The sequence below is a fragment of the Hypanus sabinus genome, chromosome 13 (genome assembly GCF_030144855.1).
Source record: "Hypanus sabinus isolate sHypSab1 chromosome 13, sHypSab1.hap1, whole genome shotgun sequence".
Classification (NCBI taxonomy): Eukaryota; Metazoa; Chordata; class Chondrichthyes; order Myliobatiformes; family Dasyatidae; genus Hypanus; species Hypanus sabinus.
Genome location: NC_082718.1, coordinates 81,524,569 through 82,454,434, shown reverse-complemented (window position 1 = coordinate 82,454,434; position 929,866 = coordinate 81,524,569). Strand labels below are relative to the sequence as shown.

The 929,866-nt window shown below is 41.5% G+C and overlaps 1 protein-coding gene across 7 annotated transcripts; it reads right to left on the bottom strand.

Annotated features, from left to right (window-relative positions):
• Window positions 1-2,295: 2,295 nt before the first annotated feature.
• On the bottom strand, window positions 2,296-889,050 carry ttc28 (tetratricopeptide repeat domain 28). Of its 7 annotated transcripts, none has more exons than XM_059988046.1 (23): window positions 888,800-889,050; window positions 797,695-797,979; window positions 384,981-385,128; window positions 379,337-379,609; window positions 349,808-349,938; window positions 293,885-294,392; window positions 227,870-229,211; window positions 215,530-216,053; window positions 213,105-213,214; window positions 207,040-207,169; window positions 205,086-205,304; window positions 190,408-190,573; window positions 143,871-144,014; window positions 108,431-108,575; window positions 66,239-66,418; window positions 63,442-64,162; window positions 57,789-57,913; window positions 54,480-54,711; window positions 43,788-43,864; window positions 36,997-37,020; window positions 29,913-30,042; window positions 18,846-18,953; window positions 2,296-13,614 (listed from the first exon to the last, which is right to left on the bottom strand). In XM_059988046.1, the coding sequence occupies exons 1-23, from the start codon at window positions 888,824-888,826 to the stop codon at window positions 11,960-11,962; spliced, it is 7,404 nt and encodes a 2,467-aa protein (XP_059844029.1). In that variant the 5' UTR covers window positions 888,827-889,050; the 3' UTR covers window positions 2,296-11,959. The 7 variants fall into 7 exon arrangements, with proteins under 7 accessions (XP_059844029.1, XP_059844030.1, XP_059844031.1 ...); XM_059988047.1 differs by having other exon boundaries at window positions 143,871-144,011; XM_059988048.1 differs by lacking the exon at window positions 36,997-37,020.
• Window positions 889,051-929,866: the final 40,816 nt, after the last annotated feature.

Below are 929,866 nucleotides of genomic sequence, written 5' to 3'. Positions count from 1 at the left end.
CAGGGCATCAAGGGTTAGGGAGAGAAAATGGGAGAATGGAGTTGAAGGGGATGATGAAGAGTGGCTGAGCAAATGGCTTAATTCTGCTCCTAAGTCTAATGGTGATAGTACTGTTACATTTTTATCTGGTGAAACCTCTGCTTACCCCCAATCAGCTATGATACTTTTGTAATCTTTGATACTCTTTACCCCTCCTCCCAAATAAAAACATTAAGCTTTTAAAACAAAGTGCAGTTCGTCAAGTTTAGGTAGAGAAGTAAAGCACTGTATCAAAATATGGTTAAAATGCTAATTAATTTGCCATTAAATTTGTTTCTGCAAAAACCAATAAGCAATTTGTCAATCTGTCTCATTAACTGATGAAGCATAAGAGCTATCAGAGAAGGAGAAATATTGAAAACCGGCCTTGACAGCAGATTTCACCGGCTCTACGATCACCCGTGAGGTTTAAAAAGCTTAGTTCTGGGCTTTAGGCATGATTGCCTGAAATTGGCCCTGTGTACATCTGGCAGTATATGTTGAGCATTTAATATTTAAGTAATGTTTGAGTAATCTTGCATATGTATTGGTTGATTAAGCATTCTTGTTTGTTTAAATAATTCATTATGGGTTTAATGTATAAATACATGAATTGCATAGGTCATCACGTTACCATGTGATATGTGTGCGCCTTGCTTAAAGTAAGCACGAAGTTAGACCTACATCCCAGACTCCTGTGTCTTTCTTTGAATTAGTTTAATGTTTTGAAGTTACAAAATGTAACCATATACACATGGAGAAAGACCCAACTATTAACTTTTTCAAAACTGAACTGCTGATCCAGACTCAGATAAGTATGCAGAAAGCTTGCATTCTTTAAAACTATAGCGGAACAAGTTGTAGATGAAAATAACAGAAGATGTGGCATCTATGGAAAGAGAATCAATTCACATTTCAGGGCTGGGATCTTTCGCAAGGACTGTGGAAGAGAGAAAAGGGGTTAGTTTTAGGTAGCAGAGAAGGTGGAGAATGGGAGATGTGTGAAAGCAATGGAATATTTTTAAAAGGCAAATGTTTCAAGAAGACGGCAGCCATCATAAAGGATTCCCATCACATGGGACAGACTCCCTTCTTATTACTGCCATCAGAGAAGAGGTACAGGAGCCTGAAGACACACTGTTTTAGGAACAACATCTTCCCCTCTACCATCAGATTTCTGAATAAACGATGAACAAACCCATTAACCCTACCTCACTGATTCTGCACAACTTATTTAAATTAAAATATATATTATTGCAATCCATAGTTTTTTTTATGTATTGTGTTTTACTGCGGCCACAAAACAACAAATTTTACAACATTGATATTAAACCCGATCCTGACCTCTGATTGGGTGAGATTTGAAGAAAATATTGAATTAAAAACTTCCAAGTATTGAGCAAATCAAAAAATAATATTTTGCCCCTGGTTACAAAGCACAGCCACTGCTTTGATTTATCTGCCATATTGGTTCCACGTGTGTACTGTTATACTGCCAATCTCCTCCCAAACTAGAAAGTGGTATAGGAAGTAAGATTGATATGGTGATTTCACTGAATCTAGACTGTTGTAGTTCACAAGACTGATAGGAGTTGTGGGCCAACACTGTTTTGCAGGAGGTGTCATTGAAGGTCATATAATCAAAGCCAGCTTGATAGCAGTCTCTGTAATCTGCTCTTCATCTGTCACTGAGATAAACGTCCGATTCTGCAGATGTTCAACGTATTTTTGGTGCCACCAGGTTGCACTGAATTTCTGGAATAAACTCTCGAGGAAGGCCAATGTCAGAATCTGCTGAATTTCAGATACAGCCAGTACCAGTGTAAATATAACTTGGCACTACCTGCTTGTACCAGGCTGACAACTGGACTGAGCTCAAATAAGCTACTTTATATTTCTACACTAAAAATAGCAGAAATGAAATGCAGTCTCAATTAGCCAGTTTCAATGTGTTTATTTAGTAATAACTTTGTATCCCAAATTCTATTTCTGTAACATTTTAATTGCATATTATAATTTATACTGTATACTGTATTACAAGATTGGGCACTGTGTCAGCACTGTTAAGTCTGCCTTGCATAAAGTGTCTTGATCACCTTTATTAGTTCTTCTGAATATTCATCCTCGGCAGTTTGTCAGTTGTGAAGCAAATCAAAAGGTACCTATTAAAGTGTGTTTGCTGTAAAAAATACTGAGATATGTACATATAAATAAACTATAAAAAGAAAGAGAATGGGTCTTAGACAGTCAGCTCATTCAAATAAAATCAGATATATACAAGTTTACAAGTTCTTTTTATTATCTACATTCCAGAACTCCAAGGTTAGCTCCAAAGTTTTACTCAGCTTTACTTAGTAGGAAACTGCCTGACTTTTCTACTTGTATGTGATCAAGAAAATCAAAAAAAGGCAAAAAAAAATTCTTAACACCTTAGAGTTAACGTGTAATTAAATGCACAAAGCATTTAATTCACTGTGATATTTCTTTTTCCGGTTTGTATAGGAAAAGAGCAAATCTTAAATTGGGATAGTTCTGCACCCATGGAACTGTTGTGATTGCTTTAGAATTTGCAATGGTTGAACTGATGTGCAGCCGTAATGGTAGGAGCTATTAAGTCAAGCATTATCCACTGATAACACCAGGTCAGAAACTTGAACCCTGAAATACAAACTGCAGCCCTGGGCTCACTGACAAAATCCTTAAAACTGAAACATTATGTCGTGCTTTCTGTCTGAGATGCTGATCTACTTACAGTGCATCTCTTGCATCTTTTATTACAGCTGCTAACATTCAAGGAGCTTGCTCTTGACAAAGTTTTCTATTTCAAATTTAACAATGGGAAATTATCATTAGTTTGGCATTGAAAATGAACTGTATTTACTACAAATTAAACATTTTCTTAATACTGTTGCTGCAGAGGCTTAGATGGTTGGGGTCAATTGGCCACCAGTATGCCTTGAGAAACAGTGAGCATGCACCTTCCAGCTGAGAGTTCGGTTGATTTAAACCAGAAGAGGTATGGGTGATGGCTTTCCAGAACACAGATATTGCTAAATGAATCCCTGCCTTTAATTAGGAAGGAAGCAACTGGGTTCTCCACCAAAGCTAACCATTATTAATATTAAAAATATAAGTTATGGAGGCACAAGCCCTCACAGGAGCTGGTTGATTTGTCTATTGACATCAATGTATCAAAGGTCTTCATGGCTGAATTACCGATCAGATAGGTTTCATTCCACACCAGACTTCCAGAAAGAATATTAAGGATAATATTTCAAATCACTATTTAACCCTAAAATGTACTTTTTTCTGACTTCAATCATCACTTTTCCTGTTACTGCCCCATACTACAACCCAGTTCCCAAATATGCAAGATTGCTTGGATCCAGGAAAGCTCATCACATTTTTGTCTGACTAGACTCTGAACAAGGCTGTAATCACATTGCTTTTATTATTGAGATACAGTGCAGAAGAGGTTCTTGTGGCCCTTCGAGCCACACCACCCAGCAAACCCCTGATCTTAATCCTAGCCTAACCATAGGACAACTTACAATGACAAATTAACCTACCAACTGGTAGGTTTGGACTGTGGGAAGAAACCTGAGCACCCAAAGGAAACCCACACAGTCATGGGGAGAACGTACAAACTCCTTACAGGCAGCAGCAGGAATTGAACCCGGGTTGCCTGGACTGCAAAGCGTTGTGCTAACTACAACACTACCATCCCGCCCAATTTCTGATTTGAGATTGATTGATGGATTAATACTGTAGTCTGACCACTATGTGACTGCAACAAAGGTATTTACAACCAGGGGTTCCCAACCTTTTTAATGCCATGGACTCCTGTCCTTAACAGAGAGGTCCATGGCCCCCACATTGGAAACAGAGCTCTCTGTGAATGTTTCACAGCACTGCACGTGGGCATAAAATTTCTGAGTCCACAACCACTGGAGTGAGCACCTTTTAGTTCCAACACAAAAAGATTTTCATACAGAATTTGTAGCTTCACATTGGATTAGACCAGGGGTTCCCAACCATTCTTTATGCCACGGACCCCTACCTTCAGCCGAGGGGTCCGTGGACCCCTGGTTGGGAACCCCTGGGTTAGAGGTAGATTGAAGCTGGTGCAATCAGTTAGGAGGAGATCTCCAGCTTTGACTTGTTTGATAACAAATTTGAGCCTAGTTCCAGAATTGCACTCAAAGCAAAATACCACATTTGGTGCAAATCTGAAATAAGGGCATGAAATGTTTGAGACACTCAAGCAGGTCAAGTGGCATGTTTGGAAAGAGAAGCAGAGTTAACCTTTGGGAAAAGAGGGAAGCAATCTGCTGGAGGAACTCAGCGGGTAGAGCAGCATCTGAGGGAGAGGAGGGACTGTAGACTTAACAGGCTGAAGCTCTCCCACAGGTGCAGCCCAACCCATTGAGTCCCTCCAGCAGATTGTTTGATGCTCCATGTCCTAGCAGCTGCAACCTGTTAACCTTTTGTGTTTACAACCTTCATGATTCCAATGCCAAAGTGTGACAAAAGATCACAAACCTAGGAAGTTAACCATGTTTCTTTCTCTGCAGATGCTGCTTGAGTGGAACATCTCCAGCATTCCCAGTTTTCATTCTGATTGGTGGGTGAGTTATTGTCAAATGACTATGTTTCTTAATGCTAGAATAAAAATAAGTTTAAACACACTCTGACATTCCTGGAGTGTGCTTAGAAAAGATTCTTGAGGAACTGAAATAATGCAAGCGTGACTAATTTTAGATGGGCTTACTCATATTCTAAAATAGCTCAGAGGTGAGTTTGAGCTCACATTTCTGAAAGGATTGTTATTGTTATAGGTGAAAATCTGGGCTGTAATTTGAACAAATCATGATGCGTCCTGGGCAATAAGACTGCACATCTTGAGTGCTGGCATTTAGTGAAGCTACAAATTCCAAAAGAAACCCTTACAGAAATATGCAGATAGATTGGCCAATTGTAAAGAACCACAGGTTTGGACAAAGTATCAGGAAGCATCTCATTCTATGCACACAAAGTCCTCTTATAACCTAAGCTTACAAAAAGACCAAAAATATATCTCAGTGAAGAATGACATCTTCAATCACCTATAGAGACTCAAGCACAGAGCTCTGACTGAAAAATTATCGCTGATCAGAAATGAAAGGGTGGTACTGCTTTCAAAGTATGCTCAGGGCAGGAATCAGTTAGCAGGCTGGAGTCATGTATCATCACCAAAACACATTATTCACAAGACGTTTCAAAGCGTGTCCCCTGCTGTTCTGCAGCAGAATTAGAACCATGGATTGAAAGAGAACAATAATCAGTATGAGTCCAGTTGTAACCTCCTTGGAATTAACTCAAGTTGTTACCGGCATAAGGTATAGGATCCATGAACTGTCTTTACTCTGCAATTTACATAAATGTATAATACATTTTTTTTTAAGTTAAAAAGCTGTTAGAAACTGCTGCTGGTTTAAGATTAGTTTTTTCAGACTTCTGTTTGCCCACGTGGGAAAAATACACTCAGTGGCCACTTTATTAGGTACATCTGCACACCTGCTCGTTAATGCAAATATCTGATCAGCCAATCCTGCAGCAGCAACTCAATGCAGAAAAGCATCCAGACATGGTCAAGAGGTTCAGTTGTTCAGAACATATATCAGAATTGCGAAAAAATGTGACAGTGACCATGGAATGATTGTTGGTGCCAGACAGGGTGGTTTGAGTATCTCAGAAATTGATGAACTCCAGGGATTTTCAATCACAACAGTCTCTAGAGTTCATAGAGAATGGTGCGAAAAACAGAAAAAAAGTCCAGTGACAGGCAGTTCTGTAGGTGAAAACACCTTGTCAGCGAGAAAGGTCCGAGGGAAATAGCCAAAATGGCTCAAGCTGACAGGAAGACCACATGTTACAACAGTGGTGTGCAGCAGAGCATCTCTGAATGCTCAACACATTGAACCTTCAAGTGGATGGGCTACAGCAGCAGAAGACTGCAGCAGGTTCCATGTCTTTACCTAATAAAGTGGCCACTGATTGTACATCCATAGTTTAGGCTAAATAAGAGATACTGATTTTAACACTTATATTGCATTCAGTAAGTTAACATCCCATTGAAAAACTTTTCTTAGAGCTTGACTATTAAGATGTGGGACTTAGCTCAGCACTAATATGTAGAACTGGTTCATCCAGAAGCTTACACAGATACAGAATGGAAGGTTTGGTATTGGTTTGGGTCCATGTTCAGGAAATGTTGTTACAATGAGATTTTCAATACACCTGCACTAAAACTTTCTCTGGAATGTCACATCAGAGCAAAGGAAACCTGGACTGAACTACCATATTTATTATATGCCTCAGTATCTTACCTCACCAATATGATAAACAACCTGCACCTATGATTTGACAGCTATGCATGTACTCTATTTCAACTGAGTGCTAGGGCTCCCAAGGAATGAAAGGGTTTATGTATGAGGAGCATTTGATGGCTCTGGGCCTGTACTTGCTGGTGTTTAGAAGAATCAGGGAGGGGGGGGATCTCATTGAAACCAGTCAAATATTGAAAGACCTAGGGAGGGTGGATGTGGAGCAGATGCTTCCTATAGTGGGGCAGTCTAGGACCAGAGGGTACAGCCTCAGTACAGGACATCTCATTAGAATAAAGATAAAGAGGAATTTCTTTAGCCAAAGGATGATGCATATGTGTAATTCATTGTCACAGTTGAGGTTGATAGGTTCTTGAATAGTAAGGGTGTCAAAGGTTATGGGTAGAAGGTAGAAGAACGGGGTTGAGAGGGAAAATTAATCAGCCAGGATGGAATGATGGAGCTAGACTCAATGGGCAGAATGGCCACTTATGCCTTACTGTCTAAGGACATGGCTTTCTGTCTGTATGGATAGGCTGATGAAATCCAGGTCTGCACACACAGCGAGCTCTGGTATCCCGGGATCAGTATGCAGCCTCTGGTCACTGTGTCGGTTTAAACACATGGGACTCCACATTTGCATATAGTGCTTACACAGGCTCCAGCTCTCCCTGCACATCGACATGGATGTAGGAACATACTAGAATTAGAGGTCATGGGTTAAGGGTGAAAGGTGAAATGTTTAAGGTAAACATGAGGGGAAATGCCTTCACTCATAGAATGCGGAAGGAGCAGCCAGTGGAAGTGGTGGATGCCGTTCGATTTCAACGTTCAAGGGGAGTTTGAATGGGGGGGGGATATGGAGGGCCATGGTCCAGATACAGGTCAATGGGAATAAGCAGAATAATAGCTCAGTACAGACTAGATGGGCTGAAAGACCAGCAGCTGTGCTGTAGTACTCTTATGATTCACATGTTCCAGCTCTCCCTGCACATCTAAGGTCTCTGATTCACGGCATGATTCCATCACTAGGCTCCGGAAATGCATTAGTTTCACACATCTTCCCGTAGTGGAAAGTTGCCTGAATGCATCTCTGGATTTGGCTCTCTATAATCTGAAAACAGGGACTCTGAATCTGGTTAATTCAGAGGTTATAATCAACCAGATGTGGAGCCAGGCTCTGTAAGTATAACTGAATTCTGGCTTCAAGCCACAATTTGGAGAAATGGTTCTTTAAGCCAAGAGTAAACCCCATTCAATATTCTGTGTAACAGACACAAAATACTGGAGGAACTCAGCAGGTCGGGCAGCATCTAAGACAGGGGTTTCCATTCTGGGGTAAATGGACCCCTTGCTTAATGGTACTGGTCCTGGCATAAAAAGATTGAGAACCCCTAATCTATAACTAAGTATAAAGAGTCAACAGTCCCAGTGAAGGGTCTTGGCCTAAAATAGCAGCTATTTATTCCTTTCCATAGATGTTGCCTGACCTGCTGAGTTTCTCTAGCACAGGGGTTCCCAACTGATTAACAGCAGGGATCCATGGCATAAAGAAGGTTAGGAACCCCTGCTCTGGTATTTTGTGTGTGTTACACTGAATGTCCAGTATCTGCAGAATCTCTTGAGTCAATATTCTGTAAATTGACATGCTATTAGGAACAAACAGGAATATTCATCTCAGAAACAAAACTCAGAGAGAGTCCTGTACATAGTCTAACAGAATATGGAACCTGATGAGCAATACGGAAGAGCTAACATATACAGTAAACATAAAGCAGTTAATGCCTCCATACAACAACTTGTTATTCTATGCTTTAAGTACAACCCACTATCTATTTAAACATATGAAGGAATACGGTGGAGGAGGACTAAATCAAAGCAGCATCTTCCAGAATACTAATGAATTACCTTTTATGCGTTATTTTGTTAGGAAATTACAGAAGGCGCCCAATTTGTGCACAGCATGGTCTGTATGGGTTTGCTGGAATACCAGAGGGATGTTCCAAGGATCTTTTCCACCTATCTGAACAAAATGGTATTTAGAGTCATAGAGGAGCACAGCACAGAAAGAGGCCCTTCAGCCCATCTAGTCCATGCTAAGCCATTTAAACTGCCTACTCCTTTTGACCTATACTGGGACCATAACCCTCCATACCCCTCCCATCCATGTACCTATCCAAACTTCTCTTAAAATTTGAAATTGAGCCTGCATGCACCATTTACGCTGACAGCTCGTTCCACACTCTCACAACCCTCGAGTGAAAACGTTTCCCTTCATATTCCCCTTAAACTTTTCACCTTTCACCCTTAACGCCTGACCTCTGGTTGTAGTCCCAGCCAACCTCAGTGGAAAAAGCCTGCTTGCACTTACCCTATCTATGCCCCTCATAATTTTGTTTACCTCGGTCCTGCCTGGAGGAAACCTCCAGCAACTCCTCAGAGCAAACACATGTGATTACGTTCTGCGGTCACCTTAAACACCTAACATTCTCATCCCGAAGGAAGAAATGTGCAGACCACATGGGGACTGCTTTCAGGACAACTGGTGGGGGCTGAACAAGGTGCAACATCTCACCATTTGCCAGCCTTCATGCTTCCAACTAAGTGAAAACTGGAATGGCAGCTGGTAAAATAATCTGTTTTTCCTGTGTGCCCTGTCCTGAATTGTTAATATGGATAAAATTGTTCTTCCTACATTGAAAACGCAGTAACAGGCATCTTACAATTCTGACACTGAAAGCAGTTTTCCTGCCCACAGAAGGACTTCCCTCCAAGTAATTAACCTTGGAAAAGTACACAGGCACAGAGTAGGAGATTGAGGCAGGTGTCTACTGATAGAGGGAGCAAACAAGTAGTGGGTTGGCATGTAGAATTTTCTTACCATTCCTCATATTTGAACAGAAAAGAAGATGCATTTACAATCTGCTTCATTGCACAGTCCTGTTAGAATAATACCTAAAGGATCTTCTATGGCTGATCTCCTACGCATCAGTTTGACCCACAGAAGTGAGAGTTTTAACAGTTAAGTCTGAAACCCCCATCTGCCTCTGGAAAAGGGGAGCATGAATATCTTATACTGGGAACTGCTATCAGTGCAATACAACACAACAGTACAAAAACACTTTGAATGGAATCTTGTCCATTAAGGATATTTCTCATTATTTAAAAATCCAGCAACAAAGGCAGTCAACACTTAAGATAGCACCGGTATTGTAACAAAATGTCCCAAGGCACTTCAGAAAAGGCAGGGTACTGAGTAGGGTGTTGGCAGCAAGAAGAGAAATAGATAAGGAGGAGGTCCTGATGAAGGGTCTCGGCCCAAACTATAAACTGCCTGTTCCCCTCCATAGACGCTGCCTGACTTGCTGAGTTCCTCCAGCACTTTGTGTGTGTTTCTCAGAATCTCCTGTGTTTATGGGAAGAGATGCCGGTTAGTTTTGGGAAATTAAAGAATGCACGATTAAAGAGGTAGATTTTCAAGAGTCATTGAACGACACAGGAAAGGAGATTTATTAAATGCGAACGATGGGCATGAAACTACAGGGCACTGCCACCAACGGTGAAGGAAATGGGGCCACACTGTCAGAAGAGCAGCGTGATACCTGAGGCCTAGAACTGCAGGGATGGGTGGGATTATCCCGGGAATCTGGAATTGGGCACCAAGTGAGCACAACAAAATGGAGGTGGTGATAGAGACATCTGAGATTTTGTACCAAGCAAGAATCGGGTGCAAGAGGCCAATGAATAATCAGGGAAGATTAACTCTGGAGATATGCAGGCGAGTTTCAGAGATGGGCGTGAGCTCCGGATAGAGCCAAACAATATCATGGAGATGTAACTTTGCAAGGTAAGTGACTATGAAGCTCAGCTCAGGGTCAGGAAGACACTGGCGATACTCAATGGGTTTGCATACACAGAGCTTCCACAGAATATAAATAACAAGTGCATCCAATAGAATTTTTTTACAAAAGAAATTTAAAAAAAGAAGGGATCAAAGAAAATATCGTTAACATTGCAAACCACCAGGCAACTCACTGAAGAGACATCAAGTGTAGTGGATTGTTGCTGAAATGATGAGACAAGCTGACAAAAATACTACATTGCCGCCCTCTGGTGTACAGTACACAAGATACAGCTGCATGGAAAGGCTCTGGTAATTACTACTGAACACACAATAAAACAGTAAACTTGCCACAACATGGAATAAACACAGCAGTAACTCTCTGGTTGCCACTCCCATCTGAATTTTTTTTTTCATTACTTACTTTAGAATTCATATTGACATTTTCGTTCCCTAGAATTCTATGCAACAACCATAAAGAGCTTCTTTTTAACAGACACACAAATATTTACAGGCTTGAAAGTTTTAGGTGATCTTATTCTTTTCTTCCCGCCTTTGATTGGATTAAATGCAATTTCACACAAGTTCTCTAAAGTTCTCTTCAATCTGATAGCACTTTCTCCAAACAGTAATTTGTTGAGGAAATCTATACAGCAGAGTAAAGTTTTAAATTGGCTGATTTGCAAATCCAATTCAGTGAAAAGACATGGCTATGGGCAAGAGGGGCGGATCATCAGTGGGATTCTGAGGTTTGCTTGGTTATTAAAAATAATTCAACACTGCCATCATTTTGGATCGTATAAAATCTATTTATGATTATAAGAACAGACTATTTCGTTGGAAAACTGGATGGTTCTTCTACCACTTACATCTCAACCTAGAATGGGCATCTGAAATGTTAAGGTCATATGTAGGTAGTTCATGTCTCAATAATAGTTCACTAGAAACAAAACAATCTCAAGCAACCCTCTCCCAAGCCAAGAACTTGCGATAAGGAAGATTTGTATAAAGCATATTAGCTCAGTGAGATGTGCAGGAATGGATAAACTATCGAGGGCTGGTTAAGATAGATATGGGAGGCTGATAGGAGGCTAATCACTAATACACGAGGAATCTTTTTGCAAGTAACAAGTGCGGATGAGGCATCCAATTTGGGTTGATTCTTTCGCAGTGACTTAAAAGCTCACCTCTGCCCCCTGCTGGCCCAGCTATAAAGTAGTCAAGCAATTCTGTTTCACGGTCTTCGGGGGACGTTCTGTGATATGGCTGGGATTTATATATGTTCAGCCATTCTGTGTAAGAATGACTAAAGACACCTCTGAAATGCACAGAAATAGTACATAACATGCACTAGTTTTAAAAAGAGATTACTATTAATAAAAAATGGGTGCAACCTAAAACTGCCAAGCCTAGTTTATTTTGTATTTCCAACAAATACTATGACTGTGGATGACATTCCAATGTGATTTTTGACATTTATAAACCAATATCAACCATTAAGTGACTAAGAAACGAGGCAAAATGCCATTCTGGATTCAATAAAAATATGACATTTGTACACAGTAGTTTTTTTTTGCTTTTTCTTTCTTTAACAGTATAAAATATTTAGTACTGTTCACGCAACACAAAAGTTCAGTTTACAAACAGTGCCTGTGCGACACAATTGGCTTGTACATGCTAGTCCCACGAGGTCACATGGCAATGGAAAAAAATCAGATGTCCGGTTCAAGTTGTTTCAGCACTTTGAGGATGGAAGAAACTTCCGAGGAGACAAGAATTTATAACCATTCCCAGATGGAAGCCTCAACGGGCGCACTTCCCTCTGAATGCTGTTAGCTGGCTGTATTGATTCTGCAGATTTACTGGTCTCTTGGCAACCACCACTTCCGTTCTGGGCTTTCTTGTCTGCGTAGGGAATCTTGGAAAATTCCTTAAGTTCAAACTTATCCTCCTTCTCCTCCTTCTTGGCGCGCCTGGCTGGTGAGAGATTCAAATAACTTAGAGCATCAGCTTTGGAACCCGCGAGAGCCGGATTGGAACGCAGAGCTCGCACGGGCCTGGACGGAGACTGCGTCGCACTAGTCCAAAAGGTTTTCAGGTTATGGACGGCCTTCACCTTTTCGTCGATGGCAGTCATTTTCAACTTACTCAGGTCTGGAATGTCAGCTGGGCTTGAGCGGGCCGAGCCTGCTGATGAGTACGAGAGGGCAGGAGAAGGGTTACTCCCAGCTGGAGACTGCTGGCCTGAACCTGGAGATCTGGAAATGTGGGCACTGTAAGGGGAGCTGGGATATTTGATCTTGATCGGAGACTGATCGGTTGAGGAACCGGGTGACTGGCGTAAATCCACAACAGGTGAAGATGGCGCAGTCGTTTGTCTACTGTTGCTCCCTTTGGAGTAGGAATCTCCGGCTGACAGACCTGCCTCAGAGATATCACTGGTAGGCGTGTTGTTTCCCGAGTTCACTTTCTGCAGTGATGAACTCCTCGTTGGAGGCTTTGGTCTTGCGGTAATTGGAGAAGACTGCTTTTTCTGCCCAGCACTGTTCAGTGGCTTGCTGAATGCACTCGTATCTGAAGATTTAAAAACTGAAGTGCCATGATGGCTGCCAACACTACCATCAACGTCAGCAGGACCCAGTGGGTTAATGGGCCCACTACTTTGATAAAGTCGCTCGACAGCAAGCAAGTGGCTTTGCGTCTCCTCCAAGATTTTCTGCGCCAGCTCCTGAGGATTAAGCTTGGTCACTTTCTCCTCTTGGGATTTCACTGTGCTATCGGTCTCTGTGCTGGACTGATCAGATTCTCCAGTATCTGAACTTGGAAGTTTATTTCTGGATTCCACTTTCTGAAAAGGCGAATTGGGACTTGGAATGAGTGTCATTTTAGCTGGAGAGCTAGAAGCACTTGTATTACCTTTGAGTGTGTGCCTATCTCCAAGATTATGGCTGTGTTCTGTAGTCCTCTCTTTGTCTGGTGAGGCTGACACTTTGAGAGTATCAGTATAAACACTCAAAGGCTCGCTGCTAATAATGGAGAATCCATCATACTCTTCCTCATCTCTGCTGGTGTTGCTCGTCTGTGGGGAAGACCGATTTGCTAACATTGCAGCCTTGTGTGGGTAAACGTTCTTGGGCCTCTCGTAGTCTTGTCGAGCCCTTTGGAGCATTCCTTCACCTGGGATGTCCGTTTTGGAAGCAAAGCTCATGGAGGAGGCGATAGAACTGAGGCTGTACACAGAGATGGCATCTGAAGCCATGGAATCTCCGTATGTGGGAGAAAATGGTGGATTCATCTGTCCTGTTGGATTGGAAACCGATTGAGAAGAGGAGAGAGATTCCAACGATGAAGAGCTGTCAAGACTGAGTCTCTTAGGCAGTTCTGTAGAATCTAGAATAGATTAAAACATTTTTGGTTATTCATAATTTCATCAAAAAATGCATTTGCAAGTATCAATGCTACTTCAAGACTATCATCTGATGCAAGCCTCCATTCACCCCTTTCGGCAGCCCCTCACCAGTCATATAGAAACTACTTTTCCTTATTAATATATAATTTTTTAAATATATATATGGATGAGACTGTATACACACATGCACACACACACACACACACACACACACACACAATTTTATATATATGTAGCAATGAATATGCATTGAGGATTAAATTTAAAATGTAGCTGAGAACAGTAAAACACAGACCAGACAGACCAGGAAATAGGCAATTAACTAATTGTCTACATATGCATGAACCCAATCAACATCTCATTGCATGAATATGACAGTAATTAACACTTATTTTGGGTGAGATGGTGGGAAGATCCAGGCATTTGAAACTGTAGAAGAAGTTCAAAAGGAAACATTGTAAATATGGATATTTTTCAATTGAAATTATTTTTTCTTTGATCTTTAGCTCACAAAATATTGTGTAGTGCTGGTAGACCTTTTTCCTCCAAAAAGGTCTCCATCTGATGCCTGTTGTATCTCACTTTGTCAAATAAAAAGGCTGCTTCAAACCTACCAGTAATTCTCTCTCCGATGACTTCACACACACACACACCCTCTGTCTCTCTGCTGCCATTGAGCACATTTACATGGAACATTGCTGTAGGTAAGCAGCATCCATCATCAGAGATCCTCACCACCCAGGCCAGACTCTTTTCCTGCTGCTGCCATCAGGTAGAAGGTGGAGGAGCCTCAGGACTCGCATCACCAGGTTCAAAAACAGTTACTACCCCTCAACCATCAGGCTCTTGAACGAAAGGGGAAAGCTACACTCATTTAAGGACTGTTATATTGTTATTTCATGCTCATTATTTATTGCTATTTATTTATATTTGTATTTGCACTGTTTGTTTACAGTTAACAGTTCCTGATGTTTACAGTTTACAGTTATTGTTCTACAGATTTGCTAAATATGCCTGCAAAAAAAGAATGTCAGGGTTGTATGTGGTGACATGTGTGTACTCTGATAATATATTTTACACTGAACTTTTAACTTCTCAATTTTGATTCCTTAAAACTTAGACCATTGAAAAAGTCTCTATTACTCCTTTGATATGGGCTCAGAATCCATTGCATTCACTTATGAACCTTGGATATTTCTCTCCTTTAAAGATGGTACTGTACTGCATATAAACAGAATGCTGTTGAGTCAGAGTGAGCAGCTTCATCATGTGCCACTGACCAGTGGCAACAACTTCCAAGGACAAAGCAGTTGTACAAAGTTACTGCCAGAAATGATTCTAGGAACAAATGCTAATTATTCAAATGCTCTGACATGGCAAACTGTGATCTACACTTTCACCTGGAAACCAGCCATCTCCAGAACTGATTTTATTGGAAGCATAAAATTTGGAACCAAAATGTAATCTGACGGCACATTGTAAATTTTTTGCTTAGTTCAGATGGAGCAGTATTTTACAATTCATACAGCAAATCATAAAGGGAAAGAGGAAGTTCCTCTGAAAGGATTTTTTACTTGGCTCCACAGAAAGACCAGGTTAAACTTTGTCCTATAGTGAATACTCAGTCTCATTAGGACCAGCAGGTCTCAGAAGATGATAGATAGGAAGTGCATTGAAAACGTTTTCGGCCTGCACATTTTACTGTCGCATTTTCTAAATATAAAATGTAAACTTTTTTGAGCTAATTTACAAAACATTGTGCATCATGTCAAACCAAAAGAAAAACTCCAAAAATATTTACTTAAAATTACAAACCATAATTATGAAGCTGAAAAGGTATTCATTCCCTTTGTAATTATAACACTAACTCTCACTAGGAACAATACTCTATACTACCTTACCAACTCGCCCAATTTATTGATGAAGAAAATTGGAGAATCACCTGTTTTCAATGAATTCATAAGAATAAATACCCCTCTCCCTGTAAAGTCCAAAAGTATGGTAGATTTTCAACTGACCAAACCAAAATGAAGACAAAAGAGCATTCAAGGCAAGTCAGGGAAATTGTAGTCGAGAAGCCCAAATCTGGGGAAGAGTACAAGACCATCTCAAAGGCACCAAACTTTGCTCTCAGAGTGCAGTCCAACGTGAAATAGTGGGGAAAAAATATGAAAGCACAGCCGCGCTGCACAGGTCAATCCACCTCCTGAGAATGCTGTGCATGAAAATCCTGAGATACTCAAACCACTCTGTCCGGGACCAACAATCATTCCATGGTCAAAGTCATTTAGATCACTTTTGTTCCCCATTCTGACGTTTGGTCTGAGCAATAACTGAACCTCTTGAGCATGTGTACATGCTTTGAGTTGCTGCCACATGACTAGCTGATTAGAAATTTGCACTAATGAGCAGGTGTACAGGTGGACATAAGAAACTGGCCATGGAGTGTCTGTTGAGCACTCTGCGCCACAAGGCAAAGGACCAAGAACCAGAAAGCTGAACTCAGCTGGACACACTTGTCTTGCCTAGCATAGATATGATGGGCTGAATGGCCTCCTTCACTTTATAGGTTTCTATGATTCTATATTACAGGCTGAAAGTGAGAAAGGGAGGGAATACTCTTCACGGTGCCCTTGGCATGCACACTATAGCTGCAGATTTGCATCTATACCCAGATACTTTGCTGTGTCCCTGGCCGGGGATACTCAGCCTCTCAGTGCTCTGGGCGAGAGGAAAAGAATGCCAAAAAATCTGATAAAATAATAACTGGAAAACAGAACAACAATAAATAAATTCATGTCAAACTAAAGCAGATGAACAATATATTACCAGCATCAGGAGCAGCCACACACATTAATAAACAAAATGACAAAATAAATTATAATTTTTCTGGTGGATACCCAAGAAGACACTTCAAATATAAAATTGGAATATGCAATGTCGCCCTTATCTAATTATGCAGACACCTTCTTATTCATCTGGGGGCTGGATACTCATCTGTTACACCAGTGAATGAACTGTGCACTACAAATCTGTAGTTGATAATGTACTTTGTATCCCACTCCTCATCCTATTCCATTGCTTAGAGAAATCAGATTGTAAATAAAACAGGTTAAATAAATAAGATCCCTCCATGCATGCATACTTTTCCGATTAGTATTATGAATCATTTTTGTTGAGTGTAATTGCATTAAAACGAAGACAGTTTCTGCATGACAACCTCTGTTGAAAGGTCAAGTGATCCTTAGACAAAAATAACTAAATTATTAATTGAATTTTTTTTTCACAAAATCCTTTTGACGTCTTTAGGTCAAACTTGTTTTGCATACCAAGTAGGTAATCTTGCTAAATTCCAATCAATAAATCTTGTTAACACAGTCTGGGGAGGCAGCATATCGGGGCTAAGTGAAAATTGAACAGGGGGTCTAAATGAGATTGGTCATTGGCTAGGAACAAGCAGAGTGGCTTTTGGGTTGGATAGACAGCCAATCAGGTGACCCAAGAACATCAGCAGACAGGGTCTCAGTTGGACGCTTGGGGCAAGGGAAAGAGATGAATACAAACCTTAAGATAAAAGGATTCAAAGTCCACACACCCCTTGCTTAATGGTATTGGTCCATGGCATAAAAAAGGCTGGGAACCCCTGGTGAACGAAGTATTTCATGAAGGGTGATATTAAAACAAACTGCATATTTCATATATATATAAAACAGCAAATCTGCTTTGAAAGATTTTCATGTTCATTTAATTACTGGAACAAGTAGTGGGTGCCTCCTTTAAATTTCGTTCAATAGTCAGCGCCTGAAACAATGCAGGGCCCCATCAGTAATGCACTTGATGGACAGCATGGATTACATGCTCCAACATTCTTACATGGAGTGAAGAATGTCGCAACTGAGCTAAGCCATAACTTTTAAAACAGTCATTTTCAATACTGAGCACATGGGAGAGCTTATGCCTTTTGTACAGGAGCCAAATCTGTCAGTATCTTTTTTTATGGTGCTGTTCAGGAACATCAGAGAAGGAAGATAGATCGTTAGGCCCAATCTTTCATGTCATTGGTCATGCCAGCTTATTTTTTTCTGAATCTAATTGCTTGCATGTTCTCCACGTATATTGTAATATACAATTCTTTTGGGAGACCATGTTAATTCACATCTAAACAGGATGAAATTCCTTCAGGCTTGCTTTGTGGCTGAAATGGGATACACACAAAAGGTTTTGATTTTATTTGGGAGGGTCTTGTGCCCCTCATTAGGCAGTTTAATTTTAAGCAGCTCAGTGCCAAGTGCACCCAGTGGAAGATGGAACACCAATAGGGGAAGGAGAGAATTTGGATACCGTGGAGCTGGGGGAACCTCCAGGCTACACTGAAGTAGATGTTGTGATGTTCTTTAACTGTGTAAATAGCAAATACTCTTTATAACCTTAGACCCACAGAACACTACAGCACAGAAAACAAGCCATTCAGCCCTTCTAGTCTGTGCCAAAACTTTATTCCGCTAGTCCCATTGACCTGCACCCAGTCCATAACCCTCAAACCTCTCCCATCCATGTATCTATCCAATTTATTCTTAAAACCTTCTCCACCATATTGTGGTGGAGAGACTTGTGAGTTCCTGAGATCTGAGGGAATGCTATCTGGAGCTCAGCTCCTGGTGGGGGTCACCCATCGTGGTAAGGTCAAGGGGGAAGTTCCAGAGAAAGAATAATCCAACTAAGATCTGTGGAGCAGATGGTAGATGATGACCCATTACAACGGCAGTGAAGGTGGAGGAAGGCAGCAGCAGTGAAGGGTCCCCAGTCATCTTGCATTCCATGCCACTGGACCCCGACCTTGATTTGTCAAGGACTGTATGGAGGCCACCTGTGCATTAGCCTCTCCATGTTAAACAAAGACATGCACAGGCATTTTCCATTAAGAGAATAACCCCCATAGACAAGGGTGCCCAACCTTTTTTATGCCATGGACCAATACCATTAAGAAAGAGGACTGTGGACCCCAGGTTGGGAAAACCTACCTTAGGAGAACATCATACTCAACTTGAGTGATCACACTATGACTTCTCTTTGTCACAACTGCTGCTTCAACAGCAATTATGCCGAAGGCTCCATTCATTACAATGGATTGGACTATATTGATCTCAATCAATCCAACATCTGCTTTCTCATGCAACATGCTCCAGTTGTACCAGTGTTATTCAGAACTTACCGAACAGAGCAAGGAGAGACTGGAGAGCAAAGTGCATGGTCTTCCTGTTCGCTTGCTTCCCGGTTTTCAGCACCACTTCCTCTTGGCCCACCTCACACAGATCAAACCCTGGACAAGAGGTTACATGAAGAAACATTAGCCCGTGTCCAAGTACCCACATGCCTTTGCTTTTGTTTTCCCCCTTATTCCACATCATAATTTTTCCAAAAATGCACACGTTCATCCTGCCAATGACATTGTGATCATGTTACAACAAACTGCAATTTCTAAGATTAATTTGCACCTCATCATGTGGTGCAGTATGGGTGTCCACTGACCCCAAAGGAAGCTTTAACAAGAGTGAACTGGTTCCTTGGAACAAAGTCCCCAAAACCTCAGAATTTCCTCTCAACAGACTCAGACCTATCCTCAACAAGAAAGGGGAAGACAAGTACAAGGCAATGTAGTTTTATTCTTAAACACGAGAAAATCTGCAGTTGCTGGAAATCCCAAGCAACACACATAAAATGCTGGAGGAACTCAGCAGATCAGGCAGCATCTATGGAAAAGAATATATAGTCAATGTTTCAGGCGGAGACCCTTCATTAGGACTGGGTGAAAGGTGTTAGTCAGCAATGTTGACTATACACTTTTTCTCAGTTTCGTTCTTGGTTCTCTTTTTTTTCATTCCTGTGCAAAGTACTTTCCCACAGGACTGTTGCAGATCAATCGATTCAAAGGAGATAATTCAGGGTTACTCACACTTCTCCTTTATCAACAGATATCTTGTTGAAATATAAATCAATTTTGTATGAAACAGAAATAAGCATTCACTTAAGCTGCAACTTCAGTGTGGTGTTCTTGCAAAGATCCCTGTGATGTCAACCATCTTTGAAACAGTCTCTCTTTTGTAAAAAGTTACAGTTGCTGAATACTTGAGTAATATGGAACATGTGCATGGCAAATGGGTGTGAGGAAAGAGGAGACAAGACGTTGTTCAGCTTCAGGATTCCTTTAGATTGAAACTTGCCTGCTATATTTGCATTGCATTGGTTAATAGTCCCATGTGAAATTTAGATGCTTGGTACTTGTGCCAATAGCCATTAAAAAAGGAGAAGAATTTTATGAAATACATTAATCAATGCCTGCCAAGGATCGCTGCTGATGTTCAAAACAACATCAAAATTGATGGCTTGGTGGGGCGGAAATACATCACTACCAAAGGAGGTGTAAGGCTCTCCTTGCCTCTGCTAGCCTGCAGGTCACCTTTGAGCAAGGTGTAGCACCTGCTCAGCATCCCCCACCCCCCCCAGATCAGGGTCATGTGAAGCCATGGGAGCAGGTGGTGGATGGTCGTATGAGCAGCTGGTGCATATCACAAGTCCTGGTTATGCGACCACCGACACCAGGCTGACAATCTCTGAAGAGTATTGATAATGGCTGGGGTCACCCGTCTTGTACAGACACTGCCTGGAAGAAGGCAATAGCAAACCACTTCTGTAGAAAAATTTGCCAAGACAATCGTGGTCATGGAAAGACCACGATTGCCCACGTCTGTGCTCCGTGCTGTTTCTCTAAATGCATAAAATAAATTGAACCGCAATGTGCTGAGCAAGATGGCGGGGAAATTGGAAGCTGTGTGCACAATTAAGAATCCTTGAAAATGAGTCCATTTGTTGTGGGAACATTTCAATGATGGGTTGAGTGAAATTGGGTGAAGTTATCCCCTTCGGTTCAAGAGCCTGATGGTTGAGGGGTAATAACTGCTCCTGAACCTGGTGTTGAGAATCCTGGGGTTCCTGTACCTTCTTCCTGATGGTAGCAGCAAGAAGAAAGCATGCCCTGGGCGGTGGGGGTCCCTGCTGGTGGATGCTGCTTTCCTGTTGCTTAAGATCACGATCATCATCATGAAATAATAGACCACCACAGTAGCGTAGCAGTTAGTGCGACACTATTACCTCTCCGGGCAATGGAGTTCAGAGTTCAATTCTGGCACCATCAGTAAGGAGCTTGTATGTTCTCCCCATGACCACATGAGTTTCCTGCAGGTGTTCCAGTTTCCTCCCACAGTCCAAAGACATACTGGTTACTAGGTTAATCAGTCATTGTAAGTTGTCCTGTGATTAGGCTAGGGTTAAATAGATGGGTCGCTAGGACCGGAAGAGTCTGCTCCACGTTGTTTCTCTAAATGCATAAAATAAATTGAACTGCAACGTGCTGACCAAGATGGCGTGGAAATTGGAAGCTGAGAGCACATGCTGACTAAAACACAATGGATTAAGGGGTAATTCAGGGTTTAAATGGACTAGACAGGCAAGGCTAATTGGACGGGGTATCTGATATAGGCATGAAATTAATTCATAAAAAATGCACAAGATACGTTGAAAGATGAACAATCACTGCTGGAGGGGATTAGGTTCCAATTGAGCATGGAAGCAGTTCATTGGAAAATCACACAGAGTAAAATCATGTTATGTTGTTAAGGTCTGGTTCCCAAGCAGAAAGTTCCAGTTCAATTTAACTACTAATGCCACCAGAACAATCACGTTATAATACTGTCAGCACAAAGACTTTTATTAAGCATTACAGCAAGTAATATCTTGAAGAATATTCATACTCTCCCTCTTCCTACAGAAAAAAAAATAATTTACACTGCACAGTCTTCCAACATTCCTATTGGAATCGGTTTATTATTGTCACATGTACCAAGATACAGTGAAAAGCTTGTCTTGTATACTGGTCATTATAGATCAAATCATTACAGGGTGTACTGAGCTGGAACAAGGTAAAATAATAACAATGCAGAACAAGTGTCAAAGCTACTGATAAAGCGCAATGCAGATAAATGATAAAGGGCAAAATTATGAAAGGGTCGACTGTGAGGCCAAGTGTCCATCTTATTATACTAGAGGTCCATTCAAGAGTCTGGTAACAGTGGGATAGAAGCTGTCCTTTAGCCTGGTGGTCCCTGCTTTCATACTTTGGTATCTTCTGCCTGATGGGAATGGAGAGAAAAGACAACGTCCAGGGAGTGTGGCATCTTTGATTCTACTGGCTGCTTTACTGAGGCACTGGGATGAATAGACGGTATCCACAGATACTAGGCTGACATGGGACGTGTGTTTTTTTTTGGTATGGTGATTCCATTATTCTATTAAATTTTTAGAAAAAAAAGCAGAATTTCAATCCCATTGAGTTCTAGAGTGACTATGACAAGCCATTGCATAGCTGTTTTGTGGAACACTTCTCCCAATTAAAACTCCAATCTTCAGACACTCAGGAAGTTCAACTGAGCTGGGAGTGACTTTTACAATCAGTGTCAGTTTAGGTCAGCAATTTCCAACCTGTGGTCCACAAACCCCTGAGTTAATGGTAGGGGTCCATGGCATAAAAAAGATTGGGACCCCTGCCTTAGGTCAACACAGGATGGCTTAATAGATTTTTGACAATATTCAGTTTTAGTGCAGTGTTTTGGATACAATAAAATGTCCTACTCAGGCACGTCAGAGAGAAGAATCAACCGTACTGCTGTGGGCTGGAATCAGAAAGGTGGGAAGGGCAGCAGATTTCCTCCCTTGAAGCACATTGGTGATCCAGATGGGTATCTCTGAGAATATGATAGTATCACTGCCTCCATTAATAATACAAGTTGTTTCTCACGTGGTTTACACTCTCTCATTCAGCAAGCCTTCCTGAATTTAATCTACAGCTCTATTGACCTTCAGTGAAAAACTTTTACTTGACTTCTCTCCAATCTTTTGATTACTTTGGAAATAAAACTTTTATCTCCAATACTGTAGAGTCATAAAAATTGTCATCATTCACTGTTACACCGAACTTTGGCTATTGTATCGCAGTAAAAATGTGAGCATAACTTCATTGGCGCTAGTCGCAGTGAAGTGATGACATTTATATTGCTGGCATCACGACACTATTTAAGTGCTTGATTTACTATTGTACAGGACATTGTTCAAAGTGGTGTTTCCTTAAAAATCCAAAGACCAATTACCAACAGATGGGTGGAGATAAGTCTCTGCCAAAGGAGGTGTAAGGCGCTCCCTCTCCGCTTGGCTGCAGGTCATCCTCAGGCAAGATGTGGTACCTATTTAGCCCCTCCCCACCCCCCTCACTGATCAGGGTCACGTGAAGCCTTGGGAGCAGGTGGTGGATTGTGGTATGAGCAGCTGGTGCTTATCAACAAGTCCTGGTTATGTGACCACTGACGCCAGGAAGACAATCACTGAATAGTATTGATAATGGCTGGGGTCACTTGTCCTGTAGAGACTCTGCCCAGAAGAAGGCAATGGCAAACCAGTAATGTAGAAAAATTTGCCAGGAACAATCATGGTCATAGAGAGACGAACGACCATGATCACCCACAACATACAAAGGTTCATCTTATTATTGAAGTATGTATGTAGAATCTGAGATTTGTCTTTGCTAGATAGCCATGAAAAACAGAAAAACAACAGAGGTAGTTGAAAGAAAAGACATTACCCCCCCAGAAAAAGAAACAAAAACTCGCAAACCCAAATCCCCCCAGCCCAGAAAACTGGGAACATCAAGCCTAATACCCACAACCACCCAGAACCGCACAAAAATTTAATATATTGCTCACAAGAAGAAACAACAACAAAACCATCAAACCCGAAATCTCCAGCCCACCAATCAGCAACAAGAAATAATGGGCAAGAACATGAAAGTAAACATAAAACCGAAAGAGGCCAATACATAAATCTCAGAATTTCGATAACATGCTCAAGAGCATCGAGGAGGAAAACTGCTTAAAGCCAGCAGCCTTTCCAAGAAAAGCGACTCCAGCCCAGCTCCAAGAGGAGCAACTCAAACCCAGCGGCTCTCGGAGAAGAGCAAATGAATTTATGAACAAATGATCGGGTGGTCAGTGCAAATCTTTACACTTGGATTGTATTTTTTTTGGTCTGAAGATTGTCATGTTTTGCATGTATGTTTTTTTACTTATTTGGTCTTGTCCTATTGACAATGGGACCTGAAGCAGTAGCTGGAGTGGGCCCCAGCCGTCCAGCAGAGCAGTTTAGGGTCAGCGTACTTCATGATCCACTATTGTGATTTCAGTCAATCCTCAACCTGACCATAGGAAAGCCCCAAGCCCTCCAACAGTGCCAGCTTTCAGTGCTAATAAATCTCATTTTAATAGGACATCTAACTACAGATTTATGAGCTCGTTTTGAGCACAGATTCAGAAGTGAATGACTACATAATCTACTGCATTCCCCTTTTCCAAAGATTCAAAGTACATTTATTATCAAAGTACATATGCAGTACACAGCCCTGAGATTTGTCTTCGGGCCACATACAGCCGCTGAACAAACACACACGAAGGAACCCATTCAAAGAAGACATCGAACAGCAAACATGCAAAAAAAAAAAAAGAACAAATGGTGTAAACAGCAATACATGAGCAAAAAACACACAGGATATCAAACATCAAACTGCAGAGTCTTTGAAACAGTCTAGGAATGCTCACCTAACGTAACATTTTGACCACTGTTAATATTTTCTGCACATTGTTAAGCAGTTGTTAAAGGTAAAAAAAAGTTTTAGATTTTAAAACTTTTCTTTTGTTTGCAGAACAACTGCGTTTGTTGTACACCCAGATCTGCCTAACACTTAAACAGATGCAGTCAAATGCTCTATACAATTACCTTGACTACATGGAGAGTGCTGGGTGGCCAAAGAGCACTGCTGGGAGTGGCAGCAGAGACAGGTACTTTAGGGACATTTAAAAGACTCTGAGATAAGCACAAAGACGCAAGAAAAATGGAGGGCTATGGGTTGTGTAATGGAAGGATTAGACTGATTGCACAGTAGGACAACTTTGTGGGCTGAAGGATCTGTAATGCGCTCTACTATGTTCTATAATTTATTCCATATAGTTATAGAAAAGAGCGAGAAAGTTTTGATAGGCTCTGGTAGGTAGTAAGTGACCTAAAATGGCTTACTATTATCCTAATGGTGTCCACTGTGCAAACTTCTCAATAATGTTAGGGCTAAATCCTGTTTGACTCTGACTCAGGACAAACTACTTATTCTCTGATCATTTGGAAGTGGTTTAAACTGATGGATTGATCACTGATCACAACTGAGGGAAGAAAGGATTCAGGGTCCCCCCAATATGAAAGCCCAATTAACAGTAAAATCTGGAAGAATTGGCTGACAGTCAGCCATGAACTGTTAATAATATGGGAGAAATATGGTGAGAACAATTAAACCACCAAACCAATAAACCTTTACTTCTTTACGCATTTTCTTACTCTCTCAGCAGTGCTATCAAAAGAACGTACAGCGTTATGGTGATATAGGTTGTCGGAATTGTTTCAGGAATCAAACTCAAGAGATCATGGCAGATGCTAGCTTCTAACCCTTGTCAAGAGTTGGTGTAAAGGCAAGAGGAAGGGAAAGGAGAATTGAGGAAGGTGCACAGGCACTTGGCTTCCAGATCCCTTAAACCAGGGATTCCCAACCTGGGGTCCACGGACCCTTCGGTTAATGGTAGGGGTCTGTGACAGAAAAGAAGGTCGGAAACCCCTGCTTTACACAGTTTAAATTTAAAAAACCTTACTTGCAATAGCAGAACCACTCTCTCATGCAGGGCATGAAATTATCAGTCAGTTTAATTTAGTTGTTGTGAAATCGGGACCAGAGGCGAGGGTCAGGTCAGTTCTGCTCACTGCTGCGTGACACTTGCTCTGCTCTCCGCGGAACTGAGGCAGAGACTGTGGCCTTCTCTGGGCTTCACGTCAGCGTGTTCTGTGACAATTTGCTCTGCTGTGTGCTGAACTGAAGCTGAGGAAGTGGGCCTGCAGGCTCCCCCAAGCTTCATGTCTCTCTTCCATTCTGCATGCTGTAGATTGTTTTTATTGTTTGCAATGATTTGTGCTGTCAGTCCATTTGTTTTTTTTTCTCTCTATGCACTGGGTGTTTGTTAGTCTTTTTCTATGGGTTCTTTTGGGTTTCTTGTTATGTGGCTGCCAGTAAGGAGACAAATCTCAAGGCTGTATAATTTATACTTACTTTGATAATAAATGTACTTTGAACTTTGTTCTTACATCAAGTAAATAAAGCTAAGGTTTCAAAATGAGGTCCATTACCTGTTATCACAGTGAAACTAGAAAATTTTAACATTATTTACCTCAAAATGGCAAGCCCTCATTCAGTTATTACTGTCACAAGCTAAACAAGCGCTCAAGCCAATAGGAGAGACGTATCATTTGCTTCTAATTTAGATTCAGGAGCCTATCCTTGGAAATCTGACGATTAACCAGCCTTTGCTTGTGTCACTGATAAGACAAAGGAGTGTCAGTGAAGAAAAGTGAAGGATGACAAAACTAATTCCCTGTCCTGTCAGGACTGATATGGGATCTGATAAGTTTATTTAGAAAGAGTCTATTCAAATAACTTTCTTGAGAATTTGGATTTTCCACAGACTGATATTTTGATACAGTATATGTGAAAGCACAGTAAATTAAACAGAATAAATGCTTCACTCCCAGGAAGGTAACTGCACCAAAGATAATTTTTTCAAAGTCATTCTAACATAATGGTTCTAATGATGAAGAGCAGCGAAGTAATCAACCAGGCCTGACTCCTAGTCACTCACACATTTAAAAGGCAATTTTAAAATTGTGAAAGATTTTTCAACTTCTTACATCTCCCCCTGAATTCAAGTCAGTGAGTGTCACTTTGATGTCGATTTAAGGCAAATAATTACAATTTTCTTGTTAAAAGGAAAATCTTAAAATATTCTGTTTTAAACCTCAGACTTCTGACATGATTTGATGATTAGAACAAGCCATATTGTCACTTCAAGAATAAAAATGTTTCTATAAGTTACAAAAGGTGTTAAAATTAATGCATTTCTATCTATCTACTTTTTCATTTCCTGCACTGGTCCCATAATAATGTGGCACAGAAGTACTGTCAGTCCATTATATCATGACATACATCATTGCCAAACCAATTATGTCCGTAGTCGTGAAGCTAGAAAGCTGATATGCCCTGGCTCTTGGAACAGGCATTAGAGGCAACTGTGAAATTTCAACTACTGGCCTGTTTGGTATCAGCTAACCTTCATGAAGTTATTCCTGTAACCTAAACAATCTTTATGAAACAAAAATATATTAGATCAGCTAATTTACCACCCTGCAAAAACTCATTTCAGGGAGGTAGCACCCCACCCCAGTCAAACTCCAAGGGTGTATGTCATACTTCGTTTAGTGACTTTGTCTAATCTGTAAACCAAGTTGACTATATGCAGAAAATAGGACATTAAAATAAGTACTTATATTATATTATATTATCATGGAGTCTTTTTTAAATTCTATTACAACTTTCAGCAAGTCTACAGGGAGTTTGGCCTCATCATGTAGGACATCAATAGAGTAGCTCCTGAGCAGCTAGCCAGCTCGTTTAAATAACGTTAGCTATGCGAATGAATGAATGACACCTGTTAAACTCACCTCAACATGTCTTTTACATTTTAACCCACCATGGGAAATAGAAAAGTCACTGTTGCAAACAGTACAGCAAGCAACACTGTCATTATTTTTGACCCCTATTAGGCAGGAGTACACTTTAGTGTAGTCTGGAGTGAAGAACGTTTTCTATTTTCTTTTTTTGGAACACTCTGCCATAGCGCAGCAGGACATTAAACTGAACTGATGGACGATGAAAGAGAGGGAGAGGTCGACTGTAAAGCCCTCCCACAGAGAAAACTGATTGGTCTTCTTAGCACGAAGAGAGACCAATCAGGATGCTCCCTCTGGCTCTCGCTCTTCCTCTTCCTCTCAAAAAAATCAATTTCCAGGGTATTGTATATAATTTGCGGGCATCAGGGAGCTGCTATCAATATGCGGGAGACTCCCGGAACTTCCGGGAGAGGTGGGATGTCTGTACCAGTTTAGCTGGTGAAGACACCGTACTGTGAAAATGTCTATATATAGCTAGGACACTTAAGACTTTTGCATAGTACTGTATTTGTCAATGTGGAGTGGAGAACAAGTTTGTAAATCTGGCAGGAGCAAAGGATGTTGGGAATGACAAAGGTGTAGTGCCGTGGGAGGGGTGTGGAACAGATGGCAGAGAAGGGGTGTCAGGGGCAGGGGGAGGGGTGGTGCGGGTGCAGACACACCCAGCCCTGAGACACCAGGCAAGGACATTTGATTCCAAACAATTGATTTACTGATCATTACAGAATGTCTCTCTGATGCTTCCCGCTCCCTCCCCTCTACATTCCCCTTTTCCTAACCATAATTCCTCTCCCTGCCCCCTTCCTACTCTCAATCCACAATAGAGACCCATATCAGAATCAGATTTATTACTCACATATGTCTTTGCTTATTTTTGCAATGGCAGTATAGTGCAATACATAAAATTACTACAGTCTGGTGTAAAGGTCTTAGGTGCTACAGTATATATATGTGCCTAAGACTTTTGCACAGTACTGCACATCAGTCACTAACACTTTTCCAGGTTTTAAAGGACACTTTGTAATATTAAATACGAAAATGGGGTCACTCCTGGTCCAGCCTCGAGAAACTGGTTCAGAACAGAGGACAATGAAGATGGGAGGACATCGATGGACTGGGAGCTAAAGGCAAAACAACAAGAAAACATTTGCACAATACAGTATATAGTAAACAGACTGCAAAATCCGAGCCAGCGAATAGGGGAAGCTTTCACTGACGACCTCAACAAAATCTTTTCACTAGTAAATAACAAGTAAAAGCTTGTAATTTGTAGCTATAAAGCTAAGGGAAGAAGCCCCCTTCTTTCCAGGAGAAGAATGTGTGGGAGCGAGGAAATAATTATAGAATGGCGTACGTCAACTGTCTCAACTAGAAATAAGTCAAAACGAGGTTGGGAGGACGTTGAGTCAGATAGTTCACGAATGGAAAAATGAGCAGGTATAAAGAGGCAGTGTTTGAGTGACTCTGAGAATACGGGTAGAAAGGGTTAGCTTTGTAGATGAGGGAGCAATTATGAGGATGTAAGAAAGGCACCTGGAGCAAAACAGTGGTTTATGTTAGGTGGGGCGTGAACATGTTTAAAAGTAGATGCACAGCATCATAAACTTTATAAACAATGAAAAAGTATTTATTCTAAAAGTTCATAGAGTTTTCAAATTGAAAAAGTACTAGTTAATATAGCAGTTAATAGTATTTTTAGTTAACACTAACTAATGCCACTCTCACAATGATGGAGAGATCGTTCATCAGTGATTATTACTAATAGCAATATAAAACTCATCAGCCACTATTAAAAAGCATTAAATGCATTAAAAATGCATTAAGAAGTTGATGCTAGGGTTGCTATAGGAGCCATGCATTTCTTCTCTACCTGAACTGTATTTTGTGCTGCGCATGGTAGCTAGTCACGTGGGTGGGGGTGTAGTAAAAGCAAAGAGTTTAGTTACGTATTTGTGCTTTGTGCTGGGCAGTTTGGTTCTGGAGACTGTCGGGTGTCACATCCTTTGTTAAGTCTGATTAAGTACATTTAATATCACTAGTTTTAGTTTCATAAGTTTCATTGCTTCAAGATCATTTTGCTAGTTGCTAACAAAGGATCAAATGCATTTCTTCGACTTTTTGGAACACTATTATTGGATTGATTGGAGGATGCATCATAACAAACCGTGTGGTCATCAACAGCAGCACTGGTCTGTTTCAGTTGCTGCTACCGTTGCATTATAGATTGAATTGTTCTTTCAAGGCAGATTGTATTGTTCCTTGCAAGGTTGCAGAAGTGGCATTTGTGGAGGAGAAGGGTATTACTGACTGTGGTTTCCAGGTTCAACTGCCAGATGTTCTACCAAATGCAACAGTGAGAATTAACAGTTTTATAATCATTTCACTGAAAATTCCAGTTTCCTTTCTTCTACATTAGCCTCTAAAGTATTGAAGGTGGGAAAGAAAATGGCTTCTGGAAGCCACAGAGGCTTCATGATGCTAGAAATCCGAGGAAGAATCTCAGAAAGATTGGTAGCTGAAGGAATAAGAAAAGCAAATCTCCACTCAGTTGATAAAAATCAAATATTCATTTGCATCATACCTAAGGCAGCCAGGAACTCATGACATCCTGGCAGTCGCCAGAGCTGCACACTAATGGACAGTTGAATAGGTGCTGAAGAAAAATCTTGGTCTTTTTCCCCCGTCTGAAGTTGAACAAGGACTTGATGGAGCTGTGTAAAACAAAGAACAATATTGTAAAGGAAAGCAGGCAACATGAGGAAGACTGATGTGGATGATGTGCTAAATGGTGTTAGAATTATCTTAAAGTTTTAATGCAAGAATCACTGAACTACTTAGCGTACAGTTTTCAAGTTGTTAATGAAGCAAATGGAACACATAAGGCATGCAGGGATTGTAGTAATATGTAGTTGCTCAACATAACATTAAAACCTGATGGAATTGCATTAGCATCACCAATTAAACTACAATTCAATAGTTCCTGGAATAGCTTTTGCTGTTTGGTTTCCCAAGATCAATTGTTTGCTACTTGTTCAACTATATCTCCCTCAACTATATCTCCTTCATATTAACTCTATCCAAAGCTAAAGCTGAGTTGAAGAAGCTGCAAGACTTTATCATCAATCTGGGTACCCTCCAACCTGATGGCATGAATATCGATTTCTCCTTCCAGTGAACTATTCTCTCCAGCTCCCTTCATCTACTCTCCATTCCCCCGGGCCTCCTCCTCCTTCCACTTCTCCTATGGTCCACTCTCCCCCCCCCCATCAGATTCCTTCTTCTGCAGCCCTTGACCTTTCCAACCCATCTGGCTTCACTTCTCATCTTCCCTTTCCCCAACCTTTTTTATTCTGGCGTCTTTCCCCCTTTACTTTTCAATCCTGAAGAAGGGTCTCGACCCAAAACGTCAACTGTTTCTTCACTTCCATAGATGCTGCCTGACCTGCTGAGTTCTTCCAGCATTTTGCGTGTGTTGCTTTGGATTTCCAGCATCTTCAGACTTTGTGATTGACTCTCTACAATACTTGACCTTCATTTGATGTTTGTGAATGACATGTTGCCTACTGAGGCATATAGTCCAATTCACAGACAAATATGTCTTCAAAAGGCAAAGCCCACAGCATTTTAGCATTACTGATGTGGAAGTTCTGCAACTAATGAGACATTTTTGTCAATCAGTACCAATATCTTAAGGATAAGGGACATAGAGTCAGGGTGCACAGGTTAGGGCAGGGCTGCTCAGCTATTCTTCCGCACCCTGTTGTGTACCCTACAGTTGGATCTCTGTTCATTTCCTGATCTTTAAAGTTCTTCTGAGAGTCAGGAATGATGAGCAGTTTTAATCCCAAGATTTCAGTCTATTTTAGAGTACAAACAACATACAAATACTAAGCAAACTAAATAAAGAGCTGAGAAACGATGATGAGGGGTGTAAGACAAAGGAATAAAGAAGAAACTTAGACTCTGAAAAGTCCATCACTTTTATACATAAGAGAAATTCCATAGATAAAACTGAATTAGTTAATAGGTTACATACTTAAAACAATTACATCACACGGGTAATGTGCTAATACTTAGCCAATGAAAAATGAGAAGGTTTAGCTGCTATATTGCTTTCTGCCAATGAATGTGAAAATTACACGAGCTTGTTTAAAAAGTACAAATCTTATAGAGTTTAAAAAAAAACAGTGGTTTCCAACAGCACCGTGTGCAATAGAACAAACCCTTCACTTGGAATCTCCTTTTGACATGAGTAGGATGGTATCACGGAGAGGTAGAAGGAGAATGAGATTCTACAGATGCTGGAAGTCCAGAGTAACACACACGAAATGCTGGAGGAACTAGCGGTTAGTGGAACACTTTACAGCGCCAGCAACATGGGTTCAATTTGACCCATTGCATGTAAGGAGTCTGTACGTTCTCCCCATGACCATGTGGGTTTCCTCCCACAGACCAAAGATGTATGGTTGGTAGGGTAATTGGTCAGTGTAAATTGTGTAATTGTAAATTGGGTTCAGTTGGAGGTTGCAAGGTGATGCGGTTCAAAGGTTTAGGAGAGTCTATCCAGTGCTGTATCTCAATATATAAACAAAATAAAAGTTAGATGGAGCCGTTTGAGTACTTCTGTATTTTCACAGAACGTGGAGAATTCTCCAATGCATTTTAGCAAGTGATAACAAAAGAACAGTGTTTGTCACTTGACGTTATTGTGTATGCCTAACATCTTCCACGTACAAAACTCCTATTTTAAAACAAACAAGCCACTGAGTTATACAGGTTCTTATAATCCTGAAGATACACTTCCCCATTTCAACAAATTTTGTTCAGGCAGTGAATGGGGACAAGGATTAAAAAAAAAATCAATTAGGAACTTCCAATTATTACTGGATAAGGTACAAGTCAGTATCCCAAGGAATACATGGACAGTAAAGTCAATATTGAAGAACCATTAAAAAGCATATCAAAAACACCCAAACACTAATCCCTCCTACCAACACAATGGCCATGTCCCTCCATCTTTCTCATGTTCATGTAACTATCTAAGCATCTCTTAAAAGTCTCTAATGTATTTGGCTCTACTACCATAGCAGGAACATCCCCTTTGAATCTACCCCCTCTCACCTTCAATGCATGCCCTCTGGCATTTGACATTTCTACCCTGGGAAACAGACACTCCCTGTTCATTCTATCTATGCCTCTCATAATCTTATTAACCTCTTTCAGATCTCCCTACGGCCTCCTGCACTTCAGAGGAAATAATCCAATTTTGTCCAGCCTCTCATGATAGCACGTCATCTAAACCAGACAGCATCCTGGTAAACCTCTTCTGCCCTTCGCCAAACCCTCAACATCCTTCCTGCAATGCAACTTACGAAAAATGTATAAAATATAGATCTCTCAATCTGCAAAATATACCAAAATGGGAAAAGAATAAAACAGGAGTGAAGTAAATAATTATTTGGCTAAAAATCAAATTGCTGAAGGAACTCAGCAGGTCAAGCAGCATCTGTGAGTGGGGAAAGGAATTACCAACATTATGTGTTGAGACCCTGCATTAGGACTGGGAGTGACAGGAGGAGTTTAAAGAGGAGAAGGGGAAGGGTGAGGCAAGGCAGGTAGATGATGCGTGGACTGACAAGTGGTGAAGGGTGTTGCACAGAAGGAGCCAGGTGGGGGGGGGGGGGGGGGGGGAAGAAGAGAGGAGGAGCTGGGAGACGGAGCCAGCTGGGCAATAGGATGGAGATGATACGGCCACATGTACTGGAACATGATAACTAAGGAAATTAACTATGGAAATCATGAAGGGAGAAATGAAGAGCAGAAGGAACCAGATTGGGGGGGGGGTGATATTATGATTAGTATGTGGGGGTGGAACCAGGAGGGGTGAAGGGTGATGTGCAGAAGGAGCCAGGTGTGGAGGAGTGGGGGGGGGGGGGATGGAGTTGGGAGCAGGTAGGTGGAAACAAATGGATCCAGCTAAGGAGGTGGGTAGAAAGGAAGATGAAGGTTGAAACAGAAGCTGTGGGTGATAAAGGGAAGCACAAAGGCTACAAGTGGTGGAATGTAACACTTAAGAAAGGTGACAAGACATCGGTAATTCCGCACCCCCCCCCCAACCCACCCCCATGTCCACAGATGCTGTTCGACCTGCTGAGCTCCTCCAGCAGTTTGGGGATTTTTTTGCACTCCATATTCCAGCATCTGCAATCTCACAACTCCAAATCATTCCTTGGTCTCCATCAGAAAGACCACACAAGTAATACCTTGTAAGATAGGGCAGAGATGTAAGAGACACATCATTGTACAGTGTTCACATTTTGAAAGGTTTTAATGATACAATATTTTGCTTTATCAAAGTTCAAGAAAGGTCTGACTCTAGAGAACTCTGTTGGACATTAATCAAATCATTTATATTTTTGTGACTGGTTGTAAATTGGCACATTTGTGAGGTCAACCTCAGAGTGAGTGAGCAACGCCTTATATTGAAGAGGCTTCAGAGGAGGTTCATGAGAATGATTCCAAGAACGAAAGAGTTATCGTAAGAGCAGCAATTAAAGGCTTTGAGCCTGTAGTCGCTGGAATTTAGAAGAATGAGGGAGGTTCGCACTGAAACGCATCGAATGTCGAAAGCCCTAGAGTGTCTGTGAAGGGGATGTTTCCTGCGGTGGGAGAGTCTAGGAGGAATTTCTTTAGCCAGATAGTGGGGAATCTGTGGAATTAATTGCCATAGCTGGCAGAGAAGTCCCTGGGTGTACTTAAGGCAGAGGCTGATAGGTTCTTGATTAGTCAGGGCCTGAACAGTTATGGGCAGAAGGCAAGAAAATGGTGTTGAGAGGGAAATGGATCAGCCCTGATGAAATGGTGGAGTAGACTTGACTGGCCAAATGGCCCAATTCTGCTCCTACGCATTATGGTCTTATTATGGTTTGGGTAGTCTCCAAGCTGATGGCATGAATATTAATTTCTCCTTCCAGTTAAAAAAACTTGCTCCCCCTCTCCTCTTGTTCTTTTCCCTTTTCTGGCCTCTTACCTCTTCCTACCTGACTATCACCTCCCCCTTTGTCCCCTCCTCCTTCCCTTTCTCATGTGATCCACACTCCTCTCCTATCAGATTCCTTCATCTCCAGCCTTTCCCACCAATCCCCCATCCTATCACTTTCTAGCTGTCCTCCTTCTCCCCCTCCACACCTTCTTATTCTGACATTATCCCCCCCTTCTTTTCCAGTCCTGAAGAAGGGTCTTGGCCTGAATCATCGACCTGTTTAGTTATTTCCATGGATGTTGCCTGACCTTCTGGGTTCCTCCAGCATTTTGAGTGTTGCTTTGGATTTCCAGCATCTGCAGGATTTCTTGTGTTTATAATATCCCATCTGCTTGCTTTTGTGATACAGGGGCTCCCTCTTCTGGTAGCAACACAGACACAAATGCCGGGCTCTGCCCTGAGTTAAGCCATACAACCTCACAGAGTAGCACAAGAAAGAAACTTCACTAACAATGTGGGGTTTCACACAACTTGGTATAGGAGAATTGGAAAGCAATGACACAAAGGTGGTGAGAAGGAATATTTAAAGAAAAAGAAGAAGGCAGTGAGAAATAGGAGATATAAAGAGATTGATAATTGGTAGGTTGAAGATGAGAGCTTTTTATGTAATTATAAGAGAGAGAAAAGGTCAATGAAAAGGAGTTCTACTGACTTAGTGCACAAGTAATAATAGTGTTTCAAGTGATATCAATATTCTACCTCATGACATACAGTCAGATCTTGCAAATCTGTCTTGTGTGAGGCATTAGTTACCATTCAAGGTCACATTTCAAAATTACTCTTTAGGACTGTTTAGTTCATTAAGCAAAATCGTAGCAGTAGCTGCTGAAAACAGCTAAGGTGTTGGGAAGATTCTTCAAGATCTGAATACAAGGAACATTATAAGTTTTTTTGAAAGACAGTAGCTTTTAAAGTATTCGAAGAGGGGCGTCCTTTTAGAATGGAGAGGAGGAGGAATTTCTTTACCCAGGCGGTGGTGAATCTGTGGAATTTGTTGCCACAGGCAGCTGTGGAGGACAAGTCATTGGGTATATTTAAGGCAGAGGTGATAGATTCTTCATTAGTCAGGGCATGGAGGGTGACGAGGAGAAGGCAACAGATTGGGCCGAGAGGGAAAATGGATCAGCCATGATGAAATGGCAGAGCAAAGTCGATAGGCCAAATGGCCTAATTCTGCTCCTATATCTTATGGTCTTGGTATCCAGTTCTTGAAGCATGAATACACCTCACTGCATCAGTCTGTGTGGTTTTGTCTGCAGGAAATACAGTTGGATTTTACCCATCTTCCAAAATGTCCATTCAGGAAGAGCAATAAATAGTGGCACAACCAGCAATGCCCTTATGGCTTGCATGAGGAAATGAAGATGAACGATGGTGGGAACAGGTAGCTAGCAGTTCCATTAGCCAGTGTATGAAGGCATCATATTAGAGAAACTAAAGTCATGCACTGCTAACCTATTTATGCATCTGTTTAACTTCAGGAATTATTCAAGAGTTGAATACACAAAAGCCACATTTTTATACATGGATATTTTGAAAGCGTATTCATTAAAGACAAATTGTGGGGAGTGGGAATTCATACTTGCAAAAAGTATCTGTTACTCCATGACTTACAACTTGATTTACATTTACTTCACTCAACACTAAGGCGAGAGTGATGACAAAAAGGTAGAACTGAAAGTACAAAGATGAAGAAAGCACTAAATTCACAGAATGAATGAAGAGAAAGACTAAATGGGTAACATTTCACCAGCCTGGATTGAAACAGCTGATGAGATTTTGCCTCAGATATTAAGCTTTGTGAAAATTTATTGATATACAGCATGGACCTCTTCCAGCCACACTGCCCAACAATCCCCCGATTTAACCCTAGCCTAATCAAGGGACAATTTATAATGACCAATTAACCTACCAGTTGGTACATGTTTGGACTGTGGGAGGAAACCCATGGGGCCTCAGGTAGAACGTACAAACTTCTGACAAGCAGCGGTGGGAATTGAACTTGGTTCGCTGGTACAGTAAAGGGGTGTGCAAACTACTAAGTTACTGTGCCACCCCTATCCTAAACTTATAGGTCAATTTAGTTCCTGCATTTCCCAATGTTGAAATGTGTTTCATTGACGAAAATTCATGGAAGTTGATGCTGGGGTACTGAGATCACTTCCATTGCAGCACTAGTACCAGAGGGCATTGAACGTTAGAGTGGCAATTGCTTACCACAAGGATGGACCATCAGGGAATGGGGGAGGAACATAGGAACTGAAAGTTGAGCATTGTTTTTCCAGGGAGGAGCAAACTGAAGGGACCACCAAGAAACTAGTTACAGGATCATTGCAAACAGCCACAAGTTCATTTCTTGTCATCTGTGCAAAAGGGATGGAAATGCTTTAGATGAATTAAACTAACTAAGATTAGAGGAGAGAGTAAGTGGGGAAAACACGCAATTGTTAGTAAGTGGAGGTTTCTACATGGTATTTGAGCAGCGGAAAAAAATGAGAATTTCAATGGGAAGCAAAGCAAAAATAAAGACAATCAGTGAAAAGCCTCTATGGATCAAAGTGTTAACACAGTTCACTGCAAACTCCAATGTTTGAACGGCATTAATCCAGTTCGATGCACTTACCATTCCAACCACATTTTTTACAGCCTTCAAAGAGGAAGTCAGGAGAAAGAAAAACAAGCTTTAGATTCATGCATAGGTGATACTCCAGTGCAGTAAACTGAAACAGCAAGTCATCAAACAGCAAAGCTTAAATAAATACACACACACAGAAACACCAAGCAGGAGGATTTTGGCACAACGCTGTTAACTTGCATTAAACACATATCTGTTTAATTAGTTTAATTGAGAGTAATGATGCCAGCTGCATTAGAGAAATATTATGGGAAGCAGATGGTTCAGATTTTTAGGAAGAGTGTGTTATATTGCTTTTAATATCTTTTTTAGTAAGTGTTTTTCTCATTTTATCCCCCTCTGGCCTTGAAGTTAATTTACAGACCTGTCCCTGTGTCCCCAAACACTATGCTCCATAATGCGAGACAGTGTCTAGTAATTGATTAAGTGTCTTGATGAAGGGTCTCAGCCCAAAATGTCGACCATTAATTCCCATCCATAGATGCTACCTGACCTGCTGAGCTTCTCCAGCACAGTGAGTGATTTGCTCTGGATTTCTAGCATCTGCAGTACCTCTTGCATCCGATAATTGATCTCTCCTCACTCCTGTCAACATTTCAGGATTCTCACCTGAACGTCCTATCGCATGGCACAGCTCGCTGTGTTTGGATAACAAAAGGATGGCGGAAGATAAGCCTCCACTGTAAAATGTACGCGGGACACTTCAGTAATCGCTAGGTACATTCACTAATTTAGTGTGCCAGTTACATCCAGTGCATCTTTGCACTAGTTAGCTCATTAAAAGAACATCTGGAAGTTCTGCTATTAGATATTAGCTTATAAACATTTATCACATTTGTTTTAAACCCTTTAGTCCACTAATTTAATAAGGATATTTAATGTGCTACACTAATGTAAAGGAATTTGATATAAACATACCCCACTTAATTTGCGTCTCTGTGGAATTTGCTGCCACAGGTGATGGTTTTTACATACAGTATATTTAAGGCAGAGGTTGAGAGATTTGAACATGAGAAATAGGAGCAGGAGTAGGCCATTTGGCCCGTCGAGCCTGCTCTGCCATTCAATAAGTTCATGGCTGATCTGGCCACGGACTCAGCTCCACCTACCTGCCTTTTCCCCATAACTCTTAATTCCTCTACTATGCGAAAATCTATTCAACCTTGCCTTAAGTATATTTACTGAGGCAGCCTCCACAGCTTCGTCAGGCAGAGAATTCCACAAATTCACCACTCTTTGGGAAAAGCAGTTCCTCCGCATCTCTGTCCTAAATCTACTCCCCTGAATCTTGAGGCTCTGTCCCCTAGTTCTAGTCTCACTTACCAGTGGAAACAACTTTCCTGCCCCTAACTTATCTATCCCTTTCATAATTTTATATGTTTCTATAAGATCTCCTCTCATTCTTCTGAATTCCAGTGAGTACAGTCCCAGGCAACTCAATCTCTCCTCATAGTCTAACCCCTTCATCTCTGGAATCAACCTGGTGAATCTCCTCTACACCACCTCCAAAGCTAGTATGTCCTTCTCCAAGTAAGGAGACCAGAACTGCATGCAGTCCTCCAGGTGTGGCTTCAGAACTACCCTGTACAGTTGCAACATAACCTCCCTGCTCTGAAATATTTAATCCCTCTAGCAATGAAGGGCAACATCCCATTTACCTTCTTGATGGCTTGCTGCACTTGCAAACCAACCTTTTGTGATTCATACACAAACATTTCCCAAGTCCCTCTACACAGCAGCATGCTGCAATTTTTTTATCATTTAAAGAATAATCTGCACTTCCATTTTTCCTTCCAAAGTGGATGACCAACATTGTACTCCATCTGCCAGATCTTTGCTCACTCACTTAACCTATCTATAGCTCTTTGCAGACTCTCCCTATCTTCTGCACAATTTGCTTTTCCACTCAGTTTAGTGTCATCAGCAAACTTAGGAACACTATACTCGGTCCCCTTTTCCTGATGTATATCGGTAACAGTTGCAGACCAGCAGCAACCCCGCGGCAGATCCTTGAGTAGTTAAGGCATGAAAGGATAAAGGGAGAAGGCAGGAGACTGAGGCTGAGCGGGAAAATGGATCAGCCATGATGAAACGGCGGAGTAGACTCGATGGGACAAATGGCCTAATTCTGCTCATTATATCTTATGGTCTTAATAACATAGGACACCATAATTTCCAAGTTTAGAACACAGAACATACAACATATGTTTAATTCATACAAACTCATTGCTTCCAGTGCTTAGTTTGTTTCGGAATCCTAAATTAAATATTTTAAAGGATAATGTTAACTCTTTTACTTGCAGTCACTAATCATTGCCAGTACAGACTGTCTGGATATAAGTGTCAGGAATGGAGTCTCTCCTCACCTCTACAGAATCTGTGTTCAAAGGCAAGGTGAGATCAGCAACTATCAACACGAGTTAAAATTTGATTAGCCAGTTATACTGTTGAATTCTTCACCAGGAAGCAAAGGAATGGCCGTATCAAAGATTTATATCCCCATAATCCACATAATCCCAGGAGCAATGTTGCATTCATAGGCATTCCTAACAATAATGAATGAAGAGTTCACTGCTTACTGAGCCAATGCAGAACTGACAAATGCGAGTGAATTCTATGAATAATTTCTAACTAAAATGTTGGAAATGTGGTAATGGGGTGCTGTGGAATGAAAGGGGTCAGTTAAGGCAAATGACATATTGCACCCTCCAGGTTCATGCCTGAAGTCATTAAGAAAAAGATATTCAACAAACGTAAATGAAAACATACCAACCAATTCTGGCATGAACTGAAGCTTTGAGAGAAGGGATCGAGGGAATTGCATGAGGGATCAAGCATTATTCTATGACATACATAATTTACAAACTCAATTTTGGCCTACTGACTCTGGAATCCTTGCATACACCACCAACTTTCCCACCTACCTGGATTCACCTATCACCTTCTAGCTAGCCTCCTTCCTCCCCCACCCCCACCTTTTTATTTAGGCATCTTCCCCTTTCCATTTCAGTCCTGAAGAGGGGTCTCGGCCCGAAACGTCGACTGTTTATTCATTTCCATTGACGCTGCCTGACCCGCTGAGTTCCCTTGAGCATTTTGTGTGTGTTGCTATGTGAGACATATGTTACCATTTAGATTTTTCAAAAGTTTTAAAAGCGACAATTTATTGAATGATACTTTCTGGGTGAAGTTACCTAAACTATTGATTTGCCATGGTAAATACGTCAAGAACCTGCAGCAAATTATGTTTACAAAGCTTTTAATTTCTGTGAGAAAACACAAAGTGCAGGAACTTTTTTATTACACCACATTCTTTTATTTGATTCTTTAATGATAGGGTAGATAGGGTTGTAGAGAAAGCTTTTGGCACATTGGCCTTCATAAATCAAAGTATTGAGTTGAGGAGATGGGATTTTATGTTGAAGTTGGTGGGCATTGGTGGGGCCTATTTTGGAGTACAGTGTGCAGCCGGTCACCCACCTACAGGGAAGATGTAAATAAGACTAAAAAAGTAGAGAGAACATATACAAGGATGTTGTCAGGTGGGAGGATCTGAGTTATAAGGAAAGGTTCAATAGGTTAGGACTTTATTCCTTAGAATGTAGAAGAATAAGAATTTGAGAAAGGTATATAAAATTATCAGGGGCATTGCTAGGATAAATGCAAGCTACTTTTTACACTGCGGTTGGGTAGGACTACAACCAGAGGTCATGGGTTAAAGGTGAAAGGTGAAAAGTTTAAGGGGAACATGTGGGGAAACTTCTTCACTCAGAGGGCTCGGAGAGTGCGGAATGAGCTGCCAGCACAAACAGTGCATGCAAGCTTGATTTCAATATTTAAGCAAAGTTTAAGTAGGTACATGGATAGTAGGGGTATGGAGGGCAATGGTCCTGGTGCAGGTCAATGAGAGTAGGCAGTTTTAATGGTTTTGGGATAGACTAGATGGACCAAAGGGCCTGCTTCTGTGCTGTACTTCCCTGCTCTAATGGGTAAATTCCAATTTCAATGATGTTCTTTAAAATAATTGCCCTCAGAGACTGTTCTATCCCCAGCTCCAAACCAGAGATGCTACCTGGCCTCCAGCATTTTGTGTGTGTTGCTTCTGTCTCCAACTTCCACTTCTCATCAACTGAAAGCTGTGCCCTTGAGTAACCTCCCCAAAATGTACGCAGAGTGTGCCGACACACCGTTGGTATGGGTGAACAATCCTGCGCCCGAATGTTGCCCTCACCTGGAGGCAGCAAATATGTACCTTTCTTCCACAAGCACAAGAGATTCTGCAGATGCTGGAATCCAGCATAACGTACACAAAAAGCTAGACTCAGCAGGTCAAGCAGCACCTACGGATAGGAATAGATGTTCCGGCAGTCCTGATGAAGGGTCTTGGCCTGAAACATCAATTGTTCATTCCTTTCCATAGAAATTGCCTGAGTTCTCGGGCATTTTGTGTGAGTTACTCTGTCCCTTTCTTCCAGTCTCACTGAATGGATCATGAATAGAATATACATGTATATTTTCATAGCCTTTGTACTCACAGTAGGCTGCCCAGTTAACATCAAAAATGTTACCATTACAAGTATTTATAAGACTGTAAATCAAGATTTGAAGAATTCCTACTGTTGATAGCCAATTCAAGAACACTGCTGTATTAACCTCACCATTTATCTCTTAGGAGTGTGTGGCGGACAAAGTATTTACTCCGCTTTCTGCTTCATCAGAATCCAACTGAGAACAGCTCTTCACTTTTAGAACTCTGCCTTTAGGCACAGAGTTTGCAGGGTCAGTATTTCACACTCCTTTTAAAAAGGAGCAACATCACTAGTCCATCCCCTGAAAAAAAAGCAGCGGCATCTTGCTGTGTTTGAGGAGAACCACCTGGAAAAGGCAAGGAACTGTTCTCTCCCTAAAACTTAACCGAAAAGCAGGTTACTTTACAAGAGAAAATCTGCAGATGCTGGAAATCAGAGTAATGCAGACAAAATGCTGGAAGAACTCAACAGGCCAGGCAGCACCAATGGAAAAGAGCAAACAGTCGACGTTTCGGGCCGAGACCCTTCATCACAGATTACTTTACTGCTCTACGTGATTCCCAGTGGGGCAGAGAGCTGATATTCATGTGGCTTTTTTCCGCTCTGACCAAGAGACTTGCAAAGGGCGGCACGGTAGCATAGTGGTTGGCACTGAGCTTTACAATACCAGCAACCCCGGTTCAATTCCTGTCGCTGCCTGTGAGGGATTTGTACATTTTCCCCGTGACTGCATGAGTTTAATCCAGTTGCTCCAGTTTCCTCCCACAGTCCAAAAACCTACCAGCTGACAAGTTAATTGGTCATTGTAAATTGTCCTGTGATTAAGCTAGGGTTAAATTGAGGGTTGCTGGGCAGCACAGCTCAAAGGGCCAGAAGGGTCTATTCTGCGCTGTATGTCAATAAATAAATAAATAAATAAATACTGATATTGCCAGATAGTAATAGCTCTTTAGAAGGAAAAGGAACACAGTTGTCTTAGTTACTGATCTTCTTTAATTGTTTATTATTATATATGCCATGTTCACCCTGCTTTACAAACTAAATGGAAAATAAGTTATTTGTCTTAAAAGTCAGTGTTTTTAAAAAGTTGGAGCCCATTTTCATCTACGTCAAAAACAAAATCAGTACAGGTTTTACGTAAATTAAGCATGTAATTCTCACAGCAAAAGGCCTAAATTCTTAGCTCAATCTGAGCATCTGCAGATTATGGGTCACACATCATTAAACAAGACCTGCTCATTACAGTGATGGATTCAACAGTTTACTCGCTTAGCTATTCTGTTGAAAAAGACTGCTCATCTTGCAATGTTACATTGTTCGGAGGTCAGAGTTTCTGGCACTTTGCCATCAGCTCATGAGACTGCTCCTGGTTAGCCCTCACATTCATCATTTTTTTTTTGGAAAAAAGTCCTAGCGTTATTATGCTTCCTGTGTGTAGAACATTACACATTTCTTTAAATAGGACAACCATGAGTTTTTAATAACTTTACATAAAGAACCATGAGTTTTTAACTGCTCACTGTTGGCGTCTGTGCCATTTTGGAGCTGGCCCATCACTGTTCCAGTCTCTCTTTAAGCTGCCATGACCTTGCCATTGTTTGCAAGGCCAGCGACAATTGAGTGGGGCCTGGTGACACAAACTTACCTCTGTGTTTGCTAAAAATCAAGCACCGTCCCTGGGATTTGTACCCAGGTCTCCTGGGCAGCGTGCTGCGGTCTAATACCAGAACTAACAGGCTGGTTAGATTTGCCTTGAACCTTTCCACCAAGGCCATCACTTGTTTGATACTCTTTACAACTTCCCAACAAATGATCTACTCATAGACATTCTTTGGTAAAATAACTTGAGAATAATAATCAATCCAACAGCCATTTAATCTGTTGTTTCACTCCCTACTTAAGAAGGAAGTGGGGGGGGGGTGCTCAATGCTTCTGTTGCTGTTTGTATGATGGGAGAGGTACTTTAGGGTTCTGATGTTTCTGTCATTCATTCATTTGGTTTCTTGTTTGGAGGATGTATGTGAAGAGTAAGAATTTCAGGTTGTATACTGTATACATTCTCTGATACTAATTTGAATTATTTGAAGCTTAAATTAATTATACTGTGTATTTAATTAGAAGAATATCAGCAGTACTTCAAAGCTCATCTCTCTGTCCTGTAGAACTGAAATGACTTGACATGAAGCGCAGTATCCTGACCTACTTCAGTGGCGAAGAATGAACTCAGGAAAGTCCAGAGTTTGTACTCACCCGATTAATGAGCTGTTCTCCTGTCTCCGAAGCTGAGATAAGTTTGCAGAGAGCCTGGAGTGCGGCGTGGGGCAACCCTTTAACACAAGAAACAGCGTCACAAGGAATGCAGCATCAAAGTACAATCGTGTATAAATACAAGTGACATAATGGAATAAACCAAACAAAAAGAGATATTTAAAGAGCACAATATTAAACACCAAGTTGCACAACATTAAAGTAATATTCAAACCTTGATATTGCAAGTATTTTAAGTACTTCATCCCACATATGCCACAATATTTTATGTCACATTAAAGCATTCACTTATTTGCAGTGAAAAAAAATGACCGGGAGCAAAAATACCAGAGCCACACTGTCTTTAGGCTATTAATTGACTTTCCCTCAAACAAAACCAGGGTTTTGATCTCCAGTCTGAGTAGCAATTAACCTTCAAATGAACTCACTCTATGTTAAATTAATATTAATTAGACATCACAGCCTCAAAGGTGCACATGCTTACACTTTAGAAGTAGAATATACAGTGAAATTATTCCTGGTACAAATTCTTAAAAGCACTAGATGTTGTGGAGACACAAGCAGCACCAGAGGAGGTTTGCTTGTATCTACTCAGCTAGACAGATGATACACAAATACAGTCATGAAGCACAGTGACATGTACAGGCACCATAAAGTCACGTAGATCACATTTCTTCCCCATTCTGATGTTTGGTCTGAACAACAAGTGAACCTCTTGACCATCTCTACATTCTTTTGAGATGCATTGTATTGCTGCCAAGTGATTGGCTGATTAGATATCTGCATTATCCTTGTATACAAGGTATGCAGGTGTACCTAATAAAGTGGCCACTGGGGGGGAGAGAGAGGTGGGAGAGGGGGGAGAGAGAGGGGGAGAGGGGGGAGAGAGAGAGGGGGAGAGGGGGGAGAGAGAGAGGGGGAGAGGGGGAGAGAGAGGGGGGAGAGGGGGGAGAGGGAGAGGGGGAGAGGGGAGAGAGAGAGAGGGGGGAGAGAGGGAGAGAGGGAGAAAGGGAGGGAGGGAGAGAGGGAGAAAGGGAGAGAGGGAGAGAGGGGGAGAGAGAGAGAGAGAGAGAGAGAGAGAGAGAGAGAGAGAGAGAGAGAATGTGTGTGTGTGTATAGATATAGATACACACACATAGTGATACAGTGCAGAACTGGCCCAAGAAAGTGCACTGCCCAGTAATCCACCTAATCAGAGGATGATTTACAAAAAGCGATTAACCTGCAAACCCGTTTGGAGGAAATTGCAGCATCTATTAGGAAACCCACACGCTCACGGGATGGGGAATATAAACTTCTTACAGATGGTGTCTGATTTGAACTCTGATGCCCCAAGCTATAAGAGAGTCACACTGCTTGAGCATATAGACATTAAGAAAGAGGACGTGCTGGAGCTTTTGGAAAGCATCAAGTAGGATAAGTCACCGGGACCAGACGAGATGTACACCAGGCTACTGTGGGAGGTGAGGGAGAAGATTGCTGAGCCTCAGGCGATGAACTTTGCATCATCAATGGGGACAGGAGAGGTTCCGGAGGATTGGAGGGTTGCAGATGTTCAAGTCAAGTCAAATCACTTTTTATTGTCTTTTCGACCATGACTGTTGGTATGAACAACAAGTAAAAATGATGTAAAAAAGTAATGTCTCACAGTAAAAATGAGACAAAATTTTTCAGGACCATGGTGCTACATGAAACAGTACAAAAACTACAATGACCTACGTGAAAACTACATAGAAAAAAAGAAACTAAACTACAGATCCACCCAGGACTGCATAAAGTGCACAAAACAGTGCAGGCATTACAATAAATAATAGACAAGACAATGGGCACAGTAGAGGGCAGTAAGTTGGTGTCAGTCCATTCTCTGGGTATTGAGGAGTCTGATAGCTTGGGGGAAGAAACGGTTACATAGTTTGGTCATGAGAGCCCAAATACTCCGGTGCCTTTTCTCAGATGGCAGGAGGGAGAAGAGTTTGTATGAGGGGTGCATGGGGTCTTTCATAATGCTGTTTGCCTTGCGGATGCAGCTTGTAGTGTAAATGTCCATAATAGCGGGAAGAGAGACCCCGATGATCTTCTCAGCTGACCTCACTATCCGCTGCAGGGTCTTGCGATCTGAGATGGTGTAATTTCCGAACCAGGCAGGATGCTCTCAATACAACCTCTGTAGAATGTGGTGAGGATGGAGTGGTGAGAGATGGACTTTCCTCAGCCTTCACAGAAAGTAGAGATGCTGCTGGGCTTTCTTTGCTATGGAGCTGGTGTTGAGGGATTAGGTGAGATTCTCCGCCAGGTGAACACCAAGAAATTTGGTGCTCTTAACGATCTCTACCGAGGAGCCGTCGATGTTCAGTGGCGAGTGGTTGCTCCATGCCTTCCCGAAGTCAACAACTGTTGAATAAGGGAAATATTGTTTCCTTATTCAAGAAAGGGAGTAGAGATAGCCCAGGAAATTATAGAACAGTGAGTCTTACTTCAGTGGTTGGTAAGTTCATGGAGAAGATCCTGTGAGGCAGGATTTATGAACATTTGGAGAAGCATAATATGATTAGGAATAGTCAGCATGGTTTTGTCAAAGGCAGGTCGTGCCTTATGAGCCTGATAGAATTTTTGAGGGTGTGACTAAACACAGAAATGAAGGTAGAGCAGTAGATGTAGTGTACATGGATTTCAGCAAGGCATTTGATAAGATACCCCATGCAAGACTTATTGAGAAAGTAAGGAGGAATGGAATCCAAGGGGACATTGCTTTGTGGATCCAGAATTGGCTTGCTCACAGAAGGCAAAGAGTGGTTGTCAATGGGTCATATTCTGCATGGAGGTCAGTGGCCAGCAGTGTGTGTCAGGGATCTGTTCTAGGCCATCTACTCTTCGTGATGTTTATTAATGATCTGGATGGAGGGATTGGTTAGTAAACTTGCTAATGATACAAAGGTTGGGAGTGTTGTGGATAGTGTGAAGTGCTGTCAGCGGTAACAGCAGAACATCAATAGGATGCAAAACTGGGCTGAGAGTTGACAGATGAAGTTCAACCCAGATAAGAGTGAGGTGGTTCACTTTGGTAGGTGAAATATGAAGGCAGAATATAGTATTAATGCTAAGACTCTTGGCAGTGTGGAGGATCAGAGGGATCTTGAGGTCCAAGTCCATAGGACACTCAAAGCTGCTGCGCATGTTGACTCTGTGGTTAAGAAGGCATATGGTGCATTGGCCTTCATCAACTGTGAGATTGAGTCTAAGAGCCAAGACGTAATGTTACAGCTATATAGGACCCTGGTCAGACCCCACTTGGAGTACTGTGCTCAGTTCTGGCCACCTCACTACAGGAACTATAGTGGAAACTATAGAAAGGGTGCAGAGGCAATCCTTGTTTAGATTGGGGAGCATTCCCTATGAGAATAGGCTGAGTGAACTCGGCCTTTTTTCCTTGGAGTGACAGAGGATGAGAGGAGACCTGATGGAGGTGTATAAGATGATGAGAGGCATTGATTGTGTGGATAGTCAGAGGATTTTTCCCAGGGCTGAAATGGCTAGCATGAGAGGGCACAGTTTTAAGGTGCTTGGAAGTAGGTAAAGAGGAAATGTCAGGGGTAAGTTTTTTACGTAGTGAGTGGTGAGTGCATGGAACAGGCTGCCAGCGATGGTGGTGGAGGTGGATACGATAGGGTCTTTTTAAAGACTCCTGGATAGGTACATGGTGCTTAGAAAATAGAGGACTATGGATAACCCTAGGTAGTTTCTAAAGAAAGTACATGTTCAGCACAGTATTGTGGGCCTAAGGGCCCGTATTGTGCTGTAGGTTTTCTGTTTTCTGTGTAACTGCTGTGCTACTGTGACACCCCTCCTCCTTTTTATATCTATATCTATATATACTGTATATCTGTATTTATAAATATATTTATTTATCTATCTACCCCCTATATCTCTCTCTCTCTCTCTCTATACACACACACACACACACATATATATATATATATATATATATGTCTGGGAGAAAAATGGACAAAGCTATTAAATTGGGAATGGCCGGGCCATGCTAGTACAGTCACTGTAGAGAGTCACGGCCAAGGCTGGGAAGTAGTTTATATATACACACACTGTTTTGAGCATTTACGCTTGTTTGCTGGCTTTGAATCTAAAGAGTGGGTGCAGGCATTTCCTACCACACTAAGTGCCAGGACTTTTGGGATTTCCCTGAATGTGTGCACAAACCTGCAGCTCCCTACCAAACAGTCTCTGACTGTTGCAGTGATGCCCTCACTCATGACCCTGTTGTAGGAAGAGCATCTCCATTCATTGAGATGGGAAGGGAACTTTGGGAAGCTTGATTATTTTACATTTTTTAATCATTCTTTTAGGTTAGTTAAATATTTTAACTGGTTGTATGTATTGATGTTAATTTTAAAATTTAAAATAGTTTTTTAAATTTAATTGAAAGATTTTACATAGTTTCTAAATGATTTTACTATTCAGAATCATTCAGCAGTTTTGACACCACTGATGAGACAGCCAAGCTAATCTGACTCTCTCCTCAGATGCAGAAGGCCCTACCACAGAACACGCCTTATTCTCTGTGCACAAGTTCTGGCTGTAAGTAAATATGTGTTATTTATTTATTTATTGATTGATTGAGATGCAATCAATTTGAGCAGCGCCACATCCCCCCAGCAATCCCCTGACTTAATTCTAGCCTAATCACAGGACAATTTAAGATGACTAATTAACCTACCAATCGGTACGTCTGTGGATTGTGGGAGGAAACCAGAGCACCCGGAGGAAACCCACACAGTCACAGGGAGAACATACATAATCCTTAGAGGCACAGTCAGAAAATGAACCCGGGTCACTTGTACTGAAAAGCGTTGTGCTAACCTCTATGCTACCATACCAAAAAATATGAGATAAACAGAAGTTCAATGTACTTCAAAATATGGTTTCCGGTCCTGAAGGAGGATCTAGGCCTGCAATGCTGACTGCTTATTCATCTCCATAGATGCTGCCTGACCTGCTGAGTTCCTCCTGCATTTTGTGTGTACTGTTTTTTTTTGGGGGGGGGGGAGTGTTATAGTTTTCAATGTCTCACCAGAAGTTAGGGAAGTAGAGGAATCTGAAGAACTAAAAGGAAAGGCCAACATCTAGATGCACTGGGAAACGGGCATCTGAAAGCAGGAATTCCTGGGACTGAGAACAGAGCAAAGAATTCTGCAAACTGGATACCACAAGGTGCTGGGAAACTTCAAAGCTGTGATCAATTCAGATAAGCTACCAAGCAAGAAAGGAGACAAGAAGGTGAGAGAAAAGTAGCCGAATTTAAGATGCCTCTGGCAATTGGTTAGTTGACTGGCATGTTGCATGGGAAAATACAGATTCAATATTTACATAAAACAATTTTAGCAAAAAAAAAGATGGGTTAAAATTCTAAAGCATATAGAAGCACTTTAGAATGACAGAAGAAATTTCCTCTGGGGAGACACAGAAACTATTTTCCTCTGCACTCTTTGCTCTGGTCTCAGTTCCAGGAATTCCATTCCTCAGATGCCTTTTCCCCAAGGCCTTTCAGATGCTGGCCCCTTTCTTCTAAGTTCCTCAGATCTTCCTCCACTTTCCTAACTTCTGGCGATTCATTGAAAATTTTACCCCCTTGATCATGCACAGAGCAAGTCATTATCTCCATTCAGCCTTGGGGATATGGCTGGGTGATACAAATCCTCAGTGTCTTCAGCTGTACTATACACGGCAACTGCATTCTTTTCAGGAATTGCACGAGAAGACCAAACGTACAATTATTGTCTACTGTGACAGTGGGATCTCAAAAACAGGCTGCTTCAATGGGACCATTGTGTCCACAGGTGGGACTTCCACTAGCGGTGGTGGGATAGAATTGAGCACCCTGCTTCTTCCATGGGATTTAAGACATCCTAGTATCAGAGGTGGCCACCTGGTTGAAATACTCCCACCTAACCTCACTCTAAAATTAAACTGGAAAGCTTCACCTTCAACATCAGAGGTAGCTGGTCAACTGGATAAGATTTCACGTTTAACATCGGTGGATTCCTCCCTAACAGTGGTCAGATAAATCCATCTCTTTAGCTCTGTTTGAGCTTGCCGAAGTGCTTCCATTAAGGGCAGCTTTTTGCTGTTTCTGTAGCATGTACACACTCCAGTGGTGCACCAATGATGCAGGAAATGCACGGCACACCAATTAACACCTCAGCTGCAGACCCAGTGGCTTCCACTTGTACAGTCCTCACACATATAGCAGCCAGAGATATGAATTTCACTTTATTCACTTGTGCACTGGAGGAAATGTTAATTGCATTTTGTGATCAATTTTGCATTTCAATTCAAATAGTGGAGAGCCGAAAAAGCAAGCACAAGAAGACTAAATTTCAAGGCACAAGGTTGGACCTGGTAAAGAGCAGTGTAGCTGAACAACGTTGAAGGAATAGGGTTATACTTTCAGGAAAAATGACATGACAGCCTGTAGAAACGTATGGAAGAGAACAAAATATGTATGAGAAAGATGTAGAAGCAAGTGACATTATAAACACAGTAATATATCTAAAGATGGCGGCAATAGAAACAGCAGAATGCAGATATAGTGACAAATTACTGTGTAAGGAAACACAACATCACGTACATTAACACAGTGACATGGCAAAACAGCACATAAAGCAACAATTCCTAGGAATATGGCAAAAAATAAAAAAAAGCAGAAAGAATAATATATATGAACATGATAGTGTAAATAAAGAACGACCTATGAAACAGAGCAACATGTACATAAAGATATATAAGAACAGTCTGCTTGCTCTTATCATTCATTTTTTGTTACATCAGCTTGCTTTCCCTCTCCCTTGGGGTATGGAAGAGATACTTCTGTCTCTCACAGTCTTATTTGGCTAGAAGAGTGATAGTTCGATCTCCAGACTATTCAATAACTGTCAGCCCTGCTACACTGGCAAGACACAGCAGATAAAAGGAACACCTCGAACATAAAATCTTATGTACCCAGCTGATGTTTCTCTTTGCACAAGTGTTAGAAATTAAAAGGTTTAAAAAAGGCAATCTCCTTAAAAGTTTTATGCCTATATATGTTAAAAACAATGAATTTTTGCAGAATGTTCTTCAAAAGATATTAATAATGAAGTATTCTGTACTATTGACAGAGATCTCCACACACATCTCATTACTTGCTATACTGTGACCTCCAAGGAATCCTCCACTGATGTAAATTTAAAGCTGCATGTATTCTTTTCAAACTAAAGCATATTTTGAAAGCAAACGCAATGAGAGGAAGCAACTGTCAGGAATGTCGCGGCACAAGACAGCTCGATGCATTTATAAATGTATAATACCTCTGGGAGCATAATAACTTCACCAACTATCACAAAGGTTGGGATTTATTTTAACATATTATAATTAAAATTAAGTAATTCCATCACAGAGCTCATTGGGAACTGATATATACTAGATCAGTCACAACTATATGCCATCCCACAGAGAGACTCCAGATCCCTATATGTTACCTGCTGTTTCTCAATTAAGGCCCCTCCGCAAAAACCCAATAATGTGGCTTTATGATCATATTCAGATACTGTAATACACACAACGATGTTGCTTCCATCGCTGTAGGGTTTGCTAGAGTAATGTGAATTTGACGTGACACCTCGCCACCAGTGACTAAAATTTTAGAACATAAGCTCCTCTGATGAGTTGGCTTAGTAAACTAGTGCGGAGCTTAAGGTATAAATACTTGCAAGGCCTCAGCTTTGATCATTGGTCTTTACTAAGTTAACTTGATTTCGCCAAGGATTTGAGAAGCATTACCATTTATCCTGAGCAGTCTTGCCCCAGTGAAGGGAAATAGCTTATTTCTTAAGAGCTAAGTACGTGGATACCCAATTGGTGACAAAAGCAGCTCCCCAGAGAGACCCAAACCCCTCCTCCCCACCAATGAGTTCACTGACTGGCCCTGAATGTAAAGATTACTGCTGAAGAATGAGGTCCCACTTGATGACTGCAAAGCAACACTCCACCAAGAACTTGACAACCTCCAGGAAGTTGGAGAGAAGAAAAAAATTGCTGGAAGAAGGAAGTCAAAGGGATACCTATGCAATACTGACAAATTTTGCTTCCAGAATTAGCATGGAGGGGGGCTTTCTGAATTTACCAATGCTATCACCCCCCCCCCAATTGTATAAACTACCAAGACAGGAATAAACTTCCTCTGTAGCCAAGGGTTATTACACACTTGGGGTTTCTTAAGATATCTCAGGTTGTCATAAGAGGGGAAGTGGCACAAAAATAGGCCACTTTTTCACAGTAGCACTGTAGCGGGTGGCAGGGTGGAGATATGTCTCTACCCAAGGAGCTGTATGGCATTCCTTCCCTCCACTGGCCTGCGGGCCACCCTTGGGTAAGATGTAGCACTGGCTTAGCCTCTCCCGATCAGGGTCATGTGAAGCCAAGGTGAACAACTAGTGAACAACTGGAGCACATCACAAGTCCTGGTTATTGACGCCAGGCAGACAATCTCTGAAGAGTATTGACAATGGCTGAGATCATCTGCCTTGTAAAGACACTGCCCAGAAGGAGGCAATGACAAACCACTTCACTAGAATGATTTCCCAGGAACAATCATGGTCATGGAAAGAGAAAAGAATAACAATAATGTAAAGCCAGATGGAAAGACCATGATCGCCCATGTCATAATGATGATGATGACTGTGAGATGTTTGACATGTCACTTACTTCAGTGCTAAACTGTTAGATGCAGGACCCAAAGAAACCCAAAGAAATGCAACTCTAATTCAATACCTGGTGTCAGAGCTGCATTTTGGAGAGGAAACTTAAGTGAGGAACAGTGGTTAGCATAAAGGGTTTTGCAGTTTCTCTGTGGGAAGCAGCACACATTCTTCTCTCTTGGCTACAAATCAGAAACAAGCTTTCTGCCGTCAGGAGGAAGGTGGAGATAGAAAGGTTTATGCCCTCTGTCACTCATCAATCACTGGGAGGTCTTTCCAATTGCTGTACCAGTTCATATTCAACCCAGATCAACAGATATAGTTTGCCCCCTCTAAAATTTGGTATTTTGGGGCAGCCTCAATAATGCTTGGGAACTGATTTTGGGTCAGATCTGGTATACGTTCTACTAAAAAAATTAAATTCGGATAAAGGTAGATGGTGCTCTCCCAGATGGAATGATTAGCTCCATATTATCTCCGTTCTTGAACATTATTTTTTGGTTTATGCTTAAAAAGATCAACAGTTTAGTTGAGATTATTTTATGTATGCCAATTATCAGGTTAGGTCAAAGAGGTACAAAAATGGCAAGCCTTTGGGCTCAGGTTGAGTACAGCTTCATCATGGTCATGGTTACCTTTTAGTTTCATACACAGCAGATCATTAATCTCTACTTACCTGTTGGTTCTCCATTCATAATAATCACAAAACATATATTAATAACTTGCATTGCATAGGGAACTCCCAGGAAGGGTTTGAATGAGATGTTCTTCTGGAAAGGGGTCCCACCAAAGGGGGGGGGTGCGTCAAAAGTATATAGTGGGTCCTCCGTATCCGCAGGGGTTTGGTTCTGGGACACCCCCCCCCCCCCCCGTGGATACCAAATTCTGCAGATACTCAAGTCCTGTATTTAAAATGGTGTAGTATTTGCATATAACCTACGCACATCCTCCCGTATACTTTAAATCATCTCTAGATTACTTATAATTCCTAATACAATGTAAATGCTATGTAAATAGCTGTTAAACAGTATTGTTTAGGGAATAATGACAAGAAAAAGTCTGTACATGTTCAGTACAGATGCAACTATCATAGCTCTTCTGGGAATGCTGATGCCACCTGATTCTCCTGTGATCTTTCAGTTCTTGAGGCTGTAGTGCTTTACATAGCTAGTCAGCCACCCCTTACTAGCCTTAAACTCCTTCCTCTCACTCACAACACAAGTAGTGAATGAACGAGACGCGAGGTGAACAATGCTCAAACAATGAGTAATACTTATAATCATCTCTAAACTACAGTACTTTACGCTCCCTCTTAGCCTTTGAGGACTTGCTTTGACCACTTAATCGCTTTTTAGGAGCCATTTTTTCACAGAAACAAAGAGTGCACACAAGTAGCGACCGAACGAGACGCAAAGTGAACAATGCTCAAACAACGAAACCTGGAGAGAGAAATTTCGGGGTTTTTTTCCGATACCGATCCGCGGTTGGTTGAATCCGCAGATGTGGAACTCGTGGATACTGAGGGCTGACTATATATTAATATGTATATTTACTGATTGATTGAGATACCATATGGAACTGTTGCTTCCAGTCCTTTGAGCTGCATTGTCCAGCAACCCCCAATTTAACCCTTGCCTGATCACGAGACAATTCACAATTACCGATTAACCCATCAATCGGTACGTCTTTGGACCGTGGGAGGAAACTGCAGCATGCGGAGCAAATCCACACAGTCACGGGGAGAATGTGTACAGAGTCCTTACAGAGAGCGGTGGGAAAAAGCATAAAGGTCACAATAAAAAAAATAAAGAATCCCCCACAAATATCAGTATAAAAGCAATCCTGTGAAACACAATGATAGCACTGCAGCTGAAATGGAAAGAAGAACAATGTTTAAGATGAAATGCCGTTGTGCAATGCTACTTACCTAGAAGTGACTGGAGCGTGGTGCTACACTGCTGAAGCCGATCTCCAGGATCAGAGACTGGAAAGAAGACAGCTGCAGGAAGCCCGCTAGCTGGAGGATCAAGCCGGAATCCTACTGCAGAGAGAAGCGATTGCCAACCTGGCACACCGCCCACTTTGTTCTCCACACTGTGCTGGGAGGTGTACATGGAGTTCCGCTGGCCGTTCTGTATCCGCTGGAGTGACTTCTCCACCTAAGATAAATAAAATTACAATTGATTTTCCATTTTACAAATGAGTCCAGCCTATTACTTATGGCCAGAAATCCAATAATACAAAGACCCTGTTTTAAAATTGTTCTGTGGAATAATATTTTATATTAAGTGGGCCAATTAATGCATCACAGTCCAGATCACATGGTGTTAAAATTTGCACTTTAACATCGCATGGTATAATTCCAATGCAAATTTATATTTTAAATTATTTTAAGTTTGTGCAGTAACTCTACTGCCAACAGAAGCAACTAGACATAAATAGATGAAGCTGAAACTGAAGTGGTCATTAATTTCCTTTGTCTACTCCATGCCAAAATTCAAATAACAGATTTCAGAACCAAGACTGAATTGTTTCCTGTCTGGTTCTGTGGCTCCTGAGGTAGCTAATGAGACGTATATGGAAATCATAGACTTCTCCACTGATGGGACAGACTCTGACTGACTGGTTGGTCAGCTAAGTGTTTGATTGGGCAGGTGGATGGCCAATGGAGCAGGTCAGTGACCGATACAGAAAGTCAGTGGCCGACGGACAAGGTCAATGGTGCAGGTGAGCGTCTGGCTTATCTGCTGTAATCAGGTTTGTTGCTTCAATAGAAACGGAGACTCTACCAACAGTTCACAAGATGAAAAAAATAATTATATGTTGTTTACTTGCAGTATGATAACTGGATATTGTACAAATTATACCCAAGTGCAAACAATAATTTAAAATTATGGTTTCCTTATTTCTTCATTAAACATGATTTCATAACTGTAAGCATTTTCCAACAGCTTCAGGTCTAGGTAGAATATCACCATTTATTACAATCATGCTAACAATAATTAGAATGATTTAACAATCTATCAGCTTCAATTATGCCTCTCTATCTTACTGTAGATCCTTTTAATTTCCTTCTTTTAAATATGACAACAACTTGTACGTGCAATTGAACAATTCCGCATGATTTACAACTGTTTATAGGGCATAGGACACAGAAGAGAGACTTGTTGGAGGTGATGGTTAAAGACAAGGGCAAAATGTGGTGGAGGCCAATATAATAGAGGGTATTCAAGAGGTCCGGGTGGGGGGGGGGGGGTGGAGATAAGTCTCTATCAAAGGAGGTCTAAGACACTCCTTCGCTCTGCTAGCCTGCAGGTCACCCTTGGGCATGGTGCTTAGCCCCCGATTAGGGTCACATGAAGCCGTGGGAGCAGGTGGTGGATGGTCGTATGAGCAGCTGGTGCATATCACAAGTCCTGGTTATGCGGCCATTGATGCCGGGCAGACAATCTCGGAGGAGTGTTGATAATGGCTGGGGTCACCCGTCTTGTAAAGACACTGCCCAGAAGGTGGCAAAGGCAGACCACTTCTATAGAAAAATTTGCCAAGAACAATTGTGCTCAAATACCACGATCACCCACGTCATACGATACAGCACATCGTGGTGATGATGATGATGATTCAAGAAGCTCTAAGATATGCCCATGAATGTGCAGGAAATGGAAGGATAAGGACCTTGTGTAGGCAGTAAGGATCAGCTTTGTTGGGCACTAATTTAATTAGTTTGACACACCATTGGGAGCCGAAGGATCTGTTCCTGCACAGTACTGGTCTATGTTTTACGCCCCTCATCAGCACTACCAGCCACACATTCAAGTAAATTCTTGCTGAGTGCATTAGCAGGACTGGGAACCCTGGAATGAGTTCAAATTTATTGTCATTTAACAAAATACGCTTGTACCCCAAAATGAGATAATGTTTCTCTGGACCAGGGCATAAAGCAGAGTAATATACATAACACACAATAACTTAGGAAAGTAAGAATTAAATCTACAAATGAATAGCGTGTAGATAAACAAAGTCAAATATTACACGTATATTACAAATTATCCGGTGACACTTTGAATGCAATGCTTCGGGGAGTTCAGAAGCTTAATGGTCTGAGGGAAGTTGCTTCAGCAGAAAACTGCATTTTATACTGGAAGCCCAGCACTTGTGCTTAATTTATGTTGGAGTTTATGCCCCCTCTTTGGCAGACATGTTTCATAGGGAATCAGGGAACATTATGGTCAGTGAGTAGTCATGGAAATGGGTTTACAAGCTGTGATTATTTCGTCATAGATTCAGGAACCATTACACACACGTATCCCTTGCTGATCGTCCACAGAAAACACTTTAGAGTTATAGAGCTGTATAAGGTAGAAACAGGTTCGTCCCTACAATTCGAAGCTGACCAGCATGCCTACCCATTAATCCCACTTTGCTGCAGGAATTTCCTATCACTCTATCCCTGCTGATTCAAGTTGTCGTCCAGATACCTCTTAAGTACTTTTGTTCATTTTTTCACCACCTCTGGCAGCTCATTCCAGATACCAACTACGTTTTGTGTGAAAAAGTTACTCCTCAGATCCCCTTCATTTGCTGGAAGAAGCAGAGAGCATTGGCTAATTTCAAATTAATTTTTCAAGGTGACTGAGGAATTAATGCTTATGAGTAGAATAGTTTCCTGCTTTTTTTTTAGCATAATGGTTAGTGCAACACTACAGTGCTAGCAACATGGGGTTCAAATGGCACTGTTACCTGTAAGGAGTTTGTACATTCTCCCCATGACTGTTTGGGTTTCCTCCAGGTGCTCCAGTTTCCTCCCACAATCTAAAAACATACTGGCTGGTAGGTTGATCGGTCATTGTAAATTGTCCTGTGATAAGGCTAGGATTAAATGGGGATATTGCTGGGTGGAGCAGGTTGAAGGACTGGAAGGGCCTATTCCATGCTGTATCTCAATAATTAAATAAGTAAACAAATTGGAAATTGTAAATTAATTTGTGATTAGACTTGGATTAAATTGGGGGATTGCTGGACGCTGTGCTTAAAGGGCGATAAGGTCCTATTCCATGCTGTATCTCATTAAAATTTAAAAAAAAACCGAATAGCTTTTTCTCATGGACAACATTTAAACATCTGCAGCAATACTGTTACTAGGTTTCACAGAAAGCCCTCCTTTCCTACTGCTCCCACCCAACCTCCTCCCCACCACCCTCACACACAGAGCAGTTTGCAGATTAAAACAACACACCAGGTGCAGCAGGACACGCAAGGCGTCTCGGGCGCGATCAGGATGCTGAAGGATTTCAGACAGAGCCTGACCAATGAGAGATGAGGGACTATTCAATTTAACATCATTTCCAATCAGCGTGAATCCTGCAAAAAAAAGGGCAGCTTTTAAACAAACAGAAATAATACTATTAATACACAGCCAAGTAATTTCTGACATTAGTAATTAGGCTACAAGTAAAATAAATGGAAAATCAATGCATACTGTAATTGCATCACACAAGTCAACTCTAAATCAGGAATAACCAATCCCTGAAATACAGATAATTAATAATAACTGTAATTATTGTAATCCAAAAATAAACAACAACAGTAATTTCTGCATGACAGTGACATTTCTAAATGGACATTGATCCCATGAACACTACCTCACTACTTTTTTATTTCTATTTTTGCACTACTTATTTAACGATTTAATATACATATATATAATTACTGTAGTTCACCTTTCCTTTCTCTATTATTCTGTATTTCAACGTACTGCTGCCACAAAAACAACAAATGTCATGACGCCTGCCAGTGATATTAAATCTGATTCTGATTCTATGCTATAGTTCGTCACCACATAAAATAGAAATCTTTGCATCAGTTCTCAGGCTATATGTAAAATGAGTATAATCCTTTCTTCACCAGGAATAGATTCCTTCTTCTTCAGCCCTTTACCTTTTCCTCTTATCACCTCCCAGCTTCTCACTTCATTCCCTCTCCCTCACCCACCTACCTTCCCCCATCACCTGACTTCACTTATCACCTGACAAAAGGTCTCGGCCCGAAACGTCGACGGTGCTTCTTCCTATAGATGCTGCCTGGCCTGCTGCGTTCCACCAGCATTTTGTGTGTGTCACTTATCACCTTCTAGTTTGTACTCCTTCCCCTCCACACCACCTTCTAATTCTGGCTTCTTTCCCATTCCTTTCCAGTCTTGATGAAGGGCCTCAGTGTTGTGTATTTAATATTTCAACAATATTTGAGTAATCCTATATACATTGATTAAACATTCTTGTTCATTTAAATAATTAATTATGGGTTATATGTATAAATATGTTAATTGTACACACCATGTGATACATGTGCACCTTGCTTAAAGTAAAGATTAAGTTTCACCTGTATTTTAGACTCTCATGTCTTCCTTTAAATTAGTTTAATGTTTTGATGTTACACCTACAAGAGGACCACAAATTTGTTGTTGGGTTTGGAGGCTTGCGTGCCTCAATGACTCTGAGAGCTATACAATATTGTTTGGGTCAAGGCTTTATGCTTTGGCTCTTGGTAGGGCCACCTATGCAAACATGTCAAATCGGTCCATCGGTCTTCTTGGTTTGGGAGTTCAGCTCAGGGCTAACAACCCTGAGTGGTAAAACAAAATTGTTATGGAAACAACAATGAAGAATCCTTCTAGATCTGAGTGTGACGGTATTCCTGAGTCTCCACCCAGGTCTTGCATGACTGACAGTAGTGAAAACCAAGATGAAGCTACTGACATAATGAAGGAAGCCCTGAACACTGCCAGAGATGGAGGACTTTCATTGCTACCCTAAACGCCAGAGGCATAACGGGCAGTAAGTAAATTTGAAGTTACAAAACACAACATTCGGCCTGAAAAGTCAACTGTTCATTACTATCCATAGATGCTGCCTGAGATCCCCCAGCATTTTGTGTGTGTTACTCTGGATTTCCAACATCTGCAGGATCTCTTGTGTTTCTGATTTAATCCATGGTTACATTTCATATACAACTTGTCTTGCAATCTCTGTATAAAAATAACCAGAATCCTTCCATATCATGAAGGTGTGGCAATCACGGTTACATGGTAGCACCATCTCACTTCTGACAGAAAATATTACTCAAGCTCGACTTCAGAGACTCAACTACAATCCTAGGATGCCACACTAGTGTGGTGCTGATGGGAGTGTCACTCTGCCAGAGATGCTGCATTTTGGACAATTGCTCAACTACACCATGGCCTACGCTTTGAGATGGACATGAAAGGTTCCATGTGGAAAAGATCAGAGGTACGATCTCCCGGGTCTGAGGCAACTGTTAGCATTCACTCAGCAGCACTGTTCCATCATTATCCAGTTATATTTTTTGTGGGAATTCACCATGCTGAAACTGTTGTGTTTTCTACAACAGTGCTTATTTAATATTTAATTGCCGCTAAAACCAGTTTGTGTTGCCTTGAAGTTGTAAAAGGTGCCATTAAATACACATCATTCTTTCTCTATTTAGAAGCCATGTAGTGCTTAATTACTGAATTATAGATAATGAACGTCTATTGGCCTGAAGTTTTGCTGGCAATTACATTCTTTGCAGGAAGGATGGTGTGGGCTGGGTATGGAGCAATGAGGATATTTTTGAGGTTGGGTGTATGGGAATACTCATTTCCAAACATACCTTGTATTTTTTTGTGCATGTGTCTGCGGTGGTTCAGAAAGAATCGATATCATCATGCATGAGTAGAGATTTAGAGATGTTTGGCTGCTTTGCAAGCTGGATTCTGCCAATTGCAGAGGGATGGCGTGTAATAGCTGAATTCAGGCTGTGATGGGGGAAATCTGTTACGATGTAGATGATAGCTTGGGTACAGTCCCCCAGTATTCCTGGGGCAAGGAAGATGATGAAGTGGGGAAAGTTTTACGATGTAACTGTAAGGAGGAATGTCCCTGCTCTTCCTGCTTCACAAACAGGACTGTAAAGGGAATCACTGCGTCTATTTCTCTCCTTCAATGTTTCCTGAATCCTAGCTATTATTTTAGGAGTTCAAAAATAAAATGACTGTTGTATTGAAGACAAGCCACTTCATATTACATAACCTAAAAATCTACCAGTGTCCTACATACAATTGAACATCCCTTGGCTTGCTTTTGTTAGAACTAGAAGTGGATGGGTTGAAAACAGGTTATTTAATTGTTAATCAGGTCTTTTTAAATCTCTGCTATTCCAAAAACAGCACCTCATTTAATTCAACTTTGAGGGCAACGTAGATTTGGATCACCAAGTTATCCCCGACCAATGGTTGTGACTAAAATAGAAAATTTCAGTACTAGCAATTATTACTGTTTTTGCATGAAAGATAAGCAGGGGTGAAGCTATCTTCAACCTAGTTCTGAAACAATATTCTGATGGAATAGTAGCTTCAATTACGCATTCAGTTAATTTAAAGGAAAAGCAGAAATATCCAACAACTGACTTCCAATTCATGTTATTTTTATTAATATATCTCAGAACTATTCTCTTCTGAGGCAATTCCTGCCTGCCCATTACCTACAACATACACCCAGTAGTCAGTTCCTTAAGGTTGTCTTAGCCGGGGGTGGAGGGGCGATTATGAGGATGAGCTCCCACTATGGCGTCTGACAACCAAGTCCAGCTCCTGGCCTTCATGTGTGCCTTAGTCACTAAGCTCGACAGAACCATTTCTATGGACAGGAGAAGGTGCAAAAGTAAGTTACTGGTGCCAGTTGTTATGGGCAGATGGGGCTCATTAGTTGTGGTTGGCAGCAACAATATTCGGAAGGGGTATGGAGGGTGTTGGTCCCAGTGCTGGTCGATGGGACTGAGCAGTTTAAATGGTTTCAGCAGGGACTAAATGGGCCAACAGGGCTGTTTCTGTGCTGCACTTTTCTAAGACACTATGACTCTTGAACAAACTTCAGTAAAACTTCAGTTTTAGTGCCCATCTGAAAGTTCTGCTGGAGGTTTTCAACCTCTCAAGCCACACTACCTTTGAGCATAAAACTCTCCCAAATGAAATTAGATTGTTAATCTTACGTCTGAAAAATTACAGTTCTTATTTACTCACAAAACAACCCAATTTTACAGTTTCCTCTCCTGAGCTTTAAAGGGCCAACACTCAAACAGCATTCTTCATCTTCACTGAGTCCTGAGATGGTCTACACCTCTAACAAAGGATCATTTTCCTTACTTACTTAGTTCATGGAGTAAGACTCAACTTCCATGCCCCAGAATCACTGGAGGCTGCTGCCACTGATTTTTGACATACCGCAGGGTTTTCCACTCACTGTTACATGAGCAAGATCAGTAAAACTCCACACTCAGGAAGAAGAAAGCTCATCTATTTCTCTGTTAATCTCGAAGGACAGGTACTCACATACATTCCAAGCTTCCCCAAATGTCAATCTTTGACAATGCTCAGATCCTTAGGAACCTTCCTAGTATGGCTTGGTATAACAACTGCTCTGCATGTGACTGTAAGAAATTGTGGAGAGTTGTGGGCACAGCTCAGCACGTCACAGGAAACAATCTCCCCTTTATGGACTCTGTCCACCTGCCTCAGTAGAGTAGCCAGAATAATTAATGTCCCCACCCACCCTGGACATTCTCTCTTCTTCCCTCTTCTATCAGGCATAAGACACAAAAGCCTGAAAACCCTCACCAGGATCAAGGTCAGCTTCTGCGTCACTGTTATCAGACTCTCAAACAGATCTCTTATATGATAAGATAGACTCCTAGCCTCACAGTCTACCTCATCATGATCATGCACTTTATAGTTTACCCACACTTGTTTTTCAGTAGCTTTTTGCACATCATTCTTCATTATTATTGTTTTACCTTGTCTAACTCAAAGAACTGTGTGATGATTTGATCTGTATGAACAGTATGCAAGACAAGCTTTTCACCGTATCTTGGTACATGTGACAATAATACACCAATACCAATAACAACTGCTCACTATACACTGTTTGCTCGTCCCACACTCCATACAAAGAACCACTCTGTCTAAGTTCTCCTGTCACTCATTCTAGTCCTCATTTCTTCATTGGCAACTCATTGTATGGTCGCTGGCTTAAGGCAGGGGATCTCAATCTGGGGTCCACAGACCCCTTGCTTAATGGCGTTGCTCCATGGCATAAAAAAGGTTGGGGAACCTCTGCTGCAAAGGATATAAGTACTGGGCCACGAGCTTAAACAGGAAGAACCTGCAGCATGCCAACAGGGATTGCCACAAAGAAACCAACATTATCGGTGCAGCACTGCACAAGTAATCCCAACAACAACACCATTCCGTCAGTCTCACAACTGATGCTGTCTATCAAACATGCTGGAAATATGAAAGAAAAACAAAATTTGCTGCAAATAATCATAAAGTTATGCAGCATCTGTGGAAAGAGAAACGCAAAGTCAACATTTTAGGTCAATGGCCCACCATCAGTTCTGAACAGTCCTCAACCTGAAATGTTAACTCGATTTATCTTTTCAAAAATACTGCCTGTTTAATAGATTACGACTATTTCTCTTTTCACAGATATGACCTGTTTCACGGATAATGTTTCATAGATACTGTTTGTTTCTCTTTTCACAGATACTGCCTGCTTCACAGACACTGCCTGTTTAATAGATACCGACTGTCTCAGATATGGCCTGTTTCACAGATTCTGTTTGTTTCTCTTTTCACAGATACTGCCCAAGTTGCCGAGCATTTCCAGCATTTTGTCTCTATTTCACAAGTGAAGTTCAGTGTCGTTTTTCCAATGACCACCAGGTGACTCACACCAAGGCAGGGACCACACTCTAAGCCCTGTCTTTTAAGACTCCCCCTACTCCCAGACCCTTTCAATCTTTCATGCTTTGAGGCTTGGTAGATCTGAACAAACCTGCCCAGTTTGAAGGATGCGCAAATTGCTTGCTACTCTGGACAATCTTCATGGCTTCTCCAAGAGCCGCGCTGGATTTCATTCCGTTGAGCAGAGAGGAGTAGAAGGTGTGCACAAACATCTTGGATGCAGCCACGGGCACGGGCCAAAGCGAAACCAAGACACACTGCGCCCCGGCGGCTAGAAAAGCTCGTGTCAGACCAATGATGCCGTCTGCTGTAACTTTATTGTTAGACTCCTGGTAGGAGCCAAGAACGACGAGCTTAACTGGGAGGTGCAAGTCCAATATATCAGCAGCTGTCAATAAAAACTCTTGCAGGGGGGGACTGTCAGTTATGCTCTCCACATCACTCGCATCATCTGGCACCCTCAGCGATTCTGGAATGGTGTAACTGTTTCCCAAGGAACTCTTCCCACTGATGGTGCTTCCCTCATTGTTCGGTGTCAGGACCAGGGCCGCCAGTTTCCAGGAGATGTGGGTGGCGAAATGGATGCACTCGGCCTGACTGAGCACGCTCATCACTCTCTCCTTGGTAGCGGCACTGTTAACCAGGGGCTGGCAGCCAAGCAGCTCAGAAACCATGTAGGCCTCCTCCTCAGCCGAGGGCATTGGTCCCCAGAGCCAGCGGTCCATAACGGCTGACGGGAGTTTGGGATTACCTATCACCGCTGCCATTGAGGTGGAAGAGCTGCAGAGAGAGGTGCTCTTCCGAAGGTGGGACTGTACAACACAAAACACAAACACGAGTGGTTAGTGTAAACATTTCTTGAAGAAGGCGGAGAAGAACAGCAATACTCAAAGATGTGGCAACGGTGCTTCTTCCATTGTGAAAAATTATAAAGAACAACCTCCGTTTACCATTACACTGGAAATCACTAGCAGGTGCATGTTCTCCTTGCTCCCCCAATGTCACATAATCATTAGCAGCCCTGGTTAGATGCCATTCTACATTGGGCCTCCTTTGGGAGCAGAGTAGGAGAGCTTGAGCTGAATCATCGTGACATGTTCCAGCACAGTGTGATTCTCTCAATGGAGGCAAATGATTTACCCTCTCTTCTATATCAGGCACTCTGGCATCCTCCCCAACAGATCCTCAAGAACCCAGACTCCAACCCGCTGATGTTACCTTCACGACACCTCCTCTTTCTTCTGAAATTTCCATTCAGATTTCCTCATCCTCCCTCTTTCTGATCCATTCTACACTTCTGTCTCCGACCTTCCAAACTGCTGGCTCCTGATCCATTCTCTTCCCGCCATCTTTCCAATGGCAGAGTTCCAATATCCTCTCTGCCTCGCTGCCCCACCATCAGCTTTTGACCTCTCCCACCCTGCCGATTGGGCCTGTAGCCACAGTCCACCTGAAACCTGGCTCCAAAAGGAGCAGCAGGGTGCACTTTTTCCACTTTCAAAAAAGTTAGCTAGTGCCAATCTAGCATGCAGTTTAGGATGGGCTGGAACATCTAAGCAATGGTCAGCTGGAACATAGAACGGTACAGTACAGGAAAAAGGCCTTCAGCCCACAATGCTGTCCCAAACCAGCTTAAAAGCAAATTAAAAAAAAACGCCAAAAACTAATCCCTCCTATCTACACCATGTCCATATCACTCCATCCTCCTCACATCCATGCGCCTATCCAAACGTCTCTTAAAAGCCTCTAACATGTTTGCCTCTACCACCATTCCAGTCAGTGCATTCCAGGCATCCACCACTCTCTATGAGAAAAAACTTACCCCTCATATCCCCCTTGAACCTACCCCTTCTCTCCTTCAATGCATGCCCTCTGGTATTAGATATTACTACCTTGGGAAAATGATACTCTCTGTCTACTCTGCCTATGCCTCTCATAAACTTATAAACCTCTGTCAGATCTCTGCCACTCTAGAGAAAACAACCCGATGTTTTTGCCTCATTTTCTTTTCCTTCCTTGGGTATGACCTTTTTTCAGTCAAACTTCTCTCCAATTCACATCTTTTTGGGCATTTTCTGTAGTCAAGAAGGGCTGAACCAACACATTAGTGCAGGCATTATAAACTGTGCAACAGAAATTGAAAGTAAACATCACAACATGATTTTCCACATGAAAACATGTTGTAAACCTGATCATGTTACTAATGAGCTATGAAACTTTGGCAATGTTAATGAAGCAAAACAAAAGGAAATGGTAAAAGTCATACTGACAGGCAAAGAAGAGATAGGGTCAAGTTAAAAAGAGGCAGAAATAAGAGTCAATGGCCAATCCTATTGGATCCAAACTCAAGGCAGATCTGGAAGATAAGAAATAGATATTCCTGAGAGAATAAAATCCAAATGGCTGGACCAAGGATTGATGTAGATATCTGAGGATGATGAATCTGGCCAGGTTAAAGGGGAACTCTTATCTTAGTGGGAATAGATCAAACTCAGTGCCGGGGAAGAGAAGTGCAAGCAGTGTCATTATGGACATGATGTAGCAATACAAATTGGATCCTATTGACAGGGATGTGGGCAAGTAGATAACTTGGCATGAAGATGGGAAGAGATAAAGGAAACTATTTAGGGTCATTATGAGGATTCAAGGAGGTGGTGCAGGAGAGAATATCTTTCACAGTAACAAAGTTCCCGCGCTCTCTTTAAGCTGAAGATGAATACAAGCCTGACAGAATTGCATGAAAACAGAAACTTTTAGATAAGGCGGTAGACAAGAATCCTATGGCATGAAGCCTGTATGTAAGTAGCTGGTTTGGAGCACATCTCATTACCCAATGCTTACACAATGTGTTTTATCAAATGAAGGAGAAAGTTTTGATGAATTCCTACCCTGGGGCTTGCTTGCAGGGCCCGGATTGAGGGAACAGCGATGATACTGAAGCGTTCATAGAGGTACTCATTAGAGGAGCTTCCTTTCAGCAGAGCGAAGGGAATGAGGTACAGCTCCCCTTCCAGGACTAACACAAGCTGACGGTGTCGGCCAACAGGTCCATTGGAGTGCATTAATCCCTAAAGAATCAATTTAGAAATATTGTTATTTATATAAAATAACAATGATCCTTATTTTTCACCCCAGCACCAGTGGTGAAATTAAACATTCACAATATCTCCCAGTTGTATTAATCAAAGTGGGCAGACACTTTTTCTTCCTTATCTACTGTACCTGCGGCTCCTTATAAGTAGAAGAACAATGAACTGGGAAAACTCACTGCATCATTGCCATCCCTTGCTCAAATGAACAATTAAAATCCAAAATCACCATTATGAATGAGTTGCTTAGGCTCGGTGCCATAGAATTTTTATAGTTACTGTGTTACCCACTGGATTTCAAGTAATAATATAAAACTCAAATCCTTTTGTTATGGAGCAGCATATACCACAATACAAACAATACAATCATGTGCAGAAGTAAAGAGAATGAGCAATTTCAAGTTGCTGGGTGTGAAGATCTATCCTGGGCAGCTACAAAGAAGGCATAACAGAAGTTATATTTCAATAGGAGTTTGAGGTGATTTGGTATGTCACCAATGGCACTCGCAAATTTCTACAGACGTACCATAGACAGCAGCCTAACTGGCCGTATTGCTGTCTGGTATGGGGGGGGGGGGCCCTACTGCACAGGATCGAAATTAACTGCAGAGAGACGTGAACTGCAGTCAGCTCCATTGTAGACACTAGCCTTCGTAATATCCAGGACACCTTCAAGGGATGATGCCTCAAAAAGGTGGTATCCATCATTAAGGACTCCTATCCCATGCTTTGTTCTCCTTGCAAACATCAAGAAAGAGATACAGGAGCCTGAAGGCACACACTCAATGATTCAGGAACAGCTTCTTCCCCTGTACCATCTTATTTCTGAATAGACACATGAACACTACCTCACTACTTTATTTTATTTTTATTTTTGTACTATTTATTTAATTTAATCATTCAATATACATACCATAATTCACATTTTTTCTCTATTATTATGTATTGCATTGTACTGCTGCTAAGTTTGGAAATTTTACATTTGCCGGTGATATTAAACCTGATTCTGATTCTGACAAAGAAGAATGGTGAAGTCTAAAGCCCAGAATCCAGGTATGCCTTCACTAACACTGGGTTGAAGAGTTTCACAGTTAGTTCCCAGTATGCACAGATTCGCAGCATCTGTAGCTTTTTGTTTCAGCTCTACACATCAAATTATCCTCCTCACTGTCTTGATGCCAAGGCACTCAAATAATTAAAGGATAACAGGAATGATGAGTACTTCAACAATTCTGAACACAATCCACAACAGAAGGTTCTGAATTTTTCTAAGCTTCATTTGTCTGGTTAGCCGGTCATTCTACAACCATAAATTTAAGCTAATTGTAACAGTTTGACATATTTACAGCCACAGTTATTACGTGAAGCCATTATAGTGTATCAACACCTTGAGAGAATACTAGAACATTTAAAAAAGTGTGGCAGATTTGTTTTTGCTTATAATATTTTTTATGGCGTGCAATAACCTTGCATTTATTTTCTGTTGTTAATTTATCATAATAATTTCGATGATACAGGGACGGCATTATAACCATAATAAAACCGTAAATAGTTGTTTTGTTTTCTCCAGTAATCACCACCCCCCACCCTACCACCAAGGAGGATTTTGAATACCCCCACACATCACACTGGTGTGCTCATTACAGGCTGTGACACAGGGTCCACAGCCTTGACAAATACGTGCCCTGGGAGCCCAGCTCCTTGTACGACTCTTCTCCGTTTTGACATATTGTTTACAAGTACCAGCAATTATTCTGGAGGGCATCTCCTTGCAAACTGCCCACAGATGCCAGACTCGTGCGCTGCGCTGCTGAATAAACCATTGTGGGCAGTCTCCAGTCCGTTTGCAGGCGTGGAGGTGACAAGAAGCAGCACCTTACTGCAGGGCATACCGTCTCCCAGAAAGCAGCGAGCATAATTTCAGCCTACTCTCCCTGCCAGCATCAAGAGTCATCAACAACAGAACAGTGTTTAATCCCTAAAACACACTGACATGTGCCTGGTAGATTTCCATGTGCTTTAGATGTCCCCAGAGTTCCACATTTTCAGTGATACTTTAATGCTTATAACCCATAAATAAAATGATACAGGCAATTTCTATTTATATGCTGCTTCACGACACGTGACTTCATCACACTGAGAAACACTCTGATGCCCTCAATAACCATTACAGACTTAAATAAACAACATTATCATCTTTCCCACAGCTATTATGCACTTAACTATCCAGAGATATTGAGGGCACAGCAGCTGGTTTAGGACCTCAAACTTTTTTCTTTTTTTGACAAGTAATAGCTGAAAATGGACATTAGATTGATAGCATAGGTACACAGAGCTCCGATTTGGTTTGCAGGCTGATATCAACCTGCAGCTCCTCCATGACCAGTAAGAGGCTTCTAAGCATGGTAATCAGACCACGTGGTTAACTTTTCTGTTGTACTTCTTTTTAAAACTGTTTGCCATATAATTGCTGGACTCGCAAACATTTGCAAAGATGTACCTGTGCAGGTAAAAATGATGCTGACTGGAAACCACAGGGTGAGGGAATGTTTGTGAAGGAATGATAATGCTGCTGCCTACGCTGGACAACAAAAGTGTTGCTTCCTCGGAAATCTTTTTTTGTTTAAGATAGACCGCTTGAAGCTGAACACAAATACAATTTCAGACTACTTGTATCACTTAGGAATTGAACGAAACAAGAAATTAACTTTCATTTAATATATTGTGTTTGATTGCAAAACAGTACTGACGCTTTGCAATAGTTCAACTGAGCTAAAAATGTTTTGTTGATGATTTTCATTGGTATTCAGTGTCTGAGGCTTCTCACTTAAGTGTCCAAAAATGAACAGGCAGCATTGATGCATCCCATTTGCCCTGATGCCGTTTCTCCATGACCACAATGTCCTGGTGAATCTTTTCACCATGCTGGTCACTGACAGCACCAAAATTAGCAGGGAATGCAGAAAATGAACTTGAGTGATATGCCGCTCTTCGTGGTTTTGCATGCTTGAAGTATGTAGTTTGGTGCTCTGTAAGTGCCAAGAAAATTTTCAACATCCTTGAATGCCTTCCATGCGATTTTCTCCGGTCCCACTATAAGTTTATTTTATTTGAGATACAGCGCAGAGTTGAACCTCCTGGTCCTTCGAGCCATGGCATGCAGAAACCTCCTGATTTAATCACGGGACAATTTGCAATGACCAATTAACCTTTCAACTGGTACAACTTTGGACTGTGGGAGGAAACCAGAGCATCGGGAGGAAGCCCAGGTGGTCACAGGGAGGACGTACAGACTCCTTATAGGCAGCGGAGGGAATTGTTCCCGGGCCACAATTTTAAAAATGATGTACAACATAAAAGTTTAAACACATGGTCTGATTACCATGCCTTGGAAGCCTCTTACTGGTCACCAAGGAGCTGCAAGTTGATTATCAGTCTCCAGATCCAGTTCTGCTGAAGGGCACAGCAAGTTACTCTGATAGGGAGCCAGCATAGATACGTTGGTGCAGAAGGTGTCCTACCACAATCTGTCTATGATTCCATAATAATTAAGAAGCCCCCTTACTCCTGGTCTGCATTCACAGCCTCCTTCTACAGAAGGACTTCTGCTTTTAGAAGAGATGTTACCTGCGTTGGAGGGTCTGGGTTAATGGAAGAGATTGGCCACGCTGGATTTTTATTCCCTGGAGTGCATGAGAATGAGGGGTGACCTCAAGGAAGTATATAAGATCATGGAGGGTATAGATAAGGTGGACAGACATAGTATTTTCATTAGGGTCAGGGAATCCAAAACTAGAGGGCACAGATACAAGAGGAGAGGAATTTAAAAGAAGTAACTTCTTTACAGAGAGTGTAGTGAGAACCTGGAATGACCTGCCCGAGAATGTGATCAAGATGATTACAAATGCAACATTTAAGAAGCATTTAGGTAGATACATGGAGGGGAAGGGCTAGGAGAGTTATAGGCCAAACACGGACAACAAAAACCAGCGGGGAGGATGCTGTGGTTGGCATGGATCGTCTGGGCCGAATGGCCTGTTTCTGCGCTGTATTCTGATCATGGTACCAAATGCATGGCAACGTTACCAGGCACTCCTTTTTAATGCTTGAGCTGGCCCGGAGATTGCAGCCTTGCCCCAGGAAAATATTGGTTTCCCTAATGAAATCACAATTCAGGACTGCTGGTGGGCTTCGCTCTGAAAGGTCAGGCATAATCCAAACAGAGGTAGCACTGAACTGGAGGAGAGCCATGTTTTAGATGGAATAAAAGCATGAGGTTCTATCTTGCTGCAAGGTGAATATCAGAGACATTAAGAAAAGCACTTGAGTTTCTATTGGTGCTCTGATCCAAGCTTGGTCCTTGAAGCTAGTTCAAAGGCCAAAGTAAATGTAATATCAAAGGAGATATACGTCGCCATAGACAACCCAGAGATTCATTTTCTTGCAGGTATACTCAGTAAATCTAAGAACCATAATATAATCAATGAGAGACAGCACCCGACAGGCTGGACAAAAAAAATACAATGTGCAAAAGACAACAAACAGTGCAAATACAAAAGAGAAAATTAATAACAATAGTAATAAATAAATAATAAATATCGAGGACAAGAAATGAAGAGCGATACACACAATGTGCTGGAGGAGCTCAGCAGATCAGTCAGCATCTATGGATGGGCATAAACAGTTGATGTTTCAGGCCATGACCCTTCATCAGGACACTGTGTTTCAGATGAAACAAATACCCCAGAACCATTCAAAGAATTACCGGGGAGCCTCCAAGTTGATGGCACAAATATCAATCATCCCTTCTAGTAAAATTAATATTTTCCCTACCTCTCCCTTCTTCTTCTATTCCCCATTCTGGCCTCTTACCTCTTCTCACCTGCCTATCACCTCTCCCCTCCTCGTTCCTTTTCTCCTAAAGTCTACCCTCCTCTCCTATCAGATTCCTTTCTCTCCAGCCCGTTACCTTTCCTACCCATCTGACTTCAGATATCACCTCCTAGCTATCTTCCTTCCCCTCCAACCTTTTTATTCTGATATCTTCCCCCTTACTTTCCAGTCCTGAAGAACGATCTCAGCAGGAAACGTCGACTGTTCATTCATTTCCATAGATGCTGCCTAACCTGCTGAGTTCCTCCAGCATTGTGTGTGTGTGTTGCTCTGGATTTCCACCATCTGCACACTTTCTTGTGTTTATAATTATGGTAACTTTGTGAAAGGGAACTCCTTCAGAACCACAGTGAAAAATTGGCTCCAGATATCAATAATGGATTCAGTACAGCTTACTCCATGTCTGTGGAACTATTTATAATTAATGCTCTTCATTCATGGATATACTAATACATTTTTAAAACTTAGTGGTATACCTACCTACCAACACTTGGAATCTTCAACAAATATTTCAAACAGACATATTTTACAAAGTACTTACATCCTGATCGTGATTGTCTTCAGAATCCCAATTCCTTTCTTTGGGCAACATAGATGTGTAGTGGAGAGTATACTGACTGGCTGCATCACAGCCTTTTATGGAAACACAAATGCCCTTGAATGGAAAATCCAACAGAGAGTAATGGATACAGCCCAGTCTATCATGGGTAAAGCCCTCCCAATTATTGAGCATGAAATGCTGATACAGGAAAACATCATCAACTATCAGGGACCCCCACCACTCAGGACACGCTGTCTTCTCACTGCTGCCATCAGAAAGAAGGAGCAGGAGCCACAAGACTCACAACTCCTGGTCCATGAACTGTTATGACCCCTCAACCATCAGGGTCCTGAACCAAAGGGAATAACTACACTCAACTTCACTTGCCCCATCAGTGAAAAGTTCTTACAATCAATGGATTCACTTTCAAGGACTCTACATGTTCTAGATATTTATTGCTTATTATTATTATTTCTTCCTTTGTATTTGGACAGTTAGTTGTCTTCTGCACTCTGGCTGAACGCCCTAGTTGGATAGACTTTTATTGATTCTGTTCTGGCTATAATTCTATAAATTTATTGAGTATGCCCAAAAGAAAATTAATCTCAGGGTTTTATATGGTGACATAAATATACTTTGAAAATAAATTTACTTTGAACTTTGAATCTAGCATTTTGTGCTGCTATCCAGCCATGTTCCAAGTAGCATGGCTTGAGTCATAGAATAGTACACACAGAAACAGGCTCTTTGATACAACTGGTTCATGGCATACCACTACATCCTCCCTACTGGTCTAAACTGCCTGCATTCGGCCAATAATCCTCCAAACCTTCCCCTCTATGTTCTCCAAGATGACAGGAAAGGCTGGGTATTACAACAGAAGTGAGTGGTTCTGTCACTGAATGTGGCAGTAGTGGTCATTAGGTATTTATAGCGGATGACGAGCGATTGACAGAAGCACGGAGTATTCCCCTGCTGGCTAATGTCTCGGGCTCTGGAGTAACGAGAACAGAAGCAAGTGTATGGGAGCTGTCCTTCCAGTGCGGCTATAACTCTTCTATCTAATCAACATAAAATGCAACAGGTTTAACAAGCCACTTAGGTAAGCACAAGGCACTGATGAGAAGGCTGGAATGAGCCTGGTGAAAACCACACAACTTATTTCAGCTGATTTGAGGAAGAAGCAGCTGCATAATTCATCAGAAAGTCATCTAAGCAAGCTTAATGCATCTTTAAACACCCCCACCCCCCACAGCCCTAACTTCTGCTTTCCACAGGGATCACTCCCTCCATAATCCCTTGTGCATTCGTCCCTCCCCACTTATCTCCCTCCTGGCACTTATCCCTGCAAGTGGCCTAAGTGCTACCCCTGCCCTTTCGCCTCTTCCCTCACTTCCAGTCAGGGCCCTTCCAAGTGAAGCAACACTTTCCCTGCGAATCTGTTGGGGTCATCTTTTGCATCTCGTGCTCCCCATTCGGCCTCCTCTACATTAGTGAGACACGTTATAAATTGGGGGAATGCTTTGTCAAGTACCTCCGCTAAAAGCAGAACCTCCTGATGACCCCTCCCCCACAATTTTATCCTGGCATCTTCCGCCTTCCTTTCCAGTCCTGAGGAAGGGTCTCAGCCCGAAAGGCGACATCCATTTCCGTGGATGCTGCCTGACTTGCTGAGTTCCTCCAGAATTTTGGATATCTAAGCAAGCCTTAATGACACAAAAGGAATGCAACCACTCCGATCAAACTTTCCACTTCCCACTGCTATTTCAAGTAGTCAGCTGCCCAAGTTGATGGACTTTCTCACATGTTCAAAACTCTATAATTATCCAGTTATTTGACCTTGCAATTAGTTGAATTCAAGCACATGGTAAAATGTTCTGATGTTATCAAGCCACAAAATCATTTAAACTCATTTCAGTAATTAGGGGGAAAATTCCTTCTCACCATCCCATGCCCCTAAAGACAGACAGCTGGTGATCAATTGTCTTCATTTTTCTTCATTTTAATCAGTTCTTGATATGCCTGGTGTCCTTGTTCGGCATTTGTCCTCATTTAAATATTCCTGCAGATGTCTCAATCATCAGTAAATTAGGAGACAGGCAAGACACTTGCCGGTCCTCTTAATATCAGCGACAGGCATCTTCCTATTTTTAATACAACCCGACTCATTTGCATTGGAAGTAAGCCACGTCCTGTATTCAAACAACTCAATCTGTTTGTATTAATTATAAAGGCAAATTTAAAACCAATATGCTCGACTGAGTCAAATTAGTGCATCATTTTGTTAATCGCTCTCATATAAGATGCAGCTTTTCTTGTCTCCTCAAGGAAGAGTAATTTAACTTGCAAATTTTCTCACTTGAAAATAAAAGTTAATTCTATCATGGCCTCTCATGCATGATATTGCTCAAGCTTGGTTGCATTTCTTCAGGTGACGCCTGGGACTCATCTGTTTTCATTTACTAATAGCACAAGCTAGAAATGACACCTTTGAGATTAAGGGGCCACAAAGCACACAAATGTATCACTCAATAATTATATACAGTATATTCCTTATTGAGCTTTATAAAGAAGTTATTATTATCCATAAACTAAAATACAGTTGTAAAATAGACATGAATTTCACTAACAAGGAGTTACAATTTAATATTTTGTTATGGGTATTGAATATTTTTCAGGACCAATAACCCACTGAAGTGTATATCACTTAGAAATTTATTTCACATATGTGTCTTTGTTGTCGCATGAACTAAGTCACCAGAGGAAGTGCTGGTAGATATGAAACAGTCTCTTTATTTGACAAAATGAGACGTAGCAGGCATCATGTTGAGATCCCTTTTTGGAGTAGTAGGCCTGCTCGACCCAACACTGTATGACATTTTACATGCTAAAGATCAAAGGACAATTCCATATTTATAATGCATCCTCAATGCTACACTCAGTTTTCACACCTCCCTCTTCGCATCCACACCTCAGGCACCCAAATGAATGTTAATCAGCATCGTCTGGTCTTCCCATTAACTATGATTCATCCCTTTTTGGAACTCATTGTTCAGTGCTGCAATTTACATTTAGTCTACAATCTATATTCATATTTGAAGACTTGTAGCTGAAGTTAGTTGCTGAAGTTATTTGCTATCTGTGCTAACTCCCAAAAATGCCGTAACAGTCTTAACCCTCCCATTCCTTAATTATTCCTCCATAAATTACTTGTCAAATCCATTCAGATGAGCATACATGCATTTAAAAGTTCCTTTTTGAACAAAAGAGCTAACATTAAGCACTTTATAAACAGAGCTATCTACTTGCGTAAGTATCATTACTGTGATGTAGTCCATCATCTGATGGCTCATAGACTCTGGGTCTACCATCTGGGAGTCTGCTTCTGCCTTTAAACTGGTTCCAGGCAGTGAGGATGCATACCAACAAGCTCACGAGCTAGTTACTGTCAGCCTCATGAGTAACACCAATCTGAGAATAAAATATTGCTGAGAATTGTTAGAAGGAAATATTACACTCCAGGGTTTACTGAAGCAGAGTGTGTGTGGTTTATACCATTATCTGAACCCATCACATCACAGCTGTGTAAACATTTCTAACCCCGTTCGTCTGTATTTTCCCAATTATTTTATCCCTTCCTTTCCTGCCTGAAATTCTGCCTGTGCAGTAAAATCACATTCACACTCGAGCAAATCTGTTTCCAGATCTCAATGATTCTGCATTACACCTCCAAGTGTGGGGACATTTTTGGAGTGATATCTTCTCATACCTAGTGAGGAAGGTACTCATTTCCAGAACACTGTCCCTAAGATAGCCCAGCTGAGACTGAAAGTTTGCCACGGTTAACCAGATATGTGCTGATACATGCAACTCACCTCCAAGAGGACCAGAACCTTGTCGTAGGGTTTGGAGGCTTGCATGCCTCAATGTCCGAGAGAGCAATGTTGGCTGGAGTCAGGGCCATGTGCCTTGACTCTTGGCAGGGTGACCAATGCCAAACAGGTCAAAGGGTAGAGGCCACTAAGAGTGGCCCACTAGTCTTCCAGTTTTACCTGACTGGTTAAACAAAATTGTTACAGAAACAGCAATAAAGAATCCTTCTACATCTGAGTTCAAAAGCATTCCTGGGTCTCCAACTGGGAGCTGCGTGAGTGACAGTTGTGGCAACCACGAGGAAGTCACTGGCACGTTGAAGGAAGCCCTGAACATGGTCAAGACCAAAACTGGTTTTGATGGCCAAGGACAGACAGAGATGGAGGGCCTCTATTGCTGTCCAAAACGCCAATGACGTAAGATAGATGTAAGTCAGCAAAGAAGAATGAAAATGCTTTGTAGGTAAGGGTGGATGAACTGCCTCACAATTTTATGATGTTAAAATTTATTCTTCCAATTCCAAGGCACTATAAAATATATCACCCAACCACTACCTGCTTTTACAATATGTAATTTATGATTGACATATTAGGTCCTTCTTTGAATTTTAAAGCCAGAGTTCACTTTTTCCATTTCCATTGTTAAATGCCATAGTCATCATTCAGGAATTTTCGGAGGTGTCAGGTCAAATGATAAAGGTTTTTATTTGTTATGGTGTCATAGCAGATCAGTTAGCTTGCAAACAGGCTCTGCTATGAATATTTCACTCTCTGCCATCAGGTTAAACCATTCCATTACATGATGCAACAGGTTAAATTTTCATCCTCACCCTCCTGCGCTGTAATGAAGCAGCATTCAAATGATGATTCAAGCCAAATCAAAATTACATTCATATTACGATAACTGGAACCATTAAATTTGTGTTAAAATATAACAAAAGGATGAAATACATATCGCAAAATATCAAATTGTATCCAAAGAATTATGTATTTTTTTTAACCTTTGAAGAAAGACTTCTTACTTAAGGCTGTGGACTTATGCAACAGTCTATGCTCAATATGTTAGCTGCAGAGAGACCCCTTGTATGCATAGATTCACCATGTACCATCCTTCAGGATGCACTGTAAACCCGTATGTGTCCAACCAACAGAAAGACAGCTTTTTAGTCTCATGACACATCCTGGTTGACTATCAGAATGGGTAAAGAAAAGGAACACACACCAGTTCTCAGAGAGGGATCAGAAGTGGAAAGAGTAAGTAATTTCAAGTGTTAACATCTCTGAGGACCTAACCTGGACCCAACATATTGATGCAACTACAAAGAAGGCACAACAGTGGCTATATTTCATTCAGAGTTTGAGGAGATTGGTATGTCACCAAAAACACTCAAAAATTTCTACAGCTGTACTGTGGAGGGCATTTTAACTGGCCAGACCACCATCTGGTATGGTGGGGGGTGTGGTTTACAGCACAGGATGGAAATAAGCTGCAGAGAGTTGTAAACTCAGTGAGCCCCATCATAGGCACTAGCCATTGTAGGATCCAGGACATCTTCAAGGAGTGATGCCTGAAGAAGGTGACATCCATCATTAAGGACCCCATCACCCAGGTCACGCCATGTTCTCATTGCTACCATCAGGAAGGAGGTACAGAAGCCTGAAGGCACACACTTAATGACTTAACGATTCAGGAACAGCTTCTTCCCCTTTGCCATCCAAATTCTGAATGGACATTGAACCCAGGAACACTACCTCACTACTTTTTTTTTTGCATTGTACTGCAAAGTCAACAAATTTCATGACATAAGCCAGTGATATTAAACCTGATTCTGATTCTGTCTGCTTACCAGTCTCACTATACAGTGTATCTGGTTGACTATCGTAATTATAAAAAGAAAAGTTAGAGTACATATTTTCAAAAGCTTCCTTCAAACAAAGTATGTGTTGAGAGTTTCCTTTCATGAATGCTGTCACAAAAGAAAGATGTTATTTAAAGGAAATCTTATCATTGATGAGAAGAACGATGCACAAAACTTCTCTCATTTCTAAATCCCAAAATAATATAATTTTTTCATCAGTGAAGGCAAGTTCTCCTTTTCTGTAATTCGCTCCATTATTTGAACATTTTACAGTGATTGCTAATAAAAGACATTAATTCCCTCTATCATAGAATCATTAGCACAGCATCACGCAGCCTCTTTGAAAGAGCTATCCAATTAGTCTCACGCCCCTGTTATATCTTTGGAGCTGGCAATGGTTTCCTTTTCAAGTTTTTATCAGGGGTCCATTATTAAATTTGCTTTCAACACTGTTTCTGTCACTGAAATCCAGATCATCATAACCTATTTCTTCAAAAGAGTTCTCATCTTTCCAGTGGGGTGGGAGGCCTATACCTGAGCTCTCAACTTATCGTTTACTCCACCACTGGAAAGAGTTGCTGTTTATTTACTCCTCCCTAATTTGGAATAACTCTTAAAATTACACCTTAACCTTCTTTGCTCAAAGGCAAGGGTTCCCAACCGTTTTATGCCATGGACCAGTACAATTAAGCAAAGGGTCTGTGGTCCCCAGGTTGGGAACCTCTGGCTGAAAGAGAATAATCCTGTCTTCCGTGGACACTTCACATTGCTAAATTTCCCAATGTCATTCTACTGAATTTCTTTGCTTCCTCTACAAGGTATTAAACATAGAAACATAGAAAACCTACAGCACAATACAGGCCCTTCGGCCCACAAAGCTGTGCTGAACATGTCCTTACTTTAGAAATTACCTAGGGTTATTCATAGTCTTCTATTTTTCTGAGCTCCATGTAACTGTCCAGGAGTACCTAAAAGACCCTATTGTGTTAGCTTCCACCACCATCGTCAGCAGCTCATTCCATGTACTCGCCACTCTCTGCGTAAAAAATTAGCACTGACACCTCCTCTGTATCTACTTCCAAGCACCCTAAAACTGTGCCCTCGCGATCATCTTATACACCTCTATCAGGTCACCTCTCATCCTCCATCGCTCCAAGGAAAAAAGGTCGACTTCACTCAACCTGTGGCATGCTCCCCAATCCAGGCAACATCCTCGTTAATCTCCTCTGCACCCTTTCTATGATTTCCACATCCTTCCTGTAGTGATGACGGTCAATGCACCGCATGCTTTCACAGTGTCAACCTGCACAGCAGCTTTGAGTGTTCTATGGACTCGGACCCCAAGATCCCTCTGATCCTCCACACTGCCCAGAGTCTTACCATTAATACTATATTCTGCCATCATATTTGACCTATCAAAATGAACCACCTCACATTTATTTGGGTTGAACTCCATCTGCCACTTCTCAGCCCAGTTTTGCATCCTATCAATGTCCCGCTGTAACCTCTGACAGCCCTCCACACTATCCACAATACCCCCAACCTTTGTGTCAGCAGCAAATTTACTAACCCATCCCTCCACTTCTTCCTCCAGATCATTTATAAAAATCACGAAGAGTAGGGGTCCCAGAACAGATCTCCGAGGCACACTACTACAGAACATGACTCGTCTACAGTCACTCTTTGCCTTCTGTGTACAAGCCAGTTCTAGATCCACAAAGCAATGCCCCCTTGTATCCCATGCCTCCTTACTTTCTCAATAAGCCTTGCATAGGGTATCTTACCAAATGCCTTGCTGAAATCCATATACACTACATCTACTGCTCTACCTTCATCAATGTGTTTAGTCACATCCTCAAAAAATTCAATCAGGCTAGTAAAACACAACCTGCCTTTCACAAAGCCATGCTGACTGTTCCTAATCATATTATGCCTCTCCAAATGTTCACAAATCCTGCCTCACAGGATCTTCTCCATCAACTTACCAACCACTGAAGAAAGACTCACTGGTCTATAATTTCCTGAGCTATCTCTACTCCCTTTCTTGAATAAAGGAACAACATCCGCAACCCTCCAGTCCTCCAGAACCTCTCCCGTCCCCATTGATGATGCAAAGATCATTGCCAGATGCTCAGCAATCTCCTCCCTCACATCCCACAGTAGCCTGGGATACATCTCGTCTGGTCTCGGTGACTTATCCAACTCGATGCTTTCCGAAAGCTCCAGCACGTCCTCTTTCGTAATATCTACATGTTCAAGCATTTCAGTCCGCTGTAAGTCATCCTTACAACCACCAAGATCCTTTTCCCTAGTGAATACTAAAGCAAAGTACTCATTAAGTACCTCTACTATCTCCTATGGCTCCATACATGCTTTTCCACTGTCAAACTTGATTGGTCCTATTCTCTCATGTCTAATCCTCTTGCTCTTCACATATCTGTAGAATGCCTTGGGGTTTTCCTTAATCCTGTCTGCCAAGGCCTTCTCATGGCCCCTTCTGACTCTCCTGATTTTTAAGCTCCTTCTTGCCAGGCTTATAATATTCTAGATCTCTATCATTACCTGGTTTTTTGAACCTTTCATAAGCTCTTCTTTTCTTTTTGACTAGATTTACAACAGCCTTTGTACACCAGGTCTTGGCATACTACAACACAATGCCTCAAAACACATGGATTACTCCTGTGATGGGCCCAATGGTAGTCTATGATGGTTGAGCATAATATCCTGGCTATTGTATGTTGTGTTTACCACAATTTCTCTACTGTTTTGTCCCAACATTAACCCAAGGCCATGAAGGAAGCCAGGAGTTGCAGCATATACTCCTTGCATACTTCACTAAAGTTAACTTCAGAATGCCTATGTAATGGAGGGCATTTTTAAATACACTCTGTAGTATTACACGTTTACATGCACACACACACGGAGAAACATTGCCTTGTTTTGTCATTGCGCTGAGTGTGTGCACTTCAATATCTTCCCTAGTATATTCTCATAATGGGGCTTAAAGAGTTGGCTTTTTGGTACCTTTCGTGCTATATACTTCGGAGTAACCCATTTCTTTAATACTGGGCATATGGAAATGTGTATACAGGTGTCCCCAGCTTTACAAATGTTCACTTTACGCCACTTCGCTTTTACAAAAGACCTACATTAGTAAACTGTTTTCACATTACAAAGAGGATTTTTGCTTTTATGAAAATTTTTTCCATATAAATTAATGGTTCTTTGCTTTACGCCATTTCGGCTTAAGAAAGGTTTCATAGGAATGCTATACCTTTGTAAAGGGGGGAGGGGGGCGGGGACACCTGTATATTGTTTGTGTACTGTATTGAGGGTAGATACTTCTGCTTATTTTGTAATATGATTGTATCTAATTTGTGGGGTGCATCATATTCTAATTCTTGTGTAACCTTAAGTTAACTTTGTTGGTAATTAAAGACAGTATGCATTGGTGTCTTAAAAATAGGGGTGGCTCGCTATCGTAGGGAGAGAGAGAGAGAGATTGAGCAGTCGGGAGTTTACCGTGGACAATGGAGCTATTTGTTGTATTTTCTGGTAGATATCTTTTTGTAAATATTGATATTTTTTTCACTAATTTTTGTAAGCTTGATTTTTTTGACGCACCAGATAAACACCCTTGCACAAAAGTGCTTAGTGACTCCGGCCATCTTTTCTTTGGTCATAACCCACACACCGTAGCAGCCTGTTAAATGTTGTTGGCAAGTTTTGCCCAAACAGCCAGCCTGAATGGCTAATATAAAATTAGAAGGGCAAATTGCAGAAGCAGGTCAACAGGGAGCGAATCACATTGGTAGGAGGTAGAGGGAATAAGGGGGTTGGTGAAAAGTGAGAAGTGATGAGGATTCAAAGGCTACAGGGATGGGGGAAGCCAAAGATCACAGTGGCAGGACAACTGGAAACACATGAGCTGCAGAAACTCAAAGATAACAGGGCAATGGAAATTGGAGACATACAGAGTAGAAGGACACTTGGAGATCATGAGACCTGAACTATCAGAGTTCACAGGAAGTGGGGACAGCAATCCAAAAAGGAAAATAGCTGGAGGCCAAGGGGCTGGGATGTTCAGAAACTCTAAAAGGGTCATTGTTCACCAGGGGAAGTGTAGTCAGGGATGATGAGGAGGGAATCATAGATCTCTGAAGAGATATTTGCTGAGCTGGGCACAGGAGGAGTGCTGTGAATAGACTGTACTTGAGGATCTAGCCCTCCTCATTCTCCCTTTCTCATTCCCACTCCCTAGGAAGCCTATCTCTCCACAGGAAATGAGAATTGCAGGCAGATTAAAATCAACACCAAGAATTGAAAACTTCTTAATGTCACCTTTTTCTCATCCTTGAGGGTTAAAGTTAGTCCCATTTTTCTATTTGCTAAATACAGATTTTAAAGCCTTTTTTTTCTAACTTAACTCATCTGTCCAATCTCTGTCTCAACATGCCTTATAAAATTATGCTATCTAAATTATATTCTCTCTCCTCATTCTTCTTTCCAAAAGTGAAGTTGCACCCTGTTCTACATTAAACTTGATTTGCCACGCACCCGCGCATTTCATCTCAAACACAAGAAAATCTGCATTTACTAGAAATCCAAAGCAGTACACACAAAATGCTGGAAGCATCTATGGAAAAGAGTTAGCAGTCAACGTTTTGGGCTGAGACCCATCTTCAGGACTGGAAAGGAAGGGGAGAAGTCAGAGTAAGTAGGTGGAGAGAGGGAGAAGTACAAGGTGGTCAGTGCTGAGTGAAACTGGGAGAGGGGAAGTGGGTGAAGTAAAGAACTGGGAAGTTGATTGGTGAAAGAGATAATGGACTGGAAGAGGGGGAATCTGACAGGAGAGGATAGATGGCTATGGAAGAAAGGGAAGGGGTAGGAGCATATGAGGGAGGTGATGGGAAGTAAGAAGATGGGATATAAAGGAAAACAGGAATGGGGAATGGCAAAGGGTGTGAGATGGGAGGGGGATTACCAGAAGTGCGAAAAATCTATGTTCAAGCCATCAGGTTGGAGGCTACCCAGGCGGAATATAAGGTGGTGTTCCTCTAACCTGAGTGTGGCCACACCGCGGCTGTAGAGGAGGCCATGGACTGACATGTCGGAATGGGAATGGGAAGTACGATCATCTGCTCGAATTCTCCCTAATATCTGCTATCATCTTCATGGATATTTCTCCCCCATTTCAGAGCTTTACATCATTTGCAATTTTTGAGTAAGAAAGGGACAATCAGTGTCTTTGCCCAGTCTATTGTGCACATTTATAATTCCAAATTACAGCCCTCGTTTGATGTGGATTCAGTGTCAGTGAATCATCAATTACTTCCTATTGACTGAAAAGGTTTTGAAACGTGTGAACTAATTATTTTTTGTTTGCCTGATCACAATATAAATCATTTCCCAATCAAGTCAAAAATTTAATTAAAAAGTATCAGTGAACTCGCTTATCTGAGTAAATAATGACTCATGAACTATATTTCAGAACAGGCAAGCCAGATATCCAGATACAGTAGATCTGATTTACAAAATATGCTTGTACCCACTTTCTAATTACTTCTTACTAACTTCCATTTCATAATATTGAATGATTCTTCATCCTCATCTTCGGTGCCTCTAGTGTTCAGCTCTAATACTCTCCTCACCAGACTCCCATCTTTTTCCTTCTATGAACACAAGCAACTCTAAAATTCACAGCTATAACTCTACCATCGAGTCTTGTCATTCATTCATCGTCCAGCTGATCACTCACCTGTGTGTAACCAAGTTCATTAAAGCTTTGATTTTAAAGGTAATGAGATTAGCTTTAATTCCTCCCATTGTCTAGTTCATCCTTTTTTGCATAACCTCTTGCAGCCACACAATATTCCATCTGATATTAGTGCTCATTTGTAATTCCTCAAATTATTCTCTTCAACATAGGCAGCAATAACATCACTATTGTGTGCCGAATCAAAGGTGGTAATGAACCAGCATACAGTGGGAAGATTGAACATCTGGCTGAGTGGTGTCATAACAACAACCTCTCACTCAAAGTCAGCAAGACCAGGGAACTGATTGCAAACTTCAGGAGAGGGAAGCCAGAGGTCCATGAGCCAGTCCTCATGAGGGTATCAGAGGTAGAGAGAGTTTGCAGCTATAAATTCTTGTGTGCTGTTGTTTCAGAGGACCTGCCCTGAATCCAGCACTTCAGTGCAACTGCAAAGAAAGTGCTGTAATGCCTCAATCTCCATAGGAATCTGCGGAGATTCAGCATGACACCTAAAACTTTGACAAACTTCTATAGATATGTAGTGGAGAGTTTATTGACTGGCTGCATTACAGCTTCGTACAAAAACACCAATGCCTTTGAATGGAAAATCCTACAAAACGGGCAAAGACCTGCCAACCATTGAGCACATCTACATGAAACACTGTCATAGGAAATCAGTGCCCATCATCAGAGATCCACACCATCCAGGTCATGCTCTCTCCTTGCCGCTGCTGCCATCAGATAGAAGGTTCAAGAACCTCAGGACGCACACCACCAGGTTCAAGAACAGTTACTATCCCTCAACCATCAGGCTCTTGAATAAAAGGGGATAACTACACTCACTTGCCCCATCACTGACACATTCCTACAACCAATGATCTCACTTCAAGGACTCATTATCTCAGTCCTTCATGTTCTTGTTGTTTATTGTTATTTATTTGCACAGTTTATTATCTTCTGCACTCTGGTTGATCTTTCATTGACTCTGGTATAGCTACTATTCTGTAGGTTTGCTGAGTACGCCCACAAGAAAACAAATCTCAGGGCTGTATTAGGGTGACACATATGTACTTCGATTTAAAAAAAATTCTTCGAACTTTGAGAATAGTTCCAACATCCAAAATGCTCAGCTCTATATATTTTTAAATAAACCTCCTTCCATTACTTTCTCCTTTTAGTCAATTTTATTTTTTTCTCAGTGTTATATTACACGCAAAAGCATTCCAACAAGAGATTCCTAGGTGAACTGTTCCTGAGTGCACAGGTAGACAGTTTTGCTATCACTGTGTGACTGTAAATTGATATAAATTACCAAAGCAAAATGTAATCACTGATACTCTGTCCGAGTTACTGCATGAATTACATGATATTGGATGTGAAAGATCAATTTTCACACTGCAACTTGTCAACGAGGTCATCTCTGTTATAGCTACTGAGGCTGAGAGCTACAGCCAAGAAAGATGCCCAAATGGAGATATACAGTCATTCTATTAAAAAAAAGGGTTTGAAATGTCCATGGACCAAAACTATTTGAAATGTGGATATTCAGTATACATTCCAAATGTTCTCAGAAATAGATTCTAGTCAAGCTACCAGAAAAAATAGAGGTGTCATTAACATGAAAGCCATTGCATTGAAATTCATACAGCGGCCAAATACAGTAAAAATGGTAGAAGTTGTATCACTACCTCCAATTTGCCAGCTAAGTAGGGTAATACCACCTCAAGCACTCCTACACCAGGAAAAGATTGTTTTAACCATTCTAATGAGTGCATGCTTACTTTTGTTAAAAAAGAAACATTGATTGCTTTAGTTAAAGCCAGACAACAGGACATATCAGTGAAAGTGAAAATTTGCATGGAATGGATGACATGCCTAAAGGACCATGGCTCATTACAGGAGCCATGATTCTATTTTCTGTCTCTCTGTGTGGTATTCGGTGTTGTCCGTTTATTATGGGTGGTTAGTCATGTGGGTGGGGGTGTGGTGGAAGCGAAGGGTTTTGTTACGTATTCATGCTTCGTTTTTAGTGCAGGAACCCCCCCCAGTCTATCACGAGGTGTGTGTGTGGTTAAGCCTTGCTCAAGAGGGCAACACGCTGCCTCGGCTGGAGCTCGAACTCACGACCTTCGGATCGCTAGTCCAACGCCTTAACCACTTGGCCATGCGCCACACCCGATAGTTGTGAAGAAATCAAATATACTTCAACAGAGAAAAGTGTGAAGGAGACATTCATAAGGATATTACAGGGATTTAAGTTATAGTGAGAAGCTGGATAGGCAGTGATTTGTTTCCCAGGAGTATAGGAGATTGATACTTCATAGAGGTATATAAAATCATGAAGAGTATACATAAGGTGGATATTCACACTGTTTTCTCCGGGATAGGGCAGCCTAAACCTACAGGGTTTACAGCGCCAGGGGAAAGATTGAAAACAGCCCTGAGGGGCAACTTTTCTGCACAGACGGTAGTGGGTTTAGCCACCAGAGATAGTACAATTACAATACTTTACAGACATTTAGAAGGTTCAAAGGCATATGGGTCCAATGCAGGGAAATGGAATTAGACTGGGGAGACAAGTAGGTCAGAATGGCTAAGTTTGCCATTTTGTATAACTCTACAATTATGAAGTTATAAAAAAGAAAATCATATACCATCACTTCCCTTTATGATTAACTCACAGATCATTGTTAGCCATATATGGCATTAAGCAGAGGACTCCACAGTTCAATTTGTAATAGTTTTCCCCTGAACAAAGAGGTGAGTCTGGGGTAGAGGTATCTGTATGCAACCGCCAGCTAGTTGTCAGCACGATCAAGCCTTTTGGCATATCACATGACGTGAATTCACTCAAATTCCGAACAATGAGGGGTGACCTCATTGAAACCAATCGAATGTTGAAAGGCCTCGGTAGAGTGGACGTAGAGAGAGGATGTTTCCTGTGGTGGGAGAGTCTAGGACCAGAGGACACAGCCTCAGAATAGGGGTGTCCTTTTAGAATGGAGATGAGGAAGAACTTCTTTAGCAGAGGGGGGTGAATCTGTAGAATTCGTTGCCACAGGCAGCTGTAGAGGCCAAGTCATTGGGTATATTTAAGGCAGATTGATAGATTCTTGATCAGTCAGGACACAAAGGGATACAGGAGAAGGCAGGGGATCGGGACAGAGGTGGAAAATGGATCAGCCATGATGAAATGGCGGAGCAGACATGATGGGCCAAATGGCCTAATTCAGCTCCTATATCTTATGGTATTATGACATAATAAACCTAATGTTTAAAATGGGATTTCTGCCAACTTACCATAATCATCAATATGTAAAGTATATTAGCAATATCTTGAAAGAACGGCATTAAACATTTTATTCCCGTCAAGCCTTTTTTTTGTCACACTTTGGCAATTACTTCAAGAAACACAGAAGCAAATATCATTGAAAGGGGCACCAGGGAAATAAGATATGAATAGTTACAAAATTAGCCAAGATCTCAATGTTATTTTGTTTGACAACATTTTGCAATACTTAAAGTTTTAGGTTGTAAGCGGAATAAATCCACTTTGATATTAAATATTTCATTATAACCTCACTGGGCGTTTTTACAAAAGCAATGTTTGATTCATTACTTCATCCTCTCCCGGATGTTTACATCTCAATTCACAGGTCCTAGGCACAAATATATATATAGCTTGGGTAGCTAAGACTTTTGCACAGTACTGTATTTGTCAACATGGAGTGGAGAGTGAGTTTGTAAATCTGGCGGAAGTAAAGGACATTGGGAATGGAGAGGGTGGAATGCTGTGGGAAGGGTGGCAGAGAAGGAGAGGCTTGGGTGAGGGAGGGGTGGCACAGGTCCAGGCACACCCAGCCCTGAGACGCAAGGCAAGGTCACTTGATTCCAAACAATTACAGAATGTCTCCCTGGTGCTTCCCTTTCCCTTTTCCCATAGCCTTCATACTGATTTGTCTTTAAAAAATAAAATTTATCTTTTACTTGCCTATAGTTTAAATATAGTCTTGCAATTAGTGTATTAATGAAGAAGCACATATAATACTATGTCAAATACGTTGTTTAAATATTTTGAGAACTGTATTTCAATATAATTGATTTATTTTGTAATCTTACGTATTTTATATATTTAAATACATTATTCTGAGAAGGGTTCCATAGACTTCACCGGACTGCCAAAGGGGTCCATGGCATAAAAAATGTTAACAACCCCTGCATTAAAGTTTTTTTTTGTTGAAATCAATATTAACTCATCAGGTTTATTCTGAGGAGCAAAGGATTCTGCGTATCTGTATCTGATAATTACTGTACGCCAGAGCATCCATATTGGAAATAGAAATAATTTAACTTGCTTCTCTGTTAAAATAGAATAAAAAAAGCCTTCTTATTTTGGGCTTTCATGGCAGTTAAGTTTCAATAAACTTTCATAATTATGGGCAAGATTGGTCACTTAAAATTTGCCAGCACAATCTTCTAATTAAGGAGTAAGGGAGTAGAGCTCTGAATTGAGTTTTTGATAATATTTGAAAATTGTAAATAATTATTCCTTATTGAAATGTGTTTGTATTTCTCAGTAAACACTTCATAGTGCGCTGTTGCTAAGTGAATAAATATTTCAGTTTGTTTATCATGCTCTGTCCTTCCATGACTACTGGCATGATTGTCCACTTCAACATTCCTCCTTTTTGCCCATTTTTCTGAAATTACTCCAGTATGTGTCCCTTGCAGCATGCCCCAGTACAGTCAGCACATTCGTGCCTTCAGTTATCACGTATCAGAATATTTCACAAACTCACTTCAGCCGGAGCAAACTTGTCTTGTCGTGCTCCCCCCACACGCAATAGAACATTCTGGTCCAATCCAAGTGCTCACTCAAGCTGAACTAAAATTCCCAAACTTCAGCTGTTCTCTTCACCGCCAGTTATAAAATTCACATACTTCCCACATTCAAGACTGCTGGTTAAATCCACGATGCACAATACATTTTATTCCCACCACTAGCAAAATTCCTATTAAAACCTTAGAAAGCTCTAAACTTAACTACTTACATTTGTCCCCACTGTTCTGTTAGGTGGCAGTCTTGTTCAGCTATTGCATGTCTCTGGCAATTTTACCCTTACTCTATCAGGCAATATCAGAATCAGGTTTAATATCATCGGCATTCATCATGAAATTTGTCATCTTTGTGGCAGCGGTACAATGCAAAAGCTGATCATAGAGATAAAAAATTACAGTAAACATATATATTAAATAGTTAAAATAAATAAGTAGTGCAAATATAAAAATTTTAAAAATTAGTGACGTAGTTTTCATGGGTTCAATGTCTATTCAGAATTTGGATGGTAGAGGGGAAAAAGCTGTTCCTGAATCATTGAGTGTGTGCCTTCAGACTCCTGTACCTCCTTCCTGATGGAGCACTGGCTCCTTATTTGAAATTCTTACTCTGTACAACGATGTTTTTAGTTTTGCTGTTCTCCAAGCTGTTCTCTGAAGCATTTACCTTACAAGTTCATAACTGGCCCTTTCCCTTCACTGTTAGAGTCTTTAGTTGCTTTGACCACACACTGCAACTTTCTCATCTGTTCTTCCTCTCCACTGTCCACACGATAACCTCCCCACCATTCACAGATGTTGTTTGTTTTTGCCTCTGGTAACTACTTAGGGGTGATTGATGATTAACAGTACTGTACCATAAAATCCTGACAGTTGTTGATGCAAAGTGAGCAATCTTATAGACTCATGCACCACAAAAATGGGCACTTTCCATGCCAGCCATGGTTCTTATCTATGCTTATTCACATATGGCCTATAACCCTCTACATCTTTCCTTTTAAGTACATCTCCAAATGCCTCCTAAACAATGCAATTGAATCTGCGTCTACCACCTCCTCTGGCAACTCATTCTCGATCACCGTCAACCTCAACGTGAAAAGCTGAGATTTCCTCTGTCTTGGAGATTTCTTACTCACTTGTGGCTAGCTTTCTATTGTTTGCATTTGTTTGTGAAATTACTCTTGCTGCAAGTAAAGAGAAAACGTTCACTCATTAGAAACTAATCCATAGCTAATCTGGGTCACAGAAATAAATAAACTGTTCACCTTCTGAACCACTTCCTCCATTTCAACTTGTCAATAATGATCAATTGCAAAGGATTTGTCTTTACGCAGTGCTCTACATGAGGATTTTTTTTAACGTTGATCCAGATTTTACTGGGTTTTGGCCGCAGCTTTGCACTAAATTTGTCAAGAAATGTAGAGGAGGCTTAAAGCAAACACAGACCAGTGGAGACGATTTGGAGGTAGGCGATCACTTTAATAATAAACTGCAAGAGGTGGCACAGTAGTGAAGTGGTTAAGACAACGTTTTACAGTACAGGGAACCTGGGTTCAATTCCCACCTACTGTCTGAAAGGAGTTGGTACACTGTCCCCATGACCGTGTGGGTTTTGTCCAGTTGCTCCGGTTTCCTCCCACAGTCCAAAGATGTAGGTTAACTGGGCATTGAAAATTGTACCGTGATTAGGCGAGGATTAAATCGGTGCAGCTCAAAGTGCCAGAAGTTCCTATTCTGTGCTGTATCTCAACAAATAAAAAGATAAATAAAGTGATGAGCCACAAGGGGGCCACAAAACAAGAGAGAACAGATACTTAAAACAAGGCAACAAAGTAATTGAAGGCTAGGAGCAAATGGTTGGGGCTGGTTGGTTTGAAGGGAGACCAAGGACCGTGGATGAGAGCTGGGTTTAAATAGGCTGCAGGTGATGAGTTGGGAACGAGTGGCAAGTGACTCCTGTTCACTGCGTGGAGACTGGGAGGTGCCTGCCTGTGCAGGCCTGACAAACATTCCTGTTTTCTCTGGATGAGCAACAGCTATGTGTGGGATATCCTGAATGACTGGAAGTCGTATGTGGCTTCACCTATCACCTTCTAGCTTGTACTCCTTGCCCTCCCCCCACCTTCTTATTCTGGCATCTTCCCCCTTCCTTTCCTGTCCTGATGAAGGCCTCAAACATCAGCTGTTTGTTCTTTCATTTCCATAGATGCTACCTGACCTGCTAAGTTCCTCCTGCATTTTGTGTGTGTAGCCCTAGAACAAGGGTTCCTAACCTTTCTCATGCTATGGACCCCTACCGTTATCCAAGGGTCTGTGGACCCCAGGTCGGCAGCACCTGCCCTAGAATATTGTGCGTCGCCTTTTTTATTTAAGGAAGGGAAGTTCAGGAAAATGGAGGCTGCCAATCAGGGAAGTCTCGACGATTATTTTTCCCTGGAATTTGGTGACGTTGCTGATGGCACATCTGGGGTTCAAGAAGGGAGAGGTAAAATAGTATGGAGAGAAACTTTAGGGGTTTAATGATCTGATCCTTGCTGGCAGTGTTGCCCCACCACAAATCAGCTCCCACAATCCCCCGTATCTGAATGAAGTTGGCTCAAACCATCCCATGGGCAAGCGCATGAGGGGGTACGTGGTCCCACTCAGAGCAGTAAGGAAGTCCCACACCAGAAACATGACTTAACACACTTTAACGTTCGGCAAACATGTGGTTTGTAATTATTGCCCAAGAGTGGACCCTTGAACCCACAACCTACCTTGTGTTGATATTGCACCTTATTATCTACGTGCGCTGCAGGTATTTTAATTTTTTTTCATTTTCATAGACACTGTTCCCTCTAAGTCACTCTGGGCGCGCGGCCGCACAGTAGATGAAATGCTCTCACGCACATAGCTTTTGATGCCGTTTACCTGGAATTGGCCGCAACTGGAAAAGGTTCATGAAACGTGGAAGATTTTCTTTGTTCTACTGTATTTCATTATATCCTTCAATTAATAAATAAAATCAAAAGTGGGTGATTTTTCAACTTTCATTCTAAATATTCGCAGTATGCATATTACAGAAAAATTTAAAGTGCCGCACAGTTCTCAGGCCAAGTTAAAAAAAATTAGAGGGAACATTGGTCATTGTCACAGAGTGTTACAGTTCTATGTCCTTTGGCCCATCTATTTGCTTTGTAACAATTTCCCTCTTGTTTTTTATTAATCGCCTTCAATCCCTGCAGAGAGCTCCCCTGTTTACTTGACCCTAGCCCTCTCATTTCAGCTCTTTAGAGTTCATTTTATCTCCAGCATTCAGATGAGGAGTCATTGACCCGAAACATTAATAGAGTAGATGCTATAAAACTTGCTGAATATTTTTGGCATTTTTCTGCAGCATTGCTGGAGTCCTCTGTGCAACAAAGTGGAGATTAATGCAGATTAATTACACACTGGGAGCCATTTGCATGCACTTTCTATTGACGAATGAGAAAGTGGTGTCAACAGGTCTTCAAGAACTTGGTTACTCTCTTCCCAGTAAGGATATTTCATGTGGTTCAGGGATACTCATGCCAGGAATAAAAATACATTTATAGATTAGCACTACACCGCATGAATACCCTGTAGTTCAATAGATAAATTCACCACAACCGACTTCACAAAATTCAAAACACATTACAACACTGAGATAAAATGTGCTTTTGAAATAGAGGACTGCGAAGTCTGTAGTGTGATATCATACTGCCCTCTATAGAAAATGGGATTCTAACATCTTTCAGGCAAAGACTATTTGGCCCGAGATGCTTCACTGGGTTACAATAGCCACACACAGTATTATGTGGCTGAACATCTCCCTTTTCAGAATGAAACATGAAAATAACCACCTCTGTCTTATTTTGAAGCACTCGGGAAAATCACCAGGGAAATCCCAGCATGAATCACCCTTCTACAACTGGCAGGTTCCTGATGTGAATTGGGAGTGGGATTTCTCAATTCCCTCAACAACAATCCTTTTGAAAATGTCGAGAAATTTATACCACATAGATCTGAGACTAACTATTCATTTGACACTCCCAGACATCCATGTTCGATGGAATATGGCTCTCAGAATGTAAATGTCTTACTTATCTTGAACGCTTTGATCTTCGATCCCACCCCACAATCTTATTCCAAAGCCCCGTGGATTAGATCCTTCATTCCCAATGGTCCCAAACTCCTGTGCCCTATCAATCCCAACCCACTGACGTTCTTCATTCAGTGCCCTGAGGACATCAGTTCCTCCTCTCCCATCCGTTCTCACTCACGAAAAGCACCCTCACCCTTATTAAGAACTTAACCTATATGCCATCCCACATTCCTGATTACTGCTTCCAGCCTTGAGTTCTGATCACAGCCACAAATCACTGTCCAATTCTTGGCAAAATTCATAACCTCTGGTCCAAGTCCTCAGTGGAGATCCCCCAATTCAAGGTCCAGGTTATTGATAAAGATTCCAACTCCCCTTCAGGTGATGATTTTTGGTGGCAATTCTCACCCCCAATCCTCCCCTTCCCCATTCGAGATCCCAGTCATTAGTGGAGACATCCATCGCATCTCCAGGTTTCAAGAGCTGGTGAAGATTCAACACTGGGTAAACATCAGTGATGAGCTCTAACCACTTTAGACTCACTGAAGATCCCATCCCTATTCTCATCTTGGTTCTAGTCATTTACAAAGCTTCCTCTCCTGTTCCACCGCTATCATCCTCAACATACCTCCTGCCACTAGATCTCCCCTTCTTGTGACCGGTCCCCAGTCCAGTGAATTGCTAAATTCCTTCAGTGGCCATTGTGATCTTTGCAATGAGAAGGTCAGGAGCACCCTGCTGTGAAGCAATCCAGCAAATGCCAACCAGCGCACTAAGATTTATTTTTACTTTATTTTATTCAGAGGTACAGCATGGTAACAGGTACTTCTGGCCCAAAGAAGCCCATGCCACCCAATTACACCCAAATGGCAAATCAATCTAACCCGGAGGAGGAAAACGGAGCACCTGGAGGAATCATTCAATCTCCTTATAGACAGTGGTGGAACTGAACTCAGCTTGTTGGTTCTGTAATGGTGCTACACTAGCACGAACATTGCACAAACAACGAAAAGCGAGTGAACAACACATAAAATATCAACCATCAAACCAGGAGATCAGGAGAATTCGGTTTAGTTCAGTTTAACGCCGCCCTGCAGGACTATCCTTCGCTGGAGTGCCGCAGTCTGTCTTTATTGACTCAATCAATCCTCTCAAAAACAGCCAAGGATAGAGTGGCCAGAATCCAGTAACACGTGTAACAGGTGTCCAAATAAGGAATGGTTACACTGTAGCGGTGTGCTACAAACAGCGCTAAAATTACGACACGGAGTCGGTAACTGCAGTCGAAGGAAAAACTTTATTCGAAAACTTCAGCCTCACTTTTAAGCCTCTGTCAACCGGCCCCCCATGGCGAAGAGGCTCCAAAGCTCTGTGCTCGCAAACCCCCGTAGGCTATCTAATTGTGAGTCGGTTCGCATACGCTAGGAAATGAGCCGCCACATAACCCCCCCCCCAGAACCGGCGATACACCCCCCAATGTCCACAGCCTGGGCCAGAACCTGCTTGGGAGGTCGGCCTCTGCGCCGAGGCGCCGGAAACTCGGCCGGTTGCGCCAGGTCCACATGGGCCGGCTTGAGGCGGTCCACCGTGAAAACCTCCTCCTTCCCCCCAACGTCCAGCACGAACGTGGACCCGTTGTTCCGGAGCACCGTAAACGGCCCCTCGTATGGCCGCTGCAGCGGTGGCTGATGCCCGCCCCTTCGTACAAACACAAACTTACAGTTCCGTAGGTCTTTGGGTACGCAGGTCGGGTGCCGCCCATGCTGTGAAGTGGGTATGGGGGCCAGGTTACCGAGCTTCTCGCGAAGTCTGCCCAGGACTGCAGCGGGTTCTTCCTCTTGCCCCCTCGGGGTTGGTAGGAACTCCCCGGGGACGGCCAGGGGCGCGCCGTATACCAACTCGGCCGACGAGGCGTGCAGGTCGTCCTTGGGCGCTGTGCGGATGCCGAGAAGGACCCAGGGAAGCTCGTCCGCCCAGTTGGCTCCTCGCAGGCGGGCCATGAGGGCCGACTTCAGGTGACGGTGGAAACGCTCCACTAGCCCGTTCGACTGTGGGTGGTAGGCAGTGGTGTGGTGCAGCTGAGTCCCCAAAAGGCTGGCCATAGCTGACCACAGGCTGGAGGTGAACTGGGCGCCTCTGTCGGAGGTAATGTGGGCTGGTACACCAAAGCGGGATATCCAGGTGGCGATCAGGGCTCGGGCGCAAGATTCGGAGGTGGTGTCGGTGAGCGGGACCGCCTCTGGCCATCTTGTGAACCGGTCCACGATAGTCAGGAGGTAACGCGCTCCGCGCGACACTGGCAGGGGGCCCACGATATCCACATGAATGTGGTCGAAACGCCGGTGGGCGGGATGGAACTGCTGCGGTGGGGCTTTGGTGTGCCGCTGAACCTTGGCCGTCTGGCAGTGCATGCACGTCCTGGCCCATTCACTGACCTGTTTGCGGAGTCCGTGCCAAACGAACCTGCTGGAAACCATCCGGACAGTTGTCCGGATGGAGGGATGCGCCAAGTTATGAATGGAGTCGAAAACACGTCGCTGCCAGGCTGCGGGGACGACCGGACGGGGCTGGTTGGTGGCGACGTCACAGAGTAGGGTCCTCTCACCTGGGCCCACGGGGAAGTCCTGGAGCTGCAAACCAGAGACTGCAGTCCTGTAACTCGGAATCTCCTCATCTACCTGCTGTGCCTCTGCCAGTGCCTCAAAGTCTACCCCTTGGGAAAGGGCATGAACGGTAGGGCGAGAGAGCGCATCCGCCACGACATTGTCCTTACCCGAGACGTGCCGGACATCCGTTGTGTATTCAGAGATGTAGGACAGGTGGCGTTGCTGGCGGGATGACCAGGGGTCGGATGCTTTCGTAAACGCAAAGGTAAGCGGTTTGTGGTCCGTGAACGCGGTGAAGGGCCGACCTTCTAGGAAGTACCTGAAATGCCGGATTGCCAGGTAGAGCGCCAACAGTTCCCGGTCAAAAGCACTGTACTTGACCTCGGGTGGCCGCAGGTGTTTGCTGAAAAACGCCAGGGGTTGCCAGCGACCTGCGATGAGCTGCTCCAGCACCCCACCGACTGCCGTGTTTGATGCGTCCACTGTGAGGGCGGTAGGGGTGTCCATTCTGGGATGTACTAGCATTGCGGCGTCAGCCAAAGCTTCCTTCGTTTGAACGAAAGCGGCGGCGGACTCCTCGTCCCAGGTAATGTCCTTGCTCGGACCCGACATCAGGGCGAACAGGGGGCGCATGATCCGGGCAGCTGAAGGGAGGAAGCGGCGGTAGAAATTGACCATACCTACGAATTCCTGAAGGCCTTTGACCGTGGTGGGTCGGGGGAAGTGGCGGACCGCATCTACCTTAGCGGGCAGAGGGGTTGCCCCGTCTTTAGTAATCCTGTGGCCCAGGAAGTCAATGGTATCAAGTCCGAACTGGCATTTGGCAGGGTTGATTGTAAGACCGTACTCACTCAGTCGGGCGCAGAGTTGACGGAGGTGGGACAGATGCTCCTGACGACTGCCGCTGGCTATGAGGATGTCATCCAAATAGATGAACGCGAAGTCCAGGTCCCGTCCCACCGCGTCCATTAACCGCTGGAACGTCTGTGCGGCATTCTTCAGGCCGAACGGCATGCGGAGGAACTCGAAGAGGCCAAACGGGGTGATGAGAGCCGTCTTGGGGACGTCGTCAGGATGCATCGGGATTTGATGGTACCCTCGGACAAGGTCGACCTTGGAGAAGATCCGGGCGCCGTGCAGGTTTGCCGCAAAGTCCTGAATGTGCGGCACAGGGTAGCGGTCCGGTGTGGTAGCCTCGTTCAGCCTGCGGTAGTCGCCGCACGGTCTCCAGCCCCCCGTCGCTTTGGGCACCATGTGCAGGGGGGAAGCCCAGGGGCTGTCGGACCGCCAGATGATCCCCAATTCCTCCATTCTCTGGAACTCCTCCTTCGCCAGTCGGAGCTTGTCCGGGGGAAGCCGCCGAGCACGGGCATGGAGGGGTGGTCCCTGTGTCGGGATGTGGTGCTGTACGCCGTGCCTGGGCATGGCTGCTGTGAACTGCGGTGCCAGAACCGATGGGAACTCCGCCAGGACCCTGGTGAAGTCGTTGTCGGACAGCGTGATGGAGCCGAGGTGAGGGGCTGGCAACTGGGCCGCGCCCAGGGAGAACGTCTGAAAGGTCTCGGCGTGTACCAGTCTCTTCCTGGGCAGGTCAACCAGCAGGCTGTGAGCTCGCAAAAAATCCGCACCCAGAAGCGGTTGGGCTACGGCGGCCAGTGTGAAGTCCCACGTGAACTGGCTGGGGCCGAACTGTAGCTGCACCTGACGGGTGCCATAGGTCCTTACTGTGCTGCCATTCACGGCCCTCAGGGGGGGACCCGGTGCCCTGCTGCGAGTGTCGTAACTTGTCGGAGGTAAAACGCTGACCTCAGCCCCAGTATCGACCAAAAAGCGGCGTCCCGACCTGCTATCCCACACATACAGGAGGCTATCCCGATGGCCAGCCGCCGTAGCCATCAGCGGCGGCTGGCCCTGGCGTTTCCCGGGAACTTGCAGGGCGGGCGGCAACGGCGGGCTTCTGCGCCCCACCGCTGGTGGTAGAAGCACCAGTGGTCATTGGGCCGGGGGTTAGTGGGCTCTGCGGCCGGGCCTGGACTGGTTTGCTGCCGGGAGCGTGGCTGGGTGATCTGTGCGATGGACGCCCCGCTCACCTTTTTGGCGTTCCACAGCAAGTCCGCCCGGGCTGCCACCTTCCGGGGGTCACTGAAATCCGCGTCGGACAGCAGCAGGCGTATGTCCTCGGGCAGCTGCTCCAGGAATGCCTGCTCAAACATGAGGCCTGTGTGTCCCTCGGCCAGAGACAACATCTCGTTCATTAAAGCCGATGGAGGTCTGTCGCCCAAGCCATCCAGGTGCAGTAAACGGGCAGCCCGCTCGCGCCGTGAGAGTCCGAAAATCCTGAGGAGCAGGGCTTTGAATTCCGTGTACTTGCCGTCTGCCGGGGGCGACTGTACGAACTCCGCGACCTGGGCAGCTGTGTCCTGGTCGAGGGAGCCCACCACGTAGTAGTAGCGGGTGTCTTCTGAGGTGATCCGGCGAACGTGGAATTGGGCTTCGGCTTGCTGGAACCATAGGTCCGGGCGCTGTGTCCAGAAACCCGGCAGTTTCAACGAAACCGCATGAACAGAGGCGGCGTCGGTCATTTCTGGTCCAAAAATCGTTTGGACCGTCGGGGTCACCAATTGTAGCGGTGTGCTACAAACAGCGCTAAAATTACGACACGGAGTCGGTAACTGCAGTCGAAGGAAAAACTTTATTCGAAAACTTCAGCCTCACTTTTAAGCCTCTGTCAACCGGCCCCCCATGGCGAAGAGGCTCCAAAGCTCTGTGCTCGCAAACCCCCGTAGGCTATCTAATTGTGAGTCGGTTCGCATACGCTAGGAAATGAGCCGCCACAACACTATGCTAAGGGTTCGCTCCAGTCTTAGGGTTGTACGACATCAAAACAGTTCCTATAGCCTACGGTGTCCATGGCGACCAATAAGTCTATCTACACCAGGGGCTCCCAACCTTTTTATGCCATGGACCCTTACCATTAACCGAGGGGTCCATGAATCCCAAGACAGGAACCCCTGATCTATATTAATCTGACTTGCCTGCATTAATTCCACATCACTCTATTTCATGTTCAATCAAGCAACTCTTCAGGTGTCTCTTAAATATTATTACTGTACTTGCCTCCACCACCTTGTCTGGTAGCTCTTTGCCGAGGCAAGAACAGTATCATTTTGTCTGAGAAAATTACTCCTTAGAACCCCTTTTGGCCTTAGAAACATAAAAGCAAATGTAAATTAATATACAGAGTAGAATCTCCCTCACCCCCAGTGAAAGAGGAATCTAACAAAGTTCGCAATGTGACAGGCACAGACGTTCCACCCAGCAAAAACCACCCCCGCCCCCCCGCAATCCCATAGCCCCCCTCCCCCGGTCAACCTTCAGGGTGTATGTATACAGGACGTTTGATTGTGAAAGAACACAACAATTTATTTGATCACATGTTGGAACTATTTACACACACATATATATATATTCTTTGTTGAGTATTTTATTGGCAGTCTCAAAGCTAATAGCTAAATGCTAATGCAAATAGCTTTTCTATTTCTTTTGCAAACTTTCCTTGTACTGTGATGTGGCTTGCTTGGCAGATTTGAGCATTTTGCCAGAAGTCCCAACTTCACAGCAGTTTATGTCAATGAATTTGTTAATTTTGCAAGATATCAGATTCACAAGTGTTTTGTGAGACAGCTGACTTCTGAATTCTGTCTTAATGTGACGCACCATGCTGAAAGCCCTTTCTACATCACAATTAGAATTTGGCAGCACCAAAACCAGATTCATCAACTGGCAGAGCTCTTTGAATCTCAACTGCCTTGATAGGTCTACTTAGCACAAAGAAATCCATTCATTCATTCATTCATTCATTCTCATTCTCTCTCTCTCTCTCTCTCTCTCTCTCCCCCCCCCCTCTCCCTCCCTCCCTCTTGCTCGCTCGTTCTCAAAAAATTGATTTCTGGGATATTGTATATAATCTGTGGGCGTCAGGGAGCTGCTATCAATATGCGGGAGACTCCCGGAACTTCCGGGAGAGGTGGGATATCTGCAGGTAAAGATCTGTATTTGTGCATCTTTGATCTTTAACCTCAGCTTGCCCCTCTGCTTCAGGGATACAAGGAAAACTACACAGAACCTGTAAATGTTAACATACCAACCCTGGCAGAAAATGAAAGGGGACGTTTGGAAGGAAATAAATAGCCTGCATGAAAGGATAATAATCCTCCAAGAGGATCATGGCCTTGTAGAGTTTGCAGGCTTAAGTGTTTCAATGACCCGGAGAGTTATATTGGCTGGAGTCAGAGCTTTAACCTCTGGCTCTTGGTAGGGTTGCCTATGTCAAACAGATCAAAGGGTAGAGCTCAGGGTAGGAGCAGCCCACTGATCCTCCAGGTTCAGGGCTAACAACCCTGACTGGTCAAACAAAACTGGTATGGAAACGGCAAGAATCCTTCTACATCTGTGTGCAACGGTAATCCTGAGTCTCCATTTGGGACTTCCATGGCCGTCAGTAGCGAAAACCGAGAGAAATGGCCCTGAACGCCGCCAAATGGTCAAGGGCAGACAGAGATGGAGAACCTTAATTGCTACCCTAAACACCAGCAGGCATAATGAGCAGTTCAGTAAGTATGAAATGATAGTCTGCAAGAGCTGCACTTTTTTATATTACACATTGTTCTGTTGAAAATGTTTTTTTCTGATCATGCTGCCGAAGAAATATTAAAATCGCGGGCATTTGGCGCCCTCTGCTGGTTTTCAATGGAATATAAATGAATACATGTATAAACGAGTTCACTCAGTTTAAAAAAAGACAATGTTTTGTTGAATGAACTTAGAACTGGTAGCATCTATGAAGGAAAAGGGATAGCCTACATTTTGGGTTGAGACCCTGCAATATTGACAATCTATTTCCCATCACAGATGCTGCCTGATCAGCTTAGTATCACCAGCAGCTCTTCCTAAATTTCTAATGGTCTCAGCCTGAAACTTAGACTGTTTATTCCTTTCCGTAAATGCTGCCTGACCTGCTGAGTTTCTCCAGCATTTTGTGCGTGTTAGTTTGGATTTTCAGCATCTGCCGAATTTCTCATGTTTACCTTTTCCAAATTTTATTATTTTATTTATTTTTGATTTTAATTTAGAGATGCAGCAGTTACAGGCTCCTCTGATCCAGCAAGCCCAGAGCTTCTCAATTACACTCACGTTACCAATTAATCTACAAACCCTTACGCCTTAGGATTGCGGGAGGAAACTAGAGCATCCGGTCACAAGGAGAATGCACAAACTTCTTACAGACAGCGGCAGGTGCTGTAATAGTGTTATGCTAACCATTGTGCTAAAGTGCCGCCCTCTTTTCCTCTCCGGATCCCAGCATCTACAGCCTCCTGTGTCTCCCATCTCACTTAGTGGTCTGGCAACTGAACTGCCTGACTGTTCTGAATCATTTCAGACTATAAGTTAACCACAGAATATAAAAATAAGAATAAAAGAACTTGTTTATTAATGCAATGAGTCAGATTCACTTTAACCATTGGCTCACCAGAAAATTCACTGATATTTATATATCTTTATACTTCACATTATATATGAAATAATCATGGAATTTCTTTTTATTTATTTATTGAGATACAGCACAGAACAGGCCCTTCCTGGCCTTCGAGGCGCATTGCTCAGCAACCCCAATTCAACCCTAGGCCAATCACAGGACAATTTACATTGACCAATTAATCTACCAGTCAGAACGGAGTACAGTCAGGTCTCCGGCACTGTAAGGCATTGTGCTAACCACTCCACTACTGCACCGCCTCATAAGTAAAGAGTTTGAGACATAAATGCTGCTTCCACCTTCAACAGGCTTCAGACGGGCTGATGGCATGATTTGTGCCGGTCAATAGTGAAACTCATAGTTTCCACAAATGAAATGGTAAGGGTGGATGGGAGGCTGGAGATGTACCCACACTTACTGCTGTGCTGGATGCCAGCCTAAGGTACAGAGTTGAACCTTGCTCACTGAAACTGCCCTAAGTGGGATTTGAACTCTTTGTCTCCTGAGTCCAAGGCAGAATGGTTGTACTATCACAACGATTTATTCCAGAGTCTTAGAGTTGTACAAGATAGAAACAGTTCCTATAGCCCACCGTGTCTATGGAAACCGTCATGTCGATCTATCCCCGGGGTCCACGGACCCCCAGGTTAATGGTAGGTGTCCATAGCATAATAAAGGTAGAGAACCCCTGATCTATACTAGCCCAACTTGCCTGCAGTAATTCCACATCACTCTATTTCCTGTTCAATCTAGTGACCCTCCAGATGCCTCTAAAATGTTGTTACTGTGCCTGCCTCCACCACTTCCTCTGGTAGCTGTTTCCAGAGGCAAGATGCTTTACGTGGAACATTTATCCCAAGATCCGCTTTATACCTACTCCCTCTCGCTGTAAACCTCTGCCCGCTGGAATTAGGTATCTCCACAGTGGGAGACAGACTCTGGCTGTTTGCCCTTTCCATGGTTCTCATAATTTTAAATTCAAAGTTCAAACTGAATTTCATTATTAAAGTACATATATAACACCACATACATCTCTGAGATTCATTTTCCTGCAGGCACACTCAGCAAACCTATAGAATAGTAACTATAAAAGGATCAGTGAAAGAGCAACCGGCGTGCAGAAGACACCAAACTGTTCAAATGCAAATATAATTTAATAGCAATAAATAACAAGAACATGATATAAGGAGATGAAGAGTCCTTAAAAGTGAGATCATTGGTTGTGGGGACATCTCAAAGGATGGGCAAGTGAGTGTAGTTATCCCCTTCTGTTCAAGAGCCTAATGGTTGAGGGGTAGTAACTGTTCTTGAAACTGGTGGTGCGAGTCCTGAGACTCATGTACCAACTACCTGATGGCAGCAGCAAGTCGAGAGCATGGAAAAAAAGGAGGGAGGAGTGAAGACAGAGGGGAGAGAGGGAAGGGAGGAGGGGAGAGGGAGGAGGGAGAGAAAAGAGAGAGAGGAGACGGAGAGAGGAAAGAGGAGAAAGGAGAGGAGAGAAAAAGGAGAGAGGAGGGAGGAGAGGAGTGAGGGGAGAAGAGAGGGAGGGAGAGGGAGAAGGGTGGAGGGGAGAGAAGGGGAGAGGGAGGGAGAGAGGGAGGGGGAGAGAGAGTGAGAGAGAGAGAGAGAGAGAGAGATGCAAAAATTGTTTCATGTATCTCTATTTCGTCACTTTTCAACCTCCTCTGCTCCAAGGGAAACAGACCTAACCTTTCTAATCTCTTTTTATAACTCAGGGCCTGCAGAACACCTTTCTGGTGAAGTTGTTTACCAATTGAGTTAACATGTCAAATGGCCAGAGAGCAATCTTACAAAAAGAGATTAACTGGTGAGATAATATCAGCAGAAAATGATAAACTCTCTTCGTCCCTTATCAAAAGCACACCTTAAGTGGTGAACTTGCAGTATGTCTAGTGTTGTCAACTTTCTTCTTCAGAAAAAATACTGACACAGAATCCCATTCCGATGGCTCCTCATCCTGCCACTGTCAAATGTGTATCTTTGATGACATATACCAGCTTTATCTATAAAGTCTCATTTAGCTTAACTGCACCTCCTACAGCTACCTAGCCTTGTAGATACAGGACAGAAAGCAAGAGCATTTCCAGTGGAGAAGAGGATGCATGCTTGGGAAACAATATGGAAGACTTATTCAGAGAAACAGTAGGTTGTTTGTTCAAAGATATATAGATCTAGTTGTTTCCCAGAGTTATATTCTGTACACATCCTGCTATTTTGTACTGCATACACCCTTACCATTCAGTATTCTCAGCGTTTTTCTCACCATGTTCCTGAGTGCACAGTCCGTTCATAAAAAAACAGGAAATACAAGGCACCACATGCTTCCTTTTCCCAGCAAACAGATCACTCTTGTCCACTGACCTTGTTAAAATTGCACAATACAGGACTCCTGCAAACTTAAGGCACACAGATTTTTTTCGGATGGTTATACAAATGTTGATTGGACATGATTCTACATTGAGGTGGTTGAGTCAAGCAGCTGTGCCCAGACTAGCTTGGAGCCATCTCCTTCCTATCTGTGCATTGGACAGCTCAGTAGATGTTAAAGCTGTCGTATAGCTTCAGCGACCAGGTTCAGTCCTGACCTAGAGGGCTCTCTGCAGAGATTTTGAATACTTTGCCTGAGGCAACACAAGTTTCACTCAGAGACCCTGTACTCCTTCCACATCCCGAGGAAGTGTTTGCTTGTACAGGTTACCTCCGGTGAGAGTGGCAGCAGGACCAGGAGGAGCTGATGGTCATGAGAGAGAGAATGAATTACAGTTTGGGAGAGGGGCGATGGAACGGCTCCAAAAGCCTCCACCGACTCGATGGGACAAATCAGCTCCCTCTCTGTTGTAAGGGGAATATGCACCATCAGCCAACTTTAGCCGAGCACTGTTGCAAACCTGAGTGGATTTATTCCTCTGTTCACGCATGCCACTTCTCCCATAGTTTGTGCACATCTGACTTGCAGTCACACCTCAATATTAAATCATCATCATCATGATGTGGTGTGTCGTATGACATGGGCGAGCATGGTCTATAGCAACACACACACAAAATGCTGGAGGAACTCAGAAGGTCAGGCAGCATCTACGGAAATGAATAAAGAGCTGACATTTTGGTCCGAGACCCTTCCTCAGACCGGAGAAAGAAGAGGGAAGATACCTGAATAAAAATTTTGGGGGGGGGGAATGATTAAGAGGCTGGCTGGAACATTATTCTAGTTTATTTAATTAACTTGATTTCCATCCCACAGGTTGAAATGGGATTTGAACTTCTGTCTCTGAATCACCAGTTCAATCCATAGAATTATTAGTTCACTAACACACCCAATCTGCTATTTTCATTCGTTCGTTATGTGCCGTGTCATAAGAAATGGCCAACCATGGTCTTTCCATGACTGATTGTTCTTGGCAAATTTTTCTACAGATGTGGTTTGATATTCCCTTTTGGGCAGTGTCTTTAACAAGATGGGTGACTCCAGCCATTATCAATACTCTTCAGAGATTGTCTGCCTGGCATCAATGGTCACATCACCAGGACTTGTGATATGTACCAGCTGCTCATACGACCAACCACCAGCTGCTCCCAAGGGCAAGGGTGGAGGGGTAAGCAAGTGCTACACCTTGCCCAAAAGGCTGATCTGCTGGCTAGTGGAGGGAAGGAGCACTTTACACCTCCTTTGGTAGAGATGCATCTCCACCCCGCCACCCAATATTAAATGGCAGTCATCAATACCTAGCAAGGAAATTCTCAGTGGTACTGAAATGATTTAAGTGTTCCAAGAGGCCATAAAGCCCATAAATCCCACTACATTCTCCATATGTTACCCACTGTTTATGCACAAATTTCTTCTATATCCTTGCTCCTTTCCTTTTCCCGTCCCATTGTTCCCTGGTGTATATTAGACCAGTTTTTCCCAAGAAATACTGAGAATTCTGTGTAGAATTGCTGGAATATCTTCTGAAAAGGAGCTTTACCACCAATGTTCCACAGTAAAGCTCCTCAAGGGCATTAACTTCCTGAAATTCCTCAGCACTGGGAAATTCACCCTATGGATAATGAATTGGTAGATGTGGTGCAGGAAGAGAGATTTCATTCATTTCTGTGCTTAGAAATGGCTCTGAAGGACAAAGTAAATTTAGACATTTACATTTTTAATGACAGATTTTACTCAAATATTTCCAATCCTTCAGTTTCTGGATTTTAAAATAATATTAATTTAGTTTCTTTCATACCTTTCTGAATTTTAATTGCTCTTGATTATTTTTTTAGAAGTTATAATCTTTCAGAAACACTCAATATTTTTGATAGCTGACCTAAGCTGAGTGAAAAAGGATTTTCGTCACCAATTCTACAGATAAGATATGTGTAGCCTTGCAACATGATATGACTTATCCTTAAAAGTCTGCACTCAGGCTGCTGTTAACTTAGTTGCCAGTAGGAGATCCTGTACATCAGGGGTTCCAAACCTGGGGTTCATGGACCCCTTGCTTAATGGCATTGGTCCATGACAAAAAAAAGGTTGGGAATCCCTGCTCTAAAGTTAAGAATGGACGACGAGTGGTTGGGACATCCTGTCATCCCATTTGGCACCAGCAAGTTCTGGGCTGTTTTTATTTCCTGCAATACTCGAATGTCCATAAAACATGCCTCTTAATGTCAGTCAAAAACATTCATAATTTTTGACAGCCAACTGTCAAATAAAACTCTTCACCATTTCTATGTAGAGGCCTGATGGAGCTTTATATGTATCTTCATTGGCAAGATTCAACAGAGTCCGTAAGACCATAAGATATAGGAGCAGAATTAAGCATTTGGCCCACTGTGTCTTCTCTGCTATTTCATCATGGCTGATCTATTTTCTCTCTCAGCCCCAACCTCCTGCCTTCTCTCCGTATCTCTTAATGCCCTGACCAATCAAGAACCTATCAACCTCTACCTTAACTCTACATAAAGACTTGGCCTCCACAGCTGCCTGTGGCAAAGAAATTCACAGGTTCACTACCCTTTAGCTAAAGAAATTCCTCATCTCTGTTCTAAATGGACACCCCTCTAATCTGTGGTTGTGTCCACACACCATAGGAAACATCCTCTCCACATGCACTCTACTGAACCCATCCTTTCCTTGAAGCCACCACTGGATTAGCCTCCTGCACTGAAGTCACACTGTCACTGGGCTACCAGTACACTGTTAATGTCATTGCTAAAAGCAGGTAAACATCTGAATGTGCATGAAATAGAAGTGTATAAAATTATGAAGGGGATAGATAGTTCTTTTCCCAGCATTGGGGTATGAAGAATCAGAGGGCACAGGACTAACATGAGGGGAAAATTTGAAGGGCAACTACTTTCCTTTTCACACAGACATGGAATGATGAAGTGGGAGTTGAAGAGACAAGTACAATAACAACTTTTAAAGGACACTTGAACAAGTACAGTTAGGAAAGGTTTAGATCAGAATCAGAATCAGGTTTAGTATCACTGGCATATGTCATCATATATATTAAAGTTAAATTAAATGTGTAGAGCAAAAATAGAAATAAAAAAGCAGTGAGGTAGTGTTCCTGGGATCATTCAGAAATTGGATGGCAGAGAGGAAGAAGCTGTTCTTGAATCATTGAGTGTGTGCCTTCAGGCTCCTGTACCTCCTTCCTGACAGTAACAATGAGAAGAGGGTATGTCCTGGGTGATGGGGGTCCTTAATGATGGATGCTACTCTTTTGAGGCATTAGTCCTTGAAGATGTCCTGGATTCAATGGAGCCTAGTGCCCATGATGGAGCTGCTTAAGTTTACAACTCTCTGCAGCTTATTTCAATCTTGTGCAGTAGCAGCCCACCCCATACCAGATGGTGATTCAGCCAGTTAGAATGCTCTCCACAGCCCATCTGTGTAAATTTGCATTTTCTGGTGACACACCAAACCTCTTCAAACTCCAAATGAAATATATTCACTTGTCGTGCCTCCTTGATAGCTGCATCGATATGTTGGGTCCAGGTTAGATCCTCAGAGATTATTGACACCCAGGAACTCGAAATTGCTCACTCTTTCCACTTCTGATTCTTTTATGAGGACTGGAGTGTGTACCCTCCATCTTACCCAACCTGAGGTCCATGGACCCCTCGGTTAATGGTATTGGTCCCTGGCATAAAAAAAAGGTTGGAAACTCCTGTTTAGAGGAATATGGGCCAAATGGAACAACCTACAAAGGGAATCTGGTCAGCATGGGCCTGCTTTTGTTCTGTATAGTCAACGTGACTCTTAAACCAAAAAGGGAGATTTATGTAAATTGGTGGCACCAGAGGTTCTGCCATCTATTTCTCTGAAGGCTGCAATACATCATTTGTGTGTAAGCTTAATCAGTAATCCCACTGGAATTTAAACTCAACTAATAAAACAAATTAAAAAACTAGTTACCATCAGTAATGGTGCAATTACCAAACTGTTGTAAAAATCCACCTGATTAGTCAGTCCTTCAATAACACCTGTTGTCAAATGACCAAAGGAATGTTTGGAGCAGGATTGAATGTTTGACCCTTTGCTCCTGTTCCACCATCAAGTAATTATAATATGACTATTACTACTACCACCACCTATACTACTGCTACTAATAATAATAACAATAATAACAGTAATAAAAGACCTCTTCCCAGAAACAGAAGGCTTCTTTCTGGGAATACAGGACCAGGTGGTTAACACAAAAATGATCAAAAATACATAATAAAAAAACCCAACAAATTTAACACAGAAAATGCCAAGAGAAACTTGAAACCATCCAACACTTTACAGGATCCTATTGCAGTTTAACTCAATCGGATTACTTACACAGGCACAACTGAGTGGCAAACATCATTTACCAAAATCTTGATTTAAAATACAAACACATAAAAGACACCATACCTTACTATAAATACAAGCCTGATCCAGTTTCAGAGTCTGGGTGCTACAAATTACATTACGACTGGTCCAATATTACAGATAAGACAATTGATAATATTCATCTGTATATAATATAGCAGGATACACAAGCAAGAACTCTCACTTACTAGATATAATCATTCCAAACACATATAACATACAGTAATCAATAAATGAAAAATATCAGAACTATATAGAATTATAAAAAGGGAATTGAGTACAATAGCAATATCTACAAATGGTATCATCGCAAAGTCACTACACAATAGCTTTAAACAATTATTTATGTAAATCTCCAGAAAGCCACGATACTAAACACCATTAGAATAGTCTGAAAGTTCCTAGCAACTGAGAAATGAGTGCGCTTAGCTATGCCCATACCTTAGGTTTTCCAGCTTGAGCTGAGAAAAAATAAATAACAATAATAAAGTAAAGGAGACCTGCAGGGGAAGCCTAATGTAGAGAGGATGGCAGGTGTAAGGAAGGAGCTGCCAGAGTAAATGGTAGAGGCAGGTACTCTACAATATTTAAAAGACATTTTGACAGGTATGTTGATAGGAAAGGGCCAAATGCAGAAAATATGATTAGCATAGACAGACATTGTGGATACTGGGGGCAAGTTAAGCAGAAGAGACTCTGTGAATCGCTATGTAAATGAAGGTCACCAATCCCATTTAAACGCAGGGGGAGCGTGCTGGATACGTCATCAGTAGGTGGTGTAAAACTGTCTGGCCACATTCGTAGTGCATCCAGTCCTCAGCTCAGCATCTTACAAAACAGCCTTAGCCTCGGTGACTAGTTCAGGTGCAGGGTGACAGATCAGGTGTTTGATCACCAGCCTGCTCTAGATCACCATGCTGCATGCAAGTCTGCATGCACACACCACAGCTGACGTGCTCAGTGTGGGCAGCAGCTTCTGCACCACTGTGTGCCCCTCAGTTTCTATTCTATAAAAAGTTTCTTTTTTATCAAAGTGTCCTACAACTCTTATTGCTTAAGACCATAACACATTTATCAAATGGCAATATAATGCATTTGATTCAGTGCACTGTTCACTTACCCCTTCCATAGGTGAGATGAGAAGGTCGTAGAGGGCACGAAGAGGCTGTTTATTGGAAGAGCTCTGCTTCCGTGGAAGGGACAAGGTGGAATCTTGAAGACTTGATGTGTTGCTGCTGAATAGGCTGCTCATACTTTGGCAGCTTCTAAAGAAACAGAAGAATCACATGATCAGAATAATATTCTCAGCTTGTGCTTGATGTTTCTTGTAAGATGGTGCATTCAAACCACTGAGGCTAACATATGGCACCTCTTTCCCCATGGTGTGTACAAAGATGCGTAGCGGGGCATACACTGACTGTCGGCATCAAAGCCTGTGAAGGGAACTCCGATGTCCTTGAATGGAAAATCCTACAAAAAGTAGTGGATACAGCCCAGTCCATCACAGGTAAAGCCTTCCTTGCCATTGAGCACATCTACATGAAACACAATCGCAGGAAAGCAGCGTCCATTATCAGGGATCACCACCACCCAGGACATACTCTCTTCTCATTACTGCCATCAGGAAGAGGTACAAAAGTGTCAGGATTCACACCACCAGGTTCAGGAACAGTTACTAGCCCTCAACCATCAGACTCTTGAACTAAAAATGATAACTTCACTCATCTTCATTCATTCCATCATTGAAATGTTTCTACAATCAATGGACTCACTTTCAAGGACTTTTCATCTCGTGTTCTTGATACATATTGTTTATTAATTAATTATTGTTTTATTTCTTCTTTTTGTATTTGTACAGCTTGCTGTCTTCTGCACTCCAGTTGGGCTGTCTTTCATTGGTTTTGTTATGTTCATTATTCTGTAGATTTATTGAGTATGAAATCCCAGGTTTGTATATGGTGACATATATGTACTTTGATAATAAAATTGACTTAAACTGTGAATACTTTTAAAATTTACAAATTGTAAGAGTACAGATGGACTGTTTTCAAAATATCATCTTGCTTATTAACTTGCAAATCTGCTTTCAACACAGACCAAAGATAATTTGCATCTCAAAACACTCGATGATCATGAGATAAAATTCTTAAATCTCCATGGATCTTTAGCAGTTTTGTTTGGACTCAGAAATCACACATTCATTTCTGGATCCACCTAAGTAACATCATAGTTCCCAACAAATGAACCTAAGTGCTTGCATGAAATAATTGTCATCAGCTCAAGAGTTCCACACAAGTACAAAGGAAGAGGATTTCCCAGTAGCCAAACATTTTAACTCCACCACCCATTCCCATTCCGACATGATGGTCCATGACCTCCTCACGATGTGGCCACTCCTAGAGAAGGAAAAGCCAATAATCTGTCTGGGTAGCCTCCAACTGACACCATGAGCATCAATGTTTCTAACTTCTGGTAATTTATGAGCACTCCCCTTTATCAGTTTTTCCAATCCCCATTGTGGCTCCGCTCTTATCCTTTCTTTTCACCTCACACATCTATCACCACCCTTTTTTGCCCCTCCACCTTCCCTTTCTCCCATTATCCACTCTCCTCTCCAAACAGATCCTTTCTTCTTCAGCTCTTTACCTTTACCACATATCAGCTCCCAGCTTCTCACTTCATCCTCTCCTCCCTTATCCACCTATCTTCTCCTTCACCTGACTTCACCTATCACCTACCAGCTTGTACTCTTTCCCCTCCGTCCAGTTGCTTATGCTGGCTTCTCCCCTCTTCCTCTCCCGTCCTAATTAAGGGTCTCAGTTTATTCCTCAAGATCAAGGGTTCCCAATCAGGGGTCATGGCATAAAGAAAAGTTGGGAACTCCTGACCTAGATGCTGCTTGTCTGCTTTAGTTCTTCCAGTATTTTGTGTGTATTACTCTGGACTTCCAACATCTCCAAAATCCCTTGTGTTTATGATGATTCTCCAATGGATATACCTTCCACAAACTGTTCATTTCTACTTCATTTATCTATTCCCTCTCCCACAAAACCATTACTCCAATATCTAATACAAGCTCAACATCAAGCTTATTATCATACAGCTAAACAAAACAACATTCCTCTGGCAACAAGGAGAAAGACAAAGTACATATATCACAAGCAAAGAACATAATAATATTAACAAATTATAAAAAAAATTCTGTGGATATACAAGTTGTCATCAAGTCCACATAAAACCATAAAATATAGGAGCAGAATTAGGCCACTTGGCCCAATGGGTCAGCTCTGCAATTCCAACATGGTTGACTTATTATCCCTCTCCTCCTCATTCTCCTGCTTTCCCTTTCACACCCTGACTAATCAAGAATTTATCAGCCTCTGCTTTAAATATACCCAATGACTTGACCTCCGCAGCCGTCTATGGCAAAGAATTCCACAGATTCACCACTCCCTGGCTAAAGAAATTCTTTCTTTATCTCTGTTCCAAATGGGCATCCTTCTATTCTGAGTCTGTACCCTCTGGTCCTATACTCTCAATTTTATTGGAAGCATTTTCTCCACACCCACTCTACCCAGGCCTTTCAATATTCAATAGGTTTCAATGAGATCCGCCTCATTTTTCTAAACTCAGGAGAGCACAGGCCCAGAGCCATCAACCTTTCCTCATATGTTAAACCTTTTAGTCCTGGGATCAGTATTGTGAACCTCCTCTGGACCCTCTCCAATGCCAACATATCTTTTCTTAGATAAGGAGCCCAAATCTCTCAAAGTATGACAAAACGTTCAATATACAACAGTATAATGCTATTGCTAATCCACCACAGATGGTCCCAAGCCCAGCTGAGAAAGCTTGAGGTTTGGGCATGAGGCTAGAAACCTCATTCTATAATAGTTCATGCTACAGAATTTCCAAGGGCCTCATCCCTGGGAGAGCAAGGTTCTTCAAAGATGGGCTACAGTTGGAGAAACTTGAAAGACTGGGCCAGGACAGACAACCCTGGTGAGCTTCTGCTGGCTGCTTATTCTCCTGTAGGGGCGATGGACTTAGGCAGACAATGCCAATGGTGTTATCATAAATAGTGTGTACTAGGTGATAGTCAGGTTACTGTCCACTTTAGATTAACACAAATCAGCCTCTTGGAAGGTGCCAACAACCTCCGTCATCTGGAATCTTGTCAATTTATGCACCATACCATGTAAAGGAAATCTTAATTATGCACTTCTTATGCTAGGTTTCTGTACAGTTTAAATAATTCTTTATCAGGCAAATAAAAACAAATTCCTCTAAACAATTGTATCACTTTTCCCCAAGCCTTTCCAATAACTCAATGTTCGATTGGTGACAAGAGTATGCTATTGCAAGTAAGAAAGCAGATGGCAAAAGCACCAGAAGGCCATTCTGCCCTTCCTGCCCATTCGGCCATTCAATGAGATTGTGACTAGTCTCTTTTTGTGAAAGGGAGCATAGGTTCAGTCTGCCAAATTTTTCTTCATATACCCCCAATCAAAGTGAAGAAACCATTGCATTTCAGATGGCGGCACTTGCAGACGCAGCAGTGGCTCAGCTCACTCTCGGCTTTGTATGTTTCTTAGTTCTGCTAAGTACCCTAAGTATAGTAGCAGCTCTCACCAGTTACGATCGATCCCAGGTACTGGTCATTGGAGAACACGCAACTTATTTTCTGCTACTTATGTATTTAATACTGTTTTTCTATTACTGTCTTGTTTTTATCTACCGCTTTGTTTGATTGCCTGAGAGGAAGCCAAACAGAGTTTCATTGTACCTATGTATAATGACAAAAAGATCATTCATTCATTCATCCAACCTGGGGCCCATGGACCCCTTACTTAATGCTATTGGTCTGTGGCATAAAAAAGGATGGGAAGCCCTCCTTAAGCCAGGAAATCAGAATATTCCAAGCACAATTTCACCTGGGCTCTAAAAATTAGGGAAAGATTGTTTTCCTCTTGTTCTCAAACCTTGTTACAGTAAAGGCCTTCTTGGTTCTATTCTCTACCACAAACGTTATTAGTAAAACTGTTTCTTGAGTCTTTTTTTAACCTAGAGACCCCAGCAGCATTACTCTACATTAGTTTTATCAATAATTGTTTCAAGCAGATCAGATATTATCAAGGAACAAGGCCAAGTCATTTCTTTTTCAATCTCTGATGTGTTGCACAAATTCGCTGGGACATCTTCCTGAATACGAAACCATCATAAGACACATTGCAATACTGGTGAACTGTTATCTTTTAGATAAGCTGTGTTTTCTCTTCACATGTTGATAAGAATGACTTGAATTATCATGATGTGAGTTTGAATTGGTCCTTTTCTCCAAGCTGATAGAGTTTAATGTGATACCTTAAATGTACCTTTTCTTAATTAATCACTATCATGTGTATGGTTCAATAGTTCCCTAGTGGTTAATTCTTCTCAAGAGTAAGAAGCTCATGTCTTGTTCATGTCATGTCTCCCCGGTGGTTATATCTTCTCAAGTTCATGTCTTTTTCTTGTCTTGTATCATAACTCAAGGCTAAGAGGTTCATGTCATCTCTTCCCTGGTGGTCATTTCTTCTTAAGGCTAAGAAATTCATGTCTATTTCTCATCTTGAATCATAATTCAGTGCAGAAATGCAAGAAACGTGTTTCATTCCTTCTCAGTACATCTTATCACCATTGGCTCTGTTAGCAGTGTGTTCACCTCTAAGTGAGACTTGCAAGTTTATGAAGCCACTCCAGAGATTTGCACATGATCATTCATGCTGTCACTCCCACACAACACCAAGAAAATGCTGCAGTCAGAAATCTTGTCTTTCAAAGTGCTTTTAACACTGTGGCCCCACCCTACTCTCAGGTGGACATAAATATAGCAGGCTATTAATTTGAGAAAGAGCCGAGTAGGTATCCTTAGTGTTCTGTCCAACACCGTTCTCTCATCCAGCATCATTCTGATTTTGGTATACTTCTGCTATTTCTAGACACTTGAGTAAAATTGTGCAAATAATTCTTTGTCTGCAAAGTACTTCTTTACAATACTGTAAGGTTGTAAATGGTGCCAAAGAAATCCTCAACTTTCCTTCTTTGCATCGGTTCCAAGGTGACCAAATTGAATGGGATGTTCAAAGTGATGGGTCAGCTGAACATCGTTCAAACTTAGGATACCTTTTTTCTGTGCTGCAGGTAATTCTCGTTTTCAGTATTTTACTTCTTTTCCCGATTGTTGAGTGCTAGTGGGTATGTTATCCCTCTGCTCTCCACCCATCACCCACAACCAACTAGTACGAAATCTCTAAAATTTACTCTGCATTCTTATCAGCAAACTCACTCTGCTAAGATTGCCGGCCTAGCCTTTGGACCAACTGCATGTCTTTTTGCTCTATTTTTAGAGAATGGTACAACACAGGAGTGTCCCCTATGGCCTAAGACCATAGTAATAATTTAAACTGGACACCAGCCTGCATATGATCCACTGTATATCTCTGCTTGTTCACATATCTGTCCAGATCAGTGGCTTCCAAACTTTTTTTGGTTTACCACTCCTTTGGCACCCAGACCACATCCTCAGCAGAGCACCAGCTCCACTTTCCTTTCTGGCCATTACATTAAAAAGAACTATAAAGAACTTTGATGTATGATGCACAGTGAAAGGAAATAACTGAAAACTCAAACCAGTGACAAATAATTGCAAAAAATATTCATCTATTTTAAGCTACTAGTTACAGCAAAATCCATTTTCATCAATGATTTTAGAGCGTACATTAATAGTCCAACTATTCACTACTTATTTGCTTTTTCACTTTACAAGATATGGTTTGGCTTGGTATAGTGATATCAGCTTTGCAAAATCAGGCTGAATGTCATTCAGAAGGAGTCTCAGATCCCCATTCCTTCAAAGAAGTTGTAATGAAACTGTGCTCCACTAAATTTGATGTTGGAAAGGCAATAAAGAACACCTTAATCTTTTTCCACAGTGCAGTACAGCATTCTGAGATTTCCTTCTGCAACCAAACGTCCCAATATGATTTTTTAAACTTTGGCTTCCGCTCAAAGTCACTTTATAGAGAGATCAGTTCTTCCTCCATTCTTCCTGTTAATTCCCCATTACAAGTGTTCTGGAATGGACTGATTACCCAATCTGGAATTTGGATCGAGAGAAGATCCTGAAACCTCTCTGACATGTCTTTATACAGACGACCAAGGTGGGCACAGTATACTCAAAGATCATCATCTGATATTTCTCTCTTTCTCTTCCAACTCAGACAGGCTTGGAAATTGGAAAAGGTTGTGAAGGCCGATGTTGCACTTAAAAAGGGTTAATTTGGACAGAAATGTGGAGATGACCAATACAACTTTAATAAGATGTATTTTCTTGCAATTGAAAATAGATCTCATTAAAGTTTGTGAATAACTCTGATAAATAAACAATGTCATGTCCAATATTCTTGAAGTGATTACTGAATGAAGCACTTGAATCATCAAGGAATTTTATCACAGTTTCTAAAAGTGCATAAGAATGTCTCAGTTTCCTTTTGAGAGCTATCTGACTTCTGTATGCAACAGCAAACATTCAAACTGCTCATCATTCTCAATCCAAAGCTCTCAAAACAGTCGCAAATTGAGAGCATGAGTTTTTATTTTATTTACCACTTTAATAACAGTAAGGATTTGCACAGCCAATCATTTAAGAATTTTGCAACAAGATGCTGTCTGTGAATTATACAGTGAATGACAAATGTGTTAGGTACAGCTTTTTTCAAGAAAGGAATAACTCCATAGTGGCGTCCTGTCATTGATGGTGCCCCATCGCCATCAAGCACAAGCAAGAATATCTGTGAGCAGAATGCCCTTCTCTTTGAAGAATATTGCCCAACAATCCAAAACATTGATTCCCCCTATGTATCTCTGTTCCTAGCCCCCTTGAATCACACTTTCACTTTTTATGAAAGTGATCATAACCAAGAAGCAACGATTCATTGCCTGGCAAAGTTGACTCATTAAACTGCTGAGGAAATTCTATAATTCTAAGTATTATGCACAATGTGTCTTCCACTTAACCAGATATCTCATCAATTCATCTTTGAACAGAGTTGTTACCAAGCTGAATCACTTTAATTATTTGGGCTGGTGACTTATGCCAAAACGTATACAGTTCCTCCCTTTCTGCCAGTAGAAACAGTTCTTCTCTAACTATATGGGGCTTTCCAGATTTAACAATCAGCATTGAAATGTTACATGAAGCACGCAGACCATCACTGTTCTGTTGTGAAGTGCTGGCAAACATGTTTAGAAGTGTTTTGGTTTCTGAAAGTTTTCACAAAGTGACTGAAAATAAGCTAAGTTTTTGTTTGCTTTATCAGAGTGCATTCTCTTCAAATCTTCAAAGAGCCTTCAAGTACAGTCAAGACCATTTGAAAGGTCAGATTCTGAGCTTTACCCCATACACGAATTCTCAGGAATTACGTCACAGGAATTGTGTCAGAGCATGATGAGGGTATGGGAATTATACCAGCGAACACTGTACTACAGTAGTGAATGGCAATAATGAACGCAACTCTCCAATATTAATTACAGAGTCAAAGAGAGAGATATCATGGAAATACGCCAAGCCATCAAGCACACGTTTTACTCTAATCCTACCCTTTCACTGTCCCTGCAACCTCTTTGCCTCTCCCATATTCTACCATTACCTTATACTAGGATCCAAGGGGTGGGTTTTATGAGCTTGTACCACTGGGAAATGAAAGAGAAGTTTACACTGACTGAACAAACTGCCAACATACATGTGTTTGGGACATGGGACAAAACCCAAACATGCAGAGGAAATCCATGCAACTCAACACAGCACCAGAGATTGGGACTGAACCCTGGAGCTGTGAATTACCATCTCTCCTAGCTGCAGCATTATTGAAGTTTAAATTGACACTAATGTAAACATTTAAGACCATAAGACCAAAAGATCAAGGAACAGAATTAGGCCGTTTGGCCCAGAGTCTGCTCCGCCATTTCATCATGGCTGATCCATTTTTCCTCTCAGCACCAGGCTCCTGCCTTCTCCCTGTATCCCTTCATATCCTGACCAATCAAGAATCTACAAAACTCTGCCTTAAATATACACAAAGACCTGGCTTCAACAGCCATCTGTGGCAAGAAATTCCACGGATTCAACCACTCTCTGGCGGAAGAAATTCATCCTCATCTCCTTTCTAAAAGGACATCCCTCTATTCGGAGGATGTGTCCTCTGGTCCTAGACTCTCCCACCATAGGAAACATCCTCTCCATATCCACTCTTTCGGGGTCTTTCACCATTCAATAGGTTTCAATTAGGTCACCCCACATTCTTCGTAATTCCAATGAGTACAGGCCCAGAGCCATCAAACAGCATCTGCCATGCCATTCAATCCTGGAATCATTTTCGTGAACCTAATCATTTTTTTGTGAGCCTATTTGAGCTACTCAAGTAAATTAATCAACATAAAGAAATGCTTGGGTATAACTTACAACAATATTAAAATTGTTAAATCAGCAGGAGATTCATGGAAATTTTCTGATTGGAAGCATCACCATTCTTTCTGTGAATGCAGACTGAAGCAGAGCAATGGAGATTATGGAACTTATTTGATATTTTACCAGAAAATAATTTAACTGACAATATTTAAAGACTAAGTAAATAAAGGGAACATTCTAAAATGTGTTTAATTTCTCATACTTCCGATCAAAGTCCAAAGTTCAAAGTGAATTTATTATCAAACTACATATATGCCACCATATACAATCTTGAGATTCATTTTCTTGTGGACATACTCAATGAATCTACAGAATAATAACCATAGGTGTGGCATGGTAGTGTAGTGGTTAGCACAACACTTTACAGTACTGGTGACCAGGGTTCAATTCAGAGTTCAATAAACTCAATAAATGGAGTTTATCCATTTTTCCCATGGGTTTCCTCTAGGTGTTCCGGTTTCCTCCCACATTCCAAAGACTTACCGGTTGATGTAAATTATCCTGTAATTAGGAATTAGGAAAGGATTAAATCGGAGGATTGATAGGTGGCATGGCTCGAAGGGCCAGAAGGTATATAAATAATAGAATCAATGAAAGGTCACCCAATTTGGGCATTCAACCAGACTGCACAAGACAACAAACTGCAAACATTAAAAAAAAATAATAATAATAAACAAGCAATAAATGCCAAAAACATGAGATGAAGTCCATTGGTCGAAAGAGAGTCCATTGGTTGTGGGAACATTTCAATGATGCAGCAAATGAATTTTTCTAAATACTGATCTCTATGTGCATTAAACAATTCAATCACAAGTGTAAGCACTGGCCAATTGGATTATTATTCCACAATCTATACTGCATCCACTCTTTCAAATAACAGAATAGGTTCCACATTGACAGGGCTCCATTTGATGCTGTTCTATCAACATTCCCACACTAGATGGCAATAGAGATTAAGGAGTGAACAGTTATGAAACACAGCAGGCGAGAGTTTATCTGTCATCACCAATGTCAGCTAAAAGTACAAGTATTTCTGTGATGAAATATAGACTTTGAATGTATCTGTGCTTACATTTTATTCTCTGTGGTAGATTTGGATTGAAAAGTAACAGCACAGGTTTGGATCAGCAAGTCCTTATTGATTGCATAAGCATAATCTGGCCTTTAGATAATATTTCTCATCAGAATTAACCGCTATAGGATGCAGCCAAACTGTACAGAACAGGAATGGAGACATTCACCAGCTGATTTACTAATTTTCTCAATTCATTCATTTACATGACCTGGGCATCACTGGGAAGGCCAATGTTTCTGCCCAATCCAAATGGTGCTTGAGGAGATGGTGAATGGCAACAGTCTTCCTAATCCAGGCATTCCCACATAGTACTGTTGGGTAGGAACTTCAGAATTTAGATACAGCAATGACGAAGGGGATCAGGGTGGTGTGGGAATTGGGAAAGAACGTGTGGTTGACAGCACACTGCTGCCCTCATCCTTATTGGATTGCAGGTCCGGAAGATGGCGTTAGAAGAAGGCAGAAGGATGGGGATGAGAAGGGTAATAAAGCTGCCATGATGGAATGGCAGAGAAGACTGGATGGGCTGAATGGCCTAATTATGTCCTATATGTTATGGTTTTATGGTCTTATGATCCTATGGAATAACCTCGCAAGTAACAGCAGTGAACTTTGCATTTGGCACGTAAGTGCTGAAGGAAATAATATTTATTTAATTTTTTTATTTAGAAATTTAGCACAGGACAGGCCTTTCCGGCCCTTTAAACTAGATTACTCAGCAACCCCTGAAAACCCAATTTAACCTTAACCCAATCATCAGGACAATTTGCAATTTCCAGACCAATTAACCTACCTGGTTAGTCTTTGGAGTGTGGGAGAAAACTCAAACACCTGGGGAAAACCCATGCATCCCGTGGGAAGAATGAACAAGCTTCTTACAGGGGATGCCGGGATTGAACTCTGAATTCTGCTTGGTTAGGGTGTTGATGTAATGCCAATCAAACAGGCCGCCTGGATGATTCCAAGCCCGGAGCTGCACTCACCCAGCAATATGTGAAGTACAATTTTATGGCAATGTGCAAGCGCAGAACCCAAACTGCATGTTCATAAGCACTCTCCCTCATCCTGGTGATGCCAGCCTGCAGACAAAGGGATTGGTATTCCTGGATATTGTGCAGTCCCTGCTGTTTGCAGTTTGACAGATTATGACACCCAGGCAGTAAGTCTACACTGAACCATCAGTAAGTGGTTGTAGAGAACTATACTTCATTTATTGGGGCTTGCAAACGCAGGTAAAACAGCTGCCACAGCAATGACATTGAACACTACAGCACAGAAACTGACCCCCCTGGCCCATCTAGTCTGTGCCAAACTATAATTTTGCCTAGTCCAACTGACCTGCACCCGTACCATAGCCCTCCGTACTCCTCCTATCCAAATTCCTCTTAAATCCGCTTCCACTGGCAGCTCGTTCCACACTCTCAACACCCTCTGAGTGAAGAAGTTACCCCTCATGTTCCCCTTAAACCACGACCTCTAGTTCTAGTCTTATCCAACCGCAACGTTAGAAAGCCTGCTTGCATTTCCCCAATCTTTACCACTCATAGTTTTGTGAATGTGACAGTATCCCACACATCGGATCAAAAACTGCAAGTTTAACAAAAGGTTGCACAGTAAGTTGTGGGTGATGGGTGGAGGTACATCTCTACCAAAGGAGGTGTAAGGCTCTCCTTTCCCCTCCGATCACCCTTCGGCAAGGTGTAGCACCTGCTTAGCCCCGGATCAGGGTCACGTGAAGCCATGGGAGCAGATGGTGGATGGTCATATGAGCAGCTGGTGCACATCACAAGTCCCAGTTATGCAACAATAGTTTCTGAAGAGTACTGATAATGGCTGAAGTCACCCATCTTGTAAAGACACTACCCAGAAGGCAGCAACAGCAAACCACTTCTGCAGAAAAATTTGCCGAGGAGAATCATGGTCAAAGACCATGATCGCCCATGTCAAACGTCACATGATGATGATGAAGAAGAAGAAATTTTAAATGGGATGTTGCTTAATCTCAGAGTAAATGTAGATCCATAAGTGTAGGCACATTAGGGCACTGGGTCTTATTGCAAGGTTTGAGAGTTTTGATGATCCTAAGATTTGGGAGCCAAGACTGTGGCAGGGCAGCTGAGGAGGTGTAAAGTAGTTGAAGGAAATGGCAAACCACTTCTGTAGAAAAAATTTCCAAGAATAATCGTGGTCACGGAAAGACCACAATCACCCATGTCATACAACATGGCACATAATGAACGAACAAATAGAGAAGATAGGTTCTTATTCCTCTGAGTGAAGCAGACAGTACAATCAGCATTAAGCAAGACGATGAGCTGTACTGCAGTGTTACAGCTGCACTGTATTGTGAGCTCTGTGTAATGCTGGAAGGTTAAAGAAATTTCAAAGGAAAACATTTTATATAAAGATCAACACTGTTATTAATACATAGAGAATTTTTAAAAGTAATAGTGATGTTAGAATTTTTAAAGAGCGGCTGAATCTGTTAGTAAGCTTAAGAGAATTACTAATGAAATTGAGATTGATTCTAAGACCACAATAAAACAATAGCTCTGCAAAATCAACTCATTGTAATGGAATAAAGAGGCTACAATTTTTAAATGCTGGAATGTTAAAATGTAATTTTACTACTAATTATATAGCCAGCAGTGCCAATGCAATGGAGCGGCTGACTGATTAGATTAGATTAGACATTGGGGTAATTTTGAGAGTTTTCTTTATAAGATATATTATTAAGAAAAAATGTGAGCAGATATTTGACTGACTTAATGGAGATGTGATTTTAAGTATTTAATTGACTTTACAGCGTGTTAAGACTTTGAGATCCTGAAAGGAAATATATAAATACAATTTATTTCTTTAAATGTCATGCAGCAATAATGAACATACGGATTTTTTGAGCTGAAATTATATTAACCTATTTAGGTTCCAATATGCCACCAATTTCAATATCAATTTTTTTGTTCCAAATCTTTTGAAATGTGTTTCACTCTCTATAACTACTACTGTCAGAAGCCTAAAAAGTTGCTCTTTAAAAAGGCATTTAAAAAAACAAGTAATTGAACAATCCATATTTATGCTTTTCAAAAGGCAGCTTATATTTTATTCGAGTTCTTTTTACTTTACTAGATTCACAATGTATTGCACAATATTAATAATTCATCCACAACACTGTTTTGTCCAATATTTGAACAATAGTGTTCCTTATTAAACTATCCCCCAGGTGAACATTATTTCTCCACAAACCACCCACCGTGACTCAGGGTGTTGTTTTTTGCCACACTATTCACAGTATTTCAGAATTACCGTACCATCATACACCATTTACCTTACCTCAGTGTACCCTCCTATCATGATTCACATTACCTCCGGGCATATTGAGAAATACTCCCTCCCATTCAAAGTACCCCAAAGTTCAAATCAACCTTCCTAAACATTTTGTTTCCAGTGTTTCCTCGGTTCCATGTACATCATTCTCCTTCCTCACTTACAGTCCTTCAGGCGTACATTACTCCCTCGTGACCTGTCGTTCACACACACAATCCTTCCACTTAGAATGCTCTCAAATCTACTGGCTTATCCTGAAGATGCCGGCTGGTGGTGTAGTGGCATCTGCACTGGACTTCGAGGCGAGTGGTCCTGGGTTTGAATCTGCCCGGCTCCCTTGCACGCTTTCTGTCCATGCTGGGTTGAGCGTCAAGCTAGCAAATCAGCCTCGTAAAAATCCAGACAGAAATGCTAAAAAAATGGCAAGATTGCAATCCAACGTGCCACAAGGTACTGAGATAAATAACAACAAAAAGACGCTGGTTACCTACTTCATGTCCTATGTTAAACATTGATAATACTTCAATGCAAAATTCATGAAGACAGAATAAAATCCATTCCTTTTGTGAAGGGATTTTCAGGTTCTGCCTGATGAGGTTTGGCTGCTTCAGTCCCCAAGCTGAATGGCCAGAAGCAATATTCAATTTTTGCAAGGACAGCGTTCACCTCACATCCCCAGTGTCACTCATTAAACAAGAGAAAAGTTAGACAATGACAATGAAATGCAAGCCTCCTCCTAGTGCTGACACCACCAACAGGAAATCGTGGAGCATTAAGTGCCTAGAATACAACCTGCAGAGTAACAGCAGAACGTATATGATTCATAACTGTACAAAATATCCAAAGGATGGCATATCACTTGCATGGAAAAGTTCATCAGCAAAATTTTCTCAAAGTTCAAAGTTAATTTATTATCAACCTACATATATGTCACTATTTACAACCCTGAGATTCATTTTCTTGTGGGCATACTCAATAAATCTATAGAATAGTAACCATAACAGAATCAGTAAAAGACTGTCCAACTTGAGCATTCAACCAGAGCAGAAGACAAGAAGTTGTGCAAATACAAGAAAGAGATAATAGTAATAAATAAATAAGCAATAAATATCAAGACCTTGAGATGAAGAGACCTTGACAGTGAGTCCATTGGCTGTGGGAACATTTGAATTATGAGGCAAGTGAAGTTGAGTGAAGTTATCCCATCTGGTTTGACAGCCTGATGGTTGAGGGGTAGTAACTGTTCCTGAATCTAGTGGTGTGAGTTTTTGAGGCTCCTGTACCTTCTTCCTGATGGCGGCACAAGAAAAGCACAGGGTCTGGGTGGTGGGAGTCCCTGACGATGGATGCTGCTTCCCTGCGACAGAACGCCATATAGATGTGCTCAATGGTCGGGAGGGCTTCACCTGGGCTGTCTCCCCTACATTTCGTAGGATTTTCCATTCAAGGGCATTGGTGTTTCCATACCAGGTTGTGATGCAGCCAGTCAACGTACTCTCCACTACTCAGTCTCCAATGGCAGTACTACAACTGGCAAGAGATACTGGTGGGTTCACCAGCAGCTTGGAGAGAGATTCCCCAGGTCAATGAAACTCAACCGCTAGCCTTTCTTATCTAATACTAGTTAATCTTGTTTCACCAGGGTGCTGCAGAATCAAATTTCTTTTCACAATAGTTTAGAAATCCATTGTGGAGTTGTTAAAAAATAATTTGATACTGAACACTACTATTAATAAAGGTTCGCATTACTCCTGCTCTAAGAAGTGTTCCAAATATTGTGCTACAGCTTGAGAAATCTCTTTTGGAATAAAGTCAGCTGAACAATATGTAATGAAACAAATCCCACACGACAGCTTTAGGGGGTTTGAGAAAAGAGTGTTTTGCAAAACTTTAGCCAAAATATTTACAGAACTAAATTAGGAAAGAATTTTTGAACGGCATCCAATTTGGCACTGCTTCATTATTTATCAGTTGAAAACATTTTATTGAGATGAACAGATATGACCCTGCTTGGCAGACCAGTCAATTCAAATGGCATTGGGGATAGTGATGTTGCAACTTTTCAAGTGGAATTAACCCCTGCAAGGTCATATCTGTCAAAAGGGGTTAAAAATCCCATTAGAACAATGCAGATAGGAGCTTTATACTAAAATGCTAAAGGAAGCACCTACACAGGAATTTCCAGAGTTTACTGAAATTTCAAGCCCTCGATGACAGTTAAGTCATTTCTGTGGACATCAAGTAGTGATCTGGTTGCTCTCCTTGTCTTTCCAAGAAAAAAAGCACACTACAACTCACAGATCATTTGGATGAGGTAACAAAAGGTTGCCGCTCCCCTGGATTATCAGCTGCAGAATTAAGAATGCTGAGAAGACAAACATTTAAAAAGATTGCAAGCACTTGGATGATACAAGCACTACTGGAGAAAACGAAGGAGTTGGGATATTCCAGCAGGGGGCAGTGAAGTATGGAAACAGTTGCCTGACTTGCTGAGTTCCTCCAGCAGTTTGTGTGTGTTGCTCAAGATTTCCAGCATCTGCAGAATCTCCTGAGATCACCAAAGTTGCTGGTGTTGAAAATGACTTACTGCTGCAACTTCACAGAATGAGGAACAAATGCAAGCTCTTCTTTGAAAGCTTTTCTCCTCTTCCCTGGGTGTCACTATCTCAGAGGACCTGTCCTGGACCCATCAAATAAATATTATTGTGAAGAAAGCACGACTGCACCTCAATTTCCTCAGAAGTCTGCGGAGATTCAGCATGGTATCAAAACCCTAGGCGAACTTTTATAGATGTGTGGTGGAAAGGATGCTGACTAGTTGCAGTACAGCCGGGTATGGGAACACCAAGGCCTTTGAATGGAAAATCCTACAAAAGTAGCGAATTTGGCCCAGTACATCACGATTAAAACCCTCTCAACTATTGAGCACTTCTGCATGAAATGGTGCTGTAGGAATGCACCACCCATTTTCAAAGATCCTCACCATCCAGGCCATGCTCTTCTCTTGCTGCTGCCATCAGGTAGAAGGTACAAGAAGCTCAGGACTCGCACCACCAGGTTCAGGAACAGCTAGAACCCTCTACCATCAGGCTCTTGAACAAAAGGGAATAACTACACTCATTTAAGGACTCTTTTATTTCATGCTTGTTATTTATTGCTATTTATTTATTTATATCTGCATTTGCAGTTTTTTGTCCATTGATCCTGTTGTCCATCTGCTGTTCTGTAGATTTGCTAAGTATGCCTGCAGGAAAAGAGTCTCAGAGTTGTATGTGATGACATATTTGTACTCTGATAATAAATTTTACTTTGACTTTGAAAGTGTAGGCAAAACTAAGATGCCCTATCACTGAACTGTTCCCATAACTGATGGGCTCACTTTCAAGGACTCTTCATAAGACCATAAGATATAGGAGCAGAATTAGGCCATTTGGGCCATCAAGTCTGTTCTGCCATTTTATCATGGCTGATCCATTTCTCTCTCAGCCCCAGTCTTCTGCCTTCTCCCTGTATCCCCTCACGCCTGAACCAATGAAGAATCTATCAACCTCTTCCTTAATTACACCCAATGACTTGGTCTCTGCAGCTACCTGTGGCAACGATCCCACTCTCTGGCTAAATCACCATCTCATGTTCTCGCTATTTATTTCTTATTTATCTATAATTATTAATTTTTTTTCTTTTGTATTTGCACAGTTTGTTGTCTTTTTCTACCGGTTCTTTGTCCGCCCTGCCGGATGCAGTCTTTCATTGATTGTATCATGGTTCTTGGATTTATTGAGTATGCACACAAGAAAATGAATAACAGGGTTCTATATAGTGACATACATAGACTTTGATAATGAAGTTATTTTTGAACTTTTGAACTTTACAAGTGGGAAAAGGAAGAGAGAGATGAGAATAAAAACAAACAAAAAAGCAGGAATTTAGCAGAAATGAGTGAATTGGGATAGTGCAAAAAACAAAATTCGAGAAAGTCTGCAGATACTGGAAATCCAAAGCAACACACACAAAATGCTGAAGAATACAGCGGACCAGGCAATATCAATGCAAAAAGTTTTTGGGTCAAGACCCCTCATCGGAGAGCCCTGATGAGGGGTCTCAACTTGAAACATCGACTGTTTACTCTTTTCCACAGATGGCCTGCTGAGGCCCCCCAGCGTTTTGTGCAATAGTGCAAGCAAATGTTCAACCTCATTTAGAAAGCAAACCAAGGGCTAGAAAGAGTCCACTGATTCCTAGGAAAAGGAATATGCTCCCAAGTTTGAAGTTAATTTTGGTTTGAGACAATGAAGAAGATACTTTAGTGCCTTGGTGAAAAATTATCATCTAATACAATTACTGCCATTGCCACAATTCCACATGCTTCAAAGATTTCATTTATTTGATTTTATATTTACCTAGATAAATTATCTATTGTTGTGAAGCAGGTCAAAAGCCATTCTCTAGCAGAAGTCTCACAACTACAGAATTCTTTTCTTCAATATTCTCTTCCTCCTGCAATCTATAAGGATGAATCTATAAACCTTTACAATCTCATTTTGTGTCACTACCTTATTTTTCCTTGCTGCTTTCAATCCTGGCAGTTTCTTGTGTCATGGACCCTGGCTTCTCAAATTCTAACTTCTAATATCAATGATTTAGTTGCTTGACAAATACGCGACCAAAGAAGGGACTCACCATCTTAACGCTTGTTAACTATAGACAACAACAAAAAGACTAATTTCACTGGGCTGGAGGTGGGAAAAGTTTAACCTACAACCTTCCAAAAACACAGAGAAAGCTGCCAATAAAAGGCCAAGTCTTTAACCAAACAGGGCAATGTTATTTTTCTGCAGCTTTAGGTTTGTAAAGCAGGTAACTATTTCTCTCATGGGACAGCACGTGCCTTGCATTCCAGTCCTGTTATGCTCATTTACTTTAGTGTGGGTCAGGGGTTGGAAAGAACCTAAAAAATGAAATAGAAACAATGTACTTTTGGCCCGTTCTTAAATTTACAAGTAAATTCTGACTCTGGCGTTATTAGCTACTCATATTATAAGCTTTAAAAATCTCAGTTAATAAGGTCAACACCTATTTAACATTTGTCTTTTCTTTCCTTTTGTTCCTCTCCTCACCTTGTGGACTATTGGGCGGCAACCTTGCTGTTTCTTTAACATCTGCCTGTCTTTTTTTTACGAGGCCGAGTTGCTAGCTCGATGCTCAACCCAGCACAGAAAATCGGCTGGATTTGAACCTGGGACCACTCGATTCGGTGCCCCCACACCACCAGCTGGCCAAGTTAACTTGTTTAAAATTTGGATTTCTCTGCCTGATCATTTTCTAGCTGAACACGGAGCCCGAGGTGATACGTGGTTTACATGGCAAATCAAACTGCCGTGACACCTAGAGAATGAAAGGAAACAAGAAATGACAAAACACTATGAGAAGTAGCTGAAATGGACCATTCCACTCAATGCAGGCCTCTCCTTTTCCTCTGCTTTACAATATAACTGGCACTGAGCCGACACTGAAAGGGCACCATACACTCTATTAACTGGAAGTAATAACAGCCCCATTTGTGGTGTGTGAAATAGATTTCCCTTGAAACAAAACTAAGATTGAAACACTTAATACATTGTCATTCAGGCTGCAACTGATGTTCTGAATACTTGTTAGCTTTTTGTATCTTTTCTATTTTCATTCCTGCTGTAATTTACTCCTCTACACAGACTAAACTCCCACAAATAATGGTCTTCCTCTCCTTCTGTGCCAACTTGGTCAAATCAGAGCTAGCAAATATTGGACAGCTATTCAATCACAAAGGCCACGATTGCCAATCCAATCCTTTCCACTCTGCGAGCTGCATCCTTAGAAGCAGTCAATAGAAATATTTCTTTCAGCCCCCTCACACAATTACTTTTTAATCAAATGCAAAGCCACTATTTTCACAAGTATCAGTTAACAGTGGACTACAGATCAACATCAAAATCAAATTTGGCCGGTCTACGCGTACAAAATTTTGTGCAGAGCATTGACCCACAGTCAGGCCAAGGAGCTCACTCACACCATATATACTCCATGAATATAATACATTCATGTATTAAGCAAACATTACACACAAGTGAAAACAAGTGCTTGCCTCAGCATAAAGCCTTGACATTTGCATCCCATTTTTATCAAGCAATTCAATTATTAATATTAGAAGCTTGAATTTAGGAAAACAGGGTGCAAAGGGACTTGGGAGTCCTTGTGCGGGATCCCGTAAAGGTTAATTTGCAGCTTGAGTCGGTGGTGAGGAAGGCAAATGTGATGTTAGCATTTATTTCAAGAGGACTAGAATATACAAAACAAGGATGTAGTGCTGAGGGTTTATAAAGCACTGAGGAGGCATCTCTTGCAGTATTTTGAGCAGTTTTGAGCATCACATTGAAGAAAAGATGTGCTGACTTTGGAGAGAGTTCACGAAAATGATTCCAGGATTGAAAGGTTTGTCATATGAGGAGTGTTTGATGGCTCTGGGTCTCTACTCAATGGAATTCAGAAGAATGAGGGGTGCCCTCATTAAAACCTATCGGATGTTGAAAGGCCTCAACAGACTGGATGTGGAGAGGATGGTGCGAGAGTCCAAGACCAGAGGACACAGCCTCAGAATAGAGGGGCATCCTGTTAGAATGGAATTGAGGAGGAATTTCTTTAGCCAGAGAGTGGTGAATCTGTGGAATTTGTTGCCACAGGCAGCTGTGGAGGCCAAGTCATTGGGTATATTAAAGGCAGATGTTGATAGATCCTCAATTAGTCAGGGCACATAGGGATACGGGGAGAAGTCAAGGGATTGGGGCTGAGAGGGAAAATGGATCAGCCATGATGAAATAGCAGAGCAGCTGTAAAGGGCCAAATGACATAATTCTGCTCCTATATCAAATGGTCTTATTGGTCCATGACACAAGAAACCACAAAGACTGAAAACAGCAAAGGAAAATAAGACTCAAGGAAATATTTGACACAAAATGAGACTGTAAAGGTTTATAGATTCTTCCTTATAGATTGCAGGAGGAAGAGGATATTAAAGAAAAGAATTCTGTGGTTGTGAGACTTCAGCCTGAGAATGGCTTATGACCTGCTTCACAACAATAGATTATTTATATGAGTAAATATAAAATCAAATAAATGCAACCTTTAAAGGGTCTGGAATTGTGACAATGATAATAGTCATATTAGACGATTACTTTTTGCCCAAGTACTGAAGTATATTGTTTTGGCAAACAGTGAGCAAATCAGAAAGTTACAGGCCATTAATTTGCTACCTAAAGGCACATTGGATTCCTGTGAAATATGTCAAATTGAACCCAATAAACACACAAAAAAAACGCCACTTCTATAAAGAGTTGTAAAAACACAGATAGAAACAGCTACTTTCTACGAGTTTAGTTACTTACGTATTCAGGTTAATTTAAAAAGAACTATTTCAAATAAAACAAAACTCTCATTTATATTAAAAAAACAAATTTGGTCATAAGGGCTGCAATCTATCTTGTGCTGTACAATTACTCAATTTAGTGCACATCATTAGAGACTGCAAAAATTGATAAACATTTTAAAACTGTAATTAGAACTGTGCAATTAATTTCCTTGACATCTGGAATTATATAGACTGTCAATGAATGTGTCGGGGTCAGACCAGGAAGGTTTTGTAAGTGATTTACAGCACTGGTGTGCAGGCATTCATTTTGAAAGCAGTGCTTGCACCTTTCTCAACCATACGGAGTTGGGGTGGGTCATGTTTGATTCATTTACCCATAATCCTCAGTACAACAGGAAAATAACCAAGATATCTGAACAATTCAAACGTAGAGGCGCTGGACCACGGCACCCTATAAGAATGAAAATGGGGTGAGGGCTCACAGCCACGAGGTGAGGAAGGTGCATGATGCACCATCAATAACTCTCTCTGAGACGTACGGGCGAGATATCGGCTTTTATTGACTGGAAGAAGGAAGAAGCAGTGGTTGACCACCACACTACATCCTGGAGACTGAGAGGCCGGGCTCAGGCCTCAATCGCCTTTATACAGGGGTCTGTGGGAGGAGCCACAGGAGCAGTCAGCAAGGGCCGTGTCCAGACAGGTATATGTAGTTCACCACAGTGCAGAAGAAAGCAGGTGATGGTGTGGCCTCCAGGACCTGTCGGAGTCATGAATTGGGACACAGTGCAGATGGTTATTGCTCCAAGGGAGCGGCAGGGTCCAAAGCCAAGCCCAGCAATACAGGTAATTCATAAAACTGTCATGTAGTGGTTAGTGTAATACCATTACAGTACCAGCAACCCTGGTTTGATTCCTGCCACTGCCTGTAAGGAACTTGTACGTTCTCTCTGTGACCGTGTGGACTTCCTCCGGGTGCTTCAGATTCCCCCCACCCCCCACAGTCCAAAACTGTACGGGTTTGTAGGTTAACTGGTCACATGGATGTAATTGAGTGGCGCATATTTACTGGGCCAGAAGAACCTGTAATCTATGTATATATACATACACGTATATTCTTTAAAAACAGAAGATGAACCTGTTATCAACAATATGGAATCACTGCCACAGGAAGGGTCAGAGAAGCGGAAGGGAGGCTAGGCCATCATATGAGGCAAATGGAAGTCTATATTGACAGCTGAAGAACAATGTCTTGTAAAAGAGACTCGAGACATCCCCCTGTTATGTCCCCCCTCACAGTCCTCGGCAGCCCTGTGTCCACCGTGGAGAACTTCAGGTTCCTGGTAACCATCATCTCTCAGGATCTGAAGTGGGAGCAGAACATCAGCTCCATACTGAAGAAGGCCCAGCAGCGGATGTACTTCCTGCGGCTCTTGAGGAAATATGGTCTGCCTCAGGAATTGCTGCTGCAGTTCTGCACTGCAGTCATTGAGTCTGTCCTGTGCACCTCCATCACTGTGTGGTTTGGAGCCGCCACCAAGCAGGATAGAACCAGACTACAGCGCACAGTGAGGACTGCCGAGCGCATCATTGGAGCCTCCCTGCCCTCTATTGTGGACCTGTACTCTTCCAGGTTGAAGAAGAGGGCAGGGAACATCATAAAGGACTCCTTCCATCCTGCGCACGGACTGTTTGAACTGCTTCCGTCTGGTAGGTGCTTCAGATCCCTTCAGACTAAAAGTAATAGGCACTGGAGAAGTTTTTTCCCTACTGCGGTCACTTTGCTGAACAGTTAACTGCCGGTTAACTGTCGGCTAACTATTACTTGGATTGAACTACTTGTATGTATAATCTATATTTTCATTTATATTTATCATTATTATTGTTATGAGCAGAGAGACAACATCTGCCGGAAGTAAATTCCTTGTATGTGTACAGGTACTTGGCGATTAAAGTCTGATTCTGATTCTGATTCTGATCTGTTTATTACGTGGACATGGAAGATCATGGTGTATCCATGATTGTTTTTGGCAGTTTTTTCTACAGAAGTGGTTTGCCATTGCCATCTTCTGGGCAGTGTCTTTACAAGACAGCTGGCCCCAGTCATTATCGATACTCTTCAGAGATTGCCTGCCGTCAGTGGTCGCATAAGCAGGACTTGTGGTATGCACCAACTCCTCATACAACCATCCATCACCTGTTCGCATGTCTTCATATCACTTTAATCATGTGGCTAAGCAGGTGATACACCTTGCCCAAGGGTGACCTGCAGGCTAGCAGATGGAAAGAGTTCCTTACACCTCCTTTAGTAAAAACATATCTCCACCCCACCGCCCTTGTAAAAAGAAATACAGGTTGGAAAAGTCATAGTGGCAGCAGGGATGTGGACTGAGTTGACTTTAATCAAAACTAGCTGATGCTGTCTTGGAAGATGATCCCATACATGTGTGAAATCAGCATTAGCTCACCAAGTTCTATGGCAACAAAAACACAACAAAACAATCATGTTTTGTAAGAAGCCCACAGCCGAACATAAATACTTCATTCTCCATGTAAAATGCTGCTGCTATTGCTACTATGGTGTGACATGGCTCCTTCTTCCATGACAATGAGTTGTTCATAACCAAACCATATAATGGCTTGTTAGCCATCATGCTGGGGACTCAGTTTTCTCAGCCAACATGATTTCAATCAAGATTCCTTCCATGAATGAGAAAGTATGAAAGATTTAAATGAATATTACTTCAGATTTTTTTTCCTATTTAATAAGTATGCATGAGAAACTGTTGATATTCTGTTTTACTTCTCTGTAAAACAGCGTGCTTACAATGAAGCAGATCAGGACATAACGGGAAACACAGGTCATTTAACAAGAACAGGACATTTATATCACATTGAGCATTCAATTAATTCCTAACATAGTAAAAGGGAACCCAGTGCAGTTTTCAATCAGCAAATGCTCTCCAAGTAGATATTCCATAATCTGTAGGCTTTTGAATAGAAATGGAATGTACTGAGTCCCATTTTCTAATGGAGGAATATCTATTTGCTCTAAGGTAAATGAGTTCAAGTAATCTAGTCCTGAAGACACTGTGGATGAAACTAGTATCTACACTACCATGAACTTAGAATCACTACCACAGTAAGGTCTGAGAAGCGTCATAAAGACACTATTATAAGGGAGGTTGGGTGGTGGCGTGGAGATACGTCTCTACCAAAGGAGGTGTAAGACGCTCTTTCCCCCCGCTAGCCTGTAGGTCACCCTTGGGCAAGGTGTAGCATTTGCTTTGCTCCCCAGTCAGGGTCACCAGAAGCCATGGGAACAGGTGGCAGATGGTTATATGAGCAACTGTTACACATCACAAGACCTGGTTATGTGACCACTGACGCCAGGCAGACAATCTCTGAAGAGCACTGATAAAAGACATACTGCCCAGAAGAAAGGCAGTGGCAAACCACATCTGCAGAAAAACTTTGCCAGGGACAATGATGGTCGTGAGACCTTGATGGCCCACATCATATGACACGGCACATGATGATGATGAGGGAGGGAGCTAGACCACCATACGAGGCAGATGTGAATGGAAATCTATGTTTTCAGATGAAGAATACAGGTGAAGGCTTGAGAGGAACATACATTCAGGTTTGCCTCTGTGCTGGATAATCGATGCAGCTCTCTGTAACACAGGCTCGTTTTAGTGATTGGACACAATAACAGCTTCTTGAGGCAATCGGAAATAAAAGAGTATGGAATGTGCTCCCCCTGAAAGTCCCTACTGTGTCTGTGGTAAAGAGATTACAGAAGTCCTCCTGAAAGCTGTTGTAAAGAGAGTACTGAATGTCCTCCTCCTAAAGTACCTACTCTTCTTCTTCGGCTGTCCATCGATTTCGATGTTGACTGTGCTGTGACTTAGAAACTCTACTCCAACACGCCTTGCACAGTAATAAGACAGACGGTGTCATGACCCCACCATACAGTCTCTCTGGGCTTCCAAATCTGAGGCTAAGTGGTACACAGGAGTGTAACAGATTTAGTGGATAAGGAAGCTGCCTCGCAGTGACAACTAACTAGTCTAGTGATGCCATCCATTGACCAGCACTCTGGTTCCTCCTGAAGTACCTACTGTAGCTGTTGTAAAGAGAGTACAGAATGTCCTCCTCCTTAAAGTACTTACTGTAGCTGTTGTAGAGAGTACATAATGTCCTCTTCCTGAAAATACCTCCTGTACCTATGGTAAAGAGAGTACAGAATGTCTTCCTCCTGAAAGTATCTACTGCAGCTTTTGTGAACAAAATTACTGAAAAGAATCAATGCCATCACTGTGGGAAATGAATAACCACTCACATATTCTGCAAAGTTGGTCCAACTACAATTCTGCATGGCCAGCATATGCATGCTTTAGCAAAACGCCAGAACCTTTCGATAGCCAATTGGCTCTCTTTTATGCTGTTAACTTCTCTGATTCTGTGCACCTGCTAAAAGGAAATCTGCCCTGCCAAAGTCTAATCTTATCCAAATAAACATGCAAAAGACATTAACAAGTGCAGTACTGACATGTGAGAAATAGGGCAGAGTTTGAATAAAACACGGGTAGGAATGCATGTTCCGACCTTTATACACTTCATTATAATTCCAATGTGGTTCACTAATGTGAGAGGTGCCAGTGAATTCTGTGATTCAGTATCTGCTCAGATAAAGCATACTGAAATGAATGGTCAATATTCTGTGCATACTTAATATCTCAACTGAGAGAACATCTTCAACCAACAGAAATGATGGACTTACATGTTTCCAAATAGTAGAACTAGTTAACCACATTTGTAAAGCAAATCACAAATAGTAAAATCTTTGTGGGGGGATGGCTGACCTTTGAGACAGAGAAGGGTAATAAAACCTGCTTCTTCGTCTGATCTTGTGACTAGTTCATTTGTTCGTTGTGTGCCATGTGCTATGATGTGAGCGTGACCATTGTGGCGGCAACTCAAACAAAACAATGCCACTGCTGCTGCCACACGGGTTGTTAATTTGTATGATGCACCCTCTAATCAATCCAATAATAGTTTCAAAAAGTCAAAGAAATATATTTGATCCTTTATTAACAACTAGCAAAACATACAATCTTGAAGCAATGAAACTTATGAAGCTAAAACTAGTGATACTAAAAGCACTTAAATGTGACTTAAGCGATAAGTGGTTAACAAAAGACACGTAATGATCCCCAGCTCTAAACTGCCCACAACAAAGCATAAATATATAATAAAAATCTTTGCTTTTACCATGCCCTCACCCAGGTGCCTAGCTACCCAAATAAACACAGAACACAGAATCACAACACAGAATACAAAGCAGATAGAGAACAGATGCATGCTTCCTACAACCACGGTTGTTCTTGGCAAATTTTTCTACAGACCACACCTAGACTACACCTTGTCCCACCCTACTACTTGTAAAAACACCATCCCCTTTTCTCAATTCCTCCATCTCTCCTGCATCTGCTCTCAGGATGAGACTCTTCATTCTAGAACAATGGAGATCTCCTTTTTCAAAGAAAGGGGCTTCCCTTCCTTCACCATCAATGGCGCCCTCAACCACATCGATTCCATTTCACGCAGGTCCAGCAAACAATTCTCCGAAACCTTTGACACCTCCAATGGGATCCCACCATTAAGCACATCTTTCCCTCCCCCCCACTTTCTGCTTGCCATAAGGATCGCTCCCTACATGACTCCCTTGTCCATTCGTCCCTCCCCACTGATCTTCCTCTTGGCACTTAACCTTGCAAGCAGAAAAAGTGCTACACCTGCTCCTACACCTCCTCCCTCACTACCATCCAGGGCCCTAAACAGTCCTTCCAGGTGAGGCAACACTTCACCTGTGAGTCAGTTGGGGTCATTTTCTGTGCTCAGTGCTCCTGGTGTGGCCTCCTGTACTTCAGCAAGACTCAATGTAGATCTGAAGACTGCTTCACCGAGCATCTATGCTCCATCTGCCAGAACAAGCAGGATCTCCGAGTGGCCACCCACTTTAATTCCACTTCCCATTCCCATATGTCCATCCATGGCCTCCTCTACTGTCATGATGAGGCCACACTTAGGTTGGAGGAACAACACCTTATATTCTGTTTGGGTAGCCTCCAACCTGATGGCATGAACACTGATTTCTCAAACTTCCGGTAACGCACCCCAGTCCCCTCCCCCTCCTTCTCCATTTCCCATCCGTCCACCTTGGCCAAGGTTGCCCTGCAGGCAAGCAGAGGGAAGGAGCACCTTACATTTCCTTTGGCAGAGACATATCTATATCCCGCCACTCTGTGACTAGTACCATTATCATATAATGTTTCCATGTTGAATAACTACCTACACAGCCCAGACTTTAACTTCATAGAGAGAAAAATGCAACAAGATTAAAACTGAAGTGCAGTTTATAAAAGGAGCATGAAAAATTTTTGTCATTCAGCAAATGGACAACCATGGACTTTCTGAAATATCATAATCACCTCATATCCATGGCAGGATACAGAATGATGGCTGTGGAAGTGTAAAGTGAGTCAAAGAGGACAGACAAAGAAAAGCTAATGTTGTTTTCCAGCTAATACAAGTCACTTGAAGCCAGTAGCTTTTACACGGTATGGTTCAGTGCCCAAGGCTTCATAAGGGCAGGGCTGTACAGAAATGGACACTGTGGTACGAGCAGGCCTTACAACAGAAGTCCTTATGTCCCTGGAAACATAACGCAAGGTCTTGAGGAAGATGTAGGAAAAGAAGAAAGACCATTTGTATTGTGGCTTATCACAACCTCAACACCACGAAGTTCTTTACAACCAATTTGTTATATTTGAAGTGCAGTAATTCATCATGACAGCCCACTTCTATAAGATAATAAGATGAATTACGAGTTAATCTGCTTTTGGTATTGTTGATTAAGGGAAGAAATATTAAGGGAGAAATTCACTGCTTTTAATGGTAAGATTCTTTAATTAATGCCACAGGACACTGTACATCCACTAATCAGGCAACTCAGCAGGCAGACCCTTATTTGCCTTGGATCTGTCAACTATTAGGTGGCTGGGTGCTCAAATCCTAGAGTAGTTTTGATTTAGAAATGAGAGTGAAATCGATTTATGTAACAGTCCTTCTGGATTCCTACTTCTGGGGAAATACTTCTCCATTTCTCCACGGAGCCACTCTATCATTTTTAGTACCTCCATGGAGTTAACCCTGGCATCTTAAATGCAAACAAGCCAAATGTATTGTGAACTATCCTCATGCCATCTTGGAGAATCTTTCAACACCAAATCATCTTTGCATGTGGGAGGTGACTGGAGCAGCATACAGACCTCCAGATGAAGTCTTGCCAATTTCCTGAACAATTATGATATATATATGTGTGTGTGTGTGTGTGTGTGCGGAATGAGGTGACAGCACAAGTGATGCATGCAAGCTCAATTTCAACATTAAAGAGAAGTTTGGATAGGTACATGGATGGTAGGGGTTATGGTCTTGGTGCAGGTTGATGGAAGTAGGTGGTTTAAATGATCTGGCATTGACTAGATGGGCCAAAGGGCTTGTTACTCAGCTGTACTTTTCTATAACTCTAGGATTAAAGTGAAATATCACTTCTGAAACTCAATCACCTTGAAGTAAAGGCCAATATTCCATGGACTAAAAGTAAATCAGCACATTCTAGAAGCACTCAGTAGGTGAGGAAATATTTGCGGAAAAGGAAGCCGAGTTTATGCTTCAGGCCAAAGGCCTTTTATCTGAACTGGGAAGTAGGGAAAAGCAAGTTGCGGGGGAACATGGAAAGAGGGAAATCGCCGACAGGTGACTGAGTGCCGACAGATAGGCTACACTCCATCTGCCAAAAGCGGAACTTCCTGGTGGCCAAACATTTTAATTCCAATTCCCATTCCCACACCCACACATTAGTCCATGTCCTCCTCTTACACCAAGATGAGGCAACCCTCAGTGTGGAAGAGCAACACTTTATATCCCGTCTGGGTAGCCTCCAACCTGATGGCATGAATATTGACTTTTCCATCTGGTAAAATAACTGTTTCTCTCCCCGTCCCTCTTCCTTATCCCCCACTCTGGCTACTTACCTCTTCTCACCTGCCCATCACCTCCCCCTGGGTCCTCTCCTCCTTCCTTTCTCCTACGGTCCATTCTCCTCTCTGATCAGATTCCTTCTTCTCCAGCCTTTTATCTTTCCTACCCACCTGGCTTCACCTATCACCTTCTAGCCATCCTCCTTCCTTTCAATCACATTTTTTATTCTGGCAGCTTCCCCCCAATCTTTCCAGTCCTGATGAAGGATCTTGGCCCAAACCTCAACTGTTTATTCATTTCAATAGATGCTGCCTGACCAGCTGAGTTCCTCCAGCATTTTCCAGCATCTGCAGAATTTCCTGTGCTTATTGTTCCCAGTTCTGAGGAAGGAACTTCAATCTGAAATAGTAGCTCTCTCACCACAGATGCTGGCTGGTCTGTCCAGTGTTTCCAGCATTTTCTGTCCTAATTCAGATTTCTGCCAGATTTGTAAAAAATTTCCATTACATTGCCTATTTAAAATTTCTTTTCTATTGACTATCTGTACATGTACAAAGTTATTAACTTTGTGAAAAAAACACGCGCATCCTTTTCCACTAAAACTCATTGGCACATATTACCAATATTTCCATTTCTTCCTTAAATATAAACCAGATGATTTCACACTTCCCCACAATAAATTTCCACTGCAGTTCTGTTCTTTCAATCAACCAATCTAAATCTCTTAACAAGTTCCTGTCTCAAATTACAGAAATTGTTTTGCCTCCTTAGTGTAATCTCCAAGCAACTATCTTCATTCGTACAATTTATTTTGAAATGCTAAAGATTGAGAACTCAGTGCGGATCCCTTAGTAAACAACACTTGTCATATTTCTTCATTCAGCGAACTCTTTATCCCTAATCTAGATCTCCATTCCCTTAAAAATACCAGCCCATGTAATCAGGTTACTTCCAATTCCATGGAGTCTGCTGGCTACAAATAAACAGGGATGAGCCAGTTTGTTTTCAAGACAATCCTATGTCCAATCCATGAAGTATTCTTCTGCAATAATAATTTGTATGGGTGGCTGAGTGGAGATATGTCTCTACCAGAGGAGGTATAAGACACTCCTTCTCTCCGCTGGCCTGCAGGTCACCCTACAAATGTTGCAGCATCTGCTTAGCACTCTGATCAGGGTCATGTGAAGCCATGGGAGCAGGTGGTGGATGTTCATTTGTGCAGCTGGTCCATACTGCAAGTCCTGCTTACAGGCAGACAATCTTTGAAGAGTATCGATAATGGCTGGGGTCACCTGTCTTGTAAAGACACTGCCCAGAAGAAGACAATGGCAAGCCACTAATGCAGAAAAATTTGCCCAGAACAATCATGGTCATGGAAAGACTGTGATCACCTATGTCACAGCAGAAAACGACGACAACGAATGATTTGTAAAATATCAGGACGTTACTGACCTAGTGGGCAGATGGGCAGTGGATTATCTGGAGGATATTGATGGGAATGTGAGGAGAAAAGAAAGTGTAGGTTTAGAGGAGGGGTTCCCTACCTTTTTTATGCCACTGACCCTTACAATAAACCGAGTGGTCTGTGGACCCTAGGGTGGGAACCCCTGGTTTAGTGTAAATGGGTGCTTGATGATTGATGTGAAATCAGTGTCCATGTAGAGCCTGTTTTTGCATTGTCTGTCTTAATAATTTTACAAAACAGTATGAGTAGGTGTGCAACAAAGTGGGCTGGGAAACTGTACGTTGAATATATAGACTGCCAGGGGAAGAATGGGGTGACATTTGCTGTTTTTAGAAGGCACAGGTGTTCTGATCTGGCTTAATGATTCTCTGATTGATTACTGATATTTATTTTGCTCCCTGCATTTTAGAATCAGAATCAGAAATTTTCATATCATGGATGCTACAAACTTCACATTCATAACCAGATGCAAGATTTGTCTAAGGGCTTATCAAATATTGAGAAGGTTTTATCCATTCTTACTTCATTACCTTGTCCAATTTATTGCAAAGGAACATTATTCAAGTTCAAAGTCAAGCTTAATTATTATTCAATCATACATGAATACAGCTGAATGAATCTGTATTCCTCTGGGACCAAGGTGCAAAACATACACAGCACCTTCAAAATGTGAGCAAAAGATAACATAGTCATGCAAAAGAACACACACAAGCTTAGCTGTTGTGGCCACAAGTAAACTGGCATTTGAAATTTCTTTACCTGCTCCTTTACTGAGTAATTATACACTGTAGAACTTGGACTGAACATTGAAGTGACACTCAAGTACTACAAACGCCAGCAGCAGGCTTAGCACTGCTCTCGATGAGGAGGCTTACAATTGTTCACTTCAGGGTGAAGGAGGACGAGAGGTAACTTGATAAGAGCTGTATAAGATTGAATGAGGTACTGGCTTTGTGGGAGAAGCCAGAGATTGGTGGTAGATTTTGGGCCCCATATATCAGAAAGGATACATTGGAGAGAGTCTAGAGTCTAGATTCACGAGGATGATTCCAGGAATGAAGGGGTTAACATATGAGGAGCATTTGGCAGCTTTGAGCCTGTACTCACTGGAATGCGCGGGGATCTCATTGAAACCTACTGGATGTTGAAAGGACTAGATAGGGTGGATGTGAAGACATCTCCTGTGGTGGGGGCATTCAGAACTAAAGGGCACAATTGAAGGGCGACCTTTTAGAACAGAGGTAAGGAGGAATTTATTGGCCAGAGTAGCAAATCTGTGGAATGCTCTGCCACAGACTGTGGTGGAGGCCAAGTTTGTGCATATATTTAAGGTGGAAGTTGATTGTTTCCTGACTGGTCAAAGCATCAAAGGATATGACGAGAAGGTGGGTTGAGTGGAATCCAGGATCAGCTATGATGGAACGGGGGAGCAGACTCAATGGGCTGAATGGCCTAATTCTACTCCTATGTCTTATGGTCTTATAGATGGATGTCTCTCTGATTGAAGCCTGTGACTAGAGGTGTGCCACAGAGCTCAGTGCTGGGTCCATTCTTGCATGTCATCTATATCAATGATCAGGATGATAACTTGGTTAACTGGATCAGCAAGTTTGTGGATGACACCTAGACTGAGGGTGTAGTGGACAGTGAGGAAGACTATCAGAGCTTGCAGCAGGATCTGGACCAGCTGGAAAAATAGGCTGTCATTTTTTATGATTCTAAGATGATAAGAGGTACAGGTAAGGGGGACACCCACACCTTTTTTATGAACGGCAATGGGTAATATGAGAGGGCATGATTTTAAGACGTTTGCAGCAACATATTGGTGGATAGTCAGAGGTAGGATTTTACAGTTGTTGCTCCTTTCCACACCTTGTAGTGCATTGGGTGGCATTTTTGCCGTCTTCCTAGCATTTGACAGTTTTTTACAAGGCCAAGTTGCTAGCTCAATGCTCAACCCAGCACGGATGGAAAACATGCAAGGAGCTGGCCAGATTCGAACTCAGGGCTTCTCACCTCAAAGTCTGGTGCTGAAGCCACACCACCACTGGCCAGCTAAGATTGTACTTCGAGAGTGGAATGCATAATCAGTGAAGTTGGTGGTGGAGGCAGGGACTTTCAGATAGGCACATAGATGAAAGAAAATTGAACCCATGAGGGAAGATTTAGATTGATCTTGGAGTAGGTTAAGTGGTCAGCACAACATCATGGGCTGAAGGGCCTGTACTGTGCTAAGCTGTTCAATGTTCTATGTTAATCAGAGTTGGTGCAGCAATCTCAAGCTGAGAAAGTTTAAGTGTCCTGCAAACTATTGTATGTGCAATTAGAAAATGGGCCAAAGTGATACGGTACCAGCCAAGCAGATATAGTGTACTCTTGCTTAATTGTCATGCTTCCTTTCAAATCTGTTTATTTACAGCCAGATAAACTCTGCACAGCTGATGCATGACACACACAATATTTACACAGCTTTTTCCAACATTCCTTCATGCTTCAGGCCAACATTTGCTCCCTTTCCCTTGGTTTAGGTGACTCAGAGATGATGTAACTCACACTGCAGATAGGCAAAGAATTCCTTCATTTTGTGACCAAAGGCACCAGGCGAGGGTGTAAGTGACTTCTCTTTACATTCAGTGGCATCGCCATCACTGAATTCCCTACTGGGGGTTACCATTGACAGGAAATGGAACTGGTCTAGTCATATAAACACCAGAGCAAGTAAAAGGCTAGGAATCCTGCTGTGTGCAATGGAATACTCGCCACTCACCTGGATGAGTGCAGCTCCGTCAACACTCAAGAAGCCTGACACCATCCAGTAAAAGGCAGCCCACTTGATTGGTACCCCTTCCTCAAGCATCCAATCCCTTCACCATTGATGACCAGTTGCAACATCTATCTACAAGATGCACTGCAACAACACCAAAGTTCCTAAGGCAGCACCTTCCAGACCCACAACCACTAACATCTAGAAGGATGAGAATAGCAGATACCTGAGAACATCACCACATGGAAATCCCCCTCCAAGTCACTCACCATCCTGACTTGGAAACATGTTGCCATTTCTTCATTGTTGCTGGGTCAAAATCACGGAATTCTCTCCATAACGGCACTGTGGGCGTACCTACACCTCAGGGACTGCAGCAGTTCAAGAAGGCAGCTCACCACTACCCTCTCAAGAGCAACTAGGGGCGGGCAATAAATGCTGGCTTAGCTGGTGACACCCACATCCCGTAAGTTAATAGATATTTAAAAAAAGTAAAAGTAACCACTATCTCACAATTGACTAAGGACGTGGATATGTAAGGAGATCTATGGTTCTGCTAGTGAGATCACATGAGTATTTTCACTCTTCCATAAAATTTTTGGGGTTGCCTCTGTGAACAGCAAACAGATCAGTTTCTATAGTTCATATCTCCTGCCTTGTATAGAGCTACCATTTTAGGTGGCAGGGTGGAGATACATCTCTACCAAAGGAGGTGTAAGGCGCTCCTTGCCACCGCTAGCCTGCAGGTCACCCTTGGGCAAGGCACAACACCTACTTAGCGCCTCCCCCCCCCCAAACTCCTCAATCAGGATCATGTGAAATCCTGGGAGCAGGTGGTGGATGGTCGTATGAGCATTTTGTGCATATCACAAGTCCTGGTTATGCGATCACTGACGCAGACAATCTCTGAAGAGCATTGATAATGGCTGGGGTCCCCCACCTGGTAAAGACACTGCCCAGAAGAAGGCAATGGCAAACCACTTCTGTAGAAAAATTTGCCAAGAACAATCATGGGCATAGAAAGACCATGATCATCTATGTCATACGACATGGCACATAATGAATGAACAAACCTTAGTTTGCGTGAAATAAAAACTAAATTTTCTTTGTAATAATCTTGGTGATTCTTATTATTAAAGAGGAATAGATACAAGCTGGGGCAGCAGACAGAACAAGTCTATGAGAGGGATAGAGGCGTGTGCAAGGACAGCCTGGGTAAAAGAGGGGATATACCATCAGTACTTAATAAAGTGGCCACTGAGTTTACGTTTGTGGTCTTTTGCTGCTGCATACTGTCCACTTCAAGGTTCAACATGATGTGTGGTCAGAGATGCTTTTCTGCATACTACAGTGTGCAGAATAACATGTGGTTATTTGCCTGAACATCGTCTTCCTGTCAGCACCAATCAGTCTGGCCATTCACCTCTGTTTCTCATTAACAAGGCGTTTTCGCCCACATAACTGCTGCTCACTGAATGCTTTCTGTTTCTTGCACCACTCTCTGTAAACTCTAGAGGCTGCTGTGCGTGAAAATCCCATGAGATCAGCAGTTTCTCAGATACTCAAACCACCCCATCTGGCACCAACAATTATTCCATGGTCAAAGTCACTTAGATCACATTTCCTCCTCATTCTGATTTTCTCTCTAAACAACCATTGAACCTCTTGACCATGTCTGCATGCGTTTCTGCATTGAGTTGCTGCCACCTGATTTGGCTGATTAGATATTAGCATTAATGAGCAGGTGTACAAGTGTACCTAACTAAATGGCCACTGACTGTATACAAGATAGGGCACGTGCTGAAGAATTTCTCCAGGTAATACCAGCTGCTTCAGAAGTGTAAAAACAATAGAAGGTAATAGACTGGTGAGTCACTCGATTAATGCAGTACAGCAGTGTGAAAAGTGATTTTCATACTTGAAGAAATAATTTGAGGGAGTTATGTATGGAACTACAGAAAAAGATTGCTTCAAGAAACTAATCTGACCTTAGAAAAAGAAAGAGATGAGATCTGATGATCTGGCATGCAACTGCAACCACGGAGCTTCAACTCAAAGTAATTAGTAATTCACCAGGACATAATGCGAGTGCAGAATACGACCCTCAAGGAAAAATGCCGCGCATGAAGAGCAAAACCATAATAAATCTACAAAATTGCCAAGGACACACAAGCAATAGAAAACTGGGAAGAAACACAAGTTTTGCAGTAAAGATTGGTGCCTCATTTTTGGTAAAAAAAAATTGAACCAATCATTTTATGATTTTTAAAAATGCCATGGAAAGTAATCATCTGCAGACAGGCAGAGCAACTGATGGGGATCCAGGAACCGCAGCTTACATTGACAATGAGGTCAGGCTGTAGTTTTGGATGATGAGGAAATTTTGTATTTAAATTATACTGAAAAAAGCAGACGAATAAACAACAGTAATTTCTATACCAATGTACATGTCATGGTATTAATCATCATCATCATTATGTGCCATGCCACATGACACAGGAGATCATGATCTTATTCATGACCATGATTGTTCTTCACAAATTTTTCCACAGAAGTGGTTTGCCATTGCCACCTTCTGGGCAGTGCCTTTACAAGAGAGGTGACCCCAGCCATTATCAATACTCTTCGGAGATTGTCAGCCTGGCATCCGTGGTCGCATAACTAGGACTTCTCACGTGCACCAGCTGCTCAAACGACCATCCACCACTGGCTTCCATGGCTTCATGTAACTCTAATGGAGAGAGGACAGGCCAGCAGAGGGAAGGAGTGCTTGGTAGAGACATCGATCCACCACTCCACCTAAATGTATTAACACTCCGTGCAAATCACTTATTTCATTGCAGAAGTCTCTTTGCAAAACATAACACAATGTATTCTATCAGTAAATTACAAACTGTATAGCCAGTGAATTATAAACAATATGCAGCAATGCTGTGATTTTAAGAAAATACATATGAAACCCTTCCTTACCTATTGAAGAGGTTGTTCCTGCTGACCATTCTGAGGAATCCTGTTGGATCAGTAATGGACGTCAGTTTATTGTTTATCTCTTCGAACTGCTGATCAAGAAGATCTCCAGCCTCGCTCTCTGTTTCACTGTTTGAGCACATCCTACTGAAACAGAGATACCCACACTACATAAGCAGGTCGCAACACAACCGCTTCTGAAATCTTTTTTGCAAAATTGAAAGATATAAATCTTGCTTACAACAATAAACCTGTCTAAGTAAAAGGATTGATGAGCAAAATTTATGTGATCTGAGTGTTCATTTAGCATTTTTAAATAGAAGAATTACTGCCTTCTTAGCTGCAAGGTTAGAGTGAGCTGTAGAACACAGCATTAATTTCAATATTCACATCAATGACAGGTAATATCTTTCATCGCCATCTCTTTTGACATCCCCCAATACCTCTTAACCGTCAGACTGCACAAACTGAACGCTCTTCCAAATAAAAGGAACGTTAACAGTACAGCACAGGAACAGACCCTTCGGCCCACAATGTGGTGCTGAAGTAATGTAATGCAGCTGTAATCCCTTCTGGCTGTACATGGTCCATATCCCTCCATTCTCTGTATATTGTTGTGACTCTCTAAAAGCCTCTTGAGCACTTCTATCGTATCTGCCTTCGTCACCAACATCCCTGGCAGCATATTCTTTTCACTTTCACCCTGAATGCATGCTCCCTAGTATCCAGAGAAAAAAATACTGGCTATCTACTCTACCTATGCCTCACATAATTTTATAAACCTCCATTAGGGAGTTTTCAATGTATATATTTCATCAAATATTGGGAAGGGCTTAATTGTGCTGTGCTTTAAGTTCAATTCTCAAGCACAGACTCCATGCTTTCTCTCATAACTATCTTAAACTGAATCAAACTGCTTACAGATCTGTTGTCATTAATTGATCACAAAATGGGCTTCTGACGTCTTATCACCTTCATTACTGTGACCAATTATTTCTCTTTTCTCAACTTCAGCTAAATGCCCCTGCGCAGCTACTATAAGACTTTAAGACACAGGAGCAGAATTAGGCCAAGTGGCCCATCAAGTCAGATCCGCCATTTCAACCTGGCTATCCATTCCTCTCTCAATCTTCAAGCACTTATTCACCTCTGCCTTCAATGCAGTCAGTGACATGGCCTCCATCGCCACCTGTTGCAACAAATTCCACAGATTCACCACTTTCTGCCTAAAGAACTTTCTCCTCATCTCTGTTCCAAATAGATGTTCCTCTATCAGAGGCTGTGGCCTCTGATCCTAGACTCCCCCCCAAAGGAAATGTCCTCTTCACATCCACCCCGTGTGCTGAAGGAATTCTTTACATGCACTTACCTGCTTCACAGCTTCTCAGTTGTCCTGCCCTAGTATGGTGTCCTAAAACTTAGGATCATTAAACATTTTCTACTCATGTCATAAAATATAGTAAGACATATTGCCCTATTAAGCCTACATTTACAGATCTGCACTTGCTCTGAGTTGAAGTAACATCCAATTTTAAGTTTATTATTCATCTCCGTCATTATTAGCTGTGTTGTAGGACGTGGGCAATCATTGTCTTTCTATGACCATGATCGTTCTCGGCAAATTTTTCTACAAAAGTGCTTTGCCATTGCTTTCTTCTGGGCAGTGTCTTTACAAGACGGGTGACCCCAGCCATTATCAATGGTCTTCAGGAATAGTCATAATAACCAGGACTTGTGATATGCACCAGCTGCTCTTATAACCATCCACTGTTGGCTTCATGTGACCCCGATTGGGCGGCTAAGCAGGTGCACACCTTGTCCAAAGGTGACCTGCAGGTTAGCGGATGGAAGGAGTGCCTTACACCTCCTTTGTTAGAGATATCTCCAACCCGCCACCCAAAAAATTTTTATCACTATTTTCAAACAAATTGAATACCTGACAACACTCCAAAATTCCTGTGTTCCTGATCTCTGAAGCACCCTTAATTTAATTGCACTGCTAATGACCTGAAGCAGACAAATCCCTAGCTTGCAAAATCTCTTTCTAAATCCTCTTCAACATCTGTTCCTCCTTTTGTGATAATCCTGAAAAATTACCTTTTTAACCTAGTGTTTGATTACCTGGCCCAATATTTCCTCGATCAATGTGGCATCAACATTAAAAAAATGCAATAAAATCAAAATAAACCATCAATAAAAAGAAGCTGGGAATTTTTAGCTACCAATTCTGCCTTGATTTTCTTTTGCTGTTTTTTCTGCCTGTGATTAAAAGTTCGAGTGGCAGGCTGGACATCCATCTCTACCAAAGGAAATGTAAGGCACTCCTTCCCTCCTCTAGCCTGCAGGAAACCATTGGGTAAGGTGTATCACTTGCTTAGCCTCCCAATCAGCATCACGTGAAGCCATGGGAATAGGTGATGGATGGTTGAAAGCAGTAGGTGCATATCACAAATCTTGGTCATGCAAGCACTAACACTCGGGAGAAAATCTCTTAAGAGTATTGATAATGGCTGGTGGTCACCTGTCTTGTAAAGACACTGCCTATAAGAGAGTATTGACAAACCACTTCTATAGAAAAAGCTGCCAGGAACAATCATGGTCATGGATAGACCATGATCGCCAATGTTACATGACACATTATGATGATGTCATATGACATGGCACATAATGATGATGATGATTAAAGCGTATGAAAGCATGATGTAATTGTTCTGTGTTTATTTATTTACTTATGCATTCTGTAACTTGGTCACTTGGAGCTAACATATTGATGTATGTTTGTGCATGTCTGTATCTGTATATACTTGCATGTTTACGTCAGCCAATAACTGCTACAGAGAGCAGCTGCAATTTCTCCGTCAAATGGACAGAACTCAGCAAACTGTTACACAAACACAAACAAAGATCAGACTCATAATTTGAAAGGAGCTTGCGTTAGAAACTGCACACAATAAAAGAAAGTTCAAGATGGTGATTCTTAGATCAAATCAGAACTACTGGTTATGCAAAAATCTTAATGGAGGTAACTACAGAAACGCAAAAGGTATGGACCATAAAACATAGGAGCAAAATTAGGTCATTCAGCCCTTCGAGTCAGCTCTGCCATTCCATCATGACTGATTTAATATTTCTCTCAACCCCATTCTGTCTTCTCCCTATGAGCTTTGACACACTTACTAATCAATGCTGTAAAGACATATAATATCTGTGCACCTTAGAGGTCCCACATCTGAACTGAACTCACTCAATCCACTTAGCACTACTATTGCACAAAGCGAGATCATCTCAGAAAAGATCTGGATTCTCAAATTTTGATATTCATGTGATGGCATGAACTTCATCAGCATTAGACTTTATTTCACACAGTATGTAACTTCACAAACTGGCGTACTCATCACAGTCACTCCAGGGGTTTAATGATGGTTCAATATGGAATGCAGAAAGGTTCATCACCAGCCAGGAACTCAACTTCACCAGTCGTATAAATAGCATATCTACAAAAGCAGCATCCCGACAATCCTATGCAATGACTCACTCCTGATATTCCATAGACTTCCCACCACCTACACGGGCACATCAGGGATGAGATGGAATACTCGATGCATGCCTAAATGGATGCAATTCTAACTCCATCATGTTGCCTATATAATCCTGGTAAGCATCAACAATGGAATTGTACAATGAGTTCTTGCAAGTTTTTAAACACAAAGGCTGTCAGAGTTTTTATGGCATTGATAAGAAAATCACAGAAAGAAGATAATTTCCAATGCAAATGCAGAATTCACTTTACTTCCAAAAACACGCTAGTGTGAATAGGGATGGAGTGGAAGAAAGGAGAAGGGAGAGGGAGAGGGGAAGAAAGGAGAAGGGAGAGGGAGGGGGGGGAGAGAGGGGGAGAGGGAGATGGAGAGTGAGAGGGAGGGGAAGAGGGAGGAGAAGAGGGAGGGAAGAGGGAGTAGAAGAGAGACTGGAAGAGGGAGGATCAAAGTTTTGGGAGAAGCAAGGAAAGGGGAAAGGGAGGGGAGATGGAGGGGGAAGGGAAGGAGAAGGAGAAGGATTGGAGGGAGGGGTGGGAAGTGGGAATGGAGAAGGGTTAGAGGTAGGGATGTGGAGGGGAAGGGTATGGGGTGGTGGTGAGGGATGAGCAGGGGATGAGAGAGGGAAAGGGAGGGGAAGGGTCAGTGATTAGGGAGAAGCAAGAGGAAGGAGAAAGGGAAGGGAGGTGGAGGGTGAGGGAGAAGGAAGGGGAGGGGAGGGGGAGGGAGAAGGGTTGGAGGGAGGGTTGTGGAGGGGAAGGGAAGGGATGGGCAGGGAATGACAGGGAGAAGGATAAGTGGTGGTGGAAGTGCGGTAGAGTGTGAGCAAGTGTGAGAGAGGGACGGATCAGTGATGAGGGAGAGGCAAGAGGAAGGGAAAAGGGAGGGGAGCTGGAGGGTGAGGGTGAAGGAGAGGGGGAGAGAGAGGGAGAGAGGCTTTGGCCCGAAACATCAACAATACTCTTTTCCATAGATGTTGCCTGGCCTGTTGAGTTCCTCTGTTCCTTAGATTTCCAGCATCTGCAGATTTTCCCTCATTTGTGAGGGTTTGCTGAGAAGCAACACTGCTCAAGAAACTCCAGGAAATCAAGGAAGAAGCAACCTATTATATTGACACCTCCTTAAGTGTTCATTCTACGATCTGCAATGCACTCTGGCTGAAGTGTATATGAGGTTCAAATGTTCAAACATACTTGAATATTTCGGTGAGATCAGCCAGGGCAGCCTGCATATGAGGATACTGATCTAATTTGGCAAGAACTCCATTCCTTCATCAACACCCTGGATCTAAATCCCAGAACTCACTGCACATCAGCGCTGTCGGAAAAACTTCACCTGGAGCGTTCAAGGTGTTTCATCACTATCTTCTCAAGAGCAATTAGAAATAGACAATAAATCCTAGCAACACTCACATTTATTTCTTTCAGCGGGTGGTTGTAATATTAAACTAATAATGCACAGCCAGCTCCTTGTGGATTTCTTTTTATTTCCCTAGTTTTTGCCTGAGCTACTGATGATTTCAGCAGCAGATTGGGTAAGGCAGTGTGAAATAGAAGCAATGACTCATAAGTTAAAAGTGAGACTGAATGTAGGAGACGATGAAGGGTTGCAAATTCAAATTCATCTTAGAGAATAATAAATCGGTGCAAATACTCATGTAGAATCAACAAAGTGCAGGATGTTGATGATATGTGGAATATTACAGAGGCCAAGGACAATCGACCTAACTTAGTGAAAAAGAAATGAATCTAATATATAGAACATAGAACATTACAGCACAGTACAGGCCCTTCAGCCTACAACGTTGTGCCAACCTTTTCATCTACTTCAAGATCAATCTCACCCTTTCCTCCCCAATAACCCTCCATTTTTCTTCCATCTAAGAGACTGTTAGAAGTCCCTAATGTATCAGCCTCTGCCACCACCCCTAGCAGTGTGTCTCATACACTCACCACTGTCTGTGTAGAAAAAAAATCTCACCTCTGACATACCCACTGTACTCTCCTCCAATCACCTTAAAATTATGCTCACCCATCCTAGCCATTTCCACCCGGGGATGGGGGGAAGGGGGGGAACCTCCAGCTGTCCACTCCATTTATGCCGCTTATCATCTTGAACACCTCTATCAAGTCACTAGTTATTCTTATTTACTCAAAAGAGAAATATTTGTGCAGAGAGCATCTGTAATTCCATGGGGGCAGTTGTATGAGTGACAGAAGACGGCGACTGCATGGTCGTTTAGTTGTGAGGATACATGTGGAAGTTGGCCACGTGCAGCTGACTGACTTGGTTAAAGTCCAGCGCATGGTTGAGGAAAAGAAAAGAATGATGACAAATCCTTCAAGAAGTACCGGGGGGAGCATTCTTATTGACCGCATTGCCATCTGGTATGGGGGGGGGGGGGGGGAGGCAGGTGCAGTGCAGCTACAGAAGGTCAAAATATGGGCGACACAAGGCACAGTAGCACATCGCTTTACAGTGCGGGCGCTCTAGGTTCAATTCCCGCTGCTGCCTGTAAGGAGTTCGTACGTTCACCCCAAGAGCATGTGGGTTTTCTCCAGATGCTCCCATAGTCCAAAGACATTGGAAGATTGGAAGGTTAATAGATCACTGTAAATTGCCCTGTGATTGGGCTCAGATTAAATTGAGGAATTGCTGGGCGGTGTGGCTCCAATGGCTGCAAGGGCCTATTCTGCGCTGTACCTCTGAATAAATAAATAATCTTAAAAAGAGTTGTCAGGTCCATCATGTGCACTGGCCTCCATAGCATCCAAGATATTTTCAAAGAGTGATACCTCAAAAAGGCCGCATCCATTATTAAGGACTCCCATCTTCCAAATCTCATTGCTATCATCAGTAAGGAGGTACAGAAGGCTAAAAGCACACACTCAACAATTCAGGAACAGCTTCTTCTCCTCTGCCGTCCAATTTCTGAATGGAATTGAGCCCAAGAACACTACCTCACTTTTTTAATTTTTATTTTTTCACTACTTATTCAACTATTTTACATATACTGTGCCTATAAAAGGTATTCAAACCACACCCCCCATCCTGGGAGTTCTCATGTTTTACAACATTGAATCACAGTGGATTTAATTTGCCTTTTTTTAAAAACTGATCAACAGAAAAACTCTTTCATGTCAAAGTGAAAACAGATCTCTACAAAGTGAACTAAATTAATTTCAAATATACAAGGGGTGATTGATAAGTTCATGGCCTAAGGTAGAAGGAATCAATTTTAGAAAACCTAGCACATTTATTTTTCAACATAGTCCCCTCCTACATGTACATACTTAGTCCAGCGGTCGTGGAGCATAAGGATCCTTCTTTGGAGAAGTGGTCTACAGCAGGGGTGATTGATAAGTTAGTGGCCTATGGTAGAAGGAGATGAGTTATTAACTTCAAACTTTCTGCATACCCACTCAAAGAGTCGAATTGCACATGCATGTAACCAGAGAGTCTCGGACCTCCCGGCGGTCCACAGCAGGGGCAATTGATAAGTTTGTGGCCTAAGATAGGAGATGAGTTATACAGCTCTCATTACATGCATGTGCAGTTCAACTCTTTGAGTGAAAACGCATTAAGTTTGAGGTTAATAACTCATCTCCTTCTACCGTAGGCCACGGACTTATCAGTGCTGTACTTGGCTTGCACTAAACATGTTCCACGACCGCTGGACTAAGAGTGTAAATGTAGGAAAAATAAATGTGCTAGGTTTTCTAAAATTGACTCCTTCTACCTTGGACCACAAACTTTATCAATCACCCCTCGTAAAACACAAAATAATTGATCACATTCGCATTCACCACCTTCAAATCAGTATTTAGTAGATGCACCGTTGGCAGCAATTATAGCCTTGAGTCAACATGGATAGGTCTCTATCAGCTTTGCATACTGTGACATTGCAATTTTTCCCCATTCTTCTTTACAAAATTGCTCCTGTCAGATTGAATGGGATTGTGACTGAGCAGCCCTTTTGAAGTCCAGCCACTAATTTACAATTGGATTAAGGTCTGGACTCTAACTTGGCTACTCCAGGACATGAACTTTGTTAGTTTTTAAGCCATTCCTGTGTAGCTTGGGATCTTTGTCTTAATGGAAAACAAACCTCCTCCAAAGTCACAGTTCTTTTGCAGACTGCATTGGGTTTTCCTTCAAGATTTCTCTGTATTTTCCTGCATTCATTTTACCCTCTACCTTCACAAGCCTTCCAGGGCCTGTTGTAGTGAAGCGTCCCCACAGCATGATGCAGCCACCACCATGTTTCACTGTAGGGATGGTGTGTTTTTGATAATGTGCCCTACTTGGCTTGCGCTAAACATGGTGTTTAGTCTGATGGCCAAAAAGCTTAATTTTGGTTTCATCAGACCATTAAACCTTCTTCCAACTGGATGCAGAGTTTCCCACATGCTGTCTGGCAAACTCTAGCCAAGGTTTCATGTGGGTTCTTTTCAACAGTGGCTTTCTCTTTGCCAGTCTCCCATAAAGCTACGACTGGTGAAGCACCCAGGCGACAGTTGTATGTGAAGTCTCTCCCATCTCAGCCACTGAAGCTTGTAACTCCTCCAGAGTTGTCAGAGGTCTCTTGGTGGCCTCCCTCACTGGTCTCCTTTTTGCACAGTTACTCAGTTTTTGAGGTCAGTCTGCTCAAGGCAGACTTACAGCTGTGCCATATTCTTTCCATTTCTTGATGATTGACTTAACTGCATTCCCAGAGATGTTCAGTTACCTGGAAATTTTCTTGTATCCATCTCCTGACTTGTGCTTTTCAATAACCTTTCTGTGGAGTTGCTTGGAGTGTTCTTTTGTCTTCATAGTGTAGTTTTTGGGAGGATACTAAGTCATGAGTAGTTGGATGCTCCAGATACAGGTGTATTTTTACCACAATCCATTGAAATACACAGGTCTCTAAAAACAGATCTCCATTTAACTAATTATGTGACTTTGAAAACCATCTGGCTGCACCAGTGATGATTTGGTGTGTCATATTAGAGGGGGTAAATACTTAAACAATCAATTATTTTATGTTTTACATTTGTAATTAATTTAGATCACATTGTAGAGATCTGTTTTCACTTTGACACAGAAAGTCTTTTTCTGTTGATCGGTGTCAAAAAAGCCAAATTAAATCCATTATGATTTAATGTTGTAAAACAATAAGATATGAAAACTTCCAAGGGAGCGGGGGGGGGGGGGAATCCTTTTTACAGGCACTGTACATACACTTACTGTAATTAACATTTTTCTATTATTATGTATTGCATTGCACTGCTGCTTCAAAAACAACAAATGTCATGATTGTGATTCTCAGGAATTACCGCTTCTGAGGTGGGAAAAGAAGGCATTGCCGGTGATACTCTGAACATGAAAAGAACTCAGAGCATCAGCCCACTGAGATGGGCAGCAGAGACCAGTGGTAAAGGATGCTTTAATCGACCATTTCAAATGCTGCAGTGGTTTTGAAGGGAAACACATCTCAGTCACAACATCAGTTGCTTGTGACTTTCCTTTTCAGCAACCCTGCTTGCGGATTGGGTTCATAAATGGCTCAGTGATAGGAAGCTGAAGGTGATGATCACAGGGTCGAGGTCTGTGGTGTGCCACAAGAGTCAGTGTTCAGACCTTTGTTGCTTGAAAATTAGTGTAAACAATTTGGATGTGAATATACAAGTTGTAATTAGTTAGTTTGTGGATGATATTAAAATAGGTGTTGTATATAATGTAGGAGGTTATGAAAAATCAGGATCAGGTTTAACATCACCGGCATATGTCGTGAAATTTGTTAACTTCACAGCAGCAGTTCAGTGAAATACATGAAAAATAAATATAAAGAAAAAAACTGAATTAGTTAGTATATATATTATTAAATAGTTAAGTTAAAATAAGTAGTTCAAAAAAACAGAAATGAAAAACGTAGTGAGGTAGTGTTCATGGGTTCAATGTCCATTTAGTAATCAGATGGCAGAGAGGAACAAGCTGTTTTTGAATTGCTGAGTGTGTGTCTTCAGGCTTCTGTACCTCCTTCCTGGTGATAACAATGAGAAGAGGACATGTCTTGGATGATGTGGATCCTTGATGATGGGCACCACCTTCCTTGAAAATGTCTTGGATACATTGGAGGCTAGTGCCCACGATGGAGCTGACTAATCTTACAAGCTTCTGCTACTGACTTCAATCTTGTGCACTAGCTCCGCCACACCAGATGGTAATGCAGCCAGTCAGAATGCCCTCCAAGGTGCTTTTGCAAAGTTTCTGAGTGCTTTAGTTGACAAACCAAATCTTCACAAACTCCTGGTGAAATACAGCTATTGTCTTGCCTTCTTTATTGCTGCATCTATATGTTGCATCCAGGTTTGGTCTTCAGGAGGAGGACCTTGATTACAGGGGGATCTTCATCAGCTAGAGATATGAGCTGAGGATTGGAAAATGGCTTTCAATCCAGCTAAGTGTGAGGTTTTGCAAACTAGAGTAGGACTTGTGCAGTAAATGGTAGAGCTTAGTGGAGCATTATGGAGCAAAGGGACCTAGGAATGGAGCTATCTAGTACTCTAAAGGCAGAATTCATGAGTAGATAGGCTGGTGAAGCAAGCATCCGACACACTAACTTTCATCAGCTTGCACTGTGAGAAAAGGCTTCGGGAAGTTACGTTGCAGTTATATAAGACAGTAAGTAGTGAGGCTGATCTTGGAGAACTGTTAACAGTTTTGATCAGCATGTTATAGGAAATAAACTAGAAAGAGTACAGAAAAGATCTACCAGGATGTGTTGCTGGCACTTGGGAACCTGTCTTCAAGGAGAGGTTGTGTGGACTAGGCTTTATTCCTTGGAACATAGGAGATTGACGGGTGACGTGATAGAGGGATATTAGATTATGAGCAGAATAGACTGTGAAAAAAAGTCTTTTTCCTGGAGAGAGGATGCTAAAAGGCCGCATAGATTTAAGATCAGAGGTGAGAGATTTAAAAGAAGCATCAGGGACAGCTTCCTCACACAAAGAGTGGTGAGTATTTGAAAGAAAAGTTCAGGCATTAGCAACACCTAAAAGCCAGCTAGATACGTACATGGATAGGAGGGGTTCAGAGGACTATAGGCCAAACAGACACAGATGGGACTGGCTCACTGGGCAACACAGTTGGCATGAATGAATTAGGCCAAGGGGCTGTATGACTCCATAGTTTCATAACATAATTTCAGACCACGTTGGGAGAAGACCTGCTGTGAAAGCCTCATACAAACAATAGCAGGAAAGATGAAAGTAGCTTTCGAGGTAATGATCTGCTTTCAAGCAGGAAAAAGTAGTTTTTAGAAGTGGCAGCAACAGATGGGTCAAGGTGCTTTTTATTTTGCAGTGGAGTGAATCTCAGAAGAGGGCAGTACTCAATGAGACCACTTACAAATTCAGCATTGTGATGCAAAGTCAGAGTGAGGTCGAGAGGAGTCGGAGTTTGAGGAAGTAGAATGCACAAAAGTCGGAGCAGAGGAGTTTTGGAGTCCACCCACCCAAACCAAGAGCGAGGTTGGATCGATCTAAGTGCTGGGCCGATTTGGAAAGGTCGGGTATGGGCTGGAACATGCAACATGGCGGCATAGTCCAGGCCCAAAGCGCATCAAAGCGACAGGGCCCGGGTTCCAGTATGGGGGACAACCCAGTGCTTTGACAGCTTAAATACTGGGCCAGGTGGATTGAAAAGGTAGGGTGTCAGGACCGGAGGCAAGGGACGAGCTGGTTTTTCTCCGACATGCTTACTCTGCACTCCTTGATCCTGAGGCTGTGGTCCTGCTCTGGCTGCTCTGAATTTCGTGTCTATAGACTCACTTTCAGTCTGAATGATGTTGCTTGTTCTTATTGCTTGTATGACTTGTGCTTTTTTCCTCTCTTCCTCTCTGCCCACTGGGTGTTGGTCTTTTTTTTTTATCTGGGTTCTTTTGGGTTTCTTGTTTAGTGGCTGCCTGTAAGTAGACCAATCTCAAGGTTGTATAATTCATACATTCTTTGATAATAAATGTACTTTGAACTTTTGAAGACAAAGAAATTGGGTTGGTCTAAAACAAAGCTTCTTTTGAGAAAGATCTAATGATAAAATTTCTGAACATTGACGTACAATGGAATTCCCTCGAATACATACAGTAATTATGAACGGTTATTAAAGAGAATGTGCTACCGTGTCTTAATAACCATACTTGGATGATTCATCCACAGCTTAGTAGCTTAGCTGCCTCTGACCACAGCTGCATCACATCACGATAAATCTGCTTCTCAAATGTCAAATCCATTAAAAACAAAAAAATAAAAAATAAATCCATGGGACTATCTGCCCATTGTTTATTTAGACATTTTAAATTCTACAGCTCCACATCTGTTGGACTCTGTAAACTGACTCATAGCTGAACTTCCAGCGGCCATTCCAGCAATACCCGTGAATGCTGAAGTGACCACGTGGGGTCAGCAGTCCTGCAGAAATCTTAAATTAACCCATTAGTGATCATTAAACGAAAGGTCACATCTGAAGTTATTATTGTTAAGCACATTTGGTTAACCCAATATTATTGTTTGTCTAGTAAAGCTTTTGAGGCACATACAAAACCTCTATCAATTCTCAAAGGAAGAAGGGAGATTTACATTTACACAGTAGCTTATACCCTTCATATAATAGAGAACTGCATTGAAATGAAATGACTATAGTCAGTCATCCTGCACCAACTGTGTCCTATGGACTTAAATGAGTTAAAAAAAAATAAATAATGAAATTTGTGAGGAAGAGGTGGAATGTTGCAGAGGGCTCCATGCAGATAGATCATAGAAAAATAACGGACAGGACCAGAAATTAATCAAAAATAAAGTTGGAAAGGTGATCCAGAGGATTATAATGGTTGAATTTATAAGATTATTAAAACTAGAATCCGGGGTCGGCACAGCAGTGTAATTGTTAGGACAACACTTTACAGTACCAGTGCTGCTGTCTGTAAGAAGTTTGCAAGCTCTCCCTGTGACCATGTGGGTTTCCACTGGGTGCCTCTGGTTTCCTCCCTCAGTCCAGAGACATACCAGTTAGCAGGTTAATTGGTCACTGTGAACTGTCCCGTGATTAGGCTAAGGTTCAATCAGGGGTTGAGGACTGGAAGGTCCTATTCCTTACGGTATTTCAATAAAGAGATAATATAGAATGCAGAACATGCTGTAGCTAAAAACGAATCCATCACAAAACCACATCTGGAATACCATGAGCATTCTGGGTACCAGAATGTATTGGCCTTGGAGGAACACCTTGAGTTACTAATGTCACATGGAATATTGCACACAATTTTAGTATCTGTACGTATTTAATTTACTTTCAGTGGAGACAACTCACTGGGGTAGTTCCCAGGATGAGAAGAATATCCTAAGGTATAACACCAAGGTCAGATCACGTATTTCATGGAGAATTATTAGAAAGCATTCATTAAGGAAGCAGGTGTACACTTCAAATAGCCACTGATAAACTCCAGCCTCCAGCTTCCGGCCTTCACGTGTGCCTTAACTACTAAACCCAGTGGGAACATTTCCCAAGAGGAAAAGGTGGGCTAATGGCACCTTAAACCAGTCACCAGGTGGATTGGGGCTTGTCAGCATCTAGGAGATGGAAAACTCTGATCTCAAACCTTTGCTTTCTTGCAGCTATAGCCATTGATGGGGAAGGCTTCAGGAGTACAGGCAGTCCTCGGGTTACGTACGAGTTCTGTTCCTGAGTCATTTTAAGTCGGATTTGTACGTAAGTTGGAACAAATACATCCAGTATTATTTAGCTTCAGTTAGTCAAACGTTTGTCTTAGTATACAGTATATATTTTACTTTTCTATGCATATAAAACACTAAAGAAATGTATGTATTCCAATAATTAAACCACTGTGTTGCTTAGTAATAATTGTAGCTTTCATCAGGGCAGGGCCTTTCACATGCTCCATTATTCTCACTTTATTCTTTAAAATTGTTCCGGTTGTTGAGCAACTGTAGCCTAACACTTTTCCAATGACCGATGGCGTTTCACCTCTTTCCAAACGCTTTATTATTTCCACTTTATTTTCAATCATGATTGCTTCCTGTCAATGGAACAGAAACATTGCGGGCGGCAGGTCCCGAGCTCCGCCGGCTCCCGAGGTCCGCTGGGTCCTAAGGACCACCGCACTGAGACAGGCTAAATGGGACAAGTGGGGGCTGTGCTGGGTTTGGGTATTTGATCATCCACAATATTCCGTGTGGGAATTTAAACTGGAGGTGGCAGTGCTTTTTTTATGAGGTCGAGTTGCAAGCTCGACATCAACCCGGCACGGATGGTACGGGAGTCACTGGATTGACATCAACCCAGCACGGAAGCAGTCTGTCACTGGATCGAACTGGGAAACCTCCATTCTCCAGCCCGGCTCTGATCTCATTGCGCCACCAGCCGACCGGAATGGGGGGGGGGGGGTGCAGGGTCAGGGTGAATCTTACTAAGAAAAATTTAAGCTAAATACAAAGTTAAACACTCAACACAGTGTCAACAGCAACAACTTAAAATGGCGGATGGCAATGCAATCCGACTTAAAATGGCGGATAACGTTCTCCTCCCTCGGTTCGTAAGTACGGGTTGTCCATAAGTCGGACGTCGTAACTCGGGGACTACCTGGAAACTGCGAGGGAAAAATCCAGAGCTGGAGTCCCTAAGGCAGTCCTGCTGGACTGGCTACTCCAGCAGGGCCGCTGGTGCCAGACTGTATCAGTCCCTTCCATTCCTTTGGGTTCATTAGATGCTTGGAGAAGGGGAGCTTGCTAGATGGGCAACAGCTTGCTATCCACATTGTACTGACCTTGCTTCCATATCTGGACAGCTAGGGTGCAACATCCAGGGTCCACCCTGAACACTGGAGGCCTCACTCAGTTGAAAAGTAGTTTGTCATTTTTATACCTTTTTAACTGCTTCCATGAAACCGGTTAATTCAGGCATCCACTTAACTGGGTCGAAATGTACTGGTCCTAATGTGTCCCAATTCTTTCCACCGTATTTTAAGGGCTTAATATGGTGGAAAGAAGAAAACTAACTTGGCAGTTTCTGGAATTAAGAAACAAAACCTTTCAATTATAGTCAACTTTTTCCGGTATGAGGTCAAAAAAATATTTTTAGATGTAAAGAGTAGTAGAGGTTTAGTAGTTAGTTGTTAATTTAAATATAATTCATATTTAAGTATAATAAGTAATTTAAATATTTTTTATAATTACTTTATTAATAATAAATAATAAATGTATTTGGAATATAGGGATCACTCCTAAGGCCAGAAATGTTTGCACATTCCCCAATGGCCTAACATTTCATTCATTATGTGCCATGTTGTATGACATGGGCAATCATGGTCTTTTAATGACCATGACTGTTCTTGGCATATTTTTCTGCGGGAGTGGTATGCCATTGCCTTCTTCTGGGTAGTCTCTTTACAAGATAGATGACCCCAGCCATTATCAGTACTCTTTAGAGATTGTCTGCCTGGTGTCAGTGGTTGCATAACCAGGACCTGTGATATGCACCAGATGCTCATACGACCGTCCACCATCTGCTCCCATGGCTTCACGTGACCCTGATCCGGGTGGGGGGGGGGGCTAAGCAGGTGGTATAAGCTGCCCAATGGTAAGCTGCAAGCTAGCGAAGAGAAGCTTTACACCTCCTTTGGTGGAGACATATCTTCACACCACCATCCAAATTATGTCTTTCTATTGGAAGCAATCCTCCATTCATTGAGGAAGCAAGATTTAAAAGTTAGACCCAGCAAGGATGGATCACTGATATATTTCAAAGTCAGGACAATGTGTTGCTTTAGGGGAATCTCAAAATGGTGGTGTAACAAAATGACACTCTGCACATGCATATCATAGCATACTAACCAGTATCAAATCGTGTGATAGAGTGATTGACAAGAATTGCTGAGGAATAACAAATGATACTGAAGTTCACCAAGGAAATCTTCTCCTAAACAACAGAATGATCCCAGATTCCACAAATGGATCACTAACCGTCAAATTACTAACACAGATGACGGAAGTGCAGAAGTAAACCATTCAATTTCTGCAGGAGCTGTGCAAGAGAACAAAAGGCCATCTGACTCTGACAATTCATCCCCCCTCCCCGCCCCCGCCACACTGTCTCCTGGAGATAAATCCAGTTAAGACTGCAAGAAACAATATAAGATCATAAACACAAGAAATTCTACAGATACTGGAGATCCAAAGCAACACACACAAAAATACTGGAGGAACTCAGCAGGTCAGGCAGCACCTACAGAAATGAATAAACAGTCAATGTTTCAGGCTGAGACCATTCTTTCGGGCTGGGAAAGAAAGGGGAAGAAGAGTGGAAGGAATCTGATAGGAGAGGAGAGTGGACCATGGGAGAAAGGAAAGGAGCAGAGGACTCAGGGGGATTTGACAGATGGGAAAATGGTTAGAGTGGGAAATAGAAGAATAGGGAAGAAGGAGGGGAAAAAAAACAGGAGAAATCAATGTTGACATCGTCTGGTTGGAGAATACGAGATGTTCCTTCCTTCACCCTGAGAGTGGCCTCATTGCGGCAAAAGAGGAGAACATGGACCATGTCAAATTGGGAATGGGGATAGAAATGGTTGGCCATCAGGAATTTCCACTTTTGGAGGATGGAGTGGAGGTGCTCAACAAAGTGGGCCTTCAATTTATGTTGGTTCTTACCTATGTAGAGCAGGCCACATTGGGAGCACCAGACACAATAGGCAACTCCAACAAGTTCACAGGTATAGTGTTGCTTTACCTGGAAGGACTGACTGGGACCCTGAACAGAGATAAGGGAGATAAAGCAGATGTAGTAATTCTTTTGTTTGTAGGGAGTTGTGGCAGGAGGGAGATTAGTGGAGAGAGACAAATAGACAAGAGTATCATGGAGGGAGTGATCAATGGGGAAAGCAGAGAGTGGGATGGAGTAAAGTTGTGTTCAGTGGTATGATCCCATTGAAGATGGTGGAAGGTGTGGAAAATGATGTGTTGGATGCAGAGGTGGTAGGGGAGCAAGGGGAACTCTTTCCCTGTGAAGGCGGCAAGAAGATGGGGTGAACACAGATGTCCAGGAAATGGAAGAGAAGCAGGTGAGGGCAGCATCAATGGCAGAGGAAGGGAAAGCCCATTCTTTGAAGAAGGAGGACATCTCTGATGTCCTGGAAAGGAAAGCCTCATCCCCGGAACAGATGTGGCAGCAACGAAGGAACCGAGTAAGGGGAATAGCATTTTACAGGAGACAGGATAGGAACAGGTATAGTCAGATAGCCATGGGAAACGGTAGGTTTATAAATGATGTCAGTAGATAGTTTGTCTCCAGAGATGGAGACAGAGAGGTTGAGAAAGGTGTCAGAAATGGACCAAGTGAATTTAAGGGCAGGGTGGAGTTGCAGGCGAAGTTGATGGATGCATGAACGAGCACCAATACAGTCATCAGTATAGCGCGGGAAGGGATTCTGTTCCAGTTTGTTTCAATACCACTAAGAATTTGCATCTCTAAAAGGTTTAAAAATGAAATCAGGCCCAAGTTCTCCAATCTCCCCTCAACATTTTTCTACAACAAAAGGGGTTAACTTTGTGGATCTTGTCTGGATTGTTTCAAGGGCTCTCAGGGTTTGTGTTATTGATTACGAACGAGAGCCACTGAAACACCTTTTTCCTAATAAAGGAGAATAATCCCACTGCTTTAAAAATGCATTTGTGAAAAATAGAGAAAATGATTACTCCAAGTTATTAACTAATGTGAGATATTAGTCACAACCAATTGATCATAGTGATTGTGGCCACTCCACTTGTCATGTTAAATCAACCAAATTGGAATAAAGTGGCAAACCACAGATAATGAGAACACTACCTTATCAATTGTGGGAAGCAATATCATAAAATTCAATTCAGAACAATGAAAATTAATGAAAATCAGCAAAAACATAAGAATAAACCTATAAGAATATGTCTCTTGATGATCACCTTTTTTTCTGAAAGCCCAAATCCGAGCAATCTGGAAACCTTCATCTCACAGTTAATCGAATTGAAAGAAAAATGATTGAAAATTTCTATAAAATAAAAGCATAAGATTGAAACTACACAAACTAAATTATCTCCTTTGCTATTATGAATAAAAGATAAGCAGAATCTGATAAATGTCCTTTAATTTACTGACATAATCACATTTAATACCATAGGAAGAACTTTTGTATTTCAAAGTAATATTTGAGCTCAGTGGGGAATCGTCGTCATGAGTCAAGCAATTACATTGAACATAACACAGTGCAGCACAGTACAGGCCCTTCAGCCCACAATACTGTGCCAGAGTTTTAACCTATTCTAAGCGCAATCTTACACTTCCCTCCCTCATGACTCTTAATTTTCCTTTCATCCATGTGCTTAGCTAACAGTACCTTACGTATTTGCCTCTATCACCACCCTGGCAACGTGTTCTACACACCCAACACTCTGTTTAAAAAAACTACCTCTGACATCCCCCCTATAGCTGTAAAATTAATCATGGGAACTGGCCTCCATAGTATCCAGGTCATGCTCAAGGAGCAGTGCCTCAGAAAGGTGGTATCCATCATTAAGGACCTCCGCCACCCAGGACATGTCCTCTGCTCATTTCTACCATCAGGGTGGTGGGTCAGAAGCCTGAAGGGAGACTGTCAGTGATTCAGGACCAGCTTCTTTTACTCTGCCATCCAATTTCTGAATGGACATTCAATCTATGAACACTAACTCACTACTTTTTATTTCCTATGTTTTTGGCACTACTTATTTTATTTAACTATTTCATATATATATACTGTAATTCAGTTTTCTTTTCCTCTCTACTATCATGTATTGCATTGTACTGCTGCTGCAAAGTTAACAGATTTCTCGGCATCCACCATGATATTAAATCTGATTCTGTCTGTAGCTGATTCTCCAAACACCTTAAAATAACGATGCATTGTTCTAGGCAATTCTGCCCTGGGAAAAAGTCTCTGGCAGTCCACTCAATCGACGCCTCTTATCATCTTGTACATTTCTGTTAAGTCACCTCTCATCCTCCTTTGCTCCAAAGCGAGAAGCCCTAGCTCGCTCAACCTATCCTCATAAGACATGCTCTCTAATCCAGGCAGAATCCCGGTAAATCTCCTTTGCATCCTCTCTAAAGTTTCCACATTCTGAGGCAAACAGAACTGAACACAATAGTTCAAGTGTGGTCTAATCGGTATTTTATTGAGCTGCACCATTTCCGGCCGCTCCTGAACTCCACTGAAATGTTAAAACAGACATTTCATATTTATTCTTCAAGGATTACGAGTTTAGCACTTTTACAAAGTGTTCCTGTATTCATCCCATTACAGGAATGAAATACGACCAAAGAGGTTACTCTAAGTTTATCTGTTGCCTCAGGCTACTGCCCATAGACTAATGACAATGGCCCTGTGTGTCTGACCTGCTGGTCCAGATAAGGTGGAGCAAAGAGGCAAAGGATGAAAGATGATAAACTGAAACAAAGAAAAAATTAACTGCTGAAAGAACTCAACAGATCAAGCAGCATCTGTGGAAACTGCGAGCTAATCAACATTTCAGGTCAAGAACCTCCAACAGTTCCTCTGGCAGTTCGTTCATTGCTCCAGGTCTCAGCATCTGCAGTCTCTTGTGCCTCCAAATGATAAATTGAGCTGTTTCTTGCAAACCATGCCCTTGAAATGGCTTACAAAAGTCTATAATTCTGATAATTCTGATATAAGTCTGATAATTCTTCCCCATGTGTGATGAGCATGACAAGTCATATCCCATAATACTCTGATTTCACTATCCACCTGCTCCATATGGTTTATATATTAATGCATTATGCAAGCTTGCACTGACACACATTTACAAACAAGCCAACGAGTGTAACAGTCAGAAGCCAGCGCCTGATGGAACATAAATAGGTATTTGAGCCTTCACATAACACAAGTACTGCTGTTAATTTGCATCTTTAACATAATTTAACACTGACTTTCATGGCTAAGGGCAGAGAGTGTAGGTCAGGAAGTCATGTTACAACTTTGTTTGGAGTACTGTAAGTACTTCAGGTTGCCCCATTAAAGGAAGGATGTGGAGACTTCGGAGAGGGTTCAGAATGGGTTTACCAGGATGCTTCTTGGATCAGAGGGCACAAGCTATAATTGAATAAAATTGACTTTATTTCTTACATCTTTCATATATATGAGTAAAAATCTTTATATTATGCCTCCACCTAAATGTGAAATTTATAGTAATTTGTAATAAACAGCATGTACAACAAGATAGTCAATATAACATAGAAATACGGTTGTGTCAGCATGAGTTAAGCTGTCTGATGGCCTGGTGGGAGAAGCTGTCCCAGTGCCTGCTGGACCTGGATTTTATGCTGCGGTACCGTTTCTCGGATGGTAGCAGCTGGAAAAGTTTGTGGTTGGGGTGACTCGGGGTCCCCAATGATCCTTCAGGCCCTTTTCACACACCTGTCTCTGTAAATGTCCGGTCTAATGGGAAGTTCACATCTACAGATGCACTGGGCTGTCCGCACCACTCTCTGCAGAGTCCTGCGATTGAGGGGAAGTACAGTTCCCATACCAGGCAGTGATGCAAACCGTCGGGATGCTCTCAATTGTGCCCCTGTAGAAAGTCCTTAAGATTTGGGGACTTATACCAAACATCTTCAACTGTCGGAAGTGAAAGACACAGCTGTTCACCACACAGCTGGTTTGTACAGACCACATGAGATCCTTGGTGATGTGTATGCCAAGGAACTTAAGATATCTTAAGATTTTAAGACTTAAGAGAACTTAAGATAAGGAAAGCTGGGCAAACTTAGGTTGTTCTGACATCAGTGGCTAAGAGGAGACCTGATAAAAGGTTAAGAGGCGTAGATAGGGTAGACAGCCAAAATCCTTGTCACAGGGTAGAGATGTCTAATGAGAGAGTCTCTTAAACAGGCACATGAATATGGAGGCCCGAATCCTCAACTGTTTATTCATTTCCATAGATGTTGTCTGACCTGCTGAGGTCCTACAGCAACTTGTGTGCATTTATTTGAAGGCAGGCAGAAGGCAATAGTTCGATTTGGCTTTATGCTCAGCACAGGCATCTTGAGCTGACGTGTCTCTCCTGTGTTATACCATCCTATGTTCCACAATGAAATACCCCAAAACTCTTGCCTGGAATGGATTGTTGTACAAACTTTGGTATTGATCCACAAATATGTCATCTAAATATTCAAAGAAATCCCCAACGAGATGGGTTTTCTAAACAATGGAAGAAAGCTGGAGATAGTTTAAAAACACAGTCATCAGTGATGGGACAACAAAAAATAGCGTGAGTGGAGCAATTTGGAGGAGCATAGATATTTTTATTTGTTTGTTTGTTCATTTATTTATTTATTGGGATACAGTGTGGAACAGGCCCTTCTGGCTCTTTGAGCTGTGTCGCCCAGCAACCCACGATTTAATCCTAGCCTAATCATTGGTCAGATTACAGTAACCAATTAACTTACAAATCAATAGGTCTTTGGACTGTCAGAGGAAACCCACACAGTCACAGGTAGGAAGTACAAATTCCTTACAGACAGTGGTGGGAATTGAACCCAGGTCGCTGTTACTGTAAAGCGTGCAAACAACTAGGCTACCATGCCAGAGGAAAGTAGTAAGGAGCATAAAGAGAGTTGTAAATATAGGCAAGAATGTTAAAACTGAGGCACTGCTATGACAGGAGTTAATATGGTTTAACAAGCACAGAGATGATGGGGGAATAATTCGGTACAAATTAGGGTACAAGCAGCAGAATTTTAGATAAGATTTCACATTCCACATTTCTATATTTTGTATAACCAGTACTTCTCACATATAATATGCATTTTTTTGCCTGGCTAATATCTCCATAACCTGAATCTTAAAGGATATTTTCAGTTCCACACCTACCTCTGCCTAGGAAAGATTATAAGCAGCTTCAGGACCTGGCAGTTTTTCAAAAGTTTGACATTTATGTTATTGGTCTATCCGTAGTCTATCCCCAAATACTGGCATTCACATTCAGCCTTCAAGTCGTTCTTATTACAGTCTTTAGAAAGGTTCATTGCATCAGATTAAAGAGATAAGCTTTTCATCTGTGTGATAGGAAAACTACAAATAAAACTGGCACAAGTCTGCCAGACTGGGTCCAAAATGAAATGTGTTTGAGGCTTCATCACTCTGGTTCACAGTCATTATTGGAAATGTGTACAAAACTCCCCTTATTTCCAAACTAAACTGGGAATTTTGTACAGAGAAATTATAAGCTGCCTTCTGGGCAGCTGAAAGATGCCAATACTGCTGAAGGACTGAGACACAAAGTTGGAACAGAATAGAAAGGGCACCCTGACTGATGTTGTGCATTTGGAATTTGTTCATTTATTTATTTGTTTAGAGATACAGTGGAGAATCGGCCCTTCTGGCCCTCCGAACCACACCATGCAGCAACACCAGAACCCCCAATTTAAAGCTAGCCTAATCATGGGACAATTTACGATGATTAATTAGCCTGCTGACCAGTACGTCTTTGGAGCAATACAAGTCTGATCGACGTAAGCACCGGGCCAAACTGGAAAGGCCAGGAACGGGCTGAATCGAAGTTGGGGGGTCCAAGCCCAAGGCAGGGCCTGAGTCCGAGAGCAAGGAACAACCTAAGGTTTGGTCCATTTTAGCGCCGGGCCAAATTGAAAAGGTCATGGTGTCGGCACCGGAGGCGAGGGATGGGTTCAGCTCACTGCTCCGTGAGGTTTAATCATCTCTGTGATGAACTGAGATTGTGGTCTGGAAAGGCAGCTGGCTTCATGGCTGCCTACTCACTTTCATGAACTTCAGTTCTGAATGCGATTTGCTTACTTCTATTGCTTGCATAATTTGTGCTTTGTTTTGCACACTGGGTGTTTGATGGTCCTGTTTTAATGCTCCATTGGGTTTCTTTGTTTTGTCACTGCCTGTAAGGAGATGAATCTCAGGGTTGTTATATGGTACACACTTGGATAATAAATGTACTTTGAAGTTTGACTGCGGGAGGAAACCAGAGCACCTGGAGGAAACCCACACATTCCATGGGGGTGGATGCACAAACTCCTTACAGAGGATGCTGGGATTGAACTCTGAACTCCAACACTCTGAGCTAACTGCTGCGCAATTGTGCCGTGTTGGCTAAGGTAGCGCAACAAGGCAGTTAACCCTCCCAGAGCTTGAACATTTGATATCATGAATGAGGAACTAGGAATGTGTTTCACTTCCCAGTACTGAACCTTGATAAGCCCAAAAGAACTTGTGAGACACATGTCAGCATGCATGGTATATGCTCCAGTGCTATACTCTGTGGAGTTGAACAACATACACTATCGTGTCGCATACACTGAAGGTAAAAAACTACTGTCAACTATTGAAATCAGCACTGGTGGTACTGGAGCTGGAATACCTCTCCTCATCCTACTTTGTATTCACTGAAGTGACAGACATCTAGCACAAGACAAAAATACTTCAAATACCACACAAATTAATACTAACATAAGATTAATACTGTTAGTACTAAGTCAGTATATCAGGCTCTTGAATAAAAGGGGATACCTACACTCACTTGCCCCCATCATTGAAATGTTCCTACAACCAATGATCTCACTTTAAGGACTCTTTAACTCATTATCTCGTTATTTATTGCCATCTATTTATATTTGCATTTGCACAGTTTGTTGTCTTCTGACCTTTCATTGATCCTGTTACAGTTATTGTTCTCTAGATTTGCTGAGTATGCCCATAAAAATCTCAAGGTGACATATATCCACTTTGATAATAAAATTTAATTTGAACTTTGAACTTTTCAATAATTGGACAGAAACTGTCAAATTCAAATAAATAAAATAAGAGCCTATGAAAGCTTCCAAAATAAATGAATAGAGTTTACTTTCATAGTTCATCATTTATGACCATAGTGTCCCTTGCCAATTATGTATTTTGTGCTCAGCTCCATGTTGTAACAAAATTGCCAAATTGTACACAACAAACTCCCACAAACAGCAATGTTATCATGACAATATAATCTACTTATTGCTATTTTTTTGTAATTTATTTTATTGAAGTTCATCAAACAAACATTTCCATAAGATGTATTTCAGACATTGTTCATATATATCATATAATCATATATATCACAAAATCTCATCAGGGTAAAGTTCAAAATAGTGCTGCAATACCTTTAATGCCCACATAGACAAGCAATTCAAAAACTCATCTGAAAACAAAACCTCACCTCCAACAGTACAGCACTCTCTATAAGTGTCTATCTAGAATTTGGGGCTCAAGTATAGTTAAGTATTTGTCCTCTAACATAGAGGTGAAAGTATCCATAACCATCATAAAAAAGCTACTCATGTAATTGCAAAGGATTCCAAAATTTCACCCAAAATTCAACTCACAAACAAAGCTCACTGCCATTAAAGAAAAGTCCCACCCTTCCAAAAATGAGAAAAAAATGGATGACATAGGGTCCATCTTCATTGGCATTGAAGGTACTTGAAGGATTGAAGATCTGCCAGGGTATTTTCCAGGCAACCGGCATAAATGCTTAAAGCAGGGTTTCCCCTTGCTTCATGGTATGTCCATGGCATAAAAAAAGGTTGGGAACCCCTGGCTTAAAGAAAGCTTGATACTTCTCATGACACAAGGCACTGCAAAAAAGTAGAATGGGCGACTGGAGGAACCTAGCAGATCAGGCAGCATCTGAGGAAGGAAATGGACGGTCAGCATTTTGAACCAACAACATTCCATCTATTATTCCTAGTGTTTCTTTTTCTGTAAGTTGAATACCCTAAATCATTTATCAGATCTGCTGCCCTGAAACTTGCAAAAGATGAATACAAATGACTATTAAGGTACTTCAGCATGGTTTCATGTTAAGTGTTTAAGAGGGATTACTTCTAGCTTCAGAGTATCTTGCCTATAATCACACTTGGTCTGTCCCGTTATTTAAATCACACCACAGCAATAGGGCAAACAGTGTGACGTTGAGCTTAGAAGCAGCTGTCTCTGGAGGAGAGATAGGCATTGATGGCATACTTAACAAACCATGAAGTCCAATTATGGGCCAACCTCAAGCCTCTTGGTTGGGGCTGAGCTCCATCTGTTGTGCCATTTCAATCACAAAAATGAGCCTAACGGGAATTCAGAGGCCCTACAAACACACTGCAAAGTCAAAACTGAATCGTTATTTGGGGGGGGGGGGGAGGGTGGTGTGTGTGTGTGTGTGTGTGTGTGTGTGGTCGGGGCACCGTCTTGACAAGCTTTTTGCGCCAATCTTTTTGGTGATTGCTCATCGTACAGCGTGTCTTGGGCATCTGAAACCTGGTGCAGCCCATCCCTCTCCAGGTTTTTTTTTAACGAGGTCGAGTTGCTAGCTCGACACTCAACTCAGGCATCAATGGAGAGCGTACAAGGGAGCCGGCCCAAAGTCGGCATTGAGAGATGATCATTAGTATTATTAAGACAGTAATATTTCCTCAATGGCTCATTGAATAAGGTACATCACCCTTGAGTCTGCTGGGGTTATCTTCTGTATCCAGTGCTCCCGGTGAGGCCTCGTGTATATTGGTGTCACTGGGAGACCACTTTGCCTAGCACCTACTCTCCACCAGAAATAGTGACCACTCATTCAATTCTACTTCCCATTCCTATTCTGACATGGCCTCCTCAACTGTTGGAATAAGGTCATACTCAGGTTGGAGGAGCAATACCCTATATTCCATCTGGGTAGCCGCCAACCTGATGGCATGAATATCAGATTCTCGAACTTCCAGTAACTGCCCCCACCCTCCTCTACCACCATTCCCCTTTCCTGTTTCCTGCTTTCACCTTATCTCATTACCTGTCTATCACCTCCCTCTGGTGTTCCTCCCCCTTGCTTTCTTCCATAGACTTCAGTCCTCTCCTATCAGATTCCCCCTTCTCCAGCATTTTATCTCTTTCACCAGTCAACTTGCCAGTTTTTTACTTCACCCTCCCCCTCCCAGATTCTCCTATGACCTACCACCTTGTAATTTATCCTCCCATCCCCTCACCTTCTTACTCTGACTTGTCCTCTTCCTTTCCTGACCTGATGAAGGGTCTCGGCCCAAAAAGTCGACAGGTTACTCTTTTCCCTAGATGCTGCCTGACCTGCTGAGCTCCTCCAGCATTTTGTGTGTCTTGCTTTGGATTTCTAGCATACGCAGACAGATTTTTTTTCATGTTTGTGATACCACACAATGTATAGCTAAATCCCAGCAAGCAGTAAAGTTTCAAGTCTTCAAAGGGTTAAGTGCCAGCAGCAGCAGCAGCAATCAGCCCTACTATCCATAAAGCAAGAGGAAGGAAAATTAGAAGTAATTTGGAATTCTGATCACTACACAATGGTTCCAACTGGTAAGTGTGCATGCATAAATATCAAATGAGAATAAAATTGGACTCTGCTATGATGGCCTCTAACCCAAGCAGCTGAGCTCACAAATTATTTGGATGAGGCACTGTGTGGTCGCTCTACATAAAGATATAAGTGTCAAAGGATGTTACTGTGGTTCTGCATTTTCGGATTGGACTATTATGTTTATGGACTGTGGACTTTTTCCAGATTATATTCCGTGCTTTCAGCTTTGTTGTGTGAGGGGAGGGGGTTTGGGCTTGACGTTCTTGTTGCATTCTGTTAGGTTTTTTTGCATGGGGGAAGGGGATTAGGGTGGTTGACATTCTTGTTCCATTAGTTGGTTTTTTGTGTGCACGAGGGAGGAGGATTTGGGGAGGGTGTTGATGATCTTGTTGCTGTTCTTTATTATGTATGTGCATAGGGGTTTGGTTTGATGTTTCTCTCTGAGCGACTTTCATGGTTTTTCTTTGTTTCATTCCTATCTGGAAAAGATGAATCTCCAAGTTGTTTACGGATAAATACTTGGATAATCGTTGGGCCTAGCTATGAACCTTTGAATGCACGACAATTTTATCTGTACGGGATGTCTGCCATTTTCCAAGGCTGTATCTGCTTGGATCAGAATAGAAAAACAACAGAAATCTGAACAAAAGAAAATCTTTCTTTGTTAAGGGATGAAGTGAACTGACAAAGGTCCACTCAAGATGCACTTTTATTGGTGTAATTTTAGCTGTAGTTGGATAAAGATTATAAATGCCCCCACATCTTAGAACGGGCAAAAGAATGATCCATTAAGTCCAGAGGATTAGAATGATAGTTATTTTGAAATTCAACCACTTTGATTAATGTGCGTGGCATGCCCCTTTGAAGAATTTTCATGCATGGCTGACTTTAACTTTTTGGATACCATATGTGTGCATAAGACAAGAGAGACCATTAAATCAGAAGAATGTTTAGAGCCAATAAAAGTAATCTCCTTTCAAGTGAAGTCCTGTGAAGTATTACTTCAACTATTTTTTGACAAATGCTCTTTCGTTCTCCAATTGAAAATGCGAACTTTTGCTTAAACATGGGTTTGCTGAGGGCCAGATCAGAGGCATTCAAGTCTGGTGACCAAGGAAGTTATAAAAGGTTCTCATGTACGAAGTGGCAATTACAGACTAAGCCTGAATCAACGAAGAATGGTCAACAGTCAGGATGGCTTGAATTCTTTCACCTCTTATGAAGTTAAATCAAGCAACGTAAACAACAGGGCTTCAGTTCCAAATGAGATCATTGCATTCTATTCTCTCTTTAACCATCAAAACATGGAAAAAGCATCATGAACACCCACATCCCGATGATTCTGTGATTTCAGTCCCTGAGGTCAACTCACGAGCAGCCTTCAGGAGGGTGAACTCACGAAAAGCATATGGCCTAGATGGGGTACCTGTAATAAAGACCCGTGCTGATCAACTGGCTGGATTGCTCGCTGAGATCTTTAACCTCTCACTTTGGCAGTTTGAAGTATCCACCTGCTTTATGCAGACTTCACTTACACTGGTGCTTGAGAAGGATGTGATTACCTGCCTCAAAGACTTTCATCCAGAAGCACTTACATCCACAATGATGAAGTATTTTGAGAGGTCGGTGATGGAACAGATCAACTCCTGCCTGAGAGGCAACTTGGATCTGCTCCAATGTGCCTACAGGAGCAACAGGTCCATAGCAAATGCCAATTCATTGTCTCGTCACACAACTCTGGAACATCTGCGCAGCAAAAGTGCATACATCAGGATGCTCTTTCTCGGCTACAGCTCGGCGTTCAGTACCATCATCCCCTCAATACTAGTCAATAAGCTTCAAGAGCTTGGCCTCACTGCATCTTTGTGCAATTGGGTCCTCACGTGTCGATCCCAATCAGTTTGATTGGCATGAACATCTTCTCCACAATCTCCATCAGCACAGGTGCACCACAAGGCTGCCAGCTTATCCACCTGCTCTACTAACTTTACATTTGTGATTGTGTGACTAAGCACAGCTCCAATGCATGTCCAAGACATCACTGTTGTTGGCCGAATCAAAGGTGGTGATAAATCAACCTCTTACTCAATGACAGCAAGACCAGGAGGAGGAAACCAGAGGTACATGAGCCACTTCTCATCAGAGGATCAGAGGTGGAGAGGGTCAGTAACTTTAAAATCCTCCGTGTTATCATTTTGGGGGATCTATCCAGGCTGCAGTGAATACATACATTTATGAAGAAAGTAAAGCAACACTTCTACTTCCTTAAGAGTTTGCAAAGAGTCAGCATGACATTTAAAACTTTGACAAACTTCTATAGATGTATAGTGGACAGTATATTGATTGGCTGCATCACAGACTGGTATGGAAACACCAATGCCCTTGAATAGAAAATCCTACAAAAAGTAGTGGATACAGCCCAGTCCCTCATGGGCGAAGCCCTCCCCAGCATTGAGCGTATCTACATGAAGCATTGCCGCAGGAAAACAGCATCCATCATTGGAGACCTCACCACCACCCAGGTCAGGCTTTCTTCTCACTGCTGCCATTGGGAAGAAGGTACAGGAGCCTCAGAACTCACACCACCAGCTTCAGGAACAGTTATTATCCCCTCAACCATTAAGACCTTTAACCAAAGGGGATAACTTCACTCAACTTCATTTGCCCCGTCATTGAAATGTTCCCTCAACCTAAGGACGCACTTTCAGGGTCTCTTCTTCACATATTCTTGATATTTATTGCTTGCTTGCTTGCTTGCTTGCTTGCTTGCTTATTTATTTATTTATTTATTTATTTGTTGATATTATTATTATTAATTTATTTTTGTTTTTGCACAGTTTGTTGTCTTTTGCACTCTGGTTGAATCCCCACATTGGTGCAGTCTTTCATTGATTCTATTATGGCTATTATTACAGATTTATTGAGTATTGAGGTGAATCTCAGGGCTGTATATCATATGAAATGTACTTTGATAATAAATTTACTTTGAACTTTGTTATCAGACTAGTATGTGCAGCAAATTCCATCACACATTTTAACCATGGGAAATATTCCAGTCAATCGTGGTTATATCACTCTCTCCAAGATTTAGCATCTTATCCACCAAGCCAATATTTTCCTCCTAATCCCAAGTAATCGCCTAACCCTGACATGCCAATGGTTCCATTCCTGTTGCTGTCTCTTTTTACCCTGCACTGAAATGATTACTTGTGGTAGCATAGTGTTTGGGTTACTGAGCTGCAGTTGCTGTGTTCTGGGAGATAGGAATCTACATTGCATCATGGCAGCTGGGGAAATTTAAATTGGAATAATGAAATAAATCTGGATTTTTTGAGAGGGGAAACTAGACTGCAACCGCTAAACTATTGAGCTGTCATAAAGCTCATCTGGTTCACAAATGTCCTTCAGGGGAAGGAATATGTCACCTTTACCCAATCTGGGTTTCACTTCACCACAAACCCAATGATATAGTTTAAATTACAATGGATTGTGATAACAATAAGAGGAATTAAGAGAAAGCCATTGTGTGATACTAAATCATAATTGCCCCGGATTTAACTTTATGCATTGCATAGTGGGTATTGATGGACAGCTTGGCTGTTGCAGGGAATCTCCTCACAGCCCCCTCCTCACAGACCATACATGAAGTGCACACTGTGAGAAATGATGAGGGCAGCGGAGTAGCGTAGTGGTTAGCACAACACTTTACACTACAGGAGACCTGGGTTCAATTCCTACTGCTGCCTGAAAGGAGTTTGCTATGTTTTCCCCGGGAACACAAGCCTTTCCTCCGTGGGCTCCGGTTTCCTCCCATAGTCCAAATAAGTAAATTGGTCATTGTAAATTGGGGGAACAGCTGGGTGACACAGTTTGAAGGGCTGGAAGGGCCTGTTCCTTGCTGTATATCAATAAACACATAAATGATAAAATGATGGAGAGTAGAAAATAGTTTATATTTCCCTTAAAAATTCAACAATACTCTTGGTGTTAAACTATTTAAAATTATTAGTGCAGGTGGAAATGTTTCTGGGAAAGATTACTCTTCTTAGGGAAAAGGTATTTCTGAAACACAAGTTGTGTTACTGACACAGAAACTCTTCACTGGACTTCAGCCTGTCAAGGCATCTGTCTCGAGTCACTGAGACAATGAACTCGCGTTCCATTGTTAATAGAAAAGCCACAGAAAACTATACTACAAGCTGAGAAATCTTAAGCAAAGTCAGCCAGATTATTTGCTGGGTTGGACAACTCCTGTTCAGCTATCCACAATGCCTGTAATTATGTGATACGATTGGTACCACTTTAAGTATTTATACATGTGACCAACCACTTTACAGGTTGAATGATGAGGCAACCCTTAGAGTGGAGGAGCAACACCTTATATTCCGCCTTGGTAGCCTCCATCCTGATGGCATGGATACTGATTTCTCCTTTCAGTAAAAAACTAAACTCCCCCTTCCCTTTTCTTCTATTCCCCACTCTGGCCTTTTACCTCTTCTCACCTGCTGTTGACCTCCTTCTCCTGGATCCCTTCCTCCTTCCCTTTCTCCTTGGTCCACTCTCCTCTCCTATCAGATTTCTTCCTTTCCAGTCCTTTACCTTTCCTAACCACATATCACCTTCCAGCTAGCCTCCTTCTCCTCCCCCTCCCCCCACCTTTTTTAGTCTGGCATCTTCCCCCTTCTTTTTCAGCCCAAAATGCCGACTGTTTGTTCATTTCCTGACCTGCTGAGTTCCTCCAGCATTTCGTGTGTGTTGCCATGGATTTCCAGCATCTGCATTCTTACTGGTGTTGATGATTTGATACTCTACAGGTTGTGATGCACTTGTTTAGTGCAGAACCTGCAGAAAATCACCTGACCCTGTGAAAGAGACAATTGCTGCCTGACTCTCTATAAGCAGGCTTAATGTTTTCCCCATACAATAAGATGGACTCCTGGCACCATAATTGACCTTATTCTTCAATGCCTACCGACACTGATCTTTCAAAGATTCAAAGTACATTTATCATGCAGCGTACAACCCTGAGATTCACCTTCCCACAGCCACGAAGCAAAGAAAGTCATGCAACCTGTTCAAAGAAAAACATCAAACCCCCAAGGTGAGAAAAAAAAGAACACATCGTGCAAATGACAAAAAAATGAGAAAGAAGACACAGAATATAAAACATCAAACCACAAGGTCATTGAATGAGCCCAGGCATATTCAGTTCAGCTCAGTTCATTTCAATCTAGTGCTGTGTCATGCTGTGCAGAATCAGTCTGCCTTGATCAAGATCACACAAAATAGCAACAGAAAAAATAAGCTTTTCCTGCAGTCCCTTATTGTTTTACCTTTTATTACCTTAATGCACCATTGTAATGAATTGATCCATTTAGATAGTATCCTGGACAACTTCTTCAATGTACTTTGGCAATTTTATAAAATTTTACAAAATTTACCATTTTTTTCCTTGTTAGTTCCAATAGAGTGAGGGAACGTACTAAGACTCTTCACAAATATGCTGTTCAGTGCAGAAATCCCACAGATAACATGGTCTAACTGTTAATAGCATGATCACAGCATAAATTACTCAACAAGACAATCTTATATGCTGGAGCATCACAGACAAAATGGTGGAAGAACTCTGCAGACCAGGCAGCGTTTTTGGAGAGGAACAAACAGTTGAGACCCTTCATTGGGAGGGGGAAGGAGGTGGTGGGAGAGGAAGAAGTACAAGCTGGAAGTGATAGGTGGAACCTGGTGAGGGGGAAGGTAGGTGGGGGAGTGAAGTGAGAGGCTGTGAGGTAATAAGTGGAAAAGGTAAAGGCAGAGGAAGAAGGGATCTGGTAGGATAAGACAGTACACCATGGGAGAAAGGGGATGGGCAGGAGAGGAGAAGAGAAATGCGAGAGGAGAACCAGAATAGGGACTGGAAAAGGAGAGAATTGAAAGTGGGGGAGAAATTACTGGCAGTTAGAGAAATCAATGTTCATGCCATCAGGTGGAATACAAGGTGTTGCTTCCCCAACCTGAGAATGGTCCCTTCGTGGCAGTAGAGGAGGCCATGGACTGACATCTTGGAATGGGAACGGGAAGTTGAATTGAAATGGGTGGCCACCGGCAAATTCTACCTTTTGCGGTGGACGTTGTGAAAGTGCTTATCGAAGTATGCTAGGTTTTTAAAGAAATGAATATTTCAAACACCTTTTCAATCAACTCATGTCAGAGAAACCTTTCTGGGATTAGAATCATGGCAGGCGCAAAGAAAGTGGGGAGACTGAGTGAGAAAGGCAGCGCAGAAGATCAGTAATAGTTTTATTTCAGCCCAAGCAGGAAAAAAATCTGCCATCCTGGCAGACTGCATGACAACATTTTCCAGCCGAGTATTCATGTATATTTATTAAGCATCTAAAATCTACAGCACAATGGATTTTCTTCTGAGTGATATCAATAAACATGACATAGCTGCCAGTTATCAGATTATCTAAAAAGCTCTTTGTATTCTGTAGTTTATAATTCATCAGCTTGACTTGTATTAAAAAAATGATTTTTATATTTTCCAAGTGTCAAGCTATGCAATGTATAGCCATATTTCCTACATGCTAAGCTATGGCAACACAAAAAAAAATCACAATGCATAACTACACAGTCACTGACAGCAGGCACCTAGCTGACAAAGAGTTGTTCACCTGGTACTTTTAAGCAGCCCACATCCCCATGTTCCTGTATTAAATGTGCTGGAAATTGAACTAAAGCCATTAATAGATTTATCCTCTGCAGTAATGCTGTCAAATTTAAGTAGCGTTGTTCCACCATGACACTCAATTGGCATAAGTACTTACGGGCCTGTCAATCATTAATACACCAGGCAAGAAGCAGCTACAAATCAGAGTTTCGATACAAATTACTGCATTAAACTGCAATGAGAGGCAAACAATAATGCTACCACAATAAAGGGATAATCAAAACATGCAAAATGCACAAAATGCTGGAAAAGCCCATCAGGTCAGACAGCACCAATGGAAGGAAATGAACAGTCAACATTCAAGGACGAGACTCCTCATTGTGAGTCCTGATGGAGGGTCTCTGTCCAAAATGTCAACCGTTCATTTCCTTCCACAGATGCTGCCTGACCTAGTGGGTTCTTCTAGCATTTTGTGTGTGTTGCTCAGGATTTCTAGCATCTGCAGAATCTCCTGCGAAATCAAATATGTAATCAATGGATATTTCAGAAGGTAAAACTACAGTGGCCAGATAGATGATTCTGGACATAGCCAGCTATGTGAGTTTGTCACCCGTGGGTTTGGTTACTCAGGTTTAAGGATAAACCATAAGATATGGCAGCAGAATTAGGGCATTTGGCCCTTCTAATCTGCTCCAGCATTTCATCATAGTTGATCCATATTCCTTCTCAGCCACAACGTCCTGCTTTCTTCCTGTAATCTTTCAAGCCCTGACTCATCAAGAATCTATCAAATTCTACCTTAAAAATACCCAATGACTAACCCTCCACGGCTACCTGTGGCACTGAATTCCACAGATTCACGACATTTTGGCTAAAGAAATTCCTCCTCATCTCCATTGTAAAAGGGCTTCCCTCTGTTCTGAGGCTGTCCTCTGGTCTTACACTCCCCCACAATATGAAACATCCTCTCCACATCTACTCTATCGAGACCTTTCAATATTCAATAAGTTTCAACAAGGTCACCCTTCATTCTTCAGAACTCCAGTGAGTACAGGCCCAGAACCATCAAATGCTACTCATATGACAAGCCTTTGAATCCTGGAATAATTTTTGTGAACCTCCTTTGAACCCTTTCCAAAGTCAGCACATCCTTTCTTAAATAAGGGGTCCAAAACCGCTCACAATATTCCAAGTGAGGCCTCACCAGTGCTTTGTAAAGCCTTAACATTATATCCTTGCTTTTATATTCTATTCCTCTTAATTACCATGCAACCTGGATCACTGTAGTTGAACCAAGGTGAGGATTGCAAGTCAGTGATCTTGGATTCATCTGCTTAAGCAGTTTATCTACTGGTGTGTGACCAGAACTAAGTCATGACCTCACTAAGGTACAAATGGTAAATGTCCAACTGAGTACTGGACAAGCCAGGCTTGGCTGTGCACTAATGGCCTGTACATTGCAGGAGGGACTCAATACAATCACCTCAGTGCTTGATTCCAGTCACTTGCCAGATGACTACAAACAATGAAAAGAGGAAGTCTGTCTGAATATTGAATTAACAAATTCTAATAAGGTGATGAGTTCAAAAGCAAAAAACGCCCTTGCCTCTGATTGGTCTTTAAAGCAAAGAAGTCAAGCAATTAATTAGGCCCACTCTTGAGGTACTGGAAAACTTTTCTCAAAACTTCTGGGAATTACTGCAATGAAATAGACCATAAGACCGTAAGATAGAGGAGCAAATTAGGCCATTTGGCTCATCAATTCTGTCATGGCTATTCCATTTTCGCACTCAGCCCCAAACTCCTGCCTTCTCTCCGCATCCCTTCATACCCTGACTAATCAAGAATCTATCAACCTCTGCCTTAAATATACCCAGTGACTTGGCCTCCACAGATGCCTGTGGCAACAAATTCCACAGATTTACCACTCTCTGGCTAAAGAAATTCCTCCCCACCTTCATTCTATAGTGAACTATTTCAAGTTTCTGAGGCGAAAGCAGGAGAATAGAGAAAGACTCAATTTATATTTTACAAGTTCCTGGCTGAAATTGTAACTCCAGAGATAAGGTTGTAGAATCTCACAGTACAGAACGAAGTTCTTCAGGCTACAGGTCCATGTCCAATCCATTTACCCATCCATATTACACCATATCCTTCCATGCCTTGCCTATTTGAGTGTGTCTTAATGTCTCTTAAACACAGTAATTGTCCATGATTCCACCAGGCCCTCTGGAGAAGCTCAGAATCATGATATTGAACCAAGAGAAAATAGAATAAGAGAATGCCTTAGGGAGGTCAAATGCCCCAATACAGTACTTTGCTCTAATGGAAATGGGTGGAAGAGAAGTACAGTTCCAAGCAGGGGCGGTGCAACATTCATAGGAAGTTTGTAAGGAATCTTTTGGGAAAAACAACGTGCGGCGACAATGTAAAATCATATAATTGTTTTAACATTTAGTTAATGCAAAATCAGGATTTATTTTATTTTTATTTTATTTAGTGATACAGCGCAGAATAGGCCACCAGCAACCCACCGATTTAACCCCAGCTTAATCACGGGACAATTTACAATGACTGATTAACCTACTAGCCAGTACATCTTTGGACTGTGGGAGGAAACAAATGCGTTCCATGGGGAGGACGTACAAACTCCTTACAGAGGACACCAGGACTGAATTCCAAACACCAACACCCTGAGCTGTAATTGCGTCACACTATCCCTTATGCTACCGTGGTGCCTGACATTGTGCAATCCAAAGACTGGAGATACATTCCAAGCAAAGACTGCTGTACTGAACAGGGTCTTGGGCTTGGCAGCCCATACAACCAAGCACAATGAAATAGATAACACTAGACAACAAATTCGACCACTTGAAGCTGAAAACAAATACAATTTCAGACTACATGTATCACATAAGAATTTGGAGAAACAAGAAATTAACTTTTATTGAATACAACACATTTAATTGCATAATGATGCTGATGCTCTGCAATAGTTCAACGAAGCTAAAATTATCTGTTGATAGTTTTGATTTGTACTCAGTGTCTGAGGCTTCTTGCTTAAGTGTCCAACAATAATCAACCAGCACCGATGGATTCAAGTTGCCCTGATACTGTTTCTCTATGACCACAACGTCCTGGTGAAACCTCTCATCGTGCTCGTCACTGATTTGCAGGGAAGGAGTCCAAGTGGGAATGCAGAAAATGAATCTTTAGTGCCATGTTGTGCTTCAGGGTTTTGTATGCTTGAAGCATGTTGTCAACCAGCTGACAAAGTTTGGTGCTCTGCAGTTGGCAAGAAAATTTTCAACATCCTCAAATGCCTTTCATGCGATTTTCTCACTAGAAGTTCTCACTAGAAGTTCTTTGAATTGCCTGTCATTGATGACCTGTTTGATTTATGGACCAAAATAATGCCTTCCTTAATCTTAGCATCGGTCATTCAGACACAAATTATGAATTGAAATAACAGTTATAGGCAATTTCAAAAAAAAATGGGGCACAATAAGGAAATTTCTTGGTGATTTTCATGATCAGCAGCAAAAAAATCCCTAAGATATACCCAAAAGTATTCAGCAAGCAAAATCTTTGTTGTCAAGTGTAACACGGATAGAGGAACTTCGAATAGCAGAGTCTACTGCAGATCCAAGTTCTGCGCCACACAAAACACAGCTGCCGGATGAATTTGCAGATGTTTAAATAAACTGGTAAGGGGAAGGAAAATACCATCTAGAGCAAGATGAGTATAGCAGCTGATAGTATATCCTCCAGGGCATGTTCAGTTTTCTGTTAAAGAGAAACTGAAAGTTGAGCCTGAAAGACTAATAGAAGTAAGAACTGTCTTGCCAATATTCTTATTGCTTTGCAATCAAACATGATATATATATGTGAATAAACCAAAGAAGCTGAAGGACTGTTTGGATGCTTGCAATCTGAGTAAGATACTGAAGAAGTACCATTATCCCGTGAAGAGAATTGAAAATATCCTACCACATCTGAGCAGGCAAGTTTCTTGGTGCGCATGATGCCAAGAGTTAATTTTGGCAACTGGAGCTCCACATATTTTCAACATTTCCTTTGGGAGATATTTGTGGCTCTAGACATCTTTCAAGATCTGCAACACACCTGAAGGGTTTCTGTGAAGGCTGGATCAGGCATGTGGAGGATGTGCTAACATAAACTATAGCAGATGAAATTCCTGTCTTTGGAGAAAGGTAGATTGTCGCAAAGGCAGGGACTAACAGAAAAATGAGAGCCTGACAGATGTAAACAGAAGGGAAATAAAACAGTGCAATGTGTAGTAATAAAATTTCAAACAGAAGGCATTTCCCTGAGGTCACCAAGGGGAGCGGCCAAAGCCAGATCTAACAATGGAGAAGAGTATGATGAAAATGCCAAGCATGAAAATATTTCTGGGATCCAATGTAAGACATTCATTGTGGAGCTGTACACGTGCCTTCCAGGAGGAAAAATGGTTCACACAGTATCAGCGCAAGTCAACAAAGCAGAAGCTAAGGCAAGATACAGCACTGTGAGGATCGCATTCAGTTGTTATGAGATAACCAGAGAAAGAACAGGAGCCCCCCACCTTCAAGATGAGCTCAGCTGTTTGAGGGATTCGTTTTCAGAGGTGAAACCATGGTGGTACCAAAAATCCTTGAGGGGAAAAATGTTAGAACGCTGTGAGAGAACAGCTATTTGTACTATACTGGCCACGAATTAATGCAACATTGTAAGATTTCACACACAAAACAACAGGTCAGGCAGTATCTGTAACTAAAGAAACAATCTATATCTTGGCTCTGTAACCCTTTTGTCATAGTTTCATTTTCTATGTGTGCTGTCTGACCTGCTGAATTTTTCTAGCATTTTCTATTTTTGCTTAGATTTCCAGAAGCTGCAGTCTTTTTAAAATTTCCAATCAAAACTCATGTGGATTTGCAGAGACTAGATGGCAGGAGGAGCCCTTGCATGAATATCTTATACCAAATTCAAAGTAAATTTATTATCAAAGTGGATTTATGTCACCACATACAACCATGAGACTCATTTTATTGCAGGCATGCACAGTAAATCCAAGAAACATAACAGAATGAATAAAAGACCACACCCATCAGGACTGATAACCAACAATCCTTGTCAATGTCAATGTGCACAGTGGTGGGGAGGGCTTTACCCGTGATGGACTGGGCCGTATCCACTACCTTTTGTAGGATTTTCTATTCAAGGGCATTGGTATTTCCATAACAGGCCATGGCACAACCAGCCAATATACTCTCCATGACACATCTTTGTCAAGGCTATATTCTACCGAATCTTTGCAAACTTCGAAGGAAGTAGAGGCACTGCTGCGCATTCTTCATAATTGCACTTACATACTGGGGCCAGGACAGGTCCTCTGAAATAATAACACCAAGGAATTTAAAGTTGCTGAGCCTCTGATCCCCCAATGAGGACCAGCTCATGGGCCTCTGGTTTTCTTCTCTTGAAGTTAATAATCAACTTCCTGGTCTTGTTGCCATTGAGTGATAGGTTGTTATTATGATACTACTCTGCCAGATTTTCAATTTCTCTCCTGTATGCTGACTTGTCACAACCTTGGATCCAGCCAACAGTGGTGTCGTCAGCAAATATAAATATGGCATTGGAGATGTGCTTAGCCTCAGAGTCATAGGTGTAAACTGAGTGAAGCAGGGGGCTAAGCACACAGCCTTGGGGTGTACCTGTGCTGATGGAGATGGAGGTGCTGTTGCTGCTAATCCAAATTGACTGGGGTCTGCAGGTGAAGATATCAAGGGTCCAATTGCACAAGGATGCAGTGAGGCCAAGGTCTTGAAGCTTATTGATTAGTTTTGAGGGGATGATGGTATCGAATGCCAAGCTGTAGTCAATAAACAGCATCCTGGAGTATGCACCTTTGCTGTCCAGATATTCCAGAGTTGAGTGAACAGCCAATGAAACGACATTTGCCACGAGGCAAATTGGAGTGGATCCAAGTTACTTCTCAGGCAGGAGTTGATATGTTTCATCACCAGCCTCTCAAGGCGCATCAGCAAATCACTCATTGGCAGAGAAAATGATGGACCTGGATTTGGTGCAGTATGTGTCGCTGCCTGCGTCAGAGAGGCTTCAGTGTGTGAAGGTGTGCAGTTAAACAGCAAGAGATCATCATCTTAGTTGCTTTTCTTGTGAGTGCAAGACCCGGTTGGGCATTGGTAATGAGGAACGTTGCAAGTCCGATTCATAGTTCTATTAGTGAATGGCAGGGGGAGCTGCGTGGCGTTAGCTGTAGTGAGGACTATGCCAGAAACTGTGGCATCACTTACCTGCACCCCCTCAAGACAGAGGCAAAGTTGGAGCACTTCACTTGAGTACAAGAGGTGGTGTGGCCCGTCAACCATGCGTAGTCAGTGCCACTCTCCAGTGTTTGTTCGCCAGAAGGCAAGATGTATTGTGTTTGACTGCAGACTGCTGCAACTTTCATGGACTCAGGGACTTGGACTACATTTTTTTCATGTGACTGTATTTTACTGCTGTCTTATATGTGCTATATGTGCCTTGTACTGTGAATGACTGTTGGTACTGTATTTTGTACCTTGGCCCCACAATAACGCTGTTTCATTTGGCTGTATTCGTGTATGGTTGAGTGACAATTAAATTTAAACTTGACCTTTTTTCTTAGGCATTGGTACAACTGAAGCTGTTCAAAGCAGATGAGTACCTCAGACTGTCAAAGCAAGAAGTTATATATATATCAGTGAACACTCCAGCCAGTTATTCAGCACAGGTCTTTAGTACTCAGCCAGGTACCTCAACAGGGCCGGATGCTTTCCAAGGGTTCAATTTCCTGAACGTTGCTCTCATGTCAGCCTTAGAGACTGAAATCACTGGGTTATCGGAGGGTGTCGGAATTCGTGAAGATTCCTCCATGTTTTGATAGTCAAAATGAGCAGAGAAGGCATTAAGCTCATCTGGGAGTGAAGCCTTGTTATCACCTGTGTCACTTGGTTTCGTTTTGTAAGAGGTAATAGCTTTCAAACTTTGTCACAGCTGTTGGGCATCCTTCAGTGATTCAAGTAGACTTTGAGCAAAGATAATGGCCGATCTCCTCAAACTTGATGTCAAAAACAAGTTGATCACGGTCAATTATTTTTCTAATACCTAAAAATGGACTACCATAATTCAAGCACAACTCTGGCTGTCACTCCTAAGCCAAAGGCTGAGCTTGCCAGGAGCCATCCTCCAGACAAGGCTACAACAGATAATGCTCACTACCTCCTGTACTTTTGCAGCTTAATGAGGAGACACGCATGGAACACTGGAGAACGCCACAAAGACACCCAAGCCGTGTCCACAAAAGGCAAATACAGTATGCACAGATGCACACTGTGGTCTCTTGGCAGTTCAATTGTCACCGTTGCTTTGTCCATGCAGAGATGTGAACCACCAAACCAGAACAACAATGCCAGCTGTCAGACTTCCTTTCATCAGATCTTTTTTTTTTAAAAGGCTGCTATTCATTGCTTCTGATCACCAGAGACGCTTGAAAATCATTGAAACAAACTTAAATAATAAAAACTGAATTAAAAAAAATTAAAAATAATGAAAATGTAATTGAAACACTCTAAGACAATAAAAGCAATAAAATCACTCAAGCACTTTGTTGCACTAACTTTACTCGACAGGGAAGGCGATTTGGGTTCACTGTTCATCAGCCAGTGCTCTGGGACGCAAAGATGAGAGCCAGATAGAAACCTCTTTTCAGCTCATCAGTTCTCTGCCGCTGGGCTCAATGGTAAGATCCGCGAGCAGAGTACACGGTCCAATGCACTGGCATCTGATCTCCAACTCACCTCAGCGCACTGTCATTCACCACACATGGGTGAAGTCCAGAGTGTGCTGAGCCGTGGACCGCTGATGACCAGCAGTTGTGTGTTAGTCAGCACAGTGTGGGGCATTTTCTCACCGCTTCCTGACCAGAAGCTGTACATGTGAATGCACCTGCTAATCTGCGAACCTCTCAGACAAATAGCAATTAATGTCTAATTGACTCGAGGATATAAAGCAATAAACCATGATAGTTTCAAAAAAAAGTGTCAGCAATCTAAAACTCCACCTTTACTGCCAAATAGATCAGACTCAGAATCGGATTTAATATCACCAGCATACGTCGTGAAATTTGTTACTTTTACAGCAGCAGTACAATAAAATACATGAAAAATAAATATACAGAAAAAACCGAATTAAATGGTTAAGTAGAGCAAAAAAAAAACCACAGAAATAAAAATGTAGTGAGGTAGTGTCCATGGGTTCAACATCCATTTAGAAATCGGATGGCAGAGGGGAAGAAGCAGTTTCTGAATTGCTGAGTGTGTGCCTTTAGGCTTCTGTACCTCCTTCCCGAATACACTACCTATTACTTGGTTTATCACTCCCGTACTGCTGAGCAGTGTATCATCTGAAATATGAACAATATCATGTGAGATCCTCGTGTATTCCTAATAAAAAAAGGAAAGTGGGAACAAGAAAAAGCAATTTAACTCACACAGCTCACGTTATAGTATAGGTCAGAATTCAGGATTCTTTTCCCTTCCACTCGTGCCTTGGGGATCCTGAGTTATGAACCTATCTGCTCCTATAATTTAAGTAATTTAAACTTGATACGCACTGACTATTTTGCACATATGTCAAATATGAAAGCCCTCTACACCAATGAACTCTCTCATTTATTCCTACACATGTCAGATCTCAGGCTATTGTGCGAGCAACATAGTTGTCACTCTCTTTGGTTCTAGGATTCTGAGCAGGATTTTACTCGCTCTCCCGTGATGTTCACTCCTCCCTCTCTGTGGCACTGGGGCTGTGAGACTGCTGTGGCTGCTATGCACTTCGTGCCTGCAAGCTTTGCGGTGATTTGCCCCGCTGAGAGAGAGGCTTTGGGCTACTCTCGGGATGCAGGTCTATGGTCTCAATTTGCTTCTATTGTGTGCATGAGTTGTGTTTTTTCTCTCTTTCTCTGTGTGTTGTTACTGTCAGGAAGGAGGTACAGAAACCTGAAGGCACATACTCAGGAACAGCTTCTTCCCCTCTGCCATCTGATTCCTAAATGGATATTGAACCCATGAACGCTACCTCACTATTGTTTTAATTTCTGTTTTTGCACTATTTCTAATTTAACTATTATATATATATTTACTGTAATTGATTTACTTATTTATTTTTTCTATAGTATCATGTATTGCATTGTAATGCTGCCACTAAATTAACAAATCTCACCATATATGCCATTGATATTAAATCTGATACTGATTGGGTGTTACTCTTTTTAAAATTGGGTTCTTTCGGGTTTCTTGTTTTGTGGTTGCCTGTAAGCAGACATATCTCAAGGTTGTATCATTTATATAATCTTTGATAATGAAAGTATTTTGAGTATTATCCTGCTCCAAATTTTAAAGAACACATACCTTCTAGTAGACTCTCACTCCGAGAATACTTTGCTTGCAAAACACCCTCCATTTAGTAGTATTTGGCTGACACTCAAGGACCAATCAGCTTCCATCAGGGTCAGACAATCCTCAGAGCTGATTATTCACCACAATTCTAATAGCAAGGGACTAGCTCTACAGAGAAGCTAATAGTCTTGTATGTCCAGGTACACAAATCATTAAAAGCTGGTGCACAGGCATAAAAAGTAATCTAAAAAGTTATTGGAATATTGGTCTACATCTCCAGGGGGCTGGAATATAAAGGATAGGAAATTACTGTTCAGTTGTTCACAGCATTGCTTAGATCCAATTTTAAGCACTTAAGCTCAGGATGAATGCACTGGACTTGAAAAAGGTTCAGCACAGATTGATCAGAGTTATATTAGGACATAAACAATTAAATCATGATGGCTCACTACATTAAATTTGGTCTGTATCCAACAGAATTTTAAAGGTTGTAGTTTTAAAATGATAAACCAATTGGACAGGAGAACGATAAAGGAACCACTGGTAGGGGTGAACAGAGTAATGAAGTATTATCCTAAAGTTACAGCACTGCTCTTCAGGAGTGAAACTTCTCAAAGCTGTATGCAATACGATGAAATGAAATTTTTACAATGCCTTTATTTCACTTCTCGGCTTCTCTGTGCATTTAGGCTGTTGAACAGATCTAGCCTAATGCAATTGTGGAAGCTAAACAATCAAGTTCATTATTTTCATTCTGATTCCTTTAAAACAAATCAATACCATCAGTGAAAAAAACACACAAAATAAAAAGAAAATTCTAATTTGAATAAAAATCCCGAGTGATGATCCACATCATCGTTTATACTCTCAACCAAGCATTTGCTCTTCCCAAGACACCAGAAATCCATACCTATAAATCCTAGTAATGTGCTCCAATTCTGTTAAGCATGTGGTCAGTTACTAAAGTGGATTTAATACTGAAACATGAATTGAAACATAGCAGAACCATATCATTTTTTTTGCATTATTCTCTTGACAATCACAGCTAACAACCCAAGAATGCACAATTAGGCAAAGATGCCTGTAAGGCAGGCCCATGTGTATGAATGATTTACTTATATACACTTTGTCAGTGGTTTGGTCATGGGGTTGATACCTGAAAAGCAATAAAACTGCAAAGTTCTCCATTCAGTCCATGCTGTCTACTGAGACCCCTTCCTTCCTTATCCGACCCAATCATTCGACCTTTCCACCCAAGACACACAAAATGCTAGAGGAACTCAATAGGCAGGCAACATCCATGGAAAAGAGTACTGTCGACGTTTCAGGCCAAGACCCTTTAGCAGCAACTTCACCACCCAGATGCTTCTCATATAGGGGTAGCCAATATTCCCTGTAATCTGCAATGTCCAATCTTGTGCTGTGCAATTTTTTTCCCTGTGACAACAGCATGTGCACACTGAATACATAATAATAGCAAAAACTGTGAATTACAGTGAATATATATAAAATAAATACATTAAATAATAGTGCAAAAACAGAAATAAAAAAAAGTAGTGAGGTAGTATTCATGGATTCAATGTCCATTCAGAAAGCAGACAGCAGAGTGGAAGAATCTGTTGTATTCCACTGCCACTATTTCCAACATTTTACACAAAGAAATACCCACCAGAAGTACTGAGTGGAAGGCAGCATCTTAGGCCATTGTTCTGGGGTCTAGTAAGATTAGTAAGTTCGTAAAATTAGTAAATTGGCAAGATTCATTTGTGGGAAATGAAAGTTAATCCCTTATTTTAACATGGTGGTGAATTCTTCCAGACTGAGTTGGTCATCTCTGGCATGATTCATCACACGTGCTTCGTTTCAAAAATAAATCAACTCAGTTAAGAGCAATGCATGGTGCAGACATGAACTGAAGTGGAAAATCCAGGATTCAATTACTTCTCTGCCATTGAATTAAGCCAGACCTGCAGCTGGTGCGGTGTAACTGCTTTTAGTACTCCTGAGTTAGAGACACAAGAAGAAGCACAACGCTTTACAGTATCAGCGACCTGGGTTCAATTCCCGCCGCTGTCTGTAAGGAGTATGTACATTCTCCCCGTGACCACATAGGTTTCCTCTGGGTGCTCCGGTTTCCTTCCTCCCAGAATCCAACGTTGCTAGGTTAATTGGTCATTGTAAATTGTCCCATGATTAAGCTAGGGTTAAGTTGGGAGACTGTTGGGCTGTGTGGTTCAAAGGGCAGTAGTATCTCAATAAATACAAAAATAAAATAAATACTAGACTACCATGCAGTAAATACTGTTAAACAGTGGCCAGTGTTTCAGCAAAGCTCTGATGCACAACACAGTAAAGTATCCAACTAACACCCTTTATCCAGGTTCAGATAGACTGGAGGCAACAGAGAGCAGAAAACATGGTTAGATGCTTTCACATCATTGGAAGAAGGAACTGGTGGAAAACTGAACATATTAGCTTAGAGTCATAGAAAAGTACGGCACAGAAATAGGCCCCTTCACTTACCTAGTCCATGCTGATCCATTTCGTTAGCTTCCTAGCAGATGCACAATCATATTGGAAGAAATTCTGAACAAAAGTATACTACTCTGCCAATTGTATCAATAGAAAATGTGTTGTTACTCCAAGCATATAATTTTCTGATCCCCTTAATATACAGTATACACACAGTGACCACTTTATTACACCTGCACACCTGCTCATTAATGCAAATATCTAATAAACTAATCATGGGTGTTTGAACCAAACATCCAAATTAGGAAGATGTATGATCTAAGTAACTCTGATGTGGAATGATTGTTGGTGTCAGATGGGGTGGTTTGAGTATCTCAGAAACTGCTGATCCCCTGAGGTTTTTATGTACAACAGTTTCTAGAGTTTACAGAGAATGGTGCGAAAAACAAAAAGCATCCGGTGAGTGGCAGTTCTGTGCGTGAAAATGCCTTGTTAACGAGAGAGCTCAGAGGTGAATGGCCAGACTGGTTCAAGCTGACAGGAAGGCGACAGTAACTCAAATAACTTTTTTATTGAGATACAGTGCAGAATCAGCCCTTCCTGCTCTCTGAGCTGCCCTGCCCAGCAACCCTCTGATTTAATCCTGGCCTAATCACGGGACAATTTACAAAGACCAATAAAGCTACCAACTGGTAAGGCTTTGGACTGTGGGTGGGGGAACGGAAGCACCTGGAAGAAACCCATGGGAAGAACGTAGACTCCTTAAAGACAGCGGCTGGAATTGACTATAGGGTGTTGTGCCAACCACTATGCTACTATGTGCCCCAACAATGTTGTGCAGATGAGCATCTCTGAATACACAACACGTCAAACCTTGAAGAGGGTGGGCTGGATCAGCTGATGACCATGAACATACAGTCAGTGGACATTTTGTTAGGTACAGGAGGTACCTAATAAAGTGGCCACTCAGTGTATATCTACTCCTTGTTAGCTATTTCTTCATGGAAAGCAAGACACTCCAATGCCTACTACAGTTTTCATGCTGTCTTTAATTGATACAATAGCAATCTACAATTCTAACTCAGCTCTCACATAATGATATCACACACATATATGTTTAGCAAGATAATGATCAGTATTGAGTTTCCTAATAGAGAGGCATCCTTTTAGAATGGAGATGAGGAGGAATTTCTTTAGCCAAAGTGTGGTGAATCTGTGGAATTTGTTCCCACAGGTGCCTGTGGAGGCCAAATCATTGGGTATATTTAAAGCAAAGGTTGATAGATGCTCAATTAGTCAGGGCATGGAGGGATATGGGGAGAAGGCAGGAGATTGGGGCTGACAGAGAAAATGGATCAGCCATGATGAAATGGCAGAGCAGAATCGATGGGCCAAGTGGCCAAATTCTGCTCCTATATCTTATGGCCTCTTAAGTATTTTGGGGATTGTATTCTACAATTCAATTTGTGTATCCACAGGCCATGTGGCTTTAATGCCTTCAATCAAAGAATGACTCTCATTTACTTGATTTGACTATAAGAACCTTATTTCAGACTCAGTGTGGCCAGGTTCCCAGGATGAATGCAGGGAGGGGGAGCGGCATTAAAAGTGTTTGTGAACTTAAAAGTGCAATATTGGATGTAAAAATGTTTTTTTCTCTCCTCAACTCATTTGCTTTTATTGCATTTGAAAATTTAATGCTTCATGATAAAGAAAATCAAACTGTAATACATAGCAAAGCAAAGATGGAAACAAATTCCAATGATGCAACTCATTACGGCACTAACTGCAAGGCCTGTCATTAACTAATTTTAATGATAAACACTGTCACGGTCCATAATAAAGCATGTTGCATCTGCCTATAATCTTCAATCTGTCTCTGCATGAAGCAAATCAGGAATGACACCTTAACAGAAAGAGGATATCAAAATCAATAAGAACCTTTCAAAGAAATGCAAACTTTACCTGGTGTAGTAGGAATCAATGCCAAGTGCTTCGCGAACGTTGGTCACATACTGCTCAAGAATAGAGAAACTGGATGTCTGCAGGTTGATGCTGCTGGTTTCATTAAAATCATTGTTGTTTTCTGCCAGACCATCGCCCAAATAGCATTCATGAAATTTTAATATCCCTACATGAAGACAGAGAATGAGAGGAATTCACATGGAGTATTACTGCAAGTAATAGAGAGCTGGAACCATAAATTACACTGCCAAGAGCATTCAGCACACTATTTAATGATTGGAATGGAGTCTGGCTAAGTGTGAGGAGCCAACCATTGGCTTTAAACTGAACAAACTGGTTTCAATTTGGGGTCTGCAATTTTGATCACTGTTTGAAAGGACAGAAAGGTAATTGTTAACTAATAGTTAACAAAACTGAAAACTGGTTGAAATATTTCAGCGGACAGCACAGGTTTGAAATAACAAGGGATTTTCACACAATCCTTGCAGTTAAAAGATGATAAGAATAGAACAAAAAAAAATTTAAAAACCCTCAGCTCAAGAAGTATATTTCCTCTGAGGATCTATCCTGGACCCAACATATCACTGCAGTCACAAAGTCACAACAGCAGCTATATTTCATTAGGAGGTTAAGAAGATTTGGCATGTCATCTAGAACTCTCGCAAAATTACTACAGTGTATTGTGAAGAGCATTCTAACTGGCTGCATCACCATCTGGAATGGGGGTAAGTGGAAGAGACTGCACAGGATCGAAATAAGCTGCAGAGTCATAAACTCAGACAGCTCCATTGTGGGCACAAGTTTCTGTAGCATCCAGATCACCTTCAAGGAGTGATGCATCAAAAAAGCGCCATCATCATTAAGGACCCCCAGCACCCAAGCCATGCATCGTTCTCATTGCTACCATCAGGAAGTAAGTACAGAAGCCTGAAGGCCAACACTCTCCCTCTATATATTTTTTTATATATGTATATACGTACACACACACACACACACACACACACACACACACACACACACACACACACACACACACACACACACATATACACACACACTGTAATACATGTTTTTTTCTATTATTATGTATTGCATTGTACAGCTGCCACAAAGACAACAAATTTTACCACATTTGCCAGTGATATTAAACCTGATCCTAGTTCTGATTCATCAGTATTTTAATGGAATGAACCAGAAGAGCAAGGAAGGTAACTGAGTAATATCCTGAGAGATGCCATTACCTTTATGGAAAGAATGAAGGAAGATGGAGAACATGGGACCGGGAGAGGAGCTGGACTGAAAGTTGGCACAGATTTGAACAGGTAAATGACACCCTTCTATGGAATGATTCTGTAAGGGGACTTAAGTAACATCTATCAAGTTTCCTTACCTTAAAACAAATTATCAAACCCATTAAATTATTTTAAATAACCATTTTACTTATATTAATTTTCCTTTCCCAGTTATTTTTAACTGAGTTGAAATTCTCAAACCATTGTAACTTGGGAGGACTTGTTAAAAAATTGTGTTTATGCTACTGATCATATGTTCCAAATAAAACATCTTTTGCCTGACAGAATATTTGGAATGAAATGTAATATGTTAGCTGGGAAACTGGACTGCACAGGGCTGTTTTGATTCAAAGCTATGCAATCCAGAACTGATGTAAGCCAGAGTATATTGCATCAGCACTTACACCCAGGTGAAGTCACACTGATTATGAAATTGGACTGCATATGTCTGATCAGGATCCATATTCTACAGTCCACATTTTCCCAGGATCAGAAATATATCTAATAATATCAATCACCATGCAACATACCCGTGAACTCTTCCCAGCATAAATTGCTCCCCGATCCAGAAGCAATTATCCTTTGGCAATCACAAATAAACAAAGAGCTCAATATGGAGATCTATACTTAGACACACTTAAAGTGTTAATTGGCTTATAATTGGACACTTAATAAGACTTCTCAAAAACTCATTGCTCACTCAATTCAAGAACTTTAGTCTGTGCTTGAACTAGCAACAAGTACACTCGAAGAGTAAAAATTAGCAAGTGCTGGAAATCAGAAATAAAGAGAGAAAATGCTGGGAAAACATTGCAGTGGAAAGACGTTGTTTCATCTTCTGGAATCTACAGAAACAGTCCTGCGCCTTTACAAACAGGAGAAAGTATGCAGATGCTGAAAATCCAAAGCTACACACACAAGATGCAGGAGGAACTCAGCAGACCAGGCAGCATTGATGGAAATAAGTCCTGGTGGCGTGTCTCAGCCCAAAATGCCCAATGTTTACTATTTTCCATATAGCTGCCTGATCTACCGTACCTTTATTTGAGTAACATTGCAAACTTCTCAGCTTAATGTTGAATTCTACAACCTTAGGTAACTCAAGTTCTCTGCTTGCATCAAGTTCAACCAATTCCACTCTAGGTCATCATCTGTGGCATGGTGAAGTCTTTCACTCCACTACCACCGCCTGACCTGCTGGGCATTTCCTGAATCTCCTCATTTCGTAACATTTGTGTTCCTCTGTTCATGTCCCTTTGTCGCTAAGTGACCTTATTAACCTAGCAACCTGATGACAACTTATCCTCATGGCGTCCCAGACTGAGGTAGAGTTTGTTTGTTAAGCAGGTCCGGAGGGAAGGAGATCCTCACACCTCCTTTGGTAGAGGCGTATCTCCACCCCACCACCCCAGAGGTACAGCAAGACTCCAATAATCCTTAATCTGATTCCTTGGAAATCCTGAAGGTTCAGCATTAGGCTCACCAAGTCATGTGTCACGTTCCTTTTCAGTCCCCACTTCTGATGATCTCTTAGCACTCATTAGGTGCTTCTCATGCACCACTGTGCCAGTTTCCATGCTTCCTCTAACATACCAGGGGCTCAGGGCTTGTGCTCTCTCTAACACATCAGAACCCCCATTTCCATCTGGCCTTTAACATGTCATCATGTCAGTACCCACGTCATAATATCCAAAGGTTCCAAATCTGGTATTCCATTTCAACTTACCTGACTCACTGAAAGAAAGATGAAATTGTGCAATATCATTTATAAAGGAAGATGAGAGGTGACTTCCTGGAGGTGTACAAGATATATGACACAGGTAGAGTGGGCAGCCAGCATCTTTTGCCCAGCTATGGCTAATATGAGAGGGCATAACTTTATGGTGACTGGATGGAAGTATGGGAGGGAGTCAGAGGTAGGCAGGTTTTTTTTAAGTCGGAGTTTTATAAATACATGGAGCAGATTGCTAGGTGTGATTGTAGAGGCGGATACGCTAGAGAGATTTAAGAGACTCCTAGGTAGGCACATAGATGAATGGAGTCGATGTGGGAAGGAAGCATTAGATTGATCTAGGAGGATATTAAAAGGTTGGCACAACATTATAGGTCAAAGAGCTTGTACGGTGCTGTATAGTTCAATGTTCTAAATTAAAAGAGTATTAAAGTATAAAAATAAATATCATCCAATAAGACAAACACTTGTACTCTGACCTCTGTCTTTGGCACCAAATATCTTTGCATCAATACTGAATGAAAGCTCAAGGAATGCTGCCTCATCTTCTGTCTAGCCAAGACTCTGTGTTGAATGGAGGAAAGGAAAGGAGGTTATGGGCTGAGTGCAGGTAGGTGGGACTAGGTGAGAGTAAGCGTTCGGCACGGACTAGAAGGGCCAAGATGGCCTGTTTCCATGCTGTTATTGTTATATTGAATTCAACCATTTCAGATAAACAGTCTTTACTGTTTTATTCAGAAGTGCCCATGCCAGAAAGACTGTGCCCCCTATAACCTCAGTACAGCAATACAGTGACCATTTTGCACTACAATGGACTTTGTCTTTTTTTTTGGTCTGTGTCCTTTCTGCATAGTTTTGTTTTATTTGTTATTAATTTACAGTTGTGACTATTGTGTATCTGATGTTCTGTGCTTTAGATGCTGCTACAAGTAAATTTTTGACCGCACTTCTGCATATGTACATGTACTTCATGACACTTCAAATAACTCAACTTTGACTTTGTCTCTGTGATATTAACACAGTCTTTTTATCTCCTCAGATGCAAACTGATCTACTGAATATTTCTTCCAGCTGCTTAGTTCTGTAGTACAGCTCCAGCTTGTGTTCTATCTATTTACCTATCTATCTATCTTTCTTGTCCTCACTCATTTTCTTCTATTTACATTCCCTCTGAAGATATCTTTTAAAGATATCTTCTTTAACTTAGAAAGCTGCTTTCTAAGTGTATCACCTGGACAACCTGGACAACGTTGGTTACCACTCAAATGCACACATTCTCTTTGTTCTCTTCACTGACCCCATCTCTGTATTTTATAAACGTGCTCATTTCTTCATTGCTCTCATTCTGATGACCTAAATCATTAACTCTGTTAGCTTTCCACAGACACTAGGTGTTGAGCATTTTTAACATCTGTGTCTGCAGTTCAGATTTCCAGCATCTGCAGTATTTTTGCTAAGAAGTCTGTGATCTCTTTAATGAAATTTCCTTTTTTGAGTTAACATCCCCACAGGACAATATGAGCTAATGATTTTCAAAACCACAGTTCTGAAGTGATGAATACAGAGGTGAAAATAACTGGCTGCATCCTGTATCACCACGTGGCATGGTGGGCTACTGCACAGGATCGAAAATAAGCTGCAGAGAGTTGTAATCTTAGTCACCTCCAGCATGGGCACCAGCCTCTGTAGTATTGGAGTATCCAGGACATCTTCAAGGAGAGGTGCCTCAAAAAGATGGCTTCCATCATTAAGGACCCCCATCACCCAAGATGTGCCCTCTTCTCATTGTTACCATCAGGAAGGAGGTATGGAAGCCTGAAGGCACAAACTCAGCAATTCAGGAACAAATTCTTCCTCTCTTCACCTGATTTCTGAATGGACATTGAACCCATGAACACTACCTCACTACTTTTTCTATTTTTATTTTTGCTCTACTTATTTAATTTAACATATATAGATAGATAGATACTTTATTCATCCCCAAGGGGAAATTCAACATTTTTCCAGTGTCCCATACACTTATTGTAGCAAAACTAATTACATACAGTATCTTAACTCAGTATAAATATGATATGCATCTAAAATCACCCTCCCAAAAAACATTAATAAATAGCTTTTAAAAAGTTCTTAAATAGTTTACTGAAGTGCATTGAGTGGTAACTTAAGCTCAGTCCTAACCCCGGCACTTTAACATGTCTTGCCCCTGGTAATTCACAGCTTTTCTCTCTCTCTATTATTATGTATTATATTGTACTGCTGCCACAAAGACAATGAATTTCATGACATATGCCAGTGATATTAAACCTGATTCCGATTCTGATTATATTTCTTACTGGGACAATTGTATTACTAACAATGCCAATTTAACCCATTTGTAATGGTTGGAGTGGACACTGTTTAACAAACAGCGTATTTTCCCAGCCGGATGAATGCACTATCTGCTGTTTAGATGCTCTAGCAAAAAAAAAATTATTGATGAGGTCATGAAAAAGATTCATGAAAAGTAAAGCCCAAATAAACAGCACAACAATTCAACAGAAACATGTTTGGTAAACTAAGTAGGTAGGTGCACTGGATTGCTCACAATCGATTTTGTTCTTCTTTCTGAACATATCTCCTGCCAGATGACTGGGCTCATATCTCTGAAGAGCACCAAAAGTCATTAGTAAAAGAAGGAAGTGTAATTGGGAAGAAAGGTAGACAGTTATGTGGGTTAAAATACTTTGTTTGCCATTTGTGGGTTGGTACCTTTATAAGTCTTAGCATGATAATCTGTTTAGCATAGATTTCTATCCTAAAAACATCTAGGATATTGCCTTGTAACTACTTACAGCTAAACCTTTTAGGAATACAAAAATATCTGTAATTGCAAACTATGTCTAGGTGAGACACATCAGCTTCAGTACATTGTGGAGCTTCTTTCGGTCTGTTACAGGAAATTAAATGTCCCCTCCAACTTCTTGATGATGGTCATAAAGCTATACATGTGGAAGCAGGTCCTTCAAACCCCCACAAATAAGCTGACCGAGATATCTAGTTCAGTTAGTTCAATTTCCCTGCAGTTTGCCCATGTCCCTCTGAACTTTTTTCATCCATGTACCTATCTAAATGTCTTTTAAAACATTGTATTATATCCATCTCCTACAGCTTCCTCATCCAACCACCCTCAGTGTGAAAGTTTCCCATCAGATCCACTTTCAATGTGAGCTGCTTGGATTTCCAGCATCTGCAGATTTTCTCCTGTTTGCCCTTTAAATCCCTCTCCTTTTCCTCTCTGTTGTCTTGGTATTTCACCAAAGACGCTCACAAGTATCTACAGATGTACCGTGGAGACTGTTCTAACTGGCTGCATCACCATCTAGTATGGAGTGGGGGGTGGGGGGAGAGCTACTGCACAGGATCGAAATGAGCTGCAGGAAACTGTAAGCTTACTCAACTCATTCATGGGCACTAGCCCCTGTAGTATCCAGGGCACCTTCAAGAAGTGATGCTTCAAAAAGGCACCATTAAGGACCCCCATCACCCAGATCATGCCTTGTTCTCATTGTTACCATCAGGTAGGAGGCCTGAAGGCACACACACAGTGAGTCAGGAACCATGAACACTACCTCAATTCTTTTTTAGTTCTATTTTTGCAATACTTATTTAACTGTTGAATATATCTATAGATATTCACTGTAATTCACATTATATTTAGAACCATAGAACATTACAGCACAGAAACAGGCCCTTTGGCCCTTCTTGGCTGTGCCGAACCATTTTTCTGCCTAGTCCCAGTGACCTGCACCTGGACCTTATCCCTCCCTACACCTCTCATCCATGTACCTGTCCAAGTTTTTCTTAAATGTTGAAAGTGAGCCCACATTTACCACTTCATCTGGCAGCTCATTCCACACTCCCACCACTCTCTGTGTGAAGAAGCCCCCCCCCAATGTTCGCTTTAAACTCTTCCCCCTTCACCCTTAACCCATGTCCTCTGCTTTTTTTCTCCCCTAGCCTCAGTGGAAAAAGCCTGCTCGCATTCACTCTATCTATACCCATCATAATTTTATACACCTCTATCAAATCTCCCCTCATTCTTCTACGCTCCAGGGAATAAAGTCCTAACCTATTAAACCCTTCTCTGTAACTCAGTTTCTCAAGTCCTGGCAACATCCTTGTAAACCTTCTCTGCACTCTTTCAACCTTATTAATATCCTTCCTGTAATTCAGTAACAAAAACTGCACACAATACTCCAAATTCGGCATCACCAATGCCTTATCAACCTCACCATAACATTCCAACTCTTATTCTCAATACTTTGATTTATAAAGGCCAATGTACCAAAAGCTCTCTTTACTACCCTATCTACCTGTGACGCCACTTTTAGGGAATTTTGTATCTGTATTCCCAGATCCCTCTGTTCTACCAAACTCCTCAGTGCCCTACCATTTACCTTGTATGTTCCACCTTGGTTTTTCCTTCCAAAGTGCAATATCTTACACTTGTCTGCATTAAACTCCATCAGCCATTTTTCAGCCCATTTTTCCAGCTGGTCCAAGTCCCTCTGCAAGCTTTGATAACCTTCCTCACTGTCTACTACACCTCCAATCTTTGTATCATCAGCAAATTTGCAAACATTTCTGTCACCTGTCCTAACTTGTTTCCTAATAGGAGATCTAATATTGCATCCTCTCTAGTCGGTACCTCTATATATTGATTTAGAAAACTTTCCTGAACACATTTTACAAACTCTAACCCATCTAGAGCTTTAACAGTATGGGAATCCCAATCAATATGTGGAAAATTAAAATCCCCTACTATCACAACTTTATGTTTCCTGCAGTTGTTTGCTTTCTCTCTGCAGAATTTGCAGAATTTCTATTATTATGTATTTCATTGTACTGCTGCCACAAAGACAACAAATTTTACAACATTGCTGGTGATATTAAACCTGATTCTGATTCTGATTCTAGTTTTAGATTCCCCGACTCTGGGAGAAAGACAGTGACCATCCACCTTATGTCTGTCCCTCATGATTTTATAAGTTCAGCCCTCAGCCTCCTACGCTGCAGGGGAATAATTTCTTGGTCACTCTATCAAAGTCACTATGGTTCTCTGCTATTACTAACATACCACGCATCACTTGTGGCTGAATGTTGGATCCAATTATCACCCACATAGGAGTGCTGTCATCAGTTTCCCTGGGCTGTAACTCCTCTGCTGTGGCTGGCATATTTCCACAATTGCCCTTTTGATACGTGCTCTCTTCCCATCTTTGCTTTTCCCCGAGGACATCAAAGAACCTTTATTAATAGGACATTGTACTGGGGGGGGGTGATTTCTTCTGAGGTCCATCATGTTTAAATTCTACCACAGTCACTTTTATACTCATCCTTGTACAGCGTGAGAATGGTCTACGAAGATATCTTCACAGAGTGCACTCTACAAAGATATCCTCACAGAGTACACAATACCTGCACCTGAGAGGCTCCCACTAATGCATGGGAGATGGGGGAGGGATTGATCAAAATCTCTCAGTAGTCTCACACTCCCACAGGCAGTCAGAAGCAAGTTCAAGACCGTCTAGGCTCAACGCCAAGAAAATAAATTGCTCCAAAAGGTTGCTCCCAACTGCAGTAATTCAAACTTTCACTAGTCATCAGGCTCAAAAACTCCTTACTTCAGCTTGTCTCACCTGATCCTGAAAACAGCTGTGCCCTATATTGTTCATTTTAACGAACCCCCAGTGCATCACCAGTGTAAATAGAGGAAATTCAGGGCTGGCCCTCTTTTTACTGGGAATTAAGTACAGGAGGTACACATTTGTGTATCACTTTGTTATATAGAAAAACAGCAGAAATGGTTTCAGTGGCTGGGTGATTTTTCTGACATTAATGTCAAAACCAATGCAGAATTTTAGGGACAACTTGTGGTAAATTCAGGTTTGTTTCAGCCTGCATCAACTGATTACAGGGCTGAGTCTATCTGAAATCTTTTTCTTTCATAAGTCAGACGGACTCATCAAAAGGGGACGGTAGCTCTGAAAATGTTGTCCGGGAATTCTGATGTCCCTGAGGAGATATATTGGATTAAAACGGTTTAATGGGGTGGGTGTAATGCACTGCAGTCTGTCTTTGTGGTAAATCTGCAGTCTCTGATGTGCAAACAGATGGAATCGCCAAGGAGTGGAAGCTACTCTCATCAAGGGACAGAGAGAAAATTGGACGCAGCTACCACACTGGCAGGGTCCCTCGTGGATGGCACAGGAAAGAAATACATAATACTGCATTCATGCATGTTCTCGCACATTATGCAGACCATAAATGGATATTAGAAAGCACAACTCTCTGTAGGAGACATGATTTAGTGCAAAGAGAATTTTAATGAATCTTCCTCGTTTTGTTTTGAGTTTTCTGAACCATGAGATGACTCAGATTATGAGGTTACAGTTACAACAGCTTCCTCTACAGTTAATCCATACATTTTAAAACAGTGCTGTTGGTCTGTCTGTTCATTGTCTGATCCAAATGAGTTTAAAGTGTGAAGTTTTACAACACGACTGATTGCCACGTCTTAAGAAACACACTGTCTGACTTACTTGCTCATTAAATCAGGGATGAATAGCTCCTGTGGCCTCCAGTGAGTAGCAGTACTAAGCACATTTATACTGAATCTACATTTGCAAAGCTAAATTATGGTCAACAACATTCTTTGCTTCTATCACCAGCTCCTCCATCCCCATTCCATTTCAACAGCAAAGGCACAGGGTGCAGTATAAGGTAGGAAAACCACAGCAAGTCACCCATTTGCTACCAGCTGATGGAAACAAGGACAAGGTCTGCAGGACAGCAGGGTGGAGCACCGCCACAAGAAAACAGCATCCATCATCAGAGACCTCCCACCTAGGCCATCCCCTCTTCTTGATACTACCATCGAGCAGGAAGTACAGAAAGAAGCCTTAGGTCCCACAACATAACATTCATGAACAGTTATTACCTCACAACCATCAAGCTCCTGAACCCACCTGGATAATTTCAATCACCACTATTCTGAACTAATTCTATGACCTCCAGCCTCACTTTCAAGATCTCTTTACAACTCATGCTCCCAATATTATTTTTATTTGCACTATTTTCCTTCTTTTAACACTGATGTTTGAAGGTCTTTGTCTGTTCATGTATTGTTTTCTTATGTATTTCTGTTTTCCCTGTAAATGCCTGCAGGAAAATGAATCTCAGGGTAATATATAGTAGCATACATGTGCTTAGATAATAAATTTAAAGATTCAAAGAACATTCGTTATCAAAGTATGTATGCAATATACAACCCTGAGATTCATCTTTCCACAGTCAGCCACGAAATGAAGAAACACCAGTGAACCCGTTCAAAGGAAACAACAAACACCCAACACGCAAAATTGCAAAAAAAAACAAATTGCTCAAAAAACAAAAAACAAGTGAAAAACACAGAATTTAAAACATCAAACCACCATGTCATTGAAACAGTCCAGGAATGTTCAGTTCAGTTCATCTTAGCGCTATGTTTCTCGTTCACTGCAAGGCGCAGAGCCAGTCTGCCCCGATCAAAACTTACTTTGAATTTTAGAGACAGAAGGCAACTTACACCCTTCTGCAGTCAGTGCATATTTCTGTACATGTAATAGTTTTTAAAAAATCTATTTGCAAAAATTTACCAACCCTACTTGCCTTTGATTATGTTACAGAATTTCACTGTGTCCTTTGCTTTGTAACATGCATGGAAACACTAAAGGACCAGCAGAAGGAACCATCTCTGTCAATTCCCCACCAGCCAATATTTGAAATCTTGAAGTTATTGTGATGCTGCTCAAGAGAATCCCAATGAATAATTTTATTTATTGAAATACAACGTGGAATAGGCTCTACCAGCTCTTCAAGCCACGTCACCCAGCAATCCCCTGATCCCAGCCTAATCACAGGATAATTTACAACATCCAGTTAACCAACCAAGCACTATGTCTTTGAACTGTAGGAAGAAACCGGAGCACCTGGGGGAACACAATGTGGTCACGGGGAGAACGTACAAATTCCTTACAGATAGCATCAGGAATTGAACCCGAGTTACCTGCCTTGTAAAGCAATGTGCTACCGTGTACTTTACATAGCTATTGATATTAATCTTAATATTTCCAAATTCCATTCCATCATTCCATTCATGGTATCATTTGGTAGCAAGTATCTTGCTTGCTTTCCCTTTAACTAAGTGACTTGAATATTAAGGACAAAGGGATGCCAGCTCAATCTGCAAAAGAACGGAATTCACAACCGAATGCTAATTTCACTTCAACGGTGTTACGATATATGCTAAATGTAGTGAGTAAGTTATAGCATTTGTCTTATAATAAGTTACATTCCACTTTAAAAAAGGTGCAGGAAGCTTGGGTAGGATGACAACCAGAAGCCATGGGTTAAAGGTGAAAGGTGAAATGCTTAAAGGGACTACCAAGGGGAAACTTCTTCACTCAGAGGTTTGTGAGAATGTGGAAAAACTGGCAGAACAAGTGGTGTATGTGAGCTCGATTCCAATGTCTTAGAGAAATTTGGATAGGTACATGAATGGTGGAGCATGGAAGGCTATGGAGCCGGTGCATGCTAATAGGAGCAGGCAGTTTAAATGGTTTGGCACAGACAAGATGGGCCGAAGGGTCTATTTCGTTGCTGTACTTTTGTATGACCATGATTATAAGGCATTAAAAATGATATTGATTTTTCTAAAAGGAAATCAGAGGGGACATTCTTCCTGCTGTTCCTCGTCTCTGGACACTTGGTAAGCTTTTGTGATTTTCTAAAATGCCCATTGTTGAGCCTGGTATCTTTGCTGGGTCACCAATTTCCCACCTCCACTTCAATTAAGTACAATAACGCAGCACCTAATACCATCTTTCATGTTCCCATCTGGTGCTCATTACAGGCTGACAATCATTATACAGCAGATCAGAATTTTGTAATTATTCATTTTGGACATTATCTCCTTTATCATATCAAAATGTGTTAGGCAAATAAATGTTTAAAAGAGCTCTTGATGACAACTCTTCTGCTTCAATAGTTCGTTTAAGGGAAAATATTTTCTTTGAAACAAGTCCACACAGAATCATTTAACAATTATGCCAGCATATGTTACACAATTTACACCAAACTAATCACTACATAGGAAATGGACTGATGAATAACTTGATCTCATTTCCTGCATTTGACTCTGAAATGAAGCACCACCTATTAAAATGTTACACTCTTAATAGTGCATAGAAAAGATTGCTGGACTTACTGACATTCATGAATAAATTGCATTACCTTTTGCCCCATTGGTTGTTATAAGACCATAAGAGATAAAGCAGAATCAGGCCATTTGGTCCATCGAGTCTTCTCCACCATTTCATCATGGCTAATCCATTTTCCCTCTCAGCCTCAGTCTTCTGTCCTCTCCCTGTATCTCTTCATGCCCTGACCAATCAAGAAGCAACCTTTGCCTTGAATAAATCCAATGACTTGGACCCCCACAGCCTGCTGGGGCAATGAGTTTCACAGATTTACCACTCTCTGGCTGAAGAAATTCCTCCTCATCTCCATTCTAAAAGGATGCCCCTCTATTCTGAAGCTGTCTCCTCTGGTCCTGGATTCTCCCACCATAGTAAACATCCTCTCTCCATGTCCACTCTATCAAGGCCTTTCAACATTCAATCAGTTTCTCTTAGGTCACCCTTCATTCTTCTGAATTCCAATCATCCAATCATATTACTTTCCCCTTTCAAATATAGTAAGCTTTTAATGAGCAATCTTAATTTCATTGGGGACAATTGAATAATAAATACGGAATAAAATTTAAGCACTTAAGTATATTAGTCAACCTTATCTGTGTCATAAAACTGTGCAGTAAAATTTCATTGATTTAAAACAAAGTTCCTCCATGAATATAAGAAATGATTGGTTGGAAAGGAAAAGATCTAAGAAAGTTTTCATTACGCCTCAGTTGTGTAGCAGTTAGCTCGTGGTTTCAGAATTCAATACTGGCACAGTCCACAAGGAGTTTGTACATTCTCCCCATGACCACGTGGGTTTCCTCCGGGTTCTCCAGTTTCCTCCCACAGTACAAAGACACAGCGATTGGTAGGTTACTTGGTCATTGTAAGTTGTTCTGTGATTAGGCTGTGGTCAAATGGGTGGGCGGCTGGGACGGAAGAGCCTCTTACACACTGTATCTCTACATAGGTAATCATATAAATTAAACCCAATATTAATAACAATAACTTTATTTATATAGCACCTTTCATACTTTAATATTCAGGTCCAGAGTGATTTACATTGATTGTGAAGGTGATCGTCCACATTGGGTACTCTGACATGGCACATAATGAACCTGGAGAGGGTGTAAAGGAGGTTCATGAAAATGACTTGAGGATTGAATGGCCTGTCATATGAAGAGCTTTTGATGACTTTGTGCCTGTATTCACTAAAATTCAGAAGAGTGTGGGGTGACCTCATTGAAACCTATCGAATGGTGAAAAGACTTGATAGAGTGGATGTGGAGAAGATCTTTCCTATGGTGGGAGAGTCTAAACCCAGAGGACACAACCTCAGAATATAGGATGGAGATCAGGAGGAATTTCTTCAGCCAGAGAGTGGTGAAACCATGGAATTCTTTTTCAGAGGCAGCTGTGGAGGCCAAATCTTTATGTATATTTAAGGCAGAGGTTGGTAGATTCTTGACTGGTCAGGGCATGAAGGGATATGGGGAGAAGGCAGGAATCTGGGGCTGAGAGGGAAATTGGATCAGCAATGATGAAATGAAACAGCAGACTCGATGGGCCAAATGGCCAAATTATGATCCTATATCTTATGGTCTTATAAAGCAATACAGTCATAAAAATGAGACAAAATTAAAATCATAAGGAAAGACAAACATTATATAGAACAAAATGTAATCTAATATATCAAATTATATAAATATAATCGACATCAACAGACATTAAGTAATCCTGTAAGTAGGCCAAATTAAAAAAGTAGGTTTTCAGAAGTGTTTCGCTATGTTCTGCAGTACTAGCCTGGTGTACCTCAGTCGGCAGAGCATTCCACGTTTTAGGTGCATAAGAGCAAAATGCTGTAACACCAGTTTTTATACGCTTCACTCTAGGAACACTAAGCAAACCAGTATTTGTGGACCTAAGATCTAAGAAATGTTTTGACAAATTTCATGATTAGAGCAGAAAGAAGGATTGCATGTACATGGCATCCTTCAATTTAGGACAGCCCACGGAGTTACACAACCAATGAAGAACTTCTGATGCAGCATGACTTTTAAGGAACTAGATCTGAGAATGTAGCAAAGTCCAAGAAAAAGGACTGATAAATAAATTTTGTTTTATCATGTTAAGGGATAGGTGAAAACCATCTTGTTCTTTGAACAGTCATTGATATTTTAGTCGTGAAGAAGATGTAAGATTATAAGATTGGAAAACTCTGTATAGGAACGACCAAACTCTGTTTCAGATAGTTGGTCCGAGCTAAAATAAGAGTTGCTCTTCATATGTGGCAAGGCCAACATTACATTGCTACATGTCATGAACGGACTCAATTGCTACTTGAGATGCAAGAATTGGGGTTATGATTCACTTATTGAATAAGAACACAACTCATACCTGCTCCTGGTGCGAGTAACCAGCTGTAGAGGTACCCAGCGGCCAGGGAATAGTACAGTACCAGACTGCGCTGATTATTGATGGCGTCCAGAATCTGGTCAATGGTGACCGGGGTCAGTGAGTCAGATACTTGCTGTCCAGTTTGCCTTTCTACCAAAAGGTCAGCAAAAGCCCTTGTTCTTCCCCTCTCTGCCACTGCCAAGGCCTCATCATGACGACCTAATAAGGTTATCAGAAGAAATTGTGATGAAGGGTGGGATGATTAACTCAGTTTGGTAAGCATGCTGGTATGTACACACACACTTACCAAATTTATATATATATATAAATATTTTATATGTCTGTGTATATATTATATGTATATACATATATATGTAGAGTCTAATCTAAAAATAGCAACTATATAACAATATAATAAATATAAACTAAGCTAATGATAATAGCATAATATACACTCAGTGGCCACTTTATTAGGTACACCTGCTCATTAGTGCAAACATCTAATCAGCCAATCGTGTGACAGCAACTCAATGCATAAAAGCATGCAGACATGGTCAAGAGGTTCAGTTGAATGGGGAAGAAATGTGATCTAAGTGACTTTGACCGTGGAATGATTGTTGATGCCAGGTAGGTTGGTTGGAGTATCTCACAAACTGCCGATCTCCTGGGATTTTCACACACAATAGTCTCTTCTAGTTTACAAATAATGGTGTGGAAAACAAAAAAACAACATCCTGTGAGCAGTAGTTCTGCGGCAAAAAAGCCCTGTTAAATGAGAGGGTCAGAGGAGAATGGCCAGACTGGTTCATGCTGACAGAAAGATGACAGTAACTCAAATAACCACAACTTACAAAAGTGCAGAAGGGCATAGCTTGTCAAACCTGGAAGTGGATGGGTTATAGCAGCAGTTGACCACACAGGAGGCAGCTAATAAATTGTCAATGTATGTATATAATCTAACCTAAATATCTTAGACATTTTTCGAAAGCCATTAAGTCATTCTCCCTACGTTCTCCTTGAAAGATATTTGTTGAGAAGGACCATTCACTATTTTAGATTAACTCTATACACATGGATAATTATGCAAAGATTTTCTGTGAAATTAACACACATTTTAAACATACATGCCTCTTCCATCAAAGTTATTAAACATATTTTTCAATTATCTGCACCTTTTGCCTGAATAATGAGTCACTACAGTTACACACAAAACTGAAGCAGATTAAAATTATTTTGACAGAGGTAGGGATAAGTTGCAACTCCATTAAAGAACCAAGACCTACCATATCAGGTACAATATGATACAGACATAATTAGAATTCTCTAATTAACAAACTCGTACTGAACCAATATATTTTCCATTTGTTCCCTGCAGTTAAATCAGAGTGAGACTGCTAATTGAAGGAAACATTTTTGCAGCTGTTGATGTCTTTGCCCACTTCACTGATTTGTCTGTCAAATACTTGTTTTTTGAATTGTTGTTCATTGACAGCAGTTATAGCCAATCTGTGCATCACAAGGTTTCAAAAGCAATATTGAAGAGAATGGCCAAATAATTATTTTTAATGGAGCTAATTTTTAGAAACCTCTTAGTAAGGAGAGCACAGTGGGGTCCCTACATAGATTTACCAACACACGACGACCGTGAATGATAATAGGTGAATTTATATCCTAAATCACAGCTCACAATCTCAGCTGTGGTGTATAATGTAAATCAATACTTCCTAATTGGATGGAAGAGAAAAGCAAAAGAAGGCTATTATGAACTAACAAAGACAAAATCGCAAGTTTCAGTGAAATTACCAGAGATCAGGCATCCAACCTTCCAGCAGCTGTTGGCTAATGCTTGAGAAGAAATAAAGAAAGGGGGAAAAGAAAATTACTTTGAAAAGTACAGTCGTGAAACTGCCCCCAGGAACTGACCGGACAGAGAATGTTTCCGAGTGCTACGTACCCAGGCTGACCAAAACTCGCTGCAATGCTTGATAGGAGGATGTTTGGAGGTCAAAGAGTGAAAGTTTATAATCAGTGCTGTGCTGTGCTTCATGGCGAATGTTTTCAAATAAAGCAGATGCTCTATAAAGCTGAAAAAGAAATGAGTATTACAACTTATTTATCACAGGGTGTTTTGTGTATCAAGACAGGTATCTGTTGAGTAGACAAGCATTTGTTCCTTTTTTATCAGGAATATAATTATTTGGCAGTGCACAATTACTCCTGGGAGCCCCAAAACCAAGGCATTTGATGACCGATGTCCAATACTGTCAGAACAGAACCACAATCAGGTTTAATGTCACTGGCATATGTTGTGAGATTTGTAAACTTTGTGGCAGCAGTACAATGTTGTACATGACAATAGAGAAAGAAATCAATTACAGTAAGTGTATATATTAAATAGTTAAATAAGTAGTGCAAAAATAAAGATTAAAAAGGCAGTGAGGTAGTGTTCATGGTTTCAATGTCCATTTAGAAATTGGATGACAGAGAGGAAGAAGCTGTTCCTGAATCACTGAGTGTGTGCCTTCAGGCTCCTGTACCTCCTTCCTGATGTAGCAGAGAGAACAAAGGCATGACCTGAGTGATGGGATTCTCATTGATGGACACTGCTTTTTTGAGACACCGCTCCTTGAAGATTCCTGAATACTATGGAGGCCAGTGCTCACGATGGAACTGACTGAGTTTACAACTCTCTGCAGCTTACTTCAATGCTCTGCAGTAGCCCAATTTCATCCCCCCCCCCCATACTACACGGTGATGCAGCCAGTTAGAATGTTTCCAAAAGTACATCTGTAGAAATCTTCCCATGTTTTTTGAGACATACCAAATCTCTTCAAACTCCTAATGTAATATAGCCACTGTCATGCCTTCTTTATAGCTGCATTGATATGCTGGGTCCAGGTTAGATCCTCAAGAGATATTGGCGCCCAGGAATTTGAAGTTGCTCACTCTTTCCACTTCTGATCCCTCTGAGGACTGGCTTCCCTTATCAATAGAGCGATGCTGCAGGTAGTTCTGCTTCCACCCAGCACCAATGGCCCAGACTCAATCTTTACCTCAGGTATTGTTCTTGTAGAGCTTGAATATTCTCCCTTCCAGCTTTGCTCCAGTGCTTCAGCTTCCACTCACATTCCACAGGTTGGTAGATGAATTGATTTCTATAAATTAACCCAAGGTTAGGTAAATGGCAGGAGAATCAGGGTGGGTTTTTGTTCAGCATACTTGAGAGGGAAGAGGTAACAAGGTGCCACGTGTGGGGGTTAGTTTACTTGTCGATCGAAAGCCGCTTCTACCGTGCCGGTCATCAATTGGCCCTTTTGAAGTACGTAGCAGCTCTTTCCCATTGGTTGCATTGTGTGCCATGACTTCAGTGCCCGGTTTCAGGCACCTCAGGAGTATAAGATCGCACAGGTGGGAGTATCGGTCTCTCACCTTTAGTCTCCAGGGGTTCTTCACACTGAGGTTGCGACCGGTACTGAAGAATCAGTGGGAAGATATGCTCCAGGCTTGCACCCTTGGCTAGGTATCCGTTTGTTGAATATTTAGGTTTGTAGTTTGTGTAACTTGGGGGGAACTTGGATGTCTGATCGGATTTTTTACTGTTTGTAAATAAGTGATCAACATGCTTATTCATAATCAGTGTATTCTGTCTCCTTTACCAAACCTGGGAAACACAATTCCACCTTACACAAGGAAATGAATGGGGCCTGGGAATACTCTGAGAATCAGCACAGTGCTTATAGTTGCATGAGTCACAGCAGCATGGATTGTATTACTTCCCTCAATGTCCTAACAGTATAACAGAATTTATATGATAGGTTATGTTTGTGTATTTAAACTAATAATTCTTCCTTCCTTTGGCTTTCTCCACTGCTAACTTTAATTCCTTAGACAGTACCAAATCTTGAAAAAAATTAGCCTCTTTTAATTCTGCTTTTAAAGAAAGCTTTCAAGAGCAGAACTCTTCAAATTTTGTCAGCTCCTTCATGGGCACTGCTCTCTGTAGTGTCCAGGACATTTTCAAGCAGCGATGCCTCAAAATGGTGGTGATCATTGTTAAGGATCCCCATCACCCAGGACATGCCTTCTTCCCACTGCTATCAGGTAGGAGGTACAGGAGCCTGAAGGCACAAATTCAGTGATTCAGGAACAGCTTCCTCCCCTCTGCCATTCGATTTCTGAATGGACATTGAACCCATGAACACTACCTCACTACTATATATATATACATACACACACATACACACACACACACACACGCATACTTACTGTAATGCACAGGGTTTTTTTTCTCTATTATTATGTATTGCTACCACAAAGACAATAAATTTCACAACACTTGCTGGTAATATTAAAACTGATTCTGATTCAAATCCAGAATGAACCACAGTCATGTCTTCCATGTACAAAATATAGTACAGCTCTGCTGAGTACCTCTGTGGGTTTGAAACTGAAATATTTTATCAATTGTGAGTTGTTCCTTTTCATGTACAGAGTATTGCATATCATGTGATCTGCAAATTCATTCCATCCACAAAAGCTCATTCCTCCGGCAGACGGACGATGTCTAGTGTTCTGTGAAAGGAATGAATGAAGTGTATGGCATATCGGAAAAATGGCTATTAAGTCCACGCTGAAAGCACGGCACATCTTGTCAACCCTGCCTTTCTTTCACACAGCATACTGCATATATCATTCACAAACTGCTGAATACCCTATGACATGCACATTCACTCGATACAGCGTAATGCACATTTTACACCCAGCAAGCTGCAGCACTAATAAATCAAATTGCATTAACATTTGCAACACTGTTGTAACTCATGAAAATAAATGAATCTGACTCCAACAGTCTCTGCATCAGATATCTGCCCCGATATAAACTTAACCTGAACGTGAACCCACACAACAATGGCCGATCCAAACATACATCAACTGAGATATAGGCCCTTTCCAGCCCTTCAAGCCAAGCCACCCAGCAATCCCCCAATTTAATCAGGGGACAATTTATGGAGACCAACTAACCTACCAACTGGTATGTCTCTGGACTGTGGGAAGAAGGAGGAAGGAATCCCACGTAGTCACAAGGAGAAGATACAAACTCCTTCCAGGCAGCGGTGGAAATTGAACCAGGGTTGCTGACACTGTAAAGCATTGTGCCAATAGCTACACCACTGTTCTCAGTGCGAGGACATAATTTGTTGATACCTACTTTTCAATACAAGGGTCAGGTAGCCTGGATCTACTCTATGTGTACAGCAATTACAGTGCAGTGATATGGAGATACTAATTGAAGCACTTATCGGTGGTCTCCAGTGGTCTATAGTGGTCTGGAGTTGCGGAGATGCACGGTGCAGAAGCAGGCCCTTCTGCCCATCATGCTCGTGCCATCCTATCTGCATAACGTCAGCAATCTCATTGCCTGCATTGAAGTCCACATCGTTTGGGGTGGTACGGTACTGTAGTGGTTAGCACAACGCTTTACAGTACCAGCGACCCAGGTTCAATTCCTACTGCTCCCTGTGAGGTGTCTGCTCATTCTCCCCATGACTGTGTGGGTTTCCTCCTGGTGTTTCCATTTCTTTTCGCAATCCAAAGATGTTCTGGTTGGTAGACTAATTGCCCATTATTAATTGTCCCATGATTAGACTAGGATTAAATCGGAGGGGAGTGCTGGGCTGGGTGGCTTTAAGTACCGGAAGGGCCTATTCAGTGCTGTATCTTAAATCAATACACAAATACATAGACAGAAGATAGACAGATGGATAGATGCATAGATAAATAAATAACATTTTAAATATCTATCCGAATGCCTCTTAAAAATAGCAATTGATTATATTACTTGTTCAGCAGCTCATTCCTGATATCAACCATTCTTTTTTTAAAAAAACCCACAGATCCCCTTTGAAACTCCTTCTTCTCACATTAACTTTATGCTCTCTTTTTCTTGATGTTCCTACCATGACAAAATAGTTCAGCCCATGGATGATACCTCTGCTCATACTCATGGTCTGAAGCTCCCTGAAACCTATTCGTAATGTAGAGAATATCGAAAGGCCTGGATAGAGTGGATGTTTCCTATGGTGGAGGATGTCTAGGACGAGAGGGCACAGTCTCAGAATTGAGGGAAGTTCGTTTAGAATGGAGATGAAGAAAAGTGTCTTTAGCCAGAGGATGATGAATCTGAGGAATTCTTTACCACAGACGGCTGTGCAGGCCAAATCACTAGGAACATTTAAGGCTGAGGTTGATAGGTTCTTGATTAACTGGGGCATGAAAGGTTACGAGGAGAAGGCAGGAGAATGGGGTTGAGAGGGATAATAAATCCACCATGATGGAATGGCCAAGCAAACTCAATGGGCTGAATGGCCTCATTCTGCTCTGATGTCTTATGGTCTTGTGGGCATTACGTAAATACAAATTACTGTTTTTGTTTTACACCTAATGTCCACAAGAAGAAAGCAATTTATTTAACCAAGAAACCTCCAACCATCACAAACAGGTTCATAAAGGACACACAAGAATATATAAAACCATTTGGATCTGATCCCAAGAAGAACTGAATTATTTATGTATCCAATCATTAGATATTGGATATTCCCTAAAATGATGTTCAGCTCATTTATGGAAGTGGACAGCACCATTAAAGGCTTAGGATTTCTACGGAAGACCTTGAACTTGCAACAATCCTTAAAAGTTATCATCATGACAAATTACTTCAGATACAGAAAATGCCAGAAAAAACTAATGGCAGGTCAGATATCAATCTTCCCTTCCACCACAGTGTGAAGTTACTACAATATTTCTAAAGGAATCACTTTTCTTTCAGAAAGAGAGGATTTTCATGTAATGGCAGTTTTGATATGTTATGGTCATCTATTTCTTTGGTTGTGTTGCTTGACTGCATCAGAGTGAACACAACTATAAAGACGGATAAATATTCTTAAAGAAATTCCTCTCTTCAGTGAAGTGCTGGATTGTGCCAAAGGAGTGAATGATCAGAACTTTTCATTCATCAATGGAAGTTGGAATTACTCCTGGCAACCTTTGTTAATTTTAACCTCAGTTCTTTAGCAGTAAATTTTATTCAGTTCTTTTGATTGATGAGACCCACGTGCCTTTTTCACCTGGTTTTATCTCTTGTGCTTTTTGCCTATAATTCATTTGCCAACCATTATTAAAAGAAACTAAACCACCTATATAAAAGAAAACAATGTATCGAGTAGCTTATTAAAACCTCTCAAGGTTTATCTTTGATTTACTTATTTATTGAGATACAACACATAATAGGCCCATCTGGTATTTCAAGCCACACTGCCCAAAAGCCTTCTGATTTAATCTTAGCCTCATCACAGTACAATTTCCAATGACTGATTAACCTACCAATTGGTATGTTTTTGGACTGTGGGAGGAAACTGAAACATCCGGAGGAAACCCACTTGGTCACAGGGAGAACGTACAAACTCCTTACAAAGAGCAGCAGGAATTGAACCCAGGTACTATAAAGTGTTGTGCTAGCCACTATGCTACCATGATACCTAATAAATTTAGTAACAATACATTAGAGCGATCCCTTACTGAGTCTCAGTAGCATTAAATTTTACACTTCTGACCTTCACAAATGATTCTCCATCATTTTTGATGTAGTTTTATTTCAAAGGTTCAAAAAAAAGTTCAAAGGCTGATTTATTATCAAAGTATGTATGCAGTATACATCTCTGAGATTCTGCTTCTCCAGATAGCCACAAAACAAAGAAAACTATGGAAGTCACTTAAGGAGAAACAGCAAACCCACCCCTTCTGCATAAAAAATGAATGGCAACACAATCATCAACACCCCAAATCCCCCTTCCCTCCACAAACACAACAAGAATATCAACTCCCAAACTAAAATATTAAGTAATTATAGCACAAATAGAAAAGTTAAATGGAACACTTGTCCCATCATTCTCCAGCCTTAGTGATACCACCCATCTTTCCAATGGGACATTTACAGGATTTGACTCTCTTGCTGCGAGATACCTGGTGTTGTGCCTCTTCCAGGTTCCTGCTGGCCCATAGTGAAAGTCCCAAGCGATGCCTGATTTTGGCCTCATCTTCTCTCCGACCAAGCTGTTCTGCAAGTCTCAAACCTGAGCAATGAAGGGAAATCATGTGAAATACTCCAGCAAGACTTATTGGACAATAAGTGGTAGAAAGAAATCAAGTTTGTGTTAAGAGTTAGTAAAAGTAGATAGTGAGAGATATTGTATTAAGATAAATGAAACCTTTGAACACTACACACTTGAACAAAGGAGATGAGACTACAATGTGAATGAATTGAAATCCAGTTTTTTTTTGTTGAAGAGAAAAATACAACTAAATTCTTTCAACGAGCCCAGGCACTGTGGATTAAATCTTCAATTACTACTGACTTTTAAATCAGGTTTGAACCGTCACACTCCAGTCAACATAACCATAAAGCAAGAACTAAACTAATTCAACGTCCCTGAGGAAAATCATATAAATTGGAATGAAAAACCAGCAACTCTAAGGTGCACCTAGTCTCTGCTGTAATTGATGAGGTAAGAGGGGGAGGTGGATGCCTGTAGTAGTAAAAGCCATTGATGTTTTTCAGGAATAGTGGGCCATAAGTTGCAATACTACCTTTTAATGGCATTAAAATAGCACTGCAGTTCAACCTAATGATGTCTGTGAATGCTGAACACTGGTCATGAATTTCAGTTCATGGTTCACAAAATCACCTTTTTATATTTCCTTATGTAATGCCACTATTAAGCTAACATTACTAGTTTCAGTTATTAGCATCTTCTATTGAAATGGGCATTTAGGAACACTGTTCCAGCTACTGGTGCATTCCCCATCACCCAGGTCATAACAATAGGTGAGGAGGGGTGGAAGTGGGCTCCTGGGTGGTGTGAAGGAGCAGGGCAAGCTGGCGAAAAACAGTGCCCACAAGAGCCAAGTTCTTCATGCACAGGCATCTCAAAGAGCTTCAGGGTAATATCAGGTATTTCTAGCAAGAGACTGCCAGGGTGATCTATGCAGGTAGGAATAGCAAATGAGTGAAATATCCGAATGCACGATGTTCCTAACTGGAACGCCATGCATTCAGAAAATGTCATATCATGCAAAGAACTTTGATTGTGGACTTCAGAAAGTTTAGGACACCAGTCCTCATAAATCATCCAGATGTGGAAAGGGTGAGCAACTTGAAGTTCAATATCTTTAGGGATCTAACCTGGACCCAACAATTTGATGCAGCTCTAAGGAAGGCATGGCAGTTGTTTTATTTCATTTGTAGTTTGAGGAGATTTGGTACATCACCAAAAACACACAGATATCGACAGATGTACTGTGGACAGCGTTCTAAATGGCTCCACCACTGTCTGGTATGGCGGGGGGTGGGGGGGGGGGTTACTGCACAGGATCGAAATAAGCTTAGTCAACTCCTTCATGGGCACTAGCCTCTGTAGTATCCAGGACATCTTCAAGAAGCAGTGGAAGCAGTGCCTCAAAAGGCAGCATCGATCAGTAAGGATCCCCATCACCCAAATCTGGCCTTGTTCTCATTGCTACTATCTGAAAGGAGGTATAGAAGCCTGAAGGCACACACTCAGCGATTCAGCAACAGTTTCTTCCCCTGCCATGCAGTTTCTGAATGGACATTGAACCCATGAATACTACCTCACTACTTTATTATCTCCTATTTTTGCACTATTATTAAATTTAATTTATATATATATAATATTACGTAATTCATGTTTTTTCTATTATTATGTTTTGCATTGTACTGCTGCCACAAACACGACAAATTTCACCACATACACCATTGATATTAACCCTGATTCTGATTTGGGAAAACCTGACATGCAGGAAAACGCATGTGCCCATTCCACCTGCTCCTGTGAAATCTATTTTCAGGTCTGGAGTTGGGCTGACCTTCCTTATCACAATGAGCATCTAACTGAGATGTCAGGTAAATCAGCGGCAGCAGCCTAGAAAGAACTCCAGGCCTGGAAGTAAACACTGAAGTGGCATTCAACTCCTCAGGTAAAGGGGCCAAGAGGCACATCTGAGACCGTGTTTCAGGTTGCAGGACATCACAGGTCTCGTGTAATGCACTGTAACTCAGCAGAGACATGTTTCAGACTCCAGGTGGAAAAGCTCCCTGAAAACCTGAAAAGCTCCCTCTACTTTGCATAAGTGCGACTGTTGATATCACTTGGAGGAATTTCAAGCCAGAGGAAAGCACAGGGATAAAAGAAGTTCACAAGGAAAAGTCATAGATCAAATTCATTTGTAGTTTGACACCTAGAAAGCCAATTCTAGCTAGGAATTTTTGGGGTGGACTGTCCAAATGAATTTCAAATGTTTAACCTATGCTTAGGGAGAAAGGAAAATGTTAGGAAAAAAACACATCAGAGATAGGCACATATTAATTTACCTTCCTGTAAATACATGACTGCCTGTGAGTAGTTCTGTAGGGCGTGATGTGTCCGTCCCAAGCTGCTGTACGCAATTGTTTTAGCCACCAGGTCATTCATTTGAGCAGCTATGCTTAGATGCTGTTCTTGGTACATCACAGCTCGTTCATAATTTCCCAAAGATTCATAGGTCAATCCCAGGTTACCATAGGCACGGCCCTGACATGTAGGGTTATTAGTTTCCTCTGCAATCTCCAAATCAAGCTGATGGTACTGCAGTGAGGTTTCATATTCTGCCATCTGTTGGTAAACTCCGCCAAGGCCACAGGCCGCATCACTTTCCAAGATTCTATTTTTCATTTCGCGGGCGATGTTTAGTTGTCGCTCAAGGCAAGAAATTGCCTGCTCGTAGTTTCCTAGCTGGCTGTGTAGGCTTCCAAGTTCTCCATACGCCTGGGCTTTGTTGGACGACTCTCCAAGTTCATGAGCTACGACCAGTCTCTTTTCAAAACACACAAGAGCTTGCTGCAGGTTCCCCATTGCCCTGGACAACAAAAAGCATAGGAAAGTTAAATACCTTTCAAACAAAAAGGCCATAAAGTAGAGGAGTTTAAATATATTTTTGTTATTAATTTCTGCACTATATCCTCATTATACGCCTTTAATTAATGAGAGAATGGGAGGGGGGCTTTGGGGTGGTAAAGACTGGTTAATGAACAGTGAGCGTGAAAAATGCACTAAAACAGTATGAATAAAATAATAATCCAATCCTTGCTTCGGAAACTGTAAGGGTCATGCAACAAATGATGGTAAAATTTTGCAAATGTCTATAGATGTGCAGTGGAGAGTGTTTGACTGGCTGCATCACAGCATGGTATGGAAACACCAATGCCTTTGAGCAGAAAATCCTACAAAAAGTAGTGAATTTGGCCATCACAGGTAAAGCCCTCCCAACAATTGAGCTCATCTGCATGAAATGCTGTCGAAGGAAAGCAGCATCCATCATCAGAGATCCTTGCCACCCAGGCCACACTCTTCTCATTGCTGCCATCAGTTAGAAGGTACAAGAACCTCAGGACTTGTGCTACCAGGTTCAAGAACAGTTACTACCCCTCAACCATCAAGCTCTTGGATAAAAGGGGATAAATACACTCCACTTCACTTGCACCATCATTGAAATTTCCCACTACCAATTATTTCACTTTAAAAGCACTCTTTATCTCATGTTCTTGTTATTTGTTACTATTTATTTATATTTCCATTTGCACAGTTTGTTGTCTTCTGCACTCTGGTTGATCTTTCATTGATCCTGTTATACTTACTTTTCTAGAGATTTGCTGAGTATGCCCACAAGGAAATGAATTTCTGGGTTGTATATGGTGACATATGTGTACTTTGATAACGAAATTCACCTTACTTTAAAACAAACATTCTGCTTCTTCATGCATCAAAAATTATTTAACAAATAGGCTTGATGGTTTTGCTCCATCTGGAGATCATGTTTTGATTGGACTTTATGTTAACACAGTAGATCAAATTTCCTGCAAATATCGTTTGAGTGAATTTTTAAACTCCTGCTTTGATCATTGCACTTGTCTATGACCAAATCAGGGATTGGTCTAACAATAAGGCATTCAGCACCAGAGACAGATGCCAAAACCACTGACTCTCATAATTAACACACATAAAATGCTGGTGTAACACAGCAGGCCAGGCAGCATCTATAAGCAGAAGCACTGTCTCGGCCCGAAACATCGACAGTGCTTCTCCCTATAGATGCTGCCTGGCCTGCTGTTTTCCACCAGCATTTTGTGTGTGTTGCTTGAATTTCCAGCACCTGCAGATTTCCTCGTGTTGACTCTCATAATTACCTCAACTATACCTCTTCCCACCCTGCCAATGTGAAAATGCTATTCTCTATTCCCAGTTCCTCCGTCTCCACCGCATCTGCTCCCAGGATGAGGCTTTCCATTCCAGGACACCTCAAATGTCCTCTTTCTTTAAGAATTGTGGTTTCCCTTCTGCCATCATCAATGATGCCCTCACCCTCACCCTCTCCTCTATTTCCCGCACTTCAGCCCTCACCCCATCCTCCCGTCACCACAACAGGGGCCGTGTTCCCCTTGTCCTCACGTGCCACCCCACCAGCCTCCGGATCTAGCACATTATCCTCCGCAACTTCCGCCACCTTCAACAGGACCCCACCACTAAGCACATCTTTTGCTCTCTACCTCTCTCCGCTTTTCGCAGGGATCGTTCCCTCTGCGAATGCCTGGTCCACACGTCCCTCCCCACAGATCTCCCACCTGGTACTTATCCCTGCAAGCGCAAATGCTACACCTGTCCCTACACCTCCTCTCTTACCACCATTCAGGGCCCCAAACAGTCCTTCCAGATGAGGCAACACTTCACTGGTGAATCTGTCGGGGTCATCTATTGCATCCGGTGCTCCCGGTGCGGTGTCCTCTACATCAGTGAGACCCGACGCAGATTGGGGGACCTCTTCGTCGAGTACCTCAGCTCCGTCCACCACAACAGACAGGATCTCCCAGTTGCCACTCACTTCAACTCTGTTTCATATTCCCATTTGGATATGTCCATACATGGCCTCCTCTACTGCCATAATGAGGCCAAACTCAGGCTGGAGGACCAACACCTCATATACCGTCTGAGTAGTCTCCAGCCCCTTGGTATGAACATCAAATTCTCCAACTTCCGGTAATTCCCTCCCTCTCCCTTCCCCCATCCCACCTTCACTCTGCCTCCTCTTCCAGCTGCCTATCACCTCTCTCATGATTCTGCCTTCTTCTACTACCCATAGTGCTTTCCTGTTACATTCTTTCTTCACCTTTCCTGCCAATGCCCTCCCTGCTACCCCTTGATCTTTCCTCTGATTGCTTTTTCACCTGGCACCTACCAGCCATCTCCTTCCCACCTCCCCCCACCTTCTTTATAGGGCCCCTGCCCCTTCCTTCTTCAGTCCTGACGAAGGTTCTTGGCCCGAAACGTTGACTGCTTGTTTCCACGGATGCTGCCCAACCTGCTGAGTTCCTCCAGCGTGTTTGTACGTGTTGATTTGACCACAGCATCTGCAGTGTACTTTGAGTTTCCTACTATTTTATTCATGAAGTGAATGTCATCATTATCAGTTTAGTGTGAAATGTTAGAATGTTTCCTTATAGTTTATAATCATGTCTAATAAAATGAACAACTGTGATAGAACATTATTTCAGACCATTCCCTTTTACTTAGGTCAATGTTGCCAAATGAAGCATCGAGACAGTGGGCACAGCTGTCAGAGACCTCTGCACTCAAGCGATCTCTCTCTCGATGGTCTAATGGTTCTTGATTTGCGGAAACTTGAATAAGCAACGCTGCAGATTGTAGCATCGAAACAGTGAGCTGTTGGCCTCCTGCCTCCCCTCTCTCCTAGGCAGGGGCGACATCTATCTCTCCCTCACTAGTGGAGAGAGAGCCTGTCTGAGATGTCTAAGTGTTGAGATGGGCAGTAGTTTTTGATGGACCCTAGATTATGGTCTCTGGGGGCTTTGTTATTGCTTGCATGGTGGGTGATGGGAGTTAATTCTTTTGCTGGAGCAGGTGGAGGGAGGGGAAGGGTTGATGCTTTTGCTGCCGCGTGTGTGTGGGAGCGGGGCTTTGGGGTTCTCACATTTTCTGTCATTCAGTCTTTGGGAGTTTTTCTCTTTTTCATGGACGTCTGTAAAGAGTAAGGATTTCAGGTTGTATACTGGATACATTCTCGGATATTAAATTGAACTATTAAAGCATTGAACAGAAATGTCTTCAACACAGACAAACTCCATTATATTCAAAAAATTGAATAAACATAATATATTATTTCATAAAATTAAAAGCATATTAATTAGTTTATTATTATTTTATTTTACTATTTTAAAATATTTCACAATATTATTAATTATAATCAGTCCTGAAGAAGGGTCTTGGCCTGAAAAGTCGACTAGTTACTCTTTTCCAAAGATGCTACCTGACTTGCTGAGTTCTACCAGCGTTTTCTGTGTGTTGCTTTGGATTTTCAGAACCTGCAGACCTCATGTTTATTAATTATTTTATCTCTTATAAACTCCATTTGAAGTATAATAAGCGTTCTGTTTAGTCAGAAATGCAGCGTGAAACAGGATCCTCCGGCCCTTCGAGCAATGCCACCCAGCAAAGCCCCAATTCAATCCTAGCCAAATTTACAATGATCATTTAGCCTACCAACCAATACGTCTTAGGGCCGTGGGCAGAAACACATGCAAATACGGGGATAATGTACAAACTCCTTACAGGCAGTGATGGGAATTGAACTTGGATCGTCTGTACTGTAAAGCGTTGTGTTAACCACTACTCTTCTGTGCCACCTCAAATAATTTAAATTCCCAAAAGCTATTTATGAAAGAATTTTTAAATTATTTTTAAAAATTTTCAGAAAAAATACAGAACAGAAAAAGTAGTAACAAAAAACTGTGTGTGTATATATTTTTCTCTCTCTCTCACACACACACACACACACACACACACACACACACACACACACACACATATATGGAGACTTAAATAATTAAGAGGCATTTACCAACTTTTTGAGAGAAGAAATCTCTTCATTTCTGCTTTCATCTGTCTTTTGGTTGATCACACTGACACCTTATTGGGAGAGTTGGCAGGTCGGTTGATTTATGACAAAGAGTCTGCCAGTGACTACAGACACTAGTAGATTTGTAAGCTTTAGGGCTTAATGGTCTCAATCCACCAGTGGCAGATAGAGGCATACAAATGATACCGTGAGCTGCATCAGTCACTGTGTGAGCTTCTTTTCAATATCTTTTTCAGAAACTCCAAATCACATCCTCTTACTTGGTAACATGTCTTCGGTAGTTTACTGATTCTCTGTGTTATCTGAAAGTGTATTACTAACTGTAAACATCAGCGCCTCACCCCTCCTAAAAAAATAATGGTTCTGGGTAAACACAGTACACTATCAACAATATCATTATAACAAAGGATTGCACAGGTGACCTAATTGTAAATCAGCACTGCTCATTTCCTGAACCTTAAGAGAACAGAGTGTGGAGATTTACTGGAAGTTGCTTGGCCTGGACATGCTTTGTACATCTGGAGGTTATCAGAAGGTTGGAACAAATGAAAGAGAACTTAGTCTGACTTCAGTTTGGTAAATTTAGTCTGAGGAGATCACTGCTCTTTGAACTTCACTGAGGATTGGCTCATGGCAAACTCTTTGATTTAAAATTCAATCATTCTACACCAGCAAGCACAGCTATGAATCATTCTGACCTTTTCTTTTAATAACAATTATTCAATTACAGTTGGATACTCGATATTTTCCCCAAGCTCTGCTTCACTCAGCACTATATCTTAATAATCATTTATAAATGCCAGTCACTAGAGATTAATTCTCAAACAGTCACTTAAGTATTTTACAACATGTTAACTGACGTCATATAAGTTAGCTATGTCATTCTTTTAAAAAATTCTGCAAGATATTTATTTAAATTTAAATGAGCATAATAATAGAACTACTAGACTGTAGAGAAAGAAATAATCAATTGTGATCAAAAGCTTTTGAATCCCTATTAAATTACAATCTTAGCAAAGCAATAACCAAGTTGTAAAATAGTCAGCACTAGCCTCCGTAGTATCCAAGACATCTTCAAGGAGCGGTGCTTCGAAGAGGCAGCACCCATCGTTAAGGACCCCATCACCCAGCACATGCCTTGTTCCCATTGCCACCAACAGGAAGGAGATACAGAAGCCTGAAAACACACACTCGATGATTCATGACCAGCTTCTTCTCCTCTGCCCCCCGATTTTTGAAAGGACATTGAACCCATGAACACTTCCTCACTACTTTTATTCTTTCTGTTTTTGCACTACTTACTGAATTTAACTATTTTATATATACACAAAATAGTTAAATAAGTAGATATATACTTACTGTGATTCATTCTTTTCTATTATTATGCATTGTATTGTACTGCTGCCACAAAGTCAACAAATTCCACCACATATGCCAGTGATCCTGATTAAAGAAATAGGATTTGCAAAAATAATTCATAATGGTGGTACTGCTCTCAGAATGATAATCAGTCACGCCACAAATCTGAACTATCTTAGGAATGGCATTTGGTCACACTGGGACACAATTGCTGTTACAGTGTCCATCAGTCATAGGGGTGGATTAGCATGAGGTGAGTCAGCAACTTATGCAGTGACAGAACTGCACAATACGAGACTTGTTTGCTTGGGTCAATCAGTCACAGTGACAGTGCTGCGTTATCATGGGTCAATCAGTTACAGTAAATGGATTGCACTGTTATGAGGTCAGTCGCTAAGATAAAGTCCGTTTCCTCCTGACAGAACTTTGTTATCAAGGTGTACAGGTGAGTTACAACATCAGACTACACCGCTGAGAGGCCAATGACATAATACCCAGACAGCATTGTATAAATAAATTCCTACAGCTAATTCCCAAACTCAAGAGTGCTTGATGGATCATATGCTACTATAATCCTGTTGACCAGACCCCACTCAGTTCTTTGAGCCACGTACTGCTGAACAGCACAGAAATACAATCCCAATTATTTACTTCTTCTTGCTGCCCTTATTGTTCAGAGACTTCCCAGTAAAAATGATCCCAGGTGGGAAATATTACTCAGAGGAATTACAAAATACCATGCAATCAAATACTTTCAATAATGCTTCCCAGCTGGGACCATCCTTCCCAACTAAAGGTTCCCATTGTGGAGTAGTGCTGTGCAAGTAGAACAGGACTCCCATCCCCTCTCAATTAGGGTACATATTGTGGAATAACCCAACTTCATGTTCACAGATGAAGTTTAAGGATAATAAGTCTGTAACTGCTTTGGATCTACAGTCATCTAATGATACCCAGAAACATTGTATGTTCAAATGGTCCTGTCAAAAATATTTAAATCAGCTTGAGTGGGTATTTATGCTGTTGAATCTGGATACTTGTTAGGAGAGTTCAAATGGCTTACTTTTGCTGAACTAAACCTCAGGAATAAGATTTTATCAGAGTTACCTATGTCAACAGTCATTCATTTGGAAACCATACATATTAAGATCTAGGAGTAGAATTAGGTCATTTAGCCAATTGAGTCTGTTCCACCATGGTTATTTTTCTCTTAACCCCATTTTCCATATAAACCCTTAACCCCTTTACCAATCAAAAACCTATCAATCTCTGTCTAAACTACATCCAGCAACTTGACCACAAATCCCAGATTCAGCAACTTCTGGCTAAAGGAATTCCTCCACATCACAGTTCCAAAAGTATGTTCCTTGGTTCAAGACTCTCCTACTAATGGAAAAACCCTCTCCACCTCCACTCTATTCCAGCTTTTCATTATTCAGTTGGTTTCAGTGAGATGCTCCCTCATCCTTCTAAACTCCACCAACTACAGGCCCAAGGTTATCATTCCTCAATCCTTACATTCCTAGGATTATTCTTAAACACTTCTTCTGAATACTCTCCGTAGCTAGCACATCTTTCTCTAGATATGGGGCCAAAAATTGCTCACCATATTCCAAATACAGTCTTAGAAAGCCCCAGGAGTAAATCCATGCTTTTATATTCTATTCCTCTCAAAGTGAAAGCTAATATTGCATTTGCATTCTTTATACCAACTATGTAAGATTCCTTAAGATTGTTATAGCAAGGGGTGGTAATGGGGATAGGTCTCCACTACCTATTAAATGCTCCCAATGGCGTGCACCTCAAACAGCCTCTGACAACCAGGTCCAGCTCCTGGCCTTCATGTATGGCTTAGCTACTAAGCCCAATGGAAGTGTTGCTACTAACAGGAGAAAGAGCAAAGGTGTTTTACTGACACCTTAAAACCAGTTGTTTCAGGTGGATGGAGCTCATTAGCTGTGGCCGGCAGCTCACCTAGGAGAAGGAAAACGCTGATCTCACACCTCCACTGCCTTGTGGCTACACACACTCATGGGGAAGGCTTTAGGAGTCAACCCTGAGGGAAAAATCCAGAGCTGAAGTCCCTAAGGCAGTCCTACATCGAGTTCAATGCTGACTGGCAACTCCTGTGACACTGCTGGTGCCAAACAGTATTGGTCTCTGATGTTCCTTTTGGTTCACCAGATGCATGAAGAGGGAGTTTGCTACATGGGCAACAGCTTGCTCTCTATATTGCACTGCCCAGACTGCTAGGACACAGAATCCATCCCAGACCTACAGAAGCCCACTACTACTACTACTAACTCAATCTTCAAGTCAACCTTAAAGGAATTGTAAACTTAGTCTCCCAAGTCCACTTGTACCTCTGATTTCTGAGTTCTCTCCCTATTCGGAAAATAGTCCACATCTTTACTCTTTGTCCCAAAGTGCATAACCTTACACATTTTTATGCTATATTCCATCTGCCACTTTGTCACCCACTCTCCTAACCTGTCCAATTCAAAGCACAACTACGGAATTATGGGCTATCTCAAGATCCATCCCATTAGTTTCTTTATTCTGCTAAAGAGACAGTTTTCTCTCATCTCTTAAAAAGATCCAGGGACTCACTCCAGCACACCTCATCTGCAGCCCTTTGTTACCTCGGCCTATCATTTCCAGCCTCTTACACTACTTACACTCTTCCTTTCTGCAATTGCCTATCACCTCTCCTCACCTGGATCTACTTACCACTTGCCAACTCTTGGTCCATCCCTTCCCCTCACCTCTTTATATTGGCTTTTCCCCCACCCCCCACGCTATCCTTCAGTCCAGAATGAGTCCATTCTCAGTTAAGGGCTCCTGTTTAGGAGGGAAGTACCTGAAAATTTACTTAATTGATTCCGAGAATTTGGCACAGTTTGGGACAACATCATGGGTTGAAGGGCTTGTTCCTGTATTGTCCTGTGTTCCTAACTCTTTCCTTCATGAGCAGAAAGACCCAGTGACCTCTCTGATGTTGCTCCAAGTAACAAACAGCAGTTCCAGCAATGGTACCTCTAGCGCGGGAAGAGGTCCAAAACCGTCCAGCACTATTTCACATTCCACTCAGTATCCAGACTTGGACATACTGGGCCACTCAGATCAAAGCTTCCCTGTACGTGAACTACATCATTTTCTTCTGCTCATCCCCATGGTAGGACCACTGATTAATCAGTATGTGTGATCACTTGGAACTAGCCTGAGTCAGGAGATGAGGAGTCAACTGCAGCAGAGATGAGGCCACGTTCTTTGGCAACTGGCCCAGTTGATCCTCCTCATCCTTGATCATCAAGACTGATTACCTGAAGTTTCTAGGAGTTTGGTTTGGAGTAACTGAGGCATATAGCTGGAACTGTCCAGAGTGGCGATCCCAGGTAAAACAAAAATTCAGTATGTGAAGAGTGTCACTCCTTCTTGATGCTGAGCATGAACCTGGATATCGGCCATGAGGAGCTCTCAATGTCACTGTACATGGAGTGGGTATGGCCTATACCTGCTCCTGCATCCTGGTGGTCCCCGAAGCCATTGTCCATTTGACCTGGAGATCCAGGGTGAAGCACGTCCATCAGTTTGCCAAGCAGAGTGTCACATCCCTGGAATTCAGAAACAAACCCCAATACCTTCCTCACTTGGCAGGCAATCTTGGGGTCCTCCCTTTCAGATCCGTCCTGCACAAAGCCTTTGAGATGGCTGTGGTGTTTAGAAGCTGATCACTCACTTCTTTGTGGCCATGTTTACCAAGAAGGTTGGGAAAAGGAAACAAAATTCCTTGTTGAGGTTGCTTCAAGCAGCTTTGAAACAGAAGACTCAGATCTACAGACTGTTCCCAGGGGCATGTCCTGACGCAAACATGAACTGTTGTGATAAGGTCACCAGTTTGGTGGAAGGTTTACTTTGAGCTGCCCGAAACTGGTCTCCTGCATAAGGAGATGTCTGTAAGCAGATTCCAGGATGCAGAGCTACGTGCTGATAGACACCCTGAACACATTGCAAAGGCTTGGTGAAGAAGGACCGCATAAAGAACATAAAATATGCCATTGCATATACCACAGGAAAGAGGTACAAACTCTTTATATGCAATGGAAGAATTAAACCCAGGTCACTGGTACTGCAATAGTGTAAGACAAACCACTATACTCCCAATGACACTCATTGTTTTCACTGAAATGAATGAAATAAATTTTTGAAATAAAAAACCTTGGGTGGTGAATAAATTGCTTTACAAGCATGTCCAGATGTCTCTAAAGATTCTTTGGGAGTAGGATTTTTGCATGTGGACATGTCTTTGTCTCCAGAACTGCTAAGAGTGGCCTCTCATAGTCTCCAACAATGGACAGAACTTAAGAGCAGAAGAAACAGGAGCAGGAATAGGTCATGTAATCCGAGAGCTGCCAGTTGAACCACTGATTCACCCACTGAGTAGCAGCTAAATGCAAACAAAAACATTTAGAGTTATTTAGCACACCCTGTGGACTGTGGGAGGTGGTTGCACAGTCTGTAGTCAATCCTGAAGCCATCCAGTAAGATCCCTCGAGATCAGCGGCATACCCTTTCAAATCTCATGGAAACAAAACACATTATGCAATGTCCTCCTATCTCTCCTGATTTTGATCCACAATAGTCTCAGTGTGGAACTTTCAGATCTGATTTATATTGACTTGGGCAGACACTTGCATTGTGCAATGACTCACAGTATGTCATTGAATATATAATCGATGCCAGAAAAACTTCAGGCTTTTCAATACGGACTTTGGCTGAAAGTGCCTTGTCTGATTCTATAATCTCACCAGAACTGATGGCTAACACAATTCTGGATGGTAAATCTCAAACAATTTCCTGGTTAAAGTAGTGGATATGGCCAGTCTATCACAGGTAAAGTCCTCCCAACCAGTCAGCACAGCCCCTTCATTAAAATGGTCCTACAACCAATAGACATACTTTCAAGGAATCTACATCTCATGTTCTCGAAATTTGTTGCTTATTTATTTAATATTGTTATTTCTTTCTTTTTGTGATTGCACAGTTTGTTGTTTTCTGCACACTGGTTGAATGCCCAAGTCGGTGTGGTCTTTCACTGATTCTGTTACGGTTATCATTCTATAGATTTATTGAGTATGCCCACAAGAAAATGAATCTCAGAGTTGTATATGGTGACATATACGTATTTTGATAATAAATGTACTTTGAACTTTGAAGTTCTGCCAAATCCAGAGCAAGGGAAATTTAAAGGGAGTACCCATCTGTGCAAAGTGGTTTCCATTGTATATTAGTAGAAGCATTTCATATATTGGCATTTTCCTTTCCCCGTATCCTTTCTTCCCCTGACTATTTAAAAACATTCTGTAATGGTATTCATATGCTATTTGGAGGATCTAATTAAAGCCTCAGGAGTAGTAGTACTGCAAGAATATCAATACGATATACTAACTGCACTATAATAGGATATAAAGCTTTATTAGCTCTGCTTTGATCAGGCTTCACATTCACTGTAGTTAGATGATTAGTACAGATGCTTATTCACTCATTTTTAACTGAATTAATTTGCTTCCACAGATGGTCTGAAACAAACTGATTTAGAGCCATTATGTATAATTTGGTAAATCTTATAAACCTTAAGTGTTTTTTTTCCTCTCGGCCATGAGTGAACAATTACGGCTTGCGCACAGGCAGGGTAGATATACACATATTGTTTGATGTTGCGGTGTTCATCGAGCTTGGCAATTAGCTTGCAGATGAGTCATCACCAGTTGAGGTGATATCCACAGTGTGCAGTCGTTGGTTTTTCCCTCTGTGCGTGCTTGCATTTATATACCGGGACCTCCCCCCCCACCCCCCAGGTTCACTTGCCTCAATCCTGATTGGCTACGTCCTTAGTTGCCCTTTGAATTCTATTGGCTCACATTTCTTTGGCTCTTAGGCATTCGTAGATGGTACCTATTTTGATACGTTTGTTTGCAGCGTTATCCGAAGAGATAACTTCTCTTCTGATAACTCCGTAAACAGACATATTGAAATAGACACCATCTACAAATCCCTAAGAGCCAAAGAAACGTGAGCCAATAGAATTACAGGAGAACTGAAGGGGTAACCAATCAGGACCAAAGCAAGTGAATGGGGGCCTATGTAAATGCAAACACTCCCAGGGAGGAACACCAACAACTGCGCACTAAGGAGGTCACCACAGCTGGTGATGAAATGTCTGCAAGCTAATTGCCAAGCTCGCTGAACACTGCAACATCAAACGCCTCAACCCGAGCTACCAATATTCACCACCATCCTTAACATACTGTACGTGCCAACATATAATGAGTCACACACACACACACACACACACACACTCACTCTTTCTTTAGCTTTGTACTTACCGATGTCCATTTCCGAGTCCCCGATAGGCTTTGGCTTGTTCCTGCATCCGATTGAGGCTCTGTGCCACTGATAAGAATTGTTCATGATATTTGACAGTTTCCTCATAATCTCCTAATGCCTCGTAGCAATCTCCCAGGTTTCCATAAGCATGCCCTCTGTCCAATACGGCATCATTACCGCTCAGCTGCTGCAGGGTCGCCAGCTGCTGTTCAAAGTAGCCGATCGCATCTTCCATGACATTCATGTTCATCTTGGTGATCCCCATGTTGCCATAGACTTGTGCCTCAATGTTGGGATTTTTCAGCTTCTGCCCCAAATCCAACTGCTCTTCATAACATTTGAAAGCCATGGTGTATTTGCCAAGGGCCATGTAGACTGCTGCAAGGTGCCCATGTGCTTTGCATTCTCCCAGCAAATCACCCAGTTCTTGATAGACCTCAAGCTCTTGTGTGTGATATCCCAGTGCTTTGTCGTATTTCTGTATTAGTCGGTAGGCAGTACCCAGAGCTGCATAAGCTGAGGCTTCAAGTTTCCGATCTTTAACCTGATGAGCCAAGGTCAGCTGCTGTTCATAGAACTTAACTGCGCCATTCACATCTTTCTTGCACACTAAAATATCACCCAGATTGCCCAAGGCTCGAAATTTGGCTTGAGGATTGTTTAGAGATTGGGCTAACGATAGAACATATTTCTGACATTCTTCTGCTTTAGTATAGTTGGTAAGGGCCTTAAATGCTAGGCCCAAGTTGCAATAAGCCTTTGCCTGGCTAAGTTTATCATGCAAATCCTTGGCGAGAGCTAAATCTTGTTCGTAGTACTTTACAGCCTCTTGGTAGCTTCCAAGACAATAATGTGCGTAGCCAAGGTTATGACACACTTTTCCCTCACCTTCCATGTCTTGTAAGTCAGGAGACAAGCGTAAATACTGTTCGTAATATGGAACAGCTTGAACGAACTCTCCTCTTGAGCAGTGGAAGTTGCCCAGGTTGCTAAGCGCACGGGCCTCACTTTGTATATCCCGCAGCTCTCGTGCTATGTTCAGATGACTTTGGTAATGTTGCAAGGCCCTATCATGGGCACCCAGGGCCTGGTAGGCAACAGCAAGATTGCCATGGGTCGATGCCTGTGATGCCCGGTCATTTACTTCCATGGAGATCTGTAGTTCTTGACGGTGGTACTTCACTGCCTGGTCATACGAGCCCAGTGCGTTATACGCATTCCCCATATTTCCATAAGCTCTTCCCTGCGCGGCATAGTCATTGAGCTCCTGAGCAATGGAGAGGTGAGTCTTGTGGAGTTTCAGAGCACTTTCATAATCTCCTTTCATCTGGTGGATTATACCTAATTAATCAAAGCACAATTAAGATTGGTTTAGCTGTCGCTGAAGTGAAAACAATTTGGATAGTCAGTCTTTGATTTTAAAAAGCGCTGCACACATCAAAGTGGAACGGGAACTTTCAGCAAGTATGTCAGAACTTACCTGCTTCAAAATTTATGATTGTTACATGTGGATTCCATTATCTTTTACTGTTCCCAATGTAGACATTAATTTACCCACCCTGGATTTTACAGTTAGAATTGCAACATTTGCGGGTAAAGAGGCTACTTAGGGTTAATGCTGTTCAATGCTGTTGGCTGGTTTATATGGTGCAGAAAACTGTGACAAAACATTTATGATTATGCATCATTGTTATTCCTCTCCACACCTTGTGACACATCAGGCAGTAGTTTTTTAGCATTTGAGGCCAAGTTGTGAGCTCAACACTCAACCTAGCTCGGATGGAAAGCATGCAAGGAGCCAGCTGGATTTGAAACCTTGACCACTCACCTTGAAGTCCCATGCTGATGCCACTGCACCACCAGATGGCTATGCCTCATTGATATAAGTAAGACTCCATGCCTGTCCATTCACATGAATTGTGTACTTCCACTTCTGTGGCACTGTCCATCTCCACCACTTTCTCAGGCCATCTGCTGCTGCAACTCCCACCAAAGGGGAGAAGGCAGGAGATTGGGATTGAGAGGGAAAATGTCAGCCATGATCAAGTAGTGGAGCAGGCTCGATGGGCTGAATGGCCTAATTCTGTCCTAATGCCTTATGGTCTAATATTTTTCTTACTTTCAGACATTTTCATTCCAATGCTCTCTTTATTGACTTAAGCTCACTGCAAGCTCTGCTGTGATTTCCTGCCCTATAGCAAGTCCCATTCAGCACCATTACCATAACTGCTGACGGATACTGGCTCATGGTGAACTAATAATCACATTCAAATTCTCATCCTTTTGTTCAAATTCATCTGTGAAATCAGCACCTCCCATCTTCATTGCTCTGTCTGCTTTACCAGATCTCTCCCGCTTTACATTCTTCCCACTCTGACCATTTGCTCCATCACAAATAGCAGACTCAATGGGCTGAATGGACTCACGTTTGGCACTAATCACAGGAATGTCCTCTGTAATTTTCTTCTCCTCTATTTCTCTAAAGCACAGAACCTACTTAATTATTCAAACATTTCATTGCATACACTAAAAATGGATATTTTCCTTGGGTAAAACATGTAAATTCACTTTCCCAGTTGGTATCAGAATTAATCACCTCCTTCTCTCTCCCTCCATTTATTTGCTTATCATCATGACATACCTGCTCTCACCCTATTAGAGATATTCCCTAAGTCCTATCTGTCACTAACCCCCCCCCCCACCCTCTCTGCAACTTAAAGCAAACTTGTTTCCAGAAGACCAAGAGAATAGGAGAAGAATTAGGCCATTCAGCCCATCAAGTCTGCTCCACCAGTCCACCCAGGCTGATTTATTAGCCCTCTCAGCCCTATTCTCCTGCCTTCTCCCTGTAACCTTTAATCAGGAACCTATCAACCACCACCTTAAACATATTCAATGACTTGACCTCCACAACCATTTAGGAATTGAATTCCAAAATTCACTACCTTCTGGCTAAAGAAATTCTTCCTCATCATTGTTCTAAATAGATGTTCCTCTATTCTGCAGCTCTGCCCTCTGGTCCTAGTCTCCCCCACTATAGGAAACATCCTCTCTACATCCACTCTATCTAGGCCTTTCAATATTCAAAAGGTTTCAATGAGATTCCCCCCCGCCAACCCTTCCCGATTCTGCTAAACTCATGCAAGTACAGGCCCAGAGCCATCAAATGCTCTTCATATGTTAACCCTTTCATTTCAAAATCATTCTTGTGAACCTCCTCTGGACCCTCTCCAATGCTAGCACATCTTTTCTTAGATAAGAGACCCAAAACTGCTCACGATACTCCAAGTGCGGTCTGACCAATGCCTTATAAAGGCTCAGTATCACATCCTTGTTCTTATAGTTCAGTCCTCTCCTTCCCAGCTATGACAAGTGATTTCAGCCAGAAGCACCATTTTTTTCTTTCTCTAAAGATACTAGCAGACCCAGCGGATTGAGCAGATGAGACCTACAGTGAGATCCAACAGCTAGGAACTGCAACGATCCGTGGGGAGCGAAGGGCATGGCAAGGCACAGGAAATGTCACCGTCATTCACTACAACCGAGGAAGACATCAGTTTGTGACGTTTGTTTCTACCACTGGACCTGGACCTCTACGGTTGATAGAGCGGAACTGCCCCAGTGTAACAGCTCTTCCACTTTAAAAACTCTCCTCCACAGGTTTCCTGTCATTGTCAGACCACTACCAAACCTATTAAGAGCTTCCAACAATTTTTGGAGGGGGGTCATAGCTTTCCATAAGAGCATAGCATCATTATTCCCATCACACTCCCTATGATTCTCTAGTCTGCTCAAAGCAAAGTAAACATAAGACAATCAAAAGTTCTGATGCTCATCCCCCCTTCCCGTTCTTCCATGGTCCTCTGTCCTCTCCTGTCACCCCATTTCTCCAGCCCTTTGTCTCTTCCACCAGTCAACCTCCCAGCTCATTACTTCACCCCTCCCCCAGTTTCACCTATCACCTACCACCTTGTACGTCTTTCCTCCCCCCACATTCATATTCCGACTTCTTCTTTCTTTCTTTCCAGTCCTGATGGAGGGTCTCGGCCAAAACTTCAACTGTTTATTCCCATCAATAGATGCTGCCTGACCTGCTAAGCTCCTCCAGCACATTGTGTGCATTACTCTAGGTTTCCAGCATCTGCCATAACTCTTGTGTCTACATCTAGTAGTGAATCTGTAGAATCTGTTACCACAGGCAGCTGTGGAGACCAAGTCTTTATGTATATTTAAGGCAAAGGTTGACAGATTCTTGACTGGTCCAGTCAAGGATACAGGGTGAAGGCAGGAGTTTGAGGGCTGAGAAGAAAGTTTGATCAGCCATGATGAAATTGAGGAGCAGACTCAATTAGCAAAATGGTCTAATTATGTTCCTACATTTTACAGTCTTACAATCTTATCTAACCTCCTGTAGTGATCATCTCCACGATGAATTTTAAAAATTCTCAGCTCAGGATATTAATGAGACAGGAAATTCCAGACCATAATGATTTCAGAGAGTTCAGCGTTCTTTTCTAGCACTCTAGTTTTTCAATCCCTGAATAAAAACTTCCTGTGTCAAAAGGAAGCATCAGTTTTAGATTAAATACTTCATGTAATGGATATAGAGAAAGCTGAAGTAATCAGAAACAAAAGACAGAAATGTTGGAAATGGTCAACCAATCAGTAAGCATTTTAATGAGAAGATTCAAGGATTAAATGCTTTCAAATGAAGACATATTTCAAAAATATTAGTCTGCTCTTCTTTCAGATATTGAATGGCCAGCTATACAGTTTTCTTTTTGCTGCACATCAGCATTTTGCAAATACACAGACTGACTGTAAGTAACAAGGCAACACACACAAAACACTGGAGGAACTCAGCAGGCCAGGCAGCATCTATGGAAAAGAGTAAACGGTCAGCGTTGCAGGCTGAGACCCTTCATCAGGAAACTCGGCATTTTCTCACGTTTGGAAATGACATGGTTTGTCAACTAAAGGGCTTTTCTCTTTTGTTTTCTTTTAGAGATACAGCATGGTACAGGTCCTTCTGGTACTGTGAGCCGCATCACCCAGCAACTCCCGATTTAATCCTAACCCAATCACAGGACATTTACAATGACCAAATAACCTACCACTGGTATGTCTTTGGACTGAGAGAGGAAACTGGAGCACCCAGAAGAAACCGGAGCACCCGAAGGAAACCCACACATTCCACGATGAGGATGTACGAGCTCCTTACAGAGGATGCCAAGATTGAACTCCGAACTCCGACACCCCGAGTTGTAATAGCATATGCTAACCACTACACTACTGTGGGGTGCTTTAAAAGGACTGAGTTGAGCCAAACTATCTCAGGCCTAGTTCCTTTAAAATGGTAGCATTGCACAAACATTTATGTAAAACTTTTTCTTGAAAGTTTTATATTGCTAGTCTTGTCCAATATCTTGATAGGGCCTTGACAACTAATTCCTACTGATTACTCAATGTTTGCTTAAGGTTGTTCTAGCCAGGGGAGGTAGTTGGGGATAAGCTCCCACTATCTGTTAATTACTGTCAATGGCATACAACTTAAGTAGCCTCCAACTTCTGGCTTTCACATGTGGCTTACCTACTAAGCTTGGCAGAACTATTTCTACTGACAGGAGACAGGGAAAAGGTGGGTTACAAGCTCCTTAAAACCAGTCATTTTGAGCAGATGGGGCTCATCAGCTGTGGTTGGCAGCTCATCTAGGAGAAGGAGAAGGAAAACTCTGATCTCAGACCTTCTCAGCACACACAAAATGCCAGAGGAACTCAAGATGTCAGGCAGCATCTATGGAAAAGAGTATAGCTGATGTTTCAGGCGAGGCCCCTCATAAGGCCTGGAGAGAAAAAGAACAGTTCGAAGGCGGGTGGGAGGGAAGAAAGAAACATAAGGCGATAGGTGAAACTGGGAAGGGGGAGGGGATAAATAAAGAGCTGGGAATTTGATTGGTGGAAGATATACAAGGCTGAAGAAGGGGGAATCTGATAGGAGAGGACAGGAGGCCATGGAGGATAGAAAAGGGGGAGGAGCACCAGAGGCAGGTGATGGGTAGGTAAGGAGATAAGGTGAGAGAGGGAAATAGGAAAAGGGAATGGTGAAGGGGAAGGGGGACATTACCAGAACTTCGAGAAATCAACATTCATGTCATCAGATTGGAGGCTACCCAGACAGAATGCTCCTCCAACCTAAGTGTGGCTTCATCATGACAATAGAGGAGGCTATGGACTGATATGTCACAATAGGAATGGGAAGTGGAATTAAAATTGGTGGCCACTGGGAGATCCCACTTTTTCTGGCAGACAGAGTAAACTCCAAAGGAAAAATCCAGAGTTACAGTTCCTAGGGCCGTCCTATGTTGAATTCAACACTGATCGGAAAATCCTGTTTACCACTGATGCCAAGCTGTAGCAGTCTCAGCCGTTCCTTTGGATTTATCAGCTGTGATGGGGAGCCTGCTGCATGGGCAACAGCTTGATTCCTGAAGAAGATTCTCAGCCCAAAATGTCAACTGTTTATTTATTTCCAAAGACACAGCCTGATCTGCTGAGTTCCTCCAGCACTTTGTGTGGGTTGCTCTGGATTTCCAGCATCTGCAGACTTTCTCATGTTTATAGCTTGCTCTCTATATTGCACTGCACTGGCTTTGCTTACTGGTTTGGGTATCATATAGAGAGTTAGGACGCAATATCCACAATCGACCCTGACGAATGGAGGGCCTCAGGAAGGACCAAAGCTGAAATAAATCTGGGTCTGAACCGAATGCCACACGCTTCAGATTTCCCATGAGGACTCAGTGTATCGTGACATAATATCAGTAGTTAATGGAAGTCTGCAAGATTTTTTTCCCCAATCTATAGCTGAAGCCAGATGCAGTGGCTCTCCCAATGCTCCAGCTGATTACAGTTAACTCAGAAAAGAGAGTGAGTCCAACCTTTGAACTTCTGGTATGCAGGATCTGGCACAATATTGACCAATGAGTTCACCGGCTCTTGGCCATAAGAAATATTCATGCTCAGCGTCTGCACAAAGATCCTTCTTTTGGGGAACAGACTCCTCTAGCAGCTTTGCTGTACATCTGATGTCAAGCTTGTCTAGACATACTCAATATCAAAGTTGAAATTTGAAGGTGCATCTGGCTTCCCTTAGAACTATAGGATAAAGAGACAATGTCATAAAGAGCTAGGGCGATTTAGCTGGTCGGCAGGAATTCGAATGAGGGCAAAAGGATTTAAAAGTGAATTCCTATTAAAGCGCTGTCAGCCCACTGCATTCATGAAAACCAAAGGTACTGACAGTCACGCTCTTTATCTCTATTCAGAGCTAAGTGCGTAAACTTGTATAGACCAACATACTTACACGACAGCTCCACAGAACGAGTAAAGAAGATAAAGATGACAACCATGTACCAAGGCAGAAAATGTTTTTAAGTAACTGGATATCACAATAGGTTGATATGTAAGTAATTGCATACAACAGCAAAGGGCTCTTAGAAGATCACATAAAGAAGCAGAAAATAAATCAGCAAGTGACCTGGATGGTTACTGCAGGCAAAATTAAATAGACGTTACTCAAGTCCCTGCGATAGGAATACAGTATTACCCTTGGTACAATCCCAAACAGGGGAGGGGTGGGGGGTGAAGTTAGTATTTGTAACACTAACACAAGAAAATCTGCAGATGCTGGAAACCCAAAGCAAAACACACAAAATGCTGCAGGAACTCAGCAGGTCAGGCAGCATCTATGGAAAAGAGTAAACAGTTGACATTTCGGGCCAAGACCCTCCATCAGGACAGAGAAGTAAGGGGCAAGATGCCAGAATAAAAAGGTTGAAGGGGAAAGAGAAAGGAGGATAGCTGGAGGAAATTGGAGATGGGTGAAGCCAGGTGGGTGGGAAAAGTAAAGGGCTGGGGAAGAAGGAATCTGATAGGAGAAGAGAGTGGAACCATAGGAGAAAGGGAAGGAGGAGGGGATCCAGGGAGAAGAAATAGGCAAGTGAGAAGAGGTAAATGATGAAGGGTCTCAGCCCAAAAGGTCGACTGGTTACTCTTTTCCATAGATTCTGGCTGAACTGCTGAGTTTCGCCTGAATATTTGTAAAATCTGACCTCTGACAAGAGAAGATAGCACTTCCTTTATCAGCTGATCATGAAAATTATCCATGCTGCCATCTCTGAAACCAGACAACCTATTTGAAAGCTACATGAATCAGGTTCAGAAGCTTCCGGAATAAGAGTGTGATTTACAAACATTTTTTTTTGTCACAAATAATGAAATCGAAAGCTAAGTGTATTAGTATCATGAAGTGACGCACTGTGCCTTTAAACATCCACTTCTCTCTCATGGGCTTGTATTGGTTCTGTATATTTATTCAAACTGAGGCCGAGCTGGATTAATCTAATCAGCAATGTAGCTTTAAACCAAAGCAGGCAAATTACTGCATTTTAAAAAAACAGAATTTTGGCATGTCTTTTCAAATTTGACCTTAGTCAGATGATTTATAACCGCAATCTCCTTTGGCCTGTTATCTGAATTCTGCCTTAGCGGGGGAAGTCGGAGTAAAGCCATCTTTTATATGCATTGTACAGTGGGTATGTGATGGCACATACTTATGGGGCCTCCGTAATACAGTCGGCATTAGACAGCTGCTATCAATTTAGCAGCCTTTCGACCGCATTACAGTCCCATTTTCAAGTTGCTGGAAATTCGAGCCATTCAGGTCTATTTTATCCTCTGGCCATGTTGATTTTACTGTTTGCTCTTAAATTTTCTGAAAAAAGCAGAAAGAAATTTGAGCTCTGTGAAAAAAAAAGAAATGCACTGGATCTCTCTTCAGGCCTAGGAGTAATCTACAGCTGAGTGTTAGCGCAGTGAGAGTTTGGAATACCAAAGAAATCTTCGTGTAAAATGGATAGTCCCTAATGCGCAGTCTTCCGCACTTAGCAGAAACAATGCAAAACTGGACCAAAACAAAACCTGCACTGGAATCAGCAGGTCCTGTTGTATGCTCTCGCATGTATATTAAATTGAATTCTGTATGGATTCCTGCTTTAAATAGTTTCACTTATTTGACAGTACTAGTTTTAGCTTTTAACAATCTTCGCTATGTATGCAAAGAACCCTCAAATCTCTACAATATTCGCCAAAGCTACTGTTTTCACAAGCAATTGGCCACCTCTAAGAACACAAATACCCACAGGGGCTGTTTTGACCAGGAACATGATCTCCTTCAGTATGATTCACGACAAAACCCTGAATATTGTGTTCCACGATTCGACAACTCGAAAGAAAAACATGTCTTTTTATCAGTCAATGCAGGAAATAATCTTGCTACTTCAATTTTGTATAACCTGTCAGAACTTGACAGAATTGAGGAAAAAGCTGATTTACACCAGCAGTAGAAGAACAAGAAAAATAACTCTGGTGGAATATTGGCACATGGCAGGATGACATTCACATACCACAGGAGTGTGCAAATTTCCCTCAATCGAGTACTGTGAACATTGCATTCCTCACATATCTCAACTGCTTCAACAAGTCAGTTTAATTTATTTTTGATCGAGCCCCTCCAAGCCATCACCTATTTTCAGTCCCCTCCCCCTCTAGGCTCCATCCACCAACCTGTAGATACACAGGTTACCCACTGGCTTCTGCCCACTCCCCTCACCAAATATTCTGGCTCCATCTGTTCTTCACCTTTTCCATACGATTCCCATTATCACTTTACTTATTGATCAGATTCAAGCAGTGATAGCCTTCGCGTCCCTGTTTTATTGGTTTATTATTGAGTGGTTTACCGAATTATTATTGTCATATGTATCAAGGATGCAGTGGAAAGCTCGCCCTGCACACTGTTCATACAGTTCAGAACATTACACAAGGTGTTGTAGTAGAACAAGGTAACACAATAACCACGTAGAATAAAGTTTTATAGCTACAAAGAAAGTGCAGTGTAGGTAAAGACAATCACAATCTCAATAAGATAGATTGTGAGGTCAACTGACCATCTTATTGTCCTAAGGAATGCAGGAGGGTAGAAGCTGTCTTTGAGCCTGCTTTCAGTCTTTTGTATCTTCTGCCCAATGGGAGAGGGGAGAACAGAGAATGGCCGGGGTGAGTGGAGGATTTGACTATGCTGGTTGCTTTTCTGAGACAGCGAGAAGTGTAGCAGGGTCCATGGAGGGGAGGCTGGTTTCCATAATGTGCTGATCTGTGTCCACAACTCTCTTCAGCTTCTTGCAGTCACATGCCAAGCAGTTGTTGTGATGCAAACAGATATGATATTTTCTACGGTGCATCACAGCTGGCTGATGGCATAGTGGTATCAGCACTGGACTTCACGGCATGTGGTCCTGAGTTCAAACCCAGCCAGGCCCCAACCTGAGCAGCAGCAGTATCTGCGTGGAAGAAAGGCCTGGCAATCTACTTCCGTAATCTTGTCATGAAAATCCTGTGGTCCGTGAGGTCATGAAGAGTCAGGCTCGACTTAACGACTGAACAATGACAACAACATAGTGCAAGGTCGACAGAACATGCCAAATTTCTTTAACCTCCTGAGGAAGTAGAGGTGTTGGCAAACTTCTTTGGCTGTGGCATCTATGTGCTTGTCATGCTCTAGCTAGTGTCCCTATCTCTCCTCCCCCTACCTGACCCATTCCTCTTTTTTTCTGCCTCCATCTATCTCCAGCCCATCCTCTCCCCTCCCTGGTCCACTAATCACCTAATGGCCTCTGCAACACCTCTCCCCTTTCTACTGACTATCCTCCATCTCCACCCTCAGCCCTGCTGCAGGTTTTGACCCAAACTTTGATGATATCTCTTGCACACACTCCTCCATAGATACTGCTTAACTCACTGAGTTCCTCCAGCAGATTATAGCTGGGTGTTTTAACTCTTGGCATTTCTCTTTAATCATGATTCAATAAAATATTTTCCATTTTTGCTGAAAATAAATCACTTTTAAAGGTAAAGGCCTTGCATATGTGCCTCAACCTGTAGTGCTAAACTTAACAAGGCACTAGGCTGATTGTCAAAGGAGAATCAATCAAAAGTAAATTTATTTTACTGGTTAGATAGGTTAAGGCATCTATCAATAACCACCAACCATTATATGTCTATTATATGTCGATAGGGTGCAAGAGATACAGAATCTATATTGTATCTATCCACCTATTTATTTATTGAGATATCACACAGAATAGGCCCTTCAGGCCCTTTGAGCCAAGCCACACAGAAATCCCCCAGTTTAATCCTAGCCTACAATTTACAATGACCAATTAACCTCTGTCTTTATACTGTAGGAGGAAACCCACACGGTTACAAGGAAAACACACAGGCAGCAGCAGGAATTGAACCAGGGTCACTTGCACTATAAAGCGTTTGTGCTAACCACTACACTACCTCTAAGTACGTAAATAAATAAGACAGAGGGATATGAACTTGTATGGTCAGAATGGCCTAGTTTATTAGGGTTTTAAATGATTAGTTTAATTAGCTCAGTACAACATGACTTGAGGACCTGAGTTATTGAAAGGCTGACTTTATCCACTGGAGCATGGAGAATGAAGGGAGATTTGATAGGGGTAAGAGTGGTTTAGATGGTGTAAATGCAAGCTGGCCTTTTCCACTGAGGTTGGGCTAGAACTAGAGATCATAGGTTTAGGGTGAAAGGTGAAACAAGAAGGGTCAGAGCCGTCACTACTTCCTGAGGAGACTGAGGTCCTTTAACATCTGCCGGACGATGCTGAGGACACTCTACGAGTCTGTGGTGGCCAGTGCTATCATGTTTGCTGTTGTGTGCTGGGGCAGCAGGCTGAGGGTAGCAGACACCAACAGAATCAACAAACTCATTCGTAAGGCCAGTGGTGTTGTGGGGGTGGAACTGGACTCTCTGATGGTGGTGTCTGAAAAGAGGATGCTGTCCAAGTTGCATGCCATCTTGGACAATGTCTCCCATCCACTCCATAATGTACTGGTCAGGCACAGGAGTACATTCAGCCAGAGACACATTCCACCGAGATGCAACACTGAGCGTCATAGGAAGTCATTCCTGCCTGTGGCCATCAAACTTTACAACTCCTCCCTTGGAGTGTCAGACACCCCGAGCCAATAAGCTGGTCCTGGACTTATTTCCACTTGGCATAATTTACTTATTATTATTTAATTATTTATGGTTTTATATTGCTGTATTTCTACACTATTCCTGGTTGGTGCAACTGTAATGAAACCCAATTTTCCTCGGGATCACTAAAGTATGTCTGTCTGTCTGCCTGTCTGAAATGTTGAAGCAGAACGTGAGGGGGGATTCCTTCAGTGAGAAGGTGGTTAGAGTAAGGAACAAGCATCCAGTGGAAGTGGTGGATGCAGGTTCGATTTCAACATTGAACAGAAGTTTGGATAAGTAGATGGATGGAAGGGTTATGGAGGGCTAATGCCTAGGTTCAGGTTGATGGGACTATCCAGAGTAATAGGTTGGCATAGACTAGATGGGCCTAAGGGCCTGTTTCTGTGTTGGAAAGGTCTGTGACTCTAACACATTGGGCTGAATGGCCTGTTCATATACTGTATTGTTCTATGTATATAAAACAAAAAAATCAAAACAATTCAATGTGTTGTTAATGCAGAACAGAGTCAGTTTTCTTATCACTGTCTTGAATGGTGTGAAATTTGTCATTTTGCAGCACAGACACATATAATTACTAGAGATTACATTTACATTCAGTTGATATTCAGTTTAACAAGTACAGCAAAACAAATGGCTCGATCAGGCAATTCCGCGAGCTCCCCCCACACTCAGCCACATGCATAACATCACAATAAGCGTGTTCAACACAGATCATTCTAAAAAAATTGTTTTGAACTAGTCTACATAGTGACAAAGAGATGCATGGATGAACTCTCAAGAAGGCAGCACACCAGTGTCTTCACTTCATTAGGGGTTTAAAGAGACCTGGCACATCACCAAAGGTTCTAACAAATTTCCGTGGAAAACATCCTAGTGCACAGGGTCAAAAGAGGCTGCAGAGGGCTGTGGGCTCAGCCAGCACCACCACTGCTACAACCTTCGACACCATCGAGGATATCTTCAAAAAAACAGCATTATTAAGGAGCCTCACCATCTAAGAGACATAGGAAACCTACAGCCCAACACAGGCCCTTCGGCCCATAAAGTTGTGCGGAACATGTCCCTACCTTAGAAATTACTAGGCCTCTATTTTTCTAAGCTCCATGTACCTATCTAAAATTCTCTTAAAAGACCCTATCATATCCGCCTCCACCATCATTGCCAGAAGCCCATTCCACGTACTCACCACTCTCTGAGTAAAAAACTCACCCCTGACGTCTCCTCTGTATCTGCTCCCCAGTACCTTAAACCTGTGCCCTCTTGTGGCAACTATTTTAGCCCTGGGAAAGAGCCGCTGACTATCCACACGATCAATGCCTCTCATTGTCTTATACACCTCTATCAAGTCACCTCTCATCCTCCGTTGCTCCAAGGAAAAACGGCCGAGTTCACTCAAACTATTCTCATAAAGTGTAGCACAGGCAGTAATCCCGAGATTACTACCTTTGCGGTCCTGCTTCTCAACTTCCTTCCTCACTCCCTGCAGTCTTTTTTCAGGACCTTTTCTCTTTTCCTACCTATGTCATTGGTACTAATATGTACCACGACCTCCGGCTGTTCTCTCTCCCACTGCAGGATATCTTGGACGCCACCTGAAACATCCCTGACCCTGCAAACTACCATCCGAGTTTCTTTCCTGCATCTACAGAATCACCTGTCTGACCCCCTAACTATAGAGTCCCCTATTACTATTGCCTTCCTCTTCCTTTCCCTACCCTTCTGAGCCACAGGGCCAGACTCGGTGCCAGAGGCACGGCCACTGTTGCTTCCCCCAAGTAGGCTGTCCCCCCACCAACAGTACTCAAACAGGAGTACTTATTGTCAAGGGGTACAGCCACAGGGATACTCTCTAGTTCCTGATTCTCCCCCTTCCCTCTCCTGACTGTGACCCACTTGTCTGTCTCCTGTGGCCCCAGTGTGACCACTGCCTATAACTCCTTTCTATCACCTCCTCGCTCTCCCTGACCAGACAAAGGTTCCTTAATGCAGTCCCTTAGGAGCTGCAGCTCGACACACCTGGTGCATATGTGCCATCTGGGAGGCCTGGAGACTCCAGGACCTCCCACACCTGACACTGAGCACAGAAAACTGGCCTGACACACATACTTCCTCCTTTCTACAATTAACACAAGTAAACCTACCACACCTCATCCCGTTACCGCCTAAGCCCATTGAACCAAAGCCCTATCATTCTGCTGCCTCTCATGCTGCTGCCCTCTTCTCATTACTATCACCAGGGAGGCAGTAAAGTAGGGGTTCCCAACCTTTTTTATGCCACGGACCAATACCATTAAGCAAGGGGTCCGTGGACCCCAGGTTGGGAACCCATGAGGTAAAGTAATCAGAAGACACACAAACAATATTTTGGGAACAACTTCTCTCTGCCATCAGATTTCTGAGTAATCCATAAGCACCACCTCACTTATTCATTTATTTAATTTCTTATTGTAATTAATGGCAATTTTTTAGTGCTTTTACTGTAGTGCTGCCTCAAAACAACATTTGACAGTGATAATAAGCCTGATTCTAATTCACAGGAGGCAGAGTGGGATGATTAACAGGATTATTTTTTGGTTCAAGCTACTTGTGGTGTTTTGAGTCTGGTTTTCTTGTCGAATGTTGAGCTCAGAACGGTTCAGTGAGGGACTACTGATGGAGCGTCTTTCTCCTGCTGATGACTAATACAGCGCTCTGTGCACGCTATTAAGAAAAGCAGCATTATGATCAAAGAAAGGGAAAGCACATGAACTGAGAAAATCATTGCTGAAACTAATCCAGAATTTCAACAATATTAGTGGAACCCCTACCATTGTTTTAAAATGCTCCAAAAATAAACAGTTCTAGAACAGTGTTGGGAAAGCAACACATGCAAAATGCTGGAGGAACTCATTAAGTTAGGCAGCATCTATCGAAATGAATAAACAGTCGACGTTTCAGGCCAAGACGCTGCTTCTGGATTGAGAAGGAAGGGGGAATGCGCTAGAATCAGTATTTGCAGGCTGCTTGTGGAAGTGGGAGTCATTAGCGGTTGGGCCTCCTGTATTCACTGCTTTGACCTGAGGAAGTTGGTCTTTAAAGGGAACAGCACGAGACAGCTATCACTCCCTCAGATACAGGGGAGTAGTGGTGAGGAATGAGTGCTGGGGGGGCTGACAGAGGAACTTGCTAAGACATAGGAGGATGTCAGATATGTGGGTTATAACCAAAGAAAAATGGTCTGGAGTCGCTTAGCACTTTAGTGAAAGGGCAATTATTAGGTGCGTCAAAAATCAAACTTACAAATATTGGTGAAAATAGTGAAAAGAAAACTGACAATATTTACAAGAAGATATCTATCAGAAAACACAATAATAACTCCGCACTTACTCTTGTCCACTGTGGACCCCCAGCAGCCCCGACCTCTCCCTCACTGAGGGTGACCAGCTTCTTTTATAGGCACTAGGACCGTTAGTTACTAACAAAGTTAATTTAAGGCTACATCTGAATATGAATATGATGCACCCCACAACGTAGTTACAATCACATTACAAAATAAACTTCTTCCTTAAATACAGTATACAAACAACATGTACACATCACGTACACATCCCCATTACTAAAGAAACAGAATATTCTGCCATGTATGGCGGGAAAGGTGCCATAAACACAATGGAGCACATTAGTTCAGTTTAGGACCCATTATCAGAATATACAGGGGAAGACATTAAAGTGCGCACACTCAGCACAAAGGCAGCAGTGAGAAGGCAATGTTTGTGTGTATGTGAACGTGTGTGTGCAAGGAGTTCATTTACCAAGTGCTCTCCATCACAGAGGAATACTGAGAGCCGAAGCTCATGCAAAATACTAGCACATCTGCCAGTGTAAAGTGAACTCACAGAAGGAAGCTGCCAGGGAGATGACTGAAGGGCATGAATGCCTCTGATGAATGCTGACACATTTGGGTGCCCTGTAGTGCAGCCAAATATTCCTTCCTGGTATGAATGCAGGAGTCACATTTATCAAAAAGCCAATTCCCCATTTTGCTAATGAGGGTTTTCTTAACTTCAGCAATGTGACAGTAAGCAGTAAAGAGTCATAACTCACTCTAGTATTATCTTAGCTACTGGTTTATATAATTTATTTTGAGTCTTTTTCCTAGTCTGAACTTTTACCTCTTCTCATCTGCCTATCATCATGGAGTTTCATTGAACGGTAGCCCACAGGCTTGTGCACAGCATTGACATCCAATGCGACTGTCAAACCCAGTCAGAGTCATGGGTTTTGGACTTCCTGATAGAGGAGGGCAACAGAAAACACTCACATCTGAGGATCCTTAAATTCCCATAGAAAATTGCTCCTGGACAGTAGGTAATCATCCTGCAAGAAGCTACAATTTTCAACTAAACAGTAGGAAGGCAAAATCTATTTTCTTCAACCCCCATTACATACTCTGGATTCTTGCTGCTATGCTATGCGGTGTGGAAGCTACCAACCTTTCTCCTCAGCTCGTTCACAAGGAAGCCAATAAATGGCGACTCATTGTCAGAGTGCAAACAGGAAATGCTTTACTTCACTGAGTACTTAAGTCTTAATAATGGACGTCAAAAATAGATCAAAAATGAGAAAGTGTGGATTGCTGGAAATGCAAAGCAATGCACACAAAATTCTGGAGGAACTCAGCAGGCCAGGCAGCATCTATGGATGGATGCCCCCGGCCTGCTGAGTCCCTCCTGCATTTTGTGTGTGTGTTGGATCAAAAATAGACACAGGATTGGCCATTCAGTCGTCATGTTTGCTTTGTTAGTCAATATGACCACAACTGATCTTTATTGCATCAATTTCGTAGCTCTTGATTCCAAGATTTACAACATCTGACTTGGGTATATTCATTCAAGGGCAAATTCCAAAGATTTGCCTCTGCTTATTTTTTAACACGACACTTTTTTTTTACCACAGGGCTTTAAAAATATTCCACCTACACCGTTTGCCTTGAAGTGATTGTGTTCCTATAAACACTCACAGCAGCCTTAAAAAAAATCTGTTTGGTCATGCTAAATATTCTACTCACGTACATCAAGTGTATTCCCTGCACCTGGTCAAATGCAAAGGGGCCGCAGTCTAAATACTATCACATGCTCTCTTTAGACGACATGATGCAAGCTTTTAATAATAAGAGCATGCCATGCACGTAATATGTTGTAGTTCCATTAGTAATGTAATGGGACCGCATAATCGCCTCAGGCCTGTGCAAATTACACCATGAGCAGGTATTTTTCAAGTCCGTTATCGAGCAAGAAAAGTTTAATTTTTTTTCCCTCATAAATAACTTACAAGACTGTATTTTATATGTATGGTCTCAAGCCACAGTGTTTTTGCAACCACTCCTGGCAACCAGATAACTCTGGGGCAGGAATATACCATTCCAGGCATGAAGGCCATCCAGCCTTTCCTTAGCATTTGGGAGATCTGAGCTATTTGGCCACTCTGCAATGCAATGTAAATATTTAAATTTTGTTACTGATCATGTGAAAGCTAGGTTTTCACTTAGTAAACATAAAACCATTTTTTAAAATTGTATCTCGATTCCCCTCTTCCACCCTCTTCACAAATTCAGACAAATGTGCAGTGAACTGCCGGCGCTGAAATGAACGGCACATACTTGGCAGCAGACTGGCTTTATAAATCACTGTTTTATTATTTTTTAATGAGCAGCCTGAGTATTACTGAAATATCGGATTCAGTGTTGCCACAGCAAAGGATTATTGCAATTAACTAAGTTCAATAATTTCCTGCACCAGGATGTGTCAGGCTGTCCCTTTCTTGTTAGTTCTCTGCACTGTAAGAATTTCCACAAGGTTCAGCAACCTCTTGGTAAAGATTTTAAGACGGTGGCCATCTTTGATTACTTAGGCATATTAATATCACTATTTCACTCTCTGCTACTTGAACCACTCTGATGATAGCCATTTTACAAACTGCCTTAACGCTGGCAGTGTTTCAACGGTAATGCATTCAAGGTCATTATCAGTAATGAATAGTGAATTTGGTCTTGCAAGTCCAGCACCAACAGGAAAACAAAGCCCTGACCCCAAGTGACCACATTATTTTAACAAGCAGAGGACGTAGCTTCATTGTACACAGGAAGCCGCCAATGTAATGATTAATGACTCAATGAGCATCTAGGATCCTTGCAACATATGAATCTACCCACAGAGCAGCTTGCTTTAATAAGTTAACTAAATATTCTGAACAAAATATGGCATGCATACACCTGCCTAAAGATGCAGAGACAACGGCAGCCACTAAACTTCCTTGCTTACTGAGATAATACTCAACATTTAGCTGTCACCCTCCCTCCATCCTTAGCTGCTTCCTCTAGTCCAGGGCTTCCCAAACTGCGGTCCACAGACCCCTCAGTTAATGGTCGAGGTACATGGCATAAAAAAAGGGTTGGGAGCCCCTGCTCTAACCTGGCCTCAGTTCCTGAAGAAAATGAACCATGTTTGTTGCATACAATGCTTTGGGCCACGTGTGTTACTGAAATTTGCAGCAGCTAGCCATGACCATACTGCTGCTGTAACCATCTAATAAGGGTATTCTCTTAGAAATTCTGGGCCCTAGGACTCCAACAAGCTGGGGACCTGAAAACAGAGAGAGGCACTTAGTCAAATTAGTCCATTTAGTCAAATTTGATTAGTGCTCTGTAATACCTATCTGACCAACCAGCAAAGCCTATCTGGATGAGGAAGTGGAGGGATGGGTGAGTAAATTTGCTGATGACACAAAGGTTGGGGGTGCTGTGGATAGTGTGGAGGGCTGTCAGAGGTTACAGTGGGACATTGTTAGGATGCAAAACTGGGCTGAGAAATGACAGATGGAGTTCCACCCGAATAAATGTGAGGTGGTTCATTTTGGTAGGTCCAATATGATGGCAGAATATAGTATTAATGGTAAGACTCTTGGCAGTGTGGAGGATCAGAGGGATCTTGGGGTCCAAGTCCATAGGACACTCAAAGGTGCTACACAGGTTGACTCTGTGGTTAAGAAGGCATACAGTGCATTGGCCTTCATCAATTGTGGGACAGAGTTTAAGAGCTGAGAGGTAAAGTTGAAGCTGCAGTGGTATGCAAAAGTTTGGGAACCCCTGGTCAAAATATCTGTTACTGTGAATAGAGAAGTGAGTAGAAGGTGAACTGATCTCGAAAAGTCATAAAGTTAAAGATGAAACATTCTTTTCAACATTTTAAGCAAGATTAGAGTATTATTTTTGTTTTGTACAACTTTAGAGTGAAAAAAGGAAAGGAGAATGATGCAAAAGTTCGGGCACCTCAAGACATTTGAGCTCTCAGATAACTTTTACCAAGGTCTCAGACCTTCATTAGCTTGTTAGGGCAATGGCTTGTTCACAGTCATCATTAGGAAATGCAAATTTCAAAGCTTTATAAATACCCTGACTCCTCAAACCTTGTCCCAACAATCAGCAGCCATGGGCTCCTCTAAGCAGCTGCCTAGCACTCTGAAAATTAAAATAAATGATGCCTACAAAGCAGAAGGCTAAAAGATGATAGCAAAGCACATTCAGGTAGCCATTTCCTCAGTTCATAACGTGATTAAGAAATGGCAGCTAACAGGAATGGTGGAGGTCAAGTTGAGGTCTGGAAGACCAAGAAAACTTTCTGACAGAACTGCTCAATGCTAGAAAGGCAAATCAAAACCTCCATTTGACTGCAAAAGACTTTCAGGAAGATTTAGCAGACTCTGGAGTGCCAGTGAACTGTTTTACTGTGCAGCAACACCTGCACAAATATGACCTTCATGGAAGAGTCATCAGAAGAAAATCTTTCCTGTGTCCTCACCACAAAATTCAGCATCAGAAGTTTGCAAAGGAACATCTAAACAAGCCTAATACATTTTGGAAACAAGTCCTGTGGACTGATGAAGTTAAAATAGTACTTTTTGGCTGCAATGAGCAAAGGTACATATGGAGAAAAAAAGGGTGTAGAATTTCATGAAAAGAACACCTCTCCAATTGTTAAGTACGGGGGTGGATCGATCATGCTTTGGGCTTGTATTGCAGCTAGCGGCACGGGGAACATTTCACTGGTAGAGGGAAGAATGAATTCAATTAAATACCAACAAATTCTGGAAGCAAACATCACACTGTCTATAAAAAAGCTGAAGATGAAAAGAGGATGGCTTCTACAACAGGATAATGATCCTAAACACACCTCAAAATCCACAATAGGTACCTCAAGAGGCTCAAGCTGAAGGTTTTGCCATGGCCCTCACAGTCCCCCAACCTAAACATCATCGAAAATCTGTGGATAGACCTCAAAAGAGCACTGCATGAAAGACGGCCCAAGAATCTCACAGAAGTAGAAGCCTTTTTGCAAGGAAGAATGGGTGAAAATCCCCCAAAGAACTGGAAGACACTTGGCTGGCTACAGAAAGCATTTACAAGCTGTGATACTTGCCAAAGGGGGTGTTACTAAGTACTGACCATGCAGGGTGTCCAAACTTTTGCTTCGGGCCTTTTTCTTTTTTTTGTTATTTTGAAACTGTAAAAGATGGAACTAAAAAAGTAATCTTGCTTAAAATATTAAGTAAATGTGTCATCTTTAACTTTATGCCTTTTGAAAATCAGGTCGTCTTTTACTCACTTAGCTATTCACAGTAACAGAAATTTTGATCAGGGTGCCCAAACTTTTGCATGCCACTGTATATAGGACCCTGGTCAGACCCCACTTGGAGTACTGTGCTCAGTTCTGGTCGCCTCACTACAGGAAGGATGTGGAAACCATACAAAGGATGCAGAGGAGATTTACAAGGATATTGCCTGGATTGGGGAGCATGCCTTATGAGAATAGGTTGAGTGAACTTGGCCTTTTCTCCTTGGAGCAACGGAGTATGAGAGGTGACCTGTTAGAGGTGTACAAGATGATGAGAGGCATTGATTGTGTGGATAGTCAGAGGCTTTTTCCCAGGGCTGAGATGGCTACCATGAGAGGGCACAGTTTTAAAGTGCTTGAGAGTAGGTACAGAGGAGATGTCAGGGGTAAGTTTTTACGCAGAGTGGTGAGTGCATGGAATGGGCTGCCAGTGATGGTGGTGGAGGCGGATACAATAGGGTCTTTCCCTCTCACTCTCACTCTCTCATTTTAAAACGGTCCCTCTCTTTGTCTGCATTCCATACTGAAGAAAAGTGCCTCTCTGCATCTATGCTGTACAAAAATTTACCAACTTGAAAGTCAATGCAATCAGCCTTCAACTTTTTAAACACAATGGAACTTAACTACTTTCCCAAAGGATGTCTTCATAACGCATCCATTTCATTTCTGATAGCCTTCTGGTGAAGCATCCAAAGACAGATGCAGCATCTGTCCAGAGTGAAGTTCCAGTCCCTTAGAGAAAGAAGCCAATGTTCCATTCACTAAGGGACTGGAACTTCACTCTGGACAGATGCTGCACTGTCCAGGACCCGGGGAGAGGTTGTGAAGCTCAGCTTTCTAACACAGCAGTTGATTCTTCCAGGGGTCAATAATAGTTTTTAGTTAGTTAAACTACCAACCAATATCCCTTGCTCAGCTTCCTGTCATAAACAAGAATCAGTCTTCAGTTCTGAATGTAAATTGCACACAATAATCAGTCTAAACTTAAAAGGATAGTTTTGCAAACATACAGCACTGTCTATAGAACACAGGGTGCTGGCCCACAGCACAGGGTCGTCTGCTCAAGAGATGCAGTGTAAAACAATGGGATTATGTTAATTGGGCTTGCATCAAACGAGACAACACTGGCTAAATTATTTAGTCCAAGGAAGTTTGCAGACCAGACTATCACTTAGGCCGTGAAACAGCTGAACCTATCAAGAATTGTGAGAGTTGTGTACTCAAAATCAGCCCTCACAACATTAATTTTGGGTGTCTGGGATCTCTCTCCCCAGAAGCCTTTAGACTATCTGTGGGAAAAGGTATCTGAAAAAATCTCACATGCTGTTAAATCACCAAACAGCAATAAAACAGTATAAATGCAAAATAGTCAGGATTGTTAGGAATAATCAATGAATGATAAGAAAAATGACAGAACGATGGGGTGACTAGAATCCATTTCTCTGCCCCTAATTTCTGCAACGGAAGGCTCAGTCATCTGCAATTCATTGGTATGTCCCTAGCTTATAGAAATTGTACCTGTGTTTTGGAGATACCTTGCCTTTTAGAAATTGTAATTTACAAACCTTTTATAAGATAGAAAACCTCTGTGAGTTTTAAAAATGTTTTAAGGATTTTATCTAAATTTAAACATGTCTCAGTAAAAATAAATGAAACATGTTAAAACTACTTTGTTAGCTTGAAGTATCTCCTTGGCAGGGAGGAAGGCCCCACACCTCAAATAGTAGGTATTGGACAGCTGAATACTGGGGGATAAACAGGGAAGTGATATTGCCTTTGAAGAATAGATGGCTACAGTATCACCTCCCATGAGCGAGGGTACCGGCAGCTATCTATATCGTATGGGGTTTAAGATTATTGTTTAAGTTCAGAACTTTAAGGACAGCAAACCCAATACCATCACATCATTACACTTTGCACCAGAGAACCAACATTGAATAACCCAAAGTCCAATTATCCTCCATCCTCTAGTTTGCTTCTCAAAACTACTATGTTATAAAAACCATGTATATATCTCAATGAATTATACACATCTACTTTAAAAAAATTCAAAAACAAAACAAATGTGTGAACTTCACTGAGATAAAACACGCCATTCATGCAGTAGTAACTTTGAGCTACAAACTAAACCATGAAAGATTATTTGGCTTGAGTTTGGAAATTACTCAGTATTAGTTCTCTGGTACAAAAATTACCACTGCATCAATAGTGTGTTATCTCTCATTAAAATGCATACATTTGCTTGATTAAAAAAAACTTTAAAACCTAATGACAATAATTCTATATTTTCTGAAAAACATGAAATTCTGCTTGGAACAATCATAGACTGCTCACTTTGAAGAAAAATGAATCTTTTAGATTCAAAGTGGATAATCTCCCATGTCCTTATATGTCTTTGTAACTTCTAACTATGCAGCCCAGTAGTAAAATTGGACGTGAACACGGTTGATCAGCAGTACTTGGAAAGAAGCATTTGTGTTTCCTTTTCCATTCTTCAGAAGATATGTCACATCAGGTCTCCAATAAATAAACAGTTATGGAATGCTCCACTGGAAATAGTATGGATCAACACTTGGAATTGTTTTACAAACTTGGCATCATTGCCTGCTTCGCATCAAACTGTTCGCCAGAAGACCTTTTTGCCCAAAACAAAGCAACAGAACAACTGGGAACAAGCCTGTGGTTATAAAAGTCCCATTCCTAGCTAAAGCTAAAATATGTCAAATATGTTATCTGGTAAGCCTTTTGTGGTTGAGACAGCAACAGGGAAGGCTGTGTTTTTTTATAAATCTCCAAGTTCAGCAACCTTTCCAAGGCAGAGTACATCTGCTTGATTTGTTTCTTCTTGGCTATTTTTGAGCTGGATGTTTGTTGGGAAGGAGGTACTGTGGTACTTCCTTCAGTGCTTTGCTCTCTTTCGAAGAGGCAGTGAAGAATGCAGGCGATTTCAGCTCATTGATCACAATAAAAATAAACTACTGGTGGAAATACAGCAAGAATCTTAGGTATGGTTCTATAAAGATTACAGACAAAGTGACAAATTGGTGCAGGGAACTTATTTCTTGAAATGCTGCCTTGCAGAGTTGATATGATGAAGATGTGTGAAGCAATAAAGGAGCCAGAAAGACTTGATATACAGTATGCTTCTCTAATCATGATATTTTCAACTGCCTTAATGCCAATATCTGAAAATCAACTCTACACAAAATGATTTGTTGCCAATAAGTATATATAGCATATATAACTATTTATCTCATTTGTTTGTGAAACACTCTGGTTCTGTTGGCTGCATAAGTCTAGGGAAGATAATCTCTGGCCCCACCAAACGTGTGAGATTGAGGTGTAAGGCAACCCCGAAACCCCCTGTTTGTGTGGATGCTGTGTGGTACCCTGTCACAAATCAGTACCACAAAATAACAGACAGTACACCGCAAACAATTAAACGGTTTAGCTTTATAATTCTTAATTTGACTAAGCAGGTTAGTAAAGAAAAAGCAAAAAAAGTAAAAGGCCCATTTTAATGAACAGTCTAATGTGCACAAGTTGGCGCTCATGGTTTCCCCTTCACCAATCCTCCTTCAATCACCCCATCCTTCGTTGGATCATGGCCCCGCTCTGGGTCGAGTCCTATGACCTCTTCTCTCCGGCACCTTCTCCCTCCATCTCCCACCAAAACCAAAACTCAGCTTACACGCATGTCAGGCACACAACACGAAAATACACTCCCTTCATTAGACGGCTCACATTCCAAAACACCCATCTATATACTACTAAAACTCTCATGCTGTGTTTGTGACCTCCAATTAGTGCAAATGGTGCATTACAGCGACACTATTTTTGGCTAAATCAACTTAAAATGCGCTAATTTACAGAATGCAGGCAAATATTCCTGAAGTCAATTATCAGCTCCTTGGTCTTGCTGACGCTGAGTGAGAGGTTGTTGTTGTGGCATCACTCAGCCAGATTTTCAATCTCCCTCCTAAATGTTCATTTGTCATTACCATATATTATGTCTACACCAGTAGTGTCATTAGTAAACTTAAATATGGCATTGGAGCTGAGCCTCACAGTCAGAAGTGTAAAGTGCATAGAGCTGTGGGGCTTAGCACACAGCCTTATGGTGCTCCTGTGCGGATGGAGATTGTGGAGGAGATGTTGGTGCCAATCTGAACTGACAGTACTGTCTGAAAATGAACAAACAGAGGATCCCATTGCACCAGGACGTACTGAGGCCAATACTTCCTATTACTAGTAAAATCTATATGAACTAATGTGAAAATCTCACTTTGAAATGGAATGCCAAGCAGGATCATAAGTAAAACTATCTGTAGGCAAAAATGAATTATTATTGCAAATTCAAACTTTTGATCACAAATAGTTTCAATAATATACAAAAAACAGCATTTTGTGGTTTAAAGGTGAGCTTTATTTGTCACACGTACCTCAAAACATTGAAAGATACAGATAAATGTCAAATTTTGCATCAATGACCAACACAGATCATGGATTTTGCTAGGGGCAGCCTGTTAGTGTTGTTATGCTTCCAGTGCCAACACAGCATGCCTGCATCATCATGCTATTCATAACATTACTATCGCCTTTTTTGTTGACTAAACATCTATTCATATTAAAATACAAACTATAAATAGTTACTGATATTCATTGGTCATGTAAAACACTCATCATCATCATCATTATGTGCCATGTCGTATGATGTGGGTGATCATGGTCTCTCCATGACAATGATTGTTTTGGCAAATTTTTCTACAGAATTGGTTTGCCATTGCCTTCTTCTGGGCAGTGTCTTCACAGCCATTATCAATACTCTCCAGGGATTGTCTGCCTGGCGTCAGTGGTCACATAACCAGGACTTGTGATATGCACCAGCTGCTCATATGGCTTCAGATGACCCTGATTGGTGGGGGGGGGGGGGGGGTGGGAGCTAAGCAGTTATCACACCTTGCCGAAAGGTGACCTGCATTCTAGCGAAGGGAAGGGGCACCTTACACCTCCTTTGGTAGAGACATTTTTCCACCCTGCCACCCAGATCTATTACAAAACATTTCCCAAAATATAATTTTTATGGCTATAGAGGACCGAAAAGTTTAATGTTCTGATTATTTATTTCAGAACCCAATTCAGAACGATGGCAAAACCGATAAGAGTCTTTTTATTGGTAATAAGGTTCCTTCATCTTTGGGGCAAAAACTATCCGGATTTGAACTACTCAAAACTTCCATGAGAAAAATTCTAAAGATCACCCAATGTATTTTCTCCTGGAAGCAGGATGTCCTGGAAAGGACCTTTCTGAAAAATGCTTTTACTTCCATGTAGTGATTTCAATTTAATAACATGGATCTTACAGCTCTGAACTGCAACATTGATCATGTCTCATTAGATTTACAATTGCAAATATTAAATTTTCTAAAGTTTTATGATGCGTTCTAGTTCTGGGTGTTCTTTTTTATATCGGGGTGGCCTGAGATAATGCACACTGAACTGTAATGTACTGAAATATGCCTTTTGATTTTGTGGTTTTGTATTCTGTGTTTTTGCTTTTTTTGCCATTTGCATGGTTTTTTGCATGGGGAGGGGACATTTTGATGTTTGATATTTTTCTTTGGGTGAGGTGATCCATGGTTCTTCTTTCTTTCATGACTGGCTGTGGGGAAGACAAATCTCAGGGTTGTATACTGCATACATAAGACCATAAGATAGAAGAGCAGAAGTAGGCCATTTGGCCCATCGAGTCTGCTCTGCCATTCAATCATGGGCTGACCCACTTCATCCAGTCCCCACTCTCCTGCCTTCACCCCATACCCTTTGATGCCCTGGCTAATCAACAACCTATCTATCTCTGCCTTATATCCACCCAATGACTTGGCCTCCACAGCTGCCCATAGCAACAAATTCCACAGATTTACCAACCTCTGACTAAAATAATTTCTGAGCTTCTCTGTTCTAAATGGACGTCCTTCAATCCTGAAGTTGTGCCCTCTTGTCCTAGACTCCCCTACCATGGGAAATAACTTTTCCATATCTAATCTGTTCAGGCCTTTTAACATTCAGAATGTTTCTATGAGATCCCCCCCCCCCCCCAATTCTCCTGAACTCCAGGGAATACAGCCCAAGAGCTGCCAGACGATCCTATACAGTTACCCTTTCATTCCTGGAATCATTCTCATGAATCTTCTCTGAACCCTCTCCAATGTCAGTATATCCTTTCTAAAATAAGGAGCCCAAAACTGCACACAATACTCCAAGTGTGGTCTCCAAGTATACAGCCTCAACATCACATCCCTGCTCTTATACTCTATACTTCTAGAAATGAATGCCAACATTGCATTCGCTTTCTTCACCACTGACTCAACCTGGAGGTTAACCTTTAGGGTATCCTGCACAAGGACTCCCAAGTCCCTTTGCGTCTCTGCATTTTGAATTCTCTCCCCACTTAAGTAATAGTCTGCCCATTTATTTCTTCCATCAAAGTGCATGACCATACACTTTCCAACCTTGTATTTCATTTGCCACTTCTTTGCCCATTCCCCTAAACTATCTAAGTCTCTCTGCAGGCTCTCTGTTTCCTCAACACTACCTGCTCCTCCACCTATCTTTGTATCATCGGCAAATTTAGCCACAAATCCATTAATCCCATAGTCCAAATCACTGACATATATTGTAAAAAGCAGCTGTCCCAATACCGATCCACTGGTACATGCTTTGATATAAAAAAATGTACATTGACCTTTGAACTTTGCTGTCAAAATTGAAGTAAAACGGAACTACAAAAAAGAAATGCTGAAAATATTCATTCAAGGCTTAGGTACCCATTAAATGAAACTTATTTATAGCGCGGGGAAAGAATGAGGTCATTCGTCACTGATGAATGCAAGTTGCTGATTAAGATCTACATATTTCAGAAAAAAAGAGAGCAATTTTTAAGATCAGAAGAAGGCAACATTGTTAACAAGATTAATGGTGATTGTTATGTGATGAATAGTGATCACAAAGCTGGCACTTTCAGGATGCTATTGAAATTACTCATGGCGCTAAGCCTGATATATTCTTGCTCTTTCTGTATAAATAGCATTACAAATGCTTCTCGTTGTGTTGTCACTTGAGTATGCGTGTTGCTTACATCTGAATGCTCCTGTAATGGTAGTTGGTGTCTGAGGAACTGCTTTCAATCACAGTTATTCCCCTGCGAGTAGATGATGTGCACAGGTTCTGATTAGCTTTGCAGAGAGACACCTCTGTTTGTTTTTAGGGTTGCCAGCAGCAGGGTCCAAGAGACCCAACTTCCATGAATCTTAAGGGGCTCAGTAAGGCTCCCTGGTCACCCCTTTAGCATGTGACCTCACATAATTCCAACAGTCAGTGTCACCTGCTTAACTTAATTGACTGTGGATTTGCACTTGGACACAGACCTGCAGTTAATGAACAACATGGCGCTAAGTTGAACTGAACTGAACTACACTGAACGTTCCTAGACTGCTTCAAGGACTCTGTGGTTTGATGTTTAATATCCTCTGTGTTATTCACGTGTTTCTTTTTTGCTGTTTGCATGATTTGCTCTTTTTTTGTGCATTAGACATTTGATGTTTCCATGGTGTTTCTTTGTTTTGTGTCTGCCTGCAGGAGGACAAATCTCAGGGTTGTATACTGCATGTATGTTGAACTTCTGAACTTTAACTTCAGGAAACCAAAATCATGAAAATACATAACTCTTACTGAGTGGAAAGGCTGAGCAGCATTTCATGTTCCTGGGTGTCAATACATCTGAAGATCTATCCTGGATCTGACAGGTTGATGTACTCATAAAGAAGGCATGCCAGCAGCTATATTTCTTCAGAAGTTTATGGACATTTGGCCTGTCACCAAAAACTCTAGCAAATATCTGCAGGTGAACCGTGGAGAGCGTTCTAACTGGTTGCATCACCATCTGGTTGCATTGGCAGAGGCGCCAATACACAGGATCAGAAAAAAGTTGTAAATTTAGCCAGCTTCATCATGGTTCTAGCCTCAAAAAAGGTGATGTCTCAAGAAGGCAGCATCCATCATGAAGGACATTCACCATGCCCTCTTATTACTACCGTCAGAGAGGAGGTACAGGAGCCCGAAGACACACTCAGTGTTTCAGGAACACCTTCTTCCTCTCTGCCATCAGATTTCTAAATAGTCCATGGCCTCCAAATACTACTTGACTATTTTGCTCTTTTTGCACTATTCTTTATATATACATTATAACTTACAGTAATTTTTAAGCCTTGCACTGCACTGTTGCCACAAAGCAACAGATTTCCCAACATAGGCCAGTGATAATAAACCTGTTTCTGATTCTGGCCCAATTTATTCCTGAACATGAGGAAGTCTGCAGACGCTGGAAATCCAAAATGACACACAAAACTCAGCACGTCAGGCAGCATCTATGACAAGAGTAGACAGTCAACGTTTCAGACTGAGACCCCTCTCTAGGACTGCCTTGTTGACTGATGCCCATAATCAACAAGACAAAGTCTGAAAGTGCTTCGTACCTGCAAGATGAAATAATAAATTTCTAGAAAGCATTCAGCAAATCAGGCTGAACCTGTGGAGTTAGAAATGACCAATGTTCCATTCTAGGGCCCTTTGTGCCAGACCTGAAACCTTAGCTGCTTCTCTTACCACTGATGCGGACTGAACTGCTGAATGTTTCCAGCTTTTGCTAGTTTTAACTCAGATTTGCAGGATCTGCAGGTTTCACACTTTGATTTTCATTTGGTAAGTGCAGTCATTTGAAATTCCAAGATAGGCTGTAACTGCAGAGGCCAGCCAAAGTCAGAAACATTTCCTATGCTCAATGATACCAAGATAGGCCATTAGTTGTCCCAGCCTCTGCCTCAGCTACATGGAACAATGACCTTCTTCTGTAATGAACATCAACCAATCATTTGTCTGCCAAGGAATTGCCCAAAACTAATTTGCAATATCTTTTCTGGTGAAAAATATATTCCAGAACTGAATTATGTCAAGATGAAACTGATAAACTGAGAGATAAAAGGCAAAAGCATGACATTCAGGAACAAGACCACTTACTGCATGATTTTCAAACCCAGAAAGAGGAAATAAAAGGAGGGGCTGAAATGAGTTGCATGTGCAAACCATACTTGCAGAGGGAGGATTAGTAGTAGGAAAGGCATCGTATTTCAGGAGTAACTATTAAACTGAGAACAAATTAGAAAGCAACTTTTATCTTCACTCCACTTCTGTATTCGTGCACACAAAGGGTACTTGTATCACACTGCACTTTTGGATAGAATGTGCATGCACCACATCTAAAGATGCTACATGCATCAAAGTTTGGGTGTACTGGTTAAGGGCAGCAACCTTGGACATAATAGAGGTCCTCTCAAATGCTTCATATATCACTCACAGCACACTTGCCTGCACTGAGTTCTATTGATCACATTCCATTAAAGAAAAAAGAGGGTAAACAGAAAGTGAGAGTGAATAAAGCATTCTCATTAACATTGGATAAATGCACCAGCAGCTCTTACTGATTTGCAATTTAGATCTTCCAGGGTTAACTTGAAACAGAAATTATGTCATGGAATTTTAAAATACCAGCTGTTATGTTAACAGAGTTCTTTACTAAACTGGCTTTTTGCCAATCTATCTGCTTCTTTGGATGCTGATAACTGGTAATGCTTTTTTTCAGGAGATGGTGAACAACTGCCAGGAATTAAGGCAAATCCTCTCCATGTAATACCGCAGGCAGCTGTGGTCACTCAGGGCTCGGTGTTTCTTTACTCTATAAACTGAATAGACAGGAGAAGGGGAAGCATGCTTTCAAGGAAATAGAATCACAGAGACACTTCTGGTAGCTTTTGTGCACAAACTTGCTTCCCTTTGAAGCTCCTCAGTCAGTTTCTTCAATTTAAAGCAAACAATCTTGAATTGACAAACCTTGTATTCTAGTATCACCGGGGAAGGTAGACTGAGCACATTTTTACAGGCCAAGTACTGCTCCTTATTCAGTAAATAGAAGACTCTTTGGGATTTTGGGCCCATTTTGCCTGCCTAATTCAATTTTCAGACAAGCTTCATAGACAGGGTTATAGAAATTTAACAGCTGCAGAGGCTCTAAAAATAAATTGAGTGATGTGATGATCTAAGATCATATTTTAGTGTTTGAAGATTTTGGTTTACTGGGCATCTTTCCTAAACTATCTTTCTCATATCAAGTCCTACCTTTAAAGCAATCAAAGGAACGGGTAATATTAGTTTGAGATTTGTTTAAATTATGAACAGTTTTGATTGGAAAATAAATAACAATGGCCACCATTTCTTTTGGCACCTATGAGAACGCAAGCATCTGGAAAAACTATTTCCACATATACTTCTGTAACGTGGATTCTTTGGCATCAGGAGTGGATGAGGTGGAGATCTGTGCAGCTTTGAAGGGAAAGGTGAATGAATGACTTGAAGCAGAGAAGGTGCAGGATATCGAAGTGTGAGGAGCAGCAGGATTCATGAGCCATTAGCAGAGAGCAGCAGTCAGACAAATACAGTCATCTCTGTTGGAAATGAAGTGTACAAACAGGCTTATCAGTTGAATTGTGCAGCTAAAACATATGACAGCGAGTATGCAATTTAGCAGAAAATCAAAAATGAATTGCAATAACGATGCTAAGTCACCCATTAGCTCCGTTAATAGCCGTACAAGTGCGAGCAACAGGGCTCGATTCATCAATTCAACTGTGGAATATGCAATGTAGAACACTAATGGTGGAAATAAATTGTAGACGGCCTGATTTACCAACATAATCCATCAGATTATTGCGAGTTACAACAGCATATAAAGAAGGATCTAAGTGATGTTTTCTCATCAAAACCAAAGAAAATGATCTTGAGAAATTCCGCTTACCCTCCAACTTGGAAATAATGAGGACCGTAGCTAATTACTTAACACTGCTAAATATGCATCATCATCATCATTATGTGCCGTGTCGCTGAATATGCATACACGTGTTAACTGTTTTACAAGCTCTACAGATGAACATTTTATCAAGTGTCATCCTAGGTTTACCTCGGCATTTCACATAAGGGTATTGTTACCCAAAATGCACAAAGTATCTTGTCTGAAATTAAACAACAAAGAGAGATTATGAGAATATTTAAGAACTACTGGGCCAAATCAGATTGATGACTAGCCAGAGGTTCCTTAGAGAATCGTCAGCTTGCTGTGATCCACGTGTTAGCGCATCCAAGCCTGCCCACCACAGCACACAAATACAGGATGTACTGTACGTCAATTGGCAGTTCATCAGACCCCCTGCTCCTCGCTGAGAGTAGCTAACCCCAAGCAGTTGTTTCATAATGCATTGAAATTAGGGGCCAGATACAAAGTGAATAAGGTTGCTACTTTCCATTGAAAGTTCAGTAAAGTCAAGTGGTTTGATAGACACAGTAAAGTGTAAATTCAGCACAGAAACAGGTGTTACGGCCCACTCAGTCAATGCCAAACCATTTAAGCTGCCTACGCCCATCGACCAGCAGACGGACCATAGCCCACCACGCCCCTCCCATCCATGTACCTATCCAAACTTCTCTTGAACATTGAGATCAAAATTGCATTCATCACTTGCACTGGCAGCTCATTTCACAGACTCACCAATTTCTGAGTGAAGATGTCTCCCCTCATATTCCCTTTAAACACTTGGTTTATTATCTTCTAATTAATATTAATACATTAAATCATATTTTATTATTTGAAATTTGCCTATTATTTGATTTCATACTGTTGTTCTAAAAATTATTCAGAATTAGAAATAGGTTTATTATCACTGACGAAGTTTGGCACATTTTGACAGCAAGGCATAAAAAGTACTATTAAGTAATAATAAACACTATAAGTTTATAATAAATAAATAACTATGCAAAGGAACTATCATGTTCATGGGTTCACAGACCATTCAGAAATCGGATAGCAGAGGGAAGAAGCTGTTCCTAAAATGCTGAGCACAAGTCTTCAGGCTCCTGTACATCCTCCCTGATGATAACAATGAGAAGAGGGCATGGTGAGAATCCTTCTTGGGGCACCACTTTTGAAGATGTCCTCGGTGGCAGGAATGGTTGTGCCAATTATGACACTGGCTGAGTGTACAATCCTCTGAAGCCTCCTTCCATCCTGTGCATTGCAACTTCCATAGCAGGCAGAAATGCAGCCTGTCAGCATGCACTGTCTAGAGAAATTTGCTAGTGCTTTTTTGTGATATATCAAATTTCCTCAAACTCCCAGTGAAGTATAGACACTGGCATTCTCCTTCGTGAGTGCATCAATATATTGGGCCCAGGATAGATCCTCTGAGATGCTGACACACAGGAACTTGAAGCTGCTCACCCTTTCCACTGCTGATCCCTCAATGAGGATTTGTGTGCATTCTCCTGACTTCCCCTTCCTGAAGTTCATAGTCAATTCTTTAATCTTACTGACATTGAATGCATGCTTGTTGTTGCAGCAGCACTTACCCAGCCGATCTATCCTGCTCCTGTATACCTCCTTGTTGCCATTCAACCAGCAAAAGTGATGTCCTCAGCATATGTAAAGGTGGTGCTTGAGCTGTGCCTTGTATAGAGAGGGCTGAGCACACACCTTCTTTGTTGATTGTCAGCGAGGGGGAGATGCTATTACCGATCAACAGTGATAGTGGTCACCCAATAAGGAAGTCGAGGATCTGGCTACAGAGGGAGGAACCGAGGCCCAGGATCTGAAGCTTGTTGATTGATATCGATGGGGTGACAGTGCTGAATGCTGAGCTGTAATCTGACCAGTGGAATGCATTCTGACTGGCTGCATCTCTGCCTGGTATAGAGGTATTGGTACTGTCCAGGTACTCCAAAGCTGGGAGAACAACCAGTGAGATTGCGTCTGCTGTGGGCAAAGTGCAGAGCGTCCAGCTCCTTATTCAGGCTGGAGTTAATTCTAGCCATGACCAGCCTCTCAAAGCACTTCATCACACTAGATGTGAGTGCTACTGGGCAATAGTTGTTGAGACAGCTCATCATGTTCTTCTTGGGCAATGGTATGATTGATGGCCTTTTGCAGCAGGTGGGAACCTCCAAATGCAGCACTGAGAGGTTGAAGATGGCTTTGAAGACTCAAGCCAGTTGGTCAGCAGAGGTTTTCAGTACCTAGCCTGATGCTTGCAAGGGCTCAGCCTCCTGACAGTTGTTCTCCCTTTCAAAGTGACCACAAAAGGTACTGAGCTCATCAGAAAGTGAAGCATCACATACGTTTGTGCTGTTAGGATTTACCTTATAGGAAGTAATGGCATGCAAACCCTGCCACAGCTGTTGTGCATCCAATTGCATCTCTAATTTTTTCATGGAATTGTCTTTTAGAGTCATATCTGGACTTCTTGTAGGATTCTGGATCACTGGTCTTGAATACCACAAGTCTAACTCTCGGCAATCTGCAAGTCTTCTAGTTCATCCATGATTTTTCTCTTAGGTATGCTTGGTATATTCTTTGAGATATGCACTCATCTGTGCAGATCTTGGTGCTGAATGTGGCATATTCATTCAGATCCAAAAATGAATCGCTGAGTATAGTCCAGTCTATCAATTCAAAGCAGTCCTGTAAGTGCTCCTCCACATCCCTCAACTAAACCTTCGCGGTTCTCACCGCTGGTGCTGCAGACCTCAGTCTCTGCCTGCATGCCACAGCTCAATGTACAGGAGGTGATCGCACAAAGTGTGGGCATGGGGAGGAATGGTAAACGTTCTTGATGGTGGTTAACAATGAACAGGTTGGCTCCCCCAGTTCCACAGGTGCCCCGTTAGTGGCAGTTTGTCAGAGAGGCTGGCCTAGTTGAAGTCACCCACAATGATCAGGAAAGCATCAGGGTGCACTGTGTAATGACTGTTGATCACAGTGTTCAGCTCCCCCACTGCCAGCATGATGTTTCCCGGGTGGAATGTATACTGCTACCAGGATGATGGAGGAAAACTCCCTCAGCAATTAGAGTGGACAATATTTGGCCACCAGAATAGTCCAAGTCAGGTGAGCAGGACTGAGATAAAACAAATTATTCACATATTTTTCAGTTCTTTACAAATGTCTTTGATCCCCAGTGGCATCAAGAAAATGCTGTAAAGGCCTTCCAAGCACACATGAGAAGACATTCAACAAGGGCTTCAGATTTCATCCATGCTCTTCCTCTGGCTCAATATTACAACAGGCAACAGAACCTCTCTATCTCCACTGGAAATTCACCAATTCACATCTTCAGTAACCCACAAGTTGATCCTGTGTGGGCAAGCATGGGCAAGCATGTGCAAGCAGGTGGCCTTATGAAGGATGAATGCGTCCAAATTGCTGGCTGCAGTTCCAACTAAAATGATAGATTATTGGTTACCGCATCACCAACTATTCCAGTTAAGAGAGAAAACAACCCAGGCGAGGGCACAGCAAAGATAAGCAGCTAAATGAGGACAGGTGTACTGATCAAACTATAGATAGGGGTGTTCCATCCAGATGTAATTTGACAACAATTAATCTGAAAGGGAATACAAAGATTGGTCTGAGAAGCAAGCCATGCATCTAAGTGCGAGACCAGCCCAGGGGAAAGTAAGCCAGAAATCAGGTCAGAAAGACTAAGGTGGAACATAGTGGTGTGTGGAAACATAATATACCTAAAGCTGAGTTTTTGCAAAGGGTGCCATTGTCCTTTGAGACATAAAGAGAATATTAGCTGAATTCTTTGAAATTCTGGGATTTGCAGCAAGACTGACAACAAGGAATTGGCCCATGTTTACTTTGATTGTCATTAAGTGGACCATATATTGGTTTATATATAAAGTCTTTGGAGTCCATGATAAGATTGAGAACACACTTTGCAAAGAAAGTTTAATGAATGGACCAGAGGATTAGACCAAGGTGAGATGTTGCTAAGGAAAAACCATTACGGGCAGCCCATGATTTGGTTTGTGTTTTTTTTTTGGCATTTCGGGAACAACAGCAATATTTATATTTGCGATAGCATGCGAGTCAAGAAAAGAATTTTAAAAATGTTTGCTCAGTATGAGCTGAAGTTTCAGGATGGTGGTCATACCATTACAAGAATCTCGGATACTTGGCAAGGGGTGCTGGAAAGACAGTTTCAATAAAATTTGGCAAAGTTGATACTGTTACAGAAGATGAAAGAGTGAGAGCTCTGGGGAAGAGTTCAGTGTCCACAAGACTTCTTTTGCTTATGGAACTACTGAAAAGCCTGAATCAAGTGGATGCCTTGAGGGAAGACTGCCATGCAAAGTATTGATGGTTCATAAGCTTTCAAAACCTTATGAGTGATGGTAGTGTGGAAATAGATTTACATATTAAAAATTAGGAACATAAACATTATATCAACAAAATATATTTTAAAATTTCCCTTAAATACACTTGACCATTTCTGACACCTCTGTCCCCTTTCTCAATCTCTTTGTCTCCATCTTAGGAGACAAACTGTCTACCAACATCTTTTATAAACCTACCTGTTCACACATCCATCTTGACTACACCTCTTCCCACCCTGTTTCCTGTAAAAATGCTATTCCCTTTTCTCAGATCCTTTGTCTGCCATATCTGTTCCCAGGATGAGTCCCTCCTTTCCAGGACATCAGTGATGTCCTCCTTCTTCAAAGAAAGGGATTTCCCTTCCTCCACCATTAAGGCTGCCCTCATCCGCATCTCCTCCACTTTCTGTACATCCATGCTCACCCCATTTTTCTGCCACCTTAACAAAGATAGAATTCCTCTTGTCCTCACCTACCACCCCATGAGCCTCCACATCCAACGTATCATTCGCTGTAACTTCAGCCATCTTCAATGGGATCCTACCACCAAACACATCTTTAATTCAGCCCCACCTCCAATCTCTGCTTTGTGTATGGATTTGTGATTCTCTTGTCCATTTATCCCACCTTACTCATCTTCCTCCTAGCACATATCACTGCAAACACCAGAAATGCTGAACCTACCTATTTCCCTCCTCCCTTACCTCCATTCAGGGCCCCAGATGGTCCTTCCAGTTGATGCAACACTTCGCCTATAAATCTGTTGGTGTCATCTATTGTATCAGGTGCTGGTACATTGGTGAGTCCGCTTTGTCGAGTACATCTGCTCCATCCACCAAAAGTGGAATTTCCCAGTGGCCATCCATTTTAATTCCTATCCCCATTCCCTTTCCAACATGTCAATAAATGGCTTCCTCTTTTGCCTCAGTGAGGTCATTCTTGGGGTGGGGGATCACTCAGTCTAGGTAGCACCCAACCTGAAGCATGAATATTGATTTCCCCTTCAGGTAAAAAAATTCCCTTTGCATTCTCCATTCTTCTGTTCCTCACTCTACCCACTTATCTCTTTTCCTTACCTGCCTATCACCCTCCTTTGGTGCCCCTCCTTCTTCCCTTTCTCCCATAGTCCACTTTCCTCTCTGTTCAGATTCCTTCTTCTCCAGCCTTTACCTTTCCCACCCACCTGGCTTCACCCATCATCTTCTAACTAGTCTTCCTTCCCCTCCCTCCACCTTTTTATTGTCATCTTCTTCCTTCTTTTCCAGTCTTGAAGAAGGGCCTCAGCCCAAAGTATCGACTATTTATTCACTTCCACAAATGTTGCCTCACCTGCTGAGTAATTCCAACATTCTATGTGTGCTGATCTGGATTTCCAGCATCTGAGAATGTCTTGTGTTGATATATTTACATATGTCAGCTTAACGCTCTAAGACAAGAGGGACTGAAAACAGGAAGAACCACTATTTGGGAAGCGTTGTCAGACAAGACAGAGGAAAAGTTTGGCATTCATAACTAGTCAATAGAGGTCAGGATGCAATCCAGAGTGAAAACTGAGTCAGATAGATGGAGGGTATTCAGAAGCAACCAAAGCAGAAATTAGAATCCAGTGTTAGGGAAATAGCAGCCACACAGCTTGAAAATCACAATACTGTATAATTAAGCAGAATCAACATGGTTTTGTGAACAGCAAATCGTGGGTGACCAATTTATTCAATTTTTTAGAGCTTGTTGAAAACACAAACATCTGTAAATTCATAAGACATACAGAGTGTACAAATATTCATTCCTATGAACAGCAGAACTAGTTTTCTCTCTCTCCACTTTCAGTAAGTGTTCTTTCTTATCAGTTTGATGTCCTTCATTACAACACTATGGAGAAATAATGACCAAATCAATAACGATTTTTTGTGTATTTTCTAACTCCTGGATAAAATTGACTTTTATACTTCTGTGAAAAATGTAATCAGCTCATATCAGAGGACTGCCTGTACCTATATAAGGCAGAAATACAAAATAATTTCTTCTCTCAGAGGTATGTGAATTCTCTAGCCCAGAGAACAGCAGAGGTGAGTTACTGAATATATGCAAGGAACAAGATAACCAGCTTTTCGATCAGTTGGGGAGTCAAGGGTAATGGGAAACGGACAGGAAAGTTAGGCTGAACATTTAATAGGGACCTCCGTGCTGCTACTGAATTCCACAGTCAGTTTGAAGGGACACAAAGCCTTTTACTTCTCCTAATTCTTGTGCTTTGTCCCTCTTGAAGTTGAATATTAAAAATTAGCTTTATTTGTCACTATTCCTCAAAACATTGAAACATACAGTAGAATCGAGAAGAAGAAGATAGCACCAGTGAACAATGCAACCAAGGGCAACATTCTTCAGACGGTTCAAGAAACTACTTCTTTCACTTCCCTTACACCTTCTTATTCTTTCAAATGTGGTTCTGCAACTGTTGAAGCCTGTGAGGAACATTTTGCTGGTGTGCTTTTGGGCTGATTGAGTGATCTAGCACTTTGCTGTCTCTGAGGGAGTTCGGTAAGGCTTCAAGTGAACTGTACAGCCTGGATGCTAAGAAGCCTGGAGACCATGATCAACTCCATTTCTTGCTGATCTCACCAATTAAAGCATCGAAGAAGATTGAAATCAATGAGTATGAGAGCGGGTGTTCAGTGCCGTCCACCAGTCCACCAGTCTCACTCTCCCTCTCACCCGCTGCACCGGCAATACAACAGTCTGTCTCTCTCTTTCTCCTTCTTACTCGATGCTACCAGAGGATGGTGCCAGAGTCCTGGGTCTCCGGCAAGGTTTAAACAACACGGTTTGTGGATTGGACTCTGTAGTTCACATTATGATACAAATCTAGATGCTGGTCATTCCTTTTTTTGGTGTTGTTTTGTGCAATTTAAATCGAGGCAGACCGACTCTATGGCCTACCAATAGCAAGTGATGCAGTTCTGAATTGAACTGAACTGAACATGCCTGGACTCTTTTGATGACTTTGTGACTTGGTGTTTTGTATTCTGTGTTTTACGCTTTCTTTTGTGGTTTGCAGAACTTGTTTTTTTTTTAATACATTGATGTTTTCCTTTGAATGGGTTCCATAGTATTTCTTTGTTTCGTGGCTGTCTGTGGGAAGACGAATCATAGGGTTGTATACCGCATACATAATTTGATAAAAATGTACTTTGAATCTTTGAAATGTGACATTCACGTCAATGGCCAATAGAGTCCTAAGGTGTTCTGGGGACAGCCCGTAAGTGTCACCGTGCATCAGGCACCAACATAACATGCCCACAACACACTAACTCAAAACCACACATCTTTGGAATGTGGGAGGAAACCCACAAGGTCATAGGGAGAATGTACGAAGATGTACAAAGTCCTTGGGAACTGAACCCCACTCGGTGATCGCTGGCAGTGTAAAGTGTCATGTTAACTGCTATGCTACTGTGCCCATAAAGCATGATATGGTCCCTCAGCCCATGATGTCGTGCCAACCTTTTAGCCTACTCCAAGATTAATCTAACCAATCCCTCCCACATAGCCCATGATTTATCTTCCATCCATGTGCTGGATGAAAAGAGACAAAGAGTCTCTTAAATGTCCCTAATGTACCCATTTCAACCATCGCCCCTGGCAGTGCATTCCATGCACTTACCATTGAACTTGAGTTCATGGATTTTAATAAAATACTAAATACTATCTATAATTGCAGCTATGTGCAATTATAAATTGCTCACACATGATCTGCTGTTCATAAAACCATGATGATCCCACCTAATCGCATTGTGATGTTAATGACAATTGGATTGCAATGACAGACAGAATGTTTGGGATATGAACATGTGTGAGCCATTTGGCCACCCAGTGTCTGTTTCTGCACTCAAGAAGAACATGTCCTCAGATGCATTTTCCAGCCTGTTCCCTTCAACTCACCGGTTTCTGAAATTCTATCACTCTTTGCTTCTACAAATCTGGAGCAGAAATAGGCCACTTGGTTTTCCCCCCACTACCTACCCGAGTCTATTCCTCTATTCAATAACTTCAGTGCTGACCTGGTTTTGTCCTCATGTCCATCCCACTCAATGTATCTCATCAGGACAAGTAGAACTGCTTCAGGTTTTGTTGCTTGTGATTGAGAAGTGCTATTAGTTTGAGTTAAGTTTAATAAATAATAGACTAAATTGAGAGCTATGTACTGTAATGGAAACAATTAGTGTAACTAGTATTATCAGTACCTGTAGTAAAACTTCCCTAAGCCTATTAAAGAAAGATCATCCATTATGTGCACTGGCAGGATTTTGGTGCTCCCAACTCTCTCCATGTGGAGCCGTTTCTGTGCACTGAGGAGTGGTCAGCCTGAACCTTCCTAAAGTCCACAATCATCTGTTTAGACGTCCCCCCTCCCCCAATAGGACATATTTAGGATATATAACAAATAATTAAGTTCAACAGCAGCCATTCTTCAGCCATGAACATGGATTGTAGATTAAACTTAAAATGCAGCCCTGAACAAGAGTTTTCCTAGGGCTGTGCAAACCAGTTGACTGAAAACCAGACAATGCTGATTAACATTCATTTTGGGTGTCTGACTTGTGGGTGTGAACAAAGAGGTGTGGAAAATCTATATGTAATTCAAAGGAAGCATTGTAGATATATGGTAACTGTAGAATTGTCCTGCTGTTACCTTTGATCTTTGGCATCTAAAATGTCACCAGACCTAGTAGGTCTCTTCCTCCAAGAGTGTCTCTTTTTCTTTGAATAAACACTTCTGTGTCCAATGGCTTCAGTGTCTCTCCAGTGACTTTGTTCACGTCACAAGACCCCTGATACCAGACAGAATGATTGTTCTTGAGTCATTAAGCACAAAAACAGATCTTTCAGCTCACCCTATCCATGATGAAAATCAAGCAGCATCTATATTAATTGTATATATTTCCTTGGATGTAAATGTCCCTCCTGAAATTAATATAAAAACAATATATAAATAGAAATATCTTCCTCTTCTATTGCTTAATTAAGGTGAAATCCTGAAAAGATGGTCCTGTAATACATAAGCTCCACATATAGTCATACAGAACAGAAACGGACCCTTCCCACCCACTATATTTATTCCAATCATCAATAATGTATATACAACAGGGGTTCCCAACCTGGGGTCCACTGACCCCTTGCCTAACGGTATTGGTCCATGACATTTAAAAAAAAGGTTGGGAACCCCTGATCTACAGTAATCCCACTTACCAACTCTAGGCCTGTAGCTCGACATACTTCAGCAATTCAAGTGCATATCCAGAAGTTTCTCTCAAATATTGTGAAACTACTTGGAAATATGATGCGGTGTCCATTACAGAGACTTGGATGGCTCAGGAACAGGAACAGTTATTTCAAGTGCCGGGTTTTAGATGTTCCAGAAAGGACAGGGAGGGAGGCAAAAGAGGTGGGGGCGTGGCACTGTTGATCAGGGATAGTGTCACGGCTGCAGAAAAGGTGGACACCATGAAGGGATTGTCTACAGAGTCTCTGTGGGTGGAGGTTAGGGACAGGAAGGGGTCAATAACTTTACTGGGTGTTCTTTATAGGCTGCACAATAGTAACAGGGATATCGAGGAGCAGATAGGGAAACAGATTCTGGAAAGGTGTAATAATAAGAGTTGTCGTGATGGGAGATTCCAGTTTCCCAAATATCGATTGGCATCACCATAGAACGGGGGTTTAGATGGGGTGGAGTTTGTTAGGTGAGTTCAGGAAGGTATCTTGACACAATATGCAGATAAGCCAACAAGAGGAGAGGCTGTACTTGATTTGGTATTGGTAATGAACCTGGTCAGGTGTCAGATCTCTCAGTGGGAGAGCATTTTGGAGATAGTAATCATAATTCTTTCTCCTTTACAATAGCATTGGAGAGAGATGGGAACAGACAAGTTAGAAAAGCATTTAATTGGAGTAAGGGTAATTATGAAGCTATCAGGCAGGAAGTTGGAGGCTTAAATTGGAAACAGATGTTCTCAGGGAAAAGTACGGAAGAAATGTGGCAAATATTCAGGGGATACTTGTGTGGAGTTCTGCATAGGTACATTCCAATGAGATAGGGAAGTTATGGTAGGGTACAGGAACAATGGTGTACAAAGGCTGTAATAAATCTAGTCAAGAAGAAGAGAAAAGTTTACAGGAGGTTCAGAGAGCTAGGTAATGTTAACATTATAATAGATAATTATAAGGCTAATAGGAAGGAGCTTAAGAAGGAAATTCGGAGAGCCAGAAGGGCCATGAGAAGGCCTTGGCAGACAGGATTAAAGTAAACCCCAAGGCATTCTACAAGCATGTGAAGTGCAAGAGGATAAGATGTGAAAGAATAGGACCTATCAAGTGTGACAGTGGGAAAGTGTGTATGGAACTGGAGGAAATAGCAGAGGTACTTAATGAATACTTTACTTCAGTATTCACTATGGAAAAGGATCTTGGTGATTGTAGTGATGACTTTCAGCAGACTGAAAAGCTTGAGCATTTAGATATTAAGAAAAAGAGGATGTTGCCTGGATTGGGGAGCATGTCTTACAAGAATAGGTTGAGTGAACTCAGCCTTTTTTCCTTGGAGCAGCCTGATAGAGGTGTATTAGATGATGAGAGGCATTGATCACGTGGATAGTCAGAGGCTTTTTCCCAGGGCTGAAATGGTTGGCACATGAGGACACAGGTTTAAGATGCTAGCGAGTAGGTACAGAGGAGATGTCAGGGGTAAGTTTTTTACTCAGAGAGTGGTGAGTGCGTGGCATGGGCTGCTGGCAACGGTGGTGGAGGCAGATATGATAGGGTCTTCTAAGAGACTTTTAGATAGGTACATGGAGCTTAGTAAAATAGAGGGCTATAGGTAAGCCTAGTAATTTCTAAGATAGGGACATGTTCAACACAACTTTTTGGGCCAAAGGGCCTGTATTATGCTGTAGGTTTTCTATGTTTCTATGTTCTATGTTTCTACTTTCTTCCACCACCTTCTGAAGCAAAGCATTCCAGATTGCAACCATTCTCTGGGTATAGAAACAATCTTCCTTGGATCCTTCCTGCACCTCTTAACCCTCACCTTAAACCAATTCTTTATGAAGTCATAGATTATGATCTTACACGGCATATACATCCTATTGTTACTGTGGATAAAACCTATTTAAGACAGAAAAGTTTTACTTCCCCAAGAAAGGCAACCCTCAGGGTGGAGGAGCAACACCTTATATTCTGTATGAGTACCCTGCAACCTGATGGCATAAATTTCACCCACTCCCTTCCTCTACTCCCCACTCCAATTTTTTACATCCTCGCAACTGCCTACTACTGCCCCCTGGGTCCCCTCCTCCTTCCCTTTCTCCTATTGTTCACTCTCCACTCCAATCAGATTCTTCCTTCTCTAGCCTTTGACCTTTCCCACCCACCCGGTGTCTCCTATCACCTTCCAACTAGCCTCTTTCCCCTCCTCCCACCTTTTTATTCTGGTATCTTCCCCCTTCCTTCTCAGTCCTGAAGAAGGGTCTTGGCCTGAAACATCGACTGTTTGTTCTCCATAGATGCCGCCTGACCTGCTGAGATCCCCCAGCGTTTTCTGAGTGTTGCTTATCGTGACTTTGGGATTTTCAAATCACCTTCCTTTTATCCCATACAGGATAGAAACAGAATTAAATATTACATTCAGTGTTGTTTTCTTCAGATATGTGACAATTATTCCAGTGAAACCTTGCCATTATCCTCTAACACGCCTAAAAATAGTCCATTAATACTACAGAAGCCGAAGAAAACTAGCTCCTTCCATCGCTGCCTGCTAGAGTCAGTCACATCCTTCTTGGTTCAGTGCCACTGTTTGCCCATAAACTCCTTCAGTTCCAGCTGCATGCAGCACTTGTACATTATACATCATGTCCTCGGGGGGGTTCTGTGCGGTATTGTACAGTTACTTTATTGCTTCCATTGTAATATTAAAAAAGAATTGACATATGTGAGGTTTTATTTCTTTCCTCCATGCTGTTTCAATTTTCTGTCTACACCTGACTGTGCATATCGAGTGCAGTCTAAAAACAGAACGGAAACGTTTTCTTGCATTCTGGCCTTCAACAGAGAGCAAGCAATCGAGAAAGGAACCTTTCACTTGTGGACAACTTCTCCCCGAAGACAATTCGGACACTTCATTCTGATGATATGAGGAATGTGGAGAGAATGTGGAGAAAATACAACCAACATAGCACATTCCGGCACAATCGTCATCATGAATCATGTAGAAAGTGCTATATGGACCCGATGTTGGTTTAATTATTTATTTATTGAGCTGCAGTGTGGAATAGGCCCTACTGGCCCTTCGAGCCATGCCGCCCTGTGGTCCCCCAATCTAACCCTAGCCTAATAACTTGTAAGACAAGTTACAATGATCAATGAACCTAGCAACTGTTACGACTTATGGACTGTGGGAGGAAACCAGAGCACCTGGAGGAAACCCTTGCAGCCATGGGAAGAGCGTACAGAATTCCTTGCAGTCAGGGGCTGGTATTGAACCTGGCTCGCCAGTACTCCGCTACCATGCTGCCCTGCCATATCAATCTGTCATATTAGTTAATAATGCATTAAGCATATAATTATCGGTTACTGGCAATAGACAATCTGGCAAGGAAACACTGTGGAGAGCATTCTGACTGGTATGGTGGGGCTACTGCACAGGGTCGAAGTAAGCTGCAGAGAGATGTACAATTGGTCTGCTCCATCATGGGTACTACCATAATATCCAAGACATCTTCAAGGAGTGGTGCCTCAAAAAGGTGGTGTCCATCATTAAGGACTCCCTCCACTATATATTTTGTAATTCACAGTTTTTTTCTCTATTATCATGTATTACATTGTACTGCTGTCGCAAAGTTAACAAATTTCATGACATAAGCTGGTGATATTAAACCTGATTCTGATTACCTGTCACAAGGGGTGTATCCAGATTTCAGGCCTCAGTTAACTGTTATTCCTGTCGTATTTTCTGCCTTTTAACAGGCTTTGCTGCAAATAGCATATTGAATCATCTTCCCCAATGCCCTGAGGCAATAGACATACAGTGTATGGTTATTTCTAGGTAAATGTACCAATGACTGCAAAAATGCTCGGTGGCATGTTTTCAGTTGTCTCTAGTCAGGAAATATCAATTCTTAATTCCTTTAATCCGGCGTCTTTTTCTCTGTGACACCACGTAAAACATGTTATGCTGGGGTGCTTCTGAAAAGCCATGCTGAATAATAGCAAGTCAGACATTTACAGATCTCAGGGATGCAATTGGGATCTGCTGTGGCTGCTCTTTCGGAGGTACGTTTTCCTTTGTCAGCAGATACAGGTAATGAGGGCTCACTGTAAAACACCAGCATTCATACTCAGTTATCCCTTCTTGTATACTGGGTTCTGGAAACAGACCATTACAATATTGGTTTAACTTGATCTGATCTGAAAACTTTGAAAAATTAATATCGGAAATACAATATGACTTGTGGGAGATGTGCACAGTAATTCTACTTTTATTATGGTGCTTTACCAGTGTATCTTTAACAGCACAGAATAGGCACTGTTTTATAAGCAAACTTTCCTAGTGGAAATGCACCCGTTCCTTTCAAGCTGCAGAAATGTGCAGTACCTTAAGTATCTGCATCAAAATGGCTCTTCTATCTACCGCTTTCCCGAAAGGACCTGCCTATTTCCCTCAGTACGCGACAGGATATGCATTATAATTCAGTCTATCATCTTATTTTGATATTGATACTGGAGCTCTGATATTCCTTTTCTGTGTCTCTCCTTCTTCTGCAGCTTGTTGAAACAAATAATCTATTGTTTCTCCTTTCTCTCTCTCTCTCCCCCCTCCATCCCTCTCTCCCTTCCTCCCTCCCTCCTCTGCCCGCTTTCTTTCCCTTACCTCCTTCCTACCCTCCTTTCCCTCTCTCTCTCTCACTCCCTCCCTTCTGCCTCACCCCTCTTCATCTCTCCCTTCCTCCGTCTCCCTCCCACTCTCTCTCTCTCTTTCCATCTATCGAAATGGTACTCATCACTGGAATTTCTGCTTAATAACATCAGTGTTGCGGGCACGGATGTGTACTGCAGCTATCAAATTACAAGAATGCGCATTCCACATTATCCAGTAGCTACACACCGAACAACTGTCAAGTACACAAATCACTGAGCTGAGAGCCACACATGTGCGACAGGTATCCAGAAATCAAAAAATAATCATAATTCTGTGGCTGCAGGGCAGAAAATAGCACATCAGGAGCACAATGAAAAAGTAAAATGTTAAAAATGCCCCACTGGGCAATAAGACTGATCATGCAGTGGTAATAAATCTAACCCACGAGCAAAATAATTCCACTCCAATATGTTAGATTGCACAGACAGAAAAATCAACTGTCAAGATTTTCACATTGGGAATGGGCCCCGAAGACAAAAATATTTATCATGCAGTTGCAACCCACAAAAAAATTCTATATGTAATAATATGACTTCAGTGTTTGTATGCTTATTCATTTGGAATCTTATTCAGATGCCATGTCACCATCGTTCTGGGATATTGAAAAATATTGAGCTATTCTTTTGGTCCTTTGTTTAACTAAAGGGGTTTTTCTAATCACTCATTCCAGATTAATTGTTTTTAAACACTAGGAAGTCTGCAGATGCTGGAAATCCAAAACAACACACAGAAAACGCTGGAGGAACTCAGCAGGTCCGGCAGCATCTATGGGAAAGAGTAAACAGTTGATATTTCAGGCTGAGCCCCTTCATCAGGACTGGAAAAATTGTTCTTAAGATGCTTTCACAGAACCTGGGTAATTTATGATTGCTATATTTCATGATGAGTTGCTTCTTGATTCAAATTATAAAACTAATTTGTACGCTGTTTATAAATTGTCTGGTAACAGCTTACAGGTTGTCCTGATAAAGGGCTTCGGTCCAAAATGTTGACTCTGCTGCTTTCCATTGATGCTGACTGACCTCCTGAATTCCTCCAGCAATTTTCTGTGTGTTGCTCTGAATTTCCAGCATCTCCAGAAGCCCTTGTTTCTTATGTTTTGTGGTGAACTACGTGTGCCTGTCTGGACACGCCCCCTGCTGACTGCTCCTGTGGCTCCTCCCACCGACCCCTGTATAAAGACGATCAAGGCCTGAGCCCGGCTTCTCAGTCTCCAGGGTGTAGTATGGTGGTCACTCACTGCTTGTTCCTTGTTCCAGTCGATAAAAGCCGATATCTCGCCTTTACGTCTCAGAGTGAGTTATTGATGGTGCATCAATTTTATTGACTGGAAGTTTTAAAACATGGAAACCGTTTTACGTCTGGAAAGATTGGATTTGGACCCCCAAGACCCTGAAGCAGCTCTTGCCTTTGAACTCTGGCTTGCATGCTTCCAATCATACTTGGAGGAGGTTCGTGCGACTGACCCCGCCGTTATGCACAGAATTCTCCTCTCGAGGGTCACCCCAAAAGTTTATTCATTTATCAGGGACTTGTCGACCTATGAAGGGGCAATGGACACCCTCAAAAGACAGTACCTACAGCCAGTGAACACCGTCTACGCAAGACATCGTTTAGCTACGCGACGACAGTGGCCTGGAGAGTCAAGCGCCGAGTTTCTCCGAGCCCTACAGACACTTGTCTGAACTTGTGACTGCAAAACGCTCATGGCGGAACAGCATGCAGAGCTCCTGGTAAGAGACGCCTTCATTACAGGACTGAGGTCAGTGCACATGCGTCAGAGGTTGCTGGAAAAAGCCGATCTTACCTCACGCTTGGCGATCGAGACGGCCGACACGCTGGAGACTGCTCTGCACAACGCGGACACTGTACAGTCGCGCGATTCCCCGCCGGTTCCCATGAGCGAATTCGCCAACGCCGCTGCCAGTCGCGATTTCACGAACCCGACCACGGCTGTGGCAGGCGAAAGCCTGAGCTGTGTTATTTCTGCGGAGTCGAAAAGCACCCCCGAAAACACTGCCCGGCGCGAGAAGCGACCTGCTCCAGCTGTGGGAAGGAGGGCCATTTCGCCAAGGTCTGTAAGTCTAAACTACGAGCGGGGTCGGGCAGCGCTGCAGGTGAGACATGGGGGCCGCCATCTTGCATGCCCGGATGTGGGCGGCCATCTTTGTAGGCGTCAATATGCCCTGGCCCTGACCCGTGTGAGACATGGGGGCCGCCATCTTGCATGCCCGGATGAGGGCGGCCATCTTTGTCAGCGTCAGCATGCCCCGCCCCCGACCCACCAGTGTTTACCAGGCACCAAGACGGCTCAACTCTGGCCACCGTAACCCTCGACCAAAGCGCCCCACACCAGCTTGCAAGGTCAATGATGGACATCCTGGTGGAGGGGCACAGGACTAGATGCCTGTTTGATACAGGTAGCACTGAGAGTTTTATTGACCCGGACACAGTGCAACGCTGCGGACTCGTGACACGGCCGGTAAGTCAGAGGATCACTTTGGCTTCTGGGTCGCATTCCACAGACATCCGGGTGGGTTGTGTAGCGACATTGGTGGTGCAGGGCACAGAATATCGGAACTTTGCGCTACTGATCATGCCTAAACTGTGCGCACCTGTGCTATTGGGGCTGGACTTCCAGAGCCATCTCGAAAGTGTGACTATGGCATATGACGAGCCCCTCCCACCACTCACTGTCAGGAATCCTCAGTTTGGTGGGACTTCGCCATATACCCCGCTACTGACCACACACACACCGACCCACACATCCCACCCTGCACCATGCTGACAGCCGTGCTACCGACACTACTTGCAGTCTCTCCACCCTCAAGATCCCTCCCCATCGCTGTTCGCCAACCTGACCCCCGACTGAGGCAACTAAAAGCAGGAGATACAGTGCGGGGGACAGGGCCTCCATTCAGTCAGAGGCGCAGCGGCTGCTCAGGGAGGGGATCATTGAGCCAAGCACAAGTCCTTGGAGGGCCCAGGTGGTTGTTGTTCAGACTGGGCAGAAAGATAGGATGGTTGTGGACTATAGTCAAACAATCAATAGGTGCACGCAGCTTGACGCATACCCCCTACCCCGCATCGCGGATATGGTCAACCAGATAGCTCAGTACAAGGTGTACTCGACAATAGATCTGAAATCCGCTTATCACCAGCTCCCCATCCACCCAGAGGACCGCCCCTACACCGCCTTCGAGGCGGGCGGCAGGCTCTATCACTTCCTGTGCGTCCCCTTCGGTGTCACGAATGGTGTCTCTGTCTTCCAGAGGGAAATGGACCGGATGGTGGACCAGTATCGACTGAAGGCCACATTTCCCTATCTGGATAACATCACCATCTGTGGTCGCGACTGGTCGGATCATGACGCTAACCTCCAACGATTTTTCCAAGTGGCCAAAGCTCTGAACCTTACTTATAATAAGGACAAGTGTGTGTTCGGAACCACCCGACTCGCTATCCTTGGGTATGTCGTGGATAACGGGGTCATTGGCCCTGACCCCGACCGGATGCACCCTCTATTAGAACTCCCTCTTCCCACCACTCTCAAAGCCCTCAGACGGTGCCTGGGTTTTTTTTCCTATTACGCCCAATGGGTCCCCCATTACACAGACAAGGCCCGCCCCCTGGTCAAGTCTACCACTTTTCCCCTCTCTGCTGAGGCCTGTGCGGCCTTCAGCTGCATTAAAGGGGACATTGCCAAAGCAACGATGCATATGGAGGATGAGACCATTCCCTTTCCAAGTAGAGAGTGATGCCTCCGATTTTGCACTGGCTCCTACCCTCAATCAGGAAGGCAGGCCAGTAGCATTCTTTTCTTGTACCTTTCAAGGCTCTGAACTTCAGCACTCCGCAGTGGAGAAAGAAGCCCAGACCATAGTGGAAGCTATTAGGCACTGGAGGCACTATCTCGCCGGCAAAAGGTTCACCTTGCTGACTGACCAGCACTCGGTTGCGTTCATGTTCAGCAACCAACAGCGGGGCAAAATCAAAAATGATAAGATTTTGCGGTGGAGAATAGAACTCTCCACCTACGACTATGATATCCTGTACTGGCCTGGCAGACTCAATGAGCCCCTTGATGCCCAATCTCGGGGAACATGTGCTAGCGCACAGTTCGACCAGCTATACGCTCTTCATGCACATCTTTGCCATCCGGGGGTCACCCGATTTTACCATTTCGTGAAAGCCTGGAACCTGCCGTACTCCTGGAGGACATCAGGAAGATGACCAGGGACTGCCAAATCTGCGCTAAGTGCAAACTGCACTTCTACCATCCTGAAATGGCGCAACTTGTCAAGGCCACCCGCCCTTTTGAGCGACTGAGTGTTGACTTTAAGGGCCCCCTTCCCTCCGCTGACTGCAATGTCTATTTTCTCAATGTTATCGACGAGTACTCGTGGTTCCCCTGTCCCGACACCACTACCACGACCGTCATAAAAGCCCTGCGCCAGTTCTTCACTCTGTTCTGATATCCCTGCTATATCCACGGTGATAGAGGGTCCTCCTTTATGAGTGACGAGCTGCGCCGGTACCTGCTAGCTAGGGGCATTGCTACTAGTCGGACCACGAGTTATAATCTCCGGGGAAATGGACAGGTGGAGAGGGAGAATGCCACAGTGTGGAAGGCCACACTTTTAGCCCTTAAGTCAAAAGGGTTGCCAGTCTCTCGATGGCAAGAGGTCCTCCGAGACACTCCACTCTATCCGCTCCCTGTTATGTACATCCACCAATGCCACCCCTCATGAACGCCTATTCTCTTTTCCCAGGAAGTCTGTCACTGGGATCACCCTGCCAGTTTGGTTGACGTCCCCAGGGCCAGTGCTGCTCTGGAGACATGTGAGGAGTAATAAATACTCCCCGCTGGTCGAGAGGGTTCATCTTCTACATGCGAACCCCCAGTATGCCTACGTGGTCTTACCTGATGGGCGGGAGGACACGGTCTCCGTCCGCGACCTGGCGCCCGCAGGAGCAGCAGACCACTACCCCGAACACTCCCCCGGTAACTATGAACCCTGTACCCGAGGTGACACCGTGCACACCGAGCCCTACACAGACTCCTCACGACATTCATATACCGGGCATTTCGTACGCGTATATACCAGGCACCTCGCACATGCGTGAGGGATCACTGACGCCTAGTGGGCTGACACCTCCAGTTAGGCCGGAACCAGCACAACCTCCGTCTCTGGTGCAAGCACCACCGGCTCCTGTGCAATCACCATCACCAGCATCTGTGCAATCACCACCATTGGCATCTGTGCAATCACAGCCGGTGCTACATAGATCGCTGCGACAGATTCAACTACCTGATAGACTTAACCTGTAAGAAACTTCGCCACATGGGGACTCTTTTTCAAACAAAGTGGGGGGGGGGGTGAATGTGGTGAACTTCATATACCTGTCTGGACACACCCCCTGCTGACTGCTCCTGTGGCTCCTGCCACAGACCCCTGTATAAAGGCGATCAAGGCCTGAGCCCGGCCTCTCAGTCTCCAGGATGTAGTATGGTGGTCACTAACTGTTTGTTCCTTCTTCCAGTCAATAAAAGCCGATATCTCGCCTTTACGTCTCAGAGTGAGTTATTGATGGTGCATCATGTTTATAAATACTGATTTTGAAGCAGATACAAATGGAATTTCCCTTTAAGCAACATATCTTTGAACCATCTTAATGAACTAGCAATTTCACTATCTCTAAAAGACTTGGCAGACTTAACTCTCAAGTATGCAGGTACAGCACTATGATATCTGAAGCTACATTGCCATGATTGGAAGAGAGGGAGGAGGGGTGGAATCCAAGCCAGGCCGAAACCCAGAGGAATGAAACTTCCTCTACCCAGCATCTTGTTAGCAAATGTACAGTTGCTGGAGAACAAGAATGAGGACCTCAAGACAAGATTGCTGAATCAGTGGGAAATAAGGAACTGCTGTGTTTTGCGTTTCATGGACACATAGCTCACTCCAGACATGCCAGATAAATTGGTAAGACCCAAGAGCATCTCAATACCAGACTGCTGATTTGGAAAGGCAAAAGGTCTGTGCTTCATGACAAACACTTTGTGGTGCTCAAACACAGCGGTCCTGTCGCGTTCTTGTTCCCCCAACCTGGAACATCTTATGATTAAGTGCCGACTGTCCTACTTACCAAGAGAGTTCTCCTCCAGGATCCTAACAGCCATTTACATACCACCAATAACAGATGTTAGGCATGCACTCAATGTTTCAAAATGCCATGATTACCAAGCAAGAAAGAGCCTACCCCAAAGCTTTCCAAATTATAGTCGAGGACTTCAATGAGGCTTGTTGAAAGAAATTTCTGCCCAATTATCATCAACATATCACCTGCAGTACCTGGGCTCCCAATACATTCAACCACCATTTCATTACAATTAGGAATGCCTACCATTCCATACCTAGACCACGTTTTGGGAAATCTGATCACATAGCTGTCTTCCACCAACCTGCATACAGGCAGAGGCTAAAGAGCAAGGCACAGAGATAAAAACAACAAAGAGGTAGTCACAGGAATGACTACAGGACTGCTTCAAGTCAGTAGACTGGGCTGTGTTCAAGGACTCATCACAGGATCTGAACCAATGCACCATGGTATCATGGACTTTATTAAAACAGCCATAAACAAGCGTGTCCCCACAGAATCATTCAGAGTCTGCCCTAATCAGAAGCCTTAGATGAACCATGAGTTCCACAGTCTCCCAAGGGCCAGATCAGTGGCACTCAGGTCTGGCAACCAAGATAAGAACAAAAGATGCAGGTACAATCTCCAGAAAGCCATCTCACGCACAAATTGGCAATTCCAGGCCAAACTTGAATCAGTGAATGATGCTAAACAGCAGTGGCAGGGCTTGAATGCAATCACCTCCTGCAAAATAAAACCAAGTGACATAGGTGACAACAAGGCTTCACTCCCAGATGAGCTCAATGCCTTCTATGTGTGCTTTGGCCATCAAAACATGGAGGCATCTCCACAAACTTCCAAAGACCCCGGAAACCCTGTGATATCAGTTTCTGAAGCCAACATGAGAACATCCTTTAGGCAGATGAACTGATGGAAAGCATACAGTCCAGGTGGTGTACCTGGCCAAGTACTAAAGACCTGTGCTAATCAACTCACAGGAATGATAAACCAACATCTTTAACCTCTCACTTTGGCAGTCTGAGGTATCTATCTGCTACAAGCAGGCTTCAATTATACCAGAGCCCAAAAAGAATATGGTAATCTGCTCAATGGCTATCGTCCAGTAGCACTTATGTTCACTGTGATGAAGTTCTTTGAGAGGGTGGTGATGAAAGGTATCAACTCTTGCCTGAGAAGTGACAGGTCACAACAGGTCAACAGCAGATATGACTTCAAAGGCTCTTCACTCAATTCTGGAACATCTGGACAGTGAAGACATAAACCTCAGGATGCTTTTCATTAACTATCACCCCATCAGAACTAATTAATAAGCTTCAAGTCCTAGGCCTCAATACCTCCTTGTGCAAATGACCCTCGACTTCCTCACTTGCAGACCCCAATCAGTTCGGACTGGGAACAACATCTCCTCCACAATCTCCATCAGTATAGGTGCACCACAAGGCTGTGTGCTTAGCCCCTGCTCAATTCGCTTTACGCTTACAACTGTGAGACAACGCACAGCTCCAATGCCATATCTAAGTTTACTGATGACACCACTGTTGTTGTCCAAATCAAGGGTGATTATGAATCAGCTTTTAGGAGGGAGATTGAAAATCTGGCTGAGAAGTATCATAACAACAACCTGTCAATCAATGTCAGCAAAATCAAGGAGCTGCTTATTGACTTCAGGAGAAGGAAACCAGAGGTCCATGAGCCAGTCCAAATCGAGGGATCAGAGGTGGACAGGGTTAGCCACTTTAAAATCTGCAGTGTTATCATTTCAGAAGACCTGTCCTAGGTCTAGGACGTAAATGCCTTTATGAAGAAAACACAGCAGTGACTCAACTTTCTTATAAGTTTGTGAAGGTTCGGCATTACATCTAAAACTTTGACAAATTCTATACGTGTAGTGGAGAATTTATTGATTAATTGCATCACAGCCTGGTATAAAAATACCAATGCCCTTGAATGGAAAAGCCTACAGAATGTAGTGGATACAGCCCAGTCTGCTCAAAGCCATCCCCACCATTGAGGTCATCTACAGGGAGCACTAAGGAAACCAGCATCCATCAAGGACCTCCACCACCCAGTCCAGGCTCTCTTCTCACTTTTGCCATCAGGAAGAAGGTACAGAGCCTCAAGACCTGTACCACCAGATTCAGGAACAGCAATTGCCCCTCAACCACCAGCCTCTCTAACCAGAGGGGATAACTTCAACCACCCCATCACTGAACTGGACTCACTTTCAAGGGCTCTTCATCTCACATTTTTGATGTCTATTGCTTATTTATTATCATTATTTCTTTTTCTCTCTTTCATTTTTTATTTTCAGTCTGTTGTTTATTTTTGCACTTTGGTTTTTGTCCATCCTGTTGAGAATGGTCTTTCATTGAATCTATTGCTTTTTTTGTGTTGGTGCATGGCCTAGTGGATAAGGCATCGGTCTAGTGATCTGAAGGTCACTGGTTCGAGCCTCAGCTGAGGCAGTGTGTTGTGTCCTTGAGCTAGACACTTAACACATTGCTCTGCGACGACACCGGTGCCAAGCTGCTTGGGTCCTAGTGCCCTTCCCTTGGACAACATCGGTGGCGTGGAGAGGAGAAGGCTTGCAGCTTGGGCAACTGCCGGTCTCCCATACAACCCTGCCCAGGCCTGCGCCCTGGAAACCTTCCAAGGTGAAAATCCATGGTCTCACTAGACTAATGGATGCCTATTGCTTTTCTTGTATTTACTGTGATTGCCTGCCAGAAAGTGAATCTCAGGATTGTACACGGTGACATCTATGTACTTTGATAATAAATTTACTTTGAATCATACAACACACAGAATGCTGGAGGAACCCAGCAGGTCAGGCAGCATTTATGGAAATGAATAAATAGTTTCATCAGGCCAAGATCCTTCTTCGAGCCTGAAAAGGAAGGGGGAAAACTCCAGAATAAAAATGTGGAGGAGAGGGTAAGAAAGATAGTTAGAAGGTGATAGGTGAAGTCAGGTGGGTTGGAAAGCTAAAGGGCTGAAGAGGAAGGAATTTGATAGGAGAGGAGAGTGAACCATAGGAGAAAGAGCAAGAGGAAGAGACCCAGAAGAAGGTGATAGGCAGGTGAGAAGAGGTAGGGGGCCAAAGTGGAGATAAAAAGGGGAGGGAGAGGGAAAATTCTTTTTACTGGAAGGAGGAATCAATATTCATGCCATCAGGTTGGAGACTACCCGGACAGAAAATAAGGTACTGCTGCTCCACCCTGAGGGTGGTCTCATCTTGGCACAAGAAGAGGCCATGGACCTACATGTCAGAACAGGAATGGAAATTGGAATTAAAATGTTTGATCACCAGGAAGGTTTGCTTTTGGTGGATGGAGCGGAGGTGCTTCACAAAGTGGTCTCACAATTCATGAACACTCTTTTTTATTCAATTGGTTCCGGAATAAAATAACTTTAGGACATGATCAATACAGTTGATAAGTGAATATGTGTCTTTTTTCTGTGGTTATCTTGTTTAGAAATTGTTTGCTGTATAGAATGAAAAGACACTCTTTGTTGTGATTTCCTTATGTTTGTGTGGTTGAGCAACAGATATATCAATCAGTGCTCCATTTGGTCTGCACTGTACAATGCTCACATAATAAACCATAAGATATAGGTGCAGAATTAGATTATCCCCGCCTATTGAGTCTGCTCTGCCATTTCACTGGGGCCAATTTATCATCTTTCTCAATACCATTGACCAGCCTTCTCCCTGAAACCTTTGACACCCTCACTAATCAAAAACCTATCAACTTCTACTTTAAATATACCCAATGACTGGTCCCCACAGCCATCTGTCCGAGTGATTTCCACAGATTCACCTCCTTCTGGCTAAAGAAATTCCTCCTCATCTCTGTTCTAAAGGGACATCCTTGCATTTTTACCCTAGTCTCAGACACTTCAACAGCTTAAAGTATCTGATATTCCCATTACTGACATCCCTTAACTCCTCTGTTATTCATAACCCTTCAAACCAACACAAGCCCCATAGGTAGACCTTAATGGAGTCTCCTACCTCTAGAGCAGTTGACAACACAAACTCCATAGGTAGATCTCCATGGAGTCTCCTAACGTCTGCTGCAGTTAACAACACAAACTCATAGGCAGACCTCAATGCAATCTGCCGTTGACAAGAGTTGCATGAGATGTTTCAAATAATTAAACACCTGATGGCTGAAGTGTGTGGAATTCAATCGCAAGCTTTAATCTTTTTGAAATGCTTGAGTCACACTTTTACTTTGTTTGAAACATATAACACTGTAACCTAGAACAACAGGGGTAACAACTCTCAGCATGTGCACATGTAAACAATTTCAGAAATTCTGCACAACCAACAAGATTACCCATTCACAGAGCATGTTCAGACATTCTATTGTAAGTCCCTCTCACTCCAATGAAAAATCAATACAGCAAATATTCTCCAGCTGAAGAAATGGGAACTTGGCTCATGTTAAAATTCAGAACAATGTAAGTTACAAACTTCAACATTTTTCTCTGATGCCTTTGAAAGGAATAGAAATGCTGGGAACTGAAACAAAAAATGAAATATTTAGTCTTCCAGGAACCAGTTCCAACACTTAATGAGATAAAGACTGACCTGCACTTTAGGGGACAAGTGCAGAGAGACAGAGGGGTGTAAAATGAGGGTAGAAGCAAAAAGTAGTAAGGTGAAAAGTAAAAGTAGCAGGCAGGCAAATCCAGGGCAAAAAGCAAAAAGAGCCACTTTTCAACATAATTATATAAGGGCTAAGAGTGTTGTAAAAACAAGCCTGAAGGCTTTGTGTGTCAATGCAAGGAGCATTCGTAACAAGGTGGATGAATTGAATGTGCAGATAGTTATTAAAGAATATGATATAGTTGGGATCACAGAGACATGGCTCCAGGTGACCAAGGATGGGAGCTCAACATCCAGGGATATTCAATATTCAGGAGGGATAGACAGGAAAGAAAAGGAGGTGGGGTAGCATTGCTGGTTAGAAATGAGATTAACGCAATAGAAAGGAAGGACATTAGCCTGGAGGACGTGGAATCGATATGGGTAGAGCTGCATAACACTATGGGGCAGAAAATGCTGGTGGGAGTTGTGTACAGGCCACCTAACAATAGTAGTGAGGTTGGGGATGGCATTAAACAGGAAATTAGAAATGCGTGCAATAAAGGAACAGTAGTTATAATGGGTGACTTCAATCGACATATAGATCGGGTGAACCAAATTGGTAAGGTTGCTAAGGAAGAGGATTTCTTGGAATGTATGCAGGATGGTTTTCTGAACCAACATGTCGAGGAACCAACTAGTGAGCAGGCCATCCTAGATTGGGTATTCAGCAATGAGGAAGGGTTAGTTAGCAATCTTGTCGTGTGAGACCCCTTGGGTAAGAATGACCATAATATGGTGGAATTCTCCATTAAGATGGAGAGTGACATAGTTAATTCAGAAACAAAGGTTCTGAACTTAAAGAAGGGTAACTTTGAAGGTATGAGACATGAATTAGCTATGATAGACTGGCAAATGATACTTCAAGGGTTGACGGTGGATATGCAATGGCAAGCATTTAAAGATCGCATGGATGAACTACAACAATTGTTCATCCCAGTTTGGCAAAAGAATAAACCAGGGAAGGTAATGCACCCGTGGCTGACAAGGGAAATTAGGGATAGTATCAAGTCCAAAGAAGAAACATATAAATTAGCAAAAAAAAAGCAGCACACCCGAGGACTTGGAGAAATTCAGAGACCAGCAGAGGAGGACAAAGGGCTTAATTAGGAAAGGGAAAAAAGATTATGAGAGAAAGCTGGCAGGGAACATAAAAACTGACTGTAAAAGCTTTTATAGATACGTGAAAAGAAAAAGATTGGTCAAGACAAATGTAGGTCCTTTACAGTCAGAAACAGGTGAATTGATCATAGGGAACTAAGACATGGCAGACCAATTGAATAACTACTTTGGTTCTGTCTTCACTAAAGAGGACATAAATAATCTTCCGGAAATAGTAAGGGACTGAGGGTCTAGTCAGATGGAGGAACTGAGGGAAATACATGTTAGTAGGGAAGTGGTATTAGGTAAATTGAAGGGATTAAAGGCAGATAAATCCCCAGGGCTAGATGGTCTGCATCCCAGAGTGCTTAAGGAAGTAGCCTAAGAAATAGTGGATGCACTAGTGATAATTTTTCAAAACTCCTTAGATTCTGGATTAGTTCCTGAGGATTGGAGGGTGGCTAATGTAACCCCACTTTTTAAAAAAGGAGGGAGAGAGAAACCGGGGAATTATAGACCAGCTAGTCTGACATCAGTGGTGGGGAAAATGCTAGAGTATGGTTATCAAAGATGTGATAACAGCACATTTAGAAAGAGGTGAAATCATTGGACAAAGTCAGCATGGATTTGTGAAAGGGAAATCATGTCTGACGAACCTTATAGAATTTTTTGAAGATGTAACTAGTAGAGTGGATAGGGGAGAGCCAGTGGATGTGGTATATTTAGATTTTCAAAAGGCTTTTGACAAGGTCCCACACAGGAGATTAGTGTGCAAACTTAAAGCACATGGTATTGGGGGTATGGTATTGATGTGGATAGAGAATTGGTTGACAGACAGGAAGCAAAGAGTGGGAGTAAACGGGACCTTTTCAGAATGGCTGGCAGTGACTAGTGGGGTACTGCAAGGCTCAGTGCTGGGACCCCAGTTGTTTACAATATATATTAATGATTTAGACGAGGGAATTAAATGCAGCATCTCCAAGTTTGCGGAAGACATGAAGCTGGGTGGCGGTGTTAGCTGTGAGGAGGATGCTAAGAGGATGCAGGGTGACTTGGATAGGTTAGGTGAGTGGGCAAATTCATGGCAGATGCAATTTAATGTGGATAAATGTGAGGTTATCCACTTTGGTTGCAAGAACAGGAAAACAGATTATTATCTGAATGGTGGCCGATTAGGAAAAGGGAGGTGCAACGAGACCTAGGTGTCATTGTACACCAGTCATTGAAGGTGGGCATGCAGGTACAGCAGGCGGTGAAAAAGGCAAATGGTATGTTGGCATTCATAGCAAAAGGATTTGAGTACAGGAGCAGGGAGGTTCTAATGCAGTTGTACAAGGCCTTGGTGAGACTGCACCTAGAATATTGTGTGCAGTTTTGGCCCCCTAATCTGAGGAAAGACATTCTTGCCATAGAGGGAGTACAGAGAAGTTTCACCAGATTGATTCCTGGGATGGCAGGACTTTCAAATGAAGAAAGACTGGATCGACTAGGCTTATACTCACTGGAATTTAGAAGATTGAGGGGGGATCTTATTGAAACGTATAAAATTCTAAAGGAATTGGACAGGCTAGATGCAGGAAGATTGTTTCCGATGTTGGGGAAGTCCAGAACGAGGGGTCACAGTTTAAGGATAAAGGGGAAGCCTTTTAGGGCCGAGATGAGGAAAAACTTCTTCACACAGAGAGTGGTGAATCTGTGGAATTCTCTGCCACAGGAAACAGTTGAGGCTGTTTCATTAGCTATATTTATGAGGAAGTTAGATATGGCCCTTGTGGCTAAAGGGATCAGGGGGTATGGAGAGAAAGCAGGTACAGGGTTCAGAGTTGGATGATCAGCCATGATCATACTGAATGGCGGTGCAGGCTCAAAGGGCCGAATGGCCTACTCCTGCACCTATTTTCTATGTTTCTATGTTTAGTCCCACATTACCTGATGTTCTTATCGAAGAAAAATCAATATCAGTCTTAGGAACTGTAATTCCCCCATTTATAACAAACTCCATTACTGACCCCATGTTCCTTTCTCTCACCTCACAAAAATGTGTCAATCTGAGATTTGAGCACTTCAATTTACCCAGATTTCTCAGTCTTTCAACAGTTGGAATTCAAAATTTCTATTAACCTTTTTATCAAATGCACTTTCTAAACGGGCTAGCTCTAATTTCAAGATTATGTCCTAGATTCCCCAGCAAATGAAAGTTTCTCAACTCTATCAAATTTCTTCTTCATTTTAAACACTTCAACCAGATCTCAACTTTACTTTCTGAACTCAATGGAAAAAACAACCAAAATATATAATCCGATAATACAATCCTTACATCTCAGCCTCATTCTGGTGAAAGTGTGGCACAGGGCATTTTATTTTTCCTGGGACTGTTTGTGAAATGATTTAATGTTCCAGATAGAGTGTGACCATAAGCCTGGGGCAACTGCTGTAGTCCAGATCCTTCAAGAAAAATTACCAAAACTTACCAAAAAGCACTTCAGTCAGTTTGGTTTGTTCTTCTCCATGAAAGCTTAGAACAATGCATGGGAACTTGGACCACATTATCCAGGACATGCTGTTGATATGCACCAAGGCAACATGATCCTTATCACACATTACCACAATGGGGGGAAATATGGTAAATCAATGATGTACCTGCATGCTTGGTTTCTTGCCACAGTCAAAAGACGTACCAGTTAGCAGGTTAACTGGTCATTATAAATTCTCCTATGATTGGGCTTGTGTTAAGTAGGTGGGTTGCTAGGTTGGGCTGGTAAGGCATATTCCACTCTGTATCTCTAATTTAAAGTAAATACAACAAACCATCCCCTGCTCTAAAATAATTCCCCACAAAACCTTTTTCCCAGCTCTCCAGAACACTGAATCACACCAGACTGACGCCTTACCTTGATTCTGGGATCCTCACAACAATATGCTGCTGGTTCTGACCCCTCCCACCAGGAGTCCCCAAAACACACCACAAGACCTCCTAACTCCAATCCTTACCTCAACTATTAGCTTATCCTTCCCACAGTACCACTTTCATTCATCCTCCCTGCAAAGTCACCATATCTGAATTTACTGTGTTTCCCCACAACTGCAACAGCCAGAATTATTCCCCATCACCACCATGAACTCAGTGTCAGTCTCCTTTAACACCCCAGTCAAATACAAACACAGAAATTTCTCCACCCCCTCCGGTCTTCTCCTATCATTTTGCATTTCCCCCTCCCCTTCCTACTTTCAAATCTCTTACTATCTTTCCTTTCAGTTAGTCCCAATGCAGGGTCTCGGCCCAGAGCGTTGACAGTGCTTCTCCCTATAGATGCTGTGTTCCACCAGCATTTTGTGTGTGTGTGTTGCTTGAATTTCCAGCATCTGCAGATTTCCTCCAGCTCTAAATCAGTATTCCTACTTAAAAGAGCTTTGCAATTCTATTTTTGTATCTTTTATGTGCCTTGGTAATATTCCATGTCTCAATATTTCTGGATGAAAAAAACTTTTATTCTGCCTTTTATCTTTCCTCGTTTGACAATAAAGAGTCTCAGTCAGTATAATTACTAGTCAACAAAATTATGGAAACAAGTTTTCGCTACTTAACCTTTGTACTCCACTATGTTTCATTCTTCTGGTGACCTTTCTTAAAATCCACGAAAGAGAAACTGAATCAGCGCAAAGTAGGGCAGTATTCATCCTTGTGCCCTACCCAAAGTATTTGCTCCAGACTCAAACTTCTGGTGACTCAATCAGTGAGTTAATTCTAACCAACAGTAGCCACAGTAAAGACCAGACACTCACACTTAGACTGTAAGGATATTTTACTAACACTCGTATTTCTTCAGCTTCCTGGATCCTCGCCTACCTTGCATTGAAATTGTACACAACATTTTTACTTCAGAATTGTTCTACATACTCTCGATATTCCTTACAGCCAAATAACATATATTTATACTATACTCAAATTCATTTATTTATCACATGAACATCAAAACATACAGTGAAATGCGGCATTTACATTAACAACCAATGTAACCTAAGAATGAGCTAGGGGTAAAGCAGAAGATCCCAAGGTTAAGTGACTGCTTTCAAATTCATTAAGCAGGTTAAAAGTTCAAAAAGCTAATAGGTTTTTACACCTCCTTTGGCCTCTGCAGTATATATCCTTTAGTAGAATTAGTAAATTTATAGTATGGAAGTGATTGCTGATGTATTAGTTGGGACAGGTTACTATAACAGATCGACAACCTGTGATTTTTTATATTAGTTATTAGCCTAAGTTCAGTGGTAGCCTTTGAATCAAAAAGTCACAAATTCATCCTAATTTATATAAGCAGGTAATCTTGGATGACGAGAAGTATTGTCAGTTGTGCCACTTTTTAGATAAGCGTTCAACTAAAATTTGACAAGAGGCTTAGGAAAAGCAAAATACTGTGACAATCTACTACTACTTTCTGGCTTCTCCCACAAAGCCAATGTCAAAGCCAATTTACTCCCTCATCTTGAATGCAAAGCGACTGAACCCTCTTGACTAACCTTTCATGCGGGACCTTGTCAAATGCCTTGCTAAAGTTCAGGTAGACAACATCCACTATCTTGCCTTCATCATTTTTCCTGGTAGCTTCCTCAAAAAACTCCATAAGATTGGTTAGACATGACCTACCACACACAAAGCCACATTGACAACTTTAGTAGTCCATGTCTAACCAAATACTTATATATCTAGTCCCTTAGAATACATTCCAATAACCTTTCCACTACTGATGTCAGGTTTACTGGCCTATAATTTCCTTGTTTATTTAAGAGCCTTTCTTAAACAACAGAACAACATTAGCCATCTCCAATCCTCTGATCTCCCGGAGGACCAATTTTGTCCCTTGCAATCCTTTAGCTCTTAATATTTCTGTAAAATTCCTTAGTATTCTCCTTCACTTTGTCTGCCAGGGCAAAATCATGCCTTCTTTTAGCCTTCCTGATTTCTTCCTTAAATGTTCCCTTGCATCTCTTACACTCCATAAGCACCACATTTGTTCCTACCTGCCTATACTTGTTGCGCACCTCCCTTTTTTTCTTAACCAAGGCCTCAATATCTCTTGAAAACCAAGGTTCCCTACACTTGTTCTCTATACCTTTTATTCTGACAGATACATACAAGCTTTGTACTTTCAAAATTTCACCTTCGAAAGCCTCCCACTTACTCAAGAACACCTTTGCCAGAAATCACCCTGTCCCAATCCACACTTGCCACATCCTTTCCGACAACCTCAAAATTGGCCTTTCTCCAATTTAGAATCTCAAACCGCAGTCCAGACCTATCTTTTTGCATAGTTACTTCAAAACTAATGGCATTGTGATCGTTAGATGCAAAGTGTTCTTTCACCCAAACTTCTGTCACCTTCCCTGTCTCATTCCCTAATACCAGATCAAGTATTGCAGACTCTCTCATTACAACATCCACATACTGATTAAGGAAACTTTCTTAAACACATTTCACCAAGTCTATCCCATCTAGTCCTTTTATAGCATAAGAGTCCCTGTCAAAGTTAAAATCACCTTTTTGAACAACCTTGTGTTTCTTGCAACAGTCTGTGATATCTCGAGAGATTTATTCCTCTAAATCCCTCGAATTGTTGGGTAGTCTGTAACATAGCCCCATTAATGTGGTCATAACTTTCTTATTACTCAGTTCCATCCATAATGTCTCACTAGATAAGTTCTCCAGTATTTCCTGACTGAGCACTGCCATGACGTTTTCGCTGACAACCCTCATCTTTTTATTCTCCCCCCCCCACCCATCGCTTCGAAAGCAATGAGACCCTGAAATATTGAGCTGCCAGTCCTGCCCCTCCTGCACACCAAGTTTCACTAATGGCTTCAATATCATATTGATTCATGTTATCATTGTCATAAATGGCTGCTGTAGCAGAGGATAAATTTGTATGTGCCAAGAGGTTACAAAATATTCCAAGACACTTCTCAGCTGAAGTTTAGTGGAACGGAGGTGGGGAGGGGCTCTAATTGAAATCTATCGAATATTGAAAGGCCCAGATAGAGTAGATGTTGAGAGGACGTTTCCAATATTAGTGGATGCTTGGACCAAAGGGCACAGCCTCAGAGTTTTTGAGGTGTATTGTACAACTTTTGTACATATACTGACACAACACATCTGCTCATTTATTCTTCCTGTCGTTTGTGAGAGCTTCTTGCATGTAAATATCCATTCTATGCATTAAATTTCAGAAGGAGTTTCCTGTGAACTACTGAAAAATGTTGACAGAAAGAGGAAGATGGTCAGTAATGGGTGGCCTGGTATCAATCACGCTGGTGAAGAGATTTTGTCTGAAACTGGAAGAAACCTCCAGATGGAGTAAGTAACATTATCTAACCCTCCGCTCCAGAATTCCTCAGGTAACAAAACTATACTTGCATCAATGACATATCATACATGCATCTAATGAAGGGGTATTGCAGGGATCACATAGATCTATCACAATACATCACATCACCAGCAAGCGGTGAAGCAAAGCATCAACCTGAAATATTATCACTCTTCTCTCCACAGGTTCTGTCTGTTTCCAGCATTTCATCATTTTTGTTATTAATGTCCTAAAGAACTCTGTGCAATCACCATTCTGCTATTCCAAAATTCAGAGAGCTGCAGAATAACTTTAAGTTCAAATTCTTATGGAATTTTCTTTTTCTTATTGAATAGCTCTTCTGACAGTAATAAAGGAGAAAAGAGCGCATGATAAAAAGATAGAAGAATCTTCCGGACGTAACAGCAGACAACACCTAGTTTTCCGTCTGGGCGGCCTCCTACCTGGTGATGCTGATTTCTCCTTCCCCCATTCCTCCATTCCCCACTCTGATCTTTTACCCCTTCTCACCTGCCTATTACTTCCCCCTGGGTTTGCTCTTCCTTCCCTTTATCCCGTGGTCCACTCTTGTATCCTATCAGATTCCTTCTCCAGCCCTTGACCTTGCCCACCCACCTGCCTATCACCTTCCAGCTAGACTCCTTCCCCTCATCCCACCTTTTTATTTGGTGTTTTCCCCCTTCCTTCTCAGCACAAAACATCGACTGTTTATTCATTTCCATAGATGCTGCCTGAACTGCTGAATTCCTCCAGCATTTTGTGCATGCGTGTGTGTGTGTGTGTGCGTGCGTGCGTGCGTGCGTGCGTGCGTTTTGCTCCAGCAGATATGTCCTTAATACATAAGGACCTTAAAGAAATTGCTATTATTGAAAAATCAGTATTGAAGAAATAAAAGGACCTCCCTATTTACCTGCGCTGCCTTCTGTAGGGATTTGGGATATATAGACATACGCAGGATCATTCCTCAATACACCCTTAGGGCCCTGCAATTCACGGTGTATGACCTATCATTAATAGGTTTTCCAAAATGCATCGTCTTGTTCTTACTGGAATTAAATTTCATCTGCCATTTGCTGCATAAATTAATACTGCTCTGAAACCCATGACTATTCTCCCCTTGACACCACCGCCAATTTTCACACAGTCTGCAAATGCACCAATCGTACATTTTATATCCATATCTATCAAGCATATGGCAAAGAGTAAGAATCTCAACACTGAATCCTTTCAACCACCATTGGTCAACACACACAAATTGTTGAGGAAGCCAGTCAGTCAGGCAGTATCTGGGGAAAATGAACAGTTGATGTTTCATACTGAGCCCTGTCTTCAGAACGGAACAGTTGACATTTTGGGTCGAGACTCTTGGTCTCGGCCTGAAACATCAACAATTCGTTTTCCTGCTACCTGACCTGCTGAGCTCCTCCAGAATATTGTGTGTTGCTCCCAATTCCTAGGATCTGCAGACTCTCTTGAGGTCTACTCCTATATCAATTCTTAAGCTCTTAAAACACTCAATTCATAATTATAGAACTTGTTTTAACAAAATTTTACTGCAGAAATGTATGAAACATGCAGATATGATTAAAACCCTGCTTGAAATCTGGTTTTTGCTCATTCCAAACTTTGCAAAGTGCAGTGATATCTTGACACCCTTGAAGAGGTTCTTTCTTACCGAGATTAGAGGAAGCTCGTCCCTCTGCCGCACGGTCCTTCTGGTTCTCTGCGATGCTCAGCTGCTGTTCATGATACTGCTTCGCCCTCTCCAAATCCTGCATGCAGCGAGCTGCATGCCCCAACCCCGCGTACGCTCTCATCTCGATGGCCTTCTCGCCTAGCTCCTGTGCTAGCTCCAGCACGTGGTTGTGGTAGGACATTGCTTTGTCAAAGTTTCTCCTGTAATGATAGGCACTGCCGAGGTTGCTGTAGGCCCGTGCTTCCTCTCGCTTGTTGCCCAATTCCTTCGCAATTCTGAGATGCTGCTCATGGCATTCTACTGCATTTTCAAAGTCGCCCATTGCTATGTAAACAGCTCCCATATTGCCCAGTTCTCTGGCTTCTGAGAGTTCGTCTTTGGATTGTTTAGCTAGAAGAACACACTGTTTGTGACTGGCCAGTGCATTTGGGTAGTCTCCAATGGCCGTGTAGACATGACCCAGGCTGCTCAATGCTGACGAGGCTGCCTGCAATATAGAAAATAAAACTTTATTCAAAGGCACAACAAAAGTAGCTTCATATTGTGCACCATAACAACTGATACAAATCAGCAATTAGGCTGTCTGGTGCATAGATCGTTTGAGAAATCTATTTGAGATCAATCTCTTTCAAATAGATATTTTGAGACAGACTTTGCTATAAAATCTTTCATTTCCTGGTATGTGGGGCTTGAGGTTAAATGAAATTTCAATCGATGCTGCCACAAAAAGAAAAAAAAAATTGCTTGACATATGTAAGTGATGATAAACCTGATTCTGATCTGGGTCTCTGTTGTGGACTGAAAGTGGGAAGGGGGCAGGGAGAGGAGAATCGTGGTTGGGAAAAGGGGAAGGAAGAGGACCGGGAGCGGGATGCACCAGATAAACATTCTGTAATGATCAATAAACCAATTGTTTGGAATCAAATGACCTTGCCTGGTGTCAGAGGGCTGGGTGTATCAGCACCACACTAACTCCCCCAGCCCTTGGCACTCTGCCACCTGTCCCACACCATTCCTGCAGGACTGCACCCCCACCATTCCCAACAGTCTTCACTCCCGCCAGATATACAAACTTGCTTTCCCCTCCATGTTGACAAATACAGTACTGTGCAAAAGTCTAGCTATATAGATATGTGCCTAAGACTTTTGCACAGTACATACACATACATACATGCACACACACACACTCTCTCTCTCTCCCACTCAATTATTTATTTAATATTTACATATCAGTGTCTGCTAGGAGTTATGCAAAGCACCATTAGATATGAAAACGTGACAAAAGTCACACTTACTGGAAAAAAAGTTAAAACTAGGGATCCAAGAACAGTGTTTTACATCTAGGAATCACATTTCCTATCACAACTACAACAGCTGTTCTAACCTCTTAGGTAAGCTTGGCAATGCACAAAGTCTGTTTTCAATTTTGAGTGAACGTTTACATTAATTCATTGACATCTAGCTCCAAACACTGACTGACCTTGATCAGGTTTAAAATATTTGTTCTGTTTTTAATATTTCAATAATACTCGAGTAATTTTGCATCTATATATTGTTTGATTAAGCATTCTTGTTTGTTTGAATAATTCATTATGGGTTATATACATAAACATGTAATTTCCATATGTCATCACGCTACTACACGATACATGCGCTCTTCACTTAAAGTAAGCTCAAAGTTTGACTCCCGTATATTCCTTTCAATTAGTTTAATGTTTTGAAGTCACAAAACGTAACCATATTATCTGCTAATAAGATCAAATTCCAAATTCTAACAGAACAAGCAAGCAAGAAATGCAAGAATCAGGGTTTCATGGATCAGACTACAAGGGCTACTGTCTGTAAATGGTTCTTGGGTAACAGTATGGGCAGCAGTACCCATGGGTTTGTTACAGGTGTCCACGAAGAAGGGTCTTGGCTTGAAGCATCAACTCTTTAAGTCTATCCATAGATGCTGCCTAATCGGCTGAACCCCTCCAGCATTTTGTGTGTGTCATGTGTCTCAGGATTCAGGAGATCAGCAGCCTGGGAACAGATTTATTCTGTCCATAAGCTTTGTACCTTTTTGTCAATCTCCTTAGCAAGTTAATTATGCTACAAAATATTTGCCAAAGTAACAGATTATCTTTGGACATTAGCTAAGTGCTGTCAGCAATGCCAATATTTAAAGGCTTCCACGATCTAAAGAAAAATTCTAATGGAAAGATGAATTTTGCATGGAATGTTTGCTATAAAAGTTCTCCCAATAACAAAGTATTTCCTACCCTTAACATTCATAACTTAGCTGCCTCCTTGAAAATCATTAATGCAAAAGATTTCAATGCTGGCGATCTTGGGAATACAGTTACAGATTATATTGGATGAAAGAGGTGAGATGTCACTGACATATGAACTCTGTTGATAAGTAGCAAATCTAATAGGGAGCAGCACCTAATATGTCCAAAGTCAAGATAGCTTTGAGGCCTAGCTGCATCAGCGACTGGGCAATGACTACATACACATTTGCAGGAGAAAACTGTATATTAGGTGTTGTATGGAATTAAATTATCACCAGAAAAAACAAACAAGCCATTAAAAGCAATTACACTTATACAGCATCATTTAGATCCCAACCTCCAAGAGGATCACAACCTCATTGTGGTTTGGGGGCTTGTGTGCCTCATTGACCCAGAGAACTACGTTGGCTGGAGTCAGGGCTTTATGCTTTGGCTCTTGGTAAAGTAACCCATGCCAAACAGATCAAAGGATAGATACCAGACTAAGAGTGGTCCACCAGTCCTCAAGGTTAACAACCCTGATTGACATCTGAGTGCAACGGTATTCCTGAGTCTCTATCTGGGACTTGCATAACTGATAGTAGTGAAAACCCAGCGGAAACTACTGGCACGATGAAGGTAGCCCTGAATGCCGCCAGAGATGGAAGACCTTCATTGCTGCCCTAGCCAGTGGGGTAATGGGCAGAGAGCAAGTTTTACATCCCAAACACTTCTGATATAAAGTGAATTATTCTTGGTGTCTGCAGTGTCTCAGTGCAGAAAAAGGGGTAAAAATACACTGAAAAATATATCTGCCGTTGTAACATTTCAAATTGTATACAGACATGTCAATGCATTTTACATTGCCTCCATTGGAATGAATTTCATTGGTAGAGTACATTGTGCTGCTGATTATTGTCTTTTAATAATGTTGCATGTAGCTAGGATGATGGAAATATGCCACTAATTGTATTCAAAAAGCTTCTATAGGATACCTTATATCCACCTGAGAAGGGAAACATTTCAACTGTGCAACATTCACATTGTACTAACCAGGCGCACTGGCATTTCTCCTCTCTTCTGTAGGATTACAGTAACAGAGTGATAGAAAAGTACAGCACAGAAACAGGCCCTTCAGTCCATCTATCTTATGATGAACCATTTAATCCACTGACCCGCACCCAGAGCACAGCCCTCCATACCCTTCCCATCTATGTACCCATCCAAACTTCTCTTAAACTTTGAAATCAAGCTCGCATTCACACTTGTGCTGACCGCTCGATCCACACTCTCACAATCCTCTGAGTGAAGAAGTTCCCCTCATGTTCCTTTCGCCCTTAACCCATGACCTCTAGTTGTAGTTCCACCCAATGTCAGAGGAAAAAGCCTGTTGCATTTACCATATCTATACCCCTCATAATTTCGTATACCTCTATCAAATCTCCCCTTGATCTTCTATACTCTAAGGAATAAAGTCCTAACCTATTCAATCTTTCCATATTACTCAGGTCCAGTCCCAGCAACTTCCTTGTAAACTTTCTCTGTACTCCTTCAACCTTACTTACATCTTTCTTATAGGTAGGTGACCAAAACTGCACACAATACTCCACATTAGGCCTCGCCAATGTCATATACAACTTTAACATAACATACCATTTCCTGTACTTAATACTTTGATTCATGAAGGGCAATGTGCCAACAAACTTCCTTTATGACCCTATCTACCTGTTTGGACACTTTCAATGAATGATGGATCTGCATTCCCAGATTCCTTTGTCCTACCACGCTCCTCCGTAGCCTACCATTGACTGTAAACCATAAAGACCTTAGATTTGTATTGAATCTAACTTTGACTCAAACCATTTTGAATCCATTCCCTGTGTGCACACATTTAATAACACAACTCATTCCGATGCATCCATTATATACACTTACAAAGTTTTTAACACTTCCCACTGAATAGAATATCCAGTCAGGGGTTTACCTGAATATCTAGATTCATGTCTAGAAGATATCCAAATGTTCTTTTGAATATTGCATACATGGCAAAATAAGTCTCCTCTGGAAATATCAGTATAATGCAGGATTGCAACAACATTATTCCTCATTATATGCTTATTTCACATTTCCATTTTTTTGGTTCAGATTAAACTTACTGTAGCATTTGTAAAGTATTTCTGAATGCACTGTGCACATATTTGTCAAGGCTCCATTAAATTTGCAAGGGCAGTGGTTGCCAACCTAGGCTGTGTGGCCTCTCCACGGATTAGGGGACTCCAGGGTACAGTGGGGCAAGAGGAGACATGTAAGGACTTTGCTAACTGAGGGTCCTTGCAGTTTTAATACAATTAATCTTAAAATGAATCTTCTCAAGAGAGTAAGAATAAATTGCCTTGAATGGGAAGTTCTACAAAGAGTGGTGGATATGGCCCAGTCTATCACGGGTAAAGCCCTACCTACCATTAGCACGTCTACATGAAATGCTTTTGCAGGAAAGCAGCATCCATCATCAGGGACCCCCACCATCTATGTCATGCTCTCTTCTTGCTGCTGCCATTGGGAAGAAGATATAGGAGCCTCCGGACTCACACCACCAGATTCAGGAACAATTATTACCGCTCTTAAACCAAAGGGGATAACTTCGCTCAACTTCATTTGTCCCATCATTGAAATTTTCCCACAACCTATCGGCTCATTTTCAAGGACTCTTCATCTCATGTTCTCAATATTGATTGCCTATTATTTATTATTATTTCAACACAGCACACAATGAACAAACAATTTATTTCTTCCTTTCTGTATTAGCACAGTTTGTCATCTTCTGCACACTGGTTGAACACCCAATTTGGTGAGGTATTTCATTGATTCTGTTATGGTTATTATTCTATTATGGATTTACTGAGCATACTTGCAAGAAAATGAATCTCAGGGCTGTATGTGGTGACATAGATATACTTTGATAATAAATTTACTTTGAATTTTAAAATGAAAATATACTTGGCATATGAGGTGCCCAGCTGTCGGACTGCTCAGAATTCCTGGGAATCCCCAGGACAGTACCAAACCTTAGTAGGAGCAACACTGACATCACTGGGGCCTTGGGGAAGGTTGGAGGAGGTGGAATGTTTCACTAGATCTGATCAAGTGGGGCAAAGAGCAAGAGGACTTGAATCTGTGAGCAGCAGTTGATGTTTCAGTGCTGGCAAGCTTAAGAGTGCCACAAATCGTACTGGTGGTGATTATAAATGGGATATTTGATGCAATATGACAGGACATATGGCAAAATATTGGATGATAACCAATGTGAATATATAATATTAGTGTGTACAGATGAATCCCACAGGACATGTGCAACTCCAATGAACTGTATTTCTCAAGGATATTTAGAATCATGAAGCTCCTAAATTTCTCAGTTTGCATTGGTTCTGTTGTATTTGGCAAATCGTCATGGATTTAAAGGAACTTAAGTACACAATAGAGTTCTTGGCCAGGGTGAATATTACCTGCAGGGAGCAGGGACTGTTGAGAGCATCCTTTCCCCACCTTCCTACTCAAAATCAATTACATGTTATGTCATACTAAACAAGACCAGTTGAGTACTGCGGCAAATAAGTCCCTCAGTATCAGAGTTCAGAATTCCCCTTCCAGATCAGATTTTTATATGTAAAAATGAAGATATCTTTTTACAGATTCTCTGATTATTTTCCTCTCACTTTCTCCTCTATTCATGTTATCTGCCTCTCCCTCACTTTCTCCTCGAGATACAATTTTACCTGTCCACTCGATCACTGTGCAGAAGACAAGGGAGTGAGTATCAGCGCGGTTGTTCAATTTTAGAGAGCATTTCAATCAGCCTTCCCTCTCTTACTGGGCAGAGAGCTCTAGGATTTATGGTTGGGAATGGCAATTCATTTCCCAATAAGATGGGATGTGAACTAGAAGTAATTTTCAGATGTTCTCAAGCATCTCTCCTTTGTGGTAGAGGTCGTGAGCTTAGATGATGCTGTCAGTGAAGCCTGGATGAATTTAAGTTTGGCTGGGTAGCATAGCAGTTAGCATAACACTATTATAGCTCCAGCTGCCCACGTTCAACTCTGCCGCTATCTGTAAGGAGTTTGTACATCCTCACTGTGACCATGTGGGTTTCCTTCAGGTGCTCCATAGAGTCATGGACTCATAGAAAACTACAGCACAGACACAGGCTCTTTGGCCCATCCAGTCCATACTGAACCATTTAAACTGCCTAATCCCATCCACCTGCACCCAGACCAAGGTCCTCCATACCCCTCCATCCATGTACCTGTCCAAATTTGTCTCGAACGTTGAAATCAAAATTGTATCCACCACTTGCGCTGGCGGCTCATTACACATCCTCACCACTCTTTGAGTGAAGAAGTTTCCCCTCATGTTACCCTTAAGCATTTCACTTTTCACCCTTAGCCTATGACTTCCTGATGTAGTTTCACCCAACCTCAGCAGAAAAAGCTGACATTTACCCTATCTATACCCTTCATAAGTCTGCATACCTCTATTAAATCTCCCATCAATCTAGGGAGTTAAGTTCTCCAGTTTCCTCTTGCATTACAAAGACGTATGGGTTATAGGTTAATTGATCATTTCAGTGTAATTAGGTGGTACAGACTCATTGGGCTGGAAGGCCCTGTTACCATGCCATACATCTAAAATAAAATCTAGTAACAGCAGTGTATCTTGTAGGTGGTACAGTGTGTCAGTGCTGGAGGGAAATAAGTGCCTATGGAGGTGAATGGGATGCAGGTAAAGCAGATGCCTTCTCCTCCGAGTGTTGCTGAAGCTGTACTCAAGCAGGCAATTAAAGAGAATTCCATTACGCTCCGAACTAAGAAATTTTGTCTCTCAGGAGGCAAAAGGCGCTCCCAGCCTTTGACCTGCACTAGAATCCACAAGATACAGCTGATGAACTTCTGGTCAATGCCACTTCACTGCCCAAACACTGATGCTGGTAATTGCAGGGGCTCAGGGTGAGTGTTAAAACCTTTCAGTGTAAAGAATCAGAATCACAGTCAGAATCAGGTTGAATATCACTGGCATATGTTGTGAAATTTGTTGTCATGAGGCAGGAGTACAGTGTATTACATAATAATAAAAACTGTAAATTACATTAATCAGTATTTATTCTGTATATTTATAAAGATTAAAAAGTTAAAGGTTAAAGTCTACGGATGTACCGTGGAGAGCATTCTAACTGGCTGCATCACTGTCTGGTATGGAGAGAGGGTGCTACTGCACAGGATTAAAATCAGCTGCAGCGAATTGTTAACTCTGTCAGGTCCATCATGGGCACTAGTCTCTGTAGTATTCAGCTCATCTTCAAGGAGCGATGTTTCAAAAAGGCAGCATCCATCATAAAAGATCCCCACCTTTCCATGGCAAGCCCTTTTCTCATTGTTACCATCAGAAAGGAGATACAGGAGCCTGAAAGCCCACACTCACCACTTTTGTACTACTTATTGAATTTAACTATTTATATATACACATACTTTACTTACTGTAATTCACAATCTTATCTCTATTATCATGTGTTGCATTGTACTGCTGCCGCAAAGACAACAAATTTCGCAACACATGCCAGTGATGTCAAACCTGATTCTGATTAAATAAGTAGTGCAAAAAGGGGGAAAAAGTATTGAGGTAGTGTTCATGGGTTCAATGTCCAATCAGACATCAAATGGTAGACAGGAAGAAACTATTCCTGAATTGTTTAGTGTGTGCCTTCAGACTCGAGTACCTCCTTCCTGATGGTAGCAATAAGGACAAGGCATGTCCTGGGTGATGGGGCTCCTTAATGATGGACGCCGCCTTTTTGAGGCATCGCTCCTTGAGGATGTCCTGGATGCTGGGGAGGCGAGTGCCCATGATGGAGCTGACTGAGTTGGCTATTTCCTGCAGCTTACTTCGATCCTGTGCAGAGGCACAGCAGATGGTGGTTCAAAGAATAGATAGATTTTCTGTTTCTGGAGAAAATGACAACCCAGCTCTATGATGCAAATGTCACTAGCTACTGTATGTCCACATACGCACATTGTTTCATGCATGTATAGACTGTCTCTGCAAATGGAGTGAACATTTCTGTCATCTGCAAATCTCCACACTTTCAACCTTATGATGAAAGAAGATCACAGGTGAAGCTGCTAAAAGACTGTTCTGGTTATCTTTTGGAAGATTCACTCTGCTTATATCTGCAATAGAAATTGGAAATTAAACTGCGCTGACAATCTTACAGGGCTGCCAGGATTCTAAGCGGGTTAAGTGAGAGAGCAGGGAAGTGTCATCTGAATCATAGGAAGAGTAACTGTGAATTTATCCACACCGGTAGAAATAAAAAGGCAGAGTGCATTGATAAATGTTGATATGTAAAGGGATTTTGTGCATAAATCACAAAATGTTAATATTCACAGGCTATAAGATATAGAAACAGAACTCAGCTCATTGACTACCATCTGCCATTCAATCATGGTTGATTTTTCTTTCAACTGTTCAACTATCATGTTTTCTCCCCATAACCCTTAACCACCTTACAAATCAAGAAGGTATGAACTCTTTTCTTAAATAAACTCAATGAACTTGCCACCACAGCCCTCTGTAGTAATGAACACCACAGATTCACCACCATCAAGCGTAAGAAATTTCTCCTCACCTCAGTTTTAAAGGAATATCCCTTTTCTTTGAGGATGTGCCCTTAGATCTTTGACTCTCCAACACAGAAAATAATTAAGATGGATAACTATATTCTTGTCCTAGATGAATTACAAAAGTACCTCTGGTGACCACATCTGACACCCTCCAGATAGATTTGCTCTCTTGACCCAAGACAGAATAGAGAAGTTGCAAAAAAAGTTTTACTAGATTAATTCATAAAGTGGAAATTGTATTGTCTCAAGAGGAATTCAATAGAGTGTCCATATATTTTTGTTAGCTCAGAAGGTGACCTCATTAAAATGTATATAGTTCTTAGATTGGGTGGCAGGGTGGAGCCACGTCTGTACCAAAGGAGATGTAAAGCGCTCCTTCCCTCTTCAGGTCATCCTTGGACAAGCTGTAGCACCTGCCTAGCCCCCCCCCACCCCACCAACCGATCAGGGTCACATGATGGTCATATGAGCAGCCAGTGCATAATACAAGTCCTCGTTATGCAATCACTGATGCCAGGCAGACAATCTCTGGAGAGTATTGATAATGGCTGGGGTCACCCATCTTGGAAAGACACTGCCCAGAAGAAGGTAAGGGCAAACCAGTTCTGTAGAAAAACTTGCCAAGAACAATATTGCTCATGGATAGACCATGATCGCCCACAACATACAATAAAGCACATAATGATGACGATGATGATGATAGAAGCCATAACAGAGTTTTGTGATGAGAGGTGACACATCTCTACAGGAAAGTTTATCACTCAAATTCTTATTGTTGTCAAAGGGAAGTGGTCACTTAGGACCGAGTTGAGAAGGGCTTTTCCCACTGCAGAAAAATCAGGATAATCAGCTGGCAAGTTAAGTTCAAGATCAATAGGATTTAAAGACCCAGAAGAAATCAAGGAACATGGAGATCAGGCAGGAAGGAAAGAGCTATACAGCCACCATCTACATTTAAAGCTTATATTCTTAATTTCTTGGACATTCAGTCTGAATGAGAACAATAATAACAATTTTTAGTCAGTAACTAGATACTCGTGTTAAAACAAGTGATTGGTGTCACTTGATTCAGCTGAAATTTAAGCTCGCATATACAAAAGAATTATAGTTTTCAAAAGCCAAATTCCCACACGACAGAATGCTAAATACAAAAAAAATGAATGCACCTATTCTGCTCTATACAAAATGTTTTTTCCCCATAAAGAGTGCATTAGATTTCTTCTATCTTGTTCCTACCCTAAATTCCCACAAACCTAAAAAAAACTGGAAACTGTTAGTCACAGCACTTTATCATTTTCCAGCTGGAAGGTTGATTGTTACTAAATCTTTACTAGACTTTCCATTGAGAGACATGGGTTGAGCTGCTTGCTCACTCCAAAAGCGGAATTACTCAGTGGATAACCTTTTTAATTCCTGTTCCATTCCAACACGTCGGTAGATGGCCTCCTCTTGTGCCAGGATGAGGCCTCTCTCAGTGTGGAAGAGCAACACCTCATAGTCCATCTAGGCAGCCTCCATAAGAGAAAGGAGCAGAATTAGGCCATTTGTCCTATCAAGTGTGCTCCACCATTTCATCGTGGCTGATCCATTTCTCCATTAGCCCCAAACTCCTGATCTCTTCATGCCCTCACCAATCAAAAATCAACCAACTTTTACCTTAAATATACACAATGACTTGGTCTCCACAGCTGTCTGTGGCAACAAACTCACAGGAACCTGATGGCAAGAACATCTATTTCGTCCTCTGATAATTTTTTTCCTTCCTCCTTCTCTCTCCTTCCATTCCCAACTCTGATCGCTTACCTCTTCTCCTCACCTGCCTACAACATCCCCCTGATGCCCCTTCCTTCTTCACTTTCTCCCATGGTCCAGCATTTTGTGTGTGTAGCTACAATCTCTGTGGCTTCCCTTTTGGAGTCAAGCTGGTTTAGAAGTCGCACTCCAGTGATACACAAGTACAATCCAAGCAGATATTTCAGTGCAGCCATGAAACAAAGTCTTACTTTCAGAGCAATGACTTTCAGAGGCAATGTTATATCAAAGAGCCATTTGAAACAGACAGGAGAACACATAGCACCAAGAGTGAATATCAAGGGCCTCTCCTCAACTATGCCCAACCCACAATGGTCAAAGCTGATTTCTTCAACATGTATTGAAGCATTTCTGTTTTCCAGCACCTTCAGTTCTTTTGATTTTAAATATCAAAACATCAGCTGGTCACACCTTCCACTGTGTGGAACCTTATGGCACAGAAAGCAACCGTTACATAGGAAACACCCGAGTCCATGTCTTACTTTGTGTTCATTTCCATTGACAAAGGTTTTGGATAATATACAAAATTTATCAGAAATTTTAAAAACTTATTTTTGATTTTCCCTGCAATAAAACACAACTAAATATTTACATTTTTTCCTAATCCAGTGGTAAACTCCCAATGAAAACTGCCAATGTATTTATCCTGTGTCAGCAGGAATAAGGCAACATATTTGCATATCGTCTTAAAGGTGAAAATTATAGATAGATAGATAGATAGATAGATAGATAGATAGATACTTTCCTGATCCCAAAGGAAATTATAGTATCACAGTAGCATTACAAGTGTACAGATAGACAAATATTAGAAGAGAAATAAGAAAGAATAAAAAAAAGTTACATCCAACAGTCTGACAGGAGGGGGTCATCACTTCCCTGACTATAGGTTGTCTTATTATAGACCCTAATGACCGACGGTAAGAATGACCTCATATAGCGCTATTTGGAGCAGCGCAGTCATCTTAGTCTGTTGCTCAAAGTGTTCCTCTGTTCAGCCAAGGTAGCATGCGGAGGATGAGAAACGTTGTCCAGAATTGCCAGGATTTTCCATAGCCAGTGCTTTGTTCTACCACAGTCTCCGGTGTGTCCAGTTTGATTCCTATGACAGAGCCAGCCTTTCTAATCAGTTCATTGAGCCTGTTGGCATCACCCACATTGATGCCACTGCCCCAGTACATCACCATATAGAAGGTTGTACTGGTGACACGTGAAGGAAAGGCCTGCATAATCCAAAGGACCTCAGTCTCCTCAGGAAGTAGAGGTGACTCTGGCCCTTCTTGTACACAGCCTCTGTGTTGGTGCTCCACTCAAGTCTGTTGACCAGGTGCACCCCCAGGTACTTGTAGGTCTTCACCACATCCACGTCCTCACCATCAATAGTAACAGGAAGCAGTGCAGACCTCGTCTTCCTAATGTTAATCTGTCAAAATTTTACAACAAGCAGGTAAGCTTTGAGCAACACAGAAAAAGAGACAGGGGTAAAGGAGCAGTGATGAGGTAAGGAAACTCAGATCAGGAAGGGTATTTCTGAATTTAAGGGATATTGAAGGAAACTTTACATCTGCTGCAGAGAAGTGTTCAGATCTTCAGTGCAAGGATTTTCGGCTTTTGAGAAGGAATTTTTATGTTGATCATCAGTTAAGGCAATGGCTGCTGTTGGACTATAATGAAGATGTTATGTTGATCATCAGTTAAGGCAATGGCTGCTGTTGGACTATAATGAAGATGTTAATGCGGAAGGGGTACATTCACAGAGGATAGTATGATGAAGTGATCAAAGATGGTCTGGTAATCTTGTTCAGGGAACGTTCTTGCCTTGCACCAGAATCCAAGGTTCTGCCAGATGTCCAGACATCCTTTCCCAGACTTTCCCAGAAAATTACAGCAGCAGTTCCAAAGAAATTTCTGGACTAATTACAATTTGATGCATAAATTCTCAGAGGTATACATGCTCTGGGGAAGAGACATAACTATGGGATATATGGAGAAAGAGTTACCAGGTACAATATTTGCTAAGTTCTCCACGGTTCTATGTAATCATGTGATGAGAAACACTGAAAGCTAACAACTAACTGATCAAAGAACTTACATTTCCTTATGACTCACTTCTGAATACACTTGAGTCAATTGCTAGAAACATAGAAAACCTACAGCACAACACAGGCCCTTCGGCCCACAAAGCTGTGCCGAACATGTCCTTAGAACTACTTGGAACTACCTGTGCTTTCCCATAGCCCTCTGTTTTTCTAAGCTTCATATATCCATCCAGGAGTCTCTTAAAAGACCCTATCATATCTGCATACACCGCCACCGCCACTGCCAGCAGCTCATTCCACGCACTCACCACTCTCTGCGTAAAAAACCAACCCCTGACATCTTCTCTGTACCTACTTCCAAGCACCTTAAAATGATGCCCACAGAATATAAAACATCAAACCACAGAGTCAGTGAAGCAGACAGGAATATTCAGCTTAGTTCAGTTCAGCTCTGTGCTGTTCATTGGCTGCAGGCTGCAAAGTCTGTCTTCCAGGTAAGAGATTTAGAGCAGTCTCAGAGTCAACTTTAGATGGCTCTGAAAAATAGTGAGCAGAAACGGCCTCTCTGGTCTACATTCCCAGTGATTTTAATTCCCAGGGCAGTAGAGGGTATGAAAGAATTTTTTGAAGCAAAATTACAGAATAATAGAATATGAAGACTGGGCGGTTGAAATTTGTTTTATTTTATTTTGCTTCTATAATAAACTAGAGGTGTATTAAAGACTTTGTGCCCGTCCCAACAATTTTAAAATCCAATTATACAAATCCCTTGTTGTTAGGCAAGGACTTAACTGAGAACATTATTCCATCCAGTAATAAACAGGATGACATATTTCATTCTAAATGTTCAAATTTCAAAGTCAATTTATGATGAAAGTTCATATACATCATCCCAAGATTCATTTTATTTTGGGCATTCACAATAAATACAAAGGAACACAGTAGAATCAACATACAACTCCACACAACAAAGATGGGCAGACAACCAATGTGCAAATTATACAAATACAAAAAAAGAGAAAAAACAAAATAGTACTATATAAGTAAGTAATAAATATTGTGATTATGAGTTGGAGAGACTTTGAAAGTGAGTCGATTGTTTGTGGAGTCAGCTCAGTGTTGGGATGAGTGAAGTTATCCACTCTGGTTCAGGAGCCTGATGATACTGTTCCTGAACCTAGCGGTGTGGGAGCTATGGTTCCTGTGCCTCCTTTGTGATGGCAGCAGTGAGAAAGGAACATGGCAACCTGTGCAGCAAGATTATGAAATGGGTTAAAACCACCATATGCTTATGAGACATGAGAAATTCTACAGATGCTGGAAATCCAAAGCAAAACACACAAAATGCTGCAGGAACTCAGCAAGTCAGTCCTGAAGAAGTCCAGTTTATGACGTACTGCTCATCATGTGATGCCTGGTAGATTGAGAATAATCAGGTTTAAACTCATTGATTTGATAAACCAGACAAATGACTTGACAAAATGTTCCATCATTCCTTCTAAGTTGCTGCGGGATGTTCCTCAAAAAATCAGCACTGGAAGTTTGAGTCAAAATAATCAAAATCTTTCCATATATGGATAAAAGTCTAGCCTTGAGTTGTAAACTATAGTTTTATAAACCTCACTTTACCCAGACAAAATTATTTTCAGATACTAGAAGTTCATAGGTAAACTGTTTTTTTCTATTCTTCCCCAAACCAAGCAAAGAAACTGAGTTTGTTTTTATCCAAGTCAGATTCTACAACAGAGCCAGAACGTAACTATTTATGAAACCCTGGTTTGACTCCAGTGGTTAGCCACTGAAAATGTCAGCGAACTGCCAGAAACAGCCATACTTCAGACGGAAGCCAACAAGCAGCATCTAATTAAGTGTAGAGCATGTTGTGCGGTGCCATTTCAGAATAACACGTCAATTTTGATAACCAATTGAGGCTTCAGTAAAACTGAGCAAAAATGGGGGTTATAAAGTTGAACTCTGAATGCACCACTTTTCCAATTTCCACACCAATCCCAAGCTTACCATCAAACCAGCAGACAAAGGGGTGCTGTTGTGAGGTGCGTACTGCCTTACTGAGGCCAGACAGCAACTCTCAAACACATCCCCCAGCGACCCCTTGAAAAGGACCCCCACTCTGGACCGACACAATCACTGACCTCATCAACTCTGGAGAACTCCCATCCACTACCACCAAATTCATAGTTTTCTTAGCCCGCACTGTTCCTATCTCTTACCCAAGATCCAAAAATGTAACTGAACGGTGAGGCCCATTGTCTCTGCCTACTCCTGCCCAACTGAAATCATGTCCACGTACTTTGACTCCATTCGATCCCTGTTGGCTCAGTCCCTTCCCACTTACATCCACCATACTTCTGCTCATGATCTCTCAGTAACTTCCGATTCCCTAGCCCTGACACCCTCATTTTTACCATGGACATCTAGTCCCTATACACTTCTATCCCCCATCAAGAAGGCCTTGAAGTTCTCTGCTTCTTAATAAAAGAACCAACCAGTTCCCATCCACCACCACCCTGCTCCGTCTGGCAGAACTGGTTCTCACCCTCAGCAATTATCCCTTTGGCTCCTCCCACTTTCTCCAGACACAAGGGGTAGCCATGGGCACCTGCATGGGCCACAGCCATGCCTGCCTTTTTGCTGGCTATGTAGAACAGTCCATGGTTTAAGCCATTCTCCTCTGATCTCTCTCATTAACAAAGTATCTGCACTTACAGAACTTCCATCCTCTGGACATTTTTTGTTTCTCGCACCATTCTTCATAAACTCTAGAGACTGCCGTGCATGAAAATCCCAGCAGAACAGGAGTTTCTAAGATACTCAAACCACCCCATCTGGCACCAACAATCATTCCAAAGTCAAATTTGCTTAGATCACATTTCTTCTCCATTCTATTATTTGGTCTGAACAATAAATGAACTTCTTGACCATGTCTGCAGGCTTTTATGCATTGAGTTGCTGCCAAATGATTGGCTGATCAGATATATGCATCCCAAGGCTGCCTGTAAGGAGTTTGTACGTTCTCCCCATGACTGTGTGAGTTTCCTCTGGGTGCTCCGGTTTCCTTCCACTGTCCAAAGACTTACTGGTTGGTAGTTTAATTGGTCATTATTAATTTTTCCTGTGATTAGGCTCGGATTAAGTTAAGGGATTCTGGGTGGCCTGGGTTGAAGGACTTATTCCACACTGTATCCCAATTAATTATTTAATTAAAATTAACAAGCAGGTATACAGGCGTACCTAATAAAGTAGCCACTGAGTGTATGTAACTAGATTTTTCACCGACTGTGGAGGATTGGAGTTCAGATTTACCCACTGAGAAGTTTCTCCCGAATTTCAAGTACTTCATGATTTCTTGGACAGTACAAAGCTCATTGCAGAGCTCATCCATGTTCCCAGTACTCCAGAGACTGATTGTTGTTACAGCTGCAAGCAACTTCATGCTGATACTTAAACAATGAATCTTGTACAAATAGCTGCTAATGGAAAAGTTAAACCATTTCTCCAGATATACCACTTAAGCATCATAAAATCTAGTAAGATCCTTTTGAAAGGCTGGTGGAGATAAAATCTCATTCTAGGATTAAATTCTCGACTTTCTAAACACAGAATTGCAGTTTTCTTTGTTATTGTAGCTGATGTGCAGTACCACATATACTGCAGGAACATGTACACTAATGTTCCCCAAACAGAGCAAAGTATCACTGAACACCGTTAAGTAGATTCTGTGGAAAACAAATGTAAGGCTCAGCTTAGTCAGTTTCCTGATCTTCTTTGCCAATGTCACTCTCAGCAAACATGGATACAAGACAAATAGCTTGCCAAGTATTAATTAATTAATTGGCATGTGGGTAATAACTCAACCAATATGTAGGGGCAATTGTTGGATGATGGTACGAAGGTCTGAGTCTGCGATTTACGGAGTGGACTGCAGCTCTCATGGACTCCTCAGTTTTATGTTTTTATATTCCGTGTTTTCGCCCATTCTTTCTTGTTGCCGTTTGCGTGATTTGTTTGTTTGATTTGCCTGAGGGGGTTTGGGGTTTGATGATCTTGTTGCCATTTGCGCGATTTGTTTTTTTAGCATGGGTTGGGGGGGGGGGAGTTGATGTATTTCTTTGAATGGGTTTCTTTGTTTCATGGCTGTCTGGGTATAGCGTACATACTTTGATAATTAATGCACCTTGTACCTTGTGTGGCAGAGCTATAACCTCGGTGTTCACAAACCACTTTTTAAATTAATTTTTGGAATCTGAGCATGGCTGTTAAGGCCAATGTTACGGGCTCATCTCTAACTGTCCTTGAGAAAGTGATAACTACAATGCTAGTGGTGGTACTTCAAAAGTCTTGTTGGGGAAGAAGTTTCAGGATTTAGACTGAATGACAATGAAGAGCCGATAGTATATTTCAAAGGCAGATCTGGAGAGGGACCTGAAGGCAGCAGTGGTCCCAGGCTGCACTTACTGTTTTTTGGTGATTGGAGTCATGGATTTGGAGGGGAAAACCCAAGCAAGTAACTGCTCTGCAATTTGTAAATACTGCACACTCCAGTCACCATTTTTACCAGTGACCGAGGGAATGAATGTTTAAGATAACACACACATGTTGGAGGAACTCAGTGGGTCAGGCAGCATCTATGAAAATGAACAGACAGTCAACGTTTCGGGACAAGACCCTGCTTCAGGACTGGCAAGGAAGAAGGAAGACACCAAAATAAAAAGGTGGGGGGAAGGGAAAGAGTAACTAGCTAGAAGGTGACAGTTGAAGCCAGGTGGGTTGGAAAGATAAAGGGCTGGAGAAGAAAAAATCTGATGGGAGTGGAGAGTGGACCATAGGAGAAAGGGAAGAAAGAGGGAACCCAGAATGAAGTGATAGGCTGGTGAGAAGAGGTAAAAGGCCAAAGTGGGGAATATAGAGGAAGAGATGATGGGTTGGGGGAAAAATTACCAGAAGGAGAAATCGATATTCATGCCATCAGATTGGAGACTACTGGAATGGAATATAAATTGTTGCTCCTCCACCTTGAGGGTAACCTCACCTTAGCACAAGAGGAGACCATGGGCTGACATGTTGGTCCATGTTTAGGGTGGTTGCCATTCAAGTAGGCTGTTTTGTCCTGATTGTCAACACGGGGATTACAAGAAGTGCATTATTCCATGTGAATATTTCATCATGTGCCTGACTTGTGTTTTGTACATATATTGTCAAAAGGATATCAGTCATCATAAGATTACTCAGCCTTTGTCCTGGTCCACTCATGTTATTCTTATAGCTAATCTAGTTTAGTTTCTGGTCAATTGTGATCCACAAGGTGGTGAAGAATCAGCATATAGGAGGGAGACTGAAAATTTGGCTGAAAGGTGTCATAACAACAACCTCTCACTGTCGGCAAGGTCATGAACAAATCAAGTCTCCTGATTGTAGACTTCAGGAGAGGGAAACGAAAGGTCCATAGCCAGTCCTCATCAGAAAGGTGGAGGGGGTTAGCAACTTTAAGTTCCTGGGTGTTACTATTTCAGAGGATCTGTCCTGGACCCACCATGAAAGTGCAATTGCAAAGAAAGCATTTTATTGCCCCTCCTCCCCTTCTTACCCCATCCCTGACATATTTAGTTGTTTGCCTGTTCTCCATCTCCCTCTGGTGCTCCCCCCTACCTTTCTTTCTCCTGAGGCCTCCCATCCCATGATCCTTTCTCTTCTCCAGCTCTGTATCACTTTCGCCAATCACCTTTCCAGCTCTTAGCTTCATCCCACCCCCTCTGGTCTTCTCCTATCATTTCGCATTTCCCCTTCCCCACACTACTTTCAAATCTCTTACTATCTTTCCTTTCGGTTAGTCCTGACGAAGGGTCTCAGTCCGAAACGTCGACAGTGCTTCTCCCTATAGATGCTGCCTGGCCTGCTGTATTCCACCAGCATTTTGTATGTGTTGTTGTTTGAATTTCCAGCATCTGCAGATTTCCTCGTGTTTGCTCTGATTAATTTTATTCATTTATTTTATTTTCTTAGGTGTTTGCGGAGATTCAGCATGACATCTAAAACTTCAAAAACTTCCTACAGATGGTTAGTGGAAAGCGTATTAACTGGCTGCATCATGGCCTGGAAGGGAAACACGAATGCCTTTAAACAGACATTCCTACAAAAGGTAGTGAATTCAACCCAGTACATCATAGGTAAAGCCCTCTCAACCATCGAGCACATCTACATGAAACACTGTCATAAAAAAACAGCATCCATCATCAGAGATCCTCAACTGCCAGGTCATCCTTTCTTCTTGCTAGTGCCATCAGATAGAAGGTACAAGAGCTTCAGGACTCACACCACCAGGTTAACAGCAGTTTCTATTCCTCAGCCTTCAGGCTCTTGAATGAAAGGGGATAACTATACTCACTTTTCCCATCATTGAAATGTTCTTACAACCAATCATCTCACTTTAAGAAGCCTTTATCTCATTATCTAATGTTTTCATTACTTATTGCTGTTTATTTATATTTGCATCTGCACAGTTTGTGTAAAAGACATAAAGTTTTCATTACTTATTGCTATTTATTTATATTTGCATCTGCACAGTTTGTTCTCTTCTGTATGCTGGTTGATCTTTCACTGATCCTGTTATAGTTACTGTTCTATAGATTTGCTCAGTATGCCCACAGGAAAATGACTCTCAGGGTTACATGTGGTGATATATATGTACTTCGACAATAAAATTTAGTTTGTACTTTGTACTTGCAAAAACTGATGGTGCAGGAGTTAGTGATGGCAACATAATGGAATCTCAAATGAAGATATCTTTCTTGTTGGAGATAGTCATTCCCTGGGACATCTATGATACTGTAGCAATGTACTACATACAGAGCTAGAGACAATGACACGCAGTCGGTAAGTCGTTTCGAGACTAGTTTATTCAAACTTCACGGCACTGGCATTTAATCCCTGGCGCCCGCCCTCTCTGGGCGGAAATGACGTCAGAGGTGCATTACCAAAGTCTCTCCCTGCGCGCTGGCTATTTGTGAGCCGGTTCGCCTGTGCAGAAAGTGGGTCGCCACAATACTTGCAAATTATCAACCCATGTTTGTGTGTTGACTATATCTTGCTGCATGCTGCTGAGAAATAATTCATGAGTTGCAAGCAGAATTAAACATTCTGCAATCATTTTTTTTACATGTCCCTTATGATGAAATGAAGCTTATTGAAGAAGCAGCCGAAGATGATTGGGCCAAGGACGTTATCCTGTAGCTTCAACAAACAAAGCCACCTTTCTTTCTGTGAGTTGGAACTTCAATCATCTCAGTGTCTTCCTTCTGAGGCTTCTATTAACTTCAGTTTTACCAAGCTCTTTGAAACAACTTGTGTTCAAACATCACTTGATGCTGAGTCCAGTCACTCTCATCGAATCCTTTACTGCGATCTGCCAAAATGGCCATTTGGCATCTTCATCAGCGATTTAATGTAGTTTTAATGCGCACATCTTTTTGAATGTGCTGGCATATTCCTCTGCCTTATGCATAATGGGTCAGGTAAAATACTATCCTATTTCCCCTCCTCAGGTTCTAAAACAGGAAATCTTTGTGTGTGGGAACTTGAAATTGTTGACAAAATTGGAATAAACCTTAGGTTTGGTGTGTTGTTCCAAAGTTTTCAAAAAGAGTATTTCCTATTGACTACTTAATGTAGACAGTGAACAAGAATTAGGCACGCTGTGGACTTTGAAGATTACTCTGGACAACATAGATTTTGCTTCCTGAATACTTATGTGTGTGTCTTATGGCTTTTGGACTGATAATCATGGAAATCACCATGAAATTTCTCTATCACACACCATTTTTTAAAATTGCCTGTATTTGTTATTTTAATTCATAATTTAAGTCAGAATAACCTATGCCTAGATTAAAGAAGGCATTTTTGTTGGTCCACAGATCAAATAGGTCATCAACGACAGGCATTTTGAAGAACTTCTAGTGGAACCTGAGAAAAACACATGGAAGGCATTCAATGGTGTTGTTGAAACTTTTCTTGGCAACTACAGAGCACCAAACTACGTGCAGCTGGTTGACAACGTGCTTCAAGCATACAAAACCATGAGGTGCAACATGTCACTAAAGATTCATTTTCTGCATTCCCATTTCGACTTCTTCCCTGCAAATCTTGGCGCGGTCAGTGATGAGCATGGTGGAAGGTTTCTCCAAGAAACTGCGGTTATGGAGAAACGGTATCAAGGCAACAGGAAACCATCAATGCTGGCTGATTATTGTTGGAATCTTAAACGAGAAGCTTCAGACACTGAGTACAAATGAAAATCATCAACAAAACATTTTTAGCTCAGTTGAACTATTGCAAACTGTCGGCACCATCATACAATTAAACACATTATATTCAATAAAAGTTAATGTCTTGTTTCTCCAAATCCCTACATGATACAAGTAGTCTGGAATTATATTTGTGTTCAGCTTGAAGTGGTCTATCATAAACAAAAAAATAATTCTGAGAAAAAAAACTTTCAAAAAAATTTGTTGTCCAGTGTCAACAGTAACCTATACTGGCAGCTGCAGTAGTCTATCTGTTAATCAGGGCTTTGGCTTCTGCACACCCACAGCTAATATTTTTATCAATCATCCCTGGGTACTTTGCAGATACACAAGGTTCATTTCATGGACCATTACAACTGCTAGTAAATTATTTTGTAGCACACTTCACTAAACACGGCAGAAATAAATTGTGCACCCAAATTTTCTTCGGGTTTTTCGGAAAGGTTTAAGGCAAGGGTTTCATAAGATCCTAAGATATAGGAGCAGAATTAGGCCATTCGGACTATCAAGTCTGCCCTGCCATTTCATCATAGCTGATCCATTTTCCCTCTCAGGCACAATTTCCTGCCTTCTCCCTGTATCCCTTCATGCCCTGACCAATCAAGGATCTATCAACCTCTGCTTTTTATATATATATATATTAAAATCGGCCTCCACAGCTGCCTGTGGCAAAGAATTCCACAGATTCACGACTCCCTAACTAAAGAAATTCTCCTCATCTCCATTCTAAAAGGATGCTCCTCTGTTCTGAGGCTGTGTCCTCTGGTCATAGAGTATCCCACTGTAGAAAACATCCTTTCCACATCCACTCTATCAAGGCCTTTCACCAGTCCATAGGTTTCAATGATGTCACCCCTCATTCTTCTGAGTTTCTGTGAATACAAGCCCAAAGCCATCAAGCACTCTTCCTTCAAACCTGGAATCATTTTTGTGAACCTCATTTAAACCCTCTCCTGGTTCATTCATTCGTTATATGCCATGTCGTAAGATGTGGGTGATAGTGATCTTTCCATGACCATATATGTCCTTGGCAAATTCTTCTACAGAAGTGGTTTGTCGTTGCTTTCTTCTGGGCAGTACCTTCACAAGACGGGTCACCCCAGCCATTATCAATACTCTTCAGAGATTGTCTGCCTGGTGCCAGTGGTCACATATCGAGGACGTGATATGTACCAGCTGCTCATATGACCATCCACCACCTCCTCCCATGACTTCATATGACCATGACCAGGGGGCTAATTAAGTGCTACACCTTGCCTAAGGTAATCTCCAGGCTAGTGGAGGGAAGGAACGCCTTACATCTCTTTTGGTAGGAACGTATCTCCACACTGCCACCCAGACACAAGGGTATTATTTGGTATTTGGTAGTTTTGCACAGTTTTTTCAAACTTTACTTGCAAAATGCTGCAGTAACATGTAGAAGCGAAAGTTAGAACACAGAACATGGAACAGCACAGCAAAGCAAAGGAGCAGCCCTTTCAGCCCCCACTGTCGTGCCAAACTAGATAGTAATCAAATGCCCAACTAAACCAATCCCTTTTGAATAGCCAAAGTCCATTTCCTTCCATTTCAGAATCAGAATCAGGTTTAATATAGATATAATAATAGTTAAATTAAATAAGTCATGCAAAACAAAATAGTGAGATAGTGTTCATGGGTTCAATGTCCATTCAGAAATCGAGTGGTGGAGGGGAAGAAGCTGTTCCTGAATCGGTGTGTGTACCTTCAGGCTCCTGTACCTCCTTCCTGATGGTAACAATGAGACGAAGGCATGTCCTGAGTGATGGGTGTTTTGGATGATGGATGCCCCCTCTTTGAGTCATCACTCTTTGAGATGTCCTAGATACTGGGAGGCTAATGCCCTAGATACTGGGAGGCTAATGCCCATGATGAAGCTGATTGAGTGACTAAATTTCCTGCATATTGCTGTGCCTATGTAAGAGCTCCTGAATGCCTCAGCACATTTGGCTCCAGCACGACCCCAGGAGCACATTGCCTGTGTAGAAATTTCTTGCCCCACAGATCTCCTTTGAACTTACCCCCTTGAAAATAAGGCTGATCCCCCCCCCCATTGGTTATCAATATTACCCAATTTCTCCACGAGGCACAATGACTCTGCAAATAGTACTGCTGCCCACACGACTCTTGCAAGCCGGGTTTGAACCCAACATCAGGTACTGTCTGTATTGAGCTTGTATGTTCTCCCTGTCAGTGGGTGGGATTCCCTAGATCACATGAATTTCCTACACATTCCAAAGATTGGTGGCTTAAATGTTTACTGCAAGGAACCCCCAGTGTGGGCAGTTGGTGGAACAATCTGTTGGTGCATTTAATGTTTCAGTAATATTTGAGTAATCTTGTACGTGTATATATGTAGTATGATTAAGTATTCTTCTTCATTTAAATAATTCATTATGGGTTATATGCATAAATACGTGAATTGTACACATCATCACGCTACCACATGAAACACGCGCGCCTCGCTTAAAGGAAACTCAAAGTTAGACCCCCATTCCCGGACTCCCATGTCTTCCTTTGAATTAGTTTGATGTTTTGAAGTTATAAAGCATAATAGAATCAGGATGAAATTATAATTTTTTTTTGATTTAGAGAATCAGATGAGCCTGCACTGCCCAATTATCCCCATGTGATCAATTAACCCTCCAAGCCTTAGGCCTCAGTAATGCAGGAGGAAAATGGATCCCCCATGGTTTTGGGGAGAAGGCACAAACTCATTACACACAGCGGAGGAAATGGAACCAGGTTGCTGGCCCTGTAACAGCATTATGCTAAATGATTCAGTACAATGCCACCCCAACATTGTCAGGAGTAAGTCTTGAACCCACGCCTCCTGTGGAGACTGCAACCTGATCACAGTGTCTGTGACTGCTCAACCATCCTGACAATGAAGGGCATTTGTGAGCAGATAGGCTACTAGGAAATAAGTTTGGAAATCTGATTGTTGAAACTTCACTGAAATTTGGCAAGGAATCGAGGGTCTGAGTACATTTTCAGCAAAGCACCGCCGGCTATCATGACACAAACTGAGACAATATTTATCCCAGTAAAGCCATATTGAAACTCTTAAGATGAATTGAATGTGACTGAGCATGACACAGATTTATTCGCATGGATGCTTTGTCATGGTAACCTGTATGAAATACTCTTTCTATCCCCAGTACAATGGCAAGGTAAAAAAAATCTATGAATGTGTGAAGTTTAAAATAGGCAGCAATGTAGAGGAGAGAGAATGAGAGAAAAAGTGAAAAAGTGAGAGAAAAACAGAGAGAATAGAGAGAATAAAAGAGACAGAGACAGACAGATTGTGTGAGAGATAAAGGAAGAGAAAGACAAGGAGAGAGACAGACAAACAGAGAAAGGGAGAGAGAGATGAAAGTGGAGTCAGAGACACAAACAAGAGAAACAGAAGATCCTGAGGAAATGAAATCGTGCCTTAGTCTGGGAGCTCCCATATCGCATTCCTACTGGTTTATCAATTACAGAGGACACAAAACCAAGGAAGAGAAGATAACTTCATCTCTGGAATGTCAAGACCTTGCTTGCTTTCAACACTGACCTTTAGAATGTGGCATATTTATATTGGGAACCTGTTTTCCTGTAACCTCAGAGCAAAGAAAAAGTGATTGTACAGCACATATAATTAAAAATTCATCCTTGATTGGTAGTATCAAACATGCCACGTGGTAGTGACACCATGTTGTGCCATGTCTTATGAATTCTTTTATAATCACGTAAATCTGAGAATTAGAAATCTCTTCATTAAATATCTGAACTAAATGGAAGAGAATGTATTTTGCTTGTTTGGCCATCAAACAAGCCCTACAAAGTTCACAAATTAAATCACAGATTACAAATCATCAAGTTACTTTGTGCTGAGACCACTTATAGATGACACCTTTACAACAGAGACTGCCATTCTCACACTGGTCTCGTCAGCCACAAATAGTGCTGCACCAATAACGTAGATAGCTAGGATGCAAATCCATTTTTAACCTCTACCAACAAAGATATGTCCATTTTTCACATGGTTAAACTAAACACTGACCACTTGGAAGAGAAGATTGGAAAAAGAATAATTAGTAATAAACAGAAATGGAAGATCTTTGATTTATCTCCTTTTCACTAGGAAAAAAGAATCCTCCAAGGCTGCTGCTTGCTTTAAGTGTAAATACTGAAGCAGAATTGTTTTAATCCGAACTATTTGGGTGCAGTACGCGAGTACATGGAAAATGAGGAATAAAAAACATTAGAGCAGTGGTAAGGGGACAGACCTGTACACATGCTATTTATAAGAAGCAGGAGCCATCCTTGATAAACATAATTGGCTGGAAGGAAGTGCTAACCATTATTCAAGGCGGGTGATGGACAGAAAAGTCTGGAAAGTCAAGGGCTCCTCAAGAACAAGCACTGAAGAAAACCTACCCACAGACAAGTCAAATACCCCAGTTTTAAAGACAGATACGGTCCAAGTGGCTTTGGTAAGTTGCTGCCTTGCATTTTGCAGCATATGACTGACGTGCCACAGTTGTGCAGGGAGTAAATATATAAGGCATGCTTGTGGTTTGTGTCTTAAGTGGTGGAAAGACTTTGAGGAGCCAGGAGATGAGTCAGTCACTGCAGCATTCCTAGGCAGCTCCGACTATTACGGTATTTATGTGGTTGCTCCCTCAAGTTCTGATCACTGATGACCGCAAGATATTGAGGAGATGATTATTGTCTGGTACTTTTACCTTATTGGCTCAAGTCTGTCAGTATTAGTTGCATTATCTGTGAAGTTCATTATCTTCTTGAGAAAAAGAATATGATACCAATTGCATTTTTGAAGTAGTACAAAATTAGTTTTCAATATCTGATACCTACCATTTCTACAAGTTCAACTACAAAAACTCATGCAAATACTGAAAATCAGTAGTATCCTCCACTCATTGAAGAAAGGCTTTAATTCTTAATGATCCTCTGAACACTCTGAACCACAAAGTAAATACTCTACCCATCTTCTTCTTAGTTTGTTTGGAATCTAGTTTCTTTTCCCTTCAGGACATATGATGTTCCTGTAAATTAAGTGAGCTGAAACACATTTCCTAAGATGTAGAAGTCTTAAAGCATTTTCATGGATCTTACCCTGGCAAAACATTGAAGAAGGATATCAAGTTTCTCTCTCCTTGTCCAGTTGGGAATCTATGAGAAGAATCCCATCTCAGTTCTGGATCTGCTCCTTCAGGCGCCATTAATGAATTCCAGCTCATTAGCCAACTATCAACAGTGTTCCAGACTGCTAAAATTCAGCATACCTGCCTGACCCAGACATATAATTATTGAGTCTGCCACAGAGTATTGCTGAGCTCTTAATCTTTCAAATACCCAGAAAATAAAGTTGAGTCATCTTGGCCCCAAAGAGTTGAACCAACTTTCCAAGATATATATACATAAATTTACTTCAATGCTATACATGCTTTTATTTCAAGGTTTATTCCAAAATACACCCATAGAACAAAAAAATTCAAAAATTCTACAGAAAAACATAAAAAAAGTTCTTTAAAAGATGAAGTGCCATTGCAGTCCAGTCCTCTCTCAGTATCCGCGGGAAATTGGTTCCAGGACCCCCCGCGGATACCAAAATCCAGGGATGCTCAAGTCCCTTACATAGAATGGCATATTTGCATATAACCTACGCACATCCTCCCGTATACTTTAAATCATCTCTAGATTACTTATAATACCTAAAACAATGTAAATGCTATGTAAATAGTTGTTACATTGTATTGTTTAGGAAATAATGACAAGAAAAATAAGTCTGTACATGTTCAGTACAGACGCAGCCATCGTAGCTCTTCTTGGAACGCCGATGCTACCTCGGATTCTCCTGTGATCTTTAAGCTCTTGAGGCTATAGCGTTTTACATAGCTAGCCAGCCATCCCTTACTAGCCTTAAACTCCTTCTTCTCATTCACAACACAAGTAGCAAACAAACGAGACGCGAAGCGAACAATGCTCAAACAACGAGTGCTAGAGAGAGACTGAGGATCTGTGAAACGGCAGGTGGCTACAGCAGGGTATGTCTACACATCACTTCATTTGTGTGGATTCAGTGTAGTGTTTGGCGTACGGCAAATTCAAGTTTTGCTTTTTGGAACTTTCTGGACGTTTTTTTTCCGACTTTTTAATCCGCGGTTGGTTGAATCCACGGATGAAGAACCCACGGATACAGAGGGCCGACTGTATTCTTTTGCTCTTTTGAACTTGGCTTTGCAAAAGAATTGAAAATCAGATGCAAATACAGAAAACTGCACTTGCTTACTTACTGCTATCATGCCACTGGTGTTTAGGGCAGCAATGACAACTTCTTTCATTGCTGTTTCTGTTATCATTCTTTCTTGACCAGTCAAGGTTGTTAGCCCTGAACTGACCACCCCACCCCCCCCACCCCCCCACTGAACCTGGAGAACCAGTGGACGGACCACTCTTAGTCTGGCCTCCACCCTTTGACCTCTCTGGCATGGGTGGCCCAGGCTCCAGCCAACAGAGCTCTCCGGGTCATTGAAGCATGCAAACCTGCAAACCCTACGACAAGACTGTGGTCTGCTTGGAGGAGAAAGCTGTATTACGCCCACTTAAATATTCTTATATTCATTCTGCATCCTTAAATGGACTTGAGCATTAGAAGCACTTTCAGTAGTCCAGAGCACAAGATGTAACCAGCTGGAAAACCATGAACAGAAGGAAACTAACTGTGCCCACTTTGAACCTTAGTTGTCGTCATTGAAAATGCCTGACTGTTAAGTTTGAAACACATTCATTCAAGATATAATTTGATAGCAATAATGGATCGAAAGAAAGTATAAATGCAATTCGTTTGAACTTGAGGAGAAAAACAAAGGACAGGTTCACCTCAGATTAGTTGAGTTGGCAGAAACTGGGCCATTAATCACAGCAGCATGTGCTGGCACTAAGCATCGATCAAGATGGACTGAATTTCCTCGATAACTTAAAATATGATGTTGCAAACAGCAAACTAGACTGTATTTGCCAAAAATTGTTCTGTAAGCCCTTAGCACAGATTTCTTCTTTAAGGTACAGTTGTATTACCCAGGACATGCTCTCTTCTTGCTTCTACCATCAGGTAGAAGATACAAGAGCCTCAGGACTCGCACCACCAGGTTCAGGAACAGCTACTACCCCTCAACCATCAGACTCTTGAACAAAAGGGGATAACTACACTCAACTTCACTTAACCCTTCATTGAGATGTTCCCACAAACAATGATCTCACTTTAAGGGACTCTCTATCTCATTAATTATTACTATTTACTTATATTTGCATTTGGACAGTCTGTTGACTTCTGCACTCTGGTTAATCTTTCAATGGTTCTGTTATAGGTACCATTCTATAGAATTACTGAGTGTGCCCTCAGGAAAATGAATCTCTGGGTTGTATCTGTTGACATATACGTACTTTTGATAATACATTTACTTTAAACTTTGATTATAGGCTCCTTCACCAATTAGAAAATATTTAAATCACACATGATATGCTCAATGATACACCCAACACCTGCCTGGCGTACATCAACAGCAATCAGCCCACATACACCTGCACCCATCATTTTTAATTTCATAACTCACTATAACATTCTCTGATACACTTCACCTTATCGCTGTCACTTTTACTGATGTGAATTATGATTTTTGGTTAGCAAACCAACACCCTTTAGTATGTCCCAGATTGTTCTACAGACTTTTGCTGACCTTAGCTAAGAGCAAAAAGCAACAATGTTTGCCTATAAAGTGAGTTTGTAACTTTTTCAATAAGTAATGCACCAATTAGTCAGAATACTTAGATAGTGGTTTGTGTGTTCAGCTGTGAATTATCGTAACCAGCTGGTCCATTACCTTCTGGGCTTGTGCAATGGCTGTTCACCTCAACCTATCCACTTGTTAGAATTCCATATTAACTTCAATTTAAAATTGATGCAGAATAGTAATGCTCATATTTAATATAAATAACTTTTTGACAATGTGATAGTAACAATCGTTTACCAATAAACTTCTCCAACCCAGAAATTTAAGAACATAAACATTTTAAAAATTTTATAAATGGTAACTCTTCTTTTCTGTAACACAAGGGACTTTGCAGATGCTGGAAATCCAGAGTGATACACACAAAATGCTGGAGAATCTCAGTGGGTCAAATAGCATCGATGGAAAGGAACAAAGAATCGACATTTTGGGCTGAGTCCTGATGAAGTCCTGATCGGTCCTAATGAAGGTTCTCCCAGCATTTTGTATCTTCCTTTCTATCCCTTCTCATGCTCTTAATCCAATCTTGATTTCTCTTTCTACATCCAATCTGACGCTAATTCAGACACCTTGTTATTCCTTTTCATTTTCTTGCTCCTCAAGCCCCATTGGTTAAGACGATCAATATTTAGATCTCATTCACTATAGTTCTTGATATTCCAGGGACCTTTAGCAGATCAGTCAAGCAAAGACACTAAGGTACAAAGAAGCTGAATGGTGAAAGAATAAATCAAATAATATGCATGATCTGAGCTCCAAACCATATTCTAACAAGATCCTGTCAGAACTGTATGTATTAAGAAAAAGAAATATTCCGTATACACTGAGTGGCCACTTCTTTAGTTATACCTGTACACTTGCTCATTAATAAAAATATCTAATTGGTCAATCATATGGCAGCAACTCAATGCATAAAAGCATGCAGGCATGATCAAGAGGTGCAGTTTTTCAGACAAGACATCAGAATAGGGAAGTGACTCTGACTGTGGAATGATGGCTGGTGCCAGGAGGGGTGATTTGAGTATTTCAGAAATTGCCGATTGCCTGAGATTTTCACACACAACAGCAGCTACAGCAGGGCTTCCAAACCCAGAGTGCATGGACCCCTCATTTAATGGTAAGGGTCCATAGCATAAAAATGGTTTGGAACCCCTGCTCTAGAGTTTCCAAGAAAATGGTGCAAAGCACAAAAAAAATCCAGTGAGAGGCAGTTCTATGGGTAAAAGTGCCTTGTTGACAAGGAAGGTCTGAGGAGGATGGCCAGACTGACTCAAGCTGACAGGAAGGCAACAGTAACTCAAATAACCATGTATTACAACAGTGGTGTGCAGAAGAGTTTCTCTGAATGCACTACACATCAAACCTTGAAATCGATAGGCTACAGCAGCAAAAAAGTACAAGCATACACTCAGTGGCCACTTTATTAGTTGCAGGAGGTACCTAATAAAGTAGCCATTGAATGTATAAATTATCCAACCTTCCTACAGCCCAGTCTATAGTTCAATCCAGAGTATCCACTACCCTGTATCTAAAGGAATACTGATTAGAAGCAATAATGGGTTAACTACTAAGCACTGTATTCAAACAATATGAGTCATTCATTATTTTCACTCAACCATCAGTTTTCTTGCTTCCAATGGATTATAAGCAGCAGCCCATAAACAATATGCAAACGACTTGGTTACATGGGTAACCAGAGGCCATTCTCAGGAAGAGAGGTAATTGCAAAATCATCTTTCCATTTATTAAAAACTATAAAGTTTATGAGCAATTTAAAAAGGGCTTTTGATGAATATTCTTTTCACCAGTTCAATTTTACTGAGAAATAAACTGAAGACATTACGTAGTTCTCCAATTTCTGTGTGAACTTTTCCACTGAATGACTCATGGGCAAAGCACACTCATATTGCATTATTAGAGGAACTCTGCTCAGGGAACAAAATAAAAAATACCAAAATGCCACAATACAAAATTAGATGCAGTAGATTAATATTTTAAACATATTAATATGGGAGAATTGACTTGAAGTAGTAACACACATAAAATGTTGGAGAGTTCTTTTGAAGAGCCTTGGCCTAAAATGTCAACTGTTTACCCACCTCCATAGGTGCTGCCTGACTTGTTGAATTCCTTCAGTATTCTCTGTGAGTTACTCAAGATTTCCAGCATTTGTGGTATCTCTTGTACTTTTAAAATAACTACAAATGCTTCTTTTGCATTGAATAATTGTAACAGGAGGCTAATTGACCCACCGGGCCCATACTAGCCAAAATTACTTTGTAAAGATGGCCGCAAAATGGTCATCAGGAATACAAAGCATCCATCACACCTCAGGCACGGAAAGCAAGGCATTCAAGGACTAAACTGGAATCTTTTGCTTGGACTTGAAGAACTTCAAGAAGAATGAGCCATGCGTGGAGTTTGGTAAGTGATAGGATAAGTGGGAGACAGGAGACATGTTCAGTTATGCATGAAGGCTCCAACCAAGGATTTCCTGTGTGAAGGTGTGGCTTGAAGCCAAAGTAAAATAGTTAAAAGGCAGCCACAATTATGTTGAAAGAAAAATATTGAAATAGGGATGAAAGGATCGGAATTCAGTAACATTGACCAGCCATCACAGAAATTGCAAATACTCATATATTTATCACATGCACATCAAAACATACATTGAAATACGTCATTTGCATAAACAACCAACATAATCTAAGGATGTGCTGGGGGCAGTCTGCAAGCATTGCCACACATTCTGGTGCCAACATAGCATGCCCACGGTGTTCAGCAAAACAACATCACAATGTTGTCTTCAATGAAATTGGTCTTCAATCTTCATGCTTTGATATTCGGCATCACTGCAAGATTTTCTGATGATGGGACCCAAAACTCCAGTCCTGAAATTCCAGCTTCATTGATTCACCAACCTAGGGGATCAGCGGCCCTCATGCCTCCTGCAAGAACAGAATACCGATCCCAATACCGGTCGCTCTAGAGGGGCATCAGCCTTTGGCTTTTCTGTCTTCATCCCCAGCGCTTGAATTGAATTGACTTTATTACTTACATCCTTCAAATACATGAGGAGTAAAAATCTTTATGTTATGTCTCCGGTCAAATGTGCAAAGTTCAATTATAGTAATTTATAATAAATATTATGTACAATAGGATAGTCAATATAACATAGAAATACAGTAGTGTCAGCACAAATTAACCAGTCTGACGACTTGGTGGAAGAAGCTGTCCCGGAGCCTGTTGATCCTGGCTTTTATGCTGCGGTACCGTTTCCCAGATGGCAGCAGCTGAACAGTTTGTGGTTGGGGTGACTCAAGTCTCCAATGATGCTTCAGGCCTTTTTAACACACCTATCTTTATAAATGTCCTGAATAGTGGAAAGTTCACATGTACAAATGCACTGGACTGTCCACACCACTCTCTGCAGAGTTCTACAATTGAGAGAAGTACAGTTCCCATATCAGGTAGTGATGCAGCCAGTCAGGATGCTCTCAATCATGCCCCTATAAAAAGTTCTTAGAACTTAGGGGCCCATACCAAACTTCTTCAACCACCTGAGGTAAAAGAGGCGCTGTTGTGCCTTTTTCACCATACAGCTGGTATGTACAGACTTTGTGAGATCCTCGGTGATGTTTATGCCGAGGAACTTAAAGCTGTTCACCCTCTCAACCCCATCCATTGATGTCTATAGGGGCTAGCCTGTCTCCATTCTTCCTGTAGTCCACAACCAGCTCCTTTGTTTTTGTGACATCGAGGGAGAGGTTGTTTTCTTGACACCACTGTGTCAGGGTGATGACTTCTTCTCTGTAGGCTGCCTCGTTATTATTGAGGTTAGGACAATCAGTGTAGTGTCATTAGCAAAGTTAATTAGCAGATTGGAGCTGTGGGCGGCAACACAGACATTGGTATATAGAGAGTAAAGCAGGGGGCTTAGGACACAGCCCTGAAGGGCACCTGTGTTGAGGGTCAGGACAGAGGTGAGGGAGCCCACTCTTACCACCTGCCAGTGATCTGACAGGAAGTTCAGGATCCAGCTATACAAGGCAGAGTCAAGGCTGAGGCCCCTGAGCTTCTTGTTGAGCCTGGAGGGAATTATGGCATCCCAACATTTATCTATGGTAAGGTTGGGGATCACTGGCCTTCAACCACAGAGCACCCCAGCCTGACCTCTAACATCCCCACATCCCAGTCCCTAAATCCTAATCTGACCCCTAACTCCCCGCTCCATCATCAAGACCATCCCTGGAAATCTTAAAAAAAAGAACCAGGTCTGAGACACGACCATGACAGATATTGCAGCTCAGCGCCAACTTGTCTGCTTATGTCAGGAACTATGTGACAGAAAACCCCTCCAGGACCTGGCTAATTCTTCAGTGTACTGGTAATATCACAGCAAAGCAATAAGAAAAGAACCAAAATATAGTAGTGAACTATTAAAATGTTTCCCTGTTTCAAAGCATAGTGACAGTTTGAAAGGAACAAGTTTTGTCCATAACCAGGGCGAGAGCAGAAGGTGAGTGGGTGTTCAGTGTCATCTGCTTGCATTGGACCTGCCTCTCTTGTTCACTGCTGCCAGAGGAAGGTGCTTGTGTTTGATCTCTCTCTCCCCCTCCCCCCTCCCTCTCTCCCCCCCCCCCTCTCTCCCCCCCTTCCCCCCCCCCCCCCCCCGGCTCAATACTGCCAGAGGAAGTTCCCGGAGTCTTGGGTTTAATCGTCCTGGTTTGTAGATTGCACTCTGCAGTTCATGTTATATGTGTTTCTAGTTTCTAGTTACTCCGTTTTATTGCTATTTTGCATAATTTTGTTTGGAGCGGACAGACTCCGTGGCCTGCAGTCAACGAACGACACAGTGCTAAATTGAACTGAACTAAACTGAACATTCCCAGACTATTTCAATGACTCTGGTTTTAATGTTTTATATTCTGTGTGTTTTTCACTCATTTTTTGCTGTTTGCACAATTTATTTTTCTTTTTGCACACTGAGTGTTTGATCCTTTCTTTGAAAAGGTCCACGATGTTTCTTTGTTTCGTGGCTGTCTGTGGGGAAGACAAATCTCAGGGTTGCATACTGCAAACATACTTTGATAATAAATTCACTTTCAATCTTTGAACCCTGCAGGTAAAGCTTTTTCTAGGTAGTTTTTTTTTAATGTGGCAAAGGCTTTTGTCTCTGTTGGCCCATCAGGCAGTTGAGTACTGAAACTCCACTTCTTCTGTGATTTTCGCCTCTTCACTAGTGGGATCTGCTATGGTGCGTACCTGTTAATGTGAGCAATGGAGCAAAATTTCCTAAAGCTAATCGTTGTTTATCCTGTTCATATTTTATACACAAGAAATCTGGTCTCATTCACTGCATAAAATTAGTTTTCTTAAAACGTTGAGTTTTGTCGTGCTCTTTGAGCAATGCAGATTTGCTATTAATTACAGCAGTTTCTGGCACCAATGCATATTGTGCATAGTCTATAATCTTCCTCAGTCTCTTAAACCAGGATGATGATTGCTGAGGAACTAAATTTATTGTCAGAATCAGAATCAGGTTTAATATCCCTGGCATATGTTATGAGGCAGCAGTACTTTGCAGTACATAATAATAAAAAAAACTGTGATTTACAGTAAGTATATATATGTTAAATTAAATAAGTAGTGCATAAAGAGAAAAAATATATAGTGAGGTAGTATTCAAGGGTTCAATCATCATCGTTATCAAATGCCTGTTTTTCTGCTGGCATTTAGTGCAGCAATAAATGTCCTCCATTTCTGCTTGTCCTTAGTCATCTTCTCTATTGTGCCCCAGGTATGGTTCACTACTGTCAATCATGCAAATCCCGGGTGGAGATTCAGCAATAGCATCACACACAGACGTAGGATTCTTCATTGCTGTTTCCCTAACAATCCTTTTTTTTGACCAGTCACCCTGAGCTGAACCTGCAAACCTGGAGGAGCAGTGGACCACTTTTAGTCTGGCCTATACCCTTTACCTGTGTGGCATGGGTGACCCTGCCATGCATCATACCACAAGGACTGGCCCCAGATTACATAGCTCTCCGGGTCATTGATGCACACAAACCTCCAAACCCTACAACAGGTTGTGGTCCTCTTGGAGGCATGGGTTCAATGTCCACTCAAAAAAATTGGATGGCAGAGGGGAAGAAGCTATTCCTGAATCATTAAATTGGTGTCTTCAGACTCCTGTAGCCCCTCCCTGATGGTAATAGTGAGAAGAGGGCATGTCCTGGGTTGATAGGGGTCCTTAATGATGGATGCTGCCAGAAATGTGTTGCCAGTTTGATGAGCTAAGTGACATCATCGGTCTGATCTGCAAGCTTCTTCGAACTAAATAACTTAACCAGTGTTTTCAGTGCAGGCCTATTAACATAACCCCATTGCCTCACATTGATTAAACATTGACTTACAAGATCTCACTGTTTACTTGATTTCAAATAGAAGTTGAGCAAGGAATATTGGTTAGAAGTTTACCTTTGTCACAAATAAATTTGGAAAGGTTATGCTGCTGTGCTAGAAAACTGAAGTTAGTATTAAGTCTCTTGCAGCATGGAAAATGAATATTTATTTATTCATCGAGATACTGCATGGAATAGGCCCCTCCGGCCCTTTGATCCACACCACATGGCAATCCTCTGAGTTCATCCTAGCCTAATCAGAGGACAACTTAAAATGGCCAGTTAACCTACCAACTGGTATGTCGTTGAGAGGAAAATGGAGCACTGAGAGGAATTCCACACGGTCAACGGGGAGAACATACAAACCCATTATAGGCAGCAGCAGGAAATGAACCTGCGCCACCTTTACGGTCAACCGTTGTGCTAACCATTACTCTACCATGCCGGCCAACAACATGGAGGATAGTATCATCATTGAAACTACTATTACTTATGAAAATACCCATCCATCCATGCAAAATGTTCCAGTGATACAAGGTAAGACAAGGGCCGTTATGTTGAAAGAAAAGACAAAGACCAGCACAGTAGCAACATGCAATGTGAGTGTGAAAGAGATGGGCTAGTAATATCACAGTATCACACCTACTTAAAGCAAAGGAAAAAATATATAAATCCACAGAAAGAATTTTTATTGAGCATATCTGCTTTCTGAAGCTGCAAGAAGAAATAGATGAAATAAAACATAATTTCTACACAGATACTTATCCATGAATTGTCCTTTTCTCTTAAAACATTTACTATCTGTTAGCATTGATCATGATAGCAGAGAATGCAATGAATTCTGGCACTTTATTCCCCAATGGACACATAACCATGCCTGGCTAAGTGCTGTAAAAAGGTTTTCCTCGGATTGTAACCATTTTTTCCTCACTGACCCATCAGAGTAAATGTGTTCATTGTGATTTATGACTGCAGAAGATTCCTCCTTTTCAGCACTTTAAGGAAGTTGTAGTGAATACATTTGTAACCATTTTGAATTAGAATTCCTCAAAGTGGATCATCAAATGATGTAGCAGCCTATTGCTACGGTTTAAAATCAATGGAAACTGTTTGAAACCACTTACAGATTGCCGTAGGCCTTCAAGTGGTTTATATGAATAAATGCTGTAATATAAAGAAGAAACCATACACGAGGAACAAAGGAATGGCAGAAGGACAGACTTATGTGGGTCATATATGATTTTAATTTTTACCAATTTGTCTCTCCCACTCTCCTTCATTTTCACCTGCAAGTTCTGACCACTGGAAGTTGTCTCATGCCCCTTACCCCACTACATCGTATTTCACCATAGCGTGTGAAACAAACTAATGTCACAGCTAAGCTCAATATTGCTGGAGGTTAAAGCCCATACAGTCGTGCATTGCAATGCACACAAAATGCAGGAGGAACTCAGAAGGCCAGGCAGCATCTATGGAAAGGAATGTAGTCAAGTTTCGGGCCGAGACACTTCTCCAGACCTGATGAAGGGTCTCAGCCCAAAATGTCGACTGTACACTTTTCCATAGATGCTGCCTGGCCTGCTGAGTTTCTCCAGCAACTCATTTCTGTTGCTTAGGTTTTCAGCATCTGCAAATTTTCTTTTGCCAGTCAAGCACCGAAAGTCTTTTAGTTGACATCACCTCAGAAGAGTGATGTTCAATTCAGTTGCTTCTCTTCCCAAGAGAAAGAATTTTGAACAAATCTTGGCAGATTTCCAAAAAAAACAGTGAAACCACTGACTTCCCAAAAAGCATCATCATCAAAAGAATGCCTCAGGATGTTTTTGACCTGGGCATTATTGGTCAACTGAGTAAGACAGGTCAGGTAAGTAATGGAAGTAAAGAAAGGAAGCTCTACATCAAAAAGAAATTCAAGTTATCTGGGAGATACAAAAGACTCCAGATGCTAAATTCTGGAGCAATAAAAAATAAGGTGATGAGGGAACTCAGCAGACAGAGAGCATTCCCAAAAAGAACGGGATAACATGCCTTAATGACTACAGCCTGGTGCTCTAACTTCAATCACCATGAAATGCTTCAACAGGCAGGCCATAGTTCACAATAACTCCAGAAATCCAGATAAACGCGACCCACTACAATTTGCCTCCCTCCAAAATAGGTCTAAATTAGACACCATCACTCTGGCCTTATACTCATCAATGGAGCACCTGGACAGTATACCTGGACATTGGGCTACTGTTTACTAACTACAGTTCTACCTTCAGTACTTCAGTACCAAGCAAATCATCAACAAACTCCAGACCCTGGAAGTCAATGCCCCCCTCTGAAAGTGAATCCTTGACTCCTTGACCAATGGAGCACAATCAGTAAGGGTAGAAGGAAACACTCAGTATTCTAAACACTGGTGCGCCACTAGATTGCATTCTCAGCTCCTTATTTTACTCTCGGTACACTCATTACTGCTCTAACCCTTTTATACCAGTTTGCAGATGATACCACCAGAGTGGCCCGAATCTCAAATAACCACAAGTCTGAGTATGGGAAGGAGATAGAGAGCATAATGACATGCTTTCATGACAACAACCTTTCCCTCAATGTGAACAAAAGAGCTGGCCACTGACTTCAGGAAAGGAGGTAGTGCACATGCTCCTGTCTACATGAACTGTGTTGGGATTGAGAGGGCTGAGTGCTTCAAGTCTCTGAGTGTCAACATCACCAATAACCTGTCTGGGTCATTGAGTTCAGTGATGTCTGCACTTCCTCAGGAGGCTAAACAAAAATCCTAAGTATGGCAGATCCCCTAACGGTTCTTACCAATCTTTGTCGATGCACCATAAAAAGCGTTTTGTCTGGGTGCATAACAGCTTGCTACGGCAACAGCTCTGTACGTGACTGCAAGAAACTGCAAAGGGCTGTGGACAGCAGAGGAACCAGCCTCCCCTCTTTGTACTCAGTCTACACACTTTGCTGCCTCAGTAAAGCAGCCAGCATAATCATAGACCCTACCCACACTGAACATACTCTCCTCTCTCCTCCCCATTGTCACGGTCCGGTCCATTGATTCAGTTCATTTCCTTTTCTCTGTGTTCCACTGGGCTCCGTGATCGAGGCACCTGGTCCTCATCTGAAACAGCAGCATAAAAACTCCCAATTACATCTACTCAGTGCTGGGCCATCACCTCAGCAATGTATGTTCCGGGTCACCAAGAACAATGGACTTGAGGTTGTTTCGGGAATTCTGTCATTTTCATGTCCAGCTGAGGATTGCAGGTCATTTGCCGCTCATCCAAGTTAAGGTACGAATTCTGTCATTTTCATGGGCAGCTGAGAATTGCAGGCCTTTTGCTGCTCCTCCGAGCCAAGATATGAATTGTCTATCATTGTTTGGTTTTGTCATCGTGTCCAGCAGAGGATATCAGGCCATTTGCCACTACTTCAAGTCTAAGTCCGAGTCCAGGCTCTGCGTCCGTGTCCAAGTCCAAATCCGATTCCTGGCTCCGTGTCCAAGTCCGGGTCCGAGTCCTGGCTCCGTGTCCAAGTCCAAATCTGACTCCCAGTTCTGTGTCCAAGTCCAGGTCCATGTCCTGGCTCCAAGTCCAAGTCCAGATCCAGGCTCCATGTCCAAGTCCAAGTCCAGGCTCTGTGTCCGAGTCCAAGTCCAGGCTCCGTGTCCGAGTCCAAGTCCAGGCTCTGTGTCCAAGCTCCAGGTCCAGGCTCCTCAAGTTTGTTGTCCAACGTTCACATCTACGTAAGCATCTAATCCTCGCTTTCCAGCCTTCTTGGCAACTATTAATAAACACTTCTGTTAATGCTACTTACGTGTCTGTGTCCTGCACATGGGTCCACTTCCAGTCGTCCTTTGCAACACCCATTGGGCAGGAGATATAAAAGCCTAAAGGCACATACCACCAGGCTCTTAGGCAGCTTCCATCCCGCTGTTATCAGACTTATGAACAGACTTCTTGTACAACAAGATGGATTCTTGGCCTCGCCATCTACCTTGTCATGATCTTGGACATCTTCACTGACCTGCACTGCACTGTTTGGTAGCTTTTACACTTTATCCTGCATTGTTATTGTTGGCTTTTATTCTAGCTCAAAGCACTGTTTAATGATTTGATCTGTAGGAAAAATATGAAAGACAAGCTTTTCACTGTACATGTGACAAGAAAGACCAACATCAAAATCTGTAGAGGGAAACATCAAAATGCAGATTGACAGTTAATGTTTCCCTCTACAGACGATGCTTGACCCGCAGAGTTCCTCCAGCAACTCGTATTTTTTTGCTTTCTCAATCATCATCATGGTGTGGGTGATCATGGTCATGACCATGAACGTTCTTAGCAAATTTTTCTACAGAAGTGGTTTGCCATTGCCTTCTTCTGAGCAGTGTCTTTACAAGATGGGTGACATCAGCCATTATCAATATTCTTCAGAGACTCCCTGCCCGGCGTCAGTGGTCGCAAAACCAGGACTTGTGATATGCACCAGCTGCTCTCATGGCTTCATGTGACCCTGATCAGGGGCTAAGCAGGTGCAACACCTTGTCCAAGGATGACTCACAGGCTAATGGAGAGAAGGAATACCTTACACCTCCTTTGGTTTAAACTCATAATGCATACTAACTGCCCCTTGTTTATTTTGCTGCAACACTTTATATGATTGACTATGCTTTCTTTCTCCAATTGCCCCATTTGCAGCTACCCAAACACAGACAATACATCTCCAATACTTCTTTATTGGGCCCATAGGAAACACTTACTGTATCTTTTAAAACTAGAAGTAGGCAAATGGGTGCCTATACTATTTATCTAGTCACATACTATCATGAGAGGTTGGATAAATTTGGTTATTTTCTCTGGAGTGGCAGAGACTGAGGGGAGATCAAGATTTACAAGATTTGAGAGGCACAGAGAGAGTAAACAGGAAGTATCTGTTTCCCAGGGTTGAAATGTCTAATATTAGAGGGCATGAACTGAAGGTGAGAGGGGGAGGTTCAAACGGGATATGAGGGGTGAGTTTTTTTTACACAGAGAGTACTGGATGTTTGGAATGTGCTGCCTGGTATAGTGACAGAGGTAAACACGTTGGAGGTTTTTAAAGAGACCATAAGACATAGGAGCAGAAGTAGGCTATTCAGCCCATTTAATCATGGGCTGATCCAGTCATCCCCACTCCCCCACCCTCACCCCATAGCCATTGATTACTTGGCTAATCAAGAACCTATCTATCTCTGCCTTAAATGCACCCAATGACTTGGCCTCCACAGTTGCTCCTGGCAACAAATTCCACAGATTTACCACCCTCTGACTGAATAATTTCTCTGCTTCCCTGTTCTAAAAGGATGTCCTTCAAACTTGAAGTCATGCCCTCTTGTTCTAGACTCCCCTACCATGGGAAATAACTTTGCCGTATCTAATCTGTTCAGGCCTTTAATTCAGAATGTTCCTTTGAGACGTTTACATAGGCACATGAATGTGAGGAAGATGGAGCGATATAGACATTACGTAAGTAGGAGGGATTAGTGTTTGATGTTTTTGATTTGCTTTTTAGCTGGTTCAGCACAACATTCCTGTGATGTACTGTTCTAAGTTCAAACACGCCTGCAAAGGTTCACCCAGTCCCAATGTTCTTTACCCTGATGATTTTTTTATTCAATGCACCCAAGAAATTGTCAAACTGGTAGATCCCATTCATGTATTTCATAATGGGCAAGCTTACCTCAACAAAGAGGACTTACAGAAAACACCAGTCTAATCATATCCCTAGCTGGCCTATAATGTGAAAGCAATAACAGCTTTCTTTTTAAGAAAACTGGTGCTGAGGTGCCCAACACAGATGCGGAACATGCTTACTTGTTCTCTGCCAGCGATGCATTAGAAGCAGGTTTAATATACTGGAATATGTTGTGAAATTTGTTGTTATGCAGCAGCAGTATATTGCAATACATAGTAATAAAACTATAAATTACAGTAAATATATATAAAAAGTTAAATAAGTAGAACAAAAAGAGAAAAAAAAGTCGTGAGATAGAGATCATGTGTTCAATGTCCATTCAGAAATCTGACAACAGAGGAGAAGAAGCAGTTCCTGAATCATTGAGTTTATGCCTTCAGGCTACCGTACCTTCTCTCTAATGGTAGCAATGAGAAGAGGGCATGTCCTGAGTGATGGGGATCCTTAATGATGGATGTCAGCTTTTTGAGGCATTGCTTCTTGAAAATGTCCTGGATGCTGGGACTTTAATATTATGGATGTTCTCTGGCTGTTCAGGCCCTTGCGTATCCAAGTGTAAATAGCAAGGGCAGGAATCAGCCTTTCCAGCCTGCTCCGCCATTCAATAGGATACTGACTGATCCAGTCTTGGTCAGAACACCACTTTTCAGCTCTCCACCAATAAACCTCTTTTGAAGATCAAGCCACTTCCCAGGCAGCTCTCTGTTTCCATGTTTAATGTTAGACAGAGAGACTCATCATTAAAAGGTCCACCACCTGTTACAAGTGCCTTCATGAAATTGGTATTCAACCAGTTTTTCTCAGTGCAAGCCAGTTAGCCATCACAGAGACTGCTGGAGGCTGCTACTAAAAATGAGAGTAAAACTGTTTACAGTACGGTGCCTGAAACTGCTGGAGTGGATAATAAACTTCAGGTGGATTTGTTTACCACTTTTCATACAGCCCATCAGTCAATTTGCTCACATCAAATGTACTGCCCTTCTCTTTTCCAAGGACTGCAGCCCTGAATTTCACCACTATCATTACGATTACTCTGGGTGGCAGGGTGGAGATACGTTTCTACCGAAGGAGGTGTAAGGCGCACCTTCCCTCCACAAGCCTTGGGAAAGGTGAAGCACCTGCTTAGGCCTCCAATCAAGTGAACTCATGGGAGCAAGTGGTGGATGGTTGTACGAGCAGCTGGTGCACATCACAAGTCCTGGTTATACAACCACTGACATCAGGCAGACAGTCTCTGAAGAGTATTGATAATGGCTGGGGTCACCCATCCTGTAAAGACACTGCCCAGAAGAAGCCAATGGCAAGCCGCTTCTGCATAAAAAATTGCCAAGTGCAATCATGGTCAAGACCATGATCACCCATGTCATGTGTAATGGCACATAACTGTTACTCATTTTGCATTCTTTAACTATTTCAATTTTGTATAGCTAATTGCTCAGATTCTAAGTGAAAGTTTGTATTTGGCTGTTGACTTGTGATCTCTATTGTTGCAATCTCTCCAAATGATGAACAATAGCTTAAGCTCTGAACACAAATAAAAGAAGTAAGGATATTATCTTGAAGGAAATGAAGGCAATTTTGCATAAAATACGGCAGTAACATTTTTTTAAAAGTTGTCTGTATGGTATGAGAACAGATATAAATAGATACAATAAATATTGTTTCAGAAAACAGTATTTATCAGGGTGGAGGAACACACCTTATATTCTGTCTGGGTACCCTTCAACCTGATGACATGAATATTGATTTTTCCTTCCAGTAACAAATTCCTCCTCCCCCCACCCCCTTCCTCTATTCACCACTCACACCTTTTACATCTTCTCTTGCTTACTTACTGCTGTTACACTGCTGGCTTTTAGGACAGCAATGAAGGTCCTCCATCTCTGGCAGTGTTCAGGCTTCCTTCATCGTGTCAGTAGTTTCCTCTAGGTATTCACTACTGTCAGTCATGCAAGTCCCGGTGGAGATTCAGGAATACCGTCACACTCAGATGTAGAAGGATTCTTCATTGCTGTTTCTGTAACAATTTCGTTTGACCAGTCAGGGTTGTTATCTCTGAGGTGAACCCCCAAACCTGGAGGACCAGTGAACCACTCTTGGTCTGGCCTCTACCCTTCGACCTGTTTGGCATGGATGACTCTACTAAGAGCCAAAGCATAAAGCCCAGACTCCAGTACACATAGCTCTCCAGGCCACTGAGGCATGCATGCCTTCAAACCCTACAACAAGGTTGTGGTCCTTTTGGAGGTACTTCTTCTCACCTGCCTATTACTTCTTCCTGGATGCCCTCTTTCCTTTCTTCTATTGTCCACTCTTCCCACATATCAAATTCTTTCTTCTCCAGCCCTTGACCTTTCCCACCCACCAGACTTCACATCATCTTCCTGCTAGCCATTTTCCCCTCTCCACACCTTTTCATATCTAGCATCTTCCCCTTTTCTTCTCACCCTTTGAAGAAGGTTCTCAGCCTGAAACATCAACTGTTCATTCTTTTCCATAGATGCTGCCTGACCTGCTGAGCTCCTCCAGTGTTTTGTGTGTGTTGCTCTTGTTTCGGAAGTGTCAGGTCTTTTGAAAAAGATTAAGGGAGATAGGTCCCCAGGGCCTATTGGCATAGATCCCCAATTATAGTAAGAAACAAGTGAGGAGATTGCTGGGGCTTTGACAAATATATTTGTGTCCTCATTAGTAGCAGGCAAGGACTCAGAGGACTGGAGAGTAGAGAGAGTGGACATAGAGAAGATGTTTCCAACACTGGGTGAATCTAGGACCAGAGGGCACAGCCTCAGAATAGACAGCCATCCATTGAGAACAGAGATGAGGAGGAATTTCTTTAGCTAGAGGATGGTGACTCTGTGGAATTCTTTGCCATGGATGGCCGTGGAGGCCACATCTTTAAGTATATTTAGAGCAAAGATTGCTAAGGTGTTGATTAGTCGGGGGTTATTGTCTAGGTTCAAGAAGGGAAATTTGGATTATTTCGGAAATTATAGGCTGGTGAATCATAAACCTATTTGTTCCCCTTCATAGATACTGCCTGACTTGCTGCAGTAGTTTGTGATAGGAAAGTAGCTGGAGAAGATTCTGAGGGGTAGAATTTATGTCCAGTTTGAAAAGAATGGCCTGCTTAGGAGCAGTAAGCATGGCTTTGTGTGGGACAGGTCATGCCTTATAAATATGATTGATTTATTGAGAAAGTGACAAAGATGTTTGATGAGGGTAAGGCAGAGTCTGCTCTGCCTTTCCATCATGGCTGATTTATTATCCCTCTCACTCTCTTTCTCCTGACTTCGCCCCATAACCTTCAACTATTCAAGAACCCATTAATCTCCGCTTTAAATACACTCACAGATTTCACCTCCACAGGCATCCATGGCAATGAATTCCACAGGTTCACCACTTTCAGGATAAAGAAATCCCTTCTCGTCTCTGTTCTAAATGGATGTTACTCCACTCTGAGGCTGTGCACTCCAGACCTAGTCTCAGCCAGTACTGAGAACGTCCTCTCCACATCCACTCTTTCAATAATTGATAGGTTTCAGTGAAATCCCTCTTCATTCTTCTGAACTGCAGTGAGTACAGGCCCAAAGCTATCAAATGCTCCTCATATGTTAACCCTTTCATTCCCGGGACCTTCTCTTAACCCTCTCCAATGCCAGCATATTTTTCTGAGATACGGGGCCCAAAACTGCTCACAATACTCCGTGCAGTCTGATTAATGCTGTATAAAGCCTCAGCATCACATTCTGCTTTTATATTCTAGCCCTCTTGAAATTAATGCTAACATTAAATTTGCTTTCCTTACTACCGACTTGACCTGTAAGTTAATTGTTAGGGAACCCTGCACAGGGACTCCCAGGTCCCTTGCATGTCTGGTATTTGAATTTTTGCCCTGTTTAGAAAATAGTTTACATCTTTATTCCTTCTACCAAAGTGTATGACTATACACTTCCCAACACTATATTCTATCTGCCACTTCCATTGCCCATCCTCCCAATCTGTCTAAGTCCTTCTGCAGACTAGCTGCTTCCTCAACACTACCTGCCCCTCCACCTAACTTTATATCAACTAGAAACTTGGCCACAAAGCCATCAATTCTGTCATCCAAATCATCAACATAGCACATGGAAAGAAGTGGTCCCAATACCAACCCCTGCAGAACACCACTAGTCACCAGCAGGCAAGCTTTATTCTTTGCTTCCTGCCAGTCAGCCAATCTTCTGTCTATCATTTCTGTAATAACATGGGATCTTACTTTGTTAACCAACACCTTGATCAAGTTTAAGAGGTTTTTAGATAAACCCATGAATAGGAAGAGAATAGAGGGATATGAATGATACACAGAAGGACATTTACTATAAATTGCCATAAAGACCAGCACAGCACTGTGGACTGAATGGCCTGCCAGTGCCAAGCTGTTCCATGCTCTATGAGAAAGCTGTGCTGCTGTATTTATTGCATTTATCTTTCACCTTGCTAAGATTTACAGTTCAAAGTCTAATGTGTATCGTACGGTGGATAAGGTCATTAGAATCAGTAGATACCATACACGATGCTCCTTGGGACATACCATCATTAAATTTGATGTTGAACAGTAAAGCCACATTCCAGATTATAGTCAATAGAAGATCCATCCACTGAAAAAAACAGTGTAATGATGAACATGTAAGCATTGACCAAAAGATGTTTGAAATGTCAGATTTTACCATCTTTAATACTCTCTGTTCCCTTTACTTGCCTCCATTTCTTCACACTCCTTAAACTCAACCTTGTGCAAGATCTCTACCATGAATTTCCTGATGTGTGTTAAATCTGGCTTACCCATCACCAGCAGTCTCATTAATCCATTCTAGTTTGCTGCTCTTCCGTACACAACATGAAAAACCCTATTCTTATTCTGCTTCATAGCCCAGTCAGCATCTGAAATATCTTCCAATTTGGTATCCACCCTGTGTACTTTGTTTCTCGGACTCCAACCTTTTGGGCCATTCCTTATCCTGCCACTCTTGCCATGAGCATCAGAGTAATATCCCCTAACTCACAACTCAAAGGTCCCTCTAGTTCCATCGCCAGAGCACCAGTGTGATATTCCCTGATGCACACCTGGAAGCTTCCTCTATTGCCACATTTCCACAAGTGACAGAGTAATATCCTCTGACTCTCAACTCATAACCCTGTCTAGTTCAAGAGTTTCCAACCTTTTTTATGCCATAGACCATGCCATGGACCCCAGGCTGTGAACCCCTGATCTAATTCCACCTTTCCCTTTCCTCTTACTAATCAAAAAACTAGCCAAGCTATTGTTGACCTGATCAAGCTCAACCTTCTTGGCATTGGCTTTCCTCGCACTAGTTTTGACAAGCACTTTATAATGCTGGCTGAAAAGACCAAAGCAGCTGTATATTGTGCTGATATTCCCTACTTTAAAACTGATTGATTAAAATCAATTCCCATTAATAGAATTCTCTCTCATAAATGAATTCATTTTGATTTAAATTTTATCCTTTAAGACTGTGTTGCACCGATGATGATCAAAGCATCAGCTAAATCTGTTAAAGTTGAATCAAAAGATATTGGATTAACTGCAAGATTTTATATAAAGTCGGAATTCCACACTTATCTAAGGTGAGGTTGAACGAATCTTTGAAGAAATAACTTCAGTTTATCCAGTGGTTCGTATGGTATAATACCCTCCCAAGCTTAAAGCCAGCTGCATACTGTATTAGTTAATGTCAACTGAGGCAGACGTTAGTATTTTTGATATTCTCCAGGGCTGGTGGTTTAGCAAAGCAACGGATTGGAACCGATTCTAGCTGGGACAACAGCAGATAACCTGCTGCCATTCACCACATAGGCTCACCTAATTGGAATGAGGCATTGAAGACTGATGCTGCATGGGGAGCAATACTCCAGCAAGAGTCAGCGATATTGCTTCAGCCTTTGTTGTTACCAGGGCTCAAGCAGACTTCAGGCTGAAAAAACATACAAGCTCCACACTACTACTTAGCCACTCCCGCTGAGCCTAGCATTGTGCCTTCACAACAAAAACAGGCAAAGTAACCAATTACCTGACGACTTTCATTTTTCAGGAGAAGCAAATAAGCACAGTATACGTACACTGCAACATAATAATTTTGCGGCATGCATTTGAACATGGCCAAATTAGCCCCTTGCATAGCCTAAGCCTACATGTTAATTAACTACACTTCAAATTAAGAATACTTAAAACTGTGGTAACAAGTAAGTAGCATTCCAGGGAAAAAATTCTCTCAATTAGTGAGGATGTTTGTAACTTAAAAAGGACTTGTGGGTATGAACTGATGTGTAATTACTTGGGAAGTGAAACCTCTGGGTCAACAAAGACCCGCTGTACTCTGTGCAGTTGCACCATATCGGCAATGTGGAGAAGTCTGAACTTCCGTGAAGCTGATTACTGGTCAGATGTGATGTTTGTTGTAATTTTTCTCCCTTCCCCCTCCATAAGAAAACACATTCTAAAATGATCCCATCAACCCCCTACTAGCCTCAGCATCTGTCTGAACAGCAACAAATCCAATAATGAGGCAGCATAGCCATCAAATTTGTAGCATATGGCAGGCACTGTCTATAATGCATTCTAACAATTAGGAACCAAATAAAAACATGCTCTATTAGGCGGTGAAAAATCTTCAAAGTTCTTGTCCTTTTTAAATTAACACATTTCAACACTGCAAAACAACTTTCAAAACTATACATGATTAATGGCTGGACTGTGGAAGGAGAAACAAAAGAGTATCCATGGCTTCCAGGTCCAAGCTACCGTTGTGCACAGTCAGCAAGCTGACAGGAGAATTAATCTGGAAAGAGCTGTGATTAGCAGTGATTAACACTATACTTACAGAATGAAGGATCAGAATCAGGTTTAACATCACTAGCATATGTCGTGAAATTTGTTAACTTAGTAGCAGCAGTACATGACAATATAGAAAAAATAAATACATGAATTACAGTAAATATATATATATATTAAATAATTATATTAAAAATAGGGCAAAAACAGAAATAATTTTAAAAAAGGTAGAGTTCATGAGTTTAATGTCCATTCAGAAATCTGATGGCAGATAGGAAGAAGCTGTTCCTGAATTGCTGAGTGTGTGCTTGCTTTCAGGCTTCTGCATCTCCTTCCTGACGGTAACAAAAAGAGGAGGGCATGTCCTGGGTGATGGGGGCCCTTAATGATGGACCCGCCTTTCTGAGGCACCGCTCCTTGAAGGTGTCTTGGATACTACAGAGGCAAGTACCCATGATGGAGCTGACTAATTTGACAACTTTCTGCAGCTTCTCTCGATCCTCTGCAGAGGCATCCCCTCCCACTACCCCCATGCCAGACAGTGATGCAGCCTGTCAGAATGCAGAGATTGTTATGAATCCCAGTGCAGGCAAACATTTAATTCTGCACTTGCCATCACCAACCTGCTGCTTACACAGATATATTCTATTCTTGTTTTTATCTTGGCAGGTTTTAAGCTTTTCTATTGGAGTGTTATTTGAATCTATGATGCTTGTTCCTCCGTTATCATTCCTACTGGAAGTAGAATTTCCCCAGAAGTCTAAAGATTATTATTCTTAGTCAACGATATCACTGCTGTTTATCTTCTGGCATAGGAAGCTGGCCAACATCTGCTACTGACACCCAAAGCAGAAATAACATGAAAATGATTTGCAGAATGAGCTTCATCATCATGGTTTAATGAAGGGGTGTTCTGAGTTCCTCTAATCTTTTTAATTATATTTTTATAGGGTGTAGAGAGTGCTGACAGGAATCTCATGTATTAAGGTTAATGGAGGATTCAGCAGTGGTAATATCATTATCTGGGTGGTGGGGTGAAGATACGTCTCTACCAAAGGAGGTAAAAGGAGCTTCTTCCCTCCATTAGCCTCCAGCTCACCCTTGGAAAAGGTGCACCACATGCTTAGCCCCACCAAATCACAGTTGCATGAAGCCCATGGGAGCAGGTGGCTGTATGAGCAGCTGGTGCATATCACAAGTCCTGGCTATGTCACCATTGATGTCAGGCAGACAATCTCTGAAGAGTATTGATAATGGCTGGGGTCACCCACCCTGTAAAGACACTGCCCGGAAGAAGACAATGGAAAGCCACTTCTGTCAAAAAATCAGGATGAAGACTACGAAAGCCTACCACCTATAATGAGTGAACAAATATCATTGTACATCAAGGGGAATTAGATTTCCTACTGCCAGAGATGATCACTCCTGTGTAGTGAGAATATTTCTAGCCACGTATTGACCAATGGCTGAATATCATACAGCCTATACCTCATACAATGATGGAAGTGCTTCATTTCCCAGGGACAAAATATTGCAGTCGGTGGAAATCTGAAATACCACAGAAAATGCTGAAGATAATCAGCAGTTCAGGCAGCATCAGTGGAGGGAGAAACAGAGCTACCAATCAGGGTTCCCAAACTGGGGTCCACGGACACCTCAGTTAATGGTAGGGGTCCATGGCATAGAAAAGGTTGGGAACCTATTTAAAGTTGATGAAAGGTCATCAATAAAAGGTAATAGCTACTGCCATGCCTTCTTTGTAGTTGCATAATTGCTGGATAGATATGACTATTATTAGACTTTGCTTGCTTTTTGAAGCTAATCAAGTGCCTATAGATTTAATTCAACAATTTTTGTTTCCTTAAGTGAATGTAAATGAATAAAAAACAGAATTATAGCAATTTTTATGCAGAACCATGCACTAAAAAATGACTTGAGTACTTTCCATCAGGAAGGGTACAAGAAACCATTAAATGCTGTGCCTTCATCATGTTGATCAAGTCCATCAGAGCTGAAGGAGCTCACTCTATTCAGCCAGAGAACTGCCCCTTGGATGTGAGCAACATGCTTGGGAAGGTTGACTCAACCCATTTCCTCGGTCACCACTAACAGGCATTCTAGCTCATAAGATGTGTAGCTCAGGTGGCTGTTGGTTGGATTGAGTTGTTCTCCAATTTTGCCAATTCACTTGCAATTGTTTCGTCACCATACAAGGAGACATCATCTGTGCGCTGTTGTGGTGTGTCCTCCAAATGCTTGGCCTTTAGATAATTTTCAATCAGATGATTGGCCGCCATTAGGGGAACTCGATTGTGATGTGGGGAGAAGATCTTGTCACTGATTGGCTGTTAAACTGATGATGTCCCCTTGCATACTGTCGAAACATTTACAAGTAAATTGCCAAGATCGGAAAGCAACTTGGCCAACCAGGTACTCTAGCCTATCGATGCTATTCTGTTTAAGACCTCACCAACTCAAGCTGGTAAAAACCAAATAAACACAAATTACACCTCACAATATAATTCCCCTTGTGTAGTTCTGTCTGAGGGTGTGCATTTTCATAGCACCATAGCACCATATGTCAATACTTTAATCTGTTAAATTGCTCAAGTCACATGATCTGATCATCTGCCTCACATCCCTTGCCATATGTGTTTGCATGCCTCACAATGTTTGAAATAATCAAATGGGCTGAGCTTATAGCGTGCAACTCTGATGTGAATTGGATAAAAAGCCTATAATCAGTTTTCATTATGCTGGACAGTGGAACTGTAAATGCAATGATGCTTCTAGCTCTAGAGTTCACAACCTGTGGTCCATGGACCCCTAGGTTAATGTAGATGTCCACGGTATAAAAATGGGTGGGAACTACTGTGCCTAGCCACAGTTTGACTTTTCAAAGAAGGTCAAAGGTTTACACCCAAAATTTCCAATGTATGTTGGTGAGAGAGGAAGCTTGCAGAACTTAAACTGCAACATCTTCAAATATGTGACTGAAACTGGAGAAAGGGTCAGCAAGACAAAGGTGAATTGTGGATGGGAGGCAAGTCACTTACCCGCTGAATGGGATTTTATTTTGGAATGATTCCCAGTGCAATCAAAGCCAGGAAAAATTCAGATAAATTTTAGTTCTAAGAATGAGGGCAGATCCCATTGAAACCTATCAAATGTTGAATGGCCTCAATAGAGTGGATGGGGAGAGGATGTATCCCATGGTGGGGGAGTTTTAAGACCAGAGGACACAGCCTCAGAATAGAGTGGTGTCCATTCAGAATGGAGATGAGGAGGAATTTCTTTTGCCAGAGAATGGTGAATCTGTGGAAACTGCCGCCAGAGGTGGCTGTGGAAGCCAAATCACTGGGTGTATTTAAGGCCGAGGTTAATAGATTCTTGTTTAGTCAGGGCACGAAGGGATACAGGGAGAAGGCAAGAGATTGGAGCTGAAAGAGAAATGAATCAGCCATGATGATATTGGTGGAGCAGAATAATGGGCCAAATGGCCTAATTCTGCTCCTATATCTTAAGGTCTAATGAAGGGTCTCAGCCTTGTAAGACTAACTATTCGTAGATGCTACCTGACCTGCTGAGTTCCTCCAGAATTTTGTGGTACTCACTCAAGATTTCTGCAGCATCTTTTGTGTCTCAGATAAAATCTCCTTTATGCATGATTTTTGCAGGACCTGATTAAAGTATTTTTTATGCTAAGGTGTTCAATTTTGCAATAAGTTACCACTAATTCATCTACGTTTCTCTTGACATACAATGTCAAGGCATGAAATAAACATTCTTTCTATATTCCAAGGGGAGGCCTTACAATAATGTGTAATAATAATACTGAATCCTTAACCCATCTGGTACAGGCAAGGTTTAAATCTATCAACGGCACTAATGCTTCCAAGCATCTATTAGATTGTACTTGATTGTGACCCTTCGTCAAATGCCACATTACCAGAAAAGCATCGCCATCTGTAAGAGTAATATCACTTTCAGGCCTGAACATTAACAGCAATGACCTAAGGTGAAGTGTTCCACTGCCACTTTCAGTGATCTAAGATGCAACCCAGCCTTCCTTACAATAACGTTAAACTGGGCCTGGTGTCTTAATTGGTTTCAACTGATACAAACCAAATATTCCCTTTGTGATATTTAACGTTTCACCAAATAAAGTGAATTCCACCCAAGAGCAGCCTTATAAATCTATTACCTCATCGTTGGGGAGTATTAAGTTAACCCCAAAATATTCATTTGCATCCCTATGCTTTTTCCAACATAAACCAATTTTGCAAGCAGCAAGGTATGGATTCCAGCAATAATACACTTACCAATTGGTGACATAGATTTACAAAAGGTTGGTGCACATATGATGTCACCAGGAAGCTTAAATTAATTTCCTGCTCTTCCCCTCATTCACCTGATGGATGAAAATGTACTCTTTCCCCGTACACTCTCAGGATCTTGGTGCAGAGGTTAATCACTTCTCAATTTTGTCTTTGAAAGGTAATAATACCCATAACTAATTCCTTGAAATATAAGTTTTTTTCCCTCAGACTTTTTTTTCCTTCTCTACCTCTCAATATACCAGATTACTCACCACATCCCAGTTAAGGTCGAATTGGTATTTGTCCTGTCAGGGTAATGTAATCGGTGATAATATACATAATTCACAACCACCAACATTGAGTTGGGGTTCACTTTAAGAGACTGGTCTGATGTGATGATGTAATTATGCGAAGTTCTGTTACCGCACTTTGTGTTCACGTTTTGGAGTTCAATAAATGAGCTGTTATGGATTTTCTTAAACATAAAACACCTCTACCATTTTATTTGCAAAAACCTATTATAACAATACTCTAAGAATAACAAAAACATTGGTCCCAGGTTGAATCATACGGCAAGGAAACAGGCCCTTCAGTCCAAAACAAGAGAAAATTTGCAGATGTTGGAAATCCAAGCAATACACCCAAAATGCTGGAGGAACTCAGCAGGCCAGGCAGCATCAACTACAATCGACATTTCAGACCCTTCAGTCCATCTAGTTCATGCCAGCCATCATTTGTTTACACTAATCCCATTGTTTTTCATTATTCTCAATGCTATCGACTCCTTCCCAAGACTTCACTTTCTAACTCACTTGGGGCGATCTACAGTGCACATCTGCACATCTTTGAAATATGGATGCAGCCAGAGGAAATCCAGGTAGCCACAGGGAGACCTTGCAAACTCTACACAGCCAGCACCGGAGGTCAGGATTGACCCCAGGCCATGGAAGTGGTTAGGAGCCAGCTCTAACTGGTTGTACCACTGTGTAGCCCGCATGAAACTGACTAAAATTATCAATGAAATATAGCCTTGTTGATGAAGAGAAATACTCCTAGTGGAGCAGCACTGCAGTGTAATGGTTCACACAACACCTTACAGTACCAGCAATCCAGGTTCAATTCCCACTGCTGCCTGTAAGGAGTTTGTACATTCTCCCCGTGACCGTGTGGGTTTTCTCCGGGTGCTCCGCCTTCCTTCCAAAGTCCAAAGACATACAGGTTGGTAGGCTAATTGGTCACTGTAAATTGTCCCATGATTAAGCTAAGATTAAATCATGGGTTGCTGGGCATCATAGATTAAAGGAGCACAAGGGCCTATTCCGAGCTGTATCTCAATAAATAAATGAAAATACATCCACTCTCTATATGCTAATGCATATGAATCCCCTTTCTACGGTTCTATCTTGCGATGTGCATTGTCATAGAACAGCCTGTTAACACTTAGTTCTTTTAAATTACTAAATGATAAGACAGAGATTTACAATCATGACAGGCCACAAACCAAGATTTCCAACTCACTGAGCTGTAGACTGAAAGGAAAGAGGCTTTTCAGAGGAGGAGGGTAAAGGAACGGGAGCACTAATAGCCCCAGATCACTCCTACAGATTTCCTACAGCAGGGACAGAGTAGCAGAGGAGGCTTTCAGCTCTCTAGAGTCAAGAAAATGGACTAACAGTCTGAAACTAAAGTACAAGGCAATTTTAAATGAAGGAAAATGAAATATACTATAATCATTTATCTGACCTTAAACTTAATCCTCTTTCTAACCATGCAAAGCAGTTAAAGACAATGAATCCACATCTGTCTCTTTAAATGGATTAAATGAAGGTTCCAGCCACACACGAAATTGCAAACCTAGAATAGCTGACTCAAAACAAAGATTTCCTGTTACGACTAATTAGAATATTCAGGAAAGATTTTCCTTTCTTGCTGGAAAAGCTGGCTTAAATGGTTTAATTTACCCCAGCAGTTGTTTGCCGTCCAAATTCCTTTCTTTAACTGTTGCTGCATTTTGAGATTTTAAACTAGATTTGCATCAGCTGCAGACCATTTCATAATAAAAGTGGACATCACGATTTACAATGTTGTGACTACTTGTCAATATCTTTGTCAAGACATTTCAGTCAACTGAATACATCGTTTGCCACCCAGCCAACTTCTATGTTTAGAAGCTGAAAAATAAATGCAATCAGACAACACATTCACCTACAAATTAATGATCAATTATAAAACAGAAAACAGATAAGCGTACAATATTATTGCAGTAATTATAGACCACTTTCCCCCAAGGACATCTAAAAGCTCTACTGCACTGGCATACAGCATAAAACTGACCTTTATACCCTAATCTCTCATGTCTTGCATGATTCCTTATGACTATCTAGTCTTGCCTTGATCAATTGCTATTAGCTTCAAAAAATACTTCTGAATTAAAACATTCCAATCCAAGAAATTACTAAATTCCTTCCAAGGCAGAAGATTAAAGTCCCATTACAGGTTTTGAAAAGTTATCTAAACTGATATTTCAGTCCATTCATGAAGAATCTGCCTCGTTGTGAAGGGTCTCAGATGCAACATCAAACCTGGGCTCTTTAGGCATGATTGTGATGTGGGAGTATCGGAAACTCATGCTTCACCAAACAAAAACAAATCCATTTTATCTAATTAATTAGAGGGTGTCATAATGGCATAAAGGTTAGCACAACGCTTTATAGTGCTGGCAACCTGTGTTCAAGTCCCGCCGCCACCTGCAAGGAGTTGGCATGCTCTCCCTATGATTACCTGGGTTTCTTCCAGGTGCTCCTGTTGCCCCCCCCCCCTACATTCCTAAAGATGTACAGGTTAGTAGGTTAATTGGTCATTGTAACTTGTCCTGTGATTAGGCTCAGATTAAATCGGGGGATTGCTGGACGGCCTGGCTTGAAGGACCGGAAAGGCCTATTCCACGCTGTATCTCAATCAATCAGTCAATAAGTAAATAAATAGGTAGGTAGGTAGGTAAATAAATAAATAATCACTTCACTTACATGAGAGTCTGTCATGCGTAGAACCTTGATGTGATAAGGAGCTAAGCAATTATAAGTCTCTCCTTTATTAGATTTTTCTAATTAGAGAATATGATTTCTATTCTGATTGGAATCTGATGCTGGATTTCTCTAAATAACATCATCGATGGAACATTTTTTGGACCTGTCCAGAACACAAGGAGCACCATGTAATTCTAAGATCTTTACTCCAAACATTAGACCATGACCTATTCTGAATGAGGAGTCTCTGGGCACATACTAGGAGGGAAGTGTTTTAAACAGTACAACAAGGATCAAGCATACCTCTGAAATGGTTTCTTGCATACATCTTTAGATAAGTTCATTCTCTGCACCCAATTTAGCAGCAACTCACATTCCGAATGACAGCCAAATAATTTTGTAAAGATATAAATCAAACTGGCTTGACTATAAAAAATTCATATGTATTACAGAGGATAAGGTTCCTCAAACTTCGAGAACCTTGCCAAGCATTTTTGCACAGCAATTGAAGGTTGACTGTTTCTCAATGTTTCACTACACCCCCCTTCAGAATTAAAGAGAAACACAATCAATCATGGAAATACAGTTAACTGAGAGACCAAGTTTTGACACCGTGTTCTAATGATTCGCCCACCTGCATCTGATTGCACTAATGAAATGAGTTATGGGAATTACTCACCTCGCGATCTTTTAGCTTCATAGCCAGCACTAGCTGGAGACGGTGGTTGTTTAGGGCCTCTCGGTAGTTGCCACTGGAGAAGAATGCCGATCCCAGGTTACCATGGGCCCGACACTCGCCCGTGTGGTCACCTGGTTAAGAGGGAAATACAGGGGAAATAAAGTCAGCTTCATCTTTACTAAGACGGACAACTTTATTACTTTGGATAAATCAGATTACGGTTTATTATTACTAGCATATATCGAACTGAATTGAATTGACTTTATTTCTTACATGCTTCATATACACGAGGAGTAAAAATCTTCAAATGTGTAATGTGTAATTATAGTAATTTATAATAAATAGTCAATGTAACAGGGACACAGTTATATCAGCATGAATTAATCAGTCTGATGGCCTGGTGGAAGAAACTGTTCCAGAGCCTGTTGGTCCTGGCTTTTATGCTGCTGTACCATTTCCCAGATGGCAGCAGCTGGAACAGCTTGTGGTTGGGGTGACTCGGGTCCCCAGTGATCCTTCTTTACACACCTATCTTTGTAAATGTCCTGAATAGTGCAAAGTTCACATCTGCAGATGCGCTGGGCTGTCCGCACCACTCTCTGCATGAAATTTGTACTTTTATAGTTGTGTAATACACAGAAATTACAATAAATTACAATAAGAAATATATATTTTAAAAAAATAAATAGTGCAAAAAGAGAGCAATATAGTAAGAAAGCGTTCATGAGTCATGGTTTGTTAAGAGGTCTGAAGCTGGTTCTAACATGCTAAGTATGTGCACTCATGCTCCTGTACCTCCTTCCTAACGGTAGTAATGAAAAGGGGGCACATCTAGTGTAGTGAGGGTCCTTAATGATGGATACCATTTTCTTGAGGCATCACCTTTTAAAGGTGCCCTCAGTGGTGAAGAGGCTGGTGCCTATGATGGAGCTGTCTAAGTCTTCTGCGACTTTCTCTGATCCTGTGCATTGGAGTCTCCCAAATGGGTGCTGATGCAACCAGTCAAAATGCTCTCCATGGTCCATCTGTAGAAATTTGCTAGAATCCTTGCTGGCAAGCCAAATCTCCTCAAATGCCAAATGAAGTATAGCCTCTGGTATGCCTTCTTTGTGGTTACATCAATATGTTGGTCCCAGGAACATGAAGCTGTTCACCCATTCCACTGCTGATCCCTCGATGAGGACTGGTATGCGTTTTCCCAACTCCCCCTTCCTGAAAGTCCACAATCAATTCCACAGTGTTAATGACATTGAGTGAAAGGCTGTTACCGTGTCATCACTTCAACCAGCCAATCTCTCTTGCTCCTACATGCCTTCTCATCACCATCCAAGATTCTGCCAATTACAGTCATGTCATCAGAACATTTAGAGATGGCGTTTGAGCTGTGCCTAGATGCACAATCATTTATCATGACCTGCTTTAGTTTCTCAAACAACTAGCTTAGGCTAGGGTATATCAGGGGTCCCTGGACTCCTTGCTTAATTGTATTGGTCCAAAGCATAAAAACCTTGGGATGGATGTGAACTATAATGGAAATATCAATAGAAATAAATACCTTTATCCCTATTTCAGTTGTCTTCAGAACACATAATGCTGTGTTGGTACTGGGCAAGTGAATTATTTCATGAATGAGGTTAGTCATCAAATTCTAAAAGGTGGTTTAACCAGAGAGGAATCAACACTTATTCTCCCCAGGTCACTGCCAAGACACACGTTCTATTACATGCAACACACACAATACCCTACAGGAACTCAGCAAGCCAGGGAGCATCAATGGAAAAGACTAGACAGTCAACTTCTCGGGCCGAGTCCCTGCTTCAGGACTATTATATATCAATGCAGAGCTGCTAGAAGCAGGAATCCCAGTCCAGGTACTTGGCCATTTGCCAGATCTTCTATTTTAAACATATCAATTATATCACAAATCAATCTTTTAAGCCACAATGAGCAAGAGACAGTTCTGTATAGGAATCAAATTGCAGGAAGAGTTCAGCAGGTGAGTCAGCATCTGTATCTGTGTGGGGCTAGGGGAAAATGGTGGAAGGAATGGTCAATAACAATCTAAATGAATTTGCTTCTTGTTGAGACCTTGCATCAGTTCTGAGAGTGGACAGGGCAGACTGCCAGAATGAAGTGGGCAGAGACTGCAGGTGAACTTGGTGATAGGTGGACAAAGGAGGGCTGATGGATAATACAGCGAGATGAGGGAGGCAGAAGGGTGGAGCTGGGTGGAAGAAGTAGACAAGGAATTAAAAAGTGGCAGATGGAGCCAGATAGGGGAAAAGGGAGGGTGAAGTTGGAGGTTGAAAAGGGGAAATTCAAAGGCTGCCACTGCTGTAGTCTGATAAGTAGGAGAGGTGATAATAGGAACCATTAAGGGAGAAGTGAAAGGCATGTGGAGCCAATGAAGGAGGGGGTCTATTGGGGGAACATATGATGGGTGGGGAATTTACTACACTAGTTGTGTTACTCTAGCAGTCTGTTTTTTTTCCCCTTCAAATTCCAACATCTGCTGCTCAAATCTGTATAACCTCTTCTCAAAATCAGAAAACCTTCACTGAATCAATGAGTCTTTCATTGAATTTGTCGTGCATCCTCTCTAGGGATGACAAAACCTTCCTAAGGCGCAGTATCCAAAGTAGAATGCCAATTTCTAGGGAAGGTCTGATGATTGTTCTGCAGAATATGAGATAGCTTTTCCTCAGTGTATTCCAGACTCCGAAGATAAAGCTCAAAGTTTCTCTTTGATTAGACCATACCATAAGACATAGGAGCAGAATTAGGCCATTCAGCCCATCAAGTCTGCTCCGCTATTTCATCATAGCTGATCCAATTCCCTCTTAACCCCATTCTCCTGCCTTCTCCCCATAATTTTTCACACCATGACTAATCCTGTCCTTCTTAGTAAGTTACTTGTTGTACTGAGAAGAAATAGAACTAAGAGTTAATAGTAAAGCTACTTGAGGTTTCAATACCATTTAATAACATCTTTAATCATTTCAAGACTCTGTTCCTACCCAATTCTCACATTCTTTCTTTCCTTTAAGGGCAATAAGCTGTTGAATAAACTTGGCAACCACCAAGAGCTCTTTGGGGTTGAGGATTCCAAAGGCTAATACGTTTTCAGATAAAGAAATTGCTCCATAATACATGACTGACCTTTTATCCTGGGAAGATACCTTTTTATTCCAGACACTCTTGTCAATGGAAATAGTCACCAGGCATTGACCTTGTGAATCCTTTTCTGAATCACATTCATTGTACCCATCTGAGGCCCAGCAGTGCAGAGCCCAATAATCTATCAACACACAAGTTGGAGGGAGTTCAGCTTTTTGTGCATTGGTCCAGATTCAAACATCTGCAGTCTCTCATCTCTGCCAATATACAGTATAATCTTTCTTAAATTGAAAGTGAATGATAGATTTCACATCTGAACATTGGCCTTCCATTTCCCATAATATGGCCACTTACACTGTTTGTCCATTCCTCGTTCACTTTAACTCCCATGCACACACCTTGTACTGTAGCAGCATTTGTAGACTTAAATTCTTTCATTCAAATTAGTCTACAATGACATGCAGTACTGTGCAAAAGTCTTAGGCACATATATATAGCTAGGGTGCCTGAGAATTTTGCACAGTACTGTATTTGTCAAGCTGGAGCAAAAAGCGAGTTTGTAAATTTGGCGGGAGCAAAAGATGTTGGGAATGACAAGTGTGGAGCACCACAGGAGGACTGTGGGGCTGGTGGCAGAGAAGGAGTGCTGGGGCAGGGGGCTGACACACCCAGCCCTGAAACATCAGGCAAGGCCATCTGATTCCAAACAATTGGTTTATTTATCATTATAGAACCCGCTCCCTCCCCTCTCCCTTCCCCTTTTCCGAACCAAGATCTTCCTCTCCCTACTTCCTGTCCACTTTCAGTCCACAATAGAGTAATAGAGACCCATGTCAGAATCAGGTTTATCATCACTCACATACATCATGGAATTAGTTTCTTTTGTGCCAGCAGTACAGTGCAATACATAAAATTACTTCAGTACTGTGCAAAAGTCTTAGGCTACATATATATATATATATATATATATATAAACCACTTGGGTTTACCCCTATCTTCCAAAGGCATATAGTTGTTAGGTTAATTGGACACTGACAATTGCCCCTACTTTGGATGTGGGTGGAAAAATGTGGAAGGAGTTGTGGGATTGGAAAGGAAGAGAGAAGACGCCAGAATATAAAGGTGGGGGGAGGGGAAGGAGTGTGGGTCCTGGCCTGAAATGGCGACTATCTATTCATTTCCATAGATGCCGTCTGACCTGTTGAGTTCCTCCAGCGTCTTGTGTGTGTTGCTTTGGATTTCTAGCATCTGCAGATATTCTCGTATTTTTGCCTTTCTGGCACTGTATCATTTCCCTTGTCATAAAGTCATAGAAAAGTACTACACAGAAACAGGCCCCTTGGCCCATTTAGTCTCTGCCAAACCATTTAAACTGCCTACTCCCATCGACCAACACATTAACCCACCATACCCCTGCCATCCAGTTACACAGCCTTAAACGTTGAAATCGAGCTGGCACGTACCCCTTATTCTGGCAGCTCATTCCACACTCTCACCGCCTTCTGAGTGAAGAAATTTCCCCTCATGTTCCTCTTAAACTTTTCACCTTTCACCCTTAACCCATGACATCCAGTTGTAGTCCCACCCAACCTCAGTGGAAAAAGCCTGCTTGCATTTACCCTATCTATACCCCTCATAATTTTGTATATCCCTAACAAATCTCCCCTTAATCTTCTTCTAGTACTCATTGATTTTTTTTTTGTAACTCACCTGTACCACTACTGAATTTAATTTGGCCTCTTAATACATTTATTGTCCTTGGTAATTGCACAAGATACTTTGAAATGAACCTATATTGCTGAGTGTTACGGTGGTCTGTGCCTTCACCCACCGACTGGCTGCAGGAATAGTAATTTATAATTTATGCTTCTGCCTCTATCAAGTGAACTTAAGTCAATTATGTCACAAGGTTGAATATACAATGTAAAACCAAGGAAGCCATTCACAGGCAGTGATCATTACTGAGACATTCTGTTGAAAATTCAGATAATATTAGGGCAGGCAATAAAATTCATCAGATTTTTAAATCTACCAACATTATAAATTCAACACATGAGCTCGTATTCATTAGAGGTAATGCAGTTAGTCCACAATGTGTTTGAACAGCCTGCTAATTCTCTAGGGTCAGCACTATTTATGATAAGTAATTAACCCTGGATTCCTGCAGATCTATTTAATTAGAAATCTTGTATCATCCATCACATATTTCAAGGCATCACACCTCAGAAGTGACACACTTCGGGATGTCATACCTTGGAATGCCGTATGTTGGTGGTACAGCAGAGGGTGATTGGCTGAAATTAGCCATTCAGTGGCGAAAAATTCAAAGGCATAAAGCTGCTTCTGCCAGCATTGTACAACGGAGTATCATTTCTCTCCTGGACTGAAACATAATAATAATAATTTCCAATCTGATTTGCATAATTCTGAAAATTCAGCTGGGCAATAGATAACATTAGCACACTATACCAGGCAGGCACAATTTTCACATCAGTCTCACAGAAAATGGTGGTGTTCCTCATGACGTTCTTTATGGAGCATTTCAGAGGGATGTAGATGAAGCTGTTCTTCTGTCAATCAGAGGATAACCACCTTTAATAATGGGGCTGGAATCCCTTTAAATTCTCAAATTAGATCAATTGCTGCCCAGCCTTTCCATAAGCAATGCCTCTTAGTCCCTTACTCCCAGTCTGTCAACAATTACACCACCCCAGTCCTCTGTGCCCCTCTTGACCAAGTCTCAAATAACCCTCCTGAGCTACCAATCACAAAGGAGTCAGTCTACAACTCTTATCTCCAACCACACTGCAAGCAAACCTGGATGACACAACGTGGGTGACCATCTTTAGTTCTGCTCGAGACCTAAGGCAACAGAGGCAGGCAGCAGGTTTTGGCTGGGAGGGTGGTGATGAGTGTGTCACTGGCAGTGACTGAAACAGTTATGGATGTGCTAGTACTCTGGGTCTTTCTACTTAATTGGTAATTGGGTTATTATTGTCACTATGTACCAAGGGACATTAGAACATAAGAAATAGGAACAAGAGTAGGACATCTGGCCTGTCGAGCCTGTTCCACCATTCAATAATATCATGGCTGATCTGAACATTGACTCATCTTCACCTACCTGTCTTTTCCCCATAACCCTTAATTCCTCTACTATGTGAAAATCTATCCAGCCTTGACTTAAATATATTTACTGAGTTAGCCTCCACTGCTTCTTTGGGCAGAGAATTCCACAGATTCACCACTTTTTGGAAAAAGCACTTTCTCCTCATCTCCATCCTAAGTTTACTCCCCCAAATCTTGAGGCTATGCTTCCTAGTTCTAGTCTCAACTATCAGTGGAAACAACTTTCCTGCCTCTATCTTATCTATCCCTTTCATAATTTTATATGCTTCTATAAGTTCTCTTCTCATCCTTCTGAATTCCAGCAAATACAATCCCAGACAGCTCAATCTCTCCTCATCTCTGGGATCAAGCTGGTGAACCTCTTCTGCACTGCCTCCAAAACCAGTATATCCTTCCTCAATTAAGGAGACCAGAACTGCATGCAGTGAAAGGCTTTTGCTTATATCCATCCAGTCAGATCATCACATATGTATATGTAAATACACAAAAGGAAATAAAAGAAAGCAGAATACATAGAGAGAGTCAAGTCAAGTCTATTCTCATTTAACTATATACATGTATACCGTCAAATCGTGTTTAGGGGTAACATGAGGGGGAATTTCTTTACTCAGAGAGTGGTAGCTGTGTGGAACGAGCTTCCAGTAGAAGTGGTAGAGGCAGGTTCGATATTGTCATTTAAAGTAAAACTGGATAGGTATATGAACAGGAAAGGAATGGAGGGTTATGGACTAAGTGCACGTTGGTGGGACTAGGTGAGAGTAAGCATTCGGCACAGACTAGAAAGGCCGAGATGGCCTGTTTCCATGCTGTAATTGTTATATGGTTATAAATGAGACAATGTTTCTCTGAGCCAAGGTGTAAAGCGCAGAAGTACACATAACATATGTAACACACTATAACTTATGAAAGTAAGGATAAAATCTACAGATGGATTACAATAAATGAAAAAAAGTAAAGTGCATTAATTAAATATTCTAAAGTACAGATCAGATTAACCAGTGAGCGTTCGAATGCAATGCAGCAGGGAGTTCAGAAGCCTAATGGTCTGAGGGAAGAAACTGTTTCCCATCCTGACCGTTCTTGTTTTTATGCATTGGAGCCTCCTGCCTGATGGTAGAAAGTCAAAGGGGATGCCGGATAGATGGGCAGGATCCTTAATAATACTAAGAACCCTGTGTATGCAGCGTTCCTGATAAATGTCCATCATGGGTGGTAGTCTTTTGTAGGAACTTGAAATCTGATGCTCAGCAGCTCCCATACCAGAGAGAGATGCAACTTGTCAGGACACCCTGAATGGTGCCCTATAAAATGCTGTTAAGATGGTGAGGGGGAACCTCACTTTCCTCAATCTCTGCTGTGCCTTCTTATTCAGGGAGGTGATATTAAGGGCCCTGGGGAGGTCGTCCATAATGTGAACTACCAGCAACTTGGTGCAAATTTGCTGTGCAAGAGGACAAGGCCATGATGAGACTTACTGAGAGATCAAGAACTCATGGGGCGTCATGATAGCTGCATAGAGGCTCACAACAGTTTACTGAACAGGTGAAGAAGGTTCAATTCCCACTGCTGCCTGTAAGGAGTGTACATTCTCTCCATGACCATGTGGGTTTCCTCCAGGGGCTCCAGTTTCCTCCCACAATCCAAAAACGTACTGGCTGTTATGCTAATTGATCATTATAAATTGTCCCGTGATTAAGCTGGGATTAAATCAGGAGGCTGGCTCAAAGGGCTGAAAGGGTCAATTCCATGCTGTAGCTCAATAAATTAATCTTTATTTTATAACAGGTCCATTCAAGAGACTTAAAACAGCAGGACAGAAGCTCTCCTTGAACCTGATAATATGCATTCATAAGCTTTACTACCTTCTACCCAATAAAAGGGGGTGGAGAGAAGAGTGAATTATAAGGATGGGATGGGTCCTTGATCACATTGGCTGCTTTCCCAAGGCAGCAGGAAGAGTAGACAAAGTCAATGAAAGAGAGGCTGTCTTTAACAATGGACCGAGCTGTGTCCACAATTGTCACCAATTTCTAGCAATATTGCGCAGAGCTGTTGCTACTCCAAGCTGTGCTACATCTGGATAAAATGCTTTCTATGATGCATCTTTAAAATTGGTGACATTCGTCACAAACATGCAAATTTCCTTAGTCTTTTGAGGAAGTAGAAGCACCATTGTGCTTTCTCGGCCATAGCATCTACATGGCTGAACTAGGACAAATAATTGGTGATATTTACAGCTAGGACCTTGAAGTATGAAGAGGGCATGACTTGGATGGTAGTGCCCTTTAATGATGGATGCTACTTTTGTGATGCAGCATTCCAAGTCAATGTAGTGGATAATGGGGAGAGCATTGCCTCTGATAGACTGGGCTGTATTCACCATTTACTGTAGCCTTCTCCATTTCTGGGTATTGGCATTTCCATACCAGACTGTGATACAACCAGTTGGGATACTCTCCACTGTGTATACTGTATATAGAAGTTTGGCAAAGTTTTTGGTGACTAACTTCCCCTGCCTTTCCCTGCTGCTTTGTAAATCCTATTTTTTCAGGTATGTCTCCAGTTTCCTGTTGAATTCTGCATCTGGATCTGCTGCTACTTTATACCTAGCAATACCATTTATTAAGAGAGAAAAAAAAATCCTCGTGGCAGTTTTGGTTGATTCATCTTTATTCTATGTCCTTTAGTTCTCCTTCCACCACTGGGAATAGTTTTCTCTCGCTCTATCTTCCCTAAACCCTTCATGATTATGATGAACTCTTTCTCACTATCTCATGACCTCATCTGCTTCAAGGAAGAAAAACCTCAGTCTATCTATCTCACTAAAGTCATTTGTTAGCACAACATTTTGGTATATTTCTGTTGCACACCACTCCAACCGTTCCTGAAGTCTGGTATCCAAAAATGGACATAGAAACATAGAAAATAGGTGCAGAAGTAGGCCATTCAGCCCTTCGAGCCTGCGCCGCCATTCAGTATGATTATGGCTGATCATCCAACTCAAAACTCTGTACCTGCTTTCTCTCCATACCCCCTGATCCCTTTAGCCACAAGGGCCATATCTAACTTCCTCTTAAATATAGCCAATGAACCGGCCTCAACTGTTTCCTGTGGCAGAGAATTCCACAGATTCACCACTCTCTGTGTGAAGAAGTTTTTCCTCATCTCGGTCCTAAAAGGCTTCCCCTTTATCCTTAAACTGTGACCCCTCATTCTGGACTTCCACAACATCGGAAACAATCTTCCTGCATCTAGCCTGTCCAATCCCTTTAGAATTTTATACGTTTCAATAAGATCCCCCCTCAATCTTCTAAATTCCAGTGAGTATAAGCCTAGTCAATCCAGTCATTCTTCATATGCAAGTCCTGCCATCCCAGGAATCAATCTGGTGAACCTTCTTTGTACTCCCTCTATGGCAAGAATGTCTTTCCTCAGATTATGGGACCAAAACTGCACACAATACTCTAGGAGTGGTCTCACCAAGGCCTTGTACAACTGCAGTAGAACCTCCCTACTCCTGTACTCAAATCCTTTTGCTATGAATGCCAACATACCATTTGCCTTTTTCACCGCCTGCTGTACCCGCATGCCCACCTTCAATGACTGGTGTACAATGAAACACAGGTCTCATTGCATCTCCCCTTTTCTTAATCGTCCACCATTCAGATAATAATCTGTTTTCCTGTTCTTGCAACCAAAGTGGATAACCTCACATTTATCCACATTAAATGCATCTGCCATGAATTTGTCCACTCACCTAACCTATCCAAGTCACCCTGCATCCTCTTAGCATCCTCCTCACAGCTAACACCGCCACCCAGCTTCGTGTCATCTGCAAACTTGGAGATGCTGCATTTAATTCCCTTGTCTAAATCATTAATATATATTGTAAACAACTGGGGTCCCAGCACTGAGCCTTACAGTACTCCACTAGTCACTGTCTGCCATTCTGAAAAGGTCCCATTTACTCCCACTCTTTGCTTCCTGTCTGTCAACCAATTGTCTATCCCAATACCGTGTGCTTTAAGTTTGCACACTAATCTCCTGTGTGGGACCTTGTCAAAAGCCTTTTGAAAATCTAAATATACCACATCTACTGGCTCTTCCCTATCCCCTCTACTAGTTACATCTTCAAAAAATTCTATAAGATTCGTCAGACATGATTTTCCTTTCACAAATCCATGCTGACTTTGTCCGATGATTTCACCTCTTTCGAAATGTGCTGTTATCATATCTTTGATAACCAACTCTAGCATTTTCCCCCCCACTGATGTCAGATACTGTGCTTCAGCTGTCAGATTGTTGCTTAATAAGGGCCTTTGAGTATGTTAATCTCTCCATTAATGAAGTCCAAGATTCCATGTGATTTTGTCCCATCATGCCCCCAAAACCTTTCGTGAACTACGGATTGTCACAGTGAACTTTGATAATAAATGTACTTTGAACTTTTGAACATCTAGCCCTGAATTCTCTTCCTGTACTGCAGTCAGAAGTTTTATTTAAACCTTCTGACCTATGGTATCTTCACAAATTCCTTTTGAAAATCTATATATGCAAAATTTAATGAAAGGATTGGTTCCTTTTATGTGGAACCACTACTTATAAATATCAAGATATTTGATGCAATGCCTTTACGGTACCCTGAACATTAAAATAACCCTCAAAGGTTAATTCAACACATACAAAACACTGGAGGAACTCAGCAAGTCGGAAAGCATCTATGGAAAAGAGTAAACAGTCAAAGTTTTAGGCCAAGACCTTTCTTTAGGATGCCTTATACTCATGTATAAGGAGGCAGAGAATACTTGTCTGTGTCAAATAGCTACACTTAATGTCTGATAAAATGTATACAATATACATTCTGTGTGTGATTTAAAGATTTAAAGTACATTTACTATCAAAGTACGTACACAGAATATACACTGAGATTCGTCTTACCGCAAGCAGCCACGAAACAAAGAAACACAATGGAACCCATTCAAGAAAACATCAAACACCCAATGTGAGGGAAAAGCAAATTACACAAGTGGCGAAAAGCAAGCAAACAACTCAGAATACCAAACATCAACCCAGTAGTATTCAGTTTAGTTCAGTTCAGCACTGCACTGTGCGGCTAGCCAATGCAAGGCGCAAGGCCATTCTACACTGAAGCAGCGCAGTCGCATTGGGTGCCCTGATCAAACCACCCAAAATGACCAAAAAAGCATCAAAAGCAAAAGCACTATATAGTGCAACTACATCTAATCTGCTTTATATTTAAATCATTTTGGTTACATATATCATGTCTGTAATATTCTTCCAGCGTCCTTCCATCCTACATTACCTAACTGAGCCAACTTATCCTTCAAATCTATTGTCTTTCACCTGCTCATCTATCTTCCCTTGAAATACATTAACACAACTGATCTAAAAAAAAGATAGAAATGGTCAATTCATCGGAAGGGCTATAGATCTGAAGCATGTACTATTTCTCTTTCCACAAATGCTAGCCGACTGTCAATCTAGTGGCATGCACACCGGACTGCCAGTCGAGTGGCCCTGGGTTCGAATCCAACCGGCTCCGTGCACGCTTTTTATATTGGCACTGAGTTGGGCATCAAGCTAGCAACTCGGCCTTGTAAAAAACAGACAAATGCTAAAGAAACAACTCGGTTGCTGCCTGATTCTGTTTTTCAGAATCAAAATCAGGTTTAGTATCACTGGCATATGTTGGGAAATTTGTTAACTTTGTGACAGTAGTATAATGCATTACGTAATAATACAGGGAAAAGAAACTGTAAATTACAGTACTCACACATATATAGAAAATGAGTAAATTAGATAAGTAGTGTAAAAATAGAAATAAAAAAGTAGTAACAATGACAACAAGGCATGACATGAGGTCCTTAATGATGGGTGCCATCATTTTTGAGATGTCCTGGTTCCCCAGAGGCTAGTGCCCATGATGGAGAACACTAGACTCTAGTTCCACAGAGGGCTTTGATTTGGAAAGCTTTGGAGCTCATCTCCTCTTTCAGAGGAGCCGTCACGTGACAACCCTCCAGTAAAGGCCAGAATGATCAATGCTTATGACTGGCACCAGGAGCAGTTGGGCAAAGATTTAACTCTTTGACAAAGCAATTGTGGCATCAGATACAAAAAAAGGTAACAATCAATGGGTATTGAACAATGAATAGAGATGAATATTTTGATAAGAGAATAATAATAGTCTTACCTGGAAGGACTGAGAATTATTAAAGTAAAAGCAGCAATTGAACAAACAGATCACCTTGCGGGAGTCTAGGACCAGAGTTAGAATAGAGGGATGTCCATTTAGAACAGAGATGAGAAGGGATTTCTTTGCTAGTAATGTAGTGAATCTGTGGAATTCATTGTTACAGATGGCAGTGGAGGCCAAGTCAATAAGCATATTTAAAGAGTAGGTTAATAGGCTCCTAATTAGTCAGGGCATCAAAGGTTATGGGGAGAAGCAGGAGAATGGGATTGACAGCAATCATAAATCAGCTATGATGGAATGGCAGAGCAGACTGGATGGGCCAAACAGCCTAATTCTTCTCCTATATTTTATAGTTGTATGAATTAACATGATCACTGTGTATTAGAAATAAGCCTCAATTTGGAAGCTTTCTTAGCCCTGCCTTTGTTTCATTCTTAACTATTTCAACACCATTCACAGCATCTGGTGCTTATTTTTACTTCCTATGTGAAGTTTATTACAGTTGCCTGCATTTAATTTTAACTCACATTTGTTCTTCATACAAAACCTATTTTGCCCCAGTCATTCTGGAACTTTCAAATTGCTCCCATTCATTCCAGGGCATCTCCCAGTTTGCTAAATTCAACAGACTTGGCCATTTGACTTTGAGTTTGTGTGTCCAGGTCATTAAATAGGAAACAGTACTGGGCCGAGCATTAAGGCCTCAGGCCTCCCACTAAGTAGTTTTAAGGCACCATCCCAACATAATAAGTCATCATTGTTTTCTACCCTTCAGGCAGTTTCTTGCTCGTTCCAGGGTTTGCCCTGAATAGTCAAAGCTTTAAGTTTTAAACAAGAGCTGATTATATGGAACTTAACACAAATGACTTTTTGGAAACCTAAGTCCTGTTATGTTACGAGGATTTTCACAGTTCATTTGGGTTGATCAGCCTGGATTTTATTCCCTGAATTTTGGTGGCTGCTGCTTTGTAACTGACTGTACAAATCATCACTATGAATATTTGTAGGACTGATCACTGAGCCTGCAGGTTAGGTTGCAAACTTTTCGTCACTAGTCGAGTTGACATCATCAGTACACAACTGAGTGTTGTTTCTGCCGAGTGCTCGCGTTTATACTGGTTTGGCTCCTCGTTCTGATTGGCTGGCTGTCGTGCCGGCCGCTAGTCTCCATTGGGTTCCAGACTGAGTGATCACCATTGGCCTGTATCCCTGGGTATCAGTCATTTTGAGCACTGGTTCCTCAGATGTCCAGAGCTCACTCGTCAGCCCCGATCCTGCAGACGCATAGGTTTGTAAATTGCATCCAGTTCAATATGCTTGCTAATAGAGTTTTCCATTGAGAATCAAGCTTCTTAAAGTTCTCTTAAACTTTTGTGCCTCTGCCGGGATTTTTGTAGTTTCCCAGACAAACTTGAGTCCTTCTCAATCTTCGTGTACTGAGGTGACAGAGGATCATGTCTTCTTATGGCTAGCTGACAATGACAGAGAGACCAATAACTAGGGTTACAAGCCAGCAGAGATCACCCAACCATCCAGTTGGCTGGGACCCAATGCAGTTTAGCGGTCAGCATGACAGCCAACCAATCGGAATGATTGTGCACTGATGATGTCATCTCGACTGGCGACGAAACAAAACTTTTGGTGACCTAACCTCCAGGCTCAGCAAACAACCTTAAAAGCAAGCAGCCAACGAGCTGCCAATCTTCCCTTTCATTTCAATTACTATGATACTTACTCCACTGTGATATTTATTTTCATAAACTTAAATGGAATAAAACTAAAATAATGTTACATGAGTCCATGCTTGCTTTGTCCCACATTTAAAGATGGCAGCATACCGGCCTGAATCCAAACTGGTGTTGTATCTAAGGATACACACATAATGGGGAACAATACCTATGAGACCTGCACTCACTGCTTATAAGTATTCCAAGAAAATTCCCATCTACACAAAAGGTCCAAGTCTCATTTGCAACAGAATAATTGATCCTCATTTCCATCTCATTAACATTTACAACAACCTATTGGCTATTTCTGTCTTGGAAAAGTTTTTTAATGATGACATCCCCGTGAATGCTCTGGGCGAAGTAATCTTTGATAATCTATCAAACGATCATCAACCATTCTCCCTGTGACTGTGTGGGTTTCCTCCGGGTGCTCCAGTTTCCTCCCACAGTCCAAAGACATACTGGTAGGCAGGTTAATTGGTCATTGTAAATTGTCCCGTGATTAGGCTAGGGTTAAATCAGAGGGATTGCTGGGTAGCATGGCTCAAGGTCCAGAAGGGTGTATTCTACACTGTATCTCAATAAAACTAAAAATTCTTTGCAAATGTGACCTGTGCCTGCGCATTATATTTAAACAGTTCTGCTTTCTTGCCTGCTCCTTCTGTTCCAAAAGCATATCCCAATTGGATTCCACACTGATTATGCTGAACCCCTTGTGTTCTCATTTTGAATTAAGTCAGTACTTTTCTTTTGATTCATATTTTAATTTGTCAATGCCTTTCATGGTTAACATTCATTGATGTATTTGTTGATTTACAATGCGGAGTAGGCCCTTTGAGCCACATCACCCATCCCCCAATTTTTTTTAAATGGTAGTTTAATCACACAACAACTTACAATGACCAATTCACCTGCCTACCGGTACGTCTTTAGACTGTGGGAGGAAACCACAGTCACGGGGAGCACATCATAGCAGGCAGCGGTGGGAATTGAAGCCGGGTTGCCTGTACTGTAAGGCATTGTGCGAACCACTGCACTATTGTGCCACTCTTTTCCACTGTGTTACTGCAGCATCTGTAATTACCATGTCTGCTCACCACTACACCTTAAAATTATTCCAATCTCCTGCATTTAAACTAATTGCTTTGTTCCTTTTCATTAAACATACCACTTCAGTTCTGTTCAAAGCTCCAGGTTTTAGCCATTTCTTATTCTCTGATATTTCACCTTGACCATTTGTGATTACTGCCCCTGACGTTGCACAACATCCACTCCTGTGCATTATCTATGATACAAATACCGGGTCAAGATGAGCACTTAGCCTTGTTACTTCTCCGACATACTGGGTCACAAAGCAGCGTGCAATCCATTCATCAACTCTGATGCAAAAACATTCGAGTTCATTTCCCCAGCTGAAGACAGGCTGTCCTTCTATTAGGAAGCTGCATACTATAATATAAATAGAATCATTTTAATTTTCAGCAGCTTGGAAGACAATTTTTAGTGAATTGTCAGGTGCAAAGGACAGTGAAGAAGGGATGGGAAGCAAGAACACAGATGCTTTGCAAGGCAACACACACAAAATGCTGGAGGAACTCAGCAGGCAGGCAGCATCTATAGAAAAGAGTAAACAGTTGACATTTTGGGCCGAGATCCTTCTTCAGGACTGAGAGGGAGGGAGAAAAATGCCTGAATTAAAAGGGGGAGAGGGGAAGGAGGCGAGCTGGGAGGTGACAGGTGAAGCCAGGTGGGTGGGAAAGGTGAAGGGCTGGAGAAGAAGGAATCTGATAGGAGAGGAGAGTGGACCATAGGGGAAGTAACAAGCAAGTGAGAAGAGCTAAAAGGACAGAGTAGGGTATGGGGGGGGGGGGGGGGAGGAATTTTTGTTCATCAGAAGGAAAAATCAGTTTGGAGGGTACACAGACAAAATATATGTAATAACTAACTTTTCCGTTCTCGTCGAATGACTCAGTATCCAAGGTATAACATATTGTCATCATTTAACACCTGAACACTCCACATCCTGTGTTAACCTTACACAAGTTGTTATGAAGGGTGTAGTTTGCAGGCTATAGTGATAACATGGCAGAAGGTTTGAAAAAACAATTGAGAAATATGAATGTGAGACAGAAGCATATCAAAAATTATTAGAACTTGCTCAGCAGGAAATACAAATTTAAATGACAATGCTATGAAGTATATGGTATGTATTTAAATACCTATTCCTCACTTCTCAAACAAGAGAAGATTTGCAGATGCTGGAAATCCAAAGCAACAGACACAAAATGCTGGAGGAACTCAGCAGGCCAGGCAGCGTCTATGGAAAAGAGGTTTCGGACCAAGACCCTTCATCAGCTTCTCGTTGATTCAGTCAATGCTGCATTATAACATTACTCACACAATAAGGACTTAATCTTTGTATTGTTGGAACATTGCCTTTTATGACTTGTAGAAATGGACCAGCCAGCAATATCCTATGTTGCACAGACAAAGAGTCACATGTAGGTGAGGTCCTCCACAAAGACCACAACCTTGTTGCAGGGTTTGGAGGATTGCCTGACTCAAAGATCTGGAGAGCTATGTTTACTGGAGTCAGGGATTTATGCTTTGGCTCTTGGTAGGGTCACCCATGCCAAACAGGTCAAAGGGTAGAGGTCAGACTAAGAGTGGTCCACCGATCCTCCAGGTTGGGGAGTTCAGCTCATGGCCAACAACCCGGACTGGTAAAACAAAATTGTTGTAGAAATAGCAATGAAGAATCCTTCTTCACCTGAGTGCAACAGTATGCCTGAGTCTCCACACAGGACTTGCATGACTGACAGTAGTGAAAACCAAGAGGAAGTTATCGACATGATGAACAAAGCCCTGAACACCACCAGCGATGGATGATCTTCATTGCTGCCCTAAATACCAGCAATGCAATGAGCAGTAAATAAGTAGATACAGTGTATCAATCAGCATCCCGGGTATCCCATTTCAGTCTTCAACTTAATATGCCCTTTTGATTTTGTGCAAAATGTATGAGTAATCAATAGGCAGTCACTCGATCTGAATACAAAGCAAAATTGCCCAAAAGGTGACGGTAGTGAGCCTGGTTCTCCGAAAACAAGTTCAACTATAAGTTACACATTAAGTTGTCAGTTTTAAAGCATTTTGATGCCAGTGATTGAGCATTTGAGATCAGGACTGGGACTGCTTCCAACAATGGGAAGAATTTATGACAATAAAATGAGAAGGTTTCTCTCAGAGCTCTCAGGTTTCTCTTATGTACCAAGGAGCACGTACTTCCAAAGAGAAAAAAGTCACATTATGATTTAAACTTGCAATGGATCACTAAATTCTTCTATTTTGTCGGAGATATCAAGTTTCATGGTTATGATCCACTCACAATACAAAGTGCTTTGAAGAACTATTCTAAGGAATATGTGTAGTGTTAACACTGTTTATCTCTTCAAGGACTTCATGAATACTCCAGCATTTTCTATTTCATTTCAGATTTCTAGCAGCTGTGGTTTATGGTGTTTAAAAACTCTGCATATCATTTGGTGATCATGAAGTCTGCATAATTAAGACAATATTTTAAGAATGGTTTTCTTCTAATACCATCCTAGCTTGAACAGAGTATCACACCAAAGAAATCTCAACTTCAAGATAATTGCTTTAGATCATCCTATCAACTTTGATGACCTATCAGAAAATGTTGTGGTTGTTTTCCCACCACCCAAAGTGACATGTTTACTACAGCCCACAGATTAAGCGATAAGAGTGACATTTAAGGGTTATGATCGATGGTATGTTCTTCCAGTTCATGAAGAAAGTTGATGGTGATGATACAGCAGTAATCCTAGAATACTAATAATATCCTCAAAGTTTAAGCAAATATTGATGGTTTTTTGGGAAGAAGATCAGTCAACATACAAATTATGTGTGCTCTTCAAGTTCAAAGCAAAAAACACAAAAATAGCCAAGAAATCTGGCTGTAGAGATGGAAGAGGCTGATATGGTGGAACTGTTTGAATTCCAGAAGAATTCTCAAAAGTGTACTAAATGTAACTGGAAATAAAACAAAACTAAAGATCAGAAAACAATTGCAAAACCAAAGCCACAAAAGTTAAAACAAAGTAATTGTCAAAAACATTTCAGCTTGTTGGAGCAACTTGGCCAAGAATTGACCCAAAAGGACAAAGTAATTCCCCAGTGAATAGCCCAATCAATGATGACATTTGCTAGTACAAGGAGCTTTATTTACAAGACTCAAACTGTTCAAAAGCATTTAGATAATCTTCTTTTAAGGTAACTGAAAATTATCAGGAAGAGTGACCAGAAGAGGGTACAAATTCATTCTTGGATGGAAAGGCAGACACAATTACCTATTTGCCACTTTACCTCGATTCTGCCCACTTCCATAGCCCCCACTTCTGGGTGCCATGTTATATAAGCGTTCAATCTTCAAAAATATATTCTTTGGTTTATAAAAGAATTGTGTTCCAGTAAAAGGTTTTTTCAAACACAATTAATAAATCAAAATGCCTGTGTGAAGTACATTATTGGTATTTTACCAGAGCATTCCAATAGGTGGATAACAGCTCACTACTTTTTAGTGAAAATTATATTCATAAATCAAAGATTTTTGATGTCAAAGCAAAAAAATTGTAAATCAATGTTCAAAAATCAAGGAATATCAATACTATATAATTTTCAGGTGTATTTAGGGTATTTCAATTTGTATTTTTTTCTAAATGATAAATATCCTTAAGTATCTGACGATATGTATTAATACTAATAAGAAAATTGGATTTGTTTAACAGTTTTGCTGAGAACAAGAAGTTTCTCTAGTCTACTATTTAACCATGTGTAATGGCAACTCAAACAAACCAATGCCGCTGCAGGCAACATGATACAGGTAGTTATTTTGTATGATGTGCCCCCTGATCAAACCAATAATAATATTTCAAGGCATTGGAGAACTGTATTCCCATATTTTATTAGCAACTAGCAAAGTATACAATCTTGAAGCACAGTAATTAAGCGTAACTAAGCAGTCAACAAACAATATTCCACCTCATGGTCCCCAGAAGAAAGCATGAAGACATAACTTATTCCCCTTCACTTTTATCAGCCTCTCACCCACATGACTAGTGATCCCAATAAAGATAATAAAGGCGCAACACAGAATATAATAAAGATATAAAAAAGATACGTAGCTCCTACACTATGCTTTGGTACTACTCTGGTAATTTTTTTCTGCATCATCTTAATCATAGTGCTCAGGAATGCATACAGTAATTCAGATGAGACACAACATGTCTCTACTAAAACAGCCAAGGATTCAAAGTTCTAAGCACCCTCTCAACAACTTTTAACTACAGATATATTGTAAGCATCTCTTCCTGTGTCCACTTTAAAACTAGATCATGGTGGAAAGAGCTGGATCATTCTTCCTAGGAAACCTGGTCAGTGACTGCTCTTTTGTCAAAAGTTTATGTGATGATCCAATTAAGTGCCAATCAGCATTGACCTTCAAGAACACTGGTGTTGGGGAATTCAGTGAGGGGGATGTCACTAATTGTAAAGGAGAGATGATTAGGACTTTTCTTCTTGCATAAGAAGAAAGTTATACCCTGGACCAAGACATTTTTTGCTAAGTTCCTCCAATATTTTGTGTGTGTTGCTTTGGATTTCCAGCATCTACAGACTTTATTGTGTTTGAGAATATTGTGTGTGTGTGTGTATAGCACTTAGCAAATCGGTTTGCCAAAGTATAGTATCCATTCAAAATAATGGGGACTCTTAAGAACTTTGTGAGTATATTGCAGGCACTGAATAACAATCCTTTCCAAGGCTCTAAGGAAAAATACTGGTCCCAATTTTAAGGAATTGGGTAGTTCCTATCAGGAGTTTAAAAAAAAGCAAATACAAGCTTTGAATAAATCACAAATATACTTACGCAATTCCACTAAAATACAGTGCATTCTCAGTGAAAACTCTACTTGCTATTTTATTGCACCATTTGCAGGAGTAATTTCTATGCTTTTCAATTTACTTACGTTAATTTGATTTATCCTCAAAGACTTCAAATAAATCCAGATTTCAATGTTTAGTCTATGTTTGCTTAACATTCTGTGCCCATTTAAACCACTCCAACAAGGACTGTAAGGCTGCCAAAGCTTATTACATTTAAATGCCTTTGGTAGTCGAACATACACTGAATAATGGATCATCAGAAGTGTGCTACAGATCAGAATCTAATCAAGGTAGCTCCAGTGGTTTTGATACAGAAGTGGCTATCTTTACATAGCATTTCTCATAAGCAGTGGGGAGCAAAGCCGTAATGTTTGCTTGCTGATTGAGCCTTTCCCTTTACAGCCATCTATTGGGTTCACCTGGTAAGGAAATAGTCTACACAGGCACATCTTGAGGTCAATTGCAGGCTAATTACTATTACAGCTACAACTTTTTCCAGACTCTCAGCTGTTTAGCCCTTCCTCTGGAGGAAAATCCAGATTGTCTTAATCTCAAAAAAACCAACAGGAAATAACTGACTTTATTTCTCTGCATTTTTATTATATAAAGAATTTTCAGTGGTGATATGTTGGTGTTTACTGTGAATTGTAATGGCCAAGTCTAATTGGCTCATTGTATGACACACAGATGTAAATGTATCAACCGTGATCTTCTCCGTCCATGCAAACTACCCTACAATTTTCTGTACATTCCTATTATACAATTTGCCAAACGCTGCTGTGGGAAATCCCAGCTAGTAATGTTTACGTCCTGCCTCTGATAGAATTTGGAAAGCAACCTCGGGGTAGTGTGCTCACATACAATGCAGCAAATGTTCTGTTCACTTAGAAGATGAACTTTTATTCTGAATGTTATTTTGTTTTCTTATTGTTTGCACGATTGGTTTCTTTCACTCTCTCTCTCTGCACATTGGGTGTTTGATGGACATTTTTATGGGTTCTTTTTGGTTTCCTTGTTCTGTGGCTGCCTGTAAGCAGATGAATCTCAAGGCTGTATAATGTACACACACTTTGAGGCACGGTAGCATAGCGGTTAGCACAATGCTTTGCAATGCAGGTGACCCAAGTTCAATCCCCATCACTGCCTACAATAGTTTATGTTCTCCCCGTGACCATGTGGGTTTCCTCCAGGTGCTCTGATAGGTGAATTGATCATTGTAAATTGTCCTGTGATGAAGCTAGGGTTAAATTGGGTGTGGCTGGGCAGCACAGTTTAAAAGGCAAAAGGGCCTATTATGCACTGTATCTCAATAAATAAATAATAAGTAACTTTGAAAATGAGTGATCCAGATTTTTCCATATCCACCAAATACTCGTGATAAATGAACAGACATATCAATGAACCTCAGAAAAAATTTAATGGATATAGTGTACCTTCTTTAAACACAACAGATAGATAACTCAGGGCATCCCCTCCTCTGAAAACACAAATCCTTAGATTTATATCTATACGTGAACATAATGCATAAATTACTTTGTTCTGATAATTTCATATTTTAAAAAGTTTACAATTTACGTGACTATCTTAGTAATGGCCTCCCGGCTTTTATTCCTATTATTTCTAAGACTTTTCCATTGCCTGAGAGAGCAATGAAAAGATTTTGACATGACCCCTCAGCAGCCAATCTTGCAATTAAAGAAATAAACTTGTGGTTTATCATGTGTGTGTATGTCTCTCTCCTCTACTCCACACTTAGCTGTTTACAAAAAGGAGGGCAGCCTAAATCAGCTCAGCTAATTGCAGTCCGCAATCGACTGCATAGGACGATAGTGTGAGAGTTGTATTGGATGAGTTTCATCACTTAAATTGACAAAACTGGAAAGAAGCAGAAACTCACTGAAGATAATCACAGAGTTGCAGGGACACACAGATCTCTGATACAAATATTGTTAAAGGCATTTCAAACACTATAAAAGACAACTGTACAAATAAGGGTTATCAGCTTATTGTGAATTTTATGAAATTTAAAAGCCTTATTTTCATTACTAAGCTCCCAAAATCCAGGCACATGGATTTTCAGAAAAATACAGACATTTGAGTTTATTTGTGTTTTTCCTCCTTTTCTTTCCTTTTACTGACAGGTTTTTCTGGACATTAAACTTGATTCCTTGCTTTCATTAGATCTATAGTTCTCCTTCACTGGTAACCCTGCATTTTGGCATGCTTTCCTTATGTCTGATTTATATTGTTTTTAAATTTTACAAATTCAAAATTTAGACCAGTCATGTGAACTGATGCCATTTCAGTTACACCGTGTAATTTAGTGATGGGCACAACAGTGATGATGGACAAAAGATGGCCAAAACGCCATTTTGTTTTCACACAACTAAAATGTAAGGGAGAGATGGTTATCATGCAAGAAATTACAGGCAGGAGTTAATTAAAATGTTGTGACCACTTATATTCAGAAATTCTCTAATAAGTAGCTGTGACAACAAAATTTTTTCCATTTGATATGGCTAACAAAATTAAAAACATGCTTACAATTTCACTAAAATATCAAAACAAGAAATATTCATATACACACATCTGCAATGCTGTCATTATGATGAAACCTTATTAATGGATCCCCGAGAATGAGTGAGAAACTAATCAAACAGTTTTAAGGGTTTTAACAGAACATTTAGAGTTCCTCTTCACGCCTTGTTTGGCAGGCATAGGGCGACAACCCCACCATTTTGTCAGTGTTTGTTTTCTCACAAGGATGAGTTCCTAGCTCAATGCTCAACCCTGCACAGACAGAAAGCGTGTAAGGAGCCGGCTGGATTCAAACCCACTACCACTCGGCTCGAAATCCGGTGCAGGTGCCACTACACCACTGGCTGACTAAACAGAACACTGACTCCTGGGAAATCTTCAACCTACTTTCCATATTTCACTATACACATAGAATATCAATCTACACTGCTATGCTTCAAGATATACTTACTTACTTTAATCTTTGCATTAGAATTCTATTATTGAGTAAAAGGTATGGACCAGCTAGAAAATACGTAATTTTTAAAAAATGTAATTGTTTAACATCTGTCCTTATTTGAGTAATTATCAATTAGATAATCAAAGAGTTTTAATGTTTGTAAACAAGATAAGGTTGTGATGTGGTTTTACAAGAGGCCACTGTACTTCACTTATCATCCAGCCATCTTTCCATTAATTAGGAGCAACTCACACAAAATGCTGGAGGAATTTAACAGGTGAAGCAGCATTTATGGAAACAAATAAATGGTCGACGTTTCGGACTGAGACTCTTTTTCAGGAAGGGAGAAGACGCCAGAATAAAAAGGTGGGGGGAGGGGAAGGTGATAGGTGAAGCTAGGTGGGTAGGAAAGGCAAAGGGCTGGTGGGGAAGGAATCTGGTAAGAGAGAAGAGCAGACCATAGGAAAAAGGGAAGGAGGTGATAGGCAGGTAAGAAGAAGACGCCAGAGAGGGGATTAGAAGAAACAGGGAGGGGGAGGGACAAGGTCGAAGAGTCAGAGGGTAGCAGAGATCATAGAGGGGGAGCAATGACAGATGGTGTCACTGAACTCCCATCAAAGGGAAGATTTAAGCTTCTTCAGGATAGGCATCCCTCAAAGAGACTTCACAGTGCAGCAGCAAATCACAAACACGAAAAGTTCTGCAGATGTGAGAAAGCAGTAATTAAACCCTTTTTTAGTTTTTTTTAACCACCTTTTTGTGTAAGTTAACCACAGATGATGGCTTGGAATTTTCTTTCACATTGGAATGTATCCATACAGAAAAATCTCTTCAAATGTCTCTCAATGCACTTCAGTTGACGGATCCCTTAATTTAATTTGCCGGCTCACTCTACTGCCTTGATTGCCTGACAATCTCCCATTTTATTCTTTAAACTCTGCCCGATCATGTTGTTTGCTGTTAGGAGACTTGTACACCTCTTCCACTAGAGACCTCTTGTCTTTATTATTTCTAAACTTCACACAAACTGCTTCCATATCCATATAAAATTATAATTATTATTTAAACATTACCCAATAGTAAGTATGCTCTTCAAATGTTGGCTCACCAACTAACCTGACAATATTAGCCTCGGATTTTAACATTTTGGAAGAAAAAGAATTGTCATGAAAAAGAATCATTAAGAAACAACAATAATAATTAGATTAAATGGGGCAACATGGTAGCATAATGGTTAGCACAACACCTTACAGTACCAGCGACCTAGGTTTAATTCCCACTGCTGTCTGTAAGGAGTCTATACATTCTCCCCATGACCACGTGTGTTTTCTACAGCTACTCCGGTTTGCTCCCACAGTCTAAAGAAGTACCGGTCAGGAGGTTGATTGGTCACTGTAAATTGTACCATGATTAGGCTAGGATTAAATCAGGGGTTGCTGGGCGGCATGGCTCAAAGGGCCAGGAGGGCCTATCTCAGTAGATAAATACTCATTACAGATAGTAGCAGAAATTGACAACAGGCAATAGACAATTGGTGCAGAAGTAGACCATTTGGCCCTTCGAGCCTGCACTGCCATTTTGAGATCATGGCTGATCAATTACTATCAATACCCGGTTCCTGCCTTGTCCCCATATCCCTTGATTCCCCTATCCATAAGATAACTATCCAGCTCCTTCTTGAAAGCATCCAGAGAATTGGCCTCCACTACCTTCCAAGGCAGTGCATTCCAGACCCCCACAACTCTCTGGGAGAAGAAGTTTTTCCTTAACAAATTGATCCCCATGTTGGTGCCGCAGATTGTTACGCTCACCACAATGTCACCATGCTGCCCAAATGAAATGCCCACTCAACCAATACCTTCCGGCTACTCAATGTCCATATCCTTCCACTTAATGCACATTCATGCTGTCTTGAACACATCTACCATGTTTGCCTTCACCAACACTCTTAGCAGCATCTTCCAGACACCAACCACTCTCTGTCAAAAACTTGCCCCGCAAATCTCCTTTGAGGTTGCTCTATCTCACCTGAACTGCATGCCCTCTGGTATTAGATATTTTAATCCTGGGAAAAAGATACCAAAAGATAGACAGAGTGAGCTATTTGTACTGCCCAAAATCTGGGTGGCACAGTAATGTAGTGGTTAATATCACGCTTTACACAATGACCGACCAGGGTTCCATTCCCACCACTGTGTGTAAGGAGTTTGTACATTATCCCTGTCACCGAGAGGGTTTCCTCCCACAATCCAAAGACGTACCGACTGGTATACTAATTGGTCATTGTAAATTGCCCTGTGACTAGGCAAGGGTTAAATCAGAGACTGCTGGGTGGTATGGCTTGAAGGGCCAGAAGGGCCTATTCCACACTATATCTCAATACATACATACTTAAACTTAGAAACTTTTTCCAGATCTCCCCTCAGCCTCCACTATTCCAGAGAAAACAATCCAAGTTTGTCCAACTTCTCCTTAACGAACATGCCCTCCGGTACTCCAGGTAGTATCCCAATACCTCTCCAAAGCCTCCACATCCTTCTGACAATGGAGCAGCCAGAAATGAATGCATTAGTCCAGGTGGAGCTTAACTAGAGTTTAATAAAGCTAGAACATAACTTCCTGGCTCCGGAATCCAATTCACTGACTAATAAAAGGCAAGCATGCCATATATTTCTTTATCAACTTATCTCACTTTCAGGGAGCAATGAACTTGGACCCCTAGATACCTCTGCGCATCAACATTATTGAGGGTCTTGCCATTAGCAGTGTACTGTCTCTGCACATTTGATCTCCCAAAGTGCAACACTTCACATTTATTCAGGTTAAACTCCGTCAGTCATGTCTCTACCCACATCTGCAACTGATCCATATCCCAATGTATTCTTTGCCAGTTTTCTAAGTTATCCACAACACAACAATCATTGAGCTATCTGCAAACTTAGTAATTCACCCATTTACATTTTCATTCAGATCAATTAGATATACGACAAGCCACAGTACAGATCATTACAGCCCTTCCTCTTGTCATACTATCTACATATTGATTTAAGAAACCCACATGGATATACCTAATAATTCTTCCCCACCTAAACCGCTTGTCCTCCAAGAGGATCACATCCTTATCGTGGTTTGGAGACTTGTGTGCCTCAATGATCCAGAGAGCTATGTTGCCTGGAGTCAGGGATTTATGCTTTAGCTCTTGGTAAGATCACCCATGCCAAGCAGGTCAGAGGGTAGAGGCCAGACTAAGAGTGGTCCACCAGTCGTCCAGGATAGGGGGTTTAGCTCAGAGCTAACTACCCTGACTGGTAAAACAAAATTGTTAAGGAAACAGCAACGAAGAATCCTTCTACAGTGTAAGTGTGATGGTATTTCTGTTTCTCCATCCGGAACTTGCATGAATGACAGTACTGAAAACTGAGCTACTGGCACAATAAAGAAAGTGCTGAATACTGCCAGACAAGGAAGACCTTCATTGCTGCACTAAACACCAGCAGTATAACAGGCATTAAGTAAGTAAACCTCTTGCATGAAGTAAGTCCCAGTCTAGATTAAGGAAGTTGAAGTCACCCATGACTACAACCCTCATTTTTTCACATCTTTTCCTAAACTGCCCTCATATCTGTTCCTCAATGCTCCATTGGTTATAGGGTGGTCTATAGTACAATCCCATCAGAGTAATTGCACCTTTCGTATTTTTTAGTTTTACCCATGTAGACTCTGTGCATAAGCTCTTCACCATGTCCCTCTGAGTAAAGCAATGTTATTGTTCCTGATTGGTGGTGCAGCTCCATCTTCCACCCTTTTACCTTCTTCTCTATCTTACCTAAAAAAACAAGACCAAAGCAATCATTCCTGACTCCCTCTCTCGGGCTATGTTCACACTACACCGGATAAATCTGTAACCGAACCTTTTCCTCTTCGTTTTTACCCTCCGTCCACACTAAAACGGTGCTTTCGTCCCCCGAAACTGGAGCTTTTCAGAAACGCTTTCCAGGGTGTGTATTTTTGAAAACACTGGATTGGCTGGATCAGTGTGGACGGGGAAACTGGAGAAATCCGAAAACACTGTCAGATGGCAGTGCGCCATTTCATTGTTTTCTTGAACGCAACCTAAGAATTTCAGAACAGATGGCAACGAGACTGACTTCAGAAGAGTTAGAAGTGTACTCGCCAAATACTTTGACCCATAACTTACTAAATAAATAAGTATACTCACTTTGCCCTGTTTTCTGTCCTTGCTCGTATGAAGGTGGTTTACCTATTTATGCAAGTACTTCTCTGACAATAGATGTGTAACAGCCTAATGTAACATTGAATGGAAATACAAGATAATACTGATGCAGACGTGTTTTACACATTTAACAAGGAGCTTTATTAATGCAACAGAAGCAGTCAGTTTTTTAAAGTTCGTCATCAGTCAGGTCATACTTCCCGTGAACTCCCTGTCAGTTGCCTCCATATGCTTCAGTATTTGTTTTTATTTTATTTTTAAGTCCTCCTGCGCAACAGCCAACAGCTGCCTGTCGTTTAAGTTTTTCTAGTCTGTAACTGAACAAACACGCACCGTCTTTCATGGCGAGATTTAACACCAAACATATCACTTGGTGGATGTGTCCTGTGCATCTGCATTAGGAGGAGATTTGCCAAAATCCCCATTTCAATGTGGACGGAGATATTTTTAAAAATGCATAGTGTGGACGCTTATCGTTTTGAAACCAGCGTTTTCAAAATCATCCGGTCTAATGTGGATGTAGCCTCAGTCAAGTCTGTTATGGCCACAACATTATCACTTCACCTACTCATACATAATATTCCTATATTTAAAATACACACACTTCAACCCTAGTGTCCCATTGTGTCTATTACCTTCCTCCTACCTGTTCTTACAGGTTATGACATCTAACCTTCTCTCAATCCCTCCGCTTTCTGACCTGGTTCTCTAGATCCCCCTGCCATGCTAGCAAACTTCCTGGCCAGGATATTGGTTCCCTTCCAATTAAGGTAGAACCAGTACGTCTTGGACAGGTCACCCCTCCCCAGAAGTTGTTCCAATGTTATAAGAACTTGAAGCCCTTCCCCCTGCACCATTTCCTCAGCCACGCATTCATCTGCTCTACCTTTTTATTCCTGCCCTGACTATTACGTAGCACCAGTAGTAATCCAGAGATTACTGCCTTTGAGGTCCTGCAACTCAGCTTCATTCCTGACTCCCTATTCTCACTGTACAGGATATCTTCCCCCTTTTTACCTCTGAAATTGGTGCCAAAGTGTGCTATGACCTCTGGCTGCTCACCCTCTCCCTGGGGCACTACAGTTGCTTACAGATGTGCCAATATTCATCTGCCTCCTACCTAACATATCATCATCATTAAGTGCTATGTCATATGAGGAAGACCATGGTCTTCCCTCTGTACCACCATATCTGTTCATGGCAAATTCTTCTACAGAAGTGGTTTGCCATTGCCTTCTCCTGGGCAGTGTCTTTACAAGACGGGTGACCCCAGCCATTATCAATACTCTTCAGAGATAGTCTGCCTGGCATCAGTGGTTGCATAACCAGGACTTGTGATGTGCACCAGCTGCTCATACGACCATCCACCACCTGCTCCATGGCTTCATGTGACCCTGATTCAGGGGCTAAGCAGGAGCTACACATTACCAATGCAGGCTCGCAGAGGAAAGGAGCACTTTACACCTCCTTTGGTAGATAAGCTCCACTCCGTCACCAATAAGTAACACAAGGAATCTTAAAAATAATTCAACCGATGAAAGTGAACAATAGCTGTAATTGACAACCGGGTGACCCATTGGGGCACCCTTTGAGAGAAAGGTAGTGCAGTCTGATGTGATGTGCTTTGGAAATTACAGAAGAAAAACGGTTTCCATGAAAGGTGGAATTGGATCTGTGAGCATCGTGAGGCGCTGCTGACGCTGGCCGTGCGCATGCGTCGTGGTGTGGTGTCGCAGTTTCCATTAAAGCTGAAATCGGCTTGGGTTGTGGAAAGCGGGGCCTGTTGATTGACGAGTGAGCAATTTTATACGTATGTATAACCCTGAACTTTGCATGCATTTTGTAAGTTAGTGCATTTTAGGTCGATTTAGTCAAAAAAAAAAGTGCCACTGTAATGCAACACTTGTGCTAATTGGAGGTCACAAACAGAGCATGAGAATTTTAGTAGTATATAGATGCTATTCGCAATTTGTAATGACAGATTGGCGATAGTTCCATAACTGTAGACAAAAGAACAGTTTCCTTTACAACTTGAACTCCAATCAAAGAGCGTTTTATGCTAATGACAAACAAAGCATGCTGTGAAGATCAAAATGCATGCAAAACTACTGAATGCAATTTAATTCAAAAACTCTTAATAATTTAAGATATTTGTGAACATTACCTAGAGTCTTGGCTACATCGAAGTCCTGCTGCATGTAGCCAATACTCTTCTCTGTATTCCCTAAAGCCCAGTATGCACTGCTTAGGGCAGAGAACACCGACCCACGAAGTTTCAAGCTGCATGTTCCAATTTTCAAGGCAGCCTCCAGAACTACTACAGAGGCACTGTGGTGTCCTGCTGTCAGAAGCTCCTGGCCAATGACAGATACGACCACAAATGGGCTTTTGTCCAGCTTCATTTTCTGTAACTTCTGATAGGTTGGTTCCAGCGATTCTACAAAACAAATCACACATGACAAAAAATGAATTTTATTTAAAGAATGGAAGAGCCAATGGTCAATAAACTGCATCAGTATGATATTTAGCTGCAGTAATTTGTTACAGATTAGATGCGTGGATTGCTTTAAAATGTTCAAAGGTGGTGATGAATTGTCATACAGGAGGGAAATTGAAAATCCAGCTGAGTGGTGCCATAACAGCAACCTTTTCCTCAATGTCAGCAAAACCAAGGAACTGATTATTGACTTCAGTAGAAGGAAACCAGAGGTCTGTAAGCCAGTCCCCATCAGAGAATCATAGGTGGAGAGGGTCAACGGCTTTAAATTCCTTGGTGTTATTATTTCAGAGGACCTGTCCTGGACCCAACACAGCAGGACCTCTATTTCCTTAGAAGAGTTTGCAGAGATTTGGCATGATATCTAAAACTTTGATATGCTTCTAAAGTTATGTAGTGGAGAGTATTTTGGCTGGCTGCATAACAACCTGGTATGGGAACACCAAAAGTCTATGAAAAGTACTGGATACGGTTCAGTCCACCACAGGTAAAGCCACAGGAAAACAATATCCATCATCAGGGACCTCCTACCAAACAGAACATGCTCTCTTCTCACTGCAGCCATCAGGAAGATGGTACGAGATCCTCAGGATTCACAGCACCAGGTTCTGGAACACTTATTACCCTCAACCATCAGGCTCTTAAACCAAATGGGATAATTTCAATTGCACCATCACTGAAATGTTCCCAAAACCTATGGAAGCATTTTCAAGGACTCTTCACCTCATGTTCTTGATATTAATTGGTTATTTATTTATTATTATTATTTCTTTCCTTTTGTATTTGCAGCTTGTTATATAGAACATCGAACATAGAAAGTCTACAGTACATTACAGACCCTTCAGCCCACAATGTTGTGTTGACCATGTCACCATCTCTAGAAGCTGCCTCGAATTTCCCTACCACATAGCCCTCTATTTTTCTAAGCTCCATATACCTATTTAAGAGGCTCTTTAAAGACCCTATTAGATCTTCCTCTACCACCTTCACTGGCAGCCATGAACCTACCAATCTGTGTGAAAAACCTAGCTCTATCATCCCCCAATACCTACTTCCAAGCACCTTAAAACTATGCCCCCTCATGTTAGCCACTTCAGCCCTGGGAAAAAGCCTCTGGCTATCCACACGATCAATGCCTCACATCATCTTGTACACCTCTATCAGGTCAGCTCTCATTCTCCGTTGCTCCAAGGTGAAAAGGCCAAGTTCACTCAACCTATTCTCATAAGGCATGCTCTCCAATCCAGGCAACATCCTTGTAAATCTCCTCTGCATTCTCCCTGTAGCATCTACATCTTTCCTGTAATGAGGTGACAAGAACTGAACAAGAACTCCAAGCAGGGTCTAACTAAGGTCTTATATAGCTGTAACATTACCTCATGGCTCTTGAACTCAATCGCTTGGTTGATGAGGGCCAACAAACCACACGCCTTCTTAACAACACTGTCAACCTGCGCAGCAGCTTTGAGTGTCCTGTGGACCTGGACCCTAAGATCTCGCTGATCCTCCACACTTCCAAGCTGCCAAGCTGTTGTCTTCTGCAATCTGGTTGAACGCCCATGTTGGGCAGTCTTTCATTGATCCTGTTATGGTTATTATTCTATAGATTTTTTGAGTATGCCCACAAGAAAATAAATCTGAGGATTGTATATGGTGATATAAATGTACTTTGATAATAAATTTACTTTGAAATTCAGACTTTTCTTAACAAAAGCTTGTCTTGGAATCAGATGCAGCATGGACCACAAGGGAAAAGTAGATATATCTCTGTATGTCATGTCATCTGCAGAAATTCTCTGATGACTCAGCAATATGTGGGTGTACAAAGGGAGGACAGGAGAACGAATACAGGGCCCTGGTTGTCAAATGGTGCAAGCTGAGTCATCTGCAGCTCAATATCAGTAAGACAAGGAAGATGGTGATGGATTTTAGGAAGACCAAGCCTGCACTGCTCCCTGTTAATATTAGTGGTGAGTACCTACAAGTACCTGGGGGTGCACCCAGAGAATAGACTTGAGCGCAGCACCAACACAGAGGCTTTGTGCAACGAGGGCTAGAGTCACCCCTACTTCCTGAGAAGACCTCTGGAGTGTGCAGGCCTTTCCTTCACGTGCTCTATCAGTCTGCTGTCACCAGTACAACCTATGCGGTAGTGTGCTGGGGCAATGGCATCAGCATCAATAAACTGATTAGAAAGTCTGGCTCTGTTATGAGGGTCAAACTGTACACATTGGAGGCTGAGGCAGAACAAAGGACCCTACGGAAAATCCTGACAATTCTGGACAATGTTTCTCAACCTTTGCACACCACCTTTGCTGAACAGAGGAGCACTTTTAGTAACAGACTAAGACAACTATACTTTTCCAAAGAGCGCTATATGAGGTCATTCTTACCCTTGGCCATTAGGCTCTATAATGAGTGAACCTATAGGTGTTGAAGTGATGACCCCCTCCTGTTAGACTGTTGTTAGCCTCTGTTTACCACACTGTGCAATACCAGCATCACTCCTTATCTGGATGGTGTGAATGTGCACCCATTACTGTATAATACTACCATCTTATCAGTGTGAACTTGGAAATCTTTGAACTTGGTAATCTTTGACTTGTAAATCATGTACATCTCACTTTTAAGGTAACTTTTTTTATTCTTTCTTTCTTCTCTTCTGATATTTGTATATCTGTCCACTCGTAATGCTACTGTGATACAGTAATTTCCTATGAAATCAATATCTATCTATCTTAGAGGACTTTGGAGGCAATGGCAGAGGGATCAAGGTATAGGAAAGGGACAAAACAAATGTGGCGAAGAAATCATTCAGGTTAGCACAGAGACTAAGAAGAGAAGTTTAAGTAAACATGAAGTAGTATTTGGATTGACCCAACAGAGGAAATAGAAGAGAATGATACAGCATAAGAACTTGGAACAAAAGTGCAGTCTGGAAGAATCTGACTTTGTGAGCAAAGAAAATCCTTCCTCTGTAAAATAAATCCATAAGCTCCTTTCATTTGTTGAAAGAAGGAAACACAAGATGATTGATAGCAAAGAAGATCAGGAGCCATCATTGCGCTACAGGGAGTTCTTAGAGAAGTGCAAAACTCTGGCAAAGGAGAACAAGGTCTGATGATGGGAAACCTTCACTGAGCAGGAAAGTTTTGAGATTCACCTTTCAAATCTACAACACAAAACTGCACAAATGCTGCCTTGCACAACAGCAGTTCCAGTTTAACAGTCAGGTTATCCATGAAAACGAAATGCTTATTTTCTTGAAAATAATAATTCAAAGACAAGCATAAATAATTGATATATATCCACTTTGGTGAACCAATGCTTCCCTGGTACAGGTGGGCATTCAAGCAAGAAGATTATACATGATTTTCCAAGATGTTCACAGGTTGAGTACACATGCATTATCGCACAAAGTGTGTGTGTATGTGTACCTTCCATGGGAGTACATAACCGTGAGTCACGATGAAATCCCTTCCCAACTGACTGAAGCGTAGTGGGAGACTGAAACATGGAGACCAGAACAGTGAGACAGCAGACAGTGTATCTGCTAACCGCCAGCTGCTATTGGAGGAATGCCCCGGTTTTTTCCCTTTCTTTTCTTCTTTTGTTTTCCTCCCTCTCCCCCTCCCTCCCAATGGAGAGAGAGAGAGAGAGAGAGAGCCTGTCAGTCCTCAGGACAAGGCCGGGGGCTTGGAGAAGTGACTTGGAAGATTGTAGCTTCGGAACAGCGAGTTGCTCGTCTCTGTTCTCGATGTGCGTGAGTGACCCCTCTCTCTCCATTGCTGTATGTGTGTGGGTGAGGGGGTTAGAAGAGAGAGAAAGGGGAGAGAGAGATAGAGATAGTGATATAGGTGGATGGATGGGTGGATGGATGGATAGAGATAGATAGATAGATTGTCTGAGATACCAAAGTGCTGGTTTGTGAACTGTAGTTTGATGGACTCTGGATGAATGGACTCTTTGGTGCTTCTGCTGCTGCTCGCATGGTGGGGGGGGGTCAGTGTTTCTGCTGGTGTGGGTGGGGTGAGGGGGGAGTCAATGCTTTTACTGCTGCTTGTGTAAAGGGAAGGGGAGCGTAACTTTGGGGCTTCATTGCTTCTATTGTCCTACAGGATTTCTTTGTTTTATGGATGCCCGTGAAGAGGATGAATTTCAGGTTGCATACTATATACAGACTCCAACATTAAATGTTCTTTGAAACTTTGATCAACAATTTCACGGTTTATTACTGACGATGTGCTTCTTTTGATATATTTGTTGCAATATACTCCATATAATTATAGTTTAGTCCTCACTGAGGTTAACAAACAAGTGATTGGTTTATGACTGTCACATGCTCTGAGACACAATGAAAAGCTTTGTTTGCATACCACCAGAAAGATCATTCCTTACACACATACAGTACATACATCAAAATAATACAGAATGCCAAATATAGTGTTACAGTTACAGAAGAGATCCAATCAGGAATCTTATAACAGTGGGACAGAATCTGTCCTTGAGCCCGGTGGTACGTGTATTCAACTTCTGCCCAATGGAAGTGGGGAGAAAAGAGAATAACTGGGGTGGGAGGGCTTTAGAAAGAGGTTGCTTTCTCAAGACAGCAGGAAATGTAGACAGAGTTAATGGAGGGAAGGCCATTATTTTATGTGATGGACTAGGCTGTGTTCATAAACTTCTCCAATTTCTCACCATCTTGTGTACAGCAGTTGCCATACTAGGCACTGATGCATCTAGGTGGATTACTTTCTATGCTTTATTTCAAGGGACTCAGGTTCAGGAACGGTTACTACCCCTCAACTATCAGCCTCTTGAACCAGAGGGGATAATTTCTCTCACCCCATCTTTGAAATGTTCCAACAACCAACAGACTCACTTTCAAGAACTCTTTATCTTACATTCTCAATAATTATTGTTTATTTCTTTATTATTATTATTTCTTATTTCTGTATTTGCACAGTTTGTTGTCTTCTGCTCTCTGGTTGAACACCCGAGTTGGGCAGTCTTTCACTCATTCTGTTGTGATTATTATTCTGTTTCAATTTATTGAGTATGCCCAGAAGAACATGAATCTCAGGGTTGGATATAGTGACATCTATGTACTCTATGATAATAAAAATTTACCTTGAACTGCAAAATCAAAAATGACGATAAATGAACAGGAAGAAGAACTGAAGAAAATAAAAATTAAGTACGATTCAAGAGTCTATACAAAGAGGTTTGAAGAATTTGGCCTACCTTGAGGACACAGCTGTAGGATGACTGTTATGTGATGAGTAACATGTGACCTGTATATTGTCCTTACCTCGTAATGGGGACTTCATGGCGGCTTCCACCATCCCGACCAGCAGCTGCAAGCTTTTTGGGTCTTGAGCCAGCCCTGACGCAAATGCAGCCAGCGCATCTGCATGGCGGCCGAGATACTGGAGAGCAACACCCTGTCGGAAGTATGCCTGTGAAGAGAAACAGCGGCATTGTAATTGACAGCTTCTACCCATAATTAGCATCTGAGTCTCTTAACTTAAGACACGGGAGAAGGAGGAGGCCAAATGGGCCCCTGTGCCTGCTCCACCGTTCAAAGACATGGCTAATTCATTCCTGGCCTCCAAACAATTTTCCTGCTTTCTCCATCTCCTTGACTCCGTAATATTTTAAATACCTGTCATTCTCCTCCTTCTACATAGAAACCTATCCCTGTGAGATTAGCACATCATTCATCAGTTAATTACTTCCAGATGTTTGTCTTTAGGCTCAAGAGTATTCCACCTAGGGTAATGATTTCTGGTTCACTTCCCACTTTTCTTCCCACAACTGTATTTTTTTATATCACCTGCCATTTTGTCTGAGTTACTGATTTGTTCGTTTAAAACGTTTTGGCCCACACCATTCACTATTCCTGTGCTGTGATGGCACAAAGGTAATGCCAACCTTTTGGAATTAGTCAGCGAAGGGCAACAATCACCCACTAGACCAGGGGTTCCCAACCTTCATTTTATGCCACGGATCCCTACCATTAACCGAGAGGACCGTGGGCCCCAGGTTGGGAACCCCCATGCTAGACCCTGAAAGGGCTCAGCCACCATCATAAACACAAACAAATACCTGAACTTATGCCCGTAATGTCTTAAGCAGTATATTTTAAACATTTAATCTACAAATGTTTTTTTACTGTGAAAACTAAAACACCGAGGGTTTAAAAAACATAAAAACATCCAAACATTTTGAGTTAGTGAAGACTCGAAAAATAATGAATTGAATTAGCAGAGGTAATGTGGCCATGAAGCCACTTCCACAATTCCATTCCATCACTGACTCGATTCAAATTCTTAACCTCCATACAGAAACCTTTTCTTAAATACTGCTCAAAATCTCGCATAATATCCTCAAGAGTTCTACCCAGCTCCATCATCACTGGACATTTTCTAAAACAGGGGTTCCCAATCTTTTTTATAGCATTAAGCAAGAGATCCGTGGACCCCAGGTTGGGAACTCCTGATCTATAGCTTTTTACTTCAGCTATGTTCACATGACACTGTGGAAATCTAATTCAAAATATCTGTTTCTTACTTAATGGGCATGATTTCTCTTTTTTTTCCACCATTCATTAATTATAAACCAAATAGGAGATAGGTAAGAAAAATAAAACATTTCTAGATAGTTTCTTGAAAACCAATCAACTGATTATAATTTCCACATTTTGCTTTAATGGACCCTTGAATGTTCTCCCTCAAATTTGCTGCCCCAAAGTCCACACTTTGGTCTACATGTACAGATTTCCACTTTTTCACAGTGCTTTTTACATTTTTCATGAAATCACATTCAATATCATGTCCTTTCTTTCAACTTGATGCCATAATACCAAGAATCAAAGCTCACAAGCTTCATTCCACTCTCTTCAAAGGCCAAAAATGCACATATATCCCAATTTGTGCCACACAGTGTTGTGATTCGTTCAACTTGTCCTGTATATTCTCCTTCTCGCTGTCTATAATTAAGATTTTTTGTATCAAATTTAGGCCAATACAATACCATTACACACCGTATTTCCCCAAGGGTGAAAATTGCAAGATATGGATTTGTGCGAGTAGAAAAATTCAAGGCATTTCTGCATTAAAGGCTCTTTCACACTCCCAATGTGGTTAAGCGAGGACTTTTTCTGGTTGACTGCTGGTGACAAGTGATGTTCCACAGGGTTAGTATTAGGACCACTTCATTTCACTTTGTATGTTAATGATTTGAATGACGGAATTGATGGCTTTGTAGCCAAATTCACAGATAATACAAAGATCAGTGGAGGGGCAGGCAATGCAGACAAACAGGGATTATGCAGAAGAACTTGACAGATGAAAAGAAGGAGCAACAAAGTGGCAGGGAGAATGCAGAGTCATAAAGTGTACAGTCATGCACTTTGATTGAAGGAATAAGAGTGTAAACTATTTTCTACAAGGAGAGCAAATTCAGAAATCAGGGGTGCATAGGGATTTGGGAGTCCTCCTGCAGGATTCCCTAAAAGTTACCTTGCAGGTTGAGTGGGCGGTAAGGAAGACAAATGCAACATTAGCATTCATTTTGAGAACACTAGAAAATACAAGAAAGGATGTAATGCTGGAGCTTTTTCAGGCATTGGTCGAACTGCACATGGAGTATTGTGATCTGTTCTGAGCCCCTTATCTAAGAAAGGATGTGCTGGCGTTGGAGAGGGCCCAGAAGAGGTTCATGAAAATTATCCAAGGAATGAAAGGGTTAAAATTTAGACGCATTTGATGACTCTAGACCTGTACTCACTGGAGTTTAGATGAATGGGGAGGGGGGGGGGGTGGATCTCATTGAAACATATCAAATATTTAAAGACCTAGACCATGGATGTTTCCTAAATTTGGAGAATCTAGGACCAGACGGTACAGCCTCAGAATACAAGGAGGTACCTTTAAAACAGAGCTGAGGAGTAATCTCTTTTGTCAGAGGGTGTTGAATCTCTAGAACTTATTGGCATAGATGGCAGTGGAAGCCAAGTCATTAGGTACATTTAGGCAAGAGGTTGATAAGCTCTTGATTAGTAAGAGTGTCAAAAGTTACAGGGATAAGGAAGGAGAATGGGACTGTGACAGAAAATAAATCAGCCATGAAGGAATGGCAGATCAGATTTCGATGGGCCAAATGACCTAATTTTTACAACAACTTGGGGGAATTTAGGATGTTACCCCAAAGGATCAGCTGTGTTGAATCTCAGTTCTGAGTGTTTATCTTTGTTTCCCATGACTCCCACACCCCAAATGTTTGCCTGGCTTTTTGTTAAAATACTATATATCTTAAATAAGGGAAGAAGAGCTGAAGAGGGTTGGGTTGAGGTGAGGGGTGAAGAATGGAGAGTGTTGATTATGGAAGGGGAGCTGTGACACAGACAACGAGATATGGGGTAAAAGAAAACTGAGAAACACTGGCAGTGGGGAGAGGAAGAAAGAAAGGAAAAGGTGGGGTGGGGGGAGAGCAGGCAAAATGATGGGGAGGGAAGGCAAAGAGAAGGTGAAGTGGAGACAGGGAAGAAAGAGAGGACAAATTGGAGATGGGGAAGAAGAGTGTGTAAGGTGGATGAGGTGGTTTTCTGCCCTGCATCTTGTACATTGTATTCTTCAAAAGAAAAATTGTAATTGTGTTGAATCTCCTGGGATAGAAAACTGTCCCTTATTATTCCATAACTAAAGGAAAGAAATGTTTTTGTCTTACATTGAAAGGTTTTTAAATTTCCTTAATAACTAAGTAATAATAGATATTTGAATATAGGAGAGCAGCTTAAGAAGAAAGTTGAATGAATGACTACAGCACAAAGCTTAGTACTGCAATCAATTCAAACCTTCAATCCAACAACTTAAAGATACTTAATTATTAATTCAATTTTGATTGCAGTTATGATTTTTTAAACCACTTGCTAATGGGAAAATATCCTTAATATCCTGTGTGATTTCAAACATTTGAACAATTACCCATCTCTGCATTAGTAAGCTAATAATCCATGACCGTAAATCACTGCTTCCCTGTTTTCAAGGATGAATTTTAGGAGAAAGGTTTGATTGAAAAATGAGAAAACAAAAGAGTCAATTTTAATTCTGCCTCATCTGGTGATGTTCAGAGGCAGAGGGTGCTGGTGAGGCTAGGCTATAAATATGGAGCTAACAATGGCAGCAAGGGTGGAGATAGGAGATAGAGATTTAACGAGTCTGCTGAAGACAGGGAAAAGACCCAGGTTGCCTTGGCAGAGCCAATAAGGCCTGCTGACCTTGGCACAGTACAAACAAAACTTACTGATGAAAGGCTGAACGAGCTTGGTGCCAGATTTGCTCCATTATGCAATTGGTGTGTTTGAGAGAGCAAAGACTTAAGTTATTAGATAAGATTAATTAGAGGAGAGAGTAAAGATTTTACAAGATTTTAGGATGTCCAAATTAGAAAAGAGCAAAGTCAACTTAGGGTGTAACTGAGAATTTCTGTGGCCCTGGAAGCACCGTATGTGCCTTGGAGTAGATGAAAGAGTATGGGGGTTTTGGCAATGACCAATTCTAATATGACAGTAAAGAGACAACAGAAGGGAAAAACATCAAAAGGTATATTGTGATAAGAGAGAAGGGCTTTGGTGTGCAGTTGAGCAGGATGACATACAAATGAGATAGCATTAAGCTAGAACCAAATTAGGAATATGCAGCAATCAACGCAAGCAGAGATATCCTTCCTTCAAGAAACATTCATGTTGTCATGCCAAGGACCTCAATGATTAACGCACAACATAATCTTATTTAACAAGTCTTTCTACAGCTTTATTGCAATAGTCTCAAAGTGCAGCACATATGACTTACACATTACAATATTTACATTATCAAGAGCCCCAATATTATAAAGAATATAGATGCATTTTTGCTCATTTGACAGATGTTAAACCATGTTTCAATCAGATTTTGAATGCTCTTGAGAAAATTTACTATTTTTCAATAAACTACAGTTTCTCTGCCTAACCTTTAATCCCCCAAAATGATTAATCAAACTGCATATAGGAGCCACGCATCTGTTTTCCATCTGCATTGTATTCTGTGTTGCGCATTTACTGTGGTAACTAGTCACTTAAGTGGGGGCATGGTAAAGCGATGGGAATAAGTTACATCTTCAGGCTTTGTCCTTGCAGCTGGGGACTGAAAGATGTCATATCTTTTGTTGACCACTTAATTACGCTTAACTTGGGTATGCTTAAGTTTCCTCACTTCATGATTGTATGTTTGCTAATTGTTAATAAGGAATCAAATACATATCTTTGACTTTTGGAACAATCATCAATGGGGCTGAGGGTGCATTATGCAAGTATAACAAATTCTGTTGGGGGGTTGCCAGCAGTGGCAGTTTGGCTTGGTTAGAATTGGCCACTACACCGCAATTACCCAGTAAGCAGCTTCAAGTTCCTGGGTGTTAATACCTCAGAGGACTTAACCTGGTCCCAATCTTTCGATGCAGCTATAAAGAAGGCAAGATGGCGGCTATATTTCATTCTGAGTTTGAGGAGATTTGGGATGTCACCTAAAACACTTGAAAATTTCTACAATGTACCATGAAGAGCATTCTGACAGGCTCCATTACCATCTGGTATGGGGGAGGGTACCTACTGCATAGGATCAAAGTAAGCTTTAAAGAGCTGTAAAATTAGTCAAACTTTCCTCATGGGCACTAGCCTCTATAGTATCCAAGACATCTTCAAGGAACGGTGCCTCAAAAAGGCAACATCTTTCATTAAGAACCCACATCACCCGGGACATGCCCTGTTCTCATTGGTACCATCAAGAAGGAGGTACAGAAGCCTGAAGACACACACTCAGTGATTCAAAAACAGCTTCTTTCCCTCTGCCATCTGATTTCTGAATGGACATTGAACCCGTGAACACTTCCTCACCACTTTGTTTATTTCTGTTTTGCACTACTTATTTAACTATTTGATATACATAAATATACATACCACAATTCAGTTTTACTCCCTATATATTGAATTGCACTGCTGCTGCTAAGTTTACAAATATCACAAAAGATGCCGGTGATATTAAACCTGATCCTGATTCTGAGTACATAAAATTATGCAGACTGTCGGGAGTATACCATCACATCCTTTGAAAACCTCACAGTAAGCTGACGGTAGACCACCTATTTTAGGTTTTGATGATCTTCCTGAAATATGGAATCAATTGTTAGTTACTGATCAATGAAACAATGGAACAAGTGTTGCTGGGCCTGTGGTGGGACCTTGGGGATGACAGGTCACTCAGAAGCTCCATCTGGTCAATGTTGTTGTAGTACTCACATAATTTGAGAATAACTTCCTAAAGGCCAATTCTTGCTCTCCTCAACTACTATTCCTCATTGGTACCCTTCAAGAGAGACTGTAATTTTTATCATAATTAGTATTGAAACAGAAAGAAAAATCCCCCTCATATGAACATTTACTCTGACATTATTTCTGTATAAATTCTGACATTAATTACCAGTCAACGCTCGAGTCAGTACTCCTGAAACATAGACATGTTCAAGGTTAAAGAAAAGGATGTGCCCTAAACTTTGCAATTGCTCATTATACTACAAAATGCGGCATATCTATTGTCAATCCTTTAAAGAAATAATATAATTAGTGCGAGATAAATTGACCTGAAAATTCTGATGCATTAATTAGTCTGAACGTTTCACTTTGTTACCCGAGTTAATGTGACCTGTCAGAGTTGGCGTTACTACTGCTGCCATATCCATCAGTAAGTCAGAAATTTTTGAAGTTGTCACTGATTTACCTCAAAGAATGAGTGAGAAACACATCAGGCCCATCCAAACTTGCATAACTTGGTTCAAACAAGATCAGATTCCACAAAGAGAGAGTTTGGAATCTTCTAATCTTCAGTTAATGTGAATGCCAGTAAGCAATCAAAGTCTCCCTCCCCCTCCCCTCTTCTTCTATTTTCTGCTCTGGCCTCTTACCTCTTCTCACCTGCCTATCACCTCCTTCTGGATCCCTTCCTCCTTCCCTTTCTCCTATGGTCCACTCTCCTCTCCTATCAGATTCTTTCCTCTCCAGCCCTTTACCTTTCCTACCCACCTGGCTTCAGCCATCACCTTCTAGCCATCCTCCTTCCCCTCCCCCCCCCTTTTTATTCAGGCATCTTCCCCCTTCCTCCTCAGTCCTGAAGAAGGACCTAGGATGGAAACATCAATTATTTTTTCATTTCCGTAGATGCTGCCTGACCTGCTGAGGTTCACCATCATTTTGTGTGTGTGTTCCTTTGAATTTCCAGCAGCTGCAGTCTTCCTCATGTTTATAACCAAAGTCTCGTGTACTAACCATAATTCTTCAATATGCAATCAAAGTTCAATGATTGGTGTCATTGATCAATACTAGGGTTTATTTCCCAGTTTAACACAGAAGAATCTGCACTATCAATACACTTCCAAAGAGCTGAATTCAATTTTGGCACGGTAGCATAGTGTCAGCACAACAATTTACAGAACCAGTGATCTGGGTTCAATTCCGCCGCTGCCTATAAAGAGTTTGTACGTTCTCCTCTTGATTGCATGGGCTTCCTCCATATGCTCCGACTTCCTCCCACAGTCCAGTTGGAAGGTCATTGTAAATTGTCCTGTAATTAGACTAGGATTAAATTGGAGGTTGCTGCGTGGAGCAAGTCGAAGGGCCGGAAGGGCCTGCTCATAATCTCCATAAATAAATATATGTTAGGGCAGCTCCAATTCCCCCCCCCCCCACCTCAAATATCATTTTTAAATTTTCGATGTGGATGGAATCTGTACTCAAGCTCCAGTAATACATGCGCCAAATTTACTCTGAGTTATTGCATGTTGCAAAAGTTCCCCATGCAACTGAACAAATATCACAGCCCACTGTCTCGGCATCAATCCAGTATACTTCTTTGGAGTGGGGCATGAGATGCAAATGATATTTTAACCCTCATAATACAATGACACCAATGATTAAACTACCCAGCAATTTTCCCAAATGCGTGATATCCACCAGGATCTGTGCCCTTTTACCCTGATTTATTTTGTCTACATAGTTACATTCGAGGACATATAAAAGGCACATTTGATGTAGGGACAAAGACAGAAAAAGAAACACAGAGACAAAGACAAATAGCTCTTTCTCTCACAGAACACTACAGATAATAAACTTCAGAAGGCACTAAAATGCTGAAACCTGCTTACTATAAACACTAAATTACTTGACAGCACGGTGCCTGGAGACTCATTAAATATACTGAAGACTCAGCTACTCTCACTGCTGAGACAAGCTTATCTGCTCTATTTTTAGATCCTCCACAAAACTGTCATTTTTTTTCTTTCATCATGCCATGTGCCAGCCCTAGCAAATTTATATGATCTTTAAATATGAAAATCCACTTATCTCTATCTAAAGTACTTGAACGCAGCAAACCAACATCGAAGCGCATTAATTACATTTTTTTGGAACAATTTCTAATTAAATGGAATGTGGCTGTAATTAATACTTAACAACGTTTCTCATTAGAGCTTTCAGAGTCCCTATAAGTAAACCAGACTGATATAAACAAAACAAAATGTGACAGTGAAAATTCATGTGCATGAATACCAAGTTCCTTCTTTATTGGTGACTTGACTATGGACCTATATAACTATATATATTGACTATATAACTTATAACCTATTGTATTATAAAGTTTATTGCAAACCATTTATTAAAATGAAGGGCCAGTATCTATTTGCATTGAACCTCACAGGACTTCGTGGCAGAAGGAATTATTTATTGTTAATTAGATTCACACAATTCTGCATGATTAAATAAAGCAATGATGAATAATAATTAATTCCTTTTATGGAATTAAATAAAACAATCTTTAATGACTTATGGACAATACAGGTCCTTCTCAGGATTCAACAAGGCTCCATCTCCAAGAACCATTCATAACCCAAACAATTGAACCCGATATTTTGGATATAGATTCAGGCACCAGGCCAGATTGAAAAGGTTAGAGTGCTGAGGCCTGAGGCAAGGATTGCTGCTCTGCGGCATTTACAGAGCTCTATGCTGAACTATTGTTTAGTTATTGTTTGCATGATTTGTTTTTTTTCTCTTTCTCTGCACATTGGGTGTTTGATGGTCTTTTTTTATGGGTTGTTTTGGGTTTCTTTGTTTCATGGCTGCCTGTTGGGAGACGTAACTCAAGCTTTAATAACGTATGCATACTTCGATAATAAATGTACTTTTAACATTGAATGGTTCATTAGTTGTAAACATGGCTGCCTGGCAACATAGTTTAATGAAAACAGACGTCAACCAACAGCAACGTGGTGTTAAACCAGGGTGTTCAACTCAACTATTCACACTTCTCTGCAAGATGCACTGATATTGCAACACACTGAGTTCCTACACTGCAGAAAATGCCAGCAGACCCACAGCAGCTGGAAAATCCACACTGCCAATCCCCCAAATGTTTGCTTCTAGTTGTGCATTCATAACTTGAGTTGGACATGCAACTGGTTTCAGATTTCTCAATGGCCCATGAACACGACCTCATTAACTTGCTCCTTTTTAGCATCATTTATTTTTACATATATTTCTTCCCGTAACTCACAATTTTTATGTCTTGCCCTGTACTGCTGCCGCTAAACAACAAATTTCATGACGGGTCAGTGAAAATAAACTGAATTTTGATTGTTTTCATCTGAAATTTGAGACTGAACTTGCACATAATTCACAAAACAATGAAAATCCGACATTTTTTTAAGCTCCACTAAGAAATGATTAAATCATTTTAGGTGTGTTTCTGATATGTGGGTAAAATATACAAAAACACTCCACATAGTATATCAATCTCAATTTTAGAAGGCTTCTCTTACATTTTGTCCTGAACTTTGCCTCTTTGCAGTGCATGGACACCAGCATTGTACAGTATTATAGGAAGCATGGAAACATAGTGGTTAGCATGGCGCTTTACAGTACAAACAACCGGGATTCAATTACTGCTGCTCTTTGCAAAGAGTTCGAACGTTCTCCCCGTGACCATGTGGGTTTCCTCCAGGTGCTCCAGTTTCCTCCCACAGTGCAAAGATGTAGATTAATTAACCAGGGTTAAATCAAGGGATTGCAGGGTGGCGTGACTCAAAGGGCTGGAAGGACCATTCTGCACTGTATCTCAATAAATCACAGACACGTTTTTTTTCTGATGGGGAAGACTTCAGGCAGTGTATCAAATGGGCAACCAAAACATTGAGCTGAACCCAATAACCACACATGCTAATTTCTGATGATGATAACTGAATGCTGATTATGAAAACACTTGGTTGAGTTTTCCTTTGAGTACCATTTTAGGATTTGTATCAGACCTTGAAGCCCTCATCTGTTCATCTTAATACTATATGCCATAATGAATTTACGCACTGGAGGAGACTTGCTGAATTATTGATGAGGCTTACTGTACTATTGATCAGAAAGTGGCTGATTAATTATTAATCACCACAAATGTCTGGAAAAAATGTTTCAAAAATGTGGTTCTTATACAAAAATTAGAGGCACTCCATTTGCCATTCTTGGTGTGCAGAAAAAAATAGGTAGGTGTGAATGATGTGTTAAAATAACTAAACACTTTTTAATTTAAAAAGATTTCACACTTGAGACAGAGGGCTGATATGGAAAGGTGTTTTCATCCAGTCATTGGGAATATGGGAATTCTGAGCCTTAAGTAGCAGGTCAGTTCAGATATTTGCATTGTTACCTCCAAGTCAGAAGGTTTTATTTTGAAATCCCTAATGAACACACTTTTCGCGCGGATGCAGCAGTGTTGTACAAAGGGAGTTCTCTGTTGCAGGAATTTGCTTTCTTTCAGATGAAACTGAATCTTTATTCCAGTGATCCAATAAGACAAAAATGATCGTTACTGTATTTGAAACGGCCTATAATACTTGAACAGAGAAGGAGTTTGATAATTTCCTTCTACCACAGTCACAAGAAAAAAAATAAAGACCTAATGGTTGGTAATTCATCTCAACTGAAGTTTGTGAGGTCTGCCTCATACTATAAAGAGAGTGACAGTGGCAAGATATGGAAATCATCCCAAAATAATACATATCAGATCTCTTTTCTGACACAAGCATCATGGGATTCTGGCAATATCAACAGTGAGAGAACACAACTTACTGGACTGCTGGTGCTAAAAAGAGGATATCATGAAAAAAATAGTAATCCACTTCTTTCAACATGTTGCAGACCTTATGCCTTAGGTTTATGTGTATTCAAGCCTTCAAGTGATCTGTTGCTTGTCAGAAAGATGCAGATTTACCTTAAAATCTGCAGATTTCTGCAGATGCTAGAAATCCAGAGCAACACGCCCAAAATGCTGGAGGAACTCCAGCAGGTCAGGCAGGGTCTATGGGAATTAATAAACAGTTGATGTTTTGGGCCGAGACCCTACAACAGGACTTCACCGTGCAGATCCTTGAGTCAAATAAAGATATAATATTCATCTAGCAGTATATCAGATACAGTGCTCTCAATAGTAAGTGTTACTACTCCTCACAACGACAATTTTTGTTATATTTCTATTATTTTGTTATACTTCTGCCAGTTTTACTTCAAATAGAAATTTGGATCTTCAGGGAAAATCCTAAGTCATTACAGGTGGGAAAGGTAAAAGGGATTAGGAAGCCATGGAAGGGAATGATTTGAATGCATGTCTGTGAACTACTCAACCCGTGGTTAAATGCAACATTGCAAAATTTCACTCTCTGCATTACCATAACCAGGTCACTCAACAAACCAATTCAGTCTAAAAGCTTTTTGCAGCCATTTCATTAAATACAGGATGTCAGAATACAATCAAAAGATCTAATTATGAGAGCCATTTCCCATGTGTAAAAGGCCAATCATTTACTAGTGATTAAGTCATGAATGAATTATATGTGCTTTTCATACAGATGGTGCGCTCTGGTCAATAAAAGCTTTTAATTTTTTTTGCCTTGAGCATTGATTTTTATTAATGGTGACGGGTTAACAATACAAATTACAAGTCTGCACAAGCAAGTTATGATGGGATTTATTTGACTGGTACAACTGTTACTAAAACCATTTTAATAATCCAAATAACCTTGTGATTTACAAAATATTAGCGTAGACAAGATAAAAATATGACTTAATGTGTCACAGTTACAAGTGTCAGAATTAAATTAAGAAATCAATTAAATGTAAATATTACAAGAAGCTTATAATTCTGATTTAGTACTCATCATCCATGCCATAGTCTTGCTTCCTTAAGGTCTTCGTCATTAATATCACTAACTTATGGTAGCATAAGGTTTAACTTATGCTGCCTCAAACAAAATATGACGTTCAATGAATCAACATCAAACAGCTGAGAGAAAACAGCTGAGAGCAGGGAGACTGACATGCTGCAAAGATTAGATTCAGAAGGCTTTTAAAATTGCAGAGTGATGAACAAAGAGGGTTACAGGAGAATTCCCAACTAAAACAGCACTTCTATCTTCTACAGCCAATCCGTTTGTGAGGCTTTATCTAATTTCAAAACATTAAACTACAGCCTGGATCCAGATTGAATTATGCCATTTCATTTCAGGATGTGTACAATGTATCTGTGGTACGTTTACCTCATACACAGAAATGTCTACGTTGCATTGGGCAACAGGATTGAATTCAGCAAACCCGTTGGCTGTGTAGGCACTTAAAACAAATGACTTCCAGCAAACTCAAGGAACCTTCAAGGAGAAGAAAGTAATGGTTGGATGGCTAGAACTCACCATGTCTGGGACTGTGAGGAGAGAGGAAGAAAATACACCAGCAATGCTTATTTATTGATTGAGATACAGCACGGAATTGGCCCATCTGGCCTTCAAGCCACACTGCCCAGCGCTCCCCCAGTTTAACCCTAGCCTAATCACGACAATCTACAAAGACCAATTAACCTGCCAACCAGAACGTCTTTGTGAAGTGGGAAGAAACCGAAGCACCCAGAGGAAAGCCACAAAGAGGCATTTAGGCAGACACATGGACAGACAGGGAATACAGGCTTCTCTGCATTAAGCGTGCCCGACTTAAGGACACAGCTGCACATGTAAAAGCCCCCATAATACCATTAAATTCAAAAGTTTGATGTACATACAGGACTGTACAAAAGTCTTAGGCACATACTGAATATATAGCTAGGGTGCCTAAAACTTTGGCAGAGTACTGTAGTAATTTCATGTTTTGTACTGTACTGCTGCAAGAAAAAAATCACATATAAACCTGATTCTGATATGGGGCTCTATTGTTGACTGAGAGTGGGAAGGGGACAGGGAGAGGGAATCATGGTTGGAGAAAGGAGAGGGGAGGGAGGAGGGAGCGGGAAGCACCAGAGAGACATGACCAATAAGCCAATTGGAATCAAATTACCTTGCCCAGTGTCTCAGGGCCGGGTGTGTCTGCACCTGTGTCCCACCCTGCTCCTGTCATTCCTTCTCTGCCACCTGTCCCACACCCCTCCCACGGAGCTCCACCTTCACCATTCCCAACATTCTTGTTCCCACCTAGATTTACAAACTCGCTCTCCGCTCCATGTTGATAAATACAGTACAGTGCAAAAGTTAAAAATTTTAAAATACAGTACAGTGCAAAAACTATATGTGCCTAACTATATATATATGTGTGCCTAAGATGTTTTTTTTTGCACAGTACTGTGCATCCATTTATTCCTACAAATGGCAGAACTAATTCCCCCCCACCTCCACTTCAGGTATTTGTTCGTTCTTATCAGTCTTTCGTGTTTACAATGACACTTTCTACAACACTATGCGGTATGGTGGCCACATTCAGTAAGTTTTCTATATTTTCTATCATGGAAGCTGCTGACCTGATGAAGGAAGCAGCGAATGATGCCAAGGATGGAGGATCTTCATGACTGCTCGAAACGCCAGCGGCGTAAAGGGTAAAAGGATAAGGAAGAATTTGCTATCATACTGTCAGAAGTGAAAACAGAACCTGTTTGTTACCCAGGGACAGCCTCTAGAGGGATACAGAGCACATGAAGGTGGATGGGAATACTTATGCTTGAATCATGGTTGGCACAGATTTGATAAGCTGAAGGCCTTTTCCTGTGCAATACTGTTCTACGTTACGGAATTAATGGCAGACACATGAAGAGCATTTTAAAGACTCTTAGGTAGGCTTATGGGTGATAGGAGAATAGAGTGCTCTATAGGAAGAGTTAGATTGATCTTGGGGTATGTTGGTGCAACGAGGGCTGCAGGGCCTGTACTGTCCAGTCGCATTCTATGTTCTATGAATAGTATATAGAAAAAAATATCTTGACACATTGGATCATTTTCAAATAATTCATTAACAAAAAACATACACATAAATCATTTCACATTAGTGATAGAAGAGTCACCCAATTGAAAAAAAAACAAGAACCCAAAATGTTTAAAGTCAATTGTAATTATCCGGTCAAACCAACTCCCTTAGAGCAAAATTGATTAAAAGGTGAGAATGAGTAACAGGAGCTGCCTGATACAGCAGCTGTTCCCTGAACACAGCAAGATTCCTTGTGGGAAGGCAGAGGAGGAGGAATGTTAAACAGAGTTCAGCTGGTGCCCCACAGGAAAACAGGATAAAAGGGAAGCAAATAAAGCCGGGAATTCTCAGGCACAGTCTGGTGTCTAGAGGGAACAGGTGCTCTTACTGAGAGCAACCTTTAAGGACTGCTGAAATGGTAAAAAAAATTGTAGCAAAATAAGACATTATTGTGTCCTCCTGTCACCTCGAGAGAATTCCGTGGTCTCCAGTGCAGCGTGCAAAAATCACGTGAGCAAAGGTTCCCGCCGTCGGTGAAAGCAGCAATGTCACTTAATTGTCTCACAATTAATTTAAATGACTTTGGCATCCAAGATTATTTTTATTTCACTGCAGTGCAGGTGAAGGTGATGTAGAATTACGGACAAAGCAAATGTCCTTCCCAGAGTAAGAGTGGTTCACATTGAGCAGAACTCACACAGAGATTTGTGATTGACAAGCATATTTTAACATTTTTAAATGTAGATTTATGACCATGACCCTTTCAGAAAGAGGTTCTGTGATTTTTATATCCGCTTCTGGTCCAGAAATGTAATCAGGAAGGTTTGATTTGCTTCCTTTGTAATAATGATAATGTGTCAATTAAAAAAAACAAGAGGTTTTTTTTATGGATATAATATCCAAAATCACAGGCAAACCACATATCAGTTACATCAGAGGTCCCCAACCTGGGGTCCATGGACCCCTTGCTTAATGGCATTGGTCCATGGCATAAAAAAGTTTGGGAAACTCTACTTTTTTATTTATGTTTTTGATCTATTTATTTAATTATGTGGTATACATATATATACTTGCTGTGATACACAGTTTTTTTTCTCTCTAATATCATGTATTGCATTGTACTGCTGCCACAAAGATAGCAAATTCCACAAAATATGCAGGTGATATTAAATCTAATTCTGATTCTACATCAGCAAGATCTTCTGCCTTCATTCCATTGCTCTCTCTGCAGTTCTGCACACTGCCATCATCGGTCTCTACACCACACTATTTCTATTCTCAAGCCGCTGCCCATAACCAAGACAATGCCATGTCTTGTTGGTATGTCAGGGGCAGGGGAAACATTTAAGTTCTCAGTAAATTTATTTTCGAAGTATATATATATATGTCACCATATTCGTTTTCTTCTGGGCATACTCAATAGATCCAATAATCACAATAGAATCAATGAAAGACCGCACCCAACAGGGTGGACAACCAGTGTGCAAAAGACAACAAGCTGTGCAAATTCAAGAAAAAATAACTAAGCAATAAATATCAAGAATATGAGATGAAGAGTTCTTGAAAGTGAGTTCATAAGGTTGTAGATACAGTTCAGTGCTGGAGCAAATGAAGTTGAGTGAAATTATCCTCATTGGTTAAAGAGCTTGATGGTTGAGGGTTAATAACTGTTCCTGAACTTGGTGGTGTGAGTCCTGAGGCTCTTGTAACTTCTTCCTGATGGCAGCAGCGAGAAGAGAGCATGTCCTGAGTGGATGGTGGAGAACCCTGATGATGGATGTTGTTTTCTTGTGACAACGCTTCGTGAAGATGTGCTCAATGGCAAGGGAGGCCCTAAACCAAGGGCACTGGTGGTTCCATAGCGGGCTGTGATGCAGCCAGTCAATATAATCTTCACTACATATCTATAGAAACTTTTCAAAGATATAGTTGTCACGCTGAACCTTCATGACCTCCGAAAGAAGTAGAGGCGTTGCCATGCTTTTTTAGCAATTGCACTTACGTGCTGGGCCTTGGACAGGTCCTCTAAAATGATAACACCAAGGAACTTAAAGTTGCTGACCCTCTCCACCTCTGATTCCCCAATGAGGACCGGCTTGTGGATCTCCAGCTTCCTCCTCCTGAAGTTGATAATCAGCTCTTTGGTCTTGCTGACATTGAGTGAGAGGTCGTCGTGGCACTGCTTTGCCAGATTTTCAATCTCCCTCCTATATGCTGATTTGTCACCACCTTTGATTCAACCTACGACAGTGGTGTTGTCAGCAAACTTAAATATGACATTGGAGTTGTGCTTTGCCACAGTGTTATGCATGTGAAGCATACTAATTTATCTTTTTCTATGTGGTATGATGTCTCTCAAGTCATCTTGCAACAAAAGAACAGCAGAATTAATTCTCTTCTACTTTGGCAATAAAATTAATAAACAATTGAATCTATTTCAAGTGAAGCTAAATGAATTACAAACAACCCAAGAGAGATCAGTAAATTGAAGTATTAAAATCCTTTCATCAACATGTTACAGATGGCAAGGTTAGGATGCTTCTATGCTGTGTTCCCCTCGTCACTGTGACCCCTATGCCACCAACCCCAACTCCAACACGTTGAGTATTTATTAAGTAAAATTTGAGCAATCTTGTATATTTATTGGTTGATCAAGCATCCTTGTTTATTTACATAATTCATTATGAATTATGAATTATGTATGAGTTGCATGTATTAACAAGCTACCACATGTATTGTTATTGACTGCAAATTTCTGTAGCATACATGGACTCAGGGTCTGGACTCTTATTGCACGCCTGCATTTTATTGATAGCTTATACATGCTATCTTATACATGCTATCTGTGCTTTGTGCTGTGTGTTGGTACTGTGCTTTACACCTTAAGGCTGATTTATACTTCTGAGTAGGCTCTACGCCGTAGCCTACGTAAGTGGCCTACGCCTTTGAGAGCATTTACACCTGTGTGTTGGTGTGTCTGTGTCGCTCTGCAATTCACCGCCAAAACACTAGTTGGTGGTGGGGTTACTATGCCACTGTGTTGAATTTCATGTTGAGATTCTTTGTGTACTTCAAACAATGGCAACGGAAACTGAGCGCATCATGTTGGAGCTGGAGCTAATAAACGTTCAACAAGAGTTACTTTTATTGAAATTACTGCAACGCAGAAAAAAGAGAAGACGTCAGAGGAGATGGTGTGTACGACCATTGAATGGATTGAGGCAGAATGAGGGTGAATTTTCTGTGCTTGTCCGGCCACTGAGAGACATGGACGAGGAAATGCATTTCAAATATTTTCGGATGTCGGCAGGTAGATTTGACGATTTGGTTCATCGTCTCTAACCATTTATTTCGCATCAGTGTACACACAGTACGCCTATAGACATTACTCAGAGACTGGCTATCAGCATTCGAGTTTTAGCTTCAGGTGGAAGTCAACAGGCTGTAGCAGCTAGCAATAAACTGGCATCAAGCAACCAGAAATGCGTAGGAGGAAATGCGATGCTACCAAGCAGACCAATCACAGTTGTTGTGGTCTGCGTCGCCGTGACATGTAGTTACATTTTTGGGGAGGTGCACATCAGGCTACGCTGGACCTACGGTGTAGGTTCGACACAGAAATATAAATTGACATTTAGCCCTGGAATAGCACTGTCTTGTTTGGCTGTACTCATGAATGGTTGAATGATAATTGAACTTGAATTGAATTACTGATCTCTGTTGCACAGTAAAAATTTACTTAATTCAAGGATCAGAAATCCTGGACATATGGAATGGGCACAAATGATGACTTGTCTTTTTTAAGTTTTACTGGATTTGAAAAGTGTATTCACTGGACAAAGTGTATCCACATTACACATTGTCTCCACTGTACAAAATGTATCCACATTACACATTGTCCCCACTGTACAAAGTACATCCACATTACACATTGTCTCCACTGTACAAAATGTATCCACATTACGCATTGTCTCCACTGGACAAAGTACATCCACCTTACATTGTCTCCACTGTACAAAATGTATCCACATTACACATTGTCCCCACTGGACAAAGTGTATCCACATTACACATTGTCTCCACTGTACAAAATGTATCCACATTACAAAGTATATCCACCAGACAAAGTGTATCCATCGGACAAAGTGTATCCACTGGACAAAATGTATCCACATTACAATGTACATCCACCAGACAAAGTATATCCACCTTACAAAGCACATCTACCAAACAAAGTGTATCCATCAGGCAAAGTATATCCACTGTACAAAGTACATACACATTACAAAGTATATCCACATTACAAAACATATCCACTGGACAAAGTGTATTCACCAGATGAAGCATATCCAATATACAAAGTATATCCACCTTTTGAAGTGTAATCACTGTACAAAGCATATCCACATTACAAAGCATATCCAATGGACACAGTGCAATACATCCAGTGAAGTTTCATTGATTACACTGCCCTCAGTCAAATAAAAAACCCAAAATATTTGAAGCTCTCATACAACTAATGCACAGTCTACCATACAGAATTCACTGTCACACACACACAGCAAAATAGAGTGAAAAAGTGAAAAGTTCTCTATTCAGCTCAAAATTTCAGTCAAGTGACTCATGCATCCTTGTTGTTAAGCGTTGGATTTCAGGGACAACAATAATAAAAGACTTTGCACAAATACAGCCCTTCAGCTCATTCACATCATAAATATTGAAAACAAAACTGTTGATAGTGATAAAAAACACAAAATGCTGGCAGAACTCAGCAGGCCAGACAGCATCTATGGGAGGAGGTAATAACGACGTTTCGGGCCGAAACCCTTCATTAGGAATGGTTACATGTGATGGTCGAGGCGGGATAAGAAGTGGGGGGAAGGATAAAGTAGAGAGCTGGGAAGTGATGGGCTGGAGGGAAATGGGCTAGGGGGAAGGTGGAGAATTATGGGAAATAAAAGAGAAAGAAAGTACTCACTGACATCCATTGATACCCCTGCCCCCCACCCTCACCCCCATCCCTATCTATTATTTTAGTCTGGTTCTCTTTCTCTCTCTTTTCCCCCCTCACTATAATCTCTCCCCCCAGCCCTACCTTTCTTTCTCTTTTATTTCCCATAATTCTCCACCTTCCCCCTAGCCCATTTCCCACCACCCTATCATTTCCCAGCTCCTTACTTTATCCCTCCCCCCACTTCTTATCCCCCCTCGACCATCCCATGTTACTTCACTCCTGATGAAGGGTTTCAGCCCAAAATGTCATTATTAACTCCTCCCATAGATGGTGTCTGGCCTGCTGAGTTCTGCCAGCATTTTGTGTTTTTTATTTATTTCCAGCATCTGCAGATTCACTCGTGTTGCTTTTGATAGTGAGGAGGGTTATCTGAGGCTACTGAATAACACTGATTGGCTGATAACTTAGGCAGACTAATGGCAGATGGAATTCAATCTTCTTGAGTGTAAGATAGATAGCGTTCTGAAGAAGTTATATTGGATGCTTGCCTTCATTAGTTGGGCATTTTGGGTACAAGAATTTGGAACAACTTTACCAAATATTAGTTAAGCCACAGCTGGAAAATAATGTGCACATCTGGGGGTCACCACAACAGTAAAGTCATGAATGTGCTGGAGATTCACCAGGATGTTGCCTGAGATGGAATGTTTCAAGAATGAGGAGACACTGGATAGGCTGGGTTTGCTTTTTTCCCTTTGAACATAGGAGGAACAAATGTCACAAGTATCAGGTGGGAGGTACAAGGTTCAGAGGAGATCCAAAGAAATGTTAAGACAGTGACAATCTGGAACATACTGTCTAGAGAAGGTGGTGGAGACAAGATTTAAAAATCATCTGGAAAGCTGCTTAAATCACCAAGGCAGAGGAAGTGATGGATTAAGTCCTGGTAAACTGGATTAGTATAACTAGGTAGCTGATGGTTGGCATTGATATGTTAAGTCTTTTGCTGACTTTTATGACTTCAATGCAAAAATGCATTCATTTGACTCTTAAGAATGATACAAGTCAAAATTCTTACCAAGTATACCTTTGATTATTTGTCTAAAGTTTCAAAACTCCAAGTTTCTCAGGAATGTTAAAATAGTGTACTGTGTAAAAGAGATACAAAAGCTGTGATATAATTGTTGAAAAAATGCACTAGTTTTATGCATCAATGCACCTTTCTATGATTGCTTTAGTTGCTAAGTAAGGAGGATTTGAAATTGAATTCCAAATGAATGCAAAAAGCTGCCTGCAGTTTCATGTTAATCACTTTGTTTCAGAGATGGCATCTGTATGAGCGTATCATACTGGCAGGAATGGGTTTACTCTAAGGTTGAGATCTAGTGAATGGGAAATATAATGCATCTCATTTGACTTCCATCTGTCACATCAATTTGCAAAATTATCATTGGCAAGTCAGTCCCTAGGCATCAAGCTTTGTGTGAACCAGAGGAGACATCTCCACTCATCTTTGCTTGCACCATCACTGAACTGTTCCCACAACCAATGGACTCATTTTCAAGGACTCTTCATCTCATGTTCTCGATATTTATTGCTTTATTATTATTATTATTATTATTTTATTTTTGTGCATTTTCACAGTTTGTTGTCTTTTGCACCCTGGTTGTCCATTCTGTTGGTGCGGACTTTCATCGATTCTATTATAGTTATCGGATTTGTTGAATATGCCCACAAGAAAATGAATCTCCGGGTTGTGTATGGTGACATATATGTGCTTTGATAATAAATTTATATTGAACTTTGAACTTGTAAACCCAGTCTACTCCTGGATATTGGTTTCCCTATGCCTCTACAAAACAAGCACCCAGATGGCCTCTTCATAAGGAGATGTTAACAATCATGTTAACCTGCAGGACGTTTTACCCAAATTCCAGCAACACGTCACCATCAGGGGGACAGACTGGACCATGTTCAAACAAACAGATGCGGTACTTACAAAGCCCTCCCACACCCTCATCTTGGCCTCTCTAACTACATCTTTACAATGTTAATCCCAGCATATCAACCGCTGCTGAAAGTGGAGAAACTGGTCAAGAGGACCGTCACTGTAGGGCCTAATGAGACAATCCCAGTGCTCCAGGACTGTCTTGAATAGACCAACTGTCAGATGTTCAAGGAAGCCGCCCCAAACGGAGTAGACACAGACCTTGAGGAACATGCTTCATCTGTCATCAGGTGTCATAGTGTGTAGACAATGTTGGTACCTCAAAAATGGTCATCTTACAGCCCAACCAGAAGCCCAGTTGAACGCAGAGGTGCGCTCCCTACTAATAGACTGGGATGCTGCCTTCAAGTCTGATAGAAGGACAGCTCTCAGAACAAGCAGGAGAAACCTCACCTTAACCATCCTGGGGGCAAAGACTGCCTATGCACAAAAAAATCAATACCTGGCATATGTGGCTGGGCATCAAGGGCATTACTGATCATACAAGGAAAAACAGTGTCGACTGTATCAGTGATGCCTCCCTCCCTACTGCTCAACACAATTTTTCTGCACACTTCGAGGCATGCAACACAATGGCAGTCACAGAAGCTAAGCCCCCACCGCAGGTGAGCAGCCACTGTCTGTAACAGCAGCAGATGTGAGAAAGACTCTGCAGAGAGTCAACCCCCATAACGTAGCCAAGCCAGACACCATCCCATGCCAAATGCTCAGGGTGCGTGCACCCAGCTCACTGTTGTCTTCATGCACATCTTCGTTGCTACACCCATCCAGGCAGCTGTTCCTAAATGCTTCAAATTATGCACCATCATCCCTGTACCAAAGAACTCTACACATTCAAAATTAAGTGACTACCATCCAATGGCACTGACACTGACACCAGTCATCATGAACTGCTTTGCACGACTCACAATGGCAGAAATCAAAAACTCCATTCTTGTCACATTGGACACTCATCAATGTGTTTACCAACAGACCGCTCTACAAAAGATGCCGTAGCATTTTTCATGCATCTGGCCCTGACACACCTAGAAAACAAGGACACTTACGTCAGAATGTTCTTTCTGGATTTCAGTTTGGCATTCAAAATTATTGTCCCACAGACCTTGGTGAACAAACTCCTACTCCTCAGTCTAAATAAACCACTGTGCCGCTGGGTGTTGGACTTCCTAACCTCAGACAGTCAAGATGCACAACCACTCCTTCCTCCACATCATCCTCAACATGAGTGGCCCCTCCCCCTGGCGGTGTGCTAAGCCCATTGCAGTACATTCTGCTCACACGTGACTGCACGGCCGAAACCCGAGCAATCACATCAAGTTCGCCAATGACATGATGCAGTTATTCACTAACAGTGAAATTGCCTGGAGAGAGGAGGTGGAAGGGCTCAAGGTCTGGTGCCAGACAAATAATGTTTTCCTTAATGTCAACAAAACAAAGGAGATGGTTATCAATTTCAGGAGAACTCGCACCACTCATACCCCCCTTTACATCAGCGGCAGAGCAGTGGAAACTGCAATCAGTTTCAAACTCCTGGGAGAGCACATCTCGCACAACCTCTCATGGTCCTAGAACAGATCCTACACAGTCAAGAAAGCTCACCAATGCCTCTGCTTTCTGAGAACTGGCCTTTGCACATCCATACTCACATCATACTACAAATGCACAACACAGAGCATCCTAACAAATTGCATCACTGCTTGATACAGAAAGCACACTGCCGTGGACAGGAAGGCTCCACAACGGGTAGTCAAAACTGCCCAACACACCACTGGCACCAGCCTACCTGTCACCAAGGACATATGAGCAGGAAGGTGCTGGAAAAGAGCCAGTAAAGGATTCCACACACCGAGCTCAAGGACTCTATGTCCCACTCCCATCAGGGAGGAGGCTATGTAGCATCCACACCAGGACCACCAGACTCAAAAGCAGTTACTTTCCCAAACAGCAAGGCTGACCAGCACCTCCACCCACTAACTCCGCCACTACTTTATTATTTCCCATCAGTCACTTTATGGAACATGGGCAAGGCTGAGCAACTTTCTCATGATGTGTCAAAACCATGCAACTCCCTTGGTCACACAACCTCCAACAATGCTTCCTGGATTTCAATTTCCTGAAATAATTTGCAGCTTGACAACAGTCAATGTATGAAAAATGAAGCAGAAATTTGCATTTCAAATGCCTAAATTCTATTATATTCTCTTTTTGTTTAATGTCCGTGTCTCACAACTGTAATGGAACATGATGAACAATGTTCAGATAGTCCAATTCAAACTTCAGTGAAATATGGCTGTTCATCTAGATTTTCTTTATTGTTGCTAATTGAATGATGGCAAACTTCAGTCTCAGCTTCTTTTTATCATTATGTCCCAAGTAATGATAGTTCTGAGATAATTAAACTCATTGATATTTCTAGTTTTCTATTGTCAATTACTAATCGCTTTCATCATTTATTCGTACTTATTTCTATTCTACAGAATTATTTATTACTATATATTTATTTTTGCATTTGCACAGTCTGTTGTCTTCTGCACTCTGGTTGATCTTTCATTGATCCTGTTATAGTTACTATTCTATAGATGTGCTGAGTACTCTCTCAAGAAGATGAATCTCAGGGTGGTATATGGTGACATATATGTACTTTGATAATAAAATTTACTTTGAACTTTGAACTCTGCCTTTTTTCTAACATTTCTGTAATCTGTTTAGTCCTACAATCAGATTTATATCACTACCTACTTCCCAAGGGTGCCATTTCTGTGAAATCTTTTAAAGGAATCGTAAGTGATATATTCAAGGAAAAGTTTGAAAAAGTATGGTAGGAGGAAACAACCTTAGCACTGAAGTACTATAGTTATAAACCACTCAACAATTAGCACTCCATCACTCTGCTTATTCCATAGTATTAAAGATTTTTAATCATTGTAAGGTGTAAAGATAAGCTTTATTTGTGACATAAGAATGAGAAATTCTGCAGACTCTGTAAATCTAAAAGAACACAGCACACTAGGCAGCACACACGGTAAAGAATAAACATTCGATGTTTCAGGCCAAGACCCTTCTTCAGAACTGGAAAGGAAGGTATACCAGTCCTGAAGGAGGGACTCAGCCTGAAACGTTGACCGTTTATTCATTTCTGTAGATGCTGCCTGACTGACTGAGTTCCTCCAGTATTTTGTGCATGCTGCTTTGTTACATCATCATATATAGTGAAATGCATTGTTTGTATCGACAACCAACACAGAGCAAGGATTCTGCAGGGGGCAGCACACAAGTGCCACCATGTTTCCTGCACTAACATGGCAGGCCCACAACTTACTGACTCCCCCATGTATCCTTAAAATATGGGAAGAAACCGGAGCACCAGGAGGAAAGAGGTGCAGTTACAGGGAGAACGTATAAGCTCCTTACGGACAGCAGCATGTGTTGATGGCAATGGAAAGCATTACATAAACTGCTTTGCTACTGTGACACCCTTCTATGCTGCCATGCTATGCATATTATGTAGATGTATGAATATGTTTCTTCATCCTGAGCTGCAAATGATTTGTGCCACACCTCATCAATAGCATTTTTGAAGTCCATGAAATTATGACAAATTATTTTCAGGATCACTGTACTTTCAACCTTGATTCAGGGTCTTGTCCCTGAAATGTCAACCATCCGTCTGCCTCCACACATGCTGCCTGACCCATCCAGTAGTTTGTTTCTTTGCTCCAGATTGCGGCATCAAGGGACTCTTAGTGTCATAGAAAAGGGCCGATCTAGTCTTTCTCGAGCTATTTAAACTGCCTTCTCCCTGTTCTTGTGACTGTAAGCGAAGTCACCGGAGAGACATTGAAGCTGGTGGATATGGAAGTCTTTATTTAGCAAAACAAGCAGGAGACAATCTTGGAAGAAGAGACCTCCTGACCCAATATTGCTTGACATTTTTACACGTTAAAGAACAAAGGCAACAGCAGGACAATTTCTACAGTTACAATGCATTCATAATGCTACCTTTGAGATGCACATAAATTTCAAACCCAATATCTTCACACCAAAATGAGTGTTAATCATGGCAGCCCATGAGCTGCATTCATGCATATGCAGACATCTCAGGTCAATGGGTGTTTCCTGGTTTGCAATCGACTCCAGTCTGTAGCTCCAGGAAAACCACTGTCCTGAGCTGCATTTTGAATTCAATCTATAATCCATATTCAGACCTGAAGACTGGTTCCAGTTGAAGTTAATATTTGTTATATTCTATATAACTTCAGAAAACGCCCTGGTACCTTTGACCTGCACTGGGACCATAGCCCTCCATGCTCCTATCGTCCATGTACCTATCCAAATTTCTCTTAAACGCTGAGATCAAACTTCTATTAACCACTTCTGCTGGCAGCTCGTTCCACACTTTCACCACCTGCTGAGTGAAGAAGTTACCCCTTAAACATTTCATCTTTCAATCTTAACCCATGACTTTTAGTCATAGTCCCACCCAACCTCAGTGGAAAAAGCCTGCTTGCATTTACCCTATCTATATCCCTCATAATTTGGTATGCCTCTATCAAATTTCCCCCAGTCTTGTATGTTCCAAAGAATAAAGTCTTAAACTATTCAACTCAGGTTCTCCGGTCCCAGCAACATCCTAGTAAATTTCCCCTTATCTCCACTGTACTTGTCATGCTGTATTTTCTCAATGCCAACATAAATATTGCTCAAACATTCACATCTGAGTTACAAAAATTCTCATCTCCTTCAGAAGTCTGAAAATGGCATCATTTATTCAGATCATAACCACCTTAATTTCTTTAAAAATAAATGATCAACAACTGCACTGAATGTTTAATCTTCACAACTAGAGGCCTGTTTCGACATTCCACATTATAGGCATCATAGGTCTTTTTCTTAAATTATACAAATTACTGAGCAAGTTTAGAATCTCAATGGACCAGAGCCAAGTAGATTAGGCCCTCATCTGTAACCGGTGCTGTACAAGCTATGTGCTGTTGAAGGGACCATCGTCAGAAAATTGGCTAAGATCCCATCAGCCAATCACAATGACAATAATGATCCCAAGGTACTAACCAGATGTTTCAGACAATATGCCACTAGTAACAAAGAGAATATTGCACATATTTGCTTCCAAAATAACCGCAACAGAAACTACACTGGAAATTCCCTATATGCGCAGCTAAGAATACTTACATTAGATCAAGACAATTTCTGACCAACTTGGAATCTGTGTATTTAAACAAGCATGAAAATTGGAAGATTGCTATTAATAGTAGTTCCTAACAAGAAGCTTTATTCCATTACATAATACAAGGGAATATTTTAGTCCATCACCCTTTCCTTGTTTTTTGATCCTTAATAATATGTTGGCTGTGCACCATGCAATAAATACAACCAATCATTCAATTATGGGTAAAATAATAGTCATGACATAGGTTATGTGTAATCATGGTAATGGAAATGTCATTATTGCTGTGTATTACATAGTCCCCTATACACTGGATAAAAGATTGCAGATAATGTATAACAAGGAAACAGAAACAAACCATGTCATAATTGGTATATAGTCATCATCATTACGTGCCATGTCATGACATGGCTGATCATGGTCTTCACTGTCTATAATCAATAAACTCTTCTCTTCTTTTCTCTATCCATGACCATGATTGTTCTTGGCAAATTTTTCTACAGAAGTGGTTTGCCATTGCCTTCTTCTGGTCAAGATGAGCGATCCCAGACACGATCAATACTCTTCAGAGATTATCTGCCTGGTGTCAGTGGTCCCACAGCCAGGACTTGTGATAGGCACCAACTGCCGATACGACCATCCACCACCTGCCCCCATTGCTTCACATGACCCTGATGGTGGTGGGGGGGGGGGGCTAAGCAAATGCTACACCTTCCCCAAGGGTGACCTGCAGGCTAGTGGAGGGAAGGAACACCTAACATCTCCTTTGGTAGACTTGTACCTCCACCCCACAATCCTATAATCCTATATAGTATAATATATAGTACCCTGAGAATAACATATCCACAGTGAATTTTTAATGTTTAGGCCAAATTACATATAGATCATTCAGAGTACATTTATCATCAAAGAATCTATGCGTATACAAACTGAGATTTGTCTTCCCGCAGGCAGCCATGAAACCAAGAAACACCATGAACCCCACTCAAAGAAAGCATCAAACACCCAGCATGCAATAAAAAAGAACAAATCATGCAAACGGTAAAAAACAAGTGAATAACTGACGGAATGTTAAACATCAAACCCGATTCCTCAAAATAGTCTAGGAATGTGGGCAGGTGGGGATGAGGGTTGGGAGGCGGCTGGGTTAAACAATCAAAATGTAATTGGCAACTGGTTGTATTGAATGTAATTTGTTGGTGTTGCAATAAAAATTAGTGATAAATAAAGTCTAGGAATGTACAGTGTAGTTCAGTTCAATTCAGTGCTGTGGCATTTGTTAACCAAAGGCTGCAGAGGCAGTCCACATCAAAGTACAAATCTACAATCAACTAAGTTAAGTAAGTGTTGGACACTGACTGCTGGAATTATGTGAGGTCACATGCTAAAGGGGTGACCAGGGAGCCTTACCGAGCCCCTTAAGGTTCATGAAAGTTGGCCCTGCCGCTGGCATTTCAGTTCAGTCCAATCTAGCGCTGTGTCGTTTAATATGCTGCTTAAATGTGACACTGATGCAGTTTGAAACAGGTAATGGTGCTCTCCCACTAAGTCAATGAGGCAGTTTCGTACCAGAAGCATCAAGACATGTTTATCTCTCTCTCTAATTGTTTCAGGTTTCCTATCTATAAATCATTTCACTTGTTCCAGTACTGCAGTATACTCTTTCAGCAGTCATTTCAGTGCTACCCAGACTATTGGTCTGATGTACAGCACTGGTTATGCAGCCTCTCCCTTTGAATAAGCAATGAGGACATCAAAGCTATACACACCAGCCTCCACCAAAAACTCCATTGCTTCCATTCTTTCTTGGGTTAACATTCAAAGCCAAATTACATTGGACAACAAAGATTTTGCTTTCTGAATACCTTCAGGTGTACCTTATGAATTTTGGGCTACTGATCATGAAAATCACCATGAAATTTCCCTATTATGCACCATTTTTAATAAACTTTTGTTTATTATTTCAATTCATAATTCAAGTCAATTAAAATGTTGTCTACAATGTAAGCTGGAAAGTTTCCTATCTTGTCCAGGCATGCTTAGGCAGCGCGGCTGCTGCATGGCAGGACAGGTTTGAGTAATAACTACTGGGTTCAGGATTGTAAGGATGGAATTTGCTATCACCAGGCACAAAAATTTCTCTGAAGGATTTTGATATTTGAGACAGATGCTTCCCAGAATAACTGATGCCAAGATTTAGGGAAGCATTTTTGTTGGTCCACAAATCAAACAGGTCACCAATAACAGGCAATTTGAAGAATTTCTAGTGGGACCGGAGAAAATCACATAGAAGGCATTCAAGGAAGTTGTTGAAATTTTTCTCGGCATCTACAGAGCACCAAACTACATGCAGCTGGTTGAAAGCATGCTTCAAGCATATAAAACCATGAAATGCAACATGTCACTAAAGATTCATTTTCTGCATTCCCATTTAGACTTCTTCCCTGCAAATCTTGATGCTGTTAGTGACGAGCATGGTGAAAGGTTTCACCACAACATTGCAGTCATGGAGAAACGATACCAGGGCAACTGGAATCTACCAATGCTGGCAAATTATTGTTGGACACTTAAGCGACACCTTGGACACTGAGTACAAATGAAAATCATTAACAAAATATTTTTAACTTAGTTAGCAAAGCATCAGCACCATTATGCAATTAAACACATTACATTCAATAAAAGTTAATTTGTTGTTTCTCCAAATTCCTACATGATACAAGTAGTCTGAAATTATATTTGTGTTCATCTTCAAGCAGTCTATCATAAACAAAAAAAAATTCTGAAGAAACAACACTTTTGAAAAAATTTGTTGTCCAGTGCTACATGGTTTGCAACTTTGATGACATATTTAACCCAAAGATAAGCTTTGAAATGAAATCATCAATAGAAAACCACCTTCCATTTGTTGTTTATTTTAAACCTGTGTTAAATCTATGTTTAACATAAACCTAGGTCAAAACTATGTTTATCATAAACCTATGTCACCAACAACAAATGTCTCCAGGGACACAGTAATGCAGCAGTTACTGTAATGCTATTAGAGTGCCAGCGAAGCAGGTTCAAATCCCACTGCTATCTGTAAGGAGTTTGTATGTTCTCCCTGTTACCACATGGGTTCCTCCCACATTGCAAAACACGTATGGGTTAGTAGGTCTATTGGTCACATGGGTGAAATTAGACAGCAGTGGGCTTGTTGGGCCAGAAAGGCATGTTATCGTGCTGCATCTTTAAATACAAAATAAAATTTTAAAATATCTAGCTATCTACATATTCAAGATGCAGCGTGGATTAGGCCCTCTAGGCCCTTCGAAACATGCCACTTAGCAATCCCCCAAATTTAATCATGCCTAATCATGTGATGATTTACAATGACCAATTAGCCTACCAAGCGGTACGTCTTTGGACCGTGGGAGGAAACTGGAGCACCTGGGGGAAATCCACATGGTCTCAGGGAGAATGTACAGACTCCTTACAGGCAGTGGTGGGAACTGAACCCAGGTTGCTAGTGATGTGCTTTCCACTATGTTACTGTGCCACTCCAATATTATAAGAGCATGCAGTCTTGACATCTCAGCTAAGGACAAAGAACACTTTACACTGAGAAGAGAAAACAGCATGAATTGTAACGGTTTATTTTGTGCTGAGGGAAAATCGAACTTTCTTTATGCAAATCAAAAGCAAGTCATCAAAAGTACAATCCTTCTTTCTCAAGTCCTTGTTTTGCTTTGGTCCTTGCAATATCTTTAAGAATTATGTATATAAAATCATATGATATAATGAAACAGCTTCCTTAAGGTTGTTATAGGTGGGGGGGTTGGTAATGGGGACAAGCTCCCACTACCTATTAAATGCTCCCAAAGGCGTGCACCTCAAATAGCTTCTGACAACCAAGTCTAGCTCCTGGCTTTCACGTCTGGCTTAGATACTAAGCCTGGAGGAACTGTTTCTACTGAGAGAAGAAGAGGCAAAGGCGGGTTACTAGCGCCTTAAAACCAGTCGTTTCGGGCAAATGGAGCTTGTCAGCCTTGGTTGACAGCTCATCTAAGAGAAGGAAAACTCTGATCTCAAACTCTGCTGCCTTGCGGCTATACCCACTCATGGGGAAGGCTTCGGGAATAAACCCCAAGGGAAAATCCAGAGCTGGAGTCTCTCAGGCAGTCCTCCTTTGAGTTCAATACTAACTGGCAACCCCTGCAACATTGCTGGTATCAAACTGTACCGGCTTCTGACGTTCCTTTGGGTTCATCAGATGCATGAAGAGGGGAAGCTTGCTACATGAGCAACAGCTTGCTCTCCATATTATACTGCCCAGGCTTGTGTATCTAGACAGCTAAGATGCAATATCCATGGTCAACTCTGACCAACAGAGGCTCTCACATAATGAGACAGTAAATTTAGAGAGAAAGTGTCTCAAAGCACCAAGAATGAAAATATATTAAAATATAATAACATCGATCATGACACAAATCATAACTGAATGTTTAGATAAATACCCAGAAGCCTGAAACAACAATCCAAAGAATCAGAATCCCATATAACTGTTTGGGAATAAAACTTAGTTTCTAAAAATCTATTGACTATCTATTCCCCTGCATGGCTGCTACTTGACTTCCTGAGTTCCTCCAACATTTTGTGCTTTATTTAAGACTTCCAGCATCCACAGAGTCGCTTGTGTTTACAAAAACCTAGCTTTTGTGTTTTAAGTTATGGTCAGAGGCTGCATTAACCTTTATATTCCTTTGAGATTAAGAGGTTGAGCAAGGTCTTTGAAAAGATAAAAAGGTTTACTAGTAGTCTTACTTGTTTTATTTTTGCTTTTCAACCCAACGTAAATGTGACTTCAGTCCCACACTTATGTGAATGATGTTTAACTTTCTTCCAAATTGCCCCATCAAGTTAACCGAACCTCTCCAGGTGATGTCATTTCAACACAGAGTAGTGATATGGTAATCTGATCTGAGGGCACTGGACACCTGGAATTCATTTGCTCATAAGGAGGCTAATTTAAGACTTCCGAACTTTCAGAACCCTTCAAGTTCCACCCAGATAGTGAGATAATCCAAAGGAACAGTGTAAAATACTCCTATTGGTATTTTTTTAAATTACAGTTATCACTTAAAGGGACCAACCAGTTGGGGGGAGGGGGATTGTAACCTATCTAAATGCTTTCAGGATGGCAACCCTTTGTACTTAACTGATTTGGTCCAAATGTGACTGTCGCCCCACACTAGTGTGGATGATATTACTGTCTTCTAAGGAGTCCCAGTAAGGACAGAATATTAAACCTTTCCAGTATAATTAGAAGAGCAAGGCGATAAGGTTACTCTGGGAAGTTGTTATACAATAGCGTGGCTACCTGCCTTACAATGATCTAGAACACAGCTTATGATTAAGGTTGCATTAACATGTACTTCTCTATTCTCAAAATTCTCAAAATGCAGCAAGTCATGACTTCTACCCTTTCAGTGCTTTCCTTTCCATCATCTAATAATACTCACAGTTAACTTGCAGTTCATCCCAACCTGTGTTCTTCTAAACCTGTTGAATTTAAGTCACACATGACAGATGGTGTGTATTTGAAGCTAAAACGGAAAGTCTGTCGTCACATTTCCGTTATTTTTACACCCAATGTCAGTCTATTCAAATTTAAAATTCAGATTAATTCCAGCTTTTAACATGGACATGAGATTAACCACAATTGCCATGAACTGGATCTAATCACATCCTTTTCAAAATCTCAAACGTCAAAACCTCAGGAGACCATTTTAAATTTTTAGCATTGTAAAGTAACGAAAGTGAAGGAAACCATGTTGGAAGCCTAAAGTAAATTAGTTTAGAATTACATGAAGAATAATTCATTGCTAATGCTCATTAATAATAGTTCTTTTCATGTAAAATTCTATGGGAATCAAGTTCTTTAGACAACCCCGATAAATGAAACAGGTAAAACTGAAGAAACATCATATGTGAAGGAATATAATTACTACAGTCTATGCAGATAGTATCTCACCTTGCTGACCAACCTACCAGTGTGCAAATTAATACATATCCTTGTACCTTGCCAAACAACCTACTGTATATTTAAACAACATCCTGCAATTTTACTCTGTTACAACTCTAAAATAAATAAGGTAGTTGAGTGCTGCAATAGACCTGTCATATTTTAAACTACTCTGAAATTTATTACAGGCAGACTGCATTCATTTGCCAGTATCGGATTCCAAACTCGATTGTAATATTTATTAGACTACATTCACCTCTGGTACCTGGGCCACAAACAACACCGCCAGTCCCAAAATTAGATTAACTCAGCAACATATTGTGGGAAGTGTTCAGGTTCTAAGTGAGAACAATGGCTTTTGCAGAATGCAATAAAACTTTAATAAACTATCATCTCAATTCTAACGTGGGAATGCTGAAAATCAAGATTACTGTAGATAGAGTCATATAGCACTACAGCATAGAACCAGGCCCTTCAGCCCATCTCATCCATGCCAAACTGTTATTCTGCTTGGTTCCATTGACCTGCTCCTGGATTATAACCCTCCAAACCTACTGTTCCCATTAAGCTATGCAGGTGCGCAGCCGCACTGTAAATGAAATTCCCCCCCCCCCCACTCCATAACCTTTCTTGCCATACAGGTGGAATTTTCTTTTAGATAATGTTAATATAACTTTGAAATTATGCTAATATAATTTGAAATCTATGTTAATTTATTTGTGAAAAATCCTATAATTAGTCATGCAGTAATAAATATAATTCATAAAATTTCTAAATAACAAACATACCACAATCTTTACTTTGAAACATTTTACAGCTTCGATGCACTTATCATTGCCAATATTTCAAGTTAAAACACTGTTACAAATTGTAACAATAAACACAGAATGGAAGTCTGTAGCTCATTTTTAATGAACCACCAGCCCACTAATCACCGATGCCATCTAGTCAAAGTATTTTATTTTTGTCATTGTACCTGTGGGTTGTTTAGACAGCCTGACATCAATAACTTGTGTTGTCAGTTGTGGTTTGTGTTTGTTTGATGTGTGGACTACAAAGAAAAAAACATTTAAACACCACACGGTTTTCAGGCCATATAAAAAATTCTGCTCAGAGCAATAGTTGGTCCACACAGTTGTAAAAAACTTTGAAAGAATGTAAGAATGTTGTCCATATCCCTCCCATCCATGTACTTAACCAAACTTCTCATAAATGTTGTAAGTGAACCCACATCCACGGATTCAATGAGAAACATGTCATAGCTTGGCAGCTAATGTTTCAGGTCAAAGGCCCTTCATCATAATGAGAAGGAGATAAAAGAAGCTTGTTTAACTGCAAGGAGGATGGATGAAGATGTGTGACTCTGATAGCGTAAAACCGGAATGACCATGGGGATAAGCTATAAACAAAGTTATCTGCTCAACAAGGGAATGGGAGCAGTTAGAGAGTTAGACAAAACAACACAGACAGAAGAGCAGAATGAGAGGGGAGTGTGGAATGCAGAGCAGGAAGACAAGCCCAGCAGGTCAGCTTGGGCATGCCCTCCACTCTCAGAGGGAGAAAGGAAAATGGGAAAAATATAACAAACAAGCTGAGCAAATATCTCAAATATTTTTTGTTTTTACTCAGCAAAGTCATCACCTCATCCACTCTGAGATCAGTTAACCAACACAGTACTGAAAGGACTTTTGTATCTATCTGCATTTTTCTGCCAGGCTCATCAACCTATATTTTACCAACAGTGAAATTGTGAGGATGCTCTCCAAATGGTGAGCACTAAAAATACACAAGCTCCACAAAAGACCTCAGCAATTTGTCGCAACATGGGAGATACTGAAACCAATAACCATTATGGATCAGGAAAAGGGAAACAAAATCACTTCACAATGTCTAATCAATAAGTAGTGGGTGGCAATAATCAAAAAAGGGGTCGATGATCCTAAGAATTGATTAAGTGACAAATCCAGACATAACTAGCAACAATTGCATTGAGTTCGGTCTTCCTAGCTCAAATTCTGATTAAGGCATCACTCAACCAGATATACAGCCGCTTGCATTCAGCGATCTAACATTATTGATCGTCCTACTGACCAAAGAGTGTTACAATTTATGCAAGTTCAACTAACACATTTCAGTAACAGCAACATCTGCACATTAGAGCTGTGTGCAGATGTCCAAGCTGTCTCTACCTTCATTAAATGGGTTGGAAAAGTTAAGAGTATATTTTGAAATAGTCAAAGAAGAAGTTTTAAAATTCTTTTCATGAGCCAACTCTCATTAAATATTCCTGGGACAATTTTATTGTGAACGGCAGAGCTACATTTTGAAGCAAAACTATGTCTCATTGCTCCAGACTACTCTCAGATTAGTTCACAATGAAATATGACATTAAGCTCTGCATATTGAAACATGAGAATTATTTCATGCTTTTGTGATGCGCCGAAACATTTTTCATATGAATAACAAGTACGTGAAATCTGGGTGGTCCAAAAATGCCATTTTATGGACATTCACAGTGGGGAAACTTCACACATTTTAAATACTTAAATGCTTCATTTTTTTAAATGTGGTTCTTTGATCACAAAGTCAGATTTGAATATCTCATCAGTATCCAATGTCTTCCCATTACCGATAAGGCTGCACTGTAACAAAGTCAATACAGCTGTTACTGCACAGTTCTAGCAACTCGTGCTTGACCTAAACCTAACTATCTACGTGGAGTTTGCATGTTCTCTCTGTGTGAGGTTACACCAGGTACTCCTTTTTACCTCTCTCATCACAAAGATAGGCTACAAGATTAAAGATTAGCTTTATTTGTCATACGTGCATCAAAACCTATCGTGAAATACATCGTTTGCATCATATCAAATTAGCGGATTGTGCTGAGGCAGCCCACGAGCATCACCATGCTTCCAGTGCCAACATAGCAGGTCCACAACTTACTAACCCTAACTATGATGTGCGTCATTGAAATGTGGGAGGACACCACAGCACCCAGAGGACACGCACGTGTTCACGGGGAGAATATGCAGACAGAGGTGGGAATCAAACCCCAATTCGTAATCGCTGACCCTGTAAAGCAATTGCACTCATCACTATACTATGTGACAATTAATGAGACTTCGTGAATTACTCTGGGTGTCTGGTGGAGGCAGGAGAATCAGGTGTGTAAAGGCCAAGTGAAAGAGAATAGGTTAAATCCGCCACAAGCAGGACTTCCTGGCGATCAAACATCTTAATTCCAATTCCCATTCCTGTTCCAACATGTCAGTCCATGGCCTCCTCTTGTGTCAAGATGAGGCCACCCTCAGGGTGGAAGAGCAACCTTATATTCCATCTGGGTGGAATCCAATCTGATGGCATGAATATAGATAAACAATTTCCTCTCCCCCTTCCTCTATTCCCCACTCTGACCTTTTACTTCTTTTCATCTGCCTATTACTTCTCCCTGGGTCACCTCCTCCTTCCTTTTCTGTGGTCCACTCTCCTCTCCTATTGGATTCCTTCATCACCAGCCCATTATCTTCCCTACTCACCTGGCTTCACATATCACTTTCCAACTAGCTCCCTTCTCCTCCCCCCACCTATTCTGACATCTCCCCACTTCCTTCTCAGTCCTGAAGAAGGGCTTCAACCTGAAATGTTGACCATCTCTTCATTTCCATGGATGCTGCCTGACCTGCTGTGTTCCTCCAGCATTTTGTGTGTGTTGCTTTGGATTTTAGCATCTACAGCCTTTTGGGTGCTTATGTTGCAAGGAATTGGGGCTCCTGAAAATGTTCTGAGAGCCAGAATACATTTGATGGGCCAAATGGCCTCCTGTGCCAAAAGAAATGTGAAGAAAATGATTGCACTCCCTCTGTTCACCCAAATGCACTAAAATGAACAAAGCTATTAATCTTAAGAAACAAGTCACATGATCCCCATCAAAAATAAAACAAGCAGGAGGTACATCATTCTTACGTTATTTGCCCGAAGCATCAAACTAGGCATGAAATAGTCCAGTGGCTGAGCACCCTGTGTTTCCAAAGTTCAGTCTTCTTGTCAATTCCATCAGTAAGACTGATGAGCTCAGGCAGAGGCAACAAAAAGCACATTGTTGGGGGATGCAAAATAGCATAACCAATTCATTGATTCCTTCAGAAAATAGTGGAAATGATGCATTTTTCTTCAGTGTTCATCACCCTGTGATATACTGATGCAAATGATACACAACATCATTTCTTTGTTATTTTTTTCAACGAAATTACGCAGACACTTTTGTTCCCCCCCACCCCCCCATGGCAAAGTATTCTGCCTGCTCCAGAATTAATTACGTTGCTCTTCCAACCATGTAAACTTCAAGATATCAAATTAAAAAAGAACTGTCCAAGAGCACTGACTGGTAATAGCATCAAGGAGGAACTTTGATTTCTGTAACATTAAAGTCCAAGTGGAGGCAATGTAAGGAAATGTTACTACTGTAACACACTATACCTAACCCAGGAATTCTTGTCGCTGTCACCATGCATCAAGTCACAAGGCTCCAGCACCATAATCCTTCACCTTTATGAGCTCAAGGAAAAGGGAAAGACTGCCACACGGGAGATGACAAATTATCTTGTAAAAAGTTCACTCCTGTCAACAACCTTAATGTTTGCTGGCAGGACCGTTTTCATTATTCCCAATTCTAATAGATCCCTCTTCACAGACCTTGGCTGTCTTGCAAATCTCTTTGCACTGCATGTCTAGAAATCTCTAGAGGCAACAGCACAGCGGCGTCACTCTCTGTAATGCTAGAATGCTTTCTTTATCATAGAAAGTTTCAACTGTGAAATTACTTCTTACCCATATTAAGATATCAAAAACTCAAAGACACCATGAAAACAGAAAACATCAGATCAAAAAGGCACACTGACTTTAGGCAACCAGACAGTGGATTTGAGTAGATTTAGCAGTTCGAGGTACGATAATCCTGCCGGCAGGGCAGAATTTCTTAAGATTACATCCAGTACTCGCTTGAGGCCGAGTATAATTAAAATTCTGCTAATCCACCTGAGGAGCATTACAGACAAATAAATCTAATGATACTTCAATCAAGAGAATAAGTATTGAACAAACAGCTCCAGTTTGTGCATTGCATTACAGATGAATAGAGAAGGGCTTAAAGCTCTCCTCTTCTTTCTTGGCAAAAGACCCAACCAGCTCCCCCTCACCACCACCCTCCTCCGTCTGACAGAACTTGTCCGCACCCTCAACACTTTCACCACACTCAAGGGTCAGCCATGGGCACCTGCAAGGGTCCCAGCTATGCCCACCTATTTCGGGATATGTAGAACAGTTTATGTTCCAAGTCTTCCCTGGTATTGATCCCCAACTTTTTCTACGTTATATTGATGCTGCTTCATGCACCCAGAGCTCATCAATTTCATCAACTTTGTCTCCATCTTCCACCCTGCCCTTAAATTGATCCATTTCTGACATCTCTCTCCCCCTTCTCCATCTCTGGAGTATGTCAACAACTTTTCATAACCTACTAATTTCCATGTCTATCTTGACTATACCTCTTCCCATTGTCTCCTGTAAAAATGCTATTCCTTTTTCTCAGTTCCTTCGTCCCTGCAGCATCTGTTCCTAAAATGAGGCTTTCCTTTCCAGGACATCAGAAATATTCTCCTCTTTCAAAGAATGGAGTTTCCCTTCCTCCACCATTATTGCTGCCCTTACCCGCAACTCTTTTATTTCCTGAACATCTAGGCTCATCCTGCCATCTTAACAGGGATAGAGTTCCTATTGTCCTCACCTACCACCCCATAAGCTTCCACATCCAACACATCATTCTCCACAGCTTCCGCTATATTCCATGGGATCCCACTGCCAAACACACCTTTAACTCCACCCCACTCTCCGCTTTCTGCAGGGATTGCTCCCTCTGTGATTCACTTGTCCATTCATTCATCCCCCACTCACCTCCCTTCTACCACATGTCCCTGCGAGCAAGAGAAATGCTACACATGCCCAGTCACCTCCTCCCTCACCTCCACTCAGGGCCCCAAACAGTCCTTCCAGCTGAGGTTAAATTTCCCCTGCGAATCTGTTGTGGTCGTCTATTGTATCCAGTGTTGCCAATGTATCCTCCTCTAAACTGGTGAGACCTGATGCAAATTGAGGGGTCACTTTATCAAGCACCTCTGCTCCATCCATCAAAAGCAAAATTTCCCAGCGGCCCACCATTTTAATACCTATCGCCATTCCCGTTCTGGCATGTTGGTTCATGGCCTCCTCTTCTCCCACAATGCGGCCACTGTAGGGTAATGCAATTAGTGGAAATGTACATAATTTACAACCACTGAGATTAAGTTGGGGTTTGCTTTAAGAGGCTGGTCTGACGTGATGACATAATTACACAAAGTTCTGTTACCGCTCTTTGTGTTTCAGTGAGAACAATAAATGAGTTGTTATGGTTTTTCTTAAACATAAAACACCTCACACCATTTTAGTAGCCTCCAACCTGATGGCTTGAGCATTGATTTCTTCATTTGATAATTTTTAAATTTCTTTTCCACCTCCCCCTTTCCTCATCTTCTAACCACCACTCTGGCCTCGTACCTCTTCTGCTCTGGAACTCTCCCTGCACTCTGTTGATTACCATTCTGTAAATGTAAAGTAGAATCACTTATAAGCTTTAAGATATAGTTTGCTTCTAACCTCAAATACCACATTATACCAGTAGAACAGAGATTTGTGCCCATTTACCACAAGTTCTTCATCCCAAAGCTCCCAAGAGAAGGAAAAAGCAAAAAAGATCTCCTACAATAGCTATTCTTGCTGTGCCTCTCACCTTCTGAGTCATAATACAGAGCCAGAAACACGGGTTGGGGGTGGGGGGGGGGGTGCTCTGGACTCCAAACTGAACTTTATCGCATTCTTTTCATTTAAGCTAATGCAAACAAAACCTAAAAGAGCAACAAAATATTATTACCAAGTTCAAATATCTTGAGTACACAGTATAATTCTGATTCAAGTTGTGCAGAATATTGTTAGACCAATTTTAATTGTTAGAGTTTTTGTATTGCTCGGAAAGTGAACACAAGGTCAGACTCAATTGAAAGCCTTGGCTGAATAATCTACTAACAGCTTCAGCAAGGTTTGTAATCAGGGAAAGGTCGGTAAGGCAAGGAACTAGATGGCTACCTTATCTCTACAGCTGTACCTTAAGTTCCAGTTGCAACCTTCAAAGCAGAATGGATAAAAATTTGAAAGGAATATGAGATGCATAATTGGACATCAGCATCTTCTTTCATATACATCACACTCATATAATGAATTTATAACTGTAAATCATAGTTTCGAGCTTTGAGGTCTGCAAGCTATGAGACACAATTTCACTACTCAGGCGCAATCTTAGGCAGATAGGTCAGTGACATACTGAAGAACTCTGCACCATGGATGGTGCTGTACATTGGAAACCAAAGCTTGATAAACTGTTACCAACAGCTTTTAATGCCATAACAACCAATCTGCTAGTTTCATAACAATGGCAGTTGGTGCCTGGCAAAGACTCGACTGACTCTCCAATCAAAAGGGTTCAGTTTATCCACTGGAAATGCGGGGCTGCCGCTGCAGCAAAAACTGACTCCGAGATCGCCTGAGGACTCACATATGCTTGATTTTGTCCAATATAGAAAATAACCACAGTGATAACACCATAGCTGAGGATTCACACAAAACAAACCATATTAAGCAGTGTGCAAACCATGTATAACAGTCAGGAAAATAGCCGATGTATTTAAATACTGCAGTATAAATCCTTCTGTTAATTCTAAAAATAGTTTCCTAATTGTCATTTCAAGCAATGATGCAAACTTGAGTGTCAGCTGCAGGCTGGCTCTTCTGCTTCGTCTTGACAGGGTGAGGATGCTATTTTTCTGGTGATACTTTAAATTAAGGCACCATCTGGCTGCTCAGCTAAATGTAAAAGTTCATATGGCACTAAATAAACAAGAACAGAGAGTTCCACCAATGTCCTCATCAATAGTCTTCACTCAATCAATATTACAGAAACTGACTCTGGTGTAATTTATTCATTGAAGGATTTGATGTGAAGAAATTAGTTGCCATTCAACAATGAGTTCATCTAAAAAAAATCTAATGACTAACATGGCTTTGGGTAATCCTCTGATAAAATTCCTACAAAAAACCTACAATCCATCTTTCTCATTCAGTTACAGCCTCATAACAACTTCATCATCATCATCATTTTGTCCCATGTCACATTATGTGTGCATCATGGTCTTCCATCTGTCTTTAATCGGAGAACTTGTAATAAACTCTTCAAAACTTTTGCCTGTCCATTCCTTGATCTCTCATGAATGTCATGCGCTGTCAGCCACAACCTTTTCGTCCATCAATTTTTCACATCACTGCAAGATGTTCGAGCTTCTCTCTCCTCAGTGCATATCCCAGTAATTCCAGCTGCCGGTTCCTGATTGATTATATCAGCTCTCTTCTTACTCCAGCTTTTCCTCATGTGATACTCTGTCTTTCCACAATATTTTCATCGTTCTCAAAAATCACACCTCTAGCTTCGAGTCTTCCCTCATTTTGTTTTGATATTTTTCAACATTTGTATCCATATGCTAGTGTAGAATGAACATAGCAGCACAACACTCTGAGTTTCATACCCTTAGAAATTAAGTCATTCCTTAGTATCTTGTTCAACTGCTCAAATACACATTTAGCAATCCCAATCCTTCTTCTAATTTCAGCATCAGCCCAACCATCAGATCGTGCTCCCTGGGTAATTGAACTTCCATGTTTGTTTAATTGTTTTGTTGCCCACTTTCAGTTCGAATTTCTGTAATTCTTTCTTCTTTGCGACAACCATATGTTCAGTCTTCTTGCAGATGATGGTCAATCCTCTTTGCACTTTCTTCGATGACTATATCTAGTATTTCTTCAAACTTTTCTTTATCGGCACTGTGTCCTCTGTGTATCGTAGGTTGTTCAAACTGTATCCACCAATTATCATGCCAGGAGTACTGATAATTTCTCTTAGAATCTTCTCACTACGAGGGTTGAATAGGTCAGGTGAGAGAACACAACTCTGTCTGACTCCCCTCTTATTCCGGACAAAGTCACGTGTCTCATTTTCAACTTTCATTTCTGCACTTTGTTCCCAAACAAAATTCTGATGATTCTGATAACTTTCCCATCAATGTCCAAGTGCTGAAAGATTTTTGTAAGCTCTTCATGTCTCACCTTATCAAAAGATTTGGCATAATTGAATTATGGTAAAGGACTGGAAGGGAAGGGAGAAGATGCCAGGATAAAAAGGTGGGAAGAGAGGGGAAGGTGGATAGAAGCCAGGTGAGTGGGAAAGATAAAGGGCTGGAGAGGAAGGAATCTGACAGTGTGGACCACAGCAGAAAGAGAAGCAGGAGGGGACCCAGGGGAAGATGATAGGCAGATGAGAAGTAAGAGGCCAGACTGGGGAACAGAAGAGAAGAAGGGGAGGGATTTTTTTGAACAAACTTCAGTAAATGTAAAAGGCACATCAGAAGGCTTTGGAGAAAGAATCCTAAAGTGACATCACAAAGGATTTGTGGAATATCACAAAAGCTGAAAGTCAGTGGAGGGAAATAAAAAAGAAAGGGTGAGACAATTGAAATATCGGAATTGAAAGACTAAATGTTACAAAATACTTGAAACTATGATCAAACTTTCACTTAAACCCAGGAAATTTTGCAAACTCTTCTAGCTGGACTTCTGCTGCGTGGTGTGAAGATAAAAACATGGATTACATGATGAATGGCTGCAGCTTGGACTAATCTAACACAGGTGTTATGCCCCTATAAATATCTCATTCATACCATATTAGTTACACTAATGTTTTTATTCAATTGTAGCCTGTACAGATGTACATCATTCCTTAATGATGGGAATCTAAATGGAAACTTAGCATTCCATTACAGGAGGGCTGAAGTTCCCTTCAGGGTAGAAAATGATTTATCTTGCTCAGTGTCTCAAGGACAGGCGGAGTCACTCTGTGTACTTACATGTGTAGATTTTTTTCTTTATCCTCACCCCTAGACACTGCAGATGCATGTACATATCAACTGTTTACACATTTGCTAAAGTCATCTGCTAAATATCTTGCATATTTAAATTCATGAATTCAGTATGGCTGCAAGAGTTTTTGTATGTAGAATAATTTAACTGAGATGGGGCAAAAAGATCATTTTTATTGCAGCACTAACATATGTCTCAGTATCAGCTCCTCCACATGGAATAGGACAGAAAACTCATTCTCATCTGCGTTTGCCCAACTCACATAAGTCTCAGATTCAGACCAGCAACAATGGAAATTGGGAATGCTGTATCTCTTCATAAAAGAGAGCATTGTGGTCATGACTGAGAGAGTGATATTCCTTTACAGCGTATATAATGAACAGTATTTCAGGCATCTGAAAGCCAGTTTTTGAGCTAGAGAATGATACTGTGACAAGTCAGTGCAACAATACAATAATTCAACAATTCAAATATCTCCTGAACAAAGATAGGAAAATCCCTGCTGATAAACAATTAAATCAAACTCCATGTAAGAATCCCCTTCTGCCCAGGGAATCTTATTGTACATTGTTTTGGAGCCAAGTCAGGGTCAAATTTGGATTTACACTACCAGCTCAGTCAAAAATGGAAATCATTGTACAATATAAATACACTGAAGCACCAAACAACCAGTGTGTTCTAATTTAATTCATTTTACTGAATTATAAAGGACAAACAAAAACCTATAAACTCAAGCAGGCTGATTTTGCAAGCCTTCATTCCTGGCACAAAGCCTCATTTTAACCTAGTCCAGATGAGTAAGTCAGATGCTACAATCATTAAACCAAGGCTCCATTAGCCTCTTCCACTCAATCAGAGGTACACAAAGATCCCATGGCCAAAGGGCTCCAACAGTCTTGATTCATAAACCTTTCTTAACTAGGAAACTCAATATATATAAAAATTGGTCATTCATCTCATTGTTACTCATGGCAACCGGATGTACACAAAAACATTATTGCTTTTAACAACGCATCTCAGAATGAGATATCACACATAAAGGGGAAGGAGTTGTTTATTGATTAACCTTACTAACTTAAAGCCTCCCTGCCTTACAAATACAGTGGCATGCAGAAGTTTAGGCACCCCTGGTCAAAAGTTCTGTTACTGTGAATAGCTAAGTGAGTAGAAGATGAACTGATCTCAAAAAGTCATAAAGTTAAAGATGAAACATTCTTTTCAACATTTTAAGCAAGATTAGTGTATTATTTTTGTTTTGTACAACCTTAAGAGTGAAAAAAAGGGAAGGAGCACCATGCAAAAGTTTTGGCACCCCAAGAGATTTGAGCTCTCAGATAACTTTTACCAAGGTCTCGGACCATAATTAGCTTGTTAGGGCTATGGCTTGTTCACAGTAATCGTCAGGAAAGGCCAGGCGATGCAAATTTCAAAGCTTTATAAGTACCTTGACTCCTCAAACCTTGTCCCAAAAATCAACAGCCATGGGCTCCTCTAAGCAGCTGCCTAGCACTCTTGAAAATTAAAATAAATGATGCCCACAAAGCAGGAGAAGGCTATAAGAAGATTGCAAAGCATTTTCAGGTCGCCATTTCCTCAGTTCATAATGTAATTAAGAAATGGCAGTTAACAGGAACGGTGGAGATCAAGTTGAGGTCTGAAAGACTAAGAAAACTTTCCGAGAGAACTGTTCGTAGGATTGCTATAAAGGCAAATCAAAAACCCCATTTGACTGTAAAAGACCTCCAGGAAGATTTAGCAGACACTGGAGTGGTGGTGCACTGTTCTACTGCACAGCGACACCTGCACAAGTATGACCTTCATGGAAGAGTCATCAGAAAAAAGCCTTCCCTGCATCCGCACCACAAAATTCAGCGTTACAGATAAAAATCACAGAGAGTGGTGAATCTGTGGAATTCTCTGCCACAGGAAACAGTTGACGCCGGTTCATTGGCTATATTTAAGAGGAAGTTAGATATGGCCCTTGTGGCTAAAGGGATCGGGGGTATGGAGAGAAAGCAGGTACAGGGTTTTGAGTTGGATGATCAGCCATGATCATACTGAATAGCGGTGCAGGCTCAAAGGGCCGAATGGCCTACTCCTGCACCTATTTTCTATGTTTCTATGTTAGAGGTTTGCAAAGGAACATCTAAACAAGCCTGATGCATTTTGGAAACAAGTCCTGTGAACTGATGAAGTTAAAATAGAACTTTATGGCCACAATGAGCAAAGATATGTCTGGAGAAAAAAGGGTGCAGAATTTCATGAAAAGAACACCTCTCCAACTGTTAAGCACATGGGTGGATGGATCAAGCATGGGCTTGTGTTGCAGCCAGTGGCACGGGGAACATTTCACTGGTAGAGGGAAGAATGAATTCAATTAAATACCAGCAAATTCTGGAAGCAAACATCACACTGTCTGTAAAAAAGCTGAAGATGAAAAGAGGATGGCTTCTACAACAGGATAATGATCCTAAACACACCTCAAAATCCACAATGGACTACCTCAAGAAGCGCAAGCTGAAGGTGTTGCCTTGGCCTCACAGTCCCCCAACCTAAACATCATCGAAAATCTGTGGATAGACCTCAAAAGAACAGTGCATGCAAGACCGCCCAAGAATCTCACAGAACTAGAAGCCTTTTTGCAAGGAAGAATGGGTGAAAATCCCCCAAACAAGAATTCAGAGACTCTTAGCTAGCTACAGAAAGCATTTACAAGCTGTGATATTTGCCAAAGGGGGTGTTGTTAAGTACTGACCATGCAGTGTGCCAAGCTTTTGCTTCAGGCCCTTTTCCTATTTTGTTATTTTGAAACTGTAAAAGATGTAAATAAAAAAGTAATCTTGCTTAAAATATCAAAGAAATGTGTCATCTTTAACTTTATGCCTTTTGGAAATCAGGTCATCTTTTACTCACTTAACTATTCAAAGTAACATAAATTTTGACCAGGGGTGCCCAAACTTTTGCATGTCACTGTAATTCTTCAGTTAATAGAGTAAGTTGGCTGTATTTGATCCAGTGCTCTGCCAGTTCCATTCCATGCCAGTTGGAAGAAAATCAGTAATTTACAGGCTTTCTTCCCCCACTTGAGGGAAATAGCTTTCTTCTGTTTTACACATATAGCTGAAAATAAGAATTTGCTGATACATAATTTATTCAACCTATATATTTTGTTTAATATGCTGGGCTGCAACATTTGCCCATAATTCAGTACAATACTATGGCATATGCAATTGTGTCATTTCAATCTAGTACGCACCAACTCATGACTGTGTATTCCCTCATTATAATCAATAGCATTAATAAAGACAACAGCTGTAATTGGAACTCTGCAGACTACATTGTTCAATGACATTATTCCACAGTTAATACAAAGTCAATTTTAGTTGATCCATCATGGATAGATATGGATTATAGTTTAGATGCTTATTTACTTGGAAGGATCTGTTCATACTGTTTTGCTTTATAACAACAAAACATAAAAACCACTTGCAAGAAAAAGACAGGAGCCCAGGAGAACAGGTCTTAGTTTGTTCTTTACTTCAGCAAAATGCACAGCTATCACGTGGTAGCATCAGGACATAAGCAATTCACTGATTTATAGATAAACTCGTAATGAATTAAACAAACAAGAATGCTTAATCAAGCCATATATTTACATTATTACTTAAATACCACTGAAATATTAAATACACAATGCACACCACACCTTTCCTCAAAAGAACTTCCTTTTGCAGAAGTGATCAATTAGTGAACGATTAGGGGTTGAATGCCTAATTCTGTTCCTATGTTTTATAGTCTTGTAGTCTTTTTAACAATTACCAATACTTGTACTTAGTAAGTGTTAAGTTTTGAAGGCTAAAAAACTACAGCCTTGTCTATTGCTAGATAACATCAAAAGTGTGTAATTGATGATTCTTTCATAGCACATGTAAATAAAACTATTCATTATAGACGAGAAATTACATTTTTTAAAAATTAGGACAAAATGTTGCCACCATGTTTGTGGATAGGTGTGCTTCCTCAAGAAGCATAAAAGTGTAAGAGCCACGTATCTATTTTCTGTCTGTCTGTATTGGATTTTGTGTTGCGTGTTTATTATGGGTTACTGTAATTTGTCACATGGGTTGGGAAGTGGTAGAAGCAAATGAGTATATTCATGTATTTTCTTTGTCTTAGTTTAATTGAGAGTTAAGAGGCAACAGTGGAATGATATTTGTTGACTGCTAATTGGAATGCTTAGTTACACTAATTAGAATGCTTATTTCATTAATTTCATTATCATGATCGTTTTAGTTTAGTTAGCTTTTTTTGTTCACTATAAGATTGTTCAGCTTTGTTGGTTTTGTAACAAAGGATCGAACATACTTTTTTGACTTTAATCTTAGTTACTTTGGAAGCACATAACACAGTGCCAATTCCCCTACTCAGACTCTCAGCTTTCTTGATTTGTTTTCAAGTAACCACTACAAAAGGGAAAGTTTAGATTAAACAAAACCAAAGAAAATCTATTCTAACAGTTAAATGTTGACTTAAGTGAACGTCAAAAATCACTGTAATTTGAGAAATGGGAGAAGTGAATCATATGATCTTGTTCCACCATTCAATATGATCATAGCTCATCTTTGATCTCATTTCCAATTTCTAATCCAATCCCCATAACCCTCTGTTCCACTGCAGTCCAAAAAATCTATCCACCTAAGCTTTGTGCATGTTCAATAGCTCAACATCAACAGTTTCCAAGGCAGGAATTCCTTGAAAAATTCACTTCTTTCTGCAAGAAGAAATATCACTTCATCTCATTTTTAACCAGATAATTCTTTGTCCTAATACGTACTCTGACTCCAAGTTTGACTCCTCCATTACCAGAAACATTCTGAACATGACAAGCCCTCTCAGAAACTGATGTTTCAACAAGATTCCAGTGTCTTTGTAAATCCATTAAGACAGCTTTATAGAAATGATGGATTATCTGCTCGATCCTCAAATCTTTAAGCTGTTTGTTAAGACTGGAAGTTCCAGACTTGACAATGTTGCTGACAAGCAGGCATATCACATGACATTCCCATTCAGTCAAAATTACAATGTAAGCATAGGCTTGGACAGAGTAAGAGCAGCTTGTCTATGTATGGAAATATTTAAAAATATCACCTTTCATTTTTCTGCCTTCCAGAAACTCTTTCTTGATTAGCTTCTATCACAAGACAGTCCCTTTAACCAGAAAGCAACTTTTTATCTTTACTGCCTTCACAGACCTTCTTTCCTTCTTTTCACTTCTCTGTTTGCCCCTTTCTATACAGCTGAAAATCTAGTTTACCTCAATGGTTCTAAGGAACAATCTTTGACTTAAAAGTCTCTAGCTGTCCATTCGATCTACGCCTCTTATCATTTTGTATTACTCCATCAAGTCACCGCTCGTCCTACTTCCCTTCAAAGAGGAAAGCCCTAGCTCAACCTATCCTCATCTGACAATCTCTCCAGTCCAAATCTCCTCCGCACATGCGCTAAAGCTTCCACATCCCTCCTATAATGAGGTGGCCAGAACTGAAGACAATATTCCAAGTGTGGTCTGACCAGTTTTACAGGGATGCAATATTACCTTATGGCTCTTGAATTCAGTCCCCTGACAAATGAAGGCCAACACATCATACCCCTTAACATTGTAAGCTGTAGGGACTGTAAAGTACTGTACTGTATCTCAATAAATAGATAGGTTATTTATTTTTAAAAGTTGCATGAGGTATTTCATATTTATTATGAAAATAATATGTAACAAGCCCATTGTGAAAACATTAGAATTGCCTATAAAATACTATTTTATATTTAGAATGCTTCAAAATGATGTTTCTCCCACACAGAATATTAGACTGTAAAGTAATAACTTGAATATGACAATGAACTTAATGTATAATGTTACAGCTTTCATTTTCCTCCCGAGTAAATACACAATTCCTGATGGCAGTCTGCCTTAGTGAAGAGTGGCGTAAACAACGTGCATCTACATTAAGGTTACTGCATCACTACAATACCACAATGAGAACAAGGTCTGAAATAAATTAGGAGTCAGAAAACATCATGTGGCTTCCTCTGTACGCAGTCAATTGCAGGCACTCTCTCTCCAGGGCAGAAATTACATTTATCTGAGCATGCGGCTTTGATGAAATACTATTTAGTGTAGAGCGAGTTAGTGAAGGTCAACCTGCTGAAAAGTCTTTAAAAAAGCAATTAGAGAGACTGTCAAGAAAAGGTCAATGAGGAGGGAGCTTTTCCCAATTCTGAGAGTAAAAACACATTTAAATATGCTTATGTAATAACAAAGATTAACTCCAGTCCACCAGAGCGGATTCTCTACCTCTCAACGCAGTGCTTATTCAGCGTTTAACAGAAACCTGAACATCTATTGTTCCAGTGAACAAGTCACACAGCACAGAAGCCTGAAAAGTTCACCATAACAAAGATGTAATGTAAACTTCCAACTTCCATTGCTGTCCAGTTTCAAAGCTGTTCTTTATTAAGAATTTGGAACACAAATTTGTTGAAGTCACAGGCTGACCCTTTCATCATTAATCATCAAATCAACATAATTCTGATCTGCTAAGGACAGCTTTTTTTAAAGATCTGAACCACTTCTAACCAAGCACATTTGATGATCACATTCAGTAAATATTATTCTTAATGAACATATTATAAATAGGCAACTGCAGTGTAACAGAAGCCATGTCTGTGACAATAGAGAATTTGGGCTGCCTCAAAAACCACAAATGATTCAAACATTTATATTCAAAAACTATATCGCAATATTAAAGTTCTCCACCACAATTTCTATCCTGCATAAATATATTTTAAATTCATTATTTTATAAGAGAAACAAATGTAGCGGGAACACCAAACCAAAATAATTGCCGCACCCTCCCTCCAATATTAATTGCTTCAAAAGTCAAGGACATATATTCAGTCTTTTATTAGAAAATATACAATCTTGAAGTGATGATGCTTAAGCATACCCAAGTGTAAGCTAAGTGTAATTGACCGTTATTAAGCAGTCAGCAAAAGATTCGACCTCCATCGGTCCCCAACTTCAAACAGACCATGAACAGCAGAGCATGAAGATGTAACTTATTTCCTTCACTTCCACCATGCCCGCACTCATGTGACGAGGTACCATAATAAACATAATAAATGTGCAACGCAGAATACAGTGCAGATAGAGAACAGACGCATGGCTCCTACAACAAATTTTGATGCATCATCTCCCAGGAATTAAATGTCAGTTTTCTGTCCAGCGTATTTCCACCATTCTCCTACTGTTTAATTTCCATCAATCTCAGAATCAAAATAAGTTCTATTTGTTGTTCAGTTATTCTTCTCCAGTAATTTTGAATTAATCGATAACAATACAGCCAATTAGTGTCATCTGAAAGTGCTTAAGTACCAGAAAACAAGTCTTTTGCCCATTTGACACTGCATTTCTGGCCTGTAAATTTTTGCGTAGTACCTTGGTATCACTTCTCTAGTTTTGTGGATCATTTTGTAGTATTATATTACTCCACCAGGCAGAGTAATCAGCACCAGGGTTTGCAAGGCAAGAGCCTTGGTTGACTGTGATTGTGTGGGTTGAACCAGCACAACACCCTCCTGCCCACAAAACTACGAAGTTGCTGTCCTCAGCAGTCTCCTGTATGGATGTGAAACCTGGACCGTATACAGAAGACACCTCAAAATGCTGGAGGGATTCCATTTGCTTAATCCTTGGCCTTCATCAACAGCACTGAGTCACAAACCTAGAGGTCCTCAACAGGGCAGGGACCATGAGTGTTGAGGCCATGATTGTAAAAGCACAACTTCGGTGTACAGTGTGTGTCATAGGCAAGAAGGATTCCTGAATCCCTAAGTAGCTACAATATGGTGAGCTTTTGCCGGGCATGAGAAATCAAGGCAGGCCCTGTAAGATGTTCAAAGACTGCATGAAAGCTAACATTGCACACAGTGGGCATGTACCAAAATGGCGGGAAGAGTGTGTGCAATACCGGAGTGGCTGGCGAGCCTTAGTTACAACCAGTCACAACAACCTGGAGGAGAGACGCCGAGCAGTACTAATCATCGCCCAACAAAGAAGGAAATCAATAGCAGCTCCAGATCCAGCACAGTTTTCATCTCCTTATTGTGAATGTCTCTATGTAGCTCACAACACGGACTCAGCAGCCACCTACAGAACCGCACAAATCGAACTGTCCTCCTCGGGTACAGCGGACTACCAATCTCACATATTGCTCCATTTATAAATGATATCGTTAGTCAGCGGCAGACGTCCGTATCGCTTTCAAATGTTTTCTGCTCATGCTAAATAGAGGGCATGCGAGTCACAAGGGACAATTGTGGAGTGGTACGCCATTCAATTGTGAAGACCATCACTGAGAAGCCTGATCCTGGTATACAATGTGCTTCCATTAAGTGACAGTGAACAGCAATCAAGCACATGAATCCTGGTCAATTCTCCTATTCTTCTCCTCTCCTGACCTTGTGATGATGCTGTCAGCTGTGACATCTACAGTTTCACCCTTATTAGGGAGAAATAAAAGCTATTGCTCATCAGAGAAGGGCACCAAGAACAGAGAATGGAACTTTAAACTGCATTGGCACCCAGTATTAGCATTGATTAGTTTGAAATTAGTTATAGCACAGCCAGACTTTGAAATACCAAGTTTTAAAACATTGAACTCCCTACTCAGAGACACTGTTACCCCACAAACTGCACAAGTTGAAAGGCCTAGACAGAGTGGACGTGCAGAGGATGTTCCCAGTAACGGGAGGGTCTAGAACCAGAGGGCAGAGCCTTAAAATAGAAGGACGTCCCTTTAGAACAGAGATGAGGAGGAATTTATTTAGCCAGAGGGTAATAAATCTGTGGCCACACAGCAGTGGAGGCCAAGTGACTGGGTACTTTTAAAGCAGAAATTGATAGGTTGTTGATTAGAAAGGTGTCAAAGGTTTTGGGGAGAAGTCGGAGAATGGGGTTGAGAGGGAAAATAAATCAACAATAACAGTGACAGAGCTGTCTCGATGGGCCAAACAGCCTAATTCTGCTCCTATGTCTTATGGCAATAAAGATCGCCCTGCACCACCTTATTTCCAACCTTGGGCAACACCTTCACCATCATCTAGTTATCGTCCAAAGATCCCATTATGACAAATTTGAGCATAAAGTGCAGAGAAGGAAAACTTTATTGATGTTATAACCTGCAAAGTAATATCCTCATAGCACTAAATTTCTTTATAAAGAGATTTGCATTAGTACTGGTTACACATAACTACATTGGTGTTTGAACTGAAGGGGATAACTTCACTCAACTTCACTTGCCTCATCATTGAAATGTTCCCATAACCAATGGACTCACTTACAATGACTCTTCATCTCATGTTCTTGATACTTATTGCTTATTTCTTTCTTTCTTTTTGTATTTGCACAGTTTGTTGGTCTTGAACACTGGTCTAATGCCCAAATTGATGGGGTCTTTCACTGATTCTATTATGGTTATTATTCTATTCTGGATTTATTGAATAAACCCCCAAGAAAATTAATCTCAGTATCGTATAAAGGAATGTATATGTACTTCGATAATAAATTTACTTTGAACTTAGATTGTGAAAATCAATCCAGAGTTTGTTTCTTCGAATAATTTCAATCCTGACCCAATTCATGAGATAATGAGATGAAGGAAAAAAATGAAGTGTTTGCACTGCTCTGTAACATTTGCAAGTTCTGGAGTTGCAACTTAAGACCATATCACCACTTAGCCATACTACCATGAGTCATTTCACATACATTAGTATTATATTATGAACATAATGAGACTCAACAATGGGGCTCTGACTATAATGAAAACAGTTCTAGCTTCCTACATTATCAGTCAACTATTAGCTGAAATGTATAAAATAACATTTTTTTTCAGCTATATTGCTTGACAGCCTGGGTGCCGCCAGAAAAGCAGGATCAGTATGAGATGAAAACAAGGCACTGTAGGTTCTTACAGTATATCATAAAGATGACAAGCAAGAAGATGACAAGTCAATGAGCTCAAGAGAGGCACTCCCGCACTTCCCAGCACAACAAGTGAAGGATCGTAACCTTCTTCACTACAGGGCCACCAAGCTCAACAGAAGATGAATTGTCAGCTCGTCCTACAACAGAACTGCCAGTTCTAACAGCCACAGCTTGTAGACCTGAGGCCACCCTCATGATGGAGGAACAACACCTTGTATTTTCTCTGGGTAGCCTCAACCTGAAGACATGAATATCAATTTCTCCTTCTGGTTAAAAAAAATTCCCTCTCCCTCCCCTTTTCTTTTATTCCCCACTCAAGTCTCTTACCTCTGCTCATCTGCCTATCACCTCCCCATGGGTCCACTCCACCTCTCCTTTCTCCAATGGTCCACTCCCCTCCCCAATCGCATTCCTTCTCCAGCCCTTAACTTTTCCCACCTCCTGGCTTCACATATCAACTTCTAGCTATCCTTCTTCCCCTCCCTCCACCTTTTTTTATTCTGTCATCTTCCCCTTTCCTTTCCAGACCTGAAGAAGGGTTTTGGCCTGAAACATCAACTGTTAATTCATTTCTACAGATGCTGCGTGACCTGCTGAGTTCCTACAGCATTTTGTGTGTGCTACTCAGCATCTACAGATTATCTAGTGTTTAGAAACTTGTTCAAGCCATTCCTCTTTATTGGTATAATAATGTCCTAATCACTTACATTTTCTCACCCTCGGCTAGATATTCACCATGTCTCTTCTATTCTACTCTCAAACTGTGAAACTGAGTTGCCTGATTTGCAATTTGTCACATTTGATATACGTTCATGACTTATTTCCTATTTTTGAGGGGCAATAATAGTGAAGTGATTGGATGAAAGTATGGAGGTTTGTCAGGGTGGTGGCAGAGGCATCATTAGGGACATTTAAAAGACTCTCAAATGGGCACATGGATGAAAGAAAAATGGTGGGCTATGTGGGAACCAAGGGTTAGGTTGTTCTTAGAGTAGATTCAAAGATCAGCACAATAGCAGGGCTGAAGAGCCAGTTTTGTTCTAAGTTATACATTCTGTCCTATAATGGTTTCAGGGTTTAATGGATACCCAAGGCAAAGATTAACAGTTAAATCAACATAAAACAAGAGTGAGGCTCTAGAAAGTCTCAACAGTTTTCATGTCTTTTGTTTGTAAATGTTTATTATCTGACATCATTCATCAAGATTGCAAATGAAAAAAAAACAAGCTGTGCATTAAACTGCTTAAATATAATAATAGCTGTCTGCAGCATTTTTTCAAGACTGAAGAAATAACCTGTTTGTCACATATTATTTGATTCTGGTCAATTATTAAATATGAGCTTCTTTGAAACCGTCAACCACCAACAAATTTCACTTTAAGCTATTGTCTGTCAATGATATTGTATTTTTATTAGTTTCAATACATCAACTGATCATTGTGTTGCATTGGTCTCTAAAGGTTTGCGATCAATGCAATGAAGCATTAGCTGGTGCGAATAATGTGCTAGCGTGTTATATATTGTTTGGTGCTTGTTCAAAGCATTGAGTAGGCTCGGGTAAAATATTGAATCGTTTTGGTCTCTGCACATGGGGGATGACATTGAGGATTTGGAGAAGGAACAGGAAAAAATACTAAATTAGTTGCCAGTAAAATACTGCAGACTATAGAACACTGAAATAAGAACCAGTCAGGCAGCATCTTTGAGCCACAAATGCTGCCTGACTGGCTGAGAATTTTCTGTTTATATTTATTGCGCATTTGAATTACCATAACCCGATCAAAGAAGTCAGTCCTGATGAAGGGTCTCAACCCAATACATTGACTGTTTACTTTTTTCCATAGATGCTGCTTGGCCTGCTGAGTTCCTCCAGCATTTTATGAGTGTTGCTTGAACATACAACAGATTGTTTTAATACAATTCCTCAGCAAGCTACAGGGAGCACAATCTCCAGCATGTAAAGTTTTATAGAGGATTACAGGATGGGAGAAACGCTCTTCCCAATGAAGACAACCTGAAAATAAGTGATTGATACATACTGGGAATGTCAAATTCCTTCAAACTATTTTGGGTGAGCTTGTATCATCTCTGAGAGCCAAACAAGATTTGCTCATGTTTTATTTTGCAACAAATCTGAAATTTCTTTCTCCCATGGAGATTACATTGCTTTCAGCTGGGGTGGTGTAGGTACGTTATGAAGTGCATTGGACTTCACAGTCTAGAGGGCAGCACAGTGGTTCAGCTGGTAGAGCGAGCCAGCTTCAACCCTGACTGCAAGTGCTGTCTCAGTGGGGTTTGAAATTTTTCCCTGCAACAGTAATGTTTTCCTTCTTGGTGCCTTGGAATAATCCTGAACTCTACAGACATGCAAGTTGGTAAGTTGATTAGCCACTGTAAATTGCTGCTGGTGTGTCAGTGAAATCTGAGGAGAATATAAAGAGCTCAATATAAAATAAGCTGACTCGAAGGATGGACTGTGCAGGCCTATTTCAGCTGCTCCGTGGAGCAGATTTAAGGACTCAATCTGATTTGGAATGCTGTTGTTTGCTTCTATTCTTGGCATGATGTGTGTGGTTTTTTTCTTCTTTCATGGTCTTTTTTTGAACTGGTTCTTTTGGGTTTCTTGCTTTGTGGCTGCCTGTAAGCAAACAAATCTCAAGGTTGTATATACATTCTTTGATAATAAATGTACTTGAATCTCGAATCTTGATCACCTTGCAAGCACGTTTCTACAGCAATAGAGGCACAGTGCAGTTAAAACAGAAAGCCACAAATATTGACTGAAAGTGTTGTATTTGAATGCACGCAGCATAAGAAATAAAATGGACGATCTTGAAATTCAGCTACAGATTGGCAAGAATGATGTTGTGGCCACCTCTGAAACCTGGCTAAAGGATGGCTGCCAATGGGAGTTGAATGTCCAAGGATATACGGTCTATTAGAAAGATAGGTTAGTAGTCAGAGGGAGTGGTGTGGCCCTGTGTATAAGAAATAATATTAAATCATTAGAAAGGGATGACATAGGATCAGAAGATGTAGAGTCTCTAAGGGTTGAGTTAAGAGATGCAAGGGTAAAGGGACCCGAATAGAAATTATATACAGGCCTCCAAACAGCAGCCGGGATGTGGATTACAAATTACAGCAGGAGACAGAAAAGACATGTCAGAAGGGCAATGTCATGATAATCATTGGGGATTTTAACATGAAAGTGGATTGGGAAAATCAGGTCAGTACTGGACCTCAAGAGAGAAAATCTACAGAATGTCTAAGGGATGGCTTTTCAGAACAGCTTGTTGTTGATTATACTAGGGGATTGGCTGTGCTGGATTGTGTGTTGTGCAATGATCTGGAGGTGATAAGAGAGTTTAAGATTAAGGAACCCTTAGGGAACAGTTATCACAATATGATTGAGTTCACTTTGAAATCTGAGAAGGAGAAACAAAATTCCAATGTGTCAGTATTTCAGTGGAATAAAGGAAATAACAATGACATGAGAGGGGAACTAGCCAAGGTTGACTGGAAAGGGACACTAGCAGGAAGGACAGCAGAGCAGCAATGGCTGGAGTTTCTGCAAAAAATTAGGGAAATGCAAGACACATATATTCCATATAAGAAGAAATTTTTGAATGGAAGAAGGACACTACTGTGGCTGACAAATGCAGTCAGAGTCGAAGTAAAAGCAAAAGAGATGCCAAAGTTAGTCGGAAGATAGAGGATTGGGACGCTTTTAAAAACTTGCAGAAGGAAACTAAGAAGGTCATTTGGAAGGAAAAGATGGATTATGAATGGAAGCTGGTGACTAACATCAAAGCGATACTAAAAGCATTTTTAAGTTTATAAAGGGTAAAAGAGAGTTGAGGGTAGATATAGGACCATTAGAAAATGACACTGGAGATATTGTAATGAGAGACACAGAGATGGCAGAGGAAATGAATGTATATTTTGCATCAGTCTTCACAGTGGAAGACATCTGCAGTGTACTAGACATTCAAGAGTGTCAGGAAAGTGAAGTACGTGCAGTGAAAATTACGACTGAGAAGATGCTCAGGAAGCTTAATGGTCTGAGGGTGGATAAATCTCCCGGACCTGATGGAATGCACCCTCAGGTTCTGAAGAAAGTAGCTGGAGAGACTGAGGAAGCATTATCAATTATCTTTCAAGTATCGATAGATTCTGGCATTGTACCAGATGACTGGAAAATTGCAAATGTTACTCCACTATTTAAGAAGGGTGGGAGACAGCAGAAAGGAAGCTATAGACCTGTTAGCCTAACATCAATAGTTGGGAAGTTATTGGAATCAATTGTTAGAGATGAGATTATGGAACACCTGGAGGCACATGACAAGACAGGCCATAGCCAGCATGGTTTCCTGAAAGGAAAATCCGGTTCGACTAACCTGCAGCAATTTTTTGAGGAAATTACAAGCAGGGTAGACAAAGCAGATGCAGTGGATGTGGTATACTTGGATTTTCAGAAGGTCTTTGACAAGGTACTGCACATGAGGCCATTTAGCAAGATAAGAGCCAATGGAATTACAGGGGAGTTACTAGCATGGGTGGAGCATTGGCTGATCAGCAGGAAAAAAAGAGTAGGAATAAAGGGATCCTATTCTGGCTGGCTGCCAGTTACTAGTGGAGGTCCACAGGGGTCAGTGGTGGGACTGCTGCTTTTTATAATGTATGTCAATGATTGGGACTATGGGATTAATGGATTTGTGGCTAAATTTGCCGATGATACAAAGATAGGTGGAGGAGTGGGTAATGTTAAGGAAACCGAGATCCTGCAGAGAGGGGAATGGGCAAAGAAGCAGCAAATGAAATACAATGTTGGAATGTTCATGCACTTTGGTGGAAGAAATAAATGGGCAGACTATTATTTAGACGGGAAGAGAATTCAATCTGCAGAGATGCAAAGGGACTTGGAAGTTCTTGTACAAGGACAAAGGAGATGCAGTGAATGTGCTGTACTTGGATAAAGGTTAAACTCCAGGCCAAGTCGGTGGTGGTGAAGAAGGCGAATGCAATATTGGCATTCATTTCTAGAGGTTTAGAATATAAGAGCAGAAATGTGATGTTGAGGCTCTGTAAGGCACTTGTGAGACCACACTTGGAGTACCGTGTGCAGTTTTGGGTTCCTTATTTTAGGAAGGATATGCTGACATTGGAGAGCATTCAGAGAAGATTCACGAGAATGATTCCAGGAATGAGAGGGTTACCGTATGAGGAACATTTGGCAGCTCCTGGGCTGTATTCCCTGGAGTTCAGGAGAATGAGGGGTGATCTCATAGAAACATTCTGAATGTTAAAAGGCCTGAACAGATTCGAAACGGCAAAGTTATTTCCCATGGTAGGGGAGTCTAGGACATGAGGGCGTGACTTCAGGATTGAAGGACATCCATTTAGAACAGAGGTGCTTAGAAATTACTTTAGTCAGAGGGTGGTAAATTTGTGAAATTCATCGCCACAAGCGGCTATGAAGGCCAAGTCATTGGGTGCATTTAAGGCAGAGATAGATAGGTTCTTGATTAGCTAGGACATCAAAGGATATGGGGAGAAGGCGGGGAGTGGGGATGACTGGAAGCTGATTGAATGGTGGAGCAAGCTTGATGGGCCGAATGGCCTGCTTCTGTTCCTATATCTTATGGTCTTATGACCTAAAATGCTGGGCGAACTCCACAGATCAATAAAGGAATAAATACAATGTTTCAGGTGGAGTCTAGATGAAGTGTGCCTGCCAGAAATGCTGACTGTTTATTCCCTTCTATAGATGCAGCCTGACCTGCTGGGTTCCTCCAGCATTAGCCCACCAATAGCCAACTGAGGGTTGAAAAGAGTTTGTAAATTGAAGACAGTAAAAATATGGTTTTAGTTTTTTTTCCCTATTCTGTATCTTCGCTAGTCTCTTCATATTTAATTCAGGCTTCATCACTGAATCCGCTTTAGATTTATGAGACAATGCAATTACTGCTAAAGGCAGCCAGGGTGGCAGCTCCAGTCAACATTTGCAGCAAGACTCATTCACCCCTTTGTCTCTCCTAGAAGCCAAATAATTTATTCCATGGGTTTAACAGATCAACTGAACGTCACGTTGATCACACCGGCCTTTCCTCGTTCCACTATCTTACTTAATTATCTGATAAAATAGTACAATTATGACATTATCTAAATGGGATGCAAATCAAACCACAACTATTAAAATAAATGGTCTTAAATGTACTTAATGGAGCATTCCCCTCTGTCTCATGACCACACTGACTAACTCAGCAGAAACAGTTTGCCAAACTCCAAAACAAAGTTCAACTTTATATCCTCAGCATTTGTTGAATTATTTCTGAAGTCAATGAGTCATAGAAAAGTACAGCACAGATACACACCCCTTCAGCCCATCTAGTCTGTGCTGAACCATTTAAACTTCCGACTCCCATTGAACTGCACCGGGACCACTGCCCTCCATACCCTTCCCATCCATGTACCCAAATTTCACTTAAATGTGAAGTCCTAATGAAGGGACTCAGCCCGAAATGTCGACTGTTCATTCTTTTCCATGGATTCGGCCTGACCTGCTGAGTTCCTCCTGCATTCTGCGTGTGCTCTCTTGGACTTCCAGCACCTGCAGACGTACTTGTTGGTAAGTTAATTGGTCATCATAAACTGTCCTGTAAACAGGCCGGCATTAAATTGGCGGTTGCTAGGCATTGCAGCTTGAAGAATGGAGGGAGGGAGGGGTGGAAGAGAGGGGGAGAGGGAGATCAAGAAAGAAAGATAGATAAAGAGATATAGATAGATGGATGGATGGATAGATCAGAGTGTATGTCCATATTGCCCAAAGTGTACTTGCATGATCACATTGCCTGAAATCTTACTGAAGTAATTTAGCGTAGGCAAAATTCTTCCCTCACCACCATCCTAGGCCCCAGACAGTCCTTTTAAGTGAGGCACCACTTCACCTGCGAGTCAACTGGGGTGATATACTGTATCCGGTGCTCCCGATGTGGCCATTTATACATTGGGGAGACCCGCCACAGACTGGGAGACCATTTCACCAAACACCGGCGCTCAGTCCTCCAGCAGTGGCGGGATCTCCCTGTGGCCACACACTTCAATTCCACAGACCACTCCCACTCTGACATGTCTGTCCATGGCCTCCTCTACCGTCAAGATGAGACCGCACGCAGGTCGATGGAGCAATACCTTATCTCCTGCCTAGGTAGCATCCTACCTGCCGGCATGAACATTCAACTCACAGACCTCTGTTGATACCCCTTACCCCATCCCTATCTGTAATTTTAGTCTGGTTCTCTTTCTCACTCTTTCCCCCCCTCACTATAATCTCCCCCCAGCCCTACCTTTCTTTCTCTTTTATTTCCCATAATTCTCCACCTTCCCCCTAGCCCATTTCCCTTCAGCCTATCACTTCCCAGCTCTCTACTTCATCTCTCCCCCTACTTCTTATCCCCCCTCGACCATCCCATGTCACTTCACTCCTGATGAAGGGTTTCGGCCCGAAACATCATCACTACCTCCTCCCATAGATGCTGTCTGGCCTGCTGAGTTCTGCCAGCATTTTGTGTTTTTAAAGTAATTTAGCATCTGAACTGGATTACACACCTTTCAAAGTCCACCCTTATATGTATTTCTTGAGTACTTTGAGAATCTGGCTAAGGAATGAAAATATACAACAGGTAAAACAAATTCCACTTCATTTAACTTCTTTCTCTCTGCCGCACTCCCTTGGGCTAAGTATCTCCTTTTATAAAATGAATTGTTGTTCTGGTTAATGGGCTTACCCTGAGAATTGTTCCTCATTATATAAATTTTGAACTGTGCCTTGATAATCATGCTGGTGATTGTGCTACACACACACACACACACTATATCCTCCTGTTATTTTTAGGATATCAGACAAAACTACTGCAGTAATCTAATTATTGGGAAATGGGAAATGGAGCTTGGAGTGTGTGGTACCTGCTGGTGTTGAACAAGTTAAATACACTGTAACATCTCTGAAGAAACCACTCCAAATTCTAAAAAGAAAATAGACATTACTCTCATCTCAGCCCCCTATGATGTTCCAGGAAATGTCAGAATCGAACCAGCAGTACTTTAGACGGTGAGGCATTCCAAAGTGACAGCATAAATTGACTGATTCATGACACAATCCAGTTCCCAACAGTATTGGGCCCAAAGCACAAAACTCTCTGTAATTCAACATAAATTGGCACTAAATTGTCAATGTCACTCAGAAAAAAGGCATAATAATTGGGTTGGGAAATGAAGGTGTCACCATGGAATTATCCAGAATTTTTTAAAACCTAAGATGAGGAAAGACCACATTCGTGGGGCAAAATAAAGAAGCTACCCTTATTCAATTAGCAGTAAGGAACAGAAAAATGCTCTATTCTTCAAATTGTTATCTCTGAGTTTGATGAACATTTTTGAAAAACAATAAAGCAGAGGCTGCACTAACCTCAGTACTTTCCACCAGGGACAATTCAAAAGCAGACAGGCTGAAAATATCACATACAAAACTCTGCCAGCATCAACATACCAGATCTTTATGAAGCAATTCTTTTAAGAGGAAGGTTGATATATATATATATATTTTTTTTTAAGTAACTTTCGCAAGAAATCTTATAACAACTACTGTATTTCAGGAATTTTCTTGGAGGTATGCAGCAGTTCAAAATGTGAAAATAGAACGATTTAGATGAAGAGAGGATGTCTGATTTAAAACTGAAGCACTGCACAATAGCTCAAGCATAAAATTTTAAGTATGCTTGTGGTAACTCATCAAATTATGGTTCCACTTTCAAAGGAAATTTTTTCATAAAGATGAGGATTAGCTTTATTTGTCATACGTGTGTAGAGTCATAGAAAAATACAGCATGGAAACAGATCATTCGGCCCATTGAGCCCATGCTGAAACCATTAAACTTGCCTACTCCCATCCACGTGCACCGGGAATATAGCACTCCATACCCCTACCATCCACGTACTTATCCACACTTCTCTGCATGCACCACTCGTGCTGGCAGCTCGTTCCACACTCCCGCCAACCTGCAGTGAAATGCGTCGTTTACATCAAATCGACTCAGCCAGGATTGCACAAGGCAGCTCACAGGTGTCGCCAAGCTTCCAGCAACCCAGCATAGCACTGCCACAACTCACTAATCCTAATCCGTACGCCTTGGAACGTGGGACCTGAAGAAATTTGTAATACATTCCATGTTGACTAGAGGGAGGCCACAAAATGATAATGAACAATCCAACAACTCAGTCAATCAGGGCATGAGGGGGCTGTGTTAGGGTTAACAGTCACAATACAGTTCAAAGAAGTGTAGGAAAAAAAATGAAAATGGAACCCAATAAGAAAATACATGCAGTGGATTCCATTTAATTTGGCCATCAGTTAACTAGGGTTTATTTGGAACAACTCTTAAAGAACAAAAGCTAATCGAGAAAATAGCCGGGATTCCTTTCATTTATTTGGGACACTATGCTGCATAACCGAGGCAGTAGATTGTTGCTGAACAGTTTCTAATTAGTGTTGAATGCATGCAATGTGTGGTCGTCAGACACTATACTGTGCTAGAGCTAACAGATTTGAAATAGCATCAGTTGCATGCACTTGCATTCAGAAAGCAGTGGTTTTGTCAGTGGTAGTTGATGAGAATTAAGCACTAAGACAATTCAGAACTGTTTTGCTCACTGCAGTTTCAAGCATTCAGGCTTGGAGAGGCTAGAAACAGTCAGGAGTGAAAATGAAATTATTTCACTACTTCAACAAGTTAGGGACTACAAAGAAATTGAAGATATCAACAATCAGCTTGAATGTGACAATGAAAATTAACGTTTGGAGGATGCAATCATCAATAGCATTATATGAAGGCAGACCAGATGTCTGCAATTATTTTGTTCATTTACAGACAATCAAAAGAACGCGGCAGCATATACACTGGATGAATTCCTCCGTCGATAACAATTAAGAACTAATACACTAGGTTTATTGTACTGCAGAGTATTGATAGTGTTATAATTTGTTCTGTATTTCATTTAAATACATTATTTGTTACTCAGTTGAACAGTAGTTTGTCTCTTTATACCTCTTAAATTATTTCCATGAAACTTCGGCTACTTGGGCCAAAATGGTCCCAATGTGTCCCAATTAACCAGAATCCACTGTAGTGAAAAATAAAGCACCTTTATTTTGAGAGCTGTTTGGTGGGGATCTGGATAGGGCAGTGATCGTTGTCTCACCGATAACCCAAGGGGCAAAACCAGCTGATCTAAGTAGGATGGAAAGCCCATTAATGAGGATGAGAGGAAATGCATGGCCTCAGGAAGAATGGCAATAGAGGGGGATAGGCCAGGATCTGTCATCAGTCCTGTGACAGATGAACAGCAAATGCCATACAGGTCCTCAGTAGCATCCCTTAAGAGAATCAAAGGTAATTGGCAGCTCATTCAACAAATATTCATTTATAATAGTAGTCAAGAGCAGGAAGGCAAACAAATATTGATTGATGGGGGCAATCCACCAGCAGGGCACGACTGAGTGACATAAAGGGCTGAAGGAAGGAAGGAAGTCTACTCAGGCCAAGAGAAAACAAAAGAATAGAAAAAGAAATTTGTCGCATGTATATTGAATCATAAAGCAAAATGTGTTAATTTGCACCAAATTAAAACAGCAAGAATAGTGTTGTGTATTTAATATTTCAGTAGTATTTGAATAATATTATAAATATATCACTTGATTAAGCATTCGTGTTCATTTAAATAATTCATTATGCGTTACACGTTTAAAAAAAAGTGCATTACATACATCATGATGCGACCACATCATACTTTTAAAGTAAAAATGAAACTAAGACCTGCTCGAGCTGCTGTCTTTTCCTTGCAATTAGATTTAGATTTATGTTTTGGAGTTACGAAGCATTACGGATAGTGTTGGGTAGCCTGCAAATGATGCAACACCAATGGTGCCAATATAGCATGCCCACAACTCATTAACTCTAACTTCACCTTGTTTTGGACTATGAGAGACCCTTGCAGTCACAGGGAGAATGTGCAAACTCAGTGGCAGGAACTGAACCTCAATCTTACAACTGGCGTTGTAAACCATTGCACTAATTGCTATGCTACTGTTAACCAGTTGCAAACACAAATAGGTGAGTAGACAGGCTCTGTCTTCCTTGAATAATAAGATGATCTACTGTAAAATCTGTAGAACTGTGAAGAGGCTCATCAGAGAAGATGAAGTCCGTATATAGCTTGTAGCTTGTTATCCTAACCTCATTTCTCTCCTTTAGTGCATTCTCCCTCAAAAATATAGCACGAAAGCTCCCTCCTACAATGCCTCTGTTTGGATTAAATCAGCTTTAATCTTACGAATGATTTAAGGCATAAGCGAAATGGATTCAGACTGTCAAAGTGAATGAATGACAAAGTACGTCCAATGAAATCTTAGTAAAAGCCTAGGTTTTACCTCACAAAACTCAACAACAGTACTGATGCTTCCACCATTAATAGCAAAGGAGTAGACATCCTAATGATTTGTAGGAGGCGAACGACAATTTAAATCCTGCAGATGATGGAATTACAAAATTTAAAAAACAAACTACTGGAAATACTTGGAAGGTTAGGCCTCATCTGTGGGAAGAAAAATTGAGTCAATGTTATGCAAAGAAGACTCTTCAACCCGAAGCATTGACCGTTTTCTTGCTATAGATGTGGCCTGACCTCAGAATCAGAGAAAGCAGCAGGGAAACAGGTCCTTCCGCCCACTAAATCCATGGTGACCATCAATCACCTATTAACACTGATTAACAGGTGTAATTCTTTATTTTTCCTGTGCTCCCATCAACTTTTCCCAGATTCTACAGCTCACCTACACACAAACAGCAATAAACAAAACCGCAGTGCTCCAGAGGAAAGCCACACAGTCACAGAGAGAGCCTGCAAGCTCTGCGCGGACGGTACCCCAGTTCAAGGTTGAAGCTGCGTTTTTGGCATTGTGTGCAGCAGCTCTACAATCTTTGCCACTTGTGGAGTGCTTCCAGTGTATTTTGTTTCTACCTTCAATTTGAATGGGGATCCTGATGTTTGTTGCAAAGAACTGCTGAGGGTGAAACGAAAAAGAGGAGCAGTGTGGGGCTCCCACAAGCTCCTTGATTAATACAATTGCAAGTTTAAACATAGATTAGTGAGTGATCCACTGCTCTTCAGTTCAAGAAACAGTGTGTTGATTTATTATTACTAACAAGACAAGCCTCGATGACCAAACCACAATCTTGGTTGCCTCCAAGATCATTATGATACATTTATCACAACAGTGATAGTGTTCATAGGTTCAATGACTATCAGAAATCAGATGGCAGAGGGGAAGAAGCTGTCCTGAATTGCTGAGTGCACTTTCAGGCTTCAGTACCTCCTTCCTGATGGTGACAATGAGAGAGTTATATATTGTATTGGACTGGACAATTATCATCCAATGCAATATATCACACAGAAGGCACTTGAAGGTCTTGACAGTTCCATGCACCATCTGCCACTGTTTTTCTAGACAGTAAAGAAAGAACTGAGGAGGTAGTGCCAGGAAACATAGGGTTAGTTGACAATGTCATCAAACAATGTGCTGGAGGGCCTCAGCCAGTCGAGAAGCAGCTGTGATGCAGGGTTTCAACCCAAAATGTTGAGGAAAGGAACTTGTCTTACTCTTATTGTTTCGTTGTTGTTGTCTTGTTGTTGTTGTTGTTGCTTGTGTTGCTCCGATGAATATTGTGGACATGCAAGGTTGGCACTGGAATGTACAATGACACTTCTGGATTGCCCTCAAACAGCCTTGGGTTGTGTTGGGTGTTATTGCAAACAAAGCATTTTGTTGTATGTTTCAATGTACGTGATAATCAAATAAGTCTGCCATCTGAAGTTTTCTGCTGCGCCTGAGTTCCTCCAGCAGATTGCTTGTTGCTCCTGATTTCAGCATCTTGTGCCTCCTTAGTTGTCATTTTATATCTGTACGAGTTATTCATTACAACTAAAGTGAAAGGAGTGAATGTTTTAAAAAAAGGAAAAGATGACATCAATAAAGTAAGGTGCCTTGGTCAAGCTCCCTGAGTCACCAGAACTTCTCAGTTCAGCTTAGTTGATCACATTTTTGATTTACGTCTTTGTGGGTAAAAGAGAAACTTTGGAGAAATTGGAAAATGAGCAGATGTGGATCCACCATGCCATGATTGACTGGTGAGGCTATGGACTGATTTTGGGGAGTCTTTGGGGTTCATGTTGCATACGTCCCTGGATTCTGGTTTCCTTTGCTCCTTTTGAGCGGATTGATTGGGGTGATCAATGTGGTTTCGGGTGCTAAGAATGGCCCGTCAGCCTGCACTGGCCAGCAGTGCAGCACAACGCTGAACTGAACTAAACTAAAAACTACAGGCTTGCTGTTTAATATTCTATGTGTTGCTCACTCGCTTTTTGCCATTTGCACTATTTGTTCTTTTTTTCACGCGTTGGGTGTTTGATGTTTTCTTGAATGGGTTCCATTGTGTTTCATGGCTGCCTGTGGGAGGATGGATCTATGAGTTGTATTCTCTGTACATACTCTAATATTAAATGTAATTTAAACCTTTGAATCACGTTTACAAGAATGATCCCAGGAATGAAAGGGTTAACATTTAAAGAGCTTTTGATGGCCCTGGACCTGCACTCGCAGGAGTTTAGATGAACGAGGGGGAGTCTCGTCGAGACATAGCTTACATAGAGTGGACATGAGGAGTATGTTTGCAATACTGCAAGAGTTTAGGACCAGAGGGCACCGCTTCAGAATAGAGATGAGGAGGAATTTTTGTAGCCAGAGAGTAGTGAACTTGGAATTTACTACCATGGATGACTATGGAGGCTAAGCATTGAATATATTTCAAATGGAGGTTGATAGGTTCTTGATTAGTAAGGGTATCAAAGATTACAGGGAGAAGGTAGAAGAATGGGGTTGAGAGGGATAATACATCAGCTATGATGGAATGGCAGTGGAGACATGATAGGATGAATGGCCTAATTCGGCTCCAATGTCTTATGGTCTTATGAATTGCACCTCCAAGTACATGTAAAACCTAACAGTTTCACTCAATTCCACAATGGTAAAATCACTGAAAGTCAAAGACAGCAATTATATTCTGGTAGAAATAATAGTCCTTTGGCTTTCATGGGCAAACGTGTGATTAGTGGAGAGAAGATAAGCTGCAGGGGTTGAAATGATCGGAAATTTATCTGCAAATTCCAGTGAAACGTAGTGGACTAATTATCCTCCTTCTGTGATTCACTGGAGTCCAATCAAAGCACCCACAATTCTGGAAGAATTGTCAAAGGGAATGAGGAGAGGGGGAAAAATTGGAATTATGTTTTACTTCATTTGAAAATCATATTTTTCCAGAGACCAAAGTACTTTGTTAACCGATGAATGAAAAACTCTGTTAGCAAGAAATCGTCCCATGTCAGTCACAAATACCTGAGCAAACAGCAGGATAAACCTCTCTCTTTGAAATCTCATCAACTACTCCAAGGTGTCATGTAGGTTAATTGTTCCCTGAAAATGTAACATCACTTTGAGAAACACCTGTTTATTTAAGGAACCACGAGAAAGAAGAGATACTCCCTGCCCTTTAAAATCTATTTTTCCATTTCACTTAACTGCAGAAATCAATGAAAATAAAAATTGGTTCCAGTAACAGAGATTCCCTCCACAAAACCGGCTGCATGCTCTGGTGGCATACTGAAAACCCATCCCCAGAGTGATAAACTCCCAACTCATAAATAAGGGATAAAGCTTTTCAAACACTTCTCATTAAGGATGATGCATTTTAGATGGCTCAGCAAAATATCCAGAAGACAATGTTAAAATCACTCATAGTTGCATCTGATTACTATGGAAACAGGGGATTTTTTTGGTGTGCCAGCACAGGTTCACAGATAATTGTATTGTTTTTTGCTGCACCTTCCCACAGCATAAGCATCCTGCTCCCAATTAGCTGAGCACTTTATATCAAGTTGCAAACAATGTTAAGGATCAATCAAAAATTAATCCTTCATTGGGAGTTTGAGGAGATTCGGTAAGGTCACTAAAAACACTCGCAAATTTCAACAGAGGTACCGCAGAGAGAAATCTAACTGGCTGCATCACCATCTGGTCTGGGGGGTGAGGGGGGGAACCTACTGCACAGGATCAAAGTTGGCTGCAGAAAGTGGTAAAATTAGTCAGCTCCATCATGGGCACTAGCCTCTGTAGTATCTAGTGCATTTTCCAGGACCGGTGCCTCAGGAAGGCAGAATCCATCGTTAAGGAGCCCCATCACCCAGAACATGCCCTCTTCTCATTGCTACAATTGGGAAGGAGGTACAAAAACTTAAAGGCACACCTTCAAAAATGTAGGAACAGTTTCGTCCCCTCTGCCATTTGATTTCTGAATGGGCACTACTTCACTACTTGATATTCCTATTTTTTTGCACTACTTATTTAACTTAACTATTTTATATGTATTTTTTTTACTATAATTCACTCTATTATCAGGTATTGCATTGTACTGCTGCCAAAAAGTTAACAAATTTCACAGCATATGCCAGTGATATTAAACCTGATTCTGATTCTGACATGCTGAAAGACTCATGGACATTCAGCCTCCTGAGAGAGTAAATTGCTAAAACTGCAAATCCAGAACCTTTTGTTAAAAATTAGATCCTAAATACTGTCATTTATACATGAGATTGCTACAGGGGAGGAAAAACAAACCCTCTTTATTCCTCAATATTCTTCAATGCAGTGCATTCTAAAATACCTGATGCAAAGTTGTTTGCAATCACTTAAAAATCCTACACCATATGTTTTCCATAGCAGAATGCATGAAAAGACATTGATATAGGCACGTGATCCCTCCATTGATTGATTTTAATGAGCTGATTCAACAATAATGTATGTTTCTATGGTGATTGTGAGCATAAAAGAGTAATCTATAAAGGCTCGGTAAATGATTCAAGATCTTTTTTGCTTGATTCTTTTTTTGGAGTGAGATGCATGAATTGGTGTGTGGAGCAGAGCAGACTGCAACAAAGAAGAGATATGGAAAGGAGAGAACAACAGAAGGGGCAAAGACAGTGCAGGCAAATTCTTAAGTTGTCAGTGTCATCCTCAGTCAATATTCCCAGTATGATGGGTGTGATGGTGGGGGTAATGAAATTCCACATTATGAAAAAGCTTAGATAAGAGATAGTGAAGATTGTGAAAACAAGAATCAAGCTGTGTTTTTTTCCTAGCAGAAAGACTCTCATCGGGAAAGAAAGATATCACTGGATAACAAAGTCTTTGCTTTCTGAATATCTTTAGGTGTATCATATGAATGTTGGGCTACTGATCATGAAAATCATCATGAGATTTCCCTATCATGCACCATGTTTTGAAATAACTTATGTTTATTATTTTAATTAATAATTCAAGTCAATTAAAATGTTGTCTACAATGTAAGCTGGAAAGTATCTTATCTTGTCCAGGCATGCTTGGGCATACTTAGGCAGTGCAGCTGCTGTATGGTAGGACAGGTTTTAGTAATAATTACTGGGTTCAAGACTATAAGGATGGAATTTGCTATCACCAGGCACAAACATTTCTATGAAGGATTTTGATATTTGAGACAGATGCTTCCCAGAATAACTGATACCAAGATTAAGGAAAGCATTTTTGTTGGTCCACAAATCAAACAGGTCATCAATGACAGGCAATTTGAAGAATTTCTAGTGGAACCAGAGAAAATCACATCGAAAGCATTCAAGGAAGTTGTTGAAATTTTTCTCCACATCTACAGAGCACCAAACTACATGCAGCTGGTTGAAAGCATGCTTCAAGCATATAAAACCGTGAAATGCAACATGACACTAAAGATTCATTTTATGCATTCCCATTTAGACTTCTTCCCTGTAAATCTTAGTGCTGTTAGTGATCAGCATAGTGAAAGGTTTCACCAGGACATTGCAGTCATGGAGAAAAGATACCAGGGCAACTGGAATCCATCTATGCAGGTGAATTATTGTTGGACACTTAAGCGAGAAGCCTCAGACACTGAGTACAAATGAAAATCATTAACAAAATATTTTTAACTTAGTTGAACTATTGTATAGCATCAGCACCATTATGCAATTAAACACATTATATTCAATAAAAGTTAATTTGTTGTTTCCCCAAATTCCTACATAATACAAGTAGGCTGAAATTATATTTCTGTTCATCTTCAAGCAGTCTATCATAAACAAAAAAAAATTTGAGTTAACAACACTTTTGAAAAAATTTGTTGTCCAGTGGGAATTTCTTCACCATTGTGCCAAGACCCAGCCTCCAGCTTTTGGTGGAATGGCTGCAAACAGTCCTGAGAGGCCCTGGGATGGCATGTGGTCTGCACATGACCACAAGGCCATCAGGTTCAAGAAAAGCTATTACCCCTGAACCATTAAGCTCTTGAACAAAAGGGGATAGCTACACTCACTTGCCCCATCATTGAGATGTTTACCCACAACCAATGACCTCACTTTAAGGGGTCTTTATCTCATGTTCTTGTTATTTATTTATATCTGCATTTCAGAATCAGGTTTAATATCACCGGCATATGCTATGAAATTTGTTAACTTTGTGGCAGCAGTACAAAGCAATGCATGATAACACAGGGAAAAAAAGTACAGTAAGTACACATATTAAAAATGGTTAAATTAAATGAGTAGAGCAAACACAGAAATAAAAAAGTGAGGAAGTGCTCATGGGTTCAATGTCCATTCAGAAATCGGACAGCAAAGGGGAAGAAGCTGAATCATTGAGTGTGTGCCTTCACCTCCTTCCCGATGGTAGCAACGATAAGAGGGCATGTTCTGGGTGATGGGGGTCCTTAATAATAGATGCCGTCCTTTTAAGACACAACTCCTTGAAGATGATTTAGATATAATGGAAGCTAGTGCCTATGATGAACTTGACTAATTTTATAACTCTCTGCAACTTACTTTGAACCTGTGCAGTAACACCCCTCCCCCAACCATACCAGACAGTAACGCAGCCAGTAAGACTGCTCTCCATGTTACATCTGTAGAAATTTGCAAGTGCACACACTTTGTTGTCTTCTGCACTCAAGTTGATCTTTTACTGATCCCGTTATAGTTACTATTCTATAAGTTTGCTGAATATGCCCACAGGAAAATGAATCTCATGGTTGTTTCTGCTGACAGATAAGTACACTGCTAATAAATTTACTTTGAACTTCGAACTTGAGTGATGTGGACACAGCACTATACATCTCCTCCATGGGATCAGCCTCAGTTAATCAGCCAACATAATCGAAGACTCCACTCAGGCAGGAAATAAAAGCTGGAAAAATATACCACTAGGCTGAAGGAGAAGTTCAAACCTGCATTTATAAGACTAGTAAATAGTTCCCTAGCACGACAGGCTGGTCTGATTACTATCATTCTATAACCAGCCGTGATTGAATGGCTGAATGGCCTAGTTCTGATCCTGTGGCTTGTGGTCTATGTGGCAGAGAGCACACAGTAAACACACTCCTTAAACACACACATTCACTCACACAAAAAAACACTGCCTGATCATTCTGCTGTCATTGCAGTGAGTATACACACTTCAATGTCTTCCCTGGTCTACCCACTATAATCCCCCACCCCACTTTGTCAGAGTCAGACACCAAAGTTTAGTTTAATTCTAAACCAAGCTGATGCACTGGGGTTGGCTTTATGGTGCCTTTCCCACCATACACAGTGGAATATTCTATTTTTTTAGTAATGGGGATGTATAAATGTCTAGATATTGTTTGTACACTGTTTTTAAGGAAGATGCTTCTGTTTATTTTGTAATGTAATTGTAACTACATTATGGGGTGCATCATATTCTGGTTTATGTGTTGTCTGAAGTTAACTTTGCTGGTAATTAAAGATGGGATGTCCTCACGCCAAATTATAGGAGCCCTGCTCCTTCAGTAAAAGAGAGATTGGGGCTGCCAGGAGTTCAACCTGAACAAGAATAAGAATGGAGCTGTTGTGTTTTCTTGTAGATATCCCCCTGTAAATATCAGCATTTTTCGTTTCACTATTTTCACTAATATTTGTAAGTTTTAATTTTTGATTTTTGACACTCCTAATAAACTTCCTTGCAAGTGTTAAGTGTTAAGCAACTCCAACCATTTTTTTCATGGGGGGGGGGGTCATCATCCAGATGTCAAGCAGTCTATCAATTAGATGTTTGCCCTCACAATTTACTTTCTTGAACATTATTGTTTACCTGTACTGCATTTTCTCTGTAGCTGTTACATTCTATTCTGCATTTTTATTGTTTTGCCTTGTTCTACCTCAAGGCACTGTGTAATGGTCTGATCTGTGCGATTAGTATGTAAGAAAAGCTTTGCAATGTATCTCAATGAAATAAACTAATCCCAATTCTAAACAGAAAAAGTAGTCAGACAGTACGAAAAACCATGAAGAGCTCGGACATCCTCTCACCACTGTGTACTGCATTGTCACACAAAAGTAATTCAAATTCACCCTCGCATCTGCAGTTTCCATTTAAAGCTACATAATCTTTTAATACAGCAAAGCCCTATTAGTGCGCCACCTACGGGTATATCCAGTTTTGCAAAAAAAAACAATTAACGGCGTCTGATGCTGTGGTTTACAGGTGCACTTTAAGTTGGAATATTGAAACCAGAATGATAGGTCAGAGGATGGAGCAGTTGGTATACAAACAGATGCAGCACGTAGAGAGATTGTGATGAATGATAAGCCCCTGATAGGGCAAATCTGCAGTCAGTGGGATGGGTTGAACTGTGTCAGGAACAAGGATGATTAACTTAAAGCAAAGGACTGTACATGGAACTATGGCATTACTGCCATTATGGACACTTGGCTGTTGCAAGGACAGGAACGGCTGCTGAGTGTTCATAGAAACATAGAAAACCTGCAGCACAATACAGGCCCTTCAGCCCACAAAGTTGTGCCAAACATGTCCTTACTTACTATCTTTCCTTTCGGTTAGTCCCGACGAAGGGTCTCAGCCCGAAACATTGACAGCGCTTCTCCCTATAAATGCTGCCTGGCCTGCTGTGATCCTACCAGCATTTTGTGTGTGTGTTGTTGTTAGGCTTACCTATAGCCCTTTATTTTACTAAGCTCCATGTACCGATCCAAAAGTCTGTTAAAAGACCCTATTGTCTCCGCCTCCACCACCATTGCCAGCAGCCCATTCCACGCACTCACCACTCTCTGAGTAAAAAACTTACCCCTGACATCTCCTCTGTATCTACTCCCCAGCACCTTAAACCTGTGTCCTCATGGCAACCATTTTAGCCTTGGGAAAAAGCCTCTGACTATCCACATGATCAATGCCTCTCATCATCTTATACACCTCTATCAGGTCACCTCTTGTCCTCCGTCTCTCCAAGGAGAAAAGGCCGAGTTCACTCAACCTATTCTCAGAAGGCACGCTCCCCAATCCAGGCAACATCCTTGTAAATTTTCTCTGCACCCTTTCTATGGTTTCCAAATCCTTCCTGTAGTGAGGCGACCAGAACTGAGCACAATACTCCAATGTGGGGTCTGACCAGGGTCCTATATAGCAGCAACATTACCTTTCGGCTCCTAAGTACAATCCCACAATTGATGAAAGCCAATATACCGTACGCCTTCTTAACCAGGGAATCAACTTGCACAGCTGCTTTGAGCGTCCTATGGACTTGGACCCCAAAATCCCTCTGATCCTCTACACTGCCAAGGGTCTTACCATCAATACTATATTCTGCCATCATGTTTGACCTACTAAACTGAATCACTTCACACTTATCTGGGTTGAACTCCATCTGCCACTTCTCAGCACAGTTTTGTATCCTATCAATGTCCCGCTGTAACCTCTGACAGCTCTCCACACTATCCACACCTCCAACCTTTGTGTCAACAGCAAACTTACTAACCCATCTCTCCACTTTCACATCCATGTCATTTATAAAACTCACGAAGAGTAAGGGTCCCAGAACAGATCCCTGAAGCACTCCACTGGTGACCGACCTCCCTGCAGAAAATGACCAGTCTACGACCACTCTTTGCCTTCTGTGGGCAGGCCAATTCTGGATCCACAAAGCAATGTCCCCTTGGATCTCATGCCTCCTTACTTTCTCAATCATCCTTGCATGGGGTACCTTACCAAATGTCTTGCTGAAATCCATATACACTACATCTACTGCTCTTCCTTAATCAATGTGTTTAGATACATCCTCAATCAATTCACTCAGGCTCGTAAGGCATGATCTGCCCTTGACAAAGCCATGCTGACTACTCCTAATTACATTATACCTCTCCACATGTTCATAAATCCTGCCTCTCGGGATCTTCTCCATCAACTTACCAACCACTGAAGTAAGACTCACTGATCTATAATTTCCTGGGCTATCTTTACTCCCTTTCTTGAATAAAGGAACAACATCCGCAATCCTCCAATCCTCCAGAACCTCTTCTGTCCCCATTGATGATGTAAAGATCAGCGCCCAAGGCTCAGCAATCTACTCCCTTGCCTCCTACAGTAGCCTGGGGTACATTTTGTCCGGTCTCAGCAACTTATCCAACTTGATGCTTTCCAAAAGCTCCAGCACATCCTCTTTCTTAATACCTACATGCAAAAGCTTTTCAGTCTGTTGCAAGTCATCACTACAATCACCAAGATCCTTTTCCATAGTGAATATTAAAGTAAAGTATTCATTAAGTACCTCTACTATTTCCTCCAGTTCCATACACACTTTCCCACTATCACACTTGATAGGTCCTATTCTTTCACGTCTTATCCTCTTGCTCTTCACATACTTGTAGAATGCCTTGGGGTTTTCCTTAATCCTGCCCGCCAAGGCCTTCTCATGGCCCCTTCTGGCTCTCCTAATTTCCTTCTTAAGTCCCTTCCTAGCAGTCTTATAATCTTCTAGATCTCGAACATTACCTAGCTCTCTGAACCTTTAGTAAGCTTTTCTTTTCTTCTTGATTAGATTTATTACAGCCTTTGTACACCACAGTTCCTGTACCCTACCATAACTTCCCTGTCTCATTGAAACGTACGTATACAGAATGCTACATAAATATCCCCTGAATATTTGCCACATTTCTTCCGTACTTTTCCCTAAGAACATCTGTTTCCAATTTAAGCCTCCAATTTCCTGCCTGATAGCCTTATAATTCCCCTTACTCCAATTAAACGCTTTCCTAACTTGTCTGTTCCTATCTCTCTCCAATGCTATTGTAAAGGAGATAGAATTATGATCATTATCTCCAAAATGCTCTCCCACTGAGAGATCTGACACATAACCAGGTTCATTTCCCAATACCAAATCAAGTACAATCTCTCCTCGTGTAGGCTTATCTACATATTGTATCAAGAATCCTTCCAGAACACACCTAACAAATTCTACCCCATCTAAACTCCTTGCTCTAGGGAGATGCTAATCGATATTTGGGAAGTTAAAATCTCCCACCATGAGAACTCTGTTATTATTACACCTTTCCAGGATCTGTTTCTCTATCTGCTCCTCGGTATTCCTGTACTATTGGGTGGCCTATAAAAAACACCCAGTAAAGTTATTGACTCTTTCCTGTTCCTAACCTCCACCCACAGAGACTCCATAGACAATCCCTCCATGGCGTCCACCTTTTCTGCAGCCGTGACACTATAAATGATCAACAGTGCCACACCCCCACCTCTTTTGCCTCCCTCCCTGTCCTTTCTGAAACATCTAAAACCTGGCACATGAAGTAACCATTCCTGTCCCTGAGCCACCCAAGTCTCTGTAATGACCACCACATCATATCTCCGAGTATTGATCCACGGTCTAAGCTCATCCGCTTTGTTCACAACACTCCTTGCATTAAAATAGACACAACTCAAGCCTGCGGTCTAAGTGCATCCCTTCTCTATCACCTGCCTATCCTCCCTCTTGCACTGTCTATAATCTGTCTCTATATGTGAACCAACCTCCTCTTCCCCAGTCTCTTCAGTTTGGTTCGCACCCCCCAACAATTCTAGTTTAAACTCTCCCCAGTAGCCTTAGCAAATCTCCCCGCCAGGAATTTGGTCCCCCTGGGATTCAAGTGCAATCCATCCTTTTTTTACAGGTCACACCTGCCCCAAAAGAGGTACCAATGATTCAGAAATCTGAATCCCTGCCCCCTGTTCCAATTCCTCAGGCCCGCTTTTATCCTCCACCTCAATCTATTACTATTCTCACTGTCGCGTGGCACAGGCAGTAATCCCGAGATTACTACCTTTGCAGTCCTGCTTTTCAACTTCCTTCCTAACTCCCTGTGGTCTTTTTTCAGGACCTTGTTCCTTTTCCTACCTATGTCATTGATACCAATATGTACCATGACCTCTGGCTGTTCTCCCTCCCACTGCAGGATATCTTGGATGCGATCTGAAACATACCAGACCCTGGCACCTGGGAGGCAAACTACCATCCGAGTTTCTTTCCTGCGTCCACAGAATCGCCTGTCTGACCTCACTAATTATAGGGTCCCCTATCGCTACTGCCTTCCTCTTCCTTTCCCTTCCCTTCTGAGCCACAGGGCCAGACTCGGTGCCAGAGGCATGGCCACGGTTGCTTCCCCCAGGTAGGCTGTCCTCCCCCAACTGTACTCAAACAGAAGTACTTATTGGCAAGGGGTACAGCCACAGGGGTACTCTCTAGTACCTGACTCTTCCCCTTCCCCCTCCTGACTGTGACCCACTTGTCCATCTCCCATGGCCCCGGTGTGACCACCTGCCTGTAACTCCTCTCTATCACCTCCTCACTCTCCCTGACCAGGCGAAGGTCATCGAGCTGCATCTCCAGTTCCCTAACTCGGTCCCTCAGCAGCTGCAGCTCGACACACCAGTTGCAGATATGGCTGCCTGGAAGGCCGGGAGACTCCAGGAGCCCCCACATCTGACACCAAGCACAGAAAACCGGCCTCACACACATATTTCCTACCTCACCTCCTCCCATTACCGTCTAAACCCTACCACTCTGCTGCCTCTCACTTCGCTGCCCGCTGGATATAGCGGTCTTCTTTCTAGACCTTTCGCACACTACTGGCTGACATCATACGCCTGCGCAGTCTCGTTTCTCTTTAACCTGAGTAGTAAAAAACTCCCTTCACTCCGAAAAATCAGCTGTTCACTCGCAGCCTTCTTGCTCCGAATTAAAAACCGTTGAAGATTCCTTGCCTTTTTAAACCCTTTGCACTCTACTGGCTGATGTCACGCGCCTGCACAATCTCGCCTCTCTTCAACCCGAGTAGTAAGAAACTCCCTTCCCTCCACGAAATCAGCCGTTCACTCACAACTTTCAAGGGCTCAGATATTCAAAAGACACGGGGAGGAGGTATAAGAGGTGGGTGAGTGGCATTACTAATCAGGGATAATATCCCAACTGCAGAAAGGGAGGGCATTATGGAGGGATCATCTACTGAGTCTCTGTGAGAAAAGAGCAATCACTGCGTTTTGAGTACTCTATAGAATCTCTGCACCTCCAATAGCAACAAACACACAGTGGAACTGATCAGGAGGAATATTTTGGAAAGATGCAAATATAACAGGATTGTTATCATGGGAGGAAGCCTCAGAAAGCCAACTGCATGGAAAATGCTACATGAGGAAACTCTAATCCCACACTCCAGAGAAGCTTGAAATGAATATGGACTCTTTCGATTTTGTGCTTGTATTCTGTGTTTTCACTCATTCTCTCGTTGCCATTTGCACGATTCGCTTTTTTTTGCACGTAGGGAGGTGACGTCCTTGTTACCGTTCGTGTGATTTGTTTTTTTTTCCCGTGGAAGGTTGATGTTTTTCTTTACACAGGTTCCACGGTTTTCTTTGTTTCAGGTCTGCCTGTGGAGAAGACGAATCACAGGGTTGTATACTTTTAATAATAAACGTACTTTGAATCCTCAATCCACAACTCCCTGTGCATGCTCCTACAGGCAGTCATCTTCCATTCTTGACGGTGGGGCACGGGTCACCTACTGAATGCAACATCGAGCAGCAAACCAAGACATGGCAGAAAGCAATAGCAGTTGGAAAGTCTGGAAGGAACCTCATACTCTGAAGCAGAGTGTGACAGTAACTCTGGTGATAATTGTTAGAGTGGTCCAAACACATGTGTGAAGCCTCACAGATTCCAGTGAGGACCTATCTGGTGAAGTATAGCCCGCATTACTCCTCATACGTAAGCTTGAAATTTCTATACATTCTGGTTAAGATCTTCTGTGTCTCCTACCATATGGTCCCTATAGACATTTATTATGCCTCCATGAATCATTTCCATGCCATAATACAAAAATACTATAAGATATGGGCATGGAAGACAGTTCCAATTGCAGAGAAGCTGAATTGTAACTCAATGTGTAGAATGAGAAAGCAGATTGCAGAGGGCTGTGCATCAAAATGGTTAAGAATGTAGCTCAATTATTAATCTTTTACATTACAAGGTTTTAAGGTAAATAACATTGGTAAAAGCTGGTTACCACATGAGCAAACAAGAACTGCCACATTTTAAGATCATAGGTTGAAAACCACTCTGCCCTTTTCATTTGGGGAAGCTGAGCACCAGATGATATTCAAAGCAACAACACTAATTCAGATGAAAATTCAGGTGTTCAATTTCTTGCATCTATCTGAGAGATTGGGCAATGGGAGTACTTCTGCTGTATTCCAGGTGACATCTGTTTTTTAAATTCCACAATGTGATAATGAATTTCTGAGCATTCCTTTTTGTCTGAAAATACAAGATTTGTCTGTAATTTCATCAGGAACAACTTCTTGGAAAATTAAAAAGGCATAATAAATGTTAGAAAATTCCTCAATCAGTGTTTAGTTAAATTTGTCTTGGCACAATGCATGGGAATCAATTAAGGTCCACTAATTTTATAGTTTTATACTCGTTAAGAACACTGCATTCTATTTTTGCTTAAAAACTAGATTGCTAATTTCCTTCTAAAATATCAAACATATTCTTAAACTACAAACATATGAATCAGGAGCAGGATTAAGCCACTCAGCCCTTCTAGGTTGATTTGACTGACACTACATCTCATACTTGCTTGTCCCCTTTTTATTTTATTTTTGAGTTTATTGAGATACAGCTCAGAACAGGCCCTTCTAGCCACGGCACCCAGCAATCCCTCAATTTAATCCAAGCCTAATCACAGGATAATTTACAATGACCAAATAACCTACCAACTGGTATGTCTTTAACTGTGGGAGGAAACCTGAGCACCTGGAGGAAACCCACCCAGTCAAGGAGAGAACGTACAAACTCCTTACAGGCAGCAGCAGGAATTGAACCTGGGTCACCTGTACTGTAAAGCATTGTGCTAACCACTATGCTACCGTGCCGCCCCCATATACATCTTATACATTATCCATCTACCACTGCCTTACAAATATTTAAAAACTCTTCTACCATAATTCTTTAAGGAACACAGTCCCAAAGATCTCTTAACTTTTCTTGGTTTTGCCTTGAAGTCCAAGAACTCAAAGTACTTGCATGGCTCGTAGTGTTACCAGGGTTTGATGTAAACGTTTAAATCTTTCTCCACAACCATGCTGATATTCTGCCAAGGTTACATGAAAGTTCAAAGAATACCATGAACTATCCAACAAAATCATCAAAAAAATTCTTTTTGCTTGATGATATACACCTCCAACATTGTCATAGTTTGGAGACTTGCATGCCTCAATGGCCCAGAGAGCTATGTTGGCTGGAGTCAGGGCTTTATGCTTTGTCTCTTGGTAGGGTCACCCACGCCATACAGGTCAAAGGGTAGAGGCCAGACTAAGAGTGGCCAATTGGTCCTCCAGGTGCAGGGGTTCAGCTCTGGGCTAACAACCCTGACTGGTAAAACAAAATTGCTACAGAAACAGCAATGAAGAATCATTCTAAATCTGAGTGTGATGGTATTCCCGAGTCTCCACCCAAGGTTTGTATTACTGACAGTAGTGAAAACTGAGAGAAACCTACTGACATAATGAAGGAAGCCCTGAACACTGACAGAGATGGAGGACCTTCATTGCTGCCCTTAGCACCAGCGACATAATGGGCACATTTTCCAACATACTATAAATCAGGGGTTCCCAACCTTATATTTTATGGCAAGGTCCAATACCACTAAGCAAGTAGTCTGTGGACCTCAGATTGGGAAGCCCTGCTATATATGGAGAATGATGGTTTCAAATCATAGGGTATGGAAGCTCACTTATTCAAGATGTACTTTGTGGTGAAAGCTAATTAAAATTCATTGAGTGCGGGACCAAAACTTGATGATATATGCATAGAACTGTAATTTAATGAGTCATATACATTCTTCATGTAATGGAAAAGACTTGACAGTGTATTAACCTACACTGTTAATCAAAGGTAAAGAAATATACTCTATGCAATTACTTAAAAGCTGGCCAGATCTCGTTAAGTGTCAGGGAGAAGAAAAGCTGACAGAGAACATGTAGGAGCTACTCAAAACAGATGGCAAAAGATAAACGCGCACTCATGCACACCCTCTCATGCTTCAAGGGATCACCTGGCACAGGAACCCTGACATCCGTGAGCATTAACACACTGAGATTAAAATGTTTTTCCCATTTTCTGTATCACGCAGTATGACTTCACTTAAAAATGTTTCACCCTGTGACAAAAGAGCAATTATATGCTTGCCTCAGAATGTTGAAAACAGCAATGCATTTACAGGGGTACTTCCGAGCATCGAAGCACTGCCCAATATTCTAGCAGCCCAATTGTTAGTAAAAGCCTAATAATCTTCTCAGTGTCTGTCTCAGGAAACTTTCAATGCAACATCCGTCAAACTTGGGGTTTTGTGCACAGCTCTGGTCATCCTGCTCTAAGAAAGGCATCATTGAACTGGAAAGTATCCAGCCAAGATTTATGAGGATGCTGCCAGATCTCAAGGGCCTACATTATTGGGAGAGAACAGGCAAGCTAGGAGCATGGGAGATGGAGGTGTGCAACATCATGAGGAACCTACACTCTCAGAGGATTTCTAATTCATAAAAGATTCCGGAATTACAAAAGGTAATTCAGTACAAAAGACTTCCAAACACAGGTAAAATTCTTATATATTAGAAGAGCATAATTTCCCACTGCTGCCTGTAAGGAGTTTGTACATTCTCCCTGTGAGTGAGTCGGCTTCCTCTGGGTTCTCCAGCTTTCTCCCACAGTCCAAAGGCGTACAGGTTGGTAGATTAATTGGTCATTGTAAATTGTCTTGTGATTAGGCTCGGGTTAAATCTGGGCATGGCTCAAAGGGTTGGAGGGCCTATTCCACACGGTATCTCAACAAATAAATAAATAGACTGAGTTGCAGACAAACTATTTGTCCATCGCAGAAGGTGAACGTTGAGGAACAAATTCTAGTTCTTCTTTCTATAATCTCATCTTTCTCTCGTTCCCCTTGTCATTCCTAACAATCCCCAGTGTTTATGATATTTATACTATTTTCTACCAAATGACATCATCTGCATTTGATGTTCTTCAGATACCGTCACTGGGACAAAGCAACTCATTCAGATGGTCTTAAAAGCTTCTGGCAACAGAGATCCCAAACGTCCACAATTAGTGCTTGAGGACTGACCCTCTGAGTACACAAACATCCCATGTAACCACGATTGATGTGCTAAGTGACATAACCCCAATGTCTTGTGATTGGCTATTACAGATGAGAAGTCTCTTGGTCACTTCACTTTGCAGAGTAGACTTCTGAGCAGGCAGCAACCTTCTACGGGCAGCAAATTGTACTCTATTGATTACAAAGCTGTGCATCCAACTTCAAGCTGATTGCTACTCACAATTTACATTAGTAACTGGAGTCTGATTCTTGTTCAAAACAAAAAGCTCAGCAAAGAATATTTGTTAAAAGCTTTACTTTATCACCAACAACTCTGACCCTTTGGAAAGGTCATGCCACTATGCAAGAAAAGTGAAGTTAGCAATGAGCCTCTCGGGCTCTGGAAAGTGAACATCCATCACACCAGATGGAATATGAGGTGTTTGTTAAAAGTTTAACTTTATCACCAACAACTATAATCCTTTGGAAAGGTCATGTCGCTGTGCTAGAAAGTTGAGTAGGAATGAGACCGAAGGGCAGCAATACTTAGAAAGATGGGGTATTGCCCACATTGAGGCATGGAAACATGGGAAGGCAGACTCAAGAGGTAGTCTATAGAGATGGCAAGAGTAGAATAATGTATTTAACATTACTGATCCTAAGTAAGAGGTCAGGCATCAAAGATCAAATTAAAATATCGAAGCTTATTGAATGGTGGAGCAGGCTCAATGGGCCAGATAGCCCACTCCAGCTCCTATTCCTTATGTTCTATATCTGAAGAGATTACATTCTATTATTTGGCCAGTTTCAGACTTAATTCATTGAGTATGGAAACCAAATAAATAAATATTAGCACAGTATTTTAGGAGAGATAGGCACATGCCTGGGAGACAATGGAACATTCTCAAGCCAAAGCTGATGCATTTACAGTCCCATTCTTTAAAAGTTCAGAAATTTAGATATGCAGCTTTGAAGGCAGGAATGGATGAAGAGGAGGAAAAGGATATGAAATAAAGTTTCTTCTCTCGAGGATGCTTCTGGTAGAGAAGGTGGAATTGGCCAGAAAAGAAAACCAAGTGCTTAGACCCGTTCTGGAATTGAATGGAATAATAAAGACGGAAATGGAAGACAAATTATTTTTATATGAACTAGTGCATTGACAATTCAAAAGTAAAGGGCAGAGCAATAACAGAAGCACAATTGATTAAAAAAAAGGCTGGGATAGTAAATCTGAGAGAATGGACATTGGTGCCATCTACAACACCACCATCCCTAACACTGGGGCCTGAGTTCACTCAGTTAGTTGCATTGTGCAGGCTGCATTGCTCATGTATCTGACACCACACTCCCTAAAGCACACATTATTATGAGCTGCATCACAGCAGGAGGCAATTCAAGGATTATCTCAATGACTCTTGAGTTAAAGAGAGATTAGCTTTGCTTGTTATATAAACATCAAAATATACTGGACCACAAGACACAGGAGCAGAATTCAGAATTTGGCCCATCAAGTCTGCTATGCTATTTCATCATGGCTGATTATTATCCTGTCAACCCCATTCTCCTGCCTTCTTCCAGGAACCTTTGACATCCTGAATAATCAAGAACCTAGCAACCTCTGCTTGACTTGGCCTCTGTAGCTGTCTATGCCATTGTATTCCACAGATTCACTACCATCTAGCTAAAGAAATCCCTCCTCATCTACAAATAGACATCCTTCTAGTCAGAGGCTGTGCCCTCTTGTTCTAGACTCTCCCAGTACTGGAAACATCCTCTCCACATCCACTCTTTCTAGGCCTTTCAATATCCGATAGGTTTCAATAAGATCCCCCCCTCATTCTTCTAAACTCCAGTGAGTACAGGCCCAGAGCCGTCAAATGCTCCTCATATGTTAACCTTTTCATTCCCAGAATCATTCTCATGAACCTCCTCTGGACCCCCTCCAATGCCAGCACATCTTTTCTTAGATAAGGGACCCAAAACTGCTCACAATATTCCAAGTGCAGTCTAACCAATGCCTTAAAAAGCCTCAGCATTATATCCTTGCTTTTATATTCTAATCCTCCTGAAATGAATGCTAACATTGCATTTGCCTATGCAACCTGCAAGTTAACTTTTAGGGAATCCTATACAAGGACTCCCAAGTCCCTTTGCACCTCTGATTTCTGACCTTTCTCCCTGTTTAGAACTTAAGGTATGCCTTTATTTCTTCTACCTAAGTGTATGACCATACACTTCCATACACTATATTTCCTCTGCCACCTCTTTGTCCATTCTCCTAATCTGTCTAAGTCCTCCTGCAGACACCCTGCTTTCTCAACACTACCAGTCCCTCCACCTTTGCAGAAGTTTTCATATCTTGGGATAACGGAGACATGGCTGCAAGGGGATCAGGCCTGGGAATTGAGTGTACCAGGGTATACGTGCTATCGTAGAGACAGAAATATGGGAAGAGGGGGTGGGGTGGCCCTGTTGGTGAGGAATGAGATTCAGTCCTTAGCAAGAGGTGACTTGGGAACAGGGGAAGTAGAGTCTGTGTGGATTGAGCTGAGGAACAGTAAGGGTAAAAAGACCCTAATGGGTGTTGTGTACAGGCCCCCAAACAGTAGCATGGATATTGGGTACGTTGATTAGGGAGTTAACATTGGCATGTGCTAAAGGTAATGCAGTCGTTATGGGAGATTTCAACATGCAGGTGGACTGGGAGAATCAGGACCCCAGGATAGGGAGTTTGTGGAGTGTCTAAGGGATGTATTTTTGGAACAGCTTGTGCTTGAGCCAACCAGGAACGAGGCTATTTTGGACCTGGTGATGTGTAATGAACAGGAATTGATAAGTGATCTTGAAGTAAAGGAGCCATTAGGAAGTAGTGATCATAACATGATAAGTTTTTATCTACAATTTGAGAGGGATAGGGGCAGATCAGAGGTGTCAGGGTTGCAATTAAATAAAGGAGACTACGGAGCCATGAGGGATGAGCTGGCCAAAGTTAAATGGGCAGATGCCCTGGCAGGAAAGACAGTGGATCAGCAGTGGCAGATATTCTTGGGCATAATACAAAAGATGCAAATGCAGTTCATTCCAATGAGAAGGAAGGATTCAAAGAGGGGGAAGGGGCCACAGTGGTTGACAAAGGAAGTCAGAGATTGTATAGCATTAAAGAAAAAGAGGTATATCAGGGCTAAGATGAGTGGGAATACAGATGATTGGGAAAGTTTTAAGGAACAGCAGATCTTAACTAAAAAAGCAATACGGAGAGAAAAAATCAGGTATGAGCTCAGTCTAGCCAGGAATATAAAAGGGGATAGCAAAAGCTTTTTTAGCTATGTGAAGAGAAAGAAGATAGTTAAGAACAATGTTGGCCCCTTGAAGAATGAATTGGGAGAAATTGTTATGGGAAACAGGGAAATGGCAACAGAATTTAATGCATACTTTAGATCTGTCTTCACCAGGGAGGACACAAGCAATCTCCCAGATGTATGGATGGGCCAGGGTCATAAGATATCAGAGGAATTGAGACAGATTGACATTAGGAAAGAAACTGTGATGAGTAGACTGGTAGGACTGAAGGCTAATAAATCCCCGGGTCCAGATGGTCTGCATCCGAGGGTTCTAAAAGAGGTGGCTCAGGAAATTGCGGATGCATTGGTAATCATTTTCCAATGTTCCTTAGATTCAGGATCAGTTCCTGAAGATTGGAGAGTGGCTAATGTTGTCCCACTTTTCAAGAAGGGAGGGAAGGAGAAAACGGAGAACTATCGCCCTGTTAGCCTAACGTCAGTCGTGGGGAAAATGCTTGAGTCCATTATTAAGGACGAAATAGTGGCACATCTAGATGGCAGAAATAGGATTAGGCCGAGCCAGCATGGATTTACCAAGGGCAAATCATGCTTGACTAATCTGTTGGAGTTTTTTGAGGGTGTAACAAGGATGTTAGATGAGGGTAAGCCAGTAGATGTTGTGTACCTAGATTTTCAGAAGGCATTCGATAAGGTGCCACATAGGAGATTGGTGAGTAAAATCAGAGCTCATGGCATTGGGGGCAGGGTTTCAACATGGATAGAAAAGTGGTTGGCAGATAGAAAGCAAAGGGTAGCAGTGAATGGGTGTTTCTCAGACTGGCTGGAGGTGACTAGTGGGGTACCACAGGGCTCTGTATTGGGACCACAGCTCTTTACGATTTATGTCAATGATTTAGATGAGGGCATTGAAAACTATATCAGCAAGTTTGCTGATGATACTAAACTGGGTGGCAGTGTGACATGCGAAGAGGACATTAGGAGAATACAGGGAGACTTAGATAGGCTGAGTGAGTGGGCAGATACTTGGCAGATGTCATTCAATGTGAATAAATGTGAAGTTATCCACTTTGGAAGCTGGAACAAGAGGGCACAGTATTGTCTGAACGGTGTCGAGTTAGGTAAGGGAGAAATGCAAAGAGACCTAGGAGTCCTAGTTCACCAGTCAATGAAGGTGAATGAGCAAGTGCAACAGGCAGTGAAGAGGGCAAATTGAATGTTGGCCTTTGTTACAAGGGGAATTGAATACAAGAGCAAGGATGTTCTTTTGCATTTGTACAGGGCCCTGGTGAGACCACACCTCGAATATTGTGTACAGTTTTGGTCTCCAGGTTTAAGGAAGGACATTCTGGCAATTGAGGAAGTGCAGCGTAGATTCACTAGGTTGATTCCTGGGATGGCAGGGCTGTCTTACGCAGAGAGATTGGAGAGATTGGGCTTGTACACGCTGGAATTGAGGAGATTGAGAGGGGATCTGATTGAAACGTTTAAGATAATTAAAGGATTTGATAGGATTGAGGCAGGAAATATGTTCCAGATGTTGGGAGAGTCCAGTACCAGAGGGCATGGATTGAGAATAAGAGGTCAGTTATTTAAAACAGAGTTGAGGAAGAGCTTCTTCTCCCAGAGAGTTGTGGAGGTGTGGAATGCACTGCCTCGGAAGACGGTGGAGGCCAATTCTCTGGATGCTTTCAAGAAGGAGCTGGATAGATATCTGATGGATAGGGGAATCAAGGGATATGGGGACAAGGCAGGGACTGGGTATTGATACTGAATGATCAGCCATGATCTCAGAATGGCGGTGCAGACTCGAGGGGCCGAATGGTCTACTTCTGCACCTATTGTCTATTGTCTATTGTCTATTATCTTCTGCAAACTTGGCTACAAAGCTATCACTTCTGTTATCCAAATCATTCACATATAACATGAAAAGAAGTCACTGGGAGCCAACCAGAATAGGCCCCCTTCATTCCTACACTTTGCCTCCTGCCAGTCAGCCAATCTTCTATCCACGCTATCCAACATGATCCATGCCGGAGGACTGGCGTATTGCTCATGTGGTTCCATTGTTTAAAAAGGGTTCTAAGAGTAAACCTAGCAATTATGGGCCTGTCAGTTTGACATCAATGGTGGGTAAATTAATGGAAAGTATTCTTAGAGATGGTATATATAATTATCTGGGTAGACAGGGTCTGATTAGGAAAAGTCAACATGGATTTGTGCGTGGAAGGTCATGCTTGACAAATCTTATTGAATTTTTTTAAGAGGTCACAAAGAAAGTTGACGAAGATAAAGCAGTGGATGTTGTCTATATGGACTTCAGTAAGGCCTCTGACAAGGTTCCACACGGAAGGTTAGTTAGGAAAGTTCAATCGTTAGGTATTAATATTGAAGTAGTAAAATGGATTCAACAGTGGCTGGATAGGAGATGCCAGAGAGTAGTGGTGGATAACTGTTTGTCAGGTTGGAGGCCAGTGACTAGTGGTGTGCCTCAGGGATCTGTACTGGGTCCAATGTTGTTTGGCATATACATTAATGATCTGGATGATGGGGTGGTAAATTGGATTAGTAGGTATGAAGATGATACTAAGGTAGGTGGTGTTGTGGATAATGAAGTAGGTTTTCAAAGTTTGCAGAGAGATTTAGACCAGTTAGAAGAGTGGGCTGAGCGATGGCAGATGGAGTTTAATGCTGATAAACATGAGGTGCTACATTTTGGTAGGAGTAATCCAAATAGGACATACATGGTAAATGGTGGAGCATTGAAGAATGCAATAGAACAGAGTGATCTAGGAATGATGGTGCATAGTTCCCTGAAGGTGGAATCTAACGTGGATAGGGTGGTGAAGAAAGCTTTTGGTATGTCGGTCTTTATAAATCAGAGCATTGAGTATAGGACAACACACACAAAATGCTGGTGGAACACAGTAGGCCAAGCAGCATCTTTAGGGAGAAGCACTGTCGACGTTTCGGGCAGAGACCCTTCGTCCTGACGAAGCATTTTGTATGTGTTGTTGTTTGAATTTCCAGCATCCGCAGATTTCCTCGTGTTTGCTTATTGAGTGTAGGAGTTGGGATGTAATGTTAAAAATGTACAAGGCATTGGTAAAGCTGAATTTGGAGTATTGTGTACAGTTCTGGTCACCGAATTATAGGAAAGGTGTCAACAAAATAGAGAGAGTACAGAGAAGATTTACTAGAATGTTACCTGGGTTTCAGCACCTAAGTTACTGAGAAAAATTAAACAAGTTAGGTCTTTATTCTTTGGAGCTTAGATGGTTGAGGGGGGACTTGATAGAGGTATTTAAAATTATGAGGGGGATAGATAGAGTTGACGTGGATAGGCTTTTCCCATTGAGAGTAGGGGAGATTCAAACAAGAGGACATGAGTTGAGACTTAGGGGGCAAAAGTTTAAGGGTAACATGAGGGGGAATTTCTTTACTCAGAGCGTGGTGGCTGTGTGGAATGAGCTTCCAGTAGAAGTGGTAGAGGCAGGTTCAGTATTGTCACTTAAAGCAAAATTGGTCAGGTATATGGACAGGAAAGGAATGGAGGGTTATGGGCTGAGTGTGGGTCAGCGTAATTAGGTGAGAGTAAGTGTTCAGCATGGACTAGAAGGGCCAAGATGGCCTGTTTCCGTGCTGTAATTGTTATATGGTTATAGTCAATCTCCTGAACTACCATGGGTTCTTATCTTGTTAAGCACCCTCATGTGCGGCACCTTATCAAAGGCCTTCTGTAAATCTAAATAAACAACATCCTCTGACACCCCTTTGTCTATCCTGCCTGTTATTTCCTCAAAGAAGTGAATGACTATAATGAAATGTGTCATTTGCATCAAATCAAATCAACAACGATTATGCTGGGTAAGTGTCACCACACTTCCGAGTGGCAACATAGCAAGTCTACAACTCACTAACCCTAAGCGTACATGCTTGGAATGTGGGAGGAAACTTCAGCACCCAGAGGAAACCAGCATGGTTGTGGGGAGAATGTAGAAACTCCTTACAGACAGCACAGGGAATCAAACCCCGATCTTACAGCTGGCTACAGTAAAGTGCTGAAAGAGTGTGAAGTCTCAACCACACAAAATGGAGAGGGTGCAATCAGGACAACACTAACAACTCCAAGTCCATGTGCTGAGAAGTCCATCGTAAGCAACAAAGGGAATGCATTGCCTCCCAGGCTACCAATGTGGCCCCATTGGTCAGGCATCCTCTTGCTCACCTGTGGAAGAGCCTGCAAATCCATATTGGACTCACCACTATCTGAGAACACACAGAACTCGAGAAGAAGCAAGTCAGCCTCGATCCTAAGGAACAGCCTCCTACCATTACTGAAGCAGCTTGGACAAAGACAAGCAAATCAGATTTGTATTCAGGCAGGACAAGTGCAGAAACAGCAATGGAATCTGAATGCGCACAACATTGTCAGTTAATTAGTAAGTCTATGAAGCTCCACCATCTTACATAAAACCAGATAGATCAGTATTTAAATTTGCATGTACTGTAAGTATACAGTGGACTAGCATTTGAAAGGGCCCTCAGTCCTGGGCATAGTTTCATAAAAGTCTACCAACCAAACCCAACAGCTGTCAGATGTCATGCGTCTATTTGAATACAGGCCTGGCTGCATTAGATTTATCAATAGCAAATTTTCACCAAACGATTTACCTTCCCAATCCAATGTATTTGCTGGTGGAGCTGTTAACTCCAACATTCTCAGTGTTTTGCTGCTGTCCAGAGCTGCCTAATATTGCAAACCCCAGTTTTGAACTCTTTAAACACAACTCAAAGTCCCACTGTTACCAATGGTCCTCAAGGGCCAGTTCCTGTTTAATATAACATACAAATTGAACCCATATGCAAGACTGACTTGAGAAAATATTTACCATATCCAATTTGTTCTTCATTTGATGCAATAAAGCACACTAATAGACACACCCATAAAGAACACGCCATTCATTGTAATAAGGATCGATGTCAGGCACACCCATAATAAACATAATCCTGACATTACTGAACTGTTTTACTGTCCTGGCAAATTACATAAAACAAGCATTCTTATACATACCATATCAATATACATATCAACAGCACATTGTGTTCTCAGAAAACTCAGCACAGCTCCACAGGAGGTTTATTTTTGACGGATATACAAGTCTTGGTTTAATGCCGCCTATGTGACTGAACATATAAAATAATTGTGCTTCTATCCTCCATCTTCAATGCATGCTTTATATTAAAAGAATGTTCTGCAGATGTGAAACCGTATGGATCATATAAAAATATGAGTTTTTTTCAATAAAAGCATGGAAAACTGAACTAGAGGTTAATGCCACCCTGAGGATGTGTCTGACCCATGCAAACATGTTGTATCAGTAAACTGGCCAATATTTGCCATCTAAGCAATAAGTAAGTGGCATCTACAGAATCTATTATTCCTATTTGAATAATTATTTGCCTACTAAATCATTTCTTAAATTAGTTTGATTCAGATTATCTTTAAAAAAAAAAGAAGCTGTGAAAGGCAAGTGAGTTCACGTTACTGACCTGATGCGAATCCAGCTCCCCAACTCAGAAAGGGATGCTGTCTGGCAAGATGTTGCCTGTGACTGCTAATAAAAATTGCTTCAGCTGCTAAGCACTTCAACTGCTCCAGCCTTTAATACCATCTGTAGCTGTTACTGCAAGCTACCAACCCAAATGGTATAAGGCATGTTAAAATTAACGGTGTTTTTTCACAGATACGCTTAAATTAGAATGACAATGATGCTCCATGACATCAAGGTTTGTAAATTTAATAGATGTTGTTGGCTAGTGATTGAAATTTCCAAGAAGTACACGGAACAGTTGTTTTCACCAGAGTTCAGTAAGAGCACAGAGTATAAAATTCTGGTCATTTCCTAACCCTAATTCTGATGCAGTTTAACAAAATCAGCTGTCAGGATTTACATCAAATTTTATTCATCAAATTATGTGGCCTCTTTTCTATTTCTTTAGCTAGCTCTGTACACTGAATTCCATTTCAGAGTTAAACATGCATATCTCCCCCGAGGAACCCAAGAAATGCAAACTTTGACCCTAGCTTGTTCATCTGGCAAACATCTGCAAAACAGCCTGAATGAGTGTGTTAAGGTCTAAATTCATATCGCAGCTCAGTGAAGCAGAATCTTGCATCAATCCTTGCAATCCTATAAACTGCTCTCTCTCTCTGTATTAAGCACTTCCTTTGATACAGGATGTCTTAATGGGGGAATAATGTTTAAAGAGACAAAAAAAGTTAGTTCAAATGAAAGAATTTACTGAATGAGTAATGCTGAGATTTCTGCCAATGAATATACACCTTACAATATTAGACTGCAAATTGTGCATAAGGGAATATCAAACATACATGTCTACATTCATAAGAAGTTATTTATTTATTGAGGTGAGATACAGCACAGAATAGGTCATCTAGCCATTTGAGCCATGCTGCCCAGCAATCCCCCAATTTAATACTAGCCTAATCATGGGACAATTTGCAATGGTCAATTAATCTACCAAATGGTACATCTTTGGACTGTGGGAAGAAACCAGAGAACTCAGAGGAAATCCACAGAGTCACAGGGAAAACATACAAATTCCTTACAGACAGAGGAGGGATTTGAACCCGGGTCACCTGTACTGTAAAACAGTGTGCTAACCACTACACTACATTCATGCCACCAGTTGAAAAGATAACTAGTCAAACACTTCAATTCTTGCACTATAAATATGACCCATTTAATGTAATCCAACAATTTTACTGTAATCTTTAGATATATTTCATTAGTAGTTTGAGATTTGCTATGTCACCAAAGATTTCTACAGATGTACCATGGAGAGCATCCAATCTGGCTGTATCACCGTCTGGTATGGAGGGGGTGGAGTGTCTGCTACACAGGGTCAAAATAAGCTGCAGAGAGTTGTAAATTTAGTCAGCTCCATCATGGGCACTAGCCTCTGTAGTATCTGGTACATCTTCAAGGAGCGATATCTCAAAAAGGCGGCATCCATCATGAAGGAACCCCATCATCCAGGAGATGCCCTCTTCTCATCACTATCAACAAGGAAGAGGTACAGGAGCCTGAAGGCACACTTTCAGGAACAGCTTCTTCACCTCTGCCATCCGATTTCTGAATGGACATTAAACCCATGAACACAACCTCAGTACTTTTTTATTTTAATTTCTTCCCTACTTATTTAATGTAACTATTTAATATGTATACATTTACTATAACTCATGACTTTTCTCTATTATCATGTATTGCACTGTACTGCTGCTGCAAAGACAACAAATTTCACATCATATGATGGTGAAATTACACTTGATTCTGATTCTGCTGCCTTAAACACCAGTGGCGTAGCACAGGCATTTGATGATTGATGATTGTTCTGATTCTGATGTAAATCCACATATAATATTTAGATATATGTAAATTTAGAAATGAGTTCTGTTTGCCTTCTCGGTGTTTTCTTATCACTAACCTTTGTACCTCACTCACTACAGATAATACCTTAGACATTTTTATGGCAATTACATTATGAATCGAATATTTGCAACAAAAAAGGTCACAAATAACAAACACAGATAGATCTCCTGTGTAGCTGCAAGTGGATAGTCATGACTAAGTCCTGTAATCCTGTCAAGTAGGTTAGAAACTGAAGCAATAATTGGTCTCATCATTATGCAGCACTTCAAGGTCTATGCACTGTCGAATAATTAAGTATTTTGGCTAGAAATTTTCCCCTCATTGTTGCTAAAAGACTGTAATTGCATGAATTCATCTGTCAAAGTCAATTGTAAATTTAAATTTTGAAATCTACTCATTTGAAACAATGAACTCAAAAGACAGAAAAAAAGGAAAACTAACCTATTTCTGCAAAACAAATACGAGGGAAAGGGAATTTAATATTACCATCTGTTGGAAACCAGTGAGCCTCATGCTAATGTTGAGGCAGACATATTGCTTGCCTAAAATCTAGCTATAAAATTTATGGGTCCACTACTCAGATTTTGTCTTGATTTTGAATTATTAAAGGTTTCCGTTTACAGTTTTTTTATCCCTGTGTGACAAAATAGCCCAATATCCAATTGTCTGATCCAATCTTCTGCTATTTAAAGAACAAGTGCACAAATTGAATGTGTTGGAGCAAGGAGGTGTTTAAAGTTTATTTACAAAGAGCAGCTTCAGTGTCCAGATTCTCTCAAATTATTGCTGGATCCAGTCGGTCAGAAGCAAAAATCTGCTGTGGCCAAAGTGCAGTTGGAATTGTTAAAGGGCTGTAATTCTTGATGTAATGCCTGAAATACTAGGCAGGAGTTGACTTAATGATTTATCCAAGTCACAGAGCTGGAGTTTATTTACTGATTTACTTGGATCCAGCGGTAAAAACCACATCCCTGCCTAACAATCCACCACAACACCAGCAAAAGCTGTTTTAACTACGCATCACATCATTATGTGTCGTGTCGTATGACGTGGGCGATCATGGTCTTATGACTATGATTGCTCTTGGCAAATTTTTCTACGAAAGTGGTTTGACATTGCCTTCTTCTGGGTAGTGTATACAGAGATTATCTGCCTGGTCACAATTAGTTGAGTTTTACTGTTTATTGCGACTGAATGGAATTAAGTGCCAATATGCACTGGTTCAAATTAATGCTCAAAGTGCACTTATTATCAAAGTATACAACCCTGAGATCCGCACTCCCACAGGCAGCAAGGAAACAAAGAAACACCATGGAACCCATTTCAAGAAAATACCACACATCCAATGCACGAGAAAAGGAACAAATTGTACAAACAGCATAAAGCAATAAATATCACACGTAATATTAAACATCAAACGGCAGAGCCCCCGAAAGAGTCCAGGAGTGACGGCCGCCGAGTCAGATCAGTTTGGTGCTGTGTCAGCCAGAGAACCAGTTCTTCACCGAAGCAGTTCAATCAAATTGCAGAAGTGGCAAAAAGAGTGACCAGAAAGGCACGGAGCATGAACCACAGAGTCCTACAGAAGACGTTAATTGCTTTTGCTAAGCCTGCCATGTACTATCCCGTAAAGCACAATGTTGCCACTAATGTGAACCCAAGCATTTATACCGGCATTCTGTGGCAAACACCAACAGCTGCTGGTGAACCCATCAACTTGGTGAAAGGCACCTTCTAGTTTGTCTGAAATTTGCCAGGCCTCCAGAGTAAAGTTGTCCATGATTGAATGCTGCTTGCTGACATGTGCTTAGGTCAAGGACTATGTGCTGAAGGTAGGTGCAAAGAAGGGCCACAATCTAAGGACCTCTTGCCATTGCAGAGAAGCAATTTTAAAACCCCATGAACTATTTGTTCAAGAGCTGTATATAAATGATGCTTGCTGATGAGAAGCAATTAGAATAACATAGCCTGCAATAAAATGTTGCCTTGAGTGTCCTAGGTCATATACACTGAATTTTTTATGAATTACTATTTGAAATGTTACACATACCTGTTAAATTTACATTGTTTTTGAAAGCCCATTTCAAAAGGGACAGATCGTTCATGACAGGGTAAAAAATTTATCTTTTATCTTTGAATCAGTATTGAAATTTGTATCATACAATTTTACAGATCAGATTACGCACATATCTGTAAAAATGCAAATAAAATCCTGTTAACGAAGATTAACTGCCGTCTTACTCTCCACAGGCCTTCTTTTACAGATCCTCAGAGGCTAAATACTATTTACTCACTAAGCAAAGGTCATCTTAACCTTAAAAAAACGCCATTACCTCAGGACAAATAGCTCTAATTTCTGGATCCATCAAAATGTGACCCCTGCCACATTTAACTACTATAGATCGAACTACTATAGATGAACCTTCTTGAGGTTTCATTCACAATACTAAATTATTAATGTTATGTTATCTTCAGCTTTTTCTACGGCACCAATAGCTACCTAAATCCTTCTTGGAATTTTGCCATCTTTTAATGCAGGAATTCATCAAGTTACTGAAGAGAATCTGATATTATAGATATGGGATAGAACTGTAGCATAGTGGTTAGCACAATATGTTTACAGTACAGGCGACCCGGGTTCAATTCCCGCTGCTGCCTGTAAGGAGTTTGCACGTTGCCCCATGACTGCACGGGTTTCCTCCCGAAGTCCAAAGACCTACCAGTGGTAGGTTAATTAGTCATTGTAAGTTGCCCCATGATTAGGCTCAGATTAAATCAGGGGATTGCTGGGCTGTGTGGTTCTGTGTTGTATCACAATAAATAAATAAGTTGGATTTGAGGTAGCATGGTGGAGTAGCAATTACCATAACACTATTACAGCATCAGTGACTTTGGTTCATTTCCCACCAGTCTCTATAAGGATTTTGTACACTTTCCCCGTGACCGCGTGGTCTCCTCCAGGTGCTCCAGTTTTTCCCACATTCCAAACATGTAGGGTTAATAAGTTAATTGGTCACATGGGTGTATTTGGTTGATATGGGCTTGTCAGCTATGCTGGAGCTCGAAGTAAAACCATAGACAAATAAAAGTTTATTTAAAAAGTGTGTGAGAAACTGAGTTACAGAGAAAGGTGAAATAGGTTAGGACTTTATTCCCTGGAGCGTAGACGAATAAGGGGAGATTTGATAGAGGTATATAAAATGATGATGGGTATAGATAGAGTGAATACAAGTAGGCTTTTTCCCCTGAGGCTAAGGGAGAAAAAAACCAGAGGACATGGGTTAAGGTTGAAGGGGGAAAAGTTTAAAGGGAACATTGGGGGGGGGGGTTTCTTCACACAGAGTGTGGTGGGTGTGTGGAATGAGCTGCCAAATGAACTGGTAAATGCGGGCTCACTTTTAACATTTAAGAAAAACTTGGACAGGGACATGGATGAGAGGTGTACGGAGCGATATGGGCCAGGTGCAGGTCACTGGGACTAGGCAGAAAAATGGATCAGCATAGGCAAGAAGGGCCAAAAGGCCTGTTTCTGTGCTGTAATGTTCTATGGTTCTATGGTTCTAAAAGCAAACAATCAGTTCAAAATGGGTTAGAACTCCCAAACAATTTACAAATCTTCAGAAAGGTGCATATTTTGATAACTCGATTTTTTTTTCTCTCAGACATAAAGACACTGGTAGCACAAGCTCCAGGAAAGGATAAACTCCATCGTATCACAATGATTAATGATGGGTTGGTAAATGTTATCAGTAGTCGATAACATTAAGTCATCTGGACAAAGCACCAAAGTGGTAGCTCTGCACTGGCTGGTCATTAGAGCATTGTATTAACCATACAATATACTGTATAGCTAATTAATATCCTCATTCACCAAGTGTTTTGCGGCAATAAATTTCCGAGACATAATTAGTCGTGAAAATATTAAAGCATGGAGTTGAAAACTGAAGATTTCTAAGAAGAGGACTCACCAACTCCTTAACGAAAAAAACTGAAATGCCAGCACACAATTAATATAATTTCTCTTTGATAAGCAAGCATCCTATGCCTTAAAAACTTTGGTTATTTGTACACTCTGCAGTAAATCAGATTACTAACAGAGAAAATAATTGAAATACACCTATCAGGACTATAAATTTCAATGTCAACATTTATGTTCACCATGAGTCTCCTCCTACTTTATATCATCTTAAACAATCTTCTACTTCCCCCCTCACATGTATCGAACTTGCCTCATTGTTTTTCTCCTTATTGATATGTTCAACACTATTTTAAAACACCATTTCTTCATTTGCACACAGTTCTCTTTCCTTCTCAGACACATTTGCCAAGCCTTTCATATCTCCCAGATGATTCATTATTTTACCAGCATCAATTCTCACAGGACTCTTTAGGGGACCATTCAAGATGCACAAGGTAGCACATACCTCTTCTGGGTTTCCTGCTACTCTCTTCCAGTACCACCAAACATAAGAAGCAACGACAAATTACAATCGGGAATAGAAAGGATTGGGTTGCAATTTGAAGCAAAGGCTGTCCCTTTCTGCTCCACAAATAAAAGAAGAATGGAATAATATCTAAAAAGAGCAATTTGTAAAAAGACTGAGTAATATTACAGGAAAAACCCTTTTGCCTTAGTTAACTAGTTATTTGTAGTTAGGGGTATGGAGGGCTATAGTCCGGGTGCAGGTCAATGGGACTAAGCAGTTTAAATGGTTCAGCACAGGCTAAATGGGCCGAAGGGCCTGGTTCAGTGTGATATTTTTCTATAAAGCTCATTATTTATTCAACAGATCTTCAGAAAGTAACTCAGCCTTCTCTGTCGCCAATATTGAATTCCAAAACATCTTTGCTTCATTGGAGCTCATAACACAAACAGGCATATGCAGAAAGGTACTTGTACAAAATATACAGATGAACATATAGCTGCAAACATGAATTCATATATGGAAAGATAAGCACAAATATGTATTACTACACACACACTGTTCTTAAGCTATTTAGTAAAATACTTAAGTCACTTTTTTTCAAGTGCAACATCCTGCTATGTTTTGTTGTTTTGTAAATTCAGAATATTAAAACTAATTCAAAGGAAGACATGGGAGTCTGAAATGTGAGTTTAACTTCGTGCTTACCTTAAGCAAGGCATGCACATATCATTTGGTAGCCTGATGACATATATAATTCACGTATTTCTACATATTTCTGGAACAAAGTTTTAAAATTTTAGCTGAGTGCTATCATAACAACAACCTCTCACTCAATGTTAGCAAGACCAAGGAGCTGATTATAGACTTCAGGAGATGGAAACCCAAGGTCCATGAGCCAATCCTCATTGGAGGATTAGAGTTGGAGCCGGTTAGTAACTTTAAATTCCTGGATGTTACTAATTTAGAGGACCTGTCCTGGACTCAGCACGCAAGTACAATTGTGAAGAAAACAAGGCAATGTCTCTACTTCCTTAGGAGTCTGCGAAAATTTGGCATGACATCTAAAACCTTGACAGACTTCTACAAATGTGTAGTACAGAGTGTATACACTGGCTGCATCACAGCCTAGTATAGAAACATCAATGCTTTTTGTAGGAAAATCCTACAAAAGGTAGTGGATTTTGATCAGTACTTCATGGGTAACACCCTCCCAACCACTGAGCACATCTATATGAAATGCTGTTGCAAGAAAGCAGCATCCATCATCAGAGATCCTCACCAACCAGGCCATGCTCTTTTCTTGTTGTTGCCATTGGGTAGAAGGTACAAAAGCCTCAGGACTCACACCACCAGGTTCAAGAACAGTTACTACCCCTCAACCATCAGGCTCTTGAACCAAAGGGGATAATTTCACTCAACTTCACTTGCCCGATCATTGAAATGTTTCCACAACCCATGGAATCACTTCCAAGGTCTCTTCATCTCATGTTCTCAATACATATTGCTAATTTTATTATTATTATTATTATTATCATTTTTCTTTTTACATTTGCACAGTTTGCTGTGTTTTGCACACTGGTTGAATGCCCAAGTTGGCATGGTCTTTCACTGATTCTATTATGATTATTATTCTATTACAGATTTATTGAGTAAGCTCGCAAGAAAATGAATCTCAGGGTTGTATATGGTGACCTATATGTACTTTGATACTAAAATTTGCTTTGAACTTTGATACATGGTAACAGCCAGAAAGTTAACCATTATTGAAATGAGAGTTGCAGTCTTGTTACACCAATTACACAAATACAAAATTTGAAAGCAATTGTTCCTAATTTGAACTTTGCTGCTCTCTGAAGTTACAGAAAGAGGTGAAGCAGCTCAATTACTTCATACTGGATGCTGGGTAGTATGGGTTAGTGTTCATTCTTGACCTGTTTTGCTGCACCCGTTTGTAGTAATGCTGTCAACGTGTTTTTGAATATATCTCCACCTTGCTCTTCTCAATCTTCCTTAACACCAGACTCTGCTTCCTGATTTAAGACCGCAGGCAAATGACCTCCTCTCAGCCCTCTAGCAATATTAATCTACAAGCATTCACAAGGATATGCACACGTATTCTACCCATTGATCTTCCTTTCCTCACTTTAAAACTGGCTTTAGTAATAAATTTCATTTCACTTTTGACTTTATCCAGAGATGTGGCACAAGGCTTCAAATGCAGATTGAACTGCATTTGAGTTCCAGTGAAATTATTCCACTGTATAAAGAAGGGCTCATTAGTTTTGGACAAGTATCTTTGGTCAACAAAAAGAAACAAACAGGCTTAATAAAACTAGTTAAAATTCAAATCAATGAGCTCCCTGTGACTTTCTAGCGGATGTATAACCTGTGCTGATCACCCAGCCAATTTCAGCCAGGCAGGCAGTGTTAGAATCTAACCCGCTTTCAAGAAGAGCATCAAGCATCAGCTTCAGAAAAAAAAACTCACAGCTAGCCCATTCATATTCCCTTACCAGATTGCTGCTGTCTGACCTGTCTGATTTTCATTTTTCATGTCAAGTTTCAAAAGCACTTTCAGGTTCACACAAAACTCACATGGGGATAACTGATTTTTCGCCAAGGAATAAAACCCAATGCAAATTGGCATCATATACACTGCCTGATTCTCAAACGAAAATAGGATGGTCTCTGTAATGATAAAAAAATTATTTTTATGCCCTAGAAGGAAACCAAAAATTACCCCATGACAGTTCTTCATATCTGGAACTCCTATTGTAAGCTAATTAGTTCATTAAACGGTTAGGAGTTAATCCGAAAGTGACATCTTTAGCTTGCCTAATACATCTCACCCGTCTTGTGCTTAATTGTCCAGAGAAAAGACTGCCATAAACGGTATAACCTTCTGAAAGCACAGAAGCATCAAGAATCATCCACATTGGAACTGCAAAAACGCTTTAAGCCCCAAAGGAGTTCACTGCTCACACCCAGATTTCTGAAGCCTTAACTGCATTAGAGATACAGACAGTTTTAGGCTTCTTTCTCTTAAAATAAACACAAACACAATATTTACAACATTAAAAACTGTCCAACGGGACCTGGGATTTCGGCATCCCTGCTACTGTCTTTAATCTTCTTCACAGGAGACAGATGATCAACACTAAGCTGGCAATCAAGTTCCTGCAGGTTCTGTTTAGCTATTGCGGAATACCCTCTCTCATCAGCCCTCCACAGAACACAGAAGTCTGCCTGCATTTCGAACACGATAGGACAAACATCAAGTACAGTGCTGCATCTCAATTGATATTTTTGACTTCTTCACAGGCTGAATTGTGTGTATACAAAAGCTATAATTATAGGAACAATAACTCATTTAAACTTTGCCTTACTGGCTGACTGATGTGTTTACTGATGCGTAAAGAGCCAACTGACAGCAACTTTGGCAGCTGGCATAAGTACCAGTGCTGACGAATGCCGAAGTTCTATTAAGCAGTAATTCATTTGTGAAGGGACTGCACATTAATCAATGCATATAAGAGAAATGAGACTCATCAGAATTTATTTCAGGGTGGCAATGTGCCCTGCTGAGAATGCTCTGCCAGATAGAGTGCTGGGATGTTTAGAGTTTGCACCCCATTGATCTGGATTTTTTGGCTCAAGAATTGCCTCAGTAATTCCACAGCATATTAATATTTGAAGCATTTTCAAAAAGAAATTATCAAACAGCAACATCACTAAAATAATTTCTTGGGGTTCACTTTATCAGAGCCGTCAGTCTAACTACTGCCTGTCCAAAATGCTATCAAGATAAACTGAACTGAACTAAACTGAACATTCCTGGACTGTTTCAATGACGCTGGGGTTTTGATGTTATATATTCTGTGTTTTTGCCATTTACGCAATTTGTTCTTTTCCTTGGCACGTTTGGTGTTTGATGTTTTCTTTGAATGGATTCTGTGGTGGTTCTTTGTTCTGTGGCTGTCGGTAGGAAGATGAATCTCAGGATTGTACACTGTAGACATACTTTGATAATAAATGTACTTTTAATCTTTGAGATAGATATTGCTGCTCTCTGGAAAATTACACATACCATAAGTCTGGACTATATAAATATATTCTGGTTCAAGTTGGATAAGTGCAAAGCTTACACTACATTCTGTGAGATCAGCAACTCCATTCCAAGGATTATTTTTATTTTTAATCATCTTTGTTTCATTCTGCTTTCTGGTATTCCCTCACAAGGTATTAAATAATTAGTCTGGTGAATGAACTCCATGTTAAACCACTGTGGGATAGCTGTGTGCTTCATCCTACCACTTGCAATACTGTATAACAACCTGATATAAGGTATTGACTTCTGAATTAACATCTTCTGGAGAAACTCCAGAAACGATTAATTGACATTTTTCATCATTAGTTTATCTCCAACCAGAACTTTCATCTTGCTTTCCCTGTTGCTTCATTTCCTGTAGCTCTAGCAAGATACCGTAAGCCTGTTTCCCTTGATTGGTGGTACAATAGGTGGCTTGGGAGCTGCATTGCCTCGGTTTTCTTGAAGACTGGGCCGACTACTGCAGTCCAGGAGTGAGACGCCAGAGGTGGTGCATTGTGGCGTCCGTGCTTAGTTGGGATCTGGGCTCACCCATCGGTGCTGCCAACCAGTGTTTGATTGGTGGAAAGACGGGCTGGATTGCAGTGACTGGGCACTGCCAGTAATCTGTATAACTTGCAGGACATGTTGCTCAGGCTCTTGGACTATATATGTGTTTTTAGTGTGACTATTTTTTCCCTCATTATTTTGAATGTGCTGTATCTGTTTTCTACCTTGGCCTCAGAGAAACACAGTTTTGTTAAGCTGTATTCAAGTACGGTTGAATGACAATTCAACTTGAATTTGATTTGATTTGGAATGATTTAAATTACTCTAAAAATGTCAAAAACAACAAAAACTGCTTTTTTTTGCTAAATTATTCACTATATTAAATCTAGTTGTGAAAATAAGACAACTTTCTCACTTGCCGCTCTGATGTATATTCAATGGCTACTTTACAACTTTTGATTCAGTTTCTTATGATGATTCTGCAATGATCAGCAACAACAGCAGACAATTTGAAACACAAGAGAATGCAGATGTTGGATTCTGGAGCAACAATCAAGGAAGCAAGGTTTCAAACCTTTCCTGCTGAGTTCTTCTAACATATTGCTTCAGCTGCTTGGAGCAGGTATGATCCAGTCAACTAGAGCAAACATCTACTATATATATGTCACTTCATGTTGTTGCTTGACACTTCGATTGAGCATTGAAGTTTGGTTCTTACATGCTATAATCTAAGGGATGCCAAACATACCAGTTCAGTTATGAATAAGCAGTACTGGGCATAGAGTTACTGCTATATTTTAAGACATTTTAATAAAATCTATCAATACTCAAAAATCTACGGATCCAGGACTGCGGACACAGGTCATGAGTGCAGTTTCCCTTTAAGAACAAATAAGTGAGAAACGCATATTTGGCTGCAAGTAAGATTGAAACACAAGCACCTTAGACCCCTCTCCTGACTATCCTACTGGCAAATGTACTGTCTCCAGAAAATGAAACTGAAGACCTCCGAGTAAGATTGTTGTGACATCAGGGACTGTTACGTGTTTTGCTTCACAGAAACATGGCCATTTCGGGCACAGCGCTGCAGCCCGATGGTGGAATAATAAATATTGCATAAATATTCCAGAGTTGTCGCCAATTTTATCACAACCAGTGTTGATGAGTGTGTGCCTCTTGCCTAAGCAAGACCTGGATCCACTACAATTCACCTATTGCCACAATAGGTCTACAACTAATGCAATCTCACTGGCTTTTCATCCGGCCTCAGATCACCTGGACTACATCAGGCTGCTGTTTATCGACTACAGCTCAACAGTGGCATACTTATTCAGACTCAAAGATGAATCTCTAAGTATTTTCTAGTCCACCAATTCAAAGCAGTCCTGTAAACGCTCCTCCACTTCCCCTGACCATACCTTCTTGGTCTTCAGCACTAGGGCTCCATTCTTTAGTCTCTGCCTATAATCAATATCATACCCTTGGCTCTCTGTCAACAAGCTCCAAAATCTAGGCATTCATACCTCCCTCTGCAACTGGATCCTTGATTTGCTCACTGGAAGACCACGGTATGTGCAGATCAGAAATAACATCTCCTGCTCGCTGACAATCAACAATGGTGCACCTTGTTAGGAACTAAAGGCAATAAACAAATCTCAGGATGCATCCTCACACAAACCCGTATCCAGTTTCAGCCACTATACATTGACCAGACAGCTTTGTGACTGAATACCAGAAACACAAACTAAAGAATAAAATATTGATAATTTTACTTGCAACATCAAATGCACATTAAAAACTGAAGTGTCTGAACAATCAGCGGACACAGAAGCATAGGTACCTTAAATACATGGATTCTATCACCTCATATTTTACCAAACTGCTTGGCAGGGCAGTCATAATAAAAATAGAGTCAAAGGGTCATAGAAATGTATAGCACAAGCCATTTCTCCCATCTAGTCCATGCTGAAACCATTTAAATTACCTACTCCCATCGACCTGCCCCAGAAGCATTGCCCTCCATACCTCTACCATCCATGTACCTATCCAAACTTTACTTAAACATTGAATTTGAGCTTGCATGCAGCTCCTGTACTAGTGGTTCATCCCACCCTCTAAGTGAAGAAGGCTCCCTTCATGTTCTCCTTAAACTGTGCACCTTTCACCCTTAACCCATGACCTCTAGTTGTACTCCCACCCAACCTCAGTGGAAAAAACCTGCTTGTATTTGTCCTGTCTATACCCCTCAAAACTTTGCATACCTCTATCAAATCTCCTCTCAATCTTCTACATTCTAAGGAATAAAGTCCTAACCTATTCAATCTTTGCTATAATTCAGGTCCTCCAGACCCGGCAACATTCTTGTAAAATTTTCTCTGTCTTCAAACTTATTTACATCTTTCCTCTAGGTGACCAGAACTGCACACAGTTTTCCAAATTAGGCCTCAGTAACATCTTATACCAAATTCAACATGCTGTCATACTGCAATTATTCCAATTATAAAATCTGTAATTATTGACAATGCTCAGTACAATGTTTCTGATATAAAGCATTTTAATACATAGCATTGACAGCTACAGCATTGCCCACTACTGCTAATTAATAGAATTACCACAAACACAAATGAACTTTGAAGATAATTAATTATAGCCCTTTGCTACTAAAAAAAATGATTAATAACATCAACAGTTAGTGAACAAAATGAAACTCAGTGCTTTACATCATGTTAAATGCATCTGTCAAATAAGCCTGGACAGCTTTTTTCCCCAAATTCTTGTGTTACTGGTTCCACCATCTATAGACATGAATGAACAAAGCATACTCTCTTGTGTCTCTATTCAATCACAAACAGATGACCAACGTCAGAGATCCTCACTACCCAGGCCATGCTCTTTTCTCGCTACTACCATCAGGTAGAAGGTACTAGAGCCTCAGGACTCGCACCACCAGGTTCAGGAACAGTTACAACCCCATAACCATTGGGCTGTTGAACAAAAGGGGGTAACTGCCCATCCATTGAAATGTTCCCACAACCACTGATCTCACTTTAAGGACTCATTATCTTGTTGACTTCACGCTCTTGTTATTTATTGCTATTTATTTATATTAGCATTTGCACAATTTGTTGTCTTCTGCACTCTGGCTGATCTTTCATTGATCCCATTATAGTTACTATCAAATAGATTTGTTGAGTATGCCCATAGGAAAATGAATCTCAGTTGTGTATGGTGACATAAATTTACTTTGAACTTTAAACATATCAAATGAAACAAAACATGTGGGTACAAAGTAAAGGAAGGGGCTGGTTTATTGGAAGTAGCAGAGTAACTGTTGGAATTTATCTTCTTTCAGATTATATAGGGGGCACTCTTGGTGAAGGTCTTACATATATTTAAAGCATAAGTTGATAGGTTCTTAATTAGTAAGGGCATCAAATGTTACAGGAAGAAAAAGGGAGAATGGGGTAGAGAGGGAGAATAACTCAGCCATGTTTAAATGGTGGAGCAGACCTGATGAGCCAAACTATGCTCCTATGTCATGGCTTTATGCAATATCCATGGTCAACTCTGACCAATAGAGTCCTCAGCTCAGCTCTACAGTGTTGTTCAGGAACGCTATTTTCAAATTATATTCCAATCACACTGAGAAATTGAAAAAGGGCAAATTTTTTCTTATCACCACAAAAGTGAAGTTAGATCACCCTTTCTCTCACCTTGTTTCACAAATACTATCCACCACCTCATCCCACCTCTTGAATGTTCGGTCATCTTTATGTCTTCCAATCACATAACACTAGGAGAAGACAGGTGAACAACTTGCTAAAAGTTCCCATGAAAGATTTTACTGTTTCGTTTTGTTTGTCCGTTAAGTGCATTGCCGTGTGACATGGGGTGTCATGGTCTTTCCATGACCATGACAGTTCTTGGCAAATTTTCCTACAGAAGTTGCTTGCCATTGGCTTCTTCTCGGAGTGTCTCCACCCCGTCACCCACTGTTTTGCAATGCAAATATGGTACCAAGGACAGGTACTGCTACTGCAGAAAGTCTTCTGTTAGGAGGTGAGAAACAGGATATTTTCACCTTTACAAAATCTTAAGCTAGATCTTCTGGCACATCCCCTTCATTACTATTACACTAAAATCTCCACCAAACATGCAATAAGGTTACCCTTTTACCCACACACTATATGTATTTTAAAAAAACAGGAGAGATTCTCCTATGTTTGAATACACATTTCAAAAGATGCTCTAAAATGAAGGTTTATGATCACCCCTCAAAGAAAAATGTTTTGCATCAAGAAAGAAAAAAATATTTCTGCTCAGCACATTAATCTTAAAAAGGGGACTTTAATTTTCACACCAGGATAATGACTCAGTGCCTGTCATAATTAATTGGTATCTGCTTCATCATTTAAATTGTGCAAGAACTGCTGAGAATCTCTCTTCCCTTTTCCCGGCAATCCTTTCTCATATCGTGTTGAAAGGCACTCCCAATGATAATGTAGGCACTGGAGCAGCTGTGGAACTGACACTTACTGCAAATAGTTCAAAGATCAAAGTAAATTTGTTATCAAAGTACATGCATGTTAACATATACTAGATTCATTTCCTTGCTGGCATTTACAGAAAAAAGGAAACACAACGGTATTCTACAGAAACCACACAAAAAACAAAAGACTAAATAAAACCAATGTGCAAAGTAAGAAATCTGCTCTTCTGCATTTTAGAAAAATAAAATAATACAGCTTATAATAACCTATTTTCAGAATCAGGTTTAATATCACTGGCATATATCATAAAATTTGTTATGCAGCAGCAGTACATTGCAATACATAATAATAAAACTTTAAATTACAATGTATATAATATTTTTGCAATATAGAGCAAACTTTTTTTATGCATTTCAATAAGATATTACTGCAGCAGTGTCTTGCAGTTACACTCAAAGGCCACTTTATTAGGTACACTTGCTCATCAATGCAAATATCTAATCAGCCAATCATGTAGCAGCAACTTAATGCATAAAAGCATGCAGACATGGTCAAGAGGTTCTGCTCTTGTTTAGACCAAACATCAGAATGGGGAGGAAATATGATCTAAGTGACTTTGACCATGAAATGATTGTTGGTGCCTCACGGGGTGGTTTGAGTACCTCAGAAACTAATCATCTCCTGGGATTTTCACACATAACAGTCTCGAGAGTTTACAGAGAATGGTGTGAGAAACAAAATATGTCCAGCGAGTGACACCTTGTTAATGAGAGAAGTCAGAGAAGAATGGTCAGACAGATTTAAGCTGACAGGAAGGAGCCTGTAACTCAAATAATCACACGTTACAACAGTGGTGTGCAGAAGAGCATCTCTGAATGCACAACACGTTGAACCTTAAAGTGAATGGGTTACAGCAGGAGACATATGCTCGGTAGCCACTTATTCAGTGCAGGAGGTACCTGTACTTAATGTGGAAAATTATTCCAATGCACACCACAGAGAAACTTGCTGCAAGCAGTCGAGAGGCAGACTGCGTATTTGTATATAATTGGAAGACATCCAACTGAAGGAAAAAGGAATGGCAGATAAACAAAGGGTTAAATCAATAAGGGAAAGAGGCAGTTTCTGTGAATACAAATATCACCATATTTTGTTTGGTATTTTGGTACAGCGACTCATTTCTGTGCTGTAAACTTTCTGTAAAAGCTGACTGCAGAGATGGATTCAACTTGCTTGTTGTTTATACAAGTCTTCTGCCTGTTACCTCCATTATCCAGTAACAAATAGACCAGTTAATCCATCATTCCGCTTCCATTGATACCCGCTGCCATTCTTCTCATTTCCGTCAGCTCCGTTTGAATCCATGCTTCTAGTTTCATATTCTCTCTCAAGACAACCTACTTCCACTGACACAATATTTTCCTGTTTCGTCCAGCCCACTTTCAGCTGAGATTGTCAGCTGTACCTCTGCCAAACACAGGATTGACTATTCCAATGCTCCTCTGGCTAACCTTCTCTCCTGCATATGTTGTAAACCTCAGCTCATCCATTAACCTTATAAACAATCCCCATATTTGTCCTTCATCACCTTTCATCTTTGAGAGCTGAAAATATTCATGAACGTATCATTTCATTTCCTTTAACCAAACACCATTGGCGCCACAGTATCCAGTCCCACAATTTGTCAGTTCTCCAACTCTCATCTTTTGTACAGCTTTCCTCTGTTCACATCTCAAGTCTGCCAAATTTCACTACCCTCCACTGTTTCCGACTTTGCTAAGACTGTCCTTAAAGCTAACTCCTTTGATCAGGTGTTTAAAAAACCTTTATTGTCTTTTGCATCTGATTACACCGTATCTGCATGAAGCACTGAAGATAAATACCGTGTACCGTACTACGCAAAAGTCTTATGCACATATATATAGCTAGGGAGCCTAAGACTTTTGCACAGTACTGCAGTAATTTTATGTATTGCACTGTACTGCTGCTACAAAAAAACACAGATTTTAAGACATATGTGAGTTATGAGAAACCTAATTCTAATACGTGTCTCTGTTGTGGACTGGGAGTGTGAAGGGGGCAGGGAGAGGGAAATCATGGTTGGGAAAAGTGGAAGGGAGAGGGGGATCATGTCTGGGAGAAGTGGAAGGGAGAGGGGAGGGAGCGAGAAACACCTGAAAGACATTCTGTAAAGATCAATAAGCCAATTGTTTGGAATCAAATAACTTTGCCTGGTATCTTAGGACTGGGTGTGTCTGCACCTGTGCCACCCCCCCCCCCCCCCTGCCCTGCACTCCTTCTCTGACACCTGTCCCACACCCCACCGGCAGTGCTCTACCCTCGCCATTCCCAATGTCCTTTGCTCCCGTCAGATTTACAGACTCGCTCTCCACTCCACAATAACAAACACAGTTCCATGCAAATGTCTTAGGCACCCGAGGTACCTTCGTGCCTAAGACTTTTGGACAGTACCAGATATATATGAATACAGTATATATCATGGGCATTTTTGAAATTGTAGCTTTTTAGATTAAGCTGAGAACACATACAATCACATTGAAGGATCATAGGAAGGGTTAGAGTGGGAGGTGTTAAAGGGGTGTTCATAAGGAAATGCACACATCTTATTCCATAGAGTGACATACAAAGAGGATTAGCTTATTAGTATTCCAATATTTTCAAAAGATTTCAAAACCACAACAGGAACAAAAACAAAAGAGAAACATAGTCTGGATTGTACTGAACTTGAAATGCAGTCAGCCAGCTTTCATCAAGACAAAGGCACATTATTGATAGTTTGTGTGTGTGTGTAAATCCTCATCCAGACATATGGAGCTCCTTATTTTTATTTCATAATATGAACAATGCTGTCAATGTATTCAACTTGCAACATAATTTGTTTGGAATATAATTTGATACCATGAGTGGTTTAAGTTTCATCAAAACCATCAGACATAGCAACAGGTCATTTGGCCCCTCAAACTCAATGCACCTTTTAACAGAAAAACCTGAACATATGTAGCAAAAGGCTCAAGCACAGCTTCAAACCCATTGTTGTAAGACGAGCGAACAAACCTCTTTAACAATCAGATGGACTCTTGACCCTACAACCTACCTTGTTACATACTTTACTGCCTGCCTGTATTGCACTTTCTCTGTAACTGTAAATCTATATGGTGCATTCTGTTATTGTTTTTCCCTTGTTATACTGATTTGATTAAATTACCTCAATGAATGGCATGGGAACAAAGTTTTTCATATGTGACAATTAACCAATATACCAATTTTCCAACTTTCTACAAATTCACTTTCCCATCCTCTCCTCAAAACTCACATTTCTCCTTGTCATTACATATCTATTCATCTCGTTGGGTGGTAGGGTAGAGATACGTCACCACCAGAGGAGATGTAAGGGGCCTCCTTCCATCCACTAGCCTGCAGGTCACCCTTGGGCAAGGTGTAGCACCTGCTTAGCCCTCCTGATGTGGGTCACGTGAAGCCATGGTAGCAGGTGGTACTTGTCCTGTAAAGACACTGCCTAGAAGGCGGTAATGGCAACCCACTTCTGTAGAAAAATTTGGCGAGAGCAATCGTGGTCACAGAAAGACCATGATCACCCATGTCATATGACATGGCACATAACAAATGAACTACCCCTCTCAGCTTTGAGCTCACTTCAAGCTGAGATGGATAACTTCCAGCGTTAAGGGAAAGGGAACTCACCATGCTCACAAATCATTTGAGAATAGAAATTTCTCCTCATCTCAGTTAACCCTAAATATGAGATTTTTCCATCTATCCTAGACCCTCTCATGTAAGGATACATTAACCCCACAATTAACCTATTGCACTCACTAAGAATCTTGTATATTTCAATATGATCATTCTTCGTTCTTCTCAACTCCAATGAATACAACCTCCCATGTCGGACAAAAAATACCCAAATACCAAAAAATACAGAACCTCATTCTCCATCTGGATACTTGGAAGCTCTTAGGACAATGATATTAAATGCAACAAATTCAGGAAACCATTTTCTTTCCTCCACTGACGTGGCTATATCTCTGCTTAGTAATTTTCCCGTTCCTATCTTTAACTATTGGTTTGTAAAGTAGACATTATGACAAATTTGATTTGCATCCTATTGCATACATTCCCTGTTTTCTCTTACACTCCTCCTCTCTGTAACTTAATAATGTGTTTATTGCCCTATTTTGTTGATACTGAAAAACTGTTACTGAAAAGTACCTTGACTGCTTCTCTTCCTCTGAAGCTGCTTGACCTGCTAAATATTTTTGGAATTCCATTTACAATTTTAGTAGGTACAGATTTTGAATCCAATAAGTAATTGCATGCCATTTCCATTCACAAAACTTTTTCTCTGTTTGTTTTCTGTTTCAAGGATGTCTGTGAAGAGTAAGAATTTCAGGTTCTATACTTTATACATCCTCTGATATTAAATTGAACCATAAGAACCTCTTTCATCCCTTCTTCACTCAAAGAAGTGTAAAAGCAAGTTGAATGTATAATGAAGAGGGGTGCCCAGAACTGAAATTAAAGATTGTCCAACAGGTAGAAGGATTTTTTAAATGAATATATTGATAGAGGAGTTTAATCACAGCAGAACCCATCTCGTGTTGAGTTAGTCTACAGCCAGTCAGTCACACACTGTTACTGTGTCTGTCCAAACATTTTTGCTGTTACTATGTGAGCAGACATTCCTTTCAATGAATATTACTGCACAGACCACCTGAGGGAAAAATCCACATAAAATTGGCTCTCCTAATAAGCATACAAAAATCTTACAATAATACTTCTATCAGCATTACAACTGGCTACAGTATTGTTGCTCATATGTTTATTATTTTAATTTTTGCTCTTAAAATTTGGATATCAGCACAATCTTTCCATTAATAATTCACCAGTAATCATCAGTCAGCTTGGATTCCTCCAGAATTCTGATTTTTCAGTCGATAGCTGTAGAAAAAAATATAACATACAGAGCTCAACATTACACGTGCCAATAAAAGTTTTCTGTTTTGGAACTCCATGAATTACACGCACAATAAGCAAAGAATTTTACTTCTAACTGAACAGAAGAGGTAATCCGTCAGAGCTCCAGACCTCTATAGTTTCAAAATTGTATATCAATGTATACCAAGAAATAAAGTTTGCAAAATAACCCTTTCACCAAGTTAAGTGCTCAGTCTTTGTACACTGATACTGCTGAACTATGACCTAAAGGCAATACAGCCCAAACCTAACTTCCATTACACCCCATTCACCCTTCACTTGTTGGTCTACAGTGACTTTTGGAACAGCGACGTTCAGTTTAAAATTCTCATTCTTTCATGGCCTTATCTTGGAAGAATGGGGCAGAGCAGTGGCATAGCAGTTAGAGTAACATCTTACAGTGCCAGTCCCGGGTTCTACTGCCTCTTCAATATCTCCAAATCTGGTGTTTGTGCAATTTGACAACAGGAGTTAGAAACTGGAGGTCCACAGGCCAGTCCTCATCAGGGGATCAGAGGTGAAGAGAGTCACCAGTTTTAAATTCCTCAGTGTTATCATTTCAGAACATCTGGGTCCAGGACATAAGTGCCATTATAAAGAAGGCATGGCAGCACCTCTACCTTCTTAGAAATTTGCACAGATTCGGCATGTCACCTAAAACTTTGACAAACTTCTATAGATGTGCGGTGGACAGTAGACTGACTGGCAGCATCACACCCTGGTATGGGAAAACAATGCCGTTGATGGAGAAAAAACTAAAAAAAGTATTGGATACTCCAGTCCATCATGAGCAAGGCCTCTCCACTATTAAGCAGTCACAGGAAAGCAACATCAATCATCAAGGACCCCATCATCCAGGACACGCTCTCTTCTCAACTTCTGCAATTAGGAAAGAGGAGCCTAAAGTCCCACACCACCAGGTTCAGAAACAGTTATTACCCCTCAACCATCAGGCTCTTGAACCAGAGGAGGTAACTTCACTCACCCCAACAATGAACTGATCCTATAACTTATGGACTCAGTTTTGAGGACCCTACAATTTATGTTGTTATTTATTGCTTATTTATTTATTGTTCTTTTCTTTTTGTATTTGCAGAGTTTGTTGCTATTGGTGGTTGTCTATCTGTGTTGAGTGAGGTTTTTCATTGATTCTACCGTGTTTCTTTCTATTTACTATGAATGCCCATAAGAGGATGAATCTCAGGGATTAGCAAACAATGACATATATGTACTTTGATAATAAATTTTCTTTGAACTTTGAATTTTCTTTGCTACCATTGATAGTTCTATTTTCTGCTGTCAGTGCCCCTAAGCACTAGAAATTGAAACAGTCTGCTTTACGTCCTTGAAACTAACCTCATTAGTCACGGAGAAAGATAGCACAGAAACAGGCCATTCAGCCCATCAATCCAATGCTAATCATGAACCACCCATTCGGACCAATCAAACATTGAACATATATTTTTTAAACTCCCTCCAGACTCTATCACAACCCTTTTTATGCCATGGACACCTACCATTAACTGAGGGGTCTGTGGACTCCAGGTTGGGAAACCCTGCTCTACCATATCTACATACTTGGAGCAATTTATTGGCAATTAATCTCCCAACCCTCACATTCACAGAATGATGGTCAGGATTGAACTCTGATATGGTGAGGCAGTGGCTTTATTAGATGTGTCACTGCATTGTCCAAACCTTTGATTATCTGTCCTAATGCTTCGGTGTGTGTGCTCAACATGAAAGTATATCTGATAAAATCTCAAAGGTTATTCAATTTGATACAGGGCTATACTTTATCTTTGCATCCAAGATTGTGATAACCCCTCAGTTAAAAAATGTTTCAACATCCATCTTATAAAATTTCAGAATGTTGCGTTCAAATAAAATCATCTCTCCTCTGTGCTAAATTCAATAATGTAGCCCAAGCTGCTCAATCCTCCAAACACCTCTGCACCATCAGCAAAAGCAGAATTACCTGGTGGCAAAACATTTTAATTCCGATTCCCATTCCCATTTTGACATGTCGGTCCATAATCTCCACTTGTGCCAAGATGAGGCCACCCTCAGGGTGGAAGAGCAACACCTTATATTCTGTCTGGGTAGCCTCCAATCTGATGGCATGAATGTTGATTTCTCCTTCTGGTAAAAAAATCCCCCCCCCCTTCTATTCTCCATTCTGGCTCTTCTCACGTACCTATCAACACTCTCCAGGTCCCCTCCTCCTTCCCTTTCTCCTATGGTCCACTCTCCTCTCCCATCAGATTCCTTCTTCTCTAACCCTTTATCTTTCTCACCCACCTGGCTTCACCTATCACCTAGCTAGCCTCCTTTCCTTCCCCCCCCCCCACTGTTTTATTTTGGCATTTTCCCCTTTCTTTCTCAGTCCTGAAGAAATGTCTTGGCTCACAATGTCGACTGTTTTGAAGATGCTGCCTGACCCACTGAGTTCCTCCAGCATGTTGTGTGTATTGCTTTGGATTTCCAGCATCGGCAGACTTTCTCATGTTTATCAATCCTCTTTACCACGGTAGCACTTTCAACCCAGAAACAATCAAATAAATCTTCTCTACGCTGCCTCTAATGCAAATATACTCTATGTTAAACAGAGTCATCTAAACGGTAGGGTACTCCAGGTATGGATGCAACAGACCACTGGAAAGGTGGACCAAAACTGCTGTTTTCAAACTGAACACACCTTGCAATAAAGGGCTACATCACCTGCTGAACCTGCATGCTCATTCGCTGTGCTTCTTGCACAAGGAACCCAGGTTCCTCTGTACCACAACATTTTGAGTATCACTCTACTTAAAAAAAATAATTTCCTTTTCATTCTTCCTTCGAAAGTAGATAATGTCACATCTTGCCAACTACTGAATGCAACTGTCTGCCTTTGTGAGCTCCTGTGTCCTCTTCACCTTCCAAACCCACCTACCTTTGCATCATCAGCATATCTTACAGCAGAACACACACACAGACTTTTATCCAAACCATTAATATACATAAGATTATAAACAGCTGAGATCCCAGCACTGATCTCTGTGGAACCCTGTGAGTGTCCTGCATGCTCTAATCTCGTGCAAAGACCTTTCCTTATTAAACACCTTCAGGAAACACAAACACATGGCAGCCACTCATTCTCTTTTATCCATTATGTCTTTACCTCAAACGAACTTATCAAGTGAGACTTCCCATTCAAAAAAATGTTGACTCTGCTTTATTGTCTTATGATTTTATTAATGCCCTGCCCTTATCTCCATAATGAAGGATTCCAGTTTGTTCTCAGTGTTGGGCGTAAGGCCAGCAAGCCTCAAGTTTCCTGCTTTCTGTCTTCCTCATCACTGATGTGCTGAATGTTTGTGGTTTAATGAAGCGGTTCAATGCTTGTGGCTGTTCAAACCTCAGTGACCACTCCAGAAATGTGATATCCACCATCAATGCAGCTACTCCCCTTATGACCTAGAATGTAGGCCACAAGATCCAAGGCCCCATTAGTTTTCTCTGGTAATAACCCCGGTCTTAAATTCATCTCCCCTCTTGTCTCTAATCTATTATAATTTGACAGTTTTTAGTGTCTTTTACTGTGGAGGATGATCCAAAATAATTATATAGATTCTCTGACGTTTCTCTGTTTTCCTTTAAAGCAGTTACATCTTCCATGCAACCGTGTTTACTGCAACTATTTTCTTTCTTAATATTTGGTAAGGACTAGATAGACCTGTTTCTGTTCTGTACTTTTCTATGACTCTATATGTATGCAGAAATTCTTAACTGTCTGTTTTTATATTATTTGTTAGTTTATTCTTGTCCTTTATTGTTTCCCTCTTTATATTCTTTTTTTAGTTATCAGCTGCTGGTTCTAAATAGTTCCCATATTTCTGAACAACACTAACACTGTATATGCTTTCTTTCAATCTGATAACTCTGTTAATTCACTATAAATCTATAAATTATGTATCCATATCCTAGAGTCTTTCTTTCTCAGTAGAATACAGCTTTGCTCATGTTTATACAATTTCTGGTCCTCCCAACTGGCAAACTTGAATATTCATCCCAATTACCCCATAATTGTTAAGTACACATTCAGTGTTTTTTTGAGATTCAGTCTGGGCATCAAGGATGACCATTGCTTTACCCAATTTCATGCTATTTTACAGATCTTTGTAAGTTTTCCCATGGCCACGATCCTTTGCAAGCACAACCCTGCAGTTTTCCATGGTCTTGAGCAGAGCAGTTGCTGCCCCAAGCTGTGATGCTTCCAGATAGGATGTTTTCTATGGTGCATTGCTAGAAATTGTTGAGGGTCAAAGGGACCATGCCAAATTTTATTAGCCACCTAAGAATGCATAGGTGCTGCGGAGCTTTCGTGGCCTTTGTGTCCATGTGGTTGGACCAGAACAGGCTACTTGGTGATGTTGATTCCTAGAAACCTGATGCTCTCGAGCCTCTCAAACTCAGCACCATTGATATAAAGTGAAGCATGTGGACTTCCTACCCCCCACCCCTTTCTGAAGACAATGATAAGCTCTTTTGTGTTGTTGTCATTGAGGAAAAGGGTACTGCCCTGCCTCCATGTCACTGGTCTCTCTGTCTCCTGCCAGTACTCTTGTCTCATCCCCCTATGGTGGTGTCATTTGCAAACTTGTATAAGGAGTTAAAGCAGAATCTGGACACACAGTTTTGAGTGTACAAGGAATAGAGTAGGGGCTGAGGACACAGCAGTGTTGCTAATAACCGTGGTAGAGGTGCTGCTGACTATCCTTACTGACTGCGCTCTGGTGGTGAGGAAGTCAAGTATTCAGTTAATAATAAGTATTCAGTTAATGATAACTTATTTATAGAGCACTTTTCATTCCAACCATGTAGTTCAAAGCTTTTCACAATGGGATAAAGTGCAAACATAAAAATAAAGTGCAAACATGGTCATTAAAAGCAAGGTTAAATAAATAGGTTTTGAGGTGGTGTTTATAAGTGTCAACTGAGTCTGCATCACTTACAGTTTTAGGTATTGAATTCCGCAATTTAGGGGCGTAGATAAAAACAAAGCTGACCTGCAAACTTTTTTTTGAGGGAGGTTGTTTAAATTTAAGAGAATAGCACAAGAAGACCTGAGAGTTCGAGCAGGATTATAAAGCAAAAGTGATTCTGTGATGTACTCTGGTCCCAGACCATGGAGAGCTTTAAAAATAGGTTGCAAAGGGAAGCTTTGAGTCCCAAGTCTAGGGGTTTCAGGAATAACTATTTGCTCCTTAGCTATCCCCATTCTATCCAGTGAGAATGTGTAAGTAGCATGTGCTCTAATCCATTCCCTTCACAACACTGTTCATTTGCTCATGCAACATTACCTCTGTCTCTCTTTCCACAGATGCTGCCTGACCTGCTGGGTACTTCCAGTAAGTTTTATCTTGACTTACTATTTCCAGCATCGGAAATGCTCTTTACTTTCAGTTTCTTCGTTTCTTGCTACAGCTTTGGACCACAGTACACTCACTACCAGTGCTTATAACTTGGAATATCTGCTGAGTGAGAAATTACTTTTCAATAGTGGGACACATGCAAATTTGTGTGTGGGAATGTCTCGCCCACTTTTGAGTATTTCAACAGCAGAATGCACATGCAATATTATATCCCCGATATTAGGAGAAGCTGTGAATTCTCTGCAATCCTTTGTCATATCACAAACCCTGGTTAGGAAGCCATCAACGTGCATTCCTCTAGGTTGTCATTAACTTGAGCAATATTCAGAGCTCCTCTCTGTCTCTCTGTACTTGGCTGGTATGTTTCCTTGCCTTCAGGGAAACTATACTGCAATGGTCTCTGTACATTTTCAATTGTATTACAGTTATTAAAAAAGGCTGCTTTAATGGCAGAAGCGGTTGTTTTCATGACTCTGATAACACAGCCTGCTGCCTTGCACACTGATATGAAGAATGATTCTCCCAGCATTCAGGCTCGTTTGGTTAACTGCTTTCTTACCAAAAAAAACCCGTGTAGTCAGGCCCTGCCAGAGAAGAAACAACTGATGCAATCATTACTGCTTCTACAGATTTGCCTCAGGTCTGCAGCTGGAGCTGACCAAACCGCCTCCGTGTTCATTTGAAATCACAGGTAATAAACACTGAGCTGAACTGTACTAAAATATGCCTTTTGATTTTTGTGTTTTACATTCTGTGCTTTCGCTCTTTGTGTTGCTGTTTGCACTTGGGGGGATGGAGGCGTTGATGCTTGAAGATTTTTGGATGGGTTGGTCACATGTTCTCTGTTTTGTGACCATCTGTGGGTAAGATGAATCTCAGGGTTGTATACTGCTTATGTAATGTGATAATAAATGTAATTTGAATCTTCTCAAAACTTTGGCCAAGTCCTGCTCCTCATTACATTTACACAAATCTCAGTGCTTTGTGGTTCAAAATTATACCAACTTGCTACATCCTTCAAACCAAAAACATCATCCCCAATTGTCCCTTCCAGCACCTGATTTCTGAGAAACAAACAGGAAACTCAGGAATTTTTTTTAGAGAACAAGCACAGGGCCATGATACCAACCCCATGTTACAGAGGGTTGGGGTGCAGCAAGAGAGTGTTATGTTTCTGAATAAGATCCACATCACATTTTTTTTTGGTAACGCAAAGCCAGTGAGCAGTGGAAATCTTTGTGCTAATTTACATGTTTAACCATGAAAACTGGAACAAATATTATTGGATCTCAAAATTCTAGGCAATGATTTGTGAATTTGGTAAGGGTGAATTTCTGTAACCTTAATGGCCATAACACAGGGGGTCATTCTTGCCGTTCCTTTTAGTTTTTGGTACAGTTTTAGTTTGACAGTGATTTTATCAAATGGGATACATATCGAGCCATGTGATACCAAATGAGGTGTAAAAGTTGGAACCTACCAACGTGGGATCACACTGCTCTGTCTTTTTAAGATTGTCCACAGAGGCTCAACATCATTGTTAGCCTTGAAGAACATATTGAAACATTACAACTAAATATCATATCTTGTTTTGTATTATATAACCCAAAACATCCCAGCTTTTTCTTTGTCTGTGTTTCCTTTATAGAAGCATTAATCGCATCATCAATTCAATTAATGCTGGGCTTAAAACATTTTTAAAAGTTTTCAAATTCATCCAATCTTTCTACAGCCTTCCATTTTCTCTTTCTCTAGAAAGTGCATCACAGATTCTGTTGGAAGTGGTCCAGTCCCAAAAATCATTTTGACTCATTCACTCGCTCAGGCAAAGAGGAATATACACAGGCAGGGCATAAATGATAATCATATGACATGCTCTCTGAAGGTAATCACAAGCTGTTAAGGTGATAGTTTTCCTTTTGAACCAATAAACCACATAGGGGCTTTGATTCTTTAAAAAATATCAGACAAAGGTGCACATACACTCAATGGCCACATTAAATTCACTGGTAAACCTATTCGCTAATATAAATATCTAATCAGCGAATCATGTGGCAGCTACTCAATGCATGGAAGCATGCAGACATGGTCAAAAGGTTTAGTTGTTCAGACCAAACATCAGAATGGGGAACAAATATGATCTGAATGATTCTGATCACGGAATGATTGTTGGTGCCAGATGGGGTGACTTGAGTATTTCAGAAACTGTTGATCTCCTGAGGTTTTCACACACAACAGTCTTTAGAGTTTACAGAGAATGGTACGAGAAACAAAAAGCTTCCAGAGAGCGACAGTTCTTTGGTTGAAAATTCCTTATTAATGAGAGGGGACAGAGGAAAATGGCCAGACTAGTTTACCGACAGGAAGGCGACAGCAACTCAAATAAACACGCGTTACCACAGTGATGTGCAGAAGAACATCTCTGAATGCACAGCACATTGAACCTTGAAGTAGGTGGGCTACAAAAGTAGAGCATGAACATACTGTACACTCAATGGCCACTTTATCAGGTACAGGAGGTACATAAGAAAGTAGCCACTGAGTCTGGATGGACTCCAATCTGATAAAGCAGCTATTCACAATACATCATTCCTGATTCAATAATAAAACATACAGTATTTGATTTTCTTACAGTATCAAAATTCTTCTAACAGCATTTGGGAAAAGACATACTTTTTACTTTTTACAGCTTACTGAACAGAACGTGAAATTAGTCACTGAACTTTCAAAGGTGGCTTCCTGAGATAAACATTTGGGAATATGGATCACCATGTCAGTAGCTGGTGGCCACTGATCCCCTGCCTCTCACTATCTTCTGTACATACATACAAATGCTTTATATTAAAGATTTCATTAGCCATTGAACTTAGATGTTGCAAAGATAACATTGTAGAAATCAGCCTGATATGTAACCACTCCGTCCTTCAAAATTCATTACATCTGCTGCACTCAGCTGTGAGTAATTACATTTGAACATTATCCCTTATGATGTATAAAAGGAACATTTAAAAAGGGGAAAAATACAAAGTCAAGAATCTGCTTTAAAGCTATTACCACATCTCAGAATAATCTGATAAATAATGGCAGTCTGGGTAGATAGCAGAATTTCTGTCGACCTATAGAAGACTACATTCACCAAATGTTAAACCAACTGGCAAACTCCTCAAAATGAAAATCTGCTGGTGACATCATGTTCTAATTTCTAAAAATCATTTAATCAGAATCTGATTGCAGAAGACCACGTTAGAACATTTTCTAAAGGTGGGAAGTTGGCCAAAGAAAATAGCAACACACACAAAACACTGGAGGAACGCAGCAGGTCAGGCTGCATCCATGGAAAAGAACAAACAGTCCCTCCTCCTTCCCTTTCTCCTATGCTCCACTCTCCTCTTCTGTTAGATTCTTTCTTCTCCAGCCCTTGACCTTTCCCACTCACCTGGATTCACCTATCACCTTCCGGCTAACTTCCTTCCCCTTCCCCCACCTTTTTATTCTGGCATCTTCCCCCTTCCTTCTCAGTCCTGAAGAAGGGTCTTAGCCCGAAACTTCAGATGTTTGTTCCTTTCAATAGATGCTGCCTGACCTGATGAGTTACTCCTGCATTTTGTGTGTGCTGCAGATGGTCAAGTCAAATGGGTAGAAATATGAATTCAGTTCAGTGAAATGTGAGGTGATGTATTTCATGAGGTTCTGCAAGGTATAGTAATACATTGTGAAAGAAAAGGCTACTGAGTAGTGTGGACGAACAAAGGGAACTTAGAATGTGCATTAAGGGAGACAGCAGAACAGATCAATAAATTGGATGTTATACTTCATAAGCCAAGACATGAAATACAAGTTATTCTTGAACTACAGACAACACTAGCTGAATACCACAACACCAGTTCTTGTCACCGCACTACTGAATAGATGGGATTGCAACGGAAAGGTTTCAGAGACAGGCTATATAAACTAGGATCTATTTATTTGGTTCAGAGGCGGCTGAGGGAAACTTAATTAACTGAAATATAAAATTAAGAGGGGCTTAAATATGAAGGTCACAATTCCCTGCTCAGAGAGAAGAATTTAATGCAGACAAATGTGAGGTACTGCACTTCGGTAGGACCAACCAAGGTAGGTTTTACACAGTCAATGGTAGAAACTGAGGGGTGTGGTAGAACAAAGGGACCTGGGAATACAGGTCCATAATTTGTTTAAAGTGGAGTCACAAGTAGATAAGGTCGCAAAGAAAGCTTTTGGCACATTTGCCTTCATAAATCAAAGTATGAGTACAGGAGATGGGATGTTATGATGAAGTTGTGTAAGACATTGGTGAGACCTAATTTGGAATATTGTGTGCAGTTTTGGTCATCTACCTACAGAAAAAAATAAAGTTAAAAAACTACAGAACTCAAAGGGCCAGAAGGGCCTATTCCGTGCTGTCTCTCAATATCTAAATAAAAGTAACATTATGGTTGCTTCTAAGATCTATTGAATCCTTATATTTCAAACATGGTCACAAAGTTAACTGTGACTGACAGTGAATTCCTAATGGTAATCGTTGATTTAAATTACACTTTCATCTGCATAACAAGAAAGAGAAAAATCAGAATTGAGGGAGAGAACAAGAGTTCATTATGCAATACTCCAAACGGCGAGCAACTAAATTTAGTCACTGTTAATGGTGATCGGCTCAGGATATGCTCAGGAAAAAAATCTATAAATTGCCACTGGCTTTTCTGCAATACTTAGTATTCTATGCAATTCCAGTCTTAGTGGATTATTAGCAAACTAACAGCCTATTAGCTCGAAAATGTGTGATCCTGGTAATAATATATACAAAATAAATCAAACAAAGAGCAAACAGATCATTTTTCTAATACCAATAGATGAGTGGAGTGTATTATCTGAGCAAAAATACTAATTATTGCAAATATTAGCTTAAATTATAAATGGCTATCTCATCAAATAAGCCAGAATTCAAATTATTGAATAAGCCAATGGAGATTCCAATGCATTGTTGTACTGAGTGAAAATCTGCAGACAAGAAAGTAGTTTAGCTTCGGATGGTGTGCTTAATTAAATATTGTAGGAAGCTTCTAAAGTGAAATATCATTAATCATTTCTGTTTGCCCAGGATTAAATGAAATACTGATGCAGAAGAAGGATATATTTGTGTTTTCTCAAGATCTACTGCTCCAACAAGATAAAAAGAGCAAAGTTCTTCAAATCAGCAATTCAATATGTGTGGACATCTGGTCAGATAGGAAATTTTGACTTTAACTCCCACAAGAAGAGGACTAACCAAAGGCGAGACTTGCCAATCAAGAAACCTAAGATGGTTAAAAAAAAATTCTTTTACTTTGAATGATTTTATGCCATTCTGGGAAATCTTTTGATTTAAGTAAAATAATTGATACCATCAGCCTATCAAAGCTCAAACACGTATGAAAAGTCTGTCGGTTCCAAAGGAATTACTCAAAGGGTTTGCTTAATTTTACAAATAGAGGCGACAATTCAGTAGGGCACAATTACAAAAAGAATATACACACAGTGGCTATTTTATTAGCTACAGTACACCTGTATACCGACTCATCAATGCAAATATCTAATCAGCCAATCAAGTGGCAGCAACTCACTGCATAAAGGCATGTAGGCATGGTCAAGAGGTTCAGTTGTTGTTCAGGACCAAACATCAGAATGGGAAGAAATGTGATCTGAAACAAGAGAAAATCTGCAGATGCTGGACACCCATGCAACACACACAAAAAAATATTGGAGGAACTCAGCAGGCCAGGCAGCATCTATCGAAAAAAGTACAGTCAACATTTCAGGCAGAGACCCGTCAGCAGTCCTGCTTTTTTCTATAGATGCTACCTGGCCCACTGAGTTCCTCCATCATTTAGTGTATGTTGCTTAGAAATGTGATCTAAGTGACTTTGACCGTGGAATGATTGTTGGTGCCAGAGTGGTTTTATAAAGTAGAGATTGACAATTTCTTGATCAATAAGGGCATACTGGGTTATGGGGAGAAAGCAGGAGAATGGATTTGAGATGGAAAGTAAACCAGCTGCGATTGAAGAGGAGGAGACTCAATGGGCAAAACGGCCTATTTCTGATCCTACGTTTGGTAGTCTAACTTCTAACACCTACAGATTTTCACCTCCAAAACAGTGGCAATTTTATTGTAGGCTGGATTTGAGAACTGTACCATCTGAATCTTAGGCATCAAATGCAGTCAATGTTTAAATTTAGATTCCCCTCAGAGAAAAGAAAAAAAAATGCATTGAAATATAGTAAACCCACACACCAGCTCTACGTTTAATCCCATTCACTCAATTCATAAAAAAATCATTCCAGTTAATTTATAGCAATAATATAGCAGTGATTCTTATCCTTTGCATTTCCATTTAAATTATGTTGAATGACTAATGGACTCTGGTACAAACACAAGAAGCTCCTTTAATGAAAACATCCAGTCTGTGTATATTCACACTGAATCACAACCTCATCTAAGCACATTCAAGTCCCGGCCAAATTAGAAACATCTTAGAATTCAATTGCATGGGATCAACTGGGTAAGCACATACACAGCAGAAATTAAATGTCAAGTATAATGCGGCTTCACTGCAGTTTCAAACTAAAGTTAATCCAAAGGGCAAGACCAAAATAAACTTTAAAAAAGAACATGTTCTACATCAGCTGAAGTTTATATCTGTGGGAGTAATGTTTTCATGGTTCTCTGTAGAAAACAGACTGATGTCAGTCTTTCTGTGACTAAAACACAAATTCATCTGTAAGATCAGACAGGAATGTACAGCCAAGTATGTGCAGGCAGCAATAAACAGACGTGTTGTATGATTGTTCAGTTTAAGTCACAATGAGACAAGCTGTGCTAGATACAAAATACACTTTAGTCTCCATGGGCTATGTGAGGGAATATTGAATTAATTATTTTAAAAGAGTATATTTTACAACTTCAGGAGAATATAATAAACACCAGGAAATCTGCAGATGTTGGAAATCCAGAGCAACACAGGCAAATACTGGAGGAACTCAGCAGGTCAGGCAGCATCTGTGGAAATGAATAAACAGTCGAGGTTTTGGGCTGAGACCCTTCATCAGGATAGGAAAGAAAGGGGGAAAATGTCAGAATAAAAAGGTGGGGGAAGTGGAGCATCTACGCTCCGTCCATTAGAACAAGCAGGATCCCGCAGTGGCCACCCATTTTAATTCCACTTCCCATTCCAATATGTCCATCCATGGCCTTCTTCACTGTCAGGATAAGGCCATACTTAGGTTGGAAGAACAACACCTTATATTCCGCTTGGGTAGCTTCCAATCTGATGGCATGAATATCAATTTCTCAAACTTCCAGTAATGTCTCCATCACCCCCACTTCACTATTTCCCATGCCCTTGTCCCTCTCTTATGTTATCTCTCGCCTGCCCATCGCCTCCATCTGGTGCTCCTCCCCCATTTTGTCTTTCTTCCAGGGCCTTCTGTCTATTACACCAATGAACTTTCTAGCTCTTTGCTTTATCCCTCCCCATCCAAGTTTCACCTATTCCCTGGTGTTTCTCTCTCCCCTCCCCACACCTTTCAACTCTATTCCTCAGCTTTTTTTCTCCAGTCCTGCCAAAGGCTTTCGGCCAGAAATTTTGGCTGTACTTTTTTCCATAGACACTGCCTGGCCTTCTGAGATCCTCCAGCATTGTGTGCGTGTTGCTTGGAGTAGAAGCAAGATAGCTAGAATGTGATAGGTGAAGCTAGGTGGGTGGAAAAGATAAAGGGCTGGAAAGGAAGGAATCTGATAAGGGAGGAAAGTGGACCATAGGTGAAAGGAAAGGAGAAAGGAGGGGACCCGGGGGAGGTGACAGGCAGCTAAGAAGAGGAAAGAGGCCAGAGTGAGGGAACAGAAGAAGAGAGGAGGGGAAGGAACTAATTTTTCTTTCATTTTTTTATCCAGGAGAACATGCAGTAAAAAAGGTGGAACAAACACCCTCCCCCACTCCCAGACAAATCTACAAATGTCTCTCCTTCACTCAATATCTGGGAGTTCGTTGTATGTGGTATCATACATACAATCCATAAGTACCACTGGTCTCCGTGACCAAATCATAACAATCAATAAATCAGCTTTAGCAGAGTTTCTGTTTATATTCGAGAAATGTAGATTTTCAGACCTCATTTGACATCATTATGAATATATCAACTCATACCAATGAAAACAAAGAGCCATGCCAATTTGCTGCTGTTCAGAGAAAGAAAGAACACACTCTTCCTAAATAGTGGCTTCAAGCATAGGAGACAAACAGGGAGCTGCTTTTTTTTTTGTTCCGTTTTCATTGTTTAACTCGTGCAAGCATTTTTGCAAATGCTCAATTTTTTAAATTACTAAGATCGTGTTTCATTTTGAATCAGAGAAAAAAAATAACTGAGGGTATTTCACAACAATCTCTCATGCAAAAGCCAAAGAGAGCGAAAGGAAAATAGATAATGCAAAAATCCAAAGTCCAAGGAGATTGGCAGTGAAGTACTGGTGATAGAAGATCAACATTTAATTCTGAATGCAGGGTCCTTTTCTACATATTAATTTTCTGGGATCTGAGCATCACTGTCAAGGCTCACATCAGAATCAGGTTTAATATCACTGGCATATGTCATGAAATTTTTTGTCTTTGTGGCTAAGAGTACATTGCAATACATAATAATAGGGAAAAAACTACATTACAGTAAATACATATACGTATATAATAAACAATTAACCTAGATAAGTAGTGCAAAAATAGAACTAAAAAAGTAGTGATGTAGTGCTTGTGGGTTCAATGTCCATTCAGAAAACCGATGGCCGAGGGGAAGAAGCTGTTCCTGAATTGTTGAGTGCCTTCAGGTTCCTGTACCTCTTCCATGATAGTAGTAATGGAACTAGGCATAACCCTGGGTGATGGGGACGGGGGTCCTTAATGATGGATGCCGCCTTTATTCCCCATTCCAGATTGCCCATGAGAAGATGGTGAGCCATTTTCTTCAAGCACTGCAGTGCTTTGTAGTGCCATTGGGTAGGAAGTTCCAAGAGTTAAACCCAAGAACAAACAGTAATAGAAATATTATTTCCACAATAGCATGGTGTGCATGTGTTACTATTCTTTTTGAAACACCTTACTCTTCTTGGTGAGAGAGGGTGCATTTTTGAAGTGTTACCAGAGTCAGCTGGACAATTAATTACAATGGTACTGTGCACCACTGATGGGGGAAAAGAAAGTTTGGAATGGATGATAGTGCATATTAAGCAGACTACTTTATCCTAGATGGTTTCTTGAGGGTTGTTGGAACTGTACTTCAAGGGGACCACAACCTTGCAATGGATTGGAGGCTTGCATTCCTCAATAACTTGGAAAGCTATGTTGTTGGCTGGAATCAGGGTTTTATGCTTTGGCTCATGGTAGGGTCACCTATGCCAAATAGGTCTAAGGGAAGAGGCCTGACTAAGAGTGGTCCACTGGTTCTCCTGGTTTGGGGTTTCAGCTCAGGGCTAACAACCCTGACCAGTAAAACAAATCTGCTACCGAAACACCATCTAAGTGTGACGGTATTCCTGAGTCTCCACTCAGGACTTGCATGACTGACAGTAGTGAAAACCAAGAGGAAGCTACTGACACGATGAAGGAAGCCCTGAACACCACCGGAGATGGAGGACCTTCATTGCTGCCCTAAATGCTGGCAGTGTAACAGGCAGTCTGTAAAAATGAAGCTGTACTCATCTAAACAAGAAGAAAATATCACCTCCAGACTCATCCAACATCATTGCTACATGGACAACAGCTTGCTCTCCATATTGTACTGACCTGGCTTTGCGTATCTAGACACATATCGATACAACACCCACAGTCGAGCCTGACAAACAGAGGCCTCACGTGATGGTGGGGAACTGTAATGATAATGCCACTAAATGCAAAGGTTAAGTGGTTAGATTCTGTCTTGTTAGACATAGTCATTAACTGGTACTTCTGTATTCTAAATATTATCTGCCACTTACCAGCTCGTATCGAGGTGATGAGAAGGTGATGATGCATGCAGGCTCATATTGCTTTGTTACTGTGGGACTGCAAATGCAACTGAAAGTCAGTTATTGATGAAGCAGTTGAACATGGTTGAGAATGTTAGAGCATATGCTGGAATTAGGGTGTATAGCAAATATTAACTTCTACCATCAAACTTTAGGCTTGAGCATGGACTGTAAATTAAATTTAAAATGCACCTCTGGACAATAGGTTCTTAGAGCAGTTAACTGAAAAACCAGACAATGTGGGTTAACATTCATTTTGGTTGTCTGAAGTGTGGGTATGAAGAAGGAGATGTGAAAATTATAAGTAATTCAAAGGAAGCATTGTAGATACATTGTAAAAATAGAATTGTCCTTTGAAATGTCATGTAGCACTGGGTCCAGGAGACATCGCCCTCCAAAAGGGTCTCTACACAATGCCTGCTGCATCTCATTTTGTGGAATAAAGGACCACTTCATATCCAACAGGCAAATCTCTCCGGTGACTTTGTTCACGTTACAGCAAAGAATGCACTGAGAATGTACTACAATGCCGTCCTGAGGTTGAAATGCTTAACCTCCAACAACTACAATCATTTTTCTACATGTAAAATATGACATCAACTATCAGAGCGTTTTCCGTTTGTTTGGCATTTACTTGAGGTTTACCTGGACTCCTTGATACTGAAACTGGTGTAAAACACAGTCATTCTCACTTCCCCTCCAGAAATCAGCTTTTTAATCCACACTGGAGCAAGCCTGTCATGTGGCTTGCAGCCCCTTGGTCCTGATGAAATCTCAGACTGAGGACTGGTGAGAAGATGTTCTATGTTTCTAAGATAATGGGTAAGTAAGTGCTATCTGGTAAATAGCTTGGGCAGGAATCCGTCTGATTGGATTTGTCACGGTTTTAGTATACACAGTGTTCTGGACAATTTAATCACATGTTTCAGTTATTCCATCAAAATATCTTTTGTGATTTGCAGAGTGTTCAAGCTTAGTGATTAACAGCCGGCTTGTAAACTTAATTTAATGGCTTCGCAGTCAACTTTTCATGAATAACATCTGCCATACTACAGTTAAAATGAGCAACAATACAGCCTACCTCTTTAACACAGCATCCACTGAGTAACAGAATCTATTCAAAGTTCAAAGCAAATTTATTATCAAAGTACGTATATGTCACCATATATAACCGAGATTCAGTTTGCTGTGGGCAAACTCTGCAAATCTATAGAATAGTAACTATAACAGGATCATATGAACATAAGAAATAGGAGCAGGAGTAAGCCATCTGGTCCATCGAGCCTGCTCCGCTATTCAATAAGACCAGGGCTGATCTTGTCCAAGGACTCATCTCCACCTACCTGCCTTTTCCCCATAACCGTCAATTTCCCTACTATACAAAAATCAATGAAAACATCAACCAGCATGCAGAAGACAACAAACTGGGTAAATGCAAATATAAATAAACAGCAATAAATAATGAGAACTTAAGATAAATGGTCCTTAAAGTGAAATTGTGGGTTGTGGGATCATTTCAATGATGAAGCAAGTGAGTGTAGTACTGAACTCATAATGGATAACACTGTAGGAATGTCAGGAATTCTGAGAAATATTTAAAAGGAATCACAGGAGTATGTGAACCTTTTCAGGAATGTTCACAATTTTTAAAAAATTAAGTGCTTGGTTTAGAATGATTTCTTTTAATTTTCATTTGGTCACACAAAGTGATACTCAACTGATGCAAACTAACTGCAATTGATTATTACTATTATATTGCATGCCCACTGTCTGATTCAGGTTCAGTATTACCACCATATACCGTGAAATTTGTTTTCTTTACAGCAGCGGTACAATGCAATACATTATAATAGAGAAAAATATGTGAATTACAGTAAATATATATACATATTACATTGTTAAATGAAATAAGTGCAAGAAGTAACGAGGCAGTATTCATGGGTTTAATATTCAGGAAGTTGCAGAGTTTATTAATTACTTCCAAGACTCAATTACTCTGTCCACCTTCAGAAAGGGACACAATTATCTAGTCCAGATCACAAAAGAATTTTTAGTTCCATCCCTGTTCATTAAATACCAAGAGAGGTAAGATGCACAATAAAATGACAAATGCCTCTGAGCTCAAGAATACACCAATGACAGTAGTAAATTTATGTCACTAACTCTCTACACCACCCACTCACTATGCCATACATCCTGTGTTTATTACCTCATTGTGCTTTCTTCTAAATTTCAGCCAAATGACCGAATGCCGACCAAAACTCTATTGTGTTCCAATATCACAACGAGGAAACATTGCTTTCTGCACTGGCAGAAGAGCTTTTATTTGTTTTCTGATAAATGTAATGAATTCAAACTGTAGAGGGAATTCAGAGTAAGCTGGAATTCTAATTAGCTCCTCCCAGGCACAATTTTCCAAAAGTAATCATGAGGACTAGTGCTTTATTATCATGAATAAAATGGCAGGTCATTTATGAGAACATTCATTATCAGTTCAAAAGAATAATGGATAGAACTGACCACAAGTTTCTGATATAGGAAATAAAATTATATAAATATGTTTTAAATGCTCCATTAGATCAGTGCCACAAAAGTCACAGGGAAACAGGCTTTTCGGCCCAGAGTCCATTCTGACTTTCAATTACCTCTTTATACTAACACCAAATTACTTCCACTTTATAGCCTCTCCATAGTCTGATCAACTCCCCCCACCCCTTGCCTGAGATTCTATGACTCACCTGGCCGCTTTGATCAACTAACCTACCAAAACACATATCTTTGAGATATTTCAGGAATGTGCAAAGGCTACATAGACAGCACTGGGACGTAGGAGACATGTATCTGCTTCCTGTCTGTGTTGTATTCTGTGTTGCTTGTTTATTATGGGTAATTTGTTACGTGGGTTGGGGATTGATAGAAGTGAAATCGTTATGTATTTACACTTTGTCTATCGCTCTAATTATAGAGCAGAAGGTAGGCCAGGGGAATGATATTTTTTTTGTTGACCACTTAGTTACATTTAAATACGCTAATGCTTATACATGTTTGAATATGCTTAGGCCACTAGTTTTAGTTTCCTTTGGTTTTTATTCATTACAAGATTGTATGTCTTTGCTGGTTTCTTCATAAAGGATTGAACATACTTTCTTTGGTTTCGAACTTCATTACTGGAGCATGCCACACACACACAGACACACAGTGTCAAACCCCCCTCCCCCTGGAGAGGTTTTGCTTTGTTTTAACGTAACCACTACACTGGCTTGAACCCAATTCTCTGGGTGCAGTGAGGCAGCTGCCCAACTGTGCTTCCTAAATTATTATTGTTCTGCTATTAATGTATTTTTGAATTCTATTGATTATTAAATAAATTCCTATTTAATTGGAGTTTTCATGCTTCTTTGGATGGAATCAGAATTCAGGGCATTTAGAATTAACATTTTGGATATCCATGTTCAACACTACTATAAAAATTCAAATTGTTGGTTGCTCATCAATAATTTTCAACATGCCAATTCACTCAACAAATGCTCCCGAATTCCTGCAAAAGCGGACTCCTCAAGTTGACAATTTGTTAGTGTTACGTCTGTAGCCCCCTCCTTTGTGAGAATCGCAAGATCACTGTTGGGTTGGGTCAAGGGGCCCAGGAAATGGGAATGAGACGTGCAGGCTGGCTCATTTCCCCAGCGATGTAAAGCTACGGGACATAGCCATTGTCTCTTGGGGACCAATTTGTGGATTGAGCTACTATACTACGTGAATGTCCTCAGGCAAAGTGGGCTGGTTGAGGGAAAGAGTGCACAGCCCCAACCTGATTGACATCTACGACCCTGCGAGTCAGGATAAAAGAGGGTCTGTAGGAGCAGTCCCTCAGACGCACCAGAAGAAATGCTAAGCGACCCCGTAACAGCAGGAAGTCATCTGAAGGAGGCCATGTGCGTTCAATTCCGTGGCTGGAACCATGGAAAGCAGCTTTTAGCTAACAACGGGGGAATCCGCTCCCTTGACCCAATGGATTGGCATCATAACAGACCTGGGCAAGTTTAAACGGCATCGCTCTTAAACCCAACAACGCCGCAGCTTGAACGAACTGATAGTGACTGTTATCTTTCCATCGGACAATACATTATCCCCTAGACAATGATAGAGCTATTTCTTATTGGTTATTATTATACCCGCGCTTTAGATTTAGTATTGACGACATATATTATCTGTACGTTTGCATTAATCTTATTTTTGTGCCCTTTATCAATAAATACTTTTAAAAATAGTAACATCAGACTTCAACGGACCTCTCTATCTTTGCTGGTAAGTGATCCAGTTATGGGATTTTGTAATATTAGCAACCATCATGACAGAGATTAATGAAAGATGGGTTATATTACATTTGCTAAGACCAAAGAGAAGCTGATGAGCATCCAGCAATCTATATGTTTCATATCAAGACAGCTAGCACTATAAATAGCAGTCCTCAATCTGTAGAGACAATGTTAACCAAAAATACAATTTATTTTGGACTTACATCTTGAACACAAACTGGTGTGGTGTATTCACCAGATGTGAGCCTGGAAATTGGACTACAATCAATCACTTTTGCTTCACTCTATTAGGTGACTCTACCAAAGGAGGTGTAAGGCGCTCCTTCCCTCCACTAGCCAGCAGGTCACCCTTGGGTAAGGTGTAGCACCTGCTTAGCCCCCGATCAGGGTCACATGAAGCCATGGGAGCAGGTGGTGGATGGTCGTATGAGCATCTGGTGCATATCACAAGTCCTGGTTATGCGACCACTGATGCCAGGCAGCCAATCTCTGAAGTGTACTGATAATGCCAGGGGTTACCTATCTTGTAAAGACGCTGCCCAGAAGAAGGCAATGGAAAAGCACTTCTATTAGAAAAATTTGCCAAGAACGATCATGGTCAAAGACAAGCACAATTCACCAATTAGTGCTTTCACAAATGGAATCCACAACTTGTCTGTCTGGATGCATGTCAGGGCAATTAATGTGAACAATATGATTTCCAGTGAGGTGAGGGAACTGGAAGTTGGAGGGGTGTGAAATGAAGAAGTTAAAAAGAGTCAAATGCCTCAGTGGACTGGAGTAGGGCTCTGCTCACTGTAGAGTAGCCAAACTGAGCCCCATGTATAGACAGTGCTTCCACCAAAGCATTTGGAAGGCCAAGACTACAGCACCTCATGCGTAGATGCAAGAATCCTTATCAATGCAGGAGCACTTATAAATCAATATGGCTGAGTCAGTGGAAATAAAAATCATGTCCCAAAGGAGAGCTTTTACACTGAGTACGATTACCAGCTTTCTGCATGATTTCCTCCTTGTTCAACTGTGAATGAAGAACAAAAGTGAAAGGTCATGAACCTTTGATCCAGTTTCTGTCAGGCTACACAAGTTAATGACATCTTCACTGGAAGAACATACTACAAGGAAATAACATCCAAGCCAAGTGAATTGTGATGGGAAGGTTCCAATCCAATATCCTAATGGACTGGACTTCAAGAGGAAATGGGCAAAAATACTTCTAAGCAGGATTTATGCATTAAATGTAGGCTATAATGCTTTACTGTTTGAGGCAAAGTCTTCTGTGAGATGTGCTGCAGGTATTCAATGCAAGTATTGTGCCATTTATCATCACACTTCATGACTAGTGGACTTTTGTTGTAAAATACTGCATATCCTGAGATTGTCAACGTCCCATTGTGATGTACTTGTGGATTGAAAAGTGAGTGTGATACGCAGGGCAAGGAGCCTGGGAGAATAAATGTACCATACTGGAAAGGAAGAAGCAGAGGTAGGCTATTGAGAATCAAAGAGAAAAGGAAAGGAGTGAGAATAACTTCGCCCAGCTCAACACTTAACTGTTCACACAACCCATTATTATCCTTTCTTCTTCTGTTTCCCTATTCTGGCCTTTTACCTCTTCTCACCTGCCTATCACCCCTCCTCCTAGTTCCCTCATCCTTCTCTTTCCCCCATGGTCCACTCTCCTCTCCTAGCAGATTCCTTCTTCTCCAGCCCTTTACCTTTCCCACCCACCTAGCTTCACCTATCATCTTGTAGATAGCCTCCTTCCCCTCTCCCCACCCTTTTATCCTAGCGTCGTCCCCCTTCCTTCTCAGTTCTGAAGAAAGATCTCGGCCTGGGCCACTAATTGTCAATTCATTTCCACTGACGCTGCCTAAACTGCTGAGTTCCTCCTGCATTTTGTGTGCATTGCTTTGGATTTCCCTCATCGGCAGATTTTTTCGTGTCCATTACTTTGTTTGCATTTGCACATGGGTTGTTTGTCCATCTTGTTGTCTACAGTGTTTCATTGATTCTGTTGTGTTTCTTTGTATTAACTGTGAATGCCTGCAAGAAAATGAAAGGGTAGTATATGGTGACATGTATGTATTCTGATAACAAATTTACTTTGAACTTTGCACAACAGAATGAAACCTGAAAATGTTTCAGGGAGAAAGGAAGAAGGTAAAGAGTGAATGTTATTATGTTCAAACAATAACTTGAGGTTTAAGCTAACAACCAATCTTTAGAACTGGAAGAGAGAGAAAAAAAGTTTGATTTACATTGTAGATAAAATGGGGGAGCCATAGATCAGAAAAAGACAAGGTTACTAGTCAACAGAGTGCTGCAAGTTCAGAAAGAGGTTGGTTAGAAGAGTGAAAAATTCAAGATCGTCAAGTTTATTGTCGATCATGGAAATATATTCATGAAAATACCATATATAATCATATAACGTATAAGAAACAAGACATTTAGGGCACTAAGCTTACTTGTCTTTAATTTAGGTGCTTTTTTTTTGTTAAATTCTCTTCCTTTGTAGCATATTGTTATTGTATGCTTAATTTTGCACTGTTTTAATGTTCCTCATTGGGATTTGGGGTTTTTAATTTGTAAAATGTTTTGAAAAACTAAAAAAAATTTTAAAAAAAAGAAACAAGACATTTCCCCGAATCAGTGTGTACGCATAACACACGTCTAACCCAGATAACATGAAAATAAGGATAAAATCTACAGATGAATCACATATGAAAAACAAAATAAAGTGCAGAAATTAAATTTTGGAAGGTACAGAACAGAATAGCCAGTGACACTTTGAATGCGATGAAGCAGGGAGTTCACAAGCCTGATGGCCTGAAGGAAGAAACTATTTCCCATCCTGACCGTTCTTGTCTTCATGCGTCGGAGTCTCCTGCCTGATAGTAGAGAGTTAGAGGGGAAGCTGGCTGGATGGGCCCTGTGTACACAGTGCTCCTGATAAATACCCCTGATGGATGGTCAGCAGTTTGCAATGATAGATCTAGATATTGTAAAAGGTGAAGAGCGTAGACTGGGAATACCAGGGATGAAAAGTCTGCTATCTAGTCAAAGACAAATGGGATGGTGAAACCATGTCAGGGATGGGGACTGTTGGGTGGTAGTGGGGGGAATAGGGTCAAAAAAAGCTGGAGGAGGAGAAAAGCCAGGAGAGTCATTGCAATTCAATAGCCATTGAAGACTGTAATCTTTGACTTTGGAAAGGAAAAAAAAAACATCTAATGCTGCACAGAGACAGCACTGCACTGAAGAATCGGTACATTCGTGCATGTATACCTCACTGAGCTGCAAACCATGATCTCTGAATCAGGGGCACAAATGCTATCACCTAACTATACTGGTACTTGCAGGTGTATTCATAATTCCTATTTATACATGGACTTACTTTAAATGTCCAAAAGTTATATGTTTACTTCTGGCAAATTTAAATATTGATTCCATGTTTAGGATGCTGATATATATTGGTAGTTCAGGTTGACATGTGCAATATTAGAGTGTTCACCAAGTTTGGCAAATAGCTTGCAGGCATTTCATTACCAGTCAAGATGCCATGCTCAGTGCGCAGTTCTGCGTGTTTCTCACTGGGCGTGCTCACATTTATGTCGGCCCCCATCCGCTTGCATCAGTCCTGATTGGCTACCCCTTCAGCTGACCTTTGAATTTTACTGATTTGCATGTCTTTGCCTCTTAGAGGTTTGTAGATGGTGTCTATTTCAATATCTACAAACCCCAAAGAGCCAAGGAAATGCGAGCCAATAGAATTCAAAGGTCAACTGAAGGGGTAGCCAATCAGGACCAAGGCAAGCAAATGGGGGTGGGGGGGGGCTATATAAATGCAAGCGCTCCCAGAGAGAAACACCAAAAACTGCACTGAGGATGTCACCTCGAATGGTGATGAAACATCCACAGGCTAATTGCCAAGCTCAGCAAACACCGCAACATCAAATTACTTCCATGTCTTCCACAATGTAAATGAAAATGTCCTGCTGACCAATGCAATATCACTTTGTATGTAGTTTTCCCTATTAGTAATTGTACTTTGTGTAAATGTCATTCTGGAAATGTTCAGAACCCACTGTCCTGATGCTATGTAAAATACTATAATCAGTAGGCTTCCTTATTAATCACAAAATGTGCGGTTTATCTCTCACCTTTAGTAAAGACCGTGACTAAGCCCGTCAAATTAAAAATTAAACAGTAAATCAATCCAGCCTACAAGTTTACAGTTTAGTAATTTCTCCATCTTGACCTCACAGCCAAACTCCCCAAGGAGTCTCCTACTTCAAAGCGACAGCATTCCAAGCACCTGAATCAATATACCCCCCTCCCACATAAATAACTGAGGTGGTTCACACTCAATTGGTTTTGAATTATGGAAGATAATGTTTTATACTACCGCATTTTCCAGAATATTTCATCTGAAACAATTTTTTTTCAGAAACAGATGTTTTTCTTCATTTGCGGCGTGAATGGCAAGGAAATGATTCCTGCAATGACTCCTTGATGTTCCACCATGAAATGCCGCAAATTCTATATTCTATTCATCCTAAAATTTTTGATTACAAAATCTTTGCTTCCTAATGCAGAAATTTGAAAAGTGTGCTAACAGGTATCACATTCTTAACTTTAAAGGTTAAAATAATTACATTAAATCCTTCAAAACTAAAAGGTGCATATATATTACCACTGTGATCTTCCATTTACTCTAGCAATTATTTTACTGGATGACAGTTTATTCTGACAGTCTAAAAGAAATGTGTTCCCCAAATGATATCGTGTCTTCTACATACTCCTATGCTGACAGAGCCAGATTTTGCCTCATCAATTTTTGATCACATTCAGAGTTTTATTATGTTCAAGTATTCCTTTCAAATGCAGTTGCTCAATTTCCCAAAGAAATTTATTTTCATTCTTCCATTTATGCTTTCTTTCCATCTGCCTTGATCTAATGTTGCACCTGTGAACAAGCATAAAAATGACAGTCGGAACACTTTGCCACCTCTGTCACAATTCAAAGCAAATCTACAGGGTGGGCTCCTGAGAAACTATTACACACTGATAATTGTAAATAGAACAAGTAGCAATGCAGTCACTACATGACTCTAAAAATCATCTTGCCATTGTGTCAGCGTGAAGTTTCTCAGGGAAGCAATCCAATAACTCACTTCCAGAAAAGCTGTCAGCCTCAATGCCCTCACATTCCAGGGAAGAATCTAACAAATTTTAAATGTAATTGAGTTGTCTCAAGAATGGTACCATGCTATGTTGTATGGGAATCCTCCAACATAACACAATTATGTTTGAAAACTGGGGAGGAACACTAGTTATTAACAGCTGCAATTCCCAAAGATCCTTGAGTTGATTAGATGTACAAACTGAATGCAACTGCTAAACATTTTCCATTGCTCAAGACCAAACTATTGTGAATGAAGTGTACATTCCACCCAGCCAATGTCAGGCAGGCACTGGAGGAGCTGACCACTGTGATCAGCAGCCACGAGACAGTGCATCCTGACGTCTTCCCGATCGTTGCAGAGGACTTCAACTAGGACAGCTTGATGATGTTTGAGACCAACTGCCACTAGGGGGCTAGAGGACCCCCATCACCCAGGACTTCTCATCGTCTCATTACTACCATCTGAAGACAGACTCTCAATGTTTTAGGGACAGCTTCTTGCCTCACTATTGTTGCTCTCTTTTTGCACAACTTGTTGAATTTAAAATATATATTTCTTATTATTATTTATATTTTATATTTTGCACTCTATTGCTGCCGCAAAACAAAAAAAAAATTCATGACGTATGTCAGTGATAACAAACCTGATTCTGACTACTGTAGAGCAGGGGATCCCAACCTAGGGCTCACAGACCCTTTGATTAATGGTAAGGCTCCATGGCATAAAAAATGGTTGGGAAGAGGAACTGTGGTAGAGGAACTTTGAAAATCTTAAATCTAACCAGAAAGTGCAAGAAATAACAACAGACCAGATATGGAGAGAGAAGCAGTTGACTTTTCAGGTTGACAGTCTTTCATCAGAAATAGAATATGGGGAAGATGACAGATTTTAAACAAACATACTGAGTGAAGAGATGAAGGGCAGCGAGGAGGAAGAAGGATAAAGGTGGTAAACATTATTGGAAGGAATCTCAGTCTTTATCATGGGCAGGAGAAAATGAATAGTGAAGGTGATATATTACAAATTGTAACAGGATGGCTGGCAATGAGATGAGAATAAAGACATGGATCAAGAGGAAATATAGAGGTAGATGCCTATAGTAAACATATTATTAAAAGCTTCTAGAAATTGGATATGATCCTGTAAATAACATCACCAAGTCAAACAGCTCATAGATAATTACCCCAAGAAAACAACATGAATTGTTATCCCATTATTAGCCCGGCTAAAATTAGTTAAACCTGATTTTAATGATTGAAAATCTACTACACAAGTTCCAACTAAGCACAAACAGCAATGGTCTACATAACCCACAATCTCTTTTACTGAGAGCAAAAGGGCAGCAAGTGTATGAAATAGCATCACCCATAAGTTCTCACCAATGTTTTTCATCCTCCCTGGAACTTCCTACACAGCCCACTATCAATGTGAAAGTATTCTTGGAGGATTGCAGAAGTTCAGTGTGACTGGCAGCATCTCAAGGGCATTTAAGGACGTGCAATAAATATCAAACCGTCTTGCCAGCGATTTCCCCAAATTCCAATAAAAATGAATTAATAAAAAATGCTAAACTATAACTTTGAGGTTACAGTCTAACTCACAATCTAGGCTTCAGGTCCAAAGTTATAAAAAGCTATCAAATACAAATGGGCTATTCTAAGCAGGTGACTCCTTCTGGAATCTCGCCAAATGCAAATAATACACAGCCAGAAATCGTCAGTTGAAAAAGATTGAAAAGCCTGTGCCATTTGAGAGCACTTCAGAATTTTAATGCTTTTCTGACAGGAGACTAAAATAAACTGGATTCACATAGCTTTTTAAATCATCATTATGTACCATGTCATATGATGTAGGCGATCATGGTCTCATGACCGTGATTGTTCCTGGCAAATTTTTCTACAGAACTGTACAGTAACTGTCATAAAACATACTTTTCTCTATTTTTTAATGGGGAAGTTAATGGCCACACCTGCAACCATCATTTTATGGTTCAATTATTTAATGTTTCCATTTAAGATCAGGGAACGTATACTATATACAACCTGAAATTCTTATTCTTTGCAGACATCCACGAAACAGAAGAAAAACCCCAAAGAATGAATGACAAAAAAATACAAGAATCCCAGAGCACCTCTCCCCCCCTCTAACAGTAAGCATCAGCACCCACGACCCACCAAGCAAACAATAGCAAAGCCCCCAAACAGATACTGTGATCTGCAGTCCAACAAAAAACATTGTTCAAACAAAAACTTGTCATACCACAGCCTCTCTCTCTCTCCCTCTATTTCACTAACAAGGACAGAGATATGTCACCCCTTCCACAGTGAGAAGGGAGCCCAACAACAGTTTTTATATTATGAAAATAACAAATCATTAGGGAACAAAAGAACAGTTAAACACCTTTCCTGGAATTATTTGAGCTGGAATGAGTTATTTCCAAGGAGATACTCTAACTCTATAAAGAATAAAATTTCCAACATTTTATGAACTATCGTTGAAGTGCTTCAGCAAATTTATGTTCATGCTCCCTGGAACTCCCTCAATTCCAGATTCTGGGAGCATTTAGTATTCATGTTTATTAACTAAATCAGAAAACTCACTAACAATGCACCAAGGGCAATTTTATTACTGCAGTGTATCTTGCGAATTGTGCAATTCCAGCCTATGTTTTCTCTCTACAATCCCAAAAGTGAAAGCTCTCAAATGTCTTATGGGAAGAGAATACAGACGTTGCAGACAGGAGATTTGATAGATGAGTAAAAACATGGTGGGAATTTGTTGCTTCAAAATAGGTCAAAGGCAATTACATCCCATTACAAGGGGCCCCTGTGCCTCATACGACAGCCAGCCTCTCCTTCACATCAAAATCATCATATTCCAACAAGCACCAGTGCTGTTAGGTATCTCTACATTCCAAATGTTCCAGAAGCTTCCCTCCTTGGAATTCCCTCAATTCCAGACTCTGGGATTGCTTGCTATTCATAAACACACCAACTCAAGATTAAAGAGCTCCAGTGCACTCAGTCATTGTAATCTCGCTTCTGAATCCCTTCACAGTTTGGCCTCTACCTTATAAATTCCTGGATTCTTAACCCAAGTTGAAACAACTCAGGCCTTTACACAATCTGTCCAAAATCAAGGCCACTAACAGGTTAGGGCCCCAACCATATAAATACAACTGTTGTTCTTCTCCATGCCTCGTAGCACATCGGGCAGCAATGTTGCCAGGATTGTTTTGAGGCGACAGATTGGCAGGCCCTCTGTGAGCCACATGGAGAGGACATTGATGGGCTCACAGAGTGCATCACTGGTTACATCAACTTCTGTGTGGACTGCAATGTTCCGGCAAGAACTGTCCTTTGTTAATCAAGTAACAAGCCATGGGTAACAAACGACATTAAAGACATCCTGAATGCTAAAAAGAGGGCATTTAGAGATGGAAATAGGGAGAAGCTGAGGACAATACAGAGGGACCTGAAAGCCAAGATCAGGGAGGCTAAAGATAGGTATAGGAGGAAGCTTGAGTGGAAACTCCAGCAGAACAACATGAGAGAGGTCTGGAGTGGAATGAGGCCCATCACTGGGTTTCGGCAAACCAGCAACAGAGGAGCTGAAGGCAGTGCAGACAGGGCCAACGAACTTAACCTGTTCTTCGATAGATTTGTCACTGTGGCCCCTGCCCATCCCCCACATGATTCATCTGTTGTTGGCCCCCAACCAACACATACTCCACTCTCCCCTCCTAGCCCTCCTCACAGCCGCCCACCCTGCTCTCGTGACTACACCCCTCCCACACCTGAAACCACCCCGGTGGGCTTCACAGCTGAACAGGTGAGAAGACAGCTGAAACGTCTCCACCCAAGCAAGGCTGCAGGCCCGAATGGTGTCAGCCCCAGGGTGCTCATAGCCTGTGCCCCCCAGCTATGTGGAGGACTTCATCATGTCTTCAACCTGAGCCTGAGTCTCCAGAGGGTTCCTGTGATGTGGAAGACATCCTGCTTCATTCCCGTACCGAAGACGCCGCGCCCCAGTGGCTCCAATGACTACAGACCGGTGGCATTGACCTCCCACATCATGAAGACCCTGGAGAGACTTGTTCTAGAGCAGCTCCGGCCTATGGTTAGGCCACACTTAGACCCCTTCCAGTTCGCCTATCAGCCCCGACTAGGAGTTGAGGATGCCATCGTCTACCTGCTGAACCGTGTCTACACCCACATGGACAAGCCGACGAGCACTGTGAGGGTCATGTTTTTTGACTTCTCCAGTGTGTTCAACACCATCCGCCCTGCTCTGCTGGGTGAGAAGCTGACAGTGATGCAGGTGGATGATTCCCTGGTGTCATGGATTATTGATTACCTGACCGGCAGACCACAGTACGTGCGCTTGTAACACTGTATCAGACAGAGTGGTCAGCAACACTGGGGCTCCACAGGGGACTGTCCTGTCTCCCTTTCTCTTCATCATCTACACCTCGGACTTCAACTACAACACAGAGTCTTGCCATCTTCAGAAGTTTTCTGATGACTCTGCCATAGTTGAATGCATCAGCAAGGGAGATGAGGCTGAGTACAGGGCTACGGTGGGAAACTTTGTCACATGGTGCAAGCAGAATCGTCTGCAGCTTAATATGAAAAAAGACTAAGGAGCTGGTGGTGGACCTGAGGAGGGTTAAGGCACCGGTGACCCCTGTTTCCATCCAAGGGGTCAATGTGGACATAGTGGAGGATTACAAATACCTGGGGATACGAATGGACAATAAACTGGATTGGTCAAAGAACACTGAGTCTGTCTACAAGAAGGGTCAGAGCCGTCTCTATTTCCTGAGGAGACTGAGGTCCTTTAACATTTGCTGGACGATGCTGAGGATGTTCTACAAGTCTGTGGTGGCCAGTGCTATCATGTTTGCTGTTGTGTGCTGGGGCAGTAGGCTGAGGGTAGCAGACACCAACAGAATCAACAAACTCATTCGTAAGGCCAGTGATGTTGTGGGGATGGAACTGGACTCTCTGACGGTGGTATCTGAAAAGAGTATGCTGTCCAAGTTGCATGCCATCTTGGACAATGACTCCCATCCACTCCATAATGCACTGGTTAGGCACAGGAGTACATTCAGCCAAAGACTCATTCCACCGAGATGTAACACTGAGCGTCATAGGAATTCATTCCCACCTGTAGCTATCAAACTTTACAACTCCTCCCTTGGAGTGTCAGACACCCTGAGCCAATAGGCTGGTCCTGGACTTATTTCCACTTGGCATGATTAACTTATTATTATTTAATTATTTATGGTTTTATATTGCTATATTTCTTCACTATTCTTGGTTGGTGCGGCTGTAATGAAACCCAATTTCCCTCAGGATCAATAAAGTATGTCTGTCTGTATTTCGTTAGCATTTGCCTGTTTTAAACAAGACCAAGTTGCTAGATCAATACTCAACCCAGCATGGATGGAAAGTGAGCAAGCAGCCAGCTGGAATCGAACCAGGGACCAGTCACCTTGAAGTCCAATGCCATTGGCATGACACCCCTGGCCAGCATATGGATAAGTCAATTTTCTAAAACCCTCATTCACCATAAGCAATGCAATTGAACATAATACACCAGAAAGCATGCATACATTTTACATTGTAAGATCTTACTTTCTATTGTTAGTTTTGTGGCTTATTGGGTTTTTCCAATGAAACAAAATTAAACTAAAGCTGCGAAAATTGTTTCAGGCTGAAGGCAGATTATGCCCAAACTACTGAGAGTTCCCACCATTCCATATTTCATTTGAGGATTCTTTGTGTTTGCGCTGGAGAGAGTTGCAAAATTAATGAGCTCCATCTTGGGTACTAGCCTCCATAGTATCCAAGACATCTTCAAGGAGCAATGCCTCAAAAAGGTGACGTCCATCAGTAAGGACCCCCACTACCCAGGACAAGCCCTGTTCTCACTGAAAGGAGGTACAGAAGCCTGAAAGACCACTCAGCAATTCAGGAATGGCTTCTGCCTTCAGCCAACTGATTTCTAAATGGGCATTGCACTCATGAACACTATCTCTACTTTTCTTTATTTCTGTTTTGCTCTACTTATTGAACTTAACTATTTATTGTATACATATAATTTATATTTCTTACTCTAATTCACAGTTACTTTTTCATATTATCATGTATTGCATTGCACTGCTGACACAAATTTAATAAATTTCACGATATATGCCGGTGATTTTAAACCTGATTCTGATTCTTTTCAGCATAGGCTCTCAGCCTCACCATCTACTGTATCTCATAACTGACTTCTTACAGCTGTATTCAATGACCTCCCCACTGTCACACTGGGGATTATCTTTGCCTTCTACTCATCAAGACTTCAGCAAATTAAGATCTTTCCCACTCACTCTCTGCTGAAGTCAACCACATCCAGCCCTCTCCTCTAACCAACCACAGCTTAACAGGCCAACTCGGGGTTAAACTGCTAATTCTTTTCTAATGCTTCAAAATCTGAAACAGTAACATTCCAAAGAAGACCTAATAAAAGCCATTTATCACTATTTAGGGAAAAAATGCAAAAGAAATGAACAGCTGCCTCTATTACATGGAACATGTATAACATGATTAAGGATCATTTACTAACCAATAGTACACCTGCAAAATCAATGCATGCCATTTGTAAATCCCTGACGGAAGTAATACAGGCGGAATACTAAATACTTCAGGGAAGCTGCATTAAACTCATTTTAAATGTAGTGAAGGAATATCTGCTCCATAACACTGTAGTCACTTAACAATGAAGTGCCAGTAGGAGCCAAAACCTGGGATTAACACTGGAATTCTCTGCAGCAAATGAGCATTCCAATACACTTAGTACTTAATCCAACTGGGAACCAAAATTAACTTTTTCTCCCCCAAAGAGGGTTCAACAACTTTGAAAAGAGAGCAATTAGCCCTCAGACTCCCCTCATTTTCAAATAAGGTGACAAATGTAAATTTCTGACTTTTTTGCTATTTTTGGCTTCATCGGTAAATTACCAGTCATTAGCGTATTTACAGAAGTATGTTAGAAATCATTTCTATTTATCAGATGATAGAGTGAAATTCTAGACAGCTAAACTCAACAGTCAAGGGAAACTTCACTCGATTACCAACTGGTATTTAGTTTTCAGACCATTATCTTTAAGAATGAAACCTTTGATTCTACTTGGGCCTCTAACTCATCTTTTTTTGGAATGATACAAAGCACTATCGTTACTCTCACAAAAAGAAAGCTGTTAATCGCACTTGAGGCCTCTTAAAACTAACTTCCCCCAGAGATTAGGAAAATGAGGGTAGATAATTTAAAATTTAATTCTTAGGCATCAGTCTTAAAGAGTGGTATTAGCATAAGTTTGAATAAAAGATTATTCATTCAGAATCAAAGGGTTGGGGAGGGAGAGAAAAAAATCTTACCTTAAAATACAAGAACACAAGAGAATAGGAGCAGGAGTAGGCAACCTGGCTACCATTCAATATAACCATGGCTGATCTGTATCAGAACTCAACTCCCCTCCTGTGCACAGCCCTGGATCCCACAAACCTTGAAAAAATTATGTACCTTCTCTTTTAATATCTCTTTTAATATCTCCAGTGATCTGATTTAGAAGGCGAGAACCCACTAAGGCTGGGGGTCCCAACCTGAGGCTCTCGGCTAATGGTAGGGGGTCCCTGCCACCAAAAAAAAGGTGGGGAACCCCTGCACTAAATATGTGTGTATGATAGATCATAACTCTTCATTTTCCTCCAGTACAGAGTGAGCAAAAGCCCTGATACTGAAAATCACACCAAAGTACAGTCAAACTCTTCCTTATATATTCTGCACTTGGTTCTCTTCACTGACTGCACTGTTCAGAGGGAACTCATTAAAATGTTTTAATCATGTTTTACGATATTGCACGAACAGACTTATAGTCCTCGACACGGTGAAACTCAAGTCATTTAATAACATCAGTGCTTCGGTCAGACATATTCTCCAGACAACTGAATGTCTTTCCCATTAACACACCAACTCATTTCCAAGTGAACTCGATGAATTTAAAGCGACCATGGGAAACGGAGTTCCAATGAGTTTTAAGGGAACATCAAAAGTTAAGAAACTCTTAAACGGGAGTGTGGAAAATAGGGGCCCTGTTGTTGAAAGGGAGTATGGGAAATGGAGACCCGGTGAATTAGAAGCTAACTGCAGAAACTGAACCCAGTGATCTGAATGCTAAACTACAAGGGTTTCTAAGCAACTGAACAGAGAATTCAGTGAAGCGCCTCCGTCCCAACCACCAAAAGTGGAATTTCTCAGTGGTCAAACATTTTAATTCTGATTCACATTCCCGTTCCGACATGCCAGTCCATGGCCTCCTCTTGTGCCAGGATGAGGTCATCCTCAGGATGGAGGAGCAACACCTTATATTCTGTCTGGGTAGCCTCCAACCTGATGGCATGGGTATCGATTTCTCCTTCCAGTTTGAAAAAAACGTCTCTCCACCTCCCCTCTTCCTCTATTCCCCATTCTGGCCTTTCACCTCTTCTCACCTGCCTATTACTCCTCCTCTCTTTCTCCTACAGTCCACTCTCCTCTCCTACCAGATTCCTTCTTCTCTAGCATTTTCTTTTTCTCAACCACCTGGCTTCACCTATCACCTTCCAGCTACCCTCATACCCCCCACCCAACCTTTTCATACTGGCGTCTTTCCACTCCCTTTCAGTCTGAGTACTGTGCTCAGTTCTGGCCGCCTCACTACAGGAAGGACGTGGAAACCATAGAAAGGGTGCAGAGTAGATTTACAAAGATGTTGCCTGCATTGGGGAACATGCTTTATGAGAATAGGTTGAGTGAACTCGGTCTTTTCTCCTTGGAGCGACGGAAGATGAGAGGTGACTTGATAGAGTTGTACAAGATAATGAGAGGCATTGGTCGTGTGGATAGTCATAGGCTTCTCCCCAGGGCTGAAATGGTTAGCACACGAGGGCATAATTTTAAGGTGCTTGGAAGTAGGTACAGAGGAGATGTCAGGGGTAAGTTTTTTTTTATTAATGCAGAGAGTGGTGAGTGTGTGGAATGGGCTGCCAGTGGCGGTAGTAGAGACGGAAAAGATAGGGTCTTTTAAGGGACTCCTGGATGGCTACATTGAGCTTAGAAAAGTAGAGTGCTATACATAAAGCCTAGGAAGTTCTAAGGTGGGGACATGTTTGGCACAGCTTTGTGGGCCAAAGGGCCCATATTGTGCTGTATCCTTTCTATGTTTCTAAACCAATTTAAACTAAAAATATTACTGGAAAGAGCACATACTATTGGAATGGAACTTATTGTTAAGAAACTTTCACATTTTGTTGATGTGATACAAATAGAATGCGAGTCATCAAAATGGAAGAGTTCGTGGTTAGTTCTTTCCTCCAGTCAATATTTTCATAGTTTGCTCTTTTATGCAAGCTAGATAACTTGATATTCTGATTGCAGTCTTTTAATTAGATTTGGCTTATTCTGACCAGGGTCCTATATAGCTGCAACATTACCTCTCAGTAATTTAGAAATCTATTTCAGAAAAGCATACGTTCATGGGCATTCCCTTTGTTCTATCACCCTCTTCCTTCTTTACATCACCCTCTTCCTTCTAACTTAATCATAACAGTTTTCCAAATTGTCTAATTTCCAATGAAGGCCATCAAACTGAAACATTACCTCTGTCCCTCATTCCACTGCTGATTAACCTGCTGAGCATTTTCAGAATTTTCTGTTCAGCAAATGATAATGTTCATACAATAGTGAACTTTCATGGCAGAGTTGGTGAAACGTGGCAGTGGAGGCTGCACTGGGTAGCTTGCTGAATTCAGAGTAGATTGTAGTTAAGCCAAATCCAATTAAAAGACTGCAATCAGAATTGGCCTTTGGTGAAATTAGATGCTGATAAGATGGCAATATTAGAAAACATACTACTGTAAATAGTACTACAATTGAATATGGATAATGAGTTCAATCAAATAAGCACGATAGCATTAACAAAGGTTTATCCATCACAGTTGCACTTCCTTGATAATAGTCACTGCCATTTTATTTTCTGAAATTACAACACTGGCCACACTTCAAAAGTACTTCACTGGGGGAAAAAAACCCTTTGCACATTCTGAAGAAGATGTAAGCCTTTATTCTTCTTCAGTACTTGTAATACTTAAAAATAACTTCATCATAAATCATTTATCTCCCAGTCTAAACTAAGATCCTCTCTGCCTCTTATGAAACACTGCTGTGTTAAGCCAATTGGCTAAATGCTTCTTTGGTAGAATCTGATTGAGAAGAAAGGAGTTAGATGAATAACAACAGCCAGCTAGAAGGAAGTAACACAACCGATAATACAGAAGAATGACTAACGCAGTTCAATCACAATATATTTAAACTTCCGACAGGTTCAATGTACAGAACTGCCATGTTGCAGAATTTCTGATTACGCCTCTTCAGGTGTTAAATTTTCAGCTCAGCAAGGTTAGAGATGTAGATTGAGTAGTTACATGGCCTATCTGAGCCAGCATTCTGATTTCAATTTAAGATAGTTCAGCTTCTAGTGGTAAATTCATACTCACTATTGTTGTCATTTGAATTTAGATGGGGCCGTTGCGATGTTAGACTTGCAAATTCCACTCTTAAATAAGTAATATAGGATGAGATTAAGTTCGACAGATACCTGTGCACCTGGCTCCTGCTCTTCTCAACACGTCAAGTTTATTGTCATTTAACTATAGACATGTATAATATATATCGAAACAAGATGTTTCTCCAAACCGGGGTGTAAAGCACAGGGTACACATAACACACATTACACATGATAACTTGTGAAAGGTAAGGGTAAAATCTACAGATGAACCACGCATAAGTAACAAACTGAAGTGCAAAGAATTAAATATTGTAAGGTACAGAACCCAGTGGTCACTTCAGGTCATACTGAGTGAAGAATCTGGAGGCATTTTGCATCAGATCACTCAGCTCTCTTCCAGCAATGGTTTCTGCATGATCTGCAGCTCCATTTATCTGCATGAAACTGATGGCTTTTCAGAAAGTTCTGATAAGAAGCTTTACTTTTGTTTCATGTTCCCACTCCATGTTTTAATTTACTCATTTACAGCAGTTTAATATACTTTTAACAAATAATTCAAAGTAATAATAAATAAGCTGAGCAATATTTATGTCTTCATTATTTGTCAATTTAAACTATTTTTAAATGCTCCTGTCAGGAAAACTTGTACTGAACAGCAGTGGGATGTCAAGGGCCTTTGAGGCAGTGCTGGGAGTGCAGTCACAGGTTTGAAAAGCCTTGTCTCTTTCCTCATGAAAGGATACAATGGACCCCAAAGACAGCGCAGTGCAGCCATGGACTAACACAGGGGCTAAATGCAGGCAAAGGTCAGAACAAGTACGATCTGGTCTACTTGTTCTGAATTATAGGTGATACTGGAGTCAAACTGACAGAATAAAATATTGCTTTAGTTGCTAGGAGAACGTCAAACCTGGGCAAAGGGACAGAAAGCAAAGAATTTATTCCTTTCAACTCACATAAATCAACTTCATGTTCTGGAGAATCAGACCATGCTCGTTTTTGTTTAAAATATTACACAATGACACACTACTGATTAAAATAAGAGAAGCAATTCTTAACTGTTGCACTAAAAGTACTTGCACAATGAAATAAAAAGTTGTCACTTCTCTGAAAATCTCATCTCACTGGGTCTGCCTTGTGTGAAATGCATGGATCACATTAGAGGAGCTACCATTTTATGTCCCCAGCTTGGAGAACTGGAATCCAAATATTGCACCAGGTGACAATTGCCAAAAGAAAACCTTTTCAGACTGAAGGTTGTCTATCGATAACCTTTCGTCTTAAAATTGCGAATATAGCTCCCTGTTAACTGTTCCAGCTTCTTCAATAGACACGTAATCTACATCAACTTACAGAGGGTCATGAGTAACTTCAGAGTTCAGGCCACTATGACAAACATAATCTCATCATACAAGATGAGATACTTGGCATTCATTATTTTTAACATGAGAAAATATTTATTTCAATCTTTAACAACACCAATATCAAGTCCAACATTCCTCATTTGGAAGTTAATACCAACCAGAGGCTGAATTGAATAACATGGTTACAAGAACTAATGTCCTGACCACTTAGCACCTTTTCCCAATATAGAAGGCTCAAGTTGGGAATGTACTCCGAGGTTTACATGCCACATTGACCCAGACAGCCATCTTGTCAAGGTTTTATGCTTTGGCCCTTGGTGGGGTTTACCATGCCAAACAGAGGCCAGAGTAGTGGCCCACTAGTCGTCTGGGTTTGGGGGTTCAGCTCAGAGTGAACAAGCCTATCTGGTAAAACAAAATTGTTACAGAAACAGTAATGAAGAATCCTTCTGCATTTGGGTGCAATGGTATTCCTGAGTCTCCGCCTGGGACTTGCATGACTGTGGTAGTGAAAACTGAGCAGAAGTTACTGACATGATGAAGGAAGCCCTGAACACAGCCAGAGATGGAGGACGTTCATTGCTGCCCTAAACGCCAGTGGCGTAATGGGAAGTGCATAAGTTGGAAATGTGGAGCAACCATAAAAGCATTCAAGAAACTTATTATTGTGAGAAACAAACAAGTTTATTTTGTTAACTTGCAAAGTAAGGACTTGGTGTCCACTGTGCAAAACCCCTATAGTCTACCCCTACTGTTGGCGTGTGGCCAAGTGTTTAAGGCGTTCGTCTAGTTATCTAAAGGTCACTAGTTCGAGCCTTGGCTGAGGCTGCATGTGTATCCTTGAGCAAGGCACTTAACCACACATTCCTCTGTGACCACACTGGTGCCAAGCTGTATGGGTCCTAATGCCCTTCCCTTGGACAGCATTGGTGGCGTGGAGAGGGGAGACTTGCAGCTTGGACAACTGCCAGTCTTCCATCAAAAAAAACCTTCTCAGGCTTGCATCTTGGAAACTTTCCAAGGTGCAAATCCATGGTCTATCGAGACTAACGGAGGCCTACACACACTATAGTCATACTCCTGAATTTATGAAAAATACTATTTCCTTGCAATGGAACAGCATCCAAGCTCACTGCCCAACCCATTCCCTCAGCGTTACACCAATCTGCTTTGGGCATTTGTTGCATGCTGTCTACAACCATTACTTCATCAATATGCTGATATAATCCATCTAACAGCTTTGCGCAAGGTGTTACCCTACTCCCTTTACTTCAGAACAATATCCCTCTTGCATAAATTCCACAGCATGAACTAAAATAAATAAAGCAGCTTCAGAGGATACTGAAGAAAAATATGCAGAGGCCATTTAACAAAATGAATTGCATCACTGCAGCAATGAAGGTATCTACAGCATGCATGAATATGAAATAATGTAAAAGAATATTTTAAAACAAGGAGTGAGTAATGGTGCCTCCTCTTCTCCTGGAGTAATCAATGCAATGATCACTGTGTCAGCTCAGTAAAATCTGTTCATCCAGAGTGAGTTTCCTCAGGCCCTGAAGCATTCATATGAATTGGAAATGTAGCGTGGCAACATTTTTAACAAATGTAAATTCTCAAATGACTATTTCTTACAAGGAGAAGCTACAGTATATTGAAGATTTAACTGCATCTTTTAAAACAGACAATGAAACTGTCACACACAAAATGCTGGTGGAACACAGCAGGCCAGGCAGCATCTATAGGGAGAAGCACTGTCGACGTTTCGGGCCGAGACCCTTCGTCAGGACTGTCATTGTATATTTCTCAAATTGTTTTGTTTGCAGACACGCCAATGATAGGAAGGCACAATTATTTTGGGGGGGGGGGGGAGTCCAATATCATTTTTTCCATAACATAAAACGGTGAGTAAACATACCAGAAGCCTTGTTCAAAATTTCCACCACTCCTGTTTGAACTCTATTCTTTGGAATTATGTCCATCAGGAAGCACCATTTAGGTCACTGCCACTCAGTCAATAATAGCTCAATTTGTTACATTTCAATTTTTCCATCAAGTTTATCAACTCAATAAATATAAATCTACCCTCATTTGGCAAAAGGTGCAATTTTTTAAAGAGACATGCATGACTTGATAAACTATTAAGAATAAATGCAATGAAGTTTTCTTTCAATTCTGAAAAGCACTAACTTTGAACAGAAAGGGCCAAGGGTTAATCCTACTCAGTTACATACAATCCAATGCTCCTTTTGTGAGTTCATTAGCTTCTCTGTTGGATCCAAGTATTCAAAGATAATTACCCAACTCGGCTGAGATTAAAATCAGATATATACCATGGCTGCTCACTATGCCTGAACTAAAATAGGCAGTCTTTATATGTGTAAGTTCTGCTTCTTTTTGAAGAATTAGCATTTCAAAATTCTCACAAGGTGAGTAATTATCTAATTATAATAAATGGATGAGGATGGAGACAGTCAGTCATGGCTCATTGGGATGTAAATTTTACTTAGAGATCTGGATCTTCCCTTCTATCAAATGAGTAGATTGAATGACAGGAATATATATTTTTTCCATATATTAAGTAATATTTCTGTCATGCATATTTATCGAAAGCTTAAAGCTGGTTAAGATTTCATATTCCACTGCTACTGTTAAGTAAACCCATCCATATACAACCTTTTTCTTGCAGTAACTTATTATGCACTCATAAATATCTTTTATTTATCATTTCTAATTGCATGCTTGTGTCTGATTTGGTTGAAAGCCCACAGCTTAGGAGACCTGGAAATGGGTTCATCACTTGTCATCCAGATCAGGAAAGCTTCAAACTCGTCCAAAGACTTATTTTTAAAAATCTGTTAGTTGTGTATTTCTATGCTGAATGAAGTCCCAAATGAAGGCTACTTACATTTGGATGTGGTTAGATTTTGAGCACCTGCTTCCACCAAGCATTACACATTATCAACCCGCCAGGTGTAAACATATTCAAAACACTAAAACCTTCAAAATTATGCGCACTTCAGCTTTAACACATTATAATGACTCAAACTTTGAGGCAAGGCTTACACAACATTGAAAAGAGTATTATAGTTATCTTGAACTATACCATATTCAATATAAGGCTACTATATTTATATTAAATTCTAATCCAATCATTATTCCTTTCTTCAAGCTAGTGTGTAAAAAACACACTCAACATTATAGTTTCTATTCTTCACATTGTCTGGGCATCTCAATATAAAACTGGATAATTATATCAAAACATGACTATAACTTGACACATGCACAAAATTACCATTAGTACCATCACATTTCTTAACATTTTCTACCATTTATTCACACTGAAGGTGGTGACACTAGGACATTGTAGACACTGTTTTTAAAGAAAAAAGTGGCAAACCAGCAAGAGGAAGAGTTTTCTCACAACCCAATGAGATGTCATTCACACTTTGGGGATTAAAATGGGCAAGTTATTGGGTATATTAAATAGGTTTTTGTTTAGTAATGGTGCCAAAGGTTATAGGGAGAAGGCAGGAGGATGGGGTTGAGAGGAAAAATAAATCAGCCTTGTTCGAATAGCGGACCAGACCCATTGGGCCGAATGGCCTAATTCTTCTCCTATATCTTAAACTCTTATGGTTTAAAAGAAGATTTCAGTCTTCAGTTGGTTTAAGTTGGGCATGAAGGTCTTATATCAGCTTGCTAATCAATTACTGAGCTGAAAATTCTTACCATAACAAACATGAAGCACAAATGGTCACCTGTTCATCATCCGCTATCCAATCTTTGAAATGCACCAGTCCCCTCAATATTACTGGGCTAAAACTAAAACTCTAGAATTCACTATCTGCCATTGCCGTACAAACACCTTCATTTACACTGTTATCGTACTCAAAGGGCATTTAAGTGTTTGGCCAAAAGAGCCTGTGTCCCAGAAAATAGATAATGAAAATTTATCACACAGCTCTGAAAGGTAAGTGACTGAGCGTTAAAACTTACAGAGGACAAATGGGTGTAATATTTTAATAAAGGCATGGCAACACAGTTTAATGTATACCACATACACACATATTTAAACTCACAAAGTTCAATGATTATTGATTGTAAATGATTTCACATTTTTCACTTTAATCTACTTTGGAAAAGAATATTACAGTTAGTAATCTTAGTACAGTTGGATTTTCTAAGTTCCTCCATCATTTTTTGTGTGTTACAGTTGGGGAACTCAGAGAGAGAGACAGTGGAATTTCAGAACAATTTGGCATTGAAAAGGAGGAGGCATTAAATCTCTCAGCTGGAGTAAAGGTGAATAAATTCCCAACGCTTGATGAAATGTAACCCAGGCTGCTATGGGAGGCAATGGAGGAGATTACAGTGATTCTGATGGAAATTCTGAAATCTTGTTTGGCTGCTGAAGAGATGCCAGATGACTGGAAGTGTTCTGGCTATCACAAATTTTCTGCCTTCTGCAGCCTTCTGTGGACTATGTACTGTAACAAACATACCTATCCATTCTACATAAAAGCGAAATGATTCCTCAACCCTTTGAGACATACTCAAAGTAAAGTGAATTTTCTTATCAAAGTACATTTGTGTCACCATTTTCATTTTCTTTTCGGCATGCTCAATAAACCTACAGAATAGTAACTATAACAGAAGGAATGAAAGACCGCAAACTAGGGTGTTCAGCCAGAGTGCAGGACAACAAGTCGTACAAATACAAAAAAAATAATAATAAATATATAACTAATAAATATCAAGAACATGAGATGAAGAGTCATTGAAAGTGAGTCCATTGGTGGTGGGAACATGTCAATGATGGGCAAGTGAAGTTGAGTGAAGATAATCCCTTTGGTTCAAGGGATGATGATTGAGGGCAAATGACTGTTCTTGGGTCCTGAGGCTCTTGTATCTTCTTCCTGATGGCAGCAGCAAGAAGAGACCATGACCTGGATGGTGGGTGTCCCTGATAATGGATGCTGATTTCCTGCAACAGGATTTCATGTGGATGTGCTCAGTGGTTGGTTGGGGGGGGGGAGGGCCTTACCCCATGCTGGATCAGGCTCTATCCATTACTTTTTGTAGGCACTTTCATTCATTTGGGAGCAGTCATGCGTTCCTATTTCTATTCAAAAGTATCATGTCAAATTAAGTGCTTGTGATGAAAGGTCAATGCCATTTTTCCTCACTATCCTATATATTCTCTTTGATAATGTGGAGGCGTTAAAAAAGTTGTCAAATTTAGTGGCCAAAGGGAAACACAGTAACATGAGTAGGTTCAATGGTACAAACTTAACTAAGGTTCATCAAATTAGTTTCAGTGAAGTCCTTCAACAATCCAGGCAGTTGCTCATGCAAAAATCTGGAGCACCGAGCGCATCAGGCAGCATCAAAGAAGGGAAATGGACAGTTGACATTTTGGGTCAAGACCCTTCACCTGTTTACCTGTATTCTGATCCTCTGCATAAAATGGTCCACGTTACCTGGCCACTTCCCCTAGAGTTACTCCTCACCATAATTGTTTCAATTGGTAAGGTAGTCTACGGACCAGAGAGCACAGCTTCAGAATAGAAAGACATCCCTTTAAAATAGAGATGCGGATTAATTTCTTTAGCCAGAGGGTGGTGAATCTGTAGAATAATTAACAGAGATGGCGGTGGAAGCCAAGCCATTGAGCATACTGAATGCAAAAGCTGATAGGTTCTTGATTACTATGGGTGTCAAAAGTCACAGAGAGAAGGCAGAAGAATGGGATCAAGAGGGATAATAAATCAGCCATGATCAAATGGCAGAGCAGACTCGATGGGTGAATAGCCTAACTCTGCTCCACTGTCCTATGGTCTAAATCCTGTTGACTGTTCATCATTTCCATAGATGCTGCCTGACCTGATGAGTTCCTCCAGCATTTTGTGTGTGTTGCTCTGGACTTCCAGCATCTGTAGACTTTTTCTTGTTTAATTTATTCTGATGCCTTGCGCTGCAATGAACAGTGAACTCTATGTCATACCATACACCACAACTTTTATGGTTAGATGTTCACATTAATTGTAGCTGGGTTCATAAGAATTGCTTCCTTTGTAAATACAGTAGAAATCAATAAAACTTCCAAGTAACAGCATTAGGACTATGCATAAATGGTCTTGTCTCTAAGTACCTGAAAAAGCATACTGCACAGAAAGTCTTTGTGCATTAAAGAAAAAATTGCTCTTGCAGGAAATCTGAAAAAAGAAACAAAAAATGCTTGAAAGGTCATTGACTTGAAATGTTAACCCTGTCTCCCTCTTACTGAGTATATCCAGCATTTTCTGTTCATAAAGGACTTCTTGGTTATTCAAAGGATTCAAAGTCTATTCATTATCAAACTACGTATGCGGTGTACAACCCTGAGATTCGCCTTCTCCACAAACAGCCACTAAACGAAGAAACACCATGGAATATGTTCAAAGATACAAAACATCAAACCCCACTCAAATGGCAACAAGAACATCAACACACCCGTGCAAAAAACAAATCATGCAAACGGTTATAAAAACATCGACCCCTGCACAAGAAACAAGTTGCGCAAAAGGGAACAAACAAGTACAAGCGAGAACCGCAGAACAATACCAAAAGAGTCCATATTCAGTTCAGCTCATTATCTACATTATCATTACCAATTCAGTCACCGAAAATGGCAAACCGTCAGTACCATCCTCCAACAGCATCAAGGGAAAGAGTTGTATGTATTCATTTACCAGTATTGACACTTTACAACTTTGATGATGAGCAGGAAAATCCTGCAGTTATAATTTAAAAAACGGACTGATAAAATACACAGAAATTTTTTATTCTGAGGACCTAAATCTCTGGTGTCAGAGCACCCATAACATGCTTTTTAGGTGATTTTATCCAACAAGGCAATCACAAAGTCCAGAAAAGTTTGGGGGGGGAGGGGGAGCAAGTTGTGGGAATGGAGTAACCAATACTTCAAAGCCTATCCTTTACCTTCTTTATTTTTCTAATAGTAATTGATGTAGAAATGACAAAATGCTTAAGCAACAGAAACACTCTTGCTACAATGTTACTTTAATACTTCAGCAAATTTCTACAACTGGAATAAAACTAAACACATTGATTCAGTAATGACTGGCATACAGAGCGATTAAACTGACGATGTAGTGATTAATTCACAGCTAAACTAAGGTGTTTTCATTTCCTCAGCTGCACATTTCATTACTCACCCTGTAGCCTGGTCTACAATTCAACATCTAAAACCACTGAGATTTTATTTGAGTCAATTGAAAAAATTCTTGACAGAATTATTTATAGGGAACATATCTTAACAAAACAGAGCAATCTTTTATCTGTAATGCACACAGTTTCAAAGGAATGTTTGACACTATTGCACGCAAATGTAATATTTAGTTAACTAAAGTTAGATGAATTATGAATTATATTTTACACTATATTTATACTGGGAAATTGTGCCATTAGAAATGTTTATTTGATCCAGTGCCTGTGTAGAATGCACTAGGTATCACATATCCACCACATACATAGTCACACGTCAACAATGACATCAGGTATATGCTCTTAGATTCAAAATTTTCATCCTCGTGTTCAAGACCCTCTATGGCAGGGGTTCCCAACCTGGGGTCCACGGACCCCCTTACTTAATGGTATTGGTCCATTGCATAAGAAAGGTTGGGAACTCTGTTTCAAATGTTAAAATAAAATTACATTCAGGGAGGAGGTTCTTTCATTTAAGTTTGGACTCCACTTGCCTGAATATTTATACATAAAACCACATCATGATGGGGAATAGCTTCCTGATCATCGAATGCCAAAATGCCAACGTACAGATCTCCAGAACACATAACACAAAGAAAGAAGCATCATCACCCTCTAACTCAGGGTTCCCAACCTGGGGTCCATGGACCCTTTGCTTAATGGTGTTGGTCCGTGGCATTAAAAAGGTTGGGAATGCCTGTTCTAGGACTTTATTCCTCCTCATCTGTGCAACCATCTTTATCTGTGTATACTCCAAAAATATGGCATTCCACCAATTCTAATATCTTGACCTTTTCAGATGCAAGACCATAAAACATAGGAACAGGATAAGGCCATTCAGCCCATCAAGTCTGCTCCACCATTCCATCATGGCCGATTTATTATCCCCCCTCAACCTCTGCAATGGCCTTCACAGTCACCCACAGCAATGAATTCTGAATTCCACAAACTCACTACTCTCTTGCTAAATAAATTCCTCATCATCTCTGTTTCAAAGGGGCATCCTTGTCCTTAGGCTGTGCTCTCTGGTCCTACCCCACTATGGACCTTTACAGATATATAGGTTCTGTGGTATGGAATCCTTCCCTCCCCCACCACTAAATCCACCCCTCCACAACTAAAGAGAATACTCCAAAGCTAACTTACTAACCAATTTTCCACCTTTATATATTCATCTTCAGTCCCAGCATAGTTTTTGTCTAACTGTATTCTTTTGAACAATGTTATCTGAAGATACTTTATAAATGCAAGCTACTGCTATTGACCGATGCATAATGAGCAGCTGGTGCATATCACAAGTCCTGGTTATGCAACCACTGCCACCAGGCAGACAATCTCTGAAGAATATTGATAATGGCTGGGGTCACCCGTCTTGTAAAGACACTGCCCGGAAGAAGGCAATGGCCAGAACAATCATGATCATGGACCACGATCGCCCACATCATACAACACGGCACATAATGAATGAATGAATGACTGACTGTTGTTGGCTGATGGGCTTAAAGTAGTTTCTTTCACTGACAAGTTCCTGTGCAGTCCCAATACAGTTTTAAACAGGCAAGAAGCCAAATGATTAATTTAATGTCAGATATATGTAATTGCTGTAGCAATTGCATTTGAGAAGCAATAAAGATGTACAGCTTTCACTATTATGGAAAATGCAGTGCCTCTGAACATAAGGGCTCAAATAATTAATAAGTATAATGCAGTGTGCAGCAAACTACACATTTTAGGGTTTTGTGGTAGAATTGGATCATTATTCCAAGCTGGTAATAATTTTGGCAGATGTGTGAAAGCGATTCAAGAGAACTTGTATGCAATTTAATAAGAAAACATCTATGATTCCCAAAGAAAATGATTGAATCACCAAGGCTTAGACTGTGCAAGATTAAGATGCCGAACACAGAAACCATTAAAATGACTGAATTGCTTTTAAAAAGAAAACTTGCTCTTTTAATTCCATAATGCAAAGTTGATAATAGCTGTTCATTAATTTTAGAATGGTATTCTCACAGAGCATGATTAGTACACCAACAAACATAAAATGTCAACAATTATCAACTTACATGTCTCTGGACATCAAATTGTCTCTACTTTAAACAATCAGTGGGAGGAAACAGTCCTGTATTCTGTCACCTTTGAACTCGGTTTTGTTCAAATTCTGCTGAAATCTCATTTTAAGTTAACTCTGCACCAACTATTATCTTCTCTCTCCAAAGGCTGTTGATGGGCTTTAGAAAGTAAGAAACATCCACTTCATCCCAACCCTACGCAAATTAATTTCTATTGTACGAAATGTCCGACTAATGAGAATGTTGTTCTGGGAAGGCCACGCATGGTTTAACTGAAGTACCACACTGGCGAGCAACACGTTTGATGAATGCAGTTTATGGCTCATCATGTGCTCTTTTCTGATTATTATGTAGGAGGTGACCCTTTGATCTTTTGCGCCTATGCTGATTCTCAGAGCAATCCCACCAAACCTTTTGTTCCCAGTTCTTTCCCTATAACCTGTGTTCTCATATGCCCCTAATTGTCCTGTTATTGGCCACATAATTAACCAACTAGCAGTTGGGGATCCGGGGGGAAATCAGAACATCCGAAAGGAAAGTCATGCAGTCACAAGGAGTCACTATCTGCTGCATCACAATGCTACCGATATCCAATGAACCTGATGCATTGAATACAAGTTGCAGGTGATAGCTGAAGTCAAATAGTGACAGTTTTACTAAACCATTACCAGCTGCTGGAATACGTTGTATCCTATTTTCATTTAGTACTTGCAAAGGTTTCAAAACTATACACCTATAACTAACTTTGGCAACTTACTTGCAAACATTTTGTCACCATGCGAAGAAGCATTGCCAATGTGCTGTTGATTGTGGAGTGTCCTCCAGTGCTAGGCCTTTATATACTTATTAATCAGTAATACTTCATTATGGAAACTCAACTGTGATGAGGGAAGGAAATCTCGCCACTGACTGGCTTTGTGGCAAACTTCTTGCGTTGCGGTCAGGAACTCAGCCTGCGTCAGCTCTAAACAGGATCAGATCTACATTTCCGAAGTGGCATCCAATCAGCTGATTGATAAGTATACAAAGGCCATGCATTCGGAGGACACCACAATTAACAGCGCACTGATGATGCCCCCTCAGATGGTGACAAAACATTTGCAAGTAAATTGTCAAAATCAGAGAACAATTCAACTCAACCATAACCAGCTGAGCTACACGTCTTCCAAATTATTTTCAACTATAACTAAATCTACAATAAATTAACAATTATACTAATTAAATCATAGACGGAACTAATTATATAAAACTTCAATTAAATATGGATAAAACACCACTGGAGGCTGCAGTGCAGGAGGTATGGCACAACTGCAATATGAGGGATTTTGTAAAGAGCCAAATTGATCTCGAGCAATCAGTAAATAGAATAGCACACACAAAATGCTGGAGGATCTCAGCAAATCAGGCAGCATCTACAGTATGGAGAGAAATGAACAGTCAATGCTTTGGGCTGAGACTCTTCATCAGGAAATGAAACACTTGGAATGTAGGCTCAGAGTTGTAGAACCAGGTTCCAAGATGCAGACATTGAGATGTCCTGGGAGAGAGAGGGAATTTACCTGGATACATTGACCAGAGTTGTAGTTACATTTATTTAGCCATTACCCTCCCAGGTAAAAAGAAAACCAATCCAACGAAAGAAAAATATTCCAGTGCCATTCAGTTAAAAGACACTTTCTACTGTGGAATTGAAAAGACTGAAGCAAAGATGAGCAAATTAATGTTGGCACTACAGTAAAAATGTCATTTAGGCTGGAAGAGGTGGTGAGACAAGGGGAGTGTAGGACTGGTGAGTGAAGGGAAAAACATTGTTTTCTACAGCTATTACCAGTACTGAAGGTCAAAAAGCTGCAGATGCTGTAGGAGCCATGTATCTGTTTTTTATCTGCATTGTACTCTGTGTGGCACGTTTATTATGCTTATTATGGTATCTAGTCATGTGGGTGTGGGTGTGGTAAAACCAAAGGATTCAGTTACATGTTCATGCTTTGTTCTGGGCAGTTTTAGAGTTGGGGACTGATGGATGTCATATCTTTTGTTGACTGCTTAATTATGTTAACTTTGCTTTAGTCAACTTAATTACATAGCTGCAAGATTGTTTGCTTTGCTGGTTACTAAAAGATGCTGTCAACCCAAAACATAGAAACAGAAAATAGCTGAAAATATTCATGTCAGGATACATTAGTAGGAAGAGAAGTAGGATTATCCTTTCAGTTCCATGACCCTTCACCGGAATAGAGAGATGGCATCCCTGCCCAGGACCAAGAGTAAGGACATTTCCTTCTGGTTGGAGAAGAACTTGGAGAAGAAATGGGAGGACCCTGTATTGTACCATAACGGGATAGTCGCATGGAGGTTAGTGTATTGCCTTTACGGTGTCAGTGATCCATGGTGAATTCACCCGCTGTCTGTAAGGAATATGGCAGAAGCACTGTAACACTTGTGTGCTGCTCCACGCACATCCTCAGACTACGTTGGTCACTAATGCAAACAGTGCATTTCACTGTATGGTTCAATGTATTGATGTACTTTGAACAAATAAAGCTTATCTTTATGATCTTTGCAATAGTCCACACTGAGCCAGGAATGATGTTCTGCAAAGGGAATGGGAGGAACCAGGGGACAAAGTGCAATACAGAAAACCATGTGCTGATATTCTCTGGCCTATCACCCAAGCCACAAACAAACTGACAATAGGGATAAACAGGTAGGAAGTTTATTCAACCAAAATAGAGCCATTGCTGCAAAATGTTAAAACAATCCAGAATTAATTTATACATCATACTTGAGAAAAGGAAAAGAGCTTACACATCAGAATGGACCAGAGAATGATGTTAAAGAAGTAAAAGTTTCAATTACTGAGGCAATGTTGTGAAATCAAGTGCAAGTTTATGCTCTTCCATTAGGATAAACTCCATTTCAAATCAACAAGCCTTGAGGAAGGAGAAAGAAAATCAGACTTTAAAATTGAAGGTAAATTACTGTCTAAAACAAGATGGTTTTGTTGTCACCTAGTTTATGTGGAGAGGATCTTTTATATAGATTTAGAATCTCAAACAAAGTATTACTGCTTAAGAATACGGATTTGCCTGTTTAGGATGGAGGCAGGATTCTTTAAAATTCCCTGTGGGATGTGAACATTGGTATCAAGGCCAGCAATAATGACAAATGCACGTTTAACTCAAGGTGGTAGAGAGCTGACTAGCTGATGAAGGTATTCCCAAGAGTGTTGTTACAAAGGAACAGTGATATATTTTCAAGTCAGGATAGCATCCATCTGGGATATTATGGGATTACACATGAATTAGCAGAAGGATTGGGCCACACAACCCCTCAAATGGGCTCTGATTACCACCTTACCTTGACATTTCTGTCCACCCGCAGGAACATTTTACCTGCATGCTTATCAAGAATACATCTATTTAAAAGATATTCACTCTTTTTCCATTTGCTTTTAGGAAAACAATTCCGAGAACTCAAAAGCGAACGACAGAATAAGAGTTCTTTGCCTCAATCTTAAATGGGCAACTCTGTGTTTATGGACAGTAATAATCTTGCCTGAGATTCTATCACTACTTGTAACATTCTCTCCACATTACCAGGTGATAATCAAAACAGACTGTTTCCTGTTGGACAGTATTGAATTTATGTTCAAAGCTTAAAGTAAATTTATTAATAAACTATATCCATACAACCCTGAGATTCATTTTCTTGTGGCCATACTCAATAAATCTATAGATTAATAACCATAATAGAATCAATGAAAGACCATCCAACTTTGGCATTCAACCAGAGCGCAGTAGTTAACAAAACTGAGCAAACACAAAAAGAAACAAAGAACAATAGTAAATAAATAAGCAATAAATATCAGGCACATAAAACGAAGAGTCCATGAAAGTGAGTCCATTGGTTTTCAGAACATTTCAATGATGGGACATGAAGCTGAGAGACTTTAACCCCTCTGGTTGAAGAGCCCGATAGCTGTTCCTGAACCTGATGGTATGAGTCCTGATGGCAGAAGCGAGAAGAGAGCATGTCCTGGGTGGTGGAGGTCCCTGATAATGGATGCTGCTTTCCTGTGACAGTGTTTTATATGTTTCATGATTACTGGAAACAGTCAAGGGGAATTAGGACGACAATGACTTTCTGCAGAATACCTAGCACCTTACTTGCTCTAGAAGCCAATGCACGTGTATGGCCGGTACAGAGAGGTTTGCTGTCATTTGTCACACCTCCCCCACCCCCACAACTCCCTAGATATCGATGAACTGATGATGCTGGAATTGTGAATGAAAAGACAACTTGTTTGTCAATTGGAAATCCATATAATGAGAGTAGGGAAATATGCACAAAATTGGAAGGCAAATTGATTGGCCTTTGTCAGAAGGACTTTACAGAGTTCAATGATAAGGAAGTCTTGCTGCATTTATGCAGGACATTGATATACCTCATTCAATAGTAATATGCATTACTTATCACTGTATCCCAAGAAGGATATGTAACCTCTCATCGGGCTCGTATGCAAGCTTGGCTCATTAGCCGGCTCTGCTAATAGCCACAGGACTCAGCAGCCAGGAGGCCACCTGCCATAAACACTATATGTGTAGGATCGGTAAACAGAAACATCGTGGTGCTCTGATTAAAGAAACCTTGATTTGAGCTAATGCTGTGTAAATACTGCCCACATACAATTGTTGATCGGCAAGAAATAACAGATCATGCACTACATACTATTATAAATGAAATATATTTACAAATTACAGCTTTATCGTACAGTTGGTAAGAAAAACAAAAGCACACAATACAGTTAACCCAGTCCAAATGTACACATAAAGTTGGAGCTCATCTTGGAAGTTGTCTTTTTACCCAAGCACTGGACCCATAGTCTGCTTAAAAGCACACACCACATTCCGAACGTCACTCAAAATCCATCTTGAACAAATGGGCTCTCACTCAGGGATACTGGTTGTTTCCCTTCTGTTTTCCCCCAGAAAACTAGACACTGGAGAAAGATGGACAATCAGCACCCCACATCTGAAGGTAACATCTCTTCCTGCTAATCACTCATGCTGTTTGTGTACACAACTGAAGATTACTGCAGTTGGGGTCTCATCAGCACTCCTGCAGGTAAGCATGATTCTTCTTCCTGATCATCAAGAGCATCCACCTGGCTGGCTGGGGCACTGAATAAATTTGGGGGTTCCCCTCACTCTGTCTACTCCTCCAGGACACAACATGACAGGTTCAGACTGAGTGTTCCACACAATTCCTCATTTCTGCTCATCATCCTGCTTAGGAGGAACTTTCAGCTCTGAACACCAGGTGAACGGACAAGACTTACAAAAATTTCTCTCCATTTCTCTCTTTGCATGCTCCCATGAGCCTTCTCACAATAGAAGTATTCGTTCTCACAAGAATGAAAGCTGCACCCTTTTGAACCGGATCTGGGCAGACCGACACTAGTGTCTCAATAGTCTCAGTTACCCCAATATCTGCTTTTGTAAACTTCAGTTTCAACGACAAGTAACCATCGTACAGGTACTCATCAGTACTAAAGCCCCAAATCTCATGGGCTCTGAGTGGCATCAATGGTAAATGTGTCTAATGCTGGTTGTAAAAGGATCTGTAGAGTACAGTAATTTGCGAACCTGTGTCAAGTATAAGTACCTTCAATCCCTACAGATACATCAGAGCTTGGTCCTGCTAAACCTTCAGGAACACTGTTCTGCATTTTAGCATTTCCCTTGATATATTCAGTTGAATGTATCCTATCTGAGTTGTCAGCCCATTCCTTTACTGTGTCCCTCTGCAGTTGTGCCTCTTTTCTTCTCTGTTTGATTAACCGCTGACTTATCCTTTAAAGATTTTCCTGCCCCCTCACAGTCTCACTTGAAATGTCCATCTTCTCCACAGTTGTAACAGAAAATACTGGTCCCCTCTCCAGTCACAAAACCCTTTTCAGCAGCAGTCTGTTAAGTTTTAAGTCCTACAAGTGGGTTGGGTTTTCCAATGGGCATATCACATTTAACTGAAACATTAGCAGACATCCATCAAATCAGCTCAGCTCAAATGAAACAATTTCACTAGCTCAACAAGTTAAGAACTATGATGAATCTGAAGGTATCCACAATCATTTGAATGTTACAATGAAAATGAAGATTTGGTGGATGCAGTTATTGATGTAATTGTATGAAGACAGTCGATTATCTACGCTGGGGCCTGTGCTAATTTTGTTTTCTTACAGTCAATCAAAAGAAAGCAGCAAAGGAAAGCAAATTTTTCTTCAATGACTATTAGGAAATAATAGTTTTATAGTACTGTAGTAGTATTAATAGTGTTCTAATTTGTTCTGCATTTCATTTAGGTACCTAATTTGCTACTCAGTTAAATAATTGTTTATCTTATTTATATCTTTTTAACTATTGCCATGAAACCAGCTAGTTGGGACAGCCACTTAATTGGGCCAAAGTGTGGCCCAAATAACCGGAATCGCCTGTACTTCCTTGGAGGTTGTGCAGCCTATAATCAATGACCTAATTCCAAGATGAGGAAATTAATCTATGAGGAGAAATAGAAAGTTTCCACGTGTTTATTGGTTTAAACTTGCAGAAATTCAGATGTATAAGATGTGATCACATTGAAATATATGATCTCTGGGAGGATTTGTCAGGGTAGATACTGAGACACTATTTCACCCAGCAGAGCAGCCAAGACTGAGAGATTGTAAGTCCATGTAAGAAGACAAATATTCAGGATGAATAGTAATTTGCTCAATCAGAGGGATACAAATGTTGCAGAATAACCAATGGCAAAAATGCTGTACTTGCTCAGTGACTATCTCACTTCAGGTTAAATACAAACATAGATTTACAAGCTATCTGATAAATTTGAGAATTTCAGAGGTCTATACAACAAAAGAATAGAATCACATAGGAAATATATTTTAGTTTATATGTAATTTAAAAATTCAATCTGTTCCTCATAAATGGTTCGTCAGTCCCTTGTGCATGCGAATGATATCATTTACATTCATCTACAATTACAAGCCTGCAGTTTCAAAGACACAAAAGCTTGAGAAATAAAGTGACTGACTGAAGAACACAATCAGAATCAGAACCAGGTTTAACATCACCGGCATGTTGTTGTCTTTGCAGCAGCAGTACAATGAAATACATAATAATAGAGAAAAACTGTAAATTACAGTAGGTATATATGCATATATTATATACATATATTAAGTAATTAAATTAAATATGTACTGCAAACAATAGAAATAAAAAAGTAGTGAGATAGTGTTCATGGGTTCAGTGTTCATTCAGAAATCAGATGGCAGAGGGGAAGAAGCTGTTCCTGAATCGCAGAGTGTGTGCCTTTAGGCTTCTGTACCTCCTTCCTGATGGTGGCAATGAGAAAAGCGTATGACCTGAGTGATTAAGGTCCTTAATTATGGACACCGCCTTTTTGAGGCTTTGCTCCTTGAAGGTGTCCCAGACAGTATGGAAGCTGGTGCTCATGATGGAGCTGAATAAGTTTACAACTCTCCACAGCTTACTTCGATCCTGTGCAGTAGCCCGCCCCTCCCCATACAAGAGGGTGATACAGCCAGTTCAAATGCTCTCCACAGTGCATCTGTAGAAATTTTCCTGTGTTTTTGGTGACATACCAAATCTGCTCAAACTACTAAAGGAATAAAGCTGCTGTTACGCCTTCTTTGTAGCTGCATCGATATGTTGCTTCCTCTTGCAGCATTATTATGAAATACAGAGCTGAACCTGGTGTAAAGTTACTGGACAATCTGAACAATTCAATATCTTGTGCAACACAATGCTGGAGGAACTCAGCAGGCCAGGAAGTATCAATGGAAAAGAGAAAACAGTCAATGTTTTGATCCGAGGCACCTCTTCAAGACTGGAAAGGAAAGGGAGAAGTCAGAGTAAGGAGGTACGGGGAGAGGAGGAAGAAATCCAAGGTGGTAGATGCGAGGTGAAACTGGGAGAGTGGGACGGCCTGAAGTAAAGAGCTGAGGAGTTGATTGGTAAAAGAGAAAATGGCTGGAGAAGGGAGAATCTAATAAGAGAGGACAGAAAACCATGTAAGAAAGGGAAGGGGGAGGAGCACCAGAGGGAGTTATGGGCAGCTAAGGAGATAAAGTAAGAGAGGGAAACAGGAATGGGGACTGGTGAAGGGGGAGGGGTGAAATTCAGGTGTCAAACTCAGGTTGGAGGAGCAACACTCCAACTTCCGGTAATTCCCTCCCATTCCCTTCCCCCATCCCACTTTCATTCTGCCTCCTCCTCCAGCTGCCTAACACCTCCCTCAAGATTCTGCCTTCCTCTACTACACATAGTGCTTTCCCCTTACATTCCTTCTTCACCTTTCCTGCCTATCTCCTCCCTGCTTCCCCTCCCCCACGCCATGATCTTTCCTCTTCTGGTTTTTCACCTGACACCTACCAGCCTTCTCCTTCCCACCCTCCCCCCATCTTCTTTATAGGGCCCCTGCCCCCTCCCTCTTCTTGGCCCAAAACATTGACTGTTTGTTTCTATGGATGCTGCCTGACCTGCTGAGTTCCTCTAGCTTGTTGTACGTGAGGTGTGAAATTACTGGAAGTTCAAGAAACCAATGTTCATGCCTTTAGGTTGGAGGCTACCCAGATAGAACATAAGGTTCTGCCCCTCCAACCTGAGTGTGGCCTCATCGTGACAGTAGAGGAATGGGAATGGGAATGGGAAGCAGAATTGAAGTGGACAGCCACCGGAAGATCCTACTTTTTGTAGTGGATGGAGCAAAGGTGCTCGGCGAAGTGGTCTCCCAACCTGAGTTCCTCCAGCATCTTGTGTGTGTTGCTTTGGATTTCCAGCATCTGCTGACTGCAATCTCTCATGATTGCAATAGTGTCCACATGTTTTACTGCACATCAGCAAAGGCACAATCTGCACATCATGTCGACAACTATGAATGCTGGAATATCAAATGTAATTGCAGTTTTCTGGAGCATGGTGTAAGCCTGCCAGATCAAAAGACTATGAAATGTTACATCACAGAACAGTTCACTCAGCCATCAAGCTTGGTTATTTCTGTCTCATCAATGACTGGATATAAGATCATACACTACAGCTTTTCCAGTTATTTTCTTCCTATTATGAGTGCCCATCAAGTGCACTCTAATACAGTTGCCGGCTACCTCTAGTCATATACACATTCAGCATTGCTTGTTTTTATGATCGACATCTGTTGATGAGAAACTAAAGATTTAATTTCCCTTTTATGTTATTTCCTTGTATTGCTGTCTGCTATGATTGGAATACATAAAGTCTCTTTAAAATGTGTCTCCGCATACAAGATACTGGATGAACTCAGCAAGTCATCTATGGAGGGGAATAAATAGTCAATATTTCAGGATGAGCACCTTCATCAAGACTGAAACGCCAACTGTTTATTCCCCTCCACAGATGCTGCCTGACCTGCTCAGTTTCTCCTGCATTTGTTGTGTCTGTTGCTTTGGATTTTCAGTATCTGAAGAATCACTTGTGTTTACATCTACCCATTCTGTCGTATTTCACCACAGTTTTGTACACCAGACTGCATCAGCTATTTGTCTTCCCATTCTTCTAGCTTGCATACATCCTCCTAAACTGTACCATCAAGAATGATATCCACTATTCCTGAGCTGCATCCAAAACAACAAATTTATTATTGTTTACAGTATATAATTCAGTTAATGGTTTTCCAGTCTTTCTCATATCTCTATCATTATTATTACCATCATTACGTACTGTGTCATATGATGTGAGTGATCGTGGACCTCCATTTGTCATGAGACACAATACCAGAATGCAGAACGTGTTACAGTCACAGAGAAAGTGCAGTGCAGACAAATAACACCATGATGAGATAGACTGTGAGGTCAAGAATCCAGCTTATTGCACAAGAAGTCCATTCAATAGTCTTATGGGTGACCAGAGTCCTTGACGAGAATGGCTTGGAACTAAATGCTGGAGTATCTGAAGCCAGGAGTGAAACACGGTTTCAAACTGGGTCGAGAATCTGAGCTCAAACCAAACAGTAGACGAAATCACGATTAAGCTTACGATTGAGTACCAAACCTCATTTCAGGTGCTCCTTAAATGCTCAATCCTTGGTATCCAAAACATAATTGCCAATTACCAGGGCTGTCCTGAATCTTTAAAGGAACTGTGCCAGCTATCCATACTCCAGGGAGTTAGAGTATCTAAACCTTGGAACCTGGCACCGATGGGTGCATGTCATAACAATAACATTGTGATAGAAATAGTCCTTGAGCCTGGTGGACTTTGAAATTACCCAATCCATTGTGTTAGATTTTTTTTAATTACTTGATGTACCTGCATAGTCAACATCATGTGCGGTGTCACATGACGTAGGTTACCACGGTCTTCGACCACGATTGTCTGGGCAAATTTTTTCTACAGAAGTGGTTTGCTATTGCCTTCTTCTAGGCAGTGTCTTTACAAGATAGGTGACCCCAAGCCATTATCAATACTCTTCAGAGTTTGTCTACCTGGTGTCACTGGTTGCAAAAGCAGGACTTATGATATGCGCCAGCTGCTCATATGACCACCCATCACCTGCTCCCATGGATTCACCTGATTTTGATCTGGTGGGGGAAGGGGTTAAGCAGGTGCTACACATTGCTCAAGGATGACCTGCAGGCTAGTGGAGGGAAAGAGCACCTTACACCACCTTTGATAGAGGCATATCGCTGCATCCAACTCAAACTATCATTCAATCCAACTCTCTAAACTCCTTGGTCCTTACTCCAATATCTCTTGCAAAGCACAGCTTTCACCTTGTCATTGGTGGCCTCATCTTTAAACTCCCTCTCTATCTCCTTGTTTTATTCTTTTAAGCCTTACATGATTGGTGCTATATTAAGCAGGTGCTAGGTGTTGCCCAAGGGTGACCTGCTGGCTAGCAGACGGAAAGAGCACCTTACACCTCCTTTTGGAGAGATGTATCTCCACTGCCTCCACCCAGTTATGGGAAAGAGTCAGGAGAATAGGGTAAAGGGATAATAAATCAGCCAGGGTGGAACAGACTTGATGGGTCAAATGGCCTAATTCTGCTCCAATATCCTTTGGTATTGATTTGGTGTCCCTTTTCACTCATGCCTCTATGAAATACATTAGGATGTTGTTCGACATTATGGTCTTATGGACATTAAGGTTACAATATAATTGCAATATCCTTCCTCTCAGTCTCACCAACTGGTGACAATCATCCACTAACCCGATTGCATTATACCAGTTTTGTTGGTCAAAGATGCAAAGTTGGGATCTGCTGTATGCAAATAAGTTCCACCGGTAATACTGATTCTCTTCCACACACAAAACATCAGTAAAAATAGCCAAATAAAATGAAAACTTCCCTCAGAACTTCTAAGTGAAAGATTCATTACTTATGGCTTATGGCTTTTTTTCCAGAAAGATGAGACCATAAGACACAGGAGCAGAATTTGGTCACTTGGCCCATGAAATCTCCTCCGCCATTCTATCATGGTTGAATCATGATCCCTGTCAACACCATTCCCCTGCCTTCTCCCTGTAATCTTTGAGGCCCTAACAAACCAAGAACCTATTAACCGCTGCTTTAAATACACTCAATAACTTGGCATCCACAGCTGTCTTGGCAATGAATTCCACAGACTCACTACCCTGTGGCTAAAGAAGTTCCTCTTCATCTTTATTCTAAGTGGACATCCTTGTATTCTGAGGCTGTGCCCTCTGGTCCTAAACTCATTATTCCATCATTCAAAGCACTGACATATAAGGTGGAAAGAAGCGGTGCTGATACTGAACCCTGTGGAACACCACTTGCACTGGCAGCAAATCAGAAAAGGTCCCCTTTATTCCCACTCTTTGCTTCCTGCCAATCAGCCAATCTTCTATCTATGTTATAAACACGAGGAAGTCTGCAGATACTGGAAATCCAAAGCAACACACACAAAATGCTGGAGGAACTCAGTACCTTTCCTGTAATACTATGGGCTCTTATCTTGTTAAGCAGATTCATGTTGGCACGTTGTCAAAGGCCTTGTGAAAATCCTAGTAAACAACATCCTCTGACTCTCCTTTGTCTATCCTATCTGTTACATCCTCAAAGAATTCCAACAGATTTGTTAGGCAAGATTTCCCCTAAAGAAAACCATGCTGACTTTGGCCTCCAACTACCATGAAATCTCATGCGTAATAATGGAATCCAACATCTTCCCAACCACTGAAGTCAGACTAACTGGTCTATAATTTCCTTTCTCCAACCTCCATTCCTTCTTAAAGAATGGAGTGACATTTGCAATTTTCCAGTCTTCCAGAACCATTCTAGAATTTAGTGATTCTTGAGAGACCATTCATTATGCCTCCATAATTTCTTCAGCTACCGCTTTCAGAACCCTGGGGTGTAGTCCATCCAGTCTCGGTGAATTATCTACCTTCAGGCCAATCAGGATCCTAAGCAGCTTCTCCCTAGTAGTAACAACTACACTCACTTCTCCCTTGACACTCTCAAATTCCTGGCATACTGCTAATGTCTTCCACAGTGAACAGTGACACAAAATTCTTATAAAGATCATCTGCCATTTCTTTGTCCCCCATTACTATCTCTCCAGTCTTATTTTCCAGTAGTCCAATATCCACTCTCATCACTGATTCTATTACTTCCTAATGTTACAGGTTACTTTCTCCCCATTAATTGTCAACAAAGACAAAAGAAACAGAGAAGGATTTTTTCAGAAGTATAAATGAATTCATTGTTTGGCTTTAACCATGAATAAGGGAAAGGACAGCTGCTGTCCTTTTAGTCCCTCAGGACACCATTTCATGGAATAGGAAGGAAGAAACACCAACCATTGTATTCTCATTGGACAACAACGGTGGGAAAATCTTACTGAGCTTTGGGTAGGAAATTAAGAACTCTTTATGTATAAAACTGTAGTATCACCTTTCAACCAGTGGAAGGACAATTGAAGCCAATATATCAATGTCAGCCCCAGATTTGGAAAAGACAATATACAATGTTCAAGATAAGTATATTACTGAGAGAAATGTTTAGTCTTTTTCTTTGCTTATGTACAAGATTCAATTGCTTAGGGGGAGAAACATAGTATGAGGCAGGTTAGATCAATAGATATAACTGAGGAAAAAAGAGGGAGCCAGGCAGAGAAAATTAGGAAAACAGCAAAGCAGCCCAGTAGAAACCTGCTTGCTGATGAGAGCACAGTTTGTTACAAATTGGGATTCTGTAGTGAAGAATGAAGAGAGTTAGAAAAATGGCTCAGAAATTCCTCGTGAAGTAAAAGGTTAAGAAAGAAAATTCATGAAGATAAATAAATATTTAAAGAGATTTTAGTGATTTGCTTGCACTAAAATTAAAACTGCAAAATATCTTGGTAAAGGTTCAGATTTTTTACCCTCAATTGCTCAGTTTCTAGCCTCCTGCTTTTAATTATTAAATAATTATAATTACTCCTTTGTCTGGCTAGGAAAGCTACAATAAACCTGCAAGAAGCCAAAGTAAAGTAACTTCATCAGTTAATTCAAAATACACAAAAAATATCCATGTTTTAAACTTGACTGCAATTATGACATAGAATAGTGCAGGAAGTGCAAAGAAATCTTTCAACTGAGATCCATATACAATTATTTTCCGCATAGGTCCTAAGACACAGGAGCCAAATCAAGCCATTCAGCCTATTGAGTCTGCTCAACTATTCATTCAGTTTAGAACAGAGATCAGGAGCAATATCCTTAGCAGCAAAAGTTTAGCTCAAGGGTGGTGAATCTGCGGAATTCATTGCCACAGATACCTCAGGAGAACAAGTAATTGGGCATATTTAAAGCAGAAATAAATAAATCAGCCATAAAACATAGCAGAACTAGGCCATTCAGCCCATCATGTCTGCTCCACCATTCCATCACAGTGGATTTATTATCCCTCTCAACCTCATTCTCGTGCCTGCTCCCTAGAACCTTTGAGGCCTTATTAATCAAGAACCTATTGATCTCCACTTTAAATATACGCAGTGGTTTGGCCTCCACAGCTGTCTATGGCAATGACTTCCACAGATTCACCACCCACTGGCTTACAACATCCCTCCTCATCGCCATCTAAATGGACATCCTTCTATTCCAAGGCTGTGCCCTGGGGTCCTAGGCTCTCCCATTACTGAAAACATCCTCTCCACATCCACTCTTATCTAGGCTGTTCAATATTCAGTAGGTTTCAATGAAATCTCCCCTCATTCATGTAAACTCTAGCACATACTGAGCCATCAATTGCTCTTCATACATTAGCCCTTTCATTCCTGAGATCATTCTCATCAATCTCATCTGGATCTTCTCCAATGCCAGCACACCTTTCCTAGATATGGGGCCCAAAAAATGTATTTTGGATGTGTATGTACTGACGTATTTTAAACATAAGATGTAACTGATAAAACCTTATAGAACACAGACTGTGTCAATTAATAATGTAACAAGCAACTTCAAAATAAATCATATCTATATGCAGTCAATGGTTTGCCAGAACAAATTGTGCACCCTTCAATTATGTTTGCAGCAAATATAGTTTGCAAGTATTAGCCTATTGCATGCATAAAAAATACCCAATTTGCATATATCAAATCAGTATTGCAAAGATGCCTTTCAATCATCAGTTACTTATTTCCGACATTTCATTAACATATTTTTCTAAATGCACTTTTATTATTTTTGGATTGCACAGCCTTCAGTATGTACGTCATTTTCAGCAAATCCAAATGTAATGTACTAGTTGACCACAGGATTATATTTAATCCATTTGAGATTAGTTAAATATGATTACTTTTTACTCCCTGAGTCTGTATGTCTGTGAGGATAGAAATTATATTGTGAACTAAAAGACCACTCAAAGTGATTGTGATCTTGTAAATGAGTTAGAATTCTGGAATTTATAAAAAATGTGATGGTGACACAAGCCACAAACACTATTGCTCATGGCTATTGACAATGTACTTGATAATTCTGTCACCAAAACTTCACCATTGCCCAACTAGAGGAAGAATGTTGAGGCTTTGGAGAGGGTGCAGAAGAGGTTTACAAGGATGCTGTCTGGTTTAGAGGGCACGTACTACCATGAGAGCATGGATAAACCTGGGTTGTTTTCTCTGCAGTGGCAGAGACTGAGGAGAGATCTGATAGCAGTTTATAAAATTATGAGAGGCATAGAGAGAGTAGACAGGGAGTATACATTTCTCAGGGTAGAAATGTGTAATACCAGAGGGCATGTATTGAAGGTGAAAAGAGGAAGGTTGTGAGGGGTAAGTTTTTCACTCAGAGAGCTGTGAATGCCTAGAATGCGGTGCCTGGTACAGTGATAGAGACAAATACTTTTGAGGTTTATAAGGGATGTTTAGATAGGGACATGAATGTGAGGAAGATGGAAGGAGGTAGGAGGGATTAGTTTTTTTGGGGAGGAGGTTTTGATTTATTTCTTAGCTGATTCGGCATAACACTGAAGGCTGAAGGGCTTGTTCCTGTGCTGTACTGTTCAATTTTCTATATTCATTCAACAGTTCGCATAAATGTTAACGGTTGTTATGCATAGTCTATTGTCACTTACAGGAAGCAAAGTTCAGCTCCATCAGAAACATCCAAATGAAGCTGATTTCTGGATCAGTATGCCCGAATACTTGAGCCAGACCAAATGTGAATAGTTTGAATGTACTGGGTTTGATTTCCAGTATCGCCAAAAACTGGTCGGAAGGAGCACAAACTATTTTTATGGACAAGTCTCATTTGCTTTGGGTTAGCCACCTGCATGTTTCCAGATTGGTGGAAACTAAACTCTTGGGAGCCAAGAAGAAAATTGTTTCAGTGTTTCAGAATCTGGTTCAACAGCTGCACTTAAAGAGGTGGGACGATGCACAATGTCGTGGCCAGGGCTGGTGAGTATTATGCAAGAAACTAAAGGACCATGTGGATGGAAAACGTGGGTGTTGGCTCAGGCACCATTGTTTATTCATGTCGTCAAGCCTACTATAAGCTATTTCCTTTCCGTGTCACCACACGTATACTCAGCACTGTGAGATGACAACCAAAAGAAGTAATACACAGAAAACGCTGCTTGGCCTGCTGAGTTTCCCCAGCATTCTCTGTGTATTACTTTGATTTCCAGCATCTGCAGATGCTCTCTTGCTTGTGAGCCAAAAAAAGGACTTGAATCTGATCAATATCACAGGAACCTCATAAGTATACATAACGAAGGCTTAAGCTTTGGACAAACAGAAGAAGTGCTACCTACGTCTTAGGTTCGCACAGCAATTACAAATCCTGCACAAGTAAAATAAAATCAAAGACTGCTTTTCAAAAGAATTGAATGGTTGCTTCAATGGAGAACCTGAGCTTGGGCACAGGGAGCATTACTGAAAACTTTGTAGATATTATCAAACATTGTAAAGTTGTGGATTGGAATGAGGGTTGAGGATAAGTTCCAATGAGTATAAAATACATGTCATCTTTGATGTGACATTGATCCAGATCATGAAATCAACAGAAACACAGCTGATGGAACTCAATGATGCTAAGACATGTGCAGTGATGCAATTAGAGAACAAAGACTCAAAGAACATAATTAATGGCATAATTTTGAAAATTACAGATGAGCAGAGATACATTTGCATACACTATGCTTTAAACTTGGCACATTTGGCCAATGGGATGAATTATAAATATTGGTTATTTAAATTTATAAAAAGAGGGAAAGAAGTGAACAACAAAGATGCTCGCCCGGAACAGGGGTTCCTGATGCCATGGACCAATACCTTTAAGCAGTGGTCCCCAACCATTGGAAACAATATGATTTGTCAATATGAAATTATATGAGTCAGCTGCATCTTTTCTCATTCCCTGTCACGCCCACTGTTGTACATGAACACACGCGAGGTCATTACCCATGCGAAGTCATCAGTCGCCTAAATACAGTGATACCCTAGAGCCAGGGGTCACTGGTTGGCCTCAGGTAACCGGCTGCCTCATGCGGCCAGCAAGAAGTACCATTATTACTGGCCTGCAGCGCGGACAGATGGGCACCGCCTCTAAACCTGTTTTAGCACACCGAATGTTCGTGGGGAACCCAGTGCAAAAATATTCACAGGCGACCTAATTCGGGCTCAGGGTTTGTAAGTAGCAGAGCAGCTACCTCGTTGTGATCTACTGAAAGTCATCCCTTGAGCCAAACATTTGTCGGCCAATAGATCCCACCTACCTACGGGGGGGGGGGTAGGGGAGGGTCAGGCACGCGCCGTTGCATTCCTCGGTTGGTCCGTCGCTCTCTCCAGACTGCAACAGCCCTGGCCCCAGTACAAGGACCTCCGGCCCTTACCTTGTCCTCTCACTGGTGTGCTGCAATGATTTTATGTGTTCATGCGAGGAAAATATGCACTGTGTGTTTAAAATCCAAACGTTACTTAAAATGTTATGATGCTATTGACTTATAACTGAGATATAATTGACTTATTCATGTGAGAAAAATATGCGCTGTGTGTTTAATATTAAATTTGTTAGATAAACCCTTTTAGAAACAAAATTGAGTGTATTAGCCACTTACAAGTGACTTATAGTTGACTTATCACCTATATTCAGGTCGTGATTAACACCCCCCCCCACCCCCCGTCGGCTGGTCTGCAAGAATATTGTCAATATTAAACCAGTCCGCAGTTGAAAAAAGGTTGGTGACCCCTGCCTTTAAGCAAAATGTCCGTGGACCCCAGATTGGGAAACCCTGGTCGCAGTTCAGAGCAACTTGAAAATTATAGGTATAATTCATCCAGAAAATTCTGGACATAATATTGTTCAGAAGACAAAGGGCGTACTGGACTTTTACCAAAGTGTTTCCTGGAATTGGAGTCTAAGGGTTGGAGTATTATTCTTGAAAAAGTGGTTGCAAGATGATGTGGGATTGGTTAATATTAAAAAAAAATTCTCAGATAATTGCATCAACAATTAGACCATTAATGATGATCTGGACCAGTGGTTCCCAATCTTTTTATGCCATGGACCAATATATTAAGCAAGGAGTCTGTGGACCCCAGGTTGGGAACCCTTGTTCTAAATGAGAGATGAGTGGAACTTTTTCCAACACAGTTAACAGGAACGGAGCAATATCCAGAAAGGTGACTATATGAATAACTTTAAAACAAGAAGCGGACTGAGAGACTTACTGGGTTAAAGGCCAAGCGTTAGAGGAGATGGAGTAGTGGAATTTGGAGTTGGAGTTGGAGCTGGGGGGAGGGTGGTGGTGGTGTGGGAAACGTGGAGAGTTTAATGTTGCAACCAAACACATTTGCTTTTTAAAGACCCAGCAGATGTCATATAAGCTAAATGGCCTTCTTCCATAAACTTCTAACAACTCTCTATAATTCTGCCAATCAGCTTCTGCTAAGATGAAACATTCATTTATAATGGATTCTATATGATGCTTTACATTTGATTGGTGTGGTTCAAGAGTTAGAATAAATGATAGCTGGGTTAATGAAAGCTAAATGCCCACAGTCTCCAGAATCAGATTTAGTCCAAGGCTACCAAATACACAAGCTGGATGTTAATATAAACTGCAATAAAAAATCTTCAGCTGTTTACTAAATTACATTGCAAGAAAGACCGCTGCAGTGGTGTGATTGGAAAAAGGCACTGAAAGACAACAAAAGTAAAATCCAAAGTCTTGGTTAATTTGAGAAAAATATTATACTAACCAGCAACAAGCTTCTGTAGGTATGCAACTAAATGAAGAGAATATAGGAAATTTTTTTAAAAATCTAAGTTCTAAGTGTTTAACTTGTATCTGGTTCTTTAGCTTCTGTTAATACTGAATCATGATGTGGGCAATCATGCTCTTCCATCTGTCATGATCATGATTGTTCTTGGCAAATTCTTCTACAGAACTGGTTTGCCATTGCCTTCTGGGCAGCGTCTTTACAAGATAAGTCATTATCATTCCTCTTCAGCTCTCTCGCTGCTCATACGACCATCCACCACTTGCTCCCATAATTTCACATGACCCTGATCAGGGGATTAATGCAGAATAGACTTTTAGAGCATAGGACAGTCCAGCACAGTATAGACCCTTCAGCCCATGTTGTTGTGCTGGCCCTTTAACCTACTCCAAGATCAATCTCTTTTATCTCACATAGCACTCTCTCTTTCTTTCTTTCATCCATGTATCTATCTAAGAATTTCTTAGATGTCTCATATGTAGCTGCCTCTACCACAAGTCCTGCAGCACATTCCATGCACCTATCATTAATCCAAGTGTGGTCCAATCAATGTTTTAGAGAGCTACACCATTCCCTTCCAGCTTTTGAACTTAATTCCCTGACTAATGAAGGCCAACACACCATACGCCTTTTTAACTACTCAACTTGTGCTGCAATTTTGAGGGATCAATGAACACAAAACCCCAAGACCCATTTTTCCCTCCACAATGTTAAGAATCCTGCCATTCACCCTGTATTGCCTTCAAGTTTTGGCTTTCCAAAGTGAATCACTTCACACCTTTCCAGCCTAAACTCCAGCTGCCACTTCTCAGCTCCGCTCTGCATCTAATCAATGTCCCGTTGTAACTTAAGACCACCTTCTACACTATCCACAGCACCTCCAACCTTTAAGTCATCTGCAAACTTTCTAACCCACCCTTCAAGCTCCTTTATATTTTTATAACACTTTTATCTTTGGGAAACAGAACATTCTTTCTGTTTTATTACTTATTCAGGGCAAACAGAAAAAAAAAATCTAGCAAGCTTTTCCGAACTTATGTCAGATATGAAAGTGGGAGATTTTGACACTGCTAAGGTTTCATATGAATAATAAATGAATGTTTTTTTTAATGTTAAACAAATGAATAAACTTGTGTTCTTTCTGTCATATTCCAGCTTCTTTTCTAGAGGACAACTACAGCACCTAATTTTTTAATTTTGGATATTTTGTTAGAGCAAGTGTATTGATTTGACTTTTCCTCTCATATTTGTGATGGCAGTGCAGGTGACACTTGAGTGTCTGAGAGGAAAACTGAGAAATGGAAATCAGGAAAAGAGATTATTATTTTTCTCCAAAATGGAAAAGTGCCTTGCACAAAATACATTCAGTATGTTCTGCATAAAAATGCAATTAAACCTACCAAACCAACACGATGATTGTACAGAACAGAGGCAAACAATATCACAACTACAATGGCTTTTCACATCCTAAAAGGTTGACTGGGAATGTGATGTAGCACTACTTCATGCCCAGATGGATGTTACAAACTTTAATGCTTAAGAACAGTAGAGTAGAAGAACAGGCTCTTCAGCACACAATGACTGTGCTATTATGCCAGTCCAAACACTATGCTTGAATGCTTGGTGGTGGGTGCCGATGCTTTTATTTTGATGATGAGGGAGAGGGGGATTATTGCTTTCTGCCTCTTACGTGCAGGAGGGAGGAAAGCTGGGTGGGGGACTTTGGGATTCTAACATCTATCTGTCATTCATTCTTTGGAGATGCTCCTCTGTTTTCGTGGATGGTTGTGAAGAAAAAGCATTTCTGGATGTATATTGTATACATTCTCTGACATTAAATGTACCTTTGAAACTTCTACAGAAGTGGTTTGCTACTGACTTTTGGGCAGTGTCTTTACAAGACTGATGATCACAGCCATTAAAGATTGTCACTCTGCTGTCAGTGGTTGCATAACCAGCCCCAGCAGCTCATACAACCGTCCACCACCTGCTCCATGGCTTCATGTGATCCTGATCAGTGGAGTGGGGGTGGGGTAGTGGTAAGCAGGTGCTATACCTTGCCCAAGGGTGAACTGCCAGCCAGCAAAGGGAAGGAGCACCATATACTTCCTTTGGTAGAGACATATCTCCAACCCTCTATGCCCTCTAGTATTTGACATTTTCACCCTGGGAAAAGGACTCTTTCTACCCTATCTATGCCTCTCATAATTTTCTAAACTTATCAGCTTGCTCCTTAGTCTCTGACACTCCAGGGAAAACAGCCTATATCTGCTCTCTCTTAGAGCTAGTACTCTCTAATCCATACAGCATCCTGGAGAACCTTTTCTGAATCCTCTCCAAAGTCTCCACATTGTTCCTGCAATATGGCAACCAAAACTGCTGGCAGTATTCCAAATGTGGCCGAAACAAATTTTTATAGAGCTGCAACATGACTTCTTGACTTTTATACTCAACACCCCAATTGATAAAGACAAGTATGTGCTGGCTTCTTTACCACCTTATACACTTGAATTTGTGACTCTGCTTTTTACTAACCTTTTTCACTGACATTTGGCATCCCAAAGAGCCACACCTCACACTTCTGCTGATTAAATTTCATCTGGCATTACTCCGTTCATATTTCCAGTTACTCTATGTACACACAATCAAATTATTTCACAGCTTTCTTTACTATCCACAATTCAGCCAATCTTTGTGTCATCTGAAAATTTGCTCATTAGCCCAACAATATTTTATCCAAATCATTTATATATCACATACAACAGAGGTCCCAGGAATAATCCTGGCAAAATACCACTGGTCTCAATCCTCCACTCAGAATAACACTTATCCACCACTACACTGTTTTCTTTGGCCAATCCAATTCTGAATCCACATTAGCTGTGTCATCTACATGGTCCAAAATAGCACCTTACCAAGCTTAATTGAAAAGCAATCTCACTATTGATCACGTAACCTCCAGCAAAGAATGTGAAGCAACTTTATGGGAAGATCATGACTTGAAATTTGTTTCCTCATTAAATATCTTCATTTGGACATGCATGTTTGCAGCTTCTTGATTTCACACAAAAACCCACTGTGGGAGCACCATTATCACATGCAACACAGCAGTCATATTGATTCACTAACAATTATTCTCGACAGCTCAGAAAGCACTATAGGTGTGGTACTTGTGGATATACTGAACTTTGTCACTTTTGCAACCACTTGATGTGACAAAATGGAGTAAACAATCCTAGAGTGCTAAGCAAATATGTTGCAATATACTGTATGAATGTGGCTAAAGTAACAAGAAGAAACTACAAGAGATGTGCTTACTAAAGGGATACGGGACTGCAAGCACGCAATGTACTAAACATTGTGCAAAAATAAGGGAGTAGCAGAAACAAGTCAACTGCAGAGGCTAGACTACAACAAATGTGTCGGAAGGACTGAGCTCGCTGGAAATAGTAGCAGTTTTTAAGTACAAGAATACTACTTTGTAAACGGTAAGTCTCCAACTCGCCATGATAGGAGTGGAGGGGAACTTCCCCTAGCAAGTAATAAAGAAAAAAGGCACTTTGACAAAGATCCACTCAGTGTTCGGATCGTGTGTGTGAGAGTTAGTGGAGAGATACTCGACAGATTGCAGATTCGTCCCACATAATGTGTATAGTATTATGGTAGATTCTGGAGTTACGGTTAAATAGCAACTATTAATTTTACCAGCAACCAATCTTCAGATTTGAATGTGGATTACAGATTGAATTTAAAACACAGCTCAGAACAATTAGACCTCAGACCATGAATGCAGCCTAGAGTCAATGGGGATTAACATTCATTCTGGAGTGTGGGTGCAAAGAAGGTGTTTGAAAACTATATGTAATTCAAAGGAAGCATCGTAGATACATTGTAACTATAGAATTGTCCTGCTGTTACCTTTGATCTTTAGCAATAAAAATGTCATGAAATATTGGGTCGAGCAGACCGTTTCTTTCAGTGTCTTGAATAACTGCTCATTGTGCTGAATAAATGTTTATATCCACTAGCTTCATTGTCTCTCCAGTGATTTTGCTCACAGTTACAACATATGGTTAAACAGTTTTTACCAAATGTATCCACTGAATTTAGAGTAAAGATTAAAGTAGTTGGCTTTCCTGACCCCTATGGCACATACTTTTCCAGAACAGCTTTCCACGAATAATTCTACAAATATCGTGGTTGCATCGATTAGAAAAAGACATTTGTGAGGACATTTCTTCAGGGAAGCCATTGAAATGAAGACCACAGGCTTCCAATCTTAATTTTTTTAAATAGTAGTTAGACTTCAGTTATGTTTTACTTTACAAGCTTGCTTACTTATTTAACAATTGCTGCAATGTACATATTTTAGTGATTTGTACACACAGACTCCACAGACCTGGTCTCGAATGGAATTGGCTCACTTGTAAACGGCGAATTCTGCATTCCCACTGGACCCAGTTAGAAAGCGCTCCAGTGCACTTTTTGATTCAGTAACAGGTCTGGGATCCGTTACCAAACTATGTCATTTCCTTTCTCCTTCCCTCGGGCATACTTTGAGGGAAAACAGGTCTGGTTACAGTACATCAAATGAACTTAATGGAGGTACTGTACAGCTGAACTGACCTCAAAGGCAGTGGGAACACTTCCAACCTGGCCCCAAAGCAGTAACAACTCAGAACCAGATTAACTTAGAAGGCAACTCAAGTACGCACAAAAGTAATTTTTTTAACCCTTTTGGTTTTGTACATGACTCAATCACACTATTTTCGCATTTAAGGCTCAAATCTGAAATTCTGACTTTTTCTTCATTTTTCATAATTTGGGCATCATTGGCTATGCCAGAATTCACCAGTTTCCCTGGAGAACGTGGCAGTGTGCCAGCTTCTTGAAATTCCGCAGCCCTTCTGATAAAGGTACTGTGATAATGCCATTGGGTCGGAGACTCAAAGTTTTAAATCGAGTGATGACGAAGGACTAGAGATACATTTTATATATTTATTTATTTATTTTGAGATACGACACAGAACAGACTCTTCCAATTCAATGAGCTCACCGCCCAGCAACCCGACTATTCTAGCCTAATGACAGAACAATTTACAGTAACCCATACGTCTTTGGAATATGGGAGGAAACTAGAGTGCCCAGAGGAAATCCACGTGCTCATGGAAAAGCCATACAAACTTCTTACAAATGAAGCAAGATTTCATTTTAGTTTTCTGTTTGTTTATTTATTTATTGAGATACAGTGCGGAATAGGCCCTTCCAGTCCATCAAGCCTTGCCACCAGCAATTCCCTAATTTAATCCTAGCCTAACCATGAGACAATTTACAATGACCGACTAACCTACCAACCAGTACGTCTTTCAACTGCAGGAGGAAACCGGAGCACCCGGAGGAAACCCACCCAGTCCACAGGGAGAACGTACAGTGGCGGGAATTGAACCCTGATCACCTGTACTGTCAACACACACAAAATGCTGGTGAAACATCGCAGGCCAGGCAGCATCTATAGGAAGAAGTACGGTCGAAGTTTTGGGCCGAGACCCTTCGTTGGGACTAACTGAAAGAAAAGATAGTAAGAGATTTTAAAGTGGGGGGGAGGGGGAAATCCAAAATGATAGGAGAAGACAGGAGGGGGAGGGCTGAAGCTAAGAGCTGTAAAGGTGCTTAGCAAAAGGGATACAGAGCTGGAGAAGGGAAAGGATCATGGGATGGGAGGCCTAGGGGGAAAGAAAGGGGGAGGGGAGCACCAGATGGAGTAAAATGAAGAATCTCTTACTATCTTTTCTTTCAGTTAGTGCTTCTTCCTATAGATGCTGCCTGGCCTGCAGCATTCCACCAGCATTTTGTGTGTGTTGCTTTAGTTAAATGGAGATCTGCTTTTGGCGACCTGTGTGCAGTCAAGATGTTTCAATTGATTGTAGTAAAAATACACCAGTACCTGAAAACTTCAACTGCTGGTGAGTCAGTATCCTGGCAAAAACTACACCATAAAGACAAAAGAACACTCCAAGCAACTCCACGAAAAGATTATTGAAAAACACAAGTCAGGAGATGGATATAAGAAAATTTCCAAGTCACTGAATATCTCTTGGAGTGCAGTTAAGTCAATCATCAAGAAATAGAAAGAATATGGCACAGCTGTAAATCTGCCTACAGCAGGCCATCCTCAAAAACTGAGTGGCCAGGCAAGAAGGGGATGAGTGAGGGAAGCCACCAAGAGACCTATGACAATTCTGGAGGAGTTACAAGCTTCATTGGCTGCGATGAGAGAGACTGCACACACAGCAACCGTTGTTTAGGTGTTTTACCAGTTGCAGCTTTATGGGAGACTGGCGAAGGGGAAGCCACTGTTGAAAATCACTCACATGAAATCAACTGGAAGGAGGTTCTACGGTCTGATGAAACCAAAATTGAGCTTTTTTGCCATCAGAGTAAATCCTATGTTTGGTGTAACACTGCACATCATCTGAAACACAACATCTCTACTGTGATGCATGGTGGTGGCTGCATCATGCAGTGGGGACGCTTCACTGCAGCAGGCCCTGGAAGGCTTGAGAAGGTAGACGGTAAAATGAATGCAGCAGAATACAGGGAAATCCTGGAGGAAAACTTGATGCAGTCTGCAAGAGAAGATTTGTTTTCCAGCAAGACAGTGACCCCAAGCATAAAGCTAAAGCTGCACAGGAATGGCTTAAAAACAACAAAGTTAATGTTCTGGAATGACCAAGTCAGAGTCCAGACCTCAGTCCAATTGAGAACTCATGGCTGGTCTTGAAAAGGGTTGCTCACTCACAACCCCCGTGCAATCTGACAGAGCATGAGCAGTCTTGTAGAGAAGAATGGGGAAAAATTGCAGTGCAAAGCTGATAAGAGACCTATCCGCACAGACTCAAGGCTGTAATTGCTGCCAAAGGTGCATCTACTAAATAATAACTTGAAGGGGATTAGTAATTATGTGATCAATTATTTTGTGACTAATAAATGTAAATACTTTGGACCAATTTGTAGAAATTTGTTTTTACTTTGACACAAAAGAGTCTTTTCTGTTAATCAGTGTCAAAACAACCAAATTAAATCCACTGTAATTCAATGTGGTAAAACAATAAAACATGAAAACTTCCAAAGAGGGTGAATACTTTTTATAGGCACGATAAATAGACAGATAGATAGATAGATAGCGAAAGAGATATAGATAGATGGATAAAACAAAGTGAGCAATGAGCAACGCATTTTACATGTAGCCCGTTTTACCCACGACTACAATCATCTGTACTATTGTTGCCTGCAATATCAGACTAGCCTTTGACTGGAGCCGTTGAACCCAGAACTTGTCTTCCTCGTTTCCAACATGTGGTCAAATGCTCAGTGACAAACATTAGCAATTTGGGAATTAAACTATCATTTCCCCAGAACAACTTTACAACATAATGTTGTAGAAATTCCTGACAGCATGACAATTTGCTTAGTGCTCCATCGCACGAGAGCAGCATTCAAGATAAAAGCATCTGAATTACTCTTTAGCTCTATCACTGGAGAGCTGGGCAACACATCAAAGCAGAACTTACAAACGTTCAACGCATGAGACAAACACAAATGATCCAAAATGAATCCTCAGAATACTAATTAAAAAGTGTGAGTTCAAAACAATAAAATTTACTCAAAACAATGTTGAAACATTCACACACAGCCGTGAAAAATAAGTTTGTGGGAATGCATTCAGGCAATTCATTGAAGCAAAACATCTCAACTTGAGAGTAAAGAGGCACTGGCTAGAAGAAAAAGAAAGGATGCATTTGTAATATCAGAGTGAAGCAGTCTCGAGGGAAAAATTAATCACAACATGATAGAATTTGATGGGGTGTTTTTAGAGATACAGCACAGAATAGGTCCTTCTAACTCTTCGACATAAACCCCAATTTAATCCTAACCTAATCACAGGATGATTTACAATCACCAATTCACCTACCATTACATCTTTGGACAATGGGAGGAAACTGCAGGACCTAGAGAAAATGCATACATTCCACAAGGAGGACATATAGAGATTCCTTACAGACGATGCGGGGATTAAACTCCAAACTCCAACGCCATGAGCTGCAACAGCATCACGTTAACAGTTACACTAAATGTAACAGTCTTACCCTGCTTTGTGGATGAGTACCCCATTTAGAGGCAGTGAGGTCTCGAGAATGCAAGACCATCACTTGGGGTTTAGGGTATAGGTAAGGACAACTAGCATCAGGGAGGGGAAAGTGGCCTGCCTTCCTTCTATATGACTCTGACACTTAAACCTGTCTCCATCTGGACTTACCGTATGCCTCCCCCCCCCCCACCCACCCACTGCTCTGCTTTGAAAATTTTAAGTCCACCGCCCTTTCGCCAGATTTAAAGATTGGCTTCTCTTTTGACGAATGCTCCTTAACTGGTGAACTTCAGGAACTTCTGGTTTTGATCCAACACCCATTCCCTCCATCCTTCCCAAGGACTGTTGCATAGGTGCCGTCACTCTGCTCCTTGTGATTCTAACTACACAAAGATAGGGTAGCTGAGTCAGCTGGATCAACTTACTTGACAATTTTGCCTGCTCCCTGAGGGTAGTAGTTTTCCGCTCAATGCCTTGTCTTGATATTGTGAGCAAATTCAAAAAACCAACACAATTCAGGGAAGACGCCAGCTGAGAGCCATTAGAATTGAATCTGCGTAATGGCATCAAAGCCTAAACAAGACGTCCTTTTATTTTTAAATATTAGAACAATTAACCAAGCAGTGGCAAAAAAGCCCACATGACTGTAGCTGTTATCTCAAATTTATAACATATCAGCCCAACTTTCAAAGGAAGTGTGTTTGAGAATTTAACCAAAATTCTTCGAAGTTATGCAGCCAGTGTTGGAGCAATTTTGATTTTTATTCATTTCTGATACCACGTAAAACCATTCACTAAGGAACTAGTTGTAATAGGCTTTGGTGCAGATAGTGTATTAATTCACTACATACTTTACCATCAGCTCTTGCTGGCTAATTGATACATAAATATTAGTGTTTCAAATACCAATACTTCAATAGACAAATGTCCAAAAACTACGTAAAATTACAGAATGTTGACAGCCACATCTGAGCTAAGAAAGGAAGTCAATATCATCTTTAATAGACATTTACTTGACGTTAGGTGTCTCGAAGGAGACAAGGCAAGAACTTCAATCTTTAGCATTTAACTATGGAGGGATTGGGGTTTGTACATCCTTTGGGATAATGGCTCAAAAGATCATTTCCATCAGTTGGAAAAGGGTTATGTCTTTGATGAGTTCTGACAGCCTCAGACCAATCCCTAGAGCCGATATTTCCATGGTACAACGCTTCTCCAATTAAGCCGTTTTATTTGTAAAACACCTGGGTTAAAAGGACAAGGAATGTAAATGTTTCCTGCACAGGGCACAGGAAAAGTATTTGTCCTATAACAGATTTAACAGCTTACACAGTGTGCAAGGGGCAGAAGATCACAGGCAATCTGGCTGTTGATTACTTTTAGCAGTGAGGGAACAGCCCCAATGTAAGTGTGAAAATTCTCCTTACTGGTTAACCAAGAAGATTGTGGAAGGTCTAGAAAGGCTGGAAGGTATCCAGCTTGCCAACTCATATTCATCAGACACATTTTATGCTTATACCAACATGGAATTTAAAACACCAATTAAGTTAGTGTAATTCAATTATAAGCAACTCTCATTTTGTCATTTTATATCAGTGGCCACCCATCCATTTGAAAATACATAATATTTCACAATATGCACTCATCATGGTATGAAAATATAATTTATTTTGTGTCACATTTTACCAAATCCATGAAACAATCTCTGTATTTCTCCTTCTAGCCAAGCCAATTACTTTTATATTGTTTATCTGGATTAATCCCTTGATTAATTCTGTGATGTAGCATGTATTGCTGTGATTGGATGAGATTATTTTGTAGAGTACAAACAAATTAGTTTGCTTCCAAATGCTTTAAACAGATTGAAAATTGCTCATTGCTTAATGGTCATCGCCAAGCTGTCAGGTTTTGTTTAAACTGCATGCCGTGAAACCCATATCATTGTTAATAGCTCTACTTCAATCATACAATCTCACAGCACAGAAACCGGCCATTCGGTTCATCATGTCTGTGTTTCCACCGCCAACTCAAGCAGTGTGTCCCAGAATTCAACACCCTCTGGATGAAAGCAGTTCTTCTTCATATCTCCTCTAAGTCCCTTCCCCCTCACATTTGTGGACAATATGTTTGCTTTTTTTTAAGATTAGAATAAGCTTTTTTTGAGATTAGAATAAAAATTAGGAGTGGCACTATCCACCCTTCGGTTAAATTTGAAGTAACTTGGAGACCATTTAATCAACATTTTCATATGATGTAAGCTGACCTTTTCTGAATCCTTCTCAATAACATTTTGTTTGTGTATAGAGGAGCAGAGTTAATGACAAATAACGAGTTTAACCGATGAAACAAGGCAGCCCAGCTTTTATTTTGTTTTTATTCTTTTTTTTTGCTAGTTTAGGGGGATTTTTTTTCTTGTAAAAATCTTCTTTCTTTGAATCTTCCTCATGTTTAGTTACTAAGAGATTGGGAGGCTTAGATTACACATGTTACTCAGAGTCTGTTTATGTATACGTTAACCGAATTTAATGTAATCCCAGTCTCTTTGTATCATTATCATTGTTATGTTTATCAATTTGAAACTTAATAAAAAGATTGATAAAGAAAGAATAAGCAATGAATACTGGCTATTTTAACAATTTTTTAATGTGGCCCTTTGAGCCACACTGCCCTGCAGCCCCCCAAATTAATCCTAGCCAAATTACAGGACAATTTACAAAGCCCAATTAATCTACGAACCAGTACATCTTAGGACTGTGGGAGGAAACCCAAGTGGTCACGGGGAGAATGTACAGGCAGCCACTGGGGAACTGAACCTGGTTCTCTGATATTGTAAAGCATTGTGCTAACCGCTATGCTATCGTGCCACCCCAAATCAGGTCCATCCCGTGATAAAGTACTGCATGAGAAGCACAGTGAGTGTATAGAAATATAAAAGGCCGCCAGGGGAGCAGAGCAGTTAGCACAACACTATGACAGTTCGGGACGTCGGGAGTTCGGAGTTCAATTCCAATACTATCCGTAAAGAACAAACACAAAGCTAGAGTGAAAGGCTTTGTGAATGTGAAGCTTCTTCAGCCAATAGTTAAAAACCGGAGAAGGAAATTTCCCATTTTTATTGTATTTGTGGTTGCTTTTACAAGAAATATAATATATTTTGCTAACATAAGAATGTCTGAGATGCTGGAAATCCAAAGCAACACACAGAAAATGCTTGAGGGACTCAGCAGGTCAGGCAGCATCTGTGGAAAAGAGTACACAGTCGACGTTTTGGGCCTAGACCCTTCATCAGGACTGAGAAGGAAGGGGGAAGTTGGCAAAATAAAGAAGTTTGTACATCCTCCCCATGAATGCTTGGGTTTCCTCCCACATTCCAACCACGCAGTGGTTAGTAGATTAATTGGTCACTGTAAATTGTCCTGTGATTGCGCTAGTGTTAAATAGATGGTGCTTACTGCACACACTGTATCTCAAAACAAAATAAAGAAATTATCTGAAGAATACTAAATGAAAACAGAGAAAACCATGGATGTAGTTGGAGTTGGCCACTTTTACTATTCTTAGTTTATTCGTACTGGAACTGCGAGTAACATGCATTTTGCAGCACATTGTTTAAACGAAACTTGCCAGCCAGGTGATAAGCATTAAGTAATGAACAACTTCCAACTGTTTGAAGTATTTGCAGTAAAATAATTTGTCCTGGCTGATCTGCCTCAGGCCTCAACTCTTCTTCTGTGCAGCTGCAGTGCCCCTTCCTGTGAAGAGTTCACCATCTCTCAGATCATATACAGAAAAGCTGTTTGGCAAGGTACAGCAGCACAGTTAACAGTATCTGACAACATCGGAAAATCTTCAAAGGAAGGGGAAAAAAAAGGAACTGACAAATATAGTGGAGAGAACAAGAGTTTATAAAATTCAAAAATCAGTCACACTGAGCAACAAACTATGCTCCCACGTTCACATAAAAACAACAGGACACTGGAAGAACTCAGCCGCTTCAGTCAGCATCCATGGAGACAAAAGGTTAAGTTGATGTTTCAGATCAAGGTGGAGACACAATGGATTCTGCATATGCTGGAGGTCTGGAGCAACACATCACAACATGCTGGACGATCTCAGCAGGTCTGGCAGCATCTATGGAGGGAAATGGACAGTTGATTTTTCGGGCCAAGATCCTTCTTTGAGAGGGAAAAGGAACTATTGCTAATATGTAGTAGTGCAGGGAGTTGGGATAGAGGCCTGCAGATGAACACAGATAGAGATACGGAAGAGTAAGGAGATAATGAGCAGATGAAACTGGGTGGGGGAGGAGGTACTGGATAGCTGAAAAATGAAGGAAACAAGGTGGACAGACAAAAGTGTGCGTTGGGATATGCCTAGAATGTGGGGTAACTTCTTGTCTAAGTCAGGCAGTGATTCACCTGCACTTCCAATCGGGTCTGCTTTATTCAGTGCTCACGTTGGTGAAACTAAACTCGGACCAGGTGATTGGTGAAAGAGACAAAGGGCTGGAGAAAGGGGAATCTGATAGGAGAGGGTGGAAGACCATGGAAGAAAGGGAAGGGGGAGGAGCACCAGAGGGAGATGATCGGCAGATAAGAAGTGAAAGTGTGAGAAGGAAACAAGAATGGGAAATAATGAAGGGGGGTGTCAATTACCAGAGTCTGTTGGGGTTATCTACTGTATCCAGTGCTCCAAGTGCAGCCTCCTACATATTGCTGGAAGTTTTATGTTTTGATTGGGTACAGAGTGCATGAAGTTATAAACTGGCAGATATCAACAAAACCAGATTTAAATTGTGTTCCACAGAGCTGCTACTGAAACAGATGCCTTGAATGTGAGGGAAAATGAGGAATTACAGACAACACGGGAACCTCCTCTGTGCCTCGGCTCCCTTCCTGATATGATGTACTCCAATCAGTCCTTCTACAGTGTCTATGCTGAACAATAGGCCGTCAATAACTCACATCTGATTTGAATGGAAGTCCGGAAACATTGAAGGCAGATTCCACCATCCTAACGTCTGAAATCTCAGGCTGGCAGATATTGTGTGCACAGCATTGATGTAAGTGTGAAACTCTTCCCAATGAATTACTTGCTATCAATCTCATTGCAAAATGGTCATAAATGTCCTGACAATGTGTAGGTTGCACTCAGGAGCTTCATTTTATTCCAACAATAGGGAAAAATGGATGACACAATGTCACTGGATGCTGACATCAGCCACATTTAAGGTGGATTGCAAATAGAATCATCAGGGCTAATTTCCCCATTGAACAGTACAATACAGGCTCTTCAGTCCATAATGCTGTGCCAACCTTTTAACCTACCCCAAGATCAATCTAACCCTTCCCTTCCACTTAGCCCTCCATTTTTCTTCCATCTACATGCCTATCTGAGAGTCCCACAGAAGTCCCGAATGCACAGGTACAATTTCAAATGGAAGTGGTTGCTCATGTGATTCCGCCATGGATAAAATTAATTTTTGTGTGTGAATTGTGCAAACAGCATCACTCACAAACGGACCTAATCTCTTACACTGTTCATCTACTCATAAAAAAACAAGTTTAGAAATAGCAGCAGTAAGATGCACACCAAGTTAGCTGCCAAACGGAACCAAAGTGCCATTTTACTGAGCTTCACTGCAGTGACCCAGCAGGCATTCTCCTAAGATTCCTCTGCAGCATATTACAGCCGTCCAGATGGCTGATGGCCACACTGAGCCTGCAGCCCTCTCCTCTCCATCCATCAAGAATTCAGTCCCTAAACCACCATGTAATTAGCTGCAGAGAAAAATCCTGAAAGGCTTAAAATCACAAAACCATAACAAATTAAATACAAAGTGTCCATAAAATGATCCACAGCAGCAGCTGCTGAGCGATCTTGCACATCACAGTCCACAACAAGAGTAACTTGTGAAGTTCAGGAAACATATTGAAGAAAAAGCTTTGAATGGTTGCAAAATTCAAAACCAATGAAGCAAATCATACCTGAGCCATTATTTTTAAATACATAACCTTGCTAAATGACTTCCCGGCAGTTTTACCACCAGGCAGAAAAACAAGGGCAAAGCTTGAAACTTTGCCTTTGCCAAACTGGGCATATTTTGGGGCAGCACCATAGCGTAGTGGTTAGCACAACGCTTTACAGTACAGGCTCAATTCCCACTGCTGCCTGTTAGGAGTTTGTACATTCTCTCTGTGACCAGGTGGGTTTCCTCCGGGCGTTCCGGTTTCCTTCCACAGCCCAAAGACGTACTGGTAGGTAGGTTAATTAGTCATTGTAAATTATCCCGTTATTAGGCTCGGATTGAAACAGGAGATTGCTGGGGGGAGGGTTGCGCTCGAAGGGCTGAAGGGCCTATATTCCGTGCTGTATCTCAATAATAAATAAAATTTCCTCAGCAATACCAACTGACCTCTGAAGTAACAAACCAGTTTAATACTTCCCCATCTTGGTCGCCAGCACCAAGCAAGCAGTTCCAAGCGATCATGCAAGCAGCATCCACATACAAATACGTATGTGTCCAGAGTAGAACTCTGCTCTGATATTGAGTAGACCACTGCTGACTGAGTACGACCAGGCAGATTCTTCTGCCAACCATCTGCTTGTCAGGCTGGGACATCAGATCCTTATCTGGGTTAAACTTGGCACTAGGAATCTCTATTCAAATGAAAAGGACACATCAACACCCGGGTAAAGAAAGTAGTTGTGTTTGCAATATACGTTTCAGTAATTTTTAAACACTTAAATTTAAATTTTACTGATGCGTTTTTAAGTTTTTAAAATGTAAAGAATTTAACATACTTTTCATATTATTTTAACTTTTTTCACATTTTAAGTCTTACTGAATGTGAATGTCAATAAGCCGTGTGTTAGGGTGTATTCTGTAAATTCAGCTCAAGACAGGTTCCCAGCAGAAGATTCTTCCAAAACAGTCAAGCTTCAGCAACAGTAACAGGGCACATTTACAGCTTGGGGCATTCCCGAGTTCTGAGTTCAATTCCAGTGCCACCTGTAATGAGTTTCTATGTTCTTCCCATGAACTGCACTGTATCTTAGAGAAGGACAGATTCTTCTCAGAGAAGATTTCTGTATCTTAAAAAATAAAAATTTGATACTACTGATATAAGAGGGTAAATAGAGCAATAGATGTGGTATGTGCAACTAATGGGAATGAAGATGGGTAGAAAGGATTTGTCCCCTTGCATTGCTCGAGTCCACTCCAGTCTAAGCCTGCTGAATACTTAAAATATAAGTATTTCAAATATTATATACAAATGACTTTTGTTGCCAGTAATATTATTCCCACTGACAGCTGTACTGAACTAGAGGAGGAATAAACAACTTTGGTAAATTAAGCTGCGATCTGGCCCAGGGAAATACAAGTCAAAGTTCAAAGTAAATCTATTACCAAAGTACACGTCACCAAATACTACCCTGAGATTTATTTGTTTGTGGGCATTCACAGTAGACGCATAGAAAAGAACAGCAGAAACAGGCCATTCAGCCCATCTAGTCCATGGCAAACCAATTAAATTACCTACTCTCACTGAACTGCACCAGGACCATAGCTCTCCATGCCCCTACCATCCATGTAGCTATCCAAACTTCTCTTAAACTTTGAAATTGAGCTCACATGCACCACTTGTGCCGGCACCTCGTTCCACGCTCTGACAACCCTCTGAATGAAGAAGTTTCTCCTCATGTTCCCCTTAAACGTTTCACCTTTCACCCTTAACCCATGACCTCTAGTTGTAGTCCCACGCTATCTATACCCCTCATAATTTTGTATACAATAAATACAAAGTAACACAATAGAATTAATGCAAATTTTCCACTGAGATAAAACTACTCTGCTGACTGCATTTGCATTAGCATTGTATTTAGAATTACAATTTCAATAGGTGGCACAAAAATCAATTACATCATGATCTAGCACTGGATAAATTCCAAATTATGTTCCTGATTACATAGTAAAAGTCTGCAAAGTTCCATCAGCAAACCAAATCCAGCTGTCTGTATAACCATGTCATCAAAAATCTTAAAATAATAAGGAATTTGTTGTTATTGTCATTGTGTAATTACTAAAAGAATGCAAATCCTAGCCAGTTTATTTAATTTATTACAAGCCTTGCAGCTTTGGTGTGTGTACCGCATCCAAGGCACGACGCTCTTCTGTCTGTTATTATTTGGCTTTCTCAAATGCAGCCAGCAGAGTAGTTTCTTCTTGGTGGAAAATCTGCACACTAAACTCAATCTACTTCATCAAGGTTATGATGGTCATCGCAGGGTTTCCTCCTAAACTGCAGTCAGTGCATTTTGCACAGTATTCTGCCTCATTAACAGCTCAGAATTAAGATTCAATTCATTACCTTTTTTCTTTTTCAGGATCTCAAGTTTGCATGATATGTTACGTACTTCAATTTTTGCTTCCTTTGAAGAACTTTTTTTTTAATTTAAAGAAACCATGCAACATCCCATAAGGGGATGACTTTCTTGCCCCATCATTAAGATGTTCCCACAACCTTTCAAGGACTCTCATGTTCTCAATACTTATTGCTTATTTATTTATTTTTGTGTTTTTTTTTCTTTTTGCAGAAGACGAGTTTGTTCTCTTCTGTACTCTGGTTGAATGCCCTAGTTGGGTGGTCTTTCATTTATTCTGTTACAGTTATTATTCTACAGATTTGTTAAATGTGCCCACAAGAATCTCAGGGTTGTATATGGCCACATATATGTATTTAGATTATATAATTTACTTTGAACTTTGAACTTAAGAGCATCCTGATTTATTTAGTCATTTAAATCTTGGATCTGCCTTTCACTGCACACTGTGGATAGTGTCAATATGAAAACCACATTTGTACTACCAAATCTACCATATAAATAAGCTGCAAACAGTTGCAAACTCAAGTCAGCTCCATTGTAGATACTGGCCTCGCCAGCATCCAGTACATCTTCGAGGAGTGATGCCTCAAAAAGGCGGCATCCATCATTAAGGACCCCAGTAAGCCTGCATATGCCCTCTTCTCATTGCTACCATCAGGGAGGAGGTACAAGAGCCTGAAGGCACACATTCAATGTTTCAGGAACAGCTTCTTCCCCTCTGCCATCAGATTTCTGAACGGACACTGAACCAATCAACAAAACCTCGCTACTTCTTTCCTCTAATAACTTAACACACACACATATATATATATATATATATATATATATATAGAGAGAGAGAGAGAGAGAGAGAGAGAGAGAGATTAGAAAGAAATAGCTAAATATACTTCTTAAAAACACAAAATGCTGGCAGAACTCAGCAGGCCAGCATTTTGTGTTTTTATTTATTTCCAGCATCTGCAGATTCACTCGTGTTGCCTTTAAATATACTTCTTACTGTAATTCAGTTTTTATTAAGAATTGCAATGTACTGCTGCCACATAACAAAAAAATTCATGACATATGCCAGTGACATTAAATCTGATTCTGATTCTGAATGCCAGGGACATGAGTTAACCACTTAATTGTCTTCATCAAGATGCACTGAGATCTGGAATATAAAATGCTCTCACAAGCTATGACTTTTGTTTTCCAGAAACAAATACATAGAATTACTTGGCCCATCGGATATTTACAGTACAAAATTTCTGCCACGCCATGATGAAGTCACTTCTTTCAAAACAAAACTAAAGCTGATATGACTTGTGCTTCATGCTGTAGTGTTACTGATCCGTGGTGCTCTACTTTACATCCTGGAATATGAAGCTTCAAATTCGCCGATTGAGCGTCGTTCAGCTAACTGTCAAAACATTGCGTCAAAAGTTACTGAAATTAGTTCAAAGTGAATTGAAAATGGGTAGAACGGCTGTGAAAACTCATTCTATTTCAATGGCATATGTAATCCAAGAAAATATGACCAGCACCTTGTTATTTATGTAATTCTGTCAAATATTATTGAAACCAGACTGACACGCTAATAATCTTAATCACTAGAGCCTTTGTGACTGCCTCAGATGGAAGAAGCAAGAATCGTGAAATGAGGCGTTGAACTAAAGTCTTAACTTTGTGAAGGTAAATATGGAAACAAAAGCTTTATTAGCAGTTTTCCCACTTAATCAGGCTTCCAAACTTCATTCCACAAAAACCAACACAATATTTTTCATCATCGCTTCCTGGCATGTTTGGTGTTTTGCAGGAAAGGGTGTGCCTCTGGGGACCGCTCTTGTATTGGAATATGGAGAAAGTAATGGCACTGTTACACTCCATTAACAAACAGTTTCTTTGCAGCCCACAGTAAATCAATATGAATCAAATATTTAGAAATGCCATTTGAAAAAGGTCTGGCCTCTGTGAAAACCTTAATTTAAAAACACAAGTGACAACAGTAATAAAGCCCAACCAAATTAGAGGCCTCCAGCTACAATACAGGAGGTGTTAGACATTCAACTAAAACATTTAAGGTTCTTTTCCAGATTCAGGCAATCATTTGTTCAAAATAGCCAGGTTAGCAACAGCACAATGCAAGGAAGAAAGCTCCAAGAGGACTACAACTTTGTCATTGGGTTTGGAGGCTTGCATTCCTCAGTGACCCAGAGAGCTATGTTGGCTGGAGTCAGGGATTTAAGCTTTGGCTCTTGGTAGGTTCACCCATGCCAAATAGGTCAAAGGGTAGAGGCCAGGCTAAGAATGGCTCACCCGTCCTCCAGGTTCGAAGGTTCAGCTCAGGACTAACAAGCCCGACTGGTAAAACAAAATTGTTATAGAATTGGCAATGAAGAACCCTTCTACATCAGAGTGTGACAGTATTCCTAAAGTCCCATTCCAGACTTTCTTGACTGACAGTGGTGACAACTGAGTGGAAGCTACTGACATGATGACAGAAGCCCTGACCGCTGCCAGAGATGAAGGATTTTCTTTAATGTTGCCCTCAAAGCCAAAGGGGAAGCAAAGGAGAAACAGCATGTTGTCATGGAAGAATCTTTCCCAGTAAGATTCAAATACAACTCCCAATAGATGTAGAAAGGAACAGCACTCACATTAGATTCAGAGCTTCCACAATCACACAACCCATATGAAAGCAGGAGTGACAAAAACTACGTCAACCCTTTTCAACTATTTAAGGATCAAGTTATCAATAATTGGAGTGGATATGAGGATGATGAATAAACACCTCCACTTGGTTAATCAAGAGAATGTCATTACATATTAAGGTTTCTTAAGGTTGTTATAGCTGGGAGTGGTAATGGGAACAACCTCCCACTACCTATTAAATGTTCCCAATAGCATGCACCTCAAATTGGCTCTGACAACTGTTTCTACTGACAGGAAAAGAGGCAAAACCAGTCATTTCAGGCAGATGGGACTCGTCAACTGTGATTGGCAGATCATCTCGGAGAAGGAAAACTCTTATCTTAACCATCTACTGCCTTGCAAATAAGCCCACACACAGGGACGGCTTCGGGAGTAAATCCCGAAGGAAAAATCTGGAGCTGGAGTCCCTAAGGTAGTCCTACGCTGACTAGCAACTCCTGCGATACTGCCGGTACCAAATTCTGCTGTTCCTTTGGGTTCATCAGATGTGTGGAGAAGGGGAGCTTGATCTTCATATCATATTACCCAGGCTTGTGTATGTAGACAGCAAGAATGCAGTACTCATGGTCGACCCAGACCAACGAAGGCCTCAATCAATCAATCATTAAGTCCGATACATGTGAAAAAGAGATGCAAAATCAGTAAAGTGAATGCCTCCTTCCATCATCCTGCTAACAGTGGATGGTTAATCAGATTTCCAAGAGTGATATAGATGCGTTTACTCTGATATGTAGATTTTAGTCATCCAAACAAAAAGGTTTCTTAGCTGCAAGAGTGGTATCACTCCAGCAACCCAGATTTAATCCTAACCTCCAGTGTGATCCATGAGGAATTATGCAAGGCTTATTCAGCTTCTGCTCAGCACCCAAAGGTGTGCCGACAAGTCAATTAGTCTCTGTATATTCACCCTAGTGTAAGTAAATGGCAGGATGATCGAGTTGATGGGCATGTGAGACCGAACAGACTGTGGGAAAAATGATAATGCAGTGCGAACCAGCATAAACTCAATGAATCGAACAGCCTTCCTCTATGTGGCAAGGCAATGAGAAGACTATTGGGATCCAAGAGATTTTTATTAAGAAATTATGTCTGGTAAATTGAACAGATTTATGAATTCTAACATTTCTTTGAACCTCTCTCTATATTCACTTACAGTGAATTTAAAAATTATGACCATTTGTTATTTTCTGCGCAGGGGAAATAGTATCTTAACCCCTACTTAAATCTTTCAAAATCAGTCCACTATCCATTAAATCTCATCTTAGTACTCTCCGCTCAAGTGGATATGGTACCTTAAGTCTTTTATTAACTACAGCTTCCCATCCCTGGGGTCATTCTGGTTAATCTGTGCTGAATATACCTCATAGATTTAATCTTCGTTCTATAATGGGTAGCCCTAAGCTACAAACATCGCTCCCAAGTGCCGGCTACCCAAATCTTTATATTAAAAAAACACATTTATTTGTGCTCGTGGTAGTTCGGAGTCAAGAGTGCTATTGAAATCTTCTCAACTAGATTAATGCTGGTTCCTGAGGACCTCTTTGAATTGAGGACTTTGGCCAGCCTTGATGATGGCAGCTGCCAGCAAACCCTACATTTGATTACAGAGAAAGGTATAAATCATACCACAGAGATTGTCAGATCTTTAAGAATAGCATTCCTGGAACTTGGGATCAAATACCATCACTTAGTGCAGGGTTCCCAACCGTTTTTATGCCATGGACCCTTACCATTAACTAAGGGGTCCACAGACCAGGTTGGGAATCCCTGACTTAGTGTTGAATCCAAACCTACAGGTCAAATGTCCAAAATCTGGCACACTTGTCAGCAGATTTCAATCTTCCTAGATTAATAGAGCTGTTTAAAAAAAATTGTTTATTGAAATTACAAAATACTCTTTTTGTTATCCACTTCCAAGATCAAGTATTTTATGATCAGGCTGAGTCAACTTAAAGCACAAGAACTAGACCACTGCTCCACCACAAATAAAGAAACCCTAGAAATAGCAGCTACTTGAACTCCCACTAATGTCCATTTGGCAGCATCCACATGATGGGTGTGGTCTGCAGCTTTTCACAGTGAAACATTAAAATTAGGACTTAGCCCCATACTGTGCAGGGCCAAGCATTTTTCAACTTAACCCTGACAGAAATTTTATTATCCAAAAGAAAAATAAATCATTATCCTTCAACTATTTTCTTTCTTTCCTTATATTATGCTGCAATCTAAGTCTTTGGGTACATTTTCTTATTAATTCAGCTGTATGATATTCCAGGTTGATCAAATGGCTCAATCTGGGCAGAAATTCTGGAACCCTCTCCTGATTTTGATCAGGCCCAATGCCTTCTGTGTGCAAATATGTTTCTTTTATAAACTATAAAACCAATTAAAAATTGCCCAACTTTTCCAAGGCAGCATAAAGACGCAGCATCATAATCGAACATTAATTCCCTTTTGCAAAACTGAGAATTTATGTGCAGCTATTAGTCTGAGCAATTAGGTTCTCTAAAAAAATTGGAAAAGATTAAAAAAGTAAATAAAGATGAATTTATTTCATTCAATTATTTGCATTGCTGCTCTAACACAAATGTTCCCTCTAACTTTTTTCTACAATTGCTCTGAGCAGAATATTTTTACCTGGCCTGTAAACTGCCCAGTACTTTAAATGCTTTTTTCTGTAATATGCATACTATGAATATCTAGAATCAAAATAGAAAAATCACATACTTTTGATTTCATTTATTAATCGAAGCGTATAATGAAATACAGTACAAGTACTGTATTACTGTATTACAGTACAAAAATAAAGAAAATCTTTCACATTACTTTCAGCGGGCTGGCGGTTTATTAACAATGAGCTGCCAACTTCCATTCTGTGTTTATTGTTACAATTAGTAACAATTTTGCAACTTGAAACACTGACAATGGTAAATATGCTGAAGTTCAAAAATGTTCCAAGGATTTGGTACATTCATTATTAAGAAAATTTATGGATTATATTCATTCACACATAATTGATTGCAGGGTATTTCAAAATTGTATTAACATAATTTCAAAACAATATTAACATTAAAATTCCGGCTGCATGGCAACAAAGGCTATGTGCGCAGGAGCGTTTCAGTTACTGCGTGGCCGAGCAGCTCGGAGGGAACAGTGCCTAATGCATTGATGTCAGGGTTCTACATCTTCCAATAATAAACACTTCAGCAGCGGAACACTGAACAGGGGATGAAATACTTGCCTTTTTTAATTAAGCATTTATTGATATGGCAGTACTTTCAAGACAGAGATGTCACAAATAAATCACAATAATAAAACTCTTGGGAGACTTAAGAGCATAAACATGAGACAGAGTTGTTGTTCAGTAGGTTGATGCTCACAGCAACACTTTTGGCTCCAGTAACATTTCTGAGTGTTGTAGACATTGCAATACCATCAGTCACCTTCTTTCGCATTCTCTGCAAACACAAGGCTCCTTCCTGATGCGAAGACAGAAGCCGAAAGGACCTTTCATGTTGCTCATTTAAATCTGATGCCACAAGGTGAATACCTCTGGAACTGCTGACATTTACATGTGGAATTGATTTTTCATTGACCGAGGCTGGATTTGTCATGTCAAACAATAAGTAAGTTAGCACTTATCTATCACCATGATGTCTTATAGATGCCCCACATCATTAGTGATCTTGTTAACCAAAATTGCTAATAATACACCCTGAGCACAGCGATAAATGCTCCAGCAAAGTAATCCATTAATCCTGTAATGCTGAAGACGTGGCACAACTAAGTAACAACTCACGGCACTTCAAAGAATGTGACAGACCCTTTGGCCCATCTTGCACATGCCAATCAAGATTCCCATTTACACTCAACAATTTGTCAGCATCTTCACTTTAAACCTACTGTGGTTTCTCTAACTTGCCCAGCTCAATTTAGAACATGAACTCTATCCTTGTAATGGATCCAATCTTTATACAGATTAGTTGTCTGGAAATCTTGTGGTTCAGGCATCTTTATTTGTATCATATGGCCATTGTAACTGACTCATAAGAAGGCTCACCTCAAACTTATGATATTCTGATTCAAGAACAGAGTCTAAATTTCTTTATTTCATCAACTGCTTCTTTCCCCTATTACACTCTAAACCAGGGGTTCCCAACTCTCTTTATGGCATGGACTAATACCATGAAGCAAGGAGTTCATGGACCACAGGTTGGAAACCCCTGTTCTTAACCTATCCTACCCATGTACCTGCCCAAGTACCCTCTGAAATGGTATTAATGTTCTCAACCACTTCCTCTGGCCGCTCATTCCATATACTGACTACCCTCTGGGTGAAAAAGAAGCATCTCAGATTCCTACTGAATCTTTCCCCTCTCACTTTAAATGCTGGTGTTAGTCAATTCCCCAACCCTGGGGACATGACTGTGTGCAATGTCCTCTTCCAAGCCCCTCATGATTTTATGTGTCTCCATAAGAGAGGGTGATGTGAAGATATGTCTCTACTAAAGGAGGTGTAAGGTGCTCCTTCCCTCCACTAGTCTGCAGATCACCTTTGGGCAAGGTGTTGCACCTGCTTAGCACCACCCCCAACTCAACCGCTCATCCCCTGATCAGGGTCCTGTGAAGCAATGGGAGCAGGTGGTGGATGGTCGTATGAGCAGCTGGTGCATATCACAAGTTCTGGTTATGCAATCACTGATGCCAGGCAGACAATCTCTGAAGAGTATTGATAATGGTTGGGGTCACCCATCTTGTAAAGACACTGCCCAGAAGAAGGCAATGGCAAACCACTTCTGTAGGAAGGTTTGCCAAGAACAATCACGGTCATGGAAAGACCACCATCGCCCACATCATACGACATGGCACATAACAAATGAACGATACGATCACGGTTCACTCTTCTACACTTCAAAGAAAATAATCCCAACCTGCTCAACACCTATCTATAACTCAGTCCCTCCAGTCCTGGCAACACCCTCCGGACTTTGTAATGTCTTTGTAAGCAACTTTGGTGGTGGTTGTAAAGGGTGGTGCTGGAGGATGGAGGATTTACAAAGTTTGTAAAAGAAAATCAAGAAGCAACCCTCTTTACCTGTCTGCTTAAGTGTAAACTAAACTGTGTGACTTGTTGCAGAAGCTTGGAATGGGTAAAACTCTCACATTAGTAAAAGATACTGATTGACTTTCTCAGATTTGATCATTTCAGGATTCAGATGGACAAACAGAAACACATAATAATGACACCTGCCTTTATCTCCAATTTTTAAAAAGGCGAAATAATCCCACGAGCAGACACTGAAATAACTAGATCAAGATCTCAATGATTCTGTAGAAGGCAAAATGGAGGGATGGGGTTGCAGGAATTGACTATACACTTTGATGCAGATTTATTCAGAGATACGGTGTGGAACAGGCTCTCCCAGTAACCCACCTATTTAATCCTAGCCTAATCATAGAACCATTTACAGTGACCAGTTAACCTACTAACTGTTACGTCTTCGGGATGTGGGAGAAAACCAGAGGAAAACCCCATGCTCATGCTAAGGAGGTACAAGCTTCTTACAGACAGCATCGGAATTAAACTCCAGATTCCAACGCCTCAAGCTATATAAGCGTTGCGCAAACCACTACACTACAGTGGCTCCCCAATCACAGCACAACAGTAGCCTTCCGGATACATTCCACCCCCATGTTATGGAGGCAATAGTGTTGCATTCCAATTAAATGTTCCATTTTGCATTGTTGTTGTATAATGTGAAACTACTATATGTCATCTATGCAGGCATCAAGAAATGAGAGTGGAAAAAAAGTAAATTTTGTGTTTGTTTGTATTTTCCCCAAATAAATTCCATGATGGCATATTTTAATCCATGTCTCAAACCTCTGGACTGTGATTTTGTGATCTGTGAATTCTGTACAGGCAAATTTCTGTCACATGAACAGTCATGATGCAGAGGTTGCCTACCTATAGTCACTGGAGATGTCAAAGGCACAATATTTCTGATCCCACTAGAGGCTGGAAGACTGCAGACAGTCTGTCCTGGGGGTTAGGAGGGAGGGAGGGAGGGAGAGAGAGAGGGAGAGAGAGAGGGAGGGAGAGAGGGAGAGAGAGAGAGAGAGAGGGAGAGGGAGAGGGAGAGGGAGAGGGAGAGGGGGAGAGAGAGAGAGAGAGAGAGAGAGACAGAGAGAGAGAGAGAGTTTGTGTGTGTGTGAGAAATGAAGTTTGTTTTGTTGCTTTTGTTCAGTCATTGTGACTACTTGTGTAGTTCTATGATCATGACATGCTTGTAATGTTGGAGCTGACACTTGCAGGCTGCCCCCAGCACATCCTTTTGTTATGTTGGCTGTTAATGCAAATGACACATTTTACTGTATGTTTTGATGTACACATGATATATAAATAAATCTGAACCAATGCAGCTATGACATGGCTAACAACATTTAATCCGTATGAAAATAGTCACCTCCTCATCAATGCTCTTTAACTATATTCTGATTTTTAAAAGTTAAATTTCAAGTAAGCATTCACATGTTTTTAAACATACAGTATATTCGCTGACAACGCTGAAAAACATAATTACAAACCTTCACTGCTGCCTGATTGCAAACTACAAAACAGTCTTCTGCACCACTGAAGATTAAGAAGTGTAACTTGACTTTCTACAATATCAATACACACTAGATGTTTTATCCAGACAAGTCTATGCTAATAAATACTACATTTTTAATTCAGTTCCTTCCTGGCTGATGTTTAAAATCAGAGATCAAGTTCCTTAAGCAGTAACTTCACTAAAACTTCTGTTACCAAGTTTATCATTTCTGATATCACAGATAAGTCATCAACAGTTTAGGATTTGAAGAGATTTTCTTGCTAAAACGAGTCTGAAACATTCTCATTGCTATATCAGTAATCCATTTATCCATATGCCTTTCATTGTTACCAGTTTGTTTTGAAGTACAAAGTTTTCAACTGTGAACTACCATCCAACAAATGTCACAACAGTCTTCCAACCATTTTGAGAGTTGCATTTACTCTTTTAGCCCCTAGCATACAGAGATGAGAGATATTGCTCCTACTCTTAAGAACTGTAAGATCTACTTTGAACACCTTCACTGCCTTTTGTTTATTCAACAGTAATGTATACAGGTCTCCTTGATGCCAGTGTTGTAGAAGGGACTTAGTTACACCATACTTTTCAACTTCAAAGGAAACCCAAAAAACATTTAATATAAAATCATCACAATGACATTAATTGTTGATACAAGAGACTGCAGGTGCCAGAATCTTGAGTCAGTTCAACAGCATCTGTAAGGAAAGGCATTATCGGCATTTCTAGTTAAAACCCTGCATCAGGCCTAATTATTTCTACTTAACTGATGATTTCTACTTCCATCTCATTAGAGATAAGCATTCTTTCATGGGAAGTAAAGTTTGAAGCAAGTTTTTGAGTACAGATACTTGTCCAAGGATTTTTCCTCTTCTCACATGCAGGAAAGACAAATATAGCTTGTTTATCACTCATCCAGCTCCAGCCATTGAGCGCCTGCTGACAATGGAAGCACTGGATGCATAGCCAACACTGGAGAAGTTCAGCAAGGCAATCGGCAGCTTGGCCTCAGGGAAGGTACCAGGCAACAATGGGATTCCCCAGATCTGATCAAACACTGCATGACTACTCTACTGCACCTGCTGCGTGGAGTCCTCTGTCAGATCTGGCTGGAAGGAGCTGTACCACAGGATACGAGGGACACCAAGATCATTACCCTCCACAAAAACAAAGGTGAGAAAAGCAACTGTAATGACGACATGGGCATCTCCCTCTTGAGTGTTGTTCACAAAGTCTTTGCCTGAGTCTTCTTGGTCTGCCTACAGAAGCTGGCTGAATGTGCTTACTCAGAGTTACAAAGTGGTTTCCAGAGTGCTGGAAGGTCTACTGTAGACATGATTTTCTCTCTCTGCCAGCTCCAGAAGTGCAGAGAACAAACGAAGCCCCTCTACATTGCTTTTATTGACCTCACCAAGGTAGAGATGGGCTCTTTCAGATCCTCTTCAAGACAGGCTAGCCACCAGAACTACAGAGCATGATCAGACCCTTCCACAACAACATGAAGAGGACTGCACAGTACAACAGGAGCTTTTTGGAGCTCTTTGACATAAACAGTGGCATTAAGCAGGGCTCTTTTCTTGCCCTAATGTTCTTTGGGATCTTCTTGGCCAAGCTTCACAGAGTGGAGACCACTTACAATTGTGACCTTTGCAACAGAGACTGCCACTCTCACATTGGTCTCATCGGCCACAGACTGCGCTGCAACAACCCAGATAGCCGGGACGCAACCTCGACCAGCAGAAGGCCACACATCACATATCCATCACATGATACAGAACCTAAAGATTACCTGACATGAACAAAGGATTAATTTGTCATCCAACACTTTCCTATTTAAGACATGGAGCACTTTGCTTGTTCTGAAGAAAATGTGGGCAGCATTGATAACAGCATCAACAATAACGTTGGAAAAGATTAAAAAATACACGGAAGCCACCTGGCAGGATATAGTCAGAGCACTCCAGCACGGAAATAGGCACATTAGCCAACCTCTTCTGTACAATAATCCTATTTTATTCTCCCCGCATCCTCAACAAATCTCTGCAATTCAGTCACTCATCAGGGGTAATTTAAAGTGGCCAATTAATTTAAACAATCCATGTCTTTAGCATGTGGAAGGAAACAGGAAAAAATGTATGCAGCCACAGGACTGAATCAGGGTCAGTGGAACTGTGAGGCAGCAGATCTACTAAATTATCTACTTTGCCATAATAGTTCTTGGCTAACTTTGCTACAGAAGTGGTTTGCCATTGCTTTCTTCTGGGCAGTGCAGTAAAGACAGGTGACCCCAGCCATTATCAATGCTCTCCAGAGTTTATCTGTCTGGTGTCAGTGGTCACATAACCAGGACTTGTGATCTGAACTAGTTGCTCATATGACTATCCACCACCTGCTTCCATGGCTTCATGTCACCCTGATTGGGAGGGGGGCTGGGGGGACAACCTAAGCAGGCACTACACCTTGCTCAAGGGTGACCTGCAGGTTAGTGGAGGGAAGAAGCGCCTTACCCCTCCTTTGGTACAGATATAGCTCCACCCCACCAACAAATCCCTAACAATACCCAGCATAGTGACTGCAAAAATTGGCTGGGGATGTTTTCTATTTATCCATCAATTCCTCTGATTACAAACTGCTATTTTTGCAGAAGGATCTATTGGTCCTGAAAACACAATTTGGCATTCACTTCTCATGGGATTCCTATGGTTGGCTGGCTGGCATCACCCTGCCTTTGGTGCCTCAGATAATCAAAGAGGCTTGTGCTTTCAGAAACATTTAAAACCAGTTGGAAAATACAGGAGTAATTACAAATATAATTTGAAGGCAATCTCAACTGATGCAAGTTAAAAATATTAAAATCATTTAAAATAAAATAGCCGGAAGTCCAGAACATACTAACACATGTACTGCAGCTTAATGGCTGTCCTTACAGAACTGTCGACTAGCTGTCAATGTGACCTGGACTAAAATATAGAATTAATTTTGCACCACTCAAAAAGTATCACAATGCTAAACTTTATAAAAAGATATTCTCTTAATTAAACTAATAGTGTAATACCAAAATGAAAATAATAAACAAGATGACTGAATAAAACTACTAAATTGCAGCTACAAATATTAAGGTGTATCTCCATTCTGGTCACTTACATTTCATAAAGGCATTACCAGTACAGGTACATTATATATATAGGTTATACATAAGTGAGGCATTTATATGCTGAGTAGGATTATTAATGCTTTTTGATCCAACACATATGACTAATTGTGCCACAACTCCAAAGTTACTTAAGGAATTAACTTTTTACATTGAAACCACTGTTTCCTTGAAGAGCACTGGTCAGCCAGTTAATCTTTTATAACTTTTTGGTGCATCTATTTGCTTTCCTGGCATGCATAACAATTTATTCAAGGAGGTCTCAGTGGTCTTACAGCCACTACTAACTCCCAATTACAATCACTACAGCAAATTATTTGGTCATTTCAATCCTTGCATTCCCCGACCATCAAGCATATTCACAAGGAGTGTTACCACAGCATCCATCATCAAGGACCCTCACCATCCAGGCCGTGCTCTCTTCTCACAACTACTATTGGGCAGGAGGTACAGAAGCCTTAGCTCCCACACCACCAGGTTCAGAAACAGAAGGCTGGCTCTGTTATAGGAGTCAAAATGGACACACTTGAGGCTGTGGTAGCACAAGGGACCCTACGGAAAATCTTGGCAATTCTGGACAATGTTTCTCACCCTCTGCCAGCCACCTTGGCTGAACAGAGGAACACTTTTACTAATAAACTAAAAGAAATGCGCTACTCCAAAGAGCGCTATATAAGGTCAGTCTTACCCTCGGCCATTAGGCTCTATAATGATTCCACGTACAGCTGGGGAAGTGATGACCCCATCCTGTTAGACTGTTCAAGGTAACTTATTTTTTATTCTTTCTTTCTTCTCTTCTAATATTTGTCTATCTGTACACTTGTAATGCTACTGTGACACTGTAATTTCCTTTGGGATCAATGAAGTATCTACCTATCTATCTATCTAACAACCATCATGCTCCTGAACCTGTGTTGACAATTTCACTCACCTCAATTCTGAACTGTTTCCAAAACCTACTGACTCACATTCAAGGACTCTACAGCGCATATTCTCAAGATTATTTTTTTATTTGCACAATTTGTCTTCTTTTACACACTGGTTGCTTGCCAGTCATTATGTATAGTTTTCATAAATTCTATTTCTTTAGGTTCCTTTAAAAGCCTGCAAGAAAATTAATCTGGTATATGGTCACAAATACATACTGTGATAATGAAGTGACTTTGCATGTCCAATAATAAGAACATTAACACCTTGGAAGTACTTTACAGGCTGGAATACACAATAGGACACACTGGAGATAGAGAAAAATGTTTCTTTTAGAATGCATAGTATTTTTATAGCATGAGTCAAATTCTGCTGCCCTTGGGTTTCTGTCCCAGTATTTAACAAATTTAACAAAACCAATCACAGATCAGTTTAATATTTTAATATTATCTCCCTTTGACTACAGAAAAGAATAAAAACAAAACTAAATCCACTGAAAAATTCAGAAAGAACAGCCACTCGCCAAAACAAAAAAAGTAAATTACTTAAGACCTCTTTTCATAAAACCAATGAATAAGTGATCTACATTTCATTCCAACAAGATTAACATACGTGAATAATATATCAGTTCCTAACTCAAATCAGTACTTTCCCATTTTCCCACTACAATGAATTTCTCTGAAATGATCTTTCAACTGGAATGTTCAACTCAGCAGCTCTTTGTCTAAACTGATCAAATCAGACTGTGTTTAATTCTTCAGTGCAGTTTACTAAAAACCATCCACTGCACTAGATTTGAGACTTGCTTCATTTTGTAAGCTTGTGTGTTTTATTATTGCAGCATAATAATAAACAGTTTGAGCATCCCTTATCTGAAATGCTTATCCAGAAGGAAGTGTTTCGGATTTGGGAATATTTGCATTGGTATAATGAGATACCTTGGGGATCTAAACACAAAATCCATTTACGTTACATATACGGCTGACGTACAGCTGGTGCGAAGCTCAGAGTCAACAATCCACAGTCGGAGCACTGTCTGATGCTATGGAACTGGATCCTCTGCAAAATGTCAAGCTTGAATGACTGCCGCCAACCGCATCTAATACCAGGTTCCAGCACTGCGATTAGCTTCATACCTGCCATCGATTTCAAACAGCCATCCATTCCGCAGCAACTATGATGGGGGAGTTTTATATAATATTTTAAATAATTATTATACAATTACTGTACTTGCAATTTTCAGTTCATCATGATAAATCTTTGCTTGCTTCATGATCAGCATGCTGTTAAGCAACGTAAGTCCACTCCAATGCTGATGAATCCACTCTTTCAACACACGATCTAGATCTTCGCTTTTCAGTTTATACAGTGTTTTTCGATTTTCCATTAGCCTCTGTTGACTACATATGTGAGTTCACTACTCAGAACTGCCTATGGTGAGCAAAGACCTGTATATCACCTAGGAACCTTCCCAGCTCTTTGTGGAATTTTCCATTCATGGCATCATATCAGCGCTAAAAAAATAATCTGGAGGTTTTCAGATTTTGGAATTTCATTTTAAGGGTGGGTACTCAACCTTCACTAAGTTTGTTATTCCTTTTCAGAGAAGTTTTACCAAAACTTTCTTCAAGAAAGAAAACTAAAATTCATGCTTATCAAACTCTTAATGCAGGAGAGGCAGGGGGCACAGCCTCAAGAAACAAGGACATCGCTTTAGAACTGAGATGAAGAGCGATTTCTTTAGCTGTAATGTGGTGCATCTGTAGAATTCATTGCCACAGACAGCTGGTCATCAGGTATATTTAAAGCAGAAACCAACAGGTAGTTGATTAGTAAGGGTGTTAAAGGTTATGGGGAGAAGGCAGGAGAATGGGGTTGTGAGGGAAAATAAATCAGCCATGATGGAATGGTGGGGCTGACTCAATGGGCTGAATGGCCTAATTATGCTCCTATATCTTATGGAGGCAAACTTTTTAAAATGTGTGCCCAAATTGGCAATAATCTTCAAAAACTTCTCTCACATGCAATGCAATTTTGAGCAGAGATTACCATAGATTAATGTATTAATAACAATAACTATGGATTTTTAAAGGAAAAAGAATGTTATTTTGTTTGCTTACATGTTTTTGTTGCTTTGCTATTAATAAAAGTACAACAGAGACAGACTGAAATAGTGAAGCATTTTGAACTTGCTCAGAAGTTATTAATATTAATCTTTTTAAAAGATAATTGAAAAATAACATCATTTATAAATAGCATTGCTATTGTCACTGTTTTCTATCCAAATACTGATGTGTACAGCAGGTCTGCAAGGATTTCAGAGCGTATCATCCAAAGTCACATGTACACACAACCATCTAGCTGGCATCAAGCAGGTGTGATACCTTTCCCATGCAAACATCTCACTGTTCCTGGGTTGTAAAAAAATCATTCACTGCTTCGTTTGTCAGTAAAAATAATCATTATGTATCTTTTTAATAAGAGTGAGGTTGGGTTTAAAGAATCGAGGGGCGGCACTCCATGCCATGAGCCAACAAAATCTTTGCATGTGCCATCTTGGGCATGCTCCCTGTCCCACATTTGTCATTTGGTTTCTTTACCCCCATCTCACCCTCTCATGCAACTGCTGGAAATGTAGTTGATCCACATTTGTCAATTTTTAGGATTCATCGCTACATCTATGACCAGCCTACTGAAGAAGATGGGGGTGAGGGGTTATTCACTCCAACAAGCAATCAAGTCCTTGTCAAATGTAGCAGAAGAAAGCAGTCATTGGATTTGGATTAAAAGGAAAGGCAACAACTGGGCTGCAAGATGAAGACAGAAGGGTATGGAACTGACAGGGGTGTATCTGGGATGCCAGGTAGCACTGTTGAGCCCTCTGGAGACATCGTGGGCTTAACAACGAAACGTCAAAGAAGGAGAGTGCCCACCCGATGAGGTAATTGCCCTCCTTGTCACCACTCCAAGCTCACTGTTAACATCAAGAGTGCGGACTTATCATAGGGATTGAAACATCAAGTCCTATTAGTTCTACTTTCCAAAACCTCCTTCAAACTACAATACAGTGGTTGCTGCTCATGACAGACCCTTCTGACTAACTGTCTGTCTTGCATATTTATGGGAAGAAGTGTGCGGAAGGCAGAGCTGTTTTCTAGCCAGCTTCATACTGTATGTCAGGGGTTCCCAACCTGGAGTCCACAAACCGCTCAGTTAATGGTAGGGGTTCATTGTATACAAAAGCTTGGGAACCTCTGCTGTCTGGCTTAGTGTTAATCAAAAATACGAGAAAATCTGCAGACGCTGGAAACCCAGAGTAAAACGCACACACAAAATGCTGGGGGAACTTAGCAAGCCAAATCTCATTGCCAGATCAACAGGTCTTACTGTTAAGCTGCACTATCACTTGCAGGCTTATTTTCTGAATAATGGATTGTGTACAGTTCTGGTCGCCAAATTATAGGAAAGATGTCAACAAAATAGAGAGAGCACAGAGGAGATTTACTAGAATGTTACCTGGCTTTCAGCACCTATGTTACAGAGAAAGGTTGAACAAATTAGGCCTTTATTCTTTGGATCATAGAAGGTTGAGGGGGGGAACTTGATAGAGGTATTTAAAATTATAAGGGGAATAGATAGAGTTGACATAGATAGGCTTTTTCCATTGAGAGTAGGGGAGATTCAAACAAGAGGGCATGAGTTGAGAGTTAAGGGGCAAAAGTTTAGGGGTAACATGAGGGGGAACTTCTTTACTCAGAGAGTGGTAGCTGTGTGGAACGAGCTTCCGGTAGAAGTAGTAGAGGTAGGTTCAATTTTGTCATTTAAAAAAAATTTGGATAGGTATATGGACAGGAAAGGAATGGAGGGTTATGGGTTGAGTGCAGGTAGGTGGGACTAGGTGAGAGTACGCATTCAGCATGGACTAGAAGGGCCGAGATGGCCTGTTTCCGTGCTGTAATTGTTATATGGTTATATTGATTACCAAAAACATTCACTCCTGAAAAGAAAGAAATTCTGCAGATGTTGAAAACCTGAAGCAAAAGCATAAAATAGTTGTACCTTACAGAAAACTAGAGGAAGAGGGAGAAGGCAAGGTAATGATGTAGACTGAATAGTTCTTATAAAAGATCATTGAGTTGAAATTTTGATTCTCTACTTGGAAAGAGTACACTGTACATTTGATATCCTGGTGGTGGTACTATGAAATACATAATATAGTCTGTAGAATTCCTGCACTTTGGCTTGCTCCAATTATGATTACTGAAGAGTGTATCAGCAGGTTGCCCGCCGTCTGCATAAGACATGCCACTGCAGAGGTGTCACAATGAAATACTCTGTCATTTGAATTAAAGAGGATTTTAAGTGTCAATTGGAGCAATTTTACATTAGAACCAACATTCATCCATAAATCCTGCATTAAATCTGTGATTGAAATAAATTTCCTGCATTTGAGAATAACCTTCCTTCACTTTCAGTCACCTTTGAGTGTAATGGATGCATATATATTGCTTATAACAATAGAACTGCACTGATCGAATATATGGCAATAATATAATCCTGTAACTGAAGTAATTTTATAGATAGCTATCTCCAGAAAAGTGTGGAGTTTGCTTTTTGGAACAGTAGGAGATGACCCTGACAATTGTTAAGTTATTGAATAAACCATGAGTGAGGTGGTCCGCAGAAAAACAGCATGTACCTGTTAGCACGAGCCATTGTCATGAGAAAATAGCTTCTTGGCTGTAAGTACAGCAATGGAAATGACCTCAAAATTTAATTATTAAAATAAAGCTGCTGTACAATTCTGGAAATATCTGATAGTTAAATGGCTTTACTATCAGTTTCTCACTTGTAATTGAAGTTTGGAGGCATTGAAATTAGCATGAGCAACACACATTAAATGCTGTAGCAACTTTGCAGGTCAGGCAGCATCCATGGAAATGGATAAACAGTTGATGTTTCAGGCTGAGACCCTTCTTTGGGTCACACATACAAAATGCTGGACCATTTTAGCCAGAGAGTAGTGGATCTGTGGAATGCTCTGCCACAGACTGCAGTGGAGGCCAAGTCTGTGCATATATTTAAAGCAGAAGTTGATAGTTCCCTGATCGGTCAGGGCATCAAGGGATATGGCGAGAAGGCAGGTGTTTGAAGTTGAGTGAGATCCAGGATCAACCATGATGGAATGGCGGAGCAGACTCAATGGACTGAATGGCCTAATTCTGCTCCTATGTCTTATGGTCTCATGCCTTGTTCTCATTGCTACCATCAAGAAGGAGGTACAGAAGTCTGAATGCTTCTTCACCCCTGCCATCCAGTTTCTGAACGGACATTAACACCACCTCACTTCTTTTTTTATTTCAGTTTTTACACTACTTATTTAATTTAACTATTTTACATTTATTTATTTACTTACTTACAGTATTTCATGTTTTTTCCCTCTATTATTAGGTATTGCATTGTACTGCTGCCGCAAAGTTCACAACGTATACTGGCGAATATTAAACCTGATTCTGATTTTGATTCTATGGAGATGAATAAACAGTTGAGCATTTTGAGACAAGATCTTATTGCAGATGCTTAAATTGTAATAATAGGTGGATTTTTTTATTTTTATATGGGAAAATTCTGTTTAATTCCCTTCTTGAAATGAAACAAACACCCATCAGGGCACTGCTCTTGGGAATAATATTATTAAATACTTTTGTTTGGGATTTGGGTATTAGAATTTGTTTTCTACTTGACTTATGAATTAACAGAAGTCTGACGTAGTTGTATGGAGTTAGAATTTGTACTAATTCCACTCAACACCGGGGAGGGTGAGAAGATGTGCTCAAAGTGTGAATTGAATCAGAGCTGTGGGATAAAATTATCTGACAAATGCAGCATCTGATAAGGTGGAAGGTGAAGCACTGAGTCGGAGAGAAAGTGATAATAGTTTTCATCCATTTGTTTTTATTTAATATCTGTATTAGGTGGCATAGTGGTGTACAGCTCCAAAGAGACAGGTTCAATCTTGACCCCTGGTGCTGTCTGTGCATAGTTTACACATTTTCCTGGTGACAGTGTGAAACTCTTTTCCAGCTGAGTATATATGCCCTTTGCTTTCTGTTGGTTTCCTCCCAGATCCCAACATGTACTCCTGCAGGGGTCCCCCACATTATTTTTATACCATGGGCCGGTACCAATGAGCAAGGGGTCCATGGACCCCAGGTTGGGAATCCCTGGACTAGTGAGTTAAATGGCTATAGTAAATTTCGTCTCAGTGTTGACAAGAGCATCAAAGGGGACTGACAAGCAACTGAGACGCAGGGTCATAGGGATAAGAGGAGGCAGAGAATGGGACTGATGGGATTGATCTCTTGGCTGCCAGTAAGGATGATGGGTTGAATGGCATCCTGTATTGTAGTTTATGGTTTACAAAGCAACATTCATTTGCCCATTAAGCTAGTGGCGCTTAGGGCAGCAATGAAGGTCATCCATCTCTGGTGGTGCTCTGGGCTTCCTCCATTATGTCGTTAGCTTCCTCTCAATTTTCACTACTGTCACTTGCCACACTGAGAGGAAATTTACTGTAGCCACTTAGCCCATTAGTCCAGAGGTTCCCAACCTTATTTTTATGCCATGGACCAATACCATTGAGCAATGGGTCCATGGGCCCCAGGAGAGTTGGAGACTCAGGAATATCATCGCACTCAGATGTAGAAAGATTGCTCATTGCTGTTTCCTTAACAATTTTGTTTTACCAGTCAGGGTTTTTAGCCCTGAGGTGAACCCTGAAACTGGAGGACCAGTGGACCACTCTTAGTCTGGCCTCTACTCTTTGACCTGTTTAGCATGGGTGACCCAACCAAGAGCCAAAGCACAGTGCCCTGATTCCAGCCAACATAGCTCTCTGGGTCACCAAGGCACTCAAGCCTGCAAACCACGACAAGGCTGTGGTCCTTACAAAGCAATTTACAGCTTCAGAGCTGCTAATATTATAACTAATTGTTTATATTGAGCAGCAGATAGAGCAATTACTGGGCATTCTATGCTCCCATTCATGTTCTATTCCAGCTGTATCAGCAGCCAGTTGGCTTTAGTATCACAGTTTTGGAAACAGGAGACATCTAAGAATGCAGGAAAGTACAGTCCAGGCAGGGGTTCCAAACCTTTTTTATGCCATGTACCCCTGCCATTAACCGTGAAGTCCGTGGACCCCAGGTTGGGAACCACTGAGTCCATGTAAAGTATCAGCCACAATTTCATGGAAGAGTGCAGCAAGCATGAGGGAGCATCCATTTCATCTGCTCAGAAACTGTCACCATTGTACCGGCCCAAACTGCCCTCCAATGCCTCAGAAGTTCTAATCACAGCAGACGCAAGGAAAATTTAAAGGGAGAAAAGATGACAGGTCTTAATTTGTTCCAGAAATTCCTCGACACAGCGAGTGATGATTTTCCTGGGATGTCCTGACAAGTAAAGGGAATTAGCTGTACAAGAGGAGACAGCACAATTCAGTCCTATGCATTTCACAGCAATCATCCCAAAAGAGCAGTTATAGTGGCAGATAGAACAGAGCAAGCATGGTACACTAATCCTACACCACTGAACAACTCAGATATGAGTGAATACGCAAGGGTTATTTCAATGCTTGGCTACCAGAACTGATATCCTCTAATCCTGACATGTTCGTCATTCAAACTATTTTGTGATTGGGAAATTGGATCTGGACCTGTCCGATGCTAGCTGATCAAATCACAAAATTCCAACTCTTTTTCAGATTCAGAATCAGGTTTAATATCACTGGCATATGTTATGAAATTTGTTGCCATGCTGTAGTAGTATAATAGAAAAAAAAACTATTAATTACTGCAATTAAATAAATAATGGTTAAATTATATAAGAAGTACAAAAATAGGAGACAATAAAGTATGAGGTAGTGTTCATAGGTTCAATTTCCATTCAGAAATCAGATGGCACAGAGAAGGAAGCTGTTCCTGAATCATTAAGTGTGTGCCTTTAGGCTTCTGTACCTCCTCCTGATGGTAGTGATGAGAACAAGCTATGTCTTGGATGATGGGGATCTTTAATGACGGATGCCACCTTTTTAAGGCATCAGTCCTTGAAGATGTCCTTTCATGTTTTTATGTTATAATTAATTATTTTAATGTTATTTATTTAAAGAATCACCTCCCTCTGCTGTTCCTTTCCTCCTTTTTCTTCCTTGGTCTTCTATCCTCTCCGATCAGATTCCTCCTCCTCCAACTCTTTATTTCTTTCACCAATCAACTTCCCAGCTCTTTACTTCACCCCTTTCCCCTCTCCCGGTTTCACCTATCACTTGCCACCTTGCACTTCTTCCTCCCCTCACACCAACTTCTTACTCTGACTTCTCCCCTTCCTTTCCAGTTCTGAAGAAGGGTCTTGGCCCAAGACATCAATTGTTAACTCTTTTCTACAGATGTTGTCTGGGCTGCTGAGTTCCTCCAGCATTTTGCATGTGTTGCTTTGGATTTCCAGCATCTGCAGATTTTCTCATGTTTCTGAACATAAGGATCTGTTTATTCTCTTTCCTGAGATGTCTTTGCACAAATCCATTCCTCCAAAAATAAAAGACACTGGAGATTCTGGAATCTGGATCAAAAATAACAGAAAAGTTAATGAATTCAGTTGGTCAGGCAACACCCTGACATCCTGATGCAGGGTCTCAATCCAAAATGTCAACTTCCACATTTTGCCTCCACAGATGCTGCTTGTGTGTGGCGGGATGGAGACACATCTTTACGAAGGAGGTGTAAGGGGCTCCTTCCATCTGCTAGCCTGCAGGTCACCCTTGGGTAAGGAGTAGCATCTGCTTAGCCTTCCAATCAGGGTCACATGAAGCCAAGGAAGCATGTTGTGGATGGTTGTATGAATAGCTGGTGCATATCACAAGCCCTGGTTATGCGACCACTGACGCCAGGCAGACGATCTCTTAAGAGTATTAATAATGGCTGGGGTCACTTGTCTTGTAAAGACACTGCCCAGAAGAAGGCAATGGCGAACCACTTCTGTAGAAAACGTTGCCAAGAACAATCATGGTCATGCAACCATGATCGCCCACATCATACAACACGGCACATAATGATGATGTCATACAACATGGAACATAATGATGATGATGAGATGCTGCTTGACCCACTGAGGTTCTTCTAGCTTTCTGTCTCTTTTTGGTTCTGATCCTCTAAACTTCACTTCCAACCTGGAGAGCAGGCTGCCATGAGCACTTGTAGATTACAAATATAGCTATGACAAGCTAATCAATAGTTAAAATTATTATTAAATTGTACTAAGAGATAAGAGTTCTTCGGACTCTGACATTACCATATTGGTGTTATATATTTTAACTGGCCACATCACTGTCTGGTCTGGTGGGGCTACTGCACAGGATCAAAATAATGCAGAGTTGTCAACTTTCTTCAAGCAGTTATGCCTCAAAAGGACCCCCATCACCCAGGTTATGCCTAGATATCATTGTTACCATTAGGAAGGAGCTACACAAGCATGAAGGCACACCTTCAACAATTCAGAAACTGATTTTTTGCCAACTGATTTCTCAATGGACATTGAACACATGAACACTACCTCACTACTTTTTTTCTATTCATTTCTGCCCCACTTATTTAATATATATATCATATATATATATCATTGTATTGCTGCCGCAAAGACAACAAATTTCAGGATCTATGCCAGTGATACTAAACCCAATTCTGATATATCACCATTGAATCACATCCATTTTACAACAACCAATTTAAAGGAAAAGCTATAGGGCCATGTAAATCATCAGTAATAAAATATTTACACATGTTAAATAATATGGAATTTTCCTGAGTTTTGACATAGGTAATATTTAATCATGAAGTGTGATTATTATGTAAATTACACTGAGTTAAATAATGACCACTGCATCACATCTGCATATTCAAGCATAAATGCAAAATTGAGTAAAAATACAGACACTTTTTTCTCTAAAATTTAAATAACTCAGTAACGGATGTAAGCTGGCAAGGGATTACCCCAGCTTTATGTCATCCAATTTCTTCACTTTGAATTCCTTTGTAATTATTTCAGAGTTAATGTTTATGAAAACCATTTGATTGAGTTAGTCTGTCACTCATTCTCGGGCATCTATTATTTATCATATCTGAACTATTAACAAGAAATTTACATTTTCACCCTACTATAAAGAACTTACATTATCCACACTCTGCCCAGCATTTGTCTGACATGATGCAATTAATTATTAAACAGCTCATACTTTACTCTAACTCAATGAGCTTAAAAGATGAAGAACTGTCTCATCTTCACCAAGCTTCCAAATACTGAATCATAGGTACAGAAAAGAAAGCAAGAAAATTCAACCATATCTTCCGATGATTTCTTAAGCAACACTGCAAAGGAAATCAATGGAATTATCACTGCAGCTCCTTGGAATTCCATAAGGAGAACCTCATTAATAGCTCCCTCAACTATGCAACTGTCTCTGACTTGTCGACTGATCTCACCATAAGTATTAATCTCCTGTAAAAGGTGCACAATAATTTCTTCCAAATAAGTTTTAGGCAATTTTATTTCATCTCTGTCACATTGTTCCCAGTCCTCTACCTTCACTCCACTCCTTGCCATCTGTCTTAAACTGAAGCAGGTTGATATAACTTGAAATTAGTTTCAGACCACTTAGAATCACCATCAATCAGAGTAATCACTGGACTCTATCTAACATCAGTTCATCCGTGACTAAAAACCTCACCATGCTTTTGTTACTCCTGAACTTGAATATTAAAATTCAACCTTGGCTCAGTTTCCTTTGTTCATCCAAAACTATGTTGCACATGTTTTAACTGGGGGGCAGAACTAGTTCATCCAACAATCCTATTTTTGTTGACCTACATTGTTAAGCCTGGACTCCATTTCAAAATGCACACCTTTGTTTTCAAATTTCTCTAAGGCCTTACTTCTCCCAAGCTCTGTAATTTTCTCTTGCCCTCTCAGTTATCAGTTGACCTCCAATTTTAGCTTTTTGATTATTCTCAGATTTAAATATATTACCATCAGCAGTTATGCCTTCAGCTGCCATGGGTTTAAGCTTTGATGTCTCTTCTTAAGCCTATTTGTTCCTTTAGCTCTCCTTTTAAAATGCTGCATGAAACTCATTCTTCTGAACCAAGCTTTTCACCATCTGTGATTACATCACTTGGTTCAACGTCAAACTTGTTTGATAGCACTCTTTATGAATCACACTGTATTTTTCTATGTTAATGCTGCAATAGAAATTGAAGTGATGATTGTCCAATGAGCACATTTATGTAATTATTGGCGTGGACTGTAGTTTATATTGGTCTCTTTCAGTTTTCTGTGTTTTTTTTCTTGTTGCGATCGGGTTGGGGCTTAGAGATTGATGTCCTTGTGGATGATACGTTAATTTTTGTGTGAGGGAAGGGTTGGGGATTTGGAATCTGATGTTCTTGTTGGTGTTTTTCCATGTGGGGGATTTGTTAGCTTCTTTGTGTGAGAAAGAGGGGGTTGGAGATTTGATGTTATTGTTGCTGGGTTTTTTTCCCTTATGGGTGATATGTTAGTTTATTGCAGGGGAAGATTTGGGGTTTGATGTTCGAGCTGCCATTTTCCGGGAGGGTGATCTGTTAGTTTTTGTATGGGGGGGGGGGGGTTGATACTTTTCTTTTAATGACCTCCAAGCTTCTGTTGCCTGTTGTAGCCCAATATAAGAAATAATAACACAAATTATGATGAAAGTTGGAGTTATTGTGTTGTCTTGGTAGTTCTCAATGCCAACTTTGACAACAAATTAAAAACTCATTCATCTCATTTACACATTTGGCAGAGCTTTGTGGGCCAAAGGGTCTGCATTGTGCTGTATGTTTTCTACGTTTCTACATATCACACATCCATATATTTAGGATTGTTAGGAGTTTAGAATTGTTGTATTTTAAAAGTGGCATATTGGTTGTGAAACGATTAAAAAAGATTCAAGTAAGAAATATCTTATTTTCCTGTAATCATAATGAAGATGGAAGTCAGTTGTCAAAAATGAAAAAAAAATAATTGCAGATACTTGAATTCTGAAATAGAAATGTGGACTGCTCAAAATATTCATCTAGTCAGCACTTCTGGAGAGAAAAGCAATGCTAACATTTTGGATTGATGATCTCTCCAGTTGGGTGTTGGTTTTGAAGATAATATAAGTCTAGTCTGCAGTCACCCTTGGGCAAGGTGTAGCACATGCTTAGTCCCCATCCCCAATCAGGGTCATGTAAAGCCACGAGAGTAGGAGATGGATGGTCATATGAGCAGTGAGTGCATATCACAAGCTCTGGTTTTGCGACCACTGACACCGAACAACCTCTGAAGAGTATTGATAATGGCTGGGGTCACCCATCTTGTAAAGTCACCACCCAGAAGTAAACTACTTCTGTAGAAAAATTTGCCAAGAGCAATCATGATCATGCAACAACCATGATCGACCATGTCATACGACATGGCTCATAATGAACGAACAAACGATGGAACCATTCCGATGAAAGGACATCAACCTCAAGCATTAACTCTGCTTCTCTTCATGATCACTGTCTGATGCATCGGGCTTTCACAGCATTCTCTACTTCTATTTATGGAACATTATCTACAAGTTCTATCACTTGACCCAGGGGTCAGTGATGGAACTTGTTTATAATATTAATTCAATAGAAGCATGCCAGATAATATTTTAAAACACAATAAAGGAATATGAACTGATAAATTTTGATAGAAAGAACAGGTAAACAAAATTAAAAATGCAGTTTCAAAGGAAATGTTAGTTTTGAGGGTATAAATGTGACTAGATCTCTGAAAGTGACAGGACATGTTATGAGAATATCTGTTGATATAAAAACAGAGTATAAAATCCAGGATGCTGAACTTTTTACTGGTTTAGCGACAGCTGAAGCCTTGCAATCAACTCTGATCTAAAAGAACGTGCAGAAGATATTTACTGATGGCTTCAAAGAGATCTCAGCTTAGACTGCACAGCATAGAACAGAGAATAGTACAGCACAGTACAGGCCCTTCTGCCCACAATGTTGTGCCGATACTTAAACCCTGCCTCCCATATAACCCCCCACCTTAAATTCCTCCATATACCTGCCCAATAGTCTCTTAAATTTCACTAGTGTATCTGCCTTCACCACTGATTCAGGCAGTGCATTCCACGCACCAACCACTCTCTGAGTAAAAAACCTTCCTCTAATATCCACTTTGAACTTCCCACCCCTTACCTTAAAGCCATGTCCTCTTGCATAGATGTGATTGTTCTCTTTGGAACAAGTTTAAGAGATTGAATAGACGTGAAAGTTTCATGGCAGTGTTCCATTATCAAAAAGTGATTGTTCTCAGTATTTAATGGCTAAAGGACCAAGTGGCACAGATCACGGTGAAAACATTATTTTTTTTTAAGCCAGGCCACTGTTTATGATTTGGACATCATTGCCTCAATGTGTGATGGTAACAGCCATCTCGATGAAGGAAAATAACTTGCAAGGCTCTTGGGAAAGAACTGAAGAATGCAACAAACTACATTACATTACATGGAGTTGGCATGGACCTGATAGACTGATTAGCCTCCTCTTAATGAAACAATGATGGCTTGCAGTAAAATTGAAATGACATTTTTAAAATAAATTTTCAAAGTGTATGATTAGGCATCTACATGGGGCATATTAGTTCTGACTTGAGTAGAAATATCTAGTGGCTACATGCCAATAGAACATTTTTGTGAAAATTAAATGAAATTGTTGGTATCATAATAACAACATGAATGACAAATAAAACCTCAAGTATACTTTTCACCATTACATTTATTACAAGCAGAAATTTAAGGTTCAGTTGAAAATTTTAGGTAAATGAAAAGATCGCAGTCTTGTATTGCATCAGATTCTGTTCAACTCCTCAGCACCCACCCCAAGTTCAATTAGCTCTCCAACACTTGGTACCTGATGAATCACCATCTTAAAATGTTAAATCTCTTCTATTTCTTTCTATCGTTACATGGCTTCAGCCTTCCATAGCTCGGTATCCTACAACCTCTTCAAGACCAAAAACTCCCCATTTCCATTCTGGCCAGCCTTTCACCCACCACTCCTTCCTAAACCAACTGACAGTCCCAGCGCCTCTAAGTACTGACAGTCCCAACGCCTCTAAGTACTGCCAGCCCCCTTTTTCTAAGTCACTTCTGGAGTCGACCTTTGGATCTACATCTGTTTTTCTCACATCCCGTGCAAAGTGCCTGGGACATTTCTTTCCTACATTCCAAGCACTTTATCAATGCAAGTTGCGGCTTTCTGACACAACGTGTTGCAACACTGAATTTATTAATAAATTAACCAGAGATTGCGTGTGCATTTTAACCTTTAAATTGCAGCACCTTTTCCGCAGGAAGGAAGGACGTCGTCAATCTTTTGGTTTGAAGGCAGTGAAGCCCATTCAGAACTCTCCATTCTTGGCTCATTTTTAACGTTGCGTCGTAAATTTAAGCTCGGCATCTCCTTGCTCCCAGGAGCCACTTTTCAATAACACGGTCTGAACCTGAATAGTTGAGCATCCAGCCATTTCCCGCTGAACAATTCCCCCCATAGTAAACATGCCAAACCTTTCTAAGCAGCTGAGCTTTATTAAATACGTCACACTACCCTTAACCCTTTGCAACACCTTCTCTAAACAAAAACAGCATTTTATGGGCAATACGCCAACAGTTACGATGCTTGAAAATTGTAAATTATTCCATGAATTTAGAAAGGAAAACTTTACTAGTGAGATATTTTAGTGTTGCGATGAATGGGGTAGAACCAGCAAATTATTGCTTATCTACTTGAATGCTTAGAGTACACAGAAAAGTACACTTCTTCTCTGATGTTGCAGTGTTCAGCAAGCTTGGCAGTTAGCTTGCAGACATTTCATCACCAGTCGAGGTGACATCCTCAGTGCACAGTAGTTGGTGTTTCTCCCTGGGAGTGCTCACGCTTATACAGCTCCCCCACCCCCCACCAATCGCTTGCCTCAGTCACAGGACAATTTACAATGACCAATTAATCGTCCAACCAGTACATCTTTGGACTGTGAGAGGTAACCCAGACATCACGGGGAGAACGTACAAACTCCTTACAGGCAGCGGGCAGAATCGTACCCAGGTCGCCTGCACAGTAAAGCTTTTGTGCGAACCGCTGAGGCAAGCAAACAAGGGGCTAAATACACGTGAGCACTCCCGGAGAGAAATGCCAACAACTGCGCACTGAGGTGATGAATCTTCTGCAACCTAACTGCCGAGTTCAATGAACATCACAACAAATGCCTCAACCCATGCTACCAATATTCACCACCATCCTAAACACTTCCTCTCTCTATCCATTTCCATTAATATTTTTAAAATATGCTATAGACATACAGCACGGAATAGGCCTTTCTGGAAGTAATCCCAGTCTAGTCAAAGGACAATTTACAATGACCGATTAACCTCCCAACAGCTAGGTCTTTGGACTGTGGGAGGAAACTGGAGCACCCAGAGGAAACCCACACGGTCACGGGGAGAATGCATAGACTCCTTATGTGCAGCAGCGGGAATTGAATCCAGTTTGCTGGTACTGTAAAAGCATTGTGCTAACCACGACACTACCATGCTGTAATAGGAAATAGAAATTTTATGTGGTGGCACACACATTACTCATTGCTTTTGACAAATGGTACACTCTACTAAACCATGGCTCAATAAATAAACACACCAAAAAAAAGAGAATTAAGACTTTCCAACCAAACCAGGAAATAATGGGTGTTTTCCAGTACCATTTTACTAATGTGCAATCACAATGTGCTTTTTTTTCGCAATTAAACCTCCCCAACTGAACACAAACACAAACTGTGCTCATAATGAAATAAATACTGTGGATTACCTAACATCTGTTTAACAATAGTTGGCAATTTTTGCTAGATTTCCAGCCCACAACAACATCCAGAGCAAATTACTGCTAAAATTTAATCACACAATGAATAAGGAGGGACATGTGACATTTCTTAGCGCGCCCCACCTTTCAGTGACCTGCATCAGTGTTATTAAATATTTAAAGCACATCGTTAAAATCTAGTTTTTTTTAAATATAAAAATGTACTTTTGCTAACCCTAGCTTAAAAAATGTCATTACGCCCCCCAGTGGGACCCGCACATTACTCTCTATACGGTACAGTGTATAATTTCTAAAGCAGTTGCCTGGTGCGAGATATTCCTGCATCCAATAGAGAATGCCGATTTTATGTTACTTCATTTAAAAATAAAGGTTTCCTATGAAACTGTCACATGCAACTATTTCATCTGCACAATCTGCTTGCATATAGCATCTACTTACAAAATCCAAAACTGAGAAGTGCTACGGTGCATAAAATGTTTGAAATTTTGAATAGACAACTGTATGAGAAAAATTCTACTCGGAGTTCAGCAAGACTCGACACATTTCCAGCAACCCTCAAAACAACTCAAGAATGCAGCATTCAATGCATTTACCCACCTATATGTGACCTTAATCAAATTCACAAGCACATTTATCCACGTGCAAAATGACATCCAGAATCATATACATAAATCATATCCTACAACAATTAATTATTAGTCCAGTACCATCAACTGGCTGTGTGCTGTAGACTTGCAAATATTGATTTTGCACACATTCAATGTGTGAACAGGACTGTACAGTGAACACAATTAAACTGAGCCAATGCTATTGGGTTGCTTCATATCTGGTTATTTTCGCAAAGAATCGCAAAATAATTAAAGGGGGGGCAAAAGTTTTCCGCAGCATTAGATCAGAAACGTGTAAATCGTTAACAGTGGTGTGTAATCATCAAATGCAAAAAGCAAGCACGATCCAAACAGCATCTTTGCTTTGGGACGAGTGACAGTCACTGTCACACGTCTCAGCAACTGGATTTGGGTAGGATTTCTCCCTCTCTCTCTCGAAGTCCCTCTCACCTTCTTCCGGGGCTGCCATTTCATCATATTTGTAAAGCAGAAGTGTAGAGAGCATCAAGAGGTTGACTGGGAACCTGGTGTAGATTTACAGCAGTAAGGGCACATACTGCCGGGCTGCCTCTCGCCTTCTCTCAGAACAGCTGCATAATTCGGGAGCAAGAGGAAAAAGATCCCGAAAGCAGTAACATCCCGGGGAAAGAACCAGAAGAGAAGAAGAAGAAAAAAAAAGTGCTTCAGCAGTTCCTCGTCCTCAGAGCAGAGTAGGGCCAAGGGTGACACATAATTCTGGCTGCACCTCACAACATCTGCATCTGGCCCCTTTCCCCCTCTCGTTTGCTCCTTTATCAGTGTTCTGTAGATGACAGAGCTGTTGGGAAGCGGAGATGTTCCTGTGCCGTCGCTCCAGCAGCCCAGCTCCGTTGTGCTGGCGCTGAGCGGACTGCAGGCAGAGGGATTTTCTGGGGAAGCGCAGCCTCCACTGGCGGCTCGAGGGCGTGCAGCTGCCGGCGCGGGGACACGCGCGCCCCCCGCCGCCCGCCAGGCGCGCCCCCGCGTCCGCGCCGCAGCCCCTTCGCGCTTCGCCGGCGCGCGGACTGGACGGCGGGTGGGGGGCAAGGGGGAGAAATGGGGGGATGCAAGGAGATAGGGAAATGAGGAAATGGAGATAGGGGAGTGGCTGGTGAGGGGAGGAGAGGGAGATGGTGGGAGGGGAGGGGAGGGGGAGATGGTGGGAGTGAAGGGGAGGGGAAGGGAGAGGATGGAGGGAAAGGGACGGGGCAGGGTTGGAGGGGATGAAGGGAGGGGAGGGGTGGAGGAAGAGGGGATGGGGTGCAGATGGGAGGGTAAAGGGAGAGGAGGGGAGTGGCTTGTCGAGGGAGGAAAAGGGAAGTGGGTCAAGTGGGAGATGGAAGCGGAGGAGGGAGTAGAGCGGAGAGGGAGAGTGGGGGAGAGGGGAGGTAGTGGGATAGGGTGGAGTGGGGAAGGGGGATAGTGGGTGTGAGGAGGGAAAGAGCAGTGTGGTGGGAAGGGGTGGGGGAAAGGAGGAGGGAGAGGACGGGGCTGAGGAGGCAAGGTTAATGGGGATGGGGAGGGGTAGTGATTAGGAGGGGGGTAGAGATAGAGAGGGAGTTAAGGAGAAGGGGAGTAGTAACGGGGAGAGGGATAGAGAGGGGATTAGTGACAGGGAGGGCGGGTTAGTGACGGAGAGTGGGGTTAGTGACGGGGTGGGGGGTTAGTGACAGGGAGAGGGGGTTAGTGACGGGGAGGGGGGTTAGTGACGGAGAGGGGGGTTAGTAACAGGGGGGCAGTGATGGGGAGAGGGGGCAGTGACAGAGAGGGGGGAAGTGACAGGGAGAGGGTGGGCAATGACGGGGAGAGCAGGGGAGTGATGGAGAGGGGGGTTAGTGACGGGGAGAGGGGGCAGTGATGGAGAAGGGGGTTAGTAACGGGGAGAGGGGGGTTAGTGACGGAGAGGGGGGCAGTGACAGAGAGAGGGAAGTGACAGGACAGGAGGGTAGTGACAGGGAGAGGGTGGGCAATGACGGGGAGTGATGGGGAGAGGGGATAGTGATGGAGAGAGGGGTCAGTGAAGAAGAAGGGGGCAGTGACAGGGAGAGGGGGGTTAGTAATGGGGAGGAGGGGGTTAGTGACGGGGAGAGGGGTTAGTGACGAAGAAGGGGGCAGTGACGGGGAGAGGTGGCAGTGACGGAGAGAGGGGGTTAGTGACGGTGAGAGGGGGCAGTGACGGTGAGAGGGGGCAGTGACGGTGAGAGGGGGCAGTGACGGGGAGAGGAGGCAGTGATGGAGAGAGGGGGGGAAGTGACAGGGACAGGAGGGGTTAGTGATGGGGAGAGGAGTTAGTGACGGGGAGAGGGGGATTAGTGACGGGGAGAGAGTGGTTAGTGACGGAGAGAGGGGTTAGTGACGGAGAGAGGGGTTAGTGACGGGTAGAGGGTGGTTAGTGTCGGAGAGGGGGGCAGTGACGGGGAGAGGGGGGTTAGTGGGGAGAGGGGGATTAGGGACAGGGAGAGGGTGGGCAATGACGGGGAGAGGGGGCAGTGACAGAGAGAGGGGGAAGTGACGGGGACAGGAGGGTTGTGACTGGGAGAGGGGGCAATGACGGGGAGAGCAGGGAGTGACGAGGAGAGGGAGTAGTAATGGGGAGGGGGTAGAGGGGTAGTGACGTGGGAAGAGGGGCAGTGATGGGAGGAGGAGGGGTAGTGATGGGGTGGGGAGAGGAAGGGTAGTGACGGGGAGAAGAGGTAGGGACAGGGAGGGGAAGGGTAGTGATGAGTTGGGGGGCGTAGTGTTGGGGAAGAGGTAGTGATGAGGTGGGGAGGGTAGTGACAGGGTGGGGGTGGGTTGTGATGGGGATGGGAGGCGTAGTGTTGGGGGAGAGGAGGCATAGTGACAGGAGAAGTACTGATGGGGAGGGGAGGGGTAGTGATGAGAGGAGGAAGGATATTGATAGTGAGAAGGGGTGACAGGGAGAAGAGAGGTAGTGATGGGGTGGAGAGGGGTATTGACAGGGAGAGGGGGGCAGTGATGAGGCAGATTGATTGGCAGGGGGAGAAGTAAGTGGCTTGGCCAAGTTTTATTGGGGCAGATAACCTATTATGTTGAAGAAGTAAGTGCATCTGGAAAAGGAAATGATTGAGACTGAGATGCTTACAACAGATAAACTATGGAATTGACAAGGCAAATGGATTTCTAAAAGTCGACAAAATCACTCTGGTCAAGATTTGCCAGAAACATGATGTGTCAAATGCCACCTTCTGGTCTCTTTCTGCAGTACAGGAATTGGCCAGTCAGTCCTTCCAGCCCAATACAATCCATGCCATCGCCTCTTCCTTCAGCTCTCTCTTTCTCTCTTGCCTTCCTCGGATCATACTTTTATGAGTCTCTGAGTACAGATGTTTCTCTTGAATTCACGACTGGATTTCTTGGCAAGTATTTAATAGTTGGAGCCCCAAGCATGAGAAATTTGTGTGATGTGCTCTGTAGGGCTTTGGTATTAAGAATATCATATTCTCTTTTCCTTCTCGTCCATGACCATCCAGTACACATTCGAATGGATGCGGAGCTCCATGCCAAAGTCAACTTTTTCACTTAAGCAAACAAGGCAGTGGGTCTTATAAAGACAAAAATCTGCTACCCAGCTGTCTTCCTGTACAGCACCTCTCTCTGACAGTAAAGGCTCATGGTGAGACACTGGAAACAGGAATCGCTTCTCACATCTCAAATGCCACCTCTTGGTGAAGGCAGACGTTGATGGTGAAATTTAGTTTCTCAAGATAAAGAAAGATTGGCCTTATTTGTCTTCGGAACATCAAAACATTGAAAGAACAGTGAAACTTGGTGTTTATGTCAATGATACATAAGGTCCAAGATGTGCCAGCATTAGTCTGCAAGTGTTGCCATGCCTCTGACACCAACATAGCATACCCACAACCTATTAATGCTAACCCATTATCTTTGGAATGTGGGAGGGAACTGGAATACCCGGAGAAATCCCACCCAATCACAGGGAGAGCAAACAATCTCCTTACAGACAGCAGAGGGAATTAAACTCCAATGTTGCTGTGCCAGAGCCAATGCTGGATTCACCTTCAATCCAGCAGCATGTAAACTGAGGAAAAAGGTCAAGACTTCACAAGGGAAAGATCTGGTGGTCTCTCTGGCAGCAGTGATCTTTGCCTTTTCCTATCCTTTTGAGATTTGGACACAGAAGACAACTCAAGGCACTTGGAAGATACCATCAATGTACCCTCTGCAAAATCATCTAAATCCACTGTCCTCTTCCAGGCTAATATCCCCAATGAAGCCATGTTATTCAAATCCCCAACTCTAGATTCCTGAAATACAGATTCTATGCTATGTGAGAGGAAGAGATTACCAAGTAGAGAGAGGAAAGATGCATGCATATTTTCAAAGACTCCTTAAAAAAAATACAGAATTACTTCTGAATCCTGGAAGATCTAGGCTCATGACTGCTTATAATGGAAATGAGGTATTTGTCCTGGTCCAGCCACGTAGACCAGAAAGCATACTAGGACCTCAATTTCCTCAGGAAGCTGAAGAAAATCAGCATATCCCAGATGACTCTTACCAATCTCTAATGATGCAACACAGAAAGCACACTAACCGCATCACAGCAAGGAACTGCAGAGAGTTGTGAATGCAACCCAGTCATCCCTGCATATACTTCCCATTGCTCAGCAAAGCTCCCTGCTTTTCTCCTCCTCTCTCTCACAGGCACAAGATCGATTGATTTACTGAGGTACAGCACAAAATAGATGCTTCTGGCCCTTTCAGCTGCATCGCCAAGCAATCCCCCAGTTTAATCCTAACCCAATCATGGGACAATTTACAAGGACCATTTAACCTACCTACTGGTACATCTTTAGACTGTGGGAGGAAGCCAGAGCACCCGGAAGAAACCCGTGGGGAGAACGTACAAACTCCTTACAAGCAGCAGTGGGAATTGAACTGGGCCACCTGCACTATGCTACCATGCTGCCCCAAAATACTAAAGCACAACTGCTATCTCACTGTGATCAGACTTTTGAACACTTTCAAGCAGATAATGATTTTTTGATCTCCCAACCTACCTCATTGTGATGCTTGCACTTTGTTTAGCTGCTCTATATTTTCTCTGTGGCTGCAACAATCAATTTCTCACACCTCCAGTAATTGACCTCACCCCCCCCCACCATTCTTTCACCTTTCCCTGTCTCACCTCTACTTACCTGCCCATTACCTCCCTCTTGTGCTCCTCCCCTTCCCTTTCTTCCATGCTCTTCCATCCTCTCCTATCAGATTCCCTCTTCTCCAGCTCTTTATTTCTTTTACCAATCAACTTCCCAGCTCTTTACTTCACTTCCTCCCCATCTCCCGGTTTCACCTATCACCCACCACCTCATACCTCTTCCTCCACTCCCCACCACCAACCTTCTTCGTCTGACTTCTTCCACCTTCCTTACCAGTCCTGATAAGTCCTTCTCAGCCCAAAGCATCAACTGTTTATTCCCATCCACAGATGCTGCCTGACCTGCTAAGCTCCTCCAGCACATTGTGTTTCTCTGGATTTCCAGCATCCGTGGTATCCCTTGACTCTATTTTGCATTCTGCTTTTCTTTTTATTACCTCAACGCAAATAAAAGCATTTCTTTATCATGGTAGAAGTGACAATAATAAATTAATATCATTGTTGTATTCAATATCCAACTAACCAGCACATAAGCAACAAATCGTGGTAGGAGCAAGCATCTAAATACTGTTCAGATGATAAATATTTGGCTGAATGCATAGAAAGCAGAGAAAGATATATAAATCAACCCACGCAAAATGCTGGAGGAACTGAGCAGGTCAGCCAACATCTACAGAAATGAATAAACAGTTGACTTTCTGGGCCTAGACCCTTCTTTGGGACTGGGAAGGAAGGAGAAAGATGCCGGAATAAAAAGGTGGGGAGGGGGAGGGGAAGGAGGCTAGCTGGAGGGTGACAGGTGAAGCCAGGGGCATGGGAAAGGTAAAGGGCGGAAGAAGAAAAAACCTGATTCAAGAGGAGAGTGGACCATAGGAGAAAGGGAAAGATGACGGTTTGCAAGGGGAAGTGATAGATGAAATATGCTAAGAGGCCACAGTGGGAAATTGATGAAGAGAGGAGACGGAGGAATTTATTTTTTCCGGAAGGAAAAATCAATATTCATGACATCAAGTTGGAGGCTACCTAGAAGGAATATAACGTGTTGTTCCTCCACCTTGAGAGTGGCCTCATCTTGGCACAAGAAGTGGCCATGGACCAACATGTTGGAATGGGGATATGTAAATACCATTAATTCACTACGTGAGAAGAACAATATGTAGAACTTAAACACTGGCAAAAGCATGTTGTTCCAAACTACTTTTTTCAGTGAAATAAATTAAATACAATTCCTGAAGTGAGTCAAATAAAATACTAAAATTACTTTTTAAATATAATTAATTTTAAGTTAAATACATCCTTTCAGTATGGTCTTTGTTAAATTGACAATAATCCACACAGCTGTGGTCTTGATCCATTGTGCAAGCTTAGTGGTGTACAGAAGATAATTATTCCCGATTATTCTCTGACAATGAATTTGTGATATTTGTACTTCCAATCCATGCAGAATTTTAAACAAACATCCTGATTACAACCCACTCCACTGACATAATTTTGATCTCAATAGCAATTCAAGTGCTGGTATGATTATCGAGTGAACTCAAAATTAAACCTGTTTGAATGCAATGTCAAAGACAACCACTGTTTTAGCAACAAAAAAAATGGCAAACTCTTTTTTTTCTTGATCTTTGTCACAGAAGTGATTTTAGAATATATTTACTCTTACCAACCAAACTTATCTATTTATTGAGTCACAGAATGGAATAGGCCCTACTGGCCCTTCGAGCTGTGCTGCCCAACAATCCCAGATTTAATTCTAGGCTAATCACAGGACAATTTACAATGACCAATAACCTATCAATCAATAGGTCTTTGGATGGTGGGAAGAAACCGAATCACCCAGAGAAAAACTACCTTGGAGAGTTTAATAGAAAAAAATGTCAGATTATCACAAGCGACTCAGTAAATGGTATTCTGACCAAACACCAGGAAATCTGCAGATGCTGGAAATTCAAGCAACGCAAACAAAATGCAGGTGGAACGCAAAAGGTCAGGCAGCATCTATAGAGAGAAGTGCTGTTGACGTTTCGGGCCGAGGTATTCTGACCAAGCTGCTTCAATGTTGAGGGTTTAACAATGCTGAGTGCACACCATCAATAATGAACATAATCGGACATAGTGATACAATAACCTCAATTTTGATTCATCAGCAGAAGAAAATACAAATGTTTGTATATTGGACTGTTGCACAGCAGCTTTTAGAGTGGTAAAGAGTGACTTGCATCCCAGAAAAGGATATCAGTGTCACTATGTTCCGTCCTGATGAAAGTTCTCGGCTCGAAATGCCAACTGTTTATTCCCATCCATAGATATAAGCCTGTTGAGCTCCTTCAAAACATTTTGTGTGTTGCTGTAGATTTCCAGCATCTTTATTCCCTCTTGCCTCTCGCTTTATTCCATGTGGCTCATAATGCCCCAAGGTTTTGCCAGAATTAACAACTAAGAGATATTTATTTGCTCTGCAAAATAATGGTAGTCACCCATTACTCCAAAAAGCAAATAGAAAATGTTAACAAATTTCTACTCAAAACTAAACCTTTTGGTTTAAGACTTTGGTGTCACCAACGAGTAGACTTTCCTTTGTAATGTCATATCCAGATGGCATAAACTTTCAAACCCAAAGCCACATTTGATCTAGCACTGATCTCACCATTGTTCAAGAAGGCCACTACTCACTACCGTCATCTCTGGACATCTAAAGAAGGCTTCACTACATCATCTGATTTTAAAAAAATGAAACCTTCCCAACATGCCAGAACTTTAATTATAAGGATGCTTTGAAACATATAGGTATTCTGCCAAGAAGATGAATGAGGACATATTATACAAGCCATTACACTTCTCCTGCCAGGCAACTCCTCGGGGGCACGTGGTTTTCAGTCCAATGTCCATGACGCCCAAGGGGCTGGTGAGATGATCCTTGATGATCAAGAAGTTATTCAATTTAGATACATTATGCATCATGTTCACTGTCATAGCAATTTTATATGTTGTCTGCATTTCTTGATTTATTACTATTAATGTTGCTTTATATTAACAGAATGCATTATTTCCCTTTGGCTAACTGATTGCAGGAAGCTGGGATAGAGGATCTCCAAACTCATTATATTTTATGTATTTGTTGCTGAATATATTAACTTGAAGACATGCTATTTGTTACCTTGAATAGTAATAAAAATTGTTTCTGTTAATATTGCATGCTTCGGCATTGCACTGCTAGCAGAAGAATTCAGGAAAGAGAAGCCTGAGAATTGGTTACTGTTTTTTGAGTCTCTGGAGAAAACTTCGATTACTGATTTTAGTGTCTCTGGACAAAATTTTTAAATGACATTTGACTCAATGACCATAACCAGTGTGTCAAGCAAAATTAGGATTCAGTACCATCTCTAGTGCAGTTGCTTTCTTTTACGAAGAAACAAACCCATTTTTATTAAATTGTGACTCATAAATATGTAAACGCAATACAGGATTCTGTTTAGCAATACTGCGCGTACAACTTACATTGACATTTAAAAGCAATGTGTATATGTAAGATAATGTCAAACAGATGGACGTATAAAAATCAAAACTGATCCAAAAAAAAGGAACACTCCCAAATAAATCCAAGTTGAACATCATCTTTTCACTTAATGTTTTGTCAAATATGTTATGAGGGATGTAGTGCTGGAAAACAGAAATGCAAGGATGTAAAGGGTTCAAATAATGCCCTCTACTTGCTAGCGTACGGGGTGGGGGGGGGGGGGGTGACTGATAAGTTTGTGGCCTACGGTAGAAGCAGTCATTTTAGAAAATCCAGCACATTTATTTTTCAACCTAGTTCCCTCCTACATTTACACACTTAGTCCAGCGGCCATGGAGCATATGGCTTTTGGACCTCCAGAAAGTGTCCACAGCAGGGGTGATTGATAAATTTGTGGCCTAAGGTGGAAGGAGATGAGTTATACAGCTCTCGTTACATGCACATGCAGTTCAACTCTGAGTGATTATGCAGAAAGTTTGAAGTTAATAACTCATCGGGGTGATTGATAAGTTCATGGTCTAAGCTAGAAGGAGATGAGTTATTAACTTCAAACTTTCTGCATAATCACTCAAAGAGTTGACCTGCATGTTCATGTAACAAGAACTGTATAAATCATCTCCTTCCACCTTAGGCCACAAACTTATCAATCACCCCTGCTGTGGACACTTTCTGGACGTCCAAGATCCATATGCTCCATGACCGCTGGACTATGTGTAAATGTAGAAGGGGACTATGTTGAAAAGTAAATGTGCTAGGTTTTCTAAAATTGACTCCTTCTACCTTAGGTCACAAACTTATCAATCATCCCTCATATGCGTTTCGCAGTTATTCATCCCTCCTCGTCAGCTATCCTCCATCAATTGGTCTTACTGCTCCAATGCTGTCCACTCCGCTTGCTGCCACACGCCCATAATGAAATTTGTTGTCACTTTGCCAACAATCATTGGCACCATTTTTGCCTTTTCCTCCACAGCCTCTTAATTGCAACTACTTCTCATAAGGATGAAGATTTCCACACCTCCAAGGCTTAGAAAATTGTATGTATCAAGAAAGGATTTTGTGGAGATACTGACACACCTTAATTCATTCATTGAGATACAGTATGGAATTGTCTACTCCGGCCCTTCAAACCACACCATCCAGCAACTCCCCCTAGTTAATCCTAGCCTAATCACGGGTCAAGTTACAATGAGCAATTAACCTACTAACCGGTACGTCTTTGGACACTGGGAGGAAACCCACACAGTCAAGGGGAGAATGTACAAACTCCTTACAGGGAGTGGTGGGAATTGAATCCAGGTCACTGGTTCTGCAAAGCAATGTGCTATCTACAATGTGTACACTACCATGGTAGCGTAGTGGTTAGCACAAATCCTTGCATCTAATGCAATCTATCACAGGATGTTATGGGAAGCAAGGGAAGGGATTGCTGGGGGTTCTGAAAGAGATTTTTGAGTCATCTTCAGTTGCAAGACTGAAGTTCCCATATACAAGAAGGGCAGTAGTGATAAACTAGGAGACTACAGTCCCAGTCAGTAATTGGGAAACTAGTGGAAAACATTAGAGACATCCAGTCCATGCCAATCCATTTAAACAGCCTATTCCCACTGGGACCATAGCCCTCCATCCCTCTACCAACTATGTACCTATCCAAATTTCTCTCAAATGTTGAAATCAAGTTTGCATGCATCACTTGTGCTGGCAGCTCGTTCCACACTCTCACGACCCTGAGTGAAGAAGCTCCCTCTCATGTTCCCCTTAAACTTTTCACCTTTCACCCTTAACCCAAGACCTCTGGTTGTCGTCCCACTCAACCTCTGTGGAAAAAGCCTGCTTATGTCCATTTGTATGCCTCAATCAAATCTCCCCTCAATCTTCTATGCTCCGAGGAATAATGCCTTAACCTATTTGAAGTTCATGGAAAGGAAAACATCACTTGGAAATTTAGAGACTGATTAGCATGCAAAAGGCATGTTCCTGTGTTGGACAACTCTGTGTAGCAGTTTGTAAAGTTCATGATAAAAGACTCCTTCTACATCGACTTAAATCATCCAGGGCAGAAACAACCATTTCCCTTACTTCATGCCCAGGACGATGAAGAAAGCCACAATAAACAGCAATATAATCTCACGTAGAAAGCATGAAATGAAAGAGAAGGCAATTGTCTTCAGGGTCCAAATGATCAGATAACTAACAGCGTGCATTGTTTGTCTCAGACGGCCCTCTGTAGGGACCAAACGTCCGAAATAAAGATCCACTAATAAGACTCAGGAAGTGTAGCTGAGAATTAATGAGTTCACATAAACCTGGATGGTGACAGGTTTCTATATTATGCAAAGGGGAATGTGGCAAAGACAGTTACATAAAGTGTAGTCCTAGAGCAGCTCCAAGGATTTAATGAGAATCAATTATTCCAGTATCCAAACCTTTGCTGGCCAGGTTAAACTTGGAACTCAAAAAACCTCTGGTATAAAGCATCTAATTCATTCATCCCCAGAACATAAGACCACAAGACATAGGAGCAGAATTAGGCTATTTGGCTCATCAAGTCTGCTCCACCATCCCATTATGGCTGATTTATTATCCCTCTCAACCCCATGCTCTTGCCTTCTCCCCATAACCTTTAGATGTCCTTGCTATCAACCTTCACTTTAAATCAACATCTCTTTCTATCATGTACATGTGCTCAACCGCTCAACCATTGAGCACATCTACATGAAACACTGTCACAGGACAGCAGCATTCATCATCAGGGACTCCCACCACCAGGACATGCCCTCTGCTCACTGCTGCCATCAGGTAGAAGGTACAGGAGCCTCAGGACTTGCACCACCAGGTTCAGGAACAGCTACTACTTCCTCAGCCATCAGATTCTTGAACCACAGGGTATAACTTCACTTGCCCCATCATTGAAACGTTCCCACAACCAAATGACTCACTTTCAAGGACTCTTCATCTCATGCTCTTAATATTTATTGCTTATTTATTTACCTACTATTATTGTTTCTTCTATTTCATTTGCAGAATCTGCAGTCATCTGCACTTTGTTTGAATGCCCCAGTAGGGAGGTCTTTCATTAAATCTGTTATAGTTATAATTCTATAGATTTGTTAAGTGTGCCCACAAGAAAATGAATCTCAGGGTTGTGTATGGTGAGACATATGCACTTTGACAATAAATCTACTTTGAACTTTGAACTTGGAAAAAAAGCATTTAATTGAGGAATGTGTAACCATTAATGGAGCACTGGAAACAAAAAAAAATGAATAATGTTCAAAGGAAGACAACTTCATTGTCAGTTTTATATTTCCTTACAATATTTCTCTAATTGTGAGCAGATACATTCCGGATCTCATAGAATTTCAAACAAAATCTTTTTCTGTATCATTCCACAAGTGTGTAAAAGCCAAGGAATTACAAAAAGGATTTTCTGGCAAAGGCTCGGGTGCTTAACTGTGTCTTAAACTCGAATCTTTGAGCTTAGAGAGGAGAGGTTTATACCTTTGTTGCTAACTCAGTCTGTCCTCAGAATCAGAATTATTATCAGTGTATGATGCGAAATTTGTTGTTTTGTGGCAGCAATAAAATGGAGGACATAAAACTACTACAGATTACAAAATAACTAAATATTACTAATAAAAAGAACAGTCAGATAGTTTTCAGAAATCTGATGGAGGACAGGTGAAGAAGCTGTTCCTTAAAACATTGTGCATGGCTCTTAAGGCCCTTATACTTCTTCTTTGATGGTAGTAATGAGACGAGGGCAGGTCCCAGATGGTGAGGGTCCTCGATGGGTGCCTCGGGGCTGAGGCTGCGGGCTCATTTTCGTTCTGAATGCTGTTTGCTTACTTTTATTGTTTGCACTATTTGTTTTTTTCTCTCTCTCTGCACATTGAGTATTTTTTTAATGGGATCTTTGGGTTTCTTGTTTTGTGGCTGCCTGTAAGGAGACAAATCTCAAGGTCATATAATGTATTCACGCTTCGATGATAAACATACTTAGAACTTTGAACCTCTTGAAGATGCCCCTATGACTGTGCTGGCGCTGGCTGAATCTGAACCCCTCTGCAGCTTCCTGCAATCCTGTGATGTGTCCAAACAGAATGCTCTCAGCCATATGCCTGTAGAAATTTGCAAGAATCTCTGGTGACATATTAAATTTACTCAAACTCCTAGTGAAATGGAGTCACTGGTGTGCCCTCTTTGTAACTGCATCAATGTATAGGGCTCTGGATGGATCCCCAAAGATGTTTGCACCCAGAAACTTAAAGCTGATCACCCTTTCCGCCAATGGTCCCTCAATGAGGAATGTGGTGTGTCCTACAAACTTCCTCTTCTTGACATCCACAATCAATTTCTTGGTCTTGCTGATGTTGAGTGCAAGGTTGTTTTCCTCCAATAAATGTAAAGACAACCAGCCAATCGATCCTGAACGCCTACTCGTCACCAACTGAGCTTTTACCCAGAAACATGGTGTCACCTGCAAATTTATAGGTGGCATTTGTGCTGTGCTTAGCTGTAGCTAGCCATTTAGAGAGAGTGGAGCTGTGGGCTGAGCACATATCCTTTTGTGTATGATGACTGTTGGCAAGGAGATGTTATCATGGTCCACACTGACTGGTGAGGAAGTCAGGGATCCAGTTGCAGAGGGAGGTACAGAGGTCCAGGTTTAAAAGCACGGTGAATAACACTGAGGGGATGACGGCATTGAATGTTTTCCTGTAAATGATAAATAGCAGCCTGACCGTTTGTTTTGGTGTTGCGTAGGTGTTCCAAAGCAGAATGGAGAACCAGAGAGATTGCATCCACTGTAGATGTGTCGCACAGGTAAGCAAATTCCAGTGGACCTAGGTCTTTGCTCAGGCAACAGTTAATTCTAACTGTAACCAACTTTTTGAAGCACAACATCATGGTAGATGTGACTACGACTAGTTAGTAGTCATTGAGGCAGCTCACGCTGCTCTTACGGAGCACTGGTATGATTGCTGCCATTTTCAAGCAAGCGGGAACCTCTGAAAAGTTGGATATCCTTGAAAGCTCCAGCCATTGGTCGGCACAGGTTTTCAGTACGCAGCCAGGTACACCATCAGGTCTGACACTTTTCCATGGCTCACCCTCTTTAAGGATATTCTGACATCAGCCTCCAAGACAGAGATCACAGGGTCACCAGATGCTGTGTCTCCTACAGACCACAGAAACATCTGAATTACATTCCTATCCGGCTACTCAAAGAAACTTAATAGTGTACTTCTGTGTAATTCTTTCTTCTTGTTATTTTAACAAAGACTTTGCTCACTTAAAAATAGATCAATATCTCAGCCCGTATATGGAGGAAACAAAATGTCTTTCTGACAATATCACTGTTGGTAATTGTCAGACAGAGACAGATTACAGAAATCTTAAAGCATTTTATTCTCAAGTTTCAGCTTACAAACCATGAAAAACTTGGCTCTAAATACAAAAAAATACAATTTCACATTCCAAACCAGACTGCATTTAATGTCCATTAGTATTGCTTGAACATATCAGCCTCAACATGATTAACCTAATACCTTCAAGTCAGAGAACACAGCACTGCTGATCCAAGCCAATACCCTCAAAAGGTTGTAAAATTCAGCCATACTGTTGTACGCTTCATGATTTAGTTGGTATCACCCGTCTTCCAAAAATATATATTTACAGTAAGTATGATTAAGCATATCCCTTAAAGTTCAGAGTGCATTTAACTGTTGTCTTCTTGTGACTGGGAAATGTAATTATGACAAAGGGATCTTTGCAACAAAGTCCCACATTTGTAGAGTTCTGAACAAGATGTCACACACCATTAGATTTACAAGATAGTGCAAGGCTTCTAAGAAAACAGAGCCAAAGAGTTTGCTGTCTAGTTGCAAAGTGCTTTCTGGTTGAATAATTCAGAACTTGTGCCTACTCATCTAAAGTCATGGCACCATATGCAGGCAAGAAAATAACACAGAATGACAATCAACAGTCAGATGGTGTGTTTTCCACTAATTTCCATTTAACAGGTGCTTTGCAAAAACAAATAAAAATGTTAAATTGTCTTAGTACAAGCCTACTAAAGTTAATCCAGTGGAAGTATTGCATCTCCTCCACTTCCCACCAAGCTCACCTCCTCACCATTCCCCACCTCACCCTTACCCCATGCATCATTATAACAATATGCTTACTGGCTGAATCACCTTGGTGAATAGTATTCAAATGATTGGAAGTTTATTCAAATCCAGATACGTGATGGTTCTCAGCAAATTTATAAAACTATTCCAGTTGCTTCCCATGAAGAAGCATTCCACAGGGAGTCAATCTGAATCATCCAAAGTCAAAGCATGAGGGATTCCAGTACTTGCAGACAATTTCCTTCAACATAAGAACATAGAAAATCTACAGCACAGTACAGGCCCTTCGGCCCACAAAGTTGTACCAAACATGTCCCTACCTTAGAAATTACTGGGCTTACCTACAGCCCTCTATTTTACTAAGCTCCATGTACTTATCTAAAAGTCTCTTAAAAGACCCTATCATATCCACCTCCACCACCATTGCTGGCAGCCCATTCCACGCACTCACCACTCTCTGAGTAAAAAACTTACCCCTGACATCTCCTCTGTACCTTCTCCCCAGTACCTTAAACTTGTGTCCTCTTGTGGCAACCATTTCAGCCCTGGGGAAAAGCCTCTGACTATCCACATGATCAATGCCTCTCATCATCTTATACACCTCTATCAGGTCACCTCTCATCCTCTTTCGCTCCAAGGAGAAAAGGCCGAGTTCACTCAACCTATTTTCATAAGGCATGCTCCCCAATCCAGGCAACATCCTTGTAAATCTCCTCTGCACCTTTTCTATGGATTCTACATCCTTCCTGTAGTCAGGCAACCAGAACTGAGCACAGTACTCCAAGTGGGGTCTGTCCAGGGTCCTATATAGCTGCAACATTACCTCTCGGCTCCTAAATTCATTTCCATGATTGATGAAGGCCAATACACAATATGCCTTCTTAACCACATGATGAGCATTGATACAATAAGTACTGGAGGTAGTAGGATTGGTAGGGGAAGCAGCATCCATAAAATTCCAAGAAAATAATTTCCTGTAGTTGGCCCTTGCTACTAGTACTTCTTCTTCCTTGTCCTCTTCCTCTTCCTCCTCTTGTGCAAATGGCGGCTCGCACCTGTCAGGAAAGCGCAATACCGCCCCCTGCTGTAATGGAGTATGACATGAGTCTTGACAGGAATCAGAACCTGTCTTAATTAAAAAGTTCACCAGGGCCCTACATGTCTTAACTGTCCCCATCTGAGGTGCCAGATCTAGGCACCCCAGATCTATCCAATAATTGCCTAAACAGCTTCCGACATTCCAAAGAATACCTGCGGCACGCCATGATCTTGCACCTGACTTGGAAAATTCAAAGACCTAAAAATAATGTTGGGAGGAAAAACATTCAGCACCTAATGATCAGCTGAAACCAATCCCAGGCTGACTCTTACTGACTGGTCACTGTCCCAATCAAGGACTCAATTGTTCTGGGGTAAACCATTTAAATAGTCATTTTGGGGAGTGTGAGTTTTAAGACTGGTGTGGTTATACTAAATAAAGGGTCATTTCAAAGTCCAGCTCATTCTATTGTTTGGCCTCTGGTCTCATCAGTAGTTATAGGCGAGCAAACACAACAAATATGAATTACTTAGCACATCTATCCAAAAATGGCACCACTTGGGAGATGTACATCCATTTTCTTTTTGTCAATAGTTCCAGTCAGCACTTGCAAACTAAACCACGGTAATGTAACCCATTGACAGAGATCACAGCCACCATCATAATTAGATTTATGAGTGTTGTGAAGGTTTTGACATCTGCTACACAAGTTCAGCTTCCCACCATCTCACCTCAGCCATGTGTCAATGAGGCAAGCCCAGACTGCTGTCAGCATGGTCCTAGATTCCAGTATTGGGAAGGCTTTTCAGGATCAGAATCAGGTTTATTATCACTGGCATGTGATGTGAAATTTGTTAACTTAGCAGCAGCAGTTCAATGCAATACATAATCTAGCAGAGAAAAAGTAATAATAAAATAAAAAAATAAATAAACAAGTAAATCAATTATTTCAATCAAATAGATTACAAAAACACATGCAAAAACAGAAATAATATATATTAAAAATAAAGTGAGGTAGTGTCCAAAGCTTCAAAGTCCATTTAGGAATCAGATGGCAGAGGGGAAGAAGCTGTTTCTGAATCACTGAGTGTGTGCCTTCAGGCTTCTGTATCTCCTACCTGATGGTAACAGTGAGAAAAGGGCATGCCCTGGGTGCTGGAGGTCCTTAATAATGGATGCTGCCTTTCTGAGACACCGCTCCCTGAAGATGTCCTGGGTACTTTGCAGGCTAGTACCCAAGATGGCACTGACTAGATTTACAACTTTCTTCAGCTTCTTTTGGTCCTGTGCAGTAGCCCCTCCATACCAGACAGTGATGTAGCCTGTCATGATGTTCTTCACTGTACAACTATAAAAGTTTTGGAGTGTATTTGTTGACATGCCAGTCAACTCCCAATAAAGTATAGCCACTGTCTTGCCTTCTTTATAACTACATCGATATGTTGGGAGCAGGTTAGATCCTCAGAGTAACACACAACCTTTGCCATCTTTGCAGTGGGAACAGGCCACTCAGCAACCTGAGAGGCGAGGCAGAGGCTGCAGCAAGCTGAAATGGCACGCGTAAAATAAACTGATGTCATTGATGAACAAAACAATAGTGGAGTTACTAATACCTGGGGTGTTGCAAAATGAAAGTGACAAATACTGCCTGCAATACATCGGAAGCTTAATGTCTCATTAAAGTCTCAGAGGGTTGACTCCGTTTTTTTCTGCGACTTGTGCCAAATGTGTGAAGTAATTGCATGTGTGTCAGGACTGCTCAGAGGTCAGACATACTACCTGACCAAAAGTGACCAAATCAATATTGCAACAGTTTAACTTCACCTGGAAATGATCATTAGTGCAATCGATTCAGGGTACAATCAATTTTTCTGCTGTTTAATGCCTAAAACTTGGTGCTAATTGATCTAATTTTAAGGCTCCAGACTTCCAGTAACAGACCGCAAACCCACTTCAAATAGTCACTCCGACAATAATCATCAGTTCCATTCCTGCAGTAAGCTGATGAAAAGCACAGGTGCGGGACTTGTCCATGTTGCTCAAACTTGCTTCACTGTACAAAGCATTAACACCATAAACACTCAGTGGCCACTTTGTTAGGTACACCAGGCTACCTTCCCATTAACGCAAATATCTAATCAGCCAATCATATGACAACAACTCAATGCATAAAAGCATGCAGACATGGTCAAGAGGTTCAGTTCTTGTTCAGCCCAAACATCAGAATGGGGAAAAAATTTTGACCTAAGTGACTTTGACTGTGGAATAATTGTTGGTGCCTGACAGGTTGGTTTGAGTATCTGAGAAACTGCTGATTCCTCACACATGATGATTTCTAGAGTTTATAGAAAAGTGCAAATAAATAAAAGTCCAGCGCACACCATTTCTGTGGGAAAAAATACCTCGAAGGTGACTGTAACACAAATAACCAACAACAGCGGTGTGCAGAAAAGCATCTCTGAAAACACAACACATTGAACTTTGAAGTGGATGGGCTACAGCAGCAGAAGACCATGAACATACACTTTTTTAGGTACAGGAGGCACCTAATAGTGTGTCCACTGAGTGTACATGGGAGTGGGGGTTCAAAAATATACTCTTCCTGAAGTCTGCAAACACCTCTGTACGTGTACATTAACGACATGATCAGAATTCATGTGGGTCAGAGAGCGCTTGGTAAACACGCTCGTTACACAGGTGAATTTACACATACACACTGAGATTGCTTGTCATTCTGTTGTTGTTGTGCTGAGTGTATGCACTTCAATGTCTTCCCCTGGTATATTTTACAATGAGTCCTAAACCGAGCTGATGCACTCAGGTTGGGTTTAAGGTGCATGGCAGAATAGGGGAGTCTAAATGTGTATATGTTGTTTGTATACTGTATTCAAGATAATTCTTTTGTTTATTTTGTAATATGATTGTAAATTACATTGTGGGGTGCATTGTATTCTAATTCTGTGGAATTTGTTGCAACAGGCAGCAGGTGGAGGCCAAGACAGTGCCGATATATTTAAGGCAGAGGCTGATAGATTCTTGATTAGTTAGGGCATGAAGGGATACGGGAAGAAGGGAAGAAATTGGGGCTGAGAGGGAAAGCGGATCAGCTATGACAAAGTGGCAGAGCAGTCTCGATGGGCCAAATAACCTATTTTTGCTCCTATATCTTATGGTCTTATGATCTTCATGTGTAGTCTTAAGTTAACTTTGTGGGTAATTAAAGATGGTATGTCCTGGTGCCTAATAAACAGAGCTTGTCACTCTCTATGGGAGAGAGATATCGGGGCTGCCAGGAATACACACTGGACAAAAATAGTATGGAGCTATTATTCTGTTTTCTGGTAGGTATCTTTTCATAGATAGTGGCAGTTTTCACTAATTTGTGTAAGCTTGTATTTTGATGCTCCTAATAAACACCATTCCATTAAAGTGCTCCCACTCCAGCCATTTTTTCCTTTGGTCATAAGCCATGTATATAACATCAAGGTAGGTTTTAATAAGATTTGTCACTTTTTATTCCTACAATTGAATCCCATACTGCATAGGAAAAATCTGCAATGCAGTTGAGAGTCAAGTGCTGTAGCTTTATCTGATTATTATTTGCAATCATTTTAATAATTGATTTGTTAATTAGCATTTCTGTGGAGAGTTCTCACTGTTTCTTAAAAACAATCTTTTTCCACTCTAATCTCAGCTGAAATGCCTTTACAGATCACCAAATGCAAAATGTGCCATGAACTAGTGGAATCAGCAAGAGATGTTGGACTCTCTTTGAACTGACTTGCTTAAAGAATTACTCATTGCAATAGGAAACAGCAGTAACCTGCTGTTGATTTATTAAAACAGCTGAAAAGGAGTGTGCTCATAAAATAAACATTCCCAGTCAGTGTCACTTCCACCTCCTGTGAGTAAACCAATTTTCAGCAATTGAAAATAATTTTAAAACAATTCTACCCAGCAGTTTACTAGTTAGATTGGTGTACAGCAGTCATCTTCTTATTAAATCTGAATTATTTTCAAAATTATTAAAATGCCCCTATCAATCTCCTTGTCCCTAAATAATTAGTTGTTATTTAGAAACTCGTTAAAACAGGACAATTACTGCAAACACTCAGTGATAATTAATTCCATCTGAAGGCAGGGCTAATTTTGAGGACAGGGTCAAATTCTATTGAACTTGTGCTTAAAATTCTACTGTCTTTTTTCACTGATTTAGTCAGTTACATTTGAGTTGCAGCAAGGAACCATTGAGTGAAATCACAGCCCAGTCAATCGCAGGAAATGCCCTCCCCACCACTGAGTGCTGCCACAAGACAGCATCCATCATCAACAACCCCCAACATCCAGGCCATGCTCTCTTCTCGCTACTGCCAGCGGGAAGGAGGTACAGGAGCTGTAGGTCCCACGCCATCAGGTTCAGGAACAGTTATCACCCATCAACCATCAGGTACCTGAACCAGTGTAGATAACTTCACTCACCTCAACTCAGAATTGACGCCATAACCTATTGTACAGTCCTTGTTTACAAGGACTCTACAACTCATGTTCTCAGTATTTATGATTATTATTATTTTTATTTTTGCACAGTTTGTCTTTTGCACACAGGTTGTTTGTCAGTCCTTATGTGTAGCTTTTTGTTGACGCTAGTATTTCTTTGTTCTACTGTGAATGCCTGCCAGAAAGCAAATCTCAGTGTAGTAGATGGTGACATACATGTACTTTGATAATAAATTTACTTTGAATTTTACTTCGAAATTTTCATCTTTGTTCTTCTTTGACCTTTTGCTCCAACCACTTTTACAGAAAAAGGGTATGCACTATGTTCTACAACAAAGCAGGGGCTGATGCAAGAGTTACTGGACACTCCGTAATAAGTAATTTGATTTCTTCCTCGGCACAACTCTAAAATAACATACCTACGAGGCATTTCACTGCGAACAAATTCAATGAAGTTCAGCTTTGCTCACTAAATTTAATTTTGGGTTGACTGCAATGCTCAGCGCGCTACCTAACTTAAACATCACTTTCTTTGGAATTCCTGACAGGTGCAGTGTGAATCTGGAGACAGACAACTGAGGGATTCCATTCCCACAGCATCTCTGACCATAAACAAAAAACTGCACCACTAGTGCTTTTACCTGCAGTTCACCATTTCCCACTCAATGACACCAAAACTGAAAGGTGGAAGTTTTGGATTAAAAAATTCTGCATGACCCCACTGCCACTCCAACCATCCCTATTACACAGATAGACCATTTATCATTGATCACACACTAAATTAATTTATTCCATGACTGCTGTTTTTAAATAATATAAAGTTGATTTCTGAGTGACATGCACCTGCTAATAAACTGCGGGATTAGAACTTTTCAAATGTACATTTTCTGCAGTGGGGGGGGGGGTAAGAGATATTGTCAGATACTGCTTACTCACCCTTCTCCAGCTGGGTAAGGGGTTTGAATTGGCTCACACTCTTCCCTCCACAGCTACTGTCAATGCTTTTGTGGTCCTTACAAGGTAATCGTGTTCCTTTTGGATCGAACTGGCATATCCATCAACATCACTGTCAACAGTGATACTCACTTCCAGGCAGTCGCAGGAAATTATCCAGAGACATACAGGTCTGGGATTCAGTTCCAAGACCATCTGTCTGCTTGGAAAGAAGGCACACTACCATCTGTGTCACCACAGAACTTCCTTTGCGCATTATAGTTTGGTTCTGGATACTCACATCAATCAAAATCCAAAAGTCATGTTGCCAACTCACAAAGATTCTTTCCCATGTAAAGTTTTACTGAGGTTAATAGAACTGACCTGCAATCAAAATGATCTATCTAATTAATACTTACCATGGGGCAGCACAGTAGCATAATGGTTAGCACAACGCTTTACAGTACAGGCGAGCTAGGTTCAATTCCCACTACCGCCTGTAAGGAGTTTATACATACTCCCCATGACCATGTGGGTTTCCTCAGTGTTTTGGTTTCCTCACACAGGTTTATTGGTCAGTGTTGGCAGGTTAATTGGTCAGTGTAAATTGTCCCATGCTCAGGCCAGGTTTAAATTAGGAGTTGCAAGGGACGAGTGATGATCTTGAAAGTTTCATTTTAGTTGGTGGAGAGTAAGCTAATCTCACCCAGAGCTCTTTCAGAAACATTAAATCTGTTTACAGTGATTTTAGTTTGAAGTAGGGAGGAGGGAGCCGAGACATCAAAGCTAGATATATATGATCTTGGCAATGGTGTTCCTTGCAAATGCATGGTTCATCAACGCTCGTACACTAATCTTAGACTTGAATAATGGGCAAATGGCCACAGTCCTGGAGGAGTAACAGCAATACTTTTCCAGCAAGAAGTGAGGGAGAGAGTCTAATAAGAAACTTAACTCTCTGATAGTATATGTTACAACACTAATCATATCAACAGTTTGAGTCAGACAACTATTTTGTCCCATAAATATTCCAATAAAAATAACATTAGTAATTTCATGGTGTTATAACATACTTTCCATTTTTACATATAGATAAAATTAACTTTTATAAACCATTCTTCTTTAATACACTTGACAAATATATTGCTTTTCATATAATAAATCTCAATAATCACAATGCTTCTAAAAATGGTTTACTGGATTAAATAGTGTTGTGCTAATTGAGGCCCTCCATTGGACAGGGTCAACCATGGACATTGCATCCTAGCTGTCCACATAATACAAAAGTCAGAGCAGTACAATATGGAGAGCAAGCTGAAGTCCATGCAGCAGACTCCCCATGTCAATGCAGTGACAGAGACCAGCGGTATCGCAGGAGTTGCCAGTCAGCATTGAACTCAACACAGGACTGCGTTAGGGACTCCAGTTCTGGATTTTTCCCTTAAGATTTACTCCCGAAGCCCTCCCCGTGAGTGGGTATAACTGAAAGGCAGCCGAGGTTTGAGGTTAGAATTTACTTCTCCTACAGCTGCCAACCACAGCTAATGAGCCCCATCTGTGCAAAGTGACTGGTTTTAAGGCAGCAATACCCGCCTTTGCCCCTTCCCCGTCAGTAGAAACGGTTCCATCGGGCTGAGTAGCTAAGCCACACACGAAGGCCAGGAGCTAGACTTGCTTGTCAGACGCTGTTTGAGACACACATCATTTAATGGGTAGTGGGAGCTTATCCCCACTACCCACCCACTGCATTCCAGCTATAACAATCCTAACGAGCATTCTGCTAATTATCATCTTTAAAATATTATAAGTAAGGGAAATATTCTTTCAAGAAGCAGGCTCAATAGTTTTAGGGGTTGGAGGCATATTTAATTCTTTAAAAAGTTCTAAAAATAGTCCCAGCAAAATTCCTCTTGACTGACATATTAAAGTAGAATTTATTGGAGTTATATTATTAATTTTAAAAAGTTCTCCATTCAACTTCAATAAATTCAAAACCACAGGAAACAAATAAAATTATTTTAATTTTCCACTCTCAGTATTTGTTGGATTGTGTGAAAAACAACATTGATGAACATTAATATTTCAAACAAGGTATTTGTTGAAAAGGCCCTTGTTAACAAATCAACGAGTGGATTTCAGATATTGAAACATTAGACAGATTTTTACTGGAAAGTATGGATGTAGATCATCACCTTTTCCCAAAATTAATAGGCTCCTGGGAGTGATTACAAAGCAATAATTTAACAAAGGTGTTCAGATTATATCACCAACCATGTAAACCAAGGTCACATTACATGAAAAATGTGTCTGAACCCTGGGATTAGATAATTACTTTGATGTCAGTCCAGAGCAAAATTTATTTCCATTCAGAATGCTTTAGACCCATTTTCTTCAGACATCAATATGGATACCAACTGCTGGTGCACTTTTGAGTTCTGAGACATACACAAGAATGTTATATTTTTACATAATATTGGCAGATGACATTGGTGTAGTGAGTGCCTAAGAATGATTTGAGCTCAAAGTTCCAAGTCTGTCACATGCTGCATAAAGGGTATGTTTCAATTTGTTCCTCAAAGAGTGAAGGGGTTTAGAAATTGGGGAAAAGTAGAATCAGAATCAGAGCTATTCATGTAACTCTCCAGAAAGCTAACTTCAGAACAGAAAGGTAAAAGATTTGGGAAGTATGGTAAATATCTATAAATAATTTATGTAGCATTAACAACTATAGATGATAGACTATAATCTATAGGGTGGCAGTGTGGAAAGTTATGTCTCGACCAAAGGAGGTGTAAGGCACTCCTTCCCTCCATTAGCCTGCAGGTCACCCTTGGGTAAGGTGTATCACCTGCTTAGCCTCCCCCCCCCCCCCCCCCCACCGATCAGGGTCATGTGAAGCCATGGGTGCAGGCGGTGGATGGTCGTATGAGCAGCTGGTGCACATCACAAGTCCTGACTATGCGACCACTGACGCCAGGCAGGCAATCGATGAACGGCTGGGGTCGCTCACTGCCCAGAAGGAGGCAATGGCAAACCACTTCTGCAGAAAACTTTGCCAAGAACAATCATGGTCATGGATAAACCACAATTGCCCACATCATACAACCTGGCACATAATGAACAAACACACTATAATTGAGGGAAAGGAGATTCAATTTCTTTTCAATTGACATCGATACCTTGTAGGCACAAACTCTACTCTGGCAAGGATAGAGCCCAAGAGGAAACTTATATTTTTGTAACAGTCGTGATTACCTTGATTTCAGAACAAAGCATGCCACTAGGTTACAATGAACTATGCTGTTTTCTTTAAACAAAAAACAACCAAAGCACTTCTGGCTTTTCAGCATTTGTTCAAAGCACCACAGGCCACTATTAAAAGCATACACACTGGATGAAATCACCGTTTCCTCTTGCAGGATCTGAAGGTAACAGAATAATGGGTGAAACGCCCAGCAGTAAGCTACTTGACATGGTGCTGTTAATGCAAGGTCTCACTGTAAAACATCATGTCCCCCGAAGCTATAACCATTTTCCAGCTTCAACAACAGTTTCCACAGTGCTACTGGAAAACTGCCTTCAATGACTCCAGAATGCCTCCCATTAACCAATTATAAAGGGGGGGGGATCATACAGTACCATGCAAAAGTCTCAGATACATACATATGGATAGATCGATCGATAGGGCGCCTAAGACTTTTGCACAGTACTGTAGTAATTTTATGTATTGCTCTGTACTGTTGCTATGAAAAAAAACAAATATAATGACATATGAGTGATGACGAACCTGATTCTGATATGGGTCTCCATTATGGACAGAGAGTGGGAAGGGGGCAGAAGAGGAGAATCGTGATTGGGAAAAGGGGAAGGGAGAGGGGAGGGAGCTGAAAACACTAGAGAGACATTCTGTAATGATCAATAAACCAATTGCTTGGAATCAAATGATCTTGCCTGGTGTCTCAGGAATGGGTGTGTCTGCAACCCACCCCCCCCCACCCTTGACACTCCTTCTCTGCCACCTGCCCCACACCCTTCCTACAGTGCTCCACCCTCGCCATTCCCAACATCCTTTGCTCCCACCAGATTTACAAACTTGCTCTCTGCTCCACGTTGACAAATGAAATACTGTGCAAAAGTCTTAGGCACCCTAACTATATATATGTGCATGTCTTTTGCTTTGTACCTTAGATTGAACGTTTAATGAAAAAGGAAAAGGGAATCAAATTAGATGGGAAATCTGAACATGGTGGAGAGAGCTCCTGGACTCCCACAAAGCTATTCCAGTGTCTCCTCTGAAAACACAATGAATGTACTTGAATATATTCACTTGCAGTTGCTGCTGACTTTAACATTAGTGCTTTGCCACAATTTCATTTTGGATCTAAGCAGCACCTGTGTAGTTACCAATGAATAAAAACTAACTTGGAAATTTTAATTTTCTTTGCTTTCTCTAGAAATATCACCCTGAGTTTAAAACAAAATGCAATGGAATACACTTCTCACTGCCTAAGTAAAACAGACAGCATAATCTAAGACACCTCCCCGCCCAGTCATTCTCACTTCTCCCATGTTCAGGTGATTCAAAAGACTAAAAGCACATACCTGTGGACGTAAAGGCAGCTTATCGTTATTGTTCCCACAACCAATGGTCTCACTTTAACGAGTCTTTATCTCACTATGTCATGTTCTCATTATTTATTACTACTTACTTATATTTGCATTTGCACAGTTTGTTGTCTTTTGCACTCTGATTGACAGAAATTCTATAGATGTGTAGTGGACAGTATAATGACTGGCTGCATCACAGCCTTTTATGGGAACACTAATGCCTTTGAACAGAAAATCCTACAGAAATAGAGGATATAGCCCAGTCCACCACCGGTAAAACGCCCCTCCCCCACCACTGTGCACACCTGCACGAAGCATTGTCACAGGAAAACAGCATCCATCCAGAGCATGCTGACTTCTCACTTCTGACATCAGGAAGAAGGAGCAGAAGCCTCAGGACTCGCACCTCCAGGTTCAGGAATAGTTATTACCCCCCCAACCATCAGACTCTTGAACCAAAGGGTCACTCAACTTCATTTGCCCCATCATTGAAATGTTCCCACAACTAATGGACTCACTGTCAAGGACTCTTCATCTCATGTTCTCAATAGTCACTGCTTGCTTGCTTGTTTGTTTGTTTATTTATTTATTTATTGTTTCTTTATTTTTGTATTTGCACAGTTTGTTATCCTTTGCACATGGGCTGAACACCCAAGTTGGTGAGGGCTTTCATTGATTCTGTTATGGTTATTATTCTATAGATTTATTAAGTATGCTGCAAGAAAATGAATCCCAGGGTTGTATAGGGTGACAGATATGTACATTGATCATAAAATTTACTTTGAACTTTGAATTACAGTCTCATACACTAAAGTTGAACTTTTAATCACCCAATCCATCTTGCTATGATCCATACATTTGATTTGCTTACCTGCACTGTACGTTCGGAGTTACTGTAACACTATATCATGCATTCGGCTATTGCTTCTCCCTTGATGTATTGATGTGATGAAATGACTTGTATGGATAGCATGCAAAAACAAAGTTTTTCACCCTATCTTGCTGCATGTGGCGATAGTAAATCAAATTAATTTCCTGAGATATGTGTTTTATTGTCTACATCATGAGCTCTCTGTGGCTTGCTGTAGAACATTGGGCTTCAAGGTTTCTTGAACTCCTGGATTCACTAATTGTTAGAGCTGTTAAGCTCAGGAGCTTTCAGTTTAATCTTGTCAAGTTAATTCTGATCAGCATGTGCTTCCCAGATTCTGTGATTATTTAAAGGGGACTCTCGTAGTGTGTAGTAAGCGGAGTGTTTGTGGAGAATGACTGTATCGCTCAGTCGTGCCTCCAATGCTCTGTTGGTATTTCTGTGTCTAACCCCTTGTTTCCATCTCTTCGTGGAGAGATTGCTGTTCCTCCACTCCTGGGCTGAATCATTGCCAGTGCTCACTATGACAGACAGAAAGAGAGTCTGCCGTTCCTCCATACTTGTGTCCAGTCCTGTTGACACGCACTGTGACGCTCCATTTGCAGCTGTTGAGAACTCAGGTCTACTTTAACTGTATGAAGTGAAGCCAAAGGTGATAAGTAAATGTAATAATATTAAGTAAATCACGAAGTCATACAAATGTAACAGAAGATGAATGCGAGTGACTTTTTTTAATACATATTTGAAAAATTACAGGTACTCATGTTTAACCGTAATATCCTCTTCAATTGATTTTGGCAATTTCTGGGAGTCAATCAACCATGAGGATGCACACATCAGGCTAGATTGCACAATCAGGACATATGTAATTCTTCACTGTTTACACTGGACCACACTGTTAAGATTTTCAAGTTTTAGTATTTAATAATATTCCATATTTTTCATAACAGAGAAGCAATGGGGTTGTTCATGGCAACCTTCAAAGGAGGCTATCTGGGAAAATGGAAACAATCCTGATTATATAATCTGGGAAACTGAAAACACATACAGAATTCCTGCTTTTAAAGTCGCTCAGTCTGGAGTACCTGAGATGTAAGGAAAGATTAAACAGGTTAGGACTTCATTCCATAGAAGGTAGAAGATTAAGAGATTTAAAGAGGCATACAAAATTATGGGGTGTATAGATAGGGTTGGGTGGGACTATAACCTACAACCAGAGATCATGGGTTAAAGCGAAAAATTTAAGGGGAACATGAGGAGAATCTTCTTCACTCAGAGGGTAATGAGAGTGCAGAATGAGCTGCCAGCACAAGTGGTGCTTGAAAGCTTGATTTGAAAGTTTAACAGGTTTGAATAGGTACATGGATGGTAGGGGTATGGTCCAGGTGCAGGTTGATGGGAGTAGGCAGTTTCTATGGTTTGGCTTGGACTAGATGGGCCAAATAGTTTGTTTATGTGTTGTACATTGCCTCTATGACTCTAACCCAGACATTTATTCTAAGACCCATTCTCCATAGGTGCTATCATAATCACTGGGATTCACTTACTTGTATGTATCCAGTTGAAAAGTAACTCAAGGTAATATTGCAGCTCTATAAAACCCTGGCTAGACATACTTGGAATGCTTTGCTCAGTTCTGGTCACCTCATTATAGAAAGGATGTAGAATCTTTAAAGAGGTTGCAGACAAGATTACCAGAATGCTGGATTAGAAAGCATGTCATGAGGATAGGATGAGTGAGGTAGGGCTTTTTACTTCGGAGTTAAGGAGGACGAGAGGTGACTTGAAAGAGGTGTATAAGGTAATAAGAGGCACAGATCAAGCAGTTAGCTAGAAATCTTTTTTCAAGGTGGAAATAGCTAGAATCAGGGGAATCATTTTAAGGTGATTGGAGGAAAGCATAAGGTAGACGTCAATGGCACGTTCTTTAGACAGAGAGTAGTGAGTGCCCAGATTGCCATGCCAGGGGTGGTGGTAGAGGCAGATACATTAGGGACATCTAAGATGCTCTTAGATAGGCACGTGGATAATAGGCTATAGGCACATGGTTATGTTGGAGGGAAGGGTTAGATTGATCCTAGATTTGGTTAAGGGTTTGATATAACATTGTAGGCCAAAGGGCCTGTATTATGCTGTAGTGTGACTGGATCAGCAGACGAGCTTTCAGCAACAAAATCAAAATTTTAGAAACACACAAGCAAGGAAGCTCCTGCAAACTGAGAAACAAGAGTTGATATTTCAGATTCAGGGTCTTTTGATTCTCTCTGCAGATGCTGCCTGATCCATTGAGCATTACCAGCATTTTCTAATTGTCAGCATCTGCAGTTTTTCAGCAGCAAGAGAAATCCAGAGCCACACACACAAAATGCTGGAGGAGCTCAGCAGGCCAGGCAGCATCTATGGTAAAGAGTAAAAAGTCGACGTTTTGGGCTGAGGCCCTTCATCAGATTTTATCTGGTCTGTGATTGGACTACGACACTACGAAGCCTCTTCCAGGGATACGTACCCTGAAGAGGTTTAACTCTTCCTATCGATGGGAGTTCAGTGAAACCCCTTCTCACTGCTCCCCCTCTCTGATCTACAGTTGTCATTTTTTGACTTCAGCAAGGTGTTCAAAAGGTTTATTAACATGGAGAATTCTTCAAGCTCACAGAAGCATCCTTCAGTTGGGACAGCTGCCCAGACCGGAATTTGGTTGGTGTGTAATGCAAAAGACCCCAACTTCCAATAGGATAGTACTGTTCAACCATCTTATAAACTGTGCTTTCCCAAACTGGCATGGAGCACATGGCAACAGCCAATAGCAGACTGAAACAAATAATGTATATTTCCTTCCTTTGCATGAAGAAGCATCATGAGTTTACTCTTCCTCTCATTTGGAAGTTTACCTTCCATGGAATAGCAATGGGCTACACAAGCTGTGGTATTTCTGAAAAAGGCAAGTTAATTGGAAATGTAAATGAACAGCTGGTCAGGAATTTATAACTTGAAAGCTAGTGCAAAATGTGATATTCATTGGTTTTGTACTTAGTGAAATAAATGAGGATGAAGTTCGAGGCCTGCTAACTGATGTAAATTCAATAGTACTCATTGTCCCTCCAAATATGATGATACTTATTTTTTTAATTTTTCTATTACTATGTATTTGAATACCAGTCCAAAATTCGTGGCTCTGCTGTAGAAGAATCTATACAAACAGATTGTATTCCTTAAGGCTGTTACAGCTGGTGGCAGCTCCCAATGGTGAGCTCCTCAGACAGCCTCTGACAACCAAGTCCAGCTCCTGGCTTTCACGTGCGGCTTAGCTACTGAGCCCAGCAGAGCCATCTCTACTGAAAGGAGAAGGGGAAAGGTGGGCTACTGGCTCCTTAAAACCAGTTGCTTCGGGCAGATCGGACTCATCAGCCGTGGTTGGCAACTCACCTAGAAGGAAAATTCTGATCTCAAACTTCCTCTGCCTTGCGGCTACACCCTCTCATGGGGAAGGCTTCAGGATTTTACGCCGGAGGAAAATCCAGACAGTCCTATGTCAAGTTCAACATTGATTGACAACTGCTGTGATGCTGCTGGTGCCAAACTGTGTCAGTCTCTACTGCTCCTTTGAGATCTTCAGATGCGTGGAGAGAGGGAGGTTGCTACATGGGCAGCAGCTTGCTCTCCTTAATGTACTGCCCTGGCTTGCGTATCTAGACAGCCAGGACACAACATCCATGGTCGACCCTGACCAAATGGAGGCCTCAGATACAAACAGATGGAATAAACTTCTCCAGGGTAGTAAAAGTAAATACTTCTGAATGATATGGCCTGTAAATAGTGTCAAAGATTACAGGGAGAAATTAGGAGAATAGGGTTCAGAGAATAATAAATCAGTCATGATTGAATGGCAGAGAAGATTTGATGGGCAAATGTGTAACTGTTGTTCATTTGATAGGAGGATCCTTCAGCGAAAAGTGCTGAGAACTCATCAATTTGTTCAGTTCAGAAGATGAGGAGCATCTGGATGTAACTACAAGCCCTTAGTTGACCATCGATGATCCTTGTCCATAACAAAGGTCAAATTTCCCTTTCATCTATCATCATTTCAAGAGCTAGGCTTATTTTGCAGAAGAATGGAGGGTAATGGTGGGAGGTCAGAGCAAATGGTGAGGAAAATCTGCATTTTCTATTAAACTGACAATCTCAGATGAGTGTTCACTAGTTCATGTTCCCTGTGCATTGGTGTCAAACGGAGTGGGCATCATGTTTTTTCTAAACTTTGATTTTCTAAATTATTTTGGTTACTTCTCTGAATGCTCAGGATGGTGTTCAATTATCTGCAGAACAGGCACAAACTTTCATCAGAAGATAGGTGGTGCAGTCAATAAGAACCACAACCTTTCCCCTCAGGGAGCTCAGCTTGAAATCTGATAGAGATGAAATGGAGGTACTCTTTTTCTTTAATGGCTGGTAATGCTTGCTAAATAAAATGAATTGGGGCTGCCTTACTTCAGCCCACAGTGTGCAAAGTTCACAGCAGAAAATTTCCTTTTTTAAATGCTATTAATTAATAAACACACACATTTTGGATCACAGCCAAGCTGAAGTAAGAGCTAACCTTCACTGACAGAGTTTCCATCTGTCTACTTGTTTCTTTTTCTCCTATCCAAATTATTTGTACACTCAGTGGCCACTTTATTAGGTACAACAGCTTGCTAATACAAATAAATAATCAGCCAATCACATGGCAGAAACTCAATGCATAAAAGCATACAGACATGGTCAAGAGGTTCAGTTGTTGTTCAGATCAAATATCAGAATGGGGCAAAACTTGATCTAAGTGACTTTGACAGTGGAATAGTTGTTGATGCCAGATGGGGTGGTTTGTATAACACAGAAATTGCTGACCTCCTGAGGTTTTAATTTTTTGAATTGAGATACAGCGCAGCATATGTCCTTCCAGCCCTTTGAACCATGCCACCCAGTGACCCCGGATTTAACCCTAGCATAATTACAGGCCAATTTACGATGATCAATTAACCTTCCAAACAGTACGTCTTTAGACCGTGGAAGGAAACCGGAGCACCCAGACAACAGTCTCTAAAGTTTACGGAGAATGGTGCGGGAAAAAACATCCAGTGAGCAGCAGTTCCAGTGGGTGAAAATGCCTTGTTAGTCAAAGGAGATTGGCTAGTCTGGTCCAAGCTGACAATAACTCAAATAACCATGTGTTACAACAATTGTGTGCAGCAGATTACAGTCAGCCCTCCTTATCTGCGAATACTGCATGTGCGAATTCAACCAACCACGAATCGCAAAAAGTTCTCTTCCAGCACTTGGTGTTCGAGCATGTTCAAACTTTTTTTCTTGTCATTATTCCCTAAACAATGCAGTATAACAACTATTTTACATAGCATTTACATAGTATTAGGTATTATAAGTAATCTAGAGATGATTTAAAGTATATGGGAGGATGTGCGTGGGTTATCGTGGATAGGGATCGAAAAACATCGGAAGTTCTCTTACTAAGTAAGTCGGAACAGGTACATCCGGTATTATTTAGCGTCAGTTAGTCAAACGTTTGTCTTAGTATATAGTATATAATTTACCTTTCTATGCATATAAAACACTTAAGAACGTATGTTTCAGCACTGGGCTCCAGTTTGATCCAGTGACAGACCGCTCCCGAGTGCGCTCTCCACCGTGCCAGGTTGATGTGGAGGATCAAAAACCCAAAACCCCAATAATTAAACCACTGCATTGCTTTGTAATAATTGTAGCTTTCATCGGGGCAGGGCTGTTCTCACTTTATCCGATCGTTGACCGACATAGCCTAACGCTTTTCCAATGACCGATGGCATTTCACCTCTTTCCAATCGCTTTATTATTTCCACTTTATTTTCAATCGTGATCGTGATTATTTTCATGAACAGAAACACTGTGGATTCAGAGCTCTCATGCCGGGTCCTAATGTCCAGCGCACTGAGACAGGTTAAATAAGGTCTGGGGTTCCGCTGGATCCTAAGGTTCACCACATTGAGACAGGTTGAATAAGGGACTTGAGCAGCCATGAATTTTGGTATCCGCGAGGGGACCCGGAACCAATCCCTCACGAGTAAGGAGGGCCGACTGCATCTCTGAATGCACACCATGGTGAACCTTGGTGGATGGGCTACGGCAGCAGAAGACCGCACACATACACTCAGTGGCCATTTTATTATGTACCTTGTACCCAATAAAGTGACCACTGAGTACATTTTCTAGTGTAAAGCAGTAAGAATAATTTATCTACAGTCGGCTCTTCTGATCCGTGAGGGATTGGATCCGGGGACACCCCCCCCCCCCCCCGCAGATATCAAAAAACGCAGATGCTTAAGTCCCTTATTTAACCTGGATCAGTGCGGTGGAGTTTAGGACCCAGCGGAACCCTAGACCTTATTTAACCTGTCTCGGTGGACTTTAGGACCTGGCACAGCTCTGAACCTGCAGTGTTTCTGTTCATGAAAATAATCACGATTACAATTGAAAATAAGGTGGAAATAATAAAGCGATCGGAAAGAGGTGAAACGCCATCGGTCATTGGGACTACAGTTGGTCATAATTTTAAGGGAGCATGAAAGCTACAATTATTACTAAGCAATGCAGTGGTTTAATCATTGAAATACATCATATGCATAGAAAGGTAAAATATGTACTATACACTAAGATAAGCGTTTGGCTAACTGAAGCTAAATAATAGCGGATGTTCCTGTTCTGACTTCAAATCCAACTTAAAGGCAGACTCAGGAACGAAACTCGTTCATAACTCGGGGACTGCCTGTACTTTTAAATCATCTCTAGATTACGTATAATACCTAATACAATGTAAATGCTATGTAAATAGATGGTATACTGTATTGTTTAGGGAATAATGACAAGAAAAAATAGTCTGTACATGCTCAAACGACGAGTGCTGGAGAGAGAACTTCTGGATTTTCCCGATCCGTGGTTGGTTGAATCCACGGATAAGGAGGGACGACCGTACATTGCTGAGGATTATGCCTTTACTCCGAGGTACTTTGCCCTGGTTTTTATTAGATAGGTCGTCTGTGGCTAGCTGGTGATTTTCAATCATTTATTTCCTGGAGGAAAACAGCTGTTTCCTATTGTTCTTTCTCCAAACACAGGAATAATCCTTGGAAGTAAATTTAAATGAATATACATCATATGCTTCCATTCTTTCCAGGCCTTTAGTCCAAAACTTTGTCCAAGTCCAAAACTTTGCCAACCAAACTAAATTTGTATTTTTTTTCCTCTCTGCGACATATGGCAATACATTTGACCGCCAATATTAATCATGTGCCCAATGGCAAAGGCAAAATGACAAAACCTACTAAGCTTCACTCCGATCAACAATCATTCACAGTTCAATGCTGCCATAAGTACAGTTAAACATCAAGTTACAAAAGGAGATACTAAGCCAGCTGAGCATAAATATAAGGTTTAAGGGTGGTGGGGGTGGAAATAGATCCCTACCAAAGGAATTGAAAGGTGTTCCTTCCCTCTGCTAGCCTGCAGGTCACCCTTGGTCAAGGTGCAGCACCTGCTTAGCTCTATGATCTCGTGAGGACCATGTGAAGCCATGGGAGCCGGTGGTGGATGGTCGTATGAGCAGCTGGTACATATCAAAAGTCCTGGCTATGTGACCACTGGTACCAGGCAGTCAATCTAAGAAGAGTATTTATAATGGCTGGTGTCACTTGTCTTGTAAAGACTCTGCCCACAAAAAGGCAATGGCAAACCACTTCTGTAGAAAATTTTGCCAAGAGCAATCATGGTCATGGAAAGACAATGATTGCCGACATCATATGACACAGCACATAATGATGAATGAATGGTTCCCAGTCTGGACCTCAAGTACCAGACCAAGGTTATATAAATAAAATGTCAACAGCTTGACAATATACACAATATTTTTTTTCAAACAAGCAAATCATTTCATGATGCATTTCATGACGCATTCCACAAAAACATCTTCTTCACAGCTTAAAGTTCCTGGTTTTGCTGGTTTCAGCTGAGATGGCGCACTCTCTCCTGCCACCCTGTAATCCTTCCCATCTCCCCACTTTAATTCTGTCGTCTTCCGCCTTCCTTTCCAGTCCTGAATAAGTTCTTGGCCCGAAACATCAACAGTTTATTCATCTCCATAGGTAACTGACCTGCTGAGTTGCTCCAGATTTTGTGTGTGTCATTCTTATTTCCAGCATCTGCAGAATCTCCTGTGTTTATATTATGTTTTGTAACTTCAGAAATAAATTGTAAGAAAAAAAAACATGGGAAGACAGGAGAAGGTGTTTGCTACATTTTCAATTTTAGCGAGGTGCGCACATATGATGTGGTGGCATACTGATGTATGCCATTCACATAATTTTACATATAACCCATAATGAATTATATAAAAAACAAAGAATGCTTAATCAAACAATATATTTACACTATTACTCAAGTATTACTAAAATATTATATAAACAACAGTGGAAACTTGTGACCATTAATCTTAAATTTTTCTAATGTATCCTGGAAGTCACAGCTGCTCTTTGTCATGCACACTTAGAAAATTGCAGTATTTTTCTGTACCACATCAAAATCACAAATCATGCTCCATGTAAAAATGTAAGTGGGTTAAATGTCCTTTTACATATTGGACAAAGCTGCATGGGGCTAAATTCAATATATTAATTTTATTTGAAATTAATGGTTCAGGTCTTTTATTGAATTAGTGCACAGAGGAATTTCATGCAAATATATTAGCACATGGTTACCACAATGTACATTGTAAATTTAGTCTAGATGCTCCCCATATATTAGCACAAGCTGTTCATTCTCTGGTCCATCCTGCTGACCACTCTGGGCTAGGTTTATCAAAAGACACCACTGCTTTGTTTTAGTTAAGTATAGTTAAACCATCATGGGCTTACCAGACACAGTTATCACATCTTACCCAATCAGTTACAAATTCTGTTTATGAAAAACACACTATCAGGAATGAGGAATAAACTCCAGAGTTCCATGGATCAACCTGCAGGTATTGATATTTCAATATGAGCTCATGTCAACAGAATGAAATGTGGTTTTTTCACTTTAAAGCAATCATGTGTATTAGCCACAGTCTAGATGCATGCTAGCAAAAGTCTCAGACAGCTAATACTATTATCTCTTTCATTGACCATCCTGAAACTGTGAGCATTCAAGTGTACAGAATCTCTAAATTTTTCCTCTGATTACTCTCGAGTTTAAATGAAGGGTGTTCCAGTATTGTGCACATCTTTACAACACTGTAAATAAGGAGACTTGATATTAACATAGCAGCTTAACAATATGAATAATGCCCATTCTAACATCAAGTTGCTTGCACTACCTTCTACACTTCTACATAGCAACATTAATATTCCCTTTATGAATCCAGACAACTTCAGACTAATTTAATGTTGCCCAATGTTTTCTACATTTTTTTTAAGTAAGTTCAGTTAGGAATTTTAAATCATAGTTCTAATCCTACAAATTAGATTTGCTAGTTTCATATCCTTGTCATGAAGGAAAGTCACAGGGAGAAAATTAGATTCTATAAGATATGTGCAACAAATACACATACAGATATATTTAAATGAAGTCTTCTAAAAGCAGCTTGCCATTTTCTGCAATACTCTTGAAAATAAAACACCATACTGTTGGCTGCATTTGCCCAGCTAAAGGGCATGTCCTCCCAAAAAAATAACAAATTCAAGACAAAGCCAATGTGATATTTATTTCAAAAACATCTTGTATGAGTAATAGTTCTGCGGTTCTGTACATCATCGCATTCACCACACTATTACAAAACAAAAAACACAATTTTACCAGATGTTCATTAATGAAAAATACAAAGTTTTAAAATCTCTATGTAACAGTCTCAGAGATTTAAGAACATGCATTTAGAAAAGACTTGGACACAAAAACGTTCACAAGTAATAGATGGTGGGTTTTGAAAACATAAGATAATTTTTACTGGAAACACAGAGTGTATAGGAACATGAAAAATCCTACATTCTTTTCAAAGAATAGTTACTAAGATTATATGAAACACTGGAATATAAAAGTACAATTCAGCCATGGAGGCTGGTTTTCAATTATAGTTTCTTCATTACTTAAACCCAGGAACAGATCTCTGCATGCACTTCCGAACTCCAATATGAATGAAGGAGGTGGATTTTAGGTGATTCTGAATTTTAACAACCCATGCAGTTGCCTATACAGAGGCAATAATTTTTAAAAATATCAAAACTAATATCAGTAAAACACAACCACAGTTTCACCTAATTCATAGCCGAGACTACAGAAGTACTGTTTCATTTTATTTTTTGTCAATGAATCAGGTGTTAGAAATAGCTTTGCCTTGAACAATGCCTCAATGTAAGTTTTCCACTAATGAGGTAATGCATATGCAATTGCCACACTGTGCAATCACCTTTGCTCATGAAACTCTTTATTATATTTTATTGCTGACTGTGATAAATCCTTCATATACACTAGGGGAGAGTCTTTATTTCTCGAGTTCCAAGAGAAAAAAAATTGAGTGCTCAAATGATAATGTTCTAAACCAGAGGTTAAATGACTTTAAACATGAACTTCATTTCAAGATTCAAAATTGTTTAACATCATTTCCAGCACACAAGTGTAAAGGAGAACAAAATAATTGTTACTCCGGATCAAGGCATCACAAAAAAAACAATAACATAAATAACATACTAAAACAGTAGCTATAAATACATAGATAGCTTATATACATAGATTGATTGTATGTCCATAAAGTGATGCTAGGCACTGGAGTGTCTGTACATAAGGTGACCCTGTCAAGAAATGATAAAGTAGTGTGGAGGGGTGGGTTAGTGGGTGGAGGTATTGATCAGCCTTACTACTTAGGGAAAGTAACTGTTTTTGAGCCTGGTAAATGTGGTGTGGATGCTACGTAGCCTCCTCCCTGATGGGAGTGGGACAAATGGTCCATGAGCAGGGTGGGCGAGATCCTTCCTGATATTGCTTTGCCTTTTTCCAGAACCTTTCTGAATATTAATTATGCCCACAAGAAAATGAATCTTGGGATTGTATATTTTGACATATCTACTTAGAGAATAAAATTTACTTTGAACTTGATGGCAGGTAGGCTGGTGTCGGTGATGCATTCTGATTTTAGGCCTGAATTCTACCATCTCAGCTGATGCAAAAATGCACCATGTTCCATATAGTTCACACAGAATGCATCACTTGGCCATAAGTAGAACAATATCACCCAAATGAGAAAGGACTGCGGATACTAGAGATGCCATAAGAATATCTGTGGATGGAATTAATTCATCAAGAAATCAATACAATGCACCCTATTAGAAAATGCTTCAGCCAGTTTATATTCTATCCTTTTATATATTTTTGCATGTCCCTGTAGTCTATTTTCATGTTACAATGTAAATTACTTCCTGTAATTTTTTACCTCTAACACAACATGCTCATTGTGAGGTTTCATGTCCCTCATTACATGGCAATTGCCCTCCATTGGCCTCTTCAACTTTCCAAGTTATGATTCATTTTTCACAAGGAGTGAGAAGAGGAAAATAAAACTCACACTGGGGGATTTCCTCAGTTTAGTTTACCCCAGCTGTGCTCAGAAATGGCACCACGCTTTTTGGAGAACCCAAGTGAACCTCGCTTTCTCACAAACCAGCTACCAAGGATTAGTTTCGAGTTGAATGTGAGACGTCAGGAACTTTGTTCAAAGATTCAAAGTACATTAATTATAAAAAGAATGTATAAATTTTACAACCTTGAGATTTGCTTGCTTACAGGCAGCCACAACACAAGAAACCCAGAAGAACCCAATTAGAGAGAAAAAGAGTAAATATTAAAATTAAAGACCAAAACCCATTGCGCAAGATAAAGAAAAAAAAAATCATGCAAACCGTTAAAGTGAACAACAACATTCCAAACCAAAACTGAGTCCTCAAATCCAAACCCCGGAGTAGCCTGCAGTAGGCCCAAAGCCTCAATTATGAGTTCATCATCTTAGCAGTCTTCCTGGCCTCAGCACCAAGGAGAAAGGGGGGGATGAGTGGAGAGCAAGCAAAATCCGCTCTTGCCCCGGATCCTGACTGGCTTTGTTCGCAATTCAGCTGCCCTGACCTGCGTCTACAGAGCATTCAAATTACACTGAAGCTCTAGCTGAAAGCACACAGGGGCCAGTGAGATGAGAATAAATAAGTCTGGCCATGGTGAAAAGGCGGTCAATAATAGTTAATTTTTCATTTTTATACATAAAACCACAGTTGAAGGCTTGCAGAGAAGGCAATGATAGCAGCAGATCCTGTCTATTATATATTACACATATTGCAAGTAATTCTGCTACTCAGTGACTGGTGAGCTTCTCTGTCAAACCTGCTGTAACCATATGGTCCAAACAGAGTGAACAGAATATCACCTGCAGCAAACCAGCTGAGTATTTGAGAGCTGCTGGTGAATCACTGTGAATTTGTTTAGCATCCTGAGTAGGTATTCCGCAGTCAAGTTAAAGGAGCGTACATTTTTCCTGTAGAATGGACGCTGCAATCCCAGCACAAAACTGAATTAGGTAGAATCCGTAAGGCAGAACGAGGTCATCTGGCCTATATTAAATATGCATGTGACATGAAAACCAGGGTCAGGTTTACGCTTTATTTGCTGCAAAATGTTCTTTTCCCAAAGCAGGATGCGAGTTCTCCCAGCTCCATGTAATCACCTTTCCTTCACGAACACTCACTCAGAATAATGCTTCAAAAATTGAAATTAATTTTAAAGGAGGTCATTCATGCAGATAAAAGCCTTCAAACTGAAGCCTCCATTTAAAGAAAATCAGGATGGAAGGAAATACTGATAGCCTTATCTGGAAAATTCTGAGGCTGACAGAAATAACTGATCTCTTAGCACTAATTAGGGAGTTGTACTGCTGTTGACTTCAAAGAATGACAGAATGACCCAAAAGGGAGATAAGGGAAATGCCTAATACATTCGCCATTTACAAAGATTCACCCAATCTAAGAATATGTGCAAGACAGTCATACCCCGAGGATTATCTCGGGAGTGCAGGTGCTTACCCCTAATTACAAAGGCTTCCTTTGTACTGCACTTTGATCAAATAGGTTAATGCAGGATTAGACTTAATCACATTATTGTACAAAAAACAGCCCTTTCACTTACAACTACATCTTGCAGTGAATGCAGATTAGTAACTGAGCATATATTCTAATATATGTATACCTTCAAGGAGCGATGCCTCAAAAAGGCAGCGTCCATCACCACCCAGAACACGCCCTCTTCTCATTGCTACCATCAGGCAGGAGGTACAGGAGTCTAAAGGCACATATTTAGTGATTCAGGAACAGCTTCTTCCCCTCTGCCATCTAATTTCTGAATGGGCATTGAACCCATGAACACTACATCACTTTTTGTTTTTGCACTTTATATATTTGTTGAAATACAGTGCTGAATAGGCCCTTCGAGCCAAGCCACCCAGCAATCACTGATTTAACCCTAGCCTAATCACGGGACAATTTACAATGACCAATTAACCTACCAACTGGTACGCCTTTGGACTGTGGGAGGAAACCCACATGGTCACAGGGAGAAAATACAAACTCCTTACAGGCAGCGGTGGGAATTGAACCCATGTCAGTAGTACTCTAAAGCGTGGTGCTAACCACTACACCACCGTGTCGCCTCTAGTTAATAGTTAACTTAAATATTTTATCTATATATATACACACACACTTACTGTAATTCACAGCTTTTTTCTATGTAATCATATATTGAACTGTAATGCTACCGCAAAGTTAGCAAATTTCACATTTGCCAGTGATATTAATTCTGATTCAGATTCTGATATTCAATCACAGAAGAATAAAAACTGATTTCCAAATTACATGTAAATGATTACAAAATTTCTTTAAACATCGAGTGGGAGTACCAGATAGTTGGAAAACTTTCAGATGGTCAAAGGTTCATTTATAATCAAAGCACGTATCCATCTGCATGTTGAAATTTGTATTCTCCAGATGGCCATAAAAATGAGAAAGAATATGAAAGTCATTCAAAGAGAGGCATCAAGCCCCCCTGTATAAAAACGAATGGCATTCCAACCATCAACCCCCCCCCAAAAAAAACCCTCCCCCATGCTCAGCAGAATAGGAACGTCAATGCCACAACCCCTCCCCCACACAAAAATCTAACAGAACAGCAACCCCCTAACACCCTCCCCTTGTACAAAACAAGCAATTAAAAAAAGCACAGAATATAAAAACCGTAAGCCCACAGTCCATGAGCACAATAGTCCAATCCATAAATGCAGAACCACGATATCATCCTCCGATATCACTGGCGTTCATCGAAATAGAAGAGGGGACACCACACAAGGCAGAGAGGCCGACCTGCCTGCTAAAATTAGTATTGAGGCACCTCCAAGGGACAACCTACAATGAACTCCTCTTTTCTGAGGATGGCATCAACAGTCAAACAAGAAAGACGCGAGGCAAATAAAAGAAACATTTTTAAAAAGATTGTGGTTGGAACACAAATACAGCTGAGTGAATTGCAGCTCTATAAATCTAATTGAGGGCTTCTGATGCCAATGTGAATCAAGAGATGAGCTCTTCTTGTAATTAGATTACTTTTGGCAATTAACTAGCAAAGCCCTGTTATAACATGCAGCAATACCATTTAGAATTTCTTCAAAACAACTCCTGCATTTGCCATTGTTGGGCCACGAATTGATAGTATGCAACAATACCACAGACGGCAAAAAGGTTGTACACGTTAGATGTAAAAGATTATTGTTCGAAGCATGCGGGACCTTCAAGTTCACCAGTTTACCAAGCATTATCCTGCTTTGTAAATTTTGCTACTTGACTAATCAATATCCTTCTGGTTAGGCATTGCTCGGATACTGTGGTTGAAACTGTATTGTGTTGTGCAAAATGAGACTGAATACTAATATATTCATCTACAACCCCTTAGTCATTTAAAAAATTAAAACTACTTAAAATATCTGCATAATTTCAACAATGTGTTTTTGAGTTATCTTTACAGTGATCTATCTTACTCTATAATAGGCCTTGCATGTTAAATTCACTTACCTTTATCCACTGAAGCTCACTAACATCCATCCCTAATCTTCCCTGACGCCTTTGTTCTAGCCTCCTGCTCAGATATCCCACATTTTGCACTCAGCCATAATATTACTTACAATTTTGTATATGAGATACCAGTCACAGTATTAGTCTTTTATAAACAGTCCTTTCCACATTTGAACGTAGAACAGTACAGCACGGTACCAACCCTTCAGCCCATGATGCTGTGCCGATCTATATAAACATATACCACAATCAATCTAACCCTCCATCTTCTTACATCTATGTACCTATCTAAGAGTCTTTTAAATGTCCACCAACAACCTCCATACTTTCAACCACTCTCTGTGGACACAAAATCCTTCCTCTGACATTTCCCCTATATTTTTCTCCACTCAGCTTAAATAGACAATAGACAATAGGTGCAGGAGTAGGCCATTCAGCCCTTCGAGCCAGTACCACCTTTCAATGTGATCATGGCTGATCATCCACAATCAGTACCCCCTTCCTGCCTTTTCCCCATATCCCTTGACTCCGCTATCTTTAAGAGCTCCATCTAACTCTTTCTTGAAAGCATCCAGAGAATTGGCCTCCACTGCCTTCTGAGGCAGAGCATTCCATAGATCCCCAACTCTCTGGGTGAAAAAGTTTTTCCTCAACTCCGTTTTAAATGGCCTGCCCCTTATTCTTAAACTGTGACCTCTGGTTCTGGACTCTCCCAACATCGGGAACATGTTTCCTGCCTCTAGTGTGTCCAATCCCTTAATAATCATATATGTTTCAATCAGATCCCCTCTCATCCTTCCAAATTCCAGTGTATACAAGCCCAGTCGCTCCAATCTTTCAACATATGCTAGCCCCACCAACCCGGGAATCAACCTCGTGAACCTACGCTGCACTCCCTCAATAGCAAGAATGCCCTTCCTCAAATTTGGAGACGAAAACTTAACACAGTACTCCAGGTGTGGTCTCACTAGGGCCCTGTACAACTGCAGAAGGACCTCTTTGCTCCTATACTCAACTCAAATGGACAACCTCTGGCTTTTGCCACTACTGCCCTAGGAAAAAAGCACTGGCTGTCCACTCTATCTATGACTTTCATAATATTATGCACTTCTATCAAGTCGTTTCTCATCCTCTGTAACTCCCAACAGAAAAGCTCTGACTCGTTTAACCTTCCCTCATAAGACATGCTCTCTAATCCAGGCAGCATCCTAGTAAGTCTCCTCTGCACTCTCTCTGAAGTTTCTACAATGAGCTGTCAGAACTGAACACAAAACCGCAAGCGTGGTCTAACCCCCGTCCAATGATCTGCAACATTACTTCATAACTCTTGGACTCAACTGAAGGCCATTAAATCATAATCTCCTTTGGATCCTGATGCTTTTGTGACCCAAAGGTTCTTCAGATTTCATGAGTAGGGCATAAGGCTTGTTGATAATGGCCATTTTATTAGATATTACAAGAATGGAAACGAACAAGGGCGAGCAGCTGAGAGAACAAAGAACAAAGGATAAAACCACTGTGGTTGTTTCATACTCAGACTAATAATACCAAAAATTCCTATAAGATAGGAATGTGACATGTGCTACTAAAAACTAGAAAATTTCTATAAATAATTACTTTAGCAACTGTACTATAATGACTTGACAATGTATTGAACAATTACATGTAAATAGATGATCTTATAAAAATACAAGCAAGCATAGGAACATTAAGCAACAAGAAAAATAACTATTCTACTCCAATCCAACAGCTCCATCCTGGCAACCATATGATTCTCAAGAGTCTTCCTCTTTAAAGATCATATATGTCACCATATCGAACCCTGAGATTAATTTTCTTGTGGGCATACTCAGTGTCTCTATAGAATAATAACCATAATAGAATCAATGAAAGACTGCACCAACTTGGACATTCAACCCATGTTCAAAAGAAAACAAATTGTGAATAATAATAATAATAATAATAATAATAAATAAATAGGCAACAAATATTAAGAACATGAGATGAAGTGCTTTTGAAAGTGAGTGCATAGGTTGTGGGAACATTTCAATGATGGGGCGAGAAAAGTTATCCTCTCCGGTTCAAGAGCCTGATGGCTGGGGCATAGTAACTTTTTCTGAACCTGGTGGTGTGAGTCCTGAGGCTCCTGTACCTTCACGCTGATGGAAACAGTGAGAAGAGAGCATGGGTGGGGCAGTTCCTGATGACAGATACTGCTGTCCTACGACAGCATTTCATGTACAGCAGATGTGAGGACCTCTGATGGACTGGGCCATTGCCATTACTTTTTGTAGGATTTTCCATTCAAGGGCATCGGTGTTTCCATACCAGGCCATGATGCAGCCAGTCAATATACTCTTCACTACACATCTATAGAAGTCTGTCAAAGTTTTAGATGTCATGCTAAATCTCTGCAAGCTCCAAAGGAGGTGCTTTCTTTGTAATTTCACTTTCTCGACTAAAATATTCCACCTTTCTTATCAACCACGGTCCTTTCACTCTGTTGTCTGTCCTTACCTTGTCTCAGTGGGACACCCCTATCCAGAACCCCATGCAAGCGGTCCTTAAACAACCTCCACGTGGAATCTATTTAAGTTCATTTTTAAATGCACCAGAAACCTCAGAGAAGGAACAGACTCCTTTTTGCAACATTTCCCACACACACACACAGAGTAGAAAGAGTTTGGGTTTCACGCATTTTCATATTCTGAATGTGAACAATATGGCACTTAATTTAATATTTACAACAGCATGCCAGTTTAATAAATTTCAAGTTATAAATATGAAATGTAAAGTGGCATCCCTCCAGTGGTTAGTATATAATGATACATTATAATACCAATGTGTCAGAGTTTGCTGAGTACATTTCAGTTGAATTCCTTCAATAAATTAGAACTTAACAACACTGCTCAAGACTTAACTTGAGTATATTATGGGTACAGGCCACACAATACAAAGTTCAAAGTTCAAGGTAAAATTTATTATCAGAGTCCATATATATCACCACTTACAGCCCTGAGGTTCGTTTTCCTGCGGGCATATTCAGCAAATCTGTAGAATAGAAACTGGGGCTAGGAAGTCAGGGTGTTATTCAGGTGGATTGCTGGGCTTGAGTGCAAGAACAGGCCTTGCTTGTAGGCCAAAGCCTCAACTGAGGGGAATGAGAAAAAAGAAATGAATCACAGTTGAGTAGGGAGAGACTGATGGATATGGGCTAAGGTCAGGACAATGGGGTAGGAGAACATGTCTATGTCTAATGTAAGTATAAGCCTCGTCATAATGGGGTTCCAGTCCACAGTGCTCTAAAAACATAGGAGGGATCTATGGTGGTTGCCAACAGAACATCTTGGACTAATTTCCCCAGTAACTGCAACAGAAGTGTTGTATGAGGAAAGGCCCCCGTGATGAAATGGAAATAGTTTCAAATGCACAAGTGCGACTGATGCCAAGAAGTTCCCTGTCAAATTTTTGCAGTGACGCACAAGTACATTTCAGTTGCGGAGCATGGAAATAAGAAATTTGGTAGGCCACTGCGTATTCATTTAGAATATATGATGATTGGCAATTACTTAGAAAGAGAAAGGCTGGTATGGGCTTATAACGAAGTTCAGAATTCACACTGATGTTGGGCTGGTTAGACATTTGTAACAAATCAATTAAAATAGCTGAATTGATGAAAAATTGCTTAATACTAAAAAAAAGCATCTCATTTTCATCTACTGATTGGATCAGTGTTCTATAAAATGCAGTTAAGAACAGAACATTTAAAACTCTTCATATATAAACTGATAAGTTGCACCTTCAGCAATCCCGTCTTACAAAAAACACACTTCCCAGAAACATTTGTTTTATTACATAATAACTATAAAGCTTTGAAAATACGCTTCATGACATCTGGCAACAGCTGACTACATTTAATGTGCTCAGCATTAAAACTAATTTTGGAGCACATGATACGACTGCATCAGGAATTTTATACCGATGCATTAAGCCTATTTTGTTCGTATATGATGGAATTCGGAAAAGTGGAAAATGAAAGAGCCAAGACATTGTTCTATGCTTAATGTTGACAAAATCAAAAGCCATTCCTTTTGGTTTCTGCCAGCACCCACATTCCTGACTCCTGCTCTAAAAACCTTCAATGTTGCTGGAAGCTCTGAAACTTCAGTGTGGTTGCCTCACCCTAAGACAGGGGTTCAGAATCAGGTTTAATATCACCAGCTTATGTCGTGAAATTTGTTGACTTTGCGGCAGCAGTACAATGCAGTATCTAATAATAAAGTGAAAAAAGCTGGGAATTACTGTAAGCATTATATATTAAATAGTTAAATTAAATAATTGGTGCAAAAATAGAAATTTAATAAAGAGTAGTGAAGTAGTGTTCATGGATTCAATGCTCATTCAAAAACAACACCCATTCCCAATATTTTTATGCCCTTAACCAAGGGGTCTGTGGACCCTAGACTGGGAAGCTCTACCCCATGACGACCCACTTACCTCCTATCTAGTCTTTGCTAAAACTACATTGCACTTCATCGCAGGGGCCTTTCCTTATGATGGCTTTCCTCCCCCATTGCTGCCTTCTTCTCCTTCTGCCTTTCCCAGCCTGAAACTGAAAGCCTAATCCATCAATTGTCATGAGAGGAATGTTTCCCATCTCCTCCTCTGAAGTTCGCAATCTGCAGTTATTCTGGAGCTCTGAATATCAATTCATAGAAGTCTTTCCTTCTGTACCACCTTGCTTCCTATTATACTGCACAAGCATCAAGGTCTTACTTTTCAAAACCCACACAACAGCCCATCCCATCTGACCCATACATTTAACATCTTTTAACAGACTAGCTACTTTTAGATAAGAGTGGCACAGTAGTACAGTGGCTAGCACAGCGCTTTACAGTACCGGTAATCTGGGTTCCACTCCCCTGCTGTCCGTACGGAATTTAAACACTCTCCCCATGGCAGTGTGGGTTTCCACCAGGTGCTACATTTTCCTCCCACAGCCCAAAGACGTACCGGTTGGTAGGTTGATTGGTCACTGTAAATTGTCCCAGGATTAGACTAGGGTTAAATCAGGGGTTGCTGAGTGATGTGGCTCAAATGGCCAGAAGCCCCTGTTCTGTTCATTTTTTTCAAATAAATAAATTTTACAACTTCAAACCAAAGTTAAAACCTTTTGGAAAATTATCCTTCAGTTATTAACTTCCCATCCACCATCTTGCCTTGTTATTAAGTGGTACCTTAAAAAAAAGCTTTAAAATATTTCCATGTTACCTCGCAACACAGAAGGAGGCCATTTCAACCTATTGAGTCCATGCTGGCTCACAGAGCAACCTCATCTCACCATTACTTTTCCCTATAACCTGTTCACTGCATATTCCCATCAGCTCCCGAAGACAAACAGAAGAGATTCCACAAGTGCTGGAAATCTTGAGGAACACACACACTCAAAATGCTAGAGGAGATCAGCATATCAGGCAGCATCTACGGTGAGGAAGAAACAGCCAACATTTCAGGCCAAAACCCTTCATCAGAACCCAAAGATACTACCATTCATCTCCACACTTGGGGGAATTTACAGTCTTCATTTAACCTACGTGTCATTGGGATGTGGTAGGAAAAAGAGCATCTAAAAAACCCACATGGACTCAAGGAGAACATGTAAACTCCACATTAGAATTCAGGACCCGTCCTGTCGGCACTGCCTCCAGTGTTTAATCTGTGGAATAACAAGCTGGATTGCATACGTATGTACATTCGTCTGCGGACTGCTGAGAACTGCTTGTTCTTGCCTATAACCCTCATGCACCATCAGTTTATGGGACTTGGTCTAGAGATATATTTCTTTTGCGCTACTGCATTTTACTGCTATCTTATATGTGCTATATATGCCTTGTGCTGTGTGTGACTGTTGGTACCTTGGCTCCGGAGTAACACTGTTTCGTTTGGCTGTATTCACGGGTATTCATGTGTGGTTGAATGACAAGTAAACTTCAACTTGAAAACCGAGGCAATGGAGCTGGGAGGCAGCAGCTTTTGTTGCTTCAACACTGTACCGAGCGTGAAAAATAAATAAATTTATTGTGACTTATTTAGTTCTCTGGAGCTCCATACTTGGAATTTCATGTTTTCATAATGGTTACATGAAAGGATATTACTTTCTCCACTGGTTATATTCATCGTGCATTATATCACCAGAAAACATTGCTAGCACTGGCTTCCAAGTCTGACTTATTTATTCATTCAGTGGGATTACTTTGCTGTCGAAGTCACTCTTGTTACAGAGAAACAGTAACTGCAGGTTTCCAAGTGTGGGAAATCACAAAGACCAAGTTGCAGAGTTTAGGATCATAGACAAAGTAAAACAATTGAATGTCTAACTTGTCTAATAATATACAAAGTAGGTGGATTGAACAGTATCTGTGGAAGATAGAGCCATAGAACAGTACAGCTCAGGAACAGACCCTTCAGCCCATCTAGTCCATGTCAAACCATCGACCTGCACTTGGACCATAGCCCTCCATACCCCTACCATCCATGTACCTATCCAGATTTCTCCTAAATATTGAAATCAAGTTCACATGCATCACTTGTGCTAGCAGCTCGCTCCACATCCTCTCAACCCTCTGAGGGAAGAAGTTTGCCCACAAGTTGATATTTCAAGTCAAGATCCTGATTCAGGACCCAGGTGAGGAAACAAAAAAGACTGCCAGTGTATAGCATATTGTCCCTTCCCCCTCCCATTTGGATTCACCTGTCATCTACCAGCCGCTGTCTCATGCCCCCCCACCTGATTCCATTTGCCCATTACCCCTTCCTCCTCTGGTTCCACCTATCACCCACCAGCCCCTGTCTCACACCCTGCCTCCCCCACCTGATTCCATTTACCCATTACCCCTTCCTCCTCTGGTTCCACCTATCACCCACCAGCCCCTGTCTCACACCCTGCCTCCCCCACCTGATTCCATTTACCCATTACCCCTTCCTCCTCTGGTTCCACCTATCACCCACCAGCCCCTGTCTCACACCCTGCCTCCCCCACCTGATTCCATTTACCCATTACCCCTTCCTCCTCTGGTTCCAGTTATTACCTACCAGCCTCTATCCCACATATCCCACTACTTATGCAGAAAATCTTTCCTTTTTCCCCCTCCATACTGATTCTGAGGTCAAAACATCAAGTTACACCTTTTGCCTGCACGAGTGCTGCTTGATCCACCGAGTTCTTCCAGCATTCTGTTTTCCTTCTAGTTCCAGCTTCACAGTCTCTCCTGTCAGCACTAGCAAAAAGCTTGTTGAAATTTTAGTGGTTCTGAAGGCACAAAGGTCCTTTAATATTTTTCACCATTCCTTACACATCACTCCACAGAAAATTCTCTTTAATCAACAACATGAGTAAAACAGAAATCTCTCTGCTTTTATGCACAATATATTATTTTTGCAACTGGTTACTGATCTTAAAACTACTGGCCCCCATAACTCAATAAGAGACCAACATCAGAAATTTAAAAACCATGTTTCTCGGTGGGGATGTTAATGCTGTGAATGGTGGCATTGTTTCAAACAGCAGCCTCGGTGCATTTTGGAACAATATTAAAAGTAAATGGAAAATTGGGTGTAAGATTGGAAATTTTAGTTAAATATTTCACTACTAGTTTCCCTAGTTATGAATTTACATGATAGTGAATTTCAACAAAATTTCTTCAATCATTCTTTTATCAGAACTAAATGTGCTAAAGTCAACATTAGGAAATAATTGACACCCATTCTCTTTGTATACCTTAAGACCAACTTTAGGATTTGCTTTAAATGTTGAAAAGCCTTTAAAATATTTCAACATTCAACCTCTTTATTTAATGATGCATTTCTCCCTGCACCTAGCACTCTAACATTAGCTTCGTAGATCGCACTGGACAACGAATACTTTCAGAAGTGTTGCTTCCTCAGAAATTTTTTTTATGTTTATGATAGACCTTTTGAAGTTGAACACAAATTTAATCTCAGACTTCTTGTGTCACGTAGGAATTTGGGAAAAACAAGAAATGAGCTTTTATTGATTAAAAGCTTAATTGCCTGATGCAATTGTGCTGATGCTTTGCAATAGTTCAACTAAGCAGAAATGTTTTGTTGACGATTTTCATTTGTTCTCAATATCTGAAGCTTCTTGCTTAAGTACCCAACAATAAACAGCCAGCGTTGATGGATTCCAGTTGCCCTGATACCTTTTACCCATGAAAGCAATGCCCTGATGAAATCTTTTACCATGCTTGTCACTGACAGTGCCAGGATTTGCAGGAAAGAAGCCTAAATGGGAATGCAGAAAAATGAATCTTTAGTGACATGTCGCACTTCATGGCCATGAAGCAGGCTTGTCAACCAGCTGCACGTAGTTTGATGCTTTGCAGTTGCAACAACAACATTTTTAACAACATCCATGAATGCCTTCCATGCGATTTTCTCCGGTCCCACTAGAAGTTCTTTGAATTGATGACTTGTTTGATTTGTGAACCAACAAAAATGCCTTCCTTAACCTTGGCATCAGTTATTCTGTATTGAAATGCGAATGGAAATAAAAAAATATGGCAATTTCAATAAAATGGTACATGATAGGGAAATTCCACGGTGATTTTCATGATCAGCAGCCCAAAATCCATAAGATACACCCAAAAGTATTCTGGAAGCAAAATCTTTGTTGGCCAATGTAACTGAAAGTCTGTCTCCTAAAGGAACAAATTTTGTTCATACATACAGTAATAAGTTACCACAATTGAAGTATCTGCAATATCTATTTATAATTTTGGGAATTATATTTTAACTGGATCTGAAAATAATTCTAATTAAGGGATAGCAGAAGTGTACAATTCAAGTCCCAAGGAAAGGATCTCTGTTAATTTACTAGTGAGAATACTCAATAAATTATACTCAATTCCATGATAAATTGTTTGTCTTGCTAATCATCTACAATCGTTATGATGCTATTTATTGGAACTATGAACAAATACATTTAAAGTGGAAGCAACTGTTTTGTATTAGCATGGCTCAGAGACATGAATTTCATTTTTAAATCAGAGTTTAAACTTATTCCACGGCTCAACCACACAGTCTTGACAGGATACCGTGAGGGATCACACACAAATGGAGGTGTCACTCTTTGGATAAGGTTTTAGCCCGTGGGATGATCTTTAAATCTAGTACAACAATTTCCAGCAGTTCAAAATTGGAGAGTATATCAATGTAAAAAAAATTAAATTAATTTCACAGGAGTTTAATTGATAACCAAGGGCCATGTTACCTAAGATGTACAAATGCTATTGTGCAAATTAGATACTGACCCTTCAGTGATCCTCTAAAACATACAGCACCAAAAAAAAACAAGTGCACAATGATAAATGTCAGACGTGAATCATCCTAATCGTCTGCTTGTGATGTTTAATTAGATATTAAGCTTTGAGCTTCTCCTGATGCTTGGCCACCAGGGCTTTAAAGTAAAGATGGATCTACGATGTCACATTCAATGAATTTTTCATGTCAAGAATGAAATATCACTTTCATTCATGAAAAAGAGTCACAGATAAAATTGAAAAGCTGGAACTTTACAAGGGATTATCTGATCAAACTGATTGACAAATTATTGCTGTGCTACAAGTTCAAGCTACAGAAAATGAACAAACATTGTTTCCAAGGTTGTTATAACGGCTTGCCATCACGTATGCTGGGCACTGCATTCATGTCAACTAAATAAAAACTTGTGTGGTTCCCACCAAAGGCACAATGCACAAGGCTGGAAGAAGATGTTGAGTCACCTCCTCTTGTCTGTTTCCTAGGATTTTCCATATGGCAGGCAGGGCAGCATGGTAGCGTAGTGGTTAGCACAATGCTTGACAGTACCGGTAACCATGGTTCAATACCCGCCACTGCCTGTAATGAGTTTGTACATTCTCCCCATGTCCCCAGGTGCTCCAGTTTCCTCCACAGTTCAAAGATGGCAACCTAGCTGATTACAACAGCATTTTCCAGTCTTGTGGGGTAACTACAGTAGTGAGAATTTCAGAGACCTGTAGTTAATACCTTTCAGCAAGACGAGTGCAAAAATTTCATAGTAAAGAAATGCAATGATATACAGATCTTAACCATGCTCACCAATATAAATGTATAAATCATTCATTGAACTGTGATAAGGAAGAGGTCCCTTGTGAATTGCAAAAACTGAACAAGTTACCAAATGATACACGTCAGCTTGGTAAACACAAAAGCATGCCCTCAACTGATCTTCAACATATTCCTGTATTGGCAGACTATTTGCCCAATCTTCAGGCAGATTGTCACAACATAAGTATCTGCCTAATAGTGAAATTTATTTGATACAACTATACTCAGCTCCACCTCTCATAGCCCAACCCTACTTCCCCATCGTGAGAGGTGAAAATGGTTCAGGCCAGCCAACAGGGCTCAGGTGAGGCTGCATAGGTCAACCCCCTGTACAGTGGATACAATGGATTACAGGAACATTGATAAACTCCAACCCCACCATCAACTTTGAACTATTGTGATAGGAGGACATCGATGGCTTATGCTCCACTGGGAGCTAAGGGCCCAAGAAGAAGAGGAACTTCTGCTCAGAAATGGAATAATTGCAAATGTGAATGCTCATTGCCACAGGTCACAAATTGTTAAAGGGAAGGGACTTGGAGGTAATGGGCTGATCACATGCAATTGCAGCTGGCATGGACCAGATAGGCCAAGGCACTTGTTTCTGTGCTATATTACTCTGTCACTCTGGTTTTCACATTCCCTCTCTCGATCATTTCACTTTCTGAGTGACTCCAACTCAGATACTCCTTCTTTTAGCCTCTGCTTCCTTCTCAGTCTTTGCACTTGATTGTTTCCATCACTCTCCAAGGTCAAGGTCAGGAAGTAGGTCACACTGAGGAGACATGCTCCGGCAAAATTTAGTTAAGTACATTAGTGTCTATTAGTACAAACAGCACTTCAACAAGAGTACAGTTGAGGCTTCCTACTTAAGAGGATAAGTCCATACCGTCCTGAGTAAATGAAAGCATTGGGAGAAATCAGCCAACCCATATCATCTCCAGCTAGAGAGATGATTTAATTGAAGAACTTGTTCAGGCAGCACAATGAAGAACATTTAATTTTAAACAACTGGAAGGAGGCGAAAATTGGAAGCAGAGGTAAAAATTATTCATATTAAGAAAATGAAACCTGGCTTCAAATTCTTTCAAACACGGATTAAAACCAGTGCCACTGCACTATTGACAATTCCCTTTGCTTGGGTCTCCAAACAGCTCGTAATCTCTGTCCTCAACTTGCCACTATGAAATAAATCATTATTTAAACTGGGGTGGAATACTAGGATTGTACCGGCACTTTGCAAAAACAATAGAGTTTAATTCCTCTCTGTTAACACATAATGAAAACTGACAGGTTGTTCTCTGCCCTTTGTCCTTTCTCATCCCTGAATTAGAGTTGTACTGAGTATAGGGAATGATTAGCACAGATGATGTTCAGTGCCAAACATGATTATATTCAAAAGCTACAAGTGCTTTGGGTGTTTGGAGAATTCTAATGATTTAAAAGGCAGTCACAGCACAAGAACCAGCTCTGCTTCATTGTACCATCGGAATATTTGTTATAGGTATAAATAAAAATAACTTGTGAAGTAGGGACATGAATGGGATCTGCCAGGTGAACAAATGCAACATTCCCCCCCCCCCCCGCCACCGCTACACGATTGAAAACTATGCAAATGGCATCCAAAACATGAACATACAACCCTTTGCTCGGCCTCCAATCCGTGAACAATAGTGTTATTTCTCCTTCTAAATCATTGATAGAACATAAAATGACAAACAGCTCTAATGTTTCTTTTCCTTTGTGGGGATTTGGGATTCATGCAGCACATTAGATGTGAGGCACACGATCAGTCATTATCATAATGATTGTCAGAGCAGACTTGAGGGGCCATATTGCCTGTTCTCTCTTTGATTTCTTATACACTTAAATGTTGCTGTTCTGCATTATTTATACCATCTACACCTGTGATTTTTTTTTATATATTAGGTCTGCTGAATGGATTGAAACGCATGACAGCCTAAATCTTTTTCTTCCATGTTCTTATTTTCTATTTTGATTTACAAGTAGTATTTTTTAAAATACATCAGTACTCCAGTGCATACTGCTGCCCCGACAGCTGAGTGCCACTTTTACATCGATTGATTCTGTTTGCAATAATCTAAATTAGTGATATAATTTGCTCTGTGCCAACAAATACCTTTCAGAGAACAATCAAAAAGGAATCTTAAAATCATAACCATATAGGAGGAGACCATTTGGTCCATCAATTTCATGATAGCAGTCCTGCTAGTCATGGACTCATTTTTTTTATCTGGTGGGGAGGGTGAGGGGAGGGGAGGGGTGCAGTCGACAGTTTACACCAGAGGGTTTAGTATGCGCATGTCTGGGCAGTTCAAAGGGATAACCCACTTTAATTTTAGGGCTGCAGAGAAACAAGTATCAATACGGGACATCTGGTATGGAAACACCAATGCTCAGGAATGGAAAGGCCTGCATGAAGTGATGGATATAAACCATATAACAATCACAGAACAGAAACAGGCCATCTCGGCCCTCCTAGTCCGTGCTGAACTCTTAATCTCACTTAGTCCCACCTACCCGCACTCAGCCCATAACCCTCCACTCCTTTCCTGTCCATATACCTATCCAATTTTACCTTAAATGACACAACTGAACTGGCCTCTGCTACTTCTACAGGAAACTCATTCCACACAGCTATCACTCTCTGAGTAAAGAAATACCCCCTCGTGTTTCCCTTAAACTTCTGCCCCCTAACTCTCAAATCATGTCCTCTTGTTTGAATCTCCCCTACTCTCAATGGAAACAGCCTATTCACGTCAACTCTATCTATCCCTCTCAAAATTTTAAATACCTCGATCAAATCCCCCCTCAACCTTCTACGCTCCAATGAATAGAGACCTAACTTGTTCAACCTTTCTCTGTAACTTCAGTGCTGAAACCCAGGTAACATCCTAGTAAATCGAAATATAGCCCAGTCCATCACAGGAAAAGCTCTCCCTACTGCTGCGCACTTCTACAAAAAGCGCTGCCACAAGAAAGCAGCGCCCATCATCAAGGACCCCCTCTATCCAGGCTGTAGTGTATTTAATAGTTCAGGGATATTTGAGTAATGTTGTTAAAGGTTCAAAGGTTCATTTATTACCAAAGTACACAACTTGAAACTCTTCTCCGAGTAGCCATGAAACCAAGAAAGAAAAGAAAGGCAGCACGGTCACCATATCACCTCCCCAAACAAAAATGGAACAGGCACATCAACCCCCCCCCCCACCAAATCCCTCCTCCCTCACTAAAAAACAAACAAAATAGAACAAGCACACCAACCTCCAAATCCCTCCTCCCCACACCAAAAACAAACAAAATGGAACAGGCATACCAACCCCCAAAATCCCTCTTCTCTACACAAAGAAACAAATAAAATGGAACAGGCACATTGACCCCCCCCCCCAAATTCCTCCTCCCCACACAAAAAAAACAAAAAAAAATGAGGGGAAAAGTACAAAATATATAAAACTATATGACTGAAAAAAGCCTATAGTCCAAGTCCACATTCAAAATGGGAACACTCTCCGGGCCCAGTAGCAGACCTTTCTCTCTCCATTGCAGGTCGATCAAAAGACAGGCAGCCGGCGCTCACTTTCTGCACTTGCCTTGATGCTTCAGTCTCCCTTGTCGCTTTAATTGGCAAAATAGAGTCAAACAACAGCTTTCACCCTGTCCTGCAGCCTTCCTGTTATGAAGTTCACCCATGCTGCCTCTGTCTCCCGGAATCTTCTCGGAGTCTGCAGAGCGCTGAAGCATCCAAATGACCTCCATGCTTCCGCATTCACCTCAATGTTTCAGTCCCACCTCACCCCCACCCCCCCCGGTCACTTTAATTGGCGAACAATGGATGCTTTAGTCGGTGAGATGAAGTCAAACATTGGCTCGCAACCTGCCCGCCATGATGTTCCCACATGCTACCTGGAATCCTCTCAAAGACTGCAGAGTGCTGGAACACCCAAAAGATCTCCAAACAGCAAATCACGGGCTCCAACAGTTCCAGGACCACATCAAGATGAAGAACAAGTATAAAAGACATAAAAGAAGTGAAATATGTGGCTTCATGATCTACCGAGAAGATGTCGACCGAAGGAGCGTTGTACACAGGCACCATTCTTTGTTCGTTTACATAATTCATTGTGGGTATATGTACAAAGTACGTGAATGGCATACGTTATCATGCCACCACAGAAGCACCTCACTAACAGAGTAAGCTGACCAATATCCCCAGCTCCTGGGGTTTTCTTTCAATTAGTTTATTTTTGGAGTTACAAAACATAACTGTGGCAACAAGAGAGTTTTAAAGTAAAACTGAGACGCTCAACATGTTTTTTCTTTGGAAGGGGAGGGAGGCATTTGAGTTTAAAAAAAACAGAAAATGGGCAAATTTCATGGGTTCATAAGCAATGAGTACTGGGTGACAATAATAAATTTTAAAGAAGCAGAAATGGCTGGCCACATTGGAAAGACAGACGCAGTCGACTGCAAAACAGACAACTGGATGATGTATCCTGAACAAATATAGCAGTAATTTGAAGCAAATGAAATAGCCAATGAGAAGAGAGTGCAAATTTTGCTAAGTTTACTAGGTGCAAGAGCATGCAGTTTGCTTAAAAGTTTAACTGCACCAACCAAACCAGCCAAAATGAGCCTTGATAATATTGTGAAAGTAATGCAGGAATATTTAGAACTGAAACCATTGCTGATTGCAGAACGCTTTAGGCTTTATAAGCGGAATCAGAAGGAAGGTGAGTCTATTCAGCTTAGGTAGCTGAATTAAAGAAATTGTCTGAGCCTTGTCAGTTCAGTCATGAGCTTAATGATGCACTGAGAAATCATTTAGTTTGTGGGCTCTTACAAGAAAACATTCAAAAATAGCTCCTACCTGAAGCACAATGCAGTTTAAAAGAGCAGTTGAAATCGCCGGTGTTGTGCCTGTACAACTACAAACCAATTAAATAAAGGCACGCATGCAGAGTTGGCTTTAACTAGTATATTCATAATGCAGAGAGAGAGGCCAATGCACATGCATAGACAACAGATCAGTGCACATGCCTAGTTATCAGTCCATAATGAGTGCTAAGGAGAGTCACTGCACTGAAAGAAATAGATCCATACTTTACAGCTGTATCAATTGAAACAACAGCCACAGACTTAACTCAGTTACAGTCAGGAATGAAAATGAGCATTAACAAAATTGCAATGTCTAAACAGAAATCTACCTGGCCAAACAAGTTGTGTTATCATAAAGACAAGGGCTCACATACACCAGACCAATAAAGGCTTAAAGGGAAAACTTGCAGAAAATGCAACAAAGTAAGACACATACAAAGAGCATATTGGGCAGAGAAAAACATAAGTCAACTTGAAGCTTCAAAAAGAGCATTAGTCTGCATACTATTGATGAAAAATCTGATACTGATAAGAGTGACACAGGACTAGGTAGCCTTGAGATTCCCAATGTGAAAACGAACAGGAGGCAAGCAAAATGGCTTATACCAGAAGTGAATGACAAATGAATTAAAATGAAATTGGACACTGGCTTGGCTGTTTCAATTATTCCACAAAATAAGTTTGAACAGCATTTCAAAAATACTAAAGCTATTTCAAAGATACTGCAGATATCCAATTAAGAACTTATACTGGAGAAACGATAAATCCTGTGGGACTGACATTCATAACACTGAAATACGACAAACAACAAGCCACATTGGGCTCATGTGTGTTAAAAACAGAAGGGCTATCATTGTGAAGCCGTGATTGTCTAAGACAACTACAGTTTGACTAAGATCCATCCACATTTTCATGCCACATCCCCTGCAACTGAAAGGTACTAGATGATGCTACAGTCGTGTTCAAAGATGACACTGCAAAACTCAAATCAAGGGAAAAATAGTGTTAACTGAAAGTGTCACACCCAAGTTTTACCAAGCCCATCTGGTTTTTTATATCATCAGTGATAATGTAGCCAGTGAGCTGTGCTCCCTGGAGGCTGAAGGAATTCTTTCCAAGGCTGTAGTCCCAGAATCCAAGAAGAATAGGACTGTCATTAAAATCTGTGGTGATTTTAAGATCACCATCAACCTGGTACTGAAAGTAGATCAATACCCTCAGCCCAGGGAAGAGAAAATCTTTGTAAACCTTTCTGGAGGGAAACTCTTCAGCAAAGAGCTCAGTTTCAGTATTATTGATTTATTTGTTTCTTTATTGCTTGACTGACTATTTCTTTCTTTTTTTAATATTTGCACAGTTTGTCTTCTTTTCCATATTGGCAAATGTCAGTCTTTGCTTACAGTAATTCATTGGTTCTACTGTGATTGTTTGTTCTACTGTGAATGCTTGCAAGAAAATTAATCTCAGGCTCAGATGTGGAGACATGTACTACGTACTCTGATAATAAATGAACTTTGAACTTTTAAGCATCACCCTGCCAATTCAAGCTCCACTTTCCCACCAGTCCCTTTCCATTGCTCTTTGCTCCAAATAATTCCTTCTTTAGGATCAATTGATACTTGATGCAATTGTGACTTGTTCAGTCGTGGATATGTGTAATAATACCATTTGTGTATTTGTAGAAGATTACATTAATATGATGTGCCCACCATATTGATGCAATCATGACAAAGGAACACCTCCCAAACTTTTTTATGCCATGGACCCCTACTATTAACTGATGGGGTCCGTGGACCCCATGTTGGGAACTCCTAGCTGATAAGGAAGGATGATGGAACCAGGTGGAAGGTTGGGCGGACAGGAGACCCAGAGCTTTAAGTGTGGGGGAGACATGCATATGAAACCAGGTGAGGGGAGAGGAAAGAAACTAGGTAACAAGGGGCTAGAACTCAGGGCAGTGGGGGTGTTTTGAAAGAAGGGGTGGTGGATCAGAAAGAGAGGGAAAGAAACACAGTGGGGTATGGGTTACTTGAAACTGGAATTCTTAGTCTCAGTCCTGATGCAGTGTGTCAACCCGAAACCTCGACCATCTCTCTGCCTCGACAGATGTTGCCTGATCCGCTGAGTTCCTCCTCCAATTTGATTACTGCTTCAGATTCCAGCATCTGCAATCTCTTGTGTCGCTTCTTTAATTCTGTTTCCTATGGCCCTTGGACCATCTGTTGCTCTGAACCAATTTCCCTCTATTTAGTCTATCTGAAGCCATCATGTGCACCTCTATCAAACCCCCTTCCATGTTTCTTTGCCCCAAGGAGAACAAATCCAGTTTTTCCAATATAAACTTTCCTCAAGCAGGAAAGAAATTCATCACCTCCATACTTCTTTAAAAAAAAACACCCATACAAGTCTAGGTGTGCAGGATATTAACAGAATTATTTTTGTCCCAACATGTCATATTAAAGGTTTATTGGACATCAAGTTCATTCAGACTTACTTTTAAAGCTTATTTATTTGATGGATTATCTGATACAGAACACAACACTAATCCAGTGACGTTCTTTTGTTACACAAATAAACAGACAGGGCCAGCTCAGTAGTACACCACTAACACCTCACAGTTCCAGTGCTAATGAGACATGGATAGAAGCTCTGCTGGGATGACTTTCAAGTCTCACAAACATAAAGAGAAAGAATAATTTAGTCCAACTCTTCACAGGCAGCCAACTTGAAATGACAGAACGCAGAAACCTAGTAACTAACTACGCTGCAGCTGTACTGAACTCATCTAAAATGGGAAATGCAAACCATGCATAACCACAGAAATATTTTGGCTTTTGAACTGCAAGATTTTTTCTGCTTTTTGCACGAGATGACATCAAGAAACAAACAAGCCTCACAAAATCAAGCAACTGTTTATAATTGTGCTATATGGAAAAAAAATTAAATTTCATGAAATTAAGGCCATGTAGTATTTGCATTTAACACATTAACGTTCGGGTGTTGTTGCTTCAAATTTCATGACAGGATTTAACAATATTTAAGAATAAAACATGGGAGTACTGCATGACAGTGATGCCATCCTCCAGCTAAAGCATTAAAGAAACATCAGCCTCCTCTGTTTGACTATATGACCTCAATGATCACAGCATGACTTGAAGAGCTGGGTGAAGCTAATTCATAACCCTGGGTCAAAACTCTTCTCCTAACCAGCAGCACACTTAAACCGACATTCAACTTAAGATTGCTAGTAAAGTTCTGATGATTTTCAAGTGTAATGTCACAACAGACATTACACTTCCAAGCAATTAATTATTTGGGGAATGCACCAGGACATGTCTATGAATGTAGGACTTGCCCTTCTTTTAAATTCACTCATATCATATATCCAACATGGGACAGTCCACTGGAGCCTGATAAAAGACATGTTCAAAGTTGGGATTATAATAACAACAATAAAAACAAGGAACTCAGAGTTAATAATTATACATAGAGTGATGTGTTCTCAACCAATGAATCAAAGTACTACGTCTCAGTACAGGTAGTAAGCATTTTAATGATATTAACAGTATATTGGGAAGATTTACGAGAGTGGGAATTGTAAATGTGATTTTATAATGCAAAAAAATATGTAGAAAACTCACTCATGTTACAGAGAAGAATGGCAATTCTGAGATGGTGTAAAATTAATAAAATCAAATGAAAGAAACCTGCAGTTTTAAGTGCACAATTCATCCTGGCATACTGAATCCTTGTTGCTTTATTTCCGACACAAATTAACTCAGTCTGTTTATCAAACAGTTTTGATCATACAACTTGACAGACAGAGCATATCTTTCTTTCAAAAAAAAAGCACAACTGGTATTACATTTTCCATGACTGAACAAGTCGGTGTGATTGCTCGAGCTGAGTTTTTTTTTTAAGTGACTTTTTTTGAAAAATTGTAACCATTAATCATATTTTTCCTGAAGGTTTATGAAGGGTGAATTTAATAAGATTTCTTGACTTTGCTGCCAAAAGCTACATGTAATCTGCAAGGTCAGTGGAAGCTTAAAATTTAAAACCTCATTCTTTTTAATTTTGAAATCAGAAAGCAAGCATTACCTGTGGCTCTGTGACTCTTTCAGAACTAATGGCTGAGATACATACATTAATAAATTTTCCCAGTTACATAAAACAGGATGATCTCCTTGTAAACCTTTTAACCTGATTGATTTAGTTATTTTAAATAATCAGAAGTGATACAGGCACCTAGCAGATATTAAATCTATATAACTGTTCAATTATTATTTTTAATTTTGCTAATAGCATGTACTCCAACTCAGAAGAATGAGGGGATCTCATTGAAACTTATCAAATGTTGAAAGACCTCAATAGAGTGAATGTGGAGAGGATGTACCCTATGCTGAGAGAGTCTAAGGCCAGAGGACGAAGCCTCAGAATAGAGGGATGTCCTTTTAGGATGGAGAAGAGGAAGAATTTCTTTAGCCAGAAGGTGGTGAATTTGTGGAATTTGTTGCCACAGGCAGCTGTGGAGGCCAAGTCACTGGGTACATTTAAGGTGGAAGTTGATAATTTCTTGATTAGTCAGGACAGGAAGGGATACGGGGAGAAGCAGGAGATTGGGTCTGAGAGGGAAACAGATCAGCCATGATGAAATGGCGTTGCAGACTCAATGGCCAAATTCTGCTCCTATAACTTTTGGCTTTATGCAGAGAATTAACATGCATCCTGATATGGAATACGATGCAGTGTTTTTAACTAATGGTAACAGAAAATACAACAGAAGTGCAAAATAACACAGAAATGCTAGAAGATCTCAGCAGGTCAGGCAGCATCAATGGAAAGGAATAAACTGTTGACGTTTCAGACCAAGACCCCTCAACAGGAAATCAGGAGTCTACTGTTTAATCAAATGTGTGCTGCATGTCAAATAGGTATGGTTTCTCTCCCTATCTTTCAGGCGTAATAGTTAAAAATTAATTGTCTTTTTTTTAAATGTTAATGGGTAGTTGCATTAATTATTAATCATGTGAGCGGCACCGTAGCATAGAGATTAGCACAACACTTTACAGTACCAGCAACCCGGGTTCAATTCTGCCATTCTCTGTATAGGTTCTGTATGTCCTTCCTGTGGAATACATGTTTATCCTATTGGGTGCTCTGGTTTCCTCCCACAGTCCAGAAGCATATTGGTTAGTAGGTTAATTGGTCATTGTAAATTGTTCTGTGATAAGGCGAGGGTTAAATTGGACGTTGCTGATTGGCAATGTTCGAAGGGCTGGAAAGGCTTGTTCTGTGCTGTATTTCAATACATAAATAAGTAAAAATGGCATGTGCCAAGGGATGTGTGAAAGTGCTGCTAAAAGCAAACTGTTGAATGAGAAAAAGCTTCATTGTTGCCTTTTGGAATTCACTCCATCACTTCTCTCTCATCGTATGGATGTGGACAAAGGGCAGACTGGGTTCTTTAAATTTATAGGTTATATTAAGTGTCTTTCTGCTTCATCAGGGACTTTATTATAGTAACAGACCACGCAACTGATCAAAGACAAGTATAGCTCCATCAATGTGGCATTAGCAGCACCCTCTTGTTTTTTTAATTACTTTCTTCTTCCTCCTTTTAGAAATACCTCATCTCCACTTGTAACATTTCACCGTGGTCCATAACCAAAAGGAAAAGGTTTGCACTTGCGTGACAAAATTTGAGAACACTCACTCCTGGGATCAAAAGAGGCCAAACACACACACACGGGGGAGACACACCAGGCTACATTAACATGCTGCTACCTGACTTTTTCATCTAAGCACTCAAAAGGCCCAGGGAAACTGTGAGAATCAATGGGAGAAAAAAATGGATTTACGGATGATCTATATTTGGGAAATCCAGGCAAGAAGAGCCTACAACTGGGACCTGAAGGAGCTCTTTTCCTCCTTCTTGCTCACAAAGAAAGAGAAAATATCTGAAGGAAAAACATTTAGCTTGTTTCAGCCAGCAAGCATTCAGTCAGCGTCACACTCAGGACAACATCACAATGGTAAAATGGTCCATTCCACTCTGAAAATACACGGCTCCTCCACTGAGAGTGTTAAGCGCACCAAGTTCCTGGGAGTTCGCATCACAGGTGATCTCACCTGGTCCCTCGATATCACTTCCCTGAAGAAAGCTCAGCAGTACCTCCACTTCCTAAGGAGACTGAGGTAAGCAAGGCTCCATTCCCCCATATTAAATGAATTTTACAGAAGCTCCATCAAGAGTATCCTGACAAGCTGCATCGCGATCTGCTATCCAAGTAGCAGAGCATCAGACCAGAAGTCCCGACAAAGGACTGTGAGAACGGCCAAGAGAATCATAGGGGTCTCCTTACCATCGACTGGGGGTTTTTATGAGGAGCACTGCATACTCATCCATCTATCTAGCATCCTCTCTGGCATTCTACTATCAAGCAGGAGACTCCGATGCATAAAGACAAGAACGGTCAGGATGGGAAACAGTTTCTTCCCCCAGACCATTAGGCTTCTGAACTCACTGCCACATCACATTTGAAGTGTCACCAGATAATTTGTACTGTACCTTAAGATATTTAATTTATGCACGTTTACTTTATCTACACATAACATTGGATGAACAAAGGGACCTTGGGGTTCAAATCCATACATCCCTCAAGGTCGCTGCACAGGTTGATAGGGTAGTTAAGAAGATCTATGGGATGCTAGGCTTCATTAACAGGGGGATTGAGTTCAGGAGTAGAGAGGACATGTTGCAACTCTACAAATCTCTGGTGAGACCACACTTAGAGTATTGTGTTCAATTCTGGTCACCTCATTATAGGAAGGATGTGGAAGCTATGGAGAGGGTGCAGAGGAGATTTACCAGGATGTTGCCTGGGTTGGAGAACAAGTTATATGAAGCAAGGTTAGCAGAGCTGGGACTTTTCTCTTTGGAGCATAGAATGAGAGGGGACTTGATAGATTATGAGAGGCATAGATAGAGTAGATAGTCAGTACCTGTTTCCCAGGGGACCAATAGCAAACACCAGAGGACATACGTACAAAATTAAGGGAGGGAAATTCAGGGGAGACATCTGGGGTAAGTTTTTTTTTTACACAGAGGGTTGTGAGTGCCTGGAATGACTTGCCAGCGATGGTGGTGGAGGCTAAAACATTAGGGGTATTTAAGAACCTCTTGGACAGGCACATGGATGAAAGAAAAATGGAGGGTTATGGGGTAGTATGGGTTTAGTATTTTTTTAAGGATTATATGGGTCGGCACAACATGGAGGGCTGAAGGGCCTGTACTGTGCTGTAGTGTTTTATGGTTCTATGGTCTATAATTCATTTGTATATTTAATTTTTACTTTCCTAAGTTATTGTGTGCTCTGTGTAATACTGTGTTTTACACCCTGGTCTGAAGAAACATTGTCTCATTTGGCAGTGTACATGTATATTGTTAAATGACAATAAACTTGACTTGGCCTTGGAAGACATTGAAACCCAATCGCATACTTGCATTAGGAGCCACAGATGGGTATCCTTGACAATCATTGTTTTAAAACAGTAAAGTGGAATTAAAACAGGATGCTTAACCTCTTATTTTTAAACCCGTCATTGATCAAAATGTAGTCTTGATTTTAGTGGATCTTCATTTACCACAAAGATCTGCTACACAGATGTGTCTGCACCTGCAAACCAAGTGCTCCGTACGTAATGGTTGTTATACCGAAAGTTAAAATAGCTGCCACCACAACCTGCGTGGAATACTACATCACTCTGGCATAACCTTCGGGCGACCGTGCTGTCTCTACAGCAACTCAACACATCAGGACAGCAGATACAGCCGCAGTCCGAGTCACGACTGTTTACCTCATACATACATCGCTTTTTCCGATAAATCTTTGTAAGACCCACCACCTCTTATCAGGGTTTCTTTCATAAATATTAACAGGGACTACAGTTTGTATTGTTAGCAAAAGGTTACTTTTCTTCCTGGTCTTGTAGAAAGCCTCTGAACACAATGATTACCAAGTGCTTGTCAGAAGAGAATGACAAGTTTAGTTCACCCCCTGCCAAGTAATCGCACCACAGCACCTGCCTCTTCTGGGAGCTTACAGTAGCGAGGCACTGAGCCAGCTATATTACAGCCTATTAACTAATATAAGGAGAATTGTTTATTGAACAAAAATGCATGAAGTCCCATTATCTCTCTTTTACAGGTGCACGGAAACAGTACAAAAACAGAAATGATGACAAGTTCATTCGGAACAAACAGGCCTATTGTATGCACCATTACAGAAAGAGAGCACTCATGACTTACAAGGGGAATGCCCTCATTTATGAAAGAGCGGCTGATACTTCTTTTTCAATATAAAAGCAAACAACCACTGTACTTCTGGCCATACCATTTGCTCATTACTGACCCATCTTTCTAGGTGGAAGAGAATTCACCCTTCAGCAAGAGAACGTGTATTTCACTTAGTTTCCATCATAAATAGATGCAAGTCATTGTGCAAAAGACACAGAGGAGAGAACTGAATCAGAATGAGGTTTAATATCATTGGCATATGCTGTGAAATTTGTTAACTTTTCAATGTAATGCATGATAACATAATATATAAAAAAACAGTAAAAATATATATTAAATAGCTAAATGAAATAAATAGTGCAAAAACAGAAATACAAAGTAATGAGGTAGCATTCATGGGTTCAACATCCATTTAGGAATCAGATGGTGGAGGGGAAGAAGCTGTTCTTGAATCGTTGAGTGTGCCTCCAGCCTTCTGAACTTCGCTCCTGATGATAACAATGAGAAGAGAGCATGTCCTGGGTGATGGTGATCCTTGATGATAGACACCACCTTTTTGAAGCATCCCTGGATACTACGGAGGCTAGTGCACATGATGGAGCTGGCTAATTTTTACAATTCTCTGCATCTTACTTCAATCCTGTTCAGCAGCAGCCCCCCACCCACTGTACCAGACGGTGATGCAGTCAGTCGAAATGCTCTCCATGGTACATCTGTAGAAAACTGCTTGGTTTCTGTACACAGTAATCTTTTGGTGGATAGTGTTAAGAATCCCTGGAATCTCTCCCCCAAGTCTGGAGAAGGCTAGATCATAAGGAAAACTTCAGATAAATATTCTTCAAAAACAAGGTACTCTAGTGGAAGGACACAACTGGTTGCTGCTTCCTCTCACTCAAACCAGAGAATATTAGCAACTTTAAAATGGCAAGCAACCAAACACAGCTAGTGGATTTTACTTGTGTGATTATAACAGACAGGAGTCAGGGATTGAGCTCAGCGTCATTGGCTGCATATGATTGCGGAGGCAAGCCAAAGTAAAGGGAAGAATATCTGAGACTTGTAAACTCCACCAGAAATTTTATGGAATCATTTCTGGGTATTGATCTCAAAGTAATCAACACTAATGTGGCACAGTGAGGGAATGACCTATTAAGAAATCAAAATAAAGAAGCAAGACAAAACCACCCTCAGGGTGGAGGAGCAACACCATATATTCCATGTGGGCATCCTCCAGCCTAATGGTATAAGTATCAAATTCTCCTTCCAGTGAACAAATGTCACACCTCCATCCGCTATTCCCCACTTGGACCTTTCCTTTTTTCTCACCTGCCCATTATTTCCCCTGGGTCCCCTCCTCCATCCCATTCTCCTATGGTCCACTCTCCTCTCCCAGCAGACTCCACCCTTTCCAGCCCTTTACCCTTCCCACCCATCTGGTTTCACCTATCACCTTCCAGCTAGCCTCTTTCCTCTATCCCACCTTTTTATTCTGGCATCTCCTTCTTCCTTCTTAGTCCTGAGGAAGGGCATAGGCCCGAAATGTCAACTGTTTATTCATTTCTGTAGATGCTGCCTGACCCGCTGAGTTCCTCCAGCATTTTGTGTGTGTTGCTAAAGAAGCAAAGTCTACTAGCGCTAAATGTAAATGTTACAACTAATGGATTAATGAATGGAATAAGGATAGATTACAACAGAAAGTACGTATTGTGATTAAAAGCCTTAAAACAAAGTTTCAGACTTTGAAAATACATCGTGCATCAACTGCAGTATACAATCCTGAGATTCGTTTTCCCACAGACAGCGATGAAACAAAGAAAACCATGGGTGCCCCTCAAAGCAAACATCAAACACCCAACATGCAAAAAAAGAACAAATTGTGCATATGGCAAAAAAATGAGCGAAAAACACAGAATCTTCACGCATCAAAACACATCAAAACTACAGAGTCTTTGAAACAGTCCAGGAATGTTCAGTTCAGTTCAGTTCAACTTAGCATTGTGGCGATGCTAAGTGTTACACTGCAATCACTCTAATGATGGAAAAATGTACTTAAGGTCACATTACAAATGGGAGCTTCAGTCAAAGCAAAATCATGCACTGCGTTTTTTAAGCAGCAAAGCACCGCAACAGAAATCAGGAAAGCAATCCAATGCCAAGAGAACAGAGATTCATAAGACAGGAGCTAAAGTCAGAGGAGAGAGCAAAGCAATTGAGAGAATGTAAATATGGGTGAATGTTTTGAAATCTAAGTACTGGGACCAGGAAAAGCAAAGAGCTTATGGTTAAAAATGACTAGCCTTTAGAATGTAAAAGAAAGTCATTAATAAAGTCCTGAATAAGCATCTTGGGATGTCGCCAATCAGTGCTCCGGAAGACTCAAATGTACAGACGATGAAGCTTGAGTGAAGATCTCAGCAGGTATAGTAAGATGGTAACATATGTGACAAGTCTCATTTTGGAGGCTGGAGTACATAGTGATATACTGGATGTGGAAATATAGTAGTAATAGCCTCTGTATGACATAACTGAATGTGTCATAACTAGAAATAACGCAGTCATGTAACAATCTCCAATCCTCAAAGGACTCAAAGTTCAAAGTACATTTATTATCAAAGTATGAAAAAATTATGCAATATTGAGATTTGTCTGCTTACAGGCAGCAAGCAAGAAGCTCCAAAGAATCCAATTTTTTAAAAATGACCAACACCCAACGCGCAGAGAAAGAGGGGGGAAAAAACAACAAATCGTGCAAACAATAAAAGCAAGCAATATCATTCTGAACCAAATTAGGTCTATTGCTCTGAATCCCACAGAAGCCAGAATAGGTCGGTCTCAGTTCATCACTTCGCAGGGTAAATCGCACGAAGCTCGCAGACGTGAAGCACGTGGCAGCCAGAGCAGTTTCGTAGCATCAGTGCCACAGAGAGAGGAGTGAACATGGCAGAACAGTGAGCAGAATTGGGTCCCAACACCCTGCCTTTTCAGTCTATCTAGACCAGCGTTTATAGCATCCAAACACCAGGTCATGCAGGGCACTAAGACCTGGGCCTCGCCACAGTGATACACTCTGGGCCTAGGTCTCGCTGCTCAGCCTGAGGCCATTGTCAGACCTTTCCAAAACGGCTCGACGCTTAGATTGATCAACTTCGCTGCCAGGGTGCCAAAACTCTTCAGTCTCAACTCGGCTCTGATTTGCTCGCTCCAACTCCATCTCTGACTCCGACTCCGACACTGTTTTGAACATGTTACACTCTGACTTTGTATCACATCAGCATGGCTCACCCTTAAGTCAACTTCGCCATCACTCGTCTCTTCATTGTTTGCGTGTTAGTTTACCACAATTTACCTCAGAAAAAGTGTTGTGAATAATATTTCTAGTCTTATTTCTTGCCTTTTGAACTACCAGTATGCTGTCACCTGACTTCAGTAGCACCATTTTAGTTCTCCAAGAAATGGAAAAAACAATGTCGATTCTGGAAATCTGAAACAAAATCCAGAAAATTCTGGAGAAACGCTCCCCAATACCCTTTCCTCTCCTTTGGGTGATGACTGCTAACAGATTACAATCCCAAGAGTACCTTGTGCCCTGTAAAGCTACGCCCAAGATGGTGCCAAGTCATCACAATCTCCTTAGGGTGATGATTGCTAACAGATTACAGTGCCAAGAGCACCTTGTGCCCTCCAAAACTGCATCCAAAATGGTGCCAAGTCATCATAATCTGCAACTGAACGTGTACATGTCCCAGTTGTCTTTGCTGAACAGCTGTCAAGAACAGGAATTAATGCTGCATCCAAAAATATAGAAGGCTCCTGCCTTAGCTGAGACTGGATAGTTTATTCAGCAGAGACTTGGGGCCTTCCAGCTCCAAGCAATTTAGCTGCGCACTGAATAAACTTGCTGAACCAGCAAGAAAATGGAAATAGCTTCATATCAGAATCAGATTTAATATCACCAGCGTATGTCATGAAATTTGTTAATTTTACGGCAGCAGTACAATGATAAAGAAATGCAGAGGATAAAAACTGAATTACGTTAAGTATATATATATAATAAAAAGTTAAATTAAAATAAGTAGTGTAAAAAATAGAAATAAAAAGAAGTAGTGAGGAAGAGTTCATGGGTTCAATGTCCATTTAGAAATCAAATGGCAGAAGGGAAGAAGCTGTTCCTGAATCACTGAGTGTGTGCCTTCAGGCTTCTGTACCTCCTTCCCGATGGTAACAATGAGAAGAGATCATGTCCTGAGCAGTGGGGATTCTTAATGATGGATCCGCCTTCCTAAGACACCACTCCTTGATAATGTCTTGGATACTACAGAGGCTAGTACCCATGGTGGAGCAGACTAATTTGACAAGCTTCTGCAGCTTACTTCAATCTTGTGCATAACTCACCCCCCCACCCCCCCGCCACCCCATACCAGACAGTGATGCAGCCTGTCAGAATGCTCTCCACAGTGCATCTGTAGAAGTTTGAGAGTTTTGGTTGACAAACCAAATCTCTTCAAAGTCCTGATGAAATACAGCTGCCATTTTTATCGCTGTATCAACATGTTGCGACCAGGTTAGGTCCTCAGAGATACTGACACCCAGGAATGTGAAATCTCTCAGTCTCTCCACTTCTGGTCCCTCTGAGGATCGGTTTGTGTTCCTTTGCCTTACCCTTCCTCAAATGTAAGACAATCAGCTCTTTGGTCTTGCTGATGTTGAGTGAAATCAACCCATCCATCCTTCACCTTGCAGGATACCAACAGCAACTTAGAAATAAAATTTGCAGTTGGTTATGATCCATCATTCTATATTTGTGGACATCTGAGGATATCTGATCTAACTCTGTAGGAGACACTAACATATGTAATGTTAACAGAACAGGCTTGAAAGGGAAGAATCATTTACTTTAACCCCCCCCAAAAAAAAACCTACATCAAATTTCTCCCTGCAATTTTCAGCCTTAACCCTTTCAGATCCAATCTGTCTTTTATATAAAATTTTCCCTATTACTTCCATGGGAGATGCTGCAACTGGATCTACAGATTCAAAGATCTACAGTTTCCCCACAGAACCTGCAAGCCTGTATCACAACACAAGCTGCTATCAGTTCCCCTGTGGCTGGGCATTAATAAAAAAAAAGCACCGAGGAAAAAAATTGTGACTGTGCAATTAATCCCCACTGGCTAAGGTGTCTACATTAAAAGCTGTTTAAAGTTTATTAACAATAACAACCTGCGAACCCCCGAGGAATACAGCTCGAAAATTGCATCTTGGTTGCAAATAGCAGAAAAGTAGAAGTTAAATCACTTGGATTAAGGATGTTAATTATTCATCCATTCCACGATAAAATTTGCCCGAGCAAGTGCAATGCTCAACTATAACCTTCATTATAATATCATATAATCACAGTGCCATTTTCTCTCTCCAAATAAGATGCATTCCATTTCAAAGATCCATCAGAATTTATGGACGTGAAGCAGAACATTTGCTGTTGTCAACGCTGGCTTTAGCAAACCTCACCACATTAATCATAGACTAATGCAAGGTACAATCCCCTGTTCGGACAATTTAAATGCCAGCCCAGATAGACTGGAGGCTTCTCTCTCCACGGTACTAAGGCTGTGAGTCTGCCTCCAGCTGCTGTGCTTCGTGTCTGTGAACTTTGCAGCAATTTGGCCCACTAATATGATGGACTGAATCTTTGGGCCGACTCGGGGCTGCGCCGGGTATTTGGATCAAAGGACTCAGTTTGGTTCGGAATGCTCTTGCTGTTGCTCAGGTTTTAAGGTGCTTGGGAGTAGGTACAGAGGTGATGTCAGGGCTAAGTTTTTTTACGCAGAGTGGTGAGCGCGTGGAATGGGCTGCCAGCAACAGTGGTGGAAGTGGATAAGATGGGGTTGTTTAAAAGACTCCTGGATAGGTACATGGAGCTTAAAAAAATAGAGGGCTATTAGTAATCTTCGGTAATTTCTAAGTAAGTACATGTTCGGCACAGTATTGTGGGCCGAAAGGCCTATATTGCACTGTAGGTTTTCTATGTTTCTATGCTCACTTCTGTTGTTTGCATGATTTGTGTTTTTTTTTCTCTTTCTCTGCTCATTGGGGGGGTTGGTCTTTTTTTATTGTTTTTTTTTTCAGGTTTCTTGCTTTGTGGCTGCCTGTAAGCAAACAAATCTCAAGGTTGTATCATTTATACATTCTTTGACTAAAGGCTCTTAGGATTCTTACTATTATATTTTAATCAGTCACATTTAATTGTGACTAAGGCATCTTCCACTAACATCTCTTCAGATAAGTAGTTCCAGACTTCCACTACATTCCGATTGAGAACAATTCCCTTCAATGCCCCAGTTAATCTTTCTATTAATAACCAAGGGGTATTGTTTTTTTGAGTTTTGACACTTCAACTGAGGGAAAATAGATCCTTCGCATCCATTCTGTCTTGGTTTCTCGTAATTTTGTGCAGTCTTCATTGACAGCATTGCCACTCACCTTGCGAATAAGAAGACTATGAGTTCAAGTCCAGAGACTTGAGTGCAAAATAACCACCTGATACTCACAAAAGGCTCAGCAGTCTTGGGTAAATTAGAAACATAACAGCATCTGCAGATGCTGGAAATCAGGAGCAACACAGACAAAATGCTGGAGGAGATCAGCAGGTCAGGCAGCATCTATGGAAATGAGTAAACAGTCAACGTTTCAGGCTGAGACCCTTCTTCAGGACTGGAAAGGAAGGGGGAAGGAGTCAGACTAAGGAGATGGAGGGAGGGGAGGAAGAAGTACAAGGTGGTAGATGATTTGCTGAAACCGGGATAGGGGGAGGGGGTGCAATAAAGAGCTGGGAAGCACTTTGTGCATGTTGCCTTGGGTAAATTAGACCTGTCTTTGTGAATTCAAAATCTGCCAATCAATTCTATACAAACAGTCAGTTGATTTAAAAAAAAGTAAAGTCACACTCCAGAAATGCAGCATAAAATGCAAATGTTATGAAAATTGGTGGTGTTGTAGATAGCCAGTGAGGAAGGTTATCCAAGGTTACAGCAGGATTTAGACGGTAGATGGAATTTAATCCTGCGAAATGCAAACTGATGCATCGTAAGAAGTCATATAGAGTTAGGGCAAATGGTAGTTTACTAAAAAACATACCTCGGGGTTCTAAGTCCATTGTTCTCTGAAAGTGGCAACACGGGTCGATATGGTGGTGGCAGGCTTTCTTTCATTAACTTGGGACATAGGAAGAGTTGGGATGTTATGTTGCATCTTCAGAATCAGAATCGGGTTTAATATCACCGGCATGTGTTGTGAAATTTGTTAACTTTAAGAAACACTGGCAAAGCCACACTTGGATGTTGTATACTGCTCTGGGCACCACACTACTTAAGGATGTGTCTGCACTGGAGAGTATACAGGAGATCCGCTGTGCGGTACCTGAATTGGAGAACTTTATTGATGGGGGCGGATTGCCTGTTTTCCCTGGAGCAAAGGAAGCTGAGAGCTGAAGACAAAAGTGAATGCAGATGCTAGTATCTGGAACTAGAAACAGAATGTAGTAAGAACTCACAACTCACAGTACCTGTGAAGGCAAGGTGTGTGAAGTTGACACTTTGGGTTGAGACCCTCCTGATGGATAGAGTAGATTGTCAAAATCTTTTTTCCTGTGGTGAAAGTGGCAAAAATAAAAGGAAGGGATCTGAGGGGTAGATATTAAAAACTTATTATCAAAGTACATAGTATGTCACCATGTACTACACATTGAGTCTATGGGTTGCAGAGTCCATCAGCGTTGAGGTGTGTGAAGTTATCCATGCTGGTTCAGGATCTTAATAGGGTAATAACTGTTCCTGAATTGTTTTAACATTGTTGACATCTGAAGCATACTGCTACAGGATCTGGTTTGAATCAGATATAATTATTGTGATTAAGAGGCATTTACAAAGACATTTAAATAGACAAGACAGAGAAGGATAGAGTCCTAAAGTAGGCTGATGGAATTAGATTTAATTTCAATTTACAGTGATGCAAACAACACAGGTCATTCTCTGACAGAAAAGGTATGATCTGAATCCAAAATGTTGCAGGAATAACATAAAGAAGGTATCCTGTGAGATGGTTTGCCTTACGGGAAATGTTTTGGATATTACACCATGAAGATAATTGAGAGGTACAGGACCACAGATTGCTTCTGCACTTACCCACAAAGATTAACATGTACCTTATAAAGGAACTCCATCTGGGGATTTATCTTATGATAAGGTACGTGAGAACATAAAGGTAATCTTGCTCATTTAGCGAGAGGGGGATCCCAGTGAAATGGAATAAGTTACTCAAAAGAAGTAGAATTCCCAATGCTATCGTTAATTTTACGTTCTTCTCCACTCTCAAGGGCCATTTCCCAGCTGTTAGTGTAGGTTAAATCTGAACAATGGACCATGCATCTGTTTATCTTTGAGTTATATTTTGTATGACTTTAGATAAACATTGATTCCTGCTAGTTGAATTGCTGGACAATGTCCATTGTTTCTATAGCAATGGTGACCTGCTGCCCAATCGGTCCCTGCCTAGACTGGATGGATTTTATTTGTTTGTGTCAACACCTCTGCTGAGAAATTAATTCAGTTAAAACTTACTTGATGACTTGGACTGTGTGCTTGAAAGGTTAACCCAAGGAGGTTAATTGACCGTACAGCAGACAAATTCAATTACTCTGATTGGGAAACCATTAAAGCAAGCTGCTCTCAGTACCAGCACAACATTAATAGCCATCTGCAAAGACATGATTGTGATTTAAAGAACTCCTATTTATACATAATAATTCAGATTATTCAAATTTAATTTATCTGGAGATCTGATTTCTTTGGGATTGAACATTTATGTCATCTAGATATGACATTACAAAGGAAAGTCTACTCAGAACACTTTCACCCCGAAGACATGTCAAAAATCCTGCTTTGCATAAAATCCACCCAATAATTACTTCACCCTTTTTATATTAATTATACCTTACAATGTCATTTTTCTTCTGTTTATTACCCAACATATTAGCTTTAGCTTGAATATTTTATTTTGACAACATGCCTCCCCTTCTCTTCAGAGAACACTGTGGGCACTCGGTGGAATGACCATTATAACGAAGAGTTTACTATGTAAATTGCACAATGCTCAATTCCACAAGAAACAAGATTCACACAGAAGGTGATTCAGACTTGTTATCACAATAAATGATTAATGTAAAACAATGCAATACCCAAACTTCTACAGCAAACATTAAAGCAACAATGTAGTTTTATGCAAGTAGAACTCCATTGAAGGAGGCTAAATTTTGTTGGAAAGCTGTTTGATCAGAAACTGATTTCAATATTTTTAAAACACAGATTTTAATTTAGTAATAATAAATACTTCACCTTAAGATATTTTGCCAGACTTGATTAATGACAACTGACTATTTCTGGTAATTACAGAGCCCTATAGATGGACTTCTGGAGTCCAGAAAGATGTAGTCAACAAAGTGATTTAAACTTTTCAGTCAGGGTGCTATAACACATGTACAATCCTTAACAGCAATTGAGGAAAAACTAAGTCAGAGAATACACCTTTCTGCTTTACTGAGAGTATATCTGTAGAGAATGCAAAGGGTTAGGGTTAGGGTTAATTCAGTTGTGTGGATCATAAATGATCTGGATCCAATGAGTGGGCTACGAAGAGCCAAAACCACCATGCCTATTGGTCAGCTGGCAACCAATCCCAGCCTGACCTTCACCAATTGATCACTGTTCCAATCACTGTTTTGAATGTTTTTTGGTAAACCATTGAAAAACTACTGCTTTGAGACATACAGTTGAGTTTTGAATTTGAGATTTACCAGTCATAAGCCACCGTTGTCCATCTTCAGCTCTAAGAAAGGCATCCTGGTGTACACAGCTAACCGTTTTCAAAGGCAGGCAATGATTTTATTAGCATACAATTTTGAAATCAAGTACACATCAATGCGGGAACTTGGTCAGGCAGATGCCATCACCAGACTTATGAATTAGCAGGTTACAGAACAACAAAGATACAATCATGGCTGTGATTTCAATCAATTGTGAAGTCCACCAGGTTGTATTAGATGCTGCTGAACACCTTCCCGTCACGGTCCACAAGATCAGAGCAGAAATGGCTAGAGGTGCTCTTCTTCAGCATATCTCCAAATATCTCATTGATGGATGACCAGTCAATATTGAGGAAGATGTCATACCCTTTTACCAATGTCATACATCACTGTCAACTGAGGATTCCTGCCTAGTGTTTGGAGACAGGATAGTGATACCACGAACACTTCAACCAAAAGCACCAAAGCAATTCCACTGTGGTCAGCCTGGCCTCAATCAATTAAAATCCTGCAAGAATTAAAGCCCTGGCTGGGCATAAATGAAGATATCACATATGCATTCAAGCTGTGTAGTCAGTGCTCTATGGCAAAGAAACCAAGGAGAGATGAACCACAACCATGGCCTCAGGCTACCAGATCTTACACATTGACTTTACTGGCCCAATCAATGGGTTTACCTACCTTGTCCTGGTTGTCACCTAATCCAAATGGGCACAAGTATTATCTATGAATTCAATAATGACAGAGACTACCATTCAACAGCTGCTGAGGATTTTAGCTGCTTAGGCATATCAGAAACGCTTATTTCTGACAACAGCACTCAGTTCAATTCAAAACAGTTTGCTGCATTGTGCCAGTACAGTGAAATTATCCACATCCACTCACCCCTGTATCATCTATAGACAAGCGGCCACCCAGAGAAGGTTTATGTACACGCTTCGCAAAATCAACCAGTTGTGGCCACATGTTCCTAAAGGCACAACAAGCTGATTGGGCAGATCACCAAACTCAGAGCTGGACTTTCGACTCCTCCTGGAAGGACTCAATTCAATCCGACTGAACCAGCCAACAACAACAGCACAGCTGCAAGCAACATCGTGACAAGTGACCTCCTGCGACCACCATGAAGGACCGATCACTAGTGTAAGTTGGTTGTTTCAATCCGAATCAAACCTCAGCTCAAACCCTCTTCAAGAGGGAGCCATTCCGGAGAGCTGAAACAACCAACACCTAATAGTCAGCTGACAACCAATCCCAGGCTGACTTTTGCAAATTGAACATTGTTCCAATCAGCATTCTGAATGTTCTTTGAGTAAACTATCTAAATAGTCATGCTTTGGGATGTAGAGATGAGTTTTTAATTTGAGATTTTGTAGTTGCGTGGCTTTACTGAATAAAGGTGTATTTTGAGTTCCAACTTTGTCCCAACTCCTGGCTTCAGATCTCATCAGTAGTTACAGACAAGTGAACACAACTGAGTGACACTGGGACATGCACTGGGTCAGAGAGGTGGTAATATTGAAATAAATATTTAGGTTTTATTGTCCAAAAATTAAAATAATTGAACAAATGCAATCAGAAAACTAATCTCTCAACTCCAACTCAGGAAACACCAGTATTTCCATCTGTGCCTTTTCTTGCATTTACTAAAGTGTCCATGCATTGGAGGGACAAGGTCAACTCTTCTGTCCTGTCCTCTCCCTCAGGTGATCCTTGAAAGCTTCCCCTCTCTCTGCAACTCATTCACAGTGATAAACTTGTAGACTCCACCAATTAACTAGGTGTCACCAAATCTTCCTCCAGAACATCCATTCATGAGATCAGTTGCTTGGTAGAAAGAGTGCATGAAGCACCATGATTTGATGGAGAGGAGAGGAGAAAGTTCCCTGGTCTTAAGAGAAGTGAAAATGATGGCCAGGTGAAAGTTGGATGATGAATTTCATGCCTCAGTAGGGGAAGGGTAATGGAGCTGAGTTGATAGTTATGATTGGAAAAAGCTTAAAGGGGACACAATCTGCTTTCAAGACTTTAACCTCTCAGGCAGACTCACTTTAAGCAATGCTGAAGCAGACCCTCACAAATGCTCTCGAGGGCTGTCTGCACTTTCTTAATCATGATTGAAAAGCACACAAGAGGCAGCAAGACAAGCACTCCTTATCAACGGAACACGGCTGCAAGTGTCCGAGGCTTGTCACGTAACGCCTGAAGGACTAGGAAAGTGAAACAGGGATTTATTGGAACCCAAGCCGAGTCTACAGTTTCCCCTCAACCTCTACCACACTCTGCCTATCAATCTTGTATGTCAGCATGAGGTGCCATTCAATTAACTCTTCATAACTGGCACAAACAGAACGTGGCCTCAAATCCCCTCATGCCCATCCCAACATTGTGCACTGCTGTGAACATATCAGATTTCATAAACCATTTCATCAAGTGTAAAGGCTATTTTGCTGATGAATAGAGTGGTTACTGGAGCACACCATGCTAATTGAATGCTTTAACCAACATCACATTGTTTCACAGTAGAACTGCACAAATTCATATATCTCTTCACAGTCTACACCATCAGTACAAATGGAATTAGGTCCACTGAAGTCATTGAGAATTGAAATTGCATGCAGAGTATAACCAGTGTCTGATCCAGTCAGAAACCACTGAAGAAATTAAATGAAGATTAATCCCACAGGCTATCTCTTTTATATGCAAATACACATACAAAATAAAAAAAAATATTGAATGCTACAATACAGAAACAGGTTGATTCATCAAATCTACTTTAGCACTTTTCTTAATGACTTTCCTGGTCTAATCTCATTCTCCTGCATACTCCCAATCTATTTGAGATTCCTTGTTTTCAGGCAACCATCTAATGCCCTTTACAAAGAATTTATGGAATACATTTCAACATAGTTTGTTGTAGAGAGTCCCACAGTCTAAGCACCCTCCAGGGTAATGAATTCTTTTCTAAATTTACAACCTCCCATTACTGCATTGCTGACCAATGGAAACAATTAATCACTATTTGTTTCATCAAAATACCTGCCAAGACTTACATCGGTCCCTGATTTTTGGAGGGGAGAAGTAAATGTGGAGAAACAGGATTCAAAGCTGACAGGCTCAAAAAAAAACACCACCTGGAACTGTATAGCACTTAGAATGAAGCAGAATATTCCAGAAGTCATCTATTTCCCACATCTCAGCTCTTCAGCTCTCAATCTCCCTCTTTCTGGCCCAGAACAAGGATAGGGTTTTGCTTGTCCTAGTCTTCCATTCAACAGATGATCCTTTTCTGGAGTTACTAGCAGACCTAACCAGAAGTCGATCAAGGAGATATGCCTTATAGAGTCCCTTAAAGTAGAAAAGTAAGATGGAGAAGCAAAGGTTAATGGAAAAGAATTCTGGTCTCAGAAAAGATTACCACCAATCCAGAAACTATTATATTCAGGGGTATAGAGGAGATTAAAGTGAGAGGAAGGAATGATCCATCATGAAAAGGCCACTAAGATTTCAAAATCGGGACATTGATCAACAGGGATCCAATGAATATCTGCAAGCAGAGGGTTGATTGGCTAGCTGTACATGTTGAGTATTAGGATCTCATCTGGATGGACCTGCGCATTCTGAGACCAGAAATTAAAGAAGACAACGGTCAATGAAGAAAGATGGGCATTGGCTTTGCCCATTTTTCTGAGATCATCCAGGAAGGCAATTCTAAAACTAATAGCTAGGCTTGTTTAGTCTTAATGTGGTCAACGCAGATAGTGAAAGACTTAACTAGCTGCTTGTCATAACTTTTCAAGTCTGTACGTCTCAGACTGCAGGGAACGCAGTGTAGATGGCACCAGGAAAAATGGTCAGGGTAATGAGTAATAGCATCAGTTGGAAATAGGACATCACAGATGTACACAAGAGAATGATTTAATAAATTAGTAATTAAACAGATCTTGACAAATGGGGGGCCAAAGATCAGATAACTGCAGACCTAAATGCATTTAGATAGTTTTAACAAGAGGCAGACACAGAAGGAAGTTGGTGATGGGAAGGGGAAGGGAGTGGAGAGTAATTCAAGGAAGTGAGCAAAAAGAGTGTATTGGTTAGCTGCATCACAGTCTGCTATGGAAATACCAATGTCCCTGAATGGAAAATCCCACAAAAGGTAGTCCATTCAGCCCAGTACATCACAGGTAAAGCCCTCCCAACCACTGAGCACATCTACATGAAATGCTATCGTAGGAAAGCAGCATCTATCACTAAAGATTCCCACTACCCAGGTCATGCTCTTTTCTCGCTGCTGCCATCTGGTAGAAGGTACAAAACTCAGAACTTGCACCAGCAGGTTCAAGAGCAGCTACCACTGCACAGCCATCAGGCTCCTGAACAAAAAGGGATAACTACACTCACTTGCCCCATCATTGAGATGGTTATCATTACATACACACGAAGAATTAAAGTTATGCATTGCTTTTTTTTAAACAATCTCATGACCATAGCAGTTTACAGCCAAGGCTGGACTTTGAAAATGTGCTCCCTGATGCAATATGGGGAACTCAGCAGCCAATTTACACACATAGAAAGCTGTCATAGAAGAAACAGGTAGTGACAAATGTGGGTGGCGGGTTTGGAGATATGTCTCTACCAAAGGAGGTGTAAGGTGCTCCTTCCCTATGCTAGTGGGTGAGTCACCCTTGGGCAAGGTGTAGCACCTGCTTAGCACCCCAGCCCCCTGATCAGAGTCACTTGAAGCCGTGGGAGCAGGAGATGGATGGTCATATGTACAGCTGGTGCCTTTCACAAGTCCTGGTTACGTGACCACTGATGCCAGGCAGACAATCTCTGAAGAGTACTGATGATGGCTGGGGTCACCCGTCTTGTAAAGACACTGTCCAGAAAAAGGCAATGGCAAACCAGTTATTAGAAAAAAGTTGCCAAGAACAATCAAGGTTACGATAAATGGAAGACCATGATCACCCACATCATACGGCATGGCATATAGCGAATGAATGAATGGCTGAGACAGAAATCCCGGGACACTGAGGAAACACAGCAGTGTTAAGGTGGGGAGCCCAGTGGCTGAAGGCTTCGGGGGAAAAAGCTGGCTCCTCAAAAGGGTTGTGAGGCCTTGTTCAGCATAAAAGGGCTGGAAAGCCTTTGGTGTGCTGCCTCATCACTTATTCTCTCTGAGCTGATGTCTTCAGTCTCTCGTGAATCAACTACTATCTGATTATACATTGCTCTAGTTTTCCTGCTAATTTTCTCTCTGCATTTCAATTCCAAATTCTGTATTAGAATATATTGACTTTTTTCCAATTATCATCTCTACTGTAGCAGCTACTCGAACAAACCTACACCACTGTTAGAGACCAAGTGCGCGGAGTATGACGCACTGTCAGATCCAATAATAATAATGCTCAAAAAGTCAAAGGAATATATTCAACCCTTTATTAAACAACTAGCAAAACAAACTTGAAGCAATAAAACAAATGAAACCAAAACTAATGATACTAATTGTAATTAAGCAAAGTTAAGCGATTTAAAATATAATTAAATAGTCAACAAAAAGATATCACACTCGGCTGTCTCTAGCTCTAACTGACCAAAGACAAAGCATGACTACGTAACTAAACTCTTTGCTTTACCACACCCCTACCCACGTGACTATCAACCATACTCAACATAATGAACGCCCAACAAAAAATACATTGCAAATGGAAAACAGATACATGTCTTCTACACTTACTAAGTATTATTATTTACATACAGTTTCAATTTTTATTTTATTACCCTTTATATCCAGTCTGAACCTCATACCTCACTTGCCCTCCCGGCAATTTTTCTTGATGTCAGCATTTTTACCTCCTATTAAAAGTTTAATCTTAGTTTTCCTTCCTCTTGACTGCAAAGTGCTGTGATTGCATCCTTCTATTACAGACTATTGCTTTATATTACACTCTTTCCCTTCTGCCCTGCCAAGTTCTAATTATTTGTTGGAATATAGTTCCCAAGATATCAGATGAAGTTCTATTACTTATATACGTTTACCATTATTGAAGTCGGACGCTAATCCATGCTGAATATTTCTTCTCCACTGAAGAGAACACCACAGAGAGTGCATGGGCTAGTGATTCTCAGGAGTCAGTAGGGAAGCCACATTTCTTCAAAGGGATTACGAGCACATCTATGAATCCCAAACATGAGAAAGTTGGCAGACGCTGGAAATCCAAAGCAACACACACAAAATGCTGGAGGAACTCAGCAGGTCAGGCAACATCTATGTTAAAGAGTTAACAGTCACCATTTCAGGCTGAGACCCTTTTTTCAGGACTGAGAAGGAAGGGGGAAGATGCCTGAATAAAAAGGTGGTGGGAGAAGAAAGATCGTTTTCATTGTTTGCCTAGTAATTCTGTCCGTTAACAGAGTATGGGATAAACAGTGTCTGCTTCTGATGTCGTTCACACGAATGACATCGTCTGCTCATCAAAGCTATTTGATGGTTAACTACAAAACCATTCAGGAAGCAAGCCAGCCTCAATCCTGGGGGCTGCCCAAAAAGAAATAACCCCAAGCAAGAGTGTCAGCAAACTGTTCGTTGCAGGGAGGTGAGGAGACATTCCTGCTCATTAACAGAGATGGGGAGGAATTTATTTAGGCAGAGAATTGTGAATCTGTGGGATTCGTTGCCGCAGGAGGCTGTGGTAAACCTTTGAAGGTCATTTAAGGCAAAGGCTGATAGATTCTTGGTTAGTCAGGGCATGAAGGGATACGAGCAGGAAATTGGAGCTGAGAGGGAAAATAGATCAGCCATGATGAAAAGGCAGAGCAAACTCAATAAGCCAAATGGCCTAATTCTGCTCCTATATCTTATGGTTTTGTGGGAGCATGGTCATGGACTGATATTAACCAACTGGACACCGACTGGAGACTGAAACTCACAACTTCCTGGTCCATGTGGTTCAGATACTCAAGTGAGTAAAGTTGTAAAAAGGAATAATAGAACCAAATCATAACAATAGTCCAAGAATCCAATAGGAATACCTCATAATGTGACCCATAGGAAACATAAGAGACTCATCGAGAATATTGTGAAAATATACAGCACTCCAGAATGATATATTGTATGTCAATACCTAAAGGGTTAATGACAAATCCCTTGAGTTTACATTAGCATTGAGGTTTGCTATAAAAATGTGAACTGTTCATTCATTTGTTCTGCAATGCTGTCTAATGAGAGCTAATTAACTTATACAAACATATGAATATTACTCACACGTACACCAATTCTCTCAAAGGACACTTAAATCCCATCTTATTTAGAGCAAGCTCCTTTTGCAATTATTTATTTAAAGTTCCTTATTAATATGCAAGGACATTGAAAAGGAGCTAACTTGGAGAGTACTCGGAAATGACAATCTGGTGCCAAGTGCAAATTCCATTTTTATTTGATGAACAGACCAATTAAGCTAACGGCAGTGAAGAGCAGGTCTGCAGAGCGCAAGCTGCCTGTGTTTGCATTGCGACTGGGAGAAATGAAGCCAACAGACCCCTGAGACTTGCTGCCAGCAGAGGATCTTTCTTCCAGCTCAGTGCCACCCAGATCAATCCTCAGTGCTGCTATCTCCCTCCTGGAGAGGTTAGAAGCCGAGTCGAAAACCAGTGCCATCCATCAGCGATTGAAAGCAGTGTGTGGTTACCGGGTGACCGCTCCATATCAGGATGAGGTGGGGGGGGGGGGGGGGGTTGCGGAGAGATGATGTAGCAAGAGGCATCACTTGGTGACTTGTTATTTCAGGTAATGTAAATCTTTTTCAGCAGTGATGGATTTAACCAATTAGCGCCATTTTCATCAGGAAACCCTCAGAGTGAAAAAGAACTTCACCAAACAGAGTAAAGTTAGTTTGCTTGGTTATGTAGTGTGTACACATCTAAATGAACAGGTTCGATATTTGAAATGCCTCTCATACTCTGGCCTCAGGGGCTCAACAGGATAGCTTTATGCAACAAATGTGCGATCTGCCATTACGGCTGGATTACTGACTTTACAATTCTCAGGGACTCTTAGGCTGCATTCCCGCCAATGCACTTTTAGTGATGATCGACTGCAGATTGATTAACCCCAGGGAACAAACTCAATCCCAAGTTTATTTTCTTACCAGTCTAGTAGAAATCAATATTTTTTTTATTAATTGACAACCAGTCAAACTCCTCATATGTGAAATATTGCCAAATTTGGAAAAAAAACAATAATATTTAGCTTTAACTATCTTCCCCAGCTGGAGATCAAAAGAAGTTGCTCAGCTTGGCTTTTAATCATTCAAGCAGCTGTGATTTGGTGGCTTGGAGATATGATGTGTTCCTACCTTGGGGTTATTTCCCTGAAAAAGCACAGTGTGGAGTTTTTACCCCCTAATTAAGCATATTCCAGTGAGTAGCAATGCACTTGGATTTCTAAACTCTGCGATGTTCCAACATATAGGCCCCAGCAGGGTTTCAGACATAAAACATTATTACTTTATGCAGCAGCTTCTGATATGATTTAAATTGCCCATATAGTGTTAATGGCAGGATATCTTGCTGGCACAGTCCTACTGCAGGAAGCCTATCAGTGTTCGGATGAGCCACAGAAGCAGAATACGGAACTGACAGATGGAGTGAGAGTGCTTCCACCAAATAATAAACAATTAGCACCATGTTCTGGGAAGTCGTCGTTCTTGTGCAATATATTTACATCACCACCACCTCCCCCCCACCCAACACTGCATACTAGAACAGCGATGAGGCTTCTGCACAAGAAGCCCAGTCTATTAATTGAGAGATGCAAGTTTAAAATCCCACCATGTCAGCTGGGGTCTTAAGTTCAGTTAAATAATGGCACTGTAGCGTAGTGGTTAGCACACAACACTTTACAGAGCTGGCGACCCAAATTCAGCTCCCGCCACTACCTGTGAGGAGTTTGTACACTCTCTCTATGACTGCGTGGGTTTCCTCCAGATGCTCCAGTTTCCTCCCACAGTCCAAAGACGTACTGCTTGTTAAGATAATTGGTCATTGTGAAGTGTCCCACGATTAGACTCGGATTATGTCAGGAGATTGCTGGGCGGTGCATCTCAAAGGGCTGGAAGAATATATTCCACACTGTGTCTCAATAAACAAATACTCTGGAATATCAGTAACACTACCCATGAATGAACTGCCCATTGCCCAGGAGCGAGGTGTACCAGTTAGTTGAGTGGTTTCACAGCAACAGCTTTACACTTAATGTTAGCAAGACCTAAGAGCTGATTGGGGACTTCAGAAAGATTAAGATGAGGGAACACAAACCAATCCTCAGAGGGATCAGAAGTGGAGAGAGTGAGCAATTTCAAGTTCCTGGGTCAAGATCTCTGAGGACGTAACCTAGACGCAACATATTGATACAGCGATAAAGAAGGCAAGCCAGCGGCTGTACTTCATCCAGAGTTTGAGGAGACTTGGTTTGTCAATTAAAATATTCTAAAGCTTCTACAAATGTACTGTAGAGAGCATTCTGACTGGAATTGGGGAGTGGGGGGCGGGCACTAATGCACAAGATTAAAGAGAGTTGCAGAGACTTGTAAAATCAGTCAGTTCCATCATGGGAACTTGCCTCCACACTATCTTCAAGGAGCAGTGCCTTGGGAAGGCAGCTTCCATTATCAAGGACCCCCACCACCCAGGACGTGCCATGTTCTCACTGTTACCGTCAGGAAGGAGGTACAGAAGTCTGAAGGCACACACTCAGTGATTCATGAACTGCTTCTTCCCCTCTCCCATCAAATTTCTAAATGGACATTAAACCCATGAGCACTACTTCTTTTTAATTTCTGTTTGTTTTTACACCATTGATTTTAACTTAACTATTTAATAGATAGTTAGTATTTTTTCTCTATATTTATCATGTATTTCATTGTATTGCTGCCATAAAGTTAATGAATTTCATGACATATGCTGGTGATATTAAATCTGATTCTGATACCACTGGATGTCATAAAAAGTAATATAGAGTTCTGGGCAAAAGTCTTAGGCACTCGTATATATAATGAGGATGCCTTAGACTTTCTCTGTACCGTACTGTATTTCTCACCATGGAGCGGAGTGTGAGTTTGTAAATCTGTGGGAGCAAATGATGTTGGGAATGGTGAGGGTGGAGCACAGTAGGAGAAGTGCGGGACAGATGACAGAGAGGGGCTGCAGATGTTGGGGGCTGGCGCCAAGTGCAGACATACCCAGTTCTGAGACACCATGCAAGGCCACTTGATTCCATATATTTGGTTTATTGATCATTACAGAATGGCTCTCTGCTACTTCCTGCTCCCCCCACCAATTTTCTCAACCATGATTCCCCTCTCCCTGTCCCCTTCCTACTCTCAGTCCGCAACAGAGACCCATATCAGAATCAGGTTTATCATCACACACTTACGTTATGAAATTTGTTTATTTTTGTTGCAGCAGTACAATGCAATGCACAGTACTGTGCAATACATAAAATTACTACGGTACTGTAGTTCTCTAATAGCCCAAGAAAAGAAAATCTACTTTGTCCATTCAGGTCTATATTCAATGCAGGACCACAGCAAGGTTGCTGACTTCTAGCTGTCCTCTGAACTGGCCATTCACATGATAGCTGGGATTGTGGGGGAAATAACACTGAGTTAGACATGATACTCACATCATGTAATAAAGGAAGAGAAAACAAGTGCATTGGCCAACTTCAGTCAAGTGTAACATACCTAAAATGCTGGAGGAACTCAGTAGATCAGGCAGTGTCTATGGAAAGGAATGAAGATTCAATGTTTCAAGCCAAGACCCTTCATCAGGGCTCTAGTCTAGGCATTCATTCTCCTGTTTAAAACTATACATAGAACTTTCATTTTTGCCCACCCTAATTGTTCACCCAGACTTTCTTCTATTTTTGTATCTATTCACATCATCCTTCCCGGGAGCTTGTCCTATCAGATTCCTTCTTCTCCAGCCCTTGACCCTTCCCATCCACTTGAACTTCACCTATCCCCTTCCAGCCAGTCTCCTTCCCTTCCCCCCTTCTTTTCATTCAGGCGTCTTCCCTCTTCCTCCTCAGTCAGGGAGTCAGCCTGAAACATCGACTGTCTATTCATTTCCACAGATGCTGCCTGGCGCGCTGAGTACCTCCAGCATTTTGTGTGAGTTGCTTTGGCCTCCCAGCACCTCGCTTTATTATTTTCTATTCGCATCTCCCTGAGGTAGAAAGTCCACAATATGAAGGCAGTGTCAATTAAGGAATGGCAATGTAGTTCCAAGTGAGGGTGGAGCAGCTTGGTGAGATGACACCATTTTCCTGACATGAATCCTCTTACCCTTCCCAATAACCTTATTCATTTTCAATATCGTGTGTAATATAGGTTTAGTTGGTAATGTCACAATTTTTTGCTCCTCGTCTTAATGCCTGCAAGTCCTCCTGGCACATCTGTGAGGAGGTTCAGGATTAAACCTTTCTCAGTTAAGGAACGGTGGCATATTTCCTCATCAGGACAGTGACATGAAGGTAAACCAGAGGTGAAGGCATTCCTCTCCAACTGCTGTCCATATTTTGGAGTTACCTCATTGAAACCTATTGAATTTTGAAAGGCTTTGATAGAGTGGATGTGGAGAGGATGTTTCCTATGGTGGAGGAATCAGGACCAGAGGCCGCAGCCTCAGAATAGAGATATGTCCTTTTAGAACGGAGATGAGAAGGAATTTCTTTATCCAGAGACTGGTTAATCTGTAGAATTTGTTGCCACAGGTGGCTGCAGAGGTCAAGTCATTGGATATACTTAAGGCAGAGTTGATAGATTCTTGATTAGTCAGGGGAGAAGGCAGGAGATTGTGGCTGAGAGGGAAAATAGATCAGCCATGATGAAATGGTGGAGCAGATTTGATGGGCCAAATGGCCTACTTCTACTCCTATATCTTATGGTCTTGTATTTCTTTTTGGTGGTCCAACATCGATCATGCAAATGTTGTCACACTAGTATAGTTGAGTAAATGCATGAAGTTTTATAGAAAGTGCACATTCTATAGTCATGGTGTGATATCAGTGGAGGGAGGAGTTCACAAGACAGTCATTACAGAGCAATCCCTATGGAAAGCAGAGATTGGGGCAGGGATAGGGAAAGATATGTTTAGTAGTAACATCCTGTTATCGAAAGTGAAAGTTACAGAGAATGATGTGCTGGATACAGAGGTACATGTGGTAGTAGGTGAGGACAAGAGAAACCCTATCCCTGTATGGCACTGGGAGAATGTGGTGAGGGAAATGGAGGAGTTGCAGGTGAGGGCAGCATTGATGGTGGTGGAAGGGAAACCTTTTTTTGAAAAAGAGGACATCTCAATGATCCAGAATGGAAAGCTTCATCCTAAGAACAGATGTGGCGGAGTTGAAAGAATTGAGAGAAAGGAATAGCATTTTTAGCAAGTGACATGGGAAGAAGTGTTGTCAAGATTACTGTGACAGTCAGTATGTTTCTAGTCTGTCAGAGAAGGAGACAGAGAGAGCAAGAAAGTGTAGAGAGGTGTCAGGGACGGATCAAAGTGGAGGTTGGATGCAAAGTTGATGAAATTGATGAGTGCAGCACAAATATGTGAAGCGGCACCAATGTGAAGCGAAAAGAGTACGAGAGCATTACCGGGAAGGCTCAGAACATGGACTGGTCCACGTAGTCAACAAGGAGGTAAACATAGCTGCAGCCCACGTGATTGCCCGTGGCTACACCTTAGCTTCAGAGAAAGTGGAAGAAGTGGAAAGAGAAATTGTTGAGGGCGTGCTTTAATAGAAGTTTCAAGAATTAAAATGAACTTAGAATTAAAAACTAGTGACAAAGGTTATCCTAGAAAATGCAAACTTCATCCAACAATGCACGAATGGCAGAAGGTAGAATAGGTTGCACTGGCTTTGGAGTGGGCACCCAGAATAAAAGAAATTATGTGCATCAGTACTGATGCTCCACATCCAACTGAGGCAGTGAGAGAATGAAAGATTTCCACGCTTTAGTCGTGATTGGAAATAACTCGGAAAATGTGTAGCTCGGGTGGTTGATGGTTGGGTTGAGCTGTTCTCTGATCTTGGCAATCCATTTCGGCACCATAAGAGGAGACATCATCATTGTGCTGTTCAATTGTGTTGTGTCTGGCATTTACATACTTATCAATCAGCCGATTGGTTGCTATCACAGAAACTCAGTTGTGATGGGTCTCGCCACTGATTGGATGCATAGTGAACACTGTACATTGTGGTCTGGAATTCAGCCCACATTGGCTTATAAATAGAATCGAGGTCTGCATGTCTCTTTACAGATTTGTTTGTGGGAAAGTATGTTTCTCAGAATTCTTTTGCATGCCACGTGTTTTCTTGCGCCATGACTTTGTGCAGAGAGGGTTGAGGTTGGTCTTTACTTTTTCTTAATTGTGTTCTTTCAGGTTTCTTGCTTTGCAGCTGCCTGGAAGCAAACAAATCTCAAGGTTGTATAATTTATACATTCTTTGATAATAAATGTACTTTGAATAATTTTCCAATATTTTATTGTTACCTTATTTGAAATAAGTTGTAATTGAAGATGTTATAGTTTGAGTTTATACCTTAAAGCTTAGCTCCAAATAGCTGCTCCTATCCCAGACTGAAGTCAGCGGCTGGGGACAGAACTGAAACAGCGTGGCTGGACATCCGCTGACCACAGTATCACTGACACAAACAAAAACTGAAAACAGGAAATAACAACAATAAAGATGATTTGATGAAATCTATGGTCAAGGATTTTAAACTCCACAATAATTTTAATTGAATAAAAGATTAACTGCAAAATTTCACCAAGACTTAAATGTTTACCATCAGTAATTAGTTCAGAAGTTTTGTGTTAGTAATACCTGGTTCATATCTGGCATTCCAAGACAACCTAAGTTTATTGCCTTAGGCATACATACACGGGACATAAATACCATGAAATTTAGCTTTTTTTTTTACCCCCAGTGCAGCATAGTATGTTATCAACCTAGCATACACAAGATAAAACAAACTTAATATAAGTTATACATACAACAAAATGAATATTATGACGTTGGCCAATGCACAATCTTGCAGGAGTGCATGGGTTTGACGGGAATTGGAAAGAGAATGCAAGTTATACTCTGGTACAGAATAAGAAATTCTGTGCACTAATTGCAGGATGGGAGATGTGTGTTGGAGGTAGGATGGATAGTTATTAGCAAAGCTTATTTATCTCATTGGTAAGTTGTCTCTCACACAAAATGACTTACAAATTCAGCTAAGACTATTTTAATATTTAATTACCCAGAGAAAAAGAAAGCACACTAATTTCTGATCATTTAACATTCCCCACAAGCAGATCTCCGTAAATTGAGTAATATTTCCTGATGACAGGATTGACTGAGAAATGGCACAGACAGAATTAATGAACTACGTAACATCTTGGTGTCACTCCCCTGACAGATACATTGTTTTTAAAATGTCACAGGAACAGAGAGGGAACAAATTCTTTTTAAATCTTTGTAAAAATATTCCCTCACATAGTGGCTGGCCCACTGAGACAGGAATAGATTTCACAGTAATCTATACTTTGCATTTCTGTGCAGTACAGATTACCTGATGAAAATCAATGCCGTTCCCTCGAATCAGATCATGCACAGGCTGCTGTGAACCATTTCAAGCCTGAGGCCTTCACTCTCACATAATTCAAAAGCAAAGGGTTTCCTTGCATGCAGAATGGTTCCTACAACTGGGACACAAGTATTTGATCAAGATGGAGGAAGGCCAACTGCTGTATTTTTCATTACAAGTGACATGCTGTAGGAGCCCAGTGAGTAAATAGTGTAAATAAAGCCCGCAGGATTACTGCTCACTGAGAGATAGCAGAGTTCACAGACCTTCCACTTCTGCCTTCTGTTCATCTTTTCGGGATCCTGCAGGTCCTGCCTCAGCGCAGCCTGCTCTCCCTGCTATTCCGGGAATAACACTCAAAGGAATTTGCAAACACAGCCGCAACTGAACAACAAAAAAAATCAGTCAATCCGTGCAATTCCAGCTGGATTAAGATACAACCATGCGGTATTTGGGCTTTAAATTAAAGCAGCCATCCAACCACATGGATAGGACTTCTGGACCACAGACTCCAAGTGGAAGTATAATCAGATCCACAAGACTGACAGTCTTGAATATGAACACTCTCCAAGGATGGCTGGCAAACTGGGAATGGCCGAGGAAGTGCTAATTCAAGATGTTCAGATGGGCGCCTCTTTAATTGAAGGAACAATCTTACTTCGCCAGGGAGATTTCAGATTTAGTTCATGTGTTACGGGCCAGAAGACAGTCTCTTATTGAATCAGAAAACAAAACCTTAAAAAAAATTACTGAAAATTTTATCAACCAAAGGCATCACTGTGCGTGTTGACTCAACAAAGACTTAATGCAAGTTAACCACTCCACTCTAACTGTGGACAAAGCAGTCTCAGTCAAATACATTAAGGACAGATTATCCAATAACTAGTGAGTACTCATCACAGTTACGGGATGACATTTGTTGTATCTAAGTAATAATTTTCTCCTGTGCTAGGATTCTTTGTTAACAAAGCTGTCTATCTAATATAATTAAAACCTGTCATTTTGCTTCAGTTGCTTTCAGACAGTTTAGCAGGCTCATTCCTTAAATGCCTCCTTTTTTTTGTCATCGGAGAAACACCATGAAAAACATTCTCATTGGGAAAAAAAATCACAGCTTAATAATAACAAAAAAAAATTCAAAAAATTGCCAGACTGACATTACAGGAGTCCTGCACTGTTGGGGTCGTCACCTTTAGGGTGAGACCTTAGCCAGGGGCTTTCTGAATATTTTAATGCTTCACAGCATGCATGAAATGTGAGCAGGAATCTGGGAACGCCAGAACAGCATTAAAATGTTAGATTATAGGTAAAGATGAGGAAAAGAATTCCAAAGCTGACAGCTAAGATGGCTGAAGGTCAGAGTTTAATCAATTAATCAATTATTTAATAGAATAAGGCGGAACTATCAAAATCTAGTTCATCTAAATACCAAAGTCAGCCTGTATTCTGAATTAATCCACATTTTCCTCATGCGTCTCTGATTTTAAATGGTATTTTAATGAACCTGCAGTTTTATTTAACACTTTACAAAAAGGAAACAGAATAGGTTTATTATCAGTGACTTATGCTGTGAAATTTCCATAGCTGCTGCCTGATTTGCTGAGCTCTCCCTGCATTTTGTGTGAGTCACTCTGGATTTCCACCCTCTGTAGAGTCTCGTGTTTATACTGTGGAAATTGTTCTTTCGTGGCAGCAGCACAGTACAAGACGCAAAACAAAACTACTATAAGTTATAATTAAGAATAAATAAATAAAGAAAGAATGTGAAAGAGGAATGAGTCAATGTAGTAATCTTTAAGTAAGAGTGGAGAAGGCATTGCCCTGACACGAATTCCCAACCATTTTTATGCCATGTGTGGCCTCCGTCGGTCGTGGTCGACCATGGGCACTGCGCCTCGGGTAGTCATTGGGAGCGGCCTCTCCAGGGCACAAGCCAGGGCAGAGTTGATATGGAGATCCGCCTGTTGCCCATGCAGTGAGACCACCCCCCCCCCCCCCCCCATGCTGATGACAGGTCCAAAGGAGCGACGGAAGTCGGTACGGTTTGGTGCCAGCAGCATCGCAGGAGTTGCCGTGCCGGTGCTGGGTACAGCAGTCAGCCGCCTTCGGGACTCCCTCCGGATTTTTCCTCGGGGTTTACTCCCAAAGCCTTTCCCGTGAGTGGGTATAGCCACATGGCAGCGGAGGTTTGAAATCGGAGTTTTCCCTCTCCTAGATGAGCTACCATCTGTGGTTAACAAGCCCATCTTCCCAGAGCAACTAGTTTTAAGGCGCCAGTGGCCTGCCTTTGCCCCTTCTCCTGTCAGTGAGAACAGCTCCGCTGGGCATAAGAACTATGCCACACGTGAAGGCCAGGAGTTGGACTTGGTTGTCAGAGGCTGTTTGAGACGCACACCATGAGGAGCATTTGCTTAGCAGTGGGAGCTCGTCCCCACTACCACTCTTCGGCTGTGACTACCATTAACTGAGGCGTTCAGGGACCCCAGGTTGGGAACCCCCTACTGTAAGCCATCTTGGAGATAAAGTAATCCTCTTCTCTGATACCTCATCCAATATCCTAATATTCATTCCTTCCCTCACAAGAACATAACACTTAAAGTATAAAGCAACACACACAAATGTTTACTCATTTCCATAGATGCTGCCTGACCTGCTGAGTCTTCCAGCATTTTGTATGTTGTTCTGGATTTCCAGCAACTACAGACGTTCTCATACCAACAACTTACAGGATAAGCCATCTACTGATCAAATAGTGAAAGACGTACCCAATTCAATTAGATTGCCTGCTCACCAAATGCCAAATCAATGAGTCTCAGAGAGGAAAACTAAAATAATCCCATAGACATGGAGATTCCGAGGATGATTTCTGACCATCTTACCCTCCCAAAAGGTTAAGTAGCCACTAGAAATTGTTCCCATTGTGTATACGTGCAGCAGAAGCTGTTGGGGTGGGGGGGGGGGGGGGGGAGGAGTACGAAAATGAGGAGAGAAATTTTAAAAAGCTATTATCATTGGATAGGTGTAATTGGGTGCTATGATTTGACACAAATGTATTTCACTATGAATTCTGAATCCATCTACATGGAAATGACATTAAATAATTTCAGAATAAATGCACATTATCTTTCTTAATGTTATATTCCCATTTCAATCCTAATAGATGCAGTAAAAATGATACAGATCTTTATATTTTATTTATATTATTATCTATAGAAAACGTGAAACTGGAGAGCAGCCAAGAAATGTACTGTGAGAGGACATACAGAAATATAAGGATTTAAGATTGTCTCCTCTTTCTGTACAATTAAGTTTCCTTCAGTTAATGGATGCTGCAATCTACAGACTGTAGACAAGTGTGCACACCGAGAACTTGGAATGCTTAACAATAAGCATATGCTGCAAGGCATTTTGAGAAGGTGATCACATGCTGATTTAAGTAAACTATCCACATACTGCAAGTACAAGCAAGCCGGCAATATATTAATAAATGCAGCACTTTATTCAAATGGGTCTATTACAATTCTTAGCAAATTGGGAGAATATTTTTGTGACTTAGCTGCTTGCGCTCTTTTTTCATTATTTTTACTTTTATTGAGATACAGAGTGGAGCAGGCCCTTCTGGCCCTTTGAGCTGCACTGCCAGCCCACCCCCCAATTTAATTCTAGCTTAATCACAGGACAATTTACAACCTGACCTGAACTGTGGGAGGAAACCAGAGCACCCTTAAGAAACACTTGCAATCACAGGGAGAGCATCCAAACTCCTTACAGTCAGCAGCAGGAATTGAACGCAGATCACTGGTGCTGTAATAGTGTTGTGCTAACCACTACACTACCATCCCACTCCAAATCTTACACACAGTGGCGGGAAGAGAACCACAATCTTATAGCCGGCACTATCATAGTGTTATGCTAACTGCCAGGCAACCACACTGCCCCTTTCTAGTGACGGTCAATAATATTTTGTATCAAATTTTCCCGCAAAGAAGAGAAAAAAACAAATCACACTACCCTAATTAAATTCAACCAGTGCCCTCATTAAACTGAGTCAGTACTGTACTCTGGACAGACTTTCCTATCATCATTCTACCCCACACTATCTTTTGTTATTTTTTTAAAAAGCACAGAAAGTCAAAACCTTAACCTCTGACTCATTTCTACATCCAGCAATTAATCAGTTCAGCTGCCAACTAAATTGGCAATTCTTCTCCACGTAACAATCCATGCAGAAATTAATAAAGCCATCAGAAAATAACATGTGAATATTTATTGAAATACCTAAACACATTTCAGTTGTCACAGGGTAAAGCAGTGCACACTATTTCAACCACCAGTTTTTCTGGATCAAGCATCCATTCATAATATGTCATTCTTCTGTCAGTTTAATCCAAGGAGATCTAAACACGGTTTAATAGGCACATGTTAGGGTCAATTATACTGAAATTCTTCTGTGGTGAAACAGTCAAAACCTTGAAGCATAAGTGAGGGCCGGGCGTGTAATGCAGCCTGATACTTCAGCCACCCCTGCAGGACGGTGCAAGCATATGAATTTACATGTGTGCTGCTCAGCGCCCCAGCTCTAGGTCAGGCTCTTAAAGAATATTCATGGTGAACTTCAGGATCAGAATTACTATCATCAGTGTATGTCATGAAATTTGTTAACTTATCAGCAGCAGTATAATGCTATACATGATAATAGAGAAAAACTGTGAATTACTGTAATATATATAACTTAACCATTTTATTTATATATAAATAAAAAGTTAAATAAGTAGTGCAAAATGCTGAAATAGAAAAAGTAGTGAGGTAGTGTTCATGGGATCAATGTTCAACCAGAAATCAGATCGTAGGGGGGGAAGAAGCTGTTCCTGAATCACTGAGTGTGTGCCTTTGGGCTCCTGTACCTCCTCCCTGATGGTAGCAATGAGAAGAGGGCATGACCTGGGTGGTGGGAGTCCTTAATGATGGATGCCGCCTTTTTGAGGCATTGCTCCTTGAAGATGTCCTGGAAACTATGGAGGTTAGTGCCCTCGATGGAGCTGAATGAGTTTACAACTCTCTGCAGCTTTTCGATCCTGTGCAGTAGCCCCCCCCCCCACCCCCATCCCCCATACCGGACGGCGATGCAGCCAGTTAGAATGCTCTCTACAGTATACCCATAGAAATATGTAAGTGTTTTTGGTGACATACCAAATCTTCTCAAACGCCTAATGAAATAAAGCCGCTGTCTTGCCTTCTTTGTAAGTTTAAACAGATTGTGCTGTCATGTCAATATTTTGACAGCACAAGGCACACAAATAAACTATGAAGCAGTATTTCAATATGTGGAAAGCAGTGCTACTATAGCACACACACTAGTCACAATACTGGGATGCATGGGCTGTCCAGGGAGGGGTGACACCTCTGGTGAAGAGGCTTGTCGAGTCCATTCTGGGGCAGCTTACTTACCTTCGGTCCCCACCGCAGGCTCAGCTCTCACCTGTGGCTCCAAGTAGCTGTTTGTATATGACAGCAGCCACTCCCTGGTACATCGCTTCAACAGGCAGGCTAAACTAGGTGAGAGTAGCCAGTGGCCTCTCAGTGGCCTGAGACAGGGACATGCTTGTCCTAGTGTGCAAAGTCAGTTCTGGCAGACTGGGCAGTGACATTTACTGCAAGATCCAATGGCCGGGAAGGTGGTTCTGCAATGCACCATAGAGAGCAAAGGGCATGACAAGACACAGAAGACATCACGGTCATCCACTGTATCCAAGAAAGGTCCCAGTTTGTGACATTTGCACGTACCACTGGCTCTGGGCTTCTGAGGTCAAGAGAGTGGAACTGCCCTAGTGCAATGGCTTTTCCTCTCTAAAAATTCTCCTGCACAAGTGCCCTGTCATCACCAGACACGAGAGACACCCACCATATAGTCACAATACTACTGTAGCATTTCATTCCACACAGTTAAATTCAGCTCCATGATTGTTCAAACTAGCTTTCTGCTGCGGGATCAAGGCCCAAGGGTAGAACTGGATGTCTAGCAGTCGAAAGCCCATTGACTGGAGCCCAACATCTGCAAATTTCCGTGAGTCCACTCAGGTAATCGAAGGCCCAACGTCTGTGTGCTGCATCTGAATTCCAGTCCAGATCGGAATCTGCTGAAGAACGGAGACTGTTTTGGGGTTAGAGGACTGTGTCTGCGGGTGGGTGGGGGAAAAGGAACAGGAGCTTGTTTCAGTGTTCTGTTGCCTGTTGCGCTGTTCTGCCAAGCACTGTAGGCCAGCTGCTTGTGGGCTGCCCCAAACACACCTTCGCGTGTGCTAGGTGTTAAAACAAGCATCATTTATTATGCGCCTTGTCATACGACATGGGCGATCGTGGTCTCATGACTATGATTGTTCTCGGCATATTTTTCTACAGAAGTGGTTTACCATTGCCTTCTTCTGGGCAGAGCCCAGCCATTATCAATGCCCTTCAGAGACTGACTGCCTGGCATCAGTGGTCGTGTAATGAGGACTTTGTGATATGCACCAGCTGTACATGTGATGAATAAACTTGCATCTAGAAATACTACACACACATTATTGTGCTGCCATTCACTGATTCAAACCCGGAGGCGTGGTAACGGTGGGGAATGACTGTAATTTGTGGGGGTATTCTCCCTGTGCATTCCAAACTAAGAAATATTAACCACAACGGTCTGTGAGTAAAGCTAGCACCATCTGCTCACATTATTGAACAGGCCAGAACTAAACAGTCACTCGACAGAAGGATCAGGAGACCAGTGTCAGAATCTATGGAATGTATGCAGTAAGAGGAAGCCATTGAGCCTCTAACTATATTTCGACATTCTCTACATCCTTTTCAATCTAAAGGCTTGTGTTTTTCACTGCTATCCTGAAACTGGGTGGGCTGTAAAAGAGGAACTGGGGACTTTGGATAGGCAGTCTTAAACTGGAGGAGATATTACGAACTGGTCTGGTCTAGAGACAACAGGTTATAAATGGTGTGCAGCTAATGTAAAGTGACTTACACTCCTGGCACCATGGGGGAGGCACAGTGGTGTAGTGGTTAGCACATTGCTTTACAGTACAGTCGATCTGGGTTCCATTCCCACTGCTGCCTGTAAGGAATTTGTACGTTCTTCCCGTGACCACGTGGGCCTCCTCCAACAATTCAAAGACACACCAGTTGGTAGGTTAATTGGTCATTGTAAATTGTCCCGTGATTAGGCTAGGATTAAATTGGAGGATTGCTGGACGGAGAGCCTCAAGGGGCCAGAAGGGCCTATTCCGCACTGTATCTCAATAATAGCTAAAATAAATGTGGTGACTATCCTTTGTGACATTCTTGGTCTTTTCATTCATTCCTTGAGCCTTTCCTGTGACCCACCCTCCAGTCAAGCCATCTTTGAATTGTCCATCTTTCAACTGCCTTCAACAATAAATAATCTTGCAAAGGAAACAGGTCTCCACTTCACTCAACCCCACGTCATTTCCACTCCCTCCTTTCCTCCCCACCATAGCTGTGACAGACCACAGTTGGTGATACTGTAAAAGCAGTCTGAATTAATTGATTAACTGTTGGATCTATTGAAAGGTAGTTACACCTTGTTCAGCAGACTGTTGTGATGCTGATGTTCAAAATAATATTTTAACATCTCTGAACAGCACTGAATGCAAGAAGCAAATTGACGGATGAAGCTTAAGTGAATGCATATGTCTGTAAGACACATGGTGGCCTGTGAATAATTATTCCACCATAACGGCAATATCAACATTTCCTGCAGCATCTTGCTTTAAAGAGCTAAGTCTGGACTGGGAACGCCAACAGGTTGTGAACGTAATCCGGTTTGGTGTGGCTGCCCAGCTTTAAAAGTAGCTTGGTAAATCACAACCAGAGCGGTATGCAAAACAATTCTTGTTTGAGCAGCAGAGTAGAAGCAGGCAATAGCTTTCTTTTGCAAATGATGTTAGAAATGTGGTATTTGTATAAAAACTAAGAACTCAATAGTGATGCTCATGGATGCCAAGTTCCATGTTTGAACAGACACCCTCAACAGTTGCATGAAGGTCAATATTAGTACTCCAATGCCCCCAGTCTGAGCCCGACGTACTCTCCTTGCCTGGACTTGTCTCTTTGCCAGAAAATACCAGCAGCCGCTGCTTGCTTGTGTTTGCAGCTGGTTAAATGAGGATTTCAAGTTTCCCACCATCAGCAGTGAGGTAGAGACCCCTGGGAGGACATCATGGCTCTTTGAATATTTGAAATCCCTGTTCAAACTGCAAAGGCAGAACCTTCCAAACAAACAACTATTTTGTTCTATGAGAAAGCATAAAAATACCTAATTTTATTTGCTTCTTTAATAAAAAAACATTATTCGCATTTCTTCAGATTCTCCCCACTGTTCCTGCCACAAGTCTGGCAAGGATCCTAACTCAAACGAAGCCAAAGAAATCATAAGGTTGGAAGAGACACCAAAAGAGTAGGAAATAACTTTTTTTTCCAGAAAAAAACCTAAAGGGACTGAGAGAAATTGAATACACATTGTGCTTCAGCTCTGCTTCCTAAGTCATCACATTTTCTCTTTACTAGGAAAATATAAGACACGCCATAACTAGTAAATCCTTGCCACTAAATTTATTTCTTGGCAAAATGTGCTGAAAATGTGAGTTATCCAAACAGCCTGCAATTATATCTGACTGTACTCAGGATTGATCTCCACGTGTGTATAATCCACATATACAGAGTCATTCTTTATTGATCAACAATAAAACCCAACTGGAACAGCCTTATGCAAAGGTATTGCCCTACTTATTTATAAACCAAAGCTGATGTTCATTCATTTTTCTTTTGAGCAGACCTCATGATGTGTCAGTAGGATTGGGCAGGGAATGAAGCCAGTCGAACTCGAAAGGTACATTTCCACAATTTAAAAGCCATAGAACTGATGGGGATATCCAATTACATAATGAGAAAAATTTGCAATATTTGGCAACAGCAGGGTCTGAAACAGAAACATGTTATTCTTCAACGGAATGAAGAGAAGCTGAAGAGAAATTGAGTGAAGTCATGACTGACAAGGGAACGTGGAAAATGGTGCACAATCAGATGGAGACAAGTAAACTGCAGAAAATTGCAAAGTAGCTGGTGTCACAGGTAGATAGGGCCATAAAGAAAGCACTTGGCACCTAAGCCTTCATAAATTAAAGTACTGAATACAGGAGATGGGATTTTATGTTGAAGTTGTACAAGACATTGGTGGGGTCTAACTTGGGGAACTGTGAGCAGTTTTGGTCACCTATCTTCAGGACAGATGTAAATAAGGTTGAAAGAGTACAGATAAAATTTGCAGAGGTGTTGCCGGGAATGGAGAACCTGAGTTACAAGGAAAGAGGGAATAGGTTAGGACTTTATTCCTTGGAACGTAAAAGACTGAGGTGAGATCTGATAGAGGTGTATCACATTATGAGTGGTATAGATACAGTAAATGCAAGCAGGCTTGAGGTTGAGTGGGACAACAACCAGAGGTCATGGGTTTAAGGGGAACATGAAGGAAACTTCTTCACTCAGAGGGTCATGAGAGTGTGGAATGAGCTGCGAGCACCAGTGGTGCATGTCAGCTCGATTTCTACATTTGAGAGAAGTTTAGATAGCTACATGGATGGTAGCGATATGGAGGACAATGGTCCTGGTGCAGGTTGACAGGAGTAGGTAGTGTAAATGGTTTGGCATAGACTAGATGGGACGAAGAGCCTGCTTCTTTGCTGTACTTTTCTATGACTCTAAATATACTTTGGATGAGCAGATAAAAGTGAAATTAAAGCAAAGAGCGATAGAGAGTGAAAGCAAATATCAAATTTGATTTCTTTAAAATCTTCTTCTCCAGTCCATCAGGACACAAGACACTCAATGTTGTAATCTAGAGTTTAAGAAAAACCAAATGACTGGAGGATCTCAGCAAGTTAAGCGATATCGGTGGAGGCAAAGGGATTGTCGATATTTCCAGTCAAGAACCTGCATCAGGAAAAATCCCACATTTTTCCATTGATACGTTGCAAAAGCCTGTAAGCTAATCTCACTCTGATCTGGAATTGCAAATAGCCTGTCCTTGGGAAAATGAGCAAATCAAAAGGTACTGTGTGGTTTAACCACTTGCCACATTCATATGTCTGAAATACTCCAGCTTAAAAAAAAAGTATAACAACTGAACCTGCCCAAAGACCAGCACAGGCTTTTAAGTGTCACCATAAAGATAGCTTCACCTCGGAGCCAGCACTGACCCTCACACCTACCAACACTGAGAGCACCTTCTTCATTATACAACACTGACTTGTAAAGATGATCTCTGAAATTAAATGTCAGGCTCTTAGAAAGATGCAAAGACAGCAACACAGATGGTTATGTTAAAAGTGAGTGAGTCCTTTTTGGTACCATGATAGCAAAAGAATAAACAGGTAAACATCTCTCATGAATAAACAGTTGTCTCCAGAGTTGTACGGTTCCCCCCACCCACCCCCACAGAACTTCTCCTATCCCATATACTACTTCTTAAGCATCCCCTTGTGAGTGAGGATGACTTACAGAACACAGTTTAGTACAGCACAGGAACTGGCCCAATGTCTGTGCCTACTACAATGCCATTTTAAACTAATCCCATCTGCTCATATCCCACCATTCCTTGCCTGTTCTTGCGCCTGTCTAAACACTTCTTAAATGCTGCTTGAGCTTGAAGAGATTTGGTTTGTCACCGAAAACACTCGCAAATTTCTACAGATATACCATGGAAAGAATTCTGACGGCTACATCGCCATCTGGTGTGGGTGAGGGCGACTGCACAGGATCGACGTAAGCTGCAGGGAGATGTAAAATTAGTCCATTCCAGCATGGGCACTAACTTCCGTAGTATCCAAGACATCCTCAAGGAGCAATGCCTCGGGAAGGCAGCGTCCAACATTAAGGAGCTCCGCCACCCAGGACATGCCCTCTTCTCATTGCTACCATCAGAAAGGAGGCAGTGGCCTGAAGACACACACTCAATGATTCAGGAACAGTTTCTTCTCCTCTGCCATTTGACTTCTGAATGGACATTGGACTCATGAACAGAACCTCACTACTTTTTTTATTTCTTTTTTTTTTGCACTACTTATTTAACTATTTAATATCTGTGGAATTTGTTGCCATGAGCGACTGTGGAGGCCAAGTCATTGGGTGTATTTAAGGCAGAGACAGATAGGTTGTTCTTGATTAGCTGGAGCATCAAAGGGTATGGGGTGAAGGCAGTGGAGTGGGGATGACTGGAAGGATTGGATCAGCCTGTGATTGAATGACGGAGCAGACTCAATAGGCTGAATGGCCTACTTCTGCTCCTATATCTTATGTTCTTAATATACGTATGAACTTACTGTAATTCACAGTTCTCTTTTTCTCTCTATTATCATGTATTGCACTGCTGCTGCAAAGTTTTCAAATTTCACAACATATGCCACTGACATTAAACCTGATTCCAACACATCTCCTGGCACCTATTTCTACTCTGATTTTGTGAGGTGGCTTAAGACATTGATGCGGAATCACCGTCTCCTCCATAGATGGTGTAGCTGGTCAGGTGGGCTTGCAAACTGTTTTCGAGGTAGTCCACACCTTCAGCCACTTATTTAGGGCTTCTGTACGGTCCTGATGCAAGGCCTCAAGATTCTCAAAACCATTTCAGGATTCCTGTGTCAGACAGGGAAACGACGTGGCCAACTGCATCAAACTGGGGCCTCAATACATAGAAGGTGCTCTGGGAGAGGGCTCTGATGTTGACTTACATGTCTGTTCTGTGAATATGACTGGCTTTGCATAGACAACATTGGTGATACCTCCCAGCATTCTAAGATACCCTCTACATGTAATTCAAGTTGGCACTCTATTAATAATAAACATGACAGATTCTTTGTGCACAGCAATATCCCAAAACATCAAGAGAGACCATATAAATGCATTCAGTGATGTTGATAGTGTTAAATATCAGCTGGAACCCCAGGAGGGTAATTTCCCTGCACCTTTACTACCTCCAACCCTGAACCTCACCCCGTTTCCCTTTCAATAGCATCTTTGTATATAACCTCTTTGATCAAGTATCTAATTTTGCCACTAACATGACTCTTGGTGCCTATTTTTTGGAATTAGAATCAGTCTAATGTCACCAGCATACGTCACAAAATTTGTTGTTTTATGGCAGCAGTATGTTGCAATGCATCACAATAAAAACTGTAAATTACAATTTAAAAAAATATATATATAATAAATTAATTAAATAAGTTGTGCAAAAAAAAACAGGAAAAATACTGAGGGAGCATTCATGGTTTCAATGTCCATTCGAAATCTGATGGCAGAGAGGAAGAAGGTGTTCCTGAAACACTGAGTGTGTCTTCAAGTTATTGTACTTCCTCTGTGATGGAAGGAATGAGAGGGCATGTCTTAGATGCTGGGGGTCCTTTATGATGGATGCCACCTTTTTGAGGCATCATCTTTTCAAGATGCCATGGATGCTGGGGAGGCTAGTGCCCAGAATGGAGCTGGCTGAGGTTACAATCCTCTGCAGATTTTTCCAATCCTGTGCAGTTCCCCACCCCCATACCAGATGGTGTTCAACCAGTTAGAAGGGCCTCCGCATTACCTCTGTAGAAATTTGCAAGTATCTTTGGTGACATACCAACTCTCCTCAAACTCCTCATGAAATATTTCTTTGTAATTGCATCATATGTTGAGCCCAGGTTAGATCCACAGAGATGTTGACACCCAGGAACTGTAAAATGTTCACACTTTCCACTTCTGATCCCTCAGCGAGGACTGGTGTGTGTTCCTTCCCGAAGTCCACAATCAAATCCTTGGTCTTACTGACGTTGAATGCAAGGTCATTGGTTATGCTTTTAGGAAAACTGTGAAACATACTTCTACCTTCCAGGGGCTATCTCCCAAGTGTGTAAGATCTTGGGTGTTAGACTTCAGCATGGGGAACTGTATTTCAAGGAAGATACAGAGGAGAGGAACAAGAATGATTCCAGGGGAAATGTGTGGAGTTGCAAGGGATAGTTAAATGGAGCATTAGCTTTGTGTGCTAAATGGAAAGTTGGGTGGGAGGTGAAGAAGTGCTTCAATGAGCAATAAAACAACACGGCTTTGTATGGCTAAGCCTTCCAATTGAGAAGTTGCTCAGGAATTGACATTAATGAAAAGTAAATTTAAAATGAAGGTGGTGGAGTGGAAATATGTCTCCGCCAAAGGAGGTGCAAGGCACTCCTTCCGTCTGCTAGCCTTGGGCAAGGTGTAGCATCTTCATAGCCCCCTGATCAGGGTCACATGAAGCCATGGGAGCAGGTGGTGGATGGTTATATGAGCAGCTGGTACATATTACAAGTGCTGTTTATGCGACCACTGACGCCAGGCAGACAATCTCTGAAGAGTATTGACAATGGCTGGGGTCACCCATCTTGTAAACCCAGAAGGCGCCAATGGCAAACCACTTCTGTAGAAAAATTTCCCCAGAACAGTCATGGTCATGGAAAGACCATGATCGCCCATGTCATATTCCATGGTACATAATGATGATGATGCAACTTAAAATAAATACCTTATTAAAAAAGTACTAACTCAAAAGTGATAAGGAGTTTGAGACGATTTACCAAGTTAGATCAGAATCAGGCTTATTATCACTGATGTACGTCATGAAATTTGTTATTTTGTGGCAGCAGTACAGGGCAAGGCATAGTAACTACTATAAATTACAATAAATTAATAAATAGGGCAAAAAAGGAATAGCCAGGTAGTGTTCATGGATGGACCAATCAGAAATCAGATGGTGAAGGGGAAGGAGCTGTTCCTAAAACATTGAGTGTGTGTCGTCAGGTTTCTGCACCACCTCACTGATGATAACAATGAGAAGAGAGCCTACCTCAGATGGCGAAGGTCCTTAATGATGGATGATGTTTTTTGAAGATGTCTTCAATGGTGGGGCAGGCTGTGCTCATGATGAAGCTGGCAGAGTCTACAAGCCTCTAGAGCCACTTTCAATCCTGCACATTCAAACCTCCATACCAGGCATTGATGCAACGTGTCATAACGTCTCTACTTTCTGCGAAGGCTGAGGAAAGTCCATCTCCCACCCCCGCCCCCCATCCTCATCACATTCTACAGGGGTTGAATTGAGAGCATCCTGAGCAGCTGCATCACTGCCTGGTTCAGAAATTGCACCATCTCAGATCACAAGATCCTGCAGCGGATAGTGAGGTCAGCTGAGAAGATCATCGGGGTCCCTCTTCCCGCCATCACGGACATTTACACTACTCGCTGCATCCACAATGCAAACAGCATTATGAAGGGCCCCACGCACCCCTCATACAAACTCTTCTCCCTACTGCCGTCTGGGAAAAGGCACTGAAGCATTCGGGCTCTCATGACCAGACTATGTAACAGTTTCTTCCCCCAAGCTATCAGATTCCTCAATACCCAGAGCCTGGACTGACACCTTACTGCCCTATTGGCTTGTTTATTACTTATTGTAATGCCTGCACTGTTTTGTGCACTTTATGTAGCCCTGGGTAGGTCTGTAGTCTAGTGTAGGCTTTTTTCTGTGATTTTTTTTTTACGTAGCTCAGTCTAGTCTTTGTACTGTGTCATATAACACCATGGTCCTGAAAAAACTTTGCCTCATTTTTATTATGTACTGTACCAGCAATTATGGTCGAAATGACAATAAAAAGTGACTTGACTTGGCTTGACTTGATAATGCTCTCCACTACACATCTGTAGAAATTTTCTAGAGATTTTGGTGACAGAAATTTAAGGAAAAACACAAAGTACTGGAAATGGTCAACTGCTTAGGTAGCACCTGTGGAAGGAGAAACAGGGTTAGTGTTTCACTGAAGGCCATTCATCAGATGCAAATAGTCATTTGGTGACATCAGTGATCCATGTTTCAACATCAGTTTTCAGATTGAAAGAATGGTGAGAAGCTAAATGTAGGCAGCTGCAGAGGGGAGGAGTTTTCATTCAGGAAAATCTTTCCTCAGTCTTGTAATATGTTGATGTCTCCACAAACCTAACACCAACTCCTAAGATAACTCTTTCTTTAATCCCAATGCCAATTCATTCCGGAGATTCATTCCAAAGCATTTACAGGAAAATGGAAGAATTCTCATTTGATGAAAGAAATAGAGTAATATAGATTCAGTCAGTTACAGGTTTTGATCTGAAGCTAAAGTCTGCTGCACCACATTGACAGTAATCAATACTCTTTAATATTACAGCTTCCAGGTTCTTGCCGCTGGTCTCTAATACCTGCCCCAATAAGACCAGAATGGAGTTTCTCTCGTCTATGTACCCTACACAACCTTCATTATTTCAGCCCAGTAATTTAACTTCCCATCAAGACTGTGATTTAAAGGCTGATCATTCTTCCGTGAATCAAGTCCTATTATCATTTTTTCTCCTCTTCTTAAAAGAATATAATTAACTTTTCAAAATACCACCTTTGTCAACCTATTCAGTGAGACCTTTTGAACCTAAGGTTGCACTAGCAACTGAGGTTCCTGCTGCCTTTTCTGACTCGGTTAATTAGAGATTCCTAAAATGGGAAGGAAGGGGTCACGATAATGAGCGCCAATATAGAGCAAGCCCGTCAGTCATTACTGTTCTGTTGTTGCAGTGTCAATTCTGCTTGCTTTATTAGAAAGTATGTCTCTGACCCATTGTCAAAGCACTGTTACCTCTCACCCACAAAAGCCTCATCTCAATATCATTATGAACTCCTGAGGTCAATCTTTATGAAGATAAGATTTCTGCACTGCAGATTGCTCATGCAAATCATATAGCATTGAGCATGACAGGCGACGAACTAGACCAAGAGCTACATTAGAAAATCAACATCAATTGTTTCAAACTAAATAGGCTTTTCTGATGTGGCAATTACTAGATTTCCAGAAAGGCCTAATTAATGCAGTAACTCAGTAAATGAAAAATCACACAGCAGCCCAACTCTCTGCATCAGGGATTCCCAATCCGCTGACCCCTTAGCAAGGCTCCATGGCATAAGAAAGTTTGGGCACCACTGCTCAACACGTTGAAAGATCAACCGTTTCCTAAAACAAAGGTTTCTTCTTCTCTTTATTGTCTTCATTTTAAAACTCATACCACTGATTACCACACCAACCTCCTCCTCCCCACCACCACCACCACTACTACTCTCTCTCTTTTACCTGTAATACCACTGGCCCCTAGGGCAGCAGCAAAGATCCACCATCTCTGACGGTGTTCACAGCTTTCTTCATCGTGTTAGTAGTTTCCAACCACCACCTCAGAGTTCAAGATTATCCATGTAAAAGCTGTTGTAATTGTTCAGTCCCTACGCAACACCAGGAAATAAATTGAAAATTTATCCTACTTATAACAAGGTGAATGGAACTATAATAATGACACCTCTTCATCATTCATGAAACACATCTTCTTTACACCTTAGACTTAAAATGATATAAAGCCTTTGTACTATTGAATACTAGCGACATCTAATGAAGGCATTTGATAGATTTAGCACATAAAAACAATTGTACCAGATTAAAAGTAACATACACAGAACACTTGAGGAACTCAGTAGGCCAGGCAACACCTTTGAAACAGCGTAAACAGTTGATGTTTCGAGCCGAGACCCTTCTTCAGGACTGAGAGTGGGGAAGATGCCAGAATAAAAAGGAGGGCGGAGGGAACGAGGCCAGCTGGAAGGTGACAGGTGAAGCCAGGTGGGTGGGAAAGGTCAAGGCTGGAGAAGAAAGAATCTGATAGGAGAGGAGAGTGGACAATAAGGAAGGATGAGGGGGACCCAAGGCAAAGTAATAAGCTGTTGAGAAGAAGTGAAAAGTCATACTGGGGAATAGAGGAACGGGGGAGAAATTTGTTCACTTGAAGAAATAATCGATATTCATGTAATCAGCTTGGAGGGTGCACAGACAGAATACAAGGTGTTGCTCCTCCACCCTGAGAGTGGACTCATTATGGCACAAGAGGAGGCCATGGATCGACACATCAGAATGGGAATGGGAATCGGAATTACCAAGTTTGACCACCGGGATAGCCTACTAGTGGCAGAGGTGCTCAACAGAGCGGTCCTCCAATTTACAACAGGTGTCACAAAAGTAGAGGGGGCCGCATTGGGAGCGCTGGACACAACAGGCGACCCCAGCAGATTCACAGGTGAAGTGTTGCCTCACCTGGTAGGACTGCTTGTGGCCCTGAGTGGAGGCGAGGGAGAAGGTGTAGCACTTGGGCTGATTAAGTTACTCTGCTGGAGTGCTTCACAGAACATTTACCTAGCCAGTGACAGTGAGAGACACACAATACAGGATTTTGGAGTAAACAAATTTGGGCAAATAACGCTGTCTGAACGGAAGACAGAGGAAGTATCAGTCACTAGCATTATCCTTCATTCCTAAATGAAAAAAGAAATTCTTTGCAATACAGCAAGATATTGTGCCTTTCAAGAAAGACAAGTCTCCACTAACAATGAAGAAATATTTCATTACAAAAATGCTGACTATCTGAGGAATGAAGGGAGATTCCTGGCAGAGAGAACAAGGGGTAAAAACAAGTAGTTGAAAAAATACTATTTTAAAATTCCATTGATGTAAATATCAGAAACAGGATTGACCCAGTAAAATTATATAACATGATACTAGGCAGATAATGTAAAGACATTAAAGAAACTGCTTTATCAACAATTTTAACAGAATATTTATTTTTCATGAGTTAATGTGTGCTTTAAAAAAATTCTGGGAAAGGAATTTCATAAACAACATTAAACGTTTGCTTAAACTCTGCAGCGTAATTTTATCCGATTAGAGCTGAAGGACTTCAGGCGTGCTTAATCCCCAAACCGGAGCCGTCAATATCAGTCAAATGGTAGAAATGAGATTTAAGTGATCAAAAGAGGTGACTCCTATTGCAACCCTATTCAAGTACAGAAGACAAGAAATTGCTGATAGAGATATCAAAGCTAAAATATTTAACGTCACTTGCTATTTTAACAAAAGGATTTAACTTATAATTGAGGAAAATTGGGCTAATGCCTGTATTAAAACTGCAGCTGAAGGAACATAATTTTGGAAAGGCTTCTCCTGTGTTCAGTATTCAGCTGCTAAAACTGGCAACATTTATTTCATGCTTTGCGGTTGTGTTTATTTTTGTGCAGGGAATATGTCAAATAGGTAACTAAAATGAGTAAATTTCAACAGATTCACAGTTCATAACAATTCTTCAGACAATCTTTTCAGGTTCAATGGTTCACTTTATTATCAGAGAATGCATGCAGTATACAGCCTGAAATCCTTACTCTTCACAGACATCCACGAAATGGAGAGAAGAAAAACACAAAGAATGAATGACAGAAAAGCTTTAGAACCCCAAACATGCCTTTCCCCTTCTCACACAAGCAAGTTATGGAAACTCCAAAATGAGCCCAAGTCTGGAATACCAGTCAGAGAAGAATTAACATGATGCATTTCCATCTGTATATTCAGGACATAAAAGGGTTAAAATTCACTGCTTCCACATTTCCACCATTAATTACAGCAAGAGTTACAAGGTCCTGTGGTGAAACTGCATCAATCAAACGGAAAACAGCTGCTCTACGCCATCAATTGAAACTATGCAGATTGCACTTCCCAATCTACTGCTGATGGATAAAATCAAATGGTTTGCAGGGTAGATTCAATTCAGGCAGTACGGTTTATGTAACCAACTCAAATGGAGAAAGTTTAATCAGACAAGAGTTACTTGAACTTTCTAAAACTCAGGAATGAATTTCTGTTAACTCAGCAGCTCCTGCGTGTCTAAGAATGAGATGACTGCTTGTAGCTGATTACCACCACCACAAAATAGACTGCAGACTAAGACAAGAAGGATGTACGCCTGCCTGGTGCTTTAATAACTAATGTTATTTCTACACTGGGTTCATGTCCTATCATTGTCAGTTCCTGCTTCCTAAGTCAAGGACTGGTAAATGAACTCTTCTCAGGCCAATATTTAGCCAGCTGCTGCAAGAATGGATCGTGATATCCCCAGTGTCAAACTTCCTTTCCTCCTGGTTTAAGACCAGGAGTTTGGAATGTGTGAAAGTTCACAGATATAGACTCACATCCGAGTGATCAGTGACACATGCCACAACATCGAGCCAGTGAGATTCTCCACAGGAACATCTTTTCCCAGTAATTTACTGATTTGCTGATCTGGAGATCATTTGCTTTTTCAAGAAAAATCAGATTGCCACTTTTAATTTAATAGAGAATCAGTCTCCAAACTAAAGTGCCTGGTTAAGGACGTGGAAAGAAATTTAAACATAGAAATATTAATGTGGCAAATTAAAAACACAGTTGAAACATTAAATCATATTAACACATGCACAAACAGCAAGCCCCTTGTAAAAAAAAGCTGCCAATTTGTCTTATAATTTCCATTCTCAGTTGGACTAATAGTATTAGTACTAAAATTGGATATAATAGTTTGAAACTTAGAGAAGCTTAACAAAAATTTGGCAGGATTCCCCCATCCTAATGGATTTACCATGATGACTGTCAGTAGATACTTGTGAAAACTAAGAGTAAAGATCAGAGCAATACAATATTTCTTATGACTGAATAGTCGGCTAATATATTAATTTTACATAAGATTTGAAATCATTTGGGTGAAATCCAGGTGAGGTGTCATTTCAAGATTCAAGAATGTTTATTGTCATTCTTCAGTACGAGTGTAAAGGAGAGCAAAATGATTGTTACTTTGGATATGATGCTGCAAAAAAAAACAGAAAAAGCATAAAGAAATAAAAATACAAAAAATATATAAATATTGAAGTAATCTGATAAAATGGGGCGGCACAGTAGCCTAGTGGTTAACACAACGCTTTACAGTGCAGGTGACTCAGGTTCCATTCCCACCACTGCCTGTAAGGAGTTTGCATGTTCTCCCCGACACCACGTGCTTCACCTTGGTGTTTTCACTGTCTAAAGACATAGTGGTTGGTAGGCTAATTGTTCAAGTGTAAAACTGTCCCACAATTGGGCTAACATTAAAAAAACTGGAGGGCTGCTGGACAGCATGGCTCAAAGGCTGAAAGGGTCTGCCCTACGCTATACCTCAATAAATAAAACTCAAAGCAGGAGTATCTACACATAAGGCTAACAGAGAGTCCCACGGACCCTCTGGTCCATGGTATTGGTTGGTCCATCTCATTAAAAAAATTGGGAAACTCTGCAGGAAATGATAAAGTGAAGAACACTTCTAGGTAAGAGCAGCAGGGCATTTAAAACCCAGTGGGACAGAGACTGTGCCAGTGTCGGTAAGAGGTGTGGAGTGTAGGCATAAAGTGGGAGTGCATGAAGTGGGGGCTGAAGGGTACTGAGGGGCAGTGGAGAGGAGTGGCTGATGTGTATGTAGTGGTAATAGGGTGTGGTGGGGTGGATCAATGGATGAAGATGTTGATCAGTCTGACCAATACCTCCACCCATTAACCCACCCCACCATATGCTAGTAAGGGTCAAAGAGGACACAATATCTCAATAAAAATGCATCACATTGTGGATTAAGTCATATTTTTTGCCAATAATTAACATGTACTGAGTGTAAGCATCTCTCAGGCTGCTGTTGCTAACAGTGTGCCTCAGCACAAAACATCATCCTATATCTGCAAATGGAAAAAGCTGCCCCGTCAAAAACATCAAAAGGTCAGTTGAATGAGAATACAGATGTTGAAGTCCTGGTCTTCTCAGAACTTTGTGAGTTTCAAAGATATATTACACTACCTGATCTGTGAGTGGTTAAAAGAGGCTGAAAGTGTATATACACTGTAAATCACACCACACTTCAGCAGCTCTGCACTGAATTGAAATTGTTTAAAATATTGGATTTCAGTACTGCATTTCAGATATAGAAATCATATCCATCTAAAATCAATAGTGATTGATACCACAACTGCAACCCATCCCTAGGGAATGAACTGATGCTATTTTTGCAGAACTCAAGTTGATTTTAGTACAAAAGTACATAATATGATCATAGTACAAAATATGAACAATTTTTATTCAGTGTTTATAATTTGAAAGTAGTAGTAGCAGGCCTCCGTTAGTCTCGATAGACCATGGATTTGCGCCTCGGAAAGTTTCCAATGCGCAAGCCTGGGCAGGGTTTTTTTATGCAAGACCAACAGTTGCCCAAGCTGCAAATCTCCCCTCTCTACGCAACTGATGTTGTCCAAGGGAAGGGCATCAGGACCCATTCAACTTGGCATCAGTGTCGTCGCAGAGCAATGTGTGGCTAAGTACCTTGCTCAAGGACACACACGCAGCCTCAGCCAAGGCTTGAACTAGTGACCTTCAGATCACTAGACGAACGCCTTAGCCACTTGGCCACATGCCAACAATTTGAAAGTATGGCTGAGTAGTATCATAACAGCAACCTCTCACTCAATGTGAGAGCATTCTGACAAGCTGCATCTCTGTCTGATATAGAGGGACGACTGCACAGGACTGAATGAAGCTACAGAAAGTCATAAAATTAGTCAGTTCCATCTTGGTAGTACCCTCCATAGTACCCAAGGCATCTTCAAGGAGCGGTTCCTCAGAAAGGCAACGTCCATTATTAAGAACCCCATCACCCAGGGCATACCCACTTTTCATTGCTACTGTCAAGAAGGAAGTACAGACACCTGAAGGCACACACTCAGTGAATCAGGAAAAGCTTCTTCCCCTCTGCCATACAATTCCTAAATGGACATTGAACCCATGAACACTACCTCACTTTTGTTTAATATATATTGTTGTTGCACTATTTTAATCTATTCAGTATACATATATGTGCTTACTGTAATAGATCTTCCTTATTTATTTACTTATTTATTTTTTCTATCTATATTATCATGCATTGCATTGAACTACTACTAACAAAATTCACAACATATGCCAGTGATAATAAACCTGATTCTGATTTTGATGTCAGCAAGACCAAACAGTTGGTCATAGACTTCAGGAGGGGGAAAACCGGTGGTCCATTAGCCAGTCCTCATCAGAGTATCAGGGGCGGAGAAGGTCAGCAACTTAGAATTCCCGGGTGTTGCTAATTCAAAGGACCTGTCCTGGGCCCAGCATGTAAGTACAATTGTGAAGAAAGTACAACAGTGCCTCTACTACCCTAGGAGTCTGCGGAGATTCAGCATGACATCTAAAACTTTGACAACTTGTACAGATATGCAGTGGAGAGTATATTGACTGGCTGCATCACAGCCTGGTACGGAAACACCGATGCCTTTGAATGGAAAACCCTACAAAAAAATTGCTTCAGCCCAGTACATCACAGGTAAAGCCCTCCCAACCATTGAACACATCGACATGAAACACTGTCAGAGAAAAGCGGTATCCATCATCAGATTCTGTTTATCTGTCAGGTTCAGACAAATATCCGCAGCAATGCTTGCTTAACAGTTGAACTGGTTTTTGCAAATCTGGACTGCATTAATTTATTTTCTCTGAGATATGTGTCCTTTTAAAAAGCACCATCTCACACTACAGCATCTAGGCAGTGAGTCTCATCACTTTCGCTCTGCTCAAAACTGAGGGTGAGCTCTATGATCGCACTACACAAAGAACCACTGGGAATTATTATGTGACTGCAGCTGACAACTCACCTCACGCCACGTATGAACATCAGATACAGATAGTGAAATCATCAGCTTTTAAATGTTGAAATGGAAACGGGTTGTATACAACAGGCTTACCAAGAGAACTCTACTTGCATCCACCAAAAGATGTTTGCACCTAAATAACTCAAAACCCACTGATCCTCTAAAAACTCCAAAACAATAACAGTCAGGAAATATTCAGAAGGCAGGCAGGATATGTAGAGAAACACAGATGCTACCTAACTTGCTCAGTATTTCTAGTGATTTTGGTTTAAATTTCAGATTTCCAACATCCGAACCATCTTTTTCTTTGTTTGTTGACCACTGTACAAAGATACCCAAATTTACATGTTTGTGGAGTTCTTCGGACACTCAGTAGGCTGCACTTTTTATACAGATTTGGTCCTATAATTAACTCTGGATGGGAAGGCTGTAGCACATTCAAAAGCAAAGGTACTGCAGCTTCTTGAGATCCAGATTAAAAGGGAAAATATTGAGTCAGAGCAACATAATCAAACTGCTGGAAGAATTCAGCGGGTCAGGCAGCGTCTGTGGAAATGAACAAACAGGTTGACGTTTAGGGCTGAGACCCTTCTTCAGGACTGGAAAGGAAGTAGGAAGATGCCAGAATAAAAAGGTTGTGGGAGGGGAAGGGAGGTAACCGGAAGGTGGTAGGTGAAGCCAGATGTGTAAGAAAGATAAAGAACTGGAGAGGAAGGAATCTGATAAGAGAGGAGAGTGGACCATAGGAGAAAGGGAAGAAGGAGGGGACTTGGGGGAAGTAATAGGCAGGTGAAAAGAGGTAAGAGGCCAGAGTGGGGGGATTGAAGAAGAAGGGAGGGGCAGGGAATCTTTTCTACCAGATATTCATGCCATCATGCCAGTTGGAGGCTACCCAGATGGAATATAAGGGGTTGCTCCTCCACCTTGAGGGTGGCTTCATCTTGGCACAAGAAGAGGACACAGACCAACACGCTGGAATGGGAATGGGAACTGGAACTAAAATGTTTTTGTTGAGTGAGGTCGGCAGCATCAACAGTCAGAGAAAATTGGATAAACAAAGCAAAATCTACAGTGCTGGAATATGAAAATTTTAAAAAAGCTAGAAATACTCAGCAGGTCAGGCAGTATCTGTAGAGGGAAACAAAATTAACATACTAAATCAGTAGATTTTAACACTTTCTCTCTGCACAAGCACCAGTAAGGAAACTGTGTTCATGTTTCAGGTCGATGGCCTTTCTTCAGAACTCAGTTCCTGAGTTTTACTTACTGATCAATGGGCAGTAGGAAAGGAGGCTGACATTTTAGAACTGGCGTTTCCTGAGAAGTATGATGGGAAATGTGTGGCCCAGCAGCATAGTAACTAGCATAAGGCACCAGTAACCCAGAGTCAATTCTGCCCGAAACCCAGCCTTTGTGTTGGCTAGCTGTCAATGGGAAAACCTGATGCAGGACAGACAGACAGACGTACTTTATTGATCCCGAGGGAAATTGGGTTTCATTACAGCTGCACCAACCAATAATAGAGTAGAAATATAGCAAAATAAAACCAGAAATAATTAAATGTTAATAAGCAAATTATGCCAAGTGGAAGTAAGTCCAGGACCAGCCTATTGGCTCAGAGTGTCTGACGCTCTGAGGGGGGAGTTGTAAAGTTTGATGGCCACAGGCAGGAATGACTTCCCATGTCGCTCAGTGTTACATCTCGGTGGAATGAGTCTCTGGCTGAATGTACTCCTGTGCCTAACCAGTACATTATGGAGTGGATGGGAGACATTGTCCAAGATGGCATGCAACTTAGCTTGGACAGCATCCTCTTTTCAGACACCACCTGACGTCAGAGAGTCCAGTTCCACCCCCACAACATCACTGGCCTTGTGATTGAGTTTGTTGATTCTGTTGGTGTCTGCTACCCTCAGCCTGCTGCCCCAGCACACAACAGCAAACATGATAGCACTGGCCACCACAGACTCATAGAACATCCTCAGCATTGTCCAGCAGATGTCAAAGGACCTCAGTCTCCTCAGGAAATAGAGACGGCTCTGACCCTTCTTGTAGACAGCCTCAGTGTTCTTTGACCAGTCCAGTTTATTGTCAATTCGTATCCCCAGATACTTGTAATCCTCCACCATGTCCACACTGACCCTTTGGATGGAAACAGGGATCACTGGTGCCTTGGCCCTCCTCAAGTCCACCACCAGCTCCTTAGTCTTTTTCACATTAAGCTGCGGATGATTCTGCTCACACCATGTGACAAAGTTTCCAACCGTAGCACCCGGTAGAGGAACATACAGGTCCTGTTGTGGCAGGTGAGAACATGGCAGCGATGGTTGTTGGACAAATTAATTCAGTGTGGGGTGAAGGGAGATTTGCAATGCTGGGAGGATAAGATCTTAGTCCTGCCATGAACAGGGTACTAAATTAATGAATCCTGCCCTTCTCATCTCCCACTGTCTCAAGCTGAGATAGAGTAACACTACCCACCCTCTTTTCAAAGCAAAAAACACTTAAAGCACCATCGCTGCTGAATGCTTTCAATAAAATTGGAGAAGCATACTCTCCTGCCCCTAATTTATCCAGTTTCAGTAAAAACCAGACCCAAGTCACTTGGGTAAATTCAGGAACTTGACTTTTTTTTGGAAATGGTGCTTCCCTGTTGATCAAACGGGTCCATTTTCGGAGTTTTGCACAGTCACCTGTATAACCACACAGTCATTAGAGAGGGTGAGATGAGGAAGACAGAATTTGTAGAAGACTAAATTGATAAAAAAAACTCCACAAGAGAATTGGTATTGTGAAGATTTGGGCAAGGAGTTTCTATTTTGGGTACCAGATGAGAGACATCTAAAGATAGCATCAAACCAGAGGTGTGACGTACGACCAAGGATAAAAGCAACAGCCTTCCACACCTGCTACATTTAGTGCTTCTTGACAGGATAGATTAATGGCAAAAACATAAATAACACAGCAAGCTAAAAAGATTGCTTATTGCAAACAAGAACTTAGAACCATGCAACTATTGACTAGTCATCTATGTAGTTTAATTAAAATTAAATAAGTTTCATTAACAACCATGTTTATAGATTTAAATAATTAGCAACAATCATCAGACCAACAAAGCCAAATATGAACTAAATAGCCATGCAACATCAAGGAGAAATAAAATTGTAGTGATTGACTGATTGATTACTTATTGAGATAGAGTGTGGAATAGGCCCTTCCAGCCCTTTGAGCCACGCCTCTCAGCAACCCCTGATTTAACCCCGGCTAATAATCATGGGTTAATGACCAATTAACCTACCAACCAGTATAGGTCTGGGAGGAAACCCATGTGGTGATAGGGAGAATGCCCAAACCCCTCACAGGCAGCAGCGGGAATTGAACCCAGGTCACCTGCACTGTAAAGCATTATGCTAACCACTACACTACCATGTTACCCACTTCTTACATAGCCGCTGGCAGCCAACTTCAGTGCAAAAGGAGTTACCAGCTCAAACGTGTGTTGCAATTGGCAGATCAAGCACCAAAAAGAAAGCGTGTGAGTGTGTGAGAATACGTGCGCATACGATTGAGCATGTGAGAGTGTATTTGCAAGAGATGTAAGAGAGTAAGAAACCAAACTTCAAAGTAAATTTTATTATTAAAGTATATATATGTCACCATGTATCATACAACTGAGATTCATTTTCTTGTGAGCATACTCAATAAATCTATTGAAAAATAACTACAACAGAATCAACGAAAGATGCCCAACTAGATGTTCAACCAGAGCACAGAAGACAACAAACTCTGCAAACACAAAAATAAGAAATAATAATAATAAATAAATAAGCAATAAATATCAAGACCATGAGATGGAAAGTCCCTGACAGTGAGCACATTGCTTGTGGAAACCAATGTAATGATTCATGATTGACTGTGCACACACTGGATCTGAGAGCATTTATAAGAATAAGATCGTGTGAGTATGTGGGAGTGCATATGGACAACTATTGAACAGTGTATATGAGGCTAACTGCAGGCTAATTCAAGAGAGTGACAAGAGAAAATACCAAGGGCACACGCCCATATGTGCGTTAACAGTGTATCTCCTTCTATCTCCTTTGTGCCTGCGCACAAGAAGTAGTGGAAGTTCAATTAAAAATGGAAGATATAAGCAAAGGTATGCACTGTTGTGACATGCTCCAAAATAGTCTCTTAAATGACGAAGTCTTTAGAAGAATGTAAGGAAGATGGAGGGATATGGGCATGGTGCTTCAGCACAGCACTGTGGGCTAAATGGCCTGCTCCTGTGCTGTCCCCTTCCATGTTCTATGCTAAGAATGAACTTTTACTCTTATAATAAATAGGTTTGCAAAGCCTGCTGCTTTGATATATTGACAGATAAACATTTCAGAACCCTTCAAGCACTACTGAAATCAGACGGCCCATGGCGGCCTGCAGCACACTACAATTCAGCAACTTACATTGACCAGTAAAAGATGCAACTGACAGTCATGGGGAAAAATAAAAGCAGAGGGCACTGAAGCTAACAGGGAGAGCAATGATAGAGGGATGTCCTTTTAGAACGGAGACGGGGAGGAATTTCTTCAGCCAGAGAGTTGGAATTCATTACCACAGACTGTTGTGGAGGCCAAGCCTTTACATACAGTATACTTAAGACGGAGGTTGATAGATTCTTAAACACAAAGTTCACTGCAGATGCTGTGGTCAAATCAAGACGTACAAAAAAGCTGGATGAACTCAGCAGGTCGGGCAGCATCAACGGATGCTGTCCTACCTGCTGAGTTCAACCAGCTTTTTTGATCGATTCTTGATTTGTCGGGGTAGAAGGCAGGAGACTGGGGCTGAGAGGGAAAATGGATCAGCCATGATGAACTGGCAGAGCAGACTCGATGGGCCAAATGGACTAATTCTGCTCCTATATTTTCTAGTCTTATGATGTTACAACAGCAGCTCCAGCAAACAACATTATATGATGATGCAGTTAACAGTTGTTTCACAGCTGCATTGGAGATGTAAGAAAATGCAGAAGATTAAATTCAGCCCATCAACCATTCCAGAATGTTGACAAAGCAAAATATCTCATTTTGTCTGTCACATTTTCCACAACATTGAAAAACAAAAGCATTTAAAAGTCTTGAGGAAATGGATACTTACTAATGAAAACTCAAAAGAAACAGCAGAAAACACATTTACTATGATCAAATCAATTCACTTGTCACTGCAGCTCTTGATGCCACAGCATTCTGCTGAAAATAAACATGTAGTCATTACTTATGCTTCGGTTTCATAAAAATTCTTTAACTTAAATTCCTTGGAATCCAAATGGAGCTTTCTTCCTTGGTTCCACCTTCACCTCAGCAGTTTATATTTCAATCTCAGGAAAGTTTTCGAATAAAGTCCTCATGATGAGGTACACCTTCACCTACTGATTGTTCCAATGGCTCTGAGAAAGGTGGTGGATATTTTTTTTTTACCTGCTGCAGCCCATGCAATCCTCCTTGAGGACCACAACCTTGCCGTAAGGGTTGTAGGCTCGAGGGCCTCAGTGACCCGGGGAGCTGTGTTGGCTGGAGTCAAGGCTTGTGCTTTGGTTCTTGGTAGAGTCACCCATACCAAGCAGATCAAAGAGTAGAGGCCAGAGTGAGAGTGGTCCACTAGTTCTCCGGGTTTGGGGGTTCAGCTCAGGGCTAACAACCCTGACAGCTCAAAAAAAATTGTTATGAAAACAGCAATGAAAAATCTTTCTATATCCATGTGTAATGATGTGGACAGACAGAGCAGGAGGACTTTCATTACTGCTCTGGATGCCTTCAAAGAAATGGGCAGTAAAAAAATGCCCTTGCGATAATAGTGAACTAATATGGTGTAAAGCATGAAGACCAATTTAGCCAACCTTCCCAGAAATCAGAGTATGTTTAAAAAACAGTAGAAAAGTTTCAACAACCTCTCCCAATAAAATCAGAGTTCCAGAAAAATATAATACCTGGAGGATTATATAAAGCAACAAACACAAAATGCTGGAGGAACTCAGCAAATCAGGCAGCATCCATGTGTGTGTTGGGCCGATACCCTTGTTAGGAAGGGGGAAGATGCCAGAATGAATAGGTGGGGGGAGGGGAGGAGGATAGCTAGAAGGTGATAGGTGAAGCCAGCTGGGTGGAAAATGTAAAAGGCTGGAAAGAAAGGAATCTGATAGGAGATGAGAGTGGACCGTACGAAAAAAGGGAAGAGGAGGGGACACAGGAAGAGGTGATAGGCAGGAGGTAAAAGGCCAGAGTTGGGAATAAAGGAAGTCATTTCCTCTCTGGATGCAACAAAGAGAAAATGCTGGATATGTTCAGTAGGTTAGGACTGTGACTGGAAAAGTTAACATACAGCAGATGATCTGGAATGTTTTTCTCTCCACAGATGTACCTGGTACGTTATCATGTGCCCACAAAAAAGAACTCCAGTTCCCCATGAACAATGCAAGGCGTTCACTTGGAACCAGAAGCTACGATGGTGACCTGGTTGTGCACACATGGGGTTGAGCAGCAGTTCAGTAATAAAAACCCACGCCAAGTTTGGCTTTATTAAGGACAAACACCTGGCCTTCTGACTGTTTAAGTTTCCGGCAACTGCGAAGGTTTGTTTTTGTAATGTTATGAGGTGCCTGTCTCTCTCGGCCTCAAGGGTATCATTCAAGGTTGAGCATGGTTTCACTCTCAAAGGCATTATTATCTGTTTGCCAATAATCATCTCACATTTTCATGACCAGGTGACAATTACAATGAGACCTGGAGAAAAGTGGCTCATCTCGCACCTTCAGTAAGCAACAGTCAGCTGGCTACTAGTGAATACACACAGCATCACGCATTATCAATTACTTCTGTTCTATCCTTGCTATTGACTGGGAGAAGAGCGAAAATGCAAACTGTCTCGCTTTCACAAATGCGCTGGCCTGCTGAGTTTTTCCAGAAATCACTGTTTTTTTTATATTAGATTTTCAGCAACTCCATTTTTAATATACACCTTCATTTACTGCCAAAAATATTGTAATTGGTCGTATGTGATTTATAGAGTTGATTTTCATACAGAATGAATTGAAGTGACGTTTCTTGCACATTAAAGAGCAGAGTATTAATGATATGCTATTATCAGGAAAGAGTGACGGGTTATGAACCGAAGACTGAACATGGGAAGACAAAAACGTATTGCAATCACAAACAAGAGAAAATCCGCAGGTGCTGAAAATCCAAGCAACACCCACAAGGTGCTGGAGGGACTCGGCAGGCCAGGCAACATCTACGGAAGGGTCCTGTTGAAGGATCTCGGCCCAAAACGTTGACTGTACTCTTTTCCATAGATGCTGCCTGGTCTGTGGAGTCCCTCCAGCGTTTCACTTATGTTGCTTGGCTACGTATTGTCTAACTCACTGTCATCTGACCAATGTTAACTTGTTGCTCTTGATATACAAGGCACCCATACTCAAATAAAAACATCACTATAATGTGGCATCAGTGTTTTTATTTTGGCAAATTTCTTTACTGAAACAACAATAACATAAATAGACTTTAAATTCTGAGCAAACTACTCTGCTTGCTTTAAGTCGCGGTATTTGTTCAATATCCTGAATTCAGTTTTAACTAAATCAGCAAAGAAATGATCATGACCTTGTCATATTATCAGGAAAAATAAATAGTTTCATTGATGATCATCCTCTAGGAGTACAAACCCACCTCCTTTACTTGGTCTACCCAATACATCTCTCCACGTACACAGTAATAGGGTGTTCATAACAATCTCTGAAGTGGTCAAAGTAGTTGTTCAGTTCTTCAGATCAGTACAAGACAGGGTTCATGGCTCAAACAGTAAACATAGACAAAGAAACAGAAGGAAAAAAACATTTCAAGTCAGGGACTCTCGTCAGAACTGGGAAAGAGATACTAAAAAATACCAAGAGATACATGGCAACTAGGGATGGACAACAAATGGTGGCTTAGCTGGTGACACCCACATCCCGTAAATGAATAAATGGAAAAAAAAGAGGTAGGTTTAAGTTACAGAGAAGGTTCTCCAATGTGAAAGATTGATATTTTCTCTCTTTCCACAGATGTTGTTTGACCTGCAGAGGGTTTCCATCACTTCCAGTTCTTATTTCAGATTTTCAGCATCAACAAGTTATTTTTGTTTTTGATTTTCACAAAAATAGGTTTCCCATGAAAAATTTAAAGAAAACAGAAAATGTAGTTAATGTTTCAGGTTGAAGTCCTTCCGTTAGGACTGAGAAAGAGAGAAAGCAAATTAGAGGACAAAATGAGGAAGGGCAACAGGTGGTGCAAAGAGAATATCTGTAATAGAGGCAGATGAATAGACAGTTAAGCTTTTGCCTCACGAAAGTGGAGTGGAAAGAGATTGATTAATGAAAGGTCAAGTTCAGCAAGACAAACAAGTTAAATATGCAACTAATCAATAAATGGTGGCCTTATGAAGAAAACATAGCAGCACCTCTACTTTCTTAGGAGTTTGCAAAAATTCAGCATGTCATCTAACACTTTGACAAACTTCTACAGATGTGTACTGGGGAGTATATTGACTGGCTGCCACACAGCCTGGCATGGCAACATCAATGCCCTTGCACGGAAAAGCCTTCAGAAAAAGGTGGGTGTGGCCCAGTCTATCACGGATAAAGCCCTCCTCATCATTGAGCACATCTGCACGAAGCATTGTCACAGGAAAGTAGCATTCAGTAATAGGGATCCCCACCACCCAGGACATGATCTCTTCTTGCAGATGCCATCAGGAAGGTGGTATAAGAACACCAGGTTAACAAATAGTTATTACCCCTCAACCATCAGGCTCCTGAACCACGTGGGATAACTTCACTCAACTTCACTTGCTTCATCATAGAAATGTTTCCAAAAGCAATAAACTCACTTTCAAGGTCTCTTCATCTTATGTTCTTGATACTTATTATTATTTATTTCTTTTTTGTATTTGCACAATTTGCTGCCTTTTGCACACTGGCTGAACACCCAAGCTGGTTCAGTCTTTCATCGATTCTATTATGACAATTGTTTTATTGTATGCCCGCAAAAAATAAGTCTCAGGTGACATATATGTACTTAAATAATAAATCTACTTCAAACTTTGAACTTTTATCAACAATGCACAGATCCCAGGAAACAGTGAGAACAAAGATGTAGAGAATTATAGGAAACTATTGAGTGGACAGATCTGCTAAAATCACCAGTTGTTTTTTAAAAAAAAACATTTCCTCTGAATCAGTTCATTATAATCATTATGGAAAAAATTACTGCTCTTTTCCCAACCAGAGGTAAGTCCAGAAAAATATTCTTAATCGTACAAATATAGTGGATCCAAGTTAATTAGGCTATCAGCTAATCGGAGCAGCCACTTACTTAGGACAACTCCTAATGAACAAAAACTAATCAAGAAAGCACTGAATTGAATTGACTTTATTACTTACATCCTTCATACACATGAGGAGTAAAAATTTTTACATTATGTATCCGTCTAAATGTGAAATTTATAGTAATATATAATAAATAGTATGCACAACAGGACAGTCAATACAACATAGAAATACAATTGTATCAGTGTGCATTGATCAGTCTGATGGCCTGGTGGAAGAAGCTGTCCCGGAGCCTGTTGGTCCTGGCTTTTATGCTGCGGTACCGTTTCCCAGACGGTAGCAGCTGAACAGTTTGTGGTTGGGGTGACTCGGGTCCCCAGTGATCCTTTGGGCCCCTTTTACACACCTGTCTTTGCAAGTGTCCTGAATAGTGGGAAGTTCACATCTACAAATGCGCTGGACTGTCCACACCACTCTCTGCTGAGTCCTGCAGTTGAGAGAAGTACAGCTCCCATATCAGGCCGTGATGCAGCCAGTCAGGATGCTCTCAATTGTGCTCCTGTAAAAAGTTGTTAGGATTTGGGAGCCCTTACCAAACTTCTTCAACTGTCTGAGGTGAAAGAGGCTCTGTTGTGATTTTTCACCACACAGCCAGTATGTACAGACCATGTAAGATCCTCAGTGATATGGATGCTGAGGAATTTAAAGCTGTTCACCCTCTCATCCCCAGATCCATTGATGTCAAAGGGCCTGAAGGATCATTGGGGATCCGAGTCACCCCAACCACAAACTGCTACCACCGAGAAACAGTACCGCAGCGTAAAAGCCAGGACCAACAGGCTCCGGGACAGTTTCTTCCACCAGGCCATCAGACTGATTAATTCATGCTGACTCAACTGTATTTCTATGTTATATTGACTATCCTGTTGTACACACTATTTATTATAAACTACTACAAATTGCACATTGCACATTTAGACAGAGATGTAACGTAAAGATTTTTGCTCTTCACGTATATGAAGGATGTAAATAATAAAGTCAATTCAAATAAAGTAGTTGAGAATTTACTATTGAACCTGTTGCAATTTCAGAAAACCAAATATCAATGCCCATAACCACCAAATGTCCACTTCACAGAGTGCAGAAAAGGCTGTAGAGAGCCTGCCACTGCACATGACTACAGGAGCATTTCTCACACCTGACAGTGAAGAATGAATGTGACCTTTGTTAAATCAAGGTGTAACAGTTCATGATAAAACCATCCATCACCTAAGAACTGAACTGACTGTACAGCATTATATTCTATGCACCAACACTCGGCTGTCATAATAATTCCACCAGTCGTCATAATCTTAGCACATCTGAGCTAGCCGGGATCCACTTCTTATTGGCTTCATTTTGACTTACAAACTCCAGGGAACACAGACGTTAAATCCTCGGAGAAATCAAACACAGAGGCAAGAAATGATCATTACTGTCCCACTGTGCGAAATCCACAACCACTTAGAGGGGCAACAAAACACTGACCTAAAAGCTTCCCAAGGTAACTTGGTCAAGCTGACAAATCACGACCACAATGTTGTCTGGGCAATGGCTGTTCGATTTGTGCTCTCGGAATATTAGGACAGTTAAATTCACTAGTAGAGATTCAAAAAGTGACTGCTGCAGAAAATGACTTTATTTTTCTGCATGGACCACTATCAGGAGAATATGTAAATTAGTTTTTCTTTAAAATAACAAAATATAGTGCAATTAAATACGAACATATTGGTAAGCATGTACTTTCAAACTCTGGCTTATTAAAAACTGGACATTTGAAGATATTCCATTTGATAGCCAGTTGAATAAAATTCAGACTTAGTTTTGTAAACCGCAGAACATTTTGGCAATGTGCCTGCCTTCCGTGGCACACTGGGCTAATTATCGACTTCACTACTTTACTCACAGGGGCTCACTGCTCTGGCTCCTAAGCTCCTCGTTGAGGTAACTGATAACTGACTGGCCCCAACTGGCCAAACTCTGCCACCCCTGTGACTTCCTACGTTTTTTTTGCCAACGCGGTCACGTTAAAAGACCAGCAGATACTGGTACCTCTTGGTTTATTATGGTTACGAATTAGAGTGGAATTAGACTGCAGGCTGTTCCTACAGATCACATCATTATGCAAATCAAATCATTGAGGTAGAACAAGGTAAAACAGTAACAATGCAGAATAAAGTGTAAAAGCTACTGAAAAACTGCAGTGCAAGTAAACAATAAAGTACAAGATCGTAACGAGGTGGACTGGGAGGCTGAGAATCCATTTTATCATACATTTAGGAGTCTGATAGCACTGGAGCAGATCTGCCCTTGAGCCTAATTGGACCTTCTGTCCGATGGAAGAGGAGAGAAGAGAGAATATCCCGGGTAGGTAGGGTCTTTGATTATGCTGGCTGCGTTACTGAGGCACTGGAAAGAACAGACAGGGTCCATAGAGGGGAGGCTGGTTCCTGGGGTGTGCTGAGCTGTGTCCAAAACCTAATGTAGTGTAAAGAGCGTTTCTTCTTTTTTGTTAACTAGCAGGAATGCTAATTTACTGATAACGAGAATGGTATTCCTTTGTAAACCAAATGGGGATTAATGTTCTTTCTTCTGAGTCTGTAAGCTTTTGTTGACGGGCTTTTGGGCAGATCGGCGCGAGGGGGTCGAGAGAGAGGACGCAATGCTCTAAGCTGGGCGAGGATCGGACCCCAAAGGGGGGTCCGAGGCCGGGAGATTCTCCGAGGAGGGGGGGGTATGAAGCTAGATGTGTTTGGTTGACCACTCGGAGGGTCCTGAGCTGTTTGGAGGGTCGAGGAGTTCGGAGGGGATCGAATGGTGGCCAGAAGACTTCAGTAATTGAGCTCCAACGGTTGTGCACGAAGTGGTTTGGACTTTGATAAGTTTGGCGCCTTTTCTTTAATTTTCTCTTCATATATACTGTATCGTTATTAATCACTTAGTTAAAGTAACCTTTATAAATTGTACTCATTTAATCGCATATGGTGTACTGTCTGGTTTTGGGCGAGGCGGGGACATCACACAGCATCCACACCAGCTGATTACCCAGTTTGGCGGGGCCGAAGGCTGCTCCCCCTAGACAAGAACGAGCTGAGCGAGCCTGAGGCGACCCAAGGAGTTACAGTAGTTTCTTGCTGTCAAGTTCAGAGCCACTACTATACCAAGGCATTGTACATCTAAACAGAAAGCTTTCTGTGATGCATTGATAAAAATGGGTAAGAGTCAACGGAGAGATATCAACTGCTACAGCAATTAGAAAGAAGTTCTTCTTTCTATAAACTAATCAACGAATATGGGGTGGGGTGGGGGAATTTCTACTTTTCACTAATTAAACAAACAGAGACAGCTAATTGTGAAATTTTAAGCACTCATAAAAAAAGAATGAATGAAAAAAAATTTGTGAAAAAACTAGAAGTGATGGTTTAGATAGAGGAATGATGTAGTGAGAGGATGTCAGCAACTGTGCTGATGTTGAGAAGGAAAGCTGAGATATTCTGCCGTGAAGTGAATTTTCAACTGTGTATGAGTACCCTTCAGGTTAGTGAACCAAATTCAAAGGGGCACAGAACAAGGCAACTAAAAGTGCACGTCATTAGGAAGCTGGGTTTTTTTCTCTACCAGCAAGGAGGAGGATTAGCAACAACAATTTAAAACGGCAACGTCCAGTAAAGAGAGCAAGTTTTCCTCACACACCAGCAGCTTATAAAAAGGGAGACGGCTTTTATGGCAGAGTCTGTTTTCATAAGAGGTGCCTTGAAGTTGTTGTCTGCTGCTGTGGAGAAAGTGCCTCCTTTGGCAACGATGGTGAGTACTGACACGATCAGATTTTGTTTTCCTCTCTGTCTTACTGTCTTTGTTGAAAAGAATACATAGTCATAAAGTTTACGGAAGCTTGGTCAGTGGTGTACAGGAACTGTGGCCAGCTGCAGCTCCTGGCAGACCACTGGAAGCAGATGGATTTGCTATGGAGCATTCAGAATGTGGATATACATTGAGAAAGCTGGTCACTCCACGGGTACAGAAAGGGAGGAGATGAGTGACCACCAGAGAGGGCAGTCAGGGATAGTCTTACAGTCCAGTTCTCCTTAAATATTGCATTGAAGTCGGAACTCAAGTGTTGTTGAGTGGTTTTAACAGACCACATTTTAACCTAGAGACGGGGAGGACACGGTGGCTGTGTTGGTGAAAGTGAAATCAAATGCTTAACAGGAAGTGACATAAAATCAGATGATGCAGAATCCTTGAGGGTAGAGTTGAAGAAACCGCAAGGGTAAAAAGACTCTGATGGAAGTTATATACAGGTTTTCAAATAGTAGCCAGGATACGGGGTACAAATTACAACAGGAAAAGGTACATATGAAAGATAGTGCTATAGTGCTCATGTGGGACCTCAATATGTAATTCGTCTGAGAAAATCAGATTGGCACTATATCCTAAGAGAAAGAATTTGTAGAGTGCCTACAAGAGAGGCTTGAGGTTGAGCTCACAAGGGAAAAGGCAATTCTGAAATGGATGCTCTGCAATGAACCAGACTTTATCAAGCAGCTTAAGGTAAAGGAATCCTTAGTGATCACTTGCAGCACACACACAAACTACTAAAGGAACTCCGCAGGCCAGGAAGCATCTACGGAAAAGAGTACTGTCGACATTTCAGGCCGAAACACATTCGGTGTGTGTTGCTTGGATTTCCAGCATCTGCAGATTTTCTCTTGTTTGTGATAGGATTCAACCTGCAGTTGGAAAGAGAGAACTAAAGTTGGCTGTATTGGTGTTACAGGTGTGTAATGGTGACTGAAGAGGCATGATCAAATGGTGGAGCCTACTCAATAAGCTGAATGGCTTAATTCCACCCCTTTAACTTTTGATCACTTACTGAGCCACAATGACCCTCAAAGAGAGGCAGTTCTGAAGGAAAATTTATGTATTTTTCATACAAGAAGGTGAACCAGCACCTTTACTTTCTTAGAAGGTTAAGGAGGTTCAGAGTGTCACTGACCACTCCAACAAACTCCACAGATGTACTGTTGAAAGTATCTTGACTGGTTGCATCTTGATCTAGTACAGCAATTCGAATGACCAGTAAGACAAGAAAGTGCAGAAATCTTGCCCAGTACATCTCAGGCCAATCCCTCCCCATCATCACCATTCTTTGCATGTGCTCAAGAAGGTAACATCCATCAAAATTCCTCACCATCGGGCCATGCCATCTTTTTGCAGCTATTGCTGGGCAGGAGATAGAGAAGCATGAAGTCCCACACCACCAGGTTCAAAAACAGCCACATCCCTTCAACCATTTGGTTCTTGTATCAACTGGGAAAATAACAATCACTGCAGTTTAGCAAACTATGACCACTTACACCTATTCTGTCATGAATATTGATTTCTCCTTCCAGTGAACAAATCCACCCCACCCCCATTCCTCACTCTGACCTTTTACTTCCTCTCACCTGCCTATTACATTCCACTGGGTCCCTTCCTCCTATTGTCCACTCTCTTCTCCTATCAGATTTTTTCTTCTCCAGCCCCTGACCTATTCATCCACCTAGCTTCACCTATCAGCTTCCAGCTAGCTTCTTTCCTTTCCTCCCACCTTTTTATTCTGGCATTTCCCTCTTCCTTCTCAGTCCTGAAGAAGTGTCTCAGCCCGAAACTCGACTGTTTACTCTTTTCCATAGACACGGCCTGGCCTGCTGAGTTCCTCCAGCATTTATGTGTTTGTTGCTTTGGATTTCCAGTATCTGCATTTTTTTGCATTTTTGAACTAAAATGGACTTTTTTTTTGTTCAAATTGAGTTTTCTTGTAAAAATTGTGTGTCAATTATATTGAATGTATCTCTTTCTTGTGAATGCTGCTTATATGATGCAGTGTGCCTGTCATGGCGGTTCAAGTAAATTTTTCACTGTGCATCTTTGCCTGCTTGCCATTGTGCATATGACAATAAATGCAACTTTGACATAGCGCTATAACAAACCAAACATCTGCAATGTGCTTCATAATAAGAGCCCGAGACCTAAAACGTGAAGGGGTCACATTGCCCCAATTCTATCCCACATTCAATAAAATCATGACTGCTTCTGTGACTCAGGTCCACTTTCACACCCGATTCTTGTATCATTTAATTCTAAGTTGTTTAAAAATCTATTGATTACAGCTTTATATTTTCTAAATGAGCATTTATAGCCTCCAAGACACTGAATTCCAGTCATTCGCAACTGTCTGTACAAAGACATCTCTCCTCATCTCAGTCCTAAACCTTTCATCCTGTGACAACAGCCCACAATTATCACACTCGTACCCCTGCATAACCACAGCCACAGTACACATCAGGTTCCATTGTACAAAAGGACGAGTTGGCAGAGGTCACTCCCTCAAGATAAAACCTCTCAGAGCTGCTACAATCCTTAAAATCTTGAGAGAATATGACAGATAACCCAAACAAAAAAAAGAACACTCTTTGAAGTAATGACTGGTTAACAAATTAATTCTCCAGTTTTCCATGATCATCCTAAGACAATCAGTTCAGTTGGACAGTATAAATTTTACAACTGGATGATTATATTTTGTTACCTGATCAGAGCTGTCACATTGGGTGGTTCAAGGGCACACTGGGTGCATGCACCTCAACTGAGAACTGGCAACGTACAAATAAGTAATACAGGTCCCAAAGAAACAGTTTAATTTAAACTGAAACAAAGTACACCTAAAGTGGACAGCAGTGCTTGAGAAAGAGTTACTGTGTGGAACACACAATTTTTGGTCAGTAGACTTAAACTGCCAGAAATCTGCATTCTGCACTCGAATATTTCCTTTCAAGTTTAATTATCATTCAGCCATACAGGAGCATATAGCCAAGCAAAACAGCATTCCTCTGGGGCCAAGGTGCAAAACACATTACCAACAGCACACTACACGTCATACAAATAGCACATATGGTTACAATTTCAGAAAAATATACAGTTGCAAAGGGGAAAAAGTAATACAGCCCAAGTCCCTCATTCCTGGTCCAGCTTTTTTTTCACCAGAGGCCAGCACCGAGTGAACACTGGAGAGCAGCACTGAGCAAACACCGGAGAGCAGCACCAAACGAACACCGGAGAGCAGCACCAAGCGAACACCAGAGGGCAGCACCAAACGAACACCGGAGAGCAGCACCAAGCGAACACCAGAGAGCAGCACCAAGCGAACACCAGAGGGCAGCACCGAGCAAATACTGGAGAGCAGCACTGAATGAACACCAGAGGGCGGCACTGAGCAAGCACCAGAGGGCAGCACCAATGGGAGGGGCTGGCCCCCAAACCAATTAAGGATTCCAGCATGCCTGACAGGGGCTCTCCCATAGTGCCCCAGCGTCCCCTCTCCAGGTTGGCTGCAACAGAAAACCCAATGACCTCAGCCTAGTCCTAGCCACAACCAAGACAACATCATTCTGCTGCCATTAATCTCGCCAATGAACCAGTGAACCAGACTTAGGGTATTCTACATTACCAATGTCCAGCAGGGTCTTGCGATCACAATAAAAATGTCCAAGATAATGAATCACACTGCGCAATGTCCAACGGTAAACAAGACCAGGTGAGAACACAACAACAGTATGCAGCAAGTCCAGCCCAATTGCTATCGAGCAACTTGCCAATAGGATCGTCCTGCAGTGACTTGAGTTGGTGAAAAAAAAGTCTTACAGGATGAATAAATACACCTCTGATTGGACCCAGAGCACCCATTGCATCTGAGCACACTCCCACCTTACTAGAAGGACACCTACTCTCATTTATATGTAGTTAAAGCTATAGGTTTGCAAATATCTTTAAATGACTCTTTCACAATTTACCACCAACCCAAAAATCCGAGTAACAGCCTGAGAACAATGCTTTACCATTAATCCATTAAGAGCTCTGCTTATCCTTTGGAAATGCCGCTTGATTGGACCAGCTCTGTTTATTTCTTGTTGCACTGCAGATGAAACTCCAACTTTTGCACAGATGCCATACATTTATCAGCACTGCTCCTTGGCCTCCCCGTAATTGTGGCCTGGGCGAGGATGCTAAGGACCCAGGTGCTGGAGTGTCCGAGACACGATTTTGAGACTGGGACAAGAATGGGGTTCTCGACTAGATGCTAGATAAGAACCTGATGAGACTGGACGAGAATCCAAACGAAACAGAAATCCGAAGCGCAATCACAAACTGAATCAAAGTTGGGCCGACAATTGAGCACCGAGCCCGAGTTCAGATCCTGGTCAAATGTCCAAATCTTGGTGCCAAAACATGGCCGCCATTAGCGGTGTGGGCTTCAGTCTTTAAAAGGGCCCACGGCAGTTATCTGTACTCCGGAGAATCAAAGCAACTATACTTACGGGTGCCTACCATAACAATAATGGTCTCCCAGTGGAGTATCAGATCCATTGAACCTGACTGAGAAGAACAACTGGCAACTCAAGAGAAACAGTGCATACTCACACAGTGTCCACATGCACCATATTCTGCATGACAACACATCGGTTAAATCACAGCACTAGCACCGAGAAGCTAAACACAAGTTTTCACATCCTTCAACATGAATATACATACAAGCAATTAAGGAGGTTTTTTTTAATGTTAACTGGATTGTTGAAAAAATCCACAGCAACAGATGCCAGCAAGGTTATCAAGAGAAAACATCACAGTATATCACAGGCAAAGCCCTCCCAACCATTGAGCACATGGAATTCTGTTGCAGGAAAACAGCATCCATCACCAGAGATCTTCACCACCTAGGCCTTGTTCTTTCCTCACTGCTGCCATCACATAGATGGTACAAGAGCCTCAGGACTTGCACCACCAGGTTTAAGAACAGTTACAACCCCTCAACTATCAGGCTCTTGAACAAAAGGGGATAACTACACTCACTTTCCCATTCATTGAGATGTTACCACAACCCCATGATCTCACTTTAATTCTCTTTATCTTGTTATTTCATGTTGTTCTTATTTACTTATATTTGCATTTGCACAGTTTGTCCTCTCCTACACTCTATCTGATCTTTCACTGATCCTATTGTAGTTATAATTTTATAGATATGTTAAGTTATGCCCACAGGAAAATGAATTTCAGGGTTGTATCTAGTGACATACATGTACTCTGATAATAAAATTTACTTTGAGCTTTGAATTGTTCTTAAAGGAAAGAAAATTCTGCCATCCTTACTCAGCTTGGCCTTTTCTGTGAGAACAGCCCAACAAATTTAGTTCACGCATAACTGCATTCTAACTAGAGAGGCAATAAATGCTGACAGTGCCACCAATAGCATTATACCGTGAGTAAGTGAAGAAAAAACAGTTCCTAAATGATTAAGTTGTTAGATGGGGCATTTTGATGTTATGCCACCGGCAAAGTTATCAAGAGAAAACACAGTAATTCTGGAAATCCAGTCAGTGACGTCAGTTGCTAAACAGCCGTTCAATTTAGAGTGAATGAGAGAGTCTGATTACAGCACATATCCAGAAACAGAGAGTCATCCATCTGAAGTTTAGAGGGGACTTTCTGAACAAAACAGAATATGACACACTTAATATACAATAAGCACGAAAAAAATGACAGAATTGTGTTGGAAGTTATCCAACTGAATTCAATCAAGTAAAAGTTTCAGTTCCTCACATTTTTTTGTCTCTTTTGTCCTGTGGTGAGTTAGTACACTGAACCTTTTCTCCTGTTCTCAATCTCACACTGTTGGGCCATAGAGGTTTAACAGAGCATTGCAATGAAATTGCTCTGTTCGAGGTGTGATGGACCTCATGGAATTTTGAAATTGTAGCAGAATCTGTTGCGCTAACTCTCGGGCAAAGCTGCTTAAAAGCCAAAAAAAAGGAGTTGGTCAAACTGAAGCAATGTTGTGCCGACCTTTGAACCTACTAACCCCTTCTCCTACATAACCCTCCATTTTCACACTTGTTCCTATCTAAGAGTTACTTAAATCTCCCTAATGTATCTGCCTCTACACCACCCCCGGCAGTGTGTTGCAGGCACCCACTATTCTCTGCGTAAAGAACTTACCTCCGACATCCCTCAACCCCCCCCCCCCCCCACCCATGTTCTCTGCCAATCACCTTAAAATTATGCCTCCTTGTGTTAAAACACAAGGAGGATAGTCTCTGGCTGTCCACTCTATTGATGATTCTTCTTGAGTGCTGTGCAAGAAGTGTCATTTTGCACAGCTCTATCAAGTTACCTCTCTCCTCCTTCACTCCTCGTAACACTCTGCTAAACCTGCCTTGAACAACCAGTAGTATTTAAAGCTACAATAGGAAAGGGGCTGAGTTGGGAAGTGGGACGGAAGATCTCAGGCTCAATTCAATGGTTTACACCAAACAGAATGGAAGGAGAACAAATATCCTCCCCAGGTTTCCATTCTTGGCTACTGTTCAGTGACTCCTGCCAGAAGCTCTGTGCCGGATATGAACCGACTCAAGTCTTTGTGTTGTCCAAGATAATTTAGTCACCTGCCTACTCGTCAAGGCTGGCTTTCCCTGAGTGTTGCTGTTGTAATCTCCAATGGCAATCTTCATGCCACCTGGAGTATTGACACCACTTACCAGGTTTACACATGAGAAATATCCTCAACATATGACACTGGATCCTCCTCAGCGCCCATAACAACAACTCCATCACAGTCTGCATTTCCAACGAAGAAGGGGAGAAAAGAAGATTTGATATGGTGACTGCTGAACAAGATGAATCTGTGTTGCAGAGTTAATTAGCAGCAGTAATTCAAGGAAAAATAATTGATTACTTGTGTAGCTTAATATTGAGAGCTGAAATCACAGTGCTCCCAGGAGCAGGGGTTAAATGATTAGTTAATTAATCAATCACAACTAAACTAGTGCTATGATATTTTCAGCTTTTATGGTCACTCAATCTTAAAGATAATTGGTGTCATTTCCCTTGTGAACTGCCTCTGTTTTATTTGGTATTAATGACACCCATACCTCTATGGTACTGTCGATGCTGCTCAGTGAGGCATTTCTGCCAATCCACTCCCAAACCTGACCCACTCCACCCCAACTTTGCGGGGTCCCCATTTGCTTTTTTGATATACTGCCCACATTGCTGGATGCCCCCAGCTATCCAAGGTCACTCTCACAAAGACACGGCAAACACAGCAACCTTTTGCCTCAGTATTGCATCTTGCACATGGGCAAATAACAGCTGAACACCCCACTGAAATTCATCAAAGTACAGCAGTCCTCAAAATCATTCACACTGCACTGTGCAAAAGTCATAGGCACTTATATACAGCTAGGGAGCCTAAGACTTCCTCTATACAGTACTTCATTTGTCGACATGGAGCCGATAGTGAGCTTGTACATCTGGAGGGAGCAAAAGATGTTGGGAATGGCAAGGGTGGAGCATCATGGGAGGCGTGTGGGACAAGTGGCAGAGAAGGAGTGCTGGGCGGGGGGGGAATTGCCCCAGCTGTAGACACACACAGTTCTGAGGCACCAGGCAAGGTCATTTGATTCCAAACAATTGGTTTATTGGTCATTACAAAATGTCTCTCTCCCCCTCCCCACCTTCCGTTTTTCCCAACCATGATTCTCCTCTCTCTGCCCCCTTCCTGCTCTCAGTCCACAATAGAGACCCATATCAGAATCAGGCTTATCATCACTAACATATGTCATGAAATTTGTTTTTTTTTTGTGACAGCAGTACAGTGCAATACATAAAATTACTACAGTACAGTACAAAAGTCTTGGGCACCCTAGCTATATACATGTGCATAAGAATTTTACACAGTACTTAAAGCGTAAATTAACAGAGTGTCCTTAACATTGCTGTATTGAAACCTTGCAAATTAGATACCAATTTTAAACATCCGAACTACATGTACAATTGACATTTTCAAAACACGTATGGATCCTAAGCAGAGAAGTCCAATCCCTTAAGGTCAATTAAAATCTAGTCACATTTTTGTGAAAAAGAGAAGCTGCAGTTTAAGTTGATACAGCAACAAAATACTATCAGCAAAGGCGGCATTTCACATCCAGATAATGTTGGTCTTAGACTGTGTTCAAATCCCTCTGCCATTGTGTTCTAACCAATTCAACTGAATTTATTTATTTATTTGTTGAATACAGCATAGAATAGGCCCTTCTGGCCCTTTGAGCCTCTCCTCTCAGTAATCCCCTGATTTAACCCTAGCCTAATTACGGGACAATTTGCAATGACCAATTAACCTACCAACCGGCACATCTTTGGACTGTGGGAGGAAACCAGAGCACCCAAAGGAATCCCATGCATTCACGGGGAGAACGTACAAGCTCCTTACAACAGTGGGGGAATTAATCCTGGGTGGCCTGTTGTGCCCATCACTGTGCCCCAATGGAGATGGAATTCCCACATTCTCTCTTTGGTGGCCACCTGCCCTCACAGTAGGGAGTGATTTACTCCAAAGTTAAGAGTCAAAGAGCACAGGCCCTTCAGCCCATCTACTCTGTGCTCTTCCCATTCGCATGAGAAAACAATGCCAAGTAAGAGTCCATCAGGTACAAAGAATGTCCTTGTAGCCATAAAGGAAAAGTTCAGCCTAAGCGCTCAAGTTTGGCTTCAATAACTAGAAAGATACAATCAGCAACTCAGGCTCAAAATTAACACAGAATGAAAGTCACGTCTGACCTCATTGTATCTTCATAGTGATCAATTCTAAGTTTACATTGGTAGAAAGATGTGTACACTCTAGGCCTTTCAATACTCAATGGGCTTCAATGAGATTCCATCTCTCCGATTCTTCTGAACTTCAACAAGTACTGGCCAGAGACATCAAATGCTCTTCTCTTTTCGTAGACGATAGCGTGCAATGTAGAAAACGGAAAACAAACCTAATACGATCTGGCTTTACAATCAATAACTAAAGTCATTAATTCTGGGCCACTCCTCTGAACTTGCTCACTTAGAACATTGAACGTCACATCGAAGTACAGGCTCTATACACCACAATGTTGTTCTGACCTTTCAGCCTACTCTAAGATCAATTTCACCTTTCCCTCCCGCATAATCCTTCATTTTTATATCATCCATATGCCTATCTAAGAATTTCTTAAATGTGCCTAAAATAGCTGCTTCGACCACCAACTCTGGTATTATGCATCCACTGCTCTCTCTGTAAAGAACTAATTCTGCCATCCCTGTTCTGCTTTCCTCCGATCATCTTAAAGCTATGCCTCCACATAATAGCCGCGGGTGCCAGAGTGGAGATACTTCTCTACCAAAAGAGGTATAAGGCACTGCTTCCCTCTACTAGCCTGCTGGTCACATCTGGTCACAGTGCAGGACCTTCTCAACTCCACCCCTCAGTCAGGGTCATATGAAGCCATGGGGGCAGGTGGTGGATAGTCACATGAGCAGCTGGTGCACATCACAAGTCCTGGTTATGTGACAACTGACGTCAGGGAGACAGTTTCTGAAGAGTATTGACAATGCCTGGAGTCACCCTTCTTGTAAAGACATGGCCCAGAAGAAGGCAATGTAGAAAAATTTGCCAAGAACAATCACATTCAGGAAAAGACCATTATCACCTATGTGATACAACACGGCACATAATAAATGAACAAATGTATTGGCCATATTTCAGTAAAGAAAAGTACTTTGACAAGTCGGAAAAACCTGCAGAATCAGATTGGTCCCCATTATCCCCAAGAACATGGATTTAATCATTTCAGGGCTACCACTGCAGGAAAGGATTGAACAGGGAAAGTCCAATGGGAAAGGGGGGTACTGAGTCAGAAAGTGTCAAAGCGTGGGAACAAATAAAACCAGTTCTGAATCCCAGGGAGAGAGGAGAAAAAGAGAAGAGGAAGAGAAAAATCCTCCATTGTGTCTGAAACCCTTCCTCTGTTGCTGCTGAAACGGCTGCAGAAACATGCTGGCATTTCACTGTGAAGTGACTCACTCCCTTTATCCTTTCCTTTAATTCTTCCCAGAGGTAGTCTGGCTCAGTCTATAAGCCCACACACACACACACACACACACACACACACACACACACACACACACACACACACTCACTCACTCACTCTTCCATTGGCTCACTATTTAGTAAGGTAAATGACCACAACAGAGCATTGCCATGAAGGCAAAGTGGAGATGTCAGCCGGAAGATTTTGGTATAGGGCAGGGATTAGCATGACGACTCACATGCAGGGGGATTTTTGTTGAAGTTGCCGCTGTGCTTTCTGATCCATTCTGGTGGGCCCATCATTCTAGTTTTCCCTCACACTGATGAACTCCATCTGACTCATGTGTTTCTCATTGATTCCGTGCCACATTAAAGAGGACAAACTGCAGTGGAGAGACAAACCTATTTATAGATACACCGCTTCTTGATGCATATTCCTATCCTTTACACTCCTGCACTACCAAACAATCCCTGCTTGCTTTGGGATGTATTTTTTTCCCTATTTATTGCAGGTGGCCACGGTGTTAAGAAAGGAAAGATGGTTCCAGATTTTCTGTTCAGTCAAATAAAACAACTCCTATTTATTAAAGAGGGGTTGGAAATCCTTACAAGTCGAAGTGTCCAACTATTTAGGTTGAGTTACATACTGACTTGGAACAAAAAAAAATGTTGGGCATTAAAAAAAACTCAGTCTTTAAGCAGTTTGTTGGACTAGGAGTTCCTAATCTCGTTTATGCCATGGACCAGTATCACTAAGCAAGGGGTCTATGGACCCCCGGTTAGGAACTCTGAGTTAGAAATTGATGATGCTTCTTCCTTTGTGCTGTGTGTTCTGGAGATCTGTATGTTGGCATTTTGGCATTTGATGATCAGGAAGTTATTCCCCATCATGATGCAGTTTTATGTATAAACATTCAAGCAAGTGGAACCCAAACTTAAATGAAAGAACCTCCTCCCTGACTGTTGTTTTAACAGTTAAAACAGTGTTCTCAACCTTTCCTACGCCATGGACCAAAACCATTAAACAAGAGGTCCGTGGACCCCGTATCTACCTGGACAGCATCATTCGGCAGGATGGTGGGACCAAGGTCGACATCCAGTGCAGACTCAGCAAAGCTAGGAACCTCTTCGGATCAATGAGCAACATATGGCGATCAACCATATATAGTGTCAATACCAAGATGAAGCTGTACCATCACTGGGGTTCTGTCCACTCTCCTGTATGGGTCAGAGTGCTGGCGTATGACAGAGAACAAACTTGCCAAGCTGTGGTCATTCCACAGCATGAACCACCAGAAGATCCTCCATATTTTCTGGCCAAGAAATATTTCCAACTATGCCCTACTCTTTCAGTATCATCACTTAGACATGGCCACAATCATCATGAGGAAATTATGGAGATGGATTAGGCACATGATGAGAACAGGGGCCAACTCCATCATCAGGACTTGTTCTTTCTTTCCTCCCTTTTCTATAAGTGTATACCTCAGATAAATATTATGTGGAGATTTGAGGCAAATATGACTTTTTTTTTGATTCGGAGCAAGAAGGCTACGAGTGAACGGCTGATTTTTTGCAGTGCAGGGAGTTTTTTACTACTTTGGGTAAAAGAGAGGCGAGACTGTGCAGGCACGTGACATCAGCCAGTAGCACACAAAAGGTTTAAAAAGGCAAGGAATCTTCAACGGTTTTTGATTCGGAGCAAGAAGGCTACGAGTGAACGGCTGATTTTTCGGAGTGCAGGGAGTTTTTTTACTACTTTGGATAAAAGAGAGGCGAGACTGTGCAGGCACGTGACATCAGCCAGTAGCGTGCGAAAGGTTTAAAAAGAAGACTGCCATATCCAGCGGGCAATGGAGTGAGAGGCAGCAGACTGACAAGGCTTAGGTGGTAACGGGACGAGGCGAGGTAGGTTTAACTGTGTGAATTGCGGAAAGGAGGATGTATGAGGCCAGTGTATGAGACCAGTTTTCTGTGCTCAGTGTCAAGTGTGGCAGGTCCTGGAGTCTCCCAGCCTCCCAGACGACCATATCTGCACCTGGTGTGTCGATCTGCAGCTCCTAAGGGACCAACTTAGGGAACTGGAGATGCAGCTTGATGACCTTCAGGTCAGGGAGAGCGAGGAGGCGATAGAGAGGAGTTATAGGCAGGTGGTCACACTGGAGCCACGGGAGACAGACAAATGGGCCACAGTCCGAAGGGGGAAGGAGAAGAGTCAAGTACTAGAGGGTACCCCTGTAGCTGTCTCCCTTAACAATAAGTACTCCTGTTTGAGTACTGTTGTGGGGGGGACAGCCTACCTGGGGGAAGCAACAGTGGCCGTACCTCTGGCACAGAGTCCGGCCCTATGGCTCAGAAGGGTAGGGAAAGGAAGAGGAAGGCAGTAGTGATAGGGGACTCTATAGTTATGGGGTCAGACAGGTGATTCTGTGGACGCAGGAAAGAAACTCGGGTGGTAGTTTGCCTCCCAGGTGCCAGGGTCCAAAATGTTTCTGATCGCGTCCATGATATCCTGCAGTGGGAGGGAGAACAGCCAGAGGTTGTGGTACATATTGGTACCAATGACATAGGTAGGAAAAGGGAAGAGGTCCTGAAAACAGACTACAGGGAGTTAGGAAGGAAGTTGAGAAGCAGGACTGCAAAGGTAGTAATCTCGGGATTACTGCCTGTGCCACGCGACAGTGAGAATAGGAATAGAATGAGGTGTAGGATAAATGCGTGGCTGAGGATTGGAGCAGGAGGCAGGGATTCAGATTTCTGAATCATTGGAACCTCTTTTGAGGCAGGTGTGACCTGTACAAAAAGGATGGGTTGCACTTGAATCGCAGGGGGACCAATATCCTGGCTGGGAGGTTTGCTAAGGCGACTGGGGAGAGTTTAAACTAGAATTGTTGGGGGGTGGGAACCGAACTGAAGAGACTGGGGAAGAGGAGGTTGGCTCACAAATAGAGAAGGCTTGTAGACAGTGCAAGAGGGAGGATAGGCAGATGATAGAGAAGGGATATGCTCAGACCAAAGGTTTGAGATGTGTCTATTTTAATGCAAGGAGTGTTGTGAATAAAGCGGATGAATTTAGAGCATGGATCAGTACTAGGAGATATGATGTGGTGGCCATTACAGAGACTTGGATGCCTCAGGGACAGGAATGGTTACTTCAAGTGTCAGGTTTCAGATGTTTCAGAAAGGACAGGGAGGGAGGCAAAAGAGGTGGGGGCGTGGCACTGTTGATCAGAGATAGTGTCACGGCTGCAGAAAAGGTAGACGCCATGGAGGGATTGTCTACGGAGTTTCTGTGGGTGGAGGTTAGGAACAGGAAGGGGTCAATAACTTCACTGGGTGCTTTTTATAGGCCGCCTAATAGTAACAGTGATATCGAGGAGCAGATAGGGAAACAGCTCCTGGAAAGGTGTAATAATAACAGAGTTGTTGTGATGGGAGATTTTAATTTCCCAAATCTCAATTGGCATCTCCCTGGAGCAAGGGGTTTAGATTGGGTGGAGTTTTTTTTAGGTGTGTTCAGGAAAGTTTCTTGTCATAATATGTAGATCAGCCAACAAGAGGAGAGGCTGTATTTGATTTGATATTGGGAAATGAACCTGGTCAGGTGTCAGATCTCTCAGTGGGAGAGCATTCTGGAGATAGTGATCATTATTCTGTCTCCTTTACAACAGCATTGGAGAGAGATAGGAACAGACAAGTTAGAAAAGTGTTAATTGGAGTAAAGGGGATTATGAGGCTATCAGGCAGGAAACTGGAGGCTTAAATTGGAAACAGATGTTCTCAGGGAAAAGTACGGAAGAACTGTGACAAATATTCAGGGGATACTTGTGTGGAGTTCTGTATAGGTACGTTCCAATGAGAGAGGGAAGTTATGGTCGGATACAGGAACCATGATGAACAAAGTCTGTAATAAATCTAATCAAGAAGAAAAGAAAAGCTTACGAAAGGTTCAGAGAGCTAGGTAATGTTAGAGATCTAGAAGATTATAAGGCTAATAGATTAAGAAGGAAATTAGGAGAGCCAGAAGGGGCCATGAGAAGGCCTTGGCAGGCTGGATTAAGGAAAACCCCAAGGCATTCTACAAGTATGTGAAGAGCAGGAGGATAACACGTGAAAGAATAGGACCTATCAAGTGTGACAGTAGGAAAGTGTGTATGGAACCAGATGAAATAACAGAGGTACTTAATGAATACTTTACTTCAGTATTCACAATGGAAAAGGATCTTGGTGACTGTAGTGATGACTTTCAGCAGACTGAAAAGCTGGAGCATGTAGATATTAAGAAAGAGGATGTGCTGGACCTTTTGGAAAGCATCAAGTTGGATAAGTTGCCGGGACTGGATGAGATGTACCCCAGGCTACTGTGGGAGGCAAGGAAGGAGATTGCTGAGCCTTTGGCAATGATCTTTACATCATCAATGGGGACAGGAGTACTTCCGGAGGATTGGAGGGTTGCAAATGTTCCATTATTCAAGAAAGGGAGTAGAGATAGCCCAGGAAATTATAGACCAGTGAGACTCACCACAGTGGTTAGTAAGTAGATGGGGAAGATCTTGAGAGGATCTTGGATTTATGAATATTTGGAGAGGTATAATATGGTTAGGAGTAGTCAGCATGGCTTTGTCAAGGGCAGGTCGTGCCTTACGAGCCTAACTGAATTTTTTGAGGATGTGACTAAACACATTGATGAATGTAGAGCAGTAAATGTAGTGTATATGGATTTCAGCAAGGCATTTGATAAGGTACCCCATGCAAGACTTATTGAGGAAGTAAGGAGGCATGGGATCCAAGGGGACATTGCTTTGTGGATCCAGAACTGGCTTGCCCACAGAAGGCATAGAGTGGTTGCAGACTGGTCATAGTCTGCATAGAGGTCGGTGACCAGTGGTGTGTCTCACGGATCTGTTCTGGGACCCCCTACTCTTTGTGATTTTTATAAATGACCTGGATGAGGAAGTGGATGGATGGGTTAGTAAGTTTGCTGATGATACCAAGGTTGGAGGTTTTGTGGATAGTGCAGAGTGCTGTCAGAGGTTACAGAGGGACATTGATTGAATGCAAAACTGGGCTGAGAAGTGGCAGATGGAGTTCAACCCAGATAAGTGTGAAGTGGGTCAGTTTGGTAGGTCAAATATAATGGCAGAATTATGGTAAGACCCTTGGCAGTGTGGAGGATCAGAGAGATCTTGGGGTCCGAGTCCATAGGACGCTCTAAGCAGCTGCGCAGGTTGATGTAAGGTGGTTAAGAAATCGTACGGCGTATTGGCCTTCATCAATCGTGGAATTGAATTTAGGAGCCAAGAGGTAATGTTGCAGTTATATGGGACCCTGGTCAGACCCCACTTGGAGTATTATGCTCAGTTCCGGTCACCTCACTACAGGAAGGATGTGGAAGCCATAGAAAGGATGCAGAGATTTACAAGGATGTTGCCTGGATTGGGGAGCATGCTTTATGAGAATAGTTTGAGTGAACTCGCCCTTTTCTCCTTGGAGCGACAGAGGATGAGAGGTGACTTGATAGAGGTGTACAAGATGATGAGAGGCATTGATCATGTGGATAGTCAGAGGCTTTTTCCCAGGGCTGAAATGGTTGCCACAGGAGGACACAGGTTTAAGGACCTGTAAATCTTAAGGACACAGGGTAGGTTCAGGGGAGATGTCAGGGGCAAGCTTTTTACTCAGAGAGTGGTGAGTGCGTGGAATGGGCTGCCAGCAACAGTGGTGGAGGCCAGTACAATAGGGTCTTTTAAGAGACTTTTAGATAGGTACATGGAGCTTAGTTAAACAAAGGGCTATTGGTAAGCCTAGTAATTTCTAAGGTAGGGACGTGTTCAGTACAACTTTGTGGGCCGAAGGACCTGTATTGTGCTGTGGGTTTTCTATGTTTCTATATGATATATATGCACAATATCTGAAATACATCTTATGGAAATGTTTGTTTGATTATGAACTTCAATAAAAAATAAATTACAAAAAAAAGACAGTGCTTCACTGGACCCCTGAAAGGTGGAGGAAATGCAGGCACTATACCACAGAAACAGAAATGAGGACCTTGAACCACACCTGGGGCACAATACAGAAGATGGCCTAAGACAGACAGAGATTGAGGATATTCACCACTGCAGTAAACATCAACAGCGTAACAGGCAACAACTAACTAATCACCATGGACTTACAGGTTGGGAACCCCTGATTTAAAGGAACACAGAAATACGCAGGATCAGAACTGAAGACTGCAAACCATGGGAGAAATGTAAATATTAATAAATTGGTGCATTATTGTTGAATGTACAGAGGTACAGTGAAAGTCTTTGTGTTGCATACAGATAATTTCATCACAGTGCATTGAGGTAGAACAAGGGAAAACAATAACAGAATGAAGAGTTACAGCTACAGAGAAAATACAGTGCAGGCAGACAATAAGGGCAAGGTCAGAACAAAATAGATTGTAGGTTCTGGAGCCCATCTTAACAGACTGTGGGACTATGCAATAGTCTCAGAACAGTGGGATAGAAACTGTTGATGATCTTGGTATAAAGTCCACAGAGGGGAGGCTGATATCTGTGATGTGCTGAGCCGTGAGTTATCAATAATACCAGAAGTTGAGCCTACTGCCATTTAAGCTGAACACAGGTTACTCCTTCAGATAACCTTTCATGAGGCATTTGCTGAAATTAAGTCTTTAAGTGTTAATAAGTCAGGGGGTATCTAGGAGGCAGCCAACAAACACAATGAATATTGGAAAGGCAAACCCTTGCATCAACGCAACTGTTGTCACAGTTTCACTCTTGATGCTCTGCTCCCTGGTGCCTGGAGTCCCATTCTCTCGCACTGTAACCATGGTACAATCGTGAGGTTTTTTGGGATTTATGAACGGCTGCAGCCACAATAATCTTTACAGGGCAATGTCTGCCAGGAAAAAATACACCACCTACAGCGCAATTGGAAGCCAAAATCATAGGTTACGTAAATCATAAAGCAAGCATGAATCACAGCTGGCAAGCTTCATAATTCTGGAGCTGGAGTTAGCCTTTAAAAGCCGTGATTTCATTCAAAAAGAGCAGCAAAGAGCCAGCTTACTAGGACAAAACCTTGTGGTGTTCAGTTTAGTAAACTATGCACAGCAAGCCTATACACCATCACGCACTCTGATAACTCACATTAATGTATAAACTTTATGAGAAATATTCCAATCTGACATTATAAAAATGTAACTACACTTTACTCCAGAATAATTTCCAATAAAAACCCAAACTCATGATTTCCTCATAGAAAGACTCAGCTTACTTTAATACCTCACAATAATCAGTCCATAGTACAACATGCAGATTATTTCCAGCATTAGACAAATTATAATACATCTATGACATCTTTAAAATGACATCCATTAGGGAGATCTCCATTTAGAAAGAATTTCTTTAGCAAGAGAGTGGTGAACCTGGGGAATTTGTTCCTACAGGTAGCTGTGGAGGCCAAGTCACTGGGTATATTTAAGGCAGAGGTTGATAGATTCTGATTAGTCAGGGCTTGAAGGGATACGGGAAGAAAGCAGGAGATTGGGGCTGAGAGGAAAATGGATCAGCCATGATGAAATGGCGGAGCAGACTCGGTGAGCCAAATGCCCTAATTCTGCTCCCATAGCTTATATTATTTATTTGGGACAGGAGTGGAACCTGGTATGGTCTTCCACTGCTGTATCCTATCCACTTCAAGGTTTGATGTATTGTGTGTTCAGAGATGCTTGTCTATACACCAATATTGTCATGTGTGGCTATTTGAATTACTGTCACCTTCTTGACAGCTTGAACCAGTCTGGCCATTTTCGTCTGACTTCTCTCAATAACAAAGCGTCTTTACCCACAGACCTGCCGCTTACTCGATGTTTTCTCCCCCACACCATTTGTTATAAACTCTAGAGACTGTTGTGCATTAAGACCCCAGGAGATCAGCAGTGTCTGAGATAATCAAACCACCCCATCTTGTACCAACAATCAGTCAATGTTCAAAATCACATTGATCCCATTTCTGATGATTGGTCTGAAAAACAACAGAACCTCTTGACCATATCAACATGTTTTTATGCACTGAGTTGCTGCCATATGATTGGCTGCTTATATATTTGCATCAATGAGCAGGCAACAAGGTGGACATTAAGGGCATATAATCAGATCCTCTATTGAACCTACCTTGTATGGTGAGCCTAATAATTTGTTTTATATATCCCAACCCTCCTGTTGATAGGTCACCAAAAACAATGAAGAATAACAACCAACCTGGAATAATATGAATGGTTCCCCTGTACAAGCAGCAGCGGGCAGAGGTAATGGTCCATGAACTAAACTGAAGGAACTCATTACTGAAATAAGCATACAGGGTATGATACATTAGAAAAGAAAGCCAGAATTGAGGCTGAATTTGATTAAGTTAGTTATTTTAATTCTGAGGACTGGAACAATTTTTGTAAACAAAGTTAGACAGAGATACAAACTCAAGAAATATTTTCCACACTTTATTGTCTCCTGTGATGTTTGTTCACATGAGCCAGAAGATGTAGATCCTATTCCCATTCTCTCTTCCACTTTCCAATCGATCCAGAATTTACTGTCCACAGAAGATTATAATACTCTAACAAAGCATTAAGAATGGCAAGTTAGTAACCAACAATGTAGCTTTACAATAAATACTTTGCTCTGTGTTTTTTTCACACGATAATATTCTCATCAGTTTCTCTCTGACACACATCCATTCATCCTTAGCAGGCACATGAACTGTAAGCCTCCCTCAGACAGAGGTATCTGCCCAGTTAGTCAAGTGGCCAGACACAGAACAGTTGACACATACCACAGTCACGCGTGAGCTTTCTGACCCAAACGTGCCTCACTCAGAAGTGAGGAGCTAGTTGTCCATCTGGTATTTGTTTAAGAGACATGTCTCAGCTCACTGATGTGTGTTCGTCTTTCTCAGAGGCATATATATACCTCACACTGCTCTGACACCCACACAGAGATTGCGCCCAGGGATAAACTGACCATTCTGTCTGACCCTTGTCTCCCTGATTTAAATGCAACAGTCTTTATCATAGTGTCACCACCTCTCCAACACACAGGTTCTTCAAATGCATATGTAGCACTCGCTTTGCCTAGTGGCACGATCTTGGGGGTGATAACCCCCTGCCAGGCCAGACTTTAGAACTCTCATTTGGGTGGATGTGTCCGCTGAGTCAAATCAGTACCCCAAAATAACAAACAGCACACAGTATGCGGTTAAACAAGTAAGATTTTATAACCCTTGCTTTGACTATGAGACTAATAGAGAACAAAATATAAAATAAAAGGCACCAAGAATCTTATTAAATAGTTCGTGCACAATTCATTGCAGCTCACGGTTTCTCCTTCGCTGATCCTCCTTCGATCATCGTCGACCTCCAAGCTCCCGCCCGGAGCCCGGAGGGTCAGGCAGCCCACCAACTCCTCAAGTCACATCTCCTCTCTTCATTCCCCTTGCGCCTTCTGGCCAAAGCCCACGAAAACCAACAGCTTTCACACAGACAAGGAAGACTAACATCTCTCCCATTGTTTAAAGTCCCATTATCACTAGTCACAACCCAAACATTGCAGCTACAGAGAAACCATTACATCAGCAGTTCACAGTACAGAAAAGCCATTACACATACATAGCATTCTTCAACATGTTGTGTGAGTACAAAGATCACCTGAGAATAGTATGATGTCCTCCTAAGGCAGGGGTTCCCAACCATTTTTATGTCATGGACCCTACCATTACCTGAGGAGTCCATAGGAGTTGGGAACTCCTGTCCTAAGGGTGGCTACAGAGGCCAGTCTGGGATCCACATCTTCCGAGGGGGTTCCAGACCTCACGATCCTGCCCTCTTCAACACAGGATTTAATCCAGGAGGTCCGGAAGGATTCCTTTAATGGAGAGCAACCAGTGCGTGACTTTGTTCAACGTGTACAGGTATATGTGGGTTGATTCTGGACAGGATATCACTCCCCAAAGCACATGTAGTGCAAGTGAACTTTTTCCCCCAAACGTACATTGATCCATTCCGCACATTTTGATCTAAGACTCGAGAGATTCTGCAGATGCTGGAATTCCGCATGCAAAATGCTGGAGGAGCTCATACATAGTGCTCTTCAACATGCAGTGCGAGTAGACATGCATTTGAGTAAGATGTTCTCCTGAGGGTTGTCTATTGTAGGTCTTCAGGTGGCTGTAGAGGCTAGTGCGGAATCCACATATTCTGAGGGGCTTCCAGCCCCCTTTGCCACTTGCTGACCACCATCAGATTTAACATTAGGGAGGATTCCATTCTAGGAAAATGCCTGAAGGAAAGCCCCTGATGAAGGATAATCCGGGTGTTAGGGATGATTCCCTTAATGGAGAGACCTGGAAGGAGGGTCTCAGCCCGAAATGGTGACTGTTTATTCATTTCCATAGATGCCGCCTGACCTGCTGAGTTCCCAGTATTTTGCATGTGTTATTTTTGATCTAAGAGGTGTTTTACGAGTTGACACTCCTCTCACTCACCCTCGATCTATCATGCAAGCACACTGATGGAAACAAACAGTCTCCAAATTTGTAGCCAGAGTATTGACTGCCAGCTGCTACACCCCACCCCCACAGTCCAGATGACACGATTACGATCCAATATGTGACTGACTGACCCTGGGGACTAAACATTCCAATTACAGAACACTTCTTTCCTCTCCGTTCAATACATACTCATTACAGCAGCCGGGCTCCTTCAGCGGGTCTTGTTCTGAAAAGTATTCTTTACCCATTATTTTTATTAAATGACCCGTACTTGCACTCAGTGTGGTTTTTAATTTAATCAGAGGCTGCACCCAATATAAGCAATCACCCAACTACATGGACAAGTCAGTTAGTGTGTAAATTCACAGCACTGGAAGCTAATAAAAACATCCTCGTGCCTGGTCTGTTAGCAATCAAACATCACACTGAGGTGTTTCCAGCCTGTGTACCACGCAACTGTCACACACACACCAGCGCAACAAAATATTCAATGCAATTTGCAGGACCCAATCCAGCAATGAAAAGCTGGGGGTATAATCTATACACCTATTGATCTCCCGAGTGCATATCAATAGGAGCATTCAAAATAAGCCATGTGCCACCTGCTGTATTTTAATGAGTGCTTTCAGTGAAAGTGAACCTTTTCCCATCAAATACTCGCATCTATTTCAGCTACATGCTAAACAACAAGACCAGTGATACTATGGACTGGAAATATTGCGTGTTTTATCTATCTATGTATCATGATACAATATAGAGCAGACCATTCCAGCCCTTCAAGTCACACTGCCCAACGATCCCCCAACTTAATCCCAGCCTAATCATAGGACAATTTACAATGACCAATTAACCTAGCAATCAGACAGTGGAAGGAAACCAGAGCACCCAGAGGAAACCCATGCGGTCATGGGGAGAACGTATAAGCTCCTGACAGGCAGCGGCTGGAATTGAACCCTGGTTGCCTGCACTGTAAAGCGTTGTGCTAACCACTGCGCTACCGTACCGTGTCTTGTGAAAAACAGACTCTAAATTTTTAGACATGGTATTGAATTCCACCCACCCACCTGTTTCACCCCCACCTCCACAACTCGGATAACACGATTACCATCCAATATCTGACCCTGGTTTAGGATGATTTCTTAAACTGAATGCGATTTCACAAGTGTAGTATGTAGATCTCTATCAAAAAGAAGTAGGATGTGTTGATTCCAGAGGCAAGGTGTAGCACCTGCTTAGCCTCCATGATCAGGGTCACAGGAAGCCAAGGGATGGTGGTATGAGCAGCTGGTGCATATCACAAGTCCTAGCTATTTGACGCCAGGCAGACAATCTCTGAAGAGTGCTGATAATGGCTGGGGTCACCCTTCTTGTAAAGACACTGCCCAGAATGCAACAGTGGCAAACCTCTTCTGTCGAAGAATTTGCCAAGAACAATCATGGTCTAAGACCGTGATTGCCCACATCATATGACACGGCACATAATGATGATGATGATTCAAGAGAGAAAGGATAAACTTACCTTTGGATTAACGATTGGTTGGGAATGGGAAGGGAGTTTAAGATGGAGCTCAAGATGGTCAAAGCCATGCACAATAATACCTCCTGTGGCAGGCAGAGGACATCTGCCTGTGGCAGGCAACAAACAGTGGTTTTCTGGATGCTTGGAATATTCATGCAGAACATTCTCTCACAAAGATTAAACAAGAAGTGGGTTAATTCCATCATCTACTATGTTTTCCCCACCATTGGCCCAGTGATGGTCTTTCATTTTAAGGTATGCTCCTCCTCCTCAATTCTGGCAGACATAGACTACCACAACCCCTGGCTTGGGTTCTCACCAATGTGCTTAAAGGTCATGCTACATTAAAATAGGTAAACTATCCATGCAGATGATGGATTGAATGGCCTTTCCTTCTTTCACTACTGTGCCCTTCAATGAAAATAGGAAGGAGGGCAGTGAAGGCTCCATTTCCCCCAAGTTTTACAAGTGTTTTCATACACACACACACACACACACACTCCATCCATCCATCCATCCATCCATCCATCCAGTCTTTGCCTAATAAAGACCAAACCAAAGCCCACAGCCAATGTATATATAACGCTAGGGCTTTTCTCAAAATACTGCGAGGCCACAATATCCCATTGCTAATTAATTGCATTTGGACACAGTGCTTGCAACAGTCTTGTCGAAGGATTAAATTGTGGGATTGCTGGGCAGTGCAACTTGAAGGGCTAGAAGGGCTTTTTGGCACTGTATGTCAATAAATAAAGATAAAGCCCCATCCACACCCCACCCCACCACTCTGGTGAGGATGAAGAGAGCCAATGCCTCAGGACCTCAGAGGAATATATCTGCTAACATTAAGTGTAGAAGTTTATACAGTCGATACCTATGGGGAATCATAGGAAGTGTTTCCACCACCTTACTGGGTATTTTTTCTTTCGTAAATGAAAGTCAGGGGGAACTGCAGGTGCTGTGAACATGAAATAAAAACAGAAAACCCTGGAGTTACTCAGCAGGTCAAGCAGCATCTGTGGAGAGAAACAGCACATTTTGGTTTGAAGACCCTTCATCAGAACTGGAAGAGGGAGTCCTGATGAAGTGTTATTGCCCTGAGACATTAATGCTTTTTACCTATGCTGAGTACTTCCAGCATTTTCTGTTAACTTGCCTTAGGCTGGAAAAAGCAGAGAAGCAAACAAAGGCAGATCCATGGATTTCTTCAAATGACTTCTGCCTTGCCTTGCATTGCTCTTTTGGAGACATAGTACAACAATCTTGACTTGATGAATTATTTGTCCGAGTTCAGAACCAGGCAAATGGTGCTCTGGTACTGATCAGAATATTATGTTTTGAAACTCCAAAACATTGAACTAATTCAAAGGAAGACACAGGAGTTCCGAAATGTGGGTCTAACTTAAAAGAGCTTACTTTAAGCGAGGCCTGCGTGTATCATGTGGTAGTGTAGTCTCATGTGCATTTCATGTATTTATACACTTAACCTGTAATGAATTATTTAAATGAACAAGAATGCTTAATCAAACAATGTTTACAATATTATTGAAACATTAAATACATAACAAGAATCACATCTTGCAGGCCTGCACATGGGATCTTCAAATTTTCAACCAGTCTGAGTTTTTAAATTGTTCAGTGGTATTGATTGTTTGTAAAGTAAAAACTATGCTATGACATACCATTGTCACTTCTGAATTTTGTTATAACTTCAGCAGTCTACTTCCCTACAAAGATGAAAAGTTTGGAGTATAGGACAGTTTACTTCCTGTTGCAAACAGCCACCTCTGTAGATTGTGCAGGGGGGTTTAAAACTGTTGTCTGTTTTGTAACTGAGTGAGGAAGTACTGTCCAGGGATTCACTCGTGCCCATCACTACAGCTGAATCTTCAAATTTCTACATCAGTGATGTGGGAAACCTGATTTTTCTACAGGTGCATGTCACGCCACATCTGATCTGACAGGAAGTCAACTTTGAGGTGTGGAGGAGGGGGAGCGTTGGGGGTGAGCTGGCTTCTTATTCCGGGAGACATGAGCAGGCCTCCTGTTAAACCTTCACATTTCACTCATTACGCCGTCAGGAAGTCTCCAGTCTGATCTTTACTGGCACAGGAAGTTTGGGAATTTCAGAACTTGGCAAGGGTCCCAGCAGAGACACACACTGCTTCCTGAGATGAAAATTAAGCTAAATTATTCAAGGAAGGGAAATAAAAACACTGGAGCTAATGGCAGCTATCTCTCTTGGCTTGTTTTTCTTTACTGTATAAACAGGAACACTGAGATTGTTCTGAGAGTGTTTTTCCAGCTGGTGGAAAGGATTTTCTGTGATAAAGAGATCACACAGAGATAACACTGCCAGCACCAAGCAGACAACCAGCCTGACTAACATTGCCTGATCACACCACATCTGACCCAAAGCCTGTGCACTCATCTCCTGCCTCAAACACAAGGGAAAAAGTAGGAAAGTAAAACATGCGATCACAAAACTCCAAGCCTCAGCAGCGTACCCTCCACTATCTCCCCACAAGGATACTAATCTGCTGGGGAGGGTTGCCTGCCATGTACTGATATTGGTCTGAGCGCTACCGCACTACTTCAGATAAAATATGGACAGCATTTGGCGGAGGAGGCCCAGGGAGACTTGGGAGATTTCTATCCTGCTACAATACTTACTCAGTTTTGATAATGATTAGGAGAAGAAACCTTGATGTGTGTCTCCCCCTCTCTCTACACCTAGCCTCTGCAACCTTCCAGTTTGAGAACCCTGCAGATCCACCACTTTCTGCAAGAAGTTCTGACACGTGTTAAATTTAAATAAGTGATCTCCTTCCCCAACCTTGTGTCTCTGTCCTTCTGTGGTGAACTACATATACCTGTCTGGACATGCCCCCTGCTGAATGCTCCTGTGGCTCCTCCCACAGACCCCGGTATAAAGGCGATCAAGGCCTGAGCCCGGCCTCTCAGTCTCCAGGATGTAGTATGGTGGTCACTCACTGCTTGTTCCTTCTTCCAGTCAGTAAAAGTCGATATCTCGCCTTACGTCTCAGAGTGACTTATTGATGGTGCATCACCCTCCATTCCAGATTCCCCTACTTGTGGGAATACCTCAGCGTCCAGCCTATCGTGCCAGTGAACAAAACCAATATCTACCTTCATCTCAAACACATCCCATGTGGAACTTAGAAATGCAACTTGAAAGCTTTTGGATAAAGTAGGTCATGGGATGAAAGAAAGGAAACCCCAATCACTTGTTATTTTCTAGGCAGCTTCAACATGGACCAGGTGTGGTGAACTACATATACCTGTCTGGACACGCCCCCCCCCCCTCCGCTGACTGCTCCTGTGGCTCCTCCCACAGACCCCGGTATAAAGGCGATTGGGGACTCCGCCCCAGCCTCAGTCTCCAGGATGCAGTGTGGTGGTCAATTGCTGCTTGTTCTTTCTTCCAGCCAATAAAAGCCTATATCTTGCCTCAGTTATTGATGGTGCATCACCGGGAACAGCAATATACTGTTCAAGTAGAAAGAAAGAAATGAGAAGACACCTTTGTAAAACAGGTTGAAAGCTGTATGACAGCATCAGAGTTGTGGTCACAGTTCAGCACCCCACAGGAACCTCCATATACTTGGGCCACACTTCTCTCAGATGAAGAAAGGTCACGGCCCAAAACGTCAACTGTTTATACATTTCCGTGGATGCTGCCTGACTTGCTGAGTTCCTCCAGCATTTTGTGAGAGTTGTTTTGGATTTCCAGCACCTGCAGACTTTCCTGTGTTTATAACTAATCATTGCTTTGGTTAAGCAGCCCAAATAATCAAAGACCAGATATTCTTTCTCTCCTCTCTACCATCAGGAAGAAGATACAAAAGCCTTGAAGGTACATACTACTGGGCTCAAGAACAGCTTCTATCCCACCATTACCAGTCTCTTGAATGGTCCTCTTGGACAGAAGATGGACACTTGGCCTCGCAATCTGTCTCATTATGACCTTGCACTTCATCATTTACCTGCACTGCCCTCTTTAGGTAGCTTGTACATTTTATTCTGCATTGTTTTTGTTTGACCTTGTCCGAGCTGAATGGAACTCAGTAATGATTTGACCCGTATGAACAGCCTGCAAGACAAACTTTTCACTAGACTCAGGACTCACACCACCAGGTTCAGCAACAGTTATTTCCCCTCAACCATCAGGCTCTTGAACCAAAGGGGATAACTTCACTCAACCCATCATTGCAACATTCCCACAACCAATGGACACACCTTCAAGGACTCTTCATCTCATGTTCTCAATATTTATTGCTTATTTATTATTATTTCTTTCTTTTTGTATTTGCACATTAGTGGAGCATACAAGTTGATGCAGTCTTTCACCGATTGTGTTATGGTTATTAATCTACGGATTTGTTGAGTATGCCTGCAAGAAAATGAATCTCAGGATTGAACATGGTGGCATATATATGTACTTTAATAATACATTTACTCTGAACATTGAAGATTGATATATGTGAGAAATCAATACTTCTAACTACAAGACTCCGATCTGAAAACTTACGTAATGTTTGCAACCCAAGATTAGCATTCAAACAATGCAGAATATTTGTTTTAAAGAGCAGCTTTCCCATGTCTCCACTATACAAAGCAATGCTCTGCAAGTTAGCCAGACCATGCCTGATTCCAGATTAATTTCCACAGCATTTTCCTTCATCTAATCATCCCATTCTTCCCATACTTCTGTCTGAATTGGACTGATACCTCCAATGCTTTCCTGAACATCACTTTTCCAAGAGTAGAAGCCCTTCCAAAATTCAGCTGCCCATGATCAAACATCATCATCCTCTGCCTACTGTTACAAAACAATTCCAGTGTAAAATTCAGATTTCTCCCTCAAACTTTCATAACCTAATTCTTAATGCTTAACTTTACAAGATCTCTATGCTCTTCTAATTCTTTTAGACATCTGCCAAATCGAGTTAACACTTCAGGTTAATGGCATACTTTAAGTCCAAACCCCGGTAATATCCTCCCTAAATCACTATCATCCTGTACCTCTCCATTTTAACAGAGCTTTTGTTTTATCATTTGCTTTTCTATCCATTCAGGTAGTTCATGTCAAGCCTTGTACCTGTGAAGCTCTTCAGGACATTTTACAGTGCCTAAGGCATCGCCTAATTGAAAATCGTTATTAAATATCCTTCATCCAATTCCGTCGGTAAACCTTGACAGATTTGAGAGGCTGTTCTTGGCAGGGTTCCTGGGGAAGCTGCTCAGACACACAGACCTGCTGCTAAAATCACATCCTTCGAATCACAGCTCCCCTGTTAAAGGCTGCATGTCCTCGGCTTGAGCAATGGACCTGCTCAGCTTTTCTAAGCAGCAAGGCAGGAGCTCCTTGATTTAAACGTTTCCAAGGGTGATCTATATACAAAATGAAAAACAAGCCTCTAACATGTCGGCAGGAATATTATTGAAGTGAAGCAATCTCAGCAAGCAGACAATAGAGCTGACATCTCCCACTGCAGAGACTATCACTGTATTCTCCAATAAATCGCGCCTTATCACCGTCACTACATGACAACAGTTTAGAGGTTTCAGTAACCATAGGAAACTACAGCGGCCTCCAAATGGAAAGTATGTACCACTACTCTGCCAAGTGGGATGAGAAGGTGGACTAGATTTAGATAGGTCCGCTGGTTGAGCAGTGTATCGCAGCCTTGCAATGAACATCAACAAAGCTAAGGAACTGGGTGTGAGCATCAGAAGTTAGACGAACACAACCAGTCCTCAGTAAAGGGTTCACAGCAGCTTCAAGTTCCTGAATGTCATTACCTTAGAAGATCTATCCTAGGACCAGCACACTGTAGCAATAATGAATATGAAATACCAGCATTTCTACTTCCTTAATTAAGGAGGATTGGTATGTCACAGAGGACTCTGACCAGCCTGTGGGGATGTATGCGGGAAAGCAAGTTGACTGGTTGCATCACAGTCTGGCATGGAGACTCCAATGCATGGGAAAGCAAGAGGTGACAGAGAGTGGAGGGCGCAGTCAATTCCTACACAGTTATAGCTCTCCCCACCAATGGATATCTTCAAGAGGCAATCTCTCAGGAAGGCAACATGGATCATTTAGAAACCCCTCACAACCTGGGGCATGACCTCTTCCTGTTGCTGCCAACTGGAGCCTGAAGACCTGCACCTCAAGTTTCAATAACAGCTTCTTTCCCACAGATATCAGTTTCTTAATCCGATCTGAAAGACTGCAATTCTGCCTTGGACTACAACTTCCTCAACTTGAACTCCTATTGTTTTAATTTATGGTCGCATGCAAGTTAGGTACAATTTATGTCAATTTATGTTTGTGTAATTTATGCTTGTTATGTTTGTGATTAATTGTGTTGCTGCTGCAAAAAGCTAATTTTCATGGCATTACTCCTTGAGCTCCAAAGTTCGAGTTTACCATCATATGCCTGTGATGATAAATTAGAACTTGGGCATTCAAGCAGCCAAGAGTGAGGATCTCACTGCAGAGTTACCGAGGAGAAGGGAGTTCCTCCAGCATCTCATGGAGATGTCTCGGAGGTGACTCCAAGGAAGCAAACCCTAGGTTCCGCAACAGAAAGAGTCAGAACAACATTAAACCTGAAAGGTCATTCAGACAATCACACTCATTGATTTTTAAGATCTCACACACTGTTAACCTTGCCTCATCCATTTCATTGAGGGGAAAAAAAATCAAGATACTTCTGAAGGTGACTGAGCAAAATTGAACAATATTCCCAAATCAGCACTATTAAAACAAATTGCATTCCAAACAACTTCCCCTTGACTGTACAGTTTTCACTTTTCCCTATGGATTTCTTGATGGCATCAGTCTCCTCCTAACCACAGTCCCACCCATTTGGGTGTCGCCCCAGTATCTCACTTTGAATGAATTACAGGGTTCAGGAATGAGTAATGTCAGCTGAACCACAGTTGAACAACCCATTGCTCTAGAAGGCAGTGAAATGACGGCCTCTTCCAATCCTTCAATGTTCCAAAGTTAAAGTTGGTTCTACAATCCAACACAAGCAGATCTTAACAACCGCTCTTTGGGCTTTGTCCTTTCCTCGTGTGTTTTTACTTTGTTTCCACCTTGTGTAGTGAGTATTTCAGCCGTAGGCTACAATGTCACATCTTTAATTATGAGCGATCAGTCACATCACGGAGAATGATACAAAAAAAACATGCAGAGAATACTCTGCCCTGAAATCTGTTCTCAGAGGGCACCAGTCATTTAAAATTGAGATGCCTAGAAATTTCTTCTCTTTACATAGTATATATTGTAAATATCCATTGACGCAAGTGTTCCCATTGTTTATTAAAACTTGCTCAGTTGACCAATGTAACATCAACAATAACCAGATTCAGAATTCCACTCGAGCTTTCCAGAGAATGAGTGGACTCTAGCTCCCTCAGCTGTGCTACCTGGGTTATAGTCAATCCCATCTGCGATTAAATTCAATTCAAAAATTCAACTAACGCAAGAGATTCTTCAGATGCTGGAAATCCAGAGCAACTCACATATGTAAAATGCTGGAGGAACTCAGCAAGTTAGGCAGCATCAATGGAAATGAATGTTGATGTTTTGGGTTGAGACGGTTCTTCGAGATTACCTTTTTTTCCCCCGTTATGAATCAGAATTGGAATCAGATTTAATATCACTGGCATATGTCATGAAACTATGCAGCAGCAGTACATTGCAATGCATAATAATAAAAAACTGTAAATTACAGAAAGTATCTATTTTTTTAAGTTAAATTAAGTAAGTAGTACAAAAGTAGGAAATAATAAAGTCCTGATGAAGGGTCTCGGCCCAAAATATCGACAGTGCTTCTCCTATAGATGCTGCCTGGCCTGCTGTGTTCCACAAGCATTTTGTGTGTATTGCTTGAATTTCCAGCATCTGCAGATTTCCTCGTGTTTGCTAAATAAAAAAGTTCATGGGTTCAATGCCCATTCAGAAATCAGATAGCAGAGGGGAAGAAGTTGTTTCTGAATTGTTGGGTGTGTGCCTTCTGGATCCTGTACCTCCTCCCTGATGGAAGTGGTACACAACGATAGTCTGTGATTGTTTGCCGGATAATGCAGCTTAACTACCGGGTAACTTGCATATTTTTAAAAAGGTACATGCCAACATTTTTTAACGAAAAGAAACATATTAAACTAAAAGGGAACTCATCAAATTTCTGAATAGTCCATGAACACTATCTCACTATTTCACTCTCTTTTTGCATTTCTTATTGTAATCTATAATAATTATTTTTATGTACTGCACTATACAGCTGCCACAAAACAACAAACTTCACAACATGTGTCAGTGATAATAAACCTGATTCTGAACTTCATCCTCACGCCTGTCGGAATCAGAATCAAGTTTAATATCAGAATCAGAATCAGACTTTAATCGCCAAGTACCTGTACACATACAAGGAATTTACTTCCGGCAGATGTTGTCTCTCTGCTCATAACAGATGATAAATATAAATGAAAATATAGATTATACATACAAGTAGTGCAATCCAAGTAATAGTTAGCCGACCGGCATATACTATGAAATTTGTTGTTATGCCCCAACAGTACTTTGCAATGCAGAATAATAAATCTTTAAATTACAGTTGTGTTGGAATTGAGTTACAGCACAACACATAGTAATAGAGAAAAAATATGAGTTACAGTAAATATATATGTATTATATACATTAAATACTTAAATTAGATAAGTAGTGCAAAAGTAGAAATAAAAAACGTGGTGAGGTAGTGTTCATGGGTTCAATGTCCATTCAGAAATCTGATGTCAGGGGAAGAACCTGTTCCTGAATTGCTGAGTCTGTGCCTTCAGGCTTTTGTACCTCCTCCCTTATGGTAGCAATGAGAACAAGGCATGTCCTAGGCAATGGGGTTCCTTGAAGATGTCCTGGATACTATGGAGGCTAGTGCCTTTGATGGAGCTGACTAAGTTTACAACCCTCTGCAGCTTATTTTGATCCTGTGCAGTAACCACCCCCAACCCCATACCAGACGGTGATGCAGCCAGTTAGAATGCTCCCTATGGTACATCGATAGCATTGTGTAACACAGTATAGTTCTGGCGTTGTACTGGATGACTGGAAAATTGCAAATGTTAATCTGCTATTTAAGAAGGATGGGAGGGAGCAGAAAGGAAACTATAGACCTGTTAGCCTGGCGTCAGTGGTTGGGAAGCTGTTGGAATCGATTGTTAGGGATGAGATTACAGAGTACCTGGAGGCACATGACAAGATAGGCCAAAGCCAGCATGGTTTTCTGAAAGGAAAATTCTGCCTGACAAACCTACTACAATTCTTTGAGGAAACTACAAGCAGGGTAGACAAAGGAGGTGCAGTAGACATGGTGTACTTGGATTTTCAGAAGGCCTTTGATAAGGTGCCACACAGGAGGATGCTTACCAAGATAAGAGCGCATGGAATTACAGGGAAGTTACTAGCATGTGTGGAGCATTGGCTGGTTGGCAGAGAACAGAGAGTGGGAATAAAGGGATCCAATTCTGGCTCACTGCAGGTTACCAGTGTAATTCCACAAGGGACAGCATTGGGACAGCTACTTTTTATGATGTATGTCAATGATTTGGACAATGGGATTAATGGATTTGTGGCTCAATTTGCCGATGTTACAAAGATAGGTCCAGGAGCAGGTAGTGTTGAGAAAACAGAGAGCCTGCAGAGAGACTAGTTAGTTTAAGGGAATGGGCAAAGAAGTGGCAAATGAAATACAATGTAGGAAAGTGTATGGTTAAGCACTTTGGTGGAAGAAATAAACAGGTAGACTATTATCTAGATAGGGTGAGAATTCAAAACGCAGAGATGCAAAGGGACTCAGGAGTCCTTCTGCAAGATACCCTAACGGTTAACCTCCAGGTTGAGTCGGTTGTGAAGAAGGTGAATGCAATGTTAGCTTTCATATCTAGAGGCATAGAATACAAGAGCAGGGATGTGTTATTGAGACTCTATAAGGCACTCGTGAGACCACACCCAGTTTTGGTCTCCTTATTTTAGAAAGGATATACGACATTGGAGAGGGTTCAGAGAAGATACACAAGAATTATTCCAAGAATGAAAGGGTTACTGTATGAGGAACATCTTGCAGCTCTTGGGCTGTATTCCCTGAAGTTCAGGAGGATCAGGGCAGTATCTCATAGAAACATTCCAAATGTTAAAAGGCCTGAACAGATTCGATATGGCAAAGTTATTTCCCATGGTAGGAGATTCTAGGACAAGAGGGCATGACTTCATGATTGAGGGACATTAATTTAGATCTGAGATATGGAGAAATTACTTTAGTCAAAGGGGGGTAAATCTGTGGAATTTGTTGCCACAGGCAGCTGTGGAGGCCAAGTCATTGGGTGCATTTAAGACAGAGATAGATAGGTTCTCGATTAGCTAGGGCATCAAAAGGGTATGTGGTAAAGGCAGGGGAGTGGGGATGACTGGAAGAATTGGATCAGCCCATGAATGGGTCGAACGGCCTACTCCTGCTCCTATAGCTTATGATCTTATGGTTTTATAGCTTATGTGCACTGTTCTCTGCTCACGTCCCTCTACCAGTAAATCAAGAGCCTATCCAGGGGTCAGAATCCCAGTCTGCCTCATAGCAGACTTAATCTGATCAGTGTAGCAATGCACAGAGTGTAAATAAAGGTGAAATTGTTAGTGTTCAACTTGGCCTTTTGGCAGCACCTAGAACAAAGGTTCCCAACCTGGGATCTACAGACCCCTCGGTTAATGGCAAGGCTTCATGGCATAAAAAAAGTTGAGAGCCCCTGAGCTAGAAGACTGCAGAGCACTAGAAATGTAGCAGCTTACTACACAATCTAAACTGACATCCCAGTGTGGAGCAGTGGTGATGGATCAGTGCCCTATCAGAAGAACAGTTAGGTTGAACATTAACGGCCCACTACGCTGGCATCAGAATGTGTGGCAGACTTGCAGGCTGCCCCCAGCACACCCTTGAGTGTGTCAGTTATTAATTGCAAATTATGCATTTCACTGTATGTTTCAATGTACATGTGATTAATAAATCTGATTCTTAAATCTTTCATTGGAAAAATTAAACTGAATTCCCTCTTGGTTTTCCATCTGGACGTAATGGATATAATAACTGTTTTCTGTGTGGTTTGGCCGCATTCAGCTTTGAATCACTTGATTAGGACAAATTATCTGATCATTATGACATTGTTATTTATAAGAGCTGATTCAGCGTGACTTGACCATTTCATTTTCTGTGTAATGACAGTATTTAAACTTTAAAATTACTTCACTGGCCGTAAAATGCTAACGAAGATGCCAATGCTTATGAAGCAGATGTGAAAGGAGCTTTATAAATGCAAGTTTTCATACATAAATAGCTATATCTATATTGCTTTGCCTTACAACGTAGACCAAGAGGGAACCACGTTCGTCAGCAGTCTGTGCACGGACTACACAGAACACAAGAGCACTTGGACTAATATAGGAGTTGGTGCTGCCCCCCAGAGTTCACTCAGCAGAAGACAAGCTGTATTGTGTTTGACTGGAGATTTCTGCAACGTTCATGGACTCCCGCGGGGTCTTGGGCTGTACTTTTTCTGTGTGACTGTATTTCACCAATATATCAAATGAGCTTGCAATCTTATATGTGCCTTGTGCTGCTTCTGACTGTTGATACTGTGTTTTGCACCATGGCCCCAGAGTAACGCTGCTTCATTTGATTGCATTCATGGATATTCACGTATGGTTAATTGACAATTAAACTTGAATGCCATCATCTGAACCCGAGTAGCATCTGCCCAGTGAGTACTGGATGACAGTTTCTGATCAGCTTTTAATGCCGAAGTGCAGCTGACGTTAAAGGCCAGCGTCTCCCTAAGAGATATAATGCAGTGCGTAGTATACCCTTTATTGGAAAAAGAGGTTTGGAGAAAGGAGAGGTTTCACAGAGCAGCACATCTCTACTTGAAATTATTGTTGCATTAAGTTTTACAGCAGTTCGCCTGCAGGTCTTCTAGTTTAGTGCTTCTGCTCCACATCTCATTTCATCAACGTTGACAGGGTAAACGCTGAGAGGTCATTTCCCCCTGGCTACAGAGTCTAAACTCATAGAGGGGCCACATTAAAATGAGAAGTTTTGTTATTTAGAGAGCTGTCAATCTTTGGAATTCTCTACTCTGCGGTTCATTTATTCAATAGGAGTCCACTTCTGAGCAAAATAAGTTCTGAAGGGAAGTGGGATTGGAACGGAAATGAGGAGCTGAAATAGATTCATTTAACTGAGCAGCAAGAAGTATATGTCACATAGTTATATTCAAAAATCCTGCAAGAGGACCACAACCTTGTCTTATGGTTTTGAGACTTGCTTGCCTCAATGACCCAGAGAGCTATGTTGGCTGGAGTCGGGGCTCAGCTCTTGGTAGGGCAACCCATGCCAAACAAGTCAAAGGGAAGAGGACAGACTTAGAGTGGTCCACCGGTCCTCCAGGTTTAAGGGTTCAGCTCAGGGCTAACAACTCTGAATGGTCAAACAAAGCTGTAAAAGAAACAGCAATGAAGAATCCTTCTATATCTGTGTGAGATGGAATCCCCGCGTCTCCACCCGGGACTTGTATTGACTGACAGTAGTAAAAACTGAGAGGAAGCTACTGACGTGTTGAAGGAAGCCATGAACACCACCAGAGATGGAGGACCTTCAATGCTGCCCTAAACGCCAGTGGTGTAATGGCAGTAAGTAAAATAATATCCTTCAAACTCATTCTCTGTCTGGTTTTTCAACAGCCCTTCAAATGCCTCTATGTATTCAGCTCAATCAATCCAGGTACTGAGGCTTTACAGGGCATTGGTCAGACCACATTTGGAGTATTCTGAACAATTTTGGGTCTCTTATCTGAGAAAGGATGTGCTGGCGTTGGAGAGGCTCCAGATGAGGTTTACAAGAATAACCCCAGGAATGAAAGGGTCAACGTATGAGGAGTGTTTAATGGCTCTGGGGCTGTACTTGGTGGAGTTTAGAAGAATGAGGGGGGGATCTCATTACAAACTAACAAATATTGGCAGGCTTAGATAGAGTGGACATGGAGAGGATATTCTATATAGTGGGTGCATCTAGGAACAGAGAACGGAGCCTCAGAATAAAAGGATGCCCATTTAGAACAGAGACTATAAGAAATCTCTTTAGTCAGAGGGTGGTGAATCTGTGGAATTCATTGCCACACATGGCTGTTGAAGCCAAGTCATTGAATATAATTGAAGGGGATGTTGATAGGTTATTGATTGGTAAGTGCGTCAAAAGTTACGAGGAGAATGCGTAAGAATGGGTTTGAGACGGATAATGAATCAGCAATGATGGAATGGCAAAGCAGACTTGTTATGCCAAATGGCCTAATTCTGCTCTTATGTCTTAAAATCTATCTTCTCAACTCATGTTCTAACTAATTAAGTCATACTTCCAGAGTACTGATCACCTATTTTCTGTCATCTAGGTACATTCTTAAATTTATAGGATAAATGCACTCTCTCAGTTCTGTTATCATCCCTGTAAAACACTCTTCACCCTCACTAACTTCTTCCAACCATTACGTTTCATCAGACAGAGAAAATGCATTAGTGCAAATGAGTTTTGTTACGTTCCTGTAAATGTCACCATCTTTATACTTCTACTACAAACCTGGTGTTCAGATTAACATGATGGGAAATTAGAAACACTGATTAAAATTCCTTTTGGACATTTCTGTGGGGAAAAAAAAGTCTCCAGTGGAAGAATTTGGAAAGAAATCATTAGGAGTTCTATCCACAGACAGTGAAGCATGAGAATTTAATATATCCATGGAAAATAAATGAGTGTTTTCCTTTCCTGGTGTAGCAATTACCACCACACCTGCCTCCAGTTCAGCTTCAATATTTAAGCACTTGTCCAACTCAATATATCTTTTCATTAATGGCAATTTTGTTATAAAGAAGATTAAATCCCACATTCTCAGTTAACCAGAGCACAAGAACAGAGTACTTAAGAATAATTTTCTTCACGAACCTGATCTCAAAAATGCACTGAAATTAAGTTTAATCTTGTTAACATGAATTATATTTAGAGGTCGTGAGGATCAAGCAGAGAAGTGGAGTTGAGGCTAGCACAGAGAGGACAATCAGAGGATGAAGAAACAGGCTGTTTCCTGATCCAGTTACAGGTTAGTTATTTACTGTATTTGTTATATTGAATATTTACCCAAAGATTTACTGTATTTGATGCATTAAAAATTAGCTGTGATGAGTTGTTCTCCGATCTTGGCAATTTACTTGCAAACATTTTGTCCCCCATACAAGGTTGTGTGGTGAACTTTGTGTGTTGTGGTTTGGACCACAATGCACAAAGACCAGACCGTGAAGTACAAAGTTCGTCACACAACCAATCAGCGACGAGATTTCCTCCCTACATCACAATTGAGTTTCCATAAGGATGACCAGTCAGCTGATTGATAAAGGCCAAGCGTTTGGAGGACACACCACAATTAACAGCGCACTGGTGATGTCTCTTCATAAAGTGATGAAACTTTTGCAAGTAAATCACCATGATCCAAGAGCAACTCAACCCAACCATTGATTACCTGAGGTACACATTTTCCGAGTTATTTCCAACTTTTAAAATTGCTCATGTTCATAGTTTAATGGACCATTAAAGCTAAAGTAGGTCACAACAGGTTACAAATTAAATTGATTTGTTTGGACCCTATCATTATCTAGAAAGTCCAACATCGCTGTGCTCCATAATCTATCATTGCTCTTTGAAAAGGCACCTGCTGGTCTTCCTCACCACCAAGGCTGTCCGAGTAAAGATGATACTTATTTTCAGTTGGTTTGGACAGAGTTCCTACTGCGTATGTACTTTAGTAACCCTGATGCCAGCCTCCTAACTAGCTCAATATTAAATCAATCAACATTTTAAGTTGCATGGGTGCTTGGCCATACAGTAACTGAAATGCTCCCATGCACATAGCTTTTGTTACCGCACAGCTGGAATTTTCTTTTATATAACGTTAATATAATTCTGAAATCCATGTTAATGTCATTGTGAAATACCCTGTAATTATGTGTTAAGAATATGATCAATAAATTTCCTAAATAATAAACATACCACAACCTTTACTTTGAAACATTTTCATACTTCAATGTATTTACATTGTCAGTGTTTCAAGTTACAACACTGTTACAAATTGTAACAATAAACACAAAATGGAAGGCAGCGGCTCACCGTTAACAAAGCACCATCTGCTGAATGCCAATGCCGCCTAGTCAGAACATTTTACTTATGCCATTGAGCCTGTCAGTTGTTTTGACTACCTGACATCATTTACTTGTGTTGTGAGCTGTGGTTTGTGTTACTATGCTGTGAAAAATTACAAATGCTTATTACAAAAAAAAATTTAAGTGCCACGCAGTTTTCAGGCCATGTATAAATTTCCTGCTCTGAGCAACAGCTGGTCTATACAACTGTAAAAAACATTAAAGCGAACATTGCCAATCAGGCAAGAAATTAGGAAGATGATCACACAAGCAGCTTTTCATATTCAGCAGCCAATAAAGCAGCCATGGTGTGAAGTGAAGTTTATTGTCATTTAACTACATATATGTATATAACATATATAATGTATATAGAATCAAGACAGCATTATTTGAACCAGTGTGTAAAGCACATAACACATGATAACTATGAAGGTAAGGATAAAATCTACAGATGAATCACACATAAATAACAAACTAAAGTGCATTAGTTAAATATTGCAAGGTACAGAACAGATTAAACAGTGACACTTCGAATACAGTACAGCCAGGAGTTCAGAAGCCTAGTGGCCTGGGAGAAAAAAACTGTTCCTCATCCTGACCGTTCTTGTTTTTATGCATAGTAGTCTCCTGTCTGATGGTAGAAAGTCAAAGAGGATGTTGGATGGATGGGTGGGATCCTGTGTATGCATGCTCATGTTAAGTGTCTCCAGTGGAGTCCCTGATAAACAGGAGAAGAGCTCACATTGACAACTGGACCTACTTCATAAATCTATGTTTAAGACACGGCCATTTACTTGTTTCCTGATGACAGAACTGATCCCAAATTGATACAATCGGTGATTTTTGGTGGATTTCCAGATTTTATCAAAATCCAACACATATATAGCTCAATTTCCCGATCTGCAAAATCAGCAAGGTTTTGGTCTCTTAGCCCTGGGTAGTCGAGAAAACCAGGCAGCCTTTAGCACTATTAACACGAGATTCCTGAACTCAACCTCAGTGGTATTTTGAATGGATTGCAGGCACAACCAGGAACTGGTGAGTCACTCGTGAACAACAGCAGAGGGCGCTGCAACACACATCTACACATTGCAAAACAACCAACATCGCCGTTGTAGCAGCACAAGCGTCAATGCCAGAGTGTCACTGCAGTGTGCAAACGCAGGAGAACACAAGTCTGAGGGTACACCAGCACAGTACAGGAGTGTGCTAGTGCAATGACAATATTGGAGACATGAAGGAACACAAATTGTGAGACTGGGAGAATTAGCACGGTACATAAGCACACGCACAATTATTTATAAACAGGTCCTTTGCTTGAACTGGTACACACCAACCAAGATTCCTATCAAAGCCTGCATTTGACTCATCTCCGTCACCTGACTCAAAAACAGTTACTTTCCCCAAGCAGAAAGACTGACCAACACCTCCACTCACTAACTCCACTGCTACTTTATTATTTCCTGTCAGTCAGTCACCTTACAGACAACCGAGCATCACTTTATGGACATACAATCAATCTATGTATAGAGGCTATTTTATGTCTTTCTATTTATTGTGTGTATTGTTCTTATATTCTTTATCTTTCGCGTTTTGTTTTTGTGCTGCATCAGATCTGGAGTAACAATTATTTTGTTCTCGTTACACTAACACTTGGCCTGTTTACCACTTCCTCTGGCAGCTCACTCTTACACTGGCCACCCTCTGGATGAACAAAAGTTGCCCCTCAGGTTACCACTGAATGTCTTCCCTCACCTTAAACCTGTGCCTTCCTGATCTTTATTCCATAACAGTAGCAAAAACAGCCTGTATCTCCTATCTATGCCTTTCATATCCATATGAACAAACATGATGAATTAAAACTCTAAATTGAACTGATTCCACCACCTATGGACTCACTTTTAAGGGTTTTACAACTCATGTTCCCAGTGTGTATGTAACTAGGTAGATATACACATATACACAAGGAAATCTGCAGATGCTGGAAATTCAAGCAACACGCACAAATTGCTGGTGGAACGCAGCAGGACAGGCAGCATCTATAGGAAGAAGCACAGTTGATGTTTCGGGCTGAGACCATTTGCCATGACTAACTGAAAGAAAAGATAGTAAGAGATTTGAAAGTGGTGGGGGGGGAGAATCTGAAATGATAGGAGAAGACAGGAGGGGGTGGGGTGAAGCTAAGAGCTGGAAAGATGATTGGCAAAAGGGATACAGAGCTAGAGAAGGGAAAGGCTCATGGGACGGGAAACCTAGGGAGAAAGAAAGGGGGAGGAGAGCACCAGAGGGAGATGGAGAACAAGCAAAGAGTGATTGGCAGAGAGAGAGAAAAAAAGGGGGAATAAATAAACTAGGGATGGGGTAAGAAGGGGAGGAGGGGCATTAACGGAAGTTAGAGAAATCAGTGTTCATGCCATCAGGTTGGAGGCTACCCAGACGTAGCCTCTGGGTCCAACGTATAATTCTCCATAACTTCCGTTAGGAGCTAGTTAGGAGTTTGAACCCTGGTGTTCAATGATCGGTGGGTCCCAAGTCCGCAGAAGGCCAGAGCCTGAAGACAGGCTGTCTTGCTGTTCATGGACTATGTATGTGTGTGGGAGGGAGGGAGGAACGGGGCTTGTTTTGCTATTGTTTTGTTATTTGTTGTGTTCTGTGTTGCTCTGCCAAGCTTTGTGGGCATGCTATGTTGGCACCAGAATCTGCGGTGACACTTTCCAGAATGAATTGAGGTGTGGAAAATGGAAATGCTTGGACAGAGAGAATAGAAGGTTCCTCCTTATCATAAGGGAGGTCGGTAACCAGGGTGGCGAGCTTTGATGAGAAGTGGAAGAATTAGGGAGAACTGAGGAGATATTAGGCATGATTGTCTGACCTACTGCTGGTTGACAGCTTATCTTGCAGCAGCAACACAAGCCATTGCTTTGTTCCTCTCCTTCTGCTGAGCAGAAAATGGAGTTTGCTGGTCAGATTCTTCTCCTCTAAATGTTTACCTCCATGGGCCTTAGCCTTGGTTGAACTTTTGTTCGAGCCCCTGACTGAAATTTGGCCCACTTGCAACTCCTCTGCATTTTCTGCCCCAACTCTGCAAGAGGGATGCCGATGAACCTCAGGGTTGTATATATGTACTTTGATAATAAATTTCCTAAGCCAGAGACCTTTGGTTAGAGATCAAATCCCAGCCAACTTTTCTCTGTTTACCTGTTCTGAAGACCAAGGATCTGGATAGTGTAGTGGTCAGCACAACACTTTACAATACAGGTGACTCAGGTTCAAATCCCGCCGCTGACTATAAGGAGTTTGTGCATTCTCCCTGTGACTGTGTGCCACCTCCAGGTGCTCTGGGTTCCTCCCATATTCCAAAGACGTACCAGTTGGTAGGTTGATTGGTCACTGTAAATTGCGCCATGATTAGGCTAGGGTTGAAATGGGGGATTACTGGGCAGCGTAGCTCGAAGAGCCAGCAGGCCTTTTCCACTCTGTATCACAGATTATTATTTTAATCCGGTTCAATAGCAGAATGCTGAAGGGACTGAGGTGCCAGACAAAAGTACTGAAGCAGAGAAGTCTGTTAACTGCGGCATTATGATTTACGTGCATTAATATGTTACAACTATTAAATACTATGAGTGCTTGGCTACAAGTCAACACTAGACAGATCCCCCAAGTACGAATATATTCTTGCACCAAGTCTCAGACTGAGCCTAGTCCCATATCCCTTGATTTGGGGAAGGTTCTATTAGACTGGAAAATAATTATGTTAATTCCTTTATTCATAAGGGAGAGAGCTAGCAGGATACTGCAGCCCAGTTAGTTTAACATCTGTTGTGAACAAAATATTAGAAGCTATTATTAAAATATGTTATAGCAGGACAATTTAAAAATAACAAGGTAATGAGGCAAAGACAGCATGCTTTGCAAAAGAAAAATCATGTTTGACCATTGCATTGCAGTTCTCTGATGAGTTAACGCATTTTGTAAAAAGGAACCTGTATATGTGAAATATCCAGATTTCCAGAGGCAACTGATGCTACAAAGGATAATCAGAATGTAAAAGCTCATGGTATAGGAGATAACATGTTGGAGTGGACACTGTCATCAAGTTACTGATGAAGATCAAGTGGGGCACAAAGTCGACTGGGCATCAGTGGACATCATAAGTGCGCGAGCAAACCGCAACCTGCAAGAGAATTCCGAGAAGTGTGGCTTTCCGCAAGCAATTCTGTAAATAGACATGTAGACCTCAATCCTATTTATAAGCCAATGGGGGCAAGATTCCAGCCCACAATGCACACAGTTCACCACACAACCAATCAGCAACGAGACCACCTCCCTATGTCACAATTGAGTTCCGTAGTGACAACCAATCAGCTGATTCATAAGTGTATAAAGGCCAAGCATTCGGAGGACGCACCACAAGTGAACAGCGCACTTACGACATCTCCCCATATGGTGACGAAATGTTTGCAAGTGAATTGCCAAGACTGAAGAACAACTCAACCCAACCATCAACCACCCGAGCTACAAATTTTCCGAGTTATTTCCAATCATGACTAAAGCGTGGAAGTCTTTCATTCTCTCACTGCCTCAGTTGGATGTGGAGCATCAATACTGTTACACATGATTTCTTTTATTCTGGGTGCCCACTCCAAAAACCAGTGCAACCTATTCTACCCTCTGGCATTTGTGCATTGTTGGATGAAGTTTGCATTTTCTAGGATAATCTTTGTCACTAGTTTTTAATTACAAAATTGTCTGTTTAATTCCAAAATAATTCCAGGACTAGGGAAAAAAAAGATGAAGAATTACAAGGTGGCAGATGACAGGCGGAAGTGGGAGAGGGGCAGGGGTGAAGTGAAGGGCTGGGAAGTTGATTGGTGGAAGATATAAATGGCTGGAGAAGGGGGAATCTGATAGGAGAGGGTAGAAAACCATGGAGTGGGGAGGAGCACCAGAAGGAGGCAACGGGCAGGCAAGAAGAGAAGATACCAGAGGGAAACAGAAATGGGGAATGGTGAAAGGGGGGAAGTTTGATAAAGAGATGTTCATGCCATCAGGTTGGAGGCTACCCAGACGGAATACAAGGTGTTCATCCTCCAACCTGGATGTGGCCACATTGCAGCAGTGGAGGAGGCCATGGACTGCCATGTCGGAATGGGAAGGGGAAGTAGAATTGAAATGGGTGGCCAAAGGGAGGTCCCACTATTTCTGGTGGATGGAGCGTAGACAAAGCTGTCTCCCAATGGACCACACCGGGAGCACCAGGTACAGTAGATGACCCCAGCAGACTCACAAGTGAAGCACTGTCTCGCCTGGAAGGACTGTTTGGGGCCCTGAATGGTGGTAAGGGAAGAGGTGTAGGGGCAGGTGTAGCACTTGTTCCACTTACAAGGATAAGTGCTAGGAGGGAGATCAACGGGGAGGGACAAATGGACTAGGAAGTCGCATAGGGAGTGACTCGTGTGGAAAGTGTAAAGTAGGGGGACGGAAAGATATGCTTGGTGGTGGGATCCCTTAGGAGATGGTAGAAATTATGGAGGATTATGTACTGGATGAGGAGGCTGGTGGGGTGGTAGGTGAGGACAGGAGGAAACCTATTCCTGTTGGTGTGGCTGGAAGATGGGGTAAGGGCAGATATGTGCAAGATGGAAAAGATGCAGGTGAGGGCAACTTTGATGGCAGAGGAAGGTCAGTCCCTTTCTTGAAGAAGTTGGACATTTCATTAGTTCTGAAATGAAAAACCTCATCCTGAGAGCAGATGCAGTGGAGATGGTGAAACTGAGAAGGGGGTGGCATTTTTACAAGCGACTGGGTGGGAAGAGGTATAGTCCAGGTAGCTGTGAGAATCAATGAGTTTATAACATATATCAGTAGATAAACTGTCTCCAGAGATAGAGGCAGAGAGATCACAAGTCATGTTTACCTGACCAATGACACCAGGTAGAAAATCTTTGAAGAATATTGGTAATGGCTGCCCAGCAGAAGACAAGGGCAAAGCAGTTGTGTAGAAAAAGTTGCCAAGAACAATCATAATCAAAGACCATGATAGGCAACGTCATATACCACAGGACATAATGCTGATGTTGAGTATGCAAGTACACCAAGTAATTTTTAAAAACTTAACACAACTTCATCAGTGACCGGATAATTTCAAGTTCACCAGGCTCAAGGACAGCTTCGATCACAATGTTATAAGACTATTGAACAGACCTATTGTACTAAAAGATGTATTCTTGATCTCTCAGTCTACCCCATCTTTATCTTGTCTGTCTGACTTTTCTCTATACTGTAACACATTCTGTATACTGTTCCTCCTGTACTAATGTGATAGAATGATCTGCACGGATGTCATGCAAACCAAAGTTTTTCACTCTACCTTGGTACATGTGACGAGAGTAAAATAATTACCAATTAACTGAATACAGAAGTTGGAAGGTTATGCTTCAGTTATGTAGGCCATTGGTGAGATCACATCTGAAGAACTGCCTTCAATATTGATGACAATACTGATATTTGAGGATGTTAATGCCTTACTTAGGACAGGGGTTCCCAAACTTTTTTATGCTGTGGACTAATACCATTAAACAAGGGGTCCATGGACCCCAGATTGGTAACCCCTGCCTCGGGAGTTCAGAGAAGGATTACTAGACTAATAACTAGAATGGCCAAATGGTCCTGTAACAAAAACTTGGATAGGCTTAGAGTTTAGAAGAGTGAAAAGGAATTTGACTAAACGTAATATCCTGAGGTGTCTTGACAGGGTGGATGTGCTGAGGCATCCTCTCTCATCAAATAGTCCAGAACTAAGCATCACTATCTAAAAATAACAGGTTGCACATTTAAGGCAGAGATGGGGTGATATATATTTTGTTTTCTTTGAGGTTCATAAGTCTTCTGAACTTTCTTCCTCAAATGGTGGTGAAAGCAGAACCTTTGAATAATTTGAAGGTAGATAATAAGGTAGATAGATTTTTGCAAAAGAGAGAAAGTGAAAGGTTGTGTAGGTACAATATACGTTTCCATCTTTCTCCAATATCGTTCTTCGGTCAAGGTTTCTGGAACTTTTGTTCTAGATATAACTATATGCACTGTGTATGACTACAGGCACTGTGTTTTGAACCATGGCCTGAAAAGAACGACTTTTCGTTTGTTGGTATATATGTGTATAGATGCATAAAAATAAACTTGAACTTGAAAAGAAGATGCTGCCACTGGATTCTTGATATGACCCTTTGGAAAGCCTTTCACTTGCCAACTGTTTTTTGCCCAGGACCCCAGCTAAATCCTGCTTCATACCCTCAAAGTTGGCCCAAGAGTTACAGTAAACATCAGCAGAAACACCACAATCTGTAACCTCACAGTCTCACACGTCCACCACTTCACCATTATCTATGAAGCCAGAAGATCAAACTGCTGGGAGCAATACTGAGCGTGCCTAAAACTGAGGTGCCAACTTGGTGAAGATGCAACCAAAGACTGTGTGCACACTCTTCGATAAAAACAAGCATGTGATTGACAATGCCAAGACACAACAGATCAGATCAAACCCCTGACGTCCAAGCACATCTGGTGATGAATGGAATGCTAAACTATTAATGGGAGGAGAAGTCACCGGATAATCCCTATTCCCAACAATGGTAGAGCTGGGGATATGCGTACAAAAGTCCAAAGTATTAGCAACATGTTCAGCTGGAAATGACGAGTAGATAATCAGCCTCTTCCAGACATCTCCACTATCACGTAAGCTGGTCTTTGGACAATCTGATTCATTGGACATGATGTCAAGGAACAGCTGACAGCACTGGATACAAAAAAGGTTATGGGACAAGACAATATCCTGGCTGCAGTAACAAACACCCACACTCCAGAACCAACCTCTCAACCAACCTTTCTCAGAACTGTCACAGTGTTGTTATTAACCCGCCAATGTGGAAAATTGTCGGTTTATGTAAAGTTCATAAAGAGGATGAATCCAGTCTGACTAATTACTGCCCAGTCAGCTGCTTTCATTCAGTCGCAAAGTGACAGAAGGAGCCACTGACTAACACTTACTCACCAGAAGATGGACCAAACATCACAGCACAGTACAGCCCCTTCGACCTAACCTAAGCTCTATCTTATCCTTCCTTCCAACATAGCCCTCCATTGTTCTAACATCCATGTGCCCATCCAAGAGTTTCTTGACTGCCCCTTACAGATCTTCTTGGCCACCACACCTGGCAGGGCATTCCACACACCCTGAACTGAGAACATTGGTGAGGCTAAATTTTGAGTACTGTGTGCAGTTCCAGCCACCTACCTACAGGAAAGATATCTATAAGATTTAAAGGATATAAGATTGGGAGATCTCTCCCCCTCCCAGTGTGTAGTGCCCTCCTGTTTCAAATCGTCCACCATTGTCCCTGTACCTAAGAAAACCAAGGTAGCATGTTTGAATGATTGGTGCCCTATCACACTCACCCCCATTATAAGGAAATGCTTTGACAGGCCAGTTAAAGACTACATCTGTAGCTTGCTACCACCCACACTAGATCTCCCACAATTGGCCTACCAACAGAACCACTCTACCACTGGCACCATAGCCACAACACTACACACTGTCCTCACTCACCTGGAGGAGAGGGGTGCATACATTAGAATGCTGTTCCCAGACTACAGTTCAGCATTCAACACCATAATTCCTTCCAGACAGGAAGCTCAGAGACCTTGGCAGCTGGATCCTAGACTTCCTATCAGATCGCTGACAGGTGGTAAGGATGGGCTTCCTCTCCTCTGCCCCTCAACCCAGGTGCCTCCCAGGGGTGTGTCCTAAGTCCTCTACTCCCTTTACACCCACGACTGTGCTGCCACACACAGCTCCAATCTGCTGATCAAATTCACAGATGTCACGACACTGATCGGCCTTATTTCTAGCGGTGATGAGACAGCCTACAGAGGAGAGGTTGACACCCTGACACAGTCCAAAACACAAAAGAGCTGACTGTGGATTACAGGAGGAATGGAGACCGGCTCGCCCTGATCAACATCAATGGGTCTGCAGTTGACAGGGTGAGTAGTTTCAAGTTCCTCTCTATACACATCTCCAGTGATCTCACCTGGACTGTACACACTGGCTTTGAGGCAAAAAAAACACAACAATGTCTCTTCTACCTCAGGCGACTGAAGAAGTTCAGTATGAACCCCCAAATCCTCAAAACCTTCTACAGGGGCACCACTGAGAGCATCTTGATTGGCTGTATCACCACCTGGTATGGGAACTGCACCAACCTTGATCGCTGGGCACTGCAGAGAGTGGTACAGACAGCCCAGCGCATCTACGGACGTGAACTTCTCTCCATTTTGAACATTTACAGCAGCAGGTACTTAAAGGCCTGGAAGATCATCGGGGACACCAGTCTCCCCAACCATAAACTGTTTCTGCTGCTTCTGTCTGGCAAATGGTACCAACAAGCTGTGGAACAGCTTCTTAATACAAGCCATTAGACCTAAATTCACATCTTTACATTGCAACAGAGTCATAATGCAAAGATTTTTATCCCTACATTGTGGGATGGATGAAAGATTTAAATACATTCAAGCGAATACAGAGAAAATTTACAAGGATGTTGCTGGGACTTGAGGACCCGAGTTGTAGGGGAAGGCCAAATAGGCTCGGACTTTATTCACCGGAGTATAGGAGAAAGAGGAAAGTTGATGGAGGTTTACAAAATTATGAGGAGTATAGATAGGGTAAATGCAGTTTGGGTGAGCCTTGAACTAAAGATTCTCAGTTATGGGTGAAACGTGAGGGAGAGATTTCTTCACTCAGAAGGTAGTGAGAGTGTGGAACAAGCTGCCAATGGAAGTGGGGTCAATTGCAATATTTAAAAAATGTTTGGATAGGTATATGGATAGGCGGGGTATGGAGGGCTATGGTCCATGTGCAGCTCAATGGAACTAAGCAAAATAACAGTTCAACATGGCCTAGATGGCCCAAAGGGCCTGTTTCTTTGCTGTAGTGCGCTATGACTCTTCCAGTCTAAATCAGAAGATGGGTCACTACCTTAATAAAAACCAGCTGGGAGAAGTACCAGATGACAGACAGTATCCCTGGGGTTCTGTCTTTCCAAAGTGAAGGGGAAAAAAAATTAAGAATACATTTTGTACTTAAAGACCAAAGTTGAGCTACAGGTAACAGCAATTCCCCTCAAACCACCACAATTTCTCTGTGGTACAGTCTTTACATTTTATGAGTTAAACAAAGTATGAGAGAAAACGAAAGAGAGAAGACAGAGACATGCAGTCAATCAAAAGTGCAGAGGATACAAAGTTCACTGTGAAATATATGGAAGTTATTACTGGAAAAGTAAATATCAACTGTTGAGTTCATACAGCTGGACAGTTATAAACAGGGCTCGGAGCAGAATGTTGTGCATAAATTACTGTCATATTAAGGGAGGACACTAAGATTTAAATCCCAATTATATGCTTGTGAACAATATCCAAGCTTGTAAACTGAACAAAAGATGGGCTGATTCTGAAGAGTGTGACACACAGCAGGCACTTAAATCCCTCATATTAGTTACAGTCACATCCTTCAGCTCCACAATAAGGGCTTATGTCACTGCAGACTGACTGGATCATTGCTTCTCTCTTAACTGGTTGAGAGTTTGGTTTAGAGTTAACTAGTTATAAACAAGGCAACAATACTACAGCTAGCAGAGATCCATCTGCCTTCAGTCTCACTCCATAAGACCATGATATAGGAGAAGTTAGGCCATTTGGCCCATTGCATTTGCTCTGCCATTTTATCATGGCTGATCCATTCCCCTCTCAGTCCCAATCTCTTGCCTTCTCCCGGTAACACTTAATTCATCTCCATCTAAACAAGATTTGTCTTCTGCAGGATTTTCTCAAATGTACTGGCTTAAGATATGGAACAAAAAGCAACAGTGGAGCCACAGGAATGAGGAGCAAAATGGGAACACACTAGCGTTGAATTGGTGGAGGAAAGAGTATGGGTTAGTGAGGAACCAGTGTTCTTGCTCAAAGGGTCTGGACTCTTTTTCAGTGAACTGTAGGATCTCCATAATTTTCGATCCCCAGGTTCTTTCAGGAGTCCAAGAATGATTTTTTTTTAAACTGTGTTGCTTCATGATCATTTATTTAAAGTTTTAAACGAAGGAACTACAGAACATGTGAAACTAAAGGAACAAACTGAGAACAAAAAAAAAAATGGCACTTTTGAATAATCTAGCACCTCTATAGTTCAGTTATCACAAATCACCACTGGATTCCCAGCCAGGCTGCCGCATATAACATGATCCCAGCACATTTGTCTGCTATTTGTAGACCACATGGAAAACAGTGACAGCATTAGGGAAGTCAGCCCAGATTTAGATAACAAATTGTGCCTGACAAATCTACTGGACATTTTTGGAGTCTGTAGCTCGTTCATTCATTATGTCCCATGTTGTATGACATGGGCAATCATGGTCTTTCCATGACAATGCTGTTCTTGGCAAAGTTTTCGACAGAAGTGGTTTGCTATTGCCTTCTTCTGGGCAGTGTCTTTACAAGACGGGTGATCCCTGCTATGGTCAATACTCTAGAGATAGTCTGCCTTGTGTCAAAGGTTGCATAACCAGGACTTCTACTATGCATTGGCCATAGGTTGTAACTAGCAGAAGAGACGTGGGAAAACCCACTAAACATTGTGCATTTGGATTTTCAGAAGGTTTTTTTTAAAAGGTCCAACATAAGAAATTACTGTGCAGAATCACAGGATTGTGGACAATATACCGACATAGGCAAAGAATTGAGTTACAGACGGAAAACGTTAATGCAAATATCAAACCAGCCAATCAGTTGGCAGCAATTCAATGCATAAAAGCACGCAGACATAGTCAAGAGGTTCAGCTACTGTTCAGACGAGACATCAGAATGGGAAGAAGTATGATTTAAGTGACTGTGGGATGATTGTTGGTGCCAGACGGTGTGGGTTGAGGTTCCCAAAAAAAACACTGATTTCCTGGGATTTTCATGCAGGCAGTCTCTAGAGTTTACAGAGAATGGTGAAAAAAAAACAAAAAATATCCAGTGAGCAGCAGTTCTGTGGATGAAAACGCCTTCTTAATGAGAGCAGTCAGAGGAGAATGGCCAAACTGGGTCAAGTTGACAAGAAGGCAACAGTAACTCAAATAATCTTGCTATACAACAGTGGCGCGCAAAAGTGCATCACTGAATGCACAACTCACCGAACCTTGAACTGGATGGGCTACAGTAGCAGAAAACCATGAACATATACTCAGTGGCCACTTTATTAGGTACCACCTGTACCTAATAAAGTGGCCGTTGAGTGTATATTCCCCCAGGAATACTACTACAAAGCAGATACATAGAGACAGTACTGATCCACAATTAAACAAGAAAGTCTTCTAATTACAGGCAGCCAGTGAACACAAATTAAAGGAAGAACAGGTTTACAATTCTGCAGCATTGCAATACATCTCGGTCGGTCCCATATGAAATAAATTTGCTTGAAAATCTGTAACTTATTATTATAGGCCAATATGGCAGAGTTTCTCCCATTCTGTAAGATCCTACAGAGTGCAGTGTAATCAGCGACCAGATAATCGTTCCAGATTTTGTGGTATGGGCTGAGGGAAGAAGACTGTCGTGCTCTTTGTCAAACTAAACCGAAGCCATAAAAACCAGGCCTGGCTCAATACTTTCCCACAAGGACTACTAATTCAAACTCTGATGTGCCATATCTTCATTCTGCAGCAGATATTCAACCAGGGCAAAAGTAACATCATAAAATGTACTAAATGGCCATCAAAAAATACTTCTGTGGGATTGAAATAAAGTCATATTGAGCCCTGAAAGATTCCAATGCATTTCTCATCACAGTTGTACTGTAGGAACCGTGGCACTCAATTCGAATACGGTAAATGTCCCACAATGGGAAATGCAACACATGTCCAAATAATATGGTTGCAGGTGCTGGTTGAGGGGAAATTTTTGACCAGGATACATGAGTTAACTCCCTTGCGCTCCTTCAAATCCTCCAAGAGGACCATAGCCTTATCGTGATTTGGAGGCTTGTGTGCCTCAGTGGCCTGGATAACTATGCTGGCTGGAGTGAGTCAGGGCTTTATGCCTTGGCTCTTGAAAGGTCTCACCCATGCCAAACAGGTCAAAGAGTAGAGGTCAAACTAAGGGTGGTCCAGGTTCTGGGGTTCAGCTCAGGGCCAACAACCCTAAAAGGTCAAACAGAATTGGTATGGAAACAGCAACAAAAATTCTTTAGTGAAAACCGAGAAGAAGCTATTGACATGATATAGGAAGCCATGAACACCACCAGAGATGGAGGATCTTCATTGCTGCCCTAAACGCCAGTGGCATAATGGGCAGTAAGTAAGTTTCCTTTGAATGGTTCTGAGGAAAGGGGTCCCAACGTTTTTTATGCCATGGATCAATACCATTAAGCAAGGGGTCTGTGGAGCGGAGGGATCTCAAATCATTCCATCGTCAATAGGTTTGCCTTGAGAAGCAGTGACTTGTTTTTGTGGATCTGCATGGCAAAGAAACACAACCTGATATTTCACCCTCCAGTTCTCTCAGTAAGTGCTTGAAATAGTCTACTTTTCATAATAGCAGCAGGGCTCACAGACAACAAATTCCTGTCCATCACCATCAAATATAGCCTCTGCTGTTGCATTTATTTTTTCTATTACACACACCATGTTATAGCACCTCCCTGATAGAAGAGGTGATGCAAATTCCCTTCTGAAGCTTGGCACATTGGAATCAGGATCCAAGGACTTGAACAACAGGGAATTCCAGCCAACAGATTTAACCCCATCCTTTTTGTTGTAATGTGTTTTGGGTAAAGCACAAAAGGCCCTTTCAGATATCCCAAAACAAAACACATTAGCTGTGGCATTCTGCACACAAAACAAAGCACTAAACTGAGGGTTGTGCAGTTCCTGTAAAGACCTGTTTGCAAAACTATCCCCTGCCTTACTGTATGCTGGGAAGCTATCCCAACTTTAAGGACCTGGGAAGCCAGGGGGTACATGCAGTTAATGCTGCCACAAGGTGTGGGAAGTATGTGTGGGGCTTCGGGTGGCCGAGGAAGGGATGAGCAGGAGGAGCAGCAATCTCCAGCGTGTGTGGTCACCCTCCCAGGATCCAAAGCACCGTGTGGGCCGAGAAATGCGACAAACATCACACCCTCTTGTTCGGAGATGTATGAGGGAATGCACAGCAATGTTTGAGCATTTTCTCCGAACGTTGAAAGGCAAGTCTGGCATAGGCTGCAAGTTAAAAACAGATAACACATTGGAGACCCTTTAACTCGAGTCCTCGCTGACCTGTTGTGAGGTTTGCTCCTCGTTTTTTTGTGCCAAATGCAAGAATGTTAGGTTGTATCTTAATGCACCAACATATTTTGGTATGAAGATATCACTGGCTATATGACTGACCCCAGGTAAATGGCAGCCAAGCCAATGGGAATCACAGTTTAGGTGTTGAGGCCAGTTTCCCAAAGCATGCACAGAGTCCTGAAAATGAACACCTGTGCTACGTAATCTATAGAAGGCTGCTTTTATGTATATCTTACACGTAATGAATCTTGTACAAATCAGTCTAAACTCCACATGAGTAGTTATAAGAGATCAAGCTCAAAGCCCAGGTAGACAATTATATTATGTAATTAAGCCTGGCCTTCAACACCGTATGCCTTGCTGGAACAGAGTCAGACTCTTCTGGTACTAGCATTACGTTCAGTGCAAGTACTCAGAATTAAACCACTAATTAACATGGTCCTACATACAACTGCTCAGTCACTCATACTACAGGCTTGATGTGGAATAAGCACTCCTGACACCACCTCCATCCCAGCCAAAGTCCTGGTAAACATGTGACCATCTCTATTTGCACAACAGCCACTCCATGGTCTTGGTGATACTTTCAGAGACTGAGAAGCTTCTCAGACGGAAATGTCGACTGTTTACTCTTTTCCACAGATGCTAAGTTCCTCTAGCATTTTGGATCCATTGCCTGAGAAATGAGAGGTCTACAGGCAAATTCATCCAGCTTGGACTGAGATTGGAATTGAATGTACATCCCAAAAAAAAAGGGAGAAGTCCAAAAAGACTCCCAATCATTTGCAACGAAATGCTGGAGGAACTCAACAGGTCGGGCAGCATCTATGGAAATGAATAAACAGTCGACATCTTGGGCAGAGACTCTTCATTAGGAACTCAATCCCAATCATTTACAGTGTGAGCATCCCAATGCAATTGGTCATCCTATATGCAGCTACTTGAGCTATTAATTCCTATTTTAGAAAAAGCGCATTGATTTTTGTGCAGTCCAGAGTTAATTGAAAGCCCATCGTTCAGTTTAATATGAAGATGATCACTCAAGCCCTGACTACTCAACAGTTGACAGTAAATCAAACTAAGTGCTACTTAGTACAATTAGCTCTAAAAGTATTAGCATGAGTGCACCTCAATAACCTTTCTCCTCAATTGGTAACCAGGGAGCAACCTTAAACAAGCTCCATCACAGTGCTCCTCACCATCAAGGACATCTTCAAAAGACAGCATCCATCACTAAAGAACTTTACCATCCATGACATGCCCTCTTCTCGTTATTGCTATCAGAGAGGAGGTACAGGAGCATGAGGTATCTCACTCAATGGTCCAGAAACAGCTCCTTCTCTTCCGCTATCAGATTTCTGAACGGTCCAGCAACACTACCCCTTTATTCCTTTACCAAACACGAGGAAATCTGCAGACGCTGGAAATTCAAACACACACAAAGTGCTGGTGGAACACAGCAGGCCAGGCAGCATCTATAGGGAGAAGCACTGTCGGCATTTCGGGCCGAGACCCTTCATCAGGACTAACTGAAAGGAAAGATACCAAGAGATTTAAAAGTAGGAGGGGGAGGGGGAAATGCAAAATGATAGAAGACCGGAGGGGGTGGGATAAAGCTCAGAGCTGGAAAGGTGATTGTCAAAAGTGGTACAGAGCTGGAGAAGGGAAAGGATCATGGGACAGGAGGCCTCGGGAGAAAGAAAGGGGAAGGGGAGCACCAGAGGGAGATGGAGAACAGGCAGAGTGATGGGCAAAGAGAGAAAAAAAAACAAACAACTAAATATGTCAGGGATGGGGTAAGAAGGGGAGGAGGGGCATTAACTGAAGTTAGAGAAGTCAATGTTCATGCCATCAGGCTGGAGGCTACCCAGCCGGTATATAAGGTGTTGTTCCTCCAGCCTGAGTGTGGATTCATTTTGACAGTAGATGAGGCCATGGATAGACATATTAGAATGGGAATGGAACGTGGAATTAAAATGTGTGGCCACTGGGAGATCCTGCTTTCTCTGGCGGACCGAGCGTAGGTGTTCAGCGAAATGGTCTCCCAGTCTGTGCCAGGTCACACCAATATATAAAAGGCCACACCAGGAGCACCGGATGCAGTATACCACACCAGCCGATTCACAGGTGATGTGTCGCCTCATCTGGAAGGACTGTCTGGGGCCCTGAATGGTGGTGAGGGAGAAAGTGTAAGGGCAGGTGTAGCACTTGTTCCGCTTACGAAGATAAGTGCCAGGAGGGAGATCAGTGGGACGGGATTGGGGGGGGGGGGGATGAGTGTACAAGGGAGTCGCGTAGGGAGCGATCCCTGCAGAAAGCAGAAGGGTGGGGGGGGGAGGGAAAAACGTGCTTGGTAGTGGGATCCCATTGGAGGTGGCGGAAGTTACAGAAAATTATACGTTGGACCTGGAGGCTGGTGGGGTGGTAGGTGAGGACAAGGGGAACCCTATCCCAAGTGGGGTGGCAGGCGGATGGGGTGAGGGCAGATGTGCGGGAAATGGGAGAGATGCGTTTGAGAGCAGAGTTGATGGTGGAAGTAGGGAAGCCCCTTTGTTTAAAAAAGGAAGACATCCCCTTCTATCCCCTTCTCACAATTCCTCCGTCTCTGCCGCATCTGCTCTCAGGATGAGGCTTTTCATTCCAGGACGAAGGAGACGTCTTCCTTTTTTTTAAACAAAAGTTTACAGAAGTTTTACAAAACTTCTGCAGTTTTGTGTAAAAAAAACAAGTTATAACCCATGTCCTAGCAGTGTGCAACTGATATTTCTGATTTTTATCATTACTGTATTTAATGCAGAAAGTCTATGTAAAGCTTACTTCAGCTGTAGCAGCTCAGGAACAGCCTGCATCTTACCATATGCTAAAGTAGTAACATCGTCTGGGTTCACGATTGATTAGCAAAAGAACTTCAAAGAAAAGCTTGCTGGAGGGCTGTGGAGGAGGATTGTTGAAAGCTTTGAAAATCTGAATTTGATGTAAAAGGGCATGCGAAAGAAACAAAAGATTACAAAGATTAACCACTTTTTCCTTTGGATAACAAAACACACAGACATTATGATGGGTTTTAACAATACTGCCCTCTGTGTGATCCTATAATGCTTAGTTCTGAAGTTTCAATTGTAAATAAACCATCATAATTTCAGTCTATACAGTCTGGTCTAGCATACAAAATTCCTCATTCAGATCACCAGACATAATGGGAAGCTTATGTCAATTCCAGCGCAGAGAATTTGCAAAACAGGGTAATTGTCAGCTCTGTGATTCAAAAGCTAAAATTTACGTTTTCAGGTCAAAATACTTCACTCATCTGGAGTAAACATCTCCACTATGGATGGCCCCAAACCCGGCTGCAAAAGGAGGAGGGTTGGGCAAGGGGCTAGCAACCCCAACCCATAAAAACGCAGAGCTACCGAAACGCCAACAGAAGCTCTGAAGACCTCATCCCTGGGTAGGAAGGATCTTCAAAGATAGGCTATACCTGGGGACAACTTGAAAGACTGGCTCAGGTCAGAGGATTCTGGCAAGCTACTGTTGGTGGCCTATTTCTCAGTAGATATGATCGATTTAAGTAAATAAGCACCTGAAGTATTCAGCAAAAGGAAAAGAGCTGAATAGATCTGGGCAGAGCATTTTGTATTTGTGATTCCAAGCTACGTACTGAAGAAATGTTGCTACATAACAGGAGTAACCTTGCCAATGTATCAGAGGCCATTTTGCAGGTGAGTTTAGATACAAATAAGCCATAGAGCACAGAACATTATGGGATAACATAGGCCCTTAGGCCCACAATGTTGTGGCTAACCTTTTCATCAACTCTAAGATCAAAGTAATTAATCCCTCAAGTTTTCCATCATCCTTGTGCCTATTAGGAGTCCCACAAATGGCCCTAATGTATCCGCCTCTGCCACCATCCCCGGCAGCGCACTCTATGCACCCACCACCCACTGTCTAAAGAACTTGCTTCCAACATCCCTCAATAGTTCAATGGTTCTACTTAAAATTAGAGAATGCATACATTATACAACATAAAATTCTTATTCCTTGCAGACATCCATGAAACAGAAGAGAACTCCAAAGAATGAATGACAGAAAAGCACTAAAACCCCAAATCCCTCCTCCCATGCACAAGCAGCAAAACATCAGCCCTCCTCCACTCCCTCCCCCCCCCCACTTGTTTCAGCAGGAACCATCAGTGGTGCCCGCCACCTGCCAAGCACCAAGCAAGCAATAACAAGCCCCAAGGAGAGACCATGACCTGCAGTCCAACAAAAACCATTGTTCACCAGATTGTTCTCCCTGCACTTTCCTCTAATCACCTTAAAATTATGACCCTTCATGTTATCATGGTCACATCTATTTTTGTGTTTTGAGGATACGAATGTTGCAAGCACAGCCCATCCCTTCTTCCTTGAGAAGGTGGACATGAACTACTACTTTCTTGAACAACTGCAGACCTTGCAGTGACACAATCCTCTTTGTCAGGATACTAACTTTGTCAATTTAATTCATACTGCTAAAAGAATGAATGGAGGCAATAAAGTATATTTGTCCCACAAAGTGTCAGCTCAAAGCTCGACAGAAAGAACCATTCCAGGTCTTTGATCAAGTCAGTGTACTATGCACCTTGGAGAGGTACCTGCCAGTGGCCAGTGAAAAATACCTACCACCACACCAGCCTCCACATCCAACACAGCATCCTGCACAATTTCTGCCATCTCCAAATGGATCTTACTACTCATCATATCTTTACCTCCCACCTCTCTCCACTTTTCTCGGGAATTGCTCCCTCTGCGATTCCCTTTGTCCATTTGTCCCTCCCCACGAATCTCTCTCCCAGCACTTTTCACTGCAAGTGGGCTAAGTGCAACACCCACCCATACACCTCCTCCCTCACCTCCATTCAGGGCCCTAAACAGTCCTTCCAGGTGAGGCGACACTTCGCCTGCGAACATGCTGGGGTCACCTATTGCACCCAATGCTCCTGATGCAGCCTCCTCTACACTGGTGAGACCTGCCGTAGCTTGGAGAACAGCCTCATTGATCACATCTGCTCCATCCGCCACAAGCAGAACCTCCCAGTGGCTAATTTACTTTAATTTTGATTTGCATTCAGGTCTTGACATGTCAGTCCATGACCTCCACTTGTGTCGAGATGAGGCCACCCTTGGGGTGGAGGAGCAACAACCTGTATTCTGTCTGGGTAGCCTCCAACCTGATGACATGAATATCAATTTCTACTTCTGGTTTAAAAAAAATTCCCACCCCCTCCCCTCTTTTTCTACTCCCCCCCCCCGACCTTTTATCTCCTTTCACCTGTCATTCACTTCCCCCAGGTCCCCTCCTCCTTCTCTTTCTCCTATAGTTAACTTTCTTCTCCAATCAGATTCCTTCTTCTCCAGCTCTTGACATTTCCCACCCACCTGACTTCAACTTCTAGCAATCCTCCTTGCCCTCCACCCAAATTTTTATTCTGTCATCTTCCCCCTTCCTTTCCAATCCTGAAGAAGGGTTTGGCCTGAAACACCAACTGTTTTTTTTTCATTTCCATACATGCTACCTGACCTGCTGAGTCCCTCAAGCATTTTCTGTGTGTTGCTTTGGATTTCCAGCATCTCAGACATTCTTATGTTAGCAAAATATATTTTATTTCTTGTAAAAGCAACCACAAATACAATAAAAATGGGGAATTTCCTTCTCCGGTTTTTAACTATTGGCTAAAGAAGCTTCACATTCACAAAGCCTTCCTTACATGAAGCAATAACCATTGCCGAGATGCAGTCAATCAAGAGTTCTGCCTTTTTGTCAGGATACTGAGTTTTGCAAGATGCCTTGTCAATTTAATTCACATAATTAGAAGAATGAATGGAGACAATAAAGTATATTTGTCCCACCAAGTGGAAGCTCAAGAGAAAAGCTTATCGGATAACTGCCCTGAAAAGTTAATTCAGTTTCTCTCTCTGCTGACGGTTCACGACCTGCTCAAAACATTTTGTTTCAAATTCAAAGTCCAACACCTGCAGTTTCCTACTTTTCAATTAAAGTTATTTCATTCCTCACAATTAATTCTTAGTGTTTTTTTTATTTGTGATCTACAGAATGGTGTGCCAGGTAGCCTGTATAAAACCAAAAGTACAAGAATAAAATATGAAAGCTGTTTCAAGTACACCACTGTCTGTTCGTAATGAAGGCACTTAAGTTTCTGGCAAGTTCAGATACCTGTAAAGTAGTCGGCCCCTTCTCACATCAGTTGCTTTAGGAGATTTGAAATCATGCATGCATTATTTAAGGTAGGGGATTGATTTAAGCTGCCAGTGCATGAGAAAATCTAGAAGTCAATTTGTACTTGTCAATCGGTTCATGAGCGAAGAGAAAAGATGCTAGAAGGGACTTACGATTACAAGACTTCCATGCAAATGAAAGTTCTACCACCAGAGGGTATCAGCAGCCTCAAAAACATGGCATTACAGGAGATTTACAGTGCAGACGGGATATATTTAATGATTAAACAGCTTTCAAAGGACCCAATATACAACTATTACAAACCTCTGGAGGAAAGCATCAGGAGAAAATCATTTACAAAGCTTTCCGGTACAAAATTCCATTACATGCAGAAGACTAGACGATCACAGGCCTGGGGGGAGCGACATAGAAAATGACCAACTTCTAAATGTCTTAAATTTACAGAACAATCATTGCAGCCCAGAAGTAATCTGCTGCATGAAGTACCTGTGAGACATTTTAACAATTTTAAATGGCACCAGACAAATGCAAGTATCTTCTTATTTAACTGTTAGGGCATAGGGCGTATAGCAAATAGCAGATTGTTTTAGGCGACAAACAAAATCTCAAATTCCAAATGAAATATAGCCGTTGCCTTGCCTTCTTTATAGCTATATCGATATTTTGGGTCCAGGTTAGGTCCTCAGGAATAGTGACACCCAGGAACTTGAAATTGCTCACTCTCTCCACTTCTGACACCTCTGAGGGTTGGTGTGTCTTCCTTCGTCTTAACCTTCCTAAAGTCCACAATCAGCTCTTTCGTCTTCCTGGCGTTGAGTGCCAGGTTGCTGCTATGACACCACTCAACTCGCTGGTACATCTCGCTCCTGTGCACTCTCTCGTGACCATATGAGATTCTTGCCAACAATGGTTATATCATCAGCAAATTTGTAGATGGCATTTGAACTGTGCCTAGCCACACAGTCATACGTATAGAGAGAGCAGAGCAGTGAGCTAAGCACACATACTGTGGTGCCCAAAGTCAATTGTCAGTGAGGTGGAGATGTTATTTCCAATCTCCAACCAGGACGTACCCTCTTTTCAACGTTACAGTCAGAAAGGAGGTACAGGAGCCTGAAGGCAAACACTCTGTGATTCAGGAACAGCTTCTTCCCCTCTGCCATCTGATTTCTAAATGGATACTGAACCCAAGAACACTACACTCGCTACTTTTTTTTAGTTATTTCTGAGTTTGCACTACTTATTTTAACTTAACTATTTAACATACATATATAGTGCCTATAAAAAGTACTCATCCCCCTTGGAAGTTTTCATTTTTTATTGTTCTACTAATTGAATAGCAATGGATTTAATTTGGCTTTTTTGACACTGTTCAACAGAAAAAAAGACTTTCGTGAAAGAGTGAAGACAGCTCTCTACAAAGGGATCTAAATTAATTACAAATGTAAAATACAAAATAATTGATTGCATAAGTATTTAGACTTCAAGTCAGTACTTAGTAGATGCACCTTTGGCAGAAATTACAGCCCTGAGTCTCTATCAGCTTTGCACATCTGGACACTGCAATTTTTCCCCATTCTTCTTTACAAAACTGCTCAAGCTCTGTCAGTTTGCATGGGGATCTTAAGTGAACAGCCCTTTTCAAGTCCAGCTGAAAATTCTCAATTAGACTGAGGTCTGGAATCTGACTTGGCCACTCCAGGACATTAACTTTATTGTTTTTAAGCCATTCTTGTGTAGCTTTGACTTAATGCTTGGGGTCATTGTCTTGCTGGAAAACAAATCTTCACTCAAGTTGCAGTTCACATCAGGATTTTGCTATATTTTTCAGCATTCATTTTACCCTCTACCTTCACAAACCTTCCAGGGCCTTCTACAGTAAAGTTCCCCATAGCATGATGCAGCCACCACCATGCTTCACAGTAGGGATGGTATGTTTTTGATGATGTGCTGAGTTTGGCTTACACCAAACACAGCATTTAGTCTCATGGCCAAATAGCTCAATGTTGGTTTCATCAGACATAGAAACTTCTTCCAGCTGACTTCAGAGTCTCCTACATGCCTTCTGGCAAACTCTGGTTGAACGGGATCTGGGATCAGCCATGATGGGATGGCAGAGAAGAGTCGATGGGCTGAATGGCCTAATTCTGTTCTTGTGGCCTATGATCTTATAATCTAGCTGTGATTTCATGTGAGTTTTTTTTTTCCAACAGTGGCTTTCTCTTTGCCACTCTCCCATAAAGCTGTGACTGATGAAGCACCCAGGCGACAGTTGTATGGGCAGCCACTGAAGCTTGCATCTCCTCCAGAGTAGTCATAGGTCTCCTGGTGGCCTCCCTCACTAGTCCTCTTTTTACATGGTACCTGTTTTTGAGGACGGCCTGCTATAGGCAGACTTACAGCTGTGCCATATTCTTTCCATTTCTTGATGATTGACTTAACTGCACTCCAAGGGAATTCAGTGACTTGGAAATTTTCTTCCTACTTTCTCTTGACTTGTGCTTTTCAATAACCTTTTCATGGAGTTGCTTGGAGTGTTCTTTTGTCTTCATGGTGAAGTTTTTGCCAGGATACTGACTCACCAGCCATTGGACCTTCCAGATACAAGCGTATTTTTACTACAATCAATTTTTGAAATGCTTTGACTGCACACTGTGATCTCAATTTAACTAGTTATGTGACTTCTAAAACCAATTGGCTGTATTCTGATTGTTTGCTGCATCACATTAAAGGGGATGAATGCTTTAACAATCTATTATTTTGTGCTTTATATTAGTAATTAATTTCGATCTCTTTGTAGAGATCCACTTTTCAATTTGACATTAAAGTGTCTTTTTCTGTTCAGCAGTGTCACAAAAAGCCAAATTAATTCCACTTTGGTTCAATGTTGTAAAACAATAAAACATGAAACCTCTGGGGGAGAGAGCAAATATTTTTATAGACACTGTATCTCCTTACTGTAATTCATTTTTTTAATATATTTATCATGTATTGCATTGTACTGCTGCTGCTGCAAAATTAACAAATTTCATGATGTATGCTGATGATATTAAACCTGATTCTCATTCTGACTCTGAAATATTAATTTCAACAGCAACCAGTCCAGATTTGAATTTGCCATGCAACTCTGAACGATTGTCTTCCTGGAACTGCAGACTGGGTTTGATCGGAAACCAGAAAACACCCATTCACTCGATGGCTGCATAGGCATGAACCCAGCTAGAGAGATATGATACTGATTCACATTCATTTTGGCAGTCTGGGTGTGAAAGGAGATGTTTGAAAATTATATGTAATTCAAAGGAAGCACTGTAGATACATTGTAACTATAGAATTGTCCTGCTGTTATCTTTGATCTAAAAATGTCATGTATTATTGGGTCAAGCAGGTTTCTTCCAAAATGAATATGAAGCCCACTGCTCGTTTTTTTCTGAAGAAAGACTTCTATATTCAAGAGCTTTGGTGTCCAAAACAGTAACCAAAAGGGTTTGAATCATATCTGCACATCAGAAACAAAGTACACAAGCAGTCTGCCATAATTCCACCTTTGGGGTTCGACATGTCAATTTCCAGCAGCCTTGCAGTGAGCAAAGAGAATTTCTACAAGGCCAATGCCTTTCAGTTGGCTTCTATCTCTCAGCCAAATGACATATTAGTAGCTATCACTGAAGATTTCCTTCTCCCAGCAACAGTAACAATTCCTTCATACCAATCTGCCAATGAACTTCAAGATAATGAAGTAATTTTTTTAAAGTAGTTTGGGATTTTTTTATGCAATGCTAAAAGACCGTAATGGAAAAGCAAGTTAATTAATCATTCATGCTATTCATCCATCACCAACACTTGTCAAATTCAAATCAGTTAATAATGTTTTCCGCTTACTTGATCAAGGTCACTTCATGAGCAAGCAGCTTTGATCTGAAACACAACTGACGCATTACAATGGAAATAATGGCTGTTTCGATGTAAAATAGTAATCAATGGTGAAAAACATTTGAATGTGCCAAAGAAGCAGTCACAATAGTACAGATGAAGAGCTGCATTTATTGGTGGAATTTACCATTGCTTCTAAAACTGACCTCCATAAGACATAGGAGAAGAATTATGCCATTCGGCCCATCAAGTCTGCTCCGCCATACCATCATGGCTGATTTATTAACCCTCTTAACCCCATTTTCTGCCTTCTCCACAAAACTTTTTATGCTCGGACTAATCAGGAACCTATCACCTTCTGCTTTAAATATACCCAACCACTTTGCCTCCACAACTGTCTGCAATGAATTTCACAGATTCATCTGTGAAATCAGCTTCTATTGTGACTACAAAGATTGATGACAGGGTTTTTAGGAGCATGACTTGAGGGTGTCAAACACAATAGACAAATATAAACATGCAGTTAATCTAAGAGCAATGGGTCAAAATGAAAAGGATAATCAGATATTCAAGCTGAAATAAAGACATGGCTATAATAACTGTGACGGAAGTTAACCAGGGGAAATATTAATCATGTTAAATATCGAATTAGTGAAAACTGACAAGACAGACATTGAGATTCTCAACTAAACTGGAATGAAGTAATGTCAGAAAATACAAAATTACAACTAAACTGGAGCAGTTGAATGGATGCAGATGACACAATTCACTAAAGGCCCAAGACTATAATTTTCACCACATGAGCAGAAATTTACCCTGACTCAAATTATCATAATAAATGTATTGGCACAAACATGAAAAAATCTGCAGATACTGGAAACCCAAAGCAACAGACAACACAAAATACTGGAGAAACTCAGCAGGTCAGGCCACATCTATGGAAAAGAGTAAACAGTCGATGTTTTGGCCGAGACCCTTCATCAGGGCTGGAAAGAAAGAGGAGTCAGCGTAAAGTGGCAGGGGGGAGGAAGAATAACAAGGTCTAGGTAGGCGACAGGTGAAACCGGGAGAGGGGAGGGGGTGAAAGGGGAGTCGATTGGTGAAATAGATAAAGGGCTCAAGAACGGGGAATCTGAAAGGAGAGGATAGAAGGCCATGGAAGAAAGGGAAGGGGAAGGAGCACAGGAGGGAGGTGATGGGCAGGTAAGAAGATAAATGTAATGGTGATGTGAAGCAATGTGTGGTTTTGAACACAAGAACACTATTCTCAGTTCAAATGATATATGAAGCCAAGCTGTGAAAGAAACAAAGAGGCATATAAAGGAACACACGCAAAATGCTGGTGGAATGCAGCAGACCAGGCAGCATCTATAGGATGAAGTACAGTCGACATTTTGGGCCGAGACCCTCTGTTTAGTCCTGAAGAAGGGTCTTGGCCCGAAGCGTCGACTGTACTTGTTCCTATAGATGCTGCCTGGCCTGCTGCGTTCCATCAGCATTTTGTGTGTGTTGCCTGAATTTCCAGCACCTGCAGATTTCCTCGTGCTTGCGTTTTTAAAGAGCCATGGTAGCATAGCGGTTAGTATGACACATTTACAGCTCGGAGCATTCCAGAGTTCAGAGTTCAATTCCAGCAATGTTCTCCAAGGAGTCTCTGTATGTCCTCCCGGTGGAATATGAGAGTTTTCTCCAAGTCCTCTGGTTTTGCTCCACAGTCCAAACACGTACTTGGTAGCTGAACTGGTCATTGCAAATTGTCCCCGAGGTAGTTAGGGTAAATCGGGGGTTGCTGAGGTGGAATGGCTCGCTAAACATAATTCTAAACAATTGCTGAAAACAAAATATAATTCATCGTTGATTTCAGGTTTGTTGTAGTGTCCCTGAGAATGGACAAACTCACGACAACGGTGTGTTCAATGTAGTGACAGTCTGAGCATTGAAGCTATACTATTCTAGTCCAGAAAAGTGAAATTCCGCCTATTCTGAGTATGAAAGTTAGAAAGGCAATTAACTAGTTATCACTTATACCTATTAACTAGTTATCACTCGTAGCTATTACAGCTCCCACAGAAACTAAATGTTCTATCATCACAGCTTCCAACACTGCAATTTTGGCATTCTAATTAAATTTTTAAAATACGAATAGACAAAAAAAAATCACACATTAAGTGTGCACCAGAAGATAATATGCAGATGAAACTTAAATATTTGAATATCCAGAAATTGTCAGAAAGGTTAAATAAATGTTGAAACAAAATACATTGAACAAATGTGAGAAGGAGTGTCCATAAGGCAGTAAATATTAATATTCAAAGCCAGCAAAAGAATCAGTACAGTCATGAGTACAGCACAGCCATACACAGCTGCCAGACACCCATGTGCTCTCTCCATTCTCATTACTATAAAATTACAACTCCCGACAGTCTCTGTGATATTTGAGAAACTGCAATCCTACATGAAACAAAACCCAGCACAAAGGCCCAATGATGTGCACCAGTTCCTCATTATCAAGAATATTTTCAACCAACTGGGATAGATTCACCCCAAGCGCACTTAACTTATGACAAACATTTTGAAATCCTCACCTTATAGAGTTTTCCTGATACCTTTTCACCCATAAAATGTCACAAGGGTTCCGGGTGAGGAACATGATTTCAAAATGTTAGTCGTGAGTTGCTCAAGGACAACAGTAGATTGTACTTATCTCCTACCTCCATAACTATGTAACTCAGTAGAGATCTTACACTTCTCCTATCCCAGTACCTGTGTAACTCAGTAGATTTCACTCTTCGATCCCAGTACCTTTGTAATTCAGTAGATATTGCCATGCTCCTATTCCAGTACCTGAGTAACTCAGTAGATTTCACTCTTCGATCCCAGTACCTTTGTAATTCAGTAGATATTGCCATGCTCCTATCCCAGTACCTGAGTAACTCAGTAAGTAGAACTCTTCTCCTACCCCAGAACCTGTGTAATTCCTTTGATCTTGCCATTCTCCTACCCCAGAACCTGAGTTATTCAGTAGTGCTCAGGTCAGGTTTCAAGACTGTGAATGATACTCCAAGCATCACTATCACAACTTGCAGTCCTTCTGTTGCCTGCCCCACCAGGATTATGTGGAAAGCCATAAATCAAACTTAGATTACTACGTTTTGTCATTCCTCAAACTTCCTATATTAGCATGACAAATTAAATCGCATTCAGATCAACAGGTTTGGACCAGCCAGTCACACAGAGAGAGCTTCAGCATCTAATGAAAGGACTGGCAAAAAGAGATTGATCTTGCAGCAGTGGTGCGGGTTCATCAATTCTGGAAGGTGAGGGGACAGTCCTACCTTTGACCACTTTGGGTTTAAAAGCTGTGCTTTGACAGCGTCATCCAGAGCTTTCTCATATTCGTTCAGTTTCACCAGCACAGCCGACCGGTTGCTGTACAGAATGCAGTTCTGAGGGTCAGCTGCAATGGCTTCAGTGTAGAGCTGGACGCCGGTGGTGAAGTCTCCATTCTGGCATGCCACATTGCTCTCGCGGACCTTCTCGATGAAAGCAGCTTTGCTGAGAGTGTGCATGCCGCTGCTCCCAGAGATTCTGCGCATTAGGCTTTCCTCAAAGACGGAGCTCTACAACAGAAAAAAACCATCAATGTTTTCCTTTGAAACAAGAGCATTTCTTTCCCCACAGTGTAATTTCTTACTGAGTATAATCCTATGGATATTGCCCAGTCTATTACACCATACATTCCAAGCAAGCTCCATCTGTTATTTATGTTCCAAGAGCAGAGGGTTCGTGACGATGGCCTGAAGTACAGACCTGGGGTGATCTTTGTTACATGAAAGAGAACTACATAAATACAAGTTGGCCTGACTGATGGTTCCTTGCTCCCAATTAGGTGCAGACAAGATCCACCCAGCCATTGATGTAATTATGACCTGTCCCGTCAGTACTGAGTGACGGTGAAGCTGGTCAGGGCACCAGTAATACACCAACTCAAGCAAGCCCAGGTTTCATTCAGTCACCGCATCACTGAGAACAGACCCAGAGGTTACTAATGCCCTCTAGATTGGCTTAAAGAGCCAAGCCAAGCATTAAGAAAAAAATGCTACGTTAAAATTTATCATTTAAAAACTAATCCATAATTCAACAAAGCAATATCTGAGAAATAAAAGCTTTTCACCTCAGACAGGTTCAGTTCCAAACAAAATACCTTTATATAAGCTTTGTGTCCTCATTCCTCTAGACTAGAAGTTCCCAATCTGGGGTCCATAGACCCCTCAGTTAATGGTAGGGGTCCCATGGCATTAAAATAGTATTGGACCCCTGCTATGGACAATGAAAAAGAATGGGTGGGTTATGACCTAATAAAGTACAGAACTAAACACATACACCACACTTTCTTTGTATTAAGACTGAAAATCCACAGGACAATCAAGAATAGATAATAACCTGGGGTTGTATTGATGCAGGCAATTTCTACTGAAACCTCTTTCCATTTATTTACCTTCAGTGATTCCAAAGGTCATTTTCCACAGTTAACTGGTGTCATAGAGCCATACAGCAATACAACACAAAAGTCTAATGGTTAGCACAACACTTAACAGTACAGGTGACCCAGGTTCAATTCCCACCGCTGCTTGTAAAGATTTGTACTTTCTCCCCATCACTATGGTTTCCTCCCACAGTCCAAAGAATTACTGGTTGGTAGGTAAATCCGCCATTGTAAATTGCCCCGTGATTAGGCTAGGATTAAATCGAGAGATGGAAGGCCTACTCTGTGCTGTATCTCAATAAAATAAAACAAAAATAATAGTCCTTCAGCCTAACAAGTCCACAGTACTTATCCAACTAGCCCCAAGTTCTCCTAAGCCCAATCCCTCCAAGTACCTACCCAAGTTCTTCCAAAAAGATATTATTGGACCTGCCACCACTTTCTCTGTCTAGTGAACAGCAATAGCATTCTGGAAAATGCAACAAATTTAATTATCAATAATCAAAATGCTTCCCCAAAACTTGGGCAATTACAGATTACAAGCTTCAAACACGATTATCTCCTCTTAGCATTCATCCTTCATGGCTGCACATCCAAAGTCGATGGCATGCACTGAAATGTAGGTTGTTAAAATTCTCGATGAGCACAAGTGACGTGGCACACTCAATGTAGCTACGCATCATCTCGTGTCCTTGGCCTGTGCGTCAGGGCAGCTTTGAGGCAGGAGTACTGGAATCTGAAGTCTCACAACCTCAACGTTTAACAATAGCTTTTTCCCCCACCGCCATTGAGCAGGCCAACAGGAAAGGTGCACTGCCACAAGAAAGCGGCATCCATCATAAAGGACCTCCATCATACAATCCATCATACCTCCATCATCTCTTCTCGTCGCTGCCATAGGGAAGGAGGTACAAAAGCTTTTGGTCCCACACCGCCAGGTTTAGGAATTGTTATTTTCCTACAACCATCAAGCTACTGAACCAGCGTGGATAACTTTGCTCACCTCAACTCTGAACTGATCACTGATCACAACCTATTAACTCATTTTCAAGGACTCTACAACTCGCATCCTCATTACTATTTATTTACTTATTTATTATTGTTTTTGTATTTGCACAGTTTGTCTTTTTTTCCACACTGGTCGTTTGTCAGTCTTTGTGTGTAGTTTTTCACTGATTCTATTGCATCTCTTTGTTCTACTGTCAATGTCTGCAAGAAAATGAATCTCAGGGTAGTATATGGTGACAATGCCTGCTATACGTACTTTGACAATAAATTTACTTTGAACTGCTGTTGTGTTCTTGAACTGACCTAACAACCTTAACACTACTTCTGACCATATTTCTTCTTCCTCTCTCTCAACTTGCACAAATGTCATTATGTTTATTTTTTGTGTAACTTATGCATCATTATCATCATTATGTGCCGTCTCATATGATTGTTTTTGATTGGACCATGATTGTTCTTAGCCAAGTTTTCTGCAGAAGTGGTTTGCCATTGCCTTCTTCTGGGCAGTGTCCTTACAATACGGGGGACCACAGCCACTACCAATATTCTTCAGAGATTGTCTGCTTGGTGAAAATGGTCACATAACCAGGTCTTATGATATGCACCAACTGCACATACGACCATTCACCACCTTCACATGATCCTGATCAGAGGTGGGGGGGGGGGGCTAAGCAGGTGCTACACCTTGCCCAAGGGTGACCTGCAAGCTAACAGAAGGAAAGAGCCCCTTACACCACCACCTATTTAAATTTGTCAAACTTTTGTCAAGTTTGTAATGTACTGTGCTGCTGCTGCTACCAAAAAAAGTTAACTTACACGCCAATTCTATTTTGGCTAAGTATGCCTAAACTAGAGTAACCAGTTCAGAAGTGCCTGAGTACTTTTAGATTGAGTACTGATGGTTGTGATGTGCAGCAAATCATCTCCCTCCCCAAATTATTCCTTCCTTGATTTCTCCTAATCAATTTCATGTTCTATTAGAAGTTCTGAGAATTAGCTTCCCTCTACTTGACTACTCACAAATGCATGCACATGACTGAAATTCACCTTCTCATCACTGTCCTCTCCCACTCCTCCAACTTTCTCTTCTATCCCACTTGTGGCTCTGCCTGTCATCTGTCAACAACTGAAGGCAACACCCAAACTGGTAATAAACTGAAACTTGTAAATAATGCCCTGTAATAATGCTGTTGGCCCCAGAAGCTGTTTATTTGAAACTCGCCATTCACATAAAATTCTTTTTGGCAGTTCCATCTTACTTTGCCCGTGGTAAAAAAAGACAGTATGTTGATTTATCTCAGACATTATTGCACAAATCTTCAGAAGGAAGGAACTGGCATGGATCATAATCCTCGGGCTATTTTTGGAGATCAGATTTGAATTTTTTTTGGTTTTACAATTTGCAGTGACCACAAAATCAGCCGCCTTTAAAACAGTCAGTGATGGGCTTTCAAGGATAGACAGCACTATGGGACTCAGACACAGATAAATTATTCTCCTCGTTAACTTAAAAGATGTACAGCATTACCAATTACACTGTCAAAGTGCTATGGTAACCAAAAGCTACACCATAGCAACTAAACCGCGCTCCCAACAACACCAGGTGGTCCTACTTTGAGGAAGGACAGAAAACATGCCAGAGTGCAGAGAACCAATGACCTTTTACCTCCCTTCAGCTGTCCTTGATTCATTTACTTTAATGTAAACCGCTGCTCTCTCCCACCCACTCGAGGAAATCAAGAGGACAATTAACTTTAATTACCAAATTTGCATTTTTAACACTGAGCTCATCCTGCGCAAGTAGAACTGAAGAGATGCACAGAATTGCAGAGCAACATGCTTCCCAAATGTGCCTTAATAAAGCGTACTTAAACAGAGCATTGGAACACTTCAAAGCATTTCAAACAATTCCTGTACTTTTGAAATGCAACCATTACTGTGCAGAGAAAAACAACCACCATTTAATGCCAGAAACTCATGTTGGACATAGGATCTATTTAAAGCAGATAATGCACGTTTTGTTTGGAGGCAATGTTAATGTAGATGCATCTACGTTTACACCGGGTGATTTTGAGTAAGTATTACTGTACACATTAGACAACAACTTTAAAATAATTGTTCGTTAAAACTGTGTATGTTGCTTAAGATTTTCAGCCTCTGCAGAATCTCATGTTTAAAATTACTCAGTTGTGTTTTACTTTGCAAATTTAAATATACTGCAGTAACCTTAAATTAAATTTTAAATATAACTATATTTTTTCTAACATTGGCAACCTGCAGACTCACTTTCAAGATTTCTATGAGTCATGTTCTCAGTATTTTTATTATTTGCACAATTAGTCTTCTTTTGCACTTTGTTCATTTGTCAGTCCTTATTTAGGATTCAAAGTACGTTTATTATCAAAGTATGTATAAATTATACAACCTTGAGATTCGTCTGTTTGTAGTTTTTCATAAATCCTATTGTATTTTGTTATTTTTCTGTAAATGTCTGGGAGAAAATGAATCTCAAGGTAGTACATGTATGAACTTTGATAACAAATCTACTTTGCCTTTGCAATCTGTTGTCCTGACAGAATAACATGTCATCCACTCTCGAACTTATGAACACCACTAGTGGTAAACAAATATAGCCTGGACCGTCTTCTCTTCAATGTTATTCAGCCACAGAAAATGGGTTCATTCTCATTGCAACAAAGGTCAAGAGAGCAGAGGATAGAGGTAAAATACACATGAAACAGTGGAGGAACTCAGCAGGTCAAGCAGCATCTATGCAAATGAATAAACAGTTGATTTTTTGGGCTGAGACCCCTCTCAAAGACACAAGATAAAGTCACAAAACTGATAAAGAATTACAAACTAGTTCATTACCATAGAGCACAGATTTATACTGGGAATACACAACAGGGAGTGGATATCTGTTCACAAAGCAGTAGCCATTGTTTTAAAAGAGAACAATCTGCAAGGATAAATGGGGAAAATGGTGGAATTGTAGCGGTGTGCTACATGCAGCGCTAAAATTATGACACGGAGTCGGTAACTGCAGTCGAAGGAAAAACTTTATTCGAAATCCTCAGCCTCACTTTTAAGCCTCCCTCAACCTGCCCCCCCCCACCCCCGTGGCGCAGAGGCTCCAAAGCTCTGTGCTCACAAACCCCCGTAGGCTATCTCCCTTAGCCGGAAAGCTGGCTAATTGTGAGCCGGTTCGGATGTGCCAGAAAATGGGTCGCCACAGAATGGGATTAACCTTTCAAAAGAGCAGTCAGTGACACAATGGGCCAGACCACCACCTCCCATGTTCTATGGTGCATGCAGAATGCAAGTTTTGTCCTCAGCCAAACAAAACCCGACAATCCAAAGGGTGACAATATCTTAAGTAAAGGTGGTGTGTACTAACAGCATTGGAGATGCACATAAATCCATTTGGAACAAATCCAGGACCGTTAATGGGATGATAGCTAATCTATGACTCAACACCGCATGCACAACTTTATCCTGCTTGATTTATTGATCTCACATTTTGAATTAATAATTGATCTGGAGATAACCTTTGCTGAGGAGTAGAACGCTCCGAAGTTCTACCACCCTCTACACTTGGAAGAGTTTCCCAACTTCTTCACCAAGAAGTTGGCTCTAAGTTTAACTTCATAGTGCTGGGTCCCAAAAGAAAAGAAATTCTGTTTTGTTTGGAACTTCAAAACATTAAACTAATTGAAAGGAAGACACAGGAGTTTGAATTGTGCGTCTAACTTCGTGCTTACTTTAAGCACATATCACGTGGTAGCGTGATGACTTATGCAATTCACATATTTTTACATAAACCTTGTAATTAATTATTTAAACGAACCAAAATGCTTAATCAACCAACATATATACAAAATTTCTCATCACGTAAATGTTAAATAGACAAAAACTAGCATTTTGAAAACTCCAATCAAATCACCTTTCAACAATCTAAATACTAAGTTAGCCTGGCTTGTCTAATATCTGCAAAGTTTAATCCTTGCAAAATTTTACATCTGTATAAAAAATGTCCATCCAAATATAATCACACTTTTAGGAAGTAGAGGTGCACTAGCACCAGACAAATGCAGAGTAGCTAAAATCAGCAAGCCATGGACAGCGAAAGAGATGGAAAGTGTGATGAAGTAGGAAAAGAGTGTGTATGAAATATACCAGTTTGGTAACTCAGTGAAAATAAGATTGAATATAAAAAGAAACATTTTCTTTTACACGTTTTTTGAGATCAAGGCATCGCTGGCCAGGCCAGCATTTATTGTCCATCCTTAATTGCCCTGGAGAATGTGTGATAAGCTATCTTCATGAATGCTGGAGGAGAACCTACAGATGGCACTGCTTCTTCGAGCTTGCTGCTCTTATCCTTCTTGACGGTAGAGGTTGTATATCTGGAAGGCCACGCCCCAGTGTCATGTGTGGGTAACTGAATTTTATAGATGATGCACAGTGCAGTGGTCCGTGTAGAGGGAATGATACTTAGGAGGGCGCTAATCAAGTGATCTACTTTGTGCTGGAACGTCTTGAGTGACCATTGTAGGAAAGCTGCATCCAATATCTGAGATCCCCACCACCCAGGTCATGCTCCCTTCTCGCTTCTCAGGTAGAAGGTAAAAGAGCCTCAGGACTTGCACCACTACGTTCAAGAGCAATGACTACCCCTCAACTATCAGGCTCTTGAAAAAAAGGGGGAGAACTACTGTCAACTTCACTTGCCCCATCATTGAAATGTTCCCACAACCAGTGATCTCATTTTAAGGACTCTTTATCTCATGTTCTCATTATTTATTTATAATTACATTTGCACTGCTTGCTGTCTGTGCTCTGGTTGATCTTTCATTGATCCTGTTAAGTTACTATTCTATAGATTTGCAGCGTATGCTCACAAGAAAACAAATCTCAGGGTTGTATATGGTGACACATATGTACTACAATAATAATAACATATGATAATAACATCTACTTTGAACTTTGTCTTGTTGGATCTGCACTCGCACAGACGAACAGAAAACACTATATCACATTCCTGATGTGTGTCTTGCAGGGGTTAAAAGGACTTTAGATGTCAGGAGGTGAGTCAGTCACCTCAGGATAAACAGTTCTAATTTGCTGGTGTGGCTACCCTAGGAGGATTTCTTGTCAAAAATGACCCCAAGACCTTGATGGCAATAATAATGTCATTGAATGTTTAGGGTAGATGATTAGACGCTCTCTTATTGAAAATGGACATAGTTTCGCAATTTTGAGGAGTATATGTTTCTTGTCACTCGTCAACCAATGCCTGAAGATCACTTTGATCTTGCTACATATGGGTGTGAATATCATGTGCTGACATTGCAGATTTATGGCCGAAGGCATATGAATAGCAAATTCATAAAACAGCTTCAAAATTTGTTCTTTGGATGCTAGCTTGTACACTGCAAGCTCATAATTCTCCCCTAGTTCCAACACCACTCTTCTCTGACATTCCTTGTCCCCTTTAGTGAGTTCACAGCCAAGTATAGGAATATTCAAGTATTTACTCTCAGCATTTGATATTGCAGTGTTCGCTGAGCCTGGCAATTAGCCTACAGATGTTTCATCACCAATAGGAGTGACATTCTCAGTGAACAGTTGTTGGTGTTTCTGGGAGTGATTGCATTTATATAAACCATTCACTTGTCTCGGTTCTGATTGACTACCTTTTCAGTTGACCTTTGAATTCTATCGACCCGCTTTTCTTTGGCTCTTAGGGGTTCGTAAACAGCGTCTATTTCAATATGTTTGTTTGCAGAGTTATCAGAGAACCATGCTTCTAAAAATTCTCACGTTTGCCTGCACGGGGTCCCTTCTTGGTCTGCTTGTACTGAGATCAGAGACAAAGCATCATGTCTCCACGCCACCAGCGTGTACTCTCAGCACTTCCAACAGAAGACCAAAAACTCAATGCTTATGTCTAAGTGCAGGGAACCATCTTCATTTCTAAATATCACAATATTAAAAGAAGAAACTGCTTAAATATTCAGCAGATAAGACACCCATAGTGAATGAAACAATTAACATTCCAGATCAATGACCAGCAAGGAAGTTAGAACAGCTTCTTCCTTCCTTTTCTTTCCAAAGGTTTATCAGTATAAGCCCAAGAGACATATCTCACTTTGAGCTTGTGCTAAAAATACACTATCCAAATTTATTCATGGACTTTACAAGTTTAATGGCCTTAAGGAAAAATCAAACTTGATTACACAGAAGCAATGCAAAACATAAAGGATGAGCATTTTTTTAACATCAAAATACAATTTTAAACTTCTCTCTCCAATATTCGTAACTCATCCTGCCTGACATTCAGAGGCACTTCTTGCCTTTAGTATTCATCATCAGCCCAGCTGGTTAATTATATCAAACATACACTATACGTACAATTCAAAGAAAGAATTATCCATCTTCTATTCCAGAGCTTCCCAACCTATATATACAATGGACCAATACCATTAAGCAAGGGGTCCATGGGCCCCAGAACGGGAATCCTTGTTCTAGAGCAAGACCCTGAACAGGAAGAAAAACAAAAAAGTTGGAAGCAAACAACCTAAAATACTATTTCAAATTTCCCGAGGAGTCTCCTGAAATCAAAAGGCATCAAATCAAAGTGATTAAAAGTGTATGAGAATAGGGATGCCAAGGTTATCCGCTGAGGAGCTGGAACCTCACACTGCAGGAACAGGAAGCTCAAGGTTGTCCATTGAGATGGAGCTGGAATCTGGTGCTGCAGGAACAGGGAGCTCAAAGTTGTTCACTGAGGAGAGCAGGAATCTGGTGCTGCAGGAACAGGGAGCTCATAGTTGTTCACTAAGGAGAGCAGGAATCTGGTGCTACAGGAACAGGGAGTTCAAGTAAGGATTTCAATGTGAAGATGACTACATCACATAAGAAAGGCTACGTTATCACTGGAAGACAGCGAAGAATCTTTAATTTCCTGAACAGTTGGAATTATGTGCTTTTGAGATGAAGAAATATTGAAGTAAAACTAAACTATTAATGTTATTCCACGATCCTTTATCAATTTGCCGATAACTTCCTCACAGTCTCAATATTTTGCAAGATGTTGATGCTGACACATCTTCATGACACAGAACCTCAAACAAGTACCTTATTTAGTCTCCCCCCCCCCCCATGGATATTGGTATTTGTCATCTACAATTTGTTGAGAAATACAGATAACTAATTCCCCACTGTGAATAGAAATGATTTGTGCTGAAGTTGTTGAAGCATACTGACAATTGTAAAGTCATGTTTTGCAGAAGTCTAATCTCACTGACAGATAAAACTTTGTAGATTATTTAGGTAATATATAAATAAATTCAATAAATTTGCTGACAGAATTTCGGACAGTGACGTGAGAGTGTACAGGAGTGAGATATATCAGCTAGTTGAGTGGTGTCGTAGCAATCTTGTAGTCAATGTCAGTAAGACCAAAGAACTGATTGTGGACTTCAGAAAGCGTAAAATGAGGGAAAACACACCAGTCCTCATGGAGGGATCAGAAGTGGAGAGAGTGAGCAATTTCAAATTCCTGGGTGTCAAAATCTCTGCGGATCTAACCTGGACCCAACATATCAATGCAACTACAAAGAAGACATGACAGCAGCTATATATCATTAGGAGTTTGAGGAGATTTGGTATGTCTCCAAACACACTTGAAAATTTCTACAGATGAAGAAAGCATTCTAATTGGCTGTATCACCATCAGGTATGGGGAGAAGGCTACAGCACAGGATCAAGGTAAGCTGCAGAAAGTGTAAAATTAGTCAGCTCTGTCATGAGCACTAGCCTCTGTAGTATCCAGGACATCTTCAAGGAGCAATGTCTCTAAAAGGTGGCATCTGTCATTAAGGACATTCCATCAACTAGGTCGTGCCTTGTTCTCATTGCGACAATCGGGAAGGAGGTACAGGAGCCTGAAGACAGATGCGTGCTGACTTAGGAACAGCTTCTCCCCATTGCCATTTGATTTCTGAACGGACATTGAACCCATTAACACTACCTCACTACTTTTTTTATTTCTACCTTTTCACTACTTATTTAACTATTTTATATATTTACTGTAATTCACTGTTTTTTCACTATTATGCATTGCATGGTACTACTGTCACAAAGTCAAAAAAATTTCATGACATACAGTATGCCAGTGATATTAAACCTGATTCTGATTCTAAAATACTGTGCACAGCTAAACACTTGTTAGGGCAAAAAGCCTGATTTTTGACCTGTAACTTTTATGTAATTTCTAATACTGCCATAATTACCAGATGAAATCAGATGAGATTCCAACACAATCTCAAATTGTTAATAATGAATTTAGTAAAGATGGGGGAATAAATTGTCAACAGAGACCCTGAGCATCCTCAAAAATGCACCATCATCAAATCTAAAGCTTCTGATCTGCTTTAATAAAAGGCAACTCCAGATCCAGAAGCCCCGAATTTAAAGTAAGTAATCGGCAGCCCCCTTATATCAGTATTCGCTAACATTTGCATTACTTTCCTTTCTCTCAAGTTATGTTTGGCAAGTAGCCCAGGTCTGTTAACCATCACTTAGTAAAGAATAAAGAATGAGCAAGATGGGGGTGCATCCGCATCTCTTGGAGCTGGAGATGTGGGGGGGGGGGGGGGGGGAAGAGGAGATGGACAAACAGAGAGGAAGACCAAAGCAGGCAGACAGGCAGGCGTGATTGAGAGAGAGCAAATTAAATACTGAGAGAGGGCCAGATAGCAAAAACGGGAGACAGACAGCCCGAGACACAAAGAGGGAGAAAGACTCTGCTCTTTCCCCACTGCCCAATCCAGAGTCAAGTTGCAGTTATGAATTGGGGAAAGAGAAGCTGTAAAACTCAGGCTCGTGACTTCTTCATCCCAGTGGAAAGGAAATAAACACCTCGACTTACACTGGTTAAAGTGGGCCTCACCATCAAAACTTCCTGTTTTGGAACAGAAGGTGTGAGTACATGGCTCCCTCTCGTAACATTTTCCCAGTGGTAATACCATCCTCAATTACATCCATTGCCTTGTGTGCTCCCCAACTAGAATTCTCTAGTGATGCAAAATAACACTAGCTCAGCGCAGTAAGTATATCAAAACATAAATTTTGTCTAGAGCTTCCATTACACATTTCACAGTGAAGGAGTGCACATAAAGTTAACTCTCTCCCTGTTGCTTCTTCAGTCATTTAACCCTGTCTCCACTGCAAGGTCAAGTGCTAGGGATCTGTGAACAAAGTTGTTTCAGCTGTAACTTGCAAGAGCTGTGCAGTAAATGAATTCAGGACAATGCTATTGCAAATGCTCCCCTGTAACAAGTACCCACAGAACTGACTGTGCAGGCACTGCTTTGGTAAATCCAGTTCCACAGCTGAGCCTCACATCTACACTCCAGGTGGTTCATGAGCATTCTGCAAGAAACCAGCTTGCCTCATAAATAACTCTGAATATAAAAGAGGTTATGCAGACCGATTGAACACAAGACACAGCCATTGTGAGGACTCTAAATATAGCGTGGTATAAACTTTTGCCATCTGTGGAAGTGCAATTCTCTGACTTGTAGAATTAACCAATGGCAAGTTGTTTTGAATCTAAATATCATCTCCTTTCACACTTCAGTCAAAGCCTATGAACATAAAATTATACAGTGACAGGATTGCTTTATGATGATGTAGCACACCCTTCAAATATTACTGAAGGTCTCCTCATTCAAGGCTATTTATATACTCTTCTAAGAATTAACACACTTTAGAGCTGGATGACAGGCAACAGACCTCCTGTAACTCATCCAAGTATCTGTCCTTCAAAGAGGAGACAAGCCAACTCTGGAGAATTCTCACCCCATGACTGGAGTCTACAGTCAGTCTACAGCATGTCTTTCCCTGATGGCATGGATTTGTTTGGAGCTCTGGCTTCCATTCACATCCCAAGGTAGTGTTGCTGGAAGGATAATTAGTTGCTGGTGTGGGTGGGATGTGAATGGGGGTGGAGGGAAGAAAAGGTTTCAGGGAAAACGGCTGGAGGAACGACATTGCTGTGAATTGGCACAGTCGCATTGGGCCAAAACCTCTCCTACGCCAAAATGAAACATGGAAGTGTGGCAGTCCTGAAATCAATACAGTAAAAGCGATGGGAAACCAGAGGCGGTCAAATTGTTTATGAAGGCTGCTGACCAACGAGTAGAGTATTTGAGCGGAGGGTTTGATGCGCTGGATGGGGATGCCTTGGTGATGGAATGGTTATGGGATTTGAAGCAAAAATCCTCAGAATCGGAATCAGGTTTAATATCACCGGCATATGTCGTGAAATTTGTTGTCATGCGGCAGGAGTACATTGCAATACCTAAGAATAAAAACTGTAAAGTGTGTGTGTGTGTGTGTGTGTGTGTGTGTGTGTGTGTGTGTGTGTGTGTGTGTGTGTGTGTGTGTGTGTGTGTGTGTGTGAAGTAAAGTCACCGAGCTATTTGACCAATTCAGGCATTACACAGCATCTTAAAAAAATGTGTACTGTACTTTCAATAAGAAGCAGAACCCCCAAGTGAGGTTTGTTCCTATAGCAACCAGGTGTTGAAACCAACAATCACAAGCAAATAATCAACTCATGTGGATTTAAATAAATCCCGCCCTTTCAAATTCTTAAGTCTTGAAAGCAGAAAGTAAACAGCGACAATTAACAATCTTTTCACATCAGCTAATTATCACTTAACATGATGGAAAGAGTTACGACAAAGCCTTATATTTAAATTGAGTTTTCTATATTGTAATGATACTTTGTAATAAATCAGGTTACACTGATGGGTAATGAGCATTGCAAAGGCAGGAAATGCAACAGCAACCTACACACTGCAGGGTTCCACCATTTAATAAAGTGTTAAAGACCGGACAATTTGGAACTAATTCGGAAGATGTGTAGCTCAGGTGGCTGAGTTATTCTCTGATCTTGGCAATTTACTTGCAAGTGTTTCATCAACATGTTAGGATATATCACCAGTGCATTTTTGATTGTGGTCTATCCTCCGAACGCTTGGCCTTTATATACTTTTCAATCAGCTGATCGCTTGTCATTACAGGAACTCAATTGTGATGCAGGGAGGAAATCTTGTCACTGAATGCCGTGGGGCGTTGTGCGTTGTGGTCAGGAATTTTGCCTGCATTGGCTTGTAAATAGGATTGAAGTCTATGTGTTTTTTACTGATGAAGGGTCTCGGCCCGAAACGTCAACAGCGCTTCTCCCTATAGATGCTGCCTGGCCTGCTGTGTTCTACCAGCATTTTGTGTGTGTTGTTTGAATTTCCAGCATCTGCAGATTCCCTCGTGTTTGTTTTTTTACAGAACTGTTTGCGGAAAACCGCAATTCTAGGAATTCTCTTACATGCCGCATAGGTACACAAATTCAACAGGGCATCTGTGAAAGTCACGGCGCAAGCGACGAGATTTCCTTCTCTCATCACAATTGAGTTTCTGAAATGGTGTCCGTTCAGCTGATTGAAAAGGCCTAACATTCTGAACGGCACAATCATCAGCGCACCGACACTGTCTCCTTGCATCGTGACGAAATGTTTGCAAGTAAACTGCCAAGGACTAAGAACAACTCAACCCATCCCAACCACCAGATAATTTGCTTTCAGCTTTTGGTAAAGGATAAGTATTGGTCAGGAGAGCAGGAGGCAAGGACTGAATAGATGTCTCTACATGGATGTCAGCATAAACTCAAATGGCCAAAATGGCCTCCTTCAAAACCATAAATGTTTCTATGATCTTCAAACATAGTTAGACTCCCCTACTATTTGAATTGTATAAAGAAATGTTCCAACTGAGAGTAAAGATTGGAGCCTGATTCAAAGGAGAGCAGCCCCAAAGGAGCACCACCCTTTTACAACAGCACCAAGGTGTCATCCAAGATTATGCATGGTTGGTCTGCTGGACTGTAATTCTGCCGAAGATATCAATAAAGTTGTGGTTCCACCATGAGCAGATTGGCAGTGCACACAATGTCCTGCTGATATTTACACTCTGTTCTCACCAGTATATTTCCACTGAAAGGCTAGATATACTTGCTTTGGTTTGATGAAGCTTAGTTCTTAGCTCAAGGGTGTTTGTCCTACAAGGAAATATTAGGGTCACTGCCACACTTCACTTGGGGTTTCGAAGCATATGAAGTGATCAAATCAAGACACAAGATACTCTGAACAAGACTGGTTGGATAGACGCCAAGAACCACTTTTGTTGGTTAGAAAGTCAAGAACTGGAGCACAATTTCAACAAAGCAGGTTCAACAGGTGAGAGGAGGATTTTTTTTTAAACTTAAAGTTGACAGTCCTTGCACTTCTGCAGAAGGCAACACAAACCCAGCCCTTCTCCACATTCAAACTGAGATCCATTTATTTCTGGACCTGGAGTGAATTGATGGATTTGGGAAAGAACAGGAAAGTGGAATGAGACAGGAAAGCAAGGTGGCACAGTAGAGTAGTAGCTGGCTCAATTGCATTGTTAGTGATCACAGTTTGGGGTTTAATTCCCGCCATTGTGTGTAAGGAGGTTATACATTCTTCCGGTGATCCTGAGGGTTTCTTCTGGATGCTCCTTTTACCTCCCACAGTCCAAACACATTAGGGTTAGGATTAGAACGCTGTGGGCACGCTACGTTGGAGGCAGAGGCACGCCGACACTTGTGGGCTGCCCTCTGCACAATGTTGGTCATCGTTGCGAATTGACACAGTTCACTATGTTTCCATGTATGTGTGACAAATAAATCTTATTCATAAAGTTGACTCAAGTCACAGGATGAATGGCAGAGCATTTACGAAGGAGTGAATGGTCAATTTGTGGTTCTCTCACTATTGTTTGATAGGGAGAATAATTCTCTACCCCCAGAGAGCGGTGTGGACTATCATGGGGTGTACTCAAGACTGAGATATTTAGATTTCAGGGGGATCGAGAACTATAAAGACCAGGCAGGAAAGTAGAGTTGAGGCTAAGAGCGGGTCCTGCTGGATGGCAGGATAGGCCCAAGGGCAGGAACTTGGCCCTCTCCTGATCCAGGTTCTGCAGTTCTTATGATTGTGTAAGACCAATACTTACACATGTTTAGCAGAAAAAAAAGCTCCATTAAATTCCTGCCATGCACTGAATCAACTGAAGTGTCCTGTAAGCAACTTCTCTCAAACTGCAGTGGAACCAGTTTTGTTTTGTCCATCTGGAGCCAAAATGCAAAGTATAGGTTTGAAAAAGAGCAGACTCTGCCTTCACACCAACTCCATCCCCAGCACAGAAGCAAGAACCATCACTGGATTCTGGGAATTCCATTTGCTCTAATGACTTCCAGCTGCACGCAAACCCACTCTGACTGTGTGCGTCAGGCCCGAGGACTAGTGAAAGGCAGGACTCTGCACAGCTCTGCTTATTGCCACTTATTACGAGGTGTCGGTCCTCTTTGTTTGAGCTAGAAGTATTGACACTCACTGGGATACAATTCTACAAATACCACGTCCCTTCTGCTTTCCCTTTCCAAGTGATTAACCTCTGTTGATCGAGCTAGGGCTTTTCACTTTGGAGCGAAGGAGGCTAAAGTGTGACTTGATGGAGATGTATAAGATTATAAAAGGCATAGAGTGGACAGCCAGCACTTTCTTCCAAGAGCAGCAATGGCCAATACCACAGGACGTCCTTTTAAGCTATGTGAAGGGAAGTTCGGCAGAGATGTCAAGGTAGATTTTTTTTTAAAACACAAAGAGCAGTTCCTTCTAAGGTGAATAGAGGAGATTTTTTTTTAAACACACAGAGAGTGGTAGGCTGGAGGTGGCAGGATGGTGGGAGGGGAAGATACATTAGGGACATTAGTGCCTATTATAGGGACAGCAGTGGTTCTACTTCCTTGGAACTCTGACAAGATTCAGCATGACATCCAAAACATTGACACACTTCTATAGATGTGTAGTGGAGAGAGTACTGACTGGCTGCATCTTGGCCGGGAATGGAAACACCAATGCCTTTGAACAGAAAATCCTACAAAAGGTAATGGATTTGTCCCAGGATCACAGGTAAAGCCCTCTCAACCATTGAGCACATCGACATGAAACACTGTCATAGGAAAGCAGCGTCTATCCTCAGAAATCCTCACCACCTAGGCCATGTTCTTCTTTCACTGCTGCCCCAGGTAGAAGGTACAAGAACCTCAGGACCCACACCACCAGGTTTAAGAACATTTACTGCCCCTAAACTATCAGGATCTTGAACAAAAGGGGATAATTACACTCACATGAGTAAACAGTGGATGTTTTGGCCCAAGACCCTTCATCATCAGTCCTGACTCAGGAATCATGATGAAGGGTCTTGGCATGAAATGTTGACTGTTTACTCTTTTCCATAGATGCTGCCTGGCCGGCTGAGTTCCTCCAGCGTTTTGTGTGTGCTGCTTGGATTTCCAGCATCTGCAGATTTTCTCATTTGCCCATCCACTGAGATGTTTCCGCAACCAATGATCTCACTTTAAGACCTCTTTATATCCTGTTCTTGTTATTTATTGCTATTTATTTATACTTGCACAGTTTATTTTCTTCTGCACTCTGGTTGACCTTTCATTGATCCTGTTATGGTTATTATTCTCTATATTTGCTGAGCATGCCCACAGGAAAATGAATCTCAGGATTGGTGACATATATGATAATTAAATTTACTTTGAACTTTAGCATTCAAGTGTCCCTTAAATAGGCACATGGATGAAAGAAAAATGGAGGGTTATCAATCAGAAGGAAGAATTTGATTTATTGTGGAGTAGCAAATCATGAACACAAGAGATTGTTCAGATGCTGGAAATCTTGAGCAACACACGTACACACACCTGCAAAGTGCTGGGTGAACTCAACAAGGCAAGCAGCATAAGACCATAAGACATAAGAGCAACACTGGACCACTCAATGCATCGAGTCCACTCCGCCATTCCATCATGGCTGATCCCAGATCTCATTCAACCCCATACATCTGCCCCAACCAATCAGGGATCTATCAACTTCGGCTTTAAATATACTTACGGAGTTGGCCTCCACTGCAGTTTGTGGCAGAGCATTCCACAGATTCACCACTCGTTGGCTAATTCTTCCTTACTTCTGTTCTAAAAGGTTGACCCTCAGTTTTGAGGGTTTGCCTTCTAGTTCTGGATACCCCCACCAGAGGAAACATCCTCTCCACATCCACCATATGTGAAATGGGGACAGCTCTTTTTCCCTCATTAGGCAGAGAGAGAGAGCCTGGGGTATGTTTTGCTGGTGGAGGAGGGGGTGATCTTTGCTTTGCTGCTGCTTATGTAAGGGAGGATCTTGGGAGGGCTTTGGGGTTCTAACATTTAACTGTCATTCTTTGGGGCACTCCTCTGTTTTCATGGATGGTCGCAAAGAAAAATAATTTTATTATGTATATTGTATGCCTTCCTCTAACATTAAATGTACCTTTGAAACCTTTGAATCTAGTCCTTTCAACATTTGGTAGGTTTCAATTACATCCCCCCACATTCTTCTAAATTCCAGTGAGTACAGGCCCAAAGCAGCCAATCGCTCCTCATATGTTAACCCCTTCATCCCCAGAATCATCCTTGTGAACCTCCTCTGGACTCTTTCCAATGACAACACATCCTCTCTGAAATAAGGGGCCCAAAACTGTTGACAATATTCTAAGTGCGGCCTGACTAATGGCACATGCAACCTGACTAGTGAATCTATGAAGGGGAATAAATAGTCGGCGTTTGGAACTATATCAGTTCTGATAAAACATTGACTGTTTATTGCTTTCCATTGATGCAGCCTGACTTGCTGAGGTCCTCCAGCTCTGTGTGTGTTAATCATGGCACAACATTGTGGGCCAAAGGAGTCTAAACTGTACTGTTTTCTATTTATGGCAATCCAGGCACCAAAACAAAGCACAGTTGAACTGTCAAACATCCATCCAAGCACAGCATGAATATAACATCCAACAGTGAGAAGACTGGACACTAAGAACTCTTTCCGAATATATTGGAGCTTCTCAACCAAAGGAAGTCCATGAATAATGCTCAAAGATTCAAAGCACATTTATTATCAAAGTACGTACACAGAATACAACTATGAGATTCGTCCTCCCGCAGGCAGCCATGTAACATAAAAACAGCATTGAACCCGTTCAAAAGAACATTAAACGCTCAACGCGTGAAAAAAGGACCAAACTGCACAAATGGCAGAAAGCGAGTGAATAGCACATAGAATATCAAACACCAAACAGGACGGTTCAGTTAGCACTGCGCTGCTAGTCGATGCAGGGCTCAGGGCCATTCTTCATCAAAGCGCTCCAGTCCAATCAAACCATCAAAAACAACAAAAGTGTAACCAGAATCCAGAAACACATACAGCGTGAACCTCAAACCACCACAGCCAACGGTGATATACTGCTGAAGTTTACAACTCTACTTCTTTACCACTTTTTCTTTCAAACATGATTCTACAACTAAGCTATGTGTGATTAGAGCCTGTGATTTACATTTTGATGTGTTTTGCAGCCAACTGGGCGATTTGGTGCTTTCCCATCTCTGAGGGAGTTCGATCAGGTTTGAAGCAGAGTCTGCAGGCTATAGACCTGCTACCCTGGAGACCATGATTCACCCCATTGCTTTTCTCTGACTGAGGCTTCGAGCAAGGTCAAAGTCAACGAGGATGAAAGCGGAGGATGGGTGGGTGTTCAGTGTCATCTGCCTGCATTTGACTGGATTTCCTCTCACTAGCTCCTGTCGGAAGAAATGGAAGGAGTCTTGGCCCATGTTGCCAGCATTGATCGGTGAGGCTGTGGACTCATTTCAGGAGTCTTTACAAATTACTGAATTGAAAATTCACACCTCAGGTCTTGGCAACAGCAATGGAGAAAAGGGCAGTCTTTCACGGAACTACAGAAAATTACCAAAACAGTATACCACCGATTGATATTGCTATTGCCTCTGAATATCAGTGATTTATGTAAGTCAAGAGAGGGTTCTGCCTTCTGTATATTTGATGGATATCTTGACCTGTCAAAATACACTAACAGAAGTTGAAAAGAACTGCTCACAAGAATGTGTGGGGTGACTTCCTACCTTTATCCACATGTGAGAAGAGGAGTAGTGGTTGTCATAGAGATGTAAATCAGATCAGTCAATGCAGAACAGATAGACCATATCTACACACAACAGGAAGATTCACTCCTTTTTGCTCTTAAGTAAGAGGATTGAAAAAATGCTGGGAGGTCTATAAGGCCAGTGCACTGCAACAGTTTCACAGGGTGCATGTTTTACATTTGTATTCAATACTCAGATTGATGAAATTCTGATCAGAACCAGATCCCAAACAAGAAATAACACTTTTGTTTCTTTATCAGAGGCATGGTTTGATATTCTCCCTGCAAACATAGATATTAGAGGTTTGTTAACAGAACTATTTCACTTCTGCTGCTAAAAGTTATGGGGTGGTACTCTGTATGTTTATGTTAAACATTACCATTTCTGTGTACTAAGTATTAATAATATATTCACAAGAAGGTGAAATACTTAAGGGGAACATGAGGGGAACCCTCTGACTCAGAGAGTGGTGGAAGTGAGGAGTGAGCTGCCAGTGCCAAGTGATGAATGCGATTTCAATTACAACGTTCAAGAGAAGTTTGGATAGGTATATGGTGAAATGTTTATGGGGAACATGAGGGGAAACACCTTCACTCAGAGGGTGGTGAGAGTGTGGAACGAGCCGCCAGCGCAAGTGGTGAATATGCGAGCTCGATTCCAACGCACGTGAAGTTTGGATAGCTACATGGATGGGAGGGGTATAGAGGGCTATGGTCCAGGTACAGGTTGATGGGAATAGGCAGTTTCAATGATTCAGCTTAGACTGGATGGGCTGAAGGGCCTTTTCCCCTGCTGTAGTTTTCTATGACTCCTAGGATAACAGAGTTTTAAGTAAAGCTGTCAAGTAGCCAAACACTCAAACCTGCGGTTCCAAGCAAATTGGATCATCCCAGTTCTGGAATGCCATGCAAACACGAAAGTGAGTTGCAATTAAAACAGATTTTTTTTCTGGGTGCGATCTTAAGTCGACTTTTTGCATCTGCACTTACTCGGGAGACAGACACGGAGTCGATAAATGTGAAGCAACACAGCAGCAAAGGCACGGACCCGGTACAGATTACAGAGGAGGATGTGTTTGCAGTCTTGAAGCAAATCAGATTGGATATGTCCCCAGGGTCTCAGATGTTCCCTAGGACCCTGTGGGAGGTTAGTGCAAAAATTACAGGAGCCCTAGCAGAGATATTTAAAATACAGGTGAGGTGCAGTAGGATTAGAGGACAGCTAAGCTTGTTCCAATGTTTAAGCAAGTCTCTAAGAATAAGCCAGGAAATTATAGGCCAGTGAGCATGACATCAGAAGTGGGAAAGTTATTGGAAGGTTTTCTAAGGGACTGGATATATGAGTATTTGGAAAGACAGGGACTGATTACAGATAGTCAACATGGCTTTCTGCATGGTAAGTCATGTCTAACCAATCTTATAGAGATTTTAGAGGGAGTTACCAGGCAAGTTGATGAAAGCAAGGCAGTGGGTGTTATCTACATGGACTTAAGCAAGTACAGTAGCTTAGCATTCAAGATGAGGTAGTAACCTGGATTAGACATTGGCTTCGAGAAAGAAGCCAGAGAGTGGTTGTAGATAGTTGCCTCTCTGACTGGAGGCCTGTGACTTGTAGTGTGCTGCAGGGATTAGTGGTGGGTCTGTTGTTTTTTGTCATCTACATCAATAATCTGGAAAATCATATGGTAACCTGGATCAGCAGACCTATGATGACACCAAGTGTAGTGGACAGTGAGGAAGACTATCAAAGCTTGCAACGGGATCTGGACCAGCTGGGGAAATACACTGAAAAATGGCAGACAGAAGTTAATGCAGACAAGTGTAAGGTGTTACACTTTGGGAGGACCAGCCATGACAGTTCATACACAGTGAGCAGTAGGACACTGAGGAGTGCAGTAAAAGAGAAGGATCTGGGAATACAAATCCATAATTGCTTGAAAGTAGTGTCACTGGTAGAGAGAAGTAAAGAAAGCTTTTGGCACATTGGCCTTCATAAATCCATGCACTAGTACTGGAGGTGGGATGTTAAGTTCAAGTTGTATAAGACATTGGTGAGGCCTAATTTGGAATATTGTGTCCAGTTTTGGTCACCTACCTACAGAAAAGACACAGATAAATTTGAAAGAGCACAGAGAACATTTACAAGGATTTTGCCGGGACTGGAGGACCCGAGTTATAGGGGGAGGTTGAATAGGTTAGGACTTTATTCCCCAGAGCATAGAAGATTGAGGGGACATTTGATAAAGGTACACAAAATTATAGGCTGAAAGAAGCCTGCTTGCATTTACGAACTGAGGTTCGGTGAGACGAGAACTAGAGGTGATGGGTTAAGGGTGAAAGGTGAAATGTTTAAGGGGAACATGTTCACTCAGAGGGTGGTGAGAGTGTGGAACAAGCTGCCAGAGCAAGTGGTGGATGCAGGGTCGATTCAAAGTTTAAGAGAAATTTGGATGGGTACATGTATGAGATAGGTATGAGGGTATAAGTCAATGGGACTAGCAAATCAGTGGTTCAGCACAGAATAGGTTGACCAAAGGGCCTTTTTCTTCTGTGGTGTTCTGTGACTTGCTTGAAATCCTTATCAGGGTTAGCAGCCAGAAGAATTAACATTTTTGGCCGATGACAACAAAATCCTATGGAAGATCATCCACCCCAAACATTAACTATGCTCACCGACCCGATAAGCATTTTCAGCCCTTTGCTTTAATTTCGCATTTCTACTATCTGCACTAACTTTATTCTGTCTAAAATGCTGAAGATTTGATGCACTGAGATTTTTCCAGACATAAGGGCCTAGTTACAGAGAGGAGCTCAAAAAAGGTAGCTTTCATCATTTGAGTGGGTTAAGGTGTGCCAAATTGAGGGCTTCAAGATGAAGGTTATGAAAAGCTTGAAATAAATTACTTCCATCTGTTACTTTAACAAGATAAGCTTAAAAAGAACTGAACGTCAGTTGGGGAAAAAAATCCTTAAACAGGGTGGTTAGAATGTTGGCTACTCTGCTATAAACCATTATTAAACAAGGACCGAGAAATAGCTGTACAAGGCAGAGAGAGAAGTATTAGAAATTGCAGAATATTAAAGGGTACAAGGAGTAAAATCAAGCAGGGTTGAACTCGGGGTCTTAATCCCCAGGCTTTCTTTTATCTCTGCAATGACTTTGAATGATTCTGTACAGGCACAATCAGTGGGAGTCTTGATTTCCATCTATAACTGTGTTATTCCACTTTTGCCAGCTGCTATCCACAGGCATCTCAATCCTGACACCTCTGCAGGACCTCTCACTTCTCTGACCTTGAGTTAATTGCCTTGGTTAGTAGAACTGAATGAACACTTAAGATTAGCACAGGTAACCCAACAATAAAACTAATCTAAAATATGACTTCGCATTCAGGTGGCGAATTTACAGTATTTTGCATTTTTCAGTTGTAATGAGATTATAGCGAAATAAAACACAGTATTTGTAGAAATTATAGTGAAAAGGTGCAATTCCTCTGTTGAAGTTTGCATTTGCTCTGTTTTCATTAACATAATTGCACTCTTCTCTCCTGTTTGGCATTAGACAGTAATGTGTGTGCAATCACTCTTCATGGGTATCACTTCTCCTCCTCCTTAAAGATAAAAGGATTTTCACTGGCATTTTTATTTCTTTCACTCCTAAAACAGCTGCTCTCATAGTTCCTGGTCTTCAGCAGTGGAGGTTGTCTAGTGTCATCAGGTAGCATTTTAGAATATGCAGATCTCCAACCTTAAGCTACTGAGAAACAATGTTGTCTATAATAGAGCACATACTTAGTTCCAATAAGGTGACTACCTATTCTTGGGGAAAGAGGCAAGATTTGGCGTTTAAAATAGGGAAGAGATTGGAATCTGAATCAGTGATGAATGTCATGAAATTTGCTGTTTTGTGCTGCAGTTCCATGCAATACATTTTTAAAATTCTATAAGTTACAGTAAGTAGTGCAATAAGAGAGCAGTGGTGTTCCCTAGGGATCTCTGTGGTTGTGATTTTTAATAAGTGACTTGGACAAGGAAGCTGAAGGCTAGGTTAGTAACTGTACAGATGACACAAAGGTTAGTGGTGCTGTGGATCATGGAGAAGTCTGTTGCAGCTTACAGTACGATATTGATAGGACACAGAGCTGGGCTGAGAAGTGGCAGATGTGTGAAGTGATGATATACTTTGAAGGGTTGAACTTGAAGGCAGAGCACAAGGTTAATGGTGCAATTCTTGCCAGTGTGGACGATCATAAGAGTCCCAAAAAGTTTCCATGCTTATGTGTTGGCCTTCCAATTTAACTCCTCCCTCTCTTACCAGACCGCTATATTGCTTGATTTCCTGATGGCAATAGCATATGGTGTGTTGGCCTTCATTAGTCCAGGGATTGAGCTCAAGAGCCACGAGGTAATATTGCAGCTTTATAAAATGCTGGGGAGAGCATGCTTTGGAGTACTCTTGTTTAGTTCTGGTCACCTCATTATAGGGAGGATGTGGAAGCTTGAGAGAGGGTGCGGAGATTTACCAGGATGCCGCCCAAATTAGACAGCATGATTTGTGAGGAGAGGTTGAACCAGCTAAAGTTTTTCTCTTGGAGCGTAGGAGGGTGAGAGGTGACTTGATAGAAGCCGGAAGATAATAGAGTGGACAGCTCTTTTTCCCAGGGCAGAAATGAGCAAATGAGAGGCATAATTTTAAGGTGATTGGAGGAAGACATAGGAGGGATGTCAGAGGTAGTTTTTACACAAAGAGCAGTAAGTGCGTGGAATCCCCTGCCAGTGGTGGTGGTAGAGGACATCCATTAGGGAGATTTCAGAGACTCTCAGACAGGCACATGGATGATAGGAAAATGAAGGGCTTTGTGTGCGAGAAGTGTCAGAAGTATCTTGGAGTAGGTTAAAAGGCCAGCTATACAGTTAAACAGTTCAGTGTTCAGCCACATCCCAGATTAGTTCCTGGTTGAGGGACTGTCCTCTGAAGTAGAGTTGTATAAAATTGGCCTACCCTCAATAGAATTTAGATGAATGAGAAATATTTCCAAAGCAAAGTTTAAAAAGTAAATTCTGATGGATCTGATGAGTAAAGTAAAAGTTAACAAAGCTGACAAATTGGGTATAAAACATGGGATTTGGGACCATGCTGAGGAAGAATTTCTTTATGCAAAGGCTTCCGGTGAGGGTGGCTCGCGTGTTTGCAGCTGCCTCGCTGGGTCCAACCAAAGACGTAATGGTTTGTCCTTCACTTTTTTTATGATTGCAAAACACTGCTGGATATTAAGAACAGCAAGTACTGCTGACCTACCCCAACAGTGGAATTGCTCAAAAGCGGAGCAGCTGGACTTGTTGCAGATCATGTTGCCGCCCGCTACAGCAGAGTGTCAGATTCAGCGTGCAGCCAGTGCATGGTTCTCACAAATGGTGTGAGTGATTGTCCTGGGTGTTTTTCTTGTGCTCACAAGACCCTGTTGGACATCAGTAATTTTAATACTGCTAGTCTGGTTCACAGGTTCATTGGCGGGACCAATGGCGGGGGAGCAGGATGGCCTCAGTTGTAACCCAGGTCAGGTCCTCGTGTCCCAGGGTGTTCTGTTACAGCCGCCCAGGAAGAAGACACCAGCAGCAATGTGGCACAGTGCGTATCCACACAGGGCTGAAGGTTGGCCCCTCCGTCAGTGCCGCTCTCCAGTGTTCGCTCGGTGGAAGACAATCTGAATTGCACTCATCCGTGGCTGCACTACAACATGATGACTGGATTGCTGCAGGCTTGTTCTTGCCAACACCATTGCATGCACCATCAATCTAAGGGACAGGACAGTCAGGAACTTGGGTTATACTATTAATTGTTTTGTGTGACTATATTTACTGCTATCATAATTATAAGTGCTTTACGTTCCTTGGGCTGTGTATGACTGCTGGTAGTCTGCTTTGCACCTTGGCCCCAGAGGAATGCTGTTTGGATTAGCTGTACCAGGTATGGTATAAAGACAATCAAGCTTGAACTTGAGCTTGTATGCCTCTGGATTTTGCCGTCTGAAAGAACAGCAGATGTTTAGTCACCATGTTCACTAAAGATTGAGATAAACCGATTTTTGTCATTAGGGAATCAAGGGCTATGTTTGTCTGTGAGAGAGGGGAGTTAAGTTGCAAGATTAGCCATATTCAGAGTGACAGGCAAAGAAAGGTCAAAAGAGTCTATTTTACTCCTTCTTCAATGTCATGCCTTCTTATGGACACAGACTGTTATTAGACTCAGCATCTCAGAACCATTAATATCAAAAACCTGTCATAAAAACTTAACCTGCAACTCTCCACAATCTCCAGTGCATATTCAAGGAATGATCATCAGGGACCTGGCAGGCACAATCTGAGTAATTGTTGGCCTTCTGAAAGACTATCACAAGCGAGATAATGGACCTCAGTTGTGAGTGTCTTGGTCCTACAAACAGTGCAACACAAACCAGAACTCCCACTGCTGTCTGTAAGGAGTTTGTACATTCTCCCCATGACTGCATGGGTTTCTTCCGGGTGCTCCGGTTTCCTCCCACAGTCCAACGAGATACCAGTTAGTAGGTTAATTAGTCATTTAATTTTTTCCATGATTAGGTCAGGATTAAATTGGGGGATTACTGGGTGGCACAGTTTAAAGGGCCAGAAGGGCCTATTCCATATAGATCACTCAGTTCACTAAGTGTATGACAGAACCTCTATAGTAGCTGCTAGTCCTTCTGTATAACACAAACTAATGGCCAAGAGGATAAGGAACTCTGTTTTGTTTCGCTCTGTTGGTAGCCTTACGTTTCTCTTTAGTGTAAAAATAATGTCCTGACTAAAACAACCAACTCAGAAATCAAATCCATCATCTGTCCTTACCTCACTTGGGATTCAAAGTACATTTATATTCAAAGTATGGATGCAGTATACAACCCTGAGAATCATCTTCCCACAGACAGACACAAAACTAAGAAACACCATGGAACTCATGCAAAGAAAAACATCACCCCCCCCCCCACACACACACACACACAAACACACACACACAAAAGATAAATAGCACAAACAGTGACAAGAACATCAACTCTCACGTGCAAAAAAAAAATCGCACCAACGGCAACAAGAAAGAACCAGTGAGAAGACAGAATATAAAACACTGATTCCGAAGAGTCCATATTCAGTTCAGCTCAGTGGTCATTATCTGCAGTGGTCATCATCCATTTTCAAAGTCACCCAAAATAGCAACAGCAAAGGAGCGATCAGAAGCACATCATAATGTGAACTACATTAGAAGGGTCATGACCAACTTGATGATGACAAAAACAGAAAATGCCAGATGAATTCAGCAGGTCAGGCAGCAGCTGTTTCACAATGAAACACCAAATTCAGTGGATTCCGGTTAACTGGGACACATTGAGACCAGTACAGTTTGACCCAATTAGGCAGCTGCCCCAATTAGTCAAAGTTTCATGGAAATAGTTCAAAAGGTATAAAAACTGACAACTACAAGTTAACTGAGTAAAAAATTGAAATAAAATACTGAACAAATTAGAATACCATCAATACTATTACGAAACTGTAAAACTGTGTATTAGTTCATGATAATTATCAAAGCAGGAATTCATATGCCATGTTTCTTTGATTGACTGTAAATTAGAGCTTTCCAACCTGGGATCCGCGAAATCCTTGCTTGATGGTAGGAATCCAAACCTTAAAAAAGGTTGGGTCCCCCTGCTGAAAATGAACACAGTCAGCACAGACCCTTGATGCAGATAATGAACTGCCTTCCATACAGTACAATCAATGATTGCATCCTCAAAAACTTCATTTTCATCGTAACATTCAAGATGATTGTTGATATCTTCATATTCTTCATAGTTCCTAACTTGCTGAAGTCATGAAATCATTTCATTTTCACTCCTGGCCATTCCTGGCATCTCCAAGCTTGAAACTACAGTGACCAAAACAGTTCTGAATTGTCTTGCTGCTTATCTCTTGCCAACTTTCAGTAACAAAAATCACTGCTTTTTGAACAAATACAAACATAAATGACACTATTTAAATACTGTTCGCTCCAAGTATGCTGTAGTGTCTAATGGCTACATGAGTACATGTGACTGACAACAGTTAGAAACTTCAGCAAGTCTCCTGTCCCAATTAAGAGCCCCATTGTCCTAAATAAGCATCTGTCTCGATTAACCAATGGCCCTAGTATCTGGAATCCACTGTATTGTTCTAGAACAGAAGCCAGGTGGTAACACTAAGGAAATGAGCCCTACCTAGATAAAGTACTAGGGCTGAATATGCATGGCATGAGTCAGCCTGTTCTGGACCCAAATGATGATAGACCATAAGAACATAAGATACAGGAGCAGAAGTAGGCCATTCAGCCTATTGAGTCTGCTCCACCATTCAATCATGGGCTGATCCAATTCTTCCAGTCATCTCCACTCCCCTGCCTTCTCCCCATACCCTTTGATGCCCTGGCTAATTAAGAACCTATCTATCTCTGCCTTAAATACACCCAATGACTTGGCCTCCACAGCCACTCGTGGCGACTAATTCCACAGATTTACACCCTCTGACTATAGCAATTTCTCTGCATCTCAGTTCTAAAAGGACGTCCTCCAATCCTGAAGTTGTGCCCTCTTGTCCTAGACTCCCCTACCATGGAAAATAACTTTGCCATATCTATGTGCCTCATGTGCAGCACCTTGTTAAAGGCCTTCTGAAAATCCAAGTACACCATGACTACTGCATCTCTTTTATCTACTCTGCTTGTAATTTCCGCAAAGAATTGCAGTAGGTTTGTCAGGAGGGATTTTCCTTTCAGAAAACCATGCTGGCTTTGACCTATGATGTGCCTCCAGGTACTCCATAATATCAACCCTAACAATCGATTCCAACAGCTTCCCAACCACCGATGTCAGGCTAACAGGTCTATAGTTTCTTTCTGCTGCCTCCCACCCTTCTTAAATAGCAGAGTAACATTTGCAATTTTCCAGTCATCCGGTATGATGCCAGAATCTATCGATAGAATCTACCTATGCCAGAATCTATCTATGATCCACCCAGCCCAAGCTGAAAGCAACACACACTGACTGATGCAATCAGATTCACAGCAAGTAGGGAGATACAAGGTTCTGCGGCCCCTCAAACCTGTTCATTCAACAAGATTACTCTTGATCCTTTCTCCCATTCAACCTACCTGGTTAAATCCCGAGCAATAATAAATCTGCTGGAGGAACTCAACAGGTAAGCAGGTAAGAGGAAATGGATTTTGTCGGTGTTTCAGGTTATCAAGAATCCAGATTCCAGCATTGATGATCTCTTGTCTTTCTTCGTAAAATTCCTATTTTAACCATCTAAAAAGTAATGTGTCAGTGTAGAGTTAGTGGATGTGTCAGTGGATCGTGGCTGTAAATCTGTGGCCAATTGATCCTATCCCTTGATTTAATTTTTAATCCCCTGCACATAAAATGTGCTTCTCCCAGCCTTGGGGGCAAATGGGAAATAGCAACACCCACAGCCACTGATCCTAGAGATCCAACCAACTCAAGGATATCTGCAGCTCCAACAGAGTGCTGCGATAATTTAGTGCAGAATGTTCACTTCTGCTTTAAGAGCAGGCCATTGCAACAATGAATTCTTTGATGTGCACAGTAACTGCTGGGGTCTGTCAGAGAGCCTGAAAGTCATTTCTAAGTATTCTTGTTAGTCATGGACGGGTGCCAACAGTCAAATGGGAAGAATTTTACCCACAGCACTGACTGCAATTAAGAGACGCATTGTTAACCAACATTTGCAGTAAGCACACTAATCGAAGCTGTTTGGCTAAAAAGGTTTATCTTTCTCATTAAGTTTACTTTCCTGTCAGAGCTACGTTACAAATAGGACTCAGCCACACTTCAAACAGTAGCACTCTTAAGTATTTATTTCATACAATCTCATTCATGCAAAATATTGCTAAATTAAGATGGGCATTTATTACTTGCATTGTGAAACCTCGCTGCTTTCCTCAATAGACAGTCATCACCCTCAATGTTGAGAAGGTCTACAGAAAGAAGGCAGAAAATCCTGAGGTCTGGTGCAAGGCAAATAACCTCTTCCTCAATGTCAACAAGACAGAGGAGAACTTGCACCACTCACTTCCCTCCATACGCGGCGGCACATCAGCGGAAACTGCGAGCAGCTTCAAACTCTTGCAAGTGTACCTCTCGAACAACCTCCCATGGTCCCAGAACACATCCTACAGAGTCAGGAAAGCTCACCAACATCTCTACTTTCCCAGGAGTCTAAAGGGAGCTGGACTATGCACATAAGTACTCATGTCATTCTACAGATGTGCAGTAGAGAGCATCCCAACAAGATGCTTTGTTGCATGGTATAGAAACTGCACAGAAGGGCTCTGCAACGGGTAATCAAAGCTGCCCAATGCATCACCAGCACCAGCCTACCTGCCATCAAGGACATTGGCGTGCTGTCAAAGTCTCATATGTAAATATACAGCTAAGGTGCCTAAGACTTTTGTGCAGTACTGTAATTTTATGTATTGCACTGTACTGCCGCCACAGGGGAAAAAAACCAAATCTCATGACACATGCGAGTGATGATAAACCGGATTCTAAAAAGGGTCTCTGTCCTGGACTAAGAATGGGAAGGGGACAGGGAGAGGAGAATCATACTTAGGAAATTCAGGAATGATCAATAAACTAATTGTTTGAAATCAACTGTCCTTGCCTAGTGTCTCAGGGCTGAGTGTGTCTGCACCTGTGCCACCCCCCCCCCCCGCACCTCTGCTACCTGTCCCACACCCCTTCCGAGGCGCCCCACCCTCGTCATTCCCAACATCCTATGTTCCCACCAGATTTACACACTTGCACCTCACTTCACATTGACAAATATAGTACTGCGCAAAAGTCTTACATACCTCAGCTACATAAATGTGCCTATGACTTTGCACAGTACTGTTATATACAGAAGGATGCCGGAAAGTGGTCAGTAACATCATGAAGGATCCCACCGTGCTCATGGACTGTTTGTCCCTACTCCCATCAGGGAGGAAGCTACATAGCATCTACACCAGGACCACCAGCCTCAAAAACAGTTACTTTCCCCAAACGGTAAGGCTGACCAACACATCCACCCACTAACACACCCCCCACCACCACTACTTTATCATTTCCTGTCAGTCACCTTATGTCCAAACACTGCTGAGACTAGCATCACTTTATGGACATGCAATCATAAATATCTCAATGATTTGAATACCCTCAAATCATCAAATCTATTCCTCAGGCCAAATGATAATCCCAAAGAATCCCTAGATTTCTCTATTCCCCAACCCTCCAAGGTGGTAGATTATTAGTTCAATTTAAAGTGGAGATAATGGTTGAGAATAGTATAAATCAGCCATGATACCGAAGTACAGGACACACCTCCAGCGTCTGGTGTACCTATTCTGGCTCTTGTATGCTAAAGCATCACAGCACTAGCAACCACACTTAAATGCCTTTACTGTATCAACCATAGCTCCTTCTCACTCCTTTATCAGGACTGCCAGATTCAAAACCCATTTCAGAGATTTGAACACCAAAATGAAGTTGGAGATAACATCCCTCAAATGAAACATTAAATCCTGTTCTTGTCCATGGATGCTGCCTGATCTGCTAAGTTCCACCAGCACCTTGCGTGTGTTGCTCAGATTTCTAGCATCTGCAGACTTTCTCTTGTTTGTGAAACCTTGTTCTATGTCAGAATCAGATTTAATATCACCAGCATATGTCGTGAAATTTGTTAACTTTAATATATAATAATAGAGGGGAGAACAGTCAATTACAGTAAACATATATAAAATAGAAATTTTAAAAAAGTAATGAGTTAGTGTTCATGGGTTCAATGTCCAATCAGGAATCATATGGCTGAAGGGGAAAAGCTGTTCCTGAAGCACTGAGTGTGTGCCTTCAGGCTTCAATATCCCCTCCCTGACAGAAGCAATGAGAAGAAGGCATATCCCGGCCAATCAGGGATTTAAAGATGGATGCCACCTCTTTGAGGCATCACTCCTTGAAGATCTCCTGGATAAAATGGAGGCCAGCACCCACAATGGAGCTGACTAAGTTTACAAATCTGTGTAATAGACCCCTGTCTGTACCAGATGGTGATGCAGCCAATTAGAATGCTCCCACTTCAATGTTAAAAAAAACCTGGCTTTCAGTTAAAAACAGAACAGTGGGGTTATCTCCAGATTCTTGCCCAATATTTACTCCTCAATCAACATCAATAACAAGAGCACCTGTTTATAGGAACCTATTGGATGCAAAAGTTACTCATTACCTTTTAGCACATTTTAGGTATAGCCACTGTAGCAACAATGGGCAATTAAGAAAACTATTTCATTCCCAATCCCATTTGCTTCTGTAAATAAAGCTGCGATTTGTATGGAAATTCTACCTATTATCAGTTTTAAAATCACATTGAACTAGGACTACTATAAATATAGTTCTTCAAAGTTTGAGTTCAAAAGTTCACAGTAAATTTATTATCAAAGTACATAATATGTCATCATATTTAACAGTGACAATCATTTTCTTGTGGTCATAATTGATAAACCCAATAACCAAACAATTAACATGCAAAAGACAATAAACTGTTCAAATCTAAAAAGAAACAAATAATAAACAATTAAGAAATAAATATCGAGAACCTGAGATGAAGAGCCCTTGAAAGTGAGTCCATAGGTTGTGGGTACAGTTCAGTGCTGGGGCAAGTAAAGCTGAGTGAAGGTATCCCCTCTGGTTCAAGAGCCTAATGGTTGACGGGTAATAGCTGTTCCTAAACTTGGTTGTGTGGGTCTAAAGAATCCTATATCTTCTTCCTGATGGCTGCAGTGAGAAGGGAGTATGTCCTGCATGGTGGGTGTCCTTAATGATGGATACTGTTTTCCTGTGACAATCCTCTGTGTAGATGTGTTCAATAGTGGAGAGGACTTCAGCCAAGATGGATTGGACCACAGGCACTACTTTTTGCAAGATTTTCCATTCAAGGACATTGGTATTTCCATACCAGGCTGTGATGCAACCACTCAATGTGCTCTCCAACACACATCTATAGAAGTTTGTCAAAGTTTTAGATGATGTACTGCTGTGCATTTTCATAATGGCACTAATGTGCTGGACCTAGAACCGATCCTCTGAAATGAGAACACCAAGGAATTTAAAGTTGATGACCCTTTCCACCTTTGATCCCCTGATGAGGACTGGCTCATGGACCTCTGGTTTCTTCCTCCTAAAGACAATAATCAGCTCCTTCATCTTGCTGACATTGAGTCATCTCAGGATCCTTCAGCCTAAATTATTTAGCAATAATGTTTCAAGATACCTCCTTTTTTTTCCAATCTGTATGTTCACCTTCTCCAAACTTTCCCCATACAAGAAGTGGGAATTAATCCTATACTGGTGTACAGAACATCCTTTAGCATGGATTTTTTTCCAGGAGGCAAGTTGAGTTGAGGTCAAAAAATAAAAGTTATTAAATTAGCGGTTGCTTTTGCCATGCCAAGATACAGATCAGAAGCAACAAAGGTCCACTGATCATCTTCCGTGGTTCCCAGAATTATCACCATACTCTTTAGTCAAAAAGTAGTTTTTACTCAATACTTCATGCTTACTTTTACTTTGATTAGAATTGTAAAAGCTTTCACAAGTTACAGCTGATCAAAATCTAAACAAACTGCAACTCATTAAGTTTCTTGAGTATATATTTAGTGCGCAATAGTCTCAAAGAAACCATTTAAGACTTGCTAGATAAGATCTGCTTCTTTCTAAATCAATGCTGGCTGATTCATATTAAACTGCGATTTGTGTGGTGTTCTAAAGAGGCCTTTGCCTCATTACTTCCACCTTTATAGTTATTAAATCAATAGGTTGTCAGATTTTTACTCCTTTTAAGCACTGATGCCACTTTGGTATTGCACAGTGTTTAACTGTTTACTCATGATTACAGCCTACACTCCATATACGTCCTCTGTTTCCTGGTACAGAGAATATGAACTTCAAATACGTACAGTTCCAGGCCACACTGAGTTTTTTAATGCTTTAAATATAAAACAAGGATTTAACAAAGTGTTGGGGGGGGGGAGCTGGGAACAAGTGAATGAGATATAAAGTAAGTGTGGGTGGAGGGGTAAAAAGATAATACAGAGGTTTGGATTGAAAATCAAGAGATAACAGAGAGACAGGAAATCACTCAACTTGAGAAGAGGAAGGGTATAGTGAGGATGAGAACAGGGACAGAGAGAGAGAAAAAGAAATATTTGAAGGTAGAAGAGAGCTGAAACATGAACAGGGAAATAAACATTTTGCAAAAGGAGTTTTTACTTAATCTGTTCTTACACTGGATCGAAGAGAGAAGTTGTAAATACTTACACACCTTGTTGATAAAGTGTGATTGGGACAGCTCAGCACATCACTGGGACTCAACTAGACCTGGAGACAATCTACAACTCTCAACCTCTAAGACATGCCCATAACATCACTGAAGACCCATCCCATCCCAGACATTGTTCAACCTCCTACCATCTGGTAGGAGATACAGAACCATCTTAGTCAAGGCAGTAAGACTGAAAAACAGCTTCTTCCTGAGGGCTGTTGTGTAGCTGAATAATGCTACACCCAGTCTTGTCAATGGCCTTTGAGTATTATGGACTATCAAAAGTCACTTTGTTGCATCCAGACTAGATGAACTGCACCCTAGAGTTCTGAAAGAGGTAATGGTAGAGATTGTGGAGGCACTAGAAATGATCTTTCAAAAATCATTTGGCCTTGGCATGGTGCCAGAGAACTGGAAAATAGCAAATGTCACTCCACTCTTTAAGAAAGGAGGTAGGCAACAGAAAGGAAACTATAGACCAATCAACCTGACCTCAGTGGTTGGGAAGATGTTGGAGTCAATTGTTAGGATGAAGTTATAGAGTACGTGATGACACAGGACAAGATAGGACAAAGTCAGCATGGTTTCCTTAAGGGAAAATCTTGCCTAATGAACCTGTTGAAATTCTTTGAGGAGATTACACACAGGATGGTGAAAGAGGACGTATTGGATGTTGTATATACGGACAAGGTGTCAAGTTAAGAGCCCATAACATTACAGGAAAGTTACTGGTATGGTTAGAGCATTGGCTGATTGGTAGGAGGCAGCAAGTGAGAACAAAAGGATCCTTTTCTGGTTGTCTGCCAGTGACCAGTGGTGTTCCGCAGGGGTCAGTGTTGCAACCGCTTCTTTTTATGCTGTATATCAATGATTTAGATGATAGAATAGATGGCTTTGATGCTAAGTTTGCAGATGATATGAAGACTGGTGGAGGGGCAGGTAGTGTTGAGGAAGCAGGTAGACTGCAGAAGGACTTAGACAGATTAGGAGAATGGGCAAGAGAGCAGCAATGAAATACAATGTTGGAAAATGCTTGGTCATGCACTTTGGTAGAGTAAATGTGCAAACTATTTTCTAAATGGGAAGAAAATCCAAAAATCTGAGATGCAAAGTGAATATGACAAATAAATCCTTCTGCACTTAGAACTGGCATCTGACTTGTGTAAAACACCCTAAAGGTTATCTTGCAGGTAGAGTTGGTGGTGAGGAAGGCAAATGCAATGTTAGCATTCATTTCAAGAGGTCTAGAATACAAGAGCAGGGATGTGTTGCTGAGGCTTTATAAGGCACTGTTGAGGCCTCACCTTGAGGATTGTGAACAGTATTGGGCTCCTTATCTAAGAAAAGATGTGCTGGCATTGGAGAAGGTTCAGAGGAAGTTCACAAGGATGATTCCGGCAATGGAAGGGTTATGATACAAGGAACATTTGATAGCTTTGGGTCTGTACTTGCTGGAAATTAGAAGGATAAGTGGGGATCTCATTGAAACCTTTTGAGTGTTGAAAGGCCTAGACAGAATTGATGTGGAAAGGATCTTTCCCATGGTGGGGGAGTTTAGGGCGAGAGGGCACAGCCTCAGGATAGGGGGGTGTCCATTTAAAATAGAGATGCAGAGAAATTTCTTGAGCCAGAGGGCAGTGAATATGTGGAATTTATTACCGCAGGCAGTTGTGGAGCCAGGTTGTTAGGTGCATTAAAGGTAGAGTTCTTGATTGGACATGGCATCAAAAGTTATGGGGAGAAGGCAGGGGAGTGGGACTGAGGAGGGCAAAAAATATCAGCCATGATTGAATGGCAGAGCAGACTCAATGGGCCAAATGGCTTAATTCTGGTCCTATGTCTTATGTACATATAGGAATTTGTTTTTAATTAATCCATGTTGCATGCATTGTAAGTATCTGTAATGCATGGACTGGAGTAGCACTGCAATCTCGTTGTCTTGAGCAATGATGGTAAAGTTCTATTCTATTCTATTGTTAAGGAAATATAACAAATTAATCCTTCTGCACTTACAGATGACATCTGCATTATTTCTGGACATCTTCATTCACCATAAGTGATGCAGATATAACTGATGTCCTTAATGCACCTAAGCATAAGAATCACTTCTGAATCTCTCCACTACATCAACAACTGCAGAAAGTAATATCAAAAATAGCTTGTAGCTTCCCTAAATAATATCAGAAAAATTGAACATTAGCAATTCTCTTCTTCACTATTTCTTTGCTTAAAATTCATGAACCTTAGAAACAAGTATACTATTATGTTAATATTATAAACCCAAAATATCAGTGGATGTTCTCTGCACGTGCACAGGGAAGTCGATATTTTTAATTCCCGGGATCAATCTTGATATAAGCAAGGCTATCAAATAAACCAAATATAACATCTGTTCTCAATGGATATGTCTGTATTCTGTAAGTGTAATACATGTATCAGGTCTGGCTCAGCCTACGCAATCAAAGAGAAAACCAGCAGCTTCAGACTTTACACAGACAACTAACTAACAGCAGGAAGAAAAGCAACAATATGTTAAGTAACCCACCTAAACATGTATGAACATTTGAAAGATTCAAATTACATTTATTATCAAAGTATGTATATAGTATACAACCCCGAGATTCATCTTCCCGCAGACAGCCTCAAACCAGAAAAAAACCATGGAACCCATTGTTAGAGCAATTTTTGGGTTTACCACATTTACATTTAGCAATTGACTTCAGTCACCAAACTTCAAATCAGAATATAGATTGATTTAATTTAAAATGCATCTCTGAGCAACAGGTTCATAATAGCTTGAATCACAGACCAGACAATTCTGATTAGAATTCATTTAGATAACTGTGGTGCGGCTGTGAATCAGGAGATGTGAAGTTTGTGTGTAGTTTCAAAGAAATCATTATTGATACATTGTAAATATGGAACTGTCCTTTGATGTTTAGCACATAAAATATTGAGCTCCACATTGGACCAGCCAGACCTTTTGATTGAAAGGGCCTCAGTATGATGCCTGCTGTATCTTGTTTTGTCGAATAAGGAAGGTGCTTCATATCTTCCAGTACTTTTCTCCAGTGATTTCATTCACACTACAACACCCATTCAAAGAAAAAACATTAAAATCCCAATACACAAAAAAAGAACAAATCATGCAAACCGCAAAAAAATTAGCAATAAATACAGAATAGAAAACATCAAACTACAAAGTAATTGAAATAACCTGGGCATGTTTAGTTCAGTTCAATTTAGCGCTGTGTCGTTCGTTGATTGCAGGCTGCTAGCCAGTCCGCCCCTATCAAAATCGCGCAAATAGCAATAAAAAATGGGAGTAACAAGAAACCAGAAACACATATAACATGAACATGGTAACACACACAAAATGCTGGAGGAACTCAGCAGGCCAGGCAGCATCTATGGAAAAGAGTAGACAGTCAACATTTCAGGCTGAGACCCTTCATCAGTACCCACTTCCCCCACTTATTACTTTCCAAACTCCAATATTTCTAAATATCTAAGAAGTACTAATTCTACAAAGAAATCAAGAGTTTGACCTAAATACAGACATTGTTGGTTACCCTGATAATTTTCCTTTTGATGAAATAGGGAAGATTTTGGCAAAGAAAAATAATTTTGGAATAAATTACAATGACAGAAGTATCTGTTGCTGTTTATTGAATAAACAGTAGAAGTTTAACACTACACAGAAGAGTTTGAGAGCTAAGTAGCAAGTCTAAAAAAATAACTATGTGCTTTTTAAAATATCTTGAGACGCATTGAAAATGTCAGCTGTCAGAAAAGGAGTGTTTAGTTAAACATAATCCCTATGTGTTTATATATATATGAGCTAACTTTCTTCCAAGCCTTTCTACATCCATCCACACCATACCATTGTCAATTTTCACTGTACCTTCCAATTCTTTTCAGTTATAATGAACTTCAGCTACTGTGCAATAATGCGAGTTTCACGGTCTCGCTTTCTCATGGATACCCCGGCCTGTTTGCATAACCCAGCAGTATTTAACATCGACTCAGTAATGCCATTGCAAGCCAGAATCAAAGGGGGACATTTAAGGAGGATTTTCACTGATGGCATAAATTTGGGAAGGCAAAAATAGAGCACCATGGGACCTTGGAATATCTTGCTGAGTCAGCCACAATGTTGGAAGGTGCAACAAAGGAGTCATTTTACACTGAAAAGAAAAATCAGTGAAGGATGTGATGGATTGGGTGACAGGTCATGACAAAGAGTACTAATTTCTTCATTGGCATTCATGTCCACATTAAGAAACTCTGACAACCACTGGGCATCAGCCCTCAGCTGCCAGAGTTGGTGGACTGCCATGGGATACATACAAGCAAAGTGGGGGGGGGGGGGGGTGGAAATCTCTTTAAATTGGATATGTACAGAAAATTTGGGAAAATAAAAATGTCTGTTCTGAGCTTCTGTTTGGAACCCAGAGCTTAAGAAAACTGGTTATTATTGGAGCAACATGAACATGGCACACTCCTATAACAGTACAGTTGCCCAGAAGAGAGAGAAAGCCAAGGTCTTGGAATATAAAAATGGAACAAAGGTGTAACATTGTTGGGTTTCTTATTGCAACTACATGTAGTGCCAGCATTATAATGAATTCCTGGAAGATATGGAGTGTTTCTAAAACCAATTCACATTCTTTGTTCCACTCTACATTGCATGTTTATGCATACATTATACAATATGTATAGGGCCTTTACTCAATGGAGTTCAGAAGATTGAAGGTGCATCTCAATGGAATACCGAAAGGCCTCAGTAGAGTGGATGTGAAGAGGATATTTCCAATAGTTGCAGAGTCAAGGACCAGAATGCAAAGACATCCCTTTAGAACAGGGGATCCCAACCTGGGGTCTACAGACCCCTTGGTTAATGGCAGGGGTCCATGGCATAAAAATGACTGGGAACCCCTGTTTCAGAAGGAAAATTTTGTTAGCCAGAGGATAGTGAATCTGTGGAATTCATTGCCTCTGATGGCTGTGGACATCAAATCATTGTGTATGTTTAAAGCTGATGTTAACAGGTTCTTGATTCAAAAGGGTATCGAAGCTTACAAGGAGAAGGCAAGAGAATGGGGTTGAGAGGGAAAATAAATCAGTCATGACGGAATGGAGGAACAGACTTGATGGGCCAAGCTGGATGAACTCAGGATGAAGGGTCTCGGCCCAAAACGTTGACTGCTCATTTCAACGGATGCTGCCCGACCTGCTGAGTTCATCCAGCTTGCTTGTACGTGTTGATTTGACCACAACATCTTCAGTGTACTTTGTGTTAGACTTGGTGGGCCAAATGCTCCTATGGTTTTCAGTCTTATGTCACTCATTCACAAACAGTATATTATACTTTTTGGAAAAGGGTGATTCACGTATTCACATTATTGACAGACTCTAAACATCTACAGATGTTGATCGGTCTTCTCAAACTGAAACATTGGCACTGCATCTCCCTCTTGGCTTGAGGAAGGTGCAACTTCTTGATTCAATTCAATAGAATTCTGTGTTGTTTCTTTTTCAATCTCCATTGCATCAGTTTCATATTCACACAACTCTTTGATTTTCTCTTGTATATATCTTGAAGGAATTAAGTAATTTACATGTAAACTTATAACTCCATTTCCTATTCTCACAAGATAGCTCTTGGTACTGCGTGCTTCAGCCATACATTCAGCATCCTATTTCTGAATGTCAGATTTGTACATGACCTTGACATAAATTACATAAACTCCATGTTCTTTGAATTGAATCTCCATGATTTGGATCAGAATTTCACATCTGGGTCAATGGCTTCTAGTCCATTTTCCCATCAAAGTTTCGTTGTACTGTGCTTCTCAGTCTTCTACACCTTAGCAGCTCAACTTGAAACCAGCCTATTGTGAAATGCAGAACTGTTGTATAATTTAGTAAAAGTTTGCTAACTAGTATCGCATTGTGAACTCTGAACACCCATGTATTACTGGTTTAACGTGTACTTGTTTGATGACCTTCACTGATCTCCCTACTACACCATTTGACAATGGATGATCTGGTAAGTACTATATATATGAGAATCAGGTTTAATATCACTGGTATATGCCATGAAATTTGCTGTCTTTGCAGCAGCAGTACAATGCTGTACATAATGATAGAGAAAGACCATGCACTGTACTGCTGCTGCAAAGACAACAAATTTCATGGCATATACCAGTGATATTAAACCTGATTCTGAGATAGACAGAAGAAAATTCCTCCACAGTATGCTCTGTTATCATACAGAGCACAACGTGTTTACTCAACCGATGTCAATGGCTATCAATATGTACTTCCCACTATATTCACATGTACTCATTGGAAAGTTATCATGGGCCATTTCCAACACTGTAAAGTTTCTTTGCTTGCTTGGCTCAGGAATCTTTCCGGAGAGTATACTTAACTCCAATTTCTTCAAAAGTATCTAACCCAGGCCAAGAAATACACTATCCCACTATTGCCTTCATGCCATAATACTGCTATGAAGCTCTTCCAAAATCTATATTCTCAAGGTAATTTTTGTGACAGCTCTCTGTGTCCACGTTACACCATCCTACTCCATCAATAACAAAAGTAGTGTGCCTCCTGACAGCGAGTGATTGTCTTGGATACTTTTCTTGTGGTCGCAAGACCCAGTTGAGTATTGGTAATGTAGAATACTGCAAGTCCAGTTCACTGGTTTATTGGTGAGAATGATGGTGGGGAGCTGCATATCCTCTGATGAAGCACAGTCTAGGCCTCGTGCCGCAGGCTCGCCTGTTGCACCCACCCAGTAGTGGAGACACTGGAGGCGATGTTGTGTAGCGTCCATGCTGGATTGCGGGCTGGCCTCTCCTGTGTTTGTTTGGTGGAAGACAAGCTGAAGTGCATGTATACGTTCATCTGGACAGTTACGTAATTCACTACTTTTCAAAAGTTTCTCACCTAGCAGTGTGGGAATAATGTCTTTTGTCTCTCTTCAGTTATTTTTATTGAGGTAAACCATAAAATCACAACTTGCTTTTCTCAATGTGAAGGTCAAGCCCTCATGTACCAGAACTCCTGAATCACTGTGTGTTTGTCTCATGGTGAGAGTAATACTAATGCATTTTAAAAGAGCGGGGAGTAGACTGCAGAACTTTTTTCAGGTGTTTTAAAATTATACCAAACTACTCAAGTTCAAGTTCCATTGTCATTCGACCACACATGAATTCTCATCTAAACAAAACAGCGTTACTCCAGGGCCAAGGTTCAAAGCACAGTATCAACAGTCACACACAGCACAGGGTGCATATATCACATACATGCAGTAAACATACAGTCACAAAAAAAAATACAGCCCAGATCCCTGAGTGACATGTAAATCGATGGTACATGGATGTTATCGGCAAGAATGAGCCCTCAGTAGTCCAAAGACAAACACTCGCACGCAATTCAGCTTGTCTTCCACTGAGTGAACACTGGTGGGGCAATGTCAATGGGAGGGACCGGCCCGCAAGCCAGCATGGACGCTGCATGACACCACATCTGGCATCTCTCCCCCCCACCCCCCCCAAGCGGCTGCAACATGTGAGACCACAGCATGAGGCCTGGTTTGCGCTATCACTGAGGCCACACAGCTCCCCTGCCATCACTCACGGCAACAAGCCATGGAACCAGACTTGCAGTATTCTACATTACCAATGTCCAACAGGGTCTTGCGATCACAAGAAAAACATCCAACAACAACAACACAGTCTTCACCAAATCCATCTCCTCTGCTAACGAACAATTCGCTGATGGAGTAGACCTGCAGTACTTTGACGTTCTTAATGTCCAGCAGTGTCTTGTGATTATTAAAAAGATGCTTAAAAAAGATAAAAACACCTTTGATTGGCCCCAGAGAGACTACTGAATTGGAGCACACCACCATCTTACCAGAAGATGATTACTCAGGTGATCGACATGAAAACCCTTTGAGAGATAATCTGAGTTTTGTCCTTATATGGTGTAGAGTTGGTAAAGATATTATCCTTTACGCCAAGAAAGGACACAACTGAAAAACGTCTCCTGGAGTTTTCCTGTCAATTGCCTAGGAGATCAAAGCATTAAACATCATCACGTTTGGAGACCAGTCATATGGCATACCTTGCATTCTGATGAGCAATATCTGCATAGAACACATCAGAAGCCCAACTGTCAGGCTCAATCAGCAACTAGGAAGACCAGAATTAAACATGTTGCAGCCAAAAATTACCAATGATAGGCAGATGTCCAACTGGATAATGTGGCCTCTTGCATCTGAACTCTCATATGGCATCTCATCTGGATGACAAGCACACTGACTTCAGGCATTTATTTATTCACTATAGCTCTGCCATCAATATCAAACAAACTCACCTCCAAACATGTAGATCTAGGACATAGCACCTCCCCATGCAAAAATGGGATCCCTGACTTCCTGACCAACAGACTGCACTCAGGCAGCATTTCCTCTGCCACAGTTATCCTCAACTCTGGTGTCCTGCTAGGCTGTGTCATCAACCCCTTACTTTACTCCATTAAGAAGTCCCATCACCAGGAATGCATTCCAGATGGCTGTGTCATCAACCCCTTACTCTTTTCACAACAGTGTGGTCAGATTTGGCTTGATCTCCATCTACAAGTTCACGATGAGACCACCATAGTGGGCCAGATCTCAAACAATGACAAGACGGAATGCAGGAAGGAGAGAGAATCTAGAGACATGGTGTCAAAACAAGAACCTTTCCCTCAACATCAGATACATAAAAGAGCCGGTCAGTAAATTCAGGAAACAGTGGAGTTCATGCCCCTGTGTAAATCACTGGTGCCAAATTGAGAGTTCTGAGGTCCCAGTAGCTTGTTCTGCTCCAAACAAAAAGATGCTTTGGCCAAGAAAGCACACCAGTCTCTCTATGGCCTCAGACGACTAAGAAAAGTCAGCCTGTACCCGATGACCATCACCAACATTTACAGATGCACCATAAACAGCATTCCATCCAGATGCATCAGGGCTAGGTACACCAACTGCTCTGATCAAGGTCACGAGAAATTGCAGAGAGTTGTGGCCAGACTACAACAAAAGTTCCATCGTCCTCTCCACTCTGACTCTGTCTACACTTTCCATGGCCTCACAAAAGCAACAGATAGAGTTAAAGACCCTTCCCACACTGAACATTCTCTCTTCTACCCATTCCAGCAGGCAGAAGATACAAAGGCTTGAAAATGCACACCACCAGGCCAAAGGACAACATCTGTCCCATTGTAATAATACCTCATGTCTGATAAAGATGAACTCATAATCTCTTAATCTACCTCCCCCTGGCTTTGCAGCCTTTGTTACCCACCTGCTCTGCACTTACATTCTATATTCTGCACTCTGGGATTGACCTTCCCTTTGCACCACCTCAATATACTCATCCTCCAAGAGGACCAGAACACTGTTGTGGTTTGAGGCTTGCATGCCTCAATGACCTGGGGAGTTATGCTGGCTGGAGTCAGGACTTTATGCTTAGGCTCTTGATAGGGTCACCCATGCCAAACAGGTTAAAGGGTACAGGTCAGACTAAGAGTGGTCCACCAATCCTCCAGGTTCAGGGGTTCATCTCAGGGCTAACAACCCTGACTGGTAAAACAAAATTGTTACAGAAACAGCAATGAAGGATCCTTCTGCATCCGAGTGCAACGATATTCCTGAGTCTCCACTCAGGCCTTGAATGACTGACAGTACTGAAAACCAAGAGGAAGCTACTAACATGATGAAGAAAGCCATTAACATCACCAGAGAAGGACGACCTTCATTCCTGCCCTAAACACCAGCAGCATAATAGGCAGTTTAAAAGATGTACTAATGTTTGGAATGATCTGGCTAGATGTCATACTAAACGATTTTGCGACCATATCTCAGTATCTTTGACAATAACAAAGCATAACACTACGTCTATAAATACAGTTTGGTGTATCCATCTACATGTAATAATGTAAACATCTTGACAAAAAAGATAGGGACACCATTACCATAAGACACAAGTGCAGAACTAGGCCACTCAACCTGCAGAGTTTGCTCCATTATGCCATTATTGCTAATTTATTATCCCTCTCTACCTAATTCTCCGGCTTTCTTCCTGTAACCATTGACGCTCTTACTCATCAAGAAATTACCAACCTCTGCTTTAAATATATCCAATGACTTGGCCTGCACAACCATCCATGGCAATGAATTCCACAGATTCACCACCCTCTGGCTGAAGAAATTCCCCTTCATTTCTGGGACTTTAAAGGGACATCCTTTTATTACATTATTGACAGAGCCATTACCAGTGCTTCTCTCCACTGTTCGCTTCGAGGAGACAAGCTGGAGTGCCTTTGTCTGCAACTATGGAAGATGAGAGATATAAGTAAGCCTAGTAATTTCTAAGGTAAGGACATGTTCAGCACAACTTTGTGGGCCGAAGGGTTTTCTATGTTTCTATGAGGAACTGCTACATGCTTGTTCTTGCAGAAACATGGCTCCAGGTCAACACTCCATGCACCATCAATCATCAGGCCATGCCACTCAGGGACTTGTGCTAATATTATTTTTGTGACTGTACAGTATCTGCTATCAAAACTACGTGTGCTGTGTGTGACTGTATGTACTGTATTTTACACCTTGGCACCAGAGGTAAGCTGTTTTGTTGAGCTGCTGAATGACAATTGAACTTGAAGTAAAAGTTATTTTAGGATCAAGAACTTGCAACAAAGGCTTATAGAATGTGACTAAGATAAAAGCTCCAGCCAATAGTATCTTCCCCTGCAAAGACCATTCCTAATGTCTCCTTCGCCATGTGATTTTTTTCCACACTCTAATTTTGAACATGATGGCAAACCGCTTCGCTAAAAAAAATTTGCTAAGAACAATCATGGCCAAAATCATCTTCTACGTCATACGACACAACACATAATAATGATGATATTTCAAGGTATGACACACGTTTCAATATATGTTCTGCTGTATTATAGTGAACTACAGATTAATTTGCCAGGCTTAAGGCTTTGAATTCAATCTGCCTACCGAAGCATCTACTGTAGACCTGTTGCTATTGTTAAGTCCGTAGCCCCCTCCTTTGTGAGAATCGCAAGATCACTGTTGGGTTGTGTCAAGGGAACCAGGAAATGAGAGAGAGATGTGCAAAATACCTCGTTTCCATGGCGATGTAAAGCTACGGGACATGGCCATTGTCTCTGGAAGACCAAGTTGTGTATTGAGTACTGTACTATTCATTGAAGCCCCTCAGGGGATGACCAGAGTGGGCTGGTTGAGGGATTGCATCATCCCAACCTGATTGACATCGGAGACCCCGTGAGGAAGTATAAAAGAGGGTCTGGGGAACAACCCCTTCAGACGCACCAGAAGAAACATTAAGTGACCACGTAACAGCAGGAAGTCATCTGAAGGAAGCCACGTGCGTTCGATTCCGTGGCTGGAACCAACAGAAAACAGCTTTTAGCTAACAACGGGGAAGCCCGCTCCCCTGACTCAACAGATTGGCATCATAAAAGACATGGGGCAAGTTAAACCACATCGTTTTTAAACCCAACAACGCTGCAGCTTGAGTGAACTGATAGTGACTGTTATCTTTCCATCGGACAATACATTATCCCCTAGACAACGATAGAGCTATTTCTTATTGGTTATTATTATACCCGCGCTTAGATTTAGTATTGATGACGTACATTATCTGTATGTTTGCATTAATCTTATTTTTGTGCCCTTTATCAATAAATACTTCTAAAAATAGTACCATCAGACTTCAACGGACCTCTCTATCTTTGCTGGTAAATGATCCAGTTACGGGAATTCGTAACACTATCTTGTTGGATCTTCACACAACCCTAGAACATCTGGACAGCAAAGATGCATACATCAGTATACTCTTTATCGATTTCAGCTTGCTGTTTAACACCATCATCCTCTCAAAACTAATCAGTAAACTCCAAGACCTGAGCCTCAATACCCTCTTGTGCAATTGGATCCTGGATTTCCTCACTTTCCCAGTCAGTTCAGATTGGCAAAAACATCTCCTCCACAACATGCATTAGGATTACCGCAGAGATGTGTATTTAGCCCCCTGTTCTACTCACCTTACGCCTATAACTGTGTGCCTAATTACAACTCCAAAAGCACATACAAGTTTGCTGATGACACCACTGTCGTGGGCTATATCAAAGGGGATGATGAATCAGCATATAGGAGGGAGATTGAAAACTTGGCTGAGTGGTGTAATAACAACAACCTCTCACTCAATGTCAAAAGGACCAAGGAACTGATGGTAGACCTCAGGAAAGAGAGAGACCAAAGATCAATGAGCCAGTAATCACCGGAGGATGAGAGGTAGAGAGGTCAGTAATTTAAAATTCCTGGGTGTCACTATCTCAGAGTATCTGTCCTGGACCCATCATATAAATATTATTGTAAAGAAAGCACAACAGTGCCTCTACTTCCTCAGGGATCTGTGGAGGTTCAGCATGACATTGAAAACATTGGCAAAATTCTATAGATGTGTGACTGACTGCATTACGGCCTGGTATGGGAATAACAATGCCTTTGAGCAGAAAATCCTGGAAAAGGTAGAGGATTCATTTCAGTACATCACGGGGAAAGCCTTCCCAACCATTGAGCACATCTGCATGAAATATTGCCGAAAGAAAGCAGCATTCATTATCAAAGATCCTCACCGGCCAGGCCACACCCTTTTCTCGCTGCTGCCATCAGGTAGGAGGTGCAAGAGCCTCAGGACTCGCACCACCAGATTCAAGAACAGTTACTACTCCTCAACCATCAGACTCTTAAAAAAATGAGGACAGATATACTCACTTAAGGACTTTGTATTTCATGTTCCTTATTTGTTGCTATTTACTGATATCTGCATATGCAGAGTTTGTTTACAGTTAATAGTTCCTGATGTTGCAGTTTACAGTTACTATTCTATAGATCTGCTGAGTCTGCCCACAGGGAAAGAATCTCAGGGTCGTACATAGTGACATGTATATACTCTGACAATAAGTAGTGGATAAATTTTTAAAAAAGAAAGCAGTGAGGTGGTGCTCATGGGTTCAGTGCTTTATTCAGAAATCTAATGGCAGAGGTGAAGAAACTGTTTCTGAATCGTTGAGTGTGTGCTTTCAGGCTCCTGTACCTCCTTCCTAATGGTAACAATGAGAAAAGGACATGTCCTGGGCGATGGAGGCCCTCAATGATGGTTGCTGCCTATTTTGAGGCATCGCTACTTGAAGATATCCTGGATAGTATGGAGGCTAATGCCCACGATGGAGTTGATTACGCTTGCAACTCCTTTTTTGATACAAGTAGGGAAGTAATATTACTTATAGGTATATTCAAACATTTCTGCATTCTTTCCCAATACCGTATCGGAGTTGATTTTGAAGCATCCATGCATAACAACCCTCTTTTCATTCTGGTTTCTATTTTCTGCACTGACCTTCATGCTAATATTCAGCAACCAGCGACAATCATCGGTAGCTCAATTTGCTAACCATTGCGATGCACTTTACTTTTCAGCTGGCCTTCAATACTCGCCTGAGAATGTTTTCATTGAATATTTCCTCAGCAGTGCTTGGCCAAACATGCTCTGTGACTTATGACTGCCTATACCTTGGCAATCCGCCACTGTACTGATGCACTGATCATTCACCATACTTACCTTGTAATGGCACTCCATTTTCTAGTGGTGCTTTTGATGAGGCAAATGCCATACAAGCCCGATTCTCCATTGTTCTCATTGGATTCAGCTTGTATGGATTCTTTCCAAGGTGTTTTACTCCAAGCACTTTCTTTCTGTAAATAAATCACCCTACTGGAGCAGCTTTGGCCAACTACTTTGGCATTAAACTCGTATGATAAGGTCTATTTCCCTCTTACTGCTGGCAGTTAAATTATTTGGCTATCTTGCATTGACATGTATGCAGTGGATGGCTTCCATTATATGCACAAACACAATGTGTGCCAGTCTTAGCATGTGCTTCAGATTCTGCTTTGGAATCTCTGCTCTCCGGTGGCAAACTGCTGAGGCATTTGTAACACACACAAAATGTTGGAGGAACTCAGCAGGCCAGCATTTTATATGTGTTAGCCTGGATTTCCAGCATCTGCAGAATCTCCTGTTTGTGATTTGCTGCATTTCAATCCGAATCAGAATCAGGCTTTATACTGAATTGACTTTATTTCCTGCATCCTTCACATACATGAAGAGTAAAATTCTTTATATTGCCATCTAAATGTGTAATGTGAAATTTACAGTAATTTATAATAAATAGTACGCACAACAGGACAGTCAGTAAAATATAGAAGCACAGTTCTGTCAGCATGAATTAAGCAGTCTGATGGCCTGGTGGAAGAAGCTGTCTTGGAGCCTATTGGCCCTGGTTTTTAAGCTGTTGGTACCATTTCCCAGATGGTAACAGTTGGAACAATTTGTGGTTGGGGTGACTTGAGTCCCCAGTGATCCTTTGGGCCCTTTTTACACACCTGTCCTTGTGAATGTCCTCAATAGTGGGAAGTTCACATCTAGCGATGTGCTGGGCTGTCTGCGCCATTCTCTGCCAATTGAGGGAAGTATAGTTCCCATACCAGGCAGTGATACAGCCAGGACACTCTCAATTGTGTCCCTGTAGAAAGTTCTTAGGATTTGGGGAACTCATAACAAACTTCTTCAACTGTCTTAGGTGGAAGAGGCATTGTACTGCTTTCTTCACCACACAAGGGGTATGTACAGACCACGTGAGATCCTCGGTGATGCTTATGCCGAAGAACATAAAGCTGTTTACCCCCTCAACCCCAGATCCCTTGATGTCAATAGGGGTTAGCCTGTCTCCATTCCTCCTATAGTCCACAACCAGCTTCTTTGTTTTTACAAGGCATATGTCATGAAATTTGTTCTGCAGCAGCAGTACAATGCAATACATAATAAAACTAGCGACGAGGCAGGACACCAACGAAATAAGCCAAAGGGCCTATTTCTATGCTGTAGCACTCTATGACTGAAACTCCATCAAAAGGACCAAAAGGATTTCTCTACAAAGACCCAAATTCAACTTGACAGGCTAAGTAGCCAAATACTGTGGCCCAGCATATTCTGGGAAAAAGCAATGGAGCACTGAAGAAGAAGTGAGCACCATTGGTAAGTTTCCGGCTCTCATTTTGAGGGGAAAAAAGAAAGAAATTTTAGACCAAGTAAATTCACTGAAAGTGAGGAATTGTTTTTGGCAGCAGAGCAGAGATGTCCAGGTAAATTGTTCCAGGGAATTCCAATGGGTTAGGAATACACACAGGCCACAAGCAATATGTTAAAAGCAGTCTCAAGGTTGGTTGTTATGGTAACAAAATGTGAAATGCTGCAGGTCTGTCCCGCTTGGGCCTCGTTACCAGAATCAAATGCTGGCGGAATAAAATGTCTGATCTGCCTGCTTCGTTTCCTCGGTTTAACGGTTCCTTGTACTTGACCAGGTCAGAAACTGGAAAAATTCTGAGGGATGAGGCATGGCAGTAAAGGGAAATCCATTCCAATAGTAACCACAATGCTGAATCCCCATTTGCCCATTCTTGAAGCCATTGTGGCTGTGAACATGGTCACTGGAGAGACACTGAAGCTAGTGTACATAGAAGTGTTCCATTCAGCAAAAACGAGCAACAGGCATCATATTGAGACACACTTGGAAGAAGAGGCCTGTCCAACCCAATATTACATGATATCTTTATATGCTAAAGATCAAAGGTAACAGCAGCACAATTCTATCGTTACAATGAATCTACAATGCTTCCTTAGAATTACATATAGTTGTCAAACACCTTCTTCTTCACACCCACTCTCCAGACACCCAAAACGAATGTTAGTCCCCACTAGGCTGCATTCATGCATATGCAGACATCTGAGGTCTAAGTGTTTGTGATTGACCCCAACCTGCAGCTCCAGGAAGCCCATTGTTCTGAGCTGCATTTCAATTTTATCTGCAATCCACGTTCAGATCTGAAGAATGGCTGCTGTTGAACTTAATATTTGCTATATACCCTAACTCAAGAATATGCCCTAGCAAAGCCATATTGGTCAGCAAGATCCTGCAGAGAAAATCTCTCATCTTTCCCATGGGCAGCTGAGCAAGAGTTGGGTCTGGACAGCTTGACTGGAGGCTGGGAGGCGGGGGGGGGGAATGAACAAGTTTGGCAGAGTTTAACTACCTGCCGCTCTTTGCTTTATTCAGACATATTTACACACTTTTATCCTTTTCTGGTGCCCCACACAAAGTATTTGCTATTGTATTCAGCCTTGACTGGAACAAAGTGAGAAGCCAAGCATCCTGTACTTTATAAAAATGCTGAATCGATGTTTAATTAATTAGACAGGCTGACTATGCCTTCAGGTCACAAATTTGGAATAAAAGCTCCTTTTTCCGTCCAATTTCTTCAATACAACAAGTGTGCTTTGGACAGCATTACCCTTCGCACTCAGAGCTCAAAATGAGTTTTAGCTCGCGTTTGGTTAGGACAGAAACCAGCAGCAAAAGGAAATCATTCTCATGCCCCACAAAGTAACATCTTGTCTGCTTTAAATAATGTCACACACACACACACACACACACACACACACACACACAGAGGCTTCTTGAAAAAGCACTTGAGCTATACTTTCTTCAGTAATGCCGTTACGAAGACGATGCCAGTGCAAGTCAATAGAGGCACCAATCACAACAGCAATGTTACCACTCCCTGCTCACCCAGCTTCTGGTTGAGGTAGCGTGCAATCATCAGGTCTCCCTGCTGCCATTCACTGGCAAGCATGCAATCATCCATAGATATCGGGCTCAGTTCCAACCCGCCCATCACTGAATAGTTAAACAACTCTCAGTGTCCTAGATGGCATGTGGAGAATGGTGTCAGCATGAAGCGCTGTCAATTTGGAGACACCCACGGGACTGCTTCCAACTGGAGGCTGGGGTCAGGATAGCAGAGATTCAAGAACCAAGTTTATTTATCATGTGAAAGTCGAAACAGAGTGAAAGGCATTTGCGAAGCAACTAAAACATCCGAGGAAGAAGAGAACAAAAAATATTTCTGTAAGTCTTTACGGTTTTAAATCAAAAAGATACAAACTAGCACATGCACTAAATATAAACAAGAGTAAGACTACAGATGCTGGAAATTCAAAGCAGCACACACACACACAAAACACTGCAGGAACTCCAGAGGACAGGCAGCATCTATGGCAATGACTAGGTGGTCAATGTTTTGGGCCAAGACCCTTTTCCAGGACAGGCACTTTAGTTTGGATTTGGGGCTGCAGCCTGTCCCATTGTCATGGGTGACCTAACACTTATGGGTGTCACACTGGGACACGAGACCACAGATGCTGGAGTCTGGAATCTCTCAACCGTCAACCTTGATGCAGGGTTTCAACCCAAAGTGACAACAATTCCTTTCCTCTCACAGGTGCCTCTCCATCCTCCGGGTTTCTCCAACAGATTGCATGTTACTCCATGAATGCTTTGTTTAACAAGGACACATGGGTGGTTTTGATGCATTGTAAAGAGAATACATTGAGTTCATGGCATGAAAAAAGAGACATACTCAAAAAACACAAGTGGTTCTGCAGATCTCAGAAAGCCAGAGGAATGCACACAAAATGCTAGACCCAGCAGGTCAGTAGGAACTTAGCAGGTCAGGCAACTTCTACGGAAAGGAGTAAACAGTCAGGACTTCATCAGTCTAGATCAGGGGTTCCCAAACATTTTTATGCCATGGAGCCTTACCATTAACCAAGGGGTCCATGGACCCCAGTTTGGGAACCGCTGGTCTAGATGAAAGGTCTCAGCCTGAAACATCAGCTGTTTATTCCTCTCCAATGGATGCTGCCTGACCTGCTGATGTCCTCCAGCATTTTGTGTGTGTTACTCATGAGACATGCAAATTGTGTTGTATTTCCTGCATTTCTTTTTTTTTAATGAAAGTTTCCAAAATGAAAAAGAAATTTCTGCATGTCTTATCCTAAAGAAAAGCAGAGGGCAATAGTACTGTTGTTCAGTTAAAGTTGTTTGTGACATAGGACATTCTAAATTAACTTGTAATCCACATGATTGCGTTGATTATAAACGTCAGTCAGTAATATACCCCATTTGGATGACTGACCTGCTCCCATTATGGGCTCTGGCTGAGTACATGGGCATTCACTTATCCATTCCAAACCCATTTTCCTAACTCACAAAAATAAAGGAAGAAAGTTTTATTTCTATCCTTTTCGTTCCCATGAAAATAAAGGGAGAAAGGAATACTGTACAACTTTGCATTTATACCTTACACAATCTGAGTAAAACCATCACTTGGATTATTCTTAAGTGCAGCGGTCATTTTGTCAGCTGTCACTTTATACATCGAACAATCCTCTGCAGAATGCGGTGAATGGATCATGTTTCTGGTGGTATTGATTGAGGGGTAAATGGTGGCTCTTCTATCCTGAATCCATGTATTAATAGAGAAAAAATGGAGCTCAAATTGACATCTCAGTTAAATTGTTGAGGGATTAAAGAAATCAGAAGATCAGGAGCAACTGAAAAGATGGGGCAGCGGGGGGGGGGGGGGTCACAGGGTTTAAAATGCCAGTTGTACGATCAGAATTCGATCATAAGGAGTTTATACATTCTCCTAATAAGCTAGAGGTGCTACAACAACTCAATGTCAGCAAGACAAAGGAGCTGATTATTGACTTCAGGAGGAAGAAACCAGAGACTTATCAGCCTGTCCTCATCGGGGGGGAATCAGCAGTGGAAAGAGTCAGCAACTTTAAATTCGTCAGTGTTATTATGTCAGAGGACACGTCTTGGGTCCAGCAGGCAAGTGCAATTACAAAGAAAGCCTCTCTTCCTCAGGAGTTTGCAAAGATTCAGCATGATATCTATAACTCAGACAAACTTCTGTAGATGTGTTGTGGAAAGTGTACTGACTGATTGCATCACAGCCTAGCATGGAAACACCAGTGCCCTTAAACAGAAAATCCTACAAAGAGTAGTGGTTACAGCCCAGTCCCTCATGGGCGAAGCCCTCCTCACCACTGAGCACATCTACATGGAGCGCTGTCTCAGAAAAGCAGCATCTATCATCATGGACCCCCACCACCCCGGCCATGCTCTCTTCTCAGGAAGGAGGTGCAGGAGCCTCAGGATTCACATCACCTCGTTCAGCAACAGCTAACAACCTTTGACCATCAAGCTCTTGAACCAGAGGGTCAACCTCACTAAACTTCACTTACCCCATCACTGAACAGTTCCCACAACCTAAGGACTCACTTACAAACACTCTCCATTACATGCTCTCAATAATTATTGCTTACTTATTTATTATTATTTTTTTCTTTCTTAATGTATTTGCATAATCTGTTATCTTTTGCACACTGGTTGTCCATCCTATTGGCTCAGTCCTCTATTGATTGCATTATGGTTATTTGATTTTTTTTTGAGTATACCCACAAGAAAGTGAATCTTTGATAATAAATTTTACTTTGGAATTTGAATGATGGGAAGGGCTTTACCTATGATGGACTGGGTCACATCCACGACTTTGGTAACTCTAAACGCATGGATTTCCTCCAGACACTCTAGTTTCCTCTCACATTCCAAAGACCTACGGTTAGGATTAGTGAGTTGTGGGCACTCTATTTTAGCAACGGAAATGTGGCGACACTCAGCACAAGCCTTGCTGATTTGACTTGATGCAAATGACGCATTTCTCTGTTTGCCTCGATGTACGTGTGATGCATAAAACTAAGCTTTATCAGTTGGAGCTGGAATAAGCAGGATGGTATCAATCCAGCAGGCTCCTGCTGCAAGCATCATTTACATCCAGATAGTACATCGTCCCTTCTGGTACTCAAGTGCTGGTGGGCTAATTAACAGCTGGAACCAGTGCAAAAAAAGTCTTAACTAATATCCCTCATATAAATAAACATTAAAAGCATTCAGAAACCTCCCATGTGCTTTGCCTGCCAAATCATACTGCAGCTGTTCAACCCAGCCACAGTCTGACAACTGGACACACACATCTGACTCTCGGTATGTGAGCGGGATTTTGTAATTACATCCTCTCCTCACTGATTTTCCTACCTGCATTTTGTGGGCCAGTGGTTTTGGAAAGAAGCCACAGGCAGAGCCGCAAAATTCATACAAGAGAATCCTGCGGAATAGTAAAAGCAAGCTGAGGCACACAGGGCAGAGAGCCCAAAACAATCATAATTACAGTACAACAAGTATATGTCGGGACCAACTTCATCTTATGACTTTCAAGGGCCCGGAGAGACTTTGTTTCAGGTCTGATTGTGTACTATTCAGAACATTGCAAACACACGCATGATTTTGATATTTTATATCCAACGTAGCTCGAAGTCAATGGAAGTAATTAAATTCTATTCTCCCTAAGCTGACTAAAGTTCCCTGACTTCATCTCACCATCATCACTGAGGCCTGACATGGTCATCAGAAACCTCTAAGTAAGTGGTCATGGTGGAACCAACAGTGCCTTAGGAAGACCAAATTGAGGAGGCATTTGAGCGCAAGAAACCTCCAAGTGGAACACAATCTTACTGTACGGTGTGGAGGCTTGCGTGCCTCAATGACCCAGAGAGCTATGTTGGCTGGAGACAGTGCCTTGTGCTTTGGCTTTTAGTAGGGTCACCCATGCGAAACAAAGTCAAAGGGTAGAGGCCAGACCAAAAGAGCAGTCCACCGGTCATAGAACATAGAATAGTACAGCACAGTACAGCCCCCTCAGCCCACAATGTTGTGCCAACCCTTAAACCCTGCCTCCCATATATCCCCCAACTTAAATTCCTCCATATACCTGTCTAGTATTCTCTTAAATTTCACTAGTGTATCTGCCTCCACCACTGACTCAGGCAGTGCATTCCACGCACCAACCACTCTCTGAGTAAAAAACCTTCCTCTAATATCCCCCTTAAACTTCCCTCCCCTTACCTCAAAGCCATGTCCTCTTGTACTGAGCAGTGGGTGCCCTGGGGAAAAGGTGCTGGCTGTCCACTCTATCTATTCCTCTTAATATCTTGTATACCTTTATCATGTCTCCTCTCATCCTCCTTCTCTCCAAAGAGTAAAGTCCTAACTCCCTTAATCTCTGATCATAATGCGTACTCTCTAAACCAAGCAACTTCCTGCTAAATCTCCTCCGTACCCTTTCCAATGCTTCCACGTCCTTCCTATAGTGAGGCAACCAGAACTGGACACAGTACTCCAAATGTGGCCTAACTAGTTTTATAGAGCTGCATTATTACCTTGCGACTCTTAAACTCTATCCCTCGACTTATGAAAGCTAACACCCCATAAGCTTTCTTAACTACCCTATCAGGCAACTTTCAGACATCTGTGGACATGTACCCCCAGTCCCCTCTGCTCCTCCACACCCCCAAGTAACCTACCATTTACTTTGTATTCTGCCTGGGAGTTTGTCCTTCCAAAGTGTACCACCTCACACTTCTCCAGGTTGAACTCCATCTACCACCTCTCAGCCCACTTCTGCATCCTATCAATGTCTCTCTGCAATCTCCGACAATCCTCTACACTATCTACAACACCACCAACCTTTGTGTCAACTGCAAACTTGCCAACCCACCCTTCTACCCCCACATCCAGGTTGTTAATAAAAATCACGAAAAGTAGGGGTCCTAGAACTGATCCTAGTGGGACACCACTAGTCACAACCCTCCAATCCGAATGTACTCACTCCACCAAGACCCTCTGCTTTCTGCAGATCCAGATTCATGGGCTCAGCTCAGGGCTAACAACCCTAACTGGTCAAAAACAATTGTCACAGAAACAGCAACAAAGAATCCTTCCATACAGACAGAGATGGAGGACCTTCATTGCTGCCCTAAATGCCAGCAGCACAATGGGCAGTAAATGAGTGAACATAAGAAAGTTAAATTCCAGGAGCTGGTAGATCAGAGCCTGAGACGGGGCTGGAGGGCATGATGTGAGCCTATAGAGGTGGTGTGTAGAGGTTTTGCCCACTGCTCGCTGTGCAGAACCAACTCTCTCCTTGGCACTACAGGGGCTGCAAAGAAAAGAGCCATTAGGACTGTCACAGGGGCTGCTGAGCGATCCTCCAGATGGCTGTGGATCAAGTGGTGCTGCTGGGACATAAGCTGGGGCCTGATCAACCCTGGCTGGGTCGCCTGGGCAAGGGTGTCTGATGTTGAAAGACCTGACAAACCCGCATTACATCACTGACAATGTGTCCCAGCACATCCTAGGATGCATCTCAGAATCTAAAAGCACATAAGATCTAGCAGTGCTATAAAATTAGAAAGTGCTGGAAAGGTTCTTCAAGTGCAGCAGTGTGCTGTACAGTCACAGATCCAAAAGACCCCTCAGCCAAGTGAGATTGATCATCCACCACCCATTCACATTCCCAGCCTTTGTTATGCCATTAACAGAGGGGTTCATGGACCCCAGATTGGGAAGCTCCGCATTATTCCTACATAACCATTAATCCTAGGCCTTACTCTCCTATATTCTCATCCACTTCCTCCAAATCCATCACACTAGGGAACAGCTAGTAGTAACAGAACTGTTGGAAATTCTGCTTCAGTTTCAACCCTAAATGTAGACAATTCCTTCCCCCAACTCGACACTGCTGAGTTCCTCCACCAAACTGCTTGTTGTGCCAGTATTGTTTGTTCTCTCTCCCCAACTTTTAGCATTTTCTGTATATACTGAACTATATTGGTATTTTTTGACTAGTCTCTCTCTCTCTACCCCACTTTCACTGCTGCCAGAGGAAGGTCCCTACATTCATTCATTCTCCCTCTCCCTCTCTCATGCCGGCGTCTTGGGTCTGGGGCAAGGTTTAATTGGCACGGTTTCTGGATTGAACTCTGTCGTTCATGTTATGATGTGTTTCTGGTTACTTCTTTATTGTTTTGTGTGATTTTGATTGAGGCGGACTGGCTCGCAGCCTGCAGTCAACGAACAGCACAGCACTGAATTGAATTGAAGTGAAATAAACTGAACATTTCTGGACTGTTCAATGATCCTGTGGTTTGATGTTTTATATTCTTTGTTTTTCACTTGTTTTTTTTTTGTCATTTGTGCGATTTGTGTTTGGTGCTTGATTCTTTCTTTGAATGAGTTCCATGATGTTTCTTTGTTTTGTGACTGTCTGTAGGAAGATGAGTCTCAGGGTTGTATTCAGCATACATACTTTAATAACAAATGCACTTTGAATCTTTAATGTGTGGTTGAAGGTTATTGAGCAGAATGGCCTGCTTCCATGCTGTACATCTTTGCCACTGAATAACAGCTCGTTACATAAAGAAACCACACCCAAGAAAAGCACAGAAGCCACAAAGAGAAAAAGATCACAACTGAGAGGAAACCAGCAGATGATAAACGAGAGACTCTTCAGATGCTGGAAGTCCAGAGATACAAGCAAAATACTGGAGAAATTCAGGCGGCGTATATGGAAATGAATAAAGAGTCAACGTTTCATGCCAAGACTCATCAGGAATGAAAAGAAAGGGGAAAAGAAGCCAGAGTCAAGGGAATGAGCTAGAGAGATGGAAAAGAGAGAGAGAATACAAGACAACAGAAGGAAGGAAAACCAGAACAAAATAATGAATTAGATTTAATATCACTGGCATGTCACAAGATTTGTTGTTTTTCAGCAGTACAGTGCAAGACATAAAATTTACTACGGGTTACATAAACAATGCAAAAGAGGCCCGTTCAGAAATTGGTAAGAAATAAAGAGTGACAGAAAGAGAATGGGGCAGAAAAGAAAAAGGCGAATGAGAAAGAGAGAAAGAGCGAGGTAGCTTACCAGTTGCTCCGGATTCCTCCCACAGTACTAAGACGTACTGGTTGGTAGGTTGATTGGTCATTGTAAAGTGTCCCGTGATTAAGCTAGGATTAAATCAGGGGATTGCTGGGCAGCGAGGCTTGGAAAGCATGAGGGGCCTGTTCTGCGCTGTATCTCAATAAATGAATGAGAGAAAGAACATGAGAAATAAATAGTTAAGATAGATACTTTATTGATCCCAAAGGAAATTACAGTGTCATTACAAGTGCACAGTCATATAAATATTAGAAGAGAAGTAAGAAAAAAATAAAAAAGTGAATTACCTTTAAAATAAGATGTACAAGATTTACAAGTCAAAGATTTCAAGATTTCCAAGTTCACACTGCTGAGAATTACTATTAAACAGTAGTGGGTGCACATCACACCATCCAGTTAAGAAGAGATGGTCATATTGCGCAGATTGTCTGTGATAGCTGGGTGTAGTAAACAGAGCTAAAACAGAGCTTGAACAGAGTCCTGGTAAACAGAAGTTAATAACAGTCTAACAGGAGGGGGTCATCACTTGCTTGGCTGTAGGTTGACTTATTATAGAGCCTAATGGCTGAGGACAAGAATGACCTCCTATAGCACTCTTTGTCTATTACTAAAAGAGCTCCTTTGTTCAGCCAAGGTGGCATGCAAAGGGTGAGAAACATTGTCCAGAATTCCCAGATTTTCTGGAGGGTCCTTTGTTCTACCACAGCCTCCAGTGTGTCCAGTTTGACACCTATAACAGAGCCAACCTTTTTAATCAGTTTATTGAGCCTGTTAGCATCTCCCAAGTTGATGCCATTGCACCAGCACACCATCACACAGAAGGTTATACCAGTGGCAACAGACTGATAGAACATGTGAAGGAGAGGCCTGCATACTCCAAAGAACCTCAGTCTCCTCAGGAAGTAGAGATGACTCTGGCCCTTCTTGTACACAGCCTCGGTGTTGGTGCTCCACTCAAGTGAGTTGTTCGGGTGCACCCCCTGGTACTTGTAGGGCCTCACCACATCCACATTCTCACCATCAACAGTAACCAGGAGCAGTACAGACTTGGTCTTCCTAAAGTCTTTCACCATCCACTTTGTCTTACTGATGTTGAGCTGTCGATGATTCTGTTTGCACCATTCAACAAAGTCCACTACCAGGCCTTGTATTCATCCTCCCGTCCTCCTTTATACACCCAACTATTGCTGAGTCATCAGAGAATTTCTGCAGATGACATGACTCAGTGTTGTATCTAAAGTTCGAAGTATACAGTGTAAACAGGAAGGGAGCCAGTACACTCCACTATGAGGCCCCAGTGCTGCTTATAGCCATGTCTGACACACAGCTCTGAGGCTGCTCAAATTGTGGTCTGCCAGTCAGTTAGTCCATTATTCAAGGACACAATGGACACAAGAGGAAAGGATGAGATTATGAGCACAAGAACAAAAGACAGGAAAAACAAAGAACAAGAATGAAACAATGAACAGAAACAGAGACAGAGATAGAAAGCGAGAGAGAGAGAGAGAGAGAGCAAAAAGGAGCACAACTACATTGAGATGTACTTTGAGTCAAGGAAGGAGTTACCCGCGTAAGTCCACAAAGTTCACAGAGACTGAACATAAGCACTTCATATATTTGTCTCAAATATACTCAATATATCGACTCAATTATACCTATGAATATGCACCAATCAGATTTAATCTTCAACTCAAGTCAATTGGAGTTTATTGTCACGTGCACTAGTATTGGGAAGAGTACAATACATAAATGGAAGACAACACACAGAACATAAATTAAACAAGACAGTGAAAGAGGAAAACAAAAAAAAGTCATGCAAAACAAGACATTAGTGCAAAAAATGTATGGAGACAAATCCATGGTTCTAAGTAAATTTTATTATCACAGTACACATACGTCACCACATACAACCCTGAGATTCATTTTTCTGTGGGCATACTCGGTAAACCTATAGAATAGCAACTACAACAGGATCAATGAAAGATCAACCAGAGTGCAGAACACTGGTGGCGGCACTGCAGCATAACAGTTAGCACACCGCTTTACAATCCCAGTGACTCAGGTTCATGTTCCGCCGCTGCCTGTAAGGAGTCAGTACGTTCTCCCCATGACCGCATGGGTTTCCTCCAGGAGCTTCAGTTTTCTCCCACAGTCCAAAGACATACCAGTTGGTAGGTTATTTGGTCATTTTAAATTGTCCTATGATTAGGCTCGGATTAAATCTGGGGATTGCCAGGCAGCTCAGCTGGAAAGGCCAGCAGGGCCTATTCCAGGTTTATTTCAGTAAAAAAATAGACAACTGTGCATATGCAAATATAAATAAATAGCGATAACAAATGAGACCATGAGATACTGAAATAAGAGTCTTTAAAGTGAGATCATTGGTTGTGGGAACATTTCAGTCCCCTGCTAGAATCCCAAGGATTCAGACAACCGAACTGAACAGTTCAAAAGCCTTTGCCCTGTTCCCAAGCTGTCACCCCTATGCACACACCTTTCTAACCCACCTCTCATTATCACACTCACTTTCTACCTGGTATCTTCTCTCTCCCTTCCACACATTTCAGGGTTGCATATGGTGACATCTATGCACTTTGATAATAAATTTACTTTGAACTTTGGTGAGGATTAAAATGTGAGCACTGGTTAATCCCACACTTAGTATAGCTTTAAATATGACACTGCTTTATTTGAAGCAGAGACTCAAGTAGATCCCTGCAAAATTGGTACAAATCTTCTCAGCACTACTCTAGATGATACTGTACCCCTAACACAAGAAGCAGCTGTGATTATGTGAGGTCGATAGTTAAAAGGTAGGTACTTAAAGATATGTAACTGGGAATGTGTTGCAGGAAACAACAACTTCCTTTATGCATTTTAGAACTTGAAGTAGATCCCTCCCTTTCTATGTACTCTGGAATTGGTCAAGAATTCCTTATTTAGAGGTCTGAGCCAAGCACAGAACAACATGAAAGGCAGAAGTGGGTAGGGAACATGGGAGTGGTGTGAGGTGGGTATTGTCCATGAGCAAGTTTGGGTTAAAAGTTCCATTCAAGGCTTCAGATCTCAATTTTGTCACAGAATTAAGTCAAGAAAATGCCAGATCTGTGAATGTTTCAGAGACCTTCAATTGAAAGCAGCAGCGCTATTTATCATTAAACAAGAAACAGGTGACTGGGTGTTTTAATTCAAGCCAGAGTATGTACCTTATTATTGTACAGAATTCTCCTTTTGTCCACATCCTCCCCACGGACAACAGGCATTTACTTCCTTCTCCATTTGTAATCTTTCTTGTTGGTTTTAAAAAGATCTCCTTTCTTTTTCTTGGCTGAAGAGACAAATGTGGGATCTATAGACCCAGCATCACATAAGGCAGTAGATCCATGATGAGAGAGACAGTTGTGGAACGTGGAAGCCCATTTTCACTTGGCGCCCGACAAAACACCTCCACTCTGTCCCTGAAGAACTTCTCCATTTTGAGTCAGGGATTCCAGCAAGATGGTGAGCATGCTACAATTCTCAAGGAGGGTCTAGAGAACATCCATGAAGCATTTCCTCCTGCTGGCAGACAATGGAATGATTGCTTTAGAGTGTGGTGTATGGCTGCAAACAAAGTGGCCTGTTCATCAGAGTAAACTGAGTGCAATTATCGAGCCTTGAAGTCAGGATTGTCAATCTGAGAGAAGGCACGGGTGTTGGTTCTCTTCTGCCAGTCAATTTGGAGCAATTAGTATGGACAAATGAGGTGGAGATATGTCTCTACCAAAGGAGGTGTAAGGTGCTCCTTCCCTCCATTAGCCTCCATGTCACCCTTGGGCAAGGTGTGGCACCTGTTTTGCATCCTCCCCACTCCCCACCCAATCAGGGTCAGGTGAAGCCATGGAAGCCAGTAGTGGATGGTCATTTGAGCAGCTGGTGCATATCTCAAGTCCTGGTTATGTGACCACTGACGCCAGGTATACAAACTCTGAAGAGTATTAATAACGGCTGGAGTCACCTGTCTTGTAAAGACACTGTTCAGAAGAAGACAATGGCAAATGACTTCTGTAGAAAAATTTGCCAAGAACAATCATAATCATTGGTAAGACCATGATTACCCACACCATACAACACGATACATAATGATGATGAATGAGTACAGGCAGCAAGAACATACAAAGTGCACTTCCTGCAGGATTGTGAGATTTACTGGATGATCCCAGAAAAACTACCAGTTACGCCAGAAATCTTTTGAAATTCTCAAATGACCATCCCACTGATCCCTCAGTTCTGACTGTGTCTCATCTGCTCAGATGGCTCAGGTCTGGAAGCAAACAATACCCAGGAACAGAAAAGGCTATAGAAAATGACAGAGACAGCCCAGTCCCTCACAGGAAAAGCCCTCCCCACCACCAAACACAATTAGGTTTGGGCACTGCCACAATAAAGCAGCATTCATTATCAATGTCCCATACTGTTCAGGCCACACTCTCTACTCACAACTATATCAGGCAGGAGAGCAGGAACTTTTGCTCCCTCACCACCAGGTTCAGGATCAGTAATCTCCCTACAACCGTCAGGCTCCTGAACCAGCTTCAACCTCTATTATTCTGAACTGATTCTATGGCCTACAAACTCACCTTCAAGGCCTCTTTATAACTCATGCTCTTGGTACTGTTTTTTAATCTGCAGTTTGCCTACCTTTGCACATTGTTTGTTTGTCAGTCTTTGTTTATAACAGCTTTTTATAAATCTTATTGCATTTCTTTTTTTCTCTGAGAACTTCTGGAAGAAAATGAACCTCAATCAATCAATCAATAAATAAATAGATTTAGTGTGAACATCACATTGAACTTTGAGATTACATCAATAATGGGTCCTTCATCCAGGCAACCACCCTCTTAAAATTTCTGAAGCAAAAGCAAAATATTGCAAATGCAGATAAACGTTGACTGTTTATTCCTCTCTATAGATGCTGCCTGACTTGCTGAGTTCCTCCAGCATTTTGTACATGTTATTCAGCATTTCCAGCATCTATAGAATCTCTTGGGTTTTAGAGTATATATTGCAGATGCTGGAAATCTACAATAAGTCTCTGTAATTTCTACATGGTATAAAGTGGATGGGAGAATTGCGGACTGACACAAGCTAAGCCATGGTGATATCTTACTTGGAAACCAGCTGAGTGCCCATAAGATTTGTCAGTGACGAGGCAGGATAGATTCTTTCCTAATGCAAGTGAGTTCAGTGCAGATGGGCAAAAACATCCAAAAAAAAAATCTAATCCCATTATTGAAATAAAATCACTTCTCATCTTATTTCCAAAAGGTTCAAGAGGATGCTTGTTCAATCTACGTTTCCTTGCCCACAATCTGACGCCCCACAGTTAATACGTTGGGATTATTGGTGCTCTTTTTGATGGTAATGTAATCGTTTACCCTCACCCTGGCATAGGGGATCATGTGACCACCAGGCTTAGAGAGTTGTGAAATGACTCTTCAAGCTCCATGAAGAGAACCCAAGGCAAAGAGGCTATGGACAAGAACGACAGACCTGCTGTAGGTAAAACACAATCACCACGTCAGCAAGCAACAGGCCTTATGGTAGGATGCCGCTGAGGAAAACAGTAGTTCAAAGTAAATTTTATTATCAAATGTAGATACAAGTCACCATATAGAAACCTGAGATTCATTTTCCACTGGCAATGCAAATCACAGGGATCCAAGAAGTTCAATTCAGACTCTGCAGGCTGAGTAGCTTCTTGGAGCAGGCTCGATAGGCCAGACATCTTACTTCTGCTACTATTTATTTTGTTCTTCAGTACGCGTCCTCTCACTTGTCCTCTCAAACCTCAGCTGGTGGCAAACTACTATAAAATGCATGAAATCTCATTCTAACATGGCAGTAACCAAATACTCCCTGGTATAGAGGCAGTTCAGTCAAGGATAACGAGGGGCAGTGACATGCTCCCCTAAATTTAATTGCTGGTATGGATAACAAAGGAGTACAGCTGAACTTCCAAACCTACACTATGTCAGGCTCAAACATTATTCATGCAAAGCTGCAATATAATTACACTGTTTGCCCTCTGAGCACTGAGATTCCCTTGAGACCTTTCAAACAGATTAAGCTAATCTAAGCCACTTGATAGCACAGTCTAAAACTGAGTTTACTCATATGTACCGAAGAGCTCAAGAATGCTCACCATTATATTGCAAGGCAATTACAAACCACATATGCAATTTAAAATTAATCTGTAATTATTTACATTCTTGAGTCTTTGACACATCTCATTTCAGAATCAATACATCCAAACCTTTGGTCGCCTGGCTCGTGTGAAATAATATTTTGCTGATCTCACTCCTGGAACCTGGCTCAAAACAGATTTTTCATCCTACTTTTCTGGCACTCTTGATTTAAACTCTTATTCAAGTTCAAACCCCTTCTATTCCATCTTTGATACAGCTGTTTCCAAGAAGTTCAGATATTCTTTCATTCCAAGTACAGGTTATTCTGCTAAAAAACATATTTCCATTCCACAAATTGATTTTAATAAAATTGATCATCTAGGGAACTCTATTTGCATTACACAAGCCACGTTGAATAGCATAATCACAATAAACTATTTAAGTAAGTGCAAGAGATTCTGCTACTTACTTACTACCCGTTACGCCACTCACACTTAGGGCTGCGTTGAAGGTCCCCCATCTCTGGCAGTGCTCAGGGCTTCCTTCATTGCGTCAGTAGCTTCCTCTCAGTTCTCACTGCTGTCAGTCATGCAAGTTGCAGGTAGAGACACAGGAATACCATTGCACTCAGATGTAGAGGGGTTCTTCATTGCTGTTTCCATAACAATTTTATTTTATCATTCAGGGTTGTTAGCCCTGAGCTGAACTCCTGAACCCGGAGGACCACCCTTAGTCTGGCCTCTGCCCTTTGACCTGTTTGGCAAAGGTGACCCTACCAAGAGCCAAAGCCCTCACTCCAACCAACATAGCTCTCTGAGTCATTGAAACACAGAAGCAAGAGATTCTGCAGATGCTGCAAATCCAGGACAACACACACAAAATGCTGGAAGAACTCAGCAGGTGAGGCAGCATCTATAAGGAATAAACAGTCGTTTGGGTCAAGACCCTTCATCAGGTCAGGAAAGGGGGAAGAAGCCAGAAGATGAAGTTGGGGGCAGGGGTCGGAGTACAAGCTGGCTGGTATTACTTGGTTCGAAAAGCAGCAGGAATCACAGAGGGGGAGCAGGGAGAGAGGATCTCACTGAACTCCCATCAAAGAGAAGACTTAAACTTCTTTAGGGTAGCATAGCTCAAAGAGACTTTGCAATGGAGCAGCAAATCAAAAATTCAAGGAGATCCTTCAGATGCTGTAAATCCAGAGACACACACACACACACACACACACACACACACACACAATCTATTTAAATAGAGAAAGTTGCAGGCAAGCACAATGTTCTCAGGAACACAACTATCACATTATAGTCCAATTATGTTTATTATATCTTTCTTCAAGTGGATGCATCCAAACCTCAAATACTGATCAACTTGATAGAGATTTAGAGACGTGGTTGGTTAGTGGGTTTAAAATGGATATGGTGATTTATCATGTTATATTGAGTGACAGGTGAATTAATCTATATTCTGGAAAATACAGCTCTGCTAATTGTGTAATTCACCCACATTCTCTAACAAATTGTCCCTATCATACACTAACTATGCACCAGGAGCAAGATCAGTAAAATATTATTTCACATTGGCCTAACAACCAAAGGCTTACAATTATTAACTGTGTGTTGATACGAGGAAGCTCCTGACTGACTCCTGATATTTTCTACAGGATGTCTAGCATCCTGCCTTTGGTGTTTGCTGCCACAGCGCTTGATGACTGGCCATGCCACTCTGTGAGGATGTACAAGATACTGATGCCAGTTGCCATATGGCAAACAACGATGCAGCTGCTCTTCATCAGGCGAGGGTCGGGCCGATTTCGCTCACTCTCCCGCGATGGTCACTCCTCTCTCCGTGACACTGCTCCAGTTGTTATGCGCTTTGAGTCTGTGAGCCTCGTGAAGACTTGTCCATTATACGATGAACTGCCACAGAGGCTTTAAGCCTACTCTGGTTTCTCCGGGATTCGGGTCTATGGACTCAATTTGGTTCGGAATGCTGTTGCTCGTTTCTATTGTTTGCAAGATTTGTGTTTTTTTCTCCTTTCTCTGCATATTGGGTGTTGCTCTTTTTAGAAAAAAACTGGGTTCTTTTGGGTTTCTTGCTCTGAGGCTGCCTGTAAACGGATGAATCTCAAGGTTGTATAATTTACACATACTTCGATAATAAACATACTTTGAAACTTGATTCATTTGTTTTGTATGGGCAGAATACCAATACCAAGCAAGTAAATTGCTTGGAATTCTAATTGTGGGTGGGTGTGTCCCATTTTGAACTTGCAAGCTTCCAGATGTAGCTTGGGACAATGACTTTAGTTTCCATTATCTCAGCGTGGCTTTTGTAAGATTGCGTGTGGACTAAAGTTAGATAAAGCAAACCCAGTTCATGAAGTGAACAAGATGGGTACCAATCCAGTTGATGCCCATTACTTTATCTGCACTGCAACTGTGTACCCGACAGAGGCTGGCCTGTGATTTGCTCGGGTTTGATTTAAGTGGATTAGCAACACAATGCAGCTGTTATAGTATGCTCCATCAGAGAGACCAATGGGTGTTGCTTTCGTTGTGTCATCAGTTTAGGTGGAGCCACGCCAAACGGAGACACAAGATAGTCTGCAGATGCTGGAAGTCTTAGAAACGCACACAAAATGCTGGAGGAACTCAGTAAGTTGGGGAGCGTCTATGAAAGGAAATAACCAGTTGACATACAAGACCATATAACCATAAGATACAAGAGCAGAATTAGGCCAATTGGCCCATCGAGTCTGTTCCACTACTTCATCATGACTGGTCCACGTCTTTCTCAGCCCCAATCTCCTGCCTTCGCCCCATATCCATTCATGCCCTGACCATTCAAGAATCTATCAACCCCTGCCTTAAATATACCCAATGACGTAGCCTCCACAGCTGCTGGAGATTCCAGACATTTACCACTCTCTGGCTAAGGAAATTCCACCTAATCTCTGTTCTAAATGGACATCCCTTTATTTTGGGGCTATGTCCTCTGGTCTTGTTCTGCCCCACCACAGGAAACATCCACTCTATCGAGGCCTTTCAACATTCAATAGGTTTCACATGAAAAGTCTTGGCCCAAACCCCTGACTGTTTGTTTCCTTCCATACATGCTCCCTGACTTGCTGAGTCCTCCAGCAGTTTGTGTGTGCTGCAAAAGTTTTGCAAGCTTGGATGGATTGGTTGACTCCTCAATTATTAACTGTGTGCAAATACGTCCCCTTTGGATGGCAGTTGTATTGCAAGTACAGGGGTTGTACTTCCCTCTAAATTTCGGATTAAAAGAGGCATTTTAGCACAAGTCACTCATCATGTTCCAGATCTTCTAATAAGGTCTGGTCTCCAAAACACAGAGGACAGTGTTCAAAGAAACCCCATGATCTTAATCTCTGTATTAAACAAGCATCCGAACAAGTAAAAAATATTTGAGCTCGAAGTAATTGAGTAACAAGGCTGCTGGTGGTGTAGTGGTTCTGAACAGGACTTTGAGGCAAGTGGTCCCAGGTTCAAATCCAGCCGGCTCCTGGCAATGCTTTTCATCCTTGCTGGGTTGAGTATCAAGCTAGCAATTTGGCTTTGTAAGAAAAAGACAAAATGTTACAGAAACAGCATAGTTGCAGCCCAATGCACCACAAGGCACAGAGAGGAATAACAACAACAGTTGAGTAAATACAAGTGATTGCATAGAGGTGAATCAATAGTAATCATTGAGAAATATACAACTGAAAAATTAATCTTAATGGTGATCACCTTCAGTTATCTCATTTATGATTTCTTGTAACGCTAATTAGTCAAAACACCTAATTTTAGAGATCAGCATTGTTGACAGCTGAATCCTCCCCTTCTCCCTCCGTAGCTGCACCTGGATGTGTATGCACTCATTGACCACTTTATAAAGAACAGCTTCTCATTAATGCAAATATCTAATCAGCCAATTATGAGGCAGCAACTCAATGCACAAAAGCATGCAGACTTTGTCAAAAGGATCAGTTGTTGTTCAAACCAAACTTCAGAGTGGGGAAGAAATGTGATCCAAGTGACTTTGACCATGAAATGACTATTGATGCCAAACAGATTGGTTTGAGTATCTCAGAAACTGATGATCTCCTGGGATTTGAACAGAGCTAACAGAGAATTGTGCAAAAAAAACAAAATACACGATAAGAGCAGCAGTTCTGTGGGCAAAAAAATGCTTTGTTAATGAGAGGGATCAGAGGAGAATGATTGAAACTGACAGGAAGATGCCAGTAACTCAAATAACTGTATGTGACAACAGTAGTGTGCAGAAAAGCATCTCTGAATGCACAATACCTCAAACCTTGAAATGGATGAGCAATAGCAACAGAAAATCACACCGGGTTCCAGTCCGGTAGCTAATAAAGTGGCCACTGAGTGCACATTCTTCTGAGATTCTACTATTGTGGTTCCATGGTTCCATACAAGCTACTCTGTTGATTGCTGCATTAGTCATCTGCCTTTTTTTATATATGGTCAACAATCCATAGGTCAAGTCCAGAAGACTTCAATCATACTCTAAATCATCTCTCTCTCTCTCTCCTTCTCTCTCTCCCCCTCTCCCCCACTCCCTCTCTCTCTCTCCCTCCCTCCCCCTTCCCCCAACTCTGGAAATCTAGGCTGCTTCTGAATATTCTTCATGGTCCTACCTCTTGTTCCAAAGTAGAACCAAGAAGGGAACTGAATATTCTAGAAAGGTCAAAGATCAAACAGAGTACTGGAACATCAGAGAGAATGGGTCTGTTAGGACATATGGCAAATATTAACTTCACCAGCAACCAATCTTCAGACATGAGCACGGAGTGTAGCTTCAATTTAAAATATAGCCCTGAACAATAGTTTTCATGGAGCTATGGACAGGAGTTGACTGCAAACCAAACAATGCTGATTAACATTCATTTTGGGGTCTGGAATGTGGGTGCAAAGAAGGAAATGTTTGAAAACTATACGTAATTCAAAGGAAGCATTGTAGATACGTTGTAACTGTAAATGCTGTCGCCTTCGATCTTTAGCATACAAAAATGTCATGTAATATTGGGTTGGGAGGCCTATTCCTCCTAGAATGACTCAATATGATACCTGCTGCTAGTTTTTGTTGAATATACCCACTATATTCAGTGTCTCTCTGATGGCACTACAACAGATGCTAGAAATAAAGGAAATTTGATTGGTCAAGTTTCTTCTCAATGAATACATTGAAATCGCTAACCTGTTCAACCCTCATGTTTACACGCCACTGACAGACAACTGGACCTTCAATTTAAATATTACAGCAAATTCTATAGGGTAGTGCACGATAATGGACTGAACAAGAGAGTAACCAGACGTAAATTTCATTTGATAGCAGTGGCAATATTAAATTTCACTACAAGTTTGATTAGTACTGACATTGATTTGTCATGTTTGGCCCAGCACAAGTTCACAGCACCTAATAATGGACTGGAGAGAGCAACGTGCCAAAACCAAGGGCACAGAGAAACCAAGAAAATTACCATTGATATTGCAGAGGACGTAGTTACTTATACAAAGACACAAGAAGCTAACATTTTCGCAAACCAACTATAAAACAATGTAGAAAGCTGACAGTACATCAGATGTCTGGGGACCCGCAGGATCCTCCTTTCTACACATTGGACTAATTTCAATATTTACCTCCAAGGAACTGCAAATCCAAAAGGCTGATCTGTTTCCTTAAATAGGTAAAAGATACTTATTACAAAGAATATAAATTCTACAGATGCTGGAAATCCAGAGCAACATACAGAAAATGCTGAAGGAACTCAGCAGGTCCGGATAAGGTAATAGGTGAATCGCCAGGCAAATGGGAAAGGTAGAGGACTGGAGAGAACGTAACCTGTTAGGAGAGGAGAGTGGACCATAGAAAAAAGGAAGAAGGGGACCCAGAGGGAGGCGACAGGCAGGTGAGAGGCTTAGTGGGGAATAGAAGAGGGGAGGGGAGAGGAATTTTTTTTAACCAGAAGGAGAAATTGATATTCATGCCATTAGGTTGGAGGCTATCCAATGGAATTTAAGGTGTTGCTCCTCCACCCTGAGGGTGGCCTTATCATTGCACAGGAAGCAGCCATGGACTGACATGTCAGAATGGGAATGGGCATGAGAATTAAAATGTTTGGCCACCAGGAAATTCTGTTTCCGGCAGATGAGGTGCTTGATGAAGCAGTCCACTCAGGTGAAATGTTGCCTCAGCTGGAAAGACTGTTCGGGACCCTGAAGGGAGGCAAGAAATGAGGTGAATGGGCAGGTGTAGCACTTTGGCGACTCGCAGGATTAAGCATCAGGAGATTGATTAGTGGAGAAGGACAAATGTAAAAAGGAATCACAGAGAGCGTGGAAAGTGGGGGTGAGGGGAAGTAAAGATACGTTGGTGGTAGGATCCCTTTGGAGATGGCTGGGGTTGTGGAGAATGATGTATTGGATGCAGAGGCTCATGAAGTGGTAGGGAAGGATAAGAGGAACTCTATTACTGTTAAGATGGCGGGAAGATGGGATGAGCACACATGTATGGGAAATGGAGGAGATGCTGGTGAGGGCAGCATCAATGGCGAACGAAAGGAAACCCCATTCTTTGAAAGGAGAGGAGATCTCTAATGTTCTAAAAGGAAAGCTTTATCCTGGGAACAGATGCAGTGGAGACAAAGGAACTGAGAAATATTATATTTACTGGAAGCACAAACAAAATACCAGAAAAACTCAGCAGGCCAGGCAGTATCTGTGGAATTGACGTTTCGGGCCGAGACCCTTTAGCATAGTCCTGCCGAAGCGTTTCAGGCTGAGACATCGACTGTACTTTTTTCCAGATAGATGTTGCCTGGCCTGCTGAGTTCCTCCAGCATTTTATGTGTGTTGCTTGGATTTCCAGCATCTGCAGATTTTCTTTTGATTAACATTTTTACAGGAGACAAGATGGGAAGGAGTATAGCCAAGACAGCCGTGGGAATCAGTAGACTTATAAAAGATGTCAGTTGACAATTTGTCTCCAAAGGTGGAGACAGGGAGATCGAGAAAGGGCAGGGATGTGTCAGAAATGGTATTTATTGATGCCTTTAAGTGCCTTGGAGCCTGCCTGAGAAAATACTCATTTTAAATCTTCATGTCTTCACTACAAATCTGATCTGAAGACAATTAAACGTATGCCTCCTGAAAATGATCACAGTTCTTCTGAGAAAATAATCTCTATTTTTGGCTTATTTCTCAGTTTTAATCTGCTTCTGTTGCCGTAATTGCAAAGTATTGGGGTGCTCTTTTATGACTGATATCTGAGTGTGGCAGAACCAGTCTCACGGTCTCCCTGCACTTCACTATGGACTTTTCCCAAGTGTGGCATGGACACGGAGGGATGAAGAAACGACATGTGTATCTGGAAGATATCTGGGTGCGCGCTCATCCAACCTGACCAATCCATTTAAAAAGGCTGAGAGACTTCTTGACTTCAGAGAAATCAAAGGCCACAGGGACCAGACAGGAAAGTAAAGTTGAGGCTAAGATCAGCCAGCCATGATCTTACTGAAAGACAGAGCGGGCTCAAGGCCAATAACCAAATGCAGTTACAATATTTACATTCTTATCACAAAAGCAGATTAACTAGTCATTATGACACTGGTATTTGTGTGAGCATTATGTCCAAAAACTGAATGCACGTTATTAAACTTCATTGACTGTTAAATGCTTTGTGATGTCACAAGTTTGTGAAAGATGCAGTTAGCAGATTTTCCTTTCATTGGTGTAGATGCTAATAGTGTCAGAATGCCAAATTTTCTGAGTGTCACAATTTGCAAGGTTTCTTACTGCCAAAAAGTAAAACCTAGTACTTAGAATAGCATTACCTCTGTTGTGCTACTCTAATCCGCTAACTCATCACCAGTTGCTCACAACCAACCCCATTCTCCCCCCCACTCGACCCCACTCTCCATCTCCCAACCACCCTACACCTACTCTTTAACCTTTGGTCTAACCACGTTCTTGGAATAAAATATTTGGTACACTTCAAGCAGGCTTCAATTATAACAATAATAAATTAATTGATGGTAAAATTTACTTTGAACTTAAATTGGATGCCATTTTTTGTGCAGCAAGACTGATTTAAAAGAAAGCTGAGTGTTAATTCATTACATTTTACTGTTTTCCCTCATAAATTTGCATTCTTTCATTTGTAAAAGTTCTATTTTTATTGTAATAATGAGGCTGCTAAACTAGATAAGAGCCCAGGGTATTATAGGAAAGATACTAGTATGGATAGAGCACTGGCTGATTGGCAGGAGGCAAAGAGTGGGAAAAAAAGGACCCTTATCAGATTGGCTGCTGGCAACTAATGGTGTTCCACAGGAGTCTGTGTTAGAACCGCTTCTTTTTACGCAGTACGTCAACGATTTGGATGATGAAATTGACGGCTTTTTGGCCAAGCCTGCAGACGATACAAAGAGGCAGGTAGTGTTGAGGAAACAAGAGAGGCTGCAGAAGGTCTCAGACAGATTAAGAGAATGGACAAAGAGGTGGCAAATGGAATACAGTGTCGGGAAGTGTATGGTCATGCACTTTGGTAGAAGGAATAAAAGCACGAATTATTTTTTTAAAAGGAGAGAAAATTCAAAACTCCAAGATAGGTTATTGATTAGTCAGGGCGTGAAAGGTTATGGGAAGAAGACAGGAGAATGGGATTAAGAGGGAAATGGATCAGCCATGATGAAAACCACAAGATATAGGTGCAGAATTAGGCCATTTGGCCCATCAAGTCTGCTCTGCCATTTCATCAGGGCTGATCCATTTTCTCTCTCAGCCCCAATCTCCTGCCTTCTCCCCTTATCCGTTGAAGTCCTGACCAATCAAGAATATATCAACCTCTGCCTTAAGTATACATATTGACTTGGCCTCCACAGCTGCCTATGGCAAAGATTTCCACAGATACACCACTTTCTGGCTAAAGAAATTCCTTCTCATCTCCATTCTAAAAGGATGCCCATCGATTCTGAGGCTGTGTCCTCTGGTCTTAGAATCTCCCACTATAGAAAACATCCTCTCCACATCCACTCTGTCAAGGCCTTTCACCATTTGAGAGGCTTCAATGAGATCACCCTTCACTCTTCTGAATTCTAATGAATACAGGCCCAGAGCCATCAGACATTCTGCATACGAGAAGCCATTCAATCTTGGAATCGTTTTCATGAACCTCCTTTGAACCGACTATTTTCTGCACATCTTTTCCAAGGTAAGGGGCCCAAAACTGCTCACAATATCCCAGGTGAAGATTCACCAGTGTTCTATAGAAGTCTCAATGTTACATCCTCACTTTTAGTTTCTAGTCCTCTTGAAATGAATACTGTATTATTTCCCATTTCCTTGACCATTCTCCTAATCTGTCCAAGTCCTTCTGTAGCCTCTCTGCTTCCACAGAACTACCTGTCCCCCACCCATCTTCATAATGTCTGCAAACTTTGCAACAAAGCCATCAATTCCATCATCCAAATCACTGACATATAACGTAAAAGGATCGGTCCCAACACAGACCCCTGTGGAACACCAGTAGTCACCTGCAGCCAAGCAGAAAAGGGTCCTTTTATACCCACTCTTTGCCTCCTGCCAATCACTTACTGCTTCATCCATGCTAGAATCTTTCTTGTAATACTGTGGGCTCATAAGCTTGTTAAGCAGTCTCATGTGTGGCACCATGTTGAAGGCCTTCTGAAAATCCAAGTATACAACATCAATGGATTCTCCTTTGTCTATTCTGCTTGTTACTCTTCAAAGGATTCCAACAGATTCGTCAGGCAAAATTTTCCCTTAAGGCTTAAGGAAACTATACTGACTATGGCCTATTTTATCGCATGCCTCCAAGTACCCTGAGACCTCATCCTTAATAATTGAGGAACTGGTCTACAGTTTCCTTTCTCCTGCCTCTCTCCCTTCTTGAAGAGTGGAATGACGTTTGCAATTTTCCAATCTTCCAGAACCACTCCAAAATCTTGTGATTCTTTAAAGATCATTACTAATGCCTGCATGATCTCTGTAGCCACCTCTTTCAAAACTTGAGGGGTACAATCTGGTGCAGGTGACTTATCTACCTTAGATTTTTCAATTTCCCCAAGAACTTTCTCCCTAGTTATGGTAACTTCATACACTTTATGCTGCTCTGTCATCATCCACACCAGTATGATTTTCCAATCAATTCTGGCCAACTCCTCCCTCATGCCTCTGTAATTCCCTTTACTCCACTGATACATCTGCCTATAGCTTCTCTTTATCAAATTTCAAGGTGAATTTGATCATATTATAATCACTGTCCCCTAAGGGTTCTTTTACCTTAAGTTCTCTAATCAATTCTGGTTCATTGCACAACTCCCAATCCAGAATAGCTGATCCCCCTCGTTGGATCAACCTCAAGCTGTTCTGAAAAGCTATCTCATAAGCCCTCTAGAAATTCCCCTCCTGGCCTGCTGAGTTCTTCCAGCATTTTGTGTGTGCTGCTTAGTGATGCCTACAACATCATACCTGCCAACCTGCAACTGTGTTGCAAGCTCATCTATCTTATTCCACATACTGTGCACATTGAAATATAACACCTTCACTCCTGTATTCACCCTTTGTCCGCCTTTAATGTTGCAACTCATCCTGATGACTGTAATTTTGCCCTCTCAACAGCCTCTCCTCACTACACATTGCCTTTGTTTGCAAACCAGCAACCTCGTCTTCAGCACTATCATTCACCTTTCCTACAATACTTCTTGTATTGAAATATACACAGCTCAGGTCTCCAGTTACACCATGCCCAACCTTCTGATGCTTAACTTTGTCTGAGGTCTTAACAACATCTGCCTCCACTACCTCTCCACAAACTCTTCTGGCACTCTGGTTCCCATGCCCTTGCAATTACAGTTTACACCTCCCACCCCCTCGTAGCATTAACAGACCTTCCCGCTAGGATATTGGTCCCCCTTCAATTCAGGTGCAAACCAACTCTTCTGTACAGGTCCCATTTTCCATGGAAGAGAACCCAATTATCCAAAAATCTTATGCCCTCCCTCCTACACTAACTCCTTTACCATGTATTAAACTGTATAAACTTCCTAGTTCTAGCTTCATAAGCACGTGGCACAGGTAGGAACCTTGAGATCACAACTCCAGGTTCTGCCCTTTAACTTAGCACTTAAACCTACGCAGAACTCATCATTCATCCTACCCATGTCATTGGTACCTACATGGAGCATGACTTCTGGCTGTTCACCCTACCACTTAAGAATGCTGAGGACTTGATCCGGGATGTCCCAGACCCTGGCACCCGGGAGGCAACGTACCATCCACAATCTTGTTCTCACCAATAGAACCTCCTGTCTGTTCCTCTAACTAACGACTCTCCTATCACCACACCCTGCCTCTTCTCCTCCCTTCCCTTCTGAGACACAGAGGCAGACTCAGTGCCAGAGACTCGACCACTGTGACTTTCCTCTGCTAGCTCATCCCCTCCCCCCACCCCACTGACAATATCCAAAGTGATATAGCTGTTGTTGAGGGGGATGCCCACAGGGGTACTCTGCACTGGCTCCTTACCCCTTTCCCCTTCCTGACTGTGACCCCATCTCCTGTGTCCTGCACCTTGGGTGTAACTACCCCTCTAAGCGACCTATCTACTGCCTCCTCAGCCTCCCGAATGATCTGGAGTTCATCCAGTTCCGGCACCAATTCATTAACGCAGATTGTTAGAAGCTGCGGCCGGATGCATTTCTCACAGTTGTAGTCATCAGAGGCACCGGAGGACTCCCTGCTTTCCCACATCCCGCAAGAGGAGCATTCCACTACCCTGCCTGGCATCTCTACTACCCTAGCTGAGCAGATATAAAGCAGGGAAAGAAAAGAAAACTTAACCTAGAGCTTTTCCTTTACTTTCTCTGACTGAGGCCTCTCTTCACGGAAGCCTCAAAGAACTAAAGCCTCAAGATCACCACCATGACTCTGTCCACTCAGTCAACGGCTGCTGGGACAATGACCGCTGCACTCGCCCTGCCTTCCTTTAACTTGTTCTTGCAAATCAATCCCAAACTCTGAACGGTCGCTGGTCAAAGCTCTTTTTCACTGTACCGACCCGCTGCTGCCTTTTGTACTCAGGCATTGTGGACCTGATCGAAGTCACCTTCTCAGAGCTTTTGATGTCTGGATTGGCCACTGATCAAAGCTCTTTTAAAAAGGGGGAGCAAACTCGATGGGCCAAATAGTCTAATTCTGCTCCTATGTCTTACGTTATAACTGTCAAGTCACCTCTTCAATGTCTAAACTTGTAGAATTTTAAAGGATATAATGGAAAAAGATAGTAATATTAGATTCAAATCTCCAGAACATACCAGATCTCATATAATGTATCTGACTCAATTCACTTTACAGAGTTACGGAAACAATGATGAGAAGCTATCTGTTTACAAGTTGCCTCCCAAACGTGCAATGGTGTTGATACACAAGTCTTGATTTCCTTGTATTAAAAAGCAGGTACCTCCAACTTGAGACTAATGTCCTTCTGAAGCATGAGGGAAACTCCGAATGCAGCAGCGAGATTGAAGATGTCCTTCAACAGTTGGTTGGCACAGGTTCCAGCGCCCAGCTGGGTACACCATCAGGGCCTGACACCTTGCGAGCATTCGCCCACTTGAAAGACGTTCTGCTGTTAGTTTGTAAGGCAGACTGCTTGTGGCTCAAAGACCTTCAGCGTGAATCTCTTCATGAGCTTCACAACAATTGTACAGGGCCTTGGCAAAAACTATGCCTGAGGTCCTGCCTAGAGATTTACTCTCTGTTCCAAGGAAAGAGCATTGACAGAATGCAACTACGGTTTACCAGACCACTTTCTGCAATGGCCAGATTGTCGCACGAGCAGAGATCGGGTCAACTGTGCCTGTACATACTGGAGTTTAGAGGAATAAAATAAAATCCAATTGAAATTCTGGCAAAGCTCCCATAGATGCCTGTAGACCCACTGAGTTGTACAGCAGATTGTGTTTTTGCTCTTTAGGCTGAATGCAAGGAGGATTGTATCCTTGGCAGAGAGATCGAAGAACCAGGCACCTCAATCTGGGATTGAAGATAAAACACTTCAAACTGAGAAGAGAATTTCTTGCTTGCTCAGTACATGGGTTTTTGTCCCGGGTCCAGCACGCTAGTGTCATTACAAAGAATGCAATGGCAGCACTTCTACCTTCTTAAAAGTTTGCGAAGATTCAGCATGTCAGCTAAAACTTTGACAAACTTCTATAGATGGAGAGGGTCAGCAACTTTAAATTCCTTAGCGTTATCATTTCAGAGAAACTGTCCTGGGCCCAGCACATGAGTGCAATTACAAAGAAAGCACTGTAGCACTTCTACTGCCTTAAGAGTTTGCGAAGATTTGGCACAACATCTAAAACTTTGACGAACTTGTATAGATGTGTAGTGGAGACCATATTGCCTGGCTGCATCATAGCCTGGTATGGAGACACCAACACCCAGTCTATCACAGGTAAAGCCCCTCCCCACCATTGACTACACCTACATGAAGCTTTGCTACAGGAAAACAGCATTGGGGACCCCTCACCACCCCGGATATGGTCTCTTCTCCCTGCTGCCATTAGGATGGTGGTAAAAGAACCTCAGGATTTACACCACCAAGTTCAGGAAGAGTTATTACCCTTTGACCATCAGGCTCTTGAACCAAAGAGGATAACTTCATGTCCCATCACTGAAATGTTCCCACAACCTGCAGTCTCATTTTCAAGGACTTCATTGCATGTTCTCAGTATTTATTGCTTATTTAATTAATCTCAGGGATGTATAAAGGGACATATACACACTTTAATAAATTTACTTTGACCTTTGGCAAAGCTTCAGAGGTCAGAAGAACTGTGGGAGGTGGAGGCCAAGCCACTGCATGTTTTAGAACAGGGGATCCTGACCTTTGTTGCGCAGACTCCTTGGTTAAAGGTATTGGTCCATGGCATAAAAACGGTTGGGAACTCCTGTTTTAGAAGAAGGCAATGATTTCTAGACAAGGGATCCAAGGGGACATTGCTTTGTGGATCCAGAATTGACTTGCCCAAAGAAGGCAAAGAGTGGTTGGAGATGGGTCATATTCTGCATGGAGGCCAGTCACCAGTGGTGTGCCTCAGAGATCTGTTCTGGGACCCCCACTCTTCATGATTTTTATAAATGACCCGAATGGTGAAGTGGAGGGATGGGTTAGTAAATTTGCTGATAACACAAAGGTTAGGGGTGTTGTGGATAGTGTCAAGGATTGTCAAGAGGTTACAGTGGGACATTGATACGATGCAAAACTGGGCTGAGAAATGGCAATGGAGTTCAACCCAGATAAGTGTGAAGTGGTTCATTTTGGTAGGTCAAATATGATGGCAGAATATAGTATTAATGGTAAGACTCTTGGCAGTGTGGAGGATCAGAGGGATCATGAGGTCTGAGTCCATAGGACACGCAAAGCTGCTGCAAAGGTTGATGCTGTGGTTAAGAACGCATACAGTGCATTGACCTTCACCAATCGTGGGATTGAGTTTAAGAGTAATGTTGCAGCTATAGGACCCTAGTCAGACCCCACTTGGAGTACTGTGCTCAGTTCTAGTCGCTCCACTACAGGAAAGATGTGGAAACTATAGAAGGGGTGCAGAGGAGATTTACAAGGATGTTGCCTGGATTGGGGAGCATTTCTTATGAGAATAGGTTGAGCGAACTTAGCCTTTTCTCCTTGGAGTGACGGAGGATGAAAGGTGGCCTGATGGAAGTGTATAAGATGATAAGAAGCATTGATTGTGTGGATAGTCAGAGACTTTTTCCCAGGGCTGGAATGGCTAGCATGAGAGGGCAGTTTTAAGGTGCTTGGAAGTAGGAACAGAGGAGATGTCAGGGGTAAGTTTTTGTTAATGCAGAGAATGGTGAGTGCGTGGAATGGGCTGCCGATGATGGTGGTGGTGGTGGATATGATAGGGTCTTTTAAGAGGCTCCTGGATAGGTACATGGAGCTTACAAAAATAGGGAGCTATGGGTAATGCTTGGTAATTTCTATGGTAAGGACATGGTCTGCACAGCTTTGTGGGCTGAAGGGCCTGTATTGTGCTATAGGTTTTTCTATGTTAAGTGGGGAGGAGGAAATGGAAATATGATATTGAGACAGAGGATCAGCTGCGATCGCATTGGCTGGCAGAGCAGACTTAAAGCACTGAATAGCCCACTCTTGTTCTTATTTTTCAATACAGCTTTCTTTAATATTTAAGGCATGTTAGGAATAGTTGGAAGAAATAATTTTTGCTTGCCCCAAGTTTGCCGAGATATGTAAAATATACACCAGCAGAGTCACCAAAGCCTATGCGTGTAGACAGAATGGCAAAGGAGGAGAAAATAAAATCCAGCTGAAAGTTCAAGAGAGCAAAACCAAAGCGCCAGTCTAACAATGATTTTCCTGGTATATTATAACAGTGGGGTTTCAACATTACCTTCCCACAAAATCACAGCATTGTCAAATTAAGTGTGGAATAAATATACTACTAGCAAAATACTTGGAATTCTTTTCGGAGAAGGTGAAAACTCAGCCTTTGCAAAGGCAGTTCCAGCATTTATTTTCTCTGCAGGTCCAAAAAAATATATATTCTTCGATAAGCACAGAACACCAGGATCTCCTACCATTTAATTGCCATGGTAACACAGGAGCTTTCAAAGCTCCACGATTCATTTACTGTTTCCTGATAAAAATCAGAATTTCTAGCTATCGGAGAATGCCAGCCTCCCCCACTGTCGCCTCTTCTCTCTCTTACCGTGTCTACCCCCCCCCCCAACCCCCACTGCTTTCCAGCTTCCCTTGGCTTCATTCCATCAACCTTTCCTATGCCATTCTTGGTAATGAACCTGTCAAAGAGTATCACATCACACTTCCTTTCACTCAAATCAAGATTATTTCAATACTTTCTAACTCGCTCAGATTTGCAGGTCGTTTGCAAGGCCGTGTTACTTTAATTGTTTGCCATCCAAGATACAGTTTGAAAGAAAAATATCATCGATATAACTTAATAAGCACAAGAAAGCCTGCAGATGCTGGGAATCTGAAGCAACACAGACAAAATGCTGGAGGAACTCAGCAAGTCAGGCAGCATCTATGGAAATGAATAAACAGTCAATGTTTCGAGCTGAGACCCTTTTTCAGGACTAATCCAATGACCAGTCCAATGTATGACTTAATGTGGATTGACTATGTTTAATTTTCCACTTTATTGCATATACACACCCACCTTCAGCACTGATGCAACTTTCTAGAATGCTGTATAATCAGCATCATTGATCCTGGTAGCAGGAGGTACAGGCCATCGGCTCTCGAACAAGTGTGGATACCTTCACTCACCTCAATTCTGAACTGTCTCCACAACCTATCAAGTGGCTTTCAAGGACTCTACAACTCATGTTCTCTATTATTTATTACTTTTTAATTTATTAATTTACACAATTTCCCCTCTTTTGTACATTAATGTCTGACAGTCTTAGTATGTATGGTTTTGAATAAAGTATATTGTATTTTTTCCATTCTACTGTGAATGCCTGCAAAGAAATAAATCTCCAGATAGTTCATGGTGAAATATATGTACTTTGCAAATTATTTTTCTATAAACTTTTGACTGACTGAAATAATCTGCTGACTCCACTGTGTATCCTACCTACTGCCCAGTACACCATTGGTGATTAGGGCAGCAATGAAAGCCCTTTATCTCTGGCGGTATTCAGGGCTTCCTTCGCCATGTCAGTAACTTGGTTTTCACTACTGTCGGTCACACAAGTCCCAGGTGGAGACTGAGGAATATCGTCACACACAGATGTAGAGGGATTCTTCAGAATTGTTATAGAAACAGCAATGTTTTACCGTTCAGGGTTGTTAGCCCTGAGCTGAACCCCCAAACCTGGAGAACTGGTGGACCACTCTTAGCCAGGCCTCTATTCTTTGAGATGTTTGGCATGAGTGACCCTACCAAGAGCCAAAGCATAAATCTCTGACTTGAGTCACCATAATTCTTTCGGTTATTGAAGAACGCAAGCCACCAAACCTTGTGATCCTCATCAAGATTGAGGTCCACTGTGTATGTTGCATTAGTAATTTAAGATCCAAACTTCAATGCAAATGTAAGTTCCAAGGAACAAGTAGGTCAAATGGGAAGAAAGTAAAAACAATGTCCAGCACTCTACCTTGGTGAGTTATCAGCAGCTTTATCAATCCCTAGCTTCAAAATAACTTTAAATTTAGAATTGCCCTTTCTGCTTTCATCCAGATCACTGAAAGTGGAAACTTCGGAATAATTTCTTCACTTCATCTGGACAAGTTTTAATCAAAACTAGGTTTAATATCACTGGCAAAGACAGTGGCATGCAAAAGTTTGGGCACCCCGGTCAAAATTTCTGTTATCGTGAGTAGATGATGAACTCATCTCCAAAAGTCATAAAGATGTAACATTCTTTTCAACATTTTAAGCAAGATTGGTGTATTATTTTTGTTTCATACAATTTTAGAGAGGGGGAAAAGGAAAGGAGAACCATGCAAAAGTCTGGGCACCCCAAGAGATTTGAGCTCTCAGATAACTTTTACCAAGGTCTCAGACCTTCATTAGCTTGTTATGGCTTGTTCACAGTCATCATTCAGAAAGGCCAGGCGATGCAAATTTAAAAGCTTTAGAAATACCCTGACTCCTCAAACCTTGTCCCAATAATCGGCAGCCATGGACTCCTCTAAGCAGCTGCCTAGCACTCTGAAAATTAAAATAAATGATGCCCACAATGCTGGAGAAGGCTATAAAAAGATAGCAAAGCATTTTCAGGTAGTTGTTTCCTCGTTCGTAATGTAATTTAAAAATGGCAGTTAACAGAAATGGCGAAGGTCAAGTTGAGGTCTGGAAGACCAAGAAAACTTTCCAAGAGAACTGCTCGTAGGATTGCTAGAAAGGCAAATCAAAACCCCCGTTTGACTGCAAAAGACCTTCAAGAAGACTCTTCAAGACTCTGGAGTACTGGTGCACTGTTCTACTGTGCAGCAACACCTGCACAAATATGACCTTCATGGAAGAGTCATCAGAAGAAAACCTTTCCTGCATCCTCACCACAAAATTCAGCGTCAGAAGTTTCCAAAGGAACATCTAAACAAGCCTGATGCATTTTGGAAACAAGTCCTGTGGACTGATGAAGTTAAAATAGAACTCTTTGGTCGCAATAAGCAAAGGTATGTTTGGAGGAAAAAGGGTGCAGCATTTCATGAAAAGAACACCTCTCCAACTGTTAAGCACGGTGGTGGATCGATCATGCTTTGGGCTTGTGTTGCAGCCAGTGGCACGGGGAACATTTCACTGGTAGATGGTTGAATTAATTCAATTAAATACCAGCAAATTCTGGAAGCAAACATCACACCGTCTGTAAAAAAGCTGAAGATGAAAAGAGGATGGCTTCTACAACAGGATAATGATCCTAAACACACCTCAAAATCCACAATGGACTACCTCAAGAGGTGAAAGCTGAAGGTTTTGCCATGGCCCTCACAGTCCCCTGACCATTGAAAATCTGTGGATAGACCTCAAAAGAGCAGTGCATGCAAAACCGCCCAAGAATCTCACAGAACTAGAAGCCTTTTGCAAGGAAGAAGGGCAAACATCCCCCAGACAAGAATTGAAAGACTCTTAGCTGGCTACAGAAAGTGTTTACAAGCTGTGATATTTGCCAAAGTGGGTGTTATTAAGTACTGACCAAGCAGGGTGCCCAAATTTTTACTTTGGGCCCTTTTCCTTTTTGGTTATTTTGAAACCGTAAAAGATGGAAATTTAAAAAAAGTAATCTTGTTTAAAACATTAAAGAAATGTGTCAGCTTTAACGTTATGCCTTTTGGAAATCAGGTCATCTTTTGCTTGCTTAGCTATTCACAGTAACAGAAATTTTAACCAGGGGTGCCCAAACTTTTGCATACCACTGTATTGTTAATTTCTTTTCATGGAAGAAACTGCAAATTTGTGATAATGTGAATATATGAAAACATGGCGAACTGAGTGAACCAAAGTGATTGATGGCAACATGATGTCAGGCACAGTAAATTAAGTCTTGCGCCACACTGCGCACAAGAACGACGCTAAGAACTTTGGCAGTTCTTGACCTTGGCAGGGTGGTTTATGTAATATGTAATGTGGGTCATAAAAGCGAAGAGAGCTTTTATGGTTTTTCCATTTTGAAATTATCTTCTTTGTTTTTAAACCCCTCCTTGGCGTTCCAGATCTATAACCTCATCTGAACCACTGTGGTTTGCTCTGTGTTTCTTGCTCCGTTTCTGCACCCAGACTCGAAATCCTCCACAGGATCTGAGCCATGATATTCTCCACATTCACTTCTGATCCTGCAGCTCTCTCCTCCCCATTTTAACTGAAGCTATTAATCAGACCAGGGTGGCTGGGTGGAGATGCGTCTCTACAAAAGCAGGTGTAAGATGTTCTTTCCTTCTGACAAGCCTGGAGGTCAGCCCTGGGCAAGGTGGAGCACCTGCTTAGCCCACCCAAGCCATGGGCGCAGGTGGTAGATGGTTGTATGAGCAGCTGGTACACATTACAAGTCCTGGTTATGCGACTACTAACACCAGGCAACAATCTCTGAGGAGTATTGATAATGGCTGGGGTCACCCGCCTTGTAAAGACACTGTCCAGAAGGTGGCAATGGCAAACCACTTCTGTAGAAAAATTTGCCAAGAACAGTCATGGTCATGGAACGACCATGATCACCTACATCATGTGACACGACACATAACAAACGAATTACTGACTAAACTTCTGTTCATCTCCATGTGACATCCTGATAAATTGTGTCCTTATTTTCAAAGTCTACATCAGGTTTGTTAAAAGTGCTAAATCAATGCAAGCAATACAGAGCAACTATTCAGCCAATCACATCTCTAGTACAGCTGCCAAGATTCCAGTTAACCAAAAGTAAAAGTAAATATATCTTTACTTCGCCCATTCACTTTGTGCAGGGATCACTCCCTCCACAATTCCCTTGTCCATTTGTCCCGCCCCAATAATCTCCCTCCAGGCACTTATTCCCACAAGCGGCCCAAGGGCTACACCTGCCTATTCGTCTCCTCCCTCACCTCCATTCAGGGCCCCAAACAATCCTTCCAGGTGAGGAAGGATTCACCTCACCCGTGAATCTACTGGAGTCATCTACAGTATCTGGCGCTCCCGATGCAGCCTCCTCTACATTGGTGAGACCCGTTGAAAATTGGAGGACCACTTCAGCGAGCACCTCCGCTCCTTCTGCCACAAGTGCAACTTCCCAGCGGCCAACCATTTTAAATTCCCATTCTGATGTGTCGATCCACGGCCTACTCTTGTGCCAAGATGAGGCCACCCTCAGGGTGGAGGAGCAACACCTTATATACCATCTGGGTAGCCTCCAATCTGATGGCATGAACATTGATTTTTCTTTCTGCTGAACAAATTCCTCCTCCCACCCTCTATTACCCACTCTGACCCTTCACTTCTCACTTGCCCAATACTCCCCCCCCCCAGTCCCACCCTCTTTTCTTTTCTATTTGCCACTCTCCTCTCCTACCAGATTCTTTCTTCTCTAGTCCTTGACCTTTCCCACCTGCCTGGCTTCACCTATCACCTTCCAGCTATCCTTTTTCCCCTCCCCACAAATGCTTTTATTCAGGCACATTCCCCCTTCCTTCTCAGCCCTGAGGCCCGAAACATCGACTGTTCACTCTTTTCCATAGATGCTGCCTGGCCTGCTGAGTCCCACATTTTGTGTGAGTTGCTTTGGATTTCCAGCATCTGCAGACTTTCTCATGTTTGTAATATTTTGCTCTCAGGATATTCATTACACATAGATACCATACACGACAAAAAGCAAAATACATGTTCACGTAACTTTAGGGATTACAGAAATTGGTAGGAGGGGTATAGACATAAAGAAATAAAAACCTAAAAAACTGAAAACTATCCAGAATGCTGTGGAAACAGATGGGAGATACACAGTCCCAAGACTCAGACTGGAGAGAGTGTAAAGGAAAAAGCCAATGGAGCAGATGTGATGATGTAAGAGTGTGACAAAGTGGGTCAGCTTTAGTAAGGAGAGGAGAAAAAAAACACAATGCTGAATTTGAGTGGATGCATGGAGCCTCATTTTCACCTTTCTTACCAATTTGCTCACTTTTCATCCTCTCTCTACCCTGACACATTTTTGGTACCTTAGCCAAATGATCATCTTATGCAAACACAGATAAATTGTCCCACTTAGGAAAGTCATTTGCCTTACTTACAGCATTCACACTCTGGAGACACAATTATTTGCATGTTAACACACACAAAATGCTTGAGGATCTCAGCAGGTCAGGCAGCATCTATGGAAATGAATAGATAGCCAACGTTTCGGGCCAAGACCATTTTCAGGACTGAGAAAGGGGGGGGGGGGGGGAGTGATTGGCATGTCACAGATTTAACCACATCTTGTTCTCAGTCCAGCTAGATGATTCTCAAGGGATGTCATGCGCCTTCCTATAAAACTATCCATGCACATCAGGACCCATTGATCCTTTCACATTACTGAAATGTTGGTGGGTAAGTCTCTTCCCTTGCTGAGCATCTGCGGTCCCAACTGCACTGAATTAGATTACAATCAATAGGAGCCACCATGCTGTATAATTAAATGGCTCACCGTCCTTGGTTTAACAAGGGGAAAAGTCAGAGTTTCGAATCACTAATTCTTTCCTGGATATACACATGCATGGTCACAGATTGGACTCTCATGCAGTCTGTTTTCCATCATCTGTGATCAAACAGCCTGCCAATTTGACAAAACAGCAAATCTACACTTCAATATTACTTTTGTTGGTTGCATAATACTAGCTGATTTTGTCCTTCATTATCCCAAGGATAGTGAGCCGTGGCAGTACAGAATATGACAACCCCATTGATAAGATCTAATTCAGCACAGGTGGATATGCATTTATCCCATAGTTACTCAGCAAACTGACAACCTTACCTTCCAAAGTTTGAAAAATTTTAAGGAATTGATGGCTACAGATTCACACATACAAAGTAGATAAAAGTTTCCTCAGCACAGATTGGATTGGGTATGACACACAGTTAGATTTCTAACATGCAAACGTATGTTCCCAGAGATTAGAACTTTTAAGGATTAAAAAAAGAATAAGGATTAACTTTATTTGTATAAAACATTGAAACATATATCCAGTGGCTGCTTCATTAGGTGCACCTGCTTGTTACTGCAAATATCTAATTAGCCAATCATGTGGCAGAAACTCAATGCATAAAAGCATGCAGACAAGGTCAAGAGGGTTCAGTTGTTGTTCAAACATTAGAATGCGGAAGAAACATGATCTAAGTGACTTTAACCATGGAATGATTGTTGGTGCCAGATAGGGTGGTTTGAGTAGCTCAGAAACAGCTGGTCTCATGATTTTCACACACAAGTCTCTCGAGTTTACAGAGAATGGTGCAAAAAACAAAAAAAAACATCCAGTGAGTGGCAGTTCTATGGGCAAAAGTGCATTGTTAATGAGATAACTCTGAGGAGAATGACTGGATTGATTCAAGCTAACAGATAGGCAACAGTAACTCACATAACCATGCATTACAACAGTGGTGTGCAGAAGAACATCTCTGAAAGCACAACACCTTTAACCTTGAAGGGGATGGGCTACAGCAGCAGAAGACTACACCAATTTCCACTACCTAAAAAAGTCGCCACTGAGTGTACACTGAAATGCACTGCTTGTACCAACAACCAACACAGTCAGAGGATGTGCTGTGGGTAGCCCGCAAGTGTAACCATAACTTCGGTGCTACATAGCATGCCTGCAACTTACTAACTTTAATCAATACCTCTTTGGAATGTGGGTAGAAACCAGAACCCCCGAAGGAAACCTACACAAGGGAGACAGCAGCAGGAATTGAACCCAGTCACTGACGCGTTCACTAGCTGCTACACTTCGTAATAAAGTCAATGCCTGAACAGAGATTCAAGTCTAATCATGCTGAAGCTGATGCTTGCTGTCATACAGATCTTATAACACAATGACAACAGCACAGCAACCACAGAAGCATCCAATCCAGCACAATATTACAATATTACAACTGACCAATAACCAACACAAGAGATGCTGCAGATGTTGGAAGTCCAAAGTAACACACACAAAATGCTGGAGGAACTCAGCAGGTCAGGCAACACTTATGGAAATGAACAACCAGTTGACATTTTGGGCTGTGACCCTACTTCAGGACTGGAAAGGAAGGGGGGAAGACACCAGAATAAAATGTAGGGGAAGGAGGAGGAGGATAGCCAAAAGGTGATTGGTGAAGCCAGGCAGCTGAGAAAGGTAAAGGGCTGGAGTGGAAGAAGAGTGGACCATAAGAGAAAGGGAAGGAAGAGGGGCACCAGGCGAGATGACGGGCAGGTGAGAAGAGGCAAGTAGCCAGAGTGGGGAATAGAGGAAGAAGGAGAGGGATTTTTTTTTTTTAAAAGAGAAAGGCGAAATTGATATTCATGCCATCAGTCAGAATACAAGGTATAACACAAGAGGAGGCCGTGGGCTGACACATTGGAACAGAAATGGCAATGGGAATTAAAATGTTTGGTCACCAGGGAACTCCAATTTTGGTGGATGAAACGAAGGTGCTCAACGAAGCGGTTCTCCAATTAACGACGGGTCACACAAATGATGAAGTGGCTGCCTTGAAAGCACCAGACACAATAGACAATCCCAGTAGATTCGCAGGTTGCCTCACCTGGAAGGGCTGTTTGGGACCCCGAGCAGAGGTGACGAATGAGGTGAATGGACAGGTACAGCACTTCAGTTGCTTGCAGGGATAAATGCCAGGAGGGAGATTAGCTGGGAGGGACGAATGGACAAGAGAATCATGGATGGAGCTATCCTGACAGAAAGCAGTTGGGGGGGGAGTGAGGTAAAGATGTGTTTGGTGGTAGGATCCCTTTGGAGATGTTGGAAGTTGTAGCAAATGACGTGGAGGTTCATAGGGTGATAGGAGAGGACACAAAGAACTCTACCCCTGCAGGAAGATGGGGTGAGCGCAGATGCTCAGCAAACGGAGGAGATGCAAGTGAGGGTAGCTTCAAAGGTGGAAGAAGGGAAACTCCATTCCTTGAAGAAGGAGAATATCTCTGATGTCCTGCAAAGGATCAATAAAGAGCTTCTAAAAAAAAAGCAGGAATACATTTACAGATACAGTTTGTAGTCTATGTACAGTGAAAATCAGTAGTGAAAATGGAGTCTTGAAGTTTTTTGAGACTGGAATGTACCAGTTTTTCCAATTGATATTCCTGCTAGTAAAAATGACAATCAATGAAACAGCTGAAAATTTTGCCTGTGGTAACCTCCCAATAAACCATAAAGAGCCAGCAATAATTGGCAAATTGGCCAAGACAGAAAGAAAAAAAGTGGTACAAACAAAGTATACAATTACCTAAATTCCAACCCATCAATGATTTCTCTTCCCAGAAAATATTTTTATTTAAAGCAGAGGAGCGGCAATAAGTGAAAGGTCTTCACAGACCACCCAGAGCTGCTATATCATAGGGCAACTTCACCCACTTAACTGTAAAATTAACTCTAAACACATGGAATAGATTGAATGCTGGAATGTAGAGACAATCAAAAATATCTCAGTAACTAAGTCCAATTGCCCAAATTTCACAGATACGAATTTGCTTAATATACACAGTCCAAGTCTTTTTTTTTTGTATATGGTAGAATAGCTATACTGTTTGCTTTCATAGGCAAGATCTCAGAAAGCATACTTAAAATTACATTATCAATACATAAGGGTGTTTACCATTTGTAAAATATTTACAAATAGATATACATAAAAAGAACAAACAGATCACCTTGCAATTTGCTGAAAATAATATGCAAGCTGTAATATTGTCACAATCAAATTTAACATCCTTCAGGAAACGTCACAATGCTGTTTACTACAAAGAACTGAAAGACTGGAAACTGTAACAAAAGCATCCTAAATTAGACACAGAAAATGCCGTTGTTTTATTAATAAATGAAATTTGAGATAACGCGTGCAGATTTGGCATAGTCATCCAAATAAAATTCCCACCTATGCATTTCCAAAGTACCAAAGTTTTAAACTCTCTCAAGTTTTATGACAGATTTTCTTTCTACACATTATTACTGTACATTGTGTATAATTTGAATAACATTAATCAACAGTGCCGAATTTGGCACACTCCTCATTTTGAAAGTCTGCTTACGCAGCCATCAGCAAACAAATCTCATGCCCCATGTTGTGAAGAAATAGGGAAGGCATTCAAAGAGATCCAACAGGGCAGCTGGAATCCAGGAGGATGACATTTTTTCCATTGTGTTCACTTGGACTAATAAAAACACACACGCACACACATATACACAGACAAACACACACACAATTTCATGTTAAGACTGCATTTATAAACTTGGGCTGTGTAGGGGGTGAGTGAGTGAGTGAAAATGTGTAGCTGTAATTTTTCAAAAATTGTTAATACTGGTGTCATTGGCAGAATAATTTACAATGTATAATTTTGGGCATCATAGAGTATGTTGGTTTAAAACATTTTCACCAAATATTTCAATCCCAATACACCAAATAAATCCATCAAAAGCACTTTTCAAAGTAGGATTGTGTGCAGATGAAATTCTGCTTACAATGAAGCAATGGCAACCAGCATAGTTGAAAAACTAGACCAACATACAAAAGATAACTCTAGTTTGAAAATATAACTGTTCCAAATGCAAGGCAAGTGTCAAAGTCATTCCATACCAAGGGAAAGGTATGGTCTCTGAGAACTGAGTTGTAATACAATGGTTATAATTGTATATTTTTTTAAATGCACAAAGTAATGAATTAAACTATTAAACAGATTAAGAGCCATCTGCTTAGACACCTACTCCAAAATGAAGCAACAATTTATTCTGCTTTTCCAACATCTGCAATAAGCTTCATATCAGAGCCAAGTTATTTCCTACAATGTTGCACTGATTACATCTTTTATTTATTGGCAATTTTCCCCCTTAAAGCTAAGCTGCTTTTGCATTTTTTAAGCCTCAAGACTTTTGTCATACTGCACAGAACAGGCAACTTACTCCAAGAGCTTAACGAATTGCTGCTTCTTAAGATACAGTGAGGCCTGGTTATTACTCAGATGCTTCATGTTAAATGGACCGCATTAAATGCTTTCCTGCTCAGTACGGCTCATATCATGAACTGAGCACAGTAAGGGTTTGAACCTGCAACCTATCACTCCGCAGCCAACACCAGCCAATGTCACGTTAATTCTTAAATTAGGGCATCAATATTGTCAACTACATGGAATAGCCTCACTTCCCAAACTAATCATACATACTCACAGACGCACACACACATTCATAGTTTGAAGTGAACAGTCTTTTGAGAAAGTCGATAATTACAAACTTTTGTGCATAGATTGTAGGAACAGTAAACAGTCGTGAACCCCTTGGACTGATTGATCGCGGACCCTTATGTTTTCCCCTCGCTTGTGGGTCACCGCTTTCTAAACTCCGGACAAGTTTCAAAGAAGGGAGGTAACTTGTGTGTTGTTAGTTGTGGGGAGTTGGGGTCGTATTGCACGTTTGAAACAACCGAACCGATCGCGCTCTCTCTCTCTCTCCGAAAAAAAACACCCACAACATTCCTATCTTCAAACATAAAAAAAACCGTTAGACAGTTGCTTCGACTTTCCTTCCTTAAGCACTCTGCAACATTTAGACCGATTAGATGCCCCCCACTCACACTCCGTTTGCGTATCTTGTGGGGGAATTGGGGACCCTCCCCACACACTGTTGGGGCGCGTGTTGCTGGGGGAAACTAATCGCGCGGTTTGGGGATCGCTCGAGGGGAAGGCAGAGATCTTTCAGTCGCAGCTCACAGGCCCCAGCCTCCCACAGCTATTGCATGTTCGGGAAGGGGGGGCATGAATCTGTGCTTCATTATTTGCACACCAACCGGACATCAACTACGCCGCTAAACTCCCTCTATTTTAGCTTAACTTTCGGGAGGGAACGGGAAATCTCACTTGAGGTAGATACGAATCACTGGAAAAACAAGAACATTATTCGCACGTTGAAAAGTGAAACTCGGGACAAAAAAGTTCAAAACTCAACGCCCCACCCCTCTCAACATTTCTCAGGATACAAAGAGGGGTAAAATAACGGGGGACTGTCTTTTGGGGGTTACTTGAGGAAGGAATTTGAGAAGGGGGTAAATGGTTGTTCTCCCTCACCTTCTCCCTCTTGCTGTCTGCCTCCATGGTGCTGTTCTGTGAGCTCTCGCCTCACTAAACCGTCCAAGCGCAGGGGAACCTCGCCATCGACTCTCGACACCAGTTCCTCAGGCTCCGCTCCGACTCACACACACTCTCTCTCTCTCCGATTCCTTTCTTTTCCCCGCTTATTAAAAGTTCGCCATGTTGCTCCACATACTTTTTCCCCCCTTTGGCACCCGCTTCTCGTCCTTCCTTCTGGAGCGCAGTGATATTATGGATATGGCCGCAGAATCCCGAGTTACAAGCGCTAGGCGCTGCCAAACTCGACCAGACGCGACCCGACCCCCAGCGAACACATCCCAATCCAATCAGCCCCGCCGTGATCCGGTACCCCGAACAACCTCCGTGTGCCCTCCCCTCGCCCCACACGGGCTTAATCCCCCACTAAACACACCGGAGCGCAGTAAATATCCACATTTCCCACAGATAAGGTTCCAGTTCCCAAATAACCACATCAGTCTCCTATCTCCCGTAAACGTAGTCTCAATTCACAACACTCCTGGACACTCCATTAATACATAATACCCCAAACCCCTCATCTTTCCATAGAACACAGCTACAAACACCAATCGAATATTCCCAAACAATGAAACACCTCATCAACTCCATCCACGTTGCCTCTGGACAAACCAATTCCCGAATAAACGCCCCATTCTCCAAAATCTTACATCAATCCCGTTTCCGTTACCTGAAGGTCCAATCACCAAATATAACAACTCTTAAGTATCCTTCATTAAACCCAATATATTTCACTATAAACAATCCTAACCTCAGCAATATTCCTGATCATTAATTATTTTCAATTCCACCAGCCTGCTAGCATGAGCAGCAACTTTCAAACCTCTCTGCTGGAACTTGGAGTCACAGTTTTCCAGCATCATCCTTTAATCAAACTGATCCACAGACTAGAGAGTGATTAAAATATAGCCAGTCAGGTCCCCATCACTCTCTCCTAGTGAAAAGGACCTGCTTTCAACCTGCCAAATATAAACACATTAAAGTGCAGGAGGAACTCAGCAGGGCAGGCAGCATCTATGGAGAGGAATAAACAATCAATGCTTTGGGCTGAGGACCTTTGCCAGCACTGCATGTTACCAGTCCTGATGAAGGGTCTTGATTTGAAACATCCACTGTTGATTCCTCTCCGTAGATGCTGCCTGACCTGCTGAGTTCCTCCAGCATTTTCTCTGTGTGTGTGTGTGCGCTCTGTATTTCCAGCATCTACAGAATCTCTTATGTTTATACACACCCCAAGAAAACCAGTGCACTGATGCACCCACCAAAATTTCTAAACTTGTGAAAGCACAAAGAAACACATCTTTTGGAGGACAGTGTGAAAATATTTGTCAGGGACACTGTGTGAATATTTTTACAGAAACTCACTCTGTTTTCATTTAATAAGCACCTTTCTAATTTCCTGTCAGTTTTAATATTAAGTGATGCCCAAATTAGACCTCAGCTGTATTCGAAAACCCAACTAATTAAGTTTATTTTATCCTCCAATTCCACTGTACGAGTTACATTTAGTGGTTCTTAACTTATCAACAGGGGTGAAACTTTTGGTCTGAAATTTCATTTGAAAGTTTTATTAAGAAATGTTTAATATCCCTCATTATGTGGTTAGTAACATAATCGCTGTTATAGATACTTTGATTGGACGAATTGTGTTTGTTTTACTTAATGCCCACTAGTGTTTAGGGCTGCAATGAAGGTCCTCCATCTCTGGTGGTGTTCAGAGCGTTCATCATTGCGCCAGTAGCTCTCTCTTGGTTTTCGCTACTGTTGGTCATGCAAGTCCTGGGTGGAGATTCAGAAACACCATGGCACTCAGATGTAGAAGGATTCCATAACAACTTTGTTTTAACAGTCGAGGTTGTTAGCCCTGAGCTGAATCCCCAAACCTGGAGGACTGGTGGACCACCCCTTGTCTGCCATCTATCCATTGACATGTTGGGCTTGGGTGACCAAGCCAGGAGCCAAAGCATAACGCCCTAATTTCAGCCAACATAGTTCTTCGGGTCATTGAGTTACGCAAATCTCCGAACCATGACAAGGCTGTGGTCCTTCTAGAAGATTATGTTTGTCTAGTCTGTGTATGAGTCGAGATTGAAATGAAGAGTGCAAATGATATCTTTTAAGTATTGATGGCATTCAACTTGCATTGGCATGCTTCAGTTATTAAACACAATTTGATCTCCTTCCACAATATGTATCATGTATAATACATTCAAACTGGAGTTACATGACATTTCTTTAAAGAATCATTATTTAAAGAATGCCATAGCATACATCTCAAAGAGTTAGTGATTAGGGACAATTGACATGTTGAGGAACTACCATAGAAAGAAAGAACTTTAGAAATCCTGCAAAACTGTTCAATGTGCGAGGTGATTTAGTCTTTGGTTGAACAGTGTAACAGTGAACACAAGTAATGTTAATGCAAGTATTGTTTAGAGCAAATAAAAAAACACTAATTAGGTATCAAGCAAAGAGTTCAATATTTACAACTCATGTATATATTTGGGCTCTTTTTTTAAATCAAGTTTCTCTTGAATTTATCAAAAGAGGCACTTGAGAGGAAGATATGACTTAAAGAAGAACAAAGTTATTGGTTGTCATGATCCTTTTGGTATTGTAACATAAATTAATGGTATGTTTTTAATAAACTCCCAGAACAGGGGACAAAAGAAAGATTGGTGGGAAGAAGAGAGAAGGAATGGAATGTTAAACAATAGGATTCCTGCATTTTGTCACAGGAGAGAAAAGATGCCAATGAAAACCAAAGAAATTTGAGGGCTTAAAAATGTTTGCACAAGAAGCTGCCAAAGCTTTACTGCAGAAACAAAAGAGTTTGGTGGTGGCAATATGCCTTCATGCAGTCGTTGAATGACTTTGATTGGAAATCTTTGATTGGAAGTCTGCCATGTCTGGTTGGCACACAGTGCCGCTTAAACTTCAGACTGGAATGTCTTCCATGATGAGAGTGTCTCCAAGTCCACGGATGGAGTCAAGCGCTTCATCCGGAAGTGCATCGACGATGTTGACCTCAGAAGTTGGTCAGGGTCTTCCCAAACCAGAAACCCTGGATCAATAGTTCTGTGCGAGCAGTACTTACCGCGCGACATTGAGCTTACATTGCCAGCAATCAACAGGAGTTCAAGAAAAGCAATTATGATCTTGTCCAGGCATGTTTGGGCATGCTTAGGTGGTGCAGCTGCTGTATGGTAGGACAGGTTTTAGTAATAATTACTGGGTTCAGGACTATAAGGATGGAATTTGCTATCACTAGGCACAGAAAATTTCTATGACGGATTTTGATATTTGAGACAGATGTTTCCCAGAATAACTGATGCCAAGATTAAGGAAAGCATTTTTGTTGGTCTACAAATCAGACAGGCAATTTGAAGAATTTCTAGTGAGACTGGAGAAAATCACATCGAAAGCATTCAAGGAAGTTGTTGAAATTTTTCTCGGCATCTACAGAGCACCAAACTACATGCAGCTGGTTGAAAGCATGCTTCAAGCATATAAAACCATGAAATGCAACATGTCACTAAAGATTCATTTTCTGCATTTCTATTTAGACTTCTTCCCTGCAAATCTTGGTGCAGTTAGTGACGAGCATGGTGAAAGGTTTCACCAGGACATTGCGGTCATGGAGAAAAGATACCAGGGCAACTGGAATCCATCTATGCTGGTGAATTATTGTTGGACACTTAAGCGAGAAGCCTCAGACACTGAGTACAAATGAAAATCATTTAAAAATTTTTTTTAACTTATTTGAATTATTGCAAAGCATCAGCACCATTAGGCAATTAAACACATTATATTCAATAAAAGTTAATTTGTTGTTTCTCCAAATTCCTACATAATGCAAGTAGTCTGAAATTATATTTGTGTTCATCTTCAAGCAGTCTATCATAAACAAAAAAAATTCTGAGGAAACAACACTTCTGAAAAACTTTGTTATCCAGTATTATCCACCATTGTCCCTGCACCAAAAAAGACCAAGGTAACATGCTTGAACGACTGCCATCCTGTCACACACACCTCAATAATAAGCAAATGCTTTGAGAGGCTGGTCAAGGATTACATCTGCAGCTTTCTACCACCCAAACTGGACCCTCTACAATTCGCCTACTGACACAACTGATCGACAGACAATGCAATAGCCACTGCTCTACATACCAACCTTACACATCTGGAGAAGAAGAATGCTTATGTGAAAATGCTGTTTTGGACTACAGTTTAGCATTCAACACCATAATTCCATCCAGGCTCAACAGGAAGCTCAGAGACCTCGGCCTTGACCCTGCCTTGTGCAGCTGGATCCTGGACTTCCTGTCAGATCGCTGGCAGCTGGTAAGAGTGGGGTCCCTCACCTCCACCCCTCTGACTCTTAATATAGGAGCCCTTCAGGTCTGTGTACTAACTCTCCTCCTTTACTCCCTGTATACTCATGACTGTATCGCCACCCACAACTCCAATCTGCTAATTAAATTTGCCGACAACACGACATTGATTGGCCTTATCTCAAACAATAACGAGGTGGCCTACAGGGAAGAAGTCATCTTTCCGACACAGTGATGTCAAGAAAGCAACCTCTCCCTCAATGTCGTAAAAACAAAGGAGCTGGTTGTGGATTACAGGAGGAATGGAAACAGGCTAGCCCCTATTAACATCAGTGGATCTGGGGTTGAGAGGGTAAACAGCTTTACGTTCCTCGGCATCCACATCACCGAGGACCTCACACCAGGTCTGTACACCAGCTGCATAGTGAAAAAGGCACAACAGAGCCTCTTTCACCTCAGGCGGTTGAGGAAGTTTGGTATGGGCCCCCAAATCCTAAGAACTTTCTACTGGGGCACAATTGAGAGCATCTTGACCGGCTGCATCACTGCCTGGTACAGGAACTGTACCTCCCTAATTCGCACTGCAAACAGCCCAGCACATCGGTAGATGTGAACTTCCCATGACTCAGGACATTTACAAAGACAGGTGTGAGAAAAGGGCCCAAAGGATCATTGGGCACCTGAGTCACCCCAACAACAATCTATTCCAGCTACTACCATCCAGGACGGAGCATAAAAGCCAGGACCAGCAGACTCCGGGCAGCTTCTTCCACCAGCCCATCAGACTGATTAACTCACACGGATCTGAGTGTATTTCTATGTTACTTTGATTGTTCTATTTATTATAAATTACTATGACTGCACATTGCACATTTAGACAGAGATGTAAAGATTTTTATTTCTCGTGTATGTGAAGGATGTAAGAAATAAAGTTAATTCAATTCAATTCAATTCATCCGGCAACTAGTACTTCATAAGGTCAACAAGATCTATGATTCAAGATGTGAGAGACTTCTTAAGTATATTTTGGTGCAGCCAGTGAGAGCCACAATGGTGTTCAAAGGATTCAAAGTATATTTATGATCAAAGCATGTATAAATTATACAATTGTTATGCACCCCGTAACGGGTTAAAACAACCAGCAGAAATGGAACACGCCTGGAGTCTGAAATCCTGTTAACAAACACTATTTTATTAGTATCTACGTAATAAAGTAAGATAAAACAAGTTAAAGCAAACAAGTTAGCAGAGTTTATGCATATATAAGTGTTTAAATATAAAACCCCAAACTTCTTCAAGCTTAGGTGGTAAATGATACAGTCTTACGATGGTATCGGCATGAAGTCGGCTCAGTTTGTGATATTAAGTTGAGTAGATTGAGAGAGAGAGGTGATTTGTTTCCCAAGTAAGCCGAAGCCATCAATTCTTCCACGTTGTCCTCCAAAGTCCTGTTAAAGTCACCGACTGTGACCACACAAAAGGGTACCGTGTTCACATGGTAAAGCTATCAACCTAGGCAAGGGGAACACACCGATAACCTTCCACCGGTCACACCTTTTCCAGACTACAAGCGAAACCCACCCTTTCATGGGCACACAAATCTCATCCAGTGTCTATTTCTATTCATGTCTTCCGTGTGTGTGTGTCTGAAAAGTCAGCTGACTTTGTATATATCCCAAACATGCTGAACGCCAGCCGTCTATCACATAGCTCCACCCTGCTGTAACCATGGCAACTCATGGGCGGTTCAGTGTCTCTCTCTCTCTCTCTCTCTCTCACTGAATCAGTACACACACACACACACACACAGTCTCTCTCTTTTTAAAGGCACAGACCATATTGAATAAACCTTAAGTTCTCTTCACACAATCTTGACATTTGTCTACTTACAGGCAGCCACAGAGCAAGGAACCTGAAAGAACCCAATTTAAAAAAAGAAAGATCAACACCCATTGCACAGAATAGAAGTAAGCATCAGCATTCCAAACCAAATTGAGTCCAGTCCACAATGAAATTAACTGCCCTCAGAATAATCTGGTCTAATCAAATGCTTCAAATGAATCAGATTCCTAAATTCAAGTTCAAGTTCAAAGTATATTTCTTATCAAAGTATGTATACTTTATACAACCTTACAGGCAGCCACAAAACAAAAAACCCCAATAGAACCCAGTAAACAAAAGAGGACCATCAAACACCCAGTGTGGAGAGGTAAAAAAAACTAATTGTGCACACAATAAATTTAAGCAAGTAGCATTCAGACTGAAGTTCATAAAAGTGAGTCCCAGCTAATACTAAGAAAAATTTTAATCCAAAATAACAAATGGTGATGATGAGTGTGGAAATTGGTAAATGAAGGTGTTGGTATATTTAAAAGAACCACGCCCTTTCAACAGTTTTATATCCATGGATGGATTTTGATGATTGAAAGAATGACCTTTAAATAACCCTTGAATGAATTAGTAGTCAGAACTGACAGTTTATCAAAGACTGAGAAGAGAATATTGGTGAAAGTGGCAACTTTCTTGAACAGGCTTTGATTCTTTATTACTGATGCAAGACAAAACTGTAAACTTATCAATTAGCATGCCACTTGGCTCAGTTCACAAATAAAAATATAGCCAGCAACCATGAAAACATTCTCAAAACAATTAATCATTTATTGTCTCAGAGATCGGTGCTAGTAGGAATAGATGTTTCCAGATCATAATGTATCTTCAAGTGGGCAAATTGAGTCAGCAGGTTTAAACTGGAAATACAGAGCATCAAGAGTAAGTCACCCACTCAAAGAGCACGGGGTTAGCCTTCATTGTGCAAAACCGGATAACCCAATCTGGCAGTATTTAACCACACACTTCTCCTGTTGCTGCACTTTGTGCCTCTGTGGTACCACTCAATTTCAAGACTTGATGGAAAGATGGGTTAGAGAGTTTGTTTCAACCCTTTGACACATGGCTGTTTGTGGGAGCCTCTTACCTGTTTTATTCAAGGGACAGCCTGAGCCAGCACTTAAATGCTCATTCCTAGTTGCCCTTGAGAGAGTAGTAGTGAGCTGCCTTACTGAACCATTGCAGTCCTTTGAATGTGTGTCTATTCACAACAGTGCTAGGGAGCGATTTCCACCACCTTGATGCCACGGCGGGGAAGGGGTGTCAACGTTTTTCATGTTAAGTTGGAGGGCGACTTCCTGGTGGTGGTTTTCCTACACTTAAGCTGCTTTGCCTGAGCTGGTAGAGGGGGTGAGTTTGGAAGGATTCAAAGATCTAAAGTATACTTATTACCAAAGTTTATAGTAAAATTTATCATCAGAGTGCATATATGCCACTTCATACAACACTGAGATTCTTTTTCTGTGGGCATACTTAGCAAATCTATAGAACAGTAACTATAAGCATCACGAACTATAAACTAAACTAAATGTGCAAGTGCAGATAATAACTAAATAGCAATAAATAAACAAGCATGAAATAACAAGATAAAAAGAGTCCTCACATGAGGGTAGTTATCCCCTTCTGTTTTATCAAAGTAGGTATACAACATTCAACCCTGAAATTCATCTTCCCCGCAGACAACCATGAAACAATAGAGCATGAAACCAATCCATTCAAGAAAAACATCAAACTCCCACCCTCCCCTGCCCATCTGCAAAATAATCGCACAAACGGCAAGAAAAAAAGCAAGCGAAAACACGGAATATAAAACTCAAAATCAAAAGGAATATTTCCGTTCAGCTCAATGTTCAATATCTGCAGGTCACCCGAATTCAAAAATCACCCAAACATAGTGTAACATGCTGTAAGATTTCACTGATAATGTAATGGTTTCTCTGTAGCAGCAATGTTTGGGTTATGTCTAGAGATAATGGGGTTTAGAATGCTGTTCTTCTTTCTTGTGAGTCTGAAAGAGAGATTTTCGGAGTCTTTTGCTGGGGAGAGATGAGGAGAGAAGACATGAATGGAGAGAGTTGGTAGACCACCGGACGGAGTGAACTTGGAGCAAGGGTCCAAAGGGCAGCAACAATCGGAGGAGGTCGATGGTGGACGAACGGCTTATCAGTGAACCCCAACTTTGTGCAATAAGCTGTTTTACAAGAATGGGCCCTTTTTCTTCTTTTCATTTTCTTTATTAACCATATAGTTAAAGTAGGAATCATAAAGCTTATTTGTTTAATCAGGTGTTGTGTACTGTTTGTAACAGGGGACTCATCGCACGGCATCCACCCAAATGAGATTTCTTAAGTTTGACCGGGCCGAGGCTATCATCCCCTAAATTAAGCCGCTAGCCAAAGTGAGAATTACAGTAGCAATAAAAAAAAATTCAACCAGAACTAGAACATATCATAACATGAATTAGAGTCCAAACCCACAAACTGCAGTGATTAAGCCTTGCTCCGACAGCATCGAGGGAGAGAGAAATCACTCAAATGCAAGGATCTTCCCTCAGGAGCAACGAGCTAGAGGGAGAGAGAGACCACCACATGTAGACAGCCTCTTCCAGTGAGAGACTCGTAGATGGCACTGAACACTAGCTCGCCTCAATCATTGTAATCTTCCTCGGCGCTTTAACCAGAGAGAGATGGAGTCAATCATAGGGTTGCACCCTGTCTCCTGGCTTCCTGGCCTCCGTGTCATACACTTCACTTGCAGCCTCGTGGAATGCTCTTGGAGACAGCAAAGCACTAGATCAGTCGAAAAGCACAGTGCCATAATGTTGATGACAGGTCCGATAGTAGCAGAACCACATCTGAGACAAAAAGGAGACGCGAACAAAGTGATGCTTCATGAACCATCTTGAGGATGTTGGCCGGAGGTAGCCATTGTTCACTGGCGCCATCTTCTTGCTGGGGTCTTGCTGAGTCACTGTAGTGCGTCCTGTGGACAGTACTCAGTGCTGATACAACTCACCAGTGATAGAGTGAGTGAACGGTTGTGAATGGGTCACCTGTCATTCAGGCTGCCATGTCCTGTATGGTCTCAAGCTCTTTGAGTATTGTTGAAACTGCACTCATCCAATCAAGAGGAGGGTATTCTATCACTCCTGACTTGAGCCTTGTAGATGGCGGACGAACTTTGTGGTCAGTAACTCAGTGCAGGATTTCTAGCCTCTGCCCTACTCTTATAGCCACATTCTGTATATGGCTACTGCAGTTCACTTTCTGGTCCATGGTATCGCCAATTATATCAACAATAGCGGATTCAGTGATGGTTTGGTTTAAGTTGTTCTCCGATCTTGGCAATCCACCTGCAAACATTTCGTCGCCATACGAGGAGACATCGTCAGTACGCTGTTCACTTGTGATGTGTCTTCCAAATGCTTGGCCTTTATATACTTTTCAATCAGCTGATTAGTCAGCATTATGGAAAAGCAAATGTGATGTAAGGAGGTGCTCTCATCGTTCATAGGTTGTTTGGCAAATTGTGTGTGCTGTGGTTTGGAATTTAGCCCACTGGCTTATACTGTAAACTAGACCAAGGTCTATGTAAACACGAAGTACACTGCAGATGCTGTGGTCAAATCAACACGAACAAATAAGCTGGAGGAACTCAGCAGGTCAGGCAGCATCCATTGAAACGAGCAGTCAATGTTTCAGGCCGAGACCCTTCATCAGAACTGAAGAAGGAGGGGGCAGGGGCCCCATAAAGAAGGTGGGGGGAGGGTGGAAGGTGTAGGTGAAAAACCAATCAGAGGTAAGATCAAGGGGTGGGGGAAGGGAATCAGGGAGGAGATAGGCAGGAAAGGTGACGAAGGAATGTAAGGGGAAAGCACTATGGGTAGTAGAAGAAGGCAGAATTATGAGAGAGGTGATAGGCAGCTGGAAGAGGAGGCAGAGTGAAAGTGGGATGGGGGAAGGGAGGGGGAGGGAAATACCAGAAGTTGGAGAATTCGATGTTCATACCAAGGGGCTGGAGACTACCCAGACGGTATATGAGGTGTTGCTTCTCCAACCTGAGTTTGGCCTCATCATGGCAGTAGAGGAGGCCATGTATGGACATATCCGAATGGGAATGTGAAGCAGAGTTGAAGTGGGTGGCAACTGGGAGATCCTGTCTGTTGTGGTGGACGGAGCAGAGGTGCTCGACGAAGCGGTTCCCCAATCTGCGTTGGGTCTTGCCACCCACTTCAACTCTGCTTGACATTCCCATTCCGATATGTCCATACATGTCCTCCTCTACTGCCACGATGAGGCCAAACTCAGGTTGGAGAAGCAACACCTCCATATACCATCTGGGTAGTCTCCAGCCCCTTGGTATGAACATCGAATTCTCCAACTTCTGGTATTTCCCTTCCCCCATCCCGTTTCAATGGATGCTGCCTGACCTGCTGAGTTCCTCCAGCTTGTTTGTTCGTGTTGATTTGACCACAGCATCTGCAGTGTACTTTGTGCTTACATAGACCTTGGTCTAGTTTACAGTATAAGCCAGAGGGCTAAATTCCAAACCACAGCACACACAATTTGCCAAACAACCAATCAACGATGATTTTGATTTTTCCCCGGCACCTGCCAGCTTTCTCCTTCCCACCCTCCCCCCACCTTCTTTATGAGGCCCCTGCCCCCTCCTTTTTCAGTCCTGACGAAGGGTCTCAGCCCGAAACATTGACTGCTCATTTCCACGGATGCTGTCTGACCCGCTGAGTTCCTCCAGCTTGTTTGTTCAAGGTCTATGTGTCTGTTTCTAGGATGGCTTGCGGAAAACCATAGGTGTATAAGATGATGAGAGGCATTGAGCATGTGGATAGCCAGAGACTTTTTCCCAGGGCTGAAGTGGCTAACACGAGGGTGCATAGATTTAAGGTGCTTGGAAGTAGGTTAAAGAGGGATGTCAGAGGAAAGTTCTTGACACAGAGAGGGGTTGGTGTGTGGAATGCACTGCCAGCCACAGTGGTAGAGGTGGATACAGTAGCATCTTTAAAGAGCCTCTTAGATAGGTATGCGGAGCTTAGAAAAATAGAGGGTAATTCTAGGCAGTTTGTAGAGTAGGTTACATGGTTGGCACAACATTGATGGCTGAAGGGCCTGTAATGTGCTGTAGATTTCTATTATTCCAGGAATACCCTTGCATGTCGCACATTTGCCTGTGCCATGACTTTTAGTGATGGGAGTGTCACTGAATGCCAGGGGGTGAAAACTGAGTTTTCTCTTGCTGGTTATCGCCATTGCCTGGCATAAAAGCAGTGCAATGTAACTTGCCACCTGTGGCCCAGGCATGAATATTGCCCTCCTCTTGCTGCTTTCAGTGGTGGGCTGCTTCAGTACCCCTGAGGAGTCGCAAGTGGTTTTGAACATTGTGCATTCATCTGCAAACATCCCACTTCTGACCTTACAGTTGAAGGAAGGACATTGATGAAGCGGCTGAAGATGGGTGGGCCCAGGGCACTATCCTGAGGAGATACCCTGTGGCAAGCCAACCAGCGTAACCATCCTCCTTTATTCTAGGCATGATTCCAACCTAGAATTGAGTGGCGAGGTGGAGATACGTCTCTGCCAAAGGAGGCGTAAGGTGTGCCTTCCCTCCACTAGCCTGCAGTTCACCCTTGGGCAAGGTGTAGCACCTGCTTAGCACCCCCCCCCCCCCCCACCATACCAGATCAGGGTCACGCGAAGCCATGGAGCAGGTGATGGATGGTTGAATGATCAGTTGGTGTTTATCACAAGTTCAGCTTATGCGATCACTGTCCAGTCAAGTCAACTTTTATTGTCATTTCGACCATAACTGCTTGTACAGAACATAGTAAAAATGAGACAACTTTTTTCAGGACCATGGTGTTACATGACTCAGTACAAAAACTAGACTGAACTACGTAAAAAAACAACACAGAGAAAACAAAACAACTACACTAGACTACAGACCTACCTAGGACTGCATAAAGTGCACAAAACAGTGCAGGCATTACAATAAATAATAAATAAGACAATAGGGCAGTAAGGTGTCAGTCCAGGCTTTAGGTATTGAGGAGTCTGATAGCTTGGGGGAAGAAACTGTTACATAGTCTGGTCGTGAGAGCTGGAATTCTTTGGTGCCTTTTCCCAGATGGCAGGAGGGAGAAGAGTTTGTATGAGGGGTGTGTGGGGTCCTTCATAATGCTGTTTGCTTTGCGGATTCAGCGTGTAGTGTAAATGTCCGTGATGGCGGGAAGAGAGACCCTGATGATCTTCTCAGCTGACCTCACTATCCACTGCAGGGTCTTGTGATCCAAGATGGTGCAATTTCCGAACCAGGCAGTAATACAGCTGCTCAGGATGCTCTCAATACAACCCCTGTAGAATGTGATGAGGATGGGGGGTGGGAGATGGACTTTCCTCAGCCTTCACAGAAAGTAGAGACGCTGCTGAGCTTTCTTTGCTATGGAGCTGGTGTTGAGGGACCAGGTTAGATTCTCCGCCAGGTGAACACCAAGAAATTTGGTGCTCTTAATGATCTCTACCGAGGAGCCGTCGATGTTCAGTGGGGAGTGGTCGCTCCGTGCCCTCCTGAAGTCAACAACCATCTCTTTTGTTTTGTTCACATTCAGAGACAGGTTGTTGGCTCTGCACCAGTCCGTTAGCCGCTGCACCTCCTCTCTGTAAACTGACTCATCGTTCTTGCTGATGAGATCCACCATGGTCGTGTCATCGGTGAACTTGATGATATGGTTTGAGCTGTGTGTTGCAGCACAGTCGTGGGTCAGCAGAGTGAACGGTAGTGGACTGAGCATGCAGACCTGGGGAGCCCCTGTGCTCAGTGTGATGGTGTTGGAGATGCTGCTCCCAATCCAGACTGACTGAGGTCTCCCCGTCAGGAAGTCTAGGATCCAGTTGCAGAGGGAGGTGTTCAGGCCCAGTAGGCTCAGATTTCCACAGTTTCTGAGGGATGATTGTGTTGAGTGCTGAACTGAAGTCTATGAACAGCATTCGAACGTATGTGTCTTTTTTGTCCAGGTGGGTTAGGGCCAGGTGGAGGGTGGTGGCAATGGCGTCATCTGTTGAGCGGTTGGGACGGTTCGCAAGCTGCAGGGGGGCAGTGAGGGGGGCAGCAGGGTCTTGATGTGCCTCATGATGAGCCTCTCAAAACACTTCAAGATGATGGATGTGAGTGCAATGGGACGGTAGTCATTTAGGCAGGACACTGAAGACTTCTTCGGCACGGGGATGATGATGGCAGCCTTGAAGCACATTGGAACTGATCCCAGGCAGACAATCTTTGAAGAGTACTGATAATGGCTGGAGGCGGGGGGGGGGGGGGGGGTGGAGTTCACCTACCTTGTAAAGACATTGTCCGGAGGAAGGCAAACCATTTCTGCAGAAAAAATTGCCAAGAACAATCATGGTCATGGATAGAGAAAAGAATCAGAAAAACAGCAATCTCCTTATAATCACAGGATCGTACCAGTGGAAGCAAGTTTCTATCTATAAAAAAATAATTAATCCAAGAGTACATATGATGAACCTGAGAGAAATATGAATATTCCTTTTCTTGGGGGTGTAAAAAACGCCACACGTCAAGAATACCACATTGAGATAAAAAAGATTTAAAAAGTAGGACTGATTTATTAGTGACAGGGGTTTTACTTGAAGAGTAATCTAATATAGGGTCAAGCCAAAAATTAAAATCTCCACCCTGTGTTTCTGGCTTTAAGATTACCTGTTTACTTTGTACCAAATAGAAGTTGGCGTTTTAACTTATCATTGTTATCTGATAAAAATTTTCTAAAGTTTTTGGAAAACCATATTACTTTTTTCTTTAAAGAAAATTTTAAAGGAGATACTGCTGGTAATATAGTCTGGGATACTTTTAAAGCATATGTTCGTGGAGAAATTATCTCTTACTTTACCTATATAAAGAAAAAAGCTGACAAAGAAAGATTTGACCTAGCAGCGATATTAAAAGATCTTGATCGAAAGTATGCTCTATCTCCAGATCCAAGTATAATATAATAGGTGTATTGAAATCCAATCCAAGTATAATCTTCTGCTGGCTTACCCAATTGAATGACAGCTGTTGAGAGATAAAACTGAATTTTACATTCACGGGGATAGAACTGGTAGCTTATTAGCCAATCACTTAAAATCTTTTACAGTTAATCGTCAAATCACAGAAATTTTTAAAGATAGTGGAACTAAGACATCCAATCATTCTGAAATTAACAACGTATTTAAAGACTTTTACCTTAAGTTGTATCAGTCTGACTCTTCTTCAGATGATACCTATATGAATGCTTTTTTCAGTAATATCTGATAGTCTAACACAGTAAGATCAGCCTATTTCCAATGAAAAAGTGGCTGAGACTATACGTGCTTTACATTCTGGTAAGACCCCAGGACCTGATGGCTTTCCTGGGGAGTTTTATAAAACTTTCACTACGTTACTTATACCTTATTTATCCTGTTTTATCAGAGTCCTTTAAATCAGGTAAACTCCCTCAATCTTTTTATGAATCTTTTATTTCTCTTATTCTTAAAAAAAATTAAAATCCAGCTGAATGTTCTTCATACAGACCGATTTCTTTATTAAATGTTGATGCAAAAATTTTAAAATCTTAGCTTGAAGACTTGAAAATATTCTACCATCTATTATATCACATGACCAGACAGGATTTATTAAAAATCGTTACTCACGTTTTAATATACATCGGTTATTGAATGTGATATATTCACCATCCAAAAAAATATCAGAGTGTATATTATCCTTAGATGCAGAAAAAGCCTTTGATAGGATTGAGTAGAATTATCTTTTTAAGACCTTAGAAAAGTTTAATTTTGGGCCTAATTTTATTCGTTGGGTTAAATTAATCTACTTGTCTCCTACCGCTCAGGTTATTACTAACTCCCAAATTTCTAAGCCCTTGAAATTACAGCGGGGAATGAGACAAGTCCTTTACTTTTTGCTTTAGCTATAGAACCCTTAGCAATAGCACTTTGAGAATCTAAGGACATTTCTGGTATACTAAGGGAAGGTATGTCTCATAAAATTTCATTATACGCTGATGATATTTTACTTTTTATCTCTAATACTGAAACTTTACCTTTGGTTCTTTCTTTAATCTGCCAGTTTAGTTCTTTTTCAGGATATAAGCTGAACCTACATAAAAGTGAGCTATTTCCTTTAAATGACCTAATGTCATCAAATGCCAAATTTCCGTTCAAAGTTGTTACAAGTCAATTTACATATCTAGGTGTAACAATTACTAAAAACTTCAAGAATTTATTTAAAGAAAACTTAAACCCCTTATAGAATTATGTGAAAAAGACGTCCCCTCTTTCTTTATCCCTAATTGGCCAAATTAATTCAATTAAAATGAAGATTCTTCCTAAATTTTTATATCTTTTTCAGACCTTACCTATTTTTATTCCTAAGACGTACTTTGATTCTTTTGGTTCAATTTTAACCTCTTATATTTGGAATAATAAACAAGCTCGTTTAAGTAAAGTTTACTTACAAAGAAATAAAGAGATGGGTGGACTAGCCCTACCCAATTTTAGGTTTTACTATTGGGCTGCCAATATAAGGAATATTACTTTCTGGTCCTATTATATTTATCATAAAGATTGCCCATCATGGGTCTCCTTAGAAGTTAATTCTGTAAAAAATTCCTCTATTGTCGCTCTTCTTGGATCATACTCTTCTTTTTCAGCAAATAAAACAACAGATAACATAATTGTTAAGCAAACTTTAAGGATCTGGTCTCAATTTAGAAATTTTTTTTTGGTTTAGCAAATTTTTCATTATCATCTCCCATTCACCTTAATTATTTTTTTATCCCTTCCATGACTGATAAAGTCTTTAAAGATTGGGATGAACTAGTTATTAAGTGTTTTTAGGACCTGTTTATCTCAGGATCTCTTGCTTCATCTGACCAATTGTCAAATAAATTTGCACTCCCAAAAACACATTTTTACAGATACCTTCTGTTACGTATCCCGTAACTGGATAACTTACCAGCAAAGATAGAGAGGTCCATTGAATTCTGATGGCACTATTTTCAAACGTTTTTATTTATAAAGGGACACAAAAGTAAGGTTAATACAAACATTCAGATAATGCACGTCGTCAATATTCAATCTAAAGCGCGGGTATAATAATAAGCATCCTTAAGAATTAATCTCGACTGTTGTCTGGGGGATAATATATTGTCCGTTGGAGATATAAAAGTCACTCAGAAGTCTGCGGGCTTCAGCCTTTGGGGGAATCGCTGGGTTTCATGTGTTTTAGAGAGATTGGTGAGGAAAGGAAAAAACTTGCCCAGGTCCTTATGAAGCAACTCCGTTGAATCAGGGGAGCATTGGTTCCCCGTTGTTAGTTCGAAGTCCTTTTCAGTGTTATCAGCCACCCACCCCCCAGGCAAAGGAGAGGCAGAATGCACGTGGCTTGGTATGGCTTCCCGCTAGCACAGGAGCGCTGAGCAATGGTGTCCTTCTGGTGCGTCGCTGGGGTACCGCCTCCTGCAGTCCCCTTTTATCTTGACTTGCAGAGTTGTAGATGTCCATCAAAGTAGGGTGATGCAATCCCCACCCCCACATTGCCCGAGGGTGTCCATATCCATGGTAGCTGTCACGTAGCAGTGACATGCACTTCACACAGGTGTCTCTAAGAACAATGGCCAAAACCGTTGCATTGTCTCTCATTTCCTGGGTCCGAGACCCGAATTAATAGTGATCTTGTGATTCTCCGGAAGGAGGGGGCTGCTCCCGCCCCTTCGGCCCCTCAGAGCTGTGGTACATTCATAACACTTCAAATTAGAGATTTTCTACGTTTCCAATTAGCTACTTTTCCTAAAGGTCCTGATGAAAATTTACTGGACGATCTTTTAAATTTAAAACCTTTTGTTAATGGTTCTATTACCGGTATCTATAACTTGTTGATTGATTCTAGACAAGACTTTTTAGATAAAATAAAAAAAGCTTGGGAGGATGACCTAAATTGTCAGATTTATGATGATAGATGAAATAAAATTCTTAAACGGGTTAATAAATCATCTTTCTGTGCTCGTCATTCTCTTCTACAATTTAAAGTGGTTCATAGAGCCTACATTTCTAAACAGAAGCTGTCCAGTTTTTACCCGAATGTATCTCCACTTTGTAATAAATGCAACTCTGCTGATGCCTCTTTAATTCATATGTTTTGGTTTTGCCCTACAATTGAAAAGTTTTGGCAGGAAGTATTTCATACCTACTCACAGCTTTTTAGGGTCCAATTTGACCCAAATCCCCTTACTGCCTTGTTTGGTATTATTGCAAATGAAGATATAACTTTAAATACTCCTAACCTACAGGTTTTAGTTTTTACCTCTCTTTTAGCAAGAAGAGCAATGTTGCTTAAATGGAAGGAGTCTACCCCTCCTACACATCTTCAATGGCTCCGTGATATTATGTCTTATTTAAATTTAGAAAAGATCCGCTGCTCAGTCTTAAATTAGAAACAATCTTTTTATGATATTTGGGGACCTTTCCTAAATTACTTTTCCAATTTATAAAGTTTAACAGTGCACAGACTTTTAAGTATATTTTTATCTTCTCTTCTTAAGTGAATATGTTTTTTTTTCTAATTATCCATTGTCATCCATCAGCTTTTTTCTTTGGTAGTTGGTAGGGGGTTGACCTTTTTTTATAAAAAAAATTTCTTTTATGATGTATGACTTATCTTTAAATTTTTGATTACAGAGTGGTATACCTTTATGTGTAATGCTATAACATTTTGATCAATTTTATTACAATATATGAATGTACACAAGTTATGTTGAGATGTATCTATGTGTTGCACTCTGTAAATCTTGGTTTTTTTTCTTCTGAATAAAAATATTGTAAAAAGAAAGAAAGAAAAACAGCATGGAAAGGGTCTTCCCCATAAACAGTTTAAAGACAGTAGGAAGACCATGATCAAACACGTCATACAACATGGCACATAATGATCATGATTCCAACCAGTAGGGGGTTTCCCCCGATTTCCATTGGCTCCAAATTAGCCAAGGTTCCTTGACGCTGTATTGGACACGTGGTGCAAATGCCGAGAGAGACACACTGAAGCAGATCATCAGTTCACTGACTTTAATAGGAACTGTGCAGAAATAAAGGAAAATCAATCAATGCTAGGCCAGCTGAGCCTGGAGTTAACTAGAACTTTCAACTAAAATAGCGCCATATAGCAGCTTGGCAGTGATTGCTGAATACTAAGTAAATATTGCTCCTTAACTGCGTCAGTCTAACTGGTAGTCTTTTTTCCCAGAACCAGGGCAATGGCAAGCAGGGAGTGTTGATGTTGTGCTTTTGGTCCAGTCTCGACAAGGTTGAAACGAGAGGAAGGGAGTTAAATATCACCGGCTAGAACGTGCATACTTGTGAGCGCGATTCCCGATCCCATTCTGCTGCTCGCCTGCAAAGGCACCCAGAGTCTGTGGTTGTGACAGGTCCCCCCCTCACTGCCTTCAGGCACAGCTCCCAGAGTGCCAGATGACTCTGCCTGCCACAGGAGAGACTTGACCAGGATGTCAGGAACATTCCCTTAGGGCCAGAACCCTCCCGATCCATAAGGTATTGGACACTTCCCCACACTCAGCCAGATGCCAGGAAGTGCTGGGCAGAGCAGGCCAGCCACCATCTATCAGGTGGGGAGGATGGGAAGAAGAGCCGGGGGGGAGGGGCTGAACAAGTCACCAGCTTGAGATATGAAACATGGAACACTGGATGAATCCGCGTTGATGATTCCAGACGAGAGGTTGGCTGTAGCTTTCACAAGAGAACCAAAAGCCTTCCAAAACTGGGGCGTGAACCGTCATCCTGAATCAGACACTGTGTCCTGAACCATGAGAGTGGCTGTGTCACGAGGCAGCCTTGGAGTGTCAGTCCACGACCACCGGAAGGGTAGTGTTTCCATTACTCAGGGGCAGACCAGTGATGACATCCACCGAGAGGTGGGACCAGGGGCAGTGAGACACAGGCAGTAGGCATAGCAGACCCGCAGGATGCTGGCGCAATGTCTTGCTCTGGCCACAAGTGAGACAGACAGAGGAGAAGTCGTGGAGATTCTGGGACCAAAATCATTTCATGATAAATTTCATGATTGGTTGAATTCCAATTCGAGTGACACCCCCCCCACACACATTCCAACAGTCTGGGGCACACCGTGGCAGGGGCAAACAGCAGGTTGGGAGATCCCTCACCTGGATCAGACGGTTAGATGGCCCTCACCTTTGCCTCTATCCTCCAAATCACCGGAGCAGCAATGCACGAGCGAGGAAGGATGGACTCTGGATTAGCGTTGTCCTCAATCACGTTGGACTGCCGGGAGAGAGCATCGGCCTTGGTATTCCTGCTTCCAGGATAGCAGGTGAAGGTGAAATTAAACCATGATGAAGGCCAGGACCAGGATGTCCTTGAAAGCCAGAAGTTCTTGGCTCCTGACATCATAGCTACATTTGGCAGGAGTCACGCTACGGAAGTGAAAGGCACAAAGGTGGGAGAGTACAGCTCCAATGCAGATCTCTGATGCATCCTCCTCAGCGATGAATGGATAGGATGGGTCTAAGTGTTGCAGCACTGGGGCAGTAGTGGAGCATCACTTTAGTTCCTCAACACCAGCTCCATAGCAAAGAAAGCCCAACAGCTTTTCTACTTTCTGCGAAGGCTGAGGAAAGTCCATCTCCCCCCCCCCCCCCATCCTCATCACATTCTACAGGGGTTCTATTGAGAGCATCCTGAGCAGCTGCATCACTGCCGGGTTCGGAAATTGCACCATCTCGGATCACAAGACCCTGCAGTGGATAATGAGGTCAGCTGAGAAGACCATTGGGGTCTCTCTTCCTGCCATAGCATACATTTACACTATACGCTGCATCCGCAAAGCAAACAGCATTATGAAAGACACCACGCACCCCTCATACAAACTCCTGCCATCTGGGAAAAGGCATTCGGGCTCTCATGACCAGACTATGTAACAGTTTCTTCCCCCAAGCTATCAGACTCCTCAATACCCAGAGCCTGGACTGACACCTTACTGCCCTATTGTCTTGTTAATTATTTATTGTAATGCCTGCACTGTTTTTGTGCACTTTATGCAGTCCTGGGTAGGTCTGTAGTCTAGTGTAGGCTTTTTTTTCTGTGTTGTTTTTTACATAGTTCAGTCTACTTTTTGTACTGTTTCATGTAACACCATAGTCCTGAAAAAACATTGTCTCATTTTTACTATGTACTGTACCAGCAGTTATGATCGAAATGACAATAAAAATGGCTTGACTTGATTTGAAGAAAGCTTGGTCGGCTTCACTTATCCAAAGGAATCCTGCAGAGGTCTTCCTGGTGAGTGCTGCAATGGAATTGAAGTTTCTGATGAAGCATAGATAAACGTTTGCAAACCCCATGAAGTGCTGCATCTGTTTGATCGTAGATAGTTTGGGCCATTCTTTGACTGCTTGACCTTTGCATGGGTCCATTTGAACACTGGATATAGTCCAAAAACAACACCTGCTCTTTATGAAACTCACATTTCTCTTGGCTTGGCATAAGGGTTACTCTTGAGGAACTGTCTGAAAACCCTGCGGAATTGCTGGGCGTGTTCCTGGTGGGACTGGGAATAGATCAGAATGTCACCCAAATACACAAAAAACAAACTGATTCAAAATGTCCCGGAGCACAACGTTGAGCAGGGCCTGAAAAGTAGCTGAAGCTCTTTGGTAACACACACAAAATGTTGGAGGAACTCTTCTTTTCCAGTCCTGATGAAGGGTCTTGGGCCAAAATGTCAACTGTTTACTCTTTTCCATAGATGCTGCCTGACCTGCTGAGTTCCTCCAGCATTTTGTGTGTGTTGCTTTGGATTTCCGGAATCTGCAGATTTTCCTGTGTTTGTGAGCCGGAACTAGGTTTCCTAACTCCAGAAGCTGATCAAAAGTAAAACACAGAAGCTGGGATGTGTTTTATCTACTTGATTTTTCTTTAGTGAGGTTCACACATATGACGCAGTGGCGAGATGATGTATGCCATTCACGTACTTCTTACATACAACCCAAACTGGAATGTGTAAGCAAACCAAGAATGCTTAATCAAACTAATGTGCTGACAATATTACTGAAAAATTAAATACACTACCCTCCTCCAACTGTAAACTCTAACTCAATGTAGAATGCATCTCAACTCAAATGTGGATCGGTTTGCTCTCTAGTCACCTTATATATATATACTGTGACAGAGAGCATTCGGTAAGCACACTCCTTACACACGCCCATTCACACACACAGAAATGTTGCCTGGTCATTGTGCTGTTGTCGCAGTGAGTGTGTGCACTTCAAAGTCTTCCCTCTGCTATATTCTCATCATGGATCCTAAACCGAGCTGATGCACTTGGGTTGGCTTAATGGTGCCTTTCCAACCGTACACCGGGAATATTCCACTTCTTTAGTACTGAGGATATGTAAATGTTGTTTGTATACTGTATTTATGGTAGATACTTATGTTTATTTTGTAATATGAATGTAACTACATTGTGGGGTGCATCATATTCTAATTCGTGTGTTGTCTTAAATTAACTTCGTTGATCTTTATTGGTGGGACGTCCTGGTGCCTAAAAATAGAGGAGCTCTTCGCCCTCAGTATGAGAGGGATGGGGGCTGCCAGGAGTCACACTGCACACAAATAAGTACGGATCTATTTTGTTTTCTTGTAGATATCTTTTTGTAAATAATGGCAGTTTTCTTTTCACTATTTTTGCTATTTTTTGTAAGTTTGATTTTTGATGCATTTAGTAAACACCCTTGCACTAAAGTGCTAAGTGGCTCCAGCCATTTTATCTTTGGCCATAACCCACATGTCTAACACTTGGTGGCAGCAGTGAGATGGCCACTCGTAAAGGAGTGTGTTCAATTCCAGGAAGAGTGGGATTGAGGTTCCAAGTCAGGAACCACCCCCTGCCCCCCCGAGGCCCAACCCCCTGATGCCTGGGAAACAGTAGAGACCTCAGAGGAGGAAAGACTTCAGCCCCAGGGCCAAACTCAGACCAGAAGCAAAAAAGACCTTCAAATGGCACCACCTCCAAACCATCCCTGGGAAATCTTTTCAAAGGCTTTTTGTCTGCCCAGCAGAGGAGAGATGATGCTTTTAGAAAGGAACTCCAAAGCCTGTAGGAGATGCCTTCTTATCAACAAGGTGACAGTGTTTGGAACTTTCTCCTCAGGTTCAAGAGGATGGTCCAGATATGGTAATGGCCGGAGGAGGTTTGGGCCTGCCAGCTGGTGCCACTACTAATGCTTCAAAGCCTACAATAGATGAAGAGAGGTCTAACAACTATCCTGACCTGAAGTAGGCGCTGCTGGCTAAATCTGATATCTCAGCAGAATCATACCGCCAATGCTTCCATTCCAGTACTTTACCACCAGGGGAATCACCCTCTGAGATGTATCATCGCCTGAGGGGATTCAACCAGAGTAGAAGTCCAAGGAGGACTTTGGTCAGGCCATTGTTCTGGAGCAGCTGCTGCGGCTTCTTCCTCCAGATACTAGAACATGGGTCCAAGAGCGTGAGCCGGTGAATGGGAGTCACTGCAGCCTGACTTGCCCTGCAATTCCTCAATACCCACAAGAGGTCGCCATCACCGCTATCATTCCAAAACGACAGAGATTCTTAACTCTCTGAGGGTCTCTCAGGGTAACTCTGCAGAATTGGGGAGTGGGAGAAATGAGGGCAAAGAACCTTTGGTAGTTGCTTCTATGACTTTTATTTGCTACCATTGTCAGTAGCCAGATCATAAGTCCTCTGTGTATCCTCTCAAGAAGCCCAAATTGTCAGGTATGTGCTACGTATCAAGAGAGGGAGGAATGTGATTATGATGATAGTGACTATAATGATTGTGAGTATGATAATGGGAATCAAGCAGAATGTGAGGAGAAAGAGCCTATGTTTATAATAGTCAAAGTTCATGGAAAACCTGTTAAAGCTCTTAGTGTCTGGTAACTCACTGGCTTTTTTTAAAGAAAAGTCACACCCTTGCCTTTGGTGTTGACTACAGTTGTCAAACACCTTTCCATTGTTTCCATGGTGACTGGAAGTCTGAGCCGATGGCAGAACTCACTACTGAGCTGGATGACCGCAAGTACTTGATGAAAGTGGGGCTGCTGGAGAAACTATCAGTTGACATGATTTGGGGCAGAGATTTGCCTGTGCTACATAAATTACTGAGGAAGGGAAATAGCCAATTACATCTATCTGTTATTCCAGGAGTAGATAGTGATGTTTCCTGTTTTGTCCTGACTTGTGCTAAAACCAAAGCAAAGGCTGGGTTACAACTCTGCCTGACTTGGATGCTAATCAGCACGAGGGAGAAAACAAAAGGCCTAGAAAGTCACGCCAGCAACAGTGCCTTGAGAAATAGTGAGTGGAACAGTCCTGTCATTATCATCCCCAAGAAGGCAGGCACTCTGAGGGTATGCATTGATTTCCGGAAGTTGAATGCCATTTCTTTTTTTGATAATTATCCTATGCTCCACGTTGATGACCTCCTAGAAATGATTGGATGGGCAAGCTACATTACTATGCTGAACCTTAGTAAAGGCTGCTGGCAGATTCCCCTGGATGACCAATCAAAACCCCTCACTGCCTTGGGCAACATTCCAGCAGCTGGCGGATCAGGAGCCCCAAGGCTGTGAGGTCTGCAGTGCGGCCTACCTAGATGCAAACTACTGGAAAAGATTCTTAAGGATAGGATCTATGAGCATTTGGAGAAGTACAGTCTACTCGTGGTTAGTCAACATGGCTTTGTGAAGGGAAGATCGTGCCTCACGAGCCTGAGTTTTTTGAAGAGGTAACAAAGGAAATTGATGAGAGTAGGGCAGTGGATCTAGTCTACATGGACTTTAGCAAAGCATTTGACAAGGTCCCTCATGAGAGATTCATCCAGAAAGTCATGAGGCATGGGTAAATGGAACCTTGGCTGTTTGGATAAAAAATTGGCTTTAAGGAAGAAGCAGAGGGTAGTTGTGGATGGAAAGTATTCTGCCTGGAGGTCGGTGACTAGTGTTGTGCCGCTGGGATCTGTCTTGGGACCCCTGCTATTTGTGATTTTTATAAATGACCTGGATGTGGAGGCGGAAGGATGGGTGAGTAAGTTTGCGGATGACACGGAGATTGGAGGAGTTGCGGATGGAGCTGCAGGTTGTCGAAGGTTACAAGAGGATATAGACAGGCTGCAGAGTTGGGCAGAAAAATGGCAGATGGAGTTCTATCCAGATAAGTGTGAGGTGATACATTTTGGAAGGACTAACCAGAAGACTAAGTACAGGATTAATGGTCAATTACTTAAGAGTGTGGATGAACAAAAGGACCTTGGGGGTTCAAATCCATACATCCCTCAAGGTCGCTGCGCTGGTTGATAGGGTAGTTAAGAAGTCCTGTGGGACGCTAGGCTTCATTAACAGGGGGATTGAGTTCAAGAGTAGAGAGGTCATGTTGCAACTCCACAAATCTCTGGTGAGACTGCACTTTATTGTGTTCAGTTCTGGTCACCTCATTATAGGAAGGATGTGGAAGCTATGGAGAGGGTGCAGAGGAGATTTACCAGGATGTTGCCTGGTTTGGAGAACAAGTCATACAAAGCAAGGTTAGCAGAGCTGGGACTTTTCTCTTTGGAGCATAGAAGAATGACAGGGGACTTGATAGAGGTCTACAAGATTATAAGAGGCATAGATAGGTTGGATAGTCAGTACCTGTTTCCCAGGGCACCAATAGCAAACACTAGAGGGCATATGTACAAAATTAAGGGAAGAAAGTTTAGGGGAGACATCAGGGGTAAGTTTTTTTTTTCACAGAGGGTTGTGAGTGCCTGGAATGACTTGCCAGGGATGGTGGTGGAGGCTAAAACATTAGGGGTATTTAAGAGCCTCTTGGACAGGCACATGGATGAAAGTAAAATAGAGGATTATGGGGTAGTGTGGGTTTAGTACTATTTTTTAAGGATTATATGGGTCGGCACAACATGGAGGGCTGAAGGGCCTGTACTGTGCTGTAATATTCTATGGTTCTATGACACAGCCAGACGTGGTTCGAGCCCCTGAACGCTCATCACAGGGTCCTGGGGGATATTCATGATGCCAGTCTCACCCTCAGTCTACAAAACGTGATTGGGCAAAAAAAAAGGGAAACCAGACCTGTTCTTTATCTGAACTGAAAACTCCTCCCAAGGGAAACCAGGTACCCCGCCATTGAAAAGGAGTATTTGCCCTTTAAGTGGGCACGATAACCTCCAGTACTACCTCCTTGGCAGGGAATTCGACCTTACGCCCACCACAGAGCGTTGACAATGAAGGACCGTAATGCCAGAGTGTCACAGGGTGGAGCTCCAACCCTCCACATTCTGCGGTCATCATAAAGCAGGGAAAGGAAACGTTCCCGCAGACCACCGGCCTTGGCTGCATCACCGCAGGAGAGGAGGGTGGCAATGTGACGGACAGCACCTGGTAAACGCATTCCTTACACAAGCACGTTTGCACACACGCATCGCCTGGCCATTCTGCTGTCATTGCACTGGGTGTATGCATTTCAATGTCTTCCCGGTATATTCTCTTTCTTCAGAGTAAAAGAGAGGTGAAAGTAGATATCGGACTGCTGGAGAGATAGTGTGGGGGACAAAGAAACAGCTGGTGAACTGAATAATTATTTTGCGCCAGTCTTCTCACTAGCAGAATGGTGGAAATTCAAGAGTGTCAGGGGGCAGAAGCATGTGAAGTTGCCATTACTAGGGAAAAGGTTCTTGGGAAACTGATAGGTCTGAAGGTAAATATACCACCTGGACCAGATGGTGTACAACCCAGGCTTCTGAAGGATGTGCCTGAAGAGACTGTGGAGGCATAGTAAAAATCTCTCAAGATTCAGTGCATTCTGGCTTGGTAGTGGAGGACTGGAAAATTGCAAATATCACTCCACTTTTCAAGAAGGGAGAGATGTAAAATAAAGGGAAATTACAGGCCAGTTAGACTGACCTCAGTGGTCGGGAAGCAATTAGAGTCAATTGTTAAGGATGTGGTTTCTTGAAGGTACATGTTGAAATAGGCCACAGTCAGCATGGTTAAGGGAAAACCTTGTCTGACAAATCTGTTGGAATTCTTTGAACAAGTAACGAGCAGGAAAGACTATGGAGAATCAGTAGATGTTGTGCACTTGGATTTTCAGAAGGCTTTTAACAAGGTGGCACACATGAGGCTGCCTAACAAGATAAGAGCCCATAGTATTGCAGGAAATATAACAGCATGGATAGAGCATTAGCTGATTGGCAGGATGCTAAGAGTGGGCATAAAGGGAGCCTTTTCTGGGTGGCTGCCGGTGACTAGTGGTGTTCCACAGGGGTCAGTGTTGGGACATCTTTACATAATATATCAAAGATTTGGATGATGGAATTGATGGCTTTGCAGCCAAGCTTGCAGATGATACGAAGGTAGGTGGAGGGGCGGGTAGTGTTAGGCAGAAGGACTTAGATAGATTAAGAGAATGGCCAAAGATGTGGCAGATGGAACACAGTGTCAGGAAGTGTTTGATCATGGTGGAAGAAATAAAAACATAAACTATTTTCTAAATAAAAAATCTGAGGTACAAAGGGATTTGGGAGTCCTCATGCAGATTCTCTGAAATGTAATTTGCAGATTGAGCTGGTGGTGAGGAAGGCAAATGAAAATATTAGCATTCATTTTGAGAGGAGCAGAATAATTATTGATTGATTGATTGATTGATTGATTGAGCTACAGAGCAGAATAGGCCCTTCCAGTCCTTTCAGATGCATCACCCAGCGACTCCCGATTTAACCCTACCCACATCATGCGACAATTAACCTACCAACCTGTACATCTTTGGACTGTGGGAGGAAACCAGAGCACCCAGAGGAAATCCACCTAGTCACAGGGGGGACATATAAACTCCCTACAGGCAGTGACGGGAATTGATACCAGGTCACCTGACTGTAAAGTGTGTGCTAACCACTACAGTACTGTGCTGCCCCACGGTAAATCTAAAAAGAAGGATGTAATGCTAAGGCTTTATAAGGCACTGGTGAGGCATCAACTGAAGTTCTGTGAGCCATTTTAGAACCTCTTAGCTAAGAAAGGATGTGCTTACATTAGAGTGGGTTCAAAGGAAGTTGACAAAATTGATCCCAGGATTGAAAGGCTTGTCATATGAGGAGCATTTGATGGCTCTGGGCCTGTACTCACTGAAATTCAGAAGAATGAGGGGGAATATCTCATTGAAATCTATTGAATGTTCAATTGCCTTGATAGAGTAGATGTGGAGAGGGTGTTTCCTATGGTGGAAGAGTCTAGGACCAGAGGGCACAGCCTCAGAATAGAGCGACGTCCATTCAGAATAGAGGTAAGGAGGAATTTCCTTAGCCAGGGAGCGGTGAATCTCTTTGTTGTCATTGGCAGCTGTGAAGGCCAAGTCATTGGGTATATTTAAGGCAGAAGGTTGGATTAGTCAGGACATGAAGGGACATGGGCAAAAGGTGGAGACTGGGGCTGAGAAGGAAATGGATCGGCCATGATGAAATGGAGGAGCAGACTCAATGGGCCAAATGGCCTAATTTTGTCCCTTTACCTAATGGTCTTGTTTTATAATGGGTCTTAAACCGAGCTGATGTGCTTGGGTTGGCTTTATGGTGCCTTTCCCACCGTACACAGCAGAATATTCCATTTCTTTTGTAATGGGGTTGTATAACTATGTATCTGTTGTTTGTATACAGTATTTAAGCTAGACACTACCATTTATTTTGTAATATGATTGTAACTACGATGTGGGGTCTATCATATTCTAATTCTTGTGTCATCGTAAGTTAACTTTGTGGGTAATTAAAAATGGTGCGTCCTGGTGCCTAAAGAAAGGATCTCTTCACCTTCAGTGAGGGACAGATGGGGGCCAGGAGGATGCACACAAATATATCCACAGGATAGTCAATTTTAAATTGTCCCATTCGGGCCTAAAGATTTAATCACTGTGGTGGACTTCTTACTCTAGTGGGATAATGTTTATCCTGACAAGGGCAGCCAGTCTGCTCTGCAGGTGAGATTTGTGGCCTCCTCCATGGTGATTGTAGGCGTTGACTCTGAGACTGCAGGAAGCAGCTCTGAACACCTCTCTTCTCTGCTGATCGACATGTTGTCTCCAGATGATATCAGGTGCAATCTCTACTGTGTGGGAGAGTGGATCAGTCCAGTCCTTAATCTTTCCAAGTACCCACTTCTGATCACCGTTGTAATCCCTCACCAGGACTGTTTGTCCAGGAGTGAAACATCGCACCACCTTATTTGAGGAGCCCTCGGTTTGTCATGCATACTCCTTCTGAGATTGGGCTTGAGGAGATCCAAATGTGGGCGCAAGGGACAACCCAGGAGCAGCAAAACTCAAAGCTGGTGAATTGTTGGTTGTGGAGTGTGCTGCATTGTGATATGCAAGGAAGAAATTGACTTGAGTCAGTGCAGTGTGTTCTGCTGACATTGCTCGCAGTGCATTCTTTAGACTCTTGACAAACCTTTCCTTCAAGCCATTTGTAGCTGGGTGGTACAGTGCAGAGGTAATATGTCTCATCCGATTCATTTTCAGGAATGACTGAAATGGTTCTGCAACAAACTGTGATTCATTCTCACCGGCTAAGTGTTCTGGAACACCAGTCCTTGAGAAGTGGCTGTTCACCACATCGACCATGTGCAAGGCTGTCGTGGAGTCTATTGAGAACTCCTCTACAAATGTTGCCCATGAACAACCCAGCAAAATCCACACGTCCTCTGCCAGGAAAATCCCAAGGATGGAGAGGTGCTGCTGTTGGCATCTTCTGGATGTGTTGGCATCCTAAACAGTGCATGGCAAACTGCTCAATCTTCCCAGAGGTCAACCATTCAATACCTTGATGGTGATATTCTCTCTCAATTGCCGAGTGGGAACTCTCCATCTTTGAGCCAGAGGGATATCCATGAGATTCCTGGCTGCACTGGAGTCAATGCCTGAAGCTCTAGGGCAGGGTTCGGCAACCCACGGCTCCGGAGCCGCATGCGCCTCTTTCATCTCTCTGCTGTGGCTCCCTGTGGCTTTGGAAAATAAATGATGAGTATTTAATTAAAATGTATTTTATGTTAGTTTGTTAGTTTTTGAAATGTAATTCTAAATTACCAGAGATTTACAGAAAGGCACATTGTCTCACTGCCCCAATTTGAGAGAGTTCAAACAAGCTCACGACATGATAAATTTGGAGTATTTACATTCTGCAATCATCGCAATGCATACATCGTTTGGGAAACGCTTCTGTGAGGTCAGAGAGGAAAAAAACACATTATCCTTCCCGGTCACTCCCCTAAGCATCGATCCATCCCTACTGAATACGACTGCATTGGCAGGTGTGAGTCAACCTGATCTTAAGGTGGAACTGGCCGACATAGCCGACAAAGACATATGGGTGTCCAAGTTTAGACGCTTGACAGCAGACCGTGAAGATGTTGCCCGTCAGAAGGCCATTCTTGCTCAGAATCACAAATGGAGTGATATTGAAAACCTCCCTAAACCGGACAAACTTGTGTTCGAAATATGGAATGCTATCCCCGACATTTATGTAAACATCAAAAAGTATGCGCTTGGAGTCCTGTCGTTCTTTGGATCCACATATGTATGTGAGCAGGTGTTCTCCAACATGAACTTTATTAAAAACAAACATCGCGCACGCCTCACAGATAACAGCTTGCGATCCAGTGTAAAGATGAAGGTGACGTCATACAGCCCTGATGTGCAGACGCTGTGCACTGAGGTCCAGGAGCAGAAATCCCATTAACCAAGTATGATAAATATTTTAATTGCCTATTATTTTACGTATATTCATATTTTTTCATTGTTCACTGAAATAGTCCTTTTATTTTTCAGGTTGACAGCTGGCTGACGTTATTTTTGGTTTGCTGCGGGCAGACAATTTAAGTTCGGCGTTTTTCATAAATACAAGAAGGACTCAAATAGACGTTGAGTATTTTACTTAAAAGTAACCTTCAACCCAACGTCTTTTTTTCGGAGTTCAAAATATTTTTGTTGCATGCAGAAATGTAATTTTGTTTTCTCTGCAGGAGTTCATCAATTTCATAAATGCAACACATTATAGTTTGTTTATACATAGCATAAAGGCAAAAAAAAGTTGTATGCAGTGTTATTTCATTTTAAATGTCAAACAGGTTTTGTGGCTCCCAGTGTTTTCTTTTCTGTGGGAAACGGGTCCAAATGGCTCTTTCAGTGGTAAAGGTTGCGGACCCCTGCTCTAGGGTCTAAGATCCCCATGACAAGGGCACTGGGAGCATCACAGAATGCTTGAAAGAAGAACCAACCCATCAGAACTCCCCTTCCTGCTGAAGGGTATCCTCTTTCACTGGGCATTTGGAACACAAAGTCCAAGTGTCCTGGATCACCACAGTAAAGGCAGGAACCTGTTCTCCTGGGCCGATCTTGTTCCTCTCACTCCTCTGCCCCACATGCAGAGGCTCCTCCACGCACTGTGTACTGGGTGATGCAGGAGAGGCTACGGACAAGCAGTGATCTGAGGAGTAAGAAGCTCGGAGCATTCTTTCTCTGCAGCATTCAGTTGCCCAGTTGTCAATTTGCTTGGGCAGATTAATCAGGTCAACCAGGCTGTCCTATTCATCATGTGCTATGATCTCGTGCCAGGCACTGCGCTCTGGGCCTGTAATCGCTGGAGTTTAGAAGAATGAGGGGGGAATCTCATTGAAACCTATCAAATACTGAAAGACCTGGATAGAGTGGATGTGGGGAGGATGTTTCCGATGGTGGGGGAGTCTAGGACCAGAGGACACAGCCTCAGAATTGAGAGACATCCACTGAGAACAGAGATAAGGAAATTTTTTTTAGCCAGAGGGTGGTGAATCTGTGGAATTCATTGCCACAGATGGCTGTGGAGGCCAAGGCATTGAGTATATTTAAAACAGAGATTTGTAGGTTCTTGATTAGTCAGGTCGTCAAAGGTTATGGGGAGAAGACAGGAGAATGTGGTTGAGAGGAATAATAAATCAGCCATTATAGAATGGTGAGCAATGAGCTGAATAGCCTAAGACTGCCCCTACATCTTATGGTCTTATGCACAGAACATGCCTGGGCAATTTTCCACATTGTTGGGTAGATACCAGCATTGTAGCTGCACTGGTGGTTGAGGATTTATGAGCTAATTACCACATATCAGAGAGGAAGGTTACCGAGACGTTACCGAACATTACAGTGTGGTTTTCGTCTGTGTCGCTCTACCATCGACATGTTCACCAGCTTCAAGAAAAATGTATCGAGCAGAGTCTAAAACCAAACTGAAGTGTTTGATAAGGTGAACAGAGAGGTGCTCTGGACAATCTTGTCAAAATTGGGATGGCTGGACAAGTTCGTCAGCCTCATCTGCCTTTTTCATGACAATATGACTGGCCAAGCCCTTGCAAACAGTGACAGCTCAGAACCATTCAATATTTCAAATGGAGTGAAGCAAGGGTATGTGCTGGCCCTTGTGCCATTCAACCTGCTCTTCACATATGTGCTGAACCACACAATCCAAGACCTTGAACGTGGTGTCTACCTAAGTATAGAATTGCTGGATCACTATTTGACCTTCCCCCTCTGAGTACCGGACAAAAGATAGTCAAGAAACTCATCCCTGAAGCCCCCTACACCCACGAATGTGCTCTGGTGGCTCACACAGAGTTTGTATTTCAGCTGGGGTTTGTCAACAAATTCACTGAAGACTTGCTTTGGTCTTACCATCAGCCTGAGCAAGACAGAAGTGTACAAAGGCTGTTGTAAATCTAGTCAAGAAGAAAAGAAGAGCTTACGAAAGGTTCAAAAAACTAGGTAATGATAGAGATCTGCTTGACTATAAGGCTAGCAGGAAGGAGCTTAAGGAAGACATTAGGAGAGTCAGAAGGGGCCATGAGAAGGCCGTGGTGGACAGCATTAAGGAAAACCACAAGGCATTCTACAAGTATGTGAAGAGCAGGAGGATAAGACTTGAGAGAATAGGACCAATCAAGTGTAACAGTGGAAAAGTGTGTAAGGAGCTGGAGGAGATAGCACAGGTACTTAATGACTACTTTGCTTCAGTATTCATTACAAATGTCCTTGGCGATTGCAGGGATGACTTACAGCAGACTGAAAAGCTTGAGCATGTAGATATTAAGAAAGAGGACGTGCTGGAACTTTTGTGAAACATCAAGTTGAATAAGTCACCAGGACCAGACGGGATGTACCCAGGCTACTGTGGGAGGCAAGGGATGAGATTGCTGAGCCTCTGGCAATGATCTTTGCATCATCAATACAGACAGGAGAGGTTCCAGAGGAATTGAGGGTTGCGTATGTTGTTCCCTTATTCAAGAAAGGGAGTAGAGATAGCTTAGGAAATTATAGACCAGTCTTTCTTCAGTGGTTGTTAAGTTGATGGAGAAGATCTTGAGAGGAAGGATTTATGAACATTTGGAGAGGCATAATATGATAAGGAATAGTCAGCATGGCTTTGTCAGAGGCAGGTCGTGCCTTACTAGACTGATTGATTTTTTTGACGATGTGACTAAACATGTTGATGCAGGTAGAGCAGTAGATGTAGTGTATATGGATTTCAACAAGGCATTTGATAAGGTACCCCATGCAAGGCTTATTGAGAAAGTAAGGAGGCATGGGATCCAAGGGGACATTGCTTTGTGGATCCAGAGCTGGCTTGTCCACAGAGGCAAAGGTCATATTCTGCTTGGAGGTCGGTGACCAGTGCAGTGCCTCAGGGATCTGTTCTGGGACACCTACTCTTCGTGATTTTTATAAATGATCTGGATGAGGAAGTGGAGGGATGGGTTAGTAAGTTTGCTGGTGACACAAAATGTTGGTGGTGTTGTGGATAGTGTGGAGGGCTGTCAGCGGGACATTGATAGGATGCAAAACTGGGCTGAGAACTGGCAGATGGAGTTCAAGACACAAGTGTGAGGTGGTTCATTTTGGTAGGTCAAATACGATGGCAGAATATAGTATTAATGTCAGATACTCTTGATGGTAGTGTGGAGGATCAGAGGGATCTTGCAGTCCGAGTCCATAGGACGCTCAAAGCAGCTGTGCAGGTTGACTCTGTGGTTAAGAAGGCATACGGTGTATTGGCCCTCATCAACCATGGAATTGAATTTAGAAGCCGAGAGGTAATGTTGCAGCTATATGGGACCCTGGACAGACCCCACTTGGAGTACTGTGCTCAGTTCTGGTCGCCTCACTACAGGAAGGATATGGAAACCATAGAAAGGGTGCAGAGAAGATTTACAAGAATATTGACTGGATTGGGGAGCATGCCTTATGAGAATAGGTTGAGTGAACTTGGAGCGACAGAGGATGAGAGGTAGCTGATAGAGGTGTATAAGATGATCAGAGGCATTGATCGTGTGGATAGTCAGAGGCTTTTTCGCAGGGCTGAAATGGCTGACATGAGAGGACACAGTTTTAAAGTGCTTGGAAGTAGGAGACATCATGGGTAGTTTTTTACACTGAGTCTGGTGTGCACTTGGAATGGGCTGCCTGCAACGGCGGTGGAGGCGGATACAATGGGCTCTTTTAAGAGACTCCTGGACAGGTACATGGAGCTCAGAAAAATAAGGGGCTATGGGTAACCCTAGGTAATTTCTAAGATAAGGACATGTTCGGCATAGCTTTGTGGGCCGAAGGGCCTGTATTGTGTTGTAGGTTTTCTATGTTTCTAAGTCCTATATCAACTGGCTCTTGGATCAGCAGCTACCACTCCCTCGATCACTACTGAGGGAATAAGACTGTCGACAGTGCAAGAATTCAAGTATCTCGGCAATGTCATATGTACTGGTGGCTAACTAGGCAGAAAAATCAGCACCAGGGTTTGGAAGGCCAGAGCCTTGGTCGACTGTGATCGTGTGGGTTGAACCAGCACAACACCCTCCTGCCCACAAAACTACGAAGTTGCTGTCCTCAGCAGTCTCCTGTATGGATGTGAAACCTGGACCGTATACAGAAGACACCTCAAAATGCTGGAGGGATTCCATTTGCTTAATCCTTGGCCTTCATCAACAGCACTGAGTCACAAACCTAGAGGTCCTCAACAGGGCAGGGACCATGAGTGTTGAGGCCATGATAAAAGCACAGCTTCGGTGTACAGTGTGTGTCATAGGCAGGAAGGATTCCTGAATCCAACAGCAAGTACAATACGGCGAGCTTTCACTGGGCATGAGGAATCGGGGCAGGCACCAAAGGATGTTCAGAGGCTGCATGAAATCTAACATCGCTCATACTGGGCTTGTACCAAAATAGCTGGAAGAGTGTGTGCAATACTGGAATGGCTGGCGAGCCTCAGTTAGAACCGCTCACAACAACCTGGAGGAGAGACGCCGAGCAGTACTAATCATCGCCCAACAAAGAAGGAAATCAATAGCAGCTCCAGATCCAGCACAGTTTTCATCTCCTTCTTGTGAATGTCTCTATGTTGCTCACAACACGGACTCAGCAGCCACCTACAGAACCGCACAAATCGAACTGTCCTCCTCGGGTACGGCAGACAGCTGTTAGTAGCTGCACTGGCACAGCTTGACCAGGCTAACAGCAGATTCTGAAGCACAAGTCTTCAGTGTTGTTGTCAAATCTCAAGAGCCTTTGCTGTATCCAATGTCTTTAGGCGTTTCTTGATGTGTGTAACATGGGAAGAGTCATATTGGCTGAGCACAGGCATCTTTCCTGCTGGGGACCACTGGAAAACGCACAGACGGATCGCCCACTTGGCACCTCTGGCTGAAGATCCTTCTGAATACTATAGCTTTGTTACTGTGCTGATGTGTGGTTTTCCTGTGTCACAAGATTCAGCTCAACCCATGTCATCAAGTTTGCGGCTGACACAGCAACGGTTGGCCTCATCAACAATGATGATGACGCAAAGAAAAGTGAGGAAGCGGTGCAGCTAGCGTACTGGTGTAAGAGGAACAACCTAAGGCTGAACATGGAGAAAACCAAGGAAATCATAGTGAACTTCAGGAAGGTGCAGGTGAACCATCCCCCTCTGTGAATACATGGCTCCTCTGTATGAGAGAGTTAAGTGCGCCAAGTTCCTGGGAGTTCACATCACAGATGATCTCACCTGGTCCCTTCATATCGCCTCCCTGAACAAGAAGGCCCAGCAGCACCTCCACTTCCTAAGAAGACTGAAGCAAACAAGGCTTCCCCCCCGCCCCCCCCCCCCATATTAACTGAATTTTACAGGAGCTCCATTAAGAGCATCCTGACAAGTTGCATCTGCATCTGGTATGAGAGCAGTCGAGCATTAGACTGCAGGTCCCTACAAAGAACAGTGAGAACAGCTCAGGGGATCATAGCTCTCCCTACCATCAATCGGGGTCATTTACCAAGAGTGCTGCCTGCACAGGGGCCTTACAATTATTAAAGATCCCACCCATCCAGCCAGCATCCTCTGACTTTTCTATCATCAAACGGGAGGCTCCGATGCATAAAAACAAGAACTGTTAGAATGGGGAACAGTTTCTTCCCCCAGGCCGTTAGGCTTCTGAACTCCCACTGCACTGCCTTTGAAGTGTCACTGGTTAATCTGTTTTGTACATTACAATGTTACATGTATGCACTTTAGTTTGTTATTTATGCATGATTCATCTGTAGGTTTTATCCTTACCTTCACAAGCTAATGTATTATATGTACTACTGTGCTTTACACCCGGGTTTGGAGAAGCATTGTCTTGTTTCTATACACCTTATATGGTTCTGTATGTTATATACATGTATATAAATGACAATGTAAATGACAATAAACGTGACTTGAAATGGTCACCAAGATTCCCAAATTACGCCAATGAATGGCAATTTGATAGATGGTAGAAGTTTACAACAGGCTCTGGGAACGCTAAATAGAAGCAGTTCCCATTAATGGATGGCCCCAGGGCTCTCAGATTTAGTGATGAGCAAAAGACAAAGGTGATGCACAATTGCTTCATTCAGACTGATGTTTTAACCTGGAACTCCCTGCCTGCAAGGGTAACAGATTCTAGCACAAGAAAGAACACAAGAATACAAAGTTACGAGGGGTATAGATTAGGTAAATACAAGCAGGCTTTTTCCACTGAGGTTGGGTGGGACTACACTTGAGGTCATGGGTTAAAGGTGATTGGTGAAAAGTTTAAGAGGAACATGAGGGGCGAAACTTCTTCACTCAAAAGGTCGTGAGAGTGTGGAGTAAGCTGACCAGTGCAGGTGGAGCAGATGATTTCAATGTTTAAGAGAAGTTTGGATGGGTACATGGATGGTAGGGGTATGGAGGGCTATGGTCCTGGTGCAGGTCAATGGGAGTAGGCAGCTTAAATGGTGCAGATGGGCCGAAGGGCCTGTCTCTGTGGTGTACTTTTCTGTGACTCTAATAGGAGTGAATGTGGCACCTAGAGCCAGCAAAGGGCTCTAATGTCCAAACGGTCTACTGCAATGCCATGTTGTCAAAATGATTCCAATTCAGCTTATAAATAAAGACTTTTCTTACATAACAGAAAAATGTTTAAAATTTCAGTGAACAGACTGTTTTCTCAGATGCCAGAAGATAAAGTGTAGATAGGATGAGATGAGCACTGTTCTTTTGCTTTACTTTTTCTTAATGTTCCAGTGCATGTTTGGCATAGCTCAGAGTAGATATAGCCCCTTCACTTAGTTCAGACCTGTTCAGGATTCTCATTTCTGCCTCTACGACACAGCACCATTGTCTTTGGTCTCAAGCATTTCCTCTGCCCTTCAGCAGTCCATTGAAATACAGTCTTGATGATGAAGTTGGTCTCTCTGCTCATCACGTGCCCAATCCATCTCCAACATTTCCTCATGATGATGGTGGCCATGTCCTCTTGATGACACTGAACGAGTAGGGCTTGGTTGGAGCTCTTTCTTAGCTGGAAAATACGGAGGATCTTCCGGAGGCAATGATGACAGCTTGACAAGGTCACTCTCTGTCATGTGCCAGCATGCTGACCCATACAAGACAGAACACAGCTTTACCTTGGTGTTGGTGCTGTACTTGGTTAACTGCCATATGTTGCTCATTGATCTGAAGACAATAGACAGTAGGTGCAGGAGTAGGCCATTTGGCCCTTCTAGCCAGCACCACCATTCACTGTGATCATGGCTGATCATCCGCAATCAGTACCCACTCTGCCCTCTCTCCATATCCCTTGACCCCGCTATCTATAACAGCTCTATCTAACTCTCTCTTGAATGCATCCAGAGACTTGGCTTCCACTGCCTTCTGGGGCAGAGCATTCTACATATCCACCACTCTCTGGGTGAAAAAGTTTTTCTGCATCTCTGTTCTAAATGGCCTACCCCTTATTCTTAAACTGTGGCCTCTAGATCTGGACTCACCCATCAGTGGGAACATACTTCCTGCCTCCAGTGTGTCCAATCCCTTAATAATCTTATATGTTTCAATCAGATCCCCTCTCATCCTTCTAAATTCCAGTGTATTTCTAGCTTTTGTTGACTCTGCACTGGATGTCGTCCTTGGTTCCACCGTCCTGCCGAATGATGCTGCCCAGGTAGGTGAATCTGTCATTGTTGGGTAAATCGACACCATATCCCTTGATGGGAGGAAGAGACTCTACATTGAGGGCCATTGTCTCATTCTTTCTCTGGCTGACTCTGTCCACCAAAGCTGTACAGGTGTGGAGTTTTCTCTCACATGTACTGGTGTGTATGCAATGTCATCTGCAAAGTCACGATCTTCTGAAGTAGAAAAAGGTAGGAGTCCACCTCTTACCTTTCTGCTTATCTTAGTGAAAACAGAGAGGAAGCTACTGGCCCAATGAAGGATGCCCTGTTTATAATTCCTCAGTATTATTCTCTAGATAAATTAGAGATTTTGATTGTTAAAGAGCTTTCATTCCAATCCCAGATCTATACTACAAAACATGTAAAATTAGTGGGTTTATTAACATAACTGTATTAACCCAAGGGTGTCATTCATCATTCAATGTGTGCTGTGTTGTGAGATCATTTGCAAAAAGTATGCCATGTCACTTATGCACACATTTCAATGCAGTACAGGGTGGGGACCATGTCCTTGAGGAACTGTCACCAAGAAGATGAACTTGCTCGCAGAATGGCCAGGAAATAAAGATACCGATTCCCTCACTTAGAGAGAAAACTTTGGATGCAAGGGCCAAATGTTGTTCAAATTTACCAGAATTCTCAGGCTGGTTAACAGCTTCTTCCTCCAAGCTGTTCAAATTCTTAGCACCCTGCTGCCACCCAGCACATCTACCCTATACATCGCCACCATTGAGCACTGTCATAGGAAAGCAGCATCCATCATCAAGGACCTCACCATCCTGCTCACGCTCTCTTCACACTTTTGCCATCACGAGAAAGATACAGGAGCCTTGGGACCCACAGCGCCATGTTTGGGAACAGTTATTACCCCTCAACCATCAGGCTCTTGAACCAAAGCACACAACTTTACTCACCCCATCACTGAACTGGATTGCCAAGATTGGAGAACAACTCAACCCAACTAATATTAATAATTTTGAACAGGTTTCCTAAAATGGTTCATTTATTTCAATCAGTCTCTGTTAAACTTTATTTATAGTAAAACCATGAAACCATACAGATAAGCGACAGGACTCAATCATTTTCCTTTTAAAATTTCCTATTTATTGTTACTAATTCATGAATCTATAATTTCTGCACATGAGAGAATATTTTAGAACAATATCACCAAGTTGGGCACATGTTCCCAAAAAGGTTCACCACTCTTGATCTAGACTGCTTAGGAGCATTTGAAAAAGATGTGTCAGTGAGGAAATGGGAAGGTTTTAAACAAATCCCAAAGAGCGAAGAAAACAGTCATACATTTAATAGGAAATAAAATACATTAATGATAATTTTTTAATTCATTCGCCTTCACTCAATTTAAATTCTGGAATTCCCACCACAAAAACAGGATTGTAGATTCAAGAAGTTAACACATTTTCTCAAGTGCCGCGAAGTATTTTAGATAATAAGTGCTAGCCTTGCCAATAAGATCTCAGAAGTAAATTAATTAAACTAGTTGAGTGGGGAAAAAAGATACAGGAAATAAAAAAAATCTATATACTCACATTGGGCACATTATTAGATACACCTTCTTGTTAATACAAATACCTAATCAGCCAATGATGTGGCAGCAACTCAAAGCATGAAGACATGGCCAAGAGGTTCCGTTGTTCAGATCAAACATCAGTGTGGGGAAGGAATGTAATCTCAGCGGATTTGACTGTGGAGTGATTGCTGGTGCTTGAAAGGGCGGTTTGAGTATCTCAGAAAAAGCTGATCTCCTGGGAATTTCATGCATAACAGTCTCAATAGTTTACAGAGAATGGTGCAAAAAACAAATATTCAGTGGGACACTTCTGTAGTTGTAAGTGCCTTGTTAATGAGAGTGGGGTCTGAGAATGGCCATGCTGGTTCAATTGAAGAGGAAGGCAATAGGGACCCTAATAACCATGTTACAACAGTGTGGTGGAAGGTGGACTGACTGGCTGCAATATGGCTGGGTATGGGAACACCAATGCCTTTGAGCAGAAAATCCAATAAAAGCTAGTGAATCCTGCCCAGTACATCACGGGTAAAGCCCTCCCAACCATTGAACACATCTACTTGAAACATTGCTGTAGAAAAGCAGTATCCATCATCAAAGATCCTCACCACCCAGGCCGTGTTCTCTTCTCGCTGCTGTCACCAGGTAGAAGAAACAGGTGTGTCAGGACTTACACCACCAGGTTCATGAAGTTACTACCCCCCAACCATCAGAATCTTGAATGAAAGGGGGTAGCTACACTCATTAATGGATACTGTTATATTGATGTATGTTATATTGTTATTTCATACTCGTTATTGCTATTTATTTATGTCTGCATTTGCAGTTTGCTGTCTATTGATCCTGTTTACAGTTACTGTTCTGTACATTTGCTAAGTATACCTATGGAAAAAGAATCTCAGCGATGTATGTGGTGACATGTATTAACTCTGATAATAAATTTTATTTGAACAGTGGTGTGCAGAAAAGCAACTTTGAACAGAGAACATGTTGACATGTAGATGGGCTACAGCAGTAGACTACACCAGGTTCCACTCTATACCGATAAACTGGCCACTGAATGTATATACAAATTAAAAACAGTAAAGTTTAGAATCTTTCTTTGAACAATACATCACACTCTAGGATCATTATCTCCTATTTAATCTTTCCTAGGACCCATGAACCTACTTCAATATAGTTTGCCAAAAAGACAAACCCACTGTTATTTCAGACCAGTAGATTTTTCTGGAGGGTTTGCATGAACAACCGGAAGAATATTAAAACTTGCAACAATCCTTAACAATACAAATGCAGAGTACACTAAGTTTCAAGGTATTGCTAAATAAATAAATATGGGCAATGTGGATGTGTGAAGATAACTTTTATTTTTTATCCTTCGAAATTTACAGGTTTGTTTTCTTTACGCAAAAAAGAGATCGATGTATTATTTGTGCTAAGAACTGTCCTAAATTGTAATCCATTCCATACACAAGTATTGTTTTAATAATCCAATGGAATACTTGGAGATTATCATATTTTATGACACTAGTTTATATGGGACTGAGGACTACAGAGTATATTCACCAAAGTATTTGGACTCCAAAGAAGAGTTATTCAAACTAATGTTGCATTT

Excerpts from the sequence above, each read along its gene's own strand:
- ttc28 (XM_059988046.1), bottom strand. The coding sequence starts at position 888,826 with ATGGAGGCAGACAGCAAGAGGGAGAAG. Across the intron at positions 385,129-797,694 it reads TAAACCCAAAGTGGTCAAAG|GCATACTTCCGACAGGGTGT; the intron begins GTAGGACTGTCC and ends TTCTCTTCACAG. Across the intron at positions 229,212-293,884 it reads ACGAGCTTCCTCTAATCTCG|GTATAATCCACCAGATGAAA; the intron begins GTAAGAAAGAAC and ends TTGATTAATTAG.